This window comes from Ochlerotatus camptorhynchus, unplaced genomic scaffold, assembly GCF_037179485.1.
Source record: "Ochlerotatus camptorhynchus isolate MF236.1 unplaced genomic scaffold, CSIRO-AGI_Acam_v1.1 ptg000328l, whole genome shotgun sequence".
NCBI classification, from domain to species: Eukaryota; Metazoa; Arthropoda; class Insecta; order Diptera; family Culicidae; genus Ochlerotatus; species Ochlerotatus camptorhynchus.
Genome location: NW_027040816.1, coordinates 5,055,713 through 6,209,145, shown reverse-complemented (window position 1 = coordinate 6,209,145; position 1,153,433 = coordinate 5,055,713). Strand labels below are relative to the sequence as shown.

The 1,153,433-nt window shown below is 39.4% G+C and overlaps 12 protein-coding genes and 2 pseudogenes across 26 annotated transcripts in view; 8 read left to right on the top strand and 6 right to left on the bottom strand.

The window, feature by feature from the left end:
* The window catches only part of LOC135708135 (calmodulin-binding transcription activator 1-like), a 592,813-nt gene extending 423,364 nt beyond the window's left edge, over positions 1-169,449 (bottom strand). The window contains exons 1-3 of one of the 6 annotated variants that reach the window (XM_065230097.1): positions 168,904-169,449; positions 160,403-161,087; positions 74,064-74,249 (exon numbers count right to left, since the gene is read on the bottom strand). In XM_065230097.1, coding sequence (XP_065086169.1) covers positions 74,064-74,103 — 40 coding nt within the window. In that variant the 5' untranslated portion in view covers positions 74,104-74,249; positions 160,403-161,087; positions 168,904-169,449. The other 5 variants (XM_065230091.1, XM_065230092.1, XM_065230094.1 and 2 more) reach the window with 5 other exon arrangements.
* Positions 169,450-170,157: 708 nt separating this feature from the next.
* LOC135708231 (uncharacterized) lies at positions 170,158-170,859 on the bottom strand. Its single transcript, XM_065230228.1, has one exon. It carries the CDS (start codon positions 170,857-170,859, stop codon positions 170,158-170,160), a length of 702 nt encoding a protein of 233 aa, XP_065086300.1.
* A 13,132-nt stretch (positions 170,860-183,991) lies between these two features.
* On the bottom strand, positions 183,992-209,476 carry AP-2mu (adaptor protein complex 2, mu subunit). The gene is made up of 7 exons (XM_065230161.1): positions 209,304-209,476; positions 208,374-208,654; positions 208,110-208,272; positions 207,768-208,043; positions 207,255-207,708; positions 207,057-207,195; positions 183,992-185,139 (listed from the first exon to the last, which is right to left on the bottom strand). The coding sequence occupies exons 2-7, from the start codon at positions 208,548-208,550 to the stop codon at positions 185,032-185,034; spliced, it is 1,317 nt and encodes a 438-aa protein (XP_065086233.1). The 5' UTR covers positions 208,551-208,654; positions 209,304-209,476; the 3' UTR covers positions 183,992-185,031.
* A 9,577-nt stretch (positions 209,477-219,053) lies between these two features.
* On the top strand, positions 219,054-249,798 carry Ptpmeg (protein tyrosine phosphatase Meg). Its single transcript, XM_065230123.1, has 10 exons — positions 219,054-219,678; positions 244,975-245,629; positions 245,691-245,899; positions 245,967-246,119; positions 246,196-246,347; positions 246,407-246,691; positions 246,749-247,383; positions 247,971-248,598; positions 248,661-248,838; positions 248,911-249,798. The coding sequence occupies exons 2-10, from the start codon at positions 245,044-245,046 to the stop codon at positions 249,250-249,252; spliced, it is 3,168 nt and encodes a 1,055-aa protein (XP_065086195.1). The 5' UTR covers positions 219,054-219,678; positions 244,975-245,043; the 3' UTR covers positions 249,253-249,798.
* Positions 249,799-250,037: 239 nt separating this feature from the next.
* LOC135708218 (uncharacterized) lies at positions 250,038-254,283 on the bottom strand. Its single transcript, XM_065230222.1, has 4 exons — positions 254,061-254,283; positions 253,264-254,001; positions 252,119-253,206; positions 250,038-252,062 (listed from the first exon to the last, which is right to left on the bottom strand). Exons 1-4 carry the CDS (start codon positions 254,109-254,111, stop codon positions 250,109-250,111), a joined length of 3,831 nt encoding a protein of 1,276 aa, XP_065086294.1. The 5' UTR covers positions 254,112-254,283; the 3' UTR covers positions 250,038-250,108.
* A 12,278-nt stretch (positions 254,284-266,561) lies between these two features.
* Svil (Supervillin) lies at positions 266,562-1,073,814 on the bottom strand. Of its 10 annotated transcripts, none has more exons than XM_065230079.1 (15): positions 807,142-807,376; positions 806,012-806,448; positions 756,469-760,615; positions 573,108-574,233; positions 572,544-573,028; positions 561,782-562,573; positions 548,917-551,194; positions 524,128-524,912; positions 509,160-509,315; positions 496,220-496,784; positions 306,625-307,093; positions 271,691-271,844; positions 270,373-271,149; positions 267,422-269,982; positions 266,562-266,870 (listed from the first exon to the last, which is right to left on the bottom strand). In XM_065230079.1, the coding sequence occupies exons 3-15, from the start codon at positions 760,523-760,525 to the stop codon at positions 266,631-266,633; spliced, it is 14,445 nt and encodes a 4,814-aa protein (XP_065086151.1). In that variant the 5' UTR covers positions 760,526-760,615; positions 806,012-806,448; positions 807,142-807,376; the 3' UTR covers positions 266,562-266,630. The 10 variants fall into 10 exon arrangements, with proteins under 10 accessions (XP_065086151.1, XP_065086149.1, XP_065086152.1 ...); XM_065230077.1 differs by lacking the exons at positions 806,012-806,448; positions 807,142-807,376 and adding exons at positions 762,627-762,727; positions 762,788-762,971; XM_065230080.1 differs by lacking the exons at positions 806,012-806,448; positions 807,142-807,376 and adding an exon at positions 1,072,905-1,073,814.
* On the top strand, positions 397,390-398,699 carry LOC135708230 (chitinase-3-like protein 1; annotated as a pseudogene).
* LOC135708217 (chitotriosidase-1-like) lies at positions 403,595-405,650 on the top strand (annotated as a pseudogene).
* A 12,856-nt stretch (positions 1,073,815-1,086,670) lies between the features above and the next one.
* LOC135708216 (thioredoxin, mitochondrial) lies at positions 1,086,671-1,087,634 on the top strand. The gene is made up of 3 exons (XM_065230220.1): positions 1,086,671-1,087,009; positions 1,087,076-1,087,157; positions 1,087,231-1,087,634. Exons 1-3 carry the CDS (start codon positions 1,086,681-1,086,683, stop codon positions 1,087,393-1,087,395), a joined length of 576 nt encoding a protein of 191 aa, XP_065086292.1. The 5' UTR covers positions 1,086,671-1,086,680; the 3' UTR covers positions 1,087,396-1,087,634.
* An 8,900-nt stretch (positions 1,087,635-1,096,534) lies between these two features.
* LOC135708215 (uncharacterized protein C7orf50 homolog) lies at positions 1,096,535-1,097,321 on the top strand. The gene is made up of 2 exons (XM_065230219.1): positions 1,096,535-1,096,683; positions 1,096,747-1,097,321. The coding sequence occupies exons 1-2, from the start codon at positions 1,096,605-1,096,607 to the stop codon at positions 1,097,292-1,097,294; spliced, it is 627 nt and encodes a 208-aa protein (XP_065086291.1). The 5' UTR covers positions 1,096,535-1,096,604; the 3' UTR covers positions 1,097,295-1,097,321.
* Positions 1,097,322-1,102,618: 5,297 nt separating this feature from the next.
* Positions 1,102,619-1,133,458, top strand: LOC135708127 (E3 ubiquitin-protein ligase MARCHF6). The gene is made up of 5 exons (XM_065230074.1): positions 1,102,619-1,103,929; positions 1,116,538-1,117,410; positions 1,117,470-1,117,664; positions 1,117,732-1,119,187; positions 1,132,737-1,133,458. Exons 1-4 carry the CDS (start codon positions 1,103,204-1,103,206, stop codon positions 1,119,061-1,119,063), a joined length of 3,126 nt encoding a protein of 1,041 aa, XP_065086146.1. The 5' UTR covers positions 1,102,619-1,103,203; the 3' UTR covers positions 1,119,064-1,119,187; positions 1,132,737-1,133,458.
* On the top strand, positions 1,120,510-1,122,330 carry LOC135708245 (histone H2B-like). Its single transcript, XM_065230240.1, has 2 exons — positions 1,120,510-1,120,562; positions 1,121,967-1,122,330. The coding sequence occupies exons 1-2, from the start codon at positions 1,120,510-1,120,512 to the stop codon at positions 1,122,328-1,122,330; spliced, it is 417 nt and encodes a 138-aa protein (XP_065086312.1).
* Positions 1,133,459-1,133,571: 113 nt separating the features above from the next.
* On the bottom strand, positions 1,133,572-1,134,918 carry LOC135708213 (decapping nuclease DXO homolog). The gene is made up of 2 exons (XM_065230218.1): positions 1,134,221-1,134,918; positions 1,133,572-1,134,165 (listed from the first exon to the last, which is right to left on the bottom strand). The coding sequence occupies exons 1-2, from the start codon at positions 1,134,786-1,134,788 to the stop codon at positions 1,133,579-1,133,581; spliced, it is 1,155 nt and encodes a 384-aa protein (XP_065086290.1). The 5' UTR covers positions 1,134,789-1,134,918; the 3' UTR covers positions 1,133,572-1,133,578.
* A 136-nt stretch (positions 1,134,919-1,135,054) lies between these two features.
* On the top strand, positions 1,135,055-1,140,503 carry LOC135708212 (pentatricopeptide repeat-containing protein 2, mitochondrial-like). Its single transcript, XM_065230217.1, has 4 exons — positions 1,135,055-1,135,156; positions 1,135,220-1,135,466; positions 1,139,501-1,139,987; positions 1,140,043-1,140,503. Exons 1-4 carry the CDS (start codon positions 1,135,111-1,135,113, stop codon positions 1,140,433-1,140,435), a joined length of 1,173 nt encoding a protein of 390 aa, XP_065086289.1. The 5' UTR covers positions 1,135,055-1,135,110; the 3' UTR covers positions 1,140,436-1,140,503.
* The last annotated feature ends 12,930 nt before the right edge of the window (positions 1,140,504-1,153,433 follow it).

Below are 1,153,433 nucleotides of genomic sequence, written 5' to 3'. Positions count from 1 at the left end.
TCGGTCATATCTCAAGCTTACTCGTCTTTGTATGGAGGAAAATTATTTCATTTTCAGAGGAAATTTCTATAAACAAACTAAAGGCGCTCCTATGGGCAATCCGCTTTCTCCATTTTATGTGAATTGTTCATGGCTAACCTAGAAAATACTCTGGAGGATAGGAATTTGTTGCCCAAATGTTGGTATAGGTACGTGGATGACATCTTTAGCATTGTCAAAAGGGAAGATTTATCAAAAACTTTGGAGGCCATAAGCAACGTTCATAAGGACATCAAATTTACTCACGAAGAAGATAGAGACGGCAAACTCCCCTTCTTAGATCTTCTCATCATCAGGGAAACGTCTTCGTTCAATTTCGAAATCTATAGGAAACCAACAAACACAAAGAGAGTAATACCAAGCACTTCAAACCATTCCCATCAACACAAAATGGCCGCTTTTCACCACATGGTTCACAGGATGCAAACTCTTCCTCTTAGCGATACAGGCAAATCAAAGGAAATAGCTCACATTTTTTACATCGCTAGACTTTATGGGTATCAAGAAAAAACAATTCAAGCAGTAATCGATAAAAGAACAAGGGATTATTTTAGGCGTATTTCGACAACTCTTACACTGAGGGTTTAAAACGGGTAGCGGTGAATTTCGACAAAAACATTACCAAACCATTGAGTTTAGAAGTTTTGGCCTAGATTTAGTATTCAGCAGTAGGACAAATCAGCTGAAGTCACTGTTAGGATCAACTAAAGATTCAAAAAATGTCTTAGGGAAAATCTCTTGTCCAGATTGCAATAAAATCTACATTGGTCAGAGGAAAAGGACTTTGGAAACAAGGTTTAAGGAACACATCGCAGAGGTAAAAAAGGCTAACAAAGAGATGGACAAAGGACTTCATTATGAATTTAACTCCAACGTTGCAGAACATATCGTAACAAAGGGGCACAATTTGACTAAGGAAAACATTAATATACTGCGGACTGTATCTCCGCCTTGGAAACTAGACGTAGCTGAAAGTTTAGAAATATTTAAACATAATCCATCAACATTGCTTAATAGAGATCAAGAAAACGGATACTCGAGACTCTTTAGCATGCTACCTAAAACGACACATCAACAACGACACATGCCTCTACCTGTTGGAGACTGAATTTAGGTACCTGGTTAGGTAAATTTTGACATGGCAGTGGATACCTGCTGATTTTTAGTACCTATTGATTAGTATATAACTCGTAGATAAAAGATGGATTCTTCAGTGGTGTTGAGTACTTGGCACTGATGAAGTCTGCAAGTAGTAGACGAAATACGCGTATCTGTCAAAAGATAAGCAATTATAACGGAATTTAAAGGAAATAAACCAACCCACTCAGAGCTATTCATAAAGGGATTCCGTTAAGAGGTTCGATAAATTTAAAGGACACTTTCCTGATAAATAGAAAAATGCAAAAGTTGTTCCAATTTTGAAGCCGGATAAAAATCCAGCTGAAGCTTCTAGCTCGTCCAATAAGTTTGCTTTCTTCAATAAGTAAACTTTTTGAAAAGTTAATTTTAAATGATGCTTAACATCAATATGAACTCAATTTTTGTAGATGAGCAGTTTGGATTTCGCCATGGACATTCAACTACTCATCAACTCATTCAAGCTGAAGCTGCTCCACTGGAGTTGCTCTTCTAGACATAGAAAAAGCATTAGACAGTGTTTGGCATGAAGGTTTGATTGCTAAATTGAAAAAGTTAAATTTTCCACTCTATATTATGAAATTAGTTCAAAACTATTTAACTGACTCTGCAGGTAAATTATCAAACTTCCAAATCTAATCGACTACCTGTTAGAGCAGGAGTTCTTCAGGGTAGCATTCTTGGGTCTATATTGTATAACATTTTCACTTCGGACCTCCCTGATTGCCACAAATATTTCCAGTGATCAGAGCAGTAACCCAAACACAGATGACTTTTTTGCTTCTATGCTACTGGCGCAAGAGAATACGTTTGTCCATGCTCAAACAGTATTTGATCTAATTCAAATGTTATACCATATAAAATTCCAACCATGAACGATCACCGTACAAGCATTTTAATATAAAAGGAACGGTGTTATTTTCCGTAGTAAAGCCTGTTCTTCTTCAAATTAACTCCCAAGAACGATGCCTTTCAAACGATTGGAGTACCCAAAAAGGCATACAGTATTAATTACTGTACTTCCATTCACGTGCACCCTAATAAAGTGACATAAATCTCCACCACAAAAGCACAATCAAACCATTGTGCCCTAAATGGGAAATTCACGTTAATAAGAAATTAAACTATAAATATGTCAACGTTGATTTACCGTCCGGCTGGCCCGATGGTGGTGGCTGGTGGTTGTTACATTTTAACTCACCACACACCGCGCCACCAATCTTCCATTTTCGGGGCAATAGTGAATATCTGTCGACAAAACCGGGGAGCAGCGCGTAAGTTTGTTTACTACGAAAAATCTACATTGCGCTCGCTCACAGTATTGCTGTTGTTGAGTGGGGACAAAAAACCAAAGACCCAAGTGTAAATAAACCCAACCTTCGGAGCCGGACGTTTCAGATTCAACACCAGCAGTAGTAGCAGGTAGTGCGCTTTTCATGCCAACACTCACTTCTCGACTAATTATGACTTTGTGCGGTGAGTTTTTGAAAACCGCGGTGCGATTTGAATGGGGCGAGAAACTGCGGTGCTAGGGGTGATCGAAAGTCAGACGATCAGGTTGTCGGTTATATGATGACATAAACAACAACTTATAACCTCAGATATTCACTGATTGACATTTGTCTAAATCAATAAAGCTTTTGTCAATAATTGTGACAAAATTTAATCTATATTGGATGTTTTGAGAGCCCATCCAATATCTAGGATAATTGAATATCTAAAAATGACCATTGACGGCAATCGAATGTGCTGGAAGGCAGCTTCCACACCTGCGTAGGATATAGCACCCATTCAAACATACATGGGCCGGGTCCAACGGCTGTACTTCCCTTCCGAAGGTAGACGTGACCAGAGATTTTAATACCTCAGAAAAATTACTCGAAACGAATATCGTTGTGCTCAAAAACGAAGCTCTTTCAGATGATGTTTAAAACCCGATAAAATTTTCAAAACCAAACAATTCAATTGGAGAACATGGTCGAAACATTTCGATCATCCCCACCCAACTACAGCAAAAAACAGACTTTGCAAAAGGACATCGCCAAGCGATATGATGGTCAGTTGTCGGTTCCACACCGGCCAGGATGATGGTAAGCCTTCGGCAAGAGATAAAAACTGAACCTGAAGTGTTGAATAAGGATGAGACGAGCAAAAGTTAGTCCTATTTGCAGACACACGGAGAACACAGAGTCAGTATATAGTCTCCGATGTGCTCCGTTTGTTTTACAATATTGCCATCCGGTTTCCGGTGGCCGCGTGAACGGAAGGTAACTATTTGAACGGCGCTGTCCGCAATGGCAACGGGCACCAGCAGTAGTGCTCACGATAACAGATGGACTACGGTGGGGATTAAATTAAATTCTCCCAAGGGTTTGTTTTGCTTTGTTGTGTTTTTATTAAAAGTTTGCGGTGGGAAGATTGCGATTTATTGTGCTTTAGTCGATGTGGAATGTACTTTATGAACGATTGTATGAAGCTGTATAGAACTGACAATGATGAAGATTGCACGATGATGTCAGCAACACCTCCGGCTTGGTAATGCCGGGCTGGTAATCAGGCTTTCTGACGCCTGATCTGACAGATGTTGGCATGAGCTTTAATTTTTTTTTTTCGAGGTCATAAACATTTTGGATTGTCCGAAAAGTGAGGTTAAATCTTTCCATGCAATGATGTATTAACTGAAACATTCGGTCAAACTAAACTTATCCATTGAAACATTCTTCAAGAAGAAAAAGTGCGTCAGATTAGGAAAATTACGACTTTGACTCCCATCGACAGTTTTCGGCAACCAAAATTTAACTGTTGATTTGACTAAATATAAGGCCTGTACTCGAAAAAAATGCACCAGACAAAAGTGTTTGCCAAAAATTTATTTTAAGTATGATTTTCTTGAAACTTTCAGGGAATAAACTAATACAGATGGATTATGTTTCAGCATAATTACTTTATTCAATTTTCTTTCCATCGCTGAAAGTCCGCACCTTTCCCTTAAGACCCCTCATTACATTTTGTGCAATGGTGGAGCTGACCTTTTTGGTCACTTTCATCCATTCTTTCTTCAACTCCAGCTCGTTCTTAAGCACCTTGGACGATTTTCGAACTTTGGCCTTCATTATGGCCCAAAATCTTTCCACCGGACGAATCTCTGGTAAATTTGGGGGGTTGGCGGTTTTTGGTACAAAAACAACGTTATTGTCTCTGTACCAATCCAACGTCGATCACGCGTAATGACATGATGCCAGGTCCGGCCAAAATAATGTCTCGCCTCCGTGGGACCGCAGGAAGGGCAACAGACGCTTCTGGAGGCACTCGGTGCGGTAAATTTCGCTGTTGATGGTACCCATTGTGATGTACGGTTTACTCAGTTTACCGCATTGGCATATGGCCTGCCAGAGCAAGTATTTTTTGGCGAATTTGTCCACTTTTTTCTTCCTTATGTCTTCCGGAACATCAAACCGTGATTTGACAACGTAGAACTCAAGCCCCGGTATCTGCTTTGCGTATGCCTTGATGTAGGTTTCGTCATCCATAACCACACACATCGGTTTCGTTAACCACTCTCGATACAGCTTCCTTGCGCGGGATTTGGCCGCCGTGTTTTGTTGATCACGCCGGTTCGGTGCCTTCCGGACCTTGAATACACGAAGCCCAGCTCGTTTCATGGTTTGCTGAACGAACCAGGCGGAACACTTTGCCTTCAGAGCCGCGTCGCGAATCGAAAGGTTCGGATTACGCTTGAAATAATCCAACACCTTCCAGGCCTTCACAGGGTCAGCTGTCTTCGATTTTCTTCCATTTCCAGCCCGCCGCTCGGTCGTCTGGGACTCCTTAAACGATATTACCACCCGAGACACAGTTGTATGGGTGATTCCCAGTTGTCTTCCGATCCATCTCATGGTCGCAGTCGGATTTTCCATGACGGCTCGCAAAATTCTCCGGCGATTTTCTTCTTGCTTCGATGACATCTCAATAACCACTGAACCGATTGTTATGAAATTTCGCACATGTAAACAATTCACTCCAAACTAGTTATACTCAGATTTTCATCAATTTTTACCCACGGATAAAAAAGTTACACACGAATAAAAATGGTGCATTTTTTTTCGAGTACAAGCCTTAGTCCTTATAGTCTTTTAGCTTCTTTTTTTCCTTTGATTTGATTTCTATTGATCTTGTTTTCCGTGCTGAGCACCAATGCTACCGACGCCAGGGAAGGCGAAGGAAGGAAGGCGTGATCAGAGATGTTATGCCTCAGAACATCCCGGAGGCGCCGACTGGGATTGAACCCAGGCCTGCTGGGCTGAGAGGTAATCACGCTTACCGCTACACCACCGCTTCAGTCTTTTAGCTTCAATGTGATTAAATTTTTGCGACTGTTCAAACCTGTTATACCAGGATTTTCATTTTATGAAATATACGTACTACAAAATGCAACTGATTACGAGGGGCCGAAAATAGAACAGATGGTTAACAAGCAGTTCGAATGGAAAGATGATCGAAGAAAAAGAGGCAACCGACAATTATCGCACTCGCTATGGAAGTTTATAGCGTTCTAAAACCGTGTTCAAACAGTTTTGGGCAATTCTATTGATATAAACAGACAAACGCGTCATATAAATTGGCGAGAATATGTAAATTCCCCTACAACAATGTTTTACATTGAAGATCTTATAAAGCTATAAAATATACCAAGAAATATGTCAAATATTGTTTGAGACGAGAATCATAATAATATTACATTAATATAATAATATATTTCTCTAATTTTTGTGTGGAATTATACCAATATTGGTATTGTGGAATATATATGATATAATAAAGACATTTGACCATAGTGTCATACTAGACACTAAACATTTGACCACACACACATTTTTCCTCCACGATACTTAATTTGTTTCAAAATGTACATCACTCTTTGAAAGCATCCTCGGAAGATACCTCTTCCAATTCATTAAAACTCAAACAGAACGCATCCTTTCCCAGGAACGACCGGCAAAAATATTACCATCTCGGGGTAATTACTTTCGCTCAATGCAACGTTTAACTAATTTTGATCATATACAAATCCGAGTGGCAATAAAACTTCTAAAATAACTACACACCGCCAATTACTTCACCGCACCGACCCGGCATGGCTCGAATCATACGGGGGAGAAACCATCGTCCCGACGACGTGCTCCCAACGAACGACGACGACGACGACGTGGACGGCGAGGGCCATGTCTATAACCAGTCAGTGCTTGTACTAATCCAATGTGTATGCCGTCAGATATTTATAAGAGTCAACCAAATAGTTGCACCTACACCAACCTCAACACAACGAACGAACGAACGAACGGGGAGTGATGTTTGCAACACCACCACCACCACCACCACCACCGTTGCCGTTCATCCTCGTCCTCGCAAACCGAAATCGTAAGTTGAAAACGGCCGGTGGAAATGGATGTGGTATATAGTGCTAGTTTATGATCGTTACAGTCTGGAATCTCAAACTAGCTTCAAGTGGGGAAGCAGCCTGCTAAAACAGGCCCCCTTACCACGACACGGTATGATGGTTGTATGCTAAGGTTGTGTTTCCATTATTGACATCTGTGAATTTTGGATTCATCCGTAAATGAAAACAGAGTACTGAAAAACAGTATACACAGTCTTACTAAATAAAAAACATTAGATGACAACCATACTTCTGAACAACATTGCATAAGACTACGATTTCCATCTACTCAGGATTTCAAATTAAAGTAGATTACACTATGAATCAAATTGCGCACTAGTGCCTTTCGGTGAAGATCTAACCTGGAAAACATTGCTCTAGTCACCTTCGATGAAGTGGAAATTTCAAATTGAAGCAAAGCTCCAAAAATACAAAGCTGTCCATCTTCCAATACACGGCCACTGATACTTACTGTACAATTACCGAGTTAGTTTGAGCGGCAATGCCCGTCATATTCATTAGAGCAACAGAAGATGCGAAGACTAGCACAATAGCACTGTTTGCTAGAATAATTCAGAACTTAATTATTCACTATTTCAGACGACGTTGATTCTTACTCAGTGACTGATTTTGAATGTCTCGCCTAAATGATTTTCTGTGCAAAATTTCACGAAGTGAAGTTCAAAAATGTTATTAAAAGTTGTTCTGTTAATTTTTAACTGTCCTACATGAACATTTCATAGAATATATTTTTCTTTTTTCAATACTTTATTCGTTAGGCTCAATTGTCCAAAAGGACTCCACGGAGCCGAGAACAATGCCATAATTTAATAATTACATTAAAGTATCAAGAGAGACATAGTAGACCGATGCAAAATTTGAAATTTTTGCTCCACAGTACTCAAACGGTTTCAAATCGGGTCCTGATTAGGCTCCGAAAGTTCAAACTCATTTGATAAAAAACTGACTTGGCACAAACCATTTGAAATGGAAATTACTATGGGAAAACAAAACTTTTTGTTCATTGTCTTTTAGCCTATTTTACATATTGTACTGTTGACAAATTCTATTGATATTCTTATGGGAATTTTTATCAGTTACAACTTTGCAGAAAATCGTTTTTCAGCCAAACGTCAAATTAAATAGTTATCAATTGTTTAAGAAATTGATAATCTTATGGCAAGATTAAGCAACTGTATTGTGGGCAAGACTGTATTCTGCAGTGTGGCATAGTAGCCATGATTTTTGTCCTCTATTCTATGCGCCATAAACACCAATGTTGCCTTCTGAACAGTTGATTGAGCATAATCATAAGACATCAGTGACTTGAAGCATTAATAACTTTTGTTCCTTACATTTGATCGAAAACTGGTCTTCAACAAAGTTGTAGCTATCATTTTTTAAAGTAAAGTGAACTGGTGAATTTTTAAATAGATATGAATCAAAATTAAGTTTTCTCCATAGTAATTCCCATATAAACATCAAATGGTTTGTGCCAAGTCAGTTTCTCACTAAATGAGTTCAAATTTTGGGAGGCTAATCAAGGCCCAATTTGGAACCGTTTGAGCACTGTGTCGCGAAAATTTCAAATTTTGTCTAATACATAGTTTATGAGTTCTTCTTACTCTTGGAGGCGACTTGAGTTTAGCTTCCGCTTTCATCCGTGTCATCAACTCCCTTACTTCTGCCAATTGATTTTTCTTCAGCATCGTCAGCCGGTTGTCTCCTCTTCGACATTTATCTCGGTATAGTCCACTATCCCGAATTTGTAGTAGTAATACGCATCGATTTTTGCACTTGAAAACAGACGGCTGCTGTTTCTCAGCAGCACTTGCTTCCTCTCCATTGTTCTTCTCGGCGTCCGGGAAAGTCGCATATATCACCACCACCTCTTCTTCCAGCCAACCGCTTCTTCGTTTGGCGATGCACCTTCTTTCACTACACCAGCGTACTCGTCTCTTCCTCATCTTTTTGATGGTTTTCTTCTTCCGTTCGTAGTTGTACTGGCTACTTTTTAACACAACGTACACCTGTCAGCATATCGAGGCCAAAGGCAGGTGGAATTTTCAACCAAAACTACACGCATTACATCACCGTATTTCTCTAGCAACAATACTAGATCGCTATCCGGGACTTATAGTGGTAGGTTGTAAACTTTCACTGAACGGTGTCCCAGCAGATGACCTGCGTACATCGACTGACTTTCCATCGGCATAATGGAAAATTAATAGTTGTGTAGCCAACAATAAAGCATCAAATCCTCTGCATTGATCTTGTTGCACAAAGATTTTCCCTCTGCTATGCGATATGTAGCGATCATCTTAGTGGGATCAGCATTCTACGATTTCACAAAATTCGTAATTGATGGTTTCGCCGAGCCACATGAGAAGCTGAATCTTATCTTCAGTTTTATTTCCACCGACATCTCCACTAGTTGTTTGCTTCCAACGGGGTAACAGCAAAAGCGAACGAACTTCAAACATTGAGCAAGCACCACAACAATGAATTCAGGGCCGTCTTAACGACCCTTGTGGTCATGGTCCTGGTTTTTTTTATTGCGGGGCCCCTTTGATATGATATCGATTTTCAATATCTAGCACACATTAAATAACAAAAAGTACACTACCAATCATAAGTATGGAATCGCTTAGAAAAGTATTGCAACACTCATTTGAATATTGCATCACCTTCCAAAAAGTTTAGCATCACCTAGGGTACAGAACTACTTCGGCCTAAGCGTCCATTTTGGGCCTATCAAGCAGAAAACATCAAATTAATCCATGATTTCGGCGTTAACAGGTAAATTATGCGTTTGGTACGATACTTTAGTTCAAATGCTACCAAACGAAGTCAATAAGAACGCGTGATATGAATGTTTGCACCCAATATTCTCAAATACAAATGAAGCGCTCCGACCGAATCAATCTTTATCTTCATCCGATAGGCCGAAGTGAATTCATTGGTGTTTCAATGGCGTTTCAAAGGGCTAGTTTAGAAACCGTAGGCCGAGTTTGGCGTCAATAAGTAGTGTTAGACTTTTAACAATATCTCAACAATTTGTTTCTCTTTATCAAATCTTACGGTACGAACGAAAAGGTATATAAATTTGGAAGCCATCAGTAATAATAACATTCCGTTTGGTGCTAAACTACGCCAAATTAAAAAATACTAAGTTCATTTAGTGCTTAATAGGCCTGAAATAGGGTAGTTAACCCTATATCTCGAAATCGTGATAACCTGCAAAGGTGCTCTCTTGAGTAAAGTTGTTCAAAAAGCCAAGGGCAACCGGAAGGTAGATAGTTTGGTTCAGAATTCTGACACTACGTGGCGCTAGGCACTAGTGTGCATGTCAAATTTAGCATTTTTTTTATATATTTTATCTCGTGATCGCGACGACCTAAAAAGTTCGAGTCTTCATAAAGTAGTTCATAAAACCAAGGGCGTCCGGAAGGTGGTCGGTTTAGTTCGGAATTCTCTCACAATGAGCATTTTTTAATTTGTTTTATCTCGTGATTTCGACCACCTAGAAAGTTTGAGTCTTCAGTCAAGTAGTTCAAAAGGCCAAGGGAATTCATAAGGAATTATATCACTACGTGGTTACAGAACAGAAGTGGAACTTCGGATCAGAAACTGGCTCCACTAGTCATTGGCGAACACTAGCACACCTAGCGGTAGAAGGCATCTTCCGCCTGTAGTTAAGATAGGCAGCATGCTATGATAGTGTGAGTGCGCATAGAAAGCCCGTGTGGAACGCTACCACAACGCATCGCTTGTTGAGTTTGTCAACTCGCTGATCAACTCCATTGAAAAACGACGACAAGTTGATGCGATCTACGTGGACTTCAGTAAGGCGTTCGATAGGGTTCCATATGTGCTTGCAGTGGACAAAATGAGGTGTATGGGATTACCTAATTGGGCCACGAAATGGCTACAGTCTTACGTAACTGACCGCTCAGCCTACACACTTAGAAAAAATCATGTAAATTTAGGTGCTCTGAGACTGACATATTTTTTTTTTTGTTTATTAATTTATTTGATAAGGCTCAAACGAATTAACTTTACAGAGCCGAGGATACTTGGTCACTATACAATACATGTTAAAACTATAGTCAAAAGGTACAACACAATAAACACTCTATCTTCCGCTATCCAAAAATCCTCCTCCATCAGAACTGGAGCCACTTCCAGTGGTTTCATTGTATGGCAAATTATCGTACACCAACGAGGGTCAGTGCGCGCCCATTGCAGCAATGGACGCAAAACGTGGTCAGCACTCACACACTCATCACGAAACGGTTGCTTTCCAAAGTCGACGACGCATCGACCGAAAGAACTGCTGATGAAGAACAATTAAAAGGACCACACAATGGTTGCTGCCGAGAAAACAGACGATCGCGTGGCACACATTGAGAGTGGCCTGTTTTTGTCGACAGCCGAGTGAACGGACTGACATATACGAGCGTCAATTTTGACATAAAATTGAGTCATAATAGATGAGAAATTCAGCTCAATGAAGCGTACTTTTAGTCCGGTAACGAACTTTTAAGTCTTGGAGCACTTAATTTTACATGACATGTTTGTTTACGTCTCATCCTTTATGTTAAAGATGGATTCCGTCACGTGTAAAATTAGGTATTTCTAAGTGTGTATGTGAACATTAACGGTGTTAATTCGCCTAGTTTCGAGATACCCTCTGGTGTTCCCCAAGGTAGTCATTTGGGGCCTTTAATTTTCATTCTGTTCGTGAACGATCTGTGTAGTCGACTGTGTTCTTCGAAACTTAAAGATCTTCCGTAAAATCAGGTCAAAACTTGACTGTTGCGCACTCCAGAAGGATATTGATTCCCTTTTGCGCTGGTGTACATTGAACGGTATGCAGGTTAATGCTGCGCAATATCTTTTAGCCGTTCACGCGAGCCCTTACGACATGACTATAGGATAGGACTCAGTAGTTTGCTCTTCGTTTCTTCAGTTAAGGATTTGGGTGTTATCATCGACTCTAAAGTCAGATTCAATGAGCACAACTGCTAAAGCATTCGCCACATTAGGTTTCTTGAAACGAAACACAAACGCATTCCAGGACATCTACGCGCTGAAATCACTATACTGTGCTCTCGTCCGCAGTCTTCTAGAGTATGCTGTTGTTGTGTGGGCACCCTTTCAGGCTATTCAAGCTAACAGAATCGAAACCATTCAGCGAAACTTCGTAAGATACGCTTTACGTGTTCTGCCCTGGAACGATTCGGTAAATTTGCCGCCTTACGAAGAACGGTGCAGGCTGATTGACCTGGACACGTTGGCAGCAAGGAGGAAACTACTTCAGCGACTCTTCGTGTTTGGATTGCTTAACGGTGACGTGGATTGCAACTCTCTTGTGAGCCAAATCTACATCAATGCTCCTCAAAGAGTTCTACGTAGTTACACGCTTCTGTGGCAACCTACCCATCGGACCAACTATGGATTCAACGAACCGTGGACTTTGTGCTGTCGTGTGTTTAATGAAACGTTTGATGTATATGATTTTAACATTAGTAAGTCTACTTACAGACATAGAATTCGACACCTAGCCTAGAAAATATCTGTACAACATTATGTTGAAGATTTATTTAAATAAATAAATAAATAAAAACGTACCACTCTTTGATTCATCGATTTGTTTGCACTTCCCCTTCTGTTCTGTGATGTGGCGCTAGTGTGCATGAAAAATCGAGTGTTTTCAATTTTTTTATCTCGTGACCCCGACCTGAAGGAAAGTTTAAGTCTTCAGCTAAGTTGTTTAGAAGACCATGGACTTTCGGAAGATGGTTAGTATTTTTCGGAATTCTGTAACTACGTGGCGCTAGTGTGTATGCAAAATTGATCATTTTTGTAATTATTTTATCTCGTGATAACGATTACTCAGAAAGTTCGAGTCTTGAGCAAAGTTGTTCAGGCGGCCAAGGCTGATCGGATAGTGAATTATGCCACTACGTGGCACTAGTGTGCATGCAAATTTTGAAGTTTAAAATCTCTTGAATATGAAGTGAAACAGTCCTGAAAATGTTGTAACCATTGGAATATGAAGTAAATCAGACCTGAAAAGTTTGAAATCACTTGAATATTAAGCCAGTCCACATTGTTCTCTTTTGCCGTATCTATTTTATTTTTGCTGAAGGAAGTGTTACTGCTCCCCAAAGCTGCAACAAATTTAATCAGCACTTTCCACCTTGTTTGACTCTTATTCCTCTTCGATCCCTGTTTTTGCCCCTCCCCGAGGTAATCCTGCTTGGATGTCGATTTGAAAACTTCCTCTTCGATCCTTCGGATTCTTATAGTATTCTGCTTGGAAGTCGATTTGGAGAAGCTTGGTTCTACCATCATGACACCTAAGCGCAAAAGAAAAGGGCAATCGCTTGATCCCCTTATGATGAAATTTATTTGAGCAATCAATTTGATATGCTCACGAATGATGAGAATGATCCATCATCCAGGAAAAATTTCAGTAAACTTTCCCGATTCAATGCCAAGAAGGAAAAGGTCCCCTCTATTATGATAACCACTTCCGATTTCCATGCTCATCGCACGAAACTATTAAACTTCGTTAAATTCAAGTTTTTGCTTCAAATTGGACGTCGAGGTCAATGCCGTATATTGGCTGAAACTTTGGACAAACGTCTTCTCAAGTATTTGACTGAGAAGCAATACAATTTTTTCAACTACGACACCAACACTGAACGTCTGCGCAAGGATGTCCTGAAAGGTCTGCCCAGTGGTGAATTCCTGATCTAATGATGTTTATTTAGTTCACTTCATGTATAGTGACCTAAACACCCTTAAGGCCTTAGAAAAAGCTAGCCTATACTCCATGTCCGAGTGAAATTGGAACACTTCAGGAAGACTGGAGGAAATTTCCAAAGCCACACCCAGTGCCGTAAGTGCCAGGGATGGGGTCACGGAACAAAAATTTGCTACATGCCAGTTAAATGCATGAATTGTGGTAATTCCTCTCACACAAAGGACGACTGTCCTGTGAAGGAAAATCCTAAGAATTTTAAATGTTCAAATTGTGGTGAAAAGCACAAATCCAACTGTTGGGAATGTAAGACTCGCAAAGTGATCCTACAATCTGGTTGTAAGTGACAGGTAGAAAATGCTTCACGTTACCAGTTACTAATTTCGCTAAGGCTGTTGGTCAGCGAGGAACAAATTCTACATTCGTACCCAAAGGTACAAACAGCTCCCTTGCTTCAAATTCTTCATCTATACCTGCTGCTAACAATGTTCAGGAACGGAAATTTTTGATGATTTTGACTGTTCCTAAAATTGATTTTTTGCAGAAATTATTAATCCTTATGATTCATGATATGTTAAAACTAACTCCATGTTTGATGCAATTCTAACTGGAGTTAAATTTGCGAACAATATCGTCATGACTTTGATATTAAGTAGGGGACCTTAAATCATTCAATATTTTGAATTGCTCGAATGCTCGATCTCTAAAAATAAAGAAGACGAGCTATTTAACTTTTTGATGGTTCATAACGTGCATATCGCCGTTATAACAGAAATGATCCTTAAACCTGACCATATGGTTAAAAGGGACGCAAACTATTTCATTTATCGAAATGACCGTCTTGATGGAGCCGCCATCATTGTTCATAGACGTATCAAACATCAAATTATTTCTTCATTTGAAACCAAAGATTTTGAAACTTTGGGAGTTGCTGTAGAAACAAAAGTTGGACAACTTACTGACTTCGGTTCTGATCACCTTCCAGTAACTTTTGAAATATCCCAAGAAATAATTTCTAATCCCAACAGCTCTACTTTCAATTACCATAGAGCTGATTGGGAGCAATATCGAACATTTATGGAATATATGCATATATTCCTTTGCAAACCAAAGATGATGTTAATTATGCTATAGAATCTCTGACTACTGCTATAGTTGGATTACGTTGCCAGATTATTTTAAAGCTTATCGGTATTAAAGGTTTTAAAAAAAATCGGTATTTATCGGTATTTACTATTCTAATTAATTTTATTTTATTTTGCCGTTTTTGAAAACAAAAATTTTAACTTTTGGACTATGATCCAATTTTTCCAGAACAAACCTCCGGGAAATGTTTGAATTCGCTTCTGAAGGAAACTGAAAAAAACATACAGAGAAAGACGAAAGAAGCTCTCCTTGACGAAGTTTGAGGAAAGTTCTTAGATAAGTCACATCCAAAGAAAGCCACCACAGTTTCGGAAATCGGAAATAAATTCCTGAGGTAGCAATTTCCAGGGGAAGTCAGAAGAAGCTAGGAAAAATCTTCCAATAGAAGCTCGAAAAAAAACCTATGGTTTATGGACAAACTTCCAGAAGAAGACGAAAGAAACTTCTGGGAGAAGTTTAATTGAACTTCCTGGAGAAGACGGAAGAAACTTCCTGGAGACACGAGCAAAAACTTCCCAAGGTAGATTGGAAGAAACTTCTGGAGAAAGTCGGAAGCACCTCACGGAAAAGTCGAAAGAAACAAGGACATAATTCCGGAAGAAAGAGAATTCTGCGGGATGTTCTAAGGATCCAGCAAATTTTCCTGAAGTTTTCGGAACATTCCTAAAATGCACTAAGGAATATTACATAATTCCACGGTATTCTTAAAAGTTCTTGTAATTTTCCTGAAGTAAATGGGGCTGTTTTGAAGTTCTCTGATCATCCAAGTACTCCAAGTACTCAGAACTTCCCTGATTATAATGAGGCTACCAGAATATCTCTTATCATCTTTGAATGTCTCTGGACTTTCTGGAAGGTTACGAAATTTCTTAAGTGCTCTCATAATTTTCTTGAATTTTTTTGTAACATTAGCTTCAAAGTTCTCTGATCTTCTCGATTTATTTTAAATTTTAACTGCCATTAAAAGGCATTGAACTTCCCATAAAATGTTCTCACAATGTTCTAATGTTCATGTAACTTTCCTTACGTTTCCTTAATGTGCATGAGCCCCTCGGATCATTGCTGAATATTTTGGAAATTGCCTTAGTTTCTATGAACTCCTTTAAAATTTCAGCAATTTCCTTGAAATTAATTGACCGATTGTTTCTCGAGTCATGGGTAGCCAAAAACGACGAGGAAATGGAAAGATTATTCGAAAGACTATCAAGCATAAGACATTTTTAAATATGATTTTTTTTTTAAATTTTGAAGGCTTAAAAAATTTGAGATATTTGCCATAATAATTTTAATTATATTATCGGTATAAAATTTCAAAAATCGGTATTCTGAGGAAGCTTATCTGTATATCGGTATCAAGTTCAGAAATCGGTATAAATACCGATAAATCGGTATATCTGGCAACACTGAGTTGGAAGCAAGAGCTGCTTCAGTACCAAAATGCGAGGATAAATTCGATTCAATTATAATAGACGACGATTTTCAGCTCTTGACCCGTCTTAAAAATGTCCGTAGTAGGCAATATCAAAGAACACGCGATCCTACTATGAAAGTTATCTGGCGGGATTTGCAAAAACAAATTAAAAAGTCATTCTCTGCCCTGAGGAACAAAACTTTTGAAAATCTTGTTTCGAAATTAGACCCGAGTTCCAAACCCTTTTTAAACACAAAAAAAAATAAAAAAAAAAACCTCAAAAGCCTATGCCAATGCTTGAAGAAGATGGAAACACTTTATTCACAAATTTAGGAAAAGTTCAGAAACTTGCTATTTGAGAGTACCCATAATTTCAGTCTGGGTGTTACTAGTCCTAGTGAGAATCATGTTGCTTGGGATTATCTGAATATTTTCTCTCAGGAAAATATTTTTGATGAATCCTGGGAGACTGATTTGAATGAAGTAAGATCTATAACTATAAAGTTTCAAAATACGTCACATTTAACGGAGCTCCAATTTCAGAAACTAGGGAAAGCTATGCAAAAAATTTTTTTAGTCGACAACCGATCACTTCACCTTCACCACCGTCACGCTGCCGTTAATGCAAAAGCCCCACTTCTGCATGTAGCCGGGTCTCCACACAGCCTAGACTCGCAGCAATGAATGAGCTATTTCGTGGTATATGTGCATAAAGATGGCATTATAATGGTTGAGTGAGGTGTACGGAAAATTAGACCTCCTTTCTTGCCGATCCAACAACGCTCATCCAGAAACGATGTCACCCCATGAACAACACATCGCAATTTTACGGTTCCAACCTACTTTGTCCTACGTATAGGTTAGGTTCATTCTCGCTGCCATTTGCTGCTGCTCTCATGTGGACGACGACGACGACGACGACGGTGCTTGGTGGTAAATTTAGATGAAACCATCCCGTGCGGTTGCTTTCCAAACGAAATGGATTCTGTTGTTGTTGTTAAATAGGACATCAGCCGACTTACTTTACAAGGCAACACCGACGGCCGTCCGTACGCACCAGATTGCCGATGTAAATTATGAAACAAACAACCAATAAATATCGTTTCCACCACACCGTGGAGGAACAACGGCTTTGCCCGTTTTGTTCGTAGCGGATGGGACTGATGGAAGTGGTGAAGTCCAGTAAAGTACCGTTTTTGTTTCTCAGTCGTCTTTTTCAAAATGACAGACGTACAATGAGGACCATTTACCAGAGAAGAAATTTGGCAAACTTTTGCAAATACGAATTCAAAACAAAAGTTAACAACGCGAGCAACTACACGTGTGTAATTTGCCTCCAAAAATAACAGAGACAAACCAAATAGAAAGTTGTTAAGAACATGATTCCCTTGCTCGAATGGCAAGGAGGAAATAACTTTACCAAGCAAAGAACGCTCTGTGTACTTCAAGAAAGACAAATTATTAGTTGCATCTTGCGAACGTGACCAGAATATGTGGGGAAAATGATTTCCATTACTTTTTCCCAGCTCGGTATGTTGGGATTTTAAGACTACTCGGCTGATAAAGAGTTTCACAGGAATTTAAATGCACTAAGAATATTCTTGTTAGAAAGTTCCGTAGGAATTTGTAAAAACCAAATTCACGTTACTGCACACTTAGAAATTATTCTTTTTACACGATACGTAATTCAGCTTTGACGTAAATCATGGACCGTAAACAAACATCGCATGTAAAATTAAGTGTCCTGAAACTGAAACATATGCAACTCGACGAAAAGTGCATTTGCTTGAATTGATTTTCTCGTCCTTTTCAACTGATTCGTATGTCAAAAGGGCCGCTTGCATGTGTCGGTCTCAGGGCACAGAAATTTACATGTCTTTTTCGTAGTGTGTGCTGTTCCAATCTACTTCATTGAAATATCAATTCAATGTTGACAACAGCAAATATACACCTAGTAAAAAAAAAAACCTCTCCATAATTGACTTCAATTGCATCCTCGAGCATCAACACATTCATCTGGCAGGCAAGCATTCCACAATGATAAATCACTTAGAAGCTGCTGCTCACCCCCCACGGGACAATTCTGTTCATCCGAAGACAGTCCCAACGATGACGACAACGACCTACTATGGGTCATGTACTTCTTCCCCAAGAAGAAACGTCAGCCATCAGCCACCGTTTAAATTTAAATGCTCCTCGTTTGGTTTGTGTCAACAGTTTAGAAGACATCTATCTTCCTGGGGATTCAATTGCCGGCTGTTTCCGTATTTATTTGTGTATGCAAAGCGGATCCTTCTGGAGTGGGATTTGTGTTGAAATCCCTTTCCAATTTCCCCGAAGGCTAGAAGCTGTTCTCTGATGTGCATTGAGATGGAAACACTGAGGGGTGGCAAAGAGCAGTCATATTACGATATCACTTTTTGAGATGATCAGCCGACCCCCACAATCACCTTTGTCTACCTCAATGTCGCACGTGCCACCAGAATAACGGTATGAACACCTAAGTGAAACCGAACTTGACTTATGGCATATCGCCACGGAAAAGTGTATACCTGTACACCTTTCCCCCGATAGGATTTGGATTCGGAATGTGGGAATGCTTCTACCAAGCCATCTGCGGGCACTGTTGTGCATATGGAGAGGTGATAAACACGAGACAAATGCCTGGGCTACAAAGGCACACATACACACTCCATAAACAACAGGTACTTATTTGTATTATTTATTATTCCGTTTTACCAAGGTGCGATGGTAGCGGAGTTAGCTGCTGGAAAACCGAACGAACAACAGTGCAAGAGAGCAATAGGCAATCGGTTTATTGGTTTTGTTCCGATTGTGAACAAAAGTGGTGTGGGAGTGAGTTGGAGTTCTTTGCAACTTTCCTGTCTCCGTCCTCGACGATATCGCAACCGCAAGAGGTTTGCGGTTTCTGTTGTGGGGGAGCTGAGCTTTGCTCAATTGGGTTTACCTCAGTCTCTACTCTTTCGGGAAGGTCGTAAATCATCCTCGATTGTGGTGGTGAATGTGGTGGTGAATTTCTGGAATGTGGGTGGAGGAAGTCAAAAAGAAGTGTATCTGCGTGGGAAAATAGGTGGGTTTTGCTACTGGTTATGGCTTGTTCAGGTGGTATTATTGAGAGGTTTAAGAGTAAATGACTATAAGGTTTTTCATCAATATGAATCAATTAGGTTAAGGCTACATTAGAGGAGTGGGACAATGATCATGACTATGAGATGGATAATAACTAGGTAGGTCATGACCTTTCATACACATTTCCTGACAGTTGGTGAAAGGTCATTTGGATTCAAGCTGCTGCACGGGTAAGTTGGACATTAATAAGCTGCGTCGTGGATGATTTGCCCATAATTAATATCGGCGGATTTTCACATTTATGGCGATACTGCCAAGAGACGATCCTGGAATCTTGGAGACCCCCGATAGGTAATAAAAGTGCAAATCACCCACTTGCAAGGAAAATAGGATAAGAACACGACTTCTGAATGCGAGTGAGGACCGATTTGCAAAAATCGTGTCCTCGTGGTGGCACTGCCACAGGAGAGAACGCGACCGGGACGGCCGTTCTGATAAGACGAGTGAGGACGGATTTGAAAAAAAATCGTCTCATCGTGGTGGCACTGCCACAGGATAAGAACGCGACCGGAACGGCCGTTCTGAATGCGAGTGAGGACGGATTTGCAAAAATCGTCTCCTCGCCGTAGAACGCGACCGGGACGGCCGTTCTGATAAAACGAGTGAGTCCTTCTTAATCCTGCCAACAGAATTGTGAAGGTAACCACACCGGAGGTAACGGAGCCCTCGATGGAGCCAATCTGAATCGCGGTATTTAAAAACGCAATCGGAACCGCCAGCAGGGGATAAGTATGCAATTCCGGCAAAACCAAGTAAGGATGAAAATCATGAAGGAACAACAAGCAAATACAAAGAGAAGATAGTAATCAAACGTTGAAAACCGGTATCTAGATCCTAGATACGCATTTGCATGCTGCTGGAAATTATTTGATGAACGATGAGGATAAACGGATTAAAAGTAAATAGTTGAGAGCCATGAGAATGAAGAAGAGCAGCACTATTTATTTTTGTGTTGTTATTGAACAATCTCAGTGATTTCCTGGATCTCCTGTTTATTTATTAGGCTGTTCAAAGGTTCAAAACCATGGACGCAGTCGATTGACTCTCCCACCAAAACATGTTTAGCAAACATAGATGAATTCAGTACCCAAAAGTTAAGGCTAACACTAGGAAGTAACTGAAGGTCTATTGCTGCTTCTACTATCGCCAGTGGGAATTTTAGGTCGAATCCTTCTTGATTTCTAGGTTGTAGCATTGTCCGAGTATCATGATGATAATGTAGAGGTACATTTTCCACTTGCCGGGTGGGTCATAAGTACAGTTTTCGGCCAAAGTCTACCAGAATGAGACACGGTAAAGAAATGTCTTGTCCTGGATGGACAGCTTCTGCCATCACTCACCCTTCTCCTTCTCGTGGAGGAGTTGAACTTAATGGTTGGCAACGGTCAGCGTATACTGGCTAACAGTTCCAGCAGTTGCCGACGATCTCGCGCTTATCAATCTTATCATCGTTAAAGCAAGAGGAATCACAACGGCGCCGGTGGTGTAGTGGTAAGCGTGATTACCTCTCACCCCAGCAGGCCTGGGTTCAATCCCAGTCGGCGCCGCCGGGATGTTCTGAGGCATAACATCTCTGATCACGCCTTCCTTCGGATGGGAAGTAAAGCCGTTGGTCCCCGGTTCATGAGTTGATGGGTCGATAGGTAGGGTCCAGGTGTGGGAGCTGCCTTCCTGGCACGTCGGTAGCATTGGTGCTCAGCACGGAAAACAAGATCGACGGAAAAAAACAAACCAAAGGAAAAAAAAGCAAGAGGAATGAATGTTGTACAAAGAAAAACTCAGGACAGGCACAGTGATTACCTTCGTATATACTATACAATATACTCAGATATAGCTCGTTTATCCATCGATGAGAACTTGGCAATGTAAACAAACAATCTTAAAAGTCATAACTGCAGGGTTGCCAAGCTCATGGGATACTGAGATCGACAGCTTGATTGCCACACTTCGGCACACTCGACCCAACGCTTGCCACAGTTTTCGGTACAGATAAAGTTCTCGGTTCAGATTCAGGTTTGCAGAGTTGAATACCCCTTGCATATGATAGTTATTTGATAATTTTCTTTTTGCTCGAATGTTATTCTACCATTTGTGTTGTGTGAGAGAGACGACGGTAGAGCATGAGTGTATGAATACAAACAGACTGTCGCGCAGGACAACGAAGCGTGTGTAGTAAAAAACATCAACCGTTTCAACCCCTGTGTCCAACAATGATCGCGTTGAGGCTTTGCTGCAGAAATTTTCCGAGTCGGACAGCTGATCTGGTTCCATATTACTGTGAAAATCTCCAGTCGATTAACGTTGTCAAAGTTAGTTTTAATTCTATACGCAGCCATTGCCACCGATGTCGCTTTAAAAAGATACGGCGATTTGTTTTTGCTTATATGAAAAAATGGAAAATACTGGTTTTAATGTAAAAATTGTCACTGGTGGTTCAACACATTTTTTGCGGAACACAACTACAAAATATTGTTTGCTCTGATTGCGCTAAAAAAAAAACTCGAAAAAAAATTAAAAAAATTAATATGGAAATAAATCTAACTCTCCATCATAGCCCACATGAAGCAATCTGCACAAGTCTTCATTATTAACAAAATTTAATGTAAGTAAATATGAAATATATCTGCTATATGCAGTCGGTTTCTGTGTTTCTTCAAATGTCTAGTATAAGAATTTAATTCCTTTGTCTTTTGTCTCTCTTTAATAGTTTTGTGTGTCTTGTCCCCCCGTCGCGATGAATCTCATCTTCACCCACTGGTCACCATAGCCGGTCGAACTCAAGACGAAACTAGAACCGCACTACCGTTCATACTGGCGACAACGCTCTGATGAGACAACGAAACCTTACCCTCAAGGTCCTTCCCTGATCCTATCCTTCGACAATGTACCTCTCTAACCTCGGGTAAGCCGCGAGTATTCGGCCCAACTCCTACTAGACATAGAATTAAGTGAATTTTGTTACAAACAAAGAACCATGAACTATCGGCTCCGTAAAGCTAACGTGGTTGAGCCTTGTAAATAAACGAGCTAGTTAAAAAAAAAATGAAATGATCAGTGGCTCAAATAAATCATAATTCTTATATTAATGCAGTGCATCAACATTCTATCCAAACATAAATAAAACAAAGGGCTATTTCCTGGATTCGAACCCTTTTATTTAGCATGCGAGCTATGAACGTTAACCACTGCGCCACAAGTGTGTTGGAAGACTATGCGGGCAACCAATTTAAAATTCATCAAGGTGTCGTGTTTCGTATTCAAGTCAGTCAGCTGGCACTGAAAACCCCAACAGCAATATATCTCAGATGACGTGGCGGTTCGTGTTGGGGCTCTCACGCAGTAGGACTGGGTTTAATTCTTCAAACAGCTCACCAATACTACTACTAATGCTGATATATCATACATGTGCATACCTTTTATTAACTTGTTCGTTTATTTACTAGGCTCAGTCGTGTGTGACACTTTGCGGAGCCAGTATTTTTTAATTATACACGTTCATACCTGCCTTTAGAAATAACTTTCATGAAGACCTGACTTTGGAATAAACTTTCATAAAAGTGCGAACTAAATATAGAATTGATGTAGAGGACAAAACCTTTTTTTTTTAAACTTATGTTCTCACAGTTACTACTCTTCAATTAAAAATGAGGCTGCATAGAATTTTATAGACCACCTTTAACCTTTAGTCTTTTTTCAGAACTTGGGACTCCTCCAGAAGATCCGGGAAACATTTTTTTTTTATTGGGTATCAAGCTGGAGCTGCGTGACAGCTTAGTTTTCAAGACTTGACCCATTTGAATAAATTTTACTTCTATCTTTGACAATACAGCAGAAGGACTAGCCTATGTTGGCCGCTTGAACACTGGATTCCGTATGTATTGTTTCAAGATAGTTATAGAAAAAATGCTGTGACGTGTGCGCGTAGATACATCTGCGTAGTAAACCGATTGAATAAGTAAATCCGTTTCGAACGAAATATCTAAATTATGTAAGTTACGAAAACCGCGCGAATTCCGAAAGCCGTGCGAGACAACCGAAGCGAGAAAAAAGGCTTATTATCATTTAAAGAGTGCCACCAAAATAAATGTGATAGCCTATGTTGGCAAGTTGATTAATTTTGGTTTCCTCCCTAGATATTCTACTTATTTACTACTGAGCTTTGTATCAAATTAGTTAATTTAAAGAACGTGTCAATCATTTCAAGATTTCGCGACGCACCGAACAAATTCTATACTACTTAAGCTGAAAAGCGTTTGACAAGCTCTACCGAATTGCGTATCACTTCTGCGTAAGCTCCGTAGACGTAGACGCGTTGAATCCGACAGTCGGAAAAGGTTTAACCTGTACCAACACCGCTTAAGGAACGACCTCGAGTCAGTAAAACCGTTTAGAGCTAAACATCTAAATTACGTAAGATACGAAAATCGCGCAAATTGTGAACGCCACGCAAAACAACCGTAGAGAGTGCCACCAAAATAAATGTGATAGCCTATGTTGGCAAGTTGATTAATTTTGGTTTCCTCCCTAAATATTCTACTTATTTTACTGTTGAGCTTTGTTTCAATTTAGTTATTTTACCGCACGTATCAATCATTTCAAGATTTCGCGACCGTACCAAACAAATTCTATACTACAGAAGCTCAAAAATTGTTTTTGGTAAGCTCTACCGCATTGCGAATCACTTCTGCGTAAGCTCCGTAAACGTAGGCGCGTTGATTCCGACAGCCGCGAAAAGTTAAACATGCATCAATACCACATAAGGAAAGATCGATTTTACATATGGTTTAGTTCATAGATTAACATTAACTGCTGTTTAAAAATGAAAGTACTTGAACACTAAGAAATAAGTTAACTCAAATGCTTTAACCGCATATATAAGAGATTTCACGTATTGAGATAATAATATAGTAATCGAGTACATCAAACTCAGGGGAATACAATACTTCCAAAAGTTTAAAAACTATTAATTGTCACATACCTCTACTTTTACTTCTTTCCTAAACTATTCCTCTCCTTGTTAAACTGCTTGATACTATTGGTCTGCCTGCGTATTCTTTTTAAAGTTTAAGACTAAATAAGAAGATTTATTCTACAACTTTAAAGGTTAGTTGCCTCCCTAAGTGGACCCCCTTATCCTAATTCTTTTGTTAATATACTTAATGTCATTAGACTTTCTGAAGTTTCTTATTTAAGTTCATTTGATGATTATGATATCTCATTAGTCTAATTTAATAAATTATTAAAAGCTCTAATTCACCTAATCAATCATAACCCATACTTTATTAAGTACCTGGACTTGTGCTTGTAATCTAAAATTAAACGTGTTTCAAGTACTTTTGATTTAAGCCTATACCTATTTATTATATCTTAGTTCGACCCAGGTAACACCTTCATGTGACTAAAATGCTTCATTTTGAAGTTAATTTCCTAGCTGATTTTTAAATTATATACGGTATATGCTCCAACTATGTTCACACGCTTCCACTATGTCGCACCACAAAAATACGTATGGGTAAGTCACAATAGAAGCACGCCACAGTGGAAATCCCGAGCCATAGTTCAAACACTTAACCCAAATCAAAATGAAGCACATATAAGATTAGTTACAATACCATGTACGAAAATGATGTTTAACATTGTTTCCTGAGTAATACTTCAATGAAAACAACAATGAAAGCTTGTCAAGCAAATATTTTTTTTCTTTATTATAGAGATGTTTAGCCATTGGCTAGTTGGCATCTCTTGTCACGCAAATAGAAGGAGCACCGTTGGCACTTTCTGAAATATTTCAATAGTATAATTCCCTTGCAAACCCAAATAAATCTATCTGCGTAAAAATAAATAAAATAAGAGTGATTTGCGGCAAAACCCGCCAGTATCACACCCAACGTCAGTGCCTATACGTAAGCGTACTAAGAGGCGGCTCTCAGGAGTAACAAGTGTGATACTATCACTGTTAGACTAGATCTTTAGTTCTCTCATGCAGTAGTTTATCAGAGAGGGGAAGCTTAGTAATCTCCATTGCCTGCCCATGACGCCATTCTATTGCGGCATGAGCCAGCAACGCCGACCATAAACCTACCGTCTCCAACACTCCACTATAAAGCATGAAATTAAGCCCGCCCACCAACAGCAAGGTGCAAAAACTAGCCAAGGGGAGGGCAGAAGATCCGGGAAACATTTTGAATCTAAAATGCTTATGATGAAAGAGCTTACTTCTAAATCATTTGAATTTTGTAATCAAACCGAAGGAGTTTCGCCATTCTCAAACTCATTTGTGAAAAGCTTTGGCAAAATATTCCCAAATGTTATGCCAACATTTCTTAAAACAACCCTACTCGAAACAATTCACCACCTTGGATGCTCTTCACTCATCGCCCAAAATACCGTTCCGTTGACAATATAGATCGCGATAACGTTTCCTAGTCTCGAATTAATCCTTTCAACTTTTCGCAACCACCATGGACCGGGACGATGCTGTGCCATGTACTTGTTGTTTGTAGTCATCGTCGTCTCTACCATCCAGGGTCCCGAAAAGCCAACAATAAAAATTATTGTCGCGAAATTAAATTTTATCTTTCGCATTTCACCACCCTGCCCTGTGTCCGTGTGTTAGGGAAGAGTGAAAAAAAATAACAATAAAAGTTAAAGTAAAAACCAGAACGGGTGCCGAATACACATATGTACATTAGGGTGGGTCAACTTTACAACCCCGTGTAGGTCCCGACAATTGTGCCAAATTTGAACAAATTTGGTTCAAATCTCGATTTGCGGGTGATGTTTAAATTTTGAATGAGAAACGGTATGGTCCTATTCATTTGCCTACCAAAAATACAAATATTTCTCAAATTTCATCAAATCTCGGACTTCGATTGAGAATAGTATACAAAACAACTTTGTCGAAGACTGCAAATCGATTTAATCTGTGTACAAAAAGTTACTAATCCTTCTATTTAGACCAAGTGTTCCACACGTACCACTAAGCTCATATACAAGCCTGCGCGGAGCAATAAGTCTAAATTAATTAAATATTAACTTTTTTTCTCAGAAGTCTAATCGATTTGCAGTCTTCCACAAAATTGTTCTGCCTAGTATTCCCAATTCATTTCAGAGATTTGGTGAAATTTGAGCAATATTTGCATTTTTGACAAGGAAATGAATAGGTTTTCGTTTGTCATATATTTTCCAATATAAAATTCTCCCGCAAATCGAGATCACAACCAAATTCTATCAAATTTGACACCGTTGTTGGATACCTCAATACACATCGGAAGTACAATGGGGAACAGGGGGTTGTGATGCACCATACAAACTTGACCCACCCTAATCTACATATTCCAGCGTCGAACTGCGGGTGAAAGCGTTCCCCATAAGGGAAACGTTCTGAGCACTATTCTGCGAGTCGAGCCCACAGTTCCCACCGTACCGATATGGCGCACAAGAAAAACATGGAAAAGAACGATAACTTAAAACGCGTATGGGAAAACGGTACGGGTTCTTCGCCAGTTCCGCCAGCACATTCGGAAAGGGTTGTTTTCCGTATAGTTGGCAGTCACACTCTGTCTCTAGATGTATGACCAAACAACAACCCCCCTCTCCTAGTGCCTGGTGGTGGTGCTTGGTGCGAGTGTCTGTGTGTTTCAAAATCTCATTCATCGTTCTTTTAGCCTCCGAACGACTCCACGCGGCAACAACGCTTAGCCCTTAGCCCACATCTATGTGTGGACTGTGGAGTTATGCGGACGAAAGGCGAAGGCGGAAACGGCACCGACAGACGGGCAAGCCACAAAAAGCACTATAAAAATATTTAATAAAGAGCATCGCGAACTTTCAAGTTTTATTTCTGTTGGTTCACTTCTTCTTGCTAGCAATTCGGGGGGGGGGGGTTGGGGAAACACAGCCCCTCATGCCGAACGTAGAGTATTTATAGTTGTAGCCTTTCGCGATTTCGCAGACCATTTTCTTTGCTTACTTACTGCGTTCTGTTTACTGTATGCTACGCTGGATGAATACGAAGCGGAATAGGGATCAGCAGGACGTAGAGGAGAACAGTCCATAATGCACCCCTGGGCTAAAATGAGCCAGAATGCTAGTACAAGTACTGAACTAGTAATTCACGAAATTGACGAATGGAAAGCTATGAACAGCAGCGTGGGGCCATTTTACCCCAGGGGTGCGCTTTAGACCATCCCACCCTATATGGTACTCTTAACATATGCAACTCGTATGAATGAATAGGGAAATAGGCATTCGGCTTGAAGGTACCTTCGTCAGCGAGTGTTACTGTGTATGTTCAGTTTTTACAGCGTTTTGCATTTGATGGTCATTACTTAGTAGGGGGCCCATTACCATCGTCACATAAATTGGTAAGCTTGGATCTAGTACTGCAATCCAAATTCTTGGTTATTCCTACTAGGTGGATTACTTCGGCGCATATTACTTGCAAATCGAGCTTCACACTCTTTTCAGAATGCACATTCTAAAGCCTCCTCACACAAAGACGGTCCCACTACTATGGAGAGTGTGTTTTTTATTCCATCCACTCAGAAACACTTTTATTTCGCCAAACGAGCCTGGCATAAATTTAATCCTTTCATATAGGCACCACTTCTGGTCGGCAGTTAACTTGGGTCGCGGAAAATGACCATCACCATTACCGTTACAGCTCTCCTCCATTCCCTGGAATGGATTAATGGAATGAGGAAGGACGTTTAGTGGAGCTCAGTTTATAGTTGAGTGCCGTTTTTCGCGCATAATAAATGCTTTTAATAAGGGAAATTTTTTCCGCTGTCATTAATGGCATTCCCGCGGATAAATTGTTCCTCGCGAAAAGGAAGGGAACGGTAGGTTGTCTATGAAGCGATTGAAAAGATTAATTAAATTTGAATGTACTTGTAGGGGTTCTGATGGATGTGTGGGAAAATGATAATCTTCATGATTTATCCACGGAAAGTCATTATCTCAATATAGTACTCGCAATTGACCCAAAGAGCACAACGCCCTTCTTCATCAACTAACCTCAGAGACGGGGAACTAGTTTCACATCAGTTTGGTCAAAACTCCCCAATCACCTGGCGGTCCAGAAAAACGATCGCCTAATGCATTTAGCTAAAACGAGCCGAGGTGCAAAGTCAGTTTTATAAATTGCTTCCTGTCATGCATCCATACATCATCGAAATGGACTTTGGCTCTTGTTGTTACTTCGTTTACTTAGCGGCGGGTACGTTCGCTCCAGTGGCGGATCACCACATATGGCCATTTCCCTGAGGACTGACCCCTGCTCCCCCACCACCCGTCTAATATAACCGATTTGTAGCTGTAAAACGGTAAATCTAATCCACATTCCAACCCTTTTCCCATTGGAGAATTCACCACCGAAGAAAAGGGATGCCGTGTATTTGTTTTCCCCTATTCTTCGAACTACCCCTTCTGCTATAGTTTTTTGTTTGCCCAAATTGCAAGAGTCAGTCATAAATTGGCTGTAAATCACAACGGGAAGGCAGGTTCACGCGGCTGCCGGCGTCGGGGTAGTTTTTGGAGGCCCATCAAGTTGGATTATCTCTAGATCTTTATGCATGCCGAAGGCGTGCATCCAACTATCGAACAACCGCGTTAGAGATCCACGGCAAGAAGTTTGCCGAGTGTGATCCATTTGCTTGGCGAAAGGCTCTGAAATCATGTGTGTGATATGTAGGTAGTAAGAGTTGAGCCACCCACCGTTGGTAATTTTGAAGGACGGCGTTTTCCTCCTAAAGGCTGACTAAAAGTAAATTGGTACGCCCCTCGCGCGCCGCTCGCACGCCTCTAGTGTTGGGAATCGAAAATCTTTGACAGTGCTTTGTTTACACTTCAATAGAGAACAACTGGTGCAAGTTTGATCAAAGTAGTCGATCGAAATAACGTCAAATGGAACTCGAGAGAAGAAAAAAAAATTGTGCACAAACACCTGGAAAATCGGGTGTGGTCCGGTTCCACGCTGGCTAAAGTGCAGAAGATGCCGAAAATAACAATTTGTCAAGTGCTCAAAATCTACAAGGAAACCCTGAGTGTGGCAATGAATCAGCGGACCAACGAAAAAACTGCAACCAGGGATCTTCCGCTGCGCAGCAAGGTGTTGAGGTGCGTTTAAGCCAACCCCGGTCTTTCGATCCAAGATGCGGCCAGAAGGTACAACGCCAACTTTTAAACGGAGTGGAACATCCTTGCCAGGGAAGGATACAAGTCGTACAAAGCCAGTAAACATCCGAACCGGCACATGAAGCAGAATTCCATGGCCAAAACGCGTGCAAGGCTCTTGTACGACCGTGCAAACGATGACGAAACATACTTCAAACTCGATTTTAAGCAGCTTCCGGGTCAAAAGTTTTACATCGCGACTGGACTGCCGGAAAGATTCAAGTTCGTGTTTTCTGACAAGTTCGCAAAGAAGGCCATGATTTGGCAAGCGAATTGCAGTTGTGGCCTGAAAACGGAACCATTCGTCACATCCTCAACGATGACATCCCAAGTTTACATCGAAGAATGCCTGAAAAAGCGTGTATTCCCAACTAACATTTTCAGCTTTTTAAGCCAATTTTTCCAGCGTTGTGCTGTAAAGCTGCAGATACAGCTACGAACAGTAGCTAGCCAATAAGGGTGTCCATTCAAATCCAATTTTTCAATTCCCGGTTATTAAAAACAAACCCAACCCAAAAATCACCGCTGCCTTAAACTAAAAAGGCGACCAAAAATAACCGTTTATAGATAATCATATATTTTTTCAGCAGAATTACTACAGAATTGCTCTATTTTGTAAAAAAAATTAGATAAGATTTATATTGATGTGTTTATGATCTAGATCTCCAAAATCTCATGGAATCAAAATTCGTATAAAATCAAAGAGTCTCCTGCAAAAAATGAGCCTAAATGTTGTAGTTGGATGTCGGAAAAAGCAAATCTCGATTACTTTTTCGAAGGGACGTATCAGCTTTTGTAAACAATGTATTTGATCGTCGATTTGGCGTAACTGGTAGCTCGCCCATGCATGCTAACACTACCATCAGATATGGGAAATTTTCCTCCACCTGCAAGTGGTGTTAGTAAGCGTGTGCGAGCTACCAGCTACGCCAAATCGACGATCAAATGCATTGTTTACAAAAACTGATACGACTATTCGAAAAAGTAATCGAGATACATCAAAACAAGTTACCTGAACAGGAGAATCGCAGTATTAAAAGTTCTTAAAATTTTCCTGGAGTTTATATCTTGAAGTTCTATAAGCCAAATAACATTTCCTGGGATACAAAGATGTATTACCAAAATATTTATATATCTCCAAATTGTCTAGGAGATATTTTATAGTTTAACTATTTTGAGCATTTTAGAGCATTTTGAGTTCATAACATCATTTAAAATTATCAATTTTGTAAAAAAAAACATTGTTGGATTATCAAAATCATCCCGGATATCTGCTCTTGAAGTTCTGCAGACTCAACAAGGTATAAGATGATTCGACTTAATGATAGAATGGGTAAACCTTCATGAAGCCCCATAATATCATTGGTTTTTATTATTAGGTTTTCCAAAATGCCTGAAGTTCAGATCTTTTTATTATTATTAAAGTCACTATAACACTCTTGGAACATTCGTGACTTATGGCGGTTAGATTTCAACTCAGGATAATGATGATTTCCCCTAGGTTTGAGCTGGACGATTTATCTCTAAGATAATTAAGTACTTCGTACTACTTTGTACTATAGATTCAGATCTTTATGTTTTACAGACGAACCAAGGTATTCTACGATGTCCTGACTAATCTTGTGTACCTGGTTAACACAAATGCAGATATTATTTTTAATTTATCTCTGGACCAATCATTTCATGAGATTATAATTTCATTGATTGTGTCCGGTGTCGAACATTTGCATGCCAAGCATGATCGGGTATGCAGGGAGTTTTAGATCGGTCATTCTTTTAATGGCTTGAATCTGCTTTCCACTATCTTACAAGTTATAGTATGTCTGGCTCAGGCTTTAGAACTACTTCACTCTATACAACCAACCACTCTTGCTGAATAACAGAAACATCAAAAGTGCTTTTTCAACAACTAAACAACCTGTATTCAGCTAATAAACTGTGTTATCGCTACTTTGGAAGCATTATTATTATTATTTAACTTTATTAGGGAGGCTTTCAGCCTTGGGCTGGTTCGCCTCCACTTTGGAAGCATTTTTACAGTGAACTATTCAACTCTATAATAAGGTAAATCCCTTTTCTCCTTTAGTTTACTTAAATCTTTGGTTTTAATTAGTTAGGTAGGTTCTGATTCGACACATTGTACATAGTTTGATTTTTATACCTGTGATTTTGACTTTTATACCTAGGGGATGAGTACTTAAGGGGGTTAGATTTTGAAAAGTTCTTTAGTGGGAATGACACTGATGAAGACTGCACATTGTAGTCGAAATACGTATCTGTCATGGATACCAAAATTAATTAAGTGGAAATAAATAGAAGATTACCTTTTTTTCTGTTTTATTTAAGCATTCCGCTAACAACCCAATTTCATTACTTCACGAAGTTTATAGTGTCAAGATTTGCCAATATGGTCGTCTCGACTTCGATTCCAGGTTCCGGAACAGGGTAAATAATTTAGTGGTGTGCTTATAACTAATTTCGATTAATTTTTGGTTCTCACAGCAAAATAAACTTAATCTTTTTTTTTTTAATTCTTTATTTAAGAGATTTTTAGCGTTAGGCTAGTTCATCTCTAAATAAACTTAATCAATTCCTCCAACAAAAAAGCGTAAATAATATTAAACCCGGCTTCAAGAGAAAGCTATGTAGTGATTATTGGATATCCAGGGAAAGGTTGAATAAGCGCCTTTCAAATTCGTACACAACTAAACAGCAGCATAGCAGCTGTTTAGAAGCGTAAATGGAAATGCAATAAAAGCTTGTTCCAACCGTCCCAACAGCCATAAGTAGCTGATTAAGTTCGCCAGATTTGCTTGTATAGAGGTTGAGTAAAGGTTGCCTCACATCGTATAACGTTTAAATACAGCTTGAGGCTGTATACATTTTTTTTTATTATAGAGGTTTTAAACTAACGGGTTCATTTGCCTCTTTGGAGAAAATTCGATTATATCTTATCATGTAGCTTACATTTTTTCAAAAATTAGCCTTCAATTCTTCGTTCCAATCGTTTCCTAATGTAATGCTTAGGTTATTGCATTGATTCCTATTTCTTCGCGAATAAGATCGTATTTTACACACTGCAATAAAATATGCTCGATTGTTAATTCGGTTTTACATACACAGCAAAAAAATAATTTTGATATCACATCAAAGTGGATGCACTACAATCATGTCGAAAATTTCATGTAATTTTTATGACCACATAAATAAACAAATGCAGTAAAAGCAGCGTAATGTCAGTTCATGCATTGTATTAATAATAATTTTGTCCTTTTTAGCAAGTAATATTACACCATATTTTCGACATGATTGTAGTGCATCCACTTTGACGTGATATCAAAATTATTTTTTTGCTGTGTACGTCGCAGTACTTTGAAAGTTTTTGTTGAATAAGTGCTCTTTAGTTAGTATAGTATGACCTAATCTTAGTCTAGTTAATACGCGTTGCTCGCGACGATCTTTTCTATCCATCCACTTTTCAGTCGATGCCTTGCATCGTTTGAGAAATGTTGGACGATGGAAGTCCCAAGCGGCTTGAAATTTCTCTTGTAACAATTTTCTAACCCAGTTGAGGATATCGGATGCAGGAATAACATTTTCAATTCGACGGGCAAGCTTTCCCCGATCTGCAGTACGATCAGCATCTTCATTTCCAGTAATTCCTGAATGTCCTGGGATCCAGCAAAAGGTGATATCTTTGTAAGCTGCCTCTTTTTCGATCGTTTGAATGAATGGGTGTTTTGCGGAGCTTGCGGAGTCAGAGAGTATGATGGTAGGGTTGTGTGTTGCGATGTTAGCAGCAGAGGCTAAGGCAACTGCCTCAGCGGAGAATACGCTACACTGAGGTGGGAGACTGCCTTCCAATATTATATTCGGCCCAATTACTCCCAAGCCTACCTTACCGTTATTTTTAGAACCATCAGTATACAACTTCACGTGTTTACTGTATTTGGTATTGAGATGATCGCGAACGATAATCTGTGCGTTTTTGATGTTTTGTCCTTTTTTTAATGCTTGCTTAATCGACCAATCCGCTTTGATTCCTCCGTTGTGCCACGGTCGATTAGCAACACGATGAAGCTTCGCAATGTCAGGAATATGCATGTTGGTTTCGTCGAGAAGTGCTGAATTTGCCGCTTCGCGAAGGTTTCGATGGTCTAACTTTGATTTCTCTGCTATTCGGCAATATCTGCGTATGAGTGTTTCAGTCATACGCAGATTGAGTGGTAGTTCCCCTGCTTCAACAACCAGGCTTGAAACTGGTGACGACTGTATTGCTCCCGAGGTTATCCTAACGATTTGATTGAAGGTGGTTTGAAAAGAGTCGCACAGCTTGAGACCGAACAGTTCAATTCCATTTAGTAGTTTGGACATGCATGTGGAGTCTGCGATCTTCCACAACGATGATCTAGTGGCTTTTGGTGCTATGGCTTTTATGTTTTGTATCCGATTTTGTAGAGCCATCTTCGTTTTCGCTGCGTGGGCCGAATAATCTCCCTTACGATTGATCCAGACGCCAAGGAATCGTGCAAGGTTGACTTCCGGAGTTGCGCCATCGATGCCTTTTTCTTGTACATATGTGTATAATGCAAGATTTTGGAGCAGACAATGAGAAGTGGACACTTTTAGCCCAAGCATTGATAGAGTCAACTGCATTTTTAAGAGCATTTCGGACCCTGGGGAGATGCTTTGACGTAGCCACTAAAACGATATCGTCGGCGTAGACGAGGACGCGGACGTTGTTGGGAACAGCGTCAAACATTGGATTAATGGCCAGCAGGAACAATGTTACAGCGAGGACAGATCCTTAAGGAACTCCATTTTCCTGGATTCGTTCAGTTGATGAAGATCCTCCGTAACTAACGCGAAAGCGACGATTATCGAGGAAGTTAGTGATGCAGTTTCGCATTCGGTGCCCAATGTTGAGCTCACCATTTTGTTTAAGGATATTTGGCCTCCAGGTTTGGTCGTATGCTTTTTGGATGTCGAGTATGGCAAACTCGGCGTGAGAACCGGTAGTTTTGATGTCCTCGATGATTTCTTTAAGATCACAGAAGTAGGAAGAAATGCCTTTACCAGCCCGAAATGCATGCTGGTTTGGGTTCAAAATGTTGTGCTCCTCTAGAAAGTTCATGAGCCTGTGGTTTATCATACGCTCGTAGATTTTTCCGATACAGCTTAGGAGGGTTATAGGGCGGTATCCTTCTGCTTTTTGGTGATTTGCACCGGGTTTCGGAATAGGCACAACCATTCCTTCTTTCCAACACGCAGGAAATCTTCCTTCAGACCAAACAGCGTTGTAACTTTTGAGCATTGTTAATTTAGCAGCAAATGCGAGACGACGAATCATCGGGTAGCCAGCATCATCAGTTCCGGTTGAGTGCCCTCTAGCTATGTCAATAGCACGGAAAAGCTCATGAATAGAGAAGTCACGATTGAAAACTGAATTTTCTTCTACTGTCAAGGTCATCCCGGCTTCCGGCCCGTCCGTTGAGGTGTTTGGAAGTTGACTGTCTTTCGAGGCCGATGATAGGCTGTATAAATGAAATGAGTAGAGCGTTAACATTTTGAAAATTGTTATTTGGGTTACCGTTCATCCGCAAGCATAGGGGCAAAGTCATCTTTTGGCCCGATTTGGCCAGCTGCCAGTACTCCAAGGTGTTTCTGGAGTGGTATGCTGCCAACAAGATCGATGTTGTTCCAAGCTAATGAATCCTCCGAATTGCCCGGAATTGCGACCAGTCGAAAAATACTGGGCAATTTCAAAGCAGCGACTTCGACGAAGCGGCGGGGCAGTTAAGGACATCCGGGAATGCGGGAAAAATTGAAGAATGCGGTGATTCCGTGTCCGTTTCCACTGTGCGGGCGCCTTCAAGAGGAAGGTTCGTTCGAATTGGAGAAATGCAACCATCTAATGCTGTAACTTTGAAGTTTTAATAAAAGTACTGTAAAGCAACCATTTATAGACTTTTTAAACTGATTGAATCACGAATTACAGGTCTTTTTGTGCGTACCAATTTACTTTTGGTCAGCCTTTATTGGAAGGAAGAAGAATTACATTTCGTATTATCAGTCTAGCGAAACCAGTGAATACAATTCCAATCAGTCAGGTGAGCAAAGAGGTGTTTATGCGGTAGGCAGGATTTTTATATGGGTTGATTCATAGATTATAATTGATTTGACACCATTTATTCGATAATACAGAGAAAGAAAGGAAATGAAGAATTTAACAAAGATTTCATTTCTATTACAAGAGAGCAAATGATGTTCAAACAGTTGAACGAATCGGAAAAAAAGATTTGGCTTTCTCCGATTCGCATGAAACCTTGCATAATTGCTTGTTATGGTCACCATTTTGCTAAAATTCGGGCATTTTGGATCTCTTAACATTTCCAAAACGACGTCTTTGAAATTTAATAGTAAATTGTGGCATGGAAACGGCACTTCAGATCGAAAAGACGTCTGAGACAAAGTTGTGGAAAAATTTAATGTTTTCCTGGGGAAAATATACACAACATTGATTTTTACTAATTTTATGCAAAAAATAAACCCTAATTTACAATGTCCTTGTTCGATTTTTGATTTTTAGTATGTTTTCAAACTTAAGAAGAATTTAAGTTTTTGGAATGTTTAAAATTATGGAGAATTGTTAATTTACAAAAATCGTAAAATACGAAATTCTGGAAAATTCACTATTTGACTAAAAGTTCTTGTTCTGCGATTTTTGCTAGTTTTAAAGTGTGTATGGTTTTAAACATTCCAAAAGTTTGGATTTTTTTTTCAAAAATCGGGCAAGAAGATTGGGTTTTTTTTTTTTCTTTATTTAAGAGGTTAAATATTGGGATTCTAAATAAATTAAATTTGGGCTCGAAATTACTAAAGCAAAAATTTTTGTTATATTATTCCCAGAAAAACATTAGTCTTCTCTGCAACTTTGTCTCAGGCGTCATTTCGTACGTACTACAGTTTTTTTTTTATAATTTCAAGGACACCATTTCAGCGGTGCCGGTGATGTAGTGGTAACTGTGACTGCCTCTCACTCCAAACGGCTTGGGTTCAATCTCGCCGCAGGGATTTTCTGAGGTATAAAATTCGAGAAGGGAAATAAAGCTGTTAGGCCCAGGTCCATGAGTCAATAGCGTCGGTAGAGTTGGTCTCAGTACGAATAAAAATCAAGGAAAAAAAATGATTTATTGTTAGAATCTAAATTGTAGCAAAATCGGCGGATCAAAATAACACAAACCAGAAAAAAATACTAGTTGTTTCCATGTGGTCTGATAGCCATGTCATCATTATATATGTTGTAAGGTTCATTCCCTTTTAATTCTCCTTAGAATTCACTTTCAATTCGCCCTAACATTTCTTCAGAATAATTCCCAGTAATTCTTGTCACTATCTCCATAATATTCTCCTACGAACTACCAATCAATTCGCCTTCAGTTCTTCTTGCAATATTACGAGATGATTTTCTTAAATTACCTTGAAGCTCTGGAAGAATTACCTTGCAATACACCACAGAATTTTAGCCCATTTGGCATCTTCAAAACCTATAGACATAACTTAAAGTTATAGAATACTAAGAACCATACCAACAAGTAAAAAAAAAACAATCAAGTCCGAGGTCTTAAATCTTACTCCAAAGGGTTACCTCAGGGACATAATGTCGGCCTAAATATCCCTATATTGGGTCCGTACATAAAGTTCAAAGTAAAGCATTTTTTGCCAATTCTGCACTAGCAACCAAAAATATGACTTTTTATTGTCCAGATGGTGCATTGTCGTAAGAAAAATTTAAGAATCTAATTTTTTTATCGATGGGCTGAATCTTTAGATCTGTAGGCCAACATTAAAGCCATTTTCCCCAATTGAAGTTTAAATGTTCTCTATGTCAGAAATCACGAAGATATTTCCAAGTCCAAGAATCGGGCCGAAAATCCTAGCCTTAAAAAACTTTTTTTTTCTTATGTCCATTAATCTTGAATATTTTGATTACTTAGTTTGCAATCATCAAAAAAAAAATCATAGACCGAGATCTAAAAAAAAAATCTTAGATCCGAGATAGTTGTAATTCAACGTATTATTTTTTAAATTACTTTCTGAAAGAACTTCCAAGTTCAATCTATAACTTTCCAACATTTATTTATTTAATTTCTGTATCATCAGGCTCGTGGCCCCAATGATGGTTAGTTAACACTACATGTACATAATAAAATATATAGTAAAATCTAAAAACTACTCGTTACGATTTGTTCTCCATGAAATTAGAGCGGTAAATTTTCGTCGCAGTAGCTCACGTGACATGTGAAAGTCAAACACAGATGCAACTCAGTTGAATAATCTTTGAAGACCGATGATAGCGCTATGCAAGCCATAGTTAGTTCTAATAAGTGGCAATCGAAGTATCTGGTTGTTTCTCAAGGCTGCACATTGATGTTTATTTGTTCCAATACAGGGCAATCAACTCAATTCTGCAGAACATCAGCGACAAACATAGCTCTTAGAGTGTCGGGACGGGTGTTGAGAGGTTCTAGGTGTATTAATGAACAACGTTCCTCATAGGGGGGCAGCCTAAAAGGATTCTGCGTTGAAATGACTCGATTCGCTCAACTCCATTATGATAAAAAGGGTTCCAAACAGCTGCATCATATGCTACTAGGGTACTAGGGAACAGTATAACGATTTAAGGCAGTACATGTCAGTGAAATCTTTAGTTATCCTAAGGATAAACCCCAAAGATCTGGAGGCTTTGTCTACCATGAATGAAATGTGCTGTTTGAATGTCAGTTGTGAGTCCAAGATAATACCCAGGTTCTTCACGTGACTTGGTGACGTGACGTGACGTGGTTCAATTGAAATACCCAGGAGTGTGTAATTGAACTCTAAGGGCTCTTTTTTGCGAGTTCAAATCACACCAGTCATTGAATCTATCAATCTGATTTAGTAGAAACATAGCGTCAGCATGCTTTTGAATCTTGAGAAAAATCTTAAGATCATCAGTGAATAACAAACGAGCTGTCTCTAGCACCAAGTTCACATCGTTGAAATAAATTAAGAAAATTATTGGCCCGAGGTGACTTCCTTGAGGAATACCTGAAGTTTCTGGGAAAGCAATCGAATTGCAATCCTCAATAGACACACTGACTTGGGGCTCGTTAAGATAGGCTGGAACCAAGATAGTAGACATTGATTGATTCCTAGCCGTTCCAATTTAGCGATGGTGATAGCGTGATTGATCTTGTCAATTGCTGCTGATAGGTCGGTGTATATTGCATTGGTCTGATGTCGCTCAACTAGGCTTCTCGTAACGTACGAGGTGAAGCATAGTAAGTTAGTAGTCGTTGATCTTCATGGAGATACTGCTTACAAACAGTAAAATATTAATGATTAAAGTGCATCCTCTTGGATGAAATATTAAAATTTATTGTTTGCTGTGATAACAGTAGCTCCATAACAACTAATTCGAAGAGTTTTGAGATAACGCACAGCGACGTGATTCCTCGGTAGTTGTCTACATCCTTCATGTCCCCTTCCTTATGAACTGGATACATTTGTGCTTTCTGCCAGTGCTCAAACACAATCCGAAGAGATGACACAGAGGCTTCAGTAAACACAGACGGTATTCCATCTGGTCCGGGTTTGTGAGACGATTTCAGCCTGGGTGCTACCGATGAGATAAAAGCTTCATCGACCGGGATTTCGTTCAGTACGTGATTGTAGACGGGTACAGATGGGCACACCTGGGCACTTTCATTGGCACCCATGGTTAGAAATTTACAAGATATTTAAAGTTACTGGCAACACTGAACTATATCTGCGCCTTCTCTGTGTATGTGTCAAAGTTTTAATCATTGTAGTTGACACAATCTAATTTTTGATTTCATAACTTCAACCGTGAGTTTCCGGCGAAGTTCTGCCATGGATTCCTCACAGCGCACATATTTTCAAAACATTAGGATGAGCGAGGTCATCAAGGTGATGACCGTTACCAAGTACAACTGTAATCTACAGTTGTCGCGATCGGAGAACCTCCGCTCAAGACGATCGAACTGTTCAAAGATGTGGTGCGGAAGGCTTTGGTGTTTCAGAACAGTTTGATCGAAGTTGGGAAGGAGCTGGCATCGTTCCGGAGGCTGATTGAAAAGATGAACATGAAGGGACTGCTACTGGTCATAATACCGATTCGGAATGTGATTAGTGAGTTGGTTAGTGGGGAGAGCGAGACCCTGAAGGAGGAAGTGAAGGGAACGTTGTAGACGTTGGTAGATCGATTTGGGGCGGGGAGATTCGTGACGGAGCTGAAAGCACAACCGAAGGAGGTTAAGTGGAATTATAAGATGTTGATTGGTCAGTTGTTGAGCTTGAAGGTGAGCTCCTGAAAGGCGACATCGGTGAGTTGGTTGAAGGATAAGTTTAGCTCTCAGACACGACCCTGGTAGCCCAGCGCTTGAATTAGAATATTTATAGGCTTGGCGGATAAGAAGTCCCGGTGAAGTGTAAAGAGACCGATGTTTTCCATGGTGTCCAGCGATTGGAGCAGTCCGGTAAGCATTTCAACATCGCAATGTTTGTAATAATCCTCGTCGAACTGATTGGAACGCATCTTTTCGAACTCTATGAGGAACGAATTGATTATTTGTATTTGTATTTGTATTTAAAATAATTCATCTGACAATTTAGTCTTAATGAATGAAATTAGAGCTAATTTAACACAGACCTTATCCGATTTGCAAAACGTTCGGTTGGTTCATTGAGCTCGAAAAACTCTTCGACAGCCGTAAACGCACGAATTCACGCTGAGATTGGTTCGTTGTTCCCAAACATGGTTCGGTGAAAACTTGGTTGCAGTCAGGGTGGCCAGATTATTTGTTTTCATTATCGGTAGGTTCTCAAAACTTTTATCGGTAGTTATCGGTAGGCCGTCTTAAGAAGCATTTCTTGAAGCTTGAAACCCTTTTGAGCGGGGGGGGTATGAAAACAAATCACGCGCAAATTAGAGACTTTCGACCCGATGTTTTTTTGAATAGGATATACGCACCAGTATTGGCCATGTTACTATGTTGGCCACCTTTTGACGATATTTCACGTTGTTTACAATTTTAAGATGTTCAGTTGCGTTCAGTTTGTTGGAACAAATCATATTCATCGGTGTACATAAACATTTTGACCACAAAATGCACGAATATTGCAATTTAATCGCTTTTCTGATGTGTGGCCAAAATAGGAACCTATGGCCAGAAAAAGATCCGTCCTACAGCCATCGGTTCAATGATAAGAGTAATTCGTACCCCTTAAAAATATACGAATATTAACAATAACAATTAAGAATAACAAGTAAGTGAGAGTAGGACGAGCGGAACACGACATCAAAAAAGGGAGAAACAGAAAATAACATTAGACAGAGAAAGTCGATTAAACGTATAAAAAACTTATTCGTACACGGTAAGAAAAAAATGCCGAACGGCCAGTTCACTTTTACCTACTTTTGACTAGTTTGCCTCCTTTCCTCCTTCTAATGTTGTCAAAAACGCTAGAGCAAAACCACCCCACGGGGTAGTTAAGTTGACCCGCTTTACCTACTTTTTGGTTCCTGAACCATAGTGCCGAGATGAGTGAAAAGAACTTACTTTTGGGTACTTTTTTCTTACTGTTGCAAAACACATCGCGTTCGATCAAACTGACTGATTGCCTGGGGGGACGGGCTGCAAATCAGCCTACTGATCATTCTTGTTTGAAATTGGTTCCAAACGTAAACAAACCCTGTAGGTTTCTTATGGCTTATATAGGTTTGAACCAGTTATGCGAGGTAGGCGACGATTGTTCGTATTTGACCAGCCCAGTGGCAGGCGCGTAGGCAACATGTTATACAGTGACAGCGGACCCAGCTCAGCAAAATAAACGATTTGAGCCCGGGACATGCTACGTACTGTCAAACGCTGCTGTTAGTATAGGTCTTGTCACTGGCCTGTATTTGATAGCCACCTACTGGCTACAAGGAAAACAAAACATAGGTTTTGAATATTTTTCAAGATTACTAAGGCTGTGTTCCAATGGGGAATTTTCACTTAAATTTGACAGATATAAAAATTTACCTGCTATTCCAGCAGACTTATTTCTGAACGATCAGGAATCAATCTTGACATACACCTTCTCAAAAATCGGACGATCAACAACAAAGGGATTTTTGAACACTATTATTAATTTTCGAAGTGTAAAGTTTAAGGGAAAATTCACCAAATGGAAAACAACCTTAAAATCTGTGATTCTCGGTAGGAAAAGTGAAAAATCGGTAGTTTTGAACCTTTCATCTGTGAATCGGTAGGCATCCCAAAAATCGGTAGGACTACCGATAAATCGGTAAGTCTGGCCACCCTGGTTGCAGTAGCGTTGTATTCCGAAGAGATCTGCTCGGCACACGAAAGTTCAACATCGCAAGCAGGTCGGAGGCATCAGTTTCACCATTCAACAGCTTAGCAATAAGCAACGATTGCTGTACCTTCCATCGTTGTTCCAGTGTGTCTAAGCCCAACAGTCGGCATCTATCAGGATACGGCGGCAAATTGTCAGGATTACTCCACGGCAAGTTTTTCAGTGCCAGACGAATGAACCGTTTCTGAACCCGTTCGATCCTTAGGCACCACGTGACATGGTGAGGATGCCATTTTCCAAAATTGGACGGACAAGTTCACAGTACATCTTCAAACAATGTGGATCCGAAAAATCCTTCGCATCTTTGGATATTTCCATAGCCCATTACTTTCGATATGATCGCTGAACGGTGTAAATCAAAAGTCATTTTTGTGTCTAGTTGAACCCCTAAATCAGTCACGCCGCCGTCGATATGATAGTCAAACAAAATTGGATGTACCATGCGGTGAAACGTGATTATCTGACATTTTTCCACGCTAATAGTCAGTTTGTTTCTCTAGCACCAATCGGCAAACAAAGTCAGCGAGTTTTGCAGAAGCCAACAATCTTCTTGCGCACCACAAAGTACAGCTTTAAATCATCTGCATAGACCAGTTTGAATCCTTCGCCCAGAATCAAAGCAGCATCGTTGAAGAACAGAATAAACAGCAACGGTCCGAGATTACTACCTTGTGGAACTCCAGACTTGTTTGAAAACGTCGAAGATACACAACACTCAACCTTCACTCGAAGTACACGCTCTGTAAGGTAGGAATGGAATCCAAGCAACACAGAACGTCTTAAAGGGGTCGGTGTCCATACATAGACCACCATCTGGCCGTAGTAGTTTTATCAGTGGTCGTTAACCATTTTTGAGTCCGTAACGCTTCACCACTTCGTTGATCAGCCAACCGACATTCACTTCCTTGACTCGTTCCTCATCGTAACTGACATCGATGAATTCGCCTTCGATGATCACTCGGACCATGTTCGGAGGTAGAATCTTCACCGGTGATTACTTTCCTACCATCGACAGCGCCCCAGCTTTTAGAGGTGTTCTCTGGCCGGCACTGCTTTTCGCCAGAGTCATCATAGGTACTTCTCTCCATTTGTCCGATCGTTGGACTATCGTACCCCACCTCCACCAGGGAAGTCTCATTCAGGTTGAAAGTCTCACTAGAACGCTGGTGACGCATCTTTGACTGAGTCAATGGCTTTCGGGAGAAAATCCTCCTTGAAGCTTTCATTAGAATTTCAAGAGCATCTGGACCAGTTTCCTCTGATGATGCACGCTCGCTTCGTTTACTTACCACCTTCACCATTGTCCTGTCGGAAAATGAAAGTGCCTCTCCCGGAAAACGTTCTCGCTCGAAGCTTCGATTCGCTGGCCGAGGCTGTTGCTTATTATGTCATCTTTGATTCGGGTGAGAGTCTTCCTTTTTATTTGTTTATCTTATATTTCAATCAGTATTCTTAAAAACTTTACCACATAAGGTCCCAAAATTTAAATTAAGGAGCTCGGCTAGCTTGAAGGCTGCCAATTTTGTTTACTGAGTAGAAGGACACGGGTTTACTCCCTGGGTCCTCCAAAATAGAAATTACTACACAGCAAAAAATAAATTTTAATATTACATCCAAAAGGATGCACTTCAATCATGTCGAAAATCTCATGTAATTTTTATGGTCACATAAATAAACAAATGCAGTAAAAGCAGCGTAATGTCAGTTCATGCACTGTATTAATGATAATTTTGTCCTTTTTGGCAAGTAATATCACACCATATTTCCACCATGCATCCACTTTAATGTGATGTTAATATTAATTTTGTGCTGTGTATGTCATATCGCTTGCTTAAGCGAATCCTGACCCATCACCTACCCAACTATCCAACTCCTTAGCATCTGTGGGGGCGTCGGTGAGTCGTTCCTTTTCCCGTAACGGAGAAGATGGACGTGGCCGACAATGGTAATTGTCATGTTTTTCCTGTTCTGAACTCTGATTGGAGAACTATTCACTTTCAAATAGTTTTCCTTAATCAATTAGAATAAGAACGCTAAAGAAGATACATGACAGTTACCAGTATGCAATCTACGAATTACTCCGTTACAAACACAACGCAACGTATAATTTCTATTTTCAGATAGCTTCCAAGTTATTCTCCATGAATCTAGAGATATTTTACATTTAACGTGCAAGCATTGTACAAATTACAACAAATGTCAGCCGTTCTGAACTTGACCATTTGTTCAACGTGATGCTGAGTTGTTTCATGAAATTTGAAACCCGCTTTGACATCAATGTTTGCAATAAAATTCAAGTGATTTTAGCGATTTAGCATACTGGACCTGGAGATTATTAAGGTCCCAATACTATCGTGGGTTGCATATCAATATTTAAAATTTATAAAGTGGTCAGATGTGTGGAAGAAATGCTCGTTCTGGTGAGTTCTTGTAATTTTTCCAAAATTTATGCCATGCTATTACTTCTTTATGACGTTTCATGAAAAATAAATGTAAGATCTACTAAAATATATTTTTAAAATCTATCTGGAATGTATGTGAAATTTTGAATTAATCTAAATAGAAGGGTAGTTATAAAAGCGTCTCATGATATGTTAAAAAATAGCAAAGCAATTTCCGTAGTCCTCTTGATCCGTTCTACAAAGATTTCTTCATCCGTATTGGAATAATTCTCAAGACTACTTTTTTAACGCGGAAATCCACATTGAAAATTCAGATACCTAAGGGAAATGGCTCTAATGTTGGCCTATGGATCTAAGATTGGGCCCATCGCTAAAAATTTGCCTTTCATCAATTTTATTTAGATAAACGCGTCATCAAGACGGTACTAATGGATATGTTTGGTCGCTATTGAAAATTTAGTCGATTGCTGAATTTATGTATGAGCCCAAATTAGGGGCATTTAGGCCGACATTACATCCATTTCCCCCTATATGAGCTTTTTCTTAAATTATCCAATAGGCATTTTGTTTCCATTACACTTTTCCCATGTTCTATTCTTCATGTGTTTTGAAATCTACAATATGCTGATATTGTTCTAACGTTAGCTCTTCGAAAAATTCTCACTATTCTTTCCGAAGCTTCTTACTGCCATATTATGACCATTCGAAGTGACTCCAATGATCTTCCCGATGCTACCACTGGCTCTTTTCGTCCTCGTCGTGTCTTCTTCATCTCCTATCCGAATCCCATTGTCTCGAGCTCAAGAGCATTAAAGTGGAAGTGATTTACTGATAGTTTTATCATCCAACACTTGAGAAAATTAACTTCTTTTATGAGCACTAAAAAGGGACATTTCCGTAAGTGTGTGTGTGTGAGAATGTGTGCTTTTCACTCGGCTTTTGTCTTCCGAAAATCTCCCTGTAATCTTGTCTCGGCTTGGTCCCACATCCCGTGAATGTCGGTGTGTACCTAGCTATAAGACATGTACAGATGGAGCCTTCTTTGGATTTTATTGCACTTTTTCACCCGGCCCAAGACGACGGAAGGAAGCAAAGTTCAGGAACAAAAGGAAGCAAATCTCTTTCGAATCTTACACCCACACCCACCCCCTTGATTGGGAGGGATTATACAACCTTGCGCCCATTTGAGCTTCCTGTTTCCCATCTACAAGCATTCATTTAGGTGATCGGAACCGAAGCAGTGGAAAGCATCGAAGATATATATGGAGTCTAGACTGGAGAGCTCTGACTCTTCACCGAGACCCCGGAGAAAGGACGTGCATCAACCGAAAGCACCTACATCGCCGACTGGCCGAATGGATGATGATGTGGGGAGGGAATCATGTAATTCAATAAGCTTCCAGTAGATATATTAATTCCTAACTCATGAAATTGATACCGCCTAATAGATCCCTTTCAATTCCAGGGCACAATGTGCCGTAAATATTCCTCACTCCTTCCCGTTGGTGGGTGGCACCATGGTAATTAAGTCAATTATCACTTTTTTTTGTGTATTCATCGCTCGCTCGATTTCCGATGTCGGAAAAGGGGAAAGACACTCTTCCTTTTTACTGCCTATAATGATAGAACATCATCATCTTTGTTTTCATCGTCGAGTTTTGCTGCTACTTTTTCCCTTCAAGCTGAAAAGGTAGCGAGGGGACGGAAATCAATTGACTCTCATTAATGCCTTAATCTAATAGAGCTTATGAAAATGGAAATGATATTGAAAATGGTTCATTTCGTCGGTCCTTCTTTTACCCATTTCTGTAGCACACACTCACACTCATACAGCAGAAGATATGGGTAGCAAAAATGTCTTGTTTTCGGAACTAGTATTGGAATCTTTCCCCATCTTGCAGCAGCAGCAGCAGAATCAGCTACGAGCATCGAGTTTCAAGTTAAATAAATGTGCCTCATTTTGGAACGAGATTCTTCTCGTGATAGTTTCTATGATGATACTGTTCTCCTCTTGGAGAAGTTGGTCGTACACCGCGCCGGTTTGCATGTCTCTCTGCTACTCGTTCGGGAACGTGAAGTAAGATGAAGTTTCGTTGGAAGTTAATTAAAAATATGAGTGTTGAAATTTTAGTCAATTATTGGATCGATTGAAAGTTTTCCATTCCATGTAAGGTAAGAAATGGGGTTCATGCTTGACGAATGGGATGGAGGTTGTAGGTTAGGTTGGCAAACTACACTTGAAGAATCGTGGCTACTCAAATTGTAAGTTGATGTTGGTTTCATTGTTTACAATGAACTTTGTGATACATTTACTGACAAGATAGTTTCGTTTGATTGGATTTTTAAAAAAGATGCGAGAAAATGCATGAAATTGATAATCCTTTAGAGGGTGATAGGGCAGGACAAGTTTAAAAGTTATTATCTATTCATCCGATGGAACTTCAATAGTTCTAGATAGAGCTGGAATTAGGGCGTAACAGCCTTTGTAAACAATGACTTCTCTCGTTGATTTCTCGGAATTCAAGACACGCCTACACAAACCTACATATCCATCGGTTAGGAGGAGTCTTCCTCTACTCGATGGTGATGTCGATTTGCCAGGGAGAGCCATGACTTCCGAGAAATCATCGAGAGAAGTCATTGTTTACAAAAGCTGTTAGGCCCTAATTCCAGCTCAATCTAGAGTTATTATCTATTCATCCGATGGTATCTGTATTGTTGAAGTTTGAAAAAAGTATGAACAGCATAAAAGAAGGCAAAATCATGTTGATGCAATGTTCATCAAAGACGTCAAAATCGTTCCTACAATATGTTCCGATAGAACAGCTCATTTAGGAGGAGAAACCAGTTTTCTCCAGAATCTTTCTTACTTTCTTCTAGGCCAGATCTGCCTGTTGGTCCAAGGCATGATGTATATTTACTTCTGGATGAAAAATCATAAATTTTGAGCCGTCGGACGAAGTTTTGGAAGTGTCCATTTGAACCATATCGGAACCGGTGCTAGCTATCCTAAATGACCAAATTGGATAAATCGTGGGCAGGAGTCGGTACAAAAATGGAGTTTTGACAGCGAGTTGTAGTCTGGATCTTTTTAGACCGTAATGCACAATGTGTCAATTTTTTTGGAGCGCCACTCTCAGAGGTCAATGAAAGCTTCTTTTAACAGCAAAACGTTCATTTCAGAATGTAAGGAAAAATGAACAAATTTCAGGTCTCTATCATATTTCGTTACAATGTTAAAGCTTTTTAAAATTGACGCCGGGTCTAAACCGTACTGCACTAGGAAGGATAAGATAATGATGTGTACTCAATTTTTTTTAATAATGTTCATGCCGCTGAAATAAACATTGATTAGTTTAAAAAAATACTTTTATATGAAATATTGCTGAAAAATATACGTTAAATGCTGTAATTTAGCCAGTTTTTTTTTCAACAAATTCGAATTATTTGATACTGTTGTAAAGATACTTCTCGAACAAAGTATGTCTCTGATGTAGCATTCTGGCACTGTTGTACTTTTTATAAGAAATTAAGATGATAAAATATATTTTAAGGCTGTAACTTTGCCAGTTTTTGACCAAATTCGAATAGTTTGTTATACAGATAATTATGTGTACTAAAAACTTCAAAAACCATAACATACTTTTGAAATAACATTCTAACATTGTTGTGTTTAAAAAGTGCTTTTTATACGAAATTTTAACGAAAAAAAATCACATTTAAGGCTCAAATTGTGTTATTATTGGACCATTTTGATACTTTTTAGTATCGTTGTAAAGATTACTAAGTCAATTAGAAAATCAAACCTCACCCTAATGCTCATGCGTGCCACTGATCACGGCCACCGTTGTATGAGTCATTTTAATTGAGGTGGAATTCTTATGAAGCCGGAATTCCTCCAGCACTGCATGGCTAGCTCTTGTAGGATCAGGACAAAGACATCAAACCTAGGGCGGCTTTTCAAGAGCTTTAAGTAAGTTCCTATGAAATTACTGAAAGTGCCAAAAAATTTAAAAAAAAAATCTTCTAAACACTTATAGAATGCTAAAAAAGATCCGAAATAACAGGACAGCTTTAAGTGGAACTTCAGGGCAGTTTAAGGGTTGAAAAGTTTAAAGGGAACAGCTTAAATGAAGTTACAAGAAAACTTGTGGCATGTTCTGAGGACAATTATTGAAAGTTCCAAGAGAACTTGTCAGAAATTCCAAGAATTTGACGGAAGTCCCGAGATCTTTTTGAAATCCGTTAACTAATCGAAAGTTCCATGAACTTTTTAGAAGTTCTGTGAACATGTCGAACTTGTCAGATGATCCGTTAACTTTTCAGACGTTCCGTGATCTTCACGGATATTCTGCGAACTTGTTGGTTCTGCTTTCAAGTGCCAACATGATGCGTACTACAAATTCGGGATAGTTTACTATACTGAGAAGGAGCGGATAAAGGACAAAGAAGAGTCCAAGCGGCTGACGCTACTGAAGGAAAAACAATAGAAAAAAGCAACGGAGTAGAGGGCACCGATGAAAGCGGAAGCTAAACTCCAGCGGAAGAGTAACAAGAACGCATAAACTATGTCTTTCCTAATATTTTAATGTAATTATTCAATTATGTAATGCTTCTTGGCTCCGTGGAGTCCTTTTGGACATTTGAGCCTAACAAATAAAACTTCTTGGAAGGTCCATAATTGTCGAAAATTTCATGAGCTTCTCGGAAGTCCCTTTAAATTGTCGGAAGATCGGTGAGATTGATGGAAGTGCCATGAAGTTCTCGGGAGTTCCATAAACTAGTCGGAAGTTTCGTAAGTTTTTCGGGAATTCAAGGAACATGTTGGAAGTTCCGTGAACTTTATGGAAGCCCAATGTACTTGTCACAAATTCCGTAAACTTTTCGAAAGTTTCTTGAACTTGTCAGAAGATCTGTGAACTTGCCTAAGATCCGTATCCTTCTCGTAACTTCCATGAACATATCGGAAGTTCCGTAAAATTCTAGAAATATCCGTAAACTTCCCTAACGATCCGAAAACTTCGTGGTAACATGCTCTTGTCGGAAGTTCCATTAACTTCTCGGAAGTTCCGTACGTAGCTTCAAAGATTTCTAAAAAACATCAAACATCTCTGCTGTTTCTTTGGAACTTATCTGAAGGAAAGCTTCAGAGAAGTTCAGGTAAGTTCCAAGGGAACTTTAGAGAAGTTCAGGTAAGTTCCAAGGTGACTTTAGTGCAATTCCAAGGGAACTCAGAATTTTTTTTTTAGATCTTTAACAAGGTGACTTTTAGTCCTGGGCTGATTCGTCTCCGCGGAACTCAAATCTCTAAGTGAACATGAGAGAAATTAAAAAGGAAGCTTCAGCGGTCTTTAGAGGTAACTTCAGAGAGTTTCCCTGGAACTTTCTTAAATTTCTTCCGGAACTTCAATAAAGTTTTTGGGTAGTTCGAAGCTTTTCTGAAGTTCCCTCAAACCTTCTCTGAAGTTTACGAGATGAACTAGCCTACGGCTAAAAATCCCAGAAATAAAGTTTAAAAAAAATCCCTCGGCACTTCTTTAAAGTTCCCTTGAAACTTCCCAGGAGTTCCCTCGAAGCTTCCCTGAAGCTCCCTCAGATCTTCTCTGAAGCATCCACAGAACTTCCCTGTAGTTGCTCCACAACTTTCCAGAAGTTCCCTTCAAGTTTCCTGGAATATTTCCTGGAACTTCACTTAAGTTTCCTTTGGACATTTTTAAAATTTCCATGCGACTTTCACGAAGTTCCCCTAGAACTTCCCTGATCTTCCCCTTGTACTTCCTTGAAGTTTCCTTCAATCTCTCAGAACCTTCTTGAAATTTCCAGAGGACTGGAGTAGGCTGTGCGTGTGAACGGACGTGACATTCGATTTCTCCGTTGTGTTTTTTTATATAAATCTATTCGGCTGCTGATCTGTAGAATATCATCCGTGGATAACTCAAGAACCAATGAATCGCCACTAAAATCGAATTTCAAGAATGGTCAAACAACGAACGTTGAGCCTTTATCAGAAGTGAAGTAGGGATTTTTCAAATAAATTCTAAAAGAATCTGGACCAGTTCTTGTTGATCCCCGTGAACCGTCTACGACTGGTACTATAACGTCAAGAAGAAGGATGATTTAAGGACAGTATATGAAAACACTACGAGGCAGCTTGTTGCAAGTCCACTTGATTCCTTCAGTAAGATCTTTCCTTTATATCTATTTGTACTTCATATCCATTCGTGTTTACGGTACGTCATTATCAGCATTAGTTTAAAAACGATCCCTGCTGCAAACCTTGCTCCACATCCAACATTCCAGTGCTTTCTCGTAGAAGCGCAGAGGACCTTTCGGTTTCCTTCACAGCGAGTATCACGTCAACACATTCCTTCCCATTCCCTGTATGACCTGCATTCGAACTCGGCCGACGCTGGTTTTTGCTAAGTATAAGATCTCTAGCTTTTACACATTGAGGATGAATGTTAGTCCCAAACATCATCTTTTGGTTCTCTGTGTGATTGCAGCTAATCTGGCAATAACAGAGCAGCAACCGTGGGCGGTCAATCATGCTCATGCTCAGAACACACTTGGAATTTCCAGAAATTCCTTCGGATATTCCCCGAAATTTAGAACGTCCCTGGAGATACCTTGGAATTTCCCAAAAGCTTCCATGAAAGTTTTCGAAATTTTCCTCGTAATATCCAACATGTTTCCTCGGATTTATTAGGAATTCCATATTTGTAATTCAGGGTACATTCTAGGTGATGTACGCAAGCTATGTCGGTAACCAAAATAAATATTGCAAAACCTTCCAACTCTATTTAAAATCCAGCAGATTTAGATCACCTTGTCTCTTTGCGAAGTACAATGACTTGCTTGTCTCTTCAAGTTAATCCCAACTTTCCAGAACTTTCCTCGAAACATCCGAGAAGTTCTCTCGAAAGTTCACATAAGTTCCCTCGGAATTTTCCTGAAATTCTCCCGAAACTTCCCAGAAATTCCTTTGGAGGTTCCTAGCAGTTCCCATGAAACGTCCCAGAAGGTTCTTTAGAACTGCTCAGAAGTTCCCTAGGAATTTCCAAGAAGTTGCCTCGAAGCTTCTTAAAAGTTCCCTTTTCATAAGTTCTCTCAAAACTTCCCTTAAGTTCCTTCAATACTTCCCAGATTTTCCCAGAAGTTCACTCACAACTTCTTAAACGTTCACTCGAAACTTCCAAGAGTTTCCCTCTTAACTACTCATAATTTCGCTCAGACCTTCCCAGAAGTTCCGTCGAAATTTTCTGCTATGTAATCAATAGCATTTACATATTGGAAAAAAAGTTTATTCCTAACAAACTCGTAATTTACTTTGCAGAGTTTACTTTACGACACTTTATATCAAATATTTGTTTTCCCTTTTGAGCAATTCCACGCCAAATGACGAATCGGAAAAACCTGACCTTTTCCAATTTGCTTGAAAATTGGCATAGTTGTATTTATGGGCAATAATTCACATTTTTTCTAAAATTCGACCATTTCAGATTTTGGATTTTTTTTTTCAAAATGGCGTCTTCAACATTTTTTAACAAATTGTAGCACGTAAACGTCACTACTGATCTAAATGACGTCTAAGACAAAGTTGTAGAGAAAAGTTATTGCTGCTCCACAGAGAACTTCTAATTTGGCGAAGTAACGAAGAAGAAGAAGAGTTAGTGCCGGAGCTGTCAACTGCTGTACACTAAAATAAATCTGAAAGTAAAATCGAACACAAGCTTTAAATAATATTAAATGTAACATGTAAACTGTTAAATTTTTAATTTATATTATTAAAATTCTAAATTTTAAACTGTTAATACTTTAAATATTAAAATTTTTAAATGCAATGTTTTTGAAAGTAAGTTGAAAGTTTTTAAAATGCTTAAGTTAAAAATTTTAAATGTTAATTTTACATTTGAAATTTTTATTTTCCAAAGATTAATAAATATTGAATTCAAACTTTTAATGTAAAATTTAAAATTTGAATAATTTCGTGTTAAATTTCAAATGTTAAATGTAAAATGTTAAATGTTGAATCCTGTAGGAAGCTTAATAAGTATTGCGAATTGCGTTATTCAATTTGTTGGATCGTACCGTTGGAAGGAGATTCTTAAATTCCCGTGGATTTCACGTAAGTGCCTTTGCTTTCGGGTCCGCCCCTCCGTTTTTGGCCCTTCATACAGCGATATTGTGAATTCAGATAAGTAGCTCAATTTGATCTTGCTATTATAAGTGGAGCTGCATACAAGACAAGATGTTCAAAGGGATGGTGGCTACCTTATTAATATTAAATTACAAATGTTAAATGACAAATTTTAAATGTTATATATTAAATGTTAAATATTAAATTTCAAATTTTAAATGTTAAATATTAAATTTCAAATTTTAAATGTTAAATGTTAAATATTAAATTTCAAATTTTAAATGTTAAATGTTAAATGATAAATTTAAAATGTTATATATTAAGTGTTAAATGTTAAATGTTAAATGTTAAATGTTAAATGATAAATGATAAATGATATATGTTAAATGTTTTATGATAAATGATAAATGCTAAATGCTAAATGATAAATGATAAATCAAGAGCAAATTTTCATTACGTCGAATGTAACAAAGGTAAACAAAGTCGAGCTATCAGTGTCAATCGATTCTCCTGCTATTACACTACACTCAAAAAATTCCACACGTCACCATCATGTGTCTCACACTTAATTTTGCGCTTATTGTGAAACACATCCATTTCATGCGTGAATCTTATGTTATGAATGATGCCTATACACTATGGATTTGAATTGAGACACACTTGGATTCTATGTGCCTTATTTGGTGATATCAATAGCTTTGCACATCATAGTTCAATATTCTACAATATTCTACTTTATCGACTTCTACTTAACCGACTCTAAAAATGAATCGACAATATATAAACAGAACTGCCAGACGCCAGAGCTTTCACATATCTTTTTAATGGGTCTGATTTGGGATTCGATCATGGACTGTTGGGGTATGCTGCTGCCGGAGTCTTCGTTCGATCTCACTGTACCAGGGTTGTTCTCATATATGAGGCGGGTTGATAGGATAAAGTCACAAGTCTTGTTTTCGATGTTTACCTTTCTGAACAAGCAATTCTTATCGCATTGAAATGCAAAACACTTTAAATCCATCTGTTTTGAACAGTAGTGTGATTTAATGTGCAATACACTTGAATAGATAGTGAAAGATTTTCAACATTTCAAAGTTTGAAACACTATAAATTAACGTGTATAACACATTGAACTAAGGTGAAATACACTTAAAGTAAATGTGATTGTGCATTTAAAAAATCAAGTGTTTAAACACTTCGATCAAACGTGTGGAATTTTTTGAGTGTATATACTGTCCGAATATAGGATCAAATCCCATTTTTAAATTTATTTGCCAGTCAAATTGCTTTTTGACGTCATCACCTTCCGATCAAAATAGTTTTCGATGTTACTTAAGTCACCCAATTTCTATGGAGATGCCGTTTGACTTAAGTAACAGCGCTGAGAAACCCGTGAAAAGTGTACGTTCGTCGTTTCGCTTTCTCATTATTAAAGTGAATAAATCGAACTGTTTGTTGCTAAGATGATTTCGGTAGTCCTAAAATGATGAATAAGCTGCACGTAAGGAGACGTAATTGATAATTCTCCCGAATATCCTGGTAAATACACTTTGACTGAAGTAACAATAGGGGCCACCAAACGACGTATAATAACTTTTGACTCAAAAACCAGTATTTTTTAGCATGAAAGCTAGCGATTTGCATTTGTATGATTAAAATCCGGCTAAATATGTTAAACATTGCAATCACTATGAGATTATATGTGCTTAATTGGAAATAGGAATAACTTTTCGGTTATCAAAACAAAACTTATTTTTTTCTCGGATCGGTGCGAATATTACTCACGACATAATGAAAATTTGCTCTTGAAATGTTAAATGTTAAATGTTAAATGTTAAATGTTAAATGTTAAATGTTAAATGTTAAAATTTAAATGTTAAATGTTAAATGTTAAATGTTAAATGTTAAATGTTAAATGTTAAATGTTAAATGTTAAATGTTAAATGTTAAATGTTAAATGTTAAATGTTAAATGTTAAATGTTAAATGTTAAATGTTAAATGTTAAATGTTAAATGTTAAATGTTAAATGTTAAATGTTAAATGTTAAATGTTAAATGTTAAATGTTAAATGTTAAATGTTAAATGTTAAATGTTAAATGTTAAATGTTAAATGTTAAATGTTAAATGTTAAATGTTAAATGTTAAATGTTAAATGTTAAATGTTAAATGTTAAATGTTAAATGTTAAATGTTAAATGCTAAATGTGAAATTTTAAATTTTAAATGTTAAATGTTAAATGTTAAATGTTTAACGTTACATGTTATATGTTAAATGATAAATATTATATGTTAAATGTTAAATGTTAAATGTTAAATGTTAAATGTTAAATGTTAAATGTTAAATGTTAAATGTTAAATGTTAAATGTTATATGTTAAATGTTAAATATAAAATGCTGAATGTTAAATGTTATATGTTAAATTTATAATGTTAAATGTTAAATCACCCAAAACGATAAAATGGTTCTCAGAATTTCGTAAAAATTGGTACCGTAAAACGGGGTAACATTGATAGTTTTTTAAAGTATATTCTAAATATTTTTTACAGCAATGAATGTTTTTCAAAATTTATATTTTTAAAACAAGTATGTACTGAGGATCCAAGAGTAAATTCCTTAGTAATTTGTTGAATGAAAATTAAAGCATTTGCACTATTTTTAAAGTTTTGTGACCGAACTTCAGTATTTTGATTTGGGGTTACTTTGATAATGCTCGATGAATGTTGAAAAAAATGAGTGAAACTCAAACAATTTAGTTCTTTAAATATGAAACTTTGAATGAGTATATAATCAGAAAACTTCATGAGCAATAAGAATACAACATTGAATTTGTGATGGCTGTATCGGAAATACATTTCATAAGTGATGGTTTGAGTGCTTTTTTCAAAAAGGCGAAAAACACGAAAATGGTTTTTTTTTTTTTGTAAAATATGTAACACATACTATATAAAAACTATATAAGATATCAACAGAAATACTCTAAGCTACAATATGGAACCAATGTTTCTTAGTTGGAAAAAGCACAGCGAGTAAATTTATTATTTATATTATACTATCAAAGTTACCCGCATTATCAAAGGGATATCGGTAGTTTTGTTCATTATTTTGTCATTGGTGACCATTTCCATGTTGGAGTGGTCCAAAAAATCGTTTTTTTTTCAAAAATAACATTTAAAAAAAAAATTAACTTTTGAACCACTGGACCAATTTGTAAGACCAAAATATCAAATGAAAGGTCATTAAAAATACTTTAATGGAAAAGCATAATGATGTTGAAAAATTAGGATTTTGTATCGAAATACATTGATTGTATTTCTTTTTTTTATGGTTTTCATGGTTTGTAGACGGAAGGCGCAATATTTTTTCGTTTATTTTTTTCCTTGTAAATTTAGGGATTTTTACACAACGTATCAAAAAATCAGCGATGTTTTTTTTTCGTTTTTGAGTTTTATTTTTTTATGAACTTATCAAGTTTGGGTGTTTGCTCAATACTCTCATGCGACAATACTACCATGCATCTCCATTGATTTATAGCAACTGTAACATGATTAAAAACAATTTCCAAAACTTCTTATTCTACGATTATTGTTCTTATTTAAGAGCCCAAAGTTTTCAATATTTATATTTTTTAGGCGAGACTTTGTTTTTCTCTACAACTTTCTGTCAGTCGTCATTGCGATTAGAAGCTTACGTTTTAATTAAAAATGTCATACATGCTATTTTGAAAAAAAAAATGCAAAAAATACCCAAATCTTTAGCTCAAATGTGAATGATTACCCATAGCCAACATTTATAAAAAATGTAATGCAAATTGAAGAAGGTGGAGTCTGATCGATTCGTCATTTGACGTGGAACTGCTCAATAGATTAAATCTATGGCCGACGGAATCCAATAGAATACTTTAAAAAATCTGAAAACGAAAATAACTATATTCAACTAAACCCGACGTTGGCAGCATATACATAGGCCTATCTCGTATGTACTCGATTTCGTCGGCTGTTGGATGATCTGTATCGTTGCACGATCTCATAACTCTCATGAGCATTTCACAATAAAAACGTACTTTTAAGTATTGTTTATTCTTGACGTAGCTCATTCGCAACTATCTTTAATGTTAAAGGTACACGGGAACAAATCAAAAATCCTAAATGAGAAAAATTACTCATGATTTCATGATCATAGCGTATTTTCATGTTATGAAAATACACCATGAATAATATTCATGATATCATGAGCTATGTTTGAGTAACGAACCCAAGATTCCCGAAATCATGAATCATCCGAGTTAAAATCATGAACTAAATTCATGAGTTTAGCTTTTAGTTTTGAAACCAAAACATATAAAAAAATAAAGCAACAGGCTGGATTCAAACCAAGAACCTTCTGATCATTAAACTCATACTTTGACCACCATACTATCAGTACTTTTATAAGATGGAAGGCAAAAGGCGTATAATGTAATGCGGTGAACACGGGTTTCCAGGTAACGATTGAAGCGGTCATGATCAGGCTGCATTATGAAATCATGAATTTCCATAACGAAATCATGAATCATTGTTATGATTTCATGAGATGGCAAGTTTTTTGATTTCATGATTTTTTATTCATTAAAATGGAATCAGATTTTTTCCCGTGTAGTTCCACGTTTGATTAGGCTATATTTCGCATCTGTTATGACTCAACTGTCACTTTCAGAGCACCTAAATTTACATGATTTTTTTCTAAGTGTGTACGTATTCACAATGCTCAAAAACTCAAAAAATCTCCAGAGAATTCCCGTTTTATAAAACTTTCTAATCAATACGTCCAACAAAGTTCTCCTCGATTCACGGCAGTTCGCCACGGGAAAGCCTCCCATAACCTTTGCAATTTATACCTTCTCGACTGCATTTTCCGATTTACATGACAGAAATGATTTCCCCGAGCGTCTCTTACATCGCCCCACCTGTCGTGTGTCGTGTTGTGAGTAAGATTAATCTGACCGGGGCATGAACTTATTCGATTCAACCACAGTAGGACGAATCTTGCTGGAACGCAGGAGCATGTCTACACGATAACTTGAAAGTACCCCTTGAACAAAAGTGGCTCAACTCATTACTTCAAAATTACCCATTTAATAACCATATGTTGCCCATTAATGAATAAGTGCTACCCATTAAATATCAATAATGGGTAACAGTTATCCATTAAATAAAAAAAAACTCATTTTATTCAAAATGAGTGAAATTTTACTCATTAATGGGTACTTTCAAGTTAGCGTGCAGTCTAGATCGGCCACGGTAGCAATCGTAAATATGCGAAGTTTATTGAAGAGAGTGATTTTTTTTTCTTTTCGCTTGAACTTGATGGTAACGTGACTGACTATATTGTATAGATGTTACGCACCACCGGGGGGTCTTTATTCCTAAACACTGACAGGCTGACGGTGGCGGTGTGCTTTGTTTATGGAAGTTTTCTACTCGAATTCGATGAGGTAATCGAGCGTGTCGTGGAACAAGGTGTTGAATTAATTGAATGGTAAATTTGTGGCTAATCGTGTTTGGCAGTAAAGAGGAATATTTTATTGGGTGCTTTTGATGCAACTGCAATGTGATTTGAACGGTTGATGGTAATTTCTTGCATAATTTTTCATATATTTAACAATTTAAGTGTTATAACTCAAAATTTTCACGTCTTAAAATTTGTCGAACAAATTCCCTGAGGGACGGTACATGTTTCTACTTGCAACAACAGACACAGAAATAAATTTATTAATTTTCCCCCTATGCCTCGATGCCATTCTTACATATGAATGATCTTGGAAACGAACTGCTTCCCATCAACCGCCAACAAGACATACAAGAATCACAAGACTGGGAAAATACCCAAACGGAAGACATCGTTCCTTTCAAAAAAATATACACATACAAACAGTAAGAACAGAGCAGAAGTTAACTGAAAATCGTGAGCGGAAATCACGATTTTTCCCATTTCATTCCGCCCCCCACCCTCCATCCATCAACCGCTTTCCTTGACTACATTTGTCTTGAAATTTCGCGCGCACAAGGGACACCCAATCTCCCGGCGATGATCTCTCCTTCCTCTCGGCGTCTTCGGATCAGAACGGAAGGCATCAGAGAGTGAGTGCTAACGATTGTACATCACTGATTAAATATTTACACTAAACGCAGTTGGAATCGAAAGCAGTTTGCGAGCGCGACTGTTTTATGCCGGGAGGGAAAAATAGAAACATAAAACCAGTAACATGTACCGGCGGCATTTAGCAAATCAAGCGAAACAAGCATCACAAGTTTCACTGCCCCAGCCCAAGTGGGTGGTTGGGTGGACTTTTGTATACCGAGAGGGGTTTTTTTTTTTTTTTTTTTTTTTTTTTTTTAATATTAATTTATTTGTACAGGCTCAATCGAATAAACTTTACAGAGCCGAGTTATCATTTTCATTATACATGATTATTGTCTTAAATCTAGAGTTAAAGGAATTGAACCGATTACTCGCGGTCGTCTCGAGGTTAGTGGAGATTTACAATTTTTTGGGTGGGGAAAGGGAGAAGGAGGTTTGAAATATGATTTATTATACAAATATTTAATTAATCCTAAAACATGAACTTATTTCTATTCATCTTGAAAACAAACATTAAAAAAAAAACTACACGCACAATACACAAACTAAACACAAGGTTAATCAAACTTACAATCTAAGGTTAGTATTCTTAAAGTAAACATATATGAGTTTCATAAACTCCAGGTCACGTCTAGCCAAAATATCCCGAACTGGAACATTAGGTTGTCTACCTCGAGCCCGAAGGGAATCGCACAGCTCAGATCTGACTCCACGATGCTCAGCACAAGACCAAAGGATGTGATCGGCGTCTTGGTAACCTTGCCCACATTCACAGAGATTGCTGTCTCCCAGCCCAACACGAAACAAGTGAGCGTTTAACGAATAGTGATTGGACATGAGGCGAGACATCAGACGAATGAAGTCTCGACCCACATCCAACCCCTTGAACCAAGGACTCTTCGACACCTTAGGGATGATCGAATATAGCCATCGTCCCAAACTCCCTTCACTCCACTTATTCTGCCAGCTGACGAGTGACTGTTGACGATAAATGAAGAAAAATTCATCGTAGGCGATTTGTCGATCGTAAATATCGCCTTCCATAGCGCCCACCTTAGCAAGTGAGTCAGCCATCTCATTGCCCGGAATCGAGCAATGAGATGGGACCCATGCAAAGGTGATGACAAAAGATCTTAAAGATAAAGCACTTAAAAGCTCTCGTATTTTCATGAGAAAATACGAGGAGTGCTTTACCGGCCTCATGGAGCGAATAGCCTCGACAGAACTGAGACTATCCGTAAAAATAAAATAATGATCTGGTGCAAGTGAGGCGATCGTTTCTATCGTATAATGTATTGCCGCCAGTTCAGCAACATATACGGAACAAGGAGCTTGAAGCATTCGAGAGGCGCTATGAAATTCGTTAAAAATACCAAAACCAGCGGACGACTCTATTAGTGATCCATCTGTGAAGAACGATCTTGCGGAATCAACTTGGCCAAACTTTGCAGCGTAAATTGACGGAACAATCATGGAACGATGATGTTCTGGGATTCCACGAATCTCCCGCGTCATAGATAAATCAAAACTAACTGAATTGCCGAAGTCGGAGAAGCATACACGATGAGGATTATGCTGTGAAGGGCTGACATCCTGAGTTATGTACACGTAGTACAATGACATAAAACGAGTTTGAGGGTTTAGCTCAAGAAGCTTCTCAAAGTTTTCGATTACCAGTGGGTTCATAACTTCACAACGGGTGAGGAGCCTGAGGGACAATTCCGAAAACCGATCCGATAGTGGCAACATGCCCGCCAACACTTCGAGACTCATCGTATGAGTCGAGTGCATGCATCCTAACGCGATACGAAGACAACGATACTGGATACGTTCCAGTTTGATGATGTGAGTTTTAGCCGCCGACTGGAAGCAAAAACTACCGTACTCCAAAACCGATAAAATCGTTGTCCGGTACAACGTTAGAAGATCTTGCGGATGAGCTCCCCACCACGTTCCGGTAATTGTTCGGAGAAAATTGATCCTTTGTTGGCATTTTCGTCTCAGATACTCAATGTGGGATCTCCAGGTGCATTTGGAATCGAACCAGACCCCAAGATATTTGAAAGACATGGACTGAGTGATCGGCTTACCCAAAAGTTGAAGCTTCGGTTGTGCTGGGCTATGCTTCCTAGAAAAAACGACCAACTCAGTTTTCTCCGAGGAGAATTCGATACCTAGCTCGATAGCCCAAGTAGACAAATTATCTAAGGTATCCTGTAAGGGTCCTTGCAGGTCGACCTCTTTGAGCCCTGTCATTGACACTACTCCGTCATCTGCAAGTTGTCTCAACGTGCAGTTGTCACTTAGACAATTGTCAATTTCTCTGACGTAGAAATTATACAAAAGGGGGCTTAAACATGAGCCCTGGGGGAGACCCATGTAACTAAATCGAGAAGCTGTAGAGTTTCCATGAGAAAAGCTCATATGTTTCTCTGACAGCAAATTGTACAAAAAGTTATTAATTAATGGGGAAAGGCCACAAGCGTGGAGTTTGTCTGAAAGGACTTCAACCGATACTGAATCAAAAGCCCCCTTAATATCCAAGAACACAGAAGCCATTTGCTCTTTTTTAGCAAAAGCCAACTGGATTTCTGTGGAAAGCAACGCGAGACAGTCGTTCGTTCCCTTACCCCTACGGAAACCAAATTGAGTATCTGAGAGTAGGTGGTTCGTCTCAACCCATTTGTCGAGGCGAAAAAGGATCATTTTCTCCAACAATTTTCGAATGCACGATAACATCGCGATGGGACGATACGAGTTATGATCTGACGCGGGTTTTCCAGGCTTTTTAATGGCTATAACTCTCACTCGCCTCCAATCATCTGGAACAATATTGAACTCCAGGAACTGACCAAACAAGTTCAACATGCGCCTCTTAGCGACGTCTGGGAGGTTCTTCAACAAGTCGAACTTGATCCTATCAGCCCCCGGAGCCGAATTGCGACACGAAAGGAGCGCGAGTGAGAGCTCCAGCATTGAAAAAGGCTGGCTGATCTCGTCTACCGAATTCATCGTTTCGCGAGGAATCATCTGTGCCGGCACGGAATCAGGACATACTTTTCGCGCGAACTTGAGAATCCACCGATCCGAGTACTCCTCGCTCTCGTTGTTTGAAGACCGGTTACGCATCCTTCGCGCCGTGTTCCAAAGCGTATTCATCGACGTTTCGCGCGATAAACCGTCCACGAATTGCCGCCAGTATCCGCGTTTCTTGGCTTTGATGAGGCTCTTGAGTTCGTGTTCAAGAGTCGAGTACGCTTCGAAATACTCGGGTGTTCCGCGTTTCCGGAAAAGCTTAAACGCGTCGGACTTTTTACGATAAACCTCAGTGCATTGCTGGTCCCACCAAGGGGTAGGAGGTTTCCTACGAAAAGACGTTCCTGGAACCGGCCGAGTTTGAGCTCGAAGCGCGCTGTCCAAGATCAGATTGGAGAGGAAGTTATATTCCTCCAACGGTGGAAGCTCTTCTACCGACGACACGGCTTCATCTATCGCGGTCTTGAACGTTGTCCAATCGATATTACGGGTGAGGTCGTACGCGACGTTAACGGATTCCGACGGATTGAACCCACTGGCAATCGAAATTTTGATCGGCAAGTGATCACTACCGTGGGGATCCTGGATCACATTCCACGTGCAATCCAACGATAATGAATTAGAGCAAAGTGTGAGGTCTAATCTACTTCCATTTGAGGATGGACCAGCCAGACGTGTTACTTCTCCATTGTTAAGAATTGTCATATTGAAGTTATCACAGAGGTCATATATCAAAGTAGAACGGTTGTCATCATACAGTTCCCCCCAGCCTGTACCGTGGGAATTAAAATCTCCCATAATCAACCGTGGAGTAGGAAGAACTGAACAGATATCTGAAAGTTGTTTTTGACTAATCGAAACTCGGGGAGGAATATACACAGAAGCAATACAAAGGCTCTTGCCTTTAACAAAAGCCTGACATGCGACAACTTCAATACCTGGAAATTGTGGAAGATTCACTCTATAGAAGGAATGGCACTTTTTGATCCCCAAAAGTACTCCTCCTCCACGCGAATCCTCACGATCCAGTCGAATAATGTTAAAATCATGAAAAGGAAGATCGATATCTGAAGAGAGCCAAGTTTCACACAGAGCAAATGCATCACAATCATTATTGTGAACCAAAAACTTAAACGATTCTATCTTAGGAATAAGACTTCGACAATTCCACTGTAGAACAGTGATCAAATCCCCGACCTCGTTTGGAAAATTATCCATCGAAGGAGATGATTGCTGCAAGGAGGGGCCACTTCAATGTCAACTGCTTCAAGAGGGTTTTCACAGTAGGAAGCATTGCCAGAACAATGCTTTTCAGAGGATCAGAAATATCGAGGTAATTGAGGATACTGTCCACAATGTTATCAAATGAGAACAACCCAGATGAAGAAGGGGCTTGTGTTCTGAAAATTGGGGCATCGGGGGTTTTGGATGTCCCCGGGAGAGGTGGAAAATCCTGGGTATAATCAGTTCTGCGGAATCCAGGAGGAGTAGAAGTCTCCTTTTTTCCACCACTCCTTGATTTGGGCAAGCTGATTTGGGGTTCTTGATCTGCAACTTTCCGCGAACGGATGCGTTTTCGTTTCCGGGCAGAACCTTCCGGAAAACTGAAAGAAACTCCCTCCTCAGCCAAGTCAGAGCCAGACTCGTCATCTGACAAAAGAGCGAAGGGATTTGTTTCGTTGGTCGATGGCTTGGCTGTCTTAAGCATTTCTGCAAAAGACCGCCTGGAACGTTCTTTAAGAGAGCGCTCTAGTTTTTCCCCGCGTTGTTTATACACCGGACACGACGAGAGACCATGAGGAGGAGATCCTTTGCAGTACACGCATTTTGGTGCCGTGACTGTGCAGGCGCCATCCTCGTGCTTCTCCCCGCATTTGGAACAGCGTGCCTTGCTGCCACAGTGAGAGGCCGTATGTCCCAACTGTTTGCAGTTTTGGCAGATCATGACCCGAGGAACAAACAAGCGCACAGGTAGCCGAAGTTTTCCCAACTCGATGTACTGAGGAAGGGCTGAACCAGAAAAGGTCACGCGAAACGAGTCTGTGGGGGTAAAACTCTTTTTACCCTCGCTGACAGATACTGAGCCCAGTTTTTGGACATCCAGTATCTTCACCGGGGGGAGCAAGGGGTTCTTGAAACGGCCAACCGCCTGCTTCTCCAAGATCTCGGGGGTCAGACTCGCTTCGGTGACCACACCTTCGATCTCCACATCACGAGCTGGTATGTAAACCCTGTACTCAATCGTAAAGAGCTGGGAGGCAGCAATCTCGTTAGCCTGCTTCAGGTTAGAAACGACAACACGAAGTTTATTATGCCTAACCTTCGTGATTTCGGTCACGGCCGAGTATCGCTTCGTCAGATCAGTGGAAATTTGCATCAAGTTCAAAGGTTTGTTTTTGGGCTGAAAGTAGACAACCCATGGCCCAGTCGAGTCATCTGGATAGGCTCGCGATCGGGGGCTTTTCTGAGACGAACCATGAATGACAGGACGTTTTCGTCTTTTCTTGCCATCGAGTGGCAAACTGGTTTCATCTTCCGACAAAATGTCCATATCGTCTTCTGACGAGACGTCCATTTTGCCGTACTAGTGGGAGCGGTAAACGCTCTACCACTGAAACGATGCTTAAAACCAGACAGACACAATAAACAGAAAAAAACTACAAACACAGAAACACAAAATTAAATTTAACTGATGGGCGAGAGAAAGAAACAGGAAAAAAAAAAACTTATCTGCTATACTACTACCACCGAGTGATTACACAGCAGCAGCGGAGCGACACGCAGCGTGGGTGACCTTCGATGCGCGTGTGCGGGCGATCTTTGTAGTGGTGTGCTTGTATTAGGCTCGGCACTCAGCTGGACACACGATGATGGATGACCGGTATAAATGCGGAGGCAGATGCTGACACTCGATGACGATGATCTGTGTGCAGGTATGCGTGATCACGCACCGATGGCAAAATGGTTGGCGAATTGGCAATCGCAAAAACAATTTTCCTTCCGATGATGCCGAAAACACACTTTCTTCTCAGAAAAAAAACTCACTTTCAGATAATTGTTCAGCCGGGCACTATGCCAGTAATCACTAAGCGAGAAAAAACTGATAATTTAAACCAACCGAATACCGAGAAAACTTCCGAAATACCGGAGCGCGAAACAAGTCGACTGTACTTCTTGCTAGGTCGCAGTGGGATGAACCGAGAGGGGTTGATATGTGAGAAATGGGCGCTCGATGTTTGTCAGATAAATCGTCCAATGTGCAAAGATTTGTGGTTGGTGTGTTTTTTTTTCTCTTTGTGATAATGTTAAGCTGGTAATACATAGAAAATCTTGGGAGAGAGGGAATCAGAAATTAGGAATCAGCACCGTGGAAATTGTAAAATTATTGCCCAAAGGGGATTACAGTGACTTCTCATTTGTCGGCAATCGACAACATGGCTCCATCAGTCACTATTTGGTGGTTCGGAATAACTGTTACTTTTAAAAATGGTCATAACGATTGAACGCTTGCATGATTTTTTTGATATCAGTTTATTCACACAAACTCAAATTGCTCTAACTTTCGATCCGTTGGGTAAAATTAATTGAAATCTTGCGTAGACATAGTTTAATGTGTATAGTTTACACTGTGTGGGTTGATTTCATCAGGTGCGCAAAAGTTTTGGGGCCTCCCTTAGCTCAGTCGGTAAAGGCGCAGCTACAAAGCAAGACCATGCTGGAGGTGACTGGGTTCGATTCCCGGTCCGGTCTAGGAATTTTTCGGGTTGGAACATTTCTCGACTCCCTGGGCATAGAGTATGATTGTACTTGCCACACAATTATACTAATGCAAAAATGGTAGCAGGCATCGAAAGCTCTCAATTAATAACTGTGGAAGTTCATCTAGAACACTTAGTTGTGAGCACGCAATAAGCTAATATGCCAAAAGCAATAAGCTTGAAATGCGAAGAAGAAGAAGAAGAAGAAGAAGCAAAAGTTTTCAAAATGGCAACGAAAGAACAGTGCGTGCGTGAAAAAGTGTTGTATGAGTACTTTGAGAATAAGGATCTGTCGCATCGTGCCATCGGAAAAAAGTTGGGAATCGTGGGAAGATCCGAAAAAAAGCTGTCAGGTCAACGAGAACAATCACAAACGGGTGGTTGGGGCCTTTCAACGGAAACCGAACGCTCAGTTGCATGTGAGCAAGACTTTCATGCAGAATACCAAAACTCGAGCTGGACTACGTATGTTTAAGGTTTAGAAGTCCCCAAACCGTGATGAAAAACAGAATACGGTCGCAAAAAGCCGTGTTCGGAAGTCGTACGACCAGACATATGTGAAGGCAGACTTCAACCAGATTCCAGAAAACATGTATGTGACTTCCAACGATAAGTGTGATGTTCTCGAGAACCTTCGGACACAGAAGATATCGAAGTTCGCCAAGAAGTTCTTAATATGGCAAGCGATTTGTACGTGCGGAAAGCGGAGTACACATTTCGTTACCGCAAGCACCATGAATGGACAGGTGTATTTGGAAGAGTGTCTCCAAAAGCGGCTTCTCCCTCTCCTGAAGGCTCACGACGGTGCGACGATCTTCTGGCCGGATTTGGCATCATACCACTACACGAAGGACGTGCTAGATTGGTATATGGCGAAAGATATGAAGCCCCCAAACGCTCCGGAACTGCGCTCAATAGAAAAATACTGGGCCATTATGAAGGAGCACCTTCTAAAACGACCTAAAGTGATGAAGAATGTTGAAGAAAGCATGGGTTAATATGCGAAAAACTGTCATTCGAATATAAAGGCGAAATAAATTAAATGAATGATGTCAAAACTAGTTTTAATTGTTTCTTTTTACTCCCTGAAAATTTGGTGATAATCGGATAAAAACTCGAGTTTTGAGAATGAATTTTGTGTGTGCGGATTGAAAACGAAAACGAATGAAATTTCAAATCCTACAATCAATACAAGCTGATATTTGTACACACTTTAAAACAAAAATACTTGAACTTATACCTATTTTAGGCATTGAGAATTTCATAATTGTGAAATTGATGACAGTTATTCTGAATCACCCTGTGTTTTTCCAAGTTTTGCTCCAGTGCAATCTGATCTATAAAGAATGGTCTAGTCAAATCATAAAACATAATTTACATGTTATTTTAAAAGGAATAGCACTGTATCAGTAGTGACAGCGATTCGGACGAATTTTCTGATTTCATGAAAGCACTCCATGTGGCTCCCATACAGATGGAAGTAACTTACCGGGTTGCGGAGGATAAAACTCTTTTTTTAAAGTTCAAGAGGACCCGAATTGATATCATCCTTGGTACTCGGAAAGTTCTGCAATGTGAAGCGTGTCATGCGGGAGAAATTCCCTGCACACTTCGGCCTCGACATGTACCCAGGTGTACGTGATGCATATTCTCAGTCGGACGGGGAATTTTCTAGCATATGGTGGCTAGTGATTTTTGGTTTCAAAATTCCCAGTTTTCCCCGGTTTTCCCAGCACCAATCTCTAAAATTTCACAGTTTTTAATATTCAGTAAAAACCTGAAGTTTTCAACGATAACCACTTTTTTAAATCGTGCATACATACCAATCGGGTTATCGCATTGACGTTCTCTGCTGTCCGAAAGCAGAAGCAATGCATAGTAAAATGAGCAAATACGCAAACTTTCCTTCTCAGACTGGATTCTATGGTATTAAATGTGTTCGTAGAACGTACCCCTTTGAACCGTAGATAACGCAGTTGTACTTGTCTCATAGCGGTCGTATGAGAAAACAGGAGGAGGGACAAATAACTACTTTGGTCAAAATCTCTCACAAAAAAGGCAACGGGAGATTTGCCAGTCTTCTATGTCTATTAGGGTGGGTAATTATCATTATTTTTTTTAGAACAATGATTTTTTTTTCCATTTGGATTCTCAAAAAACTGTGCAAAACTTGGGGTCGATTGGCTGAAACCCGACTTTCCGCATTGCGTATAAAATTTGTATGGATATTATTTTGGGAAAACCTACTTTTTTGCATTTTCATTCCATTTAATTAAAAGTATAGGCAAGAAGTGCCTAACAACATTGCCGAAGGATATACTAGAATGTCTCTAAAAAAAAAGTTATAGCTATTTAAAGATCGATGTTACGAATTAAATGCCTAAAATCACTTTTCCTGCCAATGAAAGTCAGATTTCAAACTGAAATAATTTCGGAATATCTTATCGATTTGGTATGTTCAGATGAACTATTCAATTTTTATTTTCTTTTAACCTCATCTGGTATCTTGTCTTAATAAGGAATACGATGAGGAAAAGCCTCTTTGAGTAAACCCCAACCAGGATCACGCAAAGAGCCGAAAAATCCCACATCTTTTCATAAAAAATACAAAATACAAAATAATTAAAATCAAGATATACGTAAAACAATAAACTAATGTTTTTTCAGAGGCTGGCATCAGCAGGTCACCGTGGATGATTCCCATAATCAGGGCTGTAATCTGATTACTCAATGTGCGCAATGTACTGATTTGTTTAAATAAACAAAGTGAGAATCAAACAAACACAAGTATGCATGCCTTTCACCCTGCGTAAGTGTAAAGCAGCGGAGAAGAGAAGACAGACAGACACACCCAGAAATAACGAAAACTCAATATGTAGCCATCGCTCCAACGGCTCCGACGCAAAGAGCGCCACTCTGTGTAGGGTTTCAAATGAGACACCCAGCAAAAATACAGAAGTCTTCTTCGTTATGCACTTCTTGATGTTCTATGCATTTTATTTATTTATTGTTATTCATCTGACAGTAGCTGTCTTAATGAATAAAACTTAGATAATACACAAAAATGCAACAGATTAACAGATTATAAAAAAATATCACAATCTTCTCAATCGGTTTCGAAATAGGTTCGATGTTTCTCCGATTTCAAATGCTTCTTCCACAGCGGAGAATGCCCGAATCATCGCAGACATTGGCTCATGGTATCCATTTGCAGTCCGATGGAATCTTGGTTGTAATAACGCTGATTGCCGCAACATCCTTTGAGGAAGTTTAATTGTGAAAGCAGTTGAGGGCAGTCCACATCGCCATTTAAAAGTTTCGCTACAAATAAGATTTGTTGCATTTTTCTTCTGTGTTCCAATGTGTCCAGGTCCAATAGCATGCATCGGTCTGCATAAGGTGGTAAATTCGTTGGATCGCGCCACGGCAGGCTGCGCAAAGCCAACCTCAAAAATCTTTTCTGAACACGTTCTATTCGGAGATTCCACACTAGCTCATATGGAGACCAGACCACAGATGCATTCTCAAGTATGGGCCGAACTAAAGAACAATATAGTGCCTTCAAGCAGTGAAGGGCCACCCACATTAGATCCGTTTGCGTTGCGTTGACGTAAATTTGACAGTTAGACAATAGATTTAGCTGTCACTTTGCCGCAACGCGTCCGATTCGGATCAAATGTGCGTGGGCCTTGAGAGTCTTTGAAATCTCGTGCAATCTTCGAAATAAATCCCAGCTGACGATTCGCCTTAGAGATGTTCGGGAAATAGTGAAGATTGAAGGTCAACTTTGGGTACAAAAGAACACCAAGTTCAGTCATACGTTCTACTCTGCGAAGCGTTACATTGTCAATGCAATAGTCGTAAAGGATTGAACTCTTAGAGCGGTGAAACGTCATCACTGCACACTTTGGAACGCTGATGATGAGCTTATTGCGACAGCACCAATCCACAAACAAATCTAGCAGAGCTTGAAGACGATCACAATCCTCAATCGGGTGAACTATGACGTATAGCTTAAGATCATCTGCATAAACGAGCTTGCATTTAACTCCCAACAAAGCTGCTACATCTTTAAAGAATAACGTAAACAAAAGTGGACCCAGGTTACTTCCCTGAGGTACTCCAGAGGTGCTGGAAAACATAGAAGAGACACAAGATCCTAGTCGTACTCGAAGAGTTTGTCCAGTCAAGTAGGAAAGTAACCACGACCTAAGTTGCTCAGACGCTCCTAGTGGGGAAAGCTTGCATAACAAAACCTTCTGGTCGATTTTGTCGAATGCGGCTTTCAGATCAGTATATATGACGTCGACTTGTGCCTTATCCTCCATCACGGTGATGCATGTACTGGTGAAATCCAAAAGTTTAGTAGCTACCGATCTACCGGAAATAAATCCATGCTGGTCAGTTGAAATGTAGTTCTTCGAGAGATTCAGGACAAATTCGCTCAAGATGATCAGTTTGGACACTGTCGAAAGACTGGTGATACCTCGATAGTTCTTCATATCCCGTTTATTGCCAGATTTGAAAACAGGAAACATATACGACTGCTTTCACAATGTTGGGAATTTTCCTTGCTCAAAGAATGCATTAAATATGGCTGCTAAAGGTTCAGCTAAGGCAGCTGGGCAACGGCAGAAAACCACTGCCGGAATTCCATCTGGACCAGGAGATAGTGAGGTTTTCAGTCTCCTTGCTGCTGAATGTACCATATCCCGAATTACTTCGAATGTGCTCAGTTCCACTAAGTCACTAGGCGTATCAGAGGCAGCAGATTAAGCTTCACCGTCACTTGACATATTTTTATCGAAGACAGATGCAAACATCTGTTTAGCAAACATCTCACATGCTTCGCTAAGAGAAGTGGACTCTTTCCCATCGAGTAGCATGTTGGACGGTATACTCGCATCTTTCCTTTTGCTGTTGACGAAGCTCCAAAAATTTCGGGGGCTACGCCGCAAATTCCACTGGACTCTTAGGACGTGTGATTTGTACAAGGCACTGTTAAGTTTAATGTCACGACGTAGTTTTCTCTGGACTACGTTACGCTCAAGCTTCAGCACTCTCAGCTGAGGAGTACTCCAAGCTGGGGAAATTGGTCTTCTTTTCAGAGGAACATTTGATTCCAACCAATGTTGAATAATGCTACATAAACGCACAGTCATCTCATCAACATCAATGCATTCAAACACATCGGCTCAGTATTGAACAAAAAGATACACGTTGCAAGCTGGGTGAGATGGTGACAGAATTAAGGAAGGATGGTGAGCATCAATAGGTAAAAGTGGCACAGCAGATTCGTCGATATCGAAATCATTTTCACCGTTGCAAAATACCAAAGCCAGCGTGCGGCCTAGTTCATTTCGGACTGTATTGTGTTGACTGAGATTAACGAAATCCATTCCATCAACGATGTTTCGGTGAGTTAGACCCTGTTGTCATCGATTCCTCACTGAAGACGAGGCTGATTATAATCGCCACAAACAAGAAACTCTTTGACTGAGGCAATATGCGCTGCCATGACTTCGACGTCGTGACTTCGGTCGGGTGGGATGTACACAGCGCAGTCATGGTAAGCAAAGTCTGCAAATAATTCAAAGTAGACATTAGCGCTTGTTGTATTATATTCGCTCCCTGCGCCACACGGAGTGTACCGCTCATTGTGTGGATCACTTTCAAACCATAAATATTTGAACAATTATAACATTTTTAGAGACATTCTAGCACCATACATCCCCGTGCAAAGTTGTTAGGCATTTTCTAGACTATATTTATACAAGGTTAGTTGCATGATTTAAGCAAAATTGTGGTCTCTAGAGATGAATGTGCAAAAAAAAAGTAGGATTTACCGCACCAATTTTCATACACATTTTAAACGCAATGTGGAAAGTCGAGTTACTGCCAATCGTCTACAAATTTGCACAGTTATTTGGGGTCCCAAATGGAACCAAAAAATGGTTGTTCTCGCTTTATGAGGTGAAGTCTACATTTTTCCATGTAACGGTGACCCACCCTAATCTTTATTTATGTATATGTACAGTAATGTTTAAGGTCACTAGACTGATCGCTAAGATTGAAATAAGAAATTGTTTTCATAGTTTCAACTTGATATCAAATGATAGGAATCCAGGGAAAATTTATGGTGACCACGGAGCAAGAAAAAATTATAACACTCCGTAATGTGTATCTAATACAGTCCATTCTTCATATCTCGATAAAGAACAATAATAGCCTACTAAACCGTTTGAAAAAACCAGATAACGATCGTAATTTATATAAAAAAAAAGTTGTCAGAAATCGAGATAGGGGAATTTACGTATTCTCGTCAATCTAAGCAGCTTCCGCACTTCTATTAGCATTTTCTCCAAAATCCCAAAAGTAAAATTTATGGAAACTGTGAGAAGAATACTGCCTAAAATCACAAATCAGTCCCATATGGATAAAGCATGCATTGCGAAAATGGCAGTCAAAGTTACGAAATGAAATTTCCATGTAAGTAGTTTAGAAATCATAGCAAATTTATTGACATTTGTTTTAACCTATAATCAAATGCAATGAAGATTGCATGTTTTGTTATATCAACGAAAAATATGGTAATTCAAAAAAGTAGAACCGGTGACTGGATTTCTGGACGGTGGAATTCCAGAATGGGACTGATGATATGCGATTAATTAGCATGACTTGACGTTGTTTTCACATTTTTCACGATCAAAGACCATAATATGAAGGTGGGCGCCTTTGAAGGGTGCCTTCACTCTTCGAAGGGTATAAATAGCGGGACCTTTCTATTAAAATCGATTCCTTGCGATAAGGGCAAAAATGACAACTGTATCAAAACCGAATACTTCATAATTTCTCAATAGTGATGGAGTACGAACACGGGATATACTGCAATAGATCAAATTACATGGTCGTAGTGCTTTTATTCCCAAAAGAGAAACACATATTGGGGATGCAATTTAAAAAAAAAAAACCCTAGAATCGACCACGTTACGAAAAGTGGTCAGGTTTTGACCACTTATAACTCTGTCAATAGCCGATGGCTTTCAATTTTAAACAAGTCAATCGATTGGAAATTTTTGATAAATCTGCAAAAAATAACACTATTGAAAATTACACCAATGTCCAACTGTTGTAATGGTGATCAAAATTAAAACCGATTGCCTGCAAAAAGCGCTTTCTCTAACACAAATTTCTAAATCGAATTCTACCCGGTCTCACCGAACGGTGCTTATTCAATCACCGTGTGTGGTGGTGTCCGTCATCATCAGCAGCAGCAGCAGTGCTTTTGGCGTGTCGTGTTCAACATTGTTCGCCAGTACACAACGAAAGACTGCCCGCAAGCAACGAGGTGCAACTAACATGAGCATCCATTCACCGAAGAAGGAGGAAGAAGCCGCACCGCTACTGATCGGATTCAGTAGCTCTTGTGAGTCGCTTTGGGGCATCTATTCCAAGCGCGTCACCTTCGTGCCAAACAACAGCTGTGTTGAACACCCTAATAGCTCAGCATTACTCAACCATCACGACAAAACGGTCCTCTGCAGGACCACCATAAGTTTGTTAAAGAGTATTTTCTGGACATTTGTCAAGGTCATCAATCGGATGTCAGTTCCCATAAGTTTAAATCTAACATACCATGTATTTTTAAGGCAACATTGGGGATGAAATTTCAAAAACCAAAGTCGGTCGCGGCTAATCTGTTAAAATTAAGACTTTATCAATTTTCAAAAGGTCACTATTGAAAATTGTACGAATGTGCAACTGTTGCTATGATACTTAAAATGATCACCGATTGCCTGCAAAAAGCGAATTCCATAACACAGATTTCAAAATCGAATTACATCCGGTCTCGCCAATTTATTCAATCAGTGGTGAGTGGAAATGTCCGGTCGTCATCAGCAGAAGCAGTAATTTCGGCGCGTAGCTATCAAGGCGCCCTAAAGAGCCCTCGATTCTCCAAAGAAGGAGGAAAAAGCCGCACCGCTACTGATCGGATTCAGTTGCTCGTCGTGAGCCGCTGTGCTAGTCAGTCTCATCCGTGTTGAAGACCCTAATAGTGCATTACTCAACCATCACGACAAAACGGTTCTTTTCAGGACCACCATAAATTATTGTTGTTTAGGAGTTAATTTTCATGGAACGTTCACTCGCCTTGCTGTCAGCCACATCATCCCCAAAGCTCTTTGATGATGTACCCAGCAACCAAACGTTTGTGGTCAAATGCGGAACAGTATTGAAGTGGAACACAAAAATTCTCGCAATGACCGAATACCACATGACCTTGTCAATTAACCAGAGAACTTCCAATTAAGGTAGGGTTTTCTCCAGGACGCTAGAAAAAAAGCAAAAAAATCTCGAGTTTATATGATTGATCGCAAATATTTCACGATTGAAAAATTTTAGCAAGAAAGTTCGACAGTCAATATTAGCATCTTTTTTTATTATCTATTGAATAAAACAAAAATTCCGTGCGTCTTGTGCACGAAAATGCGTAAATTTGTCCTTAGAAAACGAGGTGTTTCAATATAAAACGTGTGTTCTACGATGCTTGTTTCATGAGATATGAATTTCAATGTACGTGATGCGGTTGAAATTTCATAGCATTCTGAAAACGTTCGGCCCATTTTGTCCGATAGTAAAAAAAAATCCCCAAACTATGAGAAAAAAAATGGTAAAGAATGATGGCCGCGCAAATATTTTGGGTGTAAAGATACCTATCACGGTAAATTTGATTCGTGCCAGCTAGAATCTATGACCCCCAATCTACGGTACTGAAAAGGGGTTATGCAGCGTTACAAGGGATCCAAAACCATACCGATCAGCTGATTCTTTTATCACAATATGTTCCTATAATTTCAAGAGGTACTTGCGTATAAACCATTTCAATAAGAACAAGTGAAACAAAAATCCGCTACTTACGTATCTGCAGGCTAAGACAGTAAACGGCCTGTGACGTCATTGCCCAGGCGTCGGAAACAGCTTATTGCGGTGAACGGTGAACGGTGATTGGCTTCACCATTCTCTGCCCGTTTTTGCCGAGTGGAACTATGTTCCGATCTGGTTGGGTAGGCCTATCCGAGAAGTCTAGTGTGCTTGCTGTGTCGCCTGAAAGAAACGGAACAGAGAACAGAACCGTGAAACAACCGAAAATACAATGTAGCTAGATTTGGATTTGAAATTCTTCCCCTGAGCCTTCTCCAAAGCAGGAGAAAAAGTTCGTCTAAAGTGGAAAACTATAGCTGTAGATTATAATAACCAACCCTCGGCAGCACTAGGTTGGGCTCTGTATCAGCAGCCGACGCAGATCTAGATTCGCTGATTAAGTTTTACAGCCCTACTTTATAATGCTATAATATTCAAAAGTGGAATTAAAAAAGTTTACTTCGGAAAAAGTTGAGCTTTGCAGCAAGATTTATGTGAGTGTGAGCGTACATTGGAGCGAACTTCCTAGAGCTAGTGCCTTTGATGGAGCATTTCCACCATTGTCAACCGGAATAAGATTGATGAACCCGTTTGACAGAAGGTGAGCGAGAGCAATTCCCAAACAAGATGCAGTACACAGATTTGCATATGTAACGTCGAACCGTAAGTAGGCAGCAGCAGAAATATGCTAACTAAGTCCCATTACTCGGGTGAGCAGCCACCTGCAAACGAAAGCGAAATGTCAATGGTGAAGAATGTTAACCCATGCCAAGACTTATGGCTTTGGCACAGGGATATCTGTTGCATGAAGTCATAAATCTTTGCCGGAAGAGGATGCAGGAAATCCCAGTCCTTCACACACTGGTCTCGGTGTCAGTCTAAAAATGTGTTAATGTAAGACGTGTTAAACATTTCTTCCCCGCCCCGTTCCACCCAGTTTTTAACCCAAATTCAGAATTCATTTATCACGAAGCACTCATCTTTCCTCCATTGCCATTCTCATACCATCATCAACTTACTTGTAGAGAGGCCTCGGCTCGTCATACGAGTCAGGCGGCAAACATTTCCCTAAAACCATCCCACCATCCTTCGCACAACTCTGCGATACGTCTTACAAACTAGGGAAAAAACAATTCCTCTTCTGCATCGTTGTGCTGTCTCTCATTCTGCCTCCAAGACACTCGTTGTGTAACAACCGTTTATCATTCTTATGTTGCTTCCCCAACCTTCCACATGCAACGGCTTCCTGCTTGGAGATTCACCTTCCGGGGCAAAAATTCTGCTTGGCAAAGCTCGACCAAAGTGCAGAGGCTTTAGTAAATCACTTTAGGGACTTTGGTCCTTTGTACCTCTATACTTTTCCTACCACAAGGGGAGGGAAAAAACTCTCCGTTCTGTCATCTTACAAGCGTTGGCATTTCGGTACCTAGCTGTTTAAGAAGAAGAATTTTCAAAATTGCAAGATTAATTAAGAATTGTATAAATTGGCGATTGAATAAATTTACTACTGAAAGCACACGTATAAGCTGTAGTGGCAGATGAGGAATCAAATAATCGAATTTGAATAATAAACTATTACATTCCAACTGGAAATACACGCCTGTCATAAACTTAGTGCTTTTTGGGTACTTCCATCATTATTAAATGAGATTTTTCTGACCCTCAATACCCAGGAAAACGAACAAAATCTCCAACAGGATGCCTCCAATCCCAATACTCCTACACCATAACGGCTTAGTATCGGTAACCTATATTTTTCCAAAACTAATTAGAATTTGATAGGCTCATTGTTCACGCCCAAACACTCCAATCTAATTAACAATGTAAATTAGCGGTGCCAGCAAACGCTCTGCCGCTGCCCCAAATTTTCCCCAGTCCTAAACGCAACACTTCCGATATTTCACTGTCCAAACTATCGAAAATCACGCACACCCCCGGAAAATTATTATGGAAATCTAAATAAACACCTATCTAATTTAAGCATTCCGCCCAAAGCCCACCACACCGCCGATGGAATACACTTGACATCCTCGGACGGCACACGCATACCGGGGAGCCGGGAATTATTTATCTATCGATTGGGGGAAAAAATGCCATGCAAAATAAAAGCCACCCAAACGATTATCCCAAAACCCTCATGAATATCAATGATGCAATAGATTTCATGTGAGTACGTGTGTACATGCGATCCGTGATTTATTCCGACCCCCACCACCCAACCCCCAAACAGGGATGGGTGGTCAAAAATTAGCGCCATAAATATGTAATCACGAATCATACAATCCCGGGCTTGTAATTCCGCTCCGAAATTGATTATTTTCCAATCTTTTAATCTGCCGGAACGACTCAGAGCGTGTGTGGTGGTACCGAAGCCAGCCACTCGAAGCCAGTTCCCATCAACCCGATACGACTTATCAGTTTATATTTGCCATCGGACCCTTTGTTTGTTTGGTTTCGATAAGTGCTGCTTGCCGAGCTTACGATAACAGTTTCGATTGTTTTCCAACACCGCCGGCGACCGACCAGCAAGGCGAGTGATCAATGACCAACAGCAGGGTCTCGTCGACGGTAGGTGGCTGGTTCAGTTGTAGATCGGAAATCTATTATTTTCGGGGTCGCCACCGCCGGAAGCTACATGGTGCATGTGAAATCTATCGCTCAAAGTGCGATAAATTACAATTAAATTAATCGCATGTAACGGTGATATTTATGGGGGTGTTGCTTTTGTGGAACTAGTTTTATGTGTGCGTGTGACTGTGTGCCTTCGGGGATCGGAAGCCAGTTCGGAACGTTGATGCTGTACAGTGCCGGTTTGGTTTCGGGGATAGGTGGAGCAGATTTAGTAGATGTAAAAAAACGATAAAAAGTCAAAGCTGGAGAAGAATGGGAATTAAATTGAATCTGGGAATTGATCAGCCTAAATGGGGCCATACATTCCATTGCTAGAAAGTTTCGTGGAATTACCGTTTAAGTAAAACGGCTCATAAAAATGAGCAGTTTTACTTACCCGGAACCTTCCGGGAAATTTACCAAAATTGACGTTTTCCGATACCCGATTCACGGGAACCTGATTCGGTTTTCCGGAAAATGGATAATTTTTAGAAAACACATGCTAAATACAAAATTTTAAATGCTAAAAAAATATATGGGGGCAAACCAGAAGAATCTATTTGGGATATTGCGCCCTCCGTATACAAACCATGAAAACCATAAAAAAGGAATACAATCAATGCTTTTCATTACAAAATTCTAATTTTCCTAAAAAGTACTTTTAATTACCTTTCATTTAATATATTTATCTTGGAAATCAACCCAGTAGTTATGTTATGAATTTAAGCCATTTTTGAAAAAAAAATCGACAAAAAAACCATTTTTTATCCACCTTATGATACGGTTCTATTATATTGCGATAAGGAACAAAACTACCAATTTCTACGAAATTCTGAGAACCACTATATCGTCTTGCTATGAAATGGCTGAATAAGTGAATTTACAGAAGTTCCCTTATTATCTCGCAGTCTGATTTTAAGCATACACGAAATGCACAGTGTTTTCTTGGAACCTCTTACTACATTTTTTGAGAACCACCGTGAAGTTCTCTAATATTTCCTGAAGTTTTTGCTACTCTTCTGATAATATTCATGGCTTTGTCCTGAAATTTATGAAACTATCGATGAAATCAACTAAACTCCCCAGCGTTTTCTCCTTACTTACCTTACCAATCAGACTAAGGCCTTGTAGTCCCCTGCTGTCCGAAGAAGTCGTCTCCACTCTACTCGATTCATGGCTACACTTCACCAGCCTCGTAGTCTGCGAAGGGTCCGCAAGTCGCCTTCTACTTGGTCGATCCACCTTGCCCGCTGCGCGCCTCTTCTTCTTGTTCCTGTTGGGTCGCTTTCTAGAACCATTTTCACTGGGTCGTCGTGCGGCATTCTTACGACGTGCGCAGCCCACCGTAGTCGCCCAATTTTTGCAATGTAGACGATGGATGATTCTCCTAGCAGCTGATGCAATTCGTGGTTCATTTGCCTCCTCCACGTTCCGTCATCCATCTGCACTCCACCGTAGATGGTACGCAACACCTTCCGTTCGAAAACACCAAGCGCGCTGGTCCTCCACGAGCATAGTCCAGGTCTCGTGGCCGTAGAGGACCACCGGTCTGATCAGCGTCTTGTAGACAGTCAACTTCGTGCGGCGGCGAATTTTATTCGACCGGAGCGTCCTTCGGAGTCCAAAGTAGGCACGAATCCCTGCCATAATGCGTCTTTGAATTTCTCTGCTGGTATCATTTTCGGCGGTCACCAGTGAGCCCAAATACACGTACTCATCAACCACCTCGATTTCGTCACCGTCAATCTGAACTCGGGGTGGGAGGCTAACATTGTCTTCCCTAGAACCTCTTCCTTTCATGTATTTTGTCTTTGATGTGTTGATGGCAAGTCCAATCCGTCTAGCTTCAGCCTTCAGTCTGATGTACGTTTCCGCCATCATCTCAAAGTTCCGTGCCATAATGTCAATGTCATCGGCGAGGCCAAGGAGCTGGATGGACTTCCTGAATATCGTGCCACTCGTGTCTATCCCAGCTCTTCTGATCACACCATCTAACGCGATGTTGAACAGCAGACACGAAAGTCCATCACCCTGCCGTAACCCCCTTAGAGATTCAAAGGGACTCGAGAGTGTCCCCGATACTCGAACAACGCACATCACTCGATCCATCGTCGCCTTAACCAATCGCGTCAGTCCGGAAATCCGTACTCGTGCATAATCTGCCAGAGCTGATCTCGATCGATTGCGTCGTATGCGGATTTGAAATCGATGAACAAATGAAAGCGTGTTCTCCACTTCCATTAATTTCTCGCCACTTCTGATACGTTTATTATTTTTTGAAACTTCTAAAAGGTTCTCACAATTTTCCTGATAACCATGGAACTGCCCTCATGAGCTCTCAGAACTATCCGAAGCTACGTAACTTCCATTAAGGTATTTTAACACAACTGAAGTTTTGGGAACTTCTGTGAAGTTCAGGTATTTTTATCAGAAGGTAATGGAACCGACCTAAATTTATTAAAATTTTCCTGAAATTTACGGAACTGCATTGAAACAATCGGAACTTACCCTTAACGATTTTTGAACTTCTCGGCAGTTCTGGACGTTCTTGGAGTTCTCCGAACTACCCTGATGTTTTCCGGAATTTATTTTAAATTGTTGGAAGTTCCATGACATTCTTAAAAATTAAAAATTATGATATTGCTCCCGCATTTTTTTTTGCTGATACTAAGGTGTGTGTGTGTGTGTGTGTGTGTCCTCCTCTATCCCTCACCCAGCCGGGGGCGTTGGACAAGTAGAACTGCGAATAATTTGATCAAATCTCATGCTCCGTAATGGTGCCCTTTATGTTGTGAAGACTAGTACTTCAAAAAGTGTAACTTTTGAGGCAAGACAGGGTGTCCTCAACAAGTTAAGGGAACAGGATGCACTAGATTTCCACAACAGGTACAGCAAAACATCACACAGACGCCCTTATTCACACTAACTACTCAGGGGATAGAAGGTCAAAAAGAGCCACCGCCGCCAACTAAAGCTTGAACCGGGTACCTGGGACTCCCACGATATACCCGCGGCAAGGTGAGCAGACGATGCCCTGTGCGTATTTAGTATGTAATATGTTTTATTTGGACACACAAAATGTTTGAAGCCATGCGTCATCTAAACCATAATTTGCATCACCACAAATACACTTGTCAACAATCTTCAACTGGAACGTACTCACCAAATCACTTCACCCGGGAGCGCATTCCCGATGCTTTCACGCATATTTTTCTCTCCACTCCAACCACACAACAACCAAATATCACTTTTCTTTTTCAAGACACTCCGTGCACCTTTTTTTTTGCTGATACTAAGGTACTATCAAAACCGTTTCAATAGTTTTTCCAGAAGTTCATGGGACTCAAAACTTCTTAGATGTTTCATGAACTTTGTTCTTGAACCATCTGAAAAACTTTTTTTTTTTCAATAGTAAATCGAACTTCCTTATGTTCCCAAAATGTTTCTAGAGTTTTCGGAACTTCCCCAAAGGTCCAACAATCATCCGGATATTTATGGAACTATCCTGAAGTTCTCAGAACGTTTCCTACAGATCATTGCACTTATCTGCACATTTAAAAGTTAATGAAGTTAAGTTAAAAAAAAATCTTGAAATTTTCCATAAGTGAATAGAACTATCGTGAGCTTCTTTGATCTTCATTTTAGTTCACGAACTATTCTTGCAATTTATAGAACTGCCCTCCGTTCTCGAATTTCTTTTGATCATTTCTGCATCTCCTCGGTTATCATGGGAGGGATTTTAGTAAATAGCAAGGGAATGACCAGAATCCACCATGGTAAGTGATGTGATCGTTTGTTTACTTCACTATTCTAACACATTTATAAACAAAAGAGCCTGGGATTTAACCCATGATATTCTGCAAATTAAGCAAAAACGGTTACCACTATGCTACCACATTGCTTATATCACAAAAACGATCGAGTTTTCGATTGAGTTACAATTATAATCGCTCAATCCCGGCGGCGGCTTCTACGACGGCGATAACGGCTGCCACTAAAAAAAATAATAGTACGAATAATTATAAGAAATCGATACAATCCTTACAAATATTTAATGTAATACTTGGAATTGAACACATGATATTCTGTTCAGTAAGCAAAACTAGTTGCAACTAGGCTACCGAGCCCCTTCTATCACAGGATATCACTGCGACCGACGATCGTTTAAGCCCAGTGACGTGAAGCTACTCAAATATTTTTTTTTTATAATTACTTTATTTGTACAGGCTCAATCGAATAAACTTTACAGAGCCGAGTAATCCTTTGCGTTATACATTATTACTGTCTTAAATTTAAAGTTAAATGAACTGAACCGAGTACTCGCGGTTGTCTCGAGGTTAGTGGAGATTTACAATTTTTGGATGGGAAAAAGGGAGAAGGAGGTTTAAAATGTGGTTTACGATACAACTATTTAATTAATCCTAAAGCATGAAATTATTTCTATTCATCTTGAAACCAAACATTGAAAAAAAAACTCCACACGTACAAAATACAAACTAAACACAAGGTTAATCAAACTTACAATCTAAGGTTAATATCCTTAAAGTAAACATATATGAGTTTCATAAGCTCTAGATCACGTCTAGCCAGAATATCCCGAACTGGAACATTAGGTTGTCTACCTCGATCCCGAAGGGAATCATAAAAATGTGATTTGACTCCACGATACTCCGCACAAGACCAAAGGATGTGATCAGCGTCCTGGTAACCTTGTCCACATTCACAGAGATTGCTGTCTCCCAACCCTACACGGAACAAGTGAGCGTTTAGACAATAGTGATTGGACATGAGACGAGACATCACGCGTATGAAGTCTCGACCCAAGTCCAACCCTTTGAACCATGCAAACTTCAACACCTTAGGGATAATTGAATGTAGCCATCGTCCCAAGCTCCCTTCACTCCATTGATGTTGCCAGCTAACGAGCGACTGCTGACGATAAATAGAGGAAAATTCACTATAGGCGATCTGTCGATCATAAATGTCGCCTTCCATAGCGCCCACCTTCGCAAGTGAATCCGCCTTCTCATTGCCCAAAATTGAGCAATGCGAAGGGACCCACGCGAAGGTGATGATGAAAGAGCGCACGGATAAAGTACTAAGCAGTTCTCGTATTTTCAAGAGAAAATACGAGAAGTGCTTTACCGGCCTAATGGAACGGATAGCCTCGACAGAACTGAGACTATCCGTAAAAATAAAGTAGTGGTGTGGAAGAAGTGAAGCAATTGTTTCCAAAGTGTAGTGATTAGAGATCCATCTGTGAAAAACGTTCTTGTAGAATCAACATGGCCAAACTTTGCAGAGTATAATGACGGAGCAATCATAGGACGATGATGCTCTGGAATTCCGCGGATTTCCTGCGTCATAGATAAATCAAAATTCACTGAATTGCCGAAATCGGAGAAGACTACACGATTGGGAATATTTCTTGAAGGGCTGACATCCTGTGTTAAATATAGGTAGTACAAAGTCATAAAACATGTTTGAGGATTTAGCTCCAGAAGCTTCGCAAAGTTTTCGATCAACAGTGGGTTCATTACTTCGCAACGGGTGATGAGCCTCAGAGATAACTCTGAAAAACGGACGGATAGTGGCAACATGCCCGCCAGCACTTCGATACTCATAGTATGAGTCGAGTGCATGCATCCTAACGCGATACGAAGACAACGATACTGGATCCGTTCCAGCTTGATGATGTGCGTTTTAGCTGCCGACTGGAAGCAAAAACTACCGTACTCTAAAACCGATAAAATCGTTGTCCGGTACAACGTCAGAAGATCTTGTGGATGGGCTCCCCACCACGTTCCGGTAATTGATCGAAGGAAATTGATCCTTAGTTGGCATTTTCGTCTCAGATACTCAATGTGGGATCTCCAGGTGCATTTGGAATCGAACCAGACCCCGAGATATTTAAAAGACATGGAATGAGTGATCGGTTTACCCAAAAGTTGAAGCTTCGGTTGTGCTGGGCTATGCTTCCTAGAAAAAACGACCAACTCCGTTTTCTCCGTGGAGAATTCGATACCTAGCTGAATAGCCCAAGTAGACAAATTGTCCAAGGTATCCTGTAAGGGTCCTTGCAGGTCAACCTCTTTTGGCCCTGTGATAGACACTACGCCGTCATCTGCAAGTTGTCTCAACGTGCAATTGTCACTAAGACAATTGTCAATTTCTCTAACGTAGAAATTGTACAAAAGGGGGCTTAAACATGAGCCTTGGGGGAGACCCATGTAGCTAAATCGAAAAGCTGTAGAGTTTCCATGAGAAAAGCTCATATGTTTTTCTGACAGCAAATTGTACAAAAAATTATTCATTAATGGAGACAATCCACAAACGTGGAGTTTCTCTGAAAGAACTTCAACGGATACTGAATCAAAAGCCCCCTTGATATCCAAGAACACAGAAGCCATTTGCTCTTTCTTAGCAAAAGCTAACTGAATTTCCGAGGAAAGCAACGCGAGACAGTCGTTCGTTCCCTTACCCCTACGGAAACCAAATTGAGTATCTGAAAGAAGGTGGTTCGTCTCAACCCATTTGTCGAGGCGAAAAAGGATCATTTTCTCCATCTATTTTCGAATACACGACAGCATCGCGATGGGTCGATACGAATTGTGATCCGACGCGGGTTTATCAGGCTTTTTAATGGCTATCACCCTTACTCGTCTCCAATCGTCGGGAACAATATTGAGCTCCAAGAACTGATTGTACAAGTTCAACATGCGCCTCTTAGCGATGTCTGGGAGGTTTTTCAGCAAGTTGAACTTGATTCTATCAGATCCCGGGGCAGAATTGCCACACGAAAGGAGAGCGAGTGAAAGTTCCACCATTGAAAAAGGTTGACTGATTTCGTCTACCGAATTCGCGGTTTCGCGAGGAATCAACTGCGACGGCACGGAATCCGGACACATTTTTCGCGCGAATTTAAGAATCCATTGATCCGAGCATTCCTTGCTTTCGTTGTTAGTAGACCGGTTACGCATTCTTCGCGCCGTACTCCAAAGCGTATTCATAGACGTTTCGCGCGACAATCCGTCTACAAACTGTCGCCAGTAGCCCTGTTTTTTGGCCTTGATGAGGCTCTTGAGTTCGCGTTCAAGAGATGTGTATGCGTCGAAATGCTCGCGTGTTCCGCGTTTCCGAAAAAGTTTAAACGCGTCGGACTTTTTACGGTAAACCTCCGTGCATTGTTGATCCCACCAGAGCGATGGTGTTTTCTTACGAATAGACGATCGCGGCACCGGTCGTGTTTGAGCTTGAAGAGCGCTGTCGACGATGAGATTAGAGAGGAAATTATATTTGCTCCAACGGCGGAAGCTCTTCCACTGACGATACTGTATCGTTTATCGCGGATTGGAACTTAGTCCAATCGATGCTACGGGTTAGATCATACGCGACGTTAACGGATTCTGACGAGTTGAACCCACTGGCAATCGAAATTTTGATCGGCAGATGATCACTACCGTTCGGATTCAAATGAAATGACGTCCCTGAAAGGAGTCAACTACGCTTTCGAACCCAAAACGAGGATACGTTGTATTTGTTTTCCGAAAAACAACTGTGTTTCTCAAACACTGTTTCTATCGAGTTTCATGAGTAGCTTCTAAAAAAAACTTGGGGACATTCAGTCTTCCAAAAGCAGCAAAAACGTTTTTGCTGCTTTGGAAGCCTGAAACTGCCAAAAATTCTCAAGACAGTTCTTTCTATACACCAGCTGCGAGCTCTCAAATATTCGTTTAATTTATAATAAGAAAAAAGAGCCTGGGATTTAAGCCAAGCTTTTCAGCTCAGTCGCTTTTAGGTCACCGAGCCGCTTATATCACTACAACCACTCCGATCACACCTGGCATCATCGACGTCCATTATGCAAAATAAAATAATTATGATTTCCGATCAGAATAGAGCACACGTCCTATTACACCATAATTATCACTGATCTTTTAATATGTCCTATTACATTAGTAAGTAGTATTTTTTCACAATTTACCTGATTTTCGTGACGTGACGTGAAGATTGAAAAAATTGTCTTCCAATGTCTTAACCACCACTTTTTAAATGTGAGTGGGTTGTGGTGCCCAGATGTGGCAAGGAGAGGCCAATCCATAAACTACGTAGTCAGCTTAGAAGGGGGAGGGGCTAGCAAATTTTATTTTTTGCGTGAACGAGCGCAGGGGTAGGGTTGAAGTCACTCAGAAATTGGCGACACACTTTATGGACAAAAGATTGCAACAAATTATCATAGCACTAGAAAAGTTTTTTATGTATCAGATCTCGAAAGCTTTTCAAAGTCTTTAAACATTTGTATGGTGTAGAATCAATGATTTTTTTAATATTTTTTTTAATTATTTTAGAAAAATTGAACATTATTTATTAATTCAGGTCACGAAGAGAGTTCGATTAATCTTCAACAGCGTGGAACTGAAAATAAAATTAAAAGTTAGGTTTAATTTAATCATATTTAAAAACCATAAAAGTAGTAAAAATTTTCGAGATCCAAGGCTTTGAATGAAATGGAATCCAAGCTAGCAGTAATTTAAAAAATCGGATTTTATACATTTTTTCGCTATCATAGATTTAAAAACAAAAATTAAGTATTGGAAAATTTTCATAATCATGAATTAGCAGAAACAACTTTCATTATTGGTATTATACAAAATATTTCGATAAGAATTTCTACATAAAACGACGCATCTGACACAATTTTGGGTAATTTTTAAGCAGAATTTCAAAAGAATAACAAGAGAACTTAAAAGACTTCTGAATATAAGACCAAGAAAATAATGAGGAGAATTACATTTCAAATTAATTGTTCGAATTTCGAGTAGGGTCAATCTAAGCAGCTTCCGCACTTCTTCTTCTTCTTCTTCTTCTTCGCATTTCAAGCTTATTGCATATCGCATATTAGCTTATTGCGTGCTCTCAACTTAGTGTTCTAGATGCACTTCCACAGTTATTAATTGAGAGCTTTCGATGCCTGTACCATTTTTGCATTGGTATAATTGTGTGGCAAGTCCAATCATACTTCTATGCCCAGGGAAGTCGAGAAATTTTCCAACCCGAAAAATTCCTAGACCGGACCGGGAATCGAACCCAGCCACCTCCAGCATGGTCTTGCTTTGTAGCTGCGCCTTTACCGACTGAGCTAAGGGAGGCCCCGCTTCCGCACTTCTATTAGCATTTTTTCAGCGTCACGCACATATATGACGTATCTGTTTGTTTACATTCATCTGCTGCTTGCTTCTCTATCCATTCCAATCGACCGAATTTACCAAAACGGTTTGAAAGCGTTTTTACAACAGCCAAACTTCTCATGTGAGTGTGACTATTGTCGGCAGCATATTTTTCTTCGGCAACCTTCCCATTAGAACTGCGTGTAGTGCGTATGCTTCATTTGAAGAAAAATCTGACATAATAGGATTGCTCGGTCGTACAAATATAATCAGATTGAAGCTGAAAGACTTAAGAATCGTTTGCATACATTCAGGGAAGTGTGTTGATGGGAAAACATAGTGAAATTATCGTTTAAATTTTGTTTGCAGAAAACAGTCAATGGGTGCCGAAGACGACATTTACCCTATGTGCAAAGGAGAACTCCATGGAAGTTTTGAGTAGAATTTCAGGAGAACTCGATGGAAATCATGACAATAATTCCTAACAAATCCTTAGAAGTAATCCAGTGTATAGGTAGTCCTAAAGAAATTCCGTTCCAAAAAAGGTGGTGGAGTATGCAATAATGGTTTCACAAGTCAAAATATTAAGGTTTTTGTTAATGTACTTACCACAAACTATTATTTGTTGTTTCATGTAATGAAGCAAGCAATTTCTTAAATTACAGATTTATAAACCTCGTAAATCTGGAAATCGCCATGCTCGATAAGAAAAAAGGAATCTACAAGGAAATACGGAGGATTATATGAGAATTCTGAGGAATATTACAAAGAATTCCCGAACAGAAATCCGAAATAATGCAAACGAATATTCCACATAAGTTTTGAGATAATACTCATAAAATGCTGAGAAACATTCCAAGAGAATGTTTCAAAGATATTAATGGAGAATTCCAAGAGTTTAAAAAAAATCTATCGTGATATGAAGAAAATAAAAAGGGAATATCAGAGAAATTACCAAGATGGATTTTGAGAAAATGCTAAGATAATTCCAAGGAAATTCTTAAAACATAATCCTGTGAAAGGGTTTCACGATAACATATAAAGAAATTTTTAAGATACAAGAATAAAAAATTATTTTCCACAGCTGGATTTTTTTTAACTCGAGTCCTCGAAAAATTTGTTAATTCTCATGCTAAGAAGAGATTTTAATATCTCAGATCATCAAGACTCTGGGACTGAAAATCTTGGATTAATCCATACCAATTTAAGGCACTGAGGTATTCGCTCCTGCTCGGGATTAAATTAAGCAATTCAAACAACATACCAATAACTTGATGAGATATAACGGGTGTTCAATAAAAAATAAGAATGATTTCAGTGCCGTCCAGCGCTCTTGTGAGAGCGTTGCGACTAAGTTGCGTCGTATGGCTGACCAGGGCCCCTTCTCCAATATTCATTGACGTTTTTTTGAAGAATGAAAATTATGTTTTTAATAAAAAAAAAATACTGAATTCGTTGAAAAGAAACATTTTTTTCACTAGCTATGTGACTGAAAAAGTTCTCATTTTTATTGAACACCCGTTAATACCAACATACCAACCAATACCATCAACTGAATTTGCTATTACTCAGTTATGGTCTCATATATTTTTTGATATTATTTTTGGCATTACCTCTTATATAATTCAAACTACTAGCAATTTTTAATGATCTGTTCGCCAATTTTAATAGTAAAACTTGCTATTTATTTGGTATTCTCGTCTACTCGGGTACTGAGTCATTCGTTATTTGTTCGGGGATGAGGTTTGAAATCGTGACTTTGGCGTGAGAGGTATGGATGTTAACCACATAATCAGCCAAATTTCAAGATCAAACACTGCACACTTTTTTAAGAACACACCACACTCGCGTGAACAAAAGTGTGTCTCATCACACCAACCGAACAATAGATCTTGCAAGATCGAGGTCATACCGGGTGATAAAAATAAATGTGAGAGAACGTATCCCTTTTGTTATCAAGCGCACAACAACTCAAGAACAAAACGTATGCAAAAATACTAATTTATTCAGAATTATCGCTTATGAGAATTTCAATTTCATACAGCACGCTATCAATGAACCACATTGTAAAATATCATTCACTACAACGCAAACTTTGAAATACAATAGATTCAGGATCAACGAGACAAGACGACTCAACAGCAAGTAATGCATAACCTAAAACTAAAATGATGGGATTGACCATATTTTTCATAACTTTAAATTAACAGCAAATCGGTCAATATCGTTTCCATCAGACAATAAATACACTCTTTACACAGCTCAAAATAATTGCAAACGAAAGGAAGCTTCATAACTATTACGTGGTAACCAAAATTTTAAGCTTTGTTTTTACTCAGTGTTTTACTCAGTTTTACACATTTGAAAATTGAGAACTTGTTAAGCGATACACTCTATACCCGAGAAATTCGATATTATTTTCTACCCGCAGGCCTGGGTTCAATCCCAGTCGGCGCCGCCAGGATTTTCTGAGGCATAACATCTCTGATCACTTCTTCCTTCGGAAGGGAAGTAAAGCTTTTGGTTCCCTGTTCATGAGTTGATGGGTCGATAGGTAGGGTCCAGGTGTGGGAGCTGCCTCCCTGGCGTCAGTAGCATTGGTGCTCAGCACGGAAAACAAGATCGACGGAAAACTGCAGCAGGAGCTTATGTTATGTGTAGGAATAGAAATTTGAGCAGGGTTCTCTCTGTTTATACTCTTTAGTATGACGCGCTTGACATAGAGATCCCACAGCAACTCACGAAGAGCTACTGATCCCGATCAATAGCGTTGCGGCTTCATCCTTCTTCTATGGATGCTCATGTAGGCTGCAGCTCGCTGCTAGCAGACAGCCTTTCGTTGTGTACTGCAGAGCACAACCCCTCACCACGCGTTGATTGAATAAACACTGTTTGGTGAGACCGGATGAAATTCAACTTTGAAATCTGTGTTAGGGAGATCGCTTTTCGAAGGCAATCGGTGATAATTTTAATTATCAAATCAACAGTTGCACATTCATGCAATTTCCAATGGTGAGTCTTAAATTAAGCAGATGCGTAGAAATATTTCTGATCGATTAATGATAAAATTCTTGAAATCGGTCCAGGGGCAGCTTAGTTATTAAAATTCAAAATGTATCATTATTTTGTTACATGTTCCATTTTTGGTTTTCACAAAGTGTACCCCCATATAGAAATCACAGACGTAGTCCTACGTCAAAAGTGCACCGACAATTTTAAAATATTTGAAATTCACCCATGTTCGACCCACTTATAGCTCTAATGCCTTGCAGCTGCGTTGGTACGAGTCTCAATGCAATAATTCCTTAATGCATACAGCTTCAAGCAAACCTGCTCCTCATGCTCCTCTCTCTCCCGCATCACACACTCAGTAAAGCCTCGTCATCCACTAAAGATAAAGCGGATATAAATGAGTTAAATCGTCCTGAAGCCACTCGACAGCCATCCATCCCGGCCATTGAATGCCACCATTAGAACCGACGGGCGACGACGTCTTCTCATAGGACAGACAAAAAAAAAGTGAATTATGAAGGAACATCTTCTGGCACGTTCGTAGATGAATAGTAATATTCTACACGGTCGTCGTCGTGAAGCAGACGAACAAAAAAAAATAGAAACAACCTGAAAACGTTCTTTTTCGCACAGTTCCTTCGTCTTTTGTCAGGCTCAGGTCCGCTTCTACTTCAGTGGAGAGGAGATAATATCGGTATGACGCCGGAAGCCGCCCACAACTTTCGACAAACCCCTCAGTCAAGTTCTATACATATTTATAAATATTGAGTAAGCCCAAGTTTGCCTTTTCCGATCTTGTGTATTTCCATCAGAACATCTTCCATGCCATGTAGATGTAGAGCTGTCACCGTTGTGAGCCACTCGCGCTGCCAAGCTAAGCTCCTTGTAGGATCCATCGCGTCTTGGTTGTGGCAAACTGAAACCAACCGGTCGCTTTTGTGTTCCACAATTGCATGAATAATAAATAACCCCAGATCATCGTAATGACTGTTTGAGGAAAACTGAACTTTCCGTTCCTTTCTACCTTCGGGTACCGTCTTTGCTTCGAGATGGAAATGAAACTTTTGGAGCATGCCATTTTTCAACCTTTAAAACCCGAAACATTCAAGGCCTATAGGTCAATAAACCAACACCAATAAAGTGCAATCAAAATGCTAATCCTTCCCAAAAGCCATGATTTAGTACTTGGATGCTTTCATATGTTTTCTCACTTTCAACAGAGTCCACGAGGACGACATCGTGTCGTTCCCGGTTATCCGATTGTGCAATCAAACATTCCGAACAACCGAATCCGGCAACCTGTCAACAGAGACACCCCCTTCACCGTTTCTCCCCCTCACCCCATGGGATCCCGACTAATTATATAATCATTATTGTTCAAACGAAATTTCAATTGTCATGCAATTCAGTTTTCCAAATACACCCGATACTTTGTGTGTATTTGCAAACAGAGACTTATAATAATGCCATTTCGAAATTTATCTAACTGAAAATCATATGCACAAAATGATACCTCCGTGTGCCTGGGACTATGCAATGCCATGTGCACACGCTGTGCTGCTGGATCGGGTGGTGGTCGTCGTTTACCGATGCATAATAAGCACGGTGGCGGTGGTGGCGGCGGCAGCGGTGGATAACATGATGATGCCTAGCTGAAGTAGAGTCAGGTATCGAGGACATACACACCATTATGAGCCATTTGTATCGGGGTGTGTATTCTTCTTCGATGATGAATGCTCCACCGGGGAGAGCAGGTACACCTATGGTTTTCGGTTGTGCTTACGCTTTGTCCTTTTGCTCGCTGCTGTGTCGTTCGTAAACAACGAACGATTGGGGTAGATATGATGATTGTTGCCTTTAAATGTGGCGCTTCTATTTCCCTTCAATGTTGCATTCAATTTTGAATTTTGTAAGGTAATTTTTTCACTTCTATTCTTTTTTCATTTCACATTTTATTTAGCTTTCAATTTCCATTCCTTTTCGCATTGCTCTACGCATTTTGCATTAATTTTCCATTCTTTTTTTACATCCCATTGTCCAATCCTCGTATTCCATTTCACATGCCTTTTTGTATTCCTTTTCGCATAGGGGATGTGAGGCAATTTGTCCACCTCAAGAAAATCACCAATAATGATACTAAATTCAGTGGAAAATTCGAATGATTTAAGCAAATTGATAGTTTGAAGCCCTATTTATATCATGAATATAAATTGAATATTACCAGTAAACTTTTAAATCTTATGAAAGAATATTTAAAAAATATTCGTTTAGTAACCGAAACAAAACCGTTGGGGTAAAATGAATATTCTGTTTTAATGAGGATTAAAGAAGGGTCAACAATGAAAAGTTTTAGCACAAAAATATTTAAAAGAAGTGGTTTTCTGGCAGCACTGTTCTGGTAGCTGATACTATTGTCCTTAAGAGCAAATTATTTTTTTTAGAATTTGTAGTGATTTACGTTTAAATTAATCATAATTTTATTCCAAAGGTGTTTGCATAGGTTATTGCATAGTTTTTTCGAGTGTTGTGAGTTTGTATCGGAATAAAAGTGAAAAGTGCCTGTTTGTTACCTATTAAAGTGATCATCTAATGGTTTTGTTGTTCCTTGAAGCAATTGTATTGAGGGGCTGAGTTTCATTCGTATTGATTCTTGTGTTGATAAGTTGTGGTGTGTTTCAAACACTGTTCATTTGCCTGATATTGCTCGGTTTCGTGGGCGAAAGTTTGTGAGTTCTTGATTCGTTTGTGTCTTTGGAATTAGTACATCCATAAGTAGTACATGGAATTGGTTCTGTTGTCGAAGGCAAGGGCCATCTACGCTGCGTACAACTATCACCAAATAGTCTGTAGGTATGCTGGTGGCTGTGGTCAAGTGCTGCAGATTTAGCGAAGTTGGGTAGAAAAAAATCCAAAGTGAAACCGACACCTCTGGTAGCCAATATACCGTGGGATCCTTATCAGTTAAATGAATAGTCTGATCTAACACACCACCATTTGTTGTATGCCTGCCGTAGTTACGAATACTCTTCCACAGTCGATTGTTGAATTGGAAAACCTTTGCTTTTGGTCATTACTTTTTCAGTGTATTGTGCCAGTCTTTTACTTTCTATGGACACTCTATATGTTCGTTTATAGCCTAATGTAGTTTTTTTCGTTGTAGTGGATCCCATTCAAAAAATAATTTGTTTTTATTTTGTTTACAGGCTCATCTTCAAGAATGTCGGAAGATCAAGGTGATGTTGTTTATTGCGTTGAATGTAAAAAAAAAGGAAAGTGATCCTAGCAAACTCGAAACGTGTCTATATTGCTTCTCAAAAGCACATTTCAAATGCTGTAATATCATTGGAAATTCTATTCGCAAAGTCAAAGAAAACATGTACTTTTGCTCCTCCAAATGATCTGAAATCTACAAAAAAAAAATAGTTGAAATGCAAAATGCTCGTACCGCTTTGATTGCCGAGCTTAGTACTGAGATAAAAAAAAACATTGTGACCAATGTTGTGTCTGCTCAAGTACAAGCTGTAAGAGCCGAGGTAAATACGATCGTCAACGCAATAGAATATTTGCAGCAATTCCTCTCGTCCAAATTTAACCGACGTTCAAGATTTAAAATCGGATAATCAACGCTTGAAAACTGAAGTGGACGAGCTGAAAAAAATCTCAGTCGTCTTTGACAGAGTTTGTTCACAAACTGGAAAGAAAAGCGGATAAGGCTAACAAGGACTCTATCTCCAATAATGCGGTTATTCTTGGTCATCCAGTACAAGCTAACGAAAATGTCTCCGAGTTGGTTTCCAAGTTGGCTCAATGTATTGGTGTTGATCTCCCTTCTGGTGAGATATATATATATACTTCAAACACTTCTGCAAACAAACTCATTCCAATTAAAATAGTTTACAAAGATAAATCTGTGAAGGAGGTATTCTTTTCAAAAAAAGAGAGTATGGGCAACTTCCATCATCATCCATTGACCGATCGTTAATCTTCAATGGGAAATCAATGAATGTCGATGTCCGGGATGAGCTGACTCCACTTTCTCTTGAACTGTTGCAAGAAATGCGTGAAATACAAAAAAAAATTAGCCTGAAATACGTTTGGGCGGGCAGAGACGGAATTATATTAGTGAAGGTAAATGAGCACTCCAAACCGAAAGTGATTAGGAATCGTAATGACTTAGGCAGCTTCATCAATGGCACTTTATCAAACTCCTCTGTAGATTCTCCAACTCCTATGCATAAGAGAAGCGAGAAGAAATAATTGTGTGAGTAAAGGTTTTCTTATTTTACTTTTAATCATGAAATAACAATGGCTAATGTGAACAATTTCTCCCATGATAACCTTGATGATTATAACAAATCATTTCCGATCAATGAATCTAATGCAAACCATTTACGTATATTACAGTGGAACATTAGACGACCTCAACAAATCTGATCAAATCCTTGAAACACTTGACCACTGCCGGATCCCGATTGATGTAGTCATTATAGGAGAAACATGGGTAAACACAGATAACAAATTGGAGTAGGGACAACTCAAATGGATAATTATTAAGCTAAAATGGGCCCATTTTACGCTTATAAGCTCGAACATTCTTGATCATGTTAGTTGTAGAGCTGATGATATTCCACGATCAAGGAATGATACCATATTTACTGATGTAAGTGACCACTGTCCTTCAAATTACATGATGATAGGGAAAAAGTCACACTTGGGACAGTTCAGGATGCTGATTTGTGCTTTGCCGACATTATATCAACTTATAATTCGCTGCTAACTAAACACTCGAAAATCATTACTAAGCAAGTTAATACCAAAGGGAATTATTGTCAATGGATGAGTTTTAATTTGTGGTCATTGATCAGAATTAAAAATAACTACATTAAACGAGTGAAGAGGAATACTAATGATCAACACCTTCAATATCTTCTTAAACACGTGTATAATAAAGTAAGCTCTTTGAAAAAAAAATTACTATATAGTTGTACTATGACTATCTCCTTAATAATACCCCTCACGCGAAGATGTGGAAAAACATAAAACATAATTTTGGGCAATCTATTAAAACTGAATTGATTACGCTTGTTGAAAATGGTGTGAAGACCAACGATAACCAAGAAATTTGTGAAGTATTCAACAATTATTTATCCAGCATAGGAAAAGAAAATGGCTGGAACCATTCACGTTGTGTAGGATCCCTCTTTCGAGCATATAACGTGTTTCTGATTAAATTTTCTTGCATCCAGCTTCTGCGAACGAAGTTCCTTTATTAAATAACAATTTGGAGCGAAATAAAAGCTGTGGTCCTGATTGCATTTCAATGATTTGTCCAGACTTCAATTGAAAGAGGTTCCACGCTTATTTGCAAACGATACTGCTCTTTTCTATCCGCAAACTGATGTAGAGCTTATAGTACGTGATATGAATCAGGATTTACAGGCTTTATCAAAATACTTCGCAACTAACCTGCTTTCCCTGAATGCTTCAAAAACTAAATGTGTGTTTTTTGTTCCCCTAGGAAGTCTGTACCACAGCATGGCAACGTAACATTGAATTCATGCACAATCGAAGGAGTCAGATCATTTAAATATTTAGATTTAATCTTGGTTGTTGGGTTGACCACATAAAATACGTGAAGAAGAAAATTTCATCGCTTTGTGGAATAATGCGCAGAGTAAGCTATTTCGACTCTCGCAGTACTCTCTTAAAGTTTTATTTTGCTCATATCCATTCTTGCCTAAATTATCTCATTATAGCCTGGCGTCGGGCATGTAAATCTTATCTAAGAAAAGTACAAACACTTCAAAATAGATGCTTGAAAATTATATTAAAACAAAAACAGTTTTGTTCCCTACGTTGCAGCTTTATCCTCTTGCTGCTCATAGTTACCCTACTAGAAATGCTAACAATTTACAACTGTCAAGAGCTCACACAATGTTTGAACAGAAAAGGATTTCGATTATAGGTCCAAAGACATACAACCGTTTGCCTCTACAGTTAAAACAAATCAACAACCGCGGTGTTCTTAGAATCAAATTTAAAAAAAAAAACATTTCAAAGATAATCTACACGACATTCTTGGATGAGTTCATCTTGTGTTACCTACCAGAAGCAATAATTGTTTCTCGTTTAAAATAATTGTAAACTTTTGAATGAATAGTTTGTAAACAAGTGGGCCCTTAAAAGAAAATTCGTTTCCACTGGGACATCACACCCATACAATTTGATAAATATCAACCTTCTTTTTTTTCTATTTGCTATTTTTCAGCTCATTATTAGCTATATTAGTCCCTTATTTTGCTGCACAGATTGAGCTGAGATAGTTGCGTCCATTACAAGAGGGATAGTGGTGGGTAAAAAAACAGCAATTATGTTCTGTAGCATAAATTAAATTTAAAAAGTACTGCCTATTTAAAGTTATATTTTAAAAGCCTTGTCAATGACTGATTGTTGCCAAAACAGATTCACGTAATTTCATAAGATACAGTCAAATTTATAAAAAAAAGGAATAAGTCAAAGCTTAAGAATTTAAGAAGAAAATTATGGAAATAACAGTAACAGTCAAAAATATGGTGTAATATTACTTGACATAAAGGACAAAATTATCATTAATACAGTGCATGAACTGACATTACGCTGCTTTTACTGCATTTTATTATTTTTGATAAATTATAAGATACTACTGATAGACCTTATTTTTTCATTCAGTAATCTTATAACATTTTTAATATGTTGAGCTAGTCTATCGTTTTTCGAATATTCGTACTAGAGAAAAGCAATATTTAGGCTCAAATTAAATGGATGGTTCAGGTAGGCTTCAAACATTAAGCCTGCAACAATTTTTTTGAAAAATATGTTCAATAAGTTGATTTTCAAGCAGGTGTCACATTGACCCACTTTTCTCTAATATTTTGCATTCCTTTTCGCATTCTGTATCCGTTAAATTTCGCATTCCTTTTCACATTTCATTTTCATTCACATTATTTCCAGTTCATTGTTCTTCTTTTCGTATGCCATTTCACATTCAAATTGCATTTGCGTTCTTTGCCCTTTTAGAGAACACTCGAACAGAACGAAGGCAGTGCTCTAATAAACACTCAGCCTAACACTATCATACTGCTGTTCGGTATGCACAGTCGTGAGAACCATTGATTTGTTTTCTGTCGATCTTGTTTTCCGTACAGAGTACCAATGCTACCGCCGCCAGGGAGGCAGCCCCCACACCTGGACCCTACCTATCGACCCATCAACTCATGGACCGGAGACGAACGGCTTTACTTCCCTTCCGGCGGACGCAGGTAACAATTATATGGTTCACAAGTGTTGTTTAATCGATTTTAGTTCAGCCTTATTTTGAACAATTGTTGTACATAAACCACGTTAACCTTTGTTCAGCTTTTAAAGATCTAAATCTGGTGATTTTAATCAGCCGAAAGCTTAACAGTTGTAATGCATTAAATAACAGCCTTTTTCAACCCTTGTTCAGCCTTCTAGCTTTATTTAGAAAAAAAAATTATAATAGAAGACCGTTTCATATCTTATGTATTTTTATGGGACTGTAACAAGGGGTTGATTATTTGAATTTACATATTTATATTGTTATTAAAAGTCATTTGCATTTCGGGATTGGAACCGGCAGTCGTTGATTCACAGGCATCACTCATACCTACTGGACCACTTAAGCATATGTGTGGCAAAAGGTATGATCATTAACTTGAAACACGTCAAATTTAAGTTGAATAACAGCAATGAGAAGAGTATTATACAGCAATACAGAATTGTAAACAACAATTGGTGACAGTAAAATATTCCTCTCATTTTCAAGTGTAGTTACCACAATGTGGACACAAGTGCGCGATTTATTTCGATGGTCATGTGGAAGCTATTTAAGTACCTGAAAATTCAGTGCAATATAATCCATCACTGCCCACTTCTACCTGGAGCTATTCCTTAAACGCTCCTCTACCTCGTCTCTACCGCTGCCGCTGCTTGGGATTAGAAAGATAGGCAGTTAATTTAGAAGAACTAAAATGCCGGAAATGCAACGAGTGACACTTACACAAAATATTTGTAGTGCATGGCTGATTTGTGGAGTAGTGTTAAGCTAAAATAAGGCTTGTTCAATCTTTAGATCAGCTAACTTATTGAGGTGGAATTATGTGGATACAATTAGTTTCATGCACTACTAAACAACTATATATTCAGCCAAGTCAACCAATAATCAGCCTCTAGTCTTACTGTTCAGCTTGAATTGTTACTTTTTTTTTTATTATAGTCAATTTAACACTCTTGGGTCATTTGTGACTGGTCCGGGGGTGAGATTTGAACTCGTGACTTTGGCGTGAGAGATATGGATGTTAACCACAACGCCGGGGTCGCCCCCCCGAATTGTTACTTAGGGAAGGCGTGATCAGATATATTATGCCTCAGAAAATCCCGGCGGCACCGACTAGGATTGAACCCAGGTCCTTTGGGGTGAGAGGCAATCACACTTACCATTACACCACCGGCACCGCTGATTACCAGAAATGATATAAAATGATTAGGTTGGAAACAATTACGATTTTATGTATATCTTTGTTCTTCGATTATTAGGATAGGTTATTAGGTATAAAAATTGCTAATTTGACAGACCTGAACCAAAGATGATGACTTCCAATGTGAGATATTGCCTACAAAATCCTACAATATCGGTATTAGGGTAGGTCAAGTTTGTATGGTGGATGACAACCCCGTGTTCCCCATTGCTCTTTCGATTTGTATTGAGATCCCCATCTTGACGGATAAGGTCAACTTGCCGGAGCCGCTTGTAGATGGCACTGCACTTGCTTTTTTTTTATTTTTGTGACTCATTTACGTTACTAAAATGTTCTATGCGAAAAATAATGTTTGCTACGTATGCCGTGTGAAAGCAAAAACTGATCTAGCGCTATCTTCTTTTCCTCTGTTCGGGACCTAAAACCACTGCGACCAGTAATTTGATCTATTGTAGTATATCCCGTGTCCTTAGTTTAGTGCATGTCGTATTACTCCATCACTATTGAGAAATGATGAAGTATTCGATTTTTTTTACAGTTGTCATTCTCGCATTTATCGCAAGGATCCGACTCTAATTGAAAGATCCCGCTCTTTATACCCTTCGTAGTGTTGGAACACCTTCCAAAGGGGCGCCCCTTTGTCAGTCTAAATCGGATTCCTTAGCAATAAAATTAAGGAATGACACCGATAATGACCATACATCAGAACCCTAGTCTTAACCACTTCAAACTAGGGAACAACGAATAGAAGATTAGGAATCTCATAGATGAAGACTAACTAACTCATTTTTTCCTTGTTTCAAGATCATCCTAGGTGGACAAAGCTGAGTCTTGTCACTATCAACAAGGCATAAAAAGTAACAATAACTAAGATGTGTTCCTTTGATTACTGAAAAATCCTGTTCCCCTGGTTTGAAGTAGTCGGGACTAGGAATCGGTGGTAGATCTTACATCCCGTAGCGTACCACGAAAAGGTGATCTACCCACGTTACGGGGCTAGTGCTATCTTTGAAACAGACGAAAGTAATTTGTCAAATAAATTAAGGATGAAAAACTTTATCAACATCGAGTATATTGACTGAATCTTTAATTGGAGCGTCAATATTTGTGTCCTGCTAAATTGTCCTTTAGCACCATCTGTTCGGGCAAACGTCAAATATATGTTCAACTACCCTACCAGCTATGTGTACATCAACACTCAAGCGCCACTGGTAGTGGAATCATTCTATTTATTCTGTTTCAATTACCAACACAGCAATAGTTAATATGCCTCCGCCATGGCAGAATGATGAGGAAACCGATTTTGGAAACATCTCTATTTTAGCAACATAGAATTGACGCCTTGTTGCCAAAAACGGGCAGGCACTGTACTCTTAAAGATGATTGAAGTGAATCCCAAATGGTGGCTTTCTTCCAAAAGATATTTTATATTTTTCCAGTATTGCTAATTTGAGTCCAAAATGGTAGCTATATTTTTCTGATATTTTTTTTTTTCATTTTTCATTTTGCAGCGTTTGGTGGGGCAATGGGAGCGCAAGTCAATCCAAAGCCGAGGATAAAGGACGGGTAATGGCTGAATAGTCTATGCGAACCACTTGAACGCCATGGGAAAAGGAAAGGATTGAAGAGGTCGGATATTGAGGGGTTTTGAGGAAATGACACATAGTACTAGATTTGTGCTGCAAAATGTAAGGAAACATAAAGTCCATCTCCCACTGATTCATCTTTTCACATTAAAACAACCATCAAAATAAACAGACAATATATGAAAAGGTTAGCTGCCAGTTGCTTTAAAGGCTAGGCTAGGACCCCCCGCATCCTAACTATTTTGCTAATCTACTTAATGTTATAAGGCTGTCTACATTTTCTTATTTAAGTTCGACTACATTATCTCATTAGTCTAATTTAATAAATAATTAAAAACTCTAATTCACCAAATCAATCATAACTCATGCTTTATTAAGTACCTGCACTTGTGCATGAAATCTAAAATTTAACGTGTTTCAAGTAATTTTGACATTGACCTATATTTATTATATCTTAGTTCGACCCAGGTGACACCTTCAAGTTACTAAAATTCTTCACTTTGAATAGGGTATATGCTCCAACTACGCTTACACGTTTCCACTATGCCGTCCTACAAAATTACGTATGGATACGTCACAATAGAAGCACGCCACAGTGGAGCCATAGTTCAAACACTTATCCCAAACCAAAATGAAGCATATATAAGATTAGTTACAATACCATGTACAAAAGTGGAGTTTAACATTGCTCCCTGAGTAATGCTTCAATGAAAACAACAATGAAAGCTTGTCCCGCAAGCAGAAGCAGCACTGTTGGGCACTTTCTGAAATATTTCAATAGTATAATTCCCGTGCAAACCCAAATAAATCTAACTGTGTAAAAATAAATAAAATAAGAGTGATTTGCGGAAAAACCCGCCAGTATCACACCCAACGTCAATGCCTATACGTAAGTGGCTCTCAAACAAAGGAGTAACAAGTGTGATACTATCACTTCAGGCTAAAACTTTGGTTCTCTTATGCAATGGTTCATCAGAGAGGGGAAGCTCAGTAATCCTCATCGCATGCTCATGACGATATTCTGTCACGGCATGAGCCAACGATGCCGGACCCAAACCAACCGTTTCCAACGCTCCACTATGAAGCATAAGATAAGGCCCACCCACCAACGTCCAGGGGTAAAAACTAGCCAAGGGGAGGGAGCTATATTTTTCTGGTATTATAATATATAATGTATGAATGTCCAATCAATCGGGAATATAATTCTGAAGTCATTATTTGCTTCCAAAATAACGACTTTCTCAATTGCAATATGAGTTTCAAATGAAAGATTTCGGAAATCATAATCCAATGCCTTTTCGTAGTCGAATATGGTAGATTTATGTCCAACATGCAATAATAATGACAAATGATACTAGAGAGCATTTCGATAAACGTAACCTAGCACCATTAGGGGCATACCTTAACTCAACCGGTGAAGGTAAGGTTAAGTTGAGGGCAGGCGCAATGTTCCAGTTGGGACGTAACAACCATAGACAAAGAAGTATCGGTTACCATTGTAAATCCAAGATAATGTAAATCTGAGATTTTACTGGCCAAATTTCACACAAACGTGCGTAGATCACCATTTGGACACAACTAAAAACAAACCCGCTACAATTGCTTTCTCCACCTTATCGAAGCCGGTTCGCGCGACTTCTGGGAGCAGCTTGGCAGCAATTCTCTCCTCTGTGTGGTGTCGAGTCGAGCCTTTCTGAGAGTTCCCGATGAAGAATGGCTAGGGTATCGACGAGGAGGCGGCAAGGATTCCAATGTTTAGCAGTGGCATTATTAATAGCTGATGGCAGGCCACCAGCTATTCCACCGGCACATGCAACCTTGCCACGTTGTGACATTATCCTGCTCTCTGTTCATTGCCCACCCCGCCCCACCTACCGGATGATTCCCCAAGTGAACGCCAAGACCAGGTCTGTAGGTTTATGTGTACCAAACAACATCGTCATCATTGTCGTCGGTGCTGTTGTCGCTGTCGCTTCGCGCACCTTTCCTCATACAACAGTCAGCAGCAGGTCCCTGGTACGGGCGGCATCTAACCTGTACGGCAAATAATAAGTTTTGATCGTCCTCACGAGCATACCTATTATGAAGCATATCTACATGGCGGTGGCTGGCTGACAGAATGGCAACAACAACATCGCAACTATCGCACAATAATGCACAATCGCAGCCCGTTCCGATGAAGGACGATAAACCAGTGTAGGGGTTGGTCCCGTGCCCACCCGCGGGCTGGCACTCAAGGGTCATATCGGATTCGGTCCCGGCGCGAACCGAAGCGAAGCAATCTGATGCGTGCGGAGAGTGAGAGATCAAATGACAACCTACTCCTGCTTGGCCGGGGCTAGAAACAAGCGAAAGGCGAGAAACTAGAGCGAGATATAAATGTAATGATGAGAATAGTAACACTTTGGAGGATATTAGTTTGACAATAATAGGCTCCTATCGGGTCTTAAATTAGCAATAAATTCGCTATAATTAATATTGGGAATGTTTATGCAAATGCCACTGGATACCCAATGCATTCGAGCGAGCGCTTCTCGGATTGCGATGGTGGCGACGACAACGATTGGGAGACAGTTCTGGCTGTGCGTGTGTGAAGCTTTTCCTAACGCGGACGACTGTGAACTTGATGACATTCGATGTAGCAACATGTTCATAAATGGCACTCTGTTGGAGTTGATGAACACGTTTGATTCCGATGTTTGAATATCATTTCGCTCATTAGCTAGCAGATGTATGTTTACGGGCGTTGAGTTGATTGAATCGGTGTCATTCTAACATTACAGTATGGGTCCGACTTTGGCGACACGTCTGCAATGTTTTTAATTTGCTTATACTCAGCAATTAAAAGCTTCTTCTTATTCTTCTGCTTCTTTCTCCCACTGCAAGCTTGTTGTTTATCGCATATAAGCTTATTGCGTGCTCTCAACTTAGTGTCTTAGAAGCACTTCCACAGTCGTTGATTTAGCGCTTTCGATGCCATTTTTTGCGAGTTGTGTAGCAAGTAAAATCTGGTTTTTTTTTCAAATGGCGATTTTCAATTTTTTCCTTAACTCCTCTCTTCAAATTTGTCTCAGACTTCATTTCGATCAAAAATGCCGTTTCTGTGCTACATTTTTTTTTCAAAAAATTCAAGGTCGCCTTTTTGAATTTTTTACAAGAACTACGATGGCCAAATTTTAGCAAAATATGAATCATTGCTCACAAAAAAAAACAATTACGCAAAGTTTCATACAAATCGGAGAAGTTCGATTCCAACATTCAATTTTATTTTGCTCATAGCTGGAACACCTAAGGAAATTCTAATAAGTAGGGGAAATGGCTCTAATGTTGGCCTATGGATCTAAGATTGGGCCCATCACTAAAAATCTGCTATTTATGAATTTTATCTAGATGAACGCGTCATTGGGACGGTACTAATGGATATTTTTGGTTGCTATTGAAAATTTAGTCGATTGCTAAATTTATGTATGGGCCCGAATTAGGGGCATTTAGGCCGACATTACATCCATTTCCCCTAGTATACGGAAATGTTAAGCATGATACCAGGTGGGACAATTATTACGAAAGCGAGAATTTCAAGGGAACTTTGGGACGAATTCAGGAGAATTTTAAGGAAAATTTCGAGAAATTTTGATAAAAATTTCAAGACAGTTCTGAAAAGAACCCCATTAGAAAATTGACCTAAGGAATTTTGAAGAAAAACTCGGAGTGAATCCTGATGTTAATTCCTTCTCCTGAAATATTCTGAGAAAAGTTAACAACATATCAGATTCGGAAGAGTATTTGAATAACATGAAAATTCTTCCAGAGCTACAGTGTATCAACACATGGACAATTAAGATTTCTGAAATCTTGGCTGGTGATCAACTATTTGTTGATTTATTGAAACAGTTTTGGACTTGATTGACAGAGCTTCTATAAAGTTTAAGCAATTTTAGTAAAACACCTTAAGTAATTTATTTTTTCATTGTGGACGGATCTTTATCTACAAATGAATAAAATTCAGTTTCATTTTTTTCTATAAATTTCAAGAAAAAAAAGTTAATTGTGAAAAGGGCGTTTTTAAACAAAAAGCAGATGAGGCTTGAACTCGTATCCTTTAGTATATTATCTCTTCCTAGTTTCTCAATAACAAATTCGGAATTCTGTAAAGAACACTTTAGGAGGTCCCTCCAGAATGCTCTGGAATTTCACTCTAGATTAATCATCGTATTCTTAATCAGTCTGGTGTGAATTTGCTTTAATTTCTCTCTATAGTTTTTCTTAAAATTTCCTTAAAATATTTGTCCGAAATTTCTTTGAATGTATATGGGAATTGTATGGGATTTTTTCTCAGAATTCCATCAGGCTTGCTTCTATTCACTTGCTATAAAAAAAATGATTTTTGGAATTTTGAAATTATTAGATATTATAATGATGTACTTGCTAGATGCAAATAGAGGTTGAACGGCAAGTGTTTGACAACCTGTCAAATTCGCTTTGAGACAGTCACAATCAGCGTTTTTATGACTCGCGAACGCTCACTCTGAGTGCATGCTCACAAATCATAAAATTGCTGATTGTGACACTCGGAAAGCGAAATTGACAAATTTCATGCGTCAAACACATACTTTACAACCTCTTCTTTTAACTTACAAGTCCAACATATTCAGGGTTGCTTCCACTCACTTGCTATAAAAAAATGTTTTTCGGAATTATAAAATCGTTAGATGTTATCAGGGTTGCTTCCACTCACTTGCTATAAAAACATATTTTTCGGAATTATGCAATCATTAGATGTTATAATGATATGTTGTACTAGTAAGTAGCAAGAAGAGGGTGCAAAGTATGTGTTTGACTCATAAAACCTGTCAATTTCGTTTTCAGAGCGTCACAATCAACGATCTTATGATTCGTGAGCGTTCACTCAGAGTGAGCGCTCACGAGTCGTAAATTCGTTGATTGTGACGCACTGAAGGCAATATTGACAGATTTTATGTGTCAAACATATACTTCATGACCTCTTCTTGTAACTTACAAGTACTAATTAGCATTATACTATTTCATGATTTCATAATTCCGAAAAACATTTTTTTTATAGCAAGTGAGTGGAAGTAACCCTGGATGTTATTATGATATTTTGTACTTGTTAGTTAAAAGAAGAGGTTGCACACTATGTGTTTGACACATGAAACCTGTCAATTTTGATTTGAGAGTGTCACAATCAGCGATTTTATGATTCGTGAGCGTTCACTCAGAGTGAGCGCTCACGAGTCGTAAATTTGCTGATTGTGACTATCTGAAAGCAAATTTGATAGGTTGTATGTGCCAAATGCTTGCCTTTCAACCTCTTCTTGTATCTAACAAATACAAAATATCATTATAACATCTAATGATTCCAAAATTCCGAAAATCATTTTTTATAGCAAGTGAGTGGAAGCAAGCCTGAACATATCATAATAACATCTAATGATTTCATAATTCCGAAAAAACATTTTTTTATAGCAGGTGAGTGGATGCAACCCTGCATTCCATAGAAATTCTTCTCGAAATGGCGTTGAGAAAATCTCTTGGAATTTTCTTGGAATCCTCTTTGGAATTCTCATGAAACTCTCCTTAAAATTCGAAATTTCTTAAGAATCTCCGGGAACGCTGCTCCGAAATATTTGGAAATAATGTTAAAAATTTCATCTAGGGACCCCACTGGAAATGCCTTGAAACTATCTTCAAACTAGCTTGAAATTCGGCAAAATCAATTTTTATTGTACTAATAAATTAGTTCTTTTGGAATATTCAACAGGAGGTCGTCTCAGAATTATCTGATTAAATGATTGACTGATTAACTTTTAAGAGTTTTTCAGCCATTGGCGAAGTCCATATCAAATCGTTCTCAAGAGCAGTTGTTGTCGTCGTATAAATCTAGTAACAGAAAATTGAACGGGAACTTGGTCATATTTGCTTTTTGATATAAGCAGCTCGGTGGCCTAGTGGCGACCAATTTTGTTTACTAAGCGATTCCGCATCATGGGTTCTCAAGCTTAATATTAGATTAAGCGTAATGAAATTCGATTGGAGGAACGAATACGTAAACGAAATAGTATTCGAGTTTTAGGAAAGACGTGTTGATCGGAAATATAAAACAAATCCTTCTAAAAAGAAGTTGTTGTCGTAAACGGTGAGGTTGCCACTGGGATCAAAATCCAGCAACAGCAAGAACAGGAACTTGATTCTAATTGTTTTGTGAAATAAGGTGCTCAGTGGCCTTTTAACGACCGATTTTGCTTAATGAGCAGAACATCATGAGTTAAACAACATTATAGAGTTATACTTTAAATTAGCTTTCTTTAGTAATATGATCTAAGTTTTAGGAAAGACGTGTTGATCGGAAGTCGATATCAAATCCTTCTCAAGAGTAGTTGTTGTCATCGTCAGTGCGGTCACCACCGGGATCGAAATCTAGTAACTAGCATTCTCTGCGTAACAAAGCTGATTTGCCAATAACGGAGTTTCATCCTCGGGCGCTCTGTCATGTTCATGCTCAGGGCGTTTTTAAAAAAGGCTATAACTTTGGACACACTCAACAAAATAATTCCAATGGATAAATATTTGACGAGCTAGCAGCTAAGAATTCAGAAATCTATCTTTTCAAATTGAGTTTGAACGACTGTTTTGTTTTATTCTAAAATAAAAGGGCAGCTGTATAGATAATTTCTGGTTTCACTGTTTTAAGAATTTGAGAATAAATACAGAGAAAAATCCTTTTTTAAAGGGAGAATTCCCAGGGTGTTAAAGAGAAAATTTAAAAAGAATACCAGAAAGAATATCATGATGAACTTCGAAAAAAATCTGAAAATTTTCAAACGACAGTCGAGACTGACATTTCCTTTTATAATTCAGCGATTCCACCGGCTCCCTGCTGCTCTTTGGATTTTCTATTGAGATCCCCAACGACTGTGCCTAATTTGGAGGGATGTGGTTGCTATCTGAATTTGCAACCAGAATGTTGAAATTAGTATTGAAAATCGCTTGGGCAAAGGCAAACATGATTCTTAAAAGCTATTCCACAATAATTAGCTGATATGGTGCAGAGAATTCTAATTGGTCTCTGGAACTAAAAAGGGTCTTCCAATCCTGTGGCTGCTACTTTTCTAGCAGCATCTAGGCTTTCCGCTAGGGACAGGAATTCATGCGGTGCCTCGCGATATTGCATAAAAATCATTTGTTTTTAATTCCGTCATAACATATATTATTTCCGATTGTACTGTGATTTAAAAGCAGTAAAACGTGTGTTTTATTAATTATTCGAAAATGAATTATTTTAGACAAACAATGATGAAGTTTTTGTACATGATAAGCTTGTTCCTTAATTTTTTCATGACTTATGCTAGCAAGGAGATAATACGAGGATTGTTTCTAATGCTAACAAGGAGATTGAAAGTCGAAATAGCAAAATGGTGTCTTCGGCAAAGTTTTCGATAAAATTAAAACAAGCATTTTTGTAGAATAAATAAACTCTCCTCCAGCCAACCAGGTTAAGATCTTTTCCTTTTTGGAATGGTCAACACTCTCTCGGTGTCCAAATCAGTATAGAGGGTCAAATAATTTATTACGTCACACATCAGGGGTAGCTTGGCTCAGTGTTACACTTCCTGTATTAAGAATAGGAAAAGCGCAGTTCAAAGTGGCGAGGAATTCAAAAATCGTATTTGTTTTTTAAAGAATAGGCCCTTATTAGGGTTGAAGAGTCTGACATGTAGAAGCTGGAAATCTATGCTTGTCGTCCTTTTAGAATATAATGCCAGGCGCCCGAGTCATGGATGTTTCATCGCACTCATACAGTATGAAAATTGAATAGAAGCTGAAAATGAGCGAAGGTCCATTAATGCAACAGTACTAGTCAAACGCACACTTCTTTACCTAGTTCATACAATGTATGAGGAGATTTGAAGTATTTCTTCAAATCTACAGGCAAAGAAGTGTTCGTTTGATTTGCTCATATACTGTCTGCGGCTGTGGAATAGCTCTAGCGACGTTAGTGATGAGACATCACTAGAACTATAGAATTTTCAGGAAAATTCTGAATTCCTAGATCATTTTCATTGTGATGAGAACTCCAAGGAGAATTCCAATTCTGAAGAGTCTACCATGGATATCTAGAGAGACATTTCAACGGAATTTTTAAGGGAATCGAGAGAAAATTATGCAAATTCTTACGAAAATTTAATGAAAATACGGGGAGTAATTGTAGAGTGAATTCAAGAGAAAAGTCCTAAAGTGTTCCACAGAGAATCCCAAGAAAGTAATGGTGAAAATTTAAAGGAATATCGGAGTGAATCATAAGAGTATTGCACGGGGCAAGACAACTTAGATATTTTTGAAAATATCATTAAGTATTTTCAGAAACTAATACAGGAAAGCATAGAGCTTTTTGTGCTGAGCAATGTTGTTGTTACGGGAACTTTTGTTTTAATTCAAAGTAAATATATTTAAACAAGGTGTCATCTTAAAAGAATTTAAAAGATATCCTGTGAATATATTCATACAAAATATCTAGTTAATTCAGCCACTGGTACTCCAATCAGTTTTTGAGATGTCATGCGTACAACCAAATTTCGAGAGTCCGGTCTATGCCAGTTTCATCGAACAGAATTCGGTTACAACCCGGTTTTTCCCGATTATTTCCGATTCTCCATAAATTCCCGGATCTTCCAGTTTCCCAGTTCAGTGGCCACCCTGCCGAAATAGTTTATTGGGGATTCGACAACGGCAACAAGTCGAACAAGCAAGTTTACAACCATGTGTGTACTGTATTGTAATTTTGGACAAACGAGAACACTAGATCGTAACATTTGATGAACTTTCAAGTAATTTGGCATAAAACTAAATCGATTTTCTAAAATTCATTAAGACCTAGAAAGCGGATGTTTAAAAAATATATATTAAGAGTTAACACTAGATTTAGACGTTTCGTGTATTTTTAAGTAATTTGGCTTCAAAGATCTTCAAATTCAATTTTTAAATTTGTCGAACCTCATAACGGAATCCTTTTATGAAGAGCTTTGAGTGTGTTGGTTTATTTCCTTTTAATTCCGTTGTAATTCCTCATACTTTGACAGGTACGTGTATTTCGTCTGCTACTTGCAGACTTCATCAGTGCCAAGCACACAATATCGATAAGCAATTATAACGGAATTAAAAGGAAATAAACCAACACACTCAAAGCTCTTCATATACAAATTGATATAAACGATTTTTTCATGAAGCTGACCAAAATTATCGAAAATCTCAATTTCTGCGGAAATTTGAAAGCTTGGAAAGAGTTGTCCATAAAGTCGAAACCAATTAACCGAAGAAATGGTTTTGCTAGGATGCTTCTTTCAAAAGATAAATTACTTCAGCCGAAGTTTGCTGCACTTAAACCAAGGAAACATTTTTCACATGTAAAACATCTAATTTTGGTGGTTTTTACCAGCTTAATGCTTAACAAAAGCTTCAATGTTAAGCATTCAAAGTGTTTTTATGTTACTTCATACGCGAAGTTTGCGATTTTCAGAGTTGGTTGGAAATGATATCTAATATGAAGCTTTAGTGTGATAATTTATTAGCTAGAGAATGATCTTAAATAGATGGGGTAGATAGTTCCGCTAGAATACGGCAGTATGAAAATTGAATAGAAGTTGAAAGTTGACGTTTGACTTTGTACTGTCGCATAAATGGCCCTTCGCTCATTTTCAACTTCTATTCAATTTTCATACTGCCGTACTCTACCGGAACTATCTACCCCATCTATTTTAAGATCATTCTCTAGCTAATAAATTATCACACTAAAGCTTCATGTTAGAAAGCATTTCCAACCAACTCTTCAATGTTAAGATTATGAAGGCATTAAATAACACTCTATTTCAGCCTTTGTTCAGCCTCTGAATTTTAATAAAAAAAATATATACATATTCGGAAATTTTCATGGAAAACGCTAACACTGTTTGAACTATGGCAATTTATTTTTACGAAATCTTCATAAAAAGGAACCATTTAGCCCATTTGAAATAATGCCTTTTGAATTGCCAAGGATCGAGCGTCGTTTCCACACCTCATTTCTCCCAGCTAAAATTCACCAAGGATAAAATCCTACAAACTAAATCTATTCCAATCCACCTCCGTCTACCGACAATAAATTCTTTAATCCCAAACGCTCTCTGATGGTTTACCCCCTTTCGAAGCACCAAAACTCGGCAAAACTTTTCCCCCATGTACGGAACCCAAAATCGTTGCCCATTAGTATCAATTTGTATCCACTTAATTTTTGGGCTTTCAGCATCTCCGCCTATTCGACAGATCTTTGCAGTGCTATGCCATGTATGGAAAACTAGTTTTGTGCGTATGTGCTTCGATGTTGCCCTTAAAGATATTCGTATGTCGGTACAACAATTGGAAGCTGAGGTGTATCGACAACGACGTACTTTTTGCAATCGAAAATAACCGGAGCAGCACCAAATCGGAATGGGAAATAGATCCCCGCTCTGGATCGGTGGATTAGTGCGTCGTCAGCGCCTTCGTACCTTGCCGGCATAGCTTCGGTTCCGAAATCGAAGGAGGAACGTTTTGCGGTAAAAACTATAACTTTAATCCTCGAAGGTATGTTGAATAATTTTCTTGGGTGGTTTTTTTTTTATTCGATTGCTTTCATCTACCAACCAAAGCCGGCATGAAAGTCCAAATCCTTTCCGGTTTTTGGCGTTGTTTTCAGGGATTTTCCGGAATGGGATGCGTAGAAATATATATAGAAAACGACGACGATTGGCCTCCCTCACATTGTGGGAGATCCTTGAAATTCTAGCCCAACTCGACGACGATGGGGACAGAGGGAGAGAGATTGCCGTGTACGGTTTCAAACAAGCGGCTGGATTAAGACGGCTCAAGAACACGCCTAAGCATGATGGAAACTATTCTCAAAGCAAATTGATATTTATTGAAGTGGAAAGCCATGATGAGCTCGATTGTTCGGAATGGAAATCGAGGCTTGGATCGGCTTGAAATGTGATGATGGGAGCGTATTTTAAGCCTTCCATACGATAGATTGCTGGATCAGATGCCAAAAGTATTACGACACAGATTTAGCTGCTGGAGCAATCCAATGTTAGAAGTATCTGTAGCGATATCTCACGAAATTACCGACAAACATGTTTCAAACTCACGAAATTTCATATTCAATCATCAACAACGAAAAAGCCATCATTCACACCCAATTACCTCGGGAACAATAGTCCTTTAATCAAAGCTATAAAACCGACACCTATTTACCTTTACTAATTGTACGATATGCCAATTACGGGTATCAATCCCTTCCCCATTCGCAACCCTCCCCAACAATCCTCGTTCAACGAAACAAAAAAAAATAACCCACGACCTACAAAATTGCTTCGGGCTTTCGGTCCATTTCCGGCTGTAATTAACCAGAATCAGAATTTTTCCACTCTCTATTGATCCTGGTAAATACCGACCAACCGGCGACCGTGCACGTGCGTGTGTGCTTGACGTGTTCGACATATTTTCACGTCCATTCGGACAACAACAGCGTGGCGAATGAAAAAAAAATCCGTTGATTGCTTTCACGTATTCATGCAAAAGCCAATTTTCCGGCCACCGAGGAGGAGAAGCAGGAGGAAGGAAATCCTCTCTATCTTTAACAGCGGCCGACAGGATTGAATTAAATTCAATTGATGGTGGCGAAATTAAATATTGTAATTAAAAGCTTACACACAGGACGCGGACGAGATAACGCAGTTGAATCGAGGATTGACCCGCTGCCAGAGAAAAAAATCAAGCGACTGGACGCCGGTCCGCATTTTGAACCGCTCAACAAGTGATATTTCAATTACAGTTAATGGATGGATGAAGGGAGAGAAAAAAAATCGAAACGATGACAATTGAAGCTCCGAAAAACCATTTTTGCCTCCTGCAGCCCAAAGCGATGTACATCGTCCGTTCGTGAATAGTTGCAAGTGGTTTGCGTGGGTGGGTGGGTGGATGGTTCGGTTATGCATATGTAGTCAAAGTGTAACGAACTATGGTGGGATAGGTTAGTGGCGAGAGGGGGCGATGAAAAATTCATACGATAGTCCCTTCGGGTGAGTTGGAAACGCTATCCGTAGCAATTATACTGTTGCTTTGGAAAGCTTTTCACAACTGTGCTATTTTCCTGTTAACGTCTAGTGTTGAAGTGTGTTGATCGGTGGGCAATTAGAATTTGACACAGTTGTGTTGAATCGCTCAAATTGCATTCAGCTGTTCGTTTGTCTCATGGCTGGGTGATCCGTTTGTTGTTGGTTTATTAGTCCTTTCGGATTTCTGATTCCGATTGTGTGTGTTTCTTTTTTTTTCATTTTCTTCTGGCAAACCAATTTTTCTTCATTGCGTCTATTATGTATGTACCATTTTCAACTCTACCTTGCTCGTTATTGAAAAGATTTCCTCACTAACTCAAAGAGAATAGTATAGGAATAGGAGAACAGGCACCAGTTTAGCCCACAATCCTGTTTTGGTCATTCTGACAAAATTCAGGGCTGTTACAAGATTTTCTAAATTTTATCCGCGAAATCCGTGGTTTTTCAAAAGAAATCCGCGACTTCAAATACTAATCCGCGACAAAAAAAACTGTTTTCATTGCCTAAAAATACCATTTGTATACTACTACATGGCTTTTCAAGCCTCTTGCTTATAGCATATTAGATTGTTTGCCTTCTCTCATCGTTCTTTAAGTACCTTCACATTTTAATTGAAAGCTTTCTATGCCTGTACCATCCTATGCCCAAGGAAGTAGAGAAATTTTCCAACCCGAAAAATTAATAGACCGGACGGGAATCGTACTCAGTATCCTCCAGCATGGACTTGCTTTGTAGCTGCGCCTTTACCGACTGATCTAAAGGAGTATCGTTTGTAACCTTTTAAAGAAAAAAAAAATAATAGCAATCTTCAGTTATTTATGTATAGTATAAATTCTGAGTAATTAGTGAACATAATAAAACACCCTTACATTATGAGATTATGATCGTCCTGGAGTTCAGATAATTTGATCTACTAGATCAACCGAGATTGGGACAACGTCTTTAGTTTCGAAATATTTCCAGACAGATGCACAGTGTCTATGTGGATCATGCATGAACTATTGCCATGTATACCAGATGTTTTAAGTTATTCAAATCGTTCTGAAGTTCAGATGATTTATTCTACTAGATCAACCATGACTAGGATAAAGTCTGTAGTATCAAAATATGTCCTACCTTGCCCCGTAACGTGGGTAGATCACCTTTTCGTGGTACGTTACGGGATGTAAGATCTACCACCGATTCCTAGTCTTGACTACTTCAAACTAGGGGAACAGGATTTTACAGTAATCAAAGGAACACATCTTTGTTACTTTTTCTGCCTTGTTGATAGTGATAAGTCCTCGGGTTGCGTGGACCGAGGATGATCTTGAAACAAGGAAAAAATTAGTTAGTTAGTCTTCACCTATGTGATTCCTAATCTTCTATTCGTTGTTTCCTAGTTTGAAGTGGTTAAGACTAGGGTTCTGATGCATGGTCATTATCGGTGTCATGTCTTGTTTTTTTTTGCTAAGGAATCCAATTTTGACTGACAAAGGGGCGCGCCTTTGGAGGGTGTTTCAACACTCCGAAGGGTATAAATAGCGGGACCTTTCAATTAGAATCGATTCCTTGCGATAAAGGCAAGAATGACAACTGTATCAAAACCGAATACTTCATCATTTCTCAATAGTGATGGAGTAATACGACATGCACTAAACTAAGGACACGGGATATACTACAATAGATCAAATTAATGGTCGCAGTGGTTTTATGTCCCGAACAGAGGAAAAAAAAAATATGTCCTAACAGATTTATAGTGTCTATATGGATATTGTTTAATTATTTCCACGTACACCAGATGATCTAGGTTCTCCAAATCGTCCTGCAGTTCAGATGATTTGTTTTACTAGATCAACAAAGACTGCGATAATATCTGTAGTATCGAAATATCGATATGGAAATCCTAGAACATTTGGCAAACACGAAAATAGCTTGGCATGATCCACATAGACACTGCTGATTTGTTTGGACATATTTCGATACTACAGATATTGAATTAGTCTTGGGTGATCTTGTAAAAAAATAATCTAATCTCCAGAATGATTTCAGAACCTATAACATTGTATACGTAGCAATAGGTTGGGCACGATCCACTTAGACACTTTGAATCTGTTTGGACATATTTCGATACTACAGACATTATTGGAGTCTTGATAGAACAAATCAACTGAACTCCAGGACGATTTGGAGAACCTAGAATATCCGGTATACATGGCAATTACTCGCATATACACGATTCGTTTATGATTTGACAACTATAAATGCTATGTTCATATTGGAAAAAAAAGGAAAATGTCTCACATTGGACAGACCCCTGGAAATTTCCGTGTAAATCCGGTGTGATTTATGGTATTGAGATCATTTCTCGATTATTTCCAGGATGTTTGGTTTGAACCGATAAAAATTGAGAGCCAAATGAACAACAAAATTGACGACAGCAAAATAATCCGGGACGGAAAATTTACAACGAATTCCACAATTTTTGTGACAGCACATCAGTCCCTTCGCGATTTTCACGACATCATTTAATGTTTCCGCGATTTTCGCGACTGAAAATTCAAATTCGCGAAAATCGCTAAATCCGCGCCTGTTGTAACAGCTCTGAAAATTACAAGTAGTTTTCAAAGTTTGAGGGCATACAGAGATGAGAGTGTTATTTTGAATCATATGCATTGGTTTGGATTTAAGCATTTCCAGTCCAAAACGCTATAAATACATCAGTTTTGTCTTGACCCTTTCTGATTTAAATGAAACATTCGGCGCTACCAATGGTTGCATTTTTTATCTAAATATAATTTCAGAAGTCACTTTTGAAAAGGGTGTGTTCAAAAAATGGATTACATTTTTTTCAAAAAATTATAACATGAAAATGATTGATCTGATCAAGATGACATATGAGAAGAAATTGTAGGTTTTTAAATGATTTTTTGATAAAAAAATACACTGAAAGAAAAAACTGAGTTAATTCATAGTGAAAAAAAAAACATAAAACGAAGGTTTTCTCAAATCACCTCCCTTCGATTTGTATGTAAATAAAGCTGAAGTAATGCCCTAAAATTTGGTAAAAAGTGTAAGTTGGTAATTTGCTTCAAAAAAATTCTATATTTTTTTAAATTTATGTTGATTTCTAAAATTGTAGAAAATTCATAATAATTATTTTTTGAATTCGCAATAACTTGAGAACGGCTGGACTTAAGATATAAGTTTGTTTGTGAAAATTTATCAACAATGCTGAGAAAAATCCAAATAAATTACTATTTTATTAAGGAATATGTAATTTCATTATATTTTAAAAATTAAAAAAAATAAGTGATAGGTTTTTTGAAGCCAGTTACCAGCATACACTCTTCACCAAATTATAGAACATAATTTCAGCTTTATTAACAAAAATATAATAAGTTTATTGATTTAATGATTTAATGCTTTATTAATTTATTGAATTATTGATTTAATGATTTAATGATTTATTAATTTATTGATTTATTGATTTATTGACTTATTGATTTATCGATTTATTGATTTATTGATTTAATGATTTATTAATTTATTGATTTATTGACTTATTGATTTATTGATTTATTGATTTATTGATTTATTGATTTATTGATTTACTGATTTATTGATTTATTGTTTTATTGATTTATTGATTGAATGATTTACTGATTTATTGATTTATTGATTTATTGATTTATTGATTTATTGATTTATTGATATATTGATTTATTGATTTATTGATTTATTGATTTATTGATTTATTGATTTATTGATTTATTGATTTATTGATTTATTGATTTATTGATTTATTGATTTATTGATTTATTGATTTATTGATTTATTGATTTATTGATTTATTGATTTATTAATTTATTGATATATTGATTCATTGATTTATTGATTTATTGATTTATTGATTTATTGATTTATTGATTTATTGATTTATTGATTTATTGATTTATTGATTTATTGATTTATTGATTTATTGATTTATTGATTTATTGATTTATTGATTTATTGATTTATTGATTTATTGATTTATTGATTTATTGATTTATTGATTTATTGATTTATTGATTTATTGATGTATTGATGTATTGATTTATTGATTTATTGATTTATTGATTTATTGATTTATTGAATTATTGATTTATTGAATTATTGTTTTATTAATTTATTGATTAATTGCTTTATTAATTTATTCATTTATTGATTTCTTGATTTATTGATTTATTGACTTATTGATTTTTTGATTTATTGATTTATTGATTTTTGATTGATTTATTTATTGATTTATTGATTAATGGATTTATTGATATATTGATTTATTGATGTATTGATTTATTGATTTATTGATTTATTGATTTATTGATTTATTGATTTATTGATTTATTGATTTATTGATTTATTGATTTATTGATTTATTGATTTATTGATTTATTGATTTATTGATTTATTGATTTATTGATTTATTGATTTATTGATTTATTGATTTATTGATTTATTGATTTATTGATTTATTGATTGTTTGATTTATTGATTTATTGATTTACTGATTTACTGATTTATTGATTTATTGATTTATTGATTTATTGATTTATTGATTTATTGATTTATTGATTAATTGATTGATTGATTGATTGATTGATTGATTTATTGATTTATTGAATTATTGATTTATTGATTTATTGATTTATTGATTTATTGATTTATGGATTTATTGATTTATTGATTTATTGATTTATTGATTTATTGATTTATTGATTTATTGATTTATTGATTTATTGATTTATTGATTTATTGATTTATTGATTTTAGGGTTAGTTAGTTAGTTAGTTAGTTAGTTAGTTAGTTAGTTAGTTAGTTAGTTAGTTAGTTAGTTAGTTAGTTAGTTAGTTAGTTAGTTAGTTAGTTAGTTAGTTAGTTAGTTAGTTAGTTAGTTAGTTAGTTAGTTAGTTAGTTAGTTAGTTAGTTAGTTAGTTAGTTAGTTAGTTAGTTAGTTAGTTAGTTAGTTAGTTAGTTAGTTAGTTAGTTAGTTAGTTAGTTAGTTAGTTAGTTAGTTAGTTAGTTAGTTAGTTAGTTAGTTAGTTAGTTAGTTAGTTAGTTAGTTAGTTAGTTAGTTAGTTAGTTAGTTAGTTAGTTAGTTAGTTAGTTAGTTAGTTAGTTAGTTAGTTAGTTAGTTAGTTAGTTAGTTAGTTAGTTAGTTATCAACCTTAAGGGGGCCTCCCTTAGCTCAGTCGGTAAAGGCACAGCTACAAAGCAAGACCATGCTGGAGGTGGCTGGGTTCAATTCCCGGTCCGGTCTAGGAATTTTTCGGGTTGGAAAATTTCTTGACTTCCCTGGGCATAGAAGTATGATTGGACTTGCCACACAATTATACCAATGCAAAAATGGTACAGGCATCGAAAGCTCTCAATTAATAACTGTGGAAGTGCATCTAGAACACTAAGTTTAGAGCACGCAATAAGCTAATATGCGATATGCAATAAGCTTGAAATGCGAAGAAGAAGAAGACGTACAACCTCTGGAACATCAATAGTTTGCTCACTAAAGTTTGCATTCCAATAAGTGCACACCGTTGATCGTAAGGTGGTAGGTTGGAGAGATCATTCCAAGGTAGACCCCGTAAAGCGTACTTGACGAAGTGTTTCTGAACTCGTTCGATTCGTTGGGCATGAACATTATGATATGGATTCCAAACATGTACGGTATATTCTACTACACTTCAGACTAATAATACAGCGACTTCAAAGTATAAACGTCGTCGAAATGAGCTGTATTGCGGCGTATGAATCCAAGCATCGCATACACTTTAGCAACTGTAAACGAGATGTGTTCAGGAAACCGCAACTTTCTGTCAAGAATGACTCTTACATCCATGATCCAATTCACTCTTTCTAAGGGTGAGAGCAGCAGCATGTAGTCGAGTTACGCGTAAATGTAATGACTTTACATTTATCAACGTTCGTATGCATTCCATTTTCCTGGCACCATGTAGACAGTCGCTCAATGTCAGCTTGCAGAGCACAGCAGTCGAGAGGTGATTGCATCGCTCGAAAAATTTTCAGGTCATCCGCATACAATATCTTTTCGGTGCACAGAATATTGCAAAGGGCATTTACGAATAACACAAAGATCAGGGGACCAAAATGACTTCCTTGTGGCACACCCGTTGGAATTGCAAACTCAACGGATTTAGCACCATGAACCTTAACGAAAGCTTTACGGGACGATAGATACGATTCCAGGCAATTTATGAACCAAAATGGTAGACAAAGGCGATCCATTTTTAGAATGGCGAATTCATGGGGTTCTTGTCGAAGGCTTTCGTGAAATCAACATAAATAGCATCCACTTGTTCCTGCTTTTCGATTCTGTTGATGAGCTTATTGGTAGGTATACAACTTAAGATTCGAGGTAGTCGAGCGTTTGTTCACGAATCTGTGCTGCAACTCCGAGATCACAGACTGCACCATCGAATACAATGAGTCGTGAATTGAACTCTCAAAAACTTTGGCCAAACAGTTCAGAATGGATATCGGACGGTAGTTTTCAGTACTGTGTATGTTGCATGTTATATGAGTTATCGTCGGGAATGATACCATCACGCAGCGATAAGTTGAAAATCTTTGAAACGGGTCTGGCTAGCACCGCTGCACAATTTTTGATAAAGGCAGGTGGGATACGGTCAAGATCAGAACCTTTCTACGCGTCAACCAGACTGAGTGCTTTGTGAATCATGTGTTTGTCAAAAATAAACAGTGGGAGCCGAAGATTGTAGGACAGCAATGTACTGACGTGACGGCTGAGGTGCGTTCTCTTCATATACGTTTTGGAAAAAGTCAGCAAATAGATTAGTAGATGAAAATGGTCAGTTGTCAGAGATCCTATCAGAGTTCTTCCGGCTGTTTTTAAAATACTAATTTCATAATATAGAGTAAAAAATTGAACTTTTTCAATCTGTCAATCAAATTTTCATGCCAAACACTGTCGAATGCTTTTTCTAAGTCTAGAAGAACAACTCCAGCTGAGCAGCCTTCAGATTTGTTTGAACGAATTAATTTTGTAACTCTTCAGAGTTGATGAGTAGTTGAATGCCCATGGCGAAATCCAAACTGCTCATCTGCAAAACTTGAGTTCAGGGAACTTTAAGATTTGGGCGTTATTGCTTTTGTAAACAAACATGTCAATCGCTAATTTCTCGCGAATAAAATAACAATCTCGTAAACAAACTATTCCAAATGATAGAGGAACCATTCATCTACCTGTTTTTGTTGATAGTTTTTTTGGATTGAACTTTAATTCGCGAGAAATCATCAAATGAAGTATTTGTTTACAAAAGCAATACGCCCTAATCTCGAAGCTTTCCGGATTTATGTGAGGCATCATTCTATTCAAAATAATCTTTTCAAAAAGTTCTTGAAGAAAGCAAACCTTTTTCTTTTGTTTTATTATAGAGACTTTCAGCCTTTAACTGGTTCGTCTCTTGAAAGCAAACTTATAGGACGGTAGCTAGAAGCTTCAGCTGGATTTTTTTCGGCTTCAAAATTGGAACAACTGTTGCATGGAAAACCCTTTATCAGCAAAGTATGCCAAATGGAAACATCTGTTACATTATTTTACCAAAAAAGAGTGCTGGGATTTTCTTGAGGAGGAAATAAAAAATTCCATCATCACCTGGAGCTTTCATATTTTGAAACTTTTTAATTATAGATCTTACTTCGTCCAAATCAGTCCAAATATTCAGATAATCTCAAGCAACCTGATTCTCAATAGGACTAGTAAGACCCAAACTTAAATTATAGGTACTCTCGAATTGCTTAGCAAGTTTCTGAGCCTTTTTCCGAATTTGTGATCAAAATTTTACCACCTTCTTTACACGCTGGAATAAGCTTTTGATGTTTTTTTTTTCAAAATGTTTGTTAGTTTCATAAAGGGTGTGGAACTCGGGTCTAATTTCGAAACACTATTTTCAAAAGATTTGACCCTCAGGGCAGAGCATCGATTTTTAATTTGTTTTTGCAAACCCCGCCAGATAACTTTCATGGGAGGATCGCGTGTTGTTTGATATTGCCTCCAACGGACATTTTTCAGACGGATCAAGAGCTGAAGATCATCGTCTTTTACAACTGAATAAAATTTAACCTCGCATTTTGGTACTGCGGTAGCTCTTGCTTCAACTAAAGAAGTAGTCAGAGATTCAAGAGCATAATTAACATCATCTTTGGTTTGCAAAGGAATATTTGTATCGAAGCTTGATTCCATAAATGTTCGAAATTGCTCCGAATTATCTCTAGATTCGAAATTATTTCTTAGAATATTTCAAAAGTTACTGAACCGAAGTCAGCATGGATAACCAATTGGCTACAAAGTTGGCACGAATCAGTTAAGATCAAATCAATAGTTGACGGATTTCTTGCTGAAGAAAAGCATGTGGGGCCATTTGGATATTGAATAGAATAATAAGCTGCAGAACAATCATCAAACGGAATGTTATCATTGTAGTTGCTTTGAGCCTTATTTAATGAGCGGTGTTTTGCATTAACAACATAAAATAAATATAAACAAATAAAACGGGATAAGAAAAATCGTCGTTCTGCACGATTTCGGTGGAGTAGAGAATTAAGGTGCTGCCGGACGGATAGACGTACAATTACGTACCGGACATGGGGAAATGCGACGTTTTCGATGCGACATCATAAAATATTTTTACTGTGTACATTCTTAGATGTCTATCTCGTACTGAATCATAAACACACTATCAATAAGCTGAATTGAAATTTGCTTTAATACCATGATCCTATATGTATCGATGATCTTCGGTCCTTTTCATTCCACAATAAACCACTTAACCCCTCAATTAAGAGAGAAAAAAACTTCTCAAGCGCGGTTGAATTTATGTAAACCATGTCCCATCAATGAGCTTTCATGCACTCCCGGACGTGCAGTGAACCCATTTATTAGCAAACAGATCGAAAACCCGGTAACATTATTACTCACAAAAGCACTGCGTTACTCCACAACGGACTTATACTCACAGCTGACCAAAAGCCCATATGGGTGCAAGTTAATGGACTGTGCACATAACAATAAACAACGAGAGAACCGTGACTGAGTGTATGTAACTCGATTTCCTCGTGATGATGTGTGACCGCTCGATACATGCGCTCACATATACCAATTTAATTGCCTCTAATGCTGGCTCATTAAAAACCTAGTTACCTACCACCAGAAATATCCACCCACTAAAACCTCCCGCGTGCCGTGGATTGCTGGTTCTAATGCACTCCTCGTTCGTTCGTTCATTCGTTGATTGGTCGATGAAAACACCGTGTTCACGTCACGTGCAGAGCCGCGGCGTCAAACGAATGTTTACTTTTCCCACATGCACGGGCCACTTATTCCTGTACCTCTGCACCGTGAATGTTTGTCGTCAATTTTTTTTTCAACAATCAACACTGGTCAACGAAATTATGCAAAACTTGTTGTTCTAAGTTTTTTAATGACTCCACAGAAAGTTCGCATTTCCCAATGAAATCTCCCAAAACTATGACATAACGTAGTTTTTTTCTTTTTCGATCGATGTTCATATTTCGCACTTATGAAACGCCGTCTTGGTCCCGTGAAAGAACCAGATTATCCATGCTTGAAAATATAGTTTTCAATCACATGGCTATGAAAAGGTTCTGATTAGTCTGGTACCTTCCTCCTTTCACTGTGTTCCTTTCATGTACCTACGACAGACATCCATAAATGTAAGCCTACAACAGAGGCGGTGAAAATCGGATTTTTATCAGTAGCGTGTCCGTCGAAAGTCAACCCATTCAAGTGGACCGGAACGTAATAAAGTGTATGTTTGCTGTTGACATTGAAAGCGAATTCCATGTCGGAAATTGCATCCAACCAGGAATGTAAATAGTGAAAAAAAAATGTTACCATTAGCAGTCAATTTGATAAATAGGCTGGAAAACAAATCATTAAGCAATTGACTCACCGTGCTCCTCCATAGAACTCATCAACCCCTCAAGCAGTACAGTAGTATCTCCGAGAATATCCGTTAAGTGAAATATTTCACCTCCCTCGAAATGTTTCACAGAACAAAGACTTTAGATCCTACAACAACTCGCAAAATTCACACTTCCGACCACTCGTCAGCCCATCCTTGATCCGGCCATCAAACATTTGCCAATTTTTCTTGCTATAAAGCACTCCCCTTCATCAAGATAATAATCAGCGACACGAGGAATTCATCGCAAATTTCCGCCCTACTCCCTGCTTTCTCTTCCGAGTCTTCACCGTTCCCTCCCACCCATAATCACAGCGGAAAATCAATACGCATCATAGCTGTGTGTTCCGGCAAACACGCGGCACAATCGTGAAGCGGAACCATCCGATCGACAGCGGAGGGAGACAGTAACTAACTATATAGCAGCAAGCACTCACAGCCACAGCGTGGATTCTCGAATGAACGGAACACCGCAAAAAATAAAAAATAAACCTCCCGAGAAAAAAAACCACGGTGCTGCTACGGTTAGTAGGGCGAGCCTGGCCTTGACCTACACACACCGACCGGGTCCGTCCTGGCTGCTGGCTGCTATGGCTCGAGCGAATGAATCGAGAAGAATCGGAGGAGGAACAAACTTTTATTAACATTATAAATGCACTCTGGTTTCTGGGCCCTGGCCGGCGATGATTCGGATTCGGTATGCAAAATGCGAGAGAATGCAAACAACATTAAAAACCCCCTGTGGTTGGAGAATGATACCTAAGTGCGAGCAGCAGCAGCACTTGCGTCCCCGTCTGATGCCAGAGCCGTACTGCTAATGGGTTGGTTCGAATTTTAAGGCGAATTGTTCAACTACCGTCACGCATACTGTTCTTTTCTATGTGATGTTTAATTGTTTCACTAATGTTTGATGTGAAGGTTGTCACTTCTATAAGGTTCTGTTATTATAATATTTCATTGTATTTATTTCTATTTTGCAGTATGGTTATTTATTTAATTTCCGTCTTGCTAAGTACAACCCACAGTTTACCTCTCTGTTTTGAACGGATATGAACAAAAAATGGAATGATTGATTGAATTAAAGATGGATTCTACTATCGATGACTTCCAAGTGTATTTACCTTTTCAAACGTACCGTCACACATTCACAAGTTGTTGAAATATTGTTAAAAATCTAGCATCCTTTCTTCACTTCAAATTCGTTCTACGAGTTTAAATTCCATCCTAACGCAATGAAACGCCATTGAACTTTCATCATTCTACGGACGATGGCAGAAAAAATGGATTCTTTAGTAGCGCTCGATATGTAGGGTCCAGGTATTCTAAAATAAACAAACATTCAATTCAAAGTTTCAAAACATCAGAAAAGTGTGTTTAGAGGCATTGTTCAAATAAGTATAGCTCACAATCCTAAAATGTTGGAGATATGGACCCTACTAACTAATTTATGAATTGGCCCAAACCAAACCTTCACTACTTTGTAGTAGAAAGTCTAAGCTTTAAAAGGAGTAGTTGATATTGTCTCCCGGTTTGCTACCTTTTCCCCTGCATGCAGTCAAAAATAGAGAGAAAATAAATTAAAATGTTCTATAACTTTGAAAAGAATGCACGTAGCCACAAACTGTCTTGAGAAAAAACGGCACTAGCTAGAACATTATTAGCTAATAAATTAATTATTTAAAAAAATTAATAATTATAAACTTCATTTAAAGGTTTAACCACAGAAAACGGTCCATATCTTCAAAACTATTAGGCATAGAAAATTTGTTTTTTGAACTAAGTTTCAAATTTTGAGTAGTTCTACAAGTTTGCCCAAGAAAGTAACCTTCTCTCTCTTTAGGGAAAAAAGGCAGGATTTTTTTTTCATAGTATGCCACGATAAATTTGTGGACGATGCTTATGTGAACAATTCCTCCGAAGACGCTTTTTTGATTAAGTCAATAGTTTATACACAATTAAATTAAGTTCGTGTTTTTGCCTCTCCGACCACTGCGCACATTTATCGCATTTTCTGCTTCAATTAAACTTTTAAAACAATTCATTCAGTATTTCACGAAATTTAATTATTTTTAAATAAGAAAAAAATCGAACTGTCACTAATAAAGAAAATTCGATTAAAAATCTCAAAAAGTGTTACACATTCAAATGACCCAATTTTAAATGAATGAAGCTGTTGAATCCGCTTCATCTTCCATTTCATTGGAGGTTGATTTTCATCGCGTACTACTACCAGTTTTCCTACCTCGACCTTAACCGATGGCTTCCAGCGCTTGATTCTTCCTTGCAACTGGCTCAAATACTCCCTTCGCCATCGTTTCCAGAAGTCTTGCAGCAGCCGCTGCATCAACTGCCAGTGTTTGAGACGATTCATAGGTTCGGTTCAGGCAGGGCTTGCAATGATGAACCAATCAAGAAATGAGCTGGTGAATGAGATTTCAAGTCGTTGGGATCATCGGAAATTGCTATGAGAGGTCTCGAGTTGAGGCATGCTTCAACTTGGACAAGCAGCGTAATGAGATCCTCTGCCGATGCCGTAGCTTCGCCAACGACCTTGAGAAGGTGATTTTTTGCAGATCGAACAGCCGCCTCCCACAGTCCTGCAAAATTTGGAGCACTGCACAGTGGTTGAAAAGTCCATTTTGACGCTCTTAATTAATAGAACCATTGAGAGTGGATTTAGAGTAATGACGTCTTCAACAAAGTTGATGAGTATGACATGCTTCATATTTTGAAGGCATGGGTTTTGTGATTAATCCCCCTAAAAGTGAAATGAAAAATTTATTTTTCCACAATGTCGAGATAAATGGTTGACGTCTTTAGCAAAGTTGTAGCAAAAATGATTACAAACAACTTTGCTCAAGACATAAAAGTCCTAAATTACACTCAAATCGAGATAGAGAGCGTTGTTTGAGGACGGACCCCCCAAAAACACGTTTTTCATCAAAACACATATTTTCTTTAATTTTAGGTCCTCATTATGTTCAACAAAGTTGATTGGTATTCTAAAATACACATCGTTCTAGAACATACTATACCTGCATCATTTTAATAGGATGAGTTATTGATAAATTTTCTTCTATTTTCCTCATATTTTGGCCTTGCGTATCTTTCTTACGTGCAGGAAGGTGCAAATGAAATCAAATGCATCTAAAACTAAATTAAATGAGCTTTCAAATGGTGGTAAATTTGTCCGTCCACAACCGTCTGCTGGGGAGTTGTGATCAAAACAAGTATCTATATCTTTACTCTGTTTTATGGTATAACCAGTATAAAAAAGATAATCAACTTCAATATATCTACAAATTTTTCTTGATTAAATTCTTTTCGTTCGATTGGTTTTGCATTTTTGTTGTCAATATTTTGTATTGTATTCAATTATCATCATTATTATCATAATCATAATAATTAATATAATCATTATCGTTTCCTTCAGCTTCTTCTGCTAGCAGCTGTTTAGCATCGCTGTTTAGCATAGCAATGGCTTATCGTGCTTTTTAGACCATCCACGAATGCTAGTAATCAATGGATCTGATAATACTAGGAGCCAGTTCAATAGATCACGATTTGTAAGCGATCTTGATTTCTTGCGGGTATTGAGCTCTTGGTATCTGTTAAATAAAAGTTTTTATTCGTTGTTATTTTGGTTAAATACATGTACCTCTTCCAATCCTTGTTCCTTGCCTCCTGTGCTTCCTCAGAAAGCTGACCGATTAGAACAAGGAAATGTTCAATCACGGCTGATCCATGTATCAATACTTTATGAATACTAGCTGGCAAGTAATACCAGGTTCGATAGGTTGGTGTTGATTAACAAAGCCAAAGCTTGTAGATCTGTGTATTCGGGTATAGGGTTGCTCATGGACTTCTTCAAAGAATGAACCAACTTATTTTCATCTGCAGGACTTGCGTGAGAAACGGTTTTCAGGATATCCGTCACCTCTTTCTCACCTGATTCTCTCATCTTCATTTGTGTCGCAAATGCTAGCTCATTAAGATGGTAGCTATTCCGAACCTCTGCAGTTTTCTTCCTCTACGTTGTTTCACAACATTCTTCGAAAGGAACAACCTTCCGTCCTGCCACACTTTTTGCATTTTCAGAAGTAGAAGGAAGCAAGTTTAAAACGTTTTCAGGAAGCGTAAACGGCTTACTGAAATACTCGGCATGACACTTGACAACCATGCACAAGCATGTTTGGTTCAGAGCTTTTCAAAAAAAGTTGCACATCGTTTTCACGGGTTTTCCGACATGTGCAGCCACATCCGGCACTAACACATAACAGATAACACATAACACTGGAGTACCTTCTTATAAACGCAGTTGAATTTTGATGATCGGCCTCCACTCGTTTTTGACCAGAGTGATAAGAAAGAGATCAAGCTTATCAATTTCAACTTAAATTGAATCAAGAAAAAAACAAAGATCATTGGCACTTGTTGTGATCTAACGATGAATTGAAACATGTCATTTTACTTCAAAGCCCTGCTCTCGTAGCTTCCTCTGCTGACCGGTTTCTTTGCCAGAATTAGTCTCTCTCTCTCCTTCGCTTGGCTTCCGCAGTTCTTCTATCTTACATGCTTTCATATACTTTCACAATTCTCGATGAACATTTAAAATGGTCCTATCTGCTTTCATCGATTCTCTTCATCGACTTTCTCTTTTGATAACTACTGCTAACCAAACATATTTCGCGCTAATTATTCAACATAGTTTGATAAAGGAGATTCTTATCTAGCATCCAAACCTTAAAATACAATAGCGAAAGGTTTTGAAGCTGAGTTAATAACGGACGAGAACGTCGATGAAGAGAATCGATCAATGCAGATAGGAGCTTTTGAAATGTTTATCTAGAATTGCTTCACGCTTGATGGAAAAACATTTATCGACTCACAAGTTTAACTGAATTTGACAGTTTTTTTTTTTTCGTTCTTGATGCTTCAGTTTTGCCTTCTGGGCAATGTTTGGAAAGAAAATGTGCCGTTCTTGAATTTGATAAGCTCTGAGAAGTGGGAAATTTGTTTATTGAGTCGGTTACTATGGAAACGAATTTATTACGCGGTATAAAACACAATATCCCCTTGTTGTTGGCATGATTTCTATAAAGCCTATCAACGGGTGTTTGTTTTGATCATTACTCTCCAGCAGACAGTCGTGGACGGACAAGTTTACCACCATTTGAAAGCTCATTTAATTTAGTTTTAGATGCATTTGATTTCATCTGCACCTTTTTGCACCTAAGAAAGATACGCAAGTCCAAAATATGAGAAAAATAGAAGAAAATTTATCAATAACTCATCCTATTAAAATGATGCAGGTATAGTATGTTCTAGAACGATGTGTATTTTAGTATACCAATCAACTTTGTTTAACATAATGAGGACCTAAAATTAAAGAAAATATGTGTTTTGATGAAAAACGTGTTTTTGGGGGCCCGTCCTCAAACAACGCTCTCTATCTCGATTTGAGTGAAATTTAGGACTTTTATGTCTTGAGCAAAGTTGTTTGTAATCATTTTTGCTACAACTTTGCTGAAGACGTCAACCATTTATCTCGACATTGTGAAAAAATAAATTTTTCATTTCACTTTTAGGGGGATTAATCACAAAACCCATGCCTTCAAAATATGAAGCATGTCATACTCATCAACTTTGTTGAAGACGTCATTACTCTAAATCCGCTCTCAATGGTTCTATTAATTAAGAGCGTCAAAATGGACTTTTCAACCACTGTGCACTGGGTGGATTGAAATGCCATTGAGTCCTTCTACTGCACATTCCTTCACAATCTTCTCGCAATGGTCCGAACTCCTAATCAGCTTTAAGAACTCCTGCATCTTGTTTTTTGCTCCAACGAATTTGGTCCCATTGTCGGAATAAATATCCTGACATTTTCCTCGTCTGCTGCTGAAACGACGTAAAGCTTGCAGGAACCGATCAGTGCTCCGGTCAGTCACCAGCTCTAAATGAACTGTCTTCGTGCAGTGACACACGAAAATGGCTACGTAAACCTTGACTACCGGCCGTCGGGGACCAAGTCTTATGTACAATGGTCCAAAATATTCCACACCGGTCTGCTAGAATGGCCTTGACACGGTGACTCGTGGTGATGTTCCTAGCGACGTTTCCTCCACCTAGTGGCCAGAACCGTAAGGGAACAGCACCAAGTAGCAATTGAGGACCAGCGTGTAGAAGTTGCAGATGGTAATGCTGGAGGACCATTCGGGTAAGTTTATGTCGTGCAGGAAGAACTATCGGATGCTTCGTATCATCTCGTTCAGCAGAGTGACCAAGCCGTTCACCAACTCTGATGAGTTGATCCTCGGAAATATACGGATTGAACCTTCTTAGTGGAGACTTCCTAGGTATAGCTTCTCCTTTGGAAAGTGCCTTGCATTCATCGGCGATAACTTCTTTCTGAATGCCTCCTTAAGCTCTTTAGTTGACAAAAAAAACCCGTTGAAACTCTGTTTTTCGGTTCTTTCTGCAGTAGCCGCATTAGCCGCAGCCAGTATGCAGTTCGGCTAATGAGGTTCGTATAGGAATCTCACTTCCCCAAAAACCATTAGTTAAACTCCGCATACCCCGTAACTGCACCAGCAATCGGTGTTCGTCGTCTTTCCTGCTCTACTTCCTCCATAGAAAGTTCACTCGGTGGATGAGGCCATTTCTCCGGATTTCCTTTCAACCAAACTGGTCCCTCCCACCAGAAGATATTTTCGATGATGTCCTTCGGTTAAATTCCTCTGGAGATCAAATCCGCCGGATTCTCCTTGCCAGGAACGTGCTGCCATTGTGATGGTTCGGTGATAGTCTGGATTTTCCCTACCCTATTACCGACGTAAGTAATCCAGACGTTTGGAGATGCTTGAATCCATCGCAGAACACAGATTGAATCAACCCAGAAGAACGTCCGAGCGGGTACCTTGGTATGGACTGCGTCTTCAATGGTGCCACCTTGGATTTTGAGGATAACTGCTGATCCTTATTTCTCCCTTCTGTATCTTGACTCCGTACGTCAACACAGGCACCAAATGCCTTGTTCGAAGCATCAGAAACGCAATGAATCTCGATCAATTCTGCATCTGGAATGACCACACAACGATCGATCCGAACCTCGTTCAACAGAGGAAGTTGGTCGTAGTATTTTCTCCACATCTCACCCACCGTTGAAGGCAATGTCTGATCTTGCTCGTTCCTTATCTTCGACAGAAGCTGCATTATGACCTTGGCTGTGCTGATAGCAGTGACGAGAAGTCCTAAAGGATCAAAGAGTGTGGCAATCACTGAAAGGACTTGTCGTTTGGATGGATATTGTTCTTTGACTATTGTGTCTGGATCCAGGTTTATCCCATCTGAGCTCGCCAGATTTTCCTCTGAGACTCCCTCCAAAACCTCCGGACGGTTGGATACCCATTTCCGTAGCCGAAATCCTCCCCTTGACATCATTTCATCGAGCTGCTTCCGAAGCTCCCGTGCCTTTTCTATGGTATCTGCTTCCGTGATGACGTCATCCATATAGGTATCCTCGGTGGTTGCCCTTGCAGCCAACGGGTACTTGGTTTCCTCGTCCACTGCCAGCTGTACGGGTTGCGAGAAATGGTGCTGATTTTGTTTTTCATATATGACGGAGTTTGGGCGGACGGAAATTGCATGCGTATGCCTGAATGCCGTGGACGTCGAAATACGGTTTCGTCGAGAGAAATTCCCGATTCAACTCATTTGGATCATCGATTGGCTTGCTGGTTTGGACCACTGATCCAGCACCGGAGTTGATTTTCCAGGAAATTTAACTTAAGATCAGTGTATGTCCTCCCGTTGGACGAGACGGGAGAGGACAAGACAAACGGTCTGTTCATCATCAACTAGTCAGACTGAAGCTAATTACGCACACACGGTACGACGAAGAAGACGTTCTGGACACGTGGCAGAAGAGGCAGCATCAAATATTTCCTGTAAGGGTGAGTGCTTATGAATGTATATGCCACCGAAGTAGGACCTCAGAAATAACACATTTTAATCCAATTTGAAATCCTCTTCAACTCATTTGGCCACGATTCCCTGAGCAAAACTGTTCGTTATCAGAACAAACCGACTCACTCTGCTGAAATTTTGGTCGATTTTGGTCGATTTTGGTCGTCTTTGGATTGGAACTACTGTTAGTGTGCCGGGTTAGTCTGACAGTATATGCCTAGTCGAGGCTTCAAGGTCATCCAATGGTTGGAACGGAAGGATCATACAGGAAACCGAGGAGTCAGGCAAGGCATAAACAACCAAGGAAAGGAATCAAGCAATACATTCAAGCACAGCGTGTTTCATCCCACGGAATCACGGTTAGCGGTATCAAAGGTCATCCAAATAACGCAAACATAACCAATTGGTGAACACCGGAAGTGTCATCCGGCCAACCAAGGAACATCGCGGCAAGGCGTGAACTAACGAGACAAGAACCGATATGCAGGGAACAGAAGCTGAAGCTGCAAGATAGCCAAATAACATCGGCCTGATACCGCAACCATGAACGGAGAGCGGAGAACGGAGAGCGGAGAACGAAGAGCGGAGAACGGAGAGCGGAGAACGGAGAGCGGAGAACGGTGAGCGGAGAACGGAGAACGGAGAACGAAGAGCGGAAAACGGAGAGCGGAGAACGGAGAGCGGAGAACGGAGAGCGGAGAACGGAGAGCGGAGAACGGAGAGCGGAGAACGGAGAGCGGAGAGCGGAGAACGGAGAGCGGAGAACGGAGAGCGGAGAACGGAGAGCGGAGAACGGAGAGCGGAGAACGGAGAGCGGAGAACGGAGAGCGGAGAACGGAGAGCGGAGAACGGAGAGCGAAGAACGGAGAACGGAGAGCGGAGAACGGAGAGCGGAGAACGGAGAGCGGAGAACGGAGAGCGGAGAACGGAGAGCGGAGAACGGAGAGCGGAGAACGGAGAGCGGAGAACGGAGAGCGGAGAACGGAGAGCGGAGAACGGAGAGCGGAGAACGGAGAGCGGAGAACGGAGAGCGGAGAACGGAGAGCGGAGAACGGAGAGCGGAGAACGGAGAGCGGAGAACGGAGAGCGGAGAGCGGTGCGATAGCGTCATCAGCGCCAGACGCAGTTCTTCGACGGTGGGTGAGTAATGCAAGTCAACAGCAATACACCGATTCAAGGACAGCACGTTGGACCAAGAATAAGAAAGGCGAACACTGCAATAATCGAGGATTGGCACCAAGAAAGAATTATTCAGAAATGTAGGACATTTCAGGGTGGGCGAGTATGTTCGGGAGTAACCTCACCCTACCCTAGCTACGCCACTGTCGTTTGTACAGAAACTCTCCCAAACTTTCACCACGTAGAATCGAACCATTTATCCTCTCGTACGGACACGGACGGCTTTCAATAATTTCACAAAACCGTAATTCAAAATCTTTATCATTCATCTTCAAGATTGATGATTAAGTTATACTTTTATGCATTAAGACCCCTGAAAAAGCACATGGGTTCCGTAAAATATAAGACAAGAATTTTTTTAAAATAGGCTGACAAAATCGGGTAATAACTGAATCTCAAAAAGCAAACGTTAAATTTTTATAAAAAATAAAATTAAAAAACCTCATGAAAAATGCAACTTTTAGAAACATTTGAAACCATGGACACTTGAACATTGATGAAACTCGTAGAACATCAACTTTTGGTTATATTGTTAACTTCTTTTTTACATTTTTTTTTTCGCAGAAAAGGATTTAGAATGTCTCAAATATTGTTTCCTTGTGCGGAAGTTCAAAAATTTTACCAATAGCTCTTGCTTAACGATGTTTGTATCCATGTATCTATGGTTTAAAATATTTTAAAAGTTTGCATTTTGCATGAGATTTTTATATAAAAACATATAAATATTGAAAATGTACTTTTCAAGAAATTTCAGTTTTTATCATTCTTTTAGAATTTTTACTCAAAATTACAAAAACAAAAACAAAAAATCCACAATATTTATTGATTTATGTGCAATATTTTTACCAAAAAAACCAACTTCAAAGAGTTTCTGAGAATTTTAGGGAACTGCTTCAAACTTTGACGACGTTCTGCATTTTTTCGATAAGTCTTACTAATTTCTTTTTGAATATTTTCCCAGAAAACCAATATTTTACTCAATAACTTTGTGTCAGACGTCATTTTAATCAGAAATGCCATTTTCGTGTTTTTTTTTTTAAACTTCAAAGGCGCCGTTTTTTTTAATTTTACAAGATCCTAAATGGACGAATTTTAGCCAAAATGCTCTTAACAAAAAATTATCCAAATTTCATGTAAATCGGAAAAGGTCGCGTTTCCAATTCGTCATTTGGTGTGGAACTGCTCTTTACAAGAAATTCTAGAGATCCCACGTACTTTATTTCTTTAAATGATCTCGTTTCCAATGTATAAAAATATAACACCAAAGCACTAGTCAAGTTTTGCACGAGTTTTTCTGCTTTGTTTTTTGACGTAGGACTGCGTTTATGATTTCTATATGGAGGTACACTTTGTGAAAACCGAGAATGGAACATGTAACAAAGTTATGAAAGATTTTTAACGTTAATAACTCAGCTGCCCCTGAACCAATTTCAATAATTTTATCGCCAATCGATCAGAAATATTTTTACGCATCTGCTAAATTTGAAACTTTATAATTTTTCAAAATGTCACTTTTGAAAATTGCACGAATGTGCAACTGTTGCTATGATAGTTAAAATTATCACCGATAGCCTGCGAAAAGCGATTTCCCTAACACAGATTTCAAAGATGAATTCCATCCGGTCTCACCAAACGGTGTTTATTCACCGCGTGGTGAGTGGTGGTGTTCTCCAGTAAACAACAAAAGGCTCCCCGCAAGCAGCTAGCTATCAAAGCTACCCTCAACCGCTGATCGGATTCAGTTCCAATCACCGTGTGTGGTGATGTCTGGTCGTTGACATCAGCAGGAGCAGCAGCAGCAGTGCTTTCGACGCGTTGTGTTGAACATTTTTATCCAGTACACAATACGCCAATCGATAGGATTTTTTCTACGAATCTGCTAAAATTAAGACTTTATCATTTTTCAAAATGTCACTATTAAAAATTACAACTGTTGCTATGATAGTTAAAATTATCACCGATTGCCTGCGAAAAGCGATTCCCTAACATAGATTTCAAAGACGAATTCTATCCGGTCTCACCAAACGGTGTCATGATGTGGACTTACAGAATGCTTTAAAGCCTTGATAAAACATGCAACACTGCTTGGGTTCAGTCAATATGACAATAATTAGTTTGTACAACTCATCTTGTTTTGGTACCCAGTTCAGGCTTGCTCAATATTGTTAAATGCACAACTTTACCGAAGAAACCCTCTGATGAGATCAACCTGCCTACGCCTGAAAGTATCTTAAATAAATAAAATCAACCAATCAAACCTACAAGAAAAAATCAAGTGCATTCCAGGCAGTGGGAACAAGAACTCAACAGAGATCTTACAAAGTCAGTGCTTTTTAAACCGAGCAACTTTGTCGAAGACCGTAGAGCTGTAGAAAAAATTCTCACGGCTCAAGAGATTTTGGCCACGCTACCGGCCCAACTACCCTAATGTTCTTCTGTAATCTGACAGTATATGAGAGCGTTTTTATTTTTATTTTCATGTTATTGCGTTTTCTATGAATATTTTGTGGCTTTAAGGACTCTTACCATTTCAGCTTTTCCTTGATATTCAATCAAAGTGTTTTTTTACGATTTCACAGTTGGGAGGAAATGCTATACTAATATCAACATGAAGTTTTAGTGCGAAAATGTATATAGTTAGAGAGAGTTCTGAAGAGGATTGGTTGGAACTATCACATCTATCCTCTTCAGAACTCTCTCTCTAGTTAATAAATTATCGTACTAAAACATCATGTTGATATTAGTATAGCATTTCCTCCCAACGCTTTTCCTTGACGTTTTCACTCGCGAACGAATTCAGGTTCAGCAGGTTTTTTTATGCGAACATGAGCAGCTGGAAGCTTGAGGAGAAAGGGTTCAAAAATAATCATTCGAAGAAGTGTCATTGAAACCAAGCGCTAGATATATGCCAAGGTGGGAACGGTAAGAGCGTAAGTCGAAAGCGAAAAATTAGATCGATGAAATTAAAATCACTCGAGTCTAAATAGATAAAAATGTCTTCAGTGTTTGATGCAAATGCAAAACTAATCAACGATTAATTGCTTGAAACATATTATTGAGAAGGATTTGATTAATGTCTCTGAGCTGGGGCCACCAAAAAATTGGGGGCCATGGCTTTAGCCCACCGTTAATACGGCCCTGCATACAAATGAAGGCTGCTCACCCTCTGGTGGTGAGTGCTGTCAGAAGCGGCATGAAACACCTAATTATGTGAGAAATTTTTAAAAGCGTATATCATTCAGAGCTACTAATACAACTGAGTAAAAATTACTCTCTTAAGCTGGGTTTAGATGATTCAATTCAGCGTTCAACTTACTTGAACTGCGAAATGAACGGCCTGAAATTTGGTCGATGTCGGACTTGCTCTATTTGATGTCAACTAAATTGAACACCGACTACCAGATCCGGGTGAGTTGAATCAAACTCACTTGCCTCATCTAAACCCAGCTTATCTGAGTTAGTCTCTGCGTGTAGCAGTTTATGTTTTTACCACTCATTACTGAAAAGTGTAACTTTTCGACACTTGAATAACATAACGGCCTACTTTTCATAACTAAGATAACAGCGTCGAAAAGTACTACTTTTCAGCATCCAGTGTCAAAAATTTCTACTTTTCGACACTCTTTTGAATGCAAAATAGCTATTAATGCAACAAGTTGCAAAAAGAAGATGTTTTCAACACGAGTCTTAGTTTATACAACGAGACTTTCCGAGTTGAATAATTACGACAAGTATTGAAAAAATCGCATTTTGCAACGAGTTGCATACACAATTTGTTGCACTCAAACGAGTGTCAAAAAGTAGAATTTTTCGGCACTCTTTTTGAAACTTGTTGCATAAATAGCTATTTTGGTGGAGCTCAACAAGACCAATCTGGTAGTAAACAATTTATTTATGAATTAGCACCACAGTTCGTGTCATGTTTATCTAGAAAAAAACTAAGACCCGTATTCACATATAAAGTTAATATGTACGGCACAGTTGATCTGCTACAAAATATACTATGTATTTAGAACGGCTTACTAAATGGCATTAGAGTGCAAATGATAAATAATGTTCTTTAAATAATATCTCTCAACCTCTTTCAAATAATATCTTCTTCTATTTAAAATGTTTTATAATCCATGATCTGTCCCAAATGTTAACCCTGTACCAAAAGGTAAAAATTTTCCCATTTCACTTAAGTCGCTCGAAAACTGACAAAGACTTAAGAACAATTTGCAAAACTATCATCAATCTTTCCAATTTCCAAAAATATAAAATAAAAAAATAAAGCAAATCACTTCTTCCACGGCTCCTCACAGCAATCGCACAGCATATCCGTTATGGAAAGCGAACGAACGAAACCACAGCACAAACCGACATACCTAGCTACTCGAAACAAAACCCATCAGATTTGGCAATCTCATTGTGGGAGAAAATTATGAATGAATTGTGTTCATACATTATGATTCGTTCGTGCTTTTTCTCTGACTACACGTTCACCCTCTCATCGATGGGCGGGAATCTGGGGTTCAGGTTCACGGATTGCTGTTGTTGTCGGTCGTCTAAAAAGACGTCCCGTGTGTCTAGGATTGAAACCTATACCTATGCAAATCAAATGATGATAATCCTTTTGACACGAAAAGGCAGACACATAGATACGAAACACGACCCTCCCGCCTATCTGTCCCTTCCCCTCCCGGGTCAAGACGAACATTCCACGATTTGCCGTATAGGTATGCAAGCTGAGCATCGCTGAGGATATGATGAACCTTTACCTTACACCCATGTACGATGGGTTGGGGAAAAAAAGGAGTCGAGATTGGATTAGATTTTTTGCCCGCACACCCTCTCCACTATTCTTCACTTGATTCGTGATGAAATCCTTTTTCCTTTTCCAGATTTGCTCTTTTTTTCCTCGATTGTATTGAAGAAAAAGGTTACCCAAACAGAAGTTCTCACATTCCGTCAGACACGGTTCATGCATATCATCGTTATTATCATCATGGGATGATGAGTTTCTTTTGCTGTGAGTTTTGATCCCGTCCTGGAGGTGGATGGAACGTGTTGAGGGAAGCCTCTTCAAATCCTTAAAAAGCCTGGAAATTCACGCGACTCCACTTAGGAAAACCACGAGGAATCTCTAGTAGGAAATCAATTTACAGATCCTTCGAGAAGAGTTCACCACAATCCCAAAGGATTAAGCCCCTTCCCCGTCGCCGGCCGCGTCGAAAGGAATTCGATTTCAAATCTACATGTGATGTTATCTCCACGCCAAGCTTTTCAAGGTCTGCCATTCCACACCACCAACACCGCCTCAATTCTCCCACAAACTCACAGCAGCAATATAGGCCATTAAAACTTGGCCGCTCGAGGCCATCTTGAAAAACGGCTTGATGGTGCAGGTTTCAAAATTTTGCCCTGCAGGGTATGGGAGAGAAGTTTTAAAACGGTTTTAATTTTTCGTTAAAAGTGGGAGAATTCGTCAATCTAAGCAGCGACTTCTAGCATTTTCTCAGCGTCACACACACATATGACGTTTTTGTTTGTTTACATTTATCTGCTGCTTGCTTCTCTATCCATTCCAATCGACAGGATTGTTCAAAACTGTTTGAAAGTGTTTTTACAACGCTCCAAACTACTCAGGTGGGTGTCACTATTGTCGGCAGCCCCTTTTTCTTCGGCAACCTCTCCATTTGAGCTGCGTGTTAACCAGCTGTTCTATTATCGGCAACTCGAAATCAGCCTATTTTGTACTGTGTATATTTAATTTAAAATGTAATCAGATTGAAGCTGAAAAACTAAGGAATCGTTTGCATACATTCAGTGAAGTGTTTTGATTTGAAAACACAGTAAAATAAGCGTTTTAATTTTGGATACCAAAAACAGCCAATAGGTGTCGAAGTAGACATTTACCCTACATTAAATTAATTTTATATGGGGGATAAAAAGTCAAAATCTGCTTTTTTTGATCACCATCATATTATTTTTTAACTTTGAATATTTAATATAATACGTCAGTTGACTAGTCCATAAACGTGCCAAATTTTGAAATTTGCATCATCAAGCCATGTTCCAAAATGACCGCGAGAGGACAAGTTTTAATGGCCTATGGTAGGCAATGCCAAAGAACACGGCCTCCGGAACATACACAGACACGCACAATGCTTTTCTCCTTTCTGTTTTCCCACCCAACCGGCCTCGGTCTTGGTCTCTCGGTCTTGTGGATCGATATGTTTTTATGTGGTATGCCGAATGTTTGCTCAGCCTTATTCACGGGTATGCCTTTCTTTGAAGAGGGGCCAGGATTAAAAAGACACACCGTGTCGTCGTTGCTCTCACTCTGTAGATGCGTAATCGAAAATCACCGGGTAGATTTGAGAGAAAAGGGTATTTTGACTGGAAAACGCATTCTACACCACATTCCCCCACATTCTACGAGCTGCGTTCCCATGCGAAAACGATACATGTATGTGCCGTGTCGGCTTCTAAAGCCACGTTGTGGCTTCTGCTGCTGCTGCTGTTGCTGCTAGTGCAGGCCTCCTTTTGGGGTGTTACAACTTTCGTGGGATTTTATGCTGAGGAGGAATGTCAAAGTTTTCCGTATGGTGGACGACAGACACGATGGAGCAGTGCTGTGTAATTTAGTTTCGGTACGGCCCATCCCGATGATGACATAAATTGCGGGGAAGTTTCCAAAGCGCATGTTTTGGGGGATGGAGGATTGTCAAGATGCTTAAATTCTAACACTATCGAAACTACCGAAGTTTTGAATTTAGGTGTTATGGTTTTAAAACAAGTGCTTTTTTAAATATTACAGATCCTCAAATATGATATCTCCTGAACCAGAATACGCATTTCCCCGTTTATTTTTGTAAAGATGGTATGGTAGGTATGGTAGGTTTGTAAAATAGTAACATGCTTTAGTTTTGACTCAAATTATGAACCCCTCAGTAAGAGACAACTGCCTGTAAATCTTGTTTTAGTTGTCAACTCTGAAGCCATAGAGAAATTTGAATCCTTCGAGTACTTTGGCTTAACGTATGATACCAATCTTGCTTGGTATAACCACATCAGTAAGCTTTAGTCGGAAATCAGTTCAACTTGCGGTCTTCTGTGAAATGTGTCCAAATTAGCATTGGGCGATCTTGAGGCAAGAATCGATCTTAGTGAATCGATTCATTTTTTGAAAATAATCGATTCACCGATTTAATCAATCTTTTTGGAATCGATCTTTTGAATCGATTCATTTTTCAAAATGGCACAAAAATGTTTCAAATATAACGGATCATAAGAAAGTTCGTCATTTAGTGTGCTGATTGATATCATTAAGAAATAAATTGTGTTGTACAGACGCAGTGAATGTGGTGTAGGCAAAATAAATTCGAAATTTTAGGTTGTCTTCATTCAACTTCATTTTATTCGACTTTAAAGTTAAGCATTTGATAGTGTAATAAAAATTAAGTAAATGCACGAGAAAACTCAAAGTTAAAACATTAAATGACTCACTAATTAGAATCATATATAAAATATGTCTGGTCAGTGAAATAGGTGTGTTGCATAAAACTACGGTATAGAAAGCTTGAAAATAATTGTATAAGTTTTATTAGACTAATGACGCTTAGTAACCGCTGTGCCCTACATTGTTGAGTAAAACCTTGTTCAACCTTCTTGGCATTTACTCGACCAAGCACTGAAAAGTTTCCTTTGGTATAGCATACCACTCTCTTTGAACTGTGGTCCATAGTTGATCCTTATTTGAAAATGCTCGACCAGATAACTTTCTTTTAAGCTCGTTCCATATATTTTCGATGGGGTTGATGTCAGGAGAGTGGCTAGGCCATGATATAACCGACACTTTGTTTGCACGAAACCATTCCTTTACATACTTAGAAGTGTGTTTAGGATCGTTGTCTTGCTGAAAATGCCATATAAGAGGCATGTTCTCTTCTGCATAAGGGAGCATAACCTCCTCCATGATTTCTGGTCATGATGGAATTAATACGGAAATGGGACCTACTCCATACCAAGAAAAACAGCCCCAAACAATGATGCTACCACCTCCATACTTTACGGTCTTTACAGTGTACCGCGAATCGAATACTTAATTCAGATATCCCAAAACTCATCTGAGAGGGATCTCAAGAAAGCTAATTGAGCCATGCGTTTTGCATTGAGTCGATATCGATTCTGTGTGGTTTCACCAGTTTTGAAGAATAGCCTCTTTGACGGAACAGTTGTCACCATTTTGATAAATAGTCTCAAGCAATGGGGTTTACATGGGGATATACTCTACGGATTTTTTCCCATCATCGAAAAAGATCGACAGAACGTGGAAAAACAGGCTGATGCAAGAAATTTTGTAATTCTGCCGATATGCCTCCATGGCGATCCAGTTCTGACATAGCAGAGGACTGATAAACCTGAAATATGTCATAAGAAGTGCATGTTTGTACATATGTAGATTAATACCTTTCTTTACCATTTCGTCATGAATATCCCACAGGCCTCCGGTTGGTTTTGGTGCGAGGACAGATGTGTGCAATCATCGTATACTCTTTCGGTACTATAGATCTGCTCAGACAAAATTTTAACTGCCCGAGCGTGACCTGAAGACTCCAGGTACAGGTCAATATTAAATTTCATATGCAAATGCACTGATTTTTTTTTTGTTGGATCGAAACAAAAATCAAATGAAAATGATCGATCCAATCGATTTTTGTCGTGTTTTAGATCGATTCAAAAAATCGATTAATCGAACCAAAAGAATCGATCTTTTGTGTTTCGATCCAAGATCGCCCGTTGCTAGTCCAAATATCTGACAACGAAACAAATGCTTACCAATTCCATTCCAGTACATGGTTTCGTTGTTTGAAAGCAGTTTACCGGAAACCGCGCATGCTTCTTATTTGCTTTTCATCGCATTGTCCCAGCAAGCGTCGCTGGACTAACTTGTCAGGTACGTGCCTTTGGATACCAGAATCGTTGGTTAGAAACCCGGGTGTAACTTTTTTTTTGTATTTGTCTTTAGTTACTTTTCTACGTCATTCGCCACCGGGAGCTAATTCAATAGCTTGTGATTTAAAGAGCACATTGAGGAAAGTAACTTTTATCTAACCGCACCACTCTTTTTCCATTTCGTTTTGTGTTTACCTCAATGTGAATGTATTTTCATAAAGCTGTGCAATCGTTTTCCATAAATTGATAATCTATAAAGTTTGCTCTTTCCGCCCAATTTGTGAGGAAATAACAAGCCTGTCTGTTCTAATGGAAAAAGCTTATTGGATGGTGAAAGATAAAGTGTTTTTTGTATTGTACCTCTTGTCTATAGTTTTAAGAAATCTTGGCACCGTAAAGTTCATTCGATTGTGCCATACAATAGAGTAAATAATAATAAAAAAAGCAATTGAGACAGTCGATTATTTGTTCCCCGATTCCTGGAACGGCTCCCGCATTTTTATAATGCCCACTCCCATAAAGAAAACTCTCAAGCTCAAAGTTCAGAACATAAAAATATTAATCGGATTTACGACCTCGATATTTCCACTCCCATGAACCTATCAACCCGGTCCCCATTAAACGACAGCTTCCTTTTTCTCTGCGATTCTCCCACCCCATTTCTCCGGGCTCCGGTTCCCATTTTCAGCGTAATCAATAATTTGTCAAATCATCTTCCGTTCGTAGATCACCACCAGCATCCGGTTCTAGCGAACGACCTCCTTCCATCCCCAGAAGCCAGTCGACCGACACGACCATTCCCAGCAGCAATCAATGGCACCCGGTGCGACCCGCGACAACAAACCAAAAACGAGCGTCGATTATTTAGATTGTTATCAACTTTCCTCGTGCCGGTTCGGGGAAGGAATTGATTCTTCTGTGCTTCCTAGCTTCCTACGTTACGTCCCTACCGTCATAAATCTACCGTATCGATTTGATTGCGAGTTTGAGGAACGTTCAGTGTGATCTCATTTTTTTTCGGATATCACATTGCATTTTTTTTTTAAACTGGATAATTTAAAACCAATCAATCTTATAGGTAAGGAGGGAATTCATGGGACAAAATTCCCCACAACTGGAGCTCCCAGTGTTTCACTGAGAAACGAGCATTTTTCTATTCATTCAAGATAAAAACAGTCAGTGTTGGATTTGGACGGCATCCTCCAGCTGTCATCGGAACATCTCCACATTGTAAGTTTTTCTAACTCCCTTTTAACCAGCAAGGAATAGATTGATTATGTTCAAATTCCCTATCTTTTTCGTAGGTGGTTTATATCCTGGTGTTAGCGCATGGCCTCCCTTTGTTCAGTCGCTAAAGACACTGCTATAAAACAAGATCACAGGAGACAACTAAGCTCGATTCCCGGTCCGTTCTAGGATTTTTTTTAATCGTTAATTTTCTCGATTCCCCTATTCAAATAATATCAGTGTGCTGATGGTTTTAATCATATCAAACACATCATCTGCCAAAATGAGTGTTTCCAGGGAATCAAGAAAATGGTATGTTTCGATGTTTACCGACTATGAAAATACTAGTAAACGGAATCATGATCAGTGTACAGTAAGATCATGGATTATCATTTGTGTTACACATCATGATCAGCAACAAAAACGATAATCTACTGATATGATAACAATCACTTTGTAATATATCTCGAAATCTAGGAGCTTGCTGTCTTCGAAAAAGTTGTTCTAGAGGTCAAATACCGTACAATATGGAAATTTTTGGAATCGGGAGAACCCATATATGTTGAAAATTAATCTAGGCCGCCATTTTGAAATCCGCCATCTCGACCGTTGGTTTCGGAAAAAAAAACTGTCAAATATCCTACAATATGGGTATTTCTGGAACTGGAATAACATATAGATGTCGATAATCGATGTCCACCGCCATTTTGGAATACAATTTGGCGGCCTTTGTTTTTAGATAAAACTGTCCACAAGTCAAATGGCGGCAGACATCGATTTTCGACATCTACACGTCATCCCGGTTTCAAAAATACCTATATTGTAGGGTACAGTTGTTTCTAAAACCAATAGCCGCCATCTTGGATTCCCAAATAGCGGCAGATATTAATTTTCTACATCTGCATTTCATCCCTGTTCCGAAAATACCGGAATGACGGGACTGACATCAAATGTTTCCACTATGGGATTTCACAAATTTGACAGTACCCTCTTAACAGGCCTATAAATGTATGGCCCATAACAAACTTGAACAACACATACGAACTTTGCGGCTGTATTGCTATTTTACAGCTGTCGCTTACACCGCATGTGTTTGTTTTGCGTTGGTTGTAAGTGTGTGGGTAAAAAATAGCAGATAACAGAAAAATGCTGGCTTAGCAGCTCCTTGTCTGAAATCGATGGCCACCATCTTGGATTTCCAAATGGCGGCGGACATCAATTTTCGACAGTTTTTTCTTAAATCGATGGCCGAGCCTTATTGGGTAGCGGTAGTTAACATGCCGTTTGGTAGTTCTCTTTGATTCCCAAGTGACAACTATGTATATTAGTTCTGTTCGCTTTACCCAAGGATCCAAATTGGCAGATTAATAGATGCAATAGACGAGTGCACATATGGATCTGAGTTCACTCACTCTAGAAAAAGTGGCACAAGCTGCGGGCAAGTTTTACTAATCATGAACACTAAATGTTCATGAATAATGAATAATGGACATTTAGTGTTCGTGATTATTAAATATTACCCGCAGCAGCTTGTGTGACTTTTCCTGGAGCCAGTGAACTCAAATACATCCGTGCACCAAAGAGTTAAAATAAATACACACGGTAAAAAAACCCACATTTTTTAATCCCATCCATATCTTGAATCAATTTAGAATCCAATAGATCAGTATACGGTAGACTGATTCAAAATTTGAAATTTTCGCTCCACAGTGCTCAAACGGTTCCAAATTGGGCCCTGATTAGCCTCCCAAAATTTGAGAAACTGACTTGGCACAAACCATTTGAAGTTTATATGGGAATTACTATGGAGAAACCATAATTTCGATTCATATTAATCTTAAAACTCACCAGTTCACTCTACTTTAGAAAATGATAGCTTAGCTTGTTGAAAATTTTGTCAGCTACAACTTTGTTCAACACCGCTTTTCGATCAAATGTAAGGACCAAAAATTATTAATTTATTTATTATTTATTCTATATAATTCCATCTGACTTTAAGTCTAAATGAAATATATGATGGGGAAAAGCCTTTTTGAGATAGCACATTTAACTCAAAAAGGCGTAAAAACCCCATATCTTTTCACAAAACAGTACACATTAACGTTTTCACAAGGCATTATATGGTATACAGATTATAAATAAAACATAAATAAGTTCTTAAAGTGAATCAATCAATAAAACAATCTTTAGTTGGTCAGGTCACTCATCAGATGGCAGTCGTGTGTCGTGTAGATGATGTCGAATCATGAAACAAACAAAAACACCAGGTAGCACATTCAATTTCTTAGTTAATTATTGGACAGATACTCACCAATTGCATTATTTTTCGATTCAATATCGTTGATTATTATTAAGTTGGCATTGCAGAGTGGTGGCAGAACTATTGAAGTTAAATCTGCTGGCGATTTCGTTAAGCCGAAGTGTCTTGAATCTAATTGGATCATGTTGTCCATAACGAGTGTGACGGTTAGCTATATGCAAGAAGTTGCGTCGTCTCAAAGGTCGTTCTGGAACATATATATTCAATTCAGCGAGAATATCTGAGGCGTCAATATTATTGGTCAACACCTTAGCCACGAATACAGCTTGCATAGTCGATCTTCTTTGTTCCAGGGTATCATTTCCCAGCAGCATACAGCGATTCATGTGGAGGAAGATTCAGTACGTCGTGCCAGGGTAAGTGTCGGGGGCTAAGCGCACAAACTTTTTCTGTGCAGCCTCGAAGCGATCGATCCAGTTTCTACCACCATACTACTACGGCAGATTCCGAAATAGAGCGTATTAGGGCACAGTAGAGGGACTTCGGCAGAGAGGATCGCGAAATCCATCAGCAAGCTTAAAGATGAACCCGAGCTGCTTGTTAGTTTTTTTCACAGTGCGGTCGGAAAGTGAGTTCACGGTTCAATATCACACCAAGATCCCTCACCTGATCCATGCGTTCGAGAGTTTGCCCAGATAGTTTGTATTTGAAATAGGGGAAAAGTTGGCTTCGCCAATACCTTAACCTATTATCGTCAGGGGGGTAAACAACGTCCTTGAGAGCTCAATTTTGACATGTGGATACATTGTGTTTCAGAGCAACTATTGGCCAAATTTGAGTGCTCTAGAACTTTGTTTACCCCCCTGACGATAATAGGTTAAGGTATTGCCGAAGCCAACTTTTCCCCTATAACGGTTGAAGCTTTCTACTAAATGAGATCGTGTTGCATTTGGCTATACACAAATCAAGAATATTGCGCTTGCTCCAGTCCTCAAACAAATCCAATAACCGTTGCAGCTTCAAGCAGTCTTCAATACAAGTGATTACCATACATATCTTAACTTTATATGCATAGAATATTCGCTGTCCGCGTGGCAGAACAAATGAAACATCATTTATGAATAACGAGAAGAGAAGCGGGCCTAGATTACTTCCTTGCGGTACGCCGGAAGGAATGAAAAATTCATCTGTATATGAAGAGCCGATCCTTACTTTCACAGACCTTCCAGTCAGGTACGATCTAAACCAGTTTACTAGGTCGGAGGAAAGTCCAAGTTTCTCAAGTTTTCCAATTAGGATATCATGGTTCACTCGGTCGAATGCAGCTTTGAAATCTGTGTACTCATGTCTACTTGTGTACCAGCGTCCATGGAGCGTATGCAGGGTGAAGTAAACTGTGTGAGATTTGTAGTGACGGATCGTTTCGGGAAGAATCCATGCTGAGAACATGATATGTAGTTCTTCCTAGCCTCAAAGAGAATATATTTAACGATAATCTCAAAAAGTTTAGAGCAGGCACTCAACGCAGTAGTTGGCAACATTACATTTGTCACCCTTTTTGTGAATTGGAGACAGGAATGAAGTTTTCCATCCAGCAGGACATGTTTTCCTTTGAAACGAGAGGTTGAATAGTTTTACTAATGGTTTTAGCAGAGCACTTGAACATTTTTTTCAGTACGGTTGAAGGAATCCCATCAGGACCAGGTGATACCAAATTTTTTAACTTACGTAGAGCATTTTGGACGTGCTCCTCGGTGATTTGAAAAATTCACAGTTCAAAGCTGTGCGACGGAGTATTACTGAAGGCAGCTTCTAATTTCTGAACCATCGATCATATTTTGAGGTAAATCGAGTTACTCGGTCCATTGAACCAACAAACAGGTGAGCAGAAATGAGCGGCACACTGAAGGTAACAATCAGTTTGTTACCACGTACCCGAATGCGATTCAATAAATAATACGGCACTGGACATCGAACGAAACACTAGATGCTAACAACGACACCACCAAATAGGAGGAGTTTCGGTCAGCTACTGTATAAACGAAAGCAACAATTAAGGCATATCCAGTGATGCAAAATATCATGACACTCACTCGACACTCGTCTACGCATCAACCGACTTTCGCTGACAGAACGTTTTGTCACGCAGTGAGAGGTGTCATCAATGACCAGTAATGGTCGCTGCTCACAAGCAAAACGTTAAACTCGCTGCTGATGATGAAAAGCACAACGAAAACAGTGAAGACTTCTGCAGTACGATCATGAGAAAAAGCGAAACGACAGAAGAAAATGAAAATAATGCCTACGAATTCCAAGTTTGTCTCGGCAGGTGCGACTGTGTGAGTTACAAGCAAAGCAGGCAACATTAAACGGAAGCTGTTGGGCTCACTCATCACAATGTGTGTTCACAATAGCAAGCAAAGCAGCAACTGCTTCAAAACGAGCACAGATGAGTGTCGTGATTGTCGGGAATGACCAGATCGGTGATGGATCACAACCGAAGACGACATTCGCCAGCAGCGTTGCCAGTATTCCAAATTTATCTGGATTTTCCAGATTTTTAGTCGTCTTGCCAGATACACAGACAGACCATGTATATTTCCAGATTTTTAAAATATGTTCCAGATTTTCCCACATTTTTTAAACATGTTGCTTTAAAAATATCACTGCAATTGATTTAAACTCTTATAAAAAAAAGCAAAACTTTCTACTTTAATTAATAAAGACCATCAACGTTTGACATTATTGGAATTTTAAAGTAATTCTGAAAAAAGCTACTTCTGAGTAGAATTACATCTATCTTTGTGGGCTTCGGGGTCGTGCGGCGTCACCCATCATTTAGGCGTATTGTGAGTGCCACGAAGTGAGGGTTCGATGCCCGCTCCAGCCGGTACAAATTTTGACAACCTGAAAATTTCCCTACTGGTCTAATGGGTGTGGTGTGTTGTCCGTTGTCTAGTGTTAAATGTTCAGTCTGTGCAACCGCAGGTTGAAGACGGTGTCAATTGTCTTGTCAATTCTGATGACAATTGCATGGAGATTTTGTCAATAAAGGAAATACAATCCGGAATAGAAATCATAGAAAATTCTTATAATGAAACTTAAGGAGTATGCTGATATGAATCGTGAGAATAATTTCAATTGAATTCTTTCCAATGTTTCTATGGAGATTAATTTTTATAAAATTTTAAGCGCAATTTCTGGGACATTTTCAAAGCCATTTTGGCAAAGTACTTGAGTAATACTGAAAAGGATTTCAAAATAATTCTGACCTTACCTACAAAGCAGTTCAAAGTGAATTATCGGATAAGTCTGAGAAGAGAGTGACGGTCATTCTGAAGAGTGTACCAAGGAAATTTTAATAATATTTTAAGAATTTCATAGAGAAAAATGGACACACAATTGAGTCAATTCTTGCCAGTTTGAGGGAGTTGTGGAATTGGAGAGTGATTTATAAGAGATTACAAGAGGTAATGCTAAGAACTCTTAGAATGTTACTGGGAAAGTTAAGATATTTTCAAGATTATTTTAGGAGAATATAGAAAAGAAATATGATGGAATTCTAGAATGATTCAAATTGAACTAAAAAAAGGCGAAGATATCCTGTGAAAAGTTCCAAGTAATTTCAGACTAGCAAAAAAATTCATGATCTGGGAAGCAGGAAAAATATAAATTCCGGAATTTAGAAGCATTGCAAGATCCCGAGACTTCAAAAATGAAGCTATCAGACTTTCATTTTAGTAATATAATAAAATTATTCTTTGGCATAAAATTATTCGTAATGGTCATGCGAATAGTGGAGTTACCCATAGCTTAGGTAAACTGTGTGTGAGTTCCACGATGTTGGGCTATGATTCCCACTTCAGCCCGGTGAATTTTGCTTCAAAATAAAATTGCCTACTGGTCTGCTGGGTGTTGTGTGTTGTATGATGTCAAGAATTAAACTGTAAATCTGGTCAACCTCAGAGTAATATTAGAATTATTTAGAACTAATAAAATCTTTTACCAGAATCTGCATCAAATAGTAAGGACTACATCGACTATTAGTTCAAAAAATCCATCCCATCAAATTTCTTTCCCAAGTAACAATTTTGGTTTTATGAGGGTTCTGTAGACCATGATTAAGGCTAGTCGAAGACTATAAAACCTCTATAAATCTTGCAATGTTACTTGGGTTGATTCTTTGCTTCTAATTCTTTTTAAAAAAAGTTACAGTTTAAAAAACAATTCGAACCATATTATCTGCTGTTTCTTACACACATTTAACTCAATTTTTGAAATGCTGCGTAATGGATATTTGAACTTTTTGGGCACACCGTGTCAATACTTTTCAACTTTTGGATGATTTTAGAAATGCTAACAAGTTATTTGCTTTATATAAATTATTTAACCATGTACTGCATTACAATTCTAGTAGTTTTAATAAATTCCACATGATCATACTTACCTATTTTTACGGGAGATTGGCACATCACTTTGATTTCAATAGCATTATGTTAAAAAGAGGATCTTTTGGAGCATTCCAGATTTTTCCAGATTTTATATTTTACCCGGCCAGATTTTTTTTTGAAAATGACCTGGCAACGCTGTTCATTAGTTGCTTTTTACTTCTTTCGCCAACTTGATGGATGGTCATGGAGAGAGCTTCGACGAGCACATTGATAGGAATGTACTACTATCAGCTGTTTGATCGTGATTGTGATAGGTCGCAACTATGGGTATATCAGCTAAAGTTCCTCCTCTGTTTATGGCTTTATCGCTTGTCAATCGGACATGATCATTTTTGGAAAGCTAGAAACCCATTTTGGGTATGTTATACACTTCATCTGCTGTGCATTTCTACACTAAAGTATGCGTAGTATAGAAACGGCTGGTAGAATATCAGTGTCCACCCAGCTAAAGCTCCTCCCCATTTTAGTGTTTCTCGTTAAACTCCTTCTCTCAACAAGTTGGTAAATCTTAGTCTTTAGCAGAAAGACGCTTAACACTTTTTTTAGGCGAATTTATGATCCTGTTTCACGTCATGGTTCTTCTCTATGCCTGTTCAGATAAATTAGTACTTTTATTTATTTTCTCTACTACGCTAAATCAAACGATTAGAAATAAGAAGATATATCGGTTACGCGCTGAAATTTGAAATTTCGATAAATATTTAATCGAATAGCCGGAAAAATCTTTACGATTAATCGTTAATCGAATAATTGAACTTTTAGGCATTCCTAGACAATAGTTAAATTTCGTGTTTTTTGTGGTCCTTCGAAAATGTCGAATAGCATAATTTCAACCAGCAAGTTTAACCCAAGAATCTAAAGCGGTACGATGCTAGTTTTCATTGCATTGACTGAATTATGGGGCTTAGAAGCAGAGGGGTTAAAGTACATTATCTTCATGTATTTGCTATTTTGATGACCTATTTCGCACTATTTCTGCTATGCTCTTCTATCATTCAGAACAACAATCGTATCAATGAATGTGTTTGCTGTCGAGTTATTAGAAAGTCGATGAAGAGAATCGATCAAAATCATTTGCACCCCTGTTTCCAAGTTTGATTATAAGATTACAAGTTTGGAAAGCATGGAGCGTGTGGTTCTGAATATAGCGATGAGTGTGCAAAATGTTACGCAATTGCATCCTCCCTATTTGCACTCGCCCAAAGATCGGAGGCGAATACCACTTCGACTTGTTTCGTCTACTAACGACTCTCTGATGACAGTGTTGGGGGAGCAGCAATGCTACATCGACTTGTTTCGTCTAGAAACTATTCTCTGATGACTGTGTTGGGGAAGCAGCATATGCATGTACGTAATTGGTGGATTTGTTAGTTATTTCGACGCTTTAGGACAATGCTTGACATTTACCACTTTTTCGATAGTTTCTTGTTGAAAATCAACAGTAGAAAGCATTATTATCGATGCGTAGAAATATTTCTGATCGATTGGTGATAAAATTATTGAAATTGGTCTAGGGGCAGCTGAGTTATTAAAGTTCAAAATCTTTCATAATTTTGTTACATGTTCCATTTTTGGTTTTCACGAAGTGTAACCCCATATAAAATCCAGGATTTCTGTCTCAGAAAGTGTCTTGAAAAACCTCTGAAGCAGAGGGTCCTGTTTCCTTAAAAAAAATCAGGGCAGTTTTCAGAATCATGTCAATTCCTCTTTTTCATTTTTTCTTATTGATTTGCATTTCATCGACAAAAAATCAAGTATGAGATCATACAAATCTCATTCCCTGAATAGCGAGGAAAATTTTAAAATATTAAAGATTGTTTAGACCATACATTTTTGAAAATGTTCCGATGCCTAAATCATCTTAATAATTTCGATGGAACCCTGCACAGAATCATCTCACAGTTTCTAAAAGCTCTAGTCGAAGTTGCTCAAGAAATTTTAAGGGATTCTGTCAGGTATTCTCTTAAAGTTTTCCACATAAGGCTTCAGGAATTATCTACAGAAAACTCTTGAAATTCACTCTAAAATTATCTCCCAATGCTTGATAATTCCTGCTGTTTCCATGAGTTGGTGGAGATCGCTCAAGGTAGCCAAGTTAGCCACGATCGGTTTCGCTGGCTGGGAAGCTTCACTTTGTCCTGATACGACCCAACCAAGCACGGTGCTTATTAGTGTTGGTTGATCATCACCAAGATAAATTCTGCCTGCGAATTTGAAAATGTCGAAAAAGATCTCCGCACCCAGAATGATGTCGATTGTGCTAGGTTGGTGGAACGACGGATCAGCGAGTTCAATACCAGGTGGAATTTTCCAGGAAGAAGCATTTATGGAGGTTGATGGAAGATCTAGGGTAATCCGCGGTGGGATAAGGAAGTATAACGAAGTGAAATACTGACTCACACGGGAGCAGATAATAGAGCGTAGTTTGTAGCGAGCTTGGGTAGTTGAGTGACCAATTCCGACGATAGGGCACCATAGAGCATCCTGATGAGAATCACGTCCCATAATTCAGTTATTTCGCCAAGTTGTTTCAATACTTTAACGTTTGCCTCAAACCTTTCACTAAAGAAACCACAGTTCCGTTGCTGATTCGCGTTTCAACTATTGGAATTCGAACAGTGAGTCCACATAGGATTTCTTCAACCGCGCTGGATTTTGGTAATCGTTCTCCAGTAGTACCCATGCGACTGGGTAGTTGTTTGCCGTAATGGCGATTGTTTGGATGAGTGCCAAGGCCTCTCCAGAGAGCGAAGAGCGGAGGTAATAGAACTTCTGAATATTAGACAGTTCATGAGATAAATGTACCAACGAGGCGAACATATCTTAAAAATTAATCCAACTATCAAGGTTTCCGCTGAATATCGGTAATTGCACGTCGGGTAACCCTACGTGGGAAGAAGAAGCAGGGACATGCGCAGTTGAATGAGAAGAAGTAGGCGTCAACGGCGTAGGGGTTTTATTCACCAAGAGAAGGAAACCCTTCACCTTGAAATAGCAGGACTCAAATTCCATGCGCTTCTTGAGGTGATCGTCGACGTCGCTCTCGTCTAGCGACCCTATTTCCGCTTGAACCGCATTAAAATCGTTCCACAACGACACTAGATGCTCCAACCGGACAGGAACTTGTAATGCATCGATCTCTTCCTGGTAGTCGTCCATGAATGTTTTTATTTGGCTGAATGATGCTAGCTGATTCTTTTGGCGGGTCTTCAAGCCTTTAAATCAACGTTCCGTAGACATGGTGGATTCTGGAAGCGACATGCAAGGTAGCACAACACGCGAGAGGGTAAAGAGATTGGAATGATAATTACCTCTGATAGGCAATTATCTTCTTCTTCTTCTTCGCATTACAAGCTTATTGCATACCACATATTAGCTTATTGCGTGCTCTCAACTTAGTGTTCTAGAAGCACTTCCACAGTTATTAATTGAGAGCTTTCGATGCCTGTACCATTTTTGCGTTGGTATAATTGTGTGGCAAGTCCAATCATACTTCTATGCCCAGGGAAGTCGAGAAACTTTCCAACCCGAAAAATTCCTAGACCGGACCGGGAATTGAACCCAGCCACCTCCAGCATGGTCTTGCTTTGAGCTGCGCCTTTACCGACTGAGCTAAGGGAGGCCCCGATAGGCAATTATATGCCTTGAATAAAAGAATGTCAGCAACCAAGCAGGAATGTAGGTGAATTGACGAGTCCGTCGGGTGCCAGGACTGATTCACTCCAGGCACGTGAATCCAGCACAGGAAGGATGGCGACTTTCAGATAAATAGATGGGGATGCACTGAGTTCAATGCACATCCGGTTCGAAGGACCAATAATGATAGTAGCGGGAAGCAACGGGATTCTAGTCGGCTGCACCTTTCCTTTTCAGATTCACGTCCAGAGATAATGCTCAAGTAAGCACACTTTTCTTCTTTTCAAATTGAAATGCACTTCCGAACAGTCCACAGGTAATATCAACAGTTCTCTATATTTCTATTTAATTTATTTTTGTTCAGTTCCGTTTAACCTATATCAATTAACTTCACTTCATTTATTTAATTCAAATTACATTAACTTTATTCTTCAAGTACAATTTACTTTCCTACTGATCTCTAAAATAACTTCACTGCGAGATTGCTTATAAGTTGTGTGAGGCACAGTTGAACTTCTCGTTGGGAGTTTGTCAAAAGGTCCTTTCATCCTGTCACGTAAGGGTTTTATATCTAAAGCATCGGAAGTGGTTTAACTCCACTGTTTATGTTTGCGGGTTTTCTCTTCCTTCGTACATCGAGGTTTGACGGGTTCGTTGACGGATGAGGGATCTCGTTGATGTGATACGATGACGATTCACAACCAGATGGCGCGCGTTTATTATTTTTGTCGTTACAAACACCTGCTAAAAAATCGCTAAACTGTTTATCCATAACTCCGGATTGTTTCGAGAGTCGGCTTAATTGATTTTGTAAACGAACACGTCTATCGCCGATTGTTGCTTGCTAGATTGAGCCTTTATTCGCGAAAAATGGGCGATTCACGTTGCCTAGGAATTCTATTCAGAATTATCTTGAATTGGCTATGTCCTCCTAAGCGTTCCTTAAGAATTCTTCAAAAATCCGCAAAATACAATTCCACAAAACTTCTTTAACTCGGACCAGGCATCAAACTCAACGCAAGGTGTATTCTCCGGAAAACGCATTATCCTAATACAGTGGAATAATCGCTTAATTTACCATATCGATTTTCCGGAACCTCTCTCCTTTGCTTATCAATATCTTTCGGATCTTGTCCCTAACAAGTTCCAAGTGAAACAGCTGCCCCCTCAAATTTCAGACATCCACCCCGGTCCGGCCTCCAGTAAATAGACTGTATATCTAACCCTAACCCTTCCAACTAAACGATTCCCCATAGACAAACAGACAGAATGCGAGCCAAACTTTGCTGCTGCTGCTGGCGCTCTGTAAAATAACTGTTGAACCCACCTATTTCGACCTTTTGCAAACGAACAGAGGAAAACAACAGCCTCAACAAGAAGACCATCATCAAACCCACCACCATCGCATCGCGCGCGCCGAGCAGCTGTCGAAACGAACGAAAAACCTAATAAATATATACTTAACTGAAAATGAAAGGCATAAGGCGAAAAAAGTTTTCCTCTCGCACAGAACCGGAGCCGGAATAGAAGGTGGAGACGCACTATTGTTTTCAGATATTATCGCCTTTTGTCTCTCCCGCCCCGGTCCTAATGAAGTGAAACTCTCACATGCCACCCCAAGAAACAGCGAAAAACCGCCCGAGTCAATTTTCCAAAAGGACCATAATGACGTTCCTTCCCATTGACACCAGATCCACCAGTTGTTTGGACTTTCTTTTCCGACTTTCACAGCTCACTGCGAGGCTTTCAGGGGTAAGACAAACGTTGTTGGTCGGTGGATGGCTACGCATTTTCGTTCCGGTACCATACTTTCTTTTGTCGATGGTATTCGCTACCAACACAACCACAGAAAGCACGAGGCCCTTGTTTAGAGGCAACCGTATGGACACAGAGAGCACTCCGTCCAAAAACTGTGAGACCGAACGTTATGAGTGACCACATGAGGTTGGGCCGTGAGTGCCGGGCAATGGAGCAAGCAGTTTGTGGATAGAAGGCAGTTCCAGAAATCGACTTTTATCAAATCAAATCGGATGAATCTGGCACTAGGGTAATTAATTGTGGCTGCGAGAGTTGTTCGTGTTGATGTATTATGAATTTATGGTGCATATTGTAATCCCCCGAAGAGCGCAGCAGGTAGGGTAAAGGCTCCTATAGTGACGGTACGTTTGAAGCGTTAGGTTGCTATACTTGTGTATGGAGACTATAGGAACCTAACGCTTCTATAGGAGCTTTTACCCTAATAGGTTGTACCCACCGCTATTATTCGGCTGCGTTCTAATCAACCGAGCAGATTTTTTTGTATGTGATTAGTGTCGACGTTAAGCACTATAAATTTTAATAAATTTAAGTAAAGTTCGGTGTTTGATTTGTCTTTTTACAAAATTGCCCCGATCTACCTTATCTTAAACTCAAATGTATGTTGAATCAATTCCAAAATTCATTCTGCAATTTATTCACTAAATGTTCTACTTCTTTGAATTCTTAAACGATCGCAATCACGACTATGTCAATTATGAATTATCAATTGATCATAAAATTGATTTGACATACACGGTAAAACAACATCATGTTCATGTTAAGTGATTTGCTGTTGAATTTGCACTACTTGCCAAACATTGCAAATCGATGTGCAAAATCCCTTGGAAGAGAGCATATCGAAGCACGATTAAATCAACAGCAAATCACTTCATTTTAGATTGTATTGCACATCGTTGTTGATGTGCTGTGCTTAGAACTCGAAATGTCAAGCATACTGATATTAAAAATCTATCACTTTAACGGCGCCGGTGGTGTAGTGGTAGGCGTGATTACCTCTCACCCCAGCAGGCCTGGGTTCAATCTCAGATGTTCTGAGGCATAACATCTCTGATCACGCCTTCCTTCGGATGGGAAGTAAAGCCGTTGGTCCCTGGTTCATGAGTTGATGGGTCGATAGGTAGGGTCCAGGTGTGGGAGCTGCCTTCCTGGCACGTCGGTAGCATTAGTGCTCAGCACGGAAAACAAGATCGACGGAAAAAACAAACCAAAGAAAAAAAAATCTATCACTTTAAATTTAACTAATTTATCCTTGGATCATTATCATTTTTGCTGAATATGGATTTAAATAATATATATTGCCTTGTTCATACTGCAAGCCTTGTTATATGTTATTCAGAATATGGCCATATATCATATTACTTACCCAGATCACATGTGTCAAAGTGATATTGAACAACATTACAAGGCTTGTCGTAGAAGTAACATTGAGCAATCTATTTGATAAATTTGACAATGTTTTGTAACAGAACTTAACTGAATAATACACTATTATTGAATACAGTAACAATTTCATAATACTCGCGCTCATTATTTCGGGTGGAAATGGAGAATTATCGCTTTCTTGGTCTTACGCAATTAATTTGTTGTTGACTTGCCATCTTCGCGAGTAATGTTTAGCTTGTGCGTTTTGACATTTGCTTCCAAAAGCAAAACCAATAAAATTCAATGGATGAAAACAGTGGTGCCAATTTAAATGATAATCAGTACATATTTTTCAATGACAAATCACTTTGTTTCAAAACGCAAATCACTTGAAATCAATGATAAATCACTTCGATTCGTAATGTCGCATGACAGACTGAGTCAAGTGCAAAAGCATTTGGATTAGATGTGACAACTTTTTACCGTGTAGATATATGAATCTTTTTAATGATATGATCACATTGTTATTATTTGGATATAATTTAAAGGAATTATTCATCTTTACCAAATATTAGGACTCAGAGCAGCACCAGTAAAGGCTTATCGGAGCACTAAGTGGATCTTAAGCACGGAGCACGATCTTAACCTCCCAGCAGTCGCACTGGTGCATTGAGTGCCCGCGCTAAAAACACACTATTGACAAATGATTTTTGCTCAAAAATTTCCTTGGATATTTTTGCTTTATCAGAGGAAGATTTGATCTTGAAATACAATCAAAACCAGGATCAATTAGAGTGAAATTTTCGTTTTTATTCGCTTGCAAAAATACCACTCATTTTTTCCGGTGATTTGATGCGACTACTCTTGGGTTTCTAATTATTTGAAATCCTTTTAACGGAATGCCCTACGAAGAGCTTATGAAGTGGATTGAATAATTTTCTTTTTATTTCCTCCATTATTTCACAATTGCATATCTTTTGACAGATATGCATATGTCGTCCATTACTTGTACACTTCCACAGTGTCTAGTACGCAAGCAGCACACGAAATATTGTGAACCCTGAATAAATTTATTTCAAATTTCTCATCTTCATTCTTTGAAGCTTCTTAAGACGCAAGTTTCATCATCACTTTATCTACAAAACTAGAATTCCCAGTAAATATTACTAATTCTTCAAGATTTTAAAACTTCCCCGAAAGTACTTTTCTGAAGTTTTCGATGCTTCACTGAAATTTATGGAACCACCCAAAAGATCTCTGAGCGTCAATAAAGTTCTCTAGGCTTCCCTGAATTTTACAAAACTTTTCAAAAGTTCCCACAATTTTCCTGAAGTAAATTGAACTATTTGATCTATCCTGGAGATTCGACAGTTTTCCGGAAATTTTCTAAACTTATGACCTTCAAAAGGAAACTTCCATTAAAATCTCCAAACTTCCCTAAACTTCTATGGAATTGTGGGTTGCCCAGTCGATACACCTCTTCCACTTCACTCTCCTCTCTTCCGGGTTTTGCAACGTTGCTAAGCCTTTGGCGAACTGTAGGTCGAAACCGTCGGACACTACGGGGTCTGCCCACGCCGTATGCTGTTCAAACAGTCACTGTGGGTTTCGGAGCTGATTGCGTTCGGGGTTGACTACAACCGTCTGTCAAAACGACGGACACTACGGAGTCTACCCACGACGCAGATAGATTCTAGCGGTAAACTACGGGGTCCTAGAGATTTTAGCAGGTTGGCTCCTCCTCCATTACTGCTCAAGTTTCAAGTCTCAAGTCTCGTGCAGACTTATCACCTTCTTTAACTTTTTGATCTTTCACTAAAGCTTTTATTTGGTTTTGGATTAGTCTAGCTTGGTCTACGACTACCACTGTTGAATTTCACCAGGCAAAATTGGCTAGCAACGATGGTGGGTGATTTCCTTGCGCTTTTTAATCGTTGAGCGAGTTTTTCTTTCAGCGCAATTTCACCCCAGCATGGCCCCCTTTACACCACCTACAAATGACCTCCCAATCCTAATGTCAGCGGCATCTGGCGGTGAGTAGCGGTACTTCGTCCAGTCCGTGGTGGGCAGTGTTTGCTCCTTTCCTGGCATTCATAACATTTAAACCGAAACACTAACACTCGCGACAATCTCAACAATCTCGGACAGACAGACTGCAAACAACCTAACTGAAGTTCTCGGAACATCATTTAAGTTCTTGCAATTTTCCTAACAATTATGGAACTTCCAACTTTTTTGAAGTTTTTGGGACTTTGTTCTTGGAACACCTGTAAAGTTCCTGCGATTTTTTAAAGTTAGTCAAGCGGCCCTGAAGTTATCTAAATTTTCCAGAAGTTTTCGGAGCTTCCCTAAAGGTATCACTTTTTTCGGATGTCCATTGAACTGCTCTGAAGTTCTTTGAACTTTCCCGAAGCTTGCTTACCTTTTTCTAAGTATTCCTAAGTACATGAAGATTCCAGGAGATTCTCAGTGTTCTTGTTAAGTGTATACAATGTTCTGGCAGTTAATGGAACTGTCATGAAGTTCGCTGATCATCATCTAAGTTCTGTTATTTAATGTAATGAAACTACCCTGAAGCTTTCGGAACTTACCCAACTAACTTCCCCAAAGTTCTGGACTTTCATCAGAACTTCTCTGAATATTTAGGGTAGTTCTTAAAAATCTTGTAACATCCCTGAAGTTGTAGATCTTCTTGAAGTATTTGAAATAGCTCTAATAACATTTGTAACATAAGTCCTGGGAAAAAATCACAAGCATGCCATTTGAAATCAAACAATTTAAATTTAAAATCTTCTTCAGGGTATTTTATTCTATTTATAAACTGTTGAAAAATGCATTTACAGTACACTCAATGGACCATTATCGTCGATTTTTCACAGTGTGCACCGAAATTGTTGAATCAGGGTTTGGACGGTGTCTTTGACGATTTCTTTTAAATTTTGCTTGATTCGATCAACCAATTTTTGCTCAATTTGAGCTTCCCAGCCGTTGTCGTACATCGTAGCCTTGAGTACTCTCGATAAGACGAACCTGAGGCACGTTTGATGGATTGTCCTTTTTCGGTACAAATGGTATTTTTTGCTCAGTTCCAAAATGATGCATTTTCCATTCGCAAAAGGTTCACGACGAAGTGCACGGCAACAGTTTGGTATTTTTCGAGTTGTTGCTGTGTATATTTTGGAGCACGATGACGTTTCCAATAGATTGCGTTGTATTTTGTTTTAATCCGATGGATTGTCATGTTTGAAACATGAAATTTTCGTGCTAATTTGCATGTTGACAACATTTTTTTGGTTGTTTTGGCACTCCATTTTGTTAGGCGATCGCATTTCTTTTTATTTTCCTGGCGTAGGTAGCATTAGTACTTAGTGTAAAGTGTTCTAGTTTTTGACCTCAGTGGCCCTATGCTAAATTTCCGTTTATTCAGTATTTACCAAATTATTTAAAATTTGATTTAGGCCGAAGGGTAAAAAACTGGAGCAAAAACTGAGGCATCCGAGCCTCTGATATTTACATCTAGACGCCGATCATCCAGCGTTGGAAGCATTCATCAATCGATCAGTTCCTGTTCTCTATGAAAACATCGTTGATGTACAAAGCCTGGACTTTCGTAGAACTGACTACGTCACGTTGAATCACTCACTGGCTCAGGTAGATTGGCAGTCGCTTGACTTGTGTTCATCCATTGATGAAGTCGTTAACTATTTCGACGAAGTTGTTAGCCGATTAATAATGGATTGTGTGCCTCTGAGGAGACCTGCTCCAAAAGCTGCATGGTCCAATGCTCGATTACAACACCTGAAGCGTGTGAGATCGAAGGCTCTTCGAAAATACAGCCAGTCTCATAATCCATTCACCAAGCGATTATTTTCGTTGGCAAGTAATTGCTACCGAATGTACAACCGTTTTCTACACAAGAAGTACTCAAGACGTATGCAGACCAATCTCCGGCGTAATCCTAAGCTATTCTGGACGTTTGTGAAGACAAAAAGGAAAGAGGATGGGCTACCGGTTGAGATTCATCTAAGCGATAAAAGAGCCAACACTTCTTTAGAGAAATGTAACCTCCTGGCTGAGCATTTCAAGAGTGTTTTCAACGATTCAACGGCATCGTTAAGCCAAGTTGCTGAAGGGATCAGAGATACTCCCAGTGACGCGTTTAGCTTTGATATTTTCACGGTCACATTGGACCTCGTTGACTCTGCCATCCAGAAGCTGAAATTCTCGAACGCTGTTGGGCCTGACGGCATTCCATCGTCCATACTCAAAAGATGCTCAACAGAGCTTTCCTCTCCGCTTTCAAAGCTGTTCAATATTTCGTTACAACGAGGTATATTTCCCTCTCGTTGAAAATCTTCGTTCATGTTCCCGATTTTCAAGAAAGGAGACAAACAAAATGTGGAGAATTTCCGAGGAATTACTTCACTTTGTGCCTGCTCGAAAGTATCCGAGATAATCATCAACGACGCTTTATTTGCCAGCTGTAGAAACTACATTTCTCCTGACCAACATGGTTTCCACCCCAAACGTTCGGTCTCAACAAACCTCGCTCCTTTCATTTCCCTATGCCTACGGAATATGGAGGCAGGGGCACCGGTGGACGTCGTATACACGGATCTCAAGGCTGCTTTCGACCGGGTTGATCATGCCATTCTAATTGCCAAACTCGAGAAGCTTGGTTTTTCTCATGGACTCACTCGTTGGTTTGAATCGTATCTTACCAATCGAGAGCTTTGTGTGAAAATCGGGTCTGATCAATCGGATTATTTTTCAAACAACTCAGGCGTTCCTCAAGGCAGCAATTTGGGACCGCTGCTATTCGCCATATTCATTAACGAAATCGGTTTGATACTTCCAACTGGCTGCTGGTAATTCTACGCAGACGATGTCAAGATATACGTGGTTGTGCGATTCTTCACTGACTGCCTGCGGTTGCAGCACCTGATCGATAATTTCGAAGAGTGGTGCTCTAGGAATTTTCTCACGTTGAGTGTTCAAAAATGCAATATCATCACTTTCCATCGCAAGCTAAAACCTATTGCATTCAATTATACGATCGATAACCAACCTCTGCAGCGTGTGGACAACGTTCGTGATCTAGGAATTACACTTGATTCTGCGTTGACATTTAAGTTACATTACACGGATATCATAGCCAAAGCTAACAGGCAACTCGGATTCATCTTTAAGATCTCTGATGAGTTTCGGGATCCTACCTGCCTGACAGCTCTATATTGTTCTCTAGTGCGATCGATCTTGGAATTTGGTGTAGTAGTATGGTGTTCGTATGAAACAGTTTGGATAGCGAGGATCGAGTCTGTTAAGAGGAAATTCGTTCGTCACGCTCTTCGCCACCTTCCTTGGTACGATCCTACGAACCTTCCACCCTACGAAGATCGTTGCCAACTACTGGGTTTTGAAACTCTTGAACGTAGGCGGAAGATTAACCAGGCAGTTTTTGCAGCAAAAGTGCTGATAAGCGAAATCGACTCTCCCGGGATTTTGGCTGAATTCGAAATCTATGCACCTGAACGAGTTCTACGATCGAGAAGTTTCCTGCATCTCGGACCCCGTGCAGCTAATTACGGATTACATGATCCAATACGGTTCATGTCTGCCCGTTTCAATGAATTCTATGTTTTTTTTTCGATTTCAACTGCACAGTGGTAACATTTCGTCAACGGATTCAACGTAGTCTGCTGGATCGGTGACAATACGGTTCGACACATGCAACTGCTTTCAATCAGCAAATTGTTGCAAGATGGTGAGTAGCTGTCCATTAATGTACATCTGATGAATTTTGCTACCTGTTTCCTTTTTTGTTCCCGATCAACTTGATGTGTTTTTCTGTCCTTTTTATATTGTTCCTTGTATTTTGAAAAGATATGGGGTTTTACCGCTTATTTGCGCAAATATTTGCCAAATAGGCTTTTCCCCATCAATCTTCATTTAGACAACAAAAGTCCGATGAAGAGAATAATAAATAAATAAACTAGAACACTTACCCTATGTTTGTAACCAAATTCAAATCTCTCAATTAAATGATCACTCAATGCTTATGGTAAATGAAAATTAGAATATCTCCAACCTCCTTTTCCAAACCATTTACATTTAAATATTCACTCACTGGCACGAACACTCCGGTCGTTGTAAGCAAATCACTTTCAGACACATTCTTCGTACTCGAACCTATCGCAACGCATCTGGGAAAATATAGAAACACCGCCAAAGCGTATCTCTAGTGTACCAACACCGATGATTTATTATAGGCACCCTTTTTCTGTATATTGTGTTAGGCGCTTCTTTCCATAATTTCGCCTAGCCTTTTCCACGCTCGCACCCTCGATTGTCTTCAACGGAACAGCGAAATTAACTCTATATAACTAGAGCTAACAGTAATTTAGGTAAATCTGAAAATATCGCTGATCATCAATGACTACCTATATGTGCTACTCACCCGAAAAACAGACAATCAGATTTTGATGCCTATACACTTCCGAAAACACCGTGGAGAATCTTCTCCGAAGCTGGCCTCCCAATAACAACAACAACAACGAAAACACGCGACACTCTCCTACTGCTCTGGTTCTCCTTGCTTCACCACTGCGCCTCCACACGTCCCGTGTAGTCCAAGGATAATATTGACGTCGTCGTCGTCGTCGTTCGACTCTCACGGGTGATGAAATATTTCAAACTATGTACAATACAACACGCACTCTGGGTAGCACTCGGCACCACTACCACTCCGGAGTCACGAGCCACACACACATACACTGTGACGAGCGACCACCACTGGATGAAGGAGGCGTCGGGTGACGATGAATTTTCCTCCCCACAAGAGCCGAAGCGGCGAGAGAACACGGGGTGACACGCGATAGGCAGAGGGTGGGAATTTTCTTCGCTGTTTTTTCCAGCACACACAGAGAAAGGGCCAGGTAGGAGCACTAACTTGTACAAATTTTCAACTTTCCTCTGGGGAATCTCCGTACGGTAATGGAATTGTCAACTAACTAGATAAACTATTAGCACACTACATCAACTGCAAGTTTCAACACTTTGTCCTAGGGAAACACTACCAAAACAACGCGAAATAAGAACGGGAAACTCCACTCGATTTAACTCGGTAACTGGGAAAAACTGGGCTAAAAACGGAGCTGTCACTCTTCGGTACACAATTCCTGACCGAGATCCATTTCACACAAGTCAGTCGTCGTGGTCGAGAATAGGTCTCACCGTGCTAGGTGGTGGGTAGCAACGATGTGTTCGAGAGTTTCGAGAGAACGTGCTCCCTCTCTCTCTCTCTCTCAGCCAGCAGGTCACTCATCGCGGCGGAGTCTTGTCAACATTGCTACCTACCGACCTACCAACAATAAGAGAGCTGTCTCTCTGGTGAGGCAGTGGAGCACATGTGGTCCGGGAACTCAGCGTTTATTGTTTTGGGGGAAAAGCACATTATTTCACTTGAATCCTTGTTTTTTCCTTGTTAGGCTGATTCGATGGGTGCCACCGGAGAGCGAGCGAACGAAAAGAGTGGCTGAGCACGTGTCGTGTATGGGTGAGCGACCGGCACGGCAAATCGGACGAGTTTTGATTATTATGGGTGGGTAGCAGAGGCGATCATGTTGCGAGTGTTTTCGGCAAAGAATTGAAATTAGATGCGGGTTAAAAAGCAATTCAGGGAAACTTACTGAGAACAATTGGCTGAAACTTCTGGAATAAATGTTGGCTTTACTAGAAGCGATTCCTACGGAGGTTCAAGCGTTTCCACTAAGAATTAACATTTGATAGGGGAGTATTAGACACCTCAAGCCTCATTTATTCATACCATTTGGAATAAGACAGTCCTTTTAAAGGATTTATTTGATTTGTCCAACAACATTATGCTTTGATTGTTCAGGGGATAAAGCCCTTTACGTTGAAGGGCAGATAAGTTCATAATTCATCCACTACGAGGCGCAAGTGTACATGTGCACTTGCTGTCTATGATATATCACTAGATCCAGGTTATCTAAGTAGCTGCTGTCTTCTGTAAAGTTGTTCAGGTGACCAAGTTCTTTTGGATGGTAAACATATTTGTTCAGATTTCTCCAACAGATCAGCCCTAGTTTGCATGTTAGCATCCTGTATAAGCTATATTTTGAGAACTTGTCCATATAAAGAGCTGCTGTCTTGGACAAAAATTAATGCCATCCTCAAACTCAGCACTTCAGCAGAGACATATTTGACAGAATTGCCTTATCGCAAAATAATAGGTCCGTATTTTTAATAATGTCATTAGGGTGACCATTTTCATGGTAGGGTGGTCAATAAAATCTATTTTTTAAATGACCTTTTTAAAAAAATCATAACTTTCGAACCACTGGGCCAATTTGAAAGATCAATGTATCAAATTAAAAGAAATAAAAAATAAAACGATAAAAAATTGGATTTTGTATTGTATTGAAAAACATTTATTGCATTTGATTTTTCTTTTTATTGTTTTCGTGGTTTGTAGACAGAGGGCGCAATATGTGTTTATATTTTTCCTTGAAAATTTAGGCTTTTTTACACAACATATAAAAAAATCAGCGATGTGTTTTTTTTTTTCGTTTTTAAGTTATGTTTTTTGAAGGTATCAAGTTTTGGGTTTTCGCTCAATACTCCTATGAAAAAGCTATGAACTATTTTAAAAAAGTCACCTTTAAAAAAAACGATTTTTTGGACCACCCTAACATGGAAATAGTCACCTTAATGACAAAATAAAATAAAAACACGGGTCTAATATTTTTCGATAAGTAACAAAACCCCTCCCCTGCTGGGGAGAGAGGTAATCACGCTTACCACTACACCACCGGCGCAGCTAATATTGTGCAATAGATTCATATTCTCCTATCAGGCTATCAAAATATGTGTAGTGCATTGCAGATTTGTTGAGTAAAGTTAAGCTTAACTAAGTTTTGTTCAGTCTTTAGTTCAGCTAACATATTGAGGTTGAATTATGGGGATACAATTCGCTTTATGAACTACTAATCAACCATATATTCAGCTGTGTACACATTAAATCAACAAATAATCAGCTTCTGTTCTTACTGTTTAAATTGTTACTTGGGTAACTTCTTAAGAAGAACATGACCTTTCTTTATCTTAAAATATTTGCTATGGATTTGGAAAGAAAAATCTGCCTACAACATATTGCTGATACAGTTCTTACTACCAGCAATGGCAGAAACATTGAGTGGATCCGTTGGCATACGAAGGGATGCAGAATAAAAAGCAACTGGAGAAACAAAATCACGAACTCAATAAAAGCTAAAATAAAATTAAAAAATAATAGTCCCTCGGCTCCGTTAAGCTCTAAGAGACACTGAGCCTATCAAATAAAAACCATAGAAAAAAATCATGATTTATGGACATCAAAATGGTAAAATTCAAAATATCCAAAAATTCCGAATTCCGAAGTCTCTAATCTAATTTTCTAAAATCGAAGATCTATTAAAAGCATTCGTCAAATACTGCATTTTTCTCTATTTTCAAAAACAAGAAAGCTAGTTTTTTTTATATCAATTGATTTGGGGACCATTTTATTTTAAAAGTGGTCCAAAGAAGGAAATTTTTATGAAAAAAAAAACACTTCACCGGAGACATCAAACGTCCAAAATAAAAAATAAAATCAGTAGACGTTTGTCTTGCTAAATTCCCATCCTGGACCACAGTGCAATGGAGCTACGGATGTCACCTACAGGGAACTATGTCCAATATGTGCGAGTGCACGATTTGTCACCGGAATTTCCTGACTGAGATCCAGCGTTGGTGCTGGAGAAATACGGGAAAGTTTCCAAGTAACCAACAAGCTGAATAAGTGGCACTTTCTGCCTTGTACGCTGCTTGTAAGTTTGTCATCCGGGAGAAATTCCCTCTGAAGTTGCGCATAGACATATATACAGGTTCAAGCTGTATACATGGACATGAAAAAGGAGAAGATTAAGATTGTATCCACAACAATCCAGACCCATCAAAACTTAAGTAAAACACAAATTCCTATTTTACGAGCCACCGTTCGAACAGAGAGTTTCGGGTTTTCCTACAATATCCTCTTCACCTTTCGATCCATGACAGGATCACGTCCATTATTTTTATCACTTCTCGGTTTCCTCTCGACCATCAAACGTTCCGAAAATGATTTGAGCACACCTTGAATAGTGGAATTAGGTAAATTAATTTTTTGCAAGTTCCCGTATTGACAAGTCAGGATTTGCATTACGTCCATACAAAATCTGCTCGCGCACGTGTTTTTCATTCATCGCCATCTTGAACACTAAACATGGAATGTAATGCAATATTTCAAAAGTTACAGTGATTTTTAGGTGCCCGGATTTATGTGGATACATACCTTAATTTCCTAAATCGGAAAAGGAATGTCTATTTACGACGGGGATAAAAACAAATGCTTCTTGTGCATGTCGGAAAGGCACCAAATGAATTCCTGCCCCAAGTGTGATGGTAAAATAACAGTATGAGGAACAAAGAGCTAGAAGTTCATACGCGGTTTTGAGGTAATGAATATGGACGTGGCGATCACTGAGGCCTCAGGGGACAAAGAAGAAGAATAATCAAGGGAAACCGAAGCTAATGACAAGAAGTATTACCATAGAGGTAACTCTAAGACCAGAGGGTCAAGAAGAAACGTGCTCAACTGTTTGGCTCAGCTCTGGTGCTCTCTTCGGTCCCAAGCTAATCGATGCACCCCTCGAAATATAGGAAAATCAACGAACCCCACATTTTATCTGTCAAACTTTCATAGCGAATCAAAACAAACATAGTGTAGTGCTAGAATTTTGACTACAATGGGGTACGTTAATCGAATTGCTTGAGATCAATAGGATAGTCAAGTAGTGAGCCAATTTAAAATCGATAGTTGCCACCGGTTGGTATTACTACAAGTTCGGATTCGTGACCTACAGGAAGAAGCAACAGATAACAACATGATGAACAACAGACCAAGCGTGGGGTAAGAGACAGAAAGAGAGAAATTATTTACTTGTAAGGAAAACAAGCAGAAACATACAAAAAGTCACCTAGAAGAACTCCTCGCGAGCCCCTTAGGTACGAAAACAATCGACACTGCATAAGAAATTTATAATAGTTTAACAAATGGATGGATGGATGGATGGATGGAATTAATAAAAGTCTACTCAAGTGTCGAAAACTGCATCACTTCCTTCCTAACCCCTCAAATGTAATTTTATATCTAGTCCTTCGACTTTGTAGAGTTATCGAAGACAGTTGAACCAACAATCAATACGAAACTAACGATTTTAAATTGGCTCACTACTTGACTGGCCTATTGGTCCCAAGCAAATCGATTAACGTTACCCATTACAGTCAAAATTCTAGTACCACACTATGTTTGTTTTGATTCGCTATGAAAGTTTGACAGATAAAATGAGGGGTTATTGGATTTTCCTATGTTTCGAGGGGTGATTCGATTAGCTTGGGACCGAAGATAGTACCAGAGCTGAGCCAAAAAGTTGAGCACGTTTCTTAGGGACCTTCTAGTCTTAGAGTTATCTCTATGGTTGAACCATACTGATTTCTATGAAATTTTGCATAATTGTTCGCTATGGGCAGTCATTCAAATTTTGTTTCTCTTCCATATAAACCCATTCAAAATGTGCACGACATAGACTGGAACTAACAGGAATTGCGAAATAACCTCGTTTTACCGGAGTAGCTGCCTAGTCAAGTAGTGAGCCAATTTAAAATCGTTAGTTTCGTATTGATTGTTGGTAGCATTGCGCTCGAGCGAGGGTGAAAGCACTGCATAGAAAAATGAGCAAATACACAAACCTTTCTTCTAAGGTTGTAATCTTTGCTATCAAAATCGTTTGAAACATTTACCTTTGCGCGGCAGATGATGCGATTATGTCGGTCTCATAGCGGTCGTATGAGAAAATGGAAGAGTTGCCAGTTTTTCAGATATGTTGTCTTCGCTTTTATCCTACAAGTTTGTCTCAGCCGACAATTTTCTGGTGCTGTGATTAATTGAAAAAATATCGAATACGATTTCTAAGAAACTTTGCATAACTGTTCGCTGTGGGCAATCATATGAATTTGTGCTTGAATTTAGTCATTTGGACTTACGCCTCATATTTCAAAATGATATGAGGCGTAAGTCCAAATGACTAAATTCAAGCACAAATTCATATGATTGCCCACAGCGAACAGTTATGCAAAGTTTCATAGAAATCAGAGAGTCTAAAATCTGATCATTTTGTCAGTTTAAGAGCCTCATGTGTAGGCCTTGTAGGCCCTTTTATCGCCAACCGAGGCCCACGCAAAGCAACAACATCATCGGGAAAGGGAAAGTTTTCCATAAGAAGGGCATAAGAAGGTTTGTTTACAAAAAGCTTCTATGCCATTTTCACATGTTGTTCTTGAGTTGGCGTGGCGAATAATCATCGGATTTAGGGAAAAATCACACATTTAAGTGAACCTAGATGAAAACTGACTGGTGAAGCTTCAGTTCACTACCCAAGTCTGCCGTGCAATTCACCTAACTTCGCTCATTTTGCCAATGCAGCGATGTTCCGTTTTAGGCATCAAACGTTTCCATTTTTAGTAACCCAAAAAATAGATCTGAAACATTCGGATGAAAGTCAAGTAATATTCATTAAATACAGGAAGAAACCGAAGGACTCTATGGACAAATTTTGGGGACTTCAGCGAGGATCCAGAGTATATCCTTGAAGAATTTACACAATTCCGAAAATGGACCTAAATCATGTTGGGATCGAGTCTGAAGTACTGGTACTGGTAGTGGTACTTCGAGAACAAATTCGTCAAGGCTTCGGAAGATCAAGTTCAATGCATTTTGACAGCAAAATTCATTATTATATTCATCCATGACCATCAGATGACCATCACAATGAGTTTGATACAGTATTTCAATCAACAGATTGAGAATAGTTCGATAGCAATTTTAATTAATTTCCATAAAATATCTACGGCATAGATTGATATAAAATTTGTACAGGCTTTAAAGACAATCCCAGAAAACATGTCATGAATCATCCAAATTTGCTGATCTATGTAGTAATTATATTTATTTGAAAACCAGTAATGGATGCACGATAGCTCTCTAATGTCTCGCAAAATTTACTCAGCGAATTTTTTTTAATTTTGCAAAAAATGCAAAACTGGCTCAGAGCATTTTCTTTTGAAGTCCTTGATGTTGATTTTTAAGTGATTTGAACTTTTCTTTAAGCTTTCCGGGATTGATTACCGGGATTCTGTTTCAGAAAGGCGTAGTGTAGTAGTGTAAGTAATTGGTTAAGGACAGGCTTGTAGCCAAATTTACAAGATGAATCCCCTGTAGATGAATTTAGAATTGCCACTCATTCACAAAAAAAAACTAGCAATGGTTTTTTTTTTTTTTTTTAGTCACTTTAACACTCTTGGGTCATTCGTGACTTGTCCGGGGGTGAGATTTGAACTCGTGACTTTGGCGTGAGAGGTATGGATGCTAACCACTACGCCGGGGTCGCCCCCACTAGCAATTGTGTCTTTTTAAATAATGCATACAACGCTCATTGAAGACTAAAAACGAGAAACTTTAAGAACAAACGCTTGATATCTACTAAAACGTTACACAGTTATTATGATTTATATGCAGATTGGGGTCATACTGAATAAAATTAAGCTAAAACAAGGGTGCATATCGAGCTACGAAGGTAATTTTAAGAAATTTGCAAGGGATTGTGAGGTCTGCTTTGTCGAGCTAAGTAGAATATCGTGTAAGAAAGAATTAACTGTATTTTTAGTAAATAATCGCAGCTTCATGCAGTTCATGAATTACTTCCAGTCAAAGATTTTAAGAAAATAAGGTAATCTTTTGAAGATTTTCCAAGCAAGTGTAAATAAAACCCAGGGGTATTCAACAGCTGTCAAACCCACTACATTCAGCATACGAAAAAACTACTGTTCAGTTTTTGAAAATTGAAGCCCTTCACCTTAAACCTGCATGTCTTAAATTAGAACGTTCCTATGGGTACCTATGGGATCTGTTGTTTTGGTACAAAACCATAATATCAGAATATTATTCTGATTCAATGGAAAAAATAACAGGTAGCATCGATATTCCATTAACATGAAGGTTTAAAAATGTGCCTCAGTAATAGCCCCTGGATCAAACCCTGGCGAACTCATCAAAGAAAAAATCTTAAAATATTGCTCCATGGTAATGCTTGAGTTCAAGGAAACGCTTTTTCAAACCATTTTAATAGTGTGATTAATTGAGCATATTGTTCCAAAAATGCCTACACCATTTATGTTCCATCATCCATCCGTATAATGATTAATGAAACATGATTTAAGGATCAACGTATATTTGTTGAAATACCTTGACAAAGTGTAAATAATTACAAATAACCAAACAACAGTATGTAGTTCACATTGACACATAAATCAACTCGTAAACAAGAATGTTCAACCTATAGTTGACATCTCTCACGAATATGTCCTATCTCACCACAACAGAAAAAAAAAAGAAAAAACTCAAAGCAATATGATCAACATCAATAACAAAATAACAACTCGTCTATCGCTACCAACCGCCCACCACCCACCCAACACCCGCTGTGCTCCCGTCGCTGCACACATCCACATGTGAAACGCCACTTTCCTTCAATCAGGCAGCAAAAGTAGCAACAACAACGACAACGACAACATCAGTACCTAGCAGCCGCACGTTGATCCGTCGTCTCCTGTGTGTATTTGAAAAGGGCACCGAAAGAATCACGTTCCAACCGAAAAGCAGCAGCTAGCTTAGAATTTCCACTAACCGAGTTTTTCACGTTCTTCATTTTCTCGCCATCGCACTCTCTCCCATCGGTTCACCAGTATCTTCCCTCTCGGAACCACTTGCCCATCTCAGTTGCTCTCTCGCTGTTCAACAACAGCACCCGTAGAATTTTCAATCACCCTTCTCACTCGCACACATGAACACTCACCAACTCACCAAGGAGAGGAAAAACTTGCTACCACTGTCAAAAGCAGAAGAAAATGACTACCTACTATATGTTTTATTTTTTCTTCCCTTCACAAACTTGGCCAAAAACTTCCACGCCCGAATTCACACTCGGTCCTCGCAACACGGTCCAACGCCCGGGAAATGCACCGTCCTCGATGATCACCGATGGTTAGGTGGAGAACACTCCTGCCTTCAAAGGTGCACTTTTTTCCCCGAGAACACACGCACACGCGAGATAAACACACCGAGCGCGGCCTGCTGCTTCTGGCCTCCTCCAGTTCGAGTGTGGTGGGTAGGAAAATTCGCGGCGTTCGACGACCGACCGACCAACTAGGACGATTCGAAAGAGGCAGAATGATGAAAATTCACTCGTCGTCGTCTTTGGTCGTGGTTCACCGGGTTCACCCAGCACGGCTGTCAAAATTGCTTTCCCATGCACACTCACTGCGTTGTGTTTATCGTCGTTCGTTTGTTTGCCTATCAAAGAATCATCCAATTCAAGCAATTCCAAACTCTTCACTGTGTGAGGCGTGCAACGTTCCGCGTGTTGGGAGTGAGTAAAAGAAGCATGTCTTATTATTATCGCCTGAGCATGTATTGTGTGCTGCAAATGAACGCGCTGATGAGCAGTGAATGCTTGGGGCTTTGACAAGTGCAAGTGAGCTGCTTGTTGAAGGTTGATAACAAGAGAAAGGGCAGTTTGTACATCGCTCACTGTGGGGAGCATTCGGAATTTCAGTTTAATTAATCGGTGAGAAAATGTCGTTAACTAGAAGCATCCTCCAAAATTTGAAAATCTCCATTGATTTAAAAATTCCGGAGAATGGAGACGCATGGTATTTAATGAGACTTTTAAAGGAAATATTATTCAATTATAGAGTTAAATTTATCTTTCTCGAAAAAGAGTAATTTTAGCACCATTGCACAATGAAATGAAACTACACGGTTAGCCGACACAATTATCAGATCTAAATTAATTTGATAAATTTGTTAACCAAAACGGTTTGCAAACGCCAAGTTTCCAACAAAAATAAACTCTTTAAAGTCCTTGAAAAAAGAATTTTCAACTTTTTTGAGCACTTTTTATACGATAGTAAAAAATATATAAACAATATATATTTTTTATTTTGCAGATCAAAAGTATATTAAAAACTAATGGCAAAACTAAATTTTTATACCATTCTAATAAATCAAACCTCCCCCGCTCATTCCGCCACGAAAACCTCCATCTCCAACGCCTGTTTACCATTCCGGGTCAGCAGATTCATTCCACCACGGTTCACCATCAAATAGTCCAACCCCTTGCTCAGAAATGTCTTCGGTAGCAAAAAATCCTTAAAGTCCCGAACCTGCATCCGACAACCTCTCACGTTGATCCGCTCCGAATCGCTGATGGTCAAGTCCCCGTACACCGGTCGGGTCACGCTCGGACCAATCAGCCACAGTACAAAGATATCCTTCTCCGGGTCGGATCCATCCTGTGCAGCTTCCCGTCTCTGGCAGATGTCGTTGTAGATCTCCGCCGGTATCTCATCGTCTGCCAACATATCCGTCAGGTGAGTCTTGCAACCCATGACCAGTACCGGAAAATGATTCTCGTAGACAAGGTTGTTTGACGAAAGGATGGAGTTCCTTTGGGAAAATCCCATTTGAGTTGGTCTGGACCGTTCATCTTTTCCGCCGTACAGCACAAGACCCATACAAATTGGTTGACCATGTGGAAAGATGGACTCCTGGAAGGAAAGGACGGCTTTCTCACCGGCTTCCACTGGCTTCAGGTCAATGTTCTTATGTTCGGTCAGCAGGTGATCCAGGAGAGCCGTTTCCGAAAGCACCGTGGGACAACGGATGATGGGACACTTCGAGGGGTTACGTGTTGACGGTTTGGGTTCGGATTGGTTTTGCATCGTGCTGGGGATGTTGTTACTGCATGGAATGATGGTTTGCGGAGTCAATGTTTGCTTGGATTAATTTGGAAGGCAGCTTTAGCTTTATGAGCTTTCGTGAACCTGAAGCAATTTGTTCAATTTGCTTTTAACGTAGGAGTACGTCTTTCGGCAACATATTGGGGGTGCAATTCCAACAAAAAAAAACAAAATCGACCGCCTTACGAATCAGCTAAAATGAACACCTAATCAATTTTCAATAGGTGACTATTGAAAATTACACAAATATCCAACAATGGTGATAAAAATGATCACAGATTGCCTGATAAAAAGTGGTTTCCCTAACACAGTGGTCAAATATTGATACCGAGTACATAAATGTACGGTCGTGTCTTGGATACAACCTCTTACTTTTTTGCAACAGGAAAGCTGCTCCTATAGGAAAGATTGAAAGACTTCGTGGGATGTTTAAAGCTTTCCTCGATTTTCCTCAAATTTCTGCTTGATTATTCATTAGGAAAATTTAGGAAATTTCAAGCAGTCTACACTCAAAAAATGGATCACATATCTAATGAATGAAATCCATGTGGATTTCACATAGCTTTCCTGTGATCATATAGCTGCAAATCCCACCACAAAATAACATGAATGTTAGGAGGCCGATGAAATTAATACGAAAAATCATATAAAATTCACTTTGTGACTTTCTCATTATTTTATATTTTTTTATTTTTTATTTGCTAACAATTACTTGATTGAGCCAATATTTTGTAAAGTTCGGTATAAGCTTTAAAATGGTTATCAAGTAAGAAACTGATCAACATCAAGTCAAACGGTCGAATTCCCTCAGACACGTTTGTAGTAGATAGAGTTAGTCCCAACAAACAATCGTCTATTGAAGAAACGACTTCTTGGCCATTTTATTCAACTGCATGCTTAATAGTACTTGTACTATTTTTAATAATAACTTCTGTTCAGGCTTTGTTCACACAAATCTGGAGAATTTATTCAACCACAACATTGAACTACTGGTGTTGTATAAGGTATGTCGAGAAGCTTTTATTCGACTTATATGAGTTGTAACAGAGTTTATACGATAAAATTTTTGATTATTCAGCGTTTATTAGACATCACTGCTTCTCCTTAAAACAGTAATGCTCTGTATACGCTTGATTCTCATGTGAAGTAACGTTTAATTAGACATTATTATACATTTATTAAACGATTATTCAACTGTGGGAAAATTAACCCGAAAATAAGAGGACAGGGTGAACAGGGACAAGGGAAGGGTGTGTGTGTTTCTTAAGTGTATTGTATTTCAATATTTCTGACGTGGCTCGCACCACACAGATATTAGAAACTTTATTAAATACTTATACATGCCGTTGTATGGGAATCTAACCATGTACCTTCCGATCACCAGCCGCTTGCCTTGTCATCTGAGTTATCCTAGAATTCATCATATGGGCAACTCAATAATCTATAAAAGCTTGCATGAAAGTAAATACCTATCAGCACTCCCGATCGCAACTCTAGCTCCTTCAAGGCCCTGTGGGAATGATTAATTCATTCATCATTGTTTTAAATGAGACCGATGTTGCCTCTTCACATCTCCAAGTCGAAAGAAAGGATGCTCGGTTATATTTTAAACTAGATCAATGCATTCATTATCGTGAGTCATGTGATCGATGATTACTATTTAAATTAATTATGTTCTACACAAATAAAAAAAAAGGGTTGAGCTTGGGATTGAACTCACGACCTTCTAATTGGAAAGCAAAAACGGTAACCACTACTCTACTGATTTCGCCTTGTTGTAAGACTGAATCAGTGTTATCGAATAATGAATCTAATACGTCGTTTATAAAGCATTTACAAATCATGTGATTACAACATGGAATCATAGTGGTAAAAGAGCTATTATGCTGACTGTATTCACCTTTATTCAGCAATATTGTAAAGTAATGCAATGAAATCTAATAAAGGAGCTGGAGAACATTTATTAAACGTCTAATAAAGCATGTTATTAAATCAATTGAAAACAGTCGAATTAAAGTGTCAATGTATGTACAAATTACACTTATTCAGTTTTTTATTAGATCGAACTTTTGGCGTTGAATTGGGAAGACATTTAACACTTTTACAGCTTTTAATAAGTAAATTAATCAGATCAGAGCATTGGAACAATGAGCTTTTTCAGCACATAATTCGACAACTCTTTTTATTCAGCATTGTACACTGTTATACAGCATTTATTCAATATATATATATCCTTATTTGTGACTTTGAATTGTTTGTTGGGTGGTATAAGAGCTATTTTGCTGAGTGTATTCACCTTTATACAGTAATATTGTAAAGCAATGCAATGAAATCTAATAATGAAGCTAGAAAACATTTATAAGACGTTTAATAAAGCATTTTATTCAATCATTTGAAAACAGTCGAATAAAAGCGACAATGTATGTGCAAATTACACTTATTCAGTTTGTTATTAGATCAAACTTCTGGTTCTGAATAAGGAAGACAGTCAACGTTTATAAAGCTTTTAATAAGAAAATTAATCATATCAGAGCAAACGGCGCATCTATCGATCTCAATGAGCTTTTTTCAGCACATAATTCGACATCCTGTTTTATTCAGCATTGTACACTGTTATACAGCATTTATTCAATGTGTATGCTTATTTGTGACTTTGAATTGTTTGTTGGGGTGTTGAATAAATAATGAGTAGAATCGAGTGAGCGTGAAGCGTGATAGTCCGTATGTAAACGGAATCTCATTGGTTAGAGAATTTTGATAGGTTAGCAGGTATAAATATGAAGAACCTAAGCTCGTTGAAGTCATGGGCATTCTCTGCTTGATCGTCAAGCAGTTTAGTTCGGTGTTAGCTCGCTCTCTCGAGTTGTTTGAAAAGTTCATTGCGATAGTGTTCGTGTTCTCTCTTTCGCGGTTTGTCGTGCGTGTGTGTGTGCCCCGTAATGGGGAAGCATCGGTCGCGAAGCCCGGCGAAGGTCCAGAACCCCGGAGAAGGAAGCTCCGGTGTGCCTACCTCGAACAGGTTTGCTGTTCTCCCCATGGATGGGAATATCCAGCCAGCTGTGTTGGAAAAACGCAGTAAGAAGAGGAAGAAGAATCGAGGCCAGTCCGATGTCACTGCGACGAACAACAGCGATGTTGGAGATTCGCGATGTGACTCAGTGCCAGCGGTGTCTGAACTTCGGACACGGTACCCGCAACTGCAACATTAAGCCACGCTGCGGAAATTGCGCTCAAGACCATGCCACCTCTGAATGTGCTGCGGATGAAGCTGTGGCGTCCAAATGCGCCAACTGTGGTGGTGCTCACCAAGGATCCAACAAGCAGTGCCCTAAACGCGAGGATTTCAAGCGCATCCGAAATCAAGCGTCCACCAACAATCAACCAGCACGAAGGAAGGATAAGGCCCCGGCTTTCAGGACAGAGGACTTTCCACCTCTTCGTGGACAAGCGAATGCCAGGGTGCGATCCGCGCCCCCTCAAGAAACGTCTGGATCTTCTGCTGGACAAAGCTCTCCATCCCCCCCTGGATTCTGGAGGCAACCAACAGCTCAAACAAACAATCCCGATCTGTTCTCAGCAGACGAACTGATGGAGATTTTTATCAACATGACCGGTGCTCTACGTAAGTGCCGCAATAAGCCCGAACAGATCCAAATGCTCGGTAAGTTCATCATCCAATATGGTGTCTAAACCGCTAACCATCGCTACCTGGAACGCTTGCTCTGTAAGAGCTAAACAGATTGAGCTTGCCGACTTCCTCCGCAAGCATAGCATCGACGTGGGTCTTCTAACCGAAACCCACCTAAAGTTCGGTGACAGCTTCTGGTTGCCTGACCACAACATTATCCGGCTTGATCGCACCAGCTCCAGGGGGGGTGGTGTAGCGGTCATCGTCAGAAAGGGAATCAAGTTTTGCACTCTGCCCCACATCCGCACTTCTATCATCGAGGCCATTAGTGTGGAGGTGGAATCACCAACTGGAAACGTCCGGTTCATCGCTGTTTACTGCCCACGCCAGTGTACCGCAAGCAACGGATTAGGAATCCAATTCAAGAAGGACCTGACCGCCATCACCCGTACTAGCTCCCGATTCATCGTTGGGGGCGACCTGAACGCCCGCCATGAAGCTTGGCGGAACTACCAGAGGAATCGAAACGGATGTCTATTGTTCGACCACGCACAACATGGACTGTACACAGTGCAATTTCCGGACGAGCCAACTTTCATCTCTCCAGCGGGAAATCCCTCCACGCTAGACTTTTTCCTGTCAAACATCGGACTATCCAAGCCGGAGGCGCACAACGATCTCAGCTCCGACCACCAACCGGTGGTGACTGAAGTCGGTGTCAACGTGGTTCCTGCTAGAGGCTGCCTGCGTAAAGACTACCACCATGTCAACTGGGTGCAGTACGGTCGAATGGTGGACAGCAACATCGATGAAAATCCACTGCTCGACACCGTAGATGACATCGACCGGGCGTTGGAAGGACTCCAACAGGCCATATCCGAGGCTGACGAGACATGCGTTCGACAAGTTCCTGTGAGGGGTAAGTTTGTTGCTATTGATTCCCACACCCAATTATTGATTCGATTGAGAAATGTGCGTAGACGCCAGTTTCAGAGGACTGGAGACCTGGGCAAAAAACGTGAAATGGCCGATCTGAACAGGCAGATTGCTTCCAGAATGGACTCACTCCGAAATGAAAGTTTCGGGCGTGTTGTCCAGAATCTGGACGACCGCTCCAGACCATTCTGGAAGGTAGCCAAGGTCCTGAAAAATCATCCCAAACCCGTTCCACCTCTCAAAGTCGAAAATGATGACGATCGGCTTTTAATCACCCCACAGGAGAAAGCAAATGCGATCGGCGAGCATGTCGCTTCATCGCATTTGCTTGGCTCGACTATCCAAAGTCCGCTCGATGATCAGGTTGCGCAATGCGTTCAAAACCTAGATGCCTCCCCTTGTGTCGTGCCTCCGGCGGATATGATTACAGTACAACAAATTTGCTCAGCGCTGAAATGCACCAAGAACATGAAGGCTCCCGGGTTTGACGGTATATTCAACTTGATCTTGAAGAAACTCAGCATGAAAGTGCAGTCTCTTCTAACCGCTATCTTCAACAGATGTTTGGAACTGCACTACTTTCCAAGCATCTGGAAAGTAGCAAAAATCATACCAATCCGCAAGCCCGGTAAGGATCCAACATTGCCTTCAAGCTACAGACCAATCAGCCTCCTTTCAGCGCTGAGCAAATTGTTCGAGAGACTCATTCTCAATCGTTGGCTCAAGTTTGTCGAGGAAAATAACATTCTCCTTCCGGAACAGTTTGGGTTCAGAAAGGGGCACTCCACCAATCACCAGCTAGTGCGGGTGATGAATAACATCCGAAGTAACAAAGCTGTATCCAAGTCCACAGCCATGGCATTGTTAGACGTTGAGAAAGCGTTTGATAATGTCTGGCACAATGGGCTTGTATACAAGCTTTGTAACTTCAACTTTCCATTACATCTGGTTAAAATCACCCGTAGCTACCTCCAGCAAAGGTCGTTCAAGGTATCGTTGAATGGTTGTCTTTCAGACACGTTTTCCATCCCTGCAGGAGTCCCGCAAGGCAGTCTGCTGGGCCCCTTGCTTTACAGCATTTACACTTCCGACATTCCTCCCCTCGGAGACGGTTGCGTGTTTTTCCTGTTCGCAGATGATACCGCAATAGCCGTCAAAGGAAGGATGCCTCGCGAAATAACAAACAAACTTCAACGATGCCTTAACGCCTTTGCTGATTATGCCACCACGTGGAAAATCAAAATCAATGCTTCCAAAACACAAACAATCATGTTCCTCCATCGGCAATCACCCAAACTAAAACCGGCTCCCTCTTGTACTGTAATCATGGATGGCACAAGGGTTGAGTGGTCCGCCGAAGTAACCTATCTCGGGATGTTGTTCGATGAAAAGCTCCTCTTCCGTTCGCATGTAGAGAAAACAGTAGTCAAGTGTTCTGTCTTGGTTAGGTGTCTGTATCCGCTGATTTGCCGCAGATCCCGCCTCTCAAGGGTGAACAAACTGTCCGTCTACAAACAAATAATAGCACCTGCGATCCTCTACGCAGCTCCGGTGTGGGAATCATGTGCACAGACTCACAGGAACAAAATCCAGGTCGCTCAGAATAGAGTGCTGAGGATGGTACTTGATCGTCCTTTTGACACTAGAATAACAAATTTACACGAAGAGGCAGGCATTGCCAAAATAGATTCCAGAATTAACGAAATTAAGACTAAATTTGCACAAAAATGTAATTTATCAGAACATGCTTTGATAAGCAATTTGTATATAGTAGATTAGGTGTACATAGTAGTTGTAGGTTAGTTGTAGTTGTAAATAGTAGTTATAAGTAGTCTTCTTTTTCAAATTTTCAAGCAAACCAATCCCACCAAGGTGGTCATACTTTAAAATAGACCTGATAGGACTAGGAACTGTAAATAATAATTAAAATCTCAAATGTACTAAAGTTGAAAAGACGCATCTGTGTCACTTAAAAAAATCATACATGTAAACCACACAATCACAAGAAATAAAGATCATTTAAAGCCAAAGCTCGTTGAAGTCATTCTTGTAACGAATTTTGGAGGTGACGGACCACCACCAGCAACAGAAACAGCAGCAGCAGCAGTAAATTCAGCAGCAGCAGATGCAGCCGCACCCGTGGCAGCTGCATCGCTAATTCGTGTAGCCGTGGCCGAGGCTGGAAACCTCGGTCCGGTCACGACAACGTTTAGGGTAATCAACTCTGCCCACTGTTACAAAACACAGCATGGCACACTGTTCGGCACGGTAGGACAAACGCTGACATGTAGAACACAAGAAACATATTAAAAAAGGCATCATTGTCGAGCGTTGACGTTTTGCCAATCGTTGCTTACTTTGTTTACTCCATTGTAAAGCCAAATAATGTCGAGAATCGTGACATGACACACAGTGCTTTTAAACTGTAAGGATTTTCTGCATCATGAATTCATTCAACCTAACAAAACTCAATCCATGTAAAGCGAAACTCCGCTGCGGCTTGTGGTTTTGTCCAGAACAGCTTATAAAGGGTGATACGGTCAAAATTTGGTCAATATCAACTTGACGTATTTCTTTCAATTTTGCATTTAAAAAACCTGAACACCCCTCATTTTGAAGGTGTGTGTGTGTGTAGAATGTTGCTCCTATTTTGATTTTGGAATTCACTCTTCAGTTGTCAAAATGCCGTCCAAGCAAGAAGAGCAGCGTATCAAAATTTTGCTCGCGCATCGCGAAAATCCGAGCTACTCGCACGCAAAGTTGGCAAAATCGCTAAAAGTTGCCAAATCAACCGTTACAAATGTAATTAAAGTGTTTGTGGAACGTTTGTCGACAGCCAGGAAGTCTGGATCGGGGGGAAATCGAAAACCGGAAGCCGCTGAGACAACAAAGAGAGTTGCCGGTAGTTTCAAGCGAGATGCCGCAAATAAGCTGGGTGTATCGTCTACAACCGTGCATCGAGCCAAAAAACGAGCCGGACTATCGACTTACAAGAAGGTAGTGACTCCAAATCGCGATGATAAACAAAATACGACGGCCAAAGCGCGATCCCGGAGGCTGTACACGACGATGCTGACGAAGTTTGACTGCGTGGTAATGGACGACGAAACCTACGTCAAAGCCGACTACAAGCAGCTTCCGGGACAGGAGTTTTATACGGCAAAAGGAAGGGGAAAGGTAGCAGATGTTTTCAAGCACATGAAACTGTCAAAGTTCGCAAAGAAATATCTGGTTTGGCAAGCCATCTGTACCTGTGGCTTGAAAAGCAGCATTTTCATAGCTTCCGGGACTGTCAACCAAGAAATTTACGTGAAAGAGTGTTTGAATAAACGTCTGCTGCCTTTCCTGAAGAAACACGGTTGTTCCGTACTGTTTTGGCCGGATTTGGCATCTTGCCATTACGGTAAAAAGGCCATGGAGTGGTACGCCGCCAACAACGTGCAGGTGGTTCCCAAGGACAAGAACCCTCCCAACACGCCAGTGCTCCGCCCAATTGAGAAATACTGGGCTATTGTCAAGCGGAACCTAAAGAAGACCAAAAAAACTGCTAAGGGCGAGCAGCAGTTCAAGGCAAACTGGCTTTCTGCGGCGAAGAAGGTGGACAAGGTGGCTGTACAAAATCTGATGGCAGGGGTCAAGCGTAAGGCCCGGCAATTCGGATTTGGAAAAGCGGAAGCCTAACTGAATATTTTTCCTGAATTTTATACTAATTGAACTTGAAAAAGAAATTTAATTTGATTTTTTAAATAAACGATTTCACCGATTTACACGCGTTTTCCCTTGACCAAATTTTGACCGTATCACCCTTTATTCCAAGTTCTTCTCAACCATCTGTAGGGATAAAACTCCTCTGAATGGTTGCTAAATTGTGCCAACTGCAGAAGAAATTTTGAAGGAGTCGGTTTTCAACGGTTGTTGCGCAGACTTTCAAACACCCCTTGAAAATAAGGCTTTGGATTTGTGCAAACTTTTGTTCGAATTTCGTAAGAAATTTACTGTAATTAAAGTGAATTTCTTACGAAATTCGAACAAAAGTTGGCACAAATCCAAAATTGATACAGCCATTACTCTAAGTCTAACCAACCACCAATGACAGGTAGAGATGTTCCTGACAAACCTGCGCAACACGTACAACAAAGCAATAACCGATCCGAGAACGGCTGGAAGAATATCCTGCATCCTGCGAAGGTCAAATTTACATTTGGAAGTGAACCTTACAAATAATGGGTTGTTAAGAACCATTACCATTCCAAATTCTTTTTTCTCCATACATTTTTGGGAAAGGAATTATATTGGAACCATTTTATTTATGAAGTAATGAAATTGGGTTGTTAGCGGAATGCTTAAATAAAACAGCAAAAAAAGGTTATCTTCCATTTAATTCCACTTAATTAATTTTGGTATCCATGACAGCTACGTATTTCGACTACAATGTGCAGTCTTCATCAGTGTCATTCCCACTTAAGAACTTTTCAAAATCTAACCCCCTGAAAAACTCATCCCCTAGGTATAAAAGTCAAGATCACAGGTATAAAAATACCCTTTTTTGCTGTTTTATTTAAGCATTCCGCTAACAACCCAATTTCATTACCTCATAATGATGGCTACCAAGCCTTTGGGATTTTCCTTATTAGAGAGTTGAATAGATTTTTCTCCTTTAGTTTACTTAAATCTTTGGTTTTAATTAGTTAGGTAGGTTCCGATTCGACACATTGTACATAGTTTGATTTTTATACCTGTGATCTTGACTTTTATACCTAGGGGATGAGTACTTTAGGGGGTTTAGATTTTGAAAAGTTCTTTAGTGCGAATGACACTGATGAAGACTGCACATTGTAGTCGAAATACGTAGCTGTCATGGATACCAAAATTAATTGAGTGTTGATTATGTCTTATCTTAAATGTGATGTTGTACAAATATATGCCATGTTTAAAGAAGATTTATTTAAGCCTGCAGCGATGTTTTTGTTACGATTTTGGTTAAGTATTGAATTTATTTGCGGTGAAAATTTTTGCATCATTTTTATTATTCAGACTGCAACTATAAATAAATAGCATTTGTTTTGTTGAAGCGTTGGCTTGGAACTTGACCAGTAAAAATACGCATGATGTGTCTTGTCAAGTTGATCCGATTTCAGGAACTGTAGACGACTAGGTGCTGGACCGTATGATCAACGAAATGCTTCTCAACAGAACCGCTCTACTTGGATCGTCGACATCAGAGGAAGTGCACATAGGTGCTGCACCTTCCTTCACTGGATCATTCGGTAGTGCAATTTTGTCCCATCGTCGGGCGTACTTCCCAGAGCGCTGGAAAGTTGGTCAATTCGATAGGGGAAATGTTGGCTTCGGCAATACCTTAACCTATTATCGTCAGGGGGTAAACAAAGTCCTAGAGCACTCAAATTTGGCCAATAGTTGCTCTGAAACACAATGTATCCACATGCCAAAATTGAGCTCTCAAGGACGTTATTTACCCCCCTGACGATAATAGGTTAAGGTATTGCCGAAACCAACTTTTCCCCTATATTTTATTTTAGGAAACTATTTATTTAGTGAATAAGGATGATTACATAATTTAGTTACAATGCATTTTTTTTCCTTTGGTTTGTTTTTTCCGTCGATCTTGTTTTCCGTGCTGAGCACCAATGCTACCGACGTGCCAGGAAGGCAGCTCCCACACCTGGACCCTACCTACCCATCAACTCATGAACCGGGGAACATCCCGGCGGCGCCGACTGGGATTGAACCCAGGCCTGCTGGGGTGAGAGGTAATCACGCTTACCACTACACCACCGGCGCCGTTTAGTTACAATGCATTTAAACCTGAACTAAAATACAAACAGATACAAATACCTTTTCTATTCTGGTGGTAATTCTACTAAGTCCAATGTGGATAGCAAGACCTTATCGCCAAGTTAGAAATAAAAATTCTAAAATCAATGCTCTATTTTTTTAAAACAATGTATAATATACTTACTGCAAGTTTTATTTTCGCAAATTAAATGCAGATAAATAAGCGAAACTTTTTTGAATCATGGCGAAAAGTAAACAGTGTGGCATGTTGCTGACTTGATAAGCACAAATATGAATTTTGACACGTTATTCGTTGTCATGTATAAATAAAAACGTTTTTTTTTTTAATCGCTAAATCAGATATAGCTTAAATTTTGTACTATTTTCGATTAGTAATATATTTGAGGTTTCAAGAAAAACTTATTCAAAGATTTACGTCTGTTTGTCTGTGGTACTGCTTTCGACACAGCTTAAACTCTCGGCACACGGCGAATGAGAACAACCCAAATTTGAGTTTAGATCACTCATAATCGCCAAAAGTGCAGGAACTCAGCGATGAGTAAAATTTGTCTCATGGTTTCCTGTGGAAAACCTACAAAATCTGCCGGAAAATGAGGAAATTGACGAAAATTTTATTCAGTCTCGGAGTAGTACCAATAGACTGAGTGAATCCAATCTTTACTTTTCTCAAATTCGGGAATTTTTCCTTGGAAAATCCTGGAAAAACCTGGGAAAACATGAGGCAAATTTACTCATCGCTGAGTTCCTGCACTTTTGGCGATTATGAGTGAACTAAACTCAAATTTGGGTTGTTCTCATTCGCCGTACACAGATTAAGGTTTGCAGAGTTGAATTCTTCTTGGATTATTGCAATGAATTAATCATACTTTATCATTATACGAATAAATTTGACCAGCCTTTAAGCGAAGACATCAAATCAAGAAGCTTGATATGTTGTCTTCGCTTTAAGATACACTTGTTTTATTACTTTGAAATTTAATTTAATGACATTTTGAGTGTTGATCCTAATACTTTTGTCTTTCGAACGAATCTATTAAAGGGACGTAAGACTGGGCGATGTTCCTGATCGTTGGATTGTTATGACAGCACCAGTTATTTTTTTATATTGACAAGCATTTCGAGTGACTCTGCACCAGTCAGGTTACAAGCAATCTTTTTCTAAATTTTGAACAGTTGTTAGGTTGCATTCCATTTGGTAAATTTTCACTTAAATTTGACACGATAATAAATTAAGATGTTCGAAAATCCCTCAGTTGTTGATTGGCTGATTTTCGAGAAGGTGTGCGTCAAAATTGATTCCTTGTCTGTCAGAAATAAGACTGGTAATAAGCAGGTTTATTTGAAAATTTTCCATCAGTCAAATTTAAGTAAAAATTCGCCAAATGGAACACAGCCTTAGTTACCCCAAATTGAACCAAAAAAGGGTTGTTCTTGCTTGATGAGGGCCAATTTGCGTTTTTCCATATAACGGTGACCAACCCTTATACTCATTACCTAGGGGAAATGGCTCTTATGTTGGCCTATGGATCTAATGTTGGGCCCATCGCTAAAAATTTGCTATTTATCAATTTTACCTAGGTGAACGCGTCATTGGGACGGTACTAATCGTACTAATGGATATTTTTGGTTGCTTGCTGAATTTATGTATGGGCCCAAACTAGGGGCATTTAGGCCGACATTACATCCATTTCTCCTAAGTAAAATTGTTCTAGATTTCCTTCATATTCGAGCACGCGGCGAATGAATCTGACTAGTAAACTTTGACTCAAATATGAGTAAACATTATGAGCGGCATTTACTAAAATTTGAGTAAAAATGTACTGCTGCTGTCACCCATTATTGCACAGTTTTCAATTTCTAGAACCCAGAACCAATCCCAACCAATGAACATTTCGGATCTCTAGCAACCAAACGCAGTCGGTTTCAACAACTATGTTCATGAGTTTATTCCAGTTTATATTACTATGTCATTTCCCTTCCGGTCTATATAGTATGGGGATAGCATCCAGCATTATTATTATTCGTTTCCGGGTATAGCGTATCGTATGTATATATTTAGAACGATGTTGTTTCTATTGTTTATTTCCCCATTATTATTTTTTTCTGTTACAACTACCCGGTTGAGATAATATAATAGCATATTGCGATTTGCGATAGATCGGTTATTCTCATCACCATGCTGATAATGATTTTCATTGTTTTTTGTTTTCTTTTTTCATTGGCCAAAATACACGATGCTTACACAGTAATCGTTCGGTTTCGAATGTTAATTTTTGTTTTGCAAATTGATCAAATAAAATTTGGATGCGAAAATACACTTGCAACGTTTAACCGTGACGTGAGTACCTATGTGTGTGTGTGTGTGTTAGAATGATAAATGCTCATTACTAAATATGCCGATAAAATGGTCTATTATTCTTGTTCTCAGATGATTGCGTACTGGTTCTATGTCGATTGTAGGGTTGTATTAGCATTGACATTATAACAGATGAGAGGGTGGGGACCGAGGTTTTGGCATTGCTGCCATCCACAGGATCAGGCGGGGGTCATTCAACACTGGTCAACATAATATTTTGCGTTTGTGCAGCGATGGGCTTTGGTCAACCTGCTGGTGCTTCGGCGGTGTATTCGAGGACAGCAGTAAAAAGTAACATTTATACGATTCTTGCTCTCATTTATGGCCAGTGGTTACAGCGAAATATTTCCGATATTTTTTGTTGTTGTTGTTGGCTATAGTTTACTCTCGTGGTTATGATGCACCTTCATAGTTTCCTTCATTTACAACGTGTGGGGGATCCTTGTGTATTGGTTTTGTACACACAGTTTTTTTTTTTCTTAGTTCGATTCGAATCTTATCATTCTAGTGTTGCTACTGATGTTGAACGAAAATAAAAAGACTTTCTAACAGAAGAAAAGGATGCAGAATCAAACTAATGGAATGGATCGAGAAAAATCGTTAGAAAAGCTTCAAACCGAACAACAAGTATTTACACACAGCGACGATGGGAAAATGAAGCGGCGAATGGTAGGTTGAGATTCAACTCATTATTATTGGTTGGCTTGGTTGGTTGGTAGGTCGGTACCCAAATTAGTAACCAATAATGGAAAATCCATAATGCATCTATTAAATAGGAGTTATAAGAGGAAAAATGTATTGATTTTTTGTTCCAACATTATCGCATTTTTTTTTTTGTTTACTAGAATAGCCTACATCGTCTCATTCTTCCAATCAATGGTCTAATCTGCTAATTAAATCGAGTTTGTTTTAGAGGATGAACTATGCATATTTTATTATTGTTACCTTTTATACTTTATATATAATGTGTGTAATCATAATAACGAGAATAAGGAGCATTTGCTGCTAGCCTGTTTGCCTAAACATACTTTGATAACTCTTGCTTTTGTCCAATAGTTCTGCGTTTGATAATAATAGTTTTCCACAATTACCTTTCACATTCAATGAAAATCTTTGTATGCACTATCTGCGCGTGTATGTAAGTGTGTATGTTTCACAATTTCTCAACGTCGATGAATTAAATTAATCCACAATAACAGGGTCGAAGAATGTCGTCGATACAGACCTGACATCCCTATCGAATAGAACATAGAGATGCTGGTAATTCGTGATTTGTGTGACCATCGATCGGTCCTCATTTTTTGTTTTTTTTTTATCAATCCTACTACTAGCAATAGTAGTGGGTAAACTTGTACCACGAATATCGAGAGCCAAAAGATTTTTGCAATCAGCAGAATTATTGATTTCCTATGGGTTATTAACAGCGCGTCTCGTACAGCCCGCTGCGACCGATGTAGCGCACCCATTTGATCACATCGTGGTCCGAGTAGTTCAGCTTAGGCTCAAATACCTTCAGATAGCGCACCTGCAATAGAGGAAGAAAGAAAATGAAGTTGATAAGAGCCTTAGGCCAACAACGCACACAGCCCCCCATAAGTCATCACCTTTGTTAGACCCTCGGTACTGTCGGAGTTCGCGATCGTGCTATATCGATCGATCTTTGCTTATCTAACGAAGGAGAGATCGACTGATCCACAAGATCACGGTCGGATACGGTCGAACAAGGCGAAGCCTTCGTGCACACTATTTGTTAGTAATTAAGAATAAAATGCGTTCAACGTAGAGTAGTACAAAGAAAATGTGTTCAGTGTAGTAGATATTAGAATAAAGTGTTTTCATTTATTTATTTATTTATTTATTTGTCAGCATCAACAGACTCGATATGGTCCCAATGATGGTTTAACTTAAAATTAAAATTAAAGTCATAAGTTAAAACTACAAAACATTAAAACATGATCATTGACTGTTTCCATTTCTGGAGAAGAATGAAGAGAAACGTCTCCCAAGTGTTAGTCGTGGCAGGTGAAAATCGAATACTGTGAAACTCGGTTAAATATTCGCTGCAGTCCGCCTATTGCACCGTTGATGGCATAGTTTGTCCTACGTAGTGGCATTCTCAGCATAACATTGTTACGAAGCATTCGGGGTTGGACGTTAATGTTTACTTGCTCCAAGATTGCCATGCAATCAATTCTGCCATGTAACGTGTCCGCGACAAGCAGGGCTTTTGAAGTATCTCTTCTGGTGCGAAGAGGCTCCAAGTCAATCAGCTGGCAGCGACTTTCATAGCTGGGCAAATGAAACGGGTCTCTCTCCCAGGTAACATTCTCAACGCGTATCGCAGAAAGCGGCGTTGAACGGACTCGACACTCGCAGTACCATTGTTGTAGTTCGGACTCCAAACCACAGAACAATATTCTAGAATGGAACGTACCAGGGAACAATACAGTGACTTGAGGCAATGGAAGTCGGAGAAATTCTTAGCTGTTCTGAAGATAAAGCCCAATGTCCTTGACGACTTGTCGACGACGTACGAGATGTGTTGCTTATATGTAAGTTGAGAGTCCAGGATGACACCCAGATCTTTTACATGGCTCACACGTTCAATAATGGTGTCCCGGAGAGCATTGTGAAAAATAACTGGTTATTTCTTTCGGGTAAAAGTGATGACTGAACACTTCGCAGGATTTACTGTCATTCGGTTCAAATGGCACCAGCTGGCAAACGCTTCAAACTGACGTTGGATAACTTGACAATCATCGATCGAGCAGATCCGTAAGTAGATTTGATTTCGTCTGCATACGATAGTCGTGGACCTTCGATAACTAAATTCACGTCATTGAAGTAGAGTAAGAAAATCAACGGTCCCAGATGACTTCCTTGAGGTATTCCTGACGTAGCTGCGAAAATGTCGGACTGGCAGTCACTATGGGCTACCACCAACCAGTGTTGGAAAAATCATATTCAAAAAAAGTTCTATCACAGCTCATTGCAGAGATAAATCCCAAAGGAACTTCTCACAAAAAGTTCGCGAACGAGAGATGATAAAAAGTTCATGAAAGCGTAGAGCGGGAGAAATTTTCATTTCGTATCGCGAAAGATGTTTCGTCTCTCCATCTCACATCATTTCACACGTACTCGTGATTCGAACCAACCAAATATCCCCTCAGCTTTGTTCTTTTTTTTCCAGCGAGTAAAGGTAGGCGATGATCACGCGAGAGTGTCTGTTTGTTTTCTTCTCGTTCTCCGATATTTTTCGCATCCTTCACATTAAATACCATTTCCAGAGAACTTTGAGATTTGGGCGTAATTGCTTTTGTAAACAAACACGTCATTCAGCGATTTCTCACGAATCAAAGCACAATCTAGCGAACTTTACTATACCAAATGAATCATTCCTCTACCTGTCCGTGTTGTTAGCTTTTTAGATTGAACTTTAATTCACGAGAAATCGGCGAATTAAGTGTGTGTTTACAAAAGAAATTACGCCCTAATCTCAAAGTTTTCCGGATTTATTTATAGTTTTAGTTCTCAATGCAACCAGCTAATAGTAAATACTTGTAACTATTCACCAAGAGTCTAATCTTTGCTGACCAAATCATCATTTGTGGCTGTACTCTTCGACAAGAAGAACTATGCTATTAGTGAAATTTAGATCGTTCTCAATCTGTCACTATATCAAAAGCTCAAGGTACATGGTACTTTGATTAATTTTGTGTTCATTTCCAGCCAACTGGTAATAATTTTTTGTTTTTCTTTTTTTTCTGCCTATATTTTTCACAGTTTTAATGGACATTGAATAACCTGTTTAAATTTTTTATCATCCTAAATTGCACACTAAAAAAATGTTTTTGTCAGATCCTTGGTCAGCAAATAAAGCGTTTTGAAGTTCAGCAGTGCAGCAGTCCCGCATACCTTATGGTTTTACATAGTTTTACAGGATTCCCAGTCATGGGAGAGGACAGTAATAGCCCAGTGCTGTAAATTTTCATATCATTCGATTGAAGATGAACCACTACAACCATTCAATCAATTCTGTGTAAACGAATTCTCACATGACCATAATTTGAAGAGTCCCTTTCTCATTCGAAGCTCATTGTCAGTGTCAATTTAGTCACTCAGTATCATTTGATATACGACAGTGGAGTATGGAAGAAATCCAGGAAAATGGTCCCGAACAGACAAGTCGACCCGATGTCGGATCAATGTAAGGCTAATTTAAGGTCGATGTCGACCCAATGTCGTGTTAATGTCGGGTCAATTTTGGGTTTATGTCGGGTCAATGTCGGGTCAACATCGGGTTGGGGTTTGATAGAAGTCAGGTTGGTGTCGGGTTGGCTTAGCTTTTTCGCCGGAATGTCGACCAGAGCTCCGTTTGTGTGTAGGTTACACTCAATCGAATGATATATAGCGTTTCTCAAATGAGAATGATCCATGCCTTCGTCAAATGACTAAGCAACTGATATCACCCATTCGGAGGAGGTCCCCTTTGATAGCGAATAGCTACTTTTCTCATTTTCATCAAAAATGTTCAAATGATTTTGAGAATTTACAGCACTGGTAATAGCACAGTGAAAAAGTTCACCACCACCTATATTCCCAACCATCCCCCTGCATATAAATATTGCATAAGAGCTTACAGGAACGATATTACGAACACTAGTGATGAGAGGAGCCATGCATTAACTTTATTTCGTGAAAATGAGGATACATTAGGCGCTCCTCCTTCCGCAACCCCCTATCCTGAGGAACGGTTTTAATATAAAAATTGCTAGTCACAAAATCTTACACTACCCTCCCCGTTCCTCGTTAATGTCGCGTTGACACTTGTGCTGATTTATTCGTTTTTTTTTTGCCAGAAACCAATGCACCAATCAATCAGCTGCACAAAACTGTTCACATCATCCTGATAACGGCTACTTTAAACAACAGGCGCCAGTAGACAGCCAGCTACCAGACTTATCAGTCTTTAGAGATTGTATTGATTTACTCGGGATAGCTTTCTGTCTATAATCTTTCCCTTGTGAAATGTGCAGTGCAATTTTCAAGAACGAATGTGGTGTAAAGAGATAGAGAGAAAAAATGATCTGATATTTTTCGTATCCTCACGTTGGTGATTCGAGTTAAAAAAGTTCGCGATATCTCATTCTCTCATCCCAGAAAGTTCGCTCAGGAAATATTGGAGTGTGAAACTAGTGAGGGAAAGTTCCCAAGAGAAAACGTATCGCAAGCGAAAATGATATTTTGGTGAGAATTCCATCACTGCCACCAACTGACGATCGGCGAGATATGAGCGAAACCATCTCAAGAGATTTCCGCTAATCCCAAGTTTATCCAATTTGGCGATCGCGATGGCGTGATTTATCTTATCGAAGGCAGCAGATAAGTCAGTGTAGATGACGTCTGTTTGTGACCTTTCAACCATACTTTGCGTGATGTACGATGTCAGACACAGTAGATTCGTGGTAGTAGATCGACCAGAGGTGAAACCATGTTGATATTCACTTAGATACTGCTTGCAATGGGAGAGCAGAGGCTCTATGATGATTAACTCGAATAACTTCGAAATTGCGCACAACGATGTAATTCCACGATAATTATCCACGTTCCGTTTACTACCCTTTTTATACACAGGGAACGTATGCGCAAATTTCCAGTTCGATGGAAAAAAGCCACACGATATGGACAATCGGAACAGATGTTGTAGCGGTGACAGTATGTTAGCGATATGCTTCTTCAGAAAGACTGAAGGGACACCTTCCGGTTCAGGGTTGATAGAAGGCTTTAGTTTTAGTGCGGCAGTCGTTATCACTTCAGCGTTGACAACAATTCCACCCAGAGCTTGACCGGAAAGTGGAACGTTGCTTGCTGCTAGAGTCACGTATTCGTTGGTTAAGCTCTCTTCAGAGAAGACACTTGCAAACTTGTTGGAGAACAAGCGGCACCGGACCGGACTCTCTGCGCTGCTCCTTCACGTACTTCCAGAAAGACTTCGGGTGCGACTTGAATTTCCTTTGAATCCCTCGCAGATAATGCAAGTAGCATTGACGGCTGACTCGCTTGAACTGATAATTGAGCTTAACGTAGTGACGTTTCAGTGACATCGTTCGATATTTAGTGAATTTCATGTGTTGAGTGTTGTGTAAATCATTATGGAGGCCCAGTGCGCATAGAAAGAAGATCACGGAATCCCGGAAGGTGATGTACGATCCACACTTCAACCACAGCCACGCAAGGGTCATCGCGCGGAGGTAGGCTGCCCCATTGGCTTGAGCTCTCGATCAAACAGTGTATTATAGGTCAATTTGGCGTCGATAATGTGCTTCTGAGAAGCTTACATATGTGAAGACCTACACAAGCGTTTCGTTTTCAAGCTACGACCCCCTAAGGCTAGGTATCCAGTGAAAAATTACTGTCCATTCTGCACCAGGGTAGGGATATAGATTTGACATCACAGAATAATGACCACAGGGGTTCAATTAATCCTGCTTTAAAACGCCGGATAGTAAGGAAAGATATTGAATATTAAATCTGTCGACAATCGTTGTTGTTATTCACATCGTCGTGATTTTGCGCTGTTATATTTGATGATTGTTTATCACACGGGCTATCGTTCTTCGTTTTTCCCGTTCTGTAGACTTAGAATAGAAATTGTACCGGTTGTTAGTGGAAAGTGCAGTTCGTTGCGATAATCGTCTATTCGGAGGTCATCTTGTAGTGTTTACTGTTGTGTTATTGTCGATATCAGACGCTCTGCAGAATCCAACTCCTCCTTGTGTATTAGAGTATCTCCACCGCTGTTTCTAAATTAGATTTGGAAACTTAGTCAGCATGACTTCCGCCTGTGACCAATGCGCTAAACCAGTTAAAGGCGATGAAGAATCCGTCTCCTGCACGGCTTTTTGCGACAGGATGATTCACCTGAAATGCGGCGGCACAAAGTTGAACAAGGCTTTTCTGAACATTGTCCACACTAGTCCGAACTTGTTCTGGATGTGCAACGAGTGCGCGAAGCTGATGAAATGTGCCCGGTTCAAAACTGCTGTTTCGTCGTTTGGTAGTGCGATTAATTCTATCACCGAGAAACAGGAAATCGCACACGCTGAGCTTAGAAAGGAAATGACTAAACAAGGACAGCATATCGTTCAGCTGTCGAAACGAATCGCATTGACAACTCCAACACACTTGAGTTCCGGCGATCTATTGCGCCAACCGCCATTAAAACGGCGCCGCGATGAAGGCTCGCTCACCAGCAAACCACTTGTTGGTGGTACTAAAGCAGTAACGGATGACAATGCCTTTACCGAGGTCCTTACTGTCCCTGAACCCACCGAGCTGTTTTGGCTGTATCTTTCTCGTATACATCCTAGTGTGAAATCGGAATCAATCGAGAAGCTGGTCAAAGGTTGTATACAGTGCGATGATCCGATTAAGGTTGTGCCGCTAGTTAAAAAAGGAGTTACATATCGTACAAAGTCGGATTGGCTCCCAAACTACGTGAAGTTGCTCCTACATCGGATACATGGCCGAAAGGAATTTTGTTCCGTGAATTTGAAGACGGTTCAAAAAACATGTGGATGCCTCGTTTGAACACGCCAGCCATCACGATCTCTCCTGTTCCGGGACCTTCCGTGTTCTCAACTCCCATCTCCGGACTAGACCCAGTATGCTGATTCAAAATTAGATGCCGCGTTGTGAATTGGAACGCTGTAAACCAGAACGCACTGCCTGTCGCATTATGGGAGACCTCGAACCACTAGCTGTTTCCCGCCATCAAAGTCGTTCTATTTCCTGCCATCAGCGTCATTCTGGACCTGCGGTCGAGTTCGGTGGTGGGGTCTCCCAACCATCGATTTCAGGCAAGTATGCATACATTAGGTACAGTAATTTTCCTGATCTGCTTTCGTGTACCAGTGCAACGCCTCAAGCATCTGCCGGCTATTTCCAGTTGAGAAGCACTTCTGATACTGCTCATCCACAATATCCGCATTACTGTTCGAACAATCTCCGGGACGCACAATAGACCGCTCTTTGGAAGCTCCGGTTTCCTCCAGCCCAGTCGTGCCGATTCCTGCCAGCGTTCAGCATAATCGTCCTGGACCTGTGGCTGGATTATGAATCAGGAGTCTTCCACCTTGCCTCTACAGGTAAGTACAATCAATATATGTATTGACTATTCACTGCCATTCGGACTATGTTAGTCATTGTGAGGATGCCTCTGTAACTCCCAATCCTGGGAACCTGGAACGCGCCGTAGAAAGCCCCATGGAAGCCCCCAATCCCTCCGTCTAAGTCCTGCCATCAGCAGCCTTCATTCATCATAGTCGTTCCGGACCTGCTGTCGGATGTGGAGTGGGGGTCTTCCAACCCACCCACTATGGCGAGCATCCAATGAGACTTGATGATGGTCAGTTATTGCCTGATGTATCTGTGATTTCCAGGGAGAGCAGTGGTTCGATTCCTTGCCGCAAGCAGGACGACGTGATGTTCTACCAAAATGCCGGTGGAATGAATTCTGATGTTGAAGAGTACCGCCTAGCTGTCATGTGCGAAACGTGGATAAATTATCGAACGCTTTCCAGTCAAGTCTTAGGTTTTCGGATGACTACGAGGTCTATCGTTGCGATCGGAATCCTAACAACTGCCGTAAATCTACTGGTGGAGGTTTCCTTGTAGCTATCCGTGGCGGGTTGGAGGCAAAGGCCACCGAGAACGATTCATGGAACCCTTGAACACTATTTCTATGCGCTCTGTACATTCCACCTGATCGAGTCCGGGACAATGAACTCAGCGATACTCACTGTCGGTCAGTTTTTACAGCTATCGAAAGTGCCACTCCAGTTGATGAGATATTCATTATTGGTGACTTCAATCTACCAGGCGTTTCGTGGAGTCCATCTCATAGCGGATTCCTGTATCCAGATCCTGATAGCTCTACATTTCACGCAGGAGCTATTAGTCTTGATCCACGGAAGAACATACTTACTTAAAATCCCGATGTAGACCTCCGTGTTGACCTTGTCGCCTTCTGGAATGATCACCGGGTTCATTTTTTGCCATCGGAAGCCAGCAATCCAAACACCATAACGCTAGCAGGATGCTTGGTCAGATACACGTTCTTGTGCTCGTCGGTCACGTCTTTTACCGGTAGAGAACTAATATACCGGTCGGTTCTGGAATTTGATACGGGATCGACGGTAAACATGCTCTCGTCGGTGAACAGGATTACCGGATTTTTTCGCTTAAGGAAGTTCAAGATTTTCTTGCATCGTTCGACTCGTAGGTCCCGGATGCGGTTGGTAATCATGTGAGTTTTTTTTTCGTGCCCTCGACTTCACCCCGCAATCTTTGTTTACGCTCTTCCGTGCCGTAAAGTCACTGATCCCGTGTTCCTTTGCCATTTTCCTTTTTTCGGTCTAAAACCCTTTTGACGGTTCACCGGGACACCCCCACGGCGATTGAAATGTCTTTTTGCGATATTTGCGCGTGGGACAAATCACGAATACGCTGCCACTTCGTCATGGTGCAACTGTCAAACTAAGTAAATCATTTTCTTTTATACACAGCCTACACTGAGCGAATTTACCATGTCGTCATTGCATGATTAATCATTCAGAGCTATCCGATTTCATTAACATCGAAAATAATATGAGATACCCGATTGACTGATAATTGACATTAAATGGGATGATTCATCATAAATATCATAAAAGAAACTAACATCAACCACTTAATGAAGTACCGTTCACATTTTGAAAGGTATTAACAAAAAATGAATTCAAGAACAGAAATGAAGTAAAATCATCCAAGTTAGCCCCATGACGAAAATCATACAACAACTGTCATGCGATTCATATCGTTCCAGTTTCCCGTTGCGTTTTGGCTTCGCCATTTTATATTTGCAGCTGGATGAACGCGCACTGAGCAAAGGGGCAACATTCGCAGTTTTGGTGGCTCCCAGTGATCGAAAAATTTGTGAAAATTAGTGAAAAACTGTCGCAAAGTGGTGCAAAATTACTGCCGGAAGCCGCGGGAAGCAGCTGGTGCCAAGTGTGACCGCAGAAAAGGAGCATTTCAGTGCACCGCAGTGCTAGCCTTTCTCCGCTGCTCTTTGGCTGGTTATTTTTTCCTATCCCTGAGCTTCCGAGAGTGTGTGTGGTGTGCGTGGGGTTTCGTCCGACGGACGGACAGAACAAGATAAAAAGCAGCTAGAAGCTAACAAGCAATTCCGATTGCAAAGTGAACAGCTAGGGTACGGACGGACAGGGAGCGAAGAATAAAATTGTCCACCTGCCATGGCTGCCCCGTAGAAGCTGGCGCTGGCTGATCCTGCCTTGATGCTGCTGCTGCTGAATTGTTGTCCGGTGCAAGGTGTGGTGTGGGTTTTTTTTTCTGTTGGAAAGGAACTGTTGTAGGACGAGAGACCACCGAAGAATTCGGAATAACACTATCCGGCGGACGGGAAGACCAGCCAGGAGACCGGTAAGCGATGATGATCTTTTTGTTTGTGGTAGATATCACGATGGAACCATCTATGGCTAGGTTTTTTTTAATGGAAAACATCGAGAAAAAAAAAACTGTTCCAAAACCCCCCACGAAATATTTCGACCGACTCCACTTTTCCTCAAGTTATTGAACATCATTAATAATATATATCTTTCCAATCCTAGGAATCAGATGCAGGAGTACCTTCCCAAGGAGACCAACGACTTCCGCTAGCTGTGAGATTCTTCAGTCATTACAAAACATTGACCCCATGGCACTGAACTTCGTGCTTGACCTCCACAAGCGACGCAACATAACACGGAAGGATGTTTTTGATGTCCAGACTAGCGTCAAGAAATTATATAGTCACCTTGAAAACCTGATCCGCTCCATAGTACCTTTGCAGGCATGAGACCCACAAACACAGTATATTACAGACGTTTATCTACAAAACATGTCTTCAATGTTTAATTGCATTGATACAGAGCACAAGTTCTTTAAGTTTCTTATTGAGGCGGACCTTTTCAGTAAACCGAGAGTATTTATTGCTAAAAACGGTAGTATCGATGAAGCAGGAAGTGACACGAACATCAAAACTACACATTTAATCTTAATGAACTTAGAGTTTCAAATCAGAAAATTTCTCGAAACCGAAGATGTGCTGTCTGAAATAATTAAAAATATGTACAATCTAAGGAAAACAAGTAATAGATATTGCAATTTTGTCAACGGAGCACTGTTTCAAAACAATGTAATGACAATTTTCGATGGCCCTCCTTTTACATTAGAAGAAATGGGAAGAAAAGTTATGTTTCGCAGAAAAATATATTAAATAAATGAATAACACTATTGTCCAACTTGTAAAACAAAAGCGTTTCATTTACAACATTAATTTACTGTTCCAACGATTTAGGACAGATATATTTTGTTATGATCACAATTTTTAAACTGTAAAATAAGCTTTCTTCTTTTTATATATTTTTCATTCAGATTGCACTTATATTTCATTTGAACATTGCATGACAATTTATTTTGAAATTGTATGACGAGTCCGTATCATTCTCAATGTTAATCATACGGTTTGTTCATTGCAAGTCTTCCTAAGAATGGATGATAATCATGCTGATTTAGAACTGATGGTTTACAGTGTGCAGAATGAAAATCATCCTGTTTTAGAATTGATGCTATTCAGTTCTTCTGTGCTTTGAAAGCTGAATCAGAGAATGATAATCTTTCTCAAATAGAAAAATAATCCGTATGGGGCTCAAGTGAAGCAATAATCATACATTCATGTGTGGACAATTTGGTTCAGTGTACTACGGTATGAGCTATAGACTGTCTAGTTATAGACATGCGGATGCAAAATCCGTAGATCTGGCAACTGAAAATATACCACCATAAATTTGCCAGCACTGGAAAAAGTTCAATCGCCTCATGACTCAAAGCAAAAATCAAAACAAACCGATTTCGGCAGCAGCTTGTTTGTTGATTTTTACTTCCTTAATGTCCCAAAAATGAAGTGCTTTTTTCCACATTGTGAAAATGAGTCCCAAAGCGAGCTCCAAAACGTGGCATTTTTTCGATTTCCGGTGAAAAAATCTGATCGCGAGTTGTGGCTTGGATTCTGCGGGTTGACTGCTGCTTTCAGACTCTCTGATAGTCACCGTTTGTGTAGTGTAAGTTTTTTTTTAATAAAATTTCAAAGATTGAGTGGTATATTTATAAAAAATAAATTTCCCTTTCAGCTGCATTTTAAAGAGGATGATTTGTATAGAGACACAGCTGGAAAGATCCGGAAGATCAATGGTGCTGTTCTGTGGTTTCGAGCCGTCCCTCAGTTAAGTTCAGTTCCAGAACCGAAAACGCTATGCACTGATACAGAAGCTTCAGATTATGGCGAGGTGGAATACCTGGATGAAAGCTTCTGGAATTTCGACTCGGTCGATGCTCTTAACACGGATCAAGCGAATTCAAATCTGTCCACGCAACGTGAAGAATTTTGTGAAGCTGCTGTTGACCTAAACGGATCGGATGCCGAAAATTCAAATCCGCCAACACAGGAAAAGGCTTCGTCGTGCTATGAATGTTTTAACGCTGTTGAGTAAGTTTTTAATTATTAATTTTTGTGGGGTTTTATTTTGATTTATTGATTTTTTTTCAGGTAGATTGACCGGTACAAAAACGAAAACCAGGACCTAAAAAGAAAACTAGAAGACTATGAGGACCAGTTGTCAAAAATTAAAAGCGTCGTGATCGATGACCAATACTCCTTAATGACCGGGTAGAAGAAGATTTCCAAATGGTCAGACGACAGAAAACCAAGGCATTGTATGCACAGGTGAAACGGGAACCTTATTTGTACGATGGTGCAAACATTATCACGCATACGGTAAAGGGTGATACGGTCAAAATTTGGTCAATATCAACTTGACGTATTTCTTTCAATTTTGCATTTAAAAAACCTGAACATCCCTCATTTTGAAGGTGTGTGTGTGTAGAATGTTGCTCCTATTTTGATTTTGGAATTCACTCTTCAGTTGTCAAAATGCTGTCCAAGCAAGAAGAGCAGCGTATCAAAATTTTGCTCGCGCATCGCGAAAATCCGAGCTACTCGCACGCAAAGTTGGCAAAATCGCTTAAAGTTGCCAAATCTACCGTTACAAATGTAATTAAAGTGTTTGGGGAACGTTTGTCGACAGCCAGAAAGTCTGGATCGGGGGGAAATCGAAAACCGGAAGCCGCTGAGACGACAAAGAGAGTTGCCGGTAGTTTCAAGCGAAACCCTAACCTCTCTCTCCGAGATGCCGCAAATAAGCTGGGTGTATCGTCTACAACCGTGCATCGAGCCAAAAAACGAGCCGGACTATCGACTTAGAAGATAGAAGGTAGTGACTCCAAATCGCGATGATAAACAAAATACGACGGCCAAAGCGCGATCCCGGAGGCTGTACACGACGATGCTGACGAAGTTTGACTGCGTGGTAATGGACGACGAAACCTACGTCAAAGCCGACTACAAGCAGCTTCCGGGACAGGAGTTTTATACGGCAAAAGGAAGGGGAAAGGTAGCAGATGTTTTCAAGCACATGAAACTGTCAAAGTTCGCAAAGAAATATCTGGTTTGGCAAGCCATCTGTACCTGTGGCTTGAAAAGCAGCATTTTCATAGCTTCCGGGACTGTCAACCAAGAAATTTACGTGAAAGAGTGTTTGAATAAACGTCTGCTGCCTTTCCTGAAGAAACACGGTTGTTCCGTACTGTTTTGGCCGGATTTGGCATCTTGCCATTACGGTAAAAAGGCCATGGAGTGGTACGCCGCCAACAACGTGCAGATGGTTCCCAATGACAAGAACCCTCCCAACACGCCAGAGCTCCGCCCAATTGAGAAAATTGTCAAGCGGAACCTAAAGAAGACCAAAAAAACTGCTAAGGGCGAGCAGCAGTTCAAGGCAAACTGGCTTTCTGCGGCGAAGAAGGTGGACAAGGTGGCTGTACAAAATCTGATGGCAGGGGTCAAGCGTAAGGCCCGGCAATTCGGATTTGGAAAAGCGGAAGCCTAACTGAATATTTTTCCTGAATTTTATACTAATTGAACTTGAAAAAGAAATTTAATTTGATTTTTTAAATAAACGATTTCACCGATTTACACGCGTTTTCCCTTGACCAAATTTTGACCGTATCACCCTTTAGTTAACGAAAATGATCGTAGTTTGGACCTCTACTTCGTGTCAATTTCCTCTGCTCCTTGTGCACTAACTGAGCTAGTTCCACATCACCCTCCTCTAATTGTCACTGGTCCTCGTTGGCGTACAACAATTTGCCATACAATGAAATTACTGGAAGCGGCTCCAGTTCGGATGGAGGAGGCTTTTTGGATAGCGGAAGATAAAGTGTTTATTGTGTTGTACCTTATGACTATATATTTAAGATGTATTGTATAGTGACCAAGAATCCTCGGCTCTGTTAAGTTAATTCGGTTGAGCCTTATCAAATAAATTAATAAACAAAAAAATAATTGTCACTGTTGAGGACAAACTCGTGCGTGATTTCGACGACTATCCTGCTACGGTTTCTTATGACTTCCGTAAAGCTGACCACCGTAGCATCATAGATGTATTGTCTAGCATGGTATGGGAGAACATCCTTGATCCTGAGGACGTTGAGGCTGCAGCGCAAACCTTTTCACATGTCTTGACAGACATGTCCCGAAAAGAACACACCACAAAGTGTCTCACCCTCTCTGGCAGACGAGAGAGCTACGTAGGTTGAAGTCAATCAAGAGAGCAGCATTGAGAAGATTTACGAAGTATCGCACGCTTCCTCTGAAACTACATTATGCGAGGCTGAATCACATGTACCAGCGATTTAGTCGTGAATGCTTTTCAACTTTCCAACGAGGCATCCAGCGCAAACTTAAGCTACACCCGAAATCCTTTTGGAACTACGTGAACGAGCAACACAGGGAATCCGGCCTCCCATCGTCTATGGAATTCAACGGAGAAGTTGCTGCCACTAATGAGATACTAACTGACGACCAAATTAACCTGGCTGCGTTCCAGTAAACGATCAAACGCTGGGTGCAATTGATGTTAATGCTGAGATGATTTCTAAGGCCGCGACTCTGCTCAAGTCATCCTTCAATCCTGGACCTGATGGAGTTCCATCTGTATTTTTGAAGAGACATATTGCTTCCTTGTTAATTCCGCTTCTTCGCCTGTTCCGAATGTCTCGCTCCAGTGGCATATTTCCATCTTGCTGGAAATTTGCGCTCATGTTTCCCGTCCACAAAAAAGGAAGGAAACGAGCTGTGGATAACATCGCTAAGTGCCGTTTCGGCCGCTCTACAACCACCAATCTGCTGTGTCTCACACAGGGGTTGAAACTGTTGACGTTTTTTACTACACTCGCTTCGTTGTCCTGTGCGACAGTCTGTTTGTTTTCGTACTCTCATGCTCTACCGTCGTATCTCTTACACAATGCAAATGGTAGAACAACATTCGAGCAAAAAGAAAATTATCAAATAACTATCATATGACATGTGTGATTTCGTTCTAATTCCTCAATTTGGTGTAAATAAAACCTTTTCTGATCAGAAATGCTATTACTAGAACATCGTTGCTTGCTATTTTCCGAATGCACACAAGCACAGCATCAGCACCTCTTATTATGGGAAAAACTAAAATACATACATTCGTCACGGTCTTCGGCGACAATGTCGTATGACAGAGCCTTTCATATGACATTTTAGTTTGGTACTGTAATTTGATAGCTTGTTTTGCAAGTGTCGGAAGCAAAGGCAGTCGATTATCACAGAAAATGTGTCGACTACGGTGACCGCTTACAAGACTGGTCTCACATCATATATAACCGAAAGCATGTCGGATCGGGTTCAAACGGACTTTATTTATTCAGACCTATCCGCAGCATTCGACAAGTTGAACCATGCTATTGCGATTGCTAAACTCGGCAGGCTCGGTGTATGCGGTAATCTTCTGAGTTGGTTTCGATCATATCTTACCGGTCGCCAACTAAAGGTTGCCATAGGAGATTGCAGATCAGCTAGCTTCTTCGCCATATCAGGTATACCTCAGGGAAGCCACATGGGACCGTTGATTTTTATACAGTACTTCAACGACGTGCATCTGGTCATCGAAGCTCCTCGGTTAACATATGCAGATGACCTCAAAATCTTCCTACGAATCTGCTCCATTGCTGACTGTCACTTTCTTCAACGTCAGCTGAATGTATTCGTTCTCACGAAAACAACAACCGATAATATTTAGCTATGACCTGCTTAGCTCGACAACCGAACGCGTGAATCAGGTGAAAGACTTGGGTGTGATCTTGGATTCGCAGCTTTCATTCAAGCAACACATTGCACATTGAATCTGTTCAACGTCGCTTTCTTCGCCAGTTACGAAACCCGTTGTCAACTTATCGACCTAGAACTTCTCCGGACTAGAAGAGACACAAGCAGCGCCCTAACGGTGGCCGATATCCTTCAAGGAAGGCTACCCTGAAGCAAACTGACCTAAATGTTCAACCCCGACCGCTTCGTAACAACCTTATCCTATAGCTATAAGACTGCCTCTACGTCGCACAAATTATGGAGCATACGGTGCGAGTTGCGGACTCTGCAGAGAACATTCAACAGAGATGCATCTGGTTTCGACTTTCATCTCTCCCGTGATGCACTTCGTCGAAGATTGGACGAACACATGAATCCGTTTCCGCGCAGGTGCAAGAATTTCGTTCAAAGTGAAGTAATGAACAAGTTGTATTATTTGGAGCTGCTACAGGAATCAGTTGAGAAACTTGTTAAAACTACCGCTCGGTGCGAAGATCCACTAAAGGTTGTGCCGCTTGTGAAAAAGGGATCCGATACGAGTCATATGAGTTTTAATTCGTATTTGTTCCGCGAATTCGAAGTTAAAAAAATATGCCTCGTTTGAACACGCCGACCATCACAATCTCTCCTGTTCCGGGTCCTTTGCATTATTCAACTCCCGATGCCGGAATGGATGGCAAGCAGCGTTGCACAATCGAAGCTGCAGCGTCACTTGATGAAGTCGATTTTATCCCCAATTCCTGAAACCAGAACGCACTGCCCGTCGCACTATGGGGGATCTTGTTTTGCTCGATCCAGTCTCGCACGTTGTTTCCTGTCTGCATAGTCGTTCTGGCCCAGCGGTCGAGTATGGCGTGAGGTGCCTCAGTGTAAGACTGCCTCTACGTCGCACAAATTATGGAGCATACGGTGCGATTTGCGGACTGCAGAGAACATTCAACAGAGATGCATCTGGTTTCGACTTTCATCTCTCCCGTGATGCACTTCGTCGAAGAAATGTTGAAGATTGGACGAACACATGAATCCGTTTCCGCGCAGGTGCAAGAATTTCGTTCAAAGTGAAGTAATGAACAAGTTGTATTATTTGGAGCTGCTACAGGAATCAGTTGAGAAACTTGTTAAAACTACCGCTCGGTGCGAAGATCCACTAAAGGTTGTGCCGCTTGTGAAAAAGGGATCCGATACGAGTCATATGAGTTTTAATTCGTATTTGTTCCGCGAATTCGAAGTTAAAAAAATATGCCTCGTTTGAACACGCCGACCATCACAATCTCTCCTGTTCCGGGTCCTTTGCATTATTCAACTCCCGATGCCGGAATGGATGGCAAGCAGCGTTGCACAATCGAAGCTGCAGCGTCACTTGATGAAGTCGATTTTATCCCCAATTCCTGAAACCAGAACGCACTGCCCGTCGCACTATGGGGGATCTTGTTTTGCTCGATCCAGTCTCGCACGTTGTTTCCTGTCTGCATAGTCGTTCTGGCCCAGCGGTCGAGTATGGCGTGAGGTGCCTCAGTGTAAGACTGCCTCTACGTCGCACAAATTATGGAGCATACGGTGCGATTTGCGGACTGCAGAGAACATTCAACAGAGATGCATCTGGTTTCGACTTTCATCTCTCCCGTGATGCGCTTCGTCGAAAGTTTTCTTCTGTTTATCACCGGAAGTAGTAACTGACTATAAGATATATGTTTTTTATGTTATGACCATGCTTGAATGTATTTTTTTTTTTACTATAGCTGTTAAGGTTAACATCATTGGGGCTTCATCCAGCCTGTTGATGTAAAACAACAATAAAGAGACCTTTAACGAGAGTGAAAGTGACACAAAAAGAAGATAATCTCAGGGCCAAATACTTAGAAGCTGATGTTGAAGAAATGTTGAAGATTGGACGAACACATGAATCCGTTTCCGCGCAGGTGCAAGAATTTCGTTCAAAGTGAAGAAATGAACAAGTTGTATTATTTGGAGCTGCTACAGGAATCAGTTGAGAAACTTGTTAAAACTACTGCTCGGTGCGAAGATTCAGTAAAGGTTGTGGCCGCTTGTGAAAAAGGGATCCGATACGAGTCGTATGAGTTTTAATTCGTATTTGTTCCGCGAATTCGAAGTTAAAAAAATATGCCTCGTTTGAACACGCCGACCATCACAATCTCTCCTGTTCCGGGTCCTTCGCATTATTCAACTCCCGACGCCGGAATGCGTAGCACAATCGAAGCTGCAGCGTCACTTGATGACGTCGATTTTATTCCCAATTCCTGAAACCAGAACGCACTGCCCGTCGCACTATGGGGGACCTTGTTTTGCTCGATCCAGTCGCGCACGTTGTCGTTCTGGGCCAGCGGTCGAGTATGGCGGTGAGGTGCCCCAACCATCATGTATGCTTCCATTAGCAACAGGTATTTGTCTGATCAGTTTTCAAAATTCCAGTGTTACGCCTCTAGTTACCGAATCCTTCATCGATTTCCTCCTGTTGAATAGCATTTCTGTTGCCAACGGCATTGAACAACTGCTGTACAGCATGAGTCACCTAAATTAACACCCGGGACGCATTTTGGAAGCTCCTGGTTCCTCTAGTCCAGTCCAGCTGATTCCTGCAAGCGCTTATGTGACTAGATGTGGATCAGGGGTCTTCCAGCTTGCTTCAACAGGCTGGACATATAATTTGATCAAGACAATTCTTCGGCTGATATGCCTTCAAGTTACAGCACATCTTGCATGTCCAATGTTGCTTATTCCAATCCTGAACAACCACCGATGACGGCATACCTTACAACACCGATTCTGAATGCACTGCACCGAATCGGAGCTGCCACGTTTCTGAAAATGTCAGCCCAGAACGCATTGCCTGCCGCCTCATGGGAGTCCCTAAGTCTTCCAACCTTCGATTTCAGACAAGCATATGTTTATTGGAACCAATTTCTCGCCTGATCAGCCTCTAAGTTTCAGCGCAACGTCATCTTCACCACCGACTGAACCTCGCCTTTCCTATTGCCAACCTATGTTATCCGATGGACTTGTGGTGTATTATCAAAATGTTGGTGCCCTACGAACTAAGGTTGACGACTTCTTCTTGACTGCTGTTGAGTCCAACTACGATGCAATAGTTCTTACCGAGACCTGGCTAGATGATCTAATTCACTCAGCACAATTGTTTGGCAGTATGTTCTCAGTTTTTCGTAATGACCGTAACCGGATGAACAGTGCCAAATCACGTGGTGGTGGCGTCTTGATCCTGCTCCGGTCAGCACTTCTCTTGAGCAGTTATGAGTGAAGATTACGACATCGCACAACATAATAAGCATCGGCGTATGTACCTTTCTCCTGACCGTAAATCTAATTTGAGCTGCGTTGATAACATCACAACGATCTAGCCCTGCTATTTGGCGACTACAACCAGTCTGGACTTGTTTGGAATAATTCCACGAATGATCATCCAACCATTGACATTCTGCGGTCGTACATAGTTTCCTGCTGTGCTCTTTTGGAAATGTCCTCCTGTCCTTATGTCTATATTTAGACAACAAAATTCCGATGAAGAGAATAATAAGTAAATAGATAAATAAATAAATAATTCCGGGCAGAATGTTGATAATTTTCAGGTCATCAGCAACCACAACTTCTAACCTGTAGAGCTCAAACAGACCAGTCCATACTTTTCTTGAATTCCAGGCTAGTAACAACAGCTTTTTAACACCAGTGCTTTTAAAATTCTTCTCAAAAGCCTTAGAGCGTTCATTGGCTTCTTTCTGCACCAAGGATAATGTAATCTTCAGGAACTCGCCAATGCATAGTGGTTGAAAAGTTCATTTTGACGCTCTTAATTAATAGCTCCATGGAGAGCGGATTTAGAGTAAGGACGTCTTCAACAAAGTTGATGAGTATGACGTGCTTCATATTTTGAAGGCATGGGTTTTGTGATTAATCCCTCTAAAAGTGAAATGAAAAATTTATTTTTTCACAATGTCGAGATAAATGGTTGACGTCTTCAGCAAAGTTGTAGCAAAAATGATTACAAACAACTTTGCTGAAGACATAAAAGTCCTAAATTTCACTCAAATCTAGATAGAGAGCGTTGTTTGAGGACGGACCCCCCAAAACACGTTTTTCATCAAAACACATATTTTCTTTAATTTTAGGCCTTCATTATGTTCAACAAAGTTGATTGGTATACTAAAATACACATCATTCTTGAACATACTATACCTGCATCATTTTAATAGGATAGGATTGATAAATTTTATTTTATTTTCCTCATATTTTGGCCTCGCGTATCTTTCTTAGGTGCAAGAAGGTGCAGATGAAATCAAATGCATCTAAAATTACATTAAAAGAGCTTTCAAATGGTGGTAAATTTGTCCGTCCACGACCGTCTGCTTGGGAGTTGTGATCAAAACAAGTATCTATATCTTTACTCTGTTTTATGGTATAACCAGTATAAAAAAGATAATCAACTTCAATATATCCACATATTTGTTCGATTGGTTTTGCATTTTTGTTGTCATTTTGTATGGTATTCAATTATCATCATTATTATCATAATCATAACCATTAATATAATCATTATCGTTTCCTTAAGCTTCTTCTGCTAGCAGCTGTTTAGCATCGCTCGACAATGGCTTCTCGTGATTTTTAGGCCATCCACGAATGCTAGTAATCAATGGATCTGATAATACTAGGAGTCAGTTCAATAGATCACGATTTGTAAGCGATCTTTATTGCTTGCGGGTATTGAACTGTTGGTATCTGTTAAATAATTTTTTTATTAATTTATTCGTTGTTATATTGGTTAAATACATGTACCTCTTCCAATCCTTGTTCCTTGCCTCCTGTGCTTCCTCAGAAAGCTGACCGATTAGAACAAGGAAATGTTCAATCACGGCTGATCCATGTATCAATACTTTATGAATACTAGCTGGCAAGTAATACCAGGTTCGATAGGTTGGTGTCGATTAACAAAGCCAAAGCTTGTAGATCTGTGTATTCGGGTATAGGGTTGTTCAAGGACTTCTTCAAAGAATGAACCAACTTATTTTCATCTGCAGGACTTGCGTGAGAAACGGTTTTCAGGATATCCGTCACCTCTTTCTCACCTGATTCTCTCATCTTCATTTGTGTCGCAAATGCTAGCTCATTAAGATGGTAGCTATTCCGAACCTCTGCAGTTTTCATCCTCTACGTTGTTTCACAACTTTCTTCGAAAGGAACAAACTTCCGTCCTGCCACACTTTTGCATTTTCAGAAGTAAACGGAAGCAAGTTTAAAACGTTTTCAGGAAGTGTGAACGGCTTACTGAAATACTCGGCGTGACACTTGACAATCATGCACGAGCAGGTTTGGTCCAGAGCTTTTCAAAAAAAGTCGCACATCGTTTTCACGGGTTTTTCGACATGTGCAGCCACATCCGGCATAATATTCATATTTATGGCATAACACTGGAGTACCTTCTTATAAACGCAGTTGAATTTTGATGATCGGCCTCCACTCGTTTTTTACCAGAGTTACAAGAGATCATAAATAAATTTCAACTTAAATTTAATCAAGAAAAAAAAATCATTGGCACTTATTGTGATCTAACGATGAATTGAAAAATTTAAAAGAAATAAAGCCCTTCCAGATAATGTAATTTTACTTCAAAGCCCTGCTCTCGTAGCTTCCTCTGTTGTCTGGTTTCTTTGACAGAATTAGTCTCTCTCTCCTTCGCTTGGCTTCCGCAGTTCTTCTATCTTACATGCTTTCATATACTTTCACAATTCTCGATGAACATTTCAAATGGTCCTATCTGCTTTGATCGATTCTTTTCATCGACTTTCTCTTTTGATAACCACTGCTATGCAAACAGGTTTCGCGCTAATTTTGATGAAAAACGTGTTTTTGGGGGGTCCGTCCTCAAACAACGCTCTCTATCTCGATTTGAGTGAAATTTAGGACTTTTATGTTTTCAGCAAAGTTGTTTGTAATCATTTTTGCTACAACTTTGCTGAGGACGTCAACCATTTATCTCGACATCGTGAAAAAATAAATTTTTCATTTCACTTTTAGAGGGATTAATCACAAAACCCATGCCTTCAAAATATGAAGCATGTCATACTCATCAACTTTGTTGAAGACGTCCTTACTCTAAATCCGCTCTCCATGGAGCTATTCAACCCTATTCTGTATTTCGTTTCGAACGAAATTCTCATACAAAAAAATATTTTTTGTATGAGAATTTCGTTCGAAACGAAATACAGAATAGGGGTGATTAATTAAGAGCGTCAAAATGAACTTTTCAACCACTGTGCAATGACAATGTTGAGGAAGAAATGCTTTTTTCCAATGTTCCTTTCATCACAAACTAACTCAATTACACTTCTAGTTGCATGCTTTATATTAAATTTGTAAGGAAACAGCTCCATACCCTGTTAACATTCATCATTTGATTTGTTTGTATGAATAATAATAGAACAGTACAAACAAATACGAGTAGGATACAACCAATTTTGTATGCCAATATCTGGTATGTAACGATGCTTAATTATTTGTCGCGCGTTTTCGGAAACAGCTCTTAAATTCACTTTTTGGAGACACATGGATGGTGTCACGGAACAAAAAATTGCCAGCTAAGAGCATGAATTGTGGTGATTCTTCTTACAGGATCCACAGGATGCCTGTCCTGTGAAGGAAAATCCTAAGAAATTTAAATGTTCAATTTCAATTTCAATTTTTGGGAACGTAAGACTCGCAAAGCGATCTTACAATCTCGATTCAAGCGACAGGTAGGAAACGCTGCACGTTCCCGACCAGGTACTAATTTATCTGCTGTTAAAAACGGTCAACGAGGAACAAATTCTACATTTGTACCCGTAGGTACAAACAGCTCATAAGCTTCACAATCATCAAACATTCCACCAAAAGAGATTCCGGAAAGCAGTTTATCCGCGAAATGTCTTACAACCTTCAGAGTCAGAAGGCTCACTTGATCTGGTTCATTCCTGTTCCGAGGTTCCATTGACAGTACAATGTCAATATGATCGAATTCTGGGGGTTATACCAGATGGAAAGTCACGATTTCTAACTTTTTTTTTTAAAACCTAGTTTCTAAAATCAGATGCCAGTGTGTGCCTTACCTTGAATCCGGACGGCGCGAACGGTACCTCAAAGTTCATCGAGATCGGCGGTCGGGTCCACTTCTTCTTCGTGTCGGTCTCGAGTAGTTCGATCTCAGCCGACAGTTGCGTTTCCTTCATGCCGGCCATCCGTTTGATTCTAGAGCAGGTGAGAAATTTTACTTCAATGGGTATTGGCGTTAAATTGGAAAACCTTACTTCCACACAATGGCATTCTCCGACGCCTTGTACTTGGCCTTGCCTTTGAGGCAGATCAACTGTACTCCGGACGTGTTGAGCGGCGTCGGAATCTTCACCTCGATCTTCTGCCCCAGCAGCGATGGTTTGAAGTTCGACTTGAGCACCACCTTGACCTCCATTTTCGTGCGACCGACCTCGCGCACCAACGGAATCACTCGGAATGGCAACGAAATGTCCTTGGTCGTGCGGTAGCGCATCAGCTCGAATTCCCCATCCGGCGGGATGAAGCTGATCGAGTGTTCCGTTTCGAACTTGCTTAACTTTACGCACTGATGGAACTGGCAATCATCAATCACGACCACCGGTTTGCCCGAACGGGACGCTTCATTGTCCGCATTGCCGGAGATACCGCTGCGTCCCTTCGCTTCCATCACGATCTTATCGTTGATGCCGAACTTGCACTCGGGCATACCTAGGAGGGCGAATCAGAGTTTGGGATTCAGATATTTATGTTTGAATAAAACTACTCACCTGAAAGATAGGACTTCATTACGACCTTGCCGGCAACGTGTGCCGACAGGACTTGACCCTGGGGACTCATGAGAAGATTAACATACTCTAGGACGTCCAGGAATAGCTCATTCCGGCGGTACTTAATGCCTTCCCGACGCCAGCCGATCTGACCGGTCACCTGGGACGTGATTTGGGCCTGCTCCTCCTTCGTGGCAGTCTTGACACCCTGCTGGGTAATGAACGTCTTCAGCACGCCGGTATCCGAGTTTTGCGGATAGCCAAAGTCCAGAATTTCTGCGCGAGAAGAACAAACAACATCAGTTCATCTTGTTGCAAAAAAAAAAATACGCGGTCACCTACCATCTAACAGTTCATAGATCAGCACAAAGTTGTTCTTGATGTTCTCCTCAGAGATTTTGCCAAAGTAGGACTGCATCACGTCGATGATCTTCAGAAGAAACTCAAACACCATTGCGGCGTTCACATTCTGCTTGGTGACGGCGGCCAGCCAAATGTTTGCGCGCTGAAAAAGAAACCATAGATGATAACCGATTGTAGTTTTGACAAAACGATCGCTTCCAAGAAATAGTAGAAGCGTGATTCATAGATCTCACGCCAACTCACCTTAATATGGAAGAAGCTGGTCCTAGCGATGTTGGTCACCGGCGAGCGAACCTGCTGCCGCGCGTGGATCACATTCACCCGGAAGGCGTCCACCGCATTCCGGCCGATGTCATCCCGGTACACGCGGGAGATCAGCACCTCGCCCTTGTGATTGTAGACAAAAAGTCCGCCGATCATTGTCCGCTCCTACAACTCGTTTCCCTCCACGGATGGCGGACCACTTTCCACGGGTAGATTGCTTCTATCTCTATCAGTAAATTATCAACGTTTATCAACAGCAGCTAGCAGAAGAGAAGGATAAGGAAAAAAGCCAACTCAATAAAAACGCCCACTTGCACAACAATCTCTTATTCCAGCGAGGATGCTGCACTGGCAAGCAAGTCAAACATAATCAGCTTCTCACTGATAAGAACTTCGTGGCTGGAGAAAGTGAATTATAGAGCACAAATTGTTGTAAGTAGTGGTGGCTGCATCATTCAATCAATTACCGACTTCCTGTTTCCACTCTTCTCCTTCCCCCGCAGACCCCTAATCCATGGATATCCATCCATCTACACTTGCAACTTGCAGCATATCAAATCGGAAATCGATAACCTTTGAAAAATTAGCCTCTTTTCCAGAGATTACCCCCGCACAAACATGACTCGAACTAAAACCATCCCTTCTTCTCTGCCAGTGTCAATTACCGTCCCTTTTCCAGCGAATAAAAAGCCATCGTTTTATCCCTTCGACGGTCTTCTTCCGCCCCCAACCGCACTCACTCCTTGCACATTCTGATCCATCTATCCATACGCACTACTGCTGCTGCTGCTGCTGTGTCACTTGCCAAAGAAAAAAAAAATGTCTTCCAGCCCGACAATCCAGTCAGCCACCACCGACACTCTCTTCTACGAATTTCACCGGAAACCCACCGGCCAGTTTCTAACTTACCTTTGAGACTACGTTACGGGGAACACTTTATAGCACTTTTCCGCTCGAATCTAGTCCATTTTGGCCACGGAAATTACCGAAAACAATCAACCCACAAATCGAACGCGACCAGTGAGGATCGAACTTTCCTCCGCAACTTTTACGAGGCGAACGGCGAACGTCGAACGAATAATGACACAATCGAATTTTCACCCGCAAAAAAAAAAGAAGCAAAAACGCTCGTTTGGTCGAGGAATCGATGAATCGCGAGGCGGCCGATGACGTTTTTATAGACGAGTGCACGGATGGCTTTGAGTTCACTCACTCGACAAAAAGTGACACAACAGCGGGGCCCTGTTTACTATAAATGAAAAATATATGTGTTCATTTTTAGTAAACAGGGCCCCGCTGTTGTGTCACTTTTTTTTTCGAGTGAGTGAACTCAAATCCATCCGTGCACTCGTCTATGCGATGACGCAGGGGAGTGATGAACTCGACGAGTTGTTCGCAAGTTTCAATGCAAGTTTGTATTTACAGTTCCCCCCGCTCATTTGACAAAAAAAAAATCGTTGACAAAAAAATTATTGACAAGTTGACAAATTGAGAACATCGACCTGAATCCGATGTTGTTGATAATTTGTCAGCATTCCTAATAAAATTTGTAAGGTTATTTTCTCGCGGGATCGATAAAACTATCGTAGAAAACGAAGCTCTATCATTTTTTTTCCTTGATTTGTTTTCCGTGCTGAGCACCAATGCTTCCGACGCCAGGGAGGCAGCTCCTACACCTGGACCCTACCTATCAACCCATCAACTCATGAACCGGGGACCAACGGCTTTACTTCCCTCCGAAGGAAGGCGTGATCAGAGATGTTATGCCTCAGAACATCCCAGCGGCGCCGACTGGGATTGAACCCAGGCCTGCTGGGGTGGGAGGTAATCACGCTTACCACTACACCACCGGCGCCACTAAGCTCTATCAGATGATGTTTAATAATCGGTACACGGCGAATGAGAACGATCCAAATTTGAGTTTAGCTCAAAAGTGCAGGAACTCAGCGATGAGTAAATTTGCCTCATGTTTTCCCAGGTTTTTCCAGGATTTCCAGGAAAAAATTCCCGAATTTGAGAAAAGTAAAGATTGGATTCACTCAGTCTATTGGTACTACTCCGAGACTGAATAAAATTATCGTCAATTTCCTCATTTTCCGGCAGATATTTTAGGTTTTCCACAGGAAACCATGAGACAAATTTTACTCATCGCTGAGTTCCTGCACTTTTGGCGATTATGAGTGAACTAAACTTAAATTTAGGTTGTTCTCATTCACCGTGTATATTTTTCAAAGTTAAACAACCAAATTACGTACCCACGGTAACTGTAATAAACACGAGTGCTGACCGGTTGGTTGATACCCGAGGTTCAACCACAAATTTTGTTTATTTTGAAATAAGTACTTCATTGAGTCAAACACAAGGGGTAACTCGAAGGGTAACTCCTAGGGTAACCAACCGGTGAACACTCGTGTTTATTTCAGTTACCATGGAGACGTAATTTGTGATTAGCCCCGGTCCCTTTCAAATTGTATCATTATTTATGAACGGTTCTTATATTTAAAATGACGTTTCACATTCATCTAGTGATGTCCGATTTTCATTCGAATTATCGATTAGTCGATTAACGAACCGAAAACTAAACTATTTACAATCGGTTAGATCATGCCGATATAAGCATTAAAATCTCCACAGGATCATCACCGATCGTTTCAAACATGTGCTGCACTCTCATTGGTGGAAAAATGACAGGACAGCGAACAAAAAATAATCGATTAGTTGTTAATCGAGTAATTAAAAAATGGGACATCTCTGATTTTGGTGTGATTGTAATGAGCGCAAAATTTCATCTCTTCCGAGGGGGCAGCAAAACCACAAAATTACCTTGAATACGGGAGGTTCTCATTGGATGAAAGGGACCGTGAAAAAAGACACTAAAATAGAAAGATTTTCTTCCGACAGTTTCATCTTAGTATTCATCTTTGGTTATACCACAGACAAACAGACATAACACATTGAATATTTCTCACTGTAAAACATCGTCGTTAAAACATTACCGCCATCTGTTGAGTACACTGTGGTGGGCACTACGCTGAACAGATGGCGGTAGTGTTTAAACGTCAAACGCAAGGGAATTAACTATGCGCGCCACAAGTTGCGGTACTACCAACAACGATACTTTTAAATTGTCCGTTAAATGCTTGTTCGATGAACAACTTGCGAGTGTTATGTCTGTTTGTCTGTGGTTATACAGTCTTATGGTGGTAAGCTCCAATCGGTATTATCCTCGGATTAAATCCCGATCAAGAATGTCCGGCTGCTTTGATGTCGACATCAGAGTTATTCAACACGATGCTAGGCAAACACTTCGCAGATCATCCAAACAGGGACGGTATTAAAAGTTAATCCGAGTTGGAGCTTACCGCCATTAGAGCAACTATTACTCAGTCGATATTAGTTCGGTTTCACTGTCACTGCGTTCTTCTTTTCTTTCGTACCCTATTCTCACGGAGGTATAGCAATCGATTAGGGGTGTGCCAATGCACATTACATATGAAGGTGTGCTTATTGTCACTCCACATCTTGTGTATTTTTGGGTTCTGCATGGTGTTTCAGGGTGTTTCTGTGTTGAAAGAGCTGTCAAAACGTCAAGCGGCAATCATACAATGTACACACTGGCAACCATGACTGAAAATGACAGATCCCCCTGCGATCGTAGTTGGCGTTGACGGTGTCTCTGTAGCTCTATACTCCTATGGTAAAATTTAAAATGCAAACGTCAGACTGTGCATGGCGGACTTTGTACCATAGAGGAATCTCTAGCATGATTGGCATGAACAGTTGTACACACCAACTGCTCATTTTTTAATAACTTTTCACTCAGTTGTTGAAATTTAGTTTTCTTTAAAGTAATTGATAATTAGGATCATAGTTTACTGTAGACATGCAAAGAGTAGGTAAATCTTATCATTTGAATCTACACCAATGAATTTTTACACTTAAAGTCCGAGATGTGCAGAGAGCATTTCTCACTTCATTTTTGCAACGCAAAATCAAATACAATTTATTACTAGAACTAAAATCTCCTTTTTTAAACGTATCTATAAGAAGCTTAAACTCTATTCTATCGACTGATTCAAACAGAACTATGTTTTGTCAACTCTGTGCAACAGCGCTGCCATTTATACAGATTTATCTGTATTATACAGATTTTTTAATCTTAATACAGACCCGATACAGAATACAGATTTATCACAGATTTTTAAATTATAATACAGATTTATACAGATTTTTAAATTACAATACAGATTTATACAGATTTTTATAAAATGCTTGAGAAAAAAAATTCAAAATTTATAAAAACAAAATAACTTGCTCGATTTTATCAGCGTACTCCCTTCTCTCCCAAATTAATTGTTGTGCTAAAAACCATATTTTTTGCAGTGGGATCTGCTCGAGGCGTTGCTGTTTCTTTTATGCTTCTCTCACTCCCTCCAACGGAAAACGCAGTCACGCCCGATTCCACTGTGCGTTTATATAGCTGCCTTTTAATAACTCATGATGACATCAAAATTTGATGTATTTTTATTTTGTTTTTTCAGCATGCATGCAATAACATGTTGTGGCATACGGACTTCGGATTATTCAAGATGCTTCTCGGTTGACATGTACGAATAGACTCTTTATTCAATTTGCAGGTTCGGATCAGGAAGGTTCTTATTTGGTATTTGGATAGGCCGAAAGAATGTAAAATATAAACCTTAAAAAAAGCGAAGCGGCGTGGTAGGTTTATTGCCAAAACATTTGCTGTGCATATGCGCAAGACTTATTGCGCGCATATCGTAGCAGTTAAAGTAGGTTGGTAAACAGGGAAAAGGAAAAGGTTTTACTGTTTCGAAGTTGACTGAGCAGTTTCTCAGTAGGTCATGAATTTTGGCAGTTTCTATCTATGTTAAAACAGTGGGATAAGGAAATGGAAATGTTTCCTTTATTATGGTGATTTATGAAAAGATCTGTGTGGTAATTTGAGATGTATCATATTACAACATCGTAACACGACAATGTTGATAACTAAATTTGTAATCTAAATAAAATATCTATATCAAAATAAGTTATCAAGCAGTTCTCACTAATATCCTCGCTAATTTCAATATATGTTATAATTTTGATATTCTTCGCATATCTTTTAGCTCTCATTTTTGTTCTGTTATAGTACGTTCAGACTACAGAGTTATAACATGTTATAGCGCTATCTTGATGGTGGTTTCTGTGTTGTAATTAGTTGACAACCGTTATAACATGTTATAACTCTCCAGTCTGAACAAGGCATTAGCCATCAACTCCATCAAAATGAAATCAATTTGAGTTATCAGGAATAATGAAAACAACATAATTCTTGTTTTCATTTTGTTCTCACCCTCTGCTCGGGAACCTATCAAATTTCCATCGACAATTAATCATGTTATGGTGTTTTTGACAGCATTCACAACCAGAGGACCAACCGCTTTCGGATGCATATGGAGCTGGTAGTAAATGATTTGAGATTGTATGGGGATTTACAATATTAATTGAATATTTCCAATATAAGCATGTATCACAGACAAACAGACATAACACATTGAATATTTCTCATTGTAAAACATCGTCGATAAAACATTACCGCCATCTGTTGAGTACACTGTGGTGGGTAGTACGCTGAGCAGATGGCGGTAGTGTGTAAACGTCAAACACAAGGGAATTGACTATGCGCGCCACAGGTGGCAGTACTACCAAGTGAGATACTTTTAAATTGACCGTTAAATGCTTGGTCGATGAACAACTTGTGAGTGATATGTCTGTTTGTCTGTGCATGTATGTTAAATACAAGAAAAGTGCCCAAGCACATTAAAATGGTACAAATACAAGTACTCGTAAACATTTTACTTGCATTGAAAATGTATTTCGTAAGAAATTGTGGATTTTCTGATATTCTCCATACTGCAAAAATGATTTTACCAGCACTGGCGGGGCGACATCTCTCGACTTTTCGGTGTAACTACCACACAAATGATGTAATTAATTGTATTTATCTATATTAAAAATATCAAATAGTAATGAACTCGTGCACTTTTTTGCATTTAAAACTGCTTATCAGGAAGATAATGAATAGAAACTAAAATCTCCATACATTTTCAAACGGCTTCATATCACTCTTATAAATAAGTACGGACGATATCACAAATGGCGCAATTATATCCCGTATGGTTAGTACCATAGCCCGAATAGGTGGTTAAGCACTTTTTATGGTTATTTTGTATGCACTGTATTTGTAAAACAACAAAACATGATTAATTAAGAAAAAAAACGTCAATACAGAAAATACAGATTTTTTAATCGAGTGGATACAGATTTTTTATAAAACCACCTGGCAGCTCTGCTGTGCAAAGTTATTTGCAACTGAGCAGTTCGCGAGCAAAACTGTGTATGCCAAGCATGATCTCTAAGACCTGAAGGTCACGAAGAAACGTGCGAGGCATCACACCACCGGACGCTGCTGCCACGACGGAGGTTGTCACGGCCGCTGCTGACATTCGGTTACCAGGTGCCGGTGCCATGCTCATGCCCATACTTCGATGTTCTCGTTGCTCCACGCACCGTTCATCGTCTTGGACGAGGAGAAGCAGAGCTTCATAATGAACGGGAACTTTTGTGCCTTTGTGATCGATCGCGCTGTGGTTGCACTTCATGATGGTGTTCACCGCCGGGGCTACGCTCGGGATCTCAACCAATCCAGTGGAGGAACATTCCGATTTCAGCGGGAACATTCGCTCTTGCGACGGGTGGCAGTCCTTGGTGGTGAATGCAGTCAGCAGTAGATCCTCAGACATCCCGATTGGGAGAGTGAAAAAGTGGACAATCTTGCTCGGGAAAGGAAGCGATTGTTCTTAGAGGCACTGTAGCCTTGAAGCTGATCGAATTGTCCGGCAGGGTGTATGGGGCTGGTGGACTCTGACAAGTAGTTCTGCTTGGAAAATGCAATTTGAATTGTTCAAGGAATAAAATTTTGTTCATTGAAATCAAAAATATGTATGTTCATTATATAAAAATATAAATAGTTCAAAGTAAATTACACGTTTTCAACAAAAATAAGTATGTTTGAATTAATTATATGATTTGAGTAGTAGCTATACTGAAGATCCGAGAGATGTCGCCCCTTTAGTGGTCGGAAAATCATTTTTGCAGTATGGAGAATATCAGAAAATCCACGATTTGTGACTAAACATGCTTTCACAGAAGGAAACAAATAAACGAGTGTTTACCTTATCACCAAAGTAATGTACTCGTGCAATTTTTGTGCATCTAAAACTACCCATAAAGACGATAATGAATAAAAACTTAAAATTTTCATGCATTTCCAAATGGTTTCCTACCATTCCCATACATTCGAAGTGACTGGCCCTCTGGATGTGATGATGTCAAAAACAACAAAACATGATTAATTAAATTCAAAAGCATGTTTATTTCAACAATACATAATCTGGGTAAACAATTTTCAGTGTGTCTTTTTTTCCTTGTTGTTTACACGGCGAATGAGAACGACTCAAATTTGAGTTTAGTTCACTCATAATCGCCAAAAGTGCAGGAACTCAGCGATGAGTAAAATTTGTCTCATGGTTTCCTGTGGAAAACCTAAAAAATATGCCGGAAAATGAGAAAATTGACGAAAATTTTATTCACTCTCGGAGTAGTACCAATAGACTGAGTGAATCCAATCTTTACTTTTCTCAAATTCGGGAATTTTTCCCTGGAAAATCCTGGGAAAACATGAGGAAAATTAACTCATCGCTGAGTTTCTGCACTTTTGGGTATAAGGGGATTTCTATCCGTGTACGCAAGCAAGTGTTTTAAGCTCTACAAAACCGGTGGAGCCCCACAATATCAACGTCACTCTGTAGTTTCTGATGCCCATATAATCCTCACCCCCACCCGACGGCGAAAGAAAAACAGATAATCCCCCAACACCAAACGTAGAAAGAGGCCGGTATGAGGACCAGCATCAGAAACGACAAAACGATGCTAATATCACAAAGTTTCACTGGTTTTACTGAACTGGAACCCCCGGACACCCACTCCGACGGCCCCCAGTTCTCAGATCCAGATCCCAACACCCATAAACCACCTTTAATCGCACCGAAAAATAGCAGGAATAAAGACCTTTTTGACGTTTAATCGTCTTTCTCTATCTTGCACACAGGGATGAATGGATGGTTTTTTTCCCACTAATCTGTTTCCCTCTTGCTCGCACTCCTTCAATTTAAATGGTGCATTAGTGTGCGCCGATTAAACGTCAAAAAGCTCTATATAGATGCCCTGTCTGGCGATTTCCATTTATTTCCCGAAAAATAAATAACAGTGAAGTTTTCAGTGAAAACAATGCTCTAACATTAATATTTATTGTCGACAATAAAAAAGATTGTTATAATCTTGTACCATTCTGAAAACGGCAAAAGTGCTACCTAGATGTACAATGAAGGTACATAATAAAATGTTGTTACAATGATTTTTATCGTATTTTCATTTATTTTATTGTTAACATGATTCGATCATGAACAATAATGAACAACTCTATTACAATAAAAATTGTTGTTACATTAAATATTGATGTGTTTTCATTGTGGGTTACGTCACAAACAAGAAAAATAAATCTAACTGAAGCATGCAGACTATGGGAGGGTCAGCAACACTGCCAATGTAATCAAGATAGGCGCTGCCCGTATGGCTCTGGCTTTGACAGTTCGTTTGGCTGACTGATATCGGACTTGCTCTATTCGTTGCCAAGTCAATGACCAGATCGGTTTGAGTTGAATTCAACTCACCTGCCTCATCTAAATCCCGCTTAACGCAGACCTTTTCCGTGCAGTCAATAATCATACAATAATAATAAAAAATCCACCACTTGAAGATGTCAGGAAGAAATTCTCAGGTGGAAGCATAGTTCATGGGCGATTCTCTCCAGTCGAATGTATTAACTTATCAACGACGCTCAACCACCAAGGAGGCGTGACCTAGGGAGATCGAGTGCAGGGGAGTTGGCCTGCATTTCTCACGAGTTCCGGATCGAATCTTAATCCAAAACCAGTAAAAAAAGGACTCACCCGTAACATACATACCACCCCCTTCCCTTCCCGGGGTGATGTTTTATTTTTTCGATTTATTTTTAAAGTCGATAAAGTAGATCTGCAAACTTAAATATTTTTGCCGAGATTCCAACAGCCGAGTAATTCTGCAATTTATTTTACTGAGATTCAGTAAAACAATTGCCGAGACTCAGCTAACAAATAACATTTTGCTGAGCTGTCAGCTAACAAAAAGATATTTTGCAGAGATATCAGCAAAAGAGAATGCCGAGGTAATCGGCTTTTGGAGATTTTACCGAGCTAGATTAAGTGTGTGTCAAGCCAACACATACACTCTAAAGTACACTGTTATTTTTTTTAATCAATAAATTCGTGAACCAACAGTAAAATAACAATAATATATACTGTTATTGAAAAAAAATATATGGGGAAATCTCGAAAATTTCATTGTTAAAATACTTAACAACCCCCCTTTTTTATTGTAAATTTTCCATTTACCATGAAATTTACTGTTTAGTACAACATAAATCAAGGTAAATTTATTGTTGACGTAACAATATAAATCATTGTTAAGACAATAATTTTCGTCTTATTGTTACATTGTTTTTTAATGTATTTTTGTTGTTATTTTTTTTCGGGTTGCTATTCATTTAAAATATTATGTTTTATTTCCTATTGGAATGTTGTTCTAGTGCTGGATGCTGCGTTCGACAGCGAAGGCGGCTCCCATCTGGACCACCCTAGTAAACAAATACCATAAACGAACTGTATCCCGGATGGGTAAACTATCCCACATATGGTTTGGATGATACCCTGAACACGTCGTTAAGCTCTCTTTTATGGTTATTTTTATTAGGGCATGGCGGCAAGGCCCCCTATTGTCCAATGAGGTACAGAGAGAGGTGAAGCAGATCGTGAAATATTGTTATATTAGTAAACCAAAAAATCAACGTATACGCAAGTAGTGACGTCACTAATTCGACAGTGAGCATGCATAAGGGCGTAAACGCGATGATCGATTCTCTTCGTCGATTTTCTCTTTTGTTAATAATTCGCTAGAATTAACGTTTCTCGGTGCGTTTGCTGTTGCTTTTGATAGCCAATACAACCTGTTACAACTCTGCATTGAACAAATTCTAGAAAATTGTTTCGCTTAGCTGTAGCAATGCAAAGAGAAAATCGGTCAAGAGAATCGATCATCGCGTATACGCCCTTATGAATGCTCACTGTCGAATTGCTTGTATCGTACAGGGGTTTTACTCACACAACTAAACCGATTGCTTCACCTCGGTAATCCAGCAATGAGCCTCCCTAATAAACAAATACCATAAACGAACAATATCCCAAATAGTCGAACTTTTCCACAAATGGTTTGGATGATACCCCAAACACGTCGTTAAGCAAAATAACCTTAACAAATTTATTAGGGCTATTGTCTTCTCTTCCTCTTAGGTCAGTCATTAAAAAATCAACACCCCTAAGTTCATCCCTGTGTGCGACCGGTCTACCGACCGCCAGTCGATTGAAATGTCATTGATGCTGCTGTGCATCTGTCATCATTCGTCGCCCGACTCGGTGTCTCGCACACAGCGCACACACAAAAGAAGCAAAAAGTCCCGTCGTTCATCGTTCGGTCGTACGCCTCTGTTTCTACCCAGTGAACGCTCTCGGTCGGCTAGTGGTCGCTATTTTCTGCAAATTTTCCCCGAAAAAAGTGCATTTTTCTTTGCTAAATTTACGCCAAAGTGATAACAATCGATTGTGGAACCGATTAGCCGTGTTGATTTGCTGCTTACTGTTGATTTCGAGCGCTTTTTCGGTACTTTTCAGTACATCCTGTCTGCTTCGCTGAGCGCTGATATATATATTTTTTATGTTTCATTCTCTCATCGGTGGGTGCTAAGTGCAAGTATAGAGTGCTACTCAAAGCTCGTCCGTAAAATCTCCTCACAACGACGACGGTCGGACGGAAACGGGTTCTTGGTGCGTGTGTTTTGAATCATATTTTCCCTGTTCCCGAAAAATCAGTGCTAGTCGGTCAAAAACAAACAACGAGCTTGCTACCTGTTAGTGAAGAGTGTGTTGCACAGCGAAGAAGAGAGTAGTGGTCAAAAATTTCGTCTGCCTCGGATTAATCATCATCCACCTCGACGGGTTGCAGCAGCGGAAATACGATTAATAATCTGTTCATCGCCTCTAGTAGCTGCAGCACACAGTACCATATAACGGTAAGAACGATGATAATGCCTCGCCATAACTCATCCCGGTGTATAATCTCTCTGCTTGTTAGGACTACATAGTGGCAGATGTGAAGGGTATAGGGAACAAAGCAGCAGTAGGAGTAAAAATATCGATCCAAACTTTGGTTCGGCGGATTCACTTTTACTTTTTAAATGGGGAGATGGATGCCCTCTGCCCATTTCTCCTTCTGCCTTCGTCATTGCTGCGGTAGTTTCCTAGGTTGCAACCTTTTGCTCGTTCTGTTCCTCTCGTGGGGTTGGAGATTGTGATTGTCCTTATACACTAACATGATAGCTGCTTGCCTGCTTGCTGACCCCCCACGCACGAATCTACCCACTTATACGAAGGATGGTGTATTGAATGGAATTTCTGATCATTGCTTTACTAGGAAGAGGGGAGGGTTTTTTCACATTTTCACACATTTTCCTAGGATCGACATAAGCCATTCAGGCTGCTGAAGGAATATTGGATTCAATTAATGGAGATTTCATATTTCCGTAGTAGAAATTTTCAAGGGACTTCGATAAGCAGCGAGCATAAAGCATTTCATATTTTTTCGTTAGAATTTTGTAAGCAACATTGTAAAAAAATCAAAAGAATTTGATATCTTTTAATTTTGTCGAACCTTATCATTCCATGAAGACCCTTATCAAGAGCTTTTGAGTGAGTTGAGTTATTTCCTTATAATTAAAATTAAAAGGAATTAACTCAACCCACTCAAATGCTCTTCAAACGTACTTATGTCAAATTCAAGAATAATTCTTCAAGGGTTCTTCGTGGATTACAGTACCAGGAAGCAAGTTGCCGCCGTAGGTAACTGCCGGGGCAGCTGGAAGGCCAATAGCAGAGATACTCAATTGAAAGTTCGCTGTACTTAGTATGTCGAAATGGAAATCTCAGCATAACGTTGTTTCACAGCCTTCGGGGTTTATACGTATAAATTTATCAGCTCCAAGCTTACGAGCAATCAAAGTAGCAAACCTTTCAAAGTAACTCTCAGAGATAGAATAACCAACCATATTTTAATCTTTTGAATCTTTCTTAGACCGGTATTTTGTATTTTTGTTTGTAAGCAAGGTGGAATATTTTTGATAGTTTTTTAGCCTAACATGTCACAAATCTTAGATCATATCTCCATTTCTGGGATATTGAATGTACGTCGTCCATAGAGGACATTTTACACATACCTTACTGTTACACTTTTCTGTAATTTTTAGCTCCATAATCTTAAACAGTTTTTAAAACCAGGATCTTAAATTTCTCATTTCTCATTCGATATCTCAGAATTTTAAGATTTATTGTTTGTTCTCCTCCTTTGATTGATCGGCATTTTAGAGATTTTTAGGCATGTGATCATTAGGCGAAGTTTTAGAATTGTAGTTATGATTTTCCGTAGAGTTAATTCACTTCGAAGATAAGAGACTTTGAATTTCCTTAGAATGCTCCCTAAAATTTCTTTCACTTTAGAATGTTTCAAATTTTGGTAGATCTTATTGTTTTCTAAAAGAATTTCCATGCTCAATCCATCAATTCGGCCTAGTGTCCTTTCAACATTTAACATAAAATTTAGATTTTTTTTTAATTCTGAGACTTAAGAATACTTCAAGTATCGGACTTCATAAAATTATCTATATTATGGAGCTTAGTTCTACAATTTAGGTATATGAAACAGGGAAAAATATGTTGGCCACCAGAGAAAACCGGGAAAATAATTTATTTAATTCAATGGCTGCCTTGACTTGGCAAGTAAACCAGGAAAACCGGGAAAAAGTTGGGATTTTATTTTCACCTTTAAAACCCGGGAAAAAGGCAGGAATTTGACTAATCTACCAGGAAAATAATCTTGTTTCAATGATTTCAATAATTTCTGAATTTAACATAAGTGATAGGCGCATATTTCAAAACTAAAAACACCACATACCAATTTCTAAAAAAAAAACTAAACTAAACTAAAAATGTGTTGTAAGTTGTACAAAATTTACCTCAAGTAAGAGTTTAGTAAATGTGTTGCGTATTTATTGCTATATTCATGATTTTATTTTCTAATTAAATTGGATTGACAAAAGCGACGGACGTGATTCGTTGATCGCAGAATCGAGCAAAACTTGACCGGTGAGTATACCGTGATTAATTTCTGAGTCGCTTTCAATTATAATTACAGGATAGCTTGATAGAGCAAATCAATACGATACAGTGTAAAGTGGTCCAAAAAAATATGACTCCTAAACGAAAATATTCCAATACGTTTTCTTAACACTCCGAATACGGTGGGTAAAATATTTTACGCCGACTACGAAACCTCCGAAAAACGTGTAAATAGCAAGTTTGCAATGACATAACTTAGCCATTTCTTGATGAATTTCAAAAATTGTGGTACCTCTAGAATTCCTAGACATAATTTAGATTAATGGGCACAAATGTTCATAATTAGCCAGAATACAGTCATAGTTCCTATGTATCCTGGAGATAACGGAACGGTCGTCGAAAGATCCGGGGCATCCGTAAAAGTGGTCTATACATAAACCCCTGATCCTAGAACTCCGCGAAAGCATTAGGAACTGTGATATAAGAAATAATTTGGGGTCATGACAAAAACATGGACCTGTATGGCCATAAGACCGTCCTCCGGAAGATCCGAAACATCCGTAAAAGTGGTCAATTCCTGGACAACTGTCATTGAAGCTGTTCACAACATTACGTGCTGTTTGACTGTCTTTATAAAGCCCGATTCAAAGTAAATTTGGACGCATTCAAGTGATCATAACTCAAGAATTAAACAACATACACGGTTGATCAGAACGTCAAACAAAAGGGTATTTATTCAGCTTTCAAACGATATGTAACAAGTTATTACATTTCACCGTTTCGAACGATCACTTTACTTGTGATCGATGCCATCATGATCTGCACAGTCGCTGGTGAAACTGTACCGACGAACTTATTCCACTTTAAATGCATTTGTTGTGCATTTGTCACTTCTTTACCGCATCCTCGAAGTTTTCGCTTGACAATTGCCCAATATTTTTCGATCGGTCTGAACTCAGGGTAATTCGGAGGATTAATCTCTTTAGCGACGAAATAAGCATTGTTTGCAGCATACCATTCTAGTACCTCCTTAGAGTAGTGGCAACAATCAATACGAAACTAACGATTTTAAATTGGCTCACTACTTGACTAGCCTATTGGTCCCAAGCAAATCGACTTACGTACCCCATTCTAGTATAAATTCCAGTACTACACTGTGTTTGTTTTGATTCGCTATGAAAATTTGACAGATAAAATGAGGGGTTATTGGATTTTCCTATGTTTCGAGGGGTGCATCGATTAGCTTGGGACCGAAGATAGTACCAGAGCTGAGCCAAAAAGTTGAGCTCGTTCTTCGGGACCTTCTGGTCTTAGAGTTACCTCTATGGTAGTGGCAGCCCGAGCAAAGTTGGTTAACAAAATGAAAGCAAATCGATATTAAAGTTTGCAGTTCCTATCATAATAAAAACTCATTTTGATTTCAATGGTCGCGACATAAGTATTATTGTGCTTTCATTATGCAGTCAAAAGTTTTTAAATGAAAGCAACTTAACTTGAAGTTAACGTCTTGTTTAAAATTTAATTTAAGTTCATCTGTCGTTTATGTCTAATGATTATTGTTTATTTGTTTTGTTTACCACATTTTAGGTCATTCATGACTTGCCCGAGGTGAGATTTGAGCTCAACTCTTTCAGCGTGAGAAGCATGGATACTAAACATTTACGCCAGTTTGCCAAATCAGTAATCAAATTGATTTCATTGAAAGCAAGATTAGTTTTCCGTTTGATTCAACAGTGTAAAATTTTGCTCTCATTTTTGCTGTGTTAATCGTTAAGTCAACCAAAATGAGATCAACTGGAGTATTCAAAATAAGTTACATCATAATAGCAAATTTTGATTTCAATTTGATCTTCAGCTTTGCTCGGGAGCTGGCTAAATCCGGCCAAAACATTACGTTGGTCTTGTGTTGTCGAATGAAGAGTAAAATCCGCTTTTTCAGACACTCTTTAATGTAAACCTTCGACGTCATTGTGTGAGATGTGATAAGAACCTTGGTTTTAAGGCCACAACTGCAGATTCCTTGCAAAATCATTAGTTTCCGAGCACAAACAAATTTATACCTGGAAGGGACATCTCCACGACCAGTTGCCAGGTAAAATTTTCGTCCGGGGATTTGTTTGTAATCCATTGTGACATATGTTTCGTCATCCATTAAAATACAGCCATCAAATTTCGTCAAAACTCGTTCGTATAGTAATCGTGCTCGCTTTTTGGCCACTAAATTTTATTTCAGGGAGTGATTCGGATGTTTACTGGCACAAAAGGACTTATATCCTTCTCTTGAAAGGATGTTACTCACGGTGGAAAAGTTGGAATCGTATTTCTTTGCCCAATCACGTATGGAGACACCTGGATTGCTTTTCACGTACCTCAACACCTTTCTCCTCAGCTCTTTGTCCCTAGTGCCACTTTTATGATAGATGCGCTGTGCTCTATCCACACTCAGAGTATCTTTGTAACGTTTGATTACAAGACTCACCGTTGACTTTGGGAATTTTAACACTTTTGCTATTTTTGAGGCAGTCCACGAAGGGTTCTCTAGATGTTTGTGCACAATTAATTTTCTTTTCTCAAGTTCCATGATCCGTAATTTCGGGATGCGTCGATCAATCGAGAAAAACTTTCCACCAATTTCTTCGTCAATGAAACATCAACAAATGCCTGTCAAACGTTTTTTGTTCCAACCACCAGGGGCGCGGTGGTGTATTAAACCGTGCGTCCAGATTTACTTTGAATCGAGATTTATACCATAGGAGATCAGACCAGCAGTTCACTTCTCGGTTCACTTATAGATTTAAAACCAAAATGTAGGTTCTAGCGTGGGCTCGAGAGAAAGAGGCAGTTAATCAGACTCCATTAGTACCCTTAATTCAAGTAATGCCTGTCATATTATGGCAATGTCATATTTATCATCCTCTATATTTTGTCTCAAACAATGTTCCCCACCGGTTCCAACTCTTTCAGTCGTTGATAGACCGTTGCATTTCACATTACGAAAGGCTTGTCTGCCTTTGAGGACTTTTATGATCATATCAACAAAAAAATCGCACACCTGCCACTTCCCGCGTTATCTTCAATCGGCTGGCGAACGAATACTATGAATTTGAGCATCATCTACAACCAATAAAGACATTGCATTTCTCCTTGGTTGCCATAAATCGGTCTTTATTCTTGCGATTCCATACCAAAACATTCAAGGTGTCGGAAATACCGGGTTGCCGGGTTGGGTATTTTACAAACAATCACAGCTTGCTCTATGACCGGCACAATCGGTACACCTGCGGGACACTGGCAAAATAGATGACCCAAAATTCGTGTGCGGAGTGACCTACCCCTTGAAACAGGGTCGTTTTTAATCTTTTTACAATTAAAATAATCTACAGACCCTAGGAATTCTAGAAGTACCACAATGTCAAGAAATGGCTAAATTATACTATTGCAAACTTGCCGTTACACGTTTTTCGGAGGCATCGTATTCGAAGTGTTAATATATTTTATTTGGATTTAAAAAGCAATTCTGATTCATATCCCTCCCCTTGGCTAGTTTTTGCACCTTGTAGTACGCTTACTTATAGGCACTGACGTTGGGTGCGATACTGGTGGGTTTTGCCGCAAATCACTCTTATTTTTTACGCAGATGGATTTATTTGGGTTTGCAAGGGAATTATACTATTAAAATATTTCAGAAAGTGCCCAACAGTGCTCCTTCTATTTGCGTGACAAGCTTTCATTGTTGTTTTCATTGAGGTATTACTCAGGGAACAATGTTAAAACCATTTTTGTACATGGTATTGTAACTAATCCTATACGTGCTTCATTTTGATTTTTGACTATGGCTCGGGATTTCCACTGTGGCGTGCTTCTATTGTGACATCCCAGGTAACAATTTGATGTTTAAAAAGTGTTGTTTAATCGATTTTTATTCAATCTTAAATTGAATAATTGATGTACAGAGACTGCTTAAATAACAGTCTTTTCCAACCCTTGTTCAGCCTTCTAGTGTTATTTCAAAAATAATAATGGAAGACTGCCTCATATCTTATGCATTTATATGGAGCTAACCTTTGCATTTCGGGATTCGAACCGGCAGTCTCTGATTCACATGCGTCAACCATACCTACTGGACCACTTAAGCATATGTTTGGCAAAAGGTATGATCATTGGAATGAAGCACGTCAAATTTAAGTTGAATAACAGCAAACGGAAGAGTATTAAACAGCAATGCATACATTCCTTTCATTTTCAAGTGCAGTTAATACAATGTGGATACAAGTTCGTGGTTTATTTCGTTGGTCATTTTGATGCTATTTTAGTGCCAGAATTGAGTAATATTTTTGGAATGCGGTCTGAAACTTCAGTGCAATAAAACAGACAAAACACAGGAATACAAATGTTAATACTTCCAACGTCGTCGCAGCTTCATCTACATGGAGCCATTCCTAAAAAAATTCTTTTCCTTGTTTCTACTGCTGCCACTGCTTGTAATTAGAAAGATACGCAGTGAATTTAGAAGAACTAAAATGCCGGAAATGCAACGAGTGACACAGATACTGACGACATTTAACAAATCAAGCTATCAAAATATGTGTAATGCATTGCTGATTTGTGAAGTTCGGTTAAGCTTAAGTAAGGCTTGATCAATCTTTGGATCAGCTAACTTATTGAGGTTGGATTATGGGGATACAATTCGCTTCATGCACTACTAATCAACTATATATTCAGCCTAATGTTAATCAGCTTTGTACACCTTAAATCAACCAATAATCAGCTTCTGTTCTTAATATTCAGCTTGAATTGTTACTTGGGATACTCACTCATACGTATTTTTGTGGTACGACATAGTGGAAGCGTGTGAGCATAGTTGGAGCATTAGACTGGTGCAAAATTTGAAATTTTCGCTCCACAGTGTTCAAACGGTTCCAAATTGGGCCCTGATTAGCCTCCCAAAATTTGAACTCATTTAGGGAGAAACTGACTTGGCACAAACCATTTGAAGGTTAGGTGGGAATTACTATCAAGAAACCATAATTTCGGTTCATATCTATCTCAAAATTCACCAGTTCACTCTACTTTAGAAAATGATAGCTGAGCTTGTTGAAAATTTTCTCAGCTACAACTTTGTTGAAGACCACTTTTCGATCAAATGTAAGGAACCATAATTATTAATGATTCAAGTCACTGATGTCGTATGATTATACTCAATTATCTGTTCAGCAGGCAACATTAGTGTTTATGACGCGTAGAATAGAAGACAAAACTCATGGCTACTATGTCACACTAGAAATACTCAGAGGGAGAGATAGGCGGAGAAAACAAAATACAATTCGGCAGCAGGGATTAGTTCCTAAATTATCTTGCAACCCTTGCTAGAAGCTAGTATTTCAAATGACTTTTATTTTTGATTCGATTTACGTGCATAATAATAATTGATTGCATCGCAATATTTTGCACATTTCTTGTTGCCATTCATTAACCAACGAAGATCAATGATTCAATAGAGTTAGAATATTGTTTTTGGTTCCAAAAACTAGGGGTTGGTTGGAAATGCTAACATGAAGCTTTAGTGTGATAATTTATTAGCTAGATAATGGTTATTAGAAGAGGGTAGGTGGATAGTTCCGTTAGAGTACGGCAGTATGAAAATTGAATAGAAGTTGAAAAAGAGCGAAGGGCCATTAATGCGACAGTTTTTGAAGTCAGACGCACATCTTTTGCCTAACCCGTACGATGTACGCGGAGACTTGAAGTATGTCTGCAAGTCTACAGGCAAAAGATGTGCGTCCTCCTTCTGCTCATAACTGACTGCGGCTGTGGAATAGTTCTAGCAACGTTTCATCACTACCTAAAGTCCCACGACAGCACTTCCAGTCGATGGTGTGTTATTATGGCCCTTCGCTCATTTTCAATTTCTATTCAATTTTCATACTGCCGTACTCTAACGGAACTATCCACCTATCCTCTTCTAAAGATAATTCTCTAGCTAATAAATTACTACACTAAAGCTTCATGTTAGCATTTCCAACCAACTCTGAAAATCGCTAACTTCGCGTATGAAGTAACATAAAAACACTTTTAATGATCCAAAAACTAGTTGAATTTGAGAAGCACACAACACATAAAGGTGATTAAATTTCTGTTCGATTGCAATACTCTCAAATTTATTCTAGTAAGAATAAGAAATCCTCGGAAAAAATCTCATATGAATGTTCGATTGGCTCAGATTTTGACAGTTCGTTTGGCTCAAAACATTCTCTCCGCCCATCTCTCCCTCTGAATATTTCAAGAGCAAATTTTCATTACGTCGAATGTAACAAAGGTAAACAAAGTCGAGTTATGAGTGTCAATAGATGCTCCTGCTATTACACTATATACTGTCCGAATATAGGATCACATCCCATTTTTAAATTTATTTACCAGACGAATTGCTTTTTGACGTAATCACCTTCCGATCAAAATAGTTTTCGATGTTACTTAAGTCACCCGATTTCTATGGAGATGCCGTTTGCCTTAAGTAACAGCACTGAGAAACCCGTGAAAAGTGTGCTTTCGTCGTTTCGCTTTCTCATTATTAAAGTGAATAAATCGAACTGTTTGTTGCTAAGATGATTTCGGTGGTCCTAAAATGATGAATGGGCTGCACGTAAGGAGACGTAATTGATAATTCTCCCGAATATCCTGGTAAATACACTTTGACTTAAGTAACAATAGGGGCCACCAAACGACGTATAATAACTTTTGACTCAAAAACCAGTATTTCTTAGCATGAAAGCTAGCGATTTGCCTTTGTATTATTAAAACCCGGCTAAATATGTTAAACATTGCTATCACTATGAGATTATATGTGTTTAATTGGAAATAGGAATAACTTTTCGGTCATCAAAACAAAACTTTATTTTTCTCGGATCGGTGCGAATGTTACTTACGACATAATGAAAATTTGCTCTTGATTTCTATGTCACACTGCAGAATACAGTGTTGCCCACAATACAGTTGCTTAATCTTGCCATAAGATTGTCAATCTCTTAAACAATTAATAACTATTTAACGTTTGGCCGAAAAATTACTTTCTGCAAAGTTGTAGCTGGTAATAATTCCCATAAGAATAGAAATAGAATTTGTTAACAGTACAATAAGTAAAAAAGGCTAGAAGACAATGAACAAAAAGTTTCGTTTTCCCATAGTAATTTCCAATGGTTTGTGCCAAGTCAGTTTCTTATCAAATGAGGTTAATCTTTCGGAGGCTAATCAGGACCCGATTTGAAACCGTTTGAACACTGTGGAGCGAAAATTTCAAATTTTGCATCAGTCTATTGGAGCATATTCCCCATATAATTTAAAAATCAGCTAGGAAACTATCTTCAAAGTGAAGCATATTAGTCACTTGAAGGTTTCACTTGGGTCGAACTAAGCTATAATAAATAGGTATAGGTCAAAATCAAAAGTACTTGAAACACGTTTAATTTTAGATTACAAGCACAAGTGCAGGTACTAAAACATGGCAAACTCAATTTTTTTTAAATTTATGTTTCAATCTTGATCTTGATTTCTCGACTTCGAGATAGGTCCAAACAAAATGCATATGCTGAGAAAAGATTCCTTATGACATTGTAAAATGGTGAAAAGTATTCAAAATTGTTGTGATCATCGCGCAGGGAGGCTGCAGGAAGCCGTCGTCACCTTCCTTATCTTTTCCTCTGCACACTGTAGATAGTAGCGCGTGCGATGCCGTAAGTGGTTAGAGATCGCCGATATCGTGACAGGAGAAAAGTAGCAAACGTTGTCCGGTTGTAGGTAGCAGCACATGGCACGACTAGAGCCAGCAAATATGATAGTTACGATAGGTACGTACCCACATGCATGACGACGGACCATCGAAAGGAAAAATCAATTTAACAAATTTACTTTCTTATCAGTGAGTTGTATCTACACGGTCAAATGGTGAGAAGAAAGTATACGTGTAGCACACAAATGTTTGAATTACTTCTAGGAACTCGGACAAGTCGAGCGGCAGCTTCGAACGCAGCTAAATATTTATCGAACAGGCTCTTTTTTTTTTAGTATCGGTTGATTTGATGGAGCGAACAAACACAAACACACGGTGATTCATAATTCTGCGAAGCGACCCAGAGGTGGACGAGACGAGGAATGGTTTGCAAGTCAATCTTCTCCGCTGCGGCGGCTTAGCCAAGCAAATTGTCGCCAACACTGTCGTCCATCAGAATGTAGAGAGAACGAACGAATCAACCGATCGACTTGCGCTCTGTTGGCTCTAATTTGAATTTATGAGAGAATATACCTACTCCGAATGATCTAGCAGCGCATTCCTTCAATTTGGTACCCGGCGGTTCGTTAATTGAGACTGCCTTGTGGAGAGTGTATCACATGGTACTGTCTCCAAATGGGCCACACGATTCAATAAATTTGCATTCGTCGGAATGGGAACGACCCTATTATCCTATAGATGTTACTGCCTTGCTAGTATTCGTCGTGAAAAGTTGCTCGAGGAACTAACTGACCAAGATTGAAATATAAAATTAGTACCGGAACCCTACCGGAGGGATCTATTCCGTTTTGTTGATGCTTGCTGCGCACTATGAATGCATCAGTTGTGCAGCGTTTTCATCACACATTGGTGCACGTCGGAAAGCAATCGTTTTCGGTGGTCGTCGATACCATAAAAGGGGGAAGGTGTGAACCGCCAAAGAGATCGACCAAAAATATTCGCCGGTTAAGTTTTGGAACATCCGATTTGATTGAATCATCAATTGAAGATTCATTTTCATTATCAAGCACAGAAGGGGGTCATAGGGCCAGGTCTCCAGTGAAACATCGCTGTCCATGCAGCACGAGGGTAGAGGTAAAGATTTGGCTCGACAGAATAATAATCACAGGGCTCAAGTGAATCCTGCTTAAGATGTCGGATAGGGAGGAATAGTGTTTCAAGTAGGGAATAGTCGGAGTAACAGTAGTAATAGTAATAGTAAAAGTTGGAAAGTAAACGTACCGAAGACCATGTTTTTCAATACCTGTAAATCTTGTAAATCCAGTTACCTATCATATAAATTTGCATATCATCTAGGGTACATGTCCATAACCTCGGTCTAATATGAAGCCTTCAATAACATTTTATGTCATATCTTATTTGATAATTGAGCTGCAAACGGTGTTTAACTGGCAACATGCAAGTTTAGATATTCTTATTATTTTGATATTAAATAAGCACGACCGAAAGTTGTAAAACTCACTATTTAAACATGAAAGCTCTTCAGGTACGTGGATGTAATGTCGGTCTACTGTAATCAAATTGGTCTATATAAATTGATGCAACTTCGGCCTATCGAAGATGACCCTCGATCTACAAAGGTCCGGCATGTTAAATTGCGCTTCTTTTTCACTCTTTATCATTCATACGTAACCACATTGTTCACGTCACTTACACTTCTCGCGTAAGAACTGATGAGGAAGAAAGAGACAGTGTTTTCTTTCCGGTTGATCCAGATAACATAAATGACGATTCTTTTAGAATCAACATAAAAGCCAAGTAGATCATCTCACGACCACATATATAACGAACTGTCAAGTCAATTCTAGATCAACATGTGAAATGGGCTTATGTTCCAAATATAAACAATGGCTTAAACGTCGATTTCTCGCAGATTAAGATTCATTCAGGCAAACCAACGTGGACGTGTTGTGATTCATGAGCAATCGTGTAAAGTCATTATTTACATTCGGCTCATAGGGCCTTATCACATGTTGCTCTAAAAATGGAGTGTTTTTTACTCATAAGTTAAATAATAGGGTAGAGAACTACTTCGGCCGAATCGTCCATTTTGGGCCTATCGTGCAGAAAACTTCCAATAAATCCATGATTTCATAGTTAACACGTCAATTATGCATTTGGTACGATACTTTAGTTAATAAGCTACCGAACGAAGTCAATGCGAACGCGTGGTATGAAGTTTTACACCCATTATTCCCAAAAACAAAAGAAGCGCTCCGACCGAATTATTTTTTATCTTCATCCGATAGGCCGAAGTAAATTCAATGGCTTTTCAATTGCGTTTCAATGCGTTAGGCCGAGTTTGGCGTCAAGAAGCAGTGTTGGACTTTTGACAATATCTCAACGATTGGTTTCTCGTTTTCAAATCTTACGGTACGTAAGGAAAGGTAAATAAATTTGAAAGCCATCAGTAATAATAACAATCCGTTTGATGCTAAACTGAACTAGATTAAGAAAGACTAAGTGCGGGTTGTGCTTAATAGGCCGGAAATGGAGTAGTTAACCCTATTTCTAAAAAATTCTAAATCTCCGATTAATTCTAAATCTTATAAAATTTTGTTGAAATTATCTTTCCTTTCGATTAATATTCATTTTTGGAACAAACATCACTGTTACTGTTACCCAGTGAGTGGCAATGACAAGAGGGGTTATGTTATGGATTAGTATGTTTTAACAGAAGGTTAACCACTCTGTCCTTCAGTACCTACAGGACAAGCACCCTATTTTGAACAGTAATAATTTCATATGATTACCCAACTAAGCATATCAAGCTGAACATTGCATTAGGTCCTAAGTAACATGTACAGATTCTCTTGGTCGACTTTCTCTTTTTTCCCACGGTCATGTGAAGACATTCCCAGGTATTTCCAGCACACAGTTCGATAAAAGAAGTTTTTAAGAAGCATCTAATACGACAAACAAAACAAGAAACGGTTATGTGCTCAAGTTATTAACGAAAGAGAAAGTCGATGGAGAGAATCGAGCAATGTTACTTAAGACCTAACGCAATGTTCAGCTTGATATATCAGTGACATTGCCTCACTTTGAACCTACATTTATATTTTTTTTTTTGTGATTATATGGTTACTTGGATACTTTTTTATGGTATCAAGCTGAAAACTTGACCCATGTGAGTAAATTTTGCTTCTATCTTTCGACAATACTACAAAAGGACTAGCCTATGTTGGCAGTTTGAACACTGGTTCTAGCATATTGTTTCAAGATAGTTTTGGAAAAAATGCTGTGACGTGAGTGCGTATTAACGAGGCAAAAGCTATATCCGCGTAGTAATGCGATTGAATTAGTATTGAATTGTGAATCCCGTAAGCTCCGTAGACCCCGTTAAATCCGACAGTCGCGAAAAGTTAAAGCTGCACTTGACAAAATAGATTAAACGTATTAACGAGGCAAAGGGTACGTCCGTGTAGTACTCCGATTGAATCAGTAAATCTATTTAAGTATAACATATCTAAACTAAGAGAGTTCCGTAAACCGAGCAAGTTCCGAACGCCGCGCGAAACAGCAGAAAAAAAAACAGTAGCAGAGTGCCACCAAAATAAATGTGATAGCCTATGTTGACAAGCTGATTAATTTTGGTTTCCACCCTAAATATTCTACTACTATAGAGATTCTAAAATTTCCCGTCCGTACCGACTAAATTCGAAAAACTACATAATCCCAGAATGCGTTTGGAAAGCTGTATTGAATTGCGCATTACTAAAGCTCCGTTGAGTCCCGACAGCCGCGAAAAGTTCAAGGGGTCTATTATCACCGTCACGTCACCTCACTTTCTTGTCACCGTGACAGAAAAGGGACGCTCATAATCGCTCCGGTGACGTGACTCTCGGCGCTGAGTGACAAAAAGTGAGGCTCATACATGGTGGCCAGACCTACCGATTAATCGGTAGTCCTACCGATTTTCGGGATGGTTAAAAACTACCGATTTTTCACTTTTCCTACCGAGAATCACAGATTTTTAGAAATCTTGAAAAATGTTCAATACCTACAGTTGTGTTTAATATAATAGCAGCGCATACCGATTTCCATACAAAATGGTCAACTTTGACATGATGTAACTTTGATAATAAATTGATGCTGAAACTTTCGCAAAATAACAAATTTTTGAAGCACCTGTTGGAAAGTGAGACACTAGGTAAAATTTGTCAAAATAATAGCAGTTTTAATTTGAATTCTTATGTACCGCTAATATTTTAAACATTTTAAACTATTATGTACATTTGTTAATTGGGTGGGGATTGTTAGAATTTTGAGTAATGTAAAATTAAAAATCTCAAAATTGAGCTGAAATGCAAATTATTAGTACTGCTATTATTTTGAACAATTTTTCCTAGTGTCTCACTTTTCGGCAGGTGCTTCCAAAAATTTGGTTTTTTGTAATCGTAAAATTGAACATATTTGTAGTAAAGAGCCTGAATTTATAAAGAGACGATATGAGAACAAAGTTATAACTTGTCAAAGCTGACCATTTTGTATGGAAATCGGCATGCGCTGCTATTATATTGAACACAGGTGTATGTTTTGTTTTCCGTGTAGTCAGAATTAGAAATATTGATTTCAACACGTTTAAAGCAGAAGAACTGAAGGACAGTGTATTGTTCTGAAGCAGAACGGGGGAGGGTTTCAAGCAGGGGGAACGACACTCACTTGGATGTATTTTTTCAGTCTAGTAATTACTTGGGATTTTCGGGAAAAAAAATTATTGATGGGATTTTTTTGAGTGTGTCGTGTTGACGAAAATAGAGCACGGATAGAAAAAATAGATGGAACAGATCAGGGAATGGATGTGATGTAAGGGGTGTTAAGAAGTTTCAGAGGAATACAAGTCCGAACACAGGAATGGGTAGGAATGTGTTGACGTGCCACTCGCTTTGATGGAAGCCGAGATTAGACTCATGATGTTCTGCTCAGTAAGCAAAAACGGTTGCTCTAAGGCCACCGAGCCCCTCATGTCACATAATACCGTTGCTCAAATTTTTGTATCCATTCAAACCCGGAACCAACGACAACAACGAGTTTCGCAAAATACACGGATACACAAGCGATTTTACCATAAACCTCTTTGATATGTAAGGACCTGGGACAGCGTTTTTCTTCTCAGTAAGCAGGCCACTGTAACACCTTATCTACTATATACAAATTGCTTATCAAAGCATGTTCTGATAAATTACATTTTTTGTGCAAATTTGGTGTTAATTTCGTTAATTTTGGAATCTATTTTGGCAATGGCTGCCTCTTCGTGTAAATTTGTTATTCTAGTGTCGAAAGGACGATCAAGTACCTCAGCACTCTATTCTGAGCGACCTGAATTTAGTTCCTGTGAGTCTGTGCACATGATTCCCACACCGGAGCAGCGTAGAGGACCGCAGGTGCTATGATTTGTTTGTAGACAGCCAGTTTGTTTACCCTTGATAGGCGGGATCTGCGGCAAATCAGCGGATACAGACACCTAACCAAGGTAGAACACTTAACTACAGTTTTCTCTACTTGCGAACGGAAGAGGAGCTTTTCATCGAACAACATCCCGAGATAGGTTACTTCGGTGGACCACTCAACCGTTGTGCCATCCATGATTACAGTACAAGAGGGAGCCGGTTTCAGTTTGGGCGATTGCCGATGGAGGAACATGATCGCTTGTGTTTTGGATAATCAACAAAGGCGTTAAGGCATCGTTGAAGTTTGTTCGTTATTTCGCGAGGCATCCTTCCTTTGACGGCTATTGTGGTATCATCTGCGAACAGGAAAAACACGCAACCGTCACCGAGGGGAGGAATGTCGGAAGTGTAAATGCTGTAAAGCAAGGGGCCCAGCAGACTGCCTTGCGGGACACCTGCTGGGATGGAAAACGTGTCTGAAAGACAACCATTCAACGATACCTTAAACGACCTTTGCTGAAGGTAGTTACGGGTGATTTTAACCAGAATAATGGGAAGTTGAAGTTACAAAGCTTTTACACAAGTCCGTTATGCCAAACCTTTTTTTTTTTATATTATAGTCACTTAACGCTCTTGGGTCATTCGTGACTTGTCGGGAGGTGAGATTTGAACTCGTGACTTTGGCGTGAGAGGTATGGATGCTAACCACTACGCCGGGATCGCCCCCCTCATGCCAAACATTGTCAAACGCCTTTTCAACGTCTAACAAGGCCATGGCTGTGGACTTGGATACAGCTTTGTTACTTCGGATGTTATTCATCACCCGCACTAGCTGGTGATTAGTGGAGTGCCCCTTCCTGAACCCGAACTGTTCCGGTAGGAGAATGTTGTGCTCCTCGACAAACTTGGGCAAACGATTGAGAATAAGTTTCTCGAACAATTTGCTCAGCGCTGAAAGGAGGCTGATTGGTCTGTAGCTTGAAGCTAGCGTTGGGTCCTTCCCGGGTTTGCGGATAGGTATGATTTTCGCTGTCTTCCAGATACTTGGAAAGTAGTGCAGTTCCAAGCATCTGCTGAAGACAGCAGCCAGCAGAGAGTGAACCTTCATGCTGAGATTTTTCAACACTAGGTTGAATATTTCGTCAAACCCGGGGGCCTTCATGTTTTTGGTGCATTTCAGCACTGAGCAAATCTGTTCCACTGTGATTCTATCTTCCGGTGGGATGGGACAAGGGGAGGAATCAAGGTTGAGTACGCATTGCTCAACCTGAACTTCGAGCGGACTTTGGATGTTGGAGCCAAGCAAGTGCGATTTGACAATATGCTCACCAATCGCATTTGCTATCTCCTGAGGGGTGATTATGAGCCGTTGGTAATCATTTTCATCTTTGAGTGGTGGAATGGGTTTAGGGTGCGTCTTTAGGACCTTGGCAACTTTCCAGAATCGTCTGGAGCGGTCGTCCAGATTCTGGACAAGCCGCCCGAAACTTTCGTTTCGGAGTGAGACCATTCTGGAAGCAATCTCTTTGTTCAGATCGGCCATTTCACGTTTCCTCGCTCCAGTCCTCTGAAACTGGCGTCTACGAACATTTCTCAGGCGAATTAAGAGTTGGGTGTGGGAATCAATGGCAATAAACTTACCCCTCACAGGAACTCGTCGGACTCACGCCTCGTCAGCCACGGTTATGGCTTGGTGAAGTCCCTCCAACGCTCGGTCGATGTCCTCCACGGAGTCAAGCGGCGGGTTGTCGATGATGTGCCTGTCTACCACGCGTTCAAACTGGGCCCAGTTTACGCGATGATAGTCCTTGCGCAGGCTTGTAGCAGGAGCCACGTTGCAGCCTAATTCAGCTACCACCGGTTGGTGGTCGGAGCTGAGTTCGTTCAAGGCTACCGCCTTAGACAAGCCGATATTTGTCAGGAACAGGTCTAGCGTCGATGGGTTGCCCGCCGGTGAGATAAATGTTGGCTCATCCGAAAACCAAACGGAGTACAGCCCATGCTGTGAGTGGTCGAACAGCAGACGATCGTTCTGGTTCTGCCTGTAGTTCCACCAGGCTTCATGGCGAGCGTTTAGATCACCTCCTACTACGAAGCGGGAACCGTTACGGGTGATGGTGGACAGGTTTTTCTTGAATTTAGCCGCTAATCCACTGCTGGCGGCACACTGTCGAGGGCAGTAGACGGCGATGAACTGGACGTATCCAGTCGACGACTCTACCTCCACACAAAGGGCCTCGATGATAGAGGTGCGGATAAAGGGTGATACGGTCAAAATTTGGTCAAGGGAAAACGCGTGTAAATCGGTGAAATCGTTTATTTAAAAAATCAAATTAAATTTCTTTTTCAAGTTCAATTAGTATAAAATTCAGGAAAAATATTCAGTTAGGCTTCCGCTTTTCCAAATCCGAATTGCCGGGCCTTACGCTTGACCCCTGCCATCAGATTTTGTACAGCCACCTTGTCCACCTTCTTCGCCGCAGAAAGCCAGTTTGCCTTGAACTGCTGCTCGCCCTTAGCAGTTTTTTTGGTCTTCTTTAGGTTCCGCTTGACAATAGCCCAGTATTTCTCAATTGGGCGGAGCTCTGGCGTGTTGGGAGGGTTCTTGTCCTTGGGAACCACCTGCACGTTGTTGGTGGCGTACCACTCCATGGCCTTTTTACCGTAATGGCAAGATGCCAAATCCGGCCAAAACAGTACGGAACAACCGTGTTTCTTCAGGAAAGGCAGCAGACGTTTATTCAAACACTCTTTCACGTAAATTTCTTGGTTGACAGTCCCGGAAGCTATGAAAATGCTGCTTTTCAAGCCACAGGTACAGATGGCTTGCCAAACCAGATATTTCTTTGCGAACTTTGACAGTTTCATGTGCTTGAAAACATCTGCTACCTTTCTCCTTCCTTTTGCCGTATAAAACTCCTGTCCCGGAAGCTGCTTGTAGTCGGCTTTGACGTAGGTTTCGTCGTTCATTACCACGCAGTCAAACTTCGTCAGCATCGTCGTGTACAGCCTCCGGGATCGCGCTTTGGCCGTCGTATTTTGTTTATCATCGCGATTTGGAGTCACTACCTTCTTGTAAGTCGATAGTCCGGCTCGTTTTTTGGCTCGATGCACGGTTGTAGACGATACACCCAGCTTATTTGCGGCATCTCGGAGAGAGAGGTTAGGGTTTCGCTTGAAACTACCGGCAACTCTCTTTGTCGTCTCAGCGGCTTCCGGTTTTCGATTTCCCCCCGATCCAGACTTCCTGGCTGTCGACAAACGTTCCCCAAACACTTTAATTACATTTGTAACGGATGATTTGGCAACTTTTAGCGATTTTGCCAACTTTGCGTGCGAGTAGCTCGGATTTTCGCGATGCGCGAGCAAAATTTTGATACGCTGCTCTTCTTGCTTGCACGGCATTTTGACAACTGAAGAGTGAATTCCAAAATCAAAATAGGAGCAACATTCTACACACACACACACCTTCAAAATGAGGGGTGTTCAGGTTTTTTAAATGCAAAATTGAAAGAAATACGTCAAGTTGATATTGACCAAATTTTGACCGTATCACCCTTTATGAAACAGAGTGTGGTATTTTATTCCTTTCTTGATGACGACCGCAACACCACCCCCCCTGGAGCTGGTGCGATCAAGCCGAATAATGTTGTGGTCAGGCAACCAGAAGCTGTCGCCGGACTTTAGATGGGTCTCGGTAAGAAGGCCCACTTCGATGCTGTGCTTGCGGAGGAAGTCGGCAAGCTTAATCTCTTTTGCTCTTACAGAGCAAGCATTCCAGGTGACGATAGTTAGCGGTTTAGACGCCATACTGGATGATGAACTTACCGAGCACTTGGATCTGTTCGGGCTTATTGCGGCACTTACGAAGAGCACCGGACATGTTGACGAAAATTTCCATCAGTTCATCCGCTGAGAACAGATCGGGGTTGTTGTTTTGCGCTGTTGGTTGTCTCCAGAATCCAGGGGGATGGAGAGCTTTGGCCAGCAGAATCACCGGAAGCTTCTTGAGGGGGGGTGGGTTGCACCCGCGAATTCGCTTGCCTTTGCTGGGCAGCACGAAGAGGCGGAAAATCCTCCGTCCTGAATGCTGGGGTTTTGTCCTTCTTGCGTCCTGGTTGATTGTTGCTTGACGCCTGCTTTCGGATGCGTTTGAAGTCCTCGCGTTTGGAGCACTGTTTGCCGGAACCTTGATGTGCACCACCACAGTTGGCGCATTTTAACGCCACAGCTCCATCCGCAGGGCAGTCAGAAGTGGCGTGTTCGTGAGCGCAGTTGCTGCAGCGTGGCTTGATGTTGCAGTTGCGGGTACCGTGTCCAAAATTGAGGCACCGCTGGCACTACGTTACGTCACGATGGCCGCCACGGTATGGCTCCCACCGTACGATGATGGAGTAGATCCATCGGATGGCTTGCAGCGCATTGAGAGTCACCGTCCCTTTCTGGAAGTACACCAGGAAGAGACAATCCGGGTACGCCTTCACGTTTTCGTCTCCCCTTGTCATTCGGAAGACAGCGATTGGGGCTAGCTTGTACCGGTTGATTTCAGCTTCGACCATCTTGGGGTCGAAGTTTGGTAGACTACCTTGAAGGGCTTCTCACCGGGGATGTCGTGTGTGAAGATATTTCACGGCCACTTCATACTCCGCTTTCGTTCGGAGCATCACCTTGGTGCCGATCCTGCCGAGCTTAAACTCAGCCCAGTTTCGTTGTCGACGGCGTCGCCGAAATCACCAATGACGCTGACGTTCGTCGCGGTGGCGTCGTCCCGTCCACTCGCACCATCGGACTGGCCTTGATTTTTCATCCTCTTCTTAGACCGCTTCACCGTGGCTGAGGTGGTATTCCCTACATCGGTGGGAAGAGTAGCGTACCTATTCGAAATAGGTACACTCAAGCTACCCTCACCGCTGTTCTTCGTCTCCGTTTTCTCTCGGAGCCTGCTCCGGGAGCGCTGTCTTCCCATCACACGAAGCGACCGACACTACTGACGACGCGATTAAACTGCGAATGTTTGGAACAAACTAGAAACTTTAGAACAACTCGACAGAGCGAGCAAAGGCCGAACTGTACTGCTTGACGTTCAAGCAGAGAATGCCATGCACGAAGAAAACGATTTGGCAAGCGTATTTATTACCGCTGCATTTCTCCTCCCTTCCATTCATTGGTGAAATTGTGAGCGCAATGTGTCGTGTGTCCGATTTGCGCTCTATCGTTACGTCCGTGTTTGGGATTTTTCGTTACATGTCACTGATTTTTTTAATGTGACCCCCAGTATAGATATTAAAGACGTAGTCCTACATCAAAATGCACGAACGAGGGATGCTCCGGTTGCAAACCAATACCTGGGAATGTGCATGATAGAGGGTGCTAGTGTGCATGCAAAATACGCTTGACGATATTTTCCTTCTAAGAGTTATGTCTGTTTGTCTATGGTGTTGGTTTGTGAGGCGGCCTACGCTTTGTTAACAAATGCTGATGAGCCCTTTTTTATTGTTAATCCAGGTTTGAGATCGACGATCAAGTTGTGACTGGTCATGTATTAGGTATAACAAAATACACTACGAGGAGGAAGGGGGGTCTGAAATTGGTCAAAGATATGCTACGTCATTTATGAATGTTCCTGTAATACTCTGTTCACACAACCTACAGCGGAGATTCGCTATTTGGGGGAGGTATTTTCGCGTTTTTAACGTATTTAATCAATTCGCGGAGGTCTATTATCACCGTCTCGTTACTTCATCACTAAGTGCTTTTAATCTTCACTAAGTGACAAACAGTGACGCTCACAATCGCTCCAGTAACGTGACTCCGTCATCAAGTGACTCAAGTGACACTCATAGCATAGAGGTAACTCTAAGACCAGAAGGTCCCGAAGAAACGAGCTCAACTTTTTGGCTTAGCTCTGGTACTCTCTTCGGTCCCAAGCTAATCGATGCACCCCTCGAAACATAGGAAAATCCACTAACCCCTCATTTTATCTGTCAAACTTTCATAGCGAATCAAAACAAACATTGTGTAAGACTAGAATTTCGACTAGAATGGGGTACGTTAATCGATTTGCTTGGGAACAATAGGCTAGTCAAGTAGTGAGCCAATTTAAAATCGTTAGTTTCGTATTGATTTTTGCTCATAGGGCCTTATTACGGGTGTCACTACACGGTGATAATGAAGTGATACTCAGAATAAGAGCCGTGATTGCCGTACAAATCAAATGGGAATCACTTCACCGTGACGACAAGTGACAAGTTTCCACCGTGAAGTGACATCCATAATAAGCCCCATAATCGCTTCAGTGAAATGATCACCAGGTGATGTGCCGGTTATAATAGACCCCCAATATTATCACCGTCACTTCACCTGGTGATCACTTCACTGGAGCGATTATGAGCGTCACTTGAGTCACTTTTTGTCACTTGGTGACGGAGTCACGTCACCGGAGCGATTGATTAAATAGAATTTAAAAAACTAAGTTAAATACTATCTACTAAAGGGTGTCGACGATGAAATTGCCACACTATGAAATTGCTCTAACTTTTTAACCGTTGGGTAGAATTTAATGAAAATTTGGGTGGATTTAGTTCATAGTGCATTATTTACATCCTGCAAGTTTTAAAGTCCTGTGATCAAAACTCGCGGAAATGGAGTCGAAAGAACAGCTCGTGCGTGATAAAATCTTGCGCATTCATCACGAGAACAAGGATCTCTCGCATCGTTCCATCGCTAAAACGTTGGGAATCGCGAATTCCACGGTGTCGCGAGTGATTAAGCGGTTCGAGGAACGGTTGACCACCGATCGGAAGCCCAGAAGTGAAGGAAAAAGTATTCCGTACAACACCAAAAATCACAACCGCGTAGTTGGGGCCTTCAACCGAAATCCGAACGCCTCCGTTAGGGATGTGGCTAAGAAGCTGCACCTAAGCCGAAGTTTTGTCCAGAAGGCCAAAACTAAGGCTGGGCTTCGAACGTTCAAGGTACAACAGGCCCCTAATCGCGACGAGAAGCAGAACAAGTCCGCCAGGAAGTTGTACCTCAACATGCTGACGAAAGTTGAATGCTGCATCATGGACGACGAAACATATGTGAAGGCCGACTTCAAACAGATCCCCGGCAACTTGTTTTTCACGGCCAAGGATAAGTTCAGCGTTCCGGAGCATGTCCGCACTCAGAAGATGTCCAAATTTGCGAAGAAATTCCTGGTTTGGCAAGCCATCTGCACGTGCGGGAAGCGGAGTGCACCTTTCGTGACCCAGGACACGATGAACGGACAGGTGTACATAAAAGAGTGCCTCCAGAAGCGGCTGCTTCCTCTCCTGAAGGCCCACAACGTCCCAACAATCTTCTGGCCGGATTTGGCCTCATGCCACTACTCCAAGGACGTGCTGAAGTGGTATGCGGACAATAAGGTCAATTTCGTGCCGAAAATGTTCAACCCTCCCAACACTCCGGAGCTCCGCCCCATCGAGAAGTACTGGGCGATTATGAAGCAGCACCTTCTTAAACGACCTAAGGAACTGAAGAAAGTATGGGTTTACATGCAAAAAACGGTTGATTCACAGGTTGTGCAGAATCTTATGGCCGGGGTTAAGGCCAAGGTGCGGGCATTTGCGTATGGACTGTAAATAAAATACGAGTAAAATGGTAAAATGAAGTTTAATAGTTATTTCTCAATCCCTGAAAATTTGATGGCAATCGGATGAAAACTCGAATTTTGCGAATCAATTTTGTGTGTGGCAATTTCATCGTGGACACCTTTTAAAGGAGCCACCTCAAAATTTAAATTGAACCGATATGTGATTATAGAATCTCAGCCAGATTAACTTTTCTCCCCAAATTATTCAACCTACTCTTGATTAGTTTCAAAGACCAGGGCTGATTCCACTCACCCGCCATAAAAAAAAATGTTTTTCGGAATTATGAAATCACTAGAACCGAAAACGGTAATCAGTACTAGAAAGCCACAAGAACAGTCTGCAAACAACGTGCCCGACACACAAAACCCGTCACCATCTCGTCCAGCGCGTCACAATCAGCGATTCTACGACTCGTGAGCGCTCAGTGAACGCTCGCCGACTGCAACGTACCGAAAGCGGAACTGAGTCAAACACGTACCTCCCAACCTACTCCTGTATCTGACAAGCACAAAATACCACTATAGCATCCAATGATTCCACAAACCCGAAAAACACCCTTCACAGCGAAGTGAGTGGAAGCAACCCTGTCGAAGAGTATATTTCCCTTTCAACACTAAATCAAACTATATGAGTCAACATAAGATAGTAGTGAAACCCAACCCCAGTAGAGATTTTCACGTCCGGTTGTATTGGTGCGATATGTGAGAATGTGTTAGTGAATATCTGAGGGAAATACACACCCCCCGAGCATCTAGACAGAAAACCTTAGTTTCACGTACCCACTTGCAAATTGTAGATGTCTCCACCGTACGTAAACAATGGGGTCAGCCATCGTTGGTGGCACAACTTTTTTCACATCAGAAAACATGTTTTTGTTTCACTTCATGTGGACGTCGAAAGCAAACCAAGAATAAATTTTGAGTGAGACGTATTACTGGTGTTGTATTGTATCTTGGAATTCAATCGATTTAATTATATCAAAATTCATCATCATCGCTTTCGTGTGTGTGTGTGTGAGAGATAAAGAGAGAGAGAGAGAGAGAGAGAGATAGATAGGGAGAGAGAGAGAAAGAGAAAGAGAAAGCACCACCCTAATACAAATGTTCCAAACACGAACCATAACCCAAATGGTTTAACCATATGACACATAGTTCGGAACCTGCACAGGTTTTTAAGCACTTTTTATGGTTATTTCCTATATGGGCACTGGGCAGTAACCCGATTAAAGGGTTTCGTTTATTTCGGTTATGTGGTTGCCGACAAACATCACTTAGTTCCCGGATTTTAGGGTCTTGTTCCGTCCATATATCCGGAACCAGTTAATCGATTGAAAGTCTATTAATTAACATTCTATAGAATCATGGTAGCTTTCATTTGGTTGTTGTTGCGTTCAATTCGGTAGAGTGGTTGCCGAGAAATACATATAAGAAAATTGTCCTACGCGCTCTCTCACACACATAAATAGACAGACATTTTCCGATCCCGTCATGCTGAGTCGATTGGAAGACTATTAGAAAAAAATATCAATGTTTTTATAAAAAGTTAAAAAAAAAACAAAAAACTTAAAAACGGGGAAAAAAAAGTTGATAAAAAAATTAGACCAATTGTAAATTTACTCCACCATTATTCGATTTGACAGAACCAGAGTACCAGAATTTTCGGGGTACATTAGCATTACACTGGAGCTGTTCAGTTGCTCCCGGGGTGGAAATACATTACAAATCGATGTCAAACTCATTTTGACAGTACTTTCATACATTTTTAGGTTAGCCAGAGGAAAATAATAAACGGCGTTGCTCCCAAGGGGGGGGAGAGGTGGCTGTCAAATACGAACAATCGTCGCCTACCTCGCATAACTGGTTCCAAACGTAAACAAGCCATAAGAAACCTACAGGGTTTGTTTACGTTTGGAACCAGTTTCATACAAGATGATCAGTAGGCTGATTTGACAGCACGTCCTCCCCCCTCCCAGGTTGCTCCCGCTAGTGTGCGTGCGTTGAACGTCACTAATCTCTATATTTACCGGTGTGATACTGTCACTAGCGGCTCTGGTTCTCTCAAGCCGCTCAAGCCAGACGGCACACTGCCACGACATGAGCTAGACATGCCGGCTATAAACCCACCATCTCCAACGCTCCAATATGACATGAGATTAAGCCCTCCCACCAACGTCAAGGTGCAAAAACCAAGCCATGGGGAGGGGATTTGATTGAATCATCAATTGAAGATTATCTAAAAAGGTTTAAAATCACCGCCATTCAAAATCAGCTGTGAAGAAACTTTTCACATTTTGCGTAGTTAACCCAACAAGAACAGCATTGACGGATTAAAAACATCATTCACAGCTAATCCAACCAATTATTCTCTTATCTTGTAACCCTTGCGCAGCTATAACCGTCCGAGCGTAGGCACGGCTTCCAGCGAGAGAGGGCACCCACCAAGCTATGGCCAGACGCTATGCTTGAACGTGTCCGAATCGGTGGTTTCAGTGGAACGTACAAAGTAAGAAGTGCCGAGCTGGCGCGCGACAAGAAATCCCAAACCAAAGCGGTGACCGTCCTTTTCCTCGATGAAACAACCCACACGTTCCAGCTAGAGAAGAAGGCCAAGGGATCGGATCTGCTCGAGCTGGTCTTTCAGCACCTGGAGCTCTCCGAGCGGGACTACTTTGGACTGCAGTTTCAGCCGAAATGTGCCGCCACCAGCAGCAGCAGCAGCAGCAGCAGCAACAACAACAAGGGGGACAAGAATGGATCCAGTGGCACCGGCGGAGGTAGCGAAGGGGGAGCCAACTCGATCGAGTCCGGTCGATGGCTCGATCCGAACAAACCATTTCGGAAGCAATGGAACGCGGTGCGCCTCTCGGGGGACCTCAGTCCGGTGCTTATCTTTCGAGTGAAGTTTTACATTACCGATCCGAGCCGACTGTGCGAAGAGTATACGAGATATCAGTTTTATCTACAGATAAGACGGGATATATTTCAAGGAAAACTTCTGGTGGCACTGAACACCGCCTGTCTGCTCGCTAGTTATACAGTGCAGTGTAAGTTTCGTGATTGCATTGGAGGGATTTCGATTACGTGTAACGATGATTGCAATTACAGCTGAACTGGGCGATTACAACCCACTGGAACACACTCATGGTTATCTCAGTGATATGCAGCTGCTGCCGGAGCAAAACGAAGAGACAGAACATCGAATATCGGAACTGCACAAGCTTCATCGGGGGCAGCTACCCGCGGATGCCGAGTACAACTATTTAGAACATGCCAAACGGTTGGATATGTTCGGTATAGACTTTCACAAGGCAACGGTTAGTACAGGCATCGCTCCGGGTTGCTTGGAAATGTGAGAAACTGATTTCGATCGATATTTTCTAGGACTCGGCCGGAAAAGATCTGAAGCTCGGTGTCTCCTCCATAGGTTTACTAGTCTACCAAAACGGTATTCGCATCAACACCTTCTCCTGGTCCAAAATGGTGAAGGTGTCGTTCAAACGGAAAGATTTCTTCATTCAGCTTCGACGGGAACTGGTGAGTTAGATTCGCTTTTAAGATAGGTACCTAAATCTGTTCACATCACTAACTGTACTGTTGTTACTCGTTTTAGTCCGAGAGCTACGACACACTGCTGGGCTTCAACATGGGCGCTCATCGCAATGCAAAATCACTCTGGAAAGCGTGTGTAGAACATCACTCGTTTTTCCGACTGCAGAGACCGCACCGCTCACCACGATTCCTGCCATTAACCCTAGGTTCTAAGTAGGTCTCACCGTCGGGATTCGTTTTTAGAAAATTTACTAAAATTCTGTTCCCCGCAGGTTCCACTATTCCGGCCGTACCGAACTACAAGCCGTCCAGGAAAGCCGGCACCGTAGCAAGGTGGCAAAAATCTTCATCCGTTCACCCAGTAAACGTCTGCTGACCGGTTCTCAACCCCAGTCACCACTACTGAATGGTTCCGGCAATGAGAGCACCAACGGAACCGCCGCCAACAAAAATCAACTGTCGCTGCTGTCGTTGACCAAGGCCACTCGGACGTACGATAAGGTCACATCCAAGACTCCGTCGATTCCGAGGAAGGCTTGGGAGCCACAGGCTGATGAGTAAGTATCCGATTGGACCATAGAAAACTTCCAGTTTAACCACCTTCCCCCTTACAGTCCTACTTTCATCGAACACTGCGCCCGGACGTACGATGCGCAGATTCCGACCATGTTCGATTCCCCGCCGGCGTACAACGGCATCAACAATCCGGAAAACAGTGTACCCAAGGAGGAAGGTCTCGTCACGATACGGTTGGTGGCCGACGAACAGGGTCGCTTCGGTTTCAATGTTAAAGGCGGTGTGGATCTGAACCTTCCGGTGCAGGTGTCCCGAGTGGCTCCGCATACGCCGGCCGACAAGAGCACTCCCCGGATCTGCGAAGGTGACCAGCTGGTGATGATCAACGGGCGCGACGTGGGCACCATGATGCACGAACAGGTTGTGAATTTGATCCGTGCCTCACGGCAGGGCGGCGAACTAATGCTGACGCTGAAACCGAACGCCTTAGTCGACTATACGGAGGAGGAACCACTGTATCAGTACGTTCCGGAGGAGAATGACATCGTGCGGGGCGAACTGAACGGCGATCAGTTGTTTACGCAGTCGTTGCTGCTGCTGAGCGACGGGCTGGCGTCCGGTTCGCTGCTGGCACAGTATGAGCAGATGTACAGGAAGAATGCCGATCTGGCAATCACCGAGGCCAGGAAGAACGACAATCTGAACAAGAACCGCTACAGGGATATTTCGCCTTGTAAGTACCTATATGTTGTCGGTGGGACACGCGCACATGTATCAGTGTGTGGTGCTATGACCACTCGTTGAACTTTACTATTTACGTCGGATTTCCAGAGAAATAGCATGAAATTAAAATTTGGGGAAGGAGACGAAATCTTCACAAGAATTCATCAGATATGGTCATTGGGGTTAGAACATATTAGTGTTTAACTCTCTCATTCCCATGGTAGCAATGTACTATTAAATCATCAGTGCTTATTTAAGCTTCTCCGTGTGCTCATTCAGGGCGTCGGCTCAGTGAAGAAATTTAAATTCCATGATATTCCAGTCGTTTTCAGAAAAAAATCCAGGTTATGAAAACCATCTAACTTTTCAAAAATCTCCAATTTTAAACATGGTTCAAGCACTAACCAGCATGTTACTGTAATTGATAGCGATGGGTTAAGGTACCTGCAAGCATTTTGATTTCGGTCAGCTTGCTATCTTCATAATATCTCCAAAATGAAACCTGCTTTGGCTTATAGGCCTAGTCATGGCATGACCAACGCATTCAACATACTTGAACAGTACAATTAGCTATAACTGATTGACCACCATTTCCAGACGATTGCACCCGCGTGGTCCTGCTGAATGCGGAAAGCGGTGACTACATCAATGCCAACTACGTCAACATGGAAATTCCCCCGACGGCGATCATCAACCGTTACATCGCCACCCAGGGGCCCCTGTCGACCACGGTGAACGACTTTTGGCGGATGGTGCAGCAGGAGAGCAGCCATTTGGTGGTGATGCTGACTACCGTCATGGAGCGAGGCCGTCCCAAGTGTCACCAGTATTGGCCTTCCGCAGACGAAGAACCGCTGCCCCTTTCGGCAGGATTTTCCATCAAATGTCTCCACGAGAAACCGGACGAAACGGGAAGCTTCGTGTTTCGGGATCTGGTGCTCACGGACGAGAAGACGAATGAAACGAGAACCATCCAGCATATGCAGTATCTGGCCTGGCCAGACCATGGCGTACCGGCCGATCCGGAGTTGTTCCTTCAGTTTACAGAGAAGGTACGTGCCGCGCGGAATACTACTCTGCTGCAGGAGATCGAAGCCAGTTTGAAAAATGTCAAATTGCGGACAATGGATGATAATGGAGGTTTGGATTCGTCGGAGCGACGCGTTGTGCACACGGATAGCGATGAAAGTCCAAACGACATGCCCTCCTCCACTTCGGTGCATCAGTAGGTTTTGCCGGACATGCAAGCGAATCAAATTGGGTCCTGAAGTCAATTTTCCGTTTCAGATACATAAGTGCCGCTAATCCACCCATCATCGTTCACTGCTCTGCTGGCATTGGCCGAACGGGGGTTCTGATCCTGATGGATACAGCGCTTGCGTTGATGGAAGCCAAGGAACCCGTCTATCCGCTGGACATTGTACAGGCGATGCGTGATCAACGGGCTTGTATGGTGCAAAACGTGGTAGGTATCAACACATATTCACATTCAATCGTATAACAGATGTCTTCAATAACCGCCGTCCGTCCCTTGCAGAGCCAGTATCGCTTCGTGTGCGAATGCATCTGTGCAGCGTACAGGATGATGGTAACCAAAGAGATAGCGGAAGCCAGAACCACTCCTCCCCCGCCGACAGTGCTCAAAACAATCTCATCCATCAACGGTACTGCACCGTTGGTTTCCTCCAGTGACGATGATTCCAGCTCTCCGCTGGAGGACGTCCCTCCAACATCGCCGGAGCGCAAGGCTCCTCTGGCGGTGGAAACTACAAGCCTTACCACCACTACCACTACCCCCACGACCAACAACGTTACACCCACCAACGGCAACGAAGGTCCTGGTGCTACTGCCATCAACGGGAAAGCCGCAGACACCTGACGAATAGAAACGATTGTCTAGGTTCCTTGTTTGTTTTTTTTCTTCATTCGGACAATTTTATTCTCATCGTCGGTCTTATATTTAAGTTTCATTATTGTTTATCCCTTAATATCATCCCCCTCACCTGAGATATACGAAAGTAAGCAGCTATTAACACACCTACAAACATATTTATCAAACGTAATATACCTAGTTTCTCATCAGCAGTGCTTGTGGCCACGCGGGTCACTCCCACACGCAAATGTATCGCATATTATTAGTGGTTAGGTATCAACGTACATTTTACTACAACTCAATATATCATTTAATCTGTGCTATTAATGTATCAACAACCGTATGTTTCTCTCTCTCTCTCCATAGTAGACTGTAAACAGCGAAGAGAACTTAGTTATACAGATTTGTCTAAACGTTCTTCCCCCAACCATCCATCCCATCCGTTTGTGGTGTCAATTCCTGAAAGTACACGTTCTGTCCATGTTTTCTCACGAACGATTTTTCGATCTAGATTTGAATACGAAATAAAATAAAAACTGTTTGAATAATAAATACCTACCCTGCCTTGTTGAATGTCAGAGAAACACTTTTATCCAGAATTATGAATAATCTTCAACTGAAGGGAACTACAATTACAGTACCCGTTCGATTTTGGCACGATTGGATTTTCGATTGGTTTCCAAAATCGAACGGGTTCTGTACAGACAATTAAGGGCCGTCGGATGTTTTAGAACCAATTTATCACGTCTATCTGTTCATATTATTAAAATGTATGGCATAGTGCTGCCTACATCTTACCTCTAATATCACATTTAGAAAAAAAACAAGGTTTAATCCTTACATAAATCCCGTCAAAACTAGTTTAACTACCAAGAGCGCTTTCCCCGTATGTCAACGGTACCATCGTTGCAATGCTATTAATCAGCGAATCATACCCATGCTGCTGATGCCCATTTGATCCCCCAGTAGTGACGATAGCCCCGGCTGCATTACCCACATCTGTCTCAATCATTTGTACATCATCCTGCTGTCCCACAGTCGGTTGTAATGGCGCAACCGCTGGCGGTTGTTGATAATGATGACCACTATTATCCACGGGGCCAGCGTTCCCATAGACATAGAAATTATCCACTTTGGAAAGGTTGTGGGCAAACCCAGCCGGCCGTATGAGTGGAAATTGTTGATCGTGCTGCTCGTTGACGGTTGGCGGAATCAACGAAAATGCATCCACCGGAGGTTCCGAAGAGTCCTTCTCCACAATGACCACATCGGAGTTGACGCTTTCGCAGAGACGTTCCGGATCTTCTTCAGTCGCCTGCTCGGCTGATTCAGTCGTCGCCCTGCTGGGATCCGGTTCCTCTTGGATGGGATTTGCAATACCCAGTTTATGCTTAGCCCGATGAAGTTGATATTTCACCTCGCTGATGGACACGAAAGCACAGTCCGAACATTTGTACAGCAGATTGGGAGCCACATCGGCGTGCATACGTTCCAGATGTTTCCGATAGGTTGTGCTCTGAATACTGGTGTAATCACAGTAGGAACACCGATACATGTGCGCTTCCGAGTTGTGCCTCATTTTATGCCTCCGCATGGAGTTGTGATCGTTACAGGAGAAATCACAGCTGGAGCATTTGAATCTCTTCTCGTCGGAATGCTTGGCCACGTGCGACTGCAGTAGATATCTGGTTTTAAAGACCATTCCACATATCGAACATTTCATGCGACCCTCAACCAAAGAGCCATCCGGGACGTGTCTACATTCGACGTGCGTCTTAAGGAACTTTTGGTTCGGGAACACCAATCCACATTTCACGCACTTTACTGGTAGAATGGACTGATGCCGGACACTTCGAACCTCCGTCTCCTGCGGTTGACTTTCCTTCGGCAGTTGAATCTGGTGAAGGTCCCGATGCGATCGCCGGTGGTTCCTCAGTTGTTTGTTATTCTTGAAGGCTTTATTGCAGATGGCACAGATGAAGTTCTTCTCGTCCGAGTGTATCTTCATGTGGGTGTTGTTCAGTCTACAGAGGACAGGGGTTTTGAAATTGCACAGGTGGCAGGAATAGAGCTCCATGTCAATCGAGTGTTCCCGCCAGAGATGCGTGTGAAGCGTGTTCCAATTGCGAAATTCCTGCGAGCCGCACTCCGGGCACCGATTGCCTTCCGTAGTCGTACCGTCAGAGGATGGGAGGTGGCATTTTTTGTGATAGGTTAGCGTGTCCGGTTGCCGGAAGCGAGCACCACAGTCGCCTTGGTCGCACTTGTAGCCTTCCTCCATTGGGGTGAGGTTGGTGTAGAGTTTCTTGAGCTTGGTAATACCGGTTTGCCTGGCTCCCTTCGGGCGACCTCTGCTGCGGGCGCGTTCCTTGTCCATCGCCGACGACGTTTGAGCCAGCTGGTATTCGGTGGGATGACTAGTAGGTAAGATGATTTTGATTTGCTCTATTTGATTGAGTGGAGAGTTCGTTGAGTCATGCACTGGAAGCGCCAGGGGAGGCGGTGGCAGAGGAGTAGGTGCATTGGGTTCCATCAAATTGTCCGAAACGTAGATGCGACCTTGCTGCAATTGTGGTGGCTGATAAGCTTGCGGTGGTTGTGGCGGGGGCGGTTCTGGCGGAGGGGATGGCTGGATTGATGGAGGTTCGGACGATGCTGACTCTTGTGGAACCGGAGGATCAAGGTTGATAATCTCTTCAGCACAAACGAAAAGAATGTCTTCGTCCGTATGATGGTACTGCTGCGATTCGGGGGGATTTGGCGGCGGTTGTGGCAACTGCTGATGGTTCATCAGTTCATTTGTATGTGGTGGGATCCTGTGGGAAGAATTGTTTAAATCATATTTGAAGAAAAACCTGTCAAATCAACTCACCGCAAATGATCTGGGGCTTCCTCGTACGTGACGTTTTCCGAAGAATTACCCGGTTCGATTATGATAAAATCGTTATTGAACTCCTGTTGGTAAGGTCCCTGCTCCGTAACGCTACCACAAGCCGAGTCGCATCCCTGCATCTCCTGATACTGATTACCCTCGACATGAAAATCATCCAGATCGGATGGCACCTCGTCCAGTATGTTACCGAAATTGTCCTCCTCCTCCTCCTCCATCGATTGCTGTCCGCCGTTTCCACTCAGATCACTACCCTCCATGCTTTGGGAGCTGTTCGTTGGCGGTAGCAAATTCTGCAACTGTAGCTGATCGATGGTCATCAAATTAAGCTCATCAACGGACTTTAGGTGGATTGTCGGTTGCTTGAGAACGCTGATGTTCTTGATGAATATCTTACTCTTTCTCGTGGCCGGATGCTGTGACTGAACCGATCCGAAATTGGCAACCGTCAACGACGGAGGTGTGGAAATAGTCGGCGGAGTCGAAGAGTTGCTACTGCAGGTTGGCGTCGGAAGAATTACCATATTGAGTCCGGAGAATCCCATCGACGATGGCGTACCGATACTGGACACCGAGGTGGCAGGACTGACCATCGTCGGCGGTGGAGTTGTGTACATACTTTCGCTGCTACTTGCACGACTCATTTCGCATGTGGAAGTAATCGTTGGTGGCGTAATTGGAATCATAGGATTCCTTAGAATGTCCACATTGCGGATAAATATCTTGCTGGGCTGGGGAGTTCCATTCACCGCAGACTCTCCTATGCTGATGGGGGGCGATTGACTGTTGGGGCTCGGCGCAGGAACCACAAAACTGTATTTGCTCTCGTGCAACCCGGAAGGGTTCTGAAAAACGTTGTCCACATTCTGTACGTAGTTTGCATTCTGCAGCAAGGAAACATTACGAATATAGATCTTCCCATTTTGCTGTTGGAGTTGATGCTGTGCTGTTTGCTGCTGCTGATGCTGCTGTTGAGCTTGATGAACATTTTCCTGCTCGATGACATCGGGTTTCTTGAGAAGCTGTACATTCTTGATGTAAATTCGTCTTCGGTTCTGCTCTGGAGCAACCTTTCAAACAAACGAAAACTCAATCAAAATGCTTACCCTAAGACTCATAACTCTTACCGTTGGTTGCGACTCGGACACCGGAGCCACATTAGCATCTTGAATAGAATCTTCACATCCCGTCGATTCTCTGGGTTCCTGCACCCGCGGAAACCTGCGGTCCATGAACAGTGTTACCTCCGACTGCACCATCATGTGATCACTCCCCAGATGCAGTTCCAGCAAATTTCTCTGCCGAAACTTATTCTCACACGCCGGGCAGTTCAGAAACTCGACGGCTTCCCGTTCCCTGTTCGGATGCTTGGTACGCACGTGATCTCTCAGGCTTTGCTCCACCAGCGTAACAAACGGACAAAATTCGCAGCAGTGCACTCTCAGCTCTTCCTCCCGCCGCTCCTGACGGTCCTCTTCCAGGTAGCTCTCGGAAATGCTTGGCAACTGAACCATGGCGGTTCCCTTCTCCAGCGCACGCAAATCTCCCAATTCCCGCTTGATCGGTTCGGATTTGTCCTCGCATTTAATTTCCTCCGAATTATTCCGGGACTGGCTTTGCTGCTGATACTGCTGGTTGATTTGCATCGGCACCTTGACAAATATGCTCGGCAGAAGGACATCGTTCGGTCCGGATGAGGTCACTCCGGTTGAGGTGCAGCTGATTGAGGGCAGAGTGATGATGCTGCTGCTGCCGTTTACCACTGTACTCGACGGAATTGTGACAAAGTACGGTGAAGAGTTGAAATTTAAATGGGTTGGTGATTCGGTGCTCTGCAGCGGTGAATTGAGAGGGTTTGCAGCCAGCTGAGGATAAATCGGGTCAGATTTTAAATAAATCGAAAGATAATTAACAATTGCCGTACCATCGAATCGAAGCCAAGGCTCTCCGAGCAGTGATTCTGGAAAATGTCCATTTCGCTTGAAAGTTCAAGTTTTAAGCGTAATTTTCAACCGATCCGGATAGCTTTCATGGTGCGAATGTGGGTAATCATTGTTTTTTACACGAACTTTTCAATTTTTGCACAAATTTCACTTATTTTCAGTGTAAAAAGTGGAAAAAGTACACTTTGTTTACCTTTCGGAAGGGCGAGGACGATGTATCGCAAAAAGGGCTGCAATGGTTTGACAGTTTCATCAGCTGTTTGTTGTCGATGAGTGTGTTGGTGGGAGATCTTATGCGTGTTTTCCATTTTCCCCAAGAGCATTTTCCCACAAATGCGTCTGTGTTGAGTATGGTGATCAACTGTGGTACCGCTGTCAGAAAGGGGGTGACAACAGCGGTGCCAGATATATGGATATGTCTGTATTTATACAGATTTGTGAAGTCTCGTACAGACCGAGGGGCACGCAATACAAAGAACCGGCGCGTTGAAGTTAAAATGCAATCAAAAGTACTTAAAGTAATTAATGCGTTTTGAAGTAGTACTGACAGTAATTAAAATTATCTATCCTTAATTATTGTAATTTAAAGTATTGAAAATGTAATTAATGGAGTTAAAAAGTAGTTAATGTTCTACATTGTGTAATTAATTTAATTAAAGCAATAGTTAATAAGAGATGAACTAGCCTCAGGCTAAAAATCTCTAAAATAAAGATTTAAAAAAAAAAAAAAGCAATAGTTAATGGAATTAATTTAATTACAGCCGTTGCCTGCGTTGGAGTTAAAGGTTATTGCGTGCTCCTAGGTAGAGACCCAATACAGAACAGACATTATACAGATATTTGAAACTTAATACAGATTTAATGATTTAATGATAATGATGAAAATGCTGAGGTTTTGACAGAACTGTGCTGTGGCTAAAATAGTATTTTACATTTGATCGTCCATATACTGTAGCGCCAAAAGCATGCTGTGGTGGGTTCAAAACTTGACCATCTAAAATGATCAATTGGTTCCTGAAACTTAACATAAAATATACAAAATTATTTTCGAGTGTGGGCATCTTGTTATGATTATGGTACGTTTCTAAGCACCTGGCAGATTTTGTTTGACTGATTACGGACCTGACCTTTTTGACGTTTAATAGTCTTATCTTTTCTAGCACATCTCGTAATTTAAAACAGCATAATGCTTTTTAAATTTTGACTTCGTTGGGGAAATGGCTCTAATGTTGGCCTATGGATCTAAGATTGGGCCCATCGCAAAAAATCTGCTATTTATCAATTCTATCTAGATGAACGCATCATTGGGACGGTACTAATGAATATTTTTGGACGCTATTGAAAATTTAGTCGATTGCTGAATTTATGTACGGGCCCAAATAAGGAGCATTTAGGCCAATTTCCCCTATACTGCTAAAAATAAAATTTGAAAAAATAAAACACAAAAACGCACTTTTTAATTTCAAAAATGCTTATTTATTCCGAGATTTATTCAATTGAGTGTGTGGCGAGCAGTTTTATAGATAAAATACATGTGGGAAATACGTAATCAGCAATACGGCGATATTTTCTAGTGTACAAACAAATACAGACATATGTTTTGCCACTCATACAGACATTTGAAAAAATCATCTGGCATCCCTGCGAGTGGACATTTCATTCTTTGCTCGACTGTTGAGCTGTTCAGTCCGTATTTTCGCTCGAGTTCTCGTTTCGATTTTGTCTTGTTTTGTGCTATTGCGTTGCGCCGTGGAAGTGTCACCACCTTCACCCCTTCTGGCAAGTTTACTTGAACTTGCAAACACGAAACAAATGGTGCATAAACGTGCCAATGAGACAGCACCGGGCCCTTCAAAGAAGATGCCAATCAAGCCCAGCGCGTCGCAGGATCACGCCGGAAAACGAGTTCTGCAAGCTAACCCGTATGCAGTACTCCCGGAAGAAAATGGCGATGGTGACGCCGTTCCCATTGCTAGAAGAGAGCGGATTTCCCCGCTTTTCACGCCGGTGAAGGATGTTGCCAAGCTGGGTGCCGAACTGGCAAAACACAAGCTGCTGCCTCGCTTCAAGCTTTGCAGCATCGGTACCAAAATCATGTGCTCCAATCTGGAGGAGTACAAACAAATAGGATGTTCCCTGAAGAACAACAACGTGGACTTCTTTACGCATGATCTGCCATCGAGAAAGCCACTGTAGGTGGTTTTGCGTGGATTACCGTCATTCGAAGCGGCTGCGGTGAAATCCGAGCTGGAGTGGCTTGGGCTCAAGCGAGGGGCAAATCATTATTTGGTGTGCTGAATCGAAAATACATTTTCTTAAAAAAAATACTTAAAAATCTATTAATACTCGAAAAGTTACCAATGCATCGTGAAATGCACATATTACATTAATACACATGAAATGCATTAAAATGCAGCATACAATTTCAATTATATTTAAATGCACAAAAATACCTTATTTCAGGCAAATACGCCACTAATACGTCAATGCATCAATAAATCAGTAATGCTTTTGTAATACGTCAGTTGAGACTTCAATACATGCCAATACCATAGAGGTAACTCTAAGACTAGAAGGTCCTGAAGAAACGTGCTCAACTTTTTGGCTCAGCTCTGGTACTATCTTAGGTCCCAAGCTAATCGATGCACCCCTCGAAACATAGTTTCCATGAACCCCTCATTTTATCTGTCAAACTTTCATAGCGAATCAAAACAAACATTGTGTAGTACTAGAATTTTGACTAGAATGGGATACGTTAATCGATTTGCTTGGGACCAATAGGCTAGTCAAGTAGTGAGCCAATACGCTTTGAACTGTCATAGGATTTTCCTGCGAGTTTTTGAAGTGATTGGATGATTTTAGCAGGCGTTGGCCAGATGGGAGGACCAAGCAGCTTGCTCGGGTCGATGAGGCGCTCATCTGGACTGCCCCACTTGAAGACCAATGTCAATAGGCTAACCAAAATTATCCAGGTCAGGATGGTGGATCTCAGTAATAACGATTTTGCCAACAAGATTCGCTCTCTCCCAGATTCTTTCACTTTCCTCTGTTGACCAGAACTCGGACCCATCCCTAATCATAACCGCAGTTGAAAAGGCCAATGCTCTTGACCAACATTTTGTGATTTCACATCATCTTAGCCAAACCATGGTGAGCCCCCATGAGCCTGCCGTACTGGAGGCAATGTCTAGAGTCGCTGACACCCCCGAAGTAGTGCATGATGATAGTAGAATATTGGATGATGAGATGATAGCAGCTATTGGACGCACTAAAAACATGAAGGCCGCGGGTATGGATGATGTAGTCAACCTCGAGTTGAAAAACTTGAGTATTGACTTATTCAACCATCTTACCGTTATCTTCAATAAATGTTTGGAGCTTGGCTACTTCCCTGCATGCTTGAAGTTAGCCAGTGATTCCAATACGCAAGCCTGGCAAAGATCCTACCAGTGCCAAAAGCTATCGCCCCATCAGCCTCTTGTCCTCCATATCGAAGCTATTCGAAAAGTTGATACTCAGCCGTCTGCTGGTGTTTTCAAATGATGATAACATTTTTCTCAAAGAGCAATTCTGGTTTAGGAAAGCCCACCAACTCGCATGGGTTACTAGCATCATCAAGCGGAACAAGCCCTTTTCCAATACATCTGCCATGGCATTGTTGGACGTCGAGAAGGCTTTCGACAATGTCTGGCATGATGGCCTAGTGTACAAGCTGCATCGATACAAGTTTCCGATCTACCTCGTGAAGATCATCAAAAACTACTTGTCGGGTAGATCATTCCAGGTCAACTTGAACAATGTCCCCTCTGATACGTTCGACGTTGATGCAGGGGTCCCCTCAGGGTAGCCTGCTTGGGCCTATCCTATTCAACATTTTCACGTTAAACGTTCCTCCCCTGCCGGGTGGTGGTATCCTGTCTATGTTCGCAGATGACACCTCCGACATCTATAAGGGTCGAGTGATCCGTCTTCTGACGAGTAAACTACAATGAGGCCTGGATGCTCTGTCCGACTATTTCAATAGCTGGAAAATTTGTATCAATGCAGCTAAAACACAAACCAATCTATTTCCACACTCGAATTCACCCCGGCTTGTTCCACCTCCTAACGTCAAAGTCCATCTTGATAGCACTCCCATTGAATGGTCGAGTGAAGTAGTCTACACAGTTCGAAAAAGTAGTGTAAATTTCTATTCAATATGATGCACATAAATGGAGCGTCATATATCATATAGGTTTACATTATATGTTATGTAAAGTTCTGAGACATTTCATGCAATGTAGCAAATATTGTATACAAAAACCCATCTTTGTAAACAACATTGCTTACAAGTTGCTCGGTTGCGTGAAATGAAATACAAGTTTACGTGAATGAATGTTTACATCACTATTAAAATCCAGAATTTTTATCTGTGTACCTTGGTTTCACCCTCTATAGCAAATTGCTATTCCGAGCCCATGTGGACAAGACATCCACCAAGTGTAACATCTTGATCAGGTCGCTCTACCCTCAGATTAAAACAAGTTTGCTGTCCCCAAACAGATCATTCTGCCAGCTATTGAGTATGGTATGCCAATCTGGGAGAGTTGTGCTAAGTTCCACCACCTGAAGCATCAGAGGATCCAAAACAGCCGGCACCGGTGGTGTAGTGGTAAGCGTGACTGCTTTCTAACACCCCAATGGGTCTGGGTTCAATCCCAGCCAAGGTCGGTGGGATTTTTCTGAGGCATAAAAATCTCTGGTCACGGAAGTAAAGCCGTTGGCCGGCCAATGTGTGTTGTGAATGGGTGCAATATCCTACGCAGGTGTGGAAGCTGCCTTCCTGCACATTCGGTTGCAATCGATGTCCGTCGGTGATTGGCACCAGATTGCGGAACAGAGACCGACGTTAAATAAAGGAAAAGAAGAAGAAGAAGAAGAAGAAGAAGAAGAGGATCCAAAACAAGATCCTCAGAATGATCCTTAACAGTCCACCACGAACTCGTAATTCTGAGATTCACCACCTGCTGGCCGAACACTCGAGGAGCGAAAGACGTCCACACTGGAAAGGTTCAGAGTCACCTGTCTGCGATCAAACCACCAGAACCTAGTTCAAGTAGTTAGGTAGGTTTCTGTGCTCAAGTAGGTAGGTTATCAATTTTTTTTAAATTCAAACGGAAACAAGTCCTTAAAAGGGTATCGTGTTAATTAGCGCTAAACGCAATCATCACATTAGAAAAACCTATTTACTAGAACAAAGTTGAAGAGCCAAAGGCTAACCAATTGAAATGTAAAACGAAATGTTGAAACTTAAAAAACCTACAAATAAACGTAAATTTTACTATTACCACTCAGTGGACGAGTTATTAACGAAAGAGAAAGTCGATGAAGCTTGTAGGGTAGGATGGTGCAAAACGCACCCTTTAAGCAAAATCGTCAATGGCTGGCGAATGGAAGCTAAAATCAAGAAGAAAGTAATGGCGTTTGGTTCATTACCATGTTTTCTACAAAGATCGAGTGATTTAGAACTACAAAAGGATGATTTTCCATGACTTTCAAGGTATTTTCTAAATTGCTTCCAAAATGATAGCGGGGCAAAACGCCTGATTCATGATGCAATATGCACCACAACATTGGGACAAGACGCACGACAACAATGGCCAAAATGCACCACAACATTGGGGTAAAATGCACCCCATGGTAAACAAACCATAACCCCTGCAAGTAGATAATACAAAGGGATGCGGTATTTCAAATGATTATTTCTTTATGTTACATCAGAAATAAGGTCTCAAAATCTCAATAGAATGTTAAACTGTGATTCATCAAGTAAAATATCTAAAAAATATACGAAACGTAAATTTGATATTTTTGTTTTTTGTGATATATGATGTTAAAAGCTTAATTTACAGTCGATGATTTTAACAACTGTGTCCTGTTTTGCACAAAATGTAATTTTTTTAAGGAATCAGCAGGTCAATACATGATTTTATGATCAAGAATTATTTGTGAAACCTCCAGTTGAAAACAATCACAAACCGTTACCCTGAAAATGCATCTGAGGAAAAGTTATCGCTGTTTTTCTAAAAGTGGGCATTTTACCCCAGGGGTGCATTATGGGCTGTTCTCCCTTATTATTATTTTTTTCTGAAAACGAAATTCAGTTTGCTACATTTCGATTAGATGAGTCGTTTTCGTGCTATGATTTATTGATAAATATCGAATACGCCATTTTGAAAAATTAGGCGAGAGTAAAAATTGCCGAATTTCAGCACATTGCCTCGAGCCGATAGTAGGACGTAAATTAGATCAAAAACCCTACTCTAATAAAAATCGTATGGTTATTTTGCTTAACGACGTGTTCGGGTTATCATCCAAAACATTTATGGAAAAAGTTAGATTATTTGGGTTATCGTTCGTTTATGGTATTTGTTTATTAGGGTATTTACAAATGTGTGTGTGTGTATTCCTTATAACCCCACTGGCCGGCAGTGTTATTATGGAAGAACTTTCTCTACAATGTCGCATTTTATTATGGTCATTGTAGACAGCTTTAGTCCGGGAGTTAGAAAATGATAGCTCTATTGGTGTTGACGGCAACACTGTAGCTCTTTACTCCTATGGTAAAATCCATAAGCAAACGTCAGACTGTGCGTGAAACATGGCGGACTTCATACTATCCTTTCACTCCATCGAAAAATCCCATAAGAAACTGTCAATCTTTTCTAGAAGAGACAATTTTTCGACACCAATTGCAGATCCAGCAACCCATTTCAGAATGTCTGGAGAGTCACGCCCATTCCGAGGTTACTTTCACTTACAGTAAGCCCCGCATGTATGCATCACCGTTACAAATATGGAAATTGGTATTACATACACACTTCCAGGTTCGAAAATATTCTTTTCAAACCTGGCACGTATTTAATTTATGTTTTTTTTTACGTAGGACTACGTCTTTGATTTCTATATGGGGGTACACTTTGTGAAAACCAAAAATAGAACATGTAACAAATTAAGAAAGATTTTGAACGTTAATAACTCAGCTGCCCCTGGTCCAATTTCAATAATTTTATCACCAATCGATCAGAAATATGGCTACGCATCGATAACAATGCTTCCGAATGTTGATTTTTAACAAGAAACTATTGAAAAACTGGTAAATGTCCAGCATTGTCCAAAAGCGTTGAATTAACTAACAAATCCACCAATTACCTACGTGCATATGCTGCTTCCCCAGCACAGTCGTCAGAGAGTAGTAAGTAGACGAAACAAGTCGAAGTGGCATTCGCCTCCGATCCTCGGGCGCGCGCGAATAGGGAGGATGGAATTGCGTAATATTTTACACACTCATCGCCATATTCAGAACCAAACTCAAATTCTTCGAGATAACCACCATCCGTCGTCTGGCTCGCCGTGGCGGTGTCTGGCGTATCTCCGGTCTGATTTACGAGGTGTGCTGAAGGTGTTCCTGAAAAATGAGATCCGTGATGCTGTCACCTACACTAAACACGCCAAGCGTAAGCGGCCATGGATGTCATCTACGTTTTGAAGTGACAGAGACGCACTCTGTTTGGTTTCGAAGGTTAAATCATCACCAACTTTGGCAAGAAAACGGCTCTTTTCAGGGCCACCAAGCTTATTACAGTAAAGAGTAGGAATAGAATTCATCTGCCTGTTTGTCCACATTCAGAACCAACGACCACACAAAATGCACATGTAATCAAACTGGAAGCAGAGGTATAAATTATTTTGATCAACCTTGATCAACTTTGAATCGCCACGGCCGGATATTTTTGATGGAAGAAGCAACAATCTAGCTTCTAATTCGACGAAGACGGCAGGAAACATTTGTGAAGCCGAGTTATTTACGAAAGAGAGTGTCGATGAAGAGAATCGATCAATGTAGATAGGACCTATTTAAAAGTGACGCGAGATTTGTTTTCGGTACTGAGCTCCAATGCTACCGACGCCAGGGAGGCAGCTCCCACACCTAGACCCTACCAATCAACCCATCAACTCAACCGGGGACCAACGGCTTTACTTCCCGAAGGAAGGCGTGATCAGAGATGTTATGCCTTAGAACATGCCGGTGGAGCCGACTGAGATTGGACCCACTGATATCTTTCAAGGTGATATCACGGCGAATGAGATCGACCCAAATTTGAGTTTAGTTATCTCAGAAATAAGAAATAAAGTGCAGGAACTCAGCGATGATTAAATTTGCCTCATGTTTTCTCAGATTTTTCCAGGATTTTCCAGGGAAAAATTCCCGAATTTGAGGAAAGTAAAGATTGGATTCACTCAGTGTATTGGTACTACTCCGAGACTAAAAATTTTTTTCATCAAATTTCCTCATTTTCTGGCAGATTTTTTAGGTTTTGCACAGGAAACCATGAGACAAATATACTCATCGCTGAGTTCCTGCACTTTTGGCGATTATGAGTGAACTAAACTCAAATTTGGGTCGTTCTCATTCGCCGTGTACGCAAAAGGAAAAGAGGCAGTGTCGCTACTTGATAGCAAACTAGTCATAATCCCCCTTATTCTGCGAGTCACGTGACTCTCTCTCACCGGTGAGGTGACAATTGTCACCTCGTGTGAGGTGACTCTCCATGCAAATCAAATGGAGAGTCACCTCACACGAGGTGACTATTGTCACCTCACCGGTGAGAGAGAGTCACGTGACTCGCAGAATAGGGGGGAATGGGAGGAGTCTTTGTAGCTTTCATACCACTACTTGGTTGCACATCATTCTGCTTTAACCTGAAAAGATATAAAAGAGCGCTGCTGTATGGTGAACAGCAACTCCTTTACACCTAACAAGCAACAATTGTTGTGGCAAAGAAGGAACAGGTCTGGTAAAGGAGGCGCCAAGAGTCATCGAAAAGTTCTTCGAGATAACCGCCTTCGGTCGTCTGGCTCGCCGTGGTGGTGTCAAACGTATCTCCGGTCTGATCTACGAGGTGTGCTGAAGGTGTTCCTGGACAATGAGGTCCGTGATGCTGTCACCTACACTAAACACGCCAAGCGTAAGTGGCCATGGATGTAGTCTTTAATAAAAAATGGCCCTTTTCAGGGCCATCAAGCTTACATCAGTAAAGAGTTAGAATAGAATTTATCTGTGCTTGTTTGTCCATATTCAGAACCACAAGCCCCCAACGATCACACAAAAAGCTCTCCAGAGTTGTAATCTTGTAACCAAACTTGGAAGCAGGGGTGCAAGTGATTTTGATTGATTCTCTTAATCAACTTTCTCTTTGAAAAAAATTACTACAAATTTGGTACACCTACAATTCAAAAACGGAAAGAGTTGAGATAATAGATAATTGATCAATTAAAAGAACTAAATGCTCTTCACATCTATTCCGTCCACTAGCGGTCCTACGTCAAGCTTCCGTTCGTGCCCCTTGGCACAGACCCTTCTACTTTTTAATTGTAAAATGTATTTGGACTGGTCTCACCATGTTAATTTGATCCCCCAAACCATGGGTTCTGTAATTTTGATTTTCTCTAAGCTTCGCATCAAATTTCGTGATGCACCTTTGTCGTAATACCTACTTCCTTTAACGAACACAAATTTTCTTGCATTGCTATGGTCATCTTGGAGGAGGTTCGCGTCTAGTGCTTTCCCCAGGAACAGTTCGGGGCCACCAACTGCCACCCGTCCAGTCTTGGGCGTATCCAGCGAGGCATCTTTCATATTGGTCGCAAACTCCGACACCGGCGAGAGACCAGCAGCCGAGCACTTTTGCACCGAATTACCACCAAAACTCGCGATAGACACATTATCAATTCGTTCCCGGGCGAATTCACCAACCGGACCGATCTCTCAATAGAACTACACGCCGATAGTGTATCATTCGAACTCGGAGAACCGGGCTCCCGGGAGGCAATGGAAACCGACACCGAACAATGGAACTGAAGCTGCGTTGTATATTTTGGAGGTTAGCTTCAAGGTTAGGCCGAGCCACTCAAGGCAAAACACGATATATCACTTGAAACTAAATTTCAGCACACAAATTAACAAATGTAAAGTCAAAAAGTGTTTATTCGCTTACGAAAAATACACAGCAAAAGGAAAACATGTCAGCTTTCAAGCGCGGCCTATTGCGATCGCTTTTTTCTCCGTGTGTGGAACATCATCAAAAACCCTACTTACAAATCAAGTGAAATTCCGAGTTCATCAACCGATTGAGGCTTTTTTGTTTAATAAAAAGGATGTTTCTAGGCATAAAAATAGAATGAGTAAATGCGATGATTTGTGGCTAAAATGCAATTAAATCTATTTTAAACACTTTGGGCCTTATTACGGGTGTCACTACACGGTGATAAGGAAGTGATATTCGGAATAAGAGCCGTGGCCGTGATTGCCGTACAAATCAAATGGAAATCATTTCGCCGTGACGACAAGTGATAAGTTTTCACCGTGAAGTGACATCCGTAATAAGCCCCTTTAAAAACTCAACGGGACGAGCAGACAGACACAGGGATGAGTTCTTTCTTAGCAATGAAACCTTGCGCGCGGTCGTTCTATTGGTAAAAAGTTTTTCCATCTTTAATATTCTCCATATACTGTTCCAGTCGGTTCTCCTTCTCTTTCCTACACATATTATCCCCGTAGCATTTAGCATTTTCTTGTTAAATGTTTTAAACTTGGCCAAAATGTGAGTGCGAGTGCGAGGTTCACACACGCACACACACACTTGTCCCTAATTCATCGTCAAATCGCTAGGGGGGTGTTTACAAATCCTACATATTTTATGGATGTTATTGGTTGTTTTTCTTTGTATTTTTATTTTCCTCCTCTCAATGATATCGATCGCGTTTTGTTCAAATGACTATTTTTATATCGACATACTGCGACTGCTATATGCGCGTTTCGTGTGTGTATATTTAGATTACTTTCAAATAGTTTGTGTTTGTGTGTGTGTGTTTTTTTGATAAATGTCGGCTGTAAGTGGGTTTATTCGATTAATTTCATCCTTTTTTCTGTTTCATGTGTGTATAATTATATTCGATGAGGCTGGCATTTAGTGATTGTGATTTCTTGTTCTCGGTTGATTCCTTCAGTTAGTCTATTATAGCAAAAGAGTTTTAGTGTGTTTGTGTAATAATTGTGTCTGGGCGATCCATGAATACGTAATGCCTAATAAATTGTTATGTATTGTGGGATTTCATTTTCTTTTAATATGGAACACAGAGTTTCTTCTTTTTTTTTTCGTTCATTACAAATAGCACGTCACGCATGCACGCACACACAGGCATAAAACATTTTCACAAAATACATCATCCTCCAAAAAATGGGGGGGGGGGGGAGAAGCGGTTTGCATACTTGCTGGCGCCCGGGGCTCAAGCAGTCTCAGTTCTTTGCTGTTTTGCTACCTCTTCTTCATCTATGTTTGTTCTGATGGATTTTTTTATTGGGAATTTGCTTAAGTACGCGTTTCCTCTCCCTAATAACACGATTGTTCAGCATTTGACTTTTGTTTGCTTTTGCTTCGCCTGAAGACCGGATCCACCTAAAAGCTAAGTATTCCTAACAACATATCGTATGTGATTCTACACAAATAATAAAGCGCCTTATGAAACACTATCACTGCCAAGAGAGAAGGGGTATTTTGCCTTTTGGATGCATTCTAAACATTAATGAAATAAGTTAAAAGAAAGGACAAATTTCTACATAAATTTTCAGAGCATAGAAGCGACAGAGTTAATCCGTAGGCTACTGGTAAAAATATGTATATGCGCATAATAAGCTTACTAAGGTTAATAAAATTACATTTTTTACATAATTTTTATTTTGTCGGTTCTATGGCGAAAGGATAATCATTTTTTGTTTATAATGTAAACTTAGTTCGTGTTTTCTTTTTAAGTATGAAATCGTCAGTGCTGCTATTACAGTTCTATTATATAAAGTTGTATAAAGCAATCTCTCACTTAGTTGAGTTGGGTTGGTTCCACACATCGTTTCGTCGTCTTGGTTTTTAGTTTAAAACGTATAGAGGGCAGCTGAAATCTACGATTGTTTGAATCAACGGAAATCTCCAAACACACACTCGGACAAGCTTCAGGGTATGGTGGATTAATTTATTGGACACAATCTCGTTGATAAATCAAATCACTTAACAGGTATATATATCGTAATTTGTAATGGTTTCCTAAGTTCCAACAGTGAATCAAAAAATATTTCAATAGGAGTGGCGCTACCTCGACTCGATTGAGTTCGACACATCACTAAAACTACGCCACAACAGAGCACAACATCCAAGTAGAAAACTGCCGGGTGCGCCTCTCCCAAATTATAAAACGAATTGAAGTAAGGGAACAAAAATCATAATAACAAAAACAAAGAAATAAACAACTAGAGCATAAAATTTGAATACTAGATATAGAAAACCAAAAAATATAATCATGTCTGCTTGGTTGCCCACAATGTTCGGCTCAGACAGATAAAACTATAACAGAATCTTTAAATGAGTTCCAAAAAATAAATAGACATTGCTAATAATTGTGTGAGTGATGGAGTGTAGTTGTGTTTGTTTGTGTGTGTGTGTATCTTGATTTCCGATTACTTAAAACAAACACCGCTCCTTTTTGAGTTTAGTTTGCTTCCACGCTGGGAGCTGATCGAACTCGGCCTTGGTAAGGCCCAGCCCTTCCGGGTAGTCCTGCTCGTGGAGGTACAGTTCCAGCTTGGTCGGGTCGACACCCTCTGGTAGCGGACGTTCCAGCAGCACCGACAGGGGATACTCCTTGCGCGACAGAAGCGAGAGACTGCTGGCAATTGGTTGCGGGGCGGATTTACGGCCATCCTGCGAGAAACGGGATTGGAAAGAAAGGGAAGAATGTCGGTTGGTAACTGTTGTTGGCTCTGAAAATGTTATCCTCAGAACTTCGATAACAGAGTAACGGCAAACAGAGTTATTTAGAACATAAAATTGATCTCGTTAGGTTAAAAAGGGAGGCTGGTATTAACCAAACTCAAGATCCTGGACAAAGATTTTAGTAAGTTCAGTGGAAGAGGAATTGCGTAATGAGAGTGCTGATGGTTATAACCAAACTTTGAATTATAACAGAAAGTGTTAATTGTACGACAACTCAATAGCATTACCTACTGACCAAAGTAGTCCAATACTGACCTGCGTTCTGTTTGCTTTGTTATAAAAGTTCTCGACATACTTAAAATAATGTTGGTTTCTCAGATTAACATTTTGTCTAGATCTAGAAGGTAGTTCAGTTGAGCTGACATGGCTCACAACACCAACGCGTATAACCATGTGAGCTCAAACAAACTTACCTTCCAAGTTCCAAGCACCTAAAAGCTACTTACTGCCGTATTTCTCCAATAATCAAAAAAACCCACCTGCACGTTAATCTCGGCAACATCGTCTCGCTGCTCCCAGTCGGGAAACATGGCGATAAACTCCAGCGGTTCCAGGCCAGCCCAAACCACGTAGCCGTTGATTTCGTTCTCCCACCGTGGCATCCCGTCATTCCCGTGGTCCTCTTCTTCATTAGCACCATTCGGAACAATGGCATCGCGGTCACTAGTAGTAATAGTAGTATCACAGTCATCGGTTACGTCGCTGGCAGCGTGTAGAGTAGTACCATTGTTGGCAGTGTTTTTCTCGGCGTCGTCAACCTCGTCGATGGCACCGTTACCGTTTTCGTCCGGAAGGGGTTGCCGTTTCTGTTGATCGTCGTTTCCGTTGGTAACCTTGTTCGACGATCCCTTCTGGGCTGAGGTACTGTTTCCGAGCTGGGCTTGCTTTGCCTTCCAGTAAGCTACGGCCGTCTCCATTGCCACCCGGCGTTCCGTTTGCCAACGGTTTTCACCGGAGCGATTGCTATCGAAGCTGCTGTGGTTATCGCTACCACTGTTGCTACCGCTATCGCTTCCCGCGCCGTCCTCCGTGGGCCACCAACCTTGCCACAGCCACAGGATGTGGCCATTATCGATCATGAATATCGTCGGCTGGCGGGCATTGTACAGGTCGTCCTGCCGGAACGGATACGACGAAATAAGGTCCTTGCAGCGCAGATTGTACTGCAATTCGGTGGCCTCGAAATTGCCGTTGTTGATACTGGTCAGGTTGAAGATTCGAGGCGAGAACTTAAAGTCCTGATGAGAACCGAGCAGCGAGTGGTACTGATGGCGATTTTCACTTCCATCGATGGCTTCGAAGAACTCGTGACTTTCTTGGCCTTCTTCAAGGGTCTTTGAAGTTATGGAGGACAGGGTTTCGTCAAACAGTTCGGAATATTTGTTCTGGATGATGGCGTTCAGCACGTTCTGACCAACTTCCCGAGCATGGGGCAGTGCCTTACAACCGGTCCAGAGGATTGCGCGACCCTTTTCGCCCTGGATTAGCACCATTGTGGCACGAGAGCGTAGCTGACGTTCATGGCAAGTTACTTCGGTGCAAACTGTTTCTTCCGGACAGTTTCCGGTGATGATGTACAGGCGCCAGGCATTGCGCGGGGTCTTCTTGCTCTTGTGAATGAACATAATTTTGAACAGCCGAATGAAGGCGGACGATTCTTGACCTTGAGCGACGCGAACCTGGGCGCCTTTCTCTTTGTCCAGTTCAACGGTCAGAAGAGCGGCAGCACCTTTTTCGTTGGCCGGAGCGTCCTTTCCGTGCCAGCAGAAATAGGCGCAACGGTCACGTCCAACAATGGTGCTTCGATTCGAGACCTTACCACTAAGCTCCCGTACGGTAACACTCACTTGGTACATCCAACGCACGGTGTAACTTTCGTCCGAGTAAAAGTGTCCACAGGAGGAACCCTCAATTACCTTGTATTCGTATTCGTCAATCTCCCATTGGGTCGTTGAGATCGTGAGTACGTCGAAATGACGCATCGTATTGGTGTCGTAGTAAAAGTTTCCACGACCCAAGCTGGAGTTTTCGAGCACCAAGTTTGGTTCCACATAGGGTTGTCCCTTGAACAGCATCTCTCCATCGACGGGCTTAATATCCAAGCTGGGAGTGTCCCCCATTTGGTAGCCATCGTCCTTCAGTTGAACGGTTATATCCGGCCAATCGAGGAATTTCTGTCGGAACAGAACCGTTTCCATATGTTGGGTAACCTTTGCTATCAAGCACCATTCCGGACGAACCGAACCACTCTTCGCCACTCGCCTGGCGTCTCTCTGTCTATCACCGCTCAGCTCCGTAAATTTGATCGGATTCAACTGGCACATATCGTAGCTGTATTCCTGTGAGTACAACTCTTGAGCCAGCTTGATGGCTGCCCTCTTTGCCTCGCTGGAAGCATTCTTCCCGTTCCAAATGTACAGCTCGCTGCCGAAATCAAAGACCAAGATTTTCTTACAGTCCAACATGGCAATTTTCGGTGCAGCACCCCAGTACTCTTCCAGCGGTACCAATGCGTCATCCTCGAACTCGTAAACCTTATTGGTCTCAATCAGGCAGCTCTCCAGCAGCTCATCTTCATCGGCATGACCGGAATCGCAAACTTCCACTTTCTGATCTTCTTGACCGCGTCCGAGCAGTTTCCAAAATTCACGCAACTGCCGCTCGCTGCAGGACTTGCCATCGCTGATCACCGTAGCGCTAGCAGCTCCACATCCGAGATCCTTATCCCGAACCATCACGTCGCAAATTTCCTTGGCCCGTGACCGCTCGATCACGTTGGAAAACTGACCCATGAAGGCAAAGAGTCGATCGGCGGTGACCAGCACGAAGCAATCTCCCCGGTTGATCGACCGCGCTACCGGTTCCACTAACCTGGTCTGAACGTGCCGCCGGCCCTTGACATGCAGCAACATCAACGGTTTGTACGGAACGAAGCTCTGGTTCAGCGGCAGACTGCTAGATTTTAGTGCGACCGATTTAAAGTCCTCCATGGAAGCCAAGCCAGCGAGCGCTTCGATGGCCAGATTGCTAGTTTTGGCAACTGTTTGGTTGGGTGTTGAGTGATGAGATGCAGTGTTTTGGTGGTAGCAGCAGGAAACGGGGTTGGGGGAAAACACGCACACACATGAAAAAAGAGAGATAAGAGAAAACAGCGCATTCCAGGAAGCGAATCCCGGAAGGAGGCGCACGGGGAAAAAGGGGGCGTGGTTAACAATTATGCTGTTAGACATGTTTCGCTTGGTTGGGGTGGTATTGGTCAGGGGAAGATCTTTTACATCATCGTTAGGTATAAGGTAAAGTATTAAGATTAGCAAATCATTCGTCAGAAGAGATCGAGCGTCGGGCAGTACGAAAAGCAGTCTAGTATTATAGAGAGAGATAGAGAGAGGGGATTGCGTCGAGCAACAGCAACATTAGAACACACACTTACTTGATTCTAGTTTGAGTCTTTTCAACTCTTTATCGGCGATACCTGTTTTGATTTCGGTGTACTCGGTCTGCAGATCGTCCCGTGCGGCCAGCTTCTTCAGCGGGTTCTTCGACATGGCCCCGCGACGTTTCGGTCCCTGGACAACCTTCTTCTGTGTCAGGCGCTGCTGGCTGTCTACCTTGAGCGTGTCGAAGTCTCCGATGACGACCTCCGCTGACGAACTGCTGCTACTACTGGTGGTGGTGGTGGTGGTGCTAAACCTGGTAGCTGCTACGGTTTTCTCGACTTTGGTGAAAAAGTTGCCAAAGCTTTCGTCGTCCAGCTTTGGAATTGAAACCTTTGAACCGCCGGCAGCGTGGGACTTGAGATCCCCACCGGCTTCCCCGTAAGCACCAAATGAGGGCACCCCGGGGACACTAATGCTACGCTTCATCATAAGTATACTGTCCATTCCTGCTCTGTGCTGACTGAGTTGACTAGATAGTTGCTGGCCCACGGCGGCCAGTGCTGCCACTGGCGATGGGCCTCCTCCTCCCCCTCCATTCTGAATTGGGCCTCCGCCGCTGGGGGTGGTGGGAGCGTACAGCATCGACGAGGTGGTCACCGAAGACACCATCATCGACGGGCTTTTGGCAAGACCCAGCTGGGGCGGGTTCACACTGCGGAACGCGCTCATCGGTGGCGACTGCTTTGTGTCGGATTTGATGAACGGCAACTTGGGCGACCTGGTGGCGGCCAATCGGCCCGCCACGGTGAAGTTGGTGGCATCCGAAAGTTCTGCAAGTTTGGTCAAGGAGATCGTCAGATATTGTATCAGATTGTAGAGTACTAAGCGTCTGCATTAAATTGGATTAATTCTATGTGAACGTTTGGCAGAATTGACTAGTTTTGGCTACCGAAAACCCTAAATTTTCTAGTTTGTATGTACCTATGTACCTCTTAATTACTAGACGCACGAGAAAACAAGATTGTATTTCTATACGAACAAAAAAACTAGTGCAAAATTTATGATCCATTACAACGACTTGAATGTAAGTACGCTTAAGTATGTGAAAACGATCGCATTGTGCATCGGTGCATGGCTCTTGTAAACAGCACATCCACTGCGCACTTTGTTCGTATAGAGATGCATGTTTCTTGCCAACTTGAAAGTTTGTCATCGTAGTTTATCTGTAGTTTGCTCCATGCTTCACTTCCAGTCATCAAAAAAAGTTAAATGAAGCAATTATCGCGAGCTACTGCTGCCTCTCTCACAATCGCACGCTCCTATGAACACGCCAATCTGAAGGTAGGTATGTACTCCTGGACCGTCACTTACCGACACGATTCTTCCAGCTTTCCGAAGACGTTTTGATCTTTCCGAGCCGGTCGGAAATGTTCCCGCCTTCGATGTCCGCTGCTGGCCGGCTGAACGGGCGCGGCGTACTGTTCTTGACCGGACTCTCGATCGATTTGGCAACAAGGATGGCATTCTGAAAATCGTAATGAGAATTGAAAAACCGGTGAGATAGTTGTAATGTGTTGCATAATAGTAGTAAATAATATTCCTCGCAGAAAGTGAAAACCAAAACAGCAGCGATTGAACGCCAAACGGTCAATCGCCTCAAACGTCAACCAACCAACGGCGCTCGGTAGGGGAGCATCTTGGAGTAATACAAAAGTGCCAATGATGATGGTTTCGGTTTAATGAGTAATCGTAATAGTTATAATGATAGCGGCGATAAGCTGCACGTGCCTCCCCCCGTCACAAGTCATCTATCGATCGTTTATTTCCCACACGGTCAATGTGACTTATGCGGATTCAAGTGTCTCTCAGCAGCATCAGGTTGTTGTTTGCGTTCGGAGGTTCGGGGAAGCAAAACAAAATTGAAAATGATTCGAATCCGAGCAATTATGATGAGCTGTTCTGTGGAGACCAATCAATGCTGAACCCCCCTCACTCATCGTCGTCGTCGTCGTCACAATCAAATCAAATCAAGTCAAGTGATTGAGTCATGGCGGAATATCGGAGTCGTCGTCGATGCAGCTAATGTCTTGTGTCGTCTCCCGTTCAATCGTCTATGCGAGATTCGAGCATGGCACGAGGGGCTAATTGGAATGACCTTTTTTTTCCCAGTCAACGGAGTCAATTCGGTTCTTTGGTGGGATTTTCGGTGATTTTTTTTTTATTTATTAAAATTATCGTGCGTGACTTGCGGATGCTGAAGTGCAAAGCGGATCAGATGTGAAGCACATATGTGAATATCGTAGCTACCAACTTTGAATGTGAGAATTATTCCCGAACCGAGGATGACAATCTTAACCAAGTTCAAGCAGTAAGGCTAATCGGTGTTGATTATGTTTGGCAAAAAAATCGTACGTAAACACAAGTTCAACACTGTCGCTATTTGCATAACAGTCCTATGTCTAAAAAGTGTGAGTGTAGAAATATGCAATAGGAACATACATGAACATTTGATCGTATGGTAAGGTGGGGCAAGATGGGTCAGCTAATACACTTATTAATTTACCGTGCACGCACTATATTCTGACCGGGTAAGAATATTTCAACGTTATCGGATCTGAGTGAAAATAATTGCGCAATTTAAAAAAAATCTATACAGAGCTGGAAAAATGGCCTATCTGCTTTGATCGATTCTCTTCATCGACTTTCTCTTTTGATAACAACGGCTATGCAAACAGTTTTTGTTCTATTTATGCCACATAGCATGATAAAGGAGGATTTCGACAGTGAGCATGCATACGGGCCTATACGCGATGATCGATTTTCTTCATCTTTTGTTAATAACTCGCTAGATTTTTTTTTCTCGGTGCGTTAGCTGTTGCTTTTGATAACCAATACAACCAGTTACTACTCTGCATTGAACAAATTCTAGAAAATTGTTTCGCTTAGCTGTAGCAATGCAAAGAGAAAATCGATGAAGAGAATCGATCATCGCGTATTCGCCCTTATGCATGCTCACTGTCGATTTTATGTATCGTCCAAATTGTCAAATACAACAGCAAATATGTCGTTGCAGCTGAGTTATTAACGGAAGAGAAAGTCGATGAAGAGAATCGATCAAAGCATATGGGACCTTTTTCAGTTATGTTCTTGTTATATCCGTAACCAAGGCCAACAAGTAAAACAAGCTGTTGTTAAGAGCTACTATTTATTACGTCTATCTTGGTTGGTGGTCGGATAAAGAATGAATCTCGAACTTATGACAGTCAGGCAAGGCCTACTACATCTAGGCCTACTACATCTCCCCCTTTTAGAAAATGTCATAGGAAGAGAGCCATCTTGGAATTCTTAATTCTCGTACAGAACGTCGAATAAAGTCTCCAACTGCTTCAGATGACACGGGCTTTTGTGCGGACTGAAGTTCTCCATCTTGAGCAGCAGGTTCATGATCGATTGTCGAGAAAGGATTTTCGCCAAACGTACTTGCCACTTGACCATCAGCTTCGAGTGATACGGAACCAACAGGAATAGGGACATCGTGATTGAATGGCACTTCTGGATCCAACGGTACAGCTTCATCTTGAATTTCATCAAGCAGCATTTCCCATGGTAGTTGCTGCGTCGCTTGCTCTGGATCATCAGAAGTGTGACGAGGGCGCATTTGGTTTACATGCGACCTCACCAGCTTCGGTCTCCCGTTCATGTCCAGTGCAACGATATAGTTGACGGAACCTTTCCGTTCGATGACTCGACCAGGAATCCAGGACTTGGCGTTTCTGCGATGCTGTTCAACGTAGACCAGGTCATCTTCTTCAAACTCGCGCTTGACTGCTTCATGCCGCCAATTGAACTGTTCGTTTTGTTTGTGGTTCTTGACAGCTTCAGTTACAGGAACAGGTTTCTTCAGTAGGTCCAAAGTGGTGCGCACTGGTCTTCCGAGGAATGCTTCTGCTGGAGACGTGCTGAGACCAACGCAGCATATTCAGGGTTGCAGTTGTGATAATGGATTGAGTGCGAAAAATTTCGGGCCACTTAGAGAAAGCATCTACCATGACGAAATAGTAGTATCCATGGATCGGACCAGCAAAATCGATATGGACACGTTGCCATGGCTTGTCCGGGAGAGGCCATGACTCCAAGGTTGCTTTTTTCGGGGACTTCGCTGCTTCAGCACATGCAGTGCACTGACGGACAAATTGCTCCACATCGTCGTCAACGTTAGGCTAGTAGATGTAACTTCGGGCCAGAGACTTCATTCGGTCCATTCCTGGGTGTCCACGATGCAGTTGACGAACGATCCGCTTTCGAAACTTTGATGGGACAACGATTCGATCGCCGAACATAACGCAGTTGTCGACAACTTGAAGTCCATCTCGTCTGGCGAAGAACTTCTTGACATCAGGATCAGCAACTTGCTTCGCATTTGCTGGCCAACCTTCGTTAAGGAAATTCACCACTTGCTGAAGAACTGGATCCTTTCGCGTCTCACCCACAATCATCTGGTGCGTGACTGGAAGGTTGCTGATGGTGTCGTCGAGAATTGCTTTTGCTTCAGATTCGACGCACACGGCGGCTATGACGTAATCCTCATCTGGTCTATGCTGCGATGACATTAGCCGGGATAGAAAATCTGCATAGCCAAAATTCGTCGATGAAACGTGTTGGATGTCGAAATCGTACAGCAGAAGTGTGAAGGCCCAGCGCTGCAAACGGTTTGCTGTGTAAACAGGAATACCTTTCTTTGAGCCGAAAACCTTGAGTAGCGGTTGATGATCGGTTTGCAGGAGGAAGTGTCGTCCATACAGCATTTTGTGGAAACGGGTGACAGCGAATATCAGGGCCTACTTTGGCCGTCCTTTGTAAAGACATCCTCGTACCTCGCATACCAGCCATCGAAGAAAAACTCCTCCGTCCGGATCGTACTGGAAATCCTGGATCCCGCTTGCCAAGGACTCAATAATCTTCTCACTACCAGCAGTCGGATTTCCCCGATTTTCCAGGTTTTCAATCTGCTGCTGCTGCCTCGTGATGAGATTCGTTAGCTGCAGGATGGCGTTCCGAAGATCCTCGTCAGACATTTTCTTGCTAGAGATTTCTTGCTTCGCGGTTCGAGGTGCTTCCAAAATTTTCCTCGTCGCCAATTGTTATATCCGTAACCAAGGCCAACAAGTAAAACAAGCTGTTGTTAAGAGCTACTATTTATTACGTCTATCTTGGTTGGTGGTCGGATAAAGAATGAATCTCTAACTTATGACAGTCAGGCAAGGCCTACTACATCTAGGCCTACTACAGTTCTTGTCATAGTCGTGTAGGCTGGACGTCTAAGTACTTGTATAACATAAATCTGGATGCACAATTAATCAATTTTTATTGAGTGAAAACATTTAAGAAAGCGACTATGCGTTACATATTCTTAACGCTCGATTTTGAATCCCGCTCGGGAAAGCCTTATGCTAAAGCATTTTCTTCTGATAGACAATCCTCTGTTCTCCACTGCTCTTCCGATGTGTCTTGAGGTCCCCAACAACGGTGTCAAATTTTTAAAGAATTTGGTAATGATATTCTCAATCAAAGTCCAAGATTTGTCGAAATTTGAGCAATATTTGAATTTTTTGATATGCAAATTAATAGCATCGTTCCGTTTCCCATACATTTTCCCATACACAATTTAAAAGTCTCCCGCAAATGCAGATCATAACCAAATTTGTTCAAATTTGATACATTGAAAGATCAGTGGGGAACAGGTGGTTCCTGAGCCAAAGAGTGATATTGTAGTTAATAATGTTACCCTCAACGAAATCTTACAAACTGCACCGTTGCAGTTTGTTCAGAAAGCGAGTAATGGCGCAATAGCCATAAGCCATATAAGGCTAGGACAAAAGTTAGTGCTCAAGTCCCAACTGTCAGAAGAAAATGGAGCTTGATTTAACCTTTCTAGTTTAGATGATTCCAACGAAAAACCAATCATATAATTACCAAAAAGGGAACGTACGGTACGAGATGTCCACGTTTCATCAATTTATTGGATTCTGAAGCATCGTGTTTTCTTCGATTTGAACAGGCCCGATTTTATCTGAATCATCTTGCCCCTTAAATGCTGCACAGTAGGCCTGGCCGTTTTGGTATGTGAAACACATATCAAATAGACAAGAAAAATGACCGAGGTATACCAATCATTTTCCAGGATGCTTTCAAGAACTGGCTGTGTTGGTGTTAGATTAGATTAGATTAGATTACCCTAAACCAAGTTTTACATTCTCTAAATACATTGGATGCATCAAAGGGTGCAGGACCGGATGGATTGGCACCAGTATTCTTGAAATCAGTATCGCAGAAGATAGAAAAACAATTGTTTTGGCTGTTCAACTCTTCTCTCGAATCCTGTTTTCTACCGTATATTTTTTGAATCTATAATGAATCAAAATGTTTTCGCACAAGTTAAGCATTTAATTACAGGCAAACAACATGGTTTTGTTAAAGGACGTTCAACGACTACTAATCTGTTGTATTTTGTAACATTTTCTACTAACGCAATGGATAAGGGACATTATGTTGAGGCGCTATATACTGACTTCAGAAAAGCGTATGATAGAGTTGATATCCCTCTTTTGCTATTCAAATTATCTAAGCTAGGTTTTAGTCAAAAGTTATTAAAGTGAATTCAGTCATACTTGACCGGTAGGACACAAAGAGTGAGATTTGAAGGAGATTTATCGTCAGTAGTCAATGTAACATCTGGTGTGCCACAAGGTTCCCATCTTGGACCAATACTGTTTATTCTATTTCTTAATGATATTGTAACGTGCCAGTGTGGTGTTACTCCCAGCACTGATGAGACCCCCGTCTCCAAGCCTCAGGGTCGGCACACGCTCGTGATAATTCCGCGAACCAAGAAAACACTCAAAGTTCACTTAAGATGAACTCCCACTTTATTCGCTTTGATGACACTCACTTCACGGACGGTCTCTTTAGATGTCTACTCCTACCTTGTGCTAGCACTACTCTTCTTTTGTCTTCGGGGCCCCTTCACCTGCCACTGCCGTCGTCGTCGTTCCTCTCCTTCCTCTGGTACCGCATCACCTTCTTGGGCCAGGGGTGGACGCCTCTACCTGTCCCGTACGCCCCTCGAGTATGGTGACGGACTCGAGGTTTCAACGAACCACAAGGGTAAGTTGACTTGCCTGGATTGGTGGCGCACACTGTAGCTGAGGGATCAGATTCTCGAACTGCGATTCGGACACACTACCGGCGATTGGCGTGGTCGACTCCGGAAAAATACGTTGAGTACGCAAATGTTACGGTAAAACCACGAGGTCCTGTGGGCGCGAAGGAGAATTCTAAATGGCGGTTATCGACCTGATCTCACTAGACAACGGTTGGATCTAGTTCGGGGTTTTCTTGGTGATGGTGATTACCTGGCTGTCCAATGATACGTGGCAACTTCCTCTACAACTTCTTCAAACTTCCAACTTAGCTGACTTTAGCACTTTAGCTTTAGTTTTCACCTTCAAACTATTAATTTTTAGCTTTAACTTTCGCTATGTGACCGTAGTCTATAATGATCACCAGGCTTATGACTGTGCCTCTTGGTGGACGATGACCCCGAACCGTGACCGTTGAACCGTCGTACGTGCCACGAATTCTCCACGCAATGGCACCGATTACGCCACCCCTATGGACGTCCATTCATGACTGCACACAGCGTGCTCTGGTGGTGGCTAGTGACATTGTTCTACAGTTTATAGGGAAGTGTCTCCTACTGGCTGCGTTCGTGGGGATTCTGGGACGTTTTACCTTTTACGAACATTTAAACTTTTTCTTGGAATTTAATAACTAAATATACGAAAACTACACGCGATTAATCTCACCAATCTTGGACGCAACACTTACACTTGTTACAATGTAGAGCACATATTGAATATCCTGAATGTCTCAATATATGCAGACGACATGAAACTTTTCCTGGAAATTCGTGAAGCGTCTAATCTTGTAGTATTTCAACAAGAAATTGATAACTTTTACACTTGGTGCACAAAAAGTTTATTAAAGCTTAATGTGAAGAAATGTAATTCCACTTCATTTACAAGAAAGCAAATGATTTGGCAAGAACATGTAACAATAGGACAAAACAGAGTTGAAAGGTGCAATCAAGTTAGAGATTTAGGTGTTATACTAGATTCAAAATTAAGCTTTGTTGAACATTAGAATAACATTATTTACAAGGCAAGCAACATGTTAGGGTTTATTAAAAAGTTTAGCTTTCATTTCATTGATCCATACACAATCAAAAAATTATACGTTGCATATAATAGGCCCCTCCTTGAGTACTATAGTATAGTCTGGGCTCCATATCAAGATATTCATATAAACCTTATTGAATCAGTTCAAAAACAGATTCTATTATTTGCTCTAAGAAAGTTAGGCTGGACGAGTTTGCCCTTGCCATCTTATGAGTCTCGATATATGTTGATCAATTTAGATGCACTTGAAAAGCGAAGGCAGTTTGCAATGATAGCTTTTATAAACGATTTTGTAGCACAAAGAGTGAATGCCACAGCGATTTTAGAAAATATAAATTTTTATGCTCCCACTCGCTCCTTCAGAAACAGAAATATGTTTTATATTAACAACCAAAGAACAAACTATGCCAGGAACGCGCCTTTAAATAAACTGCTCTACATTTGATTGACGACGAATAAATAAATAAAAGTTGACCCACCCTAATGTAGACCGTCGGAAAATCCAAACTACAATGCGGTTCTCCTCATTTTCCGAAAAGATTGTTGACTTTCAGGACTTTATTTGCTGATTTAAAACTTCAATTACACACAGTAACAGTAGTATAGTAACCCTTTCTAACCATTTTAAGCGCCTTTACCAGCTACAAAAAGTTGTAAACTCTGTACTCCTTTTGTATGGCCTTTCATATGTTCAGTATTAAGGAGTATAATGTGAAAATTTTTAAATTGCAAAAAATTGGAATTGAGTCAGGGCTCCTAAAATGGCTTGAATCATATTTAACTAACCGCCAACAAATAATTAAATTCAACGGAAAGAAATCGAGTCCAATTCAAGTCACTTCAGGGGTCCCCCAAGGCTCTCATTTGGGACCTCTTCTTTTTATTCTATACGTAAACGACATTTCTTTCATTCTCAAAAAACTTAAATGTCTTATTTATGCCGACGACATGAAGCTCTTTTTAGAAATAAGAAATGAAGAAGACATCAATATATTCCGGAATGAAATACACATATTCTACATATGGTGCAAAAAAAGTCTACTAGAATTGAATGTAAAAAAATGTAACTTAATATCATTTAGCAGGAAAAGAACAACTTCAAATATTTCAATTGCACTAGGAAATCAAAATGTAGAAAAATGTGAAAGAGTTAGGGATTTAGGAATTATCTTAGACTCTAAACTAACTTTCATAGACCATTACAACACAATTATTCACAGGGCAAATAACATGCTAGGCTTTATCAAGCGCTTTTGCTATAACTTTCAGGACCCATACACAATTAAAACACTATATATCGCCTATGTGAGGTCAATACTGGAATATTGCAGCATTGTATGGTCTCCTTTTTCAATCACGCACGAAGAAAGATTAGAATCCGTACAAAAACAATTTCTATTATACGCTCTTCGTAAATTAGGTTGGACATCATTTCCTCTTCCATCATATGAAGCACGCTGCATGCTTATAAACATACAAACATTAAAAGAGCGTCGTGAATATGCAATGGTTTCATTTGTAAACGATATCGTTTCGCAACGCATTGACTCCACAGAACTTTTATCAAAATTAAATTTCCATGCACCTACTCGGCAACTCCGAAATCGAAATGTATTTGCCATAAAACATCATCGTACAAATTATGCAAAATATGGGCCATTAAACCGCATGATGGCCTCTTACAATCAATACTGCGAAACCATTGACTTTACAATGTCTCGGCATAAACTAAAACAATATTTTTACTCCATAAGGCATTATAACTCATAAAAAATAGGAAAGCTGACACTGCTTAATTTTTATTAAAGAAAAAATTATACTTTTAACCTTTTGTCCAAAGTTGACGAAATAAATAAATAAATTTAAGAAAACAAAACTGTATTCTCATATGTACTAGTCTACGTTGGTTGACGAAATAAATAAATAAATAAAAAAAGTTGTGCCGTATTTTAGACAGCCCATTTATGAGACTTCACTAACTAAAACCATCAACAAACCTTCAAAAGATATAGAAACTTAATTTTTACTCTGTTCACCCCTATTCTAAATTTCGTTCGAAACGAAATTCCTATACAAAAAAAAATACTTTTTTGTATGAGAATTTCGTTTCGAACGAAATACAGAATAGGGGTAGTTAATATCAGGACTGTTGCGCCTAGCAACAAATGAGTACACAGGGTGCTCAATTCCATATTCCCAGCAGGCACAAGGGTGTCTGCTACCTACTCCACGATTTGGGCAAACGGTGCTCATTACCAAATCCAAGGGTACGACACGACGGTGTCTATTCGACAATCCACGGATTGAGTACAAAGGGTGCTCAAATTCGCATCCCAAGCCCAGATACAAGGGTGTTCTAGCCAGTGCTGATAAAAATCATTCCTTATACACTCTACTTAGCTGAAATGAAGACAACCTTAACAGATAGACCAACTACCTGCATGAATTTGAATTTTGACATACACAAATTCTCTTGATCAAGGCAACCTCTGAGTATCAATGTCAACATTTGTTTTTGTTCATTCGTGGCTAGATGTTTATTATCGCCTGTGTTTTTGTCAATATCAATATTCATCTTCATCTTGGTGGGGATGATTTTGAGGATCAAATGCAAAATGATTATTTTCCTATTACACACATACAAATCTGTTCGAAGCATTTACCTTTGCGCAGCAGATGACGCGATTGTATTGGTCTCATAGCGGTCCTATTAGAAAATGGAAGAGTTGCCAGTCTTCTTGATATGTTGTCTTCGATGAAATGCAAAATGATTGTTTTCATATTACACAAAGATCGCTCTGTAAAACGTGTTGTGTTGGTTTTTCTACACAGATGGATTAAAAATTATAGCCTCATGCTGAATTGATGATAATATCGAGGTTTTAAGTGAACCCTATACGATTGCTTTTATTGACAATAATCGTATTGTCAATACATTCAATATTGACGTCAATACATCGGTATTGACAATATTTCTGTATTCACATCATCAATATTTTTGTCAATAATTCCCCTTCGCGTCAATATATTGATACATGTGGGGTTTGCTTTAGGCTCTGGAGTAGACAATATTCAAAATAACCATTTTGCCCAAAATGAATTTGATTATTTTGCTTTTGAGGATCGCTTCTCATGTCGACAATTTTGGGATGAATAATCAAGCAGTGGTGAATATCAACAAACTCGTATTTGTTGATGTATAATGAACTCATGTGTCCGTTTCACTCGTACTTCAAAGCGAAGATATTCAAAGCGAACACAATTAGGTACTGCAGCGTGACGTCACGAATGAACTCAGTGTTAAGCTGTTGAACCTTTTTGACAGTTCAGTGGTACTGTTTACTAGCACTTAGTCGTTTTTTGAAAAAAAAAATATTCTAAAATTTCCTAGTTTTAACTTGAAAATTGTCGAGGAACAGCGCGGCGAAAGGATGTTGCTCGTTGACAATGCAGAAGTGTGGTTTACATCTCACTGCAGTTTGAGAACTTATCGAGAAAATCTACTCAAGAAAAAATCGACTAAGTCCACGTGAACTGTCATCAGATTGAGGTTAACCCCGACGGTGCAAAACCTAATTCATCTACATTGGGTTGAAGCGCTACTCCTTGCGTGTGATGGTAAATGATAAAAACAGACACTGGTTCTAGCAAACTCCAAGGGTCGAACACTAAGGGTGTTCGAACCAATCCCAAGGCAAACACACAAGGGTGTCCTCTAGCCATTCGGCGGATTGTGCACAAAGGGTGCGCAAACTCATCCAAGGCAAGGATACAAGGGTATTCAAGGCGAATCCCCAAGAACAGGGCACACCGTGTGCTCAAAGTCAAACTCCAAGGATTGCGCACATGGGATATCATACACCGGCTTGGCAATATGGTAGCATAATTTCAACCGGACTCGGGTGCCATTGTAGGCACTAGGGGTGTCTGCAGTTTGTCACTCGGATCCAGGATCATCTTATTTCAAACATCCAGGAACAAGACTAACAGGACAAACATCACCAGGAGGCAATGGGGGTGCCTGAAATCAACCACTAGAACGACATTATCTTCACTGTCACTTGTCGGATCTAGCTCAAGGTTATCAACCAGGATCAAGCACCCAAGAACTTAATTTCGCCTATATAAAGGAATGGGAACGCAGAAGTAGCAAGATACCAAATATAATCAACCTGATACCTAAACCATGGCTGGAACTTGGAGAAAGGAGAGTGGAGAGCGGATCGTTATTATCATCAGCGGCAGAGTACTCAATGTCCTATTGAAACCAAATTGGACCAATGATGAGAAGGATGAATACTACGATGATCGAGGATTGGCACCAAGGGAGAATCATTCAGAAATGTAGGACATTTCAAGGTGGGTGAGTATATCCGGGAGAAGCCTCACCCTGCCCTAACAACGCCACTGCCACCAGTGTGTATTTCTCCCAACGCTCACTTCACGGAATCGAACCATCTCCATTCTCTTGCGAGCAACACTACTACCATAGAGGTAACTCTAAGACTAGAAGGTCCCGAAATGACGTGCTCAACTTTTTGGCTCAGCTCTGGTACTATCTTCGGTCCCAAGCTAAGCGATGCACTCCTCGAACCATAGGAAAATCCACGAGTCCCTCATTTTATCTGTCAAACTTTCATAGCGAATCAAAACAAACATAGTGTAGTACTAGAATTTCGCCTGGAATGAAGTACGTTAATCGCTTTGCTTGGGAGCAATAGGCTAGTCAAGTAGTGAGTCAATTTACATTTTTCAGTCATTTTGATTCATTTTTTTAATGGCAGAAAATTGCATGAAATAGGTACAAGACATATATCAGATTTATTTGACGTTAGTTCAGGTGTCATAATTTTGAAAAGTGATGTGTGGAAAGAAGGAGTTTAGAAAAGCACCGACTGGTAACGCAGAACTAAACTGTCGACGAAATCAAAGTAACGAGCGGAGTGGGGAAGAACGAAGGGCAGCAACGTTTCTACTCATCAACTTATTCACAACATCCATTCCATTAGAATTAAATCTATGGGCTAGGGGGCGAACATCGCCTATCCCTAGCAACAAATTTGTTGACGTAGGACTACGTCTGTGCTTTCTATATGGGGGTACACTTTGTGAAAACCGAAAATGGAACATGTAACAAAATTATGAATAATTTTGAACGTTAATAACTCAGCTGCCCTTGGACCAATTTTAATAAATTTATCACCAATCGATCGGAAATATTTCTACGCGATGCTTCCACTGTTGATTTTTGACAAGAAACTATTGAAAGTAGGTAAATGTCAAGCATTGTTCAAAAGCGTCGAAATAACTAACAAATCCACCATGCTGCTTCCCCAACACAGTCATCAGAGAATCGTTTCTAGACGAAACATGTCGATGTAGCATTGCTGCTTCCTCAACACTGTCATCAGAGAGTTGTTAGTATACGAAACAGGTCGAAGTGGCATTCACCTCCGATCTTCGGGCGTGTGCGAATAGGGAGGATGCAATTGCGTAACATTTTGCAAACTCATTGCCATATTCAGAACCACACGCTCCCAACGACCACACAAAATGCTTTTGTATTTCGACGGCAAACACATTAATTAATACGTTTGTTGTTCTGGATGATAGAAGAGCAGAAATAGTGCGAAGTAAGTTAGTGAAGCCATGGTCATCAAAAGAGGAAATCGATGAAGAGAATTGACTTTCAAGCACCTTAATTCAGTCGCCATCATAGTATCGCATTGTTTTTGGTTTTTGGGTAACCCAAGAACGGGTTACACTTGCTGGTTGCAATTCTGAAGTTCGACATTTTCGAAGGACCACCAAAAAACATGAAATTACACTATTTTCTAGGGATGCCTAGAAGTCCAATTATTCGATTAACGATTAATCGTAAAGATTTTTCCAGATTTTCAATTATTCGAGCGCGTAACAGACATTCCTTGTTATTTCTACTCGTTTGATTTAGCGCAGTAGAAAAAATAAATAAAAGTACTAATTTAACAGGATCATAAATTCGTCGATAAAAGGTTTAAGCGTCTTTCTGCTAAAGGCTAAGATTTACCAACTTGTTGAGAGAAGGAGTTTTACGCGAAAAACTAAAAAGGGGAGGAGATTTAGCTGGGTGGACACCAGTTCAACCCCTGTCCAGCAGCAGACGGCCCGAGACTCTTACGAGTCCCAATCATTGAACCGAAGAATATGGGATTGTCCGGTCCGATTTGCTGATCCAGCTGCCTACACATCATCATCATCATCTTCCAAAGTCTTTAGGCCTGTACTACCATCGGCCCTTGTCAGGGCCACCAAGATTTTCCAAAAGAGTTTAATTTCTAATTTCTAAAATTCATTTCAAAAGGTTCTTTTCAGGGCAATCATAGTCATACTAAAGAGTATAAACAGAGTGAACCCCGCCCAAATTCCTATTCCTACACAAAACACAAGCTCCTGTTGCAGTTAACAAATAACATTTATGATATAAGACCACGTAGTCCTACGTCACCATTGCGATGTCAGGAATAATCTCGAACAACTACATTTACTGGAATATCTGGCCTTATTAACTCATATGAATTCGAAAAATAGTTAGGCCGAATGGTCATTTGCCCAGAGTTAAATACATTTTGACGAGCATCCTTACACAGTTATATTTTTTAAGATTTTAAACACATAGATATGTAGGATGTATTCAAATGGAATTCTTGAAATAAATCCAACGAAAACTTGTAAAGAGTTCCATCGAAATTATTGAGGAAATTACGAACTACAAATCTCCTAGATTTTGGGGCTTTGTTTTGGACTTCTGGAACTGACACATGCTGGGACGTAGTGAAGGGGTGACGAAAACGGATATGCATTCTATTTACATTTAAATCATGGGCGTAGCCAGAGGAAACAGAGGGGCATGGTGAATGCCCTTTCTAGATTTCTGTATTATAGATACTTTGAGCCGTGGGCTGCTTCGTTTCTGAAGGATTAGTTCCCTTTCTTATTTTTAATCAAAATCATGCTCAAGAATTTAGAAAAAAATTAAGACTAAGAATCTCGAAATAATGTTATGCAGTTATGCTTCATAATCACCACATAAAATTCTGGAATTTTCTTCAGAAGAAGAAATGCAAAAGAATATTTTCTCGGCACTGCAGTCGTTTTGCTGCCTTCTGAATTTCTTTCAATCGAAAGCAATACCGAAATTACGGAATGAAATATGATCAGAACTAATGAACTTTGCAAAATGCCAGCGATTCAAAATTTTGAAAAATACATCAAGATGTTGGGCCCTGCCACCTCCAGCATGGTCTTGCTTTGAAGCTGCGCCTTTACCAACTGAACTAAGGGAGGCTGTGCTATAAAATCCTAAGGAATTCTGACATTAATTCATTGAGAATTGTGATGAGAATTCCAAGAGAATCGGAAGCTAATTCCAAACGGATTGAAATGAGAACATAAATTTTAAGTGTAAAAGTGTAAAACGTATTAAACACAACACCAGCAACAACAACAATACCAATATTTTGACTGTATACTTACATACATTCATTACTTTGGAATCCTGAGTTCAAGCGGTTATAGAAGTAGTTATGAGTTGAATTTCATAGATAATTCCAGTTCCATTTTGTTTGCTAATCTGGTTAAAATGTTTAAACTTAATTATCTTAAAGCTTAATCATCCAGCTCAAACCGTTATAGGGGTAACAGGAGAGACTATTATCATCATGAATTTTGAGGAAAATTTCAGCGAAAATTTTGAGAATTCTAAATATAATTCTGAATTCAAATGTTCAATACTCAATTCTGATGATAAATCCAATGAAATCCTGATGATTATTCCGAGGAAATTCTAACAAAACATCGAAGGCATCTTGACAGGTATAACAAGTGATTCATAATCAGCTTGATAAGATGAGTGAATTTCTGAAGGATCAGTTGTGTGTAGGTCCTTAGAATAATTCATGATTTATCTTACATGAGTGTATATCTGAGGGACAGAATGTCTTCACAATATATTTCCAAAAATCCTGATACAATGACAGAATATCTGAAGGATTTCGTTCGAGTTGCAGGTCTCCATCTTAATTCGCAACCAATCTAAAATAATAAGAAAATATTTTATGGTTTAAATGTCTTTAGAATAGCAACCCTGGTCAACCTGATATGATCAGAGAATATCTGAAGGACTTCGTATGAATGTTTGATGAGTTGAAAGTCTTCAGAATAATTTCCGATCAACCTAATATGATAACACAACATCTGAAAATCTGAACGTCTTTTTTAGAGTTGGTTGGAAATGCTATCTAACATGAAGCTTTAGTGTGATAATTTATTAGCTAGAGGATGGTCTTAGAAGAGGGTAGGTAGATAGTTCCGTTAGATCACGGCAGTATGAAAATTGAATAGAAGTTGCAAATGAGCGAAGGGCCATTAATGCGACAGTGCAAGTCAAACGCACTCTCTTTGCCTTTTAGTCATTAGAATAATTCCTGACCATCCTGATATGATGATAGATTCAAAGTACTGAAGGTCTTCAGATTAATTTATGAGCATCCTGATATGATGAGAGAATGCGTAAGACTTCATTTGAAGTTTTGATCAAAAGCTGTCCATTTACCATAAACTAGACGACAGTTTTTGAAAGGGCAAGCTAAGAGTTCTAACAAATCGACGTTTGAATCTTTGTTTAAAAAAGCAGTTAAATTCTTTTGAAAAATCATCATAACTATTTAAAAAACCCTATCTGATACTTGCAGCAAAATCAAAACTGCTTAACGATTTCCAGTTCCCAATCCCCTCGCAACCGATAAATATATCATTTTATGATTCAACTCAAGCTCCCCCGGCCCCTTCCAATCGCAGCAAATTACTCACCGTGGTTATTATTGATATTTCGCCACCTTTCCACAGAAATGACCAAGATCCAGCAGTCTTCTTCCTTGTATATTCGACTGGGCACCGATGTTGACGATGACTGTGTGTGCCAAGTTGACAAACATCACACATAAAATAGCAACAGCTAACACAAAGCGAGAAAGAGAGAGACACAGATATGGAGACCGAACCTTCTTCCTTGTTCGCGTCTTTTGGTTTTTGCTTTCGAAAGCAATAATAAATTAAACTGGCATACATTTGCTTCTTCTTTTTTTGCCGCTAATGCCTAGATAGGTAGTTGGTTATAGTGCAAACAGCACAATGATAAATCACAGCCACGTCGTAGTTTACTCTTCTTGGTGTGCTTAGTAGAATTCTCTTTAGCGTTTACCGATCACAATATCGCACAATCTTTGAGGTGGTCTAATCCACGACTTAATAATTAGAAAAAAAAAATGCGGCGGAAATATTTATACAAATCAAACACGTTCTGGTATGGGCACGATACATAAGAAACTGTTCTTTTGTTTTCCTACTTTTTTGTTTTCGTGGAACGTGTGTCCTTCGCTTGGCGAATTCGAAATCACAATTGAGTGACCAGAGGGGCAGGGTAGTCCTGCAGGAAGACGACATCGTCATCGACGAGGTCGGAGATCGAGTACTGCGAGTAGCAGCGCGAAAGGTTTTCATCGATCAGAATCTGATCGATATTTTCGACGGGCTTGCGATCGGTCCCACGGCGTAGGGTGACGCCCTCGAAGGTACACTCCGGTTCATCATCCCGGAGTAGCTCCGATAGTGAGAACGTTGAGAGCGTCTTGATGCCACGGCCTACGCGATTGAAGTCCGGGCTGGTAGGGTCTTCTTGAACACGAGGGCTGTCCTCGTCCAGGTACTCCGAGATGGAGTATTGTGAGAGGCGTTTGGAGAATCGTTCCGCCTCTAGGATGTCTTCGATGCTGGATGCAATGTCGGAATAGTCGCGGTTGCTTGACTCGGACAGACTTTGCTGGGATCGAATTTTACGGCGTAGGCGAACTACCGGTGGCTCGGATGCAGCCTTTGGGATAGAAAGTGACTTGGCTCGAAGGTTTTCCATGCTGGTGCAAGTTAGCGGAGGAGGTCGTTGCTTTTTATTTATGATGTCGACGACACGGTTCAATTGCCATTTGTTCGTTTCGTTGGATTCGAAAAGGTTCTTCATCCGAGCCACCACATTTCTTCGATGGACGTCTTTCAGGATGGCCGAGTCGTCGGATTCCACCCTGTTTACGACCTTATCATCATCGGTGCAGTTTCTGTTGCTGTCGCCTGACTGAATTTGATAGATGATTTCATTGACAATGTTACTCTTATCTTTCCTATCTAATCTGCGGGCATACTCGAACGAGGTCTGACTACGTCGTTCTTTGTGTTTCTCGGTGGCTTTTGATTCGGGCGTTGGCTGCGGTCCGGTCGCGACCAGTTCCAAAGGTCTTGACCCTTTATTTAATGTTTTCAGCAGATCCGCCTTGATATCCTCAATTAGTCGTTCTCGTTCGCGTTCGAACGCTTCTTGAACTTGCCGCACAAACAGTCTCGCATTGTCCTTAACGTTCCTGCACAGCCGCCACAGACTGTGCACCGAAATCAACACCACCAACGGCATGAATAGCCATTGTTGGGCCGCCTGCAACACTTCAAGCAGGTCCATGCTGCCAGGGGGAAAACTCACTGAATCATGCTATCATGAATCACGATAAAACTATTTCTCCAAGAGCTTAGAGCTTCCACTTGTAGAGCGATCCAATCGCCAATACTAAACTTCACTCATATTTATCACCCGCTTGGCGCTGTGGATGAAGGCTTCTTTTCACTAAACAACAATCACGGCCCTAGCGGGATTTACACGCTTGACTTGCTTCTCACACCACCGACCGAGACCGAGAGATGCAGTCATCGAGACCGAGACGAAACTGTGCGACCATCAACAGCACCGTACCGAGAACAGGATTCAACTGAACATCAAACCGACGAACCAGTTCTCTTGGAGGGCTTCCTTTGGGGATCGCGCGGGACTCGAGGCGATCTCACTCAGTTAGCCAGCAGCCCTGGTGTGTATCCTGATGGTGTTGGTGGGTGGTGGATACGATGCGAGAGACCCGGAGTGCTTCAACTGACGACGGAGCTGCGCGCGTAGATTTGAATTCGAGTCGTCGTACTGACTGATTGTGCTGAGCTGAGCGCGATGGACGGCTCCCTGCGGCAACGACCAACACCACAATCCACCCGGTTGAGAGTGAGCGAGCGAGTATGGCAAGAGAGGGAGTGCTTGTTTTGATTCCATCGTCATCATCATCGTCTTTGAAAAATGTTCAGTCAAGTGTACCGGCAGCGGCGGCGTGGTGTGGTGGTAATATTCCATACTTCACTAGCCGGCAGCAGCAGCAGCTGATGAGCAGCTAACCGTCACTTACACGCTTGAATGAAGAACTTCGAGTGATTGCAACTCTGCGAATGTGCACAACAAACAACTTTATGAGTTTGAATTGAGCTACGCCAAGTGAGATAAACGCACTGAGCTGTTACCAACAACGGTGCTAAAGATAAGCCAACTCGGAAGACATCATAGGTAGGTAAGGTATAGAAGTGGTGGAGTTCGAGAAATGAGTTTTAACCATCCATCATCATTGTATAGTTATGGGCTCGCCTCGCACATGCCGCCGTCGCTCGAGCCATGGTAGGCATCCGATAATTAGTATGTGAGATGGATGATGGCAAAAACGTTTCCCGAGGCGAACGATGCTGCTTGTGGTAGCACTTTTCAGAGTGTTTCAGGGGGGACCCTGCCCAGAGAAACGGACTGAGAAGACGAGATGCGCTGGATGCCCACAGGGTGTAACGAAAATATGGGTACGGATACGGATGACAAAGCGAATATTTGTTTTGGGAACCGCAAATTCAGGACCACCGAGCAATCTGAGTATTTTCCTATTTCCTGAAATGAACAAAGCCTTATCATGGAATGGACTTTCTGGAGTCCATTTCAAGAATCAAGCGAAAGTTTTGAATTATGATAAATGTTACAAAATATCGAAAAACAAATCGACGTCATTTGCCTCTTGGTGATGCGTCTCAATCAAATTGTTAAGTTTCCTGGAGACGAGTTGTGAAAAGTTTGAGTACAAGATGGCGACTCGATGATGAAAAATAAATGATATTCCCTGATTTTCCCAATCGTTTTTCTGAAAAATTCCTGGCAGGTTTGGGCTGAATCTACAGTTTTGATACAATACCTTAATGGAACATTATTTTTTATCAATTTTTTACTAGCAGCTAAAGATATACATTTGTATTGTCTAGATAACGCATTGTTATAAGAAAAATCGAAGAACAGGAGCTTTTTATCGATGGGCCCAATATTTACTTCCATAGGCCAACATTAGAGCGATTTCCCTTAGCTAACAAAAAATTACTGCATTTTATTTGAAATATAGAAAACCGGAGCAAAACCCTGTTCTCTACTTCTCTATTGAAAACACTAAATCAATTATCAAAATTTTCAAATTATGCTCCATAATTTAGAAAATGTTATGAACTTATTGAAATATTCTTAAAGGTCTAAGAATTGAATTGAACTTTGCAAGATTTTTTACATTGAATATTGCGTATTTTAAAAATCACAGGTTTAAAAAAAAATATGACTCTTGAACTTTGATAAAATTTTAGGATTTTCAGACACCTTGAAGCATTGGCTGGAGAATTTTTTTTTTTTTTATTTAACGTCGGTCTCTGTTCCGCAATCTAGTGCCAATCACCGACGGACATCGATTGCCATCCATTGACGGCAATCGAATGTGCAGGAAGGCAGCTTCCACACCTGCGTAGGATATCGCCCCCATTCAACACACATACACATGGGCCGGGACCAACGGCTTTACTTCCCTTCCGAAGGAAGACGTGACCAGAGATTTTTATGCCTCAGAAAAATCCCACCGACCTCGGCTGGGATTGAACACAGACCCATCGGGGTGTTAGAAAGCAGTCACGCTTACCACTACACCACCGGCGCCGGCGATGAAAATTACAAATGAGGTTTGAGGATAATTGTAGAGAAAATCTAGGGATAATACTAAAGGAACTCAGGGGAGAACTCAAATGGAATTTAATTATAAATTTCAGTTTGTTCTGAGAAGTATCTCATGAAAATTGTAAGGGGAAGTAAAGGTGAGATTTAGGGTAGTTCTGAAGAGACTATTATGGTATTATGATTATAATTCCAGGGAACTCGAAATGAATTCGGGGTCCCTTTCCAACCCTACGGCAAACTTAACTACAATCCTGAAACTATGCCTAATGATCACATACGGCTGAAAATCTCTTCAATGTTGATCAACCAAACAATCAAAAAGAAATTTTGAGAGAACGTGCATGGAAATATGTATGTATAATAATTCCATGGTGATGTTTAACTCTTAAAATAGCACTCATATTTTTTTTAGAATGTTTGAAAATAGTCTCAAAAGAATTTCTAAACAAAAATATAGGAATTTTGAAGAGATTTCAATTAATTTCTTGGAGGATTTGGCATGGAATTTTAAGCAGATTTCCAAAGAAACTATGAGTAGTGCTCCAAGAGAGTTTTGAGAATTTTTGGGAGAATACAATTCCTAATTCTAAATGACATATCTAGATTTCCGAGGAATATTCCAAGCGAATTCTAACAAAAGTTGTGGAGAGAAATTAAACAAATTCTCGCGAGAATTAATAAGAATGCGAAGATAAATTAAAGTGATTTTCAAGAATTTCCTGGAAGGAATTCCTAAAAAGTGCTCTGCAGAGAATTCCGAGACGGTTATAGTGAAAATTTCTAAGGAATACCGGACAGAATCATAAAATAATTGAAGGAAATCCTGAAAGTAAAAGTAGTTCTGAAGCCTGTTTGGATTGATCCTAATCATAAGATCCTGAAACAAATTCACAAATACACTCAGAGAAGGGATCTTAAGAATCAATTTAGTATATTCGATCATTGAAAAATTGTCAAGGTTCCGTGGACAGAAATTCATGAGCCAAGATTGACAGAAAATTTCTATGTTTCTGAGGCTTCGATTGAGAGCATATCTCAAGATCCTGGTCTTAGAAAACTATCTAGCTAAGATTATGGAGCTAAAGCTTAAAGTGAAGGTATGTGATTAAAATCCTCTATGGACGTGCATTCAATATTCCAGAATTGAAGAATAAAAAAAAAACAATTGTGACATGAAAAGTTCCAAGGTTCTAAAATAAAAAAAATATATATAAAGGGTAAATGGCTCTAATGTTGGCCTATGGATCTAAGATTAGGCCCATCGCTAAAAATCTGCTTTTTATCAATTTTATATAGATGAACGCGTCATTGGGACGGTACTAATGAATATTTTTGGTCGCTATTGAAAATTAAGTCGATTGCTGAATTTATGTATGGGCCCAAATTAGGGGCATTTAGGCCGATATTACATCCATTTCCTCTATACAAAACGCCTGGGACTCTGGCACATTACTATTTTTCTTTTTAATCTCAGACTTAATTTTTGGTATCCAGTACTATGGAGAAAAAAAAATCCAGACTTGAAGAAGTATTCATGATTTTAAGAGAAATATTCTAGAATCGAACTTAGAATGTTTATTGACAGAATTCTGGATACAACAAAACATTGTAAGGTTCCAACCACATTTTCCGAAAATTTCCAGTTTTTTTCGATTCTCGGTTAATTCCCGGTTTGGGTTGGAAATTTGACTGTAGCCGCTCGCCAAAAAAGTGCCTACGCGGAAAAGTCATGTTATTTAAACAAATCGAATAGTTCGGTAAGGTTTCTGGAAATTATCCTTATGAAACATTTGGAGTTGATCCATAAAATTTCCGGACTTGACTTAAAGTTGAGTACCTTCAGAATTGACCGGAAAACTTTCGGCATGGACCACGTCCCATCATTCGTCCCATCCCAAGTAACAATTTAGGTTTTATGAAGGCCATGATTTAGACTTGTAGAATGCTATAAAACCTCAATAAAACTGGAAATGTTACTTGGGATCATTAGTTCCATCATTCGTTGAGTCGTTGAACCTGACTATTGGACACGAAAATGCATGCCAATGCACATCAAAAATCGATTACATACATTTGTTTATCTCAAATCGACGGAAGACATTCCGCGCAACTACCATAAACCGGACTAGTTCATGTTGAACTTCGTCAAACTTCGTCTACAATTTGGACTTCTACATCAACACATATCAAGCAGCCTTCAGGTTCAATTGGCTAAACTTGGTGAGTTCGTTCCATTTAGTGTTTATGTTCATAGATTTCACATAATCCTTTTCCCTTTGTCCTTCTCCTTTTCCTTTCCCTCTTCTCTTTTCAGAAAGCGAGTAATGGCGCTATAGCCATAAGTCGTAAAAGACCAGGACAAGAGTTAGTGCTCATGCACCAACCTTCAGAAGAAAATGGAGCATCACTTAACCTTTCTAGCTTTGATGCTTCCAACGACCAACCAATCATATAATTACCAAAATCGGAACGCACGGTACGAGATGTCCACGTTTCATCCATTTACTCTGAAGCCGATGTTTTCTGAATCATCTTGCCCCTTATATGCTGCACAGTAGGCCTGGCCGTTTTTATATGTGTGGCGCATCTTCGATGTGAACCATTTGATATATGTAGAAAAATAATTTAGGTATATATATATCATTTTCCAGGATGCTTTCAAGAACTGGCTGTGTTGGTGTTAGATTAGATTAGATTAGAAATCATAACGCCATTGAAGTTTATTTTTGAAGATTAAATCTCTGCAAATCAGTCGGTTGCCGTTGGTAAAAACGAGCACCCGGTTGCGAAAGGGTTGCAGTCGGTTAAAGTGAACACCCAGTTGCGAATGGGCGAATACCGTGAATGCAGCACCCGTCCACTGACAGTTCTCGACGGCTGATGAAGATCACCAAAATGAATGGCACACATACATGCGCATGCAGCTGATCGCGCAGTGGGATCAGCCATCGCAATTTATTATTGTTGACACTAAAGATGGAAACGAGATGGTAAAATCCTCATCTTGTAATTTAGTGAAGTGAATTTGTCTATCCACTTGTAATTGAATATCAAAATATGTGTGAAGTCAGTTTTGTAGTGTTGGCAGTGAGACTGGTAGTATTTATATTGAGGAAAACTTAATTGTATGTTGTTTGTTATTAATGATAAGTGCATCTGTGATTAATGTTTGTTGTATTAAAATTTTAGTTTGAGTATCGCCGAAAGCATACTTTGTAAAATAGTTTTCTATGCTCGATCCGAAGGACTGCGAGCAACACAGTCCAAGGTTGAACTCATCAGTCCAAAGTTGATCCATACAATTCTCGTATAAGGCATTCAAGGTCTCTGAAGTTGAAAAAAAATCTCTGAGATCGATCGAGAAGGTTAGGTAGAGGAAGGATTTTAATTAAATAATAAGACCTCGGACTTAACTCATAAGACTGGATAACAGATTGACACAAGCAATCTCAATGGGCATTACAAGAGCAGATCTATTAGGTTTCTGAATTTAACTATAAGCAGGCCCTACATAGATTAGAGATGCACATAGCTGAAGTTAACCTAAGTTAACTGCAATTGATTCAAGGTCTATGGAATGTAATGTAATAAAGCCACTCCATAACTAAACGAATTCAGAATTTCGTAAAAATGGGAAGTTTTGTTCCATATCGCAACATATTTTTTGATTTTGTCATTAGGGTGACCATTTCCATGGTTCAAAACATCATTTTTTTTTTAAAAATTACTTTTAAACCACTAGACCGATTTTAAAGATAAAAATATAAAATGAAAGGTAATTAAATATACTTTTAGGAAAAATTAAACGATTAGAAAATATAATTACTTTGAACCTGATATTTTGATTTTTGAAATCGGCCCAGTGCACAGTGGGACGAAATCAAAAATAGTGGGACATGGCTATTTGCGACGAAACTATTGAGTGTAGCATTTTGATGTCTTCTAGAATGTTTCTTAATTTTATGAGAACTTTCATTGAGAAGCGAACATTTTTGATTAAGGTCGGTATAAACTAAAATAAAAAAATAACTTATTTATGTCTTGTTGAAATTGAGGAACGTCTATGGAAACATTGTAGATGCAGTCATTTAAGAAACATAAGAAAGAAATTTTCTATCTCTCAAGTGGACGAAGCTATAGGATGAAAATGGAGTACGAACGCTAGTATCCCCTTAAAACCCGTTTTTTCCCTAACCCTAACCCTAGTTTGAAATTTTCAATTTTTTCAATATTCTACAAAGTTGTAAGTGCTCTAAAAATGCACATTTTTGCTCAAGGAAGCAAATCGCTATCTCTTTGTTTTGAGAATTTAAGTCCCTTTTTATATGTTTTAACGCTATCTGTGAAGGAGTGTATCTTGCAGGTTAGCAGGTATTAGCAGTGAAACTCGGCGTAATTTCGTTCAGCAACTTATACCCTACTGTTACATATACAATTCATAGGGGGATCCAAGGGGATGCGTAATGAATTTTCTAATATAGTACCTCAATGTTTTGTTACGTTTTGCTGTTTTCATGACCATTTTTCCAAGTATGTACATTAGAGTGGGTTGCAGCTTCAACAAAGTTGTTTGGTATAATATTCTCAATCCTAGTTTCGGTGAAATTTGAGCAATATTTGGATTTTCGGTAAGCTAATGAATAGGATCGGTCCGTTTCCCAAACAAAATTTAAAATTTTCCCGCAAATCGAGGTTATAACCAAACTTGTTCAAATTTTGCCCAGTTGTTGGGGGACCAGAATAAGCATTGAAAGAGCAGTGGGAAACCCACTCTAATGTAAACACTTCGGAAAATGGTCTTGAAAACTGCAAAACGTAACAAAACATGGAGGTACTTTTAAAAAAATTGATTATGGATCTCCTTGGATCACCCTATGAATTGTATATGTAACAGTAGACTAGAAGATGCTGAACGAAATAACGTTGAGGTTAGCTGCTAATACCTGCTACCCTACAAGATACACCCCCTTACAGATAGCGTTAAAGAAACATAAAAAGGGACTTAAATCCTTAAAACAAAGAGATAGCAATTTGTTTTACGTAGCAAAACTGTGCAGTTTTAGATCACTTACAACTTTGTAGAACATTGAAAAAATTGTAAAATTCAAACTAAAATGTTATGGTAAAAAGACGGTTTTTAAAGGGGTACTACCATTGGTATTCCTTTTTCACCCTATAACTTCGTCCATTTGAGAGATGGAAAATTGACGTCTTGGACAAAGTTTCTTAAAATAACTTCATCTACAATGTTCAATCTAGATGATCATCAATTTCAACAAGACATATTTTTTTTTCTTAGTGTATACCTCCCTTAAGAAAAAAAAACATCGTTTTTATAAAATTGAAGAAACATAAGACATCAAAATGTCACACTCAATAGTTTCGTCGCAAATGGCCATGTCCTTCTTTTTTTGGTTTCAACCCACTGTGCAGTGGTCCAACAGTTAGGTATTTTGAAAAAAAAATCGATTATTTGGACCACCGAAACAAATGGTCACCCTAATGACAAAATAAAAAACGGGTATTTTGCAATAAAGAACAAAACTATAAATTTTTACGAAATTGTGATAACCACCATTTCGTTTTGCTATGGAATGTAATCGTACGAGATATCTTGGGATGCCCCTTGAAATTAACCTATAAGACCACTGAAATTAATTAAGAGTCTTTCACTCATTTAGCGAACATTTAAGGCCTAATTGAGAGAAGCCAAGAAAAAATAAATAAATAATAAAAAACCCTTTTTAATCTTAGGGCTTCTCGCATTCGGTGTACTAGCGCCCTAAGCCACTGAATCATAAGCCCTTTGTAGTTATCCAGTAAGTCCTTCGAAGTTCAGAGTCAGGATGCTAAAGTTAACCTGAAGGGGAAGTTAACCGCCCCAAAAATATATTTTTTTAGGCACGTTTTTATTTTTTTTTAATATTGGAAAAATCCAAGAAAATCTGTATTTTCCTTATATTTCTGCAAAAATTTACATGTCAAAAATATATTTTTTCACTCATCATGAAAAAAAATTGAACCCTTAGCTAAACTAAAAGGCCGACGTTTTGTGGTTGTTTGAGTCCAACTGTATGCCATGATGACTTACAAAAAATGTTTGTGTACACGCAAACTAAAAATCTATTACAATGAATGTTAGTTCCGTTTCCTATCATCCTCTGTTCATGAACATCGCAACGAATGTTAGAAATTGACCATGCAGGCGATGTAAGGGTTTTTTGTCTTTTTTTATTTCGTGTTCCATCTACGCTTTCGACTATACCAGTAAGCTTGTAGAACGACGTACATTGTAGAACATTGTAGAACGACGCACACACTTGTCTCGAATCTCTCCAGCAGAAAAAGCATACGAAGTCGAGCATTTTTATTTCGGGTTCAATCTACGCTTTCGACGATACCAGTAAGCTTGTAGAACGACGCACATTGTAGAACATTGTAGAACGACGCACACACTTGTCTCGAATCTCTCCAGCAGAAAAAGCATACGAAGTCGAGCATTTTTATTTCGTGTTGCATCTACGCTTTCGACTATAGGTACCAGTAAGCTTGTAGAACGACGCACATTGTAGAACATTGTAGAACGACGCACACACTTAACTCGAATCTCTCCAGCAGAAAAAGCATACGAAGTCGAGCATGCGAGAAAATGAGCGCTTCATGTTTGTTTTTAGGCTAACCATATTCAGTAGCATGGAGAGAGCAGTGGAAAAAGCACAGGTCTGATAGTCGCAACGTCCGTGGTTCGAGTCTAGTCGGCAACCTTTTTTCTATTTTTTTCGACATAATTAATTTCACTCACTAATACAACTCCACATTTTTCGGTCTCCAATTTTCTTACATCGGACCGCAGCTAGGTATATCGCATCCTCGGTTCATGCGGTCTCCACTTACATCCTCTGATGATGAATCCCACATAATTGTAAGCGAATCTTACATCCACCGGTTGGGTGTACATTAGTTTTATTTATTTTTTATTTCTGATATATTTTTTCAATGTTTAAAAAAAACATAATTATTTTTTTCGGAACGGTAAACTTTCCCTTAACAGGAAGCTTACCGCCCAAAATATGTAATATTTTTAGAAAAATCAAAACGATTTTTTAATTTATCGGAGTGGCAAGCTACCCGTTAAATCCCCTAAAACCTTAAGAGTCACCAGGCTTTAAATATTACAGAGCCATCTCTTGGTTTAGATTGTAAGATATCTTGAATTAACTGTACAACCCGTGTGTCATTCGGAGTTGAGAAATAAATTGCAAGAATTTAACCCTTGAAGCATCTTGAATTTTCTGAACTTTATATGGGTCTGTTCGTAAACAACGAAGACAGTTTTAAGGAAATTTTAGACCCCCTCGGTCCCCCAGCGTAGACATTCTTGAATACACATTTTATGAAATTTGTTAGGACCGTAGACACTTGTCAACCCCGCCTTCCCAGTTCCCCTATGCAGTTTATGATCAGCCCCTATCTGAATCTGAAGTCGATCCAAGAGACATCAGGAATCGATCTAAAGGTAAAAAATGGCTCTAACCATCATTTTTGGTTGGAGCGAAAGTGAGGATAACAAACTTCGCACTTGAAAATGGGAATACGCAATAGTGCGAGTTACAAAATAGGGCCAATGCCTCTACAGTCGCTTTATATTGTCTCTAAATCTAGCCCGTTAAGTGGGATCTCTGTTCTGTTTTAACGCAACTTGTTTCATCCTTATTTTTGATTATTTGAGCTCCAATTGCAATTAAAGGTAGTGTAACTTATTTATTTAAAAAAAACTGAAAATCATTGTTGTATTGAAATTTCCGTTCTTATCCAAAATAAGGACAAAATCGAAACAAATTAAAAACACGTAAAAACAGAATGGAGTGTACGTGCTTTATGAAATATTTTATTTTTAACCATATTCGAAATCAGGTTTCTAGTTGCAAGTGAATCGCGTACAGAAACCTGGTGAATTTAAACTACTTAAAATAGACGGGTTGAAAGAGAACCGAGTGTACTTTAACGCAATGGGTCTGCCATGTTGGATGTACAGGTTTATTAATGGTGCTGTGATGACTTGATGTATCTGAATATATAGTTCATTTTAATAATTATAGTAATAGCACAGACAAACGTATTATGTCTCAATCGCAATCACATTAATCGCAAATAAGGTTTTAGTTGGGAATGTGCTCGCATTTGTCATGGTGGCGCCACTGAAGCGTTGAACAAGCCACAACATTTCAAACTTATCAGTGCCAGTTCTTGTTCAGGTCAATTTACTAGATGTCAGCTCTTGAAAATAATAAGTGGTCAAGGCATCCCACTGGAGACCAAGGAGGTGGCACTATCCCTATCCCTACTAATAACAAGTAGCCATTGCGAGCATAGACGCGGGCCCACGCTCAGGGCCCGCTTACACTCAAAAAATTCCACACGTCATCATCATGTGTCTCACACTTAATTTTGCGCATATTGTGAAACACATCCATTTCATGTGTGAATCTTATGCTATGAACCATGCCTGAACACTATGGATTTGAATTGTGACACACTTGGATTCTATGTGCCTCATATGGTGATATCAATAGCTTTGCACACCATAGTTCAATAATCTACAATATTCTACTTTATCGAATTCTACTTTACCGACTCTAAAAATGAATCGACAAATATATAAACAAAACTACCCGAGGCCAGAGCTTTCACATATATTTTTAATGGGTCTGATTTGGGATTCGATCATGGACTGTTGGGGTATGCTGCTGCAGGAGTCTTCGTTCGATCTCACTGTGCCATGGTTGTTCTCATATATGAGGCAGGTTGATAGGATAAAGTCACAACTCTTGTTATCGATGTTTACCTTTCTGAGCAAGCAATTCACATCGTATTGAAATGCAAAACACTTTAAATCCATCTGTTTTGAACAGTAGCGTGATTCAATGTGCAATACTCTTGAATAGATAGTGAAAGATTTTCAACATTTCAAAGTTTGAAACACTATAAATTAACGTGTAAAACACATTGAACCAAGGTGAAATACACTTAAAGTAAATGTGATTGTGCAATTAGAAAATCAAGTGTTTAAACACTTCGATCAAACGTGTGAAATTTTTTGAGTGTACACGGTTAGAAAAAAGTACCCAAAATTAAGTTCTTTTCACTCATCTCGGCACTATAGTGCAGGAGCCCAAAAGTAGGTAAAGCGGGTCAAAGTAGTTTTCATTTACTTGTGTTCAATTCGTATGGAATTTTCCATCAACTTTCAACGCAAAAGTAAGTTAGTTGTACCCAACAGTAGGTAAATATGATTATACTCAACCTTGGGTTCCCACACCTTACTACCCCTGTTGGGTGGTTTTGCTCCTCCGTTTTTGACAACATTAGAAGGAGAAAAGGAGACAAACTAGTCAAAAGTAGGTAAAAGTGAACTGGACGTTGGGTACTTTTTTCTTACCGTGTAGTATACATAAATCAAGCTGAACATTGCATTAGGTCCTAAGTAACATTGAAAGATTCTCTTCGTCGACATTCTCTTTGTATCCCCACGGCCATGTATAGACATTCCCAGGTATTTTCAGCGCACAGATCGATAAAAGAAGCTTTTAGCACGTAATATGACAAACACAACAAGGAACGGTTATTTGCTCTAGTTATTAACGAAAGAGAAAGTCGACGAAGAGAATCTTTCAATGTTACTTAGGACCTAATGCAATGTTCAGGTTGACATAAATGACATATATACGGAAGTGCCACACCACTTGTGCCATTCCCTGTTCGTTATTTTAAACGCAATATAGCAACACAATTTACACGAAATCGTTCGACACTTACAACTACCGACAACTCATATCATATCGGCCAAAGAAAGAAGAAAATTTGTATATGTGTACAGACAGAGGTTTAAACTTCTCCATGACTCTCTCGCGCTCTTCCTCTCGTGAGTGCTGATAATGCAATGATACTGATGATACTTCACTGACGGTACTCTCCGATAAGTCATCATCACTGTACGGTAGAGAAGAGACTCGAACATTGGTAGTAGTATGCAGTAGACAGACGTCGTCAGCGTCACTTCATTACTGTTCTAATTACTGACACGGTACTAACATAAAAAGGCAATCAAAGTGCTTTCGTCGTGTTTCCTGTATTTGTAAGAACTCTGAAAAGGACTCGATCACTTTAAATGTTTGTACTGTTGGTGCTAGTGATGGAAAACATGCACTCTGCTCATAAGGGAACAATGTTGTTGTTTGTTTATTGCACCACAGTGCACAGTACTGTTGCATCGAATGATATAGTTTTCCATATGTTAGTAAATAAAAACCTCAGTTAAAATAACAACAATTTTATGCCTGTTTCGATATCTCTGCTCTTATTAAGAATACCGGTTCGGAATGTAGCAGCCCAATTAAAATCATATCAACCAACGATCATCCGACGATGCCCCAAAAAGGTTAAGTAATAATACAACGCGACTTGCGAAAATTTAATCTTCAAGAGCAAAAGACGGAATCGCGATAACAAACAGCACTTGAAAACCAGTTTTGAATTTCGTACGTTCGAATGTTTATTTTGATACCGCTGCCTTAGCCCCCTTCCCAACCGAAGACGGTTCGTTTATGACTCTTCCCGGGTAAAAAAAAAACAAAACTGAAATGATTATACGATGTTGAGTCCATCTCCATCCTCCATGTACTGTTCATAGGGGCTGTTCATAAACTACGTAGACCGTTTTTGAGATATATTAGAACCCCCCTCTCTCCGCGTAGACAATCGTCCATACAAAGACAGAAGACATTCGTAAAACACCCCTCCCCCTCCCCCTTAAAGTGTCAACGTGGTTTATGAACAGCCCCACCAAAACAAGATAGTTCGGTGTTCAGATATGTGTGTGCAATGTTTATCTTTTCTTGCTTCCTTTTTTCAGCCCGTTGACTTTGTATTGTCCTCCGGGTAGGATGCCAGTCAGTACTAGCGTCTTGTACGCAAATGTTTTGGGTAAGCAACATTTTATGGTATTTCTTCGCTAGGTTTGTTGCCCTTCCCGACCCGGAAGGGGACGTCGAGCCACCTATTATTGCCAGTTTTGGCGAGTAAACCTGTTTTCTGGACTGTGACTCTTTGGGAACAGGTAGTGTGTGTGTGTGTGTGTGTACATGCAGCAAGGTACCCCAGGGGATTGATCGTTCTTATCTGTTGGATTTCTCAACGCGCACAGTTTGGCCTTGGGGGGTAGCAAACAGGTTCGGCAGGTTCACTTCTGCATTTAGATGATCATTTAGCACAAGTTGAAAATGCAAAACCGGGTTTTCAGAACATGATACACAATCAGGTTTTGAACTTTATGGAAAAGTCGGAAGACTCCAGTTTACATGAATTTCAATAACATACCACAAAAACTAAAATCCAGCCAAATTACATTTGAAGCCACAACACTGCCAATAACAGAAGCACCTCAATCAATTAAGCACCAGCCCCCCCGGAAACGCCGCAACGTATGCAACCAACGCGTGTACGAGCAACAAGTCCGCCCAGCAAACAACCATCATCACGACGAGAAATCTTCTCTCCATTTCCATAAAAGTCGAACCAAACAAAACCGGCATCGATCAAGCCAAGCGCACCCATCGTCGTCGTCGAAGACCCTCTCTCTCTCTCTGACATGTTGAAAGATATATTATTATTGCCTGTCGGTTACTGAATCTACTGAACGGGGTCTGTTCATAAACTACGTAGACCATTTTTGAGATGTTTTCAAACCCCCCTCCCCCCATCGCCACACGTAGACAATCGTTAATACTTTTTTTAATTAGCATCTACGTGCTTTATGAACAGCCCCTAACGACTACGACGCTGGAAGGATGCTGACGGATTGCGGGAGTCGACAAGCATCCAATGAAAAATGACACTCGTGACGAACCGACACAATATGGGAAAACGTTCAATTAAACGGTTACGGAGGCAGCCGCCGTAGCACATAAATACAATTGACAGAATCACGTTTACGCCCACGAATTTTGCTCACAGCCTCTTGCTCAGCTCAAGTCGTAGTTTGAGCAAACAACGCGAGATGAGGAGGGCACATCACGTGTACGAAACACCTACGAGCTCCTGCACAGGTGGGCATCGCAACACTTTTCTGCAAACAGGTTTCACTATGAAAGGCATTCCAGCAGCAGCATAAGCAGCAGCAATAGCATCGATTGGAACGAATCGATTTAGCAATGGCTTGTTGTTCTACTTCTTGGGATTCGATTCTGGAAGACGAATAGCTCCCCATAATAGCTCTACTTCCTGCTATTGGGGTGAGGAAATGAGCGGAATAAGAAAGACGTATTGGCTGGTAATATGGTTAACCATGATGTGAAATTAGAGCTGTGAGCCGATAGCAGCTTGGTAGTGGTTGTTATGCGGAACGTAAAAATACAAAACAACACCTTTTTTTTTTGTAAAAAGTGCCATTTTCTCTAGACTTTGGGCCTATCACATGATGCTATGATCAAACGGTAGCTTAGTAAAAGCAATGCTACACAGCAAAAAAGTCTGAATTTTAATTGTGATGTAAACATTCTTTCATGTAAACTTGTATTTCATTTCACGCAAAGGACCTACTTGTATACAATGTTGTTTACAAAGATGGGCTTTTGTATACAATATTTGTAACTTTTCATTAATTCTGAACAATTACAATTACAATTACAATTACAATATTTGTAACTTTTCATTAATTGCATCACAACTTTACACGATTTAGAATGTAAACATCTATGATTTGTGACGCTCCATTTATGTGCATCATATTGAACAGAAATTTACACTACTTTTTCGAACTGTGTAGTAAGATTCATATCGCCATCGAAAATTTCTCTTTGCTCATTTTGAACATCGATACCAAATTTTCACACTGCCGAACCCTAACGAGACTTTCAATTCAGTACTTTCTATAGCCAGGCATGGAAAATCATTTACATTCATTTCCTGCATTCATTTACATTCATTTGCCTCTAACTTTTTTCATCAACAGCATTCCGAAAATTGATGTATAGAGCTTTAGTAGGTTTTGTTATTAGCTACAACTTTTGCCAATAACTCAAATCTGTATCTCTTATGCATCACGAATTAGAGCGGGCAGATCTTGTTACTGTTCTACAGTGAATATAAAATACATTCACTGAAAAACAGTAGTGGCTTCTTTTCGCTCTGGTTCGTCATGCAGAAGAGATACGGATTTGAGTTGTTAACAAAAGTTGTAGCTACTAACAAAACATACAAAATCTCTATACATCATTTTGCGTAATTCTGTGGATGAAAAAAGTTAGGGGCAAATGAATGTAAATGAATGCACGAAATGAATGTAAATGATTTTCCATGCCTGTCTATAGCTTAAATTATACCTTATCTCTGATATTGACATTAATAAAGAATCTGCTTAATCTTTATAACAATGTAAAACCGGTTAATTTCACTTGCAGAGAGGAACAATCAGCGATTTTATGATCGATGAGTATCCACTCAGAGTGATGAAGTTACAACCCAGATAACCACAGATCGCATGCAGTTCTAGATAGAGCTAGGATTAGGGCGTAACAGCTTTTGTAAACAATGACTTCTGTCGATGATTTCTAGAAAGTTAAGGGCCTTATTACCGGTGTCACTACACGGTGATAAGGAAGTGATACTCAGAATAAGAGCCGTGATTGCCGTACAAATCAAATGGGAATCTCTTCACCGTGACGACAAGTGACAAGTTTTCACCGTAAAGTGACATCCGTAATAAGCCCCTAAGGCTCACCCACGCAAATCAACATCATCATCGGATATGGGAAGACTTCCCCTACCCGATAGTTAATGTTGATTTGCGTGGACGTGCCTTGAATTCCAAAAAATCATCGAGAGAAGTCATTGTTTACAAAAGCTGTTTCGCCTTAATTCCAGCTATATCTAGAATTTTACATAACATACTAAATCGTACACACTTAGAAATACCTAATATTACACGTGACGGAATCCATCTTTGACTTAAAGGATGAGACGTAAACAAACATGTCATGTAAAATTAAGTGCTCCGAGACTGAAAAGTTCGAAAGTACGTTTGATTGAGCTGAATTTCGCTTCTATTATGACTCAATTTTGTGTCAAAATTGACGCTCGTATATGTCAGTCTCAGAGCACCTAAATTTACATTAATTTTTCTAAGTGTGTAGGTTTGAAACAAACAGAAATTACGTAAAGCTAGTTATGAATAGTTGGAGATGCTCAACATCAAATATCAGGCTTAAAGTGGTAATTTTATACGATATATGAGGAGATGAAAGTAAAGAGTTGATAGTTCCGTTAAAGTACGGCATAGTGAAAATTGTATAGAGAATAGACAGCGAGCAAATGTCAATTTTGAGGAAGGTGCGAATCGGGTTGGGGAGTTTGCTAAAGGATTTGAATTAGTTCGGTATGTTGTATCGTTTTCTAGAAATCGTTAAAAACGTACCGTGTAAATTGAGACTGAGAAGCGCAACAACGTAAACCTACCGTTTAAAAAAAAAATTTAAACATTGTTTTTGATTTTTCCTTGTATATTTTTACCGGGAAAATAAATATTTTTCTTTACTCTGTCTCAGACGTCATTTCGATCATAAGTGCCTTCCCGTGCTACAATATTTTAAAGACGCTATTTTGAAAATTTTAAAAGATCCAAAATGGCCGAATTTTAGCAAATATATGAATCATTGCCCATAACATTACGCAAAGTTTCTTACAAATCGGAGAAGGTCGAGTTTTTCCGATTCGACATTTGGCGTTAGACTGCTCAAATGCATATTCAAATTATATTCAAAGTATTATGAAGTTTGGCAACATTTCATATCAAATAGCTACTGTCTATATGTTTGCCTGTAAAACCACTCATCGGCGCACAACTCTACCCAAACGTACCGTCGTCTCGGTTGGTTGGGAAATATTCCCGCTCTGGGTTTGCTCCACCGAGAGCATGGTCAATTGGCGTTCAATTTATCATCTGATGCTATGCGAATCGGTTCGCTCATGATCGTTCTACGATGATTTATGAACAATTCATCCGTGACTGGGAACCAACCCCGAATGGGTTGTCACATCAGTTACGTCATCTGTTGTATCACCCCTGACCTAAATCTAACCAATAGAGTACTCACATTGACTAAATTCTCCCGCCGGACATCGTCGGTGACATCCTTCTTGGCAACTCGCTTCCGCCAGTCATCTTCGCCGCTCTTCTGCAGGGCCGCCAGCCGTTCGGCGATCGAGACGCTCTTAACCATCGATTCCTGATCCGGGCGCATCTCCTCGGTTAGGCAGCGTCTCAATCCGATGAAACCAGGTGGCACCGAGTAGTGCTGCTGCTGTTGTTGTTGTTGTTGTTGTGGTTGCTGATACTGCTGCAGATCTCCTCCTCCTCCGGTCGTCGATTGGCTCAGGAAACCGCCACTCCTTTGGTCATTGGAACCACCGTAACTCAGAGGATCATTTCCGCCGACGCCAACGCCAACCGGGCCGACACCACCGCTGAATGGTTTCGCCGTGTTGTGATAGATGATGGCCGACGCCGGAACGAAGGTGGCAAGCTCCGACTGGCTCTTGCTCTTCACCAGTTGCTGTTTGTAGCTGGGGAAGAAAAAGGAAAGATGGAACATTTTAACGATATGTTGCTTTCTATGTGGGTGGTGGGGGGGTAGGGTGTGAAAATCGATTCTCCCATTTTTGCAAACGCCTTTCGGAAGAAATCGTATAAAAACGGAACATAAACGGAAGAAAACAGCTTGATAAAATTCAATTTACTCCTTCCCGAGAGGAACGGCACGGACACGGAACAGCTCGTAATCCGAAACCGTGCATTGTGATCGGAATAGACGTTCTCCGGGATGAGGGACATAAACTTTTAATTAAGTGAATCTTGTGGAAACGACATTTTCCGCCATTCGGAATGTGAGTGTGTGTGTGTATACAGTGTATCACAAAATTTAACGTACCGCTGTCCCTAAATGTTAGAAAAAACAGCTGTTCGAGCAAAATTTAATAAGATAGGTTTTTGAATTTTCAGCTACGGTATAATGTTGGGCTTATTTGGTTGAGTATGTAGGAAGTTGGAGCTATTGTAGAAAGACACCTCTTTCTAAAAAAAACACTATGCCTTGAAGTACAATGGACCAAACTTTTATAAATTATACTAATTTGTAGTGATAATAAAGATCTTCCTTGCGCCCCTAATTTTTACTAAAATCCGTCCACTAACGAAAAACAAGTTTTAAATCGAGCGTTTTACTAAAATTGCTCAAACTTCCTACCGGCTCTGCCAATAAGTTCCAAGATTATTCCAATAAATAAATAGATAGTTGTTCAACCACCACCAATCTATCAATCTACCAAATTCAAAGAGTTTCGAAAAATGGTCCATTCAGGTGTACGCTCAATTTTAAGATACACTGTATGTTGGGCATCATCAAACTTTTTATCGCTTCCAAAGGTATAATTGAATCAGGCTCCAATTTGCTTTATTGAATGAAAGTAAACTGAGTTTAAGGTGATGAAAAACATGCGAACATTTCCAGTTGGTGTTTTGTATCATCAGGGCAAGGGCCCAATGGTCGTTAAAATTTAATTTCGTCTTGAACAGATATCCAATCAAACACATCGGTTAATTGAAATTCAAATCACGACAATTGTCAACTCGAAATGGCACGTTCCATTGTATGACCTGGTGAGAGTTAATCCAAACATACAGACGCCACAGAGAAGCGGAAAAGGAGTGGATAGGAGCGGAGGGTAGCGGAATTCACAACCACACACAGTACAGCTGCCTCTGGATTGAGTTAACAACACGGACGACGTTATTTAGGGATGAGCGGGAGAGAGTGGTTACCAACCAATGAACAGCTAGCTAAGGTCGGCAACGATGACTGTGGATTTCGTGTTCCGGTTGTTCGTTTCTGGTAAGAAACCGCGAGGAGTTCACAATCAGAAAAGGGCAAGTGAGAAACTCAATTAGCTGGATTTCACTTCGGCAACTTTTTCTGTGCATGTATGTACTTCTTTAATCCGAACGGGTTGAGTTGGGGAAGACATGTTTGAACAATTTGTCAACCAATTCGGCAACATGGCGTTCCACAGCAGACGCCCAGCAACATAAATGGCTGGTTATAAAGCAAATAGCATGGAACGGCGGGATCTTTTTTTATAGTCCCTTTAAAGCTCTTGGGTCATTCGTGACTTGTCCGGGATGAGATTTGAACTCGTGACTTTGGTGTGAGAGGTAAGGATGCTAACCACTACGCCGGTCTGATCGAGGATCTTTTCTGATTTGCTTTTTACGACTTCCCAGGGCATATAGTGTATCACTGTGCTCATTGGCGTAATCATAAGGGGAGGTCGAATGAAGAAATTGATCCGTTATCGTACTGGAATACATGTTCAGTAATTGATCACCTAATTTCTTGGTCATTATTTACCCCAGTTTGCATCACTGAAGCCAAGCTGAGCTTCAGATTGCTTGGGATAAATCAGCTTCATTGGCTATATTTGGGCGTGTGCACTTTGCCAGGAACTGGTACAAAAAGTCAAAAGGTACAACGGCTACTGATATCTTTCTTTGCAAACAGTTGAGAGTGAGGTGGGGTCACATTGCGCAGCTCGGAACGATAAACATTTTCATACAAACGTTCATACAAAAAACGTTTCGTTTCAAGCTGCGCAATGTGGCCCCTGAACTGTATCCATATGAACATTTAGATCGTAATATCCATCGTTCTTGCTGCGAAAACCACATAATCACGAGACGTGCGTTCTCTAATGGTCCACGGTCCATTCGGAGTTGATCTTGATTACCTTATAATCCCATTTGCATCCCAGCGCTCGTCGTCCTGAAGTTCACTTAAGTCCTACGTGTTGTTCACATTCAACACTTCGAGCTCCGCCCGCTTGGCATGACACCCTTATCAGTATGTTCAATAACCAATCTTCGGAAGCAACCAGTTCTTCAAGCTGTAGCTGCATCGTCGCTTGCTCACTTTCGGAAGCATCTTCCAGGCTTGTATCCAGAGCAGTGCTGATAAAAATCATTCCTTCTACACTCTACTTAGCTGAAAATGAAGACAACCTTAACAGACAACTACCTACATGAATTTGAATTTTGACATAAACAAATTCTCTTGATCAAGGCAACCTCTGAGTATCAATGTCAACATTTGTTTTTGTTCATTCGTTGTTGGATGTTTAAATCGCCTATGTTGTTGTCAATATCAATATTCATCTTCATCTTGGTGGGGATTTTGAGGATCAAATGCAAAATGATTGTTTTCATACTACACACATATGTATCTGTAGAACGTGTTGTTTTGGTTTTTCTAAACAGACGGATTTTTGGGCTCTGGAGTCGACAATATTCAAAATAATCATTTTGCCCAAAATGAATTTGATTAGTTTGCTTTTGAGGATCGCTTCTGATTTTGACAATTTTGGGTTGGATAATCAAGCAGTGGTGAATATCAACAAACGCGTATTCGTTGATGTACATATAATGTACTCATTTGTTCGTTTCGCTCGTACTTCACAGTGAAGACATTCAAAACGAACCCAATTCATCTACACTGGGTTGAAGCGCTACTCCTTGCGTGTGATGTTAAATCAAGACCAACAATTGAAATGGCCTTAACTCCATTTTGTAAACAAACCTTGTAAGGCCATTTTCTCGCGAACCGAAACCTTCATTCGCAAACCTAAACCACAATCGGGTAGAGGAGAATTTCCCCTACCTGTTCATTATGTTGGTTTGCCTTTGCGGACTACGGATCGCGAGAAAATGGCCTTACAAAGTTTGTTTACAACATGGAGTTAAGGCCATTTCAATTGTTGGTCTTGAAATGATAAAAACAGACACTGATCTAGAGGCATCGTCCCTCTACCAGTACGAAAGTTGTTGATTTGATATCCTTTTGACTATCCACTAGGGTGGTTCCTTTTGAAAAAAAAGTGATGAATTTCTGATTCGATTCAAAACCTCAAAATAGATTTGAAATTTGTATGGATATTTCAGTGAATTAGTATAGGAAATTATTGATTTTCACTTACATTGCTCCAACAATTGTAGTTGTCCAAACGTTGAAAAAAAAAATGTGGTTGTCATGACAATGATCAACAAGCCTGTTGTTGTTGTGATTAAATTTATTAGATTAAGTTAAATTCATCTGCCATTTTACCCTATTTTGTCGATTTTTTTACCGAATTTACAGTGGTGGCCTTTAAATTAGTACAATAGGCCGATTTTCATACAAACTAGCCAACTTTGGCTTGCAACATGCCTATGTTTTGTTATGATCAATTGAGCTGAAATTTTAACACAGAACTACAAATATGCTGAATTTTTCGTGTACGTAATATAAAATTATTGGAAGCGCTTGCCGGAAATTGGAGGGCTAATTAGCACATTTCTAAATTGTAATTCCCGTAGATTTTTGAAATTCTTGCATAATGATTCCCATACAAATTTCAAATCATTGGCACGATAACGGATCGTTTTTTTTTGCGCTGCACCTTCCGAACATGATAGTAAATCACTTTAGATCCAAATAACCACAATTCCCACGGGTGCGGATTTCTTTCAGTACATATATACATCGCTCTTCGGACGTTACTGCGGCTACCGTTTCCGCTGAACTAGTGTATCTAGACTCACTGGTGACCGGCGATAATGACACCAGCAGGGAAATTCAAAGACGCATTATGGCAGGAAATCATGCTTACTTTAGACAACGAAGGATGTTCTAGTCGAATAAAAACCAGTAACGCTGATAGATCACCTTTTTGTGGTGCGTTACTAGTATAAGATCTACCTCCGAACCCTAGTTCTGACAACTTCAAACTAGTGGAGCAGGATTTTTCGGTAATCAAAGGACCATATTTTAGTCCTTGTTACTTTTTCATATTTTAGTCCTTGTTTTTTTACCATATTTTAGTCCTTGTTACTTGTTAATAGTGACAAGACTTGGAGAAGTAGTCACAATGCCTGTTGAATTGTAAAGTTAATTTAAATCAAATTTAAATTTAAAATTAAAAATTATTGAAAGAAGGAATACTTTTCTATAAGTTTCACTAGGTAAATTGCTAAGCGCTTTTCTACTTTAGTGTGGTTGTTGCTGATATTTATTAATGAACTCGGTGGAAAGTTGCCTGTCAAATGTATAAATTTGATGCTTCCAAATGTTTTGAGATTGAAAGAGTTCGATGGAGATTTTTATGTGGTTGTGCATATTTTTTTCCTTTTCGATACTGCTTTCGAAAACGTAACTGCATTTGAATAGCTTGTTTAACTAGGGCTTAAACAATCGTCATGTCAGTCGTAGCTTGTTATGATAGCCTGAACAATGCGTGAAGAGCAAATCGAAACATTGAGCATCGCGTGAAAGTGTAACTTAATGAAGGCCTAGGTACTTTTTCGTAGCATTTAGTTTTCGGATTTGAAAGATTGTTGGTTACAGTGGCTTGCTTACTGAGCAGAAAAACGCGGTCCCAGGTCTTTCATATTAAAGAGCTTTCTGGTCAAATCGCTTGTTTATCCTGTATTTTCCGAAACTTGTCGTCGTCGTCGGTACCGGATTTGAATGGTTACAACAACTCGAGTAACGGTATGATGTGATATGAGGGGCTCGGCGGCCTTAGAGCGACAGTTTTTGCTTACTTAGCAAAACATCATGAGTCTAATCTCAGGCCCATTCACATTGATTCGTCAATCGTTTCATTTGTTAATATGACTACATGGTAATAACAGCAAATAGATGATGAAAAAGGAGCTCGTTTGCCTAGTGACAAACGTTTTTGCTTACTGAGCAGAAGACCGAGGGTTCAATCCCAAGCTCCTTCGCGTTATATGATCGTTAGGACATCAATTCAGCTTATCGTTTACCAAAACGAACCCTGTCGCAAACCAAACCCTCTTACCCAACATCCCAGTGATTCCTTTTGGAGTTGCAGAGGATTTCTCGGCTTCCATCAAAGCAAATCCCGAACAAAAATTATAATAAAACCTACGAAATTACAATGACTTTACTGTTGAATTTCGAGTACAATAAATTTTTTGTTGAATTGTTGCATGGGAGAAAAAATAAATATCGATTTTTAACGATACAATGCTCAAATATTGAAAGGTAATGGGATGATATCAAATTGTTAGAGAAAAATCAGTTTATTTTATTGTTAAGATGTTTAACAACCCCTCTTTTTTACTGTAAATTTCTCATACAGGGGAAATGGCTCTAATGTTGGCCTATGGATCTAAGATTGAGCCCATCGCTAAAAATCTTATATGTATCAATTTTATCGAGATGAACGCGTCATTGGGAAGGTACTAATGGATATTTTTGGTCGCTATTGAAAATTTAGTCGATTGCTGAATTTATGTATGGGCCCAAATTAGGGGCATTTAGGCCGACATTACATCCATTTCCCCTACCATGATTTTCATTGTTGTGAACCATGAATTTCGTTGTGATTTTATGGTAATCAACAAAAATGTCCAATGTTTATGGTAAATATCATGGTTACAATAACAATGAAAATCATTGTATTTTTATTGAATTTTTTTACGGGGTGTCCCGTCAACACATTCCTACCCATTCCTTTTTTGACCTGCGTTCGGGCGCGGCCAGCGCTGGTATTGCCTAGTTTGAGGTCACCAGTTTTTCCACATTGAGGATGATTGCTAGTCTCAAGCATCGTCTATTGGTTCACTGTGTAATTACAGCTAATTTGGCAATAACAGAGTAGCAACCGTGGGCGGTCAATCATGCTCATGCTCGAAGGATGCTCTAGTTGAATAAAGCTCGCTGCAACACGAAGTAGTCCTCTATGACTTCGAGACATGGACTGTGCTCGTATAGGAACAATTTAGTGTTTATAAACGGAAGGTGTTGCGTAGATACGGAGGAGGGCAGATGGAAGACGAAAGTGCAGGAGGCAAATGAACTGCAAATTGCATCAGCTGTTAGGAGAACCACCCATCGTGTAAGAATGTCAGACGACAGCCCGGTGAAAATGGTTCTCGATAACGAGACGACTAGATGACCTGACCTAGAACATCGTTTTCTATGCACAAATTACATAAATAATGCGTGAAACAATAGTTCAAACATTTGACTAAAAGTTGATATTTTACGATTTTGGTCAATTTTATTGTGTCCATTGTTTCCGACATCAGAAAATTAAGCATTTTTGATAATAAACATAAAATTAAAAATCTTAAAATAGTACCTATTTTGTTATTTGCATCAGTTTTTTTTTACAGTGTGTATTTTTTGCTGAAAAAGCAATTCAGTTTCCTTCCTTTTCGTGCTATGATTTATTAAAAAATATTGAATACATCATTTTGAAAAAATAAGCGAGAGTCAAATGGCCAAATTCCAGCACAGACTTGGTTTATTGCTCCTAGCGAACAATCATGCGAAGATTCATAACATTCATTAATATCTGAAATTTGTTTAATTTTTCCAGTTTGGCGTGGATTTGATCAGCTATTAACTGTTCCTTCAGCAAGGAATAGTTCATACTTTACTAGTTGAAGTTTTTTGACAGCAGTATAGTATGTCCGCAGCGTGTTATATCGCGTTGTACCAAATCGTATCGCATTTTCAGAACTTAGTGTACAATTTATCGGGAACCATTTAAATTGACCTCCGTAGAATTTCGCTTACGGACTTTTGGGAAATTTCCCCCAGAATTACAGCCTACAACCCTGAATCTTCTTTTTGTGCTCGAAATCTAGAAAAAAAAAATACTTAGGTTAAAGTTACCTCGTCGAATTTTTGATGGCACGAATCTTAGAAACTATAAAGATTTCATGTGCTAAACTATAATTACTCCTTTGCTGCACTGCAGTATACATGTGATTACAATTTTCTGCACGAAATATTAATCGTTTCTAAGTATCGTGTCTTCAAAAATTCGACGAGGTAACTTTAACCTAAGTATTTTTTTTTTCTAGATTTCGAGCACAAAAAGAAGATTCAGGGTTTGGATTTTTTGAAAAACCTGAAGCTTCACATAATTATTTAGGGGAACTAAAACTTAACTAATTGTATATATTTTACAATAATCTTTTGTTAGCGTAATACTTAAGGCCTAGTGGTATGTGGTAAGCGTGTTTGAAAATGTTTGAAACTATTAGTAAACCTTATTTATTAGTAAACCAGAAATCTTAGAAAATTTTGAACATTTTAGACTAAAATTAAATTAATAGTTCCAGTAGGCCTCAAGTATTTTTTCCTTGATTTGTTTTCCGTCGATCTAGTTTTCCGTGCTGAGCACCAATGCTACCGACGCCAGAGAGGCAGCTCCCACATCTGGACCATACCTATTAACTCATCAACTCATGAACCGGGGACCAATGGCTTTACTTCCCTTCCGAAGGAAGGCGTGATCAGAGATGTTATGCCTCAGAACATCCCGGCGACGCCGATTGGGATTGAACCCAGGCCTGCTGGGGTGAGAGGTAATCACATTTACCACTACACCACCAGAGCCGCTAAGGCATAAAGTTGTTATGATTCAAAAATATGAAATTGTTGGTGGAAATGTTTTAAGATTTCTCGAGCGTATTCCCGAACGATAAAAACACTTTTAAGTTACATTCCAACAGGCATCACGGGCTGACGCAAACAATAAATAAAAATCAAATAATCATGATTCAATGTGCCGTGTAACGCGCCGACGGACGTTCACAGTCAGTCCAATGATTCCGAAAGCGATTATGCTGATGAGCATGATAATATCTCCTTCAGAGCTGCACAGAAATCTCCCTTTCTATTGTGCTCTCCGGTTGCCTCCCGTTTTCGCAATGACACAAATCATCCGAATGAATTATGAAAGGTTATGTCGAATGACTACGGGCCAGCAATATAAGGGAAGTCGGAAAAGTGCTTATCCAAGCGCTTTCTTCTGCCGTGTCCCATTTTCCATCAATTCTATTGATCATCATAGCTGCACGATCTAAGCTGCTCTTGTTCGTGACGCATTCGAGAGTCTCTGGAATGTAGGTCTCTACATTATTTGGCGGTTCCAAAGTATGTACTCCTTTCTTTTGCCACCAAACAAAGACGATCAGACGAAACTGCTGACGATGGTTCCCTCTTTCATCTGATGGCTTAGGTATCATCGGTCCTCGGTTCGGTGGTGAAACCATCGATAGTAATCTTCCGACCATGTTCCGTTTTTCTTTATTTGCCTTCTGAAAGGGTCGTCCAAATTGCTTCTGGCTTTGGGCCTTTGATGTGCGCCATGGATTCTGTCCACTCCAGTCCCCTCTTTCTCCTATCACAAAGTCAATGCAATATCTCTGTGATTGTAGTGTTGTGAGTAGGTGGGCGGGAATGTGTTCGAGAAGTTGATGGGGATGATTGGATTTGAATGACCCAGAAAATGAAGCAATAATAACATATAATCATCCCGGGTAGGGGATAGGAATCTTTGAATTGACACAGGGATTTTATCCAGCACTCGGAAAGCGAGATCCTTCACTCACCATGGGTGAATGGAGCTGTGATTGTGCGATAAAGCTAAATGCGAATTGGGTACAATTTGATAGACAAATTATCTCTCAAACTGGATTGAGTCGGGGTTCAAATCAAAGAGCATTAACACTGCATCGAGCGTTTCGTGTCCCTTAATCAAATTTGTCTCTAGAGATACAGATGACATCATCGCGAATAATTTTCCATCCATCGATAACAGCCCGTCTATAATTATCATTATCACAGCAAATTTCTATCACCGCATTATGCCATGATGAGTTTTCCGTCCCGGATTCACTTTCATCGATCCGATCCGGATGAAAGTGAAACCACACATTGTCGTTAACCCAACTGGCCTTCCAAACGATCAGAGGGCGCTGATGGCAGGTAGACGAACACTTGGCGCATTAAACCTCCAGGTAATGAGAAGAAACGCACCATAAACACACAAGGCAGCGCCGAGTGCAATTCCCCACCGTATTTTGAACCGGCCTTCTTCTTCACTTCGGTAGATACCTACATACACATACACACACACACACACATACTTCGCCTATATCATTTGAATTCATTGCCATTTGCGGCACGTTCTCCAGCAGTGGAGACCGAACGGACGGATCGGGTGCCTCTGATGGGCAACTTGAAAATCTCCAGCCAGTTAGGCGACTGGTTATTATTACAGGCATACGGTGAGGACTACGACGACGCGTCGTCGCTCGTATCGTAGCAAAATTAATGGCCAAAGTAAAAGAATGAAAGTGAAAACCGAAAGTGGTTCATCAGCTCTCTTGGGCAACCGTACCAACTTTGATACCTACCCGAGCAGTGACAGACCAAAGGGACACCGGCCGACAGTCACTATAATGGTTCTTCGGCGTGAAACGTGTTCGATTTCAAATTACGGTAGCAGAGCCGGAGCGTGATTACTTTGTTAATGCCCATCGTTGATCCCTCGGCTTTTCCCGCTGCCAGATTGGGATGATGCAGCGCTCTTAATCATCAACCCAGGTAAAAGCAAAACGTGATCCAGGTGGCTTACCACGATTCGTCCATGGCGGCTGCTGGACCGCTATAAATTGTCCCCCAATTTAAATTAAGTCCCACGTTGCAGTAATACCATACATATGAGTGGAGACGACTTTCCGGTCTATCTCCCCAACATAAATCATGCTAATACATGGTAATCTGCATGCATAAGAAGAAAGCCTCTCGCTCGAAATGAGCATTCAATTCTTCTACGCGATCCATTATCATGGGTCGTAATTATTAGGCTACCAGCACCATAAACAATCGTTCCCTGCTTGCTTATAGTCTACGCTCATAGGGTGTTCCCGAGTTCCTTCATATTCCACCACCGACCATGTCTCGGTGGTCATATTTTGTCGGCTTACTACCACCGACCCGGACTGTTTTCTTGGAATGCCGTGTTTATGACACTTTATGGCTGTGGTTTGTTTTATGTGTGGGAAACCACTGCCACTGTCTGTGGATGGCGGCGCGATGGGACGACGACGGACGCCCCCCTCGCTTGTATGTACGATGCAAGCGGGACGACCGCGTAAATAATTATGATAATTACATAATTTATACCGGGACGTGTGTGCGGCGGTGGTGGCCGTATTACCGGAAGGCGGGATGGGTGGCATCCAAGCGAAGGAGCAAGATTAATGAGTGTTTGTTCTTTCCACCTTATATGAAAGGGAATGCATATAGGGGGAAAGTGGGGGTAATTTCAGCAATGGGGCAATGTGGCCACCCGCTTAAAAATCAACTTATTGAACGTATTTTACAAAAAAAAATCTGTTGCTTGAAGCCTACTTGAACTATCCATTTCTTTAGTGTGAATGTTCGAAAAAATGTTCGACTAGCTCAAAATGTTGAAAATTATATAACATTTCTGAATCAGAAAATAAGGTCTATCAATAGTATCCTATAAGTTATCATCAATATTCCTTCAGCAGCTATATAAATGGTCATTGGTTTCATATATCACAAGATGTTTTTTTTCTAGTGTTCAATAAACATTAAAGTTTGTATTAAGAAAATATTACTTAAGTCCATTCGGGGTAATGAGAACAACGCTGATATTTTGAACATTTTCTACTTAAATTCTTCAATTTACAATAAACCTTTAATAAATATAATTGTATCAGATGAAATCACGTTTTGAAGCAGCTGCTTTGTTGAAAAGAGAATATTCTTACCGGTTTTTTGGATTTTATTTCAGTTACAAAACGAACATTTTTTAAATCTTCATTCATATGATTCAGAAGTTTACTTTTAATATTCAATTTGTATTCATGACGTCTTGAAACTATCCGTGTGGTTAAAAATCACTCGAATTTTCCACTGAATTTGGTATCATTAATGATGATTTTTTTGAGGTGGCCATCCTGCCCCACTTTCCCCTACGTAGTCTTGACTGTGGTGGAAAACTATTTCTTTTTCGGGTGATAAGAATGTCGGTTTAATGGAGTGTGCATAATAAGGTGTCATGATTAACAGCGAAGCTCGTTGGTTGTAAATTTAGAAGCTTTTAAAAAATATGTTTATTATTTTTTAGTCCACGAGTAGCAAAAAAAATCGTTTAACAAATGGTATGCTATTTCCACAATCTATCCAGATTTTTCCGCATTCTTATGTATTAATTACCTCACCTAATTGTAAGAATTTAAAGATGTGAAGCGCTTGTAATACATTAGAGTCTGGTAGGCAGTTATAACGTTAAAGGTTGGGAAACATCGTACGCACAGCCATTCTACTTTCACACAGATGACTTTGGTGGGAAATTGGACTTACTCGACATGGATACCTTATTGAGCATAATTAAAACCATACGTACATTAGGCATAATTTTGGACGTTATTGGACAGAATGGATCATTATACCGAATTTTTGAAAATGAAAGATTGAACTTAGGAGTTTAAAAAAAAATTCTGGGAAATTGTTGATACCTTCAAGCAGCGATTCTCCTCAGGAGGATACCAAGATAAAAAGAGCACTGTACTAGGCGTGAACAGTCTACCTCATCCAAGAGTGAGGCAAACACTCTCTCGTACGCTTCTTTCTTCTCAGAAGCACTAGTTTCTAGGCATAGTCCGCCTGAATTAACACTGAAAAGCACTGGAGAGAACTGCACTGTTCAAATGAAGTCCGTTCTGTTCCACTGGAGTGCGAAAGGATTTCAAATGTGGCTTCAATGCAAACACATTACATCTGTAAGCACAAAGTATCTGTAGTTTTCTGAAATTTCCTGATATGAGGAGATTTTGCAGAAAGTACAGGTTGATGTTGCTCCTGTATTAATCATTAAAAGAAGAGATTTTGTTGCGTGTTGTGTCCCATAGTTTAATGCAAAATTACCAATAAACCTGCATGGTCAGCAGCAATAAACTATTGAAAACTGAGCAATATACAAGTGGAAAGAAGCAATGGAAAATACATTTTCACCGGTAAAACTACGAAAATAAGGAACAATAAACTGAAAAATTGCAATAGAAAACATATGTTTGAGCAATAACAAATCTTTAATGATCCATAAACAATTGATGAATTTCCAATTAAAATATACAAGTAGCAAATAAAAAACTGAAAAAGAGCACTTTAAGTGCCACAAAACCAATCTATGAGTACTATAATATTAAAAACCCAAGCCAACATGACATTTTCCATTAAACAGTAGTCAATTTTTCTGGACCAATTTAGTATAAAGGCGTATGTAAAAAAATGGTTTATGTCTTACTTTGAAAATTTTCCGAAATTACCGTTTTGAAAAACAATATTTAAGATAATTTTGAAAAATTTTCGAGCTCAAACCAAGAAATAAACATGATTCAACTCAACGATGAGCTTCCACAGAACACACCAAAAAATTCTGAATTTTACTGGCAATGTAAACAACCATGCATGAAAACATTCATACATGTAAACTTCCTGCTCACATAAACTAGCAGCTTGCAAGAAATGTTGCAAACAAAAGTGGACAGTTGCATACAATATATGGAATATTGCATGACATGTCTCATAAATTTACACGATCTATAATCTAAACACGTTCCATTTATGTGCATCATAGTAACGGAAATTTACACTACTTTTTTTTAGCTGTGAAGGTAACATACCAAGAAAATTGGAAACTCTTCTGTTTTCTCATACGACCGCTTTGAGACAAGCACAATCGCGTTATTTTAGGCTACAAAATGGTGAGTTGACAACCTGGAAGGAGCGGAATACCTAGCCCTGGTCCTCACAAGTTCCTACTTCACGCCTCCTCGAGTCAAATGATAACAAAAGACTACCAGCTGAAACATGGACACAGCTGGGTGGCGTAGCCTGGGCAATGTTGCCAGTCCGGCAGTAGCAAAGTGAAGAGGTGCGACGCGAACACTGGCGTGGTAACCATAGTACGGTAATAGAGGAAATGCTTCACCAAACCCGAGCGTCTGTTCACCATGGAGGTGCAGCTCAAAACGGCGTCTGTTCTCCATGTTAGGAGCGGCTGATCAACGTCCTAGTGCCAGCGTGGGACTCTAAACAGAGCTGTGCACGATGGTCCCCCGGTGAGATAGGGGGTTGGGACAGTTGCAAATACTGAAGAGAGAAATACGGATCAGAACAGTCGGCACAGACCTACGCGACGAAATAAGGACTACGATTGGAAACTCGGAACATGGAACTGCAAATCGCTCGGCTTCCCGGGTTGCGATAGGTTAATCTATGACGAACTTCAACCCCGCAACTTCGAAGTCGTAGCACTGCAGGAACTTTGCTGGACGGGACAAAAGGTATGGAAAAGCGGGCATCGAGCGGCTACTTTCTACCAGAGCTGTGGCACCACCAACGAGCTGGGAACCGGCTTTGTAGTGCTGGGTAAGATGCGCCAACGCGTGATTGGTTGGCAGCCGATCAACGCGAGGATGTGCATTTGAGGATTAAGGGCCGTTTCTTCAACTACAGCATTATCAACATGCACTGTCCACACGAAGGGGGAGACCCGACGACGAGAAAGAAGCGTTCTATGCGCAGCTGGAGCAGGTGTACGACGGCTGTTCGCAACGGGACGTCAAAATCGTCATCGGCGACATGAACGCTCAGGTAGGACGGGAGGCAATGTATAGACCGGCAATCGGGCCAAACAGCCTGCATGCCGTATCGAACGACAACGGCCAACGATGCGTAACTTTGTAGCCTCCCGGGGTATGGTAGTTCGAAGTACCTTTTTCCCCCGCAAGGATATCCACAAAGCCACCTGGAGATCACCTGACCAACACACAGAAAACCAAATCGATCACGTTCTAATCGACGGGAAATTCTTCTCCGACATTATCAACGTCCGCACGTACCGCAGTGCGAACATAGATTCGGACCACTACCTAGTTGCAGTATGCATGCGCTCAAAACTCTCGACGGTGCATAACACACGTCGAAGTCGAACGCCGCGACCCAACATTGAGCAACTACGGGACGCCGGAATTGCCCAGGACTACGCGCAGCAGCTGGAAGTTTCACTACCCACGGAAGAGCAGCTTGGCGCAGCTTCTCTTGAAGATGGCTGGAGGGACATCCGTTCAGCCATAGGTAGTACTGCTGCAGCGGCACTAGGTAGTGCAATTTCGGACCGAAGAAATGACTGGTTTGACGGCGAATGCAAACTGTTAGTAGAGGAGAAGAATGCAGCACGGGCAAGAATCCTGCAACACCGCACGAGATTGAATGTGGAGCGATACAGACAAGCGCGGAACACACAAAACTCGGTTTTCCGAAGGAAGAAGCGTCAGCAGGAAGACCGAGATAGCGAGGCGATGGAAAATCTGTACCGCGTAAACGACACACGGAAGTTCTACGAGAAGTTAAATAGTTCGCGCAAAGGCTACGTGCCGCAAGCCGATATGTGCAAGGACTTGGACGGTAACCTTCTCACGAAAGAGTGTGAGGTGATTAAGAGGTGGAAGCAGTACTATGACGAGCACCTCAACGGTGAAGCAGCAGAAAACCTTGGAGCACGCGCAGAAGACGACAGGCTACCGGCCCCCGATCTTCAAGAAGTTGAGGAGGAGATCGGTCAAGAACAACAAAGCAACTGGTGTAGATCAACTACCAAGTGAGCTATTAAAATACGGTGGTGAAGCACTGGCTAGAGCGCTGCACTGGGTAATTGCCAAGATTTGGGAGGAGGAGATATTACCGGAGGAGTGGATGGAAGGTGTCGTAAAGGGTGATACGGTCAAAATTTGGTCAATATCAACTTGACGTATTTCTTTCAATTTTGCATTTAAAAAACCTGAACACCCCTCATTTTGAAGGTGTGTGTGTGTAGAATGTTGCTCCTATTTTGATTTTGGAATTCACTCTTCAGTTGTCAAAATGCCGTCCAAGCAAGAAGAGCAGCGTATCAAAATTTTGCTCGCGCATCGCGAAAATCCGAGCTACTCGCACGCAAAGTTGGCAAAATCGCTAAAAGTTGCCACATCAACCGTTAATTAATGTAATTAAAGTGTTTGGGGAACGTTTGTCGACAGCCAGGAAGTCTGGATCGGGGAGAAATCGAAAACCGGAAGCCGCTGAGACGACAAAGAGAGTTGCCGGTAGTGTCAAGCGAAACCCTAACCTCTCTCTCCGAGATGCCGCAAATAAGCTGGGTGTATCGTCTACAACCGTGCATCGAGCCAAAAAACGAGCCGGACTATCGACTTACAAGAAGGTAGTGACTCCAAATCGCGATGATAAACAAAATACGACGGCCAAAGCGCGATCCTGGAGGCTGTACACGACGATGCTGACGAAGTTTGACTGCGTGGTAATGGACGACGAAACCTACGTCAAAGCCGACTACAAGCAGCTTCCGGGACAGGAGTTTTATACGGCAAAAGGAAGGGGAAAGGTAGCAGATGTTTTCAGGCACATGAAACTGTCAAAGTTCGCAAAGAAATATCTCGTTTGGCAAGCCATCTGTACCTGTGGCTTGAAAAGCAGCATTTTCATAGCTTCCAGGACTGTCAACCAAGAAATTTACGTGAAAGAGTGTTTGAATAAACGTCTGCTGCCTTTCCTGAAGAAACACGGTTGTTCCGTACTGTTTTGGCCGGATTTGGCATCTTGCCATTACGGTAAAAAGGCCATGGAGTGGTACGCCGCCAACAACGTGCAGGTGGTTCCCAAGGACAAGAAACCTCCCAACACGCCAGAGCTCCGCCCAATTGAGAAATACTGGGCTATTGTCAAGCGGAACCTAAAGAAGACCAAAAAAACTGCTAAGGGCGAGCAGCAGTTCAAGGCAAACTGGCTTTCTGCGGCGAAGAAGGTGGACAAGGTGGCTGTACAAAATCTGATGGCAGGGGTCAAGCGTAAGGCCCGGCAATTCGGATTTGGAAAAGCGGAAGCCTAACTGAATATTTTTTCTGAATTTTATACTAATTGAACTTGAAAAAGAAATTTAATTTGATTTTTTAAATAAACGATTTCACCGATTTACACGCGTTTTCCCTTGACCAAATTTTGACCGTATCACCCTTTATGCCCAATCTACAAAAAGGGCGACAAGTTGGATTGGGCAAACATATTTTTTAATATAAAAACCAACAAATGATCCATAACAACTTTATAAATGCTCCTTAAAAACACCCAAATGATCCATAAAACCCCAGTGAAAATCCTTTAAAATTTATGAATGATCCATAAAAAATATCAATATGATCCATATTTTATGTAAAATTTAGCAACACAATTGTAAAAGTGTACTGCTAAATTACTAAATAATGAGCATTGAAATCGTATGAATTACCCATACACATATTGCAAATGATCCATAAAAAATTCAGCAATGAACCTTAAACTAATGAAAGTGATCCATAGAAAATCAAGTTTGCACTCTTAAAAATATAGGCATGATCCATAAATTAGACATATACTGTTGATGTTTTGGACACTGACTTTTTGATTTTGTTCCATAAACCGTGAAAAGATGTTCCATTACTACGTAGCTACTTAGATTTACTGACATACCCGTGTTTTTAAGTTAGAAGTGCTAAACTACGGGTAAGCGTGTAGAATTATCTTCCAAAAAAAGCTTCTATAAAAATCTTTTTAACAGGCTGAGAACGATGCCTCTGGTCAAATGTAACAGCAAACTTGTAATGTTTGAAAAATCATAGCTCAGCTGTTTATTGACGAAATCCAAATCAATGGGCGCTGAAGAATGAAACTAAAGACTTTAAAGATTTATTCGGTATGAATAGGTTTAAAATCTATTGATAAATTGCTGAGTAATGATTTTTCAAACATTACCAATTTGCCATTACACATTTAACCGGTGGCTCGTGTTCAGAGTGTTAAGAAGTATCATAGGGAATATTTTTTTAGAAGTTTCTTTTAGATGCTTATTCTAGATGCTCCCCTGATAAAAAAAAAACACGGCAGAACAGTAAACCAGAGTAGCTATGCAGTAATGGGCCAATTTTCCAAGGTTAATGGATCAAATAAAAAAAAATAGTGCCCAAAACATTGACAATATATGTCTAATTTATGGATCGTGTCTATATTTTTAACTTGGCAAGCTTGATTTGCTATGGATCACTTTCATTAGTTTAAGGTTCATTGCTGATTGTTTTATGGATCATTTGCAATATGTTTATGGGTAATTTGTGCAATTTCAATGCTCATTCTTCAGTAATTTAGCGGTACATTTTTACAATTGTGTTGCTAAATTTTACATAAAATATGGATCATATTGATTTTTTTTAAGGATCATTCACACTTTTTAAGGGATTTCCTGCACTGTTTTATGGATCATTTGGGTGTTTTTTAAAGAACGTTTTTCAATATTTTATGGATCGTTTTATCAATTCTAAAGGTGCATACTTAGGGCTGCCGTTGGATTGCTGCAACTACCGCGCGATCACACTGCTGAGCGCCGTCTACAAGGTACTCTACCAAATTCTATGCCGCCGTCTGTCACCATTTGCAAGAGAGTTCGTGGGGCGATACCAGGCGGGATTCATGGGTGCCCGCGTTACCACGGACCAAATTTTCGCGATTCGGCAGGTTCTGCAGAAATGCCGCGAATACAACGTGCCCACACATCATTTGTTCATCGATTTCAAATCCGCATACGACACAATCGATCGAGATCAGCTATGGCAGATTATGCACGAGTACGGACTTCTGGATAAACTGACGCGATTGGTCAAGGCGACGATGGATCGAGTGATGTGCGTTGTTCGAGTATCGGGGACACTCTCGAAACCCTTTGAATCTCGAAGGGGGCTACGGCAGGGTGATGGACTTTCGTGTCTGCTGTTCAACATCGCGTTAGAAGGTGTGATCAGAAGAGCTGGGATATACCCGAGTGGCACGATATTCAGGAAGTCCATCCACCTCCTTGGCTTCGCCGATGACATTGACATTATGGCAAGGAACTTTGAGATGATGGCGGAAACGTACATCAGACTGAAGGCTGAAGCTAGACGGATTGGACTTGCCATCAACGCATCAAAGACAAAATACATGAAAGGAAGAGGTTCTAGGCAAGACAATGTTAGCCTCCCACCCCGAGTTCAGATTGACGGTGACGAAATCGAGGTGGTCGATGAGTTCGTGTATTTGGGCTCACTGGTGACCGCCAAAAATGATACCAGCAGAGAAATTCAAAAACGCATTATGGCAGGGAATCGTGCTTACTTTGGACTCCGGAGGACGCTCCGGTCGAATAAAATTCGCCGCCGCACGAAGTTGACTGTCTACAAGACGCTGATTAGACCATTGGTCCTTTACGGCCACGAGACCTGGACTATGCTCGTGGAGGACCAACGCGCCCTTGGTGTTTTCGAACGGAAGGTGTTGCGTACCATCTACGGTGGAGTGCAGATGGATGACGGAACGTGGAGGAGGCGAATGAACCACGAATTGCACCAGCTGCTGGGAGAACCATCCATCGTCCACATTGCAAAAATTGGGCGACTACGGTGGGCTGGGCACGTCGTAAGAATGCCGCACGACGACCCAGTGAAAATGGTTCTAGACAGCGACCCAACAGGAACAAGAAGAAGAGGCGCGCAGCGGGCAAGGTGGATCGATCAAGTAGAAGGTGACCTGCGGACCCTTCGCAGACTACGAGGCTGGCGAACTGTGGCCATGGATCGAGTAGAGTGGAGACGACTTCTTCGGACAGCAGAGGACAACAAGAAGAATCCAACCTCGCAGGGCTGGTAGCGATCACTGCTGTCAGAAATAGTGATTTTAGTGACCATGTTGAATAAATAAGTGACCAAATAGTGACTTATAGTTGTAAAAATAGTGACTAAAAAGTGACCATCTACTAACTTCAAAAATCTGGAAAACCGGGAATCCTTAGGAAATTTTTTGTACTTTAACCTGGAAGTCTCCAAGGATTCAAAAAATTCTTAATAAGGAAAATTTCCCATTTACACTTTGAACTTTAAAGATTAACAGTGGATTAATCTTAAGAAATAAATTGAAAAAAAATAATAATATTTTTTTTGGTTTCTGAAGACCACTGTCCTTCTGTGAAGTTTCCGAAGTTTTTCTAAATTTATGGAACTTTTGTGGTCCCGAAATTTTCATGGAAGAGAAACAAACTAATTAATATAGTTCTACGATTTTCACTGAAGTTCTCAAGATTTTTCGGAACTTCATAAAACTTCTCTTAAATTGTCGACACTAATTTAAAACTTCTTCAATAGTCTAGACTTCCCTGGTGCCTAAACGATTACTGAATTTCTTTAAAGTTCTCTAGACTGCCCTGAATTTATCAGTATTTTTAGGAACCCGCAACTTTACTGAAATTGATTAATTTTCCTTGAAGTTTCGAAAATGTTCCTTGAGTATTATAACCATTGTTAACACTCGCTTTTCCCTCAACTTATCTACTTAGCTTACCTGAAGTTCTCTAAATTTGTTTAATAATCCAGCAAATTTTCTGATATGTATTCATAATTCCCTGACGCTTCTTAGAATACCCTATAATTCCACGGAACTCCTTGTAAGTGCTGCAAATTTCTTAAGTTAATGGGATTATTCTGAAGCTATCTGACCGTCCTCGAAGTACTCGGAAGTTCGCTGAATATCATTAAACTATCTAAAAATATCTAAATTTAGTTCTCTGGAATTTCTTGAAGATATCGCTGCTTGCTGCGTATTTTTGAAGTTCTCTAAATCTCCATGATATAACACCCTTAAAATACTCTCACGTTTTCCGAATGTTCATACAATTTTCTGAAGTTTTCGGAAATTCACTGAGTTTCTCGAAACTTCTTTAAGGTTTCTAATATTTCCTTGAAATTATTTGAACTGCCCTTTGATTCTCTGACCTGTCTTGATGTTCTCGAAGCTTCCATAAAGCTCTTAGTTCTATTGAAGGTCTCGGTTCTGGTCGGAAATAAATAGAATTCCTGTAAACTCCTTTAAATTTCCCTTTAATTCTCCGGACTTCTGTGCCTTCTGTTCATAAATTCTCTGAAGGTCTCTGTACTTCCCTGAAATTCGCGGAATATCTTAAGGGTTCTCGATTTGTTTTTCAGCACATCACGGAACTATCTTGAATTTATCTAAATTTACGATTATAGAGTTTTAATCTATATAGCTTTTCTGAGGTGCTTTGAACTTCTTAAAAATTTGCACAATACCCATCAAGTTTTCTCAATTTCTCAAGTTCGCTTGACACCTGTGAAGTTCTCTGAAATTTGAGAAACTTTATAAAAGTTCCTGAAAAGTCTCGGATGCTAAAAGAACTGCTTTGATGTTCTTACAGCGTCCAGTAAGTTTCCCATATTTTCAGCGTATAAACTTCTCTTATGTTCTTGCAGTTTGTTTATAGAGTTTCACTCAGCAAATCTCAGCATTTCCTTTCATTCCGCAGAACTTCTCCAAAGTTCATACAATTGTTGTAAAGTTAATGGGACTGCATTGAAGATCTCTAATCTTTCATAAAATTAATTACGAACTTGAAATAAATCATTTCTCGATTACTATTTCGAAGGGACGTATCAGCTTTTGTAAACAATGCATTGATCGTCGATTTAACGTAACTGGTAGCTCACCCACACATTCTAACCCTACCCACTGATAGGGGAATTTTTCTCCTACCTGATTGTGGTGTTAGTATGCGTGGGCACCCTACCAGTTACGTCAAATCGACGATCAAATGCATTGTTTTCAAAAGCTGATTCGTCCCTTCGAAAAAGTAATCGAGATTTATTTTTTTACTTAATTCTGGCACTTTGCATATTTTCAATATCTTGAACCTATTATCGTCCTTGAGAGCTCAATTTTGGCATGTGGATACATTGTGTTTCAGAGCATCTATTGGCCAAATTTGAGTGTTCTAGGACTTTGTTTACCCCCCTGACGATAATAGGTTAAGGTAGACATTGAATATTTTTAGATCTTGGACTTGCTTACTTGGAAAACTTAGGTAATTTTATCCAGAAAAATGAGTAGACATCCTGATTTAACAACGTCACAACGCAAAGAATAATCAATCTTGTAATAAATTCACGCAAAAAAAGTTGAAAATAGTGACTATTACAAGAAAAAGTGACTTTAGTGACTTGGCCTTAAAAAAATAGACTTTTTAGTGACTGACTTGAAAAAAGTGACCCAAGTCACTAAAAAGTGACTCGCTACCAGCCCTGTCATGAGAAAGGTTTGCAAATTTGCTCATTATTCTATTTTTTGCTGTCCATTGCTTCAAACGCTGCTGACGTCGCTGACTATATTGAGCACCCACACTTGAGCATTTAGATTTAAAAATCGCCGATCGAACTCAATCTGCGATCCCGCTACGTAACCTATTTTTATCTTAAACTTAGAATTTTGAATTGAGGAAATTGATCAATCTACTGTGAGTAGATTTTTTTTTAATAAAACTGGGTGAACTTTCGTGATAGTGATAATCGTCGTTAGAACTATTCCCCTGCTGCAAACAGAATATGAGCAAGTCAAACGCGCACCCTTTTGCCTGTGGATTGTGACGACATACCTCAAATCCCATCATCCATTTTTCCATCCAGCGAAATTTGTTCCAAATAATTGAAAAAGGAAAACTCATTCTCAAGTATCGGTAGCTTACAATACAGTACAATGTAAAGATGATTTCTACAAGAAAATACCGTTTCTCTTAGAAACGCCCGGCCGTTGCAACATTGTTGCAAGTTTCCTCTGTGTCATAGTTCCATTGTTACGCCAAACAAAAGGGCACTCATATGATGGAGTGCATGCTCAGCTCTTTCCGCTTCAACATATATATCGCCAGACTCATTAACGGAATGCTCAATTAAAAAATACCACCCAGTGCAAAAGCTTACCGCACAAGTTCAGGGCCAACACCGAAGGTGGTCAATAACGGCGGTGGTAGCGCCAGCGCCTTTCTTTACAACCCTCTCTTGCAATCATGCAAGGAGAAGGTTATGACGACAGTTCATCACCGCGAGCTTCTTCCTTGGATCGGTCCATCGATATCGCTCGTGCCTCGTTTGAGCATAAAAAAATCCATAGAAGGAAAAGGTTAAACGTTAAGGTTTTATTCAGACCTGAGCGAGCATGGCGTGCGCGGGGCGTACAAAAGGTACTTTTGTCACTAGCTCAGGTCTGAATACAGCTTTAAGCTCGACCGTCACAAACATATGAGTCATCGTCGTCGGTGTTCGGAAAAAAAAGTTCCAAGCCACCTTTGCTGCTTTTACGAGCTCCATCAGCTTCGAAGATATATGATTGAAGTTTGCCCATCGTTAAAACGTTATAGGGTGAGTGAGCCATTAGTGCAGGAACCGAGACTTGTTTAAATTAAAAAAATAAATAACCTGGTCGATCTACAGTTTTCAACCAAAGCAAAATATTACATTGTGATTAAATTGTATTAATTTTTCGATAACTCGTCCTCCTTTCAGACGACCCCTGTTCCAGTAGTTTTGGTTGTTACTAACTTTGTTTCCCTATAATAGTGGTCATCTGGTTTTCACCATTATTCCGGCATAAATCCCATACCGCAACTACAGGTACACCAACATTTGGAGCACCTACCCTACTTCTTCAAAGGTTCGAAAGCGTGTGCATTGGAGTAAATTCAGGGTAAAAGTGGAAAACAAAACGAGAGATAACTTTATCTTCCGCTCTCCTGTTGTTATTGTCGGGATGAACTGACATTAATGGGTTTCTTTTAGATTCGGTTTTAGCCCGTTTAGCGGCAGCGTGCGCCCTTGTTGGACTGAAAGACACCTCTTGAGAACTCTTACATGAAGATCCACTTAAGTCGAAGCCTTTGCGCTGAGAGCCACGGGCAGTTTCTTGATCGCGGTGTTAGTTTGAACCAGTTCCTGGAAACTTTTTCCCGAAGCGCTGACGTTTGTTTGTGTACACATTTCAAGAGTGTGTTTCCGATGATCTGATTCACTTCTTTCTGGCTCAAGTGCTGTTTGCAGTTTTGTTTCCCTGTTCAAACTTAATTTAAACAAATCTAGGCGAATGCTTCAGAAGGACCTATCTGCTTTTATCGATTCTCTGAATCAACAACTACAAGGTATGTTTTTGCAGCTAACTGAAGAGAATCGAGTACATAAGACTTTTTGAAATGTTCGTCTAGAAATACTTGAATCAAAAGTGTACATGTGTGCATCCTTTACCAGCAATGCCAATTACCATCAGGCAGACTTGGCACAAAAAGGTCAATGCTACTGGAGGCTGTAAATCGATCGAGTTGTCCGTCTCAATTCACATAATAATAGCCTCTTAACGAATGGAGGAGTGCGGTGTGGGCACCCACCACCGCTTTTTATTAGGTTCAAACAGAACAAAAAATCTATTCGACAGCATAGTTTTGCTTGTAGTTAGAAGCAGCAGTAGAGGCAGACGGTCCAGTCACCCAAAGCCAGATGCGATGTGCAATTAATCCCACCGCAAACCAATAGGCCGAGACTAGAGTAGACGGTGTAGCCTTGAGAGTTGCTATAACTACATAGACAGCATCCATTACTGGTGGTTCATCTATTCTGGCTAGTTTTGGACGGGATGAAGGAGAAACGTTCGATTGGTATGAACTGAAACAAAGGCAGCTGACTATAATGATTGCGGTCCAAAGTGGTTTGCTGCAAACCGTAGTTTTATAGAAAATTTTAACATTTAACAACTTGAGCGGGATCATCTGGCACCTTTTCCCTAAGCTGTAACATTCTTCGGTTTTGTCAGAGAAAAGCTCTTGCTTGAATTGACAGGCCGTAAAACACTTCGACAATGCTGCTACAGTCAAGTCAAGCGATGCTCAGTGGATGTTGGCGCTTCATTATTGATTTGTGGTAAACTTAACGGAGAGCAAACATTTACGTTCACAGAATTGAACAGGTTAACAATGTTGTTCTACTATCCCACATGAGACGAGTTTACTAAATAATTTATTTCCTATCGATGCAGGACAACAACCAACAATGCTATCGTTCCATCAATGCAACAAACATACCTAGTTTTAGCACTAAGGGAGCGGCATGAAACCAGTGGGTAAGGTAAAGTATCTACAGTATGGGATAGAATAACAGCAACAAACAAAATACTGGGCGACAACTGAATTTACAGTTTTGAAATTCCTGTTTTTCGAGGTCCAATTTAATATGTACGATCGCTTCGCCCTTCGAAGTTGACCATAAGATTTCCATAAGTATTGTGAATTGAACCTAATAATTAGATCTTTGAAGTCAATCCACAAGATTTTTTGGAGTTGATTAATATGATCTCTGAATATAATCTATAAGCCTTTAGATTTAGAGCAGAGTTCCGAAGTTGCCATGGGACTCGTCGGATTGTCCCATTATGCCCATTACTGAACAAAACTAGCAGTTGTTTGACTTTATTTGCCACTGCTGGTGATCTACTGCCACATAATCCACTGAATGGCATGCTAAGAACCCAATGCACAGTGATCCAGGAATGAAAATGAGGGGGAAATAAATTTTTTGACCCAGAAATTGCATAGTGTTTCCTGTGAAGTTGTTACTCATTATAAAGCATTTTTTTAAATCAAAGATGAAAATTGTGTAACTTTTTTTTTATTTCTGATGGAATCTTTTATAAAGTTATAGATAACGGAATTTCAAGAAAGCGAGCAAAGGCCAATTTTGACGAAGACACGAATCGGGTTGATCATCTCCTTTACCAAACTCCCCCATTGGGTAAATACCCCTCACCATCCCTCCCCAACAGGGGAGTTTGGTAAAGGAGATGATCAACCCGATTCGTGTCTTCGTCAAAATTGGCTTTTGCTCGCTTTCTACTCTCTATATACAATTTTCACACTGCCTTACTCTAATGGAACTATCAACTCTATACTTTCATCTCCTCATTTATCTCATCTCCAACTAAGTAAAAAAATAACTCTTTTATTTCAAAACTTACGTAAAAACTTGTCCTCTACAATTTATTTTCAACTCATTGAATAGCAGATTTTAGATTTTCGATTTGTTCATATCTTCTGATGGGGGAAGAACGGTGATACACTTCTTGCAGCAATCGAAAGTTGATGTTTCAATGCACATTTTGTAGGTGAAATGAAAGCGTAATCGTGCAAAATACAAGATTTATAATTATGTCTATAAACATATTTTTTTTTAACGAAAATCGGTTTAAACTTTACATCAAAAATTGTAGATCGTAAGTCGGTCCTTTCAGCAAACATATACGTAATTAAAAGTTATGAAAGGGTCTACAATACATCATTGACGATAAATTAATGCAGAAAGAGTCAACTTAATGAAACCTACTTTTAGGGATCACCATAAAACTTGATATAAAACATGAACCATTAGAGATAGAAAATTGGGGTCTTCAGCAAAGTAGCTTCAAATGAACAGTTATACAACTTTATCGAATAATATAACAGTCTATTCAAAACAACTGAGTGAGTGACATTTAGGTGATTACACTTCTGTGATTACCTGAGGTGTGTCAAAAAACGTAAATATTTACACTTGCTTCAATTGATTGTTCTTCAACTTTTTAGAACATTGCATTGGTCTATCTCAAATAATAAAAAAGTTTGTATTTTCAATTCACCAATTTTATGGACCACCCTAATTTCACTAACATAAAAATCGACCTTGTTCTAGACACTTTGACAACTTTTGATGGCGCATATTTTTGCTCAAGATACCATATTAAATTGTCTATCCCTTGTGGTTCATAAGTTATTATTTTTTTAAACAAGCAGGTTAGTGTGGCCCCTAGAAAATCGGCTTTCTTTGAATATATTTTTATACGTTCATTCTTCGTAAAAACTTTGTTCTGAACACTTTTTGATGACGCATATTTTGGATGAAGCAACTAAATTTTTATCTCTTTTATGTAAAAAGTTATGGCTACTTTTCCTGAAAAATATAACTTTTTTTTTTTTAAATTAAATTAAATGCTTTAAACAAAAAACGCTCTTGCAGTTTTTACCCAAAAATGAAGTAAAAAGCTATCTTCAAAATGGAATTAAAAGTTTTAAAACCGGTTTGCTTCATCTAGTGATAATGACAAGTGAAATTAGCCATTTTTTCGTAGAAAATCTTCTTTAATTTTCTTATAATTAAAGATAGCAATCTTGTTGCTTCAGCAAAAATATGCATCATCAAAAGTTCTAAAAGTGTCTGCAATAACGTTTTTACACAAAACTGAGCGTATGAAAAGATATTTAAAAAAAAAACTGTTTTTTAGAAGCCACCCTAACCTGCTTCTTTAAAAAAAATCATAACTCATGAGATAAGAGATAGAAATTTGGTGTCTTCAGCAAAGTTGCTTCGAATTGATTCTTCTACAACTTTTCACAACATTGCATTGGTCTATCTCAAATAATAAAAAAAAGTGTGTATTTTTGTGAAGTAATGAAACAATGAATGCCTTAATAAAACAGCAAAAAGGGTTATCTTCCATTTAATTCCACTTAATTAATTTTGGTTTCCATGACAGATACGTATTTCGACTACAATGTGCAGTCTTCATCAGTGTCATTCCCACTGAAGAACTTATCAAAATCTTATACCTGTGATCTTGACTTTTTTTTTACCTAGGAGATGAGTTAGATGAGGAGGTAAGATTTTGATAAGTTCTTTAGTGGGAATGACACTGATGAAGACTGCACATTGTAGTCGAAATACGTATCTGTCATGGATACCAAAACTAATTAAGTGGAATTAAATGGAAGATAACCTTTTTTTTGCTGTTTTGTGTATTTTATTTTCACCAATTTTATGGACCACCCTATTTTCACTATCATAAAAAGATTGGCTAAAAAATACGAAGAAACTTTTCCGAAGACACCATATACCTAAAAGTGATGGTTTAGGCGCAAATATGTTTGTCTTCCTAAATACGGCTTTGGGACCATTGCATTACAGTATTGACCCGATTTTGTCAGCCATCTTTTTGAAAATATTTCCTAATGTTCAAAGAAACCCATGTGATTTTTCAGTGGTCTTATTGGACCAAAGTATACCCTAAGTTTCCATCTTGAAAATGAATGAGAAAGATTTGAAATTACAGCTAAGAGAAATTAATCAAATATAAAAGTCTGATGCGCGAAGAGGCTGACAATATCGGGACATTGCTGTATAACATAGTGACCAGCAAATCTCAATTATCAATTTCCCGGGTTTTCCCGTTTTTGCCCGGAGTTTTGGATTTTTTTTCATTATGTGCGATATATATTTAAATTAAGCATAAAACCAAATGCGATTGAACCTAATAGATCACTAGGTTAAATGTACCATAACTAAGACAGCAGGATTTTTCTTGGATCTTAAATTTGATTCTGCGTTCGAAGTATTCAAAATATGTCCATGAAAATTCGCTAAAAACTTTATAGGATTTCATTTGATTGTTCTCAAGCATTTCCTTTAAATAAATTCCCTTTGCATAGTTCTTTTCGAAACTTTAATTTTTTTCCGTTGATTTGTTTTCCGTGCTGAGAAGCAATGCTACCGATATGACAGGGAGGCAGCTAACACACCTGGACCCTATCTATCGACCCATCAACTCATGGACCGGGGACTAAGGAAGGCATGATCAGAGATTTTATGCCTCAGAAAATCCCAGCTGGGATTGAACCCAGGCCCTTTGAGGTGAGAGGCAAATACCAGCGCCTTTCGAAATTCTGCTAAAATATATTTGAACTATTCTAAAATGTATTTAAATTCTTCAAAAATATATTTCAATTCTTCTAAAATATAGTGGAAATTGATGTAATGTCGGCCTAAATGCCCCTAATTTGGGCACATACATAAATTCAGCAATCGGCTAAATTTTCAATACCGACCAAAAATATCCATTAGTACTGTACCAATGACGCGTTCATCTAGATAAAATTGATAAATCGCAGATTTTTAACGATGGGCCCAATCTTAGATCCATAGGCCAACATTAGAGCCATTTCCCCTATTTGAATTCTTCTGAAAAATATTTGAATTCTCCTAAAATATATTTGAGATTCTCTCTGCGAGTCGCTTGAAAATTGATTTATAGCAGTCCAGAAATTCTTTGTACCAGTCCAGAAATTCTATGCAGAAATTCATGGAAATCGTCCTTACATTTTCTTCGTATTTAAAACATTTTCTGAGAGTTTACTGAAGCTTCTTTTTTAAATTCGTTTTATGCAACTCCCATGCAATTCACCTCAAAATTGTCTTAAAATCTTACTAAGAATGATCTTGGAGCACTCCTTCAAATTCTTCTGAACATTCATTTGGAATTCTCCTTAAAAGTATCTAGAAATTCTTTTCGAGATGCCCTTGAATTTATCATCGGAATTTCATTAAACTCTTTTCGCACAATGCCTCTGGAATGATACTCTCCAAATTTGGTTCCATTGGTATTTTTTACGGATCCAGGAATCCACTTCAAAATCGTCATGATTTGTATTACAGAGCTACTTAAGGGGAAGCTCACCGGCCCAAAAATAAAAAAAATATTTTCGGTACGTTTTTATTTTTCTAAAAATATTGGGAAAAATTATCAAAAATCCAAGAAAATCAGTATTTTCCTTAGATTTTTGTCAAAAATTACATGCAAAAAAAAAATTTCTATCCCATCATGAAAAAAAAATTGGACTCTCAGAAAAACCGAAAAGTTGATGTTTTGTGGTTTTTTGAGTCCAACTCTATGCCATAATGACTTATAAAATATGTTTTTGCACGTGAATTTTCTTTAAAAAATTAGAAAAAATGTGATTTTTTTAGATTTTTGATACTTTTTTTCAATATTTTTAGAAAAATCAAAACGTAATTATTTTTTCGAAGCGGTGAGCTTCCCCTTAAGGGGAAATTTACCGCTCCGAAAAAAAGCATTACGTTTTGATTCAATAACATTTTTTTTTTAATTTTGTATAGAAACTAGACATGCAAAATAATTTTTTATGTCATCATGGCATAAAGTTGAACTCAAAAAACCAAAAAAACATCGACCTTTTGGTTTTGCTGAGGTTTCTATTTTTTCCATGAAGAGTTAGACAAAATATTATTACATGTAAATTTTCTCAGAAATTAAAAAAAATTCTTGGATTTATGGTGTTTTTTCCCAATATTTTTAGAGAAATCAGAACGTGCCAAAAACAAAAAAAAATAACTATTTACGGGGCGGTAAACTTCCCCTTAAAAAATACTCTGAACTCACACAACTATCTTGAAGTTTAAGTAAAAACTCCCTTAGAGTCCATCTCAAAACTCTATAGGAAATTTTCTCTGAAATACTTTGATGTTATCTCTAGAATTCATTCTAAAATTTTCTCAAAATTGCTTTGGAAAAAATCTAAAATTCACTTAAAAGTTCTAGTAATACTTAATAGTATCTTGAAAATCTAGTCCAATCCCAGGGCCTTGAAATGTTATTTTTCCCGAAGTGAGGACGGAGTATATTTTTCCCCGATTTGTCATCGAATTTGCGGGTTTTTCCCGGTGACTTCTGATTCCCGACTTATTCCTGGTTTTCCCGATTTCCCAGTCCCCTTAACATTAAAAAATGCTTTTTCATCTCATTTCTAGGAGGATTAATCGAAAAACAAATAGCGTCAACAATTAGATCTTCCGATTTAAAGAAACTTTTCCGAAGATACCACATTCTTAAAATCAAGTTTTCTCAACTCAAATCTTAAACGATCCCGTTTTACGGTTTTAGACCACTGTGCATTGATCTAGTATATCAGGTGATATGAACTCCAGGACTATTTGGAGAACCTGGAACATCTCATGTACGTTAGAATGGATCGTGATTGAGGCACATACACTCCATGATTTTTTTTTTTTTTGAATATTCAGTTACTAAAGTCTGATCTACTTAGAATCCGGACACATAAAACCAGGCGGTTATCGTGATTGATTTGACGTAAGAAAAATGTAATTTAGTCAAAATGAAGTTATTTTATTGTTTCTCATAAAATAACATTGCAAAATTACTCCGACGGCGTTCGGATGAACTAGCGGACGTTTTTTTTGGAATTCTCGTCATCATCTGCCGCGCACTGGACTGGTCAACCTCAGCGGCCATTTTTTCCAACGTCGAGCCATCTGTGCAGCGTCCTGAGTCGTCTGAAAATTTCTTTGACTTCCGCTTGATAATTGCCCAATACTTTTCGATTGGGCGGAATTGCGGGTAGTTGGGTGGATTGATATCCTTGTCGCGGGACCACTGTAGTGGCAGTTTGCCAAATCTGGTCAGAACCCCACTGGACCTTTGTGAGCCTTAATGAAAGGTAGTATACATTTATCCAGGCACTCTTACTTACAAAGAAAAAAGTTCTGAATTTTAACTGTCGCGTAAAATCTCCTCTCCATTAATTGTAAGCTATGGTTGGCATAAATAGCGAAATCGCTGACAAGCTTGCATACAATATTGCAGATTTATGCGATGTAAAATTACGCCAAATCTAGCGTTAATAACGTGTGCGCTACACACTAAGAAATACCTAATTTTACACGTGACGGAATCCATCTTTTACAGAAAGGATGAGGCGTAAACAAACATGTCATGTAAAATTAAGTGCTCCGAGACCGAAAAGTTCGTTACTCGACGAAAAGTACGTTTGAATGAGCTGAATTTCACGTCTATTATGACCAGGCATGGAAAATCTTTTGCATTCATTTCGTGCTTTCATTTACATTCATTTGCCCCTAACTTTTTTCATCAACAAAATTCCCCAAAATAATGTATCGAACTTTGGTAGGTTTTGTTATTAGCTACAACTTTTGTTAACAACTCAAATCCTTGTCTCTTATGCATGACGAACCAGAGCGAACAGAATCCACTACTGTTTTTCAGTGAATGTATTTTACATTCACTGAAAAACAGTAAAGAGTTCTGCCCGCTCTAATTCGTGATGCATAAGAGGTACAGATTTGAGTTGTGGGCAAAAGTTGCAGCTAATAACAAAACCTACAAAAGTTCCATACATTATTTTGCGGAATGCTGTTGATGAAAAAATTTAGAGGCAAATGAATGTAAATGAATGCATGAAATGAATGTAAATGATTTTCCATGCCTGATTATAACTCAATTTTATGTCAAAATTAACGCTCGTATATGTTACTCTCAAAGCACCTAAATTTACATGATTTTTTCTAAGTGTGTATATATCGCAGAAATTAACATGAATTTTTCATACGGTGTTTACAGCTTCGAATCCATCGATCGTTTTGTTGGTGAGGAAAAGCTTGGTTTTGAGTTTACGGACTAATTTATCGGTGAAAACAAACTTGAATTTGCTGGGGACGTCACCCCGTGCTCAAGGTTGCAAAGACTCATTTCAGCTAAAATAATGTTTTTCGGAATAATAAAACCAAAAGATGGTATGATGGCATGTTTTACTTGTAACTTACAAGAAGAGGTTACAAAGTATGCGTTGGAAACATAAAAACTGTAAATTTTGCTTTCTATGAGTCACAATCAGCGATTTGCTGATCGCTGAGTGAGTGAGTGAGTGAGTGAGTGAGTGAGTTTGTGAAAAATCGCTGATTGTGACACTCATGAAGTGAAATTAACAGGTTTAATATGTCAAACACATTCTTTGCAACCTCTTCTTGTATCCTACCAATTCAAAATTTGATCATGGCATCTAATTATTTCATAATTTAGAAAAACATTGTTTTAGCTGAAATGAGTCTTTACAACCTTGCCCGTGCTGTGGCCAGATAAAACTTTTGACCGGGAACCTGCCTGAAATCCATCTTGACAAAGGTTTCGTTGTTCATGAGAAGGCATCTTCTGTACTTCGTTAGAACCCGGTCGAACCCGGTAGAACCCCAACTTCCGGGCGCGTGTTCTGGCGACTAGATTGTGTTTCATCGTCCTGTTCTGTTGCTTGGAGGTACGGAATGAACGGTAACCTGCTCGCTGACGGATCCTCCGGACGGTACTGCGCCTGGATCCGTATTTTTGGCAACTTGCCAATCCGAGAGTCCTGGGTTTCTCTTGCTTGACCTTAACACCTTCCAGTTCAGTTGCCGATACAAAGATCCAGCACGACGTTTGCTTTGAACCTTCCAGGCCACACTCTTATTTAATACTGCACGTACCGAGACGAAACTTTCAACTCTTTCAAAACAAATTGCTCTCAAAACATTCCAAATCCGACCACTACAGGGACTGCTATATAATAAAGTGTCCGAATTCTAAGTGAACCAGACTTTGCATATACTATCCCAGTCGTGGTTTATCTAGTTGATCAAATCATCTGAACTCCAGAACGATTTGGAGAACCTAGAATATATGGGTCATTCCAGCTCAAGTGGGTACACAACCTGTGGTCGATGTCACCGATTTGAGCCAAAATTGGCCAAAACGCTTATTTTGGCATTCTGAACAAACGCCTTTTTGATTTTGCTCTAAAGTACCCAGATCCTTCTGAACTACAACCCCGGATTATCGCGATTTTTAAAAATTTCAACTTTCAGAAGAGATTACTCCACAATCAAATAAGTTATTCGTGATCTTAGAATGTCAATTTGAAGGTTTTTAATGTAGATTCACATAGGTGTACCCACATTTTGTTTTTGTTATAGTAACTACAGTAAACAGACTGATTACCGGCATATATCCAAATTGTCGAAAAATGCTCAAAACTTTTTTTTTTTAATTCTGTACCCACTTGAGCTGGAATGACCCATATGATATTCATGATAATACATCACAAATTGTGTATTAGTTCCATGAATCCGCTTTGATATATTTCGACATTGCCGAATATAGTTCATCATCTGACCTACACTGAAAAAAGTTTTCACTTAGTTCCTATTAGGAACGCACATAGTATTTTTCCAAAAACAAAAACAATGATTTCTACCTGAATATCACATAGCATTAGAAATTCTATATGAGAAATCATATAGATTTCATTGGACACATAACGTTCATGTGATTTAGTGGTGCAATTTCCAATTATGGGATCACATGAAAGTTATGTGAAATTTACATGGATATTTTCCACTGGTTATGTGATTTATTTTATGAGTGTAAACTCCAGGAGTATTTGGAGAACCTGCAATATCCCACATGCATGGAAATGTATCGCAATTGATGCGCATAGATTCTATCGATAAGTTTTCTTTTTTATTTTACTTTTTGAGTTTTTGACGACATAGTAATTCAAAGTGTTTTTATGTTACTTCATACGCGAAGTTTGCGATTTTCAGAGTTGGTTGGAAATGCTAACATGAAGCTTTAGCGTGATAATTTATTACCTAGAGAATGAGCTTTAAAAGAGGGTAGGTGGATAGTTCCGTTGGAGTACGGCAGTATGAAAATTGAATAGAAGTTGAAAATGAGCGAAGGGCCATTAATGCGACAGTACAAAGTCAAACGCACACCTTTTGCCTAACCTAAAACGTGAAGTTTTAGGACATCTCTATTTTTAGCACTTTAACTCTGGGGACCCCAAGAAAGTCAAACATGGCGAAATTCTGTCCTAGAAAATCAAAATTAAATTCGTTGGACGGTGTAATAGAAGAAAAAACAGCGACATAAGCAGATAAAGTTCATACTCAAGAAGTCATGAACAAAATCAGTAATGCACAAAATTTTCATAATGGTGAAAGTGCATATGCATTTAAGACAAGTTTCAAAATCGCCAATGCAAAAGTTTGCCAATTTAGTTCACTACACGTTACGAACTACCACCATTATCACTCCACTGCGGTAGCACTTACTGGCTAAGAGCTTTCTCTAAAGTTTAAGGTTCACAATTTATTGATAAGTAGCACACATGGCTCCGGGAGCGAAGAGTACTGTGCAAGTAACGTATCTTTCATATTAACCCTGCTTCATTTTTTAAATTTTACCCACATTTTGCCTGTTCGTTGTTGTTGGCGCTACTGTAGGATCCTATTCAAATGGACACAGAATTTACTGTTCTCTCATGAATAGTAATTCCACCTTACGAGGGCACTTCCCGTACAAGAAACCGCCATATTGCAATTGCAACAAAGCCAGGTTTCATTTAATCCCTTCGGTTGGAATATATTTTCCCACCGACAGGTGGTACTCAGGTATTGGAATCGGAACAGCGTTTACCGATTCACAACGACGTGCTGGTGGTTGGCAGACTCCCTAGGGATAGTAAATTTTCTCACCTGACCACTGACTGCTGTATAGCGGTGGAATGGTATATATAGTCGGTTGGGAGTTTAAATTTGGTAGAATAATACGCTTGCTTGCCGTAAATTGCCATTTTGCAGATACACAGCATTGATGCAGGGGGAAAATTGTGTCCGTCGCATAAAAATACAATTTGATAACTTTTTATTTTATAAAAAGATTGTATTTGGAGTTTTATGCGTTTCTAAATTACAAATATAAAATTTTGCTCCCTTAGAAATTATAAAAATAAACCTTTATTTCAGTGCTTTTTGATTTAAGATTTATTCGATTTGATAGTGTGCTCATAAGAAAAAATAAGAGCATTTCCAACTCAACTTGCTGCATTACTAGCTTCGTGATCTGTGAGAAAGCAGAATGATGAAAGCTGTTCTGAGCTGAGGGTGGGACACTATGCGCCGTGTGGTTTCGTGAACAACCGTTGAAGTTTAAATTGCTGCTGTGAGTTACGTTGAACAGGAGTTATAGAAAGAGCAAACCTTATAAAGATATATTTTTGATCAATCAAATAGTGAAAATCTAGCACTTCGCGTTCCCGCATTTACGGAAAAAGAGAGTCAAATACATCTAGCTTGAGGTTCCAAATAAAATACAAAATTAATAAATCTTGCGACACATTTAAAATAGTCGTTATAATCTAGGATGAGATTAGGATAATTTCCCAGATGTTAGATGTTAGATCTCGTAACTACGCTAGGGATTGTAAACATGGCAAAAGCAGTTCAACTATTCAAGTGACTTAATTGTAAATCCAAAAGATAGGTAACAATCAATTATAGATCGCACACCAAGCACACCTGCAATTACCCGGCATTCACAAACAACAGCAAAAGGAGTCGAAATTGCTCCACTTTTTGACTGCCTGCTCCATTCATACTCACCAGCGAACGAACGACCGGTTGGTCGATCGGTCGCTTTCATTCAATCGCCGAGTTTGTTTCCGTCCATTTCTTAAGCTCCAAGGCCACCGGAAGAAGGTGCTCAAGGATGCTCGGCGGGCACGAAAGAAATATTTCCAATCATTTCCACTTCCATTTAAACTACAAAGCGATGGAAACTCACCTGAAAAAGAAAAAAAGAAAAAGAAAAGTTTTTCAATCAATTTGTGCTACCGCTTTGGAATACTAATTCTAATGATTTTTATAAAAGGTGTGCAAGTAATTTTTGGCCCAAGAATGGCACTTTATGTTCATCAGGTTCGATTCGATTGTGGTTCTGCCTTCTGACCTTGCCACCCTCTGTCGGGCATACCTCTACTTATGTGCAATGGATGGAATTAAGTTTCATTGAAAGGCGTTAGCAGTGGCAGCGAAATGATACACCTTTCACTGCCCACACAGAAATTGTTAGAGCTAATGAACGGTTTGGTGCGCCGAAACTGCCAATCATAAATTGTGCGTATTAATGAACCGTATGCCTGGGTATGGGTGGTGTGGACAGTGGGTTAAAATGGTTTAAAATTTGAACGTTACCGCGATTGCGGCAACGTTGAAGCAATTGAATGTTTTGAAACGGATTGAATGATTAAATAATTGTACATACAATTTGAACTTTTGATTCCCGCAGTTTACCCACTGTCCAACGCGAGTTCGAGTGACAGGCCAAAAGTGCTCGTTTCTCGATTGATGGTCAGACATCTGCCTGTATGCATTGATTGAATAAGACCGACGCATAATATTCGGGCAATGTTGAAAATATGCTCACATGCATTTTAATTGGATAAATTTTCAGTTTTAAAAGGAATGAGTGAATGCGTTGATTCGACTTGTTGCGAGCAGAGTCAATCAAAAGAGGATAATGTTTTCAATTTGAACACCCGTTAGATGCCGGGTGCACTAATCCTCCCCCATTATCAATTATGGATTTAAATTTGCTACAACTATAAAGACGGATTAACCAAAATCATATGAATATGACTGTTATTGTTATTGTTTGTGATGACCATCCTCGACAAAATGGGTGTGCGTTGTGGCAGGATAATTATAATTAAATTATTCATGGCTCAGTAGGAAATTAATTCAGGCGCAAGTTTCGCGAGGCTTTAATTGGCAAAAAGTACGGCGGCGAATAATGATCGATAAATGCTCCTGGCGAGCGTTTTAGAGCGCAAAGGGAGCGTTATAAAAGTGCGGTATGTGGCTTTAAGTTGCATTTAATCGATATTGCAGTGCTGCAGACGTTGCACAATTCGTAATCGAAACTATTGAATGCATTTCGTCACAGATTTGGTCTCTTAGGTAAAAACCTTGCTTGAAATATGCCAGTAGGCTTCTGCTGTGCGCTGAAGCTCCACTCAATACACTTATAGATATGTATCTATTAAATTGGAGTTTGGAAATCATCAAAAATTTGCAAATTAGTGGCAATAACCATCGGGAAATGGAAGATGATAATTTGAAGAGATAAATGCGCGACTGATAGAAGGTTATTAAAAAACTGCTTGAATAACTAACCCATAATAGGTTATTCAATAATAGTAATAGAGATCCACGTATTGCTTCATATGGAATTTACTGATACATATCTTGGTGTCGTGGAATTGCTCTGAAACAACATGTAAATGTTACGCCAAACCTAGCGTTAAATTCGTGTGCGCTAGCTATCGAAGCAACTAACATGATTTTTTCAAGCGGTGTACTCCGCACACTTATAAATAACTACTTTTATGCGATACGTAATCCATATTGGACGTAAATCATGGAACGTAAACAAACATTTCATGTAAAATTAAGTGTTCTCAAACCGAGCATAAGCAACTCGACGAAAAGAACGTTTGATTGAATTTTTCTCGTTGCTTTCAACTGATTCGTATGTCAAAAGGGCCGCTTACATATGTCAGTCTCAGGGAACCGAAATTTACATGACTTTTTCGTAGTGTGTGTGAATGACAATAACCAGCAAAATTGCACCTAGACCCAAATGAATGAACATATTCCGAAGGGTCACTACTTTGTTATTACTTTGTATGATCAATAACTATATTATTATTATTTAGCTTTATTAAGGAGGCTTTCAGCCTTAGGCTGGTTCGCCTCCAATCAATAACTATATCCCCAAGGCTCTCTCATTCCCGCTAGACATAGTATTAAGCAATTTTGTATTATTGCAAACAAAGAAATATCGGCTCCGTAAAGGTCTCGCGATTGAGCCTCCCAATTAAATGAATTAATAAAAAAAAATATGCCAGCCACTTCCTTACGGTCATCGAGGAGGGGAAGGGAAGTGTGGTCTTTTAAAGTATGATAAGCAAATGGTATGACTCTATCTGCTAAGTAATGTATGATTTTCTGCTTAGTAAGCAAAAACGGTCCATCTAAGGCCAGCAAGCCCTTCAAATCACAAAAAAAAACACATATTCATTTACTGCGATTTATAGCGCTTCGTAAGCAGTCAATAATGTTTTCGAAACTGGATCGAACTTACGAGAAGTGTCTTGACATTTATGGCCCTGTCTTTTGACGGTATTTATTGCTTAATTAATCCATCTACAAGTGAGATTAAAAATTCCTTCAAATGTCGCGTTAGAGAGAAGCTGTCTTCAGCAAAGTTGTAGTGTTACTAACAACTTTGCGCAAGATACTAATCTTCTATCTAATCGCGCTATAGAGTTAAAGGGCGTTATTTGTGGACGGTCCCCTTGAATTAGATTTATAACCGTAACTTTGTGTGTTTATTTTTTAAACATCTATTCTCTATTTATCTATTTAAAATACACATTTTAGTACAAGATAATTACCTTATATTTTTCATATCTTCGGAGGTACAGTACACTTTTTAAGGAGGAAATGCAATCCAATTTCTCCGATTGAATATTTGCTATTATAATGTAAATATCTTAAATCTTAAAAACAAGTTCTGGAAATATCACTGAATGGATCTGCATTGTTAAAGACACTCTTTTCCTAATCATAAATGTCACTATATTCGCTATCGTGTGAGTCAGATACATTACTTGAGCTGTCTAGCTCTAGCAGGTATCGAGCATCAGTTGAAAGTAACTGTTTTGGCTCGCTTGTTCCAATTATGTTCATGAGTATGATTGGCCGCTTTGATATGGATATCCGATCAACACGCCTTTCCTAAAACTCAAATATTACTTCTTTTACGTACCCGTCCCTCCAAACGAATTTCTTTACGCTTTTATATTATGAAAGAAAGCCTAATTAAAGTATAACTCTATAATGTAACGGAGCTTGTGATTGATTCTATTACTTTCCGCTCAGAAAGCAAAATCGGTCGCCACAAGGCTCCAAGCTCCTTATTTCGTAAAACAATTCCCGTTCAATTTGCTGTTACTAGATTTCGATCCTGGTGGCGACCTCACCGACGACGATAAAACTGCTCTTGAGAAGGATTTGTAATACATAGATTTTCGATCAACACGTCTTTCCTAAAACTCGATTATTATATCTTTAACGTGCTCGTTCCTCCAACCGAATTTCAATACGCTCATTTTAAGAATAAATCCGATTTACACTAAAACTCTAACCCATAATTTTCAGCTCAGTAAGCAAAATCGGTCGCCACTAGGGCACCGAGCTCCTTACATCACAATACAATTACGATCAAGTTCCAGTTCAACTTGCTGTTACTATATTTCGGTCCCGGCGGCGACCTAACCGACCTCAACAACAACTGCTCTTGAGAAAATTTACCAATGGAAACCATAAAGTGGTCAATGGTTTTGATATCGTGTAAAATGATCTTGTTAACAGAGACGGACAGTAGTCTTAACGGAATCCCTTTATGAAGAGCTTTGAGTGGGTTGGTTTTTTTCCTTTAAATTCCGTTGTAATTACTTATCTTTTGACAAATACGCGTATTTCGTATACTACTTGCAGACTTCATCAGTGCCAAGAGTGGTGTTGAGTACTTGGCACTGGTGAAGTCTGCAAATAGTAGACGAAATACGCGTATCTGTCAAAAGATAAGCAATTATAACGGAATTTAAAGTAAATAAACCAACCCACTCAAAGCTCTTCATACGAATCATGTCAAATATTTAGTAAAAGAAATTTGATTGCACTCCATTCATAAAATGGCTGAAACTTTTTAGGATGCTGTCAGAAGTAGAAAATCCCGGTATGTCACCGTTTGTCACCCTACGGCATATTTGAGTTAAGCAAAGGCCAATTTTTATTTAAAAAAAAGGTACAATGTTTTAAGGAACCTACGCAAATAACGCTCTTTAGCTCGATAACGCAAATAGAAAGAAGTCGTCAAAAGGATGGCCCATGAATATCAGAAATTTCTCTCAAAATAGTTTATACCTTGTGTTAAAGCTTTTTAGCGTAATTTCAAACGATCACGTTATTCGCTGTTTGGACCAATGGGTCACAGAAACAGTTTGTTACGACAATCGACGTGTGCGACATTGTCCATGTTGCTGCCCGCTCTTCGTTTTTTGATACCATTGTCAGAAGCAGGGCTCTACATTTTCGAAACTCTAAAATGAACTCGTGTTTTTTTTCTCTCATACATACGTGTTCGACGATTCATTTCTATAACGCCTAGCTAGACTATCAGCAAGAAATTATAGTGAAAAAGAAGCACGCTTAGAAGGAAACGCTGGCTGTGGAACTTCTCGTCGTTGCTTTGCTCATCGCTTTCAATGTAACTAACGTCGATTTTCTAGTTAAACGAACCTCATTATGGCTTTCAATCCCCTTTCACGAACATTCTATCACCGATCTTTCAATTTGTTTAAAATGCGTTATGTCCCGTTTTTGATAATTTTTTTTAGATAAATATATGGATGGAAGATAAATTAAACATATTACGTGTAATCTTCACGTGATTTCACGTGAGAAATGCTTTAAATCTGTTATTTCATTTTCCGTCATATACGTCATGAAACCTCTGTTGATGTGTTTCATGAAAGAGAAAACTATCAAAGTCGAGCGCTCTTTCGCTCATCCGTTTCACCGAAGCTTGAAAGGAAGACCAATGGAGCGACGGGAGAAAGAGAGACAAGCGATTGAACATTTGTGCACGCCGACTGAGGTTCTAGAATGCTGCGAAGCTGTTCGACTTTAACAGAAAAAGAAAGCCAGCAGTCTCTTCGTCGCATCGATTTGGTCGATTGAAGCTGATATTGTGACGCCCTGGTCAGAAGCGATTTTCTACCAAAACGAAACGCCGTGAATTTCTATTTTATGTAGTGGAAAGGGAAGCTGGGACTGATCCCAATATCTTCAGCTCAGTAAGCAAAAATAGTCGCCACTAGGCCACTGGGCTCTGGGCTTCTTTCATTACAAAATACTACTAAACCTGGCAACTGCTATTGATGCTATTCAAACGCAATGACGTGAACGGCAGGACTCAACTATGTTTTTGAACCCTAGAATTAGTGAAACGTGCGTGTACTAAGTATACTGTACTAAGTATACTGTCGTGTACTGTCTGCGTGACTAGACAGAAGGTTGTGGTCTTCGGAAAAGTTGTTCAGATGGATAAGGCCTAATGGATGGTGAGCAGCTCAGATAATAATTAACTCACCAAGCAGCGCTAGTGTGCTATATGATTTCTAATCAATTTCGTAACTCGACATCTCCACTAGGCAGAAGGTTGCAGTCTTGGGCAAAGTTGTACAAATGAATACAGGGTGGTTCATTTTCCAGGACTTAAACGAAAAATTTCAGCCACCAACTATCTAACAAACTGGTTAGGTAAATGTGACATGGCAGTTGGATACCTGCTGATTTATAGTACATAATGATTAGTATATAAGTCGTAGATAAAAGATGGATTCTTCAGTGGTGTTGAGTACTTGGCACTGATGAAGTCTGCAAGTATCAGACGAAATATGCGTATCTGTCAAAAGACAAGCAATTATAACGGAATTAAAAGGAAATAAATCAACACATTCAAAATATTGTAGATTTTTCTTAATCGACCAGAATCACGAGAACTTTTTCAAGCATGAGATACAAATAAAACATTCCAAGTCTCAGAGTTTTGATTTTTTTTTAATCTTACATCATTCTTCTGTGATTCGAAAAAAAAATCTATACTTGTATCTTCTTGATACCCTTGATAGTATTTCTGAGCAATTTTCTGAAGAATTTCTTTAGAATCATCTTAATATTTCCCCAGAGTGCGTCTAAAAACTCTCTCTTCCCTTACAATTTGCTCCGTAATTCTCTACAAATTTTATACGGAACGCTATTTGATGCACTGTGCAATTCTCTTAAAATTCTCAATTGACTTCACTCTATAACCTATGAACTTCATGAAGAATTCTCCTGAAATAAGCTTTCCTCAACTGATTATTTTCCTAAAATATCCATGTTCCATAATCCATTCTAAATTACTCAGACTCCCGTAAATGCCTTGAAATGCTCTTCAGAATTCCCTGGGAATTATATTTTGAGTTCTCTACAATCTTAATTGAAAATTTCCTTAGAATTCCTTTTCAATATTCTTAAGAATTCTTTTGGAATTAATCTGAGAGTTTTCTTAGAATTCGTTTCTCTTTGGATTCTCCATATTTTCTTGGCATTGTACTCATGGTAGTTACCATGTTCCATGGAGTTATCCTTACAATTTTTTTGGGATTCTTAGAACTCTCTTGGAATTCCCTTTGGAATTACCGTAGAATCCTTCTCAGAATTCTGTTGAAAATTTCCTTTGAATTCAACTTAGATTTCCCTTGGGACTCTACTCCAGAAATTCACCTGGAATCTGTAGTTCAACAGAACAGGTTTAATTTCAATATTTCCTAACAATGTTGGAATGCTTCTCTGAATTCCCTTGAAATTATCCCTGAAGTTCATTGGAAATTCACATAAAACTCATTCATTTTAGTCCATAAGCTGTAAAAGTTTTGCAAGGCCTTTATTTTTCAAATCTGGGTTCTTGGAAAATATTCAATATCCGACGTATTGATTATTTATCTTCGTTCAAGATTCTTGAAAATTTGCCGAAGCCTGATTTTATGAGGTACAGGGTTTCAAAAATTTGATAAAGTTTAATATTTGTTGAAATAATCAATTTTTCAGCAACCTAAAAAACAATTCAAGTTTCGGAATGTATGTTGTTACTGATGATGAATCCACTCCAAACTTATTATATTCAATGAGTAAAACCAAATAACGCGGAAAATAAAGTTAATTGTATTCTAAAATGTTTTGAAATTCTGCTTGATGCTTGATACGAGGATTTCAAAACTCCCTGATAATTCCAGGATTTTCCAGGAAAAATGGCATTCCATGACGATTCCCGATTACTAGGTTTTTCCAGGCTTTAACAGGTAGTAGACACCCTGGAATAAGACCTATTGGATGGTGGACATCTCTGTAAAAAAAATGACTCACCTGGTGGCGCTAGTGTGTCATTATCTCTAATTGGTTGCTTTAACATGAGAGCTTGACAAGATAGAAGATGTTCAAATAGATAAGACCCAATGAATTGTGAACAACTTAGTGGAAAATCTGCTTTCCAGGCGGCACTAGAGTGCCATCTGCCTTATAATTACTTGCTTAACTCGACATTTCAACTAGATTAGAAGGTTGCAGTCTTGCGCAAAATTGATCTGACGGACAAGACCTATTAGATGGTAGACAGCTCAGTTGGAGAGTACTCTTACTAGGCGGCGCTAGTGTATCATTTGATTTATAATTAATTCATTGAAATCTGAATGTCTTCAGTAATGTGGTTCAGATGGACAAGACCTATGCGATGGTGGGCATCTCAGTTCCCAGAATTCACGTACCACACGGCACTGATACCATTTTATTTCCAATGACTTGCTTAAACCGACATCTCGACTAGATAGAAGCCTGCTGTTTTTAGTAAAGTTTGTCATATGGATAATACTTATAGGATAGTGGATAGCTCAGTACATTATTCTCACATCAGGCGGTGCTCGGGTACCATTTGACTTCTGATTGGTGCCTTTAACTTGATAGCTCGACTATATAGAAAGTTGCTGTCTTTGGTAAATTTGTTCAGATCGATAAGACCTGTTGGGTGGTGAACAGTTTAGTTGAGCATTTCCTCACCAGGTGGGACTGCAATGTCTAACGAAAAATTTAAAAATAATGTTTAATTTTAACGGATTTCCGCCCATAGTACAAATGTATTCAGATCTAGTACCATGATATTACTAAAATTGCGAAATACATACTTTATACAAAGCTTTACGAAAATGTTATTTCTAAGGACAAAATGCTTCCAAGGACGATCAAATTGTATAACCAGAAGTTCATAAAAGATTTGCGAAATTCCTAGCTAGCATCGTCAATGTCAGACTGTCAAACATTTGATTGATCTTCTTGATCAGGACTGGACAAGCATAACTGTATCTTGATTGAAACAAACCACCATAGAAAGCTTTTCGAAACTTATGCAGTTTTCTCCGATGTCACAGTCTGAATAATGGAATGGTTCATCTTTCGAGTCCAACTACCACTCATAGTTGCAAATTTCTTAGCCCCTTTCCCAAACCCAACCAAACCAACCCATCAGGAAGACAAACAGAGCCGTTCATCGCTACTCCATGTCCAATCACACTTAGTTCAATTAGTGCACCCAAACAAATCAACAAACAAACAAACGAATAAACCCGATCCAACCGATTGATTCCGTCGAATCGTTTCCCTGCTGCATATGAGTGAACCATTCAAACTGAAAGCACATAGATGCAACCCGGAGGTTCTTATCCTTGGCCAAAAGAACCATACTGCCGGTAGCAGCATCCCGAGTTCAGTCACTCGCTCACTCACGTTGCTTGCAAGTTTACTTCGGTTCAACCGTCTGGGTCATTGCCGGCGTACCTCGCCGTCTTCGTCGTGCTCCATCTGAATTGCAGCGCTGGCTGGTGCAACGGCATTTCCCCGAACGATGGAACGTGGAAGTTCAAGTGCAAACAAACTTTGATAAAGAAGCGAGTATCCTTTTTTGTGTGCTCTTCCTTTTTCCGAGAAGAACAACTCACCCCCTTGGGCCAGACGGCTACTTTCCTTGAATGAGTTAATACCCGAATTGGTCGTTCAAAGGAAGTTTAATGGCTTTCTGCCGTTTTTGTGTGAATGCTCCTCGCACCTCTGCATAGAGTCATCGTTTCACTATCGTGTCTGAGAGGGCGAGAAAATCTGTCTGACGTGGTGGAATTTTCCCTATCATTACTCATGGGGTTTTCCATCCGTCCACCCCCCCCCACTCTAATAGTTCACAGCAAGCCACCATACGAAACTATGCAGCTGCTGCTCACGGGTAGGAAAGAAGAACAAGTGCTACGACGACGACAAAGTTTGAAGACATTGTTTCTTGTTCTTAGTGGCTTTCTTTAGCGGAAGTTTTCGTCTGATTTTTTGGAAAAGTCCCCCATCGGATACGGTCGCGTGAGCAACGTTCAAACAAGCGAACATAATAGAACTTGTGATTCATGATGGTGGGTGTCGTTTGGTCGGAAGATTATTGATCGCATCTGGGATGCTGTTTTTAATTTTAATTATCGATGATACCATTTGCATAAACAAATGTTCGACAGATCAACTTATCATGTAAAGCATTTGTGTTTTTATCCATCATCGTATTTTTTTTTATTCTACGTCGAATGGAATGATGTGTCATTTTACTGAAGCATTTAACGAATGCGAGAGCAAACGGCTTGTACGTACGTCGTAAAGTTAATATTAATTGATCCATCTGATTTTCGCCAATTGAATTGCTGATCAAATTAGAGCCAATTCATTTCGCTTCTCTTCGCCACTTCGGTCGTCAGATTTCCGCGTGCAAGCTCCTCCGTTTCCCTCTGTTTCTCGACCGTGGAATTGAAAGAGTAGCACAGCTTTTGCTTTTTCATGAGCAGTAATTAATTCACTTTTGGCACCCAATAAAATGCCGCAGCTGCTACTGACGCTGCTTTACTCGCTGTTGGTTTCGTACCTCAGAAACCCGCATTTTAATCAGCGATCTGATACCCCCGGCGATCATTATCATTAAACCACAACCGTTTTAACACCGCTCCTAGCCCGGACTCTGTAACGCCACCATGCGATCTGTTAGCAAACAACTTTTTTTTTTCATTTATCTTTCGTTATCATTCCTTTGGCCGCAAAATTTATTCGATATCAGCATAATCTGCTCTGATTTTGGCGAACCAATCACCCACAGTCTGTCGAATCGGTAATCAGTAGTCAGCAAACAGCGGATCAATATTCAATCAAGTACCGAATGAATCGCTGGCTCAGGTCGTCTGCTCGCTGTTGCTGTTTAAACTTCTATCCTAACGAATCCTGGATTATCAACGACGGCGACTAAAAGAGCTCAATTTACATAGCTTCCACATTCAAATCAACCAATTCAGACTGTCGACCACCGATCAATTCTCATAACCATATTTTCACTTTCGTTTGACTGAATGCGGCTTCTCGAAATTTGATGAGAATCAATGGAACGGATTGAATGCAGAGCCGCAAAGAAGCAATGAGTGGAAATTTGCAATTTTGATTGAATGAAAGTGAGATTCGGCTGTGTGTTGACTGACTTGTTAGGATTGGATTGCGGTAATAGATTTTAAAAGTTATAATGTAGTGGTTTAAATCGGGCCTATTCTCAAATTCATTTTCTGAACGAAGGTCAACCACCACCACTTTTCCATACCTATACATCGGTAGACATCTGGTTCGTTTGAGATTTTGATCTAGAGTTCTTCTCACAGCTCCCAATTCAACGGAAGTACTATCCAATCTTAAAACATAAAGTTTCTAACAGCTTACTAGGGCAACTTGCTATACATTTCATTTGCATACAACAGAACAAAACTGGATGCCGCCCGCCCCATTCTCCCCACGGATCAAGCATACGAAAAAAGAAAGATCATTTCAACTAATAACACTCATCCATTAGTCTTATACGAGCGCAAGCCCGGATTCTGTCTATAAGTGCTGCTGCTTGCGTAGTTTGAGTTTTCAGTTTCCTTTTACTACACACACGACTCTGTGACTCGTACACTGGTGGCTCCAGGCCTTTGGATAAGGGAGGGGATAGATCTCAAGTTCTATCTCAAGTGCAAGAAATGTTGGATTGGTTCACGACTTCCGAGACAAATTCCGGGGATATCAGAAATTGTTTGTATGCATAGAATTCAATATAGGGGCAATGGCTCTAATGTTGGCCTATGGATCTAAAATTGGGCCCATCGCTAAACATCTGCTATTTATCAATTTTATCTAGATGCACGCGTCATTGGGACGGTACTAATGGATATATTTGGTCACAATTGAAAATTTAGTCGATTGTTGAATTTATGTATGGGCCCACATTAGGGGCATGTAGACCGACAATACATCCATTTCCCCTACTATGAATATGAAATCTGACAAAATACAAGGTTTGCACAATTCTGGGGGCCTCAGATAGCCTAGTCGGTAAAGGCACGGTATTACCAAGCCGGAGGCGGCGGGTTCGATTCCCGGTCCGGTCGAGGGAATCTTTCGGGTTGGAAATTTTCTCGACTTCCCTGGGCATAGTGTATCATTGTACTTGTCACACAATATACAAATTCATGCATTGGTACTGACATCGGAAGCTCTCAATTAATAACTGTGGAAGTGCATCTAGAACACTAAGTTGAGAGCACGCAATAAGCTAATATGCGAAAAGCAATAAGCTTGAAATGCGAAGAAGAAGAAGAAGACAATTCTGATCCAAGTCCAACTTCAGTCTTTTTATTTGCCAAGGCTCAATTGCGTTGGCTTTGCGGAGGCGTGATTCAATGTACATTAACAAGATTTCCTACGACTAAATCTAGTAGAACGGGGCCGAATACTCGTGGCTTACTCGAGGGTAAGAACTACAAATTCCCGAGATAAACTATAGCTAAAATCTCTTAATTTATTTATCACCGTCTAGAAATTACTACTAATCCTATTTCTAAAAACGTTTTTAGTCAAGTTAAAATCGAATTCGTCACAGACAACATTGAACAAGCGAAGACACGAATCAAAAGGGTTGTTGTAGCCGTAGTTTGTTCTGTGGTATGGGACTGCTATTAAAGCTGAGCTCCGACACCGTCGAGGAGGGATGTTAAGCGGGATCTGTGCGAGAAGTTCAGGGCAATCGATAGATCCTCCAATGACATCGAAAATAAATAGCCGCTGCATCGTTACTCGTCTGACAGATAGTGGTTCCAATCCTATGAGCTTGCATCGGTCAGAATAAGGAGGAAGATTGGTCGGATCGTTCCAAGGAAGTTGTCTCAGTGCAAACCGTGAGAACCTCTTCCGCACCCGTTCAATCGTGAGAACATGAGCTACATAATAAGGGAACCAAATCGGAGCAGCGTACTCCAGAATGCTACGAACCAACGAGCAATAGAGAGTTTTTAAATCGTGGATGTCGGTGAACTCGGAAGCGTGGCGACGGATGAATCCCAGCACAGAAAAAAAGCTTTGGCAGTGGTAATGCTCACGTGTTCGTTGAATCTGAGCCTCGAATCGATGGTAACGACAAGGTCACAGATGGACGACACACGTTCCAATGATGCAGTTTCCATTCTGGGGTTATTGCAGCGACCGAAGGTAATAACTTTGCACTTCATGTTATTGACCCGCATGCCGTTATCGCCACACCATACCAGTACAGTATAAATATCTTCTTGTAGGGCAATACAATCCGGAAGAGAAGCTATGACACGATACATTTTTAGGTCATCAGCGAATGAAAGCTTAAACGAGGAAAGCAGCAGACACAGGTCATTTATAAAAATGTTGAATATTAATGGTCCCAGAACGCTTCCTCGGGGTACACCAGACGTGATTTTGAAAGTGCGGGATCGAGTCGAGTTGACCGCAACATATGCAGTACGATCGCACAAGTACTATGTGCTTCAGTTTTTCCACGGCTAGAATGTGCGGTACAGTGTCGAAGGCTTTCGCAAAGTCAACATACACCGCGTCAACTTGCCGCCTCTCTTCTACTTAGCGGGACAGTGCGGTGACGTAACACATGAGGTTCGTTGTTGTAGAACGATGCTTCATAAAGCCATGCTGACCACCAAAGATGATGGGAGACGCTACGTTGTATAGAACGTTGTGCACCAGTCTTTCAAACACTTTGACACGCCGTGATAATTTGTCACCTGATTACAGTTGCCAGATTTGTGAATAAGAACGATGCAAGCAGCTTTCCAAGCTGTCGGAAACGTGAAAGTGATCGGTTGAATAAGCGAGCAATTGGGTTTGCTAGTTCTCTTGAACAGTTTTTCAGCAACAGGGGTGGTATTCCGTCCGTCCCAGGTCCTTTTTTGATGTAATTTTTGACTGAATAACGGGTAGGTAGAGCATCATTGAAGGTAACGTTGCATGGGATGCGAGAAGATGCTTGTCGCTTTTTTGTCGCCAGAAGCACGATGGGTTTTGTTCTACGCTGTCCTGGATCCTAAGTAAGTAGTTATCGTATGTGGATAATAGAATTGTTTTGTACTGCAGCTCTACTTCGCGAAGGTAATTACGGTCGCTCTCAGACTTCGAAAGGAAGAAACAGTGACGTGATTTCCTTAGGATGTTACGAAGATGCCGTAGTTCGGAGGTCCACCATGGCTTGCTGAAAACTGAATTGAACGATCGTCTTTTCCGAGGAACATAGTCGTTAAGCACTGCATAAAGCTTATCATACCCAAGTAACACTGCAAGTTTCATTGCGGTTTTATAGCACTCTACAAGTCTAAATCATGGTCTACAGAACCCTCATAAAACCAAAATTGTTAGTTGTCATAGAATGCGGATAATGTTCTATCCAATGGCCCGGTTAGCGGTAAGGAATCCCAGTCAATGGCAGCTAGAGCCGTTTTCAACTGGCCAAAATCACACGAGCGGAAATCGTAGTAAAGTTATCGTCCGACTCGTTCTGTACTACTAAATCGTCGATACTCTCATCGAACAGCAAAACAAAAGGCACGTGGTGATTGTCTACCGGCAACAGAGGCGTGGTGGGTTCAATGAGTTCTAGTCGCTCTGGAAGACTGACGAATACAAGGTAGAGAAGCCTTCCGTTCGCATTCACATATCGGTTAACTTGCTGAAAACCAGTAGCAAACATAGTTTCAGTGAGCCGGCGCCGGTGGTGTTGTGGTAAGCGTGACTGCTTTCTAACACCCCAATGGGTCTGGGTTCAATCCCAGCCGAGGTCGGTGGGATTTTTCTGAGGCATAAAAATCTCTGGTCACGTCTTCCTTCGGAAGGGAAGTGAAGCCGTTGGTCCCGGCCCATGTGTGTTGTGAATGGGTGCGATATCCTACGCAGGTGAAGCTGCCTTCCTGCACATTCGATTGCCGTCAATGGATGGCAATCGATGTCCGTCGGTGATTGGCACTAGATTGCGGAACAGAGACCTACGTTAAATAAAGGAAAACAAAAGAAATAGTTTCAGTGAGTCGAGCCTGTTCATGCTCGGAAGAAGCGTTCAATGGAATGAAACCATTTACATCCTCGTTCAATTGGCAACGCAAATTGGGAAGGTTGAAGTCACCCAGAGATACAATTATGTCAGCGGCAGATTAAAAAAAGCAAAGGGAATTAGGGACAAGGTACATGGGGTTGAATTGTCGTTTTAATCTCCGTCACCGTTGTTCCGGTGATTGAACGTGGGAGATCAATTATGATAATAGAAATGTTAGGAGTCAACTATAAAATGCTTATTGGACATCTTTGAAGATCTCAAGATAGTTTTAAAGATGTTACTTGCAGTAACGAACAAAGGTGTATAACATGTGCAATATAAATTCTTAAATTTTAGCCGCTGGTTGATCAACCATTCAAGGTTTATTGGTATAGTTTTGAGGTTGATTGGATGAGTCTATACATTAATTTTGAGAAACTTTACTTGAACGCATCTTATTTGATTGACCTTTTTCAAACTGTTATTTCTTGAAGTACAATGAACCAAATAAACCGAAATTTTTCCCATTTCAAGAGCCACATGTGAAAATAACATCAAGCTTTTTATAAACAAGCCGTTGTAGGTCCTTTTCTCGCCAACCGAGGGTCGCCCACGTAAAACAAACAACATCATCGGGAAGGGGAAAGTTTCCCCCAACAGGTGATGTTGGTGGTTTGCGTTGGTGTAATATGGGTGGCGAGAAAAGCGTGTATGCGCTTTTCACATATTGTTCTTGATTTGTAGTACAAGTATTGATCTTTGAAACGCCTTGAATTAGACTAAACTTTGATCACGACAAAAACACGTTATAGCCGTTTATTTTTATTCGCCATCTAAGAAAATAGGCTACTTTTGATGCACATTCTGAAAAGTTACAGCTCATCGAACATTTTCGCAATGTTAAATACTTTCGTCCGGCACTGTAATTTGAGGTAGTGTTTTTTCTACCCGGGAATCAAGAAAAATCTGATGACTCTTACCGGGAATGGTCGAAAGATCAAAGGTAAAATGATAAAACGAAAAAGGACAAAAGGTCGTATGAAATTTAGAGGAATATAGAAAAAGGTAGAAAAGGTCGAACGGACAAAATGTCGAATGGAATGCTTAATGTTAATAGCTTTTATTTAAGAACTTCTCATGTTATAAAGAAGGAATCATCTTCAAAATTAAGAAATAACTTACGAGCATTTCAGTTCGATAACTCAAAATCTATACTTGAATAACTTGTAGTTCATCATATTTCGTTTCTGACATTCTATTATTTTAATTTTTATGCATTAAAAATTATTCAAATTTTTGACATTTTCGTCCTATTATCGTCCACCTTTTGCCAATTCCACCTTTTCTTCATTCCTTTATTTAACGTCGGTCTCTGTTCCGCAATCAAGTGCCAATCAGCGACGGACATTATTATTATTATTTATCTTTATTAGGGAGGCTTTCAGCCTTGGGCTGGTTCGCCTCCAAGAAAGCGACGGACATCGATTGCCATCCGTTGACGGCAATCGAATGAGTAGGAAGGCAGCTTCCACACCAGCGTAGGATATCGCACCCATTCAACACACATGGGCCGGGACCAATGGCTTTACTTCCCTTCCGAAGAAAGACGTGACCAGTTATTGTTATGCCTCAGAAAAATCCCACCGACCTCGGCTTAGATTGAACCCAGACACATTGGGGTGAGAAAGCAGTCACGCTTACCACTACACCACCGGTGTCGGCTCATCTTTTGTCCCTTTAAATTTCATTCGCGCTTGCGTCCATTTTGACCTTTTAGTCTATTTCGACATTTTTGTCCCTTTAAATTTCGTTCGACCTTTTGTCCTAGATATTTTCTCCAAAAAACACACCAGGAAGTTTCATCCGTCTACTCCAGGAAGTTTCTGGCAAGTTCCTGCAAATATTTCTAGCAATTTTCTCCTAAAGTTTCCTCCAACACCTGAATGCTCCACTACCCATCAGCTCTAGGAAGTTTCCTCCAACTCCCACCGGATATTTCTTTCGGCTTCTATCAAAAGCTTCTATCGACATCCTCTGGTAGTTATCTTCCCCGAAAGTATCTTCCGACTTCTTCTAGAAGCTTCTTCCGAAATCCTTCTAGCTCCTCCAGGAATTGTCTTCTCGCTTCCTAGGAACTTTTTTTTTTGAACTCTCCCGAAATTTCATTCTGTCTTCTTCGGAAGATTCCTTCGACTTTTGACGGCAGTTTCTTTCAACTTTATTCGGACAGACGTTTGGCAAAATTTCCCCCGGAAATCTTTTCCGATTTCCTCCAGAAGAGCTTCTACCTTCTCCAGATGATTTTTTTTTAGTTTTCCTACATCCTCCGAAAACTTCTTTCAGATCAGCATCTTTGAAATGTTTTCCCATTCAAAGTGATCTGTTTTTTAGTGAAATAGAGTTAGCATGCCTTTTGTTATGTAAAATAGCTCATCAAACCCACAATTAGCGAAGAAATAAATGAATCTCAGATTATACCTCTGAGAATTCTTTGAAACTTCGCATAATTGCTCACTAGGGGCAATGAACTAAGTTTGTGCTGAAATTCAGCCAATTTCAAAATCACCTATTTCAAGCTGAACATTGCATTAGGTTCTAAGTAACATTTACAGATTGTCTTCGTCGACTTTCTCTTTGTATCCCCACGGCCATGTAAAGACATTCCCAAGTATTTTCAGCACACAGTTTGATAAAAGAGCATCTAATACGACAAACAATACAAGAAACGGTTATGTACTCAAGAGAAAGTCGACGAAGAGAATCGAGCAATGTTACTTAGGACCTAAGCAATGTTTAGTTGATTTGTTCAATATTTTTCCATGAATCATTGCACGAGACGGCTCGTTCAATCGATACAACGCTTGAGAAAAAAGTTGTAGGATTCAAGAAAAAAATACACTCTGAACTTTGTTTTGTCTAAAATTGAAAACAAAAAACTGGTAAAAACATCAATAACAAAAAAAAACAGTACATTTTTATGATTTTTTCAAATTATGTTTATCAAAAATGACAACTTTTTGAATTGGCGAATTGGAAACTTTAGAACTGACCGAAAACGTAGAACCAACTTGTAGCAACAATTTTTTACTTGTTTTTCACGCAATATTTATTTTATTTGAGCGAAGGAAACGATTTTCTGGACTAGAAAAAAAATTTGTCTGCAAAAAACAATAAAATTATTTACTTAAAGTAGATGTTTTATGATTTTGTTCAATTTTAAAGTGTTCATTGTGTTCAATCAATATCAGAAGTAAATTATAAAAACGTTCTATTTTTTTTTGTTATTGAAGGTTTTAACCGTTTTCAAATATATGTGATTGTGATTTTCGGTATGATTTTGTTTCTGAAAACAAAAATCGTACATCTTCCTACATCTTTGTCTCAGACATTGTTAGGATTAGATTAGCCGTGTTCGTGCTATGATTTATTGAAAATTATCGAATACGCCATTTTGGAAAATTAGGTGAGTGTAAAAATCGCCCAATTCCTTCACAAGCGATGTTCCTTATTTTTCGGAGAGGGAAAAATAAAATCGATTCGCCAGTGGATTTGCTTAGCTGTTTCTCGGGAAAACGAGCAAAGGATTTCCAAAAATTGAGAAACGAATTTTTGGCAAATTGCCCGGAATGTCCCGGATAGGAAACAATAGCTTCAGCCTCAGCTTCAATTCTGGGAAACTTTTAGGATTTTCAGGATGTTTTAAGATCGATAAATGTTTTAATATTTTGTTTAGACCCAGTTGCCTGATTTCCTTAGATCTATCTAAAAATAAACCCACGACCCACCGGTGAGTCGCGACTCATATACTAAAAACCACTATCATAGACTGTAGAGTTAAGATACAGATACCTTAATGGAGGTCTCATGAGTTAATTCCGAAGTCAACTTCAGAGATCTTTTGTGTCAAACTCGGAGACCTTAATGGAATACACAAGCTTCATGGGCCGGCTTTGGGAGCCCTAGAAGCTTTATGGATCAACATTAATAGATCTCATTAATTAACTCTTAACATTCAAAGGCTTTTTACCCTTATAGACTAACAAAAATGATCCCATAAGTCAGCTCCAAAGGGTCAGGTCTTTTAGAACAAATTCAGTAAACTTCAGCATGTTAGTCATAAGTCATAAGTTAGGCTCGGAGTACTTAAGGGGCATGTGCTGAGATCTGGTGAGAATTCCAGTCATCATGTGGGTATGTTCAGAAGCAACGCAGTTGACCCAAGAGGCTCGAACTCGAAAGGCATCCGGGTACGTGATTTAATCAATAATATATCTATCGGCATTATCCTCAGTTCGTAAGACTCGGTGGACACGTACAAGAGCATTCTTACTATTGCTTACTATGGCATTTTAAAATTCAAATCGTTTTGAATGCTAGATCTTCAATAAAGGGAAGACTATTTATATTCTATAAAATTGAAAAAGAGATGCATGCCCTCAGTGCCCCCTGAAGATCTGCCGATGTAAACCCAGGCACACCCTACTCGACTTGAGGGGCCGTTCCTGGGGAGCTGACGTAGGTGGAGAAGGGAGTCCGATTATTTCCGTTCCAAAACTCCAAGTACGAAGCACATTCTCGTAATTCTTACGTACATTGATCGTAGGTTCTCTCTGAGCTTCGAGTTGAAGCGTGTGTATTAGGAAAATGCGAAGATTACAAACTTCCTGTCCGTGTGTGTGTGTGACTGTGGATCCCTTTCTCCATGACTACATTCCAGACTCCGGAGTGGTGTTCTGGCTGGGTTGGTTCATCGTTCACTTTCGTCTCGTTTTCATCATCATCATCGCCATTCTCCATCAGTCAGATGAGTTGCACGCAGTAAGCAGCTCGAGCTGTAGGCATGGCGGGTGATATATGGATTACTTTTGTAAAGTATTATACTTTGTTGCATTTTTCTCCTGGGATTTTGTTCGCAGTCCAAAAGGGGAACGATGGAAACAGGATGCAATTCACTCATGCAAGCTCGTACCTAGGCTTCAATTTTGTTCATCAATCTTGTGGTGGCCATTATACTAATTTCACTGTGAGTGAGAATGTTCCATAGAGTCCTGGGGATGAATTGAAAGTTGGCAACGTCTTGTACGATAAGATGAAACACCATATTTAATTACGAAAACGACAAAACGACTCCGGATCCAGCCGACCGTGTTTTACATTGAGAAATTAACCAACATTGCAATCCGCATAAGCAGCAAACCACAGATGCGTGTCTTAATCTTAATGTTTTCGACACTCATTCACAACGGAATAATCACTCCCCCATACAGTAACTACTCGACAACATCATCACGTGACTGAAGCTGCAACTTGCTCTCAACTGTCCAGATACACACCTAACCGATCCAATCCCGCATTGCGCTTATCATGCAATTTGCCGGTACACACATCGGGCACGATTCCATCCATCCATCCAGTGCCGAGATTTGATGCGTTCCTGAACAACATAATTACGGCTTACACTTTCGTTTACCATTACACTCCCCTATTGTACCTATACAGACTACCGATTCAATCACGTGAGAGCGCGTGTTCTCTGTTAGTTGTGCAGTAATTGTGCAGATAATTTTCACTAAACACTCAAACCGGTACCAGCCTCGTACCGGCATCTTAATCACAAAGCATACCCACCGAGCAAAACCGCATCGCTAGCAGCAGCAGCATCCACATCCCCGACGGAACGCTTTGCGGAGAATATAACTTTACAACCGTTTAATGGTGCGTTTAAATGTTTCAACCACTACTCTCCTGTCTGCGGATTGTGGGAACGAACGTGATGGGGCACGCGCCCCCAGACGAGTTGGAAATGAAACCTGTTTTCGAAGAACATGTGTCTGCTGATGACGGTAATATGTTGTATGTCAATTCCATCGCCGATAGCAGCGGCCTGTCGTCGGCACGGACTCAATAAAAGCCAGACGCCCTCTCACACCACCAAACCATGGCAACAACGTCATCCAGATCCAGACCGATCAATATTTCATCGAACGATTACTATTTCAATTAAAGTCTCATTCATATATTCATGCAATGATGAAGAGGAAGACGGCGTCAACGGTAGGGGTAGGTGGGTATGTGTGATGCACTCATTTCATGCTCAGCTGCAACAGTGTCGCTCGTCTGTGTGAATGGGCAACAAAGAATTCCAGAACCGCATTGTGTATTAGTTTCTCGGTATAGAATTCCCCTGTCCCCATCGTCAGCTCTTTTCCGTTCCAAAAATGCTGACGATCTCAAATTCTACTTTTCTCCGGAACCCAGTTGACTGCTGCTGTAGTACTATATGTGAAACAATAATCCACTCTGACTCTACAAAACTTATCATACGGAAGGAAGGGCGTTGGCAGAGGGTTCCCATTTCGATTGTAATTGTAAACTAGCAACTGGCACTTGAACTACACCATTCGTATGGTTATTTATGCTCAAGGTAAGTAAACCAATTGTCACAGCTTGTTCCGCATCAAAGTGGGACGAGCACCCAGGTTCTACCCTAGCATACGAACTCCAGGGATCGTGAGTAGACAAAGCGAACAGAATGAGTTGTACACTGCTACCTATTCATTATTCTCATTAAATTAAAATAAAGTGCCAGATGCTGTCCCACAACAATAGTTCAAGTAGCACCAACAACCAACCGAGTGACACCAGTGCACACATATCGGTTGAGCTATTGAACAATATCAAGTTGTGATGTTTTCAAAAGCATCGCAATAGGGGCAATAGCGAATGGAGATGCACAATGAAACATAGGTACTATACACTTGGTGGTTGGTTATGGTGAGCTCAATTTCTGAATACGTCGCAGTTTTGTGCTCGAAAATGGGATCTGATACTGCGAGTGGCTGTTTCTATGCTGCTGCTGCTGCTGCTGCTGCGTGTTTACAACTCACACAGAACATGTGGCCTAGAAAGAGGCAGCATAATTGTTATTGGCTGGTGGTGTAGTGGATTCAAGAGCGCACATTATGCTGTTGAGCATGTTGATAATGGGTGGCTGGCTGGTTCTGTTGTTCGAGAGTAGTCATTATTAACAACGATGGAATCAAATAATTGAAACAGTGGTTATTTTGTTGGCCGATAGTCGACACGCACTACTATTCTTCAACAGGGTGGCGTTTAACGATCAACAATATTATTTTTCTGAAATTTCGAGTGGATATCCAGATTACTGCAGGCAGTGATGGATCGCTTTTTTGGGGATTTTTCGTTACTTTTTAATATAAAATGCTTACTTTAATTCCAGTTGAATTTTCAGCTAGCCCATTCTAAAATAGATTGTTTAGTGCTATTAATCTTCCTATCAAAATTCAAAATATCCGCACCGTACAGCCACACTCTGTTTTTTTGTTACTGAAGGTACACTCGAGAGCGCTCTCAAGCAGTGTTGGAAAAGTTCGCGATATTTCATGAAGTTCACCAAGGGAAAAGTTCGCGAGTCATAGTGAGTTTTTTACCTTCAGTGAAAACACAGAGTGTGGCTCTGCGGTGCGGATATTTTAAATTTTGATAGGGAGATTAATAGCACTAAACTATGTATTTATGGATGGGTTAACTGAAAATTCAACTGGATTTAACGTTAGCATTCTACATTAAAAAGGTAATGAAAAATTCCCAAAAGAACGATCCATCCCTAACTGCAGGTCATTACGAGGTAGCATCGCGCTCTGATCAAATACATTAAACAAATCATCAGTTACACGCCAAATGATGAATCGATCAGTCACAACCTTCTTAAATAACTGTTGTTGGCAATCTTTAATATTTGTGTTGAAATTTGGCCATTTTGAATCCTGTAAAATAGTTTTTATTTGATTCTTTGGAAGCTAAAAAAAAGTCCCTTGCAATTGATCGATACCCAAGTAACAATTTCGGTTTTATAAGGGTTCTGTAGACCATGATTTAGACTTGTAGCATGCTTTAAAACCTCCATAAAACTTGCAATGTTACTTGGGTAATGTTCAAGAAATTTTCATATAAGGTTCTTTGATTCACTATGAAATTCTCTAAAATTCTCCTCAGAGCCAGAGGCGAACAAGCCTCAGGCTGAAAGCCTCCCCAATGAAGAAAACTTAACTTAACTCTCCTCAGTATTCACTAACTATTCTCCTGAATTGCCAAGGAATTATCTTCGAAATTTCCTCTAAATTTCACATAGAATTCTCTTGGAGTAGTCCCGTAAATGAAATGAAATGAAATGATGCTCAGAATTCTCAAGGAATTCCTCTTTGAGTTCTCTAAGCCAAATTACAGGAAAAGTGTCCTTTAAAATTTAACTTTTCGTTGGAAATTTATTTTCATGACAATTTGCATAGAATTCCTTTGGAATGATCCTCAGAACTTTCATTGAATTCTTTTCAGAATTTCCTTCCTTTCTTGAAACTCTACTCATATGAACCTTGGAGTTCTCTTACAAATCCCTTAGAATTCTCCTCAAAATTACATCGCAAATTTAGTCAGAATACTATTGGAATTATGTGTGGAATTACCTTGAAATCCTTCCCTGAATTCTGTTTTATTTGAATCGTCAAATATCAGTTCAAGTTGTTCTAATAATTCTTCCCTTGAAATTTTGGGATTCTCCCCTGAATTCCAAGTACTTTGAAAATTCTCATCAAATTCATTCATAGTCTATAATTGTTCAAATTTTGCAAGTCCCTTATTAAAAAATGAATCTTTATTTTCGATTCAGATTCTTTAAAATGTCGCTAGGTCTGATTTTATTAGGTCCAAGGTTTTAAACAAAAATCATGATCACGTTGGTCATGACGAGAGGAGCAACACAATAGTTGGGTAAAGAAGAACTGCATTATAACACACCATCGACTGGAAATGCTCTCGCGACGTGGGGCTTTGGTAGTGATGAAAACGTCGCTAGAACTATTCCACAGCCGCAGTCAGTTTATGAGCAACAAGAGTGACGCACATTTTTGCCTGTGGACTTGGAGACATACTTCAAGTCCCCGCGTACATCGTACGGGCTAGGCAAAAATGTGCGTCATCTTGAAAACTGTCGCTTTAATGGCCCTTCGCTCATTTTCAACTTCTATTCAATTTTCATACTGCCGTACTCTAACGGAACTATCCACCTACATTCTTCTAAAGATCATTCTCTAGCTAATAAATCATCACACTAAAGCTTCATGTTAGCATTTCCAACCAACTCTAAAAATCCTATGAATCCTGATGATGCCCACCCACAAACTAGCGAAGTGGCTAGTCACAGAGTTCCAGAGTATGCCGAATCAGTTCCAAAGTAAAGCAGTTAGTAACACCCAGGAGCTGCGTAGCTGCGCCTCCCTTAGCTCAGTCGGTAAAGGCGCAGCTACAAAGCAAGACCATGCTGGAGGTGGCTGGGTTCGATTCCCGGTCCGGTCTAGGAATTTTTCGGGTTGGAAAATTTCTCGACTTCCCTGGGCAATAGAGTATGATTGTACTTGCCACACAATTATACTAATGCAGAAATGGTACAGGCATCGAAAGCTCTCAATTAATAACTGTGGAAATGCATCTAGAACACTAAGTTGAGAGCACGCAATAAGCTAATATGCGATATGCAATAAGCTTGAAATGCGAAGAAGAAGAAGAAGAAGACCCAGGAGTTCGCCCAGCAACTACAATCTTCAGGAGACATCAACGAGGACGAGATTATGGTATCTTTCGACGTCACAGCTCTTTTTCCCAGCGTACCGATAAAGGAAGCGATCAACCATTTGGAGGACTGGCTATTAACACAACGAGAGGATGCAGCATGGAGAAATAAGGTCGTACCTTAAGCTGACCCGCCTTTGTATGGAAGAGAAATACTTCTCTTTCCGAGGTAACTTCTACAAGCAGACGAATGGAGCCCCAATGGGAAACCCCCTATCCACTTTCTTGTGTGACCTTTTCATGGCCAACTTGGAGACAATCCTGAAGGAGAAAGGACTATTACCAAGCCGTTGGTGGAGGTTTGTTGACGATATCTTCAGCGTAGTTAACAGGGAAGCCCTTCCACAAATATTAGATGAGATCAACAGAATTCACAAGGATATCAAATTCACTCACGAGGTAGAAAAAGACGAGAAACTCGAATTTCTCGATATTCTAGTCATCAGGAAATCGTCATCATCATCTTCGCTTGAATACGAAATTTACAGGAAACCAACAAGCACCAAAAGAGTTATCCCCTATACTTCCAACCATTCGTTCCAGCATAAAATGGCCGCCTTCCACCACATGATTCATCGGATGCAGACTCTTCCATTCAGCGATACAGGAAAGGATAAGGAATTACAGTAGGTACATCTTCGAAACAGCGAGACTCAACGGATACAAGGAGACCACAATCCAGGAAATCATTGATAAAAAAGCGAGAATTCTACAAAGGAGATTATTTACAACCCTCACCGCAGCACCTGAACCCTTGAAACGAGTGTCCGTTCCATTTGATCAAGATATTACTTGTAAGCTAAGACCACAGTTAAAACAATTCGGATTAGATTTAGTATTCACCAGTAGACATAACCAGTTGAAATTATTGTTAGGATCCACTAAAGACCCAGTTAATGTTTTAGGTAAAGTGCAGATGGATGACGGAACGGTGGAGGAGGCGAATGAACCACGAATTGCACCAGCTGCTGGGAGAACCATCCATCGTCCAGATTGCAAAAATTGGGCGACTACGGTGGGCTGGGCACGTCGTAAGAATGCCGCGCGACGACCCAGTGAAAATGGTTCCAGAAAGCGACCCAACAGGAACAAGAAGAAGAGGCGCGCAGCGGGCAAGGTGGATCGATCAAGTAGAAGGCGACCTGCGGAACCTTCCCAGACTACGAGGCTGGCGAAGTGTGGCCATGGATCGAGTAGAGTGGAGACAACTTCTTCGGACAGCAGAGGACAACAAGGCCTTAGCCTGATTGGTAAGTGGTAAGTAAGGTGTATATAAAATAAGCTGTAATCATTGTAACAAAGTATACGTTGGACAAACCAAGAGAACTTTGGCAACTAGATTTAAAGAACATATAGCGGAGGTTAATAAGGCCAAAAAAAACAAGACGAAAAAGGCCTAACATATGATAAGCAAATTAGGTAGTGGAATTAAATGGAAATTACTAATCCTTCTCTCTCTCTCTTTATAAAAATCCTATGTTTTGTTTTTCTAATCCATGTCTCAGAACCGGGCTTGAAGAAACTCCTGAAATTAACTGGAACTTTTAAAAATATTCATGCCCTGTGAGTTTGGGCAGCCCTCGCACCTCGGGTTAGATGCGGCAGGAATATGTAAGAAATAAACAAAAACTCTCCGTGAGAGAGGGAGACCGAACTCCCGCGAGAGGATGATTTGACGATTTGACGTGAGGTGCGCTTCTCGAGGCAAGAATCCCAGAATTCATCTAGCGCAGGGATCGGCAAACAACTAAAGCTGGGTTTAGACAGGGCAAGTCAATTGAGCAAGTCAGTTGAATTCAACTGACTTGAACGCGAATTGAACGTGTAAACCATGCCATTCAACTGACATGATCAACTCACTTGAATTGAAAAAAGTTGAACCAGGCTCAACTTTTCAAGCCAATTGAATTCAACTGAGTTGATCATTTGACTTGCCAAGTCTAAACCCAGCTTAAGAGTGGTACAAAAAACACTGGTGCTACTCTCAAATACGGGAGCGAGTCGACAAATTAGAGAGAGATTTCATACCTAGGAGAGAGTATTTGGACTGCGCTGGTGCTACTTGCGTGTATCACAATCGAGTAGTGCACGGTGTTATGACGGGAATAGCACTTTTCAATCGTGGGCCCCCCTTCCAAGTGGGGAGTTTGGTAAAGAGAGACGATTAACCCGATTCGTACCTTCCTCAAAGTTGTCTTTGCTCGCTTTCTTCTCTCTATATAAAATGTTCACATTGCCATACTCTACCGGAACTATCGACTCTATACTTTCATCTCCTCATCTATCGTATAAAAATTACCACTTTAGTCAGTTATTTGAAATTAGCATCTTCAACTATGTAGATCGTTCATTCCACGCAGAAGTAATACTAAACATATAGTCAAAGTATTCCTTGTTATTTTCTCCTGCTCGGGTTCTTGTACCTTGAAAGTGCAAAATATTATAATAAAATTTAATGATTTAATAATTCCGAAATAATGGCAAACGAATGCCGCAAGCCTGTTTTTATTTTCTGATACAAATGCTCTTGAAAAATGCTGAAGCAATCAAATTATAATTATAGGCTGGATACAAAAATCTGCCCATATATCATTTTTATAAATCTTGATAACATTGTTAGCAATTTTATTTCAATATTACCAGTTTTAATTTGATTCTATACACCTATTCCTTTTCCTATATTTGGTGCTTAACTTAGCTCAGTCGAAAAAACTAATAACCAAGACCATGCTGTAGGCGACTGGGATTTATTCCAGTTTCGGTCTAGGAAGTTTACAGCTTGAAAACACCTTCGAAAGCACCCAGAAATTTCAAGAAAGAATTTCCAAGGATTTCTGAGGAGAATTCTGGAAGATTTACACGCAAATTGAACTCTAAAGATAGTCCTGAAGGAATTAATTCAAAGCCCAATTCTATGGAGAAATTTGCTCAGGCATTTCAAAAGGCAATTGAAATTCAATATAAAATAAGACGCAAATCTAAGGTCCTTTCGTGTTTTCACGACAAACTCTTTACCTTTATTTGACCATCTTCCGAAATTTGATTGGTTATTTTACCACTCTGGTCTTGTTTAAAATCACGATTCTGCCCTAGGGGTCCGGAAGTTCTCGATTAGTCATCGTAATTGTAGTTCGGACCATTATTGGATTGCAGGGCTGGTAGCGCTGATGCGATATAATAGTAGTGACTTTAGTGACTAAAATTACGGAAATAGTGACTTTTGAATTATAAATAAGTAACCAATAGTTACATTTATAGGATGACTCAGAAACTCAAATAAGGTTTAATATTGAAATGAACTGTTTTTGTCATGGATCTTAAAATGACATTTAATGAATTCCTCTAATTATATCGGAACTCTCAACGGAATCTCCTACTAAGAGCATTTGAAGTACAATTTCCAGATTTTCCCAAAGATTTTTTTAAATGTTACTATTAAAAACAACAGCATTTTTTATCGAAGATCTTGAATTTGATTCTGCCATGGAAATCGTTAAAATTTTGATATACTTTGATAATTCGCTAAGAATATTTCATAAAAAAATTTCAGAATGATCTCAAGAACTTTTTTAGAATTATTCCATTCCTCTTAAACTTTGCTTCTAAAACAAGCTCAACAAAAATAATATTGCATTCTGGAAATTCTTTGCAGAACAATGGACAACATTCTTGGAATTAGATTATTTTCGTAGTTGGAGATGCTGAACGTGGACATTTAAAAAAAGTATAGAGTTGATAGTTCCGTTGTACTACGGCAGTGTGAAAATTGTATATAGAAAGTAAAAAAAGCGAGCTTAAAACAATTTTGAGGAAGGTACGAATCGGGTAGAGCATCCCTTTTACCAAACTCATCCGTTGATGAGGGATAGTGAGGGGTGTTTCACTCCGCCGCACTGGCAAAAGGGATGATCGCCGATTTGCTCATGTACCTCCGATGTGCGGAAACAGTTCTATCAATTGTTTCACACTCAAATCACCATCGGACGTAAGCATCTACCTGATTGCTATACCTGATTCGTAACTTCCTAAAAAATGTCCTTTGCTCGCTTTCTACTTCTACTTTCTATATACAATTTTCACACTACCGTACTCAATTCTATACTTTCATCTTCTCAATGTCCACTTTAAGTCTGATATTTGACGTTAAGCATCTCCAACTATTTAAATCGATAACTTCATGCATAAATTAATAAATCATAATTAGTTAAAGTAGATTATATTTGATTTTTTAATTATTCTTCCAGGATTTCCATGAATCCATTTTAAAATTACTTGAATTCTCCTTAGAATTTCTATGAAATTAACATCAGAAATATCATAAATTTCTGCTTAGAATAATGTTGAACTTCTCCCCTGAATTATATTGGAATTACAATTCGTATTCTCCTCAGAATTCCCATTGTATTTTCTCAGAATTCTCAAAACAAAAATCCATCTCAGAATACCCTTAAAACTCTTCGAAGAATTCCTTTGAGAATGAACCCTCAAAAGCCGATTCCATTGGAATTCTTTTCGGAATTTATTTCGAACTCTTTAGAGTTCTCTTGGAATCATCCTCAGGAATCATCCCAGATTTTTTTTTATAACTTCCTTAGTGCCAAGTACTCAATTTAAAAATGTTGTTGATATTTCTCCATTTCACTCTATTTTAGTTGTGAAAAAGTGACTTTAGTGACTATTTTTAGGGAAATAGTGACTTTGATGACTTTTTGGTTTGAAAAGTGACTTTTTAGTGACTGACTTCAAAATAGTGACAAAGTCACTAAAAAGTGACCCTGGGATTGCTTCTGAACAAGTTAAGTAGCTCAAACTGGATTGAAGAAGGTACCTTTACTTACTTGTTTCTAAATTTCTCATCGAAATGCCATTTGAAACTCACCTGCAAAAGATAATTGAAAAATGGGTGGTTAATTACCAAGTTAAAATTGAGCTACATTCATCAAAAGTTCTTTTAACCCCGAAAAACATTTTCCGTGAAAACCGAAATATATATAAATAAAATCCTACCTCCATCCCCCCCCTTCATAATTCTAGCAGATTTAATAGAGAGTGACAGTTTAATTAAATTTGCTAACGTACTCTCGACAGGAAAAAGTAGCAGCTCTCACTGTTCGCAAAAGTTTCCATATTTTTTATGAAATAAATAAACATCAATCATTTGAACAGAAATCGCAAACCAGACAGACGAACACAAAATAATCACTCGAACGGAGAAGAAAAAAATCCATATTCTATTCAACATCCACAGCATCATTTATACAGCAGAACGGGGGGGTCATTTAGCAAATAACTCAAGAGCCAAATTGCTTTTCCATACATACTGAACTAAACTGACAATATTCCTCGATCCTTCCGATGCACTGACTGGTGGAAACCACCAATCAACCACCAATGCAATCAGTTGCTGCAGTAAACATACTATAGAGAAAAATACCACCCTCCTCTAGCCCCCTAATGGTTGGGTGGTAAATTATTGATTCGTAATAAAAAGCAAAACACTTGGACTATCTATCAATTTAACGAACATCCTCTTCTCAGGCGATATGCTGCTGGCTCGGTTTGTACTCACCAAACAACAATCTTGTCGTGAGTGACTATGGGAGGACTCCGTCCATCCAATAGTCAGTGCACGGAAGGAAGGACAAGTGCTGCGAAAAGTAAGCAGCAGTATCGAATCCATCGAATCGACAGCACAACAACATCAGCATCCGAACGGGTGTGAGACGAAACCCAATTGCTTTAGGAGAAGGTGATTGAGTGCACTAGCTTAATCCGGTCTGTGCGCCGGCCGAGGATATATGTTCAGATGCGGTGGTAAATCTTCCCAGTAGCAATGTGCCAATGACAGGCATTCAGGCTGGATGCAATGTGGGATGTAGAGTTTATACTAACAAGGATGTTCAGACGTCTATATATGTTCTGGCAGCGAATTGAAATCCATGGAGGGAAATTGATAGCTCAGTGTCGATATATTGGACAGCGTTGTGCTATTCGTGTTTATCTGGCTTAAGGAATTGATTACCGTGAGTTGGCGACTTGTAGAAATTAAATTCTCTTCATAACCTGGACAACTCAGGAAATATTATTTAGCAAAATTAGAAGAACATCAGTTAGGTTAAATTTGTCATAAAGCTATGTTAACAAGAAAGTTTGAACATACTGAGAGGTTAGCACATATCATTGGTAAAAGACGTGTGTGTGAGAAAATTTTCGAAAAAATCTAAGGGCACTGGTGGGATTCGAACCCACAGTTCCCATTCAGTACACGGGTGCATTGCCAATTATACAAAGCACCCGTGTACTGAATGGGAATTGTGGGTTCGAATCCCACCGGTGCCCTTAGATTTTTTCGCAAATTTTCTCACACACACGTCCCTTAACGATGGTATGTGCTAACCTCTCAGTATGTTGAAACTTTCTTACAAACAATTAAATTGACTGCAAGTCGCTAAACCGTAAATCAAAAAGCTATGTTAACTATCATAATACCAAACCTGCAAAATGCGTGCCGATGCTGTCACACAGCACACCTGTCCCGTTTCCATTGAGGATGATTTTACCGATTTCAATTGCAATATTGCCTTTCAATTAAATACTGCATTTCCAGATATCATTTCCAGATATCATTTCCAATATAAAAGTTTAAAGTGTAAGTATCTTAATCATATGTCAAAATATGTTGCTATTAATAATGTAAAACTGGATAAAACTTCAAGAATTATCGAATACTGGAAGATTTCAAACTATAATTGATTGACTGGATGCGTCAAAAAAAAATTGAAAGAATCCAGTTTAAACTGGAATTTTGGTATCACATACACATACACATCATAATACACGATAAACAATTCTCAAATCGCTTAATAAAAAATTGAGCTTGCGTTAAAAAGCAAAAAAAAAAAATCTTAGATCAACATAGCCATAAAAACCCAAAAATCACTTTGAAATTCCAAAGTTGCAGAGAATCAAAACCCCCAAATTAATTTAAAATGCCAAAAAATAAAACATGCTTAAAATGGTTAAATGGCCCTAACAAGGCAAACTACAATTTAAAGTAGAGTAAAGTCAGGCCGAAACAAATCAAAGAGGTCTTAAATCGCTAAACCACATTTTTTTTTAAATTAATTAGTGGTATTTTTAGAGAAATAAAATCCCAACAATACATTTTACAGGTTTTCCCGGAAAATAGGCTTCCTTGTAAATCCTAATCCTAATACACCTACAAGCAAATGACTAACTGGACTGGATGGTTCCGTGCTACTTCAGCGTGTGGTGCCCATTTCCATTGTAAATATGCATTAAATAGAATGAAATTAAGGGGGAGTACACTTTGATTTTTCAAAAAAATGCATTTTTTTTGGCTTAAAATGTTCCTTGGGATGCCGCTTACCGCTTTACGAAGCGATTTCCTAAAACATTTACCGGCGCGCTGAGAGAGCAATTTTATCTTTAAACGCGTTTATCTCGAAACGGGGTTTTTCAAACTGACGTGGGAAATAACTCTAACCAGTTATTATCAAATTTGGATATCGCCTAGGCTATCTTGTTCAGAATTATATTCTGCTTAGAAATACGTATCCACATTTTCGATTTTGTCAAAAATGGATTTTTAATCCACGATTTTGTAAGCATTTTTAGGGTGAAAAACCCGAATTTATCCACCTATGGTGTGATCAGACCCTTCTTACTTATTCAAGTTTATTTATTTTATTGTCATTATCAGTGACCAAGCCCCCCACCCCCGTGTCATCCAGTGACGCTACGCCACTGCCTGGGGGTACCCGGAATATATCCGGGTGTAGTCTATTTGGTGAGGCTACCAATCACCTTATCATCGTATTTTAATGTGATTTAATGGGTTTTAATTCAATTCATATTCAAGCAACTTCCCCGGGGTACCCGGAACATGTCCAAGTGTGTCCAATGTGGTCTGGAACACTTAACACGACTTGCATTGATCTTATTTTTGAATTCTGTAGTAATTTGATGTGTCGCATGATCAGTTCAGCTTCGAACCTGTTCGGATACGGTTGTGTATAAGTTTATTTCTGTTTTGTGCGTGCGTTCGCTGATTTTGCCAGATTAGCGCTGGCACTCTGCCTCCCGGACGGTTATACGTGTGTGATTGGTGGTTTTCTCGCTTTCCGAGAAGTTTTGGAATCGAAAAAGAAAACGTGATGCATCATGTTTGCAGGCATCAGAAGAAGTGTCGCTATCTGCGTTGTTTGTTTTTTTTTCTTCGCTTGTGCTCCCGGTACAGAAATTTGTGGCGTCGCGTGTGATAGTTTTTGATTTCAGTTTGTTTACGCGTTGTATGATTTTGTGAGCGGTCGCTTCGTGTTCGCGTCATGGAGCAATCGACTACATTCGACCAGAGGATTGATCCCCGTAGGGCGGGTCTATGATCGGAGCTACTACACCAAGCGTGACATAGCTGCTTGCAAGGGATTCAGTTGGACTGATTTGGTGAGATTGTTCCATTTTTCTACTTTTGTCTATTTAAACTTAATTTCTATGAATGCGTATCGTTTGGAATCATTTGATTCGGATGAGACTCTTAACTTTTATTTGTTTACATTGTGTTTCAATTGGTATTCTTAAGAACTTCATAAAATAAGGTTTCAATATTTAAATTGAGCAGATCGACTAGCCTGGTGGCTGCCGCTTTTGCTTACTGAGTAGAAGACCGCCGGGTATCCACATTGTAAAGATTCCCTATTTTCAGCTTTTTTACAGGCTGGAGTTGTTGTTTGAACCATTTAGTTTATCAATTTAATTTATCTATATAACAATTATTCACAAGCATTCTTCCAGGTCAATTCAAGAATAGTTTGATGATGATAAATCTTCCTAATATTCACATTACAGTTATGACCCGATCCTGTCAATCTCTCCGCGCATCAGACTGTTATTTTTCAATAATTCCACATAATTGTAATTTCATACCTTCCTCCTTCAAGATGAATGTTTAAGATACGCATACTTTGCTAGCTGACAAAATGGGGTCATTGCTGTATAATTATTCTCTTTTTGCAGCCTTCATTCAGACTGGATCTATTGATTTAAATTATTTGAGTTTTCTTCCAGCTCTTTGATGACGGAACATCACTAGATTTATACTGTAATGATTCACTCTTACAGCTTTCACCCTGGTTTTGTCTGTTGATTTGATTTGTTTGAATTGGTTTTCAGCTCCTTGGTGTTGGCAGTCGCGGGCGATCAATTTTGCTCATGCTCATGCTCTAAGTTCATTTTCAGCATTTCGATGATGGAACGTCTTCAGATTTATATTATAAGGGGGCTTATTACGGATGTCACATCACGGTGAAAAGTTGTCACTTGTCGTCACGGTGAAGTGATTCCCATTTGATTTGTACGGTAATCACGGCTCTTATTCTGAGTATCACTTTCTTATCACCGTGTAGTGACACCCGTAATAAGGCCCAATGATACACCATTTGGTTTTGGCTTCGGGCAAATCCAAGTATAATGCATGATAACACTGATTCATTTAAAACCATGGTCGCATCACTTATCAAGGTGAATCCTGATCCAACGAACCCAACTTACTAACAAAATCTCCTTTTCTGTGTCTTTTGTTGGAAATTTCAGGGTTACATCTTCCTTATTGGGAGCTGAGGAGACATAGAGCTGCATCATATTGTATATAAAATAATTATTATTTTCATTGCGGAATACCAGTTTTTTTATCCATATAAATGTATTTTCATTATTACGTATTTTAATGTTCTGATATATTTCATTTCTCCATTACATATGTTTACTATATATATAAATAAATACTGGGTTGGGAGGGAGCATCAGGGTATCATTTGACCTGAAACTGGACGATTGGAGTGGTATGACAACCGGAGTCTAGGAGGGAATAAACACTATCATTTTCTTTATCCTACCGATTCGATTGTGATGGTGTGAATTCTACTCCAACAGTTTCAGTGAGATTGACGCGCCCTTCTTAACAAACCATCCTGTAGGAAGCTTAATAAGTATTGCGAATTGCGTTATTCGATTTGTTGGATCGTATCGTTGGAAGGAGATTCTTAAATTCCCGTGGATTTCGCGTAAGTGTCTCTGCTTACGGGTCCACCCCACCGTTTTTGGCCCTTCATACAGCGATATTGTGAATTCAGATCGGTAGCTCAAATTGATCTTGCTATTAAGTGGAGCTGCATACAAGACAAGATCTTCGAAGGGATGGTGGCTACCTTACATACATACATACATACAATTTGATGTGTCGCATGATGGTTTTGATACGTTTTCCGTTAAATTCAGCGTGAAGGCCCATATTCACCGGATCTTATTCCGGCCATAACTCCGGAACCGGTTCACCGATTCCTAAACCGTTCAATAGCGTTCAATGGGACCCCAAGACCTATCATTTGGCGCCAAGTTTGTCCAAATCGGTTGAGCGGTTGCTGAGAAACGTGAGCGCATTCATTTCGTTACATACACACACACATACACACATACACACATACACACACACACACACAGACATGTTCCGATCTCGTCGAGCTGAGTCGAATGGTATATGACACTCGGCCCTCGGATCGATAGTCGGTTTTTCAAGTGTTTCAAGTTTAGATATCTATACCCTTCTTTGTAAGAAGGGTAAAAATGGACTTTTTTTTCCTAAGGCCACAACTTTTGAAAAAAATAATTTAAAAAAAATCGGAATACGTATTTCTAACCCAAATTTCATTACTAATCAGGATTTTTGTTCGATTTATGTTCCAGGATCACATGGAAAGGAGTATTTTCCCACGCCGTTTTCCGACTTCCGTCGCCACGGGGAGACGCCAATCGAGCTAAAAAAAATACAAATTGTAGTTCGAAGGATGACTAATAAATGGGTTATAACATATTTGCCCTCCCTGAGTGTTTTATTGCTTAAAAAAATTAACGAAAATGCCTTACTTTTTGGACGTTCAAAGTGTACTACCCCCTTAATACACTTCAGTAAAATATCCGGGGTTATGACGAAGCAAAGTGGAGTACGACGAAGTGACGCTAAACCCTAGTCCTATGCTAAAATCATTCCATTTACCACTAGGTTTGATAACTTCACGAACAAAAAATAGGAATACATTTTCAAATTATAGTCTATGATTAAAAGAAGACACTTAACCTAGGACCAAAAATAACATACCAAAAAAGACTGGCAACTCGGCCAGAATCCAAAGGACAAATATGTATAACAGCACTTCGCTTGAATAAATCTAGAACCTCTGCATGGAAGAAAAATAACAAATAGGAAAGTCTCTCTTTTGAGCCTGGCGTCATCACTATTCAACCCGTTTGTAACATTTTAACAGAAAATGACAAAATTATGTCTGTATCTTAGCGATAGCATTACAAATCTTCAATAGTTTTCGCTAGAATTCTAAAATGCAAAAACTTTCAACCATTCTTTAAAACATTCAATTCCCTTCAAATTAAATGCCTTCCCTTCCCGGTGTTGAAAATTAAACCGCAAAATCAAATCCGATTCACCTCGCCGCTCACAGCTCGGCTCATTTGTAATTAGATTAACCCAAAACCCGCACCGCACGCACACCGGCGACAGAACCTAATTATCGTCATTACACGCCAGCCGAAGCCACCAGCACCGACCGATAGATGGCGGTAGCGGTTGCGTACTAAATTTCTCGCAAAAAGTCAACCAAGCTTGAGGAATATGCACTAACCGGTGCGGCAAATTCTGATTCAATTACTGTGCCACATCGGAAAGCTGCATGGAATGGAGCTGATGTACAACTTTTGCCCTCTGGCCAACCGACCGTCGTTCGTATGGAACCGACTGTCATTGGAGTCGTGATAACGCTGACAGCTTCGGAAAGTTGAGATAACTATGTGAAAACTATGACTTTTCCAATTATCCATCCACTTTGTGCACTCGCTCGCAGCAAGTTTCAAGTGCAGCAAAATGGTTCTGAACTCTAACCGGAGAACCGACGCCCTATGCTTGCGGGGGTTGTTTTCATCAAGTTTGAAACTGTGCCGGGGGGAAATTGAATAAAGTGTCTTCGGTTCATCAGCTTGAAAGCTAATCCGTACAATCGAGTTGGATCTTTTCGGGTGATATAGTTTCGAGACAACAGGGTTCGTTGATCCCTGATTCAGTGAAACTGCTTTAAGTGCACTGTAAGTTGTTTCCATCATTCGTCGATTTGAGAATGCAATTCTGAGTGCAACGATCCTTTTGTTGAGATGCTATCATAAATTGCTCTCGCCTGGGGGAAAACCGAACATTCCCAGACAGCGATCCCCAATTAAGATCCAGAGGAAGATTCCAATTATCCTCTGGTTCGCGTCTTCCGCCGGTAGTAGGAATGCATTGTTTGGTCGACAATTGTAGCGAGAGAAGTTGCATCCTGACTCGCACAATGAAAGCGGAAATAAATTACAAGAAAACCCCCCGGGAAAAGTCAATGGCGTAGTGAGCTTTTCTCTTGAGATAGTGAAACCGTTCCGCAGAACATAAGTCACCCGCATATCGAAACAGAAGGAGAAAGCATTCGACAACATATTCGATAAATTCAACTCCTCCCCAACAGCAGTTCGTCCCGGATCTCCGATGACACATACACCGGATATGGGAAAACTTTGAAGATGATTAAGATCCTGTCCGTGTCCTGTTCCGCCGCCTCCAGCTGGAAAAGACAAAGCCCGAAAGGCTAATGGTTCTTTTTACGGTAGAAGAACTTTTTCAACTTTCAACTTCCAGTAAAAGAAAAGACGAAGTAAACGATGGCTTAGCTTTTGTTCTGCCATAAGGGTCATCGTAGTTACTGCAGATGCAAGAAGAAAAAAAAAATACGACCTGAATGAGCGAAAACTTCTTGCAAGATGAATAGAACCTTGTATTCACTGGGAGGAAAGGATAATTAGAAATGAGTTGAATCTTATGCACCCGCACAAAAAAACTTCTTTTTTACTCTGGGGAACCATAAATACCTAGCCGGGCAAGTCAGCACAGTCAGCCAGCAGGTTAGTTTTGAGCCATTAAGCACGATTCGTTGCTCTGAGCCTGCTCATCGTGACTGCGCCTGGGAAAGCAACCACATGTCGTCGTCGTCCCGTGGCTTGATTACATACACGGACCCTACCAAACAACTAGCTGTAACTGTGGAGTAGTGGAATGAGTTCGGTTCTTGGTAGAAGAGCATACATACATACAAACCGACCCGAGTGCACTAAACCATCCGCCGTATCAGCGGTCCTCTTCCTCGAATGCACTCTCTAATGACCTGCGAAAAAGTGGATTTTCCGCAGTCAATTTCGGTTCCCTGCTCTGCTGCACGTTGCGTGGGATTTTCTACAGTGCCGGTTGGAATGTTTTCGGACGGGTTGGAAACTATGAACCAGCGTTGGCGTTGCTAATGTGATACAGTACGCCTGCCCCGTTGCCGAGAAGCGTGCTTGTTCACAGAATCGCTACGCACTGCGCACTCTTGGGGTTTTAGTAAGTTAAAGAGACTTTCAGCCTTTGGTTGGTTCGCCTCCTAAGGCCTCTCGAGAATTTTAAGTATGTAGGGGAAATGGCTCTAATGTTGGCCTATGGATCTAAGATTGGGCCCATCGCTAAAAATCTGCTATTGTTCAATTTTATCTAGATGAACGCGTCATTGGGACGGTACTTATGGATATTTTTGGTTGCTATTGAAAATATAGTCGATTGCTGAATTTATGTATGGACCCAAATTAGGGACACTTAGGCCAACATTACATACATTTCCCCTACTCTTTTTTTTTGGAAAACTCATCGCATCCGAGCTTCAGTTTTAGATTAAGACAGATCTATGATACCATTTTAGTTCTCGCATCACAAAATCACGAATGATTTCGCGTTTGGGAAATTTGCAATTTTTGTAGAGCTTATAAAAATTTAAAATCTTGAACTTAAGGTTCTTTAGTCAAACTTTCAGGATCTCAATCGATCTCAAGACATCTGTATATGGACTTAGATAATACAAGAATTCAGAATTTACAACATTGTTCTTATCATGGATTCCAAACTTTCAGGAATCTTCAGGTTCTTAAACATGCATCGTCTGATAACAATTCCTAAATCTCGGAGTCAGCAAATTGGCTTGCCACGGATTCCTTATCTTATCAAAAATGTCAACTTATCTGAAATGGACACAGATCTCAATTAAGCGTGCGTCAAAATGGCCGAACTTCAGCACAAACTTGGTTCATTGCCCCAAGTGAACAACTGTGCGAAATTACATGGCATTCAAAGAGGTAAAAATAAAATCGATTCGCCATTTGGCGTGGAACTGCTCTTCTGAATCAGTTCTCCAAGTTTCGTAGATTGTAACCCACATTGAACAATTATAATTTATTTTACTGCCTATAGTCACAAATAAGTCCCATATGGGTTTTCGTCAATTTTGAGTTAACAAAACTATGCACTATCAATTCGCATTTGGGTTCTCTTAGTTTCAATGATACAGTCAACTCTCGATGTTCTATATCTCGATATGTGACCACTTTTTTCTATCGGTCCATTCAAATGGTCTATTAAGCTTTTCTTATTCCATATCTCGATCTCTCCATATCTCGATGGTCCCTTCAATATCGAGATATGGAGAGTTGACTGTATAACCAAACAAGCAAGCTTTATTACAATTGATTGCACCTAACTAGAAAAAATCAATATTAAATTTACTACGGGTTTTCAAACAATTACATGAGAACAGCACTTCATAACTTCGACTGCCATTTTCTCAATATGCATCAACATTTTCCATAAGGGACTGATATTCCTGATATGCTAAATGATGCCCCAATGCTGGTTTGAAAAAGGAAAGCGTTGCATTAAATCTATTGATATTGACTTGCAAATAAATTAATATATGTACTAACTGAGCTGTCTTGGCCCGTGACCCATCTTACTCCACCTCAAACTAGTACATTTGCGTTGTAAGATCAAAATTACTTGAAAACGTCAAATCGCCAAAATTGCTCATTAAATCAGCTTGATGACAAAAAGTAAACGCCTGCAAAAAAACTACAAGGGACAGCCCTATGGGGTTGAACGCAATGGTGACGTAGGACTACGTGATTTTATATTATAAATGTTATTTGTTAACTGCAGCAGGAGCTTGTGTTTTGTGTAGAAATAGGAATTTGAGCGGAGATCTCTATGTTTATACTCGCGTTTATACTAAGCTTGGCATAGATGACCCACAGCGACTCACGAAGAGCTTCTGATTCCGATCAATAGCGGTGCAGCTTCTTCCTCCTGCTGCTGCTGATGCCGACGACCGGACACAACCACACACCGTGATTGGAACTGAATCCGATCAGCGGTTATGAGCACCCATGATAGCTAGCTGCTTGCGGGAAGCCTTTTGTTGTGTACTGGAGAACACCACCATTCACCACACGGTGATTGAATAAACACGGTTTGGTGAGACCGGATGGAATTCAACTTTGAAATCCGTGCTAGGGAAATCGCTTTTCGCAGGCAATCGGTGATAATTTTAACTAGCGCAGCAACAGTTGCACATTCGTGCAATTTTCAATAGTGGCATTTTGAAAAATGATAGTCTCAAATTTTACCAGATGCGTAGGAATATTTCTGATCGATTGATGATAAAATTATTGAAATTGGTCCAGAGGCAGCTGAGTTATTAACGTCTGAAATCTTTCATAATTTTGTTTCATGTTCCATTTTCGGTTTTCACAAAGTGTACCCCCATATAGAAATGACAGACGTAGTCCTACGTCAACACTAACTTAAAAATAATAAAATAACCCGAGCACTCTCAAAATAATCTTGAAACTTAAAAATTGCTCTTAAAGGTCACACAAAGAAAAATAGCCTAAAATCACCACCAAGGCTTTAAAAACTTCAAATTGAAAGAGGTAAAGGCTTTCATTAATAAAAACAAAAAACTCCAAATTGAAAAAATCCAATAACCAAAAAACGCCAAAATCGGCTTTTAAAACACCAAAATAGATATAAAAAAGAATACAGTGATAACATCATTTGTACACTTTTCAAAAGTTTTTTTTATGGAAAATTGGAGTACTTATTAAAGCAGATTTGTAGAGTGATTTTCTATCGATTGGCGAATTTGGATTTTAATTTAATCTATGAATGATAAAGTTACAAGCGTTCAAAACCTAACACTATTTCGCCACGCATTTTTTTTTAATTTGTTCGCCAGTATAGTCCACAAAGACGTAATTCTACGTTGTAAGTGGACAACCCCTTCAATGTTCAGGTTGATCTTTGAAACCTACAAGTTATGCTGTAATAACAGTTTCGTCTTAGCTGTTGTCGAAAACGGCAGTAGCAGTTGTACCTCTCTGTAGGGATCACACAATCGTCTGTATATTTTACAGAAGCTATTGTTCCGCGCTTTGTTCAGCGTTGAAACCACACACAAAAAAGATGATGATGATGGATGTCCAAGTGAAGAATGCGATCAAATTTAATACCTCGAATGGATCCGCAAGTTCCACCTCTGACGAAATTTCCAATTTTGTGAATGCACTGGATGCGAATCCCGTTCGGATCAAATCAACTTACCGGATTTCAGGAGAAAGAACTTTTCATAAAGTTCAAGTTGGAAGAAGCTGTGTATAGCTCGGAAGATTTAAATTTCGAGCGGAAAGGCAGTATTGGTTAGCATGTCGAATTTTGCATGTGCGTGTGAATGATTCCTGATCTTAATCTATTGTTAGTACTGGGGAATTATGGCAAAGATAAGCGTGTCACCCGGGAATAATTCCCAGCGGAGCTGTGCTGCGATATGCACACAGATGTGTGTGTGTCAAAAGGAAGAATTTGTTGGGAAGTTGAACCACTGCATTCATTATTTGAAATTTGCATCATGAAAGCTGACCGCCATTTAATCAGTGGACATCTAATTGCCTGGACACGTCCTTTCCCAGTCAGTTATGATATGGTTAATGAAACCAACTACCTTTCCAAAATTAGCAGACCAAATTCCACTAGGTTGTAAGATAATACCACCAATAGATTTAGATCTACGCCTGTGTAATGCAGCACAACTGCAGAGCAGATGATCCAAAGTTTCACGTTCTATGCTATAGAAACGGCAGATATCGCTCTGAATCCGACCAATGTTCTTCAAATGATATCTACTCGGACAGTGCCCAGTTACTAGACCAGTGTATTTACTAAGAAAAAAATACAGATATTTGCACCTCTATAGTTTCTCCTTAGGCAAGCTGGCGTGTGTGTCCCAGGACCAAAGATTCCTGCACCTGTTTGTGTTCCAATTTTTGAGCCATCTGTGAAAATTTTTATTGAGCCTTGACGAACGCTTGGACCACCGACTTCCCAATCCGAACGCAACGTTTCACATATGTTGAAAGGGAGTGTCATAGTTGTCCTCTGGTTTCATCCAGTCTCCATTCATACTCATCACTGACTGATCCTCTTTGGAAGTATTGTAAAATGCTAAGGTGATCAACCAGATCCCTCGGTATGACTTTTTTTTAGACCTTTTGAGCCTCAGAGCACATCTTTCCGCTTCTAGATGCACGTAATCATGCAAGGGCAGCAGATGGACGATTTTGATGGGGTGCAGCGCATCGCACCCGTTATAGCAATACATACTAAATAGACGTTGTAGTTTTGCCAGCTTTCTAAGTGCGGTAGCCTCTTTCGTTTTTGGCCACCACATTAACGAAGCATAAGTTACTTTTGGACGGATTACTGATGTGTAAATCCACATTGTCATTGCTGGTTTCAAACCCCATTTTCTACCATCAATTAAGGAGCACAACCACAGGGCACTGGTTGCTTTGTTGATCACAGAATCAATCTGAGCATTCCAATTCCACTTGGCATCCAATATAACTCCTAGGTATTTGACCTGTTCACTATTATGGATCTGTTCTCCTCCATGCTTGAACTCCTTTAGTTTGAACGTCCTCTTTCTAGTAAAAGGAACGATTACTACTTTCGACGGATTAATGTTTAGGCTCTCCTTAATGGGTAAACTTCAGAGCCTGTTGCATTGTTTCTGAAATGATCCGTAAAGCGAACGACTTCGAAACCTTTCCCATCTAGGCTTCTTAGAAGAACATCTACAACTAAAGACCCCATTAGTGGTTAGAGGACTCTTCTTTGAGGACAACCTTTCCTTGCCTTTACTGTTGTAGATGAGCTTCCCAGCCCAGAAGTGATTTTCCTTTTTGCAAGCATAGTATGAATCCAGTTGACGACGTGCGTGTCGGAGTTCCTTTTCTTCAAGGCGTCAACCGTTGAAGAATAGGATGCGTTGTCAATAGCTCCTTCAATATCCAAAAAGGAACAAAGTGCGATTCCTTTAACTGAAAGTGATTTTTCGATTTTAGTTACCCAAGAATGGAGAGCAGTAACTGTTGATTTTGAAAATTGATACGCAAACTGGAAGTTAGATAATGGATGCGTTACCTCCTCGCTTAATTTCCTAAATCGGAAGGAGAATAAGAATAAGTACTTCTTATGAAAGAAGAAAGGACATCGGATGAATTCCTGCCCAAGCGGACGGCCCGAAATGAGCCATATAAGCAACAACAGCACGACAAACAGAGCGACAGCAGTGTGTACACGGATGTAGTGGTTCGATCTGATTAGATTCAAGAGCAACAATTCAACGGAGACGCTAGAGGTCGAGATAATACTGGAGGAAATCATTGAAGATACATTAGCAACAACTGACGAGTGACGACGAAAACTATGCGAAAGGTGGCAAACGGGAATAGGAAAAGGGTGAAGAATCCAGAGTACTGAACTAATACCAGCAGCGGCTTAAACAGCGAATTCAAACACATAAAGCAACCAACGATACAAACAAAATGTTTGCTACGACTACCACGACAAACTCTCTCAAGCTCGATATATTGCTTGCCTGCTTTGTTGCAATAATTATGGTTGAAGACATAGCTTGATCGGAATCGGGAAAAGACATAACAAAAAAAAAAATCCCATTAACACACGTGTATCATCCTCGGCTTTACTTCTTGAAGCAGTTTACTAACACTTTGGTCGTTTTCTTCTACCAGCCTGAGCGAGCTGTGTTGCAGGAGCTGTTTTTCATGGACAAATAAGAAGATTATATCACAGGGGGTGGCCAGTGAATTTTCATTTTAAAATTCCCGGTTTTCCCAATTCAAGTCTTTAAAAAATCCCGGTTGTTAATGTTTAACAAAAAACGAAATTGAACGCATTTTTAAGAACGTGCTGAAAGGAATTTACTGAAAGGATAAAAACAATTGATTTAAGAAGATTCCCAAGAATCTGAGGCTTTGAAATTTGTGTGGAGTCTTGAACTTGAACTTTTTTTTTCGAAATGTTTGATTAATAACAATCTTCGTGATGCAAGATTTGGAGTAATAATATTTAAATTGTGAAATTTCGAAAAAAAATTCAAGATAACACTTTTGAAAAAAAAGATATATCATACTTATGAGTTGTGGAGTCATAATTGTCACACTCTGAGACTTGGAAGCATTTTAAGAGTTACAACAAATTACAGAACAATCTATAGAATCTAGCGGACAAACCATGGAATTTTTAGTAAAATTTAAAAGAATTCAAAGTGTTGATTTCAAACAAATATTGAGAAGGATTCTCACACAGTTTTAGAAGGAGAAGTTCTGAGCAGAATTCCAGAATTATTCTGTCATGAAATCCTTAGAAATTGTCAGATGAATTTTGAGGGATTTCTGTGGAGAAGAATGCATGTTCTAAATTTAATAGTTAGGTAATTTTAGAAGATTTAAAAGGAAATTGTGAAAAACAAAACTTTGCGGAAAATTCCTACGTTATTCTGAGGAGATTTGTATGGGAGTCGTGGGGAAAATGACAGATGACGTTTAAGAAGAATTCCAAGAGAATTATGATCAGAATTCAACAAGAAACAGAGTTCTAAGAGTGTTTTGGCAATAATTTCAACCCTAGTGCGAAAGATTCATCACAGAACTATAACAAAAATGATTGCAAAAAAAATTGCTGATGATTAGAAAGAAATTATTTGAGGGGTTTATGTGGATTTTTATAATTAAAATTTCGAAAGATTTCTGCAGTTTTGAATAGAATTAAAATAAATTTTTGAAAAGATTTTCAAAGGAATCAAAGTCTCCGGATAGGCTCAAGGGAATTCTAAGAAGGATTCCAATTCAATTCTTAGAAGGGGTTGCAAGAGAATTCCAAAAAGAATTCAACGGTAATTATTACGCGGAGTGTTTTCAGAACAATTTCAAGATAATTCAGAGCAGGATTCCAAGTTAAATATGAAATTCATACCATGAGAATTTTGAACAATGAAAAATTAAAGCCCCGGAAAAGAATAATTCAGTTTCTGTTTTTACAAATAGTTGTTTCCCAAATCCAGCATCTTAAATATTTTCTTTTAAGGACCATGCACTTAACATCTGAAATTGAAACGACAAAAATCAGTTTGCAAAATTGCTGAGTGATTAAATTGTAAAAAAATAAGACGGGAAACTGAAGAAAACTATGCAGCAAATAGAGCAAGACATTCATTTGGTAAAGGATAACTCTGTTTTAATGGTTTATTCTGAAATTCTGGTGTAAAACTTTGTTCCTATGGTAAGGTTAATCTGACAAAGCTTTATCGTTCGGCGTTGACCGCTTGTCATTTTGTCATTTGGAGATATTTTTGATTCCTTGGGCGAAGAACAAAGTGCTACAGGCGAGAGAGGCAAGATTTACAAATTAACCCTTCGGCTCCGTAGAGGTTTATAAGACGTGGAGCCTACCAAAAATACAAATTGGAAAACAAAACTTGCAATATGAAGGGAGCGATGGGGTAAAATGGCCACCCTAAACTTGAAGTAAAATTTAACAAAAACTGAATAAAATTTCTACGATAAATTGAGTGATTATGGAGTACTTTCCCTAATTACATTGATTTTCAGAAAATTTCCTTTTCATTTGATGATGATTTATCACGAATCAAAAACAGACTAAATTTTGTTTTGTTTTATTCAAGAGATTTTCAGCCTTGGGCTGGTTCATCTCTTCAGACTAAAAATGAAAGAAAGAAAATCATGGAGGGTAAGACGGCCACATGAAATATATTATGATCCTGGCCACATTAAAGGTTACTGTCTTCGGCAAAATTGCAAGTAGGTCCAGGGGGATGGAGAACAGTAGTACTATGCGGCGCCAATGAGCAAAATATATCTTAAGATCTTTACTATTTAGAATATTTCCGTTTTCAGGAAGGTTGTTCAGCTGATCATTGTCTTGAAATTTGTGGGTTAGTTAGTTAAGAATTTTCTCACTACGTGACACTAGTCTACGTGTGGACTTCACGTAGATGTCCTGACTTCATAGATGGTGAGGATTTCACGGTATAGCTTATAGATACAGAAAGTTCACATGTACGCTAGCGCCGCGTAGTGAGGAAATTCCTAATTTACTTGTGCATCATCACCTTTTGGAATGCCTTGATCATCTTACTTATAATGCCGGTAACAGAAGCTTCTTAGAAGCCTGAACCACTTATGAATTGACTACTTTTACGGATGTTCCGGATTTTCTGGTGAATTCCCGGGGGCCTCCATATCCCGAAGGGGGCCTCCATATCATATAACTGATGACAGTTCTACAAATGTTTTCGAAAAAAGCCTGATATATTTATTGTTGTTTGCGCATTCAGTTTCAGGGGCCTCCCTTAGCTCAGTCGGTAAAGGCGCAGCTACAAAGCAAGACCATGCTGGAGGTGGCTGGGTTCGATTCCCGGTTCGGTCTAGAAATTTTCCGGGTTGGAAAATTTCTCGACTTCCCTGAGTATAGAAGTATGATTGGACTTGCCACACAATCATATCAATGCAAAAATGGTACAGGCATCGAAAGCTCTTAATTAATAACTGTGGAAGTGCATCTAGAACACTAAGTTGAGAGCACGCAGTAAGCTAATATGCGATATGCAATAAGCTTGAAATGCGACGACGAAGAAGAAGAAGACGAAGAAGAAGAAGAAGAAGAAGAAGAAGAAGAAGAAGAAGAATCATTCAGTTTCAACGAACCAAAGGTGGATACATATCAAAATGAAACAGCTTCTGTAATCAGACTGCAAACGACGTGTGCTTCTCTTAGTAAAATTACCTCAAAAATTAGGTTGAAATATTGCTCAAGCCATCGTTGGAAACATACCTGAAAAGAAAGGGAAATAATAAAAATTAGCATCTCTGAATGATGAATTTGTGTATTATTTATGCAAAGCGTCTATCGAGCATATCATGCTGCAGGTAGTGTATACAATTCTTACGAGAACGGTAGCAGTAGTTCTGATAACAGCCAGTAATCAAACAACTTTTTTGTAGATTTTTCACCTTCTTAAGTATCACCTTAAAAAAGATAATTTTACACATGTTTTATACAAAACTGTAAGAAAATCATTCTTACGTTCCCCGGTTGTAAGTTTTTTGTCAAACGACTGATTATAAAACATCGAGTTATAACAAAAAAAAATTCAATCATTCGCCTCGAAATGTCCAAAAACATTCAATCTCCGGAGCAATCTGCATTCCGGCAAAAGCGTGACTGCTAGCTTCGCCAGAGCCGGGTCAATATTCTCATTCTCACACCAGTTTTTTTTAACACTCAATTCTGGACCTGCTACAGCGCCCAAGCACCCAGGAGCATCCTCATCCTCGTCGTGATGAGCTTTTCAACCAACCGCCATTCTCCACCAGAAGCGCCAACATTGGGAAAACTATAGGTAGTCTTTTCTGGCCCGTTGCCACTCAGTGGAAATGCAAACAAAAAAAAAACACGAAAGGGTAATCACACCTGCCTTGTTCAATTCCCTTTCTGGGTGTGCTGCAAGAACATGACAGCAGAGGGGCACGACTCACGGATTATGTACGCTTGCAGTCTCTCTGTCGGCCGCATCGATGGGAAAATGAAAATCATAAACATTTTTCATGTCTGTGCTAGAGGGAGCGAATTCTCTTTGTCCCACAGATTCCTCGTAAGCTACCAGTGATGTCCCGAATAGAAATGTAAATACATTTAGCTTAGTGCGGGAATCGAAACAATTTTCTTCATAGCGACTGACGTCCCTATCCGCGAACAACAAAACCCATTTTGGAAATTGAGAGCTCATTGCTAATCGGGTACATTCGAAACAAGAACCAAACCAAAGCATCGCCAATATAGGCCTACAAGCGCGCTATACCAGTAATCCTGCAGGAGAGGCTCAAGAATGATTCCATTGAGGCAGGCTGCAGCAGCACGGTGCATCAATAGGCTGTTTCGATGGAGATGCACTGGCAAGGTGCATCTTTCGGTATGCAAAAGTTCTACTCACAGCCACAGTTCGGAGGGGCGAAATGCAAAAGCTCATTTCATCCCATCGCATCGGTTTATTATGCATCCCGAGTTGGAATGACGATGCTATTCACATAAATTTCCATATCGCAAAGGAATTTATCGTCTAGGAAAAATTCTAAACCCGGATGCTTTGCTTGGTGGGGAATGGGTGGAATGCAGGGAATGCCTTAGCAATGGTACCTCCGACTGAAGATTAGAACCGTCTCGACGCTCTTATTTATGGTTCTCTTTCTCCAGGGAAAAAAGTCTCTTTATATGACTGTTGAAACTGGGATTCGAGTGAGAGTTCTTTCTCCAGGGTTGTTGTCAAATGTACAGACTGTTAGAATGCTAATTCTTCGGGCAGGAAGGCAGCTACACACTCAATCTAATCGATTACCTCGGCATTTACTTTCACTGATTTCTCAGCAAACTATCTGATTGTTAGCTGAGATCGTAGCAAAAATCTAATTTCGGCTGTTAAAATTTCGGCAAAGACAATTAAGTGTGTAGGTGCTCCTAGAGAATAATGATTCGTTAACGTGCTAATTTATCATTTTCGGAGCCCTGCGACGATAGGAACCACCGAAACTCTCCAAGGGGCGCGTCGAGGAAGATAAATCACGAAATTTTGCCATAAGTGACATGAAGAAGGGGCTGTTGAGACATTTTCTACGGCAAGAAATATCCTGATAATCGTCCGACGAAGTAGAAGGATGATATGATTCATACTCAGAAAACTTTCAACGACTCGTCTCAAAGCAGCAGTAAAAGTCGCACTTCAGTTTCCTGGAAGCAGTAGAGTCCAAAGTACAGGGAACACAGCGAACTTTGAGGTTATAATGATAGTGGTTTGAATATTTAAAAACACTCCAAGAACCAAGGACCATTCGTTGGTGTTCAGAGACAAGACTTTACAACGACCGCAGTTTTTCTTGGAGAGGGATGATGCATTATTAATTCCTGATTCGGTGTGGAACCGAATGCGGTAGATAGTAAATAACCTGCGGAAGCACTCTCAACAGATCACTTCGAACGAGTGGCAAGTTGGTGGTACTTCTTTCCCAGCAAAGAAAGGAAAATCAATATTCTTTTTCGTAGGATACCTACTGTAAGGAACCACTTGGGTAGGAGACAAAAGTACGGCACGTGCAGCTAAGTATCGTGTTTTGTTGGTCGGTGTAGTCAAACGCAACCGCATCGTATTTCGGTAATCCTCAGCCATGAATGAATAGGTAAGCGAGCGAGCGACGGACCAGCAGAGAACGCCTATATCGATTAGCGGTGGCGGTGTAGCTCATTTTAAACCGTGCTCGGTTAGCTTTCTATTCATAGAGTAAACAAAACTGTCGGGGTGGAAAGGGAAGCGAACTAATTTGGTGTTGGTGACTCCCCCTCTCTTCTGCATGTTAAGGCAGACAAAACCAAGGCGTTTGGAGATACCAGGTGCTCTAACTTGTGAACTCAAAACAAGCAGCCATTTTTGATGGCCAATTTGGTACCGTTATGGACCGAAATCCAGACACTTTTTGAAGTTCATTATCAATATCTACCATGCTTAAGATAGCACGTAAATTTTATCATGACGTTCAGAATCATCTCTGATATTTATTATTGTGCTGCAAAGTAGACGTAATAATTAATTAAAAATCAAATATCATGATTACCAAACCGTCCGGTATTCAGGGCATAAAGGTATATGTATAAGCATCTAACGCGAGCTAAGTACTCCGCTAGGATAGCTTATGCCTTGAAAAGGAGACTCCCTTTTAGAAACTGATGTCTTCGAAGTTGGGCCTGCCTTTTCAAAAATGATAACACTGCAATTTCCTACCACCTTTTGTCCACAAACTGAGTATTTAAGAACACCTTGTATTTCCAGACGCCTTGGACAAAACAATGGATTTGTAAATGATAGCTGGAATCGTATAAGTTACTGGCTTTTGGTGAATACCTACTGCTTGTACCAGAGGGAAAGAATAATCCAGGATCGTCTTTCATAACGCAGCAATGGGATAATGAGCTTTTGTTGGTCGTTGTAAAATATCTACAATACTTTGCAGACAGAAGGTAAAACTGTTTATGCATTTAATATATTGAAATTGTACCTTTGAAAATGTTGAAAATATGCATCTCCTGGTCTATCACTTTTCCGATGGAAAATAATTCATTACAATTTCACATAGCACCACCAAATCACATGAACCTTATGCGTCCAATGAAGTTTATGTGATTTATCATTACATGAATATTATATATATATTAGACCTGTTCATTTTAAACGAAATGTTCGGAATGTAACGGGTCAACCGTGATTACTGTTCGTCATGTTAATTTGAACTTCTGTGCAAATTTTCAGCAAAATCGGTGATGATTTAGAGGTGCTTCAAGTTAATTTTATGTTTTTAAGGTAATTTACGGCTTACAATATTTGTATCTCGAGACTGAAACAACGAAAGCTGCTGTAACAACTTTCATAGCAAAGTTTAATGTGTTATGTATCAACTTTGTAACCAAAGGTTGACTATTCGAAGTGATTTTATTGAAGTTTGACTTAGTTTCATGCTTGAAGATATCTTAAAAAGTGAAGAATTTTAAAGTATTTGTTCTACGAATTTTCCACCCATATGACATAAAAATGTGTAGTGTACGGCATAATGTTCCTCATATTGTTCTAAAAGTTTCGTTCCAACATAGTTTTCGTGTATATTTCATAGATTGAGAGATAAAAATCAGAAAAGATGCCGTTTTAGCTAAAATTCACAAGACAACAGAACCAATAAAAGTCAATTAGATTGACAGAACATAGTTGCATTGCTTTTCAATGACGACCGATGACTGTTTCATTGATATATGATTTTTTCATAACTATGAATCCTCAGTAGACGTGTTTTTTATCAAAGGCAAGTGTCACTCGAACCATAACAGCAATTTATAAAATAACGAATATTTTGAATGGCTCGGCTGGCTGGGTTAAATGGCTCATAACTACGACAGCAGCACCCTGGATTTGTTCTTTTTTTTTTGTTCGAAATCTTCGACATTTGTCAATGTTTTATCTACCTTGATAATTAAATTACTGAACAAGATTTCTTTGTAATGTTCTCAATACTTGCTTTAGAATCATTCCTCTACAGAGCTCCTTACAACAGTCCTCTAAAGTAAACATGAGATTCTCTTTGATCTTTCCTTGTAATTTTTTAAACAACTGTCCTGAAATACTCTGGAGAACAATCCAAAAAAGTCTTGGTATTCACCTTAAGATTCCCTAAAAACTCAATGATTTAAATTTAAATTTATTCTCATGATTCAATATAAAATTCGCTTGAATTTTCCTCAGAACTCCAATGCAATTCACCTCAGAAATGTCTTGAAATTTTGCTCAGAATAATCTTGGAGTTCTTTTCATAATTCTTCTGAAAATTCACTTGGAATTCTCCCAAAAATCCTCAAGCAATTCTTATCAGAATGCCCTTGGAATTGGCCTCGGAATTCCCTTGAAACTTTTCTCTGAATCCCTTGGGAATTGCAACCTCCAAATTCGATTCTATTGATATTTTTTTTTTGAATTTTCTTGGAATAATCTTCAAAATTTCTCAGGAATTTACCCTACAAATTAGTTAGTTCCAATTTTTTGCCGAGATTTGCACAGCCGAGTGCTCAGCAATCTGTTTTACTGAGATCCCAGTAAAACTGATTACCGAACGCTCGGTTGTGCAAATCTCAGCAAAAAAGTGAAACTATACTCAGAATAGCCTTGAAGTTCTTCCCGGAATTTATTTGGAGCCCTGACCAGAAGTCTATATAAATTCTTCTCAGAGCTTGTAATTTGGAATATTCATGGAGCACCTACGAATTATACACGGAAGACTTCTTAAAATTCCCCTTCTCACAATTATCTAGGAATTATTCCTCCAGTTTATTTGGAGACGTAGTCTGAAATACCATGGTGAGCAGTTCCACGCCAAATGACGAATTGGAAAAACTCGTCATGCTTTCTGCAACGTGGGGCTTTAGGTAGTGATGAAACGCCGCTAGAACTATTCCACACTCTACTGGAACTATCAACCTACCCTCTTCAGACCTTTCTCTAGCTTATACATTATCTCACTCTGGATATATGGAATGTTTCATGCACTACTTCTTACTATTTCCTGGAATGTCCACAGATCTTATCAACCATCTTACGAAAGTTCTTCAGATTTTCCTTCGAAATTCTTAATGCTTATCCTGAAAGTTTTCCGAAAATTTCTAAAGATGCTCCAAAAGTCTTTTGGTATTTTTTGTATCTTGCTTGGAAAGTTCTGTACTTCCACAGAGGAGAGCATTCACATAAAGATGAAGGTTTGCGAAAGTTGTGATCGGCCAGATGTTAGGTATCGAAAAATAGGAGGGAGGAGAGGGCTACGAAATGTATGCACGGTGCCTACGCAGTTAGTTCATTTTGTGACTGGTGTTTTCCCACCTGACAGTGCTTCTCGCCATTTTGTACCGAAACCGAATTCGAATCCAATGCTATCAGGCAAAGGCCTCTGCTCGTCCTTTTCTGTACATCGAAGTCGTCTTAAATCCACTCGATCTATGTCGTCAGTCACGCTACCTGCAAAAGGCTCCGCAGGACGCCTTCCACCTGGTCGATAAAGCTTGTCCGCTGCTCACCCCATCGTCTAGTTCTTGTCGGATCGTTTTCGAGAACCATTTTCACCAGATTGTCGTCTGATATTCTTACGATGTACCCAGCCCACCGTAATCGCCCAATTTTTGCAGTGAGCGATGGACGATGGGTGATTATCCCTGTAGCTGATGCAATCAGCAGTTCAATCACCTCCTTTACATTCTATCATCCATCTGGAATCCACTGGGTATACTACACCGTCTGTTCGAACACACCAAGGTCCTCCACAGTTATAGTCGCAGACTCGTGGCCGATTTGTAGATTGTCAACTTCGTACGATAGCGAACTTTATTCGATCGGAACATCCTTTAGACTCCATAGTAAGCTAAACCCTCTGCCATAATGCGTTTTTTAATTTTTCTGTTTGTGTCATTATCGGCGGTCACCAGTGAGCCCAAATAAATCAAATCGTTAACCACGTCCATTTCATCGCCATCAATCCGAACTCGTGGTGGGAGGCTCAATGACAAGTCCAAGCGCTTGGCCTCAGCCTTGAGTACGTATACACCATCGTCTCAATGTTCCGTGCTGTGAAATCGACGTTGGTGAAGCCAAGAAGCTAAACGAACTTCCTGAAGATCATCACACTCTTCTGATCGCACCTTATAGAGCAATATTAAACATCAGACACGAAAGTTTATCACCATGCCGTAACCCTCATCGAAAAGCAAAAGGACTCGAGAGTGTCCCCGAAACTGAGACAACGCACACCACTCTAATCATCGTTGCATTGACCAAATGTGTCTGTTTATCTGTGGGTAATCTTCGTTCCGGAAATTTTTTGTCAAAATTCTTTAAATAGCTCCACGGAATTACTAAACGGTGCATAAGCAAAAGCTCTAAGGGACGCGGCCAAAAAAAATTGAATGGACAAACATTCAAAATGGACAAAAGATCAAAATGAACTGAAGGTCGCAAAAGCCAACGTCAAAATCGACAGAACTGCTCATGATATAAATTGTAAGAACCTACAGAATTGTTGAATGTAGTTCAAGTAGTTGAATGTATTCGTTTCAATAATTTGTGTAATGAAATTCAGCCACCCCACTCATATGCTGGACAACATACAGCTGAAACTGCAATTTTTGATCATTTGAATATTTGATTCTTCAACTTTGAGTCTGATCTAAGTCCTATTATTATCATCCAAAAAGCATTATTATTATAGGGTAAAGGCTACAACTTCAAGAAACTTTCGATAATTTCAGGAAAATGTAAACTTCAGAAATGTGTAGCAACTTCCAGCAAATCTCCAATTCTGAGAACTTCAAACATTTCCAAGTAAGTCCTTTAGGAAACTTTGACCAATTTTTGGAAACTTTTGAATAAATTAGAATATTTCAGAAAAGTTTGCAGAATTTCAAGAAAAACAAGGAATTCCAAAAATTATCATAAAATTTGAAAAACATAGAAAAATTCCTTAAAACAAATAATTCTTAACTCCTGCTGAACAAAAACAATGTTCAACACTAGAGCCATTTCCAGAAATATCAAATTGACCCATTTAAAAATAAAATGTCCAATACATTACACTTTAAACAAACAATATAAATGGAGTTGGGTCGGCCTCCCTTAGCTCAGTCGGTAAAGGCGCAGCTACAAAGCAAGACCATGCTGGAGGTGGTTGGTTTCAATTCCCCGTCCGGTCTAGGAATTTTTCGGGTTGGAAAATTTCTCGACTCCCTGGCATAGAGTATAATTGGACTTGCCACACAATTATACTAATGCAAAAATGGTACAGGCATCGAAAGCTCTCAATTAATAACTGTTGAAGTGCATCTAGAACACTAAGTTGAGAGCACGCCATATGCTAATATGCCTTAAGCAATTAGCTTGAAATGCGAAGAAGAAGAAGGGTCGACCTCACGCTATGAAGGGGCGGAACTGAAATCTGCATCGAACCCGGCTGGACATCGCAACTTAGGCAGACCCAGGGGCTCAAAGTGGAGAAGCCTCAACAAGAAAATAAAGCAAGTCGATAGTAATTTCACCTAGGCCAACGTTAAAGCAAAAGCAAGGATGGGAGTCTTTCTCGTTAACCCGTATTAAATTATTTTAGCGCCATCTTCAAGTTATCACAGGTTATAAACTTGAGGCGCAATTAACCTTTATTTTTCAGAAAAGTTTGCAGAACATATGTTAGATTTTTCAAACCGAACTACTACCAACAAAGCCGTCTAAACCTCCCTGCAAAAAATATCCTCCAGCCATCGCTGTATCATTCTTTTGTGTATTTACCGAAACCTACACGTTGCGTCATCGTCTGCTTCCAAGTGTGTTTATCAACGCAAAACCCTCTCGAAAAACAGTGCCGCGCCGATTTTCCCCACAATCGAAATCACCCAAAACGTGCCGCATGTATAAACCCACCTATTGGGTCCGCTCATTTTTCGACTGCCTCAGGCATCCCCTTTAGACAGGGTCAGCTTAGTCTCGCTGTAGGTTGTCTTCGGTGGAGTCCACTATGGAACCAATTCACAGGAACCAGCTGATAGCTTTTGGCGTGCTAGCCATCCTGAGTAGCACCGTAGCCTATCCACCTTCACAGCGAGAATGTTTATCGTCGTCGGCCGAACTATGCAACTACCAGAATATTGTGTGTTTTATTTCGGCAGCTAATGGTCACTTTAACTACGGTACTCTCCAAATCGGATGGTGTACACACTACATTCTAATCGATTTGATTGTGCTGAACAGTGAAGGCAAGCTGTTGATCATCGAACAGTCCAGTCCAGGTGAGTTGTTCAGCGGTTCCCGACTTCGAATCCAACGTTCACTGAAATAATCTTTCCAGCGTTAACTCAACTCACGGAGTTCAAAGCACGGATAAGGCAGGTGGGTGATCGCGCAAAGTTCATACTGGCGATCGGAGGAATCAATCAAGACTCGGCACACTTTTCGCGCGCGATCGAGGATCGTGGAAGATCACACATGGTGGCAAAAAGTCTGGTGGCTTACGTACAGAAGTACTGCTTCGACGGAGTTGACCTGGCGTGGTTCTACCCGGGAAGTTTCGGTGGCTGTGAGGCGGATAAAGCCAATCTGGTTACGCTGCTCGAGGAGCTGCGTTGTCAACTTCAGGATGGTGAGAGTCTTTCACTGACAGTTGGCGTGGATCCGCAGTTCAATATGCGTTACAATATCTCGCAGATTGATTCCTACGTAGATTTTGTCAATATCATGAGTGGAGACTACCACGATCCACAGCAAGTGTCGCATGTATCTCCGCTGTATGCGGGTGACACGAAAGATCGATTCAACGTGGTGAGTAGAGTTGGATTCAGGGTTAGTGTGGCATGTTCATAATGATCTTTTTCCAAGTATTCCAGCGTGAATGCTTACGTGCAAGCTGGACTACAACCCGATAAAATCGTTGTGTTGACGTCCACCTACGGATATCTCTACTCGCTGCGAATTTGCCGTCAAGGAGGACAGGAAGTAGTCAAAAGTGTTCAGAGGCTCAGTAACCTTTGTGTTCGGGATATTCTTAAACAGGAGAGCTTTCATACATCTTGGGATCAAGCGCGGATGGTTCCATATGGTACGCTAATACAGGACACCAGTAAGAAATGGATTACCTTCAACGATCTGGAGTCCCATCGAAAGAAGGCCGAGTTTGTACAGAAGTTTCAACTGGCTGGAATCGGGGTGTTCACGTTAGATCAGGACGTCACGGATGAATGCTCCGGTGGAATACCATTTCCATTTTTGTGGGCTCTGGTGAAGGTTTTGCGACCGGATTTCGAATTCCGAATTATTCCTAGAATTGTTTGGGAGGACATTCCGGAAGTGCCGGTGGCAAAATCACCTCGGGAAAACGACGAAGACGTGTTGGTGCAGTACATTCCTGAAGGAGATGCACCAAGGTATGGTGCAGCATGTACCAAAAGCAAATCTGTTGAGTTTGAAGACAAACGGTATCAAAACGCACCCGAAGGTGCAACTTGCCGACCGTTCACTATCATCAGACCATCTACTACAACCAAGTGGATAACAACAACAACTCCTACTACCACAACCAAATAGACAACTACTAATGACACCACGATGGATTCATTTTAAATACCGTTATAATAGTCTACAGAAGTAGGAGTTTATGTAAAGACACACACGATCATCAATTTAATATCGAGGCAAAACTCCCTCTCTACGCAATTAAACGAAATTTCAAAATCTATAGGATTGTCTAATATAGTTGTTTCAATTCCTTTTCATTTTAATTCTATTTCCATTCAATTTCCTTTCAAATTCCATTTCCATTCCATTTCCATTCCATTTCCATTCCATTTCCATTCCATTTCCATTTCATTTCCATTTCATTTCCATTCCATTTCCATTCCATTTCCATTCCATTTCCATTCCATTTCCATTCCATTTACATTCCATTTACATTCCATTTCCATTCCATTTCCATTCCCATTCCATTTCCATTCCATTTCCATTCCATTTCCATTCCATTTCCATTCCATTTCCATTCCATTTCCATTCCATTTCCATTCCATTTCCATTCCATTTCCATTCCATTTCCATTCCATTTCCATTCCATTTCCATTCCATTTCCATTCCATTTCCATTCCATTTCCATTCCATTTCCATTCCATTTCCATTCCATTTCCATTCCATTTCCATTCCATTTCCATTCCATTTCCATTCCATTTCCATTCCATTTCCATTCCATTTCCATTCCATTTCCATTCCATTTCCATTCCATTTCCATTCCATTTCCATTCCATTTCCATTCCATTTCCATTCCATTTCCATTCCATTTCCATTCCATTTCCATTCCATTTCCATTCCATTTCCATTCCATTTCCATTCCATTTCCATTCCATTTCCATTCCATTTCCATTCCATTTCCATTCCATTTCCATTCCATTTCCATTCCATTTCCATTCCATTTCCATTCCATTTCCATTCCATTACACTTAGAAAATTATTACAAGTTGAACGCCACTTCAGATGAGACCATTGAAATTATCAGCTATCCAAAACTAGATGTCGCTAGAACCATTCGACTGAACCATTCGCAAATCATCTCTGCATGAGTTTTGACAAATAAACCGGTTCTTTCATCGATTCCGCTCTTCAGCTCGAACAACACGTGCGGTGCTTAATTTCCGCACTAATAATCGATACTACTCGGGCGGACTTTCTTGAAAACGTCCCAAACGTGCAGCAATGCGAACCCGATTGCGGAAATGAACGAACCGCTAGAACCTAGGTTTAGCTAGTTTTCTATTGCGATTGTTCAGTTGTTGGCGAATTTCGGTTGAATAAAGCTGCGAAAACAATGAGAATTCCATCGGAACTCTTTGGGTGGTCCCTGCTGGCGTTTGGCTACGTAGTTGCCCAAACCTCTTCCAGTGAACGCTGTGAGAGTGATTACCAAACGAAGATTGTGTGCTTTGTTTCCGCCACCAATCAACGGTTCGGCTACGATCGTCTAGGACCCTCGTTATGTACCCACTACATACTGATCGACTTGGCGATCTTAAACTGCGAGAAAAACTTGATGCTGGAGGAAAAGTATATGCCGGGTGAGTTTTTCGACATAGCGTGGTCATTTCCGGAATTAACTCGGCAGAGTGGTGTTGTTTTTCAGCGCTTACATCGTTTCTGGAATTCAAAACTCGCTTACGGACAGTAGGTGATACCGCTAAGTTCATCCTAGCGATTGGAGGCGCCAACCAGGAGTCCAGGGATTTTTCGCAAGCGATTAGTGGAGAAGACGGAGTGTTCGACGTGGCGGAGGGTATCGTAGACGTTGTGCGACAGTACGACTTCGATGGGGTAGATATTGCATGGTTTAATCCAGGTGAGGGTGATGATTCTAAAGCGAACAGGATCAATTTGGTGATGCTATTGAGGGAACTGCGACTTCAAATGGCGGCTGGGATGAGTCTCTCGTTGACAGCTGTGTTGGAACCAGAATACTATGATCTCCAGAGCATTGATGTCTACGTGGATTATGTCAACCTCTTGACCATAGATTACCATGACCCGATGAAACCTTCACATGTAGCTCCACTGCTTTCCATGGTTGAAGAAGATCAATCGAACATTGTAAGTAGTTAAATGAAAGAAGCACAAACCTTCACCTGACTATGTATTTCTTTCAAGTTCCGCAGTGTCAAAGCCTTCATCCAAGCAGGGCTTAATCTACAGAAAATTGTCGTGCTGACATCTACCCATGGTTACCTGTACTCGCTGAATCTGTGCGCTGCCGATGGAGAGGTGACGGTCGAAAGCGTACGGAAGCTAAGCAAGTACCGCGTTCAAGAGGTCCTGGAGCGGGAGAAATTCTACGTGATGTGGGACGATACGAGGCAAGTTCCGTACGGCACTCTTGCGCGAGGAATCGCCGAAAAGCAATGGATCACCTTTAGCGATATGGAATCCCATCGACGGAAGGCACAGTTTGTACTGAAATACCAGCTCGCTGGAATAGGTGTGTTTACCTGCGATCAGGAAGGAGAGGAAGATACGATCGATACAGATGGATGTTCCAGAGGCATCCCGTTCCCTTTCCTGTGGGCCATCGTGGACACCGTGAAGCCAAAGATGAAGTACGAGAATCCACCGCTGATTATTAGCGACGATGTGAGAGTACAGTACGTGCCGGAGAAGTATTAAATTGTGTTGCAGAATACTGCAGGATCTAGCTCGACTCGTTGGATTGATGAATAATCGGATTACTTACAATAAATGGTTGTGTGGTGAAATAACTAACTGAAGATGGTAGCTTGGTATCGGAAACTCAATCAAGCTTCTAGGGATTTAGGAAATCTGGGGGTTCCTTTTTAAGTTAGACGGGCATCCGAATTCCATATTTGAAGAAATCAGTTATTTAATGGAACTACTCTGAACTTCCCATAGTAGTCATCTACCCAGAGCTGCTCTTTCCCTTGAAATTTAAAACCAGTTTTTTCGTTTAAAAAAAAAAATCGGTCAATGCAAATGTGATCTCGGTGTTCCGGTGAATGAAATGAACACATTCTCATGAACCTAATTCGGGTTTTGATTTTTTTTAAATAAATGACGTCTCCTTTCACTTTAAGGATAATTTCATGATAATTTCTGAATATAATATATTGATATTTTCTACATGTTATGTCAAAAAAGCAGTGTCTCTTTGCAATGTTGAAGAACAGAACACCCATCATTTTGTCATTTCAACGGTGCTCTACGAATGTCAAAATTTAGTCAGGACATCGTACAATCTCTCTTTGAACTCCAGGGTGATTTGGAGAATCTTAGATATTTTGTTATCACAAATATATATTTTCCCTTAAGTAATGAGCTCTTACAAAGCTCTCTGGAGTCGTACCGACAATATGTACGACATATGCACATCGAGAAAAACTTGATTGAGCATGTAGAACTTAAAGATCAATTCTTCAGGATGGTTTGAAGATCTTATTGTGCCACGTATTTGCTGTTCTTGATTTCATACGGTATGTACGGCAGAACATCTATTTTGAGCCTCTGTTGATCTTTTAAAGATAAAGGTTAAAACTTCAGAATAATTTTGATGTCCTAAATCATCGCAAAAAAAATGTTTTAAGGCTACTTCTCTGTTTTTGGTACTATTATAGCTCAATTCTAACAAAAAACGCTAAAAGTTGCTTAAGATATGCCCTAGAAATAAAAAAATGGAACTGAAACGATAAAACTTGATGAATTCGGTTTTCTCCTCCGATAGCCGATAGCTTGCTTCCATCTCAGCAGCATTCGCATCCAGCACTTTGAAGGAAATGGAAATTTCACCCAATGACGGTCTCGCTCTTTCATTTTGGTAGTCAAAACGAATGGTGTTCTTGACCTCAATTCCTCATATCATCAAATTTAATTTGCTTCCCCGACCGACCGCGTGGCATGCAATGAACAAAGCGCTCCGAGTAATAGCCTCTACCGGAAATATTAACACGTAATTTGCCACCATGTTATTGAAACCAACAACTGAAGTGTCGTAATTAAAGTGTGAACTGCTAATTCTTACTAAATATGCCCCCAAGAGGGAATAATTTCAAGTCAACGGAGGGCTAATCGTAAACTTGTTGTCAAACGAAAAATTTCATAAGAAATTATTAAAATCTAATATATATCCAAAGATGTAGAGTCCAATACGATAAAAATTGGAATTTATGCAATGTTTAGCTTCTTTAGACTAATGTATCACAACGTATAACATAAAACCTACAGTCACCGAAAATTAATCTAATTAATATAAAGCAATCTTGAATATTTGAATTTGAAACTGTATCGTAAACTAATAGGAAAGTAATACATAAATTGATAAATATTAAATTCATGTCAAATTATTAAAATTAGTTTCGTAAAGTTTAAAATAAGTTTGTGTCGAAAACACAAAAAAAAATTGAAAAACCCTCTATATCTATAAACATAAATACAACCTATAATATAAGTCACCAATGATCGTATGCTAAGGTTTTTCTGGTTCCCTGGTCACCCTGTTAGACACTGAAGAAGTTTGCAACTAGTAAACAAAATACGTATCTGTTATAACTTTTTTTAAAGTGATGCTGAAAGTAAATAATGAAAGTGAATAGTGAATTGGTGATAGTGAAAGTGATACAATAGTAGTAGAATTACAAGAAAAATAACGCAATAAGGTACACAATTATTCTACTAAGACGCTCTTCATCATTTAGAATAAACAAATAAAAATGTTAGACGAAGAATCGATTTTAAGGGAGGGCTTCCATAGAGATTGAAGCATTCTTTATGGAAGGTCCCTTAAAATCGATTCTCAATAACATGCTAGAAAATTTGTGTCTTCAGCAAAGCGCCTTATTTCAACTTAAAACTTATCTGAAGACACCAAATTGATTAAACTTCATCTTCATGCACTTTTTTTTATGTTTTTCCTGAAATTCACCCTTCTAAACCACTGTGCATTAATGTCAAGATTTAAAAAGGCATGGCTTGCGATAAATTCTCACACCTCGTAAATTCTTGGACATGAAATCCCAAATACCCGTGACGAAATTCCGTGTTTGCTTGCAGTTGAGCTTCTCAAAATTCCAGGTCAAAACACAGTCTAACCTCTCTGAAGTATTCAAATGAAGTTCAGCAGAACAACAGAAATTCAGTTCCCCATCTTATACAGCTAAAGCCAAACTACTTTGTGCTCGATTGGATCTAGAAAGTCTACACAAATATTTACCCGAACAGCACGTCAACCAATCGCACTTACGTCTTCAAAAGCCCACAACCTAAAGATCGTAGCATTTTTGCCCTCAACGCCCCAAGTGCCGGAACGTGCTGCACACCGAAAACAGCGATTCGGTAACCAATCGGACAGTGCGCGCGACCTTTGTTATTACGAAATAGTTATAAAGGTACCCTCGGTAGCGTGCGCCAGCTCATATAGGTTTCAGTGACGAAGATTTCCAGAACCCCACAATGGTGACGGCGGAGTGGATTGCCCTTGGGGTGTTACTCGCAGTTGGTGTAGTGAATGGTGGCTCGGTTCGACGGTCCATTCCCGTAGTGCAGTCGTCGCTAGAATGTGAAAGCAGCTATCAGATCAAGATTGTGTGTTTCATCTCGGCTTCGAATCAACACTACAACTACGATAGTCTAGGACCGGGCCTGTGCACTCATTTCATACTGATCGATTTGGTCGGAGTGAACGGCGATGGCAAGTTGCTACTTATGCAACGATCCAGTCGAGGTGAGTTTGCTGTTTCACGTGTTGTAGCGATTGTGTAAAAATGAAACGTGGATTTTTGTTTTATCCAGCATTGACGCAGTTTATCGAGTTCAAGGATCGAATACATCAATCAGGTGATCCGGCCAGATTCATTCTTGCCATCGGTGGAGTCAATCAGAGGTGCACCCAATTTTCGAAGGCTGTCAACGGAACGGATCAGCGGTATGAGCTGGTGGATAATATTGTAACATTTGCGACGAAGCACGGACTTAATGGAATCGACATTGCTTGGTTCTACCCGGGGCAGTTTGGGGGTCGTCACGCGGATAAAGCCAACCTGGTTCTGTTACTTCAGCAGCTTCATCTTCGGATGAAGGCGTGCGATATGAGTCTTTCCGTGACGGTTGGCGTAGATCCACGGGACATCGACATCAGTTATGATGTACCGCAGATTGACCTGTACGTGGATTTCGTTAACTTCTTGACGGGTGATTACCATGACCCCAAGAAAGCTTCCCATGTTTCACCACTGTATCCCAGCGATCCCGACGATCGGTTGAACATTGTATGTATGTCTGATTGCTTAGGAAAAGTTTTAAATTCTACAATACCTGCTTCTAGGACTACAGCGTTAGGGCGTTCATGAAAGCTGGACTGAATCCTCAAAAAATCGTCATTCTTACGTCCACCTATGCCTACATCTACACAATGAAGTTGTGCATCAACGGTGGTCAGGCGTCCGTCAAAAGTGTTCAGAAGCTCAGTAAACTCGGTGCCCAGGAGATTATCGAACGGGAAAATTTCTACACTTCGTGGGATGATGCTCGAATGGTTCCGTACGCTACGTTGACTCATGGACTTAACAAGAAATGGATCACCTTCAACGATATTGAGTCCCACCGGAGGAAGGCCGAATATGTAATACAAAAACAGTTAGGCGGAATCGGAGCCTACACCATCGATATGGACGATCACGATGGATTCTGCAGTGGAATACCATATCCATTCCTGTGGACTCTGGTGAACGTATGTGAACCGAAGTATTCATTCGAAGAATATCCACTGCTGGTCGATGACGACGTACCTGTGCAGTACGTGAAATACGAATCACCATGTGCTTCATGTGGCCTGCAGCAAGTTCTCGATTTGGACTCTCCCATCAAGTACTACAAACAGTGAGTGGTTTGTGTTTGCAACGCTAATCGGTTTTCTTATTTAGGCGAAATATTTTTTTATCTTTTGTAGAAGCTTATGCCCACATCAAATTAGCTCTGATGGTGAAGCGTATAGCGGCACGGAAGATGTCTCCTACAGGAACTCTGCAACTGGCTGTGCTGCCTGTCTAGCGGCTGCCATTACGGCACCTCCTACTTCAACCACCACCGCCACCACCACCACCACTGCAGCCACCACGACACCAAAAACTGGAGGTTGAAAACGTGATAAGTTATCCGGATGCTAGGTTTTAGGTTGTTTACAAGTGCCGAATAGAAAACGTGATTGTTGTTAAATTGTTTAATTTCTTATCACTATAACTATCCTTGGTAAGGAACTACCAGCGCCTACAGCAAGGTGCCTGCATAGAAGAATTGACAAGCCTTGTTACACAACTTTGATTTGAATACTGGTCTTACTTAGCATAGTATGAGGCTCGTAGGCAGACAAACTGATGATCCTTAGAATTCTCCAGCAAGTATTTTCTGAGTTCTCTAAACAAAATTATAGGAATATCTTTGAAACTCTCTAAGTATTCCTCTAAAATTTACCTCAAAATTTCGTTGGAAATTTCCTTGAAACTTTCCTTAGAATTCCTTAGGAATAATCCTCAGAATTTTCAAAATTCAATTGGAATCTTCTCTTGTAATTCTACTCACAAGAACCTTGGAGTTCTCCTCACAAATCCCTTAAAGTTCTCCTCACAATTACTTTGCAATTTAAGTCACAACTATCTTTGGAATTACATTGGAATCGTCCTCAAAATTCTGTTGGAAATTTATTTTGATTCTCTTGGGATTCAACACAGCACTACCTTACGTCCTCAAATATCACTTAAAGTTCTTCTATCAATTCTTCCTTTGAATGCCCTTATCCCTTGGATTTTTTTGGATATTCGCATCAAATTAATTAATTATGGTCCATAAGCTGTAACCGTTTTGCAAGCCTTTTATTTAAAAAAAAATCTGGGTGACGTCTTGAATGTTTATTTTCTTGATTTTTTTTATTAACAACCCTTTAACTGTTTATCAGTCATTCACGTCGGGTTCTTGAACAAATCTCCAGGGTTTTAAACAAATGTCTGTATCTTTATCTAAACCAAGTCCGCAAAAAAATCAAGTTTCAGTAAAAGTGAATAACAAGGATGCTTAAGTTGGTTGTATTAGAATTTTTTTTGAAATTCAAGATTGGCGTACATTAGTATATTCTATTCTTATTTAAAAAAAAGCCGACGGTCAATCATGCTCAAACCAAAACGGTCGAGTCCAGGATTTGTTCAAAAATGCATTCACTAACCGAAGCCTTTAGCAGTCAAATTACCCACCATGCAAATAAATCGACAACAGCTTCGGAATCATCAACTCCCGACACATATAGAACCGACTCAAACCATTCCGCCTTCAATCAGAACAGTGTAATCCACCGTAAATAGCCGATACGTCGCAAAAAGTAGACTAATGACTTTCCAAACGCCAAAGCCACACCACCCGATTTGACGTTGATGGTCTGATCGTAAATATAGCAACCGACCACAACTCGACAAAAGCAAATGATACCTACGACGAGCGCTAATTTATGGACGTGGATAGCATGCAAAACGCGAAATTCCGTGATAGGAATTCCACGCTGCCTGACTCTACTGCCCGACCGAGGAGGTGCAGTTTATTATAATGCGATCGCGTTCACAGTTTTGTTTATAGTGTGGTTTGTTTGTCGTGGGGTGTAGAAATTTGTTTGGCTCGTGTCAACGCTCGCGTGTGTCGTGTCTATATTTGCTTACCATTTGTAAACAGGTTGTAGTGGTGTAAGGTCTTAAGGAGACATCTGGACCCAACGAAACTCAGAACTTTTCTCCAACGGAATTCGATCTGAAACCACACCCACTGTGCGCGGTCATTGAAACCATCCATCAACTATTGTTGTCAATTTTGCATGTACGTACCCACATCTGCGAGTGCATTATTCAAATGTGCACACGCAGGCGGCGCGGACTCAATCTGCAGTTTCCGAGCGATGCATCATTCGGCATATCTATCCGATTCGTCGGGATTGTGATGAACCCACAATGCACACCCCGCTGAGCGGTCTGCTTCTCCTGTGTGATGCAACAATGAATTTATGAGATTTAATTAAAACTTCAAACAACCATACCAACCCAGCCAGCAGCAACTAGAGACCGCTCGCTCGGAAGAGGGAGTTGGCAATTGTAGTTTTATGAAGTTAACAAATAACCCGACAGGCAGACGCGGCCTCGCATCAACCCAAACTTCTCCGCACTGTCCCGACTCATCGAATCGTCGAAACTTCCTGTCTGTGAAATGGATACCGACTATTTTGGTTGTGTTGTGGGCACCGATGGCTCGTGGGATGAGTCTAGACAGGATCCATGGAGATGTGTCGGAAACAGTGACTGCACCAGAGCACACTGTACTGGCCGTTCGGTTCTGGTTGTCCGACTCCTGGCCATTATTTACAATCAAGCGTTTTTATGCTATGTAGGTGGGAGACCATTTTTTGACGCGAGGATAACGGGATGGAGGGATATTTCAATGTCAGGATAAAACAAGTTCTGCATTGTTGGGTAAATTTAATAAATCATCAGACGCTGCGAGGGTACATAGCACTCCGGTGGGGGAGGGGGGGAGACTTCCGCACGATCCTATGAACGTTGCTTTATCCGACACAAGTGGCGGTTTATGGAAGGATGTTTTTTTAGGTTTGAAGAGGGTTCACGCTTTTCACAATTTAATTAGGATTCACTTTGCGTTGCTCGTGCCCTAGCTGCGGGGGGTTGAAATTGTTGTTTTTTTTTTTTTATAAACAAAATTCAAATGAAGTGGATCGAAAGTCGTAGTAAATTTTTGGCAGATTTCGCGGCGAAGCTATCATTAATGAAATCACAAATAAACTGTCCGCTCTGGGGCCAAAAACTACACAACGAAACGAAGAAACGAAGAAACGGGTCAAGGTAATTTCATCGCATCAATCTGATAGGTGGCTATAGAAAACCTGTTTCTTCCGTACTATTCCATGTGCGTGTGTGTGGTGATTGACACACTCTGCCGATGTCAATCGCGTCGCACAGTGAGGAGGAACGAACGACAATGCGTCCAAAATTTTAATTTTTTAGTGTTATTTTAGAAACTGACAAAAGCCAATTTCACTGATTGATTGAGTTGAATACTAAACATAAGTTAACCCCAGATGCTTAATAGGTATACTTATGATTTTATGTGTACATTTCAGAGACTTTATGTATTAAATTAAGAGGTCAAACCAGTAGGTAAAACAAAAAGATCATTGGAGTGATAATAATAACTCTTGTCACATTTGACCTGCCGCACAAGAAGTCCTTTGAATCCCATAATATGTCGTAATTCACGTCTGAAAATATCTATACATGGTCCACATACTGTATGAGTAGCTCCATCATTCGTTCAAGTTGACACTAGATCTTTGAAGTAGATTGATAAGCTCTTGATTGAGCTTATGAGACCTCCGGAGTTGAATAAAAAGCTCTCCATGGGGCCTTTTTCAGTTAGCCAATAAGAGGATAAAGGATCATTGGAGGTGGTTGGAATAGACCAGTAAGGCTTCTAGATTGAATCCATAAAGTCTTCACAGTATGTACATTCATAATTTTCCATACACTGTCTCATAAGACCTCCGGAGTAGAAACTTAACCTCTCTGAAGTTGATCAATAAGATAAGACCATATGGCATCTGGATTTAACCGATAAGATCTTTGAAGTGAACCCATCAGAATTCCGGAGTTGATCATTAAAAGCTAAGAATGTCACCTATAGACTTAGCCCAGAGTTGTTCCAATAAAATCACTGAAGTTGACTCATGGTCTGGAAGTTCTGTGAACTCTGGATAAGGCCGTTGACCTCAACCCAACAGGTCCTTGAAGTTGATCCATATAGCCACTGGAATAAGCTGGAACTGACGTTAACCCATAAGATCTCTAAGGTTTAGGTGTCGGAATCGGATGAATAATGTCTCTTGATTTACTCTAAGGCCTCTGAACTTAAATATCGTCGAAGTAGGCCCAACAGCTATAGACTGAAATCTGTATGGACTCAAAATGGATTGCAGCCCATCAAGTACCAAATAAGACTATAACCACAGACAAACAGACGTAACTCTTTGAAAAACTTGTTCTTGAAAACATAGTATCTCAAAACATTTAACCTCAGTAACGACATCTATCTGGCTTCTCGCGGAAAACAAGCTTGCTCGCTAACTCGTAAACAATATTGCATAAAAGTTCTATAGAATATATAGAAACGTCAAAGTGATCAGATGCCAGCGCTGCGGCGAGTAGTTCGCGAAACTGATAATATTCAAATCAACCGTTAAATGCATGAACGAAGATACACAATGAAGAGTTACGTCTGTTTGTCTGTGCTATAACGTTTGAACAGTAATTGAGCGATTCAAGAACCATACCTTCCCCTCCCCCCTACGTGAATATCCATACAAATTGTAAAACAAAGTGTGAACCATAGGCATTTTTCAGTAGCATCTCCTCCCCATGTCGTATGTGGACAGCCCCATAGACCCAAATGGATCCAAAGAATCATAAACAATAACTCATAAGACCTCCGGACTAAGCTCGTAAGGCCTAAGACTCGTAAAGTTAATCCATAAAGCTTCTGATATTGATCCAAGCTGGAGTTAACTTATATGGCTTTTAAACGTAGCCCGTAATACCCTTAGAGTCAACCGGAAGGCCTCTGAAGTTGAACAATAAAGCTCAGTGACTTTGAACTCTTAGGACCTTTGAGAACGCTTCACAAAACCTTAGTGTCTGAAGTGACCTGAACTATCTCGAATTGTGTATTTTTTAAACCAATGACATATGTTTCATATTTTTTAGGCACATCGCCATATCTCACAGCTTTCGCTCACATGGACCAGTGCTGATAAATTTTTGATTCATTTGTACTTGTTGCTATCATGAAGAGATGACGTCAGGAGATCGGAACCGCCATGCACAGCACAAACGTATCTAAAACAGATCGATGATTCAGCACGCCGATATAAACTAAAACATGGTTAGGGATGATACCGAAAACATCGGAGCAGTTCAATTGGCGTAAGAAAATATATAATTCCTATCATTGTTTTGTACGCTTGTATTAATTTTGCTATCTCTATGATCTAGATATCGTTAGCTGTGCTAATACGCGTGCTTTGAGCTGGGTGCTGCAAAGCACGTGAAACGTGCACTTTCTCGGTCTCTCGGATACTCTTTAAGGTCTGAAAGTGCGTAAACTTCAAATATTTTTTTCCAATCAATTCAAATCAGATTACATTAAACGTTTGCTAACTCAAAGGGACTGATTTCTGTAACTGTGGTCAAAAAATTTCTCCAGTAAGATAGAATTTTCAAATTAAAAAAATCCCTTTCAGTTATCGGACGTTTAGTAAACCGCAATTAAAATGCATAATGAATGTTTACCAAGCCCTAAATTAAGAACAAGTAAGCATTTCTGATACATACGAAGCAATAAAATGCAAAATTCCACTACATACAGTGACGGACAAAACAATATGACCACCTTTAAGTTGATCTTGAAAACCTTCCTATAACCTTCAATAAAAAAAATAACAAATCAAAACTACTTGACAAGCACTTGTACAAGTATAGCGTTTTATCGAAAATGGTTTAGCACATGGAAAAAACTTTGAATAAAAAAATAAAGCCACTTCCGATGATTCGACCATATAATTATTATGAAAAATATGGCAAGGAGGTAAGCTACACAAATAACCATTTAAATTTACTTTTACTCTGAATTTGATAGAAACCTGTAGAGAACTATGGGCGTGCAGCGCATTGTACGGAAGTGAAAAGGCAAATTGTTATAAGGCTCAACTAACAACAAGAAAACGAAAACTTTTTTTTTCAATGCTGTTAGATCACCAAAGTAACGATTGCCAATCAGGAAACTACGTTTTCATTGAATTTGCAGTGTGCTGTGAACAGGGCGTCACAAGATCAGCTTCAATCGACCAAATCGATGCGACGAAGAGACTGCTGGCTTTCTTTTTCTGTTAAAGTCGAACAGCTTCGCAGCATTCTAGAACCTCAGTCGGCGTGCACAAACAAATGTCCAATCGCTTGTCCCTCTTCCTCCCGTCGCTCCATTGGTCTTCCTTTCAAGCTTCGGTGAAACGGATGAGCGAAAGAGCGCTCGACTTTGATAGTTTTCTCTTTCATGAAACACATCAACAGAGGTTTCATGACGTATATGACGGAAAATGAAATTACATATTTAAAGCATTTCTCACGTGAAAACACTTGAAGATTACACGTAATAGGGGAATTTACGTATTCTCGTCAATCTAAGCAGCGTCCGAACTTCTATTAGCGATTTATCAGCATCACACACATACATGACAGGTTTGTTTGTTGACATTTATCTGCTGCTTGCTGTTCTACCAATTCCAATCGACAGAATTGATCAAACCGGGTTGAACATATTTTTCACAACGCTCCAAACTTCTCAGGTGAGAGTGACTATTGTCGGCAGTCTCTTTTTCTTCGGCACCCTTTCCATTTGAACTGCGTGTTAACCAGCTGTTCTATTATCGGCAACTCGAAATCAGCCGTATTTTGTAGTATGTATGTTTCATTTAAAGAAAAATATGGTATAACAGGAATTCACAGTCGTAAAAATGTAATCAGATTGAAGCTGAAAAGGTAAGGAATCGGCTTAATACATTCAGCGAAGAGTTTTGATGGGAAAATACAGTGAAATAAACGTTTCAATTTTGGTTGCCGAAAACAGTCAATGGGTGCCGAAGCCATAATTTACCCTATATTTAATTTATCTTCCATCCACATATTTATCTAAAAAAAAATTAACGAAAACGGGACATAACGTATTTTAAACAAATTGAAAGAGCGGTGATAGTGTTCGTGAAAGGGGATTGAAAGCCATAATGAGGTTTCGTTTAACTAGACAATTGACGTTACTTACATTGAAAGCGATGAGCAAAGCAACGACGAGAAGATCCACAGCCAGCGTTGCCTTCTAAGCGTGCTTCTTTTTCATTATCATTTCTTGCTGATAGTCTAGCTAGGCGTTATAGAAATGAAGCGTTGAACCCTTTTGTATGAGAGAAGCAAAACTCGAGTTCATTTTAGAGCTTCGAAAATGTAGAGCCCTGGCTGTGAATAGTTGTCCTTCATGAGGTGCAATTTCAGAGGCATTTCCCACTCAGCATTAGGGAGCATAATATTCTCCCAAATGTCTGCCTGATCCATTATTTTGATAGCAAAGTAAAAGTACGTGTTATAGGTTTAAATGATAGTAGTGGAATGAATATTTATTCTGAATAACAAACTCTAGTTGCTGCGTACAATGATCATGGATTACTTGATCGCCAACACTCCTCTCTTATCCTTGATTCCAATAACCCGGTTAAGGTGAGCAATCCCGGAATGAAATGGGGGCTTCGTGAATCCATCAGCTGCTTGATCCTTGGCGCTGAAATAGTTGAGAACCACCAATCCACCATCGATAGCATCGGGCACAAAGTGGTAACGTATGTCCACGTGTTTTGCCGTAGGATTATAGCTTCCGTTCTTGGCTATGGAGATAACAAATTGATTATCGCAAAGAATTTGGATAGTAAATTCTCCAAAGATTTGCTTCATTAGGTTCCTCCCCCATAGTGGTTCCTGGATCGTTCTTGATAACGCCATGTATTCTGCTTCATATGATTATAAGGATACCGTTGGCTGTTTCTTAATGTTCCGTGATATGTATATCTCCACCCTGAATCCTGAAAACATAGCCTGTCGTTGATCGCCGCGTATCCACATCTCCTCCCGAATCTGCATCAGTATAGCCAATAATGCATTCGTTGCCATCTCTGCTGTATTCAAATATCGGAAAATTCTCTTCACTACTTCCCAATGCATTCGGCCCGGGTACTGTAGGCACCCGACAGCTTCCTTGAAAGACACATTCTTTATCAGTTAGATGTCCCTACAGTTTGTGGGGACATTGATTTATCCAACCTCTCACTTGCCTCAAACGGTGTTGAAACGGATTGACAGTTCGCCATATGAAACTTGTCCAATACGTCCTCGATGTAATTCTGATGGTCCAACGATAGTAAACCACGTTCTCGATCTCTGTTGATCCGGAGTCCTAGTTCCTTCATTTGGAATCGTGCGCACAAGAACTTCCTCAGACGTTTCTTCGAATCATTGTAAAAACAAGAAAATCGTTCACATTTATTGTGATGAACAACATTTTATCTCCGTTGATCTTGAAATACAAACAGGGTCCATCTTTGACTGCTCCAGTCCGAATTCGCGCAATGTCTTATTCAGCTACTGGTTCCAGACTGTGCTGAACTGCTTCAAGCCGTAGAGTGCTCTTTGAAACCTGCATGCCTTAGCCGGATCCTTGATGAAGCCCTCTGGTGGATGCATATAAACATCAACCCGAGTTTGCTTTGAAGGAACGCTGTCACCGCATCCATTTGGTCGACCTCTAAATTGAATTTCGTTGTTAAGGCCATCAAATACCTAATAGTCGAATATCGAACTACAGAGGCATAAACTTCATTGTAGTCGGTACCCGGTCGCTTCGAGCACCCTTTGACCACCAAGCGAGCGTTGTACCGCTCAATCTTGCCGTCAGGTCCCCATTTGGGCTTGAAGATACATTTGCTCTTGATGGCTTTGCCTCCATCTGGTAGATCTTCCAGCATCCACGTCTCGTTATTCTCCAGCACAGCAATCTTTTCACGCATTTCTGCCATCCACAATTCTCGGTCAGGTCTGTTCAGTGTCTCATTGTAAATGACTGGATCACTAATATGCTCGATATGGTCTAGCGTACCTTGCTCAGTACCGCATGTAGTGTTCACATTCGACTGTGGGGTTTGCTACGCTTGAACTCATGCTCCTGTAAAGCCGGTTTAACTAATTACGGTGAGAGAGCGATTTCTGCATTAGCATCTTCGAACTCGCTTTCGGAACTGCTGCTGTTGTCACTGGTTGCTTCTTCATTTTTCGTTTCTGTAGGCGTCTCGTAAACGATTGATTGTTCTGCTGCCGATGCGCTGGCACTGCTACTCAATTCTATAGCCGCTTCAGAAAATTAAATAACCAAAAAATTAAACACATTCCGCTTCCCCGGATAATATTTCGTCGAACTGACCTTCGTTAATTATTTTCACATCACGACTGATCAAAATACCTCCGTTCGCCAGGTTGTACACTCTTTTTTTAATTTTTTTATATCTTTATTAAGGAGACTTTCAGCCCTGGGCTGGTTCGTCTCCGCACTTGTACACTCTGTAGCCTTTGGTATCCTCTGCATATCCCACAAATACACATTTGGTCGATTTTGGATCCAGCTTATCTCTCTTTTGCTTCGATTCATGGACCATGGCCATAGGTCCAAAAATCTTCAAATGGCCAACGTAAGGCTTCTTTTCCATCCATGCCTCTTCTGATGTCTGTCCTTCCAAAGACCGTGTTGGGCAGCGGTTGATGAGATACACCGCTGTGTTAACCGCTTCGGCCCAGAACTTCTTCGGCAATTTTGCATCGTTTAGCATGGTTCTCACTTTCTCCACAATCGTCCTATTCATCCGTTCCACAATACCGTTTTGTTCTGGCGTGTACGGACAGGATTTCTGATGTCGTACTCCATCTTGCTTCAAACTCGCTCGGAATCGGCAGTTGATAAATTCACGCCCGTTGTCATTTCGCAAAAACTTCAATTTTCTTCCCGTTTGTCGTTCAGCTATCGCTTTGAAATCTTCATACGCTTCCATTGCTTGATCGTTTGTTTCTAGAGTATAGACAAATACCTTCCGTGTAGCATCGTCGATAAAAGTGATGAAGAATTGGCAACTTCAGATGATTCCTCGAACTGCCCGCTCAAATCAGTATGCACTATCTCCAGTCGCTCTTTGGCTCTTGATTCACTACTCGGGAACGCTTTACGAGCATGCTTGCCTGCCCACATACAATACAGTCCAGCGCTTCTGAATTCTTTATGGAAATCCCATTTGCCATCTGTTTCAACTGTTTCAAACTCTGCATGTTCAGGTGGCTGCACGAGCAAAGTCGGTTAACAAAATGAAAGCAAATCGATATTAAAGTTTGCAGTTCCTATCATAATGAAAACTCATTTTGATTTCAATTGTTGCGACAGAAGTCTGATATCATATTGTTCTTTCATTATGCAGTCAAGACTTTTTAAATCAAAGCAACTTAACTTGAAGTTCTGCTGTTAATTTCTTGTTTAAAATTTGATTTAAGTTCATCTGTCATTGAACTAACGATTATTTGTTTGTTTTTTTGTTTATTTGTTTTGTTTAACACATTTTAGGTCATTTGTGACTAGCCCGAGGTGACATTTGAGCTCAAATCTAGCATGGATGCTAACCATTTACGACAGGCCCGTATTCAGTCAAACATTATGAATGCAAAATCAGTAATCAAATTGATTTCATTGAAAGCAGAATTAGTTTTCCGTTTGATTCAACAGTGTAAAGTTGTGCTCTCATTTTTGCTGTGTTAACCGTTAAGCCAACCAAAATGAGATCAAATGGAGTTTTCAAAATAAGTTACATCATAACAGCAAATTCTGATTTCAATTTGATCTCTAACTTTGCTCGTGCAAGCCTCCTATGTCACGTCTTAAGCTCGCACCTTCTGTTCCTGCCGGTTTAGCCGATACAATCCACCATCTGCTGTGCCCAACGCAAACACTTCTCCATTTTCGGTGAGGACGTTACGGCCATTCGCTGTGAATATCATCGTGAAACCCTTGCTGGCTGATAACAAATTGGCTGCCAAATCGGGAACCTCCAGTATATCCTGCACGTCCACAGGATCTTCGACGCAATCCAGGTTGATAATACCTTTCGCCTTAGCTGTCATGCTGCTCTTGTTGGCAGTACACCTCCTGCTTTCCTGGTAGATTACATCCAGGCCGTGCCGTGTGAGTAGTGACACCAGAGTCAAAATACCATTCTTCTTGGTCCATATTAGTAACTGCACGGGAAAAAAAGAGTTCCCATATTCGTGAACCACAGCCGTGAACCATAGTTCACGGTGTATATTTGAGAAAATTTTGTTCTGGATAGCTGGCCGTGATTTTTAGTTCACGGTCCGTTCCCGTTTTCGGGAACGGATTTTTTTCCGAGTGCTAGAACAGCAAACATCGCACGACATCTGCTGTTCTTTGATGTACCAGGCTTATCTGGACAATTCGCTGCATAATGTTTCATCTCTTGACAATTGTACTACGAACCGTTGTTGCTGCTCTCAAATGCTCCTTCATCTCTGCTACTCCGTGGTCCATACTTCGCCTTGACATCTGCAGAATCTTATCACTACATCTGCCTTCACAATCTGCCCAGACGCTTCCAAACCCATCACCATCAGCGCATAGTATTTCGGTAACCTCATCAGAAATAACGACGTAAGCCATTCGTCAGCAACTGGAAAGTTGATTTCTGACAATTCGACAGTGAGCATGCATAAGGGCGAATACGCGATGATCGATTCTCTTCATCGATTTTCTCTTTGCATTGCTACAGCTAAGCGAAACAATTTTCTAGAATTTGTTCAATGCAGAGTAGTAACAGGTTGTATTGGCTATCAAAAGCAACAGCAAACGCACCGATAAACGTTCAATTTAGCGAGTTATTAACGAAAGAGAAAATCGACGAAGAGAATCGATCATCGCGTATAGGCCCTTATGCATGCTCACTGTCGAATTTATGACTCGTCGAAACCAAAGCATCAACGTCGGCCTTCAACCTGTCAAAATGTTCAAGGCGAATCGATGTCAGCTGCTGTAGCAATCCAATGCGGCAACTCGATAGATTCCATCGTCTTGAAAAGCGTTTTTCAACTTTTGCCAAACTTCCTGCGCATCTTTCGCATCCATGACCAGGCTATAATTGGTCTTTTCAATCGTAGACAATGCTCTCATCTTGATGTGCTCATCGACAACCTGTCCTTCATTCGACATTACGGCGCTCCAGGATCCTTCCCGTATAGTATAAGTGGCGAACGCCCACGACACGTAATTCTCCCGGCCTTTCAGCTTTTCAATCGACAAAGCTACGCTGCTTTCGCCGGCTGCACGAACCGGTCTTGAATACAAAGCACCTCCTGTCCTTGATCCACTTCCATTACCAGAATTCATATTCTTCGATCCTCAGTTTTCTTACTACTTCGATCTTCTATTAAAAGTAATACTTCTTCAGGACTTCCAGTTATGGTCACCGTCTTGGGCCCATAACCTAAAGCAAAGTAAAAGTACGTGTTATAGGTTTGAATGAAAGTAGTGTCAATTTTTACGTTCTTCTTATTCTTCTTTTTATTCGCAGTTCAAGCTTATTGCATTATCGTATATTAGCTTATTGCGTGCTCTCAACTTAGTGTTCTTAGTGATGCACTTCCACAGTTATTAATCGAACCCAGCCACCTCCAGCATGGTCTTGCTTTGTAGCTGCGCCTTTACCGACTGAGCTAAGGAAGGTCCCAATTTTTACGTGTCCAACTTGAAAAAATCACAGAGCTTTTTAATAAATAAAAATATTGAAGAGGTTCCCTAACTAACATTTTCAGCTTTATAAGCCAACTTTTCCAGCGTTGTGCTGTAAAGTAGCTTAAATAAAACTGCAGATACAGCTGCAAGAAGAAGTTAGCAAAATAGTTTTGGAGAGCGTTTACTCAACTTTTTCACAACCATTATTCAATTTGTCATTTGCACTGAATAACATCACCCAACAAACGCTAATGTCACTTCTATGCAAATATTAATGAACTTTAAACTGTTAGCTTCAAAACAAAGCTAATAAAGCGAATATGTTACTTATTTGATGGCTTATACACAACCAACCACTCTTGCTAAATAACATAAACATCAAAAGTGCTTTTTCGACAACTAAACAACCTGTACTCAACTAAACTGTGTTCGCGCTATTTTGGAAGCTATTTTACAGTCAACTAGGTTTATTTCTAGACGTGTGGTGTTTACATTTTTTACTCTGTTTCTTTACAAAGCTGAATTATCTAGTCGAGAAAAGTGATTCATGTGCACTATTATAAAACCTCTACTCAGCAATATTGTTGTAGAAGGGCATGTAAATTTGTTTACGTCAGTTCAAAGTGTTGGCGTAGCAAACACGCAAACCAAAAATCTATTACAATGAATGTTAGTTCCGTTTCCTATCATCCTCTGTTCATGAACATCGCAAAGAATGTTAGAAATGGACCATGCAGGCGGTGTAATGGTATGTTTTTTTTTTTTTATTTCGTGTTCTATCTACGCTTTTGACTATATCAGTAAGCTTGTAGAACGACGCACATTGTAGAACATTGCAGAATGACGCACACACTCGCCTCGAATCTCTCCAGCAGAAAAAGCATACGAAGTCGAGTGCGAGAAAATGAGCGCTTCGTGTTTGCTTTTATTTAGGCTATCCATATTCAGAGGCATGGAGAGAGCAGTGGAGAAAGCACAGATCTGATAATCGCCACGTTCGTGGTTCGAGTCCAGTCGGCAAATCTGCTTCCTATTTTTTTCGACATAGCTAATTTCACTCACTAATACACTCTACATTTTTCGGTATCCAATTTTCTTGCATTGGACCGCATCTAGGTATATCGCATCATCGGTTCATGCGGTCTCCACTAACATCCTCTGATGATGAATCCCACATAATTGTAAGCGATTCTTACATCCCCCGGTTGGGTGTAGTATCAAGGTTCGCCAATGCGGTCGTCTCGAGTTCGATTCCAGGTTCCGGTACATTGTAAATAATTTGGTGGTGTTGCTTTTATAACTAATTTCGATTAACTTGATTCGCAGTAAAATAAACATGATAAATTCCTCCAACAAAAAAAGCGTAAACAATATTTAACCTGGTGTCAAGAAAGAGCTGTGTAGAAATTATTGGATAATCGGGTAAAGGTTGAGTAAGCGCCTTTCAAGTTCACACACAACTAAACAGCAGGATAACAGCTGTAAAGGGTGATACGGTCAAAATTTGGTCAATATCAACTTGACGTATTTCTTTCAATTTTGCATTTAAAAAACCTGAACACCCCTCATTTTGAAGGTGTGTGTGTGTAGAATGTTGCTCCTATTTTGATTTTGGAATTCACTCTTCAGTTGTCAAAATGCCGTCCAAGCAAGAAGAGCAGCGTATCAAAATTTTGCTCGCGCATCGCGAAAATCCGAGCTACTCGCACGCAAAGTTGGCAAAATCGCTAAAAGTTGCCAAATCAACCGTTACAAATGTAATTAAAGTGTTTGGGGAACGTTTGTCGACAGCCAGGAAGTCTGGATCGGGGGGAAATCGAAAACCGGAAGCCGCTGAGACGACAAAGAGAGTTGCCGGTAGTTTCAAGCGAAACCCTAACCTCTCTCTCCGAGATGCCGCAAATAAGCTGGGTGTATCGTCTACAACCGTGCATCGAGCCAAAAAACGAGCCGGACTATCGACTTACAAGAAGGTAGTGACTCCAAATCGCGATGATAAACAAAATACGACGGCCAAAGCGCGATCCCGGAGGCTGTACACGACGATGCTGACGAAGTTTGACTGCGTGGTAATGGACGACGAAACCTACGTCAAAGCCGACTACAAGCAGCTTCCGGGACAGGAGTTTTATACGGCAAAAGGAAGGGGAAAGGTAGCAGATGTTTTCAAGCACATGAAACTGTCAAAGTTCGCAAAGAAATATCTGGTTTGGCAAGCCATCTGTACCTGTGGCTTGAAAAGCAGCATTTTCATAGCTTCCGGGACTGTCAACCAAGAAATTTACGTGAAAGAGTGTTTGAATAAACGTCTGCTGCCTTTCCTGAAGAAACACGGTTGTTCCGTACTGTTTTGGCCGGATTTGGCATCTTGCCATTACGGTAAAAAGGCCATGGAGTGGTACGCCGCCAACAACGTGCAGGTGGTTCCCAAGGACAAGAACCCTCCCAACACGCCAGAGCTCCGCCCAATTGAGAAATACTGGGCTATTGTCAAGCGGAACCTAAAGAAGACCAAAAAAACTGCTAAGGGCGAGCAGCAGTTCAAGGCAAACTGGCTTTCTGCGGCAAAGAAGGTGGACAAGGTGGCTGTACAAAATCTGATGGCAGGGGTCAAGCGTAAGGCCCGGCAATTCGGATTTGGAAAAGCGGAAGCCTAACTGAATATTTTTCCTGAATTTTATACTAATTGAACTTGAAAAAGAAATTTAATTTGATTTTTTAAATAAACGATTTCACCGATTTACACGCGTTTTCCCTTGACCAAATTTTGACCGTATCACCCTTTATAGAAGCGTAACTAGATATGGAATAAGAGCTTGTCCCAACCGTCCAGTGTTTGGAAATCTGTCAACATGCCATTGAACTACCGTGTGTCAGGTTCGTAACTGGTCATGAATATATATTCACAAATGAGTGAAGTGTCAGACACCTTTGCCGAATAAGAGTATTCAGTTTTGTAGCACCAAATGAATGAACGAAACGAAGAACGATGGATGCACAAAAAAAAACGATCTCAACAGTTCACCGAATAACGCGTTCAATGATTGTATACAACTTTGAACTGCACATATCTTCTCTTCGTGTCTACCGCTCAACATTGCCGTACAGAGCCATACAAAGCAGTGGATGATACATAAGGAATCGCAAACGTCATCTTTCTACCGCACCCACTCTGGCAGTAGCACAGCGCAGCTAGGTACATAAGAAACATTCCTTCGTCTTACGGTACCTTACGAGCGAATAAGGGAAGAAATAATCGAAGAAATGGAACGCGGATAAGTTAGTTAGTTTTGATTTATTATGAACACGGATCAATGTCATGGTCGGTTTAAAATGAAAGAAACTAAATTTATATACAGTCAATAAAACTCTGATATTAAAGTTATATGCATATATAACTTCCTGGTATATTCGGGGAAATTGTTAACTGTCCTCCTTTTGGTACAATGTGTCTTCCAGCGGGACACCGTAACATCCTTAAAAGTGGAAAATTCATGAAATTGGAGCTGCGCAGTTTTTAGCGGCAGCACTTATTGGTGAGTTTTAAGAAAACATATGGGGTTTTGGTCCAAATATGTACCTTGGAGGGCTAAGGCTGGTCCAATAAAAGATATAATAAGAGCTCTATTATTTTTGCGAACACACTTGTTGATGTGTTTTTCGAATTAATTTCATATTGTGGCCAGAATATTGACGATCACAGACTGGTCCTCCGGAAAATCCAGAACATCCGTAAAAGAGGTAAATAAATTAAACTGGTCCTAGAGCCCCATGTTTTTTTTTTGTGCAAGAACTTGTTGATGTATCTGACTGAATTTGGCATTGAGGTCAAATTATGCACACTGGAGGCCCCAAACAAGTTGTCCAGATGATCCGGATTATCCATAAAAAGGGCAATCACGCTTGCTACAACGTATGAAAAATCCGTGAATGGGTGTCATCGGGAAAGTTTTCATATATTTTTTGGACAACTTTGAACAACTTTGCAGTGAACAGTTATTTCTCAGAATGCCAAAATCTTGAGATATGATACATGCACAAGCTCTTACGTACACTAGCGCAGTGTACGTAAGAGCTTGTGCATGTTTCATACACACTTACACACTAAGATGTTGTTTCCGTGTTCGGTAAATTTTACTGAAATTAGAACAGCTGAACATTCTGTAAAACTTTGACCTTCATTTTAAAGGCTATTGAATTTGAAAATAATATCAAAACATTTTCAACCTTGTTTAAAGTACCAAATCTTGTCATTTTAGTGGAGATTTAGTTTCAAAGTAGCTGAAAAGCAATTGAATTGAATTGCATAAATTTTACCGAAAAGTTCAGCTGTTCAGATTTCGGTAAAAATTACAGAAGTCGGCTATAATTTCTAAGAGTGTATTGTCCATAATTTGAAATGACTTGGTTAGCTTAGCAACTATGTAGAAGACTGTATTTTCCAAGTAAGTCAGGATCTTGTGCAATAGAGCCGCGTAACAAGAGCATTCGCAACTAACCTGTTCTTCATGTAGAATAAGACCTTGTCCACCGATGCACATTACACATGCACATAAAAAATCTCATATATACACTTACGCCACCTTGTGACTGAACTCTGAACTTATCCCTAGTAACACGCTTGTTGCAAACTGGTCGTGGAAACTTCTATACGACTTATTTCAGTCATAAACAAGTTGTTGCAACTTTCTGCGACTGAAGTGTGCTACTCGGGATATGTCCACCATCCGAAAGATCTTAGTCACCTGTTGTTTGCCGTTGCCGATTACAGTAACTTCCTATATCGCCGGGATCACGGGGTATTCCATTTTGGAACCAATTAAATCAAATCCCACATGATACGTGTATTAAATTTAAGGCATTCACTCGTGTAATCGAAAAAAAAACTCTAGAACAACGTACTGCGGACACGAGACGAGGCGCCCATTGTTGTGGCGACGGTGCGGCATCATACAACATGCCAGAAGATCATGTGGATGTAATGTGGCGTAAGGCAAATCTCGACAAGCTTTTTTACCATGCTAGCAGATGCCACTCCGCCGCCATATCAGAAACTAACTTGACTTACATCATGTTGACGTTCGCCACATGCAATTTTTCAGCATAATGTTTTGACATGCCACATCGCCGCCACAGTAGTGTGGCAGTGGGTGTCTGACATTAATCGAGGTTGCATGCATGTTTTGTGGAATGAGAGGAATGTTGTCATGATGTTTTGACATGCTAGTACATGCCACATCACCACAACAGAGGACGACGCCTGAACATCCCGACCAATAAAGAAAATCCAGTCAAGAACATGAGGGGTACTAGGGATTATGTTTTGTTGGAAATCCTGTGAAAAAGTTTTCAGGAATATAGTATTTCAATGGATTTACAATGGCTAGGATATATACGCAAAATTAGGAACCTGGCAATACAAAATATCCCCCAATAACCCACGTAATTCGATGTGAAAGTTAATGTTCACTTTATGCAACAGCTTTTGACCATTCATATTCAGTGTCATTACATGTTGCTGAATATGAATCATTCGCCAGTGTTATACTGCGATACGCAGATGTATCATGAACAGAAACTAACGCACACAATCCATGCCGAATGGTACACACGAATATAAAGATTCTTTCGATTATACCGTCAGTAGTAAATCGTTCGTGTGAACGTATTTGATCATCGATGCAGCAAGATTTATTTTTCTCTGTTTCTTTATGTGCCATGATTTGTCGTCTCGCCGATACAAGGAAATCAGTTTAGTTTACTGACACATGGGGGTCCAACGGTTGCGGAAATACACGTGAATTATTCAGTGAACAGTGAAAACTTCAAACACTGCCAAAATCTCATAGAATTCGTATAAAATCAAAGAGTCTGACTGTCAAAAATGAGCCTAAATATTGTTTTCCTTACGACATACAAAGCATATATCAATGGAAGAGACCTCAGCACGTGAAACGTAGTATTAAAAGTTCCTGGAGTTAAGATCTAGGAGGTCTATGTATGATCCAAATAACATTTTGTGGGGTACAAAGATGTGTTACCAAAATGTTTATCATTCTCCAAATTGTCCTGAAGATATTTTACAGGTTAATGGAAATCTTGATGAATGTCTACTCAGAATTGTACTTTGTACTTTTTATGAACTATTAATTGTTTTTAAATCGAGTTTTAAATACAACATTGTTGGATTACCCAAATCATCCTGGATATCTGATCTTGAAGTTCTGCAGACTCAACAAGGTATACGATGATTCGACAAAATTATAGAAGGGGTAAACCTTCGTGAAGCCCGATACTATCACTGGTTTGGTTTATTAGGGTTTCTAAAATGCCTGTAGCTCAGATCTTTACTCTTTTTTTTTATTATAGTCAGGATTATAGTGTAGGAAGATGCATCTTTCCATCCAAACAGTTCAAACCACAAACAAAAAAAAAATTTTTTTGACTTCCTGAAGCTACGTTTAGCCCTTAGTGCGGCTTCCATGACGCATCGTCAATAAAGGAGACGACCAGTCCATAATATAATTCAACTTCATTTTTTATTTTGCTTCGTGTCGTGGCGCTTATGGTGCTTGTATTGAAAGTAAACAACATTCGGAAGTTTGTTTGTTTATTTGATTCAGTACACCTGATATTACCATATGTATCTAATTTGACTAACAAATTCGAAAATTCTCATTGTTCGAAATTTATCTAATTAATGAAAATAACTGTAAGCGAACAAACAGACCGATACAGTCAAAACCACCAAACCAACTCTAATGAAGGGCAATCACAGAGTGTACGACGCAAATTACTCCAAAGCGACATAGATCTTATTAGATCTATAACGAGAATGCTGTTTACCTCTCCGCCGCCGGGCAGTTCGATACCATATTGGGATGTGTAATTCTACTGCTTCACCTCCCCTCTCCCTGCCAGAGCTTCACACCCAACACCCAACCGCTGTGAATCGAACCCAAATGAAGTAGCCATAATGTTTTGATGTCGGTTCGAGGTTAACTTCATCCTCAACATGTACGTGTACAACTAGTGGGAATTAACATATCAACAACCATCAGAGATGTGTTTGTTGTTGTTTAAAACCAGTCAGTTTACCCTGCGGTGGTGATGGAACGAGACGATCAAGGACTCACAAACAAGTGGCGCCACCGCCAATTCCTTTTATAGTTGCATAACTTCCGGGATCATCCCGGAGAGTGGATTCAATTCCAGCTGGTCACTATTTTTATCCGAAACACTTACCTGAAAAGAGAGTGGAAAAACAAAAATACTATTAGCCAGGAAAATTGTCTTAAATATTATGAGGTCGAGGAGGTCGATAACCGAAAACGTTGCTGCTCCAGGTGGAAGCACTAGCTGTCGAGCTACCTGTTCCTCTGTATCATACGCTGAGTGGAAAATTTGCATAAACCATTAATAGCAATTTGAAACAACGAGTGCCCGTTTACCTTCTTCTAGCTTTCTTCTCGCCCCTCGGGGGGTGGTTATAGGCACACAAACCATCGCATCGTCCGCGGAGCGATGAAGAACGGTTGATGTTTATAGCGAAAATTATAACGCTACGCAGCAAAAAAAAAAAAAACAGTAGATAGGTACGAACCTCACCCGAAGGCTACCACAGCTCTTAAATGAACTTCATTCAGGAAGTGCGATATGAAACGCAACGAAAGGGAAAAAAAAACATCACAATTTAATGCGTTTGGGATGATTATATTATCCCCTCGTAGAGTTTCTTGGCTCCGATGGTTGCTTCGCGGAAGACTGTGCAAGAAACGATTATCTTCAGTATAGTTACTGCAAAAGGAGTTTTCAATTCGGTTTGATGTTTAATGACCGCGAGCTGCAATTGAGCTTGGAATTAACTGCCATTTGAACGGCAATGAAGAGCTGGCGGAGTATCTAAAACGTTCGTTGCTTAGTTATGCAGTGTGTAAATATCTTACAAAGTTGAAACATTCAGCGCTGGTATGAGTAGCTCTGAAATTATTTAGACCTCAAACAAGACTTTTCGTCTAACAGAACGCGGTCACTGAGAATAACTCAATGAGAGAGTCACTTCTACTCAGATGTGTAATAAATTTTTGAAAACTGAAAGTACTCAGCGCTGAGTTCCTGTAGTTTTGAGAAATTTTTCCATATCTCTTAGTAGAACTGACTGTTTATTTGAGCTATTCTCAGTGGTCGTGTATATATTTTACTCAAATTTTCATCTGGGGTCCATATCAAATGCTTCTCAAGAGCAGTTGTTGTCGCCGCCGGGATAACAACAAGTGGAACGGAAACTTGATCGTAATTGTTTTGTGATATAAGGAGCTCGGTGGCCTAGTGGCAACCGATTTTGCATACTTAGCAGAAGACCGTGGGTTCAATATCACGCTTCTTCGCACTATTGAATTGCCAAAACGAATCCTACTGCAATCCCAACCCTTTTATCCAACATCCCAGTGATTTCTCGTGGGAGTGCAGAGGCTTTCATTAAAGCGAGTATTATTCAGTCCGCATCGTGCTCTCTTGCCGTGCGGATCTCTTTTCTTTTTGCTTAAGGAAGTGTTACTACTACCTAAAGCTACAACAAATTTAAACAGCACTTTTCAGTGCTCAACCTGTAAAAATTTTCTACCTTGTTCAACTCCTCTTATTCCTCTTCGATCCTTGTTTGGACCCTACCCGAGGTAATCCTTCTTGGATATCGATTTGGAAAATTCCTCTTCGATCCTTCAGATTCTTATAGTAATCTGCTTGGAAGTCGATTTGGATAAAAAGTTTACTGCCGCCATGGCGCCTAAACGCAAAAGAAAGGGGCAAACTCTTGACCCCCCTTCTGAAGAAATTAATTTGAGTAATCAATTTGATTTGCTCACGGATGATGAGAATGATCCATCATCCAAGAAAAATTCTAGTAAACTTTCCCGGCTTAATGCCAAGAAGGAAAAGATTCCCCCTATTGTGATAACCACTACCGATTTCCATGCTCTTCGCATGGAACTTTGGAATTTCGTGAAAGTTAAGTTTTCACTACAAATTGGACATCGGGGTGAATGCCGTGTATTGGCTGAAACCTTGGACGGATTTAAATGTCTTCTCAAGTATCTTACTGAGAAGAAGCACAAATTTTTTACTTACGACACCAAAACTGAACGTGTGTTCAAGGTTGTCATGAAAGGACTGCCCAGCGGTGAATCCCTGGATCAGATCAAAGATGAACTGGCAAAATTACTTGGAGTTGTGCCACTCCAAGTAATCAAAATGAAAATGAAATCCCGTCCTGGCGATTCGCGCAACGGGATTTCTAATGATTTTTATTTAGTTCACTTCAAGTCTAGTGAACTAAACAACCTTAAGGCCTTAGAAAAAGCTAGCCTTATGCTCCATGTCCGAGTGAAGTGGGAACACTTCAGGAAGACTGGAGGAAATTTCCAAAACCTCACTCAGTGCCGTAAGTGCCAGGGATGGGGTCACGGAACTAAAAATTGCTACATGCCCGCTAAATGCATGAATTGTGGTGATTCCTCTCACGCAAAGAACGACTGTCCTGTGAAGGAAGATCCTAAGAAATTTAAATGTTCAAATTGTGAAGAAAACCACAAATCCAATTTTTGGGAATGTAAGACTCGCAAAGCGATCCTACAATCTCGTTCTAACCGACAGGTAAGAAACGCTCCACGTTTCCGACCAGGTACAAATTCCTCTGCTGATAACAACGGTCAGCGAGGAACAAATTCTACATTCGTACCCGTAGGTACAAATATCACCCCTGCTTCAAATGTTTCATCTGTACCTACTCCCCTCGCTGCTAACAATGTTCAGCGAGTTAATGGAGCTACCTATGCTGCTATTGCAGCGGGTAGAAATCAAAATACTAACCAACGTTCTAACGGAAATTTTGACAATTTTGACTTAGGAAGCATTACTGCTCCTAAAATGGAATTTTTACAGAATTCATTAATTGACATGATTTCTGATATGCTTAAATCTAACTCCATGTTTGATGCTATTCAAACTGGAGTAAAATTTGCTAATAATATTGTCATGACTTTAAAATTCAGTAATGGATTTTAAAGCATTAAACATTTTAAATTGGAATGCTCGATCTCTTAAAGATAATGAAGACGAGCTATTTAATTTTTTGAGAGTTCATAACGTGCATATTGCCGTTATAACTGAAACGTTCCTTAAACCTGACCATAAGGTTAAGAAGGACGCAAATTACTTGATTTATAGAAATGATCGTCTTGATGGACCCTGTGGTGGCGTTGCCATCATTATTCATAGACGAATCAAGCATAAACCAAAGTTTTTGAAACTTTGGGAGTTTCTGTTGAAACAAAATTTGGACAACTTACGTTTATAGCTGCCTATTTGCCATTCCAATGCGTAGGCCAGCAAAAGAATTTTCTCAAGGGTGACCTCCAGAAACTTACCCGTCATAGGTCTAAATTCTTCATTATTGGTGATTTTAATGCAAAACACCGCTCATGGAATAATGCTCAAAGCAATTCCAATGGTAATATTCTGTTTGATGATTGTTCTGCAGGTTATTACACTATTCAATATCCAAACAGCCCAACATGCTTTTCTTCTGCAAGAAATCCCTCCACTATTGATTTGGTCTTAACTGATTCATGTCAACTTTGTAACCAATTGGTTACCCATGCTGACTTCGGTTCTGATCACCTTCCAGTAACTTTTGAAATATCCCAAGAAATAATTTGTAATCCCAACAGCTTTACTTTCAATTACCATAGGGCTGATTGGGAGCAATATCGAACATTTATGGAATATAACTTCGATCCAAACATTCCTTTGCAAACCAAAGATGAAATTAATTATGCTCTTGAATCTCTGACTACTTCTATAGTTGAAGCAAGAGCTGCCTCAGTACCAAAATGCGAGGTTAAATTCGATTCAATTATAATAGACGATGATCTTCAGCTCTTGATCCGTCTTAAAAATGTCCGTAGGAGACAATTTCAAAGAACACGCGATCCTGCCATAAAAGTTATCTGGCGGGATTTGCAAAAACAAATTAAAAAGCGATTCTCTGCCCTGAGGAACAAAACTTTTGAAAATAATGTTTCTAAATTAGACCCGAGTTCCAACCCCTTTTGGAAACTCACAAAATTTTTGAAAAAACCTCAAAAGCCAATTCCAGTGCTTGCTTAAAGAAGGTGGTAAAATTTTGATCACAAATTTGGAAAAAGCTCAGAAACTTGCTAAGCAATTCGAGAGTTCCCATAATTTCAGTTTGGGTCTTACTAGTCCTATTGAGAATCAGGTTGCTCGGGATTTTCGGAATATTTTCTCTCGGGAAAATATTTTTGATGATTCCTGGGGGACTGATTTGGACGAAGTAAGGTCTATAACTAAAAAATTTCAAAATATGAAAGCTCCAGGTGATGATGGAATTTTCTATATCCTCATCAAAAAACTCCCAGAGAGTACCTTGTCTTTCCTGGTAAAATTATTTAACAGATGTTTCCATACATACTTTCCTGATAAATGGAAAAATGCAAAAGTTGTTCCAATTTTGAAGCCGGATAAAAATCCAGCTGAAGCTTCTAGCTACCGTCCAATAAGTTTGCTTTCTTCAATAAGTAAACTTTTTGAAAAAATAATTTTGAATAGAATGATGCTTCACATCAATACAAACTCAATTTTTGCAGATGAGCAGTTTGGATTTCGCCATGGGCATTCAACTATTTATAACTGTGGCGGACCTTGGTGTGTTCGAACAGACGGTGTAGTATACCCAGTGGATTCCAGATGGATGATAAAATGTAGAGGAGGTGATTGAACTGCAGATTGCATCAGCTGCTGGTATAATCACCCATCGTCCATCGCTCACTGCAAAAATTGGGCTGTGCACATCGTAAGAATGTCAGACGACAATCTGGTGAAAATGGTTCTCGAAAACGACCCGACAAGAACTAGACGATGGGGTGAGCAGCGGACAAGCTTTATCGACCAGGAGGAAGGCGTCCTGCGGAGCCTTTCGCAGGTAGCGTGACTGACGACATAGATCGAGTGGATTTAAGACGACTTCTATGTACAGAAAAGGACGAGCAGAGGCCTTTGCCTGATAGCATTGGATTCGAATTTGGTTTTGGTACAAAACGGCGAGAAGCACTGTCAGGTGGGAAAACACCAGTCACAAAATGAACTAACTGCGTAGGCACCGTGCATAAATTTCGTAGCCCTTTCTTCCCTCCTATTTTTCGATACCTAATACCTGGCCGATCACAACTTTCGCAAACCTTCATCTTTTTGTGAATGCTCTCCTCTGTGGAAGTACAGAACTTTCCAAGCAAGATACAAAAAATACCAAAAGACTTCAAGATCAAAATTAGAGAAAAAATTAAAAAAAAATAAAGGGTTGTGTCCTAGACACGACCGCAGTATGACGTAGAACCTATCGATCTATCTCTATCTATGATGCATGATATATGCATTTAGGTTAACATCGGAAGTCCCTCCTTTTTTACATATTCTGCACAAAACATATTTTCTAAGCCGGACAGGATTTGCCGCCATTTTATTATGAATGGGGCGGAGCAGAAAGTTTCTCCGAAGCGGTAATGAGCAGAGGCAGGAGAGCAGCGCTGATTTATATCTTTTCAGGTTCAAGCAGGATGATGTGCAACCAAGTGGTATTCGTTTATGATAACTGGGTTTGGGAAAAAAAGGCTTGTTTCATGAAAACAGTGGTACAATTATCATTTGTACATTTTCAAAAGTTCAATTACAGAAAAATTGGAAAAGTATTTATTTAAGCAGGTTCGTAATGTAATATCCTATCGATTAGCGTATTTGGATTTAAATTTCATCTATAAATGACAAAGTTACAAGCGTTCAAAACCTAACACTCCTTCACCACACATATTTTTTGATTTGCACCCCAGTATAGTCGACAAAGACGTAGTTCTACGTCAAAAAATATAATTTGGTCTGGACAAATTTTGAAGATAACGGACTTGAATGTATAGATCACGGAGTTGAAAAAAAATCAATGGTTCCATCAACAGCAATTGGACAGTTTTGGTCTGTTGATGCTGATGTTATTTTTTAAGGCAAATTCTTTACTCTAAACATTATTGATAGTAAAAAAAATGACTTTAGTGACTACATTTTAAGAAATAGTGGCTGGAAATACATTTGTTATCATTATTCTTGATTTTGTGAGTTTTTGAGATTGGCTTTTCGCTGATCAGAGCGTGTGATTGGGATTGGTGATTAAGTTTCTAGCCAGTGAAAATTATATGGAAGTATCGGTATTCATATCAGATTATCGTTCAACTTTAGAATTAACAGCACAACTATTGTGACACAGGTGTTACAAAACTGCCATTGGATCTAGTGATTTAAATTATTTAAGATTATCAGAAGTTGTCTTAATAAAGAAACATCAACAACAACAACGACAACAACTTATTTAAGTTTATTTTTAGCTGCTCGATAATGAGACATCATCTTAGATTCTTTTTTCTCAGCCTTCGTTCAGGCTAGATCTATTGAATTAAATTATTTAATTTAAAAATTTAATTATTGATTTCAGCCTTTCAATTATTTCTTCATGATTTTTTTTAGCCTTCGTTTAGGTTGAGCTTGTTAATTAAAATTTATTTTCAGCCCTTTCTATTTTTCTTTAGATTTCTATTTTACGCCCGTATTCTCGTTTTCGTTCGCGCCGTGTTTTCCATACAAAAAAATAGTTGGATCGCGTTTATTGGGGCCTAATTGCGATTTGAGGGGTTGGGGGTTTGAAATCTTTAATCGCACTTATCTCCTTAATTAAGGCCTAAATCGCGATTTGAGGGGTGTTTGGGTGTTCACAATCTTGAATAGCGTTTAACTCCTTAATTAAAGCCTAAATAGCGACTTTTACATCGAGTCAATGAAAGTGTAAGTTTTTGCTCGTAAATTTTCGAAATCTTCGAAGTTCAGTTTTTTTTTATATAGAAATAACAACGCGATAAAGCTTATTTCTTTTTATCATGTAGGGGAAATGGCTCTAATGTTGACCTATGGATCTAAGATTGGGCCCATCGCTAAAAATCTGCTACTTATCAATTTTATCTAAATGACGGTACTAATCATTGAGACGGTACTAATGAATATTTTTGGTCGCTATTGAAAATTTGGTCGATTGCTGAATTTATGTATGGGCCCAAATAAGGGGCATTTAGGCCAACATTACATCCATTTCCCCTATATATATTCTTTAAGCGGTGAACTTGGAAGAGCGATTGATTTTAAGGGGGTATTCCCGATCTTTTTTTTTCAAAAAATCAAATTTTTTTTTTTCACGTTTTTTTGTACTTTAGACTATATACTTTCATCCCCCCAAGCCGTTTTCCGATCAGCGAATTCGGTGTCCAGGCATAGCTGACTAATGGTAAGAACCCCCAAATGGTTTTAACTAAAGTCAAAACTTTAAACGCGTTTTTCTCGAAACCACATTTTTTTTATCGGGCGAAGATTTTTCTCAGAAACTATAAGAGATATTGACTTGAATCTTTGCGCATTTTGTTCCTTATTAAATTCTTTGGAGCTTCTCCCACTTTCAGCCAAAAATATTAACATTTAACATTGTTTGAAGCACCTTAAAGTTGCAAAAAAGCGGGCTAAAAATCGCCTGTTTTTTCATATGGCCGCCATTTTGTTAATTTGCAAGATTTTTTGCTGCCAACGGGAGAAGCTCCAGAGAATCTTATGCAGATTATTATTTCATCACGAAATCTGTTTCAGATGAAGCCGTTCCAGAGAAAAGTCTTCGCCCGTCCAGGCGTTTGCGGCGAACAGGGGTCTGTTTGTCGCCATTTTGTGACGTCAATAATGTCTTTTTTTATGTCGAAAAAAAATTATTTGTAAACTTTAATGTTCAATAAACAAGAATCCCAAAGAGTTAGGCGCATTACTATTCATTTTCCTTGAAAAAAAAAATTAATTGAAAAACAGGCCGAAAAAAGGCAAAAGATTGGGAATACCCCCTTAAGCTTATGAAACATCGAGGGTGGCTAATTACAGATCATTCAGATGATATTCATTCCAGTTATTTGTTAAAATTTAATTCAATCTTTATCAACTAACGTCTCAAAAAAAAAATGAGGACCGCTAGGCTACCACTTTTGCATACTGAATAGAACTTCGTCTGCTTAAGACATGTTGATCGGGATCCATATCAAATTCTTCTCAAGAGCAGTTGTTGTCGTCGTCTGTGAGGTCGCCGCCGGGACCTAAATATACTAACAGCAAGTTGAACGGGAACTTGATAGTATTTTTTTGTGAAATAAGGAGTTCGGTGACCTAGTGGCGACCGATTTTGCCTATTGAATAGTAAATTGTGGGTTCAATCTCAAGCTCCTTCACATAATAGAATTTTAGTATGAATCGGATTTATTCTTTATATAATATAAAGTGTATTGAAATTCGGTTGGAGGAACGAGTACGTTAAAGATATAATATTTGAGTTTTAGGAAAGATGTGTTGATCGGAAATCTATAACAAATCCTTCTCAAGAGTAGTTTTTATAGTAGTAACGTAACAGTAAGTTGAACAGGAACTTGGTTATAGTTTTTTTTTAGTGAAATAAGGAGCTTAGGGAGCAGAAAATCATAGGTTAAATCTCAAGCTCCTTCACATTATAGAGTTATACTTCAATTCGGCTTTCTTTCATAATATGATGTAAAGCATAAAGAAATTCGGTGGGAGGGCCGGATTCGTAAAAAAAAAAGAAATATTTCAGTTTCAGAAAAGTCGTGTTGATCGGAAATCGAAGCAGTTGTTGTCGCCACAGGGATAACAACAAGTTGAACGGAAACTTGATCGTAATTGTTTTGTGATATAAGGAGCTCGGTTTTTGGGTAAACCGATCACTCATTCCATGTCTTTTAAATATCTCGGGGTCTGGTTCGATTCCAAATGCACCTGGAGATCCCACATTGAGTATCTGAGACGAAAATGCCAACTAAGGATCAATTTCCTTCGATCAATTACCGGAACGTGGTGGGGAGCCCATCCACAAGATCTTCTGACGTTGTACCGGACAACGATTTTATCGGTTTTAGAGTACGGTAGTTTTTGCTTCCAGTCGGCAGCTAAAACGCACATCATCAAGCTGGAACGGATCCAGTATCGTTGTCTTCGTATCGCGTTAGGATGCATGCACTCGACTCATACTATGAGTCTCGAAGTGCTGGCGGGCATGTTGCCACTATCCGTCCGTTTTTCAGAGTTATCTCTTAAGCTCCTCACCCGTTGCGAAGTAATGAACCCACTGGTGATCGAAAATTTTGAGAAGCTTCTGGAGCTAAATCCTCAAACATGTTTTATGACTTTGTACTACCTATATTTAACACAGGATGTCAGCCCTTCAAGAAATATTCCCAATCGTGTAATCTTCTCCGATTTCGGCAATTCAGTGAATTTTGATTTATCTATGACGCAGGAAATCCGCGGAATTCCAGAGCATCATCGTCCTATGATTGCTCCGTCATTATACGCTGCAAAGTTTGGCCATGTTGATTCTTCAAGAACGTTTTTCACAGATGGATCTCTAATAGAGGAGTCCGCTGGTTTTGGTGTATTTAATGAATTTCATAGCGCCTCTCGAAAACTTGAAGCTCCTTGTTCTGTGTATGTGGCTGAATTGGCAGCAATTCACTACACTTTGGAAACTATTGCTTCACTTCTTCCAGACCACTACTTTATTTTTACGGATAGTCTCAGTTCTGTCGAGGCTATCCGTTCCATTAGGCCGGTAAAGCACTTCTCGTATTTTCTCTTGAAAATACGAGAACTGCTTAGTACTTTATCCGTGCGCTCTTTCATCATCACCTTCGCGTGGGTCCCTTCGCATTGCTCAATTTTGGGCAATGAGAAGGCGGATTCACTTGCGAGGGTGGGCGCTATGGAAGGCGACATTTATGATCGACAGATCGCCTATAGTGAATTTTTCTCTATTTATCGTCAGCAGTCGCTCGTTAGCTGGCAACATCAATGGAGTGAAGGGAGCTTGGGACGATGGCTACATTCAATTATCCCTAAGGTGTCGAAGTTTGCATGGTTCAAAGGGTTGGACTTGAGTCGAGACTTCATACGCATGATGTCTCGTCTCATGTCCAATCACTATTGTCTAAACGCTCACTTGTTCCGTGTGGGGTTGGGAGACAGCAATCTCTGTGAATGTGGACAAGGTTACCAGGACGCTGATCACATCCTTTGGTCTTGTGCGGAGTATCGTGCAGTCAGATCACATTTTTATGATTCCCTTCGGGCTCGAGGTAGACAACCTAATGTTCCAGTTCGGGATATTTTGGCTAGACGCGATCTGGAGTTTATGAAACTCATATATGTTTACTTTAAGGATATTAACCTTAGATTGTAAGTTTGATTAACCTTGTGTTTAGTTTGTATTTTGTAGGTGTGGGTTTTTTTTTTCAATGTTTGTTTTCAAGATGAATAGAAATAATTTCATGCTTTAGGATTAATTAAATAGCTGTATCGTAAACCACATTTCAAACCTCCTTCTTCCCTTTTCCCATCCAAAAAATTGTAAATCTCCACTAACCTCGAGACAACCGCGAGTACTCGGTCCAGTTCCTTTAACTTTAAATTTAAGACAGTAATAATGTATAACGCAAAGGATAACTCGGCTCTGTAAAGTTTATTCGATTGAGCCTGTACAAATAAAGTAATTATAAAAAAAAAAAATAAGGAGCTCGGTGGCCTAGTGGCAACATACTGAGCAGAAGACCGTGGGTTCAATCTCACGCTCCTTCGCACTATTGAATTGTTAGGACAGCATATCGAATCCTACTGCAATCCCAACCCTTTTATCCAGCATCCCAGTGATTTCTCGTGGAAGTGCAGAGGTGTTCTCGGCTTTCATTAAAGCAAGTATTACGTCAACACATTCTCACCCATTCCTTTCTTGACCAGCATTCGGACGTGGCCAGCGCTGCGGTATTGCCAAGTTTTAGATCACCAGTTTTTACACATTGAGGATGATTGCTAGTCCCAAGCAACGTCGATTGGTTCTCTGTGTCATTACAGCTGATCTGACAATAACGGAGTTGCAGCCACGGGCGGTCAATCATGCTCATACTACATTTTAAGAAATAGTGACTTTAGTGACTTTTTAGTGACTGACTTGAAAATAGTGACCAAGCTACTAAAAAGTGACCTACTAGTTTTGAAGTTTTCGTACACTGTGCTTTCATTTCTTCCCAAATCGAATGGCAATGAAGTACAAACAGTAATAGAGTTTGTCTTCAATCTTATGTAATGAACCAACCCAAACCCGGTTTGACATCATTGTTGAATTCTCGTTGTGCTATTTTCGCCAACAAATAGTAAATCTTCCTACCCATCCTGCCTGATCCAATTACCATCCTTTACTGCGATGACGGTGATAACCCTAAATCCAGCTTCGTCGGCCAGTTAGTCGGACGGTTACCCAAGCAACTGTGCGTGATGTATGGCAATAACAAACCGAAAATCCGTATTGATCAAACCTTGACTTCGTGCTCAGCAAATCTTTACAACCTGCCGTACGAAATGGGGAAAACTTTGGGATTTGTTTTTCCCTTTTCCATCGGTTTAAATAACAGTTTTCATTTGTTATTCTGCTCTACGGATGATCGTCTATTTTCGTTGCAATACATTTCTGGGATCCCTTCCCATTTGTGGAATCGATACCGTCGTGAAAGCACAAGTTGTTTCTAGCAGGAGCTCCAGACCTTCTCCTGTGCGGAAGAAAGTTTCCCAAAGCAAAAGAAACGATTTAAATAGAACTCGAATATTCGCACATGATTTGAATTTTTTATTGGCCATCCTACCGGTCGGTCACATCTGCTACACTGCTTCTATGCATTCAAAACCCCCCAGCAGATTCAGGGACTGTCTCGTTTTTCGGTGGAGAATGGTCATTGCCATTGCCAAATCGTTCAGACCAAAACGAATCGAACGGACAGCACACAGCTGGCCGCGGTCCGGTCACGAACATTTGCTTGAAGGGTGACCGACACGAGAGGCAGTTTAATTTACGCTCTTCCGCCATGACCAAACATGGCATATAAAAAGCGGGAAGCTCGTCTCGTCTGGTCGAAGAACGAATCGCAAATAAAAGTGGCTAGGTATGGAAATGTTAACTTTGAATGTTGACTATGTTTGGTCTGTTTTCACCGCGCCGTTGTTTACCGGAAAAGGATTCGCTGAGGTAGGTAGTTCGGGGACAAATCCTTAAAATGGTCAATTCTCACCATTTAACATTTCCCACAATGCGGTTCTTCTTGGTCTCGGTCTTGGTCTGGTGGTGCAACAAAAGCACTCTAATCGACCGGTGAAACCGCAACCATAAAATCTTAATTAACACGGCCATACATTCATGTGTGACGTTGATGGGCGGTTCGTGAAACTCCTGGTGGACCGATAGGGACGACTCTTGATGGACGGTGCAATACGTGCCAGTGAGAGTGGGAGTGGGATATGCTTTCATGCAAGGATTACGTTTTATATGTGTCGGTATCCTTTCGGTAATGGACAGCTGTGCTTAGATAGTTAGTTAGTTAGTGACTTGGTTGGATTGGCTGGTGGGTAGTCACATACTACAAACAATTATGGTCCGATCCGGTGTACGTACGGAGTGCATAGTCACACATAAGGATGTGCAAGGTTGCTGATTACGTGCTGATGATGACAGCATCCTTATACTATAGCACCCTTATAAAATATGCAGATCGATGGTGATGATTATAATGGTCAAAGTGGAGAATACGAATCATTACAGTGTGGTTTTATGGAGTGTGTGATTTGCGGCAATGGAGTATTTGAATTGGGAATATTCATTAAGTACCACAGGGGCCTCATAAAGCCTAGTTGGTTAAGGCACGGTGTTACCAAGCTGGAGGCGGCGGATTCGATTAAAAGTTCGATTCGGTCTGGTCTCTAAATCTTTCGGGTTGGAAATTTTCTCAACTTCTCAGGATGTAAATATATATATTATCATTGACACACAATACACTGGAGTCGCTTTTTACGCGGGTGATACGTCCCGCGTAAAAAAAAAACCGCGTAAATTCCGGAATCAGCGTAAAAAAAACCACGTAAATTCCGAAATCCGCGTAAAAAGCGACTCCAGTGTCTTAAATTGGTTGGCATGGAAAGCTCTTCATTGCAAATCCGTGTCATTTATAGCTCCTCGCAAATCCCACTTATCCAGAAAGACGCAAAGTGTAGTGTATTTACTGTATGTATCGTTTGTGATCAGTCTTGTAAGCGGTCACTACAATCGACACATTTTCTGCGATAATCGACTGCCTTTGCTTCCGACACTTGCAATACAAGCTATCAAATTACAGTAACAAACTAGAATGTCATATGACAGGCTCTGTCATACGACACTGTCGCCGACGACCGTTGCGAATGTATGTATTTTAGTTTTTTTCTCATAATAAGAGCTGCTGATGTTGTGCTAGTGTGAATTCTGAAAATAGCAAGCAACGATATCCTAGTCCTGATCAGAATTGGTTTAATTTACACCGAATTGAGGAATTAGAACGAAATCGCACATATCATATGATAGTTATTTGATAATTTTCTTTCTGCTCGAATGTTGTTCTACCGTTTATGTTATGTAAAAGAGACGACGGTAGAGCATGAGAGTACGAATACAAACAGACTGTCGCACATGACAACGAAGCGAGTGTAGTAAAAAACGTCAACCGTTTCAACACCTGATTGTGATATCGGGAATCACCAGAAATCGTTTGGCCATTAGAAAAATTGATGAAGATATGACGGTTTGTTCTTGTTGTTCTTGTGTTTTTATATACATTTCGATAAAGGTGGCGGTGATACTGGTGGCTCAGATTGAAGCAGCACATGAAAGAAAATTAAATTAACAACCGTCGTTCTTTTTGCGATTAGTTTAGATTAGCTTAGATTAGATTAGTAGGTCAGTAGTTGTTTTTTAAGGGTTACCAGAGGTTTTATAACGCTGCTGTTGGGACAAATTGAGCCAACATTTGGGGAGATCCATCCATTTAATAAAAATCAAATTAATTTATAAATGCAACAATATTCAAAACCTGAATACGACAGGGCATCGATGGCAGGCTGTTACCGCGGGTATTGTAGGTTTCCCAGGTACCCGGTTAAAAGCTTCAGTTGGCTGCGGTTGCTCTTCTTTTCCTTCTATCCCTGAATAGATAGTGCGAATAAGGACGTTTATGTGATGTTTTGCTGTACCTGTTGTGGACATTAGTTTTTCCTTAAACTTGTTGTTATCCTTTTTAAAGGACTGATCTTCATAACATAAAGGGCACCATTACGGAGCATTATATTTGATCAAATTATTCGCAGTTCTATTTGTTGGGATGACACACACACACACACACACACACACACACACACACACACACACACACACACACACACACACACACACACACACACACACACACACACACACACACACACACACACACACACACACACACACACACACACACACACACACACACACACACACACACACACACACACACACACACACACGCGCACTCTAGTTGTCTCAGAGCCAGAAGACGTGTTCAGAGAGCAAGAACAGAATCAGACAGCGAGGAACGTAGAGGAATATTTCGAGCGGCCAGGGGTACATAAATCAGAGCAAGTCAAACTGTTTTAAGGAGCTGGGTCGAGACACTGATGTAAACCTCTAGGGCGACGCATACCGAGTCGTGATGGCAATGATCAGAGGTCCAACGATGCCCGCTGAAATGTGCCCAGAGATGCTGAAAGTCATCGTGGAAGGACTTTATCCGAAGCACGACCAGGGTTGCAGAGCTAGAAACGAAGCAGAACCACAGGAAACTGGGCAGTACGTTCCGACTCATGGCCATGCGAGTCGTGAGTGCGTACATAACCATTTCGTTTGAAGTAGTTTATGTTATCGTCGGAATTAGCCCTATGGGCATCACCCTTCCCACACCTTTGTATAACTGGGTTGTATTGTACAGCAGTATTTTACACATAATTTTACATACAGAGGATGTAATAAATCCACACTTACGCTTTGATGAACATGTTATTTATTTAGGGTGTGCCAAGCAGAGCCGTACTTAGGATTTTTTTTTGGGTGGCGAGCATTCCTTTTTGCGCTATTTCTAGTGTTTCGACCGTCAAACGTTCCAAAAATGATTTGAGCACACCGTGAACATAGGATTTCGGAAAATCCAATTTTTTACAAGTTCCCGTATTGACAAGTTAGGATTTGCATCACGTCCGTACAAAATCCGCTCGCGCACGTGTTTTTCATTCGTCGCCATCTTGAACACTAAACATGGAATGTAAACACCAATCATAGTCTTTTTCATCGATGACTTCCAGCTATCCCTCAGCGAAATTTTTTACTCCTACGTGCAGTATTTCAAAAGTTTCAGTGATTTGAAGGTGTCCGGATTAATGTGGATACAGACCTTGTAAACATTCGAGCTGAACTGAACTGAGTATTTCCGAAAATTTATAAAGTGATTCAGTACTTTCTGAAAAAATTCCGATAATTTCTAAAGTGATTCAGTACTTTCTTAGGTGATTTAATATTTTCAAAAGTAAGTCAATACTTTAGTGAAGAGAATCAATACTTTGCATTACCGAATATTTCTGGAATGATTTAGTTTTTTTAGAAGTGATATCGAATGTTTATAAAGTGGATAACTACTTTCCGAACTGATTCAGAACATTTCTGAAATGATTCAATATGTTCCAAAGTGACTCCGAATATATCTTAAGTAACCTAGGACATTCCTAAGAAATTTAGAACCGTTCTGAAGTAATGCAGAACATTTCCGAAGTGATTCAGCACTTTTCGAAGTGATTCTGAACATATCTGCAATGATTCAGTTCTTTTAGAAGTGATTTCGATTGTTTACGAAGTGATTCTGTACTTTCCTAAGTGATTCCGAACATTTCTGTTCGGTTTCTGAAGAGAATCAATACTTTCCGAAGCGATTTAGAACTTTCCGGAAGTGAATCAGTACTTTTTCAAGTTCCGAAGACGGAAATTCAATCTTCCCCAAGCGTATTCAGCACGTTATCCAGCATTTTCAAAATGTTTCAGGTGATGCAAAACTTTTCTATGCGAGTCCATACTTATGACGGGTAGTGTATGGCTGAAACAAATGTGAATTCGAAACCAAGATCAATCGCACCCAATATGATTGACCAGGACTATATTAGTCACATCCGGACATCATATTGAAAAAAAATGCCACCATGGCGACATATCAAATTACATACGCATTTCATAACTAGATCAACCAACAGGAGTCACAATGAGTGCCCAAGACCACATTGACCCCATTTGAACACGTTCCAGATATCCTTGGGGAAGTTGCCAGAATCGGACTTACTTACTTAAGGGTCCTGTGCACCACCAGCGGTGCAAAGAGCCAACGTGAAAGACTTTGCCTTGACCTGGGCCCAGGTCAGATTCCTATCGACTTGCTTAGTTTCCTTATTGAAGCTCCGCCGCCATGAGCCCCTGGGTCTGCCTCTGCTGCGATGTCCTGTCGGATTCCAATCCAGCGCTTGCTTGCAGATTTCGTTTCCGCCCCGTCGAAGTGTGTGGCCGACCCACCTCCACTTTCGCTCTCGAATTTCTGTTGCTATCGGCTTCTGATGACATCGACGATGGAGCTCGGCATTCGAGATCCAGTTGTGAGGCCACCCGGCACGAATTATATACCTCAGGCATCGGTTGATGAAGACCTGCAGCTTCTGAGTGTTCTCCGCTGATACACACCACGTCTCGCTGGCGTATAACAACACAGATTTCACGTTCGAGTTGAAAATTCGGATTTTGGTGCGTTGACTTATCTGGTTGGGTCTCCATACGTTTCGTAAACTCGCAAAGGCAGCCCTAGCCTTCTTGATTCGTGCACCTATGTCGCTCTTGGTCCCGCCGTCCGACGCCATTTGGCTGCCAAGATATTGGAAACTTTCGACCTTCTCTACTGCTTGCCCCGCTACCGTAAAGTTGTAAGGGTTGTCCGTGTTGATATCCAACGATTTGGTCTTGTTGACGTTGATGGTGAGACCCGCCGCAGAGGAGCGTTCGGCTAGATCATTGAGCTTACTCTGCATATCAGAGCGCCGTTGTGCTAGTAGAGCAACATCATCAGCCAAACCGAAGTCGTTGAGATGCTCCATGGTGATAGGCTGCCAAAGCAGCCCACGGTTCGGTACACGGTCAATTGCACCTACCATGATCTCGTCGATTACGATGAGAAACAGTAGCGGTGATAGTATACATCCTTGTCTCACACCAGCGACTACCCGGATAGGGTCGGACAAGGCTCCGTTATGCAGAACTCTGCACGTGAAAGCCTCATACTGCGCTTCGATGAGGTTGCCAATTTTATCCGGGACTCCCTTGCGTCTCAGGGCGCCCCACAGATTCTCGTGATTGAAACGGTCGAAAGCTTTTTCGTAGTCAATGAATACCAAATAAAGGGACGCTTGGAATTCATTGACCTGCTCCAGGATGATGCGGAGCGTGACAATATGGTCCACACAAGATCTTCCGGCACGGAATCCTGCCTGCTGCCGTCGGAGAGTCGCGTCGATCTTCTCCTGTATGCGATTCAGGATAACTTTGCACAGAACTTTGAGAACAATACACAGTAACATGATGCCTCGCCAATTGTCGCACACAGTCAGATCCCCCTTCTTTGGGACCTTCACTAAGATGCCCTGCATCCAGTCGGCCGGAAAAGTCGCGGTGTCCCAGATATTACAGAATAGTTAATGCAACATTTGTGCGGATAGCATGGGGTCAGCTTTGAGCATCTCCGCTGATATGCGATCGACCCCTGGAGCCTTGTTGGATTTCATGCTTCGGATAGCTGCTTCAATCTCCTGCAGTGATGGGACCTCGGAATTGACGTGAGTGATGCGCCGCAGATATTGATGGCTGGTTAGCCGTCGAAACTTGAAGAAGTTGTTCGAAGTGCTCAAACCAGCGTTTCAGCTGGTCAGTGGGGTCGGTAAGCAATTGTCCAGTCGTGTCCTTCACTGGCATCCGCTCAGGCGTCGTGAGATATCGTAGATGAGGCGTATATCGCCAGTGTTTGCGGCTTTCTCCCCTTCGTCGGCCAGGGAGTTCACCCACGCTCGCTTGTCCCGTCTGCAAGCGCGCTTGACTTCCTTCTCTAGAGCCGAGTACCGTTGACGGGCTTCGTTCTTGGCTCCTCTGGTTCTCGCCCGCTCTATCGCGGATTTTGCTTCTCTACGCTCCTCAATCTTCCGCCAAGTTTCATCTGTGATCCACTCTTTTCTCTGGGTGCGCAGCTCACCCAAGTTGTTCTCGCTTGTTTCTATAAAGGCATTCTTGATGGCCGTCCATTGTTCTTCTACGCTGCCACCTTCTGGAACGTCCGCAGCTCGAGTCTCAAGTTGTTCAACAAAAGACCTATTTACCGCTGGATCTTCAAGTCAGCGTGTGTTGAACCGCCGCCCGAGTCTCTCCTCCCGTCGCTGGATCCGCGCCATGCGTAGGCGGATTTCGCCGATTAGAAGGTGATGGTCAAACGCGATGTCGGCGCTGCCAGAATCTGACATGAACCAAAACTCATACTCCAGCGACACATCAAATCGCATGAGAATTCAACAACAAGCCGATTGACGATCATATTCCATGCCCAGGACCACATTACCGTTGCTAACTTGTTCCAGTACTTATACCCGCCCTAGTGCCCACCCTTTTCCAATTTCATCCATAATTTAACGATTACGTTACGTATTTACAACTTAATCAGCTGATACAATTTCTACACCGCTGCTGACTGCGTGGAGAACCGATCAACCCACAATTATAACGTTATTTTTTTTTATTTGGCGAACAAGTTTCACCCAGTAAATTTATATTATGCACATGCAACATCGCATTCGTCTCCACGACGACCGATGGCTCCTCGCAACCTGCGCATCCAAAGAGGAAAATCTATACAAAGACGAGCGCCAAACGATGGGAGGGGGGGGGGTGGTTATAATAATTAAACTCGCACATACCCATTTCGAAGGCAGACAGGCAGGCGGGCGGACAGACCGGGCACTTTAGTTGACTTGACTGACAGTCTGCCGACGACCGACGGCCGCCCGGACTGACTCTGATTGGCAGTGCGGCAGCAGCGTTGAGCATTAAAACAAAATTGTTAACGCTGACGCCTGCCTGTTGTGCACGCACTTTCATTAGGCATAGCCCAATAGATTCCACAAGGTAGAGCTCGCTCGGACATTCAATTCGAGAAGGTTGAATCGAATAAGGGGGCGGTATATCTGTGGAAGAATTTACGTTATTCCTCACCGATCCCGGCCAAAGAGATCTGTGGTATGTCCATGCCGAAGCGCGTTGGAGGCAACAATCTCGAAGAAATTCGGCCGAGGCCCGTTCGTCGTGGGTGGGTTTTCAATTTCAGTAATAGCACAGCAAAAGGTTATCTCCTTCAACCATATTGTTATCGTATACCTTGCTGCGATCGAAATCAAATTTTTCTAATGTTTTTTTTCCGTTTACCTCATTCTGCATCCTGGTGAATTTCGCTCCGCAGAAGTCAGGCTTCCGGGCGGTGAAGCTTCAGTGAGTTTTTCTGTTCGCTTGTATATTTTCAACGATGTGACAACTCAATCAGCAGCCGGGAGGGAGCGTAACTAGCGAAATCGATTGCGTTGTTGGCTACCTGAAAATTGAATGTTGGCGCTCGTTTCGCGTTCGAAATTGCATTCACGAACTTTGCATGTCGTTTTGGGACGTGCTTTTCCCATGCATCGCGTGTGCGTTGATGCCCCGATCGGTTATTCACATTCCTACACGATTTAAACTATCGGCGGGAAGGTGGAGAAACGGTTTCAGCAGAAAATTGCACATTCTATGAGTTGTTTGCTCTTTTGATGCATTTCAAATTTTACATTTGATGTAGAATATAAGGTTCTTCTGTAGGATTTAGGGTTCTGTAGATTTCGACCCCAAAAATCAAGATTCTCAAATCTTATTATTTTTTGACTGGATTTTATTCTAACGAAGGTTAAACCAACTATGATTCCTCCTAATAACACTACCGTTGCAATGAGGTACAATATGTTTAGGAAAGTTGATGGGTAAGTGAAGTTTCTTTTGAAGACGACAGTTGTGTCGACTAGTGTTAGATTAATTTATAAAGGCTTCCAGGAGAAAATTCATAGCAGTCTTACTCTTGGGTGCATTTTCCAATGGATGCCGATTTATAGTATGTACTACAGCCAACTCTTAACAACTCTATATCGAACATCATTCTGTTTAGAATACGTTGTGCCACCAAAACCCTGTAAGCGGAGAAGGGTTAACAAACACTTCTAGTTTTATTCTCTGATACCGAAAGCCAACGATACGATAAAGGAAATGAACTTTATGCGACGCAGCTTGATATTACAGAGACCGTATCAGCTGCAGTTGCGTTATCAGTTCTGTCGTAGTTTTCATTGTCGTCGTTGACAAAGCAATGTCAGAAGGTAAACTGCAAAAAAAGTCATATCTACTATGGATTAAAACCAACCTCGCTATCTAGCACGACTGTGTCATTAGTCCAAATATTGGCACTGTTGAAAAATTCAGCTCTCAGGCTTTGTTTGCGATGACTCGTGTTAAAGTTAAAGAATCGGCCATTTTCCAAATCGGAATACAGTGTCCCATATTGGGGGCCAATGACTCTCGAACAACCGACAACCAACGGACACGAGATCCGCCACGAAACCTGTCCGAAAAAATACCTCACCATAGGCCTTGAGTGGGTATCAGTTTCCGAGTGGCAGCAGCTGACCATCTTCGCCGGTTGAGGAGCGGACAGAAGAAGTTCAAATCGTCTGTGGGCACCTGCACGTATCACTCGCTCACACGTTTCAGCCGAGAGTCCGAGCTTTTGGCAGTGCAAGTTTACTTTTATGGAAAGTGAAATTTGCAATTTAGAAAATGCCGTAATGATTTGCCTTCCCTCGCAAACCACCCCCCAGACCCAACTCACACATACACACACGCGCGACTATTATCATTTCAACAGCCTTCTAATCCACCTATCGCGCAGCTCGCAGCTCTTCCAAGCGATCGTTCGGCGGTGGGTTGCGGATTTGCTGCTTTGTATCCATTTAAAATTATGCTAATAAGCAAAACGAAGCCTATACACAAGCTGAGCTGCTGCTGCGAGTGTGCTAAAGACCCAACTAAGCGCTAATTTAGTGCATTTTTTAATTATTTAAATTGTTGGCACTCTCAAGTGGAGGTAAAAGCATGTTAAACTAAGAACCAATGGAACGGAGAGCAGCACTTGGACTACCAACTAAAACAGGTTATGCTCGCTCTTGAAGCTACTGCTACCGGTGGTGTAGTTGATACGTTTGTTTTTCGAGCAAACTCAAGCTTCAGCTGAACCGAGTGAGCGTTATGAAAAAAAAATGGAATTAATTAGATGCCGAGTACTCGTCTTGTTACAACACTCCTGAACGGATCTCAATTATGGTCGGGGTGCGTAGGTTTAAATTAAATGGTGTTGGAGTTGGTTGTTCCATAAGGGAAAGAGTTAGGTAGAATTGAGGTCAATTAGTCGGCTTCGCTGCTGGCAGCGTGGGAAATGAGAGCGACATTTGATTGCAATGGAGAAAAGAGCAATTGGTTGTTGTGACTAATCAGAATAGCTAATTATGGTTAAATCCACTTTGAATATAACTTTGCTACAGGTTGCTGAGTACCTGAATTTCCATCATATGTATAATGTTTCTAAGCTTCCCTTTCAAGTCCTCTTTTTGAATCGATCTCTTTAAGGGGTTACATATATCAAAAATGGTCGAATTTGATTCGTATTGGTAAATACGTGTTAGTATTAGTGTTAGTAAACACGTGTTGAGGTGAAATGTTGCTGTTTGTACATAATTGAGGTCTAAATATAGCAGTGACGTTTTCTTAACCTCAATCTACCTGTGCACCAACTCTCAAAACATAAATAATGATCAAAATATTGCTTGCAATGGATAGATATTGAGTAAACTAGAAGATTAAGTGTATTTTTCAACCGATTCGGGTGTGTATATTGCATTAAATCTGGTTTTGAAAGTTGATGCACAGGTAAAAAGTGAGGTTACGGGACGCCACTGAAAGATAGACTTTCTCGAAACACAGAGTTGATTTACGGGTCCCACCATTTCTCAGGACTGGATGGACCAAATTGGCTGAAATTTTGGGTGAAGACCAGTCTTGTAAGTGGTCACGGTAGTCGACACATTTTCTGTGATAATTGACTGCCTTTGCCTCCGACACTTGCAAAACAAGCTATCATAGTACAGTACCAAACTAAAATGTCGTATGACAGGCTCTGTCATACGACACTGTCGCCGAAGACCGTCACGAATGTATGTATTTTAGTTTTTCTCATAATAAGAGCTGCTAATGGTGTGCTTATGTGAATTCTGAAAATAGCAAGCAATGATGTCCTAGTAATAATATTTCTGATCAGAACTGGTTTGATTTACACCAAATTGAGGAATTACAAAGGAATCACACATGTCATATGATAGCTATTTTGATAATTTTCTTTTAGCTCGAATGTTATTCTACCGCTCGTGTTGTGTAAGAGAGACGACGGTAGAGCATGAAGGTAAATTTATTTACTCAAACGAACAGGAAAAAAAAAGTCATGCTTGGAGAAAACGAATGTAAATTCTACCCGTAGATGAATGCACATAAACTCAGAACTGACAGCAGCAGAACGAATCAGGCAAGAAACGGAAAGAATATGAAAAACGTTCTGAACGAGCGGAATAGTTTTTGGATCAGATTCTAAAAATTTGGACAGTCAAACGTCAAGCAATTTGAGTTTAAAGCCATTGTTTACGTTTGGTTTGGTCTCATTATTTTTGACGTGCAATCTCACAGATGCATGTGTTTATCCGTCTGTGATTTGCACTGTTCACTATCCCTGCTCATGAGTTAAATTAGGAAATAAATTCAGCGGGGATGTCCAATTATCGATTTATGGGCAGGAGGACGAAACGAAGTAGAGTATGTCGAAGTAGTGACGCACCCTATGCGCATATCAATAATTTTAATAATTCAATATTTCGTACCTTTGTCAACCAGTACTTGAAAGAATCCTGGAAAATTATACAAGAACATCAATCATATTTCTTGTCATTAATAGTGCTTGTAACACATCAGAAATGTGACACAAACATTAAAGTGGCTACCGGAGAAAAGTCGGATATCAAAATACGATCAAAATGATATCTAATTTTGTTTGTGAAATCATATTGATAACATATTTTGATATGCTATTTTTTTCAAATTTCGGTTGAATTCATATTTTGATACTTCTAAAAAACTTCAGACAAATTGTGTATAATATTTAAGCTTATCAGAGAAATTCACGACTGTTCCATTAATTTCATAAAAATGTCACAAAACTTTCGGCAAGTTCAAAGAGTTTGGGAAAACTTCTGATAACTACGGAGCTATACCATGAATATCCGGAAAATTGTCAAAACTTGTTCCGGAAACTTCAGGAAAATCTTAATAACTGGATCTGAAGTTCGATCCACTTCAGAAAAATTATTGAAACTAACAGCTAAGAACTAAGTCCACAACACATTAACACTCCGAACACGATGCCTCAGGTAAAATGAGTAACGGAAAACTTTCAATGTTTGAAAAATCATAGCTCAGCTATTTATTGTCAAATTTCAAAACTAATTGGCGCCTTTTGAAAAGAAAATTTAAAGATTTATTCGATATCAATAGGTTCAAAATCTATCGATAAATTGCTGAACAATGATTTTTCAAACAATGCCAATTTTCCGTTACACATTTTACCGGAGACATCGTGTTCGAAGTGCTAAAAAAGTGGGAAGTTCCTCCCCCGTCAGGAAAATTTAGGGAACTTTAATTTAATTCCAAGAACGTACAGACCATGTCTAAAACTTTATGTTAGCTCCATTAACATCAGAAATATTGTGGAAACCTTCAAGAAGTTTTGAAAATTTCAGAAAAATTAAAAGATTTAAAGGAAGTTCCGAAAACTTCGCGAACTTGAGTGGAGATTAAAGCGCTTCATGGCAGTTTCATTCAGAAAACTTCACTGAATTAAAACAAAAAACTTCAGATGAGATTAAAGATTTTTAGGGAAGTCACGTAGCTTCAAGCAGTTCTGAGACCTCTGGGAATTTCAATGATTATCAGGAAAATTGTTGGAACTTCAGGGAAGTTCCAAGCAATGCATGTAAATTACGAGTGAAGTAACAAAGTAATGAAATTGGGTTGTTAGCGGAATGCTTAAATAAAACAGCAAAAAAGCATGTCTTCCGTTAATTATTTTTTTTTATTTATTTTATAAGGGTGTCGACTCAAAGTCGAAAATAAAATTCCCGGACTTTCCCTGACTTTCCAGTCGGTTTTCAGAAAAATTCCAGTCCACAAAACTTTGTTATTTTAACCTAAGAAGCTACAACGTGATGTGCTTTATTATACCGTAGTGTAAATTAAGGTTAGTTTAAAATGAGCAGCAGGGTAAGCTTTCGAAAATATCAAGAATAGCATACTCATGGCACGTACTACAGAACTTGATACTAATACACTTTTTACAGAACATATGACCGACTACCTACGAAGGATGTGAATAGGCCTAGGGCTATAAATACATATTTTAATATAATAATGAATAACTACTGTTCACAACTAGGCTCACTATTCATTACTTAGTAATAATAGGAGTATTTAATCAATGTCACCAAGCTCTCAATTTGTGTTCATAATTTCACAGCCAAATAAAATTCAACCAGTAGACGATCCTTTCTCTTAACATAAAAATTATTGTAAAATAACAGAGCAGTGATTATTCTTGCTTTGGCAACCGAAGCTGAGGATGCACTGCTCATGCATTAGTTAGTTTCGTACTCTCTGGGGAGTTCCTGGAAGCGGAACGACATCAAGATGCCTAACAACAGTCGATTTGATTCTAACTAGTTTTCAATCCGACAAATAGGCTTACTCAGATCGGGCTTTTCCGCTACCACTGCCGTTGTGCTGTCATTGCGCTTGGGCCTTGACTCTTCCCTCATTTTTTCAAAAAGATATTCTGCATTTACCGAAAAACCTCTCTCTGCATTGGCGTTGCCATGCGATAAGCAGCAAATCATTTTCACAACCAACAATAGTTCTGAATGCGCCGACCAATAACCTGTGTCAAAAAACGTCCAGTCGTTCCTTTCCTTTGATCAAATGTGCATTTACCTGTGCAATATTGTTCAGATGATCAATATTAATGAACCTTTCCATAATGCCTCTAACCATTTGAGACATCGCGTTGCACAAAAAAGGCACCATAGGGTTGTCCGTCTGAAATTCGCATTGAAATGGCTCAACTTCGACAGCAACTGATTTGAAGAAAGCAAGCTTAATACCACGTTCAGACTACAGAGTTATAACATGTTATAACGGTTGTCATATAATTGCAACAAAGAAACCACCATCAAGATAGTGCTATAACATGTTAAAAATCTGTAGACTGACGTACTATTAGCTATCAGCAGCGAGTCATTCAAACAGTTTTAACATTTTGGTAGGAAGCTGACGTTGGTTTGATTTTGTCTTTCTGTACGCCTTGAATAAATTTTCGTATTTGCGAAGTAATTTTGATTGCCCTTTACACAGCAGCACTATTTACCAACCATCGGTGACCGCAAAACTTTAGCGGAAATATGGTAGATCCAGAATACATCGTGATAAACGCTCTTCTTGCTGGTACATCTTGAAGATATTGTATACCACGCAAATATTTGACAATATCCCAATTGATACTGCAAACATTATCCTTGAATGCATTATGCAAAATATACAGCCTACAGCTTCCCAGATCTAGCAGCTTCTCGCCACCTTTTTGTACCTCTAGCTTCAATTCACATTGGGTCCATCCAACGACACTTGCAGCAACTTGTTCGAAGAGATACCGGCAAGCGCGTTCTTAAACGCAGTGAGTAGATCTGATGCCCGGGATCTTCCCAAAAACTTTGACATCATACACTGATAAAATTTCAAAGATTGTTTTTATGTGTCCCACACATGATTTTAAGCAATGTGATCAACATTATTTTTTTCCCTGACCTACACTAAAATTCCCTGACATTCCCTGACTTTCCAGATCATAAATAGAATTCCCTGACATTCCCTGACATTCCCTGATTTTCCAGGGTTTTCCAGGTAGTCGACCCCCGGTTTAATATTTCGAGTACTTAAGTTTCAGGAGCAGTCCACATAAACCGTAGTTACTTTAAATAAGTTCCAAGGAATGAAAGGAGAAGAATAACAGACTGCAACAGATAGTAAGGTTCTGTAAAATTGTGGGCACTTAAGGGAAACCTAGAGAATTTCAAGGTGGTTCAATCTGCTTCAGGGAAACTGAAGGAACTTTAAAAAAGTTTTAGCAAGTTAAGGGATATCCAGAGAACTTCAAGTAAAGAAAAACCTTCAAATAAATCCAGAGAACTGGGAAAAAAGGTGAAGATTTTAAAGAAGATCCAAGAGCCTCAGGGAAACTAGATCTCAGATCTCCAGGGAGGCTCAGGTATCCTAAGGGCAGTCACAATAACTTCAGAAACGTTCTGACTTTCAGACGCATTCTGTGAAGGTTAGTTTCAAATGGTATCGATCGCGCAGCTCGGCAATGTACGGATAATGACACCGCCAGAGAGCGGCTTTCGAAGCCCAAAAAAGACAACATTATGTTCCTATCATAGACGTGTTGGGAAACTCACGATCTCTGCTATATGCAGCCGATTTATGTGTTTCTGCAAATGTCTGGTATAAGAATTTAATTCCTTTGCCTTTTGTCTCTCTTTAATAATTTTTGTTTGTGTTGTACTGGCGACAACACTCTCATAAGACAACAAACCCCAACCTTCAAGCTCCTCCCCTTATCCTATCCAAGGAAAATGTACCCCTCTAACCTCGGGTAAGCCGCGAGTATTCGGCCCAACGCCCACTAGACCTGTCGGCTCCGTAAAGCTAAAGAGCCTTTAAAATAAACAAACTAGGGGAAATGGATGTAAATGTCGGCCTGAATGCCCCTAATTTGGGCCCACACATAAATTCAGCAATCGACTAGATTTTCAATAGCGACCACAAATATCCATTAGTACCGTCCCAGTGACGCGTTCATCTAGATAAAATTGATAAATAGCAGATTTTTAGCGATGGGCCATATCTTAGATCCATAGGTCAACATTAGAGCCATTTCCCCCAGATAAATAAAAGTTAGTTTCGATACGTTCAGGACAGCACCATGAACGTTAGCAGAATTTTGAGAAACTTCAAGTATTTTAGTGACGCTGGAAACATTGAAAGAACTTACTTTTTAGGAAAATTAAATAGGGCTATAATGTTGGCCTATGGATCTAAGATTGGGCTCATCGCTAAAAATCTGCTATTTATCAATTTTATCTAGATGAACGCGTTCAGGTTTTTAGGACAATTCCATTAATTTCAGTTCAAGAAATTCAAGAGACAGGTGGGAACTTTAGGGTAGCTTCGGGAACGTCATGAAAGATCAGTGAACCTCAGGACAGATAAATTAACTTCATGAAAAATGTAGGAACCCTTCAGAAGCTCCCAGATATTCTGGAAACTTACGATAGCTTTAGCAATGTCTGAGATCTTTCGGGAAGTCCAGAGAACTACAAAGAAGTTTAGTGATTTTTAAGCAGTTTCATTATTTTCAGGGATGTTCCCAGTATTTCGAGGCTGATAAGAGAACATCAGAGCAATTTAATTCATTAATTGCAGGAACTTTCAAGAAGTTTCAATAAATCATAAAATATTCCAAGGATTTCATGAATGTTTCAAACATCTCTAGAAATTTGCGGGTCTTCAGAGAAGTTCCATGAATAACTGGAAAATTTGTGAACATAAGAGAAGTTCCAATAACTTCCTGAAAATCTAGGGAATTTTGGGGAAGTTTGAAGATTTTTTCAGGAAGTTCTAGGAGCTTCAAGGGAGTATCGAAAACATCAGGAAAATTGTGAGTGCTTCCGGATAGATCCCAAGCAACATTGCAAGTTTTATCAAGGTTGTATAGCATTCTTCAAGTCGAAATAATGGTCTACAGAACCCTCATAAAACCAAATTTGTTACTTGGAATCAATGATTTTCAAGGCAAGGAAAGGAAAATTGTGGGAGCTTTTAAGAAGTTCTGAGAAAATCAGGCATGCCTAGTATAATATTATTGATATTATTGAAGTTCAGAGATTTTTAGGGACAGTTCCAATTACTTCAATGAAGTACCGGAAACTTTAGGAAAGTCTAAAAATTTGGGAAGTTTAAGGTTCTTGAAGAATTAGTCTGTGTTGATAATAGTGTTATCATCGTTAACGTTTCGATAAGTTTTAGTTTAAGATCATGAATATGTTTGCGCTGAGAGGCTGTGCGTGTGATCGAACCTGACGTTTGTTTTTTCCGCGGAGTTTTTTTTTTAAACTATCAACAGAGCTGATCTGGCCAAAACCAGGCCCAGGAGACAATTTCTAGTTCCTCAGTCCCTATTATTTGCCGCTGAGAAGCTGTCCCGAAGACAAGTAGAACCTCCACGAGGCGTCCCATCATTCGTTTCGTCCCATCATTAGTTCCATCATTCGTTGAGTCGCAGCGTTGAACTTGACTATTGGCCACGAAAAGGCTTGCCAATGCACATCAAAAATCGACTACATACATCCGGATATTTGTATTCTCAAATCGACGGAAGACATTCCGCGCAACTACCATAAACCGGACTAGTTCATATTGATCTTCGTCAAGCTTCGTCTACAATTTGGACTTCTACATCAACACATGTCAGCCAGCCTTCAGTTCAATTGGCTAAACTTGGTGAGTTCCATTTTTTATCTTTTCAACCCAGTTACGTTGGGAAATCACCTTTTTATGGTGCGTTACTGATATAAGATCTACCACCGAATCCTAGTCGTGACAACTTCAAACTAGGGAATCAGGATTTTCCAGTAATGAAAGGATTACTTGCTTGTTACTTTTTATGACTTGATAATAGTGACAAGAATCGGGTAGTGACCACCGCTGGTATGCAAGTCTATATTGTATATTTCAAATTAAAATATGGATTATGTTCATAGAGTTTACACAATCCTTTTCCCTTTGTCCTTCTCCTTTTCCTTTCCCTCTTCTCTTTTCAGAAAGCGAGTAAGGCGCTATAGCCATAAGCCTTAAAAGGCTCATGTGCTCATGTCCCAACCGTCAGAAGAAATTGGAGCATCACTTAACCTTTCTAACTTTGATGCTTCCAACGACCAACCAATCATATAATTACCAAAATCAGAACGTACGGTACGAGCCCGATGTTTTCTGAATCATCTTGCCCTTTAAATGCAGCACAGTAGGCCTAGCCGTTTTGATATGTGTGACGCATCTTCGATGTATATAACATATATCAAATAGACAAGAAAAATTATGGAGGTATATCCATTATTTTCCAGGATGCTTTCAATAACTGGCTGTGTTGGTGTTAGATTAGATTAGATTAGATTAGATTAGATTAGATCATAAATATGTTTGCGCTGATCGAAAGACTGTTCATTTTTATATCCCCTCAAGAAGGCGAAGTCCAAAGACCGAAGTGACTTTCATAAAAATCAATGAGTAACTTACTCTAAGTTTACAATGCTTAGCACTTTTTCTGATTCTTTTTAGATATTTTCAATAATATCCATGTTAATTCTCATCGAACACAGACTACAGAACAGAAAATTTGATAAGGAATAAACTACCACAGTGAGTTAGGAATGCATAATATAGCGGGACAAAATTATTAACTCAACGAAACGAAGTATCTCTAGAGTTGCTGTAGTTTTACATATTCAAATAAAAGTCGATATTAAATTGCTTCGACGGTTCGACGTGTTTAATAACTTTATTCGATGTAAACTCAAAACCAACTTTGTCGAAGGAATCTAGTATCCAAAATGCTTCGTTCGAAAGATGCAATACACAACTGCTATAGCTGCGATGGTCATGACGAGACTACGTTGGTCATGACAAGTGAAGCACTGTTTTGCCTGTGGATTTGAGGACATACCTCAAATCCTCTCATCTTTAAAAGTATGAGTTAGGTAAATGAGTGCGCATTTGATTAGTGTTGTCGCACTGCCGTACTCTAGCGGAACTATCAATCTATCCTGTTCAGAACTTTCTCTAGCTAATACATTATCGTACTAAAAGCTTCATGTTGATATTAGAATAGCATTTCCTCCCAACTCATAAAGTTTAAATTATAGACAGTTCTACCTTTTAATTATCATTATTATTTATTAGTGACACTTTATCACAGTGACATTCATATCGGACCATTTAACTATTATGCGACTTTTGGTTCAGCTTTTGCGGTAACCGCACTAACCGATTCACCCACTAAATTAGACCCCCGTTGCATAACTTTGGTTCACCTTGAAACACACAATGTATGATCATGGCTTTAGAAAAAAAAAAATTAACTGCGAAGCAAATAATGCCCCAGCAGAAGCAGCAGCCGCCCGGGTGCTCTTTTGTAAGACACGATGAATGGTGATGATAATTATCAGCTCGATGATGGCTGGGAATCGGCGGCGGCACCCAAAGCCGCCCCCTGTGGGTAAATCATTGTGTGACGGACCCGGCCAAGAGATAGGATCTGCCATTACCGCGCTGATGGTTGGTGGATGAACAGAGCACCCAGGGCCACTACTATTTTCACATGTTGATGTGTTTTTTTTTCATGGGTGCAACAAGCAAACAAAACGTTTCGCAGCATCTTTAGACCACCAACAAGCACGGCAGCAGCAGCAGCAGAAGGGATGAATTTGAACATAGGTGTGAATTCGTACTCAAGCTGGGTTTTAAATCAAACGTGTGAACTGATGGCGGAGCAAAAGGCTTTAAAGATAACATTTTGCAGGCAGAACGGTTCATTCCGGGTAGAGGAGACGTAAAGTGACCGGGAAGTAGAGCAAACAATTAATGATTTTATGATCTCTATCTATCTGAAATCAAAGCTAAGGGTTGCTGCTCATGCAAATGCTTTTAGAATGGGGGGAAAATTGAAACAGAGCTTCTGCGCCTTGAAGTTTGTCCTTGTTGTATTTAAAATTCAAAGTAGGTATGCTTCCTGAACACAGCAATCATTCGAAATTTTCACCCTCTCAAGGGACCAATTTCAATATTAAAGTTTAGGGTGATTCAAGATTTTAAGGGACGCAGACAAACGAATGTTTTGAATGGATTTTTCGAGTCCGAGTGAAATATTCGAACGGGATGAGCGAAATCCCGCAACAGACGCACGCAATTTGTACGTGTGTAGGCCGTCGTTTTATCCATTGCAGCTAGGGGAGCAAATTTTTATCGGGTGCCATAAATTGTCTCGACTTTTTATGGATGCGCTGGTTTTATTGCGGTATCCTGTGCCTAACGCAGTGCATACGGGATACAAGGTTTAGGGACCGGGGGTCTAACGGTTATTAGCGGTGAAATATCTATACACAACTTGCAGGTTCTCTCGAGGGTCAATATATAAAAATAGAATGATGGTCTTCACAAACTCTCCCGTTCTGAACAACGTTTGTGCCAACAGTTTTCTGCAGTTAATTACCCAGCTGGTTGCATAATCTTTGTTTGGGTTCATGTATTGCAAAATCCGAACAGGTTCTTATGCTGGCTGTCGTCACGATTCGGACGGCTCAACTCGAAGCAATGTGCACCTTGCTCGTTTCGAAATCGGTACCTACACATAAGCCAGCCAGCCAGCCAGCCAGAAGAAAAGATCGCATCAGACAGGCAACAATGCGGAAAGACCGAATGATGACGTCTCCGGTGGGTGTGTGGGTTGGATGCGATTGCGAGGGGGTGACGAATGCATCGAATTAATACAAGCTACAAAGAATGCACACGATTTTAGTGCTACACTCTTCTCGCACGTTCGTATAATGCAAATTTTTCCTCGCCTCAAAGACGACGGTTGGAAATAAGTTGAAAACAGTGCTCCAAAAGAAGTATGCATGCGCTTTGATGCTTTTCAAGGATTGCGTATTCTCGAACAGTAGTGGAAGAGCTGAAACTGAGTTGGTTGGTGGGTGAAACAAAACAAACTCGACGCGACGAGAATCGCACCTTCTCAGTATGGCGGCGAATCGTTACCCTCCCCTGGGAGTTGTTTGGAATCCAGAATTAGGCGTACTCATTTGAAGCAAGTTGGGGGATTAGGTGCGGAATGGGTGAAATTGTTCGACGGTGACTATGTCGACGCACCACCCTCCGTGTTCGAATAGAACGTTATGCTACAAGATTGGATAAAGGAAAGGGACTATGGAGATTTATGTGAACAACCGTTTGCACACACCAAGCTGTGCCGGGCAGAGGCGTAGAACGTCTGCAAAAATCAAAACAGAAACCCCTGTGTTCTATTTGGACAACACATGGGATGTTTACCCTGAAAGGGTTGAGGCCTATCCTGAGCTAAGTGAAGTTTTCTAAATGTTGCTTTCTCTTTAACTAATTCCTTAAATATCCTAGCTCCAGTGCAAATTTCAGAGTTACAACTGAATTTCTATTTCAATGCAGGTTTTTCAGGCGAATATTTCGGAAATGCCCCAATATAACAACTCATGAATTGAATAAAAAAAAATTAGAGTAATGGATTCCTATGAACAAAACAACCTTGCTTCAATGGCTAGCAAAACGGAAATTAAGCTTGAAAACCACTTTAAAATTACCGTAAGAACTCTTAAATTGTCTTATAATTGTCTTATAACAATAATGAACAATAGAATCGCTTTGAAACGTCCAAAATAGACTGCAAAATTCAAAACTGATGAAAACACTCACATACCTTAAACAGTAGACTGATGCAAAATTTGAAATTTTCGCTCCACAGTGCTCAAACGGTTACAAATCGGGTCCCCCGAAAGTTTAAACTCATTTGATAAGAAACTGACTTGGCACAAACAATTTGAAGTTTATATTGAAATTACTATGGGAAAACCAAACTTTTTGTTAATTGTCTTCAAGTCTTTTTCCATATTGTACTATTAACAAGTTCTATTGCTATTCTTATGGGAATTTTTATCAGCAACAACTTTGCAGAAAATCGTTTAGTAGTGACTTTAGTGACTTAAATTACGGAAATAGTGACCAAATAGTGACTTGAAAATATTAATATGGTAACTTAGAAATTCAAATACGGTTTGATATTGAAATAAACTTTTTATGTCATGGAACTTAAAATCAAATTTCATAAATTCCTCTAATTTAATCGAATCTCACAACGGAATCTCCTGTGAAGAGCATTTGAAGTGATTTAAATAATTTACTTTTGCTTACGTTATACATGATGACTAGCAAATTCTGCGTTTGAAATCTTTAAAATTTGGATACATCTAGGTAGACAACGTTGATAATTCGCTAAGAACCTTTCACAGAATTTCTTCAGAATGAACTCAAGAACTTTTTTAGAATAATTCCCCTTCTCTTAAACTTTGAGGCAAATAAGCTTTTACAAAAATAATATTGCATTCTTGAAAATGCTTTGCAGAACAATCAACAAAATTCTTGGAAATAGATTATTTTCGTAGAAAGGCTTAACATCAAATATCAGGATTAAAGTGGACACTTTATACGATAGATGAGGAGATGAAAGTAAAGAGTTGATAGTTCCGTTATAGTGTGAAATTTGTATATTGAAAGCAGAAAGCGAACAAAGGACAATTTTGAGGAAGGTGCGAATCGGGTGGAGCATCTCCTTTACTAAGCTTATCCGTTAATTAGGGATGGTGAGAGGTGTTTCACACTGCCGTACTATAACGGAACTGTCAACTCTATAATTATATATCCTCATCTATCGTATAAAATCTCCCATGATTAGTTAAAGTAGATTATTTTCGATTTTTTATAGATTCTTTTAGGAATTTCCTGAAGGCTCCTTCCATAAATTAATTTTAAATTTATTTGAATTCTCCTTAGAATTTCCATAGTATTAACCTCAGAAATTTCATAAATTTCTGCTTAGAATAATCTTGGACTCCCCCTGCATTCAATTGGAAATTCAATTCGTATTCTCCTTAGAATTCCCATAGTATTTCCTCAGAATTCTCAAAACAAAAAACCATCGCAGAATAACTTTGAAACTCTTCTGAGAATTCCTTTGATATTGAACCTTCAAAATTCGATTCTCTGGAATTCTTCTCGGAATTTATTTCGAACTCTTTAGAATTCTCATGGAAGTATCTTGAGAAATCACCCCAGAATTTCATCATTTCATCCCTCAAGCAAAATTTCAGAACTAATTTTGAATTCTTATTAAAATTGGACCTAGAATCCTCATCCAATCATCATAGAATTCTACTCAGAACTCTCGTTAGAGTGCAATCTCAATTATATTGGCATTATTTCGAAAATTGTTTCAGAGCTGAATTTTGGGTGTCTAATAATTTAAAAAATAATCAAAAGCGACGCTCGTATGAGTTAAGCCAAGTTTAACTATATTGGCTTAAGATTTAAGTGGAGATGAAGAAATCAGTCCTCAGAGCATGAGACTTTCGTAGTCTGTACTTTGGTATTCATCTCTGATATATCTTGGTGTAATCCCTAAAATCCTATACAATTCTCTTAAAATTTACTTTGGATTATTTAAAGTTCGTAATCATCCTTGAAAGCCTTTTGAAAATCTATCACAGACAAATACCTTTGGAAAGTCTACAAGATTTACTATTTATTTTATGGGAAAGAAGGTCTATTTTCACCGATTTTTAATCGAAATTGAAGGCATTTCCCAATAGTTTTCCTGGCCTTCTAAAGTTTTGCTGTTGACTGGTCGCCAAATTTCAATTTTTTTTAACAGATATGCATATTTTGTTAAAACTACTATAGGCTTTCCTTTTTAGTGCCAAGTCCTAAATTTAAGCATTTTCACCCACTAAATTTATGCATTTTGTTGATATTTTTAAACTCTTTTAAAAACTCTATTTTAGTAGTGAAAAAGTGACTTTAGTGACTATTTTTAGGGAAATAGTGACTTTAGTGACTTTTTGGTGTAAAAAGTGACTTTTTAGTGACTGGCTTCAAAATAGTGACCAAGTCACTAAAAAGTGAGCTGCTACCAGCCCTGAAACAGTGACTTGAATCATTAATAATTTTTATTTCTTACATTTGACCGAAAAGTGGTCTTCAACAAAGTTGTAGTTGAGAAAATTTTCAACAAGCTAAGCTATCATTTTTTTAAAGTAGAGTGAACTGGTGAATTTTGAGATTGATATGAAACGAAATTATGGTTTCCCCATAGTAATGTCCATAATTCAAATGGTTTGTGCCAAGTCAGGTTCTCACTAAATGAGTTCAAATTTTGGGAGGATAATCAGGATCCAATTTTGAACCGTTTGAGCACTATGGAGCGAAAATTTCAAATTTTGCATCAGTCTATTAAACACGGTACACACTAAACCAGCCAATAAGATTTTACTGAGTTGTAGAATTGGGGAACTGTTGTGTAAAAGTTTAAAAGTCTTTGGCTGTATAGACTTAGTTCTGTTAATCCCATTTAATTTAGAAAACAAAAATTTCCGATTTAATTGATTCCTTAACGGTTATTTAAATTTTTGCGCAAGTCAAAACCCAGTAAAAATACTGACTCTTGTAAAATAATCTAAGTTAATGTCTTAAAAACAAGAAAATGGTCGGAATACGGCCCAAATGGTCTTAAATGTCAAAAGAAATATTTATGCTTAAGGTGATTCTTTGATGAGTCCAAAAATGGCCATATACTCTTTTTCCATGATTTGATTTCCGTTGATCTTGTTTTTCGTACTGAGTACCAATGCTACTGATGCCAGGGAGGCAGCTCCTACACCTATATATCGACCCATCAACTTATGGACCGGGGACCAACGGCTTTACTTTCCTTCCGAAGGGATTTTATATCTCAGAAAATCCCGGCGGCGCCGACTGGGATTGAACCCAATCCCGGTTTTCCTGTTACAGTTTCCACGCCAAAATTTCAATCCTGCGACCAAGGTTACTGATACTCGCATCGTACGCCTCAAAAGCGCTTACCGTCTCTGAATGTGTTTGGTATAACGAAAGCAAAGCATACATCCTGAACGAACCGAACGATTCCATTAACGCGAGTCTTCGTGAGTAACCTGTGTGCGAAGAGTATTCTTGCTGCCTTCCATTCTCTTTCATTCCATTCTCTCGTTCTTTACGAACTGGTGTGATCGGATAAGAGTGCAGGCCTCAATGAACGTTCACGGTGAGTCAGTTTACTACTCGCGGCGAGTGCCTACCAGTTGCCAATATGAGCAAGACGAACCGTGGAAGTTTAAAACGGAAGATAAGTGACGCGGTGAAAGAAATAAAAGATGGCGGTGGGTGCAAATATCGTTGCTTCGCCGATATAGACGCAGATCGCAAATGCGTCTACATACAAAAAGTGTTTAATCCGGGGAATTTCAAATGGCACATTAATGCTTGCCACCGGAAGTGGCTCAGAGGCTAGATATTGTGGAGGAGACTATTGACCGGCAACAAAAAACTGCAAAACGTAAAATCAACAAAAGTGCAAGTGGACACCACTAAGGGCGATGTGCTTCTGGGTACGTTACAAATGGTAACAGAGCACAACCTTCCCATAAGGTATTCAGAATGGGAAGATGCCAATTTGCTTTTGGGCCCCTTGTGGAAGGCATGCGGTCTAAAAATCTCCCGGAATACTCTGCCTCCGTTAATTCAATTATGAAATTATGCGGCAAATTATGTCTGCCAAATTTCGGCAGAAGGTAGTTTGCCTTAAAGTTGATGCGGCCACCCGGCACTCGAAGTCGGTATTTGGAATAAACTTATCATTCACGGACGAGGATAGATTGTTCAAATAATGCATCTTGATAAATATATTGCAAATTAATAAACCTATCGTGCCAATATTACAAATGCCATGTCCGCAACATCGTCCGTTCGAAAACACCATGGAAAACACGTCTACGAGCATAGTATGGGTCTCGTGGCCGTAGAAGATCACCGGTCTTATCAACGGCTTGTAGAATGTAGATAGTCGACTTCGTGGTACGGCGAATTTTATTCGAACCGAGCGTCCTCCGGAATCTAAAGTAGGCACGATTCCCTGCCATAATGCGTCTTTGAATTTATCTACTGGCCCATTGAATACGTCATCCAAAAAAGAAGTTAAACTATTCCTCCTTTTGGAATGCTATTATTTTACCTTAGCTATAGATTCTAGTCCTGATAAATCGTAATGTTTAATTTTGATTGTAAAATTGCAAAAAAGGACGCTACAAGGGATCGCATGTAGTTCAACTTTCCGAATTTCATACTTTATAAACTCACAAATAATGAACCAAGAATTATACAAAGAATGTTATACCGTCAACTCTAGAGACCATTTTTGATCTGATTTTATTTTAATTCCAACCTCGCCGTTAAAACTTGGAATTGTATCAAACGTTATTTAACTCGTTGAATTTATTTTTATATATATGCGCTGAAAAAAATTGAAAAAAAGTTTTGCACTCACTTGAGGAAAGGCGTTATTGATCCATATCGAGAGGCCTGTTCCGTCTCAAAATAAATGGGTACCAGTTCGACATTCTATACAACATATTGCAAAATTGTATCTCATATTTATTTCAGTCAAACGCGCTATGCATTTTGGTCAACGGCACCCAATGTTTTGAAGCCGAAACTGTAGGAGCAAAAGCTAATGAAGTATTTTTATTATGTTATTTTTTTCCAACCTAAAGTAACTGTTCTTGCGCATACACCTGATTTGCACCCACAATAGTGCGATTGCTGAATGATTGAAAATGCTTCGCTCCAGTGCAGCGTCAAGCTACCACTCAAGCGTCCAGCATAGTACATCGCATCGCCGTGAACACTCGTGGCGAGTGGAATCTTGCATTCTTTGTGAAGATTACCCAGAATCAAATAGCAATTGAATTGAATGAACTCAGCTAAACTCGTCCAGTAACGAACAAGCGGATGAGTGGCGATTGTTGATTTGCCTAAAGCCGTAACTCAACGAACAACGAGAGAATGTAGAAGAAGCGTAAAACAAAATTATTTAACATCATTCGTGGGAGATAAATTCTCTTGCACGAAAAGAGAGCCTGCCTCCTGCAGTACTACTTCAGCAACAGCGAGAGGAATATATAACAAATTGTGCCTCGCTGTGAGGATCAGCAACCTTGCCTGCGACCCTTCCTACGCACGTCAGTTGCTCAGTTTGGGCATAAAATCCACAATCGTTGTCGTTTTTCGTTTTTACCAACCAGCAGGAAAACTTTTCCAACATCAATGACACGAGGGGAGGACGGATTCTTGATTTGAATTCATGCTGTTCCGCCTGCCTTTATCGAAATCCAGTTCAGACAACAAAACCGAGCCGAGTGGCACCTGCCGCCAATACAAGGCGGAAATACAGATCAGACGACACGTGCGATTCAAAGATTGTCGTCGCCTTTTCCCCGGCAACATCAGCGAGCTGTGTTCCATCATCAAGTTGATTTGTGATAACTCATTGCAATATCACTCCACCAAGCTTGTTCTCCCATCAACGGCAGGCGAAGGCAACAAGATTCATATCAAAGATGAGAAATCAAAAACAAACAATTACACTGACTGTGAGCTTCTGCGGTTTCTCGAGTGCTCTAAGCTGACATCACCCCGGTTGGGGTTTGGTTTTCCTAATTCCTACCGCCTTACGCACACGATTCGGAGTCCAACTGCGCACTTGGAAACCGCAGGGTTGAACATCTTACTACTAGCAAGCTTCTGATGCAGGCAAGAATAAGACGTGGTTCGCTTGAAATTTCATCCCGTGTGAACTTTAATCAGCTCTATAAGGTATCGTGAGTCATTTTCCCGTGGAAGGAAACCGAACGACAAAGAAGAAGGTCAACCCTGGTAATGGTTCTTCAGATATAATAATTACTTCTATGCTTTTAGCGATCGGAACGCGCGTTGCTTGATATTGCTCCATCATCAGTCCGGTGCAAGGGGCCGGGGGGCGGTGGCTATTATTGTTATTTGCCGACAATGGTATCTTATCATAGTCCATCGTAGTCTCCAGTCTCTATACGGCCAGCGGGAGTGAAATAAGAAAGCCATTATAAGGTAAAGTGTGTACCGACGCTATTAATATGAAAACAGACATGCGGACGAAATGGCGAAAAAAACACTGCTTCACGCTTCGACGCCCCTGAACAAAGAGTAGGGGAATAGAAGAACCGCTCGGTGGCGTCCAAAAGTTCTCTGTCGACAGGTTCGTTAGAAGTAAGGGGAGAAGCCATGCTACTAGCGATCTATTCAAAATGGGTAAAATTCGACATCCAAGGGCCAAAACAATCAGACAGTCACGTTATTATAGACCTGCTGATGCAAAAATCGCAAATCTGGCAACTCAAAATTTGTTGCCATAAATTTGGCAACATTTGTTCAATTCGACAGCCATTGGTGTTTACCTTGTTTACACCCAAAGTACTTTAAAGAGAAGTTAACTTATATCAGATTTTTCGCACACATTTTCAGTGGTCTGGACACCAACATATGTTTGATAGTTATGAAATTTCCATAATGTTGTATGGAATCCTTTAAGTTTTTATTACTTTTCAGCTCTTGTGAATAATGTTGAAACATTTTGAGAAGATTGAAAATCAAATTTGAAGACATTTTCTAAAACATTGAAATTGTCGACATTTTTGGTTCATTGTACAGTCCAAAAATACTTTGATTCTGATCAATTACGTTCAATTCTTTGAAATGTTATGTTTTGAGCTGCTAGACTAACATGCCACACCTACATATAAAAACTTATGCAAATTGCTTTCATTTTAACGAATTATTTAACAAAACTGCTTGAATCTGACACATTTTGGCGTTAACATTGTAGCGAATATTATAGGGGAAATGTCGGCAATACCTTAACCTATTATCGCCAAGGGGGTAAACAAAGTCCTAGAGCACACAAATTTGGCCAATAGATGCTCTGAAACATAATGTATCCACATGTCAAAATTGAGCTTTCAAGGACGTTGTTTATCCCCTGACGATAATAGAATAAGGTATTGCCGAAGCCGTCATTTATCCTACCTGTGTTTTATAATGCTTTGGTTTTCATCATTTGCAGCAGCAGCTAATAACTGCAAGAAGTCTTAGTAGCAAACGACCATTCAAAAACGCAAAAAAACCGAATCGAATATACAACCCAAGTAACAATTTGGGTTTTATGAGGGTTCTGTAGACCATGATTCATATTTGTAGAGTGCTATAAAACCTCAATAAAACTTGCAATGTTACTTGGGTAGTGACAAAATTCAGTTACCGATATTAGAATCCGATCTGTATAAATTATGTTAGTATTTTGAGGCCATTTTGACAATTGTGAGACTATCCAAGTAACCAGTAAACCCACTAATTCGGCTTTAGATACTTAAATGCTGCTATTTCACCGTTTTTTAGATGTTTTGCGCCGTTTTGGCAAATGAAGGTAGCTTATGAACAGGTAATTTTTCAGATTACTATTTAAACGTTTTAAAATAGTATCGAAAAGCGTTTCTGAAGTCATTTTGGCGTTATTTACGTTACGTTGGCATGTTAGATCCATTAAAGACGCTGTTTCGAAGTTTTTGGACTAATTTTTCGATCCCAAGCAGATTTTTTTTTGCGTTTTGGGACTACCGTTATAGACGCTGCGTATTAGTACATTTTTTGACATGTTTAGGATTATTTTAGCGTCTTAAAGTCTACCGTACATGTTGTTTCTATGTTAGGGATTTTGATACAATTTTTCCGTTTTTTAAACATTTATAACTTTAAAGCCTTTTCAAGTGCTTAACGATATTTTTAGTTATTTATTTGACAACATCAACCAAAGGCTATATGAATGAATGATGGGGTTTTCAGGCTATTTCGGAGTTTTTAAGAATACCCCAACAAACAATTTGAGTTGATCAACTGCTGAACAAGCTATTTTTTAGCTGAAGAAGCTTGTTTTTGCCTGATTAAGCTCTAATTCAACATTCAATGTTTGTTGGGACCCCGACGCTGGATCTCCCAAGTAGCATTGCAAGTTTTATCGAAGTTTTAAAGCATTCTACAAGTCTAAGCCATGATCTACAGAACCCTCATAAAACCATAATTGTTACTTGAGCTGTTTCCAGTTCTGACCTTTTCATCTGCCACAAAAATCCATCATGTTCGAGACCTTCACGAATTTTCGTTAAAAAGTGCGGCTTCTCAGAGCTAAGTAAACGAATTTCAAAAATAACGAGTGACATTCAGGCAAGGTTGCAAATACTCATTTCAGCTAAAATAATGTTTTTCGGAATAATAAAACCAAAAGATGATATGATGGCATGTTTTACTTGTAACTTACAAGAAGTGGTTACAAAGTATGCATTTGTAACATAAAACCTGTAAATTTTGCTTTCTATGAGTCACAATCAGCGATTTGCTGATCGCTGAGCGAGTGAGTGAGTGAGTGAGTGAGTTTGTGAAAAATCGCAGATTTAATATGTCAAACACATTCTTTGCAACCTCTTCTTGCATCTTACCAATTCAAAATATGATCATAGCATCTAATTATTTCATAATAAAAAAAAAAAAAACATTGTTTTAGCTGAAATGAGTTTTTGCAACCTTGCATTCAGGCTCAGGTACATATGGGCAGCCACATTTATGGAAATACTTTTTCTAATTTTTGAATTTTTCGGCAAATTGACAATATTTGAAAAATCATTGCTCAGCAATTTATCGATAGATTTTATTGACATCGGAGTGTTAATTAAGTTTTGACTAATTTACTCTCAAAAGGAACATTTGTAGGTTATTTTTCATAGATGACCTTCCAAGACTTTCTGAACATTTTTGGAGTTCCCAGAAAAAAAAACATCTACAAACACCTCTGAAATCTTCATAACTCCTTGGAACTTTGCTGAAGTTCCTTGAACACGACTGAAGCTGCTTGATGACCTCTTATAAAGATTCTTCTGAACAGCTCTGAAGTTCGCAGAATCGCAATGATACACTTTCAAAGGGACCTCATTCGAATAAATGATGTCGTTCTACATTTTCAATTGAAAGAGCTTTGGTCGACATTCTGACGACTAAAAATCTGAGCAAATCCAACATTCGTTCGGTACGAATTCAACATTGGGTTGGCATAGTCTCGAAATTACCGGACACTGATCCGTATGAAGTACCGTGAGAAGTTCAGGCAGTTAGTGAACTTTAAAGACATTTTTAGTCAGAGTATTGCCCAATGGCTGAACCACACGGTTGATCAAGCCGACACAAAATTGAGTCGAACCGACTCAATTTCGTCAAAAGTGGATTTACTCAAAAGTGAGTTCAATTTTCGAATAATTTTCCTTCACAGAGTTCTTTTCAGAATTCTCAAATAAATTTGAAATTCTGTCTGAGAATCCCTAAAAAATAGCTTGATAACATGCCATTAATTCTCAGCAGAAAACTCAAAAAAATTCATGAAATTCGTCCTAAGATTCTCTTAAAAATTTTAATGTTATTGTTTACGACTTCACTGACGCTTCTTTCCATTTTTTTTAATCCGCTTGAGTTCTCTTTGCAATTCCCATGCAATTAACCTCAGAAATTTCTTAAAATTTTGCTCAGAACTATCATTGAGGGTGGCAAGTGAATTTCCATTTTGAAATTCCTGGTTTTTTCCTTGTCAATGATTTAAAAATTTCCTGGTTTTAAAAACCATGTATTTAAAAAACATTTTTTAATAAAAAAAAAAATAAAGTGAATCCATGTACCATCATTTTTCGCGCAATGCGAAATTTCACAAACCAAAATAGGTATTAAGGTTCTTGAGAATGCCCGTGAAATCTTTATCTGATTGTTTGCTGTAAAGAATGAGCGATTTTAGGGGTGTATGACGAAGAAAAGTTGAGATACGACGAACTAGCGCGGAGCCCTATTTGAAATTTAGAGATCTATACACTCCTAAATCTTGAGATTTCTGTTTTTGAAACTGCGATTTTTTTAATTGTATTATTGAGATTTCTAGCCAACGGGCTAGTTTATCTCAAGGTGAAATAGCGAAGTGTGATATGAATGAGGACTCTTTAAACAAATCTTTGCTTCTAACAATTTTACGTAATTCCAGTTTGTTTAAATTTTCCGCAAATTGTCAACGATTAAGGATCTTATTTAGCGGAATTTTGATAACAACATGATTTCAAAATCATATGATTAAAAGATTTCATTAACAACGCTGGTTTAATAACTCTTATTATTAAAAAGACTGACTGCTGAAGTTCACAGAAACTCCCTAAAGTTCGTAGAGCTTCCCTGAAGCGTTGAGGTCTTTCCTGAAGGGTTCATTGAAGTTTGTATTGCCTGAATTTCATGGGACTTCCCCGAAGTTCGAAGGACTTTTTTTTAAGATCTTATGACTTCCCTGAATTTTGGAGTTTTTTGAAATTCATAGGAATTTCTTAAATATCGTAGAAGTACCACGAAGTTCGTAGAAATTCTCAGAAGTTCGTAAGACTTCCTTCAAGTTCGAAGAACTTTCTTGAAGATCTGAGGACTTCCCTGAAGTTTGAATGACTTAACTGAATATATGAGGACCCTAAATTTAGAAGAGCTTCCCTGAAGTACATAAGGCTTTAAATGTCGAAGGGTTTTTTTTTTCCAAAAGTTTGTGGGTCTTTCCTTAATTTCTTGGAAATTCCCTGTAGTTTGGAGAGCTCCCATGAATTTCGAAGGACTACCTGTAGTTCAATCGACTTCTCGGAAGTTCTAGGAACTTTTTTGAGCTTGGAGAACTATGTTAAGTTCAGAGGACTTCCCAAGAGTATTGAAGACTTCTCTGAAGCTCGGAAAAAAATCCATAAGTGTCATAAGATTATCCTTAAGTTTTAAGCAATGCCTAAATGTCGTAGAATTTACATTAAATCTGTAGAAAGTTCTGTAAAATTTATAGTTATTCCCCAAAGATTAAAGGACTTCTCTAAAGTTCGTAAGACTTCTCTGAAATTTGTAGAACTTCTCTGAAGTTTCGAAAAGATTTTCTGACCGTCGTAGGTCATCACAGTAGTTCACAGGATGAATGAAACTTGTAAGACTTTCCCGAATTTTGTAGAAGTTGCATGTAGTTCGAAGGCCTTAAGTGAAGTTTTTAGAAATAGAACTTTTTTATTGAACATGTTGAACAGGTACTTCAAAGTTGTTACGCGTCGGCACTGCTTAAGTCTGCTATCAATTAAGCACAAATCATACATGCAATTGATTCGAGAAAAAAAATAAATTAAAAATAAATACAAAATGTATTTACTAAATTCTCAGGGTAAATTTTATTTATCAATGTTTAGTTGTGTTAGTTTTGACCTGATTATAAAAAGAAACTTTGACATACATAACATTTAAAACCTATTTAAATTATACAAACAAGATTATTTTCCTGGTGTACTTATGAAATTATTGGTTTTTTCCCGGTTTTTCCTGGTGAAAATAAATTCCCGACTTTTTCCCGGTTTTCCTGGTTCACTTGCCACCCTGTATCATGGATTTCTACTCTAAGTTCAACTGAAAATTCACTTGCAATTTTCCAAATATTCTATTCGAGATCAGCCTTGGAATTATCCTCGGAATTCCATTAAAACTCATCGGAGCATTCCTTTGGAACAGTACCCTTAAAATTCGATTCCCTTGGTATTTTTTACGGATCCTGGAATCCTCTTCACAATTGTTTAGTATGAATTCTCAGTGAATTTTCTTGGAGTTCTATTCAAAACTCTTTTCTGAAACTTCCTTTGCAATTTTCTCTGAAATGCCTTGATTTTATCGCTAAAATTTATTCTAAAATCTCATCAAAATTGCTAAATTTCTCTTAATAGTTCTTCAAAGTGACTTCATCCTGAAATTCTATGCCAATCCAAGGGTCTGGAAATTCAAAAATTTTATTTATTTTCGAAGAGAGGACGAAGTATATTTCTTCCCGAATTTGTCTTGGAAATTCCTGGAATCTTCCCGGATTTTCCCAGTGTCCAAGAATTCCCGGTTTTTCTGATTTCCTGGTTCACTGGTCATCCAGCAGCTCAGAGAAACTTCCAGTCTGAGTCCCCACATGGCGACCAGCAAATTCCGATTTCCAATTTCCCGTTTTGACAATTTTTCGGTTGAAATCGAAGACTACGACAGCAGCATTTTATAAAAATCGTCGAAAATTTCAGCTTGTTTTTTTTTTGTTTTTTATTTTATAGGGGAAATAGATGTAATGTCGGCCTAAATGCCCCTAATTTGCGCCCATACATAAATTCATCAATCGACTAAACTTTCAATAGCGACCCAAAATATCCATTAGTACCATCCCAATGACGCGTTCATCTAGATAGAATTGCAGATTTTTAACGATGGGCTCAATCTTAGATTCATAGGCCAACGTTAGAGCCATTTGCCCTATGTAGATTTTATTAATGCAATATTTTCGCTAGCCCCGTTAAATAAACATAAAACCTTTGATAATAAGATGTTATAAAGCGATATTATTTGGAAACCGATGAAATCTCATCAAGTCACAAAAATTATCAACTGACTAAAAATGCAGAGGCCTCATTTTGAATGTCGAAGCGAAACATTTTTCGCATGAACGCTGGTATGAAGAAGTCGTTTCGATTTGCGCACATAATGTGGCCTTAGTTTTCCTGGATTATGACTTTTTTCTGTGTCGAAATCTTCAACATTTGTCTCACCCAATTGAAACGAGTTGGATGGGGAGAGTGAAGATGCCAACTCTCTGATGCTAATATTTCGTGGATAAAGGATGGGCTCTTCTCCCCATTCATTGGGGCATCTTCCTGTTGAATGGCTCCAATTGGCTGATCAAGTTGTTGGAAGGAGATTCCTAACTGTCCCTAGGAAATGAATAGGCTATCAATCCATCCCACAATGGGATTTTTTTTTTCAAAAAAAGGCATTTATTTCAATATCTCAAAACGCCACTGGATATGATGGGATATTTACAACAGTTAGCTTTTTCGACTAGAAATCGAATTCCTAGGTGGTTGTGCACAGCATGAATCATTTTCGGGTAGTTTGAAGCAAAAATACGGAATTTTACTATATTTTTAAGTACCTTAAATTATATTATAGTCGATTACTAAGTGAAATGTGAATCGATTTTAATAAAACCAGTTTCATTTCAAAGCTAAGATTGTCTTTCATTCATTGTGCATCCATTCGTTTTTGGCCCTTCATACAGCGATTTGCCGATGACAATCAGAGGTTAATAAGCTTGATCAAGTTCAACAGTTTCCGTGCTACCACTATCATCATCATCGAAATCCTCAACGTTTGTCTATGTTTCAACTAACTTGATAATTCAGCGGCAGTGTTCTCATAATTGTCTTAAGAACCATTCCCTTAATAAACATGAAATTCTCCCTGATATTCTCACTCCATAAAAATATTGGAATTCACCCAGAGATTCTTTTAGAATTTTTAAAGATTTTCCCAAGAATTCAATAAACTTTCTTCCATATTTCTTCTTAGAAATCCCATGCAATTTTACTCTGAAATATATTGAAATACTGCTCAGAATTAACATGCAGTTCTCCTCTGAAATCTTCTGAAAATTCACTTGGACAGCCGATAGCTGAAAGTCTCTTTAATAAAGAAAGATAAAGATAAGATAAGATTCACTTGGAACTCTTCAGAATTCTCCAGAAATTCTTCTCCAAATGCCCTAACATTATCTTTGGAATTCCCCAAAAATTCTTCTCAGAACTCCTTGGGAATTATAACCGTAACATTCGATTCCCTTGGAATTTTTCAGGAAATTCTCTTGGAATTCACATTTGAATATTAAATTGTCGTTATCCTCACAATTTGCTTGGATTTTTTCACAGAATTATTTATGGGATTCAATAGCTGTAGGCAGCAAGGGGACGCAGCACATTTTTCAAAAAAATTCAGCAGCAGTTTTTTCGGAAAAATCGTAAATTATGTTCACGAAAATGTGTTCACTGTTTTCCACTTGTCAAGATGAACACAGTGAACATATTTTCATAAATAGAATTTCGGTTTCAAAAATAAAAACAGCTTTTGAATTTTCGAAAAAAAAATTGTATCCTTTTTCCTCCAAACTAAATTTAAGGATAGTAGTTCTGAGTAGAATTTTCAGGTGATTCTGAAGAAATATTCCAGCGCAAACTTTAATTAATATAATTTATAATAATAAGTTCATAAGAGCTGGAATTAGGGCGCAACAGCTTTTGTAAACAATGACTTCTCTCGTTGATTTCTAGAAACTCAAGGTACGTCTACACAAATCAATCATAGGGTAGGGGAAGTCTTCCCCTATTCGATGGTAATGTTGATTTGCCAGGGAGAGTCATGTCTTTCGAGAAATCATCGAGAGAAGCCATTCTTTGCAAAAGCTGTTACGCCCTAATTCCAGCTCTTATGAACTTATTATTATAAATTATATTAATTAAAGTTTGCACTGGAATATTTCTTCAGAATCACCTGAAAATTCTACTCAGAAATACTTTCCTTAAATTTAACTTGGAGCTCTACTCATAATCACCTTTGAATTATTTCCACAATTGCCTTGGAGTTCTAGTCAAAATTTCCTTATCGTTAATTCTAAAATAGGGGAAATGGATGTAATGTCGGCCTAAATGCCCCTAATTTGGGTCCATACATAGATTCAGTAATCGACTAAATTTTCAATAGCGACCAAAAATATCCATTAGTACCGTCCATCATCTAGTTAAAATTGATAAATAACAGATTTTTAGCGATGGGCCCAATCTAAGGTCCATAGGCCAACATTAGAGCCATTTCCCCTACCTTGGTGTTATCCCTAGCATTCCTTCTTAAATTCTTCAAAGCGACAACATCCTGAAAGTTCAGTCCATTTCAAGGGCCTTGAAAGCATTTTCCCGATATTACAGGAAACATTTAGCCATGACGTTTAAGTATGCAAATGTCTTCTTAAGATACGACTTAATACTCTGAATCAATCACTTTAATTATATTTGACTCAGTATTCCCATCCAGTAAGTATTTGTAAAAGAATATTAAAATTTCTTTGAAGAACTCCTCTCTGAAGTAAAAAAAATCAATCAGACAATTTTAAAACAATTAGCCATGGTGTCTTAATGTTTAAATGTCTTGTTTTGATATTCTAGAATATTCTTGGTGAAGAACTGGAATGGTATTTCACTTGGTATTCCATACATGATTAAATGATATGTAATATCATTAATGGTTGAAAGTTTTGATTTGAATGTTTATTTAGCACAATTGCTCGATTTACGCCTTGAGATGGCTTCCTGCACTAGAAATTAGTACAAGCTGGATGGTATGGTGCTGGATAACTTCATTGACATCATGAGAAGCCAAATCGTTGTTACTTTACAGCAAATGTCTCAATGGAACGTAGAACCGAGTGAAAAATGACAGCTGAACGGCCATACTGTGATAGATTCTGAGTGTGGTAGTGAGGATTATCCGTTGGTAATCCCTTCTACCTATGCCGAGTCATATTCTAGTAGTGTGCTTTTGCCACAGAGAACCCATCCTCTAGTTTCACTTGTAATATAAATTTGATAGTGTCGCTCCTCAAGTATGATAATGATTTACAATTTAATATTCAGGATACTTCACCACTTTAGTGTGTAAATTTTAAACTTTCATTTGAGCCCAGAATCTAATACATTATTGGGAACTCTTTGCTATACCAAATATGCAAAATCTGCAGATATCAGATCATTACCATTCAGGTTTTATGCATCGCAGTGGGGTTCGCACTCAGTAAAGAACATGTTTCCTATTCTTTCAGTTTCTCGCCTGTTTCGTTATTCTGCTGTCAGTTTTGCTTTACTTGCTTTGAAGAATTAGCAACCAAGGATGGCTATTTTGTGTATATAGTAAATTATTCTATGCTTGCCGATAGCATGCTAAAAAGAAAACTTGAAAGATTTTTGTAGCATATGCACCTTTTATTCACAGCAAAACTTCCACAATCAATTTGTACCATATTGACAACTTGTAGTTCTTAATTTTATTTGACAATGGTCGAAGCTAAATAATGCAAATCTCATCGTTTAGAGATATTTATTTCCATAATATGTCAAAATATTCAGCGGCTATGACTTGCACCGAAAAATCCCAGCAATGGACAACAAATGATGGTTCGCTTACCGTTGCGCTGTAACTTTATTGCAATCAGTGATGCTTACCTGAAATAAGAGAGGAAAGGAAACACCATTAATACACATGTTCATAATGTTATGCTGTCGTTCTTTTTGTAAACTTAATTATTCTGACAACCGTAAACAACATTTTCAACTCAAACTCGCCACAGAAGTAAACAGCCTCAAACGTAAGATTCATCTTGAATTTAATATTCAATGCATTCATTTTCCCAAAGGAAACCATTCCAACCAAAATACGATCCTTCCAACTAAGATAAACATTTTTATTTACCCATAAATCCCCAAACAAATTGCATAATCTTCTTCCACTGTGTGTGCAGACCACTTGGGGAGGCAACACGGCGCCCACCTCCCACAACAACACCAGATGGGCAACGACAACTCCCGTAAAGCTTGTTTACATCGAATGAAAAGGACTTCCACCCAGCTGCCGCAAGCTCTCCCCGAAAGAGGAGACGTTCCTTTGCGTTCCTTATCTTGTGATGTGTTTTTTTCTTCCTTCGTCTGTTTTGAATCAGATTGAACCTACTGAAAAATTCAACTTCAATTTGGAACCATCGTCCCATTTCATTACTGCTTCACTAGACTCTTATCACACCGAACTGTCTCTTTTTATTAGGATCGTATTTTCGCCAGCGCTGGATGGCAACAAAGGACAACAGAGGACATTAGACGTAATTATCTGTTATTTTGAGAGGACAATGTGGTGATGGTTATTGCCAGGGACAGATCTCTAAATTGCCTTTAGAAGTTGAAGCTTTATTAGATCATTTCAGTGAAGGCAACAGTCGGTCCAACTCGAAAGGGGATAATCGCGGTGAGGTTTGGGGAAAGCTTTTCCGGGTGCGTGCTCGATTCTACGGTCACGAGTTTACCCTTTTGCGAGCGCGCTTTGTTTGAACTGTTATATTGACGAAATAGAGGAAGACTTTCGTTACGACCACACGTTGCCCGGCATCGTGATCCGCTGCTGTGGTGCGCAGGTATCGAGGGCAATTCTTAACCGACTTTTCGCGTGCACAGTGGATTATCGAAAGGTGCAGGGGCGATTTAGCTTTTCCGTATGCCGTCTATTATGGATTGGTTTATATTCAGAAATTCAGATTTCCTTTCACTCGCTTGTTTCACCTGCAGCTACGGCTATTAGGCGAAGGCGGTTCATTCTACGGTGATTAACAAGCGAATGGTTTTTACAGCACTTGTTCAGTATCATGCAGATGCTGCAACACGAAATTTTATTTTAAGAACTGCGAATTATCGGAACGAACCGTTTTGTTTTGGCACCTGTCCAAGATCCGAAACACGCATTCTCGATGTGGACATCAGGAATTCGAATAAAAGGGTTGACGACTTCGAATCGTACCCATGAACCGTGAGCGTAGTTTGCAATCGCTACTTCTAGGTGACTGTATCGTCTAAATATGTGCGTCGTTAAATGACACAAAAACAGATCGAAAAAAAAACCCAACCAAATGACACCGAAAAGAATTGTATAATCTCAGCCTCAGACATGCCCACTCGAACACACACTTGGCAGGCACCGAATCCGAGAATAGAACCGGTTTGTACCGTACGCGACCGGGTAGGCCAAGATTGCGAGATGGCCTACGGCGGCGGACAAGAGCAACAGAACGCCAGATCCCACAATCCACCAAAGACGACGGCGACAACGACGAGGACGGGCGGCGATACATTGTCGATGGCCACCGGCTCCGGGGACGGACACCCAAGTCACCAAAAATGAACAGCCAGGTAACCTCGAACTGAGAAGGCAAACAGCAGCAGCAGCAGCAGTAGCAGCCGAACATGTAAACCTGTTTGAGCTATCTAATTCTGGTTTTCAACGACTTTTTGCACCTTAAGGTGCAGCATGCGAAAACAACCAGTGAAAAAAAATCGAGTTGTGGCATGCAAGAGGCGATGTAGAATTTTCAATGCACTAAGCTGCAGAGCCAAATGGGACTATTTCAAACATTTAAGTCGAAATTTTTTAACAGAACGCAAATTCTTTAGCCGAGAAATGCTAGGAACCCGAGACTAAGCAACTGAAAATCAGTACTGATCTACTTAAATGTATCCTCGAGCACCAATCATCACACTTAAAAAAGAATACCATATGAAGAGGCGAGCAAAAATGCATCAACCCACCATTCAGAGTTGTCGTAAAATCGTTCTCGGTATTCCCTTGGAATTTTTCTCTGAATTATTCCTAACTACTTCCCTTCCGAAATTTCCTTGAAATTGTCTTCTGAATCTTGAAAATTAAACAACCGACACCTGAATTGGCTGTAACGCCATAAGTGACACTAGCGTAGGACTCTTTCAGAGCATCCATAGAGACACGACTTTCGCATTCCATCTTTAACAGTTTAAACTTCATTCGTTGCGGTTTTCGTCGATCTCATTAAAGGTTAAGCATAAATTAACAAAGACTAAGGATGTCTCAACAAAGGGAGTCGTATTCCCTCCAAGAATTCCTCACTTATCGCTTTACATTCCCAATCATTGCAACACTCATTTGTGAAAGAAAATTGCGGCAAATCCGTGCTGTAACATCCTACTAAATCTTTCCATCCATTGCTCCATCCATGATAGCATTTAACAAAACACACTACACCCGGATTCCAGCTCCGTCCCCCACATTCTACACCACAACAACAACAACAACAACATCACAAACCAACTACTAAGCGATGTTATTGTGTCTTGTCTTATTATCATCAATCATCTCGGCGTCTTTCCCCTGTTTTTGCCCGTTCGAACACATTAATTCATTCAACCCATCTGTGTAGCTCGAAGAGACGATATGTGAATATATATTCAGTAAATTTACAAAGATTCCTTCCGAACAGACCCCGATCTATGGAGCGTCGTCGTTGTCGTCGTATCGTTTACGAGCCTCATCCCTCCGGTTTCCCGTCTTGCCTTGAACCTCAGCCCAAGTGAGGAACTACAATACAAAGGTACTGCTGATGCAGGCCTACAGAGGGGCGAAGAGCGAGCGATATTGAATCATATCAGTTTTCGTGCAGCATCAAAACAGCTGAAAGCTATAGGTAATCGTCCAACAGGCATGTATGTGGGGATGTATGACTCACAGTTCGGTGCCGAACCTGCCTATACTTATACAACCAACGTGTGCGGATGCTCAATTTGCGAATATTGAACAGTATAACAGAATTAACAGTATTGAACAGCTGCCGGATGAAGGTCACCGGAAAAGTTCATTTTCAGCTTAATTTAGTCTAAGCGCACTGAATGGTTCCACAAAGTCGATTAAATCAGGTTGAAAATGAGTAAGATTTCAGTTATTTTCATGCAAACTGAATTAACTCAAAACTGAGTCGAAATAAGTTTTTCGATTTTCTGTAAGTCAGTATTTTCTCGAATCCGGAAGATTCGCTTCTCATTGAAGTCGCTTAAGCCCCCTGTGTACCATTGCTTCCTCTGCGGTGCGTTAAAATGTTCTAAAATGACATGGTTTATTGTTTTAACAATTTCGAAGCATTCGCATTTATTAATTCTTTAATAATTAATACATAGATCTAAGATTGGGCCCATCGCTAAAAATCTGCTATCTATCAATTTTATCTAGATGAACGACGCATTGGGACGGTACTAATGAATATTTTTGGTCGCTATTGTAAATTTAGTCAATTGTTAAATTTATGTATGGGCCCAAATTAGGGCCATTTAGGCCGACATTACATCCATTACTCCTATTTATTAATTAAATTGTGGTAAATTGACATGTATTTTTGGCTCAAATTGGTATTATGGCTGTTAAGATACTTAGAGTTATCAAGAATGCAAAAGTAGAAAAGGGCCAGCAGAATAAGGCGCTTTCAAACTACGACTAAATTTTATTTCAAAGGGATATGCAGAAATATATTTTAAAAGCCAAAAAAGTTTAAAGATCCCGGATTGTTAGTAATTTTTGACCGTGGATTATCTTTTTATTTTATTTCTAATTTAATTGAATAAAAAAAAAAGAAGTACCTTAATCCATAGTATGAAAACTAAAAAAAAAAGTAAAGGGCTGTATCCAGAACACGATCGTAGATTTCACGTAGGATTACGTGCTCGGTATTAATATTCGGCGACTGTGTTAGGGAAACCACTCTTTTGCAGGGAATCGGTGATAATTTTGATCACCATTGCAGCATTCGGACATTTCTAGATAGAGCTGAAATTAGGGCGAAACAGCCTTTGTAAACAATGACTTCTCTCGTTAATTTCTCGGAATTCAAGGAACGCCTATACAAACCAACATATCCATCTGGTAGGAGAAGTCTTCCTCTACTCGATGGTGATGTCGATTTGCCAGGAAAAGCCATGACTTCCGAGAAATCATCGAGAGAAGTCATTGTTTACAAAAGCTGCTACGCCCTAATTCCAGCTCTATCTAGATTTGTATAATTTTCAATAGTGACCTATTGAAAATTGATAAAGTGTTCATCTTAGCAGATTCGTCGAAAAATTTCCAATCGATTTGCTTGTTTAGAATTAAAATCCATCCCCTATTGACAGAGTTATAAGTGGTCAAAACCTGACCACTTTTCGTAACGTGGTCGATTTTGGTTTTTTGAAATTGCACCCCCAATACGTTGCCAAAAGATGTAATCCAACGTCAAAATACAAACATTGTTGGAACCTTTAATCAGTCCAGACTATGAATTCAGGTGACATTTGAATACCTTAGCTATACAATTTTCCTAGACAGAATTTATATTTAAATTTAAGGATCGTGGACAATATTTCAGAGATTTAAAAAATAAGGCTTTAATTTTTTGTTAATCCAGCATAGAACATTTTTCTAGAATCTTGAGTTATTTTTTCCTATCTCAGAACTTCGGATATGTGCTGTATCTTAAACATTCAGAATTTAAAGATTCCACAACCGCAAATCTATATTTTCCAAGTTATAATACATTTTTTTAATGATTTTGGATTTGAAAATCTTGCCTTGATCTTCTAGATATAAATCCACAGAATTATATGAAGTTTTCGCAAGTCTTTCCCCTGATCTTGGTATTGAAGAATTCACAAACTGATGAAATACAGACATCGCATCTCCAAATATTAGAAATTATTGGCAACACCGTACTCAAACTGTTGGCGAGGTTGGCATTCGTCGACTAAAAGCTGCAGAGAGTGTAGAAAAACTGTGTTGTTTTCATAAATCAATGCACTTCGTTATTTTAAAATTAAGAACGTTTGTATCATAATTAATTAAAAACAATGAAATCGTCTTAAAAAATTCAACATTGAAAAATGGGCTTTAAGAAGACATAATTGGCCTATAATCGTTATTGATATCGCCTTTAAGGTGATATCGCCAGCGTTCACAAATCATCTGCAGAATGGCTGATTATCTGCACTGCCAATTCGAATTTTCTATGAAGTAAATCTCGCATACTATTGCGATTTCTGGCATAAAATTTTCTTCTCCATATTTGCTGCACCGCAAAGACTGCGTTTTCCGGTAGCTTATAATTATGCTCCGAAAAATGCAAAGTGGCATCACGACAAGGACTTCCAGATCGTATCACCGTAAGAGCAACCAAATGGGATTAAAATGTCAAAATGACTTTTTAAAAACCAAACTAGTTTAAGGCACTCAAATCTATTTAAATCTTAAAAATCAAAATGGGCTTTATTTATTCGTTGTCCTACACTGATTGACCAATTTATAATAGTTGCCTTTTATAATTTTGACTGAGTTATAAAAAATATAATATGACACAAATTGAAAAAAAAAACTCCTTTTAGCTGACGTTACGCGAGGAATTAAAATATTGCTTTAACTTGGTTTATGTCTTTGGCTTGTTGTTGTTAAAGGCTATTTGGTACGGTTCAACTGGGAATTGATGTGTCTTGTGAATGGCTTTTCAGTCTAGACAAAATCAATATACTGCTATTTTATATGTTTTGTCCAACGTTTCGGTCCATTTGCAACCTTCTTCAGGGCCTTAATAATTACAGTTTTCTCATCGAACCTTGGGATCTGGAATTTGAGGACAGTTTCAAAGGATAATTGGGCTGTTAAATTTTGAAAAACATACCTGTTTTTATGCTTCGTTTTCTGAGCTCAACGATATATTTATCAATACCATAGTCATTAGACTGATGCAAAATTTGAAATTTTCGCTCCGTAGTGTTCAAACGGTTTCAAATCGGGTCCTGATTAGCCTCCAAAAGTTTAAACTCATTTGATAAGAAACTGACTTGGCACAAACTATTTGAAGTTTATATGGAAATTACTATGGGAAAACAAAACTTTGTGTTCATTGTCTTCTAGCCTTTTAACATATTGTATTATTAAAAATTTCTATTGCTATTCTTAAGGTAATTTTTATCAGCTACAACTTTGCAGAAAATCGTTTTTCTGCCAAACGTCAAATTAAATAGTTATTAATTGTTTAAGAGATTGATAATCTTATGGCAAGATTAAGCAACTGTATTGTGGGCAACACTGTATTCTGCAGTGTGACATAGTAGCCATGATTTTTGTCCTCTATTCTACGAGCCATAATCACCAATGTTGCCTGCTGAACAGTTGATTGAGCATAATCATAAGACATCAGTGACTTGAATCATTAATAATTTTTGCTCCTTACATTTGATCGAAAAGTGGTCTTGAACAAAGTTGTAGTTGAGAAAATTTTCAACAAGCTCAGCTATCATTTTCTAAAGTAGACTGAACTGGTGAATTTTGAGATAGATATGAACCGAAATTATGGTTTCTCCATAGTAATTCCCATATAAACTTAAAATGGTTTGTGCCAAGTCAGTTTCTCACTAAATGAGTTCAGATTTTGGGAGGCTAATCAGGGCCCAATTTGTAACCGTTTGAGCACTGTGGAGCGAAAATTTCAAATTTTGCATCAATCTAATAGTCATTCACCTCGATTTTGAAATCAAGATTTAACTTTTTAATGTTTTACAGTAAATCTATTGAATGACAGCTCTCTCCCATACAAGGTCCCACCGAGGGGCGCTTAGATGGTGATTTTTGCTTATCACACTGATTTAAAATAGTTCCAGTGTAGCAAAATCGATTAAATTTTGGATGTTTGGTTCCATTTGCAGATTACACACTAAGATTATTTTACCGAAATCTGTGAAATTTTACCGAAATCTCAACAGCTGAACGTTCGGTAAACAGTTCGATGATTTTTCACAGATTTTCTGTGATTTTTCACAGATTTTCTGTGATTTTTCACAGATATTCGTTGAAAACTTACAATTTACTGTGAAAAATCACCGAACTGTATACCGAAAGTTCAGCTGTTGAGATTTCGGTAAAATTTCCCAGATTTCGGTAAAATAATCTTAGTGTGTACAAATAGGTATTTACCTCAATACCCCTAAACAACCCAATTCCACTTCCGAGTATATTTTCAAGGTAACAACAGGTCGGACTCGATTATAGGTAACTGCCCTTTGTCACTTCTTTCGTCGATTTCTCGCAAACAACAAATGGGGCATCCCTTAGCTCAGTCGGTAAAGGCGCAGCTACAAAGCAAGACCAAACTGGAGATGGCTGGGTTCGATTCTCGATCCGTTCTAGGAATTTTTCGGGTTGGAAAATTTCTCGACTTCCCTGGGCATATTTGTAAACAATGACTTCTCTTGATTATTTCTAGAAATTCAAGACTCGCTCACGCAAACCAACATCCTCATCGGATAGGGAATGACTTCCCCTATGCGATGGTTAGGTTGGTCTGCGTGAACGTGCCTTGAATCCCTAGAAAACATCGATAGAAGTCATTGTTTGCAAAAGCTGTTACGCCATAATTCCAGCTCTATCTAGAATTATACTAATGCAAACATGGTGCTAATGCTCTCAATTAATAACTGTGGAAGTGCAACTAGAACACTAAGATGAGAGCACGCAATAAGCTAATGTGCGATAAGCAATAAGCTTGAAATGCGAAGAAGAAGAACAGATGGGGGATTATCTTCATTTTCCGATGGTGTTGTTACTTTTCGTTATTGAATGATCCTGTGCAAAAAATCGCAGATGAAAGTGACAAAAGTCAATTACCGATATTTGAGTCCGAACTGTACATGAAAAAAAAATCCCAAGGATTATCAATGGCTTCTGGGATAAATACAGGCAAATTTTAAGGCAATTTTTCAAGGGATATACTTAAAGAATGCTGAAGAGAATTCCAACGAAATTTCAGAAGAATTTCAAATCTCCATTCCAAATTTTATGAAGAATTTTAAGTAGATTCTGAAGAAATGGTAAGGAGAGTTTCTAAGGAATTTAGAGGAAAATTCAAGATAATTCTGAGGAGAATTCCGATGGCAATTTTGCGTAGAATTCTATGTGAATTTTCGGAAGAATTTAGAGGAGAATTGAAAGATAATTTTTGTTCTTCTGAAAAAAATCACTTCAAGAATTATGAGGAAAAATTTAAGCGAGTTCATGTGATAATAAATAAGATTAGGAAGTGATTTGTAAAGTGCATTTCAAGAGTTTTTAGATGAGAACTCATAAAATGTTCTGTATTTTATTTTTCGAAAGGACACCAGAGAGAAACCTAAGAAAATGCTTAAATAAACTCTGAGAGAATTGTGGGATGAATCAAAGCGAATTCTAGAGAAGAGCCAAAAGAAAACCTGTGAAGTGTTCCAACAAAAATATTAAGGTATTTCAAGGAATAGGAAAAAAATCAAAATCAACATAGGAATAAAAATTATCAATAAGTCACAATGATTCTGACACAAACAAACAAATTCAAAGTTTGTGGACTTAAAAAAGACCAAGAATCCATGACGAGGCTCGGTAGATTAGTGGTTACCGTTTCTGCTCACTGAGCAGAAGGTCCGAGAGTTCAATCCCAGGCCCGTCCTTTTACTTGTTATTTGTCACCATGCCTAATTATCTATCCTCATTATATTTAAACAAACAAATCTCGATTACTTTTTCAAAGGGACGTATTAGCTTTTGTAAACAATGCATTTGATCGTCGATTTGGCGTAACTGGTAGCTCGCACACGCTTACTAACACCACTAGCAGGTCGAGGAAAATTTCCCCTGTCTGATGGTAGTGTTAGCATGCGTAGGCGAGCTACCAGTTACGCCAAATCGACGATCAAATGCATTGTTTACAAAAGCTGATACGTTTCTTTGAAAAAGTTATCGAGAAAATTTCTCGATGTTTTACCGATCGCACCACAGTGAATTCAGATCAAAAATAACCTGACCCACAACAACACAACTTTCGTTCCAACGGCAATCCTAGAGACGCAGAGGTAAACACGGTCTCTATAACAACGGTTGTCATACTAATCAACTTTCCCCTTCCCAAAAGACCGTGTGGACGTGGTCGGCACCGGTGCTGATCTATAAATAGCTTGAATTAGTGAACTTGCACATTGAAGAGCTAATCCCAAGCGCCATCTATGTGGTTCTCTATGCAATTCCACAAAACGGAGTACCAACTACGATATCCAAGGTCCCTTCTTAAAAAAAGGCATAAAACCAAATGCGATTGACCCGAAGGTTAAATGATAAGACAGCAACATTTATTCTGGATCTTGAATTTGGTTCTGCGTTCAAAGTCTTCAAAATTTGTCTATGAAAATTCGCTCAAAAGAGTGGATTTTAATTCAAGAATTTCCTTTCAAACAATGTCCATTCCCATAGTTCTTTTGAGAATTCATCTTAAATAAATTTGAGATTCTCTCTGGATGTACCTTGACAATTTCTTTAAACAGTTCAGAAATTATCTGTAGAAACTCCAAAAATCAGGAAATTGGTCCTTGGATTCTGAACGAATTTTAAACTATTTCGAAGAATTCACAGAATCTTATTTTATTATTCGTTTTGATTCGCTTGAATCTTCATGCAGTTCACCTTCGAAATGTCTTAAAATTTTGCTCAAAATTATCTTCAAAATATCCTCTAAATTCTTCCGAAAATTCCGAAATTATGCCCTTGAAATTTCTCTCGAAATTCCCTCAAAACTCTTCGCACAATTTCAATGGATTTGAATCATCAAAATTCGATTCACTTGGTATTTTTCACGGATCGTGGAATTCTCATCACAATCGTTATAGAAGTGTTCCAAGAACTACTAAAAAAGTTGACTAGTAGTTCTAGTAAAAACGCGCTTAGCGTAAAAAAAAGGTTAAGAATACAGATTTCCCCCACATTTTAGAAACCAGGAGCTTGATTTCAAAAATTATGAAAGTGGCGTCATTTTCATGGTTTATTAAAACGTGGATGCACCTCAAAAGTGGAGGCTATTTTATAATCGAATGAGGTGTTAAATATTTGTTTATCAACAATCCTTTTTCATTATATTGTTTTACTGCATTAAGTAGTTTTAAAAGAGTTGGAGGCGAACCAGCCCCAGGCTGAAAGCCTCCCTAATAAAGATAAATCAATCAATCAAGTAGTTTTCAATAGTACTTTTGAATCTTTTTTTTTCTACCACTCTAAATGTACAATTTAATAGAAGTGAATAAACACGCACCTTTTAGCTGTTCCTAAACATTCTATCAGAATTATCATTTATTCGGAGGTAGTGCTTGACAAAATTACTTATTTTATTTAATTTTAGATCACTGTATCCGAATGTGAAATCAGATTTCGTACCTTTTAAACAATTTTGCAACAAAATGAGCAAACTTCTGATGAAATTTTAACACCAGATTCTTCTGCAGCGAACAAGTGTAAATGCTAATTTCTGCATTGCATAAATCCTGCCTGATCAACTTCACCCCAGAATCGAAACTTTCCCATTTGAATCTAATTTTATGTATAAAAAAAGTAAACATGCAATTTAAAACCTAAATTCGTACATTGGAAAAGCATTTGCTTGCACAGGTTTGATAATTGTTTGGGTGCCAGCCAATATGGTTGGAAAAATATTCAGGTTTTTCGGTAAAAAATGATCAACTTGCCCCCGTTTTACGGTATTATTTAATCTCAAACAACCAACTCAGTTCGATCAGTCTTACGACATTCTACAATTTTATTTGTACATTGTACTATTTTAATGATAAATCATCTACAAGTCGACAGTTTTCATTATATCCGACGACAGTCAAGCATTAGGTGATGCAATTAGTTCTGATATGCGATTCAGACTGGCTTAATCTGCAGTATTTTTCGACTTCTGATTACCTGGGAGGATGATTGACGACCACAACCTACCGTACAATCTACAAATTCCAATCACTTCGTCCGATACTGTACTGATACATCATGAAAGGGAAAACAAACATGCACACACGTACCTCTACTTCTCGGTCGTCGCAAATTGATCGCTCAGACACCTTTTCTGCCCCGACACCACAAACTGCGTCAGTCGTCAGTCTACCGCTCCTTAAAAATTGTTCTTCTTGTCTTCCTCCACAACCTTCTCCCAAGGTAACCGCACAACTCAAGGTACACTACGGGTGCAAGGTAAACTGCAGCAACAGAGCACAGTAATGATAATAACAACCGGTGAGCGGCGAACAAGCAGTTGCTATTGCTGCTGCAGATGTTTGCGCAACTCTCGCCCAGTTATTTTGGATTTTTCCCTCTTTTCTAAACAGCTACCCAAACAGGGAACTGCTTTCCGAGTCACTACTTTTGCGTATGTCGGTATCTCAGGTATGTGACGCACAGAACGGTCGCCCAGACGAGATAAACAAACAAATCTTTGGAAATCACGCTTTCCACACGACACTCACTTGCTTGTTGGTCAACAACAGGTAGATCGAGAACGACACAAACCAGCCAGCAAAGTAACGACAAATAAACAAACTTGAAGTCCACGAGGACTTCCTACGCAGCTGCCTGTTGGTATATTTTCAAACTCAACGCTCCACGCACTTCACAACATCGAGCATGGAGAAGGTCTTCAACGAACGTACAACACTATTATTTTTTAGAACAACCGGCTGGCACTACGTATAAACTTAGCGAAGCCGAATTTGTTCAATCCTCTTCTAGTCACGACCGAATTCTTCAATGCCACTCGTCGAAGCACTCTTCCCCCTTTTTCTTGTTTACCATAGACGGGGGACTGCTAGCTGCTATAACCATTCACTTCTTTTTTTTTGACACAAGTCTACGCTCAAAAGAAGCTTCGGAAACCGGTAATTTGCACCGTACCCATGCACCTTTCAATCAGCTTCGACAATAATAATCACTTTCCTTTTTCTTCCCTCGTCCAATGAAATAGAGACTCCGCCAAAAGGCTGTGATCAACGACCACCATCAGTCAGAAAAGTGGGTCGTTGCAATCTTCTGCGATCGCAGCAAATAGAATAGATCGATTAATCGCTTGCACAACTCCGCAATAACTCTACACAGATAAATGACACAAACAACACACACAAAAACGGCTACTTTTATCAAACACCGATGAGATGCACGAGAATGGGCATCAGCGAAACGAGTTCGAAGATAACAGCGAGTGTATCGTCGCCAGACGTGAAAACAACGTCCACCATCGACAACAGACGGAACTTGAGTGAATGAATGTGGCGAGAATGTGCATACGATGGGCTTGGGTTGGTTTGGCATACAAAACAACACGCGAATGAACCACCCGTGTGCCACAGACAAACGGACCATGCGCAAATATCGCGCAACAAGCCGGAAAACCGGTCGCCACCAACACATAGCTTGGAATAATTCACTCCGACTGCTGCTCATAACTACATATAGCAGCTTGTTCTAAGCCAGCTGATTGAAGACAGTCGGTATTGGTGGATGAACAACTCCCCCATTGCGAGGTCTATGCTGCATCTAAACGAGTATTTTTCGAATTGCATGTCGGTATGTTGGAAGTCCATCAACATAAACAGAAAAAGTTCATCGAAAACAAATACACAAATACATGGCCGTACGACATTCATCGGAACGAGCTCGAGCGAGACGGCTAGTGTTTCGGTTTGTTTATGTCTGGTCCGATGGTTGGGTGAAGTCATCGTCATCGGTCGTATCGCTCGCTAGCAAGCATATAGCATAGCAGCCGGTTGCTGTTGCTGTTGGATAGGTAGGAATATCAAGAGACTATTGATGTCTGGTAGGTTTATGCTTGCTTGCAGCAGCCCCCTTGTTGCTCTTCGCCGGTACGTAGAGGTTGCGAGGTGAAATGATATACAATGAGAGCACCGAATCACTTTTCACTGGGCACGTGCTTTGTTGGGAAATAATTTTCAAATTTTAATTAAAATGATTGAATTGGTAAGGGCTTACTAAGTGTTTGATTGTATGGTTGCTAAATTGACCTGAATCAAGCGATATTTGGACAAGCTTACGTCGATTGTGATGGAACTTTCTGACTTATCGCATGTATTCAAATTTCTCGAAAATAAGTAAGAGGTTGTTTCCAAGATCCGTAACGTAGGCAGATCACCTTTTCGTGGTACGTTACGGGATGTAAGATCTACCACCGATTCCTAGTTCTGACTAGTTCAAACATGGGGAATAGGATTTTTCAGTAATCAAAGGAACACATCTTAGTCCTTGTTACTTTTTATGCCTTGTGCTTTGCCCACCGAGAATGATCTTGAAACAAGGAAAAAATGAGTTATAGTCTTCATCTTTATGATTCCCAATCTTCTATCCGTTGTTCCCTAGTTTGAAGTGGTTAACCCTAGGGTTCTGATGCATGGTCATTATCGGAGTCATTGTTTAATTTTGTTGCTAAGGAATCCAATTTTGACTGACAAAGGGGCGTGCCTTTCAAGGGTGTTTCAACACTCCGAAGGGTATAAAGAGCGGGACCTTTCAATTAGAGTTGGATCCTTGCGATAAATGCAAGAATGACAACTGGGAAAAAATCGAATACTTCATCATTTCTCAATAGTGATGGAGTAATACGACATGCACTAAACTAAGAACACGGGATATACTACAATAGATCAAATTACTGGTTGCAGCAGTGTTAGGTCTTGAACAGAGGAAAAAAAATCCAAGACGCCACCGTAGATTTGACGTAGGATTACGTGCTCGGTATTAATATTCGGCGACTGTGTTAGGGAAACCACTTTTTCCCATCACGGAAACGCCTCGTTTGCTTATGACAAAATTACACCTGTTCGTGCACAAAATGCACGGAAATTTGGTTTATTCAATAGACAATAAAAAAGCGAAAATTGATTGGAGGAATTTTAGCTAACATTTTCCAATCACGGGACATTCACGATCAATCATACAAATTCGAGATTGTTTAGCTTTTTTCTAGCGTCCTGGAGAAAACCTTACCTTAATTCGAAGTGTTTCTGGTTAATTGACATTTGGTATTCGGTAATTGCGAGAATTTGTATGTACCACTTCAATACTGTTACGCATTTGACCACAAACGTTTGGCTGCTGGGTAAATTATCAAAGAGCTTTGGGGGTAATGTGGCTGGCAGCAAGGCGAACGAACGTTCAATGAAAATTAACTCTTAAACAACAATAATATATGGTTGTCCTTAAAAGGACCCTGTTTGGTCGTGATGGTTAAGTAATGCTGAGCTGTATGTTGTTTGGAACGAGGGTGACGCGCTTGGCATAGATGGCGCACAGCGACTCACGAAGAGCTACTGAATCCGATCAGTAGCGGTGTGGCTTTTTCCTCCTTCTTCGGTGAATGGACGCTCATGTGGGCTGCAGGTCGCTGCTTGCGGGCAGCCTTTCGTTGTGTACTGGAGAACAATGTTCAACGCCATGCGCCGAAAGCATTGCTGCTGCTGATGATGATGACAACCGATTGGACACATCCACACACGATGATTGAATAAGCACCGTTCGGCGAAACCGGATGGAATTCGATTTTGAAATCTGTGTTAGGGAAAGCGTTTTTTGCAGGCAATCGGTGATAATTTTGATCACCATTACAACAATTGGACATTTGTGTAATTTTCAATAGTGACATATTGAAAATTGATAGTGTTCCATTAGCATATTCGTAGAAAAATTTCCAATCGATTGGTTTGTTTAGAATTAAAATTCATCCGCTATTGACAGAGTTATAAGTGGTCAACACCTGACAACTTTTCGTAACGCGGTCGATTTTGGTCTTTCGAAATTACACCCCCAATATGTTGCCGAAAGACGGAATCTTGACGTAGCATGAAATTCGTCCTTAGATTTTCTTCGAAGTTTCCTTCCATAATTCTATTTAAAATTCAATTGAATTCTCGACTACTTCATATTAGAATCGTCTTGAAATTTTGTTCAGAATTATCTTGAAGTTTTTCCTCTAAATTATTGAAAACTTTCGCTATTTTTTTTCTTTATTACCGTGATTTTTAGCCGTGGGCTAGTTTATCACGTTATACAGCAGATGGTCAGGCTAGATCCTGCCTAAAAAAATAGGTTTCAATTTGACATTAACGTGACGTATAACTATATATACGTGCTCTGATTATCCAACGAATGAGACAGACAACATTTTAAAAACTTAATGTAAAGTGAGGATTAGATCGGGGCTGTGGTGAGGACTGGGTGCGCGAACAAGGTAGAGCTCCACCGTAGGAGACAGTGTCCCGTCCGACGGCAGAAAAAAATGAATGATGCGGAAAATACGATCAGTGCAGCCACCGACGGGGGGCTAGATTTGATCATACAAGTGGACGTCCTTCAGCCAACGTCGAGGGGTCGTAACCAAGCAGATTACTGACGTTCTCCGGGAGTTCCATATTGTTCGCGTAGCTTCTGGAACTCCGGGCAGACACACAGCACGTGTTCCACCGAGGCGGGGATTCTACAAATTGAACAAACCTCACGGAAAGGTGTCCCACCGAAATTACAGGAAATCCTCGCATGGCCGGTCCGGAGTCTTGAGATGATCCGCTGATCCTTGTACTTTTGGCTGTCCAGCCAGGAGTGTACGGTTTCCTTGATCTTCCTCAGGAAAGTGGTCCGCAACTGGAACCATTCGTGTTGCCAGGCTTCCCTAATAGTATTCACAATCCAACGCCTGACGTCTAGGAGGGGTACGTTCCTGGTGTAGCGGGGACGGGATGCACCAGAGCCCGCCAGTCTGTCCGCAGCCTCGTTTCCGGGAACACCGCAGTGTCCGGAGATCCACGTAAAGACGGTTGAAGGTGGGCGTACCGTGTAATGGCTTGTATCCAGGGGTGGCTCGGGGCTTCGACTTCCAGCGCTCAGATGACGCTATGTGAGTCAGTTAACACGAGGATCGGTTGATCTGCCGGAGTGATGACTGCGTCTAGAATAGCTGCGGCTTCAGCGGAAAAGACGGAACACTCCTCCGGTAGACTTGGACTCGTTGCAGTGTTCGGTCCTGCCACTCCGAGTCCAGCTCCAGCCCGCGACCGCGATCCGTCCGTAAAGCGATGAACGTGCCCCGGATAATCCGACCCGAGAAGCTTTGCAACAGAACGTCTCAAAGCTACAGAGTTATCTCCGGCTTGGAATCCACTCTTAATCTGCTTATCTATTTTGACGACATTTGAACGCCAACTCTTCTCTCCATGCCAGTGGACCCTGGCCACCGGAGGGAGGACACGGTTGGCTGCAGTGCGGAGGGCTCTGTTCCCCTCGTTGAGGAGAAAGACCCTTTCGTTCCCGGATGTCTTAGCAGCGTGGGCAACGGCTTTTGTAGCAATGGCTGCAGCAGACCGATAGCGAAAAGGGAGGATTCCTATTTCCACACATGCGGCATCTGCAGGCGTATACCGGAGCGAGGATGTGGTTGAGCTTCTCGGTGGCTAAGCAGGTTATTTTGAGGCCGTAGAAAAGTCGACTGTCGATAACAGCCCGAGCGACACGAAGGCGGATCTCACAATTGCTGGAGCGATGCGGGCGGGAGATTGTCCTGACTATGTTGATGCGGCTACGACAGTTTTCTTTCGCCATCCTGTTTTCTTAAGCGGAATCGGATGATCTTGGATGGTGATCGGTGATCGGTGGTACACTCTTCGGCGCAGAGAGCTGAAAACCAACCGCAAGCGCCCACCTGCTGACGGCGGAGACTGCTGCGTGAGCTATGTTTCTGGTCCGCGTAGTCGTTCGTCCCGTTAGGACGATGAGTATGTCGTCGGCATAAACGATTACGTGCACGTTCTTGGGCAATCGGCTGAAAATCCCCGAAAAAAAATTTGCTAAGAAATTTCATTAAAATTCTATAGAAATTTATTTCGTGATGTACTTTTCACAGATCCTGGGATAATCACAAACGGCTTGGAATTTTCCACAGAGTTACTTAGAAATCTGAACTCACGCGTTTTCATTGTCTCCCGGGAGGCCAATTCACCGTGTTCGGATGTCACGCTTTCGGCGTATAGTTCTATAGAGAGTCTCGTCACCGTGTGCGAGTATGAACACGGTTCGGTTGGCAAATTAGCCGGGGAAAGTGCTGATAATATATCCGTCGCGAGTTTTGGTGGTGATTCGGTGGCCGACGTTGCCGTGAATCAGCAAGTTTACGGCTTGCAAAAGTGCTCGTCTGATGGTCTCTCGCCAGTGTCGGAGATTATGAGCAATCTGAAGAATGCCTCGCTGGAGGCCGCTGGCGGTAGCTGGAGGCCGTGAACGGTTCCTGGGGAAAGCACTAGACGCGAGCCTCCTCCCAGATGACCAGATGGCAATGCAAGAAAATTTGTTTTCGTTGAAGGAAGTACTACAACAAAGGTAATTGCTATTAGATATTTTTGCAAACAGTGACAGATGGCAGACATGAAGCTCAAGTGGAGGTGCCGGGCAAAGGTGTTCTATCCTAGACAAATGGTAAGTTACACATTTAAATTAATCATCAGTCGCTGAAACTATATGAATTATCGCGTATCTCTGTTGTTCATTACATACCAAGTGAAAACTTAGCCATCGTTGGGTTCCGAGAGCATAAAGTGCAGTTAACAACCAATAGTTGTATTGTTCAAACCATGAGTTTCGGAAAGGGTTTATGCGTGATCAAGTTTGGAAGACATTGTTGGCTGCTTTCAGAGAAGTCGCTTCATTTGAATAGCTTGTTGTTAAGTCGGTCATAGCTTGTGGTAATTTAAGCGGCACGGTGGCTCTTTTTGCTTTATGAGTAGAAGATCAAGGGTTAAAACCCAAGTCTCATTACCAGTGTTGAGAAAATATCAAAAAATCAAATCTCACCAACGCCCAAGATCACGCTTGATTTTCGTAGATAAAAATCCACAAGCAAACAACTGCGGTTGATTTTGCAAACTGTGATATCGCAGCTCGGAATATCAAGCTAACAAAACTCACCAACTGCAAATCTCACCAAACTGTGGTGAGATTGAGTTTAATGATTTTTGCTTTACACCCGAATGCAACTGAAACTTCCATAACGGCTTGCAGCAGTCCCTTCACATCTGCCATCGGTGAAGATTAAAAAGAGATAGCAAACTATGCTTTCTCTTTCTAAGAAAACGATGTGCAATGGAATCATTTTTGTGTCTGAGAGTTGACTCAGCTTGATTTTTGCACGTTGTGAATAGTCTCGCAATATCAAAGGAGCTTTTAAAATCAATATCAGGGATGATATTTTGTTCCAATATCATGCGTGATTTTGCGAGCGCATGAGAGCGGAAAAATATCAATTGATTTCTGATTTTGCCAACACTGCTCATTACATTAGGTCAATATTGTTAAAAATTGTTAAAAACAGCAATTGGAGGAACGATTCAGAAAAGTAATAAGTATATTTGGACCAATTTGACGTACGTCTGATCCGGTTCGGAAGATATTGTTAACTACTTTGAAGGATTTCATTTAATTGTAATAGCTTCTTGTAACCGATAATGAACGATCGTCGTCGGTCGTAGCTTGTTGTGATGTAAGGGACACGGTGGCCTTAGAGCGACCGTTTTTGCTTACTGAGTAGAAGATCGCGGGTTTGAACCCAAGCTCCTTTACATAACTGAGTTGATAGGGACGCGTTATTTGCTTAACAGGCTTTAAAAGATCGCATCACTTTCCAATGTGAATCCAGATCTAACTTACCCTTCCCACTAACAAAAACATTCTTCCGGTGACAACCGTGGAGATGCAGAGGTATACTCGTTCTCTAGTAACAACGGTTGTTGAAATAACAATCCTTTCGATCCCGATGACCGTAAGGACGTGGCCGGCGCCGTTATTGACCTCCGGATTTTGTACACTGAGAATGGATTGCTAGTCCCAAGCCTCGTTCATATGGTTCTTTGTGCAAATTTCGCTAAATCTGATCAATCACGGAGTAGCTACTATCAATGCTCATGCTCATGCTCTCATGCTCTAAATCTGAACTCACGCAAGTGACTAGCAGTGAAAGTCTAAAATCTCTAAAAGTTCTTTCTAAAAGTCCCGCTAGTTTTCTGATATTCATTCTAAAATCTATAGTCTTCTCAAAATTCCTTCGAAACAAAAAAATCTAGTCTGGTCCAAGAATTTTTTTTCGCACGGCGCTTATAAATTGTCAAGTTTAAGCAGAATAATGCGTAAACAAGAGGTACTCGATTATGAAGAATGGGTTAGGGAAAATGTTTTTGTCACGAATACAGTGATAAAATTATATCGTTTTACTTGTACATTTTTCAAAAACTTTCAATGGAAAATTGGACACAAGTATTTAGATTCATACAGCTATTTCCTATCGAATGGTGTATTTGGATTTCAATTTCATCCATAGATGACAAAGTTACAAGTGTTCAAAACCTAACACCTTTTGTGACGGTCGCAAGTTTAGATTTTTGATTTACCCCTTGTACCTTCCCGTAAAGCGTAGCCCACCTAAAAAATAACATTAGTGACTAACATTTAAAAAATAGTGACGTTAGGGACTTTTTAGTGAAAAATTTTGTGACTGACTTGAAAATAGTGCCCTGCTACCAACCCTGTAATTTGATGCCACAGGGATAACAGATCAACAGGCTAAAAGCAGATGCAAACATACTGAAACAGTCTTTTATCCACGGGGCTAACTTTGATTTGCCAATACGCCTTTTTAATATAATAGAAGAACGAGAAAAAGAGCGTTGCTATCAGTGATGCCAATGGTGTAGTTCAAACTGTAATTTCCAGTTTTTTACGCATCCAGTCCAACAGTTAAAGCTTCAAAACTTCCAGTTTATGAGAAGTCATACAGTTTTATCCAGTTTTCCATTATTACTAGAAATCTTTGGATCATGATCAATAAGTGGATACTTTAAGATTTTAATTTTAATTCAATCTGGAAGTGCAATATTTGTGTTAAAAACGCTTTATGTCAAAGGGCTAACTTATTTTAGTCATCTACTTTTAACAAAATTAACCCTAAAAAATTGCCAAATTTTTATTAATAATAGCGTTAAATTACAGACAAACAGACGTAACTCTTTGCATATATTATTTTGAAAAATATCGTCACGGAGCTCCTTAACGACATCTTGCGAGCAATTCGCCGAAAAAAAAAGCTTGCTTGCCAAGTCTGTAACAATGGTGCACACAAGTTTGGTAGAATATATAGAAACGGCATAGTAGTTCGATGGTGGGGGATTCACGAAACTAATCATATTGAAATTGAACGCCAAATGCGTGTTCGACGATTGAGGAGAAAGAGTTAAGTCTGTTTGTCTTTGGTAAAATATTCCACAAATATGTTTTTACACGATTCATACGATAAGTAAGAAACGCTTCAATTACATTATTTAGTTGACCTTCTTTCTTCAGAACCATTAGAACTGCTAATTCACATATTACTTTCAAATTGATCAAAATTGTCCTCAAAGTAAACATTCAGGTGCAACTTACTAAATATTCCTTAAATTTTTTGAAAGTTTCTTTTGCAAATTTGAAATATTGATCAGTAATAAATTTTACCTGGGCCCCCAAGTCTAGATACTTGAATGAGCCAAATTCTCTCTAATATTTAGACAAACAAAAATATTTAATTCATAGTTGACCTTCAAATCAAACTCACCGATAAAACTATCGTAATTTGAAAAGCTCAACCGTGACGCCACAAAACTCTTTCGCACCTCAGCCACCAACCCACCCAACTGCTGAAGGAAACTCTCAACCCGCCAAGGTCGTTCACGGTAGCTGCCCATTTGATTGCACCTTATAGTGGACCTTCCTTTCCATAACGACCTGTTGGTTCAGGCAGGTAGGCCACCATCACTACATTATTGCCATCATGGTGAATGAACCCACGCTGGGAAAACTCACCGAGTGGAACCCCCTCCCAGGCACCTTGTCCGTGTGTCTTTGCATTTCCTCAATCACTGAAAATTTGATCATTTCAGCCGCTGCCGAAGCGCAGCGCTGCGAAAAAGATATGATTACAAAGTTTTCCTTTTCCCCTTGCCGTCTTATCTTCGATCTGGTCGTCGTCGTCGTCGTTGCGATTGTCGAAAGCGCCGCCCTACCGTGAAATTGCGCCATCATCGTAACTACCTTCTACTGCTAACAGTAGTGTGTAAATCGTAAATTTGGGCACCTGAATCACGCTCGCTGGCACTGCTGGGTACTTCGGTGGAGGTTCCATTGGCGATGACACAAAACCGGTAACTCCTACTGGGCTGAAGTTTTCCCATAAATGAAAATTTTGTATGGTGTGGTTCTTGAAAGACTAATTCACGCATCGATGAGTTTGAATCAAAACAGAATTGGAGCGGTATGATTATAGATGATGAGGAGGGTCAAAATGTTTCGATTTCCGTCTCTGTTCCGAGCTTCCTTTTTTTTCAACGAAGATAGAACCTCATGGTTGAGATTTGCAAAGAAGCAATTGTGGATCCATGAATACGGGACGAAAATTATAATAATTTCGACCCCTCTCTTAACTTAATGATTCATTTTTAAAATAATATATTCGCAACGATGAATAACCACCTTCATTGGAACTTCTACAAATTCACCCCCCTAGGATAATGATAGTATTGAAAATGGATTCGGTACTCACCCTTCATTCTGCCGCCGACGCCGTGCCACAGCCGGATTCTTCAGGATCGAGTCCACGTTGCCACGGGCACTGGCCGAGGACGGATGCTCTCCATCGCTGGTGGCACCACTCGACGCGACGAGATCACTTTTCTTCAACGGTACAAACGAACTGGGAGGCACCGGGGGAAACAAGGCCACGCCACCGGGCGGAACATAACCACTACCACCACCACCACCACCCGTCGACGCGGCCGTATTCGACACGTTACGGAGCATTTTCGCGAGATTCATACCGGGCGCGACACCGTCCTCTTCATCGGACTCGGACGAGGAACCGACGGCCGCCGACGCGTCACATTCGATGTTCGAAACGGTTGTAGACTTTTTCAGATTGCTCACCGACGAGTGGGTGGATTTGCGAAGTCGCGATTTCAGTTCGGAGTTGAGATCAGCCGGAAAGAGCCCGATGCCACCGGATTTCGACTTGAGGATGCCTTTCTTCAGCTCCGACACGAACGGGAGCGGTTGCTGATTCGAGGGCGGCAGATAGGCAAAAGGAGGCTTGCGAGGGCTGGTTACTTGATCTGGAATGAAAGCGTGAGGTTATGGGAAAGGAGACAAAGAGAAAAATTAGAGCTGCGATAAAAAAAAAAATACATAAAACTTAAGCAACACACGTGAACGGATAAGCAAACGACTAAAACAATTATGCTCACTGAAAAAAAAAATTACTTTTCAAGCTAATTAACAAAACAAACATACAAATCGCAAGCGTTACAATCGAAATTAGAAGCATTTGAACGTGTAAAAGTGGTGAAATGACGCGCACACCGATGAATGAGTTTTCATCAAAATCTGTAATCCAAACATATTAGATATTTTTGCACTAATCACTGATTGTAGTTTAATGATTGTTCCCAAAAACAAACCCATCACCATTCGATTCAATCAGAGGAAACCTGCGTTAGACCCAATTACCGTATTTCTACAGAAGTATGTTGCTGTAAAGTTACTTGCAACCGATTGTGCAACAGAGTGACCATGCTGCACAAACGCCAATGCAACTTCACAGCGACACGCTCGCTTATTATCACCCCGAAACCAGGAGAAACTCGTTAAGAGAAAGATGACTGAGGAACGTACCGTCAGAGAAGTAAAAATAGAATCGGGAAATCGTCTACGGCTGTAGTTGTGGTTTGATTTGATGGTTCATATTTTCGTCAGTCAATGTAAAAAAAAAAAAACGGATAAAGTCCTATCGTCCAGTGGAGTGTAGAGTTCGTAGTTGTCAGCTGCAGGCCTCTATCGGGACACACGGTGTGGCGACTGCGATTACGGCGTGCGGTTCTAAAGCTAAAGTACTCAATCTTACTAGGCAAAAAACGCCAGTCTTTTTTTCTAATAGGGATAACAAAACTAGGGTTCTAAATATTGCATTCAAAGTTAATCTACAATAGAGAAAGAAACGAGAAAAGAAGGGAAGAAAATGAAACAGAGAAAACGATCATTATTGGATTTCGGCGGATGGATCGGCAGCGGAACACGGTGAAGGGGGATATCTCTGCTGGTGGAATTTATACCTTTTCCGGGAAGCTGTATTACGTGTTGAAATTTTGAAAAATTAAGCAGAACGTTGTGGATTCAAATCCTTCACCTTGAAAGGAGTTGGAATGTAACTACGTGAAAGTATAGCAATTCGAATACGTCCATCGTCGATACCAATTCGCATGTTTCAGCCAGTTGGTCACTTATTGTCCTATCACCAACTTATGCGAGTTGTTTTTCCAGAATGAGTGGCAAGTACGGATCCAAAATACTGCAAGTATATCGATGTTGTTTCTATGATGTAGACACTCAAACAAGTAGCTCTCAAATCTGTACTAGCAAATGCTTTTCTAATGTCTGGATTTAGTTTTTAAATGGTATGTTTAAATTTTCAGTTCTGAGGTGAAGTTGATACTGCAGGTATTTATGCAATGCAAAATATAGAAGCTAGCATTTAAACTTGATTTGTGTTGGCTGAAGAAGAAACTTGTTTTAAAATATCAACAAAAGTTGTTGTTTACCAATAAGAAACTGCATATTTTGTGGAAAATAGTTTTTAAAATACGCCTAAATGTAGGCAATCATTTTTATGATACTAATTCGTTATAACGAAATCCGATTTCACATTTGGATTCAGCGATCCAAAATTAAATAGAATAAGCAATTTTGTCGAAAACTGCACCAGAATATATACTAATTCTGATAGGATTTTTAGGAACAGCTAAAAGTTACACATTTTATTGTTTCCACGAATTGTACATTTATGGCGGTAAGCTCCAACGAGGATAATACGCGATTTAACCCAGATTTTCTAAAACATAGATTATATAGCTAGATACACCATTCGGTAAGCACCAAGAGAGGATACAACTTAGAAGGAACGCAGCCATTCTCTCTCGCATAGTAAAGAATGTCAAGGTGTGAGTATATTCAGTCATGCAGGCGGAATAAGAGTACTAGACCAACAATTGAAATAGGCGGTACAACCAAAAGTAACGCAAATTCTCGAAAATCAAAACATACCTACGCAAACTAACAATGCCATTTGATAAAGGAAGATGCCGATGTGAGATTGCGTGAATGTCTTTTGATTTTCGAGAAATTTGCGTTTAAAGCCATTTCTTACGTTTGGTTCTTCCGCCTATTTCAATTGTTGGTCTAGAATATTCTGCTCATTGCTGCTTTAGGTTGAAAGCCGTCTTCGAATACCTACTTCTATCATCTTCAACGAAGCCAGTTTAATTTGATGAAAAACATACCCAATGCATCCCAGGACGATGATGGAAATTGGTGACGAAAGGGAAGGCGTGATTAACTTTGATCCTGCCGATGTGTTTTCGGTTGCTGGGTGAAGTCCCAAGTAACCAAAAGTTCTGCTAAAGGGCTATTTGTGGCTTAAGCAGCTTGGTTGAAGGTGGTCTGTAGAATTCTAAGCAGCCTCATTTTCAAGTCGTTAAAAGAACTTGAAAGTTCCGGTACCATAATTGAAGAGCATTCTAAGCAGCTTCTGGCGGAACTTGAACGGAACTTTTAGAAAATAAGTTAAAAACCAGTTTTTGTTCTCTACACCAATTCTATATTTAGTTCGCACTTACATGAAAGTTAATTCTATAGTCAGGTGTTCATGAAAGTTAATTCTATAGTCAGGTACGAACGTATATTGATTTATCAGCATTAGTAGTAGTATTGGAGCTGTTTGAATAATTAAACTCAGTCCTTCGGCGTGAGAGCCCAAGCATGAACCGCTACGTCATCTGAAATATATTAAAGTGAGCTGTTGTCCCGCCTACTGTTGGAGTTTTCAGAGCCAGCTGACTGACTTGAATACGAAACACAACACGAGGGGGCGACACATCTAAATCTCAATTCTAGATGCTCAACAAATCTCACACTAGCGAATCAAACTTCGAAAAATCTTCTTTGATTTCTCGCATCTACTTGGATCGCGCATCATTTTTTTTTTTGCAGGAAATCTTCAAAATCGTCATCAATCTTCTTCATATCTACTCAGCGTACGGGCAGCTAACCACAGCAAAACACAATTTTCCTGCACCGTAGATAGGGTCGCCCCCCTCAACACAACACCTTGATGAACTTTAAATTGGTGTTTGCCCGCATAGTTTTCCAACACAGCGTTCGTAGTTCGCATGCCGAATACACGGGTTCGAATCCAGGAAATTGCTCTTTATTTTTTTTAGGATAGAATATTGGTGAACTGCATAAATATAAGAATTATGGTTTATTTGAGCTACTGACCATTTCGTATTTACGTACATTAAATTTTGTTCCTAATAAAAACTTGTGCGGATTGCTTCATGTGGGCTTCATGACGGACCTTTTAAGAAACTTTCAAGTTCCTAAGAAGTTCCACAGCGAAATTTTAAGATACTTTAAAGTTGCTAAGAAGTTCAGCTGGGAACTTGTTCGAAACTTTGTTGTGGCCATGTTTTTAGCCTTGCCCGAAGTTCTTAAAAAGTGCTTAGGGATGGGTTTTAGAGTTTTTTTTTTGAACTTCAAGTTGCTAGGAGTACGCATTGGAACTTTTTGGAGCCTGAAGTTCCTCGTGCGCTTTCTATACGGGAAAAAATCCGATGAGAAAAATGGCTCATGATTTCATGAACAAAGCGTATATTCATGTTATGAAAATACACCATGAATAATATTCATGATCTCATGAGCAACTTTTGCGTAACGCAGCAAACATTCCCAAAATCATGAATCATCCGAGTTGAAATCATGATCTAAATTCATGGGTTTAACTTTCAACCAAAAAATGTAAAAAGAATAAAAGAAAGTATCAGACTGGATTAGAACCAAGAACCTTGAGATCATTAAACCCATTCTTTGACCACTAGACTACCAGTACTTGTATAAGATGGAAGACAAAAGGCGTTCAACAAATATCTATGTAGTGCGGTTTATGAACACGGTTTGCCAAGTACGTGTAACGCTTGTAGCGGTCTTGATTCCACTGCATTATGAAACCATGAATTTCCATGACGAAATCATGAATCATTGTTACGATTTCATGGGATGGTAAGTTTTTTTTTCATTTCATGATCTTTTATTCATGAAAATGGAATCGGATTTGTTTCCGTGTATAGCTTCTAAAGTAGCCAGAATGTTGTGTTAGAACTTTACATCCACTTATGGAACTTGAAAGTGGGTTTTATCGTTGAATGCGGAACTTTTGGTGGCTTGGGAAGAAAGTTCTGTCGGAACTTTATTGGAACTTTATGGAACTTTAAAGTTCTTCCGGAACTATATTTGAACTTTATGGAACTTGAAAGTTCTGTCGGTACTTTATTTGAACTTTATGGAACTTGAAAATTCTGTCAGAACTTTATTCGAACTTTATGGAACTTGAAGGTTGTCGGAACTTTATGGAACTTCGAAGTGAGTTTTATCCTTGAATGCGGAACTTTTGGTTACTTGGGGTATGCGACAGAAAAATTCTGAGGCAGCTGGATATAGTAAAGTTGTGTAAAAAAACCTATTTCGGAAGATCTTCCGACCAGAAGCTCAAAGAACTTCCGAATAGAATTTCCCAGAACTTCCTAAAAGTTCCGACGAAAAATTTAGAGAATTACCGACGAGAGGCTCAGAGAACTACCGAAAAGAAGTTCAGAGAACTTCCGACGAGCAGTTGAGAGTATTTCTGATAAGAAGTTCAGAGATCTTCCAACGAGAAAATCAGGGAATTTTCGACGAGAAGCTCAGAGAACTTCCGACGAGAGGTTCAGAGGACTTCCACCAAGAAGTTCACAGAACTTTCTTGAATTTTCAATGAAAAGTATTGAGAACTTCCGATAACAAATTCACAGAACTTTTGAAGAATTATTTTCAGAACTTTCCTGAAGTTTCACAGAATTTTCCTGAAGTCCACAGAACTTCATTAAAGTTCCCTGAAGATCCGACGAGAATTTCAGAGTATGTATTTTCGTTTAAAGTTTTTCCGACTATAAGTTCAGTGAATTTCCAAAGAGATGTTTAGTGAGCTTCGGACGAAAAGTTCACAGAACATCAGACGCAAAGTTCAGAGAGCTTCCGATTAAAAGTTCACAAAACTATCCACGAATGTACACAGAACTTCCGACGAAAAGTTCACAGAACTTCGATAAATTTCCCTAAAATGCATAGAACATCATTAAATTTCACTGAAGTTAGAAAGTGCAGTGAATTTCTGTGGAGAAGTTTAGAGAACTTCCAACAAGAGGTCCACAGAACTTCCGACGAGAAATTCACAAAACTTCTTGGAAGTTCCATTGAAAAGTTTAGAGAACATTCGACGAGATATTCTTCTAAAAAGAAGTTCCGAGAAGTTCAAAGAACTTCATTTAAATTCCCTGCAGTTCCGATGCACAGTGGTACGACATAAAAAGTGAGTCATTTGCAACGAAACTATTGAGTGTAGCATTTTAATGCCTTCTAGAATGTTTCTTAAATTTGTAAGCACTTTATTTGAGAAAAAATACTACTACAAATTTTCGGTATTCTCGTCAGAATGTTACAGAAACTTCTTTAAATTGTAAGAAACCTTAATATTTTTCAGGGCCCATAAAAATGTTGTTTTTCCAACTCTAGGATCTTCAAGATTTTTCAAAATCCCACATTTTGAGTACAGTCAACTACCCACAACCCGATATTCGCTATAACTCGATGAATTCGGTGGTCCCATAATGTTTCCATATATCGTACTGTCCTTAAGTCTATTTTTCCACAAGTCGATGCCTCTTTTGGTCGATGAAGTGTTATTTAAGAAAAAGATATGAAGTATTGAGGAGGAATCTAAGAAATTTTAATGAACTCCAATCAGAATTCTAAGATCAAGCCCTAAAGAGATAAATTACAAGATATTTCTGGGGGAAAAGAAAAGAATTCCTAGATTATTCTTAGAAGCATTCCACAGGAATTGTGAGGACAACTTCAAGCAGAATTGTTATCTTATTCCGAAAAAAAAGTATGATTGTGAGGAGAATGGCTGGTGAATTGTAATAACATTCCGATGAGAATTCAAAGAAAATTACACACAGATGTCTAAAGGAAAAAATTTAAAAGTGAATTCGAAAGATTTATAAGGAAAATCTCAGAGGATTTTAGAGGAGAATTTCGAAGGTTTAAAAAATTAAAATTCAAAGGGATCAATGTTTCAGGATAGTTTTAAAAGATTCCGAGGAAATTACTAGGAGAGTTCTCATGTAATTTTAAGAAGGATTCCATAAGCATTATGAGCAGACATTCTAGGTAATTCTTTGATGGATACCATGGAAATTCTTATATAAATCAAACTTAGAAAAATTCATGTAAATTTAGGTGCTCTGAGACTGACATATACGAGCGTCAATTTGACATAAATTTAGGTCATAACAAACGCAAAATTCAGTTCAATCAAACGTACTTTTCGTCGAGTAACGAACTGTTCAATATTTCTAAGTGTGATGTTTTAACTTTGATTTCGTACAAAATTCAAGGATAATTTATAGTTAAGTTTCAGAAGACTTTCTTTTGGCAGGAACTCGTTCTTTTCCACTAATTGATTCTGAAACTCTGGCTTAAAAAAAAACTATTATTTATAAACAATGATTTTTTCAACTTCTCCCGGTTTTCCGGTTACTTTTCAAATTTCTGATTATTTCCCGGTTCTCTGGCCATATGTTTGGAAGGCATGGTTAATTGATGTGAAGTTTGATGACGATTCATAGGTCTAAGTTGTTTATCCTTAAGATTGGATGGCTTCCATAAGGGATCCAACTAAAGGAGTTTTTCTTAAGCAATATTTTAGGAGAGTATAAGAATATTGTAGGTACAGTTGAGAAGACTTCCAGGGGAATTAGTTCTGCGAACTTTTGAGAAAACATCAGACTTGAGTTACCAGGAAATTTTGAACTAGTGTTTCACATCCAGGGGAGGCCAGCATGATTTCTTGGAAAAACCGGAAGACAATTCCAGGAGCAGTCGGAAGAAATTTCCGAAGCAAGTCGACAAAAATTTCCAAGAGCAGTCGGAAGGAACAACCAGAGAAAGTTAGAAGAAACTTTCGGAATTAGAAACAAATGTCGGAAGCAATTAGGAAAAAAATTCGTGGGGAAGTCAGAAGAAGCTAGACGAACTTCTGGGGGTGCCGGAAGAAACTTCCTACATGCAGAGCAAGCCAGCAGGAACTTCCAAAGGTTTCAAGAAAACCTTTCCAGAAAACCCTAAAGTTTTCGTCGAAACCGGTAAACACTTTCCGAGATGGTTAGTACGGAACTTCCGGAGGAAATCGGAAGAAAATTTCAGGATGACTGAAAAAGCTCCGGAGGAAATCGCCAGTTGAGCGTCTCGGGGAAGGCATTAAAAATTCTACGAGGAATCGATAGAAACTTTTGGCCGAAGTTGAATGAAGCTTCCAGGCAAAGTAAAAAAAAAAATCCCGAAAGAAATTTCATGGGGAAGTTGAAAAAAAAACTTCAGAAGGTTAGTATGCAGGAAGTCGGAAGAAACTTTCAAGATGGCTGAAAAAGATAAGGAGGAAATCGGAAGATATTTCTAAGTAAATCCAGTGGATTTTGGGTAAGTTCTAGGATAACTCGATAAAAAAAACATTCGGCATAAGTCGGAAGAAACTTCCTGGTAAGTCAAACAAAGTCCCGGGGCAGAGAGGAATGTTTGAAGAAACTTCATGGGGAAGTCTAACAAAAAAAAAATTCTGGAGAATACTATGGAGAAACTTCCGGCGGAAGTCAGACGAACCTTTCCAAGAGAGATGCAGAAATTTACGAGGAAAATTAGGGGAAACTTCCAGAAGAAGTTTGAAATAATTTCCGGAAAAAGTTGGAACAAACTACGGGATAAATCTACAGAGTAAAGCAGCAGTTCCTGGCAAAATAGAGAAAAAGAGAAATGTTTGAATCAACCTTCTCCGATTTGTATGAAACTTTGCATATATGTTTGTTATGGGAGATTAGCCACATTTTTGCTAAAATTCGGCCATTTTGGATCTTGTAAAATTTTAAAAATGATGTCCTTGATATTATTCTAAAAAAAATAGCACGGAAACGGCATTTCTGGTCTAAATGATGTCTGAGACAAAGTTGTAGAGAAAAATAATAATAATCAAAATGTCCTTGTCCGATTTATGAAAACAAAAAAATTAAACGATTAAGAAAAATTCAAACTTTTGGAAGGTTTAAAACCATGGACACTTTAAAACTGACAAAAATCGTAGAACAAGAACTTGTGGTCAAATTTTTAAACTTTTTGCTAGCACGCTTTTTTGTGTGGCATTCACTCTAAGATTATTTAAAAACTTTAAATTATCCTCCCAAGAATTCATTAAAATTTCCATTCATGATTCTATAACAAATTTGCTTGAATTCTTCCTAAAACTCCCATGAAATTCACCTCAGAAATATCTTGCAATTTTACTCAGAATTTTCTAGGGGACTCTTCTGAATTCGACAGAATTCTCTCGAAATTCTGCTCAAAATCTCCCAGGAATTATCCTCGGAATTCCTTTGCAAATTCTTCTCAGAAACCCATTCGAATTGCATCCTACAAATTCGATTCTCTTGGAATTCTTCTCGGAACTCTCTTGGAATACTTTTCTTTTTAAATAATCGTCACAATTTTCCTGGAATTTGCCCAGAATTATTCTGGAACTATCCTCCAAAATCAATAACCTTGAAGTTCTTTTCGGATTTTCCTGGAAACGCTCACCAAAACTCTTTAGAAATTCTTTCCAGAGCTTATTTGGAATTGTCATTAGCATTGGACCCGGAATCTTCCCCAGAATCATGATGGAGTTAAACAAAAATTAAAAAAGAAAAAAAAATCCTAAGTGTAATGGCTCTAATGCTGGCGAATGGATCTAAGATTGGGCCCAACGCTAAAAACCTACTATGTATCAATTTTATCTAGATGAACGCGTCATTGGGACGGTACTAATCGATATTGTTGGTCGCTATTGAAAATTTAGTCGATTGCTGAATTTATGTTTTGGCCTAAATTAGGGGCATTTAGGCCGACATTACATCCATTTCCCCTATCTTTCTTAAATTTCAGCTGAAGCTCATCTCAAAAATATTTCGGTATTCTTACCACAATTGCCTTGAAGTTCTAGTCAATACTCCATTGTCGCCAGTGCTAAAATACCCAAGTGTTACATCTATGACTCCTTGAAATGCTCCTAATTCTTCAAATTGACAAAGTCTTGAAAATCCAGTCCAAGGGCCTTGACCACTTTCCAAGGACCAGAATTGTATGTTATGCCGAGAGTGCCCGAACTATGTTTTTACCCGATATGTCATCGAAATTCATGGTGATTTTGAAATCTCGGGTATTTACCGGTTTCCCGATTTCTCGGTTCACTGGCCAATCAGCGAGACGTATACAAAAGATCTGAAGGCTTCATAATAAAAGCTCCAAGGGCTTTGCAGAGAAGTAAGCTGGATTTCAATAGATTTCAAAAGTCATCTACGTAATGGTCAGGGTTTACTTCAGGAATGTTTGAACAACTACTAGAAGATGATTGGATATTTTCATGGAATTCTGGTGGAAGAAATTTACAGAGTCTAGAGGAAAATGTGCCGGTCAGAGAGCTTCAGGAGAAGGTTTGGTGAAGTTTGCGTGAAGAATTAGGACACTTCTACAAAAGGAATTTTAAATCAACTAGCGGAATTTCCAAGATCTAACCAATTTTGAGATGAGATATGGGAGAAGCTTGTAGGAATTTTCGGAAGAATTTAAGATCGAAAAATTCTCCGCAGTAAGCAACGAAAAGTAAAAGAAGAGGTATGAAGGCCTTCAAAATATGCCTAAGATAAATTTGTAAATGTATGGGAAATGTCTCTAATGTTGGCCTATGGATCTAATATTGGGCCCATCGCTAAAAATCTGCTATTTATCAATTTTATCTAGATGAACGCGTTATTGGGACGTTATTAATAGATATTTTTGGTTGCTATTGAAAATTTAGTCGATTGTTGAATTTATGTATGGGCCCAAGCGACACTTAGACCGACATTACCTGCATTTCCCCTATATAATTTTTGTAGTTCTGAAATGTACAAATTGTCTAAAATCGTTCGAAATTTTCAGCATTAGGAAAAGGTACAAAACCTACAGCGCACAATCTAGCTTCTAGGAAGAAATACCTCCCATCAAACAAGAACTCCTTCCTAGCCAGACTAGATACAGAAGAGAGAAAAAAAAACAGAAAGAAGACAAACCCCAGTCCCGTACACCCACAGACACACACACCTAGATAAAGCTTGTCGAATTCGCTGTCCGCCATCGAGAGATCTTCCGCCGTGATGTTCAGCTCTTCAAAGTCGTTCAGCTGTTTTACCCTTCTTGCCAGGTCGCTGGAGATACAGAAACTTGCCGAATGGGGACCATTCTTCTCGTACACCTCCTCCAGTTCTTCGAAACAGTCTTTCCGGGGCACCGAACGCGATCGGCGGCGGCGTTTGGTTTCCGACTCCGACAGATTCGGTTCCAGTAGACGCTGCTGAGGTTTGACAATGGCTCGCGGCTTGTTGATTGCTAAGCGAGGTGAAGGACATCCGGAGAAGCTCTTGTTGATGCCAAAATACTTTGCGATCCGTTCGTCAACTGGCCGTTGCGGTGGAGGAGCGGGGGGATTTCCACGGGGCATTGAACGAGATCGCCGCCGGGATTTGCTGTTGAGACCGGGATCCAAGCTGTTGTTGGGTGTTACCGTAGCTACGGGGTTCTGGTTCGTTTGAGATTGCAGACCAAAGTATCGGGCAAATCGATCATCGACCATCTTGGAACTGTTGGTTTTCAGGGAAGAACTCCGGCCTAGGGCAGTTGAATTGTTCGTATTGTAATGGTTATTCTCGCCATCGTACGAGAGACTTTCACAAGTGCGCTCGTCCAATGTAACGTTTGCTCTGTCCCCCACTGGAGATGGAACGGCACTTGATGTCATCTTTTTGATAACAGACACATCCAAAGTCATGGCGCGCATCCGGTTCCACTGTTTGGCCAAATTGGAAACCTTCCCCTTGACAACTACCTCATCCCCTTCGGCCGAAGAGTTCAGTAGAATGCTCTTGTTGTGGGATCGATTATCGTTCAGTAGGTTTCTCTTCATTGCAATAAGCCCGCCACATGTCTTTGGGCGACACTCCGCCCCACTGTCGTAGTTGTTCTCCTTACCCGACTCCACATTCGAGTCACTTTCCTCCTCTCCAATGATAGGCGTTGACGAGTCACCCATGAACTTCCTCCGAATCCGTTCCACCTTCGAGCGGTTCAGAAGGTTTCCGTCGGTTTCCTGACACTTGGTGCTCGCTTTGTCGCTGGCCAATTCCCTTTCCTCGTACAGCACGGCAGGAGTGGTAACCGGCATGGCCCCAGCCGCCGGCGGCGTAGTCGAATTCGAAATGTTATTGTTGTTGTCGTTCAAAAACTTTGGCATTATCAGCTTTCCAATCGTACGGAACTTGATTATCTTCTTCTTTGGTGGTTGGGTTCGTCCACAACAGCCGCCACCACCACCACCGCCACCACTAAGACCGGTGGGCGTAGTCAACGTTGCGGCGGTCACGCCTCCCCCTTGGACCTGGTCTCCGCCACCGGAGAATAGCTTGATCTTCTTCGATACCTGCAGTGTCGAGGGATCTGTGCGTAGAGGTGTGTTCCATTTTGTGCAGTTTGTAGAATGTGCGTTTAGTGTGTATTTTGGTTTTAACGGTAAAGTGAAACATGTGAGTGGTTAAGTGTGTAGTGTGAAGGAAACGTGCGGTAATTACAAAATGAAGAAATTTAATAGGGGTAATTAAAGTAATATTTTTACTACAATACTCTAAAAATGTATAAAGAAGATATTTCAAATGCTCGTCGATATTTCTCTAGTGAAAAAAAAAATGGTTTTAAATGAAGATGTCAAATCACAAAAAATACCCTGAAAAGTAAACTTTCTACTGCTTTATTGACTGACTCAGTGACAACTTTCAGTTTCTTCCACTGTATTCTGTAAAAAGCATGCATTTTCAAGGACTTAGTGCAAAAATATTCCGGACAATGTCTCAGATTGCGGAATGTTGTGGCATTTTTATTTTTTCTAATGATCTAAAAATTTTAGTTAAAATGAGACATAACAAATGAAATTAATAGGTTGTCGTCCAAATATGCAATGCGATAACGTCATTAACAACAACACAATGAACACCGAAAAACTAGGCAGATCACGCGCACATGCTTGTGTTGACTATGAAAAAGGATAAAAATAAAAGTGTTGCGTACAACAGTCATTGCTGAAGCTGACGTTAAAAACGAATCATACTAAATTCATCGAAAAACTCAAGAGCAATTAACTCAAACGCGGCCAGTAATGTTATCAAATCGACACGTTTCGTTAAATGAAAAATAAAAAACAGCGAGAAAATAGAACACTTTTCACTTACCAAACTCGGTGCCGGAATCATCCGAAATGTTGTTGTTGTTGTTAGTGTTGCTAAGGTTACTGATGAGATTGCTTGTGTTGTGGATGCTTCGGTCGATGTCCGTTGGGGAAACTGTTTGGGTTGCGAACTGCGTTGGTGTTGCTCCGGTTGGCATCACTGGAGGAAACCGGTTGACGTTTGCGGAAATGGAAAACAAATGGCATTAGAGGGTTGCGGAAAACTAGATCGGAATGGGGTAGATAGGGTATATCAAGACCAACAATTGAAATGGCCTCAACTCCATTTTGTAAACAAACCTTGTAAGGCCATTTTCTCATAAATCGAAAGCTACATTCGCAAACCTAAACAACAATCGGGTAGAGGAAAAAATCCCCTACCTGTTCATTTTGTTGGTTTCGCTTGGCGGACTTCGGTTCGCGAGAAAATGGCCTTACAAGGTTTGTTTACAAAATGAAGTTGAGGCCTTTTCTATTGTTGGTCTTGATATAGTTGAGATATGGTATTTCGACAATGTCATTCATGGCAACATTTTAGTTCTAACTTCGAAAGAACTCGCAACCGCCGTAGAAGCTGACTCATGTTTGCGTTTCGCTTACTGACTTTCGTTAAACCCACTAAAAATCTGTTCAAATTTGATCGATCGTGAATGTCATTTACGCGGTTTATAAGTTATCATGGTTTAAGCGAAAGAAAGTGGACAGAACTCACATTTTTGTCAGGTTCTAAGGCCGTGCATACGACAATTAGGTGGAAGAAGGTGATTAGAGAATGTATGGCGAAATCCACGTTTAATTGAAATTCTCTATAGTAATGCATTTTGTACGCAACATTATTTCTACAAAGTATCGCTATTACTATAAGCAACAAAATGTAGAAATTAGTTCATAGAAAGATGCAATATTCATAGAGAAATCTCCGATCTCCGACCACCGTAGGGGCGACATCTGTCGGATTTTATGGTGAAAAGTAGTACCCTATTTACCCAATTTGAAATTGCAGATCCTGCATTATGAAACAATTGCAAGATACCAGAAGATAAAATAAAATAAGATTTCAGACTTAACAAAACTTTAAGGATTTTGGGGATTAGTTAAATATTGAAGACTCCAAAATTTAAAAAGAATTAGAGATTGTGTCCCAAGCACGACCGCATTATTGACGTAGACCTACAAGATTAATTTGTATTGATTAATTTTTTTTTATATATATTACAGTCACTTTAACACTCTTGGGTCATTCGTGACTTGTCCGGGGGTGAGATTTGAACTCGTGACTTTGGCGTGAGAGGTATGGATGTTAACCACTACGCCGGGGTCGCCCCCTGTTTTGCTTAATAATTTAATTCATAATTACAAAATTATTGATTTATAAATTTTATTCTAAAATAAACAAGCATTCAATTCAAAATTTTGAAATAAGGGGACATTCAATAACCTTAATTTAATTCAAATTTCGTATTTCAAAATTCAGTTCCTATCCCATTCAAAATTAGGTATCAAACGTGAACAACCAATTTTCAGGTCCTACTGAATAATGTTTATTTACAGTAACCAGAGTTAAAATTCGCCGTTTAAAATGCATTTCATATAAGAAACCGGTTTAAAATATATATATAAGTACGTCACACCATATTATTGCATTTTAATGAAGCAAAATTATTACAGTTCAACTGAATCTCTTTTGAGTTTGTCCTTTATCTTTGTTCCAACAAAAATCTAACAAATAGCGAACGTTGTAATTCAATAAATTTTACGTCAATTAGATTGTTTCATATTAACATATTTTTGTGAGTTTGAACTAATCTATCCTCGTTAACATAAGGCATAGGGCTGTACTTGAATTTGCAAACAATATGGTACCATTTTGATAAGTCTTTGTCCGGCTTTATTGCGGATGTATGTTATGAAACTTGTAAATCGTTTACTGACAATTACAAGCCAATACGTTACATTCGTGTAATCTTCATTTCACAACTAACGACGAAAGTCCCAAAACAGCAGATGAAATGAAAGTTAAAGACAGAAGCAAAGTTCCAGTTGGGACGTAATAACTATGAATAATAAGAAGAAATTATCAAAATTTCAAATGCACCTTTACTTCCCTGGTGACAGAATTCTGAACTAACGTGTGCACCATCCAATAGGTCTTGTGCATCTGAACAACTCGGCCAAAGGTAGCAAGTCAGTTCGTACACGAGTGAACATTTTTTCAACTAAACTGACCACCATAGGTCTTATAAATCTGATCAACTTTGTCAACTTTTAGCTTCCAAGTTAAAGCAAGTAATTATAAGTCAAATCGTATACTCGCCGGGTCTGGTGTGATAATTTAAAATTGAGCTGTCCACTATACAATAGGTCGTGTTGACATCTACCTTCTATCTAGTCGAGATGTCGACTTAAGCAAGCCATTAGTATCAAATTAAATTAAATAATCAAAGGGATTTTTTCGAGTGACATACGATATGTCTTGTCATTCAGAACTGAAGACAGCAAACTTCTATCTAGTCGTACTGTCAAGTTAAAGCAAGCAATAAGATGACACATTCTAAATTCTGAACTGATCTGTCCATCACCCAATAGGTCTTATTCATCAGAACAACTTTGTCGAAAACGTAAGTTAAAGCAATAAGAAGTGAAATGTTATATGTATTAGCAATAAGAAGTTAAAAAGTATACTAGTGTGATGTACACCATCCAATAAGTCTCTTTCACTTGAAAAACTTTCCCAAACACAGAAACTTGCTATCTAGTCAAGGTGTCAAGCTAAGAAAATAATTTATTAGTGCTGGAAGACGAATTCTGAACATAACTGTTCACCTTATGCACCTGAACAGCTTTGATGATATAAATTTGGAACTGGTTACATATGCATTTACGAAACTACTTCGTTATTCGTTATTCTTCTTCCTAAATGAGATGAGATCATGGTGACCACTGGATTAATGAATTTAAATTCCCGGTTTTTCCTGGTTCCAAATGACAGTTATACCGGTTTGATAAGAATAGCTATATGTGATAACAAATACTTTTTTTTTTAATTTGATTTCAAATCAAAATTTGAAATCCTTAAAATTACCCATAAAAATTTCTTAATTCTGGGTTTCAACGTTAAGAAAAAAAAAATTGTATCACGAGGCAAATGATTCACGACACTAACTATTTTTTAACTGTCCTGGATACAGGAGAAATGGATGTAATGTTGGCCTAAATGCCCCTAATTTGGGCCCATACATAAATTCAGCAATCGACTAAATTTTCAATAGCTACCAAAAATACCATAAGTTCCGTCCCAATGACACGTTCATCTAGATAAAATTGATAAATAGTAGATTTTTAGCGATGGGCCCAATCTTAGATCCATAGGCCAACATTAAAGCCATTTGCCCTATTTCCCAAATATCATAAAATCAAATATCACCAATGCCGAATATCACGCTTGATTTTCGTAGACAAAAATCAACGAGCAAACAACTGCGGTTGATTTTGCAAGCTGTGATATCGCAGCTCGGAATATCTAGCTAACAAAACTCACCAGTTGCAAATCGCACCAAATTGTGGTGAGATTGAGTTTAGTGATTTATGCTTTACACCCGAACGCAACCGAAGCTTTCATAAGGGCTGGCAGCAGTCCCTTCGTGTCTGCCATCAGTGAAGATTAAAAAGAGATAGCAAACTCTACTTTCTCTTTCTAAGAAAACGATGTGCAACGGAATCATTTTTGTGTCGAGTCAGCTCTCAGCTTGATTTTTGCACGTTGTGAATAGTCTCGCAATATCAAAGAAGCTTGTAAAATCAATATCAAGCATGATATGTTGTTCCAATATCACGTGTGATAGTGAGAGCGTATGAGAACGGAAAAATATTATTTGGTTGATGATTTTGCCAACTCTGCCTATAAGAAATCAAAATATCGTGAAATGACAACAGAAAGTTATCAAGGATTGAAAATTATTCTTGACGCGGGAATTGGAAACATTTTCAAGATTCTAGGACTCTAGAAAAAACTTTTCAAAAAACAGAAACCTTCTATCTAGTCAAGATGTCAAGTTAAACAAATAATTTATAAGTACCTGCATCTGAACAGCTTTGATGAAGACCGCAACGCAGTGATGTCATGGTAAATTTGGAACCGGTTACTCATTTAGAATTACCCTTTGCGCCCTTGTACCCTGGAGGGTCATAAGTTCCAACCAGTGATGTAATACTGAATATTTCACTTAAAATCGTGAAAGTGGGGTTACTCAAATTTTGTTAAAAAATCTGCTCGAATATGACGAAAATCGTGAAAAAATTATCCAACCTAATCTACATGGCCGATAAAAGTAACTCAATACCTGAGTCGAATTGAACTCATAATTACATTACTTTACGTAGCGCAATTGAACCCGATAAACAAATGCGATTTAAGCTATACAAATGGGTTCTACGGTAATCAAGAAGTTTTTCCTAGAGAATCAAATTTACTCATTCATTAAGTAACCCCCTTTTTTCAAATTTTCCTACCCAACTTTAAGTTACTCACCGGCCGTGTACGGCATCTAACGATGTGACAACCGTCATATTCCCAGACGATGTGAAGCAAAACATACAGATAAGCTCTTCTATAACCTCCCAATCGGCTTGTCTCTCTCTGTTTTCTCGATAGTAATAATAGCGCGCACGTGATTTGTCGATATCGGCGTAAAAGTTAGACAAATTCTCAATAGTTTACTAATGATAAATTGCTGTAATCTTTAAGACCACACAAATCTTACGTCAATTCTGAATCAAATGGTGTGAACATAATTTTAATCCATCAATAAATGGCCAAATTATAAGCGTTTAAAACCTAACACTTTTTAGTTACACAATTTTTTGATTTGCACCCCAGTATAGTCGACAATGTAAGATCTACCACCGATTTCTAGTTCTGACTAATTCAAACATGGGGAACAGGATTTTTCAGTAATCAAAGCAACACATCTTAGTCCTTGTTACTTTTTATGCCTTGTTGATAGTGACAAGACTCGGCTTTGTCTACCGAGGATGATCTTGAAACAAGAAAAAAAAATGAGTTAGTTAGTCTTCATCTATGTGATTCCTAAGCTTCTATCCGTTGTTCCTTAGTTTGAAGTGGTTAAGACTAGGGTTCTGATCCATGGTCATTATCGGTGTCATTCCTTAATTTGAAATTAGAATCGGATCCTTGCGATAAATGCGAGAATGACAACTGTAAAAACATCGAATACTTCATCATTTCTCAATAGTGATGGAGTAATACGATATGCATTAAACTAAGAACACGGGATATACTACAATAGATCAAATTACTGGTCGCAGCGGTGTTAGGTCCCGAACAGAGGAAAAACAAAATAGTCGACAAAGACGTAGTCCTACGTCAAAAGCTCATACACAAGTTTAAAAAATCCGAAACGTTAAAAAAGATACAGATTCTAGGATCACAAAAATTCAAATTTTCAAACCCTGGAACATAGACAAATTTTATAGATCATAAAGTGATCAATACATTTCAAAACTCTGGCATTTCAAAAAATCATCAAGATCTTAATATTTGAATTAATATATAGATTAATTTTTAAAACAAATTAGTACTTAATAGGCATACATAATATGTTAAGGATGCAATTAAATTCCCGGTTCTTTCGGTTATCCTGATTGAGTAGCCATCTTGTATGATCTAAGCATTTGTAAAATCTCCTACTTTCTTCTTTTTCTTCTTCTGCTATTAAGCTTATTGCTAATCGAATATTTGCTTATTGTGTGCTCTCAACTTCGTGTTCCAGGTGCACTTCCACAGTTATTAATTGAGAGCTTTCGATGCCAGTATCATTTTTGGATTAGTAAAATTGTGTGTACAATCATACTCTATGCCCAGCGGGGTCGAGAAATATTCCAACTCAAAAAATTCCTAGACCTGACCGGAAATCGAACCTAGCCACCTCCAGCATGGTCTTGCTTTGTAGCTGCGCCTGCACCTGCTAAGCATTTGTACATCTACCTCGGACTTTGTCCCGAAAAAATACCTGGTTTGCATTAAAAGGTCTCTAGAGTTGCCCAATAAGACCCATGATCTTCCTTCATGTCCCTTATGTCCCTTGAGCTTATCCCATAAGATATCTGGAACTGGAATATCCGCAACTCTGCTGGATTTTACCTAAAGGTATAAGATTCCTGAACCTAGTCTATAACGTGTCTTTAGTTATTCTGTATGGATTGCAGGCTATAAAACCTAAAACATGCAGACCAGTGGTGGCGGGGGGAATACCCCTCATCATCCCTCTCCAACGGGGGAGTTTGGTAAAGAAAGATGATCAAACCAATTTGTTCCTTCCTAAAAGTTGTCCTTGCTCGCTTTCTACTCTCTATATACAATTTTCACACTGCCGTACTCTAACGGAACTATCAACTCTATACTTTCATCTCCTCATCTATAGTATAAAAATTACCACTTTAGTCTGTTATTTGAAATTAGCATCTTCAACTAAATAAAACATCGATAATTGACACATGAGATCTACGAAGATGGTTCATCAAACCGCTTGATTTTTTTTTTAAATCTCAAGGGCTAGTGTATTCTGTAAGGCCTCCAAGAGTTGACACATAAGACATCGATTAAATGCAAGTTTCGTGAGAATCAAACCACATCCAAGCAATCTAACACCAGCATCTGATAGAGCAAACTTCCTTTATCGAATGGCACTGTTAGTTTGCGTGGGTGTGTTTTGATTCTCGATAAATTTGCATTTTAAGCCATTCTTTACGTTTGGTTGTTCCGCCTATTTGAATTGTTCGTCTAGCGTTGATACCCTTGAAGTTGACTTATAATACCTTCGATGTTTTAATATAAAGCCTCTACAGTTGGCCTATAAGATATCCATGAGGCGTCTGGATTTAACTTATAAGATCTTTTCCCATAAGATTTCTGAAATTGATCATTAAGATCTCTGTAAATAATCTGTATATAGACTTAGTTCAGAGTTGTTTCCAACAATATATTTAAAATTGACCGATGAGTCCTCTAACCAATACTGCGCACCAAAAGAGTTGCACCACTAAATCTTTGCAGTTTACGCATAATGGCTCTGAACATAACAAATAAAGACTCTAAAGTTGACCTAATAAATGCCTGGAGTTGACCTGTAACCTACTGGACTGAAGCTGATTCATAAAGCCTCCGAAATTTACTTGTAAAGCTTGAGAAGTAAATTGAATATGTAGTTAACCCGTAAGATCTCTAAACTCAAACCGTACGACCTCTGCAGCAAATCCAAGATATATTTAGGGATTAATTCACAAGTCTCCAGACTAAGACTGTGAAATCTCAGGAATCGATTTTTTTTTTAACTAGTTCGTTTATTTACTAGTCTCAGTCGTGTGTGACGCTTTGCGGAGCCAAAAATCCGTAATTTTTTAATTAACATTTTAAACAGCTGTAAATCTAGGGGGTACCAATTACTCGTGGCGAGCTCGTAACAATTTCGATTGAAAGGAGCTATATGGGACAGTTAGGCATATAATCCATCATAACCTCTGAAGTTATCTTGTCGTCGTACGGGATGCAAGTTGGTCTAATCAAAACTGCCCTAAACATATTGGAAATTGACGCTTCTGAAAATATAGCTTTTATCCAACAAAAAATCCTCTGGAGTTTACCGCATGAAATTCTTTTAAAAGTATCTGGTGTTAACTCCCAGAATAAGTGTTTTGTAATTAATCTGTATGGCCTATGAAGTTTTCTCTTGACCTAATTCCGAGGAAGAACTTAAACTAACTTGAGACATATTATATATGTATTATATATAATAGATAGATGCGAAATGTGGAATTGTTTCTCTACAGTGCGATTTCAAATCGGGTCCTGATTAGCCTCCCAAAATTTGAACACGTTTGGTTAGATTATAAATGCCAATAACCAAAACTAAATAATTTTAAAAACAAAACATTAAAAAACTACTTACATCGGCTGAAAGCCATTAAATTAAGGCTATTCAAAAGCCAAACAGCCTGAAATAGACCAAAATAAACCAAAAATAGACCACGCCAAACAATTCAGCGTAACATCTCGTGTAAATCCGCCAAAACAGTCAAAAGGCTTTTACACGCCAAATAAGTCTTATAGTCGCCAAATAAATTTTAACCCCAAGATAGCTTAACGCTTTGTCTGTACCTCTAAAATAAAGCTAGGTTCATTGCGAAAATCCTTCAAAACGGGTATTAAATAAAATTCGAAATATGTCTCAACTAAGAGGCAGGCATATCAAGAAGACTTTTGCATGCAAAAATGTCAGAGAAAAGATAGTTTTGATAAATAATCAAGATTGCAAAAAAAAAATCCTGGGGTCATAACAAAATTCGAAATGTTTATAATAGCCCCGTTAAATTTGGGTGATTCTGTATAAACGTGTTCATACAGACTTGTGTATAAATTCTTAATGTCCCCTAAAATCTAGTTCGAGAAAACTAATTTGAAGATTTAAAATTCATATTAATTGGAGTCATTTTGTCAATTGGAGTCAAATGAGATGAGGTTTTTAGTAGAATCAGAAGTTATTGCGACTTTAACTCTTACTTTAAATTATTATTCTCACCGTTTCAGCGAAAGTTGAGCAAACGATTGCAAAACTTTGTAATTTGGCAGAAGAATCATTTTAATCGGTTTTGAGTGAATAAGTGAATGTAATTATAGGCAAATTCATTCACTCGAACGAGGAAAAAGATGTTGCTGAACGAATTTTGGAATTTTGTACATAGACTCGGAACTGACAGCAGTACACGAGAAACTTATATAAATCTGCGGGTGAGTCGTCTTTGGTTCAAATTACATATGGGTCATTCCGCGCCAAGTGTACACAGCACATGAAATTGACCTCTTCCTATTTGGAACAAATTTGTAGGGAATGTTCATTTAAGTTCAAAATTTAAAAATCCAAAGTTTTATGCTAATCGTAGCACCCCTCGGTCAAGGGGCGCATTTTCCAATTTTCGTGATTCTTTGGAAAGCACTACTTTCTTTTGTTCATATCTCCGGAACAAATAAAGCTACAAATTGCATTAGGTATTGTTTCAATAAGGAAATTAGACAAGAAATGTAAATCTGTAACTTTTGTTTCTGTACAGTGTTGCCAAATATTTTTTATTTTAGTTTGAAAACTTTAAATACAGTTTTCTCATAATACATGTCGTTTAATTTTCATTTTAAGGACACCATCGTGTTCTTCATCCTTTTTTACATAAGAAACACTTAACGACAAAAAGTAATTTGCGTAGTTCCTGAGATATTGCATATTGAATGAACAAAAGTCATAAATTATGAGGGTAAAACATTTTTTTAATTTTTTTTTTCATTTCCTCTTAATAAGTGGATTCATTCTCATGACTTATAGTGTGAAATAATATTTAAAGAAAAAAAAAATCGATTACATTACCAAGAACAGTGTTGCCAAATTTAAATATTATTTAGCAACTAAAAACATTAAACGTGATTTTTTAAGTTGATGCATCTAAATATTTGGTTTGATGCCCCATCATGTCCCACAGCATTTTTACTTAAGATAGACTATCTAAAACAAAGTTCAACGCAATGTAACATTTTCGGAAAACAAATTAAAGAAAAGTGTTTTTTATTTTTCTGATGCATTTTCTAAAGCAATGGAATTAATATCCAAACCTATTATTTTAAAAGTTTTCAGAAGGTAAGTACACAACGGACCTAAATCTATATTTTTTGGTACAAGAACACCAAAATAACTATTTATAGCCATAAAACAAGACAAAAATGTGGAATATAGGACAAAACTGTAATTTGCTCATGTTTTGCATACGATCCAGAATTTCGAGATCAAATAGATGTCTTTGAAAATGTCATCTATTAACGTATAAAATATGACATTTTTGATTTTTTTTTTCATATATTAGGCGTTAATGTTTTAAGCATCTCTGGCGCATCTGTCTAGTACATTAGAAGTTTGCAGATACCGAGTGGAAAATGGTGTGTTCTGTTCAGGGGGTAAGCCACTTTGCCACCTTGTGTTAAACACATCAAAAACACTCTTCGACACTCTTCAACAGTAGAATAGTAGTATTAGAAAAGAAGATTCAATATCAAGCTCAACATTGAAAAACAGACAATTTCAACCTCTAACGAGCTAGAATATCTGTAACTGTATATTAATGAAGCGGATAATAATTATCATATCAATTATTGATCGATAGCTGAAGACAGATATTTCTTTCTAATGTGTTTGATGCCCTTTCATCGTGGATTTCATATACACAATACCAAATCAGAGAGATCCATCCTACTAGCTGCCGCTTGCAAATAGGTTCGTTTTTTTTTTTTTGCGAAATTTAGATCCAGAGATTGCTTAGCAAGGGGCGTGCTCGGTTTGGTTATCTGGGCTTGATTGCGACTGGAATTCGGTTGGGATGAATTCGAGAAGACTTTACTGGTTTGAGCCAGGATGTCAAGCATCATGACATAAGAATGCGACGGCTAGAGAGTACTTTTTGAGATCGGAGTGGAACTCCAGACAGTACATAACGCACCCCCGGGGTAAGACGCACTTTTTCATTTCATTTTGAGTTTTTCTTGGAATTTTTAATCCAATTCTAGGATTTATCATGCAGGATTTTGAGTTCAGATGCTAGGCTAGAAGTGCTGCTTGATAAGACAACAAAAAAGTTACGTAAAAGCCATGAAAAACACAAATGAAAGTCAGCTGGTGCGTTCTGCCCAGGGGGTGCGTTGTATACCATTCTCCCCTACATACACAGCACATTCTTTTAGATAGGTGTTCCGGATGACGATCAGGGATGGGAATTTGAATTCCTGTAAGTTGCTTGCATAGACGTGTGCATTATTTCTGAAATTCCGTGCTTTCACTGTGCATGATTAAATTGGTAAATTTTTGGAGAGCAAAAAAAAAAAAATTCTGATTATAAACAAAAGTGGATGTAATGCTAGCCAGTAAGCATTAATTTTCAATAAACGTTTTGACAGCTAGGTCGACATGCAGAAACACCCATAAACACCTTCCGACACCCTTAAACACACAAGAAACACAATTACCCCCCGTAACGTGGGTGGATCACCTTTTCGTGGTACGATAAGGGATGTAAGATCTACCACCGATTCCTAGTCCTGACTACTTCAAACTAGGGGAACAGGATTTTTCAGTAATCAAAGGAACACATCTTAGTCCTTGTTACTTTTTATGCCTTGTTGATAGTGATAAGACTCGACTTTGTCCACCGAGGATTATCTTGAAAAACAAGGAAAAAGGGGGTTAATTAGTCTTCATCTATGTGATTCCTAATCTTATATTCGTTGTTCCATAATTTGAAGAGCTTAAGACTAGGGTTCTGATGCATGGTCATTCCTTAATTTTCTTGCTAAGGAATCCAATTTTGACTGACAAAGGGGCGTGCCTTTGGAGGGTGTTTCAACACTCCGAAGGGTATAAATAGCGGGACCTTTCAATTAGAGTCGGATCCTTGAGATAAATGCAAGAATGACAACTGTAAAACGGAGTAATGCGACATGCACTAAACTAAGGACATGGGAAATACTACAATAGATCAAATTACTGGTCGCAGTGGTGTTAGGTCCCGAACAGTGGAACACAATTACAATCTTTGTCCTGGTGTTACGGAACTGAAAAGTGTTTGTGATGGCCATGCTAAGCAATATGGAGACCTGTATGCGACAATGCAACGACAGTGCTGCAACCCATTGAATCTGCATACAGTTATTCGTCGCAAGAGTTTGAAACCAATTTCTGCACGGTTTCATGACGAGTACAATAAGAACTTTGCCAAAAATTATCGAAGGTCGGAAATTATGCGTGCAATGTCATCTAGCGGTTAAAAAAAACATGGATAATGACGAGCCATCTGCAGGTAAAATTCATCTTGAATTATTCATTTCAATCCCAGCCGTACGAAAGCACGTCTATATTGTAGCGAAACAATCCGAGTTTTTCGGCAACCGTTCACACTTTTGATGCCTACACTGTACACCAGAATAAAGTTGTACCATTGAACTGCGTCATAATGTCCGATACTCTAGACCACAGCACAACAACATTTCATGCTTTCCAGCGCCATTTCAAATAGTATCTCAAATCCTAGGTATCACAGTTGTCCAAAATCTCGTACTTCTCCGATGGTGCGGTACCCTGGTTTTCCACGAAAGCAAATTTGGGGTGCCCACTGAGTGGCACTACTTTGTTACGGCACATGGCAAAGGACCAAGCGACGGATTCGGATGAACTTTGAAGAGATTGGAAACGCGAGCTAGTTTACAAGCAGCCACTATTCACACGCCAAAGGAGCTCTATGACTGGGCAATGAAGAATTGCAATACAAACGTTAGATTTGTGTCATCTGAGATCTGTTCCGAAGAAAAACAAATACTGTTCCACCGTTTTGCATCAGCTGCATCTATTCCCAGTATTCGTTAAATAAATGCAGCAGCTCCTTCTGGTATTGATACCATTATTATGAAAACTGTTTCAAGTGCCACAACTGGTTCAGCTTTTAGAGTTGTGGCAACGAAACGTGCAAAGCAAGTGGATTCGAATAATAATGGGAAAAAATCATCACGAAGTGCTAGCCTTGAGAAAAAAAATAAGTAAATTGTAATTTATGTTTTACATTGTTATAATAAAATGTAAGAAACAAATCGATCAGTGTTCGATACAACATTTTATTGGAATGTCTTAATTTATAAAGCAATTCGTTTAGATTATTACTAGTGTAAAGTTTTCAGCTACTAAATAATATTTAAATTTGTCAACACTGCATAAAAACTATTATTGGTTTTATCATACCTATTTTGTTTCCATCAAGTATTATTTAACAAAGTAAGTCATGAGAATGAATCTTATTACGAGGAAACGTTATAAAAATAACCCTCATAATTTATGACTTTCGTTCATTCAAAATGCAATATCTCAGGAACTACGCAAATTACTTTTTGTCGTTAAGTGTTTCTTATGTAAAAAAGGATGAAGAACACGATGGTGTCCTTAAAATGAAAATTAAACGACATGTATTATGAGAAAACTGTATTTAAAGTTTTCAAACTAAAATAAAAAATATTTGGCAACACTGTACAGAAACAAAAGTTACAGATTTACATTTCTTGTCTAATTTCCTTATTAAAACAATACCTAATGCAATTTGTAGCTTTATTTGTTCCGGAGATATGAACAAAAGAAAGTAGTGGTTTCTAAAAAATAATGAAAAATGAAAAATGTGCCCCTTGATCGAGGGGTGCTACGATCAGCATACAACTTTGGAATTTTAGAATTCGAACTTAAATGAACATTCGCTCCAAATTTGGTCCAAATCGGAAGAGGTCAATTTCACTTTTGCAATTTTTTGTGACCACTTGGCGCGGAATGACCCATATATTGAATAAATTGTATCTCCTAAAATAAAGTACAATTCTACATATCACAATTGTGTTTAAGCTACTTAGGAAGGAAATTATTGATTTACTCTACCAAGCTACCTGTTTCAAATAAATGTACTTGAAAATGATTCAGCAACTGAGGTGTTATATGGACCACTAGCATGACATGAGCAATGTTTCAGCGACTCTTCAGTTTCTTCCTTAGATTTTTGTCAAAAATTACATGCAAAAAAATTTTTCCATCCCATCATGAAAAAAAATTGGACTCTCAGAAAAACCGAAAAGTTGATGTTTTGTGGTTTTTTGAGTCCAACTTTATGCCATAATGACTTATAAAACATGTTTTTGCACGTGAATTTTCTTTAAAAAATGCGATTTTTTTAGATTTTTGATACTCTTTTTCAATATTTTTAGAAAAATCAAAACGTAATTATTTTTTTCGAAGCGGTGAACCTCCCCTTAAGGCAAACTTTGTTCATCTTGTTATAAACTTGTTGTTGCATGGAAGTTTTATTTCGACCGATATGATTAGTATTGACCTGTTTAATTTGCCATTACCACCTATGTGAAATGCAGAAATGATTGAAATCATTGCATCAAGATTATTTGCCTGGTGGTGTGGATTTTTCAAATTCCTGGTTTTTTCCCAGTTTGTCCTGATGAAAAGAAAATCGCGAGTTTTCGCCGGTTTTCCAGGTTGACTTGCCCCCCTGGTTTACCCATAGTAGTTCTCAAACAAACTACAAAGGGCGGGTGCAGTTTGAGTAGGCATCCAAATAAGCTCAAATTCTGAGATAACGATCAGAACCTGGGGCCTCATTATTGAACCACCCGAATTGGAAGCGCACATACTAATGCCAATATGTATCCGTGTTATGGTACTTTAAAGGATCTTCTTCAATAAAAAAAAAAAAAAAAACAATGCACATTGTCTCAAACCGTGTCCCCAAAAAGGTACCTGGTGATTGATTACGCATGGAACAAACTCTCAGAAAATGCAAAACACACAAAAACACTGCAAAACATCCGTCTACGTTCTCTTGTCAAACCCCTCCTCTGTCCCTCATTTAGTATGTCAATTTACTCGTGAGGACAGCAGCACAGCAGTTGACTGATTGCTGATGGAAAGCAGGAAAACAACCTATATTTACAGTGCATCGTGCGACGACACACTTTTCAAAGTCCGGGGGCTAGCTCGGGACGGGACCGTAATAGGGAAAAACCCGTCGTCGCCCGTCGATCGGCCGGCCGGCAACCCTCTTTGAAAATAAGCAAAAGTAGCTAAGCACACGCAAAACAGCAGCTCTTACCAGACTCTTTGTCGTAATCACTCATCCCCAGCCAACGCACAGAGAAGAGTTTCACTGAGATTAAGTTTTAAAGGTTTAAAAATAAAATCCCACTTTTCTCTGTTTTGCAACGAGAAAAAAAAACACAACAACACCAACGACCATGCGTCTCCTTCACTTTTTTCAGCTTTTGAGCGGCATCTTGGTTTACATACACAAGTGAAGGGGAATGTTTTATGGAAAAGTTGTAAGGTACTCACCTCGTCTTCCTCGCGGAAGTGCCGGATTCTCGTTCTCCTTCTTCCGGCTCTCCATTTGTTGGAACATGCTGGCCCGTGCGCGAACGCTATTCGACCGCCGCAATCCGGACGACGATTGATCCTCGTCCGGTTGGCTGCCGCTGCTATTCACCGATGCTGCGTACATTCGTTCTACTTCCCTATCACTCAAATCACTAGAGCTAGCACTGGAACAACTGGACGAACCGGAACGTCTTCGATCGGGTGTCAATGGCACCGCGGTGGATGGACTCAGCAAAAGTCGCTTCTGTCCTTCAGTCTCTTCGATTATTTGCAAATGCTCTTCGTCCTCGTCGTCGTCTTCGTCGTCGTCGTCGTCGTCGTCGTCCTCTTCGTCGAGTTCGTTCAAATCGTCGTCGATGGTTTTCTTCGATGGAGACTTGTCACTGTCACTGGTCTTCACCGAGGACACATAATCCGCCCCGGAGGTTTCCTCCGTTCCGCGACCGAACTGTATTCCACTGTCCGAGCTGAGCGAAGCAAGGTTGAATTCCCCGCTAAATGAGTGTGAGTTGGACTCGGTATGGGCAAAGGTCGGCGACAGCAAATCCAAACTCTTGTCCTCCGAAGGGAGCTTTTCCTTGCTGATGAGAGATTCTAGCGAACCACGTGGACCCACCGATTCCACCGCAGCATCACCGCAGACGATGGCTTCACTATGCTCCTCTACACTCGAGATGGATTCTTCCTGGTTGTCCACCGATCGGTGGTCAACTTGTTGCTGCTGCTGCTGCTGCTGTTGCACACTACGGAAAGTTGTTTGAAATTTGTTTGTTCGAGACAAGAAATCATAAATTAAAACACTCTTCTACCAGTGGACAGCTGTTTCGCTGCCTGTTCGCGCGCGGTACGGGCGCTATTTTTAGTTTACGTATATCAATAGAATGAAAACGAGAGTCTTATCCCCTCAGCAGAAGATTTCGGCCATCGATGTTCTAACTTTTATCGATTATTCAACCTCTGTTCAAACAATCATTTCACGACGGTTCACGAAATCAACAATAGAGGACACGTTCAGGACACAAGGCAATAAAGCGATAATCTTCTTTTATTTTCAAAATCACCAAACCCCGAAAACCACTCCGAAGATTCCAATCAACACTACTTGGCAGTAATCACCAAATTCAACAGTACGATCAGTTTTTCACCTTTCAGATAAGAAACCCTACACATGAAGCGTTAATCAAAACGCGCAAACGAGCAGAAATCACGACGGAAACTGCGCGCTGCCACCGACTTTTTTCCATCAGTGAAAAACGTCGCTATATGCTCATTGAAAAACTACGGGGAGAACGAGAAGAGAGGGAGCGCGAACGAGAGATGATCCCTGTGCGCGCAGAATTCGGTGCATAATCTGAGCTGAGTGGTGAGACTGAGATTTGTGGTGACGGAACGCGCCTGCGCTCAAAGGCGCCACGTTTTTTTCTACCAGCAGCGTTGCCAGTATTACAGATTTATCTGGATTTTCCGGATAAACCGCCAGAATATGTCTCAATGTTCAATTTTCCCACGAGGGCTTATTATCGTGTGAGCAGTTCCACGCCAAATGAAGAATCGGTATAACTCGACCTTCTCCGATTTGCATGAAACTTTTCATACTTGTTTGTTATGGGCAATGATTCACATTTTTGCTGAAATTCGGCCATTTTGGAGGCAGTAAAATTATCAAAGTGGCATCCTTGGAATTTTTCAAAAAAATTGTAGCAAGGAAACGGCATTTCTGATCGAAATGACGTCTGCGACAAAGTTGTAGATTATTTTCAGTTTTTAAGTGTCCATGGTTTTGAGCATTCCAAAAGTTTTCATTTTTCATGAGCAAAAATAGGAAAAACACGTTTTGAGATATTAAGGTGTTATTTTTTATTTTATTTTGTCGTCTATGTTTTCCAGAAAGACATTATTTTTCTCTATAACTTTGTCTAAGACATCATTACGATCAGCAATGCCGTTTCCGTGCTACAATCTTTTCAAAAATTTCAAGGGCGCCATTTTGAAAATTTTACGTGATTCAAAATGGCTGAATTTCAGCAAAAATTAGGATCATTGCCCATAATAAATAATTTCATACAAATTGGAGAAGATCGATTCGAAAAATCAAAATTTTGACGCTATGTTGTCTGAAACTGCTCATAGTGAAGAGTGGGTAGAATTCCTTGTGAAATTAAAGGAGGATTCCAAGTTACTTTAGAATTCTAAACTGCCCTATAATTTCAGAATTTTAAGATAATTTTGAAAATAGTGTGAGTAGAATTTCTCGTAAATCAAAGGAAAATTCATTGTAAATTTTAAGTAGAGTTCCATCACAGCTCTGATGACAACTGCGTAGAGATTGTGTGGAGAAAGGAATTAGAATTCTGAAGAGAAGAAAATTCGTTAGATGAATTTTAGGGAGCGTTGATGACACATTCAAAAAACTACTGGGACCATTTACAAAGAAATCTGAAGAGGAATTCAATGAGTATGTTGAAGAGAATCCATAAGGGAGTCGCGAGAATGATTTAATTTAAATTCTGACAAATGTTTCTATGGGGATAAACTCGAATGAAATGAAAACAAAAATCAAAAGGAATTATGGGAGAAGCACATCTAGCCGTTTCTGAGAGAATTTGAAGGCCTTTTAATAGAATACTTGAGTATTTACAGGGTGGCAAGTGAAATTCCTGGTTTTTTCCTGGCTTTTCTGCTCAATGATTTAAAAAATTCCTGATTTTAAAAACCATGTATTTAAAAAACAATTTTTAATAAAAAAAAATTAAGTGAATCCTTATACCATCATTTTTCGCGCAATGCGGAATTTTACAAACCAAAATAGGTATTAAGGTTCTTGTGAATGCCCGTGAAATCTTTATCTGATTGTTTGCTGTAGGGGTAGGGAACTGCGCTACTTCGTCGTATCATGGCGCCTATTTCCGTTCTATGTGCTAAAACTATAATAGCAAAGCGTTTCCACTCATGTTTTTGCAAAAACATCTTTGCTTACAAGATTAATTACGATTGACACTGAAACATTTGCCATAACCCGACGAAGAAAAACTGAGATACGACGAACTAGCGCGGAGTCCCATCTGAAATTTAGAGATCTATACGCCCCTAAATCTTGAGATTTCTGTTTTTGAAACTGCGATTTTTGTAACTTTATTATTGAAATTTCTAGTAAACGGGCTAGTTTATCTCAAGGTGAAATTGCGAAGTGTGATATGAATGAGGACTCTTTAAACAAACCTTTGCTTCTAACAATTTTACGGATTTCCAGTTGGTTTAAATTTTCCGCAAGTTGTCAACGATTAAGGAGCTTATTAATCGGAATTTTGATTACAACATGATTTCAAAATCATATGATTAAAAGATTTCATAAACAACGCTGGTTTAATAACTCTTATTATTAAAAAGACTGACTGCTGAAGTTCATAGAAACTCCCTAAAGTTCGTAGAACTTCCTTGAAGCGTTAAGGTCTTTCCTGACGGGTTCATTGAAGTTTGTATTGGCTGAATTTCATGGGACTTCTCCGAAGTTCGAAGGACTTTTCTTAAGATCTTAGGACTTCGCTCAAGTTCGGAGTTTTTTGAAATTCATAGGAATTTCTTAAATATCGTAGAAGTACCACAAAGTTCGTAAAAATTCTCAAAAGTTCGTAAGACTTCCTTCAAGTTCGAAGAACTTTCTCGAAGATCTGAGGACTTCCCTGAAGTTTGATGGACTTAACTGAATATATGAGGACCCTAGATTTAGAAGAGCATCCCTGAAGTTCATAAGGCTTTAAATATTGAAGGGTTTTCCAAAAGTTTGTGGGTCGTTCCTTAATTTCTTGGAAATTCCCTGAAGTTTGGTGAGCTCCCATGAATTTCGTAGGACTACCTGTAGTTCAATCGACTTCTCAAAAGTTCTAGGAACTTTTTTGAGCTTGGAGAACTATGTTAGGTTCAGAGGACTTCCCAAGAGTATTGAAGACTTCTCTGAAGCTCGGAAAAAATCCATAAGTGTCATAGGATTATCCTTAAGTTTTAGGCAATGCCTAAATGTCGTAGAAGTTACATTAAATCTGTAGAAAATTCTGTAAAATTCGTAGTTATTCCCCAAAGATTAAATGACTTCCCTGAAGTTCGTAAGACTTCTCTGAAATTTGTAGAACTTCTCTGAAGGTTCAGAGAGATTTCCTGACCGTCGTAGGTCATCACAGTAGTTCACAGGACTTTCCTGAAACTTGTAAGACTTTCCCGAATTTTGTAGAACTTGCATAAAGTTCGAAGGCCTTATCTGAAGTTTTTAGAAATAGAACTTTTTTTATTGAACATGTTGAACAGGTCACTTGCCACTCTGTATTTAGGAAATACTGAAGAGAATTACAAGATAATTCTGACCATTCTTCCAAAGTGGTTCTAAAGCGAATTATCAGATAAGTTTGAACAGAGTGTACAAGTCATTCTGAAGAATGTACCAAGAATATTCCAAGGGTATTTTATGGAGAAACATGGAGACAAAATATAGCAAATTCTTGTGCTGATGCGATATTATAGTAGTGACTTAAGCGACTAAAATTACGGAAATAGTGACATTTTAATAATAAATAAGTAGCCAATAGTGATATTTATATGATGACTCAGAAATTCAAATAAGGTTGAATATTGAAATAAACTGTTTTTTTTTTGTCATTCATTAGAGGAATTTTTGAAATGAGATTTTAAGACATTTCATTAATTCCTCTAATCTCACAACGGAATCTCCTATGAAGAGCATTTGAAGTGATTTGAATAATTTTCATTTGATTACGTAATACATGATGACCAGCAAATAGCAATTTCCGGATTTTGCCGGAGTTTTTTTTATTAAATGTTACTGGTTGCGGGATATACATTTGGATTAATGTAGTTATAAACCATAGTAAACCAGCTAAAATAGGGTTAAACAGATCATTACAACGACAGTATTTGTAATTGACAGTATTTGAATTTGAATCTGCGTTAGAAATCTTTAATAATCTTTAATCTTTGATAGTTTAATATTTTACAGATTTTTTTCAGAATGATCTCACGAGCTTTTTTAGAACCCTTCTATTAAACTTGCCTCTAAAATAAGCCTAACAAAAATAATATTGCATTCTTGAAATTCTTTGCAGAACAATTAACAATATTCTTGGAAATAGATAATTTTAGTAGTTGGAGATACTTAACGTCATATATCAGACTTATAGTGGACAATTTATACAGTAGATGAGGAGATGAAAGTATAGAGTATAGGATAGGCAGTGTGAAAATTGTGTATAGAAAGTAGAAAGCGCGCTTAGGACAATTTTGAGGAAGGAACGAATCGGCTAGAGCATCCCTTTTACCAAACTCATCCGTTGATGAGGGATAGTGAGGGGTGTTTCCCCCCGGCACACTGGCAAAAGGGATAATCACCGGTTTGGTCATGAACCTCCGATGTGCGGAAACAGTTCTATCGATTGTTTCACACTCAAATCGCCATCTGATATAAGCATCTACCCGATTGCTCTACCCGATTCGTACCTTCCTCAACTCTATACTGTCATCTCCTCATCTATCGTATAAATTGGTCGGATATTTGACGTTAAGCATCTTCAACTATGTAAATCGTTAACTTCTCGCATAAAGTAATAAAACGTGATTAGTTAAGGTAGATTATTTTCGATTTTTTAATGATTCTTCCAGGGTTTCCTTGAAGGTTCCTTCCATAAATCCATTTGAAATTCACTTGAATTCTCGTTAGAATTCCCATGCAATTAACTTCAGAAATATCATCAATTTCTGCTTAGAATAATCTTGGACTTTTCCCCTGAATTCTATTGGAAATTCAATTCGTATTCTCATCAGAACTCCCATGGTATTTCCTCAGAATTCTAAAAACAAAAATCCATCTCAGAATACCCTTGAAACTCGGATTTTTTTTCGAACTCTTTAGAGCTCTTGGAAGTATCCTCAGAAATCACATCAGAATTATTTTAGAGCTATCCGCAGAGATTATCTTTGGAGTTCACGGGAGTTACATGGAATTCCCATTACAGGGCTGGTAGCGGTCAATGCTATCAAAAATATTGATTTTAGTGACCATGTTGAAGAAATAAGTGACCAAATAGTGACTAATAGTTGTAAAAAAAGTGACTAAAAAGTAACCTTAGAGACGAAAAGTCTGATGTTTTAGACTTATTCAATTAGTATCTCATAAACACTTATGTACGATATGAAACTTAAACACGAAATATTGAAAAGAAAGCATATGATCAAATCCACGATATGGCAGAACTTGAAAAAAATCGGGAATGAGTAGAATTTCAAGGGAACGAGTTTGATTCAAAATGAAATCTAAAATGAAAATTCAAATAATCTTTCCAAAGGGTTGCTTACTGATGAGAACTAAAGGAAAATTAAAAGAAAATGTAAGAAATAGTTCCATCGAAATGCTAAGGAGAACTAAAAGTGAATTTTCATGAGAAATCTTCGATGAATATGGAATAATAGTCCATTCTACAGGTCTTCAGAACTACTTGAAATTTGCCAAAATTTTCCTGAAGTTAATAAAACTTCCTTGAACTTCTTTTATTGTTTTTAAACTAGCGTGATACTCACAAAACTTCTCATCATATTTATAAACTTCCCTGCACTTTTTCGGACTTCCCAAAGTTTCCTTAATTTTCTTAACGATCATGGATCTTCTCTTAAGTTTTAACAATTTGCTGAGGTTCTCGCAACTTCTTTAAAATGTATGCAATTTTTCTAATGTTAACGGATCTGCTCTATCCTGAAGTTATCAAAACTTCTCTAAAGTTTTTGCAGTTCTCATGAAGCTTGTTGTACTACCATACATTTAATTGCCAATTCTAGAAATTTTAAGCTTCCGTGAACTTCTGAACTTATGTGAAGACCTCAATAATTTTTCTAACATCTCTGAAGTCCTGTACTTCATTAAATTTCCCGCTTATTTTCTAAAACTAATAGAACTAAACTCTTTCCTATTTTGGAAGCTAACTAAACTTCTTTGAAATGCTCCCTCATTTTACTTAAGTTCCAGAAGCTCTCGGATGTTCCCTTAAGTTCCTTTTATAAAGTTCTCGGAATGTTTCTGAAGATCTCTGCACTTCTGGTACTAAGCTCCTGCAGTAGATTATCATTGATAACATCGTCAATTGTCTAGACTTCACTGACGTTATTGAATCTGCCCAAAAGACTTCTGAATTTCCTTAAAGGCTGCCGTGAATTTTAACATATTTTTTTATAAGAACACGCAATTTTACTGAAATTAATAGATGTGCCTTGATTTTTCCACAATTTCTATTGTTTTGTATACCGTCGATCTTGTTTTTTGTACAGTATTAATGCTACCGACACCAGGGCAGGCAGCTCCCATACATGGACCCTACCTATCGATCCATCAACTCATTGACCGGGAACCAACGGCTTTACTTCCCCTTCGGGAACGGCGTGAAGGCGTGAACAGAGATTGTATGCCTCAGAAAATCCCGGCGGTGCCTACTGGGATTGAACTCTTTGGGGTTTGCGGCAATCACGCTTACCACTACAATACCGGCGCCGCTTCCACAATTCCTTAAGTTTAATAAACTTTATAAGCGCTCACGAAACTTTGTCTTAAATCACTAATTTTCCCTGAACTGATCTGGACATTCCTGAACTTTTCTATGCTTTCGTGAAGTTCTCTTAATTTGCTTAATGTTCCGGCAAATTTTCTGACATATATTCATAATTCCTTGGCGCTTCTGAAGTTTTCGGATAATAAAACTCCTTGTAAGCCACTGTGAATGTCCTTAAGTTAATGGGATTGCTCTGAAGTTATCTGATCGCCCAGAAAGTACTCGGAAATTCGCTGAATATCATGAAACTATCTAAAAATATCTAAATTTCTTAGATGTTCCCTGAAGTTTGTTGAAAATATTGGTGCTTGCTAAAAGATCTCGCAATTTATTTTAATTAATGTAACTTTGTTGATGTTCTCTAATCAACTTAGCTAAACTCGAGTGTTCACTCGGCTGTCAACAGAAGCAGGCCACTCTCGATGAGTGTCTCGCAATCGTCTGTTTACTCGGCAGCAACCATTGCGTGATCTTCCTCATTGTTCTTCATCAGCAGTTCGATGCGTCATCGACTTTGGAAAGCAACCCTTTCGTGATCAGTGTGTGAGTGATTACCACGGTGTTGCGTCTATTGCTGGAATGGAACCTCTCGGCCCCCAATACTGCCATACAATAAAACCACTGGAAGCGGATCCCGTTCTGATGGAGCAGGCTTATTGGATTGCGGAACATAAAGCGTTTGTTGTGCTGTACCTTTTGCATATATTTTTACGATGTTTTGTATAATTAACAAGAATTCTTGGCGGTTTAAAGTGAATTCGATTGAGCCTTATCAAATAAATTAAAAAAAAAAAACTTAGCTAAATTTTCACAGTTAATTGAAGCTCTTGAAATTTCCATGATATATCACTCTTAAAAAACTTTTACATTTTCCAGTTGTTCATATAATTTTTACTGAGTTCCAGACATTCTCTCGGAGCTTTTCTGAAGTTTCCGAAAATTCCCTGAGTTTCTCGAAACTTCTTTAAGGTTTCTGCAATTTTCTTGAAATTACTTGAACTGCCCTTTTAATCTCTGATCTGACTTGATGTTCTCGGAGTTTCCCTGAAGCTCTCAATTATATTGAAGGCCTCGGTGCTACTCTGAAATAAATGGAAATCCTTTAAACTTCCCTAAAATTCTCTGGACTCTGACATATTTTGAAAGTTTTCATAAATTCTCTGATGGTCTCTGTACTTCCCTGAAATACTTGAAACATCCTAAGGGTTCTCAATTTGTTTTTCTTCAGCATATCACGGAACTTCCTGATTTTTTCTAAAATCACGCTAATAGACCTTTAAACTGCTCCAGAAGTCTGAACTTAAGTAACGGGATCTGCCCTTAGGACATATGAATTTCCCCAAAGATCTCTAGTTTTAGCTATTCTGATGTACCTAGAGCTTCTTTAAAGTTTCCACACCTTTTCTCATTTTTTTATATTTCTGAAGTTCTCTTACCGGTGAAGTGCTCTAAAATTTTAGGAACTTCCTCAAAGTTCCTACATTTTTCCAGAAGCTAATAGAACCGTTTTGAAGTTGTTAAAGCTCCCAGAAGTTGTTTGCAGAATTTAAACTTCCCTGTGTTCCCGCAGTTTGCTGCAATTTTCAATATCTTGAACTTGTACATGGAATACGATTATCCGTTGAAATTCTGGAAAACCTGGAAGATTCAGGGGATTTTATTTAGGCAAATGAGTAGATAGAGAAAGCCGATTAAACGTCAAAAAGCTCTATAGAAGCACAACACCTTCAAATTGTTCGATAATTAGAACATATGCGGGCATCGATTGGACAATCGGATCCAAGAAGAATAATCTATCTTGAAATAAATTCACGTAAAAAAAGATGAAAATGGTGACTGATTACAAGGCCTTTAAAAAGGAGACTTTTTAGTGACTGGCTTGAAAAAAGTGACTCACTATCAGCCCTGCCATTACAGCTCTCTTAAAAATGTCAGAACTAGTTTTGATTTATTATTAGAATTGGATCTAGAATCCTCATTCAATCAACATAGAATTCTTCTCAGAACTCTCGTATGTGTCCGTCTCAGGGCTGGTTTTTCACCTCCTCCCACCTTTTTTAAGATTTAAGCGTGAAGAAATTGGGGACGAAATCTTCCATCAGAGCACTTAATTTTACATGAGACTTTCGTAGTCTGTACTTTGGTGTTCTTCTGTGAAATATTCCTTTAAAATTGTCTTAAAATGTCCTTTGGATTTTTTAAGTTCTTGATTATTCTTCTAAGACTAGCACAGACAAATACTCTTGATATGTTTCCAAGGTTTGCAATCGATATTGAAGGCATTTCCCAGTATTTATCCTCGTGTTTTAAAGATCCTTGATTGTTTGCGGTTCATTGATCATCCTGGTTAAAATTGTTATTTTTTACAATAGATATGCATATTTTGTCATAACTGCTGTAGACTTTCTTTAGCCAAGTACTCAATTTAAAAATGTTGTTGATATTTGTCCATTTCGCTCTATATTGGTTGTGAAAAAAGTGACTTTGGTGACTATTTTTAGGGAAATAGTGAGACTTTTTGGTGTGAAAAGTGCTTTTTTAGAGATTGACTTCAAAATAGTGACACTACCAGCCTTCTTATTACCAGTTTGAGAGGACTATGGTATTGTAGAGTGATTTCTAAGAGATTTCTACTCGATAGATTAATGTAGGTAAGGTCAAATTAAATCCGTAACTTCAGGATAAGGATTGGCTCTGAAGACTGGGATGACTAGGGCTATGCAGAGAGCTTCTAGAATGTTATTGAACAGTTTTGGAAATTATCAAGCTTATTTGTAGGGAATCCAGAAAAGAAATATGATGAAATTCTACGATCAGTCAGTTCTGCTTGTTATTCAAATGGAAGTGGCCCATAATTGTGGATGACCCATAATTAATTAATTTAGCTTTATTTAGGAGGCTTTCATATGACCCATAACACTGCGTTGGCTGTAATACAATTATCTTAGACATACCATTATTCGTAGTGATGAGGTGGATAGTGGAGTGCCACGAAGTGAGGTTTGATTCCCGCTTCAGCCTGGAGAATTTGTGATAAAAATAGAAAAAAAAAAAAAATCCTACTGCTCTACTGGGTATCGTGTGTTGTACATAGTCAAAAATTTAATTGTATGTTCGAGCAACCTCAAGATAATGATGGTGTCAAAATTTTAGAATTATTCAGAACTAAGATTCAATTTTGACAGCAAAACCACAAAATCATTCGTTTTTGGCAACGGGGTTCGTACCAAATTCAAACGGATATTGAAAATCAGTATTTTTTCAATGTGATGTAATTACAATTTTTAATAAAGTCTATGTCATAAAGTTAACTCACGGTGGTCCAACATCAAAGAAATCGTAAATTAAATTTTAAAATAAAAGCGTTAGATTTTGGCACGGTTCGATTTTTGCAACACTAAATTTTCAGACTTGTTGCCAAAATCGTACGGATCCTGTAATGTATCAAATAGTAAGGACTAAATCGCAAATAAGTTTTTAAATTCCATCGAATCTTTGCTTCTCATTCTTTTTTAAAAAGGTTACAGTTTAAAAAACAAATGTAAAAAATATTTTGCTAGGTATTTCACAAAAAAATTAAATTAAATTTTTGAAATACTTCCTAATGGATATTTGAACTTTTTGAACGCATTTTTCATTATAACATCATTTATCTAAACTTGCAGCTCTTATCACAAAGATTCTGGTACGTTGAACAAATTCCAGAAATTCAACTGAACGATTTTTTCGGGTTGATTTGTATATCAATTTGATTTCAATAGAATTATTTAAAAAAAAACCGCATGATCTGTACGCAGTTTGGATTTTTCAAAGCATTCCAGATTTTATATTTTAACAGGACCAGATTTCCCTGAAAATGACCTGGCAACGCTGCCTACAAGTCATGTTCAAAACATACTATAACGAAAACGACGACACGATATTTGGGTGCTAGCTAGCGCGGAGTTGAAGCCATTTCGACGACTTGGAAGAGGAAATTAATGATCGAAATGTTTTTCCACCGGCATGGATACGGGGTTGGGAAACCGGAGAAGGTTCTTGCTCCGGGAAGATGTATTAACTACAACACTCGACTGGGTTGATCAACGGGAGTGTGGATCGTCGGTTCGGTGATGCTTGCATTTTCAAATTGATCGATTTGTGGCAGGGTGGTTGGTGATGAAGTGAAAATAACTTCGCAGATTGATGGCGAAACACGACCGAAAGATGTTTTCGGTGGGAGTATTGATTTCACTAGGACGGTGGAAAACTAGCTTCTACCTCGGGGAAGTGTATTAGCTATGGCACTAATTGGCTATACGGCCTAAAACCTCCAAATTTCAAACAAATTCAAAATTTCTTCCACTGGAACTTAGTCTCAATGGGGTGTTTTGCATGTCTACGTTGGAAAATAAGGGAAAACTCATTTTAAGATTATTTAGGCCGTACGGTCAATTAGGGCAGCACTAGTGCTATAACTGGTAGTTTGATAATTTGAAGACAATTTTAATAGAATTCCTAAGATAATTCATAAGAATTTAGAGTGAATTTCAAAGAGTTTCAGGAAGGAGTATTCGCAGTGAATTTTGATCATATTTCCAAAGAAACGAGCAGATAATTAAGAAATTTTCAAGAGAATTCCAAGAAGAGTTTCAAGAGGATTCCGAAAAGGATTCAAAGACAATCCTAGAGAACATCGCAAGGGAATTTTAATAAGAATTTTAAGGAAATTCTGAGGAAAATTTAAATGGAATTCTATGGTGAAATTATACAAGTTTTAAATGGCATACCAAGAGATTTCTGAGGAATATTTCAAGGAAATTGTAAAGAAAATCATGGAGAATTACGAATACAAAAGACAATTTTAATAGAATTCCTAATTCATGAGAATTTTGAGTGAATTTCAAGGAGATTCAGGAAGGGTTATAAAAATGAGAGTTCGCAGGACATTTTGATCATATTTTCAAGGAAACGAGAAGTCTCTTAAGAAATTTTCAAGAGAATTCCAAAAAGAGTTTCAAGAGAACTTCAACAAGTATTCAAAGATAATCCTAGAGAACATCGCAAGGGCATTTTAATAATAATTTTAATGAAATTCTGAGGAAATTCAAATGGAATTCTATTATGAAATTCTACAAAATTTAGGGAGAATACTTTCTAAATTTTGAAATGGCATACCAAGAGATTTCTGAGGAATATTTCATGGAAATTTTAAAGGTAATGGAGAATTTAAAATAAATTATAGCGAGAATTATTAAAAATACAAAAATAAAAAGAGTAAATGTAGAGTGGATTTCATGATTTTTCTGAAGGTTATTTATAAAGTGTTGTGTGCTGAATTCCGAGACCATTGGTAAAAATTTCGGAGAGAATCTATTATTACGAGGAGTCCTGAACGTACAAGTTATTCTGCAATGGTCCTAAGGAAATTCTTGTATCTTTAGATAGGTTGCATGAAATAATTTCTAGATAGAGCTGGAATTAGGGCGAAACAGCTTTTGTAAACAATGACTTCTCTCGATGATTTCTAGAAAGCCAAAACTCGCTTACTCAAATCAACGTCGCCATCGGGTAGGGGAAGACTTCCCCTTCTCGTTGGCTATGTTGGTTTGCGTGGGCGTGCCTTGAGTTTCGAGAAATCATCTAGAGAAGTCATTGTTTACAAAAGCTGTTACGCCCTAATTCCAGCTCTATCAAGCATTGATTTTTTTTTCAAAATTTTTAACATAAATTAAAGACTCAAGATTAGGCAACATTCGGTAGGAAAATTTGAGATTTAATTTTAAAATCCCAATCATAAAAAAAAACTGCGCATAATTATGGGGTTATAAATTTCAGAAAAAAATGGAACAGGGAGATATGAGAGACCTCGAACATAGTAAATCCACCATACGCCAAACGTTAATTCAATATCACATTGAATAATGTTCTAGATTCTGTGACATGAGAAGTTTGCAAGACTCTAAACTTTTGAGATTTCGATGCTAACAAAAAATCACGTATCTGAGGCTTAGACATTGTTTAGGATTATCAATGGAAATAATTAGAAAATCACGATCTTGCACTGGGACATTGCTATTTTTGAAATCTTAGGCTTAGTTTTTGGTTTGGACATTTGATAAGAATTCGAGCTTGAAAGAATATTCAATCAAATTTCCGGATTTCCCGGTTCAGTGGCCACCCTGTTATGTGCTACTCATTTGTATATATCGCAAGTCAAGCTTATTGCTTATCGCATATTTGTTCTAGATGCACATCCACAGTTATTATCGATGCCTCTACCATTTTTGCATTAGTATAATTGCGTGGCAAGTCCAACCATACTCTATGCCCATGGAGGTCGAGAAATTTTCCAACCCGATAAAATTCCTAAACCTCCAGCATCTTTACCGACTGAGCTAAGGGAGGTCCCTAAAAGGTGTACCAAATCTCTGTAGAGAATTGATATTGCAAAGGCTATTATGGATTAGTCGATAGATAAAATTGAATTTAATATTGAATAATCTGTCGGATGATCATCATCCAGGAAAGTCTTGGATATATGTTTTCAGTGAAAAAAATAGGAGCATGAAAGCATTCCCATGCTCCTCTTCTGATCCTTATCGGCCAAACTTCTAGTGGACCTAGAATTAATTAAATTTAGTAACGAACCAATTAATGATCGGCTCCGTAAAGCTATCCCGATTGAGCCTTTCAAACAAGCGAGCTAGATAAATAAAACCATCCAGGAAAAGTAAATTGTCCTTATGAGACAAATTGGACCATAGAAAAAATTAGATGAACTTCTAGAGGAAGTCGAAAGACACTTTTGGGGTAAGTCAGTAGGTTTCTGGGGGAAGTCAGAAGGTGCTTCCAGGATAAATTGAAATAATTTCCCGGTAACAGTCAGAAGAAACTTCTGGAGGAAATCTGAAAAAAAAACAACTCACGAATGGTGTCGAAAGAAGCTTTCGGAGGAAAACAGAAGAACTTCGGGGAGAAGCCGAAAGAAACCTGCAGGAGAATTTGGGGAAGAATCCTCCGATTGAAGTCGTAAGAAACATCCTAAAAACTGGAACATCAAAAGAAAAAAAAAATCCGGGAGCAGTCCGACGACACATTCAGTCAGAAAAACTGCCCGGCAAGTCTGAAGACTTATTCAAATTAAATCGAAAGAAACTTCCAGAGGTAGTTGGGAAAGCCTTCTGAGGGAAGCCAGAAGAGTTGAGGATTTAAAAGAAAATACTTTCTCCAGCATTTTGAGACTACTACAGACATTTTTCATTGGAGGCATCTTGAACAAACAATTTCAAACACGATCTTTTCCTTATAAAAAAAATTTAGTGAAATATGCACAGTCAACTATCCCGTACTTGATATTACAGGAACCATCGAGTTAGGGCCTTCGAGTCACGTAGGTAAATTTTGGAACGTTGTATGGGAAAAGTGGTCGAAGTAACCTGGATTTACATCAAGCTAGGGCGAATATCCAGTTAGGAAGAGTTGACTGTATGAGAAGAGCAGAAGTTGACTCCCATTTAGTAGACTCAGCTCACTTGAATCGTACAGTTTGACCTCACGATTTAAGTCGGCTTTCAACTCAATTGAACAATCGATACAGACCATTTGTACACTGACCTGTAGATCTAACGTGAGTTTAATGAACTAACTTGAACCGTGGGCCTTTGGTTATGATGATTAACATTCGGGTCTTACGATTAATTATACTTGATGTTGTCCGGAAATGTTCTGCTATAATCTTTTTAAATCTTAAAATTTACCAAACAAACTCAAATTCCCGAAGTAAATTTAAAAAAATGAACGCTTACCTAAGTTTGTCAATTTCGTCCGCGATTTTGATTTCAATAAACAGAAAATTTTGAATAAAAAAAAACAAATCCAAATAAACTCCAAAATGGACACCAAACGAAACACACAAAAAGGCAAACATTTTTTTTTTAAATGAAGGTGTGAGAATTATTTTTAAATGGGTACGTATGGTCTCAATGATACATAGCAATAAAATCAGTGACTGCAGATATGAGGTAGCGTGATTGTTATGATTTAATTTTAGATGGTACAAATTTGTTGTTACAATTTTTACAATGCAAATTAAACACATTTCTATAAACAATACTAAAGTTCTGACGAAACACTTGCTACCCGTTAAACCGGTCCTAGAACTCCATTAACAATCAATCAACGAAATCGTAAAATAAAACGCTAAGAGCAACCATCGAATAAAAGAGAAACGGCTTGCGTTTTCCCAAATAGAATCCAGAAGATGATCACTCGTTTCGTGAGATCATCTCGGAAAGCTTAAAAAACACCACACCCGCTGCTTACGAATGATTTCACTTCTTTCTATTGTGGAAGCAGGGGATACCTACGTTAAATCTTCCGCCTCCATCATCCTCGTGCTATGAAATACGCCCGACTCCTTTGTCAATTCTAGTCTCGGTAGGTCTCGATCAACGAACAATGGAGCCGCCCGCGTTCCACCGTCGCACGCAGTCTGCAGTCCGGCGAGACCGACGCGCGTTTATTAATAGGTCAAATACACCAAAACAAAGACGGCAGAGAGAAAAACCCTGATTGCGGTTACGTGATCTCCTAGCTGCAATAATCGGCACACACACAGAAACACTAAATCACGCACGGCGCAAAAACTCCGGTGGCAACAGTGGACGACAGTCCGGCGAAAACTGCACGGGTGCAATTGCAGTTGCAGCACCGGGGTTGGAAAATATTTCAGTTCGGAATCCGACTTTTCCGCGGGGGTGGAATAACGAGTGCGCACGCACACACGCATACATACGTAAGAACAACGATCGTGGATCGGCGATTGTTTTGGTTTTGATCACGATTCGATCGTGGAATAACACGGAAACGTGATCGTGCGCCTGCGCGCGTTTGCATGAATGTATTGTTTTTCCAAAATATGGTAACTTGGTGTTGGTGAGAACAGTGTGCGGCGGCGACACCGGTGATCACCACCTTCTTCAGTCTGTCGGTGTAGATTCCCAATCGAGAAACATCCAGAAAACTTCTTCGCTCGATCGGATTCTTCTGTGGTGCGAAGAATAAGACGACGCTGACGAAGTTCCTACCACTATACTCTCACTGCCACTGCCATACTCGGTATCAAAAGAAGAAATGGGTGGCTAAATTTAGCACCCGAGTGGGACGAAAATAGATTCGTCAGATTTTTCCGTTTGCGTTTTTAGCATGCACACAAGCTTCTCTCGGTCCGGAATGAGGATGAGGGAAGAAAAAGGTTCAAAACAAAGACCGTGCAGTACTAGAGCGCAGATCGAGGTGCAAGCAGTCTGTAGTGGTACAAAGAAATATTAACAGGTACCACTTTAAAATTTGGAATTTTCGATTAATTTTTGAATACGTAGGTACTATTTCCATTTTCCGATCAAAATGATCGATTAACTTGATTAACAATTAGTTGAGTTTTAGTAGTGTGACCATATTGCCCAAGTGGTGGAACTACCCCACTTCCCCCTAACTTGATGGAACTGCCCCACTTTCCCCTAACTTGATTTGCTTTCTTCAGTTACCAGAGGGGTATTTCCACCATATTGATGCATTGAATTATAAGTTCAAAGATTAAATTAAGAATTCTATGTTATTAATATTGCGGAAATACCATTCTGCTAGCTGCAGAAAGCAAATCAAGTTAGGGGAAAGTGGGGCAGTTCCACCATATGGTGCAATATGGCCACTCTACTAAAACTCAACTAATTGTATATATTTTACAATAATCTACTGAAAGCGGGGGAACGCCGTTTGGCATAAAATAACTTGATATAATGGTCGTTTGGCATAGTAGTCATCACTGATGTCAAAAATAGTGATTTTAGTGACCATGTTGAAGAAAAAAGTGACTAAATAGTGACTTATAGTTGTAAAAATAGTGACTAAAAGTGACCCTGAATTGAATTAAAAGTAAATTGTATTGAAAACACTTAGGAATTTCTGAGGACCACAACTCCTGTGAACTTCAAAGAAAAATTCCAATTTCATTCTGAGGATAACTTCATAAAGTTTGTAGGAGAAAACAAATTCGTAGCATAAGTTCTTGATATTTTTTTTAAATACTTTAAGAAGGATCACAATCAAATCTGAGAATAACTCCAGAACATCTTCAAAGGAATTCGGAAAATAAATTCAGGAGAGTTTGCCAAACAAATTATGAGAAGAAATCTAAGGAATTTGTGAGTAGAAAAGCCTATGAAATCTTACGAGACTTTCAATGTGAGTAGAATTCCAAGGGAAAAAGTGAGATTCAAAAGGAAATCTGAAATGAATTAAATGAATATTCTGATAATCTTTCCAAAGGGTGTCTTATTGTGGAGAATTTCAAGGTAATTTCGAGGAAAACTAAAAGAAAAATTAGGAGGAAAGTTTCATCGAAATGTCCATTGAATATGGAATGGACTATTTTGAGAACATCCCAAATTTTTTCTGAAGTTAATGAATCTGCCTTGCAGTTCTTTTGTAGTTTGAGAAACTAGCCTGATGCTCACAATACTACTCATCAAATTCTTTAACTTCCCTGAGCTTTATATGACTTCCTAAAGTTTCCTAAATTTTTCTACGCTCATGAATCTTTTCTAAAGGTTGAACAATTCGCTGAAGTTCTCTAAATTCTTTAAACTTTATGTGATTTCTCTTATGATAACGGAACTGCTCTGAGGTTCTCTGTTATATTCTGAAATTCTCAAAACTGCTAACGCTGAATTTAATTGTACCGTCCTTAAAATGTTTAAGCTTCAGTGAACTTCTGAACTTATGCGAAGGCCTCAATTCATTTTTAACGTCTCTGAAGTTATCTGAAAATATGGGAACTGCTTGAAATTTCCCACTAATTTTCTGAAACTAATGGAACTGACCTCTCCCTGAAATTCCTCCAATTTTTGGAGCTTACTAAACTTCTTTCAAATGCTCCCGCATTTTTTCTAATGTTCATAAAAATTCCTGAAGTTCGCGGATCTTCCCTTAAGCTTCAAAGTTTGTATGAAGTTCTCGAAATGTTTCAGTGTCCTTCTGTGAAGTTTTCGAAGTTTTTCTAAATTTCTGGAACTTTTGTGCTTCCGCAATTTTCATGGAATTAGAACAAAATAATTAATATAGTTTTATGGTTTTCACTAAAGTTCTCAAGATTTTTCTGAAGTTCATGAAACTTCCATTAAATTGTCGACACTTATTTAAAACTTCTTCAATAGTCTAGACTTTCCTGGTGTTATTAAAACTACCTAAACGATTATTGAATTTCTTTAAAGTTCTCTATACAGCCCTGAATTGATCAGTACATTTCAAGAACCCGCAACTTTACTGAAATTAATTAATTTTCCTTGAAGTTTTGACAATTTTTCAATATTCTTCTTCTTCTTCGCATTTCAAGCTAATATGCGATAAGCTTATTGCGTGATCTCAACTTAGTGTTCTAGATGCACTTCCACAGTTATTAATTGAGAGCTTTCGATGCCTGTACCATTTTTGCATTGGCATAATTGTGTGGCAAGTCCAATCATACTTCTATGCCCAGGGAAGTCGAGAAATTTTCCAACCCGAAAAATTCCTAGACCGGACCGGGAAGCGAACCCAGCCACCTCCAGCATGGTCTTGCTTTGTAGCTGCGCCTTTACCGACTGAGCTAAGGGAGGCCCCATTTTCAGTATTGTAACTATTAAAAACGCTCACTTATTATCCCTGAACTTATCTATGCTTACCTGAAGTTCTCTTAATTTGTTTAATAATCCGGCAAATTTTCTGATATATATATTCAAAATTCCCTGACGATTTTGGATCAATCAAAGAATTCTTCGAATAACCTATAATTCTACGGAATTCCTTGTAAGTCTCTGCAAATTTGTTTAAGTTAATGGGATTATTCTGAAACTATTTGATCGTCCTCGAAGTACTCGGAACTTCGCTGAATATCATGAAGCTATCTAAATTCTAAGTTCTCTGGAATTGTGTGAAGATATTTATCGCTGCTTGCTAAAAGTTCTCGCATTTTTTTTTTAAATTAATGGAACTTCGTTGATATTCTCTATTTTCGCATTTTTTTAAAGTTCTTGAAATCCCCATGATATAACACCCTTAAATACTCTCACGTTTTCCGGATGTTCATATAATTTTTATCACGTTCCAGAAGTTCTATCGGAGCTTTGCTGAAGTTTTCGGAACTTTTTTAATGGTTTCTAAAATTTTCTTGAAATTATTTGAACTGCCCTTTGATTTTTTGATCTGTCTTGATGTTCTCGAAGCTTCCGTAAAGCTCTCAATTCTATTGAAGATAAATTTCCCAGAAATTATTTGGACTTCTGTGAAGTTCCTGAAATATTTCTGAAGTTTTCATAAACTCTTTGATAGTCTCTGTAATTCCCTGAAATTCTCGGAACATCTTAAGGGTTTTCAATTTTTCATAGCAAACTAAATATACTTTTTCTCTCGAAGAAAACGATGTGCAGCGGAATCATTTTTGTGTCGAGTCAACTCTCAGCTTCTTTTTACATGCTGTGAATAGTCTAGCAACATCAAAGGAGTTTGTAAAATCAATATTAAGCATGATATATTATTCCAATTCCGCGTGATATTGAGAGCGTTTGAGAGTGAAAAAATAGCATTTGAACAACACTGCTGTCCACCATACAATAGGTCTTAAAATGCTAAATAACTTTTTTTAAACAGCAACCTTCTATCTAGTCGTGCTGTCAAGTTAAAACATGCAATAAGATGTCAAATTGCACGCTAGTGTAACCTGGTGAGTGAACTCTGAACTGAGCTGTCGACCATCCAAAAGGTCTTATTCATCTGAATAGCTTTGTCGAAGATCGCTACCTTGTATCTAGTCGAAGCCGCAAGTTAAAGCAAGCAATTATAAGTTAAATGGCACACTAGCACCACCTGGTGAGCGAATTCAAAAGTGTGATGTACACCATCTGCCAAAGACAGAAACCTGCTAGTCAAAATGTTAAGTTATGCTAGTAATTTGAAAACAAATGTTGATTTTTTTTAATAAAAAACACTGCCAACAGGAGGGCTAATTTTGAACTGTGCTGTTCACCATCCAATAGGCCTTTACGCTATTTCAAAACTACCCAAATTTGGGTAGAAACCACCCAGATCGGTGAAAACTGAACCTAATCTAATCTAATCTAACACCAACACAGCCAGTTCTTGACCAGATCGGTCAAAACTGAACCTACCCAAAAATGGATGAACTATGTTGGGAGTGACAAGTTGACAAATGGAAAACATGGAAATGAATTCGATCGACTTTGGTCCTTTGTCAACTTGTCATTCCCAACATAGTTTAACCATTTTTGGGTAGGTTCAGTTTTGACCGATCTGGGTGAATTCTACTCAAATTTGGGAAGTTTTGAAATAGCGTGTTAGCCATCTGAACAACTGAGATGAAGATCGCAAAATGTCACTCAAAGCCGTACACTGAACACGAATCTTACTCAGAAAGTGTGTCACACTTTTTAAAGCGTAGGTGAGTAAAAGAGCCTCACAACTGAGTAAAAGTGACTCACTCTCTGAGTTATTTTCGTTTTCAGTGCAGAAAAATCGATGAATATTTTACTTAGTCATTGAGAATACTCGAAAACTACGCCAAATTTTGCAATTTTGACAAATTGACATCTCTCTGTTGTTGATCGACTGATTTTCGAGAAGTTGTTTGTTAAAATTGATTCCTTGTCTGTCAGAAATAAGTCTGGTGGAATAGCAGGGTTATTTAAAACAAATCAAAGTTAAGTTAAGTTAAAGTTAAGGAAAAATTCACCACACGGACAAAGAGAGTAACTCAAAATCGACGATAGACTTAAAAGACGGAAAACCAAGGAAAATTTTACTCTTTCAGTGAGTAGCCCCATATGGTCGATGAGAACGACTCAAAATTGAACCGTTTATCACTCAAACACACGCAGGTTACTCATAGACTGAGTAAAATGTTTCTCGATTGTGCTCCAAAAAAATGCTAGATTATGGGAAAATTCAGGAAATTTGTACTCAGTCTATACGGCCAATGAAACTAACTCAAAATTGAGTCGAGTTCGACTAAAAATCCCAAAAGCTCAAATTACCCATAGATTCATATTCGAGTTTTTTTTTATGAAAATTCGAGAACATTTTAGTCAGGTCTACAGGGCCGCGCTTCTATTAGGCTGTTATTGCCGAGTAAAATTAAACTCGTTTTTAAAAGTGATATTTCGAAAGTTATTCTCTATGTTCGAAAACCCCTGTGCTGTCGATCGACCGGTTTTCGAGAAGAACTCAGCCACGGTTGTCAAAATTAAACTTCTTGTCTGTCAGAAATAACCACGCTCGGATAGTAGGGTTAATGGATAACTTGCCATCTGTCAAATTTTAACCAAAAGTTAAACATATCCACCAAATGGATCAGAGCCTTAATAATATCTCAGATTCACGCACACATATGACGCTTGCGATTCTGTCCATTCCAATCGACAGAATTGTTCAAAACGGGTTGAAACTTCTCAGGTGAGTGTGACTATTCTTGGCAGCCTCTTTTTCTTCGACAACCTTTCCATTTGAACTGCATATTAAACAGCTGTTCTATTATCGTCAAATCGAAATCAGCCGTACTTTGTAGTGCGTATGTTTCATTTGAAGAAAAACCTGGCATAACAGGTTGCTCAGCCGTAAAAGTGTAATCAGATTGAATCTGACAAACTAATGAATCGTTTAAATACATCCTGCAAAGTGTTTTGCCGCAAAAAATCAATGGGTGGCGAAGCCATCGTTTACCCTACTTCAAGTAGGCTTCAAGCATTAAGCATGCAATTGATTTTTGTAAAAGATGACCAATAAGTTGATTTTTAGGCGGGTGGGACACATTACACAATTGGCTAAATAACCCCACTTTCTCCGATTAACCGATTTTTTGATCGGCATATGGAGACCCGAGGGGGAGGGAGGGGGGACAGTGACAAATTTAGAGCAATTCAGAGTTACTCTGAGAAAATCTCTTACTCTCTGAGCGAACCTATCTCTCATTGCTAGTGGGAAAATTTCTGGACAACAATTCGAGTTTAAGGTTCGTTAAAGACGTTTTGAAATGTTCAGCTAGATAGTTAACCTCGTTTGTTTTAAACATGATGAACAGGAGCAGAGGACTTATATTTCACTGTGGATGATTTTAACTGTCTTGAATACTAAAATCCGAATCGAGATGCAGAATAATTTATCCTCAACATCGGAGTCACACTCAGGACCGATGGGACCAGGTCAAATAAACCTAATAGTGAATTTGTTTATTATTCAGTTCCAACCTGCATCGGGTATCAAGATCGGCTCTGTTTGTTTTCTGACAAACGTCAGTTTGATCGTTTGTTTTTAAAACCTACCTCAGGTTGAGGTTCGCTCTGGCAAAAAGGTTCGGTTTCACGATAATAAACAAATTCGCTATAAGAGGAAGACGAGACCAGAAACGACTTTATCTCGCGTGACATTTGAAAAGGGCCTTCAACTAAAATGTAAACAAACCAGAAAATGGATTGTTAATAATCTCTGTCTTTTTCTTGGCCTTTTTAATCATTTTAATTCTTATCTTGCATATCATTTGAAAACTGCACACTACCAAAATATTAGTAAACCAGAAAATGGATTGTAAATAAGCTGCCTATTTTTATTCCTATATAAGGAAATCGAAGTTTTTTTAGACTTTGTACAGTACAGTATGGCAATAATATCGCACACAGCACCCAAACATGGTTGGCCTTTTTTAGCGTGCGGGCCTTGGTGCGGGCCAATGAATGATTCGAAAAATTTCTTTGATCGGCCGATTTGAAAATTGAGTTATTTATAATGATTTTTACTAGTTATGCGGAACATTCTTACACGATTTGTAGCTTGCAAGCGGTGCTATAGAATGGTATCAAAAACCGATTTGATTATATTTTGATTATAGGCCCTTTTCAAATGTTACGCGAGATATGCCTTGTTCTTTATTTTTCCCTATGCAGATCAGAGCAAATCATAGTAACTCTGAGTAACTCTCAGCTTAAGAGACACTTGCATTAAAGCCGTACCCGGGGGGGGGGGGGGGGGGTGGGGGGGCTCTGTGGAGACCTATTCAAAAATTAATCGATAATAATGTTGGAAAGTGTGAGAGTTCTTCGGAAGATGATTACTAACTTTTTTGTATACTGCTTGGCAAAGAATGTTTGCCAATTTTCCCTATCCTATTTGAAGAACTTTCTGTTTTTATTTGGAATTCTTTTCAAATGTCATGTTTCTGAAATTTCTTTAGAATGGTTGAGGAACTTGCTTCCGTCCTTCCGCAAATACTCCTCATGGAAAAATTAAAAGATGTTTAAAAATATTTCAAAGGCTGCATTAACGGGTGGCCTTTAAACTGGATTTTGAATGCTATAACCTCCTATGTCATCAGAAGCCGATATCAACAGACATTTGAGAAACGCAAATGAAGGTGGGTCTGCCACACAATACAAAAGGGCGGAAGCCAAATCTGCAAGCAAGCACTAGATTTGAATCCGGCAGGACATCGGATCAATGCAGTGGAACCTCAACGTGATCCCATGGAAGCAGACAATCGTCAACCGTGACGGTCCTTTACATTGACCATATGCACCACTACACTATTGCTGCTCAAGATTCTTAAATACTGCGACGAGCTTCTGAAATGTTTGCTGATCTTCGATGAAGCCATCAAAGCACATGTAGGATATCTTTCTAGTACTGCAACTATGCACGTTTTTCACTTTTCTCGCGAGCTTTACGCTATCATACCCCAGTATTCTAACCACACTCACTCATTCCTCCTGTATACAATTTGAAATTTTGCAAAAATAAATCGAAACAGCAAATAAATAGTTCCACCCACTCACACACAATAATTATTCAAAACAAAACACCGACTTCGAAAACCTTGAAACGGAAAACACACTTCGCTACATGAATCTTTTTATGCCCCTCTACATGGGCGCTTGCGAGCCAATACGCAATAACTGTTGCACCAGCCGTTCGTAGCCGTAGCACGCGCGCCCATCGAAATGATTGTTTGTACAAGAGGAATTTACTATATCGAATGATCTGAATGGCAGCGAACGGGATGAGACTCTCATTGGTTAGAAGAAAGAAAGAAAAATCAAATCAAATCCGATAAACCTAAAATCCTACTCACCCACTCAGCTCCGTCGACGTGATCGGTTGCGTTTTGAATCGGTACGATTCCCGCCGGGAAGTGGCACAGCCGCCGGTCTTTTTCGGTACGGCACCGGAACTGGATCCTGCGGCGCTACTGCTACTAGTGTTGTTGCCATTACCGCTGGGGGACGGCGTGGAGAGGAACTTTTCCATATTTTTGATCCGCTCCGCCACGGATATGATCGGTTTCTCGATGTTTTGAACCTGAGGGACGATGGCTGCCGCCTGAACTGATTCTGGATGTTCCAACGAGCGGCTTCGGCTGAGAACGGGATTCGGGTCCGGATCACGATCGCCGAACGAACGCCGCTTGGCGGGGCTGTCCGTTTTCAAGATGGAACGTTTCAGTTCTTCCGAGTCGGAATTCTCCTCGCGACTGCTTTTGCGAGAAGATTTCAGGATCGGGCGGATTTCCTCCGATTCGGATGAGTATTTCTTCTTGAGGATCGGTTTCGGTGTGGGCAGTGGTTGGCTGTCGGACTTGAGGATGGGGCGGATCTCGTGGTCGTGTTCGTGATCCAGAAGCATGTCCTGACAGATTTCGGCCGCGGCGAGGATCACCGCTTGCGAGATCGAAACATGCTTCGGTTGTTCGTTGGGGGTGGACGTCGAGGAGCTGTCGGTTTTCTTCTTGAGGATTCCGTGCGAGACGACACTGTTGACGGCCGTAGTGCTGCCGCCGCTGCCACCGGTGGCCGAAACGTCTTCCTTCGATTCGTAGGATTTCTGCTTGAGGATGCCGTGTTGAGTTCCGTCTTCGAAGCTGTTTCGGCGGGTGTGTTTGACCAGGATGCTCCGATCGTCCGGGGAGTGGCTTCGGCTGTATCTGCTTTCGTCCAGCGAGCAGCGTTTCTTCAGGATGCCTTGCCTGCGGTTGGATCGGATGGGAGTGTCCAGCACGCTCGGCGAGAATGTTACCGGCGAGGCATTGCTCGATGCAGAACTGTTGGATTCTACGGTTTTGCGTTTCAAAATCGACACGATATGGTTGGAAGCCGGGGAAATGACCGATGATAGATGATTTTCCTCCATGCTCTTGGCTCGTATGATGGGCGATAGGCTCTTCTTTCGCTGTGGGGAGCAGCTTTTACGCTGGTGCAGACATTCAAAGTGTTCCACGGAACTCATCTTGACCAGCTTCTTCTCGTACGGTGGACCCGATCCTGCACTGTTACTGCTGGCCGGTCTCGGTGGGTAATCCTCGTCGTTGTCCCCAATCACAATAATGTCAGTCTCGTCGAGCGATTGTATAAAGTGACTCTTGGGACTGTTCTCTATTACTACAAACTCATCGTTAAACTTATCGTCGAATAGGATCCGGTTCGCCGGCCGCGGCGAGGACGAACGACTTCTACGTACATTTCGCAGGAGTAACCGTTCCGCGACCAGTTCTTCTTCCTCTTCCCCTTCGTCATCTTCGTCGTTATCAATTATAATCGGACACAGTCCGGAAGGTCCTGCCTCCATCAGATCCAAATCCTGCTCTTCTTCATGCACGATCACCAAGCTTTCCAATTCCACGTCCAAAGGCACCACTTCCTGCTCGTCCACTTGGTCCAACAAGGGCACTTCCTCTTCCTCATCCTGCACGACCGGCGGGATGAGCGGCGGAAGAACCGGCACTCTCACTTCGTACTTCTCCAATGTGGGAGATTTCAGCATTTGACTAAATTTAGAATATTGTTGCACCACCTGCGGCAGTGGCGAATCCGGTAGCTCACCATCGGAAATTCGGCTATCTACTCTAACGTCTTCCAGGCGGTCGTTGCTACCGCTAGCAATTGGCGGCACTTCGTCTCCGGCCAAGGTAGCACTCGAGCTGGACGAATCCACGTTGAGCGGAGGGCCTCCCGACGGCGGAGGAGGGCTTCGGCCGAGAAGGAATGTCAGTCCGGTGGCGGCCGGTGAAGCAGACTTGCTGGTGCTGGTGCTTACCAGCGGCGACGACGCCGGACTTGAGACCGCCGTACTAGTTGCTAGGGATGTGACGGATGATTGCGACGGAAGGGTGGCCAGATGTGGCGAGGAAGCGGGGGTCGTTACTGCGGTCGACGGTGGAGATACCGACGGTGACGATTTTTCCACGGAATGCGACTTCCGGACGAGTCTGCCGGCCCGCACCGAAAGCGGACCGGCACTGTCGTTAGTCGGCGAGGTTGTTGTTGCATTGAGTTTCCCGGCGACGGTTTCCGGACTGGAGAGCGGGGCACTTCCGGATTTCTGACGGATACGGCGCCGTTCGGTCGACGAGGGTCCTGGAATAATAGATGGGAAATGGGTAAGTGGTTTGAGCATGGGTAAGTGATTTGAGATCGTTTGAAGAGCTTTGCGATCACACTGATCTTTTTTTATACAAATGGGGGGGCCAAAATGGAAACTGAGGGGGAGGGTGTGCTTCCCCCCGGTTGGGTTGTTGGGATGATGAAACAAACAAATAGGGGTGGCGTTCCATGTCAAGCGATTTACGGTAAAGATTGTTGATCAAGTTTCTACGAGAAGGTTTGAAAGCTGTTGAGAGCTTTGAATGTTTTCGGAAAAAGCCATGAATACCTTTATCGATTGGGAGAGGCCCAGAAGGTTTATGCGGACGATCAGACTGACTCATAATTGAGTCAACTCAATTTCGTCAAAATTAGTTTTACTCAAAATTAAGTTGAATTTTGCGGTGTTTTACAGGAAAAACTTCTCGGATATGAGAAAAATTCATGAAAATCATATAGATTTTCCTCATATTCGAGAAGTTTCTCCTGGAAAAGCCTGGAAAATTCAGCTAAATTTTAAGTAAAACTAATTTTGACAAAATTAGTTCTTCCGTAGGCACTCCTCCTGGTAAATTTGCTGGTTCATGGTCCCAGAAATAACAAAAGTTTCGTTTTTCAGTCCACAACAAGGAACTTTTTGGATAATTTCCACTTCTTTTTGATTTTATGCCTACTGTGATTCTATACACTCTTAGCTTGATTCAATGAAATTTTGAATAAAATTACTCAAAAATGCCATATAAGCAGCGTTTTTAATGTGTCCGGAATTTTTCGTGTTCAACCTTTAATAAAGCTCACGCCGGTCCACGCCCTGATCGGCGCATAGGTCTAATTTCAGTAGCTTGCGTGGGCGAGCGGAAAATTTGCCGTCAAAGTCATTGTTTCTAAAAGCACTTATGTATATTTCTAGTGTTCAAATATTTTAAATTGAAACTCAGATGAATTCAGACTAAGTGGATCTAAATCCACGCCAGAGCAAATCTGAGATGCCAATCCAAGAAAATCGTCTTGCCGAAAGACAAACTTTTTTCTATTTCTCCTCATCGACATCACCATCTTACAAAACTTGCGTAGGAATTTCAGGGTACCGTAAAACGGGGGGAAGTTGATCACTTTTTACGGATGCTTTTTCCAACCATATGTTAGGCACACAAATAAATACCTCTCCTGTACTAGCAAATGCTTTCCTAATGTACGAGTTTAGATTTGAAATTGTATGTTGGTTTATTTTTTAGAATTAAAATTAGATCAAAAACGCAAATTTTCAATTCTGGAGGTGAAGTGCAAGGTTGTATAAATGTAATATTTAGAAGTTAGCATTTAAACTTGATTTGTGTTCGCTGAAGAAAAATCTAGTGTTAAAATTTCAGCAAAAGTTACGGTTTACGAATAAATTGCATATCTCGTTACAAAAAGTTAGAAATACGCCTAAATGTAGGCAATTAACATCAGCGACACAGCACCAGAATAAATGCTGATTCTGATGGAATGTTATGGAACAGTTAAAAGTTGCATATTTGATCACTTCCAGTAAATTCTCTCCTAACTTTTCAAAAGGTCCTAAGTAACAAATGTAAACAAATCGAGTTTATAAATACACATTGTAACATTTGTACCTAAGAACATTATGCACACACACACACACATTCAGATTAATGTCAATTGAATTGAGAAAATTCTAAATTAACAAAACGTCTGAAGTCCAAATTTGCATTAACGATGTTTCACTGTTACATAAGACGTTTGACTATGTTCATCAAGACATAAGACATGAAGTATCAGAAAATCCAAAACAATGCAGATCTCTACCACCGACGAACCGACGTGACAGCTCATACAAGCTACTTTCAAATTCGTGCCCAAGACGCCATATTTAAAATACGTTAAACACTACCGACATCTACTCATCCTATCGCGTCATACTATGAGCAAGGACACGAACCCACGTATAATTTATACTGCCTTGGTTTGCGTCTCACCTCGTTTGACAGATCTGTTCACCCGTTTGAAAGTTCGAATCGCTAGTTTGACAATTCGAATTGTGGGCAAACGAAATGCTCATGTTGCATGTCGGTTCGTCGGTATATCTACTTCGATCCTTTGTGTTTATACGAGTCAAACGTCTAAAATGTTCAAACAAACCAAAACAATGTGATTGTGCACATCGGAATTTTCATGTCAAGCATTTTTCTACTGTTTCCGCGTGAAAATCTAATTTCCTATCGAATAGCGTTCCGGTAATTCCTTTATTCGGTGAAGCGTTCAACTGGCGGGGCATTATACATGATCAGGGCCCAGCAAAGTCACTTTCAATCGAAAATCATCAAGCGACGACGAAGGTGTCAACCATCAATTGAAAGTCATTCTGTCTTCTCATCGAGCAGATCCCCTTCAACATCAACAGAACCACTTTCGATCAGTTTTCATGCTTTTAGTTTTGGCTTGACTCGTGTTCATTTCGTCTTTCATTGTCAAACGAACTTGCTTTCGTATTGAAGCAAACTGTTCGATCCAAATTTGCGCAGTTTTTCTGACTTTTATTGATTGCTCACTCGGTTCATTTTAGCGCATGCGCATAGATCTGTGGGCTACAAAATGGTGAGTGACAATCTGGAAGGAGCGATATACCTAGCTCCGGTCCTCACAAGTTCCTACCTCACGCCTCCACGAGTCATATGATCACAAAAGACTGCCAGCTGAAACATGGACACAGCTGGTTGGCGTAGCCTGGGCAATGTTGTCAATCCGACAATAGTGAGGAGGTGCGACGCGAACACTGGCGCGGTAACCATAACAACCCGAGCGTCTGTTCACCATGGAGGTGTGGCTCAAACAGCGTCTGACTGGCATCCAGCGGCTGAATAAGAAATGCTCTTCCCCGGAAGCTACACCTAAGATGGCAGCCCCATCACGGCGAATAGGAGACCTTAGGTCAACCACCTACTGTCTCTGAAACCTTTACAATCGTTACAGAAACCAACAGAGAAAGACATCGAACTGATTTAACGGCAACGACTTATAGCGCAAAACAACGGACACGAATTGGATCATGGAATGTATTGTTATTGTTAGCCCAGCAGGGTAAACTGGCACAACTTGCCAACGAGGCGCGACGCATGAAGCTAGAAATCCTGGGACTGAGTGAAGTTCGTTGGCCAAACTTTGGAGAACACAAACTGCCGTCGGGACAGATACTACTATACTCTGGTATTCGAGGTGAAAACGCTCCCCGCCATCGTGGAGTTGGTCTCCTACTTAGCGTCCAGGCAAGTGCTGCGCTCATCAAGTGGGAGCCTGTTAATGAGAGGATAATCGTTGCCAGATTTAGAACACGGGTTCGTAACCTTACCATAATCCAATGTTATGCGCCAACCGATGCTGCCGAGCTACAGGACAAGGAGAATTTGCCGTCGTGGATAAGTTTCCAAAGGGTGACATCAAGATCTACACTGGCGACTTCAATGCGAAGATCAGCTCCGACAACACGGACTATGAGCGTGTCATGGGACGCCATGGTCTCGGCGAAATGAGCGAGAACGGTGAGCTGTTTGCAGAATTTTGTGGCAATAACGACATGGTGATCGGGGGCTCGCTCTCCCCCCATTGGCCAGTGCACAAAGCCACGTGGGATGGACATACCGAAAATCAGATCGACTACATCTGCATCAGCCGAAAATGGAGAGGAGTCTTCTTGATGTCCGGAATAAACGCAGCGCCGACATCGTGTCTGACCATCACCTTCTAATCTGCGAAATCCGCCTACGCATGGCGCGGATCCAGCGACGGTAGGAGAGACTCGGGCGGCGGTTTAACACACGCCGACTTGAAGATCCAGCGGTAAAAAGATTTTATTGAAGAACTTGAGACTCGAGCTGCGGACGTTCCAGAAGGTGGCAGCGTAGAAGAACAATGGAAGCTCATCAAGAATGCCTTTATAGAAACAAGCGATAACAACTTGGGTGAGCTGCGCACCCAGAGGAAAGAGTGCATCACAGATGAAACCTGGCGGAAGATTGAGGAGCGTAGAGAAGCAAAAGCCGCGATAGAGCGGGCGAGAACCAGAGGAGCCAAGAACGAAGCCCGTCAATGGTACTCGGCTCTAGAGAAAGCCGCAAACACTGGCGATATACGCCTCTTCTACGATATCTCACGACGCCTGAGTGGAGCAAGGATGAACCCGAGGATGCCAGTGAAGGACACGACTGGACAATTGCTTACCGACCCCACTGAGCAGCTGAAACGCTGGTTTGAGCACTTCGAACAACTTCATCAAATTTCGTTGGCCAACCAGCCATCAACATCTTGGCATGATCCGCCTAGGGTGCGGCGCATCACTCGCGTCAATTCCGAGGCCCCATCACTGGAGGAGATTAAAGCAGCTATCCGAAGCATGAAATCCAACAAGGCTCCAGGGGTCGATCGCATATCAGCAAAGATGCTCAAAGCTGACCCCATGCTATCCGGACAAATGTTGCATCAACTATTCTGTAATATCTGGGACACCGCGACTTTTCCGGCCGACTAGATGCAGGGCATCTTAGTGAAGGTCCCAAAGAAGGGGGATCTGACTGTGTGCGACAATTGGCGAGGCATCATGTTACTGTGTATTGTTCTCAAAGTTCTGTGCAAAGTTATCCTGAATCGGATACAGGAGAAGATCGACGCGACTCTCCGACGGCAACAGGCAGGATTCCGTGCCGAAAGATCTTGTGTGGACCATATTGTCACGCTCCGCATCATCCTGGAGCAGGTCAATGAATTCCAAGAGTCCCTTTATTTGGTATTCATTGACTACGAAAAAGCTTTCGACCGTCTCAATCACGAGAATCTGTGGGGCGCCCTGAGACGCAAGGGAGTCCCGGATAAAATCGTCAACCTCATCGAAGCGCAGTATGAGGCTTTCACGTGCAGAGTTCTGCATAACGGAGCCTTGTCCGACCCTATAAGGGTAGTCGCTGGTGTAAGACAAGGATGTATACTATCACCGCTACTGTTTCTCATCGTAATCGACGAGATCATGGTAGGTGCAATTGACCGTGTACCGAACCGTGGGCTGCTTGGCAGCCTATTACCATGGAGCATCTCAACGACTTCGATTTGGCTGATGATGTTGCTCTACTAGCACAACGGCGCTCTGATATGCAGAGTAAGCTCAATGACCTAGCCGAACGCTCCTCTGCGGCGGGTCTCACCATCAACGTCAACAAGACCAAATCGTTGGATATCAACACGGACAACCCTTCCAACTTTACGGTAGCGGGGCAAGTAGTAGAGAAGGTCGAAAGTTTCCAATATCTTGGCAGCCAAATGGCGTCGGACGGCGGGTCCAAGAGCGACATAGGTGCACGAATCAAGAAGGCTAGGGCTGCCTTTGCGAGTTTAAGAAACGTATGGAGATTCAACCAGATAAGTCAACGCACCAAAATCCGAATTTTCAACTCGAACGTGAAATCTGTGTTGTTATACGCCAGCGAGACGTGGGGTGTATCAGCGGAGAACACTCAAAAGCTGCAGGTCTTCATCAACCGATGCCTGAGGTATATAACTCGTGCCTGGTGGCCTCACAACTGGATCTCGAATGCCGAGCTCCAAGTCGATGTCATCAGAAGCCGATAGCAACAGAAATTCGAGAGCGAAAGTGGAGGTGGGTCGGCCACATACTTCGACGGAGCGGAAACGAAATCTGCAAGCAAGCGCTGGATTGAAATCCGGCAGGACATCGCAGCAGAGGCAGACCCAGGGGCTCATGGCGGCGGAGCCTCAATAAGGAAATCAAGCAAGTCGATAGGAATCTGACCTGGGCCCAGGTCAAGGCAAAAGCGAGCAGCCGCCCAGGATGGGTGAAAGACTTCCTGGTGGTGCACAGGACCCTTAAGTAAGTTAATAAGTTCGTGTCGTCACCGTTCCTAAAATACCAATATTGTAGGGTATTTGAGACTTTTTCTGAGCCCGATGGCCGCCATCTTGGACTCCAGAATGGCGTCGTTAGTTTAATATTCGTTTAATAAAAAATAACATTTTGTTACTACATATAATCCGGATGCCATGCCTATCGGCAACCGATATTGTGCGGATACTATCCGATTACTAAATATATGTTGATGCCTGACGACGCGACACGTGACACGACGAATGAGCCCTGAATTGAAGTGAAAGTGACAAAAACGAAGGAAGCAGTTTTCGATTCATTCATTGCATCAATTGAAACAAGCCTTTGCTTCAAATGAAATGAACTGATGCACTTGACGAACAAAGCAAGCAATATTCAAGTCATTTTTGACAGGAGGAATGTTCATCGTGACTTAAAACAAAAAAGAAGCACAATGACTTACACGAAAATGATATTGCTCGAAATGAGCGATTCTGCGGAGAGTTCATTTTCTTTTCTTTGTTACGAAAATGTAGAACCCTGCACATGATTGATTTGCTTCTTGGTTAGTAAGGCTTGTACTCGAAAAAATGCACCATTTTTATCCGTGTGTAACTTTTTTATCCGTGGGTAAAAATTGATGAAAATCTGGGTATAACTAGTTTGGAGTGAATTGTTTACATGTGCAAAATTCCATAACAATCGGTTCAGTGGTTATTGAGATGTCATCGAAACAAGAAGAAAATCGCCGGAGAATTTTGCGCGCCGTCCTGGAAAATCCGACTGCTACCATGAGATGGATCGGAACATCGTTTAAGGAGTCCCAGACGACCGAGCGGCGGGCTGGAAGTGGAAGAAAATTTAAGACAGCTGTTCCTGTGAAGGCCCGGAAGGTGTTGGATTATTTCAAGCGTAATCCGAACCTTTCGATTCGCGACGCGGCTCTTAAGGCAAAGTATTCCGCCTGGTTCGTTGAGCAAACCATGAAACGAGCTGGGCTTCGTGTATTCAAGGTCCGGAAGGCACCGAACCGGCGTGATCAACAAAACACGGCGGCCAAATCCCGCGCAAGGACGCTGTATCGAGAGTGGTTAACGAAACCGATGTGTGTGGTTATGGATGACGAAACCTACTTCAAGGCAGACGCAAAGCAGATACCGGGGCTGGAGTTCTACGTTGCCAAATCACGGTTTGATGTTCCGGAAGACATAAGGCAGGCCATATGCCAATGCGGTAAACTGAGTAAACCGTACATCACAATGGGTACCATCAACAGCGAAATTTACCGCACCGAGTGCCTCCAGAAGCGTCTGTTGCCCTTCCTGCGGTCCCAAGGAGGCGAGACATTATTTTGGCCGCACCTGGCATCATGCCATTATGCGCGATCGCGACGTTGGATTGGTACAGAGACAATAACGTTGTTTTTGTACCAAAAACCGCCAACTCCTCAAATTCATCAGAGATTCGTCCGGTGGAAAGATTTTGGGCTATAATGAAGGCCAAAGTTCGAAAATCGTCCAAGGTGTTCAAGAACGAGCTGAAGTTGAAGAAAGAATGGATGAAAGTGAATGTAATGAGGGGTCTTAAGGGAAAGGTGCGGGCTTTCAGCGATGGAAAGGAAATTGAATGAAGTAATTATGCCGAAACATAATCCATATGTATTAGTTCATTCCTGAAAGTTTCAATAAAATTCGACTTAAAATAAATTTTTGGCGAACACTTTTGTCTGGTGCATTTTTTTCGAGTACAGGCCTTACTAAAGTAAATTTTGTTTGCGATGAGTTGGATTCAGAAAACACTCATGTTAATGTGTTTATTCTAGCCGCGGCTGAAACGTTGAGTCATCAGGAAGTAGTAACATCCACGATTTATCACATAAAATAACACTGTTTTATCAAATAAAAAGCAGCTTACGCGACCACCAACGATCGACCAAAACAATCTGTGGGCAGTGTTGCGATATACCGTTAAAAAAAAGTTGATGCATTGTCCAATACTCATATTGATCGTTTAACTCGTATAACTTAAATTATGCACTTATAATGCTTAAAAACAAACATATAATGTTGAAAACATAAATGACCTTTGTAACTGTGATTATAACAAAACGTCCTATATAACAGGTCCAATGTACACCTGACAATAGCAAAATGTCCTATGTGACATTTTCACGTTTTCATAGGAAAAAAAATGTGTGAAACGGGTAGATTATAATTTCAATTTCAATTTATCTATCGCATTTTACTATTAAAGGTCTTAAAAGCTGAACATTGCATTAGGTCCTAAGTAACATTGATCGATTCTCTTTGTCGACTTTCTCTTTCGTTAATAACTTGAGCACAGAACCGTTTCTTGATTTGTTTGTCATATAAGATGCTAGATAAAAGCTTCTTTTATCGATATGTGTGCTGAAAATACATGGGAATGTCTTTACATGGCCGTGGGGATGCAAAGAGAAAGTCGACGAAGAGAATCTGTCAATGTTACTTAGGACCTAATGCAATGTTCAGCTTGAAATGTCAAAAGCTGATTTGATTTAAAAAAGTATCAAAAAGATATTGTCAATCTTCAACCTCGTTTTTCTCGAAAAGACTTAAATGTGAAATAGGACCTTTTGAAAAGCTAGGCGAGAATTGTTCATATAGAGTGGTAGAACGCATCATTTGTGAAGGGAAAAGTTCCAAAAACACTATTTTAAACTACTCAGTGAAATACTAAACAATTTATCATATTACAATATAATGAAAAATAATAGTCCAGAAACGAAAATTTAACCATCATCAACTTCACCCTGTTTTACGGTACCTTAGATTTTTTTTGGGGAAACCATCCAGGGAAGATCATGAAGTTTTTTTTATGATGCTAATTTGCATCTTTTTAAGCTTCTATGGTGCTTACTAAATGTAAATATTCAAAACTCATATATGAAGGCATTTTGTGAGACTTTCAAAATTTCTGTGACATACACGGTAAGAAAAAAATACCCAACGGTCAGTACACTTTTACCTACTTTTGACTAGTTTGTCTCCTTAATGTTGTTAAAAACTGAAGAGCAAAACAGGGGTAGTAAAGTGTGGGAACCTAACGTTGAGTATAATCATATTTACCTAATTTGGGTAGAACTAACTTACTTTTTTGTAAGAGATGAACTAGCCTAAGGCTAAAAATCTCTTTAAAAAAAACTTACTTTTTTGGGTGGAAAGCTAGTGGAAGTGCACACAAGCGAAGACAACAAATCAAGAAGACGCGTCATCTGCCGCTCAAAGGTAAATGCTTTGAACTTTGATAGCAAATATTACATCCTCAGAAGAAGGGTTTGAGTATTTGCTCATTTTTCTATGCGTTGCTTCCACCTTCACTCAAGCGCAGCGCTATTGTATATGTCGCTTGGATTCTGGCAAAGTTGCCAGTCTTCTTGATATGATGTCTTCGACACAAGTAAATGAAAACTGCTTTGACCCGCTCTACCTACTTTTGGGTTCCTGCAATATAGTGCCGAGATGAGTGAAAAGTACTTATTTTTGGGTACTTTTTTCTTACCGTGTTCCATCTTTGAGGAACGTTTACTCAGTTTTGGCCAGAATACCGTCTAGTCAGTGCTGAGAAACCGCACTTTTTACGAACAATAATTCGCCAGTGAGCATGCATAAGGGCGTATACGCGATGATCGATTCTCTTCATCGATTTTCTCTTTGCATTGCTGCAGCTAAGCGAAACAATTTTCTAGAATTTGTGCAATGCACAGTTGTAACAGGTTGTATTGGCTATCAAAAGCAACAGCAAACGCACCGAGAAACGTTAAATCTAGCGAGTTATTAACAAAAGAGAAAATCGACGAAGAGAATCGATCATCGCGTATACGCCCTTATGCATACTCACTGTCGAATTGTGAAATCCTGTCAATTTCCACTAAGTTTCAACGGCCCACAGAGGGGACGAAATAAAAAAAATGGGAAATGGCCATTTGCGACGGAACTATTGAGTGTAGCATTTTGATATCTTCTCAAATGTTTCTTAAATTCTTGTCGACTTGAGAGATAGAAAATTGTCGTGTTCGACAAATTTTCTTAAAATGATGTCATCTACAATGTGTCCATAGATGTTAATCGATTTTAACAAGACATGAAAAAGTTATTTTTTTTTAATCTTAGTGTATACCCTCCTTAAGCAAAAATTTTCACCACTCAAATAAAGTACTCAATAATTGAAGAAACATTCTAAAAGACATCAAAATGCTACACTCAATAGTTCCGTCGCAAATGGCCATGTCTCACTTTTTTTTAATTCGTCCCACTGTGCGGACCGTGTGATTCATTTTCATATTTTCATTGCCGGACATGGAACTGCAACCTAAATTGGTGACACCGTGGAACTGAGAAAGCAAATCAAAACTTAATGATCATGAAGAATGTGTAGTTACAAAATAAATACGGTACGTAAATTTTGAAAAAGAAACCTACAATTGCAGTCACGCCATGCTGCTAAAATGATGACTGTAAAAACACAAAACAAACCGATAACATCGACAGCAAGAACATCAATTTCACAAATTCAAACTTGAGATTAGGGCTACAGAAATAATAATTTAAAACTCTAAAAACATCGCATTTGCAACTAAAAAAAAAATAAACAAAAACTAACATCTATCCAAAGACATTTTAAACCTACAACATTGACCAGCACCTGCCCAAGGAAGGGAATTTGCTACTCACGTTTCTCCGTCGATTCCTCGTGCTGCGAGCGATTCAGATTGGACTTCCGCTTGGCCGATTTGTCCCGTTCGATCAGCGTGCCCCGATTGGTGCTGCTCTTCACCGGACTCAACCCGGCCAGGTCCTTAGCGAGCAGCGGATTCCTGGCGCCCGATTTCATCGTGGACGTTCGCATCCGGGGCGAAGCCGTCGCTGCTGCCCGAGGCGACTCCCAGCTTGGCAGCTGCTGCTGTCCTTCATGAACGATTGTCCCTTCGACGACGGCGCCGTTTCCAACAGCAACCGCATCAGTGGTCGAAGGGATTTGTTCCAAAAAAGCCTCCCCACTGGTTACGATCGACGATGGCGACGGTTCGGGATTATTGTTGTTAATCAAACTGCTAGTTGCATTTCCATTCAGCAGATCATTTCCGTTGTTATTGGCTAGTTGGTTAGTGGTGATATCGGGCATTGCGCCACTCTTGTTACGATTGACGTCGGCACCGGAGCCGGCGCGTTTGGTGATCGTTTCGGTCGTCTCCTTCAGCTTCTGCTTCATACTGACGGTGGTGATTGTCGGAACGAGTCGTGGTTTCGCCGGCTGCTTCGTCATTGCCAGTATCGCTCGGTTTCCGGTATTCATCGTTGGCGATATGCCTTTGCTACCGATATTGTTGTTATTACTGGGGGACAGAAGCTTACCGATCCCGCCACTGGATGCCGTCGTCAAAGCTTTCAAGCGTTGGTGGTGGATGTCCTCGCTAGCGGTGGACGAAACGCTTGCTCCACCAGCTGATTGAACTCGTTCTTTACCTGCACGGGTGTGTGCGATGTACACAAAATCGTCAGCACGAACACACACACACACACATCGAATTGAACGTCGCGTGGTGAAGGCATGTGTGTGTGTGTGAATGAAGAGGGATGTGAAGGTGTTGGTGAAGGTGTTTTTTCGTTGTTTATATTTTGATATCGTTCGCACGGTGAGAAGAGAGCGAGAATAAACAGAGATCGGATGGAAAACGAGTGGTTAGTGCATACTTTGGGGGGTTCTGGTGGAAGGAGGGGGATAACAACAGCTAAACAGAGTAGAGCGAGATAAGAAGGGACTACCACAACCGTTACATTGCACAAGCTAGAAAAAAATATGGACTGTCCAATAAAAGAGCAAAACCGCACAGAAAGATGAGAAAGGACTGCAGTAGTCTGCAGAGGAAAGGTATATTTACAACAGTAAACAATGGCAAGGCAAACATAATGTTGTGAGCTTCTTCGTATCACCCAGAATTGCTATTTACACTGATGGCGATAATATCTAGAGCAAATACTATCTCTTCCTAAGGCGAAAGAATTTTAATTGTACCCAGTAAACGGTCAGAACACACCCGTTAACAAAATATCGTAATATAGCCTCACTGTCCCATCTCTGTTTGATTTCCAGTAATTGTCATGTTTTTTATGGGCAGCTCATGTCTATAGCACAATATTCTTATTCTACATATGACTTGATCACAGTAATAAATCGAGCGTTCAGAATCTAAGGCAGCACTGCAATGATCGATTTTCGTCTTCGCTATTGTCTTTGAAGTAATTCTAATTAATTCTATGAACATTTCAAAAGGTCCAGTCTATCTGCTTTGATCGATTTTCTTCATCGACTTTCTTTTTTTTTTTAAACGGCTATGCAAACAGGTTTCGTGCTATTTTTGAAAAATAGTTTGTGAAAGGAGATTCTTATCTAGAAATTGGATGAAGAGAATTGATCAATGAAGATGCCTACATGGCGACCAGCAAATCTCGATTAGTAATGTGCCGATTTTATCCCGTTTTTTCCCCCGGAATTTTGGAAATTTTCCCCGTTGTGCTATATGCATTTAAATTAAGCATAAAGCCGAGTGCGGTTGAGCCGAAGAGATCACTACGTTAAATGGGTCATTAAGGGGGTATTCCCGATCTTTTTTTCAAAAAATCAAATTTTTTTTTTCACGTTTTTTTGTACTTTAGACTATATACTTTCATCCCCCCAAGCCGTTTTCCGATCAGCGAATTCGGTGTCCAGGCATAGCTGACTAATGGTAAGAACCCCCAAATGGTTTTAACTAAAGTCAAAACTTTAAACGCGTTTTTCTCGAAACCACATTTTTTTATCGGGCGAAGATTTTTCTCAGAAACTATAAGAGATATTGACTTGAATCTTTGCGCATTTTGTTCCTTATTAAATTCTTTGGAGCTTCTCCCACTTTCAGACAAAAATATTAACATTTAACATTGTTTGAAGACCTTAAAGCTGCAAAAAAGCGGGCTAAAAATCGCCTGTTTTTTCATATGGCCGCCATTTTGTTAATTTGCTAGATTTTTTGCTGCCAACGGGAGAAGCTCCAGAGAATCTTATGCAGATTATTAATTTCATCACGAAATCTGTTTCAGATGAAGCCGTTCCATAGAAAAGTCTTCGCCCGTCCAGGCGTTTGCGGCGAACAGGGGTCTGTTTGCCGCCATTTTGTGACGTCAATAATGTCTTTTTTTATGTCGAAAAAAATTTATTTGTAAACTTTAATGTTCAATAAACAAGAATCCCAAAGAGTTAGGCGCATTACTATTCATTTTCCTTGAAAGAAAATAATTGAAAAACAGGCCAAAAAAGGCAAAAGATTGGGAATACCCCCTTAATAAGACATTAGTAGCATTTCTCCTGCATCTTAAATTTGGGTTCGCGTTCGAAGTCTGCTATATTTGTATTGAAAGTTCGCTCAAAACTGTGCAAAACAAGCGTTTCCTTTAGAATAATTTCCCTTCACAGAGTTCTATTCAGAATTCATTTAAAATAAATTCGAGATACTCTTTGGAAATCCTTTGAAAATTGCTTTGTAACAATCCACAAACACTTTAAAAATTCATGAAATTCATCCTAAGATTCTTTCGAATTTTAAAGATTTTCTAAGAACATACTGAAGCATTGGCCCAGTTTTTTTCTCTTTATAATTCCCATGCAAATCACATCAGGATTGTCTTATATTTTGCTCAGAAAAATCTTGGAGTTCTCCTCTCAATTCTTCCAAAAAATCACTTGGATTTCTCCTTTAAATTATCTAAAAACCGTTTTTCGATATGCCCTTGGAATTATCCTGGTAGTTCACTTAAAACACTTCGCAGAATTTCTTTAGAATTCAAGCTGAACATTGCATTAGGTCCTAAGTAACATCAAATATATCATATTAACAATATGATCCATTCATGCCTTTTCCAAATGTTGCAATGGCGACCCGCAAAATATTGCTTCACGCACCATCTAGCGTTGAAAAAGGTCAGCAACAATCATTCAATTACAATCGAGGGGTGCGAATATAGCACTTATTACAAAAGTAAGAGTCAAATTATTTTCTTTAATTACATTGTGTTTATTACTTTAAAATTTGTCTGACATGTCACTGTTGTCATCAAATAAAATAAAATACTGAAATACAATTATTTGAAATATTAAACAAATTTTTATTTGGTTTACCCCTCGTGATGATAAACAAATACATTGGTAGCCTTTTTGGCCACAGAGGTGCTTTCATCGCTAAAAATTCGGTTCGCCAGCTAAGCGAAAGTGTGGATCATATTGTTAATATAATATATTTGGTAACATTGATCCATTCTGTTCGTCGACTTTCTCTTTCATTAATAACTTGAGCACATAACCGTTTCTTGTTACGTTTGTCGTATTAGATGCTAGATAAAAGCTTCTTTTATCGACATGTGTGCTGAACATACCTGGGAATGTCTTTACATGGTCGTGGGATTCAAAGAAAAAATCGACGAAGAGAATCTATCAATGTTACTTAGGACCTAATGCATTGTTCAGCTTGATTTGTACCCTCGAACAGCGTTGCCAGATATACCGATTTATCGGTATTTATACAGATTTTCAAACTTGATACCGATATACAGATAAGGTTTCTCAGAATACCGATTTTTGAGTTTTAATACCGATTTGTACCGATTTTTTTAATTTTATTAATACTCAAAATGATCTGTCTGCCCGCACTGAATTGTCAGAGAAAACTATTGTGAGAGACTTTTATCTTATTGAAAATTCAAATTTTTGAGCCTGCTCTAAAAAAAAATCATCTTCAAAAATGTATTATGCTTAATACTCTTTCGACTAATGCTTACATTTCCTCGCGTTTTTGGTTACCAAGGAGTCGAGAAACAGCTGATGGTTTATCACAATAATTACTGGAAATCGGGAAATACTTTTATTCAGTGGAAAAATAGGCCCATAAAAACTTCCTGAAATTTTTTTAATCCTACCTTTGAAGTTTCTTCCAACTTTCCCTAGGAATTTCCGTTCACCTTAACCTGCCCTGTAAGTTATTTTCCGATTCCTTCCGGAAAGCTATTTTGACTTCCCTTGGAAGCTTCTTCTGGTTTCGCGCGAAAGGTTCTTCCGTCTTCTCCCGTCCGTTTCTTCAACTTCCCCGGGACTTCAGAAATGCTTCCAGAGTTTTATCATAGAGGTAACTCTAAGAAAATCCACGAACCCCTAATTGTATCTGTCAAATTTTCATAGCAAATTAAAACAAACATTGTATAGTACTAGAGATTCGACTGGAATGGTGTACGTTAATCGATTTGCTTGGGACTAATAGGCTAGGCAAGTAGTGAGCCAATTTATAGTCGATAGTTTCGTATTGATTGTTGGTTTTATTGCGGTTCCATTAGTTTCAGGAACTTTTCAGAAGTTTTGAAACTTCAGAATAGTTCGGACTTTTGGGTAGGTTCCGATAAATTATAGGCACTTTCATTAACTTCTGTTCAAATCCGAGAACCCGGGAATCTCAGGAAAGCCCAGAGAACTCCAATGAACGTAAGGAAACTGAAATATTTTGAAAACTTCACAAGCCCAAAGAACTTCAATGAAATTTAATGGTTTTCAGGATAGTTTCATTTGTTAGGAGAATTTAGATAACTTTAGGGAAGCTTTGAGAACATCAGGACATATACATTAGACTGATGCAAAATTTAACTTTTTCGCTCCACAGTGCTTAAATGGTTTCAAATCGGGTCCTGATTAGCCTCCCAAAGTTACAACTCATTTGGTTAGAAACAGACTTCGCACAAACCATTTGAAGTTTACATGTAAATTACTATGGGAAATCTCAACTTTTTGTTCATTGCCTTCTAGTCTTTTTCCATTCTGAGCATTCGATAGCTATTCTTATAGAAAATTGTCTCAGCTACAACTTTGCTGAAGATTGTTTCTATGTAAAACGAGACAGGAAATAGTTATTAATTATTTAAGAGATTGGTAAACTTATGACATGATCAAGCAGCTGCTCTGTAGGCAACACTGTATTTTGCAGTGTGACATAGTAGTCATAATTTTTGTGTCCTATTCAACGCCCCAGAAACACCAATGTTGCCTGCTGAGCAGTTGATTGAGCATGATCATAAGACATCAGTGCATTGAACCATTAATAACTTTCGATCCTTGCATTTAATCAAAAAGTGGTCTTTGGCAAAGTTGTAGCTGGGAAAATTTCCTACAAGTAAAATTGAAAGCTTTTGAAGCAGACCGATATGGTAAATTATTAGACAGACATGAACAAAAATCTTGGTTTTACCATAGTAATTCCCATACGAACTTCAAATGGTTTGTGCCATTTCAGTTTCTCACCAAATGGGTTCAAATTTTAAGAGGTTAGTCAGGATCCGATTTGGAATCGTTTAAGTATTGTGGAGCGAAAATTTCAAATTTTGCATCACTCTAATATACATTCAAGGAAATTTCTGAACCTTTAAATGAGTTCCGAGAAACTCTGGCAATTTGAAAACTTCAGTTAAGTTCCGAGAGGTTCATGAAAATTTTGGAAACGTAATAGAAGTTACATGAACATTAGAACATTGTGAGAACATTTGAAGGAACTTTAAAAAAATTAAAAAATCGGGAAGTTCAGAGATCCCAGAAATCTATTTCTTCCAGATATTTTTCCATCTTCTCCTTGAAGTATCTTTCGACTGTTCCGCAAGCCCTCTGATGTCCGACTTTTTCCAGAAGTTTCTTCCAATCCACCGTGGGAAGTTTGTCCCAGTGTCTGCTGGAAGTTTTTTCCGTCTTCTCCAGGAAGTTCAATTAAAGTTCTACCGGATGTATCTATCGAGTTCCCCCAGAAGTTTCTTTCGACTTCCTCTGGAAGTTTCTTCATAAGTCACTCTCCATAGGTTTTTTCCGACTTATTGTAAGGTTTTACCGAGCTTCTCCTAACTTCCCCTGGAAATGGCTCCTACGGCATTGGCTTCCGATTTCCAAACTTTTCTGGCTTCTGGATTTTCGTCTCCGAAAGTTTCTAAAAAAATTTGCCAGAAAATTCTTGGCAATTTGGAAGATCCCCATCGGATGTTTTTTCGACATCTTTTAGAACTTCCTTCAAACTTTCTTGGAAGTTTTGCCGGTACCATTAAGAGACTAATTCAAATATTTCCCAGAAATTTCTTCCGACTTACATGGAAAGTACATCCTTCGAATTTAGTCCAAAATTTTGATTTTTTTTTTAAATTAATTAAAATAGTGAATACCGATAAATACCGATTTTTAATCATTTGAAACCGATAATCATGAAAACAGTCTGGCAACGCTGCCCTCGAAATTCGATTCCCTTGATATTTTTCACGGAATTTTCCACTGACTGATTTTCCTCCTAACTCTCACAATTGACTTTGAGTTCTAGTCAAAGCTCTCGTTGAGTCCTTGCCAAAACGCCCTAGGAAATTTTCTCTGAAATAATTTGATGTTATACCAAGAATTCATTCTAAAATGTCCTCAAAATTGCCTAAAATATTTTAATACTTCTTCTAAGTGACTTTATCCCGAAAATCCAGTCCAGCACAAGGGTATTGAAGTTTTATCCAGGTTCAAAATCTTATTTGTTTTTCAAAGGAGCAGTTCCACGCCAAATGACGAAAACGGACAAACTACACACTTAGATTTTTTGCCGAGATGGGCGCCACCGAGCAGCTCGGCATTTTATTTTGCTGGAAATTCAGCAAAAAATATGGTTGTTAGCTGAATCTCGGCAAGTTTTTCACTGAGATCCAGCAAAATAAAATGCCGAGCTGCTCGGTGGTGCCCATCTCGGCGAAAAAATCTAAGTGTGTAAACACGGCGAAAAGATAAGGGCGACACTTTTAAGGTAGGATTGGGCGATCTTAGATCGATCTTTGGAAGATCGATCTTTTTCATCCCGATTTTCGATTTTTCGGATCGATTTTTTGTCCACGAAAAGATCGAAAAAATCGATCTTTTCGATCTTCAATTTTTTTTTAAAGTATAAAAAACGATTAACTCGCACCACAGACTGCGTAGTAAATTTAACGAACGTAACGTCAACATCAGCATCGCTCCCTACAATGACGTCCCTATTTACGTTTTCGATATTTAAGAATACAGCAACATTTGAAGGTTTGTTCTACCTGCCTCCTATGCTCATTGCTTCTTAGGGGTTGTTCATAAACTACGTATACAGGTTAGGGGGGTTGGGAATTACCCACGGCCCATACAAATTAAAAAAAAAAATGGTGTGGACAATTGTCTACGCAGTGGGGGGGGGGGTCAAGAATCCCAAAAAACTGTCTACGTAGTTAATGAACAGCCCCTTACCGTCACGACAACATTTAATTGAATATTATAAAGGAAATAATTTCTTGGGGTACCAACGTAAACAAGCGTATTAAAATTAAAATCAAAAGATCGTTTCTTTGATACCGATTTAATCAGTGGATCGATTCTAGAGCCAAATATAAGATCGATCCGTCAAGATCGATCTTTCTCTGAAGATCGCCCAATCCTGTTTTAAGGAAATCAAAACAAGGCGGATAGTATTGGGCAAATTGTTGTTGGTATACATCTTGAGGGTGATTTAATGAGGGCCGAGATGAGGGCGTATTTACGGGCGCAATTATAAAAATGACGAGTTTTCAAGAGAAAACGAACGAAATGCTCAACACTATTAAAAAGGGATCAATTTTACGATCATAAATGAGAGGGTTATAAAGAAAGGGGTGTCAGTGACTTTGATCGATTCTCTTCATCGACTTTCTCTTTCGTTAATAATTCAGCTGATTCGTGTGCCATTCTGGATGCTAGATGAGAACCTCCTTCATCAAACTATGTGCCAGAAATTGCACAAAATCGGTTTAAAAAGCTGTGGCTATCAAAAGAGAAAGTCGATGAAGAGAACCGATCAAGTCACTTACACCCCTTTCCTTCTTACCCCCTCAATTCCACTTTTGACTGAACCCAGCAAATTTATTGAGAGCTCTCTGAGTTCTCTGAGTGCCGCAAATTCAAATGATAAAAAATATTCGAGTCTCCAAAAACCACTACGGTCTTAGGCCAAATGGCACACAAGCATCCCAACAAACAATTCACAGTCACAAATAAGCATACACATTGAATAAATGCTGTATAACAGTGTACAATGCTGAATAAAACAGGATGTCGAATTATGTGCTGAAAAAAGTTCATTGAGATCGATAGATGCGCCTTTATTCCGCCGTTTGCTCTGATATGATTAATTTACTTATTAAAAGCTTTATAAACGTTGACTGTCCTCTTGATTCAGAACCAGAAGTTTGATCTAATAACAAACTGAATAAGTGTAATTTGCACATACATTGACGCTTTAATCCGACTATTTCAATTGATTTAATAACATGCTTTATTAAACGTCCAATAATTGTTGTCTAGCTCCATTACTAGATTCCATTGCATTGCTTAACAATATTGCTGAATAAAGGTGAAAACAGTCAGCATAATAGCTCTTATACCACTATGCGTCCATGTTTTAATTGCATGCTTTGTAAATGCTTTACAAACGGCGTATTCATTCATTATTCCACAACACTGCTCCAGGCTAACAACAAAACGAAATTGGTAGCATAGTGGTTACCGTTTCCGCTTTCCAAGTAGAAGGTCGCGAGTTCAATCCCAGCCTCAACCCTTTTTTTTTTATTTATTTTCTACGCCTAATTAATTTAAATCGTAATCATAAATCGTATCACTCAGGACAACCAATTCATAGATCTATCTAAAATAATAGCATCCTTTGCATCGAAATTAGAGAGATGGAGAGATAACGTTAGTCTAATGTTAAACAACTATGAATGAATTAATCTTCTCACATCTCCTTGAATTAGCTAGAGTTACGGCTGGAAGTGCTGATAGGTTTTCAGATGCAAGCTTTTATTGCTTATTTAGCTGCCCATATGATGTAATCTAGGATAGCTCAGATGGCAAGGCAAGCGGCTGGTGATCGGAAGGTCATGGTTCGAATCCCATATAACGAAATGTGTGTGTATGTATGTATGTAATAGATTTTCTAGATCTTGTATGGTGGGTGCGCGTGCTTCGACCGAAATAAATGACACAACAATCACTGACGAGAACACAACCCTGCTCTTCTGTGTCGTTCTTATTTTCGGATTAATTATTCCGTGGTTGAATAATCGTTTAATATTAAATAATAGTGTCTTATTAAACATTATTTCACATGAGAATCAAGCGTCTATATACACCTTTATACCATCGCTGTCTAAGGAAGTAAATGATGTCTAATAAACGCTGAATAATCAAAAATTTGATCGAATAAGCTCTGTTACAACTCTTTTTAGTCGAATAAAAGCTTCTCGACCTACCTTATTCAACACCAAATATTTCGATGTTGTGGTTGAATAAATTCTCCAGATTTGTGTGAACAAAGCCTGAACAGATGTTATTATTAAAAATACTACAATTATTATTAAGCATGAAGTGGAATAAAATCGTCAAGAAGTCGTTTCTTCAATAGGCAATTGTTTGTTGGGATCTTTCAAAGAAGGAAGGATTATTTTGGAGAAACTTAAGTCTATGATTTTACAAACAATCTCTAAATTGTAAAATCATCAAATTATTATTTTCGTGATTTCGAGATATGAACAACAAATCGGAATGTACAATAGCTCAAGTTTTTTTTGCTACGATACGATTGAATTGAGCCTTGCCTTATGTTTGACTAATATTTAATTTGTCCATCTGCTTACATTGCCAAGTGGAATTAGTAGATCCAAGATTTCTTAAAAAGACGTGCCTAAACGAAACTAAAAAACCTAAAATGTTTTTCAAATGTGCTTGGATCAACTTAAAATTCTATTATGTATCAGTTAATTGAAGAAGTCTGCACAAAGGCAATTAAATGGAACTGTCTATTCCTTCTGTCGTTCATTGTTAAGAGTATTCCACTAAAGACGCCAACATTCATCAGGATACATCAAATAAACGTTGTCGATAATGCTTTATTTATCATTGTTCAGCTCCCAAATTAGCATTGAAGTTAACATTTCACCATCTACACAAACACACATACAGGTTAGAACACACTAGAAGCTACGGAAACAAGCCGGCAACGGGTAAGTAACAACGGTGCAACAATAAGCAACAAACACACAACACAAAGCAAAAGAAGAGAAATGGAAAGAAGAAAATCCAATTTAAAATACCCATACCGAGGTGGTGGTGCGTTGGTTAAAATGAAAGCTAATATATAAAGTAGGTAATATGCAAAATCAATAAGTATAAATATATGAATGTGACAGGCAAAAGAAGAAGCCGAATGGAAAATGAAAAAAAAAAAAAACAGCTGGCCATATCAATCCCGCGAGCGCGCGAATGTGCATTATAAAATAGAAGAGGAGGTAGGTGAAAGACCAAGCACGAAATGCGTTGGCTTGGCAGGGGAAGGGGGGACAGGGATATGAATCTTACCCAGCGCAGCGGCACGAAGTCTGGAAGATCTGGTCGTTCGAATCGGCTGCTGTTGCTGTTGTTGCTGTTGATGTTGTGGCTGCAGCTTGACCTGTTGCTGCGGAGGTGCGGCGGCAACCTGTTTCTCCTCGGATTTCGCTGCACGAACGTTGCTGCGGTCTCGAGGTTTACGTTGCTGCTGGAGCAGTTGCTTCTGCTGCGGTTGATGCAATGGTGACAGTGGCAATGAGCTGCTGCCTCCGGTGCTCGTCGTCGGTCGGGAACCATGGGCCGTGGCAGGTTTTGCTCCGCCGGTACTAGCAGAGGTAGTGGATGTAGAAGAGGAACCGGCTGACGTGGCCCGCCACGGCCTACCCGCGGCGGAGGCTGCTGACGAGGATGACAACGACGAAGGTGGTGCTTTCGAATGATGTAGCGTGGATGATTGAGATTTACTATGAATTGCACTTGACGTAGGAGTATTGGTTGCTGATCTAGACGTTGATCTGGGTAGGGGAGAAAAATCCGTCGTTACACGAAACTTATCCATTTACATTGCGCCGATAACCCAAAGCTGATACTTACTTCTTTCTATTATCCAGTCTTTCATTTTCGTTTTCTTGGACAGTGTTCCTTAAATAAATAGGTTTCCGCCGGTCGGCTTTATATTTCGCTATTCTATCTATGTCCTTGGTGGCGAACGATTCAGTCGTAGCGGCGCCGCCACTTCCGGAGTGGATCGACGGCGACGAACTGTGGCTGTAGGCCGCCACCGGGATCACATTCTCCTTGCGTGACTTAAGCAGCCTGGTCGTTGAAGAACTGGAAGAAGACGACGACGACGATGACGCATTCGCCGTCGGCGCCATCGGAATCTTCGACAGGACACCATCGCCTTTGGTACCGGCTGGCCTGGCTTTGCTGTTGCCGTTATGAACACTACTGGTACCGCTGCTACTGCTCATGATCGCTTGCGCTCTTTCCGCTTCCTTCTCTTGGCATATTATATTCAACAGACGGCTGATGGGTGTGGATTCGGGGCCGAAAAAATCCGAGATGGTCTTGGAGCGGGTCTTCAGGAATGCGTCATTCCGCTTCAGGGCCGACTTAAACGGTGGCCTGCGCTGTTGCCCGCTGTTAGCAGTAGCGACGGCGAAGGCTGATGGTGCCGGTGGCAGATGGTGGTGATGGTGGGAAGTGGAAGTCCCAAAAGGTGGCGAGAAGCAAGAACCGACGACGTTCGGCGACGGTGGAGATCCGAGCGAACGTTGCGTGACTAGAGGTTTCTTCGGATAGGATACCGGTGGATGGCGGTGAACTTTGCGAAAGTTGACGGCAGCGAATCTGGGCCCCGGTGCGGAAGGGGGTGGCGTGGTCCGATCGATACTGGACGATCGGGTGCGAACGTCCCGCCGGGGAGATCGCTTTTCCACGGAGGATTCGTGCTCTGCGCGAAGCACCTGCAGGATACTGACGAGGCTTGAGCTTGAGGGATCCGTTCGAGGATGGTCGGCGGTTGGATGCTGTTGCTGTTGCGGTGGTGATTGATAGTGGTGGTTGAGGAGATTGTTCGACTGATAGATCGTTTGTTGCACTTGATGAGGTTGCTGATAACTAGAATTATGTTGCGTTTGGCAGCTTACGTTGGCAGTGGCGGATGAAAGCTTCTTCTCCAGCTCTAGAATGGCGGTATTGACGAATGGTTTGTTGTCTGGAAAGAAAAGCGAGAAGAAGAGGTGGTCAGGCATATGTAGATTGACGAGTACAGATTAGGAATTATTTTTCTGTGGGAATCAATTGGTATTATAGAATCTGGAGCCAAATTTATTTTTAATAAATTGGGTATCTGGAGGATTTAACTTATTTTAGATTCCTTCATCGCAAGCTTAGGCAATTTGATTGTTAAAAACATACGCCTAGCTTCTATCTGTTTTCGTGGGGTTTAAAAACAGATTATATTTTGTTGCTTAACTACTGAGCGATGTTTTTGCAATTAGGATGAATGCAATCAAATAATAAATTGAACAATAAATAAATTGTATGTAACAATATTACGAAAATACCGCCCATGTTATGGCACCAAGTGAGAGAAGTAAATCGATGTTTTATTCAAAGACCGAAGGCAATTTTTTTAGGCCTATTGTGATTCCAGAATTATAGGGGAAGTGTACCAGTTATGGCACTAGTGATCTCGTAATTAGATTAATAATTAGACCGTTTGGCCTAAATCTAGTTCAAGATAATATAGCTCAAGCATTAAAACTAACTTCCTGTGGAAGAAATTTCGATTGTCATTCAAATTGTAAGGTTTTAGACCGTATGACTAAATTACGGGAGCACTTTTACTATAACTGGTACACTTCTTCTATTTATATGAAGTTCCAAACATTGTTTTTATTTATAGAAGAATGATGTTTGTGATGTCAAGTAATGTTAACCTCTACGCTGGGGCCGTTCCCGGGGTGAACGCGTTTTGTGAAGCCACATTCCTAAAAAAAAATTGATATCCAAGTCATAAATCTACTTTGCAAATCTCGAATCAAGATTAGGTAGATGGCAAAAAAGGAAAACTTCGATAAAATTTTCAATTGTAATTTCCCACTTTCTATCACCGATACGATGGCGACGGAGATTAAGGGGGTATTCCCGATCTTTTTTTTCAAAAAATCAAATTTTTGTTTTTCACGTTTTTTTGTACTTTAGACTATATACTTTCATCCCCCCAAGCCGTTTTCCGATCAGCGAATTCGGTGTCCAGGCATAGCTGACTAATGGTAAGAACCCCCAAATGGTTTTAACTAAAGTCAAAACTTTAAACGCGTTTTTCTCGAAACCACATTTTTTTTATCGGGCGAAGATTTTTCTCAGAAACTATAAGAGATATTGACTTGAATCTTTGCGCATTTTGTTCCTTATTAAATTCTTTGGAGCTTCTCCCACTTTCAGCCAAAAATATTAACATTTAACATTGTTTGAAGCACCTTAAAGCTGCAAAAAAGCGGGCTAAAAATCGCCTGTTTTTTCATATGGCCGCCATTTTGTTAATTTGCAAGATTTTTTGCTGCCAACGGGAGAAGCTCCAGAGAATCTTATGCAGATTATTAATTTCATCGCGAAATCTGTTTCAGATGAAGCCGTTCCAGAGAAAAGTCTTCGCCCGTCCAGGCGTTTGCGGCGAACAGGGGTCTGTTTGCCGCCATTTTGTGACGTCAATAATGTCTTTTTTTATGTCGGAAAAAATTTATTTGTAAACGTTAATGTTCAATAAACAAGAATCCCAAAGAGTTAGGCGCATTACTATTCATTTTCCTTGAAAAAAAAAAATAATTGAAAAACAGGCCGAAAAAAGGCAAAAGATTGGGAATACCCCCTTAAGACGACAATTCACCCTTATGTACATTTTTCTATTTGTCCATTTCCACTCTGTTTAAAAATGGAAATCCTTAGTCTCGAGTAAGCCGCTAGTATTCGGCCCCCGTTTTACTAACTTTAGTCTTATCTTGATAATTTTAATTGAATCACGGCTCCGCAAAACAAAATCAATCAAGCCTTGATGAATAAATGGATTTTATAAAAAATAAATCCCTTGAACTTTCTACAGGACTAAATTATCACCTTGGAATTCTCCTTAAATTGAAGCTCTTTTCACTTGAATTCTCTTCAAAACTACAGACGAATTATTCGCAGAGCTCCCTTGACATTCTACTGAGCATTTACCATGAACCAAGATGCCTCAATAATTACTGACGTTGTACGCATAAGAGTTCCACGGTGCATAAGGATTGCATAGAACATGGGACAGTTATGCGTATAACGGCAGATTAGCTGATAAGCATTTCTTAAATTGCGTTTGAAATTCTTCACACAACGGCCTCCAAACTAAACTGTGATTCCAGACAACTCAACTCTCTTAGAATACAGTCTTCTTGTTCTTGTTCTTGTTCGCATTTCAAGCTTATTGCTTAGCGTGCTCTCAACTTAGTGTTCAAAATGCACTTCCACAGTTATTAATTGAGAGCTTTCGATGCCAATACCAACGCATGCATTTGTATATTGTGTGGCAAGCACAATGATACTCTATGCCCAGAGAAGTCGAGAAAATTTCCAACCCGAAAGATTCCCTCGACCGGACCGGGAATGGAACCCGCCGCCTCCGGCTTGGTAATACCGTGACTTTACGCACTAGGCTATCTGAGGCCCCCCTTAGAATACAGTACTCCTCCGATTTCCTAAAGGAATTATCCTTAGAATTTGTTCGCCTCAAAATTCTTCATTAATTTTCATAGAAATTCATGAGGTACGAAATGCCAGAACCATCAATATTTTCTTTAAGCCCAAGAACCTTGAAAATTTTCCTATATCCTTCATTATGATATTTGTTTCAAATCTTGGATCTCGGAAAATTTCCAAAGTCTGGCATCTGAAAATTCGGTCCAGAATCATGAACATTTATTCCAGCATGGGTTATTCTTTTTCTAAGGCCCAGAATTTTGAAAATTTACAAAAGTCTCAAACTAATTTCATGTTTCAGAATATGACTCATGATTTTGAAATAATTCTTAATTCTCACAGCCTTGAACAATTTTTAAAACATTTTCAAAGTCCATTCCATCCATCTACAAATTTCGCAATAATGGCCCAAAATGTATATGAAATAGCAGATACTTTGAAAAGTATATAAAAATGTAAATCCTATTAAGTAGACTTGAATAATTTAATTAAATTTTTAAATGTTTTAAAATTCTTGAACTTACGAAATTTTCAAAATAGTAAGTTATAATATATTGAAAACCTCCTCGCATGCTCTCCAACTTGATAAAGCCATAGAGGTAACTCTAAGATCAGAAGGTCCCGAAGAAACGTGCTCAACTTTTTGGCTCAGCTCTGGTACTATCTTAGGTCCCAAGCTAATCGATTCACCCCTCGAAACATAGGAAAATCCACAAACCCCTCATTTTATCTTTCAAACTTTCATAGCGAATCAAAACAAACATTGTGTAGTACTAGAATTTCGACTAGAATGGGGTACGTTAATCGATTTGCTTGGGACCAATAGGCTAGTCAAGTAGTGAGCCAATTTAAAATCGTTAGTTTCCATCGGTTGAAAAAGTGATGAAGATATGTGAAAACAGTTTCAGACATTTTTCGATCTCTCAGAACACCTGGCACCCCGGTTTACTAATTTCTAGTAATATTGCAAACGTGACGCAAGATAGGCGCTGCTTGATTGGCTCTTGGCATTGACAGTTCGTTTTGTTGGAAGACAATCAGTCCGTTCCTTTCTTATCCTAGACCCTCACTAATATAAAGCATGTAAATATAGCCAACTTTTCCTTACTCGATACTCAAGGGATCATCGGTGAGGTATTGAGGTCCAGTTCTAAATTCCTTCATATTAACTAAGAATTTTATAGTCTTTACAACTGTATGCTCATGCTCATGCTCGTAGTTTGTTATACCACCTCAGAACTTCGAATAAATTATGAGACTTCAACTGTCTGAAACTATCACTTTTTAGATTCTCTATCCCCAATATCTATAACTAATTGTTAAAACACAATACCTTGAACGACGAGCGATGCCATTGCTTGTTCTTCAAAAATCCTACGGACTAAACATAAAATTCACAAACATTTTTGTACAGATAATTTTCGTTCCTTCAAAAGGTATACGCACAATTTCAACTGTAAACAATGCCACCATAATTTCATGACCTACTCATTTTTCCCGTCAGTTCTAACCCACTTTTTACATTTGCAATTCTATCTCATCCGAAGAAAACCTATCCAGTATCTAGGGCCGGGACACCTTGGGTGAATAAATATATACCAATTCAAGAACAACATGTGAAAAGGGCATACAAGCTTTTTGTAAACAATCCTTCCTATGCCCTTTTCTCGCCACCCATATGACACAAATGAAAACCATCAACATCACCGGGTATGGGGAAGCTTTCTTCTTCCCAATGACCTACTAAGGTTTGTTTACAAAAACTTGTATGCTCTTTTCACATGTGGCTCTCGAATTAATGTGATGCTATTTATCATTTCTTATGATACCTTTATCCTTTCAGTAGTTACTCGCACCAACTTTTATAACACGAGCACTCGCGCGTTATATAAACGGTGCGAGTGCTGAACGGTTAAACAAACGTATTCAGCACAAAAATCACTTTTCGATGATATTTTTTAAATATTTGAAGATATTTGCAAATAGGGGAATTTACGTATTCTCGTCAATCTAAGCAGTGTCCACACTTCTATTAGCATTTTCTCAGCGTCACGCACATATATGACGTGTCTGTTGGTTTACATTCATCTGCTACTTGCTTCTCTATCCGTTTTAATCGACAGAATTCTTCAAAACTGTTTGAAAGCGTTTTTACAACGCTCCAAACTTCTCAGGTGAGTGTGACTATTGTCGGCAGCCTCGTTTTCTTCGGCAACCTTCCCATTAGAACTGCGTGTTAACCAGCTGTTCTATTATCGGCAACTTGAAATCAACCCCATTTTAGAGTACGTATGCTTCATTTGAATAAAAATCTGCCATAACAGGACTGCTCAGACGTACACATACAATCAGATTGAAGCTGAAAGACTAAAGAATCGTTTGGATGCATTCAGGGAAGTGTGTTGATGGGAAAACATAGTGAAATTAACGTTTAAATTTTGGTTGCCGAAAACAGTCAATGGGTGCCGAAGCCGACATTTACCCTATATTTAAATTGTATTACCCCTTGTCTATTTTGCACAACTCCATTGGGGCCCATCAACCAGCATGGAATCGTTCAACGTGGTTTACTCTAGAGAGGGTCTAGTATAAGAGAGGAACGGATTCAAAACAAACTGTCTTGGCAACCTATGCCTAGATGATTACTAGCAACACTGCCAATGCAATTAAGATAGGCACTGCTCGATTGGCTCTGGCTTTGACAGTTCGTTTGGCTCAAAACCTGCCAGTCCGCTCCTTTATTATACAAGACGCTCTCTAGTTTATTCAAATAACCGAAAGAATTCATAGAATGTTCCTGAGAAAAATTATCAAGTTTATTGTAGGGGAATTCATAAATTGGTCCCCGGTTCATGAGTTGATGCACATAACATTCAAGAAATGGCCTTAACTCCATTTTGTAAACAAACCTTGTAAGGACATTTTCTCGCGAACCGAAACCTTCATTCGCAAACCTAAACCACAATCGGGTAGAGGAGAATTTCTCCTACCAGTTCATTGTGTTGGTTTGCCTTTGCGGACTTCGATTCACGAGAAAATTTCTTTACAAGGTTTGTTTGCAAAATGGAGTTAAGGCCATTTCAATTGTTGGTCTTGATATGTGGAACTCGATCATCAAAAATCGACCCCATTTCAATAATGTCAAGTGGTACAGTAGGCCATCGATCTATCAAATTGATTATACCAGCTGTAAAATGAGAAAGGGGATCAGCCGATTCTATTTAATTAATTATAACGTGGTTTGTAATTCTAATTTTTTTAGCACTTCTGAACTTATGTCTTTATTTTTTCTTAACTATTTATGTACTTTATTTATAACTATATAACTAGCTTTAACAAACGCATCATCTTGCTTTACAGCAAAAAAAAAAGATTAACGTTTGCATAAAAAAGTAGACAATTTTTGCCGATTTTTTATGCAATGACCTGCCACCCAATGATTACTCGTGAAATGTCATTGTAAGTTACCATATGTTAACTGTATACAGTCTTCTAACTCCAAGTTTGAGCGGGTATATTTTCAATTTTCTTTCTGTAAACTTAGAGTAAAAATGTATGAACTATTTGTTTCGTAAACTTTTTCTCATTGTTTGGAACCAATTGCATCAACCTTTAATTTAATTTGGATTCGTAGGGGGAAAAATTCGACCGCGCAAATTTGGAGTTAACTGCACAAAAAGCAGCAAAACTTTGCGGCTTATGCGGAAAATATGCTGACCATCGTTCCATTGACAAGAATTTTGATCTGAAATACCCAAGGATTCAACCCTCGATATGTTTCTCAACTACGGTCAAATAAACATTTTTGCTCAAATCCCAACACAAAGATCTACTTCAATTACTTTGTTCTAAAAAACGTGGAAAAGTTGATCGAAAAGCCAAAAGGCGATCCTAACAAACTTGTTTCGACCACTATGACTAAGTTCCCAGTCTGGGACTTCCAGCTAGCAGTCTCAAAGTTAGCAGGAACTGCTAACCCAAGTAACATTGCAAGTTTCATAGTGGGTTTAAAGCATGCTACAAGTCTAAATCATGATCTAAAAAACCCCCAAATATCCAAAATTATTACATGGGAAAGGAACAACTGGAACACTTACCCTATTTTTATGTCTAGCCTTTTAAGAAAAAAAATAACGTTAACATCCAACAACAGCATATTTCGTGATGTTATCATAACGTTCACAAGTTAACTTACTAAAAGAACAGTAAACAATTTTCCAACATACAACAATCATTCAATCTTCAAATTAGTTGCAGTAAATTACATTCCATTAACGTATTTTCCGTAATGAATGCAATACAATTCAACCACGTTGAAGATACAAAGAAATATTACATCTGTAAATAGGCAATATAACTGATTAATAGCCCTCTTGATTGGCTTTTGACCGACTTGAAAAATACTAGTTAAAAAATCCTTTGATAAGCCCCCCGTAGAGCTAGTCGAAAAACAGAATGGCCGCATTACCGTGACAATTTATAATTCACCTTTTCCGCCACTCTGTAGCTCTTTACTCTTATGGTAAAATCTCATCAGCAAACGTCAGTGTTCTGGACCGTATCAATAATTATCATTATTCTGGAACGAGGAAAATTTTCTCGAAAAATTTCGATCTTCAAAAAAAATGTAAGAGTACATTTTAGAGATCTTGGACATTTGTTTTTGTTTGATGCTGGTACTTAGTAATTCGTTATCTTTAATTCAAACAAAATAAGAAAGCGTAGAATAATTAACGATGTGTAAGAATGAACGTTCACAGTCTGAGAAACATTTAATGATTCTAAAATATAGAAAATATTTCATGATTTTAAACATAGAATTTATCTAAAACCTGGGATTGAAAATTTGCTGATTCCGGACTTGTTTTTTTTTTTTTTTTTTTTTATGTTAATTTATTTGTACAGGCTCAATCGAATAAACTTTACAGAGCCGAGTTATCATTTGCATTATACATGAATAATGTCTTAAATCTAGAGTTAAAGGAATTGAACCGATTACTCGCGGTCGTCTCGAGGTTAGTGGAGATTTACAATTTTTTGGATGGGGAAAGGGAGAAGGAGGTTTGAAATATGATTTATTATATAAATATTTAATTAATCCTAAAACATGAACTTATTTCTATTCATCTTGAAAACAAACATTAAAAAAACTACACGCACAATACACAAACTAAACACAAGGTTAATCAAACTTACAATCTAAGGTTAGTATTCTTAAAGTAAACATATTTGAGTTTCATAAACTCCAGATCACGTCTAGCCAAAATATCCCGAACTGGAACATTAGGTTGTTTACCTCGAGCCCGAAGGGAATCGCACAGCTCAGATCTGACTCCACGATGCTCAGCACAAGACCAAAGGATGTGATCGGCGTCTTGGTAACCTTGTCCACATTCACAGAGATTGCTGTCTCCCAGCCCAACACGAAACAAGTGAGCGTTTAACGAATAGTGATTGGACATGAGGCGAGACATCAGACGAATGAAGTCTCGACCCACATCCAACCCCTTGAACCAAGGATTCTTCGACACCTTAGGGATGATCGAGAATAGCCATCGTCCCAAACTCCCTTCACTCCATTTATTTTGCCAGCTGGCGAGCGACTGTTGACGATAAATGAAGAAAAATTCATTGTAGGCAATTCCGGACTTGTAGAAACTACAATTTGATGGGCTTGGAAAGGATGAAATTCAGGTCTTTGAAAATATCTCTAGCGCTTGGAAAGTTTCCTAGACCATTCTCCAACAAGATGATTAAAAGAATATCGGAACCAGAGTTTATTTTTTTCGAAACCTCAGAAAATTTGTGATATCTCGAGATTATAGACAATGGAAATTGTATATCCTAATTTTTATTGAAGTTAACGCACTCTGGCCATTATATTTAAGAATTTAAAAACCTGTTTTTTCGGGTTTTTTTTCCAGTTGTCTAACCTAGTTTTCCTAGTTTAATTGAAACAGGTAAATATGGTAACATATCCCAAGTACCGTCACAAGTTTTATCGTATGATTGTGTTTTATCCTTACTTGAAGCATAGATTATTATTTCGCTTAACTGTTGACCCTAAAGAATACAGTATGTAATATGTAGTAAGGTTTATGTCAAATTATGTTATTCGCAATTGGGGATTGAAATTGAGAAGAGAAATGCCAGGAAATTCCAATGATGATTTTTGAAATAATCTTAAAAGAATCTTTACCGGATTCCAAGAGGATGATTTGAGAATGCTTAGCAAAATTTCAAGGAAAGTATTTTTTTTTATTTATAGTAATTTTCACACTCTCGGATCATTCGTGCTTTATCCGGGTGAGATTTGAACTCATGATTTTGGAGGTATGGATTCAGATCTTTATGTTTTATAGACTAACCTCGGTATTCAAAGATGTCCTAATCTTGGTATCTGGTTAGCACAAACTGCAGAAATGAATGTTTAATTTATCTCTATGTCCGCTGTCGAAAATTTGCATGCCAAGCATGATCGAAGTTTGAAAGGAGTTTGAGACGGCATGAATCTGCTTATGTATGTCTCGCTCAGCCTTTATACTAGAACTACTTCACTAGGAAAACTGTAGCGAAAGAATTCAAGCAATGACACCATATGACATCATATGTATTCCAATGATACCATATGAAATTGTATAAATTTAGCTATCGTAGTAGGAACAACGACAAAATCACCGCTTGATCCGGGCGCGAACAAATTGCGAGTGAGAGAAAAGAATAATATGAAAGTTGTAAGCAAGAGAATATAATGATGTATGTGTTATAAAGTTGATTGATTCCAAGTAACATTACAAGTTTAAAAGTTTAAAGGATTCTTCAAGACCAAATAATGGCTTACAAAACTAATAAAACATCAATTTTTTACTTGGGATCAGTATATGTGATCTTTCCCGGAGCAATTTGGGTTTTCCCGCATTTTTCCCGGTAAATCCGAATTCCCGGGTTTTTCCCGGATTTCCCGGTTTTCCCGGTTGGATGGACATGGGTGAAACATGGTGGGCATTTCCTTCTCCTATGAAAATCCCATAAGATACTGTCAATCTATGCGTGAAAAGACGGCGGCCATGGTGGAGTGAAGAGATAAGACAAAGTCCGCTAGACTTCATGGACAGATTGTCCGATGCTTATGGGATTTTACCATAGGAGTAAACAGTTGCAGAGTCGTCGTCAACGTCAATGCTTACTGAGCATGCAACAATGTATCTCCTTTTCTTTCATAAGAGCCAATGTCGCAAACGTTTAACAATTACTTTTTCCACGAATTTCTCGAGAATGAAAATCCGCTCAAGTAAACCACCACGATGCTTGTGTAGAGTGAGAGTCCCCCTTTCCGATAGAATTGGTGGCTTACATTGATTGAATTTGAACTACGAGAAATTCAAGAAAGAAGCAGTTGTTTACGTTTTCGACATTGGTCCTTATGAACGCTCAGTGTCGTTATCACGAAAATTGTATTTTGACAGATCCATGGCCAACTATACCACAACAGCAACACAAAAAAGGGGTAATCTTTTAATAAAGTTTATTAGCATGAATTTCCACATATGTTATGTGGTTGATGGGTCGATAGAGAGGGTCCAGGTGTGGAAGCTCAGCACGGAAAACAAGATCGACGGAAAATAAATCGAGAAAAAAACACATGCCTATTTTAATAGAAACTTTATTTTTTTCCAAAAAAAATTGTGTCAGACGTCATTTCAATTAGAAGTAACGATTTTGTGCTATAATTTATTTAGTTAGTTAGACGCTGGTTTGTCTCCGAGTATAATTTATTTATAAACATTGAACACGTCATTTTGATATATATTGCAAAATCTTAGCACAAATGTGTGAGACTGTCCAAAACATACAATTATGTTAATCGGAGAAGGTCGCGTCTGATCGCCTTCAACTGTTCTGTAGTAAAAATTTCAAATATTTACAAAAAGTATTTTTTACATAGTGAACGTTTTGACTAAAATTAAGAGAACATTCCGTCAATAGATTCCGAGTAGATCTCCTGTTGTGTGGTAAGAATTTGATGTAACTATTTCAAAATCAAAACAATACTCATTTTTTTTAAATGTATTGCGCATTTTAGACTTCTGTGTAGAAAATAAATACAGAGTATTTTTTAATAGGCCAGAAAACTGAAAAATCGACTTATTTAAAACAGTATTGAACAGCTTTAGAACAGTATTGGCATGCTACACTAATAAATTCGAGTTCTAGAGAAAACTTTAAGAATTTCAATATTAACATTTTAAGACCAGTGTGAAAATATTACTGTGTACTAATTTTTAGCGAGGGGTCTAATGAAGTACGAATTCCGAAAAATAACAGAAATATAAAAATAAAAATGATATTTGTAGTCGACTTCAGGTGGATTCTTTAATTTTAATTTGAAGAGAATAAAGAAAATAAGACATGCTCGATAGCTTAGCGGCTACCGTTTTTGCTTACTAAGCAAAAGGTGGGGAGTTCAAGCCCAGGCCCGTCCTTTGCTTTGAAATTTGACACTATACCTTATTCTCTCCCTACTAGATTTAAAATAAAAACAGTCTGCTGCTTTCACTGATCGCATCACTTACCTACCGCAGTGTGCATCCTGCTCTAAAAATTATAATAACCCAACCCACTAACACAACTATCCTTCTCGCAACAATTGTGGAGATGCAGAGGTATACTCGATCCCTACACTGAGGCACAAGAACATAAGAATTCCATAAGAACCACTTATGAATTTTAGCCACAAAAAATCGGTATGAATTTCATTGATTTGCCTTATGAAAAATATTTTTGACAAAAAAATAATAAATCGGAGCAGATTGGAACCGAACCATGGACGTTGAGACTACTCGTCTTTCAACACTTGCGAAAATTAAATAGTTAAAGGCGTACAAGAGCTACCTCGTATATAAAGAGAAATAGAGAGAGGATTAGTAATTTCCATTTAATTCCACTATCTTATTTGCTTATCCTTGACAGATACGCGTATTTCGGCAACAATGTGCAGACTTCTTCAATGTATTGTACTAATAGTCCAGTATTAGTACAAGACACCGGAGAAGTCTGCACATTGTAGCCGAAATACGCGTATCTGTCAAGGATAAGCAAATGAAACTACCTCATGTTATCCGAAAATCTTTCATAAGTCACGCGTATGAAATTCATATGTTTTGTTCATAAGTCAAGCCTTATGAAATTCTTAAGTCTATTTGCCTCAGTGTAGTACGACGATTGTCAAACTAATCATCCTTCCCCACTCGGATCTATAAATAAAATGAATCAGAACTTGTGTGCATTGAAGATGGAAACCTAGTCCCAAGCTCCATCTATGTGATTCGCTATGCTATTTCTCTGATTCTAATCACTAACGGAGTAGCAACTACGATAGGCAGTCTTAAAAAAATTAAAAGAACAAAGAAAAAAAAACATTATTGCTCAAAGGTTTGTGTAAATTATTTTGATAATGTGGATCATTCAACAAATAATAATAAATGAATAAAATTCATCGAAACACTTCAGCTCTGCTCAACTCATTTAAAAAAAAATGTATTGAAAAGAGATGTTTACTCGGCAGCAACCGACTTTGGAAAGCAACCGTTTCGTGATGAATGTGTGAGTGCTGACCACGTTTTGCATCCATTGCTTCAATGGAAGCGCTATGACCTCCGTTGGCGAATCTGCCATACAATGAAACCACTGGAAGCGGCTCCCGTTCTGATGGAGGAGGCTTATTGGATAGAGGATGATAAAGTATTTATTGTGTTGTACCTTTTTACTATAGTTTTACGAAGCTTTGTAAAGTGAACAAGAATCCTCGGCTTTGTAGTTAATTCGATTGAGCCTTATCAAATACAGGGTGCGTGACGAATTTTTGCAGTAAATTTCAAATAGTAATTTCTCATGCTTGTGCATCATGATTTAGATATATTTGGCAGCACTGGATAGCTTATACTGTTAGGTGTAAGATTTAAACAAACAATGTTGAGTAAACGTAAAGATGTTGAAACAAGAGAGCAATCTGTTAGCCGTTGTCGCTTTGTTGCGCGCCGGATTATGCATGAAAGAAATAATTCGGTCAGTAAATGTGTCTGAAAGAACAGTGTATAATATTACGGAGCACCTACTCATACTGCTAATAAAGCACAGAAAAGGCTTACGGAAAATATTTCGTAAATTTGGGAGGAAGAAATTTGGCCCCCAAGCAGTCCCGATATCAATCCGTTGGATTATTTTGTATAGGGCGTCGTCCAACGGGATACAAATAGAACCCCTCACACCACACTTAAGTCGCTAAAAGCTAAAATCAAGGCAGTGATCACATCTATGGATCGAAACATTTTAAAACGTGCATACTGCAGTTTCCGGAAGCGTCTAACTACATTCGTCGAAAGGGAAGGCAATTTTTTTGAATAAATTTGCTTACAACTTCCATATATTGCGAAAGAAAATAAATCGCACAAAATTCATTGCTAGAATAACTAACTGGTGTATTTTTTCTCAAATATGCCATTTACTGAAAAAATTCGTCACGCACCCTGTACATTGTTAACCCTCCGTTACTCGCGCTATTGTACTTTGTACAACACACATGAGTTTTCCATTGCCATTTTGTTTCTGAGCTACCAATCGATCGAAAACCAACGAGTATTCCTCAAAAAACTTATTTTGATCTATACAAGCTAACCATTGATTACAGTAAACACCTAAAAAATACGGATAATAGAGAAAATGTAAATGGAAACCGCGTAAACTGTGACCATACTACGTGGGATTTGGCTTAATTGATTACAACATGGAATATATCGAGATCCTGACCCGATAGAAAGTTACTGTCTCCGACAAAGTTGTTCAGAAGATCATAGCCTTGTCGCTGGCGGACAGTAGTTCAGAATTTTCTCACTACGTAGCGCTAGTATACATGTGAAATTCTCGTATGTGATATATCTCGAGAACCTGAGCAGATAGAAAGTTACTGTCCTTGACAAAGTTTTTCAGGAGGTCAAAGTCTATTGCTTGGCGCTCAATAGTTCAGAATTTGCTAACTACGCGACGCTAGTATACACGTGAAATTCTCATATAAAATATCTCGAGTTCCCAACCAGATAGAAAGGTACTGTCTTCGGCATAGTTGTTCAGGAGGTCAAGGCTTTTTCGCAGGTTCAGAGTTTTCTCACTTTGCGGCGCTACTATACATATGAAACTCTTGCATATAAAATATCTCTAGAACCTAACCAGATAGAAAGTAAATGTATTGGACAAAGTTTTTCAGGAAGTCAAGATCTTTTTGTTGGGTGACAATAGTTCAGAATTTTCTCACTATGCGGCGCTGAAATACGTGCCTTTCTCGCATATTCAATAGTTCGAGATCTTGATCAGCTAGAAAGTTGCTGTCTTCGGCAAAGTTGTTTAGGGGATCAAGACTTTTTGGCTGGTAAACAGTAGTTAAGAATTCTCTCACCACGTGGCGTTAGTGTACATGTACACTTCTCGCATATGCTATATCTCGTGATCCTGATTAGATAGAAAGTTACTGTCTACGACAGAGTTGTTCAAGAGGTCAAGGTCTTCTGGCTGGTGGACAGTACTTCATAATTTTTTCACTTCATGGTGCTAGTATACATGTGAAATTCGCCCATATAAAATATGTCAAGTTCTTGACCAGAAAGAAAATTACTGTCGTCGGCAAAGTTGTTCAGGATATCGCAAAATTTTTGCTCGTGGACACTACTAGCGCTAGTAAAATGTGAAATTCTCGCCTCTGATATATCTCGAGATCCTGACCAGATAGAAAGTTACTGTCTTGAACAAAGTTGTTCAGGAGGTTAAAGCCTATTTTTTGGTGCACAAAGTTTCAGAATTTTCTCACTACTCGGCGCTAGTATACACGTGAAATTTTCACGTATAAAATATCTCGAGATTCTGACCAAATAGAAAATTACTGTCTTCGGCAAAGTGGTTCAGGAGGTCAAGATCTTTTGGCTGATGAATTTTCTCACTGCGCTGCGCTAGTATATACGTGCAATCCTCATATATGCTACAGCTCGAGATCCCGAACAGCTAGAAAATTACTGTCTTCGGCAAAGTTGTTTAGGAGATCAAAGCTTTTTTGCTGGTGAACAGTAAATAGTTCATAATATTTTCGGTATGCGGCGCTCGTGTGCATGTAAAATATTTGTATATGCTATAGCTGAAGGTCAGGAAGTAACTGTCGTTTTCAATGTTTTACATGCGGCAAAGTTCTTCCGGATTGTGAATATGCAAATATGTTGTGTTCAAAGCTCTCTCATTTTATGTCCAATTTTTGATCTCCTTAGGTTATTTGAATGGTATGAATAGTATAGCATAAGGGTTCAACTACTACTTTTAACTTCATTTTTTTTTTTCAAGTCAAATATGAGAAAATCAATTATAATTCTTCAGAGTAAATTTTAAAAAATAGTGTAACTTCGGGTGAACCTTTGGTATACAAAATTTGAAAATGATATTGAGCAATTTGCCTCTTCGTATTTCCATTCAAAAAGAACGAACATTGGACGTTTTTAGGGGGTGTCCTTAAACTTATGATCGGGAGTGTACGGATTTATAAATTTCTCCATTCAACTCAGCAAAAGTGCCTCACTCTCTGAGTTAGTCTCGTTGTTCGTCCACACTAAAAACAGGGATTTTTTTTTGTTCTAGACCCCTCGATAAGACATTTTGAAATTAGCCTCAAACGAAAGGAAGACTCTAAACATTCATTTGGTGGAAGTTTCAGCGATATTGATCTTTTAAGATATTTTTTTCCATCTGAGATACGTTTTATCACTAATTTATCAGAGGTATACAAGTGGAAGACTAACCCCAATTTATGTATCCACAAATCTGCATGAAAATCTTCACCAGTAAAAGAAATCCAGAATATATTTGTCTTATCCCACTTAGGCTGATGTAAATTGTATTTTTATTTTATGATATTTGATATGCGAGAATTGCCCGCCAAGTTTTGAGAAATTTCTGAACTACTGTTCATCAGCCAAAAGATCTTTATCTCTTTAACAGCTTTGTCAAATAAAAAATTAAAAAATGAATTATAAATAAAGGACGTAAATAGTTAAGGAAAAACCAAGACATAAGTTCAAAAGTTCTAAGAAGACAGAGAATTATAAACCACGCTATAATTATTTTAATAGAATTGACTACCCCCTTGATCCCCTTTCACATACTTATACAAACATACACAGCTGGTATAATAAATTTGACAGATCGATGTCTTTCTATGCCACTTGAAATCACTGAAATGGGGTCGATTTTTGATGATCGAGTTCCACATATGTTATGTGCATGTGTACACATGAAAGCCATGTGTGACCACACATACTATTCATTTGACACATAAATTTCATGTGTACTTCTGAGTGGACTCTGTTTATGTGTGTTCACATGAAAATCAAGATAGATCACAATCATCATAGACTAAGAAAAAAAATTGTTTTTGAGTTGATCTCATCGGCCGTATGGAAAAGCATCTGCAACGGTCGATGGCACTTTGTCACAGCCTATATTCATACGAAGATTTTTCCAGCTTAAAGGTTGATCGTATTTCAAACTGGAATTATTCTGCTCTGGAGGGCAATTCCTTCGTGTTTAGCCACGACTCATGTGCTGCACTGTCACTGTTGTGTGACAGCAATACCGATGCCGTCAAGTAGCGATTCAGCCAAGGATCGAACCCGCAGCCGTCGACAGGCTGGGGCAAAATCTATTGCTGCTGACAAATCAATTTTCGGTACTGTAAATGGTGCTGACAACAGACAAGATGATTGGATTGGATGTTGGTTTTTCGTCATTGGTGACCGTGCCTCAGGTCGAGAGAGATGATGTAATTTGCGAAGGTTGGATGAGCGAATTAACACTCTGGTACGGACAGGTTCAGATGATGTCATTACTGAGTGAGGGAATACCGTTGTGCGTGGATGTTGACGATGGAGAGTCCCAGATTTGCTGGGATGAAGAAACAAATTTTGAAATTGAAGTAAAGTTACTAGTAAGTTACCAGAAGAGGTTGTCCAGTATGTATTTGACTCATAAAACCTGGAAATTTTGCATTCACATGCCGGTAAGCTCCAACTCGGATTAACTTATAATACCGAGACGCTGATTGGATAAGCTGTCAAATGTTTGCTTAGGATCGCATTGATTAACAGTGTTAATTAATTTAACACCGACATCGACCTCAAAGCAGCCCGACATTTGTGATCGCGATTTTATCCGAGGATAATACCGGTTGGAGCTTACCACCGTAAGAGTCACAATCAGCGATTTAATGATCGCTGAATGAGTGAGTGAAAATTAATAAAATCGCTGATTGCGACTCTCATGAAGGGGAATTGCCAGGTTTTGTATCGTATTAATAAAATAAATGATCATTACAGCTATAATTTCATAATTCCAAACAACATATGTTTTATCTAAAATGAGCTCAGCCGGTAAAGGCGCAGCTACAAAGCAAGACCATGCTGGAGGTGGCTGGGTTCGATTCCCGGTCCGGTCTAGGAATTTTTCGGGTTGGAAAATTTCTCGACTTCCCTGGGCATAGAAGTATGATTGGACTTGCCACATAATTATACCAATGCAAAAATAGTACAGGCATCGAAAGCTCTCAATTAATAACTGTGGAAGTACATCTAGAACACTAAGTTGAGAGCACGCAATAAGCTAATATGCGATATGCAATAAGCTTGAATAAGAAGAAGAAGAAGAAGAAATCAAATTATCCGTAGGGAAATTATCTGGGTGAAGTGCAACAATTATTGCACTACTAAAAATGTGCTCCAGTTTTGGCATTTAGCATTTAGGTGGCCTATCTAATTTAAATGGGTAGGGCCAAAAACTTGTGCCCTTGTCGGTATAGGATTGTACCATAACTGGTGTAGGGTAAATGTCGGCTTCGGCACCCATTGACTGTTTTCGGCAATCAAAATTTAAACGTTAATTTCACTATGTTTTACCATCAACACACTTCCCTGAATGTATCCAAATGATTCTTTAGTCTTTCAGCTTCAATCTGATTATATTTGTAGGACCGAGCAATCCTTTTATGCCAGATTTTTCTTCAAATGAAGCATACGTAATACAAAATGGGGCTGATTTCGAGTTGCCGATAATAGAACAGCTGGTTAACACGCAGTTCTAATGGGAAGGTTGCCGAAGAAAAAGAGGCTGCCGACAATAGTCACACTCACCTGAGAAGTTTAGAGCGTTGTAAAAACGCTTTCAAACAGTTTTGAAGAATTCTGTCGATTGGAATGGATAGAGAAGCAAGCAGCAGATGAATTGAAACAAACAGACACGTCATATATGTGCGTGACGCTGTGAAAATACTAATAGAAGTGCGGACGCTGCTTAGATTGACGAGAATACGTAAATTCCCCTATATGTCATAACTGGCTCACCTACCCTAACTGAATTGAGCGTAAGCAATCCATAATGGAAATAAACCACGATCAAACGATTGCATCTATAGAGTCACCGACCTCACATCTTTCCACCGTTCGATGACATCTCGCTTCAACGCCCCTCCCTCCCTAGTGGAGACCACACCTGACTCGTCAATGCGCTCACATAGGAGGAAAGAACCAGAAAACACTTCCAGGAACCGGCTGTACTGCTTCGCCGCCGAGGTTACCAGTAAGGTAGCGCATCATGTGGATAAGGCTTTCTCCACGGCCAAACAGGATGATTACAAACGACACTCGACGACGACGACGACTAGCACATTACGAAAGCGGATCTCCAGCGGGTTGCAACACACTTCGATCCGGCTAATTATCGCAAGAGCACTTTTAGTTTGAAGTCCGGACGTTTTTTCTATCGGAAGAAATTATTTAATAATCGAAACAAGGTGGAGGTGCTGCTGCTGCTGCAGTAACTAATGCCGTAATTGCAACCGTCGGCGTCGCGCGTCGCAACATCGTCACCTCGGCTGCGATCGGAAGTGAAAATAAACCAGCGACTGACGGAACTCGAAAAGTGTCGTCACGATGGGGAGCTGTACTACCTTGAAAAGAAAGACCAGGAACTCTAAAAACCTGCTCGTCGCCGCCGCCGTTGCAAACTACCTTATGTAGCTTTAAGGGTAATAATCGATATGATAAGCTTATTATGCGTGTGTGCGCAGCGTGCACGGTGAGAGTGGTGACGAAAGTTGTGAAAAATGTAAGTTATTTATCAATTAGCCTAGCGCTTTGGCATTGCGGCTGGGAGTTTGGGGGGAAGTTGGGACATTAGGCGAATTTGTGTGTGTGTTTTTTTTAGTTTTGGGGAAACTTTCAAATAGCTAGCAATTGCTCAAAAGCAGCAATACTGCATGTTTGCTAATGCAGATGCCCCGTTAGTGGGGTTCTTATCCATCAAAACCCCAAAACCGGGCATAAGTATCGACCAAGAAGACGCCTCTTAATACTGATAGGTCGTAAGTTGTTCAGCATGATTCTGGTCATCGCGAGCGTAGTCGAGGTGGCTGTTGAAGTTTAGCCGGTCTTCGATCATCACTCCTAGGTGTTTCAGCACGCTCGTCGGGGCATGCTCTCCGACGATGATTTCTGCCTGCCGAGCAGCTTCGCAGTTATTGACAACTAGCATTTCCGTTTTGTGGTGGGCTATCTGTGGTTTCGCTCCTTGCATCCTATTCTCTACCGTTGCAAACTCTTCCGTTGCTATCATTTCCACCTCATCTCGTGGCTCGCTTACCTCTTGTTAGACCAAGTAACACCTGAAATGATCCTAACCGATCTTCAGAACTAGTTCTTCAGAATCTTGCAAAGCTTGGTTTCTCTAGGCTAGCGATATGGAATGCGTTCTTGACGTTCTCCGTTTTGATGACTTATCGACTCTCTCTATCACTGTTCGGAATGCATCCGCCGTAGATCTTCCCTTCCGCCGTAGATCTTCCTTTCGAACTGCATCTTCGACAATCCCTGTTAGCTCTCCGTACATTTCGCTGTCAGCCTGTTGAGGATATTCCTTCCCAGTAGTTTTTCAAGTGTAGCCAGCAAGTCTATTGGCATATAGGATGCTGGATCACCTGGAGGCTTGCCTGGTTTCGGCAGCAATACTAAGTTCTGTATTTTTCATCTGTATGGGAAGTGACCTTCATTTAGACATTTCTGCAGCACCACTCTGATCATGTCCGGAAGCGCATGGATCTCTGTTTTCAAAGCCACGTTTGGGATTCCATCCGTACCGGACGCTTTCTTCACTTTTAATCCATTCTCATTGGAGACTTGCATACCCAGGGTGTCAACTCCCTCATATTCCAGTCGATTTTCAGAAACATTCCTGATATGGAAAACCATCCAAATTTTTCTTAATTCACAAGTTAAAACATGGAAAGGGCCAGGTAATCAATTCAAGCAGTAATCGGGGTGTTACTATGATTGATAACGATGTGTGATGGAGACAGCAACCTTCTTGATATCAATCAGCTTTAATCTACAAGAACTGATCTTCTAATATAAGATAATCCTTGCAGACTTGAAAAGTAAAACAAGTTATCATAGAGCGAACAAAACATTGTATAATCCTCAATATAATTTTTTATTATTAGGCTGCTTTCATTTTTTTTATCAAGTTCAGTTATTCGGAAAGCTAAATGGTGTTAGCTTTACGGAGCCGATAATTCATTTATTTATTATTAATAGATTTTCTTCCTGGCATTTGCCTTTTCGCGTTCACACAACGTTTTTCTTCCATGCATCAATTCTTGTTCTCCTTTTCTTCCTGCTACCTTCACATTTTCGAAGCTATCTTGTAAATAGTAGGCGTTATCCCGGTAACTGGGTTGCTGATTATGGGATTAGTTTTGGCTAGTTTTCTTTTCATTCAGTTACGCAGCCGTGTACGTAATTCTACCACTCTGCTTTTCGTCCTGTCGTTGCTTCTTAGGCTGCTTCGGAACCTTCAGGTACCCCTCCGTCTTACTGAGGAAGCTTATATTCTTATATTATATTCCCCTTCCGATTGTGGAACTGGGGTGGGGATTTTTTTTCACAACCATATATACACCACATACACCTGTGTACATGTCGAAGCACAGCTCAGCTGGAATTTTTTCCCGATGTGCCCTTCACTTTCTCAGATTTCCGCAGCATTAACGCTAGCTCATCGTCAGAAACCTCCGGTGGTAAGTCATACACACGCACATATTGAACATGCTGCCGTTCCATTCGCATAAAGGAAAATGAAATCTTTCGAGTTAAAAGCAAGGTTGCAAAGACTCATTTCAGCTAAAACAATGTTTTTCTAAATTATGAAATAATTAGATGCCATGATCAAACTTTGAATTGGTAGGATACAAGAAGAGGTTGCAAAGAATGTGTTTGACATATTAAACCTGTTTATTTCACTTCATGAGAGTCACAGTCAGCGATTTTTCACAAACTCACTCACTCACTCACTCACTCACTCAGCGATCAGCAAATTGCTGATTGTGACTCATAGAAAGCAAAATTTACAGGTTTTATGTTTCCAACGCATACTTTGTAACCTCTTCTTGTAAGTTACAAGTAAAACATGCCATCATACCATCTTTTGGTTTTATTATTCCGAAAAACATTATTTTAGCTGAAATGAGTCTTTGCAACCTTGGTTAAAAGTCATGGCATGCAGCACTGATTCTTCGGATTTAACTCCGCTAACCTCTAAGTGGCATCCATTTCACCAGGCATATTAATATTCACCATAAAGTATTAATATTAATGGCATATTAATATTCACAATGAAATAGTAATGATTCCATAAACACACATTGGACAGATAAAATTATCGTCTTTCCGCAACTCTTCTTGTCAGACTTTACACTTTAATCTTTTTAACACAAATTTGTTGTCACATTTACGGAACAATGGAACAAGTTGCACTTTGATGGGTTAGGCCATCTCTAACAATAAAAAATTGAATCGCCCCACACAAGGACACACACACACCGAAAATTTCCACATTTGGACTCAATGAAACATCGAAAGCATTATAATCAAATTTGAATGACATGAACGTAATTTTTAACTAGAAAAACAACCGCTGTAACTGCATAATCCCTCGGCTGTTGCTGCTCCAATCCAGTGCCATTCCCACAGTCTGTCTTTCGACCGGCACCACCTACCATTCAAAGTATAATTGGCAATGATCTCTCAGCAAGAGAGACACACATGCACTAACCTAATAGCGGCAACCAGCAAAATAATCAGTCAAATTAAACTCATCAAGGCTCATTTTTTATTGCAACAAATAAATAAATGGAGCTACCTATAGCGAGACATGTAGAAAGAAATTCCATTGGCTTACGTGTGGGCGCCTGTGCCAGCCGCACCAGCCTGCAGCTCCACCACAATCCACAAACAAGGTTTACGATTTCCCTCAACTGTTATTTCAAACGAACTAATCTGCAGGCGAAATTGGAGCGATTAGTCGCGCAATGAGATCGCAAAGTCCCGTGACTGGCACGTGAGACAAATATGCAAACTACCCCTCGGATCCTCGTTGGTCTGATGCTAATATGTCTACCTACCGATACATTGTTTTGCCCCATAAGAAACACTCGGAAATCGGAGATTAATGATTTACTCCGATTGCCTCTGGTGCGCTTGAGTCTGCTACTGGCGGTCATAAAAAACAGTACAACTTAATTAAAAATGGAATGCAAATTCGAACCGGAGACGTCTGAATAGAAGACTGTTGCGCGCAGCCAGTCAGTGTGTGGATTGTGACCATAAAATATAATTGAGATCCGATAAGGTGGCTGGTTTTGAGACACAGCTTCGTCGTTTTTTTCTGGGCCTAAGCGTAGGCGTTATAGAAGCTGTGCCATCACGAGGATATCCTGTCACCCATTTAGTTTAAGCAGGGTGGCCAGTGATTTTGCATTTTCAAATTCCCGGTTTTCCCGGTACAAACTTGTCGGTTGTTCATATTTAGGAAGAAACGAAAGAGTTCAATGATCACATTTGATTTTTAAATGGTGACCACGTGCAAATTTTTGAAGATAGGGGAAATGGATGTAATATCGGCCTAAATGCCTCTAATTTGGGCCGATACATAAATTCAGCTATCGACTAAATTTTCAATGGTGACCAAAAATTTCCATTAGTACCGTCCCAATGACGCGTTCATCTAAATAAAATTGATAAATAGCAGATTTTTAGCGATGGGCGCAATCTTAGATCCATAGGCCAACATTAGAGCCATTTCCCCTATGTGCGGGTTAAACAACTTCAGTAGCGTAGTTCCACGCCAAATGAATAATCGGAAGAACTCAACCTTCTGCAATTTTCATGAAACTTTGCATAAATGATAGTTATTAGCTACACATTTTTTTTTTAATTCGGCCATTTTGGATCTTTTTAAAATTAAAAAAATGGCGTCTTTGAAATTTTTCAAAAAAGTTTGCACAGAAACGGCACTTCTGATCGAAATGACGACTGAGACAAAGCTGTATGGAAAAACAATGTTTTTCTGAAAAAAAAATATATGTAGGGGAGAATGGTATACAACGCACCCCCTGGGCAGAACGCACCAGCGGACTTTCATTTGTGTTTTTCATGGCTTTTACGTAACTTTTTTGTTGTCTTATCAAGCAGCACTTCTAGCATAGCATCTGAACTCAAAATCCTGCATGATAAATCCCTGAATTGGATTAAAAATTCCAAGAAAAACTCAAAATAAAATGAAAAAGTACGTCTTACCCCGGGGGTGCGTTATGTACTGTTCTCACCTATATAAGAGAAATGGCTCTAATGTTGGCCTATGGATCTAACATTGGGCTCATCAATAAAAATCTGTTATTTATCAATTTTATCTAGATTAACGCGTCATTGGGACGGCACTAATGTATATTTTTGGACGCTATTGAAAATTTAGTTGATTGCTGAATTTATGTATGGGCCCAAATTAGGGACATTTAGGCCGACATTATATCCATTTCCCCTATCTCAAAACTATACGTGTCCGATTTATGCACATTAAAAAAAAGCTCATGAAAAATGCAAACTTTGGGAATGTTTAAAATTATGTAAAAATCGTAGAACATGCTGTTGTATTTTATATGGACTGTTTCAATTTGAAACTAGAACAGAAACGCACCCCTCGCAATTTTGAGTTGCACTTTCATTATTCGAGTACTAGTTTGCACCATATTTGCAACTGCTCGACTATTCTGTTTTATTTATGAGCGGCTTTGAAACACGAATGGAACTCTGTTTCAAATTTCTATGGATTTATTTGAGGAGCTTCTAATCCAACAGATGGCAGACGGCCATTCTGTTATTGTTCGGAGTCAACAAATAAATTTGCTATACATCATAAACATCTCTCAAGAAACCAGATGACTACTAATTTTTCCACAGATCTTCAGGTGTTTAGAGATCTACAAAAACTATCTGGATATGTTTTTCAATACTTATGGTTCATCAATTATTCTGAAGATCTTCTACTGTCCAATATTTCAAATCGCGTCTCTCTATTCTCTTATGATACCAGGATGCTCAGAAATTAATCCAAAGGCCATTAGGTGATCAGAGATCTTCATTAAATCCTTAGGATATTTTTTCATGCCTCCAGATTAAATAGGTTTATTCTGAAGGTATCCAACAATTCAAATCACGTCTCTCAGATATTCTCTTATGATACCACGTGACACAGAAATTATACCAAAGACCTTCAGGTGACTTCAGTGATCAGCTCTCCAAAAATTCTTTGGTTATTTTTTTTTTCAATACTCCTGGACGATCAACTATTATTCTAAAGATATTTAACTGTCCAACATTCAAATAACGTCTCTCAGAGATGATCTCGTGACACCAGGTGTCTCGGAAATTATTCCAAATGCCTTCGGGTGCTCATAGGTTTTCAAAAACTTCTCGGCATATTTTCTCAATACTTCCAGATGATCAAGTATCAGAGATTCCCTAGGTGTCTCAGAATTTATTGCAAAACCTTCAGGTGCTCATAGGTCTCCAATAACTTCTCGTGATATTTTTTCATTACTTCAGAATAATCAAGTTTTATTCGGAAGATATTCAACTGTCCAACAATTCAAATAACGTCTCTCAGATATTCTTTCGTGATACCAGGTGTCTCAGAAATTATGGCAAAAACCTACAGGTGCTCACAGGTCTTCAAAATCTTATCAGGATGTTTTGTCAATACTTCAGGATGATCAAGTATTATTCTGAAGATCTTAAACTGGCCAACAATTGAAACGTCGTCTCTTAGAGATTCTCTCGCGATATCAGCTGTCTTAGAATTATTGTAAAAACCTTTAGGTGCTCATAGGTCTCTAAACACATTTCTCGATATTTTTTTCCAAGACATCCTTGTCGCTGAACCCCTGCATTTATTGACAGCAGAATCGTGTGGGACCTTTTCTCGGGGGTCGAACTCGTTACCTGACACTGCATTAGGTTGTTGAAATCATCTTGTTCGAGGAAACATTCTTGATTCAGAAGGTGACCGTCCCGTGCTAAAATCACCTAAGCAAACAAACTTTGCACGCGCACACATATGTATGTAGGGATGAATATCAAACACCGCTTAAAACTTTGCATTGCACTGATCGTGTTTCAGTTTCATTTTTGACAGTTTCAAATATTAGAACTTTCAAGTACTTAGTTTGAAACAATTTTGAAACTCAGCATTGCGAACGGCTTAACACAAGGTTAAAACATTTGACCAAAAGTTCTTGTTCTATGATCTTTTTCAGTTTTTAAGTGTCCATGGATTTGAACATTCCAAAAGTTTGCATTTTTCCCTGAACATAAAAATCAAAAAGCAGGCGATATTTTGAGATGTTTGAGTTAGGGGAAAAGTTGGCTTCGGCAATACCTTAACCTATTATGCGCAGTCCTAGAGCACTCAAATTTGGCCAATAGTTGCTCTGAAACACAAAGTATCCACATGCCAAAATTGAGCTCTCAAGGACGTTGTTTACCCCCCTGACGATAATATGTTAAGGTATTGCCGAAGCCAACTTTACTTAAAATTTAAAAAATGCATTTTCCCAGAAAGAAATTAATTTCCTCTACAACTTTGTTTCAGACGCCATGTCGATCAAAAATGCCGTTTCCGCGCAATGATTTTTTTTTAATTTCAAGGACGCCATTTTTAACAAATAACAAGATCCGCCATTATAGCAAAAAAAAAAGAATCGTTGCCCATAACAAACAATTACGCAAAGGTTCATACAAATCGGAGAAGGTCGATTCAAAAATTATTATTTTTCGCTTTGTTGCCTAGAACTGCTCAGGAAGCAGTTTTAAAGCTAAAAATTCAACCAAATGAGTCACTTTATACATATTCAAGATTAAACCATTAATCATAACGATAATGTTTTGATCCATTAAATGCATTGTGCAGTAATCCCCATAGCTAATATTAGTACTGGTTCACTACAGTACATTTGATAATTTAAAACTTTTAACATCACAGCTAGGGTAGATGTACTAGTTATGGCTGTACGTTCCTATTATGGTGTGTTTCAATTATGGCCTTTGCGAATTCCATAGGCCATAATTTGAACACACCAGAATAGGAACGTATGGTCATAACTGGTGCACCTACCCTACAACAAACCAAATCAAACTTAACTGAAGCGGGACAAAAATGTCACAACATTTCTAAACTGTTTTCGCCGGCTACACTACATTTTCGCACACAACAGAAAAATGAGACCCTGCGCGGGTGACTCAGTTTTGTGTTTTTTTTTAATTTTGCTGTTTTCTGGCTAGTTAGTTTTTAAATCATTAGATAAGAATGAATATTACCACTCCAAGCATAGACATTAAAATTAAGCAAAATTGAGCGAAATAAAAATTAACAATCCAGTGACATTTTATTTTGCACATACACAAGCTTACGAGCAGTTATGCGACTGTCGACAAATGCAAGTGAGAACAATCTTCTGTGCTTTTACAAGCGGTCGATCAAAAGTGTATCTGTACACTTGTAGCCATGCACACGCTGACCATTTTCACATTGGATGATGGTTATGAAAAAAATGTCAACATTTACCAGCACCGGTTAACCCACAAATAATAATTATGAATCAGTCAACCCAGTGAGTTGGTTAACTAACCGGAAACGATCTATAGCGGTGCAGTGATTAAATACAAAATATAAAAAGTAAAAGATATTTTCGAGAGCTTCAGAACTCATTTTTTCAAAGCCCAGAATTTACTGAGATTTTTTATTTAATATCATTAGGCCGAACGCTATCAGACAAAAAACGGGTCATTAGATCAAATCACAAACTATGAGATTTAATTTAAAAAAGGGATTTTGAAATCTTGAACTTGATTACAAATGAGATGTAGGGAAACTCTTTGAAGACTCCGAAGCAAGAAAATATGTTAACATTCCTTATCTTGTGGAAAACAAATCATTGAAAATTAGGGATTTAAGATAAAAGACCCAAGAGTGTTTAAGTCACTACGATAAAAAAAACACATTTCGTTGTTCAGCATTTGAAATATTTCTGTAAGTTTTGGCTCTTGAAAACCTCTCATGTTCCAAAAGCTTGGACATTTCTCCATGTCCTAAATATTGAATTTAAAATAAAATCTGAATCTTGAATCTAGCATGAAATTAAAAAAAACCAAAGGCTCAGAATTTTAATTTATTTTTTAAATCCTGGATCTTAGGTTTTGTGTGTGTGTGTCCATCTTTATTCCCTAGGAACTCTGCAGGATTTCTGTAGCATATTTTAAAATAATGTTTGGAATCATCTTAGAATATTCTTATCTTAGATGTCTCTCTGGTATTCCTTTATAATTTTGTCCATAATTCGCATGACAATCTTCTTCAGAACACTAGTTGAACGCACTCTGTAATGATCATCAAATTGTTAATAATTCTTGCTGTAACTCCTAGGAATGTGCCGAAGAATTGTCCTGAAAATTCGGTTGGAGTTCCCCTAAGCATTCCCTTAATATTCTCGAGAAATTCCCATGGAACTAACCCAAGTAACAATTCAGTAACCATTTGGCATCCACTCTGATTTATGATGGTTTTAAAACGATAATGAACAATCCATTTAGTTTAAATACAGCATTTCAAAGTGTAAATTCCTACTTATTAATTCAGCTTTTTGCAGTTTTAAAAACCTATTATAGTCTGTCAAAAAAAGTAAAAAACTGTCTTGTTTTAAAAATAAATTTAAAACAGTTCTCAATTCCACCTTAAAACTGTTCTGTAATTCAAGCATAAACGCCATTAGCAATTGTTTATTAATGTCTTGATAAAATACTTTATAAACGTGTTCTATCATTATAAAAGCAACTAAAAAACCATTAGGTTTTGTATTAGGGCAAAAAGCATTTATTGTTGCTTTTTAGGCTTTCTAAAGTGCATCATAAACTCACCAATTACTCTGTTTACAAATTGAGCTTAAAATTGAGTTCCTCATCTCTGAGTTCTTCATAGTTAATAAAAGCCAAATTGATGAATTGGAAATCTCGAAGGATAGACGAAGTAGGATGAAAAATTCAAGTCGATTTCAGCAAAATTTACTTCTTCAGAAGAACCAGCACACCATCAACGACTGACTATCTGGCGGAGAAGAGTAAAATGAGCGTGGCCCTCGGATTCATAAAACATTGTCGAAAGTTTAAAAACATACCAGCCTTCTCCAGATCTTGTGAATAGATGCCAATCGAAATAACAACCGACAGCAAACCTCTGAAACTGTTAGTTAGCGGAGAAGCGGGTTTCCGATCCATAGCAACGATTTTATTCGGCGAAAGAATCAACTCTTCGAAAATTTCATTCAAGCGTACATGCCTGCATCGTTGGATGGTGCACTTCTGTAATCATCCGGAAGAAGGGGATCTTTTCGGGAACGATTGCGCTTCCGCTGTTCAAAATGCGAAATGTTGCCAAACAGTATCGCAAACTATCTGAGTAACTGCTCCCGATCCATCGGGAGAAAACCGCCTGAATGAACCTTGGATCCCACAGCACAACTATCGGAGGATGAACAAACTTTGACGTTTAACTTTTTGCAGGCAACTTTGCCTCCATAAATGCTGCCATAAATCTGAACGGGTTAGGATCAAGCAAAATGGCTTTAGATAAATTCAATTCAGCCTGCAAGTATTCTTCATAAAAGCCATTTTAAAACCTTATGAATTAGTTTTGGATTTCTTGAAAGCAAAACAATTTTTTCACAAATGACCCATGAAAATCAATTTTTATGCCAATTTTTTTTTTCTACTATGTAAAATAATTAGTCAAATCGACGTTTTACGAGGGTGGACTTATTTTTTTTTATGTTTTCACGTACATTTCACATAACATTTAATAAGGCACTTAAAACTAGGGCACTTTATGAGAACTATTGTAATAAATTTTGATATTCAACAAGATTTTGATAACAACAGTTTCTATTTTAATTATTTTGATAAGATCGAATTCATAAATCCTTTTCTATCTTGACTGATGCTTTCCTAGTGGATTTAGCAAGCAGCTAGGGGAAATGAATCGGAAATAGCATTTATTGTAGCTTTCAAATGGTTCTCAATGCGTTCTTCATACAACCTTTTACTGTAAATCAACCTTGAAGAGCTTCGAGAATACACCCTTCAGAACCTTCTCTCCAGGGTGGGCCAACTAGACATATTCTAGTCTTAATGAGGTTTTGAGTGATGGATTAATGACAAAATAGCCTTGACCAGGGTTTTATGAATGTTGTTTTATAGTTGCTTTGCAGTATTTAATAAAACTTAAAATGTTACTTGGGAACTTACAAATATGTTTTGAGTACTGTAAGGAATTCCCAAAAATTGTTTGAAATACTGCTTCTATGGAACTTTCCGTTGAATAATCTAAAAAAAAATATCACCCAAGAAATGTGTTGGTATTATTCTGAAAATTTTCATTGAATATACAATGGTGGCCTTTAAATTAGCACAATATGCCGATTTTCATGCAAACTAGCCAACTTTGGCATGTTGCAACTATGTTTTCGAATTATAAATGTGCTAATTAGTTGCCCATTTTCAACCAGCCCGCCAATTTCCGGAAAGCGCTTCTAATAATTTGTAATTACGTACACGCAAAATTCAGCATATTTGTAGTTCTGTGTTAAAATTTCAGCTCAATTGATCATAACAAAACATAGTTGCAACATGCCAAAGTTGGCTAGTTTGTATGAAAATCGGTCTATTGTGCTAATTTAAAGGCCAGCACTGTATATCTGAATTACTTTTGAATCTTGCTCCTTCCCTAGGAATTCGTTACAACTATGAAATTGTCACCTAAGAAATTACCTGCAGTTCTCCTACCAAATTACTTAGATTTACCCTTTAAACTTTGTCTTAACGGTCTTGGAATTTTGAGGTTCTATAGTAATTATAATACCGCAGAGTGACCAGTGAATTTTTATTTTCCCGGTTTTCCCGATAAAAATCTCACAAAATTCCCAGTTTTAAATATTCAATTAAAAACGAAAGTGGTCAATTATCATTTTTTAAATATAGTGAATACATGTAAATTCCTATAGGAAGCAAAACTAAAGGAAAGTTGAGGTTAATGTTTAAAGTATATTCAACTAAATGGGCCACTTGATATATTCTAAAATAAGCCAATAGTTTTAAGCGGAAGCTTACCACCAACAAATAAATAAATAAACGTTTTAAAATTTTCGAACAATGTTAGAAATAAACAAAGAAATTAATCTACATAAACCTTTTTTATTTACATTTGAATTTTTTTTTCCATGTCACACGTCTCAAAAAACGGACTCAAAAACCGCCGGGGCATGATGACTTTTCCCAAATTTTGAATACATTTTCAATATAGTTTCCATAAATAGTATTTTCATGGATTTATCATATGCAGCATATCATGTTCCTTACCATATTCTCAAAAAAGAGGTAAAAAGGGTTTTTTAAAAGCCAAAAAGTAATTTTGCACATTACCCCATTTTAAACTATGTATCACTTTATGTAAGCTCCAGATCTCATGTGCCATAGCCTTAGAATTGACTGAGAAACAGACATGTTTTGGTCACTAGGCCGAACACTGTCGGACTGAATGGGTCATTAGACCAAATTGTAGCCAGTGAAAGTGTTTTAGAATCCTTGAATTTGATTTCAAATGAGATCCAGAGAAAATTCTTGGAGTCCTCGATGTAAGCAAATATATGTAAAACTCCGTAGTCTGCAATATTAGAATTTTTAAACATTTTGGAATTCAGGAAAATTTCGAAGCTTGTTACGCTTTGACATTTGTTTAGAGTCTCAGAGTATGATTTATTTTTTAGATTTGTGATTCATAAAAAAAATGTGATTCTATATTCAGAAAAAAACGACATAGAAATGTTTTCATCAATCTGAGATACAAAAAATACACTCAAAATATGAGGTTCTGAAAAATTTCCAAGATTCCAAATTTTGCCCTGAAAACATTTCAAGGCTTGACATTTGGAAGAATTTCTAGAGTTTTAAAACTATCAAGATTTTTTTCATTGAATACTGCCGAGAATACCTATTGGATTTATGGTAGGATTTGAGGGGAATTAAAGTGTTAATTCCAAAGAAGGAGGATTTCTAAAATAAAATATAGGAAAATTCTAAGGAAGTTGTGACCAACAGTGGAAAAGAAAAACAAAATTGAATTGAATTCTTCGGTGATTCAGGGGAAAATTTAATGCGAACCGTGAGGAGAATATCAGGAGAATTTTGAGAAAAATTTCAAGATAATTCAATTGAGAGTTCTAAAAAAAATTTAGACGCAGAATTAAAAAGCTGTTCTGTGAATAATTTCGAAAGAATACTGGGTAAGTTTCAGAAAATAAGTTTAAAAGAATTCAGGAAAATATCAAGGAATCAAATTATTAGGAGAATTAAAAAAAATAATAATTTAAGGAAAGTTAAAAAACTTGAGAAGAGAATTCCAAGGGAATTCTGAGGGGAATTCCGAAGTATTTGTGATGAGAATTTTAAGTTCAAAGAAAATTTTGAGAGGGATTTCAAAGGAATCTATTTCTTCTACAAATTGCAAAGAAATTTATAGAAGGATTCGAGGGAAATGGTTATGAGAGTCTTAAGGAAATTCCAAAGTAATCTTCGTATGTTGAAGAGCTGGGCGCTAATAAACATAATCTTCCAAATTTATTATGAAATTTGGTTTACAATGGGCCAATAGCTGGAAGTCTCTTTAATAAAAAAAACCTAACCTGGTTTACAATGATGTTTAGTCTAATGAGCTGTAAAGTGCTATAAGTGAATTTCGTGATACAAGAACAATGTATCACAATTATTCTTTATCTTTTAAATAGCTTATAACACTTTACAACTTCCTAACTTGAACATGGCATTAGAGTCATCGGAAAGACCCATTTCGGCCTAAAAAACAATAATTCAATAAAATTTAATCATCTTGCGTGGAGATTGGATCTAATGAAATGCGTCCGATCAGATTGACTACTTGCATATCCGTCAGAGCAGCCTTGTTTGCCAGGCTAAACTCAAATGCGTTATACTTAACCGCCGTACATAGTGAATATAAGTATTTTTTAAATCGTGGCTGGTGATTGAACAGATGTTTATTGATTTATTGCTATAATGTTGGTCTTTATTGGAGGAGCCTGTATGAAGTTAGCTATATTTTAGTAAAACGGTCGATTTTCAACTGTTTACCTAGTGGACGAATTTTAAAGGGTGTCCACGATGAAATTGCCACACACAAAATTGATTCGCAAAATTCGAGTTTTCATCCGATTGCCATCAAATTTTCAGGGATTGAGAAATAACTATTAAACTTCATTTTACCATTTTACTCGTATTTTATTTACAGTCCATACGCAAATGCCCGCACCTTGGCCTTAACCCCGGCCATAAGATTCTGCACAACCTGTGAATCAACCGTTTTTTGCATGTAAACCCATACTTTCTTCAGTTCTTCGACTGTCTTCACTACCTTAGGTCGTTTAAGAAGGTGCTGCTTCATAATCGCCCAGTACTTCTCGATGGGGCGGAGCTCCGGAGTGTTGGGAGGGTTGAACATTTTCGGCACGAAATTGACCTTATTGTCCGCATACCACTTCAGCACGTCCTTGGAGTAGTGGCATGAGGCCAAATCCGGCCAGAAGATTGTTGGGACGTTGTGGGCCTTCAGGAGAGGAAGCAGCCGCTTCTGGAGGCACTCTTTTATGTACACCTGTCCGTTCATCGTGTCCTGGGTCACGAAAGGTGCACTCCGCTTCCCGCACGTACAGATGGCTTGCCAAACCAGGAATTTATTCGCAAATTTGGACATCTTCTGAGTGCGGACATGCTCCGGAACGCTGAACTTATCCTTGGCCGTGAAAAACAGGTTGCCGGGGATCTGTTTGAAGTCGGCCTTCACATATGTTTCGTCGTCCATGATGCAGCATTCAACTTTCGTCAGCATGTTGAGGTACAACTTCCTGGCACGGGTTTTGGCGGACTTGTTCTGCTTCTCGTCGCGATTAGGGGCCTTTTGTACCTTGAACGTTCGAAGCCCAGCCTTAGTTTTGGCCTTCTGGACAAAACTTCGGCTTAGGTGCAGCTAAGGAGGCGTTCGGATTTCGGTTGGCGTTCGGATTTCGGTTGAAGGCCCCAACTACGCGGTTGTGATTTTTGGTGTTGTACGGAATACTTTTTCCTTCACTTCTGGGCTTCCGATCGGTGGTCAACCGTTCCTCGAACCGCTTAATCACTCGCGACACCGTGGAATTCGCGATTCCCAACGTTTTAGCGATGGAACGATGCGAGAGATCCTTGTTCTCGTGATGAATGCGCAAGATTTTATCACGCACGAGCTGTTCTTTCGACTCCATTTCCGCGAGTTTTGATCACAGGACTTTAAAACTTGCAGGATGTAAATAATGCACTATGAACTAAATCCACCCAAATTTTCATTAAATTCTACCCAACGGTTAAAAAGTTAGAGCAATTTCATAGTGTGGCAATTTCATCGTGGACACCCTTTAGTAAAATTAGTGGCAGACGAATGATCTTTATTACAACTAAAAACGAGCAAAATTCCAAGAAGTTATGTTCATTTTATTTCAAGAAAATTAGATTTTTCAAGAAAAAGGCATTTTCCTTAAATTGCTCTAACTTTTTGTAAACTCAACCAAATATGCCCAATACTGAGCCAATAATTGATAAATGTATGCTGAGACGTATCTTTTTAACTTGTGTTTTTCTAAAATTTAAGTACTGCTGTACGATCAATTTTGAGATACACTGTATGTAATTCTGTGACTAAAACATGTGCTCGAAAATGTATGCACTAAATCAAAGTGCTGTGTAATGGACGACGAAACATGCGTGAAAGTGGATTTCCTGAAATTATCTTGGCAATAATATTTGAAAGATATAATTAAGAATAAGAATCATTCAAATTCTGCTGCAATACACTTGATTTGGCATACAAACTGTACAACCAGGGAAGGGTCAAGACTTTCACGAGTTATCAATTAGCATACTTCCATACACGAATGTCTGCAAAAACGGCTTTTTTTTTTAAAGACGTCCCAAATAGAGCAATTTTCTAAATTTCCAAGAACTCAGGCCCATCGAGAAATATTTAGCTGTACTAAAGCAGCAGCAATGAAAATATTATGGGGGGGGAGCAAGTTGTGCAGCAGATATGAGTTCAGAATGGAAACATGTTGAGAAATACGAGCCTTTAAACTGAAGTTCGTCCCAGAACCTTGAAGAAATGGTCCGTGTCTTGGACCTTTTAAAAAGGTATTTAGTCCAAGAACTTTTCCCTGGATTTAGATTGTTCAAGTCTAAGCCTTCTATAAAAATGCATTGTTTGCATTGGCGATATCATTATATTTTGTTTTGCAATTATGAATAAGGATTGAAACATATTTCCTTGAATTCAAAGAAAATTTCCTGAGATTCCCTGAGTTTTCTGATCATTAATGGAATTCTCTGAAATTCCCCGATTTTCCAGGTATTTCCAGGTAGTCGAAACCTTGTTGAAATTTCCATCTAATCGGAAATCTTCTTGTCAGAAGTAAACAGGTGACTTCAGTGACTACATTTTAAGAAATAGTGACTTTTTGGGCAAAAGGTTTAGTTACTGACTTGAAAATAGTGACCTAACCACTAAAATGAATGACCTACTACCAGCCCTTTATGATACAAGCTTAGTAACGATTTTGGTGACTGTTTAAAAAGATGCGGAGCATCATTTTAAGCAACTTCTTAGAAGTCGCCTAGCCCCGAAAACGTAAAAAGGTGAGAATAAGGTTTTTTTCAGAACGGCCCCAGACACCAGACGATGCATCTGTATCATTATGCTCCTGCAGAGCAACTCTTGACATCACAGTTCTAGTCCTCTGCCACCACCTTTTCGATAGACGCTTGGCCTGCATTTTGAATTGTTATATCCTTAACGAGCGACCGACACAAAGGAAAATCAATTCCGAACCTACCCCAAGCGCATTTTGGTTGGGCGCACACCAGACGCTTTCGGTCTAATTCACTTGCTAGGGGTACTGACTGACTGGGAGCTCACCAGACGAACCCGCGTCGTCGCGACCGACAGACGGCAAGTGGAAAAAGAAGAAGCATTTCTTCCAGCAGATGCAGCATCCGACCCGACGACGAGACGGAAAATGGAAAACGAAGACCAAAAAAAAAAACGGGACACCATTTGTGATGGCCCCTAAACAAGAAGTCGGATGCAACGAAGCGAAAACCCCCTGATACACCCCTGCCGGCCCCCAGCTGCCACTGGGATCCTGTTTGTTCGGCTCTGGCTATGTACTAGACGATGTCGTTTTTTCAGCTCTGCAGATAAATTGCCCCGGAGTCTGGCTGCGGCCCAACTGTGTCCCAACGGTGGTGGATGCAATCAGAAGACAAAGCAAGGACTTTCTGCAGCTCTTGCAAATGGAAATTTACTCCTGCCGAGACGTTAATGGGGCGTAGTCTGATTGTTGTTTTCGTTCTGAAGTGTTCCGATTTGAACCCACCGTAAACGGCAGACTTATGTACCATGTGACCAGACATTTACCGAGCACACTATTTACCATCTCCGAGCATGATGTCTGTAACAGTTTCGCATCCTTCTGTGCACCTCAACTGAATATAGGAGGAATATTGTTCCGAATTCCGAACCGTCAAGAAGCTTCGTTCCTGACCTTTCCCACTAGCATACCGGATTGTGATATGGCAGAGGTATATTTCGAGATTATTGACCATTTATCAAAGGGTTTGAAAACCGTCATAAGAGGAGTCTTATCTCTTAACACAAAACGCAAGAGATGCAAATCAGTCTATTAATCTAATTGGTTTTAATGTTCAAGCTAACATCAACTCTAAAGCAATAGACACCTCTATAATCGCTCGTGCCGCTTGAATGCCTCTGCTCTATGACTACGCCAACCACGCCAAACATCCATTCATAGTTCACACCATCTTTCTGCGATATCTTCATCATCAAATCTCACCACCGCCCCAGCGAAACTCCCATTGACAGAGAGCATATCTGTAGTGCCGCAATCGCACACTCGGCTTGGCTTGAGACTCCGTATGTTGTGAGCTTCAGCTTATCTGCTGCAAAACGATTTGCGCACCCACAAATTGCACGCTCCACATATCGCTTTAATATGTATACATTTATGTTTATCTTTCTGCGCTCCATATTATGCTACCGAGTGAGCCCTTGCAAGGCAGCAGCATCAGGCAGCGTGGCAACATCACATTAGAGAGACACCAATAATTGCCAAGTTTGGTTTATACGTAGCATCTACCTGTCGACCAAGACGGTTGTTTTTGTTTTCAAACCACCACGACCGTTTGCTGCGCGCGATTGCAAGTTATGAAACGGATGGCCAATGGCAGATGAAATGGATCAATCCACGCGCGCGGAGCGGAGGGAAAGAGAAAAATGCTCTTATGTTTGTGCTTTCAACATTCATCACGCAAGTTGTCATTTCGAGTATGTACGACGATCGCTGCTGATGCACGGGTGCAGCACCGTTGTTGTTGTTGTTGTTGCTGCTGCTGTCAGGTAGTGGGTTTTGGAGTGTGCAGATTCCATGATGTAATTGGCGTACTTGGAATAGCGATCCGCCGGGCGATAGTGGAGCGTGGGAGTTTTCGAGTCAGTAAACTCTGACTGTTGATCATTTGTCAGGTCCGATCGCATTGTGGAGCAATCATCGAAAAATATCACCGTCCGTTTACTCAATTAGTGTTGAAATGAGTCATCAAGTGACATAGCTGAATTACTTACATAATTTTTAATACTTTGAAATTAAACTGTGATTCCATCGTGGAATTGTGATGTTCATGAGCATGAGCTTTGATGACCGTACAATTCGTAGTTGACCAGATCCAGCGAAATATGCACAACCATCCAATGCTTGGGATTTACAATCCTTTGTCAGTTTTCAAACTTTGGCGAAACAGCACTTCAGATCAGGACAACATTCGTTGTTACTAGAAACAGAGTATACCTTTCCATCTCCAATGCTGTCACAGGAAGGGTAAATTAGATTTGGAACCACGTAGGAAAGTTATGCTATATTTTGAATTTGATAAGCAAATAATGCGACCCTATCAATTCAGTAATGTAATGCTCGGGATTAGACCCACGATCTTCTGCTCAGCAAGCAAAAATGGTCGATATTAGGCCACCGAGCCCCATTCATTAGAGTGACTGATGATATGTTGTTAATCCCGTCGACATAAAGCCATTCAAATGACGTATCCGGTAGGAGTTAACAAATGTTTTCAAGTCCGTAAAACGGGGTATATTTGATAATAAGGGTAACTTTGATAGTAGAATATAATGATTAAATTTACTCTCTGCACTATTTCCGAATAGGAAACATGGTTCAATTTTGTAGCTTAGGATATTACATTGATATCTAATTGAGTTTTTACATAGGGGAAATGGATGTAATGTCGGCCTAAATGCCCCTAATTTGGGCCCATACATAAATTCAGCAATCAACTAAATTTTCAATAGCGACCAAAAATATCCATTAGTACCGTCCCAATGACGCGTTCATTTAGATACAATTGATAAATATAAGATTTTTAGCTATGGGCCCAATCTTAGATCCATAGGTCAACATTAGAGCCATTTCCCCTAGTATGTCTTACATATTTTCCAAATAGAGGAAATGGCTCTAATGTTGGCCTATGGATTCGGCCCATCGCTAAAAATCTGCTATTCATAAATTTTATCTAGATGAACGCGTCATTGGGACGGTACTAATGGATATTTTGGTCGCTTTTGAAAATTTAGTCGATTGCTGAATTTATGTATGGGCCCAAATTAAAGACATTTAGGCCGATATTACATCCATTTCCCCTATCTGAAAACAATATTCTTGTTTTTCGCCTGTTTGAAAAGGCACTCAAATAATCACGTATTAAATGTATTTCAAATATAGCCATCACAAATTCACTGTTGTCTTCTTATTGCTTATCATGTTTCTGATTATATACACATTCAAAGATTCATATTTCTTGAAGTAAATTGTTTGAGATTCACGCTTCATCTTTTTTCTACATTTACCGAGTATTATCAAAGTAACCTTAATACAAATAAATGATGTTCGGTTACCACACAACAATAAAATAGTGAAAATGCAATATTTTTCCGTTACACGTATTACTAACGAATTGACTCTAGGATCCTCAATATTTGTTTTAAAAATAAATATATTTGAATTGTTGTTCAAAATATTTAGAATACTTAACAAAACATGGTGTCTATTAACTGATGAAAAATAAATCCCTTCATATTCCCTGATTTTCCAGCCGTTTTTCTGAAAAATTGCAGACAATGTTGGAGTGGTAGAAATAATTGAAATCAAAAGAAATTAAGCTTACTGATTAAAGTTTGATACATGAATTTACAGTTTTTCAACTATAATTTACTGGAAAATTATTACTTTATGTAAAACAGTAAAAAAAAGTTATCTTCCATTTAATTCCACTTAATAAATTTTGGTATCCATGACAGATACGTATTTCGACTACAATGTGCAGTCTTCATCAGTGTCATTCCCATTGAAGAACTTAAGTACTCATCCCCTAGGTAAAAAAGTCAAGATCACAGGTAAACAAATGAAACTACAATGTGTTGAATCTTAACCTACCTAACTAATAAAAACCAAATATTTAAGTAAACTAAAGAAGAAAAATCTATACAACTCTTTAATAAGGAAAATCCTAAAGGCTTGGTAGCCATGACTTTTTTACCTAGGGGATGAGTACCTAAGGGGGTTTTTTTTTTTTTTTTTTTTTTTTTTTTTTTTATACAGGGGGGAATCTGCTCACAGACACCTGAGAAGGAACTCAGGGTGTGGGGATGGGAGAATTTCACTCCCGACCCACTAAACCTTACCCTGTGCGCTTGGCCCTTGGCCTCCCCGGAACCGCCCGAAGGCATTACTTCGTGGGAGGGGCCGCTGTAGCGCTATGGCGCCTCTCTAGCAATACTCTAACGATCTGGTCGGGCAGTAGGTAACTGCTGCTCGGCTCGCCACTGTCGTTGTAATACCGAAACTATGTGGGTGACCGCAGTCACCACCGCGCTCCAGTTCTCGGTGGTACCACACATCCTATGAACGATGTTGTCCGGACTGGTATCCGCTCCGCATATCGCTAGCATAGCGCTCGATACTGGCTCGAAACGTGGACAGGCAAACACGACGTGTTCGGCGGTCTCCTCGACACCAGCACATGTGGGGCAGGTGGGAGTACTTGCATGTCCGAACCTATGCAGGTAGCTCCTAAAGCAGCCATGGCCTGACAGGAACTGTGTCAGGTGGAAGTTTACTTCCCCATGGCGCCTGTTGACCCAGCTTGATACGGAAGGTATCAAGCGGTAAGTCCACCTCCCCTTTGTGGAGTTTTCCCACTCCAATTGCCATCTCGCGGTCGACACAACTCGCGCGTTGTTGCGCACCCCTCGAACGGTCCTCGCGTCATAACACGCCACATCCTCCTTAATGATAAGGCTGATTGGCATCATCCCTGCTATGACACAGACGGCCTCTCTCGAGATAGTGCGGTATGCACTGGCCACCCTTAAGCACATTAGCCTGTGTGTACTCTCTAATTTCTGCCTGTGGCAGTCAATATCCAGTACCGCAGCCCACGCAGGGCCGCCGTATCTGAGGATAGATACTACGACCCCAGCGAGGAGCCTGCGCTTACTGGCATTCACTGCCGAGCTGTTTGACATCATACGGGATAATGCCCCCACAGCCATAGACGCTCTCTTGCAGGCGTACTCGACGTGGCAGCCGAAGCTGAGCTTATCGTCGAGCATAACCCCCAAGAGTTTTAGAGAGCGCACAGACCTAATTGTGCTTCCGCCGACTGTCAACGTTGCATGCTGTACTGACATGCGATTGTTGACTACGACCACTTCCGTCTTGTGATGGGCGAGCTCCAGTTTCCTGGTTCTCATCCATTCCTCCACAAGCCTGACGCAGTGGGCCGCTGTCAGCTCTACCTCCTCGAGGGATTCCCCGCAGACTACCAGCGTGACATCGTCGGCAAAACCTACAATTTTCACGCCTACCGGGAATTTTATCCTCAACAGTCCATCGTACATGACGTTCCATAACACCGGGCCCAGGATGGAGCCTTGTGGCACACCTGCGGTGACTCTAACGCATTTTTCGCCATCTTCTGTGTCGTACGTCAACACACGATTCTGGAAGTAGCTTTCCAGAATCTTATACAGCCCTCCGGGAATTTGGAGCTGGTGTAGCGAGCGGGCTATCGCCCCCCAGCACGCGCTGTTGAACGCGTTCTTCACGTCTAAGGTTAGCACCGCGCAGTAGCGAATGCCCCTTCGTTTCCGATGGACCACCTCTGCCGTCTGGATGACGTCGCGGATGGCGTCCACCGTGGATCTGCCCTTTCGGAACCCGTACTGGCTGCTTGACAGGCCGTCTACACCTTCGGTGTAGGCCGACAGCCTGTTGAGGATGACCCTCTCAAGCAGTTTCCCAGTGGTGTCCAGCAAACAGATGGGTCTGTATGCTGACGGGTCCCCAGGGGGTTTTCCTGGCTTCGGAAGCAGCACCAGCTTCTGCCGCTTCCACGCGTCTGGGAAGACGCCTACGTCCAGACAAGTCTGAAAAACAGAACGGAACATGTCTGGATTTTCCGCAACGGCCGCCCTCAGAGCCACAACCGGGATCCCATCTGGGCCCGGGGCCTTGCCCACCACCAGCGACCTGGCAATACCGCCAAGTTCACTGTTCGTCACTCTAGACACTTCTCCCTGATCCGCGCCTGGGATCCGCGGCCAGGAGTCTACGTCCCTACGCGGGAACAGGAACCCAACGATCGGAGCCAGTACCGCTGGTGATCTCTCCGGGGGTGCCGTCACGCCGCGGGTCTTTGCCATGACCACTTTGTAAGCATCCCCCCATGGGTTCGTGTTGGCGCTTTGGCATAGGCTGTCAAAGCACGCGCGCTTGCGTCTGGCGATCTCTTTATTGAGGGCTGCCTTAGCCGCTCGGAGAGCGACGCGGCGTTCCTCGCGAGATTCAGTCGTACGAGCTCGTTGCATCCTCCTTCTCGCCTGGAGGCAAGACGCCCTGAGGATAGCAATCGACTCGCTCCACCAGTACACCGGTCTGTGGCCATGCCTGGGATAGGCTCTCCTAGGCATGGTTGTATCGCACGCCCTTGTCAGTGCTGCTACCAGTTCTTCCCCCGTCAGATCCGGGGTTATTCGCTCCCGCCTCAGTGCTTCGCCGAAGACCTCCTCCTCGAAGAACGACGTCCGCCAGCCTCGAGCGCAGGAAGAATTTCCTCCTGCCACTCGCCTCTCACCTGGCCCCACACTGTACCGAATCGCCTGATGGTCACTATGAGTGTAACCCTCATCGACCCTCCAGTGTAGGTTGCCCTCCAAACTCGGGCTGCAGTATGTCACGTCGATGACGGATTCTGCACCATTCCTTCTGTAGGTACTGACCGAGCCGGTGTTGGATAGTACAACGTCCAGCTTGGCCATTGCCTCCAGTAGGATGCGTCCTCTCTGGTTGGTGTGGTGGCTACCCCACTCTACCGCCCATGCGTTAAAGTCGCCCGCAATGACCACCGGTCTTAGGCCGACAAGTACCGCAGTCAGTCTGTCCACCATCTGCGAGAATTGCTCGATAGACCACCTGGGCGGAGCATAGCAGCTACTTAAGTATACTCCGTTAACCCTGGCGATCACGAATCCCTCGCTCGAGTTGGACACGACTACCTCCTGAATGGGGAAGCTCCCCATCGTGCATATCGCCGCCATCCCCGACGCGTCCGTGACCCAATTCCCGTTGCCGGTTGGGACGCGGTACGGGTCAGAGATGATTGCGACATCCGCTCCCCATTCCACTGCCGATTGCCACAGCAGTTGCTGGGCAGCCGAACAGTGGTTCAGGTTCAACTGCGCTACCTCGAACATGGCTGAGCATTGCTCTTTGCCTTAGCAGCATTGCTCTAAGGGGGTTAGATTTTGATAAGTTGTTTAGTGGGATAGCAAAATTTATTAGGTGGAATTAAATGGAAGATAACCCTTTTTTTGCTGTTTTAAAAAAAGTTCGTCCATTAATAGGCACAAGAGCCTGAAAAATAAACGAATTATTAAAAAAAAAAAATAATAGGCTCATTTTTTGAAGTTGTGGAAGTTCCTTATTTTGAATCTTATAATTGAGGAAACCATTGCTTCCTAAGGATATTACTATTTTAATAACACTGTCGTTATTATAGGTTAAACACAAATTTCTTCGTTTCCGAGTACATCAAATCTTAAATTGAATTCATATAATATTTTAAGCAGCTTTTCAAAACCCCAGGATAGCAAAAGCCACATCATAAGTGTCTTAGTTTAGAATCTTGAAAATGTTTCTTAACCTAGAACCCCTGGGATCATGATATTTTCCGAAGTCCAGGTACAAAAAATAATGGAAAATTCAGGATATTGAACATTCCCTCAATATGGTACATTGAAATTTTTCACAAGTTCAAAAAATTTTAAAACTGCTCGAGATTTTCCTGTGCCTGTAATATTTTTAATATTTCAAAGTCCTTGATATTGCTTTTTTTTTAAATACATTAATTTAAAATCTGATGATTTGAAATTATGTTTTACTCAGGAGATTGATTTTTTTCATGTTCTAAGATCTTAATAAAGCTGTTTCCAAGTCCGAGCTCCGATAAATTTCAAATAACCCACAATCATGGTTTTTGATTTCAGACCCGGGGATCAAACAACACTGAATCAATAATTAAAAAAAAAAAACTCAAGTACACTGAAGTCTTTTTTACACGGTTTTTTTTACGCGGTTTTTTTTTTACACGGTTTTCCACGATTTACACGGTACGTTTTTAACGATTTCTCGACAACGATGCAACCTATCGACTTGATTCCAATCACATTATCCGTTTCAAGCTATTTGTAATCGAATGGCATACTTAAAAAAAAATCACAATTTTTGGTGTAATTACAGAAATTTTTAAAATATGTCTATATGGACCATATCATGCTTTAATTACAAATGGCATCAAAATCCGATTTTTTAAAAACATTTAAACATGCGAAAAATCAAAATCTCGTAGGTTTTTTTTTACACGGACCGTATCCACCGTGTAAAAAAAGACCTGAGTGTATACAAAACCTTGCAAACCTTTCTGGTTTAGGATATTAAAAATATTGATGCAGAATTCGTTGAAACTCAAATGATCTAGAATCTAATCTTAGCCGTTGTCTTTTAACAAAATTTTCCTAAGTACGAAACCTTGAAACTGAAATACGTCCCCGAGTCTTGAAGAAATGATCCATATCTTGTAGCTTCGGTAGCCTTGGTGCTCAGCACGGAAAACAAATCAAGGAAAATAAATGTTTCACTTTAAAACATGATATCATTATGGTTTGCAATGCAGTTATGAATAAGGATTGAGATATATTTCCCTGCATTTAAAGAAAATTACCTACATCCCTGAATGTTCAGATCTCAAATAGAATTCCCTGAGATTCCATGATTTTACAGATTTTTAAGGCAGTCGACACCCTGCAAAACAATACTTTCAAATTAGGGATTTGACCCCCGCCCATTTAGTAAGCAAAAACGGTCGCCACAAGGCCACCAAGCCCCTCATATCTCTACAAGACACTGTACCGATAGGAACACCTTGATCGTGTGTTGGTTTTACCGATCAAATTTAAATATACTGAAAACGAGGTAAACCCCGAATTTGGTAAAGAAAATATTTTTAAATTATTTAAAACTTTTAAATCAAAAGACACGCAGGGTGGCCAGCTAATTTGTTTTTTTTTCAAATTCTCGGTTTTCCCCGGAAAATTAATTCAAATAATTTCCCGGTTCTTAATATTTAGAAAAAAAAACCGGAAATGTTAATGACCACGTTCGAAGTGATTTTTTGGGGAAAAAATCTGCAGTAGCAAAACTACAGGAAGAATATTAGCTGATAGCATATTTAACTTAATGGGTCGCATGATGCATTAAAAAAAGTCTATACTATCTATGGTTTGATCCATTACATACGTTGTTCAGTCATCACACAATTGAGGATGAGCAAATAATAATTATGAATCAGTCAGTCCAGCGTGTAAGCCAACTGAATGCGTCATTAGACCGAATTGTAAACAGTGAGATTTTTAATATAGAATTTTGTTTAGAAATATTGAACTTGATGCAAATAAGATCTAAAGGGTGGCCACTAAATTTAATAAATTAAATCCTCGGTTTTTCTCGGTTTTCTCGGGTACCCAGCATATCTTTTTCCGGTTTCATATCAACAGCTTAGTATGGTAATAAATGTAAAAAACGAGGGTATTTTATTTTAAATGCAAAAAACTAATGAAAACCCGCTATTCCCTTTAATGAGAAAAACAACAAATTTTCAGAATTATGAATGTAATATATGAAATAGACAATTAAATGCAGTTTTTTTTTAATGTTTCTGAAAGTATTAGAAAATCCTTAAAACATCTGCAAAGATATCCTGAGATAAGCTCAAAAGAAGTAAATCCAAACATTGAAAAAAAGTAGTAAAATCGAGATGGTAAGACTATGATTGAGACTAAATTTCAAGATCCCTGGATCTTGGAAAACTGTTCAAAATTATGGTGCTTTAAATTTCAGAAATATCTGGAAAGGGAGTCATTTTTCAGATTCTGTCAAGTGAAAAGTTAAGTTGCCAACGTTCTGAAAAAAATAAAAATATTCAAAATGACAGACTCTGGGCTTGAACAAATATTCGAACATAGAATAATTATTAACTGAATTCGATTAAAGTACAAACAAAATATTATAAGGATCTAATTCGCGTTTATTTCCCCGTTTTTCCCGGTTGTTTTCGATTTCTGGTCAGTTCCCGCACGCTATGTCTAAAGGCACCTTTTTTTCAACTTTAATGTACCTCAGTTTTTTCATCACATGAAGTTAGTAGTGATCCTAACAATCAAATCTGTGAAGGATTTAAAATATTTCATCTTGGGTTTTTTTTAGAAAAAGTGATTTGAAGTATACTTAGCTGTTTATGAAGGCGTATATGGACTATTGACGATACAAAACTGTTACGGATCGAAACAAATTCAGCTGAAAATGATTCAAAAGTAGATTAAAGTAGTCAAAAGATTACGTTTCACTGAAACAGTAAGATTTCCTCTTCGGTACCGTAAGATATCGTAACTTTGTCATGTTTAAATTAAATAAATAATGCTTTAGTCTCTAAATTTACTATTTGAACTTTGTCGCTGATGGTCATTTCCCATGTAAAATCGTGCGCTGAATTCAAAAACGTAACCGGTAGGATAGTTTTCTAGATACAGCTAAAACAACAACTCGGGCTGTAATGAAGCTATATCAATTATTTTAATACCAAATTAAATGTGAGAAGATTTGATTTTGATCAACTGGTGCAATAGTGATATTGTTGGCACAACCACTACAAACATTTGTATTTACCGTGCTGAAAAACTTTGCTGAAATCCAATTTTTCTTGGAAATATGCAACACAAAAAAAGGCTATTAATTAACAACAATACCACTAATCTCACTGCCAAATGATGTTCAGCTGAGCAGAATAAAATGTTCTCATCTTTAATTTGGCGTTCAAATAATTGATATAGCTTTATCAGCCGGAGATATTTGTGTTTTAGTAAAAAAAAAACCTTTTGTTTTTAAAGAGAAATTTAAGTTTTTAGCTGTATCTAGAAAACTATCCTACTAACATTTGTCTGACTACAGTTTTGGATTCAGCACACGATTTTACATAAGAAACATCAGTCAAACATTGAAGTTCTTTTTTTTTACTTTTATTTGTAAACTAGTGTTATCAATTCCATCTGTTTCATCCATTCTTATCAATGCTTACATAAATATCTAAAGATAATGATAAAAAAAAACTTGGTGTTGCCAAGCAAAGGAGATTACTTCATATGAGCACTATTATACTGTACCACCATTTTCAACAAGTTTTTGTCGTATCTTACATTATTTTCCACTGATTTATAGCTACTCCATGTTTCAACAGCTTCACTTGTTTTTACCGTGAACCAGGCTAAGACTTTTCCTGTACTCTTGCAAAAATCTATTATGTGATATTTAACAAATATGGAATTTCGGGGCTACCGGAAGGTTTCGGTAGACCAACTTTCACAAAAAGACCTGTGCACTCACCGCTGAGTTAATCACTAAAACAATGTCTCATATTAGCATCCATATTGTCCAAAACCTTTAGCTGATGGTCAAAATTGCATCCATCCAAAACTACACGTTTGTCAAGCACCTACAATGGTTACCAGCAAATCCAAATTGTGCATGCCGAGTCGCATTTGCGGCAACCACCCAATTTGAAGCGTTATGGTCGATCATATTTCATAAGGGAAGCGCAAAAGGGAAAGATATATCGCAACAAATTATCTCTATCATACCTGTTTTCTATAAGACATGGAGTTTAAGTTGTTCCACCAACGACCCAATGAGACAGCTTATACCTAGAAGTTACATTCAAATCCAACTCCCTGTTCATAAGTTTTTCCTTGATTTCGTTGAATTTCGATGAAATTCTTCAAACTTTTCTGATGTTCTTAGAAGTTCTTTGAAGTTTACAGAACGTCTCTGAGTTTAGCATTTCCTGGAATTTGCAGATATTTCTTTAAGTTCACAGTAATTTCCTTATGTTGTTAAATTTTCCCTGTGGTTCACAGACCATCCTAAAGTTTGCAAACATGCCGTGGCGTTTAAAGAACTTTTTGCAGAGCATCATTGAAATTCATATAATGTTGCTATAGTTCACAGAACTCTCTTGAAGTTCGTAGAAATTACCTAGGAGGACACTGAACTCCCCTGAAGCTCACAAAACGTTTCTGAAGTTGGCAGAATTTTCCAGAAGTTTATAGAACTTCTCTGAAGATCGAAACATATTTTTCAAGTTTAAAGAATTTTCCTTAAGTTTGTAGAACTTCCCTGGAATTCAATAAACTTATCTGAAAGTTGGTCTGATTCTTTGGAGAAACGTCTTTAAAGTTTGCAGAATTTTCCTGCAATTCACTACAGTTCCCTATAGTTCGCCGAATTTCCTAGAAAGTCGCTGAACCTTCCTGAAAGTTTCCTTAGACAAAATATGGGAACTGCAATGAAGCTCTGTATTAATTCAAGGTGATGGCTACCTAAACTCACAGTCCGTAGAATTTTATAGCGATGATTACAACCCCAGAAGAAAGGTGCTCATTTTTCTATGTGTTGTTTCCACCTTCGCTCAAGCGAAGCGCTACTGTATCTGTCGCTTGGATTCTGGAAAAGTTGCCAGTCTTCCCAATATCTTCGAATTATCTTAGTACACTCAATACTGTTCTTAAGCGATTTTTTTCACCTCTATTTTTGATCGTGTGATCTCAATTTGCAACCAAATTTAATGCAACTTGTTTCAAACAATCGCAAATCATGGTATTAAAATGCTGTACCTATCCTGAATGAGGGCAAAATACATAAAAAATAAATTACAAGGAACAGCCCTATGAGGTTGTACGCAATGGTGACGTAGGACTGCGTGGTCTTATATAATAAATTTTATTTGTTAACTGCAGCAGGAGCTTGTGTTTTGTGTAGGAATATGAATTTGAACGGGGTTCTCTCTGTTTATACTCTTTAGTATAACGCGCTTGACATAGATGGCCCACAGCAACTTACGAAGAGCTACTGATTCCGATCAATAGCGGTGCGGATTTTTCCTCCTTCTATGGATGCACATGTGGCCTGCAGCTCGCTACTTGCAGGCAGCCTTTCGTTATGTACTGGAGAACACCACCACTCACAATCACCACGCGGTGATTGAATAAACACCGTTTGGTGAGACCGGATGAAATTAATCTTTGAAATCTGTGTTAGGGAAATCGCTTTTCGCAGGCAATCGGTGATAATTTTAATTATCATAACAACAGTTGCACATTCGTGCAAATTTCAATAGTGTCATTTTGATAGCCTTAATTTTAGCAGATACGTAGAAAAAATTTCTATAGATTGGCGTATTGTGTACTGGAGAACAATGTTCAACGCCACGCACCGAAAGCACTGCTGCTGATGCTGCTGCTGCTGATGCTGCTGCTGCTGATGCCGACGACCGGTGGTTGGACCTCCGATCAGAGTTAAAGCCAGTCTTGACAGCTGGCCTTTACCGACTAAGCTAAGCTTATTTAATAAAAATGCTACGATATTGTATATCGAATTCTAAGAAATTATCAAAAGAGGAAATTCCAACATTGGTGTACACATAATTTTGAAGGCTCTTTAGTATACACTTAGATAATAAGGGGAACAACTATCACCAAGGCCGGGATCCGAAGATAAACATTGCTCACGTTTTATCCAGTATCGACCAAACGGTACACGCAGAAAATAAAACGTTAAAAAATTCCATGGATTTTCTGAACACATTTGCTACTCAACCAAATATAAGATAGAATTCTGCTATTATGGAAAATGTCCAAGGCCTAGATCTTAGATGAATTTTCGAAATCCTGTAAATTTAAAATATTTTGGAATCTCTGGTTACAAGAATCAAAATCTAAAAAAAAACTGACCTGGCGTAGTTAGTGGTTAACATCCATATCCGCTAACGTCACGAGTTCAAATCTAATCTCTGAACAAGTCACGAATGACCCAAGAGTGTTAAAGTGACTTTGTATAATTTAAAAAAAAATCGCCGGCTTGAAGATTTTCTGAAGATTCTGGAAGTAATATTTGAAATACCGGGCGTTGAAAATTGTTAAAGGTTCTGAGTCTTGGAAATGATTTTTCAAAGCATGTTTTCCTTTCTTTGAAAGGTGAGCAGTTCATTCGAGCTATTTTAAGCAAATATAGCTTTATACTAGGGAACAAATCAATTTTGCCTAGTAACCCATTGGGCCTAACAACATTCGGCCTAATGCCATTGAATGTGATATCAATTGCTTAGAAAAATTATAAAAATCAGTCATGAGTTTTCGTACAGACAAGGGGGTGTTCATAAACTACGTAGGTCGTTTTTAAGAGTTTTAGACTCTCCTCCTCCTTGCGCTTAGTCAATCGCCCATACATATATTTTTTTAATTATATGTTTCGTACACACTTGCTATTGTTTTACAAGAAGCACTTTTGTGCTTTAAAAAAGCACTAGAATGATCAACAGTCATTCTACCGATATAAAAAAAATTGTAAACTTTCAGACACATTCACGAGAAAAAAAACCTATGAGGAAAAGTGTGGAGAAAATGAAATAAATTAACTACCTTCGATCTCGTTACGTGAACTGAATGAATACACCACAAACACTTGTTAGCAACCAGAGCTGACCTGTGAATAGGCAAAACCGATTTTACCAAGACGCGTGCCACGGCCGACCGCCGCCAAAAGCCAGTGCAACGGTCCCTCTCAAGAAAGCCCGACTAGGTAGGTTTGTTGCGTTCGAGCACCGACAGAAGAGCGCGAGCTAGGAAGTTGTGCAATGTTTGTTATTATTTCTTAAATCGTTCGATGGTGCACTCAAATTGAATTTATCTGCGCAAACACGAACAAGTATCTTTTTGTGGAGATTATTTTCTCCGTACTCGAAACAGCAATCGATACGGTAAGCAGCCAGTAACAATAGCGATAGAGAGATTCGTTTTACGTCTGCTGCTGCTGCTGTTGTTGAAGTTGATGATGATGGTCGTCGGTATCTCTTTTTGCTGCTGCTGCTCGGAGCTTGGAAAATAATGTTTTGCTAGTTAGAGCCTTGATCGGAAAAAATAGGACCAGCACTTAAATGCGTACACGGAGCGGAGGATTGCTTGTTAGGCCATCACTCCCCGAATCATAATGGATTTGTTTGTTATTATCTTAATTCATCGATGATTGAATGCTGTAATCCATCCTCATGATTTTCCAAGTGTTCGTTTGGGTGAGATAAATTGTATGATCATCAGCTTCTTTCATGAACATTCGATACATTTATATAGCTTTCAGTGCGAGCAAGGTTATTCGACTATTGTGTTAAAATAGTTGAAGCTTTGAGCAGTTAGAATACTATTGATTGAGTTTTCCAGACCGCATAGTCGAATTCTCGTAAAGTATCAATCAACAGTTGGAAAATCAATACGTTGCTTAGGATTGCACTGTACCACTATTTTCGAGACAAAATCGCTTTAAATGTATGGGAACCATCCTCCAATCAAACACGTCATTCAAAAGAATCCAAACTTCCCCATCAGCCACCATTTAAATCGGAAGCAATGACTCACCGTTCATAGGTCGACCAACAGAACCGCTGTGTTTTCGCCGGTCGCATGCAACACGTAGCTACTTCGCTATAATAGGCTACATAGAAGGTACCTTACTGTTTCGTGTGCATCCCAACCCAACAAACGATCGAACGTGGGGGCCCTCTCTAAGACAGGCAGCTCGAAACTAGTTCACTGTGCCTCGCGGTCGCCGGCGCCGCCATCGTCGTCATCACTTTGGCCCCCAGAAGAGAGTAAACTGCAATCAATCACGCAAACTGGGCGAAATGTGTGCTGTATTCAGCAAGGCAGCGCACAGCTCAAACAATACACCTTTTGGTTTTTAATAAATTACCATCGGAAGTACACGGACCGAAGTTGCCTTCCTTAGCTACAGAGCTAGTCCGTCTCAAGTGGCGGGTGTTGGTTGTGCGCGAAAATGCCAAAAGCTCCTCCCTCTGAAAGAGATTGTACACGGAGCGCGCGGCCCTGTCGAGTTTGGTGTGTACATCCTATTCATCATCCGTTACGGCGGGGTTGAATGTAGGTGCGCACGACTACCGTTGTTGGTTGAATGGATGGATGGATGATGATATGTCCTCGAACCAATTCAGCGAGGTGGAATCGAGCCGAAGCAGATCTACAGAAGAATAGCAGGAAAGGTTCGATATCTTGAAGCTTTCGGAAGCAAAAGAAGGAATTGTGTTCTTCTAATGCTTCTTGGATTTTACGTCCCACCTAGAACTTGATGTCTACTATGAAATTAATGATCCTAATTTTGAGGATTTCCAGACCAAATAGAGTAAAAACAATTTATAATCGACCTTCTGCGATTTGCATAATTGTTTGATATGGTCAATCATTTACATTTGAGTTAATCGTCAGCCATTTTGATTGTCGTAAAACATTTCAAAATGGCATATCCGATATTTTTCAATAATTCTTCATTGGAAAATGTCACTTCCAATCGAAATGACGTATTTCACAACGATGTAGGAAAACAATTTTACGGTTTTAAGAAAAATATACACAGTAAAAAAAATTAATGTATTTGTAGGAAATAAATCCAAAAGGTGTTTTAAACTTGAATTTATCATTTGAAAGCTTATTAAAAATGCTATCTTCTGTGGAAATTTCAAGCTTAACACTTAAAAATTAACAAAAATCATAAAATAACAATTTTTGGTAACATTTTTAAATTATTTGATTACTTTTGATTTTAAGTGCAAGAACAGAAAACAGTTTTGAAACTCTTAAAAATGGGTTTCATGGTCAAATTTAAATAGAAATTTTTCAAACAAAAAGATCAGTTTTGTTTGTCAATTTTTAGTGTCCATCATGAAAATTACACTTTTTTGATTATTTTCCCAAAATTAACTGAAATATTTCAACACAAATATTTGCCCTAAAGAGAAATTATTTGTTCCTACAACTTTGTCTCAGACGTCATTTCGATTGGAAGTGACATTTTCGAGTTATGATTTACTGAAAAAATTCTAATACGACATTTTGAAGTGTTTGGAGAGGTTGAAAATGGATGAATTTTAGCTCAAATGTGAATAATTGACCATAAAAAAACAATTATACAAAGTTTCAAGCAAATCGGAGACAGTCGCGTAAGATCGATTCATCGTACGGCGTGAACTGTTCTTTTCCACAACCATTGGGATGAAAATTTTCACAAGTCTTCGGTATGAGAATCGAAATATTTTCCATCGGTCAAGAACCCATTTCAACTAACAGGCTAATCGATCAATGCTGTTAAAAATAGTGATTTTAGTGACCAAGTTGAAGAAATAAGTGACCAAATAGTGATTAATAGTTGTAAAAAAGTTACATAAGAAAATAACTGTAGTCGTCCTGATGGCACACTAAATAAATGTTTGATGTTTTAGACTTATTCAATTAGTATCTCATAAACACTTACGTACGGTATGAACCATTAAAGCTATCAATTACCAAACCCACGGTATTAATCAGGATGTCCACTACCTGTAAAACCGGGAATCATAAGCGAATTTCGTTTTTCCCGAAACTACCAGGAAATCTCAGAGAATCTCATGATTACTTAGGGAATTTAATAATTTTCTTACTTGGCCAAACATTTAAATTCCTCGTTATTTTCATTCACACATTGAACGACATAGGTCTAGAGTGGATTAATCTTCAGTAACAAATAGATAATTCTAGACTAAAAAGTTATAATACTTCAAGGAATTTTCAAGAAGCTGAAGTCAAATTCTATGCACTATTTTAAGGCCCATGGAAATTATATTTTATTATGAATTATTATAATATCTAAGCACCTTAATGAGTTAGTTAGTCGTCATTTATGTGATTCCAAATCTTCTATTCGTTGTTCTCTAGTTAGAAGTGATTAAGACTAGTCTGATTAGAGTCGGATCCTTGCGATAAATGCAAGAATGACAACTGTATCAATACCGAATACTCCTTCATTTATCAATATTGACGAAGTAATACGACATGCACTAAATTAAGGCCACAGGGTATACCACAAAAGATCAAATTAGCTGGTCACAGTTGATTTATGTCCCGAGCAGAGCTTTCAAGGTAATTCTGAGGAATTTTAGATTTCATGCGAAGCCTGAGATAGTTTTGAGTAGAACTTCAAGAATTCCCTGGACTGAATTCAAAGTGAATTTTAATGAAAATTCATAGGAATGCCTGAGAAACAGCACTCCTGTGAACTTCTGAGATAAATTCGAAGTGCGTTCTGTGGATAATTTAATGAAGTTTGTGGGAGAACATTAATCCGAAACATAAGTCCATGGAGAATACTTGGGAGGCAACGGAGGAGATCTTCAAAGGAATCCCGAAAAAAAAATCCAGGAGAGTTTGTCAAACAAACTATGAGGAGAAATCTAAGGAATATGTGACGAAAAATGCAAATGAATACTTATAAGACTTTAAGTGTGATTAGAATTCCAAGGGAAGGAGTGAGATTCAAAAGGGAATATGAAATGAATTAAATAAAAATTCTGAGAATCTTATCTAAGGGTTTCTTACTGAGGAGGAAAATGCAAAGAAACTTGAATTAAGATGACCAGGGTGTCTACTCAATCCAAGCAATCAAATTCCCAGAGTTTTGCAGGTTTTTCCAGGTCGGATGAAAAAAATTCCAGGTGCATACAAATTATACACATTATTATTTTATCTATTTATCCATATGGAATCCCTTTTATGTACTTATTGATTTATGTTATTTTCGATTGTTCAAACTTGGGCGTTGGTACTTATAAGTCGGCACAGCAAAAAAGTTATTGAATATTACAGCAGAACAGATGCACATAGGTTGTTTAATATTAATTTGTACAATTTATGTTTAGTAAATGCACCAATAGTGGAGGTACGTTAGTACAATGTACTTCTATAGCGGCTTAGGGAGACTCTTTAAGCCACCATAGGAACACATTGCACTAAAGTACCTCCACTATTGGTGCATTTATAATATTGTATTTGGTTTTTGCAATCACATTAGTTATTCATACAGTAACATGCATTACGTCAATCAATATTACATTCTTTTTTGGTATTTGTGTTAATTCAAGAATATAAATACAAGTTAGAAACCTGTCTATACTATTTCGACAAAACGATATATCAAAATGTGATAACAAATAAAATATCATTTTGATAATATGTTTGCGTCCAACTCTGTTTGGAAGATCAAGACAGAATAAATCATGGTTTCACATGTCTAAAATCTCTTAAAGTCCGTTTAGACTATCTGATTTCTTGGTCTGATTTTGACCACCGCCATAATGAAAAATCTGCTCGAATTTACTTTCGACACACTTTGTCGAACAGGGTGCAAGCAGTGTGAACACCAGCAAACAGGGGGGTTTGCTGGTGTTCACACTGCTTGCACATGTCGAAAGAACTGTCAATTTAGATTTCAAAACAAAACAGTATCAGGAATCAAAAGTAAATACTTCCATCATGAATTACCACAAAATTGCTCTGGTTTCGGCAGACGTATTTGCTTTTATTATTTTAAATGAAATGAGAAAAAGAAGGTGAACTTTGCGGAGTAGGAAATGGTTGCTCAGGAGGAACACCGGCAGGGATCTGGCTCATCTTGTCCATCAAGAGCTGCGATATGAAGATGAAAATGGATTTCAAAACTTCGCCAGGATGTCGATACCAACTTTAGACAAGCTAGTGGGAAAAGTTCTCACTAGAAATACATGATTCCTTGAGTTCTGAAAATTTCTGTTAACAACTCAATTCTGCAAGGTCTTCAAACCTTCTGACGTCCCTGAAGTTTTGTTTCTGTTCTCCGCTAAAATTTCTTTAAAGATCAACAATCTTTCCTGACAATCTGCAAATGTCTAGGTAGTTCTACAGATTTCTTTGAAGTTATGTGTGTTCTTCAGAAGTTCTGCAAATTTTCCTGAAAATCTACAAAGTTCCTGAATCCCTGAAGATTTAAGATCCTTAAAGATCAACAATTATCTCTGATGTTCACAAAATTTCTAATAATCTAAAAACTTCTCGAAAGTTCTGTAATTTTCTCTGCAGATTTTCATGATTCAATGAATATCTGCAAATATCTCTGAACATCTATACAATTTTCTAAAGAATTGAAATTTTTTGAGCTTTCCGGAAGTTTTAGGAAGTATTCTGAAGTTTTTTTTCTAATTTTTCTGAAGCTGTGCAAATATCTCTAAAGATCAGTGAACTTAACTGAAGTTCTGTAAATGTCTTTCAAAATCCAAGAAACGCAGTAAATTCTGAAAATTTATTTAAACGTCTGCTAATTTTTAAGTAGATTTACGATCTACCCTCTGAACTTTTCTGAAGTTCCTAAAATTTATTTCAAATTCTGTAAAGTTTTCTGAAGTACTGTATTTCTGCTTTAAAGATCTATGAACTGCCCTGAAGTTCAATAAATTTCACAGTAAATCTCCGAACTTTTATAAAGTTCTTTAAATTTCTTTGTGGATTATTTATCTAAAGATCGGCGAACTTTCCCGAAGATCTGTGAGTTTTGCTGAAGTTTTGCAAATTTTTCTAAAAACGTACGAACTTTCTGACGTTCTACAGACTTCTCTTAAGGTCTACGGACTTCTCTTAAGGTCTACGGACTTCTCTGAAGTTCTTTAGATCGATCTATTTTCGACTTCCATGGAGTTCTGCAAAATATTGTCCTTTTGTACTTCACTGCGATTTGTTTTTGGAATTGAGGTGCTTTTCTGACATTTAACGAATTTTTCTGAAGATCTCACATTTGTGTGAAACTGTGAAACTATCTGTCAAATTCCTGCAAATATCTTTAAAGTTCTGTAAAGTTTTCTTAAGCTCCGTAGCTCTATTCCCAAGATCTACAAAAAAAACTTGAGGCTCAATAAATTTCTCAGTAGATCTGCAAACTTCTCTGATGTTTTGTAAATTCCTCTCGGGTTACCCTGAAGATTTGAAAATTGAAGGTTACCTAAAGTTGTCAAAATTTATCTGAAAATATTTGAGCTTCTTAGATGTTTTAAATGTCTCTCTCAAGATCTACAAATTTTCCTGAAATCGTGTAAATATTTTTATTTTTATTCACCGAGCTTCCCTGAAGCTCTACAAATTTTTACTGAAGATCCATTAACATTTCTGAGATTCTTGTGATTTTTTCAGAAGTCCTGTAATTTTTTTCAAAGTTCTGTAGCTTTGTTCTGAAGATCTGCGAACTTTTCTGATGTTGAATAATGTTTCGAGGATCTCCAAACTTCTGTGAAATACTTTATATTTCACTGTAGATTCTTGGACTTGTCTGAAGTTATGCGAATTTCCCTGAAGATTTGCAAAATTTCGCTTATAGTAATTATTTTTGCATGCTTGAAGTTTTGAAAATTTCTTTGAACATTTATCTGAAGATCTACGACCTCTCTTGTGATTTTGTTTTTATGAATTTCTGTTAATTACTTTTAATTTGTTTGTAGTTCTGTTCTCAAGATCTACGAACTACCCTGAAGCTCAACAAATTTCTCAGTAAATCTCCGACCCTCTCTGAAGCTCAAAAAAATTCTATGTAGGCCTGCTGTCTGGCATGCTTATTCTTATACAATACATGCTTCGTATGCTTCCTTTTGACGGTTGCCAGTCTCTCTTTTTCGGCTGTTTACTTTTTACGACGATTTTGATCATCCACATACAAATCAGCGAAGAGCGAGCGTGACAAGACTCTCTGAATGAACTTGTCTCGTTCACACACGTTGTCTTAGCTGTCAGATGCTTGTCAAGTTCAGTGTCCTTAAGAAACGTTTCGAGAAACTGAACGAAAAACTTCTTCTACGAATGAAGTGATAATTGGAAAATTCCCTGAGTGGAACCAAAATTCCCTAAATATTCCAGGTTTTCCCAGAAAAAATAAAATTCCCTGTAAATTCCCGGTTTTCCAGGTTTTTCCAGGTAGTAGACACCCTGATGATAGTTTCAACGAAATTTTGAGGAATATTTCAAAGGAATTGCGAGAAGCATTATAAGTATATTCTAGTGATATTTTTTTTAAAGAATTCAGAGAAGCGTTCAAAATGAATTTCTAGAATAATTCCATGGGAGTTTCGGGAGAATACAAAGCGAATTCAAAGTGAATTTTCATGAGAAATCTCCATTGAATATGGAATGGACTATTCTGCGGTCTTCAGAACTAATTGAAAGTTCCTGAAGGTAATGAAACTGCTTTGTTGTTTGAGACACTAGCCTGATGCTCACAACACTTCTCATCAAATTCTTAAGCCTACCTGAACTTTTTCGGACTAACGATTCCTAACGATCGTGGATCTTCTCTATTTTAACAATTTGCTGAAATTCTCAAAAATTCTTTAAAATGTATGTAACTTCTCTAATGTTAACGGAACTGCTCTGAGGTTTCTGAAGTTCTCGAAACTTTTGTAAAGTTCTCATGAAGCTTGTTGTGCTGCCTGAATTTAATAGACCTGTCCTAACAATGCTTAAGCTTCAGTACTCTTCTGAACTTATGTGAAGACTTCAATATTTTTCTTAGCATCGCTAAAACTCTCTGAAAATCTGACAGCTTCTTAAAATTTCCAGTTAATTTTATGAAACCAATGAAACTGAACTTCCCCTGAAATTTCCCTCTATTTTTTGAGTTTACCAAACTTCTTTGAAAGGCTTCCGCATGTTGCTACTGTTCAGGAAAGTTCTGGATGTTCTCGGAACTTCCCCTAAGTTCCATATACTTCTATGAAGCTCTCGAAATATTCCAGAAGATCTCTGCACTGTGAAGTTTTCGAAGTTTTTTTTTTTCTGAAATTTCTGGACTTTCTTTAAGCTCCCGCAATTTCCTTGGAATCAAAACGAAATAGGAGAAATGTCGGCTTTGGCAATACCTCAACCTATTATCGTCAGGGGGGTAAACAAAGTCCTAGAGCACTCAAATTTGGCCAATACATGCTCTGAAATACAATGTATCCACATGCCAAAATTGGGCTCTCAAGGACGTTGTTTACCCCCTGACGATAGTAGGTTAAGGTATTGCGGAAGCCGACATTTTCCCTAGTTAATATAATTCTATGAACTTCTGAAGATTTTTCTGTAGTTCATGGAACTGTCCTTAAATTATCATCACTAATTCATATCTTCTTCAATAGTCTAGACTACCCTCAGGTTATTATAACTGACCACATGATTTCTGAATTTCTTTAAAGTTCTCTTTAGTGCCCTGAATGTATCAGTATTTTTTATAAGAACCCGAATTCTACTGAAATTAGTTGAATATCCTTGAAGTTTCTACTATTCTCATTAAGTTTTATGAATTTTATAAACGCTCACGGAACATTGCCTTAAATCACTAATTTTTCTTGAACTTATCCAGACATCCCAACACTTTTCCATGCTTACCCGAAGTTCTCTAAATTTGTTTAATGTTTCAGAAAATGTTCCGATATATATTCATAATTCCCAGACGCTCCTGAAGTTTTCGCATCAATTATAGAATTTTCGAAATATTACACAATTCCACGGAACTCATTGTAAGTCGCTACAAATATCCTTAAGTTAATGGGATTGTTCAGAAGTTATCTGATCGTCCTCGAAGTACTCGGAACTTCGCTGAATATTATGAAACTATGTAAAAATATCTAATTTTCTTAGAGGTCTTTGGAATTTCTTGAAGATATCGGTGCTTGCGAAAAGTTCTCGCATTTTAGATTAATTAATGGAACTTCGTTGACGTTCTCTAATCAGCATAGCTCAAGTTAAGCATTTTTTTGAAATTTCCAAGATATAAAACCCTTGAAATACTCTCACATTTTTTGGGTGTTAATATAATTTGTATTGCATTAGAGAAATTTTCTCGGAGCTTCGCAGGAGTGTCCGGAAATTCCCCGAGATTCTCGAAACTTCTTTGAAATTTCTGCTATTTCCTTGAAATTATTTCAACTTTTCTTTGATTCTCTGATCTGCCTTGATGTTCTCGGAGCTTCCCTGAAGCTCTCAATTCTATGGACGACCTCGATTCTGCTCTGAAATAAATGGAGTTCTCGTTAACACCTTTAAACTTCCCTGAAATTCTCTGGACTTCTGTGAAGTTCCTGAAATATTTCTGAAAGTTTCTGAAAGGTCTCTGTACTTCCCTGAAATATCCTGAATTTTTCTAAGCTCACACTTATAGGTCTTTAAACTGCTCCCAAAGTCTGGACTAAAGTTATGGGAACTGCTATTAAGATCTCTGAACTTCCCCAAAGATCTCTTAGAACTTTTCAAAAGTTTCCAAAATTTTGCTAAATATTTCTGAAGTTCTGTTGACACCAGTAAAGTTCTCAGATGTTCTAGGAACTTCTTAAAAGTTCCAGCAGTTTTTCGGAAGCTAACAGAGGTTCTTAAAGCTTCCAGTATTCCATATTTTCAGGATGTTAACTTCCCTTATATTCTCGCAGTTTGATTATGAAGCTCTACTCACTTTCTGACATTTTTAATCACATTTCACTTGATCTTTTAAACCGGCCAGTGGTTCAAAAATTATGATTTTTTGAAAAAAAAAATGAAAGAAAATCGATTTTTTGGACCATCCTAATGACAAAATAAAAAATACGAATCTAATATTTTGCTATACGGAACAAAACTATGTATACCAAGTCATTCCTACCAAGTAATTCCACGAATTATTCCAGCTATCAGTCTAAAATACCAATAAATCAAACATGTCAGCACAACTTATTCTGTGATTTTAAGAAACATTTTTGGCATTCTGCACAGCCAATTGTTATCTCTCAGAACACTAAATAATCCATAAAAACATCAAACCAGATCATACGCCTTCAACTTGCTTCAATCCCGATCCGAAGTGGATGCAGTCATGTGCAGAAAAGCCCAATCAATGCCAGTGACACAGCTCAACTCAGAACTCCCCTGATGGAATAATCCCCAAGTTGAGTGACCAATCGATCTCCCTCATTCCACAGTCCAGTTCGCACGAACGGACCAGACATGTAACGTTTTGACAAGTTAACGCCCGGCCAACGAATCTCTCCTTATAGCCCAACATCAGCTAATTTTAATCTCATTTCGCACTCATAAATTAGAACCAATCGTCGCACACGCGCCACTCCTACATGCGAGTTGCGACACGGACGGGGGAGAGGGTCCTTGTTCAGTAGCACTAGCTGTTTGCTCCGTACGAACGGCTCTGATGGTAGCCTGAAAGTAGGTTAAGGATTCTTGCTTACTGGCTGCCAGCCCACCCTCCCACGCACGGTCCCTCCTCTCCATCGTCGTATTTCAGAATCACACCGAGGAGGGATGGGAATTTAGAGTAAAAGTTTATTAAATTCAGCGATGCTGTGTGTAGCTATAGCTGCTCTTTCGGTACCTATATTGCTTTCTCACAACGTCGTCGTCGGTCCCTGGAGACAAGTCTGGCAAAGCATATAGAAATATACACATGCAGAGAAGAGAGAGAGAGAGAGAGCGAGGTGGGTGAAAAGGACACCATTTTCTCCGCTTTTCTTATTTTTTATTCACTTAAATTTGTGGGTTAGTTGGTTAGAAACGAGATACGGCGGGTTCGTCCTTGGGAGAGAGCTTTGCGCGCCTTATCGTTCTTGTATTCGCATCACGTGGAGGGTTACTTTTTTGTGTGACTATGACATATAACGAGCGGGTGTATTCGTATGTACGTGTATATCTCCTACGATCGCTCCGGTTCGTCCTTGAGATGCTGAGTGGTTTCTTTGTATTCAGTTATGATTGCATTAAAGGTAGCGCCGAGAAAAGGCATGACTTTGCAAGCGGAGAATGTCATTGAATCAAGACAATTTTGGATCAATTGTTGAAAGAAAAACATCATTATTTTGGAGAATCGTACCGTGAATTTTGAAGAGCACAACGAATAGACGAGTATCATCTTACCTGGAAATGGAGAAAAAAAGAAGAAATTCAGAGTTAGTTCAAATTTATCTTGTTCAATCATTTAAAGACATCTCAGAAGTCATAAACATAAAACCAAGCGAATTGTGGTAGAGTTATTCCAAACAGCAATTGTCAAGCATCCTTTGAAATCACCCAACTCAATACCCACAGACGAACAACTTTTTCAACGAACATAAAAACGCACTCATCCTTTCACATTTAATGAACCTCCTCCGGTATCCTCAATTTTCCGACACGCTTACGAAAACTGTGTCACTCGGTCGAAACGCAGAAAATCTTCCGGCGAAGGATGAATGGAAAATTGTGACACAATAAAGAACAGACTCCCGTCGTCATCATCATCATCATCATCATCATCATCATCGTCGTCGTTGTCGTCTGGTTGGATCAGGTTTCCATCGATTCTAGAAAAGCCAATTTTCATCGGAAGGAACTTTGCGTTAAGAATGAGGTGGTTGGCGGATGATTTTTCCATCCCATTTCGCATCTGCCGATGAATGGAAGGTGTGAAAGAGGAGAATCGTGGAAAGTTTGCTGCCGAGAAACACCATTAAAGAGGTGTCGAGTTTCTTTTGCGTCGTCGTCGTCGTCGTCTTTGTCGTCGCTTTAGATGGGTATCGAATTCCGGTTCAATTAAGGAAAAACAATGCTTTTAGGCTCGATTACACATGGATACAGGTTGTAGGGTGTCTACCTCTACTTAGAATTGAAAATAGGAGTTTTGTGATGGTTTCCTTTTATTCAATTCGGATATTTGTTTAGCTTCACCTGTCTTAATACAACTTTACGCTATATGAATGATCGCGTATCTCTGTTGTTCATTACATACCAAGCGGAAACATAATCATATTTTGTCGTGGAGTGTTATGGTTTTGAGATGCTCGATAACCCTGGGAGGGATCGTTTTTGCTTACTGATACACATAATCATTCATTTGGATGGGGAGAGTGGAATTACTAACTACCTGTTGTTAACATTTCGTGAATTGAAGGTGAGCTCTTCTCCCCACTCATTAGGACATCCCCTCGTATGATGGCTTGTTCTGTATCGGGTTGGAACATTTTTATAATTGGAAGTAGACTCTGCTTGCTCGCGTGGATCAAGGGTAAGTGTCTCTGCTTACGGGTCTACCCTGCGTACTAGATCAAGTCATACGAGGTGGATAGTCCACTATCTAATGGCTGTGCCCTGCAACAATGTATGATCCTTTACGTACATACATACACTACCGATGATAAGTTTAAGGACACCCCAAAAAACCATGCAAATAGGTTATTAGAATAGTATGAATGGTATAGCATAAGGGAAGGTCCATTAATTATGTCACGCAAATTTGGCCCATTTTCAACCCCCCCTCGTCCCTTTGTCACATTTTTATATAGACCTTAATTGTTTTTTGTAAGGCTCGTCACAGTTTCCAAAAACCCCCTCCCCCTAAAAGTGTGACATAATTAATGGACGATCCCTAAGTGTTCTACTACTAATTTTATTTCAAAATTTGGCCAACCCAATTCTGAGAAAATCCAGTCACGATTCTTCAGAGTAAATTTTGAAAAATATTGTAACTTTGGGAGAACTATTAGCACACAAAATTTGAAAATTATATTGAACAATTTGCCTACGAGGAAAGTTCCATTCAAAACCTTTCAAATGATCTAAAGAGAACGAAAATTTATCGTAACATGACAGAGATATGTACATAACAAATTTGTCATGTTTTTTTGGGGGTGTCCTTAAACTTATGCTCGGTGTACATACCTGTCTAAATAAAACTTTACGGATCCGAAAGTCTTTAAATAATTATTCTACGACAAGTAAAAAACAAACTTTCTCTAATTTATTGAATCAAATGCTCTGAATGTTTAATGTATATAGCTTTATAATAAATAAAAAAACAAAATCTCAAAGTTAACAGTTATGATAGCTTTACGATGTTTTGTATATTCCCGAAGTAACTCTAAGAACTTTTTACAATCTTATACTAACCTCAAATAAGTCATACGATTTTTAAAATAAAATCCCTTTAGTTTCAAAAGAAGGTTTTCTAACTTCTGCAATAATTTAAAACTACTCATTGAAAATAATTACACTGAATCGATCACCTTACTTACACACAATGCTAACCTTCAGCACTCGCAAATCTGCCCGAGTAACACAACTTCATAGAATTGTGTCAAGTAAACTGCTATATAACTTAAAATAGGCGTACAATGGTTACATAAACTGTTATAGAGCACGTTTTTGCTTAGGTGGCTCAACATGTAAAATTTCTTACCGCAATCATTCAAGAATAGAACGCAGTAAACAATGCACAGTGGACCACAGATGGTAATTAAGCAAGACGTGCTGCTCTTCGATTGTTTTTTTTAATTAATATATATTGGGCTCGGTGACCTACTGACAACCGTTTTTGCTTACTGAGTTGAAGATCATGGGTTCGATCCCAAGCTTTTTAACAATAACATGGTGGCCACTGGTCAATAAAAAAAAAGCGATACGCAATGAAAAAATAAATATAATTGCAAGAAAGAAATGTTTCATGATATTTGAGCTTGCAAAAAGTGTAAGAGTTCTAATGATGAAGAAAATTTTATACACTTCGAACTTTATATTTGTACAGAAGCTAGAATTCCGGGATATCAGAAAATTGTGGACATCGCGACGGTGGAAAATTATTTAGAATTCTGGACTTCGCAACATTTTTAAGATTGTAATGCGACCATATCTAGAACCATTTTCAACATCATAGACTTATGAGAGCATATACATAAGAATCAGAAGCCTACCTAGCATAGACATTTTTTAAATTTTCCGATCATCGATGAAGTTCTGATCTGATTTGGAAAGATTATCATGATCGTAGGACAAAGATTTTTTTTACGTTGGATAACGTCTTTCGGCAACATAAGGGGGTACAAAATTGAAAACAGTCATTTTGGATGCGTTACGAAAAATTAAAAGATTTTGAACGATAATAACTCAACCGCCTCTCGATAGATTTTCGAGATAATGGCATCAATCGATTGGAAATATTTCTAGCAATTTGCTGAATGTTTCAAAACTATTGATTTCATTCTGTAAACTATTGAAAAATGGTTAAAAGTAAACCATTGTCTAAAGATGGTTAAAATCAATTGATTTTTTTATATTCTTATACTTTCTCCAACCGAGACATCAGATGCGAGTATCTGACACCTCTGATATTTTCTGTTCTACTATATAAGCGTCCAACAAGGTCGCCCGTTCCATCATTGTCTATCCGATCGTCGACCCAGCAGCAGAGCAGCAGAGCAGCAGAGTGTGTGCGCCGAGTGCGTTGGTGCCAGTGCTCCGGTATACTGGGCCGCCGTCATGGAATGCCCAGCTGCTGCAGTTCTCAGTCGGTCGTATTCACCGTCTGCTCCGCAAGGGCAACTACGCCGAGCGCGATGGAAAAATGGCCCTTTTCAGGGCCACAACATTATCAAGAAAGAGTTTAACGATTAATTTCTAATGCCTTTCTGACACTTGAATATCGAAAGTTGAATCTTCGCAGAGCCATAGATTCCATTTTTATTGCATTTCTACAAAACTTATTTCAGAATCGAACTCGTCTTCACAGACTGTGTGAAGAAGAACGATGCATCATCGAGCACAACCCGTTCCGTGCCAAAATCGTCCTCATCACAACCTCCAAAACAACCATCTACCCTCTCGACATCTCGAGTGGATTTCCCGGTTCATCATACCACCTAGCGCTGTTCTACTGATTGGTAATAATATTTACCCGGAGTTCACCGCACTAGTGGTTGAAGCAAAGCGCCCGACATGCAAACCGCTCATCAAAATCGCCATCGCCATCCGGTACCCATGCTCGGCATAACCATCATTCCAAAACCACAACCAAAACGGCCCTTTTCAGGGCCACCAATAATTCGACAAAGAGTTAGTTTTGAAGACAATTTCTTTCCAGAATATCACAGTGAATTTGGGGACTATACTGGGGTGTGAGAACGCTGGAAGGTGAGATGCTGTCTGTCTTCGAACTACCAACATCATTCCAAAGCTCCACCAGGGCGACAGAGTAGAGCAAACCCAACAACATCAGCCCAACAAAACGGCCCTTTTCAGGGCCACCAAACTTTCGCAAAAGAGTTATTAAGGAATATTCCTAAAATATAATATACACAATTAAGTACAACACATAGCAGACGTTATCCAACGCCAACCCTGCGGTCGTATCTAGTATACAACCCTTCCAACTTTTTAATATTCTAGAGCATCGAAAACATCATTTAAAGCCATATAAGCTGTTGAGGAGAATTCTAGGAATAATTAAAAAGGAATTCTGATGAGAATTCCTATTGAACTCGGCTAGAAGGTCCAGATAACTTTGAGAAGTTTTTCAAGAAATTGTAAGGAGAACTGAATGTGATTTTAAGGCAGTTATGAAGAGACTATTATGCGAAGAGAATTACAGGGAAATGTGCAGCAAATTTGAAGGAATTTCAGGGCGCGTTATATGGCAATTTGAAGTAGAAGTCAAAGTGAATGAACCCTGTGATAAACTAAACATTGTTAATTTGTTTAGGTCTTCTTCTTTTTCCTCGCATTTCAAGCTTATTGCTTATCGCATTTTAGCTTATTGCGTGCTCTCGATTTAGTGTTCTAGATGCACTTCCACAGTTATATACCATTTCTGCATAAGAATAATTGTGTGACAAGTACAATCATACTCTATGCCCCAGGAAGACGACAAATTTTCCATCACGAAAAATTCCTAGATCGGACCAGGAATCGAACCCAGCCATATCCAACATGCTCTTGCTTTGTAGCTGCGCCTTTACCGACTGAGCTAAGGGAGGCCAATTTGTTTAGATCTTAGACTTAATTTTGTAATTCCCTATTATTTCCCGGTTGTTATCGATTCCCGATTAGTTCCCGGAGCTGCCAAGGCTGCATCGAATTCATGTTATTATTTTGCCATTCTTATTACCTACTTCACGTGACAATTTTTGTAATAACAGCAACTCGATTTTGGGGCTCAACTGTTTTAGTGATAAAAGGGAATCGGAGGCCTAGTGGCAACCGTTTTTGCTTACTGAGCAGAAGATAATGGATGAAATAATGCTTGCACAGTGACCTAAACCCAAGCTACATTAATTTGGTTCATTGTGCAATTTTGATAGCTTTTCCAATCATGGAGTAGCAACTACGATCATAGAGTAACAACTGAGCCATTCTCGCTGAAACCAGACCACTTTTTGCTCGAGGCTCTTTGCGTATTCTTGATTTATTCAAATCATTATATCTTTCAAAATTGTCACGAAAATCCCTAATATTTCCATACCGTTGTAAAGGGGAAAGTTGGGGCTTTCATTTAGTATGTTCTTAAATTTTGGCAGTCATATTGAATTTGGATGCCATATTGGATTTTATTTAACAATTTGTTTTTCATAAGCTTACCCCCTACCGATAGTGAAAAAAAGCACACCATTAGAAAGCCGAGAGTTTTTCCTATAAGGTACAGTTTAAATTGCGATGGGGCAATATAATGTTCGCATTAGAAACCTGGTATTTTTTTACTACAAAGATACGGTCCCAGTTATAATGGAACAATCTGATCTTCAAACAGAAGACAATAATATCACAATTTGTATCAACACAGGAAGACCAGACGAGCGTTGAATCTTGCTCAGAGACTGCATAAAAATTTGGTTGCTTTATCTTTTTCTCTCATGAAAATTTTACTCAGTTAAAGTCGTTAAAACAGAGGTTGCTCAGTTCCCTGAGAAACATCATTACTCTTAGTCAATTTATAGAATAGAGTAAAAGGGATATCAGTACAATAAAACTCAGTCACTCAGTAAGATTCAACGGCCGTGCATCAAATACGAAACTATGTTCCACCACTCACCACCAGAGTGGCGCTAGTGCAGATTTATTATCAAATCGTCAACCATGTTTGTGTGGACTCGGACGAGAATAGTTCAGTTCAAAATGTCAACAATCAATCGCAAAAAGTATTGCTGAAATATTTTGTTTTTAATCTAAGCACACGAGCTGGCAAATTCTTCGAAACTACGTAATTTGCAGAACCTCGAGCAAAAAGTGGTCTGATTTCATCTAGAATTGTTCAACCACGAGATCAAGCTCAAAATGTGCTTTTGTTTTAAGTTTAAGACGTTTGGTGTATTCGGTGAGGATTTCTGCTTTTTTTTTTTTTTTTTCAATAATTTGTTTATTTTTCCAGGCTCATTTGCTGTAGCTTTGCGGAGCCGATATTCATTGTTTAGATAACAAAATTACTTAAACCTAACGTTAGTAAAGCGGGGGCCGATTACTCGCGGCTATCTCGAGGTTAGGGGTAACAAATTGTAACAAATGGATGGCAGGGTAGGGATTGTAAACACAAGGTTTGGAGAGCAATGTGCTCTCGATCTCGAACTAGGCGACACTCTGATGAAAAAGACAAACATGGGGGTACACCGATGGGTAGCTAACAACTTGGGAGAACACAAGATGACACTAACTTCTAAATCCTCAAATCTATCCGTTTTAAAAACACATAAATTAAATTCAAATAGTCAAGGTCTCGGCTCGCCAAGACATCTCTAACGGGTATCGCGGGTTGTTTTCCTCGGGCCCTGAGGGATGTGGATAACTCAGATCTGGCAACACGGTGTGAGGTACACGACCAAACAACATGCTCGATATCGTGATAACCACTGCCACACGCACATAAATTGCTGCCTGAGAGCCCAATTCGATAGAAGTGCGAGTCTAACGAGCAGTGATTGGACATAAGCCTTGATATAACGCGTATAAAGTCGCGGCTCATGTCCAACCCTTTGAACCATGGTTTGTTCGACACCTGTGGGAGAATAGAATGTAACCATCTTCCCAATTCACCATCATTCCATTTTTGTTGCCAACTGATGAGGACTTGCTGGCGAGCAATGGAGAAAAATTCGTTGAAGGCGATTTGTCGCTCAAAAATATCGCCTTCCATAGCGCCCACCTTAGCCAATGAGTCCGCTTTCTCATTACCCGGAATTGAGCAATGAGATGGGACCCAAGCTAAGGTGATAGTATAGGAGCAGTTAGATAAAGCACTCAGTTTAGATCGTATTTCAGGCAGGAAATACGAGGAGTGCTTCATCGGCCTCATTGAACGAATAGCCTCCAATGAGCTAAGACTATCCGTAAAAATGAAATAATGGTCAGATGGTAGTGAGGCAATTCGCTCTACTGCGTAAAATATAGCTGCGAGTTCCGCAACGTATACGGAGCATGGTTTCTGCAGTTTATAGGAGCCGCTATGAAATTGATTAAATACACCAAATCCAGTGGAAGCATTTATGGTTGACCCATCTGTGAAAAATCTTTTATCGTTACTTACATGGTGGTACTTGATTGCAAAAATTGAGGTAACAACCATCGACCGATGGTGATCTGGTATTCCACGGATTTCTTGCATCATGGTCAGATCAAAATTTACAGAGGAACTATAGAAGGCTTGGAAGCAATCACGATTGGAGATTAATGAAGAAGGACCAACCTCCAGCGTCATGTACTCATAGTACAAACTCATGAATCTTGTTTGAGGATTTTGGTCGAGCAGCTTCTCAAAGTGTTCTATTATCAAAGGATTCAATACTTCACAACGGATGAGGAACCGGAAAGACAGCTCAGCGAAACGATCTGTCAGTGGGAGAACACCCGCGAGTACTTCGAGGCTCATCGTATGCGTCGAGTGCATACAGCCAAGCGCGATTCGGAGGCAACGGTATTGAACTCGTTGCAGCTTCAAGATATGTGTTTTCGCCGCGGATTGAAAGCAGAAGCTACCGTACTCTAGAACCGACAAGATGGTTGTTCGATACAACCTGATAAGATCTTCCGGGTGTGCTCCCCACCAAGTTCCGGTAATTGTACGAAGAAAATTGATTCTTAGGATTTCTGCTTTAAAAGTCACTTCTTTTGCTGACTTTAAACGATAGGGTGGTCCTCAAATTATTTGATATTCAAAAACTAACAATCCAAATTTTTAAAATAGAGACACATGTTCTTTGGCAAGTATCTCTTAACGTTCTTAATTTTTAGATTTTTTATGGTGAGCTGTACATATTTGATAAAAATAGTTCTGAGAACGTTAGGCGATAGCAAATTCAACAAAGTACAATTTACCCAAGTTTTAAATCAATCCAGCTACAATTATGTCTTTATTTATAAAATTAAGAAAGTTAGTTTTTAAGTGCCAATTAATATGATGATTTTTAGGCCTTCCTAGCGCATTGGGATAACTTTTGACCTGCAAACAATGTGTAAATTTTGAGGAAGGATAAGCAGAAAAATATTACCGAAGATACCGAACACATACTTAAAAAATCAGGCTTGTAAAATTCTCATTCTTGAGTAGCGTAAAAGTAGGGGAAATTTATCATTTTTAACCGATAAAACTGCATATTTTTCCAACCATATATTTTACACACAAACCAATACCTTTGAACCGTGTACTAGTAAATGCATTTCTAATGTATGAATTTAGTTTTTAAATTGTATGTTTGGTATAGTTTGTAGAGTTATAATTAGATTCAAAATGCAAATTTTCAGTTTCAGGGGTGTAGCTGATCATGCAGCTTTGTATAAAATATTCAGAAGTAAGCATTTATACTTGATTTGTGTTCGCTGAAGTAGAATCTGATGTTAACATTTCAAAATAAGTTGCGGTTTAAAAAAATAGATAAAAATAGTTTAAAATGCGCCTAAATGTAGGCAATAAACATCAGTTTCTCACATAACATAATTTTTATGATACGAAACCGTTTACTTTAACAAAAGTTTAAGCCTCGTGCGTATTACAGATATAGAGGACTGAATTTATCATTTGATAAACATACAAAATGGGACATTGAAGCTTATATGAAAAATGCCATGAATTAGCTGAAAAGTGTTGAGGGAATTTAAATCTGTAACTGTAACCAGTTCGTTTTTGTATGCTAATCTGGTTAAATGTTATGCTTAATTATCAATTTTGGGAACCGTTAAACGTTGCATATTTTATCACTTTCACAAAATTGTACATTTAGAGTGATAGAATGCAGTGAGTGAAAGTACTATTTTAAACTACTTAATGAAATACATAACAAATTATCTTTTAAAAATATCATAGAAAAGAGTTGCTGAGAAACGAACATTAAACGGTGATGCGATTCTCATGACCTAAATGAACTTCCTCCTTAACCAGCTCCTTCCCTGATCCTTTCCACAAACATGTCGACATTTTAGACTTGAGTAAATCATGAATAATCGGTCCCATCTATAACGTCGATTTAAGTGAAATTTGTAATGTTACAAAACAGAATGCTCAGCTCCGTAAAGTTAACGCGATTAAGCCATTGTGTTTTTCCAAAACCACATGATGAATATTTATAGGTAATCTAAGGGAATAGACACATTCTCGAATACATATTACAGTCTACTCTCTCTAACTCGATATCGGACGGACCATTGAATAAAGTAAATAAGTTACGGAAGTCAATATTGTTCAGTTCATATGAAAAAAAAAATCAAAAATAACATGGATTTTTACCAAGCTAGGGAGTAAATAAAGTCGGAGCCAATCGACTGAGAGAAATTTGACTGTGTTATTACCATTTCACGTAGGGGATTGACGTATTCTAAGCAGCACCGCAGCACAATCTAAGCAGCATATGCACAGCGTCATGCACACATATGACGTGTTTATTTATTTACATTTATCGGATGCTTGCTTCTCTATCCATTCCAATCCACAGAACTGTCCAATTGGATTGAAAACGTTTTAACAACGCTCCAAACTTCTCACGTGAGTGGAAAGAATGAGAGAATTCGGTGCTAAGCTGTTCCCAATTCAAAAGGTTTTAGCCTCCTAAACAACAATGCAGAGAACATAAACTTGGTATCTAGCATCTCGAGATCCATCCAGAATTTACACGAAATGGATAAGAACACAAGTGCAACCTAGTGAGAGAATTCCGAACTAATCTGTCAACAATTCAAAAGGTTCCCTCCTTAACAACAATGCTGAAAACAACAACTTTGTATATAGCAAAGATCATGAGATGTCGAGCATGGATTTACACGAAATTCATAAGAACATTAGTGAAGAGAATTCTAAACTAATCTGTTCTCAATTCAAAAGGTCTTAGCCTCATGAACAACATTGCAGAAAACAGCATCTGTGTATCTAGTAGGGATCTCGAGATGTCGACGATTAATGATGAATTAAGAGATGCAATTTATAATGACACTAGTACCACCTAGCGAGATAATTCCGAACTACGCTGTTCACGATTCAAATGATCTTGGCCTCCTGAACAACATTGCTGAAAACAGCAATTTTGTGTATAGGCTGGATCATGAGATATTACATGTTCACAAATTTAACGTGAAGAATAGAGCATTCTTGTGAGTATGCATGCACAGTTGAACACACCAACTGCTCATTTGTTAATAACTTTTCATTCAGCTGTAGAAATTTATTTTTCTTTAAAGTAATTGATACATTAGGATCATAGTTTACTATAGACATGCAAAGAGTAGGTAAATCTTAATATTTGAATCAACGCCAATGAATCCAGAGATGTGCAGCAAGCATTACTCACTTCATTTTTGCAACGCAAAATCAAATACAGTTTATTACTAGAATTAAAATTTACTTTTTGTTTACGTATCTATAACAAGCTTAAACTCTATTCTATCGACTGCTTCAAAAAGAACTATGTTTCGTCAACTCTGTGCAAGCTCGTGACCAAAACTGTGTATGCCAAGCATGCTTGTGAGAGAATTCTGAACCAAAAAACTCACTGCAGTTCAGAATTCTGAACCAAAACTCACTACTTGATGTGTAGGGGAGAATGGTATACAACGCACCCCCTGGGCAGAACGCACCAACTGACTTTTTTTTTTTTAACTCTTTATTTGTTCCAAATTCAAAATAAATTACATTTCATTTTAACCTAGGTGCTCCAGTTACTGCAGTAACGTACCAGCCTTAATTGTTATGATATATATCTAAGTGTTTTTACATTGTTCATGTCTTGGCAATTCAGTATTTTAAACAGGTTTTTTAAACCTGCATGTCAGTATAACAATTGAAATCTTAAAACTAAAAACTAAAACTAAATCTTATCTAAGTATAAAGGGAATTAATCGTTGCAATTGAGGATTGTAACGATTTTTGCCTGAAATTATTAATTATTTTGTTGGACATTTGTTGTAAAGTCTCAACATTCGAAATTCTATGTACTTCGGTAGTACTGTACCAGGGAGGCAACTTCAAAATCATCTTCAGAATTTTGTTCTGAATCCTTTGAAGTGCTTTTTTCCTGGTAGTGCAGCAACTAGACCATATTGGCACAGCGTAAAGCATGGCCGGTCTAAAAACTTGTTTAAATATTAGAAGTTTATTCGTCAGGCAAAGTTTGGATTTCCTGTTTATAAGAGGATACAAACATTTTATATATTTGTTACATTTGGCTTGAATGCCCTCAATGTGATCTTTAAAAGTTAATTTTTGGTCAAGAACTAATCCAAGATATTTCACTTGGTTTGACCAGGAAATTGGAACTCCGTTCATAGTGACTATGTGACTACTACTAGGTTTCAAAAAGGAAGCTCTGGGCTTATGTGGAAATATTATAAGTTGAGTTTTGGAAGCGTTGGGAGAAATCTTCCATTTTTGTAAATAAGAAGAGAAAATATCTAAACTTTTCTGCAGTCTGCTGCAAATAACACGAAGACTTCTTCCTTTAGCGGAAATGCCTGTGTCATCAGCGAACAAAGATTTTTGGCAACCCTGAGGCAAATCAGGGAGGTCCGAAGTGAAAATGTTATACAATATAGGCCCAAGAATGCTACCCTGAGGAACTCCTGCTCTAACAGGTAGTCGATTAGATTTGGAATTTTGATAATTTACCTGCAGAGTTCTGTCAGTTAAATAATTTTGAACTAATTTCATAATGTAAAGTGGAAAATTAAACTTTTTCAATTTAGCAATCAAACCTTCATGCCAAACACTGTCGAATGCCTTTTCTATGTCTAGAAGAGCAACTCCAGTTGAGTGGAATTCAGATTTGTTTGAACGAATTAAATTGGTAACTCTTAAGAGTTGATGAGTAGTTGAATGCCCATGGCGAAATCCAAACTGCTCATCTGCAAAAATTGAGTTCGTATTGATGTGAAGCATCATTCTATTCAAAATTATTTTTTCAAAAAGTTTACTTATTGAAGAAAGCAAACTTATTGGACGGTAGCTAGAAGCTTCAGCTGGAATCCGGCTTCAAAATTGGAACAACTTTTGCATTTTTCCATTTATCAGGAAAGTATGCCAAATGGAAACATCTGTTAAATAATTTTACCAAGAAAGACAAGGTACTCTCTGGGAGTTTTTTGATGAGGATATAGAAAATTCCATCATCACCTGGAGCTTTCATATTTTGAAATTTTTTAGTTATAGACCTTACTTCGTCTAAATCAGTCCCCCAGGAATCATCAAAAATATTTTCCCGAGAGAAAATATTCCGAAAATCCCGAGCAACCTGATTCTCAATAGGACTAGTAAGAAACAAAAACTGAAATTATGGGAACTCTCGAATTGCACCTTCTTTAAGCGCTGGAATTGGCGTTTAACGTTTTTTCAAAATTTTTGTGAGTTTCCAAAAGGGTTTGGAATATTGAATTTAACCTCGCATTTTGGTACTGAGGCAGCTCTTGCTTCAACTATAGAAGTAGTCAGAGATTCAAGAGCATAATTAATTTCATCTTTGGTTTGCAAAGGAATGTTTGGATCGAAGTTATATTCCATAAATGTTCGATATTGCTCCCAATCAGCCCTATGGTATTTGAAAGTAGAGCTGTTGGGATTAGAAATTATTTCTTGGGATATTTCAAAAGTTACTGGAAGGTGATCAGAACCGAAGTCAGCATGGGTAACCAATTGGCTACAAAGATGACATGAATCAGTTAAGACCAAATCAATAGTTGAGGGATTTCTTGCAGAAGAAAAGCATGTTGGGCTGTTTGGATATTGAATAGTGTAATAACCTGCAGAACAATCATCAAACAGAATATTACCATTGGAATTGCTTTGAGCATTATTCCATGAGCGGTGTTTTGCATTAAAATCACCAATAATGAAGAATTTAGACCTATGACGGGTAAGTTTCTGGAGGTCACCCTTGAGAAAATTCTTTTGCTGGCCTACGTATTGGAATGGCAAATAGGCAGCTATAAACGTAAGTTGTCCAAATTTTGTTTCAACAGAAACTCCCAAAGTTTCAAAAACTTTGGTTTCAAATGAAGAAAGAATTTTATGCTTGATTCGTCTATGAATAATGATGGCAACGCCACCACAGGGTCCATCAAGACGATCATTTCTATAAATCAAGTAATTTGCGTCCTTCTTAACCTTATGGTCAGGTTTAAGGAACGTTTCAGTTATAACGGCAATATGCACGTTATGAACTCTCAAAAAGTTAAATAGCTCGTCTTCATTATCTTTAAGAGATCGAGCATTCCAATTTAAAATGTTTAATGCTTTAAAATCCATTACTGAATTTTAAAGTCATGACAATATTATTAGCAAATTTTACTCCAGTTTGAATAGCATCAAACATGGAGTTAGATTTAAGCATATCAGAAATCATGTCAATTAATGAATTCTGTAAAAATTCCATTTTAGGAGCAGTAATGCTTCCTAAGTCAAAATTGTCAAAATTTCCGTTAGAACGTTGGTTAGTATTTTGATTTCTACCCGCTGCAATAGCAGCATAGGTAGTTTCATTAACTCGCTGAACATTGTTAGCAGCGAGGGGAGTAGGTACAGATGACACATTTGAAGCAGGGGTGATATTTGTACCTACGGGTACGGATGTAGAATTTGTTCCTCGCTGACCGTTGTTAACAGCAGAGGAATTTGTACCTGGTCGGAAACGTGGAGCGTTTCCTACCTGTCGGTTAGAACGAGATTGTAGGATCGCTTTGCGAGTCTTACATTCCCAAAAATTGGATTTGTGGTTTTCACCACAATTTGAACATTTAAATTTCTTAGGATCTTCCTTCACAGGACAGTCGTCCTTTGCGTGAGAGGAATCACCACAATTCATGCATTTAGCTGGCATGTAGCAATTTTTAGTTCCGTGACCCCATCCCTGGCACATACGGCACTGAGTGAGGTTTTGGAAATTTCCTCCAGTCTTCCTGAAGTGTTCCCACTTCACTCGGACATGGAGCATAAGGCTAGCTTTTTCTAATGCCTTAAGGTTGTTTAGTGCACTAGACTTGAAGTGAACTAAATAAAAATCATTAGAAATCCCGTTGCGCTAATCGCCAGGACGGGATTTCATTTTCATTTTGATTACTTGGAGTGGCACAACTCCAAGTAATTTTGCCAGTTCATCTTTGATCTGATCCAGGGATTCACCACTGGGCAGTCCTTTCATGACAACCTTGAACACACGTTCAGTTTTGGTGTCGTAAGTAAAAAATTTGTGCTTCTTCTCAGTAAGATACTTGAGAAGACATTTAAATCCGTCCAAGGTTTCAGCCAATACACGGCATTCACTACGACGTCCAATTTGTAGTGAAAACTTAACTTTCACGAAATTCAAAAGTTCCATGCGAAGAGCATGGAAATCGGTAGTGGTTATCACAATAGGGGGAATCTTTTCTTTCTTGGCATTAAGCCGGGAAAGTTTACTAGAATTTTTCTTGGATGATGGATCATTCTCATCATCCGTGAGCAAATCAAATTGATTACTCAAATTAATTTCATCAGAAGGGGGGTCAAGAGTTTGTCCCTTTCTTTTGCGTTTAGGCGCCATGGCGGCAGTAAATTTTTATCCAAATCGACTTCCAAGCAGATTACTATAAGAATCTGAAGGATCGAAGAGGAATTTTCCAAATCGATATCCAAGAAGGATTACCTCGGGTAGGGTCCAAACAAGGATCGAAGAGGAATAAGAGGAGTTGAACAAGGTAGAAAATTTTTACAGGTTGAGCACTGAAAAGTGCTGTTTAAATTTGTTGTAGCTTTAGGTAGTAGTGACACTTCCTTAAGCAAAAAGCAAATACGCACGGCAAGAGAGCACGATGCGGACTGAACACCAACTGACTTTCATTTGTGTTTTCATGGCTTTTACGTAACTTTTTTGTGGTCTTATCAAGCAGCACTTCTAGCATAGCATATGAACTCAAAATCCTGCATGATAAATCCTAGATTTGGATTAAAAATTTCAAGAAAAAACTAGAAATAAAATGAAAAAGTGCGTCTTACCCCGGGGGTGCGTTTTGTACTGTTCTCCCCTACCTACCATTGCTACCGACGCCAGGGAGGCAGTTTCCACACCTTGACCCTACCTATCGACCCATCATCTTATAGATCGGATTTTATGCCTCAGAAAATCCCTTGGCCTTTGTTATCTAAAAAACATTGCAGAAGACCGCATCATTCTATCTAACACATATCCCGAGAACTTTATGCTATAAAAGTTGATACAACTTTTCTGCAAACACTAACACCACCTAGTGAATTAATTATGACCTAAATTGTTTACCACTTTCAAAAAGTTGATCCATAGAACAATATTGGTGAAGACGTTCTACAACTTTCGAGCTCCAGTTTCTCGACAGTAATCAATGTAACTGATCTATAAAATAGATCACTGGAGTTATCTCGTAATTGTTAAGAGATATCAGTTTAAATAATTCGACAAAAATGTGAATATCAATAAGCTCTGAAAATCATCCAAAAGTGACCAATCGATTACTAACTGATTGTAATCGATTTTGTGTGCAGAGGAAATCGATTGTATAGAAAAGTGTTTGTCATCATCATCATCCTTATCGAGCATACAGTAATTTAGCGTGAATTTGTATTGTCAATCACTTCCCGTTTTTTTTTTTCTGGGAACACGACATCATCAGTTATTTTTTTCTGAAGAACGTTCTAGTAATATGGCATAAATTAAAATTAGCGTACGATGGAATTTGAATAAAGTAAAAATACCAAAAAACACGTGTTACCAAAAACGAGAAGACACTGTATAGACAACGCGATCTTCCAAACGACCAATGTCAGTGAAGTTCATTTTTAAATCGAAACAAATAAATGACAAGACATTCAAACTAATCACAACTGGTTGACTTTCTGCCACCTCATCATGACGATCATATGACGATGGCGAAGATGATTGAAGCCAAAGAGCATCATCATCATCATCAGAAGATACCACCGGCAGAAGAGAAAGAGAACGCACATACCACAGGAGGCGGATAGTTTGCAGTTGTCGTGGCACAAGCCAAAAAGACAGGTTATTGGTGATGGAAACTTTTCCCTCCTCACCCGTCACTTTGTGTGTTTTCTTTCCGCATTTTTTTTTGTTTGCTGGTGTTTACGAAGGTGACTGAAAGCAAACATTTCTTCTTTCGCCTGGAAAGAAATTCAAACCTGCTTGTTTCGTTTCATGGGGCCAATGGAATTGACCATTCAGTGCAATCAATCGAGGATCGTAAAATCTCGCTTTTATGGTACCGATAGAGTTTGAAGATGAGAAGGAATGTAAATTGCGCCTGCGATCGTCGTATGACCGGTTTTTGGGGTAATGAGCCGATTGTTTCACACAAATGAAGTGATTTGGGAGAACATTTGCAATAGTAGCTATTTGCATCGATGGTATCACTTCTGTTCGGTACAAAACTGCATCGAAGTCCAATCGTGCGGATTCATAATTTGTAAGTGATTAAACTTGTAATTGAAAAAATAAATAAATTGTAATCTTAACATATCATTAGTCTGATATCATATTGTGCTTTCATTATGCAGTCAAGACTTTTTAAATGAAAGCAACTTAACTTGAAGTTCTGATGTTAACGTCTTGTTTAAAATTTAATTTAAGCTCATCTGTCGTTGAACTAATAAGCGTTAGCGTTTGTTTTGTTTAAGACATTTTAGATCATTCATTATTTTCCCGGGGTGAGATTTGAGCTCAAGTCTTTCAGCGTGAGAAGCATGGATGCTTACGATTTACGCCAGGCCCGTATTCAGTTAAACAGTTAACAATGAATGCAAAATCAGAAATCAAATTGATTTAATTGAAAGCCAGATTAGTTTTCCGTTTGATTCAACAGTGAAAAAGTTTGCCCTCATTTTTGCTGTATTAACCGTTAAGTCAACCAAAATGAGATCAACTGGAGTATTCAAAATAAGTTACATCATAACAGCAAATTTTGATTTCAATTTGATGTCCAGCTTTGCTCGGGTAGTGACCCACTTTAGAAAATTACATACTCTTGACCCATTTATATTAAACACAGAAATGACCTGCAGACTTGAAGACATTTTTCAAGTCTCCTCGTACATCGTACGGATTTGGCAAAAGGTGTGCGTCTGACTTTATACTGTCGCATTAATGGCCCTTCGCTCATTTTCAACTTCTATTCAATTTTCAGACTGCCGTACTCTAACGGAACTATCCCCCTACCCTCTTCTAAAGATCATTCTCTAGCTAATAAATTATTACACTAAAGCTTTATGTTAGCATTTCCAACCAACTCTGAAAATCGCTAACTACGCGTATGAAGTAACATAAACACACTTTGCATGTAACAGAAAAGATCACATGAACGGAAAAATGGCCTTAAATGCCAAAAAAAAAAAGTCCATTGAAATGCATAATGAACACATCAAGAAGACGCGTGGCCCTTGAGCTCTCTTTGTTTGTGACAAAAGAAACACAATCGCGCGATCTATCTCTCAAGGGTTAAAGCTACACGGCCATCACGAATTTATCTTATTTATCTTGAGTTCCGTTTATTCAAATTCGCTAAAACCACTGTCGCTCATAGACTGGCCAAATTTTGAATAAATTGAGTGACCGTGGTTCTTACGCATCTGAATATGGTCGGCGTTAAGTCAGATGAGCAGCATTGGATCAAGAATTTCCTCAGCTTCATATCACCTCTGCCATATTTGGTAAATGTCACATTACATAAGAAATCAAAAAAACTATCACTTAGTCCGGTCTGGTCTGACTTAACTCCGACCATATGTGGGTCATTCCAGCTCAAGTGGGTACAGAATTTAAAAAAAAGTTGTGGTCGATGTCACCGATTTGAGCCAAATTTGGCCAAAACGCTTATTTTGGAATTCTGAACAAACGCCTTTTTTGATTTTGCTCTCAAGTGCCTAGGCTACAACCTTGGATTTTCGAGATTTTTAAAAATTTCAACTTTCAGAAGAGATTACTAGATTACAGAAATTACTCAAATAAGGGTATTATACAAGTAGCAGCTGTCATCCACAACTGTAATTATATATACCTGCTAATCTATCTGATTTCATCGTACTTCACGTTTTGGCTGTATCCCATAGGAACGTATTTTTCACTTTTAGGACCAAAATTCAAATGCACAGAAGTAAATAAATGAGGTAGTTATGATTTCATAGAATGAGAATCCAGCCAAGAACATATGAAAAATAACATAAAAATATTATTGTGCCATTAGCGTGAAGGAAGTCAAGAAAAAATAAAAATATATTAAATAGCATTGATTTTTCACCAGAAAAGCTCAAAACTACCTCTCGCTCATCTGGCCATATCTCAAAAACTATTTGTCCAAATCATTTCGCCTTGGAAACACATAACGTAGAAGAGTTTTCCAAAGTGTGGTGCAAATTTGAGCCCAAAATATTAAAAAACAAAAAATCCCGCCCATGGTGAAAATAGGCCATTTTTTGACAATTTCGTTACCTGCCGGTAATCAGTCTGTTTACTGTAGTTACTATAACAAAAACAAAATGTTTTTACACATATATAAACCTACATTAAAAAACCTTTAAGTTGACGTGCTAAGATCACGAATAGCTTATTTGGTTATGGAGTAATCTCTTCTGAAAGTTGAAATTTTTAAAAATCTCGAAAATCCAGGATGGTACCCCAGAAGGATCTAGGCACTTTAGAGCAAAATCAAAAAAGGCGTTTGTTCGGAGTTCCAAAATGAACATTTTGGCCAAGTTTGGCTTAAATCGGTGACATCGACCATAGGTGGTGTACCCACTTGAGATGGAATGACCCATATTGAACTTAAATTTGAGTCAGATGCAACGGCCTAGTGTACGAATGAAATTCATATAGAAAAGATGCCAACCGCATGTGAATTGTCTGCGTATTTTCTCATTGTTCTATCCAGTGGTTTAATCTTAGCTCAAGCGCAGTATTAAGGCCTAGGGCCGAATGGGTCATTAGATCGAAAGCAATTAAATCGAAATTAGGTCGAAATTTGAAAAGTAAAATATTGATCGTTGCGGCCAATGAGAACGACCGAAATTTGAGTTTAATTTACTTATAAATCACAAAAAGTGCAGGAACTCAGCGATGAGTAAATTTCACTCATATTTTTCCAGGTTTTTCCAGGAAAAAAAATCCCGAATATGAGAAAATTAAAGATTGGATTCATTCAGTCTATTAGTACTACTGATATTCCCTGATTTGCAGATTTTGTTCAGGTAGTCGACACCCTGCCAGTAAATCTCGATTAGAAATTTCCCGGTTTTTCTCCCGGAATTTGGAAAATTTTCCCGGTTGAGCGAATTACATTTGAATTAAACATAAAACTGAATGCGGTTTAACCGAACGCTAAATGGGTCATCTAAGACAGCAGTACCTTTGCTGGATCTTAAATTTGGTTCTGCGGCACGTTCGAAGTCTTCGCTCAAAACTTTACAGGCTTTTATTTGGTAGAAAGTTCTTTTCAGAATTCTTCTAAAATAAATTTGAAATTTGAAACACTCCAAATAAAAACCTTAAAATTCGTCTTTAGATTATCTTGGAATTTTAAGTTGTTTCTAAGAATTCCATAGAGTTTCTATTTTTTAATTATACTTGAAATTCTCCGTAGAGTTCCCATTCAATTCACCTCAGATTCTCGACCAACAATTGAAAAGGATCTATTAGATTTTGTGAGCAAAACTTGTAATCCCCCTTCCCTGCCAACGCCATCGGGCAGGGGAAATTCTCGCGCGGAAAATTGTGTTCAAATTTTGCTCAGAATTATCATGGAGTTCTTCTTTACTGGAAATTGCATGGAATTCTCATTACAATTTTATAGAAATTCCATTCGAAATGCGCTTGGAATTATCCTCGGAGTTTCCTTATAGATCTTCGCAGAATAATTTTAGAATTGTACCCTCAAAATTCACTTCCCTTGGTATTTTTCGCGAATCCTGGAACCCTCTTTACTCTTGGGAATTCTAGACTCTTAGAGTTCATCCCAAAGCTCCCTAGAAAATACCTTGGTGTTATCTCTAGAATGCGTTCTTAAATCTGCTCAAATTTGTTTTGGAAAAAATTCTAAAATTCTCTTAATAGTTCTTCAAAGTGACTGTATCCTGAAAATCTAGTCTAGTCCAAAGGTTTTGAAATCTTATTGTTTTCGAAGAGAGGACGAGGTATATTTTTCCAGATTTGTCATCTTTCGGTTTTTTCCCGGTGACTTCAAATTCCCAGTTTTCCCGGTTCACTGGTTACTCTGCATTTTACATATGAAGCACTTGTTTTTAATCCCATTATATTTGTTCTGCTTTGAGCATAAAGCTAATTTGCGCGCGGATTCCTCCAGTGGAAAATTGTAAAAACAGCGCTTTCATTTCCAAAATTATGTAAGTTAATTCTATCTAAATTGTAATAGCAGCAACATTACAATACTAAAACTTAACAGAGAATATAATTTGAATAATTATTTAATCATAAAAGTGCTACTCCAAGCAAACCCATTATCCTAAGCTTTCATTTAGTTAGTTATCTGAGTTAATCAAGCTGTTAAGAACACATTTTTGAATGTATTTGAACGGGAACGTGATCAACTCGAATTGAAATCAACGAATTGAAAAAATTTGAACCAGGCTCAACATTTCAACCCAATTGAATTCAACTGAGTTGATCAATGACTTGCCTTGTCTAAGTTCAGCTTAACTCTTTACCATTCTTGCATTTACTCAAAAGCGCTCAAGGGATTGATTTTCGTTGGACACAGCTGGATCGAGCAGACTCGCCAATCTACTCGAAGGTTTAATTTCGTCAGACGCAATTAGGTGTAACATCTATTAAGAGACGCACATACCCATTAGCAGCTTAAATTTTGCAACAACAGCGTCTGGCGTCTACGGAAATTGATTTTTATCTCAGTTCCAGGGCTGTTACAAGATTTTCTAAATTTGATCCGCGAAATCCGCGATTTCTCAAAAGAAATCCGCGACTTCAAATACTAATTCGCGACAAAAAAAAAACAATTTTCATTGTCTAAAAATAGCATTTGCATACTACTACATGGCATTTCAAGCTTATTGCTTATAGCATATTAGATTATTGCCTGCTCTCAACTTTGAAGTACTATCACATTTTAATTGAGAGCTTTCTATGCCTGTACCATCCTATCCCCTAGAAAGTAGAGAAATTTTCCAACTCGAAAAACTAATAGACCGGACGGGAATCAAACTCAGACGCCTCCAGCATGGACTTGCTTTGTAGCTGCGCCTTTACCGATTGAGCTAAAGGAGTATCGTTTGTAACCTTTGAAATTAAAAAAATAACATTGTACCATCTTCAGTTATTTATGTACAGCATACATTTTGAGTAATTAGTGAATATAATAAAACACCCTTACATTATGAGATTCTATTGGATAATACCGGCCAAGATTTAAAAACTAAATAATTCATTTTCATTTGAAATGCAAATTTTCTTGAAAATTTACCTTTACGTCTCTGACGTAATTTTCTGTCCTAAATGTTGCAGTTAATTTGGCTCTAGTTTTCTCACTTTTTACCGATTCAAACTAAACACCCTGCACATAATCGAGAAATTACCAGAGTTTCATAAGTCACACTTGTTGGTCACGAAATTATAGGTTTTCCAAATCGTCCAGGATATCAGTTGATTTGTTCTACTAGATCAACCAAGACTGCAATAATGTCTGTAATATCTAAAAATGTCCAATCAGATTCAAAGTGTCTATGTGGATCATGCATGACCTATTTTCGAGTAATCCAGATGTTCAAGGTTCTTCAAATCGTCCTGGAGTTCAGATAATTTGATCTACTAGATCAACCGAGATTAGGACAATGTCTCTAGTATCGAAAGATTTCCAGACAGATGCACAGTGTCTATGCGGATCATGTATGAACCATTGTTATATATACCAGATGTTTTAAGTTCTCCAAATCGTTCTGGAGTTCAGATGATTTATTCTACTAGATCAACAATGACTGGGATAAAGTCTGTAGTATCGAAATATGTCCAAACAGATTCATGGTGTCTATAAAGATAATGTTTAATTATTTCCACGTATACCAGATGATCTAGGTTCTCCAAATCGTCCAGCAGATCAGATGATTGGTTTTACTAGATCAACAAAGACTAGGATAATATCTGCGTTATCGAAATATCGACTTGGAAATCCTAGAACATTTGGCATACACGGAAATAGATTGGCATGATCGACATAGATACTGCAAATTTGTTTGGGCATATTTCGATACTCCAGATATTGAATTAGTCTTGGGTGATCTAGTAGAAAAATAATCGCATATATACGATTCGTTTATGATTTGACAACGAAAAATGCTATGTTCATATTGTAAAAAAAGGAAAATGTCTCACATTGGACAGACCTCAGGAAATTTCCGTGTAAATCCGGTGTGACTTATGGAATTGAGATCATTTTTTGATTATTTGCAGCGTGTTTGGTTCGAAACGGTTAAAAATTGAGAGCCAAATGAACAACAAAACTGATGACAGCAAGATGATCCGGGCGGGAAGGTTACAATGAATTCCACAGCATATCAGTACCATTCGAGATTTTCGCGACATCATTTAATGTTTCCGCGATTTTCGCGACTGAATGTTCAAATCCGCGACAAATCCGCGAAAATCGCAAAATCCGTGAAATTCGTGAAATCCGCGCCTGTTGTAACAGCCCTGCAGTTCATATCAGGAATGTGACAACACCCAGTGGAAGCTGATTTTATAATAGGCTCAAAATCATCGATTGAGTCGCTTTTGATCAACTTATAAAAATGCAACATCAAGCATTGAACAACCACAAGGTCGCAACTTTATTTTAAATATGAAATGAATAACCATCCTTAAACTGAACTAAAGCATCGTACCAAACGCATAATTGACTTGTTAACCCCGAAATCATGGATTTATTTCATTTTTTTTTTTTTTTAACTCTTTATTTGTTCCAAATTCAAAATAAATTACATTTCATTTTTAACCTAGGTGCTCCAGTTACTACAGTAACTTACCAGCCTTAATTGTTATGATATATATCTAAGTGTTTTTACATTGTTCCTGTCTTGGCAATTCAGTATTTTAAACAGGTTTTTTAAACCTGCATGTCAGTATAACAATTGATATCTTAAAACTAAATCTTATCTAAGTATAAAGGGAATTAATCGTTGCAATTGAGGATTGTAACGATTTTTGCCGGAAATTATTAATTATTTTGTTGGACATTTGTGCTAAAGTCTCAACATTCGAAATTCTATGTACTTCGGTAGTACTGTACCAGGGAGGCAACTTCAAAATCATCTTCAGAATTTTGTTCTGAATCCTTTGAAGTGCTTTTTTCCTGGTAGTGCAACAACTAGACCATATTGGCACAGCGTAAAGCATGGCCGGTCTAAAAACTTGTTTAAATATTAGAAGTTTATTCGTCAGGCAAAGTTTGGATTTCCTGTTAATAAGAGGATACAAACATTTTATATATTTGTTACATTTGGCTTGAATGCCCTCAATGTGATCTTTAAAAGTTAATTTATGGTCAAGTATTAATCCAAGATATTTCACTTGGTTTGACCAGGAAATTGGAACTCCGTTCATAGTGACTATGTGACTACTACTAGGTTTCAAAAAGGAAGCCCTGGGCTTATGTGGAAATATTATAAGTTGAGTTTTGGAAGCGTTGGGAGAAATCTTCCATTTTTGTAAATAAGAAGAGAAAATATCTAAACTTTTCTGAAGTCTGCTGCAAATAACACGAAGACTTCTTCCTTTAGCGGAAATGCCTGTGTCATCAGCGAACAAAGATTTGTGGCAACCCTGAGGCAAATCAGGGAGGTCCGAAGTGAAAATGTTATACAATATAGGCCCAAGAATGCTACCCTGAGGAACTCCTGCTCTAACAGGTAGTCGATTAGATTTGGAATTTTGATAATTTACCTGCAGAGTTCTGTCAGTTAAATAATTTTGAACTAATTTCATAATGTAAAGTGGAAAATTAAACTTTTTCAATTTAGCAATCAAACCTTCATGCCAAACACTGTCGAATGCTTTTTCTATGTCTAGAAGAGCAACTCCAGTTGAGTGGCCTTCAGATTTGTTTGAACGAATTAAATTGGTAACTCTCAAGAGTTGATGAGTAGTTGAATGCCCATGGCGAAATCCAAACTGCTCATCTGCAAAAATTGAGTTCGTATTGATGTGAAGCATCAATCTATTCAAAATTATTTTTTCAAAAAGTTTACTTATTGAAGAAAGCAAACTTATTGGGCGGTAGCTAGAAGCTTCAGCTGGATTTTTATCCGGCTTCAAAATTGGAACAACTTTTGCATTTTTCCATTTATCAGGAAAGTATGCCAAATGGAAACATCTGTTAAATAATTTTACCAAGAAAGACAAGGTACTCTCTGGGAGTTTTTTGATGAGGATATAGAAAATTCCATCATCACCTGGAGCTTTCATATTTTGAAACTTTTTAGTAATAGACCTTACTTCGTCCAAATCAGTCCCCCAGGAATCATCAAAAATATTTTCCCGAGAGAAAATATTCCGAAAATCCCGAGCAACCTGATTCTCAATAGGACTAGTAAGACCCAAACTGAAATTATGGGAACTCTCGAATTGCTTAGCAAGTTTCTGAGCTTTTTCCAAATTTGTGATCAAAATTTTACCACCTTCTTTTAGCGCTGGAATTGGCTTTTGAGGTTTTTTCAAAATTTTTGTGAGTTTCCAAAAGGGTTTGGAACTCGGGTCTAATTTAGAAATATTATTTTCAAAAGTTTTGTTCCTCAGGGCAGAGAATCGCTTTTTAATTTGTTTTTGCAAATCCCGCCAGATAACCTTCATGGCAGGATCGCGTGTTCTTTGAAATTGTCTCCTACGGACATTTTTAAGACGGATCAAGAGCTGAAGATCATCGTCTATTATAATTGAATCGAATTTAACCTCGCATTTTGGTACTGAGGCAGCTCTTGCTTCAACTATAGAAGTAGTCAGAGATTCAAGAGCATAATTAATTTCATCTTTGGTTTGCAAAGGAATGTTTGGATCGAAGTTATATTCCATAAATGTTCGATACTGCTCCCAATCAGCTCTATGGTAATTGAAAGTAGAGCTGTTGGGATTACAAATTATTTCTTGGGATATTTCAAAAGTTACTGGAAGGTGATCAGAACCGAAGTCAGCATGGGTAACCAATTGGCTACAAAGTTGACATGAATCAGTTAAGACCAAATCAATAGTGGAGGGATTTCTTGCAGAAGAAAAGCATGTTGGGCTGTTGGGACAGCCGAGAACCACCCGAACCTCCTTTCGCCCGTTGGAACATCCCTGCCTCTGGTGGGAGGAACTCCTCCTCCTGCCTCTGGTGGGGCTCCGTCTCATTCGGATTGGAACATTAATGGGTTTCTCCAGCACGATATTGGCCAGCCCGTTAACCCGAGTGGCAGTCAAAACTGTGACAACGCCGAGTCTACCATCCTGTACCCCACGCCTGCACTGCCCAAGCCGGTGAACCTTGTTCTCCAGTGGAATATAAACGGATTCCATGGCCGCCTAGGGGAATTGGAGCTTCTCTGCCAAAGCGATGCCCCCTGGATAATCGCTCTACAAGAGGTCAACAAAGTCACAACCGACCAACTCAATCGCTCGCTGGGAGGGAGATACGATTGGACTTACAAGCGTTGCACCAATTTCAGGCACTCCGTGGCCATCGGGGTGCTTAGGAGCATTCCACACGATGTTCTTGACCTCGAAACTAACCTGCCAATCGTCGGCGTCCGCCTTAAGAACGCCTCTAACTTAGCTATCGGCTGTGCGTACCTGCCCTGCGGACGGATAGCCAATCTGGATGGGGTCTTAAGTGCAGTTATTTCCAAGTTTCCGGAACCGCGGCTCTTCGTCGGCGACATCAACGGGCACCATCCGGACTGGGGCAGCCCTCGCCCAGATCCCAGAGGCTCTATCCTGGCGAGCATTTTTGAGAGAGAGGACTTGGTGGTGCTGAACGATGGCGCTCCCACCTTCTTCAATGGACGGCACACCACCGCGATCGACATTGCCACTGCCAGCCGATCTATCGTAGACAAGGCACAGTGGAATATCTGTACCGACCTACACGGTAGTGATCACTACCCAATCCGCATACAGCTTTTCGTAGGTGCGGTCCCCCCAACGACCCGGAGACCCAGGTGGCGCTTCGAGGAAGCCGACTGGGACGCTTTCAGGGAGAAATCCGACGCTCTCTTTCAGCAACGCGAACCGAACGATATCTCCAGCTTCACGGAAGTACTATACGACGCTGCAACACTATCCATCCCAAGGACTGGTAGCGTACCCGGGCGAAAAGCCCTACGTTGGTGGAACGAGGATACCAAATGTGCGGTAAAAGCACGACACAAAGCCCTACGCCGGCTTAAGCGCCTAGCCTTAGACGATCCTGGTAGGGAGGAAGCGCTGAAGGTCTACCGAGAACGCCATCTCTCGTGCAGACAGGTGATCCGCGACGCGAAGCGATCCAGCTGGATGGACTTCCTGGATTCAATCGATGAATCCCAATCGTCGAGCGACTTGTGGAATCGCGTCAACGCTCTCAGTGGCAAGCGGCGATCCACTCCACCTACTATCCAAGCTCATGGCAACACGATCTCAGAACCGAAGGACATCGCTGACAATTTAGGGAACTATTTTGCCGGCCTGTCCGCTATCAGTGGCTACGACAGCGATTTCGTCCAGCGCGTCAAACCTTCCACAAGCAGCATTCGCGACCTGCGAATTCCATCCGATGTCCCTTCCCTCCAGATCAACGATGCTCTTACCTTCCGGGAGCTTCAGTTCGCCCTCGGCAGCAGTACTGGTAAATCTGCCGGGCCGGACGAGATTGGATACCCGGTGTTAAAAAACCTCTCCCTCGACGGAAAAACGAGGCTACTCGCTCTCTTCAACGACCTATGGCTCACTGACTCGTACCCGGACCTCTGGAAACAAAGCCTGGTAGTGCCCATTCCAAAGATCAACGCGGCGAGTGGAGAAGCCTCCTCCTTTAGGCCGATTGCGCTCACTTGCTGCGCGGCAAAAGTGATGGAGAGAATGGTAAATCGTCGACTTAGGCAGTTCCTGGAGTCAAACAGTCTCCTTGACGAACGGCAGCATGCATTCCGACAAGGACACGGCTCCTCCACTTACTTTGCAGCCCTCGGAAATGTACTCAAGGAAGCCCAGGACAACGGTCACCATGCGGAGTTAGTATTCCTTGATATTTCAAAGGCGTTCAACAGGACTTGGACGCCCGGCGTCATCAGGCAGCTCATCGGCTGGGGCCTGAAAGGCCACATCACACATTTTGTACGGAATTTCCTCCTTGATCGTACCTTCCAGGTGACTGTCGGGAACACTCGATCGGATCCGTTCCCCGAGGAAACTGGAGTGCCCCAGGGATCCGTCATAGCGGTAACGCTATTCCTGGTGGCAATGAACGGGGTGTTCAGCCGACTGCCCAAGAACGTGCACGTAATCGTCTATGCCGATGACATACTCATCGTCGTAACGGGACGAACGACTATACGGACCAGGAATATAGCCCAAGCAGCTGTCTCCGCCGTCAGCAGGTGGGCGCTTTCTGTTGGTTTTCAGCTCTCCGCACCAAAGAGTGTACGGTGCCATATCTGCCACTCGGGTCATCTGATTCGGGGACCACCGATCACCATCCAGGACCATCCAATTCCGCTTAAGAAAACAGTCCGCGTTCTGGGGGTAGTTCTGGATCGGACTCTAAGTTTCGACCAACACTTCAGAACGGTGAAAGAAAACTGCCGTAGCCGCATCAACATCGTCAGGACAATCTCCCGTCCGCACCGCTCCAGTAACCGCGAGATCCGCCTTCGTGTCGCCCGGGCTGTTATCGACAGTCGACTTTTCTACGGCCTCGAAATTACCTGCTTAGCCACCGAGAAGCTGAACCGCATCCTCGCTCCGGTATACAATACCTACGTACGCATCGTATCCGGCCTCCTACCTTCCACGCCCGCAGACGCCGCTTGTGCAGAAACCGGAGTCCTCCCTTTCCGCTATCGATCTGCTGCAGCCTCTGCCACCAAAGCCGCTGCCCTCGCTGCTAAGACATCCGGGAACGATAGGGTCTTTCTCCTCAACGAGGGGAACAGAGCCCTCCGCACTGCAGCCAACGTAGACCTCCCCCCGGTGGCCAGGGTCCACTGGCATGGAGAGAAAAGTTGGCGATCAAACGTTATCAAAATAGATAAGCGGATTAAGAGAGGATTCCAAGCCGGAGATAACTCTGTAGCGTTGAGGCGCTCCGTTGCAGAACTTCTTAGGTCGGTTTATCCGGGGCACGTTCATCGCTTTACGGACGGATCGCGATCACGGGCCGGAGTGGGACTCGGAGTGGCAGGACCAAACACCGCAACAAGTCAAAGTCTTCCGGAGGAGTGTTCCGTTTTTTCCGCAGAAGCCGCTGCTGTTCTTGACGCAGCCATCACTCCTGCAGATCAACCGATCCTTGTGCTAACGGACTCACACAGCGTCATCCAGGCGCTGGAAGCCGAAGCCCCGAGCCACCCCTGGATACAAGCCATTACACGTTTTGCCCCACCCTCAACCGTTTTTACGTGGATTCCCGGGCACTGCGGTGTTCCTGGAAACGAGGCAGCGGACAGGCTGGCGGGATCTGGTCCATCCGGACCCCGCTTCACCAGGAACGTACCACTCCTAGACGTCAGGCGTTGGATTGCGAATATCATCATGGAAGCCTGGCAGGAGGAATGGTTTCAGTCACGCACCACCCTCCTGAGAAAAATCAAAGAAACCGTACGACCTTGGCAAGACAGCCACAAGTACAAAGACCAGCGGATTATCTCAAGACTCCGGACCGGCCATGCGAGGATTTCCCACAATTTTGGTGGGACACCCTTCCACAAGGTTTGTCCAATCTGCAGCATCCCTGTCTCGGTGGAACACGTGCTGTGTGTCTGCCCAGAGTTTCAGAGGCTACGCGAACAACACCGACTCCCAGAGAGCATCAGGGAGCTACTTGGCAACGACCCCTCGACGTTGACTGCGCTGATTGCATTCTTGAAGGACGCTCACCTATACAACCAAATCTAGCCCTCTCGTCGTGGGCTGCGCTGTCCGTGTTCTTTCACCTTCCTATTTTCCTGCCGTCGGGGTATCTCTGCCAGACTGGGGCACTGTCTCTTACGGTGGAGCTCTACCTTGTTCGCGCATCCATTCCTCACCACAGTCCCGATGTAACTCCCACTTTACATTAAGTTTTTTAAAATGTTGTCTGTCCCTTTTGGTGGGTAATCAGAGCCAGTTGTACGTTATGTAATGATAGACTGAAACGCTTTCTTTCGAGGCAGGCCCTAAGCCTGACCCTCGATTATCAAATGTGATGAACTAGCCTACGGCTAAAAATCACAAAAATAAAGAAAAAAAAAAAAAAAAATGTTGGGCTGTTTGGATATTGAATAGTGTAATAACCTGCAGAACAATCATCAAACAGAATATTACCATTGGAATTGCTTTGAGCATTATTCCCTGAGCGGTGTTTTGCATTAAAATCACCAATAATGAAGAATTTAGACCTATGACGGGTAAGTTTCTGGAGGTCACCCTTGAGAAAATTCTTTTGCTGGCCTACGCATTGGAATGGCAAATAGGCAGCTATAATTGTAAGTTGTCCAAATTTTGTTTCAACAGAAACTCCCAAAGTTTCAAAAACTTTGGTTTCAAATGAAGAAAGTATTTTGTGTTTGATTCGTCTATGAATAATGATGGCAACGCCACCACAGGGTCCATCAAGACGATCATTTCTATAAATCAAGTAATTTGCGTCCTTCTTAACCTAATGGTCAGGTTTAAGGAACGTTTCAGTTATAACGGCAATATGCACGTTATGAACTCTCAAAAAGTTAAATAGCTCGTCTTCATTATCTTTAAGAGATCGAGCATTCCAATTTAAAATGTTTAATGCTTTAAAATCCATTACTGAATTTTAAAGTCATGACAATATTATTAGCAAATTTTACTCCAGTTTGAATAGCATCAAACATGGAGTTAGATTTAAGCATATCAGAAATCATGTCAATTAATGAATTCTGTAAAAATTCCATTTTAGGGGCAGTAATGCCAACAATCAATACGAAACTAACGATTTTAAATTGTCTCACCACTTTAGTAGCCTATTGGTCCCAAGCAAACGATTAACGTACCCTATTCTAGTTGAAATTCTATTACTACACTATGTTTGTTTTGATTCGCTATGAAAGTTTGACAGATAACATCAGGGGTGTGTGGATTCATGCAGAACATGCAGGGGTGAGTGAAATAGCTTGGGACTGCTTGGGACCGTTGTTCTGGTACTGAGTGAGCCAAAAATAATAATGATTTTCTTCGGGACCCAGTGGTCTTAGAGTTACCTCTATGGTAATGCTTCCTAAGTCAAAATTGTCAAAATTTCCGTTAGAACGTTGGTTAGTATTTTGATTTCTACCCGCTGCAATAGCAGCATAGGTAGCTCCATTAACTCGCTGAACATTGTTAGCAGCGAGGGGAGTAGGTACAGATGAAACATTTGAAGCAGGGGTGATATTTGTACCTACGGGTACGAATGTAGAATTTGTTCCTCGCTGACCGTTGTTAACAGCAGAGGAATTTGTACCTGGTCGGAAACGTGGAGCGTTTCTTACCTGTCGGTTAGAACGAGATTGTAGGATCGCTTTGCGAGTCTTACATTCCCAAAAATTGGATTTGTGGTTTTCACCACAATTTGAACATTTAAATTTCTTAGGATCTTCCTTCACAGGACAGTCGTCCTTTGCGTGAGAGGAATCACCACAATTCATGCATTTAGCTGGCATGTAGCAATTTTTAGTTCCGTGACCCCATCCCTGGCACTTACGGCACTGAGTGAGGTTTTGGAAATTTCCTCCAGTCTTCCTGAAGTGTTCCCACTTCACTCGGACATGGAGCATAAGGCTAGCTTTTTCTAATGCCTTAAGGTTGTTTAGTGCACTAGACTTGAAGTGAACTAAATAAAAATCATTAGAAATCCCGTTGCGCGAATCGCCAGGACGGGATTTCATTTTCATTTTGATTACTTGGAGTGGCACAACTCCAAGTAATTTTGCCAGTTCATCTTTGATCTGATCCAGGGATTCACCACTGGGCAGTCCTTTCATGACAACCTTGAACACACGTTCAGTTTTGGTGTCGTAAGTAAAAAATTTGTGCTTCTTCTCAGTAAGATACTTGAGAAGACATTTAAATCCGTCCAAGGTTTCAGCCAATACACGGCATTCACCCCGACGTCCAATTTGTAGTGAAAACTTAACTTTCACGAAATTCAAAAGTTCCATGCGAAGAGCATGGAAATCGGAAGTGGTTATCACAATAGGGGGAATCTTTTCCTTCTTGGCATTAAGCCGGGAAAGTTTACTAGAATTTTTCTTGGATGATGGATCATTCTCATCATCCGTGAGCAAATCAAATTGATTACTCAAATTAATTTCTTCAGAAGGGGGGTCAAGAGTTTGCCCCTTTCTTTTGCGTTTAGGCGCCATGGCGGCAGTAAATTTTTTATCCAAATCGACTTCCAAGCAGATTACTATAAGAATCTGAAGGATCGAAGAGGAATTTTCCAAATCGATATCCAAGAAGGATTACCTCGGGTAGGGTCCAAACAAGGATCGAAGAGGAATAAGAGGAGTTGAACAAGGTAGAAAATTTTTTACTGGTTGAGCACTGAAAAGTGCTGTTTAAATTTGTTGTAGCTTTAGGTAGTAGTAACACTTCCTTAAGCAAAAAGCAAATAGATCCGCACGGCAAGAGAGCACGATGCGGACTGTGGATTTATTTCATGTTTTCTACTCGATTGGGCCAAAATGGGCGATTAGGCCGAAGTAGTTCTCTACCCTATTCCCTGATTTTTCAGGTTTTCCAAGATAGTCGACACCCTGGTTACAGGGAATAGAATATAAATAAGCTTTCTTTGCTTTTGAACAATAGAGGAAAAATCCCAAAAATGCGCATCGCCGACGCCAGAGTCCCATCAATTATCTCTCTCATTTGAATAATGTGTCAAATCATTAAATTACCCGTCACCCCCCTCGCAACTGGCTGGCTATCTTGAGAGAAGCGCAAAAGATTTCCAAAGCTCCGCCGACACCACCACCACCACCACCACCACTAAGATGATGATGATATTGATGGTCGCTTCGCTCAAGGTGAGAAAGTGGACAGGTGTGGTTTCGACGTTGTCACTTTCTTCTGGAATTTGGCGCAGGATGGATGATATGGGTGAAGGTCATCGGACTCCCGAATTGCGCCGCACTATCGCTGTGGAAAAAGCGAAATCCATTCGATCATCATCTTCCCATCCCGTGTCGCCGCCATCATTAGAGCAGTTCATTAATTAGCATGAAATTTGACATTGGTTGATTAGGCTAATGATGACGTCGAGGCTGAGAGTGAATTGCCTCCGGCTACGGGAGCCCCGGTGGCACTGATCGATTCGTGAGAAATTTTGTAGCAGAAAATTTAATCGAATTCCATTCATTATCTTACGGTCTTGGCCAGTGTCGAACACGCCTCTCCGTGCTTCCGATTCTGCACGATATACCCTACAGTAGATGGTTTGGGTTTCGATTAGGAATTTGATACCAATATTCTCGCACGTATGTCGTGACTCATGGCAGCGATAGACAGGCGGCAGGTTTCGAACGCCTCGCTGGTTTTGTGTTCAAGGCTTTCAAGGTGAAAACGTAGGCCGGCCACCGTTCCTTCCTTTAGAGTGGGTCTATCCTATGAGCCATGTGTTTACCACCAACCACAATCGTCGTCATCGTCGTCGGTCGCCGGTGAGTGGAAGAACCGATAATGAAATTAGCAAATCGCTCGTAATTCAATTTTGAGTTATAACTTTTCATATGCTGGCGATCCACGGAGTATTTGCTCGTTTTGGGGATCGTGTTTGTGTGGCACACTCTCATCAGAATATTAGCAGGTCCGTTAAAATGAGAACACAAACTTTCCACTGTTGTTGGTTGGCTCACGCCAAAAGTGATAAACTGTGAATTACTCCAGCAAATTCCACTCGTCAGCATTTTACGGAAGCAGTCGGTGCGGTGCATTGACCAACTTGTGACAATAAACTTTCGAACAAAACCATGAGCCTCGAAAATGCCTGCTTCAGTCGCGTTTACCGGTGGAATTGACACCTCAAAAATACAACGCAAACCGTGATCTACATCATTAGCATACCTAATGACACTCGCTGCTGCTGCTTTTAGGTGTCGTTTTGCGTTTTCTACTTTCGGGCAGAAATTGCCCGCCGGTTCAAGCGCGGATGACGTTTGCCGAAAATTGCATCTCAAAAGGCCAATAACTGTCAATCAGAGGCGGCTTTTGGACAAGTTTGCATACATGGAAGTTTGATTACTGTACTGAGGCAGGCTCGATGTCGAAATTTGTATTGCAAAACTTGTTCGCTCGAAATGTGATTGAGTTGAAATGGAGAACTTGCAAAACTGGTACGACAGTGTCTGACCTACGACGCCTTAATCCTTAGCAGCACTTATGAAAGGTCTTATCTTTCTGAAGTCAAATTTGATCCGACTCGAAATTTCACTGGGAAATCATTGAACAAAAGCAAAAAAAAACCATACCCAATTAATCGCAAACATAATCAATCAACCTCTCTAACTAGATCGATAGGCCTACATGTGCGGTTCATCCACAAAAGCCACATCCAAGTAGTTTCCCTCCGCTCCTAATTAACCATATTTGTGTGTTGTTTTCACGCACCTGCGCGCCCAAGTTTCTCTCGATTACAACAATCCATTTGTCGAACCATTATCTAATGACGGCGGCAACGACGACGACGACGACGACGACGACGACGACGACGACGACGACGACGACGACGACGACGACGAGATGAGATGGTTAGTTTTTCCGCAATCTGATCGGCGTCGATTATCATATGATCCGCTTCCAGCTTTGTTTACCGTTAGGGTGTAGGATTTCACAAGCGATTTATCAACGATGTCAATGGGTGCAATTACTCATCTGCATACATACACTGTTGCCCGTTCGTATAGGTATAGTTCGTACAGGTTGTTGAACGTCTTTTTGTTTTGCTTGCTCGGGACCCTCTCGGTCTGGTCTGGGTGAGTGTAGGGAGCTCTCGATTTGCATGGTAGGTAAATACCTACAGCATCCCACTTGAAACGTAGTTTGTTCGCTGATTGTGGGTATTTACGTATGGATGGATGGATGCACAGACCGAACGAGAGAGCGTCGATCCATTAATCTTCGTTTCGGAAATGTTTCGCTTTTCGAGTGGTCGGTTCGAGTAGTCGTCTTCACGCGATATGATTTTCTAGGCTCTCGGGAATATTGTTACTGTTATTGTTGTCGTTGGTTTTTGTTTGTCCTAATCCAATTATGTTGTTCGATTTTCATGTTTGTTCTTCGTGTGAAACTCCTCGCTTTACCAGTTATGATTTTCTGGTATCGGTTTTCATTTCCTACTTATTTCAACGTATGTTTAGGAGACTAAATGTGATCGATTTCTTGTGGATTGATGGCAATGTTGTTGGAAGGTAATTTGATAGGGAGGGGATTATTAGTTAATAATAATGGTAATAGTTACTGGGTACGAAAGCGGAGTGTTCGATTGATAAAGTTCACGAGTTTCCTTGGTGCGCGACGTTAGTGTATTTATGTCTTAGGTATGTGGACGATAGGCATACTGAACCGTTGGCATAATGTCCCTTATATTTGTATATGTCAAAGAACGTAGCTACATCTTACAAATCTAAAATCTAAAAAGACGACCGTCACGAAAAGGTGTTAGGTTTTGAAGGCTTATAACTTTGTCATTTATAGATGAAATTTAAATCCAAATTCACCAATCTATAGGAAATAACTCTGAGTATCTGCTGAAATAGATAGAAATTTTCCATAAAAAACATTTGAAAAATGTACAAATAAAAAGTGATAATGTTGTGATCAGTGTTGAAAAAATATAAAAAAATCAAATCTCACCAAAGAACAAGCTGCGGTGAGATTGAGCTTCATTATTTTGGCTTTATACTCGAACGCAACCGAAACTTCCATAAGGGCTGGTAGCAGTCGCTTCGTGTCTGCCATCGTTTAAGGGAAAAAAGAGATAGCATCATTATACCTTCTCTTTCTAAGAAAACGAGGTGCTATGGAATCATTTTTGCGTCGATTCAACTCTCCGCTTCAACTTTACACGGAGTGAATAGTCTCACAATATCATAGGAGCTTGTAATATCAATATCAGGCATGATATTTTGCTAAAATATCACGCGTGATATAGAGAGCGTATGAGAGCGGGAAAATATCAAATTCTTAATGATTTTGCCATAACTGGTTGTTTAGTTCTCCCAAACCCAAGTCATAATCGAGTACCACTAGGTTTGCGCATCGTTCTGCTTTAACCTGTAACGCTCATTTTTGCATCGGACTCTGATGCGTAACTTTGATGTTTACTATCAAAAAATTTAACAGGTGGAGAACCTGTCCATGAGCTTTTGCTTTAATTTTGCAATTGAATAACTCAGGAAGGCCACTGAATTAAAGAAATATAATTCCCGGTTTGTTCCCAGTTTCTCCCGGGTGTCCAACATATTTTTCCCGGGTTCATATAAACGGTTAAACATATTCAGGGCTGGTAGTGCTGATGCGATATAATAGTAGTGACTTTAGTGACTAAAATTACGGAAATAGTGACCAAATAGTGACTTGTAAATACTAAATAAGAAACCATTTATGTGGTTACTTAGAAATTCAAATCCGGTTAGATATGTAATGGAACTTAAAATCAAATTTCATAAATTCCTCTAATTTAATCGAATCTCATAACGGAATCTTCTGTGAAGAGCATTTGAAGTGATTTGAATAATTTACTTTTGCTTAAACGTTGTTCATGATGACTAGCAAATAGTAATTCCCATTTTTTATGATCTTGAATTTGATTCTGCGTTCGAAATCTTTAAATATTTGATATATTTAGGTAAAAATAATTTATTATGATAATTTGCTAAGAACTTTTCACAGAATTTATTCAGAATGATCTCAAGAACTTTTTAGAATAATTCCCTTACCCTTAAACTTAGAGGCAAATATGCTTTCACAAACATAATATTGCATTCTTGAAATTCTTTCCAGAACATTTAACAACATTCTTGGAAATAGATTATTTTCGTAGTTGGGACTGCTTAACAGCAAATATCAGAATTAAAGTGGACATTTTATACGATAGATGAGGATATGAAAGTAAAGAGCTTATAGTTCCGTTATAGTGTGGCAGTGTGAAATTTGTATATAGAAAGTAGAAAGCGAACAAAGGACAATTTTAAGGAAGGTACGAATAGGGTAGAGCATCTCATTTACCAAGCTCATCCGTTAATGAGGTATGGTGAGGGGTGTTTCCCCCTGCCACCACTGGCAAAAGGGATGATCGGCAATTTGCTCATGTACCTCTGATGTGCGGAAACAGTTCTATCGATTGTTTCACACTCAAGTCGCCATCTAATGTAAACAACTACCCGATTCGTACCTTCCTCAAAATTGTCCTTTGCTCGCATTCTTCTTTGTGTATACAATTTTCACACTGCCGTAGTATAACGGAACTATCAACTCTATAATTGAATTTCCACTTTAAGTCTGATATTTGACGTTAAGCATCTCCGACTATGTAAATCGTTAAACTCACGCATGAAATAATAACACATGATTGTTGCAGATTATTTTCGATTTTTAATTGATTCTTCTAGGAACTCCCTGAAGGTTCCTTCCATAAATCCATCCTTAGAATTCCCATGCAATTGACCTCAGAAATTTTATAAATTTCTGCCTAAAATAATCTTGGACTTCTCCCTTGCATTCAATTTGTATTCTCCTCAGAATCCCCATAGTATTCCTCAGAATTCTGAAAACAAAAATTCATCACAGAATAACTTTGAAACTCTTCTCAGAATTCCTTTGGGATTGAATCCTCAAAATTCGATTCCATTGGAATTCATCTCGGAATTTATTTCGAACTCTTTAGAATTCTCTGGGAATTATCGTCACAAATTACCCCAGAATTCTTTTAGAACTATCCGCAGAGACCATCTTTGGAGTGGGATTTTCATGGAGTTTTCATCAGAGCCCCCTTAAGCAAAATTTCAGAACTAATTTTGAATTCTTATTAGAATTGGACCTAGAATTCTCATCCAATCATCATAGAATTCTTCTCAGAACTTTCGTTAAAATGCACTCTCAATTATATTAGAATTATTTCTAAAATAGTTTCGGAGCTGAATTTTGCGTCTCTAATAATTTAAATAATAATCAAAAGCGACGCTCGTACCTGTTAAGCCAAGTTTAACTATATAGGTAAACCTGGCTTAATATTTAAGCGGACAAGAAAAAATTGGTCCTCAGAGCACTTAATTTTACTTTCGTAGTCTGTACTTTGGTATTCTTCTCTGATATACCTTGGTGTCATCCCTAGAATCCTTTAAAATTCTCTATAAATTTATTTTGGATTTTTTCTTAATCATCCTTGAAAGACTTTTGAAAATCTATCACAGACAAATACCTTTGGAAAGTTTCCAAGGTTTACAATTTATTTTTTGGGAAAAGATGTATATTTTTCCGGATTTTTAATCGAAATTGTAGGCATTTCCCAATAGTTTTCCTTGGGTTCTAAAGTTTTGCGGTTCACTGGTCACCCGGGTTAAAATTTTCAATTTCTTAGTGCCAAGTACTGAATTTAAACATTTTGTTGATATTTTTAAATTTCACTTTATTTTAGTAGTGAAAGAGTGACTTTAGTGACTATTTTTAGGGAAATAGTGACTTTAGTGACTTTTCGGTGTAAAAAGTGACTTTTTAGTGACTGGCTTCAAAATAGTGACCAAGTCACTAAAAAGTGACCTGCTACCAGCCCTGCATATTTAAAAGCCCACTACGCCACGGTACTGAGACAAATGGGTTATCAGACCTAATAAAAACAAGTTGTATGATCAAGTCATAGATTGAATTAAGAAATTCTTTTAGAAAACAACGGATCAATGGAGTGACATTTCCAATCTCGCATTAAGATTTTTTAAAGATTATATGGGAAAATTTTGAAGAGGCTATGCCAGTGTTTAGCATTATTGAACATTTCAAGATTTCATACTTTGGAAAATGTAACATTTCAAATACGGTGAAATTTTCAAGATCTCTGATTTGAAAAATAAACTCTACTCTTGGATTTGGACAACATTTGAGGATTTTAACATTTTGAAGTAGTCTAGAGATTTTTGATGAAAATTGTAGAGGAATAATTCTAAAGGGATTCTGAGGAGAAGTTCCACGTAATTTTGAAAAGTAGTATGTACAACTAAATTTTATGGAGAACTTAAGACGAAATCCATAATTTCAAGGTAGTTCTGAATTCAGCGAATTCTAAAGCAAATGAGAAGGAATTTCAGAATTCGAAGGGAATTTTAAGGAGAATTCTAAGTGAATTAAACCTACGAAAAACTTAATGATGATGATGATGATAATCACACCAAGCTTAAAATGATCACCTGCGGCCGAAAATATTTTAAATTCTAATCAATCAATAGCGCAAACGACGATTTCATAGAGAATAATTCTGAGGAGAGCTCCAATATCGTTGAGGAATTTTATTCTTTATATATCTACATATTGGTAGAATTTCAAGCTAGTTTCAAGATAATTCCTAAGAGAATTCATAAAATTTTATAGATAATTTTCGAGAGGGTTTCAAATAGTTAAATTCACAGGAAAATTTAAGCATATTTCCAAAGATGTTTGGAGTAGCGTACTAGCCTATTGTGCAGAAATTGCCAAGAGGTTCTCTTAAGGGAATTTTGAGAAGAATTTCAAATGAACTCTCTGGAAAGTTCCCTTGCAATTCTGGGAGAATACTTTCTAAATTCAAAAGGGTAAACCAAGAGATTTTTTGAAAATATTTCAACTGAATTTCACAGATAATTCAGGGTGGCCAGTGACTTTTCATTTTGAAATTCCCGGTTTTCCCGGTTCAAATCTTAAAAATTTCCCGGTTGTTGATAATGAACAAAAAACGAAATCGTACGCATTTTTTAAAACGTGGCCTAAACTGTAAATTTTCAGTAGTTATTTGTGAGAAAAATGAAAGTCAAATTACAGCATGTGTTTTCTAAAGCTATAGGAAAAATTCAACTCTATGAGTCACTTAATGTATTCAAAACGATTTATTGATCTTTCGAGATACTTTGCCAAATCGAATTCTACCACTTTTTATGATCGATACATTTTATGATTTCAAAGCCCTAGAATGTATTGAGTGACAGAAATTAAGGTCACTGGGCCAAATGCTATCTGAATGAATAGGTTATATAATAGGTGAATTGAGAAGAATAAGAGATTAAATTAAAAAAAAATGTTTCAGTAAAATGAACTTAGTACAAATGAGAATTAGAGCAAATTGAAAGTGATATCGGATAGCGAAGATGTGTATTCACTGAAAGATTATTTACTAAAAAGATAGATTCCCAAGATTATGGGGATTTGAAATTTGTGTAGGGTCTGAAAATAGAACTTTTCTTCAAAATTTGGGATTAATAACAATCTTCTTCTAAAATGCGAGAGTAAAATTTAAAAGTATTCAAAGTGTTAATTTCAAAAAACTATTGAGGAGGATCCCACATAGTTTTCGAAGGAGAAGTTCAGAACAGAATTCCAGAATTATTCTGACATGAAGTCCTTAGAAATTGTTAGAAGTATTTGAAGGGATTTGTGTGGAGAAGATTCTAAATTTAATTATTAGATAATTTTTGAAGAATACTTAGATAATTAAGATGAGAATTCAACTAGAAACAGAGTTCTAAGAGTGTTCTGGCCACCCTAGTGTGAATGATTCATCAAAGAGCTCCAACAAAATTTATTGCAAAAAAATTGCTGATAATGCTAATAGAAATTCTTTAAAATACTCCAAGAGGTTTCTAAAAAATTTCAAAGTTCGAAAGATTTATGCATAGTTAAAAGAAAATTTTGAAAAGGATTTCAATGAAATTAAAGTCGCCGAATATGTTTAAGTGAATTCTAAGACGGATTCCAAACAATTTCTGACGGTGCTTTGGCTGGCATTGAATTTCTTGGCGATATCATAATCCGACAGCCCTGGGTTTGCCCTAACCGTTCTCAACACCTTCAAACGCAGCTTCCGATCCTTAGTTCCACTATAACGCTTGCTATGATCCTGCCGATCGATCGAAACATTTGAAAACATTGCAAACGGTCAGTGTTGGCAAAATCACCAATCAAATGATATTTTTCCGCTCTCATACGCTCTAAATATCACGCGTGATATTGGAACAAAATATCATCCCTGATATTGATTTTACAAGCTCCTTTGATATTGTGAGACTATTCACAACGTGCAAAAATCAAGCTGAGAGTTGACTCGACACAAAAATGTTTCCGTTGCACATCGTTTTTTTAGAAAGAGAAAGTATAGTTTGCTATCTCTTTTTACTCTTCACCGATGGCAGACACGAAATGACTGCTGTCAGCCGTTATGGAAGTTTAGGTTGCGTTCGGGTGTAAAGCAAAAATCATGAACTCAATCTCACCACAGTTTGTTGAGATTTGCAGCTGATGAGTTTTGTTAGCTTCTTCTTCTTCTTGTTCGCATTTCAAGCTTATTGCTTAGCACATATTAGCTTATTCCGTGCTCTCAACTTAGTGTTCTAAATGCACTTCCACAGTTATTAATTGAGAGCTTTCGATGCCAATACCAATGCATGAATTTGCATATTGTGTGGCAAGCACAATGATACTCTATGCCCAGGGAAGTCGAGAAAATTTCCAACCCGAAAGATTACCTCGACCGGACCGGGAATCGAAGTTTTGTTAGCTCCGAGCTGCGATATCACAGCGTGCAAAATCAACCGCAGTTGTTTGCTTGTTGAATTTTATCTACGAAAATCAAGCGTGATCTTGGGCATTGGCGAGAATTTATTTTTTGATATTTTTCCAACACTGCACACGGTCGATTTAGCCAATTTCAACAGCTTTGCGATTTTTGAAACTGACCACGTCGGATTTTCCAAGTGGGCATCCAAAATTAATTTTCGGTTCGCGGCTTCCATCAAGTATAACTTCTTTTAAACAAAATGAATCGTGACGAACTTTTCAGCACAGAAGGAGGAAACATTTTAAAACAAACTGCTGACAAAACATTCCAAATCCAACTGCAGTGAAATAAACAGCGCGTCCAGATATTAAATTACTCAAGCATTATACGCCGGACGTAATTACAATCAAAGGGGAATTTAGTAGATTCTGTGACATGAAAAGTTTTCAAGGTTACAACATAACCAACATATTCAAAATGCCGGTCATCGGACATTGGACATTTTAAATCTATCGAGATTTCCAATTTAACTAAATATCAAGTGTCTGACGCTTAGTTGATATCATTTCGGATAGTTGTCATGGTCTTGAACTTAACCAATTTTGTAAATTTTGGGCATTGCTGATATTTTGAAACCTCTGACTTAGTTTTTAGTATCCCATTCAATGGATAAGTTACGAGTTTTGAGCTGGAAGAAATATTCAGAATTCTAAAACAAATATTTGAGCTTATAATTTTTATTAATAGAATCCGATTATTTTAGGTATTATAAATATTTTTTTCCAATCAAATTCCCAGTTATTTTAACGGAAAAATTACCGTTTACCTAGTGTGCGAACACATAGCGAGTGAAAATTAAATAGATTTTTTTTTGAGGATTTTTGATACTTAACCGAATATAATTATGTAGGGTTAATATCCCTACAGCCTAAGTGTCCCAAACATTGGACTCAAACATACAACTAGAAGGACATCATGTTTCGCCAATTTTTCACTAGCAACCAATAATATTCATTTGTATTGCCAAGATAACGCATTGCTCTAAGCCAAATTGAAGAACAGGAGATTTTCATCGATGGGCCCAACATTAGAGCCCTTTCCACTATATAAAATAGATTGATTCCAAATAATATTGCAAGTTTTATAAAGGTTTAACGGATTCTTCAAGACCAAATAATGACCTACAAGACTATGATAAAACCAAAATTGGTACTTGGGATGGGTATATATGATCTTTGCCGGTGTGATTTGGTTTTTCCCGTTTTTTCCCGTTCCCGGTTGGATGGAAACCCTGGTCTATGTCACAAAGATGACTCACGAAGGTCCAAAAACAACGGAATCTTACATTAAATTTCAAAATAAAATCGTTCGATTTTGGCAACACAACTTTCCGGGGTATGAACAGCTATGGGTCAGCTAATAATAATTATGAATCAGTCAGTCCAATGTGAAAGTCAATTGGAAGTGATCCTCAAATGTGGAATGATTGTGTGAAATATACCAAGTATAAAGATAATTTCTGTTTTAATACTTTATAAGGGTGATTTTTAGCCACTTTTGGGCTAGTTCAACACCATAAAAATATAAAGTTAAAAATTTTACGATTTCTAAATTCAATCTCTCACTCCTTACAAATCGGTCGAATGACCCATGAAGTGCAATAGAGTGCAGCCTAGTGACAATACAAATATTCCATGACTCAGGTGCTCAGTAAGTTCTCGGGCTATGCAAACATATGAGGTCTCAAGATTTGAAAAGTGCTGCAAATTTATTTTCCTTAGTACCTATTTCGATAGTATCATTTATTTTTGAATAACCAATATTTTTAAGATCTCTAGGTCGAGTGCTATTGAGCCGAATGGGAAATTAGATCGAATTGTAAAGAGTGACAAAATTAAGAAATTGTTTAAGAAATATACAACTTGATACAGACTTGAAAATAAAATAAAAATCAACCTTAGTTTGAATAAAGCAGGATTTCTTGTTTGCCCTTTCAATTGTAATTTTTGTAGGGTGTGACATGAAACAAAAATAAAATTGGCATCAGCTTATTTTATTAATTTACTAGCTGAGCCGCCTAGTTATTTTATATAAGCCCGTTGGAGCCCAAAACGAACAAAATTAAAAAAAAAGTAATCTTCTAAATTGATTGATGAGCGTTTTAGTAGAATAATTGTATACCTCATTACGTTGTTTTTCGTATTAATTCTACTACTATAGTATCACTTTCTCTTTTATTAATTCACTATTCACTTTCACTATCACTTAAAAAAGTCTATTACTAGACACTGAAGATGTTTGCAAGTGCTAAAGGAAATACGTATCTGATATAGTTTTTTTTAAGTGATAGTGAAAGTGAATAGTGAATTAGTAAAAGTGATACAATAGTAGTAGAGTTAAAAGGAAAAACAACGTAATAAGGTATAAAAATAATCTTGTAAATCCGTCAATTCTTTCTCGAGCTATAGCGTGACATTGTAACGTCATTTAGTTTTTGTTTATAGACATTATTAATTAATTCATTGATTAAATACTTTTTTTCATCCCTATTATCTATTGTTATCCCTATTATTTATGTTTTGCCCTTCGATCTATTTGAATGATTTCGAACATTAAATGAAAGTAATTTTTACGTCAGCCTTATTTATTTGTTAAAAATTTTAAGGTCTTACTTAGACAAAAAAAAATGGATTTATTTTATAATATGGAAAGGCTCACAGGTGTCGAACAAACCATGGTTCAAAGGGTTGGACATGAACCGCGACTTTACACGCGTTAGACTCGCACTTCTATCGAATTGGGCTCTCAGGCAGCAATTTATGTGCGTGTGGCAGTGGTTATCACGATATCGAGCATGTTGTTTGGTCTTGTACCTTACACCGTGTTGCCAGATCTGAGTTATCCACATCCCTCAGGGCCTGAGGAAAACAACCCGCGATACCCGTTAGAGATGTCTTGGCGAGCCGAGACCTCGACTATTTGAATTTAATTTATGTGTTTTTAAAACGGATAGATTTGAGGATTTAGTAGTTAGTGTCATCTTGTGTTCTCCCAAGTTGTTTGTATTTTTCATCACAGTGTCGCCTAGTTCGAGATCAAGAGCACATTGCTCTCCAAACCTTGTGTTCTTAATCCCTACCCTGCAATCCATTTGTTACAATTTGTTACCCCTAATCTCGAGATAGCCGCGAGTAATCAGCCCCCGCTTTACTAACGTTATTTTTAAGTAATTTTGTTATCTAAACAATGAATATCGGCTCCGCAAAGCTACAGCAAATGAGCCTGGAAAAATAAACGAATTATTAAAAAAAAATGGAAAGGCTCTGCAACTGCAAGAATGTTCAGGGCACCAGTAATTAAAACAAATCTATAGAATTCTGAGGCGCTATAGATTTTTTTAGATACATTTAAAAGCCATTACAGTGTTAATTCAAGAAAATTTCTGAGCAGAATAACTGAGAAATTCTGGTAAACATCCTATGAGAGTTCTGAACAGAATTTCAAGATAATTCTGAGATAATGCCATAAGAACATCTGAGATGAATTCAAAGGATTTTATGGGGAGAAGAAACAAGTTCTTAATTAACCACTTCATTCGAGCAGCTACAATGACGTTTACTACCACTCGAACTTTGTAATAAAACATTATTTTGAGATTTTTTCTTCTAGAACCTCGAAAAAAGTAGCCAACATTTGTGCGTTTCATAAAAAAATAGAAATCAGTTTGTCCAGTTTTGTGAAATCGCTGGTAGAAAGTCACGCCAAAACTGCTTGACAAAGTGGTCAATTGGTATTTCTTATACCCCGTTCACATTACAACCTATATCACGTAATATAGGCTGTCTTGCAATGAGCACTCATACATAGGATTTCCAGTGAAAACTAGATGTATGAGTGCTCATTGCAAGACACCGTATATCACGTGATATACGCTGCAATGTGAACGGGGTATTAGAATAATTCCATGGGAGTTTTGATAAGAAAATTAAGAAGAATTCCTATGTTATTCTGAGTAGAATTTTACGAGAATTGTGTGGAGAATATCAAGTGAATTTTAAGGATAATTACAAAATAATTTAGGTGAGACCTCAAAGATAATTATTAACATAATTTATAGGGTGCACTGAGGATAAGTTCTAAAGAGATAGACTCAAGATTTCAGGATGATTCCTGAAGAGGGCTTTTTAAAGGGTGATACGGTCAAAATTTGGTCAATATCAACTTGACGTATTTCTTTCAATTTTGCATTTAAAAAACCTGAACACCCCTCATTTTGAAGGTGTGTGTGTGTAGAATGTTGCTCCTATTTCGATTTTGGAATTCACTCTTCAGTTGTCAAAATGCCGTCCAAGCAAGAAGAGCAGCGTATCAAAATTTTGCTCGCGCATCGCGAAAATCCGAGCTACACGCACGCAAAGTTGGCAAAATCGCTAAAAGTTGCCAAATCAACCGTTACAAATGTAATTAAAGTGTTTGGGGAACGTTTGTCGACAGCCAGAAAGTCTGGATCGGGGGGAAATCGAAAACCGGAAGCCGCTGAGACGACAAAGAGAGTTGCCGGTAGTTTCAAGCGAAACCCTAACCTCTCTCTCCGAGATGCCGCAAATAAGCTGGGTGTATCGTCTACAACCGTGCATCGAGCCAAAAAACGAGCCGGACTATCGACTTACAAGAAGGTAGTGACTCCAAATCGCGATGATAAACAAAATACGACGGCCAAAGCGCGATCCCGGAGGCTGTACACGACGATGCTGACGAAGTTTGACTGCGTGGTAATGGACGACGAAACCTACGTCAAAGCCGACTACAAGCAGCTTCCGGGACAGGAGTTTTATACGGCAAAAGGAAGGGGAAAGGTAGCAGATGTTTTCAAGCACATGAAACTGTCAAAGTTCGCAAAGAAATATCTGGTTTGGCAAGCCATCTGTACCTGTGGCTTGAAAAGCAGCATTTTCATAGCTTCCGGGACTGTCAACCAAGAAATTTACGTGAAAGAGTGTTTGAATAAACGTCTGCTGCCTTTCCTGAAGAAACACGGTTGTTCCGTACTGTTTTGGCCGGATTTGGCATCTTGCCATTACGGTAAAAAGGCCATGGAGTGGGTACGCCGCCAACAACGTGCAGGTGGTTCCCAAGGACAAGAACCCTCCCAACACGCCAGAGCTCCGCCCAATTTAGAAATACTGGGCTATTGTCAAGCGGAACCTAAAGAAGACCAAAAAAACTGCTAAGGGCGAGCAGCAGTTCAAGGCAAACTGGCTTTCTGCGGCAAAGAAGGTGGACAAGGTGGCTGTACAAAATCTGATGGCAGGGGTCAAGCGTAAGGCCCAGCAATTCGGATTTGGAAAAGCGGAAGCCTAACTGAATATTTTTCCTGAATTTTATACTAATTGAACTTGAAAAAGAAATTTAATTTGATTTTTTAAATAAACGATTTCACCGATTTACACGGGTTTTCCCTTGACCAAATTTTGACCGTATCACCCTTTAGTCTAGTCGAGTATAGTCTCGTCTAGTCTAGTATAGTCGTATCTAGTCTAGTATAGTATAGTCTAGTCTATTCTACAATACTAGGATTACCGAGGAGAATTTTGATTAAAATTCTGAGAATAATTTCAAAGGAATTGAATTCTCAGGATAATATTAAAGGAATTCTATTGAAGATTCCGAGGAAATTCTTAAAGGAGTTTCGAGGGAATCCCGAATAGAATTCAAAGGTACGAAAAGAGTTCTAAGGATATTTCTTGTGATTTTAAGGAGAGTCCCATTATTATTCTGCTCAAAATTCCATGATAGTTTGGCATTTTTGTTTTTGTTGATTTTAAACCTAGTTGAAAAAACCTAGTAACCCAGTGATTATTGACAATGTAAGGTTATTTCTCAGTTTTCCCGGTTCGCTAGTCACCCTGAGAAGAGGACAGGCCTGGGATTGAACTCCCGACCTCCTGACTTGACGGTCTGGTAAATCGTAGAAAATTAAAGGTAATATAATTCGGTCACATCAGGTTCAAAAGATTTAGGACGTAAACATAATCTCGGTATCATGGATCATGGGAGAATTCTTAAAAGCATGTGAATGGCTGTTACTTTGTTTCACGTGACAATTGCCGTTGTTTTCACCGTCGACGGGTTTGATGCTAACTTGACCGTACGTTGTGTGTTGTAATCTTAAGGGGCTCGGTGTCCTAATGGCGACCGTTTCTACATTTACAACTTGATCAAAAGGTGTGTTTGTGATATTATGTTTTGGATGGTCTTTGCTTACTACAGAGCAGAAGATCTTGGGCAACACGCTTGGTCAGTTTGTTGCTTTACCAAGTGATGCGCCATTTCGCACCTGTGTAGTTCTGGTAACCTACATTGATGCGGCTCATGAACTGCTGCAAACAACAATAGCAGCACAGATCAAAACCAACCAGATGGATAAAACGGCAACTAAAAGCAGCATCTTTTCATCCATCGAGGGTGAGCTGCCTCTGTCGATATGAATCATTAGCGATACAGGGAAACAAACCGCTCCAATCTGTTGCACGGAGTTTCCACTCCAAAAATTACAACCTCACTCACCTCCCCCCCTAGGGTTGAGTTCCGTTTGCCGTTTTCGATTTCAGCACGAGTTGTGGCAAACTGAAGCCCATTGAATTCTATTACCTATAAACAAAAGTAAAGGAAAATGGAAAGCAAATGTCACCCAAGGGGGGTACCCAGTACTGCTGAAATGGAAGAAACAGATAACGATTAAAGGAATTTCTCGAGGCGAACCAGCGAACGACGGCAAACACTTGTTAATTCCCAGCCCACCCGCAAATGGGGAAGAGCATGTGCAACACAATAACCCAAAAGGATCGCACGTATTCAAACGCACGCGAACCTTGAGGCGTGAATTATGTTGGTATGTTCCACCAACCAACCAACCAGCAAGAATCGACATCGAATGGTGAAGTTTATTGGAAATTTGTCTTCCATCTTCCTTTCGCCTCCGGCTGGAGCTTAAGGTGGCGTCTCGAGAGAAGCTTCCTCTACATACGACGGTGCGACCGTTACGATTATCCATAATCGGCTTGAACGGCTTACATAAGACCGGTAAATTGGAGCACAGAATATGAACAACTAACGAACTGACGCTGACAGGTCACGTAATCGATTGAGACATTTTTCGAAGGAAGTTTATTTTTAACAGGGATGTGTGTTCTAGAGTACAAATGGGAATGGTTTAGCTGATTTGCAAATGTAGGTATATCTGAGTACTTATGCAATTTGTAGTCGGGAAGGCCTAGCGAGCAGATATAATTTTGAGGGCTGTTTAAAATTATTGATGGAATTTCTTCAATTTCTACTTTTCTAGAATATTGTGGAAAAAATGTAAAATTGTTGTGTTCTGGCGGTTATAGGACAAAAGGTCGAAGGAACAAAAGGTCAAATCAAATATGAACAAAAGGTCGAACGGACAAAAGGATGAACGGAAAAAGTCGAAATGGACAAAAAGTTGAATGAACACTTTTTTTTTAATTTTATAATTTCATTAAGATTCCTTCAGAATTAGATTCAGGGATCATCTCAGTAGCTGTTGAACTTTTTTTTCCTGAAAATTGAACATACAATTGAACTGTCATAAATTATTGCCATTACTTGAAGAAATTTGTGAGTTCTATTTCCTGGAGCTACATTTATTAAAATCAAGAATTTAATTGTTTGCTGATTTTTTTTTTTTTCTTCTGTTAGACATATCTAAGAATATGTGTAAATAAATGAACGATGTATTATTAAATTTAAACAAACACCCTGAATACGACACAAGCTCTCATGTCAGCCAGGCCACATCCCGTGTAACATTCGAATTTATCCTACTGTGAAGATGTAGCTGGAATCTAACCGAAGGAAAAGGTACACGTTTTTTCCTCATTCAATATTCATAACCGACCAGCCCGAGAACGGGGATGACCCTTTGGGGTGTGCTTTTCCTTACGAAAAACCATCCTTCACAAGGTGTCACACTTTCTTCCAGCAACAGCTTTTCGAACGGACATAGCCCCCTGTCCCGGGAAACGTGACACGAATAATGTCATCGTACTGTAACTCCATTTTCCTATATGTCTGGCAGCTGGGAGGGGACCGCCCACGTCAATCAGCCTGATGTCTTGTTCTTTATTTTTCGGGGAAACGATGACGATTTTCGCCTGCCTGGAAATGAGAAGACTTCTCTGGCCTTGGAATGGACCCAGGAAATCTGGGATGTTCCATGGGGGAATGAATAATGGATGCTCCGTTTGGGTTGACGGTGGCAGAGGAAAATCTTATTTATGTTTATTCAATGCCAAGTATTGTACAATGGGCGCACGTGAAGCTCGTTAGACCTAGCAATCAAAAGGCAAAAGGAATATCGAAGCCATTCAGAAGCTATAAAAGTGAGCGTTGAAATGTGTGTTCCTTTCCTACGGTCTGTCGGCGAGGTATGTTGTGTAAAGTGTGAAGACAAAGTTTGTCTGGCAACACGACAATACGAAAACAATTAAAAGCCAGTGATTAGAACGTCAACACTTGGACGGTTAAACCCGACCGTAAGCGACCGCAAACGTTGCCACCACTTACCAACTTAGTGCCGCGCGTCTAGCTAGATCGAAACAATGAAACAGACGGATAGTCAACTATTTGGTCTAGATATAATCGAGACAGTAAAACTGAATGGCAAACTTTTGTAATTAGATTAGAATGGCTTAGAGTCAGTGCTTAGTCGATTGCTGTAACGGAACGACGATTTTAGCCGGTAATCTCATAGAGCCAAAATATTTCAAGAGCCCGCTCATTTGTCTTTTTGCAGCTAAAGGCTGACTTACGGCTAATGCACAGCAATTCCATCGAAAAAAGTTAGTGGATCTTAGAATTTCGTAACAATTGGTTATTTTGACACTAATCGAAAAATATTACATAAAATCATAACTTAATGAACCACTGGACCGATTTTTTTTGAGCGAAAGGTCAAATAAAAGATTATTAAATCTAGTTTTTAGAAGAACAATAATATGAATCTGGATTTAAATCTTGGTTTTTGATTGAAAAACATTTTGATCATAACAAACATTGCTGAATTGTTTGGAAATCTGTCGAGTGGTTCAAAGTTGAATTAACACTCCGAACACGATGCCTGCGGTAAAATGTGTAACGGAAAACTTGAAATGTTTGAAAAAGCATATCTCAGCCATTTATCGATGAATCTATTGGCGTCATTTGAAACTACATATTTTTAAGAGTTATTCGGTATCAATAAATTTAAAATCTATCGATAAATTGCTGAGCAATGATTTTTCAAACATTGCCAATTTGCCTTTATCATGTTAAAAAAAAGTAAAAATTAGGAAAAATGCTGAATTTTTAGACCACCCTAGCACGGAAGGGGCATTAGGGTGGCGAATAAAAAGATACGGATCAGATATTTTTTCGATAAGGATCAACATTACCAATTGATACGAAATTCTAAGGTCCACTCTAACTTTTATCTATGGAATTTCTGAATTAACAACTGTGGATGAACTCAAAGAACACTAACTTGAGAGCCGGTTTAAAATCCCAGTCGGTACGTAATAAACCAAATTATAAGAAGAAGAACAAGAAAATATTGTAAGGTATTTTCCTGATTTCAAAATCAATTCCCTGAGATTCTCTGAGTTTCCAACTTTTTTTTTCAAATTGTCGACACCCTGTGTATGAGTACCAAGGCGTCACAATATCAGCTTCAATCGACAACATCGATGCGACGAAGAGACCGCTAGCTTGCATTTTCTGTTGAAGTCGAACAGCTTCGCAGCATTCTAGAACCTCAGTCGGCGTCTACAAACAAATTTTCAATCGCTTGTCTCTCTTTCTCTCATCGCTTCATTGGTCTTTCTTTCAAACTTCGATGAAGCGGACAAGTGAAAGAGCGCTTGACTTTGACGGTTTCGTTTTTCATGAAACACACCGACAAAGTTTTCATGACGTATATGACGGAAAATGAAAATATATATTTAAAGCATTTCTCACGTGAAAAACACTGAAAGATTACACGTAAAATGTTTAATTTATCTTCCATCAACATATTTATCTTCAAAAAAGTAACGAAAATGGGACATAATGCATGTTAAACAAATTGAAAGAGTGGTGATAGAGTCGGTGAAAGGGATTGAAAGCCATAATGAGGTTTCGTTTCATCTCAATAATCGCCGTTACTTTCATTGAGCAAAGCAACGACAAGAAAATCCACCGCCAGCCTTTCGTTCTAAGCGTGCTTCTTTTTTCATTTTCGTTTCGTGCTGATAGTCTAGCTAGGCGTTATAGGAATGATGCGTTGAACACGTTGTATGAAAGAAACTAAACTCGAGTTCATTCAAATGGCGTAGGGGAAATGGATGTAATGTCAGCTTAAATGCTCCTAATTTGGGTCCATACATAAATTCAACAATCGACTAAATTTTCAATAGCGACCAAGACCGGGGACTGACGGCTTTACTTCCCTCACGAAGAAAGGCGTGATCAGAGATTTTATGCCTCAGTTAATCCCGGCGGTGCTGAATGGGATCGAACGCAGGTCCTTTGGGTTGAGAGGCAATCACGCTTACCATTACACCACCGGCACCGCTAGCGTATTTGTCATTTTCAAAAAAAATTGAAGCGCGGAAATGGCACTTCTGTTAGAAATGACGTCTGAGTCAACATTGTAGAGAAAAATAATATTATTGCTGGGAAAAATATACAAAAACAATGTTTTTAGTAATCTCAAGTAAAAACTCAAAAAAAATAAAAAGCCTAAATATCTCAAAATGTTTTTGTTCGATTTTGTTTGTTAAAATAAAGCTCTTGAAAAATGAAAATTTTTGGAATGATTAAAATTATGGACACTTAAAAATTGACCAAAATTGAAGAACAAGAATTTTGGGTCAAATTTTTGAATGTTTTGTTAAAACATTTTTTCATCTAATTTATAATAAGAAAACAAAGTTTGAACAAAATTTATTGTTCTCCCGAAAAAAAAAAACCATAGAGCAGTTCCAAACCAAATGAAAAGCTGACTACCCTAGCAGCACACTTGTCACTAAACAATTGTAGTTACTTGTGTGCAACTTATTCCAGTCACAATCATGTTACAGCAACTTATTTCGATGGAAGCGTGCTGCTAGGGAATATTTCAAATTACTTTCAAATATTAATTTTTATTGCCGATTATACTTGCTTCAAAAGTTATGATTTTTTGAAGTTGGTAGTGTCATTGCAAATGTTATTGAAATCGGAGAACCTTCGGTCCAACTTGTCCGTTAATTAAAAAAATACCCATATTTCAGTTTTTGAGTTCTTTCGAATTTTTTACTCATAATAAAATAAATAACGTGAATAGTGTTTCCCAGAATTACTTAACTTTTCTTAACATCTTTGTCTTAGACGTCATTTTGGTAAGAAGTGACGATTTCGTGCTACAATTTATTGAAAAATGTCAGAGACGCCATTTTGAAAAAAATTACAAGATCCAAAATGGTCTTTTTTTATTATTATTATAGTCACTTTAACACTCTTGGGTCATTCGTGACTTGTCCTGGGGGGAGAGATTTGAACTCGTGACTTTGGCGTGAGAGGTATGAATGTTAACCACTACGCCGGGGTCGCCCCCCCAAATGTTCGATTTTTGGCAAAAAATGTGAATGATAGATGCCCATTGCACAATTATGCAAAGTTTTACGCAAATCGCAGAAGATCGAGTAAAATTGTGTTTCCTATTTGGCCTGGAACTGGACCATAATAAAATAACGAAATTACAGGGGATACTCAAAATAACTAGGATAGGCAAATTTTTGGCCAACTTTGGAGTGTTGTAACGTTGTCAAATATGGTTCGATTTTAATTCTTCCAAAAGCATTCAACTGGACTGGTGTAGCCATAAAAATAACCATACTCACCGGATACCGGAGATATTCTGAGTTTCCGAAGGGCTAGTCTATTTTGTTAAATTTGTTATGGGATTTTCTACAGAATGCCGGGATCGATATTTTCAGTGGATTCACAGAAAGAAGAACTAATTCCAAAGCGAATGATACCAAGAACTGAAATCAGCCTATAATCAACCGAGTTGGGGCCATTTCCTTGAAATCGGTTGTAATGGAGGGTTCTGAATGCGGTCAGATATTTTAATCACTCAAAACATGCCGTGCGACAGCTCATTCTTCATGGTTTTCAACCAATATGCTCGGTAGAATTTAAACATCATTGACCACAATGGCCGCTCTTGGAGCCACCAAGATGCCCCCGAGGGAAGCTGTAGCAAGGGACAATTGCATTTTTACACCAAAACATGCCACGCAACAGCTCTTTCTCAATTGTCCCTTACTACAGGTTCCTTCGACGGTATTCCGGTGGCTCTACTATTAGATTAGTGAAACACCTTAAAAAAGAGCTTTCGCACGGCATGTTTTGGTGCAAAAACACAATTGTTCCCTACTACATGTTCGTCAGGGGACATCCCATGGTTCTGAGAGCGGCCAATGTGGTCAATGATCTTTCGAATCTATAGAAAGTCTATTGATGAAACTTGAAGAAAGAACTGCGGCATGGCATGTTTTGGTGTCAAAATGGAATTGTTCCGTGCTAAAGACTGTCTAAAAGTAAATTGGTACGCACAAAAAGACCTGTAATTCGTGATTCAATAAGTTTAAAAAGTCCATTAATGGTAGTTTTACAGTACTTGTATTACAGCTTCAAAGTTACAGCATTAGATAGTGACATTTCTTCAGTTCGAACGAAATCTCGAACCTTCCTCTTGATGGAGCCCACCAGCGCCCGCACAGTGGAAACGGACACGGAATCAGCGCTTTTTTCCATTTTGCCCACATTTGCTGGATGTTCTTGACTGCCCCGTTGCTTCGTCGAAGTCGTTCTTTTGAAATTGCCCAGTATTTTTCGATTGGTCGAAATTCCGGGCAATTCGAAGAATTCATCAGCTTGGGGACAAAATCGATCTTCTTGGCAGCATACCACTCCAGAACCATCTTGCAGTAGTGGCAGCTGGACTAAAGATGACTTTGCCCTTTTGCTTGCGGATGAACGGCAATACATGCTTTTTCAGGCATTCTTCGATGTAAACTTGGGATGTCATCGTCGAGGATGTGAAGAATGGTTCCGTTTTCAGGCCACAACTGCAAATCGCTGGCCAAATCACGAACTTGTCGGCAAACACGAACTTGAATCTTCCCGGCACACCCCAAAGTCCAGTCACGATGTAAAACTTTTGACCAGGAAGCTTCTTAAAATCGAGTTTGACCTATGTTTCGTCATCGATCAAAGTGCAGCCCTTGTGTTTCGTCAAAACACGGTCGTACAAGAGCCTTGCACGCTTTCTGGCCACGGAATTCTGCTTCATGTGCCGGTTCGGATGTTTACTGGCTTTGTAAAACTTGTATCTTTCCCTGGCAAGGATGCTCCGCACCGTTTGAAAGTTGGCGTTGTACCTTCTGGCCACATCTCGGATCGAATTCCCGGAGTTAACGCACCTCAACATCTTGCTGCGCAGCTGACGATTCCTGGTTCCAGGTTTTTCGTAGGTCCCCTGATTAATTTCCACACTCCACACTTGTAGGTTTTGAGCACTCAACTGTTGTTTTCGGCATCTTCAGCACTTTAGCTACTTTGGAATCGGACCACTCCGGATTTTCCAGGTGTTTGGGCACAATATTTTTTCTTCTTTCGAGTTCCATTTGACGTTATTTCTGAACGCGATCGACTACTTTGATCAAACTTGCACCAGTTGTTCTCTATATAAGTGTTATCAAACCACTGTCAAACATTTTCGATTCCCAACACTAGAGGTGTGCTAGCGGTGCGCGAGGGGCGTGCCAATTTACTCAGCCTTTACAGGTTCCCCCGGGGACATCCTGGTGGTTCAGAAAACGGCTAATGTGGTCCATATCCAATTCAAATCTATCGAAAGACTATTGATAAAAGAACACAAAGAAAGGGCTATCGTACGGCATGATTTGGTGCAAAAACGCAATTTTCCCCTGCTACAGGTCCCCTCGGGGGCATCCCGGAGGTTCTGAGAGCGGCCAATGTCAACCTGGTCTATACAAGGTGTGGAATTGATGGCCTGTACGTATTTGTGCAGTTCGTTTTTCACTCAGCTTTCAGTCGGCTTCGCACGATTTGCTTCTTTCGTACGCTCAAACACGCTCGTAGTTACGTCATAACGTTTGTTTAAATCAGCGTTTGCATTGGAAATTGAATATGAATTATAGAATTTCTGTATGAAGCCAAAATTAATCAATGTTTTTCCACTGAATGTTGATATAATGTATTGATTATTTTATTAGCACACTGTATACCATGAAAAAAAGCAGCATACAAGCAAGCGCAATCATCATGCAAACATATCTAGAATTAGCTGTACTTCATATTTCACAAATTTGCTTTCGACTGCTATGACGTCGTGGTCATCCTCTCCCGCAATGTTTACCTTTTTCCCTCTACCAACACATACGTGAGGGCTAGATCTCCATACCTTGTATAGATCAGGTTAGGCAAATGTGGAAAAGGTTGCATTTGAAATTAAGGAAAAGTCAATTGATGAAATATTTATTTAAAGTCCATCGAAAGCCTATTCATGAAAAACCACGAAGAAAGAGCTATCGCAAGGCATGTTTTGGTGTTACAATGCAATTGTCCCCTGCTAAAGGTTTCCCCGGGGGCATCCCACCAGGCTTGCTTCCACTCACTCGCTATAAAAAATGATTTTTTTGGTTTTTGAAACCATCAGATGTTATAATGATATTTTGTACTCGTTAGATACAAACAGAGGCTGAAAGGAAAGTGTTTGACAAATAAAACTTGTTAAATTCGCTTGCAGATAGTCACTATTATCGATTTTACGACTCGCGAGCGCTCACTCTGAGTGAGCGCTCACGAATCATAATATTGCTGATTTTAACACTCTGGAAGTAAAAATTGGCATGTTTCATGTGTCACACACTTGTCTTTCAACCTCTTCTTGTATCTAACAAAGACAAAGTATCATTATAACATCTAATAATTTCAAAATTCAGAAAATCTTTGTTTTATATCAAGTGAGTGGAAGCAACCCTGCATCCCACCATGATGAAAGAGGTGTATCATGTCGGTGTTTTGGTGTAAAAATGCAATTGTCCTCTACTAAAGATTCCCTGAGGGGCTTCTCGGAGGTTCCAATGGCAACCAGTGTAATAAATGATCCATATGAAGTTTATGGAAAGCCTATTCATGAAAAGTATGAAGAATGAGCTGTCGCACGGCATGTTTTGGTGTAAACTTGCAGTTGTTCCCTACTACAGGTTCCCCGAGGGCATCCATGTGGCTCCAAGAGCGGTTAATGTGGTCAATGATGCATTTAAGGTCTATCGAAAACCATGAAGAATGAGCTGTCGCACGGAATGTTAAAATTCATCGAATCGATTTTCACACGTCTTGCCGTCTGTGACCGATAGCCATCCACACAAGCTATCTCACCTGTATAAAACATTCCCAATCGATAGAACTCGACAAGATGGAATTTGCTGATGTCTGTATGTGGGTCGTTCAACCTCAATGACCTGCTGGAAAATCAGAAAAATTTACGAAAATACTCAATATTAGGCAAACAAGTTTGTAACTGACAAGATAAAAAATTAACATTCGGATTCAGGTCGATGTTGTTCATTCGTCGGTCCCAACTTTGTTTACTCGATTTTGGTGGATATGATCCTACTCAAATTTGGGTTGTTCCGAAATAGCTTGCACCCGTGCATAAACTGAGCAATTCACATAACCTCGCTAAGCATCTAAAGCGGACGTTACACATGTCAGTATATTCACAATAATCGTATTCCAATTTCTTCAATAGTTGAAGATTGACATAATTAATGACAGTTTAACTTTATGCCATCAATATTTTTGACAATATTTCCCTAATTTTTGTATGAATATATTGATAAGTGTAACAAGCGCTTTAAATCTTGGTATATACATCATCCTCATTCTCACAATCGCTATCAGAACTGGTAATTCACGAACAAAACTAATGAGAAATTAGCTTGTTCAGCGACGCCGGTGGTGTAGTGGTAAGCGTGATTACCTCTCACCCCAGCAGGCCAATCCCAGTCGGCGCTGCCGGGATGTTCTGAGGCATGACATCTTCTCCACTGTCGCCACATATCGCCAGCCTCGTAGTCTTCGAAGGGTCTGCAGGTCGCCTTCAACTTGTGTAGTGCACTTCATGCGGCGGCGAATTTAATTCGACCATAGCGTCCTCCGGAGTGCAATGTGGCACGATTCCCTGCCGTAATGCGTCTTTGAATTTCTCTGCTGGTATCATTTCTGACCATCACCAGTGAGCCCACATACACTCACACGAACTAGACCACCTCAATTTCGACACCGTCAACCTTAACTAGAGGTCCGAGGCTAACATGGTCTTCCCTAGAACCTCTTCTTCTCATGTATTTCGTCTTTGAAGCATTGATGGCAAGTCCAATCCGCCTAGCTTCAGTCTTCAATCTGATGTACGTTTCCGCCATTGTCTCAAAGTTCCTTGGATTTCCTGAAGATCGTGCCACTCGTGTCTATCCCAGCCAGGGCTGGCAAATGTCATTTTCAATGAAAGATCTCACGCGATATTTACAGAGATACTTCTGTCACTATCATTGGATGAGAAAACGATGATAGAGATTTTCTTCAAAATCTCTTCCATTTTTTTTGTCATGACAGAACGTGAAAGTGTTGTGATCATCGTAATTACTAGCTCATTTAATGCTATTAAAGTTACTTGTACCGAGGAAATCTTAATAATGTATTCACTCTACCGATTAGATACGGTTGTTTGCTTAAATTCATCTAATTAGATATGTTGATGTCAAAAACAAATAAGAATTATTCTCATGAGTGCTTGATCATTGAAAAATTACAAGAAAGCTAATGATAGGTAATTTCGTCTCGTGATAGTGAGAGGACCTGTTTTCTCAACGTCACATGACAGCCGTGATATTTACCAGCGCTGATCCCAGCTCTTCTTATCACACCTTCTAACACGATTTTAATGCAGACACGAAAGTTCATCACTTTGCCGTAATCCCCTTCGAGATTCAAAGGGACCCTGATACTCGAACAATGCACATCACTCGATCTACTGTAGCCTTGACCTATTACGTCAGCTTATCCGGAAATCCGTACTTGTGCATAATCTGCCATAGCTGATCTCGATCGATTGTGTCGTATGTTCATTTGTTGTTCAGTTGTATGTGTATTAAGAAGGGAAGAAGAACTAGAACTAGATTCATCAAATCAAAACAAAAACATCGCAAGCACTGAGTCTTCTATGTAGGAATAATATCAATAAAGAGATTATACTGTGTAACAAAGGTTCTATTCACCTGCCCGTTGGATCAATATGAGTTTTACTAAGAATATCGATTTTTTTCCGGCATCCTGTAGAAAATCTCATCACAAATACAACAAATTAGACAAACCCTCCGGGAGCCCCGGAATATTTCCGGTATCCGGTGGCCATGCTTATTTTCGAAGAATTAAAATCGGACCACATTTGACAAACTTACAATATTCCAAAGTTGACCAAAAAATTTGCATATCCTCGTTATTTGATTTGTACTGTTGTACTATTCGAGTACATTAAAATTTATTGTTTAATTTTTGTACCAAAGATAATATAAATTATTTCTGAAATTTTTTAGATAACTGTATGTTTTTCTTATTCTCATTCCTACGTCAAAATCGTTTAATTGTTTAAAGAATAACATAATTTCTTTTTCCTTATGGTCTTTTATAGCTTGAGAAGAACAACAAGGCATCAACAATTAGTACACGAGTATGGGATAATATTTTGAAGGATTGTCAAGGGCCAGAAATAGATTTTTGTAATGAACACGACTACGTTCCGTTATCAAACCCTCCCAACTTAGATGAAATTAGATTTATAATCACTACTTCTTGTAATGGAAAAACGCCAGGGCCAGACCGAGTTTATTTAGAATATCTTAAAAATGCAGATCAGAGCACGATAGAAGAGCTAGTTGAAATTATGAAGTTGGTATATGTAGAAAACATAATGCCCAAAGACTGGAACAAATCGACGCAAATTCCCATTCCAAAAAAGGCATGAGCTTCAGAAGCCGATCATTTTCGTAGAATATCTCTTTTGCTTATAAAGTTTATGCTAAATGGATAGGTAACCAACTTCGAAAATTCACAGGAGATCCAGGGTTCCATCAAGCAGCATTTACAAGAAGTAGATCAACAGATGATCATATATTCATCGCTAGGCCAGCCATGGAAGAATATTGGAATGCAGGAAACGATCTAATTGTTTTAGCGTTGGATATCAGTAAGGCATTTGATACAGTAAATGTGAAGAGTTTAAGAGAAGTTTTACTTAATTTAAATGTTCCATCTAGATTAGTTGACAGGGTTGTGTTAAGGATGAACTCACTAGAGTTTTATGGCAAAACCAATTTTCTAAAGAGTTCAAAAGAGGTAAGGGAATTAAACAAGGATGTCCCCTGTCACCTCAACTTTTTAATTATTTAAAGGGTGTGCACGATGAAATTGCCACACTATGAAATTGCTCTAACTTTTTAACCGTTGGGTAGAATTTAATGAAAATTTGGGTGGATTTAGTTCATAGTGCATTATGTGGATTGGTGGATTGAGTGCATAGTGCATTTTAAAGTCCTGTGATCAAAACTCGCGGAAATGGAGTCGAAAGAACAGCTCGTGCGTTATAAAATCTTGCGCATTCATCACGAGAACAAGGATCTCTCGCATCGTTCCATCGCTAAAACGTTGGGAATCGCGAATTCCACGGTGTTGCGAGTGATTAAGCGGTTCGAGGAACGGTTGACCACCGATCGGAAGCCCAGAAGTGAAGGAAAAAGTATTCCGTACAACACCAAAAATCACAACCGCGTAGTTGGGGCCTTCAACCGAAATCCGAACGCCTCCGTGGGATGTGGCTAAGAAGCTGCACCTAAGCCGAAGTTTTGTCCAGAAGGCCAAAACTAAGGCTGGGCTTCGAACGTTCAAGGTACAAAAGGCCCCTAATCGCGACGAGAAGCAGAACAAGTCCGCCAAAACCCGTGCCAGGAAGTTGTACCTCAACATGCTGACGAAAGTTGAATGCTGCATCATGGACGACGAAACATATGTGAAGGCCGACTTCAAACAGATCCCCGGCAACCTGTTTTTCACGGCCAAGGATAAGTTCAGCGTTCCGGAGCATGTCCGCACTCAGAAGATGTCCAAATTTGCGAAGAAATTCCTGGTTTGGCTAGCCATCTGCACGTGCGGGAAGCGGAGTGCACCTTTCGTGACCCAGGACACGATGAACGGACAGGTGTACATAAAAGAGTGCCTCCAGAAGCGGCTGCTTCCTCTCCTGAATTCCCACAACGTCCCAACAATCTTCTGGCCGGATTTGGCCTCATGCCACTACTCCAAGGACGTGCTGAAGTGGTATGCGGACAATAAGGTCAATTTCGTGCCGAAAATGTTCAACCCTCCCAACACTCCGGAGCTCCGCCCCATCGAGAAGTACTGGGTGATTATGAAGCAGCACCTTCTTAAACGACCTAAGGTAGTGAAGACAGTCGTGGAACTGAAGAAAGTATGGGTTTACATGCAAAAAACGGTTGATTCACAGGTTGTGCAGAATCTTATGGCCGGGGTTAAGGCCAAGGTGCGGGCATTTGCGTATGGACTGTAAATAAAATACGAGTAAAATGGTAAAATGAAGTTTAATAGTTATTTCTCAATCCCTGAAAATTTGATGGCAATCGGATGAAAACTCGAATTTTGCGAATCAATTTTGTGTGTGGCAATTTCATCGTGGACACCCTTTAATACAAGATGTTCTTAAAAACGTTGCAAAAGATATGCCTAAATTAGAATTGATAGATGTGGATTGCTTAAGACTGCCGATAATTTAAGCATTTGCCGATGACATATTAATAATAGCAAGAAGTATAAATGAGTTAGAGAATATTATTAAAGTACTAGAAGAGGAGCTATCCAAAGTAGGTCTTAAAATCAATAGGGAGAAAAGGCAAATTTTATTTAGATATGCAAATGACACAGCAGTACAGCCAAACGAATTAATGCTCAATGAAACTGCTTTTAAAACTAATGAATATATTAAGTATTTAGGAGTTTGTCTGACAGCAACCCTATACAGGAATTTAACCAATAGGCATAGATCTATAAATGCTTTGAAAACTTCAAGATTAGTAGTAGATTTTTGTACACGATTTCATCCGAGCTGGGAATTGGGAAAGCTTATAAATAATACAGTTTTAGCGCCAGCGTTATTATACGGAACTAAGGTAGCGGTATTAACAAAGAAAAACAGGGTGGCACTAGCGAACTACGAAAAAAATATTCTAAGGAACATTTTTAATAGCTGAAAAAAACCAAGTAATATGAAATTTAATGCAAGAAAAATTTTAGCAGGAAAAACAATAAATAGACGAGTTAGGGTAGGCAGAATAAGTTATTTTGGACATATCAGAAGAAGATAGATGAATCATCCACTGCAATTAGCGTATAGATTCAAATTCAACAAGAAAAAAGAGGGTAGACCAAGCCTTACTTGGAGGAAATCATTAAATCAGGACTTTGATAGATATGAAGAACTTGATATAGAAGAATGGGAAGAACTTTTCAAAAAGAAAGTGGAAGAAATTTATAAGAATGAGGATAGCGAAATTTCAGATGGTGTATCGACAGAGGAAGAAGATTAAGGAAAAGACACTGGAAGAAAAAAAGGATAAGACAGAAAATGTGTAACAAGGACTATTGCAAAAAAAAAAACTAATCCTGGTTGTATCGCTTTTTCGTTTGCATGCATTCCGGATGACGAGCGAACATGATGAAGAAGATGGCTTTATCACAGAGCCCCGTCTCGGAACGAGTGGATTATTGAACGACATGGTCTACGATTCAAAATTGGTTTATGTAATGATAAGTATCACGATCTTCATCGAAATGTAAGTATTATTGACAATAATCATAACAATCAACTCGTATATACATTGAAATACATAAATAAAAGGGAAGGGACGGTCCAACAGGGCACCCGATTGAAGCGATTTGGACGGGGAGAGTGGGAATGTCAACTCCACGTTGATAACATTTCGTGGATAAAGGGCGGGCTCTTCTCCCCACTCATTGGGACATCTTTCTGTTTGGGGGCTTGTCTTTTTGACCAATTGGCTGATCAAGTTGCTGGAAGGAGCTTATCTTGTTCCGTAGATTATTATTATTATTTAGCTTTATTAAGGAGGCTTTCAGCCTTGGGCTGGTTCGCCTCCAACTGTTCCGTAGATGCGTATAGGTGACTTTGCCTATCGATCTACCCAATCCGTTTTTGGCCCTTCATACAGCGACATGTTGAGGACAATCAGAGGTTATTAAGCTTGATCAAGACAAACAGAGAAGAGAGCCCACTGCTGTCGGACTTAGTTTCCGTGCTACAATGGGTGGTAAACCACTATCATGCATCATGCAAAGATAATATATTTTTTTTATTTTTAACGAATGCTTAACATTGTTTTAAGAGATCAAATTTGACTGAGAAAAAACAGTTTTGTTTTGAGTAACAACCTCCCTTTTTACTGTGAATTTTTCAAATACCTTCATTTCATGGTAATCGACAAAAATGTCCGATGTTCTGGCAGTAAATATCATGGTTATAATAACAATGAAAATAATTGCATTTTCATTGTTTTTTAGGGGCAACGAGTTTTGTCAGTTTTCCATTCATGGTTTTGCACATTTCAAATGATGGCATTTCTCATTAGTTTTGTTTTACTTAAAATAAATAAAACAACATTTTTTATTTATTTTTCCCAGAAAGACAACTTTGTCTCATAAATGCCATTTCCGTGCTACGATTTTTTTTAATCAAGGAAGGCCATTTTGAAAATTTTACCAGACCCAAAATGGCCGAATTCAAGCAAAAAATTAGAGTCATTGTGCATAACAAACAATTACGCAAAATTTCATACAAATTCAAAAATTCAAATTTTGTTTTCGCTATTCGGCCTGGAACGGCTCAATGTGAAAACGAGTGCTCAGCGTCTATGAATCCAACGCACCTGTTTTGGAGAAGGTAATCCCCACGGCTTATCGTGGAATACCTACCTGAATGACACAATTAGTTTCCCCCCCACTTCCTATTATTCCAGGATTCAGTTTTACCAAGCTATGCCCGAAACCAGATCAAAGCATATCTTCCACAATCTACGTCAACCGGAGCTTTGACCTAGTTTAGCCATGACCAACCGATGACAGTTATCAGAACCTAGTTAGCAGTAATTAGTATTTGCCCTTTCTTCAATATAGTAAACTTTTGCGTGCCTCATTGGCAATCCCACCTCATAAACGGGTGGGGGCTGTAAATGGATGGTGCTGCCTAGTGGTGCAATAAACAAACCACGTCTGTGGGTCGGTTTCGATGTAATTTCCTATGATATGCAACACCGAGAGGAGGGGCGAGAGCACAGCCCTTGTTATAATTTCTCTTCAAACCAACCTAGTGGCGGACGGACGGACGGACGATTGGCTGATGTAGCTGTGGTTTGGGTCATTACAGTGAAATTGGATTTTTGCGTGTAATTTGCACTTTGTAACATTATTAGCGATCGGGACCGCGCTCCGTTGGACGTCGTTCTGGTGGCATTTGTTTGCGGTTTGCCAATAGTAGACATGACCCAGTTACATTTTCCAGCCGTTGTTGTCCATGACTTTGGTGTAATTGCACTCTATTTGATTAGCGCGGTTCTTCTTGTCTACTGTGTCACGTCGTCATCGGTACAATTGACCTTTGGCATCTCTAACGTACGGTTGCTCTCTACTGGAGTGCATCCAGCTTGAGTGGGTTGTATGGCCTTTCGTCCGGGAGGGTAAACATAGAAACGTTTATTAATTTCTAAAAATATCGATCAACTTTCCGCCCGGAGCAACCGGAGATGTCTGCCGTTGGGTTGACGGGTAACTGACATTTATGGACAGGATGAATATAGTACTGCGCAATGCGCTGTGTTTCAATTGGCTAATGGAGCACACATTTTGTAGATTAGCTGCAAAGGTTTCTACCCAACGAGGTTACGAGGAAGTTGAAACGGCCTAATGATTTGGCATTGTATTTCTGGAAATCACCAAAGCATGTCCACAACAAGGGCAAAGCAATTGCCTTAGTGTATTTCCATGATGCCAACCGTAAAATGGAACAAAATCAAAACCAGCAGCTGTATGCCACAAAATTACGAATGAAGATCAATTTCAGGCTTAAAAAGTCCTTAATTGTCAATAACTGTTGAATTTTTCATCGAACACACCGAGCCTGGGGCACTGCCCCAAGCAATCCAATCAAATGTCAAGGTCGTATAACTCAGCTTGACAAGTCAATAAACCAAAACGCATGAAATTTCAATACCTCATTAATTGCTGTCCCATTCCTTCAGCTCATTAAAATTGTCTCAGATCTTTTGCATGGAATTCTTCGCACGTCTGCTACGTCCAGTCCAAAACATGTCGCTAATAGTCCTGTTAAGTGATACTTTCCTCATTTTTGCTGTGATCATAATTATTACCATTCCCAGAGTGATAAAAATCATACGCTCGCATTGTTTGCAGCGAAATGAACTTGAAAGCGGAACAAAAAAAACCGGACGGATGGGAAAATGCATCTTTTAACGAACGAATGTTCATTCTTCCTGCTCTGAACCTTCGAACGACTCGACTTGTTGCACTGTACCAACTGTTGGAATGCTGCTGAAATTGTGGCGATCCGAAGGTCGTGGTGGTCATGTGCGAAAAAAAAAGAAGATAAGTTCCCGACACCCATTGCCCAAAAACGGATGCCACTGAGGCTAGGAAGATCGACAAGCGACGAACCTTGCAGCGAACGCAGCAAAGTCACACACATGCATCAGAATGCATTACCGCCGTCCATCACCATCGGCGTAACAAAGAGCACCTTCGGAGAGTGAGTAGCTAGCGAATCAGCACATTTTGATTGGCTGACAGGTTGGCTTCACCGGAAGGGGTTTCCTTCCTATGCGGGGAGCTATCAAAGCGTAAATGGCTCCGAATTTGGTCAAGGATTTCGTTGATTGACACACGCGTGTGCAACTTTCAACTATCTATTCTCAATCGAGCGAGGATGCGGTCAAACGATATTTGCATTAGATTAGATGTGAGGAATTGACGATGCTGCCGGTGGTAAGCATTTTTAGACTTTTCTTCGGGCCGGATTTTCGAATCTTGCAAAAAGTTGCCGGTACATAGACACACTATCAGGGTTCCAAAGCGATGACAGAATGTAAAAATTCATATTGATCCACCGGACAGGTGAATAGAACCTTTGCTACACAGTATAATCTCGTTTTTGATAATATCCATAGATATACGAGGCCTTAATGGATATTTTTATTTTTATTGGTCTCAGTTTCTGCACTGCTCAATTGAACAGCAATTGCTAGTTTGAATTTGAGTTCAAATCATAATTCAATAATCAATTGATTTATGTCTTCACGTTTATTTCCTAACTTGACAATTATTTTAAGATATAATTGTGGCTTATCTATGTGGAGCTGATATGAGTTTTACGTAGTGCGAAGTGTATATAAATCACTTTCTTTTTCTTGGCTTACAACTGGAGCTTTATGACTTTATACGTAATCTGCTTTATTGTGCTCTACATACTTTAAGCACAATCTTATTATATACAATCTTATTATATTGCAATAATATTTGACGAACCAATAAAGTTAAATAATCAATCAACCCGATTCTCTGAATCGATGTTTTCGTTCACGAATAACCCGACTGCAAATGAATTTCCCATTCAGTGTGTTGATTCAGGCGCAAGCTAACTATAGTCGCTATATTTAAAGTCTGGCGGATAGAATTTAGATCTATCAAAAAGCGTAACCAATTCAATATATTGTAGACCAACAATTGAAATGGTACTATCATGTTTTATAAACAAAACGTTGATTATTCTTTCCTCGCCAATCGAACGCAATTTACCGGCAACATTGGATAGGGGAAATTTTCCCCAGCCTCAAGATGGTGTTAGTTTGCGTAGGCGTGCCTTAAGTCACGAGAAAACAGATTCCGGAAGTTTTGTTCGCAATAGCTGATGTGCTCTTTTCTGTTGCTGGTCGTGATTTGCTCGATTGGTTCCGCTATTTGACAGCTCAATTGGTTCCCGAGATTCTCTCCGCCAGACTATCTTCTGTCGAACTTTCCTGTGAGCTTAGCGAGAAATTCGTTTATGTTGCCGTGGTAAATCAAAGAGAAAGTCGATGAAGATAATCGATCAACAAGGATAGGCCCTTTGAAAATGTTAGGCGAGAATACAGAATCAGCGTTGCCGGATATACCACAATTTCCCAACTAGATACCGATATACAGATAAGGTTCCTCATAATACCGATTTTTGAGATTTTATACCGATTTATACCGATTTTTTTTAAATAATCAAAATTATCATTGCCTGCCCGCGCTCGAATTTCGGAGAAAATTTTTGTGAGAGACTTGTGTCTTTTTGAATACCTCATATTTTTTGAGCCTTCAAAATTCTTAACAATCATCTCTAAAGATGCCTTATGCTTGATACTCTTTCGACTAATGTTTGCATTTCCTCACCGTTTTTGGCTATTCATCGATCGATTCATCATCATCGGGGCCTCCCGTAGCTCAGTCGGTAAAGGCGCAGCTACAAAGCAAGACCATGGTGGAAATGGCTGGGTTCAATTCCCGGACCGGTCTAGGAATTTTTCGGGTTGGAAATTTCTCGACTTCCCTGGGCATAGAAGTATGATTGGGCTTGCCACACAATATACAAATTCATGCATTGGTATTGGTATCGAAAGCTCTCAATTAATAACTGAGGAAGTGCATTTAGAACACTAATAGTACGTTCAGACTACAGAGTTATAACATGTTATAGCGCTATCTTGATGGTGGTTTCTGTGTTGCAATTATTTAACAACCGTTATAACATGTTTGTCAGTCATGTCAGTCTGGACAGCGTTTAAGTTGAGAGCACGCAATAAGCTAATATGCGATATGCAATAAGCTTTAAATGCGAAGAAGAAGAAGATCAATCGAGAAATAGTCGATGGCTCTTTCTGGGAATTCCTAGGGAATCGAGAAATATGTTTTAAACATTTTTAAACTTCCCCAAGTTTTCATTCATTTTTAAATTTCCTGAAGTTTCATCCAAATTTCCCTGGAATTTTCTTCCACCTTACCTTGGAAGCTAGTTCAGCCTTCGCTCGAATGATCATCTTCTTCCGCCAGTTTTTTCAACTTTCCCGGAACTTCAAGGATGCTATCAGATTTTTATTTCGTATCCACACTAGCAGCAGGAACATTTAAGAAGTTCTGAAACTTCAGAAAAGTCCAGACTTTTGTGTAAATTTCGATACATTAAAGGCAGTTTCATTAACTTCTGTTAAAATTCGAAAACCCGGAAATTTCAGAAAAGTCCAGCGAACTCCAGTGAACTTAAGGAAACATCATAAATATTTTGGAAACATCACAAGTCTAAAGAACTTCAGGGAAATTTAATAGTTTTCAGGAACTTTAGTGAAGCTCAGAGAACATCAGGACAGATCAATGAAGTTCAATGATATTGCTGAAATTAAAGGGTGTTCACGATGAAATTGCCACACACAAAATTGATTCGCAAAATTCGAGTTTTCATCCGATTGCCATCAAATTTTCAGGGATTGAGAAATAACTATTAAACTTCATTTTACCATTTTACTCGTATTTTATTTACAGTCCATACGCAAATGCCCGCACCTTGGCCTTAACCCCGGCCATAAGATTCTGCACAACCTGTGAATCAACCGTTTTTTGCATGTAAACCCATACTTTCTTCAGTTCCTCGACGTTTAAGAAGGTGCTGCTTCATAATCGCCCAGTACTTCTCGATGGGGCGGAGCTCCGGAGTGTTGGGAGGGTTGAACATTTTCGGCACGAAATTGACCTTATTGTCCGCATACCACTTCAGCACGTCCTTGGAGTAGTGGCATGAGGCCAAATCCGGCCAGAAGATTGTTGGGACGTTGTGGGCCTTCAGGAGAGGAAGCAGCCGCTTCTGGAGGCACTCTTTTATGTACACCTGTCCGTTCATCGTGTCCTGGGTCACGAAAGGTGCACTCCGCTTCCCGCACGTGCAGATGGCTTGCCAAACCAGGAATTTCTTCGCAAATTTGGACATCTTCTGAGTGCGGACATGCTCCGGAACGCTGAACTTATCCTTGGCCGTGAAAAACAGGTTGCCGGGGATCTGTTTGAAGTCGGCCTTCACATATGTTTCGTCGTCCATGATGCAGCATTCAACTTTCGTCAGCATGTTGAGGTACAACTTCCTGGCACGGGTTTTGGCGGACTTGTTCTGCTTCTCGTTGCGATTAGGGGCCTTTTGTACCTTGAACGTTCGAATCACAGCCTTAGTTTTGGCCTTCTGGACAAAACTTCGGCTTAGGTGCAGCTTCTTAGCCACATCCCTAACGGAGGCGTTCGGATTTCGGTTGAAGGCCCCAACTACGCGGTTGTGATTTTTGGTGTTGTACGGAATACTGTTTCCTTCACTTCTGGGCTTCCGATCGGTGGTCAACCGTTCCTCGAACCGCTTAATCACTCGCGACACCGTGGAATTCACGATTCCCAACGTTTTAGCGATAGAACGATGCGAGAGATCCTTGTTCTCGTGATGAATGCGCAAGATTTTATCACGCACGAGCTGTTCTTTCGACTCCATTTCCGCGAGTTTTGATCACAGGACTTTAAAACTTGCAGGATGTAAATAATGCACTATGAACTAAATCCACCCAAATTTTCATTAAATTCTACCCAACGGTTAAAAAGTTAGAGCAATTTCATAGTGTGGCAATTTCATCGTGGACACCCTTTATAAAGGAGTTCCGAGAAACTCAGGCAATTTCCGAAAACTTCAGCAATGTCCTGAGGGGCTCATTTAGGAAACGTAAGGGAAGTTCTATGCTTTTTAATGGCAGTGTCGATAACTGTTAAAAATCAAAAAAAAATAATCGGGAAGATCAGAGAACTTCAATGCTGATGTTACAATAAATTCAAGAAAATTGTGAGAGCACCTAAAAAATTTCGTAATCTTCAAGAAAGTCTAGAGACTTTCAAAGATTATTAAATATATTCCGGTAGTCTTATTATAATCAGGGAAGTTCCGTGCGCTTCGAAGATGACCAGAGAACTCCAAAACAGCCCCTAATTTCAGGAAAATTACAAGATCTTTTAAAGATTTTCGAGGAATTATGGAATATTCCTAAGTGTATTTCAGGAATGTTCCGAAAACTTCAGGGAAATTGCGGAGTCTTCAGGGATGTTTTATGAATATCAGGAAAATTTTCTGGAACATTAGAGCATCCCGCAGGAATCTCTTTCTTCCGGAATTATGTCCTTGTTTCTTTCGACTGTTCCGTAAGCGCTCTGGCTTCCGACTTTCTTCAGATGTTTCTTCCAATCTACCTTAGAAAGTTTCTACCAGCGTCTCCAGGAAGTTTCTTTCGTCTTCTCCAGGAAGTTCAATTAATTCTCCCAGAAATTTCTGTGTTCTCCCAGAAATTGAGCTTTTTTAAGACTAAGCAATTCCCCTCAAATAGTAAATAGTAAATACCGATAAATACCGACTTTTTAATACCTTTGCTACCGATAAGCTTTAAAATAATCTGGCAAGGCAGAATTTAATTCGAAAAAAATGTGGCATCACTGCCTACGGTCAGAGTTTCAGATTTGCTTCACGATGTACCAGTTTTAATAGCGATTTTTTAAAATGAGGGTGATGTATAGAGCAAGGTTTAAAGTGCCAGTTACACTGTCCTCCTTGTGATTGTATCGACATGTGTAGCGTCCGATTTAGATGTATAGATGTTTAGATGTATAGAGCTTTTTGATGTTTAATCGGCACACACTATTGCACCATTTAAATCGAATGAGCGCGAGTAAGAGGGAAACAAATTATTGGGAAAACAAGCCGTCCGTCCTCCATATGTGGAATGTGGATAGAGAAAGACAATTAAGCGTCAAAAAGGTCTATGGGCAAAAACAGCGCAGGATGCACGCTATTTCTAAACAACCCAAATTTGAGTAGGATCTACTCATATCCACCAAAATTGAGTTTGTTTGGGACTGACAAGATGACGAATGAACACCTGAATCCGAATGTTAATTTGTTATCTTGTCAGTTAAAATCTTGTTTGCTCAATATTGGGTAGCCTTACTTCTAATGGAAATAAGTAGATCGTACTGAATTGGATGCATAGAAATAACGTGTGCAGAAAAGTGAAAAAACTCGCTGTTCACGGCCAACGAGATCAACCCAAATTTGATTTTCCTATACTCATCGCAAAAAGTGCAGAAATTCAGCAATGAGTAAATTTGCTTCATTCCATATTCCAGAATATGATAACAGTAACGATTGAAGTTTCTCGATCTATTGGTACTACTACTAGACTGAGTAAATGTTTCGTGAATTTTCCTCATTTTCTAGCAGATTATTGAGGTTTTTATTTGGGTTGATCTCATCGGCCGTGCACAAATTTGAAGAGACAACATCTGACTGGTCTTATAGAGCTTTTCGACGTCTAATCGGCGCACACTACTGTACCATTTAAATCCAACGAGTGCGAGCAAGAGGGAAACAGATTAGTGGAAAAATACACCGTCGATTCATACATGTGTGATAGATAGAGAAAGACGATAAAGCATCGAAAAGGTCTATTGGAATACGTACATTCCACGATTTTGCGTACGATTTCTTCTTCTGATGATAACGCCCAAACTGAACATAAAGCCTTCCCCTGACGGGGTTAAACGACATACACGTATCAACCATATTGATCGGATAAGTCATCTCGAAAAAAAGCTTGCCTAGATGAAACGTGCTTACAAACATCAGCAAATTTCATCTTGCCTGGTCTATATTTCCTGTTCAATTTGATTCTACGATGTCGTAATCAAATTATCGAGCCGAGTTCTACCGATTGGGAATGTTTTAGGCTATCGGGCACAGACGGCAAGACGTGTGAAAATCGATTATAATACCTATGTGACGGTAGTAACAAATATAATACCAGGAAGTTAGACATTAAAATTAGTATACCAAGACCTTCTCGAAGTTTTTGTCCTGGTGAGAGATTAGTGCGTATTTTATTAACTATTTCACAAACGTCTATTTTAATCGAATTAATGCTTTCTAAATCAATAACAAATCAAAATTTGTTCAAGTGTTGAAAGCTAGTGATTTTTTAGTGGTGGAAATTTACCAACACAAAATCATACAAATCTGCTGTAATTAATATGTTCGGTAATATTGTTGCACTAAATCCTAATAATTAAAGATTAAAAACAGGTTCTATCATCATTTTTCAAAATCGAAACGATATTTCTACCACTCAGTCATTCGTACTCTTGCCCCACTCGAAGTCAATAATGAGAAGGGTGTCCCATACATTATGTCTTTCCCATATCGTCTGCTGATGATACATACCATAAAAAATCTCTTATATAGATCAATCATAATACTGGAATACTTAGGTTATAATCTTCATTCATAATATCATAATAACACTTCCAAAAAATTGTAATTTTTTATCGAAATGCAAATGTCGGTGACAACCTTTAGGTGGATTAAGCTTGTAAGCTTGTATTCAGTAGAGGCTTCAATCCTACTCATAATCATTGGTCCATCATTTCGTTTACCTGCCTTCAGGGTGCCTTCCATTCATTTTGACTAAAAAAATGTTTTATGAAATTATGCAATAATAAGATATTATGATGATATTTTGTATATGTAAGTATATAGAAAAGATTGTAAAGTTTGTGTTTCAAACATCAAACCTGCAAATTTAGCTTTGACAGAGTCACAATGAGCGTTTTTCTGATCGCCTCTTCGCGAAGAGGGAAGAGCGAAGAGTGGGTGAGATAAATTACAAAATCGCTTATTGTGACTCTCATGTAGCAAAATTGGCAGGTATTATGTGTCAAACACAAACTTAACAATCTTTTCTTGTTATTTATATAAGCAAAATATTTTCAAAATATCTTATTATTCCATTATTTCTTAAAACATTTTTTTAGTCAAATTGAATGGAAGACACCCTGCCTGCCTTTCGAACCAGTGCGTACTTTTGCCGCCTGCGTACTCTTGCCCCACTTTACTCTACCATGATGATCAATTGGCTTCTTTAATTTTGAAAAATATATCGGTTTTTATATATCATCTGAAAGGGCTTCGTTTTCTGAGCAGAGCGATATTTTTATCGAACCCACACACTTTCACCTCGATCTTAAAATCAAGATTTATAGCAAAATAATAACTTCACTGTTTGACACTAAACTGACGAACTGACAGCTAGCTCCCATACAAAGTGACACCGAGGGACGCTAATAAGGTGATTTGTGCAAATGAAATGAAATTTTGGGCTTGGGTTCCATTTTTAATGCAGATTACGAATATGCATTTACCTCAATACCTTTAAAGAACCCAATTTTGAATTGGAGAAAACTCTACAATCTGAACGCAGTTAAACGTTGAACGGCAGCTTTGTTTGAATGATTGTTCGTGTCTTCAACTACCGGAAATTATCAAATTCCCATCCACAGCAAAGTTCTTCGCACTTCGTGCGATACCAGTGATTCCTCGCGTTCTTGTCTTGTCAGTCCAATGAACATCGCAAGACCAATTTTTTGCCTACACCACCAAAAACCGTAGCCCAATTTACACATGGCATCTTCTGACCGACGCGCTAATGAACATCGACAACAACCGGCAACCAAAATTTAATACACCCGATTTATTACCTATTACATATCAGTCAGCAAATTATACCCAGCTGCGTTAATTTAATTTGTGCTCACCCATCCAAAAATAGCCTTCCAGCAAACAGCAGCGAGTATTTTGTTCAGTGCTTTCTGCCGATATAGACACGAATAAAAGAATAAGGCACAACATGGAAATACACCCGGTCCGCTGATCATCATCATCACCATATTATTACAATTTTTATGCCCCACAAATTAAACGGGCAGCCACCGATTTTTGGCCTGACGACCCCCTCCGATTGGTCCTCCGGCACCGGAAAACCCCGCAGCACTATACTAGCTACCTACATGCTGCACACGCATGTCAAAGTGTGCGAATTCAGTGATTTTATGACTGCTCGCCCGACGGCCCGAACCTCAACGCTCGCAGCACTCCGTCCCCAACCCAGCTTTTGACTCGATGGCGGTTCACCCAAGTGAAAGATTCACCCAATTACATCACATCCCTCGCCACTGTCGATAGGTAGACCGATTCTGATCGAAACTTATCGCGGTTTCACTTTTAACCTCCGCCACTGCTGTGTCGATCGGTGTCGGAGATTGTCGCCCGTCGATATTTAGCGCGTACGGAATTGTGGGTGACCTTCTTACCCAGGATCATTCACCGTGTCACAATCGATAGCGTGAAGATCATCATGGTGGTGACGACGCGGCACTTGTCGAGTGATAAATATTTATATGACATTTATAGGTATTTGGTATGACTGGTTGCGGCATGGATAAACAACCTGAATGAAAGTGAGCGAAGGGAAGGACGACCCAGAAAACGATAACTACGCCGCCACCGCCGCCGCCGCGTTGTGACAAAACTCCTCCAACTTTCAATGCGGAACGGCAGAATTTGAGTGCCCTTCAACAACCACTTGTCATCAACAACCAGCGGGAACAAACAAAGAGCCAATATGTAGCTTGATTTATCCGAAGCCATATTTTATCGATTCGAGCCAAAAAAAAAAACCCCCGCGCCGGGCGAGTCCTTGAGAGGATTGAGGGGTATCGATTCGAAACAAGATGAATATTTATTCCCGGTTGTATCTGCTCTTTGCGACCTGCTCCAGTTAACGATTTCCATCTAAGGATATGCGTGCGTCCCCCTCGCATCTGATGTACGAGATTCATCGAGACCACCGACCAACTCCGTCAAGGTTGTAATCCTTTCCGAATGGAGTGTGAGACACTATTGATTTTGGATGGGTGGCGCAATTCTTGATTTTGATTTTGATTCAATTCTTGCGGTGTAAAGGCGAATGGGGTATCGTTGAGTGTTGAATTTAACGATGTGGCATTCGTAGTCGGGAAATCCTGTGAATTAGTCCTCAAACCGTAGAGGAAACGAGTCTGATGTTGAGGCTGACCTCAATGTCCATTGTAATCGTAATTGTAATCATGACAAATTTCGTTGCCATGGTGTACCGGTTAGAGGCTGTCAATTAGGGTGCCAATGAATGTATGGGAAAAAAGATCCCCTCGAAATCCCAAAACCGACCATGTGCAAAATGTTTAATTGCCTCCAAAAAAGACCCTGTTCAAAATTTGGACTAAATTGGACATGAGTTAGGGGTGACTCAGAATGGTCAAAGTTTGTGTTTTTGTTAAAATAGAAAAATCACCATTGGGGGTGCATGAAATTTCGGTTTTTTTTTAAATTTTATTGTTGATGCCAAATTACTTAAAAATGCATGAAACGTCGAGATCATCATTCGTTACGTTTCCTGATTCTTTACTAGGGGTGTTCACTTATTACATAGTTTTGAGTACTTACAGACCAAGTAGCAAAAAAAATTATGAAGTGATAAAATTGGGTTGTTAGCGGAATGCTAAATAAAACAGCAAAAGGGTTTATCTTCCATTTAATTCCACTTAATTAATTTTGGTATCCATGACAGATACGTATTTCGACTACAATGTGCAGTCTTCATCAGTGTCATTCCCACTAAAGAACTTATCGAAATCTAACTCTATTAAGTACTCATCCTCTAGGTAAAAAAAGTCAAGATCACAGGTATAAAAATGAAACTACAATGTGTTGAATCGGAACCTACCTAACTAATAAAAACCAAAGATTTAAGTAAAGTAAAGGAGAAAAATCCCAAAGGCTTGGTAGCCATCATAATGAAGTAATGAAATTGGATTGTAAGTGGGAATAACCCTGATGAATACTGCACATTGTAGTCGAAATGCGTATCTGTCATGGATACCAAAATTAATTAAGTGGAAGATAACCTTTTTGCTGTTTTATTAAAAAAAAAATGAATTTCCGATTTGCATGCAACTTTGCACTATTGTTTGTTATGGTCAATCATTTACATTTGAGGAAAAATTCTTCCATTTTGAATCTCGCACAAAAAAAAACAAAATGGCGTGTACGATATTTTCCAACAAACTAAAACTCTAAAACGTCACTTCCAATCGAAATGACGTCCGTGACAAAGTTGGAGGAAAAATAATTCCTTTTCAGGAAAAATATACACGGTAAAAAAAGTCAAGTAATTTTGGGTAAAAAATCAAAACGTGTTACAAACTTATGACACTCTTAAATGTGTTTTTAATATTTTTCATTTGTTCCGGAGATGAACCAGGAGATGAATACAAGCATGTACAAAGTGTGTCGTTTCGAGATGCGCAATGTGACCCCAGCTCAGGGCTAAAAGCCTCCTGAATAAAGATAAAAAAAAATAAACATTTAACGTTTCAACTAACTATAACTTACTCGGAAAATAATTAAAAAATAATGCCAACACAATTTTTTAATTCTTGAAAATATTATTAGACATACTTAAACATATTGTGAATCCAACTCTGACTCCGCCGTCGGTACTTGAGCGTGTCGGTGATCATCTCGTTTTGCCAGTGGTGGCGGGGGGAATACCCCTCACCATCCCTCTCCAACGAGGGAGTTTGGTAAAGAGAGATGATCAAACCGATTTGTACCTTCCTAAAGTTGTCATTGCTCGCTTTCTACTCTCTATATGCAATTTTCACACTGCCGTACTCTAACGGAACTATCAATTCTATACTTTCATCTCCTCATCTATTGTATAAAAATTACCACTTTAGTCTGTTATTTGAAATTAGCATCTTCAACTATGTAAATCGCTGACTTCACGCAGAAGTAATACCAGAGGCGTCGCGTGCCTCATTTGTTTACCTGTGCACCTAGCTTTGTTCGCTATAGTTTACCACCACCATGAATTCGAGGGACATATTCTCAATTACTATATTAATCACTACCTAACGTAACATTTGAAGGGCCTATTATCTTGTGTAAACAAAACTTGTATGGCCCTTTTCGCTCTAACCGAAGCAGGAGGAATTGCAAAACCTAACTAATTCTCGTTTTTATCACAACTGAAGTGTAATGAATAATATCCGTCAAACACTTCCAAATCATTGTTTGATACAAAACAGTGTCAAAATCTAGAGAAAATTGATGTAGTCCCCTGGGTAGCAAACTTGAATTAATCAACTCTTTAGTCATCAAAACAACACTATCCGAATGAGCCAGGGGAAGCTCATAAATTTTGACAGGCGAGCTGGAATTGGGGCGTAACAGCTTTTGTAAACAATGACTTCTTTCGATGATTTCTAGAAAGTTAAGGCTCGCCAACGAAAATCAACAACACCATCGGGTAGAAGAAGACTTCCCCTACCCAACGGTTATGTTGGTTTGCGTGGGCGTGCCTTGAGTTCCTAGAAATCGTCGATAGAAGTCATTGTTTACAAAAACTGTTAAGCCCTAATTCCAGCTCTATCTAGAATTGAGAGATTTACAACTGTAAATAGAGTGAAAGCGAGTTTTTGCGCTCTCTTTCTCCATTACTCTCTTTGCCTGCAATCAGATATCCAAGTGCACTGCGAGAATTGCACAACTTTAGGCACCCATACATCAAATCCATCACACGTCCAAAGCGTACCAGACTACTGTTTCCGTGTTGCTCCCGTTTGACGCGTGACTGCTGAAAATTTCTATTACAACTAGTGGTGCAAACCGCCATGTATCGTGGAAAATTTGTGGTATGTTTGAAGAGGTGATAGAAGGTCTGCTTGGCTTACATCAGGCATTTGACCATTCACAAACTTGCAACCCGCCACCCAAAAAAGATCGCTTTTAGGTGCACTATTTGACGAGTTTTGTCATGGTAGTAATATCGACATGCTTAGAAATCAATGCATTAGGGATTAGGCAGACCATTCGAACTGAATTTAATCACTTTTGAAGCAATCCATGGTCGAAAATTTAATTGAAATCCACTATAAAATAGTGTATTCATGGTCACATGTGGTCTGGAGTAAAGAAGTACATACAGCTATAATGTGACCATCAAATCTATAAAAATCTGAACGCATTTTTTTAAATTATTTACACCTGTGTCGTGCACAGGTTGCACATGTGGACGCGACGCCACTGAGTAATACTAAACATATAGTCAAGTTTTTTTTAAGTATGTAGGAAATGTTAACGTACAAAATATAAAGAATTGAGCCTAAATGAGAACCCTGTGGCACCCCAGACGTGACCAAAATAGGTTCTAAAAGTTTATGTTGAAAACGAACTATTTGTTTGCGTTGCGCTAAGTATGAATGGAGCCAATTCAGAAGTCTAGATTCCATTCCTATTTTTTGCAATGTAAAGAGTAATAATGGTCAAATGCTTTACTGAAGTCAGTATAAAGAGCTTCCATATGCTTGCCATTGTCCATTGCGTTAATAAGGAAGGTTACAAATTCAAGAAGATTAGAGGTAGCTGAGTACCTGAGTACCTGATGGGCGACGACTCGTTGAATTCAAATCTGCGCCGAACGAAGTAACCGTCTCCATTGGTCTCGGTCCTGAGCCAATCGCTTCCAGTCGCCTTGGACGTTCAAGGACCTAATGTCCTCCTCAACTGCACAAAGCCAACGCGTGCGTGGCCTACCCCGAAGCCGACGTCCTCTTCCGGGTTCCCTGCTGAATATTGACTGCGCTCGACGCTCTTCCGGCATTCGTGCCACATGTCCAGCCCACTGTAGCCTGCCGTGTTTTATAAGCTTCACAATATCCATGCCGTTATATACTTGGCACAACTCGTGATTCATGCGACGCCACCAGATGCCATTTTCCAGTTTACTGCCGAGTATTGTTCGCAGCACTTTACGCTCGAAGACACCGAAAGCTCTCCGATCGGCCTCTTTCAATGCCCACGATTCGTGGCCATAAAGGGTTACCGGCAGAATCGACGTCTTGTACAGCGCGAATTTCGTTTTCGTACGCAAGCTGCGGGACTTCAGCTGGCTACGCAACCCGTAGAAAGCCCTGTTCGCGGCTGCAATACGCCTTTTCACCTCGCGGGTAACATCATTATCGCACGTCACTAAAGTACCAAGATAAACAAATTCGTCCACAACTTCAAATTTTTCGCCATCTAGCACCACTTCACTACCAACACCACTATTGCTCCCACACTTTCTACCGGCGACCATGTATTTCGTTTTGGTAGAATTTATCGTGAGACCAATCCTCGCTGTCTCCCTCTTAATAGGCGCGAACGCCTCTTCCACTGCTCTACGGTCGATTCCGATGATGTCGATGTCGTCCGCAAAACCAAGGAGCATGTGCGACTTTGTGATGATGGTACCGTTCCTCTGCACGCCAGCTCTCTTAATCGCTCCTTCGAGGGCGATGTTGAATAGCAAGTTCGGAAGAGCATCTCCCTGCTTCAACCCATCTAAGGTCACGAACGAGGCCGAAATCTCGTCTGCAAGCCGTACACATGATTTCGAACCATCCAGCGTTGCACGAATCAGCCTAATTAGTTTCGTCGGAAAACCGTTTTCTCTTTACTGAATCGTACGCTGCCTTGAAATCTATGAACAGATGATGAGTCTGCAAGTTGTATTCCCGGAACTTCTCAAGAGTTTGACGCAGGGTAAACATTTGATCCGTCGTTGATCGACCCTCACGAAAACCAGCCTGGTATTCGCCGACGAAGGATCCCTCAAGCGGTCTCAATCTGTTGAACAGAACACGTGATAATATTTTGTACGCCGAATTCAGAAGCATGATTCCTCTGTAATTGGCGCACTCCAGTCTGTGTCCCTTTTTGTAGAGGGGACAAACGAGACCATCCAACCAACTAGCGGGCAATTCTAGACTAAAATTTGAAAAGGGCGTAACTCCAAAATGACCATATCGAGAAAATCGCTTCCGAAATTAATCCTATTTCACGACTTTCCATTTTCTGGATGATTTTATAAGCTTTACATATAGTTAATAGTGTATTCTATCATCATGCATCATTAAAAACTCAAAAAAAGTTTTCGTTGTCGTGAAGTTGAGAAGAAAACATCATACGCCTTGATAATTTCTTACATGTTGTTACCCCCCAGATCTTCCACCCTTTGAACTGCCAACACTGGTGATACGCCGTGCAAGTACACCCTCGGGATTTTTCGTTTGTTGTTACGCCTTGGTTCTTCGTTCGCAAATTTTGTGAGAGTAGAATTACGCCCGGAGATTTTTTGGTCTTCTTTTTGTTCGTTGTTTACACGTGAAATAGCAATCGGATGCATTTCAAATGAATCGGGCGTGACTAGATACTACAGAAGCAGTACGTTTGGCATATTAAAACAATATAATTCGTTGTTCTGGTGCAAGGCGTAACAACCAGATGCATCATAGAGTTGAAAATTGGAAATACGCCATGTAAAAGGAAACGTTTTTGATGATTTGAAATGATATTTTCTTCTGCTGTTTGGTGTTTATCGAGTAGTTTGTGAACTGTTCTCTCTATATGTGGCAAAATATGGTTTGTTTACATTTTGGCTCTTCCGCCCCTTTCAAATGTTAGTCTAGAATTCTTCCTCCTCCCATATCTTGAGCAGTATACAGTGGATCATCTGGTGCAGCTGCTCACTTCCGTGTTTGAGAAGTTCGGCCGGGAGCTCGTCCTTCCCCGCAGCCTTACTGTTTTTCAGCTCTCGTATCGCCTTTTCAGCTCTTCTAGCGTTGGTGGTTCCACAGCTTGACCATCGTCGTCGATGTGTGTTCTGTTTGTAGATGCTCTCTCGTTCTCTCCGTTTAGCAACTTCTCGAAGTACTCCTTCCACCTGGCAGCCACCATCGTTTTATCTGTCAGCAGATTACCTTCACGGTCATAGCACATGGCAGGAGACGGCGCTGTCTTACTCCTCACGCCATTGACAGTTTCGTAAAACCTTCGCATATCATTCTGCGCCTCAGCAATAACGCGTTCCTCGTACTGCCTTTTTTTTTCCTGCGATGGGTTCGTTTCTCGGCTGACCTTGCTACCCTGTACCAGACACCAACATCCGGCTTCTGGCGACGTTCTTCTCCTCTGTCACTCGCTGGCACTCCTCGCCAAACCACCCGTTCCGGGGGCGCCTCTGAGCTGTACCTATCACCTCTCGTGCTGTTGTGCTCACCGCTCCGTGGACAACTTCCCACAGATTGTTGAGATTCTCGTTCACGTTGATTTCCGCTATCCGCTCATTCAGCTTCTGGTGGTACTCTGCAGCAACACCATCTACTGTCAAACGCTGGATGTTGAAACGCATCGATCTCCGGTGCTTAGAGGTAGCTGAACGACCTTTAAAAAAGCCGTGCTGTTTGTTTGTAATTTGATTTTTTACTTGCTGAAAATTTTTGTCGTTTAATATTGATTCAAAAAGTTTTGGGATGCAAGAGATAATGGCAATTCCACGATAATTACGGATGTCAGATTTCTTGCCTGATTTGAAAATAGGCACCAAATGAGACGATTTCCAAATTTCAAAGAATTTCTCATTTTTCAGAGACATATTGAAAAGGCGTTCTAAAGAAAGGCTGAGTTGTTCTGAAAGATTCTTCAAAAATACAGGTGTAATTTCGTCAGGTCCTGGTCCTTTAGATGCGTCCAAATTTTTTAGTGCTTTGAGGACTTCATGTGGACAGATATGTTGTTAAAGACTTCGGGAATGAATGCAAAGAAGTCGCGGTCGCGGTCTTTTTCAGAAAATGTGATGTATACTTCATGAAAGAAATTTTCAAAGAGATTGCAGATTTCTGAAGGATTTTCACCTACATTTCCATCAAAATGCATTCGTGACGGAAAATTATTACTTTTCAATTTCGGTTTTACATAATTGAAAAAGTTCTTAGGACATGATTTGACTTTATTTTCGACTTTACGATTATATTCTTCATGTGCAGTTAATGGCTGTGTTGAGTTGGTTGCATATGTTATGACAGTGTTGCAAATTTGTGCTAGTGCTTTCCTTTTTGTATAATTTGTGTGCTTTCTGCTTTTTGTTCTTCAATATTTTAGTTGTGGATTGAACCATACTGGCAGTTTGTTGTATTGTGTTCGCCTTCTTCTTCTTATTGGTACGGTTTCTGAAATTAGGTTACGAATAATTGAATGAAATCTGCCAACTTCAGTGTCGACATTTCCTTCAATACCTATTATATTTTGCCAATTTATTGTACATAGTCTACGTTTGGCTTCTTCGTAATTTGCTTTATGATATTCCGGCACTTCCTCGTACTCCCAGTCGCTGGGGGAAGAAGTATTTTGTATGAAGATTGAATATTCAATTGCTGAATGAAACACTTAATTTTTCCATAAATGTGTATGTATTTGTAGGTAAATATGCATTTCGCTGATTTTTTACTCGGTTAATTTAATGTAGACCTAAATATGAGATTTTGTCATAGCGAAATTGTAATGTTTCGTCTTCACTTACGATTGGAAGTAAAAATGATTCTTTTAAAAATGTGTCCTCCTTTGGCCTTCAGGACCTGATGCAGGCGCTTCGGCATGCTCTCCACCAGGTTAGGTTCTTTAGGTGCAGTGGATCTAGCGCTTCCCAGGCGCGCTCCAGGGCTTCAAAATAGTTATTTTTATTGGTAACACCAGTTTTGTCAACCCTGGCATCGAGAATCGCCCATAAATTCTCGATGGGGTTAAGGTCCGGGCTTTGTGGAGGCCATTCCAGCGGTTTGAATCGACAAGACCGGAAGAAAGACTTGGTCTTCTTGGTCGTTGTCCTGCCTCAATACGAACTTCTCTGCAAGGCCCGTCTGGATCAGCGAAATCTCCCAATTTTCCCGCATGATGTTGATGTAGGAATCTGCCGTTATTATCCCGTCGATTATCACGACGCTTCCCACTTCACCCTACGAAAAATACCCCCAGACCATCCCATTTCCTCCTCCATGCTTCACCGAGCCGTGGATGTGGCGCTCCTGAAGCTCCTCACTCGATATGCACCACACACGAACCCACCGCGCCGCTTTCGGTTAAACAGCTCGAACTTTGATTCGTCCGTCCAGAGAACCGTTTTCCAACGCTAGGGCTTATCAGCATGCTTCTTAGCAAACTTAAGCCGTTTGGCTTTGTTTGCCTTGCTGATAAATGGGCGCTTCCGGGCTACTTTGTTATTCAACCCCTATGCTACGAGACGGTGACGAACAGGTCGACCGGTTTCCTGGATCTCGCGGACAGTTACCTGCGGGTTCTTCTTGACTTCACGCATGATCTTGGTGTCCGTTTTGCGCTTCCTGCTTTCTTCCAGGGCAATCCACCGCTGATCCGAACGTTTTAAATTTCAGAAGAATTTTGCCAACCACTGCCTTCTTGCTGATACTGTACTTCCTAGCGACAGCCTGGTGCGATTTACTGGTTTAATATTTCTTTCATAATATGCATTGACTACAAATGGCTTTTTTTGAAGAAATAATTGATAAAGTTCTTCACAAAGATGTTGATTTTAATTTCTAATTTGAACTACAAGATTTATAATACACAGGGTTTTTGGTAGCTGGTGGTCTGTCCGAAACAGGGTGATAGAGGACCTCAAACCATGGAAGAATTTGTTCTCACCAGTCGTTCTCATGACCATTTTGTCAATAGCGGTATCTTTGTTCGATGGTCATATTTTAGGTTGGATTTTGCGTATTTCACAATCATTTCAGCCATACATTCGTTATGCAAAAAGAAATTCATGCTAAGGTTGTTGCATGATAGAGATCCAAGCTACACGTGCGGCAAGCGGGCCGTACTTTGGCCATCACTGTTCTACACTATACCTAAATTCATGCTTATAAACGGAGATATCAAGCGAAACTATTCAAATCGACATATCTGCTTCTTAAACAATCACTTCAATCGACTCACCCACGCATCATGAGGTAGGGCAATCTTTCCCCTGCTGGTAGTTTCTGTGAGTGAGCTAGCAGTTGCCACAAATCGTCGATTTAAGTGATTGTTTACAAAAGCAGATACGTCGATTTGAATAGTTACGCTTGATATAAAGGTTTTAGTGTTTGTGACCACCCTAGCGGCAATACCAAACCACTTAGCGAAGAGGCATAGTTTAGAACCATTTTTGCATGGTTTGAGGTTCTCTATCATCCTATTTCGGATAGACCAACTACCAGTCACCCTTTATAATGATATACATACTGTTTTTTCGCACTACTCATTCGTCATTGTGGCATACATCATGTTTGATACGTCGTTTAGACAGATCGTTTGTCACTTGTGTCAGTGTGTGTACGAACTATTTTCAAAACATTGAAAGAACAGCACATAGGGCCTATATTAAATTAATTTAACCGTCATTGAATATGTTGTTCAATATCGTGTTGCAATTACTCGTTTGTAAAGCATATATTTAAAACCCGGATAGAAGGAAATTCTCAATTTGTTTACTTTTGCGACTTTCGTCCTTTTGAAAATATACGCTTGAATATTGTCAGTACCCAAACATAGGGTAGAAAACTACTTCGGCATAAGCGCCCATTTCCGTCATATCGAGCAGAAACATCAAATATATCAATGATTTTGACTTGAAAGAATCAATCATACGTTTGATACGATAGTTTAGTTCAAAAGCTACAATACAAATTCTATAATAATGCATAATATGAATATTAACATCCATTCTTCTCAAAAACCAAAGAAGCTCTACTAGCGAATCCATTTTTTTCAGTCTTCATCCGTATGCCGAATCCAATGACGTTTCTATGTACGGAAGTGAAACTTGTATGATAGGATTGGAATCAAGAAACAGTGTTAAATTTTTAACAATATCTCCACATCTCTCTAACAAATCTAACGGTACACATGGAAAGGTTTCTTTAAGTCATCTTTAATAGAAACATCCCGTTTTCTGTTCAAATCCGTTCGAAAAAGAGAGGTAAGTGCGGGTTGTGCTTAGTATGACGGAAATTTACGGAAATTTACGAAAACCCGATTGTGAATAATATTGATGGGGCATAGCCAAGTTGAAAGGTGTCATTGTCAAAGGCAAATAACCTCTTTCTAAATTTCTAAAATATCAAATCATCGTAAAAAGAAAAATACATTCATCGGCATCCCACATTCTACTTTCCCTCTGAAGAGATTCGACCAATCACCAACGGTACCCATCGAAAACAGACAAACCCTGACCACGTCCAACAAAGAAAGAATCCGGTCCCATCTTCTGTTGCCTGCTGCCAACTGCCAGCAGAGGAAAAGCGTGTAAATGAACCCCACGATGATGAGCTCCCTTCACATCCCCAAATGCTCCTACCCACCCGCTCAAAACAACAACAACACTCTACACGAAGAAGACAGATAATCAATTTTTATTTACCATTCGAGACAGCTACGCGGCGCACATCCGACGACGTCGATGACTATTGTTTATGCCGCCGCTTGCTTCCAGGATGACACACACAATAACACACAAAAAAAAACTCACTTCGCTCTATGAGGATTTAATAATAATTTGACGTTTCGATTTCACAGCTATCGATGATGCTCGAATTTTCCGCTTCCTATTTTCTTCACTGAGAATGCCCCTTTTGTGATTGATAGCCCACTTATTATACTACTGCACACACAAACACCGAGCTAAGCGAGCGAATAATACTTTTCTCTTCGGGATGGAGGACTATCGTTGTCACCTCTTCTTCTTCTTCTTACTCTGCTTATCAGCACTGATACACTTTCTCTATCCAGCCGCGATCGACGGCTATTGACTTTTACTGGATTTCGTAATAACACTTTCGAGGGACACACGAGCACACCTGTTCTACACTACTGCAGTCTGATCCGAATACTACGGTTTCTGATCGTCACTTCAAATAATTTTCTTTTCAGTTAAATCAATACTTAAAGATGTCTTCCTAAAAACGAATCTTCGAAAATAGATTTATCAGCATCGCAAACAATAGAACAGTAACACTGAGCTGCGAACTGTTTGCCTCCGGAACTCCTTCTATTGACCGAAATATCTTGTTGTAAAAATTTTACAATCACCCAAAATAATAAATTTCCCAGGTTTGTTGAGTGGTCACACGACGGAGACTGCCGTCAAACAAAAGAGGAAGCAGACATACCCAGAAAAATGAACACACTCTCCCTAAAACAGAGCGCAGAAACAGCAGACAGTTTTTAGTTCAAGTTCAGTCAGTCCTCCGCCGTCGTAAAGAGACGATGAAGAGAAAGAAGCTCCCATAGCTACCAATGTAGTAGGTATGCGATGCGAACGAGCCATTCTTGTTTCTTGCTGCCGTTGCTGGATGCCATGGGGATCCTATACTACAATAATACAACCCGCGAGAGCACGTGAGCGTGTGTGGGTGTGTGTTGAAGAGTGGGAGAGCTCGAGATGGAGCTCGTGCTCGTCGATTAGCATGCTGCTCCCCCCACGGTCTCGCGCAACGGATGGATGCTTGGACAGCAGGGAAGACTGCTGACGCGTGTGCAACTAATGGTAGAGAACACGATCCCCCTTTGCACAGTGGGAATGGTGTGAGGAAATTTGTGTAAAGATTGAAAATAAGCTTAACAGAAAAACACTTTCTAAGGCTGTGGAAACTATGCAAGGAATCAACTCGTGCTTAATTCAGATGGTATAATGTACAAATACAGATTATGTTTTGAAATAACAACTCAAAAAGAATTTCGTAATTTTGCTTTCCGTCTGGAAAAAGTTCCACAGAGCTGTAACTGTTCTGGAAGTGCATCAAGACTCGTGAAATCTTGGCTGCTGATTGAATAAATATTCAAGGTTTATTGAGTCTGTGTGAAGTTTGAGCAATTTTAGTGAAATGTCTCTTTTTTGAGTACCGGTGATCAATTGTAAAACGTAGATCTTTGCTCTGACTTATTTTTTATTAAAATCCGTTCAGATTCAGAAGAAAAATGCTACAGCAGTTTGAGTTTATTAGATCAATTGGCATACCTTTCCTAACAAATATTTAGCTCTCCTGAAACTGGTCAAAGCATTCTTCGATTATTATTGGTCTGGTTACTAAAGTGATGTAAAATTTTAAATTTTCGCTTCACAGTCCTCAAACGGTGGCAAATAAGGTCCTAATTAGGATCTCAAAATTTGAACGCATTTAGTAATTAACTGACTTGGCACAAACTAAGTTTATATGGAAATTACTATGGGAAAATCAATTTTTCATTTTTCAAACATCATGGCTACTATGTCACACGGCAGAATACAATGTTGCCCACAAACCAGCTGCTTGAGAATGCTATAAGATTATCAATCTCTTAAACAATTAATAACTATTTAACGATTGGCTTAAAAATTTTATTTTGCAAAGTTGTAGCTGAGAAAATTTTCCATTTAAATAGTTATAGAACTTTTTGACAATGCAATATGGAAACAGGCTTTAAGGCAATGAACAATAAGTTTGGATTTCCCATATAACCTGCAAATAGTTTGTGCGACGTCAGTTTCTTACCAAACGAGTTCGAATTTTGTGACGCTAATCAGGACCCGATTTGGAATCGTTTGACTACTGTGGAGCGAAAATGTCAAAATTTGCATCAGTCTTATGGTTACCCATTGACGGTATATGTATTAACACTCCGAACACGATGCCTCCGGTAAAATGTGTAATGGCAAATTGACAATTTCAAACGGGTTTCGTTTTTTGTTAAGCAGAATGAAATTAAAAAAAAAATCATTGTTACTTTAGTTTTTCTCGTACTCAGTCGAAAGGTCATAGTGTCAAATAAAAAGAACATCTGCAGTCAGCTTTGCTCTCGTTTGCTTTACTGGGTAAATACAATACGGCACCGCAACACAATCGCATTTAACAAGCTCTTCGTCTGTGTGACTTTCGAGCGAGTTTTATTTTTGTTTATTCCGCCATAGCTTAATATGGTTAAAATGGAATACCGGCATGATTGATTTCAGCAATTAATGTAATTCAGTAGTTGCATATAATTAAATGCAGAAACCGTAGAAACCAGCGTTACCAGATTATGAAGAGAGAGAGAGAAGGATTATTAATTTCCATTTAATTCCATGGAATTAAATTGAAATTACTAATCCTTCTGGTTCTCTATGCAGGTATTCCTCTCAGACCATTTCATTCATCAGGGTTGCCGGATTATTTTCAAACTTATCGGTATCAAAGGTTATAAAAAATCGGTATTTATCGGTATTTACTAATATTTTTATTTTTTTACCATTTTCACAGGCGAAAATTTCAACTTTCGGACTAAGATCGGCCTCAGTAGCTTCGACATAAAGATGAAAGAAACTCTTCTGGAGGAAGTTTTAAGTCGGAAAAACATCCGGGAAACTTCCAAGAAAAATATTGAGAATCTTCTGGGGAAAATTTAAAGAAACTTTTGTGGAAAAATCGAGACAAAAGGTGTCGGAAATCGAAAGAAAAATCCAAGAGTAGCCATTTCCAGGAGAAACTACAAGAAGCTCGGAAAAATCTTCCGATAGAAGTTGATTTAACCTCCGGAATAAGCTCATGGAGAAGCTTCCAGAGGAAGACGAGAGAGACTACAGGGAGAAGTTTAAAGGGACTTCCTGCAGAAGACGAAAGCAGCTTCCTGCAGACACTGCTTCCAAAGCTCCTAAACAGAGCTGGTAAATACCACGGCCGTCATTTGAGAATGAGAAAACAGGTCCTCTCACTATCACGAGACGAAACTACCTATCATTAGCTTTCTTGTCATTTTCCAATGATCAAGCACTCATGAGAACAATTCTTATGCGGTTTTTGACATCAATCAAATCAGTTAGAAATGATTTAGATGAATTTAAGCAAGTAACCGGTTTGTAATCGGTTAAGTGATTACATTATTAAGATTTCCTCGGTACAAGTAACTGTAATAGCAATAAATGAGATTGTAATTACGATGATCTTAATACTGTCACGTTCTGTCATGGCAAAAAAATCGATGAGCTTTTGCAGAAAATCTCTATCATCGATTTCTCATCTCTGTAAATATCGCGTGAGATCGCGTGATTGAAAATAACATTTTCCAGCCCTGTTCCTGAGGTAGTTTGGAAGAAACTTCTGAAGAAAGTCGGAAGCTTCTCCCAGCGGAAGCTAAAGGGGTTTTCGGGGAAGACGAATAAAATTTCTAAGAGAAGTTTGGCAAAACATTCCGGCAGAAAGAAATTTCTGGAGGAAGTCGAAAGAAATTTCGGGTGGAAATCGTTAGAATCTTCTAAGGAAAGTTGGCAAAATATTCCGGGGGCAGTTGAAAAAAAAAACTGGCGGCAGAAGACGGAAGAACCTATCGACCGAAGCCAAAAAAAAACTTCCGAGGAAAATCGAAATAACTTCCAGGAGGAATCGGAAAATAGCTTAGGGTAAGGAAAAAGAAAATTCCAGGAGGAAGATTGAAGAAACTTTCAAGGGATGATTAAATTAATTAGAAATTTAAAAATGTACATTCGGGTGGTCCTTTTTGGTCACCTACAATATAAAAGTATTTCCCGATTCCCAGGAATTACCGGGATGAGTCATCAACTGTTTTTCGATTCCTGGGTAGCCAAGAACGGTTAGAAAAATAGAGTATCAAGCACAGTGGCGTCGCGTAACCTCACTTTCTACCTGTTAACCAACTTTCAAAAACAGATTTAATACCGTATTCATACTCGAATCGGTTGTAACACTTAATTGTTTATGTTTTGAGAGTTGGTGCTCAGGTAGATTGAGGTTAAGGCGATGCCACTGATCAAGCATATTACATTTTTAAAGGTGAATATTTTAGACATATTCAAAAAGAAAAGTCTATCCTAATACTTTTCTTTGAAATGTCTGAGCAGGCATGCAATAACGATTTTAATTATTTTAAAAAATCGGTATAAACCGGTATAAAATCTCAAAAATCAGTACAAATACTGATATCTGGCAACGCTGATAGAAACCCCTCCCTCTTCTATTAAGAAACAACGTTATCTCCGGAATAACATTTTGTTTCTCGTACTAAGATTTTCTTTTTGAAGATTACATAAGAAAACTTTCAATATTTTGAGGCAAGGCCAGTATTTTACATTCTTGAACTTTGTGAGATTCTTTTATTATATGAAACATGGCCTATTTTAAAGATTTCAGATTAAAAAAAGGAATCTTGGATGGCTCTTGGAGTAGGACAAAATTTTAGGATTCTGACACGTCAAAGCATTGGCTGGAGAATTAAGATGAGAATGCCAAATGAGCAGAAGAGAAATGTAGATGAATTCTTGGATTTCTGTCAGGTAATTTTGCGAAGTATTAAAATATTTTTTTATGGAGAACTACAGGTGATTTCTAAGATAATTCTGAACAGACTATTATGGGGATTATGGGTAAAATTTTAGGGAACTGTAAAGCAAATCGAAAGAAATTTCAAGGAGCAATACATGTCGATTCAGATCATGAATTGGTGATTACAACGTTGAAGTACAGAGAAAAATATTCAAAGTATCGGAGTTAAACAAATTTTGACAATGTTTAGACCATCAATTTTAAAGATCTCGGATTTAGAAACTTTTGTAACCTCAAATTTACATAACTCAGGGACCTTCAGAACTTTTTTAGATAGCAGTCTAAGAAAAAAAAATCTCATTATTCTGGAACGAGGAAACTTTTCCAAGATGGAAAGATCACAGACATAGAAAATGCATGAGTCTAGGACTTAAAAGCTCAATCTGGGATACATTTAAGAGATTTTGTAACAATTTGTCAATGCTGGAACTTAAAAATTCGAGATCTCTGAGACAAACGAGTTAAGAATATTGTGCGGCCAGCAATAATTTTCATATTTTGAATATATGGCATCGAAGTTTACAGTCCTTTAAATTTTATTTAAATTCTTCAGTAATGTAAATAACATTTTATGATCTTGGACATAGATATTTTTTGTCAAAAATCTGGTTTTGGAATTTTTTTGATTCCAGACTACAAGTCCGGGAAAAATACCATGCAATTTAATGAACTAAGAAAAAAAATCAAGATTCTGTGACACGATTTTTTCTCGAAGTGTAAGACGAATACTAAAGCTACCAGCTTCAAAGATTTTTTTTCAAAATTCTAGTCTTTGTAAAAATATCTAGAGCATGAAAATGTTCCTAGACCTAGACACATACGTTATTAATAATAATTCTTTTATTAAAAATTGTAATCACAGGGATTAAAAAACATTATTTTCAAAAAATCGATTAAAAAACGAACGGTTTTGTGGTTTTGTTGCCAAAATCGAACCGATTCTGTATTCAACAACTTTTATTATAAGAGATTTTCTCCTTCTAGAAAGATTCAAATGCTTATGCAATTTTTCGGCAATTTAGAAAAACAAAGAAATTTCTAGATTTTTTTATTTTTTTTGGTATTTATTGTTTTGAGAAATATATCAGATATACATAAGTGAAAGTTCTTCAAAATAAATAATAACTCAACGATTCTCACAAGTTCCATCAATTGTCTTCCTTGAGATTCTCTTTGAAAAATGTTCAGAATACTCACAGTCGAATATTAGTACAAGACACTGAAGAAGTCTGCACATTGTAGACGAAATACGCGTATCTGTCAAGGATAAGCAATTAAGGTAGTATAATTAAATGGAAATTACTAATCCTTCTCTCTCTCTCTCTCTCTCTCTCTCTCTCTCTTTCTCTCTCTCTCTCTCTCTCTCTCTCTCTCTCTCTCTTTATACAGGTATTCCACTAAGACACCCACATTCATCAGGATTTGACAGATCCTTAATCCGAATTGGAACTAACCACCATCAATGATGCTGTAATTCTCCATAAAATTGCTTTGAAAACACACTCTTGGAATAATTCTAGAAATTTCTCTAGAAAGATCTCTGCAGCATTTAGTGGGAACTCTTCTCTCAATTCCTTTGGAACTTTCCTCACAATTTGATTCCCATGGAATTCATCTTAGTATTCCATTGAAAATCTTTTCTGAATTTGTATTGAATTCACCTCCATTTTCCCATAAAATATTCCTCTGAATCACATTAAAGATTTCAATTGAAAATTAGGATGATTAGGATCTCAAAATTTGAACTATTTGTAATTAACTGACTTGGCACAAACCAAGTTTATATCGAAATTACTATGGGAAAATCAATTTTTCATTTTTCAAAATTATGCCTACTATGTCACACGGCAGAATACAGTGTTGCCCACAAACCAGCTGCTTGAGAATGCCATAAGATTATCAATCTCTTAAACAATTAATAACTATTTAAATTGACGATTGCCTTAAAATTTTTATTTTGCAAAGTTGTAGCTGAGAAAAAAGATTTCAATTGAAAATTGCATAACACTTTCTATTACCTTACTTTGAATTAAGTCTAGAACTTTCCAGGAATTCACCTCGGAATTTCCCCTGATATTCTCTAGGAATCCTCCACAGAACTATTTTGAAATCATCACCAGAAGTTAAAAGAAATTCTCCTCAGCATTTCAATTCTCTGGAAAATGCATTCATGCAGATCATCAATCATGAAAATTTCATAGAGGCCGAACCCAACCTTGATCTTTGTTTTCAAATCTGTAAAATGAGATATCTGGAATCTTAATCTCTTGAGAATCTTCTTCTTCTTTTTCTTTTTTCTTCATCCTAGCATTTCAAACTTATTTCTTAATCGCATATTAGTTTATTGCATGCTCTACCCTTAGTGTTCTAGCTGCACTTTCACAGTAATTAACGCTCCGAACACGATGTCTCCGGTAAAATATATAACAGCAAATTGTCAGTGTTTGAAAAATAATTGTTCAGCAATTTATCGATAGATTTTCAATCTATTGATACCGAATAAATCTTAAAAAGTCCGGAGAATTTCGAGATTAGGGCGTTATTGCTTTTGTAAATAAACACGTCAATCACCGATTTCTCGCGAATCAAAGCTTATTTTCAAAAATTAATAACACAAGCAGGTAGAGGAATGATTTCTTTATCATTTGGTATACTTTGTTTGCGAGATTGAGCTTTTATTCGTGAGCAATCGGCGTTTGACGTGTTTGTTTGCAAAAGCAATTACGCCCAAATCTCAAAGTTTTCCGGAAGTATGTAGTTTCAAATGGCGCCAATAGTTTGAAATTAGTCAATAAATGGCAGAGCTATGGTTTTCAAACATTACAAGTTTTTCGTTAAAAATAAATGAACTAAATTCTCGTACTGTGACGTTTAAAACTCTTGAGTCATCTTAACATATTTTTTATAACGGCTGTTTTTAAAACAGCTTGTAGTGTGAACAAGCATCTTTTAGCAGGGTATTTTTTCGTACAAGACTTTCTTGGTTTGCTATATTGGCGGGAATGTATTTTCTTCAAAAACAAAATAAGCGTACATTAAATTTACGTACGGTTGGGTGTAGAGAAATTGAAGCTTGATTTCAACACTGTTGTTTCCTTTTAAATTGATAGTATATTGAATTGTGAGCAAAGGGGGAATACAATTTAAATTTTATGATTTCAATTGATTGAAGAGTTAGGGCGTTGGACTGTAAAAACTTCATACATACAAATGAAAAAAAATATCTGAATTGCCGATTGAGCAATAGAATTCCCGACTTCTTCCCGTATTCCGCCCGGTGTGATTTGATTAACGATGTTTCCCGCATTTCCCAAACATGTGACCATCTTGCTAGTAAAGTAATCTAGTATATAAGGTCCTAAATAGTTAATCTGTATTTAAATACCAACTTGTTGGTTTTTGTACAAGTTTGAACTTATTTTTATCTCGTTTGAGAACATCTGTATCATTGTATGTATATGTCAATTAGTTTTAACAAATTAAAACAAATGAAATACCAACAAATAACTCTTGCAAAAGACTGATTATTTCAGGCTTCAGTTTAAGAAAGCACGTTCGTGACAACAACTAAAATAAGTAGGTTTCGGACATACGTAAAACATATTAAATTAAACAGCAATTTTACAAAAGCAGCAACAGTAGAAAAATACCTACATCAGGGTGTCTCTGGAAGAAAAACTTATCAAAACAATCAATATCGCTGAAACGCCCACCAAACGAAAGCATAGGCTTGTCCATTTCATGTGAGATTTGTATGAAATAGTTCTATAGGGGGATCTAGATTTTTTCGTATTTTTCAGTGTAAATCACATCCAAAAATGATTTTACAAAAACCCTAATAGGTGTGGAAATAATACATGTTTGAACTAGCCTTAAATAAAAAGGAGCACTCAAAATTTCGTTTGGTGGGTGTTTCAGTGATAGCAATTATTTTATTGTACCAGAGGCACCGTGAAATATAGTCTTATGACGCGTCAGAAATTATTATTTTTTAGTTCTTGGATTTTTACACTCTAAGTCTGAGGTTTCGAAAAATTTCAATCATTTTGAAAAGTTAGACACAGAATCACTATTTCAAGACGAAATTTTTGTAAGTATCAAATTTTTTACAATACCCAGATTTTCTTTAAAAAAAATATTACTGGGATTTGTTCAGGATGCCTCGAATCTATTGCCTAATCCCAGTTTAAGAATAGGGTTGAGAACGGCTTCGGCCCACTGAAACCTTATTCCAAGTATGGGGTTTTTCTAAAGAAAGTTAAGCGGAAATCTATCCATCAGATGCTCTATGATGTGAAGTATCATACAGCAGAAAATAAGCATTGAGAGTTATTGTTCACCCCATGCTTGGAATAGGGTCTCGGAAGTCGAAGCTATTCTCCACCCTACATCCGAAATCTTAAAAACTTGACAAGGCCTAAAAGTTTTCTTTAAGCCGGCGCCGGTGGTGTAGTGGTAAGCGTGACTGCTTTCTAACACCCCAGTGGGTTTGGGTTCAATCCCAGCCGAGGTCGGTGGGATTTTTCTGAGGCATAAAAATCTCTGGTCACGTCTTCCTTCGGAAGGGAAAAAAAAGCCGTTGGTCCCGGCCCATGTGTGTTGTGAATGGGTGCGATATCCTACGCAGGTGTGGAAGCAACCTTCCTGCACATTCGGTTGCCGTCAATGGATGGCAATCGATGTCCGTCGGTGATTAGCACTAGATTGCGGAACAGAGACCGACGTTAAATAAAGGAAAAAGAAAAGAAGATATGTTTTTTTTGTCCAGGATTTTTTTCCTGCATCTTATTTTTCTTCAATTCCAAGATTTCTCAAACAGTTACTAAGTTTAAACATTCACTTCTAAAATTCGACTTATTCTTCTTTTCGATCTAAAAAATTTCGCCCCAATGGCGTCTGGTTTAATAAACGAACAAGAGGCCAATTCGCGAAACTGATCCTTAAGTGCCACGTTTTTGGTTTAAGGTGATTCCTTTTAGAGTCCACAAATGGCCACCACGTAGGCTATGCATGAACTTCCACTTCGAATTTTCAATTACACACATCTAGGAAATTAATGCCCCTTTTCACCTGAAATTGCTACTTCATGTATGCTGCAGTACAGCAAACGTGGAGTAACAATTTCATTGTCGTACGTATCGTAGAAGCTAATATTTGTGCTCTTAACGTTTCGAAATGGTTACGAGAGTAAGGATCTTATAGCGAAACATCTTAATCGAAGGGATGAGGAAAATATAGAATTTTAAACTGTCATCCCCGTAATACGGATACTTCCAGGTCTTATACAGTAAGACCCTTATTTTTCCTGGCTTTGACGCTCTTACACGAGCTTACGCCTGCCCTCAAGTGTTTTTTGACGAATTTACACAGTTATTGAGAGCTTTCTATGCCAATCTACGCATTTTGCGTGTTAGGAACATTTTTTTAAAGTTCGCGCCACAAACGCAAAGTGAGATGCGCGGTAAATATTATCGAAATAATGGCAGGTTTCCCCTTTGGTTTAGTCGTAAAAGACGCTGAAGTCAAAGGGTTCGATTCCCGATCTGGTCAAGACATTTTTCGGGTAGGGTTCCCACGGTACAATTGTACTTGCCCTATAATATACAAATGCAAGTAAATTGTCTAAGAGTGCTTCGATGAACACTATTTAGCTACGAGCAGGCACAAAGTTCCAGTTGGAACAACAATTCAAATATCACAAATTGTCGATTCTTAGTTACAATAAAGTATTTTTCAGAGATCTCATACATTACACGAGTGTTATTTTTGTACTTTTGCTTATCAATAACAAGTAGAGGAGAGTATGGCTTCGGAACTACTTTATACCTTTTATCGTTAGCGGGTAAACGAAGTCCTAGGATGCTGATTTTTTGCATGAAGGCGCATCATGTTCCAGAGCATCGGTCTGCGAAACAAATAACTCTCTAATAGTGAATTTGTTTTTGATTCAGTTTCAACCTGGATCGGGTATCAAGATTGGGTCTGTTTGTTGCCTTTCAAAAGTCAGTGTTAACGTTTGTTTTTGTAACCTGGCTCGGGTTGAGGTTCGCACTAACAATAAGTTCGGGTTCGCATGGGTTGGAACTGGTTCCAACCTTGATAATAAACAAAATTTAATTCGCTATACTGCCGCTATTCGCATTACAATCCTATGTAGATAGGAAATCCATAGGACATAGGACTGTTATGCGAATAGCGGCAGTAAAAGACTTCATTTCCCCCTGACGATAATAGGTAAAAGTATTGGCGAAAACTATGTTTCCCCTATTTAAAGCCTGGAATACATCCTGATTGTTGCAGATGTAATATATGTCATGAAAATATTACGGGGAAAAACGTCGAGACATTAGTTTCCCCCATACAATTTAGTGGTGACATCTCTGCAGTAGAAATAATGTACATTTACCAACTCTGCTCCAGACGTTCAAAAAACCGGTTTAAAAAATATCCACAACATCCCACTGTCCACTACCCACTTCACAGTAGTGTGACAACAGTGAGAGGCACGCGACAATCGACTGTCCGTTAGCTTGGTATTGGTGCATTCTTCGCATGGCACGTCCCGAAATTCGCGAGAGAATCAATCTTCCCACCAACACAAGCGCGCGGGCACATCCACCACGTATATTGAAAATGGCTAGAACGCAACACATAATAATGGCAACACACAATCATGGACGATGATTGTCTGGCGAAAGAAAACAACCAGAAAATGTCAAGAAAAATGTAGTTCTTGACTCACTTTCGGAGGGGCTTCTTTCCTCCACTGCTGGAGGGTAGTTTTCTTATTTGGTAGCACAGACAAAAATTAGGTTGCACTATGGTTGTACTAACTGAGGGTTGAAAACATTCTGACGATTCTTTTGAACTATTTTGAAAGTATAATCAAAAGTGTTCCGCTTGTTGCACAAATACCAACACTTTCGCTCGACTAATGGTCCTTTTTTCCAATAAGAATCTCGATCAATTTTTAAGTCACTGCTTCTTTCCTGGGGCAATTATTTATCACAGCAGCACTGCCACTAATGTAAGCCTTATAAACATTGATTATTCTACTCATTTATGACTTTTGTGTTTGCAAGCACCAATTCTAATAAATCTTCTTCTACCACAAAATATCCGCGAGAGAACACCTTAGAAAGAGCACAGACAAACGGAAAATGAAAACATCATTAATTTGGCGACGAAACTTCGATGAATATCATCACTCAATTGCCGCTTATTGTCAAATCTCGTCTCGTGCAAAAATCTTCCATTGCTGTGCTGGAGGTCCTCTGGATGCCTCTTTTCGAACTGTGTTCTGCACTCTCACTCGACTATTTCAATGCCATCCGTAGCATTGTACCAATAGAAAAGAACCTAATTTTCGCAAACACCACTCACTTCGTAGCTCCACGATGCACGTTCTACTATCGAGACAGATACCTAAAGACTGATTCGATTGTCGCTCGCTGCTCGCTTGCCTTGCTTACATATTTCTACGCTCTCTCTCTCGCATACCAGCTCTGTACGGATGGGGGAGTCGGATTGGGGATGTAGAGGGATGCACTTGTGTTTCTTTCACCACCATCCAAACGAATTTTGTGTTTAGATTGATTTTCGTCGACGATCGGTCGCAGTAAAATTTCGCAGAGAGAGAAAACAAACGACGGCACGCGAAAGCTCTCTGGATTTTCCTCGTCGCAGTTGTGTGAGTGTAAGGCGGGCGGCGTTTCTCGTGAGATGCGAATGGGAAGCACAAAAGGAAATGTCAAACTGACGATGGAAACACTTTTGTCACCCATACCAATGCATAGCTTCCGGACGGATGGTCACCGCGGGTTGGGGTTGGGTGGGTTGGTTGGTTAAAGTTTTAGTCTCGGCTTTGAGGGTGGGATAGCATAACGGCGAACGCTTCAAGTAACGCGAGGGTGGGTTTTGGGGGGGTAGTGAGAGCTTTTGTATGCTGGATTAGTGAATGGTAGAGTGCTGCTCTCTGTCGGGTGGTTTCATTGGAAAGCTTTACACAACTATAGATTTACCTATAATCAAATTTACGTAAAAGTTACGTTTTTTCTAGCTTCCGGACACCTGTTCTACAATACATCACCGAAGAAAAACCATCGGCGCATATACTGCCCTTTTCAGCATAGTTGTTCCATTCGTTTAAACAGCAAGCTGTGGAAAACTCAGTTGACGATTGTTTTCTCCGTGGGCTCTTATGGATGGAACAACGTAGGTATTTTTCGCAACATTTTCTGAAGAAAGTAGGAATGTATAACTCATTTTCGCCAAAAATGCTAATGGGACTGTTGTGCCGCACAGGGCAGTATAATAGTTGTGACTTTAGTGACCAACATAACTAAAATAGTGATCAAATAGCCTAAGTGACGAACCAGCCACTGGCTGAAAAACACTCTAAAAAAAATTAAGGGTAGTGTCTCAAGCACGACCGCATTATTTACGTAGGACTATGAGATCGTTTTTGACGTAGGACTACGTCTGTGATTTCTATATGGGGGTACACTTTGTGAAAACCAAAAATGTAACATGTAACGAAATTATGAAAGATTTTGAACGTTAATGACTCAGCTGCCCCTGGACAAATTTCAATAATTCTATCACCAATCGATCAGAAATATTTCTACGCATCGATAGTAATGCTTCCTTCTGTTCATTTTCGACAAGAAACTATTGAAAAAGTGTTAAATGTCAAGCATTGTCCATAAGCGTGGAAATAACTAACAAATCCACCAATTACGTACATACATATGCTGATTTCCCAACACAGTCATCAGAGAGTCGTTAGTAGAAGAAACAAGTCGAAGTAGCATTCGCCTCCGATCTTCGGGCGTGTGTCACCACACAAAATGCTCTCCAGAGTTGTAATCTTGTAACCAAATTTGCAAGCAGAGGTGCAAGTGATTTTGATCGATTCCCTTCATCGACTTTCTGTTTCGTTAATAACTCGACGGCAAACATATTCATTTATGCGTTTATTGTTCTGTATGATAGAAGAACATAGCAGAAATAGTGCGAAATAGGTTAGTGAAGCCATGGTCATCAAAAGAGGAATTCAATGAGAAGAATTAACTTTCACCCCTCTGCTTCTAAGCCCATCAATTCAGTATTCGTCATAGCAATGAAAACTATCATCGCACCGGTTTTGGTTCTTGGCTCATAATTGCTGGTTGCAATTCTGCTGTTCGACATTTTCGAAGGACCACCAACAAACATGAAATTACACTATTTTCTTGATCTCAAATCTTTTTCAAAGATTTTTCCAGCTATTCGATTAAATATTTAAAGAATTTTCAATTATTCGAGCGCGTAACCGGGTTGGTGGCTTATTTCTACTCGTTTGATAAGGCGCAGTATAGAAAATAAATAAAAGTTCTAATTTATCTGAACAAGTATAGAGAAGAACCATGACGAGAAACAGGATCATAAATCCACCGAAAAAAGTGTTAAGCGTCCACCTGCTAAAGTCTAAGATTTACTAACTTGTTGAGAGAAGGAGTTTAACGAGAAAAACAAAAAAGAAGAGGAGCTTTAGCTGGATGGACACTGATATTCAGTGGCCTTCGAACCTGTCGAAGTTCAACCCCTGTCCAGCAGCAGACGGGCCGAGACTCTTGCGAGTGCCAATCATTGAACCGAAGAATATGGGATTGTCCGGTCCGATTTGCTGATCCAGCTCACTATACGTCATCATCATACTGTACTACCATCGGTCCTTTTCAGGGCTACCAAGATTTTCCAAAAGAGTTAAATTTATGTCCCAAATAAAATTCATATCAAAAGGTTCTTTTCAGGGCAATGATAGTCATACTAAAGAGTATAAACAGAGAGAACCCCGCTCAAATTCCTATTCCTACAAAAAGCACAAGCTCCTGCTGCAGTTTACAAATAACATCTATTTTATAATAACACATAGTCCTACGTCACCATTGCGTTCAACCCGATAGGGCTGTCCCTTAGGAATTCAATTAATAATTTAAAATATAATTTATTTATAAATTTTATTCTAAAATAAACAAGCATTCAATTCAAAGTTTTTAATTGAATTCTATTTTCATATTTCAAAATTAGGTTCCAAGCATGTACAACCAATATTCAGGTACCTACTAAATAATGTTTATCTACAGTAATCGAAATGAAAATTCTATTTAAAATGCATTTCGTATAACAAACCGGCTTAAAATACATATAGGTACGTCACACCACATTATTACACTGTAATGTAGCAAAATTTATGGCAGATAAATTGAACCTCATTTGAGTTTGTCCTTGGGCTACAAATGGCGAGTTGATAACCTGAAAGGAGCGGAATACCTAGCTCTGGTCCTCACAAGTTCCTACTTCACGCCTCCCCGAGTCATATGATAACAAAAGATTACCAGCTGAAACATGGACACAGCTGGGTGGCGTAGCCTGGGCAATGTTGCCAGTCCGGCAATAGCAAAGTGAAGAGGTGCGACGCGAACACTGGCGCGGTAACCATAGTACGGTGATAGAGGAAATGCTTCACCAAACACGAGCGTCTGTTCACCATGGAGGTGCGGCTCAAAACGGCGTCTGTTCTCCATGTTAGGAGCGGCTGATCACCGTCCTAGTGCCAGTGTGGGACTCTAAACAGAGCTGTGCACGATGGTCCCCCGGCGAGACAGGGGGTTGGGACAGTTACAAATACTGAAGAGAGAAATACGGATCAGAACAGTCGGCACAGACCTACGCGACGAAATAAGGACTACGATTGGAAACTCGGAACATGGAACTGCAAATCGCTCGGCTTCCCGGGTTGCGATAGGTTAATCTATGACGAACTTCAACCCCGCAACTTCGAAGTCGTAGCACTGCAGGAACTTTGCTGGACGAGACAAAAGGTATGGACAAGCGGGCATCGATCGAGCGGCTACTTTCTACCAGATCTGTGGCACCACCAACGAGCTGGGAACCGGCTTTGTAGTGCTGGGTAAGATGCGCCAACGCGTGGCAGCCGATCAACGCGAGGATGTGCAAGTTGAGGATTTAGGGCCGTTTCTTCAACTACAGTATCATCAACATGCACTGTCCACACGAAGGGGGAGACCCGACGACGAGAAAGAAGCGTTCTATGCGCAGCTGGAGCAGGTGTACGACGACTGTTCGCAACGGGACGTCAAAATCGTCATCGGCTACATGAACGGTCAGGTAGGACGGGAGGCAATGTATAGACCGGCAATCGGGCCAAACAGCCTGCATGTCGTATCGAACGACAACGGACAACGATGCGTGAACTTTGCAGCCTTTCGGGGTATGGTAGTTCAAAGTACCTTTTTCCCCCGCAAGGATATCCACAAAGCCACCTGGAGATCACCTGACCAACACACAGAAAACCAAATTGATCAGGTTCTAATAGACGGGAAATTCTTCTCCGACATTATCAACGTCCACACGTACCGCAGTGCGAACATAGATTCGGACCGAGGGGGATGACCCTATCTACGATGCAGAAAAGATTGTGTTTTGCTGTGGCTAGCTGCGCGCACGCTGAGTAGATAAAAAGAAGATTGATGACGATTCTGAAGATTTCCTGCAAAAAGATGATGCGCGATGCAAGTGGATGCGAGAAATGAAAGAAGATTTTTCGAAGATTGATTCGCTAGTGTGAGATTTGTTGAGCATCTAGACTTGAGATTTAGATGTGTCGCCCCTCTCGATTCGGCCCACTACCTAGTTGCAGTATGCATGCACTCAAAACTCTCGACGGTGCATAACACACGTCGAAGTCGAACGCCGCGACCCAACATTGAGCAACTACGGGACGCCGGAATTGCCCAGGACTACGCGCAGCAGCTGGAAGTTTCACTACCCACGGAAGAGCAGCTTGACGCAGCTTCTCTTGAAGATGGCTGGAGGGATATCCGTTCCGCCATGGTTGTACTGCTGCAGCGGCACTAGGTACTGCGATCCCGGACCGAAGAAATGGCTGGTTTGACGGCGAATGCAAACTGTTTGTTAGTAGAGGAGAAGAATGCAGCACGGGCGAGAATGCTGCAACACCGCACGAGATTGAATGTGGAGCAATACAGACAAGCGCGGAACAGACAAAGGAAGAAGCGTCAACAGAAAGACCGAGATCGCGAGGCGATGGAAAATCTGGACCGCGTAAACAACACACGGAAGGCTACGTGCCGCAAGCCGATATGTGCAAGGACTTGGACGGTAACCTTCTCACGAATGAGTGTGAGGTGATTGAGAAGTGGGAGCAGCAAGGCTTGTACTCGAAAAAAATGCACTATTTTTATCCGTGTGTAACTTTTTTATCCGTGGGTAAAAATTGATGAAAATCTGGGTATAACTAGTTTGGAGTGAATTGTTTACATGTGCAAAATTTCATAACTATCGGTTCAGTGGTTATTGAGATGTCATCGAAACAAAAAGAAAATCGCCGGAGAATTTTGCGCGCCGTCATGGAAAATCCGGCTGCGACCATGAGATTGATCGGAAGACAACTGGGAATCACCCATACAACTGTGTCTCGGGTGGTAAAATCGTTTAAGGAGTCCCAGACGATCGAGCGGCGGGCTGGAAGTGGAAGAAAATCGAAGACAGCTGACCCTGTGAAGGCCCGGAAGGTGTTGGATTATTTTAAGCGTAATCCGAACCTTTCGATTCGCGACGCGGCACTGAAGGCAAAGTGTTCCGCCTGGTTCGTTCAGCAAACCATGAAACGAGCTGGGCTTCGTGTATTCAAGGTCCGGAAGGCACCGAACCGGCGTGATCAACAAAACACGGCGGCCAAATCCCGCGCAAGGAAGCTGTATCGAGAGTGGTTAACGAAACCGATGTGTGTGGCTACGAAACCTACTTCAAGGCAGACGCAAAGCAGATACCGGGGCTGGAGTTCTACGTTGCCAAATCACGGTTTGATGTTCCGGAAGACATAAGGCAGGCCATATGCCAATGCGGTAAACTGAGTAAACCGTACATCACAATGGGTACCATCAACAGCGAAATTTACCGCACCGAGTGCCTCCAGAAGCGTCTGTTGTCCTTCCTGCGGTCCCACGGAGGCGAGACATTATTTTGGCCGGACCTGGCATTATGCCATTACGTGCGATCGACGTTGGATTGGTACAGAGACAATAACTTTGTTTTTGTACCAAAAACCGCCAACCTCCCAAATTCACCAGAGATTCGTCCGGTGGAAAGATTTTGGGCCATAATGAAGGCCAAAGTTCGAAAATCGTCCAAGGTGTTTAAGAACGAGCTGGAGTTGAAGAAAGAATGGATGAAAGTGACCAAAAAGGTCGGCTCCACCATTGCACAAAATGTAATGAGGGGTCTTAAGGGAAAGGTGCTGGCTTTCAGTGATGGAAAGGAAATTGAATAAAGTAATTATGCCGAAACATAATCCATATGTATCAGTTCATTCCCTGAAAGTTTCAAGAAAATCCAACTTAAAATAAATTTTTGGCGAACACTTTTGTCAGGTGCATTTTTTTTTCGAGTACAGGCCTTACTATGACGAGCACCTCAACGGTGATGCAGCAGAAAACGAAGGTGGCACGGCAACAGACCTTGGAGCACGCGCAAAAGACGACAGGCTACCGACCCCTGATCTTCAAAAAGTTGAGGAGGAGATCGGTCAGCTGAAGAACAACAAAGCAACTGGTGTAGATCAACTAACAAGTGAGCTATTAATATACGGTGGTGAAGCACTGGCTAGAGCGCTGTACTGGGTAATTGCCAAGATTTGGTAGGAGTGGATGGAAGGTGTCGTATGCCTAACAGTGCTGCAAAATTTCGACAATACACGGTGATACTCAAAATTCTGCTTTGGTCACTCGTTTGAGCTAACAGTCATCGTCAAGGCAAACCATGTCAATTGTCAGTAGCATTTTTGTCAGTGACGAACATGTGCTGATGTGTTTATTAGCTAAATTTGAAATGAAATTAAATGGCTTGAGCAAAACAATTACATGGAGCCATTAAAGTGAATAAGCATCTACGTCCTGAACCGCTTGGATAACAATAATGTGTCTCAGAATGCAAGAAATTACACTTTCTGTTACCAGGTGAATCTTTGTCATTGACGAAAAAATGAATGAGATTTTGACCAAGATTTTTTTGAGGATCAAGTCTATCATTGACTATATGAAAAACAATTTTGTCAATATCGCGCAAAAGTCTGTCAATGACCATGACAAATCTCAGCACTGATGCCTAATCTACAAAAAGGGCGACAAGTTGGATTGCTGCAGCTACCGCGCGATCACACTGCTGAGCGCCGCCAACAAAGTACTCTCCAAAATTCTATGCCGCCGCCTGTCACCATTTGCAAGAGAGTTCGTGGGGCAATACCAGGCGGGATTCATGGGTGCCCGCGCTACCACAGACCAAATTTTTGGCGATTCAGCAGGTTTTGAAGAAATGCCGCGAATACAACGTGCCCACACATCATTTGTTCATCGATTTCAAATCCGCATACGACACAATCGGTCGAGATCAGCTATGGCAGATTATGCAAGAGTACGGATTTCCGGTCAAGGCAGGATCGAGTGATGTGCGTTGGTCGAGTCCCTTTGAATCTCGAAGGGGGTTACGGCAAGGTGATGGACTTTGGTGTCCACTATTTAACATCGCGTTAGAAGGTGTGATCAGAAGAGCTGGGATAGACACGAGTGGCACGATCTTCAGGAAGTTCAATCAGCTTCTTGGCTTCGCCGATGATATCGACATCATAAAGGGTGATACGGTCAAAATTTGGTCAATATCAACTTGACGTATTTCTTTCAATTTTGCATTTAAAAAACCTGAACACCCCTCATTTTGAAGGTGTGTGTGTGTAGAATGTTGCTCCTATTTTGATTTTGGAATTCACTCTTCAGTTGTCAAAATGCCGTCCAAGCAAGAAGAGCAGCGTATCAAAATTTTGCTCGCGCATCGCGAAAATCCGAGCTACTCGCACGCAAAGTTGGCAAAATCGCTAAAAGTTGCCAAATCAACCGTTACAAATGTAATTAAAGTGTTTGGGGAACGTTTGTCGACAGCCAGGAAGTCTGGATCGGGGGGAAATCGAAAACCGGAAGCCGCTGAGACGACAAAGAGAGTTGCCGGTAGTTTCAAGCGAAACCCTAACCTCTCTCTCCGAGATGCCGCAAATAAGCTGGGTGTATCGTCTACAACCGTGCATCGAGCCAAAAAACGAGCCGGACTATCGACTTACAAGAAGGTAGTGACTCCAAACCGCGATGATAAACAAAATACAACGGCCAAAGCGCGATCCCGGAGGCTGTACACGACGATGCTGACGAAGTTTGAATGCGTGGTAATGGACGACGAAACCTACGTCAAAGCCGACTACAAGCAGCTTCCGGGACAGGAGTTTTATACGGCAAAAGGAAGGGGAAAGGTAGCAGATGTTTTCAAGCACATGAAACTGTCAAAGTTCGCAAAAAAATATCTGGTTTGGCAAGCCATCTGTACCTGTGGCTTGAAAAGCAGCATTTTCATAGCTTCCGGGACTGTCAACCATGAAATTTACGTGAAAGAGTGTTTGAATAAACGTCTGCTGCCTTTCCTGAAGAAACACGGTTGTTCCGTACTGTTTTGGCCGGATTTGGCATCTTGCCATTACGGTAAAAAGGCCATGGAGTGGTACGCCGCCAACAACGTGCAGGTGGTTCCCAAGGACAAGAACCCTCCCAACACGCCAGAGCTCCGCCCAATTGAGAAATACTGGGCTATTGTCAAGCGGAACCTAAAGAAGACCAAAAAAAAAACTGCTAAGGGCGAGCAGCAGTTCAAGGCAAACTGGCTTTCTGCGGCGAAGAAGGTGGACAAGGTGGCTGTACAAAATCTGATGGCAGGGGTCAAGCGTAAGGCCCGGCAATTCAGATTTGGAAAAGCGGAAGCCTAACTGAATGTTTTTCCTGAATTTTATACTAATTGAACTTGAAAAAGAAATTTAATTTGATATTTTAAATAAACGATTTCACCGATTTACACGCGTTTTCCCTTGACCAAATTTTGACCGTATCACCCTTTAGCACGGAACTTTGAGACGATGGCGGAAACGTACATCAGACTGAAGGCTGAAGCAAGGCGGATTGGACTTGCCATGGTCGATGAGTTCGTGTATTTGGGCTCACTGGTGACCGCCGAAAATGATACCAGCAGAGAAATTCAAAGACGCATTATGGCAGGGAATCGTTCCTACTTTGGACTCCGGAGGGCGCTCCGGTCGAATGAAATTCACCACCGCACTGTCTACAAGACGCTGATTAGACCGGTGGTCCTCTACGGCCACGAGACCTGGACTATGCTCGTGGAGGACCAACGGGCCTTGGTGTTTTCGAACGGAAGGTGTAGTGTACCATCTACGGTAGAGTGCAGATGGATGACGGAATGTTGAGGAGGCGAATGAACCACGAATTGCACCAGCTGCTGGGAGAACCGTCCATAGTCCCATTGCAAAAATTGGGCGACTACGGTGGGCTGGGCACGTTGTAAGAAGAGGCACGCAGCGGGCAAGATGGATCGACCAAGTAGAAGGTGACCTACGGACCCTTCGCAGACTACGAGGCTGGCGAAGTGTGGCCATGGATCGAGTAGAGTGGATACGACTTCTTCGGACAGCAGAGAACAAAAAGACCGTAGCCTGATTGGTAAGGTAAGTTGAGTTTGTCCTTTTTCTGTGTTCGAACAAAAATCTATCAATTAAATAATTAAATTCAATAGATTTAACGGCAATCAAAGCGTTTCATATCAACATATTTTTGTGATAAAACAGCAAAAAATTGCTATCTTCCATTTAATTTCCCCTAAATAATTTTGGTATCCATGACAGATACGTATTTCGACTACAATGTACGTATTTCATCAGTGTCATTTCCACTAAAGAACTTATCAAAATCTAACCCCAATTATTATAACTCTGTAGTCTGAACAAGGCATTAGAGCCTTTTCCATTTATGAAATCTTATATTAGGTCTGTTCCCGTACTTGCTTTTCTGTAGATTCTATACAGCAAAAAGCAAAAGCATGTTCCCGTAAACAGGCTTGCTGAAACTCATCAAACTCACTGGAGGTTTTAAAAGACTCATGTCCTGCGAGTTTAGCCAGCCCTCACCTCGAGCGAAGACAACATATCAAGAAGACTGGCAACTCTTCCAATTTCTCATGCGTCCGCCATGAGACAGGTACAATCGCGACACCTGCCGCTCAAAGGAAAATGTTCCGATCGATTGTTATATATGAAAGGTGTGTGTATTTGCTAATTCTTCAGAACATTGCTTCCACCTTCGCCCAAGTGCAGCGCTACTGTATCTGTCGCTTGGATTCTGGCAAAGTTGCCAGTCTTCTTGATATGTTGTCTTTGCCTCGAGTGAGTGGCGGCAGGAATATGGAAGAAGTAAACAAAAACTCCTCGAGAGAGAGGGAGAGTGAACTTCGGGGGGAAGATAAATTGACGTGAGGGGCGCTTTTCGAGACTCCGGATGACTTTTTTATTCGACGCAAGAAGCTCAGAGTTCACCCAGAGTGAGAGTAAGAGCGTGTGATAGAAAACATCAACATGAATGGCAGCAAATCTCACCAGTGTTGCCAGAATGTTTTAAAGCTTATCGGTATCAAAGATTTAAAAAAAAAAATCGGTATTTATCGGTATTTACTATTTTAATTAATTTTAAAGTTTTGCCGTTTTTGAAGGCGAAGTTTTTTATCCTTTGGACTATGATTGGAAAATTCCGGAAGAAAACTCCGGAGAATGTTTGAATTAGGTTCTGGAGGAAGCTGCCAGCTGAAAACAACATCCAAAGAAAGGAGGAAGAAGCTCTCCTGGAGGAAATTTAACTTCCAAGACATACATTGAGAAACTTCTGGCAAAAATTTAAAGAAACATTCAGAAAAATTGGGATTTCACAGTCAAAGGAAGGCAGAAAAGTTTCGGAAATCGGAAATAAATTCCAGAAGTAGCCATTTACAGGGGAAGCCAGAAGGAGCTCGGAAAAACCTTCCAATAGAAGTAAAAAAACCAACTGGACAAAATTCCAGAACTAGACGAAATAAATTTCTGGGAGAAGTTAAATTGAACTTCCTGGAGAAGACGGAAGAAACTTCCTAAGGTAGATTGGAAAAAAAATTCTGGAGAAAGTCGGAAGCCAGAGTGCTAACGGAACAGTCGAAAGAAACAAGGACATAATTCCGGAAGAAAGAGCTCTTGGGGGATGTTCTAATGATCCAGAAAATTTTCCAAATGGTCATAAAACATCCCTGAAGACCCCACAATGCCCCTGAAGTTTTCGGAACATTCCTGAAATGTACTTAGGAATATTTCATATTTCCTCGGGCTGTTTTGGAGTATTCTGATCATCTTTGAAATACTTGGATTATAATACTTCCCTGATTATAATGAGACTACCGGAATATCTCTAATAAACTTTGAAGGGGTCTAGACTTTCTTGAAGATTACAAAAAAATTTAAGCGCTCTCACAATTTTCGTGAATATATTGTAACATCAGCATTGAAGTTCTCTGATCTTCCCGATTTTTATAATTTTTAAAAGTTATCAACACTGCAAGCACGGAACTTCCCATAAAATGATCTTACAATGTGCTAATGTTCATGTAACTTCCCTTACGTTTCTTAAATTTGCATGAGCTGCTCGGAACATTGCTGAAGTTTTCGGAAATTGCCTGAGTTTCTCGGAACTCCTTTAAAATTTCAGCGATTTCCTTGAAATTTATTGATCTGTCCTGATGTTCTCGGAGCTTCCTTAAGTGCTCCCAATTCTCCTGAAACTTATGGAACTGTCCTTAAAATCATTAAATTTTCCAGGAGTTCTTTAGACTTGTGAAGCATCCAAAATATTTATGATGTTTCCTTAAGTTCACTGGACTTCGCTGGACCGGGTTTTAGAATTTTAACAGAAGTTATTGAAACATTCTTCAATTTATCGAAACTTACTCAAAATTCTGGACTTTTCTGAAGTTTCAGAACTTCTTAAAAGCTCCTGTAGCTAGTGTGGATCCGCAAAATCTGGAAGTATCCCTGAAGTTCCGGAAAAAGTTAAAAAAAAACTGGCGGGAAAACATGGAAGACTCATTCGAGCGAAGGTTGAAGAAACTTCCAAGGGAAGCCAAATAAGTTTCCGAGAGGAATAGTAAAATAATTTACGATGGAAGGTGGAAGAAAATTCAGGAAGTTAAATAATGTTTAAAAAGTTTGTCCTGATTCCCCCGGAATTAACAGAAAGAGCCATCGACTGTTTATCGATTCATGGGTATCCAAAAACGGCGAGGAAATTGAAACATTAATCGAAAGAGTATCCATAAGATATTTTTAAAGATGTATTTTTTTAAATTTTAAAGCCTCAAAAAATTTGAGATATTAAAAAAAAAACAAGTCTTTCACAATAAATTTCTCCGAAATTCAAGTGCGGGCAGGCAATAATTCTTTTGATTATTTCATAAAATCGGTATAGATCGGTATAAAACCTCAAAAATCGGTATTCTGAGTGGCCTTATCTGTATATCGGTAGGGTAAACGCTCGTATAGTTGCGGTACGTTAGAAGCGTTAGGTTCCTATAGTTGTGTATTGAGTCTCCATGCACAACTATAGGAACCTAACGCTTCTAACGTACCGCAACTATAGGAGCGTTTCCCCTATCTAGTTCGGAACTCGGTATAAATACCGATAAATCGGTATATCTGGCAACGCTGAACCTCACTCTCATTTTATCCCCCTTCGCTCACAAGCTCTGAAGCTCAGTGGAATGATTTGGCAGCAGGCATTCTACTCCTCAGAAAAATGCTACGCTCGGCTCATTTCAAACTCGCGAGTGAGGCTCCATCAAGCCTGCCCGTACATGCTGCATAACAAAAGCAAAAAAAGCAAATACGACAACAGACCTATTGTAGAGACACACTATTTAAAAACTACCCAAATTTGAGTATGATATACCCAGATCGGTCAAAACTAAACCCGAAGTAGACAAATGAACATCATCAATCGGATTTAGGTTGTCCATTCGTCAATTTGTCACAGACTCACAGTTTACCCATTTTTTGGGTAGGTTCAGTTTTGACCAATCTTGGTGGATCCTTTTCCAACTTGGGTGCTTTTGAAATAGCGTGCAAGTAAAATAATACCACAGAGAACAAACATCCAAGCTAAAACAAATTTTTCGAAAAATTATGTTTAAGAATTCAAATTAAAATATGTTAGAAACACTAGCGCCGCGATACGGAATGTTGCGACTCAAGTTATCACTTTTTGCCAGGCCTGTGACAAGGCCTATATCAACAGCAGCGTTTGACAGTAGGCAGCATGACCCGGGCTCAAATCGTTTATTTTGCTACCGAACTGGGCCCGCTGTCACGGTATAACATGTTGCCTACGCGCGTGCCAATGGGCTGCTTTTTGCGATTAATGAGTAAACTGAACTAAAATTCGAGTTGATCTTATTGACCGGGTATCCAAATTAACTGTCAAATCAGTTCAAAACAAACAAGACAAAACAACGGAAATCAATCGAGTTTCTGCGGAAACATTTTTTTCGAATAAAAAACTAAGCTCTTTTACAGTTTCCTGTAGATTTACAACCGTCTTTCGTTCCAATTTTAACTGGGCATAGTAATCAGGAGCAAAACTGAGTTTTTTGAGTTCACTGGCGGCGTATCTTCAAATCATTCAGTGAGGGTGTGAACTCCAATTAGCCCTCATTTAAATTCAGAAAAACGCATCCGTTCTTTCAGGAATTCGCAAGCGCTTGGACTCCACGTAAGAAGAAAATCTCCTGTAGTTCGGGCAATTCATCATCCTTAGTAAAATTGTGAAAAGATTGTCACTGTGCTAACCTTGTTTATTTGCGCACCGCCGCCCATGTTTTGATCGGTTTCAAACAAAATGTTTTACTTACAACAATTTTGACATTTATGTTAAGATGACGTCTGCCGGTCATCGACGTCGATGGGCAGCGCCACCACTATAATTGCTAGTTTCAAATGTCTATTCAAAATAGCATTTCCTAAATTTCTTACACACTTTAGGAATTTGACTTGGATGTCTGTTCTCTGTGATAATACATTATGCCCAGGGAAGTTAAGAATATAATCAGTCTGATTCGCGAGCTCTTCACTTCCGGCTCATATTCACATTCCATGGACACTTTATGGAAATAAATGTACATAAACAACTATCGAAGAAACATTACCGGAATAATGTTTTAAGCTTATCTAAATTTAGCAATCTCACGAATGACGATTTTATCAACCGAGTCACATTATCTCCAAAATCAACAAGTTTCTGTGATATTATAGTATATTAAACATAAACCCCAGTTTCGCAGAATAAACAGTGCTTTCGATTGGCGATATATGAGCTGAAACATTTCAAAGCTTGTCATCATTCGTTTACCTACCGCTAGGTGCCGGCTCTTGCACATGCGCTATAATGGATCATTTTAGATGGCTGAGTTTTGAACCCACCACAGTTTTCATTTGGCGCTACTGTATACGTACGAACCAATGTAAAATACTGTGGTAGCCACAGTACGGTGCTGTCAAAACCTCAGCATCTTCAATGATCCATTACACACGGACGTAGAAAGTAGCTCACAGGCTGAGTCAAGTGTACTCACTTTCTATGTTTTCCACACACAATTTTACTCATTTTTTGTCTAACAGCCGTGAATAAATCCACTTTTGACTAAAATGAGTAAAATTTGTATGGAAAAAATAGAGAGTGGGTAAATTTGGCTCACCCTGTGAGTTGCTTTCTACGTCCGCGAAGCTTTCAATGCACGGACGAAGAAACCGACTCAAAAGTGAGTTGAATTCGACGGATTTAATCATATCAATGTGAGTAACGGCTTTCAACGGAAAAGTTTCTTATTGTCATCACAGTCGATCAGACCAACTCAAAACTTAGTCTAGTCTACACGGCAAATGAGAACGACTCAAATTTAAGTTTAGTTTACTCATAATCGCAGAAAGTGCAGGAGCTCAGCGATGAGAAAATTTGCGTCATGATTTCCTGGGTTAAACCTCAAAAATCGGCCGGAAAATGAGGTAAATTGACGTGAATTTTTCTCAGTCTAGGAGTAGTACCAATAGACTGAGTGAATCCAATCTTTACTTTTCTCATATTCAGGACTTTCTTCCTGAACAAACCTAGAAAAAGATGAGGTAAATTTACTCATCGCTGAGTTCTTGCACTTTGTGATTTATGAGTAAACTAAACTGAAATTTGGGTCGTTCTCATTCGCCGTGTAGTCTAGTCTAGTAAGTTGAATTTTCCGGGCTTTTCCATTAAAAAAAATCTCGAATATGAAGAAAATCGATTAAGGATTCACTCAGTCTATTATTTCCGGGAATTACATAGTACACGGTAAATGAATCTAACTCACATTTTAGTATCGTTTACTCAAATTCGCAAAACGTAGATCAAATTTTCCGAGCTTTTCCAGGAAAAACTTCTCGAATATGAAGAAAATTTGACTCAGTTTAGGAGTATACTAATAGCCTGAGTGAAATCTATCTAAATTTTCCTCATATTCGAGAAGTTTTTCCTGGAAAAACTCGGAAAATTTTAATCATTCAATGAGTGACCTACGTTTTTGCAAATTTGAGTATACGATACTCAAATTTGAGTTAGATTAATTTGCCGTAAGTACTCCTAGATTGAGTAAAATTTTCATGGATTTTCCTCATATTCGAGAAGCTTTTCCTGCTTTTCCACGGCTTTTACCAGGAAAATTCAGCTCACTTTTGCGCGAATCCACTTTTCACTAAATTGAGTCGAATTCAACTCCATTTTGAGTCGATACCATCGAACGAGCAGAGCTGAGAGAACGAGAGCGGTTAGTTAAATCCAAGGAAAATCAGTAAAACACCATGCGTTTCCATTTCGAATTAGTATTTTATTGACTCTCGAACTATCTACGTAGGACTATATACGCTTCTACTTTGAGCTTTAAGGCATTAGTCGTTTTTTTTTTTCTCGGAACACAAAATAATCGCCAAAACATAGGGTAACAAGGGATTCGGTTTCGGATAGAAAGACACGATTGATTAAATTGGTGGCAAATTAATCTACGGCACGCATCGGGTTAAACTTCTAACACACATAAGAGACTTGGTTGGTTAAATTCTCTGCCCCAAAGACGAAGATTATGCATGGCGAGATCTTATCACACATTCGAAGAATTGGAAGCTCCTGTGAATGAAAGGTACAATCGAGAGGGGGTTAGTGTTTTAACGGATTATTGATGGGACCAATCAAAGCACTACGGTGTGGTGATGATGATGAAGGCACACTGATGATGTTGATGGGAAAATATTTGGCACATATTGGATGGATAAAGCACAATGTTTGGACATTCATCGGAAGCGGATCAGAGAAGCGACATGCACATTCGGACATTGTTCGGTGTTTTAAGCTTCGAAGTTTCTGGATGAGTTCAATTTTCTACTGTTCAGCTTCAAACTAACCCTTTTACAAAAGCTCAATTTCCATCTGTCCAATTTCCAATCGTTCGATTCTTTCTGTTCAATTTCTAAATGATCAATTTTCAACTATTAAATTTCCGTCTGTTCAATTAACAAATGTCCATTTTCCAATTTTTCAATATTTTCCTGAATTTAGTTGATTTGCCATGACATTATTTGATCTATTCAGATGTATCTGCATTTTTCCTAAGGTTTTTGAAACGTTCCTGAGTTTCTCTGCACTTGCCAAAAGATTTCGTTCTTCCATGACAATGTTGCCTAAGTTTTCAAGGAGTTCTAGGAACTTCTCTAACGTTCCAGAACATTTCCTAATATTCATGGAAATTCCCTCAATTGTTTAACCATTCCTGAGATTTTTGGAGTTTTTCATAATTCCTCGGAACTTCTTGAAAGCTCCTTCAGTCAATAAATGGTACTGCTATAAAGTACTCTAATCATCCCTCAAGCTCATCCCTGATAACAATGAAAGTGCCAGAAAATCTCAAATCATATTTGAAGTTCTCTGGGCTTCCCAGAAGATCTCAGAACTTTGTTGACGTTTTCGAAAAAAATCTCTGAGTATTTAGCTAAGTTAATTGATCTCTACTGAGGTTCTCTGATCATCTCTGATTTCCTTAAAATTTCTCGACTAGTGTAAAAGTCGCAAACTATGTTTGAAGTTTTCAAAAATGTCTCAGGAGTTCTCTGGACTTCCCTGAAATGCCCTGAACTCTTAAAGATTATTGAAATTTCCCTAGAATTCATGAAGCTGCCCTGAACTAATTGGGACTGTCCTTAAGAAATCTGTGTTTGACTGATGATCTCTAGACCTAGCTTGTCTGAGGTTCTTGGAATTCCTATAAGGTATCCACAGTTTCCCTCGAATTTTTTGGACTTATCTGAGGTTTTCTTGACTTTTCTTAAGTTCTTAAAACTTCTAAATAATTTTTGCAGTTTGGAACCGCCTAGAAATTCTGGAACCTTTTTTGAAATGCCTAAAATTTGATGGAAGTTCTCAGATCTTATCTTGTTATCCCGCAGTCTGGTCATGAAACTTCCGCGAAATTCTCGGTATTTTCTTTTATTCCTGGATCACCCTGAAGTTCTTGGAAGTCCCCTGAAGTTCTTGTAGAACTTTCCTGAATTTCTTGTAGAACTACCCTGAAGTTCTTCGAGAACTTCCCTGAAGTCCTTGGAAGTCCCCTGAAGCTCTTGTAGAACTTCCCTGAAGTTCTTGTAGAACTTCCCTGAAGTTCTTGTAGAACTTCCCTGAAGTTCTTGTAGAACTTCCCTGAAGTTCTTGTAGAACTTCCCTGAAGTTCTTATAGAACTTCCCTGAAGTTCTTATAGAACTTCCCTGAAGTACTTGGAGAACTTCCCTGAAGTTCTTGGAGAACTTCCCTGAAGTTCTTGGAGAACTTCCCTGAAGTTCTTGGAGAACTTCCCTGAAGTTCTTGGAGAACTTCCCTGAAGTTCTTGGAGAACTTCCCTGAAGTTCTTGGAGAACTTCCCTGAAGTTCTTGGAGAACTTCCCTGAAGTTCTTGGAGAACTTCCCTGAAGTTCTTGGAGAACTTCCCTGAAGTTCTTGGAGAACTTCCCTGAAGTTCTTGGAGAACTTCCCTGAAGTTCTTGGAGAACTTCCCTGAAGTTCTTGGAGAACTTCCCTGAAGTTCTTGGAGAACTTCCCTGAAGTTCTTGGAGAACTTCCCTGAAGTTCTTGGAGAACTTCCCTGAAGTTCTTGGAGAACTTCCCTGAAGTTCTTGGAGAACTTCCCTGAAGTTCTTGGAGAACTTCCCTGAAGTTCTTGGAGAACTTCCCTGAAGTTCTTGGAGAACTTCCCTGAAGTTCTTGGAGAACTTCCCTGAAGTTCTTGGAGAACTTCCCTGAAGTTCTTGGAGAACTTCCCTGAAGTTCTTGGAGAACTTCCCTGAAGTTCTTGGAGAACTTCCCTGAAGTTCTTGGAGAACTTCCCTGAAGTTCTTGGAGAACTTCCCTGAAGTTCTTGGAGAACTTCCCTGAAGTTCTTGGAGAACTTCCCTGAAGTTCTTGGAGAACTTCCCTGAAGTTCTTGGAGAATTTCCCTAAACCATTAGATAAATTTTCTAGAAAGTAAAGAAGATGAAAATCATGTGTTGCCAAAAATGGGAAGACACTGTAGCCACCTATCCGGGATAAACTTTGAATTCGTGACCTTTAGCGTGAATGCTAACCACTACGACGAACCCGTTCCCAAATTCTGAAGTTTCGGAAATTTTTCTGATCTGCTTTGAAGTTCTCAGAACAGCCCTAAAGTTCACGAAACTTCTCTTGAGATCTTTTAATTCAATTGAAGTTTTTATATCTTCTATAAATTCCCCGCAAAGTGCTTTTGAAGTTAATGGATCAGTTCTTGAAATTTTCCTGAAATTTATGGAACTGCCCTGAAACTATCGGAACCTAATATTAAAGGTCTTAAAACTTCCCCGTAGCTCTGGACGATCATAAAGTTTTCAGAACTTCCTTGAAGTTTTCAGAACTTCCTGGAAGCTTTCAGAACTTCCTGAAAATTTTCAGAACTTCCTGGAAGTTTTCAGAACTTCCTGGAAGTTTTCAGAACTTCCTGGAAGTTTTCAGAACTTCCTGGAAGTTTTCAGAACTTCCTGGAAGTTTTCAGAACTTCCTGGAAGTTTTCAGAACTTCCTGGAAGTTTTCAGAACTTCCTGGAAGTTTTCAGAACTTCCTGGAAGTTTTCAGAACTTCCTGGAAGTTTTCAGAACTTCCTGGAAGTTTTCAGAACTCCCTGGAAGTTTTCAGAATTTTCTGGAAGTTTTCAGAACTTCCTTGAAGTTTTCAATAGTTCCTGGAAGTTTTCAATAGTTCCTGGAAGTTTTCAGAACTTCCTGGAAGATTTCAGAACTTCCTGGAAGTTTTCAGAACTTCCTGGAAGTTTTCAGAACTTCCTGGAAGTTTTCAGAACTTCCTGGAAGTTTTCAGAACTTCGTGGAAGTTTTCAGAACTTCCTGGAAGTTTTCAGAACTTCCTGGAAGTTTTCAGAACTTCCTGGAAGTTTTCAGAACTTCCTGGAAGTTTTCAGAACTTCCTGGAAGTTTTCAGAACTTCCTGGAAGTTTTCAGAACTTCCTGGAAGTTTTCAGAACTTCCTGGAAGTTTTCAGAACTTCCTGGAAGTTTTCAGAACTTCCTGGAAGTTTTCAGAACTTCCTGGAAGTTTTCAGAACTTCCTGGAAGTTTTCAGAACTTCCTGGAAGTTTTCAGAACTTCCTGGAAGTTTTCAGAACTTCCTGGAAGTTTTCAGAACTTCCTGGAAGTTTTCAGAACTTCCTGGAAGTTTTCAGAACTTCCTGGAAGTTTTCAGAACTTCCTGGAAGTTTTCAGAACTTCCTGGAAGTTTTCAGAACTTCCTGGAAGTTTTCAGAACTTCCTGGAAGTTTTCAGAACTTCCTGGAAGTTTTCAGAACTTCCTGGAAGTTTTCAGAACTTCCTGGAAGTTTTCAGAACTTCGTGGAAGTTTTCAGAACTTCGTGGAAGTTTTCAGAACTTCCTGGAAGTTTTCAGAACTTCGTGGAAGTTTTCAGAACTTCCTGGAAGTTTTCAGAAGTTCCTGGAAGTTTTCAGAACTTCCTGGAAATTTTCAGAACTTCCTGGAAGTTTTCAGAACTTCCTGGCAATTTTCAGAACTTCCTGGAAGTTTTCAGAACTTCCAGGAAGTTTCCAGAACTTGCTGGAAGTTTTCAGAATTTCCTGGAAGTTTTCAGAACTTCCTGGAAGTTGTCAGAACTTCCTGGAAGTTTTCAGAACTTCCTTGCAGTTTACATGAACTACTCGAAACTACTCAAAGGTTCCCGTAACGTTTCTAATGTTAATGGAACTAACAAAAAAAAAAATGTCAAAAAATTTCTGGACATTCTTAGAACTTCCCTGAAGTTACATAATTTTCCTGATGTTCATGGAACTCCCAACTTCCTTGAAGTTTTCTCAACATTGTTCTTGGAACATCTGTAAAACTCATGCTTTTTTTTAAGATTTTCAAAAAAATCCTGAAGTTTTACAAATGTCCCTAAAGTCCCCCTAATTGTTCGAATGATCATGGAACTGCTCTGATGTTCATAGAACTTTCCCGAAGCTGTCTTTTTTCAACGATCTATAAACATACCAGAAGTTTTCCCGAAATTCTTCAAAGTTCCAAAAATGTTCTTGAAGTTAATCAAACTGTCATGAAGTTCTCGGATCTTCATCCTGTTCATGAAATTTTCTTAAAGATCATGGAACTGCCCTGAGGTTTTCACAACTTAAGGCATACCCACATTAGATCCGGATTTGACGTGTTGCAGCAAAGTGACAGCTAAATATATTGTGTAACTGTCAAATTTATATCAACGTAACGCAAACGGATGCCCTGGACGATATTCAAACTTCTCCAAAGTCCATAACTTTCCTGTTGTCCTTAGAACTTCTCTGAATATTTGGGATACAGTGGACCCCCGGTAATCTGACCGCTTTTAATCTGAACACTTTTTTGTTTGAACCCCGCTAATCTACACACCGTGCAAACTAAAAATTGCTCAAACGTCAAACGAATGTGAAATAGAGCGATCTGAAACGGAACCCAGAGTTGAAACAAAACAGCAAATAAGGTTACCAAAAACTAGATTTTCTGAAGGTCATAGGGTTACTAGAAGTTCAAATTAAAAATGATAATAAGCACGAAATGTTGTCCACGGTATTCCCTAAAAATTTTGGTGCATCTTAGGATCGATATTTCTGCGCCCAGTTAGTTTTGATAAATAATAAATAATAAAAATACATCGGTTTGCGGAACTGGTTTCTCATGGAGTAACCATGAGTGATAAGGAATAATTGCACCAAAGACACCAAGACGATTAGACGTAAACTTGCAATTTTATCATACTTTTTAATAAGTGAAAACGCGCTTATTAATCCAATTTGGTGTGAAATGCGCAATACTCAATTTCAAACTGTTCAATTTTCAACTATGCGATTGCCAACCACTCAATTTCGTTCTATTTGATTTCCAACTGTTCAATTTCCAAGCATTCTTTGATATTTTTTTCAACTTCATACTGTCATTAATCGTCAAATCTCGAGTACTTTTTCAAAAGGACCAATGTAGTACCATTTCCACCATATTGAGAAAAACTAAACTACAACAGCTTCAGAATAGAGTACCTAACACCGAAAAAGTGGCTTCAGAATAGAGTACCTAACACCGAAAAAGTGGCTGGTACCCTTACTTATAACCTTTAATAGGTTTTCCAATCATGATGTGCAGACAAAATGACCGAAGTAACAATTAAGCGCCCATCATTCTAAACTGTACATTGTACTATTGTTTACCTATGATTATCTTAAATAAATTAAAGTAAATTTAGATGGGTGTTTCTATTGAATATACAATGATAGAAGAGCAATAGTTTGTTACTTAGCACCTTTCGAAAAAGTACTCGAGAAATCGTGTCATGTTAAACGGTTAATTTAAAATTTGGTAACCCAAAGTTCGGAAGCTCCTACTAAAACAGCATCCTACAACTTAACCTATTTCTTTTTGTCCTACTTTCCTACACTGATCAATTTTTAGCCGGAAGCAAATGCAATAACAGAAAACAATAAGTAAAAGAACAAACCAAAAGACTTTTCTTTACTGTTTATTTAAAGTGACCAATTAACAACGAACAAAAAATATATAACTATTTCATTCTCAATGTTTAGTAAGTTTTTATAGATAAAGATTGTTCACCTCCTTGCTGTGTTATAAGTTCACAATCCAATGTTTACATTAAAGAAAAAAAATAATCCTGTATACAGCATTTGAGGAGACACTTTTTTCGATGTAAATATTCTTATTAATGTACACTGAAACAAATATAAACTATACAACCGTTACAATTGTGACCGAGATAGTAGTTCGCCATTTCTAAACAACCTGCTCCGATGGATATAACACTTTGATGGGGCATTTACAAGTACAACAATAGCTACAATTGTCATGAATCAACGGGTCTGAAATACGTGTTTCACCATTGGTCTGTGGTTGGGAGAGAGAGATAGAGGGCGCAGTAACAATGACCACTAACACTTAGTAAAAATCTAGAAGGATAAAGAGAAAACGGTTGGCAATGGTCTTCCTAAAAGTAGCGATATTTTGTTTAGTAGTACAACAGTTCAAGCGTCACTTTTCAAATCGACGTATCTGATTTTGTAAACAATCACCTTCAATCGACGATTTGTCTTAACTCCCGCAAACTTCCAACACCATCAAGTGGAGGCATTTTCTCCTACCAGTTGGTGTTTTAAGTTAGCTAACAGTTGCCACAAAACGTTCACAAATTCAGATAGGGTAAACGCTTGCCCAAATTCAATTTAAAAAGTGACGCTTGACTTCTTAGTTCAGAATTGGGCATGTTATCAAGGTATACGTAAGATTATCTTCTCATTGGCACGTGATGCAGTCTAACAGCTAATTTTTAATCGGTAATGATTGCGAAAAACTCGAAGTAGAAAACAGTAGCACTTAAGTATAGGCAAGATTTATCATACAGAAATTTACACAAATCAATACAATCGTAATATATGAATGCGTTGCGAAATAAGGGAAGCAAGCTGCTGTTTATCTCTAAATTTTGATGAAGATTTCCTGTCCTCACATTGCATACTAACCGCACACAGTAGTTGTTGTCGGCGAACAAAAGTGAGGTTAAGTCCATTTTGTTTGCAAACAAACACCCACACACACGCAGCGCACGCACTTTTGCACGCTCCCTAAAGTAAACAGAAGCAAAGGTTTTGGATTGCTCCGGAGTCGCGGTTGGCCCCGCGGGAGTACTCCAGTGCCGGAGGCGAAGGGTGACTACTGCTGGAGCTGGATTCTACCGTTGCAACTGTTTGGCAACATTTTTCCGCGATTAAATAGAAGAAAAGGTGACGATAGAGAAAAGTCAATTGACGGTACAGTTTGTACACTTGACGAAACGAAGAACAACGAGGAAACAGCGTTAACAACGAATAAAGGTAAATGAACGAACGGGATGAAAGAAGGCGTGCAAAAATGCGCGGTATGAATGTGTCAGGAACGGTATTACTACGGATATCGGCGCAGCCGTTTCTCCTACATTTTAAGGTTAGGTTTCGCAAAGGCACACTTACGAATAGCACACGGACAAATTTTACTCTCTAATTGCTACTAAATGGGCTGAGCTCGGTCAGTTGCTTGGATTCGAATTTCAACGGGTTAATTAGAGATAAAATTTGTTACTATACACACAAACATTTCTGAAGCGAGCGTCGCGACGCAGCGCGACTAATGCATCAAGCAAAGCATAAACATTCAGGCGGGTGCTATTGACTAACAAACAAACGTCATTTATCGGAACTTACACTCAAGCAAGTTACGTAAGCGTTTTTGGGGCGGGTTATGTGTGCATAATATTCCAATTTTCTAATAGCGGGGCTCATCTCTGGTAACGATCAGGAGCGATAGAGGGAGTGAGATGAGTCCCTTGTCTTTTTTTTTCTACATTTTGGCAGCGTACTTGTTCTACAGAATCATCAGTGCAAATAATGTGATGATGGCAATGATTAAAGCAATTACGGTAATATAATCAAAGTTACTATTCGCCAAGCCGTAGGTACATGCTAGCACGACGTGCTGTGGTTGGACGATGCCGCTGCCGCTACGCTTTCCCTGTTGTTGACCGGAGCTCGGTCTGCTACTACCACTGGGCTGACTTCGGCCACTTTCGTTGTCGTCGATGTTCGTTCGTCTTCGTAGATTCGTATCGTTCTTCGGTGCAATCTGTTCAAACTCCTGTAGCGATTCAACTTTCGGATCTTCAGCTACCTTGTCATCTTCCTCCACCGGCTTTGCCGGCTCTTCCATCTTCTGCTGATCTGAAAGCTCTTCAACCTGCGCCGCATCACCCTCGTCGACGTCTTCGACGAAAATCTCCGGAATCTGTATCTCGCTCCTGAACGCATACCCAGTATCGATCTGAATTTCATTCACGAACGTAACGCGTCGTTCGGCCGTGAACTCGTTGCCGAAATCGGTCAGACTGACGTTTCCGGAATCAGTAGTAGTTGATTCTATTTCCGGATTCGTCTGCTGCCGATCGCCACCGGGTTCGACGCCGTCGAGCTCGCTACAATCCAGCTCGAACTCGTGCAAGTCTTCCACGATTGTGTCGAGCTGGGTACCGTGGGTAAAGCTAGCGGATCGATACAAACTATCCAGCTCGTGATATCTAGTGTTGTTGTTAGCGCTAGTGACAGTATTTGTAGTGTTTGTAGTCGTGTTATTAGTGTTTTGAGTGTTGTTGGTAGCAGACACACCATGCTGATCGGATGCACACAACAATGATTGCACACTACACGCATTCTCGTGGGTGGTGTTACCTGTCGGTGTTGGACTCTTGATGCCAAAGATCATCGCCAGCTCTTCGGAAGAGTTGTACTGCGACTCGGCATCCGACGGCGAACGGCGCAACGGAGGCGACGCACCAGTCACCGCCCCTATTGGAATCGGAATAACCTCCACCAGTGTCGAATCGGCACTCACATTCGGTGCTGAAACGATCGAACTAGCAGCCGACGATGAACTGACATTGGACTTGAGGCAATCGCTCGATGAAAGCAGATTGCAGGACGTAAGGTCCGACGATTTTGGGAACTGTTCCGTCTCGCTAGAAGATTTCGGATCGGTCGGGGTCAATGAAGGCCCATGGAAGTCGCTCAACTCCAAGCTGGACTCCTTGCTGTATTTGCTACTTTCAAAAACCTCCTCCTGCTTTTCCAACGGCACCGAGTTGATCGTAATCTGCACGTCATTCTCAATACCACACTCCTTCATTATCAAATCGATCTCCTCCTCGGTACTCTTCTTATCCGAATCCGACTCAAGAGGATTGATACTCTCCACCAAACTATCGTAATCCCTGTCGATCGCAGACTTCTCCCCATCCTTCATTTCCTCGAGCTCACTCAACTGCTCTTGGCATCGTCTAGACAACCTATCGAACGTATCCTCATCTCCCACCTGAGGCGTCAACTCCTTGATCAATCCAGAGAGCACCGACTTCTCTGGCGCCTCCACTGCCACCTGTGCCACCGGTTGCTGCGTAACCATCATCACCCGATTGATCATACCGTGACACAGCATCGCCGCGTTGGACGTATCCTCAATCTCCTTGACTAGCTTCTCCTCATCCAGCTGCTTCGGTGCCTCGACCACATTTTTCAGCATCTCCCTGCAATACTTGGCCGCTTCGGCCACCTCATCGATCGCACCCTCATCGACTTTGACCGACGACTTTCGACTCGCCGAGGGCTCCTTCGGTGCAATCGGCTTACTCTTCGGCTTCGTCTCCGGACTGGTGCCACTCGAAACTGACTTGGTTTCCTTCCTGAGCTCAGCCAGATCCATGCCCAACTTTTCACTGGTATCCTTGGCTTCCTGTGCTATCGCATTCAATATATCCTCAAATTCCGCTTTGTGCTTCGCCCCGACAATCACCGGACCATCCCCGCCGACCTTTGGCGCAGTCTTCTGCGTGGGAGTGCTCGGCGCACTGCTACTGTCCGACACGGCGGGTGTTCCCTTCCTCGTGGAACTGGTCGACTTCAGCGTCGACGGTAGGTTAAACACCGCTCCTCCGGTGATCTTCGGCGAACCGCTCTTGGCCCGTTCGATCTTTTTCGCCGACTTCTTCAGCTTGGGAACTACCAAAACATCAGACGGAACGTCTGCGACGTCCTTTCTCGTATCAATTCGGTAGTAATCGTCCAGGTTACCGCCGGAAGGTTTGGCAGCGTCCCGCTGTATTAGATTGTAGATATTCGACGCCAGCGTGTTGCTCGTCGCCTTGTGACTGTTGCGCTTTTTCTTGACGTCTTCGACGATGCTACTGTCGATGGGTTTCTCCACGGCAGTGGATTCCATGGCGTTATAGCTGGCTCGATCGATACTTTGCTGAAGATCCTTATCGCGGCGTAGCTGCCGGAAGGCCAAATCGTCCGACACAAGATCCGGGGAGTGTTTCGGCATGAATCGGGGTTTATTGGGCTTTGCCGGATGGGCACTCAGGTAATCCGTATTGGGGGATGGTGGGATCGGACCGATCGGGATTCCAAACGGTGGTTGAACTTCCAGGGTTTTTATGGTTTCGTTGGCTCGTCTTAGGCTGCGGAAGCTCAGATCATCCAGTTCGATGTTCGGTTCGGAGTTGCGTCGATCGCCACTATCGTCTTCGTCATCGTAGTCGGAGACCGGTTTCGTTGGTTGTCGGTTGAACAAGGTCGGCGTCGGAACGTCCCGTAGTTCGGCACGATCCAGCAAGTCTTCGTCACTCAAGCGTAGGCTCTTGTAGATGGCTTCTAGTTCGTTGATGGCCTCTTCGAGGTTGGCGGACTTTTGCTTCTTGGAAAGTTCTTCTTCGGAGCAGGAATTTCGTTTGGAAATTCCTCGCGCTGGAGGAGGTGGTGGACCACGAAGGTGATTCAGGTTGGTCTTGGAATCCTGCTCGGCACTGAACTTCCGGTAGGTGGATGTTGGTACGGGAACTTGCTGCGTAGACTGAGCGATCGTCTTGGCCACGTATTCTTCGTATTTGTTTTTCGGAGGTGAACGGGACTTCTCCTTCGAATCCGGCGCCTGCCGGAGGTACAGTCGGCCGTTGATTACATTGTGCTGATCGTCTGGGATATCACCGCAAATAAGGTTGCTCAGCTCTTTCGATAAATCGTGATTGCGACGGTTCATCATCTCCAGTGCGCGCGAACTGGACACGGAGCGGGTGTTCACACCCGGAACTTGCTGTCTAAGGTCGGCAGATCTACCCCGAGGATGGGCCGTAGTTTGCTTCTCCTCGATCTTCCGCCAGAAGGCGGATGCCGATTGCTGCGGAGTCTTCGGGTTCTTTTCCTCCTGCTCTAGCTTCAGTGGCCGCGTCCGGATGTAAGCCGTTGAACCGTACTGCGATGGTTGCGTACTTGTTGGGGGTGTTTGCTGCATTTGCCGGGATGGTTCGTACGGTTCAAAGGTGCGGTCCTGTATTTGAATGGGTTTCCGTGATCGTGGACTTACGTCCGTAACGTAACGGTACTCGTTTGGTCGCTTAACGATCGAATGCTGCTGTTGCTGTGGTTGTGGCTGCTGTTGCTGTGGTTGCTGTTGCTGTTGTTGCTGCTGCTGTTGCTGCTGCTGTTGCTGCTGTTGCTGCTGTGGTTGGGGTTGAGGTTGCTGGTGATGTTGCTGATGATGATGCTGGTGCGGGTGTTGGTGGTTGTGATGTAGAACCACATAGCCCTGGTTAGGAGACGGATTGGTTTGCTGAGGATGTCGGGAGATGTAGCGTTTCTGTGTAGGTTCTGGCTGAACGGATGCCGGTCTCGGTGGAGTCACGGCGTGTGCGTTTATAAAGCTCTGAGGCATAGCCGGCTGTTGCTGAAGGGTTATGTTCGATCCCCACAGCCGATCGTCGCTGGTACATTTGCCATTCGGCTGCCAGATGTTCCCATTAGGTTGCGCATTCATCTGGTAGCGATCGAAGGCGTAGGAAATGGGTCGAGCATCACTGGGATGTCCGATCGTTAGTCTGCGCTGGGGATCCCGTGGAGGAACTGGCGGTGGACTACGAATGGAGTCCCGCATGGAGTTTGCTTTACTTTGAATGTAAAAACTGTTTTCGTATGTTGCCGATGGGTTGATCTGATAGACCTGCTGCTGTTGAGCATACGGATTGGGTGGGTGGAACAGATGAGGCACATTGGTAAGACTAGATGAGTTCCTGAGGCTTGGATGAACCCCGACTGGGTAGCCTCGTCTGTTAACGTTATCTACGGATTGGATGCTTCCGTGAAGCATACTAGGAGAAATCGGCTGCGTATGCCACCGGTTCACGGGGCTACCTTCTTCATCCTTGGTCATTCGTTTCAAGTACCGTTCGGTTCTTGCCGAACGGGACTTTCTGTGTGAGCTTGCACTGTGATTGCCCAAGCTATCGTCACTTCTGAACCTGGACATCGACGAAGATCTGTGCGATCCTTCGTCACTGGAGCCCTCTTTGCCTTCCTTCGTCTTTCCTTGATCTGTGCGTGATCTCCGATCCAGCGAACCCATAGAAACTACATACTTATCGATCGAGTTTACGCTGTCACTCTCTTTGAAGCCATAGCTATTGCCGGTCTGGTTCTGACTGACTACGATGTGATCGAAGGTTCCCAATTTACTGGATCGCTTCTTGCGATTCTTCCCATTGAGCGTCCCCGGTTGGCTAACGGCTTGTGTTCGATTGCTCTTCACCGGCAAGAAACCGGCCTTGCGATCCTCTTCGGAGCTGGAGTCGTACTCCAGTTCCTTCTTCTGCTGCTTTCGACGGAACAGATTCCCAATTGACCACTTTTTGCTGTCCTTCCCGTCCTTACCACTACTGCTCTTACTCGAGACCTTGTCCATGTCTCGCTTCTGCTGCTGCTGATGCACATGCAAGGTTATGTCCTTCGGTAGGGGTAACTGGGGCCTCCAGGGCGAAGCCGTCTGTACAGTCTGCAATGAAACAAGCGGGAGAGAGAGAGGAAAAGAAAGAAATTAGTAATTGATTCCCTGCAGATAAGCGCTCGGTTAGCGATCCGGTTCAACCGGACAACAGAATCGCTTTGGCTGCGTCCACCGTCATGACGACGAGGAGAAAGAAGTGTGCAAAAAATGTAAACTAGCATCTTGCGGTGGTTGATATCCCCCTGAGGCAAGGAGGAAATTAATTCGATTTTAATGGAATTGGTCGGACAACAACAACGGGCGACGCACGAGATCTCCCCGTAGGCACCGCCGCGACCAGAGTGAGGTTAGATAATAGGGGCGCGGTTAATGGCCGGTAATCCCATTATGGAGATATGGCTTTGAAATGAGCGGAAATTTGGAGACACTTTCGTTTGTAAAGCGGCCGAGCGAAATTGGATGCATTTGTTTGCATGAAAGCCGTGGGAAAGCTGAGTGAATACGTTATAGGCTTGGACGTCATTTAAGTCTAAGATATGGACGATAATAGGTTCAGTGTTGTTTACTTTTCATGGAGAACGATCCGTAGATAGGGAAGTTTGTTTCCACTGAATTATTTATTGATAAATCTAATAACCATTTCCAAAAAGTTAAGGATTTTGAAAGTGATGAACGAAAATTTTACGAATTCGTAGAATTTCTTCTGCACTGTTAAAACAATCCTTATAAATCTGAGAAATTTGTTATGGTCCGTCCGTAAATTCGCAGTAAGTCTAATAAGGTTATACTTATCAGCAAAATATAAGAAGGACTTGATTGCAAATCGATCGAATCGCAGTACACGCTAACTTGAACTTATCAGTAATTACTAAAATTACACAAACTTCCATAAACCAAAGCGGTTTGACTCAAGATTTACTAGGTTTATAAATCCGTAAATTTCAGACATTGCTAGGTACTCCGTGGCAAACAACAAGTAGTAGTTCCAGCGAAACGAACGCTACAAGGAACCACCTATAATAAGCAAAACAAATTGCTCGCAAAAAATATCTAAATCTTCTAAAAATATATCTAAATATCTAAATGTTCTCCAAGCAGATTGTATCGTAAATAGTTTTGGATTCAACGAAAACACCCCCAACATTGTGAAGCATCCTCCTCCTAAAGTAATGTCGTTTTCGTTTTTACTACACTACACCGGTGTAGTGTAAGCAGCAATAAGTGCGAGTCATTGACAGTTCATCATCATTTGTTTGTAAACAAAGGTGCAACCGATAGCTACACCCTAATTTTTTTCGGTGTTCGGCAGTGTAGCACCGGTGTAGCTACACCGCAAAAACGAAAACGACATAAGATTCTTTCAAACAGAAAAGTCACTCCATCAAAGTCGCGCATGTCAATTTGAACTAAAACCTCGCGAAGCAAAATGCCAAAATGGAAAACAGAGACAAAAGCACAGTTGTGATGTTGTGAATGAAAATCTTAATTACTCATCCTCATCGAACAAGCCACTTGTGAGGCACGAGAGCATGAAAATTTCTTTTGGCTTCGGGAGCCGACCGATGACAAAAACGCGACGCATCTCAATTTCAAGCTCGATTCCGTTCGCTCTCGTCGTGCGGGTTTTTGGGATTGGCTTTTTTGAAAAGATTCTTTGTTTGCACATGTGCTTGTGCGTGAAACGATAAATGAGTAACAACAAAGAATGAACAACCTTGAGAAAGGTACGAAATTGTATGTGGGGCACGAACTTGACACCGGTTGACAGTTTTCCCGCTGTGCGGCAGCACCTGTCATTTGTCAAATTGTCATGCTTAGCATGCTTGGTTTGAGTGGGTCTGGCGTACGCCACCCGCCGCCGCCATCATGGAGGCCAGGAACCAAGATAGATGGGCAGCAATTAGCTCTTTGGTAATTGATTTTGTGCGGGAGCTAAAAATACCTCCTCGGGACTGCAAGTTGTTTACTCTGTTTTCCTGAAAAACCGGACCGGATTCGTTTGCGGTTCGCGCGAGATGAACAAATACACTGCACAGTTCAAAGAACAGATGACTCTTACACTCAAAAATATCACTCCTTGGTTGGACATATTCGCTATTATTTTGACGGTTGCTCCCCGCTAGTTGACAGTTTCTCCGCTGTGGCGCACCGGTTGTGTCACTAAAAAAAATGAACCGTATAAATGCGAACTCTAAAAATTTAATTCACGAATCAATTAACCAGATTGGAACACACACACCCCCGCTCGCGATCGAATCTAACCTCACTTTCGTTCGAACGTCACGCCGCCGCGGCCATGCCAGTAGCACTATTCGCCTTCAATCCAAACAAAAGCCCTCCGATGCACGCCAATCGGGATGTGTGTGAACGGTGCGATTCTCAACCGGGTACTAAGTCGACTACTAAGCTCCTTCGGCTACTGAGCTAAGCCAAACGAGAGAGAATGTTTCGAGGTAGTGAAAAATTCTCGAACAACCAACAACCAACCGTGCGGACGAAGACGCCTGTTGACGTAACTTTCGTACTCTCATGGTAGTCGTAAATTCCCGAACACGGGCGGGTGTGGAAAATCCGGCTGGTTGGTTGCAGAGCAGAGGGTCGTTGAGCCATTAGTTGGAAAATCCTACTACGCCCCGACGCTTATTTTCGGTGGTGAAATCAAGAAGGAGGAAGTGACTTTTGGAAAATGGAATCCGTTGACGGGTGTGATGGATCAGCTGGTGGTGCGAAATGGAGATGTTTCGGTAGGGAGTCCATTTGGTGTGAAGGTCACAGGGGAGGATTTATTGCATTGCACTTCATGCTCCTTTGTCCTAATATTCCTACCGAGTATTTTATATTTGTTTCCCCGGAAAACGACTTCAAAGTACCTTAAAGATGTTTGAACGTGCACTTGATGCTTTCTAGACCTGCTAAAGTAGCTTTCTCGGTCTATTGGATTAGCCCATTGAGTTACTGTATATGGGTTTGATTTCAGAACCCCTGAGAGTTACTACTTACTTAGCTTTTCTGGGTATTCCTTACCTTAGGAATTGATCATCAAAGCCTACAGTAACTATTTAGCCTGACACTAACAAATATTTCAATCCGTTGAAATACAATGACTTGGCGTTTTAAATTCATTTAGGAGTTTTGAAGATCATTTTGGCCTTAGAACATTTGCATTTAATATTGGTGGGTCGCGAGCTTGTAAAATCCCGACTCGCAATCGAAAAAAGTTTGAAACCCGCTGCTCTAAAATGTTATTTACATTTATAAACTGTCAAACCTAAAGATCCGAAAGCAAAGTTCAAAAAAATCTTAAATTCCAAAAAAAACTCCAAGTTACAGACATTGGTGGGTTGTAGGCAAAAGGTCGAACGATGTCGAAAGACAAAAGTTCGAATGGACAAAAGATCGAAATGGGTAAAAGGTCGAATCAAACTTATAAAGACAAATGGTTGATTGATATTTAGTGGGAAAAAAGGTCGAACGAACAAAAAAGGCGAAATGAACAAAAGGTCGTATGAACCAAAAAGTCGAAAAGGTCAAATAACTTTAAAAAATAATAGAGCTGATCCACAGAAAACTGCTTGTATTTAAGAGAATATATATATAATATATATCTATATATGCTTGTATAAGAGAAGCACAAGAGACAATCAAAATCACAAAGTCATATCGAACACAAACATTAAATAATGCCCAATGTAGATTGCCAAGTATTAAATTTAAATTATAAATTTTAAATGTTAAAATTCAAAATATTTAATTTTCAATTTTAAATGGTGAATTTTAAATCTGAAATTTTAAAATGCTAATATGAAATCTTTTTAAATACATGATTTAAAATTCGAAATCACTAATAAATTTAACAGTTGTTATTTAAATTTTCATATTATTAATGCTAAATAGTAAATTTCAACTTTTAATGTTAAATTATGATTTTTTCTTGTTAAATTTTAAATGTTGAATAATAAATGTCAAATGATAAACGTTAAACGATGAATGCAAAATGTTAAATGTTATATGGCCACTTTAAATTTTATGTAATACACTGGAGTCGCTAAAAAAAACCGCGTAAATTCCGGAATCCGCGTAAAAAAAAACCGCGTAAATTCCGAAATCCGCGTAAAAAAAACCGAGTAAAAAAAGACCGTGTAAGAAAAAACCGCGTAAAAAGCGATATACCGCGTAAATTCTGAAATCCACGTAAAAAAAAACCAAAATCCGCGTAAAAAAAACCGCGTAAATTCCGGAATCCGCGTAAAAAAAAACCGCGTAAATTCCGAAATCCGCGTAAAAAAACCGCGTAAAAAAAACCGCGTAAAAAAAAAACGCGTAAAAAAAACCGCGTAAAAAGCGACTCCAGTGTATATATTAAAAATTTAAACTTTAAATGTAAAATGCTATATGATAAATGCAAAATATTTAATGAAATATGTTTAATATAAATTATAAAATGTTAACCATGAAATGTTTATTATGTTATGGGTTACGTTGATTTTTTCATTCCAGAAAATAAATTTCAAATGTTTTATATTAAATGAAAATTGATGAAATGTTAATGTTCGTTCGACCATGTGTCTATTTCTAAATTTTGTCCATTTCAACATTTTGTCCCTATAGATGTCATTTAATCTTTTGTCCATTCGAATTGTCTCTATAAATTTCATTCGACCTTTTGTCCATCAAACCGTTTGTCCATCAGACCATTAGTCCTTCGACCTTTTGTCTTTCGACATTTTGCCATAGACTCACATTGGTGTGATTAAAGAACGAGCATCTTTAAAACGAAGGAAAAACAATTAAATTGAATATTTTATTCAAAGTGCCGAAAAAAACTCGAAAGAACTGTTGATGATTGAAAGAAGAAAAAGACCTAAAACATTGGGACAAACAGGGATACTTTAAATTTCTTCTATTGCAGAAAAATAGAAATGATAGTCCCAGCACTCTCACTTTTTTACAACCCCGAGTTCTGAAGAATAAAAAAAAAATGTGTTGAAACCTCAAAACTTGTTTAAATCTGGGTAAGCTGGAAAAATCCTAGAAGCTCGAGATTCTCCAAAATTACTTTGAATTTAAATATATAATTGGGCCCGCAAAATTTCGAAAATTTATCATTAATCGGCATGATGACCATTCGACCTAATGGCCCTTCTGCCATTACAACCTTTTGTCCATTCAACCTTTTATCCCTGTAAATTCAATTCGACCTTTTGTCCCTTAGACCTTTTGTGCCTCTTAGTTCAATTCGACCTTTTCTCTAAGTTCAATTCGACCTTTTGTCCTTGCGATATTTTGTCCATTCAAACTTTCGTCCTACGACTTTTATCTTTCGACCTTTTGTGATAGATTCCCATTTCGACCTATTGTCAACTTCGACCTTTTGTCCACTTCATCCTTTTGTCCATTCGACATTTAGTCCATTCGACATTTTATCCACTTCGATCTTTTCTCTAGTCGATCTTTTGTCCATTTCAACCTTTTGTCCCTCTAAGTTCAATTCGACTTTTTGTCCATTCAACCTTTTGTTCCTTCAATACTTTGTCCCTACGACCTTTTGTCTCTACGACCTTTTGTTCCTACGACCTTTTGTCCCTACGACCTTTTGTCCCTACGATCTTTTGTCCCTACGACCTTTTGTCCCTACGACCTTTTGTCCCTACGACCTTTTGTCCCTACGACCTTTTGTCCCTACGACGTTTTGTCCATTCGAACTTCTGTCCTACGACTTTTTATCTTTTGACCTTTTGTGAGAGATTCCCATTTCGACCTTTTGTTAACTTCGACCTTTTGTCCACTTCAACCTTTTGTCCATTCGACATTTAGTCCATTTCAACCTTTTATCCATTTCGATCTTTTGTCCATTTCAACATTTTGTCCATTTCAACATTTTGTCCATTTCGATCCTTTGTCCACTTCGACCTTTTCTCTAGGCAATCTTTTGTCCATTTCAACCTTTTGTCCCTCTAAGTTCAATTCGACTTTTTTGTCCATTCGACGTTTTGTTCTTTCAATATTTTGTCCCTTAGACCTTTTGTCCTTCTAAGTTAAATTCGTCTTTTTGTCCATTCTACCTTTTTCCCATTCGACCTTTGGTCCATTTCAACCTTTTATCCACTTCGACCATTTGTCCATTCGACCATTTTTCACTCTAAGTTCAATTCAACCATTTGTCCACTCGACCTGTAAACTGTTGTCCAATCGACCTTTTTTCCATTGAAATTTTGTCTTTCGACCTTTTGCCATAGATTCACATTTGAAATGGACATTAACAAACATTAAAACCTGACCTCTGAATCAAGAATTGAGTAATAACTTCCACCATCAAATCCAACAGATGTCGCCTCCCCAGTGATGGATAAACCGGTTTTGCGGTATGTAGAATTTCGGTAATATATCGGTCAAATTGCACCATTATTAATATTCTTAATTCCGATGGGTCTGGGTTCAATCCCAGCCGAGGTCGGTGGGATTTTTCTGAGGTATAAAAATCTCTGGTCACGTCTTCCTTCGGAAGGGAAGTAAAGCCGTTGGTCCCGGCCCATGTGTGTTTGAATGGGTGCGATATCCTACGCAGGTGTGGAAGCTGCCTTCCTGCACATTCGATTGCCGTCAATGGATAGCAATCGATGTCCGTCGGTGATTAGCACTAGATTGTGGAACAGAGACCGACGTTAAATAAAGGAAATAAGAAAAGAAGAATAATATTCTTAATTAAAAGTGAATTTCGCCACACATTGTCAAGTCGATTTTCCACCACCATACGATTGAAGGCTGCTTGCCCTCTGGTGGCGCCTAATTGAGGTACAGTGTAGAACAATGTTTTGCTTGGTTTTAGGTCCTCTATCACCCTGTTTCGGTCTATTTGTCTTGAATGAATGATGTTAGGGTTCTACAAATTTGGCCTGGGCAATATTTGGGAGGAGGAAATATTACCGGAGGAGTGGATGGAAGGTGTCGTATGCCCAATCTAGAAAAGGGAGATAAGTTGGATTGCTGCAACTACCGCGCGATCACACTGCTGATCGCCGCCTACAAGGTACTCTCCCAAATTCTATGCCGCCGCTTGTCACCATTTACAAGAGAGTTCGTGGAGCAATACCAGGCGGAATTCATGGGTGCCCGCGCTACCACGGACCAAATTTTTACGATTCAGCAGGTTCTGCAGAAATGCCGCGAATACAACGTGCCCACACGTTGTCTGCTATTCAACATCGCGTTAGAAGGTGTGATCAGAAGAGCTGGGATAGACACGAGTGGCACGATCTTCAGGAAGCCCATCCAGCTTCTTGGCTTCGCCGATGACTTCGACATCATGGCACGGAACTTTGAGACGATGGCGGAAACGTACATCAGACTGAAGGCTGAAGCTAGGCGGATTGGACAAGATACATGAAAGGAAGAGGTTCTAGGGAAGACAACGTTAGCCTTCCACCCCGAGTTCAGATTGACGGTGACGAAATCGAGGTGGTCGATGAGTTCGTGTATTTGGGCTCACTGGTGACCGCCGAAAATGATACCAGCAGAGAAATTCAAAGACGCATTATGGCAGGGAATCGTGCCTACTTTGGACTCAGGAGGACGCTCTGGTCGAATAAAATTCGCCACCGCACGAAGTTGACTGTCTACAAGACGCTTATTATACCGGTGGTCCTCTACGGCGGAAGGTGTTGCGTGCCATCTACGGTGGAGTGCAGATGGATGACGAAACGTCCACATTGAGCGACTACGGTGGGCTGGGCACGTCGTAAGAATGCCGCACGACGACCCAGTGAAAACGGATCTAGAAAGCGACCCAACAGGAACAAGAAGAAGAGGCGCACAGCGGGAAAGGTGGATCCTGCGGACTCTTCGCAGACTACGAGGCTAGCGAAGTGTGGCCATGGATCGAGTAGAGTGGCGACGACTTCTTCGGACAGCAGAGGACAACAAGGCCTTAGCCTGATTGGTAAGGTAAGTATCTTCTGGGCATGTCATTGGATTTGTCGTTGAAAGACTTTGGAATAGCCTTCGTGATTCTTTGAAGATAAAAGATACCAAGATTTCTGGCTAGGAAAATCAATCAAAAGGATCTCTGAGGTTGATTTCACCATTATTTTCAGTTGAAATAAAGAGACTTTATTTTTTTTAAAGATAAACAAATAAACAATAATGTTGAGCATAATTCTGAACAGAACTTCTAGAGAATCATGCGCAGAGTTTTAAAGAAATCGGATTTGCAAGGAAATTTCAAAGACGAGCATTCCTACAGAATTTTAAGAAGATTTCGAAGGTGATGATTTTGAAGGAATTTTGAAGAGGGTTCCAAGATTCCGAAAAGAATTTCAAAGGAATCGAATTTTGTAGATAGTTTTAAAGAAAGGGAAATCTTTGAAGAATGCTAAGGAAAACTTAAGGATGACCCGGAGCAGAACTCAAAGGCAATTCTGAGGTGAGTTGTACGAGAATTCTTCTTTCCTCTATTTAACGTCGGTCTCTGTTCCGCAATCTAGTGCCAATCACCGACGGACATCGATTTCCATCCATTGACGGCAATCGAATGTGCAGGAAGGCAGCTTCCACACCTGCGTAGGATATCGCACCCATTCAACACACATACACATGGGCCGGGACCAACGGCTTTACTTCCCTTCCGAAGGAAGACGTGACCAGAGATTTGTATGCCTCAGAAAAATCCCACCGACCTCGGCTGGGATTGAACCCAGACCCATCGGGGTGATAGAACGCAGTCACGCTTGCCACTACACCACCGGCGCCGGCTTCTTTGTACGAGAATTAACCATTTCCAAAGCAGCTAGTTCTAGCTCTTTTCTCACAGGTGGCAACCCCGTCCGTGGTAGGCAAATAGTTTTTCCAGTAGGGTAAAAATCGTTAGTTCAGCAACTGCTACCTTATTTGCAAAAGGGGTACTACCAGCAGCTACGCAAAAGTTATCCGCTTTAGCCATTACATAAATCATTGGGGTAAGTGCCGTAGTTTTTGAGACATCGAGCAAAAACGAAAAATCTCTGTAAATTCTCGGATTCCTAACCACCAAGCACATACATTTCAAGGTTAGTGGCCACCTATATGTTATTACCGGCAGACGTGGGTTCCATCGGTTAATTCGGAAGCAAGAGAGAATTTGCATGAAATTCTGTGGATAATTCCACAAGAGTCCTGAGAAAACGTCGTTCCAGAATTTCTAAAAGAATTCAAGGTGACAATTTGGAAGAAATTCTGAAAGTGTCCCAATGGAATTCGGTGGATAGCTATCAGGAGATTTTAGGAAATCCTGAGAACTCTGCATAAATTTCAAAGAAATCTGATTCTGAAGTTCCGAGATGACTTCAAAGAGGGTTCTAATGAAAATTCAAAGAAAATTCTGAAGATGACTTCAAAGGAATATTAATTAGTGTTCCAAGGAAAGTGCGGAAAAAATTCCAAGAAAGAATTCAGAGGAAAGATTCAAGGTAATTTTGAGTAGAGTTTCAATTCTAAGCAGAATTCCAAGGGAAGTTTCAGTTTAAAATTTCATGTTTTCCTGGATTTAGCGAGGTGAACTTTTTCAGCTAGTAAAGTTTCTTCTTTTGGTCATTTTTATTATTAGGGTGGTCTTAAAATGGTTGACATAGAAAAAACTAACTTTTTAATTTTTGAAAATAAAGACACAACAAAGTTGTAGCTGAAATGATGTACAGCTACTTTGCTCAAGAAATTATATTTTATCTCGTAGCGTTCTCATTTTAGAGCAATTTTTCTGAATCGACTTAGGGTGATTTTAAAATTTTATGGCTATTTGAGAAATGATAACATTAAGAGATAGAAAAAAATGTTCACTAGGACTGAAGTCTGGAAAACTGCTACGTATACCGCTTCATGTCTCACAATGCTGCATTACCATCAATTGTCACATAAAAAATATCAATTCGCTCTGCAAGCATCCAACCATTCAACCATCTCATGTAGTTCCTTTCTTTACCCCATGATTTCTCCGCACTGATGTTAAGTTTCAGCTTAACATCTACTAGGAAACACTTGTTGCAAAATAGAAATCAACGGTCGCCGATGCAAACAAAGATTCCGCCGCCGCCGGTTCCACCTGAATGCGTTTTCCTCCCAACCTGCGCTTGAGGCAGTTTAGTAAAAGTACAATCCAAAACTGAACACAGAAGATCGGTATACGAAGGGGAAAGGGGTGTTAATTGAAAAAAAACTCACCCTTCCCGGCGCGGCCATCGCCCATCGGAGGAGCTTAATTTAATTTTCATGATCGAGCGCATGATGTAAAACATATGTGAAATTCGTTGTAGCAGTTCATGCCAGCGAACGCAAATGATGGAGCAATGTGGTTTACTACCAATCAGTGCGGGGGTTTATGCGCTTCACTGAATGAAAACACTGCATTATTTTTCTGGGTGTAAATAGAGAATGGAAGCGATTGGCCACGCTTCGTTGACTGACAAATTTGGAACTGGATTGGACAATTGACCGAAGCGATGATATGGTATAGAAATTCAACGATCTATTTGAGGGTAAGTTGTACACAATACAACCTAATTGCAATGTTTCCCCAATGTACTCGCACAATTTGGAAATCTACTGATCACTGCAATACAGTTAACTTCTATTATAGACGCTATAAACAATAAACTTCGGATCGTCCTGATTTCCTCCAAGTCAGCGCCGCCATCTGTTGACCATCCAAGAAACCGATGGCGAATAAACATCCTCTTGAGATAATACGACACAGAACTTCACGTATACCTATATAGAACTCATATTGGAAGCAATTTCTCACTTGCTCGCAACCGAACCAGTGATGCCACATGCCAGATTTGTAGACAATTTTCGATGCAGATTCATACAGATTTTGGGAAAAATCTACAGATTTATACATATTAGATTAGAAAAGACGGATGGAGTTCAAAAAATACAGATGGAAAATGTGGCATCACTGAACCGAAACCAACTCAAAATTAAACCATTTCAGCGCTCAGCAGATCGCTAATTCCTCTCCGTCAACATTCTCCGATGCCATCTGGTCGGAGATCCTACCCAAAACTCACACATATTTCTTCGGGGGGCAAAAAAATTGCACCGAATATCTCAAGAGTGGGAATATTTACTGCAACCCTCCACCCTCCAACCGCAACCCGTTCAACGTTGACAAGAGAGGGCGATGCTATTTTTAATGAACTTCTAATGTAAATAAACTGTTTGAGCAGTTGTGCGCTGCTTGCGTCCATCCGCGTCGTCCAAACGCGTCCGATGGGGTGCTATTTTCGGACCGGATTATAATGTTTTACTGTCAGTCCGCCGTAATAGCCCGTACGTTTTCCACGATATTTATAACATTCCGAGCAAAAAAAAAAAAAAAAAAGAACTTCGTTAATCCCAATCGGTTGATCACACACACGGATGGTTGAGCCGTTGTACAGGGGCAGGAGCTTATAATGTTCTTGTCGGGCGATCAGAGCTCACGCGCGCGCGAGTTGGGTTCGGTTTGGGGTCAAATTACGACTTTTTTTTTCCTGCGTGCATGTTTACACTGAATGAAATTATTGAGTAAATAAGAGAGGCGGCGTCGCAGGAAATTGTTGCAATCGGGCGATCTGGGTGTGCGTGTTTTCTTTTTTCGGATTAAATGTTTGATTGAGATGTTGAATGGTTGAACGTCCAAATGTTTTGAGTTTGAGCAGACTGGAATAGTAAAAAGGGCATGATAGGGTTAGGGGATGTAAACAAGGCCTAGTCTCCTTATTTGGGCCTACAGCTATAACCCACCATTTTGCGATATTTAGTTTTCATGTTCATTCATTTAAATTTTCGATGTTTTCATAAAAGGTTTTCAACATATAATTTAACATAGATTCCGAAAATTACTGGGAGTAGAGATTTTTTTTTTCATTTGTTAAGTGTAAGTTTCAATATTTATATTCAATTAAAAAAATGTTCTATACCGTGTAGAAGGACTTTGTATACGTATTTGACTGATTTTCAGATTTCCTAATATTCTAATTATTTGATATTCTAATGTTCTTATATTCTGATGTTCTAATATTCTTCTAATTAATATTCTTCTAATTCTAATATTCTTATATTCTTATATTCTTGTTTTGATTTTCACATTTTAAGAATGTCTGATTTTCTGATAAACTGATTTTCATATATTCTTGTTTTTTTTTTTCTAAACTTCTTATTGAGATTTTAAGATTTTCTGTTTATCTAAACTTAAGATTTTATAATTATTTTTTGATTTTCTGAATCTTAATTATTAAATATTCTAATCCTACTGATTTCGGATAAACCAATTTTCTGAATTTATGATTTTCTTATTGTCAAATTATCTGATATTATGATTTTGTAATAATCTGATTTTTATGATTATCTTGTTTTATTATTTTCCTGTTTATCCAATTTTCTTATTTTTCTTGATTTTAAGAGATGAACTAGCCTATGGCTAAAAATCTCTATAATAAAGTAAAAAAAAAAAAAAAAAAAATTCTGATTTACTGATTTTTTCGCACTACCGATTTTCTTATCACTGATTTTCTGATTTTCTCATTTTTAATTTTATTATATTCTGATATTCTGGTATTCTGATATTCTGATCTTCTGATATTCTGAATTCTGATAATATCAGATCTAATTTTCAAATTTTTGGATTTTCTGATTTTCTGATATTTATCACTTTAAGATTTTCAGATAATCTGACTTTCTCATAATCTGAATTTCGGATTTTAAGTTTTAATGATTTTCTTAGTTCTGAATTTAAGATTTTCTGGTTTTCTTAGCTTCTGATTTCATAACTTTGAATTTTCTGATTTCTTGATTTTTATTTTCTAACTCTAACCGTTTCTTATTTTCTGATTATCTGATATACTGATTTACTGTTTCCTGATATTCTGATTTTCTATTTCACATTCTCTTATTTACAGCTTTTCTTAATTTTCTGATTTTCTTGTTTTTCTGATATTCTGAACTTTGGACTGATTGATATTATTATTTCTAACGTACTAAATTTATGATTTTTTTTTCTGATTTTCTGATTTCTGATTCTCAGATTTACCAATTTTCTGACTCGTTATTTTTCATATTTTTCAGATTTTATTGATTTTTTTATGATTTTCTTTTTGCTGATTTATATTTTTTTTTTATTTCCTGACTTTCTGATTTTTTTTATAATTTTCTAATTTTTTATTGTTCATAATTTCTGATTTTTCAATTTTCAAATTTTCAAATTTTCTGCTTTTTTGATAGTTTGAGTTTCTTGTTTTATTGATCCTTGTTTCCGAATATTCCGATTATCTTTTCTTATTTTATTGATTTACTGATTCTCTTGTATTTCGAATTTTCTTATTTCAGACTTTCAGATTTTCTTGTTTTCCTGACGTTGATTTCCCGAATATCTGATTTTCTTATTTTTCTGATTTACTGGGTTTTTTTTGCACACTCGATTATCTTATTGCTGATTTTCTGATTGGGGCCTCCCTTAGCTCAGTCGATAAATGTGCAGCTACAAAGTAAGACCATGCTGGAGGTGACTGGGTTCGATTCCCGGTCCGGTCTAGGAATTTTTCGGGCTGGAAAATTTCTCGACTCCCTGGGCATAGATTGTACTTGCCACACAATTATACTAATGCAAAGCAGGCATCCAAAGCCCTCAATTAATAACTGTGGAAGTGCATTTAGAACACTTAGTTATAAGTAATAAGCTTGAAATGCGAAGAAGAAGAAGAAGATGATTTTCTGATATTCTGATATCCTTATATTCTGAATTTATAATTTTATAATGTTATGATTTTATGATTTAATGATTTTGTTATTTTATTATTTTATGATTATCTGATATTTCTTGTTTTTTTGATTTTCTAATAACTGGATTTAAAATTTTCTGGCTTTGTTTCTGATTTTCTTATTTAAAATTATCTGTTTTCCTGATTTTTTATTTTCTAATTTTCTGATTGTCTGATTTTCAAATATACTGATTTATTTTTTTTTCCAGATTCTAACTTTCTAAATATCTGATTTCTTTTTCTGATTTTCTTGTTTTCATGATTTTATGATTTATTGATTTCTCATTATTAGATTTTCCAATTTTCTGATTTGTTAATTTTCTTATTTTTCTGGTTTTCTTTTTTTTTAGGCTGATTTTATGTTTATCTTATTTAATGACTTTCTAATTTTATTTTATAATTGTCAGATTTTTTATTTGTCATAATTTCTTATATTCCGATTTTAGAATTTTATGATTTTCAGATTTTCTGACTTCCTTGTTTCCCGATTTTCTGATAATCTTATCAGATCTGATAATATTTTATAGATGTACTGATTCTCTTGTTGTTCGGATTTTCTTATTTCAGATTTTCAGATTTTCTTGTTTTCCTGATGTTGATTCCCGATTTCTGATTTTACAAATTAACAAATTCTCTTTTTTTTTGTGTTTCATATTTAAGATTTTATTTCCTGATTATCTTATTGTCTGATGTTCTAATTATCTAGGGTTTTAAAATTGTTTTATTTCAGATTTACTCGTTTTTCTTTTTTTCTTTTGATTATCTGATTTTATTATTCCTGTAAAATTGTCTAATTTTCCTGTTATTCTAATTTTTTGATTTTCTTGTTTTCTTGATTAAAAGATTCTATGATCTTCAGTTTTTCAGGTTTTCTTATGTCAGATTTTCTGATTTTGTGATTACCTGATCTTATATATATTTTTTAATTTGTCTGATTCACTGTTTTTTCTTGGGTTTAGCTGTTTTTCTGATTTTATTATTGCTGATTCTCTACTTCTCTGATTTTATGATCCTCTGATTTTAAAATTGTTTCGATGGTCTGTTTTTTCTTATTTTTGTTTTTTCTGATATTCTGATTCTCTGATTTTCTAATCTTCAAATTTTCTGATTTTCTGTTTTTCTGAATTCTTGCGTAACATTTAGAACACACCAACAAACAACTAGAACCATGTGTATGTTGCCGTAGCAAGCCAAAGAGAAAGTGATTAACTCTTTTCTAACTTTCTTCTTATTCTAACTGATTTCTTAGTTTTCTTATTGTGTAGCAAACAAATTAAGATTTTCAGATTCTCTGAACTTTCTGATTCTTCTTGATTTTGTCTGTTTTAATTATTTGATCCTGCAGATTTTCAGATTTTTTTCTGGTTTTCTGATTTTTGAATTTTCAGATTTTAAGATTTACTCATTTTCTGATTTCTTTTTTATTGTTTTATTTTCTTGTATTCTTATTTTCTGATGATACTATATTCACTGATATTTTTTTTTTCTTATTAATATCTTATTTACGATTTAGTGCTTTTCTTATTTCTGACAAATATAAGTCTTGTTTTTCTGATTTACTGATAATAAATCTGATTTTCTTCATTTCCAATTTTTAGATTTTCATATTTTTCTAACTCTTTGATCTATAAATCAGAAATGAGAGATTTTCGGATTTTAAGATATTCAAATTTGCTAGATTTTCTGATTTTTTGTCCTATATTTTTTATTTAAGACTTTCGGATTTTCTGATACTTGAGAAATCAGAAAACCCGTAAATTTGGTTTTAGAAAATTTGCTAATTTTTTGGTTTTCTGAATTTTTGTGCAACATTTTGTGCACACTTTAACCAGATCCGTTGCCGTAGCAAGTCAAAGAGAAAGTCAGTGAAGAGAATCGTTAAATGAAGATAGGCCCTTTTAACATATAATGTGAAATTTATCGGAGTTGTATGATTCCGATTAACTTTTTGAAGTTTTTAAACTAATTTCATAGTTTTCTTATTGTTTAGTAAACAAACTCAGATTTTCAGATCCTCTGATTTAAAAAATTTGAAGTTTTATGATTTTCCTGATTTTCTTGTTTTGTTGAATGTTTGATTTTAAGATTTCATGATTTTTGGTTTACTGATTTTGAATTTTATGATTTTCGGATTTCTGTTTTAACTAATATTCTGACTTTAATTTTTTAATATTCTAATTTTCTGATTTTTTGATTTTCTAAGTTTTGAATTTTTCTGATTCTCTGATAGTATTGTCTTTTTGTATTATGATTTTCTGATTAAATGAAATCCTTTTTTTTTGTTTTCTTCTTAATTTCTTATTTCAGATTTACGGATTTTCTTATATCGGATTAATATTTGTCGGTTTTTTATGATTGTCTCATTTTCTCAATTTTGGTTCTCTTATTTCTGTGTTTCTGATTTTATAATCTGATTAACTTATTGCAGATTTTTTAATGTCCATTTTTTAGATTTTGTTTTTTTTTCAATTTGCTGATCTGAAAATCAGAAATCTAAGATTTTCTGATTTTCTATGTTCAGATTTACCAGATTTTTGTTCATTTTTTTTTAATTTAAGACGTTCGGATTTTTTGATACGCGAGAATTCAGAAAACCAAAAAAATAGGAAATAAGAAAATTTCCTATTTTTTTGTTGGTTTTCTGAATTTATGTGTATTATTTTGAACACACCACAAAACCACCAGAACCTTGTTTTTGTTGCTGTAGCAAGCCAATGAGAAAGTCAGTGAAGAGAATCCTCAAACGAAAATTGGCCCTTTTGACATATAACGTTAGATTTTTCTCAGTTTTTGATTCTTGATTTGAATTGATTTCTTAGCTTTATTATTTTTTAGTAACTAAACTTATATTTTCATATTCTCTGATTTTAAAAACTATAAAATATTCTATTTTTTTTTGATTTATGATTTTTTTATTTTACGATTTTTTTGTTTTGTTCATGTTCTAGTTTTATTATTTTCTGGTATTCTGATTTTGAATTTTCAGATTTTGAATTTTCAGATTGTGAATTTTCTGATTATCATATTTACTCATTTTCTGATTTATTGATTTTCCGTGTTTCATCTGTCATGATTTTCTGCTCTTTTAATTCGCTAATTTTAAAAAAGTCTATGTTTTGATTTTCATGTTTTTTTTCTGATGTTCTGATTATATCATTTCCTAGTTTTTTTCTTCTTAATTTTTTATTTCTGATTTACTGATTTTATTTATTTCTGACTTTATATTTGTCCTGTTTTGTGAATTTATTATCTGATTTTCTTATTTGTGATTTTACAATTTTCAAAAATTCCAATTTTCAAATTTTGTATTCCTAATTTTCTGATTTTCTGAGTTCCTGATATTCAGGTTTTCCAGATTTTCTGATTTTCTGCTCCATTTTTTATGATTTGAGACTTTCTGTTTTTCTGATTTTCTAAAACGCGTGAATCCAGAAAACCGTAAAATTAGGTAATTTGAAAATTTCCTGATTATCTGGTTTTCTGAGTTCTTGCGTAACATTTTAACCCGTTAACGCCCAAGTCCTTTTTGGTCTCGGGACAATGCATGATTTTTCCAGGACTATTTGAAAACAAGATGTTAAGGATATTCCAAGAATCATTCATAATTTACGTTCCCAATTTCTGTTAAGACATAATTAAAGAAACAAAATGCTGATCGATTAATAGATCACTGGGCGTTAATGGGTTAAACACACAACAGAACAACCATAAGCTAGTGTATGTTGCCGTAGCAAGCCAAAGAAAAAGCCAGTGAAGGGAATCGATAAACGAAGAAAGCCCGTTTTGACATTTAAGGTGAGATTTTTCTGAGTTTTTTAGGCTGATTATAGTAGTTGATTTCTTAGTTGATTTCTCTTGGTTCGTAAGTGCCCATGGTCCATATACATTTTGAATCATTTGTACTAATTATTTACGCAGGCAAAGGGGGAGTCTAAAAACTCTATAAAACTATTCACATGGGAGGTGAACAGTGGAAATATTCATGGTACTGAAATTAATGGTTTCTAAAAATTTTAGACTTCGATAATTCCTTTAGTTACTCACAGAATTATTTTGGAAAATCTCATCTTTGATGCTTTAAAAATTACGGGCAGCACTTCAAAAAAAAATCCATGAACATTTGAGGGAATTCCAGCAATACCCAATTATGCCTTTGGTTCTGCAAGTTCTATTATTCTATTGATTTTTTGAAACAGATATAAAGCGTGTGTTCCAAAATTGTTTTGAAGACAGATTTACGTAATTCTTGAATGTTAAAAATAGTTGACCATAAATTTCCATAAATAGGCCAAGAATGTCTGCATGCTGATAAAAATGGATAGCAACTTTGGAAGAACTTCTAACCTCTAAAGATAGTATTACTACTGCATAACAGTTTTGTCAAGGGTCTAAGTGATTATTGAGCCAATACCAATACTCAGCGCCGTAGTGAGGAGGTAGCGAAAACGGCCCTCGCCAAGAGCGGAAATCTAAAGATTCTACTTTGAAACGCCACTAAATTCATTCCATTGACATTCAAGCCATGGACCGGTTAACTCTTAAATAAATAAAACAAATATACGCATGGGCGTAAACAGGGGGGTAGGGGTCATAATTAAATTACAAAAAAATGTTTTTCTATATTCAAGAAGAATTGAATTCTGGAAGGGGCCTAGATCATTCTGGAAGGGGCAAGTCACCCTAGGCACCCACCATTAGCTCTGCCAATACACTTATCATATTATTTTAAGAAAGTAAAATGATATCGAGATATCCTCGCAAAATAGTAAATGCAATTTACGTCTTTCAGCCATTCATTGTTATCTTACAGCAATCCTTACATAGGCACATCTTAAATGTAAAGAGGTTGGTTTGTTTAACGTACCTGGAAAAGAAACAGAAAAAAGAAACAAAATTAGTTTTAGTAGATAAGTGTGAAGATGACTTTAAAATAATAAAAATAATGTTGATTAAATTTGACCTTCTCATTGGCAAATTATAGCTTTATTCTTTTTCATTGTTTGTACACTAAGCCCTATCATTTAAATATTTGATTTTTTTTATTCGAATCTTATATCTGAATAATCGGTAGGTTAGTTCTTTTACTCGACATCTTATCCAGATAAGTTAATGGAACAATCAATATAGGGTAAGCGAGCCAGTGTTGGCACAAGTGGTCTACCTAGGGTCTAAATCAAATTTGAAATAAATGGTCGTGGATTTGATTTGTGGCAAAATATATCCTCTGTGAATTTTGAAAAGAATGAAAAAATGTGAAAATTAAGATAGGGGTAATTAGAGGACCGCTAGGACCAAAAACTGGTTGACTTACTCTAATTGTATTATCTCACAAAAGACACTTAACGAATTTCAGAAAAAATTGACTAAATTAAATGCTTTTTCACTTTTTTTTTTTACAAAAAAAAATCACTCATTTTAAAGTAGACTTTACGCCAATATGCAATTCTAAGAAACGCTAGTTAACCCACCAGTCAAAGTTCAATGCCTGACAGGCAGAGTGTGCACCGATCGCATTTTCCCCCAACAACAACAATTAAACAAAAGCACAGACAAAAAAGTCCTACATTGTAAACAAACATTCAAAAGAAATACCACATCCGCTGCACCGGCGGCTGTTGCACCGTCTGTTGCGGAGATGCATATCTTTAAATTTTCCCACACTCTCCTCGAACACACCTCCAACGCCCCCCAACCTGTGCATCAAACCTTTGAAACCATCTGACGCCCGAACGAAGGTAGGTGTTCTGTTTCTTTTCCGATCATCTTTTGAACTTCGTCCCTCGCTCAACACTCCCACAGCATCCAAAGTAGCAGTAGAGATGAAACTAAACCAAACCAAAACAACACGCACCGGCATCAGCCAGGCAGTATACAATTAGATCAATCAAAAAGTGCATTTTCTCTTTTTTATTTTTGAGTGAAATGCGTCTGCAGAACATATGCCTCCGATTTAAATTTCTTCAACAGAATTGTTGAGGATCCACCTCTTCAAGGTTCACTGGAACAAAGAACTTTTTCCGATGTAAACAAGCCACTACGCACTCCGGAGTTGCGGTTCTTTGCCGATGGTGGAGTTTAAAAATTAGCAGCCGTTTCGTAATTGGAAAAGGTGAGAAATGGTTCAGTGGTTGCGTTTTACAACAGCTGTTGCCGACCGCCGTGAGCAGGTTTGTCGAACCACAGGCAGGCAAACAGACAGACAGACAGACAGACACGAACGCTGATAAGATCAGGAGCTATGAGCAGCAATTTTATTACACTCCGAGATAGACGCAGGTGAGATGGATCTCTAGCATAACAAATGTGCGCGATCGCGACTTGGCTTGCCGTTACTATATTCCACCGGTAATAGTCAGCAAACGTGATTCGGTAATACGCTAGCAACTGCTGTTGTCGACGAAAACTCGCACCACCCGATGTAGTCATTCGGACCGCCAAAAACGTACTTCTACTATTTAATGGTGGATTAGCAAGGCGCTTTTGGACACGTGCTCCCCATGCTATCTGGTCGGGACAAGAAATGCGTGCCTTCTGGTAAGTATGTACTGTAGCACGTCTATTTCGATTACCCATTGGTGGAAACAACGATGATGGGCGGCGAGGAGGTCGTGAATGGATGCGTTGAAAGTTTATTGGATCATGACAGCGCGATCGCTGGTTTTCGGGGTGCTTCCGAACTCCTGTGAATATCTAAACCAGGTTAACGGCCCCTGGCATCATTGGGTCACGATTGGCGATGATTCGATTAATTAGAGGGCCACGAAAACGGGGGCATGTTTTGGTGTTGGCGCTTCCTAGTAGGGGTTGGGGTTTCGATGGATGCGCAGCAAATGTATGTATGATCCAGATGAGCGATTAGGTGGAGAAGAGGAGAATTTGAACTTGATTAGATGGAAAGTTGAGTTGACCTAAGTGGTTAAAAGGTCACTACCGGTACAACAACTAGACACACATGGTGGAATGGAAGTCTCGATAATCAAATCTTAAGAAATGCTTTTGAATCTGCTTGTCTTAAAATTTCATCGGAGCTACCATCCAATAACTGTTTGATGCCTCAAAATACGGTCCCCGTTTTGTACCTACACAAAAAGAAAATGAAACTATGATCGTCGCTAAAAATCTCCTTTGTATAATTCTGAGCTTTCTTTGGCATAAACAAATTACAACTGCACTGGGCTTTACATTAGTTTTTTTTTTGGCGAAAATTAGTTACACATTGGAATCGATTACCATCACTTTACAATGCACAGTGGTCCAGAATGAAAATTTAGCAGGAAAAATGAATTTAGAAAGAATGACACTTCAAATTAGGGAACAACGAATAGAAGATTAGGAATCAAATATTTGCCTTGTTTCAAGATCATCCTCGGTCCGGACAACCCGAGGACTTATCACTATTAACAAGGTATAAAAAGTAATAAGGGCTAAGATGTGTTCTGTACAGATGTATTGCACAGAGAATCACATAGATGGCGCTTATCCATCTTCAATGTGTAAGTTACTAATTCAAGCTGTTTATAGATCAGCACTGGCGCCGGGTACGTCCACACGGTCTTTTAGGAAGGGGAATGATGATTAATATGACAACCGTTGTTATAGAGACCGTGTTTACCTCTGCGTCTCTACGATTGCCATTGGAAGGAAATCTGTGTTAGTGTGGGCCAGGTTATTTTTGATCTGGCTTCACTGTGGTAAGTTATGCGTTTATTTAAATCTAATGGGGATAGAAAATTCGGTACAGTAACAAATAACAATGAAAGGGACGGGCATGGGATTGAACCGCGACCTTGTGCTCAGTAAGCAGAAACGGTAACCACTAAGCTACCGAACCTCGTAGTCTATGCGTAGATGCGTCTTCAAAAGTTCAAAAAATTTGCTGAAAAATTTGATATGAAAAAAAAATAGATCAAACAACTGTTTTGTTAGAGTAAATTGAAGAAAATGATGGTCAATTCAAGACTGAACCCCACCTCGGCGACTTGGAGATGCTTTGCCACAGCAATCCACCCTAGGTGATAGTGGATCGTTCCCTTACCGGAAAATACGCCTGGACCATCAAAAGAGGCAGCAATTTTCGCCACTCCGTAGCCATTGGTGTTCTAAGGAGCATACCTTTTAACGAGATTGTCCTGGGAACTGATCTTCCCATAGTTGCTGTTCAATTGGAGAAGCCGGCAAACATTGCGATTGCCTGTGCATACCTGCCATGTGGGAGAACATTAAATAAAATCACCGGCGTTTTCAGCAAGCTACCCGAACCAAGGATGTTTGTCGGAGACCTCAATGGGCATCATCCAACTTGGGGCTGTCCTCGTCCGGATCCTAGAGGAAGCATCCTAATGGACCTACTCGATCAGGAAGACATGGCGGTGCTCAACCATGGAAACCCAACATTCTTCAACGGACGTCACGCTATCGACGTCTCTTCGATCAGCCGTTCCATAGCAGGAAAAGTCACGTGGTGCACCAATGCGGATTTCTACGGAAGTGATCATTACCCCATCCAAATGCAGCTTTCGTCAGCCACGGCCCCAGAAGTCACGAAAAGGCCTCGCTGGCGGTACGACGAGGCTGACTGGGATGGGTATCAGGGGACAATTCTGTCGCTGATCCTCGAACGCAATCCGCTAACCATCCCGGGTTTTTCTAAGTTGGTGTTAGATGCTGCATCCGTAGCCTACCTGGACGAAAAGCCCTCCGTTGGTGGAGCGAAGACACCAAAAAAGCCGTTAAAGCCCGCCGGAAAGCTCTACGGAAACTCAGGCGAACCCCGAGAGATGACCCAAACAGGGAAGAGCTACTAACCCGGTACCGTGCACTGCATATTCAATGCAGAAAAGAAGTGAGAAGTGCGAAGCTAAACAGTTGGTCTGGTTTCCTTGAAAGCATCAACGCCTCCCAGTCCTCTGCCGATCTCTGGAGCAGGGCTAATGCTCTCAGCGGTAAACGGCACTCGACGCCATTACATGTACAAGCTAACAGAGTTACCATCTCCGAACCGGCAGCCGTCGCCGAAGAACTCGGAGGGTATTTCGCCCTCCGAGCTTGCTCGACCACCGAAAACATGCCTTTCGATAAGGTTTCGGTACGTCCACGTACTTTGCCACTCTGGGGGACGTGCTCAAGGAAGCTTACGACCAGGAACACCACGTTGAAATCATCTCTTTGGACATCTCTTTGGACATCTCCAAGGCTTTCAACCGGACGTGGACGCCAGCCGTCCTGAAAAAACTAACTAACTGGGGCTTGAAGGGGCATACGAAACTTCTTGACCGACCGTTCATTTCGTGTATTGGTGGGGAACACGCGGTCGAGAAGTTTCAGCGAGGAGACCGGAGTCCCTGGTGGCAATGAACGGGGTATTTGGCCGGCTACCTGGGCGCATTTATATATTTGTTTACGCTAACGATGTGCTGATTGTGGCCTCCGGTCCTACACAGATCCGAACCCTACGGCAAGCGCAAGCGGTAGTCTCTGCCGTCGTCAAATGGACCGACTCGATGGGTTTCCAGCTATCCGCCAGGAAGAGCATCCGATGCCACGTATGTCCGTCTCAGCACCGAGTCAATAGCACCCCAATTACGATCCACGAGCAAGCCATTCCAAACAGGAAAACAGTTCGCGTCCTCGGCGTACTCATCGACCGAACGCTCTCCTTCGACCAGCATTTCCAACAGGTCAAAAAGGACTGCCGCAGTAGACTCATCATCGACAGTAGGTTGCTTTACGGGACGGAAATTACTTGCATCGCTTCCGAGAAACTGATTAGAACCCTAGCACCAGTCTACAACAGCTACATCCGCATCATATCTGGTCTCCTGCCATCCACTCCAGCAGACGCCGCATGCATCGAAGCGGGTCTTCTTCCTTTTCGGTTCTGCTTAAACGCAAATATTGCCACAAAAGCCGCCGCCTTTTCCGCCAAGACCTCCGGAAACAATAGTATCTTTCTCCTCGACGAGGGGAACAGAGTCCTCCGCACGGCCGCCGACATTGACCTCCCCCCAGTGGCCAAAGTCCATTGGCATGGAGAGAAAAGTTGGCACTCTTCACGAATCCAATTGGACAATCGGATCAAGAACCGCTTCAAAGCAGGGGATGCATCCATCATTTTGCGCAGATCGATCGCCGAGTTACTTGGGTCCAACTATGCCGACCACGTACATCGGTACACCGACGGATCCCGATCGATAAACGGAGTAGGTATCGGGGATTTTTGGAGACGGTATTGCTGAAAGCAGCAGTCTTTCTCCACAATGCTCGGTTTTCTCGGCCGAGGCTGCAGCGATCTTCCGTGCCGCTACGACGCCAGCCAACAAACCGATACTTATATTAACCGACTCACACAGCGTCGTTCAAGCGATCACCTCGGAAGCACCAAAACACCCATGGATCCAGGCGATTATCAAGTACGCCCCACCGAACACCGTGTACACATGGATTCCCGGACACTGCGGAGTGCCAGGTAACGAGTCTGCTGATCACCTTGCCGGAGCCGGGACATCGGGACCCAGACTCACCAACAAGGTACCCCTACCTACAGGACGTCAGACGGTGGATCATGCGGATCATTCGAGCGACATGGGAAGCTGAGTGGTTCCGCAACAGAACTGCCTTCATCCGCAAAGTAAAAGGGTCAACTGAACCATGGAGAGAACTGGACAACCTGAGGGATCAACGCGTGATTTCGCGGCTTCGAACCGGGCACACTAAACTCTACTATAACTATGGTGGCCTGCCGTTCCGCAGAAGCTGCACCATCTGTGGGGTACCCTACACCGTCGAACACATCCTGTGCAACTGCCCGGAGTTCCAAAATCTTCGGGAGTCACTCTGCCTAACTTCCAGCATCAGCGATCTGCTCGGGAATGATACTTCAGCCTCGGCAGCACTAGTAACCTTCTTAAAAGAAGCCAAAATCTACCACTTGGTATAGCAGGAATTTCTTTTGGCCGTCGGAACATCTCAGCTGGATGGATTTCCCCTATTGGACCCATGCCAGCTGAGCTCTGTTTTGTTTGGATTAATCGTTTGTAGCTTGTTGATCGCGCACGGGAGGACCCTACTGCGTTGTGATCAGTATATAAAATAAAACAACACCGATTGTTTTGCCGTCCTGCCATGGCGGAGGCATACGAGACACTAATTTATTGTTGCTTGTATATTGTAGTGGTATAGTGGGTAGGGTAGTTGCACATATATATGACATTGCACAAACACTTGTCTTAAATCATTTTGTTTTCTGTTGTTCCTCTGTTTCATCATTTTATATATTGTTATTTTTTCATATAAGTTGAAGAGCCAGCAACCAAAGTTATTAACTAAATGTTAATATACCATGTATCTAGAGGTTACTCACTCTGAGCCCTCTCCTTTCTTCGGAGATGAACTAGCCATAGGCTAAAAATCTCCTTAATAAAGAACTAAAAAAAAAAAAAGTCAATTCAAGAGAAACAAAAACATGGTGAACGTGGTCGACAAACAAGGTAAAGGAGCTTTTTGCAGGGTGACGGGGAGTTTTCATTTTGAAGTTCCTGGTTTTTCCCGGTTCAAATCTTAAAAATTTCCCGGGTAGTAACTAACTGGAAATTTCTAAGTTATTTCTGGGAAAATTATATTCGGAAGCCAAACTGCAGGAAGTATTTGTATAATTCAACTCTTATTAGTAAATTAATTTATTTAAAATGTTTTCAAACTCCCAGAATTTACTGAGCCACGAAGTTATGGATTAAGGTCACTAGGTCAAATCCTATATGGCTGAATGGATTATAAGACAAACTTGTAACGAATGAGATATTAAAGTGTAATAAACTGTTTTGGAAAAATATGAAATTTATACAAATGAGATTTAGATAAAAATGGGTAGAGACTTGGTTAGAACTTTTCTTCGAAACTTGTGACTAATAACAATAGAGACTAAATGACAAAAAATTAAAACGAGAGATTTTGAAAAATTTCTAAGATCACAAATTGGAAAAAAAAATGTCATAAGTATGGGTCCTGGAGTCATACCCAAGCAACACACCTCCATCATAATAAGTTACTGCAACTTGATTGTGACTGAAATAAGTTACATACAGGTAACCACAATTGTTCAGTGACAAGTGTGTTGCTAGGGTTTTTTTTTTTTTTTTTTTTTTATTATAGTCACTTTAACACTCTTGGGTCATTCGTGACTTGTCCGGGGGTTAGATTTGAACTCGTGACTTTGGCGTGAAAGGTATGGATGTTAACCACTACGGCGAGGTCGCCCCCGTGTTGCTAGGGTAATATTCAAGGCTCGGACACTTGGAAGAATTTTAGAGTTATAACAAGGGTATTCAACTCTGCACATCTTAATGCGTGCCGAGTGATTAAGCTGTGCCAATCGACGTGAGCTAAATATTATGTTATGGGATATGATTTTGGCAACCCTGAAAGTAATAATAACTTTTGAGATTGTGTTAACATTTTCAATTTTTTTGATCGTTCTTGACAAGCATTCAGCTTCATTCTCTCAAGAACATGAGAGAGGGCGATAAGAGAGGAACTGGAAGTCATCAAACCTGTACCTGCAAATTCAACCATTTCATAGTTAAGATTCTGACACGATGTCCCATTGAATTGCAAATTCCTTGCGAAACAAAGGAGTAACTTGAACGATGGTAGACGAAATTGCCACCTCTTCAACTAAAGCAAACCCAGAGTAACATCCCCGATCCAATTTTTCTGATCGAGTCGGAAGTATGTGTCGATGAGTATGATGCATAATACCTGAACCACCAACCGTTCCAGCCTATCAAGCTGTCAAGTTCACCCAGTGGTTCCTTACGCAATGTAACACCAATGACAATCAATGACCAATGTGTCATCGATGAAAATCACCAAATATCACCCAGTCCAGATCTGAAATACTTCGGAAATGGAACTATCCAGTGCGTATAGGACTGCATAAAACTCTAGAAGTTTCCACCCAGGTCACACAGATTACAAACTTAGACAGTGAGAACGATTCGTGATTCAAGAGCTACAAGAAACGGCCTAGTAGTTGTCAGGGTTGAAAAAATCATGAAAAAATCACCAGCATTCACTATGAAATGAATTTTTCACCCATAGTGAACTTTGATGAATTTTAGTGATTTTTTCAGCCCTGGTAGTTGTTGAACTTGCTCCGTCGGTATACCTTCGGTTGTTTTATATTTTTTTATGGAGAGATAAACGAAGATCATGAATTCAACGCTTGTGGTCTCAGAGTCATTCCAGCAAAGGGAATGAATAAAAATCCATGCGCAAGATTGGGATCTGAATAGGGTGTCCAATTCTATGTTAACCTTTATTTAATTTATTGTTTATTATATAACAACAAAACTGCAAATGTAGTTCAACTCCTGAAGATCCTGCTTTGATTTGTCGTTGTATGCTTCGAGATCGGATACCCACGACATAATATCCTATAATTCGGACGGATAACAGCAAAATATAAGTGTTCCGCCATCCCCTGTATACAGTTCCATTCCGGTACATATTTAGGATCCATTTCCTTCCTTGATATTGTTTGCGTTTCCTTGCGAATTAATAATCAAAGGCAACGGGCGGGCGGGCACAGGTAATGAAAAAGTCCTAAACGAGCGATCCATCACTGCACAGCATTACCCAGTGCAATTTACAATGATACGAGATCAGACTTCCTCAAAATTTTATCCACATGCGGAACAATTTGTATTACGTTCAGGGAATGTTCGTTCCTACAGGGATTTGTATTGCCAACTTGCATAAACTAACGTTGAATGTCTACGGAATTGTTTTTGATTTCCATGAGCACGTGACCCAACCCAGGTAAACTCAGCGGTTTCACCGATCGCATTTCGAACCAAACCATCGTCCAATACGATCAGATCTACCAGGCATTTTACCAACCATCGCTGGAACCCGATTCAGCCGTATTGACTGCCGTACCGATAAGACCCTCTCGTCCGGTCATGGTGTGGAAGAGCTGAAGCTGTTCTGAATGAGAGCCGCTAGGATTTTCGCTGTGAATCGGATGAGTTTATCTGAGTTTTGCTAGCTGTGAAGAGATCATGGTTCAGAGAATACTTACAGTATTTTTCTAACTGTTGCAAGGAACGATCCTTGAATACATTCGGCATCCGTTTCCCATTTTTAAATCCTTGGTTAAATCGCTGTTTCACCAGTTTCAAGTTTCAAGTATGAAGTATAATTTTCTAGCATTAGGTTCACTTCAAGGCAAACAAAGTAGTCAACCTTAGCAGCGATTGGCGAAACGTCAACACTCAACAGTGATGCCGTTTTGTAAGATATTGTTTGTGTCCTACTTGTCAGTGTGTGCCCTAAAGTGCCCAACTGTGCCGATCAGTGTGGCATACTATGTTTTGGCAAAATTTAAAAGGAATCAAAGTGTGATCAAAGAAATACTGAGGATACCGTATTTTTCAAGGAGAATTTCTCGGCAGAATTCCAAAATTATTCTGAGATGAAATGCTGAGAAATAGTTGTTTGATCCATTTGGAGGGATTTCTGTGTAGAAGTTTAAATAATTTAGGTCATTCTTAGGTCATTTTAGCGGATCAAAAGGGAGTTATGTAGAAAACTTCAAGCGAACTTCCTAAGTGATTCTAAGGAGAATTGTATGGATATTATGAGGTAAATGACAGATGGTTTTTATGGAGAATTCAACAAGAAACAGAATTTTAAGAGTGTTCTTGGTATAATTTCAAAGGAATTATTCTTATTCTTCATCATCACAGTTCAAGCTTAATTGCTTATCGCATTTTAGCTTATTGCATGCTCTCAACTTAGTGTTCTATATGCACTTCTACAGTTACTAACTGAGAGCTTTCGACGCCTGTAGAATTTTGCATTAGTATAATTGTGCAAGTACAATCATACTCTATGCCAAGGGAAGTCGAGAAATCTTCCAACCCAAAATATTCCTTGATCGGACCAGGAATCGAACCCAGCCACCTCCAGCATGGTCTTGCTTTGTAGCTGCGTCTTTACCGACTGAGCTAAGGTAAGTGCTGATGATTCAAAAAAGAACTTAGATAGAATTCAGAGTTGGTTGGAAATGCTATCTAACATGAAGTCTTAGTTTGATAATTTATTAGCTAGAGAATGATCTTAGAAGCGGGTAGGTAGACAGTTCCGTTAGAGTACGGCAGTAAGAAGTGGAAAATGAGCGAAAATGACTTGCACTGTCGCATTAATGGCCCTTCGCTCAGTTTCATATTTTATTCAATTTTCATACTGCCGTACTCTAACGGAACTGTCTACCTACCCTCTTCTAAGATCATTCTCTAGCTAATAAATTATCACACTTAAGCTTCATGTTAGATAGCATTTCCAACCAACTCAGAAAATCGCAACTCTGAAAAACACAAAATCGCAATAGAATTGATTCCAAACAAATGGCTGTGAATTCAAAAAACAAAAATGCTCCAAGGGGTTTAATTAATTTAATTAATAAAAATTTCGAAAGATTTCTGCAAAGATAAATGAAATTATTGAGATCAATTTCAAAGGAAACTAATTCACATAATAGATACAAGGGAATTCTAAGAAGGATTCCAATCAAATTCTTAGAAGAGGTTTTCAAGAAAATTCCAAAGGTAATTACGAGAAGAGTTTTCTGGTTAGTTAGTAGGGATTCTTTACCATGCTAATTCCGAGTAGAATTCCAAGTTAATTCAGAAATTCATGTCATGGAAATTGTGAACAACATTACATGGTTATTTTGACTCTGAATTGAAAACAAATGTTTTGTTCAGTTTCGGTTTTTTTTTTTCAAACATGTTTTCCGAAGTCCAGCATCTTCAATATTTCCTTTTAAGCTCCATGAACTTTACACCTGAGATTAAAAAAATTAAATTAAAAATATTGTTTTCCTATTTGATGTTTACTGCGTGATTAAACGCAAACAAGTAAGACGGGAAGGTTTATTTATTTTTTCCCGCTTCTCTCGTCGAATTTCCGGGGTTTTCAAGATTTTCAAAGGTGCTTTTCATATGCCTAGTTTGCTGTTTCTTCTGTCAGCGAGAGACGTGAATAATTTGTAAACTATACATCGAGCACTTATTTTATTGAATGTATACATCATATTGTGATTGTTTTCACTAGCTCACACTTTAGCGATTTTTTTCTTGATGATTTTTCCACCTGCTCAATAATATCTTTCAGCTTTAAAAGAACCTTCAGGAATTATATTTCCGGATTATTTGGTGCCTTTGTTCTGATTTATTTTACGATCAAATTAAATCACCCTGGCGCTGGCACTGGATATAAACAGGCCTTTAAGCAGGGCTGTTTACTCTTTCTGAATAATTTCAACTCATTTTTGGTACATCCGTATTTGAAACGAAAAATATTGAAATTGAATTGCATTCAGACTTTATTGAAAAAATCCGCGTCAGAATATACAAATTTGTCCCAAATCCGAGCCAGAACAAATCTGATAAGCAAATCTACGCCAAATTCGCGAAAATCACGAAATCCGCGCTGTAGTAGTAAACCCTACAAAAAATTTGTTTAAACAAAGCTGCATTAAATTAGCTGAGCTACAGCTTTGCCCAAGAATCTACACCATTAATACTGCAAATAAAACAGTTAATTAGATAATAAGTACCACCCTATGAGCCAGCGCCGGTGGTGTAGTGGTAAGCGTGACTGCTTTCTAACACCCCGGAGGGTCTGGGTTCAATCCCAGCCGAGGTCGGTGGTATTTTTCTGAGGCATAAAAATCTCTTTTCACGTCTTCCTTCGGAAGGGAAGTAAAGCCGTTGGCCCCGGCCCATGTGTGTTGTTGTGAATGGGTGCCATATCCTACGCAGGTGTGGAAGCTGCCTTCCTGCACATTCAGTTGCCGTCAATGGATGGCAATCGATGTCCGTCGGTGATTGGCACTAGATTGCGGAACAGAAACCGACGTTAAATAAAGGAAAAAAAAAAGAAGTACCACCCTATTAATTGACACCCAAATGAGGACTTAACTATTAGGAACAACTTTTTATAATGTTTCAATTTGAGACTCTAAATACATTTTTCCTGCTAAAACCACTGAGCAGTTCAAGGAAACAAAAAACGATTTTTGTTTTTAAATTGACCTTTTCCGATTTGTATATAAATTTGCGTATTTGTTTGTTAAGGTCAATGAGTCATATTTTTCCTAAAATTCGACCATTTTGGATCTTGTAAAATTTTCAAAATGGCGTCCTTGAGATTATCAAAAAAAATGTGACACGGAAACAGTATTTCTGACCAAACTGACGTTTGAGAGAAAGTTGTAGTGAAATATATATTTTTTTTTTGGAAAAATATATAATTTATTTTAAGTAAACATTAAAAAAAATTAAAATCCAAATATCTCAAAGTGTCTATGCCCGGATTTTTGAAAAAAAAAAAACAACAAAAAGCTTATAAAAAATGCAAACTTTTGGAATATTCAAAAATCATGGACACTTGAAAAGTGACAAAAATCGTAGAACATTAATTTTTAGTTAAATTTTTGAAATTTTTGTTTTCACAGAAAATGATTTGAAATGTCTCAAAAATTTTTTCTGAGCATAAATTTGTAATTCTCGCTGAAACCAATCCACTACTTGAACAAGGTTCTCAAACATCAATTGTTGTGTACTCATTCAGAAGTTCTACTTAAAGGGTGTCCACGATGAAATTGCCACACACAAAATTGATTCGCAAAATTCGAGTTTTCATCCGATTGCCATCAAATTTTCAGGGATTGAGAAATAACTATTAAACTTCATTTTACCATTTTACTCGTATTTTATTTACAGTCCATACGCAAATGCCCGCACCTTGGCCTTAACCCCGGCCATAAGATTCTGCACAACCTGTGAATTAACCGTTTTTTGCATGTAAACCCATACTTTCTTCAGTTCCTCGACTGTCTTCACTACCTTAGGTCGTTTAAGAAGGTGCTGCTTCATAATCGCCCAGTACTTCTCGATGGGGCGGAGCTCCGGAGTGTTGGGAGGGTTGAACATTTTCGGCACGAAATTGACCTTATTGTCCGCATACCACTTCAGCACGTCCTTGGAGTAGTGGCATGAGGCCAAATCCGGCCAGAAGATTGTTGGGACGTTGTGGGTCTTCAGGAGAGGAAGCAGCCGCTTCTGGAGGCACTCTTTTATGTACACCTATCCGTTCATCGTGTCCTGGGTCACGAAAGGTGCACTCCGCTTCCCGCACGTGCAGCTGGCTTGCCAAACCAGGAATTTCTTCGCAAATTTGGACATCTTCTGAGTGCGGACATGCTCCGGAACGCTGAACTTATCCTTGGCCGTGAAAAACAGGTTGCCGGGGATCTGTTTGAAGTCGGCCTTCACATATGTTTCGTCGTCCATGATGCAGCATTCAACTTTCGTCAGCATGTTGAGGTACAACTTCCTGGCACGGGTTTTGGCGGACTTGTTCTGCTTCTCGTCGCGATTAGGGGCCTTTTGTACCTTGAACGTTCGAAGCCCAGGCCTTCTGGACAAAACTTCGGCTTAGGTGCAGCTTCTTAGCCACATCCCTAACGGAGGCGTTCGGATTTCGGTTGAAGGCCCCAACTACGCGGTTGTGATTTTTGGTGTTGTACGGAATACTTTTTCCTTCACTTCTGGGCTTCCGATCGGTGGTCACCCGTTCCTCGAACCGCTTAATCACTCGCGACACCGTGGAATTCGCGATTCCCAACGTTTTAGCGATGGAACGATGTGAGAGATCCGTGTTCTCGTGATGAATGCGCAAGATTTTATCACGCACGAGCTGTTCTTTCGACTCCATTTCCGCGAGTTTTGATCACAGGACTTTAAAACTTGCAGGATGTAAATAATGCACTATGAACAAAATCCACCCAAATTTTCATTAAATTCTACCCAACGGTTAAAAAGTTAGAGCAATTTCATAGTGTGGCAATTTCATCGTGGACACCCTTTATGAAACTATGAATTTATGGACCCCTCGGTAAGGGCTCATACAGTTTTCAAAGGTGCTCAATTTTTGCGAACACTTGATTAAAATAATAATTTCTTTGAAAATTTCGAAGAAAATCCCTAATGTAAGTACACCATAGAAAAGAGGAAAATTAAAGTTTTCATTTGGCATGTTCAAAAATGTTGGCGGCCATATTGAATTTGGCCGCCAATTGGTTTTAATATTAAAAATGCATTTTTCATCAGCCCAACAGATTTCGAAAATAAGCTCGCCATAAGAAAGCTGAGGCTTTTTCCTATAAGATATAGTTCAAATTTCGTTGGAGCAAATCAATTTTATCATGCAAATAGAATAAATTTTAAAAAAATGGTTTAATAGATCACATATGAGCCCTAATGAGCTATTGATTTAAATCACCGTATCTTTGAAAAATCTCAAGATAATCATAAAATTTGCATATCACTGAAAAAAGGGAAAAGTTTGGGCTTTCATTTGGCATAACCAAAATGTTTAGCAGCCATATTGGATTAGGTCACCATAATGGTTTTTCAGAAGGGATCATCCATAAATTACGTTCCTTTTTTGAATCAATTTTAGAGCCCACCACCTCTCGAAGCGTATATTGCTATACTTAATACATGGCCAGTCACAACTACAGCAGACCTGTCCCTGTCATTTCTGGATGTTACCTTAAGAAAGTCGCATTTTATTATAAAAATCAATTCTGGCGGCCAAATCCAATATGACTGCTAGACATTTTGTTTATGCAAATGAAAGTCCAAAATTTCCCCTTTTCAACGAAATGCAGGTATTAGGATTTTCAGGCAAAGTTTTTTGGTAAAAAATACATATTGACCACCAGATAAATATATATATAAGGGTGGTATTTTTTAACTAGTTCGTTTATTTGAAAGGGTCAATCGCGTTAGCTTTACGGAGCCGATAGTTCATTGTTCTTTTATTTGTAACAAAATTCACTTAATTCTATGTCTAGAAGGAGTTGGGCCGAATACTCGCGGCTTACCCGAGATTAGAGGGGTACATTGTCGAAGGATAGCCCAACAAACAATTTTAGCTGCAGATTAGCTTATACAGGCAAAAATTAGCTGCATAAGGCAAATTTTGGCTGTATAAGCTAATCTGAAGCTTAAATTGTTTGTTGGGAGGATCAGGGGAGGAGCTTGGGGGGTGAGGCTTCGTAGTCTCATCAGAGCATTGTCACCAGTATGAATGGTAGTTCGGTTCTAGATTCGTCTGGAGTTCGACCGGCGACGATGAGGCTCATCGAGACGGGGGGACAAGACAAACAAAAATTAATAAATAGAGACAAAAGACAGAGGAATTAAATTCTTATACAATACATTGGCAGAGACACATAAATCGACTGCATATAGCAGATATCGCGAGTTCCCAACACGTCTCTGATAGGGATATAGGGTTGTCTTCCTTGGGCCTCGAGGGTATTCAATAGTCGCTCTCTGGCGGTTTCATTATCCGTACATTGTCATACTGCGTGATCGATGTCATCGTAACCGTTTCAACACCGACAGATGTTGCTGTCCACGAGGTTTATTCTATGGAGATGCGCGTCTAGCGAGTAGTGGTTGGGCATAAGTCTACTCATCACGCGAATGAAGTCACGACTTAAGCCCAAGCCTTTAAACCACGCTCTCGAAGAAATATTAGGAATAATTGAATGTAACCACCGTCCAAGATGTCTATTGTCCCAATCGGTTTGCGGTAAAGTTCATCGCGTGAAATTTGCATGTCATAAAATTCGCCTTCCTGAGAGTGTTCGCCTTCTCATTGCCTGGGATTGAGCAATGTGAGGGGACTCATACAAAAGTAATCATATTTGATCTTTCGACCAGCACACTCATCTGCTCCCTTACCTTTGAAAGGAAATAAGATGAGTGCCTACCTGTTTTCATCGACTGAATAGCCTCAATCGAACTGAGACTATCCGAGAAGATGAAGTAATGGTCTACGGGCATATTGGAAATCATCTCCAATGCAAAGTTGATTGCTGCCAGCTCAGCAACAAAAACGGAACAAGGTTCCTGGAGTTATAAGGGTGGTTCAAAATATCGATTTTGTTCCACCAGACTCAATTGGTTCTAATTCAGGTCCTGATAAATCTCCAAAAATTTGAGTTTTTTTTTTTTTTGATGCGAACTCATACTGAACTGGCCCTTTAAAGTTTATATGGGAATTGCTATGGAAAAAGTGAACTTTATGTTCTCAACGTCCCATCTGCTCATATGTGAAATTTTATCAGCTACAACTTTGCTCAAGACCACTTTTTGATAAGACTTCAAGGTAATTAGTTATTGATTGAATTCGAAGCAGATAGCTTTCTGATATGACTAATCGACTGCTTTGAGGGCAACACTACATCTTGTACTTATGACAGCCTGGACTTTTTGCCCTATTCTTCGCTCCAAGTACACCAATTTTGCCTGCTGAACAGATTACGGAGCATGTCAGACGAATATCATCTTCCTAATTAATTAATAACTAATTATCGATCGTGACGTTCAATCCAAATGTGGTCTTGAGCAAAGTTGCAGCTGAGAAAATGTCACCTTAGTACAGATAGCAAACTTTTCCACAGATCATTGCAACGAAGGGCCAGAACGATAAAAACAAAACGTTCACTTTTCCCATTACTATTCATATATAAACTTCAAAGGGCCAATGCAGGCAGTATGAGTTCACATCCAAATGAGCTTAGATTTTGGGAGAATTACCAGGACCTGATGGTATTAGTGAAGCAAAATCACAATCCGTCAGCTGTTTCCCGATTCCCAGGAAGCCTAAAATTCCCGGAAATGAAAACACTACTTAAATTGAAATGCTTTACCGTTGTTCAAGACCCACCATTTTGAATTTACCAATTTGAGTGATATTTCCCTTCTAAACTAAGGGAATAACACTACCTTAACGATACAATTTCTTACAAATGTTTAATTGATTTTGCAATAGGTAGACCGAACACAACCTATCGAAATCATAACATCATTTTTCCATACAATGTGATTGCTACATCAAAGACGAAACGCTTGACTTTACACACGTACACACGTTTTTTTCCCCCATTGAAGCCGTTATCTCTTCCTTTGTGGACACCCATTAAACCCACTTTTCTCAGAATGCACCGGGCCCTTATCTATGTCGGCACACAAAGTATGACCTCAACCGACCGAGCAGCGCACGATAGCACACGGACCGAGATAAGCTCGATATTAAATTGGAGATATCGAGTGCTTTGTATGCGTTTCGAGCAGTCGACTGAACTCGAGAAAAAATTACGACTGTTTATGAAATTCCTGCCTGAACGTAGCATCCATATTTACGAAACAGGGGAGAATGTTTATCTTATGGCAACAAAAATGTGTCTACGATTTCTAAACAGAACAGCGCGCCGCCGGTGGTGGGTGGCGTCGTCAGAATTTGCAAATGATTGTGAAATAGAATGGGCGTGTGCTAGCCGGCGCCGACACTTGAAAATAACTATCACCTAACCTTTGAAAATGGCCTATCAGCTTGCCTAAGCAAAACTTGTTATGCACCTTTCACGAAAATCGAAGAATCGCCTATAATTGTGAATCAGCAATACTATCGGGAAGGGGAGGAATTCCCCTACCTGATGGTATTGTTACTTTATTATGCTTGTATTTTTTTTTTAATTTTATGATTCCATTGAAACGGCATCACAAGTTTTGTTTACAAAAGCTGATAGACCCTTTTCAATTGTTGGCTGAGAATTATGAAATTGAATGTTTACTTTGGGTGCTATTTTTGCACATGGTTGGTAAGGTAGACTGAGTTCAACGTTTTGAAAAAGGAATTTAAACAGAATCCACTTGGAAAGGAATGAGAGAAAAGATGGAAATTGGCATTTAAATATAGTACTTCTATCGCTTATCTCCGACAGATGCGCGCAGTTTGTAAACAATGTGCACTTTTGAGACAAAATACGTGTAACTGTCGAGGGTGGAATTAAGTGGTGATTCCTAACTCTTCATTCTATTGACATGTTCACAAATATATATTAATTAAATTACATCAATAGATCCATTGAAATAATTCTTCAAATCATCCTAAAGGGTGTCCCACATCAAACTGCATCACGGAAAAAAAAACACTGTAGAAAATTACCCATTGGGTATTTTCTCTTGAAAATTTGGGTAGAAATAGTTTAGAGTGTATTGTTTACACTGTATTTTTATCGCTGTCAGTTTTTCGAAAGTTGATGGCGTAAGACAAATGGCGTCACCCAAAAAGCAACGTCATGAATTGATTTTGCGCCAGAACCTGGAAAATCCTCAACTCTCTCAGCGGGACATCGGAAAACAACTCGGAATCGTGCAGTCAACTGTGAGTCGTGTGATTAAACGTTACTACGAACCTCTGAGCATCGAACGGAAGGAGAAATGCAGTCAGAATAGATGTTCTATTAGTGATCAGGATCACAAGCGTGTCGTGAAAGCGTTTAAGCGGAATCCCAATGCTTCGGTCAGGGATGTGGCCAAACAGTTGAATCTGTCGAAGTCTTTCGTTCAGAGAGCCAAGGGCCGGGAGGCTCCAAATCGTGACGAACGGCAAAATACGCCCAGATGCTGACGAAGCCTCATCATAGATTATGAGACTTACGTCAAGGCGGAATTCCGGCAGCTTCCGGGGCTACTGCTCTTCACCACCCAGCACAAGTTTGATGTTCCGGAGGAAGTAAGGAAGCAGAAACTTTCAAAGTTTGCCAAGAAATACATGATTTGGTAAGCGATCTGCTCATGTGGCAAACGGAGTGCGCCGTTCGTGACTACCGGGATTGAAAACGGGGAGATCTACCTCAAGGAGTGTCTACAGAAGCGTCTGTTTCCTCTTTTGAAGCTACACGAGGGTCCTATGATCTTCTGGCCGGATCTAGCTTCGTGTCACTATTCAAATGTTGTCCTGGAGTGGTACGAAGTCAACGGTGTCACTTTCGTACCCAAGGACGGAATCGGTCAACTAGGTAATTTTCTACAGCGTTTTTTTTTCCGTGATGCAATTTGATGTGGGACACCCTTTACAGATTAACAGAAGGTCATTTCCCAATACCGCTCTTTCTTGTGCGTACCACTAACCTTCATTGCGAAGATGTGCGCATTCTTTAATTTGTAGCAACGAACAAGCAAACTACACACCCCAACTGGGTCATCTGGCATCTGTAGGTACTGTGCACGCTGGTAAATACCTACGCTGCCGCTGGAAGTTCGAAGGAACGGACTGAGCAAAAAAAAACGCTCATAAATACTGCACCAGATCTACAACGCCCGACTGGCTACTGCTACCGCACGGAAAGAGAGTAATGAATGATGATCTCAAATGTTGCAATATACAATAACCAACGGTTTCCGAATCATCCAATAAAGCTACTACGGCTTCCAAGTTCCGAGCACAACGAGAGGTGGTCTGTTTTGCTCGCTGCGCTGCTGCTGATCGGCGTTGATTGCTGAAATTAAGGCATCCCACCGAAAATTACGCAAATTATCCCATCCCATCTAATCATTCGTTCAATTCCCGATCCGATCCATGCAAACAACCGACCGACCACCGATAGGCTGTGGATTCGAGGAGAACACCCACTTTGAATCGAGAGAACACACGCGCGACACAGAGCACAATGTGCCCTGTGAGTTTGAATTAAAGTGATGAACGACGCTGCCGCGGCGGCGGTGACGATGTCCAGAGATGCATTACGCAATTGGATGGGAGCGCGATTTGTGCCGCAAGGTGCAAGAGCTGGTTTTTGTCAGTTGGTCAGCAGTGAATATCGACACATCCAACGGAACACGACGCATGGTGCGGTGGCAATCGAGCCGTGTTGTTGTGAGAAAGCAACCAAGACGACGACGACGACGGCCACTTTCGTTTTCCTTTTTCCGTTCGTTTATTTTGATTCCTCCTGGTGGCGGTTTTGCTCCGAGCGGAACAGCTTGTTAACCGGGATCAGGGTGCGCAGGTAGGCTCGATTATTACGATAGGGCAGTATACCGGACGACCGGTAAACCGGTTGGCGGTATCGTGCATCTGATGCAATGCTCGCTCATACCCCTCCGTAGGTAATTTTTTGTTTGAAAAAGATATATCGGAAGCTCAGGTTGAAGTGCTTTTGCCAGGCATGATCACTTCATTTGGATTGCGCAGTCTATGACCAAATACGACTTGGAGATAGAGTGATAACTTGAAGGGTGTGCACGATACTATTTGCACACACGCAAGTCGATGTAATTTTTGAATTTGTGGTAACAGAACTACTGAACACTGAACGTCGCAAACGTAAACAATGCCTTCTTTCGTGAATTTCTCGTAATTCGAAGTCTATCTATATAAGCCAGCATATTTATTCCTCTACACAATCATCGTAATGGTTTACTTCGGCGAGTTTTCATTTTCGAGAAATTCGCGGAAGAAGTCATTGTTTACGTTTGCGACATTGACCCTTATGAAAGCTTAGTAGAGAAATTTTTAAGGGAGTCGGACTCAGAGTTGCCAGACATATTGTTGAGGATTCGGGATATTTTTCACCGACTCCGCAGTCCTGCTAATAGTCAACAACCCCGATAAACCATAATTTCAAGATCAATTGTTTTTTTTTGCGTCAGAAAATTAACTGGATTTGATAATGTTCAAGGATTACTACAAAATATAATCGAAACTAACTAATTTTTTGAAAATAGTTCTATCATTAGGTATTTTTTCTCTCAAGCAGTGAATCACGAACATTGAAAAAGGTAAATTTGTCCCTAAATTTGTAAAATTAAAATACTTAAATTATTGTTAGCCGAAATTTTTTTTAAGCAGATTTTCAAAAAGTCTTGAAAATTTCTACGATCAGTGCTATCATGGTAAATTTAGAGCTGGTTACTCACTGATTTTTAATATGTTTACCCACACCAACCCTCGGTTTTTCTGAAGTTTCCAGTGCTTCTCTGAAGTTCTTGGAACTGCCTCTTTAAACATCAATAAACATACATAGTTTTCCCTGATTTTCTCAGAACTTTTAAAAAGTTCCCACAATTTTCCTAAAGTAATTTGAACTGCCTTGAAGTTCATTGTTCTATCCTGAAGTTCCTACAATTTTCTTGAACTTCTCTAGACTTGCCTGAATTTTTTTAAATTATAACCATTTTAACACATTTGAGGTCATTCATGAATTGTCCGGTAGTAGGAAAATTTTGAATTCGCACACTTAGATTTTTTTTGCCGAGATGGGCACCACCGAGCAGCTCGGCATTTTATTTTGCTGGAAATTCAGCAAAAAATATGGTTTTTAGCTGAGATCTCGGCAAAATTCCCGTTTGTTAGCTGAATCTCGGCAAGTTTTTCACTGAGATCCAGCAAAATAAAATGCCGAGCTGCTCGGTGGTGCCCATCTCGGCGAAAAAATCTAAGTGTGCGGGACCATTAACGAGAGAGATATGAAAGCTAACCACTACGCCGAGCCCGTCCCCTTAACGTGCTGAAGTTTCCTCAATTTTCAAGACGTTCTTGGAACTTCTCTAACTTTCCAACAATTTTCCTGATATTGATGCAACTTCAATTCAGACCCCAAAAAATGATGATTTTTTTAACAATATTGAAATTTACGGATTTTTCATAATTCCTCGAAAGTTAATGAACCTGCCTAACCATCAAACAATTTTAGCTGCAGACTAGCTTATACAGCCAAAAAATAGCAATATAAGTAAATTTTATGCTGTTGGGTAAAAATCTCAAACCTTCTCAAAAGGTTCTCTCTGAACTTCCCTGAAGATCCTGGAAATTTGCAGAAGTTTTCGAAAATTCGCTGTGTTTCTCGGATTTTATGTTTTTTTTTAAGATAATTGAATTGCCCTGAGGTCCTCCGATCTTTCCTGATGATCTCGAAGTTACTCTAAAGTCCACGCAATTCTTCTCTGAATTTCTTGGTATTGGCCTGAAATAAACTAAAACTAAACTTCTCACGAGATCTCTGGACTTCCGAAAAATTCTCGGAACTCTCGGTCTCGGAGTTGTCCTGAATTAATCTAAACTAATCACTACACAGTGTTCACTCGGCTGTCGATAGAAACAGGCCACTCTCGATCGCGATCGTCTGTTTACTCGGTAGCAACCAGTGTGTGGTCTTCCTCATTGTTCTTCATCAGCAGTTCTTTCGGTCGATGCGTCGTCGACTTTGGAAAGCAACTGTTTCGTGATGAGTGTGTGAGTGCTGACCACGTTTTGCGTCCATTGCTGCAATGGATGCGCTCTGCTCCCCGTTGGCGACACTGTCATACAATGAAACCACTGGAAGTGGATCCCGTTCTGATGGATAGCGGAAAATAAAGTGTTTGTTGTGAAGAATCCTCGGCTCGGCAAAGTTAATTCGATTAAGCTTTATCAAATAAATCAAAAAGCAAAAGTCTGGACTTTCCTGAACTTATTGTGACTGCTCTTAGAATCTCTGAAGGTCTCTAGACTTAGCTTCCCTGAAATTCTTGAAATTTATTTAGAGTTTTCGCAATTTTCCAGGAGTCCTCTGCACTTTTCAAAAGATGTTTTGACTTTTCTGAAGATCTCTGGATATTCCTGAAGTTCTTAGAACTTCTTATAAGTTCTTTCAGTTTCTTTGAGGCTGCCTTGAAGTTCTCGAAGCTTCTTGAAATGTTATAGAAGTTCCCAGAACGACACTTATTATCACACAGTCTGTTCATGAAATTTCCCCGAAATCCCCAGTATTTCCTTTTATTCTTTGGAACTTCTTTAAAGTTCCTTAAATTTGTGTGGACCGCCCTGAAGTTCTCTAATCTTTCTTGAAACTCCCCTGAAGTTCTCGTTATTCTGCTGATGATGTTCCTGGAAATGCCCTGAAATTAATTAAACTACCTTGAAGACCTCTAAACATCCCGATGTTTTCTGCACTTTTGTGAATATTTCGGAGCTCTGTGAAGTTAAAAAAAATTGTTCATAAGTATTCTAAACTTCCCTAATTTTCTCTGTACGAGGGGAAATTCAGGTAATGTTCGGCGTCCCTAATTTGTGCCCATACATAAATTCAACAATCGACTAAATTTTCAATAGCGACCAAACATCTCCATTAGTACCGTCCCAATAACGCGTTCATCTAGATAAAATTGATAAATAGCAGATTTTTAGCGATGGGCCCAATATTAGATCCATAGGCCAACATTAGAGACATTTCCCCTACCTTTAGTTTTTGGAACTTCTTGAAGGTTCTGAATATTTTTCTGAATTTAATGATACTGCCTTAAAATTATATACATTTACTTGAAGCTCTCGTAACGTCACTTAAAATCCCGGATTTTTTCTGATATTCATGGAACTTTTATATAGTTCTTAGAAGCAGTTCGAAGTTCACGTAACTTCCCTTAAAATCTCAAAAATCAATAAAAATGTTTAGTAACTTCTGTGCAATTCTTGTTTTTTTTTTTAAATAAATGAAACTGTCATGAAGCTCTTTGATCTTCACTACAGTTCTCGAATTTTGCGTGAAATTTATGAAACTGGCCTTGAACCTATCGGAACTTAACATAAACGATATTAAAACATCCCCGTAGTTCTGAACGTTCTTTAAGCTCTCTGAATTTTTGAAATTTGCATTACGATTTCCGATTTTTTTTTACGGTTCCCACATTTTTCTGGTGGCAATGGAACCAACCAAATGATTTCAAATATTTCCTGAAGTTCTCGAAACTGTATTAATTTTCCAGACATTCATGGGACTCCCAGCTCCTGTGAAGCTATCGGGACTTTGCTCTCGGATCATCTGTAAAATTCATGCATTATGTTTAAATTAATTGAATGGACCTGAAGCTCCCAAATTTTCATGAAAATTTCGTAAAACCCCTAAAGTTTCTACAATTTTTTTCAGATTTTCATGGAACTGAACTGAAGTTCTCACAACTTTTCCGAAACTCTTTGACCTTTCCTAAATATCTTTAATTTACCTGAAGTTTTCTAGAGTTTCTCCAAGTTGATGTCAAGTTCCTGAAATGTTTTTGAAGTTAATGGAAATGCAGGCTTGATGGAGCCTCGCTCGCGAGTTTGAAATGAGCCGAGCGTAGCATTTTTCTGAGGAGTAGAATACCTACTGCCAAATCCATTCCACTGAGCTTCAGAGCTTGTGAGCGAAGGGGGATAAATGAGAGTGAGGTTTGCTGCCATTCGTGTTCATGTTTTCTATCACACGCTCTTACTCTCACTGTGGGTGAACTCTGAGCTCCTTGCGTCGAACAAAAAAGTCATTCGGAGTCTCTAAAAGTGCACCTCACGTCAAATCATCCTCTCGCTGAAGTTCACTCTCTCTCCTTCTCTCTCCAACTTTCTCGAAGCTCTCTGCCCTTTCCTTAATATTTTCAAATTTACCTGAAGTTTTCTGGAACTTGATGTCAAGTCCCTGAAATGTGTTTGAAGTTAATGGAAATGTCATGAGGTCATGCGATCTTCACCTAAGTTCATTAAATTTTCTTAAAGTTCGTGGAACTGTTCTGAAGTTCCCGGAACTTTCCTGCCGCCTTTGAATCTTCTCTGAATGTTTCAGATATTCCCTAAAGTTCTTTGATCATCCCTGAAGTTTTCGTAATTGCTCTAAATAGCTCTGAACTTCCCTGATTTTTCAGGACTTCCCCAAATTTCTCAGAGCTTCTATAAAATTCCTGCAATATATACAATAAATAGGCAAATTATTTTTCTTGCGTTTGTTCGAGAGCGCCTAGTGAAAATTGCATGTGAGCATGTGAGTTTTCAAATGAAATCAAACTATTTATTCCCCGTGGCAAGATAAAAAACGACATTCTGAGGAGATGAAGTGAGAGTAGAATATAAGCGAACAGGACAATCATTATGAGCGCACTCATGTAAATCCTCATTTCGATGTGTTAGAAACGTGCAATCATGGTCGTCGCTCATCGACACCGGATACTAATGTCATTCCATCGCAAAACGATATAGTGGTTCTCAGAATTTCGTAAAAATTGGCAGTTTTATTCCTTATCGCAAAATATTAAACCCGTTTTTTTTCTGTTTTGTCCATAGGGTGACCTTTTCCATGTTAGGATGGTCCAAAAAATCTCCAATTGATTAAAAGCGCCTGTAACTTGATCACGACTCATGATAGTCCATCTAGTCGCTTAGGAGTATTGAGCGAAAACCCAAAACTTGATAAATTAAAAATTTAGGTATTACTCAAAAACGAAAAAAAACATATCGCTGAAAAAGCCAAAATTTTCAAGGAAAAATATAAAAACATATTGCGCCCTCTCTACAAATCATGAAAACCATTAAAAACAAATAGAATCAATGTTTTTCAATACAATATCGCAATTTTTTATTTCATAATATTTTTCCTAAAAATTATTTTTAATTGCCTTTTATTTGATATTTTGATCTTTAAGATAAACCCAGTGATTCAAAAGTTGATTTTTGAAAAAAAAGATCATTTTTGAAAAAAAACAAACTACAAGGGACAGCTCTTTGAGGTTGTACGCAATGGTGACGAAGGACTACGTGGTCTTATATAATAAATCTTATTTGTTAACTGCAGCAGGAGCTTGTGTTTTGTATAGGAATAGGAAATTTTGGGGGAGTTCTCTCTGTTTATACTCTTTAGTGTGACGCGCTTGGCATAAATGGCCAACAGCGACTCACGAAGAGCTACTGATTCCGATCAATAGCGATGCGGCTTCTTCCTCCTTCTATGGATGCCCATGTGCGCTGCAGCTCGTTGCTTGCAGGCAGCCTTTCGTTGTGTACTGGAGAACAATGTTCAACGCCACGCGTCGCAAGCACTGCTGCTGATGCCGACGACCAGACACTACCACACACGGTGATTGGAACTGAATCCGGTCAGCGGTTGAGGCCAGCCTTGATAGCTAGCTGCTTGCGGGGAGCCTTTCGTTTTGTACTGGAGAACACCACCACTCACCACGAAGTAATCGAATAAACACTGTTTGGTGAGACCGGATGGAATAGTTTGATGCGTAGAAATATTTCTGATCGATTGGTGATAAAATTATTGAAATTGGTCCAGGGGCAGCTGAGTTATTAACGTTCAAAATCTTTCATAATTTTGTTACATGTTCCATTTTAGGTTTTTACAAAGTGTACCCCCATATAGAAATCACAGACGTAGTCGTACGTCAATTTTTTTTACCACCTTAATATGGAAATGGTCACCCTAATTACAAAAAAAATACGGGTCTAGTATTTTGCGATAAGGAACAAAACTACATTTTTTTTACGATGTTCTGAGAACCACTATATCGTTTTACTATGGAATGGCTGATAGGCTCTGATAGATAAAGTGATGCCAGATGATTGTTAAAAGTTTCTCCGGAAGTTTTTTTCTGAAAGTTCTCTGGAAGGTCTTTAAAATCTCTCAAAAAAGTATCCACCAGCATCCACTGGAAATTTCTCGTTTCCTGGTCCGTGTCCGTTCAGTGAAAATGTATACTTGTAGCTTTTTCCCAGGCAATTGAACTAGCTTCACTAGAATTGGAAAACGTTATTTTTGGTCAATTTCGCAGGAATCGTTTCCCTGGTAGACAACATTTGACATAGATGTTAAATCATAACACAATTCAAAAACAACATTGTTTTATCTCGTCAGTATTGCAAAACTGCCCCCCCCCCCCCGCAGACAGAAATCCTGGCAGCGTCACTGACGTCCACATCTCGAAAATAATGGTCTTCAAAGTATCAAAATCAATCTTGAACTCACCTAATAGCTACTTCTACAAGTCATTAATAATCCACATTGTTTTCAATTTAAAAATGATCCCTCGAGAGGTTGTCATAACATCATCAGCTCATAAATCCTATCACCAACCAGCCTAGGACAGCTGTAGGTGATGTACCATGGGACGGCAGCAGCCTCGATTCCAACTCCCCTCGGTATATAATTACACTCAAACAAACAAAAAACGAAACCGCTAACGAAGATAATTTGCTACAATTTTCCACTTTTGGCCACGATCTTCACCCTCGCCAAAATTTATTTTGCTGTTGTTAATTTATTCTTCGCTGCTGATCGCTGGCACTCGTCGTCGTCGTCGTCACTAACAACACTATTCCCTTGGTTCACTAGTACTCGGCTCGTGATTTTCACTTTTTCCACCAGTAAGTTTCGCTTACAATTTTCTTCTTCGATCGAGCTTCCTAATAATTACTCTGATTACTTTGGACTGCTAAGATATGCACACAACCAACAGAAGTAGCAGCTGGCTACAGCCAATCAGTAACGAACGGGCACCACAGTCGGGGTCATCATCTGTTCGAGGAAGGGTCTTCCACTAGGAGCGGGTGACCTTTGATCGGCTTTGATTGCAAAACTGTAACTGCACACTTCAATTATTATGGGCATCGCTCAACGAAACTGCGCACTTTAGTTTTCTTGCGGCGATAGAGTGGAAAAGCCGTCGCCATCGTCATGAAATCGTTGCATGCTCGATTCTACTAAATGGGAATCGCAGTTCAATATGTTGGAGCTTTGTTTGATGATGATGACTTCACCACCGCTACCTACTATCAGTTCAATGCTGAACGTGAGGTTGTTCCTTGAATTTTCTACCGATTACAATTTTCACTTGATGGAACAACCCTAGTTCTTCACATTGGCCTCGTTAGCATAGATTGATAAGTTCTCCAAAGTGCACACGATGAAGGCACTGCCAATCTAGCTCATTTCCAATCACATTTTTCACGCGCTATCTCCAATCGATCAGTGCTGTTGCTGTTATTATGGTTATGACTTCCACCGCTAAGTAAACAAAACATGTGATTGAGCGAATGTTGATCGCCCTGGTAGACGTTTTAGTGAGAAGGCACTCCTTACGGTCGACGTTCCATCACCTTGAATGAAGCCCGAAAATTAGCACTTACAGTGCTAGGGGCTAGGACTCCAACCGAGTGAGGTCCGACTCAGGTGGTCCTTCCTTCCTTTCGAATGATCTATATTGCAGGGTAGGGTACAAATGCGCGGAGCACACGAACGATGGTTGTTGTTCTACGCGGAACTAGAACACACAGATAGCATTAGAGAACGCTGTACGCGACGACCGTGACTAGCTAACCTGAGTAACTGACTGACAAACGCTTGACGGCGGCGTATACAAATTGTATGTAGCAGTACCTTCGGCGATATATGTACTTACTTTACACATATAAGTAGATTTGCTCGCGGAGTCAAGACACTGATGCGTCACAACACCTTCTCACCACGAGGGAGGAATACAACGAACTGTGTACTCGGTAATGTCGTGCACTGGGCTAGGTTTCGTTTGGCTGTGTGCTGCTGCTGCTCCTGTTGCTTCAATCATACAAGCTTGTTGATAGTGGAGTACACGGCAGCGTGGAAGAGTCGGGATTTGAATGAATCTCACTGGACGCAATGCACAGTGGTCCAGGATAGGAATTTAGCAAGACAAAATTCCAAGTGCAAGCTCAAAAATCTTCTTTTTAGGCCGTTTTTAAAATTAAGGTGGCCCTGGAATTATTGTTATAACTTAAAATGTCATTGTTCGATTTTTGAAAAAAAATAAAAATGGAAAAGCTCATGAACAATGTAAACTTTTGGAATATTTATGGACACTTAAAAATTGAAAAAAACCGTAGAACAAGAACTTTTGGATACATGTTTCAAATTTTTGTTAAAACGTTTTTGTTCTACAATTTCTGTTAGTTTTCAAATTTCTATGGTTTTGAGCATATTTAAAAAAATTGCATTTCTGATAGGCTTTTTTTAATTTAAAAAAATCTGTCATATTTTAATTGTAAACCTTTTATTTTAAAATTTTACTTATATATATATAAAAACAAAGTTTTGCGTATTTTTCCCAGAAAGACATTATTATTCTTTACAATTTTATCTCAGTCATTTCGATCAGAAATGCCATTTTCGTGATGTGATTTTTTGAAAAAAATTCGAAAACACCACGCATTTCGCCCCTAATCGAATCGAAGCTACCAACACCCTCTCAGATTTCAATGGAATTTTCTGGATGTGTAGACTTTGACTAAATAAGCACTTTTGCATACTCAGTTTTTCCAAAATTTATCTAGACTAACATTTGACAAGGGCAAAACTTTTTTTGCCGGTTTTTTTTCAAATAAATATTATGGAAAAATGACAACTCCTACAAAAATGTGTTGTATGGATGACTTTTAGGAAATTGTCCAAGTTTTTGAAAAAAAAAAAATACTGAATTTTTTTTTTTCATTTGAGACCTACACTGAAAAAAATCAATTTTTAAAGTTTTGCCAATATTTATATATGTTCTAACAAGAATCTAAAAAAAATAGATTTAAAAAACTTTCTATCATTCTGAGGCTTTGGCATTTGTTAAGAGACAATTTTTTCAAAATTTTAGACTGATAAAAAAAATCGTGATTCTAGATTTAGATAAAAATGCCAGACTCGTTAATTCAACATTGAAAAATACTCAATATGACGGATTTTAAAAAGTTTCCAAGATCCAAAATTTGAACAAAATATTGTGTCCGGTTCTAGAAAATGTCCAAGGCTCTTAAACTTACAAGAAATTTCAATTTTTAAACAACTTAAAAAATTGTTCATATAATTCTGATGCAAATACCAATGGAATTTTGAGGAAAATATAAAAAAGTAGTGTAGTGTTAATTAAAAAAAAAAAAAAACGACAAGAGACAGCCAGGGGAGACAGACAGGGGACGTAGGACTACGTGGTCTTTTATAATAAATATTATTTGTTAACTGCAGCAGGAGCTTGTGTTTTGTGTAGGAATAGGAATTTGAGCGGGGTTCTCTCTGTTTATTCTCTTTTGTATGACGCGCTTGACATAGATGACCCACAGCGACTCACGAAGAGCTACTGATTCCGATCAATAGCGGTGCGCCTTCTCCCTCATTCTATGGATGCTCATTAGACTGATGCAAAATTTGACTTTTTCGCTCCACAGTGCTTAAATGGTTTCAAATCGGGTCGTGATTAGCCTCCAAAAGTTACAACTCATTTGGTTAGAAACAGAATTCGCACAAACCATTTGAAGTTTACATGTTACTATGGGAAATCTCAACTTTTTGTTCATTGCCTTCTAGACTTTTTCCATATTGAGCTGCAAAACAGCTCGATAGCTATTCTTATAGAAAATTTTCTCAGCTACAACTTTGCTCAAGATCGTTTCTATGTAAAACGAGACAGGAAATAGTTATTAATTATTTAAGAGATTGGTAAACTTATGACATGATCAAGCAGCTGCTCTGTAGGCAACACTGTATTTTGCAGTGTGACATAGTAGCCTTGATTTTTGTGTCCTATTCAACGCCCCAGAAACACCAATGTTGCCTGCTGAGCAGTTGATTGAGCATGATCATAAGACATCAGCGCATTGAACCATTGAAAACTTTCGATCCTTGCATTTAATCAAAAAGCGGTCTTGAGCAAAGTTGTAGCTGGGAAAAATTTCCTACAAGTACAATTGAAAGTTTTTGAAGCAGAACGATATGGTGAATTATTAGATAGACATGAACAAAAATCTTGGTTTTACTATAGTAATTCCCATACAAACTTCAAATGGTTTGTGCCATCTCAGTTTCTCACCAAATGGGTTAGAATTTTGAGAGGTTAGTCAGGATCCGATTTGGAATCGTTTAAGTATTGTGAAGCGAAAATTTCAAATTTTGCATCACTCTAATGCTCATGTTGGCTGCAGCTCGCTGCTTGCAGGCAGCCTTTCGTTGTGTACTGGAAAACATTACTACTCAACACACGCGGTGATTTAATAAACAGCGTTTGGTGACCGACTTTGGTTTTTGAAATTGCACCCCCAATGTTGCCTTCAAGAACATGGTATGTTTGATGTAAACAGATCTAGATAGAGCTGGAATTAAGTGTAATAGCTTTTGTAAACAATGACTTCTTTCGATGATTTCAAGGAATTCAAAGCACGCCCACGCAAACCAACATTACCGTCGGATAGGGGAAGTCTTATCCCATCTGATTTTGATGTTGATTTGCGTGGGCGAGCCTTAACTTTCAAGACATCATCGAAAGAAGTAATTGTTTACTAAAGCTGTTACGCCCTAATTCCAGCTCAATCTTGATATGGGAACTGACATCCGATTGATGATGACCTGACTAATGTCAAAAATACTCTTTTACAAATTTATGGTTGTCCTGAAAAGGACTGTTTTGTCGTGATGGTTGAGTAAAGCTCAGCTATTAGGGTGTTAAACACAGATGAGGCTGGTGAGCTGTATGTTGTTTGGAATGAGGGTGACGCGCTTGACATGGATGGCCCACAGCGACTGACGAAGAGCTACTGATTCCGATCAATAGCGGTGCGGCTTCTTCCTCCTTCTATGGATGCCCATGTAGGCTCTAGGCTGCAGCTTGCAAGCAGCCTTTAGTTGTGTGCTGGAGAACAATGTTCAACTCCACGCACCGAAAGCACTGATCATGATGCCGACGACCGGATACCATCACTCACGGTGATTGGAATTGAATCTGATCAGCAGTTGAGACCAGCCTTGATAGCTAGCTGCTTGCAGGTAGCCTTTCGTTGTGCACTGGAAAACCTACTACTCACCACACGCGGTGATTGAATAAACACCGTTTGGTGATACCGGATGGAATTCAATTTTGAAATCTGTGTTAGGGAAATCGCTTTTCGCAGGCAACCGGTGTTAATTTTAATTATCATAGCAACAGTTGCACATTCGTGCAATTTTCAATAGTGAAATTTAGAAACATGATGAAGTCGTAAATTGAACAGATGCGTAGAAATATTTCTGATCGAATGGTGATAAAATTATTGAAATTGGTCCAAGGGCAGCTGAGTTATTAACGTTCAACGTCTTTCATAATTTTGTTACATGTTCCATTTTCAGTTTTCACAAAGTGTACCCCCATATAGAAATCACAGTCGTAGTCCTACGTCAAAATGCTGCCGTATTTCCTACAAAATTCTAGGAAAAATTGTTCGGAATTTTGACCAGGATTCCAACGTAATTTTGAAATGAAGTCCTAAGGAATTCTGATATGAATTCGATGGGATCTCTGGGGAAAAGAAATGAAGTTCTGGAATGAATTCCTATGTTATTCTTAATACAGTTCCAAGGAAGTTGTGAGGGGAACTTTAAGAAGAATTTCTAGGTAATTTTGATGAGAATTGAATGGGGACCTTCAGGAGTACAAATTTTAATGAGAACCTCTAGAGCATTCTTATGAGAATTCAAAAAGAACTGTAAATAGATTTTAAGGAAACTGAATTCACTTGAATTCCAAGGAAAATATTTATCAAAGAATCCCTTGGAATTGTCCTCAGAAATTCCTTGGAATTTTCTAGGAAACTTCCCAACAATTTCTTTTGTATTTACCTCATTATTTGCTATTGCAATTATGTCTATAGCAAAAAAACTGAGATTAAATAAAATTGAATTCTCAGGAAACTTCCTACAAAATTCCTGGGGATCTCTGTGGAGAACTCCAAGGGATTTTTGAAGGGACTTCCGAAGTATTTCTGAAGAGAATTGCCAAGGTTTTCTGAAGAGAGTTTTTATTATAGAGTTCAAAGAAAATGGGATTAATTTTAACTAAGACTCTTTGATTCAATCAGAAATTCTCTTAAAATTCTAAGTTGAGTTTGCTGTATTCTCAAGGCTCTCCCCAAATAATTCTCATCAAATAAACTCTCCTCCAGAGCTTAAAATTATTGACTGTTTAGGCTGAGTGTGAAAGCATTGCTCTATTCAATTCATTGCTCTATCCTGACCACATGGTAACCATAACGGTAAAGAACGAGGCAATGAAAGAGCCAACAAAAACATTATGTCACTCACGAACAGGCGACTCACACCCAACGCTCATACAGCATGTAATTGAGGCATTTTTCCATAGAAAATGTACACTCAGTCATTCAAAACAAGGATTGGGTACCATCACGGAAGAGTAAAAGTGCTGACTGAGCTACTGACTGAGTGCTCTGCTGTCAGTGACTCGTTTACTTCCCAATCATTCAGACTCTCACGAGGCAGTTCATATTCATATGAAAATGACTCATCGAACCTGAATGTTTTGCGCACTGCTCTCCTCAGTATTCACTAACTATTCTCCTAAATTTCAAACAGAGTTCTCTTGGAATGGGACTATTATAAATTCCATTCAATGATTCTCAGAATTTTCAAGGAACTCTTATATGAGTTCTCCAAAAAATATCACAGTAATAGCCATGGAACTCTCCTAAGTTTATCTTTAAAATTTACCTCCAAACTTCGTTGGAAATTTCCTTGAAATTTCGTTACAATTCCTTTGAAATTTTCCTCAAAATGTTCAGAATTTTTCTCCGATTCTCCCTAATTTCTTGGACTTCTACTCACAAGATCCTTCGTGTTCTCCTAGCAACTCCCTGAGCATTAGCCTCAAAATTACTTTGAAATTTTAGTTACTTTCTAGGAATTCTCTTTGGAATTACTTTGAAATCATCCTCAGAATTCTGTTGGCAATATGCTTTGAGTCCTACTCAAAATGAGATTATACTCAGAACAACCATAGAATACCCCTTACGTTTCGCCTGGAATCTGATGTTCAACAAAATTAACTTGAAAGGAATTCTCAAATATCCATTTATGATTTCCTAACAATTATTCCAATGGAATTCTCCTCTGAATTCCCTTATCCGTTGGAGTTTTTAGGAAATTCAAATCACATTCATTAACTTAAGTCCATAGCATGCTTGGCATACACAGTTTTGCTCATTTTCTAATAACTTTGCACACAGTTGACAAAACCAAGATCTGTTTGAAGAAGTAGATAGAATGAAGTTTAAGCTTGTAATAAGTACGTACGAAAAAATTGATTTTAATTCTTGTAATAAACTGTATTTGTTTTTGCGTTGTAAAAATCAAGTGAGAAATGCTCGCTATACATCTCGGCCTTAAAGTGTAAAAATTCATTGGTGTTCATTCAAATGTTAAGATTAACCTACCCTTTGCATATCTGTAGTAAGCTATGATCCTAATTTATCAATTACTTGAAAGAAAAAAAAATTTCAGCAACTCCGTGAAAAGTTATTAACAAATGAGCAGTTGGTGTGTACAACTGTGCATGCCAAGCATGGTCCATAGGCTGTGAAACTTTTGCAAGTTCGTTGTTAATAAAAAATGGGTTCTTTGAAAATATTCATTTATTGATTTCCTTGAATATTTATTTTCATTCCAGATTTTTGAAAATATCTCCGATAAGTCCGATTTTATTAGGTGAAGGGTTTTAATATTTTAAAAGTTTTTTTTTTCAAATTAATGTCTCAGAACCCAAAAAATATTTCAAATTTCAGAATGTATGTTGTTACTTTAGGTAAATCCACTCCAGAATTATTATGTTCAATGAGTAAAAGTGAATAACAAGGTTATGAAGTTGTTTGTATTATAAAATGTTTTTCCAGATTTTTAAGGTAGTAGACACCCTAAGTAACTTGTAATAGAATTCATTAAGCTACAGGCCCCAGGCATGCTTGGCATACACAGTTTTGGTCACGAATTGCAGTGAAGCAGTAGATATAATAGAGTTTAAGCTTGTTTTAAATACGTAAAAATATGTAGATATTAATTCTATTAATAAACTGTATTAATTTTTGCGTTGTAAAAATGAAGGGAGAACTGCTCGCAGCACATATCGGACTTTAAGTGTACAAATTCATTGCTATTGATTCAAATGTAAAGATTAACCTACTCTTTGCATATCTATACTAAACTGTGATCCTAATCTATCAATTACTTTAAAGAAAAACAAATTTCAACAACTGAGTGAAAAGTTATTAACAAATGAGCAGTTGGTGGGTACAACTGTGCATGCCAAGCATGGCCCCAGGTACCTCTAAAGGTGTTATAAATCATTGATTTGAGTTTTTGTCTAATTGAGAGGCAATTTACGGGAGATATTTGAAATACCGTTCCGATTCAAATTTCGGACGATTCAAATTTCGGACACTTTCATTTTTAATTAAATATTACATCCAGTTAGAAACAAAGTAATAATGTTAGATGATCGTGGAGGGCACTAGTCAAAAAAATTTAAAATTTACAAGACATGTGGATCATATTCGACCGAGATAATCAACTTTTAAAAGTGTCCGAAATTCGAGTTTAAGTGTCCGAAATTTGAATCGGCACGGTATGTTTGCATTCGGACTGATCAGTTCAGGCAACGTACTTACTAATCTTCACGACCTTCACGATTGTGATCAGCGTCCAGAAAGAATTTACTGTGACCAAAAATGCCAATTTGCAAGTCCTGTAGTTTTCATCGTTAAAAAGACATTAAAGGTGATAATCGCATTTCAATAAATCCATAATCCCAAGAAGGCCTTCCAAGCGCCAACCGTTGCAATGCTCTTCCTTATACTAAGAGTAAATACCGAAGATATCCGATCTTCCATCCTCCGTTCCGCGGCAGCAGCTACTCGCCATGACCTTCCGATAAATGGTCATGCTTTCTCAATCCGACTTTGGTTCATAAGGCTCTTGGAATGTCACATAAACCACAATGATCACTTCATTGAACGCCCTATCGTTCCAGCAGCGTGCACCGTGCCAATACCTTGACACTGACATGCATTCCAACACCTTCAGCTCTCAACCGCAAAGCGCAGTGATGACCAATTTCACGGTTAATGGTCACCATCCTCAAAATTAACACTTAACCAATGAGCGTCGAAACTTAATGCCCGCACGCGTGGCATTTCAATCACGTTGAATTTTTTATTAACTACATCAGTGTGTAAAAGTACCGAGCTCGGCAAAGGCGAAACGAAGGTCATACCGCACAGGTTGTAACGAACAATTCAGTAGGTTCGACGAGAGGCAGATTTAATGACACCCTTCGCTAGGGGCGGTATGATTTCCGAGCTCCCAAGTTGGGATTATTGATTTCCTTGTATGGTCACACTAAATACCTTCCCTTTTTGCCCTGCTCGTCAGAACTTCCCGCCTCCGAGGAGAACATAATTCCTGCGTGAAGGTAGGCAGCAGCAATTCGAAGGAAAGTGAAGGTCATCATCACATGCCAGGTTCGTTCAATTTGTTCGATTCGATTGTCGTGGAGTTGCTTCCGTTGTGGTTGTAGTTGTCGTGAGACCGAAAAATGATTCATGTAGACATACTCTGTGTTGAAGTATGTCAACCGCTCTCCGGACTAAGGGTTTTAGACGCGCGGTCCGCGAGGAAATAATCAATTTAAGAGGTTAATTTGTTTTGATAAGAACAATGCACTGGAAGAAATTTGAAGCTTTGTTTCCAATGCACAATCGAATAACATGTAATTGAATTTTTTGTCCCAGTGACATTTGCCTTCACGAAGGTTTTTGTTTTAACCCGACAGCGGATTGACCAAGTGACATAATAATTTCCATTCATGGAGAACACTAAGCGGCATTAGCATACTATGTACATACATGTACTTTGTGAGACTTTTTGCACTTATTTGCTGCTTGCCCCGTCACTGTCGCCACTAATTTGTGCCACGGGCAAAAAATTTAAAATGTAACGCTTCCAACGACAAGCGAAACAAAAAGAGACCAGAACGAATCCCGCAACAACCTGAGTGGAACGGAACCGAAGTCCAGTTGAAAGGCTTTATCTCTGTATCGCTCCTCCGTCTCTCGACCGCATGCATGTCATCGTCGTATTGTCAACCCTTTGCCCGTCCATACTCGCTCACGAGTGTAGGTACACAGTGTACCATTTTAAGGTATTACGGCTGCTAAATACTGCGTGTTTGACCTACAGCGAGCCGCTTCCGAAGCAACCGAGCGACGACTGGTATATGTGTGTCATATCGTTACGTCAGTCCAGACACAGTTAAATTGATTGTACTCGGCGGATTCGTACATGGATGCCTGGAGGAGTTTGGATACATGAATTTTAATCTGAGATATTGGAAAAATGATTACTGACTATCCTTGCGAACAAACATATGTCTGTCGGTGTCAGGGTAGTATTTTCCGCAGAGCAATGATGGCCCGGTTGAAGGTTATGTCACCTCCGTTTCTTTAATACTCACTTCAATGAAGTGATTATTTGCTTTTTATGGCCACCAAATGGGGCTGTAGTTGATTGTGTATCTGACGGAAAGGATGGTGGAATTCTTTCGAGGATGTCTGCTCATAATATACCTATATTGGGAAGTGTTCGTTGGGGATGAATGCAAGCATAACTATTCCGCTGATCGCTGTAATAATAATAATCGATGAATCCAAGGACGGACAATGATTCCGTTTTATAATGCAGATGTGGATTATTGCCCATCAATCAAATCGTCATAATCATAATTTATAATTGACTGACCTTCTATAAAACATCCCATGCAACACTCAATCAATGAGATATGAATTTGGGATTTTCTGTTGAATTATAATTCCTATAGTTAGTTTCGAGATATTTCCTCCCAGAACTATACGAATTTTCCACAAATCGAGTAATCTGTTGAAATGTTGAACATTTTAACTGATTTGAAGCAGATTTTCAGTATCTTAATAAGAACAAATAGTAATTATAAGAAGTGATTAGAATAGTAAACACAAATTAAACTAAACCTAAATTTATTTAGAAATTCGTAAGAATTGGTAATTTTGTTCATTATTGAAAAATATTAGATCCATATTTTTTTCTAATTTCACCCTAATGGCCCTTTCCATGTTAGGGTGTTCCAAAAAATCTGCATATTTCCTTTTGTTTATGATAACGTTTGAACCATTGGTTAGATTTTTTGGGTCAACAGGTCAAATGAATGATTATTAAAACTAGCTTTTAGCAAAAAATATTAATATGGACTTCAATCGTGCTTTTCATTGAAAAACATTGATCATACTAGATTTTCTTGATTTTCATGATCTCGGGACCAAAGGCACTATTGTATCTTTAACTTTTTCTTGAAAATTGTATACACAAAGTATACAAAATTCAGTGATGTATGTTTTTTTTTTAAATTTCAGAGCTACAATTTTTCAAAAATATTATTAAACTTAACAAACAGATTAAACAAAGTTTCCTTAGTTTTCCAGGATTTTCCAACGCTAAATTTCCAGGTTCAATTGTTATGCTGGGTTCCGATAAAAATCATCTCGAAAACAAATTTCATCTACTGTGACGAGTTAATGGCTGATTAAATAATGAATATTTGAAATGAAGTGAAAATCACTGCCTTCACTTTTCATTCACTCCAGTGCGCAGTCAACTTTGTGCTTGTTAGTTCTCCGAGAAAGTTTAACGAAGGCAAGGCGAAGGCCTCTTCCTGAGTAACCGAATGTGTTTCTTTGCCCTTGCTAAGCTCCCTCATTGACGGTGTTGTGCAAGATATGTGGATAGGGAAACTAATTGTATGGTGTGGCGCTATCTGAATCAACCTGAACAGTCAAGAATTTTACGTTCTGATTATAGCTTGTATGTGAAATGCTGGTCGATTCCAATGCCAAAACTAGAGCTTATTACTATTCAATCAACTATTAAAAATTGAAACTCTTCTTTTCAAATGCTTAAGGATACTTGAATTTAAACTTTAGAAACTTAATTAGAATTCAGATAGGCAAAAGTTACTTAAAACGCCTTTATGGTTGTGTAAAATTTACCATAATGGTTGATTCATTGAACTTGAAAAAAAAACTACAATAGACAGCCCAATGGGGTTGTACGAACAGTTGACGTAGGACTACGCTCACATATGTTAACTATTTTGATCGAAAGTTATTTAAAATCCCGATAAGATTCTTTTCCAGTTCATGTGTAATTATTCTTGGGTTAGAAAATATTTCAAACTAACTCTTTCTTTGAAAATTGTGGTGGCCCTGAAAAGGGCCGTTTCGCTGGTTTGTGGCTCTGAAAAGAGCCGGTTTGTTGTGGAAATAGTTCAAGATCTCAGTAATGACTATAGCAACCATTATTCAAGGTTGCTAATTTTTAACGATCATTTGGCCATGATCGACATCATAACTTGAGCATTGTGTGTCCGGTGTATGAGCTCATATTTTAACATACGATTGAATTCACGACATCAAAACACTGTAAAATTACATTAACGGCTCCATGTAATCGTTTTGCTCAAGTCTTTTCATTGTGTTACAAATTTAGTTAATATAAAATCTACACATGTTCGTCACTGACAGCATTGTCATTGACAATTGACATGGTTTGCCTTGACTATGACTGCTAGCTCAAATGAGTGACCAAAGCATAATTGTCAATATTACCGAGTATTGTCGAGATTTTGCAGCACTGGTGGTACCTTCTATCCAACACAATTTCTCGACTGTCCTCCATCCAACTTAGCTGATTTTATTATATGTGATTGGGTCAACCATAAGCTTGTCACCTTCAGAAAATCAGCCCAATTGGCTAGAGAACAACAAAGAAATTGCGGTGGATGGACGGCACCTCCCACCGGGCTTTTCGGGGGATTCTTAGAATGGTTCATTATTGTGCGCGATCATCCTACATCTCTATAAATTCAATCAGGCAGATCGACTTTTCGTTCGGCTTCGGCTTGTTTCATTCTTCTGCGGATGTTCTTCGGCCTAACGATGACGCGCTTGATGAAGATGGCCCGCAGTGGAGTTTCTCACGATGAGCAACTGTACCCGAACAGTGTCGGTGTGGCTTCTTCACTACTTCTCTGGCTAGAGCAGGCAGCCTTGGTAGGAAGCTGCTTGCGGGGAATCTGTTAAGCGGTTCATATGTCGTGTGTTGGGCGATCGATATGAACACGTCCGAAGTTCCAAAGGAAATGCGGCTTCGGCTTGTTTCGTTTGGGACCAACTATGTGATGGCTGTGTTAGGAAAGACACCTTGTGGTCTAAGCATATGTATGGGAAATTTTGATGCTACCCATTGTAGGTTAATTTTTTAGCCGTTTAACTATTTTTATTATTTGTACTATATGCCACAAAATTGCTAAATGAAATCCCCGTCGAATGGCATATTGTATGACATATTTCACATTAATGCTTTGGAGAAATATGCGTTCACAATCTTTCATAATTTCCATGTTCAATTTTCGGTGTTCAAAAAGTGTACCCCCATAAGAAATCACAGACGTAGTCCTACGTCAAAATTAAGTCCGAGACAAATTATTTGAGGACATTTCTTTTTTTGAAATGCTGGGAATTGGTTTTTTTTACTCTCGGACAAGTAAAGTTTTTAACATGTGACTTGTGCAAATTTACAAGCTTTTGAGACTTCGGAGGAGCTAATCCGCTGCCTGACGGAGGTAAATAAATATTATAAAGTTAAGTACCTTTACCATTCTGAACCAGACAGGAAATTGAGTCCGCTGAACTGTCTCGCCTGTTGCTGCCGTATAAAAACCAGTGAAACACAACGTAGCGTCAGGCTGCGTATTCTGGACAAATTATACGAACTCCGGGACTTGAAAATATGATTAATCAACAAATTAAAAAATATAATTCAATAACTCAATAAAACTAATAAATATTTTAAGAAATTTCTGAATGATATTCTGATTCCCTGATATTCCCAGGATTTTTCAGGCATTTTTAAAATCCCGGTCAAAAAATTAAATAACTTATACAAATTTCAATAACAAAAAACTACATTTTCAAAGATTAAAAAAAAAAAAATTTCTTTGAAAGCTCATAAAAAATGCCAACTTTTAAGATATTGTTCACAATAGACACTTTAAAATGGACCAAAATCGTGGAAAATATACTTTTAAAGAAATGTTTCAACTCTTTTTTCACCCAATATTTATGTCATTTGTGCATAGGAAACGGTTTTCTGGACTAAAAGATATGATCTGCATAAAATGTGATCAAGCATTACGAGGTATTATCTGATGGGCAGACTATTTTGTTTACTTCGGATGCCTTATGTGTTAATCATTGAATCCATGGTGACAAGCAAATTCTGATTGATGAAAAATTTCCGTTTTTGTTATATACATTTAAATTAAGTATAAAGCCGAATACGATTGAGACGAATAAATTAATAGGTTAAATGGGTCATTACTAAGACAGCAGCATTTTATCCTGGATCTTGAATTTGCTTTTGCGTTCGAAGTCTTCATTATTTCTCTACGTGTTAACCATCTTGAAAATTCGTTTAAAACTCTGTAAAGGAATGTATTTGAATGTTCTCAAGCATTTCCTTTAGAATCATTTCCCATCACAATGTTCTTTTCAGAGTTCAGATTGGAGTAAATTTGAATTCGTCTCTGGGCATCCCTTGACAATTTCTTCATAACAGTCCAGAAATTATCTGCAGAACTCTCCAAAAAAAAAAAGAGAGAGAGAGAGAGAGAGAGAGAGAGAGAGAGAGAGAGAGAGAGAGAGAGAGAGAGAGAGAGAGAGAGAGAGAGAGAGAGAGAGAGAGCTTCTTTTTAAATTAAATTTAGTTCTCCGTAGAATTTCCATGCAATTCACCTCAGAACTGTCTCTTAATTTTACTCAGAATAATCATGGAGATCTCATATAAATGCTTCTGAAAATACACTTGGAATCCTCCTTAAAATTCCCTGAAAACTCTTGTCGAGATGCCCTGGAAATTATCCGCGTAATCTCCTTAAAACTCTTCGCATAATTCATTTCCTAACTTAATGTTTTACTATGATCTGCACTCTCACAATTCACTTGGAGTTCTACTCAAAACTCTCGTAAAGCTCATCCCAAAATTCACACAAATTTTCTGTGAATTACTTTGATGTTATCCCTTGAACTCATTCTAAAAAATTCCCTCGAAAATGCTAAAATTCTTTTACACATTATTTTAAGTGACTTCTAAGTGATCTTAGAAAAGGTCAGGGTCCAAAATCTTGTGTTTCTCGGAGAGAGGACAAAGTATATTTATTCCCGATTTGTCATCGAATTTCACGAACTATTCCCGGTTTTTTTTTTCCGGTGTCTTCGAGTTCCCGCCTTTTTCCAGGTTTTCTCGATTTCCCGGTTGATCGTTTGTCACCCTGTGGATCCTCCGGAATTCATATTTGTAATTTTCAAAAATTCTTAACAAGTAAAAGCATCGTAGATGCACGTCGGAGGCTTTATTAATTAAGCCCAGAAGCCTTATTTGTTTTCCTTGATTTGTTTTTCCGTCGATCTTGTTTTCCGTACTAAGTACCAATGCTAGCGACGCCAGGGAGGTAACTTCTACACCTGGACCCTACCTATAGACCCATCAACTCATGGATCAAGTACCAACGGTTTTTACTTCCCCGGCGTGATCAGAGATTTTATGCCTCAGAAAATCCCGACGATCTACTTGATCTACTTCATAGGTTTTATAAGTTAACTCCAGAGCCTATGAATTGAAAGGTAACCATTTAAAAGCTTACAGGAGTTCTGTTCGACTCATTTGGTTTCCGGAGTTAAGTAGAACAGTATAAGATCTCTGAAGTTAACTTTAATGTGATACTCTAAGGAAGCCTTAGCGTGAAACTTCAAAGGCACAAATGTCAGCTTTAACAAAACATACAAATTTGAAATTTGTGCCTTTAAAGTTTCACGCTAAGGCTTCCTTAGAGTATTACTTTAAAGTCATCAGGAATCTGTATCCAACCCATAAGTCTTCGGAAAATGTTTCGAGAAATATCTGGTCTTTCAAGGTGACTCATAAGTCACAATTGAGCCTTCAAATTTACTCCATAAGTCATCTTTTTATAGAGTTTTTGGTAATTTTCGAGAAACTAGAACTCAAAAGGGCTGCATGTCTTTGGTAATATTGATCTGACTGGACTTCCTCGTTGATGATAAACTGTTTAGATTTCCTTCTTTTAATCACTGTCAAGCAGTTCCATGCAAAATCTTCCTAAAATCTGACGCGAATCTTTTCGATTTTAATGGAACTTTGTCCATGTTTTCAACAGGAGGGATTATTAATCTGCCATAGCTATTTAGACCATTTTGAATAATGCGTCATATTCATAAGGGCGTATTAAATCAGAATGTTTTAAAATATACGCATAGGTTGAATGATTTTGATCATATCAATAAGCCGTCTGAAGTAATTTTATCGATTATTTTCTGATCTTCGGAAACAAATATTGTCGGAACTGGAGAATCGTGAGATAAAGGGTGTTACGATAAAAATTGTGTCGACTTAAACTTGACGCATTTATTTTAATCGAGCATTGAAAAAACCTTAAAACCCTTTTTTTGTAGGTGTGTGCGTGCAGAATGAAGCATCTATTTTGATTATGACATTTGCTCTTCAGTTATCAAAATGGCGCCCAAGCACGCGCGTCGCGAAACTCAAAACTCCAAACTCCTCCACGCCGAGTAAGCGAAATCGCCAAATAAACAGTCACCAACGTAATAAAAGTGTTCGGGGAACGTTTGCCACCAGCCAGGAAGCCTGGATTAGGGAGAAATCGAAGCCGGAAGCCACAACGACGACAAAAAGAGTGGCCAGCGGAACCTCAACCTCTCCGTCCGAGTTGTCACAAACAAGCAGGGAGTGTCGTCTACAACCCAGCTAAAAAAATGAGCCGGACTGTCGTTTTATAAGAAGGTAGTGACTCCAAATCGCGCAGGAAACAAAAAAAAAACTGGCCAAAACACGATCACGGAAGCTGTACACGACGATGCTGACGTAACCTACGTCAAGGCAGACCTCAAACAGCTTCGTGGGCAGTAGTTTTATACGGCAATCGGAAGGGTAAAGCAATATGAAACTGTCGAAGTTAGCTAAAAAATAACTGGTTTGGCAACATTTTCATTGCAATTGGGATCGTCAACCAGGGAATTTACGTGAACGAGTGTCTGGAAAAACGTTCACTGCCTTTCCTGAAGCAACACGATTGTTCCGTGCTGTTTTGACCGGATTTGGCATCCTGCTATTACGGAAAAAGCCACGGATGTGGTGCCCAAGGACAAGAACCTTCCCAACACGCCAGAGCTACAACCAATCAAAAAATATTGGGCCATCGTCAAGCGGAACCTGAAGAAGACCCAAAAAACTGTTAGAAGAGAGAAGCAGTTTAAGGCAAAATGGCGTTCTGCGGCCTTCAGTGGACGAAATGGAAGTACATAATCTGCTAACAGGAGTTAAATGAAAGGCCCGACAATTCGGATTCAGTCAACTAGAAGCTTCGTTAAATAATTTTTCCTGTATTTTATACTAATTAAATTTAAAAAAGAAAAAAATAATTTGATTTTATTTATACGCATTCTTGTTTGACCAAATTTTGATCGTAACACTCTTTACGTTAGAAAAAGAGCAAAGATTAACGATATTTGAAAAAAATCACCATTCAAATCGCTGCATATCGAAAACAATGTGACTTAGTAAATCTTTATAGGTGCTTTTTTATTGTAAATTTGGTGTACCTTCATTATATAAAGTCAAAAAAAAAATTGGACCATGTTTTGGATATTTTTACTTTAGTTTTATTAAAATCATTACTTGTTTGTCCATAATTTGCCCATCTTGACCTATAGTGCAATAGATGGCATTAATTGTCCCCTAAATATATCAAAAAAATAAAAAATAAAATATATGTAGTGTTCAAAATTTTTCTTCAAATAGTCCCAGCCATTACCTACAACATTTTCGAAGACACCAAAGTGATTGAACTAACAGTTTTCTGAAGATAAGGAAAGTTTCTGCAAATGTTCAGCCAAATAAAAAATAAATCGGTTTGCGAATCGGTACGGAACCACTCAGGTGCAAAAGTGTATATTTATTTCACGTTTTAAAATAAATTTTGTATACAATCAACAGTTTTTTAGATTTTTCTTCTTCGCATTTCAAGCTTATTGCTTATCGCATATTACCTTATTCCGTGCTCTCAACTTAGTGTTCTAGATGCACTTCCACAGTTTTTAATTGAGAGCTTTCAATGCCTATACCATTTCTGCATTAGTATAATTGTGTGCAAGTACTATGCCCAAGAAATTTCCCAACACAAAAAATTCCAAGACCGGACCAGTTATCGAACCCGTGGCTGGGTTGTAGCAGCTAAGGGAGTATTTGAGCGCTCTTTTTAACTATGACTATGAAAATTAATATTCCCCCTGTCTAAAACATAGACAAAGTTTTATTTGAATCGGAAAAACTAAAATATGGTCACTTAACTCTTTCGCGTGGAACTGCGCGATATATTAATTTGTATATGTCCAGTACATATTGTAAAAAGATAGATCGAGATATAATATTTTTTTCTAATCATGAAAACCCAGAATCTTCAAAAAATATCTTACATAGTGTCTGTTAGGAGCAACATTTTTAAAATTCAGTATGAATTCAGGGAATCTAGGGTTATTCCATCTCCAGTCCATCAACATCGAGCCTCTTCGATTTGAACCAAAATTATTAGGTCCACTTATTTTAGGCCAATGCTAAAAAATCTTAAATTTTGTGCCAATCGACTCTGGTTACAGCCCCAATTTTTAGCGATTTTTAATACACACCAGTTTTAATTTTAACATATCTCTATAAACAATAAAGATACAAACAAAATTGGGTAACTTTTTAACAGTGTTACCAACCCTGCGATTTTTTCATTAAAAAAAATGTAAATCTCGAAATACCCACCCTTTTTTTTTATTTTTTAAGGCATCAAAGCGTACAGCATACCTTTTTACTTGAGAATCACTTAACGAGAAAAAAAAAACAAAATATGTTTCGTTTAGAAGGGAATGAATTTAAAAGATTACAAGTTTTTACAAATGATTCATTAGTCAAAAACGCATTGATTTAGAAAGTGGGTGAATTCTTGAAAGATACTCAAAACGATCAAATCTGTGAGTATGCTGAAAACCTGACATTGTTTTTGAAAGAACAATCAAATGCTGAGCTGTGATTTTTTGTACTGTGTTGCCATCTTGTGATTTTTGCAATTATCAATTTTATTCGGTGATTAACTTTTTCATTATTTTGGGTTCTTTATGTCCGAACTACATAGCCTAGTCTGCAAATTAATTCGCCAAGTGTTCTATGTTCTGACGATTGTTTTAGTTTTGTAAGATATTTAGCTCATTTTTCATTTTAGGGGGACACCTGTTGGGATCTCTAAAAAAGTGAATTTTTTGGTAATTTGTTTAGAATATTACAAAAAATTCAATCACTTCGGGTGTTCAGTATGTATGTTCAGTAACATTTCAGCTTCATTTTCGAAAATTTGCAGCTCAACATATAAATTTTTCCACTGTTGGCAGCCCTGCAACCAGACAGATGCAGGCAATGTTTTTTCGCTTGCAGGACAGCGTTGTCAGCACTGAAACATCGGCGAAAAGAAATGATTGGTGTTTTTCATTAAAATATCTAAAATCTAATTTTTAGTTTTCGTTGAAAACACCGCTACTCAAATGCGCGTAAACAATCGAAAAGTTTGAATATCCGAAAAATCCTATGTTAGATTTTCTATAATTCATGTTTACATCGCGAACAGAAGAATCAAGCCACACTTAGCATGCAATACCAGAACAACTACTTTGTCAATATCCATGGAAATATGATGATACAACTTTAATTCCTCCACACTCAACACTACTAAATATTCAACCTCAACTTAGAATATGCCCTGTCATCATTTTATGGCAGGAAACAAGCTGGCAACACTGCTCAACCACACCCGCACCTGGGAGTAATATGTCCTTTCTCCGAACAGAGAATGCACTTCATTGAATGCATAAAACATTTGCATTCTTTCCTTCACATCGATTATCTTCGAATCGATGAATGCATACCAAGAACAAGTACACCGTCCGTGTGTCGTCGGCATCACTTATCCATATAAAAGATAATTGAATTATTATGACAAACAATAATTCAATTACGTGACGATATACACCACAGATTCGTCGCTGAACGTCACGGTGAAGTTAAGGTTTCAAAAAGCCACGACCCGGAGGTCATTGATCCACCACCGGACAGGTTGTCGCCCGTCTTCGATCTAATCAAACGGAATTGGAAAACTGGTCCCGTTCACCATTCGTTTGTTCGATTCGGTTGCTGGTAGCCATTACAGCACAGCTTGTTGCCTGTCCAATTTTTCCATCTCAGGGTCGTAAAATGTTCCCTTCCCTCATTGTGGGAAGTCGGGCTGCGATTAGTTGCGCTTAGAGAAGGGCCCAACAAAAAACACATGCTGCTACCTGTTGCGCACACGATCATAACAGGAAGAAGACCTTCCGGAAGGAAGAACCGCTGTTACGCAAAGCTGTGAGCAAAAGAGACAGGACGACGACGACGAGTGGAATCCGTGCAAAGGTTGAACCTTTTGCTGAACTACGTCCGTTACTTCCGCCCTTTTGGGTTTTTAAATTTTGCTTTGTGCATTTTCGGTGCTGATGCGAACGGATGAGTACCTGTCAAAATTTGTTGTTGTTTTTCGTTGGATAATCTGAAGAAGACGACGACAAATCCATAATGCATTTCTGATGTAACCTGATGAGAAGTGCTGTTAGATTCGAGGAAAAGATCAAATTATCTTAAAAGCGACTGCAAGTCCCTGATGCATGGCTCTCTAGATTGAAGGTGACACTTCCTGTCAACGTCTTCATCTTGTACAAACTCCTCCGCACTGCAGACAGAAGCATCCCCCGGATGTCACCGTGAACTGCACGGAACATTAATCTTTCGTTCTCTTGTTTTGCCCTGTTCCGTGCAATTCGGACCCCCATCATCATCAGAGTATCAAATGAATTTGCCACTGTTGTTATTGAAGACGTATACACAGCGAAGAGTGACATTAATGCAAACCGACAGCGCGGAAAACGATCCTCGACGTTTCTCGCGACTCGCATTCGTTCTACATAACTAAGAATCGAGTCCGGTGCGTGACCGGGGACACGTTTCGATCATCAAACGTTTGTTTGTTGACAACAGCAATAACGACAATCGTTGACGTCGTCTCTCGTAAGTGCGACTACAGTTAGGTTATTTGCAAATAAATTTGATTTTTTTTTTTTAAGAGCAGCTTCGATTTTACGCCTATGAATATTCAGCCATCCCAAAGCCATCGACTATTTTTTGCGCTGCAAACTAATTTTGCATCATTTAGTGTTTTAGCAGCAGTTTGAATTCTCTTACACCTAAGAAACATTCGTTGGAAATTTGCCCCTCGCACATATGGGTGGAATTGGATGAAAACAGTCGTCCATGCATTATTCATCGCAGGAATTAACCGTCTCTAAGTCGTTCGTACGGACCAATTTCCTTGAATCGCACAGCCTTCGCACCTTCTGCTTTCGCAGACGGATTGCTCGCGGGCGCACTCTATTGTTCGAAATGTGTCACTGATCACGACTTTTGTTTTTATTTTTATTTTTATGTCAGTCTCCGAGTCAATTTCGCGCGCGCAAAAAAATTAAGTGCGCGGGCGGAATACGATGCATTGTTTTACGCTATCGAACCGGCTCTCTGTTGTATTCAAGAGAAGGTATACAACAGCCCACCTTATGTTTATGTCGTTACATTTGATTAAGCTTAATTATAACATGCGTGAAACAATTTCGATGATGGATATGTATTGCAATCGCGAGGAAGCGCGTCTTGGTAAGCGAGGGGTAGGACTAGTGTTAAAGCTTGGCCATCTTGAAACAAGACTTGATGATGAAGATTTCAAATTTTTGCACGGCGAGGAATTCATGAACAAAAGCAACTAACGAATTTTGAATGTGACGTGGCCAGAGATTAAACCCATGATGTTCTGCTCAGTAAGCAAAAGCTGTCGCTCTAAGGCCACAGAGCCTCTCATATCACATCACACCTCCTATGATCGAGTTTTTGTTGTTAGAATTTAAACCCGGCACCGACGACGACGACAAGTTTCGCGAAATACATGATAAGCAAGCAATGTAACTCTAAAATCCCTTAATGTGAAGAGGTCTGTGATTGATTCCACAATGTTATGTCTAGTTAGCAAAAATGGCTATCTAAGACATGCGAGCTCGTCATTTCACAATACACCCAGTTATGATCGTATTGATTGCTATAGCTATTCAAACCCAACAACCATCCACAAGTTGGTCAGTGATTTGAATCATGTTTAAATTCCCGGTTATTTCCCGGTTGTTGATATTCAGCGAAAAACTAAATAGAACACATTTTTTAAGATATTTTTGGGAAAATCATTGGTTGAGGATTAGTAGAAACCAGTAATACTGGCAACCAGGACATGTTCCACAGCAATGCAACAGTAGTATTCCCGTTCTTTCAAACAGCGATCGGTATAAGTTTTCTTGATCACTACGGCGCAAGCTAGATGATGATAGGACTGATCGTACGCGATTGGTATTTCTCGGTTTTTTTTTAAACTAGTTCGTTTATTTACTAGGCTCAGTCATGTGTGACACTTTGCGGAGCCAAATATCAGTAATGCTTGAATTTACATTTTAAACAGCAGTAGTTCTATGTTAGTATTGGGTACCAATTACTCGTGGCGGGCTCGAGGTTAATGGGTAACAATTTCGATTGGAAGGGGCTAGGTAGGAAACTGGTTTCTGAAGCCTCCTTCAGAACTCTCGGACGGTTGACCAAATCCTGGCTGGGCAGCGGCAAGCAGCACAGAAACAGAAGGATAATAAGACCGGGACACAATGGCTGGACATTATTTGGAAAGGAGGGGATGGTCACATCAAACTCTAACATCAGACAAACAAAGGAATTCGTAGATCGCCTGCATGGAGGGAAGATCACGGGTTCCCAATACATGTCTTACTTTACGGAAGGGTTGTCTACCTCGGGACACAAAGGTATCCAACAGTTGTGCTCTGGAGGCGTCATTACCCGGGCAATACCAAACTGCGTGATCGATGTCATCATAACCGTTTCTGCACCTACATATATTGCTGTCAACGAGGTTTATTCTGTAGAGATGTGCGTCTAGCGAATAGTGGTTGGACATAAGTTTTAACAACACGCGAATGAATCCCCGACTTACGTCCAGACCTTTGAACCATGCTCTCGAAGAAACATTTGGAATAATGGAATGTAACCACCGCCCAAGAGAATTACTTGTCCAATCGTTTTGCCAACTTAAAAGAGAACTCTGACGTACTACGTATTTCTCGTTGTTTTCATGTTTACCACTGACCCTTGGTATCGTTATAATATACCAGGGCACAGTAAATTAGCTTCCGATCGTGCCCCCAAATAGAAGCAAATAAACCGTTTTTCTATCGGATTCCGTCGGTCAATAAAAGGTTTAGAATAACCGATACCGGTAAGAACATTATTTTCAGAAGCAAAGCTACAGGCAGACATGGAAAATCATTTGCATTCATTTCGTGCATTCATTTACATTCATTTGACCCTAACTTTTTTCATCATCAGAATTCCGCAAAATGATGTACAAAGCTTTTGTAGATTTTGTTATCAGCTACAATTTTTGTTAAAAATTCAAATCCGTATCTCTTATGCATGACGAACCAGAGCAAACAGAATCCACTACTGTTTTTCAGTGAATGTATTTTACATTCACTGAAAAACAGTAACGAGTTCTGCTCGCTCTAATTCGTGATGCATAAGAGATACAGATTTGAGTTACAGGCAAAAGTTACTAAAGCTCTATACAGCTACTAAAGCTACTAAAGCTCTATACATCATTTAGTGGAATGCTGTTGATGCAAAAAGTTAGAGGCAAATGAATGTAAATGAATGCATGAAATGAATGTAAATCATTGTCCATGCCATGCCTGAAGTATTTTTTTAAGCGTTCGATTTTACATTTACTACTCACTCACACGCATACAACATCAGAAACGACCAGTAGCTTTAGCGAGTCGTACTGATTTCGTTCGTATTCTCATTGATTCTATTTTCTTCGATGAAAGCAGAATTTAGTAAACAGACAGCTGAGCATTTTTTGACGAAGGATTATATCATTTATTATTATTTTTTTTTTTGACGTAGGATTATTATTTTACGTAGGATTACGTCTTTCGGCAACAGTTTGGGGGTTGCAATTTCAAAAATCCAAAATCGACCGCGTTACGAAAAGTGGTCAGGTTTTAACCACTCTTTTAACTGTGTCAATAGTGGATGGATTTTAATTCTAAACAAGCCAATCGATTGGACATTTTTCTACGAATCTGCTAAAATTAACACTTTATCAATTATCTATAGGTCACTATTGAAAATTATTCAAATGTCCAATGCCGATCAAAATTATCACCGATTGCCTGCAAAAACGCTTCAATGACTTATACTAATGATACAGATGAAGTTTACACATTGTAGATGAAATACGCGTATCTGTCAAAGATAAGCAATTAAGGCAGTGGAATTAAATAAAAATACTAACCCTATTTTATTTATTTCTACAGGTATTCTACTATAGACGCCCACATTCATCCGGATTCAACAAAATAAGAACATCTGGAATTATCAAAATTAGCAATATCATTACAGTAGACTGGTTTTTAACAGGGTTTTTCCACTCACTTGCTATAAAAACATATTTTTCGGAATTAGATGATAAAATAATATGTTGTACTTGTAAGTAACGAGAAGAGGGTTTAAAGAATGTGTTTGACTTATAAAACCTGTCAATTTTGCTTTCAGAGCGTCACAATAAGCGATCTTATGATTCGTAAGCGTTCACTCAGAGTGAGCACTCACGAGTCGTAAAATTGCTGATTGTGACGCACTGAAAGCAATATTGACAGATTGTATGTGTCAAACACGTACTTCACGTCCTCATCTTGTAACTTACAAGTACTAATTATCACTATACCATCTCATGATTTCATAATTCTGAAAAACATTTTTTTATAGCAAGTGAGTGGAAGTAACCCTGGTTTTCAAATTTGATCTTTTTTTATTGCGTTGGTTTTTCTGAAATTAAAAACAAATTCACACGCTTAGAAGTTCACATCACCAACAAAACTTTGAAAAAAAATGTATTTAAAATCAAGAACAACTTGTGAAAAGGGCATACAAGCTTTTTGTAAACAAACCTTTGTTATGCTCTTTTCTCGCCACCCATATGACATCTACGCAAACCATTAACATCGCCGGGTAGGGGAAACTTTCCCCTTCCCGATGATATTGTTGGTTTGCATGAGCGACCCTCGGTTGGTGAGAAAAGGGCCTACAAAGGTTTGTTTACAAAAAGCTTGTATGCCCTTTTCACATGTGGCTCTTGAAATGACATCCCCAGTAATTTTGTTCAACATTGATAAATTCAATTAAAAGCCTATAAAAATGGCAGCACTGTTCGTTCAAAACAATTCAAATGACCGAAAGCCACTATAACCAAACAACGGCAGACGTTACCAATAACAACGCACTATTATAAGTGTTGGCGACGAGGTTAAATGAGGAAGACAGCCATCATCAATCCCAGCAAGAGACGACGACGACGACAAGCAAAAGTGCATATCTTCAAATTAACAATCGTGACTTGTCGTCACCGCTGAAGCATCGATCGTCGTCTCCTCAGCAATCATATTGTATTATGGGACACGCAAAGGCCATTCGTCTCCTCCATAGCTGTTTTCTCTCCTACTAACAACCTTCGCATTAGTTCAGCTATGGCTGCATGCATAATTTACGACATCGACGACGACGACAGGGGAGAAGATATTCAAATTTTCCCTAAAAAACTGATAAGGTGTCTGGTAAACAAGCATCTGTTTTCAACTGTTATGGTGTTTTCCGTTTTCCAGAGTCGTTTCTCTCCTACACGCTCTTACACCACTCTTCCAGCTCCAGACTACTCGCGGGAGTCGTTCGTTCCAAGGTGAGCAAGATTTAGGGCTTACCTGGAAGAAAGGAGAAAAAACGGAGAACAGACAAAAGAAAAACATTAGTACAAATTGCTGTCAAAAAGGCGAAACAATAATAAAAAATGACTGATTGGGTTCTAAAATTGTCTACCACCGCGCGGTGCACCATCAGCAGATCGGTTTGGTTTTACGATACTAAACACGCTGGGGATTTTTTGTGCTACTTTATGACCAATGGCCAACGAAGCAGGTTCAGCATTTCGAGGGACTAATCCACACTAATCGTCGTCGTTGCACAGCATGCAGTGAGGCTACTTGATTTATGACGTTTAATGGCTGATCCCGAGTAAAGAATTCCTATCGGGGTCATAACATTTATTATACAAATATAGTTTACATAATACGAAATTTGCGTAAATGCTCTGAATATCATAAAATTTACCGTTAGAAAGGGTACATGTTCATAATTGACATGCAAATTTCCGCATCACAATTATTATTATTTTATTCGGGCGCCTATTTCAGCGGAAAAATTGCTCTCATAAGATTAATGCATTAAACCGATCGACGTGGTCAGGATCTTGAAACACCGGAAAATTATATCGACCATACCACCGTGAACGCAAACGCAAATTGGAAGGAAATGTTGCACCACTTTTTTCACTTCTTGGATTTTTACCCAGGCTCGGAAAATAAAAAAACCAGTCAAGTGGTTATATTGGCAAATGTACCTCCCATACGTATCGTATGAGAGGGCCCTAATATCAAGCACAACCCAGTCAGTGGTCGAGCGGTGGTCATTGAACGAAGGAAGATAATTATCCTACACAGGCCGACAAGCCAAGATCGAGATGAATTGCGTGCGGTTAGAGCAACTTTGTTTCAAAATTTTATCTTTTAACGAACATACGGTAGCTACCTATAATCCAAATGACCCAGTAGGCGCAGCAAAGTGGGATCGGTGTTAAGCAATTATACTCTTGGCCTACTACTTGGGACCCGTAAATTGGCGTGTTGTGCAGTGGGATAATATAAAAACTTATGTTTGTGCAATTATTTCAAATGGAAGTGGTGTAAAGTTGTTTTTTTTTGATAAATGGTTTTTCTCAGGATGAAGATTTAACCATTTCAAATCCATTTTTTGTTTGTAAACAAGTAGTTTTTCATAAGGTCTGATTAAAAAGTGATGGGCGGAATGCCATCAGGTTGTGAGATCGTATAATTAACTATGATCATTTGACCAAATTATTCAATTTGAGCTTTTCCCTACACTAATTTATTTTTTATTTTTTATTTATTAATTTATTAAATAATTTTTTTTCGACCCATGTTATTCATTGTTTTGCCCTCGTCTATTGAACCTATTTGAGTGATGAGAAAACAGGTCCTTTAACTATCACGAAACGAAACTTTCTATCATGTGCTTTGTTGTCATTTCCCAATGGAATCATTTGACGTTTTGACATTTGCCAGTTCTATCTGAGTTAATCAATTTAGTGTTATTTGACTGTCATGAGGCTGATTTGTCTTAAGTATTATTTGTGAAGTTGAAATTAGTCGAAGAAGATCATCAAGTAATATGCATCACTTTGACACTATAAGGGCGTATACACCGCTTTGAAATCGTTAGGGCAAATCCACCGCTGATTTCAATCTTCAATCGTTTATCAGGATGGCATCTGCATGCAATCGCAGCGCAAAAACGGCCATATCAGATGAGGATCACATCGAGTGCTTGGATCCTGTGAGTAGATCTTACATGCAAAATGTGTCAAACTGAACTGCTCATTAAAACAGTGGATATTTTTTGGATGTCAATCGTGTGCGTTACACTGATGAAGATGACCCGTTTCAAGGACACCATTTCCTCATTTGGCCAACCAGTTTTGGCTCTAGCTGACCAGCATTCTGATATAATAAAAAAAAACTGAAGCTGCTTTTCAAGAAGGTGAACGCGCCTGGTGCCACCGGTACGAGATTGAGATCGGGTGAGCCAAACAAGAAACGTCACCCTAAATAGCACGCTAGTTCACAACATCTAGTTGGCGGAACGAAAACGCTGACGAGGAACTCTGTTTTAACCGAGACAGAGATCTGCGGTGTTCGACAAAGTTGTAGAACAGCTCATGTAAAGCATCTTTGCTCTATGTCTAATGGTTCACGAACTATACATCCAGGCCAAATAGGGAAAAAATTGAAAAATTGAGTCGACCTTCCCCGATTTGCATGATACTTTGCATAATTGCGTTATGTAAAATCATTCACATTTCTGTAAATATTCCGCCATTCCAATCCTGTTTTTTTTTTTCAATATGGTGTCTTTGACATTTCATAATAAATTTTGGAATTTGTGATCGAATTGTCGTCTGAGACAAAGTTGTTAAGAAAATAAAGTCTTTCTGGGAAGTAAGTTCGAGAAAACATAAATAAATTGACAACTGAAATACCGTATTTTGATTTTTACAATTATTTATTTATTAGATTTTTAGCCGAAGACTAGTTCATCTCAAATATCTCAATAAGTATAAAGGGTAAATGGCTCTACTGTTGGCCTATGGATCTAAGATTGGGCCCATCGCTAAAAATCTGCTATTTATCAATTTTATCTGATAATGATACATTGGGATAGTACTAATGGATATTTTTGGTCGCTATTGAAAATTTAGTCGATTGCTGAATTTATGTATGGGCCCAAATTAGGAGCATTTAGGCTGATATTACATCCATTTCCCCTACCTATTCAATATTTATTTATTTTTTAAATAAGGCTCTAGAAAAATGTAAGCTTGATGAGTTTTTTTTTTAAACAATGGACACTTGAAAATTGACAAAAATCGTAGAAAATCAACTTTCGGTAATATTTTTAAACTACTTGTTAACAAACTTTTTTATGTATGAAGAGCTTTTTGAGTGTGTTGATTTATTGATGTTAATGCCGTAATAATTGCCTATCCACGCCAAATGACAAATCGGTAAAACGCGATGTTCTCCGATTTGCATGAATTTTTGCATGTTTGTTAGGGGCTGTTTATTAACTACGTAGACAGTTTTTTGGGATTATTGTCACCCCCCTCCATACCCTGCATAGACAATTCTCCATATACAATTTTCAAAATTTGTATGGGCTACTACTTGTAGACTTTCATTAGTGCCAAGTGGTGTTGAGTACTTGGCACTGATGTTGAAGATCGAGTTTTACCGATTCGTCATTTGGCGTGGAACTGCTTACATATTTTTAATAGCGGTGTGCGGTGACTTCTAAAAAATCGGGTTTCTAGAGCAAATTCTTATACATTGATTTCTCTTATACAGTATAGTATATGTGTATATTTTCAAAATTTTATAGCGACCATTTATGCCGAAGCAACTCATTGTGTAGTTGGATTCGCTAGAGGAGGAATTGTTTAAAAATGACTAGAGAAAATTAAGCATCGGGAATGCGCTCCCGGATATATTGATTTGGTGAGTACGTTCCAGTTGAAGATTGTTCTCTCTAAATAACCCTTTTTTGAATACATATCATTAATCAAACATTATTATATGCTGGGTTTGGGGGGCAGCCTAAGGGTTTCAAAGGGTTTGTAGACTGGACAAGGGTTTGTGGATTTGCCAGTCCCTTGTCACGTGTTGATAGACGTACATCTTGTCGTTTGTCTTCCAAAGGTCTTCAATGAAGTTGATTCACCCTGCTGCAACAAACCATCAGGCAGAACTTTACAACCAGTGAAGTATCTGCAGTTATAGGTAATGCTTGCACTGATGGTGGGTTCTATTCACATCACATCACATCACCATTTATGCCGAAGCAACTAAGGTGCTATCTCTTTTTGTTTGTAATGTATGAACAGTTTTCAGTTAAAAATACTTACTTTTTAAAAGAAAATTAAATGAGTTAAACAAGAACGAACATCACCGTTTTTTTTTCACCGTAGTAAAATAAAATCATAATCTTTCAAATGCAACTAATATCATAAAAATGAGATAGCAAATAAGCTGCAAAAATGTGAGCCCATAAAAATTTAAAAAAAGTGTCTACAACACGTATTTTACGAGAAATCATTACGTAAAAGTTACTTTTTTTAAAAGCCGATTTTTTAGGGGCCACCCTAAGTTGCAAATTAAAAATCAGCATAAATCATGAACCATTCGAAATAGAAAATTGCTTCGTTCTGAAAAGTTGGTTCAAATAACTTGTTCTACAATTTTACACTGGTCTATCTCGAATAATTAAAAAGTTGATATTTGGAAGTCATCAACTGTATGGACAACCCTAATGTATGGCACATAAAAAGATTTTGTGTATTATTATTAATTTATTTGATAAGGCTCAACCGAATTAACTTTAATCCAAGGATTCTTGTTCACTATACAATACATCTTAAAACTATAGTCAAAAAGGTACAACGCAATAAACATTTTATCTTCCGCTATCCAATAAGCCTCCTCCATCAGAACGGGAGCCGCTTTCAGTGGTTTCATTGTATGGTAGATTTGCCAACGGGGGTCAGAGCGCTTCCATTGCAGCAATGGACGCAAAACGTGGTCATCACTCACACATTCATCACGAAACGGTTGCTTTCCAAAGTCGACGGAGGACCACACAATGGTTGCTGCCGAGTAAACAGACAATCACGTGACACACATTGAGAGTGGTCTGTGTAGTGTTCACTCGGCTGTCGACAGAAGAGCCGAGTGATTTGATTTGGGATGTACGATTTTCTTACGTTCTTTTACAGGGGAGGCAGGGAATCTCAGAAATACCTTACGACATCATGAAGAATTCAGAACATGTTAACACTTCGAATACGATGCCTGCGAAAAACGGCAAGTTTGAAATGACATAGCATAGCAATTTGTTGATGAATTTCAAAAATTGTGGTACCGTAAAACGGGGTAACATTGATAGTTTTTTAAAGTATATTCTAAATATTTTTTCCAGCACTGAATGTTTTTCAAATTTTGTAATTTTAAAACAAGTACTGAGGATCCAAGAGTTAATTCGTTAGTAATATGTTGAACAAAAATTAAAGCATTTGCACTATTTTTTTAGTTTTGTGACCGAACTTCAGTATTTTGATTTGGGGTTACTTTGATAATGCTCGATGAATGTAGAAAAAACATGAGTGACAGTCAAACAATTTAGTTCTTTAAATATTATGTTTTGAATGAATACAACATTGAATTTGTGATGGCTGTATCGGAAATACATTTCATAAGTGATGGTTTGAGTGCTTTTTCAAAAAGGCGAAAAACACGAAAATGGTTTTTTAATATTTTTGTAAAATATGTAACACATAGGGGAAAAGTTGGCTTAGGCAACACCTTAACCTATTATCGTCAGGGGAGTAAACAACGTCCTTGAGAGGTAAGGTACAATATGGAACCAATGTTTCTTATTTGGGAAAAGCACAGCGAGTAAATTTATTCTTTATATTATACTATCAAAGTTACCCGCAATTCCTAGGGTCTGTAAATTGTTTGGATTGTAAAAAGACTCATTGAGGACGGACCCATGGTCATTCGGGTCCAAATTCTTTCTTATATCACAGTTCCATGTGTTTTCGAAAAAAACGTGAAACTCTTGGATTAGGTTTATGGATTTACCATGTTACGGATGTTTCAGATCTTCCAGATGACAGTCTAATGGCCATCCAGGTACATGTTTATGTCACGACCCCAGATTCTTTCGTATCTCACAGTTCCAACTGCTTTCGAAAAAAAACCGTGAAACCCTAGGATCAGTTTCGTGGATTGACCATTTTTAAGGATGTTTCAGATCTTCCGGAGGACGGTCCCAAGGCCTTCTAGGTACATGGTTATGTCACGACCCAAATTAATTTATATATGACAGTTCCAAGTGTTTTCGAAAAATCCACGGAGCTGTAGGATCAGTTTCATAGATTGACCACTTTAACGGATGTTCCGGATCTTCCGGAGGACGGTCCGATGGTCATCCGGGTCCATGTTTATGTCACGACCCCAAATTCTTTCTTAAAATCACAGTTCCTAATGTTTCCAAAAAAAACCGCGGAGCTCTAGGATCAGGTTCGTGGATTGACCACTTTTACTTCTTCTTCTTCTTTCTCGCATATCAAGCTTATTGCTTATCGCATATTAGCTTATTGCGTGCTCTCAACTTAGTGTTCTAAATGCACTTCCACAGTTATTAATTGAGAGCTTTCGATGCCAATACCAATGCATGTATTTGTATATTGCCTGGCAAGCACAATGATACTCTATGCCCAAGGAAGTCGAGAAAATTTCCAACCCGAAAGATTCCCTCGACCGGACCAGGAATCGAACCCGCCGCCTCCGGCTTGGAAATGCCGTGCCTTTACTGACTAGGCTATGAGGCCCCTGACCACTTTTACGGATGTTCCGAATCTTCCGAAGGACAATGCCATGGCCATCAAGATTCATGTTTATGTCACGACCCCAAATTATTTCTATCATCACAGTTCCAAGTGTTTAAAAAAAAAACCGCGGAGCTCTAGGATCAGTTTCATGGATGGACCACATTTACGGATTTTTCGTATTTTCCGGAGGACGGTCCCATGGCCATCCAGGTCCATATTTATGTGACGACCCCAAACTCGTTTTTATATCACAGTTTCTAATGTTTTTGTGGAGATTTAGGTTCAGGTTCGTGGAATGACAACTTTTACGGATGTTCCGGATCTTTCGGGGATCGTTCCGTTGTCTCCGCGATCCAAACATAGGAACCATGAGTGTATTCTGGCTATTTAAGAACATTTGTGCCCATGAATCTAAATTATAGATCTTAAGCCACTTGCAAAACCCATAAACGTGTAACGAATCTTTTCACTTTAAAAAAAAATGGACAACCCTATTTTCAAACAGACCCTGGGAATTCTAGAGATGCCACAATTTTTGAAATTCATCAAGAAATGGCTAAGTTATGTCATTGCAAAATTGCCGTTACACGTTTTTCGGAGACGTCGTAGTAGGCGTTAAGTTTTTTACCCACCGTATTCGGAGTGTTAATATACTATCACCCATTTTCTCGTTTTTATTCGAACCGTATTTTCCTTACAAAAACAGTTATTTTTTTGCATGTAAAATACGGTTCGAACGGAAATAAGAATATGGGTATACAGCCATTCCAGAGCAAAATGATAAAGTATTTCTCAGAATTTCTTAAAAAAGAATGTAGTTTTGTTCCTTATCGCAAAATATTATATCCGTTTTTGTGTCTTTAGGGTGACCATTTCCATGGTAGGGTAGTCTGGAAAATCGAATTTTTTTTTTCAAAAATATTTTTTTTTTCAAAAATTCATATCTTTTGAACCATTGCACAGTGCACAGTGGTCCAGAATAAATATTTAGGTGGAATGATGTTTTGAGCCTGAAATTGAAAGTTGTTCCTTATAGTTAGGCCCTCATTTTTATGACAATGAATTCTAGGGTGGTTCTTATTATCACTAAAATAAAAAATCTTACTTTTTTTGTTTGAAGAAATTAAGGCACACATCGCTGGGAAAAGTTATTGCTGAGCTAATTTCAAGCAACTTTGTAGAAAGAGCTTTTTTTTATCTCTTGAATTGACCGATTTAGAGCTATTTTCTTGAATTGAGTTAGGGTGTCTCTAAAAAAAAAGCTGTTTTGCTCTAGTTTTCTTATTTCAAATTTCTCAGCAAAGGTGTCTTGAAATAACTTTTAGATCTTTAGAAGGCGCAAATTTGTGCTGCGCAAAGCTTGTCAATATCTTTCACCGATCAAGAGTTATTGACATTTTTAAACTAAAAAGTAGAAGGGTCTGTGCCTAGGGGCATGAACGGAAGCTTGACGTAGAACCGCTAGTGGACGAAACAAATGTGAAGAGCATTTAGTTCTTTTAATTGATCAATCATCAATTATCTCAACTCTTTCTGTTTTTGATTTGTAGGCGTACAAAATTTGTAGTATTTTTTTTTTTCAAAGAGAAAGTTGATGAAGAGAATCGATCAAAATCACATGCACCAAGTTTGGTTACAAGATTACACCTCTGGAGAGCATTTTGTGTGGTCGTTGAGGGCGATTTGAGGCTAGACAGCATTGCTGTTTTATATCTTTTCAGGTTAAAGCAGAATGATGTGCAACCAAATGAAACTCGATTATGATGACTGGGCTTGGGAAGAACGTTTATTTCAGGAAAACAGTGATACAATTATCACTTTTTATTTGTACATTGGACAATGCTTGACATTACCACTTTTTCAATAGTTTCTTGTTGAAAATCATCAGTGCAGCAGTTGCTATAGATGCGTAGAAATATTTCTGATCGATTAGTGATAAAATTATTGAAATTGGTCAAGGGGCAGCTGAGTTATTAATGATCAAAATCTTTCATAATTTTGTTACAAGTTCCATTTTCAGTTTTCATAAAGTGTACTCCCAGTATAGAAATTAAAGACGTAATGGCTTTGCTATAAGGAACAGCTATAAGGAACAGCTTTGTAGAAGAGGCTTTTAGTCTTAAGTTTCAAGTTCAGGCTCAAAACATATCCTTCCACCTAAATCTGCATTCTGCACCACTGTGCAGTGGAACGAACCTATTGAAATCATGCGTTTTTTCAATTGCGTGTAAATTTGTGCTTTAACAAGGGCAATGTCTTGAAAGAAGTTTATTCGAGTAAAATAGTCTATCTTTTCGTTCCATTAGGGTGATGATGTGTCCACGTAATAGGGTGACACAAAATTTACTTTTTCTTTTTAATATTCATAAAATGAGTTAGTGTCGTCCGAAGATCTCCTAATAAAGTGTTGTGCATATTGTAGCCAAAAGTTAGTATTTTCCCATGAAAGTTGACTGATCTGCCACCTCAGTTCAAGATATACTTATTGGAAAAGTGTCTAAATTTTAATAAAAAAAAAACTGTAATAGCTTTTCAAATATGCATCATAGCGATACACAATATTCGACAAAAATATGAACTTTGATACATTGATAAACTTTGTAGAACATTTTAAAGCAATAAAATTATTATATTAGGAGGTATTGAAGAATAACTGTTTTCAATGGCTTTCCACAAACAATGCATCATATCTCGTCAACGTTTAGAGATACTAAATTGCTGTTTTAATGTGATCTGTGGGTGTTTTTTTGTAAATATTTAAAAAAAAGTAAATTTTGTAACACCCTAATACGTGGATACATCATCACCCTAATGGAACGAAAAGTTAGACTATTTTAATCTAATAAACTTTTTTGAAGACATTACCCTAGTTAAAGCACAAATTTACACGCAATTAAAAAAAAACGCACGATTTCAATAGGTTCATTCCACTGTGCACTGGGCCGATTTCAAATGTCAAACATCAATTGAAAGGTAATTAAAAATACTTTTTAAGGAAAAATATAATGATATTATAAAACTAGATTTTGTATTGAAAACATCGATTACATTTGTTTTTGTTTTTTTATGGTTATTGAGGCCGCAATATATTTTTATATTTTTCCTTTAAAATTTAGGCATTGCGATGAGTTTTTTGTTCGTTTTGGAGATATATTTTTTGAAGTTATCAAGATTTGGGTTTTCGCTCAATACTCCTATGCGACTAGACTACCTAGAACTAATGATTTAGGCACAAACAATTTATTCCACCTAAAAACGGTTTCTAAACCAGTCAGCAGGAAAAAAAAATAATTATTCTGTTACTATTCATTTTAGAGGGATGGTATCTTTGGAAAAAGTTGTTTATATTTAAATGGGCCTCCTTTTTGTGAAAATGATAATTAGGGTGGCCTTCATTTAAACTTAAATCAGAAATGTTACTTTTTTTAAAGTTATAGGTTACATCCTTGAGCTAAGTTGTAGAAAAAAGTATTTCAAGCAATTTTGCAGAATAAACCATTTTTATACCGCTTCATATGACCATCATAGAGCTATTTTTCTGCTTTAAGTTAGGGTGCCAATAAAAAAAAATATTTTTTTTTTTATTCTAACTTTTTTATTTCAAGTACGAAAAAGTGATCTTGTAAAGAGTTGTAGAGAAAATTTTGACGCATTTTTTTTATAGATAATTTTTTATTCTTGAAACGGCATCTGAAAGGCCATAAAAAAGGCAATATTTTAAATGGAGTAAAATATCTTTCAAAATGCCTAAATATAATTCGAAAAATAAGTGTAACTCAGAAACGTCTCAACATAGCAACTTGTTGTCTTCTGCGAAAATGTAGTTTATAACTATTTCAAAAAGTCGTTTTCATACAAATTTTTGGTGAAACGAAAATCAAAATAGTTAGATTGAAAAAACTGTTTTTAAATGTTATAGAACATTGCGCTGATCCAGTTACAATAACTTAAAAGATTATATTTTGACCCATAACCACCTTTTTTCCACATAGATAAAATTATTGGCCAACAAATACAGTGTATCTCAAAATTGAGCGTACAGCTGTCCGGACATTTCAGAAAAACATCTGTACGAGCACAACTTAAAAACATAGATATCTAAATTTTTAGCTGCTGGCTCATGAACCATTTATTGGTAATCGGTATAGTATTGGGCTTATTTGGATGAGTGAGTAAGAAGTTAGAGCTATTTTAGAAAAAATAGATTTCCTTTAAAAAAACACATTTTCTTGACATACAATGAGAAAAACATATTGTAATTTTGCTGATCTATAGTCATAATAAAGATCTTTAGAATGCTGCTAATTTGACTTAAATCCACCTACTATGGAAAAAGTTGAAAATCGACCGTTTTACTGAAATTACTCAAACTTCGTACATACTCTGCCAATAAAGTCCAAAGCTATACTGATAAATCAATAAATAGTTGTTCAACCACTAGCCAAGATTTTAAAAATCTATCTACCCACAGTCTTGCTAATTCAGGTGTACGCTCAATTTTGAGATATACTGCATATACAAACCTTTTCGAAGACACCACAAACTTAAAACTATCGGTTTAACGCACACATTTTGGTTAAGAAGGGCGAATTTCAGGAAAAAATGAAAAGTGTATGAAGATGAAGTTTAATTAATTTGGTGTCTTCAGGGAAGTTTTTAGTTGAATGAAGGTGCATCTAAAGAAGGGGTCGTTCATAAGTTATGCTCATTGGAAAGTCATTTGCAAATTCTATCTTTATTGATTGATGATTTTCGATATTGAAAAGTTTCGCAAAATTGTAGAACTCATCATTTCCAAAAACTTTGGAAAAATGCAAATTTGTTAACATGTCATTTTCATTGGAATATGAAGCAATATTTATGGAAGCTCCCTTAAAATCGATTTTTCGGCTATAACTTTTTTGTTGTTCTAGGATTTTTCGGGTTGAAAAATTTCTCGACTTCCCTGGGCATAGAAAGCTCTCAAATAACAACTGTGGTGGAAGTGCTAAAAGAACATTAACTTAAGAGCCGGTGTGTTAAGTCCCAGTGGGGTCGCAATAAAACCAAAGAAGAAAAAACGCATTTTTGAATTCATTCATGGCCTTGCATCATACGTGATTAAAACGAAACAAACCAAAAGCTTTACCGACCCTACCTCAACAAAGTACGGCACGTCAAGCTGACGACAAGTTTTGCCCAAAACAATCAACACAACACACCCTGAAGTTTCAATTTCGCATGCCAATTTTCCACCAAAGCGGCCAGAAAAACCACGTGGCGTGCTCCAATAAATTGCAATTAAAAATTGGTAATCAACTCTTTTATCTAATGGTTCGAAACAAAACCGCCCGTTGACGTTGCGACGCTCCATAAACATCCATCACTCACTGACCAACCGACCGACCGACCGACCTGCTCGGCAGTGGCACCAGCTACTAACCGGTTGGTGTCGAAATTGAATTTTCTCCACTTCATGGTAGAGTTTCAAATCAAAAAAATCAACGATCCACGATATTGCTGCCACCACCAGCACCGTCGTCGCGATCGATTGGCAATTGGTAAGTGGTACTTGGTTTTGCGTTTTTTACCCTTCTGTTTTTTTTTTTTTGCGCGGAGAAACCAAATGGCAGTGCGACGCGACTTCGAGACGCGCCGTCGATTTTGTGCAATCACCCACAGCGGGTGCTGCGTGATTCGACTGGCCAATTAGAAACGCGAATCGATTCGATTTCATACAGTAACGATCCTCCGGTCAGAAAAATAGTTTTTCAGGAAACGCCGATTAGCTTAGCCCATTGAGCCGCTCTCATTAGCTTAATTGCATTATCAACAGAGTACGGACGATCACTTGGGAATGATCATGCCCGGCCGTGATTACAGTCGCCAATGCGCGAACTGTTGGTGCTGGTTGGTAGCGTTTCCGTGAACATGACCATTAACCTCACCACAGAGTAATCATAATCACCTGTTGTAGCCGGTGACCGAGACTCGGAAATCGCAAACTAATCTGGTTGGATCTCGATCGGGCGCATATGTCTCAGAGTCACGACAAAAACCCCAGCGTCGACGACGACGACGACGACGACGACGACGACGACGACGGGGTTCCAGCGCAAGTGAGAATATCATCATTTATTGCACGGAGTTCCGCGGAACTGGCAAGCAGCAGCGTGGAGGAAGGTTACCTTGACTTTGAAACTGACTGAGGCGGCGATGATAGACTTAAGGTTAGCGAGCGAAACGATTTCATGTGATAATTATAAATTCTAAATTGTTTGTAATCGAGTGGTTCCGTTTTGTTTGGCTTTGGGTCGTGTTTGAGATTTATAGACAGTTCCATTGGAAGAGCTCCTAGGCGAATGACAATCATATTTGGTTTGGAAACGATTCGATGGTTCCGGTTCACACGCGAAAGGTTATTCCGAGAATGCGATGGAGAAAAATGGCTTCCAATTTTCCGGGAATATGAACACCGGGCTGTGTGTTTGGAAGAATAGAACAGAAGCTGGTCACGGTGGTGGTTTGACGATTGGATTATTATAGCTGAGAAGTTTGGGAACTTCGTGGTGTTTTAATCTTATCATATCTGGCACGTTTTGTCGCACATATTATTCAATTCCCAATTGGAAATGGTTTTGATCACTTTACTTCAATACCAAGTTTCACAATGCCGTACCCTAACGGAATTATCATTTCTGTACTTTCGTTAGTTTCTATAGCTTATAAATTTCACCTTAAGTCAGATGTCAGATGAGTAAAGAATCTTCTTAAAGTTTGTAATCGTTGAAATCACGCAAGAAATCATAATAGAAAAGGAAACTAAGCAAGTCGATAGGAATTTGACCTGGGTCAATGTCAAAGCAAAAGCAAGCAACCGCTCAGGATGGAATTTTTACACGTTAAGGGCTGAACACAATGACAGCGGTATAGTGGAATAGTGTCACAGCGGCAAACGCGCAATGTACTAAAATCGCGCTAACCGCTGTACCGCTGCCGCTTTGCCACATTCCTATTTACTCACAATGCAACGTAAATGGGATTATTTTGATTGCAGTTTTGAGTTTGAGCGACTGATTTACGTAGGGGAATTTACGTATTCTCGGCAACCTAAGCAGCGACCTTCTTTCTATAGCCTTTTTCTCTAAGGAACGCACACATATTCAGTATTGGTTTGTTTACAATCTTTTGCTGCCAGCTGCTCTAACAATTTCAGTCGAAAGAATTGTCAAAAACTGTTTTGAAACGCTTTTACAAAGCTCCAATCTTCTCTAGTGAGAGCGAGTATTGTCGGCAACCAGTTTTTCTTCGGCAACCGTTCCATTTGAACTGCATGTAAATCTGCTGTTCTATTATCGGCAACTCGAAATCAGCTACAATTTGTAGTGCGTGTGTTTCATTTCAAGAAAACCTTGCTAGATTGCTTTTTCTCAGTGGTAAAAATATAGTCAAATTAAAGCTGAAAGCATAAAGAATCGTTTGCATGCATTCAGCGAAGTGTTTTCGTAAGAAAATCCAGTGAAAATAGTGTTTCAATTTGGGTTGCCGAAAATAGTCTGGCATACCGAAGCCGTCATTTCCCCTATATTTTTGTTGGTATGTATAAACAATGATTTATAATAGAATCAAGACAAACCAATTAATTTTACTATAATATCTTGACTATTTCAACCAGGGTGGATCAGTCTATTTATGTTTAATCTGACCTCGAAACACAGCAACAAGTAGTAGATCAGAATAATTTGTTCAATCAGATCGAGTCCAATTGTGTCCGGGAAGGAGAATACGATCCTCAGTTGGGTATACTCTTGGCAGACAAGCTTGTTGGTGGTGGCAGTGTTCCTTTCGTCGCCGGGAACTGCATAGAATCACCAAAACCATGTAAGCTTATTGCAGCAGCCCAAAATTCAAACAGTTGGACTACGGTATAATATGAACATAATTGTTATGTAATTAAAATTCATATACCTATCTCCAGAATGTAATTTGATTTTGTGTTCCAGTTACCGGAATTATCCCTGATCTACTAGAAGAATAAAAAGTAGAGGTTGTATCCAAGACACGACCGTCGATTTAATGTAGGATTACGTGCTTGGTATCAATATTCGGCGACTGTGTTAGGGAAACCACTTTTCCAAGCACGGAAATGCCTCGTTTTTTTTCGACAAATTTACGCATTTTCATGCACAAAACGCACGGAATATATGGTTTAATCAATAGATAATTAAAAAAGGGCAAATGGATTGAAGGATTTTTTTGTTAAAATTTTCGTGAGATATTTGCAATCAATCATATAAATTCGAGATTTTTTTGCTTTTTCCTAGCGTCCTGGAGAAAACCATACCTTAATTCGAAGTGTTCTGACAAGGTCATGTGGTATTCATTCATTGGTCATGTGGTATTCATGAATGGCCCACAGCGGCTCGCGACGAGCAACTGAATCCAATCAGTAGCGGTGCGGCTTCTTCCTCCTTCTACGGTGAATCGAGGGCTCTTGAGGGCAGCCATGATAGCTAGCTGCTTTTTCGTTGTGTACTGGAGAACAATGTTCAACTGCGAAAGCACTGCGGTGATTGAATAAGCACCGTTCGGTGAGACCGGATGGAATTCGATTTTGAAATCTGTGTTAGGGAAAGCACTTTTTGCAGGCAATCGATGATAATGTTTATCACCATTGCAACAGTTTGACATTTGTGAAAATTGATAAAGTGTTCATTTCAGCAGGTTCGTAGAAAAATTTCCAATCGATTGGCTTGTTTAGAATTAAAATCCATCTGCTATTGACAGAGTTATAAGTCGTCAAAACCTGACCACTTTTCGTAACGCAGTCGATTTTGGTTTTTTAGAAATTGCACCCCAATATGTTGCCGAAAGACGTAATCCTACGTTAAAAAAATACTTGTAAGAATAGAATTTACGATCATCTGAAGAAACAGCTGAAGATCTTCAAACTAGCTGATCGCCATGAAGTCATACGGTTCTTTATAACCATAACAAAGACATATGTGCGGGATTGTCTGATGGAATAGTTGATCAGTAGAAGGCCTTCTGAATCATTAATCAATCTAAATCCTTGTAAAAATATCCTTCTTCTTCTTCCTCGCATTTCAAGCTTATTGCATATCGCATATCTGCTTATTGCGTTCTCTCGACTTGGTGTTCTTGATGCACTTCCACAGTTATTAATTGAGAGCTTTCGATGCCTGTACTAGGGATCTTGGTTCGATCTTTTTGATCACGGTTTTCAATTTATAGGATCGATTCTTTATTTATTCAAAAATCGTAAAAATCGATCTTTCCATTCGATCTTTTCGATCTTCAAAGAAGCAAATGAATGTAATTTATGTGCATCGAAAAACTGATTTCCTTTCACCCCAAACCTAAACATAATGAACATACTCTCAAAATCAGCATCAGCATCGATTCTTTTGTACCGATTAAATCGATGGATCGATTCTAGCCGTAAATAAAATCGATCCTCCAAGATCTATCTTTTACTAAAGATCGCCCAATCCTAGCCTGTACTTTTTTTGTATTAGTATAATTGTTTTTTTTTTTTGTTCCTTTGGTTTGTTTTTTTTCCGTCGATCTTGTTTTCCGTGCTGAGCACCAATGCTACCGACGTGCCAGGAAGGCAGCTCCCACACCTGGACCCTACCTATCGACCCATCAACTCATGAACCGGGGACCAACGGTTTACGGGTTACCAACGGACTTTACTTCCCATCCGAAGGAAGGCGTGATCAGAGATGTTATGCCTCAGAACATCCCGGCGGCGCCGACTGGGATTGAACCTAGGCCTGCTGGGGTGAGAGGTAATCACGCTTACCACTACACCACCGGCGCCGTTTAGTATAATTGTGTTTCAAGTACAATCATTCTCCATGCCCATGGAAGTCAAGAAATTTTCCAACCCGAAAAATTCCTAGACCGGACCGGGAATCGAACCCAGCCACCTCCAGCATGGTCTTGCTTTGTAACTGCACCTTTACCAACTGAGCTAAGGGATTGTAAAACTATCCAAGGGGCTTTGAAATTCGCCTCTGTATTTGTATTAAATTAAAAAAAAAATGGAAACACTTTGAAGAAGTACCATGAACCGTGGGGAAATATCGAGAACTTCGGAGAAGAGTTATGAATATCAGAAAAACTGCGGAAGCTTAAGGAAAGTTCCGTGAATTTTAGGGAATTCCAGTGAACTCTAATTTATTGAGAAGTTCAAATAACTTTTGGTGAGTAAAGCTATCTTTAGGTAAATCTCGACTATCGGGAAAGAGAATATTCAAAAACTTCGTACATTTCAGGAAAAGGTTGAAAACGTCATCGAAGATCTAGAGTAGTTTTTAGGAGAACTTCGGAATAGTTCTGACGAGAACTTAGTTCTGACGAGAACTTCAATGTAGTTCTGAGGAGAACTTCAGTGTAGTTCTGAGGAGAAGTTCAAAGTAATTCGGAGGAAAACCTCAGAGTAGTTCTGAGGAAGTTCAGTTCTAAGGAGACCTTCAAAGTAGTTCTGAGAAGAACTTCATAGTATTTCTGTGGAGAGTTTCAGAGTAAGTCTGAGGAGAACTTCAGAGTAGTTCTGAGAAGACTTTCAGAGTAGTTCTGATGAGACCTTCACAGTAGTTCTGAGTACTTCTTTGAAGAGTTTCAGAATAGTTATGAGGAGAACTTCAGAGTAGTCATGAGGATAAGTTCAAAGTAGTTTTGAGGAGAGCTTCAGAATAGTTCTGAGGAGACCTTCAGAGTAATTCTGAGGAAAATTTTAAAGTAGTTCTGAGGAGAACATCAGAGTATTTCTGTGGAGAGTTTTAGAGTAATTTTGAGGAGAGCTTCAGAGTAGTTCTGTGGAGGGTTTCAGAGTAGTTCGGAGGAGAACTTCAGAGTAGTTCTGACGCGAACTTAGTTCTGAGGAGAACTTCAGAGTAGTTCTCAGGAGAAGTTCAGAGTAGTTCTGAGGAGAAGTTCAGAGTAGTTCTGACTATAACTTCAGAGTAGTTCTTAGGAGAAGTTCAAAGTAATTCTGAGGAGAAGTTCAAAGTAATTCTGAGGAAAACTTCAGAGTAGTTCTGAGGAGAACTTCAGTTCTGAGGATATCTTCAAAGTAGCTCTGAGGAGAACTTCAGAGTAATTATGAGGAAAATTTCAGAGTAGTTCTGACGAGAACTTCATAGTATTTCTATGGAGAGTTTCAGAGTTAGTCTGAGGTATTTCAGAGTAGTTCTGACGAGAACTTCATAGTATTTCTGTGGAGAGTTTCAGAGTTAGTCTGAAGTTCTCTTCAGAGTAGTTCTGAGAAGACTTTCAGAGTAGTTCTGATGAGACCTTCACAGTAGTTCTGAGTAGTTCTTTGAAGAGTTTCAGAATAGTTCTGAGGAGAACTTCAGAGTAGTCATGAGGATAAGTTCAAAGTAGTTTTGAGGAGAGCTTCAGAATAGTTCTGAGGAGACCTTCAGAGTAATTCTGAGGAAAATTTCAAAGTAGTTCTGAGGAGAACATCAGAGTACTTCTGTGGAGAGTTTTAGAGTAATTTTGAGGAGAACTTCAGAGTAGTTCTGTGGAGGGTTTCAGATTAGTTCGGAGGAGAACTTCAGAGTAGTTCTGAGGAGAACTTCAGAGTAGTACTGAGGAGAACTTCAGAGTAGTTCTGAAGAGAATTTCAGAGAATCCCAGAGAAATTCTATTAGCCACAGGAAAATTTCGGGATATTTATTAAACTCCCGGGAGCAACCGGAACATGTCGTGGTCCTCAGTACTTAATATGACCACCAATGATCTTATTTTTGAATCCTCATGTAGTTTGATGTGTCGCATGAGGGTGTTGGTTCAAGAAGTATCTGACCACTTCCCCGGGGGTACCCAAAACATGTCTGGATCTGGCCAACGTGATCTTGAGATTTAATATGGCAACCAATCATCTTATTTTTTTGAATTCTGATGTAGTTTGATGTGTCGAGAAGAATGTGGCTGCTTCCCCGCGGGTTCCCGGAACATGCCCGGATGCAGCCAACGTGGTCCTGGGTAGTTAATATGGCCACCAATGATCATATTATTGAATTCTGATGTAGTTTGATGTGTCGCATGAGGGTGTTTTTTTTTAACTAGTTCGTTTATTTACTAGACTCAGTCGTGTGTGACACTTTGCGGAGCCAAAAATCAGTAATGTTTGAATTTACATTTTAAACAGCAGTAGTTCTAGGTTAGTATTGGGTACCAATTACTCGTGGCGGGCTCGAGGTTAATGGGTAACAATTTCGATTAGGATCTAGGTAGGAAACTGGTTTCTGAAGCCTCCTTCAGATACTACTCTCGGACGGTTGATAAAATCCTAGTTGGGCAGCGGCAAGTAGCACAGAAAACAGGAGGATAATAAGACTGGGACACAATGGCTGGCATATAATCGTGCTATATCTCGAAATTCTAAACCAGAGCTGGCAAATACCATGGCCGTCATATGAGAATGCTAGCTGACGTAAATTAATTTAGGGAAATAACTCTTCTTTGGATTTCCGCGGCACAAGTTACAACAATATCCGCCATGATAAAGAAATTGAAGATATGTTGAAGGAAACCATTGTTTTCTTATCCAATGATAGTGACGCAACTGATAGAAGTATCCCTTTAACAATCCCGTGTGATCTTCCAGCTCTGTTCTAAAGATGCTGTCTTTGAAAAAAAGGTTAAAATAACCAAAGTCCTTCGAATGGCTCGATCAAAATGATTCCACTACGCGGCACTTATGTGCTTGTGAACCTCAAGTTAATGATATATCTAAATATCCTGACCATCCGGAAAGTTGCTATTTCCAGAAGAGTTTTTCAGGTAACCAATCCCTTCTGCATATAAAGGTAAATTAATGATGTGAGGAACCCAGATATCCACTAGCCCGAAGGGCTTGGCCACTTAATTTGTTTGCAGGAGACAATAACTCCCCGTACAGGATCTCGAGACATAGCATATAAGCGAAGACAACACATCAGGAAGACTGGCAACTCTTCCATTTTCTCGAAGGACCGGCATGAGACAGACACAATCGCGTCATCTGCCGCTACGAACGAATTGGATAGCAAAGGTTCCATCCTCAGAAGAAAGGTTTGTGCATTTGCTCATTTTTCTATGCGTTGCTTTCACCTTCGCTGGAGCACAGCGTTACTCCCAAGTAACATTGCACAGCTGTGTCTGTCGCTCGGATTCAGGCAAAGTTGCCAGTCTTCTTGATATGTTGTCTTCGATATAAGTGTCAGAATTTGTTAACTAACCTGTTCACTATTCGAAAGGTTTTGATTATCTGACCCACTTTTTCGAAGACAGCTACATGCAAGATGGTCAGAATCTTAAGATATAGCATATTTTAAACGTTCATATGTTCACTAGCGCAATTTTAGTTTACCTGTCCACCACCGGCCTAGGTTACCGGAACAACTTTGCCCAAGACAGCAACTTACTACTTAAATTATCGTTTGTGTTAATGATCATGAGTGTAACAAAAATGATAACTCATGATCTCAGTTGTACACTAATCAAGATGTTGTTTACTAGTATTTTTGTCATAGAAAACACCGAGGATACGATTTTGTATATCATGCAAGTACAATTACACTCTTTGCCCAGGAAAGTCGAGAAATGTTTCGAGCCGAAAAATGTCAAGACCCGACCGAGAATCGAAATTTGCCATTTTCAGCATAGTTGAGCTTAAGATCTGCGCATTTACTGACTGACAAGATTCGGTTCAAATTTCATGCAGCCATTACAAAGTAGCTCAGAAGGATGTGGTCTACCCAATAGACATTCATTGAAATTGACCTCAATGTACAGATCCAACCCCTTAAATGGAATAGGTAACTTCTGAGATTTTTGAAAGGCTTTACAAATTTTCCATGAAACATCCTTGATTTGCAAGATCGCACACCTTGGTTGGTTTAAACAGAAAAAAAACCTAAACTCGACATGCCACTCCAACTAGATTACCTTCTACCAAAATCAAAAAACCAAACACATTTGTTTCACACCAAGCTCCACACCTAAATAGTGAAAACCATCAACGACAAGAACCATACACACACACACACACACAGATTGATTCCGACAGATATCCATCGATCCCCTTGACATTTCTCGCGACTCACAGAAGATGAGCCGGGACACGACCGCGCTCACAAAGTCACACCGCGTAGCGAAATGTGAAGATGTGCCGCAATGTCTAGCAGAAGCACTAGGTCAGCACGATCAACAGCGACAGCGCGATCAGTGCCGGCGGTGGATCGATCAGGTTGATCATTAAACCCTTCTTGTGTGAGACGATTTGCTACGGCTGTCCTCTAGCTGCGGGAGCAACTCCGACCGTCGAGGATTTCGTCACTCCACCGCACTAAGCTGGGAGTAATAATTTTGCGCTAGCGAGCACCCTCTACTGCCGGTTGCATAATTGGTTTTCTCCCCCTTGGCTCCTTGATCGATGGCAGAGACCGCAGAGTCACTTCGATCACACGCGGTTCGGTTCGATAAAATTTGATCAATCTCCGAATCCGAAAGCGCTTGATCGGTTCGATCGATGACCACGTCACGGTGGCGATTTAGCACGAGCATTTAAAAACGGTTAGGCAATCGTGTGTAAGTTGCCTTTTTTGCTTCCAAATCGGCACTTGACCTGGTCCAACGTTTCCAACCGCTTCACCTGATCCTACAGTCGACATACCAAGCTTGATGAAGGTCCCCACATGCCGCATGAATGGCAAGCGAGTTTTGCACCCGCGCCGCCGGCTGTCGTCCTAGAAGCTTAAAATTGTCGTTGGACCACCTTCTGTAAACAACTCGATGACTGTGCACAGAGGACGCATTACAAAATATTTAAAATATGCACATTTACATGCTGTAATAGATATGGACCCAGTGCCTTTTATGCTATGCAGCACAGACTCTCAAGATCGCTGCGCATATTTTTCTGAGGCTATGAGTGCTTTTAGCCTTCTCGGTCGAAAGAGTGCGCGCATTCGTAGGGCCAGGTTGACAGGTGTTCAACAACACAGGCGCTGAGTCCGTATCAAATGCGAGCCCTCTCAGAGGCTGCGGTTTCGGATTGCACCATCCACGCCACTACCTCTCGTGCACCGTAGTAACCCATTAATCAAGATCTATTCGTTCGGAGTTCCTGCAGCACAACCGTCGTCATCGTTTCGTATTAGGGGTCTGCAATTAATCTAAATAGTCGACTGCCAGTATCGTTTGCAACAACTGGCTAGCAAAGGAAGCCACAAACTGCCAATTCAAGTACCACCGATGGCAATAGCTTCATTAGAGAGTGGCCCCTCGGAGCTGATTCGTGAAAACCACACGAAACTTCTCCATCTACCTACATGGGGATGATGAATAGTTCCGCTCGGCACCAATTACACCAATCGCAAAGCCCTTAGTAGTACCCTCTAACATTTGCGTGCGTGTACCTACGGATTTGTTTCTCACACGCAAGCGGCACCTACCGAGAACCCGTAAAAGTGTCAGTGAACCGTCAAATTGCCGGTCCTACATGTCAGACTTTTTGCATTGTGCAAAACCGTTGAAACCATTTTCACGCCTCGACGAGCAACGTCCGAAGAAGGTGTGCAGAAATTCGGAGCGAATGGCAAACAGATGAGACCCTTCACAGTTACCTACACGCTGGTCCATCGACCATCGGTGTCAGATACAGACATTTATATTGAAAAAAAACCTTAATCATAATGCAACTGTTTATTTCAAAAAATAGTTCCAAAAATCAATTAGGTTTTCGAATCCAACATTATCTGAAGTGGGTTGTTTAATTTCGAAAAACATACCGGTTTTCATACATCGTCGGAAAGAGCATCGTTTTCGGAGTACGATATTTTTATCGAACTCATAGATTTTCATATCGATTTTTAATTTTTAATTAACAACTTCGATTTTTTACCCTAAACTAAAAAATTTACAACTCGCTCTCATACAAAGTCTCACCGAGGGGCGCTAATATGGTGATTTTTGCTAATGTAATCGCACGTATTTAGAATAGTTCCAGTGTACCAAGTTTGACGAAACTTGGGATTTCGATTTCAATTTTTACCTCAATACCCTTAAAAAACTCAATTGATGTACACTGAAAGAAATTTTCACATAGTTTCAATTAGGAACGCACATAATATTTTTCCATTGACAAAATTCGTGATTTTTATCTAAATATCCTATAACATAATACATTCTATGTGACTGAAAATATAAATTCCGTTGGACACATAAGATTCATGTGATTTAGTGGTGCAATTTCCAATTATGGGATCACATGAAGGTTATGTGGAATTCACATGGATATTTTCAACTGGTAATGTGATTTATTTTATGAGTGTAATATTATCAAAGTTACAATGGGGTCCCAATTGTTTTTCTGAATATAAATGTTTGTATCTGGCACCGATGCCATCGACACAGTTGCGTTTGGTAAAGGTAGAAATAGAAAGAGAGAGAGAGAGAGAACAAGAGCGATTGTGTGAAATTCCAACCAGCGGGTAGTAGTTTGTTTTGCGTAATCGATGCGAGGGGTAGAAAGGTGATCGTATTTGGATGATGTCTAGCGGGAAATGATTGGAACGATGACAAAGCTGCCCCGAGTCATTGTGGTTGTGGTTGAAATTAGTAGACTTTTAGATGCGACTGGAAAAAAATATTCATGCTTTTGAATATGGGTCATTCCAGCTCAAGTGGGTACAGAATTGAAAAAAGTTGTGGTTGATGTCACCGATTTGAGCCAAACTTGGCCAAAAAGGCTTATTTTGGAATTCTGAATAAATGCCTTTTTTGATTTTGCTCTAAAGTGTCTAGATCCTTCTGGGCTACAACCCTGGATATTCGAGATTTTTTTTAAAATTACAACTTTCAGAAGAGATTACTCCACAACCAAATAAGCTATTCGTGATCTTAGAACGTCAACTTGAAGGTTTTTTAATGGAAATTCTTATAGGTGTAAAAACATTTTGTTTTTGTTATAGTAACTACAGTAAACAGACTGATTACCGGCAGGTATCCAAATTGTCAAAAAATGGCCTATTTTCACCATGACAACAAAATGTTTTTACACATATAAGAATCTACATTAAAAAATCTTTAAGTTGACGTTCTAAGATCACGAATAGCTTATTTGGTTGTGGAGTAATCTCTTCGGAAAGTTGAAATTTTAAAAAAAATCTTGAAAATCCAGGGTTGTAGCCCAGAAGGATCTAGGCACTTTAGAGCAAAATCAAAAAAGGCGTTTGTTCAGAATTCCAAAATAAGCCTTTTTGGCCAAGTTTGGCTCAAATCGGTGACATCGACCACAGGTGGTGTACCCACTTGAGCTGGAATGACCCATATGTTCAAGATCTGCTCGATCAAGTGAGATTCTTGTTTCTAAGATCAAGCTGATGAAGTCGAGAAATTTTCCAACCCGAAAATTCCTATACCGGACCGGGAATTGGTCTTGCTTTGTAGCTGCGCCTTTACCGACTGAGCTAAGGGAGGCCTAAGGGTTTCATGAGTTTGAATATCGTCATTTCTTGTAATTTAAGTTTTAAACACTTTTTGGATTTTACACACGAAATAAAAAAAAAAAATCCGTGTATATTTTTTCAGAAAAGCAAATATTTTATCAAACAACTTTGTCTCAAACGTCATGTCGATTGGAAGGGACGATTCCGAATTATGATTTGTTGAAAATCACGCCATTTTAAAGTTTCTTGCCACATTCAAAATGACAGAATTTTTTAACTCAAATGTGATTGATTGATCATAGCAAAAAATGCAAATATTCATGCATACCAGTGGAGGTCGCATCAGATCGATTCGTCATTTGGCGTGGAACTGCTCTATAACTTTAGCTAGTCATGAAAACGAAACAATTTGTATTATATGTATTATATTATTCGAACAATATGAAATTAAGTTTTTAACGTAGCCAACAGAATTGATTCTTCCTGAAAAACGCTACCAAATCCAGCCGAAACGTTGAAAATAACGCCAGACTGAATAGCTCATAAATCATTAACTAACAGTCCGAAAATCAAGAAATTATCTTAATATTTCGAGTACCATTGATGTAAACCAGACTCCAATTGACACACAATTCCATACATAAATTTGAGTACATTAAGATAATCCAAGTTCTGTAAGGTGAAAGTTGGGTTAATCCATTGCATTATTTAGGAAAGGGGGCGACACTACTTCGTCTTACTACAGTTCGGTGTGGCATACTCCCCTTAAACCGGTAATTCGGCATCCCTATAGATATTGAGTTAATTTTAAATCAGCCTTAATTTAACTCGTGACGCAATTGTTTATTGTTTTTGAGGCGTAAGACAGAAACGGGACCCATTTGAGGAAGTAGTGCTCCACCTTAATTATCTTTTATTAGGATAATTGTATATTGTAATAACAATGCAATTCCCTTTTGTAGACCGGTATGACCTCAATCGCACGTGCTCTATTGTTCGGTAATATGATGATTTAGGTTTTTGTTCGGGCGAGTTTGTTTCTTTATTCCGGTCTCGAATAATCGTTGTTCGTAAAAGATTATTGCGATGTAAGGAGCACGGTGGCCTAGTAGTAACCATTTTTGCTTGATGAGCAGAAGTTCGTGGGTTGAATCCCAGGCTCCTTTATATCATAGCATTCATTTTCTGGCAGAGCAATTCCAGGCCGAATAGCGAAAAAATAAGCAATTTTTAGATTATACCTCTCAGAATTCCATGAAACTTCGCATAATTACTCGCTAGAGGCAATGAAGCAAGTTTGTACCGGAATTTGGCCATTTTGGCTTCCACCTTATTTGTCAAAACGGCGTTTTCGATGTTTTTCAATAAATCATAACACGTAAACGGCTCATCTAATCGAAATGTTGTCTACACACTGAAAAAAAGCATATTATCGCAATACTTTTTAATGTTTTTCGTGCAGAAAAAAATTTGTCCAGAAAATCGTTTTCACTGCACATGTATATTGCGTGAAAAAAAGTTCATAAATTTCACAAATGGTTGTGTTCTACGATTTTGGTCAATTTTCAAGGGCCCATTGCATCCATTCCAGAAAATATATAAATAATGTGTAATGTGGGCACACACATAAAAATCAACTTATTGAACATGTTTTACAAACAATTTGTTGCAGGCCTACTTGAACTATCCATTTAATTTTAGTCTAAAAAAATACATTTCTCTTTTGCGAATATTCAAAAAATGTTAGACTAGTTCAAAATGTCAAAAATTTTATAAGATTTTAGAATTAAAAAAATAATGTCTATCAGTAGTTTCTTATAATTTATTGTTAATATTCCCTCAGCAGCTATATAAATGGTCATTGGTTTCTTAAATGACATGATTTTTTTTTCTAGTTTTCATTAAACATTAAAGTTTAAATTAACAAAATATCACTTAACTCCACTCGGCGAACTACTGATATTTCAGACATTGTCTACTTAAATCCTTTAATTAAGCATTATTACTTTTATTAATATGACTTTATCATGTGAAATCTTGTTTTGAAGCAGTTGCCCAGGTAACAATTGGATGCTTAATAAGTGTTTCTTCAGCGGTTTCAATTCAGCCTTAGCTGAATTGATAATTGTTCTACATAGACCACGTTAACCTTGTTCAGCTTTTAAACATCTAAATCTGGTGATTTTAATCAGCCGAAAGCTTAACAGTAGTATAAATTTTGAGCTTTTTAAGGCATTAAATAACAGTTTTTTTTTCAACCCTTGTTCAGCCACATAGTGTTAGCTCAAAAATCTCAACTTCATATCTTATATGTTTTATGGGACTGCTTTACCTAGATGCTGACTCATTGAAATTAAATATTGTTAAAATTGTTAAAAAAAATTACCTTTGCATTTCGGGATTCGAACCGGCAGCTGCTGATTGGGGCCTCCCTTAGCTCAGTCGGTAAAGGCGCAGCTACAAAGCAAGACCATGCTGGAGGTGGCTGGGTTCAATTCCCGGTCCGGTCTAGGAATTTTTCGGGTTGGAAAATTTCTCGACTTCCCTGGGCATAGAAGTATGATTGGACTTGCCACACAATTATACCAATGCAAAAATGGTACAGGCATCGAAAGCTCTCAATTAATAACTGTGGAAGTGCATCTAGAACACTAAGTTGAGAGCACGCAATAAGCTAATAATGCCATACGCAATAAGCTTGAAATGCGAATAAGAAGAAGAAGAAGAAGCTGCTGATTAAGAGGCGTCTGGACCACTTAAGGTTCAATTTACTTTGAAGCATTTTTTAAAAATTCAAAAGCAGTTTTTTTAGACGCATTATTTTAGATTGCAAAAAGCTCGAGTCATTTTGTGCAAAATATCAAAAGGAATCGAATAGTGCGAGCTTTTAACAATCTGAAATAATCCGTCGGAAAAAACTGCTTTTGAAATTTTCCAAAAAGCATCAAAGTAAATTGAACCTTAAGCATATGTTTGGCAAAAGGTATGATCATTAACATCCAATTTAAGTTGAATAATAGCAACCGGAAGAGTATCAATGCAACGGGCAAGAGTAAATGCAAAATTGTAATTAACAAATGGTGACAGTAAAACATTCCTCTCAATTTCAAGTGCAGTTAACACAATGTGAATAGAATTGCGCGAGTTATTTCGATGATCATTGGCATAATTGGGTTATATTTTTGAAATGTGATCTGATAATTTAGTGCGGTGAGTGTATATAATGTCAAAACACAGGAATACAAATGTTCATACTTCCGACGTCGTCGCAGTCCACTTCTACCTGGAGGTATTCGTAGAAAGCTCCACTTCTTGTCTCTACTGCTGGCGCTGCTTGGGATTGGAAAGGTAGGCAATGAATTTAGAAGAACTAAAATGCCGCGTCACACTGACAATATTGAACAATATTGTGCCTATTGCAGTAATATTCTATCAGAAATATTACTATCGCATTGATGATTTGTGGAGTAATGTTAAGCTTAAATAATTCTTGTTCAGTCTTTAGTTCAGTTAACTTATTGAGGTTGAATTATGAAGATACAATTCAGCCACTACTAATCAACTTTATATTCAGCCTGGTCTTAATCAGCTTTGTACACCTAAAACCAACCAATAATCAGCTTCTATTCTTACTGTTCAGCTTGAATTATTGCTTGGGTGCTTTATTAAAAAATCAGTCATTAATAAGACTGAAACAATATTGCCTTAAATAGGCTGTACGTCTTCAATTTAATTTATTCCGCAGAAAATAATTATTTCTATTAAATCTCTTTATGCTAAAACTGTTCGTTGTTGACCCTTCATAAATTCCCAAGAGAACAGAATATTCTTACCGGTTGTTTACAAGGGCGCTCATACCACTCTGATAGGGTGATTATTGTACACCAACGGTTTTATTTCGGTTACAAAACAAACATTTTTTTAATCTTCTTTCATAAGATTCAAAACTTTTAATTTTCAATTTGTATTCATGATATAAATAGGGCTTGAAACAAACATTTTGTTTAAAAATCATTCGAATTTTCCACTGAATATGGTACCATTGGTAATGATTTTCTAATTCAGAGTATTCATGGTTTCCCTGAGAGCCTGTGCAAAAACCGGATCAAGTTTCGATTTTTCCACTGAGATATATGGTTTAGACTTAATTTTCGGCCTACGCACAACCACCTACTACACTGTACCGCTCATTTTCGAAAGGATGTGTACACAAAATGGGATGTTTCTATCGCACTGCTAAATGTCTTTATCTTTCCATTATTATTAGATTAAATAAAGAGTCACAAATTGTTTAGATGTTGGTTGAAATGCAACACTGGTTCCAACTGTACATTCTGAATTCGGCCTACGGGTTTCAATTTCGTACAAATACATTAAGAACGTCATTGGATTTACTTCGTCATACGATTTGATTTGATTATTATACGATATAATCTGCAATACTAAATTCAGTTTGACATGCCTCATGCAATGTCCAGATTGGCAAGTTACAACATGTTATAAGGCTTGATGTGTTTTTATTTAATATCAATTCTTATTCTTGTGCGGTCAATATTGCTATTGCTATTGCTATAATATCAATTCTTATAACATGTTATAAGCAGGGCTGTGGAGACGGATCTAAATCCACCAACTCCGACTCCTCTTATTTGAATATAACCGACTTTGACTCCGACTCCGACGCCAGCTGCGACTCCGTCTCCAATTTAAGGAAAATGCAGTACAAATTTAATCCAATGATGTTCAGGTTTAAAAAAAATCGAGGTCAGGACAATATTTAAGGGGGATTTCCGGTTCAATATTTTCAAAAAATCGATTTTTTTTTTGCATGAAATCAAAGCTAAACATGTCAAGAATATGTGGGTAAAAGGATATTTCGATCCGGCAAATATTTACGTCGCTACAGGCCTTTGAGTGCATCGACCTCCCGAGCGGTATGGAATGTTTCGCAAACTTTAAACGCGTTTTTCTCGAAACTACATTTTTCAAAACTGCGAGCACTCTAGCTTTTGAACGGTTCAACCAATTGACTTCGTTCTTTGCTTCCCTTATTGAAAACACTTTTGTTCATGGAATGAACTATAGACTCAAGGATCTAAATTTGCACTTGGAAAAAGGAGAAACGTGCAATTTTCGATTTTTCACTCGACCGAAAAAAACGACTTTTTTTCAAATGCCCGCCATTTTGTCAAATTTTGAGATTTTTCAAAGATTCTAGTTCATTTCATTCTCTGAACTATACTCTTCAAGAAACTGAGCCGTTTTTCTTTCTAGGTGACGATTTGCGACCTCTAGGCTGCTCGCAGTTTTGGGAAGTACCCGCCGGGCAGCCGCCATATTGGACGCCATTTTGGATTTTTGGAGTTGAAAAAATTCCCAGTTGTAGAGCAAGAATGAATAAAGATTTGACAAAAAACTCAGGTCTCTAACTCTTACCAGTTCCCTGGATAAAAAATCCAAAGTTCAGGTCAATTTAACCGGAATTCCCCTTAAATATTTGGAAACTTATTGATTGATTTTTAAAAGTTATTTCAGATATTTTCAAAGAGATTCTCTAATCCAGTGTTTCTCAATATATGGTTCGAAACCCACCGGTGGGTCACGAGATGCCCATAATTGGGTCGCAGGAATTATTTTTTTTAAATTATATGGAATTACAATTTTAGTTAACTTCTCGTAATCCAAATTCGTTTGAAATTTTCCAAGTAAAATGTGATTGCAATTTTGCAAATAAAATTTGACATCGTTTCTTGTAATACAAATTCGTTGATGCCTGATGAAAATTATTAAAAAAAATTTTTTTTTTGGTCTGGTGCTAAGTAGTCGTTGACTACCCGCGACTACCCACAACGCCGGCGCCGGTGGTGTAGTGGTAAGCGTGACTGCTTTCTAACACCCCGATGGGTCTGGGTTCAATCCCAGCCGAGGTCGGTGGGATTTTTCTGAGGCATAAAAATCTCTGGTCACGTCTTCCTTCGGAAGGGAAGTAAAGCCATGTGTGTTGAATGGGTGCGATATCCTACGCAGGTGTGGAAGCTGCCTTCCTGCACATTCGATTGCCGTCAATGGATGGCAATCGATGTCCACCGGTGATTGGCACTAGATTGCGGAACAGAGACCGACGTTAAATAAAGGAAAGAAAAAGAAGACTACCCACAACCACAGCACTGTCAGACGCTGGCTATTAAGGCTCTCTAGGGCGATTCAATGTTATTTTTAGCGTTTTCAAGACATTATTGGCGTTTTTAGGGTCATTTTAGTGTATCAATTCCTTTTTGACATTATTAAACTTTTAAAGTTTTAGGACTGATTTATAGATTCTTGGTAATTTTTGGCTTTTTAAGAATCATTTTGCCGATTCTAGAACCCTCGATGTTCACGTATTTGAAGCCTGTTTAACTTACCTATAATCTTAACTATAACAATATTGGTGGGTCGCGAAATTATGTTTGAGAACCACTGCTCTGATATGTTCACTTATTCAAATATTTCTATAGTATGATATTAAATTGAAATAAATTGTGTTATTACCCTACGTATTTCGAAGAAAAACTACAAACCTATAGTTTAAAAAAACTGCTGAACAACTTTTAACAAAATGATCTTAATTCCAAACGACAGTAGTCATACTTTTCAATATAATTTGAAAATAACGATTTTAACAGAAATTGGGAAACTACTTACAAAACCCTTCACAACCTTCAGCAATATTGACTTTTTCTAAATAATCTTTAACAACAGATTACAAAATTTCATTCATAATTTATAGCATTTAATCGGTCATAACTTTCAAATTAACATGTATTGCAACGAATTATATATATTTAAACGAAATTAGCCAGTCTTAGCCAGAAATTGGCGATATCTCAAGAGTAATTGTTTACAACTTCTAACGAAACTGATCACAATGTTTTACAAATTTGATCGAAAATGCATACTACTGTTGTGAGCACCAATCAGAATTCCCAATAAATCCATTATGTTTTTATTTTCAAAAAAATTAGCCACAACTGTGACTGAGATTAATATATTTTGTTTTCTCAAAAATAACCCGACTGATTCTATCACTGAGCTTAAAACGACTCACTCGCGGATTTTGATAATCTTTGCCGTTTAAGTATTCAATCGGGTCTGCACTCGACGGAGTACGTTTTTCACATTCTCTCAATTTATCGCTTATTTCGTTCTTCTAATTTCGTTAGTTCCGAATCTACGTGCAGAGTCGCTTTGCTTGGAAGAATTTTTACATTTGTTCAGCAGTATTTTGGCAGCTATGGATGGCTCGCGTGAGTGAATGAACTTTCCCATGTTTGTTGCAGATAAATGATCACCAAAGCTATCGAAAATTCAACAAATCAAAGGTCCGAAACCGTGTCAAGACTTTCCCATTAAGTCACCCATCAGCTATGCAACTAACGATTTAACTACTTAATAGAGGTCAAATATAAAACTCAGTCGGATTCCACCTGTTGCTTCTGCATAACACTCACCAAAAAGAATGTCCTTGTGACCAAGCTAGACCATAACTAAATATCTGAGATTAGTTTTTTTTTGTCCTCCCAAAATGCTTGCATAGTGGCGACCGTGTACCGTGATGCTATTTCTATTATGATTCCAAACCTGGGTTCCAAACTGAAAAGCAGTCTTAGACCAACAACAACAGTTAATACCGGGGAAGGTGTTGATCATATTTATGAGAATTAATAAAAAGCAACTCTATCGGGCTGCTGCTGCTGCTTATGATTGTTGCCACACACAAAAGAAGTCCTCCCATTATAGGCGAGCAAGTGGAAGACTAAGGTGACGGCTCTACGATCAGGTGGTTATTGGTGAGAATAGCTCGATGAAACAAAAATGAGGTTAAGGTGATCGGTGAAGATGCGGGCCGGCTTGTTTTTGCTCCTAATAATATAGGCCGTTGTGGAAGAGGAGGACAAGGAGGAACGAAGCAGCAATAACAAGAGCTTTGTGGTCAGTTCTTTTACTTATGGCATAGTTTGTGGTAAATTTATGCGAAGTGGATGGCAAATTGGAATTTTATACGACTTCTTACACTGTTCAAAAGAGATCGTTTATTATAGGAAAAGTGTCAGTCTTTTGTTATCGCTAAATAATAGCACTGGAAACGATTCACTTAGCAGATAAAACCCAAATCTAGATCATCGCAACGCTGCTTCGTAGTTTTCAAAAGTTAATGGATTCGTACGACCAATTCATTAATTCAATTTCCTGTCTTGATTAACACGCGCAGCGCAACCTTCTGCGGGAGAAAAACAACCAACCGATTATAACCAGTACCTTGATGGGATCCCCTGATGATGTCTCGTTTTCCGAAAGACAATTAATATCCCTAGCCAAGCTCAACCGGTCACATCGCACGATGGCACGCTCAAGGTCGACCAGCTAACAACCGGGCAACCAGCCAGCAATGCGCAAATATATTGTAGTAGTTTCAGCACATTAAAGCGTCGTCCCTTCGAAATCGTCCGCCATCCAATCATAAGGAGTGGGCAATAATTAAGTGGCTGCCGTCTGCTCTGTGTAGTCAAAGCTTGCTAACTACAACTATCGGGTGTAGCACGACTAGCAGCAGGGTGAATCTTTCCAGCAAATTGTGAAGCCATTCACACGCGGGCAACTTTGAAATGCCCCTTGGACGACGATTTGTTTGGCCTGGCGGAGGATTTTCCCATCCATTTGCTTCGGTTGCTGTATTTTTGCCGGCGATGAGCGGCATATGGATGCTGGGGGATCAGATGCGATCAAATCACATGATCATTCATTAACAAGCCAAGCATTTGCAGGTGACTGCCGCCGTCGCCACACAGGTGTCGATGGCTGTTCTGAGGTCTGATCGCGATGTTGACTACGATAGTAAACTTGTAGTTATTATTAAAATTACGGGAAGCGAATTTGATTCATTACACAGTGTACGGATTCTGAGTTACATTCACTTGTCGATAAATGTAACTCAGAACTGAACATTGTTATTTCAATTTTTATTTGAAAATTCCAAATATTTTTTATTAAATGGGAAGGACGTTTTTGTTAGTCGGAAGGGTAAATCAGATCTGGATACACTTTGGAATGTGACGTAATCTTTTAAAGCATGATGTAATCCTACCATTTCAGAAATATAACGGAGGCTAGGATTGAACCGACGATCTTCTGCTTAGTGAGCAAAAACGGTCGCATCTAGGCCATCGAACCACTTACATCACAACACACCACAGCGACCGACTATGTTTTCGCACTCGGATCAAACAGACGTCATATTTGTTATATACGAATATATACGTCGTGTGCTAACAGTGTTTATTTTCTAAGTTTGCGTCTACCAAATAAAATCGAACGAATAGAAAGCAAGCATGAATGTTCTGACTTTTTTACGAAGGAACCTGAGTTTGAATTCTCAATATACTGCTCAGTAAGCAAACACGGTTGCTATTAGGCCACCGAGCTCCTTACACCACGACATCACACAATGACTGCTTAGAACACCTTGATCGACGATGACTGTCACGCAAAATGACACAAAAGAAAGAAAACGACAGAAGCGGAAGCATCAACCATCACTTGGCAACTGCAATTGACTTCCCTTAGCTGAGGCAAAATACAATAATATTGAATGTTTGTGGTCAGTTCCAATCATACAATTCTCAAAACACAATAATCAATCATTTTCAAACATATCCCATGACAATGTAAAGCTTACGTTGAATTTATTATCACATGTACGTAGCTCTTTTGCATTAATTCACTATTTTTTGCTGGGCATTCATAGCACCGTAATGTTTATTTACTTCACATGATAGATAGGCGGTTAACAGTTCGACAGGTAGATTTGGCCTAAGGATAGTGAGTTATTGAATCTTGTACAAAGGGGGCATTTTGTTTCGATTCTCAATATTTCTTCACGTCTGCGATTTTAGCTTAGCTCGGGATATACTTCATCCAATTTAGATTCCCTTAAAATTTTACCAAAAATCACTTAGAATTTCTGTCAGGATGCTTTTGATGTTCTGAAAGAATTTCCTCGGATTACTCTTCTTTGGAATTCTAATCAGAATTATTCTCAGAATTTTCATCGAAGTCTCTAAATGTTTGCTGATTATTTTTTCTTGAAATTCAGTTGGAACTATCCATGGAATTCTACTCATAGCTACTTCTGCTACCCCTTGATTTCTCTTTAGGATTTCAAAGTAATTTGATTCGAATTCTCTTGGAATTCATGTAAGAACTCTTTTGAAGTTAGTGTCAGAATTTTCTTGATGTTTTTATTGTTATAGAGGCTTTCAGACGCTGGGTATTTATCTTGAAACTGTGATCAGATTTTCCATCAGATTTTTCATTGCAATTCCTATGGAATTATCCTTAACGTGTGTTAAAATATGCAAACCAGTGGTATTTCAGACGCGGAATTTGGTGCGATCTATCTGATTACAAATGATTTATTGCTACCGAATTCAGCCAGCAATGTTTACTTAGCGTATCCCGTGGCTTTACCTTCTCCATTAACAAGCCCCCAATCTCCTGTAACACTTAGGTCGAAGAGTTCTCTGCCTCTCTCTAAAGTAAGTGTTCAACTAACAATCCTTTTTCATGTCAAGCAATTGCAAGGACGTAGCCAGGACAGTTCTCGATTGTTGGAGAGAGTAACATCTCCGTTTACGAGGCCAAGATCAACCCCCAATTTCGGTCTATATGATAACGGACAGTGGCGGCATTACTCTCATACAATAGTCTAAGACTTGTACCAGCTCCGATTGTTTTCAATTAGCTTAATGCGAATGCGAATATGAATTTTTATGGAATTATCCTCAGAATTTACTTTCAATTCTCCTCAGAATATTTGTTGGAGTTCTCTAGAACTTTTTTACTTTAACACATTTTAGGTCATTTGTAACATGTCCAGAGATGGGATTTGTGATCTCTTGCGTGAGAGGCATGGATGCTAACCCAAGTAACAATATTGGTTTTATGAGGGTTCTGTAGACCATGATTTAGATTTGTAGCATGCTTTAAAACCTCGATAAAACTTGCAATGTTACTTGGGTAACCACTACGCCGGGTCCGTCCCCTATTCTCCTGGGCTGTAGAATCTCTAAGGAATGTTTCTCAGAATTGCTATGTAATTGTACGCATAACTCCTTTGGAATTCTTCATAGAATTCACCTGAAGCTGTCCTTGCATTATTTTCAGAATAACCATGAAGGTCTCAGCGGAACTCCTAAAGAATACTGTCTAGAATTCCTCTCTGCATAATTATTAGAATTATCCCAATTCTCATCAAATTTCCCCGAAAAGTTCTTCCTGATAAATCCAATCGTATTTTGAAATTCCCGGTTTTATCCCGGTTCAAATCTCAAAACATTTCCGGTTTTTTATACTCAGCAAAAAACGAAAGTGTTGAAATGATTGCAATATTAGAGATGAACTAGCCTATGGCTAAAGATCTCTTAAATAAAGATTAAAAAAAAAAAGATTGCAATATCCCCATATTTTTTAGATAGGTACTTTTTGACGAGTCCCTTTATGATTTTAAAACGCCAAAACCTACATGTAAGGTCAATAAGCCGAACGCAGGGTGGCCAAAGTCCCAGTTTTTCCCGCTTGCCCATCATAATTTTCTTGGTTTCATATAAATAACTACATACGGTGGAATCAAATGCATGCATCAAATTGTTCCATAATTTAAATAAATTAATATATATAAGTCAGAAATAATAAAAAATCGGAGCTTCAAAATTTCTCTTGATTACATATACTTTTTTCGATTACCGAGTGGGTATTGAACCGAATATATGAACACGGAAATTTATTTTCAATCTTGAACAGAGAAATTTGTCGAACATTTCATGGGAAAATTTTAGATATTTAGAAAGTTGGCCAGATTTTCACATTCATGAACTAATCGAGAAATATAAAATATCAAATATGGCGTAGTTGTCAAGATCTCAGATCAAAAAAAAAAACATGGCTTGGACCACATATTAAGATACTCCACAGATAATTCTAAAGGGATTCTGAGGAGAAGTTCCAGGTAACTTTCAGAAGTATTTCAAGACAATTATAAGAAGAAATAATGGTAAATTTCAAGTTGCTTCTGAAGAAACTATTACAAGGATTGTCCAGAGACATGTAGATCAGTTTATAGTTGTTTTTGAGCAAATTTCCAAAGAATTGTGAGTAGCATTCCATGAAGATGCGGAAGAATGTTCCAATGTAATTTAGGGCAGAATTATAAGGGAATCGAATTCTCAGAATAGATCAAAAAAAAAATATATAAAGTGTTCTCTCAAGTTAATTTTGTAAAAAAATTCAAGAGAATTCTGAGAAGCAATCCCGTGGAATTCTGATGTGAATTCCAAGGTTGTTTTGGGACAATACTTTGGGAAACTTCGGGTGAATTCCTGAGCAGGGGAATCCTGAGGATATTTCCTTGATAATTCTGACGAAAATACTGAAGTACACTTTAATGCAATTGTGAGGAGGATTCCGATGTAGGAATGACATGAAATATTCTTAAGGTTCTAAAACTTGCAAAGTTATTCAAACTGCCGGACATCGAACATCAAACAACTTTTGAGGTATCGAAGGTAACCAAAACTCAAGTGTCAGAGGCTTAAAATTCCATATTTCTTCCCCTGAAGAAAATTCCAGAAATTTTTTTGGTGACTATGAAGCTTAACATTTTTTCAAGAATCTTGAACTTTCAAAAAAAAAATCTAATCTTGAAAAATCATTTAGTTTGTAAATTATATGGAGAACTCTCCATGTCTTTCTGTCCCCTCTGCCTACGCCCACGATTTAAAAGTAAATGGAATGCATTTCATGGAAAGTTGCTAAGTAGAAACTCATTGAATCCGCCCCTTTTGACTTGTCACCTTTTGCGGCGGCCGTTTTCACCACCCCTTCACTACGTCTCTGGAATTGGTTTCACTCTTGCAGTGACGTAGCAAGACTGGGTTATTTGGGTGTCACTCCCTAATTATGTACTCTCATGGGTTTGACACGTTTCACTTCGCTTCCAATACTAAGACCCATACTCAATGGAACATCTTCCGGCAATATATGCGGAACCAGTTGACCAATTCGAAAAAAAAACTGTAAGAGTAAACACTACGGAGATACTGCAAAAGCATGAATGCAGTAAGACCATCTAAATAAACATCTATAACATGGAAAATGCATCATTCTCATTTCCCCCTAACATTTCCCTTCCATATATGCATCCATTAAATTTTCCGTGTTCTCTCTAATGACCTCCGCCATGTAATCTTCCGTAATCCTTCCGAGCCTAATCTGGAAGAAAGAAGCATGACGATGTCTTCAATTTCGTGTCATAGTTCTTGCGCGGCTCATCATCACAAAAGCGAGCACACAGGAGGAATGAAGCAAACCCCTTTCGAGATCCATAAAATCCATCAAGATGGACACATTAAAATTAATTTCGTTCGTAAAAACAACAGGAATCATCGCTATTGCCTCCCAGCCGTCTGGGACTGTACAGTTAAGCAACGCTGCTCAAATTGAGCCATTTCTTCACAACACCTTCCCCAGCTAAGTAAAACAAAAAAAAAACACATCACCGAGATAAGATAATGGTGCTGGTATGGAACATTTTACCCTTAAGGGACCGCCGACCTCCAAATGCGTGGGTCCATATCATCATCATGGGTTGAACGGGCACGAGCGCGTTAATCAACAATTCTGATTCCAATTCGATTCCAAGCGGGCGAGGTGCGAAGGAGTGCAGAGGGAAAAGGTTTAAGTGCCCTAACGGTAACGGTTTTTACCACGAGGGCGACGTCGCCGAGACCATTACGCGATAGATAATGCAATTCTGGCTCACGGTTCACTGGTGTGCCGAAAGGGACAACCATATGTACTGAGAAGACAATGATTTGATAAGTGTTGAGAATTGGAGCGATGGCTGGATGAAAATCTGTGCCAATGACGTAGCTAGAAATTCCTACGATCAAAAAAACTTTCATGGATGACCCCTTGCTACCACATGTTCTCCCTGGCAAGTCCTCTAATCTATATGTGTCTTTACACACGCTGCCCCTGCAGGGGCATCCCAACCATTTTCGACACCCAGAAAGTCCAGATGACCATGTCAAACCCTTCTTGTGTGTCTGGAACGAACGAGCGAACGACGACGATGATCACGCGGTGGCACACGATTTCGATGATTGCCGTTGCGCACTTGGAGCACGCTCGTTCTAGACGACGGCGGCGGTCGTTGATAAGTCTTGAGTCGTGCTGAGTCGATCGCTTTCTTCAAGGGAAAACACCCACATTTAATTTCGAGCACGAGATTGAACAACAGAATGCGTTTCGTCGCGCGTGGGGTGAATCCCATCGTTGTCGTCGCCATCGTCGACAGTTGATATTTGAATGAAAGGTTTGAAACAGAAAGAACCACACACGAATGGAGAAGCGTGAAATTGATCTCTTTCTGAATCGAAACTCGGCCCCGGGAGAACCCGTTACATGGGCCAAACCCAAATGAAAACCGAAAAGTCAAAGCACGAAGCGGGAAAAGTTCATTATCTGCTCTGCTCTGGTTTCTCCGACTCCGCTGTGTGCCCCGAACGGCGGTGACTGACGGTTCTTTAATTGCAGTAAAATGTCATCAACGGACTGTGCCAAGTCGGGATCAAGAATTGTAATATCTTCATAATTAGACTCTGGATCTCCCCCCCCATCCTCCTGGGTACCGAGACGGGATCCACCGAGACAGGCAGATGAACTTCAAACGAATGTAATTGGGAAAAGGAACCGGTTCTGGGCGGCTATAAAAACGGCCATTAAGATAAGTCTTAATGCTCATTGTGAAGTAAACATTATAAATTATACTAGCAGGCAGGGAGTGCCATCATGGATCGCTAATAGGATCAGAAAATAATCAGGAATCAGGTAAGATAGAAGATAGCACTCTGGGAACTGTGGAGAGTCAGTGTGCTTAGGATTCTAAGGCATTGCGATGGATGTTCATTTTTTTTTGTAATAGTCGTTTCTGACCTTTCGGAATAGACCTGAACGTCTGTTGATAAAATTTTTCTGGGAAAATCTACATAATCTTCACCATTTTTATGATTTGAATGTACCAAGTCGGTGATGATGATGATAATGACTGTTGCACAATTGTAAATTTTCACTCCACAGTGCTTGAAAGGTTCCAAATCGGGTCCTGGTCATCCTCTCAAAATTAAAAAAAAAATCATTTCCTTAAAAGGTGATTTTGCACGAACCATTTGAAGTTTATATGGGAATTACTATGGGAAAAGCAAACTTTTTGTTCATATCTTTCTAACAATTGACCATAATTTTCTACAAAAAAATGATGATAGCTGGGCTTGTATATAATTTTCTCAGCTACAAGTTTGCTCCAGACCGCTTTTCGATTAAATGTACGAAAGCAAAGTAAATAATTAAGATTATGCTAAATAAAATGCTCAGCACAGCAGGCTACATGGGTGTTTCTGGCGCATGAAATAGAGCACAATAATTATGGTTACTAGTCACACTACTCACAATACAGCTACTTGATCATGTCATAAGATTACCAATTTCTTAAATAATTAATAACTATTTAATTTGTCTTTTGACTAATCTTCAGCAAAGTTGTAGCTCAGAAAATGTGCTATAAGAATAAGCAATAGAGAAAAGGGGAAGGCAATGAACAAAAAGTATGGATTACCCATAGCAATTCCCATACAAACTAAAAACAGTCCTAACCAAACAAGTTCAAATTAAGGGAGGCTATAATTAGGACCCGATTTGGAACCGTTTAATTTACTTATTTTGTTTACGTAGTTTTGTTTGCTTATTAGTTTATTACTGAACTCTACTGATTGCATCCAAAGAGTAGAAAATGGTGTTTGTATTATAAACCGATGAATGATGCTCCTTAAACCTCGGAAAAATGCTCCTTTCGGCGTAGCTACTCAGAAATACTGTGATGCCCATGTTATTTAAGTAAGAGGAGCGGAGCGACGGGAAAATTTCTAAACTAAGCTTCTAAACTAAGATTTCTAAGCTTATAAACTAAGCATCTAAACTAAGCTTCTAAATAAAGCTTCAAAAACAAAGCTTCTAAACTAAGCTTCGGAAACTAACCTTCTAAACTAAGCTTCTATGCTAAGCTTCTAAACTAAGCTTCTAAACAAAGCTTACAAACTAAGCTTCGAAACTAAGCTTCTAAACTAAGCTTCTACACACAAAAAAAACTTCTAAACTAAGTTTCTAAACTAAGATTAAAAACTAAGCTTCTAAAAAAAGCTTCAAAAACAAAGCTTCTAAACTAAGCTTCTAAACTCAACTTCTAAGCTAAGCTTGTAAACTAAGCTTCTAAACTAAGCTTCTAAACTAAGCTTCCAAACTAAGTTTTTAAACCGAGCATCTAAACTAAGCTTCTAAATTAAGCTTTTAAACTAAGTTACTAAACTAAGCTTCTAAACTAATCTTCAAAACTCAGCTTCTAAACTAAACTTCGAAACTAAGCTCCTAATTTAAGCTTCTAAACAAAGCTTCTAAACTAAGCTTCTATACTAAACTTCTAAACTAAGTTTCTAAACTAAGCTTTTAAACTAAGCTTCTAAAAAAACTTCAAAAACAAAGCTTCTAAACTAAGCTTCGAAACTAAGCTTCTAAACTAAGCTTTAAAACTAAGCTTCTAAAATAAGCTTTTAAAATAAGTTACTAAACTAAGATTCTAAACTAAGCTTCGAAACTAAGCTCCTAAATTAAGCTTTTAAACAAAGCTGCTAAACTAAGTTTCTAAACTAAGCTTCTAAACTGTACTTCTATACTAAGCTTCTAAACTAAGCTTCTAAACTAAGCTTCTAAACTAAGCTTCTAATCTAAACTTCTAAACTAAGCTTCGAAACTAAGCTTTTTAACTAAACTTCTAAACTAAGCTTCTAAACTAAGCTCCAAAAACAAAGCTTCTACACAAAAAAAAACTTCTAAACTAAGCTTCTAAACTAAGCTTCAAAACTAAACTTCTAAAAAAAGCTTCAAAAACAAAGCTTCTAAATTAAGCTTCTAAACTCAACTTCTAAACTAAGCTTCTAAACTAAGCTTCTAAACTAAGTTACTAAACTAAGCTTCTAAACTAAGCTTCTAAACTAATCTTCTAAACTAAGCTTCTTAACTAATCTTCTAAACTCAGCTTCTAAACTAAACTTCGAAACTAAGCTCCTAAACTAAGCTTCTAAACTAAGCTTCTAATCTAAACTTCTAAACTAAGCTTCGAAACTAAGCTTTTTAACTAAACTTCTAAACTAAGCTTCTAAACTAAGCTCCAAAAACAAAGCTTCTACACAAAAAAAAACTTCTAAACTAAGCTTCTAAACTAAGCTTCAAAACTAAGCTTCTAAAAACAGCTTCAAAAACAAAGCTTCTAAATTAAGCTTCTAAACTCAACTTCTAAACTAAGCTTCTAAACTAAGCTTCTAAACTAAGCTTTTAAACTGAGCATCTAAACTAAGCTTCTAAATTAAGCTTCTAAACTAAGTTACTAAACTAAGCTTCTAAACTAAGCTTCTAAACTAATCTTCTAAACTCAGCTTCTAAACTAAACTTCGAAACTAAGCTCCTAAATTAAGCTTCTAAACTAAGCTTCTGAACAAAGCTTCAAAACTATACTTCTAAAGTAAGCTTTTAAACTAAGCTTTTAAACTAAGCTTCTAAAAAAAAGCTTCAAAAACAAAGCTTCTAAACTAAGCTTCTAAACTAAGCTTTTAAACTGAGCATCTAAACTAAGCTTCTAAATTAAACTTTTAAACTAAGTTACTAAACTAAGCTTCTAAACTAAGCTTCTAAACTCAGCTTCTAAACTAAAGTTCGAAACTAAGCTTCTAAATTAAGCTTCTAAACTAAGCTTCTAAACTAAGCTTCTAAACTAAGCTTCTATACTATACTTCTAAATTAAGCTTTTAAACTAAGCTTTTAAACTAAGCTTCTTAAAAAGCTTCTTAAAAAGCTTCAAAAACAAAGCTTCTAAACTAAGCTTTTAAACTGAGCTTATAAACTAAGCTTCTAAACTAAGCTTCTAAACTAAGCTTCTAAACTAAGCTTCTAAAAAAAGCTTCAAAACCAAAGCTTCAAAAACAAAGCTGCTAAACTAAGCTTCGAAACTTAGCTTTTAAACTAAGCTTCTAAACTAAGCTTTTAAACTAAGCTTCTAAAAAAGCTTCAAAAACAAAGCTTTTAAACTAAGCTTCTAAACTACGCTTTTAAACTAAGTTACTAAACTAAGCTTCGAAACAAAGCTTCTTAACTAAGCTTCTAAACTAAGCTTCTTAACTAAGCTCCAAAAACAAAGCTTCTATACTAAGCTTCTACACAAATTTTTTTTTTTAAACTAAGCTTCTAAACTAAGCTTCTAAACTAAGCTTCAAAACTAAGCTTCTAAAAAGAGCTTCAAAAACAAAGCTTCTAAATTAAGCTTCTAAACTCAACTTCTAAACTAAGCTTCTAAACTAAGCTTTTAAACTGAGCATCTAAACTAAGCTTCTAAATTAAGCATTTAAACTAAGTTACTAAACTAAGCTTCTAAACTAAGCTTCTAAACTAAGCTTCTAAACAAAGCTTCTGAACTAAACTTCGAAACTAAGCTCCTAAATTAAGCTTCTAAACTAAGCATCTATACTATACTTCTAAATTAAACTTCTATAATATACTTCTAAATTAAGCTTTTAAACTAAGCTTCTAAAAAAAAAAGCTTTAAAAACAAAGCTTCTAAACTAAGCTTCAAAACTTAGCTTTTAAACTAAGCTTCTAAACTAAGCTTCTAAAAAAGCTTCAATAACAAAGCTTCTAAACTAAGCTTTTAAACTGAGCTTTTTAACTAAGCTTCTAAACTAAGCTTCTAAACTAAGCTTCTAAACTAAGCTTCTAAACTAAGCTTCTAAAAAAAGCTTTAAAAACAAAGCTTCTAAACTAAGCTTTTAAACTGAGCTTTTTAACTAAGCTTCTAAACTCAGCTTCTAAACTAAGCTTTTAAACTAAGTTACTAAACTAAGCTTTTAAACAATGCTGCTAAACTAAGTTTCTAAACTAAGCTTCTAAACTAAGCTTCTAAACTAGGCTTCTAAACTAAGCTTCTAAACTAAGTTTTTAATTTGAGCTTTTAAACTAAGCTTCTAAACTAAGCTTTTAAACTAAGTTACTAAACTAAGCTTCTAAACTAAACATCGAAACTAAGCTCCTAAATTAAGCTTCTAAACTAAGCTTCGAAACTATTCTTCTAAACTAAGTTTCTTAACTAGAGCAAGCATCTATAGACGCTATCTATTAATAAGATTCCTAAATCAACTTCTTAAATAAGCTTCTAAAATATGCTTCTAAAAGAATATTCAAAAATAAGCTTCCAAAAAAAGCTTAAAAATAATCTTCTTAACGAAGATTCTAAAGAAGATTCTAAGAAGCTTCTGAGCAGTTCCAGGCCAAATAGCAGACCATCTCCGATTTGCATGAAACTGTGTATAGTTGTTTGTTATGGTCAATAATTCATATTTGAGTCCAAATTCGGCCATTTTGAATCTCGCAAAGAATTTCAAAATGGCATATTCGATTTTTTTTAACAAATCTAAAATCGTTAATTAATTTTCTTTGAATATTTTCCATTAAAAAGTATATGAAATTTTTTTATCTTTTGTAAAAGTTTTAAGTTGAACATTTAAAAATTTACAAAAAATATAGAACAACTTTCGAACTTTTTGTTTTGAAAAATTAAGCACAGAAAACGAGGAATTAAGAAAGATAGCTTTTTGTACAACATTTATCAAAAAATTGTTTAAACAAAAAGTTTAAAAATTTGTCTAAACCACTTGAAAATCTCACCTAAAATAGCATTGTGAATAGCAATATGCATCATGAATAATATTCAAGAGAATAATTTTGTGATATAATGTTTTTACATTTTTTTTTAATTTTTCCTAACAATTAATAGTAATGTTTTAACGTGTAATTTTTTTATTTACTTGAAAAAAGATTATTGATTTCAACAAATTTGACTCAGACGCCATTTCTATTGGAAATTTCATGCTCAAATTAAGATTTGTCAAAGATATCAAATACTTCATTTTGAAATTGTGTACGAATGTTTTGGCCGAATTTTACCTCAAATATGATTGATTGACCATAACAAACAATTATGAAAAGTATCATGCAAATTGAAAAACATGACATCAGATCGATTCAGACAAGCCTAGCACATACTGAATCACTTCGGACAGTATTGAACTTTAGAAAAGTTTGGAATCACTTCGAAAAATGTGAAAACACAGGATCCATCGATTCAGCACAAAAAATACTTAATCACTTCTGAAAAGCTTGAATTTTGTAGGGAGAATGTTGAATCAATCCAGGCTAGACTCACTTCCGAAAGTGTTTAATATTTAACACTTTCGCAAGTGAATATTTCACATCACCTCTAGTAGGCTTGGACTCACTTCGGAAAGTATTAAATCACTTCCGAAAAGTCTGGAATCACATTGGAATGAATTGATACTGGTAAGGAAAGTTGCTGTCCACAAACTACGTGGACATTTTTTTAATTTGTCTAAAACCGGTTCCCATCCAGTACTAACATTTATTAAATAAATTAATTGTTTTCGGACTATATCCATACCTTATTAAGCTGATCAATCCTTTTCCAAAGAGAGTCTAATTTTCCGAAGTAAGTCAATATATTTCCAAGGTGAGCTAATACTTTCCGAGCATAGGTCAGATTTTTCTGAAGTGATTCACCGTTTCTTTTTAAATGAATTCAAACTTTTTAGAGCTGATTCAATTGTTACCAAGCTAAGCTATCGGTGCATTCTTCGAGGAATACAAAATCTGATAATCAACATTGAAAAAAGATCAAAATTTTTCTGGAATGACCCAACTTTTTGCGAAAAAAAGAAGTTCAATCATCTTTGCAAGTAATCTAAAACATTCTGAAACGAGTCTTAACTTTTATAAAGAGGTTCGAAATATTCCATGGCTGTCCAAAATGTTTTTTAGATGAGTTTAATCGTCTCTAAAGCTATTTCAAACTTTTGTGAGGTCATGAAAACTATTACATGTGTTTCAGTACTTGCAAAAGTGATTCCGAACGTTTCTGAAGTGATTCAGTTCTTTAAGAAGATACTCAAAATGACTATGAAGTGATTTAGTACTTTTTGAAGTGATTTAGAACATTGCTGAAGTGCTTCAGTACTTTTCGAAGAGTTTCCGATCGTTTTTGAAGTGTTTCGATACTTTTTGAGCTGATTATGGACACTTTTGAAGTGGTTCAACACTTTCTGAAGTGATTCTGTATTTTTCAAAAATTCAGCACTTTCAGAAGCGATTAAGATCTTTTCTCAAGTGATTCGATATTTTCCGAAGTGATTCAGTTCTTTTCGAAGTGATTTCGGATTTATTTGAAGTTATTCAGTACTTTCCGAAGTATTTCCGAAGATTTCTGGAGTGATTCAGTACTTTTTGCAGTGATTCCCAACATATCTGGAATGATTCAGTTCTTTTAGAAGTGATTCCGATTTGTTATGAAGTGATTCAGTACCTTCCAAAGTGATTCAGAACATTTTTGAAGTGATTCCGTTCGTTTCTGAAGTGATTCAGAACATTTCTGAAGTGATTCCGTTCGTTTCTGAAGTGATTCAGTACTTTTCGAAGTGATTATGAACATTTATGAAGTGATTCAGTACTTTCCAAAGTGATTCAGAACATTTCTGAAGTGATTCAGTACTTTTCGAAATATTTCCGAACATTTCTGAAGTGATTCAGTACTTTCCGCAGTGATTCCCAACATATCTGGAATGATTCAGTTCTTTTAGAAGTGATTCCGACTTGTTATGAAGTGATTCAGTACTTTCCAAAGTGATTCAGAACATTTCTGAAGTGATTCCGATCGTTTCTGAAGTGATTCAGTACTTTCCGAAGTGATTATGAACATTTATGAAGTGATTCAGTACTTTTCAAAGTGATTCAGAACATTTCTGAAGTGATTCCGATCGTTTCTGAAGTGATTCAGTACTTTTCGAAGTGATTATGAACATTTATGAAGTGAATCAGTACTTTTTTAAGTGATTACAAATTTTTCAAAAGTAATTCTTACTGGTTTGGAGCTTTTTTTAATTGATTCAGTACTTTTAGAAGTGATTCCGAACATGACCTGAAGCGATTCAGTTCTTTTAGAAGTGATTCCGATCATTTCTGAGGTGATTCATAACATTCCGAAGTGATTCAGGGTTTGTCAAAAGTAAGTCAGTACTTTCCGAATTTATTTAGAACTTTTCTGAAAAGAATCAGTACTTTTTCAAGTGATATTGAAGTTCATTTAGAAGTGAATCCTATTGTTTATGAAGTGATTCAATACTCTCCGGAGTGACTCCGAATATTTCTAAAGTGATCTAATGCTATCAGAAGCGATTTAGAACTTCGATCATTTCTGAAGTGAATCAGTACTTTCCGATGTAATGTCGAACTTTTCTTAAATGAACTTGAAAAAGTAAGCTTCAAAAGACGCAAATTATATTCCTCAAGCAAGTTTTTCAGCTTTTACAATATGCTTTAGGTGATTCTTAACTTGTTGGGGGTGATATTCAAATGAGTGATGCAATACTTTTCTATGCGAGTCCATGCTTATCACGGGTAGCGAAAATCTCTCTATTCACTTTTCGTCGGATATCCTGAAAATTTGGATCTGGGGCTGAAATAAACTGATCTATGTGACTCAAGGATTATGAATAATTGAATACCTTATTACGTTGTTTTTCCATTTAATTCTACTACTGTTGTATCACCTTTACTTTCACTAGTTCACTATTCACTTTCACTATCACGTTAAAAAAAAACTATAACAGATAAATATTTCGTTTACTACTAAAAACTTCTTCAGTGTCTAGTCATAACTAAACACTGAAGAAGTTTGCAAGTAGTAAACAACATACTTCTTCTTCCTGGAATTTCAAGCTTATTGCTCATCGCATATTAGCTTGCTGCGTACTCTAAACTTAGTGTTTTAGATGCACTTCCACAGTTATTAATTGAGAGCTTTCGATGCCTGTGCCATTTTTGCATTCGTATAATTGTGTGGCAAGAACAATCATACTCTAGTACCCAGGGAAGTCGAGAAATTTTCCATCCCGAAAAAATCCTAGACCGGACCGGGAATCGAACCCAGCCGCCTCCAGCATGGCCTTACTTTTTAGCTGCGCCTCTACCGATTCATCTAAGGGCGGCCGACATACGTATCTGTTATTGTTTTTTTTTTTAAAGTGATAGTGAAAGTAAATAGTAAAAATGAATAGTGAATTAATGAAAGGGAAAGGTCAGTATTTCCCACTTTTTCTGAACTCGGAATGTGACGGGCAATCATCTCGGTAAAGAACGCCTAAATCATGGTTTAAAACCTTATTTAAAAGGTGTTTGAGTGGAGGATCGAAGTGTGCCCTGCTTCTACATGGACATGAAAATTTTCCGGTTGTCAAATTGTTCGTCTATGTTTTTTCATCGCGTTTTTTCTAGAGAAGTTCGCGAGTGCAGACTTTTATGGCCGAGCTAAGGATAATTCCAGGTCGGTATCATCGATACTGCAGCCGGGGCGATGTACTTTTACTTTTGAGCGTCTTCACTATTCTACGTGAAACAGTGTTGTGAAATTCGGATTTTTTTTTTTCATTTTGGGAGTATTTCCCAAGCGATCAAGAAGTGACCGCAATGGGCCAGCACGTGTCCAAAACGGATTTTGAGTGGCGTTACACCGAGGAACCGCACGCTAGTCGAAGGAAGATTATCCTGCAAAAGTATCCGCAGATCAAGAAGTTTTTCGGTTATGATCCGCGGTTCAAGTTTGTGGCTGGTGCCATGGTGCTAACGCAGTTTGCGATGTTGTTCATAATGAAGGACCAATCGTGGAAGATGATTTTCCTGATGGCATATTTCTTTGGAGGGGTGATTAATCATTCGCTAGAGCTAAGAGCGGCCGACATACGTATCTGCCCAAGTAACACATAAAACATCTTTTGAAAAAGAATTAGAACGGATTGTTGTATAAATGTACTATAAGAGATGCAGAAAACATCCTACGTTATATATGAGGTTTAAAGATGTTTTCTTCATACTTCTTCGATTCAACATTTTCTAAAATAGTTTTCTTTTGCTTTTATCTTTAAATGTTATTTGAACGTGCATCTTACTGTTTTAATACCCCTATAAAACTTGTCGTATACAAAATCAATCCAGATTGAAGTAAACATTGACGGTGCCATTGAGCCGGACTGTCTCTTCATGCAGTGATTGACAGTTTCTTATGAGGTATTTGGAGGTTTGTTATAAAGAAAGTTGAAAATACTTTTTTATGACATCTCATAAATTAATACAACTGAAAATGTGCAGGTTGTCTTATAAGGAGTTGAAAATACGTTTAAATAACATTCTGGCAATTAGATGTACGCTTTGCTATTAACAAAACGTCTTCATGATGGATCGAAGGCGTGTTGAACGAGAAAACAATTTTCATGCCATTGGCAAGAACATGATAGATACTTATAACAAACCTTTCATCAAGCGGTGTTGGTCTAGTTAGGTAGAAACAAGTCTACCACGCCAAGGACCAGTGATCGAATCCCATGCTCAAGATTTTTTTATTGGTTTTTTTTTGTCGCTGGTTTTTATGATGTTTCCAAAACATGTTATAAGACCATTATTTAGTTGTATAAGCTCCACGTCTTGCGCTTTTTAGGTTGTATAAATGTATTAAATGATGTATATTAAGGTATTAGTGATTCTTTGCGTTAGTCATTACAAAGTATTTTCAACTTCTTTATGACAAGCCGTGTTGCTTGGGTGTTATTGTTTTTTTTTTAAGTGATAGTGAAAGTAAATAGTGAAAATGAATAGTGAATTAATGAAAGTGGAAGTGATACAATAGTACACACAGAGATTATTTTACTGGGGTCAGTAATTTTTTACTGGGTTTTCAAACAGCTGAAAAAGTCAGTAAACTGAAAATAACGGTCACACGTAATGCAACGAACAATTTTAACATATTTTATTTTTATCATCAAATAAATGTAATAAGAACACAGTCTGTATAAATTTCAAGAAAAAATCACTTTTGTACAATTTTTTACAATTTTTTTAAGTTTACTGACTTTTTCAGCTGTTCAAAAACCCAGTAAAAAATTACCGAACAGGGAGGCCGTGATTTTGTGTGTAGTAGAATTAAAAGGAAAAACAACGTTATAAGGCATAAAGGAGTTGTAGTTAATAATATGGTCTATACGAAAAAATATACACTGAGAGAAAAACCACTGTAAAATCATGTCTGAAAGCCAAATTGCTCAATATCTCAAAATACCCTCCTCGACTGTTTTAATTGTTTTGTGTGTGAAAAAAAGCTGATGTTATGTCCTCAAATCTAGTGAAGAGTGTTGGATGATAAAATGCTTAAAAGTATTTTTTAATAATAAATATATTATATCCTTTCGTACTTTTAAAATTCGGAATAAATTAATAACGGGTTAACTTAGGAAAACTTAATGATGCGTAGAATCAATTTTAGGTATTATTTTATTCAAAAATGAATGTGTTTTAAAATTTGATAAAAACAGAAAAATATTAAAAACGTACTTTCAAACATTTTTTACGATCAAACACTCTACACTAGGTTTGAAAGCATAACTTCACCTGTTTTCACATAAATAAATCTAAAACGTCGAATGAGAAAATTCTCAATTTAATGTTTTAACATGATTTAATAGTGATTTTTCTCTCAGTGAATATTTTTCGGATAAACCTAAAACTTCCATTCAGACGTCATTTTGATCAAATATACCGTTTTCAAGATTTGATTTTTTGAAAATATTAAACCCATTTTTTGAATACGCCCTTATATAAATTTAGCCCGGGAAAAATTACAATTTGTAAATGGAAAATGCCATCTTGTGTAGCAAGCAAAATATGTGCAAAGTTTTATTCAAATCGAAGAGAGTCATGTCCAACCCGATTTGCTATTTGGTGTGGAAATGTTCTATAGTAGTATTTTGATTCCGTCAATACTGAAATGATTCCACGCCAAATGACGAACTATACGGAATACTAGAACTTTGCATAAAACTTTGCATAATTGAGTATTATGATATGTCAATTTTCAAGTGTCCATGGTTTTAAATAATCTCAAAGATTACATTTTTCATGAGCTTTTTTTTAAATATATACAAATTAAAGATCAACTTTTCGAGCTATTTAAGTTCATACCACATTTTTTTAAATTTTTAATCAAATTTACTCTAAAAAGTACCGTGTATATTTTTCCCAGAAAGGCTTTACTTTTCTCTACAATTTTATCTCAGACGTCATTTCGATTAGAAGTGACGTTTTCGTGCAAACATTTATTGAAAAATGTCGAAGATGCCATTTTGATAAAAATTACAAGATCCAATATGGTAAATGCTGCCCATTTCAAACAATCATACAAAGTATCAAGCAAATCAGAGAAGGTTGAGTCAAAAATTATTTGTTTTTTTTTTTGCTATTTAGCCTGGAGGTGCTCTCGAGCAATACCTAACATGCCCAAAATTGGCTATGTATTTTTCGATTCTTTCTATTTCGGGACATGGTTCAAACGTTGAGATGGAGCGTCATTCTCTAAGTTACAAATTTGATCCCATTTCCTCATTAGAATAGAGAGAGAGGTAAGTTCCAAAAAAAGTTAATCACCAATGTTTTTTCAATAAAATTCCAGCTGAAATCTACTGAACTACATTCGAAACACAATGGTATTTGAGATCTCTCTATTCTACACACATTAGATCACTGTAAGTCCCCCATCCGATTTAACATTACAAATTTAAACAGCTTGAGTTTTAAAACTTCCTTTCAAGTGGCTTGGACGCTTTGTAACCAGTTCCAAAAAAACAATAAAGCCCATAATTTCCCACCATTCATTCCCAAGAGCATAAGCTCCCCAAAAATGGCATCAATTTCGTTCCAGAAAATTACCCCCAATCGCTTGGACGTGCGAGTCTGCCGAACTGCCAACGCCGCCGACGGAAAGAAGTGAAACCTTTCATGCATATGCATAGTTCCCAAATGATCCCCAAGCCATTAATCGGATAGTCAGCTTAGGGCCACAATTAAACTCTCTTTGGCCCCGTACAGTGTCTACCTGTGCCATGGTTGATCAATTTCGTCCTAAACCCGCAGAAAAAGAAGAAGAAACAATGATTATAAACAGTATAGGATAATTTCCGATGCAAGATTCTCGGAAAACACGTACCCTTTTGCTTGCATCGATCGAGAGCCGCCCGAGATCGATTACGTCAAGCAGATTATCAAATCTGTTATGATCGCTTGAATCGGCTTTGGACGACAGGAAGGATAGAATGGGAACGGCTTAAGACACAAGAAAATCTCACTCTTCTTTTTCTTCTTCTGAAATGATGAGATGATGATGAGACCTATCGAATTTCGTTTCACTGAATAAACAATGCTACTGATTGAAGAAATGAAGGGTTTGCTCAAACAAGGGCAGCTTCTGTTTATACCTGTCCTTCCGGGGCTATAAACATTGATTTTCTAAATAGCAGCAGCGATTTTCGACATCGATCTCTCAGAAAGCCAGAAGCTGCTTCTGGGAATCGATTTCCATTTACCCGGGCAGCAGAACTAGACGTCTGAAATTAATCTATGTATTATTTGATTTTTTTATTGTGATCCCCTTCAATCCTCCGGCTCGACTGAACTCAATCTATCGTGGTGGTGCAACATTCCTTGCATAGCTCGCTCTACTGCAGAGCGGTTAGGAACAGTTGTTGTTAGAATGCCTGTGAAAAGTTATGATATGCGCGCGTCGAGTGCGCACTTGCAAGCATTTTGATTCGATCTCGAAGTTGTCGTCGTCAGACTTGTTTGTTCTGCTGCTGGGGCAGATTGTACATTGTGATTGCAAATTCCAGTCCACATGTTCGTACGGAGGCTAGACACAACAGGGTTCCCGTTTTTTTTGCGCTTGCCTGTTGCTGCTAAAGGGTGATACGGTCAAAATTTGGTCAATATCAACTTGACGTATTTCTTTCAATTTTGCATTTAAAAAACCTGAACACCCCTCATTTTGAAGGTGTGTGTGTGTAGAATGTTGCTCCTATTTTGATTTTGGAATTCACTCTTCAGTTGTCAAAATGCCGTCCAAGCAAGAAGAGCAGCGTATCAAAATTTTGCTCGCGCATCGCAAAAATCCAAGCTACTCGCACGCAAAGTTGGCAAAATCGCTAAAAGTTGCCAAATCAACCGTTACAAATGTAATTAAAGTGTTTGGGGAACGTTTGTCGACAGCCAGGAAGTCTGGATCGGGGGGAAATCGAAAACCGGAAGCCGCTGAGACGACAAAGAGAGTTGCCGGTAGTTTCAAGCGAAACCCTAACCTCTCTCTCCGAGATGCCGCAAATAAGCTGGGTGTATCGTCTACAACCGTGCATCGAGCCAAAAAACGAGCCGGACTATCGACTTACAAGAAGGTAGTGACTCCAAATCGCGATGATAAACAAAATACGACGGCCAAAGCGCGATCCCGGAGGCTGTACACGACGATGCTGACGAAGTTTGACTGCGTGGTAATGGTGGTAATGAACGACGAAACCTACGTCAAAGCCTACTACAAGCAGCTTCCGGGACAGGAGTTCTATACGGCAAAAGGAAGGGGAAAGGTAGCAGATGTTTTCAAGCACATGAAACTGTCAAAGTTCGCAAAGAAATATCTGGTTTGGCAAGCCATCTGTACCTGTGGCTTGAAAAGCAGCATTTTCATAGCTTCCGGGACTGTCAACCAAGAAATTTACGTGAAAGAGTGTTTGAATAAACGTCTGCTGCCTTTCCTGAAGAAACACGGTTGTTCCGTACTGTTTTGGCCGGATTTGGCATCTTGCCATTACGGTAAAAAGGCCATGGAGTGGTACGCCGCCAACAACGTGCAGGTGGTTCCCAAGGACAAGAACCCTCCCAACACGCCAGAGCTCCGCCCAATTGAGAAATACTGGGCTATTGTCAAGCGGAACCTAAAGAAGACCAAAAAAACTGCTAAGGGCGAGCAGCAGTTCAAGGCAAACTGGCTTTCTGCGGCGAAGAAGGTGGACAAGGTGGCTGTACAAAATCTGATGGCAGGGGTCAAGCGTAAGGCCCGGCAATTCGGATTTGGAAAAGCGGAAGCCTAACTGAATATTTTCCTGAATTTTATACTAATTGAACTTGAAAAAGAAATTTAATTTGATTTTTTAAATAAACGATTTCACCGATTTACACGCGTTTTCCCTTGACCAAATTTTGACCGTATCACCCTTTATGCAATGGTTTAATGTTCACCTACAGACATGCGCCATCTGCGGCAAACAAGTTATTCCGGCCGCGATTGCAGCAGCATATTTTCAGATGGTTTTTATGGCTGTTTTCAGCCAATGATAGCAAAAGTGAGCGGTTGATGATCGTGAAAATGAAAGGAAGAAACGCAAGTATTATTTCATAAATGCTAAAAATGCAATTATGTGTACTTCAACAAGCATTATATCAGCATTTACTGTGCTTTGTAGTTCTCTGTTCTCCATCTTGGAATCGTGATGACCAAAAGAACCGATTCGAAATCCACTTCAGCCGGCCGGGCTCTACCCGCTTAACCCACATCAATTGTTCTGTTTACATGCTCCAGTAATTGGAAAAACCTTGAACCCTGCGGGAGACCCATCACCGGAGCGCAATTCACTCGCCCTTAGTGCACCTATCGTTCCATGGGGAACCTTCGAAGTAGGTGAAACCGAGCCCTTCTTCCTTTCGAGACGGCCGTTCCGTTTCACTTTGACTGATTGTTGGTAATTCATTATTCTTTCACTCCTATTCCATCGCTCAACGGCCGCCACACTCGACGCGGGCAATTGGTGCCAGAGCCCCTCGCTCGATCATTACCTGTACCCCCGAAAACGGTCTGCCCAGCGATTGATCCGGAGGGCATATGCTCACTGACGGCTTTCCGACGTCGATGTTGTCAGTGGTCCGGGACCTAATTACGGACCTCTGACTTTGAATGGTCATTGGACCATTGCCCTGGTGACTGACTTTGTGATATGACGTTGAAAATGATGATGAGATAGGATTATACCATTCCGCATTGGCTTGAGCATCATGGGAGGAAAATTAACGCTTTCGCCTCCGGGAGCCCTTTTCATTCCAGCGCTGGCCGTGTTCAACTTGTCCATTTGTTAGAGGAAATACAGGTCGCGTCAGGGTCTAACCTTGATCCGTACGTGCACCTGGAGGAAGATGATCGCTGTTTATAGGCTCTAATGAGCTTAGGCATCCTCTCTCGGCTCGTCGGCTCCTTCTCTCTCTAATTGGAGCTGTAGCCAAGAAATTATATAGCGTCGGCAATCAAAGCAGCACGACGCCACAAAGGAACCGGAGGATTAAATCTTTCCATTGGTCATCGAGGTTGCACTCGATTAGTCGGACCATGGGAGCAGCGACCCCCGCCGGGTGCGTGCAGTTCAGATGAAGGATACGTTTAAAATAGTTTTGTAATTATGATGCGATATGCTTCAAGGAAATGTGGCGGCAAATTGCTTCAATTTGAACTTGGAAAACAGCAAAAAACAGTGTCGGAAGATGCGAACAAATCAGATCAGTCACAATTACCTACTGTTTTATAATTGTTCTTTTGATGACGGCAGAGCTCAGTTTCATCGGGTTATGTTGACTTGATAATAGGTGTTATTTTCAACTGAAGACGTTTAACAAGATAATTGGTGCTAGCTTGGTTAATTAGAGGATGAATGTCCTTTGGAAGCAACCATTTAGGGTAAGGTAGGGCAAACGTTCGACCATTATTGAAAAAAATAAAATTTCTCAAAACTCCAAGCATTTGGAATCAAACTATTTCCATACACAGGATCCCACATTTAAGGTTTACAACTTTCTTTTGCAGAGCTTTGATGAGTTTTCAGTTCATTCGTAGCTAGAATGATTTTTTTCTTTCGGAAGAGTGTTTCAGCAATCTGGCATTAGTGCGCAAGCTTAATGTCAGGTTTTCAGAAGTTTTTTCCACTAGAAATCTTTAAATATCCCATTTGAAGTACATAAAGAAACCACATATTTGAGCCCAGATAATGTCAGAACTTGGCGAACAACGTAAACCTCACAAACATTGTGTTTATCCTCACTAAATGCAATAAGTTCGCAATTTTTTCGAGATTTCTGCCATATTCTGCTCCATTTATCATTGCTTAGAGTCATGGTATGCACAGTTTTACACACCAACTGCTCATTTGTTAATAACTTTTCACTCAGTTGTTGAAATATGGTTTTCTTTTAAGTAATTGAAGGTATAGGATCATAGTTCATTATAGACATACAAAGAGTAGTTAAGGTGTTTTGCTGTGAGATCCTTATTCTCGCAACCACTTTGAAACTTTAAGTGTACAAATATTAGCTTCCCTGAAACGTACCATATTGAAACTGTTAGCAATTTCAGGTGAAATGGGGCATTAATTTCCGAGATTTGTGTAATTGAAAATTCGAAGTGAAAGGCCATTTGTGGACTCTACAAGGAATCACCCTAAATCTTAATATTTAAATCAACACAATTGGCGTAGCTAATGGGGGTGCCAAGGGGCCAGGCCCCCTCCAGATCTATCTAGCACCCCCCACCCTCCCGATTTTTTGGCGTTTTTTTTATTTTGACTCGGCGGTATTTTGTCAAGCTTGTCAAGTTTGATGTAACTATTTAACAACGAATAATAAAATTGAACCACAACGATTTTTTAAGTCCTTTATGCTGTCTACTTTTCTTATGTTCGAGACTAGAAGAAACAATTTTGAGAATATATCGATATTTAATCGATGGCAGACATTTTCAGCCTCTACGAGTTGGCCATGAGCCCAGCGATTTTTCATTAACTTCTGGGAACTTCTTAAAACTTCAAGGACTTCTAAGAAGTTCAGGGAACATCGTAGAAATTGAGGAAACTTAGTAGAAATTCTGGGAACTTTATAAGGAATTTTGAAAACTTCTGAAAACTGCGTAGAAAGGGGACATTATTTTATTTCAGGGAAACTTGTTGTTGACCGGGAACCTCTGTATAATTTCAGGGCACTTTTTAGAAGCCTCATGGACTTGGAACAGTTGTGGAAATTCCGTACAAATTCAAGAAATTTCGTTCGTGGAACTTCGCGGAAAATCAACGAGAAACGCAGAAGTGCAGCAACCTTTGTAGCAGTTTTACGAATTTCGTAAAATTTTGAGGAACTGCGTAAAACTTCATATCAGTGTAGAGAATGTTGAAAAAGTTCAGGGAATTTTGTAGAAGATCTAAAAATAGTTCAATATATCGCTTCAGTTTAGGGAACTTCGTTTGCGTTTGACAGAGATCTTACTTCAAAAAGCTCCATGAACTCCTTGGAGGGTTTTTGGAACTTAGTTAAAATTTCAAGGAATTTTCCAGTTGTTCAAGAATATTTTTAGATGTTAGGCGTCTTTTCAGAAGTGTACAGACATTCAGCGATCTCCGTAGAATTAAGAGCGATTGAAAAATATGATATTTGGAATGAATTCAGGAAACTTCGTAGAAGTTGAGCAAATTTTGTAAAACTTAAGGGAGCTTTGTAGATGTTCAGGAATTAGTTAAGGGATATTCTTTCAGACACCCTTCCTAGACCGCAGGAAATATTCAAAAGATCTCCATATAGACGAAGATATTAGTAAGTTCTCTGGACATTTTTCCAAGACTTCAGGTTGATCAAGTTCTGAGGATCTCCAACTCTTTAAGAATTCAAATATTATTCCAAGACTGTAGCTTGTTCCGGAAGTATTCAAAGGTTTTCAAAAAAAAGGAAATCTGCTCAAGTATAAGGAAAATCGAGGAAAATTTTACTCATTCTATTTGGGACCGTGGTTTTTGCAAATTTGTTGCTTAGCATTAGCAATCATCTTCAATGTGTAAATACTGGTGATCTAAAAATAGGCAATACCAGTGCCGGCCACGTCCGAATGCTGGTCAAGAAAAGAATGTGTAGAAATATGTCCACGAGAAATCACTGGGATGTTGAATAAAACGGTTGGGATTGCAGCAGGATTAGTTTTGGTAAACGATTTGTTGAATTGATGTCCAAACGATTCAATAGAGCTAAGGAGCTAAGTAAGCAAAATCGGTTGCCAATAGGCCACCGAGCTCCGTGTATCACAAAACAATAACGATCAAGTTTCCGTTCAATGTGTTGTTATCTCGGCGGTGACCTCACCGACAACGACAACAAATGCTTTTGAGAAAAATATGATATGGATTCCTAAAACTCAAATATTATTTCTTTTACGTACCCGGCCTTCCAACCGAATTTCTTTACGCTTTACATCATATTATGGAAGAAAGCCGATTTAAAGTATAACTCTATAATGTGAATGAGCTTGGGATTGAATACCTGATTATCTGCTCAATTACTACGAAAAAAAAAATACTCTTCAGAAGGATTTTTTACAGATTTACGATCAATGTTTTTCCTAAAACTCGAATATTATTTCTTTAACGTACTCTATCTTCCAACCGAATTCCAATCTAATCTAATCTAATCTAATACAAACGCAGTCAGTACGAGAAAGCATCCTGGAAAATGATTAGGTTAGATGAGGTCTAATCATTTTTCTTGTCTAATTGATGTTTAAAGCATATCTGAGATATGATATAAACATCAATACGGCCAGGCCTACTGCGTTGTATTTGCCACAAAGATGATTCTTGGAAATGAATGGGAACATTTCTTGAATCTACAGGGGTGGAAGGATGCGTGGACATACCGTACCAAATGCTCCGAGTTACTATGTGTAGTTGTGTGTAATAGGTAAATATTTGTACAATATTGAAGAATCATAAAATAAGGCAATGGAAGGATCTTACCGAAATTTTCTACTACGTTGGTAATGATTCTTTTGCGCTTAAAAGTTTCGTTGGATGCATCCGCTTCTCCGATCGGGAGGTTGCAGAAAAATCCAAACAGCCGGTTTGCCATCGGCCTTGCATGTCCAAAAGCCAGATTGTGAGCAATCTCGTGACAGGCGAGCTCTAGCGAATGATTAATAACTCCTCCAAAGAAATATGCCACCAGGAAAATCATCTTCCACGATTGGTCCTTCATTATGAACAACATCGCAAACTGCGTTAGCACCATGGCACCAGCCACAAACTTGAACCGCGGATCATAACCGAAAAAAAACTTCTTGATCTGCGAATACTTTTGCAGGATAATCTTCCTTCGACTGGCATGCCGTTCCTCGGTGTAACGCCACTCAAAATCCGTCCTGGACACGTGCTGGACCATTGCGGTCACTTCTTGATTGCTTGGGAAATACTCCCAAAATGAAAAAAAAAATCCGAATTTCACAACACTGCTTCACGTAGAATAGTGAAGACGCTCAAAAGTAAAAGTACACCGGGACGGGTATCGATGATACCGACCCGGAATTATCCTTAGCTCGGCCATAAAAGTCTGCACTCGCGAACTTCTCTAGAAAAAACGCAACGAAAAAACATGGACGAACAATTTGACAACCGGAAAATTTTCACGTCCGTGTAGAAGCAGGGCACACTTCGATCCTATCTTTCAACCGAATTCCAATACGCTTTATCTCCAGAATAAATTCGATTTACACTAAAACTCTATAATATGAATGAGCTTGAGATTAAACCCATCATGTTCTGTTTAATAATCAAAATCGGTTGTCACTAGGCCACCGAGCTCCTTATAACACAACAAAATTACGATCAAGTTCACATTTAAGTTCCTGTTACTAGATTTTGGTCCCGCCGACGACCTCAGACGACGACAACAACTGCTCTTGAGAAGGATTTGATATGGATTTCCGGTCAACACGTCTTGGTACTGAATTTGCTTAATTTGGTATTGGAATGATATTGTGGGAACATTTTTTTGGTATTATTCTTTGGTATTTTCAAAAAAGAAGAGACAGGGCTAACTTAAACACCCTTGGGGACTCTTATCTATTTTCACTTACGAGGCCCTATATTGATTGATATCAATTTTCAAATTCTAGCACACATGAATTAAAAATAGGTACTTGTGAGAATCCTTTTTCGTTTGAATTTATTTTTCTAATCTGCTTTTATTTTAACACACATTTAAACTTAATAAACTAAATCTCTTTCCGACTCCTCATACTTGCGAATTTGTTAATAGAAGTGTTGATAACAATATTGCATACTCAAAATATATGATTAGTAAGCATCTCTGGTTTATAGCATCCCTCAATTTATGTTTCACTTATTTTAATATATTTTGAGCAGTGGGTGGTCATCATTGAAATAAATATCCTGAGGACATTTGGGAAAACCAATATCCCAAATATCAATTTCGGTTTCATCACAGCCCATGATTTGGACTTTCAGAATGTTTTAAAGCCTTTTTTAAAACTTTCAATATTACTTGGTTCAGTCCATATGTCAATAATTAGTACGTACAACTCATCTTCAACTGATTTCCAGTTCTGACTTACTAAAATAAACGAGATGATTTTCTTAATTGGAAAACACACACACTTAGTTAACAAATTCACGTAAACAGTACAGAAACAGTGAGTGGTTTGTTTTGTAAATCATTGGTCTAAGGCAGCATTTCTCGATATTATGAAATGCCCAACATTACCCAAGAAACCCTCTCCCTAGGATGCACTATTTAAAAGATCAAATCGAGTGCATTCTAGGCGGTAGGAACAAACAGAAACCTTAAAAAGTTAGTGCTTCAAAAACCGAGCAACTTTGTCGAAGACCGTAAAGCTGTTTGTTTCTCTCTGTTTTATAAAATTATTCGATGTTACTCGGCTCCGTAGGGTTTTTCAAAGACATTTGAGCCTAATTAAAAAAAAAAACAAGCTGGGAAAAACTGGTAATATTCGTCTCCTATCTGATATCTCGCAACATCTGCGTGGAGGAAGGATGGATGCATTTGAAAGGCCCGATGATTTAAGCAGAATTATATTGCAAAAAGGATGCAGGGCGCCTTAGTGAAGGTCCCTAAAAATATGGATCCGACTGATCTGACGATATTTAGTGAATCATCATGTTGATTGACACGGCTCGCACCGAACCCTCTCGCGGTTTACGAGTCTATTATCAGAACACCAGGGGGCTCATGACTAAATTGGACGATGTTTATCTGGCTGTGCTTGACGGGGAATATGACGTTTATGTATTCACGGAAACTTGGCTCGATGGGAGGATCAATTCAGTGCAACTGTTTGGTGACTCTTTTACTGTCTACAGATTAGACCGTAATTCAGCCAACAGCATTCGTACTCGCGGTGGTGGTGCCCTCATCGCTGTTTCCAACGCATCCTGCGTAATCGCCGACGAACTATTTACTACAATTGAAGCGGTTTGGGTTAAGGTCAGACTCACTTCGCGGAATATCCTCATTGGAGCGGTGTATATTCCCCCTGGACGTCGTCATGACTGCAGCACAATGCAGCTTCATCTGGATGCTACAGAATTTGCATCGTCCATGGCTGATATAACGGATGTGCTTCTTCTGCTTGGTGATTTTAATCAGCCTGGGTTTATCTGATCGCCCTCAGGCCAGGGTTATGCGTTTCCAGATCCGATTGCATCTTCAAAGACGAGGCTCGGTAGCTCAGTGGTTACCGTTTCTGCTTACTGAGCAAAAGGTCCGGGAGTTCAATCCCAGGCCCGTCCCCTTCCTTGCAATTTTTCACTTTGCCATATTCTATACCCACTAGATTTTAATGAAAACAAATTCTGCTTTAACACCGATCGCATCACTTACCACAGTGTAAGTCCTGATCTAAAAATAGAAATTGAATGAGTGCGCGCGCGTGTGGTTGTGTGTGTTTGTGTATTATAATCGCTCTACCAAAAACGATCCCGGCGTGTGCGTGCAACCTTTCCCCACATCCAACATCGCAGTGATTTCTCGTGGAAGCGCAGAGGATTTCTCGGTTTCCTTCACAGCGAGTACCACGTCAACACATTCCTTCCTATTCCCTAGTTGACCTGCATTCGGACACGGCCGGCGCTGGTATTGCTAAATATTAGATCTCCAGTTCTTACACATTGAGGATGAATGTTAGTCCCAAACATCATCTGTTGGTTCTCTGTGTAATTGCAGCTGATCTGGTAATAACAGAGCAGCAACCGTGGGCGGTCAATCATGCTCATGCATGCAGATCCGATTGCATCTTCAACCACTCCTGACAGCCGCTTGATTGTTGATGGCACGGCTTTTCTTGACTTGGTTTTTGTTAGCGAAAGGGCACTTCTGGACTGTGTCGTCGCTGAAGCGCCTGACGTCATCGTTCCTCTTGATAATTTCCACCCTGATTTGGATACATCTATCGCGAACGGATCTCAAATTCGTTTTGATGAAACGATGACTGCCACTCGGCTAAATTTCCGGAAGACCGATTTCCGTTTGCTGAGGCGTTCCTTGTCCCGCATCAACTGGAACGAGTTGAATGGCCTTGATATCGATACAGCAGTCGGTCGCTATAACAGCCTTTTGCGCGACTGTGTTTGTGCTTCAGTACCGAAGTGCCTACCTCCAAGAAAACCACCTTGGTCTAACGCTACTCTCCGCAACCTGAAACGAGTGCGATCTAGAGCTCTCCGTGCTCTCACTCATCGACGATGGATTCTTACCAAACGAAATCTGCAATGCCACCCCAAGGGATTCTGGTCGTTTGTGAATACGAAGAGGAAGGAAACTGAGCTGCCGTCAAAAATGTTTCTCGGCAATGACGTAGCATTGACAACTGAGGACAAATGCAGCCTATTTGCTAGGCACTTCTTAAGTGTCTTCTCGAATGACTCCCCATCGCAAGCAGAAATTGAGCGAGCCGTCCGTGATGTGCCAACCGACGTCGTAAACATGGATGTACAAATGGTTCTCTCTGTGATGAGTAAAACCAAATCATCATTTTCACCAGGTCCGAGTGTTATTCCATCTGCTGTCCTGAAAAAAATGCTCCGATATCTTAGCTGCTCCGTTGTCCTCGCTCTTCAATCTGTCACTTCGTCAACAGAAATTTCCCGCACTATGGAAACGCTCTACTATGTCCCCTGTTTTCAAGAAAGGAGACAAACGCAATGTGGAAAACTACCGTAGGATTACCTCCCAAGTAAAATTTTTGGTTTTATGAGGGTTCTGTAGACCATGATTTAGACTTGTAGCATGCTTTAAAACCTAGATAAAACTTGCAATGTTACCTGGGGTTGCGCTTGGGGTTGAATCTAAGTTGTTTGAATTGCTGATAAATGAGAGATTGTTTGCTTCCTGCAAGCATTACATAAGTACATGTCAACATGGTTTCTTTCCTGGCCGCTCCGTGGAAACTAATCTCGTCAGCTTTACGTCGTTCTGTATGGAAAATATATGCACTGATCTTAAAGCTGCGTTTGATAGAGTTGTGCACGACGTTCTGTTATCAAAGCTTGAAAAAATTACTGAAGTTACTATATCAGGGCTGGTAGCGGTGATGCGATATAAAAGTAGTGACTTTAGTGGCTAAAATTACGGAAATAGTGACCAAATAGTGACTTTTGAATAATAAATAAGTAACCAATAGTTACATTTATATGATGACTCAGAAACTCAAATAAGGTTTAATATTGAAATAAACTGTTGTTATCATGGAACTTAAAATGACATTTCATGATTTCCTCTAATTATATCGAAACTCTCAACGGAATCTCCTATTAAGAGCATTTGAAGTGCAATTTCCGGATTTTCCCAAAGATTTTTTCAAATGTTACTGTTAAATAGGGTTAAATAGATCATTACAACGACAGCATTTTTTTTTATCGAAAATCTTGAATTTGATTCTGCCATTGAAATCATTAAAATTTTGATATAATTTTGATAATTCGCTAAGAATATTTCATAAAAAAAATTTCAGAATGATCTCAAGAACTTTTTCAGAATTATTCCACTCCTCTTAAACTTTGCAAGTTTAACAAAAATAATATTTCATTTTGGAAATTCTTTGCAAAACAATGGAGAACATTCTTGGAAATAGATTATTTTCGTAGTTGGAGATGCTGAACGTGGACATTTTAATAAAGTATAGAGTTGATAGTTTCGTTGTACTACGGCAGTGTGAAAATTGTATATAGAAAGTAAAAAAAGCGAGCTTCAAATAATTTTGAGGAAGGTACGAATCGGGTAGAGCATCCCTTTTACCAAACTCATCCGTTGATGAGGGATAGTGAGGGGTGTTTCACTCCGCCACACTGGCAAAAGGGATGATCGCCGATTTGCTCATGTACCTCCTATGTGCGGAAACAGTTCAATCAATTGTTTCACATTCAAATCGCCATCTGACGTAAGCATCTACCTGATTGCTATACCTGATTCGTAACTTCTTAAAAAAAGACCTTTGCTCGCTTTCTACTTCTACTTTCTATATACAATTTTCGCACTACCTCAATACTACTCAACTCTATACTTTCATCTTCTCATCTATTCTTTTATCTCTATCACTTTTAGTCTGATATTTGAGCATCAAATCATAATTAGTTAAAGTAGATTATATTTGATTTTTTAATTATTCTTCCAGGATTTCCATGAAGGTTCTTCCAATAAATCTATTTAAAATTTACTTGAATTCTCCTTAGAATTTTCATGAAATTAACATCAAATTTCTGCTTAGAATAATCTTGAACTTCTCCCCTGAATTATATTGGTAATTCAATTCGTATTCTTCTCAGAATTCCCATGGCATTTTCTCAGAATTCTCAAAACAAAAATTCATCTCAGAATACCCTTGAAACTCTTCGAAGAGTTCCTTTGAGAATGAATCCTCAAAAGCCGATTCCATTGGAATTCTTCTCGGAACTTATTTCGAACTCTTTAGAGTTCTCTTGGAAGTATCCTCAGAAATCATCACAGATTTCTTTTATAACTTCCTTAGTGCCAAGTACTTAATTTAAAAATGTTGTTGATATTTTTTTCCGTTTCACTCTATTTTAGTTGCGAAAAAGTGACTTTAGTGACTATTTTTAGGGAAATAGTGACTTAAGTGACTTTTTGGTTTGAAAAGTGACTTTTTAGTGACTGACTTCAAAATAGTGACAAAGTCACTAAAAAGTGACCTGCTACCAGCTCTGCTATATGCATTGGAAACTACTCATCGTACTGTTTCTCGAACAGATCTGGAGTTATTCTACTACGTGGAGGTAAATTGTCTTCTTGCCTATGACTTGGAGATTTACCTTATCGTTCGGGGCTATGCCGACTGTTTAGAACTACAAAACCTTTTTGAAATCTTAAATGATTGGTGTGAACGTAATTTTATGGTGCTGTGCGCCTCAAAGTGCTGCGTAATTAGTTTCCGTCGAAATAGGACTGCCGTTTTGTTTGATTATAACGTTGCTGGGACTGCAGTTCAACGTGCCGATCACGTTAAAGACCTCGGTGTCATGTTGGATGAAAAGCTCACATACACTCACCACTTCTCAACCATGATCGACAAAGCAAATCGTCAGCTTGGATTCATGTTTAAGATATCTAAGGAATGTCGTGATCCTCTGTGTTTTAAAGCCCTTTACTGTTCATTGGTACGCTCACTACTGGAATTCGCGTGTGTTGTGTGGAATACATACCAAGCCGTATGGAGTGGACGATTCGAAGCTGTTCAACGCAAATTCGTCAGATACGCACTGCGCTATCTTCCATGGAGTGACCCGCTGAATTTACCAATTCTGGCCGCTGTCGTTTGCTGGATTTGGATACTCTTGCTAAGCGACGAAACATATCGCAGGTCGTCTTCGTTGCTAAAGTCTTGCTCGCAGAATTTGATGTTCCTGTGTTACTGGTCAAAATTAATATGTATGCTCCTGCCCGAGCACTCCGTCCGAGAGCCTTGCTACATGAAGAAGTACATGCAACCAACTATGCTGCAAACAGTTCCTCTGTCGCCATGATTCATCAATTCAACGAAGTATCTGACCTATTTGACTTTGACATCAATGTCTCCAGATTTCGTCATCGTTTGCTGTCGGCAAATTTTAAATTTTTAATGAGTGTAAAGTTATCATGACGTGACTCGCGGGCAGTAGGCAGGATTCCGTGCCGGAAGATATAGTGTGATCCATATTGTCACACTCCGGATTATCCAAGATCAGGTCAACGAATTCCAAGAGTCCGTATACTTAGTATTTATTGACTACGAAAAAGTTTTCGACCAGTGAAGCACCCTGAGGTATAAGGGTGTCCCAGATAGTATCGTCAACTTGATCGAAGCGCAGGTCTTTATCAAACGAAGCGATGCCTGCGGCTTGGGGTCCTCGCAACTGGATCTCAAATGCTGTACTCCACCATCGATGTCATCAGAAGCCTATGTCAACAGAAATTTTGGAAGTGAAGGTGGGTCGGCAGGTAGTTCAACGAAAACCGCAAGAAAGCTCTGGATTGGAACTCGGTAGAACGTCGCAGTAGACCCAGGGGCTCATGGCTGCGGATACATTCGACCTGGGCCCAAGTAAAAGTAAATGCAAGCAGCCACAAAGGATGCAAGTCTTTCACACTGGCACTCTGCATAACTGAAGGTTCCCAGGATACTTAAGTAAGTAACTAAAGGCGACTTCTTCTTGCATACTCACTACTTGGGAAGTTCTTCTGGATATGTTTCCAGGATTGAACTTGTCTAGTTGACTTCGTCATGGATTATACCAAAACTGTTTGTTCCCACTTTCCATTTCCAGCCAGGCTGAATACATGTGGCTTGTAGAATTTAATTAGGTCGTTCAGAGAGTATTGCTCAATTACTTACTTTTTGTATCAATGCAATTTTGATTGGCAACAAAAGAACTGGTTCTTACCTGAAATGAAGAGAAAAAATAGAAATTAGTAACGGCCACGATCCAAAGACTCTTCTAGGTAATCTTCCAAATTAGTTCCACATAACAATTTTATGATGTTGCAGTAGATTTGATCGCTCTATGTTTAAAAAAACAGATAATTCATTTCTAATCAAACCATCAAACCTCATCAAATTTGTCTCTTTCCAGATCTAATTACCCCTCGGCCAATTACCGCCCAAAGAAACGCCCATCACGCAAACGTGCATCGGAAAACAATTTGTTTACTTAGGTTATATCTTGTCTTGTTGAGTCGTACATATTTTCACGATTTTGCCATATCTCCTCCCTCCTTTGATTGCACGAATGCAACAGCATGGCATGCATCTCGCAACACACGCAACGGAAGCTGATCATTCCACGCCGATAATTACCCACCAACCAACCAGGGGCACTTGCCTTCGGCCGACCACCTGCTGAATGCAGTTTAGAGACCAGGATTGATTTTATGTCCACCTCATCTGGAGTGCGGCAGCGCGGGGAGTCATTAGTACAATTATATTTTGGTTCAAGCCAAGTCAATCACAGTCTTTCCAACCGCGCCGTCGCAGCGTGGCACGTTTATGGGCCTTTTTTTTTCTCTATGTGGCAATCATTAGATAATGTGTCCCCGTTCGCCCTAAATATCTTAATTGGTATGCAAGACATGTGGAATCGCTTCCGCATCTTCATCCGTATCGCAGGAATCGATCGAGTCGCGGAGAAAGTGTCATTTCACGGATGAGTAACCCGCAGAGAAGGGCTTAAAATAAACTTATTTTTCACATTAATTAGGCAATTTTATAAACCAACATGCGGCGGCTGTACATTATGCAAAATTAAATTGACGTCACGTCGCCTGTCACAGTCAGTCGTCCATCAGCGTTTAAACGTTTTTTTTTTTCTTCAGGTGATTAACCTTACCTCATCTGTGTGATTACGATTTGGCAGACGCGAAGGAGGAATAATCGCATCACTCGTCCGACTTGACCCAGCTGAATAGGGGACGCAGTTTATCGCATTGAAGGGAAAAAAAATCCCTGAATCATTCTCCTTTTATCGAGAATGCGAAGAACGAAGCCAGATGTTGGGTTATTCACCAAAATGCGAAAACAGGAAAGAACCAACCTTGAGGGTAGAACGCGGGTATTGAAGCACGCTGAACAAATACGAACTTGGACAGACAAAGAACAGGATTTTAATCAAGCCGAATGATTGTTCTCTTTCGGGCAGTGTGCTAAAGTTGCAGCGTTTACGACATTTTACGGCACATGTGCCGTACCAACCGCTGAGATTTAAGTTTTTCCACATGGGGGCACTCTTTTCGAGGATATAGGTACGGCCGTACAATGGAATGATGAGGATTAGGAAATTTGAATAGGTTATAAATCGTGGCACCTGTGTCGTTTGTCAGAATGGGTTCTAAATGGAGGGATGTTAAATAAGCAGCCGCTCAAGTTCGTCCCATAGCACAAATCAGCTAGCCGATGAAAACACATTTTATGTTGCTTCGTAACATAGCATCTTATGCGATATGAGACAACCTGTTTGGCTGTTTTTTACTAACTGTTCCAGAACAAAGCTGTATTATGAAGCTACCATTTCCATGTAAAAACGCAGATGGGACCGACTGGTGATGAGCGGCAGTACAAGGTTCGCTGTTGGACTGAATGATGTGGTGTTTAAATCTTTCCTTTTAGCTGCAGCATCCTTGGCATGCGTTTGGTAAGAAAAGGATATAAACGACGGAAAGTTCGAGAACGGCTAAATGTCACAGCAGTATCATTTTGATTGTAGCCCAGCAGATGAAAGCGTAGTTTACCTTTACGTCCGATGCAAATGACAACACCTAAAAAAACCTGACATTAATCCACCTATGGTGACATCTGTCCCTTCTTACTAATACACAAAAGTTCTCATATGATATGACGTGATAGATGAATTCTAATGTAGGGTACACTAGACTGCTAATGAATGTATGGGAAAAACTTAGCTAACAAACCATATACAAAATGTTTATTGCCTCGAAAAATGACCCTATGCAAAATTTGAGCTCAATCGGACATGATTTAGGGGTGGCGCAAACGTGACTTTTTTCAAACTCGAAAATCTCCCAAGGGAGGGGGGGGGCGCATGAAATTTCGGAAATCAAAAAAAAAAAATTGATGCCAAATGTCTTAAAAATGCATAAAACGTGGAGAGTTGGTGTTATCTCGAAAAAAATTTTTTTTTTTCAAAAATCGACTTTCTGGGACTTAGAATTTTTTTCGTGAGTTCTATATGGAATATAGAAGATTGATGAGTCGGCTTCTAAAACTGTTCACAATTGTCTCCAACCTGCTTATATATCGAATTAAACCACCATTTAGGATCTAATACGAAATAATTCACTAGGGTGGTCCAATTATTCTTCATAAGGGTGGTCCAAAAATCAAAATTACTTTTTACCAAACGCATGTATCTGCAAATATCATCATGTTGTGTATTGGAATTTTTAAGAACCCAAACTTCAACACATTTGATGATATTACTTTTTCGTATCTGAGACCACGTAAAATAGAAGCATAGACAGACATAAATCGTAGAATAATTCCGAAAATTGTACAGGACAACCGTTAGTGCTGTTTAGTTTACAGTACAATCTGACGAAAGAACAATGACTTTTTAACATATCCACCTAATACGGGACAACCCTTTATATGTGTTTCTTTTAAATTCCTACCCTATAGAGGTTCCCAAAAAAAGTACCCGTATAAAGCATATTGTTTATCTGGCTTCCTTTTGGGTATTAATTAAAAAAATACACAGTAACAGTGTTCTCCTACAGGCAAGCAACGGTCTCAAGTACTTATTTCTACCTATGCTTTAGTATAAAAAAGGATGCGATCTGAGGATGTATGATCAATCAGTAGTGCGTTTGAAGAAAACAACAAGCAGAGAACTGATACAGAATAGTACGACAGTTTGTTAAAAATGGTTGACATTTGGCTAGTTGGAGAATATCGTCGTTCGGCCATTCTGTTAACTTGTCAACGTATAGTGAAGTTTTTCGTAAATATATGTTTCATTTGCGTGCTGAAAAATAAAGTTGTAAGCTTAGTGCCTTCCTAACAATAAAGGAATTAAAGGATGCTTGGTTCTACAACTTGCCATTTTATATTTGGGGTGGAAAAATCGATGAAAACATTACAAATAAGAGCTCCTGGTGCGTACCACAATGCAAGGTGGATGGCCAAAATCATTTATTCTTTGAAAATGTTTATTCTTCGGCATGAATTTGCTTTACCAGATAAAACTAAAAATCAACTAGCTCGATTTTGTGTGTTCATTGTTTAATTTTTTTTGAAAAGTTGGTTTCTTTCTCCGTGTGCTGCGATGGCACCCAACAACGATCTGAACCTGTTAAAAATATTGAAGGAATATGAAACTGTTGATGAAGACGTTGCGAAAGTAGTACATAAAGGAATTTTAACTCACTTGCAATATTTGGACATCAGCCTTATCGGACTATGTCTGTTCGACGAAAATGTAGACCTCCCGGTTAAGAAAAAGGTCATCGAAGCCTTACTTCTCTCAGGTAAATGCTTTAATTGATACATTTGCATTTAATTTTCTAATGATTTTTTTTACAGATACTCATAAAAACATTACAGCCAGATCCATTATTGAATCCAACGATATTTCAACGATTGAACTACACTCGTTTGTACAAGGCAGCAGTGGTACTGAAAACTTATTCAAAGCTCTCCAAATTCCGAAGTCGTTGCTGAATGTCGATATGGAGCAGTGGAGCAGTTCCATCGAGTTTAAAAATGCCAAAAGACGGGTTCAATGTTTGGAAGTAGTTAATGATAATGCAGAGCGTGGTATAGCATTGATTAAAACATACAATTCAAAACTATCAACGGATGAAGATCAAAAGCAGTGCATTTTACAATTAGTTGAAGATCATCGAAAAAATTATAAGAGTACCAGGAAATCTGATTTGGTGTAGCTACACTGAAAATAAAATTTCGTTTATACAACGAAATCGCTCGTTTGTTTTACAAATTTATTCGTTGTTTTCTGCAACGAAATGGATTTGTACATTGTATGAAGCTAATTTCGTTAGAACTGCCACATTCGCTATCGCTAGCGGGCCACAAGTGTTGGTTGTGGAGACCGAAAAATGTCTAGTGTGTTAGTGAGGATGGGTAAAAATAACTTCATTATTGTAAGGGATAAACATGACAAAAATATAAAAATAGGCTTCAGACCGGACTCAAATCATGAACCTTGCGATAGCAAGATCTGTGCCTTATCCATCACTCTATTTGTGCTACGAGGAAGGGGAAGGCTAAAGGCAAATAAGAAGTACTCATGGAGCGGTAATTTGATTTCGTTTGCTTTTTCTGCTGCTTGCATGTATTTTTTTTCCTCTGGCACAAAACCACCGTGACCAGTATTTTGATTTATAATGATAGCTTGCATGTATTGGTCAAACCGACAATATTAAAAAAAAGTATACCATCTTCAACACACAATCAGAACTTTAGGAGACAATAAGCGCAGTTGTTGGTTTGATTGTACGAAGATGAATTTGTATATTATACTAATAAGGCGTAATATTTACATTGCGCCAGATGACAGGGAAAACGAATGTTTCGTACCAATTATGTAAGATGTGTTGTATGTACGACATTCATTTTTACGAAACGGTTTTCAGAGAAATAACGAAAATACATTTTCAGTGTAATAAAGATATATATGGCAAAGTATAAAACAAGTATTTTTTCATCTTTTCAGGCAAATGTTCCTCTTGTGTAAAACTCATGATTCCCAAAAAAAACAGATTAACGCAATTCAAGATATTTTTACAATTGATTTTAGGAATTTCTAATGAAAAGTTGTGGTTTTTCATATATTTTTGAATTTTTGGACCACCCTTATGAAGAATAATTGGACCACCCTAGTGAATTATTTCGTATTAGATCCTAAATGGTGGTTTAATTCGATATATAAGCAGGTTGGAGACAATTGTGAACAGTTTTAGAAGCCGACTCATCAATCTTCTATATTCCATATAGAACTCATTAAAAAGTCCCAGAAAGTCGATTTTTGAAAAAAAAAATTTCAAGATAACACCAAATGACGTTTCATGCATTTTTAAGACATTTGGCATCAAAAAAAAAAGTTTGTTTTCCGAAATTTCATGTAAACCCCCCCCCCCCCCCCTCTTGGGAGATTTTCGAGTGTGCAAAAAGTCAAACTTTGACGCGTTTGCGCCACCCTTAAATCATGTCCGATTCAGCTCAGCTCAGGCTCGAGGTAATAAACATTTTGTATATGGTTTGTTAGCGAAATTAAAAATTACCATTTTCGCTGGCAGTCTAGGTACACACTAGGGTGAGTAAACTTTGCCACACTGCTCTTTCAAGGCGTATTGGGGTCCCCTGGGGTCAACTGTGCAAAATTTGAACAAATTTGGTCGATTTGCAGGATAATTTTAAATTTTGTATGGGAAATTGTATGAGAAACGGAGCGATCATATTCATTTGCTTACCAAAAAATCCAAATATTGCTCAAATTTCTCCAAATCTTGAATTGATGTTGAGAATACTACACAAAACAACTTTGTGACAACTGCAAATCAATTTGATCTTTGTAAAAAAAAGTTACTAATTTTTCACTTTAGACTAAGTGTCCCACGCGTACCTACAAGCTCTTATATACGCCTGTTGGTATGCGCAGAGTAATAGGCCAAAATTAATACAATAAAACATTTTTTTTTTCAAAAGTCTAATCGATTTACAGTCTTTGATACAGTTGTTAGTATTCATCCACAGCTGGTAGTGCTGATGTAATATAATAGTAGTGACTTTAGTGACTTACAAATAATAAATATGGTAACTCAGAAATTCAAATACGGTTTGATTTTGAAATAGATTCAATTTTTTGTTATGGTACCTAAATTTACGTTTCATAAATTCCTCTAATTATATCGATTTGAATAAGTTTCTTTTGATTACATATACATTATATTACATAAAATTTTCCGGGTCGTCCTGGAGTTTTGTAAATTTTACTGGTTGTGCGACATACATTTAAACTAATGTAAAAACCAATAAAGCTACTAATTAAAAAGGGTTAAATAGATCATTACGAAAACAGCAGTATTTTTCGTAGATTTTTAATTTGTTTCTGCTTTCGAAATCTTAAAAAATTTCTATGTATTTAGGTAAGTAAACCTTGATTATTCGCTACGAACTTTTTTCAAGAAATTCATCGCAATGTTCTCAAGAACTTTTTAAGAATCATTAATTTACTTGAAGTCTCTTTAGCATTCGCATGCAATTAACCTAAGAAATGTCTTAAATTTCTTTTCTGAATGATCTTGGACCCTGAATTCTTATTCTCTTCAGAGTTTAAATCCTCATAAAAAAATCCATCTCATAATAAAGTCTGGAACGCGCAAAAATTGGTCAACTTCAAATTGGTGTATTTCTGTTAAAAATTCATAAAAAACCTAAAATGATGCATTTGGAAGTTTAATGTATATGCATTGGTTGCTATGATGAGTTTTCACCGTTTGCTCTCCAGTTTTCAAAATGACGTCCAAGCAAGAGGAGCAGCGTGTCAAAATTTTGCTCGCGCAGCAAGAGAATCCGACGTTCCCAAGTGGTCAAAATTGCTGGATGTGGCCAAATCGACCGTGACAAACGTTTTAAATGTGTTTGGAGAGTGTCTGTAGACCGTCAGGAAGCCTGGAAGCGGCGGCAATCGTAATCCGGACGTGGCAGCGACGACAAAGAAGGTGGGGGTGAAATATAAGCGGAATCCTAACCTCTCCATCCGAGACGTCGATGGCAAGCTCAATGTCTCCCATACTACTGTGCAGCGGGCCAAGAAACGAGCCGGGTTGTCGACGTTAAAGAAGGTGAAGGTGGCGAACCGAGATTACAAACAAAGTCGACAAAGCAGCTTCCATTTATTAACGTCCTTTTAAACAAACCACCTTGAGAAGGTGGATATAGTTCATTCAGGACGGCCAAGTCGTAACCAGACCGAGCCGGTTAGCATCCCCAGGTAGCGATAATCACAGGCTACTTCGAGAGTTGGCTATAACCTTATTGCTCTGTCATCGTCATCACGGGCACTACCGATAATTGACAGTAGTGCTTTGGTGACAACGATGATCCCCCGTTCTTGTTCGCATTACTGACGGCAAATATCACCGCCAGCAATCCCACCGGGCACCGCGTGGAGGTAAGAATCGGAGTTCAGGTGCACAGAGGTCGCAAATCGCCGGTCAGGGCAGAACCCAACAACCATTGATAGGCGTTCTTATGCACCTGCTTTACCCGGCTCGACAAAGCAGCGGTCCCGAAAGCTGTATACGAATCTGCTCACAAAGTTCGACTGTGTCGTCATGGACGACGAAACTTATGTGAAGGCAGATTTCAAGCAGCTTCCGGGACAAGAGTTTTATACCGCATCATCGTTTTATACCGAAAAGGGAAGGTGCCTGAAATTTTCAAAAAAAACCATCAAACTATCGAAGTTCCCGAAAAAATATCTCGTCTGGCAGGCCATATGCACGTGTGGTCTAAAAAGCGGCATTTTCATTTATACTACGGGAACCGTTAATCAAGAGATCTACGTCCAGGAGTGCCTGGAAAAGCGGCTGCTACCATTCCTAAAGCAACATAATAGACCTGTGCTGTTCTGGCCGGACTTGGCGAGCTGCCACTATTTGAAAAAGGCAATCGAGTGGTACGATGCGAACAACGTGGTTGTGGTACCCAAAGACCACAACCCTCCCAACAACCCAGAACTCCGCCCTATCGAACGGTATTGAGCCTTGGTCAAACGGAATCTCAAAAAAAAAAAAAACTAATAAATTCATAGAAAACGAGCAGCAGTTTAAATCTAACTGGCATTCGGCAGCGAATAAGGTCGATGAGACCACTGTGCAAAATTTAATGGAAGGGGTTAAGCAGAAGGCACGGTAGTTCAGATTTGACAAACCAAAAGAATAAACGAACATTTTTTCCTTTAAATATATGAGTTGAACTACCAAAAAAAAAGAAGATTTTTGCGATATGAATTTTGACTGAATGAAACGTTTTTTTGTCGACCAATTATTGCGCGTACCAGTCTTTACCCTTGAAACTCTTCTTGCAGTTCCATTTGGATTCTATTGGAATTCTTCTTGGAAGTTCATTCTAATTCTTAAGGATTCTCTTGCAATCAGCCTCAGAAATCGCCCAAAAATTCCTTTACTATTCGCTGAGTTTGGAGACCTTTGGAGTTCACGAGATTTGCTTAAATAATTTATCATAACTTATTTTCAAAACTTATTCGAATTTGGACCAAGAATCCTCATTCAATTTTCATAGAATCCTTTTCAGAACTCTCGTTACATTGCAATTATCTCGTCTCGCAATTATCTTGGAATCCTTCCAAAAACATTTTCGGAGATGAATTTCGCGTTTTTTTTTATCATTTAATATCACAAGTGAAGCTCGGATTTGTCAGTCTCAGGGCCGTTTTTTTTCAAATCCACTGAAGCCTAAAACGGTTTTATGATTTAAGCGGAGATGGAAAAATCGACCCTAAGAGCACCTAAATTTACAAGAGACTTTCGTAGTGTGTAGTTTGGCATTTTTCTCTGAAATAACTTGTGGTATCATCCGTAGAATTCTTTTGATATTCACTTCAAATTTCCTTTGGAATTTTCAATGATCTAGCACAGACCAATATCCTTGAAAAGTTTCCAAGGTGCAGCATTAATTTTCGAGAAAAGGAAGTTTGTTTCCCCGATTTGCTCTCGAAATTCAAAACTTTTCCAAGTTTGTTTCTAGGTGTTTTAAAATTCCGGCTATAATTGTTTATTTTTTAAAACTATTGTAGACTTCCTCATTTAATATTGATATTTTTCACACCCTATATTGATGGGAAAAAGTGAGTTAAGTGACTATTTTGAGAAAAATAGTAACTTTAGTGACTTTTTGTTGTAAAAAGTGACTTTTTAGTGGCTGACTTAAAAAAAGTGACCAAGCCACTAAAAAGTGAACAGCTACCAGCCCTGTATTCCAAATCTATTTCCTAGATTTGATTAAATTTGAGTTTCTCATAAGAATTTACTTACAGTTCTCTTCACATTTTTTTTTTATAAATTTCGCATGTTAATTTGATTGGCATTCATTTCCGAATCGTCTTGGAATGCTTTTGAAGTTTTGCTGCAATTATTCTCGGATTTATCAAGTATTCTGCGAAAGTTTCCATTAAATTCAGCTCCGGGTTATTTTTCTCCTCACTATCCTCAGAATGCTTATGTATGTATGTCTGTATGTTTCCTTTGAATGTCTCTGGAGATCTCGCCAGATTTTTTGTGAAATATCAAAATTCTTATAAGGTCCCATTCATTTCAAGACCATACGAAGAACACAAAAAAAATTGAGAGATCTTCAGAGAGGCTCTGAGAACATCAGGACAGATCACAGAACCGGACGGCAGTTCAATTAATTTCAAGGAAAATGCTGGAACTTATAAGGTGTTCCGGAGATTTCGAAAACTTCCGCATAGTTCCGAGGGTTTCAAGAAAGTGCTGGAAACTTTTGGGAAGTTGCATGAACATAAGGATAATGTGAGAACATTTTATGGGAAGTTCCTAAATTTTCAAGGCAGTTCCGAGAACTTCCAAAAATTTCAGACCCTTCAACGAAGATCAGAGATCCTCAAGGCAGTTCCATTATTTACGAGTAAATTGCGAGAACTTTGAAGATGAAACCTTCAAGAAAGCTTATAGTTGAAGAATATTAGAGATTTTAAGGTAGTTTCATAATAGTCAGTGAAGTTTCGAGTACTTCGAGAAAACACAGAGAACTTCACAGCAGTCCCAATAACTTCAGAAAAAATGCAGGAACTTTCAAGGAGTTCCGAAGAAATATAAGATAGGTGAAATGGATGTAATGTCGGCCTAAATGCCCCTAATTTGAGCCCATACATAAATTCAGCAATCGACTAAATTTCAAGAGCGACCGAAAATATCCATTAGTACCGTCTCAAAGACGCGTTCATCTACATAAAATTGATAAATAGTAGATTTTTAGATCCATAGGCCAACATTCCGAATTAACAATTTGGATTTTATGAGGATTCTGTAGACCATGATTAAGACTCGTAGAGTGCTTTAAAACCTTAATAAAACTTGCAATGTTACTTGGGTTAGAGCCATTTCAGGAATGTTCCGAAAACTTCAGGAACATTGTAGGGTCTTCGTGGGCTTTAGGTAACGTTAAACGTTGCTCAACTATTCCAAAGTCGCAGACAGTATAAACGCGTACTCTTTTGCCTGTGGATTTGAGGACATACCTCAAATCCTCTCATCCATCAATGTATGAGCTGGGTAAAAGAGTGCGCGATTGATTAGCATTGTCGCATTAATGGCCCTTCGCTTAATTTCAACTTCTGTTCAATTTTTACACTGCCGTACTAAAGCGGAACTCTATCAGTCTATCCTTTGCAGATCTTTCTCTACACGGAAACAAATCCGATTCAATTTTCATGAATAAAAAATCATGAAATGAAAAAAACTTGCCATCCCATGAAATCGTAACAATGATTCATGATTTCGTCATGGAAATTCATGATTTCATAATGCAGTGGAATCAAGACCGCTACAAGCGTTACACGTACTTAGCAAACCGTGGTCATAAACCGCACTACATAGGTATCTGTTATGCGCCTTTTGTCTTCCATAGTCTAGTGGTCTAAGTATAGGTTTAATGATCTCAAGGTTCTTGGTTCGAATCCAGTCGGATGCTTTATTCAATTATTTTTGCATTTTTTGGTTAAAAGTTAAACCCATGAATTCAGCTCATGATTTCAACTCGGATGATTCATGATTTTCGAAATGTTTGCTGCGTTACGCAAAAGTTGCTCATGATACCATGAATATTTTTCATGGTGTATTTTCATAACATGAAAATACGCTGAGTTCATGAAATCATGAGTCATTTTTCTCGTTTCGGAGGTCGGATTTTTTCCCGTGTAGCTAATAAATTATCGCACTAAAAGTTCATGTTGATATTAGTATAGCATTTCCTCCCAAGTCTAAAATAAGAGTTTTTAGGGGACGTTGCGAGAGCTTCAAATAAATTTTAGAAACTTCAGGAGAATTACGGGAAATTGTGGGAACTTTTGAAAAATTCTGAGAAATTCACGGAAATCTAGTCAACTTAGCGAAGTTTGGAGATCTTTTGTGCATTCTGCATGCATCTTTTTAATAACATCAGGAAAGTCTAGAATTTGGAAAGTTCTGGAAATCTCAGGGAAGTCCTATTTATTTAACGAAATTTCCGGAAAAATTGAGAACTTCAAGAAGACTCCGGATACTTCATAGAAGTTCAGAAAACGTTACGAAATATCCTAGACAGGGTGTCGACTCAACGAAGAAAACTAAATTCCCTGATATTCCCTGATTTTCCAGTAATTTTCAGTGCCTAGCCGGTTTTGGCAACAAAATTCCATGAGCTATAACTTTCCTCAGAATATATTGGTGCTTTGTGGACATTTTTTCATGAAATACCACACGGACCTCTAACTCATGAACAGTGGCCCAGTACAATTTAAAATTAAATTAAGCGTTCCATACATTTTATAGAATGCAAAAAAGACATAAATCTCGTGTTGCTAAAAGCGGGAAAGATCTGCATTCTACCCTAGGGGTATAAATTCATCCAAATCTCCAAATCATCTTTATGATGACCAGCAAATCTCGATTAACAATTTTTCCGTTTTTCTCCCGGAATTTTTGGAAATTATCGCGGTTTAGGTATTTTAATTAAGCACAAAACTGAAAGCGATTAAGCCCAAGGTTAAATGGATAATTTCTAAGACAACAGCACCTTTGCTGGATTCTGAATGTGGATCTGCGACAGGTTTGCAGTCGTCATAATTTGTGTATGAAAATGTCGCTCAAAACTCTACAGGCTTTTATTTAATTGTTCTCGAGCCTTTCCTTAAGATTAATTTCCTTTCACAGAAATCTCCCAAGAATTCTTCTAAAATTAATTTGAAATTCGCTCTGGAAAGCCCTTGAAATTGTTTTTATAATAATACAGAAATTCTCTGTAGAACACTCCAAAAAATTCTTAAAATTCATATTTTTTTTTCGAATTTCTATTCTTTTTAAGAATTTACTGGAGCTTAATTTTTTTTTCAATTTGTATAAAATTCTCCGTAGAATTCACCTCAGACCAACAATTGAAAAGGGCCTATTAGCTTTTGTGAGCAAAACTTGTTATCCCCCTTCCTTGCATGGGAAATACTCCCGCCGAGAATAGTCTTCAAAATTTGCTCAGAATTATCTTGAGAGTTCTCCTCTAAATTCTTCTGCACATTGCATGGAATTCTCATTAACATTTAACATTCGAAATGCACTTGGAATTATACTCAGACTATCCTTATAGATCTTCGCATAACTGTACCCTCAAAATTCGCGTTCCTTGGTATTTGTCAAGAATCCTGGAATTCTCTCCACTCTTGGGAGATTTAAGTAAAAACTTTCCTAGAGGATTTCTTAATGCTACCTGGAAAATATTCTCTGAAATACCTTGGTTTATTCTCTTGAATTCATTCTAAAATCTGCTCAAATTTGCTTTGGAAAAAAATTCTTAAATTCTCTTAATAGTTTTCGAAGCGAAGACTTGTCAACTAAATTCATGGGATTTTCCTGGTAACTTAAAATTCCAGCTTTTCCGGTTTTCCCGGTTCACTGGTCACTCTGCATTTCACATATGACACACTTGTTTTTAATCCCATTTTATTTGTTTTGCCTTGAGCACATTTTGAGACCCAGCTCCGTGAGAAAATTATTCCGGATAATATGCTTACCTAAAGGCTAATTCGCAGGCGGATTCCACCGGTAGGATATAGTAAAAACAACGCTTTCATATCCAAACTTTCAAGCCAACTGAATTCAACTGAGTTGATCAATAACTTGCCTTATCTAAGCCCAACTTAACTTTACTCAAAAGTGCTCCAATGCGCTCAAGGAATTGATATTTGTTGGACACAGCTGGATCTAACAGACGCAGTAACTAGTATTTGAGTAACTTTTGCTCCACTTGAAAAAATGCAACATCAAGCATTGAACAACCACAACTTCGCAACTCTATTTAAAATTTGAAATTGAAAACCATCCTCAAACTACAGCGAGTAATTAAGTTGTTTGAAACTAGCGAAGTCAGCCATACTTATTAATATGTTTCTGTTATAAAGAAGTATTTCCCTGACTTTGAATGATATTCCCTGACAATCCCTGATTTTCCTGGTCAAAAAAGGAATTCCCTGATATTCCCTGATTTTCCAGGTTTTTCCAGGTAGTCGACACCCTGCGAGAACTTCAGGGAAACTCTGAGAACTTTTGGACAATTTTATAAACATTAAGACAATTCGGGAGCATTTTTAATCAAGTTCCGTAAGCTTCAGGGTAGTTTTAAGATAAGCTAACCTGAGGGAAAATCATTGTAGTTCCATTAATTTCAGGAAAATTGCGGAAAATTTTAAGAGCTTCCCAAATTTTCAAGAAATTTAAAGAACTTCAGAGATGTTAAGAAATGTCTAAACAAAAAAATAAAATATTTTCCCAAACCACCATGAACATTTACAAGCTTTTTTTAAAATAAAACAAATGGTTGAAGCATCTTATAAATTTGTTTTCGTAAAATCAGTAATAATTGGATAATCAATAGTTTAATTTGTAACCTCCATTTCTTCACACAATACTCATTTTTCTGCCACGATTTTTTGGAAACCAACCGTTCAATAAGTTGAATTTAGAGTCAGATCGCGAATTGGTTGAATTTCGGGATGTAAAATATTGAACAAAGAAATTTATTAGGAAATCTTGAAATTGAAAAAAAAAAATGTTTAACGTCTTGGACAAATTTGCCAATTTTAAGACAAGCAATTTTAAAGATCTCGAATATAGAAACTTCTGTAAAACTTCAAGCATAGACAAATTTTCATATCTCTAGAACCTAGACAAGTGTTCTGGATTGTATCAATAATTAACATTATTCTGGAATGACGAAAATTTTCTCGAAAAATCTCGACCTTCAGAAAAGTTGTAAGACTCTTGTATACACTTAAGAGATATTGGTTTTTTTTTGTTTAATACTGGTACTTAGAAATTCGTGAGCGTAGAATAATTAACGATATGTTAGAATGTGGCGCAGTCCGCAGTGGCACAGTCCGAATTTTTTTTTTTAATTTTTCTAAAATATAGAAAAGATTTCAAATTCAATTCATTCAACATATAATTTATCTAAAATCTGGGATTGGAAATTTGTTGATTCCGGACTTGCAGAAAATACAACTTCTGAAAAAAAGAAGATTCTACTACATGATTTTTCGATGTTTGCCGCTTCCGGCCTTCAGATTTATCGAAATTCAGGTCTTTGAAAAAATCTCTAGCGCTTGGGAAGTTTCCTAGACCATTTTTCAACATATTAGGCTTGAAAAACTTTCAGGACGACGAAGATATATCGGAACCAGAGTTTATTTTTTCGAAATCTAAAAAAAAATGTGATGGAAAAAATTCCAAAACCTGTTTTTTTTCGGTTTTTTTTTCACTTGTGTAAAAATACCTCAAGTACCATCACCAGTTTTATCGCATGATAAAACCCAAATCCTTACTTGAAGCATATTTTATTATTTCGCTTAACTCTTGACTCTAAAGAATACAGTATGTAACATGTAGTAAGGTCAAAATATGTTATTCTCAATTGGGGATTGGAATTGAGAAGAGAAATGCAAGGAAATTCCAATGATGATTTTTGAAAAAATCTTAAAAAAATCTTTACAGGATTCCAAGAAGATAATTTGAGAAAGCTTAGCAAAATTTCAAGGAAAGTATTTTTTTTATTTATAGTAGTTTTCACACTCTCGGATCATTTGTGCTTTATCCGGGTGAGATTTGAACTCATGATTTTGGAGTGAGAGGTATGGATTCAGATCTTTATGTTTTACAGACTAACCTCGGTATTCAAAGATGTCCTAATCTTGGTATCTGGTTAGCACAAAGTGCAGTTTAATTTATCTATATGTCCGGTATCGAACATTTGTATGCCAAGCATGATCGGAGTTTGGAAGGAGTTTGAGACGACATGAATCTGCTTCTCTATCTTGAAGTAGCTTCGTAACGTGATATGTATCGCTGAGCCTTTATACTAGAACTACTTCACTCGGAACACTGTAGCAAAAGAATTCAAGCAATTACACCATATGCATTCCAATGACACCATATGAAATTCTATAAATTTAGCTATCTTAGTAGGAACAACGACAAAATCACCGCTTGATCCGGGCGCGAACAGATTGCGAGTGAGAGAAACGAATAATATGAATGTTGTAAGCAAGAGAATATAATGATGTATGTGCTATAAAGTTGATTGATTCCTTGTAATATTAAAGTTTAAAGGTATAAAAGATTCTTCAAGACCAAATTATGGCCTACAAGACTAATATAAAATCAAAATTGTTACTTGGGATGAGTGTACATGATGTTTCCCGGTGCAATTTGGGTTTTCCCGCATTTTTTCCCGGTTTTTTCCAGGATTTCCCGGTTGGATGGACACCCTGATGATCATTAGAAAGATTGGGGGAACTTTGGGGAAGTCCAGAGAAGTTCAGAAAAGTTCTGTGAGCATCAAGGTAGTTTTGTATACTTCGAAAGAAGTTCAAGGCACTTCTATTAACTCTATGAAAATTGTGGTGGGCGGAGCGCGCACATTTTAAAAAATCAGCTCTAAATTTACCATGACACCTCTGAACCACCCATAGCATATAGCAACCTTACCATTGAATGCCCATTTTACCACAACGCTTGTTCCCCACCCCAAAAGAAAACTCATCAAGAAAGCGTTTTTGATTTAAAATAAGAAAATGTAGAATATGATATTTTGAAGTCATTTGGTATTTGGTATTAAAAGTCATAAGGTATCATTTTAACGAGATACCCAGATTAAACTTATTTCCACGATAAACAACATCAACCTCCCTATGGTGCCCATTTTACCCCCACAATCCCTAGTTCGTGATAATTTCCGTATAAATCGATCATTATTCATCCATTACTGCGCTAAATAACAAAAATAATGGAATAATGAACCGATCGATTTACATTCCCAGCTGGATCCATAAACTTACACTAAACCGATCGAACCTTCTCCGCCGCATCTCACTCAAGTCTCCACGGTTAACGCTATCTACAATTCACTTCCAATTACTCAATCGCCCGGCTCGAAGTTACGATGTGCTGGTGCGGTTAAAACGGTGCTACACATATGTCCATTCGGTCGGGTAGCGCATTTTTTACGACTTCAAGGAAATAAACGATCGATTGTCCACGACGACGGACGGGGACGGGAGGGAAACCGGTCCACGGTGTGGAGTTAAATTTTTCCCACATTTCTTTTGCCACCACCAGCAGCAACAGCAGCCGCGACGTAATGGCACAAGTGCGCTGAGGGTGGCAGTTCCATAATTTATTCATGGTTCATGAATCACTGCGAGCGGTGCTGCAGCACAGACGAATGCAACGCACAGTCAGGGGACCAGCTCCGGCAGTCGGCTAGCAAGAAGAAATGCTTTCCTTCTACGCGCTTGTGCGCACGTCTTGGTCGTAATTTGCCTCCTTTCGTCGAGCAATTGTCGTCGTCGTCGTTGCAGCGTGCGTCTGTCAATCATGTTTCTCTCGTTTGTCAGCGTGCGCGGTCGATGACAATTGCAAGAAAGTATGCTTCAAAAAATACGCAGCTAAAATGTGTGTAAACTTTATGCATCCGCTCGGTTTTGAGATTTGGATCGCACAGTTGGCAGTCATGAGGGAAGAAATGGGAACTCTGCACTGCTCCGTCCGTGTAAGTCACGAGCACTTTGACGTAATCCTGTTTCGGGTTGATGGATTGACGGATGCAGGCGGACGCAATCTGTCTCCGGATGGTCAACTTTCACCGATTCTGTTCAAAAAAAAAAGGTTGCTGTTTACATTTGTAGAAATCAAAGGATGTTAGTCATAGTGGAGATTATGGCAATGATTCGTGTTCTGCGCTTTTACTATTATTTTGAGAGTTGACGTCATCCATGAAGAATTCTTCCTCCATTGTTTATTTTGTATAGCGCATGCATGGGAAGGGAAACCACCCTTTGCGGAATTCCGATTTCGATATGAAAATAATACCATATGGAATGACGTAGATGTTTATCGCACCCCTATGCTTCCATTATACAGTACATCGTGCGAGAATTATCATTAATTTAGTCGAGTGATTTACTAGCTTTGCCACAGAGTCGAAGGGGTGAGTGGATTATAATCACTGTAATTGGAAATGATTTTGACTGACGAACGAAATCTGAGGAAAAATGCTTCGTTTAGTTCATTTACGTAGCTAGAATTGTTGAGCGTGGTTTTTTTTTTCATTTAATATAAATTTGATTGTTGTTTCATCATGTATATATGTATGTATGTAAAGGATACCACTCATTGTTGCAGGGCACAGCCATTAGACAGTGGACTATCCACCTCGGATTACTTGATCAAGTACGATAACTGGTTGTATTTAATTACACATTGATACAGAACAAGCCATCATACGAGGGGATGTCCCAATGAGTGGGGAGAAGAGCCCACCTTCAATTTACGAAATGTTAACAACAGGGAGTTGACAATTTCACTCTCGCCATCCAAATCACTAAATATAATGCTACCCACCATTTTCTGCTCAGTAAGCAAAAACGATCCCTCCAGGATAATTAAGCATCTCAGAATCATAAATTAGGTTGATCATCATCGACTGACACTGACACAGTGTGTATAGTGAAAAACGTTTGTAAATTAAATGTGGTAATTGGGAAACTGATTGGGGTCTCATAGCCTAGTCAGTAAAGGCACGGTATTACCAAGCCGGAGGCGGCGGGTTCGATTCCCGGTCCGGTCGAGGGAATCTTTCGGGTTGGAAATTTTCTCGACTTCCCTGGGTATAGAGTATCATTGTGCTTGCCACACAATATACAAATTCATGCATTGGTATTGGCATCGAAAGCTCTCTGTGGAAGTGTGGAAGTGCATCTAAGTGTTCTAAACTAAGTTGAGACCACGCAATAAGCTAATATGCGCTAAGCAATAAGCTTGAAATGCGAATAAGAAGAAAGAAGAAGGGAAACTGATTTGATTGCGCCCGTGCACTGAACGGGATTTGTGGGTTTCAAATCCCATCGGTTGCCGTAGATTTTTCGCAAATTTTATCTTTCACACACGTGTCCTACCGCTCATATGGTAAAATTGAATACCCACATGAATACACTTTCAGATGTTGTTTATAAAGCTCAATTGTCAAATCAGGTTCCATAACTTAGTTTACACAAGTTTTTAAGAGTCTCATAATTTTCAAATTTCTCTAGGTTACATGTAAATTGTTCAAAGGGCACTAGCCGAGTAGAGGTGAATAGCAAGATCATAGCGAAATAATATCAAATTTTGCTATAAAATCTTGTTAAGTTAGTGGTATGTTCTGCAACAAATCAACTCAATAACATAGCAATAGCTTATGTTACTATTAAAGGGCGAACACGAAATTATTGCGACACATTCAACAGGGCATAACTTTTTTACCATTGGGTAAAAATCAACCAAATTTTGCACACTTTCTCATTGATGTGTATTGTGTACATGCTGTCAAACTCGAAGTCGTGTTTTTCGATTCAACGAAAATGGAGGTGAACCAACGCGAGTTGAGAGAACAAATTCTTTCCAAACACCTGGAATTTCCTGACCTGTCGCACCGGCAGTTGGGAAAAATGTTGAACATTCACCATTCAACCGTCTCCAGAGTGTTGAAGCGGTTCCAGGAGCGGTTGACGTTGGACCACGGCAAAGGAGCTGTAAGAAAACCGGCACCGGAGAACAAAAAGACGGAGGGAAAGGTGAAGCGGATGATTAAAGCAAATCCCAACGTCTCAAGCCGTGATTTGGCTAAAAAGATCGGCATGTCGCAGAGCTACGTCCAGAATGCAAAGAAGAGAGCTGGACTACATACATACAAGGTACAGAACTTCCCAAACCGCGATGAGCGGCAACAATCGACGGCTAAAACTCGGGCACGGAAGCTCTACGAGAAGATGCTGACAAAATATGGCTTATGGACGACGAAACGTATATAAAAGCCGATTTTAAGCAAATTCCGGGGTTGGAGTTTTTCACCGGCAAGAGCAAGTTCGATGTGGACGACAAATTTAAGAAGAAGAAAATGTCGAAGTTCGCCTCCAAATATCTCATTTGGCAGGCCATCTGCTCTTGCGGACTGAAGAGTGAGCCTTTCGTGACAAAGGGCACAGTAAATGGCGAGATCTACAAATCTGAGTGCCTCGAGAAGCGCCTTTTGCCGTTCTTGCAGCAGCACGACGAAGCTCCGCTATTTTGGCCAGATTTGGCATCATGTCACTATTCTAAAAGTATCCTGGAGTGGTATGAGGCCAATTCTGTCCATTTTGTTCCAAAGGACATGAATCCGCCAAACTGTCCGGAGCTGCGCCCGGTGGAGCAGTACTGGGAAATAATGAAGGGGGAACTTCGGAAGAGCAAGAAGACAGTCAAAGACGAGAAGGGCATGTTAAGAAAATGGAAAAAAAACTGAGAAACTGGTACCGGATGACACTGTAAAGACTTTGATGGAGGGCATCAAGCGAAAATGCGTTCAATTTTACACTCAAGGCTCCATCGATTAACTTTTCTTTTGATTTTTGAAGTAAATATATGTATAAAACTACCCTAAAATTTTGGTTTGATTCTAAACATTATGAGAAAATTGGCATGACATTTTCGGTGTCGCAATAATTTCGTGTTCGCCCTTTAGATCATAATTTGCTATAAACATGGTATTTTGATAGCTCGAAATTGTATTAAATAATCCAAATTGCTATTAGATCAACATTTGCTATAGCACGGTGTCGACTCAATGATGAAAACCAGATTCCCTGATATTCCCTGATTTTCCAATATTTTTTTGAAAAAAATCCAGGTGCAGTGCCTACTTGTTTTCGGCAACATGACATCACACTTTCCACGGTGCTTTCTGGATATTTTTTTATGAAATACCCATGGACCTCTAACGCATGAAGAGTGGTCCAGTACAATCTCAAATTGAATTTGATACATTTTATAGTTTGCAGTAAATATGCAAAAAAAAGGCTTGCCAATTGCTTAATGTTTTCAGGAAGTTCAGGATCCATTTCTTACCATCTTACCTCGATTTACTCAATGGTACGAGAAGAAGTCCTTTTTGACTGTTGTCGAGTTTAATGCTAGGAACCGAAATTCATCCAGTTGTGCATCTTACATCTGAAACACTTGTCTTTAATCCCATTACATTTTTTCTCTCTTGGGCACATTCTTAAACCCAGCTCCACAAGAAAATTATTCCAGATAGTACACTTAACCAAACACTAATTCGTGCCTGCATTCCTCCTGTGAAAAATCGTAAAAACAGCGCTTTCACCTCCAAAATGATGTAAATTGATTCCATCTTAATTGTACACACTAAGATTATTTTACCGAAATCTGTTAAATTTTACCGAAATCTCAACAGCTGAACGTTCGGTAAACAGCTCGTTGATTTTTCACAGATTTTCTGGGATTTTTCACAGATATTCGTTGAAAAATTGCAGGAAATCTGTGAAAAATCACCGAACTGTTTACCGAACGTTCAGCTGTTGAGATTTCGGTAAAATTTCACAGATTTCGGTAAAATAATCTTAGTGTGTAATAGCAGCAACATCGCAATGCTAAAACTTCACTGAGAAGCTAATTTTCCAATCTAACCAGGTTTACAGTGACCACCTAGAATACTCAAACTTTACTATTCTTGCATGTACTCAAAGGCGCTCAAAGGATTGATTTGTGTTGGACACAACTGAATCGAACAAACGCACCAATCGACTAGAAGGTTAAATTTTGTCGGACACAATTAGGTGTAACATTTATTAAGAGACGCACATACCCATTTGGTGGATAAATTTTACAACAACTAACAACGTCTAACTCTACAGAAATGGATTTTTATCAACGCTCAGGATTTCAGTCACTACTTGGAAACTCAGCAATATGCCACATTTACATTAGGCCCAAGATCATCGAAATGTTTTTTTAATTTCAATAATTTTTGCTCAACTTGCAAAAATGCAACAACAAGCATTGAGCAACCACAAGTTCGCAACTCTATTTAAAATTTTAAATGAGCTACCATCCTCGAACTACACGGAGTAATTAAGTTGCTTGAAACTAGCGACGTAAGTCATACTTTTTAATAAGTTTCTGGCACTAAGAAATATTTCCCTGAATTTGAATGAAATTCCCTGAGATTCCCTGATTTTCCAGGGATTTTTTCAGGTAGTCGAAACCATGTATTATCATGATATTTTCCTAACGATTGGTGTATTAGGAATTAAAACCCATCATCTCTGGATCAAAATCAAACCACTTTCATGCCAAGACCATCTTTGATTTTTTAAATTGCACCCCCAATCAGTGATGCAAAATATCATGACACTCACGTGACACTCGTCTTCGCATCAACCGACTATCGCTGACAGATCGTTTTGTCACGCAGTGAGAGTTAGAGCCATGGCAAACAACAATCACCAGTAATGGTCGCTGCTCACAAGCAAAACGTTACACTCGCTGCTGATGATGAAAAGCAGAACGAAAACAGTGAAGACTTCTGCAGTACGATCATGAGAAAAAGCGAAACGACAGAAGAAAATGAAAACAATGCCTACGCATTCCAAGTTCAGCTTGGCAGGCGCGACTGTGTAAGTTACAAACAAAGCAGGTAACATGAAACGGAAGCTGTTGGGCACACTCACCAACACACTCACATAAGCAAGCAAAGCAGCAACTGCTTCAAAACGAGCACAGATGAGTGTCGTGATTGTCGGGAATGACCAGATCGGTGATGGATCACAACAGAAGACGACATTCACCAGTTGCTTTATACTTCTTTCGTCAACATGATGGAATGTCATGGAGAGAGCTTCGACGAGCACATTGATAGGAATGTACAAAGCGTTACTACTATCATCTGTTTGGCGATCGTGATTGTGATAGGTCGCAACTCTGCCCCCAATGTTGCCTTAAAAATACATGATATGTTAGATTTAAACATAAGGGAACTGACATGGCTGAGGCTGGCGAGCTGTATGTTGCTTGGAACGGGGGTGACGCGCTAGGCATAGATGGCCCACAGCGACTCACGAAGAGCAACTGAATCCGATCAGTAGCGGTACGTCTTCTTCCTCCTTCGTCGGTGAATGGACGCTCATGTGGACTGCAGCTCGCTGTTAGCGGGCAGCCTTTCGTTGTGAACTGGAGAACATTGATCAACGCCACGTGCCGAAAGCACTGCTGCTGCTGCTACTGTTGAAGATCGACCGGACTCCACCACACACGGTGATTAAATAAGCACCGGCATCGGCGAGACCGGATCTCTGTGTTAGGGAAAGCGCTTTTTGCAGGAAATAATTTTGATCACCCCTGCAACAGTTGGACATTTGTGTTATTTTCAATAGTGAAATATTGAAAATTGAGATTCGTAGAAAAATTTCCATTCGATTGGCTTGTTTAGAATTAAAAGCAATTCGCTATTGACAGAGTTATAAGTGGTGGAAAACTGACCATAACGCAGTCGATTTTGTTTTTTTTTTAATTGCACCTCCAATATGTTGCCAAAAGATGTAATCCTACGTCAAAAATATGTTTAATTGAAAAGTATAGAAAGCATTTCATCACGAACTTTCAAATTTCATAGAATTTAATTTTTATTTTTATAATATTTTCTAGAATACTACATTTTTCTCAATTCTATTTTTTTCAAACTGACTAAAATTTGAATTTTACACGATTATATTTATTTATTCTATGAAGTCAATATAGGTATTTCGAGGAAAATAATTTATGTTATCACAAGATAAGCTTACAATAAACTGAATAATATAACTTATAGAAAACATATAAAGAAATAAATAGCTTGGCGTGCTCGATAATATTAAAATAAATCCAAATTATTAATTGTAATCCGTTCTACAGTAACGATGTTAACGAAGTCTTTATTCTTAAATATCTATACACTCAACAACAGTTTTTAAAACTTAATTACAGTGTACAATATATCTACTGTTCCTCAAGTAGTACTGGTTTGCTAATGTTTAAAGAACTGTTTTTTTTTTCTCAAAGGTAAAAAAAGTTATTTATTGATGACATATCGAGCAGTTTTTTGTGTGTGAAATTTTAGATTTGTCAAGCCAATAAACAATATATATGTTATCCAAGAATAGCGTTAGTAAAAGCTACATTATTTAACAATTGAATCTTTCATAATACGCTTTTGGCGTAAGACTGCGTCTTTATTTACTATACTGGGGGTCTCGCAACGAAATAGAAAACAAGGCATGTAACGAAAATGGTGGCGGTTTTCAAACGCATATTTCTCAAAACCAATAATGGAAATAATGTCATGCAATATGTCTTTCGTCGGGGAATTTTTCGAGCCATTGTTTAAGTGTATAGTACAAATTGTCAAAATAGTTAAACAATTAAGAAATTTAACGAACAAAATACGAATATTTTACGAACTAATCAGAAGAGCGGACAGATGGGATGAATCTATATTCTCTCGCACGGACATCACTTTCAAGCTCCTGCGCAATTTAGCCTTCCTCAGTGCTTTTTTTTCGATCTGATCGGAGCTCGGTGAAAACTGATTACGCAAGAATAGTGGAAGAGGAAGAGCAGCCACAGTTCGTCCACAAAAGGGTTTGCGAAATCGCTTCCACCATCCGCTGCTGCCAGATAGTCGAGCTGGTCGGAGCTAGCAGAGTAGAGGGAAAGGAGGAGCAGTGGAAAGGGATCTGCATACTACACCGAACAGTGTCCGGGCCGGATGGAATTTGCGGCAACTATAGGTAGTTTACTCTCTCATACCATCGCCAATACCGTTGCTCCAAAGTCTTCTTCTTCTTCTTTCGCATTTCAAGCTTATTGCGTATGGCATTATTAGCTTATTGCGTGCTCTCAACTTAGTGTTCTAGATGCACTTCCACAGTTATTAATTGAGAGCTTTCGATGCCTGTACCATTTTTGCATTGGTATAATTGTGTGGCAGGTACAATCATACTCTATGCCCAGGGAAGTCGAGAAATTTTCCAACCCGAAAAATTCCTAGACGGAGCCACATGGTCTTGCTTTGTAGCTGCGCCTTTACCGACTGAGCTAAGGGAGGCCTCCAAAGTGCTTCTGTCAAATCGCATCCACTATCGGTCCCCGCCCAAACAGTGGAGCAAATCGGAGCTCGGTGATAACACCATTAACAGAAGGAGAGGAAGAGTAACGGAAGTCTTCTTCGCGAAATCGCTTCCACTTGTTCACCGGACAGTCGATCTGATCAAAGCTATGAGGCATCACTAAGGGTGACCAGTGAGTTGAGAAATCAGGAAAAAGTCGGGAACTCAAAGTCACCGGAAAAAAAAAACCCGTGAATTTCGATGACAAATCGGGAAACAAATGTATTTCGTCCTTTTCTCAAGAAAAATACGATTTTGTACCTTGGAAAGATTTCAAGACCTTTGGACTGGACTAGATTTTCGGGATACAGTCACTGAAAAACTATCACGGCAATTTTTGAAAAAATAATTCCAAAGCAACTTTTAGCAGATTTTAGAATGAATTCTAGAGATGAACTTGACTAAAACTCAAAGTCAATTATGTGATTGCAGAGCAGTTTATTGGTCACCGTAGTCGACACATTTTGTGTGATAATCGACTGGCTTTGCTCCCGACATTTGCAAAACAAATTATCAAACTACAGTACTAAACAGGCTCTGTCATTGTGCTTATGTGACTTCTGAAAATAGCAAGCAACGATGTCCTAGTAATAACATTTCTGATCAGAGATGGTTTAATTTACACCAAATTGAGGAATTAGAACGAAATCACACATGTCATATGATAGTTATTTGATGGTTTTCTATTTGCTCGAATGTTGTTCTACCGTTTGTGTTGTGCAAGAGAGACGACGGTAGACCATGAGATTACTAATACAAACATACTGTTGCGCACGACAACGAAGCTAGTGTAGTAAGTCAACCGTTTCAAAGTATTTTTTTAAGTAACTCTTTTGAAAAATGCATGGCGATTGTGAAGAGGATTCCCGGATCCGTGAACAATACCAAGGGAATCATTTTTTTAGAGTACATTTCCAAAGGAATTGTGAAGAGTTTCAGAGGAAATTCCGAGGATAATATCAAGGGCATCTCGAATCGAATTTTTAGATAATTATAAGCGGAGTTCCAAGTGAATCATAATAATAATTCAGAGGAGAACTCCAAGATTATTCTGAGTAATATTTTAATTTTAATTTTCTAATAAAGAAACTAAGGAGAATTCAAGCCAGTTTAAAAAATAGAAAGATGCTTCAGTAAATTCTTCGAAAAAGTTTAAAATGTAATGAGAATCTTTGGATGAAATTCATGATTTTTTGAAAATGCTCTACAAAGAATTTCTGAACTGTTTTAAATAAATGTTCCAGAGAGTCCCAGAAAGAATCTCAAATATATTTTAGAAGAATTCTGAAACTCTGTAAAGGAAAATCATATTATAGGAGATAAAGAGAACAATCACATAAAATCATGTTGAGTTATGAGTCAATTTTCAATGACAACTTTTGAAGACATCCAAATTCAAGATCCATGAAAAATCCTGCTGTCTTAGCAATGGTTATTTAACCTAGTGATATTTAAAAAATAACAGTGCAAAAACGGGGAAAAGCCATTAAGTCAAGATTATTTTCACACAGATCGCGCTTTTCCATTGATAGTAAGTAATAAAAATCCCCATATAGAAATTTGAAAAAGTGAAAATAATACGCTTTGATGCATATTCAGGTCAAACAAATTTACAACAACCTAAATAAATTTTTCATAGACTTTGTCGTTCAATTTTTTCCTGTAAATTATTGTTAAACAAGCTGTAATCAAATAAAAACAGTATTTTCCCAGACATTTTTAAACCGCATTACTACCAGTCCACAAAGAGCCAAAAAATTCAAATTTGAGAGAGAAAATTCTCTCTCACGAGTTCAATCTCTCAACATGCCATGTATTTTGATGAAACTCGATTTGAGATTAAAAAATAAATATACGATGTACACCCAATTGTTATACGTCAATCTATAGCTTCCATCCTTTATTTTGATAGAAAAATATTACATTGTAATAAAATTGCATAAAATTTTAGAAAGATCCTCCATTAATAGGAACACTGTTCCAGTAAATGTGGTAGTTGCTAACTTTGGTTCCTATAATAGTGGAATGCATTGGTTTCTTATGGGTTCCACTATTATAGGAACACTACCGCAACTATAGGTGCAAAGGAGTGAAAATCTTAAGGAAAATTAATTATTTTCCGTCACTTTTGGGCATATTTTAAGTTTGAAATATGCAAATATGCTTTATTTTAGGAGAGTTACCGATGAAAAATAATCTTATCCGGATCCTTCTCACTATTCCGGCACAACCTCCATACCGCAACTATAGGTACACCACTATTACTGGAACACCTACCCTATATGCATTTAGATTAACATTCGATGTCCTTCCAAAATATCATCCCTTTTCAAATGGTAGACGACATTTTTCTTTCAATGAATGCAAGTATACAAATGAAAATGATGAATTTGGATGTTAGTGGAATAATTACAAGAGCACAACAAGAAGGCGATTATTTTCCATTTAATTCCTCTTAGAAATTTGTACGTATTTCGCCTACAATACAAGTAGTCGAAATGCATATCTGTCATAGATACAAATTACTAAGTGGAATTAAATGGAAAATAATTACATGATTTTTTTTTTGCTCAAGTATGCAGAGCTGCATAAGTAGACGAAGTCTTTACATCCACAAAGTTTCATTGGAATCTCAGAGGATACTGCTCTGGTCGTCGAGTTGGCTTGAAATTCGTTCTACATTTTCTTTAGGGGTTGCTGTTCTACGATTTTCACCCATTTTAAAGTGTCCATTATGTCCAATGTCAGAAAAGTTTACCATTTTAGTAAGCTTTAAAATAAATTTAAACATATTTAAAGCAATAAAAGTTTTCAGCAGTTTTTTTTTATGAATTTACGATAGCATTTTTTATTTGTTTACCGTGTGCATTTTTCTGAAAAAAAATCTTATAACTTTGTCCTAGCTGAAATTTCGATTAGAAGAGCTGTTTTCGTGATATGATTAATTGAAGAATATGCAATACGCCATTTTTAAAAATTAGACACTAGTCAAAATTACCGAATTCCAACACAAAACTGTCTTATTGCCCATAGTGAACAATTATGCAAAGTTTCATGGAATTCGGGGAGAGTAAAGCTTGATGAATCCTTCAGTTGGTGTGGAAATGCTCTGTTTCAGTATAGTTGTTATCCAACGATTCACTTCTGGTTACTCCATCAGCATAACGATCTGTGCTTTGTTTCTCCAGCTTGCATAAGAAACACATGCTTTTATTTCCGGCATAGAATCCCATTCGGAATAAAAAGCAGAACTCAGCCATAGTTGTGAAAATCTAATAACCACCAATCTACGGAACTATTTAGGTAGGTCATGAATTCTTGAAAACGAAACTCAAATCCCAAGTCCTAACTTCAATTCTTAGGATCTTGAAAGTCCCGCAATATTGAAAACCCGACGTTGGTCTTCGGACTCAACCTTCTTACTACAGTAAGAAAAAGTTATACATTGTGCATTAACGGGTATATCTGACCCACATTTCAACTTGCTCTCAAAACATTATTTCGAGACAGATTCAAGAAAATTGAGCTCATTTGAAAGCAACAGGTGTTTATAATGTCTATGTGGCTCAAGCATAATATTTTCATGTAAATCAGATGTTCTAGGTTCTCCAAATCGTCCTGGAGTCCGTATAATTTGTTCTACATGATCAACCAAGGCTCAGACAATGTCTGCTGCATCGAAATATGTCTACACACATTCGAAGTGTCTATGTGGATCACACAAGACCTACTGTCATGAATATCAGATGTTCTAGGTTCTCCAAATCGTCATGGAATACGGAAAATTGGATGTGTCAACATTATAAGTCGCAAACGTAAGTAGTATTCCTCCAAAAATGTCTCGTTAATCAAAATCTGTTCATGGACGCTAGCAAAGAGCAGATCAAAAGTACGATTTTTCTGTTTAATAACTTGGAAACTCAATTTTCAGGCGTTGTATCAGCATTGGTAACGGAATAATGGAAATGTAGATTTATATCTTTTAACAGATAATCGTTTCAAACTCAGTTTATATCAATTCCAACCGCCACTGGTCCAATAAATGTTATGACACAGAAAATGCAACCAGATTAGAGTCCTCTGTGAAGTTTTTGCTTATAAGAAGGCCTTCATTTTGATGTTAGTGGCAAATAGGGAGGTCCTAAAAATGACATAAATAAAAATTAAACTTTTTATTTCTAATTGTATCATGATGAAGCCTTCTAAAAAGCTGTAGATAACCAGATTTCAAGAAATTTTGCGGAAGCATTTCCAGTGCGTTCCTGGACCCCTGAGCGTTCCAAAGAACTTTGGATCGGAGCCCTGATCTGCAGTCATCTGTTATTATCGCAGCACGTTCCATCAAAGAAAAACATCAACCTGCATTTTTTAAAGTTACAGTTTCGAAAAAAAATGCAATTCCCTCTCGCACCCATCCGACACCACCGGCACCACCGATGATGGCGATCATGATCACGATGATGATGAAGATGAAGAGCAAATTATCGCCATGACGTGCGAGATGCAATCTTTCATCTTTCAGAAGGTTCTTTTCGTTTTCCCCTGCTTTCGATATATTTTTTTTCGTATTTCGTTTCGTCTTCAAACCCGAACCACCTTCCAACCACACAAACATCGAAAACGGGGTATTAATCATCACCTGCTGTGTTATTTTCGCCCCATATCGGGATCGATCTCTTGAGCCCTGGGTTCGCGTTCGAGTTGGCGCGAGCAAAACAAACGTCTTTGAAGACCAAACAAAAAAAAAGAAGGGATAAACCGTCCGTCCAGATTATTACAACCTCAGACTTTCAAAGAAGGGGATGATAAATTCCGACGATCCGTGCACACAGATCCGTTGCATGTTTAAGAGGAAAATTGATATCCCCCAGGGGGTCGACCTTCGGTGTCCAAAGGTCTCGCTAGCTAACTCGCTTTGAGCGAGGATCAAGGGAATTCTTCGACGACTGGTGCTGGTTGTTGCATCACGCATCCTTGGGTTCTCGGAATCTCGGAAATTGCAACGAAATCGAAGTTTATTCTTCGCACCGCCTTTCGTTTGCCCGAATTCGTGGGAGGAGTTCTTCTATACACCATCCAGCAGTCGGTTGTATTTGCGTTAAAATAATGAGCAATTTTTCAATTTTGCTTTTATTGATGGAAAGCACAATTTATCACTTTCACTGAATGTAGAATCTGCTTCATCATCTTGCTGGGTGTTTTGCGGTGAGTTGTTGCCTCGTTCAGAACAATGTGTAATTGAATTTTCGAGCTGGTGGTTACGCCGCGTAGAATCAACTGACCCAACAATGAACCGTTCCGTGACCGAGGCACAGACTCCGAAGATGTACCCAACCCATCAATAAGCTGGTGATAATGGCGTTTACCGTTCTGAATTTTTTCTCACCTGGTTTTTTTTTTCTCCAGGTAGTTAAAAAAAAACCCCACGGAAAAATCCCAACATTACCCTAACGCAGCAGCTTGGGCATCGCGCTGTTTGTTTGGGGTGTGGCGGGTGATTCAGTTAGAAAAACTGATATTGGGAAAGGCCATTTCCTCGGACAAACCATGGGAATGGGTGTTGGTACTGCTGTGCATCAATCAGTGCCGGAGTGCTGCTGCATTCATTTTCGCAGTGCTTTTTCGGTGTAATTAACCGCAAAAATAAAAACAAACACCGGTGGTACTTGGATGTAAAAACTGACCTGGAGAATACGATTTATTCTACAGTTATCAGAGGAGAACTACCCGTTGATGTTTATGGGGAAGACTTTTTTTTAGAAGGCAATTACAATTGCTTCTTATAAATAGGCACCTAATTAGTGGTGCCTTTTTTACGGAAAATTCTATGGATTTACGGAATAGATTTACGAATCCGCAGGTGAAATCTACGGAATCCGATTTGTCTTCACATAAATTGGCGGAATTGTATATTTCTCCACGGATTTTCTATAAATGATTTTTTTAATTCGAAAATAGTAGTTTTTTAATTCAATTTTTTTAATAAGCATGCAGATGGCAGCAGATCATCATTGATGTAGAGACAGCGATTACCAAGACACTTCCAACATCATCACAGAATAGGCCAGGACTATCACATCGAACATAATCAAGGACGGACAGGAACGAAGTCGCGCCAACGAAAAGAAAATTCGGATTGTAAAGGAGCTGAAAAGTATACTACGTGAAAGCAGACAAGGGCAATGCGGTCGTTATCATGGACAAGGACGATTACGACAACCAGATGACAACGAAGATTAACAACGAACCGTATAGCCAGCTTCGAGTAGACCCCTTACCGAACATAGTGAAACGCGTGGAGAAAGCAGTGAAGGAATGTAAATCGATATTAGGAGATGGAGCAGGTCGTTTACGGGAATCCATTCTACCCAGGATCAAAGGTCTCCCCAAAGTCCACAAACCGAGGAATAAAATGCGAGAGATCGTGTCTGCAGTTGGTTCCCCTACCCACAAACTAGCGAAATGGCTAGTCACAGAGTTCCAGAGTAAGGCAGTTAGTAACACCTAGAAGTTCACCCAACAATTACAAGCTTGAGGAGACATCAACGATGACGAGATTGTGGTATCTTCCGACGTCACAGCTCTTTTTCCCAGCGTACCAGTCAAGGAAGCGATCAACCATTTGCTGGGCTGGCTATTAACACAAAGAGAGGATGCAGCATGGAGAAACAAGATTCGGACGTACCTGAAACTGACCCGCCTTTGTATGGAAGAGAACTACTTCTCATAATCTTCTTCGCTAGAATACGAAATTTACAGGAAACCAACAAGCACCAAAAGAGTTTCGCAATCACCGTGCCGTTTGAGCAGTTTCCGACATCTTTCGACTCTAGCTATATTTTGCTGTCCGGTTTGGTTTTATGAGGGTTCTGTAGACCATGATTTGAACTTGTATAATGCTATAAAACCTCTATAAAGCATGCAATGTTACTTAGGCATGCACCCGCTGTTTTTTTGTAAGCATTCAATCCGAGATCATCTTTCAAAATACTCCTGATCGTTGGCTGCGACATTCCGAGTTCTTTGACCATCTTACGCCCAGACTTACAAGGATTCCGCCGAATTCGCTCTATCACTCGTTTGATAACTTCCGGAGTCCTGACACTGCGTTTTCGGCCTGGTCTGGGAGGGATTTTCCACGAACCGGTTTCCTTGTACTGTTTAATGAATCTTTTGTTTATTCCGAGTGGTTTTAGCGTCTTCAAAATAGAACACGGTCTATGATACTTCAAAAACAGGCTTATAACGAGTTCCCTTTTCGCGTCACGAGTATCAAACGAATGAAAATTCAAAACAAACTTGCATGCCGTGTTGACATTCGAACACACTCTAAAAGAAAAATATGCAGACATGTATGTGATTAACTCATTTGATACTACAATTGCTTAAAAACACTGACAGGAATTACCTTTCACCCTGTATACTTCCAACCATTTGTTCCAGCAGAAAATGGCCGCCTTCCACCACATGATTAATCGGCTGCAGACTCTTCCACTCAGCGATACAGCAAAGGTTAAGGAATTACAGTACATCTTCGGAACAGCGAGACTCAACGGATACAAGGAGACCACAATCCAGGCAATCATCGATAAAAAGCGAGAATTCTACAAAGGAGATAATTTAAAAACCCTCACCGCAGCACCTGAACCCTTGAAACGAGTGTCCGTTCCATTTGATCAAGATATTATTTGTAAGTTAAGACCACAGTTAAAACAATTCGGATTAGATTTAGTTTTCACCAGTAGACATAACCAGTTGAAATCATTGTTAGGATCCACTAAAGACCCAGTTAATGTTTTAGGTAAAGCAGGTGTATATAAAATAAGCTGTAATCATTGTAACAAAGTATACGTAGGACAAACCAAGAGAACTTTAGCAACTAAATTAAAAAAAAAAAAAACATATGTATAGCGGAGGTTAATAAGGCCAAAAAGCGAGAGGAAAAAGGCCTAACATATGATCTTCGCGGAGGACCACCAACTATCGACGGAGGACATCATTGAATGTTGCCTCGAGATCAACAAACAACGGAATTCAACTTTACTCAACAGGGATCAAGGAAATGGACACACATGGTTTTTCAAGTTACTACCTAGGACACATCAACGAGTAAGCAGCGGAGTACCTGCTCCTACAGGAAATTAAATTTAAGTTTACCTATCTTCTATGTGGAAATGTACCTCGGGGGGGAGGTAGCTCATCGATTCTTCCGGTTCGCCTACTAGCATCGTGCTATAAGGTACCAGGCGATAACCAGGGTAGTTGATCGATAGCTCGATGACGTCATTTCGTTGGCGTCTACAATGGGAAATTACCATAGCAGGCGTTGACGATGGGACGTTGTCGAGTTGTTGAATAGCAACTATCGTGGTAACTCACCGATTACCTGTCGATCTGCCAAATTTGGAAAGACGTCTGCATTGAATTGTCTCATATAATAATATTCTGCCCACTATATCACAAGAAATTGCGAGTAGCTGAGTGGAATGGAGATAAGTTAAGCATTGGGTACAGGACCAAGTCTCCCCTGGGTGGTGCCAGAAGATGAGCGCAATAGAATCATCAAGTTGCCATAAGGCACGGAATGAGACTATTGCATGGCTGGGTAGTCAAAGTTTTCCATTCGTTAGTCATTTCAGGTGGATTAGAACAGGTTTAGGTTTAGGGTGGGTGTTGGCCAGATTTGGATTTTTCAGATATAATCCTAAATAGGACCTAGATTATTTAATACACTTGTAACCTCAACTTCTGTCACAATGTTTCATTGTGACTAATCAACACTCAATGGGTAAAATATCAAATTTGCGGTAAATTTGAAAAAAGGGAACTTGGAGTGTAGAGCGCACTGCCCACTGGACGATTCTGAAGCCTGACCAAATGAGTGGGTTACGGGTTTATTTGATTGTACGTCATTTCCAAGTTATATATAGATACATTCAAACCATTGGCATTTGAGATAAGACAGAGATAGGATACGGAGGGCCCGCTTAGGGGAAGCGTAACCCATGTTATGGCTTCCATTTATTAAATATTTCAGATAGACTGGAAATGGTAGGTTCATGGTGAGAAAATTTACCATATGATGCCCGTTCACTGATCAAAATTAGTTTCAAATCGTCAGGCCCTGCCCTGGAATAAGGGGATTGACGATGATTTGTCAAGTTTCATTTTGCATTTGCATATAATTGTAAGTTTAGGTTTGCTTTTGTAATTGTAAGATAGATAGTTTGCCTCAATTGAAACATTGAGTTGTATAAACTTGACGAATCATACCTCTAAAATAGTAGTAGTTACAGTGCCGCATTATCTAACAACCACTGCCTGCAACTAATGTTGGAGGGGTCGGCAGGGCTGATTACGGATCAAAACTAACATAACTCTAACACTGAAATGATCCCGAAACTAACGCTCATTCATTGCACTTTGAGTCATAAAGTAGTTTTATTTATTTTCCTACTAATCTATCTACACACTTAGTTTTTCTACCGAGCTCGGCGGGGAGGGTTTCGCTGAGATCTCGGCGGGAGTGACATTTGATTGCTGAGTCTCGGATAATGCCTTTTCTAATAATCTGCCTACGTTTCTTTTCTTTGTTATCTACTTTATCCCCTTTTTATTTTTCTGCTCTTCTTTCCTCTTCTCTTCTTTTGTTTTGTTTGTTTACATATAACTAATACTAATAACTCCTTGTTTTCTTTCTAATTTGTCTACTATGTCCCACCATCACGATGAGAGATGAGCTACCGTACATGGTACACGCTCATATACACTCCCAAAATAGTATGCCGCAAGTAAGTATATCACAGAGGCAACTAAAGATCCAGAAACAAAAACCGATAACGCTGAACGGCAGATTGGTTTACAGTGGTCGACCAGGGTGTGTGCTGATAAATTACAAAATTACAATTACATCATTATTTCATACATCAGCTTGAATTACGTTGATCGATATTACATTTTTTTTTGCTGTGCACTACACCACCGGAGCCAGCAAAGTTCAACAATCTATCGTTGCTTATGCCTTTGTTGTCGTTTGAAACCAGTTTTGCGAGGTAGGCGACGATTGTGCGTATTTCTCGCGTAACTTTTGAAAAGGGCCTAGCCTGAACAATACATAAAGAGCTAATTGAAACATTGTACGTCGCGTGAAAGTGGAACTTAATGAAGGCCTAAGTATTTTTTCGTAGTTTTTAGTTTTCGGATTTGAAAGATCGTCGGTTGCAGTGGCCTGCTTACTGAGCAGAAAACGCGGTCCCAGGTCCTTACATATCAAAGGGATTTATGGTAAAATCGCTTGTGTATCGTGTATTTTGCGAAACTCGTTGTTGTCGTTGGTTCCGGGTTTGAATGGATACAAACATTTGAGCAACGGTATTATGTGATATGAGGGGCTCGGTGGCCTTAGTGCAACCGTTTTTGCTTACTGAGCAGAACATCATGAGTCTTATCTCAGGCCCATCCACATTCAATATTCGTCAATCGTTTTATTTGTTAATATGACTACATGGTAATAACAGCAACTCGGTGATTAAAAAGGTGCTCGTCTGCCTAGTGGCAAACGTTTTTGCTTACTGAGCAGAAGACCGTGGGTTTAGTCCCAAGCTCCTTCGAGTTATATGATCGTTAGGACATCAATTCAGCTTATCGTTTACCAAAACGAACCCTGCTGCAAACCCAACCCTCTTATCCAACATCCCAGTGATTCCTCGTGGAAGTGCAGAGGTGTTCTCGGCTTCCATCAAAGCGAGTGTCATGTCAACACAATCCTTCCCATTCCTTTCTTGACCTGTGTTCGGGCGCGGCCGGCGCTGGTATTGCCTAATTTAAGATCACCAGTTTTTACACATTGAGGATGATTGCTAGTCCCAAGCATCGTCTTTTGGTTCTCTGTGTAATTACAGCTGATCTGGCAATAGCAACCGTGGGCGGTCAATCAAGCTCAAGCAAGCTCAAGCTCAAGCTAAGTGGAAATGTACCTCGGTTAATATATATTCGGTAAAATGCGATGTTTTTCTTCAGTCGAGTATTAGTACAAGACACTGAAGAAGTCTGCACATTGTAGACGAAAAACGCGTATCTGTCAAGGATAAGCAAATAAGGTAGTGGAATTAAATGGGAATTACTAATCCTTCTATCTCTCTCTTTAAATTAAAAAAAATAGCAGTTGATGAACAATATTGTACTTTTCTTTATACATAAACCTACTTGATCTTGTGCCTGGTAAACAAATGTTACAACTTCCTAATGTAAACATGGCACTACAGTCACCGGAAATTAATCAAAAGTTTTGGTTAACGATTTTCGATTTAAAATTGATTAATGTTAGTCGAATTGTAGTTGAAAAAAATGAAATCATCTTGGCTCAGAAATAATAACAAACTCGTAAGTCAAACTTTCATAAACTGAATTATAACTTTGTGTAGAAAAACTTCAAGGGATAGTGCATTGGTGACGTAGGACTAATTGGTTTTATATAATAAATTAGGAGCTTGTGTTTTGTGTAGGAATAGGAATTTGAGCAGGGTTCTCTCTGTTAATACTCCTTAGTATGACGCGCTTGACATAGATGGCCCACAGCGACTCACGAAGAGCTACTGATCCCGATCAATAGCTGTGCGGCTTCTTCCTCCTTCTATGGATGATCATGTGGGCTGCAGTTCGCTGCTTGCAGGCAACCTTTCGTTGTGTACTGGAGAACACCACCACTCACCATGCGGCGATTGAATAAACACCGTTTGGTGAGACCGGATGGAATTCAACTTTGAAATCTGTGTTAGGGAAATCGCTTTTCGCAGGCATTTTTTTTAATTATCATAGCAACAGTTGGACATTCATGCAATTTTCAATGGTGGCATTTTGAAAAACGATAAAGTCTTAACTTTAACAGATGCGTAGGAATATTTCTGATCGTTTGGTGATAAAATTATTAACATTGGTCCAGGGGCAGCTGAGTTATTAATGTTCAAATCTTGCATAATTTTGTTACATGTTCCATTTTTGGTTTTCACAAAGTGTACCCCCATATAGAAATCACAGACGTAGTCCTACGTCAAAAATCATTATTCATAATAACCACCGAAGTAGGCTGTGCCGGCGAACGGTCGTTTTTATTTTTGCTGCCAATATTTTTTTCTCGTGAAGTGCTTTTAATGAAGAACAATGCCCAGTTTAGTTTACGAGAAGTCGATTTTAACCTGAGACAATAGTTTTTGTGAAGCGTTCTACTAGTGAACTGCATTCGAGCGGTACATTCCGCGTACCATCCAGGTCGTTACGGAACCAACCGTTATGGAACAGGTAAAGGCGGGATTTTTCCGAGACCTCTTCTCATTTGTGGAAAATAAGATGTTGCGGACAATTTGACCCTGAGAACCCTTTCACATCCGAAAAGTGGCAACAACTAGCATAGCAAGTCTTTTTGGCGGTACCAGAAATGGAAAGCATCGGTTTGCGAAAAGTTTCCAGTTTATGAACGATTTATCGCGGTTTGAATACCACGTGAAGTTGACGGACAAGTTGCATCCAGCAGTATAACTAAATTGGTGAGTTCGTTTAAGTTTAATCTTTTTTGCTATATATTTAGGATTTTCAAACACATGCTTGAATCTTGCTGGGAAAGGATATTAAGGCTGTGTTCCATTTGGTGAATTTTCACTTAAATTTCTCACTTAATTTAACTGACACGAAAATAAATTATACTGTTCAAAAATCCCTCTGTTGTTGATCGTCCAATTTTCGAGAAGGTGTTCGTCAAAATTGATTCCTGATCTGTCAGAAATAAGTTTACTGGAATAGAAGGTTAATTTGAAAATTTCCATCTGTCAAATTTAAGTGAAAATTCACCAAATGGAACACAGCCTAAGATCTAAACCACGCCATTATTGTAGAAATTCGTAATAGATAGAACTCGGGTGCACCATTACATTTCTCGAAAGAAATGTATACCTACAGATGATGTAAGAAATTCATACACACACATTTGATGTATTTGCCGTTGGTTCAGCGTGAGCATTTTAAAAAATAGAACTCTGCCTTCATCTTCATCCAAAACTCGTGCAAACAAAGGCAGGTCTTACGTCATCCGTATCGACCAATAAATTATTATATTGTTCCCAACTATAAAGGGAGCAAACTTGAAACCACTCAATCGATCATAAATAGCTCAAACATCGCATTCTCATCCATTAAGGGTTTATGATTCAAACAAAAAATGTTTAACAATTTTTTAAGGAAAAAAAAATCAAGTTCCTGCAAACAGGATGATTTGAGTATTAGCTAGGTCAGGTAAAGGAAGGATGCATTTAAGCCTCTTTCCAGATTACGACACAATAACCCATTAAAGCGAAGGAAACGAGAAAGGTTGCGTGCGATTATTGTCCGGCAGTGTTTTGTCCTTTTCCTTTTCTCGGAATCCCAAAATTGAGAGCCAAATACCTACGGCAGGCAGTTACGGCGACGGCGGCTGGGACCGAAAGGTTAAAAGCATATTCCACGCAATGATTACATAATAATTTCTGGCCGGCCCCGTGCGACAGCGTCCAGTCCAGTACTGCTGCTGACTGACCGACTGACGAGGTAGGGAGCAGAAATGAGTGAAAGTTATTATTTGCGTTCGACAGGGGACTGACTGATCCGCGAGCAGCGACAACAACCGACGACAGACACGCAGGGCTTCGATGAAGCATGCGGACAATAAGGGTCAACCGTGCGTTTTGTTGATTTCGGCATAATCACGTTCACGTGGTTCGGCCCACCGCAGCCAGTCGGATGTAGAGCATTATGTCGAACTTTCTACGGGCAACGTATCAACCGAGGCAAAATGTAGACTAACCGCGTCACGATCGGCCACCAAGGGGTGGCAAAGGGTGCCGAGGGCTAAACTGGACAAGTCCACACCTAGTTTCATGTTTGCCCTTCTTCGCACATTTCCATAATGTTCCGTCGTAGGCCGGACAAAAACACAACAACTGACTGCGTCCTAATAGCATTTCACACATTTTGCCACACTTTCCAACAAACAATAAGTGCGTAGTGTGTGTGTTTTTGCTTTGGCACCATCTCATCAATCAGTACTACTAGCAGCAGCGCCAACGGTAGTGCTGGTGGGCTTTGTGTTGTCGCCTCCTCGTTGTCAGTGCCGCCGCCACCGCCGGTTTTTCATTATTTATTTTTTCGACTGCCGTTGCTCTAATTTGCATCTTCCGAAACTGTTCAATATGGGCGTGAGAGTGTGAGAAAAAAAATTCAAACTGTGACTGTGTGTCGATGGACTTCAACGCAGAAGGCAGCAAATGTGGTGCATGGAGATTCAATTATACGAGCCTATTACAACGTCTACTCATTAGCGATTCACGGTGCGAATGAGGTTTTTTTTGTGATCAGTTTGTTTTTTGAAATTTTCACCTCGTTGTTTATTTTGCTTATTATACTGAATTTTGAACGAGTTCGGAAGCCAGAAGTTCGATGATTTTCGAGTTGGTTGCGGGTTTCTCTCAGATGTAAATTGAAAATAGGTATTTATCTACATTAATCGATTCTTTTAGTGGATTTTCTCCTTGGATCAGCACGGTCAAATAAATTTATGGACCTAGTCTGGCTTATTCAAATTTCATCACAAAAGCATCCGTTATGAGCTTGAACTATCCGGGATTCTCAAAGGATCATTTATTGGAAATAGCCTCTCATTTGTATCTGTAAAATCTCCACACATTTGCCAGTTATCACGGTCTCTAAATCGGTTATTACCCCAACGACCTTCGATCATATACACAACCTAATTGTGTACTTCAAAGCATAAATATTAGTAACCTACTGCCACACGCAACCTGTCTGTCTGTATCCATATCACCGGCCGCAAGGTGACACAAATCACGAATCAGTTTTAACGATTCGATTCGCAACAATAGCGCTACCCAAACCCAAGTCCCGCCCGCCACCGTGCCCGGCAGCATTCCGCGACATTCACACACACACGCACCTACCAGCAAGTCATGTTGGCAACCTTCGGAAGCACAGGTACCTACATATTACCCACTTGGCATAGGCAGCTATGTGTAACCTGCTGCAGGCCGCCGCAAAAGTAGACCGAACTTAACACATGCTCAAGGACTCCCGCATCAGCCAGCGAGGCACAGTGGGCCAGAAATGCTATTTGGACGACAAACTCAATGTATCTTATGTGAAGCATTCCCGAGCCTAATGGTACCGTGTAATCGAAATACGGACACTTAGTCCATAAATCCGGACACAATTTAAAAGTTGAAAATTTGATGATGATCCTGACTGATACAGAGTACATGTTCATGTAAAATAATTTTTAGGTTGCCATGTGGGTGTAATATTTAATTAAGACTGTTCGGTATTCGGTGCATTACGGTACCTTCGAAGAAATTTCTTGTTATAACGAAAACTATATATTGGTAAGAAGTTTGCAACTCATCCACATAGATGGCACTACAATCTAACTTTTTACTTTGTGGAAATTTGATGCCTTGAGAAAAGGTGCTTTTCTTGAAAAAAAAGAGCAACTCTTCTGAACACACCAAAGTTCCACAGTCGGCTCCTTCCGACTTAATTGGAAAACAAAAAAATATGAAATGCAGAATAAAATGTTTTTCATTTCGATTTGATATTTTCATTAACAACCATGCAAAATTCTTTTTCATGATGCATACAAATCAGAACTTTTGTTAACGAATAAAATGGTTAAAACCACCAATTTGGGAGAACATTTCGAACAACTTTAAAATATGTACTTCAAGGATGATTTTTCAAAAGAACGGTTCTGTTTTTGTAAACAAAGATTCAAATGACAATTTGTCGAAACTCTTAGCCCTCTCACGCAAACTAACATCACAATCTTGTTGAGGAAACATTACCCTCTCTGAGGGGAGTTTTAGTTTGCTTGACAAGCTAAGAGTTTCGACAGATTGACGTTTAAATTTTTGTTTACAAAAGCAGATACGTCCTTTTGAAAAATCTACCTTGTCTTAATAAAACTTATTATGCTTACTTCATCTGCAGATATCTGCAGAAACTATTGGCACCAGGTTGAAGTACAGGCTACCAACATTGATTGGTTTCAGGTCGAATAATTGGGAATACCGTTTACAAGAAAATAATGAAATCGATAGCATTATCAACGACTTATCAAAACATGTTAAATATGTTAAAACAAAGAATATTTACCCTTTACAAGACCACACAACCTGACAACCAATGTGAGCTGATGAGATACTGAATAAGCTCACGATGAATGTGGGCGTCTTAGTGGAATACTTGTATGAATAGAGAGAGAGAGAAGGATTAGTAATTTCCATTTAATTCCAGTACCTTATTACCTAGTATTTCGTCTACAACGTGCTTCAGTGTCTTGTACTAATAGACGAGTATTAAATAGTACAAGACACTGAAGAAGTCGGCACATTGTAGACGAAATACGCATATTTGTCAGGATAAGCAAATAAGGTAGTGGAATTGACTGAAAATTACTTATCGTTATCTCTCTCTTAAAAAACTATTTCTTAGCTAAAGAAGCATATTTTTGCCTGAGTAATCTCTTTTTCAGCTTTTGCAGGACTGGTAGTGGGTATGTAATATAATAGTAGTGACTTTAGTGACTTAAATAACGGAAATATTTACCAAATAGTGACTTTAAAGCAATACAAAAGTGACTAATAGTGACATTTATTGATCGGAAAAAAAATGTTCCAATATTTCGTTGACTGTGACCCACTTTGAGAAATTTTATAAACTCAAAATCACAACCCATCATGAGCATTATTCATGCTCCTTTAAAATAATACAAATAATGACTTAACGGTCCCATGAATTAATCTCGAAAAAATATTATTTGTTTAATTATGCAGGATGACCACTGAACCAGGAAATCAGGAAAACCGGGAAAAGCCCGTGAATTTCGATGAAAAATTAAAAAAAGTAAGATGTTGTATCCAAGACACGACCGTAGATTTGACGTAGAATTACGTGCTCGGTATCCATATTCGGCGACAGTGTTAGGGAAACCATCAGGCAATCGGTGATATTTTTAATCACCATTGCAACAGTTGGACATTTGTGTCATTTTCAATAGTGACCTATTGAAAATTGATAAAGTGTACATTTTAGCAGATTCGTAGAAAAATTTCCAATCGATTGGCTTGTTTAGAATTAAAATCCATCCACTATTGACAGAGTTATAAGTGGTCAAAACCTGACCACTTTTCGTAGCGCGGTCGATTTGGTTTTTTTTTTAATTGCACTCTCAATATGTTGCCGAAAGACGCAATCCTACGTCAACAATTTTGGTCCTTCTAACAATTTCAAGTCCCCTGGGCTGGACAAGGTTTTCAGGATACAATCACTTTGATGAAAAAAATGTTATGATAATTTGAACAGATTTTAGAATGCATTCTTTAGAACTCCAATTCATTTGTGAGACTTCAGACGTTCAGAGTAGAATCTTTAGGTAGTTCTTTTGAAAAATTCATGAGGTTCATTTCAAATGAATATTCATAATAAGTTCTTAGAAGAATTTTAAAAGAGTTGTGATGACAATTCGAAGGAAATTTTAAGATAATTTCAAGTGAATTGTAAAGAGAATTACAAGGATCTCACGATAAATACCAAGGGGATTGAATTTCGGGGGAACAATTCCAAAGAAATTCTGAGATGAGTTTTATGAGAATTAGGAAAATAATTGCAAGTCAGGGCTGGTAGCGATCACTGCTGTCAAAAATAGAGATTTTAGTGACCATGTTGAAGAAATAAGTGACTAAATAAAAGTCACTGTATAAAAGTTGTAAAAGTTGTAAAAGTTGTAAAAATAGTGACTAAAAAGTGACCTAAGAGAAGAAAAGTGTTATGTTTTAGACTTATTCAATAAATATCTCATAAACACTTATGTACGATATTAACTTTTAAACCGAAAGATTGAATAGAAAGTGTATGACTAAACCCAAGATCTAATAACTGCAAAAACCTGGAAAACCGGGAATCCTCAGGAAATTTTATTTTTCCTAAAAAAATATGTGGAAGGCTCAGAGAATTTAATAATTTTATTACTAAGAATATTTTGAAGAAAACAATTAATTTTAAAATACAAGCATTTAATTTTTTTCGATATTTTCATTCACACTTTGAACATAATAGATAGAGTGGATTAATCTTCAGTAACAAATTAATAAATAAATAAAAAACTAGACTTGAAATGTTTTTTTTTGTTTTTTGAACATGCATATTTCCAAGAAATTTTAAATTTGAACTAGTTCTGGACTTAAAAGCGATAATACTTCAAGAAACTTTCAAGAATCTGGAGTCAAATTCCATGCACAGTTTTAAAAGCTCGTGGAATTTTATTAAAATTTCTTAGGACCTCATTTCGAGGAAGTTCTGGGAAAAAAAATCTTCCAGAAAAACATCAAATTCAATCTGCTTTCAAGGTAGTTGTGAGGGATTTAAAATTTCTTGTGAAGCCTGATAGTTTTGAGTAGAATTTCAAGAAACCCTGAATTGAATTGAAAGCAGATTTTAATGAAAACTCTTAGTAATTCCTGAGGAGCAATTCCTTCAGAGAAAAATTCCAAGGGTCTTCTAAGGATAATTTCTAAAAGAATGTGGGAGAAAACGAATCCGGGAATCTTTTCGAAAATACTAAAATGAGGATTACAATTAAATCTGAGAATAACTCCAAAACATCTTCAAACGAATTCGGAAAATAAATTCAGGCGAGTTTGCCAAACAACTTATGAGAAGAAATCTAAAGAATTTGTGAGGAGAAATGCCAATGAATTCTTAGGAGACTTTCAATGTGAGTAGAATTCCAATGGAAGTCGTGAGATTCGAAAAGAAATCTGAAATGAATGCAATGAATATTCGGAGCATCTTTCCAAAGGGTTTCTTATTGTGGTGAATTTCAAGATATTTCCGGGGAAAACGAAAAGAAAATTGAATTCGAAGCTTCATCGGAATTTTCAATAGTCTAGACTTTCCTGGTGGTATTAAAAGTGCCTAAACGATTATTTAATCTCCTCAAAGTTCTCTAGACTGCCCTGGATTTATCAGTATTTTTTAAGAACCCGCAACTTTACTGAAATTAAATGATTTGCCTTGATGTTTCGACACTTTTCCTTAAGTATTATAATAATTATAAACACTAACTAACTTTCCCTGAACTTCTCTAAATTTGTATGATAATCCTTCAAATTTGCTTCTGAAGCGATCTGATCGTCCTCAAAGTACTCGGAACTTCACTCAACTAAGCAAAATTTTCGTATTTTTTAGTTCGTGAAATCTCAAAAAAATAAATAAATTAATTTTGTATATTTATGTATGTTATGTTATGTATATTTGTATATTTATGGACATCCCCTTGTACATGGAATGCAAAAGATTTTGAATAATTTTAGATCTTGGACTTACTCCAATTAAGTTTTTTTTTTAACTTTATAAAGTGAGAAATTAAGTAAGTGTTAAACTTCAACATTCAATGGATTTGATTGAAAAGCTTTTTTTTTTAAACTGATTGCCATTTCTTAAAAACGTTTCGGTAAATTGCTGATCTACAAAAAAACATATTTTTAACGCATTTAAAAAATAGCCTTCTTATTATAAGCCTGATCCGTTAAAGTTCTGGAAAACTCAGGTAATTTTATTTAGTAGATAGAGAAAGACGATTAAACGTCACAAAGCAAAGAATGATCAATCTTAAAATAAATTCACGCTAAAAAAGTTAAAAATAGGGACTGATTACAAGAAAAAGTGACTTTAGTGACTTGGCCTTAAAAAAAGAGAATTTTTAGTGACTGGCTTGAAAACAGTGACCAAGTCACTAAAAAGTGACTCGCAACCAGCCCTCCAAGTGCATCTGGAGAAGAATTCCAAGCGAATTTTCAGAATAATTTAGAGGAGACTTGCAAGATAATTATGAGCAGAATTGTATGACAATTTTCTGAGGAGAATTGAATGGAAATTATAAGGTGAATTCAGGCTAATCTTAGAAAGAATTATGTAAGGAAGCTTCAGCAACGAGTCTTAGGATGAATTCCTCGAATTCGTTGGAGTGTTCTGAAATGTTGTATATACATTTTCAAGGGTCTCTTGGAGAGAATCTCAAATTAATTTAGGAAAAACTTTGAAAATAGCTCTGTGATTTGAAATGATTGTAAAGGAAATTAAAAATCCTGTAAAGAGTTTTGAGCGAACATTTTCAAGATGGTTAAAACATCGAAAAATCTTGATGAGGAACAAACAAATTGGTAACTTTCCGGTTGCATTTTAATTAAGCATATAACCGGATGCGATTGAGCCGATGAGATCACTCGGTTAAATGTGTTATAGGAGAAATTTTCCTGGCTCAATACATCCGGGGAAACCCCTTAAAAATCCGGGAATCAAATCAAATTGTGATTTGCTTGTCATCGTAATTATGGCTGATGTAAATTTTATTTTAGTCGCCCAAAAATTTAAAAATGCTGCCCTTTATAAAATCGTTTTCCGTTCTACGCTATATCCTAAAACCAAAACAAATATTTTGTTTATTAATTTATTAATCTATCATTAAATAAGTTACATACGTAAATGTTTTATTCATCCCTTGTTATTTAATATTTGCCCCTCATCGACCTATTTGAGTGATGTTCATTAATTTATTTGATAAGGCTCAACCGAATTAACTTTACAGAGCCGAAGATTCATGTTCACTATACAATACATCTTAAAACTATAGTCAAAAGGGACAACACAATAAACATTTTATATTCCACTATCCAATAAGCCTCCTCCGCCAGTACGGGAGCCGCTTCCAGTGGTTTCATTGTATGGCAGATTCGCCAACGGGGAGCAGAGCGCTTCCATTGCAACAATGAACGCAAAACGTGGTCAGCACTCACACATTCATCACGAAACGGTTGCTTTCCAATGTCGACGACGCATTCAGCAATGTGTTAAAATTCAATAACTTCGGTGCTCGCTGGAACAAGAGACTAAAAAATAGTCATTCTTATAGAGAAAAAAGTCTCAGCAATCGATTGGAGTGGGTTTCATCTTAAGCACGATAGGGTAAGTTGAGGTTTTTCACAGTTAAAATAGGCCTAAAATCTCCTATTTTGCATGATTGGAATGCTGTATCTCAAGATACCGATGATATAGACGGATGATTTCTTGGGCAAAGTTGATCAGGAGGTCAAGGACTGTTGGATGATGGACAGAACAATTCGGAATTCTTCCGCTAGGCGGCGCTAGTGAGCATTCGAAGTGTATATGTTTGTGCTGTTGTATCTCAAGATCCTGACTATTTAGACGCATGATGTCTTCGGCAAAGTTGATCAGGAGGTCAAGGACTGTTGGATGATGGACAGAACAATTCGGAATTCCTCCGCTAGTTAGTGCTATCTATGATCTTCTCTGGCTATTACGTCCCAACTGTAACTCAACGCCTGCTCTCAACTTAGTGCCCTAGATGCACTTCCACAGTTGTTAATTGAAAGCTTTCCAAGCCTGTTCGATTTTTACATGTGTATATTGTGTGGCAAGTACAATAATATACTATGCCCAGGGAAGTCGAGAAATTTTCCAATCTGAAATCCTAGACCAACCGGGATTCGAACCCAGCCACCTCCAGCATGGTTTGCTTTTTAGTCGCAGGCTCTACCGACCGAGCTTATGGAGGCCCCCTGATCTATGAATGTATTCAAACTAAAATGCGAGTTGGTAGCCTAATTAACAAGTTTTGAGGACAATTTGGTGAACCTAGAACGTCTTAAACATATCGAATTCAAACGTAAATAATGTGCATTATATGTTTAACCCTGTATGGAGATGTTTTAATACAAAGGGCTCTGAATCAGTGAACCTGGATGAGAATTTGATCTGAACTCAAGGACAATTTGGAGAACCGTGAGTATCTTATACACCTCAAAATCAACTATAAACGAACAGCAGAAACGGTATAAACGTGTTTCGGAAAGTTTTGTCGGTGAGATCATCGTGCAGATTTTAGTTGATCCAGTAGATCAAATAATCTGAGCTCTAGAACAATTTGAAGAACCTAGAACATGTAATACACCTTAAATTGATGTTGTTTGGAGATGTTTAGTTGCTAAGGACCTTGTATCAGTTATGGTTGATCAGGTAAATCATTTGATCTGAGCTCAAGACAATTTGGAGAACCTTGATTATAAATCAAAATAAATCAAAAACGATCCTCGGATTTAGACAAATGTTGATAATTTTTAGACAATCAAATTTAAAGTCCTCGGATATAGAAACTTTTGAAACACCTCAAATTTTCTTAGCTCTGGGACCTACACAATTTTTTTAGCAGCCCAAAAATAAATCTCATTATTCTGGAACGAGGAAAATTTTTAAAAGATCGTGGACATTAGAGTGAAGCAAAATTTAAAATTTTCGCTCCACAGTACTTAAACGATTCCAAATCGGATCCTGACTAACCTCTCAAAATTTGAACCCATTTGGTGAGAAACTGGGATGGCACAAACCATTTGAAGTTTGTATGGGAATTACTATGGTAAAACCAAATTTTTTGTTCATGTCTATCTAATGATTCACCATATCGGTCTGCTGCAACTGTACTTGTAGGAAATTTTCCCAGCTACAACTTTGCTCAAGACCACTTTTTGATTAAATACAAGGATCGAAAGTTATCAATGGTTCAATGCGCTGATGTCTTATGATCATGCTCAATCAACTGCTCAGCAGGCATCATTGGTGTTTCTGGGGCATTGAATAGGACACAAAAATCATGGCTACTATGTCACACTGCAAAATACAGTGTTGCCTACAGAGCAGCTGCTTGATCATGTCATAAGATTATCAATCTCTTAAATAATTATTAACTTTTTCATGCCTCGTTTTACATAGAAACGATCTTGAGCAAAATTGTAGCTGTGAAAATTTTCTATAAGAACAGCTATCGAACTGTTTCGCAGCTCAATATGGAAAAAAGACTAGAAGGCAATGAACAAAAAATTGAGATTTCCCATAGTAATTTACAAGTAAACTTCAAATGGCTTGTGCGAAGTCTGTTTCCAACCAAATGAGTTGTAACTTTGGGAGGCTAATCAGGACCCGATTTGAAACCATTTAAGCACTGTGGAGCAAAAAAGTCAAATTTTGCATCAGTCTAGTGGACATACACGGCAAATGAACTCATATTTCAGTCAAGTTCGCAAAAACGTAGGTCACAGGAATGAGTAAATTTTAACTCAAATGCGAATTTGAGTCAACGGAGCTCACGTATGAGTCAGATTTATTTGCCGTGTAGAAAACTTTGCATGCGTCTAGGACTTAAAATCTGGATCTAGAAAAAAAATGTAATATTCCGGGATAAATTTTAGAGATTTTGGACCAATTATTCAATGCTGGGACTAACTAATTCGAGATCTCTAAGATAAACAAGAAAGGAAAATTGTGCGGCCTGGAATAATTTTCATACTTTGAATAGGGTAAATGTCGGCTTCGGCTCCCATTGACTGTTTTCGGCCACCAAAATTTAAACATTAACTTCACTGTATTGTCCCATCAATACACTTCGCTGAATGTATTCAAACGATTCCAGTCTTTTAGCTTCAATCTGATTCATTTTTACGAGAGTTGCCTTTAAATAAAATATACTCACTAAACAATCCGGCTGATTTCGAGTTGCCGATAATAGAACAGCTGTTAACGCAGTTCAAATGGAAACGTTGCCGAAGAAAAAAAGGCTACCGGCAATAGTCACACTCACCTGAGAAGTTTGGAGCGTTGTAAAAACGCTTTCAAACAGTTCTTAACAATTCTGTCGATTGGAATGGATAGAATAACAAGGAGCAGACAAATGTAAACAAACAAACAAGTCATATGTGTGCATGATGCTGAGAAATTGCTAATAGAAGTGCGGACGGTGCTTAGACTGACGACAATGCGTATATTCTCCTATATATAATGTAAGTTCACAGTCCTAGAAAAATGTTAATACTTATGAAACGTAAATAACATTTTTTGATCTTGGACATCGATTTTTTTTTTCAAAAATCACAGGCAAGGGGAAATTTTTAAAAATTTATGATCTTCTCTGGACAAATTTTGAAGATAACAGACTTGATTGTCTAGATCAAGGAGTTGAAAGAAATAAAAATATTAGTGATTCCATTATCACCAATTGGACAGTTCTGGTATGTTTGCAACTCTTCTTTGTCGGACTTTACACACTGATTTTTAATTAATCTTTTCAACACAAATTTTGTTAAAGGCAAATTCTCTACTTTCGACATTGTTGGTCGTAAAAAAAATGGCTTTAGTGACTAAATTTGAAGAAATAGTAACTTTAGTGGCGAAGGCGCAGCTACAAAGCAAGACCATGCTGGAGGTGGCTGTGTTAGATTCCCGGTCCGGTCTTGGAATTTTTAGGGTTGGAAAATTTCTCCACACAATTATACTAATGCAAAAATGGTACAGGCATCGAAAGCTCTCAATTAATAACGGTGAAAGTGTATCTAGAATACTAAGTTGAGAGTACGCAATAAGCTAAAATGCGATAAACATTAAGCTTAAAATTGCGAAGAAGAAGAAGAAGACTTTAGGGACTTTTTAGTGAAAAAAGTGACTTTTCAGTGACTGACTTTAAAAAAGTGACCTAGCCACTAAAAAGTGACCTGCTACCAGCCCTGTTAATGTTTGTTGGGATCTTTTTGATTGAAAAACTACTGGATCAGTTTATGTCTAATTTAAAAAAAAAACCGCAAGCTTCGTACATTATATCAGAATTGATTTCGGAAATCCGATTGAGTAGTAGAAAAATACCGATTAGATTGAAAAAAACTTTTTTTTCCCGCTACATTTAAATGTTTGGCCCACAGTGCGAGGAGAGCGGCGAACCTGTTCCATATATAGAATAATAATCCACGACGATTGTGTTGACTGCCACCAGCTAGGCAGCCAGGCAGGCAACAACAACCACTCTCAGACTTGTTTGTCGGTAGTTGTTCGATTGCGTGTGATAGACATCAGAATAATAATAGTTAAGAATGAGCGTTCCTCACGCAAGCCTTGAAGGGATTTTCGCTCGACGGAAAACAAAAAGGGTTCACTGCAGAATGATTGTGCAAGCAAGCCGCGGCAGCATGGAAGTACATACATATGTATTCAGAGGGGGAACCGAATATCGACAGACATAAAACTACCGGTGCACCAGTTGTTGACGACGTTGAAGCTAATGGTTCTGGACGTAGGTAGACAAACAGCTGCAGGACATAACCCCGGCCAATGGACAATTGTTAGACGCGGTATCGTGAGCACAGTTGGGGAAGGCTCGAATCGTTCGGTGGTGGTGTGATGAAATTCCAATGCAGCACACACGGTTAGAAAGATGTAGGGGAAATGGCTCTAATGTTGGCATATGGATTTAAGATTGGGCCCATCGCTAAAAATCTGCTATTTATCAATTTTATCTAGATGAATGCGTCATTGGGACGGTACTAATGGATATTTTTGGTCGCTATTGAAAATTTAGTCGATTGCTGATTTTATGTATGGGCCCAAATTAGGGACATTTAGGCCGACATTACATCCATTTCCCCTAAATTCTAAATTTGTACTATTATCATAACTTTAAGACTGAAATGTATCAGTTTTTAGGTACCCTAAAAACTCCAAATCTGAACACTTTTGAAAGTTGATTATCATTGTCTACCATGATCAAAATAGCCGGAAAAAGCTCACGAAAATTCCTTTGTAGAATTTCAAGCTAATTCGAATAGAATTTTAACGGAATTCCTAAGAACGTTCATCCAGATGAAATTTCAATAAATTTGCTCCAGAGCTCCAGAGAGACGAATTCACAGGGAGCATATTTCCATATTTGCTTGTAATTTTCTGAGCTTAATTCATTTCCTAAAGAAATTTACAGAGGGAATTCTAAGAAAGGTTCAAGAGTTTTCTAAATGGAATTTAAAGATATTCTCTCAAGGCCATTTAGAGAAGAATTTCAACGGAATTCTAAGGAAAATGGCATTCCAAGGTGAAATTCATAGAACATTTTGGAAAATACTTTCTAAACTCTAAGGAATATTCCAAGGGGATTCTGAAGGAAATTTAGTTAAATTCTCGCTAGAATCATTAAGATACATGTAGAGTAAATTTCCAAAGTTTTCTGATGGAAAATTTCTAAAGTTTTCTGCACATACAGTGGTGTTCGATATCAGCGCATGCCGATTTTCATACAAAATTTACAACTTTGACATGTTGTAACTTTGTTCTCTTAAGATCAATTGAGCCACAGAACTACAAATGTGTTGAATTTTACGATTACAAAATACCAAATTTATGGACGCAGCTGCCGGAAATTTTGATTTGAAAATTTAAGTGCTGCAAATATTTTAAACAACATGAGCACAAATGTGCAATAATTGGGTGAAGATTGTTTGAATTTTGAGAAATGTAAAATTTAAAATCTCATAATTGAGTTGAAATGCAAATTATTAAAACTGCTATTATTTCAATTTGCGCCAGATGTTTCCAAAAAAATGGTATTTTGCTTTACGATGAACATATTTGTAGGTCTGTGACTAAGATTTCAGCTCAATTGATCATAAGACAACAAAGTTACATCATGTCAAAGATTGACTATTTTGTATGAAAATTTGCATGCGCTGCTATTATCAGGGTGGCAAGTGAATTTCCGTTTTAAAATTCCTGGTTTTCCTGGTCAATGATTTAAAAATTTCATGATTTCCTGAAAAACAATGTTTAATAAAAAAAATAAAGTGAATCCTTGTACCATCGTTCTTCGCGCAATGCGGAATTTTAGGTATTAAGGTTCTTGTGAATGCCCGTGAAATCTTTATCTGATTGGTTGCTGTAAAGAAGCTAGTAGGGAGCCGTGCTACTTCGTCGTATCATGGCGCCTATTTCCGTTCTATGTGCTAAAACTATAATAGCAAAGCGTTTTCACTCATGTTTTTGCAAAAACATCTTGCTTACAAGATTAATTACGATTGACACTGAAACATTTGCGATAACCCGTAAAATGAGCGATTTTAGGGGTATATGACGAAGAAAAGCTGAGATACGACGGACTAGCGCGGAGCCCTACCTAATGTCTGAAATTTAGAGATCTATAAACCCCTAAATCTTGAGATTTCTGTTTTTGAATCTGCGAACTCTTTAAACAAACCTTTGCTTCGAACAATTTTACGGATTTCCAGTTTGTTTAAATTTTCCGCAAATTGTCAACGAGTAAGGATCTTATTTAGCGGAATTTTGATTACAACATGATTTCAAAATCATATGATTAGAAGATTTCATAAACAACGCTGGCTTAATAAGCTTATTATTAAAAAGACTGACTGCTGAGGTTCATAGAAACTCCCTAAAGTTCGTAGAACTTCCCTCAAGCATTAAGGTCTTTCCTAAAGGGTTCATAGAAGTTTGTATTGTCTGAATTTCATGGGACTTCCCCGAAGTTCGAAGGACTTTTTTTAAGATCTTAGGACTTCCCTGAAGTTCGGAGTTTTTTGAAATTCATAGGAATTTCTTAAATATCGTAGAAGTACCACGAAGTTCGTAGAAATTCTCAGAAGTTCGTAAGACTTCCTTCAAGTTCGAAGAACTTTCTCGAAGATCTGAGGACTTCCCTGAAGTTTGAAGGACTTAACTGAATATATGAGGACCCTAAATTTAGAAGAGCTTCCCTGAAGTTCATAAGGCTTTAAATATCGAAGGGTTTTCCAAAAGTTTGTGGGTCTTTCCTTAATTTCTTGAAAATTCCCTGAAGTTTGGAGAGCTCCCATGAATTTCGTAGGACTACCTGTAGTTCAATCTACTTCTAGTTCTAAGAGAAGTTCTAGGAACTTTTTTGAGCTTGGAGAACTATGTTAAGTTCAGAGGACTACCGAAGAGTATTGAAGACTTCTCTGAAGCTCGGAAACAATCCATAAGTGTCATAGGATTATCCTTAAGTTTTAAGCAATGCCTAAATGTCGTAGAAGTTACATTAAATCTGTAGAAAATTCTGTAAAATTCGTAGTTATTCCCCAAAGATTAAAGGACTTCCCTGAAGTTCCTAAGACTTCTCTGAAATTTGTAGAACTTCTCTGAAGGTTCGGAGAGATTTCCTGACAGTCGTAGGTCATCACAGTAGGTCACAGGATTTTATAGAAAAACTTGTAAGACTTTCCTGAATTTGGTAGAACTTGCATGAAGTTCGAAGGCCTTATCTGAAGTTTTTAGAAATAGAACTTTTTTATTGAACATGATTATTTTCCTGGTGGACTTATGAAATTCCTGGTTCCCGGTTTTTCCTGGTGAAAATAAATTCCCGACTTTTTCCCGGTTTTCCTGGTTTTTCTAGTTCACTTGCCACCCTGTTATTATATCGAACAGCACTGAAATTCCAATAATGTTAAGGACGAGGTTATGGATAATAATGGAGAGAATCATAAGATTATTTAGGGGAATCCTAAATGACTCTGATGACATTTTGGTGGCAGGTGAACTTTTGTGAACTTTTTCCGTTATCCTACTACTCATACTTGGAAATTCCCTCGTAGATTTAGTTTTCATATATTTTCGTTCAAATTAAGCCAGGCCTAAGGCATGGTGATTACTCATGGTTACTCCATGAGTAACCAGCTTCGAAAACTGGTTGTTATTATTAAAATTATTTTTAATAAATATATAGAACTTTAGAGCAGTTTCATAAATTTCAGGAGAATAACGGGAGAGTCCAAGAAGTTGTGATAGATCCATAAAACTTAAGAAAAATTTCAAAAAACTTCACACAGAAATACCAAGAAGTTCACGAAAGCCCAGCTAACTTCAGGAAGGTTTAGAGATCTTTATGTCAATTCCAGATCATTATCAGTAAATTAGAAGGAAAGCTTCGTGAACAGCAAGAAAGAGATCTTCAGGGCAGTCCCATTAACTTCACAAAAATAGTTGCAACTTTGAAGAAGTTCTGAGAAATTGAAGGAAATGCTTCAAAGGGAAGTCAAGAGAACGTCAAAGATGTAGAGAAAACTTAAAGAAAATTGTGGAATTTTTAAAGAAGTTCCAAATACCTCAGATAAGCTTGGTCTAGAGATCTTTGGAGAATTTCAGATATATTATGGGCATTTCCAGTAACTTCAAGTAAGTCCCCAGAACTGCAGGAGAGTCCATACCGTCGGGGAAGTTTTAAGCGTAAGCGTATGCTCTTTAAGTATAAGTTCTGTAACCACACTTATATTATTTTACAGGAGGCAGTATTTTTACTGGGTTTTTTAATTGCTGAAAAATTCGGTAAATATTCTAATGACCGTAATCAATTTTTCCAATAATTTGGATTAAAGTTTTTTTAATGAATAAAAAAACAAATGTTTAATTATTTTTTAAGTGTATGTTATTTTACGTTTCAAAATCAATTCTCTACAACTCTTCCTTAGAACAACACTCTGATGAGACAACGAAATCCCATCCCAAGCTCTTCCCCTGATCCTATCCTTCGATAATGTACCCCTCTAACTTTGGGTAAGCCGCGGGTATTTGGCCCAACTCCTACTAGACATAGAAATAAGTTAATTTTGTTACCACCAATGAACAATGAATTATCGGCCCCGTAAAGCTAACGCTATTGAGCTTGTAAGGCTGAACGAACTAGATAAAAAAAACTCTTCCTTAGACACCATTTCGGTACAATCAAAAGACTATGAGATACGTTTTTTCCCCAACATAGTGGCCATGAAAATACATACGCCCTTTTAAAATATGCCGCTTGAGCTACAATGGTCAAAATAGCTATGGCAGATTCCCTCCTGAAGAAAACTTAGTCAGATTTCAGCTTGGATTTCAGCATGCAATTTTCCAATCAACGGAAAAATTTCCTAGTCAGCCCACAAAGCCAGTCTGAGAATGCTTTGCATGCTTTCCTCACATCTTCAACACGCGTTCCGACCCCACACCGTATTATTGCTGAAACCAGTAATTCTCCACTTTCGCTCTTACCTGCACTAAGTACATGTTGATACCGGCTATTATCTAGCTGCAGCCAGTCGGATGGTTCCGTACACCGCAGAACACAACCACCGCACACGACACGAGAAGTTGTGCTATTGCGCTATATCCGATTGCCGTTTCCTTCGCAAGACCGTCTCCTATTCCAACGGTGATTTCCAGTTGCTGCAGGTGTCCCTCCTCCTTCGGTTCACGGTTCACGTTCGCAATACGACGGCGCCTTCTTGCACAAAATCGATAATCCCTACCGTCCGTCTGCCTTGCCCGGTTCCACTTGATACCGTACTGTATGCACAACTTTTCCCAGGTCACGCGGCTTCTGGTTGTTAATCCTGGTAACAGCAGCAGTTGGCAGACCGGGGCTCTAGTTCCAACCAGCCATGGCGATGGTGGTCAAAAGGTGGTAACATGTTTCACCCAGCAGTCCGTAATTACGGAATCACTTAAGCGGAGCACACTCTTTCCTAAATTAATTTATATTTGCCCCTGCCTTGTGCATCGATCGAAAGCAAAAGTGTGAGGCGGATTATTTTAGGAGGATTTTACTACTCTACTTTGGTGGACCACAAAAACACTTTCCACTAATTTTATAAGAGCCCAGCTACAGCTCCACGCGGTCTTCGATTTCTTCGGCTATTTAATTATTTATTCATACAAACGACCAGACCGGGCCCAGACTTGAACACACGCGCCACTTGTTGCTGTGTGTTGAAAAGCGACAAAATTTTTGTGAAAGTTACGTCCACAACACTGGAACTAACGCGAACGGGCGAGGGATAGTGACAGTTCCGCACTCATTCCACCGAGCAGCAATCAAAATCTCCAAACGCAACACACACGGAGGTTTTGTGCATAACGCAACTCTTTTGTTTCATCTCAACGGGCACCACGCCGCCATCACTTTACACCAACTTTAAATAACTAGCCCACTACTATCGATGGGGAGATTTGTTTGGCTTCAACGACCATCATCGACACTTCCCGCCTTTTCCTTAAGCCGTATGTCGGGGCGTACGCAACAACAGTAAGCACTGTGACGTCACGTTGGCAGCTGTCAGTTTCCATACAAAAACCAATCAATTTTGCACTGTAGTTGTTTCTTTTCACTCATCCACTTGACCTGTTGGCGGTTGTTTGGCTTTTCAACGGCTTTTTTCGTTCTTCCTCCTTCTCCAGATCTTCAACGCCAAATTAGGCATAATAACAGCATACATGCTCCAACGTTTTACACATCACTCGGAAGACCCCATGAGTCAGGTGTTTCTTTTTTTTTTTTTGGAAATGCTTCCCCCTTGTAAATCCACAGGATAATCACTTTACTCGGAGAAATCCCCTTAGTCACTGCCACTAATAAGCCACCACGATTCGTTCGGATCCATAATCAATTCCAGCAAAAGTGATTCACTTCTTCCTTTTGCCCAAACATAAGCAACCGGTAGTCGTCCTTCGAATTATCCAGCACTTGAGTTGTTTATGCGCGCTCCTTCAACAATATGATTTGCGTTTCAAAACGAAAACAACAACGTCAAAAAAAATCGACTCTAATAACCTGAACCACGACCGTTCCCGATGAGCGTCAACGGTAGAATGAATTCCGCCTTGAAACTCCCAACTCGAGAAGTATCAAACAAACAACAACAGCCACTTGCGCCTTAAACTTCATTCATCGTTCGTTCATTCATTCGCAACAGAGCGAAACGATCGCTTCTCTCCCATGCCGGCAGTCAGCAGCAGTGTCAACACCGCCGCCGACGAAAGAGAGCCCTCGAAGTGAGCGCGAAATGTTTTGGTTTGTGAGTGGCTCTTTCGCTGGGCGATGGCAAAGCAAGCACACTCTACAAGCTGAAGGGCGAGCGAGCGATCATTAGCTTGTTATTTGACGAAGAAAGAGAATGAGAGGAAGACTGAGATATAACGGAGCCAACTGCACTTTGTGGGGGTGAGAGTGGATGCTTTTAATGCGCTGTGTGCATGCGAAAGAGGGATATGTTGGAAAGCTGCTTTGGGCCGCGCGTTTGATAATGAGCTGAATTGTTTGGATAATGAATTAAATTGCGGGTGAACGCGCGTGACAGCGGCAGCCGTTTGCTGACAAACGGGTAATTAAATAATGTAATAGGAACAATTGAGCAAGTGTCAGTGAATTAAATGGGGAAATATTTTGCAATGATGTGCTGGTAATGTAATCAAAGAATCAAAGGCTTTTAGATGGGAAATAAACTCTGCCCACATTGTTTCAACGTCAGAGATGTCGTTAAAACAAGAGTTATGATTAAAGAATGGTGTGAAGCTGCAACATCTGATTATCAGCAGTGGGAAAATTGACTTACATGTAGATATTTCAGATTTCCAGATTTATTTATCAACGTAAGTAGACTAGTACACATACACGTACAGTGTTTTTATTAAATAGGGGAAATGGCTCTAATGTTGGATCTCAGATTGGGCCCATCGCTAAAAATCTGCTATTTATCAATTTTAACTAGATGAATGCGTCATTGGGACGGTACTAATGGATACTTTGGTCGCTAATGAAATTCGGCCTAATTCATGGATAAAAATACCCCTCAGATAGTGGTTAAATTTACGGAGATAAACGGGTTCAGAGATGTGGAAAACCCTAATCAAGATTAAGGCCAAATTTACGGAGATGAACGGGTTAAAAACATTCCCCGTAAATAATCTCCCAACCCATTATTTTCAGTCTGGCGGATATGAAAATCTTTAAATCGATTTATCTCCGTAAATAAGCCTCTAATCGAGATTTGGAGCGTATTTAGGTGTCAGAAAAAAAAATTCCCCGAAAATAATGTCCCAACCCATTATTTTCAGGCTGGCGGATATGAAAATCTTTAAATCGATTTATCTCCGTAAATAAACCTCTAATCGAGATTTGGAGCGTATTTAGGTGTCAGAAAAAAAATTTCCCCGAAAATAATGTCCCAACCCATTATTTTCAGGCTGGCGGATATGAAAATCTTTAAATCGATTTATCTCCGTAAATAAGCCTCTAATCGAGATTTGGAGCGTATTTGAGTTTCAAAAAAAAAAAGTTCCCCAAAAATAATGTTCCAACCCATTATTTTCAGGCTGGCGGATATGAAAATCTTTAAATCGATTTATCTCCGTAAATAAGCCTCTAATCGAGATTTGGAGCGTATTTAGGTGTCAGAAAAAAATTTCCCCGAAAATAATGTCCCAACCCATTATTTTCAGGCTGGCGGATATGAAAATCTTTAAATCGATTTATCTCCGTAAATAAGCCTCTAATCGAAATTTGGAGCGTAATTAGGTATCAGAAAAAAAAATTCCCCGAAAATAATGTCCCAACCCATTATTTTCAGTCTGGCGGATATGAAAATCTTTAAATCGATTTATCTCCGTAAATAAGCCTCTAATCGAGATTTGGAGCGTATTTTGGTGTCAGAAAAAAAATTTCCCCGAAAATAATGTCCCAACCCATTATTTTCAGGCTGGCGGATATGAAAATCTTTAAATCGATTTATCTCCGTAAATAAGCCTCTAATCGAGATTTGAAGCGTATTTAGGGTCAGAAAAAAAATTTCCCCGAAAATAATGTCCCAACCCATTATTTTCAGGCTGGCGGATATGAAAATCTTTAAATCGATTTATCTCCGTAAATAAGCCTCTAATCGAGATTTGGAGCGTATTTAGGTGTCAAAAAAAAAATTCCCCGAAAATAATGTCCCAACCCATTATTTTCAGGCTGGCGGATATGAAAATCTTTAAATCGATTTATCTCCGTAAATAAGCCTCTTATCGAGATTTGGAGCGTATTTAGGTGTCAGAAAAAAAATTTCCCCGAAAATAATGTCCCAACCCATTATTTTCAGGCTGGCGGATATGAAAATCTTTAAATCGATTTATCTCCGTAAATAAGCCTCTAATCGAGATTTGGAGCGTATTTAGGTGTCAGAAAAAAATTTCCCCGAATATAATGTCCCAACCCATTATTTTCAGGCTGGCGGATATGAAAATCTTTAAATCGATTTATCTCCGTAAATAAGCCTCTAATCGAGATTTGGAGCATATTTAGGTGTCAGAAAAAAATTTCCCCGAAAATAATGTCCCAACCCATTATTTTCAGGCTGGCGGATATGAAAATCTTTAAATCGATTTATCTCCGTAAATAAGCCTCTTATCGAGATTTGGATCGTATTTAGGTGTCAGAAAAAAAATTTCCCCGAAAATAATGTCCCAACCCATTATTTTCAGGCTGGCGGATATGAAAATCTTTAAATCGATTTATCTCCGTAAATAAGCCTCTAATCGAGATTTGGAGCGTATTTAGGTGTCAGAAAAAAAATTTCCCCGAATATAATGTCCCAACCCATTATTTTCAGGCTGGCGGATATGAAAATCTTTAAATCGATTTATCTCCGTAAATAAGCCTCTAATCGAGATTTGGAGCGTATTTTGGTGTCAGAAAAAAAATTCCCCGAAAATAATGTCCCAACCCATTATTTTCAGGCTGGCGGATATGAAAATCTTTAAATCGATTTATCTCCGTAAATAAGCCTCTAATCGAGATTTGGAGCGTATTTAAGTGTCAGAAAAAAAATTTCCCCGAAAATAATGTCCCAACCCATTATTTTCAGGCTGGCGGATATGAAAATCTTTAAATCGATTTATCTCCGTAAATAAGCCTCTAATCAAGATTTGGAGCGTATTTAGGTGTCAGAAAAAAAATTTCCCCGAAAATAATGTCCCAACCCATTATTTTCAGGCTGGCGGATATGAAAATCTTTAAATCGATTTATCTCCGTAAATAAGCCTCTAATCGAGATTTGGAGCGTATTTAGGTGTCAGAAAAAAAATTCGCCGAAAATAATGTCCCAACCCATTATTTTCAGGCTGGCGGATATGAAAATCTTTAAATCGATTTATCTCCGTAAATAAGCCTCTAATCAAGATTTGGAGCGTATTTAGGTGTCAGAAAAAAAAATTTCCCCGAAAATAATGTCCCAACCCATTATTTTCAGGCTGGCGGATATGAAAACCTTTAAATCGATTTATCTCCGTAAATAAGCCTCTAATCGAGGTTTGGAGCGTATTTAGGTGTCAGAAAAAAAAATTCCCCGAAAATAATGTCCCAACCCATTATTTTCAGGCTGGCGGATATGAAAATCTTTAAATCGATTTATCTCCGTAAATAAGCCTCTAATCGAGATTTGGAGCGTATTTAGGTGTCAGAAAAAAAAATTCCCCGAAAATAATGTCCCAACCCATTATTTTCAGGCTGGCGGATATGAAAATCTTTAAATCGATTTATCTCCATAAATAAGCCTCTTATCGAGATTTGGAGCGTATTTAGGTGTCTGAAAAAAAAATTTCCCCGAAAATATTGTCCCAACCCATTTATTTCAGGCTGGCGGATATGAAAATCTTTAAATCGATTTATCTCCGTAAATAAGCCTCTAATCAAGATTTGGAGCGTATTTAGGTGTCTGAAAAAAAATTTCCCCGAAAATATTGTCCCAACCCATTATTTTCAGGCTGGCAGATATGAAAACCTTTAAATCGATTTATCTCTGTAAATAAGCCTCTAATCGAGATTTTGAGCGTATTTAGGTGTCAGAAAAAAAATATCCCCGAAAATAATGTCCCAACCCATTATTTTCAGGCTGGCGGATATCATTAAATCAATTTATCTCCGTAAATAAGCCTCTAATCGAGATTTGGAGCGTATTTAGGTGTCAGAAAAAAAAACCCGAAAACAATGTCCCAACCCATTATTTTCAATCAATCAATTATTTTTAATCCGAATCATGTCCACAAGGTGACTACAATCTGTGTTTTTGTATCTATCTTAGGTTATACAGCAATTGTTTTACTAGGTGTATTTGATGTCGGTCCTGATCCATTGGCCATCATTGGATAATTTCTTGTGGAAAGTTCATGGGAAATCGAAGCATTCATGTTTCCTTCTATGCAGCAATGTGATATTACTTAAGTCATAGACATAACTCAGGGAACTATTAAAAAAAACATCGGTGGAAAAGGAAATAAGACTCAGATTGAACAGCATGATTGAAACCGGTAAATCACACCAATCTCCAACACGTCAAGATTGCATCATAACGATATATATCGGCTCTGTCAAACTGTCACCGCATCAACCGTATTCCGCAAGTTCCTCAAACTCCATTTCAAGAGACAAGATCGCCACTAATCACCTCTCCCTCTCTGTCCCATCCCCGTTGCTCCGTTCGCAATACGTGGTCACTTTTACCGAGAAAAATAGCATTTTCCGCTCCGGCAGCAACTATCGATTTCAAGTTTAATCACCCATCGGGACCGGCCCGATCGATTTCCCTTTCAACCGAAGAACCGACCGCAAGGGAAAAGCGAAGTTCGTCGCTTGCCGCCGGGTGCAGTTCTTTGCAGCATTGTGGAGTCGAACGCTCTGGCATGGCACGCCACAACACAAGAGGAAAAATCCCATTACATCTCCAATCGCAATCAATAATTTTCCCGCTGGACTTGAACCGGTCGGTCGGGAGGGCCAATTTCGCTTTCCTTGGAATTTGCCGCGGTATTTTTCCACCGTTTACCTGCTTCCTGTGCAGGCACGCGCGTGACATGGCCGCCACCACGGTCATGGCACATACGGTCGCCAGCCGGATTTGATTTACTCCCTTCTGCTCTCGATGCAGCGAGAAAAAGAAACCGAAAGGGTCCCTCCAGCAGCGGCGGCGGCCCGAGATGGCGACTCGAGCCTAATGAGCTAAGCCCTCCAAGCTCACATCGGCATCGAGGGGTCGATCGGTGCTGGAAGCGGTGGCGGCGGCAGCACACACGGCTACGGCTACGATTCGTGAGAGTTATGATAAATATGAAGAAAATGATACCCTTTCGGGGTTTGCATGGAACGCAACGCTCGCCGAAGGAATGGCTTTCGGATGTGGATGCTTTCTGGTTGGGGGGAGAGGAAAAGGGTAATGAAGTGTGTGCAATGTATGCGCTTCCAGTGGGTTTGAATGCGGTTGTCGGTTGTTTTGGAATGCGCCTTCTTCTTCGAGACTCATTTAATTTGAAGGTATATCTGATTGCTCGGTCGACTAATAATTGACAGTAGCAATACCAGGAGTGATTTGAACAAAATCTCTACAGTCGGTTTCGGAGGAATCCGCTTCTATCGATCTTTTTTTCCAACTGAATGCCAATACAGATTTGTATTATTTGTAAAATATTCCACATCTACACCCCTCCCATTAATTTTACACCTGATTCGTTGCATTCTCTCGATGATCAGGATTCAAACCAGCTATAATACCCAATATATCTAATGAAATTGATTTCAAACGGTCCAAAAATTTATCTCTACGTTCTATCCGACTGATTGGAAAAAACACCAAAAAATCAACCAGAACGACACCGATGACCGATCACGAAAAAGGTTACACAACCGCCGCTGCCGCCGCCGCCGTCGGGTTTCAGTCGTCTAATGACCTCTCGTTAGGAAGAAGGGATCGTAAAAAAAATCAACTTTTGCCCAAACCCAAACCGTTGCACTTGCGTGATTCAAGAGATGAACTAGCCTCAGGCTAAAAATCTCTATAATAAAGGAAAAAAAAAAAAAAAAAAACTTGCGTGATTCAGTGTCAAGAAGAAGAAGAAAAAGCAGATAAACCCTTCCATCTCCGCATCCCGCGGTGAAAACTAGGCTCACCGCGAGAAGGGATTTATCGATCTATGAAAAGCATCAATTTATCGAGTTCCTATGCAAATGCACCTACTCTGTCCCATCGCATCTCGAACTCGAAGAACAAGAACCTGGCCTGGGTGGATGGTGACAAAATGCGTCTCGTTACGAAGCGTGAACGCGATTAATAATTTGGACGGCCCCGACGGTCGTAAATTGGTAGATTATTTAAATTTCGACGCGTCCCGAGATCCCGATGGATGGTTCTTCCCAGAGAGGGTGCCTTGGTAGTAGGATCGAACGGTACTTTTGTGCCATCAAAATCAGTCTCGTCTGGCACCTCTGCTGCATCCCGTCCCGTCGTTGATGATGATGGTTTGTTTTGTTGTGATTATTATTTTTGCTTCTCACCTCCTAGTTTGGATTTTTTTTTTTGGAGGCTGAAAATATAGACTTGATCCGCGAAATATTCACACGCCGTCCGGTAATGGGTAAGGTGATTTCTAGGTCTCGCTCTGTGTCGAGTGTGTGGTCCATTTTCGATGGGGAAGAGGCTGCTGCTTAAAAAGGTGAGCAGCACTCTTTCGGAAGTGTATTGGCCATAAATTACGATCGCGACGCAAGCAGGTGACGGTACTGTTAGGATGTGCGCATTTACTTTTTTTGAGGTCATTTTAGCTAATTCAACTAACACTGTTGTAACACTTTATGCCATGTTGGCGTTGGAAGACTATTTTGTATTTATTATAGGGGAATGTTTGCTTAGCTTTGATTGCTTTTTTATAGGTCTGCAAAATTGACTATTTAGAAGAAATATGAAAGAGCTAACTTGTGCCCGATTGACGGCCTAACTACAGATCCTAAGCCTTATGGCATACCTTGAAAACATAACTTTATTTCTCAATTAAATCTCGCAGTCATCATTTTTCACGAAGATAACTACGTGATTGTTAATGAGATCCAACATATTTTTAATTCTATAACCTAGTCCATCCAAACTGTTTTGGAGATCATATGTGAAGTTTGACATGATCAACTATAAATTCCTGGAGAGATTGCCAAACAAATTAATGGGAGAAATCTAAGGAATTTGCGAGGAGACATGAAAATGAATTCTTATGAGGCTTTCAATGTGAGTAGAATTCCAAGGGAATTCAAAAGAAATCAGAAATGAATTCAATGAAAATTCTGAGAATCTTTCCATAGAATTTCTTACTGAGGAGAATTTCAAGGAAATTCCTAGAAAATTTAAAAGAAAATTTGATTAGGACGATAGTTGCGAGATGTATTCTAACTATATTCTAATGATATTTTTTTGAGTATTCAGAGAAGCGTTCCAAGTGAATTTCTGAAATAATTCCATAAGAGTTTTGGGAGTATACGAGCGAATGATGAGGAGAGCTCCAAGCGAATTTTCATGAGAAATCTCCGTTGAATATGTAATGGACTATTCTGAGGTCTGCTGAACAACTTGAAAATTCTCAAAATATTCTTGAAGTTAATGATATGCCTTGAAGTTCTTTTGTATTTTGAGAAGCTAGCCTGATTCTCACAATACTTCTCATCATTGTTTTTAACTTCTCTAAACTTTTTCGGACTTTCTAAAGATTCCGCAATTTTCCTAACGATCATGAATATTCTCTAAAGTTTTAACAGTTCACTGAATTTCTCTAAACTTCTTTAAAATTTATGTAATTTCGCTGCTCTGGAATATCGCTGCTCTGGAATATCGCTGCTCTGGAATATCTGTTCTTTCTTGAAGTTTTTTTGTTAGCTTTTTAGCAAGATCAATATCTTTCTCGAAGTTCTCGAAACTTCTCTATAGTGTTAGCAGTTTTCATGAAGCTTGTTGTACTACCCTGAATTTAATTGAACTGTTTCAAAAATGGTTCAGCTTCCGTGAAGTTCAGGACTTATGTGAAAACCTCAATAATTTTCTTAACAGCAGGGCTGGTAGTGCTGATGCGATCTAATAGTAGTGACTTTAGTGACTAAAATTACGGAAATAGTGACCAAATAGTGACCTTGTAAATACTAAATAAGTAGCCATTTATATGGTAAATAAGAAATTCAAATACGGGTTGATATTGAAATAAAATTATTATGTCATGGAACTAAAAATCAAATTTCTTAAATTCCTCTAATTTAATCGAATTTCACAACGGAATCTCCTGTGAAGTGCTTTTGAAGTGATTTGATTCTGCGTTCCAAATGTTTAAAATTTTGATATATCTAGGCAGATAACTTTGAGAATTCGCTAAGAACTTTTCACAGAATTTCTTCAGAGTGATCTCAAGAACTTTTTTAGAATAATTCCTCTTCTCTTAAATTTAGAGACAAATAAGTTTTTACAAAAATAATATTGCATTCTTGAAATTCTTTGCAGAACAATCAACAAAATTCTTCGAAATAGATTATTTTCGTAGCTGGAAATGATTAACATCAAATATTATAATTAAAGGGGACATTTTATAAGATAGATGAGGAGATGAAAGTAAAGAGTTGATAGTTCCGTTATAGTAAGATAGTGTGAAATGTATATATAAAGGGTGATACGGTCAAAATTTGGTCAATATCAACTTGACGTATTTCTTTCAATTTTGCATTTAAAAAACCTGAACACCCCTCATTTTGAAGGTGTGTGTGTGTAGAATGTTGCTCCTATTTTGATTTTGGAATTCACTCTTCAGTTGTCAAAATGCCGTCCAAGCAAGAAGAGCAGTGTATCAAAATTTTGCTCGCGCATCGCGAAAATCCGAGCTACTCGCACGCAAAGTTGGCAAAATTGCTAAAAGTTGCCAAATCAACCGTTAAAAATGTAATTAAAGTGTTTGGGGAACGTTTGTCGACAGCCAGGAAGTCTGGATCGGGGGGAAATCGAAAACCGGAAGCCGCTGAGACGACAAAGAGAGTTGCCGGTAGTTTCAAGCGAAACCCTAACCTCTCTCTCCGAGATGCCGCAAATAAGCTCGGTGTATCGTCTACAACCGTGCATCGAGCCAAAAAACGAGCCGGACTATCGACTTACAAGAAGGTAGTGATTCCAAATCGCGATGATAAACAAAATACGACGGCCAAAGTGCGATCCCGGAGGCTGTACACGACGATGCTGACGAAGTTTGACTGCGTGGTAATGGACGACGAAACCTACGTCAAAGCCGACTACAAGCAGCTTCCGGGACAGGAGTTTTATACGGCAAAAGGAAGGGGAAAGGTAGCAGATGTTTTCAAGCACATGAAACTGTCAAAGTTCGCAAAGAAATATCTGGTTTGGCAAGCCATCTGTACCTGTGGCTTGAAAAGCAGCATTTTCATAGCTTCCAGGACTGTCAACCAAGAAATTTACGTGAAAGAGTGTTTGAATAAACGTCTGCTGCCTTTCCTGAAGAAACACGGTTGTTCCGTACTGTTTTGGCCGGGTTTGGCATCTTGCCATTACGGTAAAAAGGCCATGGAGTGGTACGCCGCCAACAACGTGCAGGTGGTTCCCAAGGACAAGAACCCTCCCAACACGCCGGAGCTCCGCCCAATTGAGAAATACTGGGCTATTGTCAAGCGGAACCTAAAAAAGACCAAAAAAACTGCTAAGGGCGAGCAGCAGTTCAAGGCAAACTGGCTTTCTGCGGCGAAGAAGGTGGACAAGGTGGCTGTACAAAATCTGATGGCAGGGGTCAAGCGTAAGGCCCGGCAATTCGGATTTGGGAAAGCGGAATCCTAACTGAATATTTTTCCTGAATTTTATACTTATTGAACTTGAAAAAGAAATTTAATTTGATTTTTTAAATAAACGATTTCACCGATTTACACGCGTTTTCCCTTGACCAAATTTTGACCGTATCACCCTTTAGAAAGTAGAAAGCGAACAAAGGACAATGTTGAGGAAGGTACGAATCGGGTAGAGTATCTCCTTTACCAAGCTCATCCATTAATGAGGAATAGTGAGGGGTGCTTCCTTCTGCCACCACTGGCAAAAGGGATGATCGCCGATTTGCTCATGTTCTTCCGATGTGCGGAAACAGTTCTATCGATTGTTTCACACTCAAGTCGCCATCTGACATAAACAATTACCCGATTCGTACCTTCCTCAAAATTGTCCTTGCTCGCTTTCTACTTTGTATATACAATTTTCACACTGCCGTACTACAACGGAACTATCAACTCTATAATTTAATCTGCTTACCTATCGCATAAAACCTGCACTTTATATCTGATATTTGACGTTAAGCATCTCCAACTATGTAAATCGCACGTAATATTTATGTAAATCGCAAAGTTATAACACATGACTAGGGTAAATGTTGGCTTCGGCACCCATTGACTGTTTTCGGCAACCAAAATTTAAACGATAATTTCACTATGTTTTCCCATCAACACACTTCCCTGAATGTATTCAAACGATTCTTTAGTCTTTCAGCTTCAATCTGATTATATTTGTACGACCGAGCAATCCTATTATGCCAGATTTTTCTTCAAATGAAGTATACGCACTACAAAATGGGGCTGATTTCGAGTTGCCGATAATAGAACAGCTGGTTAACACGCAGTTTAATGGGAAGTTTGCCGAAGAAAAAGAGGCTGCCGACAATAGTCACACTCAACTGAGAAGTTTGGAGCGTTGTAAAATCGCTTTCAAACCGGTTTGAAAAATTCTGTCGATTGGAATGGATAGAGAAGCAAGCAGCAGATGAATGTTAACAAACAGACACGTGATATATGTGCGTAACGCTGACAAAATGCTAATAGAAGTGCGGACGCTGCTTAGATTGACGAGAATACGTAAATTCCCCTAGTTAAAGTAGATTATTTTCAATTTTTATTGATTCTTCTAGGAACTCCCTGAAGGCTCCTTCCATAAATCCATTTCAAATTTATTTGAATCCTCCTTAGAATTTCCATGCCATTAATCTCAGAAATTTCATAATTTTCTGCTCAGAATAATCTTAGATTTCTCCCCCTGCATTCAATTGGAAATTCAATTCACATTCTCCTTAGAATTCCCATAGTATTTCCTCAGAATTCTCAAAACAAAAATCCATCACAGAATAACTTTGGAACCCTTCACAGAATTCCTTTGAGATTGAACCCTCAAAATTCGATTCCATTGGAATTCTTCTCGGAATTTATTTCGAACTCTTTAGAAATCACCCCAGAATTCTTTTAGAACTATCCGCAGTGACCATCTTTGGAGTTCACGGGATTTTCATCAGAGTTCCCTTAAGCAAAATAGCAGAACTAATTTCGAATTCTTATAAGAATTGGACCTAGAATCCTCATCCAATCATCATAGAATTCTTCTCAGAACTCTCGTTAAAATGCACTCTCAATTATATTGGAATTATTTCCTAAATAGTTTCGGAGCTGAATTTTGCGTCTCTAATAATTTAAACATAATCAAAAGCGACGCGCGTATGTGTTAAGTCAAGTTTAACTATATAGGTAAACCTGGCTTAAGATTTAAGCGGAGATGAAGAAATCGGTGCTCAGAGCACTTAATTTTACATTAGACTTTCGTAGTCTGAATTCTTCTCTTATATATTGTTGGTGTCATCCCTAGAATCCTTCAAAAATTCTCTTAAAATTTACTTTGGATTTTTTAAAGTTCTTAATCACGCTTGAAAGACTTTTTAAAATCTATCACAAAGAGAATATCTTTGGAAAGTTTCCAAGGTTTACAATTTATTTTCTGGGAAATTTTCCCCAATTTTTATTCGAAATTGTAGGCATTCCCCAATAGATTTTCTGGTGTTCTAAAGTTTTGCGGTTCACTGGTCACCCTAGTTAAAATTTTCAATTTTTTAACAGATATGTATATTTTGCTAAAACTACTATAGACTTTCTTAGTGCCAAGTACTCAATTTAAACATTTTGTTGATATTTTTAAATTTCACTCTATTTTAGTAGTGAAAAAGTGACTTTAGTGACTATTTTTAGGGAAATAGTGACTTTAGTGACTTTTTGGTGTAAAAAGTGACTTTTTAGTGACTGGCTTCAAAAGTCACTAAAAAGTGACCTGCTACCAGCCCTGTAACAGCTCTAAAGTTCTCCGAAAATTTGGGAACTTCTTAAAATTTTTCGCTAATTTAGTGGCACTAAAGGAACTGAGCCCCCCTGAAATTCCCCTTGTTTTTGGAGCTTTACTAAACTTATTTTAAATGCTCCCGAAATGTCCATATAAGTTCCTGAAGTTCTCGGATCTTCCCTTAAGTTCCATAGACTTTTATGAAGTTCTTGAAATGTTTCTGAAGATCCCTGTACTTCTTTGAAGATTTCGAAGTTGTTCTGAAATTTCAGGAACTTCTTTAAGCCCCTGCAACGAAATAATTAATATAGTTCTATGATTTTCACTAAAGTTCTCAAGACTTGTCGATTTTCAAAACTAATTCATAGCTTCTTCAATAGTCTAGAGTTTCCTGATGTTTTTAAAACTGCCTAAAATATTTCTCAATTTCCTTTAAATTCTCTAGACTGCCCTGCATATCTAAGGATTTTTTTTTAAAAAGAAACCACAATTTTAATGCAATTGATTGAATTGCCTTTGAGTTTCACAATTTTCTTTAGCATGAGCATGAGCATGAGCATGAGCATGAGCCAGACCAGCTGTAATTACACAGAGAACCAATAGACGATGCTTGGGACTAGCAATCATCCTCAATGTGTAAAAACTGGTGATCTCAAACTAGGCAATACCAGAGCCGGCCGCGCCCGAACACAGGTCAAGAAAGGAAGGGGTAGGAATGTGTTGACGTGACACTCGCTTTGATGGAAGCCGAGAACACCTCTGCACTTCCACGAGGAATCACTGGGATATTGGGTAATCGGGTTGTGTTTGCAGCAGGGTTCGTTTTGGTATACGATAAGCTGAATTGATGTCCTAACAATCATATAACGCGAAGGAGCTTGGGACTAAACGCACGGTCTTCTGCTCAGTAAGCAAAAACGTTTGCCACTAGGCAGACGAGCTCCTTTTTAATCATCGAGTTGCTGTTATTACCATGTAGTCATGTTAACAAATAAAACGATTGACGAATCTTGAATGTGGATGGGCTTGAGATTAGACTCATGATGTTCTGCTCAGTAAGCAAAACCGGTTGCTATAAGGCCACCGAGTCCCTCATATCACATTATAGCGTTACTAAAGTTTTTATAACTATTCAAACCCCGCACCGACGACAACGAAAAGTTTTACAAAATACACGATAAACAAGCGATCTTACCATAAATTTTTGATATGAAAGGATCTGGGACCGCGTTTTTCTGCTCAATAAGCAAGCCACTGCAACCGACGATCTTTGAAATCCTTAAAATAAAAGCTACGAAAGAGGCCTTTATTAAGATCCACTTTCACGCGACGTTAAATGTTTCGATTTTCTCTTTACGCATGGTTCAGGTAATCATAACAAGCTATGACCGACGTGACGATTGTTTAAGACCTGGGTAAACAAGCTATTCAAATGAAATTACATTCTCGAATTTCACTTGGCATGTAATGAACAACAGAAATACGCGATAATTCATATTTTCAGCCGTTGGTGGCTAATTTTAAATATACTAACGGTACAGCCTACGACTATGACGGCGATTACGACAGCGACTACGACGGCGCCTACGACAACGACAACAGCGAATTTGTAACTTACCATTTGTCTAGGATAAAGACCTTTGCCGGGCACCTCCGCTGGTTCTTCATGTCCGCTATCTGTCACTGTTTGCAAAATATCTAATAGTAATTCATGTATTGCCATGGTCATCTGGGAGGAGGGTCGCATCTAGTGCTTTCCCCAGGAACCGTTCACGGCCACCAGCTACTGCCCGTCCAGTCTTGGGCGTATCCAGCGAGGCATCCTTCAGATTACTTACAATCTCCGACACTCAATGCAAATCGCGGGCACACTTACGCTAGTTACAAAAAAAAAACACACCCGTGCATGAAACGGATCAAATAAACGTCACTCTCGCGAAAGAACACCCGTCGTCGTCGAACGGCAAAAAAAAGGAATCGGTGGGCAATTTTGTGATACGGATTTCCAAAATCAACCGGGAATGCACGAATTTCACCGCACCCAACTACGAAACACGTTCAGAAGCACTTTTGGGTACACTTTAGTTCGAAAACACTTTTTTTTTTGACGTAGGACTACGTCTGTGATTTCTATATGGGGGTACACTTTGTGAAAACCAAAAATGGAACATGTAACAAAATTATGAAAGATTTTGAACATTAATAACTCAGCTGCCCCTGGACCAATTTCAATAATTTCATCACCAATCAACCAGAAATATCTCTAAGCTTCAATAGCAATACTGATGACTGATGATATTCAACAAGAATCTATTGAAAAAGTGGTAATGTTGCATTGTCCCATGTACAAATAAAAAGTGATAATTTTATCATTGTTTTTATAAAATAAACGTTCTTCCCAAACCCAGTCGTCAAAATCGAGTACCACTTGGTTGCACATCATTCTGCTTTAACCTGAAAAGATATAAAAGAGCGCTATCTTGCCTCAACTCATTTTCGCTTCGGACGGCGTGGTGAGCAGGCAGCAGAAGCAGCAATAGCAGCAGTAGGAAGGGGGTGGCAGGTTAGGTAGTCCACGCTTCTACCTAACAAGCAACAATGACTGGTCGTGGTATAGGAGGAAAAGGTCTTGGTAAAGAAGGCGCCAAGCGTCATCGCAAGGTTCTTCGTAATAACCGCCATCCGTCGTCTGGTTCGCCGTGGCGGTGTCAAACGTATCTCTGGTCTGATCTACGAAGGTGTTCCTGGAAAATGAGATCCGCGATACTGTCACCTACACTGAACACGCCAAGCAGTTTCGGAGGTTAAATCATCACCAACTTTGGCAACAAAATGGCCCTTTTCAAGGCCAACAAGCTTATTACAGTAAAGAGTTGGAATAGAATTTATCTGTGCCTGTTTGTCCATATTCAGAACCACACGCCCCCAACGACCACACAAAATGCTCTCCAGAGTTGTAATCTTGTAACCAAACTTGGAAGCAGAGGTGCAACTGATTTTAATCGATTCTCTTCATCGACTTTCTCTTTGGAAAAAATTACTGCAAATTTGATACACCTCCAATTCAAAAACGGAAAGAGTAAAGATAATAAATGATCGATCAATTAAAAGGAATAAATGCTCTTCACATTTGTTCCGTCCACTAGCGGTTCTACGTCAAGCTTCCGTTCGTGCCTCTAGACACAGATCATTAAACTTTTTCAAAAATAGTTGCGAGTGAACCAACATCATCACCGCGTAAATAAACTGGAAAGTCCAGTCCTGAAGTTTTCTATGCTTACCTTAATTTCTCTTAATTAAACAAATGTTCCGGCAAGTTTTCTGATATATGCTTATAGTTCCCTGAATCTTCTAAAGATTTCAGATCAAATTCTCGGAATATCCCATAATTCCAAGGAACTCCTTGTTAGTCGCTGCAAATTTCCTTAAGTTAATGGGATTTTTGTGCTGTTATCTGATCGTCCTCGAAATACCCGGAGCTGCACTGAATATAACGAAACAATACGAAAATATCTAAATTTCTTAGAAGTTCTCTGGATTTTCTTGAAAATATCGGTGCTTGCTAAAAGTTCTCACTTTTTTTTTTAATTAATGGCACTTCGTTGATGTTCTCCAACCAACTTTACTAAATTTAAAAAAAAAAATAGATCTTGAAATTACCACAATATAACACCCTTGAAATACTCTCACATTTTCCGGATGTTCATATAATTTTTATTACGTTCCAGAAATCTTCATGAAACTTCTTTAAGGTTTCTGCAATCTCCTTGAATTTTTTTTAACTGCCCTTTATTCTATGATCTGTCCTGATGTTCTCGGAGCTTCCCTAAAGCTCTCAATTCTAATAAAGATCTCGGTTCTGCCTTAAAATAAATGGAATTCTCGTGAACACCATTAAACAGGGTGGCCAGTGAATTTTCATTTTGAAGTTCCCGTTTTTTTCCCGGTTTTCCCGGTTCAAATCTTAAAAAAATTCCCGGTTCTTAATGTTAAAAAAAACGAAATTGAACGCATTTTTAAGAACGTGCTGAAAGGAATTTACTGAAAAGATAAAAAAGTGATTTAAGAAGATTCCCAAAATTCTGGAGCTTTAAAATTTGTGTAGAGTCTGAAACTAGAACTTTTTTTTTCAAAATTTATGATTAATAACAATCTTAGTGATGCAAGATTTGGAGTAAAAATAATTAAAATGTGAAATTTTCAACAAATTTCAAGATCACAGATTTGAAAAAAAATCATACTTATGAGTCGTGGAGTTATAATTGTCACGCTCTGAGACTTAGAAGCATTTTAAGGGTTATAAAATATTACTTAACAATCTATAGAATCTGGAAGGAAAACCCTGGAATTTTTAGTAAAATTTAAAAGAATTCAAAGTGTGGATTTCAAACAAATATTGAGAAGGATTCCCACACAGTTTTCGAAGGAGAAGTTCTGAGCAGATTTCCAGAATTATTCCGACATGAAATCCTTAGAAATTGTTAGATGAATTTGGAAGGATTTATGTGGAGAAGAATGCAAGTTCTAAATTAAATTGTTAGGTAATTTTAGAAAATTTAAAAAAAGAGTTGTGGAAAACAAAACTTTGCGGAAAATCTCTACGTGATTCTGAGGAGATTTGTAAGACAGATGAATTTTAAGAAGAATTCCAAGAGAATTATGATCATAATTCAACAAGAAGCAGAGTTCTAAGAGTGTTAATAATTTCAACCCTAGTGCGAAAGATTCATCACAGAACTCAAAAAAAAAGGATTGTAAAAAATTTGCTGATAATTAGAAAGAAATTCTTTAAAATACTCCAAGGGGTTTCTAAATAAATTTTCGAAAGATTTCTTATGTTTAAATAGAGTTAAAAGAAATTTTTGAAAATATTTTCAAAGAAACAAAAGTCTCCGGATAGGCTCAAAGGAATTCTAAGAAGGATTCCAAATAAATTCTTTTAAGGGTTTGCAAGCAAATTCCAAAAAGAATTCAACGGTAATTATTACGCGGAGTGTTTTTTTGGTTTATTTCAAAACAATTTCAAGATAATTCAGAGCAGAATTCCAAGTTAATTCTGGAATTAATATCATGATAATTTTGAACAACGAAAAATTAAAACCCCGAAAAAGAATAATTTAGTTTCGGTTTTTACAAATATTTGTTTCCAAAGTCCAGCATTTTCAATATTTTCTTTTAAGGACCATGCACCTTACATCTGAAATTGAGACAACAAAAATCAATATGCAATATTGCTGAGTGATTTAATTCTAAAAATAATAAGACGGGAAACTGAAGAAAATTATGCAGCAAATAAAGCAAGACATTCATTTGATAAAGGATCATTCTGTTTTAATGGTTTATTCTTAAATTCTGGTGTAAAAATTTGTTCGTATGGTATGGTTAATTTATTTTTCCCGGTTCTCTCGCCGAATTCCCGGGTTTTTCCCGGTTACTTTTCAAATTCCCGGATATTTCCCGGTATTCCCGATTTTCCCGGTTTGCTGGTCACCCTGTTTAAACTTCTCTTGAATTCTCTGGAGTTCTGTGAAGTTCCTGAAATATTTCTGAAGTTTTCATAAATATTCTGAAGGTTTCTGAACTGAATCTCTCGGAAAATCTTAAGGGTTCTCGATTTTATTTCAATACATAACGGAATTATCCTGAATTTGTCTAAACACACGCTTATTTTTAAACCAATCCAATAGTTTGGGCTAAAATTTCGGGGACTTCCACTTAAGATCTCTGGAATTCCCCATGATCTCTAGATCTAGTTTTTTCGGAGATAAATAGAACTTCTTAAAAGTTTCCACAATTTTGCTAGCACGAAACTTCAAGACATTAAAAATGTTGTGATCTTAGACTTACTAAAATGAAGTAAAGCTGTTTCTTTAAAACTGATTGTCATGTCCTTAAAACGTTTGCGTTAATTGTTGTTGTTGTTGTTGTTTTACAAAAAAAGTCATATTTTTAACGCATTTCATAAATATGTCTCTTATTATAAACCTGGAAGCTATCCGCCAAAGTTATGGAACAACTTGGAAAACTTAAGGAACTTTATTTAGCCAAATGAGTGGACACCCTGTAGATAGAGAAAGACGATTAAACGTAAAAAAAAACTATATAAAAAGTCGTCAAGTTCGAATTGTTAAAAAATTAGAACAAAATGTAGGCCTATTCTACACACTGCAAGAAGAATGATCAATCTTGACATAAATTCATGTTAAAAAAAAGCTTAAAATAGTAACAGGTTACAAGAAAAAGTGACTTTGATGACTTAAAAAAGGAGACTTTTTAGTGAATTGCTTGAAAAAAGTGACCAAGTCACTAAAAAAGTAACTCGCTACCAGCCCTGCCTTTTGAGTTATTTGGGATTTAAACTTTTCTTTTAATGTTTACCTAAAATCAGTTAAAGCATTTATTTTTCTCTACAACATTGTCTCAGACATAATGGCGATCAGAAATGCCGTTTCCGCGCTTCGATTTTTGGAAAATTTTCTAGGACGCTATTTTGAAAACTTTACAAGATCCAAAATGGCGATTATAGGAAAAAAAATAAGAATCATTACCCATAACAAACAATTACGAAGAGTTTCGCACAAATCGGAGAACTCGAACTGCTCAATTCTTAAGCTATTTTGGTGCTTTTTCATCGCTGTTAAGAGCATTTTGTATTTGCTTGGTTATTTAAGTTTTTATTGATCTTTAATAAAGACAATAATAATGGTTGCTTTTTAATATTTATTGTTTTTTTAGGTCATTGAGGTGTATTGATGCATTTTGCAGTGTTCTCCGACAAATTTCATGCTTTTGTGGCCATTTTAGCCCTGATTTGGCGAGCAAGCATTGGTAGGCGTAGAAAGCAATTAATAACTGTGGAAGTGGTTCAAAGAACGCTAAGTTGAGAAATGGCAAAAGAAGGCATAAGAAGTATCAAGAGATGAACTAGTCTACGGCTAAAAATCTCTAAAATAAAGTATAAAGACAATAAGAAGCATAAAATTCCAGGAAATTATAAAGCAATTTTATAGGAAAATTTACTTCAGACATCACTAAGAAGCCTTAAAACAATTCCGAAAGATTGCGCAACAATTTGGAGAAGTTTACGAAAAATTTTATGTTGAAACATTTTATAAACAGACACAAATTTAAAACCAGCTTTTCATAACAGACTCGTGTAGGGTTTTTTTTTTTTTTTTTTAATAATTCGTTTATTTTTCCAGGCTCATTTGCTGTAGCTTTGCGGAGCCGATATTCATTGTTTAGATAACAAAATTACTTAAAACTAACGTTAGTAAAGCGGGGGCCGATTACTCGCGGCTATCTCGAGGTTAGGGGTAACAAATTGTAACAAATGGATGGCAGGGTAGGGATTGTGAACACAAGGTTTGGAGAGCAATGTGCTCTTGATCTCGAACTGGGCGACACTCTGATGAAAAAGACAAACATGGGGGTACACCGATGGGTAGCTAACAACTTGGGAGAACACAAGATGACACTAACTTCTAAATCCTCAAATCTATCCGTTTTAAAAACACATAAATTAAATTCAAATAGTCAAGGTCTCGGCTCGCCAAGACATCTCTAACGGGTATCGCGGGTTGTTTTCCTCGGGCCCTAAGGGATGTGGATAACTCAGATCTGGCAACACGGTGTAAGGTACACGACCAAACAACATGCTCGATATCGTGATAACCACTGCCACACGCACATAAATTGCTGCCTGAGAGCCCAATTCGATAGAAGTGCGAGTCTAACGAGCAGTGATTGGACATAAGCCTTGATATAACGCGTATAAAGTCGCGGCTCATGTCCAACCCTTTGAACCATGGTTTGTTCGACACCTGTGGGAGAATAGAATGTAACCACCTTCCCAATTCACCATCATTCCATTTTTGTTGCCAACTGATGAGGACTTGCTGGCGAGCAATGGAGAAAAATTCGTTGAAGGCGATTTGTCGCTCAAAAATATCGCCTTCCATAGCGCCCACCTTAGCCAATGAGTCCGCTTTCTCATTACCCGGAATTGAGCAATGAGATGGGACCCAAGCTAAGGTGATAGTATAGGAGCAGTTAGATAAAGCACTCAGTTTAGATCGTATTTCAGGCAGGAAATACGAGGAGTGCTTCATCGGCCTCATTGAACGAATAGCCTCCAATGAGCTAAGACTATCCGTAAAAATGAAATAATGGTCAGAAGGTAGTGAGGCAATTCGCTCTACTGCGTAAAATATAGCTGCGAGTTCCGCAACGTATACGGAGCATGGTTTCTGCAGTTTATAGGAGGCGCTATGAAATTGATTAAATACACCAAATCCAGTGGAAGCATTTATGGTTGACCCATCTGTGAAAAATCTTTTATCGTTACTTACATGGTGGTACTTGATTGCAAAAATTGAGGGAACAACCATCGACCGATGGTGATCTGGTATTCCATGGATTTCTTGCATCATGGTCAGATCAAAATTTACAGAGGAACTATAGAAGGCTTGGAAGTAATCACGATTGGAGATTAATGAAGAAGGACCAACCTCCAGCGTCATGTACTCATAGTACAAACTCATGAATCTTGTTTGAGGATTTTGGTCGAGCAGCTTCTCAAAGTGTTCTATTACCAAAGGATTCAATACTTCACAACGGATGAGGAACCGGAAAGACAGCTCAGCGAAACGATCTGTCAGTGGGAGAACACCCGCGAGTACTTCGAGGCTCATCGTATGCGTCGAGTGCATACAGCCAAGCGCGATTCGGAGGCAACGGTATTGAACTCGTTGCAGCTTCAAGATATGTGTTTTCGCCGCGGATTGAAAGCAGAAGCTACCGTACTCTAGAACCGACAAGATGGTTGTTCGATACAACCTGATAAGATCTTCCGGGTGTGCTCCCCACCAAGTTCCGGTAATTGTACGAAGAAAATTGATTCTTTGTTGGCATTTTTGTTTTAGATACGCAATATGTTTTCCCCATGTGCATTTGGAATCGAACCAGACACCTAAATACTTGAAAGATATACTTTGAGTGATTGTTCTACCCTTTAGTTGAAGCTGTAACTGTGCAGGATGATGCTTCCTAGAAAAAACAACCAACTCAGTTTTCTCCGGAGAGAATTCGATACCCAGCTTCATAGCCCAAGTAGACAAATTGTCTAAGGTATCTTGCAATGGTCCTTGCAGGTCCGGTGCACTTGGCCCTATAACGGACACAACGCCGTCATCTGCAAGCTGCCTTAGCGAGCAATTTTCATCAAGACAACCATCAATGTCTTTAACGTAAAAATTATAAAGAAGGGGGCTTAAACATGAGCCCTGGGGGAGACCCATGTAACTAATTCGTGAAGTTGTCGAGTTTCCATGAGAAAAGCTCATATATTTCTCAGACAACAAGTTGCTCAAATAGTTGTTCATAATTGGTGAAAGCCCACTATCGTGGAGTTTATCCGAAAGGACATCGATACAAACAGAATCAAAAGCCCCCTTAATATCCAAGAAAACTGAACCCATTTGCTGTTTTTGCGCATGGGCCAGTTGAATTTCAGTTGAAAGCAACGCAAGACAGTCGCTCGTTCCTTTGCCTCTCCGAAATCCAAATTGCGTATCTGAAAGTAAACCATTCGACTCGACCCATTTGTCTAGACGAAAAAGAATCATTTTCTCCAACAATTTCCGTATACAGGACAGCATCGCGATGGGACGGTACGAGTTATAATCCGACGCGGGTTTACCGGGTTTTCGAATGGCGATAACTCTTACTTGCCTCCAATCATCCGGAACAATGTTGTGCTCCAGAAATTGATTGAATAAGTTCAACAAGCGTCTCTTCGCGACGTCTGGGAGATTTTTGAGCAAGTTGAACTTGATTCTATCCATTCCTGGAGCTGAGTTGTTACATGAGAGGAGAGCAAGTGAGAATTCCACCATCGAAAACGGAGAATCTATTTCGTTACTACCCGACGGACTATCACGAACGTTGGTTTGAACCGACACCGAATCCGGGCAAACTTTCTGCGCGAAGCTGAATATCCAACTGTCTGAGTACTCCTTGTCTTCGTTGACCGGTGATGACGCGTTGCGCATTCTCCTGCCGACATTCCAGAGTGTTCTCATCGAAGTCTCTCTCGACAAACCATCGACGAACCGACGCCAGTAACCGCGTTTTTTGGCTTTAATCAAGCTCTTAAAAGTTTTCTCGAGGTCGGTGTACCGCTCGAAATCCTCGACCTTACCGTGTTTGCGGAAGCGTTTAAACGCGGCGGACTTCTCGCTGTTCGCGTCGGTGCAATCCTTATCCCACCACGGAGTGAGAGGTCGTTTGCGAACGAAAACACCCGGAACGCGTTTCGTCTGTGCTTGAAGAGCGCAGTCAACGATAAGTCGCGATAAAAAGGAGTACTCATCCAGCGGAGGGAGTATGTCAACCGAATCAGTACCACCGAGAACCGCGGACGCAAATTTTTGCCAGTCGATGTTTTTCGTGAGGTCGTACGCGATGTCAACCGAGCGAGTGGAAGATGAACCGTTGGTAATAGAAATTTTGATTGGCAAGTGGTCACTACCGTAGGGATCTTGAATTACTTTCCACGAGCAATCCAACGATAGTGAACTCGAACTGAGGGAGAGGTCTAATCTACTTTCTCTTGCTGGAGGTTTGGCCACTCGTGTTACTTCCCCAGTGTTTAGAATTGTCATATTGAAGTTATCGCAAAGGTCGTATATCAGGGTTGAGCGGTTGTCATCGTACAGTTCCCCCCAGCCTGTACCGTGGGAGTTAAAATCTCCTAATATCAACCGAGGCTCAGATAAAGCTGAGCAGATATCTGAGAGACCTTGGCGAGAGAAATCGCAGTTCTTGGAGGAAGATATACTGAGGCAATACTGAGGCTTTTACCTCGAATATTTACCTGACATGCGACAACTTCAATGCCTGTCACGGAAGGCAGATCGATTCTATGAAAGGAATGGAGCTTATGAATCCCGAGAAGCACCCCTCCATACGAATCTGCTCGATCAAGGCGAATAATGTTAAAATCGTGGAAAGGGAGATCGGTGTCTGAAGAAAGCCATGTTTCACAAAGAGCAAATGCATCACAAAGTGAGTTGTGAACTAAAAATTTGAATGTGTCAAGTTTCGGTATAAGACTTCTACAGTTCCACTGAAGAACAGAGATCATATCCCCGACCTCATTCGGAAAATTATCCATCAAAGGATATGATCGATGCAAGGAAGGACCACCTAGAAGCTAGTTGCTTCAAAAGAGTTTTCACGAATGGAAGCACTAAATTAATAATGTTCCGAGTTGAGTCAGAGACGTTGAATATATTGAAGATGCTCTCCACAATTTCAGAAAACGTGAACATGGTATCATGTTCTTGCTGATTATTCAGCTGTTTTTCTGGCTGAAAAACTGGGATATCTGGGGTTTTAGATGATCCCGGAAGTGGCGGAAAGTCCTTGTTAAAATTACAAGCTTTAAATCCCGGTGGTGGGGGTTTCGGTACATTTCCGCTACCTCTTAAATTTGTCAAGGTAGGTTGGTAGTCCATACGAGAGGCCTTACGAGGTTTTTGGGTGACGTTTATTTTGGACCGCTTCCTCGTGTTGCCATTAAAGACAAAAGGACTACTCTCACCCACCTCTGAGTCAGAGCCCTGATCATCATCTGGCAGGAGGTGGAATGTGTTGTTGCATTTTGGGGTGGTTTGGGAAGATGAAGCGGTCGTTTTTAAAATTTCTGCTAACGAGCGCTTAGAGCGAGCTTGCAAAGACCGCTTTAGTTTTTCTCCCTGCTGTTTGTACTTCGGGCAATCACTCAGAGCATGCGGAGCATCCTTACAGTAAACGCATTTTGGGGTAGCATGACAAGGACCCTCCGTATGCTCCTCCCCACATTGATCGCACCGCGGTTTGTTGGAACAAAAGTCCGCGGTGTGACCTAGTTGTTTGCATTTCAAGCAATTCATTACCCTCGGTACAAACAAGCGTACAGGTAGTCGAACCTTCCCAATTGTGACGTAGTCAGGTAATGCCGATCCTGAAAAGGTCACACGAAACGAATCTGAGAGGGTATACTTTTTTTTTGTGCCTATGTGCGACACTGACTGCAGTTGAATGCAGTCCAGTATCTTGACTTTCGGGAGGGCACGGTTTTTGAAAATGCCGTAAGATTCGACTTGCAGGAAATCCTCACAAGTCAGACTCGATTCGGTGACCACTCCTTCAATTTCTACGTCACAACTGGGGACGTAGACTCGATATTCGATCGAAAAAAGCTCACAGGCAACAATCCGGTTTGCCTGTTTCAGGTCATCAACGGTAACGCGCAGTTTGTTTGACGTTACCTTAAAGATATCGGTTACGGCCGAAAAATGTTTTGTCAGATCCTTCGAAATCCGAGAAATATTCAAAGGTTTTTGTTTGGGCCGGAAAAAAACAACCCACGGACCTTTTGAGTCGCTTGGGTAAGCTTTATGGCGGGGGGTCGCAGAAATTTTTAAAGGAACGGTTGGAGTAGGGGGAACAGGTGGACGAGGGGGCGATGGTGGAGAAGGGGGGGCAGGGGGTGAAGGAGGTTGTTGTTTAGACATCACCTTTGGGTAAGCTCCAGTGCTCGTTTTGGGGTCAGAAGTAGAATCCCCTGAGGTATCCATTTCCTCTTCAGTGAGAAGCAGATTTTCGAATGATGGAGATTTAACAGACTCATCATCGGAGATATCTGCTAGCGAAATACCCCCGCCATCATTGGTTTCGTCCATTGCGGGGTCTTAATTACCTCCGCAACAGATTTCGACATAAAAAAGGAAATATATATATATATATATATACCTATATATATATATGCGTTGAGAAAAAAAAAATAAATAAAAAAAAAATAATAACTAAAAAAAAAAAATAAGAAAAAAAAAATAAACTTATCCAAAAAATATAACGGTAAAAATAATGCTTAATCCAACAAAGCAAAAAAAAAAAAAAAACCTTTAAAATGGAAAAAAAAAGTGCCAGGAAAGTTAATCAACACTATAGGGAGATTAATCAACTTGCAAAAAAAAAACAGTAAATGAAAAAAAAAAGAAAAAAAAATGAAAACTTTTTTAGGAAAAAACAAAAAGGTGTCAGAAAAGTTAATCAACACTGTATGGAGATTAATCAGGTTGCGGAGAACGGAAGATAACCGTTTGTTACTTAACTCTCCACCCAAGCGCACGGAGTGTGGCTGATGACGATGATCTATCCTGATGTGAGAATGATGGTGATGATCGTTCTATTGTTGCCCTCGAGTGTTTGCAACAAAGCACCGGCTGGCTCGCCGGCTGGTGAACTCGATGACCTTGATTTTGCCGTTTCGTGATGCGATGAAACTTGTTGGTTAGAGATGTACAGCTCATCTGCCGGACTCGGCCGAAAATGACTGCTTCCTTTCTCGAACGATTGAGCGGCAATTACAATTCCGCGATGCTCACTACACTGTTGTATACTACAACACCACTCAGTATGAAAGCGGATTGAAAAAAAAAAACCTCAATAGGGGAAAAAAAACTAGTACCGATTACGGAGTGCAAGCAATACTTGACCGAAACAGTCGAGCGTTCGATGTGGAATGACGTGTAGGGTTGTGGTTCCTATATTGGCTCTCATAAAACTTTGACAGTTCCACCCCTTTTGTGGTGAATTTCCGAACTAAAGCGTACAGATGCCTCATTGCTAATACATAAAGGGTGTCCACGATGAAATTGCCACACACAAAATTGATTCGCAAAATTCGAGTTTTCATCCGATTGCCATCAAATTTTCAGGGATTGATAAATAACTATTAAACTTCATTTTACCATTTTACTCGTATTTTATTTACAGTCCATACGCAAATGCCCGCACCTTGGCCTTAACCCCGGCCATAAGATTCTGCACAACCTGTGAAGCAACCGTTTTTTGCATGTAAACCCATACTTTCTTCAGTTCCTCGACTGTCTTCACTACCTTAGGTCGTTTAAGAAGGTGCTGCTTCATAATCGCCCAGTACTTCTCGATGGGGCGGAGCTCCGGAGTGTTGGGAGGGTTGAACATTTTCGGCACGAAATTGACCTTATTGTCCGCATACCACTTCAGCACGTCCTTGGAGTAGTGGCATGAGGCCAAATCCGGCCAGAAGATTGTTGGGACGTTGTGGGCCTTCAGGAGAGGAAGCAGCCGCTTCTGGAGGCACTATTTTATGTACACCTGTCCGTTCATCGTGTCCTGGGTCACGAAAGGTGCACTCCGCTTCCCGCACGTGCAGATGGCTTGCCAAACCAGGAATTTCTTCGCAAATTTGGACATCTTCTGAGTGCGGACATGCTCCGGAACGCTGAACTTATCCTTGACCGTGAAAAACAGGTTGCCGGGGATCTGTTTGAAGTCGGCCTTCACATATGTTTCGTCGTCCATGATGCAGCATTCAACTTTCGTCAGCATGTTGAGGTACAACTTCCTGGCACGGGTTTTGGCGGACTTGTTCTGCTTCTCGTCGCGATTAGGGGCCTTTTGTACCTTGAACGTTTGAAGCCCAGCCTTAGTTTTGGCCTTCTGGACAAAACTTCGGCTTAGGTGCAGCTTCTTAGCCACATCCCTAACGGAGGCGTTCGGATTTCGGTTGAAGGCCCGGTTGTGATTTTTGGTGTTGTACGGAATACTTTTTCCTTCACTTCTGGGCTTCCCATCGGTGGTCAACCGTTCCTCGAACCGCTTAATCACTCGCGACACCGTGGAATTCGCGATTCCCAACGTTTTAGCGATGGAACGATGCGAGAGATCCTTGTTCTCGTGATGAATGCGCAAGATTTTATCACGCACAAGCTGTTCTTTCGACTCCATTTCCGCGAGTTTTGATCACAGGACTTTAAAACTTGCAGGATGTAAATAATGCACTATGAACTAAATCCACCCAAATTTTCATTAAATTCTACCCAACGGTTAAAAAGTTAGAGCAATTTCATAGTGTGGCAATTTCATCGTGGACACCCTTTAACAGTCTGACAAATCGTTTAACCATTTTCAACTAATGCAACATATGATATCATCCGGCATGATCAACTTCTTCGCCCCTGTTTTAGCAAACCAAAAAAAGCAGATCTACAGGTTGTCTCAATAATATAAGGCAATACAGGAAGAAAGCATTTTTCGTAACATGACACCATCGTGTTGTCGTCCGTCGTTTATCGTAAAGCCATCACAAACTGAAAAAAAAAGTCTCATTCACATCCTCTTCGATCAGTCCACCGCCCTCCCCAATGAACCACAACCTCAAACAAGATTTTCCCAGGCCGCATCAATTTCCAAACAACATTACCAGCCATATGTACTATCGTTGCCGACTACCATCGGTTTGCCACTGCTGCGCGACAACGCGATATCCGACTGTCCGTTTGTACTGCTGCTGCTGCTGCTGCACTGCTACCTATTACTAATGATACCGAAAGGCTTACCACAGCCGTAGCCGCCTCCGCCGCACCTTCTGCTGCAGATGGCGAGTCGGTAGGTCTTGTTAGCTCCTTCGTATCTCAGCTACAGCTGGATCCCCAGACTTCGCCGCTGCCCGCCCGTGGAAATTATGTTGGGGCTAGGCATCACACGGACAGACAGGACGGAACTATTAGGAGATTTATCATGCGACACAGTGTGCGCGATGAGGTGTGATTATTACTACGATCCGACATGTTTTCACCAACGAACGGGAGGTGAGTCAGCCGTCGTTGTTCATTAGTCTTCGATCGAACAGTGATGCCTGATGGATTACAGTGCATTCAGTGCTATTTCTAGTCATAATTATAGGCGATGCTTTGTGAGACTTGAGTCAACAGAGCTGCTATCCGTCGTCGCCGCCGTCGTTGTCGTCGTCGCCGCCGTCGTTGTCACGTTGGGATTATGAATTTCGAATCGCGTAGGTTTTGCGGCAGGTATTGAATGTCTCTCTCAGGGGGTGAATGAATGAATGATGATCGATTGTAAGATGGTGCTTTTTGGATTGCGGTTGGAAATCTACCCTCCATCCATTGGGGAAATCCAAAGACATATGTAAAAATACACGTAGGTAAAGAGCAACAACTACTATTCATTCGTACGGTGAAAAGGGAAAGGTTACGACTATGCACGACGAGTTAGGAAATCCGACGCTGATGATCGGTGAATGTCTCATTTAATTTTGTGTCGATTGCAATGTGGCTCTGACTGAGACTTCTATCTCGACTTTTTTTTATCGTCGATCTGGCGGTTGAGTAATTGTCTGCTGCGGTAATTTGACAAATGCGCTCGAACCTGGTCTGTCATGTGTTCATGAAGCGCCGCCGCCACCGGCCGGCCGGTACGGGCGGCGATAAGATTCCATCAGCAGGGTCGTCGGATGCTGTAATCGTAACGTGTCCGGGCCGGGCTGGAGCGACAAACGATAAACGATGAGTGTGCGGAGAAAGGTAAACAAACTCGAGGGTTTTTCTCACGCGAATTGAAGATAGCTAGAGGATGCACTTGAATTGAATGAAAAATGCTATTTGGTGGGAGAAATTGTCCAACATTGTATTACTCAGCTACATACTGAAACGGTCCACTCAAAGTTGCGAGTTCCTGTTTCATTACAAGTGTTACTATTGGATATTGAAAAACAACTGGTAATAGTTTCTCTCGCCATCGTTACCATTTCAAGAGTTATAGAACCAACTCATTGTAAACAGTGAAAGAATGAATTGAGAAACTGTTTTAGAAATCTTGAACATTGAAAAATGACATATAACAAAATTAAAAATACGACATCATGGGAGTTCTGAGTCTTCCTGTTTAAATTTTATGACTCAAAAATCAAAAATCGGTTGAAGAATGATTGAGTTTCTCCTGATATTTAGTACGCGGTCACTTACAAAAAATCGTTTTTAACAAAAACTTTAAAATTTTCGGGGTGTTAGAATAATTTTAAAAGTGATTTCATGGTGTACTCGACTAGACTAGTAGCCTACAATAGGTCACGTGAAAAGTTTTTTTTATCGTGTAACACCGTGTTTTTATTCTTATCCTTTCGTTCCAAATTCAAAATAATTTACATTTAATTTTAACCTGGGTGCTCCAGCTGCTTGTCAGTATAACAATTGACATCTTAAAACTAAAAACTAAATCTAAATCTTATCTAAGTATAAAGGGAAATAATCGTTATAGAATTGCCTTGAAATTTTGTTCAGAATTATCTTGGAGTTCTCCTCTACATTCTTCTAAAATGTTGCTTAGAAATTTCCTTAAAATTCTTTAGAAATTCGTTTCGGGGTGTACTTGGAATTCTCTTAAAATTATTCTCAGAATTCCTTTGGATTTTTACCCTCAAAATTCGATTCCCTTGGTATTTTTCACGGATCCTGGGATAATCACAATCGACCTGGAATTTTCCACAGAGCTACGTAGAAATTCTACTCTAAATCTGAACTCACGCAAGTGACTTGCAGTGAAATTCTAAAATCTCTAAAATCTATTTCTAAAACTCCCGTTAGTTTTCTCTGAAATACCTTGGTGTTATCCCTGACATTTATTCTAAAATCTATTATCTTCTCAAAATTCCTTCGAAGCGAAAAGCTATTACGGTACAAGAATTTCAAAGTAGCAGTAAAATTACGTTTGTTTTCCATTGATTATGATTCTACATTGTTCATACATTCCAATTGATTAGCCCGAAGGGCTCTTCATCTTTGTTTAATTTGTTATTCTAATTTACGTTTTAAAGTTGTTCAACTAGTTCACAAAATCAGGTGCACTGTTTAAGAATCAGGTGTATTGTTTAAGAAAACTTGGAATGATCTGCCCGACAAGTAGTTTTTAATGATCTTGACAAGGAAGATCGGGAAGCTGTATCGATGCAGCTTGTACACTAGGACATCATGCCAGACATTTTCGAACGCTTTCTCGACGCCCAACAATGCCATGGCAGATGAATTGGAAACGAACTTGTTCCGCTTGATGATGCTAGTAGCCCGTGCGAGTTGGTGTATGGTAGAGTGGCCTTTCCTAAATCCGAATTTCTCTTTGAGAAAGATGTTATTATCATTTGAAAACACCAGCAGACGGCTGAGTATCAACTTTTCGAATAGCTTCGAGATGGAGGACAAGAGGCTGATGGGGCGATAGCTTTTGGCACTGGAAGGGTCTTTGCCAGGCTTGCAGATTGGAATACCTTTGGCTAACTTCCAGCATGCATTGAAGTAGTGAAGCACCAAACACTTATTGAAGACTGCTGCAAGGTGCTCGAAGAAGTCAATACTCAAGTTTTTCAACTCGATGTTGACCACTCCATTGACACCAGCGGCCTTCATGTTCTTGGTTGATTTAATCGCTACCATCAGCCGAAATTCTACATTCGTCAGGGAGAAGTACGGAGTGGCAGCGACTCTAGACATTACCTCCGACACTGCAGGCTCGTTGGGACTCACCATGGCTTGGCCAAGGTTATGTGAATTCACAAAGTGTTGACCAAGAGCATTGGCCTTTTCAACTGGGGTTATGAGTAAGGATGGATCCGAATTCTGATGATGACAGGAAAGGGGAGGGATGGGCCTCGGCTTATTTTTAAAAATCTTTGCTATTTTCCAGAATGGCTTAGCACAATCTGGGAGAGAGCGAATCTTGTGCTTGGATGATTTTGTTCAAACGGTTGCAATTGGTCTTCAGGTTAGGCAGAGTACGCTGGTACTGCCTACGAATAGTGTTGCGGAGTCTAATGAGGTCTTTAGGGAAATCGCTTCATCGATGGAGCGCAGACACCGGTCGATGTCGTCGGTCGTTTCCGGGTGGACGTCATAGTCGATACTGGTGTCAACGCAGTGTTGGAACTGCGATCAATCTACCCGATGGTAGTTTCGTCGCGATGCTTGGAACTTGTTCACTGAGGAACCCACTTCAGCCACCACCGGATAGTGGTCCGAGCTGAGTTCCTTATACACGACAGGTTGCGAGATATTGCCCATGTTGCTGATGTAGATATCAATGGTGGCGTGAGCATCGGACCTACTCAACCGGGTGAGAGTGTCCAAACTCAAGATTTTGTACTGCGCTTCCTGCAGATCGTTGTTCAGGATGGTGCCGTTTTGATTGCGCCGACTGTTGCCCCAGGCTTGATGTTTGGCGTTCAGGTCGCCAAAAATGATGTATTTTTCCCGCCGCCAAGTCAGCTTGATGATATTTCCACTGCCAACCCATCCCTGTTGTTGACTTGTCTGGCAGTCAAGCAGTTCGATATACTTGTTCTTCAGCGAACGAGCGTTCCTATTTGCAATCTTTATAACTTCACGGTCCGTACTTTGTAACAAGGGACAGGGCAGCATGAAGCTGTTCAGATCGGGTCTTGCAGGTGCGCAGGATGATGATGACCTCTGCCACGAGTGTTACAAGTTCCTCTGAGGTAAATGGGGAATCGTCGATGGACTCACCTGACACAGCTCTGGCATACGATAAACCATGGGCAGTGGAGGGACCTTGGTTCGGCTGGGCCACTGCAGCAGTGAGGCGATGCTGGGCTGATTGGCGGCTGGAGGGCGCTTGCTCTGTTGGAGAATACCCCCCCCCCCCTCGCTAAGGGCTCGTTGATTGTAGAGGGGAAGCGGTGCTAGGTTCGGGACCAGTTGACGGGTCTGGATTGCAGGATACTGAGCATCAGTGTTGGCCGGGGGCGCACTATTATTGCGGTGGCGACCGATCTGGTTGCCTTTGCCGCATTTTGGCGAATATTAATGAATTCCACTCGCTTGGGCAGTCGCTAGTGGACACACGGTGGTTTCCACCGCAGTTGGCACACTTTGGCTCGTTGTCAACAGCTTGACCACAGGACGCTGTCGCGTGGGTACCTCCACACTTGTCACAGTGTGGCTTCATATGGCAATTTTTCGTACCATGGCCGTAAGAGAGGCAGTTCATGCACTGCGTTACATCACAGTGTTGAGGTCTGTACTGATGTTGTCCTTCAGCCCGGCAAGTGTGGTGGAGCCTTTGATAAAGTGGACCAGGAATAACTGGTCCCGGTAGCTGCTGTTCGGCAAGGGTCGCCGATTCATCGGATATACTGCCTTTGGTTGTAGACCTTCACAATGGCTGCCTCGAATGACGGCAAACCTCGCAAAACTGCCTTCAGTGGCTTCAGCGATGGCAAATCATGGGTGTAAAAATCCACCTTGTTGTCCTTCAGGAAACTTCCGATCGCCTTGTACTCCTCCAGACTGGAGCACATAATTTTTGTTCCAACGCTGCAGAGCTTGAGCCGAGGCTGTAGGTTGTGATCTGTCAACACAGTCCTAAGCTGCTCGACATCCTTCATTTAAGTGAAGAGTGAGGGAATCCGCTCCTATTTTGTGATGGCAACAGCGTCACCACCACCTTCATTGTCTTCCTGGAGCACTGAGAACTAGTTGCTTTGTAGCACACGGTTTTCAGCGTCGTTCTTTGACGCTCCAATCTGCGTTCGGGCCTTCTTCGTAGGGCCCCCTACTGCTGATGCGCTAGTACGCTGACGTACCATCTGGTTTTTGGCGAGTTGGACCAAACTTGTCAGAGCGTGTGACGATGACGACACTTCCACGGCGCGAAACGAAAAAGAAGTACGATACAAACTAAAACCAAACAACTCGAGAAGGCGAGCGGGATCCGAACTGAACTGAACAGCTTGACGGTCAAGCAGAGAATGAATGAAAAATTAAAAAAATCAAGGGTCTAAAATTTTATTTTTTCACACGGCGCTTATAAATTTATAAATTTAAGCAGAATGATGGGCAAACAAGTGGTATTTGATTATGATGACTGGGTTAGGGAAAACGTCTTTCTTGAATACAGTGATAAAAGTATCACGTTTTACTTGATAAGATTGATACAAAAGATATTTATGAAAAATTGGAATAGTATTTATTTCAGCAGATTTGTAGAGTTATTTCCTTTCGGTTACTGTATTTGGATTTAAATTTCATCTATAGATGACCGTTATAAGACAAAGTAATACGCGTTAAAAACCTAACACTTCTTGTCGGTCGCAATTTTAGATTTTCGATTTACCCCCTGTACCTACCCATACGTCGAAATCTACGTCAAAATCCGTCTTCAAATGTGTTATGAAAAAATTTGCTGCCCACATAAAATGTAAACGGTTGTGCCCCCATCAGTCACAAACAATTTGAATTTATTTGGATTACATCATGCACACATGCTTGGCATGCACAGTTGGACACACAGTTGGATATGTTAATAACTTTTCACTCAGTTGTTGAAATTTGTTTTTCTTTAAAGTAATTGATAGATTAGAATCATAGCTTACTATAGATTTGCATTAACATTTGAATCAACACCAATGATTTTTTACGCTTAGAGTCAGAGATGTGCAGCGAGCATTTCTCACTTCATTTTTACAACACAAAAACAAATACAGTTTATTACTAGAATTAAAATCAATTTTTTTTTTAAGAAAATGTAACAAGCTTAAAATCTATTCTATCTATTGCTTCAAAAAGAACCTTGTTTCGTCAACTGTGTGCAAAGTTAATAGCAAATGAGCAGTTCGTGACCAAAACTGTGTATGTCAAGCATGCATGCACATGTACTCCTGTGCAGACAACTAAAAATTATAATCGGTGATTTGAAAGATACAAATATTGCTCCGCCCCTAGTGATAAATAAAAGTTTGGAAACAGTCCAAAAAGGTTTTGCTCCCATCAAATACCAGTTTTAGAAAAATATTGGAAACCATCAAAAAGTTTCAAAAATTTCAAAAGAAGCTTGGTAAATAAAAAAATCGGAAACATCACAGAAGTCCCATGACGTTCACGGAAGTCCAGAGATGTTCAGGGATCTTATTACAATTCCACAAATTTCAGTGCAGTTTCAAGAACATCATAAAGAGAATTGTTTATACTTATGTGGGGTTCGAAAAACTTCAGGGAAATTTCTAGAGCTCCAGAACAGTCCCATTAGCTTTGAGAAAATTTAAGGAACCTAATATAAGTTACGAGGATTGCAAGTAAATTCCGATAATTTCCGAGAAGTTTCATCAACAGACTACTGGAACATTGGGGAAGTTCAGAAAACTTCTGCAATACTTCAGGACCTTCAGAAATGTTTCGAAAAGCTTTCAAGAAGTTCTGAGAATTTCAAGGATATCTGGAGAATTTAAAGTAAGTCCAGACAACTTCACAGAAGTCTAGGTCTGGTAAATTGTGAGAACATTAAAAACATAAAAAAAAAGTTCCATGAGCTCAGGAAGCTTTAGGGCAGTTCCGATAACATCAGGGAAGTTTCGATATCTTAAGAAATGCTCAAATTTTTAGGGTGACCAAGGCTTGTAAAGTGAAAACTTCAGAAATATATCAGGAATTTAACGGAAGACCAGTTAATTAAAGGGAAGTTTTAAGATTTTAAAGACAGTTTCATTAATTTTTGGCCGGAGAATTGCTATAACTCCAGGAAAGCTCCAAGAGCATCCGGGACCATAAAAATAACCTCAGGGCAGTTCCAGTTACTTCAAGTAAACTACAGGAACTTTAAAGTAGCTCCGAGAACCTCAACAAATTTTCGAAAATCTCAGCAAAGTTCCAAGAGCATCTGGAAATTAACGGAACATCAAAAGAATGCGCAAACTGTTTGAGAAAAAATCCGTTAACTTCAGAGCATTTTCGAAAACTTACGAAAAATGTAAGACTTCAGCAATGATTAGATAACTTTAAGGCAGCTCCATTAGTTTCAGACAACTGCAAAACAAAAAAAGTGTCGAGATCTTAAAGGTAGATCAAACAACTCCTGAGAAATTTAGAGGAATTAAAGGATTTGTTATTAACATTAGAGAAGTTTAGAGAAGTTTGAGGGAAGATCATAACTCTAAAGCAGTTACATTAATGTCAATCAAAGGAAGGAACTTGTGGAAGGATGTTCCAACGAACTATGAAAAATCCTGATCAGAGATGTTCCGAAAACTGTACAATTGCATGCATGATCTTCAGGAAAGTTCCATAAATTCCAGGATCCAAAATCTTTAGAGTAGTCCAGAAAAGTTCAGGGAAGTTTAGTTATTTGGAAGAAAGAAGAGAGGACAGACCCGATCCGTAGGGTAGTTTCAATAGCTTCAGGGAAGTTATGTTTTTTTTAATTCTATACTTTTAGGATAGTTTAAAGGCCATGAAGATTTTTTTTCCTATAACTTCAGGGCAGTTCCATGAATTTCCATAAAGTTTCTAGATCTTCAGTGACAATCTTGGAACCGCATACATTATTTAAAATAAGACATTCAGGACAATTGAGCTTAGAGAAGTCCTGATAATTTCAGGGAAGTCCAAAGAACTCCAAAGAAGTTCAGAAAAGATTCGGAAACTTCACAGAAGTTCCTAAAATTCCGGTAAATAACGGGAACTACAGAGAAGTTCCAAGAATTCCAGAAAAATAACGGGAACGTCAGCAAATATTCATAAATGTAAGGAAAATCGTGACAACTTAAGAGAAGTTCCGACACCATTTAGTAAATTTTGGAAACTTTGGAACAATCAAAGAAGTTCCAAAACGTTTTGAAATTTCAAGGAAAATTCCGTTAGTATACTTCAGGGAAGATCACAGAACTTCAAGACAGTTCCATTAACCTCAGCAAAATTGTGGAAACTTGAACTTGAAAAAAATTTCCTATAAATTCAGGACAGTTCCATGAATTTCAATAACGTTTCAAGATCTTCAGTTACAATCTTGGAACCGCATACATTATTTGGAATAAAACATTCAGGACAGTTGAGCTTGGAGAAGTCCTGTTAATTTCAGGGAATTCCAAAGAACTCCAAAGAAGTTAAGAAAACTTCAGAAAGGATTAGGGAACTTTACAGAAGTTCCTAGAATTCCGGTAAAATAACGAGAGCTACAGAGAAGTTCCAAGAATTCCAGAAAAATAACGTCAGAGAATATTCATGAATATAAGGAAAATCGTGGCAACTTAAGAGAAGTTCCGACACCATCTAGTAAATTTGGGAAACTTTGGAACAATCCAAAAAAGTTCCAAAAAGTTTTGAAATTTCAAGGGAAATTCCGTTAGCATACTTCAGCGAAGATCACAGAAATTCAAGACAGTTCCATTAGCCTCAGGAAAGTTGTGGAAACTTGAACTTGAAAAAAAAATCCTATAAATTCAGGACAGTTCCATGAATTTCAATAACGTTTCTAGATCTTCAGTTACAATCTTGGAACCACATACATTATTTGAAATAAAACATTCAGGACAGTTGAGCTTCGAGAAGTCCTGTTAATTTCAGGGAATTCCAAAGAAGTTAAGAAAATTTCAGAAAGGATTAGGGAACTTCACAGAAGTTCCTAGAATTCCGATAAAATAACGGGAACTACAGAGAAGTTCCAAGAATTCCAGAAAAATAACGGGAACGTCAGAGAATATTCATAAATATAAGGAAAATCGTGGCAACTTAAGAGAAGTTCCGAGACCGTCTAGTAAATTTTGGAAACTTCAGGACAATCCAAAGTCAAAAAAAGTTTTGAGGCTTCAAGGAAAATTCCGTTAGCATACTTCAGGGAAGATCACAGAACTTCAAGACAGTTCCATTAACCTCAGCAAAATTGTGGAAATTTGAACTTGAAAAAAAAATTCCTATAAATTCAGGACAGTTCCATGGATTTCAATAACGTTTCTAGATCTTCAGTGACAATCTTGGAACTGCATAAATTATTAGAAATAAGACATGCAGGAAAATTGAGCTTAGAGAAGTCCTGATAATGTCATGAATATAAGGAAAATCGTGGAAACTTATGATCGAGACGAACTAATAAATTTTGGGAACTTCAGGACAATCCAAAGAAGTTCCAAAAAGTTTTGAGATTTCAAGGTAAATTCCGTTAGCATATTTCAGGACAGATTACAGAATTTCAAGACAGTTCCATTAACCTCAGGAAAATTATGGGAACTTTAAGACGTTCTGTGGAATTCAGGGAAGTTCAAGAAATTTCTAAAATGCAGAATTTAAGGGAAGTCCAGCGAACTTCAGGGAAATTTAGAAATTCACAAAAGCTTTAAAATCTTTACAGAACCTATTTGAAGTTCGGGAAATTTCTGATAATTTCAGGAAAATTACGGGATTTTTAAATTCGATCAATGACCATCTGGAAGATTTTTTGATCTCTGTTGAAGTTCTGACAATTTTAGGAAAATGCTAATTATTCGGCATGATTGATCATTAACAAAGATTGTCACTACAAGGACGAGTATCAACTACGACTTTGATTTGATGTGTGATTGTTCTACTAGGTAGTGATATACAATTCTTGGTTGTCGGAAACTGTAAGCCTTTATTCTGGATAGAAAGAAGTTGACTGTACAACAATCCATTAATTATCCAATAAACACAATGTTCAAAGGCCGCCGACCATTTTATCACTGCAAATGTCCATTATAAATCATAACAACAAAAATATGACCCATTCTACTCTCGCATTTACGTCCAACACAACGCAGCGGCCTCAATTAGACTCTTTCGAACAGTGCCATAAACTCGCAAGTCGCAAATAGCGACTAACTATATTTCCCCGAAAATGGCCACTCAAAACAAACCGCCTGCCCTTTCTCTGTGAAGCAGCAGCGAGTAGCATTCCACAAATTGAATGATTTATTAATCCAAATCTAGAGCAAACGATAAAACTGCTACGAAGCTGCTCCGTCACAGCTTCACTGTAGCGCGCCTGGTAATTGAATCTTGATTTAATGGACCGTTTTCATGTGTCGTAGCTACAAAATTGGATACCCTGTTCACTCCCTCGTACAATTCCACCCTAAACGTGGTACAAGGGCGCTACTTCCAAATTATCTAAGGTACACGTACCCTTCGCAAACATACAAGGCAAATCTCAACCGTAGCTGAGTCCCACACTTACTAACTTAGCTCGAAAACACGAGCCCACCATTTCGCTGAAAGGTGTTAAATGTATCGGAACGCAACAATTAGCTCCGTGGCGGCTTATTTGGGCACCTTGAACTCCACACGACCACGAACGATCGCGATCGGGTCGACGTGTATTGCGTAATTGTAATAAAGGTTCGGTTCGATGCGTTTGAACATGGAAACTGAAACTCCGATAATTACCTGACGCCTTATACAAATTGGCCATTTACAATTATCGAAATTTGCCTTCTCCATAGGTGTTTTTCGTGGAAGCGCAATTAATTCAATAGGTTACATTGCTCCTCTGTGATTTACCCTGGACGGGGTGAACCGTGGAAAACCAATTGGTGGTCGTTAGATTTATCCGTTGAATGGATCATTATGGATTTAAAACCGACCCCAGTGAGTGGTGGTGAGTTTGATGCGTGTCAACGACCGATGGAAGATGCTTTATTTTGAACCTCAATTAGCGCCCTAAAGGGAACTGTTACAGTAAATTACCCACTAAACAATGTGTTTTAGTGAACCGGTTCATTTTACCGATTCTATTTTGAACCGGTAGAAGCCATTCTATTATGACATTTGGAAAAAAAATACAGTTGTAAGCCCATAAACCTGTTTTTGAGTACCGTTTGATTTTAATAATTCAAGTCTAAACCGGTAAAAGCCATTATATATGTATTGTATTCATTATGCTTAATGAACTTCATGGTGTTTCCCAAAAATATGATTGAATACATTTAAACCAGGATTTTGCACCGGTTCATTTCAACGATTTCAGTCTGAACTGTTGAAACATATAAACCGGTTTTGAGTACCAGTTTGATTTACCGATTTGATTATGAATCGGTAAATGCCGATTACAAGAATATTAAAAAATCATAACTTCGTCATTTCTGAACCGATGTTGGATCGTGAGGTCTCACAAGAACCGGAAAATCTTCAAGGGTCTTATTTGTTTTAGAAGATCTCGAATTGGCCACCTGGTTCCATCGCAATTCCGAATTCAAAAAGGTCATATATTTTTGTTTTCCGGAAGAAGTCGTACAAATGAATCATATCATATCATTTTTGAATAAAACGACAAACATTGCTAATGAAATCAGATAGCCATACCTGCGACTTCCTATTCGGGTCCAACTTCCTGCTTGATCCGGCCTGTAGTTATGTACATCATCTTGCGTCACGCTCACGCGTCTATCAAGTCCAACAATCCAAGATTTCACGTGTCATAATATTTCTATAGCGTCCCGTTTCCGATGAATGAAACCAACCATCATCGCCCATCATGGAGCTGGTCATTTCTATGCTGCTACATAGAGCTGTTGTCTGGATCTTTGGCAGCAGTTCATCCGCATAGCCAATGTAGCATGTATACACATTTGTGTTTGTATGTTTACTTTTTTTTTCTCCAACGATGACGACGTTGCCCGACGAGAGAAAATAACAATAATTTGCCGCCATCCGCGACGCCTCCAACACCCAGTGCCGCTCTCGGTCGGAGATGGCGGGATTTAGTGACGCGTGAAGATATGGCGAAGTCATTAACTTTTGTTCAATTTCAATTAACAGCCCTCGGTCGCTTCACCTCGGCCGCTGCCGATCTGCTTGTTGGTAGCTTCCAGTCTAACTTTTCGCCAAAGTTTTCGAACAGTGTCAAGGTTTATTCGATGCGAATCGAATAAAATTTCTCCTTGAAACGGCCCGAATGGTCACGGGGGCGGATTGAGGTAGGGCGTGGGAAGAAAGTATCCTAAAGCTTGGCCATTTCACGACGAATTGCTGTCAGCGTCGGCTTTGAAAAGAAAGTCGCCAATGTGGCGGTTGTAAACGCGCCTTTTGTGGGAGCTGTCATTCGGTAGTAATTTAGAAAATTACAACAGCACGGCCAAATATATGGATTTTGATGGGTGTCCCCCCACTCACTGCCGAGCTGTGAAAAAAAGGTGACACAATCGACGAAATGTGTTGACTAAAAAGTACACTAAACAGTTGGAAAGGCATAGCTAAAAGCCTGCTGAAAACGGAAAGTGCTAAAATGATTTAAGTTCTTGGGAAAATTACAAAGCAACGAAGCAAATTAAACATTTATCTTCGACGGGAGATTGCGCTAAACACAAACTGTGATCGAAGCATGCATTGAAACGATCAAAAAACAGAATCCGACTCATCATCAAATCGTACTCAATTTGCATAAATGACGCCGGCCGCTGTATGAAAGACGAAACCGTCGAGTGAGGAGCGAATGATTGGATTCAAATGAGTGGGTAATTGAAAAATGCTTCTTCGCGGTCGGTTCGTGGTTTGAAAATTTCATATTGTGAAATAATGGCTCAACATTGTTGGCGCGTTGATCTGTCTGTCGGTGCGGAACGAGGTGCGATCGGAATAATTATTGATCATTTGAATTTGAGTGATTTTAATCGGCTCACCCGCAATATTGACGTGGGAAAACGTGACACTATGCGATCGGTTCTGGCGGTGGTGTACCAAGAACGAAGTAGAAGAATGCTGAAATTCTTGGTTACATACATACCTACGCTTTTAAATGGGTGTCGTCATACGTGGACATTTTCAGAGTATAAACAATCTGTTATTGCGAGAATTTTTACCGAAAGGAGAAATTCCGTCGGGAATTGATCATCAGAAATTTTGACTGTAATTTAACATCATTTGATGGAAGAAAACTTCTCAGAGCTGTACTGGCGGCAATCGAATGTGCATCCACACCTGCGTAGGATATCGCACCCATTCATACTGGGATTGAACCCAGACCCATTGGGGTGAGAAATCAGTCACGCTTAACACTACACCACCGGCGCCAGCCCATAAAGATATTGTACAATGAACTTAAAAATAAATGCTTCTTGTGCATTACTGAAAGGTGGGAGATTCATGCCCGAAACGGAAAGAGAGAAATAGGACGATACGGAAAGCGAAAAAGTGGTGAGTACGGATATGAATAGAATAAGAAATTGGTGGTTGATGCGAAATCAAACCTCTTACACGAGTGCAAATTAGTGCGTAAAAACAGGTTTTTAAAATTTTTATCAAATACCCCAATATTGGTATTTCTAGATAGAGCTGGAATTAGGGCGCAACAGCTTTTGTAAACAATGGCTTCTCTTGTCGATTTCTAGGAATTTATGACACGCCTACACAAACCAACATATCCACCGGGTAGAGGCAGTCTTCCCCTACTCGATGGTGATGTCGATTTGCCAGGGCGAGCCATGACTTTCGAGAAATCATCGAGAGAAGTCATTATTTACAAAAGCTGTTACGCCCTAATTCCAGATCCATCTCGATTTTTTGAATCGGAGTGACATGTAGGAACCGGAAATCCATGTCTGACGCCATTTTTAAATCCAAGATTATGGGGTATGTGACAGAATTTGCAAGCTTTTTTCTAACCGGAAACGGCCACCTTTGATTTCAAAATTTCCCGGTTGTTAATATTCAACAAAAAACGAAATTGTACGCATTTTTTAAAACGTGACCAACTGTAAAATATCGGAGGTTAAAAGCAAAATTACAGAAAGTATTTTCTAAAGTTAAAGAAAAAACTACAAGGGGCAGCCCTATGGCGTTGTACGCAATGGTGACGTAGGACTACGTGGTCTTATATAACACTAGTTTACAAAACAACATAAAAAGTGTGAACTTTAGTGGTTGACCAACGTTTCTAATGCAAAATCCTACGCTGAATTCAATGCCGTGGTCAGAAAAAATTAAAGTAGAGCCATTTTTGAGATATACAAAATTTTGATTTTTTGAATTTTGGACAAAAGTACGATTACTAAAATGTCAATATCTTTGGAACTAGTGCACCAATTTTAAATCTTTTTTTATGAAAATGAAGCTAAATAAATTTGCTATCGAATATTATGTCTTAATTAAAAATTAAATTTTGAAGTCATTTAAAAATTTACAGCAATTTTTTTTTTCCTGCGAATTTTCCATAAAAATCTTGTATTAATCAACATTTTTTATTTAGCTTCATTTTTATAAAAAAAGATTTAAAATTGGTGCACTAGTTCCAAAGATATTGACATTTTAGTAATCGTACTTTTGTCCAAAATTCAAAAAATCAAAATTTTTGTATATCTCAAAAATAGCTCTACTTAATTTTTTCTGACCACGGCATTGAATTCAGCGTAGGATTTTGCATTGGAAATGATCATCACCTTACCGAGTTCAAAAATGCTGTAAACTAGTGTAATAAATCTTATTTGTTAACTGCAGCAGCTGTTTATACTCTTTAGTATGACGCGCTTGAAATAGATGGCCCACAACGACTCATGAAAAGCTACTGATTCCGATCAATAGCGGTGCGGCTTCTTCCTCCTTCTATGGATGCTCATGTGAGCTGCAGCTTACTGCTTGCAGACAGCCTTTCGTTGTGAGTGGAGAACACCACCACTCACCATGCGGTGATTGAATAAACACCGTTTGGTGAGACCGAATGGAATTCAACTTTGAGATCTGTGCTAGGGAAATCGCTTTTCGCAGGCAATCGGTGATAATTTTAATTTTTAAAGCAACAGTACAATGTCTTAATTTTAACAGAATCGTTGAAAAAATTAAGAATATAAAATACATCATCTCTGGATCAAAATAAGACCACTTTCATGCCGCTACCGACTTTGGTTTTTGAAATTGCACCCCCAATGTTGCCTTAAGGCACATGGTATGTTAGATTTAAACATATCTTGATAGAGCTGGAATTAGGCGTAACAGCCTTTGTAAACAATGACTTCTCTTGGTGATTTTTAGGAATTCAAGGCGCGCCCACGCAAACCAACATTACCGTCGGGTAGGGGTAGTCTGAACCTGATGGTGATGTTGATTTTGCGTGGGCGAGCTTTGAGTTTCAAGACATCATCGAAAGAAGTCATTGTCTACAAAAGCTGTTACGCCCTAATTCCAGTTCTATCTTGATATGGGAACTGACATCCGATTGATTACCTTGAAAAATATCCAAAAAATACTCTTTAACAAATTTATGGTGGTCCTGAAAAGGACCGTTTTGTCGTGATGGTTGAGTAATGCTGAGCTATTAGGGTGTTCAACACATATGAGGCTAGTGAGCTGTATGTTCTTTGGAATGAGGGTGACGCGTTTAGCATAGATGTGGGCTGTAGCTTACAGGCAGCCTTTCGTTGTGTGCTGAAGAACAATGTTCTAAGCCACGCGCCGAAAGCACTCCCGCTGCAGATGCCGATGACCGGACACCACCACACACGCTGATTGGACTGAATCCGGTTGTTTCGTTGTGTACTGGAGAACACCACCACTCACCACGCGGTGATTGAATAAACACCGTTGGGTGAGACCGGATGGAATTCAACTTTGAAATCTGTGTAAGGGAAATCGCTTTTCGTAGGCAATCGGCGATAATTTTAATTATCATAGCAACAATTGCACATTCATGCAATTTTCAATAATGACATTTTGAAAAACGATAAAGTCTTAAATGCGTAGAAATATTTCTGATCCATTGGTGATAAAATTATTGAAATTGGTCCAGGGGTAGCTGAGTTATTAACGTTCAAAATCTCTCATGATTTTTTTACATGTTCCATTTTCGGTTTTCACTAAGTGTACCCCCATATAGAAATCACAGACGTAGTCCTACGTCAAAAATTCAACTCTATGAGTCACTTTATGTATTTAAAACAATTTATTGATTTTTTAGATACTTTTAAAAATCAAATTCTACCATTTTTGCATGCTCGATACATCTTTTGATTTCAAAGCTCTAGAATTTATTGAGTGACAGAGATTAACGTCACTAGGCCAAATGCCATGAAATAAAATGAAAGAATTGTTTTTTTTTGTAAATTTATTTATTTGTACAGGCTTAATCGAATAAAATTTACAGAGCCAAATTATCGTTTGCGTTTACATTATTAATGTCTTAACTCTAAAGTTAAAATCTAGAGTTAAAGGAATTGAACCGATTACTCGCAGTCGTCTCGAGGTTAGCGGAGATTTACAGTTTAATGGATGGGGAGAGGGAGAAGGAGGTTTGAAATATGATTTACGATACAAATATTTCATTATTCCTAAAACATGAATTTATTCCTAATAAACTTGATATCAGCAGTGTATTTCTACTATTATTACAAAACAAACATAAAAAAACACACACACACACACACACACACACACACACACACACACACACACACACACACACACACACACACACACACACACACACACACACACACACACACACACAGAAGCCTGCTGGAAGCTCTGGCAAAGTTGAACGTCAGTCTGGCCAACGAAGGAACCATCAGCACCTTCCGCAAAGATGGTAGGGAATCCATTATCGACGTCACTTTCTGCAGTACGTCGCTAATGGCAAATATGAACTGGACAGTGTGCGAGGAGTGACATAGTGACCATCAGGCGATCCGGTACAGTATCGGCGAACGGACACCGGTGGAAATGCGGAGGACGAAAGTAAGCGAGCGGAAGTGGAAGACGAAGGCATTCAATAAGGATCTCTTCATCGAAGCTCTAAGGGTAGACAACAGCGTCCCGGGCCTAAGCGCGAACGAGTTGACCGAATCATTAGCAAGGGCATGTGACACAACTATGCCGAGAAAACTGGAGCCAACGAACAGGCGGCGTCCAGCCTACTGGTGGAACGAGGAAATTAGCACCCTCCGTGCTACTTGTCTTCTAGCCAGAAGGCGTGCTCAGAGAGCAAGAACAGAAGCAGACAGAGAGGAGCGCAGGGTGGTGTTCCGAGAGGCCAGGGCTGCACTGAAACGAAATATAAAGCTGAGTAAGTCAAATAGTTTCAAGGAGTTGTGCCGCGATGCCGATGCCAACCCCTGGAGCGGGCAACGCATACCGAGTTGCGATGGCGAAGATCAGAGGCCCAACGATGCCGGTTGAAATGTGTCAAAACAAGCTGAAAGTCATCGTGGAGGGACTTTTCCCACAGCATGACAAAACGAACTGGCCACCTACACCATATGGCGAGGTAGATGAAGACAACGTTGAACAAGTCTCCAACGAGGAACTCATAGCAGCAGTGAAAGGGTTGAAAGCGAATAAAGCTCCCGGCCCGGATGGAATTCCCAACGTGGCGATGAAGGCGGCGATCCAGACGTTCCCGGACATGTTCAGGATGGTGCTGCAGAAATGTCTGGACGAGGGTCAGTTCCCTGATAGGTGGAAGGTACAAAAGCTTGTGCTGTTGCCGAAGCCCGGAAAACCGCCGGGGGAACCTGCATCGTATAGGCCAATATGCTTGCTGGATACTGTATGAAAGCTCTTGGAGAGGATCATCCTCAACAGGCTGACGAAATCCAAGGAGAGTGAACACGGATTGTCGAAGAGACAGTTTGGATTCCGGAAAGGGAGATCGACGGTGGATGCAATTCGGACAGTGATTGACAGAGCCGAGAAAGCTTTCAAACAGAAGCGGAGAGGAAATCGATACTGCGCCGTGATTACGATTGATGTGAAGAATGCATTCAATAGCGCCAGCTGGGAGGCCATCGCCAAGGCGCTCCATAGAATGAGGGTTCCAGACTACCTCTGCAGGATTCTAAGTAGTTACTTCCAGAACCGGGTCCTGGTCTACGTGACAGACACGGGGCAGAAATCGCTTAGAATCACGGCGGGGGTTCCCCAAGGCTCCATTCTAGGTCCCACGCTGTGGAACGGAATGTACAATGGCGTGTTGACGCTCAAGCTGCCCAAAGGAGTTGAGATCGTTGGCTTTGCGGACGATGTCGTCTTGACGGTAACCGGTGAGACGCTGGAAGAAGTGGAAATGTTGGCGGCCGAGGCGATAGATACGATTGGTAACTGGATGCAAGGAGCGAAGCTGCAGATAGCCCACCACAAAACAGAAGTGATGTTGGTCAGTAACTGCAAAGCAGTGCAGCGGGCAGAAATTACCGTTGGAGAGCACACCATTGCTTCGAAGCGCATGCTAAAGTATCTGGGAGTGATGATAGACGACCGGCTAAACTTTAATAGCCACATTGAATATGCTTGCGAGAAGCCGACGAAGGTCATCAACGCAATAGCCAGAATCATGCCGAACAATTCTGGTCCAAGCAGCAGCAAGAGACGTCTTCTGGCTAGTGTGTCCTCATCAATACTAAGGTACGGTGGTCCAGCCTGGATTGAAGCGCTGAAAACGAAGCAGAACCAAAGGAAATTGAGCAGTACGTTCCGGCTCATGGCCTTGCGAGTCGTGAGTGCGTACAGAACCATTTCGATGGAGGCAGTATGCGTTATCGCCGGTATGATCCCAATCGGCATCACCTTGGCGGAGGACTACGAGTGCTATATGACGAGAGAAACCAGAGGAGTACGAAAAATGGTGAGAACGGAGTCGATGGCTAAGTGGCAGCAGGAGTGGGATGCAGCAGAGAACGGTAGATGGACACACAGGCTAATACCGACTCTTTCAACCTGGGTGAACAGGAAGCATGGAGAAGTCAACTTCCACTTGACGCAGTTCCTGTCTGGTCATGGCTGCTTCAGGAAGTACCTGCATCGGTTCGGACACACAACGTCACCCTTCTGTCCGGAGTGTGGGAATGTGGAAGAATCACCAGAGCACGTGGTCTTCGAATGTCCTAGATTTGATGATGTGCGAGAGGATATGCTCGCCCTTAGCACGGAGAATGTCGTCGAAGAAATGTGTCGAGATGAGGGCACCTTTAACGCCGTCAGCAGAGCAGTAACGCAGATCATGTCAGCGCTGCAGCGAAAATGGCGGGAAGACCAACTAGAAAGTAGTAATGTGCTCACACAAGTGCGAACTGAAAGCCGAAGCCGGGAGAACTCTCCGTCAGAGTAGGCTGTATCCACCACCAGGGATAACCGAGTAGAACGTGACGCTGGGAGCTAAATGGCTCACAAATTGGAGAGACGATCAGCGAACTGGAAGCGCCAATTAGCTGAGGTAAAGTGAGGTGCGTAATGCACGGCCCCCTCCGAAGTAATACGACAAGTGGTTCCGGGAGAAAAGGGCAAGGCATCTAAGGAGGTTTTAGTGCGGTAAGAATCCCACACACCGTGTCACCGCGACTGTGCGCCCAGTCGTCAAGCGGTGGCACGATGGCCTTTTTAAAGGTTTCCTCCTTGCCAAAAAAAAAAAAAACACACACACACACACACACACAATACAAACTAAACACAAGGTTATTCAAACTTACAATCTAAGGTTAATATTTTTCAAGAAAACATATATGAGTTTCATAAACTCCAGATCGCATCTACCCAAAATATCCCGAACTGGAACATTAGGTTGTCTACCTCGAGCCCGAAGGGAATCGTACAGCTCAGATCTGACTCCACGATGCTCAGCACAAGACCAAATAATGTGATCGGCGTCTTGGTAACCTTGTCCACATTCACAGAGATTGCTGTCCCCCAGCCCAACACGGAACAAGTGAGCGTTTAACGAATAGTGATTGGACATGAGGCGAGACATCACACGAATGAAGTCTCGACCCACCTTCAACCCTTTGAACCAAAGAATCTTTGACACCTTAGGGATGATCGAATATAGCCATCATCCCAAACACCCTTCACTCCATTTATGTTGCCAGCTGGCGAGTGACTGTTGACGATAAATGAAGAAAAATTCATCGTACGCGATTTGTCTAAATGACAGAGTTGTGAAGAATAAGAGATTTAATTAAAAAAATAATTCAGAAAACAATGAACTTGATGCAAATGAGAATTAGTTAAAAATAGTTAAAATTTGAGAGTTTGAATTATTTTTGAAGATCACAGATTTGAAAAAAAATATCATATTTATTAAATAGTCGTGCAGTTATAACTGTCAATTCGCTGAGACTTGCAAGCATTTAAAGGGTTATAACAAATTACAGAACAATCAATAGAATCTTGCGGACAAACCCTGGAATTTTTAGTAAAATTTAAAAGTATTCAAAGTGTTGATTTCAAACAAACATTTAGGAGGATTCCCACATAGTTTTTGAAGGAGAAGTTCTGAGCTGAATTCCAGAATTATTCTGACATGATGCTCTTAGAAATTGTTATGATAATTTGGAGGGATTTCTGTGGAAGAGATTGCAAGTTCTAAATAAAATTCTTAGGTAATTTTTGAAGATTTCAAAAGGAGCTGTGATTCTGGGGAGATTTGTATAAGGATAAAAAATTAAAAAATAATTCAACAAGACACAGAGTTCTAAGAGTGTTCTAGCAATAATTAAAACCCTAGTGCGAAAGATTCATCACAGAGCTCCGACAAAATTTATTGCTAATAATCAAAAAGAAATTCTTTAAAATACTCCAAGGTGTTTCTAAATAAAATTTCGAAAGATTTATGCTGCTATAATTATTACGCGAGGCGTTTTCTGGTTAATTTCAGAAGAAATCCATGATAATTCAGAGCAGAATTCCAAGTTAATTCTGGAATTCATATCATGAGAATTTTAAATAAAAATAAAACCTCGCAAAAGAATAGTTCAGTTTCAGTTTTTTACAAATATTTGTTTCTTAAGTCCAGCATCTTCAGGATTTTGTTTTAAGGACCATGCACTTTACATCTGTAATTGAAACGACAAAAATCAATTTGAAATATGACTGAGTGATTAAATTCTAAAAACAATAAGACGGAAATCTGAAAAAAAAATATGCAGCTAATAGAGAAAGACATTCATTTGGTAAATAATCACTCTGTTTTAATGGTTTATTCTGAAATTCTGGTTTAAAAATTTATTCCTTTGGTGTGGTTAATTTATTTTTCCCGGTTCTCTCATCGATTTCCCGGGACATCCCGGTTACTTGAAAGTCCCGGATACTTCCCGGTTCACTGGCCACCCTGTGTAACCGGAAGCCGCTATCTTGGATATCAAAATGGTGACAGACATCAATTTCCGGTTCTTATACATCAATCCGGTTCCAAAGATACCCATATTGTGGGGTGTTTGACAGAATTCTAAGTTTTTTTTTCTGAAACCGTGAGCCGCCATCTCGGATTTTAAAATGGCGTGAGATATGGATTTCCGGTCGCTAAACGTTACCCGATTGCAAAAATACCCATATTGTGGAGTATTTCACAGAATTTTAAAATTTTTCTGTGACCGGAAGTTGCCATATTGGATATCAAAATGGCGTCAGATATCGATTTCCGGTTCATACACTCAGATTCCAAAAATACCCATATTGTGGGGTATTTCACAGTATTTCCCAGTTTCCCAAAATCGTTATTTGGAATTTACTTCGTAAAAAGAAAACTCGTTATTTAGAATTTACTTCTCTCAAGTAGAAAGCGAATCAAGTTAATTGATTTTATGATCGACAAATGGACATTCAAAACTGAATCGAAAACTATACTAATTGTCGGATGAAATCAAATTTGCAAGACCGCAATTATGATTTTAATTCGGGAGCTTGCAGTTCAGACTTGAAAACCGATGCCAGAGAGGCAACTACATTTGAACCTTACATATCGTACGCATCAACACATGGGCCATAGGCTTTAATTCCCTTCCAGAGGAAGACGTGATTTTGCACCTTAGAATGGAATAGACCCTAGACCCTCAGGGATGATCAATCATCAGAATTTCCAATGACATTTCTAGTTATATAGTAGTGATATTCTAGTTAAAAGAAGCATTTTCAATCAAACTATGGAAAATTCAAGCCTCCAAAGCTCCACGCCTGATCGTGTCGTTGAAGTCAAACCCTGCCCAACATTTCCAAAGAACCCCAATTCCCAGAAGCTATTAAACATCTCACACGTACACAATGTTTCTGTCAAGATGCATCTCGAATGGAAAAAATTAAATAATTGCCATTCTAATCGCACCAAATTCACTGCTATCTTTCTCATTTATCTCACTCGCCTGAATTTTAATCTGCCCGGTTTGCGCAATCGCTATCCTCAGGCAGAATTCTCGGACCGAGGCAACCTGATCGCCCGGTCCCGTCTGGATCACTGTCGCTTTCGTCTGAACCTGAAGATCCCTCGCGGCGCTGTATGCATGCATGTTCACAAGTCATTAATCTTGTTTGTTATCAAGTTCGCTTCTGTTCTTCCCTTCCAATTCGACTCATGTTTCTTCCATAGCATGAAGGTATTACGTGTTAGACCGATGACGGTGCTGAAAAAAATCCCTTCGCACCCGCCTCATCTTTCGCTCAACGGCGGACGGAATCGTCGGAAACATGCATGTTCGCGATAATTAAAAATCTCACTTTCGACTGCGCTGCGACGACGACGACTACTGTCTCGAGTATTTGTTCGATCCCGCATCGATTGCTTCCGAAGGTAGCCACTCCGCTTCGCTTTCGTTTTAGGTTAGCCGCGCCAGCCGCCGGCAGGTTTTCGGTTATCATTTTATGCTGCCTTGCCATCCACAAAACTCGCAGATTTCGACGACCAAAACCTGTAGCCACAGAGACATGCCGAGCGAGCAGGCAGATGGAGTGTAGTTACATCATCTCGTGCTTGCCAGACACCTGAGAGGATGCTGCTAGGGTGGTTGTGAATGTTTTGGAGAAAAAGTGAGTGTCATTCGGCGAAATGGCCTTTTCTGTCGACCGCCCGCAATCGATTGTCTTCCAGGGAAATGTTGCCATTCAAACTTGGTTAACTTGATAGAATGATGACAAAAGTCCTTTTGAGTTATTTGACATTGGAAATGCTATTCTGAAAAGAAATATAAGTTTCCAAACACACGACAAATTTTACGATCAACCATTTCACCGAACCACCCCACCAAATCTATCTCAGATCAAAGTTATCGAATTTCATATTTCTTGTACCCTCTTTTTGCCATGCTGTGACTCTTGTGCTCTTGTAATGTTGTTTTTGTTGTATTTCCCTCATGTTGAACCTTACTCATGTCTCGCAGCAACAGCAGGGCCGGCCGAACAATCCGAATTTGTATGTTTATCAAGATATCTCATTTTTCTTCGTTTCACTTTCTTCGCCGCTCGTCGTGTAGTTGATGCTGCTTCAATTGCTTGCTGGCAGCAATGGGGATTCGAATTTCATTCATTTGTCTTGGATCGGGACTTGTGCTGTTTTAATTTGTGCGCGCATTAAATCGCCTTTTTCAGTCTCTCTCTCTCTCTCTCGTCTTATCGGACGAGCGCTTCATTGCGTCTCATTTTTTTTCCCAGGAGGCTTTTTGCATACACACGGCACATGTAGTCGTCAACGTCTCTTGCCAAATGCATTGTGGATTATGTAGCAATAAAAAAAAGCAACTTAAAGTGTAGCAAAAGGAGAAAAACCACGCGAATCGCTTTCGCGGACTTAAAACTTCAATTTCGCCGTCGTCGTTGGACGTGATTCTTAGTTAAACTTTTATTTTCACTGCCCGTAAAAAAAAAACGAGATTATTACATGACTTGATTTGGCTTCTGGCTATGGTTACCTGGTTGATCTCTTTTCTTGATTTTTTTTTTTTTGCATCGCCTCGTGCGGTTATTGTTTTGCGAAATTAAATACCTACCTCTACGGCACGGACACCTCTATATGGATAGCAAAGGGGCTCAGCTGATGCTGTTGCGGGTCGAACGCTTTCCAATCTTGGTTGAGGTGGTGCGGGTTGGGTTGGTCCTATCCGCGTACAACGGCTGATGATTGACCGACCCAACCTTACCCAAGTGCAGTGAAGCGTTACGAAGTTACAACTTTTTCCTATACATACTATGGGAAGAGAATCCAATTCCGTTCGTTCGGAACTCTTGATTGGTGGATAGAGAAGGCTAATGTGATCACATTTCTTTTGTAGATGGTTGTATATAGGAACAGTAAGCCAAGTTTCACAAGTTTTATCATATCTGCGGAACTGAATGCCCGATCAGGATTGAAAAACTGTAACTGATCGCTGTAACGTTATTGATTTGAGTGTAAGCATTTTCCTTCCAAAATTTGGATTTAGAATTTACATTTTTCTCTATTATTCCGGGTTCGGAACAATTTATGAGATTTTTTTTTTTTTTTTTGTTTATTAATTTATTTGATAAGGCTCAACCGAATTAACTTTACAGAGCCGAGGATTCTTGGTCACTATACAATACATCTTAAAACTATAGTCAAACGGTACAACACAATAAACACTTTATCTTCCGCTATCCAAAAAGCCTCCTCCATCAGAGCTGGAGCCGCTTCCAGTGGTTTCATTGTATGGCAAATTGTTGTACGCCAACGAGGGTCAGAGCGCGTCCATTGCAGCAATGGACGCAAAACGTGGTCAGCACTCACACACTCATCACGAAACGGTTGCTTTCCAAAGTCGACGACGCATCGACCGAAAGAACTGCTGATGAAGAACAATGAGGAGGACCACACAATGGTTGCTGCCGAGAAAACAGAAGATCGCGCAGCACACATCGAGAGTGGCCTGCTTTTGTCGACAGCCGAGTGAACACTGATTTATGAGATTTTGCACTAACACAAAATTTTGGACATTGGAAAAAAATAAATTTAAAACATTGACAGGTCAGATCTGTGCTGTACGATTCCCTTCGGGCTTGAGGTAGACAACCTAATGTTCCAGTTCGGGATGTTTTCCTGAAGATTATTAACCTTAGATTGTAAGTTTGATTAACTTGATGTTTAGTTTGTATTTTGTGTGTTTGGTTTTTTTTATTTTTTTTTGTAATAATTGTAAAATTATACAGCTGCTAACAAGTTGAATAGAAATAAGTTCATGTTTTAGAAATAGTGAAATCTCCTCCTCCCTCTCCCCATCCATAAAATTGTAAATCTAACCTCGAGACGACCGCAAGTATTCGGTTCAATCCCTGTAACTCTAGATTTAAGATTAAGATTAAGTATGTATAACGAAAATGATAATTTGGCTCTGTAAAGTTTATTCGATTGAGCCTGTACAAATAAATCAATTCATAAAAAAAAACATTGAAATCTCGAAGATAAATTTTGTAATGTATGTAAGCGCAATTAAATGGAAACACTCCTTTGTTTCTTGCTACTCTACTCACTGAATCAGGTCACAAGGTACTTAGAAGCCAAGGACGAATTTCGAAAAGGACGTATCTGCTATTGTAAACAAAGATTAAAACGACAATATCTCGAAACTTTTAGCTCGCCAACGCAAATTCCATCAATTAGGGTAAAGTTTCCCCAACGTGTCAAAAGTCACGCAGGGGTGCCAGGGCCAGAAAAAGTCGTGAACGAGATCGAAAAAATGTCTTCACATGTCTTCACCGCTTATTGTCAAGTTGGCGAGGGGGGGGAGGGCTTTCAATTTAGACCACTGAACTGGCAACCACTGAACCGAAATAGACTAAACGACTACCAAATGAAAGGTTTCATGGTCGCATAGGGTTCCGGAACGGAGTCCAATTTTTTGTAGCAGCTGACTGTTTTTTATCAGCGACTCTCAAAATGTAATCATCTTCAATTATATCCTTTTAGGATATATAGGGGAATGGATGCAATATCGGCCTAAAGGCCCATGCATAAATTTAACAATCGACTAAATTTTCAACAGCGACCAAAAATATCCATTAGTACCGTCCCAATGATGCGTTCATCTAGATAAAATTGATAAATAGCAGCTTTTTTGCGATGGGCCCAATCTTAGATCCAAAGGCCTACATTAGAGCCATTTCTCCTACTTACAAAATTCAATGACAATTTAGGAACGATTTAGTTCCTCCTGCTATCAAATACAGGCACTTTTTCATTAAGAAACTGACCTAAACTACGACCGAAATGCGAAACTAGGATTTGTTTATCATTTTTGCAAACGATTTATCTCTATCGCGATGGCGAAATCTATTGACTAATGGGTAAATGGATGTAATGTCAACCTAAATGCCCCTAGTTCGGGCCCATACATACATTCAGCAATCGACTTAATTTTCAATAGCGACCAAAAATATCCATTAGTACCGTCTCAATGACGCGTTCATCTAGATGAAATTGATAAATAGCAGATTTTTAGCGATGGGCCCAATCTTAGATCCATAGGCCAACATTAGAGCCATTTCCCCTACTACTTATTATCCTACGCTACAACTACTGTTTAATCTCACTCTCTATTCACCAATATTTAACGGCGGCACTCAATCCGTCGTACCGTTATCGAGTTTTACTAGGGATACTTCTACGGTGTTGCAATACATAGAACACTTTTGAATATTTTTGGAATCGGTCAACAGGTCCCGGAGATATAGACGGAACAAGATCCCGAAAAAAACACGAATTTAGGAAACTAAGTAGTGCTTCTACACAATCACTTAACCGAATTGAACGCAACAACCACCAAATGAAAATGTTCATGGCCTTATGAAAAGTTTTTGAATATTTATAGAATCGGTCAACTGGTTCCGGAGGTACGGGGCGGAACAAGATCCGAAAAAAAACACGGTTCAAAGGAACTACCCGTGTTTCTCCACAAAAACGGAACAGAACTGAACGCAATAGCCACCAAACGAAAGGTTTCATGGCCGCATAAAACTCTTTCAAATATTTATAGAATCGGTCGACTGGTCCCGGAGATATGGACGGAACAACATCCTAAAAACACGGATTTAGGGAACTAAGTCGTGTTTCTCGGCAACCACTTAACTAAATTGGAGATAAAAAAACACCAAATGAATGGTTTCATGGTCCCATGAAACATTTTTGGATATTTAAAGGATTGGTTAAAGTGTTCCGGAGATATGTTCCGTTCATTTGTTTTCAAAAAATACGAATTTAGGGAACTAAGTCGTGTTTCTCGGCAACCACTGAACCAAATTGGATGCAACAACCACCAAATGAAAGGTACTAAGATCCTATAGAACGACTTTGAACATTTTTGGAGCAGGTTATCATGTTCCGCAAATATTAACGGAACATTATCCGGTTTGTATGGACCATGAGACCTAATCCGTCCCAAAGCAACTTAAACCCATCATGTGACGCCTCAAATGAAAAGAGAATTCAACAGACGTTTTATGTGCCCAAGACCACACTGGCCTCATCTGGCCATGTTTCAGGAGCCCTCGGAAAGTGGCCAGTCCTGACTTCGGACAAAACCTTAAAACAAATTGGAATTCATCTACCAAATCACATCATATGAACACACTTTTGGTACTCCTCAGTAACATAATAAATTGTCAGATTTCGTTTGATTTCGGAAGTTCAATTAGGAAATGGCTCTAGTGTTGGCCTATGGATCTAAGATTGGGCCCATCGCTAAAAATCTGCTATTTATCAATTTTATCTAGATGAACGCGTCATTAGGTCGGTACTTACGGATATTTTTGGTCGCTATTGCAAATTTAGTCGATTGGTGAATTTATGGGCCCAAATTAAAGTCATTTAGGCCGACATTATATCCATTTCCCCTATCATGAAACATTTTTTAAATTTTTAAATAATCCATGAAGGAGAAATGGGTCTAGTGTTGGCCTATGGATCTTAGAATTGGGACCATCGATTCAATTTATCGAAGAACAATGTGTTATCTGTACAATATAAATGAATATTTTTGGTTGCCAATGAAACATTGTCAAACAATGCTTTTCTTTGAAATTTTTGCATGGGCCTAATATTAGGGCCACTTATGCCAACATTAGGGTCATCAAGCCTAGGTACCTACTAAAATTTACATTTTTTATGTCCACCATCTTCAAAGCTTTTCAAAGCCTCTGATATTTTACCTTTCATTAAAAAAAACTACAAGGGACAGCCCTATGGGGTTGCACGGAATGGTGACGTAGGACTACGTGGTCTTATATAATAAATCTTATTTGTTAACTGCAGCAGCTGTTTATACTCGTTAGTATGACTCGCTTGAAATAGATGGCCCACAACGACTCACGAAAAGCTACTGATTCCGATCAATAGCGGTGCGGCTTCTTCCTCCTTCTATGGATGCTCATGTGAGCTGCAGCTTACTGCTTGCAGGCAGCCTTTTGTTGTGACTGGAGAACACCACCACTCACCATGCGGTGATTGAATAACCACCGTTTGGTGAGCCCGAATGGAATTCAACTTTGAAATCTGTGCTAGGGAAATCGCTTTTCGTAGGCAATCGGAGATAATTTTAATTTTTATAGCAACAGTTACACATTCGTGCCATTTTCAATGGTGAAATTTTGAAAAATGATAAAGTCTTAATTTTAACAGAATCGTTGAAAAAATTAAGAATATAAAATACATCATCTCTGGATCAAAATAAGACCACTTTCATGCCGCGACCGACTTTGGTTTTTGAAATTGCACCCCCAATATTGCCTTAAGGCACATGGTATGTTAGATTTAAACATATCTAGATAGAGCTGGAATTAGGCGTAACAGCCTTTGGAAACAATGACTTCTCTGGGTGATTTTTAGGAATTCAAGGCACGCCCACGCAAACCAACATTACCGTCGGGTTGCGTGGGCGAGCTTTGACTTTCAAGACATCATCGAAAGAAGTCATTGTCTACAAAAGCTGTTACGCCCTAATTCCAGCTCTATCTTGATATGGGAACTGACATCCTATTGATTACCTTGATAAATGTCCAAAAAATACTCTTTTACAAATTTATGGTGGTCCTGAAAAGGATCGTTTTGTCGTGATGGTTGAGTAATGATGAGCTATTAGGGTGTTAAACACATATGAGGCTGGTGAGTTGTATGTTGTTTGGAATGAGGGTGACGCGTTTAGCATAGATGTGGGCTGTAGCTCACTGCTTGCAGGCAGCCTTTCGTTGTGTGCTGAAGAACAATGTTTTAAGCCACGCGCCGAGAGCACTGCCGCTGCAGATGCCGACGACCGGACACCACACACACGGTGATTGGACTGAATCCGGTTGTTTCGTTGTGTACTGGAGAACACCACCACTCACCATGCGGTGATTGAATAAACACCGTTAGGTGAGACCGGATTGAATTCAACTTTGAAATCTGTGTTAGGGAAATCGCTTTTTGTAGGCAATCGGTGATAATTTTAATTATCATAGCAACCCCCCATATAGAAATCACAGACGTAGTCCTACGTCAAAATCGAAGACTGTGAACACCACCGGGATAAATAATAACGTGCCATAAACACAAATTGTGCAAATAGAATGAACTTTGAAATTTTTTTAGACATTTTGAAAAGAAATTGATTGAGATCCAAGGCAAATTTTAGAGATTGTATTGATTGAAGAATCTTCCGGACTATGAGATTAAATAAAAAAAAATCAAAATAATGAGTCAAATTCCTCAGATTCTAAAGCAAGAAAAGTTTTCAGGGCTGAAGAAAATTTACAATTCCTAAGCCTTAAAAATCTAATAATCCAAGCTTGGAATTTCCCGTTTCATACCCGAAATTTAGAAAATTTTGCCGCTTGTGATGTAAACATTTAAATTAAGTATACAACCGAATGCGATTGATCAAATTCTCTGCAGAACATTTTTTTTTTCGGAGTTGGTTGGAAATGCTAACATGAAGCTTTAGTGTGATGATTTATTAGCTAGAGAATGATCTTTAGAAGAGGGTAGGTGGATAGTTCCGTTAGAGTACGGCAGTATGAAAATTGAATAGAAGTTGAAAATGAGCGAAGGGCCATTAATGCGACAGTTTTTCAAGATAGACGCACATTTTTGCCTGTGGACTTGGACGACATACTTCAAGTCCCCGCGTACATCGTACGGGTTAGGCAAAAATGTGCGTCTATCTTGAAAAACTGTCGCATTAATGGCCCTTCGCTCATTTTCAACTTCTATTCAATTTTAATACTGCCGTACTCTAACGGAACTATCCACCTACCCTCTTCTAAAGATCATTCTCTAGCTAATAAATCATCACACTAAAGCTTCATGTTAGCATTTCCAGCCAACTCTGAAAATCGTTAACTTCGCGTATGAAGTAACATAAAACACTTTGAACATTTTTTTTTTATTTTAGATTATTCTTTAACGAAATCGCTAAAGTTTCCTTTCTTGATTATATAGAAAAATTTGCTTCAATTCTTCTTCCAATTCACTTTTGAATTGTCATGAAATTTAGCTCTTGGAGTTCTCATCTGAATTATTTTAAAAATTCAGTTGGAATTATCCTCACCATTCCCTAGAAATTCTTCTCCGACCTTCGGAGAAGAATTTCTAGGGAATGGTGAGGATAATTCCAACTGAATTTTTAAAATAATTCTGATGAGAACCTTCATGACATTCTTCTCGGGATCTCACTTAAAATTCTCTACAGTATCCACATGGAGCTATTCACAAAATTTCCTAGAAATTTTGTTATGAATTATTCAGGGACTATCCTCAGAATTCAACAGCCTCAAAGTTCTTCTTGGAATTCTTCTCAGCACTTATTTGGAAGCTGCATTAGAATTGAACCTGGAATCTTCCTCACAATCATCTGAAATTCTCCTAAAAGGCACTCCAAAGTTCCACTTAGGACTCTTCTTCAATTGCACCTGAAGCTCTTATCACAATCGTTTTTTTTTTTAATTCTTTTCAGAGATTGCCTTGAAGGTTGAGTCAAAATTTTCTCTCATTTTTTAACCGGTTTATCATTGAAATTCACGATATTTTCTTGGTGATTTCGAATTCCCGATTTTCACAATTTCTCAGTTGCCGATCAGATGTCGAATTATGATTTTTATCCCAGGATCCCAGATTGGAACACAAATATCAATATTAAGGATCTAGAAAAATTTTCAAGATACATGGGCTTGAAGAAAATATTCATGATTTTGGAATTTCATGACATTACCTTGAGGAGAACTTAAAGGTAATTCTAAGGAGTATTCTAAGAGAGTTCTGACTGGAATTCATTTCTAGTGTTGAGGATTACTTCAGGCTAAATCCAGCACCGTACTCATTAAGTGACGAAGGTGGCATTTGCTATCTAAAATAAATTCCGGAAGGGCTGAAAAATTGATTCAATGATCCTCGAGTTGCCCCACGGTGTCTTTAACAGAATAACTTTAAAACAAAAAATCGGCATTCACTAAACCTTCACCATTCGGCTCATTTTGACACTATCACTTGCTATACAAAATATGGATCAATTTGAGTGTTTATTTCTATGGGTCTTTTTGGTATGGGAAAAATCGAAAAAACATATTTGATTCCAGATCCCCCGATGAAAAATTTAAGTATAATGTTCAAATTACGGGAAAAGTCCCCTATTTCGAATGGAGAAGGATTCACGAATGCCGATTTTTTAGTTGCAAACCTATTCACCAAAGACACTGTGGTCAGGACTCCACATGTTCGAAACTCTAAAATAAACTCGAGTTTAATTTCTTTGTATGAAACGCATCATTTCTATAACGCCTAACTAGACCATCAGCACGAAACGAAAAAGAAAAAGAAGCCCGCTTAGAACTAAAGGCTGGCTGTCGATTTTCTCGTCGTTGCTTTGATCATCCCTTTCAATAGTAGCGTCGATTTTCGAATTGAAACGAAGTCTCATTATGGCTTTCAATACTTTTCATCGACACTGTCACCTACTCTGTCAATTTGTTAAATATGCGTTATATCGTCGCCTGTCAACCAACTCATCGGAGAGAATTTCCCGCCAGTCAAAATTCTGCCAACGAGGCGAAAAATGGTCAACGCATACGACATTTTCGGTGAGGTGTGCGTTTTCATCGTTTCGGTGCATCTACTGCGGAAGGAGCTACTAGAACCTGGTCAGACCGAAGCTGTTCGGTTCCGGCGTGAAGCTGCGCGAGATGGGATCCTGGGCATTGGTCATCGATGGAATTGGAAATGCTCTCGCCAAAAAGGATCTCAATATTATCATGTGGTTCATTTCCCGTCATATACGTCATGAAACCTCTGTTGATGTGTCTCATGAAAGGCGAATCTATCAAAGTCGAGCGCTCTTTCACTCGTCCGCCTCACCTAAGCATGAAAGCAAGACGAATGAAGCGACGGGAGCAGGGATTGAAACGGTTGAAGTTTTTTACTACACTCGCTTCGTTGTCGTGCTGAATGGAATTCAACTTTGAAATCTGTGCTAGGGAAATCGCTTTTCGTAGGCAATCGGAGATAATTTTAATTTTTATAGCAACAGTTACACATTCGTGCCATTTTCAATGGTGAAATTTTGAAAAATGATAAAGTCTTAATTTTAACAGAATCGTTGAAAAAATTAAGAATATAAAATACATCATCTCTGGATCAAAATAAGACCACTTTCATGCCGCGACCGACTTTGGTTTTTGAAATTGCACCCCCAATATTGCCTTAAGGCACATGGTATGTTAGATTTAAACATATCTAGATAGAGCTGGAATTAGGCGTAACAGCCTTTGGAAACAATGACTTCTCTGGGTGATTTTTAGGAATTCAAGGCACGCCCACGCAAACCAACATTACCGTCGGGTTGCGTGGGCGAGCTTTGACTTTCAAGACATCATCGAAAGAAGTCATTGTCTACAAAAGCTGTTACGCCCTAATTCCAGCTCTATCTTGATATGGGAACTGACATCCTATTGATTACCTTGATAAATGTCCAAAAAATACTCTTTTACAAATTTATGGTGGTCCTGAAAAGGATCGTTTTGTCGTGATGGTTGAGTAATGATGAGCTATTAGGGTGTTAAACACATATGAGGCTGGTGAGTTGTATGTTGTTTGGAATGAGGGTGACGCGTTTAGCATAGATGTGGGCTGTAGCTCACTGCTTGCAGGCAGCCTTTCGTTGTGTGCTGAAGAACAATGTTTTAAGCCACGCGCCGAGAGCACTGCCGCTGCAGATGCCGACGACCGGACACCACACACACGGTGATTGGACTGAATCCGGTTGTTTCGTTGTGTACTGGAGAACACCACCACTCACCATGCGGTGATTGAATAAACACCGTTAGGTGAGACCGGATTGAATTCAACTTTGAAATCTGTGTTAGGGAAATCGCTTTTTGTAGGCAATCGGTGATAATTTTAATTATCATAGCAACCCCCCATATAGAAATCACAGACGTAGTCCTACGTCAAAATCGAAGACTGTGAACACCACCGGGATAAATAATAACGTGCCATAAACACAAATTGTGCAAATAGAATGAACTTTGAAATTTTTTTAGACATTTTGAAAAGAAATTGATTGAGATCCAAGGCAAATTTTAGAGATTGTATTGATTGAAGAATCTTCCAGACTATGAGATTAAATAAAAAAAAATCAAAATAATGAGTCAAATTCCTCAGATTCTAAAGCAAGAAAAGTTTTCAGGGCTGAAGAAAATTTACAATTCCTAAGCCTTAAAAATCTAATAATCCAAGCTTGGAATTTCCCGTTTCATACCCGAAATTTAGAAAATTTTGCCGCTTGTGATGTAAACATTTAAATTAAGTATACAACCGAATGCGATTGATCAAATTCTCTGCAGAACATTTTTTTTTTCGGAGTTGGTTGGAAATGCTAACATGAAGCTTTAGTGTGAGGATTTATTAGCTAGAGAATGATCTTTAGAAGAGGGTAGGTGGATAGTTCCGTTAGAGTACGGCAGTATGAAAATTGAATAGAAGTTGAAAATGAGCGAAGGGCCATTAATGCGACAGTTTTTCAAGATAGACGCACATTTTTGCCTAACCCGTACGATGTACGCGGGGACTTGAAGTATGTCTCCAAGTCCACAGGCAAAAATGTGCGTCCCTCTTATTGCTCATAAACTGACTGCGGCTGTGGAATAGTTCTACCGACGTTTTCATCACTACCTAAAGCCCCACGTTGCGAGAGCATTTCCAGTCGATGGTGTGTTATAATGCAGTTCTTCTCTCTGAGATGTTCACGTTGGTCATGACGAGAGGAGCAACACAATAGTTGGGTAAAGAAGAACTGCATTATAACACACCATCGACTGGAAATGCTCTCGCGACGTGGGGCTTTAGGTAGTGATGAAAACGTCGCTAGAACTATTCCACAGCCGCAGTCAGTTTATGAGCAACAAGAGTGACGCACATTTTTGCCTGTGGACTTGGAGACATACTTCAAGTCCCCGCGTACATCGTACGGGCTAGGCAAAAATGTGCGTCATCTTGAAAACTGTCGCTTTAATGGCCCTTCGCTCATTTTCAACTTCTATTCAATTTTCATACTGCCGTACTCTAACGGAACTATCCACCTACATTCTTCTAAAGATCATTCTCTAGCTAATAAATCATCACACTAAAGCTTCATGTTAGCATTTCCAACCAACTCTGAAATAATATTATTTTGACATAAACGTGATCTCACTTCCTCTAGGGGTCCAAAATCAGTTTGTTACCCTACATTTGCAAAAATCACCTTATTAGCGCCCCTCGGTGTCACTTTGTATGGGAGCGAGCTGTCAGTTGTACAAGGTTCCCAGTTTCACAAAGCTTTAAACCATTTTTACAAAATACACTGAATTTCTTCAAAATTGTCTGAAACCCTACAAAGTACCACGAATTTATATTAAATTTTCTGAATTTCTACGATGTCAGTTTTAAAAAGTCTTAAAAAGATAGAGGAAAATCCCTAATTGTCATCGAAGATCCCCTTCGACAAAATTCACTTAACTTCTCTAAGGTTCACAACAATTTTTTATGAAGCTCTAGAAAGATCTCTGACCTTCTCTAAAACTTGCTGAAGTTAATCTAGTCTAGTCTACACATACACAGCTGTTACACATGCTGAAGTTAATTCTATAAAATTATCTGAAGTTCTATTAAGTTCACTGAGCTTCTACAAAGTTAGAACTTCTAAAAAATTTGCTGCACTTCTAGAAAGTTTCCTTTTCTACACAGTTCAATTAAAGTCTACAAAGTTTTCGAAAGTTTTTGAAAATCTATTAAATTCTTTGAAATCCTACATCGTCCCCTTTGCTTCTACGAAGTTCTCTGAAATCAAATGATGTTCTCTTAACTTTTTTGAATTGCTCTTCACTTCTAAGAACGTCCCTGAATTTCTGGGGTTCTCAGCTATGTATGATATAGATACATTAAACTTGAACCATATTGCCATATTCTTCATTACAATCGGTATATTCAATTAAACAAAATGCATCCTATCGCTAAATGCTATATCGCCAGTCCCCAGATCAGTTGTTGTAGAAATAATAAATAGCAAAATTACTCAAACCACCCTGCCATCCCACCAATTGCCATTTTTTCTAATTTCATTTTCATTACATTCCACTTTTCCTTTTAGCGCAGCAGCGTTTTGTTTAGCGTCCAGCTTGAACTCGATGGGCCAAACCTATAAACAGACGATACCACCCCGGCGGCGGCGGGAGAAAAGACCAAAGTGGTCCGCCAATTCGGAGACCTGGAGGTCAAAGCAATTTCCCGCACTCTCGCGCTCAGCACTTGACCTCTCTTATACATTTTTAATGATCATCCACCACCGATCGACACATAATAGTGCTGCAGCCGCAACCTGTCCCAACCCAAACGAAACTGCGAAAATGGCTTGTTCGAACGATCGTCGTTGTTTCAGAGCTTAGGAATGGGCCGACTGGGCGCCTCAATGCCCATAGGGAGTCACTTTTGACTTTTTTGCTTTGCTTCGGTAATCATAATAATGGTTTGTTTATGCCCGTTAATGGAGAAAGGGCTCTCTTCTGTCGTCGTCTTCGACGTTACTTCCGGGGTCTCTCCTATCGATAGCGCACAGGTAGATTTTGGGTTTGGGTCCTAGCGAAATTTAAGTGGACGTTTTCGTCGCAGGTAATTAGCAAATTGGTTCGTTTGAATATGAATGCAGCGTGTTGATTGGGACGGACCCCGATAAGGTGTTTTGGCACCGGAAATGAGCCAAATTTTTATAGTCACAGTGCATGGGAAGATCCTTAAGGTGAAGCTTGCCTGAGAAAGGAAGCTGATCATAAAATTTGATTAGCGTTTTGACTCTGGGCATTCCTGAGAAAACGCATTTCTGCGTATAAGCAGCACCGCCTAATGGTGTTCAACCCAATTACGAAACAAAGCGTGCAAACTCGTTCGGAATCATCACCCGATCGATCGATTATGAGTGCGATAATTTAAAACGCCCCATTTATCGTAACACTCCCTGCTCCGTGATACACACGTAATGCATGATGTACCCGCTGTAAACTACCCGACCAGAAGCCCGAGAAAAACTCATTTTCTGCTGCATGATTTATTACAACTTTTAATTCGGCTGTCGAAATCGAAGGGAACCGCTCCGCGCTACCTTCCTTCCTTCCACCCAATCCCATTTCTCGCCGATTGCACCATCTAACCAACCTCGGCTAATCAATTCTTCACGAAAGTTACGCATTCACGAAAAGCTAACCAACGGACTCAACTCGGAGCGCTCAGCCCGGAGGAGTTGAGGAGAGCGAAAGATTAACGAACCAAACCGTGTACTGTACATCTAGTTAAGGTATTTGCCCTGCTGACTGCCCGGCGCGGTTTTAGCGAAAGTAAAGAAAAAGTCATGATCATCAGCTGCGAGACACTACTGTTAGGAACAGAAAAAAACGTTAAATTGTACAGAAAATCGCAAAGTATCGCGTTTCACGAGTGCAGTGCATTATACTACTTCGCCGCATGCATGGTTCAATAGTTACGGCATAGGCTCGGGGGATCAGGTCCCGGGGTAGTAGTGGCCACAAAACACCGCCCCGACGACGACGACAACGACGACAACGACGACAACGACAATGGCCCTGACTTTCGCCTTCGATCGTGCGATTGTTTGAAATGGGACTTGAATAGAGTTCGCAGTCGTCGGACGCAATCCTCAATTGATTACGTGTGGTTTGATTTCTAAAATGGTGCAATTTGTTTTATAGATACTTCTGCCTAACTTAGGCTTGAATTTCAATTTGAAATTTGATTCAATAGACTTATTGGGATTCCCGAGAAATTTAAGCAAATGCATGATTTGCTCTGATGGACTTGAACAGTTCTCCGATTTGCATGAAACTTGGCGTAATTGTTTGTTATGGGCACGTTTTTGTGCTACAATTTATTGAAAAAATGTCAAAGGTGCAATTTTGAACAAATATACCAGATCCAAATGGCCGATTTTGGCAAAAATGTGAATGACCCATAACCCATAATGTGAATTATGCTAAATTTCCTGCAAATCTAATACGGTTGAGTTTAATCGATTCGTCATTTGGCGTGGAACTGCTCACAAAATTGAGCACAGTTGGGTCAATGAAAGAATGGAACACTAGCGTGCACAGGAATCTTGTTAAGGAGGGGCATTTTTTTCTATGGTGCATTTAATCTGGGGATGGGGAGTACTCCAAAGTGCGTGGTGTATAGTGCTGTCCACCTCCCAGTATTTCCCTACTGTTGAATCTAGCTAATTTTATTTATTTTTTGCTCCAGTGCTGGTTCATCAACAGCTGTAAATTTTTAACCTCGGTAACAAATGACTTGAAATTTTCAGAGAAGATTCTTACACGAATTTTTAGTGAGACAACACTCGACCAGGGTTGCATGGCAAACTAATACCGTCTGTTCAAATAGGGAATCCAAAAGCTGTCTTTAAACTTTGTACAGTTGCAAAAAAGTCCATCCTCAGAATTCCTTGAGGTTTTTTTTAAGTTTCTAGAACTCTATGAACTCTTTTAAAATTCTTCTCAGAAGTCCTCTGGAATTATTTTTAGAACTCTTCTTGACTTTTACTCAGCACACCTTGGAACTGAAATTTCCTTAGAGTTTCAGAAGAATTTCCTCGGTATTATCCAGAAATTATTCCCGGAATAAGCTAGAAATTATCGGTACTCCTTTGTCATTTTATTCAAAATCCCTGTGGAATTTCACTCAAAATTTAAATTTCTCGGTATTCTTTTCAGAATTATATTGGAGCTAGGATTCACTAGAAATTACCCGCAAAATTTTCTTGCAATACTTCCCAGAAATCCTTTAAAACTGTCATCAGAATTCAATATCCTTTAGGTTCTTCTCGGATTTTGCAGAACTCTCCCAATAGCTCTTATGAAATTTTTCTCAGAAGTCCACTGGAATTATATTTAGAACTCCTCGTGATTTTTTCTCCAAACACCTTATAACTGAAATTCCTTCAGAAATTCTTTCCCGTTTCTAGAAATTATCCTCGGAATTCGCTTGAAATTTTGCTTAAAATCCCTTTGGAATTTCACTCAAAGTTTGATTTTCTCAGAATTCTTCTCGAAATTTTCTTGAAACTATCTGCAGGATGCACTAGAAATTATTCGCAGAATTTTCTTTGAATTCTCCCCAGAAATATTTTGGAACTGTCCTAGGAATTCAATATCCTTGAGGTTCTTTTCGGAATATTGTAGAACTTTTTTTTCGCAGAACACCTTGGATTGAAATTCCCCTAAAGATTCAGAAGAATTTCCTCTGTATTTTCAAGAAATTTTGCCCAATATGACCTTGAAATTATCCTCGGAATTTCCTTGAAATTTTCCCCAACATCCCTTTGGAATTTCATTCAAAATTTAATTATCTCGGTATTCTTTTCTTTTCGAAATTGTCTTAGAACTATCTGCAGGATTCATTAGAAATTATTTGCAGAATTTTCATGGAATCATCCCCAGAATTTTTTTTTAGAACTGTCCTCAGAATTCAATACCCTTGAGGTTCTTCTCGGAAGTCAAGTTCACCAAAACGTTTTAGTTTTTCTACCAGAAATGTTCAATAAAGTTTGCCCCTTCATTGATCAGAACTGTGCAATTTTTACATCAGCAATGTTCAATTCAGCTTGCCTCTGCATGCAGCAAATTGTTGCAAATCTTACACCAGAAATTTTCAATACAAACTTGCCCCCATAAATTTTCAACTCACCAGAACGATGCAAATTTTCCACCGTTAATGTTCAATAAAAATTTCTTCTGCAATCTTCTGATTAGTGCAGATTTCCTTTTTCCATTTTTCACCAGACATTTTCAATATAGCTTGCTTCTCCTATCAACAGAATGTTGCAGGTTTTCCACTAAATAAAGCTTGCCCCTATTTTCATATTTTGAGAATGTCCAGTAAATCAGGTTCCCTCCAATCATCAGAATGGTGCAAATTTTACACCAGAAATTATTATTAAAGTTTGCATCTCTATTCAGCACAAGGATGCAAATTTAAGACCAACATTTTTCCGAAAAGCTTGCCCATCCGTTCACCAGAACAGTGCAGATTTTCCACCAGAAATTTCAAATATAGGTAAATTTTTAATAAAGCTTGTGCCTTCATTTACCAGTGCAAGTTTTCCACCATAAATCTTCTGTTCATTTCATTTATCACGGCTATGCAAATTTTGCACTAGAAATTTTCAATAAAACATGCTCCTCCATTCGCCAGAACGGTGCACCAAAAATTGTCAGTGAAGTTTGTTTCACCATACACCTTTGTGGTGCAATTTTCAGACTTTGCCTCTTCATGCATAAATTTTCAATGAAGCTTGCATTCATCAGAACGATGCAAATTATTCACCAGTAAAATGAATAAACCTTGCTTCAACATTCACCACAGTGTTGCGAACTTTCCACCAGAAATTTTCAGTTAAATTTGCACCTCCAAATTTTTAGCGTGTTTCAATTTTTCCACCAGAGTTATTCATTTTGATTAGTCCCTCCATGATATATTTACACCAGAAATATTCAATAAAAAGCTTTTTCTTCGATTTACCATCGTGAATTTTATCACTCTTAAATTTACCCTCTTCTTTCAGCCCTCCATGAACACCCTTGAAAAAAAATTAAAACCACAAACTTTTTGTATGCACCACTGTGGTGCAATTTTTTGACCAAAAAATTTCATGGCAGTTTGTCCCTTCATGCACCTTTGTGAAGCAATTTTCGGGCACCATCTCAAAGGAATTGACGCAGTAAAAGGTTTTCAGTGCCCTTATATTATGAAATGAAGTTATTTTACCTTCAAATCAAGTTATCACGTAATCAATTTTATATCGTAATTTTTGTAAATGTGGACATAAAAATCTTATTTATAAAAGGAGGGGCAATTGCCCACCTTGCCCCAACCTGTGCACGCCTGTGCAAACAAGGTAATAAAACATTCAAATGTCTACATTTTTCATTAGTCTTAATTTACCTTAATTTGAAATTTTGTTTGGATAATCGAAATAGAGTTAGAGCTACCCACAGATCGCCTGCCACACTAAGTACTTCTTGCAGTGCCGTCCCGTAACCTCACTTTTTACCTGTGCACAAACTTTCAAAACCTGATTTAATGTCATATTCATACTCGAATTGGTTGAAAAATAGACTTAATCTTTTAGTTTACTCGATAGCTATCCATTGCAAGCAATATTTTGATGGAGCGGCGCCGGTGGTGTAGTGGTAAGCGTGATTGCCTCTCACCCCAGCAGGCCTGGGTTCAATTCCAGTCGGCGCCGCCGAGATGTTCTGAGGCATAACATCTTTGATCACGCCTTCCTTCGGATGGGAAGTAAAGCCGTTGGTCCCCGGTTCATGAGTTGATGGGTCGATATGTAGGGTCCAGATGTGGGAGCTGCCTCCCTGGCGTCGGTAGCATTGGTGCTCAGCACGGAAAATAAGATCGACGGAAAAAAAATCAAGAAAAAGAGCAATATTTTGATAATTGTTTATGTTTTGAGAGTTGGTGCACAGGTAGATTGAAGTTAAGGAAACGCCACTGACTTCTTGGCAAATTTGTTGACCTTTTTCTTCCGGAAGTTCTCCGGAGCATCCAGGCGGGACTTGCCGACGAAAAACTCCAGACCGAGGATCTGCTTGGCGTCCGCTTTAATGTACGTCTCGTCGTCCATTACGATGCATTTCGGCTGCACCAACCACTCGCGGTACAGCTTCCTGGCGTGGGATTTGGTCACCATATCGGTTCGGTTAGGCGCCTTCCTTACCTAGAAGACATGAAGCCCGGCCCGCTTCATTGTCTGCTGGACGAGCCAGACGGAAGAATTTACCTTCTTGGCCACGTCCCGAATCGAAAGGTTCGGATTGCACTTGAAGTCATGCCTCACCTTCCTTGCGTTCACGGAGTCGGTCGTCTTCGCTTTTCTTCCGCTGCCAGCTCACCGCTGGGTCGTCTGGATTGAACGATTTTACCACACGGGACACGGTCGAATTGTCGATTCCAAACTGTTTCACGATCCACCTGTGGGACTGGCTTCTTGCTTGGAAGCCATCTCGATAAACACTTGACAGATTGTGACGAGATTTAGTACATGTAAACATTACACTCTAAACTAGTTTTACTCAAAATTTCATCAATTTTTCCCATGCAATAAAAAGTTATACACAAAAGAAAGTGTAGCGTTTTTTCGAGTACAATCTTTATAACAATCTAGAAATTCTCTGCCGATCAATCAAAAAAAAAATAATCATGAATTCCATTTTATATTTTTTTCTAGGAATTCACTGAAGCTTCCTTCCATAATTATATTTAAATTCGCTTAATTTCTCTTTAGAATTCCCAAGCAATTCCCCTCAGAATGGTCTTAAATGGTTCTCCTCTAAATTCTTCCGATCGTGATTCCCTTAAAATTATTCTCAGATTTCCATTGGAATTGTACCATAGAGGTGACTCTAAGACCAGAAGGTCCCGAAGAAACGAGCTCAACTTTTTGGCTCAGCTCTGGTACTCTCTTCGGTCCCAAGCTAATCGATTCACCCCTCGAAACATACGAAAATCCACTAACCCCTCATTTTATCTGTCAAACTTTCATAGCGAATCAAAACAAACATTGTGTAGTACTAGAATTTCGACTAGAATGGGGTACGTTAATCGTTTGCTTGGGACCAATAGGCTAGTCAAGTAGTGAGCCTATTTAAAATCGTTAGTTTCGCATTAATTGTTCATTGTACTTTCAAAGATCGATTCTCTTAGAATTTTTCACGGATCCTGGGATCTTGTTCACAATGGACTTGGAATTTTCCACAGAGCTACTTAGAAATTCTACTCTATATCTGAACTCTCACAAGTGACTTTGAGTTCAAGTCCAAAATTTCTAAGAGCTTTCTTCCAAAACTCCCTTTAATTGACTCTGAAATACCTTGATTTTATCTCTGACATTCATTCTAAAATCTTCTCAAATGTTGTCCGAAAACAAAATCTAGTCTAGTCCAAGAATCTTAAAAATCTTAATCTTAAAAAGATCCAAAATCTTATTTGTTAGCTAAACAAGATTTTTTCCGATTTGTCATCCAAATTCTCGGGTTCTTTCCCGGTGACTTGCATTTCCCGGCTTTTTCCCGTTTTTTCCGATCTCCCGGTTCATTGGTCACCCTGTTTATATTAATGAAAAAGCAGTGAAGGTGCGTATGTCGCTTGCGGGGAAGGAAACGATCAATACGTACGAGTGAATGATCTAAGGTTGGTGCTGGGGAAATAAGAAATAGTGATGCGTGTCATATTGTAGAAATTCCCTGCGGAGTTGGGCCCCGATATGTACACAGGTGTGCGTTATGCATACATGGACCAGGAAAAGGAGATTCCATCCTCGCTTAGTTTCCTCAATTGGAAGAGGAATATATGCTATGCTGGGAATAAGGATAAATGCTTTTTACTTAAGGCGGAACCGGAAGGCCCGCAACCGGAAGAGGACAAAATACCAGAACAAAACACAGAGCGAAGACCAGCTCGTTGGATAGTTGAGAAAGTAATAGAGGTGCTCCATGAGGTGGTGAAAATGGACGTGGCGACCCCGGAGATCGAAAACGAAACCCAAAAGCTTGAACATTAGCTGAACTGGTGCACGACGGAAACATTGGGCAAATGTTTCTACAAGGATTTAAAATATAATAAAAAATATACAATGGGATATGGCTAGCAAATGGATTGATTGATTTTTTGAAGATAATTCGGACGTTTTTCAAAGAGATCCTCGTTCACTGATGCAAATATTTGCGGTATGGAAATAAATATAATAAACAAACTGAATAGCTATACTGTAAGCCATGTTACGTATTTTGGGAAATCATGAGAAACATTTTTGACAAAATTTTGACTAAGCTTGTCTCAATTTCTAAATTAAATCATAATGTTGTTTAAGCACCTGTCGCAATGCCCAAATAAGTTTATCATGTTTTTTTGATAAAAAAATTGGCCCATCTGATTAATTTAAAAATATATCAAATCTTAATTGATTGATGAGCGTTTTCGAAGAATGATTGTATTGTATTTTATAAAAGGAAACGTAATAAGGTATAAGCAAAGACAACAAATCAAGAAGACAACTCTTCCATTTTCTCATACGAACGCTATGAGACAGGTACAATCGCATCATCTGCCGCTCAAAGGTAAATGCTTCGAACGAATTCGATAGCAAAGATTACATCCTCAGAAGAAGGGTTTGTGTGTTTGCTCATTTTTCTATGCGTTGCTTCCACCTTATATCAAGCGCAGCGCCATTTTATCTGTCGCTTGGATTCTGGCAAAGTTGCCAGTCTTCTTGATTTGTTGTCTTCGGTATAAAATAACAAACCCAGATGCCTAACTTTTAATTAAATTGGTCTCAATGCCAATGAAACATATGTGGTCAGGTTTACAAAATAATTTAACAACAACTTCGAATGAAATTGATCACAGCTTCTATAAAAGTTAATCACAACTTTCAATGTAATTGATCTTATTTACAAATAAAAATGGCTCGACATTTAAACAAATATTTCTGTTACTTTGTTACTGTTACTGTGATCATTTTTAACGAAAAATTGGCTCAAGTTCTAAGGTAAATTTTCACAACATTTTATCATTTTTAACGAAAATTAACACAATTTTGACTAAGCTTGGCTCAACTTCTAAATAATATCATAATGATGTTTAAAGGAAATCCGGAACCGAATTGAAATTATCCAAACTGTTAGCAAAAGCAGCTTACAATTAACATATAATGCAAATAAACTCTCAAGTCGTTTTCAATAATTTTGAAACAACAATCAAATTTTTGAATGCTTTGTTTAAAGGAAGAGAGAAGGATTAGTAATTTTAATTTAATTCTACTGCCTTAATTGTTTCTCCTTGACGCGAATTTCGTCTTCAATGTGCAGACTCAAAATATAATACTTCTCTTTTTCTTTATACAGGGATTCCACTATCGACGCCCACCTTCATCAGGAATGATTTGTTATTATTTTAATTATGCTCGCAAAAAAGCCACAATTAAAATATCAATCCCAAATTTGGCCAATAGATGCTCTGAAACACAATATATCCACATGCCAAAATGAGCTCTCAAGAACGTTGCTTACCCCCTGACGATAATAGAATAAGGTATTGTCGAAGCCGCCATTTACCCTACTGAAAACTTTAAAAGTTTTGATCTGTAACATGAGGAGGTTTGTTAGATCTAAATCAACAGTAAATCTAGGCTAGGCCGTTCATTTTAGTTTCCATATTAGGCATTTAAATTCAATTAAATTGATCATTAGCCAGAAAATGGTGCTCATGGTCGTTCTTATAGGACAATTATTGAAATTAAAGTCAGAATCGGAGTCGGTACATTTTTTTGACTCCGACTCCTAATCCTCATTTTCAAAAATACTTGCGACTGCACAGCCCTGGTTCTACCTAGAGTGATCGATTCTAGTTTTTTTTTGCCATGGAAAATCCCTTACCGATTTTGCATACACACGTGTTCCAAAATTCGGAGTGATAAACCGACAAGGGATGATCCTTGGCAAAAAAAACTAAAATCGGTCACCCTTGTGAGCAGGAACATCACACGCAATACGAAACGAAAATTATCTAGTTCTTTGAAATGGTCCCAAATGGATCGAAACGTCGGAGGAAGATAAAATAGAAAGATTTTGATGCATCATTCTTCTTCTTCGCATTTCAAGCTTATTGCATATCGCATATTAGCTTATTGCGTGCTCTCAACTTAGTGTTCTAGATGCACTTCCACAGTTATTAATTGAGAGCTTTCGATGCCTGTACCATTTTTTGCATTGGTATAATTGTGTGGCAAAAGTCCAATCATACTTCTTTGCCCAGGGTAGTCGAGAAATTTTCCAACCCGAAAAATTCCTAGACCGGACCGGGAATTGAACCCAGCCACCTCCAGCATGGTCTTGCTTTGTAGCTGCACCTTTACCTACTGAGCTAAGGGCGGCCCCTTTTGATGCATCAAACAGACTGAAGAGTCAATCTCCAACCTCAAATGTATTCCAGTCGATAGGAGCATATGGAAAACTTTCTTGAGCAACGAAATGCACTATTTGAAATCAACCTTCTGGTTCAGAATGCAAAACGGACGATCGAGATGGAGGCTTTCACGGAGGATCGATTTTGAGTACTGGTAATCAATTTTAATGTAGTAGCAAAACGAGTAATTGTGCAGGTTAGGCACTTATTTCGAAGCGTTTGATTCAAAATAAATAAATAAATAGTTTAGATTGGAAATGTGATGCCATTGGGATTCAAACAGAATTTTGTCATCCCAACTAACAATTTAAGCTGCAGCTAAGCATTACATATGTACAAAAAATCCCTTATGCAGCAATATGTTTTCACCATCGTACAGTACAAATAAGGTTCCCGTTTCACCTTTGCATACAATGCCTTGGTTTTCTTTGCAAGCACGTAACCTATAGCTCATACCGTAGTAGGCTGTGTATAAAAGAAAATGATTTACTTAGTTTGACAGGTGCACCATGACGAAGTGGCAGCGTATTCGTGATTTGTTCCACGCGCAAATGTCGCAAAAAGACATTTCAAAAGGGTTTTAGACCGAGAAAAGAAAGTACAACTATCCGCGAAGGTGGCCACAGGTCGTCCGAGGTCCCCGAGGTTATCGCTGCTGTCAAAAGGAAGTCTCGGGTGAATCCAGTGCGTTCAATAAGGAAAATGGCAAAGGAATACGGGATCAGTGACTTTACGGCACGGAAGTTCGTAAAGGAAGATTGTGGGGCAAAGTCGAGGGCACGGAAAAAACTCACATGATTACCAACCGCATCCGGGAGCGAGGAGTCAAACGATGCAAGAAAATCTTGAACTTCCTTAAGCGAAAAAATCCGGTAATCCTGTTCACCCACGAGAGCATGTTTACCGTCGATCCCGTATCAAATTCCAGAACCGACCGGTATATTAGTTCTCTTCCGGTAAAAGACGTGGCCGACGAGCACAAGAACGTGTATCTGACCAAGCATCTTGCTAGCGTTATGGTGTTTGGATTGGTGGCTTCCGATGGCAAAAAATGGACCCGCGGTGTTCATTCCAGAAGGCGACAAGGTCAACACGGAGGTCTACATCGGGATTTTAAGTAAGTATGTTCTTCTGTGGATCAAAGAACAGTACGGACCGAAGCCAAATGTTGTATTTCAACAAGATTGGTCTCCGTGCCACACCTCGAACCGCACTCAGAAGTGGTTGCAGGAACATTTCCGTTCTGAGAGAAGGATATGTGGCCGCCATCCAGCCCCGATCTTAATCCGCTGGATTACTCAATATGGCGCGTCATGAAGGCCAAGGCCTGTTCTAAACGCCACCCGAGTACAGCAAGCCTCAGACAAACATTGACCCGTACCTGGAGAGAAATGGATCCAGACTACATTATTAGAACCTGCCGTGCATTCCGGAAGCGTGTGGGGGCCGTAATTGCAGCAAGTGGAAACTCGATCGATGATTAACATAGTTTAAGACTCTGAGAAACATCCCCCCTTTGAATAAATAAAAAAAACTCGAAAACGAAATTTTGAGATATTTTTTTTAAATTTGACATTGCTCAATGGTGCAAACATTATCACATTATCACGCATAAGTTGGTCTGCAGCTAAAATCGTTTGTTAGGATGAACCTCTCAAATTATACAGGACTCTTGGTAAGGTTCCTCGACCTATTTGAGTACATATACGATTCCAAGCATACCTTTACAAAACGTCGAGATGCTCGGATGAAACTTCAAGATCCAGATGTAGTATACTGCTTATAATCGCATATCAATCCCGTATTGAAAAAAAAAATACAAGGGATAGCCCTATGGGGTTGTACGCAATGGTGACGTAGGACTACGGTGTCTTATATAATAACAGCTGGAGCTTTTTTTTTGTGTAGGAATAGGAATTTGAGCGGGGTTCTCTCTGTTTATACTCTTTAGTATGACTATGATTGCCCTGAACAGAACCATTTTACTATAAATTCTAGTTGGGCAGTTGGGGGCAGCCTTGATAGTTAGCTGCTTGGCGGGGAGCCTTTCGTTGTGTACTGGAGAACACCATCACTCACCTCGCGGAGATTGAATAAACACCGTTCGATAAGACCCGATGGAACTCAACTTTGAAATCTGTGTTAGGGAAATCGTTTTTCGCAGGCAATCGGTGATAATTTTAACTATCATAGCAACAGTTGCACATTCGTAGAATTTTCAATAGTGACATGCTGAAAAAAAAACAAAGTCTTAATTTCAACAGATGCGTAGAAATATTTCTGATCGATTGGTGATAAAATTATTGAAATTGGTCCAGGGGCAGCTGAGTTATTAAAGTTCAAAATCTTTCATAATTTCGTTACATGTTCCATTTCCGGTTTTCACAAAGTGTACCCCCAAATAAAAATCATAGACGTAGTCCTACGTTAAAATCCTATTGAGAAAATGTCAGTTAAAGTTATGAAGTGCATTTTCCAAGTAATGTAAAATGTAAATTATGTTTCTTCTTAAAACCAGTTGTGCAGTTGTTGGTTACATATTTTGTTTAATCAATTAAAAAATACGAGTTACTTAAAAAATACTACTGTAACGTGATTTACAAGGGGAGACATGTCAGGATGGGTCTGATAACCGCCTTTACCTGTTGGGACAAACTGACATAATGTATTTTATAAAACTTTCAATTCCTTTATTTCATCACACAATATGAACGTAGATGCCAATTGATAGAGTATAGGTTGTTGCATCTGATATGCGGTTACAGGTAGTGTAGGTCTGAGATGAAAATCTGTTAAGATCATGTGATTCTGTAAAAAATAATCCCTTAAGATTGAGAAAATATCTTGATCCCAACAAATTTCCTTTGAATTAGCACAGAAATCATTCAAAGTTTGCCAGCTGAGCTCTAATTTTAGCGAAGGTTAAATAATAGGCAACTTTTCTGCTATTGTGCAACACATATGTCGTAATCACACCGTCAATCGTTTCTGATCGAAATCGATCACCATCGGAATAAATCAACCAACCAATTTCGATACCACCCGCTGCAATCCCACTGTTCCACCTTCGCGCAACTCTGCGGTGGTTCTCCCCGTTGCTGGTGGTGTCGTAATCGTTAAACTCGCCTCCCAAATCAAACCTGTACCCACTGCGTTAGTCCGATCGTCGATCCCTTCTTGCTCAGTTAGATCAAACATATCCCACTGCCAGTTCCTTCCAGTTCCAAAGACAAGGAAGGAAAGACAATCACTGCGGTAGGTTTGCACGGGAAAAGGCTGCCTCAACAGTCGAATCAGTGAAAGGCCTGGTTGGATAGCTTTCATAGATGACCGCAGGGCACACCATCCATAACGACTCTTCCGAAAACGGCACATTTTTCTTTCTTTTTGCGGCAGCAACTAAGTATTTACTGTTACTGGTAGTTAGTTAGTTAGTGTCACCGCAATATGCAATATTATGCGATGCGACTTGTTTAATGCATGTTTGCCAAAACTTAACGAATCGCATATAGAGATTCGACAATGTTGCAAAGGGGTTATTTCCTTCATTGCTGTTGTAGGGGAAATGGCTCTGATGTTGGTCCATTGGTAAAAAATCTCCTGTTCTTCAATTTTTCTTAGAATAACGCGTCATCTGGACAACGCAAACGGATATTTTTGGTTGCTAGTGAACAATTGACCAAAAATACTTTCCTTCAAAATGTATGTATTAGGGGCACTTAACCCTAGTACAAAAATACGCACTCGGTGAATATGCAGACATTGATGATAATTGCCGGTGTCGTCGTTATTGTTGTCGTCGTCACCGAAAAAGGGCTCGGCACTTGAGGTCTAAGAAATTTTGCTGTGGTTTAGGAAAATGCCGTGTGCGATGCAACTGGTAGAAATATGGTAGGATATAGATGTAACAGCAACAACATAAGATTGCGAAAATAGTGAAAAGAAAGGAAGTGGTGGTGGTAGTTTGTGAGCATTTACTCGATTATAATTTATGGGATAATGTTTTATGAATGAGCTGCAAAGGAGTGCGATGGATTTTTTTATGAATCAGCCGGTATGAATTTTACTACAACTGGTTAACGTTTTTGAGAGGTACCCTAGAGAAATGAGGAAATGCCTGCTTAAGATGCAATTTGAGAGGGAGAAAAGCATTTTGTTTGTTTTTTCATGAATTATTTAAATCCAGCGCTGATTTTTTATCTTTTAGATTACTGTGTACTTTTGGTATTAATCAATAAATATTTAATTTCGAATGAAATTACATTTATTTCGATTGAACTTGTTATTCCACATTCGAATGAAGATCTATCAAATTTCAATTGAATTTTGAATTATAAATTAATTTCAATTGAATTACGATGTAACGATAATTTGAATCCTTCAAAAGGAAATAAGTCCACATTCACATTAAGTGCCATTTTACTTGAATGTCCTGCTCTCGTAGCTCCCTCCGATTGCGCTGTCTGGTTTATTTGGTTGAATTAGTACCTCCATAGAAGTGAAACGTGCTCAACTGTTTGGTTCAGTTCTGGTACTCTCTTCGGTCCCAAGCTAATCGATACACCCTTCGAAACATAGGAAAATCCACGAACCCTTCATTCTATCTGTCAAACTTTCATAGCGAATAAAAACAAACATAGTGTGATACTAGAATTTCGACTAGAATGGGGTACGTTAATCGTTTGCTTGGGACCAATAGGCTAGTCAAGTAGTGAGCCTTCGCTTGACTTGCATTCACAATTTCTTCACACTTGAAAAAACAGTGATGAGCACTGTGGAAAAACACTTAAAGACTCAGGATTTTTAATGAATTTGACAGATTTTTGTTGCTTCAGTTTTGCCGTCTAGGAAACGTTTGAAAAAAATAATGTACAGTTTTTGCAATTTATATGCTCTGAGAAATGGGAAGTTTGTTTATGGAGCCAGTTACTATGGAAATGAGTTTACTATGCGGTATAAAATACAATATAAACATGCTAACAAGATTTCAATACAGCATATCAATGGGTGGACGGACCAATTTACCACCATTTGAAAGCTCTTTTAATGTAGTTTTAAATGCATTTGACCTCGTCTGCACCTATCTGCATCAATGAAAGATACACAAGTTCAAAGTATGAGGAAAATTGAAGAAAAATTATCAATAACTCATCGTATTCAAATGATGCAGCTATAGTATGTCTAAGAAAGTTGTGTATTTTAGTTTGACAAACAACTTTGTATAACATATTGAAGAGCTAAAATAAAAGAAAATACGTGCAGTCCGCATCGTGCTCTCTTGCCGTGCGGATCTATTTGCTTTTTGCTGAAGGAAGTGTTACTACTACCTAAAGCTACAACAAATTTAAACAGCACTTTTCAGTGCTCAACCTGTAAAATTTCTACCTTGTTCAACTTTTATTCCTCTTCGATCCTTGTTTGGACCCTACCCGAGGTAATCCTTCTTGGATATCGATTTGGAAAATTCCTCTTCGATCCTTCAGATTCTTATAGTAATCTGCTTGGAAGTCGATTTGGATAAAAATTTACTGCCGCCATGGCGCCTAAACGCAAAAGAAAGGAGCAAACTCTTGACCCCCCTTCTGAAGAAATTAATTTGAGTAATCAATTTGATTTGCTCACGGATGATGAGAATGATCCATCATCCAAGAAAAATTCTAGTAAACTTTCCCGGCTTAATGCCAAGAAGGAAAAGATTCCCCCTATTGTGATAACCACTTCCGATTTCCATGCTCTTCGCATGGAACTATTGAATTTCGTGAAAGTTAAGTTTTCACTACAAATTGGACGTCGGGGTGAATGCCGTGTATTGGCTGAAACCTTGGACGGATTTAAATGTCTTCTCAAGTATCTTACTGAGAAGAAGCACAATTTTTTTACTTACGACACCAAAAATGTACGTGTGTTCAAGGTTGTCATGAAAGGACTACCCAGTAGTGAATCCCTGGATCAGATCAAAGATGAACTGGCAAAATTACTTGGAGTTGTGCCACTCCAAGTAATCAAAATGAAAATGAAATCCCGTCCTGGCGATTCGCGCAACGGGATTTCTAATGATTTTTATTTAGTTCACTTCAAGTCTAGTGAACTAAACAACCTTAAGGCCTTAGAAAAAGCTAGCCTTATGCTCCATGTCCGAGTGAAGTGGGAACACTTCAGGAAGACTGGAGGAAATTTCCGAAACCTCACTCAGTGCCGTAAGTGCCAGGGTTGGGGCCACGGAACTAAAAATTGCTACATGCCAGCTAAATGCATGAATTGTGGTGATTCCTCTCACGCAAAGGACGACTGTCCTGTGAAGGAAGATCCTAAGAAATTTAAATGTTCAAATTGTGGGGTTTTCACAATTCCAATTTTTGGGAATGTAAGACTCGCAAAGCGATCCTACAATCTCGTTCTAACCGACAGGTAAGAAACGATCCACGTTTCCGACCAGGTACAAATTCCTCTGCTGTTAACAACGGTCAGCGAGGAACAAATTCTACATTCGTACCCGTAGGTACAAATATCACCCCTGCTTCAAATTTTTCATCTGTACCTACTCCCCTCGCTGCTAACAATGTTCAACGAGTTAATGGAGCTACCTATGCTGCTATTGCAGTGGGTAGAAATCAAAATACTAACCAAAGTAATTCTAACGGAAATTTTGACAATTTTGACTTAGGAAGCATTACTGCCCCTAAAATGGAATTTTTACAGAAATCATTAATTGACATGATTTCTGATATGTGATCCCTCCACTATTGATTTGGTCTTAACTGATTCATGTCAACTTTGTAGCCAGCTAGTTACCCATGCTGACTTCGGTTCTGATCACCTTCCAGTAACTTTTGAAATATCCCAAGAAATAATTTGTAATCCCAACAGCTCTACTTTCAATTACCATAGAGCGGATTGGGAGCAGTATCGAACATTTATGGAATATAACTTCGATCCAAACATTCCTTTGCAAACCAAAGATGAAATTAATTATGCTCTTGAATCTCTGACTACTTCTATAGTTGAAGCAAGAGCTGCCTCAATACCAAAGTGCGAGGTTAAATTCGATTCAATTATAATAGACGACGATCTTCAGCTCTTGATCCGTCTTAAAAATGTCCGTAGGAGACAATATCAAAGAACACGCGATCCTGCCATGAAAATTATCTGGCGGGATTTGCAAAAACAAATTAAAAAACGATTATCTGCCCTGAGGAACAAAACTTTTGAAAATAATATTTCTAAATTAGACCCGAGTTCCAAACCCTTTTGGAAACTCACAAAAATTTTGAAAAAACCTCAAAAGCCTATTCCAGCGCTTAAAGAAGGTGGTAAAATTTTGATCACAAATTTGGAAAAAGCTCAGAAACTTGCTAAGCAATTCGAGAGTTCCCATAATTTCAGTTTGGGTCTTACTAGTCCTATTGAGAATCAGGTTGCTCGGGATTTTCTGAATATTTTCTCTCGGGAAAATATTTTTGATGATTCCTGGGGGACTGATTTGGACGAAGTAAGGTCTATAACTAAAAAGTTTCAAAATATGAAAGCTCCAGGTGATGATGGAATTTTCTGTATCCTCATCAAAAAACTCCCAGAGAGTACCTTGTCTTTCTTGGTAAAATTATTTAACAGATGTTTCCATTTGGCATACTTTCCTGATAAATGGAAAAATGCAAAAGTTGTTCCAATTTTGAAGCCGGATAAAAATCCAGCTGAAGCTTCTAGCTACCGCCCAATAAGTTTGCTTTCTTCAATAAGTAAACTTTTTGAAAAGATAATTTTGAATAGAATGATGCTTCACATCAATACAAACTCAATTTTTGCAGATGAGCAGTTTGGATTTCGCCATGGGCATTCAACTACTCATCAACTCTTAAGAGTTACCAATTTAATTCGTTCAAACAAATCGGAAGGCCACTCAACTGGAGTTGCTCTTCTAGACATAGAAAAAGCATTCGACAGTGTTTGGCATGAAGGTTTGATTGCTAAATTGAAAATGTTTAATTTTCCACTTTATATTATGAAATTAGTTCAAAATTATTTAACTGACAGAGCTCTGCAGGTAAATTATCAAAATTCCAAATCTAATCGACTACCTGTTAGAGCAGGAGTTCCTCAGGGTAGCATTCTTGGGCCTATATTGTATAACATTTTCACTTCGGACCTCCCTGATTTACCTCAGGGTTGCCACAAATCTTTGTTCGCTGATGACACAGGCATTTCCGCTAAAGGAAGAAGTCTTCGTGTTATTTGCAGCAGACTGCAGAAAAGTTTAGATATTTTCTCTTCTTATTTACAAAAATGGAAGATTTCTCCCAACGCTTCCAAAACTCAACTTATAATATTTCCACACAAGCCTAGAGCTTCGTTTTTGAAACCTAGTAGTAGTCACATAGTCACTATGAACGGAGTTCCAATTTCCTGGTCAAACCAAGTGAAATATCGTGGATTAATACTTGACCAAAAATTAACTTTTAAAGATCACATTGAGGGCATTCAAGCTAAATGTAACAAATATATTAAATGTTTGTATCCTCTTATAAACAGGAAATCCAAACTTTGCCTGACGAATAAACTTCTAATATTTAAACAAGTTTTTAGACCGGCTATGCTTTACGCTGTGCCAATATGGTCTAGTTGTTGCACTACCAGGAAAAAAGCACTTCAAAGGATTCAGAACAAAGTTCTGAAAATGATTTTGAAGTTGCCTCTCTGGTACAGTACTACTGAGGTACATAGAATTTCGAATGTTGAGACTTTAGAACAAATGTCCAACAAACTAATGAATAATTTCAGGCTAAAATCGTTGCAATCCTCAATTGCAACGATTAATTCCCTTTATACTTAGATAAGATTTAGTTTTAGTTTTTAGTTTTAAGATATCAATTGTTATACTGACATGCAGGTTAAAAAACCTGTTTAAAATACTTAATTGCCAAGACATGAACAATGTAAAAACACTTAGATATATATCATAACAATTAAGGCTGGTACGTTACTGCAGTAACTGGAGCACCTAGGTTAAAAATGAAATGTAATTTATTTTGAATTTGGAACAAATAAAGAGTTAAAAAAAAAATAAATACGTGTTTTGTTAAAACAAGTGTTTTTAGAGGCCCGTCCTCAAACAACCCTCTCTATCTTGATTTAGGTGAAATATACGATTTTTATGTCTTTAGCAAAGTTGTTTGTAATAATTTTTTATATAACTTTGCTCCAGACGTTAACCCTCTATCTCGACATTGTGAAAAAATAAAATTTTTATTTCACTTTTAGGGGGGTTAATCATAAAATTCATATCTTCCAAAGATGCAGCATGTCAAACCCATCAACTTTACTCAAGGCGTCATTACTCTAAATCTACTCTCCACGGTGCTATTAATTAGGAGCGTCAACTTTTAATTAGGAGTTACATGAACCACTGTAGTGGTGGTGTAATGGTAAGCGTGACTGCCCCTCTCCCCAAAGAGCCTGATATCAATCCCAGTCGGCGCCACCGGGATTTTCTGAGACATAACTCTCTGATCACGTCATCCTTCGGAAGGGAAGTAAAGCCGTCGTTCCCCGGTCTATTAGTTGATGGGTCGATAGGAAGGGTCCAGGTTTAGGAGCTGCCTCCCTGGCGTCGGTAGCATTGGTATTCAGTACGGAAAATAAGATCGACGGAAAACAAATTAAGGAAAAACATAATATATGTTTTAAGTACAGTCAAAAATTCACATATTCAGCCAAACTACCCCTAGCAAAATGCTCAGCCTCATTCCCGATGCTGAATGATGCGTATAATTACATCTACCTTTCCTGAAACCGAAAGCCAAACTCTACGTCTTCGCCAAAAGCTTCGCTCGTAGACTGATCTACAGCCCCAGCCAGTCGCACCACCAACAACAACGACGGCATACATCATTATGTATGCGACATACCGCCGACGGCGGTGAAATGCATCTCGTATTTATAATATGTTACAAAATATCCTCCTCCGATTCTCCAAACCAACCAAGTCTTTCCCATCCCGCATGTGTATGAAATTTCGATCGCGTTTTTCATTTTACTGAAACTCGGCACCGTCGCAGACTAATCGGAACGCCACCACGGAACACGTTTTGTGGAAAAGCAAAAAGACAATCGAATCCCCACGAGAGAGGTGTGTCCAATCATCCATCCAACCTCGGTGTACTACTTTGTAGCGAGAGATCCGAAAAGCTGCCAAGAAGGCAACAGGGACAGATTTGGGATGCTGATAAACCTGGAGAGTGTGCAACTTCTCTCAGCGTGATCCCCCCGCGGATTTCCACACTAATTTCACGGATTTATACAGCGCGGAAGCCGAAATAAAGACAATGCATATCACGATGCAGCAGGAGCAACGGCGCGGCGCGTTGCAAATTTTCGGCAACGACTCCCTGCAAGACAACAGAAACAGATTATACCCCCAATATTTCATGTTTTTATTTCCTGGGAATCGTGCGTGCCACACGGCATATGCCCGGTCGGAAACATGTAATCAAGCGCTTTTATGCGCGATCAGGCCAAGACAGAGCAGAATTGTGTCGTGTCGGGCGCGTTGTTTTGGTCGTGAGCTCGCTGGCCTCGTTGCTCGCTACGACCTGCAGCCAAGGGGACGTCGTCGTCGCTCAGGACTGGATCACGGAATTCGGGCTTACGCAACTTTCATCGGTTTTTTTGATTACTGGGAAGCGAGCGATGATAGGTCAATTTTGGGTGAAATTATGATGTGATCTACATGCTCAGGAAAATGTCAGAGGACACACCGACATGGGGACTGATATTTTCGGTTGCTGAAAAAAAATGGAGTTCGGTTATCATGAATCATCGCTGAACTCACCATCAAAGGTTATGGAATGATACTAAGGGAAATCATGGTAAATGATGGAATCCACATGAGTCTCATCAGATTGCTGAATTTACGTCCGTCGCCAAATCCAGCACGCACCTCCATCATAAGACATTCGATCTTTTTTTGTCATCCATTTCATAACGCATTACCAAAACTAATTTGTCCATTTATTGCCCAACATGGCCACCGATTTCATTCCATTCAGTGCGATCTTTCCATCTCTCGCAATACCGCAGTTTATTAGTACATACCTACCTACCTACTACTCTCCAACCTTGGGCAGATCTTTAATTAACAATCCCCAACTCTGGCTAACAAACTAGTAGCGTGGCGTGAGTGTGGCAGCAACTCGTCAATATCGCGTCATCATTGAAAGCGAAATGTTGGAGACTTCCAAATACCAATAGACCCACGATGCTAACGATGCTCTCGGGCTGGCTGGCTGCTGGGGACGTAACACCGTCATTAATTTCATCATTGACACACAGATAGTTGTACCTTGCAGAAGCGTGGTAACTGGTGTACTTAAAACAGAAGGTGTTCGGACAGCTATGTAGCACCATTTTCGAATCCATACATCCAGTTATGCATCTCTTTTTCGCAAGGGGTTTGCAGCCTACCCCAAACCAGTCGTCAGTTTCGTATCGTAAGGGTATACAAATCGGATCAGCCAGCCCAGTTGGGTTTGGTCGGGTTCATAATTAATATTTCAAGTACCGGTCGGGCGTTGAAAGGCGGAAGATTTTGCTTCCGCGATAGTGTCGAACGATGATAATGATGATGGTGGTGAGATACATCCCAGCATAGTTCATGGTTGGGGTCTAGGTGGGATTGAGATCGGACAACGGTGCTCACTACTGGCCACTACCGATGTACACGGGAGGAACTGTTTGAACGAGCGTTTAGCTCCGTAGGTTGAATTGAAAAAGATGGTTGAACCAAAGATCGTACACGCGTGAACGTGCACAGGATGAGGTTACTCCCACCACATTGCAATTCACAAGCCTTCGCATGGACATGCAAGTCTGGAGATTCTCCAATTTGCACAAAAAACAATCCCTCGTTCAATATTTTTCGGTTTCTTTATTAATTTAATCAATTAGTTTATTAAAAATTAAACATCGCTATCCGAGAATAAATTCAACTCGAAATTCAATATTTAAAATTCGATTAAAAATTCAATTCAAAATTAATTCGAAATGAAACCGAAATTCCGTCTATATTCAATCATAGTTCCATAGAAACTCAATAGAAAATTGATCGAAATTTAATTAAAATTCATTCGAAATATTGAAATGATTCTATCGTATTTTAATCGAAATGGCATTCAGTCCGGAGTGACATGCATTTATAATTGGAATGTATGATTCCAGAAACCGGGACCTGAGCTCCTAAATTGCTATGGCTGATTTCAGCACTAGGAGTCGCTGATAAAAAGTAATGGGATTTTTATGTTTAACCCGTAAAAGCCCGGGTCATTTTTTTTATTTTCAAGAGATTGTATCTCAGAGATGCCATAGCCGATTAATTTGAATTGTTTTAACATCATTTCGTTGAGTGGTTATTACATCTGTTGGGTGGTAATCCCTCTCCAGGCCCCTCCCCTCTTTCTTATATATTCTATAATGTGTTGGCACAGGGTGTACTTTTCAATCTTTACCATATATCTTACCTATCATTGCGACAACATATTGATTTTTTTCGTTGAACTCAAAGAAATTATACAGGGCAATCATAAGACCACATGCCTACCTTAAAATCGGTTCCAAATGTTCCGATTTATGGTTCTAAATGGTCATATTTATTATCTATCATAACCATATCAAGACAGCAATCAATAGACAGCAAACATTGCTTTTCCGCGATAAGAAGCGCCGCCTGGAAGAACTGGAGTGCGAAGAAATGGACCAGCTGTATCGTTCTCAAGAAACACGCAAGTTCTACAATAAACTCAACGCATCCCGCCAAGGCTTTGAGCCGCGAGCCGAAATGTGTCGGGATAAGGAAGGGGGTATCTTAACGGACGAACGTGAGGTGATTGAAAGGTGGAAGCAGCACTACGATGAACATCTGAACGGCGCAGAGGCGGAGGATCAAGGCGGCAGGAGGAATGGCTTCGTCAGTACAGCATAGGTGAAGTTAAGGACGCTATCCGACAGCTTAAGAACAACAAAGCAGCTGGGAAAGATGGTATCGGAGCGGAACTTATCAAAGTGGGCCCGGATAAGTTGGCCACTTGTCTGCACCGACTCATAGTCAGGATCTGGGATACAGAACAGCTACCGAAGGAGTGGAAAGAGGGAGCAATATGCCCAGTAAATAAAAAAGGCGACAAACTAGAATGTGAGAACTATCAAGCGATCACTACTCTTAACGCGGCCTACAAAGTGCTTTCCCAGATCATCTTTCGCCGTTTATCGCCGCTAGCAAGCATATTTGTAGGAAGTTATCAAGCCGGTTTTGTGGACGGGCGATCTAGAACCGACCAAATCTTTACGTTGCGGCAGATCCTCCAAAAGTGCCATGAATATCAAGTCCCTACGCACCACCTATTCGTCGATTTCAAGGCCGCTTATGACACTATTGACCGTGAAGAGTTATGGAAGATTATGGACGAGACCGGTTTTCCCGGGAAGCTGACCAGACTGACCAGGGCTACGATGGATGGTGTACAGTGCTGCGTGAAGATATCGGGTGTGTTATCGGACTCGTTTAAAACTCGCAAAGGACTTCGACAAGGTGATGGTCTTTCCTGCCTCCTGTTCAACATTGCGCTAGAAGGTGTTATGAAACGTGTGGGTTTTACCGAGCGGGGCACGATCATCAAAAAGCCCAGCCAGTTCATCTGCTTCGCTGACGACGTGGACATTGTCGGAAGAACGTGGCGGAGCACTACACCAGGCTGAAACGTGAAGCAGAGAAGGTTGGATTAAAGGTGAATACGTCGAAGACAAAGTATCTGTTAGCTGGAGGAACCGAGCGGGATAGGGCTCGCATAGGCAGAAGCGTGACAATCGACGGAGATGAGTTCGAGGTGGTGGATGAATTTGTGTACCTCGGATCATTGGTGACGTCGGATAACAACTGCAGCAGAGAAATTCGTCGGCGTATTATTGCCGGAAGTCGTGCTTACTACGGACTCCACAAGACCCTGAGGTCGGGTAAACTTAAGCTCCGTACTAAATGTACCATGTACAAGACGCTGATAAGACCGGAAGCTCTATACGGGCACGAGACCTGGACGATGCTCGAGGAGGACCTGCAATCAATGGGTGTTTTCGAACGACGAGTGCTTAGGACCATCTTTTCCGGGGTATGTGAGAACGGTGTATGGAGGCGAAGGATGAACCACGAGCTGGCGCAACTCTATGGCGAACCCTGTATCCAGAAAGTTGCGAAAGCTGGACGGGTACGATGGTCGGGACACGTTTTAAGAATGCCGGACAACAAACCCGCAAAAATGGTGTTTGCCTCGAATCCGGCCGGTACAAGACGAAGAAGAGCACAGCGAGCAAGGTGGAGCACGATCTTGGAAAAGTGGGACGGTCAAGAAATTTTAAACAAGCAGCCACGGACCGAGTGAATTGGCGTAACATTGTGTGTGATGCAGGTGCAATCCTGAGGGATGTAGGACCAGGATAAGTAAGTATGTAACCATATCAAGTGACATATCAAATCACATCTACTCGTTCAAATATGACCAATCGCACTCAAAACGACAACCGACCACCGTAGAACCGGTTCCGAAAATTCCGGATTATGTTTCCGTATGGTCATATTTTATATCTTTCATAACCATATCAAGTGACATATCAAATCACATCTACTCGTTGAAATATGGCCAATGGCACCCAAAACGACAACCATATAGCCATATGGCCACCATAGAACCGGTTCCGGATATTCCGGATCATGGTTCCGTATGGTAAATTCCGTTATATTTTGGAATCATATCAAGTGACACATCAAATCACATCTACTCGGCGAAATATGACCAATGGCACTCAAAACAACAACCATAGAGCCTTATAGCCACCGTAGAACCGGTTCCAGATATTCAGGATGATGCTTCTTAATGGTTTTTTTTTTTTTTTCCTTTGGTTTGTTTTCCGTCGATCTTGTTTTCCGTGCTGAGCACCAATGCTACCGACGCCAGGAAGGCAGCTCCCACACCTGGACCCTACCTATCGACCCATCAACTCATGAACCGGGGACCAACGGCTTTACTTCCCTCCGAAGAAAGGCGTGATCAGAGATGTTATGCCTCAGAACATCCCGGCGGCGCCGACTGGGATCGAACCCAGGCCTGCTGGGGTGAGAGGCAATCACGCTTACCACTACACCACCGGCGCCGCTGCTTCTTAATGGTTAAATTTGTTATTTATGTTAACCATGTCAAGCGACATATCAAATCACATCTACTCGACAAAATATGACCAATAGTTCTAACAATTAATAACAGAGCCTTATGACCACTGTAGAACCGGTTCGGAGATCTCGAATTATGGCAACTACTCAACGAAATATGGCCAATGGTACTCAAAACAACAACCATAGAGCTATATGGCCACCTAAAAGCAGATTTAAGATTTTCCGAATATATATGGCACTAGCTGAGTGTACCCGACCTTGCTCGCAATTCAATATTAGATTGAGTTTATGCGCCGATTAAAAAAAAACATACTGTATTGTACGTAGCCCCCCACCCTCTTATCTAAGGGACTACCCCCTATACCCATCTCCTTATACCTCCACATGCCAAATTTGGTTCCATTTGCTTGATTAGTTCTCGAGTTATGCAGAAATTTCTGTTTCATTTGTATGGGAGCCCCCCCTTACAGAAGGGGGAGGAGTCTCGAACCATCATAAGAACCTTCCACGGCCCCAAAAACCCCTGTATACAAATTTTCACGCCGATCGGTTCAGTAGTTTCCGAGTCTATAAGGGTCAGACAGACAGACAGACAAACAGAAATTCATTTTTATATATACATAGGTATAAGATAGATAAAGATAATATAGGGTTAACTACCCCATTTCCGGCCTATTAAGCACAACCCGCACTTACTCTTTCTTGATCTAGCGCAGTTTAGCACCAAACGGAATGTTATTATTACTGATGGCTTCCAAATTTATTTACCTTTCCGTACGTACCGTAAGATTTGATAAAGAGAAACCAATCGTTGAGATATTATCAAAAGTCTAACACTGCTTATTGACGCCAAACTCGGCCTATGGATTCTAAACTCGGCCTAACGCATTGAAACGCATTGAATCGGATGAAGATAAACATTGATTCAGTCGGAGCGCTTCTTTTGTTTTTGGGAATAATGGGTGCAAACCTTCATATCACGCGTTCTCATTGACTTCCGTAGCCTACTAACTAAAGTATCGTACCAAACGCATAATTGACTTGTTAACTCTGAAATCATGGATTTATTTTTTTAGTTTTCTGCTCGATAGACCTTAAAATGGGCGATTAGGCCGAAGTAGTTCTCTACCCTAGCTAAACTGAATTTGACAAATCCGAAGTCGACATCAACCGAATTTCTGAAACATAAGTGAAGGTGAATGAACGATACACTATTTAGGGGCGGAAACAAAAGTAAGTGCTGGATTAGAACCAGGCAAGATATCGCTGCAGAGGCAGCAGGGGCTCATGGCAGTGGAGCTGATAGAAGAGCCTCAACAAGAACATCAAGCTAGTCCATAGAAATTAGGCCAGGGCCCAGTACAAACTAAAAACAAGCAGCCGCCCAGTACGAAAGTCTTTCATTTGTTTACACTTAAGCTAGTTCACTAGCTCAACCATCTCAACCAACTAGCACGACTTTCAGTTGTTCCAGAAATATCATGCTGGTAGATGCCCTGTTTACATTATGCTGATTACTTTTTAGTACAGTTCTAGTACACTAGCATTAAGGGGGACGGGAGGTTGGCAAATTAACGAAGAACGGTGAATTAAGGACGAATATCCACAGTCCATACAATATGTAATATATGAGTATGGACGATTGTTTATGTAGCGGGAGGTGGGGTTTAAAAGCTCTCCAGAACTGGTATTATGGAATGTAGATAGTGCCCAACATCACGATCAGGTAGAGGATTATTTCCTCTATTCGCGTATTTGAAACTGGTTGATAGACTGTCAGACAATTGCTTTGGGTCTGTCCATAAACTACGCAGATCGTTTTATAGAGAATTTAGAACCACCTTCCCCCGTGAAGACACTCATTCATACAAATTTTAATTGCTTGCCAACCCCTGAATAATGACAAGTTTAAATAATTTCATCGTGACTCATTTGTCTCCTTATAAATTTGATACCAAATATTTGGAACCTTAGACCCAAAAACTAATAGTCAACGGATTTACCTGTATCCAATCGTTTTCTGGAACATCTGAAGCCGTCCTGATGGTGATTTTTTATTTGAGTGTCATTGATTTAGCTCAGTTGGTTAAGACACAAATTAAAATAAAAAGTAAGAGGTTGTATCCTAGACTCGACCGTTGATTTGACGTAGTATTACGTGGTCAGTATCAATATTTGGCGACTATGTTAGGGAAACCACTATTTGCAGGCAATGGGTGATAATTTTGATCACCATTGCAACAGTTGGACATTTGTGTAATTTTCAATAGTAACCTGTTAAAAATTGATAAAGTTTTCAAGTTTTAGCAGCTTCGTAGAAAAATTACCAATCGATTGGCTTGTTTAGAATTAAAATAAACCCGATATTGACAGAGTTATAAGTTGTGAAAACCTGACCACTTTTCGTAACGCGGTCGATTTTGGTTTTTTTTTAAATTGCTCCCCCAATATGTTGCCGGAGAACGTAATCCTACGTCAAAAGAATGCGCAGTTTAAAAAAATATTGGTTTCAAACTGACAAACGCTGGGCCTCAAAAGCGATCACTAGAATAGTGAATTTAGGAAGAACTGCTCTTATTTAAAAGATCTCTGCCCTTTGGTTCAGTGAGTTAAGTGATGCCATTGTCATTGGTATGTGCAATTCACTTTAAAAGGTGCGTTCTATATTTCACCACATGTAGTTCCAAAGAACCTGAATTAAATGTGGGGCTTGCGAAGATTACTTGAAGATACGATATGAAGGAACATTGATACTAATTGTATAAAACACAAGTAAATTCTTCTAGGAATTAGTTTAAAGATAATATTTCGGTACCATGGAGTCAACAAAGTAAAAATGAAAGGAGAGCAGCAAAATGGAGCACATGCGATACTACAATGAAGTGATGCTCGTTAAGAAAATACCCGGAGATGGGCACTAAGACGCAACTAGGAACTCAACATCATCAAAGACAATGAACTTACGCCGAAACGTCATTGAACACATCAGAAGTAACATGGGAGACTGGTAGTCAATCTCACTGGAGAAATATTAAGCGTTAGAGAGATAAAGTACAAGGGATTCCAAAAGAAGCAATCAACGGTGGTGCATAATATGGTGAGAGCTGTCCAATTATTTTTTTACAAATTAAATATCAAAATTTAACTAAATACGTGCCAAGAATATTTTCTAACCTTGAAATGTGTATGTAATACCAGTATCCATTTGATAACGGTGATGCATACATGCGGGGCTTATTGTGAGTGAAAGTGACCTTGGAATGGGTGTGACTCTCCAGACATTCTGAAATGGGTTGCTGGATCTGCAATAGAGCGAAAGCTGCCTGCAATTACCTCAAACGAGAAATGGTAGGTGGATTTCTTCCATAATACCACTGCCGGCCAGTGAATACACACGTACACACACTGCTCTTATTTAAAAGATAGGAGTCCTTTTTTTTTCTTGATTTGTTTTCCGTCGATCTTGTTTTCCGTGGTAGCACCAATGCTACCGACGCCAGGGAGGCAGCTCCCACACCTTGACCCTACCTATCTACCCATCAACTCATGAAACCGGGGACCAGCGGCTTTACTTCCCTTCCGAAGGAAGGCGTGATCAGAGATCAGAGCCTCAGAACATTCTGGCGGCGCCGACTGGGATTTAACCCAGGCCTGCTGGGGTGAGAGGTAATCACGCTTACCACTACACCAGCGGCGCCGCTAAGGTAATACTTGCTGAAGAGCATGTCTAAGCCAAATAGCACCAAAAAAGTGAATTTTAGACTCGACCTTTTCCGATTTGCATGAAACGCTGCATAACTGTTTGTAATGGTCAATCATTTACATTTGAGCTAAAATTCGGCCATTTTTAATTTCGCAAAAATAAAAGCTTCAAAATGGCGTTTTAGATATTTTCCAACAAATCATAGCTAAGAGAATGTCACTTTCAATCGAAATCCAATAAAATAATAGTGTTTTCAGAAAAAAATAAGAGGTAAAAAAATCATGTTATTTTGAGTAAAAAATCAAAAAAGGGAAAGGTCGATAATTTTGGAATATTTTTTCAATAAAAAGCTTCTATGAAAGTTTCGTATTGAACACTTTAAAATTAACAAAAATCATAGATATTCTAACAACTTTTGGTAAAATTTGTAAATTTTGCAAAAAAAATTACTCAAAAACAAATTTTGAAAGCCTAATAAAAAGTTGTCTGTCTTAAATTAACAAAACAAAACAAAAAACAAAAAGTTTAAAAAATTGCCCAAAGGCTGTTGTTCAATGATTTTTGTTAAGTTGTAAGTGCGCATCCAGAAAAGTTCACATATGATAGTATTTTTTTTACGAAAATTATTGAACAGGGTAATTTCATTTATTCAAGTTTTAATTTTTTTTTACCCAAAATTACTTGATTATTTTACTATTATATTAGTTTTTTTTTTGCGATATTCAAAATGGACGAAATGTAGCTCAAATGTGCACACAAGTATGCATGGTTTCATGTAAATGGGAGAAGGTCGCGTCAGACCGATTCGTCATTTGGCGTTAAGCTTCATAATGTTTATGAAATAATTTTATGAGAAAGAAGTGCAGCTTTTAAAACAAGGAAAACAATATCTCATTACATTTGTTAATCCTGGATTTCCAAAGATTATATAATGTAAATTTAGAAAGAAATAAACTTGGCAAGAAGGATTTTTAGAGGGAAAATGATGACCCATTTGTTGATTTTTTTTGTCGGGAAATTACCTTCGGTGAAATGTCCCCCTTCCCTTCTGATTCAATGGCAAAATTAACAGATTGCTTCGAAATTCGATCAACATGAATTTTTCTTAGAACAATTTTCCTTAGAGCCATGCGTCATCTGGACAAAACAATTGGATATTTTTGGTTGCCAACGAAAGTTTGTCAAAAAATGCTTTCCTTCGAAATTTATGTATGGGCCCAATATTAAGGACAATTAGGACGACATTAGGGATATTAACCTTAAATGATAATTTATAACAAAGTGGGTTCCATTACTCATAATTTTCTAGGTCTACAACAAGGAAGCAAGCTTCAACCGAATTCTTCACACGCTCATGACCATCAACCGCAGTAATCGTCTTATGAATGAATTCCCTCGCAATAGACGAGGCGAGTTTTTATGGCCCCCTCTAACTGGCTGACTGTTTGAAGAAAGCACAAAACCACACACACACACACCCTAGTATTTCATTCGAGAACCATTTAGTCACGGACGGTTGCATCTACAGATGTAATAAAAGTCTGACCCGGAGGATCAAGTCCGTGCCGAACCACCGACGATTGCGGAACCGTGGAAATCTGCTGGACCTAAGCTAAGGTTGGTATGTACAAAAAGATTTATAATTACACCTGTTCAAGTGTTTGGTTGTGCATTTTTGGCCTAGTAAATTTCTCACATCGCATTTATTTACCATGCTCTGTTCTCTCTAAAACCGCTGCGCCAACGACGGATGAGGCAACAGCCTGAGGCTGACTGTGGATTGCCCCGCCCGAAAAATACCCGACTAACAGCTACAAAGCTAAAGTGAACAGATGGCAAAGATCAATCCACGGCGATTAACTCATTGTGCATGAACGGGAGGGAGTGCGAACTGGTAATCTCATCAACCCATTTGCGTGTTTACTGAGATGCTTATCGCTCCCTTTGCACTAAAGCTGATGATCCCTTCGAACAAAACGGGGCAAGTCAGAGACGATTAACTGGTAGTCTGTCCGAGGGCAGAGCTTTGTAAAACTGTCACACGATCGCACAACATAAACAAACAATTAGCCCGGGCCCTAAAATCACACCTTTCCCGTCGGTTGACCGAAGCCAGCGAAGACGACGACGACGACAACGCGGTAAAAAGTTTATGTCGCTGTTGCATCAGAGATTTGACCGTCCGAATTTAATAATTTTTCTAACCCCCCACGCTTGGTCACGAGCACAAATCCTACCCGGCGGCCCATGGGGACCCCCGGGTGGTCAAATAGTGGTCGGTGCCATCCGATTTGGTGGGTGGGTGGAATTGAGCTTTCCGGTGTGATGTAACCGGGAGTCGTGTCCGTTGGCGAATTGGGTTAAAGTTTTTTAATTTTTAAAGATAGTGGCAGTCTTTACTGGGTTGGATTTTCAAAACGATGGAGATGAAACAAAGTCTTTGGGAACTGTTGTAAGAAATTAAAATCTATGACTAATGTTAGAAGTAATGACCAACTTCGATAAAAGCTCATTCGAAGCTGTGGCTAATTCTCAGCTCAATTCCGTAAGAAGTTATAACCATTTCGTCCCAAGTTATGGCAAATTTATTTAGAAAATTATAACCATTTTCTTTTGAAACTGTTTTCGTTTTCGATTAGCTTCAGATTTGGATTCCGATTGTTTATCTTGGGCTTGGATTATTTATTATTTGGATTTGGATTGTAAATCTGATTTTATAATCGCAGAATAACAACTACAATTTTATTCAGTAAGCGAGAAAAGACGTTAGGAGCAATTCAATAATTACGTAAGTCCTTAGGTGGGAGGTGGTGTTAGAAATTTTCTTACGTTTTCTTACATGGCAGGGTGGGGGTCTTATATATATATTAGGGTACCATATTCAATGTAAGATCTTACAAAGGAGGCAGGGGGGTTTTGTTAAATATTACTAAGTCTAATGAGGGTGAGGAGGAGCAAGGTTTGAAAATCCCAAGTGCTTACGTAATTTTTGCAATCAATCTTCTGGCAGTTAACAAAGGCATAGCCAGAAGATAGTGATTTACCACTCCCTTCTAACTAAATTTTAAAGAATTTTGAAAATCATTGAAAATTCAAGAATTTTAAGACTAAATCATGCTCCAAAATTGTAGCAAAATTTTACTAGTTCCATAATTTACATACCGATTTTAAGGTGATTCCCTGTAGCGTCCTTTTTCGTGTAACGCTTTGCAATTTCACATGTAAAAATATTAAAGTTTATGTGAATGTATGTAGCTGAAACTACTACTTGTTGTTTGCTGCAGAGAAGAAAGCAATGTCTGAAATTTTCCGATGTATAAACCTCGTAGATCTTGAGTTGTGTGCTCTTGAAATTGCGAGGTGTGATGGAAAAATGGACTCTACAAGGAAACACCTTGAGTGTCGAAAGTTTTTCAAAGTCTAAGAACTTTTGAAATACTATGGGTTAACGAATCATGAAAATTGCTCAAAAATTACCACTAAGCAAAACACTTATGAGCTAAATTGGTCATTAGGCCAAATTTTGGAAATTGAAATATTTAGCTCAGGGTCCGTTCATAAACTACTTTATGAACATGGATAGAGAAATGGCGCTAGTCTACGGACAACATAAATTTTCTAATAATTTAATAATAAAAACTGTCTACGTGTTTTACGGTCAGTCTCTATGAAATTGTTTGAAATCATGAACTTTGAAAAAAAACATAGATCCGGGCATAAAATATGTTTACTTAGTAAAAAATTGGCGCAGATTTGAAAAATAAATCAAGAATCAGGGAAAATTACCAAGACTATGGGACTTAAGATGGATTATCAAGAGAATTTCAATGGAATTATTAGGATAATTTAAAAGGAATGCTTGAGACAAATCCAGAAGTATAATGAAGAGAATTTTAAAAAAATCCATGCGAATTGTCCTGACTAAAACTCCAAGTAGTTCTGGAAAGAATTTCTAGCGATTTGCGATGAGTCCTCCAGATGCATTATAAGATGATTCCAAGGGATTTGCAAGTAGAATTCCAATATAATTCTGAGAAGAATTCCAAAGAGATTGTGAGGAGAGGCCATAAATTGCGATGAGAATTTGAAGGTAATCTGACATTAACTCCAAAATAATTCAAACAATAATTCTGTAGAAATACTGAAAAGAATCTCAAAGTTCTAAGGAGCATCCCGATTCTGAGCATAGGTTAACAGGGAATTGCGAGGAGAATTCCAAGATTCTGGCAGCATTAAAGGAAATTTCAGGAGACTTCTACAGAAATTTTGGGAAAACTCTTTGAGAATGCTTAGGAGGATCCTTAGGGAATAGTTGTAGTAGTAACGAGTGAAGGTATTTCTGATGAGAATTAAGGGATTTGTGATGATAGTTTAAAGGAGAATTTCAACAAAATTCTCGATGAACATTTCAAAAGGTCCTATCTGCTTTGATAGATTCTCTTCATGGACCACTACTATGCGAACAGATATCGCGCTATTTTTATCACATAGATTGATAAAGAGAACCTCCTTCTAGCATCCAAAACGTCAAATGCAACAGGGGAAGGTTTTACAGCTGAGTTATTAACGAAAGAGAAAGTCGATGAAGAAAATCGATCAACGCAGACAAGACCTTTCGAAATGTTTATCGAGAATTGGGATGCAAATTTCAAAGGAATTTTTAGGAGTATTCCAAGAGAATTCTGACGAAAGGCCTTCTGACAAGATCCTTAAATGGGACTTCAAAGAGAATACAAATCTCTAAATAGATCTAATGGAATTCTAAGTCGAATTCTAATTCTGAGGATAGTAGAAATGGAATGCCGAGGAAGGTTCCCAAAACAATTCTAAGGAGTATTTCAAAGAACTTCTGGGAGCAAGTCCAGGGAATTTTGAGGATAATATTTAGGGAATGCTGAACAGAATTCTTAATGAGTTTTCAGAAGAATTCAAAACTGAATTCCAAGATAATTCTGAGCAAGTCCATGGTGATTTTAAAGAGAATTCTAAAGAATCGGTCAACGAAATTTTAAGAAAAATTATGGAGGTAAATTGAAGCATTTTCTTCTTGTTCTTCTTCTTCTTCTTCTTCTTCTTCTTCTTCTTCTTCTTTTTATAAGAATTTCAAGCTTATTGCTTATCGAATATTAGATTATTGCGTGCTCTCAACTTAGTGTTCTAGATGCACTTACACAGCTATTAATTGAGAGCTTTCGATCCCCGTACCATTTTTGCATTAGAATAATTGTCTTGCAAGTACAATCATACTCTATGCCCAAGGAAGTCGTGAAATGTTTCAACCCGAAAAATTCCAAGATCGGGAATCGAACCCAGCCATCGCCAGGTCTTGCTTTGTAGCTGCGCCTTTACCAAATTAGGTAAGGGAGACCCCTTAGGGAGCCAAGAAGAGCAAGTTCTTGCAAGAATTGTTATGGAATAGAATCAGAGAGAGAACTCCATGAGTTCTGGAGAAAATTCTGTAAGTGTAAAATTTCAAGAGAATACCGGTGAGCAACCCACGAAATTAATTTGAAACAAAATCTGGGATGAGCTTAAATTTAAACTAAGTTACCCGTACACTTTATAGTTGCTGCTCCGTGATTGAAAATCACCAGCATACTTACACATAGATGCAAATGAATAGGGCTTGGGGTGAGCTAACCATAATGTATGGTCAATAGCGACACCAGCCTTACGGTCATCGAGAAGAGGAAGGTTTGGTAGTGTTTATTTGTAACCGTTGTTACTAGAGACTGAATATACCTCTGCATTCCCACGGTTTTGTTAGTGGTAGAAAAGGGTAAATTAGATCTGCATGCACTTTGAAAAGTGATGCGATCTTACATAGTAAACAAATGATGCAACCCTATCTACTCAGTAATGTAAAAAGGCCTTGGATTGAAGCCACGAGCTTCTGCTCAGTAAGCAAAAACGGTTTCCATAAGGCCAGCGAGCTTCTTAAATGACCTCCCCGAAAGCAGCCAACAATTTTTTCGAGCGCGAAACATACGTCATAATCCACCCAAAATGTCACCTTTTACGTGCCGTTCTGACCAATGTCTATCATTAGTGACTTACTACGATATCTTCTATAAGGAAAACAAACGCCACAGTGTTGATACTTCTATAGTAAAAAGGAGCTAGGAATTTATCACAATATCACAATTTTTGGCTCGGTCAATAAAAACGGTCCCCACTAGGCCACCGGGCTCCTTACATCACAAAATACCACTACGACCGATGAACCTTGAAGCTGGTTTAGGCATACGTCATATCTTGAACCGGATTATCGAGGAAATCCTGTATACCATTTTCTACGAGTATTAAATGCCTGCAAAGGGAACGCTTCTTCTTCTTATTCGCATTTCAAGCTTATTGCTTAGTACATATTAGCTTATTGCGTGCTCTCAACTTAGTGTTCTAAAAGCACTTTCACAGTTATTAATTGAGAGCTTTCGATGCCAATACCAATGTATGAATCTGTATATTGTGTGGCAAAGAACAATGATACTCTATGCCCAGGGAAGTCGAGAAAATTTCCAACCCGAAAGATTCTTTCGACCGGACCGGGAATCGAACCCGCCGCCTCCGGCTTGGTAAAACCGTGCCTTTACTGACTAGGCTATGAGGCCCCTTAAGGGCAAAGGGATACGCAAGGAGCAGTATTCTGTGTTTGTAAACTGTAGTCCTGTGGAAAACTAATAAAACTGTCAGTCGCAGCATCTTTGATACAGAACAATGGCATTTTAAAAGAATTAGAAATCGTTAATGGAATGTTATATTAGAGTATGGAATACTCTTCCCTCTCCACAGTATACAGTCTAGTAAACAATCATCCACACCACAGCCAGCTCGGTATGATTTATGTAAAAGCATACCTTCAACCATAAACAACCGAATTGTATTTATTTTGTCAAAAATCAATTCGGACGTTTCCCAGCAAGCCGTCACACCATTAGTCTTCCCAACTTCCTAAATAAAACGCGAAATTCAGTTGGATTCTTGAAAGGCATCTGACCAAACAAACCCATTTTAATTCTTCTCTTCTTCCTCGGTCGGAACACCTATTTATAGAATAGACAAGACATGAATGGCAACCAGACGGTGTGCTAGCTGGCAGTGTTTTGCTCACATGCTGTGCTGCTGACTTTCGATGATTATTGAGGAAGTGAGTGTTCGAAACAGAAAAAAAAACGACGCAACTTGCAGACAGGCAACCAGCAACTCATTAGGACCTGTTTTAATGAGTTCAATTTATGGATCAATCGCGTAGTAAATTATCACCGCTAGGAGAGAAGGTTTGGGTGTAAAATGATGGCCAGGTCAAGTTTCGGTGGTCACAAAATTTAATAAACCTCCTCAGCGATCACAAATGTGGAACACGTGGAAGGATACAACAAATTTCGCTCTGGCGAAGAAAAAATGTCGCACGCGCTTCTCTTGACGTTCACTAACCGGGTGAATGGTCGTTATTTACCCCCGCCGCGCCGGTAGGTTGAGGTAATAAAATTGCAATCACAAACTGGCATCATTCGCTCGTCGCAGTCGTAGGTAGCAACTGGTGCAAATTTAATGAAAACATCCCGGCATTCCGACGGACACGAGATATTTAAAACAGATGCAATTCTTCGTTGCAGCAAATTTACTGCTTATTGCTCGCCTTTGGTCTAATAACTGTCCGCTTTTGATGGCTGTTGTTACTGTCGGCGGGAGTCGGAAAATATGAAAATGGTTCTTTGGTGCTTGGCCCGCGCTCTTGGCTACACCCACCAGTGTAGCAGTAACGGTTGAGGAAGAATATTTTCACATTTTACTGCGGGAGGAAGCGGAAAGGAATCACGCAAAAAACGAATGTTTTTCGAAGGAATGTAGCAAACGTAGATAGAATGCATTCCCGTTCAGACGACAACCTGTCTGTTGGTTGTTTTTACAACCTCGACCTGAACTGGCGAATGCATATTTCTTCTTTAATTAAGTGATGTCCTATTTTGTAGGATCTTCTTTGAGAAGAAGTTTTCTTTGTTTGTAAAACGAATTTTAAATATTTTTTCAGGTTGTTTCGCCTGAATTTTAAAATGTAAGGCATGAAAGCAATGTTAAAACAATATAATGTGACAAATGAATATTTTACTTTTGAACTTGTGTCCGTTGTAAACTTGTATTTCATGCTCAAAAATTGGGCACATGTGAGAAATATTTCACACTGGATTACATAGAATCTTTTTGACACTGCAAACAATTAGGCAATTGAAATTCTAAGGCACATTGAAATGCTAATTGGAAAAATCTCTATGAAATGAAGATGTACTAATTAACTTAAGTATCTCCTTCATTTAAGTATCTCCTTCCAAATACATTAATATGTTGCTAAATAGGGAACTTATTTCGTCCATAACGCAGACATCGGGCGACTACGGTGGGCTGGGCACGTCGTAAGAATATCAAACGACGACCCGATGAAAACGGGGGCCTCATTGCTTAAGTCGAAACGACAAACTTTTTCATACAATGTCCATACGAAAAATGCTTCGTTTAGAATTGCGCAATGAGGCACCGGTTCTTGAAAACAACCCGACTGGAACTAGTCGAAGAGGCGCGCAGCAAGTTGGATTAACCAGGAGCCTCCGCAGACAGCGACATGCAGCCATGGGTAGAGTGGATTGGAGACGACTGCTACAGAGCTATTCCACGCCAAACGATCTTCTCCGATTTGCATAAAAGTTTGCATAATTGCATATTATGGTCAATCATTCACGTTTGAGCTGAAATTCGGCCATTTTGAATCTATCAAAACATTTCGATATTTTTCAACAAATCATAATTCCAAAACGTCATTTCCAATCGAAACTGTTTAGTGAACTTCTCGTGCATTTTTCTTGATATTGATTTAAAATACAGTAGTAGTAACCTATTATTTTGGTCCTATGCACAGATTTTGGATTTCATACTTACTAAAACTTGGCCAAATTCAGGATCTCATTACAATCAAATACATAGTCTATTATATTTGGTTCCTAAATTACAATCAGATATGGATATTAAAATAGGAAACTATGACGAAATATAAAGAAGTTCCCCACCTACATTTGTTTTATTTCTGGAGAATTTTTCATCGAACTTATTAAAGAAAAAAAATTCCAAAGAAGTGAACCTTTCCACCATTAATGTTGTGAGATAAAAAAATTCCCAAAAAAATAAGTTAATTTTTTTCAGTAGCTTCTTTATTAGTTTAGGTAGGTTAAGTAGCTGCATCCAAGGTTGCAAATACTCATTTCAGCTAAAATAATGTTTTTCGGAATAATAAAACCAAAAGATGGTATGATGGCATGTTTAACTTGTAACTTACAAGAAGAGGATACAAAGTATGCGTTTGAAACATAAAACCTGTAAATTTAGCTTTCTATGAGTCACAATCAGCGATTTTCTTATCGCTGAGTGAGTGAGTGAGTGAGTGAGTGAGTTTGTGAAAAATCGCTGATTGTGACTCTCATGAAGTGAAATAAACAGGTTTAATATGTCAAACACATTCTTTGCAACCTCTTCTTGTATCCTACCAATTCAAAATTTGATCATGGCATCTAATTATTTCATAATTTAGAAAAACATTGTTTAAGCTGAAATGAGTATTTGCAACCTTGGCTGCATCATTAAATTAGGTCTCTTAAGCAAAGAAGAGAGTGAAGGTTACATTTTATAATAACACAACAGGCAGTTGTGTTTTCCTTATCAGAAGACGATATTTTCAATAATTTACAAATACTGTTGGATTATATGTCAGCGAAGTAGGGGAGGAAAGGGTGTAAGGATCATACGGGATGATTTGACCACCCCTTTTTTCAGCTGTTTGTAGGACAACCCTAATAAAAAAATTATCATCGTCGGTTTCATGCAATACTGTCACAAGTCTAAATGAGATTTTTATGGCAAATAGTGTGAAGGTTCATTTTGAATTCCGTGAAAAATCGGTTGGATGTGCCTTCGCTACTTAAAAAAAAACCCAACATGAATTAGCATCCAAAGTTATTCAGTGGTTCGAAGCCTATCGGTTGGTTGGCAGCAGTTCAGTATTTTGTCACCACGCCGCCCTAGTGTGCAGGTGAATTTCCTTAATATGCTATATTTTGAGATCCTGGTCCTGTAGAAGATTTCTGTCTTCGACAGAGTTATTCAGTGGTTCGATGTCTTTTGATTGATGAACAATAGTTCAGAATTTTCTCACTACGCTAGTGTGCAAGTGATATTCTTGTATATGATTTATCATTAGATGCTGGCCATCTTGAAAGTAGTTGACTTTGACAATGTTGTTCAGCTGACATTGATCTTTCGGATAGTAAACAAATTAGTTCAAATTATCTCACTAGGTAGCACTAGTGTGTATGTGATCTTCAGTTAAGTGCTTAATCTCGACATCCTGGCCATCTGGGAAGTTTCTGTATTTAGGAAAGTTGTGCAGGTGAACTAATTTACACCACAGCGCCAATATACAAAATATCATGTAAAAGCCCTTTCTTATTATCATGATCATCAATAAAACTGCTAATTTTATTATATTTATAAATTAGAATTATATCACAAAAAAAAATATAAATATAAATAAATATAATTAGAATTATATCACAACGCGTCCCCACGATATATTCAGGACCCAAAGACATATTCACTTGCGCCGCGAAATAATCAGAATCCAAGAATTTCAGGGAATTCACTTGCACATTAGCGCCACGTGATGAGAAAATTCTGAACTGCTGTCCATCAGTCAAAAGATCTTGACCCACTGAATAACTTTGTCGAAGACAGATTATGACCATGATTATGATATAGCATATTCAGGAAATTCACTTGCTCAGTAGCCCCGCATAGTGATGACATTCTAAACTACTCCTCACCTACCAAAAGGCCTTGACCTTGTCAAAGGGAGTAACCTTCTATATGATCAGATCACGAGATATTCCGAGGAGGAATGGGAAACCCAATGGCCCGAGTTGAGTACTGCCAGGCTAATAAAGGATTTTGATGGGACATTTTAGTTATGTTAATCTTTGTCTATCAATTTTCGTGCAAATGTGTTGTCTTTTAAGCAACTGAATTTGAAAATTAAGTCGATTTTCCTAAAACAAGTTGAAAATAAAGCGGTTCTTATTTTGACGTAGTTGGGAAAAAATTTCATAAAATGCGACGGGATAACCTCAATCGTGCGTAATCTATTACTCGGTTGCGTGCGGTTGGGTATGTGTGATTACTTAAGCTCTTGGTTTTGTTGAGACATGACGCGTTTTGAGGGAGGCAATAGATGCCGCGATTGCGATCGAAATACAGACTCGGTACTTGACCATTTTTTTTTCCTTGATGAGTTGTCCGTCAATCTTGTTTTCCGTACTGAGTATCAATGCTACCGACGCCAGGGAGACAGCTGCCACACCTGGACGCTACCATTGCCCCATCAACTCATGGACCAACGGCTTTACTTCCCCGAAGGAAGGTGTGTTCAGAAATGTTATGCCTCAGAAAATCTCAGCGTCGCCGACGGGGAATGAACCCAGGCCCTTTGGGGTGAGAGTAAATCACGCTAACCACTACACCACGCCGCTGTTGCTTGACCAATTCGATTTAGAAAAAAGATGAATAATCCTAACTGCTTTTTGGTAGCTTCATGGCTTCGGATTGATCGTTGGTCGCAGTGGTTTGCAGTGATGTAATCGACTTGGTTGTCCAGTACCAACCGTTTTTGCTTACTCAGGATTTTCATCTTTAAAGTACTGGTTCACCGGACTTTGCATACTGAACATGGATTGCTTATCCCAAGCATCGTTCATTTGGTTCTTTGTGAGGATTTGGCTTGATCAGTGCTCATGGTCACATTGCATCTTCGTCATGTTTTATGATGCAATTGCCGTCGTCGGGTTTGGATGGTTCAACTCGATCATAAGTCATGTGTATGACGGGTGCGGCTACCTTAGACAGACGTCGGGATCAAGCCCAGGCCCAATCATAGTAAGGAGTTTTATAGTCACATTGCTAGCTCATTGTGTATTTTGTGAAACTTTTCGTCATCGTCGTTGTTGTCGTCCTGCCGGGTTTGAATGAAATTAACTCAATTCGATCATAATTGGCGTGATATGAAGGGATCGGTGGCCTTCGAGCGATCGTCTTTGCTAACTGATCAGAATAGCATAAGTTTAATTTCAGGCCCTTTCATATTCAAGATTCGTTAGTCACTTTCTTTCTTAACATGAACCCATCACTTCAACTCAGCGTACCATTTGACAAATCGAACCCTGTTGCAAACCCGAACCTTTTATCTGGTGGAAGTGCAGAGTATTTCACGACTTCCAACAAAGCGAGTATCACCACGGCAACACATTCCTACCCATGCCTTAATTGACAATTCGCAATTCGAATGTGGTCGGCACTGGTATTGCCTATTATAAAGTTTGGGATGACTAGTTTTTTACGCTTTGAGGGTGTATGCTAATCCCAACCATATGTTGGTTCTCCGTGTAATTACTGGTGATCTGGCAATAACGGAGTAGGGCGGTCATCATGCTCATGCTCATAACTTAACCAATTTAAGATATTCTACATCGAGTGTAGGTAGTTCTACGCCGCTTTGGAATTTTGATGATTCTACACCATTTTGGAGTTTTGGAGGCTCATTTTGGCGTTAATATATGTGGTCTTTTGCGATTTTGGCGAATTGAGTTCATTTTTTAGCATTTATAAAGCCGTTTTCCGAGGTGATGTTATTTTGGCTAAAATGCCATTTTTAGCGTTTTTAAGACCAATTTGACGTTCCAAGCTTTATATTGATCATTTAACTTTCAGTGCGTTTATCGTTTCATGGGCATTGAAGCGTTGTGATGGCTTCTTTACTATATTCAGACCATTTTCTCGCTTCAAGACCATTTTGGATTTTTGATCAAACGTCTTATGCGATAAGTTCAGAGGACTTAAGGGTCAAATACAGAGACCTAGGGAGTCCAGTAGGAAGACCATGGGTCTTATTGGGTAAATTTAGAAATCTTTGGAAGCGTACTAGACATCGTTAGGGACAAGTTCCGAGGTCTTGATGTATAAATCGTAATACTAATGAGTTAATCCCGTACATTTTTGCTATACCATAGAAAAATTACACATGCTATGGAACAGTTGTTTATTTGTTCTATACGATTCATAAGCAACGATGTTAGATAGAAAAAAAGAAGTAGAAGAAAACGTCACAATTGCTTATTGTTTTCCCGGCGATTGTCTTTCGGATTTGAGGCCAAACTTTTCCAACATTCCGCAATTTATTAAAACAATGAACATATTTGTCCGTTGGGCCGTCGAAATGCGATACACGTTCGACTATGATGCTTTCGAAACCATCAACAAGTGCGGGGACGGTGCGCTCTGTGCCACGTGCTGAAATTTGCATTTTCTCCATGGGCACACGCCTAAGATTTGAAGTATTAGATTGCGGCATTCGGGAGAGGTTCAACGGCAATTGGTAATATCTATTAATTCATAACACGGAAAGCCGTTGTTGAGCATCTATCTGTCGGAATGTATAATCACCTACCCGGTACAAATGACCCATAAATTACGGCCAAAGGTCTCCTGCGTCGGACGGGACTGTCAGACGCTTCCGCGTGGTTCAGCAGATCAACCTGAAAAGAGACTCGACAAATTGAGCTCCATTCAAGCTTCGCACTCGGAACGTGTGGATCGCGCTCTAAAGATCCCGATCCCATCAGCTTCCGTATGAATGGGATCGTTCTAAGCTTAGAATTTATGTTTATTTATCTTCTGCCTCCTCTGCTCGGTAGAACACCCAGACCAGACAATAGAACGTTCTTCTTCGTCTTTCACCTCTGAATTGAACCCAGGTTGGACCATTGAAAAAAGCGTTAATTTCCAATTCAAATCATCCTTGGCTATTTGTATACGCTTGAACGGTTGATAATTGCCCCGGTCCGGTCCCATCTTGGCGGTTGGTGGTTACTGTCATCAATAAAAAAAAAATGCTACTTTTCTAGGCGTAAAATTCGTTTATGCCGCCGATGAGAGTCGTTCTTTTGCCACGGGCCTCTTCTCTGCTCTTTCTTCCTATGTAATTATTATCGCATTTACTTTTACTCGCGGCGTATTGTCGATCTGCTGCAAGAGAAGGTGTACGGTTGGATATGCTAAAATGCTTAAAAAATTATAAGGGACCGTATATGTATTTACATCGTGGATCGGTTTTCATGTGTGGGACTTGGTTGTTTGGTTGAATAATGTGTGTCGTAGATTTTTTTTGCGGCCCGCAGATATGACTGCGATAGGGTTGCCAGCGATTGTCTACCTCAATTTGCAACGACCGTGATTTGCAACTACTGAGCATGAATTCGGATCTTACCAAAGGTAGAATAAGATCCGATCTAGATCAACGAAGAGGTCAGGTAACCAGTACAAAAGTGGAGTTATGCGTACACATCTAAATTTACATTATAAATTATTTGATTTGACATCATCTACGAATTAATTTGCGATTTAATCTGTACTCTTGTACGATAGAAAAATCATTCATCATCGTACATTGTTTATATTGGATTATACTATAAACGAATATAAAATCGGTGTCATTGACACCAGCTGGCAGCCCTATCCCGGGTGGAACAATTATTGTGCTTCTTTCCGGGACTAGGTGTGCCCCGGCAGCGAAACTGCGACGTCGTAGGGTAATGCCTCATTGAAGATTATTAAAATCAACTATAGGAACTCTGTGCTTTCAAGTCAGGCTTCTCCACATCGACATCAACAGCAACAGCAGCAACAACGGTGTGAATTAACTACCAACCACCTCCATATGCCAATAAAATGTGTATATTTTGGTAAGCCGAACTGGCAATTACCTATCTGAATGTAGCTAGACCAAGCTGTGCGAGCGAGAGGGCATGCGCAGTGAGCGATCGCGTAATTTTTGCTTTCCTATAAGGTTGGGGAAGGTTCCTTCGGGCCTGTCTGTCTGCAGTCAGTGAGTGTGATCACCTGGATCACGCAAACTTGAAGTGTGGTGTAACGTTTAACGAAACATGCCTAGGTTATTATCGATTTAATGGGATTGCGTTTTGTAAACGTCAGGCTGCTGTTTGTTTCCAGTCAGTTTTTTTTTTCTTTCTTTTCTTTATTCCACCAGGCGATGAAAGGTCTATGATACGTGACGGAGGTTACGGTTGTGCTTTTTCTAATGCTTATGAATGCGTTTTATGTGATTAGTGTAGTTCCTTAATAATCAAAATGCTAACTTGCTTCCATAATAGCTTTTAGTTGCGGAAAACGCAAATATGTGGGCTGTAGAGCCAACATAGATGGGCACACCTAGTTTACTTGTTGATGCTCTTCAATATTCGAATTTAATATTCGCAGACAACCGAGATACATACATGAACGTATATACCGACAAACAAATCCGTATATACTTGCAAGAAATAGATTTTATAAGTGCAACTTGAAATTTGAATTATGTTCGATTTTATCGAACTTATTACTATTTGATTTACCCAATATTGAGTTAGTTTTAACGGCCGTGTAGTCAGCCTAGGAAAATGTCTTTCTTCAAAGTTAACCTCTAAACCATTATCATCAGCTCAACTCAACTCATACTCTACTTATGAACCGAAGGAAATGATTTCTGCACTTTTTAGCCATCAGATGTCACTACTGTTGTTTGTGGTGACATCTATCGAGAATTACGCATACACTGGTATCCGTTAGTTGTTAACAGAGGACAGTGCAATCACTAAAAAGTCAGTTTTTTCAACCGAAAGTCACTATTTCTTAAAATTTAGTCACTAAAGTCACTTTTTTTTTCGACCAATATTGTAAAGAATTTACCTTTAAAAAATCAAATTAAATCACAGCTTGATTTGGTAACAAATTTGTGTTTTAAAGGTTCATTAAAAATCAGCGTGTAAAGTCCGACAAAGAAGAGATTTTTTGATATTTATAATTTTTTATATAAGATATTTTGATTTTATTTCATTATTTTATTATTATCTGTTCTAGACATTCAATGGACTTAAATGGATTATAATCTTCCAAATATATCCAGACCAGATTACAAAATTTCTATTTGTTTTCCCTTATCATAGTCATAGACAGGTTTTGAAAAAAAAATCTGGTCCTAATATCCTGTCTTTTTTACTTTGTGATTTTGAAAGTTTTCCAAGCCTTAGATATTTAGAAAAATTGTCTAGGGAAATTTACATGCTTTAGAATTTTTTTTCAAAAACTAGAGTTTTGAAAAATCTGTGAAGCTCGGTAGCTTTAGTATTCGTCCAAACATCTCCAAGACCAGATCTTAGAAAGTAAATCTATGTCTAAGATCATAAAATGTTATTTACGTTTCAGAAGCATTTAAATTTTTCAAAGACTGTGAACTTACATTATATATATATTCAAAATATGATAATTATTCCAGGCCGCACAATTTTCTTAACTTTGTTTGTTTTAGAGACCTTGAATTTTTAAGTTCCAGCAATGAGTTTATCCTGGAATATTTATTTTTTTTTCTTCAATTTAATAACAAGGGACGAATAAATTGTTTTCGTATTAAAAAATATTTAGTGATAAATTAATAATAACAAAATATTTTTTGTAGTTTTAGGATAAAGCGCACATCAAAAGAAGATTTAAAAAAGGGCTAGATTTGTTTTGCCCCTTCAATATTTCGTAATTTTTGTATAATATACCAAAAATCAGCCATAATTAAACAAATAATTATTTTTTAAGATCAAATTTAGCAAATTTAAAGTTTCCATTGTGATTTTTCTAAAATTTTACGAAGTAGGCCACAGTCAACGAAATATTGGAATATTTTTTGCTGATAAATAAATGTCACTATTAGTCCCTTTTTTTAGTTTTGAAGTCATTATTAGGTCACTATTTTCGTCATTTTAGTCACTAGGTACGCAGGTATCCGGATTAGACTGGCCCACGAAAATAAAAGTTTTGCCACGGGCCAACCCAAAGATGTATGCCTTTAGGTGAGAAAACCATTATTCGAAAGTTTCAGCTCATTTGATCCTTAGATAAGCTGGCGCTTTTAGTTTGAACTTTGTATGGGGCATTCGGATAAAATACATGACAAAATGACACTCCTAGACTCTATCAATCATAAAAAAGTTTCCTTATTCCCGATTTGACTCAGATTTTCAAAACTTGTAGTTCAGTTTATGAGTAACAACTTTACTGAAGATTGCGTAAGCGCCAGCCGTAACTTCAAAAAGGGCTGAAACATTCAGAGAGTGCTTATCTCACCAACTGACACGAGTCTGGATGTTGGCCTGTGTAATCTAGTTGATACGTTGCATAAGCTGCCTGTTGTAATAAACGAGCAGAATGTACATAATTAATCAACATCTCCGTAATACTAACTTGAATCATGATGCTGTCTTCGGCAAAGTTGTTCCTTATAGTTTAAGCTACGTGCTGAAATTCTGAGCTTAATCGAGTTTGCTGAACCAATTCTATGCACGAAAGAGTGATGGAATATTATTTCTCCATACATTTTAACCAATATCCCCATATAAATTTTAAATCAAAAGCGCCAGCTCGTGTTACATCCGAATGAGCTAACATTTTCAGAGAATGGTTTGCTCATCAAATGGCACAAATCTAGGGGTTGACCCGTTGAAAAAAAATGATAAAAGATTTCCCCCATATAAATGTGGGCCAGTCTAATCCGGATACGCATCATGGAAAAACCGAGGGGGACGAAAGTAATCTGTTCTACATTTCTTTTAACGAATTATCGAGCATTATGATATTATTTTTAGAGTGTAGCGCGATGTGAACTGTCACTTTCTGAGCACCTGCTTTTGTGATTGTTTCAAACCCTTCAAGATTCAAGTTCCAACTCTGAAAGCAACGAAAATATCTGCAAGGAGGGTTGGTGTCCTCATTGACTACCGGCATTGAAGGCCAAATGTGACCAAACCATAGATGCCGTGTCGGTGCTTATGTTCACCGGATGCCAGGGTTGTCCAAATCGTATTCCGTGATCTCGAAGCGAGTATACCCAGGGCAAAGATGAATACAGTTCTTGTTTTTTTTTAATATATCTAGAAGACTTCCTTTACATGATGGTTATGTTGGTTTGTGTTGGCATGGCTTGAATTCCTAGCTATCATCGAGAGAAGTCATTGTTTACAAAAGCTGTTACGCGCTACTTCCAGCTCTATCCATAGATTTGTTTTAGAACAAAGATTTTCGAGCTCGACCAACAATACAGAAGGGCGGATCAAACAAATTGTAAGGACCTTTTCTCGCATACCGAAGCTCACCTAACCAATCGAATAGCAAAAAATTTCCCCTACCTGATGGTGTTGTTGGACTGGCAAGGCAAGCTTCGATTCACGAGGAAAGAACATTAAAAGTTTGATTACAAAAGCTTGTTCGTCTTTTTGTATTGTTGGTCGAGATTTCGCGATGTTCGTTTCTTATAAAGAAACGGGTGTCACCGTTACTTGTCATGATAATTATAGAGATGTGATCCGATAACAGAGATGTGAACGATACAAACAGATATTATCCATTTTTAGAGATTTAAGCTCGATTATATCGGATATAATCGATAAAATGGATTTGTTCGTCTATGAATCGATTCATCGAGCTTTAGAGTTAGTTTTTGCAACATTTGATAAAATCTGAGACTTGCGTCCCCCTCGGGAAAAACTCATTCAATGATTCTGTTAGATGATTAAACGTAACTTTTGTGCGGACGATATCAGTTATTTTATTTATTTTCTTGAATCGTTCAACAATAGAAGAAAAATAGAAGCAGCAGCTGTTTTCAGACATGGAAAATCATTTACATTCATTTCGTGCATTCATTGCATGCATTTTCCACAAACTTTTTTCATCAAAATAATTTCGTAAAATAATGTACAAAGGTCTTGTAGGTTGCTCTTTAAAGATACCCCGCAATTGGGCGGGCTAAAATTTGCTTATTTAATGTCAAAACATTGCTCTACTAACGCTTTAAATTTCACAAAACTCCATACATCAAACAACTGCCAATCGCCAAGACATGCTTGAACTCCTTGACGAATCACACTGATCGCGTACGACAATGCCCTGAAATAGGCTTGGAAGGGGCATCCTTCCCTCAACTGCGCTATTTACAGAGTAACGTCCAAGAATCTCTGGCTCTACGAAATGCAGAACTCAATTCTCAGCTCGTAGATCTTGATGCGGAAATTGACGAAGCAGGTCATCTTCGTTGGAGCGGCCGGCGTGCGCAGTAACGTTGGATATTTAACTGGTGATACAATATCTGTATATCGAAAAAGGTTTTATTAATTATGATTTACAACTTTTATAAGATTTGTAAATCTGATATTCAGGTCTAAATATTTTAAACATTGATTGTTGAAGAGTTTAGGCAAAGTGTTGAAGTTCATATAATGTTTTTAAAAGGGTATATCATTACAAGCCTGAGATATTTGTTTATCTAAAAAACAACCTAACCTAAATTATAAAAAAATATGTAGTCGAAGATGCTAATCTCAAATGACAGCCTAAAGGGGTAATTTTTATACGATAGATGAGGAGATGAAAGTATAGAGTTGATAGTTCTGTTAGAGTAAGGCAGTGTGAAAATTGTATATAGAGAGTAGAAAGCGAGCAAGGACAACTTTAGGAAGGTACAAATCTGTTAGATCATCTCTCTTTACCAAACTCCCCCGTTGGAGAGGGATGGTGAGGGGTATTTCCAAGTAATACAAAACAAATAGTTAAAAAAGATTCTGATAACTAAAAAACAATTTTATTTACGACGGATTTCAATGATTGAAGGCTAAAGATGCTTTTCTAGTCAAGTTCTGTTTTTTTTTACCATCAAAAGTTACACAAAAAATAAACCGGTTAAAATAGTAAAGTACCATTAAATACAGATTTGTTTAAACCTTCAATACCGATAAGGTTGAGAACAGCCTAGAAAAGCTGATTCAAGCTGCAGAACGCGAAAGACAAATAATCGACTGCGTCGCGGGTGACTTTCCTGTAGTGATTTTGAGCGATTTCCACATTTTGGCAACCAATTGCACGAAACGAAGTATCTAGAAATTGCCCTAAGGAAGGAAAATCACCCGCGAGCATGAAGTAAAGAACGTGTCCGGAACGAATGACGGATCTGATCTTCGCCTCGACAAGTGCACAGGAACAAGGACTTTAGGGAATATCCGAAATATTCAGATAACTTTCAAAAGCTATTGGGAAGTTCAGATCTTTGGGAAAGTTTAAAGTAATTTTCGAGAACTTCAGGACAGTTCCATGAACTTCAAGAAAATTTCGTGAACTTGGGTGGAGATCAGAGATCTGCTTAACAGTTCCATTAACTTCAAGAAAATTTCAGAAATTTTACTAGGACCTCAAGCTCCAGAAAGTTTCCAAGTATGTATGATGATTTTTAGGTATCGTTCTCAGAACTTCAAGTCAAAAAATTGTGGAAACTTAAGGGAAATTGCGAAAATTTCAGGGAATTTTTGAGAACTTAAGAGACGTTTGATTAACTTAAAAAACAACTGCAGGAACTTTATTTTACAGATGTTCAAAGAAGTTAAGATTCCCATGAATGTCAAGAAAATGGTGGGAACCTTAATAAAGTTCCGAGAACTTAGTTAAAATTTCAAAAACTTTATGTAAGTTCCATTAACAACAGTAAAGGGCGGAAACCTTCAAGAAGTTCCGATAATTTCATGGAAATTCCAAAAATATAAAGGAAGTTCCGAAAACTTTTGGGGAGTTCCTAGATTTCCAAGCACGTCCAGAGTTACAGGGAAGTTTTAAGATCTATTAGGTTAGTTTCAGATAACTTCAGAGCAGTTCCGTAGATTTCAGAAACATTTCGAGAACTTCATAGATAATCAAAGAATTTCAAGGCGGTTCAATTAAGAGAGAATCCATTAAGTACGTCTCGCTCTAAAGTGGGATAGGGCTTACAAATATGTGACAAGCAATGCATTATTTATTGAGACATTTCAAAGACGACATTTTGTAAATTTTACAAGATAAAAAATTGCCGAATTTTAGCAAAAATGTAAATCATTGCCCAACACAAAACAATTATGCAATGTTTCATGCAAATCGGAGAAGGTCGAGTTATTCCGATTCTTCATTTGGCATGCTTTAACGTTTGTAGGTAGAAGTTCCGAAAAATTAAAGGAAATAGCTAGCATTTCGCGGAGGTTAGATAGACAGACTGCGGAAAAGTAGGGGAAGCTCGAAGAACTTCTGTGAAATTCGGGCACTTTAGGGAAGCTTCGCGAACATCAAAATTTGATGAAAATTGAAGAAATTTTTAAAAAGTTCTAAGAAGCTCAGAAAAGCTAGGTCAGTGGTTCCCAACCTTTTCAGCTCCGCAAACTCCTTTGTGAACAATTGGGTGTTCCGCAGCTTCCTGGAAAGTACCTTGTATAAATTACGCTGAGATGAATAAAAACCATTCATTTGATTTGTTAGTTATTCGTTTTATTTCAAAATACTATGTTAACAACAGTCAACAACTTGTTCAGTGCGATTGTTGTAGATCGCAAATCTAGCTACGATGCTGCGTTTGTGATCATGCTAATTTCATATCTTTGTCAACGTTCAATCTGTTTCTTGTAATGGTTTTAATGTGGAGAAGAGTTGAAAATCCGCTCTCGTATGTACGTACAAAGATGCAAATGGGACAAGGATCTTCAATGTCTGCTAGGATACTTCGGGACACGACATGGCACGCCAGACCCACTGGTTCAAATCTTTTTCAAGGAACAAATCTCGAGATGAGGAATCATTTCTCAGGTCCAAATATTCATCCTGTGTTTCATCAAGACTTCCACATCCATTGAGGTAGAAAACGCATTGCAGACTGCATCAGCATCTTCTTGTATCAGCTCAGGGACACACAGCTCGCATTGATAATCCAGTGAATGAAAGTGAGCAATAATTTCTGATTAAAGATCCGAATTTAGCTCGTTCGCTCTTTTGTCAGTCATACTTCAGAGTCTATGGAACATGGCAACATTTCCAATACTAACCTTTCGGAGCCAGTTTTGCTTGAATGCTTGAAGATCGTCTTGAAAGTGAATTAGATGGGTTTGCTAGCCCTCTGAGATGAACTAGCCATCGGCTAAAAATCTCATTAATAAAGTATTGAAAAAAAAGTTTACTTGCCCCGTAGTTTCAGGTCTAGCGAATTTTGATAGCATAGCATAGCATAAACCAGGTTGCACAATGTCGTAGGTGGTACGAGCTCCAAACTGTTGTTAAGAAGGAGACCCACCGTCATCCGTTGCTGTTAGATATTAATTTGTGATTAATTACTACCTCTTAGATAAAGGATGTGTCTCCCTCCAACAGACCAGAGCTGTCCTGGCAACGTCTTTGCATCTGGTGGGGAAGTGGGAGGAATGTTAGTCCGACACTTACTTAAGAAAGATGCAGAGACCTCTGCGACCCCTCATAACTGTCACGGGAAGGGCGGAATTTTATTAGTCCAGCGAATTGTGAGCATGAGCATGAGCATGATTGACCGCCCACGGTTGCTACTCTGTTATTGCCAGACCAGCTGTCATTACACAGAGAACCAATAGACGATGCTTGGGACTAGCAATCATCCTCAATGTGTAAAAACTGGTGATCTCAAACTAGGCAATACCAGCACCGGCCGCGCCCGAACACAGGTCATATAACGCGAAGGAGCTTGGGATTGAACCCACGATCTTCTGCTCAGTAAGCAAAAACGTTTACCACTAGGCAGACGAGCTCCTTTTTAATCATCGAGTTGCTGTTATTACCATGTAGTCAAGTTAACAAATAAAACGATTGACGAATCTTGAATGTGGATGGGCTTGAGATTAGACTCATGATGTTCTGCTCAGTAAGCAAAACCGGTTGCTCTTCACCAAGTCCACCGAGCCCCTCATTATAGCGTTACTCAAGTTTTTATGACTATTCAGACCAGGCACCGACGACAACGAAAAGTTTTACTAAATACACGATAAACAAGCGATCTAACCATACATTTTTAATATGGAAGGAAGGACCGCGTTTTTATTCTCAGTAAGCAAGCCACTGCAACCGACGATCTTTGAAATCCTTAAACTAAAAGCTATGAAAGAGGCTTTCATTAAGATCCATTTTCACGCGACGTTAAATGTTTCGATTTTCTCTTTACGCATGGTTCAGGTAATCATAACAAGCTATGACCGACGTGACGATTTTTTAAGACCTGGTTGAACAAGCTATTCAAATGAAATTGCGTTCTCGAATTTTACTTGGCATGGTGGTTAATTTTAAATATACTAACGGTACTGCCTACGACTACGACGGCAATTACGACAGCGACTACGACGGCGCCTACGACAACGACAACAGCGAATTTGTAACTTACCATTTGTCTAGGATAAACACCTTTGCCCGGCACCTCCACTGGTTCTTCGTGTCCGCTACCTGTCACTGTTTGCAAAATATCCAATAGCAATTAACTTTGTTGAAATACTTCCTAAATTGCCATGGTCATCTAGGAGGAGGGTCGCATCTAGTGCTTTCCCCAGGAACCGTTCACGGCCACCAACTACTGCCCGTCCAGTCTTAGGCGTATCCAGCGAGGCATCCTTCAGATTACTTACAATCTCCGACACTCAATGCAAATCGCAGGCACACTTACGCTAGTTACAAAAAAAAAACACACCCGTGCAAGAAACGGATCAAATAAACGTCACTCTCGCGAAAGAACACCCGTCGTCGTCGAACGGCAAAAAAAAGGAATCGGTGAGCAATTTTGTGATACGGATTTCCAAAATCAACCGGGAATGCACGAATTTCACCACACCCAACTACGAAACACGTTCAGAAGCACTTTTGGTACACTTTCGTTCGAAAACAATTATTTATTTTTTTTTTCAAAAATAGTTGCAAGTGAACCAACATTATCACCTGGTAAATAAACTAAGATTAAAATTATCGCTCTTTGTTAGTCCAGCGAATTGTGATGCACAAAAATTTATTGAACAAGCGAGACGCTTATGCTAACTTTCCACACTAAAATTAGCAATGAAATCATTTTTCCCTTGAACTTCCAAGAACTATCCTGATGAATGTGGGCGTCTTAATGGAATACCTGTATAAAGAGAGAGAAGAATTAGTAATTTCCACTTAGTTCCACTACCTTATTTACTTATCCTTGACAGATACGCGTATTTCGTCTACAATGTGCAGACTTCTTCAGTGTATTGTACTAATACTCGACTCACTAATACTAATACACTACTTGTACTAATACTCGAATATTGCGTACTCAGTCGAGTATTAGTACAAGAAACTGAAGAAGTCTGCACATTGTGGACGAAATACGCGTATCTGTCAAGGAAATAAGGTAGTGGAACTAAGTGGAAATTACCAATCCTTCTCTCTCTTTATTCCAAGAACATTTCGATTTCAGCCTTCAATTCAAAAGCACGGTTGAGAACATTGCCTTTGGACAACCAGCGCACAACAGTGTCGAAAAGAAGAACCACGTGATCTGAATTAAGTTGCTTGTAGAGTTCTTTGAATAAACGAGTGTTCAGAGCTCCAGATTTGACATAGTTAACAATTTTGATGACATAATCAAGTACTTTTAAAATTAGTTTCGGCAGAGTCTTGCTCTTAATGAAAAGGGCATATCCCTGTGGCGTATAGAGCAAGCTCTATAATCTCTTTCTGAAATCTTGATTTGATACCAAGCATTCCTAGAGCGCCATCGGTATTAACTCCACTTACTTTTTCCCACTGTAAGCCACCCGATTCAAAAAAGGTTTTGATTTTAGCCATGATATTGTCACTTTTGGCCAGACTTTCGGGATTTTTGAAGAATTTTAAAGGTTAGTTTCGATAAATTCAGGACATCTCCATAAATTTCAGGAAATTTTCGAGAATCTTCCGAGAATTTCAGGGAAGTCCAGAGAGCTCCTGAGAAGTTTTGGAAAATTATTTTGGGAACTTTACGGAAATCCAGTCATTTTCAGGGAAATATATAGATGTTTTTGAATGTTGCGTAAAACGGGGTCGAATTGTCCATTGTTCATTGACTTTTCTCATTCTTTTTGTTCAGATGTAATACTTTTGAGGTCGAAAAATGTTGAAATAGGATGCATTCTTACGCCCTGAACAATATGGCACTTGAAGAAAAATAATGGAAAATATGAGTGATCAAATACTGATTACAGTTTCATCATCGCCAACGTTTCTAGCTAGGATTTGGAATCTTTATCAGAGCTATTTTAAGTGTTAGATCGTATGGCTGTTTGCGCTCAGCGAAAAACGGTACAACTTTATATCCCCTGAAGAAGATCAAGTCTAAAGACCGAAACATTGGAGAGATTTTATCCACCATAAAACTGGAAAGTCAAAATATAGTATTTTTAAATTTTATGATTTCAGTGAAGTTTTACCCGTAACCTCTAGTCCACAAATGGCCGCCACGTAGGCTATACATGCACTTCCACTTCGAATTTTCAATTACACAAATCTCGGAAATCAGTACTCCATTTCATTTGAAATTGCTATTTCATGTATGCTGCAGTAGACTGATGCAAAATTTGAAATTTTCGCTCCACAGTGCTCAAATTGGGTCTTGATTAGCCTCCCAAAATCTGAACTCATTTAGTAAGAAACTGACTTGGCACAAACCATTTGAAGTATAAGTGGAAATTACTATGGGGAAAACATAATTTCGGTTCATATCAATCTAAAAATTCACCAGTTCACGCTATTTTAGAAAATGATAGCTGCGCTTGTTAAATATTTTCTCAGCTACAACTTTGTTCAAGAGTACTTTTCGATCAAATTTAAGGAACAAAAATGATTAATGATTCAAGTTAATGATGTCTTATGATTATGCTCAATCAACTCAAGACCAACAATTGAAATGGCCTTAACTCCATTTTGTAAACAAACCTTGTGAGGCCATTTTCTCGCGAACCGAAACATTCATTCGCAAACCTAAACCACAATCGGGTAGAGGAGAATTTCCCCTGCCTGTTCATTATGTTGGTTTGCCTTTGCGGACTTCGGTTCGCGAGAAAATGGCCTTACAAGGTTTGTTTACAAAATGGAGTTAAGGCCATTTCAATTGTTGGCCTTGAACTGTTCAGCAGGCAACATTGGTGTTTATGACGCGTATAATAGAGGATAAAAATCATGGCTACTACACGCAGGCAAAAGAACGTAAGAATTCCATAGGAAACACTTATGAATTTTAGCCACAAGAAATCAGTATGAATTTCATTGATTTGCCTAATGAAAAATAATATTGACAAAAAAATAATAAATCGGAGCAGACTGCAACCGAACCATGAACGTTGAGATTACAGAGCTCGTGTATTGACCACTCGTCTTTCAACGCTTAAGAAAATGGATTGGCTAAAGGCGTGTAAGAGCTACGTTATGTTAGATGAAAATCTTTCATAAGTCGCACTTATGAAATTGATATTTGTCGTTCATAAGTCGAGTCTTATGAAATTCTTAAGTCTATTTGTCTATTAGTGTATGTCACACTTGCCATAAGATCTTTTAAACAATTAATAACTATTTAATTTGACGCTTGGCTGAAAAACGCAAAGTTGTAGCTAATTAAAATTACCATAAGAATAGCAATAGAATTTGTTAACACTAAAATATGGAAAAATGCTAGAAGACAATGAACAAAAAGTTTTGTTTTACCACTTAAACTTAAAGTTTCGAAGTGGTTACGAGAATAAGGATGTCACAGCGAATCACCTTAATTGTTATAAATTTACCATGGCAGCATGATAAACTCGACAGTGAGCATGCATAAGGGCCTATACGCGATGATCGATTCTCTTCGTCGATTGTCTCTTTTGTTAATAACTCGCTAGATTTAACGTTTCTCGGTGCGTTTGATGTTGCTTTTGATAGCCAATACAACCTGTTAATACTCTGCATTGAACAAATTCTAGAAAATTGTTTCGCTTAGCTGTAGCAATGCAAAGAGAAAATCGATGAAGAGAATCGATCATCGCGTATTGGCCCTTATGCATGCTCACTGTCGAACTACTCAAACAAAAACAACATGACTTCAACAAAACTCAATTAACTTAACCGACTTTTTTGCAGCGTCAGATATTCGACGTATAATCCCTATATTAATTCATCAAGTCATATTAAGCTGAAGTCGACCAAAGGATGTTCCGATTAACGGGGATTAACTGTAACATGTTTACAGGGCACTAATTGTGTACGTTTATTGCACCCAAACCATATCCTTTGCGAGCAATGATTGTTATTTTGATTGACAGTAATAAATTACAGGCCAACAGCTGAAATGCCACTTAAAAAAGCAGAACGTAATTTGATTACATAGCACAGAAATTTTAAAAACCCCAACAACAGTGAAAACACAAGTAATTATTCCGCATTTCCTCCCCAGTTCTTGGTTGAATGATCTTCCCATACTCACATGTCTGGTTAATACTCCTCGACATGAATCCTCCACGGCAGCATCCAGAGTGGTCCACGTATGAATGAACGGTTACAAACACATACACACTAAGCTCTCGAGATGATTGATGTACAGACGGAATTTTCTTTTTCTTCACGATTTTCCGGCACCTTGTAATGCTTCCCGGCGCGAACACACTTTTCTCGGCTTCACTTTCGACTGACTTCTTGCCGGGAATAATACTATCAACAACTATGCAACAAACAATTTACAACCGGCGGCGGCAGCACAAGAACTCACATTCCCCACGTGTATAAATCACTCGTCGCGCGCGCACGATCGTTAACCTAAAAAAGAAACGGCTTCTTCTTCCTCCAACAAATGCACTCACTACATTTTTGCCCGCATCCGGGACACACTGCACTTTCTGCGCGATTGTTGGAAAACACTAGCAAATTGAACACGGGTAGCACCTCAGTAGGCGTAGGATTTCCACGCCTATCCCCTTTCAGCTAGCTTCTTTTGCTTCAGTGTAAAAATAACACCGGAATTCACTTGAAAACACCACCGTCGTCTCGAACTGCGCGGTTAGGACGAAAGAGGCAACAAACATCAACACTCGGCACTTGACGATCCTCTCAAGGATGTAAGAAAATGCGTTTCGATTGCTTTCAATTACTAATAAAATTCAATTATACACTGAAACGAACCGGCACCGCGAAAACATATCGTCCCACCGCCCATACAGGAGATAATCACTCGATGACGTTAGAATTTTCACGATCAATCACTAACCAGCCGGCAGACGATCGCACCAAAGCCGTTGGCCGTATGTTTCTGAAATGTTTTCCTTCTATCTCCGGGTAAAATTAGAATTTCGAAACACTTCACAATCATAACAGAGGCCTCCGTCCTGAGAGCTGAAACAGAAACAAAAACGGTCAAACGTAGATTTTACACCAATACATGAATCGGTCGATTACTGATCAATTTCAATAATTATTACACGTGAGCAAGACGCAATTAATTGCCGCACATCACACCAATTTCGAAGGGATTGGAAACATTTGCACCCATCAGCATTTTGGCTCATCTTCCACCAAATAGCAGCCCGCTAAAGAAAAATCGCGTGCGCCCTGCTCCGATGAATAATGATCTTCGATCCATCACGGCTCATTAACACATTAACCCGATCGAAGACGGTGGGCAGTGGGCGGACACTTTGAATACCACGAATCCGAAAAAAAAAATAAAACAAACAATTTACCATGAAAGAAAAAGCTACTTCACACTGCCCTACTGCACTAGGTAGCGCCACCGCCGCCGCCGCCACCGCCACTAGAAACGTCGAATTCTAGTCTCAATCGAATCGTTTTGCGCGTCATATCCTACTGTAGCATTCGGAAAAGTTTCGTACTGTTCAGAACCGCGGAAATCGACGTATGCGGAACTTGGCAGAGCGCGCTAAAGGAACGTCCAAAATGCGACTGAACCGGCCGGGAGGAAAACTGTCTCTCAAAATTGTACTCGGAAAATCCATCGGTGCACTGATGGCAAGGAATCTACAGACTGGGCGGGAAGTGCGGGGCGGAGGGTGAACAGGGGTAGACAACCCAGAATATTTTCGAACCGCACACACTTGGTCCGGCATGGCATATGATGGCGGCGGGAAGGTAAACCGGCAACGGCGACGACGACGACGACGACCACAACCAGCAGTGAGAGTAAGGCCGAAATGTATATTTATAAATTTTCTGTTACGCCAACGAGAACGGAGGCGAAAAAAGTTGAAGAAAATGAGGGAAAATCTGTGTTGAAAGTGACACATGTGCCGCACACAATACAAAGATTAACAGTGTTAATATTAGAATAGAACACCCGCCTATATATGATGATCGCAGTTGGCTCGGTAGCGAACGTCATATGACACGTGTATTAGCGGGGTAAATGTAAACAAAAGAAAACGTGTGCGATACGCACTCGAGCTGCGATGGTAAATTTGTAATTCACTCGCGGGTTTTAGAACCCTATTGAAATTGAACGAGATCAAACACATACAAACAAACGTGTGCGGATGAGTGAGAAAAACGGAAAAATGTGTGATATTGTTCGTGCAATCAGCTGTCGTAAATAAGAGCTTCTGTGCATGTTTTGGGTGGAATGCTTTCATCGCTTGGATGCAACTGTTCATCCTGTCAATGATCCATTCACATATTTTCTCAACCAAAAAAATATAAAAATGTTCGTTTTGAGAAAAAGAAAGGGAAAAATGAGTTCACTTTGACTTTTATTTATTTTTCGGTTCGCCGTGCGGAATGACCTCAACACGATATGACACCCGTCTGTATCTCTTGATCATCACTACGTTTAGCAAAAATGTAGAAAAATATGCCATCTGCCAAATGCAAAACCGGCGGCCGCATCAAAAAATGTGTTTTGTTTTGAATTTGGGTTAGTCATTTGGCTGGCGTTTGTTGTGTTGTGGGTGGAACAAGCAAAATACGACATGTCAACCATCTTTTCCTTAGTTTATCCATATCCTTTTAGGTCATTTGCTCTTATAAATTTGTGTGTTGTGAATGACTGTTCAGTCTCGACAAAATCAAAATACTGCTATTTTATTTTAAATAGCAATATTTTGATTTTGTCGAGACTGAAAAGTCATTCACAAGACGCATCAGTTCCCAAACTTATAAATTTGAGGGGAAATTAAAAATATATACATAAATCACTTTTTCATACAAACATTCATACACGCACAAAAAAAATACTCTTAGATCCAATCAAATTTCGGGAGAATTATCAGGACCTGATTTAGAATCGATTAAGCTTGGTGGAGCAAAATCTATATTTCGAACCACCCTGTAGTACGTGCGTTTTTCCGAATTTCAGTGAACGAAACTCAAATTTGAGTTGATTTAATCGACCGTGAGATTTCAAAATTCCTTCACGGTAAGGTGGGATTACTTTGTTTGTTGTTCCGCCTTAGCTCTTCTGTCAACTATTCGGTGAGAGTGGAATGACTCCCGGAGATTTTTTTTTATCTTCTTTTTGTTTGTTGTCAAACTGATAAATTTCAAATGAATCGGGCGTGACTATATTCCACTTCAGAATTAATAAGTTTTGCATATTAAAACATTATAATTCAGTGTTCACTCGGCTGTCGACAGAAGCAGACCAATCTTTATGTGTGTCACGCGATCGTCTGTTTACTCCGCAGCAACCATTGTGTGGTCCTCCTCATTGTTCTTCATCAGTAGCTATTTCAGTCAATGCGTCATCGAATTTGGAAAGCAACCGTTTCATGACGAATGTGTGAGTGCTGACCACGTTTTGCGTCCATTGCTGCAATGAAAGCGCTCTGATCCCCATTGGCGAATCTGCCATACAATGAAACCACTGGAAGCGGCTCCCGTTCTGGTGGAGAAGGCTTATTGGATAGCGGAAGATAATTTTTTTTTTATTATTTTGTACCTTTTGACTATAGTTTTAAGATGTATTGTATAGTGAACATGAATCCTCGCCTCTGTAAAGTTAATTCGATTGAGCCTTATCAAATAAATAAACAAATAAATAAACAAACAAAACATTATAATTCGTAGTTTTGGTGCAAGACGTAACAACCCGATGCATCAAAGAGTACACACTTAGAATTGATTACCTACTTCGGTAATTTGTACCAAAAAGCTTCAAAATAAGGCATTTCAATTAATTTGTTTTAAGGCTTCAAAACAAGGAAAACATTGGTGAACACAATGGCTAGACTTGATTATTCAAACAAGGCTGACAGTGGTTTGAAATTAAAATTTAGTGAAACAGCTTTTAATACGATGGTCAAAGTTCAGCTATTGAAAGTTCGATAAAAAATTACCGAAGTCGGTAGTCATTTCTAAGTGTGTAGAAGATTTTAAATACGCAAATACAACAATTTTGATGAATTAAAATTTTGTTTTCATCTACTTTTTCGATTTCATTGAGTAGTTTTTGAACTATTCTGTCTATATGTAGCAAAATATGGATGGTTTACATTTAAGCTCATCCATCCTTTTCGAATGTTAGTCCAGATTTCTACTCGTTCAAGCCAAACTACAGCATACACGTAGTTTTAATTGGGTTGTTTAACTAAAAGTATCGTAGTTGGTAGTACCATAGAGGTAACTCTAAGACTAGAAGGTCCCGAAATAACGTGCTCAACTTTTTGGCTCAGCTCTGCTACTCTCTTCGGTCCCAAGCTAATCGATTCACCCCTCGAAACATAGGAAAATCCACTAACCCCTCATTTTATCTGTCAAACTTTCATAGCAAATCAAAACAAACATTGCGTAGTACTAGAATTTTGACTAGAATGAGATACGTTAATCGTTTGCTTGGGACCAATAGGCTAGTCAAGTAGTGAGCCAATTTAAAATCGTTAGTTTCGTATTGATTGTTGCTAGTACCGCCACCGGCGCGCATAGTAAATTTCCTTGCGTATGACGTTTACACACTACTACCAACAATCAATACGAAACTAACGATTTTAAATTGGCTCACCACTTTAGTAGCCTATTGGTCCCAAGCAAACGATTAACGTACCCTATTCTAGTTGAAATTCTATTACTACACTATGTTTGTTTTGAGTCGCTATGAAAGTTTGACAGATAACATCAGGGGTGTGTGGATTCATGCAGAACATGCAGGGGTGAGTGAAATAGCTTGGGACTGCTTGGGACCGTTGTTCTGGTACTGAGTGAGCCAAAAATAATAATGATTTTCTTCGGGACCCAGTGGTCTTAGAGTTACCTCTATGGTTGTACCATAGAGGTAACTCTAAGACCATAGAGGTAACTCTAAGACCACTGGGTCCCGAAGAAAATCATTATTATTTTTGGCTCACTCAGTACCAGAACAACGGTCCCAAGCAGTCCCAAGCTATTTCACTCACCCCTGCATGTTCTGCATGAATCCACACACCCCTGATGTTATCTGTCAAACTTTCATAGCGAATCAAAACAAACATAGTGTAGTAATAGAATTTCAACTAGAATAGGGTACGTTAATCGTTTGCTTGGGACCAATAGGCTACTAAAGTGGTGAGCCAATTTAAAATCGTTAGTTTCATATTGATTGTTGGTACAACAGTGAACTTTGTATGTCTGTACAAGGTATTAGAGTTACCTCTATGCTATTACCATACAGTGAATGCAAATATCCGCAATACTTCGAATGATTATTGCATTGCCCAAGAGCCCTTTAATATGCTTTCGAATTTCGGATGATTGCCTTATGGTTGGATTCGTCACCAGCTGACGATCGGCCATATCGAAGGGGGCGACACATCTAAATCGCAATTCTAGATGCTAAACAGATCATCTTACATTTCTCGCATCTTCTATTGGCCCAATCCTGGGACTAGGAACAGATTTGGCGAAATTTTTGGCATCTGGATTATGAATTTGTAGCCAACTGACCAAATTGGCCAATGGCAGGCCTTGGATGCCACAGTGACCCGGGATCCAGACAATGACAGTATCCTGGGAAGCCCACCTTTGAATGCCTTGTATCCACGGATGATTGGGTATCGGAGATTTCAAAGCGGCAAGGGCGCTTGCAGAATCAGATAGTATGCACAGTGGTTTATCGGCTGGTGTCAGCGTAAAATATTGCGGCGGTTTCCGCCGAGAAAACCGAGCATTGGCATTGGCAGAAAACCGAGCTATCCCAAAGCCGACCCTACTCGCAGCCTTGGAGCCGGCAGCGTAGCAGTTGTTAAAATCGCGATATTTGTTTCCCAGCATTTGTGCGACTTCTACTAAGCGAGCAGTTTGTTGAGGGTTGGCGCTTCCCATTTCCTAATTCCGTTCCAGTGGCCCTTGACACCGAGGGGAGCTCCAGATGGGTGAGGGACTTGATGACTATATTCCCGTCATTGAGGAGTAAGACCTCAGAGTTTCCGGAAGTCTTCTCCAGGTAGCTGATAGCCATACAGCACAGCGTTTCCGCAACTTGATATTGGAAGGGTAGGGTGCCGAATTCGATGCAGGCTGATTCGGCGGGGTGGATGGTTTAAGTCCAGTAACGATCCGAGTTGCCATGTTGTATGTGGAGGCTAGTCTGGTGTTGGTCGAGTCGCTGGCCATGCAGAATAGCTCGATACCGTAAAATATTAGACTATTCACAGTGGCTTTAGCCACCCGGAGGAGAGTGCGTATGTTGCTGCACCTGTGAGCCTTGGAGACTGTTGGTCTTGATATCATTAAAATGATCACCAAACCTTAAGCACCGATCCAAATGTACTCCGAGGATCTGGATGGTCTTTTTTAATGGGATTCAACGTAACGGCCTGTGGTAGAGGACGATAGCGAGATCTATATAAGTGGGACATAACACTCTTATCAGCCGCTAATGCGAAACCGGTCCAGGTGGCTTATCTAGTGGCTGAAAACGCGACCCAAATACAGCCATACTGGTTCTGTTCTCAGGCGAATACGGGGAGATCCGTTTGTCCGTCCCTCTTCCGAGGGTCACGGGGGGTCGAGGGGGGTCCACCGGTTCCGCTTCTCCAGCGCCTCTGGAGCTTCTCAGGTTTAACGGCAGAGTTTGCCCAAGCAGGCCGGGGTAGTCTGCCAGTTCTGGTTCTTCGTTGCCGACCACACTGACAGGGCCCCGACTACCCAAGGCCTTATCTGGAGTGGTGATGTTGCAGGTGGTTGTTGTGTTGGTTATATTGGGAATTGAGCCAGCTCGCTCTTTGAATTTGTTCCTCGCAGTAACTGTGGGAGTTGGAGATGGATCCATTGCAATAGAGTGGGTGGCTGTTACCTTACCTTGCGGTAGATGAGAACGAACTGCACTCTTAGAAAAATCAATGTAAATTTACGTGCTCTGAGAATGACATATACGAGCGTCAATTTTGACATAAAATTGAGTCATAATAGACGCGAAATTCAGCTCGTTGATTGAGCAATTTCGAACTTTTCAGTCTCGGAGCACTTAATTTTACATGACATGTTTGTTAACGTCTCATCCTTTATGTCAAAGATGGATTCCGTCACGTGTAGGATTAGGTATTTCTAAGTGTGTGGATTTAGCTTGTGATTATTCTGCGACGGACTACGGTTCCGATAGCGGATCCGGAGTATCCGTTATTATATCGTCATTTAGAGATGAACTAGCCTAAGGCTAAAAATCTCTTAAATAAAGAATTAAAAAAAAAAAAAAAAAATTATATCGCCATCGGACAAGACTGCAAAGTCTTGGACAAGGGTCTGGATTGGGTTTGAGATGTCGTTTGGAATCGGAGTGTCCTCCGAATTAGATATTTGCTACCCTGTTTGGTGATGGTTTTCTTGTTCGTCCCGTTGATTTGAGACGGTTGTGGTTCGGGTAGGTCTTCCATCGCTTGTTCTTGTGTAGTTTTGTGTTGTTCCGTGGACTGTAGTTGCTTCTTGGTCTTCTTGGAGTCGATGGTGATTTGAAGCGAGCTAATTTCTTTGTTCTTGGCTATGAGTACCCTGTAGCTCCTTAACTTTGGTTGCCGGGTCTCGATGCCATGCGTATGGTCTTGTTGTGGACGGTTACTTTTGTTCGCCAAAGCGTTCTGCATTTCGAGGATCTGCGCGTCCTTTTTAAGCCCCAGGATTGCATCCCAGAATTCCTAAGTTTCATTGACGTAACTTGCTGTTTGTGTAAGTTTGACTCTTCCGAAAAAGCTCCATCAATCTTCCCTTTATGTGCGATTCGATTGGTGTCTCCTGCGCACAAAGGGTGACCGCCAGATGACGCCTTAAACCGCAACACCACCAATTGTCCGCGATTGCCTTCCTTGTAAAAGTACATGGGCAGGATGGCACATTTCACTAACACCAATAATTCTGTTGGTCCGGACCTTATATAAAGGACATTGTGTGTCCACCTCGTTTGTCAGCTCAGATGACGTTCGATTGAATTATTTACATCATCGTTTTGGATGATTTGCGTTATAGGACTGAACCAATGCCATATGCATTTCAATTTAAGATGACAATCATTCTACAGAGAGCATTACGTGTTTCATCCTGTCCTGTCCTGTGAGGACCATCATCTGAAACCCGTCGTTCAACATATAAAACTTGTGGATATGGACTGTCAATAAGGCCATTACCGGCCAAGTTTTGTAAAACCATGATGATTGCTATGCCGCACGACGCGATTTAGTTCATTTCGATAATTGGACACTTCCTCGGGGGCTCCGGAACATGCCTGACAGGGCTAGTGTGACCATGGACTGTCAATAAGGCAATTGGCAAATCAAAGTTGGCACTCGTGGAGAATAGACGAACTATAAAAGTGATGATGGTTTTAAAAATTTTCCACGGAGAGCTATACGAGTGCAATCTTAAAATGCTTTTATTTTAAAAATGGAGCATTGTATTTAAATCTGGTTTTTGCTACAGTTGTAGAAAAGCTGAAATCTATGCATACACCTAAAAATCTGAAAAGAAATTATTTTTTCTATATTATAGATCTATTGAGTAGTCCTTAAGTTTTCTCCTAACGTAGCATTAACCAGATTTAAATAAAATGCTCCATTTGCAAAATAAAGGCATTTTAAGATTGAACTCGTATACCTCACCGTGTAAAATTTTGAAACCATCATCACTTTCATAGTTCATCTATTCTCCACGAGTGCCAACTTTGATTTGCCAATAGGGGAATCCACTAGAAACCAAGCGATCGTTTCAGCCTCTGTTGGTGAATAGGGGAACTCTCGAAAGAGTGATGAGGGCTGAAATTTTCGCTGTGAAGCATAGGAAGAGGAAAATGTTTTTAACCTTTTCTAATTAATTTATCCATCGCAGGTGCTTGAAATCATCATCCACAAGGAATATTTTGTTTTCTGTGTAGATTTTGCAGTAATCGGGCTGGTGCTTCCACATATTTTTGTTTAGAAAAGTGAAGAATTATAAATGTCCCATCGGTTATGATCTTCCGGATTTTCAATGTGGTGTTATTTGAACTGTAAATCCGTTCACATATGTGAAAAATAATAAAACAAGACCCCTCCCGATGGAAATATGCAAGATACGCATAACAATATCCCGACCAACCATTTCGTTAATTTTCTTTAATTTTCTATACATCGATCTTCAAAGCCATTCATAAGAAAAATCGATAGCGATCGTCACCATTTCATGAATAATTGTAAAGATGCTAAAAGTCTAATCGTGAATCGTTTATAAAGATTTTTCTCAAAATATTGCTACCAATCGTTACCAATGTTAAAATATCGATTGTGTTGCCAGATCAAAATATCGATTTCTGTTGTAAAATCAAAATATCGATACACAACTGCTGATTTTATTTGCTATTTTTTATCTGCATGATTTCTAGTTTCGATCCCATGCCATCTGGGGTGTACTGATTTCGTTGTTCGTTGCTAATCCTCGGATCCACGGCTGCTGTTGATGAGCTTATCAACGACAGGCAAACACACTCTAGTATGTGGTGTATTGAAATTTCTGTAAATCTTTTCATACATGAATTCAATATTTATTTGTCATAACCATCAACCAGTCAGCCATGTAGGTGTAATAGAGGTAAAAAAGGTGTAAATTTTCCTCATTGGGTTCCAAATGCCGAGAATCCCACCACGCATGCTATCACGGGTTATTAAATATATAGACGTAAACTTGAAGAACGACAATAGTAAACATTTGCTGCATCGCGGCCATCGGTCTTCTCGTTCATTTACCGGCAGATTGCTTCTTCCGATGATATGCCGAATATGTCGATAAATAATATAAACATTGCCACCTGTCACCTGGTGTGTCTCGAACTCTCTTTAACCAGCGTTGCAAATCGACAACAAGGAGATTATAAATGTGTATCGATGGCAATCTTTGTTGTTCTTTGTCAATGTTCAAAGTTACTATGATATCAGTATTTAAATATTTATTGATGAATATTTGTAAAGAATACTAAAGTCCATCTGACATATCGAAATTAAAAGAAATTTAGTATGGCACCTTTATAGATTACTATCATATGACCGATGTAGAAATAATCTTAAATGTAAGTATCGATCAATAAAGATTTTTAAATGTGTACATCGAAATCATAGAAAATTTAAAGTAAAGAATTGCTGACATAAATCTTTATTTCTGTATAAAGAACTTTGAAGAAGTTTCACGAATGGTTGGTCGGGATGCGTTAATTTGAGATGTAAACATTGTAATTTAGATGTAAACAAACGGTTTGGTTGACGTTTCCTCTCATAATCGCCTCTTCATTGGTGGTGCATAGATACAGCCTATTACAGGCCAAGTTTTGTAAAATCATGAAGTTTGATGTCGCACGACGAGTTTTGGTTCTAGTTGAGAATTGGCCACTACCCCGAGGACTCCGGAACATGCCCGGGAGGACAAGTGTGATTGTGCACTGTCAATAAGGTCATTTCCGGCTAAGTTTTGTAAAATCATGAAGTTTGATATCTCGCACTATGGGTTTGCTTCTAGTTGAGAATTGGCCACTTCCCTAGGGGCACCGGAACTTCTTCGGGATGCCCAATGTTCATCTGTAAAGCCGTAAAGGGTCCAATTACATCATTTGAATGAGAAAAAAATATGTTCACCGTGTGTATAATTATTTCAAAATAATAAAGCCGAATGCTGACCCACAGTAAACCAAACGGAAACCGGAATAACTCCAGAAACATGTATTGATTCAAATTTTTCCTGATGGATTCAAAAATTTGACTAGATTCCCGACAAAAAGCAGTTTTTTGTGCAGAAAAAGATTGAGAAATGATGTTTTTAGAGCTAATTGAATTTTGAAATCTATGCCAATTTAGACGTTATTCACGCAAAGGTTAAGGTTAATACGAACATTTAAAAATTCTCTCCCATACCCCACCGTGAAGGAATTTTGAAAACATCATTTCGATATTTCAAGGTTCAAGAGCAAATTTTCATTGCGTCGTAAACAAAATCGAGCTATCAGTGTCAATCGATGCTCCTGATATTACACATATACTGTCCGAATATAGGATCACATCCGATCAAAACAAAAAAAATCGATGTTACTTAAGTCACCCGATTTCTATGGAGATGCCATTTTTCTTAAGTAATAGAGCAGAGAAACCCATCAAAAGTCGAGGGGGACGACTCTATCTACGATGCAGGAAATATTGTGTTTTGCTGTGGCTAGCTGCGTGTACGCTGAGTGGATAGAAAGAAGATTTATCACCATTTTGAAGATTTCCTGCAAAAAAATGATTTGCTATGCAAGTAGATGCGAGAAATGCAAGAAGATTTTTCGAAGATTTATTCACTAGTGTGATATTTTTTGAGCATCTAGAATTGAGATTTAGATGTGTCGCCCCCCTCGTCAAAAGTGTACATTTGTCGTTTCGCTTTCTCAATATTAAAGTGAATAAATCGAACTGTTTGTTGCTCAGATGAATTCGGTGGTCCTAAAATGATGAATGGGCTGCACGTAAGGAGACGTGATCGATAATGCTCCCGAATATCCTGGTAAATACACTTTGTATGATCAAAACCCTGCTTAATATGTTAAACATTGCTATCACTATGAGATTATATGTGCTAAATTGGAAATAGGAATAACTTTTCGATCATCAAAACCAATCTTTATTTTTCTCGGATCGGTGCGAATGTTACCTTCGACATAATGAAAATTTGCTCTTGAGTTCTTATGTTCGCCACGAGAACTAAATTTTGATCACGAATAAAGACTGGTAACCAGTAAGAGGCATTTCCCTACATGATTGTGATGTTATTAATATTATTTATCTGTTTTATTATTAGTTACTGTAACACATTTTAGGTAACGTCCGGTTATAAGATTTGAACTCGTGAACCTTAGCGTTAGAGACATGGATGCTAACCAATTTCGCCCGGTCCGTCCTCTTCGATATTGTTAGTTTGTATATGCGAGATTTAATTCGCGATAAATCGATAGTTAACGCCACCCATGCAGATTTGCCCTATTAAAATGATGATAAAGAATCTGAATATCTCCTGAACATCCCGCGCGGGAAGAAGCTGCACGAAAAAAGTTTCCGTGGTGCTCCGCATGAAAACGAAAAGAACGCAGCCAGATGGATAAACCAAGACAACACTTCATGGGAAAATCGACTTTTACTGTTGCCAGTTTAGCAAATCTTGTTCTTATAACCCGATCACACTACAATCTATATTAGCTTATCTTGATATTAGAATACATACATCTAGTTTTCACTGGAAATCATATGTATAACTTTTGATATCAAGATCATCTATTCTTCGATACAATCGATGTAAATATTTACATTATTTGACAAATCTCAGGTAATCATGACAACAGTTGGTCTCTTTTCTTCATTCATATTGTTTTCAATAATAAAACGTCATGATTACCTGATGGGTTTTGTCAAAAAAGGTAAATATTTACGTTGTTTGTACCAAACAATATCACATATGTTGTGAGAACGGGATATTAAATCAAATCTAGATAATGTGTAAAGAGATCCTTTCGAACGTATAAAATGTCGTAATACCTCAATGTTACCGGTTTTTCTACAAAACTAGCTTCTCTACTTAACAGATTCGAATTTTCTACCTCCACTAATCATAAGATAATTACCAAATAAGTACCAAATAAGGCCTAACTAGAAACACTGGAATAAGAGACCAGCGGAGAAAAAAAACATGAATTTGGCAACAAGATAAACATCAAAGCAATCCTGGCATTACTTGCATTTGTAACTGCTTGCGAGTGACTTCGCCAATGCACCGACGACCCGCATAAGCGCGAACCATAAATTGACCTTACCGATAATGGTTATAAATTGTTTATAATCCCTGCTAAACTTCAACTGAAATGGTTATGGAACTTTACATGAACGTTTAATGATAAAGTTTTAACCTTAAGTATTATAGTTTTTTGGAAGTGGACCTTACCAATAATGGGTTGTTAAGAACCATTACCATTCAAAATTCTTGTTTTCTCCATACATTTTCGGAAAGAAAACTATATTAGAACGTTTTAACTTATGGTTTGAGAACATTAATGGTTATGGTTATGGTAACCAGTAAAGTTCATGAATGGTTTTGTAACATCGATCAACTTTATGTGGAATATATCGCGAATTGGTTGCCTGTAAATTACTGATTACCAATTCACGATATATTTCACGTAAAGTTGAGCGATAATACAAAACCATTAATGGACCTTACTGACTACCATAACCATAACCATTAATGTTCTCAAACCATAAGTAAAAACGTTCTAATATAGTTCTCTTTCCGAAAATGTATGGAGAAAACAAGAATTTTGAATGGTAATGGTTCTTAACAACCCATTATTTGTAAGGTCCGCTTCCAAAAAACCATAATACATAAGGTTAAAACTTTATCACACAAACGTTCATGTAAAGTTCCATAACCATTTCAGTTGAAGTTTAGCAGGGATTATAAACAATTTATAACCATTATCGGTAAGGTCATGTGATGGTTCGCGTTTATGCGGGGAGCGAGTTCATGAGTGATTCTTAAATGATGTTAATACTCCTCCCTAATTGAAGCAAACCATTTGTAAACATTTCAGATTGGAACCGCTTTTGACAGTTCGATTGGAATCATAACAGTGTCTCCGCTGGTCTCTTATTCCAGTGTTTCTAGGCCTAACCAGAGGCAAACATAAAAAAGAAAGGCAACCCTGGTTCCCCCACCCCGTCGATCAACGACGTCAACCGCAGTTTGACATTTTCCACCCGTCGTCCTCTTTGCTTATTTACTTCGCCTCATCTGACCTCGCACGGCGAAGACGTCGTGCATGCGTGATCCGTCAAACGTTCACCTATTTCATAACACACCTTCGGAAGCAGCGAATCGGTTCATCAGGAGTTCGTCGTCGCCGTCATCCCAATTTCGGATATTATTTTTTTATCAACTAAATACTAGCAGCCCAGGTGAGATGAACTCCCTAACGAGACTGATCGCATTCCGCGGCGCTTCGACATCCGGCGGTCTGCTGTCCGCAGTTGTCCGTCCACTGAGCACCGGTCAGCCCCGGTTCTGTGTCTTCAAAATCCAAAGCCCACAGGAGTTCCAGGAGAAGGTGAAAGACAGCAAGGACCCCATCATAGTGGACTTTTTTGCGACGTAATGATGACCGAGCGGGATTTTGCTTTGATTATACGTTTTTGATTGTGATTTGCTCTGTTGCAGATGGTGCGGTCCGTGCCGAATGTTGACACCGCGAATTGAATCCATTATCGGTGAGCAGAAGGGAAGGGTCAAGCTGGCAAAGGTCAGTCCCGGTGGAGGAAAAGGTGAAAGCGACTTTCGCTGAGTTAATTCATCTGGAACCGTCTTCATTCTAGGTCGATATTGACGAGCACACCGACCTGGCACTGGACTACGAGGTGGCATCAGTTCCGGTTCTGCTGGCAATTCGCAACGGCAAAGTCGAACAGCGTCTCGTTGGACTGCAGGACACCGACAAGCTGAGAAATTGGGTCGAGAAGGTGGTGAAGAACGAACAGTAGTAGCAATCCCAGTGAGGCAGCGCCCGAAGGCATTTTGAGTTGTTGGGTGGAAAAATGAGTGTTTTCGTTTTTCGTTTCGTCAGATGGAAATATGTTGTGAGAGCTTTACTTCAAATTTTCCCATAGGGGGATGATGATCGACAAATATGCTCCAGGTTAGAAATCTTGTCAGTGCGTACTATTTTTTCCTTACCCGGGATTTCGGGAAATATAGATTTGTTCTGAATTGAACTGTACTACGGGCCTTTTTGTTTCGATCGATGTCCATTATTTTTTTGTGAGAAAAGGCATTACGTAATTACCTATATTGTCATTTAAGGTTTTTTTTTCCTTGGATTTGTTTTCCGTCGATCTTGTTTTCCGTGCTGAGCACCAATGCTACCGACGCCAGGAAGGCAGCTCCCACACCTGGACCCTATCTATCGACCCATCAACTCATGAACCGGGGACCAACGGCTTTACTTCCCATCCGAAGGAAGGCGTGATCAGAGATGTTATGCCTCAGAACATCCCGGCGGCGCCGGGATTGAACCCAGGCCTGCTGGGGTGAGAGGTAATCACGCTTACCACTACACGTCATTTAAGGTTGAATTTTTCAAAACGAGCTTTTTAAAACGATAATATGAATGAACAGTTGAATAACAACTGGGGCCTCGGATAACCTGGTCAGTTAATCAGTTAAGGCACGGTATTACAATTATTAGTCGGAGGCAGCCAGCCCAGTGGCAGGCGCGTAGGCAACATGTTATACCGTGACAGCGGGCACAGCACAGCAAAAGAAACGGTTTGAGCCCGGGACATGCTGCCTACTGTCAAACGCTGCTGTTAGTATAGATCTTGTCACTAGCCTGGAGGCAGCAGTTTCGATTTCCGTTCTGGTCTAGAACATCTTTTTGGTAAGAAATGTTCTCGACTTCCTTAGGGCACAGAGTATTAGCATAGAGGTAACTCTAAGACCAGAAGGTCCCGAATAAAAGTGCTCAACTTTTTCGCTCAGCCCTGGTACTCTCTTCGGTCCCAAGCTAATCGATGCACTCCTCAAAACATAGGAAATCCACGAACCCCTCATTTTATCTATCAAACTTCCATAGCGAATCAAAATAAACATAGTGTAGTACTAGAATTTTGCCTAGAATGGGATACGTTAATCGATATGATTGGGACCAATAGGCTAGTCAAGTAGTGAGCCAATTTTAAATCATTAGTTTCCACCGGTTGGTATTAGTGTGCTTGCCGCACAATAAACAAATTCTTGCATTGGTTCGCACAGAAAGCTCTCATCGAAGATCCACAACTCCAGTCAAATCCAGGAAGAAAGTTTCTTCCTGGATTTGACTGGAGTTGTGGATCTTTGATAATCTTAGATTTAATATTAAAGCTGAACTGTCAAATCTGCAAAGATTTGGTTGTAGATATTCAAGGACAGGCAGGTATAAAATTAACCAAGCCATTGGTTGCAAAAAATGGGATCTCTCTGGAAATACAGAACCTAAAACCGACTCGTAACATCTTGTAAGTCCTCTGAACATTCTCTCGAAGTCTTCGAGACTCCCCTAAGCTGATGCGATACAGAATCCAAAACTGTCCTTCTTGGTGGCTGCAGTGCACTGTTCATAAAAGCATAACAGTCACACCTTTGCTTGATTTCCTATTAAAATGGGACTGTTATGCGTTTATGGGCAGTGCAGCAAATATGAGGACGTAGTTTCATGTGCGAAGTCGCAACTGTATCCAGGGATGCCAGGTGTTTAAAAAAAGTGTTCAACAAGATCAAAAAAAAAATCTTCAGGGGTATATTTCAACTTGGAGAACAGAAGGGGAGAGGGAGTGGCTTTCAATGTTTAATTTATTTTTAAATTTATGACATTATCCATAATGATGGGATTTCTGAGGAGAGAATTCCAAGAAAATCATGAAGACATCCAAAATATGATTTTAGAATAATTAATAACAAATTCGGTGGATTGTTTCAAGAGAATTCCAAGGGAATTTTTAAGGATATTCTGAGAGGAGAAATGCAACGAGAGTTCCAAGGAAATTTTAGGAGAAAACTTAGATAATGCCAAGGAATATGGCATAGAAATTGAGAGTTACAATTACAGGAGAATTAAGGAGAATTTTAAAAGAATTTCTTGGGAGTTCTGACTACAATACCAAGAAGATTATGGAAAGAGTTCTTCAGGAATTGAGAGGAGAACTTCAAGTGAAGTCTGATAGTTCTGAGTAGACTTTCAAGATATTATCCTCGATAACCGATTATCCGATGGAAATTCTGATATTGATTCGAATTGAATTTGAAAGAGCACTCAAAAGAATATCTAGGAGAATTCCAATGTTGGAAAAGTTCGCGATATTTCACGAAGTTCTCCAAGGGAAAAGTTCGCGAGACATAGTGATTTTTTGCGAACTTTTCCATCACTGGAGAATTCTAAGGGATATTTTAGGGAGAGCTTGAAAGGAATTCCCTGGAGTATTCAAATGCAACTCCTGGGCAAATTTCAAGAAAACTCAAAGTGAAATTTCATGAGAACATTTTAAGGAATTTCTGAGCAGAATTTAATGGTGATTTTAGAAATAATTCAATTGAAGTTTTAGGACGTTCTGGAGAATTCTGAAGAGAATTTCAAGGAAATTCTGCGAGAACTTATAGAGTTCGTGGCAAATTGCAAAGTGAATTTCTAGACCTATATGTAAAAAAAACTCATTGAGTATTGTGAAGAAAATTATGTTAGGATACCAGATAGAGTCCCAATTCTTAGATTTTTGAGAAATGCTTAAAGAAATCATGTGAAAGGATTTAAGACAATCCAGATGTAGACAAATTTACAAGATTCCGCACATAGAAAGAAAAATCAAGATTCATATTTGGGAAATAAATTAAGAATGCTGAGACTTCGGAAAATGTTTGAATTATCAAAGAGATTTCAAGATGGATTAAGAAAAATATTTAAGATACTGACCAGTATTTTTCTTTTTTTTTTTTTTTTTTTGATATTATGGATTTAACAAATGTGAGATCTTATATCAATATTCCGAAGCTGGAGTAATTTTTTGTGATTCTGATGTTTTAAGATGTTTCAAAACTAATGAAAATATTCGACTTTTGAAAATTTCTAAGAGCAACCGTACCAGTCGTTGCCATTTGCGGCACTATTTTACTTACGCACAGCGTTTCCATTTTGGCTTAATCACTCCCCTCCACACCGGTCGTTGCTATCAGAGTCATAATTTAAGTTACCGTTTTCCACACCGGCAAAACAAACTTTTGACGTTCATTCAAAATAGCAACCGTCGGATGCGTTGCTACCGGGTTGCTAAGATTAACCGTACCAATGAGTAAATAAGGCACATTTACTCTACCATAACGCTACTTGCGTACCGGAGGTTGCTATTCAGGTGGGGGAAATAGCAATCCGCACCATGGGAAGTAGTGAGTTCATAAATTTAGCAACCCGGTAGCAACGCATCAGACGGTTGCTATTTTGAATAAACGTCAAAAGTTTGTTTTGCCGGTGTGGAAAACGGTAACTTATAGTACGTTCAGACTACAGAGTTATAACATGTTATAGAGCTATCTTGATGGTGGTTTCTGTGTTGCAATTATTTGACAACCGTTATAACATGTTATAACTCTCCAGTCTGGACAGCGTTTTAAATTATGACTCTTAAACGCTGTCCAGACTGGAGAGTTATAACATGTTATAACGGTTGTCAAATAATTGCAACACAGAAACCACCATCAAGATAGCGCTATAACATGTTATAACTCTGTAGTCTGAACGTACTATTATAGCAACGACCGGTGTGGAGAGGAGTGATCAAGCCAAAATGGAAACGCTGTGCGTAAGTAAAATAGTGCCGCAAATGGCAACGACTGGTACGGTTGCTCTAAATGTACTAAATCACTACTTCCCAAGGTGCGGATTGCTATTTCCCCCACTTGAATAGCAACCCTGGGTACGCAAGTAGCGTTATGCCTTGTTCAGACTGGAGAGTTATAACATGTTATAACGGTTGTCAAATAATTGCAACACAGAGACCACCATCAAGATAGCGTTATAACATGTTATAACTCTGTAGTCTGAACGTACTATTATGGTAGAGGTTGGTAAATGTGCCTTATTTACTCATTGGTACGGTTGCTCTAACGTAAAATAAATCAAATTTCTGGTACTTTAAACATTTTCAAGATATTGAACTCAAACCATGTTTTTTAAACTCTAGGAATTTGCCCTATTCCGAACTTTGTAAATTATTTAAAATTTGATGACTTGAAGATTTTTTTAAACGATTTCGAGTAGAAATACTCAGAGGGAGAGATGGGCGGAGAAAACAAAATAAATTATCTTGCAACCCTTGTTAGAAGCTAGCATTTCACATGACTTTTACTTTTAATTCGATTTACGTGCAAAATAATAATTGAGTGCATCGCAATATTTTGCAAATTTCTTGGTGCCATTAATTAATCAACTAAGATCAATTAATCAATAGAACTAGAATATGGTTTTTTACTACAAAAACTAGTTGAATTTGAGAAGCAGACGAAACATAAAGGTGATTGAATTTCTGTTCTATTGTAATTCTCTCAAATTTAATGTAGTAGGGGTAAGAGGGGCATAGTGAGCATCCCGCACTTTGACTCTGGATTTCTAGCTGCATGAAGCAAATCAACTGGTAGTAGGTCCAATATCATTATGATATTGATCCTACCACCGACCAATTTGTTCCGAACGGCCGGAAGTCCAAGCTGGTGCACGGGATGCTCACTATGCCTCTCTTACCCCTAATAATAACAAATCATCGGAAAAACTCTAGCGGTAATGTTCGATTGGCTCAGAGTTTGACAGTTCATTTGGCTCAAAACATTCTCTCCGCCCATCTCTCCCTCTGAGTAAAGAGCCTGAATTTAGGAAAATAGTCATAGGAAAAGTTATTCCAATCTAGCAGACGACCTGTCAAATGGATAAGATGTCGCCTCTTTACCCAATTCAGTCTCTTTACCTCTGAGTATTTCTAATTCCGAGATTTTGGATCTACCAGGGGGAACGACACTCATTAAGATGAATTCTCTTTTACCATGCTTGCCTGTAAAAATAATGTAATTGAAGAGAGTTTTTTGAGTTTGTCGGCTTGACGAACATTTAGTAAGGATAGAAAAAATAATCTAGGATTCCTAATGGGATTGCATTGGATGCGAGGGTGCTTTAAATTGTCATGGGGATGCGTGCAACTGAAATGAAACAGTACGAAAGAAAAACATCGCAGTAGCTCAGTGAAAAATAATGTTTGGATGGTGACAGCTGGACTACAAAAGCCCTCTACTAATAGAATGTATCGATTCCACGACGAAACTGCAAAAACCTTTAATTCTAAACACGCAAACGAAATTTGTGAAAGCCAGTAGAAGCGGCAGTAGTTGCAGGAATAGCAGCATCGCGGATTCATGTAGCCGTTACCGAGACTGGAAACCTTGGTCCGGTCACGATACTGTGATCTTCACAACCGATTTGCAATTCTCCACAGATTAACTTAAAAATTCTACCCTGAATTTGAACTCACAAAAGTGACTTGGAGTGAAAGTCTAAAATCTCTTAGAGCGCTTTCTAAAACTACCTTTAATACCATCTGAAATTACTTGTTATCCCTGACATTAATTCAAAGTTTAGTCTGGTCCAAGAATCTTAAAACTTTTCAAAGCCCCAAAATCTTTTTTTCTAAAAAATAGATGAAGTAATTTTTTCCCCGATTTGTCATTGTTGAAAGTCTCGGGTTTTTTTTTTCGATTTCCCGGTTCACTGGTCATCCTGCTCATCCCACACCTGCCCTATAATATTCGATCGACTCTCCACAAATGAGAGAGCGAGATATATCGTCGAATTCGTGCAATACTGGCACCACTCAAAATCTGTGAATTTTCACATTCAACGTTTGAAAATTTGGGGTTCAGTTTCAATTTTATGATTCTTTTCATTTCCATTGGACTGAATCACAGAGAAACTGAATCGAGTGTGTTTCATTAATTATTTCAAATTCAGATTAAAAAATAAACAGATTAACGATTTTTACTGTATCTTATTTCAGATGTTCTCATTTGTCATTTGTCTCCTCTATGACGCTCTTGATGTATTTGCCCCCGCGACCAATTATAGACGAGTGGTCGGTCATCTATTTTAATTTAAGCTCCCTCGGGAACCCAATCGAGAAATCACTTCATCCTTGGCCTTCAGCATAGATATACGTGGTGGTTACCTTCGTACTTTTCATTCCCTAATTCATTTCCACCAGCTTCGCCAGGACAATCGCCACCTTGAACGACTCAACACATATAAAAAAATTTTAACACCATGTTTATTATGAAGATCGTTGAAAACTGACAGTGCTTCGCGATCGACCTGAAAACTGCACGGCTTGCTTGATGATTTGTGTGCATGCAGAAGGGATAAGTTGGGAATAGAAAGAATAGATAGGATGGATTGAAATTTTGTGCACGTTGAAAATTTTAGGAGTGATTTGGGTAGAAATGGAATAATCCTGAAGTGTCGTCCCCCCTGGGATCTACACACATAGAAAAAATCATGTAAATTCAGGTGATGACATGACGTCTCAGGTGATGTCATGACGTCTCAGATGCTCTGAGACGTCAATTTTGACATAAAATTGAGTCATGACAGACGCGAAATACGGATCAATCAAATATACTTTTTGTCGAATAACGAACTTTTCAGTCTCGGATCATTTAATTTTACATGACCTGTCTGATTACGTCACATCGTTTATGTCAAAGATTGATTCCGTCACGTGTAAAAATAGTTATTTGGGCAATTTTTAATTTGCACGGCGTGCATATTATGGGGCGATCAAGGGGTGTTCAACTCTGCACATCCCAATCTGTGCCGAAAGCTAGATCAAGCGTTATGCCGAACGTGCTGAAGTATGGCAATCAAGCCATCAGTCTCAGCAACCCATGAGTTTGGCAACCCTGCACTTATGACTTTTGAGATTGTGTGTGTACATTTTCAAGTCAAGGACGGAAAAAGGTCGTGAAACTTTATTCCAATATAATATTCAACGAGCTGGTTGCCGGTCATCCGCTTCAAGAAAATGGCACTCGAAGATTAGCCCCTCCGCGAGAAGGAGAAGGGTGACTGATGGCAAAAGCTGTCCATGCAGGAGAATACAGTTCTCTAACGTGCGTCATTCTGGCAGAAGTTTGCCGAAACCAAGTACCCAACCGGCAAGTGGAAGATGAATCTTGTCCTAGTCTTGTCTGCAATATCATCATGCTACTCGGGCAATGCTACAATCTGAACAATAGGAAGGACTCGACCAGCGGTAGTAGCACCAGCAATAGACCTGCAGTCGTGGTCAGGTACTAAATTCGTCTGACTGCCCCCTATCCAAATGTCGGTCCAGAATCTCGATACTGGTTGGAGTCGTTTGATGACTACCTCCTCCTTGTATCTGCCTGTTGTTCCTTCATATTTTTTATCCTTGGTCATGCCAGAATCGCATATTAATCTCCCTCAAACTGCTGCCGGTTCCGATTGCGTTCATTAAGACCGCGATTCAGATTGGCTCTGTTACCTCCGGTGTGGTTACCTTCACAATTATGTTAGCAGCATATTTCTTAATGTTGCTGTTGCCGTCGATGATACGAATAGTTGCGAAAGAGCGTAGAGAGACCTCCACAGTCAATCGAATCCGAGTTCAGTCCATAGAATGAGCTGTACGGCTGACTGATTGGTGAACCATCAATCGTACCGGGGTGTTCTGCGGGAGAAACAGCTGCGATTGCAGATACATCTGAAGAATGGTTGGATCGTTCGGCACCAGGGTGGTGTTAACACCGTACATTATCGCTGCAATGCTCCTTACCCATACAATTGACTTTCGATTCGGATCCTATGGCCATCTAGTTAATACTTAATTCTAGTTAGTTCAGGCCTATTCTGTGGGGCGTGGTGACTCTGACTAGTTCGTTTGGACTTCCCTGAAACTATGAACATCTCTCAAAAACCGTGTGAACTTTCTGTAGAGGTTTATCCCCCAGAAGGCATAAGGACAAAGAGTGTCTCGTCAATTATACAATCTCTTATTATGATTGACTTACTTTGAAGTAAACGAAAAAGTAAACCTTAGCAACGATTGGCAACATGTCAACGCTAAATAGTGATGCCATTTTATATTATATGTTGTGTCATACTTGTCATCATGTGGCATGACCCGCCGATCAGTGTGCCACGATGTGTTTCGGCACAATGTTTAAACTTGATTACCCCTTGGGGTGATCAACTTCATAAACCAGCTGAATTGTAAAAATTGCTTCGGAAAATACACAAAACAAATAGCCGAGTAGATGAATCGAAAATACTCAAGTTGACGGCCCTCGGCAGATTGGCGGGGTTCCAACTAAAAATTGTTTGGATTTAAAACGGTCAGATCTCGAGTCAGATAACCGATTACCGAGATCCAAGGTATTGACTCGGGTATTGACTACCAATGTTGCTTTAAAGCAACAGTAAACGCACCGAGAAATGTCAATCCAAGCGAGTTGTTAACGAAAGAGAAAATCGACGAAGAGAATAGATCATTGCAGTTATGTTAATCGATTTGCCTGGGACCAATAGGCTAGTCAAGTAGTGAGCCAATTTCAAATTGATAGTTTCATATTGATTGTTGTTTTTTTTAATTCTTTATTTGAGAGATTTTTAGCCATAGGCTAGTTCATCTCTACACACTTAAATTTTTTCGCCGAGATTCCAACAGCCGAGCAGTTCTGCAATTTATTTTACTGAGATTCAGTAAAACAATTGCCGAGACTCAGCTATCAAATAACTATTTGCTGAAATATCAGCTAACAAACAGATATTTTGCAGAGATATCAGCAAAAGTAAATGCCGAGGTATTCGGTTGTTGGAGATTTTACCGAGCTAGATTAAGTGTGTAGGCCCTTATGCATGGTCACTGTCGAATTAATTAGGTCTATTCAACATCTGTGCTAAAAAATTTACATTAAAAATAATTTCATCTGTCACCGTCTGTGGCAAAATAGAAACCAGAATCAAAACAAACGTACGCAGCCACGAAGTTTGTTTTGAAGATTTTTCACTCTCGCACGAGTTGAAAGTGGCGCGCCGCGGTAGTTTCAAAATTATAAATTAAACCCTTTATATTGGTGCCTATTCTGATTTGATTCAATCTGCAAAAAGATGGGTAAAAAGAAAGAAAAGCTCGCTGAAGATCAACCCTTGGAAGAAACTCCACAGGAACCTAAGAAGTCCAAAAGAGGTATAGTTACCCTGTCCTCGAATGTGCTATTCCACCATGCTTCAATCCCCAAACTCTCTACAGAAAAACGCAAACCCCCATCGGAATCCAACGACCAACAACCGACGACGGAAGATGAACCATCGACCAAGAAGTCCAAACTGATTAACCCGGGCAAGCAGCCTATCGCGGCCGGAACGACCATCGACCAAGCCCTACTGGTCAATCCGGCTCTCAAGTTGAACAAGAAAACCCAACGGGGGAAAAAGCGGGAAAAGCACGCCAAAAACGAGGACGAACGAAAGGAAAAGGCCAAGGAGCGCGAGAAGGAGGAAGTTCGCCAGTATCTCCAGACGTGGAACGACGATCGAGATCAGTGGAAATTTCAGAAACTCAAGCAAATTTACATCCAGGAGCACGTGTTCGATGAGGACCACCTGGATGGGGACATCTGGCCGCTGGTGTTGGAATATGTATCCGGCACGAAGGGATCCGGCAGAGAAGGTTTGACCAAAAGGGCGGAAAGTGTAATTAAAGAGGTAGACCAACAAGCGAAGGACGGCGGCGATGAGTCCCTGCTAGACGGAAGCAAGTATCAACGGGCTAGGGAATTGCTGCAGTATTTGGGATGAGTTCGGGTTGTTTCAGGAGAAAATAAAGATGTTTATCTATATATGCGCTGCTTTCATTCACTTACCTTCCGAACGTGGCACTAAATTTTACTTCCCTTGTTTATAAATATATGTAGATATATATTATAGCTATGTAGGTAGATTTAATATATAGATTTAAATAATAAATTTTATAACGAACAAATTTCAACAACAAAAATTCCTAGCCGTTAAGTTTTCCTCACTGTTGTCGCTGTTTATCATTTTTGACTGCGATTGTGGTGTCGGTCTTCTACACCGCAAATTGTTTAACACCGAGAGGAACCACACTATTTTTATATTACTGGATTTTGCCGAGCTATAAAACCAGCAATTCTTCCAGCAAAATATTTTTGCTGAACGATCAGCAAATTGACCCGACGTAAAATTACAGTAGTTGTTTAAGCACAAACGAAGTGATAGACGACTAACTGGCGAAGAAATCAATTAAAATAATGTGGGACGCTGTAATAGAATTTTCTTAGGCAGTGAACCATTTGTGAGTTAAATTTAACTCGTGGTTAAAAGTGACACTTTGAAAATTTCCATGTTCGAAAATCCCCGTGTCACAATTTAACTTCTTGTCTGTCAGAAATATCATACTCGGATAGCAGGGTTAATCGATAGCTTTTCATCTGTCAAATTTTAACCAAACACAGAAAAACAAAACTACCCACCGCTTGAGTTTTTTAAACTCAAATTTGAGTTATTTGACCTCTGCCCGTTTCATTTCCTCTCGCTATTGTTGTCAAAAATAGAACGAAAGATTCGACTCAACCGTCTAGTTCCGTACGAGAAGCCAAAATTGAGTAATATGCGATATACCCAAATTTGAGTTAATTGAACTTAATTTTGGGTAGAAAAAATTGAAAATAACTTAGCGATGGGTAATTTTTTTTGCCGTGCTTAAATGCAAACTACTTTGAGCCGGCTTACCCAAATTTGGCTTATCGTACGGAACATGGGAGATGAGTGAAAAGAACTTAATTTTGGGTTGTTTTGAATTTCTGTGAAAGATAAAAAAAATCGCAAAATGGTTAAGAGCCTTAGAAGCTTGTGCCACCAGATGGTCTAGTATTTTTGTTTTGATTTGAATAAAGTGGATTTTGTGTGCAATGATCTTTGACAGTGTGTAAAGAGTGTATCATCTTGTAATTTTTAATGCATTTCAGTTTTGAGTAGAGTGAAAGAGATACAACTCCCCGGCAAGGTGACAGATAATCTTAGTTTCACGTACCCACTTGCAAATAGTAGATGTCGCCACACAACGTAAACAAAGGGACTGCCCTTCACCGCCGCAATGGTATTTCTCTATGGGAAGGCAACTTTTTGTTTCACCATGTGTGGATGTCAAGCAACAAGCAAGAATGCCATGTGAAAAGAGCGATTTATGATTTTCGTGGTGAAATGAAATAAATCCAAACAAATTGGAACAGATTGATGGAAGTTTTTCTTATATAATCAAATAGAAATAAAAACACATTGGTTAATTCTATTATATTTTGCTCTTGAATATTATCAGTCTTGAGAATAATGTTTCTGAGCATACTTGTGCGGTGAAGACTTGCAATAAAAAGCCGTATCATTAAAAACAGTTTACTTCCCCATCTTTCTATTGAGGGGTGAAAAAAACACAAAATTGATTCTTATTCGCGGTGAGTAGCAGGTTTGCTGTGTGAACACTAACATTTCGTATATCCATTCAAACATGAAGAAATAAATAAAATAAATTAAAATAAGTGTCTCTCAACAAAAGATATTCATAATGAGCTTCTAAAACAAATAAATTTCAGTGATTGTCTTTTGTTACACCCGTCCGTTTAATTAACATTGTTCCCCACCAACTTGAAGTTTCAAGAAACAGATGAGGCTATCTGTTTTTATGTTCAGTATTTTATTTACTTTATTTACATATCTGCATTCGCCCTATTCAGATAACACTTCTGAAATTTGTGAGTTTGACAGAACCACCAGCACCAAATTTTCGGAGTACACTGGAAATGTACTGGACTTGTCAAGTTGCCCCCGGGTTGAAGAGATAGAACCAAAAGATTCTAGTATATTTGGTAAAAATGCTATGGAATTTGTTAATTAGGGTTTTAATTATGGAAATTCTACGAAAGAAGTCATTGTTGGATAAACTACGACTCGTACTGGAAAAAATCTTGTTGTGGCATAAATCAAGGCATAATAAGGCTGTGCTCCATTTAGTGAATTTTCACTTAAATTTTACACTTCGAAAATACATTATAATGTTCGAAAATCCCTCCCACAGCCTTTCCCGCATAAGAGCAACCGTACCAGTCGTTGCCATTAGCGGCACTATTTTACTAACGCACAGATTTCCATTTCGGCTTAATCACTCCTCTCCACACCGGTCGTTGCTATCAGAGTCATAATTTAAGTTACCGTTTTCCACACCGGCAAAACAAACTTTTGACGTTTATTCAAAATAAGAACCGTCTGATGCGTTGCTACCGGGTTGCTAAATTTATGAACTCACTACTTCCCAAGGTGCGGATTGCTATTTCCCCCACCTGAATAGCAACCTCCGGTACGCAAGTAGCGTTATGGTAGAGGTTGGTAAATGTGCCTTATTTACTCATTGGTACGGTTGCTCTAAACGCGAACCATAACTTGACCTTACCGAAAATGGTTAAAAATTCAGTGCCAATATTTCAAAGGGGCGTAATTGCTTTTGTAAACAATGGCTTTAGTCATCGATTTCTCGCGAATGAAAGCACACTCATGAAAATGAATGACACCAGCACGCAGAGGAACAATTCCTGTATTAGCTAGCATTTGTAATTTGATGGGGTGGGTTTTCATTTGCGAGAAATCTACGTCTAAAGCCATTGTTTACAAAAACAATTACGCCCCTTTGAAATGTTGGCACTGAATTGTTTATAATCCCTGCTAAACTTCAACTGAAATGGTTATGGTTATGGAACTTTACATGTACGTTTGTGCGATTAAGTTTTCACCTTATGTATTATGGTTTTTTTTGGTAATGACATTACAAATAATGGGTTGTTAAGAACCATTCCCATTCAAAATAGTTGTTTTTTTCCATACATTTTCGGAAAGAAAACTTTATTAGAACCTTTATACTTATGGTTTGAGGACTTTAATGTTAATGGTTATGGTAGTCAGTTAGGTCCATGGATGGTTTTGTAACATCGATCAACTTTATGTGGAATATATCGCGAATTGGTAATCATTAATTTACAGGCAACCTATTCGCGATATATTCCACATAAAGTTGATCGATGTTACAAAACCATCCATAGAGCTTTTTGACGTTTAATCGGCGCACACTACTGCACCATTTTAATCGAACGAGTGCGAGCAAGAGGGAAACAGATTAGTGGGAAAACAAACCGTAAATTAATTGATGTGCGCTAGATAGAGAAAGACGATTTAACGTCAAAAGGTCTATGGAATTTACTGACTACTAGAGAGGGTACAGTATAAGCACAAACGAAGTGACAGACGACTAACTGGCGAAGAAATTAATTAAAATAATGTGGTTCACTGTAATAGAATTTTCTTGGAAGCTTCTGCCATCGTCCACCAGATGGGTTAGTTTTTTGGTTTTGATTTGAACAAAGTTGATTTTGTGTACAATGATTCTTTGACAGTGTGCAAAGAGTGTATCATTTTGTCATTTTTTTTATGCATTTCAGTTTTGAGTAGAGTGAAAGAGATAGAACCAAAACATTCTAATACATTTGGTGAAAATGCTAGTACAATCCATAGTAGTGTTGCCATGTGGAAAAATCCAGTAGTAGTGGTGTTGCCATGTGGTACACTGAAAAATTTAAATAGCAGGTTAGTCACCAAAGTTTTCGAGCCGCTCCGTCTGTCACTTCGTTTGTGGTATAAGAGAGGAGTGGATTCAAAATAAACTTCCTTGGCAAACTATGCCTAGGTGATTTCTAGCAACACTGCCAATGCAATCAAGATTGCTCGATTGGCTCTGGCTTTAACAGTTTGCTTGGCTATAAACTTGCCAGTCCACTCCTCTCTTACACTAGACCCTCTCTACTGACTACCATAGCCATAATCATTAAAATTCTCAAACCATAAGTAACAAAGGTTCTAACACAGACAAACAGACATAACACTCGTAAGTTGTTAATCGAACAAGCATTTAACAGTCAATTTAAAAGTATCGTAGTTGGTAGTACCACCACCTGTGGCGCGCATAGTCAATTGCCTTGCGTTTGACGTTTACACACTTCCGCCATCTGTTCAGCGTACTACCCACCACAGTGTATTCAACAGATGGCGGTAATGTTTTAGCGACGATGTTTTACAGTGATAAATATCCAATGTGTTATGTCTGTTTGTCTGTGGTTCTAATATAGTTTTCTTTCCGAAAATGTATGGAGAAAACAACTATTTTGAATGGTATTGGTTCTTAACAACCCATTATTTGAAAGGTTCATTACCAAAAAAACCATAATACATATCACAAAAACGTTCATGTAAAGTTCCATAACCATTTCAGTTAAAGTTTAGCATTTTGTGGTACGGTCAAGCAATGGTTCGCATTAGAGCAACCGTAACGGTACGCTGCTAAACTCATTTTAGCAGCCCTCATCATAGCGCAGCTACCGTATCGGGGGTTGCCATACGAGTCACTAAAATAGCAGTCGGCTTCTCGGTGAGAAGCGCGTTACCAAATTTAACAGCGCGATAGCAGCACGGGAGAAAGGTTGCTATTCGTAGAAATGTCAAAATGCTCACAACCGGTACGGACTACGGCGAGTTAATTGATAACCGCGATAGCAGCGACCGGTGTGGAGAAGAGTGACTAAACTAAAATGAGAGCGATGTGCGCTGTTAAAATAATCGCGCAAATGACAACGACCGTTACGGTTGCTCTTATTTATGCGGCTATACACCGAAAAAAGTTTTCATGTAGCTTCCATTGGAAAGGCACATGATTTTCATCCATAATCAAAATTAATGGAATTCATCTGAATTACACATAACATTTATGCAATCACATTAATTGTATGTGATTTTTCATATGAATTTCATCGACCTCATAATATTCATGTGATTTTGTGGTGGGATTTGCTGCTATGTGATCACAGAAAAGCTATGTGAAATTCACATGGATTTCATCCATTAGATATGTGATAAATTTTTTGAGTGTAGCCATTCAACCGAGGTATCCTGAAACGCAAACCTAGCCGCACACACCCCTCGACGGCATTACACCGTCGCACCCTTTTGACGTTTCTGCTGCTGACGGAGAAAAGTCATCGCAGTGCGCAAACAAAAGACGGAAAAAAGCCAAAGAAGAAGCAGCAAAAATTTCGACACCACTTTGACTTCATAAAAATCGCGCAGGTGAAATTTTCCCAAAAATAATCCCCGTAATCCGGGTGTTACGTCGTCGGATAGTGATCCGTAGCGGGTGCGAAAATCAAGTTCATCACTCGGCGGTTGTGAAGAAAGTGGAATTTCGCGCTTCTGAGCAGTGAGGATTGCAGGAAGTTACCTTCCCCGTCGCTCTCTCATTCATTCAAGGACAACGGTGGAGGGGTCGGAGAGAAGCTGAAGAGCCTCTGGTTTCGTTTTCGGTCGTGGTCGGTGGTGATTTGGAACGCGAAAGGAGTGCAAATTTTTGGATTGTTTTGATAGAAGAAGCGAAGAAATCGTAGTGCTAGTGTTTCTGGTTTGATGGTGGCAGAAAATCCGGTTTTCGATCGCTACTAACTACTAGCGTTAACCGCAACAGCAGCAGGAGGAAAGGAGAATGTCACTTCCTGTTTTGCTCAGGCAGAGCAGAAATAATCATCAGCTGAAAAAGATCAGCGTGTAAATAAATAAATACGGGGGGTGGGAAAACGGGTGATTGTGAAGATTCCAGAACAATGGAAGGCGACATCTGTCGGGTTTGCCGCTGCGAGGCGCAATCCGATCGGCCACTGTTTCACCCGTGCATCTGCACCGGAAGCATCAAGTGGATCCACCAGGACTGTTTGATGCAATGGATGCGCTACTCGAGGAAGGAATACTGCGAACTGTGCGGGCACCGGTTCTCGTTTACGCCCATCTATTCGCCGGATATGCCGCGGGTGCTTCCGCTGAAGTACGTCGCCGGAGGATTGCTGAGCTCGATTGGGACGGCGGTGAAGTACTGGATCCACTACAGTATGGTGGCGGTGGCGTGGCTCGGTGTGGTTCCGCTGACGGCGTACCGAACGTATCGTTTCCTGTTTTCCGGTTCGATCGATATGCTGCTGACCCTGCCGATCGATATGTTCTCGACGGAAAATATTGCGATCGACGTATTCCGGGGATGCTTCGTGGCGACCTGTACGCTGTTTACGTTCGTGGGCTTGGTGTGGCTGCGGGAGCAGATCATACATGGCGGAGGACCGGATTGGCTGGAACGGGACGATCCTCCTCCGGCTGTCCAGGCCGACGCCAACGGGCACGAGGAACGCCCGAATCAGGATAACAACGGACCGGAAGCGAACGACGATAATAATAATAACAACAACAACAACAATGATGACAACAATAACGAAGAGGAGCACAACAATAATAATAATAACAACTTTGTGGATAACAATTTGGTTAACTTGCAAGATCGGGTAAGTGCTAACTGTTGAAAATGCTTCGTGTAGTTATATCTATGCAATCTATCAATTTGAATCATAGCTCCTATCTTATAGTTATGTTTAAGGTCTTGATCTGCACATCAACCATGTCGTAAAAGTCGTGAAATGTTGTACAACGAGGTTGATATAAATGGAATCAATCTAATTGGTCGATTGATAATTATTGCCATAGCCAGAGCTGGTAAATATCACGGCCCCGTCATGTGACAATGAGAAAACAGGTCCTCTCACTATCACGAGACGAAACGACCGATCATTCGCTTTCTTGTCATTTTCCAATAATCAAGCACTCATGAGTATAATTCTTATGCAATTTTGACATCAACATTTCTAACTGATTTAGATGAGTTTAAGCAAGTAACCGTATGTAATCGGTAGAGTGAATATATTTTTAAAATTTCCTTGGTACAAGTAACTTTAGTAGCAGGACATGGGCTAGTAATTTGTTTTAACTCTTTATTTGTTTCAAATTGAAAATAAATTACAATTAATTTTACCCTAGGTCCTCCAGTTACTACAGTAACTTACCAGCCTTAATTGTTATGATATATATCTAAGTGTTTTTTACATTGTTTAGCATTTTAAACAGGGTTTTTTTTTAAACCTGCATGTCAGTATAACAATTTACATCTTAAAACTAAAAACTGAATCTAAATCTTATCTAATTATAAAGGGAATTAACCGTTGCAATTTTCAATTTTTGCCTGAAATTATTAATTATTTTGGACATTTTGCTCTTCGCTTATTGAAGAAAGCAAACTTATTGGACGGTAGCTAGAAGCTTCAGCTGGATTTTTATCCGGCTTCAAAATTGGAGCAACTGTAGCATTTTTCCATTTTTCAGGAGTTTTTTGATGAGGATATAGAAAATTCCATCATCACCTGGAGCTTTCATATTTTGAAACTTTTTAGTTATAGATCTAACTTCGTCCAAATCAGTCCCCCAGGAATCATCAAAAATATTTTCCCGAGAGAAAATATTCCAGGGCTGGTAGCGAGTCACTTTTTAGTGACTTGGTCATTTTTTTCAAGCCAGTCACTAAAAAGTCTCTTCTTTAAAGGCCAAAGTTAACACTAAAAGTTACTTTTTCTTGTAATCAGTCACTATTTTCAATTTTTGTAGCATGAATTTATTTCAAGATTGAGCATTCTTTGCTTTGTGACGTTTAATCGTCTTTCTTTACTTAGTCTTAGAACTTTAACTGATAAATTCCAGGCTTATAATAAGAAGCTATGTTTTTTAAATGCGTTAAATATATTTTTTTTAGATAAAAAAACAACAGCAATTAACCAAAAAAAAATAAGACATGGCAATCAGTTTTGAAGAAACAGTTTTACAATCAAATCCATTGAATGTTGAAGTTTAACACTTAATTAATTTCCCACTTTAATATAGTTAAAAACTAACTTAATTTGAGTAAGTCCAAGATCTAAAAACATTCATGTCTTGAAGTTTCGTATTCCATGTACAAGTTAAAGATATTGAAAATTTTCAAACTGCCTGAATTAAGGAAAACATTAAATGATTTATTTCATGTTCGTAATTAACTTTATGAAAGATCTGAGATCTTCATCGCAGTCCTATTAACTTTACAACAATTGTAGGAACTTTGAAGAAGTTCTGATGAATGAAAGGAAATGCTGAGAATTTCAGTGAAGCTCCATAAACTAACTGCGGGAACATAAGGGAAGTTAACACGCTGAAAATTTGGGGAACTTACTGGAAGCTTTAAGAACTTCAAAGCGGTTCCTTTGGCATCCGAAAATTTTCAGGATCTTTTATGAAGTTCCTAGAATTTCAGAGAACTTCACAGGTGTCAAGCGTACTTGAGAAACATGGAAAACTTGAGGGGTATTTGCAAGAAGAAGTTCTAAGCACCTCAGAAAAGCTAGAACTAGAGATGTTTGGGTAATTTCAGATCTTAAGGGCAGTTCCCGTAACTTTAGTTCAGTCTTTTGGAGCAGTTTAAATATCTTTAATCGAAAATTAAGAAAAATTCAAGATAGTTCCATGATGCGATAAGATGTTCCAAGAAGTACAGAGACCTTCAGAGAATTTATGAAAACTTCAGAAATATTTCAGGTACTTCACAGAAGTTCAGAGAATTTCAGAGAAATATAAAGGTGTTTACGGGAAATCCATTTATTTCCAAGCAGAACCGAGATCTTCAATATAATTGAGAGCTTTAGGGAAGCTTCGAGAACATCAAGACAGATCAGAGAATCAAAGGGCAGTTCAAATAATTTCAAGGGAATTGTAAAAACCTTAAAGAAGATTTGAGAAGAGCGCCGCTGGGGGAGTAGTGGTAAGCGTGATTGCCTCTCACCCCAAAAGGCCTGGGTTCAATCCCAGTCGGCGCCGCCGGGATTTTCGGAGGCATAAAATCTCTGATCACGCCTTCCTGCGGAAGGGAAGTAAAGCCGTTGGTCCCCGGTTCATGAGTTGATAGGTCGATAGAGTAGGGTCCATGTTTAGGAGCTGCCTCCCTGGCGGCAGTAGCATTGATACGCAGTACGGAAAACAAGATCGACGGAAATCAAATCAAAGATAAAAAAACCGAGAAACTCAGGGAATTTCCGGAAACTTCAGCAAAGCTCCGCGAGAATTTCGTACGTGATATAAAATATATGATCATCCGGAAAACGTGAATGTAATTTAAGGGTGTTATATTATTGAGATTTCAAGAACATAAAAGTGTGTAAATTTAGTTAAATTGATTAAAGAACATCAACCAAGTTCCATTAATAAAAAAATGCGTGAACTTTTATAGCACAGGCAAACAGGCATAACACTCGCAAGTTGTTCATCGAACAAGTATTTAACGGTCAATTTAAAAGTATCGTAGTTGGTAGTACCGCCACCTGTGGCGCGCATAGTCAACTCCCTTGCGTTTGATGTTTATACACTACCGTCATCAGCGTACTACCAACAATCAATACGAAACTAACGATTTTAAATTGGCTCACTACTTGACTAGCCTATTGGTCCCAAGCAAACGATTAACGTACCCCATTCTAGTCAAAATTCTAGTACTACGCAATGTTTGTTTTGATTCGCTATGAAAGTTTGACAGATAAAATGAGGGGTTATTGGTTTTTCTTATGTTTCGAGGGGTGAATCGATTAACTTGGGACTGAAGAGAGTACCAGAGCTGAGCCAAAAAGTTGGGCACGTTATTTCAGGACCTTCTAGTCTTAGAGTTACCTCTATGGAACTACCCACTACAGTGTACTCAACAGATGGCGGTAATGTTTTAGCGACGATGTTTTACATTGAGACATATTCAATGTGTTATGTCTGTAAGTCTGTGCTTTTAGCAAGCAGCGATATCTTAAAGAAATTCCGGAGAACTTCTAATAAATTTAGATATTTTTAGATAGTTTCATCATATTTATCGAAGTTCTGAGTACTTCGAGGACGATCAGATAGCTTCAGAATAATCCCATTAACTTAAGCAAATTTGCAGCAACTTACAAGGAATTCCGTGGAATTATGGGATATTCCAAAAATTCTATGATTGATCCGAAAGCGTCGTTTTCATTAGAAAAATTTCCGGTTTATTAAACACATTTAGAGAACTTCAGGTATAGATAAGTTCAGGGAAAATTAGTGAGCGTTTATAATGGCTATAATATTTAAGGAAAATTGTCGCAACTTCAAGGCAAATCAATTAATTCCAGTAAAGTTGTGGGTTCTTAAAAAAATACTGATACATTCAGGACATTCTAAAGAACTTTAAAGAAATTCAGTAATCGTTTAGGCAGTTTTAATAACACCAGGAATGTCTAGGCTATTGAAGGAGTTTTAATTTTTTGTCGATAAATTAAGGGAAATTTCATGACATTTTGAGAACTCCAGTGAAAATTAATTAATTATTTCGTTCTAATTCCATAAAAATTGAGAGAGCACAAAAGTTCCAGAAATTTAGAAAAACTTCACAGAAGAACAGTGGTCTTCAGAAACATTTCGAGAACTTTTAATAAATGATAATAGCCTTTAAAATAATGCATGGAATTGGACTCCAGATTCTTGAAAATTTCTTAAAGTATAATAATAGTTTTTAAGTCCAGAACTAGCTTAAATTTAAAATTTCTAAGAAATATGCATGTTCCAAAATCAAAAGAAAAAACATTTAAAGCCTCTGGTTTTTTTTTATTTATTTGCTACTGAAGATTAATCCACTGTGGATCTATCTATAAAGTTCATATAAATTCATTATTTTCCTTAAAATATCCTTATTCAGGCATGTATTTTAAGGAAAAAAAAATCCCGATTTTCCTGACTAATACCATAGAGATAACTCTAAGACCAGAAAGTCCCAAAGAAACGTGCTCAATTTGTTGGCTCAGCTCTGATACTATCTTCGGTCCCAAGCTAATCGATGTTAAAGTATATGAGAGTGCACAGAGAATGGGACGAATTTCTGAGAGAAGAATCTCTCTCCAGAAGTTCGTCCCATTCTCTGTGCACTCTCATATACTTTAACAGGTTATGGGCCCAGGTGTGCGTGAAATCTAAGAATTACAATTTGTTCAGATGGAGCTTTCTGTTGAACATTTGTTAGGTTTTTGATGGAAGTCTAGACGGAGCTTTCTGTTGGACGATTCCAATTGGATAAAAATATTGTTTTCTTTTTAACAGGAGAAACTATGGACAATCGAGTTCGAAGAATTGCTGTCCCTCTGTTCAAAGAAGATGAAAAATCATTTCCTTTCTGGAAACGGCGTATTGAGCAGCACCTCAAGCAAGAAGGCCTTCTGCATACGTTGGAGAGAGTTCCGGAAGAGGAAGATTTTGCAAATCCGGTTGAGGGTGCAACACCTGAACAAGAACAGGAACGTGAAACGAAATTCGCAAATCGACAGAAGGAAGACGATCGAGCGGTCAACGAGCTATGGATGGCACTTGAGGACGATGCAATGGCACATGTATTTTCATGCACCTACGCAAAAGAAATTATGTGCAGATTGCAAGAAATCTACCAGCCAAAGGGAACGGTTGCGATGATCGGGGCTTCGAAAAAGACTATACAACCTTGGGAGCAAACAAAACAAATATAAATCGCTAAAGGACCTGTTCGATGCTCATGATGAAGTCATCCGCCTGTTGGAGGGCATGGGAGAGGCAATTCCAAAAGTTGAGAAAATCAACACACTACTCGTTGCTATCCCTGAAGAGTTTAATCATCGGTGCCCTGTCGGTCGTGCGAAAAGAGGAGCTGGAAGCCATGTCAGTGGAGCAGGTGAAACGGTTGTTCCTGGACGAAGAGTGTGTCAAGCCAGCAGTGCAACTTCCTGTGGCATTGGTAGGACTGAGGAAGAACATCCAATGCTACGAGTGCGGCAAGATGGGCCATAAGCGGCGAAATTGCTTCAGGCTGAAGAAGCAGAAGAAAGCAGATCAGCAGAAAAAGGAGAAGTCATCGGCCTTGAACGTTGCGATGCTATCGCGTCAAGAGGGAGCGTTTGTGGTCAAAGTGCCACTGGATAAGTTTAACTTGACGCGTTTGGAAGCAATCAATGAGGTTCAGCAAAAGCCACCGTTGACAGCAAACTTGATGGATACGGAGCGGGAGCAGAGAGTTATGCAGGTGGATTGCCGAAAAATGCCAGTACCATTTCCATGCTGCCTGGACTCAGGTGCTACCCAGCATATGATCCGAGACATTGCTGCGTTTTCGGAGATGTGGGAGATTGAGAAAATGAGAATTGCTACAGCGAAGAGTGGTTCTGAAATAAACTGCAACCAAGCCGGAAACGTGTTCCTACATAACCTGTTAAAGTATATGAGAGTGCACAGAGAATGGGACGAATTTCTGAGAGAAGAATCTCTCTCCAGAAGTTCTCACCACCTACCTTTTTGAATAGGCTCAATACGAAGAGAAATATTATTTGAGAAAATCTCCTCCAAATAATATTTCCCAAACCCTTTTTCTTCCTTTTAGTTGGAGATGAAATCCACCACCCAATAACCAAACGATAATCTTTACTATTAATAAGATTTATTATTGGTAACCAAAAAAGTATTAGTCATAGAAGATAATATGCAAAAATTCAAGTGACAATGTCTTTCTCAACTGACTTATAGCTCTAGTGATGTTTATCTATCTACGCGGAATTCTGTCTGCTATAGCTTTTACCGTTTCGTGCTTTATGCACACACACTACTCTGCTAGTTGTTTGATCTCTGATCTCGTCTCTGAGCTTTCGTCATAAGCAGCCAAAGCTGCGAACCCTATTAAAAATAAATTGAATTCTAACAATCGATTCACCCCTCGAAACATAGGAAAATCCACTAACCCCTCATTTTATCTGTCAAACTTTCATAGCGAATCAAAACAAACATTGTGTAGCAGTAGAATTTTGGGAGTTGGTTGGAAATGCTAACATGAAGCTTTAGTGTGATGATTTATTAGCTAGAGAATGATCTTTAGAAGAGGGTAGGTAGATAGTTCCGTTAGAGTATGGCAGTATGAAAATTGAATAGAAGTTGAAAATGAGCGAAGGGCCATTAATGCGACAGTTTTTAAAGATAGACGCACATTTTTGCCTAACCCGTACGATGTACGCGGAGACTTGAAGTATGTCTCCAAGTCTACAGGCAAAAATGTGCGTCCCTTTTTTTTTGCTCATAAACTGACTGCGGCTGTGGAATAGTTCTAGCGACGTTTTCATCACTACCTAAAGCCCCACGTCGCGAGAGCATTTCCAGTCGATGGTGTGTTATAATGCAGTTCTTCTTTACCCAACTATTGTGTTGCTCCTCTCGTCATGACCAACGTGATCATCTCAGAGAGAAAGCAGTAGGGTGGTTGTTGCGTGCTGTACCATCATCAGCATTGTTGACGGCTACTCCCGCCTTGAGTTGTTACATTCAAAGTGTTTTTATGTTACTTCATACGCGAAGTTAACGATTTTCAGAGTTGGTTGGAAATGCTAACATGAAGCTTTAGTGTGATGATTTATTAGCTAGAGAATGATCTTTAGAAGAGGGTAGGTGGATAGTTCCGTTAGAGTATGGCAGAATTTTGACTAGAAAGGGGTACGTTAATCGATTTGCTTGGGACCAATAGGCTAGTCAAGTAGTGAGCCAATTTAAAATCGTTAGTTTCGTATTGATTGCTGCTAATACCGTGGGTTTGGTAATAAACTTTCTATTGAATCTTTTGCTTTAAATGTTCATCTCGTACATAAGCGTTTATGAAATACTAATTGAATTAGTCTAAAACATCAAACATTTATTTGGTGTGCCATCATAACGACTACATTTCTTCTCTTAGGTCACTTTTTAGTCAATATTTCTACAACTATAAGTCACTATTTGGTAACTTTTTTCTTCAACACTATTTTTGACAGCAGTGATCGCTACCAGCCCTGATATTCAGATAATCCCGAGCAACGTGATTCTCAATTCTCAACTGAAATTATGGGAACTCTCGAATTGCTTAGCAAGTTTCTGTGCTTTTTTTTCAAATTTGTGATCAAAATTTTACCACCTTCTTTAAGCGCTGGAATAGGCTTTTGAGGTTTTTTCAAACTTTTTGGGGGTTTCCAAAAGGGTTTGGAACTCGGGTCTAATTTAGAAACATTATTTTCAAAAGTTTTGTTCCTCAGGGCAGAGAATCGCTTTTTAATTTGTTTTTGCAAATCCCGCCAGATAACTTTCATGGCAAGATCGCGTGATCTTTGATATTGTCTCCTACGGACATTTTTAAGACGGATCAAGAGCTGAGGATCGTCGTCTATTATAATTGAATCGAATTTAACCTCGCATTTTGGTACTGAGGCAGCTCTTGCTTCAACTATAGAAGTAGTCAGAGATTCAAGAGCATAATTAATTTCATCTTTGGTTTGCAAAGGAATGTTTGGATCGAAGTTATATTCCATAAATGTTCGATATTGCTCCCAATCAGCTCTATGGTAATTGAAAGTAGAGCTGTTGGGATTACAAATTATTTTTTGGGATATTTCAAAAGTTACTGGAAGGTGATCAGAACCGAAGTCAGCATGGGTAACCAATTGGCTACAAAGTTGACATGAATCAGTTAAGACCAAATCAATAGTGGAGGGATTTCTTGCAGAAGAAAAGCATGTTGGGCTGTTTGGATATTGAATAGTGTAATAACCTGCAGAACAATCATCAAACAGAATATTACCATTGGAATTGCTTAGAGCATTATTCCATGAGCGGTGTTTTGCATTAAAATCACCAATAATGAAGAATTTAGACCTATGACGGGTAAGTTTCTGGAGGTCACCCTTGAGAATATTCTTTTGCTGGCCTACGCATTGGAATGGCAAATAGGCAGCTATAAACGTAAGTTGTCCAAATTTTGTTTCAACAGAAACTCCCAAAGTTTCAAAAACTTTGGTTTCAAATGAAGAAAGAATTCTATGTTTGATTCGTCTATGAACAATGATGGCAACGCCACCACAGGGTCCATCAAGACGATCATTTCTATAAATGAAATAAGGTTTAAGGAACATTTCAGTTATAACGGCAATATGCACGTTATGAACTCTCAAAATGGAGATCGAGCATTCCAATTTATAATATTTAATGCTTTAAAATCCATTACTGAATTTCAAAGTCATGAAAATACTGTTTGCAAATTTTACTGCATCAAACATGGAGTTAGATTTAAGCATATCAGAAATCATGTCAATTAATGATTTCTGTAAAAATTCCATTTTAGGGGCAGTTGCTTCCTAGGTCAAAATTTTCAAAATTTCCGTTAGAATAACGTTGGTTAGTATTTTGATTTCTACCCGTTGCAATAGCAGCATAGGTAGCTCCATTAACTCGCTGAACATTGTTAGCAGCGAGAGGAGTAGGTACAGATGAAATTTTTTAAGCAGGGGTGATATTTGTACCTACGGGTACGAATGTAGAATTTGTTCCTCGCTGACCGTTGTTAACAGCAGAGGAATTTGTACCTGATCGGAAACGTGGATCGTTTCCTACCTGTCGCTTAGAACGAGATGGTAGGATCGCGTTGTGAGTCTTACATTCCCAAAAATTGGATTTGTGGTTTTCACCACAATTTGAACATTTAAATTTCTTAGGATCTTCCTTCACAGGACAGTCGTCCTTTGCGTGAGAGGAATCACCACAATTCATGCATTTAGCTGGCATGTAGCAATTTTTAGTTCCGTGACCCCATCCCTGGCACTTACGGCACTGAGTGAGGTTTTGGAAATTTCCTCCAGTCTTCCTGAAGAGTTCCCACTTCACTCGGACATGGAGCATAAGGCTAGCTTTTTCTAAGGCCTTAAGGTTGTTTAGTTCACTAGACTTGAAGTGAACTAAATAAAAATCATTAGAAATCCCGTTGCGCGAATCGCCAGGACGGGATTTCATTTTCATTTTGATTACTTGGAGTGGCACGACTCCAAGTAATTTTGCCAGTTCATCTTTGATCTGATCCAGGGATTCACCACTGGGCAGTCCTTTCATGACAACCTTGAACACACGTTCAGTTTTGGTGTCGTAAGTAAAAAATTTGTGCTTCTTCTCAGTAAGATACTTGAGAAGACATTTAAATCCGTCCAAGGTTTCAGCCAATACACGGCATTCACCCCGACGTCCAATTTGTAGAGAAAACTTAACTTTCACGAAGTTCAAAAGTTCCATGCGAAGAGCATGGAAATCGGAAGTGGTTATCACAATAGGAGGAATTTTTTCCTTCTTGGCATTAAGCCGGGAAAGTTTACTAGAATTTTTCTTGGATGATGGATCATTCTCATCATCCGTGAGCAAATCAAATTGATTACTCAAATTAATTTCTTCAGAAGGGGGGTCAAGAGTTTGCCCCTTTCTTTTGCGTTTAGGCGCCATGGCGGCAGTAAATTTTTATCCAAATCGACTTCCAAGCAGATTACTATAAGAATCTGAAGGATCGAAGAGGAATTTTCCAAATCGATATCCAAGAAGGATTACCTCGGGTAGGGTCCAAAAAAGGATCGAAGAGGAATAAGAGTTGAACAAGGTAGAAAAATTTTACAGGTTGAGCACTGAAAAGTGCTGTTTAAATTTGTTGTACTTTAGGTAGTAGTAACACTTCCTTCAGCAAAAAGCAAATAGATCCGCACGGCAAGAGAGCACGATGCGGACATACATACTAAAGTGATTTCATCAATTATATCTTGTCAGTATAATGTGATTCAACCACCGGCAAACCGACATGAATGACCATAGCAAAAACAATACAATTTCTGACCAAAGCACACTACAGACATCTGGCTCCTTGTTCGCGGGAAATATTTAGCTAAACCATGAACCCCCATGCAAAAGTTATGAATTGGTTCGTGTCTGATGTATTCTGGACAAATTATTTTTATCTAGATCAAAAAATCCTGTAGATTTGACAGTTCGGATCACTGCACATTTAAATCGGCCGTTAACGATTTTTGGGCATTAGTCGATGTTTTACCAAACGCTATTCCGGGAATCATGAAACCAGATTCCGGGACATCTGAATCCGATGTCAATACGATTTATGTCAACAGATACATTTAAAATTTAGTTCATTGACCTCATCTACTCCTTTGGTTTTGTTTTTTCCGTCGATCTTGTTTTCCGTGCTGAGCACCAATACTACCGACGTGCCAGGAAGGCAGCTCCCACACCTGGACCCTACCTATCGACCCATCAACTCATGAACCGGGGACCAACGGCTTTACTTCCCATCCGAAGGAAGGCGTGATCAGAGATGTTATGCCTCAGAACATCCCGGCGGCGCCGACTGGGATTGAACCCAGGCCTGCTGGGGTGAGAGGTAATCACGCTTACCACTACACCACCGGCGCCGTTTTCCTCATCTACTCATTTTGATAAGATTTTATGTTCTGCATTATATGGTTTACTCGAATATAATTATATATTTTACCGCACCGGGTTCTGGAATTCGCGGAACCAGATTCTTAAATACCCGGACCCGATTCCAAAGTGACCAAATGTCAAAAGAATTATCTTTGAAGAATTGCTATTTAATTTGGAACCTAATTCGTTTGCCTCGAATATTCTTATCGCCTATTGCTCGGCATATTGTTAATAACTTCGGGACCACATGTGGTCATATTGCATTGGATACATTTGGATCTGGCAAACATCTGGCAAATTTTAGAATTCTGATACTATGAAGCATTGGTACGAGAACTATGATGAGAATGCCAGCTCAGTCTTGACGATAATTGAGAAGGAATCCGCATAGGCTAAATGACAGACTTCATTTACCCCCTGACGATAATAATAAATAAATGTATTAATGAAGCTGGAATTCATCCTACTTCATAAGTAAATACCGTGCCGATTCAAATTTCGGACACTTAAACTCGAATTTCGGACACTTTTAAAAGTGGATTATCTCGGTCGAATATGATCCACATGTCTTGTAAATTTTAAATTTTTTTGACTAGTGCCCTCCACGATCATCTAACATTATTACTTTGTTTCTAACTGGATGTAATATTTAATTAAAAATGAAAGTGTCCGAAATTTGAATCGGAACGATATGTACCTACACCACCATCTGGGAAATGTTCGACTTTCGACTGAAATAAAATTAACAAGCGAAACTCATGTCACTGGAGATTTTGTCGTTTATTCAATGATTTAGATGTTCAAATCCGCAATGTCTCAACGGACGCGTCGGCTGCGGCTTCTACGTCTTGCTGAATGGGACCGGGAGCGGGTTCGGGATTGGGATCGGGACCGGGACCGAGAACGGCCTCCACGGCGACGACGTCCTCGGCGGGCACCACCGGTGGCATCTTCCGGAAATGAATGGTTTTCCGGTCGATCTTCAGGTTCCGAGATTTCCGGTGTCGGCAGTTCAGCGGTGGATTCCGTGGATTCGTCTTCCTTTTCGTGATCTGGTACCGATAGTGCCACCCGTTGGTCTGGTTCCAGCGCTGGAGTCGGCTGATCTGGGATAGGATCCATTTCTTGCTTGGTGCTTGATGATTAGTTAAAAATGCTTCCGTTCGGTCCAAAGGATTTTATGGGAATGAAAATTTCTTGACTTGTCACTTTATTCTACAATTCGGCGGCTTACTGCGATTAGGCAAAGTTGAAGAGGCGAAGGTCTCACGTGAATCCAATGTGATTAAATTCCTTGACTTAGCGAATTGAGTAAACTAAAGAGCCAGTCTCTTTAGAGTAAACAGCTTATCTATCTATATAGGGAAAATGGATGTAATATCGGCCCAAAATGCTCCTAATTTGGGCCCATACATAAATTCAGCAATCGACTAAATTTTCAATATCCATTAGTACCGTCCCAATGACGCGTTCATCTAAACAAAATTGATAAATAGCAGATTTTTAGCTATGGGCCCAATCTTAGATCCATAGGCCAACATTAGAGCCATTTCCTCTATATAAAAATGAATTTCTGTCTGTCTGTCTGACCCTTATAGACTCTGAAACTACTAAAACGATCGGCGTCCATAAATTTCTTCATAACTACCTATTAGGTACTATATTAAATTTTCGTTCATTCAGTTGGTTCAGCTAGTATTAAATATTTTTCAATTTTTGACCAACCTGAGTTTCATATATGCATATGTTTCTCCCACAGGATCGCCCTCAGGAGCCACCGATAGCAGCAGCAGCAGCAGAACCCCCAGCAGTCGCAGCACCAGCTCCGCCGGCACCGATTCCAGTGCCCGCTCCTGCCGCAGCACCTCGCCTGCCGCTGGAAGCTCCCGCTCCGGACAATGTGCCGATCGACCCGGCGGAACCACCCCCGCCGGCAGCTGCGGTCGATGCCGACGCCGACCCGGAAGTGGTAAATGAACCGGCAGAAGGCGCTGCCGACGAAGCCAACTGGAATCCGATGGAGTGGGAACGTGCCGCCGAAGAGCTGACCTGGGAGCGATTGCTTGGCCTGGACGGATCCATGGTCTTTCTGGAGCACGTCTTCTGGGTCGTTTCGCTCAACACCCTGTTCATCTTCATCTTTGCCTTCTGTCCGTACTCGATTGGAAACTTTCTGATTTCCTTCCTCGGGATTATCACGCCCGGCAAACCGCTGCTGCACTTTCACGGCCTGTTGACGACGCTGGTGGGCTATTGCGTGATCGGGATCACCCTTATCAAACTGCACGCCATAGCCCGGTTCCTGCGCTGGCGCCGTCAGCGCCGGATTCTCGGCCTGTGCTACATTGTGGTGAAGGTTTCGCTCCTGTCGGTGGTGGAAATCGGAGTGCTTCCATTGGTGTGCGGATGGTGGTTGGATATTTGCTCCCTACCGATGTTCGATGCCACCCTGAAGGATCGAAAGGCCAGCTTTAAGGCAGCCCCTGGAACATCACTCTTCATTCACTGGATGTTCGGAATGGTCTACGTGTACTACTTTGCTTCGTTCATCGTGCTGCTGCGGGAGGTGCTGCGGCCCGGAGTATTGTGGTTCCTGCGCAATCTGAACGATCCGGATTTCAGTCCCATTCAGGTGAGTTTGGTTTCAGAGCTTGGGAAACATCGCTTGTACATTTGCCATATATTTCACAGGAAATGATTCACCTATCGATCCTGCGTCACGCCCGGCGACTGATCGCCTCGGCGATCATCTTCGGCTCTGCCGTCCTGCTTATGCTGTGGGCACCTATCCAGATTCTGAAATCCGGTTGGCCCACGTTCCTACCGTACACCCTGTCCGGCGATTCCGAAGTCAACGAACTGAGCCTGCAGCTGCTGCTACTGCAGGTACCTTCTTTCAACCGATCTTATGCCCTTGAATATCTTATAATTTTCTCTAAAAAATAACCTATAGATCATCCTGCCGGGCTTCTTCGAGCAGTCACACACCCGCATCTGGCTGAAGGGCCTGGTACGCATCTGGTGCAACGTAGTGGCCCGTATCCTCGGCATCAAGAGTTACCTGCTCGGATCGGAACCCCGTCCGAACGAAGACGACGTGCCGCCCCGCCAGCAGCCGGATCTCGGAGCAGGCCTGGCCGCCGCTCACCAGGCGATCATGCAGCGTGACGTCCCCGTCGGATTCCAACCGTACGATCGTCCACCGTTGTTCGCCGTTCGACTGATCGGACTGTTGGTGCTGATGTGTATCAGTTTGGTGATTGGATCGCTAACGACGCTCACCATCCCGGTGTGGATCGGTCGTCACGGAATGGCCCTGTGGTCGATGGGATCGCAAATAACGCCTCCGCCCAATGCGGTACCGACTGGAGCGGAAACTCCTCCCAGACCACACGAGCTGTATACGGCAGCAATGGGAACCTATCTGTGTTGGGTCATCTCGCGAGGAATCGCCGTTGCGGTCAATCTGTTCCCACAGGGCCGTGCCGTCGTGATGGAACGGGTCAAGCATTGGATTTCCGTGGCGACTTCCTACGCACTGGCCGCCATCATTTTCGTACTTATGCTAGGAGTGATTCCGCTGATGTTCGGATTGCTGCTTGAGCTTGTCGTGGTCGTTCCGTTGCGTGTTCCGCTGGAACAAACACCAGTACTGTTCCTATGGCAAGATTGGGCCCTGGGAGTGCTGTACACCAAGATCGCATGCGCTCTCACACTTATGGGACCGGATTGGGCACTGAAACGGGCCATCGAACAAGCCTACCGAGACGGACTCCGGGATATGAACCTGCGGTTTATAATTCGTGAACTAGGAGCCCCAGTCATTACGTGCTTCGGCCTTGGTCTGGCCATTCCGTACGTGATCGCCCACTCGATTCTACCGATATTCTTTACCAACCAGGTGACGAGGATACTGATCGCTCGGCAGATTTATCCGTTCTTTTTGCTGATCGCGTTCATCATCGTGATCGTGATCCTGCAGATCCGTCAGTTCAAGAAACTGTACGTGGCGATCAAGAACGATAAATATCTGGTGGGACAGCGGCTGGTCAACTATGACCATCAACGGAAGAAAGCGGCACAACAAGCGGCGGCGGCAGCAGCGGCCATTGCCCAACAACAGCAACAACAACAACAACAACAACAGCAGCAGCAGCAGCAGGCACCACATGTTCAGCCGCCGCAACAGGAGCAACAACAAGACCAACCTCTAGATGAAGTTGACGGCCGGGAGTTGCCGGATCCAGGAGCTGCTGCTGTTGCCGCAGCCCAAGCCGTGCAGTAATCCGGGCTGACTGACAGGGTTGGAGATCGGAATCACAATCACCTATATAATGGAATCTACTGTGGATCGTAAATGTGTTACACGCGCATGGTCTCGTCGTTGGAGCAGCATAGCAGACATGAAGGTGAGTCGAGGGACGATTCTTTTTCAATAGATACGTTTGAATAAATTTCAGAAACTTTAGATTTTTTTTCCGTGAAAGTACTGTGGCGGACGGATAAGAACGGAATCGAAAGAACACGTTTGTGTTTAATAATAACTTCCTTTTTATTCACTGCAAATTACGCGGTTGTTCTTCCACTCTCTGTCGTCACACGAATGAACTTCTGCGCTCTTCCTCGCTTCTTCTCATGACGTTTTTACAGTTACGCTAAAAACCGGACACGATGGCCGGATCGAGTAACTATTGTGCGAACATCTTCTTCCGGATGATGTGCAATGCTTTCATCAGATGTAAAAGCTGGCTTCAGCCGATCGATAGAAATATTTTGCTTCTTTCCAGACATTAATATTTCAAATTATTTTTCACTACGATTTACTACCCTATATGGACCTTCATATAGCTGCTGCAGGGAACGCCTGGCTGCATCTACTCGAACAAGATACATGGCTGCACGTTTTCAAGCACGAACACTGATGGTTTGGGATGATGAATAGTAGGCGGTGGACGAAGTTTCGAAAATGATTCATGTAGCTTTTGTGCAAACTCCGTTTTATCGACGATCGTTGTCGGTGGTTCAAAAAACTCTCCCGGAAGTCGCAGTGGCTGACCATACACTAAATCCGCAGAGGAACATTTGAGGTCTTCACAGTAAGCACTCCTAAGGCCCAGGAGAACTAGAGGCAATTCTTCGCTCCAACGATTCGTGGTCTTACACATTGATGCAGCTTTCAATGTACGGTGAAATCGTTCCACCATTCCGTTCGCTTGAGGGTGGTATGCAGTTGTATGGATATGGTGAGATTCTAAAGGGTGTACCGTTTAAAATTGATCCAACTTCTGATCCGTTGGGTAACATTAATTGAAAATTTGCGTAGACATAGTTTAATGGCGCGCAAAAGTTTTCAAAATGGCAACGGAATAACAGTGCGTGCGCGAAAAAGCATCGTGCCATCGAAAAAAAAAGCTAGGAATCGCGAATTCCAAGATGTCTGGTATCATAAAACGATTCGAAGAACATCTAACTGTTGATCGGAAGCGAAGAGCCGGAAATTAAAGCCGTCAGGTCAACGAGAACGATCACAAACGCGTGGTTGGGGCCTTTAAACGGAAACCGAACGCCTCAGTTCGAGATGTGACTAAAAAGTTGCATGTGAGCAAGACTTTCGTGCAGAATACCAAAACTCGAGCTGGACTACGTATGTTTGAGGTTCAGAAGTCCCCAAACCGTGACGAGAAACAGAATACGGTCGCAAAAAGTCGTACCTGGAACACACTGCTGCGTAATGAATGACGAGACATATGTGAAGGCAGACTTCAACCAGATTCCAGGAAACCTGTAGGTGACTGCCAAGGATAAGTGTGATGTTCCCGAGAACCTCCGGACACAGAAGATGTCGAAGTTCTTAATTTGGCAAGCGATTTGTACTTGCGGAAAGCGGAGTACACCTTGTGACAATCGACTAGCTCAGGGCTACTGTTTCAGGGTCGGCTGCCACTTGCTAAGGGAGGACTCACAACTGATTCAATCGGTCAACAAATAAGACCAACAACATGGAGAACAATGACGTTCATCATAAGAATAAAGTGGCACACGAACACATAGAAATAGCTTATTCATTTTTGACGTAGGACTACGTCTTTAATTTCTATATGGGGGTACACTTTGTGAAAACCGAAAATGTAACATGTAACAAATTAAGAAAGATTTTGAACGTTAATAACTCAGCTGCCCCTGGACCAATTTCAATCATTTTATCACCAATCGATCAGAAATATGGCTACGCATCGATAAAAATGCTTCCGAATGATGATTTTCAACAAGAAACTATTGAAAAAGTGGTAAATGTCCAGCATTGTCCAAAAGCGTCGAATTAACTAACAAATCCACTAATTACGTACATGCATATGCTGCTTCCCCAGCACAGTCGTCAGAGAGTAGTAAGTAGACGAAACATGTCGATGTAGCATTACGACGAGGTGTGGTAGTTCAGTGGTTACTGTTTCAGCTTACTGATCAATCCTGGCCTGTCCCCTTCCGTGCAATTTTTCACTTTGCCTTATTCTATCCCCACTAGATTTAAAAAAAAAACAAATTCTGCTTTAACCGATCGCATCACTTACCACAGTTAATCCTAATCTAAAAATAACCTATGGATGATAGAAGAGCATAGCAGAAATAGTGCGAAATAGGAAACCATGGTCATCATAAAAAAGGAAATCGTAAAAGAGAATTGGCTTTCACCCTTCTGCTTCTAAGCCTCTTACAGTCATCGTCATAGCATCGCACCGATTTTAGTTCTAGGGCACATGCTGGTTGCAATTTTAGATCAGGATTCACTGTGATGCGATCAGTTGTAAAAGCAGCAGAAATTTCCTTCTCAACTCTCATGTGGAATCTTTTAGTGGCTCTGAAAAGGGCCGGTTTTGATAGATTTCGAAGGAGAAATTAAAAGCGTTCACCACAAATACGAAGACCCAGCTCCATGTCCTTTGGCATAATTGTGACACGCTTTGCGTCAATGACAAACAGACCGACCATATAGGTCGGTTTATTTCACTCGTCGAGGGTATACTTATACCTGCGTCGAGTAGCATATTTTTAATACAGGGAGGGAACAATACATACAGCAAAATACTGAAAAGGGAAGGAGTTTCGCTTCTTATGCTACGGGCACAAAACGAGACACCACCGTCGAAACGACTATCAGTTATTCTCTTTCGAAGTGCACAATTTCATCAGGGCACCGAAAACCAGTGGAAAGGCCGCTAAGAAGTCTGGAAAGGTGCAGAAAGTCATCGTCAAGGGAGAGAACAAGAAGAAGAGACAGCGCAGGAAGGAAAGCTATGCCATCTACATCTACAAGGTGTTGAAGCAGGTCCACCCGGACACCGGAGTCTCGTCGAAGGCCATGAGCATCATGAAAAGCTTCGTCAATGACATCTTCGGACGTATTGCTGCTGAGTCGTCCCGTCTGGCTCAATACAACAAACGCTCGACGATCACGTCCCGCGAAATCCAAACTACGGTCCGTCTGCTGCTGCCGGGTGAGTTGGCCAAGCACGCTGTCTCTGAAGGCAAGGTTGCAAAGACTCATTTCAGCTAAAACAATGTTTTTCTAAATTATGAAATAATTAGATGCCATGATCAAATTTTGAATTGGTAGGATACAAGAAGAGGTTGCAAAGAATGTGTTTGACATATTAAACCTGTTTATTTCACTTCATGAGAGTCACAATCAGCGATTTTTCACAAACTCACTCACTCACTCACTCACTCACTCAGCGATCAGCAAATCGCTGATTGTGACTCATAGAAAGCAAAATTTACAGGTTTTATGTTTCCAAGCCATACTTTGTAACCTCTTCTTGTAAGTTACAAGTAAAACATGCCATCATACCATCTTTTGGTTTTATTATTCCGAAAAACATTATTTTAGCTGAAATGAGTCTTTGCAACCTTGTCTGAAGGAACCAAGGCCGTCACCAAGTGCACCAACTCAAAGTAGATTCGTACCATCCAAACAATCAATCGGCCCTTTTCAGGGCCACAAATCGATTTCCAACGTGAAAGAGGTTTTGATGATATTGAACTTTTAAATGTTCGAAAGGAGCGTTAGCAAAGTTCGCAATAAGAAATCAGTTGGTTTGCCTTATGAAAATAATGTTGACAAAAAGAATAAGAGGTTGTATCCATTACACTACACGACCGTACGGTTTGACGTCTGTGATTTCTATATGGGGGTACACTTTGTGAAAACCAAAAATGGAACATAAAATAATTGTGACACGCTTGGCGTGGATGGCGAACAGACCGACCAGATAGGCCTCGCTGAATTCCTGTAGGGCCATTAACGGCCGAGCTCTGGAAGCGCAGATCGGTCTTGAAGTCCTGGGCGATTTCTGGTAACGACGGATCTCACGCAGAGCGACAGTTCCTGGCCGGTAGCGATGGGACTTCTTCACTCCTCCGGTGGCTATCTGTTTGAGAGGAGCCTTTCCTCCGGTGGACTTACGAGCGATCTGCTTGATGCGGCCATTATACGATGTGGATACATTGAACGCAATCTGTTGAATAAAAATTTTAATTACCCAGCACAATCATAGGCATTGGCTCCAAGCAATATTTCATCGGATTCCAGACAAATTTGTACGATAGTAAATAGAACAGAAAATGAAAATATAAAAATGAGGTAAGGAAAATAATTAAAATATGGTGGCTGAATAAAGATACACATTACCATTTATTATAGGGCTGTCCCTTATAGTTTTTTTGTATTTAAGAGTCTTTTACATATAATGGGGGGGGGGGCGTTGTGGTCGTTGCAGGAACTGTTGGGACCCATTGGGACCCATTGTCGATGTTTCATGCGTGAGAAAGGAGAGAGAAAATACTGTTCTACTTGCTAAACGTTGTTTTAGATCCATCCGATATAGGGCTCAAGCATTCGGAACACACGAACCACCATCATTCCGGGATCGTTGGAACCGTCTCCTAGGTTCCTGTCGGGATATTCAGTTGGACGCTGGAACTTTTCTATTGTTACAGTGGGGGGTGCATTTCCACGGCCTCTCATGGCAAGGTTATGTCCCACGTGCTCACAGTCGGAGTGGAAGCGCATCGACTGAAGTTCCAGCTCCTGCCTCCGTTACTTCGGCTACCACTTACCCAACGCGTTTTGCTCGACGATAAGAAAGGGGGATCGTCGGCGACCAGCACGAGCAATTCTGCTCTGGCAGGATTCCGCGTTCACTACACTAATAAAAATTCAATGATTTTTTGTATGTGTCCCACACATGAATTTTTGCAATGTGATAAACAAATGATATATATGTGTCGGACACATAGTTTTTATATGTACACATACAATTCATGTGTAACCACACGTACTCTGCATTTGACTCATAAATTTCATGTGTACTTCTGAGTGGATTCTGTTTATGTGTGGATACATGAAAATTATTTGGAATTTGACATGGAAATTCGCCAATAAAAATGTGTCGAATTTTATCAGTGTACGTAACCTGGATCGTCACCACAGTTACTAGGTGGCTCTCGATTTTTAGGGTCGATCACTTCCGTCGCAATTTTATGAACTTTTCTGACCTCGGGGCACTTCCGCGATTCTTGGCGGCGGTTAAAAATTATAACTTTGGTGTTCACGCACCGATAACTTGAACCTCTACTTCGTCCCGTAGTCAGACGGCTTCTCCTCTTTTATCAAGACACAATCTTTCGTTACCGTAAGCACCAATAATGGACAGGTGTATTTGGAAGAGTGTCTCCAAAAGCGGCTTCTCCCTCTCCTTCAGTCCGACGATCTTATGGCCGGATTTGGCATAATGCCACTACACGAAGGACGTGCTAGAGTGGTATAAGGCGAATGATTTCGATTTCGTGCCGAAAGATCTGAACCCCCCAAACAATGGGAACCCACACACTGAGGCAAATAGACCTAAGAATTTCATAAGGCTCGACTTATGAACAACATATATTAATTTCATAGCCGTGACTTATGAATGATGTTCGGGTAACATGAGGTAGCTCTTATACGCCTTTAACCATTTCATTTTCCCAAGCGTTGAAAGACGAGTGGTCAACACACGTTCTCTCTAACCTCAACGTTCAATTTCCGATTCCAGTCTGCTCCGATTTATTATTTTTTTTGTCAACATTATTGGCAAATCAATGAAATTCAAACCCATTTCTTATGGCTAAAATTCATAAGTGTTTCTTATGGAATTCTAACGTTCTTTTGCCTGTGAGCAGAACTGCGCCCAATAGAAAAATACTTGGCCATTATGAAGGAGCACCTTCTAAAACGACCTAAGGTTGTGAAGAATGTAGAAGAAATGAAGAAGGCATGGGTTAATCTGGGTTAATATGCAAAAAACTGACGATTCTAAGGTCGTGCAGAACCTTATGGCTGGGGTTAAGGCCAACGTTCGCACATTCGGATATAATGGTGAAATACATTAAATGAATGATGCCAAAACTAACTAATTGTTTCTTTTTATTCCCTGAAAATTTTGTGATAATCGGATAAAAACTCGAATTTTGAGAATGAATTTTGTGTGTGCGGATTTTAAACGGTATACCATTTAGGAAACTTTCGCCTATTGCTCTTTCGGTTTGACAAGAACCGTTTCCATTCTCGATAGAGACATTAATTTTAAATTATAAATGTACACTAAGCGCTAACGGCTAACTGAAAAGGATTTGAAATAAGTCAGAAATAAGTTGTTTGCAGTTCAATTTTAGGCTATGGGTAGTTGGATTTTTTTTTTAATATCCCTTCAGTTATAGCAACAGTTATAGCATAGAGGTAACTCTAAGACTAGAAGGTCCCGAAATAACGTGTTCAACTTTTTGGCTCAGCTCTGGTACTATCTTCGGTCCCAAGCTAATCGATGCACCCCTCGAAACATTGGAAAATCCACGAATCCCCCCAGTTTATCTGTCAAACTTTCATAGCGAATCAAAACAAACATTGTAGTACTAGGTAGAAATACTCAGAGGGAGAGATGGGCGGAGAAAACCAAGGAGAAAACAAAATACAATTCGGCAGCAGGGACTTGTATCTAAATTATCTTGCAACCCTTGCTAAAACTTAGCATTTCACATGACTTTTACTTTTGATTCGATTTACGTGTAAATTAATAATTGATTGTATCGCAATATTTTGCACATTTTTTGGTGCCATTAATTAACCAACTAAGATAAATTAATCAATAGAGCTAGAATATTGCTTTTGATTCCAAAAACTAGTTGAATTTGAGAAGCACACGAAACATAAAGGTGATTGAATTTCTGTTCGATCGCAATACTCTCAAATTCAATCTTGTAAGAATAAGAAATCCTCGGAAAAAAATCTAATGGGAATGTTCGATTGGCTCAGATTTTGTACATAAACAATGATTCTTTGACAGTGTGCAAAGAGTGCGTATCATTTTGTCATTTTTTTATGCATTTCAGTTTTTAGTAGAGTGAAAGAGATAGAACCAAAACATTCTAGTACATTTGGTGAAAATGCTAGTTCAATCTAGTAGTAGTGTTGCCATGTGGTACACTGAAAAATTGCAATAGCAGGTGCGTCACCAAAGTTTTCGAGCCGCTCCGTCTGTCACTTCGTTTGTGGTTTAACCGAAGTCGATTTGGATCTAACTCTTGGGGGAAGACATATCCTAATATAGTACAAAGTGGTATTATAATATCATTAATATCAGTACTAAAATATTGAATCTGAGCGGTACTATGATTTCGCACAAATTTAGTTTAGAGTGCATATGAAATGTCAAAATAAAGAAAACCTTTGCTGTGGTTTTTTTCACAACAAAACATAAAAATGGAGTGCTCCGTACAGGTGAGATTAGTAACAAGTGATTCAGATTTAAGTTTAAAGTAAGCTTCTGTATTGCTAGAATGTGTATGCATGCTTTTGGCGTAATATTCAAGCTGTTGTAGGACTTATCCCAACCAGCGTGCAGCGAGCCTTAGAGCTACAAGGCTATGCTGCCAGCTCGGGGCTCGGTGATATAACTGGCGAAGACATTACCGATATGCAGGAATCAATTCGAGAATGCGCTACTCTGTATGATAGTCTGCTGGACGCGGAACAGAAAAAAAGCTGTTTGGTATCTTCGTGAGGGATCCAGGAAAATTCTGTTTTTTAGTGGTGAGAGAAAGGCGATTTTGAAAGTGGCGGAGGCGGTGAAACGGTTTGGAATAGCCAGGTTGTTGTCGGCAGCCCCACCAAACGAATCAGCATCATTGCCGTCGACTGTAGTAGAGTCGGCAAGTGAAGAATTGGCGAACAGGCTTACAACGTATTACACGCAGCGGTATGTAATTTTTGATGACATCCCAAATATCATGCCTAAATATACGTTTGAATTGGTTATAGCGGAACAGACTCACCAGAGCTGCAAGAGTTTTTGGCCGGGCTAAGAAGAATGCCAACTCGAGTAACGCGAGAGAAAGGTGGCTCTTTAGTAGCGGCTTAGACGTGCGTTTTATGCTCTCCAGAGAAACGATTGAAAATTGTGAAAACGGGGGCAGGAACATGGCTGATAGGGAATTTCGTCAAACATTGCAGTCAGTACCACTTTGCGCTTTCACCTTGCCGGAGAAAACGAACGAGGTATTCCCGGGACAAACATTCAGATGTAGGAATAGAAGAAGATTGGTTGGACGAGAATGATGAGTACTGTGGTGAAGGTACATCCCGAAGTGATGCTCCGGTGCGTCGCATGCCAACTACTGACAACTTCAGAGCGCAGACCACCCGTAGAATTTCACTGACAGGCTCTAACAACGAATCATCAATCGATCTGATTGAATGTTCCCCTGAACGACAAGGCGGATGTAGATCACAGCCAGAGCCGGCTGCTGAGGTGTACAAAACAAGCACGACCAGTATCAATGCAGAATGCGCAAGTTCTTCAACAAAGCGGATATAGTCCAAAGCCAGAGGCGGTCGAAAAACGCAGTATCGATTCACAAAGCGCAAGTTCCATGAATCCACTTCCAAGTGAGATCGTTGGAGAGGATCATGACGTTGATAATATTCGACTTCAAGCAAGCGGATTTAGTCCACAGCCAGAGCCGGTCACTGAATTGTGCGAAACAAGCACGACCAGAGTCATTGCACATGGTGCAAGTTCCTTAAGTCCGCTTCCAGGTGAGATTGCAGGAGGTTATCATGGCAGTGATGATGCACGACTTCAGTTAGGTAGATGTAGTCCACAGCCAAAGTTGGTAGCTGGTATTTCTTAAACACGCTCGACCAGTGGCAATGCACATGGCGCAAGTTCCCCACGTATACTTCTAGCTAAGATCACCGGAGGTAATCACAACACTGACGATCCTCTATTTGGCACGGCAGAAGGAATATGCGATGAGTAGTTCTGATGTACCTACTAGGAGTTGGAAAAACTTGAGACACAAACATTTTTGATTTATTATTGTTGCATTTTTTTCTTATTTACTTTTCTACAATGAAAAATGATTTTTTTTAGACAGAATAATGGGGTAAAATCTTTCAATTTTGAGGATTATTAAAAAAAAAACATAAAGTTAAGGATTATCAGCTTTACGTCATAGATTTTCGGCCCTGTGGCCTACTTGTTGGAAAGCACTGTATAATATGTCGTTAGCCATCTTCTGCACAGACACCACCCTTCGTATGGGACTGCTGGTAGCACCGAGGGGGGCGACACATCTAAATCTCAATTCTAGATGCTAAAAAAAATCTCACACTAGCGAATAAATCTTCGAAAAATCTTCTTTCCTTTCTCGCATCTACTTGCATCGCGCATCATCTTTTTGCAGGAAATCTTCAAAATCGTGATAAATCTTCTTTCTATCTACTCAGCGTACGCTCAGCTAGCCACAGCAAAACACAATATTTTCTGCATCGTAGATAAAGTCGCCGGTTCTGAAAGAGAGAAAACTTGTAAACAAATGCCCACATCGTTTGAAGAGAAACAGGGTTCTCGCTCTATAAAGGATATACAACATACCTGAACGACGCAAGTTTCATCCGCTATGCATGCTGGAGCTTTTTAGTGATATTGCCACGCTGGGGTCGTTATCGTTGGAGCAAAAGCATCTTCCTCTTCCGAATCGAAAGCTGTCACCTCGTTACCGTCGTCATGGTCTGCTTCGATTTGTAGTTGTTCAATTTTCAGCACTCGATTGCTTAGCCTTGTTGAGTCCTGTATTCGAGGGTGTTAACCAGGTCCATCGGGATGCAGGATAGTCGCTGGATAAAACTTTATTCTTGTGTAGGGGATGATCTTTATTGGGGCCTTCCAGGTGAAATTTTACGTTTTCGTGATGGCTTTCATGGCAGGCGGCGACGGTGTGTTATAATGGGCAGTAGATTTCCAATCACTTCAGCTGAATCGGGAACCGCACCTGGGTAAAAAATTCTCCCAAATATGAAACTTGAAAAATGGAAAGAGCTGCTACCGTTTATCGGCTACTACTGGTCATCTGCAACTGGAATTGCTTGTTTATTAATTTATTTGATAAGGCTCAATCGAATTAACTTTACAGAGCCGAGGATTCTTGGTCACTATACAATACATTTTAAAACTATAGTCAAAAGGTACAACACAATAAACACTTTATCTTCCGCTATCCAAAAAGCCTCCTCCATCAGAACTGGAGCCGCTTCCAGTAGTTTCATTGTATGGCAAATTGTTGTACGCCAACAAGGGTCAGAGCGCGTCCATTGCAGCAATGGACGCAACACGTGGTCAGCACTCACACACTCATCACGAAACGGTTGCTTTCCAAAGTCGACGACGCATCGACCGAAAGAACTGCTGATGAAGAACAATGAGGAGGACCACACAATGGTTGCTGCCGAGAAAACAGACGATCGCGTAGCACACATCGAGAGTGGCCTACTTTTGTCGACAGCCGAGTGAACACTGAACTGGAATTGCTGATTTACATGAATACAGGGAACGGTGTTTCAATGCGGTGGATTCTGAAAGCGACCGAACAAAAAAACAGTCACCTTTTTCGAAGCTAGAACTAATGTTTACCTCGAATTCATGCGTCGTCATCTTGTAGTTGTAAATCAGTTTCAGCTGTGGCAAGGAAAACACCAACTTCTATTCCTCGGCTACGATCAGCACTATATGTGGTCCTTGTCCTAGCGTTTATTGGAACTCAAGTGCTACTCCATGATGAATGCCAAAAACCTGACTGATCACAAATAATAATTCCTTTCGCGAGGTGGCGATTGTTTTCGTTTTGGCGCTGAAGACAGGTGCGTTAAAAATATCAGAAAAGATCTGTTATTTTATACACTGTTAAAAATCAAATACTTATTTGTCATTTGGTGGAGATTGCTACTATAATGTAGTATTATAGTATTATAATATCATGATATCTACCAATTTTTGTAATATTACTACAAAAATTAATGTCAGAACTATATGTCTTCCCCATAGATCTAACTAGTTTTCTTTCCGACAAGTAGGCTTACTCAGATCGAGCTTTTCCGCCGTCATTGCGCTTAGGCCTTAAGACTCTAAACACACGTCAAAGCCTCAGAATCATAGATACTTTGAAAACATGTTTTGCTCCGTATCAAGTTCAAGATTTTTAAAACGGAGATCGAAGTAGGTCGCGCTGAAGAAGTGACGTGTTTGAATTTTGCTCCCGTGTTCAACAAATTGTGAAGTTTCTTGCGAATGTTTGAATCTGAGAGTGGAACAGTTAGAGCTTATCGGAACGGAGATCGTGAGCCAACATCTGGAGGTTCATCGACAATGCTGCAATGACGGTGCATTTATTCCGATGCACTTCTTCCCGAGGCCAGAGCAAGGGGAAACTGATTTTGTTTTTATCAGGATCAAGGAGATGGAGCTCCATTTGCGAGAACAATTGATCTTAAGAATCACGAAGAGGCGCCCGCCAGATCATTCGGGTGAGATCCTTCCTTTTTATTGCATGCAAACATTATAATTCTATTAGTATTCATAAAAACTTTACCAAATTATGTCCCAGGGTTTAAATTGAGGAGCTCGGCTAGCTTGCTGGCTGCCGCTTTTGCTTACTGAGTAGAAGATCGTGGGTTTACTCCCAAGATCCTCCAAAATAAAACAATTCCTAAGGTCGCATCGCCTGCTTAAGCGAATCTTGACCCAACTCCGTAGCATATATGAGGGCGTTGGTGAGTCGCTGGCCTCTCGTTAAGTAGATGGTACATCAACAATATCCTTGCTTTCCCCGTAACGGAGAAGATGGGGCTGGCCGGAAATGGCTATTGTCATACTTTTACTGTTCTGAATGGAAAGCTATTCACTCCCAAATAGTTTTCCTTAAGAAATTATAATGACTTTAAAGTAGATACATGACAGTTGCCAGTATGCAATCTACGAATTATTCCGTTGCAAACGCAACGCAACGAATTTTGACGTAGGATTACGTGTTTTGGCAACATATTGGGGTGCAATTTCAAAAAACCATAATTGTCCGCCTTACGAAAAGTGGTCAGGTTTTGACCACATATCCAGAACAACATGTGAAAAGGGCATACAAGCTTTTTGTAAACAAACCTTCTTATGCCCTTTTCTCGCCACCCATATGACACCAACGCAAACCTTTAACATCACCGGGTAGGGGTTTGTAGGTTTGTTTACAAAAAGCTTGTATGCCCTTTTCACATGTTGTTCTGGATATAACTCTGTCAATAGTGGATGGATTTTAAACAAGCCAATCAATTATAAATTTGGCTACGAATTTGCTAAATTGAACACTTTATTAATTTTCAATAAGTCACTACTGATAATTACACAAATGTCCAACTGTTGCAATAGTGATCACAAAATTATCACCGATTGCCTGCACGCAGCGCATTCCCTAAAACAGATTTCAAAATCGAATTCAATCCGGTCTCACTGAATGGTTCTTATTCAAGCACCGTGTTTGGTTGTGTCCGGTCGGTCGTCAACAGCAGCAGTGCTTCGGCGCGTAGCGTTGAACACTGTACACAACGAAAGGCTGCCCGCAAGCAGCGAGCTGCAGCCCACATGAGCGTCCATTCACCGAAGAAGGAGGAAGAAGACTCACCGCTACTGACCGGAATCCATCTTCGTGAGTCGCTGTGGGCCATCTATGCCAACCCTAATAAAAATGGTATGGTTAATTTGCTTAACGACTGTTCTGGGTATCATCCAAACCATTTGTGGAATAGTTCAATGTTTTGGGTTATCGTTCGTTTATGGATATTTTTTATTAGGGAAGCGCGTCATCCTCGTTCCAAACAATTTACAGCTCGCCAGCCTCATCCGTATTGAACACCTTAATAACTCAGCATTACTCAACCATCACGGCAAAACGGCCCTATTCAGGACCACCATACATTTGATAGAGTATTTTTTTAAATTTGTCAAGGTCATCAATCGGATGTCAGCTCCCATATGTTTAAATCTAACATACCATATATTTTAAGGCAACATTGACAGTGCAATTTCAGAATCCAAAGTCGGTCGCGGCATGAAAGTGGTCTGATTTTGATCCAGAGATGATGGATTTTAATCCTGAATACGCAAATGGATAGGACATTTTTCTACGAATCTGTAAAAATTAAGGATTTATCATTTTTCAAAATTTCAAACAAGATCGACGGAAAACAAATCAAGGAAAACAAAATAATAAAATCATTTCCGTATTCGTCCCATTCAGAAGGCAATTCTGATATTTGTGAGTTTGACTGAACCACAAGCACCAAATTGTCGGGGTACACTGACAATATACTGGAGTTGTCCCCGGGTTGAAATTCACCAAATGAAACAGCCTAAGTACCATACTGCCCGGTGGACGCATAATTGTCCCATGTACAATGGAGTTACATATATGCATGGGAAATCAGTCAAGCTGATGATGAATAAGCATCATAAATTTTACACTGGAAATTACACAATTTCAATTATCTCTGATCCAATTGCTACATGTTGAATTAACCATTTCTACCTGTTCATTACTTTGCAGATATTAAAATCTAACGGATGATGCAACTACGTCTCGGAAATTGTCAAATTACGCGGCACGTGAACAAGAATGCGCAAGTGCAAAAAGGAAAGAAAAAACACGAAGTATATAGGTTCTTTTTTGTTGTATTTTTATTATTATTTTTAATCATATTTGGGAATTGTGTATCATAGCAGGAACAAAATTGAAGAATAAAAAAAAAGCAAGACAAAAAATCCAGTCGAAAATTATTAAAAAAAACACACAAAAAAATAAAACAGAAACTAAAGATACTGTTGTTATAGTAGTCATAAATAGTGAGTTTAATCATTAATTTAATAAATGATCAATGAAGACGTGAATCAAGAGTGGACGAAAAGCTAATTATTAAGGTGTATTTATACTGGAACACACACACACACACTACTAATTGTGGGAGCTGATGAATGGATACCGTAGATTTCCTGTCGGAACAGATTGAGAAACAGAAGAACTCATAGAAATACTAGTAGATATAAAATAGGCAAATTGTACACTATCAAAATTGTTGTTTTAATTACTACCTAACACAGAAGATGCAAAATTTATAAATTCTCCGATTTTAGATGATTACCCAAATTTGAACATCCAACACAAAACAGAAGCGATAATTTCTCCAATTGAATTTCATCGCATATAAATAGGCAAATGAGTCACAGGAATAATAAAAAAATGAAAGAAACCAAGCAGAAACCGATAAAGAACTGATAATGCAAGTAAATGAGTAAAATCAAAACTTTTGTTTGGTTTTCCTTCAGCTTTCTAACCTTCCGAAAAAAAAGGCCGTCATCATTGCGTCAGTAAAAGTTGACACCCGTTCCGACTTACTTCACCACAGCACAGTACCAATCGGGGAGAAAGGATTCCTCGTTCCGTCCCTCATAGACACTGTAGAATATATTTCCAAACTTGTTCGCATCGTGCTCGAATCGGTAGACCGTGTCCCTGCAGTCCGCTCCGCGCATAACTTCGGTGACTTGGGCCAGGAACTGCGAACCGAAGTTCACGCAAACCGACGCCGACCAAAACTGCCGGGAGTCCCGATCGAGCTCCTTCAGGTTCATCTCCCGGATTTCGTCCACAATCCCCCGGTCGTCGCGCAGTCCGACGAAAATCTTCCCAATATTCACCAGGAAGCTTTGGCACCACCAGTTCCGTGTTTTGAACCGATGGAAATTGTCCACCTGGCGTTGATTGGTTTCGCGTCGCTTTACCTTCACCTCGACAAATTCCAGGCGATTGAGCAGGTCCGGTGGTAGGTTGGATTTATCGATCGGGTCCCTGCTGACGATGCCGTCCATTTCCGCTCCATACAGGAGCCTTTTTCCCTCGAGGGTAGTGCTGAAAAGTGCGCAGAATTCTTCCGCTTCCTGGACGGGGGCGGAGGTGTCTGGGCGGTGGTGGAGATCATCTGAAACGAAATAAAAATGTTGGTGCATGCAATTCCAGCAGAGTCAGAGACTAACCAGTCAAAACGTGCTGCTCGAACTTGAACCCGTAGTAGCAGAACCGCTTCTGCTGCTCGGTCTGGTTCGCTTCCTCCTGCAGCTTCTCGGTCGTATCTTTGGCACAGAGATAAATCGTGCCCCTGTACCGGGTAGCCAAAACGATCCAATTGGTCTTCCGTTCGTACGGGGTACACATCACCATCCGCAGCAGCCCCCGGAAGCAGACAAAATCGCAGCTCAAGACCTTCGACCCGCGTCCTTCCACATCGATGCATTCTGATGGGCTTCGCTCACGCAGCTGGCCTAAATTCCCAACGATAAACCGCAGCAAATGGTCAATCCGTTCCTCCTTGGCACTGTCCGGCTTGGGCACCCGGATCTCGAATCCCTCGTTCAGATCCAGTTGCAGCTGCTTGTCGGTCTCGCTGCTGCTGGGGAGATTAAGGTACTTCAAATTCTCACCGGAAGCGATGAACTCCCTACTGGGGCCGACGCTGAAGCATCCCACGATCTTCGGCTGCGAAATCGACGGAAACACTTTGGTACTGTTGAGCGTGGTAATCGGATTGAGATTCGTTTGATACATCCTGCTTTATCGGGAAAAATCCGCGCCTGAAACGATCGGCTCTGAGGTGAAAAGTGGGTGTTGTTTTCTGAGAGTTGTTTGTGTTTACACGCCCGGCGCATCCAGATCAGGATCGTCGGTTTACAAACAACAGTCACTCAATTTATGTCGGTGCGATGTTTTATGCTTTCGACGTTTCGTGCCGAAACGTCAAAGGGGACACTTTCACGTGCTGAAGGTTATGTCAAAATAGTGTTATGTGATTGCGAGATTGCCGTCGCTTTGAACGATTCTTGTATAGGAAATATTGAATTTCTAGCATTTGCTTTGCTTTTTTTAAATCATGTTGCGAAGAAGTTTAGTGTCCTTATGCCGCCAGGGTAGTTCCGGTAAGTTGAAAACTGTAGATTACCGACAGATTCCGTTTAATACTTAAGATTTAACACCCGCAGCAAATACCGGCAATGGTGCGCGCAGTTTGTACTCCGCTTCGGTGCTCGGTTTGGATGGGTACGAAAATTACCGAGAGAAAACCCGTACCCAGCACATGCACAATGTGGACAACTTCAAGCGGAAGATGCGAGACTTTGTAGCCGGTTCGGCTTCGAATATGATTTTCACCGAGGACCTGAAGAACATCATCCATCTGGCCGACGATAGTGCCGGGGATAAGAAGCTGCTGGTGGACATGATCGACAAGTAAGCTTAATGCGGTTTAATGATGAACAATCCTTATTTTGCCTTTCGACGTTTCATATGGTTACAAGTAAAGAGGCGACATTTCATCCATTTGACCCGAATTTAGTCTAAAAATCTTTTCAAATTTCTAACCACCAATATTGTAATTGACCACTTTGTCAAGCAGTTTTGGCGTGACTTTCTACCAGCGATTTCACAAAACTGGACCAACTAATTTCTATTTTTTTATGAAACGCACAAATGTTGGCTACTTTTCTCGAGGCTAGAAGAAAAAATCTCAAAATAATGTTTTATTTCAAAGTTCGAGTGGTAGTAAACGTTATTTTAACTGCTCGAACGAAGTGGTTCATTCGGTGTTTTGTACTGCTTCTGGCAGCACTCACCACCAAAGCGTGAGTCACGTTCGATGTTAAGCCGTTCGCAATGCTGTTGTATTTTATATGGACTATTTAAATTTGAAATTAGAACAGAAACGGACCCCTTGCAATGCGGAGTTGCAGTTTCATTATTAACCACTTCATTCGAGCAGTTAAAATGACGTTTACTACCACTCGAACTTTGAAATAAAACATTATTTTGAGATTTTTTTCTTCTAGAACCACGAGAAAAGTAGCCATCATTTGTGCGTTTCATAAAAAATATAAATAAGTTGGTCTAGTTTTGTGGAATAGCTGGTAGAAAGTTGCGCCAAAACTGCTTGACAATAAAGTGGTCAATTTGCAACTGCTCGACTAATCTGTTTTATTTCTGAGCAGATTTAAAACACGAATGGAACTCTGTTTCAAATTTATTTGAATGTATTTAAAGATGTTTATCTTAAATGTTCAGAGAACTTCATAGTAGTTGAGAGAATTTTACAGAATTTTTGGGAACTTCTGAGAAGGTTGGGATATTTTATAGAAGCTCAGAGGACTTCATAAAAATATGAAGAGCTTCACACAAAAATCGGAGCACTTCATGGAGAACAGTAAACTTTATGGAACTTGTATGTTAAACAAGTTTCACAGTGAGAATCATTGAAGTTAAGGTAATTTCATAGAAGGGAGAGGTATTTCATAAAAGACCGTGGAAAATCATAGAAGTTCTGGGAATTTCATAGTATATTATAGAACTTCATGGAAATTCATGGTTCTTCACAGAATTGCATGAAAGTGCTTGCGTCTTTTACATCAAACAAATATTATCTCATATTATACCAGGCTGCTCAGAAAATATTCCAACGAAATGTGATGAGACGTCGCTAGAACTATTCCATAGCCGCAGACAGTATATGAGCAAAGTCAAGCGCAAACTTTTTTGCCTGTAGATTTGAAGACATACTTCAAATCTCCGCGTGCATCGTACGGGTTAGGCAAAGAAGTGTGCGTTTGACTTGCACTGTCGCATTATTGGCCCTTCGCTCATTTTCAACTTCTATTCAATTTTCATACTGCCGTACTCTAACGGAACTATCTACCTACCCTCTTCTAAGACCATTCTCTAGCTAATAAATTATCATACTAACAAAGCTTCATGTTAGATAACATTTCCAACCAACTTTGATCTTCAGGTGTTCTACGTTCTCCATCAAGTTCTCTAGACAATTTTCAAGGCTTCAGATTGATCAGGTATCTAAAGATCTTCAACTATCCAACAATTCAAATCACGTTTATAAGATGTTCTCCCATGATACCAGGTTGCTCAGAAATTATTCCGAAGACCATCAGGTGATCAGATATCCCCATGATAACCTCAGGTTACGTCAGGAGGATCATTTTGAAAAAATCCAACTATCCAACAATCCAAATCACATGTCTAAGATATTTTCTCCTCGATTTTCTCATATGATAACAGGCAGCTCAGAAATTATTTAAAGTCCTTTGGATACTTTTTCAAGACTTCAGTTTGTTCAGGTACTATTCTTTCAAACTCTCATGATGCCAGGTGACTCAGAATATCTTCCAAAAACCTTCAGGTGATCAGAGAACTCCAAAAATTTCTCATGGTTTTTTTTCAAGTCTTCAAGTTGATCAAGTATTATTCTGAAGATCTTCCACTGTTCAACATCTTAAATCACATCTCTCAGATATTCACCCACGATACCAGGTTGCTCAGAAATTGTTTTATAGACCATCAGGAGACCAGCGATCTCCATAAATAATCAGCAATCCAAATCACATTCCTGAGGTATTTTCTCATTCTCATTCTCTCCAAGCAACTCAGAAATTATGTCATAACCCTTCAGGTAATCCGAGATCTCCATAAAGTACTCAGGATATTTTTCCAAGTCTTTAGGCTGTTCATGTTCTATTCTGAAGACATCTGGTTGATTTTTACTATTGTGGTGTTCTGGTTGGTTGGTACTATTCTGAAAATCTCAAAATGTCCAATACTTGATCGACCTAACACGACTTTACTGAAATCTTCAATTAACTGAAGATTTTTTGAATAGTTTCTGATTAACCTACCTTCTTAGGGAAATGCCTGAGGATTGTCATTTGAACTTTTGAACAGATGGAGATCTTCAGAGTTCTACACGATTAACCTGAAGTTTTCATAACATATCCAACAGACTTTACTGATTTCTTCAATCGACTAGAGATCTTTTGAGTAGTCCCTGATGAACCTGCTGACTAGGGAGAATATCTATGAGAGGTCTTTTTATTTTTTAACAGCTGGAAATCTTCAGAATAGTATACAACCCAAGGGGTTGGTCACTCAGCACAGTGTGCCGAAAACACAGTAGGGCACACCATGGCACATTCATTGGCACTTTTTGGCACCCATGGTTAGAAATTGTCATGATCTTAGAAGTTACTTAGGTACTCTGTAGTTTTTCGATCTGAACGCTTTGAAATCGGCTAGGCTAGTTCTAATTGGATTGTCGTTTATTGTGGCTGCAGGATTCTGGACCCAGACTTGGTAGTGGTAAAAGGCAACAATGGTGAAAACAATCGCCAGCAGGAATCGATTTTTGCAGACCATCCACCTGATCCGCGGTGACAAAACTGAAGAAGCCAGCCTTTAGTAGCGGAACGCTTTCGTCGCATTCTTCACCGTCTTCAACAGGGTCTTCAAATCCGCCGATTAAGCGCTTCATTCCGTTTGTGCACATCCAGTTGGTACCTTGGTCACCTCAAACCATGCATTTGTGTTGTTTCGATTCTCTACAGATAGCCATCGTTGATCCCCGCAGCTGATTTGGATCCCCGGATGAGTTCAAGCGATTTCAACATTAGCAGCAGCTTGTCACAGCGGCTGTAGATTTCAGATGCGTTTCGATGTTGTCTTTGCTAAGCAGCTGCAGCGGTCGGAGGAACTCGATCGTCTTCCCGGTGGGATCCTCCAGTCGAGCCAGTCCGGTATCAGTTTGTCCAGCTGGGGTGCAGTATCTGGATCGTCAACTTGGTTCGGATTCCACTGGTTCATCTTCTTCTTCATTCCTTTATTTAACGTCAGTCTCTGTTCCCCAATCTACTGCCAATCACCGACGGACATCGATTGCCATCAATTGACGGAAATCGAATGTGCAGGAAGGCAGCTTCCACATCTGCGTAGGATATCGCACCCATTCAACAAACATGGGCCTTGACCATCGGCTGTACTTTTCTTCCGAAAGGAGACGTGACCAGAGATTTTTTATGCCTCAGAAAAATCCCACCGACCTTGACTGGGATTGAACCCAGACCCATTGGGGTGAGAATGCAGTCACGCTTACCACTACACCACCGGCACCGGCTACTTCTTGTATTCCACTGCTTCATCGTATTGACGTTGACGGCGACTCTGTAGATCTTTACTCCTATGAGAAAATTCATAAGCAAACGTCAGATGCGAAGAGTTATTACCTATCAATTGGTGAATTTGGATTTTAATTTCATCCATATATGACAAAGTTATAAGCGTTCAAAACCTAGCACCTTTTCGTGACGGTAGCAATTTTAAATTTACCCCCTGTACCATCCCGAGAAAATAATTTAAAATCATGCAGGGTTCACACCATTTACTTTGACATTGAACTTATCCGCATACCAAAACATCTCTGCCCGATCCAGATACAACGGCCAAGCCCAGGAACTCCGCTTCGGCAACTACATCTTCGGCCCGGTAGTGATGCGTGCGCTGTACCACCTGAAAGATCCAGCTCTGGCGTTCCAGCTGTTCAAGGAAGAAAAATACAACGGCTTTTTCGATCAACTCTCGTCGTATCAAATCCTCGGCGATCTGCTCTACGAGAACGGCCTGTACGGCCAGGTGCGGGAGATGTTCGATCTGATCAAAACGCGTCAGGTTCAAGGTGGCCGTTATCCGAAACACTCGGTCACGCTTACGTTCGCCGCTTGCTACCGGGAGAACACCGAAGAATCGTTCCGCTACGCGATGGACCTGTGGAAGGAACTGAACGCAGTCGGACACATCCCGATGAGGAAGGCAACGGCTTTCGCGGCGGCACTGGCTCTGAAGCACAATCAGCCAGGAATTACGCTGGAAATTGTTGGCACCGTCACCAAAGGGAACTACGTTACCATCCGGCAATTGAGGGTAAATGTCGGTGTCGCAATTTACGATAATTTTTAACATTATTATTTTCCTACAGATTCTGGCACTCACCGCCATGCAACGTTTGGACGATTTGATTCCGGTGTTCCGGTCGGTGTTGGAAGTTGGAGGTCCTCTGGAGAAGCGCCATACATTCTGTCGCGAGGTGGTTCAAAAAGTGAAAGATGCCCTAGCATCGAGCAAGTCCGAAGTGCCGCAGGATCTGCAGCGAATGATAGAATACCTGGAAGCCAATGGTCACGTTTCGGAGAATTCGTTGGACGAGCTGTTGTGTCAGGAGATTGTGTCTACCGCCCAGCGAAGGGACCCTCCTAGCAATTTGGCAGAAAGCTACCGTACCCGGGGAGGTTCGCAGCAGTTTAACAAGTTTAATCCGACGAGGCAACAGAAGTCAAGATTCGCTCGACCCGGATTGACGGAGATGAACTGAGAGTGGTAGCGGCGGAGATGAGTTAATGATTGTAGGTGTTAAAAAATATTATAAAATAAAAGTAAACAATTGAATTAACTTGACTACCAAGTGCAAAGATTGGCATATTCATTCCTGAAAATTCATAAGCACTCAATTAACGCATCTGCGTGAGCCTTGAGGGTAGCCTTTCCGCCTTAAATGTGGCTCAAGCAAATACTCCAAGATCTTCCAAATTTCTGCCAGAGTTCTAAAAAATGAACTCTCAGATTCATGATTTAGTTTATGTTCACGATCTAAAAATAAAACCATTTCGATGTTCAACATTTTGAATATATCAGTTAATTTTGAATCTTGTGAACATGTAATTGGAATTTCTTAAACTCTTCTAAGAATTCCTTTGCTCCTTCAGAACTCCCTTTGCAGCTTCTTCCTTCCCATTACCTTACTGACTATCATAACCATTACCATTAAAATTCTCAAACCATAAGTAAAAAGGATCTTATATAGTTTTCTTTCCGAAAATGTATGAAGATAACAAGAATTTTGAATGGTAATGGTTCTTAACAACCCATTATTTGTAAGGTTTACTTCCAAAAAACCATAATACATATAAGGTTAAAACTTTATCACACAAAGGTTCATGTAAAGTTCCATAACCATTTCAGTTTAAGTTTAGCAGGATTTATTCTTGCAGAGTTAAAAGGAAAAACGGTGCTTCAGGTTTGAAGGAACAAAGTGGAATGAACGTTTTTACCCCGTTCACATTACAGCCTATATCACGTAGTATAGGCTGTCTTGCAATGAGCACTCATATATAGGATTTCCAGTGAAAACTAGATGTATTAGTGCTCATTGCAAGACAGCGTATATCACGTGATATACGCTGTAATGTGAACGGGGTATTATAGTACGTTCAGACTACAGAGTTATAACATGTTATAGCGCTATCTTGATGGTGGTTTCTGTGTTGCAATTATTTTAAAAACCGTTATAACATGTTATAACTCTCCAGTCTGGCCAGCGTTTTATTCTCTAAATACTTGCTAACGTAACACAATCGCGGGTTACTTGGTTTTCACTCCTCCTTAATCCGTGATGCCTATGAATTGGCGTAACTTAGCTTGCTTCAAAAGGGTCATCGGTTTCGTGAATCCATCCGCAGGTTGGTTTGCTGTCGAGTTGTATTCGAGCTTCACTGTTTGCTGCTCCAATGTTTCGTGTACAAAATGGTAGCGAATACTAACATGCTTTGTTCTTGGATTATACGAACCATTGTTCGCGATGCTGATTGCCGACTGATTATCGCAGTAGATTGGCATTGCTTCAACTTCTGTTAGCTCCGAACGCAGATTCTTCCACCACATCGCCTCTTGAATGGCCCGCGAAAGTGCCATGAATTCCGCCTCGCATGATGAAAGGGCTACGGTTGGTTGCTTTTTTCACATTCCAGGATATGGCAGCCCCTTGCATGGTGAACAAGTAACCTGTTGTCGATCTTCTGTCATTAGGATCTCCTCCCCAATCAGCATCGCTATACCCTTGAAGGCCTCCAGTATCGTCCTTAGTGTACATCAACCTTTTCTGCGCTGTTCCCTTCAGGTATCGTATTATACGCTTGGTTGCTTCCCAATGTTGTCTACCAGAGTTGGCAGAGAATTGACTCACAGCATTCACAGCGTACGCAATATCTGGTCGACTAGTTTGCGCTACATATGACAAACAGCCAACTGCTTCCTTGAAGGGTACTCTTGACATCTGTGCTACCTCCTCAGCGATTTTGGGAGACATCGATTTATCCAGTCTCAGACTTGGATCTGCTGGTGTTGCTACAGGAGTAGCGTCCATCATCCCAAAGCGCTGGATTATCTCTTGAATATAAGATTGTTGGTCCAACGAAAGATGTCCTTGCACTCGATCTCTGACAATTCGAAGTCCCAGGCAGTGTGAAGCTTCACCCAAGTCTTTCATTTGAAACTTCTTCATCAAAAATTTCTTCAGTTTCTTCTTCAACGCCAGGTTGTTTGTAAATATGAGCAGGTCATCTACGTATATCGTCACAAATAGCATAATGTCACCATCCAGGATCCAGTACAGGCACGTATCTACTTGTGATCGTTGCAGTCCGAATTCTCGCAATACGGCATCCAGTTTTCCGTTCCATACACGGCTCGACTGCTTGAGGCCGTACAGCGCTTTCTTGAGTCTGCACACCTTGCCGTTGACCTTATCGAATCCTTCCGGCTGCATCATGTACAATTCTTCATCGCCTAGCTCACCCTGCAGGAACGCAGTGACCACATCCATCTGGTCCACATCAAAATCAAACTTCACTGCCAGTGCCATGAGGTAGCGAATTGTTGAATAACGTACTACCGGAGAATATACATCTTCATAGTCGATTCCTGGTTTCTGCGAGCAACCCTTCACCACGAGTCTCGCTTTGTATCGCTGTATGTTGCCGTCGGGTCCACGCTTAGTTTTAAAAACCCACTTATTACGGATTGCCTTACGTCCTTCAGGTAGATCGCTTAACATCCACGTCTGATTCTGGTCCAACGATGCGATTTCTTCCTTCATCGCTTGTATCCACAGCTTTCGATCAGGTCACCGCATGACCTCGTCGTAGGATTGTGGATCGTTCTCCATGGAAACATCGATCGTTGATGAATCAGATGGCTGGGTGAGAAAATCATCACCAGAAAAGGAACCATAACTAACAAAATCATCATACTTGCCTGGGTATACGCGCTCCCGACCGCTGCGCCTCAACCTTTGTTGACTTTCTTCAATTGGTCTTGTTTGTTGCGGTGGGAGCGCAGGTTCGTTGCAGGCATCTTCGAAATCGTGCTTGAGCTGCTGTACGCTGATTCTTCTTCGTCGTCAGAGCTGACTTCGTTCTCATCAGGCACTACGACTTTTTCTGTGAATAGTTCCATGAATTCGACTGACTTCGAATCATGTTCACAAGCTGCAACCGACTTTGGAATGCTTTCGCTGATCACGATTACATCTCGACTGATTATGAAATCGTTGCGCTCCGGATCGTATACACGATAGCCCTTGGTATCTTCGCAATATCCAATAAACACACCTTTCTCCGCCTTTGGATCGAACTTTTTACGCTTATGGACCATCACGCTTGAACCGAAAACTCGTAAATGCTTCAAGCTTGGCTTTTTCCCTGTCCATACTTCTTCAGGAGTCTTCCCTCCGATGGACATAGCAGGAGAGAGATTCACCAAGTATGCTGCCGTTGATACCGCTTCTGCCCAAAATTCCTTCTTTAGTCGTGCATCGTTTAGTAGACAGCGAGCCTTCTCCACCAATGTGCGGTTCATCCTTTCCGCCGTACCGTTTTGCTCCGGTGTATAAGGACAGGTCTTCTGATGACGGTATACCATTGTCCTCCAAAGCTCGTCGAAATTTGTCGCTAAGGTATTCCCGTCCATTGTCGGTTCGAAGAATCTTGATTTTCTTATCCGTCGGTCGCTCAGCCTTTGCTTAAAACAATTTGAACGCCTTAAACGCTTGATTCTTTGTTTGCAGGAAATAGACAACAACTCGCTTGCATGCTTCGTCCACAAACGTAATGAAATAACGATTGCCACCCAATGACGGAACCTCTACCGGCCCACACAGGTCGGAATGTACAAGCTGCAGAACCTTTGATGTTTTTGTTTTACTTCTCTGGAACGGTAGTCGAGCTTATAGTCGCTATATTCATAGTCTGGCGGATAGAATCTCGGGAACCAATTGAGCCTTCAAATAGCGGAACCAATCGAGCAAATCATGACCAACAACAGAAAAGAGCACATCAGCTATTGCGAACAAAACTTCGGAAACCCTTTTCTCGTGACTCAAGGCTTGCCTACGCAAACTAACACCATCTTTGGGTTGAGGAAAGTTTCCCCTATCCGATGATGCCGGTAATTTGTGCTCGATTGGCGAGGAAAGAATAATCAACGTTTTGTTTATAAAAGTTGATAGTGCCTTTTCAATTGTTGGTCTACAATATATTGAATTGGTTCCGCATTTTGATGGATCGAAATTCTATCCGCCTGACTATGAATATAGCGACTATAGTCGAGCTTGGTTGCAGGCTTCCAAATAGTACAGCCTCCTCGCGACAGTTGGTTTATACCTGAATTGACTGTTGCTTTGTGTGCTTTACTGCCGCTTGCTACCGTACGTTCAGATCTGAATTCGAAGTGTATTGGCAACAGCGCACGCACGAACGAATGAAAGCTGTATTAGAACAGTCGCATCTATACCCGCTTTGCTAAAATCATCGTGCTTGGAACGTAGTGAACCGAATGGGCTGTATTTATACAATTCTTTATGACCAGGTTCTCAATGTTTCTGTCGTAACAGCCTTCACAAATCGACGACATCCCGACATCACGAAAAGGCTGTCACGAGACATTATATACAATTGAAATACGGCAGTGGAGTATGGAAGAAACCCAGAAGAATGATCCCGAACAGATATGTCGGCCCGATGTCGGATCAATGTAAGGTCAATTTATGGTCGACGTCGGCCAAATGTCGGGTCGATGTCGGGTCAATTATGCGTTTATGTCGGGTCAATGTCGGGCCAACATCGGGTTGGGGTTTGGTAGAAGTCAGGTTGGTGTCGGGTAGGCTTATATTTTTCGCCGGAGACCGCGCGTTTTTAAAAAAAAATATCGGATGAAAATTTTGCAATGGGCAGCACGAACGTGATAGCAACACCGAACGAGCTCCGGCGCCACACTGGTAGTGTAGTAGCAGTCTTACGACACACAAACAAAATTTCAAAGACAGCAGCAACGAATCGGCAGTTCGACGGACTGCTTGTTGTATGTACGAGGAACGTTACGAATGACCTTCCGAGGTTGTCATAGCCGAACGAACAAAATACATGACTGAGAACGAGCTGTCGTGTACTGCACAAGACGGCAACGTTGCATGTCGTATAACAGCCTCACTGTGGGCTGTCGCTTATAGCTCAATCTCAAGGCTGTCGTAGGGAAAAGAAAGCGACAGCCGTTGGAATACTGTCATGAGGCGGTACTTTTGGTATGCCTGCTTGGTTGCCTTCTGAACACGTAGTGCAGTCTGCCAGCTGGTTGTTTGAAAAATTAACATCCTCGTTCGATTGCTTGAGCTGCTTCAAATTAGCCTCGTTCAAGTGACCCGATGCCACAACTCAATGTCGTTGGTAAAAAATGACCGTTCCGATTCTACCACTCGGTACAATCCGCCTTCTTCGACTCCATGGATTATCAATTCACCATCATCATCTAGCACCTCGCACTTGTCTGCCGAGAAAATAACTTTATGACCTCGTTTGCACATCGTACTTACCGACAGAAGGTTTGTTTCTAAGTCCGTGATCTTTAGAACATCATGAACATCAATGGAGTCGTCCCGCTTCTGCAGAACCACGGTACCTCTTGCCACGACCTTCATAGAACGTTAGTTTGCTGTTCCAACGTCGTGTTCAATTGCCATCTCTTCAACAAATTTCTGGCTTGGTTGAGCCATGTGGCACGTCGCTCCCGAATCAATATACCACGCCTTGCTCTTGACATTACCCATCGCAAAAATGCTGCAGAGCCCTTTCGGGATTTGCTTCATCTTTTCGGGACATCTGGCAGCAAAATGACCAAGCTTACCACAATTGAAGCACGTCTTCTCAGCTTTCTCTGTCTTCGTCTTCTTATATTGATTCTTAGCTTTGCCTGGGTTCGTCCCACGCGAGTACAGTGCTCCATTGTCGCTGCATGTAATCGGTCTCTTTTCGAGCTTGACGTCTTGCAAAATCTTGGCTTTGACCGAATCCGATGACAATTTTGCTCCAGACGCCTCCAATCCCATGATCATCGGCTCGTAATGCTCTGGCAGTCCCATCAGGAGCAACGCGACTAACCACGAATCATCCACCTTGAAACCAATTGTCGAAAGCTTGTGGCTGGTAGACATCAACTCCTTGACGTAGCTTTCAACGCTTGAACAATTGACCAGCCGGATCGAAGTAAGCTTACATAAGAGACCAATCTTCCTTGTCAAACCAGAGTCTTGAAAGGCTTCGGCAAGTTTCTTCCAAGCAGCTGTTGCGTCCTCTACATCCTGAACCAGACTATAATTGTAGCTTTCTAGGCTCAGGCAAATTGTTGCCAACGCTCTTAGCTTGGCGTCCGCTGCAACGACTTCTCCTTCAGCAGGCTGAACAGCACTCCAACTTCCTTCGCGGATCAGGATCATCTGCATCGCAAATTCCCAAGTTGAATAATTTTCACGGCCCTTCAACTTCTCTATAGCCGGCATAGCTACGGAACCCGTCGCAACTCGAACGCTTCCTGCTTCAGTTCGACTTCCGATTCTGCTGCTATCGCTGCTACCTCCAGTTGAAAACTTAATTTATTCTTTTCTTCCGGTTAGGTTCTGGGCCCATAACCTCTTGCAGAGTTAAAAGGAAAAAAGTTGGAAGGGTTGTATACTAGATACGACCGCAGGGTTGGCGTTGGATAACGTCTGTTATGTGTTGTACTTAATTGCGTATATTATATTTTAGGAATATTCCTTAATAACTCTTTTGCGAAAGTTTGGTGGCCCTGAAAAGGGCCGTTTTGTTGGGCTGATGTTGTTGGGTTTGCTCTACTCTATCGCCCTGGAGGAGTTTTGGAATGATGTTGGTAGTTCGAAGACAGACAGCATCTCCCCTTCCAGCGTTCCCACACCCCAGTATAGTCCCCAAATTTAAGTGTAACTGTGATATTCTGGAAATAAATTGTCTTCAAAACTAACTCTTTGTCGAATTATTGGTGGCCCTGAAAAGGGCCGTTTTGGTTGTGGTTTTGGAATGATGGTTATGCCGAGCATGGGTACCGGATGGCGATGGCGATTTTGATGAGCGGTTTGCATGCCGGGCGCTTTGCTTCAACCACGAGTGCGGTGAACTCCGGGTAAATATTATTACCAATCAGTAGATCAGCGCTAGGTGGTATGATGAACTGGGAAATCCACTCGAGATGTCGAGAGGGTAGATGGTTGTTTTGGAGGTTGTGATGAGGACGATTTTGGAACGGAACGGGTTGTGCTCGATGATGCATCGTTCTTCTTCACACAGTCTGTGAAGACGAGTTCGATTCTGAAATAAGTTTTGTAGAAATGCAATAAAAATGGAATCTATGGCTCTGCGAAGATTCAACTTTCGATATTCAAGTGTCGGAAAGGCATTAGAAAATTAATCGTTAAATTCTTTCTTGATAATGTTGTGACCCTGAAAAGGGCCATTTTTCCAACGCGCTTGGCGTAGTTGCCCTTGCGGAGCAGACGGTGAATATGACCGACTGAGAACTGCAGCAGCTGGGCATTCCATGACGGCGGCCCAGTATACCGGAGCACTGGCACCAACGCACTCGGCGTAGTTGCCCTTTTCGCCCCCAGGCTCTGCTGCCGCTGCTCTGCTGCCGCTGCTCTGCTGCCGTTGCTCTGCTTCCGCTGCTCTGGTACTGCTGCTCTGCTGCTCTGCTGCTGGGTCGACGATCGGATAGACAATGATGGAACGGGCGTTTTAGTTTAGTTTAAATGATCTTTATTTTAGTTTAACTTGGGCGATTACCATATAAATTTTTACTAAGTGATTTAATTGCTTTCTTCATCTTTAGGTATGGGCAAAATTCAAAATTTGTTTTACAGAATTAGTCCTAGACTTAGTACACGGTCGACCACCTTGGTGGGATTGGTTTGTTTTGTTTTTAGAATTTGAAGAGAAACTACTTAATACTACTATTTACAGCTTAAAACTAACCTACTCTACTATATACACTTAACCTACTATGTACAAATTGCTTATTAAAGCATGTTCAGAAAGATTGCATTTTTGAATAAATTTAGTTGTCATATCATCAATTTTGGAATCTACTTTGGGAATTTCTGCCTCTTGATGGAGGTCTGCTATTCTTGTGTCGAATGGACGATCTAGGATCATCCTCAACACTCTATTCTGTGCAACCTGGATTTTGTTCCTGTGGCTCTGAGCGCACGATTCCCACACCGGGGCGGCATAGAAGATCGCGGGGGCTATGATCTGTTTGTAAACAGCCAGTTTGTTTTGCCTTGAGAGGCGGGATCTGCGGCAAATGAGCGGATACAAACACCTAACCAAGGCGGAGCACTTAACTAGGGTTTTCTCTATGTGCGAGCGGAACAGGAGCTTCTCATCGAACAACATCCCGAGATAAGTAACATCAGTGGACCACTCGACCCTTGTACCATCCATTATTACGGTACAGGAGGGAGACGGTTTAAGTTTTAATGATTGTCTGTGAAGGAACATGATCGCTTGGGTTTTCGAGGCGTTGATTTTGATTTTCCACGTGGTGGCATAATCAGTAAAGGTGTCAAGGCATCGTTGGAGCTTGTTCGTAATTTCACGAGGCATCCTACCCTTGACGGCTATCGCGATGTCATCTGCAAACAGAAAGAACACGCAACCGTCTCCTAGAGGAGGGATGTCCGACGTGTAGATGCTGTAAAGCAGTGGTCCCAGCAGACTCCCTTGCGGAACACCTGCTGGGATCGGAAATTGTCCCGAAAGGGAACTATTCAACGACACCCTGAACGACCTTTGCTGGAGATAGTTACGGGTGATTTTCACAAGGTATGGTGGAAAGTTGGAGTTACAAAGCTTGTATATAAGTCCGTCGTGCCAGACATTGTCAAACGCCTTTTCGACGTCTAACAAGGCCATGGCTGTGGACTTGGATACAGCTTTGTTACTTCGGATGTTATTCATCACCCGCACTAGCTGATGATTGGTGGAATGCCCCTTGCGGAACCCGAACTGTTCCGGAAGAAGAATGTCATGTTCCTCCACAAACTTGTTTAGTCGGCTGAGGATCAATTTTTCGAACAGCTTGCTCAGCGCTGAGAGCAGGCTAATCGGTCTGTAGCTTGACGGTAGTGAAGGGTCTTTCCCAGGTTTGCGGATCGGGATGATTTTTGCCACCTTCCAGATGCTTGGAAAGTAGTGCAGCTCCAAGCATCTGTTGAAGGTGGCAGCTAGCAGCGAGTGCACCCTCGGGCTGAGATTTTTCAACGCTAGGTTGAATATTCCGTCAAACCCGGAAGCCTTCATGTTCTTACTGTATTTCAGCGCTGAGCAAATTTGTTCCTCTGTAATCCGTTCTTCTGGAGGGACGGCACAAGGGGAGGCATCTAACGTCAGGACGCACTGCGCAACCTGGTTCTCGAGTGGACTTGGGATTTTAGAGCCAAGCAAATGCGACTGGGCAATGTGCTCCCCAATCGCATTGGCCTTCTCTTCGTTGGTGATAAGCCGTTCGTCATTGACTCTAAGTGGTGGAATGGGCTTGGGGTGAGACTTCAGCACCTTGGCAACCTTCCAGAATGGTCTGGAACGGTCGTCCAGGTTCTGAACGAGCCGCCCGAAACTCTCGTTCCGGATTGAGACCATTCTGGAAGCGATCTGCCGATTCAGATCGACCATTTCGTATTTACGCTGCAGATCCCCAGTCCGCTGAAACTGGCGTCTACGAACATTTCTGAGCCGAATCAAGAGTTTGGTGTGGGAATCAATTGCTTGAAACTTACCCCTCACAGGAACTCGTCGAACGCACTCTTCGTCAGCCACGGATATGGCTTGATGGAGACCCTCCAGGGCCCGGTCGATGTCATCCACTGTGTCGAGCGGTGGGTTGTCGTCGATGTGGCGGTCGACCACGCGTCGAAACTGGACCCAGTTGACTCGATGGTAGTCCTTCCGCTGGCACGGTGCAGGGGCCACGTTGTAGCCCAGCTCGGTCAGCACCGGTTGGTGGTCCGAACTCAGGTCGTTGACGGCAACCGGCTTGGCTAATCTGGTGTTTGCCAAGAACAGGTCCAGCGTCGATGGGTTGCCCGTCGGTGATGTGAAGGTTGGTTCGTCCGGAAACCAGACGGAATAGAGACCATGCTGGGAATGGTCGAATAGCAGGCGGCCGTTCTGGTTCTGCTGGTAGTTCCGCCAGGCCTCGTGCCGGGCGTTCAGGTCCCCTCCGATTACAAAGCGGGCATTGGTGTGGGTTATGATGGCAAGGTCGTTCTTGAACTGCTGTGCTGTACCATTGCTAACGGTACATTGCCGGGGGCAGTAGACGGCGATGAACCGGACGTTTCCGGTCGATGTTTCCACCTCAACGCCGACGGCCTCGATGATGGAAGTGCGGTAGTGGGGTAGGGTGCAGTACTTGATGCCTTTCTTGATGATGACCGCGACACCGCCCCCCCTGGAGCTGGTGCGATCAAGCCGGACAATGCTGTGGTCGGGCAGCCAGAAGCTGTCACCGGTCTTGAGGTGAGTCTCGGTGAGAAGGCCCACGTCGATGTCGTGCTTGCGGAGGAAGTCTGCAAGCTCAATGTTTTTCGCCCCTACGGAGCGAGCGTTCCAGTTGGCGATCTTTATGGGTTCACGGTCCATAATTAGCGACAAAGGAGATGATAGCTTGGAGCTGTTGTGTTCTTGTTGCGCAGGTGCGCTTGATGATGATGGCCTGGGCCAACAGTGTGACGATCTCATCCGTTGACAGCGGAGAATCGTCTGTAGCTTCACCGGTTGTACCGGCCAATCCCGGAGCAGGGGGATCCGTCGATGGCCCGGAGGCTTGACCGGGAACTGCAGCGGCAGCCAACTGTTGGTTGAGCGGGAGCGGCGGCAACACTGGAATTGGCCGTGATTGGACCGGTGATAACGGAGGAAAGTTCTGCGCGTTGTTTTCTGGAACCTTCTTGCGACCGGGCTGGCTGTTGGACGAGGCCTTCTTCCGGATCTCGGCGTATTCGGCCCGCTTCGGACAGGCCTTACTTGTGGCCTTGTGGGCGGCACCGCAGTTGGCGCATGTGGGAGTGGCTTCCTCGATGCTGTCGCAGTTGTCGATCTTGTGGTTTTTGCCGCATTTGATGCAGCGGCTGGCCATGCGGCAATTCCTGGTGCCGTGCCCGAACAATAGGCAGTTCGAGCACTGAGTGACGCCACGGTGGGTGGGTTTATACCGCTCCCACTTCACTACGATGTGGAACAGTGTGCGTGTCGTCTGGAGATCCTTCACGGTTGTGGAGTTCTTCTCCAGATGGACCAGGTAGAGCTGGTCACGATACTTGATGGCCTTGCTGCGGGTCATCTTGTGGACTTCGACCGGCTTGAGGCCGTTCGCCTTAATCTCGTCCATTAAGGTGGTGGTGTCCATGTCGTGGAGCCCGCGCAGCACCACTTTCAGCGGCTTGGTGGCCTCGATGTCGTGGGAGAAGTACTCCAGCTTCATTCTGTCCAAGAGGGCCTGAACTGCGTTGAAGTGTTTTTCGGCCGGGACCATCAGTTTGTAGCCTTCCGTGCACCGTTGAATGGTGCAGCGAAGGCCCTGCTTAATGTAGAAATCCAGCTGCTCCCATAGCCCGGGAGGGAAGCCCTTCACATAGAAGGGTGGCAACTTAACTTTTTTCGGCACCGTCTCAGGGTCCGACTGCGGCTGGGCTCCGTTCTGCAGGGCGGAGAACGGATTGTTGCTCAGCAGCTTTTTTGCTGCTGATACGGTGGCGCTGCTGTCTTCAGGTCTGGGTCGTTTAGTTCCGGGAGGCCCCGGCTGCGGGTCCGCAACGCCTGTCGGGATGGGCAATGGGGTTTTCTTCTGCTTCTTCTGGGCTGGCTCGGTGGTCGCGCCGTCTCCTGGGAGAGTCTGTTTTCCCGGTAAACCGGCACTCGCGTTACCGCGCGATTTCTTACCCATGGCTGGGTCAGCGAGAGCGTCACTACACAACGCGGAGCTAATTCGACTTGCGAACGAACGAACGAAACTAGAGAGAATTCAAATCGACTGAACTGCTCAACAGTCTGGCAGCGAATGATGATGGAACGGGCGACCTTGTTGGACGCTTATATAGTAGAACAGAAAATATCAGAGGTGTCAGATACTCGCATCTGATGTCTCGGTTGGAGAAAGTATAAGAATATGATTCTATGATTCGATTGAAAAATCAATCGATTTTCACCATCTTTAGACAATGGTTTACTTTTAACCATTTTTCAATAGTTTACAGAATGAAATCAATAGTTTTGAAACATTCAGCAAATTGCTAGAAATATTTCCAATCGATTGATGCCATTATCTCGTAAATCTATCGAGATTTTTTTTTAAATTCTTTATTAAAGAGATTTTTAGCCTTAGGCTAGTTCATCTCTAAATCTATCGAGAGACGGTTGAGTTATTTTCGTTCAAAATCTTTTAATTTTTCGTAACGCATCCAAAATGACTGTTTTCAATTTTGTACCCCGTATGTCGCCGAAAGACGTTATCCAACGTCAAAACGATGCTTCAGGTTTGAAGGAACAAAGTGGAATGAACGCTATTCTCTAAATACTTGCTAACGTAACACAATCGCGGGTTACTTGGTTTTTAGTTATAAATAATGTTAAACCATTTTCGGTAAGGTCAAGATATGGTTCGCGTTTATCCGGGAAGCTGTATAATAAAAAAAATCCATAGAAGCAACACGGAGTACGATTTGAAAATCGTATAGTCTTCATCTAAAAGTTCCTTAAACTTTTCCTGAAAGTCCTCTGATCTCCCGACGTTTTTCCCGGCTGTCGAAGCAAACGAAATGTGCTGCCATCGCTCTTCGCATCGCGGTTTTTATTCGAGTGGGCAATAATTATGTTTGGATTATAATCCGAACATAATTATTGCCCGCTCGACTAAAAACTTGAATATTATATTAAAGTCATTAATTTTGTCCTGCTAGATTAATCACTGGCCCACTGTACGCTGTTTATGCACCTGCACCCCCTCGGCTTTATAACGAACTACTGTCAAAAATGTTTGTGAAAAACATCGCAACTGGACTCTCACTCTCGCCAAGAGAGACCGAGACCGCAATGACTACAGTAATCTCTCCACTTATGCGGTGGCTGTTACCATCCACCCACCGCTGTTTCTCGGCTGTCCTACCAATTCCGCTGAGTTTTTGTACGTGATTAG

Excerpts from the sequence above, each read along its gene's own strand:
- LOC135708231 (XM_065230228.1), bottom strand. The coding sequence starts at position 170,859 with ATGCAAAACCAATCCGAACCCAAACCGTCAACACGTAACCCCTCGAAG.
- AP-2mu (XM_065230161.1), bottom strand. The coding sequence starts at position 208,550 with ATGATCGGCGGACTTTTTGTCTACAATCACAAGGGCGAGGTGCTGATC. Across the intron at positions 207,709-207,767 it reads AATGAAGTCCTATCTTTCAG|GTATGCCCGAGTGCAAGTTC; the intron begins GTGAGTAGTTTT and ends TCGCCCTCCTAG. Across the intron at positions 185,140-207,056 it reads TCGCGCCGTCCGGATTCAAG|GTGCGCTATCTGAAGGTATT; the intron begins GTAAGGCACACA and ends CCTCTATTGCAG.
- Ptpmeg (XM_065230123.1), top strand. The coding sequence starts at position 245,044 with ATGCTTGAACGTGTCCGAATCGGTGGTTTCAGTGGAACGTACAAAGTA. Across the intron at positions 245,900-245,966 it reads TAGACTTTCACAAGGCAACG|GACTCGGCCGGAAAAGATCT; the intron begins GTTAGTACAGGC and ends GATATTTTCTAG. Across the intron at positions 246,348-246,406 it reads CCATTAACCCTAGGTTCTAA|GTTCCACTATTCCGGCCGTA; the intron begins GTAGGTCTCACC and ends TGTTCCCCGCAG.
- LOC135708218 (XM_065230222.1), bottom strand. The coding sequence starts at position 254,111 with ATGGACATTTTCCAGAATCACTGCTCGGAGAGCCTTGGCTTCGATTCG. Across the intron at positions 254,002-254,060 it reads GCCTTGGCTTCGATTCGATG|CTGGCTGCAAACCCTCTCAA; the intron begins GTACGGCAATTG and ends ATTTATCCTCAG. Across the intron at positions 252,063-252,118 it reads GAAGCCCCAGATCATTTGCG|GATCCCACCACATACAAATG; the intron begins GTGAGTTGATTT and ends TTCTTCCCACAG.
- Svil (XM_065230077.1), bottom strand. The coding sequence starts at position 762,656 with ATGTCCAACCAAGGAGTGATATTTTTGAGT. Across the intron at positions 574,234-756,468 it reads CAAGAGTCCAACACCGACAG|ACAACAAACCATTCGTCAAT; the intron begins GTAACACCACCC and ends TTTTCTTTCCAG. Across the intron at positions 573,029-573,107 it reads AGACTGGATAATAGAAAGAA|ATCAACGTCTAGATCAGCAA; the intron begins GTAAGTATCAGC and ends TCCCCTACCCAG.
- LOC135708216 (XM_065230220.1), top strand. The coding sequence starts at position 1,086,681 with ATGCGTGATCCGTCAAACGTTCACCTATTTCATAACACACCTTCGGAA. Across the intron at positions 1,087,010-1,087,075 it reads ATAGTGGACTTTTTTGCGAC|ATGGTGCGGTCCGTGCCGAA; the intron begins GTAATGATGACC and ends GCTCTGTTGCAG. Across the intron at positions 1,087,158-1,087,230 it reads GAAGGGTCAAGCTGGCAAAG|GTCGATATTGACGAGCACAC; the intron begins GTCAGTCCCGGT and ends TCTTCATTCTAG.
- LOC135708215 (XM_065230219.1), top strand. The coding sequence starts at position 1,096,605 with ATGGGTAAAAAGAAAGAAAAGCTCGCTGAAGATCAACCCTTGGAAGAA. Across the intron at positions 1,096,684-1,096,746 it reads ACCTAAGAAGTCCAAAAGAG|AAAAACGCAAACCCCCATCG; the intron begins GTATAGTTACCC and ends AACTCTCTACAG.
- LOC135708127 (XM_065230074.1), top strand. The coding sequence starts at position 1,103,204 with ATGGAAGGCGACATCTGTCGGGTTTGCCGCTGCGAGGCGCAATCCGAT. Across the intron at positions 1,103,930-1,116,537 it reads TGGTTAACTTGCAAGATCGG|GATCGCCCTCAGGAGCCACC; the intron begins GTAAGTGCTAAC and ends TTTCTCCCACAG. Across the intron at positions 1,117,411-1,117,469 it reads CGGATTTCAGTCCCATTCAG|GAAATGATTCACCTATCGAT; the intron begins GTGAGTTTGGTT and ends TATATTTCACAG.
- LOC135708245 (XM_065230240.1), top strand. The coding sequence starts at position 1,120,510 with ATGAATGACGAGACATATGTGAAGGCAGACTTCAACCAGATTCCAGGA. Across the intron at positions 1,120,563-1,121,966 it reads AACCAGATTCCAGGAAACCT|GGCACCGAAAACCAGTGGAA; the intron begins GTAGGTGACTGC and ends CAATTTCATCAG.
- LOC135708213 (XM_065230218.1), bottom strand. The coding sequence starts at position 1,134,788 with ATGTATCAAACGAATCTCAATCCGATTACCACGCTCAACAGTACCAAA. Across the intron at positions 1,134,166-1,134,220 it reads CGAGCAGCACGTTTTGACTG|ATGATCTCCACCACCGCCCA; the intron begins GTTAGTCTCTGA and ends ATTTCGTTTCAG.
- LOC135708212 (XM_065230217.1), top strand. The coding sequence starts at position 1,135,111 with ATGTTGCGAAGAAGTTTAGTGTCCTTATGCCGCCAGGGTAGTTCCG. Across the intron at positions 1,135,157-1,135,219 it reads ATGCCGCCAGGGTAGTTCCG|CAAATACCGGCAATGGTGCG; the intron begins GTAAGTTGAAAA and ends TAACACCCGCAG. Across the intron at positions 1,135,467-1,139,500 it reads CTGGTGGACATGATCGACAA|ATACAACGGCCAAGCCCAGG; the intron begins GTAAGCTTAATG and ends TGCCCGATCCAG.